The sequence below is a fragment of the Rhinatrema bivittatum genome, chromosome 1 (genome assembly GCF_901001135.1).
Source record: "Rhinatrema bivittatum chromosome 1, aRhiBiv1.1, whole genome shotgun sequence".
Lineage (NCBI taxonomy): Eukaryota > Metazoa > Chordata > Amphibia > Gymnophiona > Rhinatrematidae > Rhinatrema > Rhinatrema bivittatum.
Genome location: NC_042615.1, coordinates 813,817,570 through 814,884,734, shown reverse-complemented (window position 1 = coordinate 814,884,734; position 1,067,165 = coordinate 813,817,570). Strand labels below are relative to the sequence as shown.

At 47.9% G+C, this 1,067,165-nt stretch overlaps 1 protein-coding gene and 1 long non-coding RNA gene across 3 annotated transcripts; one reads left to right on the top strand and one right to left on the bottom strand.

The window, feature by feature from the left end:
• Positions 1-20,835: 20,835 nt before the first annotated feature.
• Positions 20,836-49,964, top strand: LOC115082399. Its single transcript, XR_003854160.1, has 3 exons — positions 20,836-20,973; positions 22,578-22,660; positions 47,859-49,964. It is a non-coding gene; the product is annotated as an uncharacterized LOC115082399 (long non-coding RNA).
• Positions 49,965-101,371: 51,407 nt separating this feature from the next.
• On the bottom strand, positions 101,372-942,373 carry CNTFR (ciliary neurotrophic factor receptor). 2 transcript variants are annotated; one of them, XM_029581466.1, is made up of 10 exons: positions 942,261-942,373; positions 748,630-748,766; positions 483,930-484,014; positions 373,080-373,310; positions 223,522-223,639; positions 222,666-222,832; positions 216,451-216,614; positions 125,935-126,115; positions 124,393-124,576; positions 101,372-110,027 (listed from the first exon to the last, which is right to left on the bottom strand). In XM_029581466.1, coding segments are annotated over exons 3-10 (1,131 nt in total). In that variant the 5' UTR covers positions 748,630-748,766; positions 942,261-942,373; the 3' UTR covers positions 101,372-110,026. The 2 variants fall into 2 exon arrangements, with proteins under 2 accessions (XP_029437326.1, XP_029437335.1); XM_029581475.1 differs by lacking the exons at positions 748,630-748,766; positions 942,261-942,373 and adding an exon at positions 691,236-691,353.
• Between the last annotated feature and the right edge of the window lie 124,792 nt (positions 942,374-1,067,165).

Below are 1,067,165 nucleotides of genomic sequence, written 5' to 3'. Positions count from 1 at the left end.
AAGTAGAGTAACAGATAAGTATGAGAAAAATAAGTGTGAAAGCTTGCTGGGCAGACTGGATGGACCTATTGGTCTTTTTCTGCCGTCATTTCTACGTTTCTTTCTATAAGACTTACACTGAACAGGAACCACAAAGGCCTGGAGGCAGTGAGGCAAGGAAGCAGGGGGATTAGGACCGCAACAGGGAGGGAATCAGGAACAGAGGGGAACAACGAAGCAGGCAAGGCTACAGGACAAGAAGAGCAGAGGCCCAAGGCCACGGAGCAAGAAAGGTAAGCAAGAAGCCTGGAGGCGCACAAGATAAGTAACAGGAGGCTAAAGCAGGGAGCCTAAGGGAACTCGATGCTGAAGCACTGAGGCATGGGCTAGGCGGGGTTAAGTAGGGAGTTTGGGACATGGAGCAGACAGGCAGGCAAGACTGGGCCAGCCAAGACAGCATGCGCGTGAGGGACCTCTGGTGGTGAGGAGGCTGCACAGCAGCCATAGTCGTAACAATATCCTTTCATGGATTACAAACTGGTTAAAGGACAGGAAACAGAGAGTAGGATTAAATGGACAATTTTCTCAGCGGAAAAGGGTAAACAGTGGAGTGCCTCAGGGATCTGAGCTTGGGCCGGTGCTTTTTAATATATTTATAAATGATCTGGAAAGGAATACGACGAGTGAGGTTATCAACTTTGCGGATGATACAAAATTATTCAGAGTAGTTAAATCACAAGCAGATTGTGATAAATTGCAGGAGGACCTTGCAAGACTGGAAGACTGGGCATCCAAATGGCAGATGAAATTTAATGTGGACAAGTGCAAGGTGTTGCATATAGGGAAAAATAATCCTTGCTGTAGTTACACGATGTTGGGTTCCATATTAGGAGCTACCACCCAGTAAATCATCGCTTCAGTGTGCTGTGGCGGTCAAAAAAGCAAACAGAATGTTGGGAATTATTAGAAAGGGAATGGTTAATAAAACGGAAAATGTCATAATGCCTCTGTATCGCTCCATGGTGAGACCGCACCTTGAATCCTGTGTGCAGTTCTGGTCGCTGCATCTCAAAAAAGATATAATTGCGATGGAGAAGGTACAGAGAAGGGTGACCAAAATGATAAGGGGAATGGAACAGCTCCCCTATGAGGAAAGGCTGAAGAGGTTAGGGCTGTTCAGTTTGGAGTAGAGATGACTAAGGGGGAATATGATAGAAATCTACAAAATAATGAAAGGACATGAACAAGTTAATGTAAATCTGTTATTTACTCTCTCAGATAATGGAAGGATTCCATGAAGTTAGCAAGTAGCTCATTTAAATCAAATCGAAGAACATTTTCTTTTTCACTCAGTGCATAGTTAAGCTCTGGAATTCATTGCCAGAGGATGTGGTTACAGCAGTTAGTGTAACTGGTTTTAAAAAAGGTTTGGATAAGTTCCTAGAGGAAAAATCCATAAACTGCAATTGCGGTAATTAATAAGCAATAGTAGTTTGTGATCTGTCTAACATTTGGGTACTTGCCAGGTTCTTATGGCCTGGATTGGCCACTGTTGGAAACAGGATACTAGGCTTGATGGACCTTTGGTCTGACGCAGTATGGCATATCTTATGTTCTTATTTTATGTCCTTATGATCTATATGTAGCATAAAATAGCTTGTCACAGTTGTAATAAAAAAATCAAGCCCTTATCTTTGTTCATAGCCAGCGTTTTGTTTATTTTGTCACCAGTTCAAAATGAAAGTGCTCCTGCTCTCAGCCAATTCATAATGAACATGGCTCTCAGTCCCTTCCCGGGTGAAATAAGGACGCACACTCTGCTTTCTTTCACTCTGCGTGCCGCCTTATTTCAGAAGAGCAAAAAAAATATAGCTGTGACTGCTGGTGAGCGGAGTTGCTTACAAACCTTCAAATTAATGTTGGACCCAAGGAAGGCAGCGTGAACGGCTGCCGAAGCACTGGCCATGTTGGGCAAGGAAAGTGAGAGTGCTTTCATTTTGAACTGGGAAAGTCCACAAAGTGTTTCCTGAGCAAGCGAGTTAGCCAGAAGCTCAGGTAAGAGAAGAGAGAGAGAGAGAGTAACTCAGCAGGAAGGCCCAGGGAGGAAAGGTACCTTCCCCAAGAGCTGACCCGTTTAGCAAAGAGAGCGTGAAAAGAGACTGTGATTGGATTGTGCGCTCTTTGTGGACTTCGTATCGCTGGCCTGCGCTACCTCCTGCTCTCCTGCGTCGGACGTTGTGTTTTTTTTCCTGCCGCCAGCTTCAGTGAAGATTTTTACTCTGAGCAGCAGCAGGCTTTGGAGTAAAGAGCGATTTTTCTGGCGAGACCCGACTGATGTGCAGAAGAGCCCCAGAGAGGGAGACCAGTGTCTAAGGAGCCTTGAAAACACTTTCTTGTCCCCCCTGTGCGGGAATCCCAGGAAGTCATGGGCGGGCCTTGCGTGGTCTGTGACTCTCCCAGGGTGCCCACAGCTGACCGGGAAAGGGGCCACAAGAAACCGAGCACTCAGAGATCCATATTCAGCAGGCTGACAAGATAACTAAGCAGATAACTTTAGCCGAATATTCGGCGGGACATACCTTCCGCTATAGATACTTGGCTAAAGTTACCCAGATAACTCTGTCGCATGCCAGCTTAATGAATATTTGAAAAAAAACCCAAAAAAACTGTTGCAGGCCCTAGCGGCCTGATCCCCTCCATCTCGCCAAAGTTGTTTAAAAAACGTTTTAGGGCCATAGTGCCTGCCCCACCGTCTGCTCATGTTTCAAATGTAAAGATGGCTGCTCTGGCCGGAGACCTCCTTCCACCTCTTAGAAAATGTTCTGAGTGGGGATTGGGTCGGCAGTCAGTGAGGAGAGCTTGGGCCCAACATGTGGGGAGGTGGGGGGGTGGATGGGACCATTAGCGCCCACAGCCTTTTTAAGATTATTTTGGGGACAGCGGGATAAGGCTGCTGCTGGCCTGAACACTTCTTTCGATTTTCCCTTACCCCGGCTATAAAGGTGTCCAGGCAAACTCACTCCCAGGGCTGTGAGTTCACACCCCCACACTGGCTGTTTGAAACCTCCTTTCCAGAGTGGAGGAGCAGCCTAGTGGTTAGAGGTGTGGGTTATAATCCAGGGAGACCAGCGTTCAAACCCCACTGCCACTCCTTGTGCCCATGTGCAAGTCACTTTACCCTCTGTGTGCTAAACATAAAAATTAGATAAAACATCCACAGTGAGTTTGCTTTTGATGCCACTGCAACATTGCTCTCTCTGCTTCGAAGGAGGGGTGAGGGGGTGGAAGGAAGGGGAATTTGGATTCAGGGGCAACCAACACAAGCCATGACTTTTTTTTTTTACAGTCTGGGGTACTGATGCGCAGATATAAGGGAAAAAGCACAGGACTGCTCCTATGGCTAAGTCCATAAGCAAAGTGCATTAAGCAGCACTGACTGACTGATACATGGGGGTGACCTGCACGGGGCGGCAGATACCGCCATGGGAAGCTTGCTGGGCAGACTGGAGGGACCATGGGTCCTTTTCTGCCATCGTTTCTATCTTTCTATGACAGATAACTATAAAATAAAACAATAGATTAAAAGTACTCAGATTAGTTTGAACATCCTTACCCCTTAGAAATTTTAAATAACTAATGGCTGAATAAAATTAAAATGCATACATTAGTGCAGCAGTGAGAGGGGGGTCATCCAGTCTTTTGCACTGAGTGCCACATGGATGAGTATCTCCCAGGGTTTTATTATTTTGAAACTTTTTATTTAAAGGAGCAGACAGAAAACACAATAAAAATTTTGACTACAAAGTTCAAACTCCGATACATCTCGGGGTACAGTAGGGAAGAATGTAAAACTGCAGTCCCACAGAAAGATACGTAAGAGCATGGAGAGCCTCCACCTGCCCTTACCAGGACCAGGAGTAAAACCCCCAATTAGCAAATCTAGGAAGCCACGTTATGGGCTTTTTGCATGCTAATTTGGAAAAGGGAGGAGTTGGGCCAGGATTTTCTGTCCAAGTGGGCTGGCTTCACAAATTGAGAAGCCATATCACACAGTTTTAATGCCACAAATAACTACACCTTTTTCATTAAGCTGTGAGCAAGTAGCATTTTCAGCTGAGGGAGGGGGGGGGGGGGGGGAGAGAGAGAGGAGAGAGCCTAGCTATAAGGTAGTTAGGTATTTATACCTCTATAGGAGGCCCACCTAGTAGCTCGAGGTGAGTTTAGGTATTAGTGTAGGAGTTAGGGACCACTTTGACATGCAGAGTGAGATGTATGAACATAACAGTGCTCTCTTGTGAAGATTTGATGACCTTCGGAGTGAGGAAACTCGCCCAAAGATGAGATTTGTGCAATGTTCTCTCAACCTAGCTTGATGGACTCTCTGCCTGGGAAACATTAGCTGGCGGGGCCCCGTGATCGGTGGCTTGTTTTGTGGCTCTTGTGGCACGGGTCGTGCGCTGCGATGCTGTGTCCTGTCCCTCCCATGGATTTTTCCTTTCATTATTTTTTCTCTTGGCTGAAGACTTTCGTGACTTTCCTGGTATTTCTTGGTCGTATTCTCCACAACCGTTCGCAGTGCTTTTGGATACGGGTTTCTGCTGCCTGGCTGGTGCCCCCTGAAGTGTTGTTTGCAGGGATGGATAGTCATCTTTTTCTTTTTTTCAAGAGATTTTCTGTGCATCAATTACTTCTTGTTGGGATTTCCTTCTTAATCTTTCTATATTGTTTGTCTTTTCAATTTAATTTGTCTTTCTTGATATATTTCTGTGCAAATCAAACCTTGAACCTTCAGATCCTTCAAACTATAGGCCAATTTCTTCATTACCTTTTTTTTTTTCCAAAATTTTACAAGCATCAGTCCTAACTCAATTATCGGACCATGTTGAAAAATTTGAGGTTCTTGATCCTCATCACTTTGGCTTCCACAGTGCTTTAAGCACAGAACTTTTACTTCTCTCCCTACCAAGTACCATTAGAAGGGGCATTGACATGGGCTATCAATTTATCCTGGTTTCCCTCGATATTTCATCAGCCTTTGATATTGTAGATCATGAATCCTTCTTTACCGTTTACAGGAAGCTGGTCTCTCTGGTACAGTTTTAAACTGGTTCCGTTCTTATTTATTTACTCGCACTCAACAAGTCAATGTTTACAGGGATTTTTCTTCTGTTTCTCATATCAAGACTTGAGTTCCTCAAGGCTCCGGCCTTTCATCACTTCTCTACAATATCTATTTAGCGCCCCTCTGTAAAATTTTATCCAATCTGACAGATTGCTACAGATTGTATGCTGATGATATTCAGTTTCTCATCCACATTTGTTCATCTTGGATCGATACACAGAGTCACGTAAATATCTGTTTTTCCTCAATTAAATCGCGGTTAGAACACAGTAAGTTAACTCTAAATATGTCAAAAACTGAATTTCTTGCACTATCAAGCCCTTACTCTTCATTATCAGAATCGACCCTATGCATTAAGTTGTCCTTTTTTGAAATAACCCAATCAGGTTAAAAGTTTAGGAGTCCTATTAGATAGTACTCTCTCTTTCAAGCCTCAAGTTAAACATGTGCTTAGATAAGGTTTTTTTAGACTCCGCTTACTCTCTGGACTCAAAAAACTTTTATTTCCTTCAGAACTGTTCGAAAGGCTTCAGCCATGAAAAAAAAAAATAATGAAAGAAAAAATCCATGGGAGGGACAGGACACAGCACCGCAGCACACGACCTGTGCTGCAAGAGCCACAAAACAAGCCGCCAATAACAAGGCCCTGCCAACCACCATATTAGGAAAATTGTTAGCAAAGAAAGTTTTTACTTCTCGAGATTTCAGGAGCCACATCACTTCATGTAATTCTCTTTCCTGCCACCGTCCTGCAAAGACTTTAACACATCAGAAGGAGAGTCAAAAAGGTGAGAAGTCCCATTACGAGTAATTTTCAGTCTAGCAGAGCACAGCATTGCATATATTGCACCCCTCTTTCTCACAACTGCTTTTTAACATCAGAAAAGCTTCACCGCAGCCTGTGAAAAATCTTGAAAGAGAAACACTTTGGCGCTTCCATGCATAAGAGTGCCCTTAGCCCGAGCAGCATCCAAAACTCGCCGCTTGTCTCCAGAATTGTGCAGGCGAGCAATCATAGTCCTGGACTTCCCGCCAGGACCGGGCGCTAGTGCCAAAGCGTGATGGGCTCGATCGACTTTGAGCCGCCCATGTTTGGCAGAAAGGTCCAGAAGAGAGGACAGCCACGTTGACACAAATGTCGCTGCGTCAGAGCCTTCAGCCCACTCAGAGAGGTCAACAATACGCGAGTTATTTCGGCATCCTCTATTTTCTAGGTCGTCTTGGCGATCATCCATCAAAGAGAGCTTTTTTCCCCCCAACATATCAATTTGGCATCCATAATTTGTAAATCCGTCCTCCAAATCGCTTACCCGAAGCTGTAAAATATTAAGTTGTTCTTCCTATTCTTTTACCAAAGAGACAAACTGAGCCACCTTGTCTTCCACAATTTTAAGTTTGGAGTCAATGGAAGCCGACAGAGGATCAGGCAAGGTCTTGAAAAGCTGCCGGAGAGCCTCCAGAGATTCTGCGGGTAAGCCCGAGACGGAGTCCTCCTCCCCCTCAGAGTGTGTATCTTGCAACGGGCCATCCTCGGAAGCCTCTGAAATGATGGTATCATCGGATTTCAATGTTTTTACTAATTTATCGGCCCACGTCTTCTGAACAGAGCGCTTAGAAGGGTTCTGAAGAGCAGTTGTTATATTTTGCATCCAGAGGTAGTACAGAAAATAAAGTAAAATAAGATTGGCCTGTGGGAGCCCTGCCAATGTGCTGCTGCTCAGGCTGGTGCATCACGTGACCCCCCCATCTCCCCATTGACGAGAGGTTGTACGGGTGCACTCGGCGCAAAGAGCTCCCAGCCCTCGGAGAACAAATCCACTATCTGAACGTTTGAGAAGCTGGTGCTCAGGCTGGTGGGGGGGGGGGGGGGGGGGAGCTGGCTCTGCTGGGGCTGGGGGAGTGCAGGCCGTGCTGAGGTGGCTAGGGGGTGAGGAAAGATATGCTGGAGATGGGGGTTGCAGGGATGGGGGCAGGCTGCACTGGGACTGGAGGAGCGAAGGCAAGAAATAGGAGCCTCCGGGGAATTTCCGTGGGTGGCTGTGCTGCAGCTGGGGCTGAGGGGAGGGGAGGGGGGAGAGGAGGCAGGCTATGCTGTTCCTGGTGCTGCGGGGAGGGCAGCCTGTGAGGAGGCCGAGTAGGTTGCACTGGTGCTCAGAGTGGGAGGGGAGGCTATACTGGGGCTAGGAGGGGCACTTCATGGGGGCTTCTGGGGAATTTCCAGGGATATCAGCTAGTTTAAATGAATTGTCCACGATAATACATAGTAACTCAGTACATGATGGCAGAAAAAGACCAAAATGGCCCATCCAGTCTGCCCAAATAGGTGTTTACGGTTGTACCTGCCATTCCATGCAGGTTACCCTATGCTTTCTCTTTAGGGTTGCAAGTACCCCAGTGAAATCCATTTAGGGTTGAAACTGCAGCTCCTTGTAGGTTGCCCCGTGCCTTTCCTGGAAGCGCAATACAATCATTTCAATGTGGTTTGGGGCAGAACCACTGCCCCGCATGGCCGGGTCTCCCCTCACCATGGGGGCCAAAGGCTCGATCCTGCCCCGTCCTTCGCCCAGCCCCTATCGCCGGTTCCTGCCAACGCGGCCTGCCTCAAATTGCGCTGTGCCTCCTGATGCTGCCGACGCCGCGCTCCATGTCCCTTTAGGCGCGCGCGCACGCAACACTGCCTACTATTTAAAGGGCCAGCAGGCGGGAGAGTTCCCCACGGCCCGGGAAGATGACGTCAGGCAAGGCAGGTATAAATACCCTGCCTTGCCGTTTCCCCCTTGCCTCAGCAACAGGTCCTGCTCTGCCTCGAGTGAGTGTTGCGCTGTGTTCTGCTCCTAGTCCTGTGCTCCTGTTCCTGCTCCTGTGTTCCTGCTCCAGTTCTTGCACCTTTCTGCGGTCCTGCTCCCGTTCCGACTCCTGGTACAGCTCCCTGTCCTCTTGGCTTGCTCTTTGTTGTGTCCGTCGGTTCCCGACGCCCTCTCTCCGCCCTCCTTACCTCTTTGGCGCCTCCCTCTTCACCCACGGGAAGATTGGCTGCCGCGGCATCCTTCTTCCGAAGTCCTCCAGCGTCCCCGGACCGGCTAGACGCTGCAAACCGCCATGTTTCCTGGAGGCCTAGGGGCGCACGCGCGGCGCGACCCCAACTGAAGTACCGGCGATGGCGCGAACCTCAGGGGCGTCCCCCTGAGATGACGTCACCCGCGACGGTTATATTAGGTCTTAGAATTTGCTAAGAGATTGAGCTAGCAAGGGTTCGAGTTACTCTACCTAAGCTACTCTGCCTCCTCGGACTTACCAGGGGTACCCGCTCCTTGGGGGCCTCTCCTTTGTTTTTCAGGTGACAGTCTGGAACCGGTACTCGCTCCTCGAGGGCCCTCGTTCCCAGACTTGCTCTGTATTCTCTTTTGCCAGGAAGTCATCGCTGCCAACTACATCTGTGAGTTACCATCGCTCTCTCAGAGCTTTCCCTGGAACCAGGTACTCGTTCCTCAAGGGCCTAATCCATTCCAGCTCCTGGGCTGCTTCTAAGAGACTATTGTGTGAGTGTTACCATCAAGGCTCTGTTCCTGAACTCTGCATACCCTGCCTACTCACTATATTCAGTTTCTCTACAGCTCAGCCATCCTGGGATCGCTGTTCCAGTACCTGAGGGACTACAGCCCAGCCGGGTGTTCCAGCTCACTACTGCCACCTCTGGTGGTTCACTATACAGTTTAATAAAAGAACTAGTGTGTGTCTGAAGGAGTTAATAAACACGTGGATAAAGGTGAACCGGTAGATATAGTATACTTGGATTTTCAGAAGGCGTTTGACAAAGTTCCTCATGAGAGGCTTCTAGGAAAAGTAAAAAGTCATGGGATAGGTGGCGATGTCCTTTCGTGGATTGCAAACTGGCTAAAAGACAGGAAACAGAGAGTAGGATTAAATGGGCAATTTTCTCAGTGGAAGGGAGTGGACAGTGGAGTGCCTCAGGGATCTGTATTGGGACCCTTACTGTTCAATATATTTATAAATGATCTGGAAAGAAATACGACGAGTGAGATAATCAAATTTGCAGATGACACAAAATTGTGCAGAGTAGTTAAATCACAAGCAGATTGTGATAAATTGCAGGAAGACCTTGTGAGACTGGAAAATTGGGCATCCAAATGGCAGATGAAATTTAATGTGGATAAGTGCAAGGTGATGCATATAGGGAAAAATAACCCATGCTATAATTACACGATGTTGGGTTCCATATTAGGTGCTACAACCCAAGAAAGAGATCTAGGTGTCATAGTGGATAACACATTGAAATCGTCGGTTCAGTGTGCTGCGGCAGTCAAAAAAGCAAACAGAATGTTGGGAATTATTAGAAAAGGAATGATGAATAAAACGGAAAATGTCATAATGCCTCTGTATCGCTCCATGGTGAGACCGCACCTTGAATACTGTGTACAATTCTGGTCGCCGCATCTCAAAAAAGATATAATTGCGATGGAGAAGGTACAGAGAAGGGCTACCAAAATGATAAGGGGAATGGAACAACTCCCCTATGAGGAAAGACTAAAGAGGTTAGGACTTTTCAGCTTGGAGAAGAGACGACTGAGGGGGGATATGATAGAGGTGTTTAAAATCATGAGAGGTCTAGAACGGGTAGATGTGAATCGGTTATTTACTCTTTCGGATAGTAGAAGGACTAGGGGACACTCCATGAAGTTAGCATGGGGCACATTTAAAACTAATCGGAGAAAATTCTTTTTTACTCAACGCACAATTAAACTCTGGAATTTGTTGCCAGAGAATGTGGTTCGTGCAGTTAGTATAGCTGTGTTTAAAAAAGGATTGGATAAGTTCTTGGAGGAGAAGTCCATTACCTGCTATTAAGTTCACTTAGAGAATAGCCACTGCCATTAGCAATGGTTACATGGAATAGACTTAGTTTTTGGGTACTTGCCAGGTTCTTATGGCCTGGATTGGCCACTGTTGGAAACAGGATGCTGGGCTTGATGGACCCTTGGTCTGACCCAGTATGGCATTTTCTTATGTTCTTATGTTCTTATGTTCTGTCTCCCAACTCTGAGCCTGACTGTGGTCCCTCTCAGGATCTTTCCCCGGGGGCATGGTCATCTGCCATCGGACCAAGGATCCACCCACAAATATCTCTATCTGTTTGCTAACTCCCTAACAGATTGTTAACTCCTAACAGGTTGCTAACTCCATGGATCCGGCACAACTTAATGCCTTGTAGGCCATACCGGGCCTGGCCCAGTGCATTACGGAGTAGCAAGAAGTCTTGGAAAAACTTACTTCAACGTTTCATCAGCTACACATACAGAAGGTTCAAGGCACTGCCTCCAACCAAGAAGGTCAGACACAGGAGGTAACTTTGAAGACTGCTGTACCACTGGCGGCTCCAATCCGCTTTTCCGAAGAAATCCAGAAGACCCGGGACTTTTTGAACCAGTTCTGCATGCATTTTGCTTTACAGCCATCTTTATTTCCTACAGCTCTCTCCAAGACTACCTACATCTTTCGTACCTGGATGGTAGAGCCTTGTCTTGGGCATTCACCTTGTGGGAATGCAAGGACCCCATTTTGCAGGACATAGAAGGATTTATGGACATTTAAATCCGTTTTCAAGCTGGTTCTGCTTTAGTGGATTTGAAGCAAGGCAACAGATCATTGGCTAAATTTGCCATAGAGTTCAAAACTCTTGCAGCAGAACTTGTCTGAGACCCCAAATGTCTCAAGACTCTCTTTTGCAGAGGCCTGGATAACCATTTGAAGGATGAGCTGGCCGCTCGCCAAACACCTGACTCACTGGACGAATTAATAGCCTTGGCCACTCAGATTGATCACCGACTCCGGGACAAGGTGAAGGAACTCCAGCATAAGGTGTCACCCGGGTTAAAACAGGCTAGTGCTGTCTGTGCTCCTCGGATGATTCCAGTAACCCCTGCTGCTGATAAAGATGAACCTGTGCAACTTGGTCATGGACTTTTGACCTCCAAGGAGAGATTTCGGAAGAAGCACGGCCTTTGCATGTACTGTGGTCAGTCCGGCCATGATGTCTCTACATGCTCCATTCGTCCGGGAAATAGACGGGCCTAAGTCCTGCAGGAGGACTGTTCTTAGGCCATACCGCGAAATCTCCTCCGCTCTCTCTCCCAGTCTCTTTGACCTACGGACCGATCATGGTTCAGACTCCTGCCATGGTGGACTCAGGGGCAGGAGGCAACTTCATTCTCAGATGTCTAGTGGAAGACCTGAGGAGTCCCCTCATCAAATTAGAAGATCCACTACTGTGTTACAACTTAAAGTGGGCTTTGGACGTTCCCCAACTTCGCCACTTCCACTGAAGACCTCAGTAACGTCCCCAGCAGCTCATCCATTGCTGCTGATATCTATAACAACATACTCAGCGAATTTTCTTCCAAGACTCAAGATCTACCTGTCATCAATGCAGAAGACGACTTAGAATACAAAGTCAAAAAAGTCCTGGATGTTCATAAAGAGGCAAGACTTTTGAATACCTTCTAAAATGGGAAGGTTTCGGCCCCGAAGAAAACTCTTGGGAGACTCAGACCAATATCCTGGACAAAGAGATGCTTCGTCAGTTCCACCTCGCGCATCCTTCAAAACCTAAGCCTGGTACCCGAAGAGGAAATCGCCCTTTGAAGGGGGGAACTGTTGTGACCGTTGGTTGCCGATGCCCTCTCTCCGCCCTCCTTACCTCTATGGCGACTCCCTCTTTGCCCGCAGGAAGATTGGCTGCCACAGCGTCCTTCTGCTGAGGTTCCCCGGCGTCCCCTGACCAGTTGGACGCTGCAACCTGCCATGTTTCCTGGAGGCCTAGGGGCACGCACATGGCACGGCCCCAACCGAAGTACCGGCGACGGCGCAAACCTCAGGGGCGTCCCCCTGAGATGACGTCACCCGCGACAGATATATAAGGTCTTAGTATTTGCTAACACATCGAGTTAGCAAGAAACGGAATGGACTCGCTTCGGATTTCCAAGCAAGTCTGCCTCCTTGGAATTACCAGGGGTACCCGCTCCTCGGGGGCCTCGCTCTCTCCTTTGTTTTTCAGGTGACAGTCTGGAACCGGTACTCGCTCCTCGAAGGCCCTTGTTCCCAGACTTGCTCTGTATTCTCTTCTGCCTGGAAGTCATCACTGCCAACTACACCAGTGAGTTACCATCGCTCTCTCAGAGCTTTCCCTGGAACCAGGTACTCGTTCCTCGACAGCCAATACATTCCAGCTCCTGGGCTTATATGAGACATTGTGTGAGTGTTACCATCAGGTTCCTTACCTGAACTCTGCATACCCTGCCTACTCACTATTTTCAGTTTCTCAACAGCTCTGCCATCCAGGGATCGCTGTTCCAGTATCTGAGGGACTACGGCCCTGCCGGGCACTTCAGCTCACTACTGCCACCTCTGGTGGTTCCTTATATGGTTTAATAAAAGAACTAGTGTGTGTCTGCCTCCAAACTCTGAGCCTGACCGGTGGTCCCTCTCAGGATCTTTCCCCGGGGGCGTGGTCATCTGCCACTGGCCCAAGGATCCACCCACAAATATCCCTATCTGTTTGCTAACTCCCTAACAGATTGCTTACTCCTAACACTCTTCTGGTTCTTGACTCAGTTCGTCCCTGGATTCTGCTTCGTCTGCCACCAGCCCCGATCTATGGTACGTCTGACTTCGCTTCAGCCTTCTGTCCTTGTGGAATTGTCATCGACTGGAGACCTGCACCTAAGTCCTGCCGGCCCCGCTACCCCAGGCCTCAACCTGCTGGATACGAGGGCTGGTACAGGTGAAGCTCCAGCTGGGTCTCCACCTTGCCTTCATCTGCCTCCCGACGACGAGGACCTGTAGGGGGCTCCCTCCTATAGGTGGCACCAACTTCACCTCGGTTCAGGGGTCCACTTTCCCAACATTACCCCAGTATTTTGATTCCATCTTCTTGGCAATAAGGGTCCCTCTGTATTTTTTTCCATGGTTTCTTGAATTCTTCTGTAGTCTTTGTCTTCATCACTCGTTCTGTGAAGAAACATTTTCTGGTATTGTTCCTGAGGCTGCCTCCTTGTAGCTTCAGACTGTGATCCCTGCATTAATGTCTTTTAGATATTTCAATCTCTGTATTATAACCCTCCTGCCTCTCCTGTCCTTTAAGGTATAATGCTCAGCTCCTAAAGGCTCATCTCATATGTCTTTTGGTGCAGTCCCCAATACCGTTTTGGTTGCTTTTCTCTGGACTGCTTCATTGGTGCTTCCATCTCTTTTGAGATACAGCTTCCAGGATTGAACAATGAGGTGAGGCCTCATTAACAGCCTGTATGGAGCCATCATCATCTCCTTTTTTCGGCTGGTTATGCTTCTCTTCCTGCAGCCCCGCATTCTTCTGGCTCTAGCCGCCATCTTGTTGCATTGTATCGCCACCTTGAGATCATCAGTTACAGTCACCCCCTGGTCTCTCGCCCAGATCCTTTTTCTAGTGTGGAACCCAGCATTGTGTCCCTGTAGCTTGGATTATTCACTTTGCACTTGTCCGCATTAAATTTCATCTACCATTTAAAAGCCCAATTCTTAAATCTGCCAAGGACTTTCGTCAGTTCCTCACAGTCTGCCTGTGCTCTAGCAACTTTGAATATTTTTGTATCATCTGCAGATCTGATCACCTCATCCATTGCTCCCTTTTCCAGATCATTAATGAATAAGTTAAACACCAGCCCTTGTACAGGTCCCTGAGGCACTCCACTATTCTTTCCAATGGGAAACATCTGGTCCTTCTCTTTGTTTCCTGTTTCTAACCTGTTATCTATCCACAATAAAAGCTTGCCTTCAGTCCCATGACCATTTAGTTTCCTAATGAATCTCTCGTGAAAGATTTTATCAGCTGCTTTCTCAACATCCAAATACTCTGTTGACTGGCTCCACATGCTTATTCACACCTTCACGGAATTCTAATAAATTAATAAATCACTAATATACTTTGGGGTAGATTTTCAGAGCCCTGCTCGCCTAAATCCGCCCAAAACCGGGCGGATTTAGGCGAGCAGGGCCCTGCGCGCCGGGAAGCCTATTTTACATAGGCCTCCCGGCGCGCGCAGAGCCCCGGGACTCGCGTAAGTCCCGGGGTTCTCGGAGGGGGGCGTGTCGGGGGCGTGTCGGGGGGCGGGCCCGGTCGACGCGGCGTTTCGGGGGCGTGTCGGCCGCGTTTTGGGGGCGGGTACGGGGCGTGGCTACGGCCCGGGGGCGTGGCCGCGCCCTCCATACCCGCCCCCAGGTCGCGGCCCGGCGCGCAGCAGGCCCGCTGGCGCGCGGGGATTTACGTCTCCCTCCGGGAGGCGTAAATCCCCCGACAACGGTAAGGGGGGGGTGTAGACAGGGCCGGGTGGGTGGGTTAGGTAGGGGAAGGGAGGGTAAGGTGAGGGGAGGGCAAAGGAAAGTTCCCTCCGAGGCCGCTCCGATTTCGGAGCGGCCTTGGAGGGAACGGGGGGAGGCAGCGCGGCTCGGCGCGCGCAGGCTATACAAAATCGATAGCCTTGCGCGCGCCGATCCAGGATTTTAGTGGATACGCGCGGCTCCGCGCGTATCTACTAAAATCCAGCGTACTTTTGCTTGAGTCTGATGCGCAAGCAAAAGTAGGCTGTTCGCGCGCCTCTTAAAATCTACCCCTAAATAAATTAGTAAATCATGACGAACCTTTACTAAATCCATGCTAACTCTTCCCCGTTAAACCTTGTTTATCCATATGTTTAATCTTGTTCTTAGCAATAGCTTTTACCATTTTACCCATCAGCGATGTCAGGCTCACCAGTCTGTAGTTACTTGGGTCACCCCTGGAGCCTTTTTCAAAAATTGGCGTTACATTGGTTATCCTCTAGTCCTCAGGTACAGAGGCAGATTAGAATGATAAGTTACAGATTACCAACTTGTGTGTGATTTTGTACTTGCGTTCCCTTAGTACCCTGGTATTAAATACCATCAGGTCCAGGTGTTTTGTTACTATTTAGCTTATCAATTTGTTCTACTATTATGATAACTGGATATATGATGTACTTCAATTACAGTTCAACAACAAAACATCCATGAGATTTCCGTTCACATTATCTTCATTCATGGCCTCTTTAGACCTCATCTAGCCCCCCCTCCCCCCCCCCCCCAGTTATCTAATGACCCAACTGATTCAACTGCAAGTGTCCTGTTTTTGCTGTACTTGGAAAAGCTTTTAGGATTAGTTTTTTGCCTCCATGGCAAGTCTCTCTCCATATTCTCTCTTGGCCCGTTTTATTAGTCTTTTACATCTAGCTTGCTAGTGCTCATGCACCTTCCTATTTTTCCTTTTTAGGTTCTGCTTTCCATCTCTGAAAGGATGTCTTTTTGGATTTAATACCTCCATTCACAGCACCATTTCGCCACTGTGGGAGGCGCTTGTTCTTCCTTCGACCTTTCTTTATTTGTAGAATGCATTTTGTTTGGGCTTCCAAGATGGCACTTTTAAACAGTCCCCATGCAGACTTTTAAAACTTCTTTCTAACTAGTCTCCTCGTTGTATCCGTTTCCCTTTTTAAAGTCAAACCTTATTGCTGTAGTTTAGTATTTTCCATCTAGTAGTCATCTCAAATTTGACTGCATTATGGTCACTATTTTCAAGCAGCTTCACCGCCATTATCTTTTGCTCCAGTCATGCCCCGTCTTGTTGGTCCATGAAGCAATCATTTATTGCATCAAGGAAGTTAAGCTCCCTGACGTGCGCTGATGAGACAGCCACCCAGTCGATACTGGGATAATTAAAATCTATTATTATTCTGTTTCCAGGTTAGACAGCCGGTCTAATTTCTATTAGCATTTAATAATCTGTTTCACCATCCTGGTCGAAGGGATGGTAGGAAAATCCTCCTGTGCATTCAGGTGGAATAACATGGCAGCCAAACTGCTTTATTATACACACAGTCAGATTTAGGAAATTTTTTTGATCTAGCTGTTTCCTCCTGTTCCTTTTGTACTTATGTTGCTAGCAGTACATTTTTATGGGTTATCATAAGGTTTGGTAATAACTGCATGGAGAGGCAGCTGCTACCCTTAAGAGAAACATTGGGTAACCTGAACGGTGTGGCAGATACTACCTTAAGAAGCTTGCTGGGCAGACTAGATGGACAATTTGGTCCTTTTCTATTGTCATCGCTATGGGGCCGATGCAAAAAAAAAAAGCGCGGAAAGTGGGCGCTGAAAAGTCAGCGCCTGCTTTCTTAATGTGTGCATGGCGCCCGCAAGGGGAGCACCATGCTATATTATAATTAGTGGGTCGCGTTAGCTTGCACGACCCTACTGCCTCCTTGCTAACGCGACCCCGCGGTTACCGGCGGTCTGCCAGTTATGAACACCGACGCCGATAAATGTGGCATCGGTTTTCATAATTGCAGTCCGCCAGTTATGAAAACCGATGCAGAGTTTATCGGCGTCGGTGTTCATAAAGCACCCGGCCGGTTATGAAAACCGACGCCAAGCATATCGGAGTCGGTCTTCTTAATGCGGCCAGCTGAGTTTTTTTTTTTTTTTTTTACTTTTAAAAGAAGTACAGAAAAGCAGTTTTTTCTGCTTTTCTGTACTTCTTTTCAATGCGTCTGAGATGCACACTTTTTTTTTGCATTTGGAGTTACATAAGCGCTAATCCCCCTATTGCATTAGGGGGTGGATTAGCGCCTATTTAACCCGCGTCAGACTGCGGGTTATACAGTGCGCTCGGCCCCTATGTTACTATGTTACTTCCAGCACAGTCAGAACCAGGGCTAAAATCTGATGCTAAGAGCCTTCATTTGCAAATTCCTGGGTATTTCTCCCACTATTTTATATTTCTACCTCGCCCGCCTCCCATCAACCTGCCTAACTTGGTCATTGCAGTGACGTTTCAGGATCAGGGCCCATGTGGCAGGATTTCCTCCAGTCCCTTTCAATCATGGGCTCTGAATCTGGCCACTAGGTCATGTGTCAACCTTAAGCAATAATCATGACTCCACTTTCCCCCCAGGGGCCGTGAACTCTGCCTCCATAGCATCCTCAACCCCAGTCCCAGGCAACCCAGGCAGTGGAAGATCCAACTCAGGGGCTGAGCTGGGGACCTTCTATATGGCAGTTCACAGTACCACCAGGCTGGCTCCAGATCTAGGATGTTTTAAAAGGGGGGTGGGGGAGTGCAGCTGGGGTGGGGAACCCTACTCCTTCCACCCCTTACTCCCATCTGCTCTTTCTCCCTCTTCCTCTTCCCCTCCCCTCTACACCTTCCAGGTTTCTCCCTGTCTTCCCCTCCACAGGTTCTTCTCCACATCCCCATCACAATTCTGTCTATCTCCCATCCTCCACACACAAGTTCTTCTTCATTTTCCCTTGTTCTCCAACTCCCATCCTCCCTTAGGTCATCTCCATATCCTCACATAAGTCCCTTTCCTTCTCCTTCTCGTACACTCATCGGATCCTCTCCGTCTCCCTCTCCCCCACCAGGGTCCTCTCCACTTCCCCCTGCTCATGCATTCCTCTATCCCTTCCCTCGCATTCTTCTTTCCTGTAAGTTTCTTCCTCATCTTCCCCCTGCCCCATCTCCCCAGTACCTCTGCATTGCTGCCTCCTCTCCTTCAGGTTCCTCTCAGGTTTTTGCAGCACAGCACTATGGGCAGAGCAGTGAGGTACCAGGGACACAGTGAACATGTGCTCCCTGTCCCTGTGGCTGTTCTTCCCCTATGATGCACACTTCCTTTGTAAGCAGGAAGCATAGGGCAGTGTGGAGTAGCCAGACTGTGCCTCACGCTGCCTGACTGTCAGGGAGGAGGGGAGGTGGAGGAAGGTCGGTCTTCTGAACACGGTAGAAGGCTGACCTTGGCTCTTCAGGGGTTTGAGGGGCCATCATGCACCCCATTTCACCCCAGAGTTCTTTGGGCCCAAGGTTTTAGAATGGAACAGTCCGAAAAGAGACTCTGAGCAATAAGCTGAGCGTTCCAACTATAAAGTCTTCTACTGGAGAAAATTGTTTTGCAATAAATAATTGTAAAGGGTAACAGTTTTTGAAGCAGATATAAAAGTTACAGTCACAAAATAGAATGAAGATGGTGCAGTCCTTTATGCACTCTGTACTAGCACTGTCTTCTCCTGGGCTTAATGCTGGGCTCCCAGATGTACCCGACCTCCAAAAATGCCTGACTCTTTCCTTGCACTCTGGTTGTACCTGGGGATGGTGCACAACTCCTTGTAAAGATCCTCTGACCCATGGATGGGGATAGCGGACTCCCTTGGATCACTGAAGCTGGTTCAGTCTTTGAGCCCCACGCCTTAGGTGCTTACGTACCTGTGCGCGCATCAAGAATAAGGAGGAAGAAAAGGGGCGGGGCTCGGGCACCCTGTTACCTGTGTAACTTTACTGCTGGCCCTGATGAGGCACAAGTCTGGAGATTTTGAGCCAGAGGGGTCCTGAACACCGGGGAGGGGGCAGGGGGAGAGAGAGAGAGAGAATATGACACTTTATATATCTCCCACTGTAAGAGGAGCACTTTCAACTCAGGGTGGGTGTTACATGGGTCTGCCAAGGGTACAAGGGTCTGTAGACCCTTGTAACACCGCCCCCTCCAAAAAACCCACCCTGAGTTGAAAGTGCCCTTCTTACATTGGGAGATATATAGAAAGTTAACAGCAAAATATATGAAAGGCCTACCAGGCCTGTACTGTGTGGAAAGTTCTGGTATCAGGCCTGCTAGTGGGAGGGAATTATTTATTTGCCCCATCCCTACAGGGAAGGTCCTTTTTACTAAACTCTATATGTGCTCTATGAGCCATTAGGAGCAGCTAGTGAGGAGTGTATGCAAGGAGTGGCAGTATGTCCTTCCTCCGGACCCTGGGAGAGTCCTAATCCCTGCCATTGTGCTCAAGTAACGTGAAGAACTGATTTTTTGTGATCTTTCTCTATTGAACATTATGGACTTTGTAGGGGGTTTTTTTTGTGCCACTGCATTGAGTTTTCCAGTGCTTTGTCTTCAGTAAAATTGATTTTGTTTTGGAACAAGTCTTTTGTGTGAGGGATTTTTTTTAGGAGACTGTGCTTCATCCCCTTGTCTTTAGGAGCGAGTGCTCCCCCCTGCCAATGGAAAATCTTGCCCCAGGACTCTGCTGCATCTGTAGGTGGCCCCTGAACTGCACAAGGGGGTTCCAAATATCACATCCCATCACCAGGACAGAAACATAACCTGACCAGAGACATAGACTATGGACCTGCCCAAAACCCAGGAATTGTCCTTCTCTTCTGTACTTGTCATTCTCTGCTTTTATCACTTTACGTATTACATCGGCAGCAAGTGTACAGATTTTCATGCTAAGAGAGTTTCTGGACTCTAATCCAAGAGACTTCAAAACTGTGAAGAGGCACTTCCTGCACATGACAGACCAGATTTTCCATGGCCGAAGGTGGGACCCGCTCGCTGCACAGTCACACACATGAAGTTTTCTGCTCTTTAACTGGCTTTCTCATGGTTCTGTTTTTTAAATTTTAAATTTAAGAGATACCAGAAGTGAAAGAATTGTCACTGTCAGCCTCAGGTTCTTGACAGGACCTTGCTAGTAAATTAGAGCTATCTTTATGGATTCTATTCAGCGATTCAGTCCACGTCAATCCCACTTCTTATGGAGAGCTTGCAAAAAACGATAACATTTTTCTGAAATAAATTCTAGCAGGTGATGAGAATCTAGATTTGTCCTTGTTGGGGCATCATGATATACATGGTAAGTGTACACTTGACTCACAAGCACAACGATTAATGGAAAGAAGGAACTAGAAAAGTCTATGGCTATGACCTATCGACCCAAATGCCATCAAGTTGCAAGCTAAAAGAGAAAACACTTCTTATGATCACTATGTCACACTCTCGTCCACTTTGAAGAGGGGCGAAAGGGTAAACTTTAAAACACAAGAGGGTTGTCAACCTGCCGCAGTCACTCATGGTGCAGGCGTATTGAGATCTTGCATAGAAACTGGATCAGGTGGGTACTTGGATGCCATCTGCTGAGGTCTCTCACCACTCTCATCTGTGATCTCTCTCTCTCTCTTGCTCTTTAGTATAATCCAAAGAGCGTCATAAACCTGAGAAAACTCAGGACATGGTTCTGCCAGGGAAGCTTATGCCCGACTCCAGCAAGGAGGGACTGGGAATGCTTCCGATTCTGAAATCTGTCCAGCTGCTGAACTGGAATTCATAGAGTCGTGCTCCTTGTACAACTGGTTGTAGAGTGCTGGTTCCCAAATCAAGTCCTTGAGTCCCCAGAAGGAGTCATTGTGACATGTAAATCAACTTGGATCTCATACCAAAGGTATGTGATTCTCTCTCACAAATATTCATTGAGGATAGCCTGATGATATACTTTTGCCTGATCCTTAAGCTCCCAGACCTAAAAGATTTTGCAATGCTTTCTGCAAGTCTTTGCACAGAATCTTCTCTGTGGAATATTTTTCTCTTCCGAAAGTTGCAGAAAATTAAATTCTGGTGCAAAAGGCACACTATTTAAAAACTGTGTGTGCAAACTGGCTTGTAGGATTTCCGCCCTTTGCTGTTTGCCCTGATTCATAAATCTGGGCTCTTTAGTGAGCATGATGGGCTGGAATTGGGAAATGTTGGCATTCTGGCTTCCTGCCACAGGGTGGCAGCATTTCATCACTGCAGAGATACCGGGCTTCAATAAAATCTTCCTAATACAGGTTCTGCTCTATTTCAGGCTGACATTCCAGCAGATCTCACTTCCATATAAAAGGTTTATCTTTCATTAGAAATCCTAAATAAGCATTGGCAGGATGGACAACAGAAGAAAGAGAGGGAGATGGGATGTGATGGAAACATTCAAATACCTTAAAGGTAAACATGGTAATGCAGAAGACACAAACATTTTTCAGTGGACAGGGGGTGTTATGCCAGTGGGAGATGTTGCCAGAAAGAGTTTGTATTTTTGGCAGGATGGGGGTGATTTGGGCTCAGGAGTCGAGGTGAGCTTTCACTCGGGGCTAGTGCCCCTTTAAAATCCATGGCCCTGGGATGCGATTGCACGCTGCCACTGCTGGGGACAGATAATGCTTTCCCACTCTCGACAATATGTGTTCCCAGACCACCGAGGAATTTACTAAACCACTATACTTAAATATCACGGTTTAGGTATTTCCCAAGCAGCGTGCCACGGCCCTCCGGTGCGCCCTCAGACCCTGATCAGGCGAGCCACGGAAAAGCCACCGCTGCCTGATGCGCAGGTCCAGGCCAGCACCTGGGCCTCTGCTCTCAGCACCTCGCAGCAGCGAGAGTCGCCAGCGGTGGCTTTTAAACATTTAGAAGCTCCTTTCATGCACGCCTCGTCTTCCTAGCTGCGGCGTGAGCCCCGGAATGAGGCAATTAATGGGCGGCGTGCAGGGCATGGATAGTCAGACCCTGTTCTGTCTCGCACCCTTCCTTTCCCTCTTCCCGGGCGTCTTCCGTTGAGTCCTTCCAGCCTCTTGCCTCTCCTCAGGCTGAGCGAGGCAGTGAGAGCATGTGCTGAGTCCTGGAGGTGACTCACTTGAGTGCTGGGAGCGGCAGCAGTGGAGGAGCTCTGGCAGTCACAGGCAGCAGCCAAGGTTAACTCCCTGAGCTGGCGGCCCACACGGCACCCGCTCCTCCCTTCTCCTGCGTTTATATGTCATGGCTTCATGTGGGTCTCCATCCCCTCTCTCTCCCTTTGTTTTACAATTTGTCAGAGACACTGGTGGGACTCTCAGTGCATTCCCCTGGCTCTTCTTTGGACCGTATGAGTCTTCTCTGTACCTGGATTGCCTGCTCCATGGATGCTGGTGTGCTGCACGACTTTTTTTGTTACTGTAGGTAGTGCCTTGGGCTCGAAAAGATTGGGAAACACGGGTTTAGGTAAATCTCATGGGAGATTATTCCTGTTAAAACAGAGTGTTAACTCGCCTTTCTAATGCGGCCTAGTCAATAGGTTCCTAAAGTCTGGCCTGCTTCATTCCCGCTGCCGTCGATGTGAAGAAAGGGCAGACCAGATAGGCGGTTTGCTCTTTTTCTGCCGTCATGTTTCTGACTTTTCCCTTCACTTCTTCGTCGCCAGGGTTCCTCTGTGCCTATCCCAGGCTTCCTTGAAATCCGTCGCTGTGTTTGACCCATCAGAACTAGGGACATAAAACTGGATGTCATCTACAGAGAAGAAATACACGACATCCAGTTTTCGAAGAACAGAACAAAGTGGTACAAGATATAAATTAAACACACAGGGGATAACACTGGATCCCTGAGGGATCCCTGTTCCCTAGGTTCTCCATGATGAGTAATCATCTCCTATCTGAACACGTTGCCGATTTGATAAAAATGACCGACATACTCTTTATGTGCACTGTTTGGTATCTCCTAGGATCTTGCAAATGTAATCAAACTTGTAAATACTGCTAGCCCTGTCTACAGACCTATTTGTTCCTTTGTTCCAGAGTTCCTAGGGGATGGAGGCATCAGATGCCGAGTATCCAAGGATCAACGGAGCCCTGCCCAAGAATGGGGGAGACCCTGCCAGGTTGGTCCAGGAATATCCTTAACAGGTAGCTGCGGCAAGGGGAAGTTGCACAGAATCTTGTCTGGAAGAAGCAGAGAAAGCCCGTCCTCCTGGCTGTTCCTTTTGACATCAGGGAAGAGGGTTGGCTATTATTTTTAAGGAGAATTTCCCTGCTGTTAAAGAGTATATAATTTCTTTTGATGATATAAAGCCCATTAGGAATTCACCATAGGGTCAGAAAGAGGAATTTTCCAGCAATGGGAGTTCCCAGTGGGAGAAGTCCATTCCCAAAATGGTGGGCATTTGTTCTAAGGTTACTGTTCTTTGTAAACCGGGGTGATATGTATATTATACAGGAACCTCAGGTATATAAATCCTTTAAATAAATAAATAAATAAATAAAGGGGATTCCATGAGTCATTGGTGTGTTGTCGACTAGGGGGCAAGTGGCTGTGCTCTGTAGGACTTCAGGAGAGGAGAGGGCAGCTTGTCTTTTCTTTCCAAAGGAACGAGTGCATTTGCTTTCTCACCTTGGTTGTCCAGAGGGGGTTTGTTTTTTTTAAAGACAGAATTTGCAATCCCTGTATGGAACTAACGGAGTCTTTGGATGAACAAGTTCAGGGTTGGAATATATCCTTTAGCTCGCATGTTTGAAAACCTAGCACCTGAAAAAAACCCATTTGGTTTCTTGCCATAAATCCTCTCCCTGGTCTTCCTGGTAATTGCATGTTTTAAAGCTATACAGCAATAGTAAGGAGCAACAGTGAACACCCAGGAATATACGAGAATAAAGTAATGGATTGTCACAATAAACAAAGATCCACTGTAGAGAGGTCCAAATCAAAAGTAAGATTTATTCAGAGATGCACAGGGAGTGTCACATCAAAATGAAAGTAAATCTTAAGGTTGCAGTCTGTGTAACACAAGCTGTGTCTCATCACAAGGCTGTCTCAAGTGTGTGTGTGTGTGTGTGTGTGTGTGTGTGTGTGGGGGGGGGGTGTTTGGAGGGGGGGGGGCATGCATTTAGAAAGCCTTTTGCTAAACACTAGCTTAGAACAATTTAAGCTGAATTACTCAGTTTATCTGAATCTCTTCAAAGAAGCTACTTTGAATGTTAAACAATATTTTTTTTTCTCAGTCTATAATAGAAAAAGGCCAGTGTGACTCTAGGCAGCTTTTTACTGCTGTTAAAGGCCTGACCCAGCTGGCTAATCAGTTATTTTCTCCTTCATGTTTCGGTCACCGCATTTGCCTGCTTTTTACAGATAAAATCTTTCAAATTCATCAACCTGTGGGAGGTTCTGTGAATCTTTTCATTAATCAAAGCTAGGGATCCTCTTTTGTACCACGTCTCTGGTCAGAGTTTAAACAGGTCAACGACCAGGTTGCGTCTTTTTTTTGAGTAAGGCGCAACCTTCTGCTTGTGCGTTGGACCATTATCCATCACTGCTGATTTAAGTTGTCATGCAACGTCCTTATCGATGCTATCATTAATATATGATTGAGGGAGATCTCCTTTCTAGAGACCTTTATACAGGCTATAATGAAAGCCCTCTTTAAAGGAAAGCCTTCTATAGGTTATCCACCTGCCTGGCCATCTTAAGATCATCAGTTACAATTAATCCCAGGTCCCGCTCTTCCTTTGTGCTTAGAAGAATTTCACCTCCAGTATATTTTTAGCATTAAATCTTAGCTGCTAGACCTTAGAGCGTTCCTTGAGCTTCCCTAGATCCCTCCTCATGTTTTCCACTCCTTCCTGGCTGTCCTCCCTGTTACAGATTTACGTATCATCGGTAAAAAGACAAACTTTTCCTTGACAATCCTTCCCTTATGTCGCTCACAAAAAATGTTAAAAAGAACCGGTCCTAGGTGGGGGGGAAGGGAGGGAAGAATTAAAACTCAGACAAATTTGACGGATGTTCCAGATTTGATGGTTTATTGTTACATGCGGTCAGCTTTTACAGTATTATAAGTCCTTAGCCCCTTGTTGAGCTGTTGTCGCTAGATTTGCTCTTACAGCTTGCATCATTTCATGTTTTACCTGTTTACCTTGTGCAACATCGACGACTTGGAGTCCTATACAGCGATTTTCCGAGACGGAGAGACTTCAAGCAGAATAGAAAACCGATCTAGCAAGCCTGTGCTAGTATTATTATTCATCTGCGTTAACACTCCCATTGTTAAATGCGTACTGTTATGATAATAATTGTCTATTTGCCGGTTCTGTATAAGGTATTTCTGTAACCATTTTGATTGTTATTATATTATATTTTTTACCTAAAAAATATAAATAAAAAAAAAAAGAACCGGTCCGAGGCCCAATCTCTGAGGCACAGCGCTAGTAACAACTCCCTCCTCAGAGCAAACTCCATTTACCACTCCCCTTTGTCACCTCCCACTCAGCCACTCTAGGATCCATACCAAGGGCGCACAATTTATTTATAAATCTTCTGTGCAGAACAGTGTCAAAGGCCTTGCTGAAATCCAAGTACCCTACGTCCAGCGCTCTCCCTTCATCCAACTCTCTGGTCACCCAATCAAAGAAATTGATCTGATTCGTCTGACAGGATTTAGCTCTGGTAAAAACCTTGCTGCCTCAGTTATTGCAATCCATTGGATTCCAGAAACTGCCCTATCCTCTGTTTTAGCAGCGATTCCATTAGTTTGCTCACCACAGAGGTCAGACTGACTGGCCTGGAGTTCCCAGCCTCCTCCTTACTTCCACTTTTGGGAATAGGAAGCACATCCGCCCTTTTCCAGTCCTCCAAAACTACTCCAAACTCTGTGGGGCGGATTTAGGCGGATTTAGGCGAGCAGGGCCCTGCGCGCCGGTGAGCCTATTTTACATAGGCTCACCGGCGCGCGCAGAGCCCCGGGACTCGCGTAAGTCCCGGGGTTTTCGGAGGGGGCGTGTCGGGGGCGGGGCAGAGCGCCGCGCCGCACCGTTTTCGGGGCGTGTCGGCAGCGTTTTGGGGGCGGGCCCGGGGGCGTGGTTACGGCCCGGGGCGGTCCGGGGGCGTGGCCGCGCCCTCTGTACCCGCCCCCAGGTCGCGTCCCGGCGCGCTAGGGGCCCGCTGGCGCGCGGGGATTTACGTCTCCCTCCGGGAGGCGTAAATCCCCCGACAAAGGTAAGGAGGGGGTATAGACAGGGCCGGGGGGGGTGGGTTAGGTAGAGGAAGGGAGGGGAAGGTGAGGGGAGGGCGTTAGAGGATTCCCTCCGAGGCCGCTCCGATTTCGGAGCGGCCTCGGAGGGAATCGTAATCGATAGCCTTGCGCGCGCCGATCCAGGATTTTAGCGGATACGCGCGACTACGCGCGTATCCGCTAAAATCCCGCGTACTTTTGCTTGCGCCTGATGCGCCAGCAAAAGTACACGAACGCGCCGTGTTTGAAAATCTACCCCTAAGGAAGCATTGGAAATGTCATCCAGCAGAGCCGCCAGGACCTCTCCAAGTTCCCTTAGTACCCTCGGATGTATCCCATCTGACCTCATCGCCTTATCTACTTTAAGTTTACTTAGCCCCTCACGAGCACACTGTTCTGAAAATCGACTGAGGTTTCTCTCACTTCCAGTCTTATTTGTGTTCATTTTTTGTGGTCCTGCTCCAGGCCCTTCCACACTGAATATCAAACAAAAATATTTGGTAAGCAAATTTTGCTTTTCCCTCCTCAGCCTCTACATATTCCTCCCCCTCAACTTGGAGTCTCACAGGGCTACTTTTGCCCTTCCTTCTATCACTAACATATCTAAAAAAGTCTTCTCCCACCCATTTTACTGTATTTGCTATTTTTTCTTCTATTTGAATTTTTTGTATTCCTGACCACTTTCCCAGCTGCTCTTACTTTTTCCAGATATTGCCGCCCCTCTTCTCCTTTCTGCGATCTCTTGTAGTTTATGAACGCTAACCTTTCTCCCCCCCCCCCCCCCATACCTTTTCAGCTAATTCTTTAGAAAACCATAGGGGCCTCTTTTTCCTCTTCCCTTTATTTACATTCCTAACCAAAAGATTAGTTGCCCTTACGATAATCTCCTTTTAGTTTTGCTCACTGCCCTTTTGCTTCCTCTAGATTTTCCCGTCCAGCCAACGACTCCTTGAGGTACGCCCCCGTTCGGAGAAAGTTCGTTTTCCTAAAGTCTAGGACCCTCGCCTTCGGGTCCTTCATCTCTTGCGTCCTAATATTGAAGCGCACCATCCGGCGGTCACAGATTCCCAGATGACCATCCACCACCACATCAGAGATAGTGTCCCCGATGGTAAGCACCAGGTCCAGTATCCCTGCTCCCCCCCCTCCCATGTAGATATGTTTAATCTTTAGAAAACCTGGGAGGCTGGTAGGTTGGTATTTTCCACAATTTAAGCAGACCTTCCCGGATATGTGATGGGTGTTCATTGACCAGATGTGTGTGGATTGCTGGGGAGGAGACCATGAATATCTACTAAACCGCGATCTCTTGTAGCTTATGAGCACTAACTTTTCTTCCCCTACCCCTTCAGCCACTTCTTTAGAAAAGCACAGTGGCCTCTCTTTTTCTCTCACCTTTTTTTTAATCAAAAAAAGGTTTGTTTCCCTAATAAAATTTCATTTTATTTTTTCCCACTGCTGTTCTACATCCCCTAGCGTATCCTATCCAGTTTATGTCTCCTTGTATCGTTTTCCTGAAGGATCCACCATTGCCTGTGCCCAAATACTGAACCACGCCATCCAGTGACCACTGGATCCCAGGTGATCCCCCCCCTGTTTGTAAGCAGCAGGTCCACTATCACCCCTCCCGTGTCGGAACAGTTCTTCCAGTTCTTATGTCCAGGATGTCCCTGCTTCCAGATGACACAGCACAGCTGGAATATCCCAATAAACATCTGGGACACTGAAACTACCTAACAAGAACACTTCCCCTTTCATAGCAAGTTTGTGAATTTCTTCCGTGAAATCTCTGTTTCTTTTGCCTGCGAAGGTCTGTATATCACGCCAATAAAAATAGAAGTTTCATTTGCTCTTTTCAGATTAACCTGCAGTGCCTCCTCCTTACCTCATAAACCCTGCAGTTCTGGTGCTTTATTATTATTTTTTATATATAGCACCAGTCCTCTTCCCTTTCCTTCTAGATTATAGCTTGGTATAACGAGATCCTATTTATGGTTCTCTGTGACCACCACTATATCCAAGTCAGCCTCTTCCATGACTGCCTCTAGATCTGGGACTTTATTTCCCATACTATGAGCATTAGGGGGTAATTTTCAAAAGGAGTTACACATGTAAATGTAACAATTTTCAAAAGCCCACTTACACAGGTAAAGTGCATTTATTTATTTACCAACATTCAATCTCAATTGAGATATCACACTGGTTTACATTCAGGTACTGTAGGTATTTCTCTATCCTCAGAGGGCTTACAATCTAAGTTTTTGTACCTGAGGCAATGGAGGGTAAAGTGACTTGCCCAAGGTCACAAGGAGCAACAGCAGGACTTGAACCCTGGTCTCCTGGCTCATAGTCCACTGCTCTAACCACTAGGCTATTCCTCTTCCCCAAACGTCTAAAACTCAGTTTTGCACATGTAAATGGTTTTGAAAATCAGGCGCTTAGTGTACATAGCTTTCCAGATGCTGCAGGTTTTTTCCCTAGTTCTCTATAAGTGTTTAAATCATGCTGGAGGACCTTTGGACCGTCATAACCGGATGGAAAGTACTTGATTTCCTGCAGTGTCACGTTCGTGCGAGTTTTCCTCTGACGTAATAGCCAAGATTGCATGGCAGGCCAGGAGGACTGATTCACGTGGAGAGAAAGCCACCAATAGGGGGCGCCAGACTGTAAGGGTTGTAATCAACCAGTGTGGCTTCCATAAAAGACAATTTGGCTTTGTACAACAAGTGGGAATTGCCAGAGAACCGTGTGAGAGCAAGGAATCTTAGGCTGCCGAACTTTCTTCGGTCCAGTCCGAAAGGTCCCCCAAGAACTTTTAAGAAAGATATGAAGGAGGTACCTTGGGGTTCCGGTGGCTATATTTCCAGGCATTTCCTGTGCGTTTTATCTGTCTAGAGGGAAACACGGGGAAAATGCAGGAGGCGGGCTGGATACTGGATTCGCCAGCATGCTTAGAAAGTTTGCTGAAAGAGATTGCAACGAGCTTCCCGTTACTGGCCGCCTTCTGTCTTGAATCTGGCTGCTGGGATTCTAGAAAGGCCTCTTTCTGTGACCAGGCTGTAAAAACATTTCCCGACGTGGCTTCACGGGAAGGGTTTTCTTCTGCTTTGTGGTGGCCATGGCTGCCACGTTCTTCTCTAGGTTTCCATGTGAGTGTCTTCTGAATTATAAAGGGGAACAGGTTTGATTTGTAGACACTTTTGCATCCGGAACGGTTTCTATAAGATAAATCATATGTGAAGTAAAATTTTCCAGTGGTCCTGAAAGACGTCCATCTGAAGCTGAGTCCGAAGGAAAAATGCTGGGTGCAGTTATAACCCATGGTCTGATAGACCCAGACAGGAAGTCCCAAAGGTCCATATTCCAATCACAGTCTCTAATGATGCACCTTCCTCGTTGGTCAATGATATTAATATCCAGGATTCCCTGAATGAGGGGGGGGCGGGAATGATCCTTCTAGGCCCTGGGCATTGCAATTTGTCAATTCCCAAATTAAAAGTTTTTGAATACAGCAGTGATAAGCACTGAACTAATTATACAATAAGAGGCACTCTGAATCCTAAGGTGGGTTCCAGTAATACGTTTACTGAAGTGCTAGGCAGTGATAAAAATGATCCTTACGGTTGTTACAGCCAAGTTTCTCAATAAATTTGTGACCGCTTCAGTTTTTTTAATTTATTAATAGATGTGAAAAACCAATTATCCAAATTTATCTTTCCTCTCTCCCCTATGATACGGGATGGTTGCAAGCTTCCCTCCCATGAAGATGGTAATTAAGGGTCCAGTTTAATTCAAATATGGCAGATCGAACAGTCACGTGCATCTCCTACCTCCCCATGAAGTTCCTCTTCAATATCGGCTTTCTTTTCCCTCATAGTAGTAGATACTCGCAATCCTCTTCCCCTACGATCTTCAACAGATGCTAATGAACCTGAAAGGGGCCGATGGTGACTCCTCTCTCTCTCTCTCCTGCTCTCCTTCATCTTAGACAGCCGTGGGTTACCCCTTCCTAAGGATACTGATGATCCCAAGACCCTTTCAAAGAAAGGAATCCTCCCCTTTTACCAATTAGTGATAAAAAAAAACACAAAATAGATAGAAGGGCCCGAGTCCCTATTGATGGCTAACCCGGTATCCTGTTTACTCACTGAAAAACGCAGTCCTATACTCCTGCAGAAAGACACCCCCTACCCCCAGAAAGGACAGGGAGGTGGAGGAAAACGCCCAAATTCAAAAGAGAGAAAAATCTCCATGGAGGTAACTTACACAGGAGAAGAGGCACAGGCTGCCCCTGCGGGTTAGGATTTCTGTATTAGAGGAGCTCCCACATCTCCTCCTAAAGCAACCCCAAACCTGGAGAGAACCAAGGGGGCTCTACACTATTATTTATTTATTTTTTTGGTGTTTTTCTTTTGTGTAATTTGTTTTCTGATCATTTTTGTTATTTTATTATTTCCTCGTCTCCTCCCCTCCCCTTATTGTAGGCTTGGCTTCTGTTGTTGAGGTGGGAGATTGTATGTATATGTATTAGATGAATTATTTGATATTGATAACATAGTAACATAGTAATGATGGCAGAAAAAGACCAAATAGTCCATCCAGTCTGCCTAGCAAGTTTCTTATGATTGTAACTGCCGCTCCGTGCAGGTTACCCCCATGTTTCTGTTACGGGAAGTAACTGCCGCTCCCTGCAGGTTACCCCATGTTTCTGTTAAGGGAAGTAACTGCCGCTCCATGCAGGTTACCCCCATGTTTCTGTTAAGGGAAGTAACTGCCGCTCCGTGCAGGTTACCCCATGTTTCTGTTACGGGAAGTAACTGCCGCTCCGTGCAGGTTACCCCCATGTTTCTGTTAAGGGAAGTAACTGCCGCTCCATGCAGGTTACCCCCATGTTTCTGTTAAGGGAAGTAACTGCCGCTCCGTGCAGGTTACCCCATGTTTCTGTTACGGGAAGTAACTGCCGCTCCGTGCAGGTTACCCCCATGTTTCTGTTAAGGGAAGTAACTGCCGCTCCATGCAGGTTACCCCCATGTTTCTGTTAAGGGAAGTAACTGCCGCTCCGTGCAGGTTACCCCCTGTTTCTGTTAAGGGTAGTAACTGCCGCTCCATGCAGGTTACCCCATGTTTCTGTTAAGGGAAGTAACTGCCGCTCCATGCAGGTTACCCCCATGTTTCTGTTAAGGGAAGTAACTGCCGCTCCGTGCAGGTTACCCCATGTTTCTGTTACGGGAAGTAACTGCCGCTCCGTGCAGGTTACCCCCATGTTTCTGTTAAGGGAAGTAACTGCCGCTCCATGCAGGTTACCCCCATGTTTCTGTTAAGGGAAGTAACTGCCGCTCCATGCAGGTTACCCCCATGTTTCTGTTAAGGGAAGTAACTGCCGCTCCATGCAGGTTACCCCCATGTTTCTGTTAAGGGAAGTAACTGCCGCTCCGTGCAGGTTACCCCATGTTTCTGTTACGGGAAGTAACTGCCGCTCCGTGCAGGTTACCCCCATGTTTCTGTTAAGGGAAGTAACTGCCGCTCCATGCAGGTTACCCCCATGTTTCTGTTAAGGGAAGTAACTGCCGCTCCATGCAGGTTACCCCCATGTTTCTGTTAAGGGAAGTAACTGCCGCTCCGTGCAGATTACCCCATGTTTCTGTTAAGGGAAGTAACTGCCGCTCCGTGCAGGTTACCCCATGTTTCTGTTAAGGGAAGTAACTGCCGCTCCGTGCAGGTTACCCCATGTTTCTGTTAAGGGAAGTAACTGCCGCTCCGTGCAGGTTACCCCATGTTTCTGTTACGGGAAGTAACTGCCGCTCCGTGCAGGTTACCCCCATGTTTCTGTTAAGGGAAGTAACTGCCGCTCCGTGCAGGTTACCCCCATGTTTCTGTTAAGGGAAGTAACTGCCGCTCCGTGCAGGTTACCCCATGTTTCTGTTAAGGGAAGTAACTGCCGCTCCGTGCAGGTTACCCCCATGTTTCTGTTAAGGGAAGTAACTGCCGCTCCGTGCAGGTTACCCCCATGTTTCTGTTAAGGGAAGTAACTGCCGCTCCGTGCAGGTTACCCCCATGTTTCTGTTAAGGGAAGTAACTGCCGCTCCGTGCAGGTTACCCCCATGTTTCTGTTAAGGGAAGTAACTGCCGCTCCGTGCAGATTACCCCATGTTTCTGTTAAGGGAAGTAACTGCCGCTCCGTGCAGGTTACCCCCATGTTTCTGTTAAGGGAAGTAACTGCCGCTCCGTGCAGGTTACCCCATGTTTCTGTTAAGGGAAGTAACTGCCGCTCCATGCAGGTTACCCCCATGTTTCTGTTAAGGGAAGTAACTGCCGCTCCATGCAGGTTACCCCCATGTTTCTGTTAAGGGAAGTAACTGCCGCTCCGTGCAGATTACCCCATGTTTCTGTTAAGGGAAGTAACTGCCGCTCCGTGCAGGTTACCCCATGTTTCTGTTAAGGGAAGTAACTGTCGCTCCGTACAGGTTACCCCCATGTTTCTGTTAAGGGAAGTAACTGCCGCTCCGTGCAGGTTACCCCCATGTTTCTGTTAAGGGAAATAACTGCCGCTCCATGCAGGTTATCCCCATGTTTCTGTTAAGGGTAGTAACTGCCGCTCCATGCAGGTTACCCGCATATTTCTCTTAAGGGTAGTAACTGCCGCTCCATGCAGGTTACCCCCATGTTTCTGTTAAGGGAAGTAACTGCCGCTCCATGCAGGTTACCCCCATGTTTCTGTTAAGGGAAGTAACTGCCGCTCCGTGCAGATTACCCCATGTTTCTGTTAAGGGAAGTAACTGCCGCTCCGTGCAGGTTACCCCCATGTTTCTGTTAAGGGAAGTAACTGCCGCTCCGTGCAGGTTACCCCATGTTTCTGTTACGGGAAGTAACTGCCGCTCCATGCAGGTTACCCCCATGTTTCTGTTAAGGGAAGTAACTGCCGCTCCGTGCAGGTTACCCCCATGTTTCTGTTAAGGGAAGTAACTGCCGCTCCGTGCAGATTACCCCATGTTTCTGTTAAGGGAAGTAACTGCCGTTCCGTACAGGTTACCCCCATGTTTCTGTTAAGGGAAGTAACTGTCGCTCCGTGCAGGTTACCCCCATGTTTCTGTTAAGGGAAATAACTGCCGCTCCATGCAGGTTATCCCCATGTTTCTGTTAAGGGTAGTAACTGCCGCTCCATGCAGGTTACCCGCATATTTCTCTTAAGGGTAGTAACTGCCGCTCCATGAAGGTTACCCCCATGTTTCTGTTAAGGGTAGTAACTGCCATTCCATGCAGGTTACCCCCATGTTTCTGTTAAGGGAAGTAACTGCCGCTCCATGCAGGTTACCCCATGTTTCTGTTAAGGGAAGTAACTGCCGCTCCATGCAGGTTACCCCCATGTTTCTGTTAAGGGAAGTAACTGCCGCTCCGTGCAGGTTACCCCATGTTTCTGTTAAGGGAAGTAACTGCCGCTCCGTGCAGGTTACCCCCATGTTTCTGTTAAGGGAAGTAACTGCCGCTCCATGCAGGTTACCCGCATATTTCTCTTAAGGGTAGTAACTGCCGCTCCATGCAGGTTACCCGCATATTTCTCTTAAGGGTAGTAACTGCCGCTCCATGCAGGTTACCCCCATGTTTCTGTTAAGGGAAGTAACTGCCGCTCCATGCAGGTTACCCCCATGTTTCTGTTAAGGGAAGTAACTGCCGCTCCGTGCAGATTACCCCATGTTTCTGTTAAGGGAAGTAACTGCCGCTCCGTGCAGGTTACCCCCATGTTTCTGTTAAGGGAAGTAACTGCCGCTCCGTGCAGGTTACCCCATGTTTCTGTTACGGGAAGTAACTGCCGCTCCATGCAGGTTACCCCCATGTTTCTGTTAAGGGAAGTAACTGCCGCTCCATGCAGGTTACCCCCATGTTTCTGTTAAGGGAAGTAACTGCCGCTCCGTGCAGATTACCCCATGTTTCTGTTAAGGGAAGTAACTGCCGTTCCGTACAGGTTACCCCCATGTTTCTGTTAAGGGAAGTAACTGCCGCTCCGTGCAGGTTACCCCCATGTTTCTGTTAAGGGAAATAACTGCCGCTCCATGCAGGTTATCCCCATGTTTCTGTTAAGGGTAGTAACTGCCGCTCCATGCAGGTTACCCGCATATTTCTCTTAAGGGTAGTAACTGCCGCTCCATGAAGGTTACCCCCATGTTTCTGTTAAGGGTAGTAACTGCCATTCCATGCAGGTTACCCCCATGTTTCTGTTAAGGGAAGTAACTGCCACTCCATGCAGGTTACCCCATGTTTCTGTTAAGGGAAGTAACTGCCGCTCCATGCAGGTTACCCCCATGTTTCTGTTAAGGGAAGTAACTGCCGCTCCGTGCAGGTTACCCCATGTTTCTGTTAAGGGAAGTAACTGCCGCTCCGTGCAGGTTACCCCCATGTTTCTGTTAAGGGAAGTAACTGCCGCTCCATGCAGGTTACCCGCATATTTCTCTTAAGGGTAGTAACTGTCGCTCCATGCAGGTTATGTTGCTATCCCGGTTGCCAGACTAGCGACCGGGCTCTTACCTTCCTCCCGAAGCTCCCGGGCCCGCCGCGCTCCGCCGGAGGTTTGGGCCTTCTCGGCCGCATGGCAGCGGCGTCTCCCTCGTGGAGACGCCGTCGATGCCGATTCTGACTCCTCCCCCCGGCCGGGTACGCGCGCGCGCGAAGGGACGGCTCTTGTAGGTCCAGCACCCGGAAGTGCTGAACCGCCCCTTTGCTGACGACAGAGCCTGGCTGGGTATATAAGGCAGCTTCAGTCTCTCCTGCCTTGCCTTGCAACGAGGTCGCTCCTGTGAGTACTTAGTTGCTTCCCTGGATCCAGCTTGCTCCGTTCCTGCCTGTTCCGGTCCTTGTTCCTGTGTTTCCAGCCGTGCTTCGTTCCTGCTTGTTCCTGTCTGTGGTTCCTGCCTTGCTCCGTTCCTGCTGGTTCCAGTTCCCGCTCCAGTGAATCCACTCCTGCTTTTCAACTTCTCGTCTTCCGCCAGCCTTGACCATTGGACTTCTGCTTGACTCTTCTTGTCTTCCGCCAGCCTTGACCATTGGACTTCTGCTTGACTCTTCTCGTCTTCCGCCAGCCTTGACCATTGGACTTCCGCTTGACTCTTCTCGTCCTCAGCCAGCCCTGATCACCAGACCTCCTAAGTCCCAGCGACCCGGACCCCTACGGGCTCCTCCTGGGGGGGTCTCGGGTTTCCAGGGCGAATGCTCCTACATCCACGCCAGATCCGTGCCGCCTCCTGGCTCCTTTTCCATCGTCTGGACTCCGCTGTTCAGACAGCCAGGCCAAGGGTCCACTAAACAGACTTTCTCACAACAGTTTGCAAGGCCATGGACCCGGCGGATACTCCCGGCCTGCAGGCCATTCCGGGAATGGCCCAAAGGATACAGCAACAGCAGCAATGCATAGAAGTTTTGGCTGCTACTGTGGATTGACTGGCAAGTCGCCTGGAAGCTCCGCCTCTGGACGTAGTGGTACCACCTCCGCCTCCTGCACCTATACCACATCCGTCCATACAGACCCAACTTCCGGCTCCCACATGTTACTCTGGGGACGCCAAGACTTGTAGGGCCTTCTTGAATCAGTGCTTTATTCGTTTTACCCTGCTGCCGGGACAATTTCCTTCTGATGCTATCAAAGTAGCCTACATTTTGTCCCTGCTGGACGGGAAGGCTATGGTATGGGCTTCGCCTTTATGGGAACACCAAGATGCCTTACTCCAAGATTTGCAAAGATTCGTGGATCATTTCAAACAAACGTTTGACGAACCAGCACGCCAGACTACCGCTACTACGGAAATTCTGCAATTGAGGCAAGGCTCACGCTCCCTAGCGGACTATGCTATTGAATTTCGCACCCTGGCCATGGAGCTGGGGTGGCAAGACGACTGCTTGCGTGGCATATTCTTGGAGGGTCTCGCAAGTCGTATAAAGGACGAACTGATGACACGGGATATTCCCACTACCTTGAAAGAGGTCATAGATTTGGCAGGGAGAATCGATCGGCGGTTACAGCAGTGAGCGAGGGAGGTCCGACCGCCTCGACAACCGGTCTCCCTGGCACCCACCTTTTCAAGATCTCTCTCCTTGCCTCACAAGCCACAGTCTACTCCCTCTCCCAATGCCTCTGAGGAACCCATGCAAATTGGGCGAACACCGTTAACCGAAGAAGAGAGGAGGCGACGGCACACTCTAGGATTGTGCCTGTACTGTGGTACTAAGGGTCACTTGCTGGCTCAGTGCCCCGTACGGCCGGAAAACGCTTGAACCTAGGGAAGAGGGAGGAGATCTCTCTAGGTTGCCTTAGTCCTGCTCCTCAATGTACGGTACCTGTCACCCTGGAGTACCCAGGGGGTTCCTTCCAGACTCTAGCCTTTATAGATTCCGGAGCTGGGGGGAATTTTATTCTGAAAGACTTGGTATGTCAACTGGGGCTTCCTACTTTACCCCGGAAGCCTCCGCTCCGAGTCACCTCAATCCAAGGAACTCCATTATCAGGAGACATCTCAGAGATTACAGAGCCTATCACACTTCAGACCGGAATTCTCCATACTGAGAGGCTCTCTTTTATGCTACTGGAGAAGTCGGTGCACCCTATAGTATTGGGTCTCCCTTGGTTGCAACAACATGCTCCAATTGTTCACTGGGACTCTCTGCAAATCGCTCAGTGGAGCTCCTATTGCTTTCACAACTGTTTGAAATTACCTTTGAAACCAACTCTTCCACTCTGTCAGACTCTCTTGGAACTGCCACCTCAGTACCAAAGTTTTGCGGATGTATTCTCCAAACAGAAAGCGGAACTTCTTCCAGTTCATCGTCCGTTCGATTGTGCTATTGACCTGCTTCCAGACTCCATTCCCCCGAGAGGTAGAGTCTACCCTTTGTCTATCCCTGAGACGCGGGCGATGTCGGAATACGTATCTGAAAATCTGGCCAAGGGCTTTATCCGCCCATCTCATTCGCCGGCGGGGGCAGGTTTTTTCTTCGTGGCCAAAAAAGATGGCACCCTCAGACCGTGTATTGATTACCGAGGATTAAATACCATCACCAAGAAGGATCGGTATCCGCTTCCTCTTATACCTGAACTTTTGGACAGACTTCAAGGTGCTAAAGTTTTCACAAAACTTGATCTACGTGGAGCCTACAATCTCGTTCGTATTCGTCCCGGGGACGAGTGGAAGACAGCTTTTAACACCCGGGACGGTCATTATGAATACCTTGTAATGCCGTTCGGACTATGTAATGCGCCCGCTGTCTTCCAAAACCTAATGAATGAGGTACTACGAGAAATGCTCTATTCTTTTGTCATCGTTTATCTCGACGACGTCTTGATCTACTCTCCAGATCTCGTCTCTCATCGCCGTCATGTCAAACGCGTCTTGCACGCATTAAGAGACAATCACTTGTATGCCAAATTGGAGAAGTGCCAGTTTGAGTGCGAGACACTTTCATTCCTGGGTTACATTATTTCCTCTTCTGGTTTTCAAATGGACCCGGAGAAGGTTGCAGCTATCACTAATTGGCCTCAACCAGTAGGGTTAAAGGCTCTCCAACGGTTTCTTGGTTTTGCCAACTTTTACAGACACTTTATACCACACTATTCCCAAAGAGTGGCTCCTCTCACCGCACTCACTCGCAAGGGTGCCAACACTCATGCTTGGTCTACTTCAGCTTGTCTCGCCTTCGAAGACTTAAAGAAGGCTTTTTTACGGGACTCTTGCTTGCGCCATCCAGATCCACAGCGCCCTTTCGTTGTGGAAGTTGATGCTTCTACGTTGGCGGTTGGGGCCGTTCTTAGTCAGCACGATGCTTCAGGCAAGCTGATGCCTTGTTCCTACTTTTCAAAGAAATTCACTCCTGCCGAGTGCAACTATAGCATTGGAGACAAGGAGCTTCTTGCTATTAAACTCGCATTTGAAGAATGGAGACAATGGCTCGAGGGGGCTAATCACCCGGTGACCGTCTATACGGATCATAAGAATTTACAGTACTTGGCTCAGGCCCAATGGTTAAACCCTCGTCAAGCTAGGTGGTCATTGTTCTTCAGTCGCTTCAACTTCATACTTAAGTATCGCCCCGCTGAAAAGAATGTTCGAGCCGACGCTCTATCTCGTACTTCTCAACCTGAGGAGTCGGAGTCCCTGCAGCACATTCTGGATCCCGCAAGTATTCAATTAAATCTCACTCCGCTAGACACTTCTTCTAAGACTCCAGTGCCTATAAGACTTCGTAAAAGGGTCCTATGTTGGGGTCATGATTCTTTAACCGGAGGCCACGCAGGAGTACAAAGGACGCTAGACCTCATAGCCCGTTTCTATTGGTGGCCTGGACTACGTAGGGATGTTTCTCTGTATGTAAGTTCCTGTCCTACCTGCGCACTACAGAAACCATTAATTGGTCCCCAAAGGGGGTTGTTACAACCATTACCCGTTCCTACAGAACCGTGGACGCATATTGCTACAGACTTTGTGGTAGAACTTCCACCTTCTCAAGGCAAGACTGTGGTCTGGGTTACTGTGGACCGCTTTTCTAAAATGGCTCATTTTGTGCCTTTACCCAAACTTCCCTCCGCTACAGAACTGGCGTTGCTGTTTGTTCAGCATATATTCCGCATACATGGTTTACCTCTGGATATAGTCTCCAACCGAGGACCCCAGTTCACCGCCAGATATTGGAGAGCGTTATGTAAAAAATTCAAAGTACAATTAAGCTTCTCGACTGCATTCCACCCACAAAGCAATGGCCAAACAGAACGCATGAACCGTTCATTGAAGTCCTTTCTGAGAGCATTTATCAACCATAAGCAAGACAATTGGGTGGATCTCCTACCTTGGGCGGAGTTTGCCTACAACAATCAGGTACACGCCGCAACCGGAAGATCTCCATTCCAGGTTGTGTACGGCAAACAGCTGAAACCATCCTTGCCGCTACCAGGACCCGTCTCCTCACCTGCTGCCCAGTCAACCGCTGACCAACTGGGTAGGCTTTGGACTTCTACACAGCACCGGCTCCAAAGGGTGGCACTCTCCTCTAAACGATTTGCCGACCGGCATCGAAGAACTGCGCCACAGTTTCTCCCAGGAGACAAAGTCTGGCTCAGCACCAGACACATTCATCTCCGACAACCGTCGAAGAAGTTGGCACCCAAGTTCTGCAGACCCTTCCGAGTTGCGGAGAGAGTGGGCATGGTGTCTTATCGGCTACGCCTTCCCAATTCCCTGCGTATTCACAATGTTTTTCACGTTTCCCTACTGAAGCCAGTCATACTTTCTAAATTTCATCCTAGGCTACCTGATTCCTCTCCGGCGCCCTCAGCAGAAGATCCCACCTTTCAAGTACGAGAGGTACTGGACACTCGCTTTGTTAACAGGCGTTGGGAGTACTTGCTAGCATGGGAGGGGTGTGGCGACGAAGACAATACTTGGGAACCAGCTCGTAACATCTTAGATAAAGCTCTTCTGCATCAGTTCCACCTGGACCACCCTGACAAGCCTGGCCCTTTAAAGAGGGGGCGTAAGAGGGGGGGTACTGTTGCTATCCCGGTCGCCAGACTAGCGACCGGGCTCTTACCTTCCTCCCGAGGCTCCCGGGCCCGCCGCGCTCCGCCGGAGGTTTGGGCCTTCTCGGCCGCATGGCAGCGGCGTCTCCCTCGTGGAGACGCCGTCGATGCCGATTCTGACTCCTCCCCCCGGCCGGGTACGCGCGCGCGCGAAGGGACGGCTCTTGTAGGTCCAGCACCCGGAAGTGCTGAACCGCCCCTTTGCTGACGACAGAGCCTGGCTGGGTATATAAGGCAGCTTCAGTCTCTCCTGCCTTGCCTTGCAACGAGGTCGCTCCTGTGAGTACTTAGTTGCTTCCCTGGATCCAGCTTGCTCCGTTCCTGCCTGTTCCAGTCCTTGTTCCTGTGTTTCCAGCCGTGCTTCGTTCCTGCTTGTTCCTGTCTGTGGTTCCTGCCTTGCTCCATTCCTGCTTGTTCCTGCCTGTGGTTCCTGCCTTGCTCCGTTCCTGCTGGTTCCAGTTCCCGCTCCAGTGAATCCACTCCTGCTTTTCAACTTCTCGTCTTCCGCCAGCCTTGACCATTGGACTTCTGCTTGACTCTTCTCGTCTTCCGCCAGCCTTGACCATTGGACTTCTGCTTGACTCTTCTCGTCTTCCGCCAGCCTTGACCATTGGACTTCCGCTTGACTCTTCTCGTCCTCAGCCAGCCCTGATCACCAGACCTCCTAAGTCCCAGCGACCCGGACCCCTACGGGCTCCTCCTGTGGGGGGTCTCGGGTTTCCAGGGCGAACGCTCCTACATCCACGCCAGATCCGTGCCGCCTCCCGGCTCCTTTTCCATCGTCTGGACTCCGCTGTTCAGACAGCCAGGCCAAGGGTCCACTAAACAGACTTTCTCACAACAGGTTACTCCCATGTTTCTGATGAGTAGAAACTGCTAGGGATGTGAATCGGGCTTCAGACGATTGAAAGTATCATATGATATTTTCAAAATCGTCAGAAATCGGGGGCTCCCCAAAACGATAGGAAAACCCCACGATATTGTTCGTGGGGGTTCTCTTATCGTTTTGAGGGAGGGCTGGAAACACAGCACACAAAAATAACCCCTAAACCCACCCCGACCCTTTAAAACTAATCCCTTAGCTTCCCTCACCCTCCCGACCCCCCCAAAAACATTTCACAGGTACCTGGTGGTCCAGTGGGGGTCCCGGGAGAGATCTCCCGCTCCCGGGCCGTCGGCTGCCACTAATAAAAATGGCACCGATGGCCTTTGCCCTTACCATGTGACAGGGTATCCGTGCCATTGGCCGGCCCCTGTCACATGGAGGGAGCACTGGATGGCCGGCGCCATCTTTAAAAATGGCGAGGGCCATCTAGTGCTCCTACCGGGACCCCCACTGGACCACCAGGTACCTGTAAAATGTTTTTGGGGGGGTTGGGAGGGTGGGGGAAGCTAAGGGATTAGTTTTAAAGGGTCGGGGTGGGTTTTTTGTTTATCGGCTTGGGCGCAGCCGATAAACAAAACCGCGATCGGGCCGGACGAAAAAAAAAAAACACGATGTGAATCCGAACCGGAATCCGAACCGATTCCGATTCCGATTCACATCTCTAGTAACTGCCGCTCCATGCAGGTTAACCCCATGTTTCTGTTAAGGGTAGTAACCGCCGCTCCGTGCAGGTTACCCCCATGTTTCTCTTAAGGGTAGTAACTGCCGCTCCATGCAGGTTACCCCCATGTTTCTGTTAAGGATAGTAACCGCCGCTCCGTGCAGGTTACCCGCATGTTTCTCTTAAGGGTAGTAACTGCCGCTCCGTGCAGGTTACCCCCATGTTTCTGTTAAGGGTAGTAACTGCCGCTCTGTGCAGGTTACCCCCATGTTTCTGTTAAGGGTAGTAACCGCTGCTCCATGCAGGTTACCCCCATGTTTCTGTTAAGGGTAGTAACCTCCGCTCCGTGCTGGTTACCCTCTTGTTTCTGTTAAGGGTAGTAACCGCTGATCCGTGCAGGTTACCCCCATGTTTCTGTTAAGGTTAGTAATATTAACAATCAAAACTAAGCTCTGTCAAACCCATATCAAAATTATTGCTATCAACATTTTTACAGGGTGAGCAGCCTCCTTGTCAATTCAGACGATGCTGCTTGAACGTGCTTTGCTTTTGGACTTGACCGTAGAAGCAGTTGTGCACTTTTTCCCCTAATGCCTGCATACCAGTATCCCAGCTCACTGAAGTCATGGCCCTGACTAAATTATGAAAGCTGATTGGTGAAGGGTAGTCATTCCTCTGTCTTCTGTTGGGGTAGTAGCTGCCGCTCCATGCAAGTTACCCCCATGCACCCATTTTTTTTATGTCAACCTCTAGCCTTCAGGGATGCACAGTGTTTATCCCATGCCTTGGTTTACTGTTTTCATCTTCACCACCTCTTCTGGAAGGGCATTCCAGGCATCCGCCGCTTTCTGCGTGAAGACATATTTCCTGATGTTGGTTCTGAGTCGTATCAATTGAGGGAAACGTTCTTGATTTACATTATTTTGTTGAAAACCATTTTGCCTGGAGTAATGAGTAAAATATGCTATCACTATTTCTATGGCACTGGAAGATGGATTGCATCTTCCGCCCCTAGGAGACGGTCCCTGCTCTGCGGCGCTTACAATCTGGGCAAGACACAGACAAGAGAGTCCAGGAATTTTGTTACAGAGATTGGTTAAGAGTACGAGGCCTCGAACAGTTTTAGGGTTGAAAAGGTGGATTTTTAGGCTGTGCTATCTTTCACTTTGGCAGGAGTGTTTCCACAGTTTTGCCCACTATCAGAGTTAGACTAGGGGGTCTGCACTTGCCCCTCTGCTCCTTGTTCCCACTTTTGTGAAGCAGGACTACATCTGCTCTCCTCCGCTCACCGGACTCTCCTGTCTCCTCCAGAACAAGCCCTCCCCCCCCCCCCTTCGTTTGTGAAAAAAGAAGTTTAAGATTGCTGCCTTCCGCTGGTCTCTCTCCTCTCTCCACCGGGGTTTAGGATTCGCCTTTTGTACATGTGAAGAAAGCTCCTCTGGGTGCCCCCAGCCTTGCCTGTCACCTGCGTCCCTGCAGCCTTGGCTTCGCCTCTGATAAAACACGACAGGGTCCCTCGGGGGCTGGTGCATGTAAGCAGGCCCATCCCCACCGGTGCTAACTAGGTCTTTGGAGGGGAAGTGAGATGCTGGCGGGGAGCGACGGCTCTCATCTGTTAGTAATAATGTCAGACAGGGCGCCCCTCTGAATGGGGCACAGATGACTGCCTGGCGCAGAAGGAGCGTCAGAGGCTGCTGCTGTCTCAGCTGTCGGTGCTGCTGCCGTCGCTGTCTCGGGGAATGCGAGAGAGCTACGCGCTGTGCAAACCCCAAAGAGGCTTTGGGGTTTGCACAGAAATGAGGAATCCCCTGGGCTGAAGCGCTGGCTGATCGCCGTTACCGCGGTGGGGTAAACATATAACCACGGGAGGGACAGGACACAAAACACAGAAGGTAGTTAACGTAAGGAAGCTCGTGATCTGTTGGCTCACGTAGTAATGGTCAGGAGACAAGGGGCCATTTGACCCACTCAGTCTACTGCCTGTGTTGCCACAGACCCCATTCGATCTCCAGCGATCATCCCCCCTCCTGCCTTTACCATCACCTCCTGAGTCTCTCCCACCCTCGCTTAAGATTCTGTCACAGTTTTGGTTTCCACCATCTCTGCTGGTAGCTTCTTCCAGTCTGCCCAACCTTTCCAAGCCAAAGGCGCACCAGCCTCCATGGAGCAGGCAGTACGGACGGACATGGGCAGGAGGTGTATGGTCAAAAGAAGAGCTGAGAAAGCACTGAAAGCCAAATTTTAAAGCAGAGGGAGAGCGAGGGTGGCGACACACACGAACTCATCACAACGGAGCAGCTCCCTCTATGTACAAGTGCAGGAGGAGGGAGACGTCGGTGTGATGTGGCAGGCTGCTCGCCGGCTGATGCAATAAAACGCGCGGGAGAGCCGGCGCTCCGAGGCGAGCACCCGCTCTCCCGACTCGCGCCCACATACCTCTCCTGGGCGCGCGATTTTGTATTCAAATGAGGCCGCGCGCTAATAAGGAGGCGCTAGGGACACTAGCGCGTCCTAGCGCCTCCTTATTAGCGGAAGCGGCGGCTGTCAGCGGGACCCACAACAGATGCTTAAGTTTATCGGCGTCGGTTTTTGAACCCGCTGACAGCCACGGGTTCAGAAAACGGACGCCGGCAAAATTGAGTGTCCGTTTTCGAACCCGCAGACCGGCAGGCAGATTTCTTTTTTTTTTGGTGTCTCCGACTTAATATCGCCATGATATTAAGTCAGAGGGTGTACACAAAAGCAGTTTTTTCTGCTCTTCTGTACACTGTTCCCGTTGCTTTCAAGTTAACGCCTGCCCTTGGGCAGGCGTTAATTTCTGAAAGTAAAATGTGCAGCTTGGCCGCACATTTTACTTTATGTATTTTGGGTGACTAACTAATAGGCTCATCAACATGCATTTGCATGTGATGAGCATTATTAGTTTTGGGGCGGTTGGCCGCGCTGCCAAATGGGGCTAAACTGGCTTCCTCCATGCATTCACCACCGTCTCAGCAAAGAAGCGTTTCCTCCTGTTTTCTCTCACCTCCCTCTGTCCAGCGCCCATGCCCTTGACTCCTGTCCTTGACCTTCTGTCTTTTCCTACGGACAATGCACCTTTTTCTTCCTCAGTGAAGACTTGCCAGATATTTCCACGTTCCTCCCCTTTCTTTCTTCTAGAGATTATGTGCAGAATGCGGAAAAGGGGAACAAAGTTTGGGCTGGACTGGTGTTTGAGAGTCACAGCTCCATCCCCTGGGGTCACGGAAATCAAAGGCTCCGCACTAATAACATCTCCCCGACAGCAACTCAAAAGTTACTTCCCCCTCCCTAAGGGCTCTTTTTCTTTCATTACTTGGAGAAAGGAAACGTCCTTCCCAGCTATTTTCCTCGGCTTCTTTCTGCAGAAGCTGTGATTTATTGGCCCCAGTGTAACCATCTCAGATGTGAAGTTACGAAGGAGCATTGCCTTCATCGCATGAAGCCTGCAGCTCAGAGACCCAGGCAGGGGCTTTGCCGGTTCCCACCTCCAGTTGCTGATTTCATACGCCAGTCCCAGCGGTTGACCCTTTGCAACGCTTATCCTGCCTCCAGCGGCCTGCAGCATAGCCGCGGTGCAGCACCAGCATGTAGCTAGCCCCTCAGACACACATATTGAGGCCCCACAGGAAGCAGCAATAAGAATAATTTGTTTAAACAGCTCCAGTGCGCTTTCTAGTTTAATGCTTCGGAAACATGCGAGGGGCCACCTTTAGGATGGATGCACGGAAGCTTCCACATCAACGTCAGTGTTTCTATCCTCGTCATCATTGTTATCCCGACGAGGGATTCTCCGCAGGCCGCAATGTTCCGTGCCGAAGCAGCATGAGAATTCTCCAGAAATGTATTGTTGTTCATGAGCTTTCAAGAGTACGCCGGTCTTGCCTTCATACTTCACACACATTGGGAGGAGGAGGAGGGCGCCCATGGATCAGGGTTGCATCTTTGGAGGGGAAAGCCCCTCCGTGCCACAGCGTCAGAGGGGTTAATTAAAGCCCACCGCCATGCCTAGATTCATGGCAGAGGTAAATGCAGCCGAGTCACAGTACTTTAATTCTCATCCTCATAATTCATTTATTTCACGCTTTTCCAACAAAAGAGCTCAGAGTGTGTTACGGTAAGTTAGAATGCACATCAACAGTTTTAAATGTCGTCGACATGTATTATTAGATAATATATTAGGGCAGTACAAGAGGTAAAGGTCAGGGTGACTGACCTCTGGAAAGACATAATGAGGGGAAGGCATGAAAGGGACGTGTAGGGATACAGAGTTTAAGGACTGAGAGCAGTTCTGGAGTATACTGGGGTAGTTGTTTTGGCGACGTCTGGACAAGGTGCAAGTTAGTTTTCTCGGTGACGTTTGGATAAGATGGCATTGCACTAAGTTAAGGACACAAGGGAAAGGAATTGCAGAAGTACCTCGTTAAAACCCACCTGGCCCTTTCTGCTGCATATTGAACAGACCGTTTAGGTGCCAGAGAGTGTGGCTTGAGAAGCAGGCCATGTGTCAGCTTCTTGTCCAAATGCTGCCTCACAAAGCCATGTTTTTAGCAGTTTTCTAAATGTTATCAGGTTGGGAGCCAGCCTGATATTCAGTGGCAGAGAGTTCCTCGGGGCTGGAAGTGAACTGGAGAAGGTTTTCTCTCTGGTGCTTGGGAGGCGCAGTTCCTTGAGTGTCAGGACCATTAGTCAGCCTTGGGGTAAAGAGAAGAGGCAGCGGGATGCATATGAGAGTTAATACTACCATAAGCAAAATTGCTGGGCAGACTGGATGGACCATCTGGTCTTTATCTGCCATCATTACTATGTTACTGTGTTAATACAACAGCAGTGCGTGCATCGCCTTTGATGGCCTTAATGGCATCAGAAGTTTGAATTTGGCTGGGTAGAATATTGGGCACCAGTGCAAAGATTTTAAGATTTCAAACTTTTTTGCCCTCAGCAATATTCGAGTTTCAGTGTTCTGAATGAGCTATAGGGCATTGACCGAGGGATTTTTTTAAAATCACAGTGTAAACTGAGTAAAAGCCAGGCAGGAGATTACACAAACCTGGATGACTCTGTCAAAAGCAGGGCCCTCAAAGGAGGGAGAGAGATGACACAGTTGGCATAGCTGCGAGAAAGCTGATTTTGATACTGCTAGGATTTGAGATTCCATAGTGAGCTTGGAGTCCAGAGCAAATTGTAAGCTGCAAACTCAATAGCCGAAGGGCAGAGTTGTCCCTTCAAAAGTCACCTTGGGGGTCTAAGCACTTCAATTTAATTTGGCACAACCAGCTGAAGGTCTTCCCCAGGCATTCGTTCAGGTTGGCAAACATTTTATCAGGGTCCAGGCCAATGTCATCTGCACACTATGCCCATTAGTACCCCTAATGAGCATGACATTATGGCCACCTCTTCGCAATCTGTTGTGCCATATGTCCTCCATTCATTAGTTCAGGACAGCAGCAGAGGACACCAGAACAAAGGCCAACTAGGAGCTTGGAACAATCCCACTAATTAGCAGCAGAGTTTTGTTGTTCCGGATCCTCTTTCTACCCATTTCTGGGTGTTGAGGGTTGGGTGATCAGAACCCCATCGTGGTGCTTGTGACCTCTTCTTGGCAGAATACTGCAGTGGTTTGTCATTACCTCCTTGAAACCCATGGTAGAGGTGTGCCCTGGACAAAATTCTCTTTCAAGTCACATTGTTTGTTTAATTTCTTTCAGTTTAACAGACATATCTTTATTACAGTGCATGCTCTTTGGCAAATTTTGCAACTAGCACACACTGAAACAACGCACATGATATTTTGGTTTTTTAAGTACCATTTTGGATAGGAAATGACACAAGAAATATCATTGGCGCCTTCACATCATTTTAAAATGACCACACATGCCTAGCCTACAGCACCCAGTCATCCCCCCACCCAACCACTAGCCAGGCCTGACCCTGATTAGCATCCGAGACTTAACAAGTTCAGACTTTCCCAGCTAATTCAGCCTGTCAAGAATACAGCAGGACCTTCATAGAGTGCTCTGTGCTCCTCCCAGTGGAGGTCAGATAGTGAGTGGACCGAACCACAAATTGTACTCCCCTCTAGGAGTGGCCACAATGGTACAGTCCAGGGTTTAGTCAGAGAAGGCCAAGTATATATGCTGGTCAGAGTCTCTCATCTCTGTACCGGAGGTCAGGGAAGGCTGAAGTCCGTCTTGCGTCCTCAGTGTCTCCAAAGTCCTACAGTGGGTACTGAGGATTTGCGGCGATGCTTCTGATACTTTACTACATGTAGCTGTTCTTGCGAGATCCAGCAGTGGGATGGAGGAATAGTATCCCCACTATAAAGGAGTAAATCCCTCAACCTGTGTTTGTCATGTATATCAAGTTTTTCTTGATCTTGTATTTTTGTCTTTATTTCTGTCAAAATTGAGATAGGAGACCCTTCAAGAAAGATCTGTTGAGGCTGATCCATGTCTAAAGGCCGTTTACCTACCCATAAAACTCTTTTTTAAAAAAAAAATATTTAGACATAGGTGATTTTGTGTCAACCAATCCTTAATTATTAAGAAAGAGTTCTGCAGTCATGTCTCAGGCACTTCCTCAGCACGTTGACAGGGAATGCAATGCTGAACGTAATCAGCATAAACTAAATATGGAATATACAGCATCTGTAAAAGGGGTGTAGGGGAGTAAGATATATTAAACAAAAGCGATGACAACGCAGAGCCCAGTGGTACTCCCCAGGTCAAAGACCGCCATGCAGAACACTCTTCCCCTCTCTGCACCCGCTGCCTCCTGTTACATGCAAGAAAGAGGGAACCCAACTGAGAACGGTTCCGGCAATTACATTAGGTTTTTGTATCAAGACTCAGAGTAGTCTCTGTGTTGAAAACATGAGGAAAACATTGTAGACATGGGAAAGGGTGCATAAAATATACATCAGTGACCTTTATCTTTGTACCATTTGCATTTTTTGCAGATTTTGATGCCTTCGATTGGGCCCAATGTGAGACTAATCCACAGAGAAGCTTTCCAGGTCACACCAGTCCCTTCTTCAGTGGTCACCGGACCTGTGTGGTCTCAAGGGCTCCTGCATGTCACCAGTGGTCACCGGACCTGTGTGGTCTCAAGGGCTCCTGCGTGTCATCTTTGCCTAACGCTCATGCTGCTCTGATAAAAGGCATCACGGCTTGCGAAGGGTCGAGGTGCCTCCAAGACTAACACGGGTTCTAGAACCCCACGCCACGCCACGGGTGATGTCAGTTACAACACGGGAGGGACATCACAGAATCAGCTCCCTTGGCCAGTCGCTTTGCTACAACATCGTGTAAATCCGGCAGCCTGGAACCTCAGGATACGAGGCTGGCATTCTGATGGGCCCCTAATTCAGCAGCAGTGCAGCCTGGTCTCTCAGTTATGCCGAACATAGCAAACAAAGATCTCGGAGCGTCTTCGTTTTGTTTTTTTTTTGGTTTTGGTACTTCTGTACTTTGTAACTAATTGTCAGAGGTGCTCTCTTCTCAGCAGCCCGTCCTCTTTCAGATGTACTGGAAGGAGTTTATAAGTGTGCGTGTGTGTGTTTGTGCACGTGAAGCCCGCCAAGGAATGGTGGGTCCACGATGCGGTCATTCTTGCAGGTTTATGGCTGACCCCCTTGTAGCCTGGGACGGGATAAATCCCCTCTCTGTCTAGGAGTGCAGGTGCAAGCAGCGGTCTGGGATGCCAGGAATCTGCAGATGTGGCTATTTATGATTTCTGATTGAAAGAATGAACTCCGGGTCGTCCTCGTGTCTCCCATATTGCCAGTGGCACGAGAGGGATTCACGGAGAAGCAGATTAATCATGCAACAGAAAAGCTCAGGAAAGCAATAGGAAGACCATAAAAGCAAATAATAAACTTTATTGGGGCTCTTAACTGCTTCTTTATTGCAGGACAAGCTGACCTCGTCCTGGTTTTGCCTCATGGCGCGCACAGATCTGAGGTCCTGCTTTTCTGAGGGGGTGATGCTTTCACTGACCACTGGGCACTGAATGGTGCGCTCTGCTCATACCCTGTCCCTCCAGATTATGTTTTGGATGTGAATGCTTAATTCCCCCCCCTCCCCCCATGCTCTGTTTTTATTCAGGATTTGCAGTCACATTAAAACTGATTTATGTTCACGCTTCATTTATGGTACTGCCCTCAGCGTTCAGTGTCTAGCTTGAACCCCCCAGACAGTCAGCTAAACCTCTACCCCAGCTGCAGATATCAGACAAACTCAGCTCTTGGTTACCAAAAACCATTTATTTGAAGAACAGTTCATCACTCACAGCAGATGAGAAGGTCCCAAGAGGAGCCGAACAGGTTGATGAGGCTGATAACAGCTGTCATGGGTTTCTCTGAAAGCTGACAGTGGCCGTGGGTTAATAGTAAATAAGAGGTGAAAAGATGATGCTTCTCAGAGCCTGTAAGAGGATGAATAAAAGCTGTTAGCCTGCCAAGAGCCTTCTTCTTCCAGATGAAAAGACTCTACAGGAAATAAAATGTCTCAGAGATTGCTTGGGTGAAGGGACCAATAGGAAGAGGCAAGAGAACACAGACAGGGAGACAAAGCAAATCAGGATAGATCGAATAAGGAGCCCAGAAACATTCAAATGATAAGCAATCAGAAAAAGAGCTTTATAACATGCAAAGGCTCTAGGTTACGCAATACCAAAAGATGACACTGGGTGGCAGCATAACAGAGAAATATAAACATACACTGCCTTTAGGGAACTAAATTGAGGCTCATGACTGCTTCAAACTCCAGGTAGGATCAGTTGAATCTTATCCAAAAGAGGACCTGCTTTACCACGGGGAAATTGGAGCTGTATGTCCATGTCTACAGTGGGGTACAGGCAAGACTGGATCAGCCTATTCTAGAAAACAAATGGGGTCAGAATAGGACAATGCAGGTCATACTTAGAATTATCAGGCCCGATGCTGAGCACCGGCTAGAGGTTGGAAATAAAGAAGAGTGCATGGGGGTAACTTGCTGGTATGGCAGTTGCTACCCTTAACCAATAATCCAGGAAAAATAGTGGAAAGTGCTCTAAATATCAAAATCACAGAACAATATAGAAAGACATGGTTTAATGGGACATAGTCAGCATGGCTTTACCCAGGGCAAGTCTTGCCTCACAAATCTGCTTCACTTTTTTGAAGGAGTTAATAAACATGTGGATAAAGGTGAACCAGTAGATATAGTATACTTGGATTTTCAGAAGGCGTTTGACAAAGTTCCTCATGAGAGGCTTCTAGGAAAAGTAAAAAGTCATGGGATAGGTGGCAATGTCCTTTCGTGGATTGCAAACTGGCTAAAAGACAGGAAACAGAGAGTAGGATTAAATGGGCAATTTTCTCAGTGGAAGGGAGTGGACAGTGGAGTGCCTCAGGGATCTGTATTGGGACCCTTACTGTTCAATATATTTATAAATGATCTGGAAAGAAATACGACGAGTGAGATAATCAAATTTGCAGATGACACAAAATTGTTCAGAGTAGTTAAATCACAAGCAGATTGTGATAAATTGCAAGAAGACCTTGTGAGACTGGAAAATTGGGCATCCAGATGGCAGATGAAATTTAATGAGGATAAGTGCAAGGTGATGCACATAGGGAAAAATAACCCATGCTATAATTACACAATGTTGGGTTCCATATTAGGTGCTACAACCCAAGAAAGAGATCTAGGCGTCATAGTGGATAACACATTGAAATCGTCGGTTCAGTGTGCTGCGGCAGTCAAAAAAGCAAACAGAATGTTGGGAATTATTAGAAAGGGAATGGTGAATAAAACGGAAAATGTCATAATGCCTCTGTATCGCGCCATGGTGAGACCGCACCTTGAATACTGTGTACAATTCTGGTCGCCGCATCTCAAAAAAGATATAATTGCGATGGAGAAGGTACAGAGAAGGGCTACCAAAATGATAAGGGGACTGGAACAGCTCCCCTATGAGGAAAGACTAAAGAGGTTAGGACTTTTCAGCTTGGAGAAGAGACAGCTGAGGGGGGACATGATAGAGGTGTTTAAAATCATGAGAGGTCTAGAACAGGTAGATGTGAATAGGTTATTTAATCTTTCCTCATAGGGGAGCTGGGGTCTCACCATGGAGCGATACAGAGGTATTATGACATTTTCCATTTTATTCACCATTCCCTTCCTAATAATTCCCAACATCCTGTTTGCTTTTTTGACTGCCGCAGCACACTGAACCGACGATTTCAATGTGTTATCCACTATGACGCCTCTGCCAGCGTCAGAGTCCACAGGGCAACGCTGAGAATGCCTTGAAATCGAGACAGCGAGAGAGGTGAGCAGTGTGTAGCCCGAGGGTCACTTTCATTAAAACCAGATATAAGAGAAGGCATAGAGAGGAGGGGGAGAGGAACACAGGCTGCTTCTCACTCCTGTGCTTGTTTGAAAGAGCGCACACCAATATTTTGCACAGCTGCTTTTATGCCTTCCGCACTCTAGAAAGTTACCAAACACGTCCATGTGGAAGGTATAATACAAGAATAAAGGCATTTTGTTGTAATTATAGTAGCAGCACTGGTCAGAAAGTCACGGATGAAATGATGTGGTGCAGATTTTTAGTGCTATTATAGTGCATCGAGCCCCCTTTATAGCAAATGGGCTGAGCGACTATCTCATTTGCTTGCTAGCAATTCTATTTCAGCTGGCTGGTGGCTCGGTGCTGGGTGGAGGGACCAGGATTCAAATCCCAGCTCAGGTCTTCCACTCCACAAAGTCAGCCTGGGCTAGGGAAGCCACAGAGCCCATACTTACAGCCCTTGGGAGAAGGGCATTTCAGTCAAGGCACAATGGGGTGACACTAGTGGTCAGATTCATGACCCATGACTGCTGGGTCATGAATCTGAGGTAAGGGTTTGCGGTTTGATGAGGAGAACTTTCTTTGGGGGTTGGTGTATATTTTTGGGGTATAATGGACGGGTGGTTGTTTCTGTTTTTTGTGGAATAATTGCCCACTGAGCAAGCCCAATGGGGCAAAACTAGGGTCCCTTGTCAGGTGAGATTAAGTTTGACATCTTTTAAAGATCTTGGAACAAGAAAGAGAACGGGAAGATCATGTTCGATATCTTTTAAGACCTCTGGAAAAAGAAAGGGGAAGATCTTGTTTGACATATTTGAAAGACCTTTTTGAAAATTGCAAAATCTTTAAATCTTTAGAGGAACATTTAGATCTAAGGGAAGGTTTAGTGACTCCATTGGGAGAATTGTTCTAAAGCACTGGGGAAGGTTGACGGGTTTTAGGGGCTCTACAAATATGGAGAGCCACTGAGTATTTATATGCATGTATGTGGTTGAGTATGAATGGGGGAGATTATGGAGTGAGTGATGTTGGTTTTTAGTGGGTTCTTGGATGAGAAATTCATGAGGCAATGGGGTTATTGTATATTATATGATAGTAACTTTTGTGTATTTTTTGCATTATTGAAATTGTGAGACGATGTTCTTGCCCATCACATATTGTTAAAATTGCATTATGTATTAGATATACCATGTTAGCTAGCTTCACATATTCACAAAGATGTTGCAATAAATTTTGCATATTTGTTAGTTCTTTACCACGCAGGTATCTATATAACTTGCTATGCTGCACTATGTTTGCTTTTCCGTGTTTCACTTTTGCCACCTTTTCTTCTTGCATGACCTAGTGGTGAGGAACAAGCTTCAGACCGGGCTCCTGCAGTAGCAAAGAGCATCATGCCAGCCACAATTGGCTGTTTTATATCCTCTCCTGCTTTCACATGGCACAAAGCTTTGGTTAATATATATTTCAGCAGTCATGCTTTTTCCATCGCATGACAAGAAAACAGAGGAGGATGCAAAACTGTTATAAAAACACAAAAAGACGCACCAAGGGTACGAGGCGTGCATGTCCAGATACTGTCAGGAGACCAAATAAGGACAATCACCTTCCTTTAAAAACAAAAAAAGTAACATAGTAATTGTCAGTAAAAGCAATGGCCTACCCATGTCTGTTCAGTTTTCCCGTCTACTGAGTGACTGTAGACGTTACTTGATCTCTTACTCAGTTAGTTTGTGGTATGCCTGGATATCTGACTTCCCCATCCTCTTCCCTCGTTGACTTTTTAAAAAATTTACTTTTATTAAATTTAGAAAATACAAGATCAAGAAAAACTTGATATACACCACGAATAAACAGAATCAAGAATGTAATGGGGCTCACAGGAAAAAAAAAAAGAATGATAAGGGTCCTGTATAACCTCAACACGGGGAGGAAAATAAAAGGAGAATAAAAAAGAAACACAGCCTACATTAACTTATACTAATGCTTGAGATAAATAAAATCACAACAGAGGGGAATGCGTCACCGGGCATTCTCTGAAGAGAAAACCTTCCAAGGAATCTGGATCGAAAAGGTGCAATTCGAGCTCACCTTGCTAAGTTTCTTTCCTTCGCCGTGGGTTAGGTGCCCCTAGCAGCACACGGAGGCAGAGTTACAAACCTCTTCCCTGAGGGAGTCCCTACCTAGGCTGGTTCAGTAGAGAAGGCTTCAGTAGGTTCTTGCCCAAGCTGGTGTGGTCTACCCATAACACCCTCGCTACTTTCTAGAAAACAAAATTCAAGTCAAGAGAAGAACCAGGTTGCCTTGCTCAGGGGTCCCCCTGGGGAGGCAACTGTCCTGCTCGCCTCTCCCCCCCCCCCCCCCCCCCCCCCCCCCCCCAGGATACATAGGCAACAAAAATATGGTCCGGGCTGGCTCCCTGCCCCTCGCCCTGTGCGGAGGTGCAGTTTTCCTCCAGATTTGCCCTTTTCCCTTATTACCTTTTATTAAAATTATTATTAGTAGTAGTATCCTTTTCAGGCGGGAATATGGACTGGTCTGTCAGGACTTGAGGAAACAAAATTAGCAAGGTAAGCTCTAATTGTCCCTTCGTCTTCATCCTGCCAGACCAGCCTTCACCGTGGGACGTTGCCTAAGCTATTCTCATCCCAGGTGGGTAAGTCCTGTTGCAAATCTCGTGTCTTTCATTTTGTGTAGGTGCAGCTCGTAGTATTTCTTGTATGTGTGCACTGAGGCCCATGTGACTGCCCTGCAAATGTTGATGGGGGGACCACTGATCTATACTCTGCCCAGGAGGAGGCCTGCGCCTTCAGGCCTTGCGGTACTTCCTTGCCAGTCACTATGTACGCTGAAGCGATGGCTTCCCCATCTTGCGATCAGGATTTTGGAGGCTGCCTCCCCCCTTCCGGACTCCTGAGTATAGAACAAATAGCCAGTCCAACTTCCTAAATTTGTTTGTAGACCTTAGATACTTCAAAAGGATCCTTCTGACATCTAGAAACTGCAAGTCCTTCACCTTTTGGGCCGCCAGCAGAGCCTAACCAGCCAGCAGCCAAAGAAGGAGAGAGTGCAGGCGACGGAAAGAGAGGCCCCTCTTCTGGGTATGAGCATGCATGCGAGCCCGCCTGCACACAGCTTCCATTCTCCCCCCCAAAGCAGGAAGTTCGGTTGACCGTACGGTTCGAAGATATCAGGAGGCCCTCGGGGCCATGGTGGAGCTCATCCCACCATGGCCTGATGATAACAGACCATGGGTACCACCATTGATCCCAGCACTTGCAAACAAGCCCTTGCCTTGGGTTTTCTGGAAGACAGTAAATTCTACACTTGTTGTTATAATTTGACTATTCTCTCCTCAGGAAGGCTTAGCGTCTCCTTGTCGGTATCGAAGAGTGCTCCCAGATACTTTAATGTCTGTGACAGGTCCAACTGGCTTTTGGGCCTGTTCACTATCCAGCCCAAGCTTTCCAGCCATCGTATGACTCTCTCTGTTGCTTTGGACCCTTCTTGCCTCGTATCTGCTCTTATCAGTCAATCGTCTAGCTAGGGATAGACTCTGATTCCCTCCTTGCACAAGAAGGCTGCAACCAGCACTAAGACTTTCGTGAAGGTTCATGGGGCCACTGCTAGACCGAAGGGCAGGGCCTGGAACTGGTAGTGATAGCCTAGACCACAAACTGCAAGAACTTCTGGGTATGTGCAGATATGCTTCCATTAAATACAAAGAGGACAGGAACTTGCCCCTTCTCACTGCAGCCTTGACTGTCCCTAAGGATTCCTTCTTGAAGTGCTGGATCCTCAGCGCCTGGTTTACTCCTTTGAGTTCCAGCACAGAACAATGGGTCCGTCCTTTTTGGGAACAGTGAAGAAAATAGAGTAGGTGCCCTTTCCTCTTTCCTGGCTGGGTACTGGGACAATGGCTTTGAGGCCTAGCAGCCTGGTCACTGCTTTGCTCTGCTGTATGGTGATGGAATAAAACACTCCCTTTTAGTGCTCTTTAGCTCCGGATGGTAGCCTTCTTTTATTATTGAGTACCCACCTGTCTGTAGTTACCGGGGTCCACTCGTGATAGAACCTTCTCAGTCTGCCTTCGACTTCTGGTAGCGCCAAGTGGACCCTAGCACCATCACTGTGCGCCCTTAGGGAACTAGCCTCTGCTGCCGGTGTCCCCAGTACCACGCCTGGCCCCCTGAAAGAGCTGCCCGCATGGCCTGCCCTCCCCACTGGGCTGGAACCTTGACCATCTAGGCTGTCTGGTGTCCCTGGGGTGTTGTCTGCTCTCACCTCCTCTCTGTGTTCTCCTGCCTTAAAGGCTTGGATTCCAAGCTCCTCATAAGGGAATCTAGGTCCTCTCCAAACAGTAATTTTCCCTTAAAGGGGGAGTTTGCTCAGCCTAGCTTTTGAAGCTAAATCGGCTGCCCAACTTTTCAATCATAGGAGGCACCTGGCCATTACCCGTCGCGGCCTGCTTGGCCGAGATCCCGATAAGACCATAGAGCGCTTCGGCCACGTGCGCTGCTATGGACTCTGCTTGTCCCATTCTCTTGGTTGATGGTACCTTCTGCCTAACCTGCGAGCGGCTGTAGGGTGCAGAGCAGAGCCCTCGCTACGTAACCACCGCAGATAGCTGCCCGCAGTGCCAGGCTAGGCAACTCAAAATCTTTCCTGAGCAGCGTTTCGATTCTTCTGTCCTGCGGGTCCCTAAGGGCTGCACCCCCTTCCACCAGGATGGTGGTCTTTTTTGGGGGACCGCCGACCCTGCTGCATCCACTTAGGGAAGGGCCAGGAAGTTATCCTTACCTGCCTGATCCATTACATACAATTTTCCCATATTCTTCTTACTCCGTAGCCTTAAGTCCGCTGTAATCATGTCCTGGATTGCGGAATGTATCGGGAAAGCCTTTGCTGGCATTTTAATACTCGTAAGGACAGGATTCCCCTTTAGTGTAATGTCCTTGGGCTGCTCGTCTGCCAGCCTGAAGAGTTGAGAGACCTTTGAGATCAGGGCTCCTAACCTGTCTGCCCTAAATAAAAGGACTGCTGAGCCATCTTGTTCTAGGCTCGGGTCCTCTTCCTCCTCGGTTTCATCCAGGGAACCCCTCTGGGAAAAATCATCCGAAAATGACTTGGGTGAGGGTCTGCGCCTCTCCACTTCTCTGGATTCCAGCTTCCTTTTCTTTCCTGGAGGGGGGGGGGGGGGGTTGGCCTCGGGGAGTTTGCCTTTGGGGCCACCCAAGCCCATAGGCTTCCCATTCACCTCTTTTGTAAGCTTTATGCATTAACAGCGCAAAGTCAGCTGAAAACTCCTCCCCCTCCGAGGCCTCCTCCAATGCTACGGGAAAGGGAGGGGCGGGGTCCTGACCAGAGGCGATCTCAGATTTGGCAGCAGGCACATTGGGGCTGGGAAGTGAACTTGGCAGGTCTCCCCTGCTGCCCCCTGCGGGGCCTCCCGAAGCCGCGCCATCGCAGTTTCGGCAGAACGAGCCCGCTACCGTCGGGAGGCGCCGCACGCCGCTTCCCAGGCATTTCCCGCCCCTCTCCATCCTACCCGCAGTGCGGGGCTACGGGGGACTTCGGGCCGGGTTCTGCGGTCTTAGGCTCCAGGCCTATTCACCGCCGCCACTTCTGTTTCTCTTTTCGCTTCTCAGGAAATGCAAGGCCGCGATCGCCTGTGGGGGGAGGGAAAAGCAACCCTAGCAGGGCCGTCGTCCCGCAGAGGGGTTCCCCCAACCTGCTCCAGGCGCTTCCCCGGGAAAAGAGACCTCAGAGAGTCTTGTCGCCCCTGCCGAACCAGCTGGAGGCATCTGCTGGAGGCAGAGAACTACTGGTGCCTTCTCTGCCGAACTGGCCTGTAGTGGGAGTGCTTCAGGGAAGAGGTCAAGTGCCGTTATCTTGAACACACTGATTTGAGACTGCATGTCCCCTCTACTGAGAGAGGGTTATCAATCCTGCTAATTAGGGACTGTTCAAACCCTCTTAGAGCACTGCACAACGTCTTCAGTGTAATTGGGGAAATGGATTTGCAGTGGGGCAGTTCACTATTACACCTGCATCAGAAACTGATTGCACTGAATTTGTCTGTTTAAGCTCCAAGCCATCTCCAGGAAGAACTACCGTCTGTAGCACTTATGGTCGCCGTAGATTCAACCCTGGGACTCGCACAGTCTCCAGCCCCAACCATGGGATGAGCATGTAGGTCAAGGTCAGGGCCTCCGAGTCACACAAGACATATCTAAGGCAGTGAGAGACTCAGCAAGCTCACTGGGCCCTGCGTTCATGGCTGTACAAAGCGTACAGTTCTCAATCAATGTTTAGGAAAGAGAGACTCTGGAAAGAGGGAAAGAGAGACTCTGGAAAGCTCTGGAATTTGTTGCCAGAGGATGTGGTTAGTGCAGTTAGTGTAGCTGGGTTCAAAAAAGGTTTGGATAAGTTCTTGAAGGAGAAGACCATTAATGGCTATTAATCAATTATACTTAGGGAATAGCCACTGCTATTAATTGCATCAGTCGCTAACCAACCTCTTTCCCTCTTCAACAATTCACCAACTCAAGCTACAAGGGAATCCTTGTGTGGTGGTAATCTTGTACGGAGATTATCGATGAGGATAACCGATTTTGCAGTTATCCTTTCTTTTACCTCCGTCTATTATTCTTTTATTAAGGTCAAAAGTATTTTTTAAAGGTGCTCTTTTGTGTGATTTTTCTTAAAATACCTTCTCCCCTGCTGCTTTTCCGACCCACTGCTAGTCTTATGTCATACTTATCAAGGTCGTCGCCTTTATTGATGTCTCATGGGTACGGAGCTGCTTGTCCGACACGGGCCATGTTTCGGCACGGTGTGCCTGCTTCAGGGACTATGGGAGAGTGTGCTGTGTCCTGTATAGGGTTCACAGCATTCTAAAGTCTTGTCAAAAACTTCTGCTGTCTTCTCGTGCGACGCCTTCTGTGTGTGCCACACGTGTGTCACACGCCTTCTGTGTGTGTGACACACGTGTGACACACACACAGAAGGCGTCGCACGAGAAGACAGCAGAAGTTTTTGACAAGACTTTAGAATGCTGTGAACCCTATACAGGACACAGCACACTCTCCCATAGTCCCTGAAGCAGGCACACCGTGCCGAAACATGGCCCGTGTCGGACAAGCAGCTCCGTACCCATGAGACATCAATAAAGGCGACGACCTTGATAAGTATGACATAAGACTAGCAGTGGGTCGGAAAAGCAGCAGGGGAGAAGGTATTTTAAGAAAAATCACACAAAAGAGCACCTTTAAAAAATACTTTTGACCTTAATAAAAGAATAATAGACGGAGGTAAAAGAAAGGATAACTGCAAAATCGGTTATCCTCATCGATAATCTCCGTATAAGATTACCACCACACAAGGATTCCCTTGTAGCTTGAGTTGGTGAATTAATTGCATCAGTAGCATGGGGTCTTCTTAGTGTTTGGGTAATTGCCAGGTTCTTGTGGCCTGGTTTTTGGCCTCTGTTGGAAACAGGATGCTGGGCTTGATGGACCCTTGGTCTGACCCAGCATGGCAATTTCTTATCTTCTTATGTTCTTAGACTGGTGTCACAGGCCCAGATGGGAGCGGATGGGGCGCAGCCTTCCTTTCCTTCTCCAGCTTCAACTGAAAAGTCATTCAAAGAGAGGAGGAAGGCGCTCACAATTTGATGGAAAACAAAGCTGCGCGCCGCAGCCTCGGACCTTACATAGGGTCTTTTGGCGCCACGATGACGTCAGGCGCCGGCGACAAACTTGCACTGCAGGCAATTCAGGGCAGCTTCTCTAAGGTTTGCAGCAGCTGACAAGTGCAAGCAGCCTTCACCCCCCCCCCCCCCCCGACCTCTGCTATTTGTAATCTGTGCCCGCAATGCACGGCAGTCACAGACTGTATCCCTCTCTGTACCGCGGGAGCTCATGATAGCACTCTCTGTATAGGGATGTGAGGACCCTCTCCCATCTCCACACAGCCCTGGCCGTTGTTTATCTCCGCTGGGAACAACAGATAAGTGAGACGCATATGGTGGATGGTGAGTGCCTTACGCTTGCGCTGCAACGCCCGCGCCAAAGGGAAGCAAAGAGTGCACGAGGGGGGGGCGCGAAATGGGGTTCCCGCCTTTCCTCCTCCGCCCCCCTCGCCACTTCGGGATTGCACCTCATGTGGTGTCAGCTCGCAAGCTTGAGGAACGAAGTACATGCACATGCCATAAAAAAAAAAATAAAATAAAAAAGGACTTTGATGGCAAGCATGCTATGCGAGCCACCATGCGGGCTGCCTCAGAAGGCGGTGCTCCTGTCTGCAGCAAACAGGCAGCTTTCGGAGCCAGAATAACCCCCTCTAACCCTTTCTTCTTGGGCCTCTCTTCTCTGTTATTAAAGCTAGTAATTCCACACAGGAAATCCCAGTGTTGCTAAAGCAATCCGTCTTTGTGGATGGAAGGGAACAATATGGAGAGCCATGGACAGCTGTTCCCCACCAGAGGGATTTAATAATGAAGTCTGTTTATAAAAACGTCACCATAACTCACTGCCTAGGAAGAAAAACACGTTTGACATGACAGTCACTTCCTACTTTTTTTTTCTTTTTTTAAAAGGCATTTTGTTTTCAGATGTGGAGATGAAGATCTTGTTCCGAATACATCCTGTCTCAAAGCGCACAGCTCCCGCCCGGCCTTTCCCTTTGAAGGCGTCACATGTGAGCGCTGACACAGAACAGCATGGCGCGGGGGCGAGGCCGCGAAGGCCTCTCTCAGAGGCTCCTTGTGGGTTCCCATCCCAGCTGCGGCAACGAGCGGACAGCCTGTTAAGTAAAGACGCGACCCCTCAGCTGAAGGAAGGAGCAGCGCAGTCTGGCAGGACCCCCCCCCCCCCCCCACTGCCCTACAGCATCTTGGGGCTTAACTCCCACGCGTGCACTCTTTCTCTCCTCATGTCCCTACTAGGGGTTTCGGCCTTGTGATCGAGAAAAAAAAAAGGAGTTCTAGGAGGCTCTGGAGTTAGCCGATCTACAATCGCCGAGCATGGGGCAAGCTAGGCACGTAGCTGAGCCACGAACCCTGGCAACAGAAAGCCCTCCCAAGGAGAAAGAGACCTTGGGATTTTGGTGTGGCAGCAGAGCTTCGGTCTCGGGTGCACACCCAGTGGCTGACTGGAGGCAGAGTTTTGCACCTTCCCCCCCCCCCCCCATATAGGTGGACCCAGCAAGTGATCGGTGGTAGAGTTTGCCCCCCCACCCTGTGAGGGCATGGAGGCAGCAGCAGAGGAGCTGTGGAGGTGAAGCCAAGGAGAGAACCTGCAGTCAAGTGCCCTCTTGGACATGACAGATCCGTCCCATATGACTTGCAGAATCCACTGGCCTACTTTACATCCCGATACCTGGGTGAGGCTTGGAGAATAGTAGGAAAGAGGAAAAAAATAAAAGGGTGGGAGATCAATATAGCAGAACAAAGGAAGCTCAGGAGGGCGTTTTCTTTTCAGTGTAGTGATACCTCGTGGGGACTAACACCCTCAAGTACTTACATATGCTGTTTGATATCTTCTATAAATGTATATAGTCATATTGTGCAGACCAATAAACAGTAAGCCGTTTAGCGGACAAGTTATCTGGCTAAAGTTAGTCAGATAACTTGTCCCAGATATTCAGCAGAGAGAGAAGCAGTGAGAGTAGCTTGCTTATTGCGGCGGTTACTACCCCAAATCAATTGAGCCTGATACTTCACCTGGAATACATATCCAGTGCAGCTCACTTCTTCAACGGCAGGGGGAATGAAGAAAAGAGGATTTATATTCAGACAACAACCAACAAGGTTTGAATTGCACAGGCTGGGTAAACAAATAAGAATGGGTGTAGCTTGCTTATTGCGGCGGTTACTACCCCAAATCAATTAAGCCTGATACTTCACCTGGAATACATATCCAGCGCAGCTCACTTCTTCAACGGCAGGGGGAATGAAGAAAAGAGGATTTATATTCAGACAACAACCAACAAGGTTTGAATTGCACAGGCTGGGTAAACAAATAAGAATGGGAGTAGCTTGCTTATTGCGGCGGTTACTACCCCTAACCAATTAAGGGGGTCATTCTCTAACGCTATCACATGCGAAAAGTCCCTTTTCGCTTGCGATAGCTAGCTCGGGGTGGAGTCTGCCCCGGAAGAGGAGGAGTTGGGGCAGCACCGGAGCTGACGCTGTGGACACATCGCTGGTGGCGAAAGGTAAGATCGCACCACGGAGGTGCGATCGCTGCCAGCTATCGCAGGACCGCCCCCCCCCCGCTTCGCTCCCCCGTTACCGCTGGATTCAGGCCTAAGTTAGATACTTTACTTCGATGCGGCTCCGGCACTGCTCTCTGCATCAGTGGCAGGGGGGGAAGGAAATTGGAACCAAAACGTTACCAATAAGGGCCAAGAGCAACAGATAAGTATGAGAAAAATAAGTGCGAAAGCTTGCTGGGCAGACTGGATGGGCCATTTGGTCTTCTTTTGCCTTCATTTCTATGTTTCTATGAATCTGTCTCTGAATGTGCAGATGCTCAGTCGTTATTTTCTGTTAATATAATACTATGCTAATCTGCTTTCATTCTATTGTAATCCACTTTGAGATCATCTGTGGCAAAAAAGCAGAACATCAAATAACAAGAAAGAAAGAAATGAATAAATTTGGCTAAGTTAAGCAGATAACTTTGCACGCTCCAAAATGTCTCTTTTTTAGCTGGATAAGTGGCTCAATATCACAAAACTTGCCGTTTAGACCAATAATTTGGGAGTTATCCATCTAAATGGCTTTGAATATTGACTTCATGCATATTTGTAAATACTGTCAGCCCTGTTTCCTTGCCCAGCTGTTTTTTTTTTTGGGGGGGGGGGGGGGGGTTTCCTGGGGTGAAGGGAGGTAAATCCTGCCCACTAACACCTTCTCCCCTAGGTGGAGACACCAGAGGCGCCAAGCACACAAGAAGCGATGGAGCCTGCTCGAGGAGGGCTAACGCCAGGAGCAAGGAATGCCCCTGCAGGGTAACTGGGCATGGAGACATTACTCTGGCTTAGAACTGGGGGTGCCTTTCGGAGACACTGAGCCCCTGAGAACAGCTTTCTCATTAATCTGTGCCTGGAACAGGAGAGGCACAAATCACAGAATACTATTTGTATGCAAGTGCTACATTTCAGGGATGTACTGTTTTGGGCTTTTGGTTTTTTCCTCCCTGCTCTTCCGTGACAGCGGTTCACGGCTTCTCCAGTGGCATTCATTTGAATTTTGGATTTTGGGATCCAGGGCAGCGCGAATAACTATTTGTTTCTAGCAGAATATATCCAGCCAGCGTCCGGCCCAAATGCTTAAATCTAGTAGTGATTGGCTTCTTGGCCACTGCCCCAGGACCGGTGGAAGCCCTGGATGGACCGGCAGCCCGCCTGGAGTGCCAGAGTAATGAGGGCGGGCTGATGGCAGGGGGAAATGGACCGGCATTCGATTGGGTTTCTGGGTTGGGCCTCGCTTACCCCCGCAGCCTGAGATCGGCGGCGGTCGAGCGGCACGCGCTGAAATGTAAACCGAAGGGGCCAAGGGTCTTCCTCCCCTTCTTTGCACTAATCTTACGCCTGTGCCTGGGGGTCACTGAGCGCGCAGACGTGGCCGGATAAGCGCCTCAGAGAAGCGCAGCTCTCTGCTACGTACGCCCTCGGAGGCCGAGGCAATGCGGTGCGCTCGGCCCAGCGCGCAGCTTGACGCGCGCCCGGACACACGTTTTGGACACGCTAGAATAACTCCCCACGCAATAACGGGATTAGCGCGTTCAAGACGCACGTCCAAACAAGCGCCCAGTTAATAGCCCTCATCACCTGTAAATGCCATGTAGATGAGGCTATTAGCTAATGCCCTGTGCTGCGAGGAGGCGCGCCAAGCAAGAGACTGCCTGGCACGACTCCTACTACTGCCAGAAATTTCACGCCTGCTCGGAGGCAGGCGTTAAAACTTCACGCAGCTGGCCTGACCAACGCTCCCCCACCTCCCGCTGACACATGACAGTGAAAGGACCAATCCCCTTTCAGGACAGCCTTCTGAAAGGGGATTGGTCCTTTCTCTGACATGTGTCAGTAAAGTGAAGGAGTTCCTGGCCCGGAGGGGAGATTTGGGGTCTGGCAAGGGCTGTTTTACCGAATGGACCTCAGAAACCGCCATTTCAGGTTTAGGACCCCCCCCCCCCCCCCCAAGCCCGACCCAGACTGCTTTGGGCCAGACCTTAGGTAGGAGGCGGAGCTATGGTCAGGTCAGCCGCTGGTGCTGTTGTGGGCGCACAGCCACCTCTCCTGGGCGCCCGATATTTTTGAGCGGCAGGGGACGCACAGTTTGTCCCTAGCGCATCCTTTTTACTGTGCCGGCTCATGTAAATATTACATCGGGCGCCCAGGAGAGGCGGCTGTGCGCGCGTTAGGAAAACGGGCGCTCAGTAATGTTTCACCGTGCGTGACACTGCATCGGCCCCTCGGGAGGAGCAGCACGGAAAGGAGGAGAACCGAGGACAATCGGGACTACTTTTTACCCTTTGAGGCCGATTTCTGTTACAGGCCGGCGGCAGAGCGCTGCGGCGGATCCACTTTCCTTGCTGCCTGTGGGTGTGATTGGGCCAGCGCCGAGGAGGAGCGCTCAAAGCCCAGCTGCAGGTAGACTTATCCCAGTGCCTCCATTCCCTGCCTGCTGCTACTGCTGCCGCAGAAAAAAAAAAAAAAATCAGCTCTAGTCTGCCGTGGGAGAGTGAGCTCGGCAGCTGCTAGGTCCCACAGCAGCTGCAGCAGTCCTGCTGCAGGGTGTGGAGCGGGAGCAAAGGCATCCCTAAAAAACCTGCTGCTGCTGCCAGGGCCAAGGAGCTCAGCCCCAGGCTTATCTTTAAAGCATGAGCGGTGCTCTGAGCCCAGGGCGGGCCCGGTCTCCGGCGCTGGCAGACGGGCTCACTGCACCAGCCCCCATGCTGACAGGGTCCTGCTCTGGATGTTTTACTCCCAGCCTGTCCCTCCCTCCAGCTAATCAACTGCTTGTCAGCTGTCTCGCAGCTGATCAAGGGCCTAGGAGCAGGGCAGTTCCCATCCTCACATCTCAGGGTGTTGTCACCGCCACCTGACCTGAACCCAGGCCCTTAAATCATCACAGGCCATGCACCCATTAGGGCCTGCCCTTAAGCTAGAGAACTTGATTCCTGGTGCTGGTAAGAACCCCCCCCCCCACCCCCGCCATTCATGTAGAGGAGGAATGGGAGTTGGAGACGGGAGGGAAACGAACGCGGGAAGAGAAAAAGGGAAAAACCGGGAAGAGGAAATTAAGGGCAGGAGATAGGGAGAGGTGGGAGAAGGATAAGGCTAGGGAAGGGAGGGGTGTGTGAGCTAGGGAAGGGAAAGGGGGTAGCTGTTAGGGAGAGGAGGGTAGGGGGACGGGGTGGCAAGAACCAGGGGTGGGAGAAGGAAGATGGGAAGGGGAGGAAGGGTGGATGAGATCTGGAGAAAATGAAGGACGGAAGATGATTTAGGGAGAGGAGGAAGCTTGAAGGAGGGGATTGTGCTAGGAATGAGAGGGTTGATATGAAACGGAGAGATACAGAGGGGGATAAAATCTAGAGATGGTCTGGGTGATAAGAGCATGGGGTGGAAGAGAAGATTAACAGAATGTCACCCTCCTCTTATGTAAGGAGTTGAAACTGAAGGGCTGGCAACCTTGGCTGAAACCTTTCTTACCAGTCTCGTTGGCCAAACTCCTGCTCCCTTGCCTTTTGATACAGCAAAACTCACGCAGCTTCAATTAAGGGATAATGTTCAGATGTTTCCGGCACTAATGAAACATTAATAATAGATCAGTGTAAGAGCACAAGCAGGGCATATGTGTCCTGTGCTTTGGTTTCAGCTGTGTGAGTGGATGTCTGTTTCCTCAGAGAAGAATTATTCACTTCTAAATGGCCCCTTGGGGGGGGGGGGGGGTCCACATTCAGTAAGTTAAATCAGTTAAATGCCAACTTTTGAATATTTTGGACACTTACAGGCCGATACAGTACAGCGCGCTCAGCCGAGCGCACCGTTTAACATGCAGCTGGCTGCGTGTTTTTGACACGAGTCTATTACCCCTTTTACAGTAAGGGGTTTGGCGCGTTGAAGACGTGTGGCCAACATCCCCAAAAACTAGTAGCGCTCATCACATGTAAATGCATGTTGATGAGGCTGTTAGTTAGTCCCCGGGATACTGAAAGCCGGCAGCGTAGGGAAATGAGCCTGGCCCCAGCATCTGAAAGCAGGTTTAGGGGTGCAGGGATCTCTCTGTCACAGGACACTGCCAGCTGCCCTCCCACCTTACTTGAGATCCTAAGTCAGGAAAAGACCCACATGTATTCTCCTCAGAAATAGACTTTTATTTGTCTTATTTGTCAGGATATAGCATTGAGAAAATAACAACAAATCCTATCTCTAACCTCCGGGTCACTAAGCATCCATTTTCCCTAAAGAAAGTTCTGTATCATGGGTGGTAACAGACAAGCCATAAACCTTAGCCTGCTTAATATTTATATTTATGGCTAACTTCCTTACCCTTGGCCTAGGCTTCAGGCGAGATCTCTTCTCCTCTGAAGCAGGCTCCGGCTGGCGGGCTGGAGAATGTGTGCAGGGGAGAGGCTTGCTTCCTGGGTGTGTGTGTGTTTATGTGTGTGTGTGTGTGTGTGTGTGTGTGTAAGAATGAATGGGTGCCTGCCTGGGGAAGGGGGGCTCTGTGTGTGGGTGAGAGAAAGAAACAGATGTGTGTGCAACAATCTCCCTTCCCCCTTCCTCTCTGCCTGCTAATCCATGACAATCGTTCTCAGGTACGGAGAGTGGGGAACTATTTTAAAATCCTTACCAGTTTTAATTATTGGGTATTATTGGATGTGTCTCTTTTGAAATATTTGATGGGTGCTTGTAACATTTTTATATGAGTTTTTAACTATTTGATGTTATTCCGTTTGTTAATTCTGTTGAATTAGTCCTTTTGTTGGTAGGGTTGCTCCTTTGGTCCTCTCACTATGGGGTACACTTGCCCCTGTAACACCCCCCTCCCCCCCACTCACAGAGTTCTACGGGGGTTCCCTCCCTTGCTCACAGGGACCCCGGCCCTCGACTCCGCGTAGCGGCAGTAGTGTGGCCCACCCCTGTGCTGGAGCACACCATCTGCAGCTCCCCCGCTTGGTGGGGGAATCGAAACCCAAACCTCTCCCTGCCCTAAATCTCTCCTCAGCTGGTTAGCACCTTCCTTCTGCCAAGGAGGCCCAAAGTTCCTTGCATTGCAATCTGGCCGGTGACCGAGTAGGAGCCTCCTTGTGCCTGATGCTAACCCTGTGCTAAGCTCTAATACCCCTGTGCCACTCATACAATCGTCCCGAAGTGAATCCCTATAAAAGAGTATTGAGGGTCGTGCATTTTGCAGCTGTAGATCATTCTGGTAAAAGATTTAGCCAGCTGCAAGTTTACTGACTCCCAGTAGATGGTTTTGTCTGTACGGAACGAGGGTATTTCCCCCAACTACAAGAGATCTACCAGCTCTTCCTCTTTTAAGTTTGAGTTTCCCTGAGATCTGGATACCAACGTTGCAACGGTTCTTGTTTTTCCCCTTCAAAACCCTCTTTGCTGCAGTGTGCACTGATGGAAGTTTGACACATCTCCCCCCCCCCACCCCAATCTTCCTTTTACGAGCCTTGTTTTGCAGCAGTGATGAATTTACAATAATAAACTCTTTCTGTATCCAACAGTAATGGTATTTTATACATTCCGTGACCCCCATTTCCACCACCCTAGTGGAGGTTGGCGCCTATAAAATGTCCCGTCGCTCTCCTCTCTGTAAATAAGACAGATACCATTTGGTCTCCACATCCATTTGTTCCAGGAAACCGGGGCCTTGTAAAAGTTTAGCATTGTAATTCTCATGACACACAGTGCAAACAGCTTCCAAGTTATGGAATAAGGTCAAGGGTTAGAAGACTATTTATCTTCTGGAGACCCCCGGGGCGCACAGAGAATTTATATCGCCAAGATATCTCAGGGTTGGTTCTGTGTGACCGTACCATTACCCTCTTTTCTTAAAAGCTTTCCGGCCGTGGAACGGCACTTGAAGAAGAGTTTAAAAACTTGAGATCATTTTATTTGCTCATGAGCGGCATTCCTGGGGCAACCTACAAGTACTATCCACACGATTATCGCCCCGCGAATCTCCAGAAATGACCAGCTGTCAGACAGAGAGCGTGGCCCAGGGTCTCAGCGAAAGCGCCGTGCGCCGCCACGCCGAGGACGCGAATTCGGTTCCAGGTCAAGGTCTTCTGGCCCTCCAGGCTCGTCGGAGCTGGGGTACCGCGGGCACAGAGTTCGCAACCGCCGGCGGGGTAGGAGCTTCGGACGTCATTCAGTGGCGACGCCTGCCGGCTGAATTCAGAGTGCACACGTGCCGGGCTCTAGAGAGAGCCGAGGTCTCTGGGCCCTGGCTGAGCACCATCACTGCACTGGCGTGACTAGGTGCATGGGGTGGGGTTATAAAAAAAAAAATTAGGGGGGAAAACCCCAGGGTAGTTGCAAATGCAGGCTCATGAAATAAATGAAAAGGAGCAAAACAACTGAAACGAAAAAAAAAAAAAAGCACACACGCAAAAAAAAGAAACGAAAAATAGGTTTGTGCAGAGTCCTTTTAACTTGTAGTCAATTAGCTGGTGTAATAGATTGTGTGTTAAAGCATTCGAAGTAACAGATGGTGACCGCTCCTCTCCGTGGCACCAAAGTTACCTTTATTTAGGACTCGAAATAACGGCAGACAACTCCAAATCTGTGCTGCCCAAACTTGCGTGCCTTTTCCGTGCACGAAGAAGTTCTTTACGAGCTGTGCCACAGGGCAGACAACGTTCTCACACCTCCGTGCTATGCATTGGGACTGAGCATTTCACACTTCACTAGGAGAGACCCCAGAAGTTGCTCAATACATCACCAAACATGTTCTCTTGGAACTGGCATGAGGATATTAAAGGGGTTGCTGCCTATTCCTGGCTTTCTGAGGTCCTTCCTTCTCACGGGAGAATTCACAGTGGGAGGCAAGTTCCCTTACTGTGTGTATTAAGAGGATCTGCTTCTACTTCCAGCTCCAGGTCTTCACTGGCTAGAAATCTCTTGCTATTCTGCCCAGGAGCTTATAATCTCACCCAGAGCTAGGCTTCCCTCACTTCACGCTCTTTGACTGTCTCTGAATCACTGAGTACTTTGGACACTCTCTGGGCTATACCATGTGGCACAGGTGCTACAGACAGATTCACCCATTGTGTTTTATTTTGGCAGTGTGGAAAATTTGCCAAACTAAGAATGGAGCTGTCCTTTTCCTCTTTGGCTCTAAGCAATAACTTTTCATTGGCTGTGCCATATTTGGAATCCTCCTGAATCAGTTGTTTGATTTCTGGAGCCTGGCATAAACGTCACTACAGGGTGACTTCCCCAAAATATAACTCTTCCCCCATTGCCTTCCCAGCCTTACACACTGCAGGCCCAATATTCAAAGATATCCGGCGATCTAAGTTAACCTAATAGGGTGCTGGAAGCCAATAGTGACGGGGGAGGGGGAAAAAAAAAAAAAGGGGGGGGAGATAAAAAAAAATAAATGGATAAACTGCGTGGCTTGCTGGGCAGACTGGATGGGCCGTTTGGTCTTCTTCTGCCGTCATTTCTATGTTTCTATGTTTCTATACCTTATCTGGCTAACTTAGAAGGGATATTCAGTGGCACGGCTATGCTGCTGGATATACCCAGATAAGTTCTAGTAGTCAGATAAGTTATATCCGGCTAACTTTAGACCTGCTATAGAGCAGGTCTTACTTATTCGGTTAACTTAACCGGATAAGTCTAGATATCGGCACTTACCTGGTTACGGTCCATTGCCCACCCCCAAGATATGCGGCTCTGGTAGCTGCTGAATATAGCTGGATATTCAGCGGTTGCCACTTAGCCACATAAGTCTCTATTTATCCAGCTAAGTAGCACTATTTATCAGCCTCCCCATGTCCACTCCCACCTTCCGGGTAAAGAAGAGAGCGAGAGGCTGGGGAAAACAGAGGAAAGAGGGAATCGGGGGAATAGGTGAGTGCTCTGGAGGAGGGGAAGGAGTATGGATTGAGGGGATTGGGGAGGGACTCAGAAATGAGGTAGGTGCTCGGGGGCGTGGAACAGGGACTCTGGGATTAGGACAGGTTCTTGGGGGAAGGTAGAACTGGGACTCATCTATTAGGCAGGTGCTCAAAGGGATGCAGGGCAGTAACTCGGAGAATTAGATGGGGATTCAGGAAGTGGGCAGGACGGCAGGAATTCAGGGTTTGTGTGGGAGAGCAGAAGAGCATGGATTTAAAGATTGCGTGGGAGAGTGAGTGCGAGCATCTTAGTTGGGGCTTGGGGAGGGTAGGGTCTTGGTATGTTACACGGAGACTTGGGGGTGGGAGGCAGAGCAGAGATTCATAGATTAGGTGGGAATTGGGTAAGAGAGCAGAAGAGCATGGACAGAAGTACCTGTCAGATTATTATTATTGTAATTATTATTTATTTATTTATTTGGTATACTGCCATTCAATGAAACACCATCATGGAGGTTAACAAACAGAAATGTAAATAAAACATAGGACAAATAGTAAAACCTACAATCCAATAATAAACAATAAAAAAGGCATAAAACAACATCTCATAAGAATAATGTGCCAAAATAAAATGTTAATCAAGATTAAACATCTGAGTGAACAACCAAGCTTTCAGATGTTTATGAAATGTAAGGTAACATTTCTCACTTTTTATACAAAATGGAAGGCGATTCCATAAAAATGTTGCAAAGTAGCTAAAAGCTGTTTCTTGTGTAAGCTCCAGTCTTTTTCTATTAAGCAGAGGAACCTCCATTAAATCCTTCTGCGAGGAACAAAGAGGACCACTAGGCATATATGGAGTTAATAGATCAGCTAAATACTAAAGGAAGTCTCGAAGCAGGATTATGTAAACTAGAGTCAAAGTCTTGAAACTACTTCTAACTACTATTGACAGCCAATGTAGTTTAATCAAAAGCAGGATACCAGAGCCAAATTTCTTTGCACCAAGAATAAACTTGACTGCTGTATTCTAGACCAACTGGAGTCATCTTAGAGTTTTGGATACACAACCCTGGTTCAAGGTATTACAATACCGTGAAATGATCAGGATGATATCAAGATAGCAAATCATCCCCCAGAGCCAGGAGGATGCTTGGATTTATAGGGAGAGGCAAAACCAGTGGAAGAAAAGAGGTCATTATGCCTCTTTACAGGTCATTGGTAAGGTCTCACCTGGAGTACTATATTCAGTTTTGGAGGCCCTGTCTGGGAAAGGATATAGAGAGAGATTAGTGATGGTCCAGGGAAGGACAACCAAAATAATGCAAAGTTTGTACAGGAAGCCATATGAGATGAGACTGAAGGAACTTAATATGTATGCTCTAGAGAAGACAGGGGGGAAAGGAGGCTATAGAACTAGGGGTCACAATATGAAACCCCAAGGGGTAGATTCTAGAACAATGTCGGGAGGTATTTTTTCTCAGAGAGGGTGGTGGGTACCTGGAATGCCCTCCCGGAGGAGATGGCAATGACAAGGTCAGTGGCAGACTTCAGAAAGGCAGGGGATAATCACAGAGGATTCCTGGTGGCAAGAGAATGGTATTGAGGGCACTGGGCAGCCTTCACTGAATTATGGTTGCAGCACAGGGCAGCAGTGATATGGCTGCTTTGTACTTCCTGGATGGCATGGGGTAACCTGCACGGAGCAGCTATTGCAATCCTAAAGGCGTCTCTAGCGCCTCCTTTTGGCTCGGAGCAGCGGCTGTCAGCGGGTTTGACAGCCGACGCTCAATTTTGCCGGCGTCGGTTCTCAAGCCCGCTGACAGCCACGGGCTCGGAAACCGGACGCCGGCAAAATTGAGCGTCCGGTTTTCGACCTGACAGCTGCCGGCTGACTTCACATTTTTTTTTCTTTTTTTTTTTTTTTTACCTTTTTTACCCTTCCGGACCTCTGACTTAATATTGCCATGATATTAAGTCGGAGGGTGCACAGAAAAGCAGCTTTTACTGCTTTTCTGTGCACTTTCCTGATGCCCGAAGAAATTAGCGCCTACCTTTGGGTAGGCGCTAATTTCAGGGTGCACATGTGCATGTGAGAAAGCATAAGTAGGTGTGTGAGAGAGACAGCATGTATGCATGTGTATATGTGTGAGACAGCGCATGAGAGTGTGTATGTGTGAGAGAGAGACACACAGGGTACATGGGTATTTGTGTGAAACAGAGCATGTATTTGTGCATGTGAAAGAAACAAAGAGCATGTGTGTTTATGTGTGTGAGGCAGCATGTGTGCATATGTATGTATGTGAAAGAGAGATGCTGTGTGAGTCCAAGGAGGAGGCTGTTGTTGCTTGTATGTTCTTGGGAGAAAGAGAGCATATGTATAGGAGAAAACATATGAAGGAGCATGTATGTGAGAGAGTATATGGTAGAGAGAGAGCATGTGGATGTGTGTGAGCAAAATGTTCCCAGGTATGGAGAGCGAGGGATTTTGTTTATCCTTATTTATTTTCATTTTTGGGTGTCATTTGTTGTGTCTGTGGTTTGAAACATTTTATTGGTGCTTGGGATATTTTTTAATTTTTATATGAAGTTTTTAAATATTGGATATTATTTTTGCCAGCTGTTTTGGAAAGTTTATTCCTTCTATGAGTATAATTGTATTATTATTATGTTTTATATTTTTTGGTTTTATTTAATGTTTTATTTGGAATGATGATGTTTTGTTATTCCATTGTTGCACTGCATACAAAATCTGGCTTTTTGTGGCTTTAAGTTGAGTTTGCATATTTCTCTTTATGTTTTACAGTCTCTTTAGTCTGTGTTTAGTGAAGGTTTGTCTATGTTCTGCACGTGTGACTATGACAAGGTATTTTGCTAGTATGTAGAGATCTATAGCAGCTTGGTGTACTGGTGTTGTAGAGTCTACTGTAATATTTTCATTGGTAAAGTTGTTTCTATTTGAGTGCTGGCAGTTAATGCTATATTGGTATGGAAGGTTTACTATACTGTAATTGCAATTCACTTTTTTCAGAGGATTCATTGCCAATTTGTTGTCCCCATTGAATTAAAGAGAACACAATTTTTAAATCTCTACATTACTGAATGTAAGTGGCTGTGTGCTGTGCTGTGTCTGGGTCCCTCAGCCAGCTGTGTGTGCACCTTGAGAAGAGATATGTGAAAGGTGAGGGGTGATTGATGCCCTCATAATATTTCCATAACATCAGGAAAAATAATCAATGCACAGATAATACACAAGTGCACACACAATTAATGGAATGCATGCATCTATACGGATTATGCTCCGTCATTCTTATGATGTTTCCAATAGACACACGAGTGAATCCCTCATCACTGATAGCTCTGTTGGTTCTGTTGATCCATTAGTAGACTGCTAGAATAGAAAAAACATGAGGAATGAGAGAGAGAGAGAGAGAGAAGGCAGGTTCAGGGGCAGTGGTGGTACTGTTATGCAAATGAGGGGAGGATCAGGTGTCTTTCTCGTGGAACCGTTGGCAACCCGGTGGGGTGGAGGAGGAAAGGACCTATATCCCCATGCCCCTGATATTTGAAGTTCCTAGTGTGGCTCCCAGTCCCCCTTGGTCCGGACTATGAATGACCCCTATGCTTGGGGTGGGGACTACCACATGAGAAATTATATTTACTAATAGGTTTATCTTCAGGTTCATAGCCTGAGTGGGGGATGAGACAGGGTCCCGGGCACCCCGATACCACAATTCTGTGCCCTTCCTAAACAACTGGTGGCACCAGAGGCCAGATAAAATCATCACAGCAGAATAAAGCAGTAATTAACCCTTTTACTAGTATTGTGTAAGAGGGCCGGAACATCCTATTAGGAAATCTAGATGGTCACCTCAGGCCCCGACCATTAGGGGGCGCCCAAGAGCAGACATGTGGGGCTGCAAACAGAGCCTATCCTGCTCTCGGAAAAGAGTAGAGATTCGGCGGGCCGCGAGCAGTGCCTATCCTGTTCACGGCCCAGAGAAGTACACACTTGGCAGGTGCGAATGAGGTAGGAGTTGGGGCCGAGACACGGGGGGAGGGGGGGGGGGGGGGTGCAGCGTGATGGAGGGAACGGGTGCGAGGCAGAAAATTCGCCCAGGGTGCCTAATAACCTTGGACATGCCCGTTGTGTAAGTAGATGATAAATCCAACAGAACATTAAAAGGGAAAAGTACAGTCGTGAAGTAACATATAGAAACATAGAAATGACGGCAGAAGAAGACCAAACGGCCCCTCCAGTCTGCCCAGCAAGCTTTCACACTTATTTTTCTTATACTTATCTGTTTCTCTGACCGCTGAGGTCAGGGCCCTTATTGGTAACTTTTTGGTTCTAATTTCCTTCCATCCCTTGCAGTTTTCTTATTTTAAATCAAGCCACGCAGAAATAACCCTGGGTATGGCCTGTCAGCCAGGGCAACCGACCTACTCATATGGATAGTAAAAAAAAAAATAAGGAACGCTAATAGAGAAAGGTGTGTACGGGGGAGAGGGGGGAGGGAGGCACTGAAGTACACAACTTTTAGAATTTGTCTTTACCCCCGAGTACTCAAAAAGGAAGGGGGAGAACAGATCCACCCAATGTCACCAGTTTGTAAAGGGTGCACCCTGCCCCAAACTTAAAATTGTGAGGCAAAAAATCAATCAAGAAAATGAAGAGATCCCTCTTGAGGGTGGAGCTGCCTAGATGACAAAAGGCAAGGAAATAAACCTTCTCCCTCCTCTGCTAAAATACTCTCTCTATGCAAAGTTTGGATTTCTTAACTCAGGAGGGTGATCCAGCCATGTGCTCCTGGACCTGGATATCTCTGGAAAGGAAGTCTCTCAGCTTCTAGCTCCTCTGTGCCTTGTTGGGATTTTACATGTAGCTCGGTTACGAAGCAAGAACTGCTCACTGTCTGTCTTTCTATTTCCTCAGAGCGCAGGTTTCTTTCTCTCCCTCTTAATAATTTGCTCGTCAGGAGAAGAACTGATTGCAGGGCTGCCAGATGCACTTCTCTCTTTCTGGCTCTTGGTTCCAACTCCTGCCCATCTGGGTTCCTCACTCACAGACAGAGCCAGTCAAATTGCGCCTTTTCTTCCTTAAATGGTCTCCCAGCATTCCCTTGGCTTCCTCCTCTGCTGGCTATGTAGTGCTGTTCTCTGGGCAGTCTGGACAGTGCAGCCCTTTTCCCAACTTGTTAACACTGTGAGTGCTGGATGCTGGTTCTTGCAGAACATTTCTCATTCATAGGAGAGCGCAGAGGGATTTTGATGTGTTTTTATATTCCTTCACCTTGGTTGCGGTGGCTTGTGCTCTCTGCAAGGTTGAAAACCACTTTTTGGCAGGTGCAAAACACATCACTCAGATCCAGATGCAGCTCAGGCCACATTGTAAGCTCCAACATATGATAAGCTCGTTAGGGCAGGAACCTGGTTTATAGTAGCTTGCTACACTAGCAACGCCCTGCTTGGGACCTTCTCATCTATGTGAGTGTTGAACTGTTCTTCCTTCAAATAAATGTTTTTGGTAACCAAGAACTGAGTTTATCTGATATCTGCAGCTGGGGTAGAGGTTTAACTGACTGTCTAGGACTGTCCAAAGATTGCTGACTCATCCCAAGAAGCAAGGTGCCAAGGGAAGAGGTTGTGCCTGACCCGGAGAGCTTACCTGCCAGGGGTCCACCTTCTTTCAGTCAGCAAACTTTGGACATTCCCCCGTTAGGCAGTCTGTCCTCTGGCTCTCTCTGAAGAAACACCTCTCAGACAGAATAGAGAGCAGGAAGCTTAACTCTCTCTTTGCAGAGACGCCTTGCTCTTTAATCCTCAGAATCTCTCAGGAAGCCATTCTTGGAATCCAAGACCAGACCCCCTCCCCCCCAGTCCTGAACGCCCGAACATCCTGACCTTGGCTTCAGCCACCATCCCAGGGCAGGAGGCAGAGCTGGTAGCCCTCTCCCCTTGGACAGACCCACCCCACCAGAGATGTTATTAGCCAGAGAGAGACCCCAAAGGAAAACCACGAGAGCACAGGAGATTTGTTAAATTCATGACAGCGCTCGCTGGGGGAGAGTCTCTGACAACGCACTCCACATGCAGGGTCTCTTGAGACCACTGAGGCACCGTAGGAAGGAGCAGTTTGGGATACTCTTACAGAATGAAAGCCCTTGGGACTTTTTCATGGTAATTTTATACCCAATTTATAGACAGGAGGCCATGTTGTGAGGGTGGGTGTCACCCCCATCACTCCTCCCCCCCCCCCCGTCTAGAGCCACCCCTGAAGCCAGGAACAGTGGCAGGTTGAAGCCACGGCGCTCTCCCGCTCTCAGTAGTGCTGCAGCGCCGAAGGGTTAATACTTCCCAGAATCCTCTCCGCAGAGCCCAGTCTTTTACCCTTGCAAGCAAGGGAGTAACGTTACCTGGACCTACAGGTTTTGGTTGTGCAAGCTGCTCTGTTCTCATTATCTCCTTCCCTGGTGGGATTCCAAGCAGGAGACGTATCTAGTGCAATTTATAACTGTCACGATGGCTCTCCCTTTTCAAATATAAAAGCATGGGCCGTAAATAACCTGTCCTTGCTGCAGCTTCCAAGCCCGAATGAATCCGCAGCGGAGATGTTCGCCGATGGCAGGCGTGTTACAGCACCTCACCTACACATAGACCTTACGTGTTCTGGCCAGCAAAGTGAACGTAAATGTCAAGGTCGTGGACAGAGGGCAGGAAGAATGATGAATCCTCCTGTGAGAATAATTACCCCAGAGAAGACTGAAGCCTGCTTGCCAGGGTAAAATAAGGGAAAGCCTCTGCTGCTGGACTTCCGTGAAGTCAGCTCTGCCTCTGCACATCTTTTGTTTGCTTTAGCCTTAAAAGCAGGGGTAAAATTCAAGCATCGTTTCCATCTCTCACCAAAGGAGCAGATACAGCAGGTTGTAATGGTGCTCTGCAGGTGTACAGTGCTCTGTACAGAGAAACAGAGACCAGGATGACATATAAAGAGCTTGCAATATTTACTTTCTGGTGCAATGCCATACAGCCCAGTCGATCTCTGGCTTTTCCTTCAAATGATCTAGGAGCCTAAAGCCAGTATTTTTCACCGAGGTGGGGGACTAATTTTAATTTTTCCAGTGGGCACTGGTAAGCCTAGAGCCAGCCCTGCTTTTATACACATCCAAAGCCCATCCCCTTTCGGGGACGAACCCTCCTTTACTCACCGTCTCCTACATTCCCCGTTGGACCTCCCATTGCTGGAAGGTCACTAGTATTAAAGTTAGCTCCATATAGTGAAACCCGTAATAGCTATGCTGGACTCTCCTATCAGAATGGCTACGCCGGGCCTATTGGATGAGCTGTCCTGATTCTGACAGAGATTTACCTGGAATATCAGATGCTGAGCTGCTTTTGCAGACTTGTAGAGTACTTTGGTGCTCACCTATCTGGTACCTTTGCACAAGCTAGACATTTGAAGGACAGATAACAAGGAGGGAATGTGAAACCTCCCTCCCTCCCTCACTTCACAAACAAACAATGGCAAAGTCTTAAATTGTAGAACTTTGACTGAAAGAAAGTCTTAAATTGCAGAGCTCTAACCGAAAGAGGGATTTGACTGGGAAATGTTCTGAAAGACAGTCCTAGCAAACAAACAGATTTTCTCCCTGAACGACAAGGGTGGTCACAAGCCTTGGATACATGGTTCTCAGCTTAAGGGAAAAAAAGAGGCAGTACGGAAGAACTACCATAGCATTTAATTTTTTTTTCCATAATCCAACCTGGTTCTCCAGTTTTGTGGCCTCCAGACTGAATAAAAGAGAATAACTGATCATGGGCTAGCTATCTAAAATCACTGAGTGCCGTAACCACTGAACAATAAGCAAGCCATGAGCCTAGTTAAGCTATAAAACTAAACAAAGGAAACCCCTCCCACTGAGGAAGAGATGCCTAAGGACATTGGCTGTAGAGAGATGACATCAGATCCTCCAGGAGGATAGGGACCCCAGCAGCAGATCAGGAGGTGGAGTCAGGCTCCCCAGGAGTGCGCAGATCCCAGCAGTAGATCAGGAGGTGGAATTATAAACCCAAACAAAGGAAACCCCTCCCACTGAGGAAGAGATGCCTAAGGACATTGGCTGTAGGGAGATGACATCAGATCCTCCAGGAGGATAAGGACCCCAGCAGCAGATCAGGAGGTGGAGTCAGGCTCCCCAGGAGTGCGCAGATCCCAGCAGTAGATCAGGAGGTGGAATTATAAACCCAAACAAAGGAAACCCCTCCCACTGAGGAAGAGATGCCTAAGGACATTGGCTGTAGGGAGATGACATCAGATCCTCCAGGAGGATAGTGACCCCAGCAGCAGATCAGGAGGTGGAGTCAGGCTTCCCAGGAGTGCGCAGATCCCAGCAGTAGATCAGGAGGTGGAATTATAAACCCAAACAAAGGAAACCCCTCCCACTGAGGAAGAGATGCCTAAGGACATTGGCTGTAGAGAGATGACATCAGATCCTCCAGGAGGATAGTGACCCCAGCAGCAGATCAGGAGGTGGAGTCAGGCTCCCCAGGAGTGCGCAGATCCCAGCAGTAGATCAGGAGGTGGAATTATAAACCCAAACAAAGGAAACCCCTCCCACTGAGGAAGAGATGCCTAAGGACATTGGCTGTAGAGAGATGACATCAGATCCTCCAGGAGGATAAGGACCCCAGCAGCAGATCAGGAGGTGGAGTCAGGCTTCCCAGGAGTGCGCAGATCCCAGCAGTAGATCAGGAGGTGGAATTATAAACCCAAACAAAGGAAACCCCTCCCACTGAGGAAGAGATGCCTAAGGACATTGGCTGTAGAGAGATGACATCAGATCCTCCAGGAGGATAGGGACCCCAGCAGCAGATCAGGAGGTGGAGTCAGGCTCCCCAGGAGTGCGCAGATCCCAGCAGTAGATCAGGAGGTGGAATTATAAACCCAAACAAAGGAAACCCCTCCCACTGAGGAAGAGATGCCTAAGGACATTGGCTGTAGAGAGATGACATCAGATCCTCCAGGAGGATAGGGACCCCAGCAGCAGATCAGGAGGTGGAGTCAGGCTCCCCAGGAGTGCGCAGATCCCAGCAGTAGATCAGGAGGTGGAATTGGGTCCACTAGGGGGGCACAGACCTGTCAGTAAAACAGAGTGGAAGTGGAGCAGAATAGATGGCAGCGGCAGTTTTCACACAAAGGATTTCCTCCGCAACTCATGACCTACAGCACCCACCTGCCCAGTTGCATTTCTTCATATGGGTAAGACTTGCAGTAAAGGGGAGAAGTATCATGATACTTAGTCTAATAGAAATGCAAGAGGTCCCTCCTATTCCATATGGTGATAATTTGTGGGGACTAAAATAGCTTAGTGTTCTTGCTGTCTTGTAGAAATGTACATAGTTGTGTAGTCTGAGATTAATTCTCACAAGTATGCCGTTTGATATTCTGTAGCACTTTACATAGTCATGTACAAATGTATATAATCATATAGTCTAATACTTGCCAGTCCTGTTCAGTCACATAGAAACATAGAAACATAGAAATGACGGCAGAAGAAGACCAAATGGCCCATCTAGTCTGCCCAGCAAGCTTCACACATATTTTCTCTCATACTTATCTGTTTCTCTTAGCTCTTGGTTCTATTTCCCTTCCATCCCCACCTTTAATGTAGAGAGCAGTGATGGAGCTGCATCCAAGTGAAACATCTAGCTTGATTAGTTTGGGGTAGTAGCCGCCGCAATAAGCAAGCTGCACCCATGCTTATTTGTTTTACCCAGACTATGTTATTAGCCCTTATTGGTTGTTTTTCTTCTCCCCTGCCGTTGAAGCAGGGAGCTATGCTGGATATGCGTGACGTATAAGTCTTCTCCCATGCCGTTGAAGCAGAGAGCCATGCTGGATGTGCATCGAAAGTGAAGTATCAGGCCCATTTGGTTTGGGGTAGTAACCGCCGTAACAAGCCAGCTACTCCCCGCTTTGTGAGTGCGAACCCTCTTTTCTTCTCCCCTGCCGTTGAATCAGAGAACTATGCTGTATATGCATTGAAAGTGAAGTATCGGCTTATTTGATTTGGGGTAGTAACCGCCGTAACAAGCCAGCTACTCCCCTCTTTGTGAGTGTGAATCCTTTTTTCCACATTTCCTCTTGCTGTTGAAGCTTAGAGCGATGTTGGAGTCAAGCCTGTGTATGTTTATTTAATAAGGGTATTGACTCCAGGCAGTAGCCATCATTCTGGCGAGTCACCCACTCTTCATTGGCAGCCTCTTGACTTTATGGATCCACAGTGTTTATCCCACGCCCCTTTGAAGTCCTTCACAGTTCTGGTCTTCACCACATCCTCCGGAAGGGCATTCCAGGCATCCACCACCCTCTCCGTGAAGAAATACTTCCTGACATTGGTTCTGAATCTTCCTCCCTGGAGCTTCAAATCGTGACCCCTGGTTCTGCTGATTTTTTTCCTTAGGAAAAGGTTTGTCGTTGTCTTTTGATCATTAACACCTTTCAAGTATCTGAAAGTCTGTATCATATCACCTCTGCTCCTCCTTTCCTCCAGGGTGTACATATTTAGATTCTTCAATCTCTCCTCGTACGTCATCCGATGAAGATCCTCCACCTTCCTGGTCGCCCTTCTCTGTACCGCCTCCATCTTGTCTTTGTCTTTTTGAAGGTACGGTCTCCAGAACTGAACACAGTACTCCAGGTGAGGCCTCACCAAGGACCTGTACAAGGGAATAATCACTTCCCTTTTCTTACTCGATATTCCTCTCTCTATGCAGCCCAGCATTCTTCTGGCTTTAGCTATCGCCTTGTCGCATTGTTTCGCCGACTTCAGATCATTAGACACCATCACCCCAAGGTCCCTCTCCTGCTCCGTTTTCCTGGAGTGAAGGGAGGGTAATATCACCCACTAACACCTTCTTGGCGCCAGGAGGAGACACCAGGTGCCAAGAACACGAGGACCAATGGAGTCTGCCTGAGGGTAGATTCTGCCAGGTTGGTTCTAAAAGGTAAGCGGGCAGCGGGGGCCGTTACACATAGGACTGCGTTGCAAGCAGCGGCCTCCGGCACTGCCCCAGTCAGGAAGTAAAAGGAGAAGCAGGGAAGACCAGAAGAGCAGCTGGGGCTATCCTGGTAAGGACTGACAGAGCTCTGTCACCTTGGCAAACCAAACCTGGCCCGTGAGGCGGATGACATTCAGGCTCTTTCTGTAGTCATATGGAGGAAGGCTGGCAGCAGTGAGATAAGAGCGTTTTACAAAATGCTCAGATGACTTCCTCCCTCCCCCTCACCGAGCACACACAGACATACACACGTGCTGTGTGGGAGAATTAAGGAACCTGAGGTCAGTTGTGGAGCCATCAAGATGAGTGTCTTATAGGGGGCCTCCTTGCAGAACCAGAAAGCAGATGGAAGCCATATGCCACTTACCAAATTAGAGAAGCAGAGATAACTTCATTCAAAAGATAGTAAAGATTTTATTTCTCTTGTTAAGTGTTTCATAAATGCCTCTGGAGATCTCTATCACCTTGAAAGCACATTCACTCACTCTCCCCCTCTCCTCTCCCTTAGGCATACACTTACTCGCTCCCCTCTCTCCAGACACTCGCGCCTCCCTGCCCTCTTCTTCCTAGGCACACAATCTCTCTCTCTCCCTTCCCTACACATAACATAGTAATTATGGCAGAAAAAGACCAAATGCTCTATCCAGTCTGCCCAGCAAGTTTATTGGTAGTAACTGTCACTCCGTGCAGGTTATCCCCCTGTGTCTGTTAAAGGTAATAACTGTCATTCCGAGCAGGTGACCCCCATGTGTCTGTTAAAGGTAATAACTGTCATTCCGAGCAGGTGACCCCCATATGTCTGTTAAAGGTAATAACTGTCATTCCGAGCAGGTTACCCCATGTGTCTGTTAAATGTCACTCCGTGCAGGTTACCCCCATGTGTCTGTTAAAGGTAGTAACTGTCACTCCGAGCAGGTGACCCCCATGTGTCTGTTAAAGGTAGTAACTGTCACTCCGAGCAGGTGACCCCCATGTGTCTGTTAAATGTCACTCCATGCAGGTTACCTCCATGTGTCTGTTAAAGGTAGTAACTGTCACTCCGAGCAGGTGACCCCCATGTGTCTGTTAAATGTCACTCCATGCAGGTTACCACCATGTGTCTGTTAAAGGTAGTAACTGTCACTCCATGCAGGTTAACCCATGTGTCTGTTAAAGGTAGTAACTGTCACTCCGAGCAGGTGACCCCCATGTGTCTGTTAAAGGTAGTAACTGTCACTCCGAGCAGGTGACCCCCATGTGTCTGTTAAATGTCACTCCGAGCAGGTTACCTTCATGTGTCTGTTAAAGATAGTAAGTGTCACCCCGAGCAGGTTACCCCCATGTGTCTGTTAAAGGTAGTAACTGTCACTCCGAGCAGGTGACCCCCATGTGTCTGTTAAATGTCACTCCATGCAGGTTACCTCCATGTGTCTGTTAAAGGTAGTAACTGTCACTCCAAGCAGGTGACCCCCATGTGTCTGTTAAAGGTAGTAACTGTCACTCAGAGCAGGTTGCACCCAAGTGTCTGTTAAATGTCACTCCGAGCAGGTTACCTTCATGTGTCTGTTAAAGATAGTAAGTGTCACCCCGAGCAGGTTACCCCCATGTGTCTGTTAAAGGTAGTAACTGTCACTCCGAGCAGGTGACCCCCATGTGTCTATTAAAGGTAGTAACTGTCACTCCAACCAGGTTACCCCCATGTGTCTGTTAAAGATAGTAACTGTCACTCCAATCAGGTGACCCTCCTGTGTCTGTTAAAGGTAGTAACTGTCACTTCCTGCAGGTTACCCTCATGTGTCTGTTAAAGGTAGTGCTGTCACTCCGTGCAGGTTACCTCATGTGTCTGTTAAGGGTAGTAACTGCTGCTCCGTGCAGATTACCCCTATGTATCTGTTAAAGGTAGTAACTGTCACTCCGTGCAAGTTACCCCCATGTGTCTGTTAAATGTCACTCCGTGCAGGTTACTCCCATGTGTCTGTTAAAGGAAGTAACTGTCACTCCGAGCAGGTTACCCTCATGTGTCTGTTAAATGTCACTCCGTGCAGGTTACTCCCATGTGTCTGTTAAAGGAAGTAACTGTCACTCCGAGCAGGTTACCCTCATGTGTCTGTTAAATGTCACTCCGTGCAGGTTACTCCCATGTGTCTGTTAAAGGAAGTAACTGTCACTCCATGCAAGTTACCCCCATGTGTCTGTTAAATGTCACTCCGTGCAGGTTACTCCCATGTGTCTGTTAAAGGAAGTAACTGTCACTCCGAGCAGGTTACCCTCATGTGTCTGTTAAATGTCACTCCGTGCAGGTTACTCCCATGTGTCTGTTAAAGGTAGTAACTGTCACTCCGTGCAGGTTACCCCATGTGTCTGTTAAATGTAGTAACTGCCGCTCCGTGCAGGTTACCCCCATGTCTCTGTTAAGGGTAGTAACTGCCGCTTCATACAGGTTACCCCCATGTGTCTGTTAAGGGTAGTAACTGCCGCTCCATGCAGGTTACCCCCATGTCTCTGTTAAGGGTAGTAACTGTCACTCCGTTCAGGTAACTCCATATTTCTGTTAAGAGTAGTAATTGCCACTCCGTGCATATTACCCCCATGTTGCTGTTAAGGGTAGTGTAGTATCCAAGTGCTCTCAGAGTCTGGTTTCTCAGGCTTTCCATTTCAGTTTTGTCTGCATGTGTGTTTTTAATTTGTAGTCCCTTATTCTGTATTAGGTAAGGCTCTGTCTGTGTTGTGCATGTATGACAGAGATGCATTTGTAGCACTCCTATTTGTTCTGTTTGTTCATAGGTGGTGTATTAGTGTTCTAGGGCTTGGTGTAATGCTTGCCTTTGCTGCCTTTGTGTAGATAAGATTGCTGCTGTTTGAGTCTGAGAGTTACTGCTGTTATGATTTGGCATGGGAAGGTTCTAGATGGCTTCTTTGTTTGGCATTGGAGGGAGTTTGTTTTGCTGTCATTGAGATTTCACCAGCATTTGAATATAATTTTTTTGTATGTCCTAATTCTGGTCTGCACCTGTTGAAAATCTTCAGTTCTTATGATGATGCCTATGAGTATTGCTGTTTGAGTGTAATTATATTCTCTGCATTTTTGGGAAGAGGATTCATAAAAGAATACATTGATATTTGTGCTATTACGTGATTGGATCTGATATTTATGTTAAGTGTTCTTTGTTTTCTTTTTACATTATGTGTCTTTAGAAACTGTAATAAATATAAAATAAATTAATACAGATTAATAAGGTATTTTTAATTCTGGTAAGTGCTTGAAATAATAATAAAATATTATAAAGTATCACTCATGATGAAACTACCTAGAAATCCATTGTCAGGTGCACTCTAAAGCACTATTTATCGATAAGAGTACAACTAGTAGGGCCTAGACCTGTATATCAACTGCACACCCATGTTAATCTTGCGTCCCCCCAAAATTTCATTCCCTGTTACGCCACTGGTAGTAACTGCCGCTCCATGCATGTTACTCCCATGCTTCTAATTAAGGGGAGCAACTGCCATTCTGTGCAGGTTGACCTCAACCCGTATGTTAAAGGTATTACCTGCCACTCTGTGAATGTTACCCATAAGCCTTAGGTTAAGGTAGTAACTGCCGCTCCGTGCAGGTCACCCCATGTTTCTATTAAGGGTAGTAACTATCTGCCGCTCTGTGCAGATTACCCGCAAGCCTTATAATAAGGATAGTAACTTCCACTCCATACAGGTTACCTCCTTAAGGGTAGTAACTGCCGCTCCATGCAGGTTACCCCCATGATTCTGTTAAGGTTATTAACTGCCACTCCGTGCAGGTTACCCACTCGACGCACAATTAAACTCTGGAATTTGTTGCCAGAGGATGTGGTTAGTGCAGTTAGTATAGCTGTGTTTAAAAAAGGTTTGGATAAGTTCTTGGAGGAGAAGTCCATTACCTGCTATTAATTAAGTTGACTTAGAAAAATTACTAGCAACAGTAGCATGGGATAGACTTAGTGTTTGGGTACTTGTCAGGTTCTTATGGCCTGGATTGGCCACTGTTGGAAACAGGATGCTGGGCTTGATGGACCCTTGATCTGATCCAGTATGGCATGTTCTTATGTTTCTGTAAAGTATAGTAACTGCAACTCTGTGGTTACCCTCAACCCTCATCTTAAAGGTAGTAACTGGCATTCCATGCAGGTCATGCAAATGTTTCTATTAAGGATAGTAATTACCCCTCTGGCAGGTTACCCACAAGCCTTATAATTAAGGATAATAACTGCCGCTCCGTGCAGGTCACCCCCATGTTTCTGTTAAGGGTAGTAACTGCCGCTCCGTGCAGGTTACCCCCATGTTACTGTTAAGGGTAGTAACTGCCGCTCCGTGCAGGTCACCCCCATGTTTCTGTTAAGGGTAGTAACTGCCGCTCCGTGCAGGTTACCCCCATGTTTCTGTTAAGGGTAGTAACTGCCGCTCCGTGCAGGTTATCCCCATGTTTCTGTTAAGGGTAGTAACTACCGCTCCGTGCAGGTTATCCCCATGTTTCTCTTAAGGGTAGTAACTGCCGCTCCGTGCAGGTTATCCCCATGTTTCTGTTAAGGGTAGTAACTGCCGCTCCGTGCAGGTTACCCCCATGTTTCTGTTAAGGGTAGTAACTGCCGCTCCGTGCAGGTTATCCCCATGTTTCTGTTAAGGGTAGTAACTGCCGCTCCGTGCAGGTTACCCCCATGTTTCTGTTAAGGGTAGTAACTGCCGCTCCGTGCAGGTTACCCCCATGTTTCTGTTAAGGGTAGTAACTGCCGCTCCGTGCAGGTTATCCCCATGTTTCTGTTAAGGGTAGTAACTGCTGCTCCGTGCAGGTTACCCCCATGTTTCTGTTAAGGGTAGTAACTGCTGCTCCGTGCAGGTTATCCCCATGTTTCTCTTAAGGGTAGTAACTGCCGCTCCGTGCAGGTTATCCCCATGTTTCTGTTAAGGGTAGTAACTGCCGCTCCGTGCAGGTTACCCCCATGTTTCTGTTAAGGGTAGTAACTGCTGCTCCGTGCAGGTTATCCCCATGTTTCTGTTAAGGGTAGTAACTGCCGCTCCCTGCAGGTTACCCCCATGTTTCTGTTAAGGGTAGTAACTGCCGCTCCTTGCAGGTTACCCCCATGTTTCTGTTAAGGGTAGTAACTGCTGCTCTGTGCAGGTTACCCCCATATTTCTGATAAGGGTAGTAACTGCCGCTCCGTGCAGGTTACCCCCATGTTTCTGTTAAGGGTAGTAACTGCCGCTCCGTGCAGGTTACCCCCATGTTTCTGTTAAGGGTAGTAACTGCCGCTCCGTGCAGGTTATCCCCATGTTTCTGTTAAGGGTAGTAACTGCCGCTCCGTGCAGGTTATCCCCATGTTTCTGTTAAGGGTAGTAACTGCCGCTCCATGCAGGTTACCCCCATGTTTCTGTTAAGGGTAGTAACTGCTGCTCCGTGCAGGTTACCCCCATGTTTCTGTTAAGGGTAGTAACTGCTGCTCCGTGCAGGTTATCCCCATGTTTCTGTTAAGGGTAGTAACTGCCGCTCCCTGCAGGTTACCCCCATGTTTCTGTTAAGGGTAGTAACTGCCGCTCCTTGCAGGTTACCCCCATGTTTCTGTTAAGGGTAGTAACTGCTGCTCTGTGCAGGTTACCCCCATGTTTCTGTTAAGGGTAGTAACTGCCGCTCTGTGCAGGTTACCCCCATGTTTCTGTTAATGGTAGTAACTGCCGCTCTGTGCAGGTTACCCCCATGTTTCTGTTAAGGGTAGTAACTGCCGCTCTGTGCAGGTTACCCCCATGTTTCTGTTAAGGGTAGTAACTGCCGCTCTGTGCAGGTTACCCCCATGTTTCTGTTAAAGGAAGTAACTGTCACTCCGAGCAGGTTACCCTCATGTGTCTGTTAAATGTCACTCCGTGCAGGTTACTCCCATGTGTCTGTTAAATGTAGTAACTGCCGCTCCGTGCAGGTTACCCCCATGTCTCTGTTAAGGGTAGTAACTGCCGCTTCATGCAGGTTACCCCCATGTGTCTGTTAAGGGTAGTAACTGCCGCTCCATGCAGGTTACCCCCATGTCTCTGTTAAGGGTAGTAACTGTCACTCCGTTCAGGTAACTCCATATTTCTGTTAAGAGTAGTAATTGCCACTCCGTGCATATTACCCCCATGTTGCTGTTAAGGGTAGTGTAGTATCCAAGTGCTCTCAGAGTCTGGTTTCTCAGGCTTTCCATTTCAGTTTTGTCTGCATGTGTGTTTTTAATTTGTAGTCCCTTATTCTGTATTAGGTAAGGCTCTGTCTGTGTTGTGCATGTATGACAGAGATGCATTTGTAGCACTCCTATTTGTTCTGTTTGTTCATAGGTGGTGTATTAGTGTTCTAGGGCTTGGTGTAATGCTTGCCTTTGCTGCCTTTGTGTAGATAAGATTGCTGCTGTTTGAGTCTGAGAGTTACTGCTGTTATGATTTGGCATGGGAAGGTTCTAGATGGCTTCTTTGTTTGGCATTGGAGGGAGTTTGTTTTGCTGTCATTGAGATTTCACCAGCATTTGAATATAATTTTTTTGTATGTCCTAATTCTGGTCTGCACCTGTTGAAAATCTTCAGTTCTTATGATGATGCCTATGAGTATTGTTGTTTGAGTGTAATTATATTCTCTGCATTTTTGGGAAGAGGATTCATAAAAGAATACATTGATATTTGTGCTATTACGTGATTGGATCTGATATTTATGTTAAGTGTTCTTTGTTTTCTTTTTACATTATGTGTCTTTAGAAACTGTAATAAATATAAAATAAATTAATACAGATTAATAAGGTATTTTTAATTCTGGTAAGTGCTTGAAATAATAATAAAATATTATAAAGTATCACTCATGATGAAACTACCTAGAAATCCATTGTCAGGTGCACTCTAAAGCACTATTTATCGATAAGAGTACAACTAGTAGGGCCTAGACCTGTATATCAACTGCACACCCATGTTAATCTTGCGTCCCCCCAAAATTTCATTCCCTGTTACGCCACTGGTAGTAACTGCCGCTCCATGCATGTTACTCCCATGCTTCTAATTAAGGGGAGCAACTGCCATTCTGTGCAGGTTGACCTCAACCCGTATGTTAAAGGTATTACCTGCCACTCTGTGAATGTTACCCATAAGCCTTAGATTAAGGTAGTAACTGCCGCTCCGTGCAGGTCACCCCATGTTTCTATTAAGGGTAGTAACTATCTGCCGCTCTGTGCAGATTACCCGCAAGCCTTATAATAAGGATAGTAACTTCCACTCCATACAGGTTACCTCCTTAAGGGTAGTAACTGCCGCTCCATGCAGGTTACCCCCATGATTCTGTTAAGGTTATTAACTGCCACTCCGTGCAGGTTACCCACTCGACGCACAATTAAACTCTGGAATTTGTTGCCAGAGGATGTGGTTAGTGCAGTTAGTATAGCTGTGTTTAAAAAAGGTTTGGATAAGTTCTTGGAGGAGAAGTCCATTACCTGCTATTAATTAAGTTGACTTAGAAAAATTACTAGCAACAGTAGCATGGGATAGTGTTTGGGTACTTGTCAGGTTCTTATGGCCTGGATTGGCCACTGTTGGAAACAGGATGCTGGGCTTGATGGACCCTTGATCTGATCCAGTATGGCATGTTCTTATGTTTCTGTAAAGTATAGTAACTGCAACTCTGTGGTTACCCTCAACCCTCATCTTAAAGGTAGTAACTGGCATTCCATGCAGGTCATGCAAATGTTTCTATTAAGGATAGTAATTACCCCTCTGGCAGGTTACCCACAAGCCTTATAATTAAGGATAATAACTGCCGCTCCGTGCAGGTCACCCCCATGTTTCTGTTAAGGGTAGTAACTGCCGCTCCGTGCAGGTTACCCCCATGTTACTGTTAAGGGTAGTAACTGCCGCTCCGTGCAGGTCACCCCCATGTTTCTGTTAAGGGTAGTAACTGCCGCTCCGTGCAGGTTACCCCCATGTTTCTGTTAAGGGTAGTAACTGCCGCTCCGTGCAGGTTACCCCCATGTTTCTGTTAAGGGTAGTAACTGCCGCTCCGTGCAGGTTATCCCCATGTTTCTCTTAAGGGTAGTAACTGCCGCTCCGTGCAGGTTATCCCCATGTTTCTGTTAAGGGTAGTAACTGCCGCTCCGTGCAGGTTACCCCCATGTTTCTGTTAAGGGTAGTAACTGCCGCTCCGTGCAGGTTACCCCCATGTTTCTGTTAAGGGTAGTAACTGCCGCTCCGTGCAGGTTATCCCCATGTTTCTGTTAAGGGTAGTAACTGCTGCTCCGTGCAGGTTACCCCCATGTTTCTGTTAAGGGTAGTAACTGCCGCTCCGTGCAGGTTACCCCCATGTTTCTGTTAAGGGTAGTAACTGCCGCTCCGTGCAGGTTACCCCCATGTTTCTGTTAAGGGTAGTAACTGCCGCTCCGTGCAGGTTACCCCCATGTTTCTGTTAAGGGTAGTAACTGCCGCCCCGTGCAGGTTACCCCCATGTTTCTGTTAAGGGTAGTAACTGCCGCTCCGTGCAGGTTATCCCCATGTTTCTGTTAAGGGTAGTAACTGCCGCTCCGTGCAGGTTACCCCCATGTTTCTGTTAAGGGTAGTAACTGCCGCTCCGTGCAGGTTACCCCCATGTTTCTGTTAAGGGTAGTAACTGCCGCTCCGTGCAGGTTACCCCCATGTTTCTGTTAAGGGTAGTAACTGCCGCTCCGTGCAGGTTATCCCCATGTTTCTGTTAAGGGTAGTAACTGCCGCTCCGTGCAGGTTATCCCCATGTTTCTGTTAAGGGTAGTAACTGCCGCTCCGTGCAGGTTACCCCCATGTTTCTGTTAAGGATAGTAACTGCCGCTCCGTGCAGGTTACCCCCATGTTTCTGTTAAGGGTAGTAACTGCCGCTCCGTGCAGGTTACCCCCATGTTTCTGTTAAGGGTAGTAACTGCCGCTCCGTGCAGGTTACCCCCATGTTTCTGTTAAGGGTAGTAACTGCCGCTCCGTGCAGGTTATCCCCATGTTTCTGTTAAGGGTAGTAACTGCCGCTCCGTGCAGGTTACCCCCATGTTTCTGTTAAGGGTAGTAACTGCTGCTCCGTGCAGGTTATCCCCATGTTTCTGTTAAGGGTAGTAACTGCCGCTCCGTGCAGGTTACCCCCATGTTTCTGTTAAGGGTAGTAACTGCTGCTCTGTGCAGGTTATCCCCATGTTTCTGTTAAGGGTAGTAACTGTCGCTCTGTGCAGGTTATCCCCATGTTTCTGTTAAGGGTAGTAACTGCTGCTCCGTGCAGGTTATCCCCATGTTTCTGTTAAGGATAGTAACTGCTGCTCCGTGCAGGTTATCCCCATGTTTCTGTTAAGGGTAGTAACTGCTGCTCCGTGCAGGTTATCCCCATGTTTCTGTTAAGGGTAGTAACTGCCGCTCCATGCAGGTTACCCCCATGTTTCTGTTAAGGGTAGTAACTGCTGCTCCGTGCAGGTTATCCCCATGTTTCTGTTAAGGGTAGTAACTGCTGCTCCATGCAGGTTACCCCCATGTTTCTGTTAAGGGTAGTAACTGCTGCTCTGTGCAGGTTACCCCCATGTTTCTGTTAAGGGTAGTAACTGCCGCTCCTTGCAGGTCACCCCCATGTTTCTGTTAAGGGTAGTAACTGCCGCTCCGTGCAGGTTACCCCCATGTTTCTGTTAAGGGTAGTAACTGCCACTCCGTGCAGGTCACCCCCATGTTTCTGTTAAGGGTAGTAACTGCTGCTCTGTGCAGGTTACCCCCATGTTTCTGTTAAGGGTAGTAACTGCCGCTCCTTGCAGGTCACCCCCATGTTTCTGTTAATGGTAGTAACTGCTGCTCTGTGCAGGTTACCCCCATGTTTCTGTTAAGGGTAGTAACTGCCGCTCCTTGCAGGTCACCCCCATGTTTCTGTTAAGGGTAGTAACTGCCGCTCCGTGCAGGTTACCCCCATGTTTCTGTTAAGGGTAGTAACTGCCGCTCCGTGCAGGTTACCCCCATGTTTCTGTTAAGGGTAGTAACTGCCGCTCCGTGCAGGTCACCCCCTGTTTCTGTTAAGGGTAGTAACTGCCGCTCCGTGCAGGTTACCCCCATGTTTCTATTAAGGGTAGTAACTGCCGCTCCGTGCAGGTCACCCCCATGTTTCTGTTAAGGGTAGTAACTGCCGCTCCGTGCAGGTCACCCCCATGTTTCTGTTAAGGGTAGTAACTGCCGCTCCGTGCAGGTCACCCCCATGTTTCTGTTAAGGGTAGTAACTGCCGCTCCGTGCAGGTCACCCCCATGTTTCTGTTAAGGGTAGTAACTGCCGCTCCGTGCAGGTCACCCCCATGTTTCTGTTAAGGGTAGTAACTGCCGCTCCGTGCAGGTCACCCCCATGTTTCTGTTAAGGGTAGTAACTGCTGCTCCGTGCAGGTCACCCCCATGTTTCTGTTAAGGGTAGTAACTGCTGCTCCGTGCAGGTCACCCCCATGTTTCTGTTAAGGGTAGTAACTGCTGCTCCGTGCAGGTCACCCCCATGTTTCTGTTAAGGGTAGTAACTGCTGCTCCGTGCAGGTCACCCCCATGTTTCTGTTAAGGGTAGTAACTGCTGCTCCGTGCAGGTTACCCCCATGTTTCTGTTAAGGATAGTAATTGCCGCTCTGTGCAGGTTACCCCCATGTTTCTGTTAAGGGTAGTAACTGCCGCTCTGTGCAGGTTACCCCCATGTTTCTGTTAAGGGTAGTAACTGTCACTCAGTGCAGGTTATCCCCATGCTTTCTGTTAAGGGTAGTAACTGCCGCTCCGTGCAGGTTACCCCCATGTTTCTGTTAAGGGTAGTAACTGCCGCTCTGTGCAGGTTACCCCCATGTTTCTGTTAAGGGCAGTAACTGCCGCTCCGTGCAGGTTACCCCCATGTTTCTGTTAAGGGTAGTAACTGCCGCTCCGTGCAGGTTACCCCCATGTTTCTGTTAAGGGTAGTAACTGCCGCTCCGTGCAGGTTACCCCCATGTTTCTGTTAAGGGTAGTAACTGCCGCTCTGTGCAGGTTACCCCCAGGCAACCAAGGGCCCCGACTTCTACAATCTGGGATACTGATACACAGACATCAGGGAAAAAGCACAGGACTGTAGTAAAGCTTGCATGGGGGTAACTTGCTGGTGCGGCAGTTACCACCCTTAGCATAAAGCATGGAGGTCACCACCCTTAGTCAATAAGCCTTGATGCTTTCATGCAAGTGACGCATTGCTCCCTGCTACACCGGCAGAGGGAAAGGAAAATTGAATTCAGACAATAACCAAGGGGACCCTAAATTCCACGCTCTGGGGCTACTGATACGCAGACAAAAGGGGAAAGGTACAGGACGGCTTCCTGAGCCAAATCCATAAGCAAAGCACGTCAAGCAACGTTGAATTTTCAAGAAAGCTAATCAGCCAGTAAAAAATGTTGCTAGCAGTAATTTTTATGAGTTATCATAAGGCTTGGGGATAAACGCCCAGAGCGACAGTTACTACCTTAAGCTTGCTGGGCAGACGAGATGAATCAGTTTCCCTGCAAGCCTTATGTTAAGGGCAGTAATATTTACAATCAAAATCGAGCAAGAATCAAACCCATAGCAACATTACTGCTAGCAATATTTTTATGGGGTGAGCAGCCTTCCTGATAATTCAGAGGGTGCTGCTTGAACGTGCTTTGCTTTTGGACTCGGGCTGTAGAAGGAGTCCCTGTGCTTTTCCCCTAATGTCTGCACATCAGTGCCCTGGACTGTGAACGTCAGGGCCCAGCATTGGTTGTCGTCTGAATCCAATTCCCCTTTTTTGTCCCCACTGATGAAGTGGAGAGCAATATTGCAGTTGCTTCAAAAGCATCAAGGCTAATCGTTTAACGGCAGTAATCCCCGTGCTTTCTGTTAAAGATAGTAACTGCCGATCCATGCCGTTTACCCCCATGCACCCTTTTCTTCATTCCCATCCTTCAGCCTTTTAGGGATCCACAGTGTTTATCCCATGCCCCTTTGAATTAATTTACTGTTTTCGTCTTCCCCACCTCCTCTGGAAGGACATTCCAGGCATCCACCACCCTCTCCATGAAGAAATATTTCCTGACGTTGGTTCTGAGTCGTCCCCCCTGCAGTTTCATTTTGTGACCCCTAGTTCTACTGATTTCTTTCCAGCACAGATCACCCCAAGGTCCCTCTCCCACATCGGTCTTTCACCCCCCATCACATACAGCTCTTTTGGATTTCCGCACCCCAGATGCAGGACTCTGCACTTCTTGGCATTGAATGAATCTCAGCTGCCGTATCTTTGACCACTCTTCCAGCTTCCTTAAATCCCGTCTCATTCTCTCCACTCCTTCAGGCGTGTCCGCTCACATTCATTGCTCCTTTCCTTCCAGGCACTCCTCTGATTCTCTCTCCTCTCTTTTCCCCTCTGTCCCTGTCTCACGGTCATACGCTTACTCTCTCTTCTCTCCATACACACACACACACACACTCTCCTTCTGTGCCTGCCGCCAGGTACACATAAGCCCAGGCTGATAATGTTTGGTGCAATTTCTGGCTGCTCCATCAACAGCAGAACTTCAGAGCCTGCTAGCTTGGTAGTTCTGTTGGCAGTGAGACCTCTTGCGCTAAAAGGATTTTCACTCAGATCCTTGATAATTAGGGAGCTGCTGGTTTATTAGTCTTATAACTTCAGAATTATGGGGCAAGGGATGGTTTAATGGTTACCCTTGTTATTAGAAGTACGGTCAAGTGGATTTCAGCAAGTATTTTATATGGGTTGGATTGTATGCTTTATTTTGTATTTATAATTTGGTATTTATGATGATGTATATCTTTATGTAAATCGCTTAGAGTTTTTTTGTGTAGGCCATATATCGACGATAAATTGACATTGACTGGGGTCTGGCAGCAGGATGATCTTGTTGGCAGTGGGGCTTCCTCTTCCAGAGCTAGCTGGGATCCGTCTTCTCCCAGGGCTGGACTGGAGCCTGGCACCCGGCTGCTTCAGCAGAAGGAAGGGGTTGTTTTTTTTCCTGCTGCACAGAGCTGGAGAGAAATTAAAGTTATGGGAGGCAGAGCTCCGTAGACGGACAGCAGTCCGTCTACTCTGGCAGAACACTTTTACCAGTGCTTGGTTTCCCTGCTCCTCCAGAGATGGGCTATATGTGTTCTCCCTTCATTTTGGAAATTTTAAATAGATTTAAAATAAAATAAAACATCCAAAATGAGGTCAAGGCAAAGCTCTGTCAGTAAGCTAGACAACGCAAGTCAGCTCTCTGGCCTTCGACCACACCGGTGTGAGCCGTGCGCGCTGGACTACTGGTGGCTGGCTGCATACAAACCGCAATCCACAGCCTGTGGTCTCGTGCTTAATTTTATTCTAAATCTGTCAGTGCAATGCAGAAACCTTTCGAATAAAAGTCCCTCGGGTTTTAACGCAGTCTCCAAATCACTACTAAGTAATGCCCTACGGTGTTTGAAAGATGGTGACCCAGTTCCTGCCTGGGCTGCTGAAATTAGCGCCCCCCCCCCCCCCCATCGTGGCAGAATGTGGGGAGAATGAGGAGGAGAGGGAGGCACCAAGAAGGATGGAAGAGGCCTTCCCTGCAGAGCGAGCAGCCACACCAGCAGCTTTCCTGTCACGATAACCTTAAAGAGTTTGTCCAGGTGGAATTCTTCATCCCTATAAACCAGCTCTGGATTTCCCAGAAAATAATTCTTTTTCTAATTGATATCTAGCCAACAGCGGTTAATTTTTAAAATAAAGTATTTTAAAAGAAAGCCAGCAAAGAAGCTGGACAGCGGGAATACTACTTTTGGGCTAGCAAACGTCTCAGGATGGGAGCAGGGCCTGCCGCCAGGTCAAGTAGCACAGCAGGCAGCGATGTCACAGAATACAATAAAGTACTGCACTAAAGTCCCCATGGTTCGTTAAAGCCCTTTGATGGTACCATTGAGACCCTGGCAATGGAGGTCTCTGGACGTTTTTATCACTGACTTACCGGTATCCCAAGGCAAATTCACAATTTTGGTTGTCGTAGACTCCAGTCTCGAAAATTTCTGACTCGGTGCTCACCGCCAATCTTTCTTCCTCCCTGGAGACCGCAAAATTCTTGATCAAGGAAGATCCGATGTGGACCATTTGAGCTTTGTTGATTAGTGATGTTTAGTTTTTTAAAATGTTGATGGGATGGAGATTTTGGAGATGGAGTAAAGTGGTAGGGTGTGAGGTGATTTTTGTGTGCTTGCTGTTACTGTACATAACTTTGGATACCCTTTTTGTGTTGATAAGGCGGTATAGAAAAAGATTATAATAATGTCTCCTATCCTGTGATAATGCTGTCACCTAACTAACCTCCACTATGTAATCTGCCCCTGAAGTGGTTGACCAGCAGCAAAAGGTAGAATAAATATATTAAGTTAATACAATTAAATAATAATTGGACACAATGGTGCCTACACACTGAAGCTTATGCTAAAAAACTTTAGGATGCACATGCTATAAAATTTAGCTTGCATACTAAAATAGCAATGAACAGGCAATACACTAAATTTTATAGTGCATGCACTAAAATATGGCCTCAATGAAGTGTGAACACTCTTAGTAACCCTGCTATCCCATAAAACTGTAGCTTCTTTGCAATAAAACCATTTGTAACATGCTAACATGAAGTTAGCATGTGGCACATTTAAAACTAATCGGAGAAAGTTCTTTTTTACGCAACGCACAATTAAACTCTGGAATTTGTTGCCAGAGGATGTGGTTAGTGCAGTTAGTGTAGCTGGGTTTAAAAAAGGAATGGATAATTTCTTGGAGGAGAAGTCCATTACCTGCTATTAAGTTCACTTAGAAAATAGCCACTGCCATTAGCAATGGTTACATGGAATAGACTTAGTTTTTGGGTACTTGCCAGGTTCTTATGGCCTGGATTGGCCACTGTTGGAAACAGGATGCTGGGCTTGATGGACCCTTGTCTGACCCAGTATGGCATGTTCTTATGTTCTTATGACTAGTGTAAGGCCATGACAAAAATAGCCTACACATGCTTTTCCCTTAAGGCTTATCACCCTTGCTACAAACCTCCATAAAAGTAGGCCTGGCACAGGGGGCCGGTTGTCAGTTCTGCGTACAGAAGCGGGAGAGCATCTGAACTCCAGAAGAGGAGGTGAAAGACGAGAAGAGACCACCAGAGGGGAAGCATTGCGCCTCCAATGTCGGCAAAGGAGGAGAAAAACTGGTACTGGAAATTTCATCTGCCAGCTCCGGCACATCCATCTCGCTGGAATGTCCTGAAAAAGCAGGGGTCATACTCAGTTCTGGGGCTAAGTCCCTGTATAGTCCATCAGCCTAGGGGTGTTGAATAAACCTGCAGGGCCCAAGGTACAGGGGAGAACGTCTTCTCTGAGGGTAATTGCTGCTAAATGTATATTCATACGTTCTCACTCTCCAGTTGTCTCTGTCCTTTATTTCCTGGCTATTCTAGCCCCCAAGTTCACTCTCCCTGTTAATTGTATCTGCGCTTCGGCCTTCCTGTTATATGGTTATGTTCAGTTAATCCCTAAGTTTGGTGTAAACCGACCTGATATGAAGCTTGTCATGAAGTTTGGTATAGAAAAATGTAAAATAAATAAAATGTAAATGCTGCATAAACAGGCTGGGCACTCTGGATGGGCGTTCCAACTTCACCTTACTGATGCAGGTCTTCACTAAGACCATAAGAACATAAGAACATGCCATGCTGGGTCAGACCAAGGGTCCATCAAGCCCAGCACCCTGTCTCCAACAGAGGCCAAAAACCAGGCCATAAGAACCTGGCAATTACCCAAACACTAAGGGGTAGATTTTCAAAGGGGTACGCGTGTACCCCCCGAAAACCTACCCCAACCCCCCCCCCCCCCCGCGCGCGCCGAGCCTATTTTGCATAGGCTCGGCGCGCGCGCAAGCCCCAGGATGCGAGTAAGTCCCGGGACTTGCATGGAGGTGCGTGTCGGGGGGCGTGTCGGGGGGGGGGGGGGCGTTTCGAGGGCGTGTCCGGGGGGCATGGTTCCGGCCCGGGGGCGTTCCGGGGGCGTGACAGGAGCCCTTGGACCAGCCCCCGGACTGGAACATGGATCGCGGCAGCCGGCCCAGCGCCGCGATTCATGTTCCAGGTAGAGGTAGGGGGGAGGTGGAAGGAAAGTTCCCTCCGAGGCCGCTCCGATTTTGGAGCGGCCTCGGAGAGAACAGGCAACGCGCGCCGAGCTCGGCGCGCGCAGGTTGCACAAACGTTCACCCCCTTGCACGCGCTGACCCCGGATTTTAGAAGATACGCGCGGCTATTTCATTGTTTTACAACATATCAGTAAAAGTGTCACTGGAAACCAAGTCAGCTCTCAGTGGCTTTTACTGCACAGTGACTTTAATGCTTAACCGATCTGCGATCATCACTGGAACGTAAGTGACTGCAATGCAAGGACCTTGAAAGTTATCTTTTCCCCCACTCGGTTTGAAATATTTGAACATTATGAGAAGTTAACCACCTGAAACTGGGTTTCTGAGATCTGACCCTTGGTACCACTATCTGGGTACATCCAGCCCAGGGGTTACATAGGAAATGGCCCACTCTTCTCCTAACTCCATCCAAGGCGGTCTCTAAACTATCACTGTTACTATGCAAAAATGACCAAGGAAAATTAATAATCAGGAAAGAATATCTTACCCATTGGTGATGTGGTAAAGCAGGGCTTATCTCCTGCAGTCATTTGCCACTAAAATCTATTTAAACTGCCTCTTTTCCTGCCACTTCTTCAATGGAAAATGCCTAAAGATGTAAGCAGAAGGCCCATCCCAGAGCTTTAGGGTGAGCAAGTCACCAATCCTGTCCTGGTGACACCAAAGCCACAATGATGAATATACAGAAGACAAACATCCTGGGGCTTCGATGTATGAAAATGCATTGTGGATAATTATCCTGAAAACCCGCCTGGCTGCGGGTTCACCAGGATAGGTTTGGGATGCTCTGTGCTACTGTAAAACCTAAGGGACGGATTTTCAAAGGGCTACGGGCGTAACCCTTTTAAAAGCCTCCTGCTCGGCGACGCGCGCAAGCCCCGGGGCAGGGTGGGGGCGTGGCCAGAGGCCTCTGTATGGCCGTAGGCCAGGGGATCGTGCGCCGGCCCCTACACCTGCCCGAGACAGGTGCAACTTGTAAATTAAAGGTTGGGAGGGGGGTTAGATAGGGCTGGGGGGCGGGTTAGGTAGGGGAAGGGAGAGGAAGGTGTGTGGGGGGAGGGGGGCGGAAGGAAAATTCCCTCCGAGGCCGCTCCGCATGTTATAAAATCGGGCGTAGATTTGTGCGTGCCGGGTTGTGCGCACAAATCAGCGCCCGCTCATAGTTTTTAAAATCTGGCCCTAAGTGTTCGGGTTGAAATCTGACCCCCAACCCCAGAACTTCCATTTCCTGAGGAGGGTATGATTGCAGGTCGGATACCTCTCCAAGTGCAGATTTCAGGAAAACTATAAAAGCCGTGATGACTCGGTAGCAAAAACCTCTAAAAAACTAAACTCATGATCGGAGGTGGTCACTCACTTGGAGATGAATTTTAAAAGCCCAGCTCACGCGTTAATTAGGGGATGCACAAAGAGGTTGATCTGGTGCGTGCCGAGTGGATTTTAAAAGCTGCTGAGATGCACGCGGATCTCTCGCAGTGCACATATCTCAGGGCCTTTCAGATAGTTCACCTCTGCCCCCCCCCCCCCATAAAGGGGATCTTGGAACTCAGAGAGGGAATTAAGAAATGTCTAGGAAAATCAAAATGGTTTTAAGCCCCAAAGAATTGAGGGTGTCCCGTGGCCTCCAGCGAGGACCTCAGTCCAGGGGTTAAGAACAGTGTTTGCGGCCCAGGGATTTTATTTCTCAAAATGTGAATCCAATGTACACAACACTGGAAAAATCAGGTCTCTGTGTCTAATGTGTGTTTGCATGCTACTTGGTGTGCTGGTGCCACTTTTATTTGTTTGGTATGCAAATTCTATACGGGGATCCGCACTTACCTTTCTCATCTTGCTGGTGTAGTTTGACATATTCTAGGCAACTGTGATTTCTCCTCCTTTCCGTTCGTCTTTGGGTTCAGAAGTCTGTCTTGAAGGTGAGGGGGAGGGGATGTGTGAAGTAGGGGGCTCTACCTATGGGTTTCTTGACACTTTTCTCGCCCAGGCTGACTCTGGCTATCCCAAGGCTTGGTGAGCTATTTGTCTAGGAAGGGGCTGGGGGTTTTTCATCACCATTATCATCATCATCATCATCATCAACCGGCATCGAAGAATTACATTCAAAATCTTACATGTGGAAATAAAGGCCCATGACCATGGTAGACTTCGGTTACACAGATACAAAGTTGTAACAGCACAGCAGTAAATATACACGTTTTTCAGTTTTTCTAAGGGGTGTGGAGAGGGGGGAGGGAGGAGGAGAGCAAGCGTCCGTCAGGAGTTGGCTGTGCGTGCAGGTCGCAGCTCTGTTTGTGGCTATGGGCCAATGCTGCTTGAAAGAGCCCGGTTATTAATGGATGTCTGGAAGTCAGCAGGTCTGGGCCTTCTCTCACGGTTGGGTCGGGAGAGGGTTTCAAGGAGCGGGGGGCTGATCCTCAGAAATGTCTCTTGCTGGTGCTTGAGGGCTCGCATTGGTTAAATGGATTTGTGGTGGTGGTGGTGGTGGGGGCACAGTAGGGCAGTTTGCTATGCACGGGGTTAGGCTGCTCTTAAGATGTAGTGATGCGCTACCATCAGCGGCATTGGTAGCCCAGAGTCAGAATTTAGAGTTTGGAAGCCGGTGAAGAGTATTCAGGGGGGGGTTTCTGAGATTTTGTCAGATTTTCTCACCTGAATCACGGCTGGAGCTGCGGCCGCCTTTATGTCTGATTAGTTTGCTGGGCAGCCCGTTGTAAAGTGCAGCAGTGCGGGCAGGAGATTACGCGGGCCTGGGTGACTCCTGCAGGAGCAGAGGTCTCACTTCTGACTCGGATTTCGGAAATTTGTTTTTTCTGTATTGCAAGCTGTGCACTGGGGGCTTCGGCTGATTGTTTGGGTGTTTGGATCTTGGGACTTTTCTGGTTGATCAGACTGCAGTCTTGAGTTTTTACTAGACAAAAATCGCAAGCTTTCTCTGACGTGCTGATGGGCCTTTACCATTTCCTGGGTAAGACATCCGTTACCCCTTTCCCACACTCTCTCTTATGGCTGGCATTTTTCAGTTTAGGAAGGAGTATGACCCCACAGAGAGAGGTGCAATCCACTTGTGAAGATTTCAATTATTACTTTCTCAAGGCACAAGATATAAGAGGCAAAGTTACCTTTTTCTAGAGATCACTAATATGGCCTCTGCCTGTGAGATCCTTTCCTGAAACATTTCTAATCTCTATCCAGTTTCGCATACCTATGCCCCAGATGTCTCACTGGGGGTATCTTGGAGACTCAATATGTCTATCAGGCCGATACAGTACAGTGCGCTCTGCGCACTGTTAACCCACATTTGGACACGCGTTTTCGACGCGCTAGCTTTACTCCTTATTCAGTAAGGGGTAATAGCGCACCGAAAACGCGCGTCCAAACCCCCTCCCCCCCCCCCCTGAAACTAATAGCGCCCGCAACATGCAAATGCATGTTGCGGGCGCTATTAGTTATTCCCGCACGATTCAGAAAGTAAAATGTGCAGCCAAGCCGAACATTTTACTTTCAGAAATTAGCGCCTACCCAAAGGGAGGCGTTAATTTCTCTCGGTACCGGGAAAGTGCACAGAAAAGCAGTAAAAACTGCTTTTCTGTACACTCTCTGACTTAATATCATGGCAATATTAAGTTGGAGGTCCCAAAAGTTACAAATAGTTAAAAATCTAAAAAAAAAAAATTTAAAATGGGCCCGCGGCTCGAAAACCGGATGCTCAATTTTGCCGGCGTCCGGTTTCCGAACCCATGGCTGTCAGTGGGTTTGAGAACTGACGCTGGCAAAATTGAGCATCGGCTGTCAAACTCGCTGACAGTCGCTGCTCCTGTCCTGTCCCTAGCGCCTCTTTTTACCGCGGGCCTTAATTTAAATAAATTAATTTACTAAATCGCACGCACAGGAGTGGCCTGTGCGCGCACTGGGAGAGCGGGCGCTCACCCACTCTCCCACGATTTTTACTGTATCTGCTTGTATTTTAGGTAATCCAGATTTTCATGTATTTGTTACTAGTGTCACAGAGGACTTTAATTATCATAATCCCGTTGATCTCTATTGTCCAACTCTGAGGTGGGAAACTTTAAAGTTTGTCTTAAGGGGCAGAATTATTTTGTGTACCAGTTTCCTGCACAAGCCTGGATTGTTTAAACAATCAGTTCTAACAGTCAAGATTCAGAAGCCTGAACGTTAACAAAAGGTGGATTGTTCTCAGAAAACCCTTAGGGCCTTAAATTTAACTAGGGATGAGCTGAAGGCATTGCAAATAACTCATACTTAATGTTCCCTTAAATCTGCTCGACTGAAATTTTATGAGACTGATAATAAAATTGATATAAGAAGATGAAAGAGCATGGTAATGTCTTGCATTAGGGACAGATCTGGTAAACTCATTCATGGAGCTGCCAAGATCAGTTTGGTATTTTGGGCCTTTTACTTTTGCAGTAGGCGCGGATCATGCAAATCTGACATCGGATTCCCTCAGCTCCTTTTTCACTAAACACTACCTGGCAAAGATCTCCGACAAGCAGATACAGTCTCTCAGAATTGCAGAGAACAATCAGCACCCTTCCCAGGAAAATAGTGCCCTGGTCCTGACGGGTACCACAGTCACCACCCTTAACAGAAGGCATGGGGCGGGGAACCTAAAACAAACTGTTGGCCAGTCCTTATCTGCAGTCATTTACTATGTTCAAGAAATGTATGCCTGACCCACCCTGCAGTGTCAGCACTGGAAAGGCAGCCCTTCCAGCCATATGGTATTTCCCCTAGCCCTGCAGTGTCAGCTGGCGCTTAATACTTGGCATTCGGTCCTGACTTGCACATGAAATAACTTAAGGGAGCAGCTGCTTGTCATGAAATGATCACATTTATTTAATGAACAACCTCTCCATTTTTATATACATCTATAAAAAATTCAAATACAGCATGTTAACATTTGTTTGTAATACTAGGACGTACGGTATTAAATACTGAATCTGGAAGGGAAAGGGTAGATAGAGATGTCTTACAAAATAGCATTGTTGTGGGAAGAGGGAAATTAAAGGAATATACGTTCGTAGGACTACATTTTTTTTTTGTTATGCGTATTTACAATAAGACAAATAGTAGACAAGTCTCCCTGTTTAATCATAAGTAGCATGACCGGCTGCTAGAGAATGTCAGGTCTGGGGAGGACTCAGACGAGCCACACATGTCCTAGATACAAGCCATTGATGAGTTCAGTTTCTTGTGCTGTCAGCACTCTGGGAAGCACCTCTGCTAAGATGAGCCACAGCACACAGAAAGACGCCTTATCTTCCTTTGCCTAAAAAATAATCTTGGTTGTATGCACTGAGATGGCGCCCTGTTTCTCTTCACCGTCAAGCTCTCTAATAATAATAATAATGTAATAATAATAATAATAATAATTTGGATTTCTATAGCACCTTTTTATTCAATCAGGATTCCAAAACAGTCCGCCACACAACTCTTTACATGGATGGATGCAGCCATTTCCGGGACGGAAAGTCGGGGCATCTATTTTAGCACCTGGTCTGCTTGGCAAGCTATTATGGATTTTAGTTGAGTGACTGAAGGTGCAGAGAGATACGGCAACTTTCCCAGTTTCACTCAGAGTTGCAGTGGCGGAGCTGGGATTGGAGATAAAGTGATCTACCAGTCACCATACAGGGTCAATGGCAGAGCTACCGGCGGTGACATGCTCCAACTAAAGGAAAAGGTGTGAGTTGTTCAAGTTAGTGGCAGAGGTGGGATTTGAACTTATGAGTCATAGGAGCTTTCTCATGCTGTGCACATACTGTACCTTCCCCACCTCTAAAAACTGTGACAGAGGGCACGGTTTGTACAAAAGGGCAGGTCGTGAGCTGTCATGGAAACCAGCTAGATGACATTTCCGAAGTGCCCGAAGGGAATCAGCACAACTGCCAGACTGAAGGTCTGCCCTTTCCACAGAGGCTTATGTAAAGAAAGATGAGTTAATCTGCCTTTAACCAATTTATACATTTATACAACAGCCCTTTGATGACTTTTATGATCAAACTGGGGAAGACGTGCTGAAGGCTAGTTATGACACTTTCTCTCTCTCTCTCTCTGTATTAACATCTCTTCCTCTTCAGGAGTCCTTGGGGGTCGTGACACCTTTTCTTAGACCAGAACAATAATCAGGGACTGTCTCTAGATCACATAATGTCCCTCCCTCAGATGTAACCAAGAGATTGGACCTGGGTGGTCTTCGCGGATCATGAAAAGCAGCAGCATCCATAGACGAGTCTTGTGTAGGTCCAGTAAAAGGATAAAATTATTTCCAAGACAAGTACAGCTGTTAGAACACCCTCTTGTTGCTTTTCTTTTTTTTATTTTTTCAAGACGTTTCCTCACTGTACAGCACTGTAGTGAGGATCGAACGGCTCCTTGCCAGACTTACCTTGCTATATATATTTTTTTGTAAGTGAAATGCTATTGAATGAAGGTTGCTTAGAGTCCAGGTACATCTAGCACACGCATCCTACCGATGACGGGCAAGCTCAGTAGTGCCCTGATGATTTCCACCAATCCCACCATGGGCAGGGCTGCGCACTTTTGTCGTCGTCCGTTAGGCACCACTTCTCTGGCTCTGAGTGCATTTCCTGTGGCAATCCTCACTTTTCTTTGAAATTTCGTTTGTTTGCCTTCAAATGGCCCCTCTCTTTATGTGGGCTGAGGCTCCTTGCGGCTCAGGTGTCACATTTGCGACATTCTCTTCAGGTGCTTGGTGTGATTTCCACGCTGGCGTCGCCTGCTTTTGTCGGCGTGGCTTGGGTTTCTGGGTGATGGCTTCCTAGTCCTCACTTTACAGAGGCACGCCCTCCCTCCCCCCTTTACTTCTGGCATTGTCATCTCGGGTTCAGGCGTCTCTCTCTGGAAGATAATTACCCCTCAGCATTCTGGCAGCCAGGCCTTTCTTCAGCCGATGCCAAACTGACCAGTCCGGCCCTCTGGCCTACCCCAGGAAGATGTGTCCAGGCAAGAGTGCTGCAAACAAGGGTTCAATGATTTGGGTACTCTCTCTTGTACACCAATTTAATTTAATAATTTATATCCCACTTTTCCCAAGAATTGCACAAAGTGGATTATAAACCAATCAAATCCTAGATAACAGATACCTCATCAAAGTCAAAGAGGGACTTTGTGGATATCCAAGTGCATTTTTTCTAACCCAAGGAGTCTTTGGTCTGGCAGTCCTCTGCAGATGGCATTTGCATTATCTCTATTGACTTTTTCAGCATTGGTAAATTTCCCTTTAAGAGGAAATACCAGTGAGGTGCACAGTACACACTCAATGTGCAATTGTGGCCATGGAAGTCAGCCATGTTGAGGGACACTGCACATGCTCAGTACAAACAAATTGCACATGGAGGATGCTCATAATCCACCAAGCAGCAGTAGAGTTTGCTTTCAGTTCTGCTGAGATGCTGAAGTCAGAATCAGCAGGACCAGAGAGCAGATGCCAGGCAAGCTGCGTGCCTGTGACCTAACTAGCTGTGTTCTGTATGATATCTGCATGGCCTTGCTCAGGGCTGGCTTTTGGGGTGCACGACTTGTGAGGTTGAAGAGTGGCCCTCTCCCAAAGCAGTTACTGGACCAAAAAAAGAGCCGCACTCCCTCTTCCAATCGGGCCTGTGGGGCTGAAGGGATGCCTGCACCCCTCCCCCTCTGCCTATGGTTGATGAAGTGTTGCTGCTAAATGCTGCCCTTCCTCCATGGTCCAGGGGGCCAAAGTGCTGCTGCTGCCCCCTCCCTGCCGACAGGAGAGCAGTGCAGGGGGCCCAGCACTTCTAAACACTGTTTCCCGTCACTGGTATCTCTTCCTCTCCTGTGCAGTTCACTGTACTGTAAGGAGGAGAGAGGTGCCGGCGGCAGAAAGCAGCAATAAGAAGTGCTGGATCCCCAGCGTTGCTCTCCTGTTGGTGGAAACGGCAAGAGCAGCACTCAGCAGCAACATTTCTTCACCCCAAAGGTAGAGGGGAGGAAGGAAGAGGAGGTCGGGGCAGGGTTGGAAGGAGGGGGCAGGGATAGAAAGTAAGAGGAGAGAAGGATGGAAGGTATTGGGGGAGGAATGAAAGATGAGGGGTAGGCATGGAAGCTACAAGCAAAGACGGGAAGATGGAAGAAGAGGTGAGGGCAGGGATGGGAGATGAAGGCGGTTGCAAGGATGGAAAATGAGATGAGGGCAGGAATGGAAGAAGAGGTGAAGGTAGTGATGGATGGTTGGGGTAGGTTGCAAGGACTGAAGATGAGAGGAGGGTAGGGATGGAAGGTTGGGGTAGCTTGCAAGAACTGAAGATGAGAGGAGAGTAGGGATGGAAGGTTGGGGTAGCTTGCAAGAACTGAAGATGAGAGGAGGGTAGGGATGGAAGGTTGGGGTGGGTTGCAAGGACTGAAGATGAGATGAGGGCAGGGATGGAAGGTTGGGGTGGGTTGCAAGGACTGAAGATGAGATGAGGGCAGGGATGGAAGGTTGGGGTGGGTTGCAAGGACTGAAGATGAGATGAGGGCAGGGATGGAAGGTTGGGGTAGCTTGCAAGAACTGAAGATGAGAGGAGGGTAGGGATGGAAGGTTGGGGTAGCTTGCAAGAACTGAAGATGAGAGGAGGGCAGGGATGGAAGGTTGGGGTAGCTTGCAAGAACTGAAGATGAGAGGAGGGCAGGGATGGAAGGTTGGGGTAGCTTGCAAGAACTGAAGATGAGAGGAGGGTAGGGATGGAAGGTTGGGGTAGCTTGCAAGAACTGAAGATGAGAGGAGGGTAGGGATGGAAGGTTGGGGTAGCTTGCAAGAACTGAAGATGAGAGGAGGGTAGGGATGGAAGGTTGGGGTAGCTTGCAAGAACTGAAGATGAGAGGAGGGTAGGGATGGAAGGTTGGGGTAGCTTGCAAGAACTGAAGATGAGATGAGGGTAGGGATGGAAGGTTGGGGTAGGTTGCAAAGATTGAAGATGAGTTGAGGGCAGGGATGGAAGGTTCGGTTAGGTTGCAAAGATTGAAGATGAGTTGAGGGCAGGGATGGAAGGTTGGGGTAGCTTGCAAGAACTGAAGATGAGAGGAGGGCAGGGATGGAAGGTTGGGGTAGCTTGCAAGAACTGAAGATGAGAGGAGGGCAGGGATGGAAGGTTGGGGTAGCTTGCAAGAACTGAAGATGAGAGGAGGGTAGGGATGGAAGGTTGGGGTAGCTTGCAAGAACTGAAGATGAGATGAGGGTAGGGATGGAAGGTTGGGGTAGGTTGCAAAGATTGAAGATGAGATGAGGGCAGGGATGGAAGGTTGGGGTGGGTTGCAAGAACTAAAGATGAGATGAGGGTAGGGATGGAAGGTTGGGGTAGCTTGCAAGAACTGAAGATGAGATGAGGGCAGGGATGGAAGGTTGGGGTGGGTTGCAAGAACTGAAGATGAGATGAGGGCAGGGATGGAAGGTTGGGGTAGGTTGCAAGAACTGAAGATGAGATGAGGGCAGGGATGGAAGGTTGGGATAGGTTGCAAAGATTGAAGATGAGATGAGGGCAGGGATGGAAGGTTGGGGTAGCTTGCAAGAACTGAAGATGAGAGGAGGGCAGGAATGGAAGAAGAGGTGAAGGTAGTGATGGAAGGTTGGGATAGGTTGCAAAGATTGGAGATGAGGGCAGGGATGGAAGGTTGGGATAGGTTGCAAGGATGGAAGAAGAAGAAGTGAGGACAGGATCAGAAAATTTTGGGGAGGCAAGGATGGAATGAGTGGGGCAGGGATGGAAGTTTAGAACGAGGCTGCGGGTGATGGCGTGAATGAAGCTGGTATTGTTCATTGGGATGGAGATGTCAATTTCAATTTTTGCACAGAGCACCAGTTAGGCTAGAGCTGGACCTGAATCTGCTTTTACTCCAATGATGGTGTGATCGTCTTTATTGCTTGAACCGCGTCCTTGCAGGTTAAAAGGAGAGGTGGGACAAGCGACATCCTGGCGGCTGCTGTTGACGGTACGTGGATAGACAGACTGAAAGGAGACCATACGAGCTGAATGTTTCACAATAGCCAAGCCTGGTAACCTGAAGATCTCTTTTTAATACTGTTACCAAAAGAGTCTGTCCAATAATAGGTATCTGATGATTTCTTACTGCTCAGAGAGCCAAACTGCAGCGTTTTTGTTTGTTTTTTTTTAACTGCGTAGGCCTCTTTTAGAGGGCAGAAAAGGTAAAAACATACTTGATACAAAGATATGAAAGCCATGTGGCAAGCGAGTTATAGACAGAGAGCATAACCACTTGCCTACCTGGGCCACAAGGACTCCCAACTCATCTGCGCCCCCTTTTACTAATGTGTTAGCAACTAGGATCCCCCGGCTCATCGGTGCCCCCTTTTACTGATGTGTTAGTAACTAGGATCCCCCGGCTCATCTGCACCCCCTTTTACTAATGTGTTAGTAACTAGGATCCCCCAGCTCATCTGCGCCCCCTTTTACTAATGTGTTAGTAACTAGGATCCCCCAGCTCATCGGTGCCCCCTTTTACTGATGTGTTAGTAACTAGGATCCCCCGGCTCATCGGTGGCCCCTTTTACTAATGTGTTAGTAACTAGGATCCCCCGGCTCATCGGTGCCCCCTTTTACTAATGTGTTAGTAACTAGGATCCCCCGGCTCATCGGTGGCCCCTTTTACTAATGTGTTAGTAACTAGGATCCCCCAGCTCATCGGTGCCCCCTTTTACTGATGTGTTAGTAACTAGGATCCCCCGGCTCATCGGTGCCCCCTTTTACTGATGTGTTAGTAACTAGGATCCCCCAACTCATCTGCGCCCCCTTTTACTAATGTGTTAGTAACTAGGATCCCCCGGCTCATCGGTGCTCCTCTTTACCAATGCAAAAACCCTCAGCTCATTACTTCAAACTGGTTAGCCTTGTCCCAGGTATTTGGCTAAACGTTGTGGCTGAATATCGGGTTAAATCTAACCGCACAGCACTCATGCAGCTAGATTTAAGGCGGGCACACTTAGGGGGAACACGTTTAGCCGAATCTGAACCCCCCTCCCCGCCTTGAGTGCTGACCCAGCCCCCTTCATCTTCCGTTTGCATTGTGTATGCACAGTGAGCTTGCACGGACACATTTTATGCAGACAGGTGGGGGAGAGATTTTAATCGGTTAGATTTATGTGGTTAAAAGCTGGCCTTAACCATGCAAACCTCTCGAACATCGACCCCCATAGCGACGAGGGGTCCAACTCGTCAGTGCCCTCCCCACCCCCATTTTTTTATTTTGCTTTATTAATGAAGATCCCAGCTCATTAAAAGTGCTCTCTCCTACCAGTTCTTCAGTAACAAGTACCTCAACTCATCAATGCTCTCCCCCCTTTAACAATTCTCTGGTGGCTTTCTTTGCTTCGTAGCACTGTGGGGTGGTGACCGCAACTTAAGACCTAGGGTGATGGGAGAATTATTTTTTTTTTTTGTTCTTTCATAAGTCTTTTCCTCCAGCAAATTAAAAAAAAAAAAAAGCTACAAAAACCAAACAAAACAGCAGTCTGTCAAGGGCAGAGTACAGTTCATTCTCCTTCCCCGTGGTGAAACAAGTGTTCACTCAGTGGCTGCTGCTGGTGCTGGTGCTGTTAAGTCACGATTATAACGCAGTGAAAACTGGACGCCGGCATTACAAAAAGAACGTTTCAGTGAGAACACTTGCAAAGGACTAGGCGTAGAAATCAGTTCCTTCGGCAGAAGCAAGCAATCGCTTGACAGGACCCCCCTGGATAAGGACAGCGTCGGGTGGCCAGAGTTCACGCAGCGGGTTTGTTTCTGGGTGTTCATTTGATTTGCTCAGCAAGTTTGGGGGAAGCAGAGCATGATGGGAAGGAGGAGGAGGAGGCGGTGGTGGTCTTTGGCATGGCAGTATAGCTGTATGATCCTGAAGAACGTCTTGGTTTTTGTCCAGTCAGGTTATCGGATGGGCTCCAGGGGTGTCCGAGGGAAAGGCCGAGCCAGTCCTGGCTTTTGACGCAGCTATTTTCCCATTGCATGCTGGGAATTGCAGTCCAGAGGAAAGCAGGGTAGCAATAATGTTACCAGGTAGATGGGCCCCGTAAGAAAAGCTGGGGCATGTCCAAGTGTTGTTGGCTATTTGGGTTTTGAAGTCTTAACTGTTTGAAGTAACTCTGCAAATCACAGAATACTTTGGGGAAAAAAGTTTTAAAAAACCCCCAAAAACCAAGACTGGCTGGGAATGTGCTGATGGTCATGGATTCATTTGGTTGCTGTACTCTGGGTCTATGGGGACAGGCTGAATCTCACTGCAGGTCTGGAATTATAATCCTGATTCCTCCTATTGAATAGTACAGTTTCTTCATCCGTGTTGCAGTTTTATGCGAAGCACTGTACCGTTGTTTAATAAATTAGATTCACTAGGCTGCAGAGGCGGTGTTCACGGCCTATTGGGGGGCTGAGGGTATCGTCGGGTAACAGTGACACCTAGTAGCGCTCATGATTGCGGGGTTGCAGAATGAGCTCTGGTGCACGCTATCCGGCTGAGGTCTGTCGCTGCGATGTCTGGAGGATATACACTATGGGGGTGTGGAAACTTCCCAGCCAGCTCTGAATGAAGGTTCGTGTTGCCAGGATCATAGTGCTGGTTTCAATTGAGTGAAAGGAAACTGCCGGGCCAAAATACATTAGTCACTCGATAAATTGATTTTTTTTTTCCCACTCTAATGAAATTCCTTCTACGTGGGAAACTTGAGCAGGGCTACCTGAACAACCCATACTACTATTTTGCCATAATACTTGGGAGTAACCTCCCTACTCCTGCAAAATAACCCCAAACAAACCCCCTGGGATCTTTGAGATCCTCAGAGAAGACAAGTAGACCTTGGCTTGATGTCCTTTCTGAAAGATGGCACGTGGTGGCTCCGGACATCACTGTTTCTTTATCAGCTTAGGGGAACCCGAAAACTCTCCTGACCCACCTGGCTTCCTCCTGTAGGCAATCCACTGACCGGACCCTACCCCGTTTAGCTTGTGAGAGAGTCTGCAGTGATATTGCTGCAGTACGATGATTTCATGAGTCAGAAACGTCAAACGGAACGAGGTCAGCCAACGGCTTGCGGCAAGGAGCAGCCACAGAGCGCTCTCCTCAGGCTTGTTCACAACGGCGAGATTGGTTGCTTGGCTCCTCTTTCCCAGGCTGCGGCTTTCGCTAAAGGTTTCCTTGTTTTGGCAGCAGTATATATATATATATATATATATATATATATATTACCATTTTTTAAGTCCATGCTTAGTTTTCTGTTTTTGTTCTTTTCCTTTTGTTTTTAAATCGCAGGGGACGGTTAAAGCTCCATGTTTAGGTGGGTTTTAGTCCTTTCTAAAGGCGCAAAATGAACCGATGAAGATAAAATGCCGTCATGAACTTTGTCCTCCTTAAACATGTGCAAAATAGAAAAAAAAAATTAATAATAATAATTGAATTTTGTCTTTGCTGTGTCTTTCTTCCATGGGGAAGCAAAGAAGGAAGTCTGCAAGAGAAAAAGCAGAGGAGAGGGTGAGCTTATTTGTACCGATTTACGGATGTGCCACATCCCCCCTTCAAGATTCTCCTCTAGGTAGGAGCCTCATTTGTACACTTCTAGGTCTAGGGACTCCAAGTTATTGGGGACAGGCTGAGCCCGTCCCGACTTCCCTCTCCTAGTATCTATGGGCTTATAGCTTAGAGTTGACCATACAAGCTCCACGTCTTGGGGCAAGGGGAGGGAGGGAGGACAAGCTGAGCCAATCCTGATCTGATCTGGTCCTGCTTTTCTTAGGGAAACTCAACAGGGAAATCAGAAATACATTTCCCTGCAGACAGTGGGGCAGGGGAGGGTAAACCAGGGCAGCTCACCCTATGGTAGCTCCATTTTATCTAAGCAAGAACTGCAAAAGTCTAGAGATAGGAAGGGACCGACCCAGGACCGGCTCGGCCTGCTCCCGATGATGTGGCGTCATCCGGCCGGCCTGCGGTTGGGTCTCGGTCACATTTGAGTAGGTGAGGATAAGGTATGGCTGGGTTCAGTTTGGGGAGGGAGGGGAGGGAGGGGATGTTTATGGCTAACCAAAAACACTACGGTGTAGCCATAACATTTTAACAACAAAAATTCAACATACAATGGGATATTGTTCAAAACCGGACTACCAAGCGACTAAAACTTAACCGTGCATGCACATTTTCATTCCTTTGTTTATTTTTGTCTTGCATCTTGCGCTGTAACTCGTTTCTATATGCGATTCTGGTTACGATGATATCCTCTCAACCTGCTTTTGCTGACGGTGCTTGCTCTTTCTGAGGTTACCCAAATAATCTTATATCAGCTTGAAAGACCAGAGCATGATATACCTAAAGTGAGGAAGCTGTCTGTCTGATACACCCCTGGACTTGAGATATGCCATTCTCTGGTAGGCATTCATTTCCAGTTACGTTTCAAGCTTATTTCATCGCATCACTCGCTGAGATAAAGAACACTGCTCTCAGTGAGGTATAACATATATGACATAATATTATGGTCCAGTACTGCGATGATGAAATCTAGCCTTGTTTAATGGCAAGACAGACGTGGACTGGCAGCCTCTGGGTCTGGTGACTCACAGGGCACTATTTAACAGAAGTAAAATAAACTGAGCAGATGCCTCTCCAGAGACACACGGACCTGAGCTTCTGGCCGAAAAGTTGAATTTTATATTGTTAGCCATAATAGAGACTGATTTTTTTTCTGCATTTCCCTATTTTCTTCTTTATTTCCTGTTTTGCATAGTCTGAAAATCTCTCTATATTTTATCTAGCTACTGTTTTTAGAGTCTTTGCTAGTGCGCATTTAAGTAACTATCAAATCGCGAGATGTGTATGCAAATTTGAAAAATGTATTCAACTAGGAGGAGCTTGGCAGAGAGACTCTGGGGGGGGGGGGGGCACACACATTAGTTTCTTTATATGAGGGTCTTATTAAGAGTCTGTCTGTCTGTCTCTCTCTCTCCCTCCAACAGCAGCCCAAAATGTGAGTTGCAGTATCAGGAAAATGACTAACTCTGCCTCTCTCTTTTTATAACAAAATTAATCTAGGCCAATGTCTGTTAATTTAAACAACAAAGGGTTGGTATCTATAGGAGTTTTTTTTTTCTCAAATATAATCTTTATTGAGAAAGACAGTACCACAGCCTGAATCGTTAACAGTAACAGAGAGAACCTCTCAGAACAAAATAAACAAGACAAGGCACAGGACCTCCATCATTTTCCCCATTTTGTTCCTCCCCCCAACTCATTCAAACAATTACACAACCTATCATTCAAAATTCATACACACACAATCTCACATAGCAACCAGCTAGCTGTACATCAAAAAAAGAGAAAAGAAGAGGTGAAGTTAAGACATAGTGGAGACCTTTTCCCACAATCTAAAGTATCCACGTAACGGGAAGAGAGTTTTGTGACCATGCAACTCCCGCTGTCGTAATAATTCCAGAGCAGAATAAGAGAGCAATTCCTTCTTCCAACTCTCAAAGGAAGGTGGGTCAGCGCTCTGCCATGCAGATAAACCAATGGTCATCGCTAGGACCAAAGTGACAGCCAGAAATCTCTCCCCCCCGCCCCACACACACACAGGAAGTAATATAGACTTTGGGATTTTCCTTCCAAAGTTGCATCCAGTAGTTGCCAAAATGGCCTCCAAAAAGTTTGCATTCTGTGACATTTGAAAAACATATGAGACAAGGTCCCCACCGCACCATCAGATTTTAAGCAAAGGTTGGAGTCCCAAAGTTTCCTACGGGCATCCTTCTCTCTGGAGATGTAAACAGTTTGAATTGGATTTCCCTGAGATTAGCAGGGAGTAGAAGCCTATAAGCACACAAAAAGGCACGAGTTAAGCCATCCTCAGTCAATGCCAATACAGTATCATCCGCCCACAACGAAGCCAATTTAGCAAGATGGGGAGAGGGAATTTGCTGTTTAAGAGACATCATCCAGATCCGCACTGTATCAAACCTTGGGACTGTGTCAAAAAACGATTCTTCATCATCAGTGAAGGATATCCGAGTAATTACTCCCCCACAACTGCGCATAGCATAGGTCAAAGCTGTAAATAAGCAAAGAATTGGGATATGGGAATTGCCCACTATTCTTGCAATTGTTGGACGGAATACAGAGAATTTGTTTCATCATCAACCAATTGCCCAAGACGGAAAAACCCCTTCAATTCCCAGGAATAAAAAACAGATCTCTCTAACCCAGCAAAAAATCCCTATTACCCTCAAAGGACGAGAATGGAGAGCTAGAAGAGTCCCTGCCCACACACTACCTCCACCACTTCCAAGCTTTAAACATTGCTTTAAGCCAAAATGCATCAGAGGTAATCCTACTGATTAACTTCCAGGCAGAATGTAATAAATGTAAAATTCTATAGGGCCATGACCATTTGCTCTTCAGATTCTCTCCATCAAACTTATTTTGCAAAGCCAGCCAATCATGCATACACCATAACAGGCAGGCAATGTTATAAAGCCTTAAATCAAGAATTTCTAAGCCCCCTCCCCTGGTTCTTAGGGTTGGTTAAAGTAGCAACACTAATCCTAGCATATTTTTTTTCCAAATAAAAGAAGACATCATAGCCTTAAATTCCATCACTTCTTTCCCCCATAGCCAAATCTGCAGAGGACATAAGATTTTAGGGAGAATCATCATTTTTAGGACAGCACATCGCCCCATAACAGACAAGGGAAAATATGATCAACGGTCAAGACTTGCTCTTAGTTTAGACAGGAGATTCGAAATATTCAATTTATATAAATCCAAAAATCAGTGGTGACCCAGATCCCTAAGTACTTCATGGCTCTTATGTTTCACTTGAGTGGCTAAGGGCCCACCCATTGCTGCACTAATCCAGGATGTCATGAATCCTGCCCCCGGGCTTCCCCCGCGAGCAGACTCCTCACCTCTGCTGCCTGTTCCTATGCGGCTGGACGCCGCCGACATCGGGCCTTCTCCGTGGCAGAAGCCTCGGTCCCTGTTTGCCTCTTGCGGCCCGGAGGCCGCCCATCTTGCTCTCTTCACCGCAGCCAGAGCCGCGGACTTCTCCGTCATCTTCGCAGCTGGAAGCCGCATCGATGTCAGTGCAGGGCCGCTGTCCACGGTCCTGCACAGCTTCCTGTTCCTAGGCGCGCGGCCGCGCCTCCTTGCCAGAATTAAAGGGACCATGGCCGGATATGTCCCGGGCCCCACCTAAGGACTGTTTCCTGTGTCAGCCCTATAAAAGGGCTGCTCCTGCATTTCACCATTGCCTTGCATCGGAGTTACTTCGATCCTGGAAGCCCCTATCTTCCAGCACTCTGTCAGGTTCTTCTCGTTCATCGTTGGAGCTCCATGTCTCGTCTGCTTCCTGTGTTTCATGTCTTCGTCTCCTGAGGTTCCTAGTCCAGGTCTCCTGATGTCTCGTTTCCCAATGTTTCGCTTCCTGATGTGCCAGGTTTCCCTGATGCTCCAGTTCCTGTGTTTCCAAGTTCTTCGGGATCCGCCAGCTCCTGTGGTGCTCCAGATGACACCGATCCCATCATTGGACTCTCGTTGCAGCTGAATCTGTTTCCGTGTTCCTGAGTCCTCTTGACCTGCCAGTTCCTGTGGTTCTCCGGATGACACCGGCTCTATCATTGGAGTCTCGCCTCGGCACCTTTCTTCCTAGCCTGATAGGCTATGATATGCCCATAAAGCACAGCTTTTGCTGGATTCCAGAAAATAAGAGGGTCAGTAGGTGTTCAGGATCTGCCAGATGAGTTTCTTGTAATAAGGCTATTTGGGATTTACATCTCTTAAGCTCCACAAGTAATTTCTTCCTTTTAATGGGAGATTGTAATCCATCCACATTTAAAGAACTGAGGACAAGATCACCCATATCTGCATTTTAGAGCGGTCAGGAACCTGTAATGTGAAAGGAATATCCTCAAAGGAGGGGCTCCCCAGCTAAAGCCCCACCACCTTCCACAAGAGAGACAGTAAAGCCCAGTATCAAATTCATCATCAAAAATAACATAAGCCACCCACCAAGAGACAAAAGGAAGAGACTCCCACCAATATTCAATACGGAAACATTCTTCAGTCCCATCCACAACCATTCCCATCCACACTCACTCACACCATTCATACCCCCATATCCACACCACACCCCCCAAAAATTGCAGCAAACAGCCAAAAATAGCCCCATCTTCCACAGACGAACAGTCCCTGTGACCACAAACGTCAAGGTGGTTTCTGTTCCCAAAAGCTAGCCCAGGCTCCACTCATCTCTTGAAGACTGCTGGGATCAACAGTGGCACTGAAAATTTATAGGGGACAAAAACTCCAAAATGAAGCACTCATAAATGCTGACCACAAATAGAGCACACAGCGCATCTTATGAGATCGGTGCTCCTCCACCAGATGCTGCACCCTAAACTCCACAGGTAAACAGGTATACAATGCACAAACTCAAACAAAGATACTATAGCGGCTGTTTCCTTACGAAAAAGGTTGGTGCAGCAAATGAAAATAGAGGTCCCCGAAAAATATACCACTGCATATGCAGATGCAAAGCTTAAACAAGAAAGAACTGACACATTAGAAGGCATCAACAGATCTGAGCCCAACTGATCCACAAAAGCTTTAGCTTCAGCTCCAGTAGCTAAGACAACGAGCCTCTCCATTTTGAAAAAATTTGAGACGAAGCTTTATTCCTTTTCAGAAGAGCAGGGAATAATGTGGCGTGAACTCCCTCCTGGCTGCAAGGACCTTCGCAGAGAAATCTGGGAAGATCAATATTTTGTTGACCTCATATCGCAGCTCCTTCACTTTACGATAGGCAGTGAATATTTCGAAGCAGTCAGTATAATTTAAGTACTTAATGATGACTTGCCGCGGGCAATTCCAATCTGGACCTCCTACTCCTATGCTGTGAGCATGCTCAACCAGCATCGCCCTTTCTGTTGTACCCAAATCGAGGGCTTAAGGCAGCCATTTTTCACATAAGAGAATCAGTGCATCCACCTGCACCGTTTCAGGTAGGCCTACGAGTGGCAAGTTATTCCTTCTGCTCCGATTTTCTAAATCATCTACTTTCTTCTCAAAGGCAGTGCATTTTCCTTTGAGTTTGGAGACCGTTTTCTAACGTTGCCAGGTGATCATCATGCTTGGAAACCATTGTTTGGAACGTAGTAAAAGCACTGCTGTAAACTTTAACAGTATCTTTTAATTCGTCAATAGAGGACAGTATCTTACGCAGCTGGTCAGTCAAAGCCGCGGTGACAACGCACGACAGTTCTTTCATCGTAGCCTCCAAAATACCTTCTGTACTAGGCCCACCGTCTGGTGCCATCTTGTCCTCTGATTCGCCCACCTTATCCATTCCCATCTTCTGAGTTCGGCTTGTCATATCCCACCGATCTTACTAACCAATTGTCCATGAAAAACAGGTCTCAAAAAGGTGCTTCAATACAAAAAAGAATTTGAATAGCCGCAGTAAAAAGCTGAATATGCCGGTGATCTCAAGGGAGCAGGACTCAGAGATGGCTGCTCAGCGTGACTTCATTGCTCTGCCCCCCTACAGGAGTCATTTTAATTTCAATTCCTGGCTCAAAACCTGGAGTAAGGAAAGTGGTTTTGGATACATTGGAGGTTGGGGCCGTATATGAAGCAATAAAAGATTATATGGTAAGGATGACCTACATTTGTCTGTGGCAGGAAAGAGGATGCTAAATGAAAACTTTAGATCATACATTATCAGGCATTTAAATTAGGGAGCGGGCGTGGCAGGAGATGGCCAGTAAAATTGGTGTCATCCCTAAGCAATACAGGAAGTGGGAAGAGAAAGTAACAAAATCAATCAGTTCCAAAACAACAGAAAAAGTGACTAGGAAAAACAGCTGAAAAGCTATGACCACAAATACGCAGAGTCTGTGCAATAAAATCCCAGACCCGCAGGCCCTAATGGTGGAGGCAGACTTGGACATTGTTGCTGTTACGGAGACCTGGTTCACTGAGTCTCATGACTGGGATATGGCCATCCCGGACTATAACTTGTTAAGGAAGGACAGAGAGGATAGAAAAGCTGGAGGAGTAGCTCTTTATGTCAAAAACAATATCCAAGCAACTGAACTGCAAGGAATGTGGGGTAGAGAAGAAGCACTATGGATCGTCCAACAAAAAGAAGATGCTGCTTCCATTTTTACTGGTGTGATCTACAGGCCTCCGACTCAAATGGAAGAACTGGACAGAGACCCGATCGAGGACATCCAAAAGGTGGGAAAGAAGGGAGAAGTGTTGCTTGTTGGAGATTTTAATCTGCTGGATATGGATTGGCGCGTCTCTTTTGCGGAATCTACAAAAAGTAGAGAGATAGTGGAAGCCCTTCAAGGGGTTCTGCTCAAACAAATAGTAATGGAACCCCTGAGGGAGGGTGTGATACTCATTAATGGTGATAATGTCTGATATTAGACAGGATTGATCTGCTCAGGTAAAGTGGTGGGAGCAGCGGCAGTTTCCCGATGAAGACCGGCCTGGGGATTCACCGCCCAGGCCGGCCCAGGAGATACCATGTGGTCTGTCACGGCCGCGCTCGGCAGACCACCCGACAGGCCAATCCAGCCCTGGGTGGGAGACAGTAATTTGGTTCAATGAGTTGCATTTAAATGTTTGTACGTTTTTATGTTATTTTGTAGTTGTAATAGATATGATTTTATATTGTTATTGTTGTAATTTTAAGTTTTTATTTTAGCATATCGCTTTGGGCAACAATTTTTTATCTGTAAAGTGATTAATAAATGCTGATAAATAATTAAATAAATATTCGGGTAGGGACTCATCTGAGCACCAGTGATGATCAGATGGTATGGTTCAATATCAGGAATAGGATACAGAGAAGTCACACGAAGAACCAAGTTTGAATTTCACAAATACGGACTTTGTCAAAATGGGGACATACCTAGAGGAAGAACTGGAAGACTGGGAGAAAATGGATGAAGTGGGCCAAATTAAAAGGAGCTATTACAAAGGCAACAAATCTCTATGTTAGGGAAGTAAAGAAGAGGAAGAGGAAGAAGAAAATGATCTGGCTGTCAAAGGAGGTGTATGCCTCTATATCGCTCCATGGTGAGACCGCACCTTGAATACTGTGTACAATTCTGGTCGCCGAATCTCAAAAAAGATATAGTTGCGATGGTGAAGGTACAGAGAAGGGCAACCAAAATGATAAAGGGGATGGAACAGCTCCCCTATGAGGAAAGGCTGAAAAGGTTAGGGCTGTTCAGCTTGGAGAAGAGATGGCTGAGGGGGGATATGATAGAGGTCTTTAAGATCATGAGAGGTCTTGAACGAGTAGATGTGACTCGGTTATTTACACTTTCGAATACTAGAAGGACTAGGGGAATTCCATGAAATTAGCAAGTAGCACATTTAAGACTAATTGGAGAAAATTCTTTTTCACTCAACGCACAATTAAGCTCTGGAATTTGTTGCCAGAGGATGTGGTTAGTGTAGCTGGGTTCAAAAAAGGTTTGGTTAAGTTCTTGGAGGAGAAGTCCATTAACGGCTATTAATCAAGTTTACTTAGAGAATAGTCACTGCTATTAATTGCATCAGTGGCATGGGATCTTCTTAGTGTTTGGGTAATTGCCAGGTTCTTGTGGCCTGGATTGGCCACTGTTGGAAACAGGATGCTGGGCTTGATGGACCCTTGGTCTGACCCAGCATGGCAATTTCTTATGTTCTTATGAAAAATAAAGGCAAAAAGAACAGAGTTCAAGAAGTATAAAGGATCCCAAAAAGAGGAACATAGGGAAGAATATCTGTTAAAACTGAGGAAGACGAAGAAAGAAGTAAGTAAAGCAAAATGTCAAGCAGAAGAAAGGGTGGCTAAAGAGGTAAAGCGTGGAGACAAAACATCTTTCAGATACGTCAGAGAAGAAAAGAAGGTCTATAGTGGTAAAGTGAAATTGAAAGGTGAAGAGAAACAATGTGCAGAGAGATGAAGAAATGGAAGAAATAGTAAACAAATACTTCAGTTTGTTGTTCACTAAAGACCCTGGAAAAGGACAATCACTGGTTGACAAGACCACAGTTGGGGATGGAATAGACAAAACTTTGTTTACAGAAGACATTGTATAGGAAAAGCTAGGTAAACTGAAAGTGGACAAGACCATAGGGCCAGGGTACTGAGGGAGCTCAGAGACGTGCTGGCAGGTCCGCTAAATGATCCGGAATTGGGAGTGATGCCACGGGCCTGGAGAAGAGCGGTGGTGGTCCCGCTTCACAAGAGCGGGAGCAGAGAGGAGGCTGGAAACTACAGGCTGGTTAGCCTCACCTCGGTGGTGGGAAAATTAATAGAGACGCTGCTGAAGGAAAGGATAGTGAACTCTTTACAGTCAGGAGGATTGCTGGACCAGAGGCAGCATGGATTCACTAAGGGAAGGTCCTGTCAGATAAATCTAATAGATTTTTTTGATTGCGTGAGAACAGAATTGAATTAAGGAAGAGCGCTTGATGTGATCTACTTGGATTTCAGCAAAGCTTTTGATGCATGAGCACCAAGGTGGTGGCCTGGATTTCAAACTGGTTGACTGACAGGAGACAGCGTGTGATGGTAACTGGAACCTGCTCTGAAGAGAGAACCGTGGGAAGTGGATGCCACAGGGATCAGTGTCTTGGGATCAGTTCAATATTTTTGTGAGCGACATTGTGGAAAAGATAGAAGGTAAAGTTTGTCTATGTGCAGATGATACTAAGATCTGCAACAGAGTGGACACATCTGAAGCAGTAGAGAGAATGAGACGGGATTTAAGAAAGCTTGAAGAGTGGTCGAGGATTTGGCAGCTGGGATTCAATGCCAAGAAGGGCAGAGTCCTGCATCTGGGATGCAGTAATCCAAAGGAGCTGTATGTGATGGGGGGAGTGAAAGACTGATGTGCATGGGCCAAGAAAGGGACCTTGGGGTGATAGTATCTGGTGATCTGAAGGCAGCGAAGCAATATGACAAGGCGATAGCTAAAGCCAGAAAAATGCTGCAAGGACAGAGGAATAACCAGTAAGAAAAAGGAGGTGATAATCCCTTTATACTGGTCCTTGGTGAGGCTTCACCTGGAGTACTGCGTTCAGTTCCGGAGACCTGGGACAGAGACAGGATGGAGGTGCTCCAGAGAAGGGCAACCAAAATGGGGTGGGATCAGTATCGGAAGACTTATGAACAGAGGCTGAAGGACCTAAATATGAATATGAAAAGAGATGCAAAGGAGATATGATACAGACCTTCAGATACCTGAAAGGTTTTAATGATGCACGAATGTCAAACCTTTTCTGTTGGAAAGGAAACAGTAGAACTAGGGGTCACAAAATTAAACTCTAGGGAGGACGACTCGGAACGAACATCAGGAAATATTTCTTCACGGAGAGGGTGGGGGATGCCTGGAATGCCCTTCTGGAGGAGGTGGGGAAGATAAAAACAGTGAAGGAATTCAAAGGGCCCTAAAAGCTCGGTGCAATGGTCACTACCTTTAGCAGAAGCACGGAGATTACTCCAATAATCCTTGATACGTTTGACGCAGCTGCAATATCACTCTTTGCTTTGGTGGCAAGGGGGGAAAAAAGTGGAATTGAATTCAGAGGACAATCACCACGGGCACTGACTTTTACAGTCTGAGGTACTGATATGCAATTTCTTATGTTCTTATGGTCAGTTTTCTCAGTGGAAAAGGGTAAACAGTGGAGTGCCTCAGGGATCTGTATTGGGACCGGTGCTTTTCAATATATATATAAATGATCTGGAAAGGAATACGACGAGTGAGGTTATCAAATTTGCAGATGACACAAAATTATTCAGAGTAGTTAAATCACAAGCGGATTGTGATACATTACAGGAGGACCTTGCAAGACTGGAAGATTGGGCATCCAAATGGCAGATTAAATTTAATGTGGACAAGTGCAAGGTGATGCATATAGGGAAAAATAACCCTTGCTGTAGTTACACGATGTTAGGTTCCATATTAGGAGCTACCACCCAGGAAAAAGATCTAGGCATCATAGTGGATAATACTTTAAAATCGTCAGCTCAGTGTGCTGTGGCAGTCAAAAAAGCAAACAGAATGTTGGGAATTATTAGGAAGGGAATGGTGAATAAAACGGAAAATGTCATAATACCTCTGTATCGCTCCATGGTGAGACAGCACCTTGAATACTGTGTACAATTCTGGTCGCCGCATCTCAAAAAAGATATAGTTGCGATGGAGAAGGTACAGAGAAGGGCAACCAAAATGATAAAGGGGATGGACGAGCTCCCCTATGAGGAAAGGCTGAAGAGGTTAGGGCTGTTCAGCTTGGAGAAGAGACGGCTGAGGGGGGATATGGTAGAGGTCTTTAAGATCATGAGAGGTCTTCAACGAGTAGATGTGAATCAGTTATTTACACTTTCGAATAATAGAAGGCCTAGGGGGTATTCCATGAAGTTAGCAAGTATCACATTTAAAACTAATCGGAGAAAATTCTTTTTCACTCAACGCACAATAAAGCTCTGGAATTTGTTGCCAGAGGATGTGGTTAGTGCAGTTGGTGTAGCTGGGTTCAAAAAAGGTTTGGATAAGTTCTTGGAGGAGAAGACCATTAATGGCTATTAATCAAGTTTACTTAGGGAATAGCCACTGCTATTAATTGCATCAGTAGCATGGAACAGACTTAGTTTTTGGGTACTTGCCAGGTACTTGTGGCCTGGATTGGCCTCTGTTGGAAACAGGATGCTGGGCTTGATGGATCCTTGGTCTGACCCAGCATGGCAAGTTCTTATGTTCTTATAAAGGAAAAAGCATTTGACTGCTTCTATGGCCATGTCCAAAAGCAAAGGAAGTCAAGCAGCACTGTCTTAATTTTCAAGAAGGTTCCTTACCCAGTAAAAATGTTGCTAGCAATAATTTTTTATAGATTTGACAGTTGTTTGGTTTTTGATTGTAAATATTAATACCTCTATCGTAAGGCTTGGGGATAATTGAGCAGATTTTCTTAAGAGAAATTTGGGGATAACCTGCACGATGTGGTAGATATTACCAAAAGAAGCTTAAGGCCAGATTTTTAATGGCCCATGCGCGTAAAACACAGGGGTTACGTGCGCGGCTGGGCTTTGCGCGCACCGTGCGTAATTTAAAAGGGGCCCAGCCGCGAGCATAACCCCTGTTACGCGCACAAGAGCCAGGCCTTCGCAGAGGGGGCGGGGCCAGAGGCACCCGGTACAGCGGCCATTTGCCATTGTGTCAGGGGATCGCTCTCCAGCACCTATCTTGCTCCTGCTCATTTGCAGGAGCAAAAAGTAAGTAAAAAAAATTGGCGGGGGGAGGGAGGTTAGGGTAGGGGGTAGGGAACTGGGGAAGCCCGACAATGTGTTGCTGCATGAATTCGCGAAGTTATACCCCCCATTGCGCGCTGACTGGGATTTTATAACATGGGCGCCCGCGTGTTCTTTTTTAAAATCTACCCCTTACTGTGCAGACTGGATGGACAGTTTAGTCCTTTTCTGCCATTATTACTATGACTATGAGCATATCCCTTTCACTACCAAAACAATTTTTTGGGACATTGCTTTACTTTGAAGAATTAGTGAAGTGTGTTCACAATGTGTCTTTTTTGTGATTCATTAAGTGATCTTACATAAGACCATAAGAAAATGCCGTACTGGATCGGTCCAAGGGTCCATCAGGCCCAGCATCCTGTTTCCAACAGTGGCCAATCCAAGTCACAAGTACCTGGCAAGTACCTAAACATTAAATAAATTTCAAGCTACTATTCCTTACTGATTAAATGCAGTTTATGGATTTTTCCTCTAGGAACGATCTAAACCTTTTTTAAACCCAGTTATGCTAACTGCCGTAACCACATCCTCTGGTAATGAATTCCAGAGCTTAACTATGTACTGAGTGTAAAAGAATTTTCTTCGACTTGTTTTAAATGAGCTACTTGCTAACTTCATGGAGTCCCTCCTAGTTCTTCTATTATCTGAGAGAGTAAATAAACGATTTACATTAACTTGTTCAAGTCCTTTTATGATTCTGTAGACCTCTATCATATCCCCCCTCAGCCGTCTCTTCTCCAAGCTGAACAGCCCTAACCTCTTTAACCTTTCCTCATAGGGGAGTTGTTCCATTCCCCTTATCATTTTGGTTGCCCTTCTCTGTACTTTTTCCATCGCAACTATATCTTTTTTGAGATGCGGCGACCAGAATTGTACACAGTATTCAAGGTGCGGTCTCACCATGGAGCGATACAGAGGCATTATGACATTTTCCGTTTTATTCACCATTCCCTTCCTAATAATTCCCAACATTCTGTTTGCTTTTTTGACTGCCGCAGCACACTGAGCCTACGATTTCAATGTGTTATCCACTATGACACCTAGATCTCTTTCCTGGGTGGTAGCTCCTAAGGTAAAACCTAATATTGTGAAACTACAGCAAGAGTTATTTTCCCTATATTCATCACCTTGCACTTGTCCACATTAAATTTTATCTGCCATTTGGATGCCCAATCTTCCAGCCTCACAAGATCCTCCTGCAATTTATCACAATCTGCTTGAGTTTTAACTTGTCTGCATAATTTTGTGTCATCTGCAAATCTGATTACCTCACTCGTCGTATCCCTTTCCAGATCATTTATAAATATATTAAAAAGCACCAGTCCAAGTACAGATCCCTGAGGCACTTCACTGTTTACCTTTGTCCACTGTGAAAAATAGACCATGTAATCCTACTCTCTGTTTCCTGTCTTTTATCCAATTTGCAATTCACAAAAGGACATCACCTCCTATTCCATGACTTTTTAGTTTTCTTAGAAGCCTCTGATGCGGGACTTTGTCGAACACCTTCTGAAAATCCAAATACACTACATCTACCGGTTCACCTTTATCCACATGTTTATTAACCCCTTCAAAAAAATGCAGATTTGTCAAGCAAGACTTCCCTTGGGTAAATCCATGCTGGCTGTGTCCCATTAAACCATGTCTATCTAAATGTTTTGTGATTTTGTTCTTTATAACAGTTTCCATGATTTTTCCCGGCACTAAAGTCAGGCTCACCGGTCTATAGATTCCCAGATCACCCTTGGATGGGTGTGACATTGGCCACCTTCCAGTCTTCAAGTACAACGGATGATAAGTTACAAATGACTTGAAATAGGTCTGAAATCTCATTTTTTAGTTCTTTCAGAACCCTGGGGTGTGTACCATCTGGTCCAGGTGATTTACTACTCTTCAGTTTGTCAATCTGGCCTACCACATCTTTGTCTCTATAACATTATGGTTATCATCTTATGAGCCAGAAGGATGAGACCCTTTTGCCCCATTTGGTTTCTAAAAGATGCACTATATGTCTTTATTGTTTTAATAAAAATATGGCTTGTCATTTACAAACTGAGGAACCTATGAGTAGTGGGTGGTTTTCCCACAGGTGGCCATGTTGCTGCTGCAGGTAGATGTGAGATTCCATTGCCTTTCTGGAAGCACTTTATCTTTTCAGTGGTCACCTAGGTTTATATTTTATTTTGCTATGCCCCGTCCCATTTTCATTACCACAGTATTGCTTCTTGCCATCTGGTTCTGTCACCAGGGGAGCTACAGCATACACCTTCCAGAGGTTTTCGGAGATTTTGCTGGAGGTTTAGATACATTTGAGTAGATGGAGGTTTTGTGTGCTGAGAGTGGAAGAGGGACTATTACTACTACTACTTGTAAGTTCTATAGTGCTACTCAACGTACCGCAGGCTTGATTATATGACCTCAGATGAAGGTTCCTTAAATACCATTGGCAACCCTGCAGCGATCCCATGGCAAAGACCTGATGGCAATGAATGAACTGAGTACTTACTAAATAAAGATGACACTGAATGAGCCCAGTAGCAAGGTGGTCATCCAGGAGACTGCCACAGCACCATCCCCAACTATAGAGTCCTGTTCACAGATCTTGGTAGTGGGAGGATGAACAAACATGGTGGAGGTGCTGATAGCAGTGGTGGCAGCAGTGGTGGTGGTGGTGGTAACGGTGGTGGTTTCTATAAAAAAAAAAAGGTTAAAATAAAGAGATAAATGGTATACTGAGGATCTAACAGTCAAGATAACATACGGTACATACATAGTGGTTGTTGGCTCATCCAGCCTTCCTGGTTGCCCAGTCTTATAAGCTTCACCATTTACATAGGTCTAGCTGTGGCTAACATGCTTCTTTACCTTACCCCTGACCCCATTACTAGGGGTATCTCCCAGTTGTCGGCTGTACCAGCATGACCATCGGCAAGACATTGCTTCTGCTTTTTGGTCCTTAGTTGAGAAGTGCTCCAAGTCAACTTGCAGCCATGCTAGGAAACCTATTTCCTCCCCGCCAGTTATCTTTGGGAATGCAGTAAACTCTTTCTGCCATTTCGTGTTGCTTTGTCTTTGTACCTATACTGCCACTGTACAAGTCCACTTCATCTTCTCTTTTTTTTTCTGGCCCTTTCCTGCTCTTTGTGCCCAAGTATATAGGATTTGATAACTAGACGGACACCCAAACCTCCCAATATTATCCCTCTTACGGTATTCTGTTACCAAATTTTGCTGCATAAAGGGCCTAAGTAAGACTATGTGGTTACATATATTTTGGAACATATGGTAAATCATGTCCCTTACAGCTCAAATGTTTACTCACCTTGAGAAGTGAAATGTTATTCCTATGGGATTCCCACATTGCTGTGTAGTAGTGCTATGGCAGTGCTATTACTTGGCATGCTATAGTATTATTACGGCAGTGGTCTGGAGGAGGCTCACTATAGTGTGGTCTTCCTGTGGTAGTGTTTTAGTTTTATATTCTGGTCTTACCAGCTCTGCTTTTGATAAGATCTTGGTTGCGGGCTGTTAAGGAACAGCAGGGTAAAAAGCCATGAACTTAACTCTCATGGGGACCTGGGAATACTCTGGTAGCACTTGCCCAAGCCCCATTGCTTCAGAGCCAGCAGCCAGCCAGACCTTCGGCAGACAGGGACACTCAATACAGCGAAACTACTGTGCCCTCAGCTGCCCTCCCTGTCCAACTGGCTGGGACTGTAGAATACGGGATGGCTCTGGCTGATAAAAACTGCAAAATCTATCTGGAGATCACTGCTGATAAAAAAAAACCTTACATCAGCGCAGAAGCACATATTAATATAATTCTTAATCTGTGCATGTCCTGACTGAAAAAAAAAAAGAAAAACATATATCATCTGGCCTATTACAGTTCTAATAGCTTCTGCAAAAAAACAAGACCACACGTTGCTGCATGTGAGGGCAGTTAAAAAGCCAGAAATGACTTAGTCTGACTCTGATGACCATGATCTCTGGGAAGCAACTGACCTCTGCCAAACCCCCTGGGTACACGAAGTGCCAAACAAATCACCTGCCAGCTGGGCGTTAGTGGTGGGGTGCCTCGGCTCCTCCGTCCAGGGCGTGGCGTGGGCCGCTACGCTCCAGTCGCTCCAGGTGCCGACCTCAAAGTCCTTGGCTGCCACCTGGATGATGTACTCTTTGCCGGCATAAGCGTCCGTGATGGTGTGGGAGGTACCGTCCGACAGCTCCACCTGTGGAGGATCGAAGGGGGGGGGGGGAGACTGTCAGGCAAAGGCGAAAATAAGAGGGGGGGGGGTCTCGTCAAAGCTGGAGGCCAGTTCGTTAACAGGGTAACCCCATGATACATAAAAAAAATACAGTGAAACGAAGTGAGCACCTGTTGACTGAACAGCAGGTCAAAACGTACCGTCCATCCCCGAGTTAGTTACTCTGATTACTGGCTGCCCATCAGGCCACCATGAACAGGGCGTTGGGAAGCCAAGACATTTGGAGGGTAATCTGGCACATAAAATAGTGTTTTACATTCTGTCTGGGTGCAAAGGCGCTCGCACATCTTTACATGCAGAGTGAAAGCGTCCCGCGGTTGGAGTCTGGATGGGGTCCAGCGGTGATGCTCATGGCACTGTTTGCATATGCTCATCATACACACAAATATTTATTTATCAAAAGTATTTGTTTTCCACTTATTAGAGTGGCCCGGCTGTGCTAAGCGGAATTACAATGTAAAACAGATATCCAAACACAGATAAACATGAAAATTAGAGAAAAGCGACGGCAGATGTCCATAGGATTACAAAAGCCTCGCTACCCCTCCAAACTAAAGGCGCTCTTCTTTGATAATCTGGCGGGCGTCATCACTGGACAAACGTTTTTGAGGTTCTGGACACGCAAAGCCCTTTTTTTTTTTGGCAAAAAAAAAAAAGCTATGCTGCAACGTTGGACGTGAGAGGCCTCGCTGACGCCAACTCAATGGAGAAACCAACTACATGACGTGTGTGTGTTTGAGAAACCTGCAGAAAAAGTTGACATATAGAGAAAGGAGGGTTTTTCTATAGACATGGGCCTTATATCTACAATCACTGCCACATAGGGCCCACAGTGAGATTCTCAGTGACTTTTGGTGGTCGGATAAAACTAAACATAGGTTTACATAAGCTAGGGGTGAGATAAGGGAAAGGATGCCTTACAATGAGGGGGTTAGGGTTCTGTTGGGGGGGGGGGGGGGCAGAGATGATACTTCGGTACGAGGGCACTGGGCAGAACCCACCAGTGCACCCGGCATGTTATATGAATTGCTTTGTGTCACCATGCAATGTTTGAAAATTTAATAAAAGAGATTTAAACATAAAATACAGTAAATTCAAAGACAAACAGCACTATTACAAAACAATATTAATACCAAAAAAAATATACAGTGAAGACCTGCATCTGTGTACTGCTTTTTCCAACTCAGTTTTCAAAGAGAATTTTTTCCCTTTGAAAACTAAAAGTACTAGCAGACTTTATACTTCTAAGTTGCCCTCTTGAAACACTGTGAATATGGAGACGTCTTAACAGGGTTGTCTTTCTTCTTTAACTATTTTCTACTTCAGTGAGTCCTAAATCCAACCTTTCTTACAGGTTTTGTGTTCAGGATATCCGCAATGAATATGCTCAAGATATATTTGCATACATTGGGTCAACAGAACGAGGGCAATGTACTTTTTTTGGTTACTCCAAATGAGGTCTCACCAAGGGCATCACCACCTCCTTTTTCTTACTGGTTATTCCTCTCTCTATGCAGCCCAGCATCCTTCTGGCTTTAGCTATGGCCTTGTCACATTGCTTCACCATCTTCAGATCTCCAGACACAATTACCCCAAGATCTCTCTCCTGGTCTGTGCACATCAGTCTTACATCCCCCATCACACGGCACTTTCAGAATACCACACCCCAGCTGCAGGACTCTGCACTTCTTGGCATTAAATCCCAGCTGCCAAAACTTCGACCACTCTTCCAGCTTTCTTAAATCACTTTTCATTCTCTCTACTCCTTCAGGCATGTCTACTTTGTTGCAGATCTTAGTATCATCCGCAAATAGGCAAATCTTACCTTCTAACATTACCTTTGAGGTTCTCTGGTGTTTTTTCCTATCAATAATTTTCTCCTTTATAGCAGGGTTTAAATGATCACATGTATAGCAGGTAGGGATGTGCATTCATTTGAAACAAATGTGTAAAACATAACTAATGAGATTCTATTTGTTTCATTCATGGGTCCACGAATGAATGGAGGAGTCCAATAAGTGAAACAAATATTATTCGTCCCATTTGTTTATGTATCCCGTTAATTTATGTGTCCCATTGAAGTCTATTACTGTGCTCTGTCCAAATAAACAGGTGGAAGTAACTATAGCAATCAGCCCTTCCCTGTGTCATCTCACCGCCTTGTCAGAGTCAGGGCATGTTGACAAGAAAACAACACACACGATAAATCATAGAGAAGCATACTGCTGCTGTCCGGATCAAGTGAGTCTGACCCTCCCACCATAAAGTCTGAGCATGTGCAAGAAGCAGTCTGTATTTCCTCTCTAACTTTTCTCAGAGAAGGATGTGCTAGGAGAAAGCTCTCAGAGTTTTAAAATAATTTTTTTGGCTTTTTGGCACCGGTAAAAGGCTGCTTCTAATCTTCTCTGTGCTGCAGTGGTCTTAATCACTGTGCAGGAGAAAGTCCGCCAGTGGCACTTGCTGCTGATTTAGATTTTTCTCTTCACTGGGGGAAGGTCAGGGTGAGAGATAGTGTGGAGAGTTGCAGCAATGCTGGTAAACATTTTTTGTTTCTTTCTAGACACCAGTGAGGTGAACAGTGCATGCTCAGAGATGGAAGAAGCGTATATTACCAGGCTGAAAGTCTTTTTTGGTTGGTGTTTAATAGTTTTTTTGTTGACTGAACAAAACTAAACATAGGTTTACAGAGCAAAATTTAATGACAGTGGTTAAGAGTAAATCATGAAAAAGATGTTTATGTTGAATCACATTTCTGAACGGATAACAATAGATTTGAATCAATTTAACATCTTCTTTGATTTGGAAGAGCAAACTTTCCCTTAGCAGAGGCCTTTGTTGGGTATTTGTTAATTTATTAGTTTGCGGGGAACAGCTTCATTTAGTTATTTATGTGAGTGTTTTATATACCGTCATTCCATGTAATGTGCTGACATAGTGGATAAAATGTTGTGTCTTTTGAGAACGGCTTTGGTTTCAGTTACTGACACAGGAGAAATAAGATATTGATGTAACCGTTCCACATTGGGTGAACTTGTTGGAAAATGTTTTTTGCCATTAAAAGTGCTTCATTGTCTTGTTAAAAACAATCGGAAAATAATAGTGGAACATTGGTTCATTATGGCAATATACCCGGACATGACAGAAACATAGCAATGGAAGAAACTTGTGTTTTGAACTTGTTCGCATGTCTGCATCTGAAGTAGTCTGTTTGAACCAACTCGTGGATTTTTGCAAACCATTCATGAATGTTGGTTCACTAAGACAAAATATAAGGAACTGTCAGCAATGTTTTAATGAGTGTTTACACTTATTTTTTTGCAATGCCACATTGTGTCCCTGTTAAGCTGTTATGAGTGAAGAATAAGGTGATCTTATAATGAGTGTATTGAGTGACTGGGTATGTGTCCGAGTATTGGTATGGATGTAGGTATGTTTTTATTCTATTTGTAATAATTGTTAAATACATTTATAAAGACTAGTTTTTGATAAACAGGAGAGTTAAAATAAAGGAAGCATGATGGCGGCCGAGGGAGAGGTCAGCGTTTTTTGAGCTCCTCGATGAGACTGATATTGCTTTGGAAAAAATGCCGCATACTAAACGGAAGGGTAAGGTGAGAGTGGATACCTCCTTACCCTCTGCATCGACCCCTTCCCAGCCACGTATCGAGGGGTTCTTTACTCTAGCTATTGTTTCTAGTCCGAGGATAGAGTCAGCTGAGCGTCTGGTTGAAGAACATGACCCGTTCCTCCTGGACGACCAAATCTCGTTGAGCCCGAGACAACTAGAGATTCCCTCCCCTCCGAACCTAGGCTTCCACGAGGTTCCCAAACCGAAGTGGGTGCGGTATTGGAGGACTACCCGGGGAACCTTGCCGAGGTTTTGTTACCTGCAACTGTGAAGGCCAGATCGGAGAAGGACGGAGAACATTGATCCGGGGCCAAGTAGTGTTTCCATCCAGCAGAGGAGGGGAGAGACACCGACAGATGAATGCGTAAGGATTGCAGAGGTCTGCTGGAAAGGAGTGGTGAGTGCAGAAACTAGTCCGACCAAAAGTTACTACTCTTGATTCTATCTGGAGTGCAATAGTAATGCTGGAGAAAACCATATCTACACTTGTGACTGCAGTGAATTCGTCGCAAAACATTATAGTGGATTTGGAATCCTCAAAAAAAGAACATGAGAAAAAGATACATGAAATATCTGAAAATGTTTCATCCGTTAAAGATGTTCAAGCAAAATTGGTACAAAGTGAAGAATTGATGACAAGAAGAATTGAAAATCTAGAAAATAAATCGAGATACCTTAATTTGAGGGTTCTAAATTTTCCGAGTATTACAATGATATCCCCAAAAGATCAGTTCAAGAAATACATGACTGAAATTTTACAAATTCCAAATGATGTTTTACCTCCTATTTCAAATATATATTTCGCTACAACACCAAGAAAAAAGAATGAACAATATCAAACAGGATCTGATCAAGCAGCTGGAGTTGATTTATCATTGTTTCTGGAAACATCAATGGAGGAACAAATTGAGTCCTATGGAACTTTGTTGGTTATATTCTCTTCAGACAGGAACAATGTTTTAAGAATGTTCCTCCGTAATCGTGAAAAGTTGTATTTAGGCCAGAAAGTTTGGATTTATCCGGACCTTACTAAAGAAACACAAAAACGCAGAAAAGAATTTTTGAATATGAGTCAGGCAGCAAGAAATCTGGGGGGGGGGGGGGTCGGGGGTCAAATGATTGTAAGATATCTGTGTAAATGTACCTTGAGATTAGGTGAAAGTAAATATGTTTTCTTTGACCCTATCCATTTGAAACAACTGCTGGACAGCCGCGCAGTTACTGAGGAACCTATCTCTAGTGTGAAAAGATAGAAGCATATTTCCTCCCTCTTTTCTTTCTGGTTAAATGCTTTGAATATGTCCTGTTTATAATATATTGGATCTCCCAATTTCTTTATGCTTTAATTGCAAGGGGAATATGATGTTTCCTATACAAATTTGTGTTGTTTCTTACATATTCTGGATAAAAGAAGTGCAAGATTTATTACCTTAAGGCAATTAGAATATGTTGTTAATATGGTTTAATATTCCTTTACTTGTAAATAGTTTATGAAAACGATAAAGAATTAAAAAAAAAATAAAAAATAAAGGAAGCATAAATTGATATAACCGAATAGGGTTTATTCTAATAAATAATAGAGTGTATCCTACTTTATTGTCTCTCAACTGGATTTTGATATAAGTGCCAGTATATATAATGCACTTAGGAGGAAGTGGTGTCTGTCTGCAGCAGAGGACCAGAAGGCTCATCTGCATACTTCTCCCAGCAGAGCATTCCAAAGACCACCATGAGCAATCTAGGCTTCATCTTCCATAGCCCCTGTACTTTTTCCAACAGCAAAAGACCAAAAGGCTCAGCTGCATATTTTGCCTAGCAGTCTCAGCAGAGGATTGTAGAAGATACTGTGAGCCATCTGAGTTTCAGCTTCCACATCCCCAATCCTTTTTCAGCAGCAGAGGATCAAAAGGCTCATCTGCATACTTCTGCCAGCAGTGGACACCATGAGCTGTCTGTGCTCAGCTTCCACAGGCCCCAAGCTCTTTCCAGCAACAGACATCTAGAAGGCTCATTTGTATACTTCTCCCAGCAGTCCCAGCAAAGGACAATATGAACCATCTAGGCTTCGTATTCCAAAGTCCCCTCACTCTTTCCAACAGCAAGGACCAGAATGCTCATCTTCATACTTTTGCTATCAGTTCCAGCAGAGGGCACTGTGAACCTTCTAGGCTCAGGTTCCATAGTCCCCACACTCTTTCCTACAGTAAAGGACAAAATGACTCATCTGCATATTTTTCCCAGCAGCCCCAGCACAGGACTCTAAAGGACACTGTGAGCCCTCTAGGCTTCATCTTTCACATCCCTCACCTTCTTTCAGCAGCCAGATTAAGAAGGCTCATCTGCATACATCTCCCAGTAGGCCCAGGAGAGGTCACCAAAGGATACTGCAAGCCATCCACATTTTAGCTTCTATGGATCCTGTACTCTTTCCAGCAACTGAAAACTAGACAAATCATTTGCATACTTCTCCTAGCAGCCCTAGCAGAGGACATTTCAAGCTATCTAGGTTTTAGCTTCCACAGCCCCCACATTCTTTCCAACAGCAGAGGACCAGAAGACTCATCTTCATACTTCTTCTAGTAGCCTCAGCAGATGATACTTCCAGGCTTCAGCTACAACAGCTCCTGCACTCTTTCCGATAGTAGAGGACCAGAAGGTTCATATGTATATTTTTCCCAACAGCCCCACTAGAAGATTCTAAAGGACACCATTAGTACTCTAGGCTTCATCTTCCATATCCCCCCACCCTCTTTCAGCACCAACAGAGGACTCTAGAGGACAAGGTGAGCCCACTAGGCTTCATCTTCCACAGCCCCTCCACTTTTTCCAGCAACGGACAACTAGAAGGCTCATTTGCTTACTTCTCCCAGTAGCTCCAACAGAGCTACTGCAAACTATTTTGCCTTCAGCTTTCACAGCCCCCATATTCTTTCAAACAGTAGAGTCCTCTGCTGGGGCTGCATATTTTTCTCAGCAGCCCCAGCAGAGGACTCTGAGGACACTATGAGCCTTTTAGGCTTCAATTTCCACATCGCCTACCCTCTTTCAGCAGCAGAGGCTCGGAAGGCTCATCTGCATACTTCTCCTAGTTAAGGACAGTGTAAGTCCAGGTTTTAGTTTCCACATTCTTTCTAGCAGCAGAGAACCAGAAAGTTTATCTGAATACTTCTCCTAGCAGAAGTCCTCTAGGCTTCATCTTCTCCTAGTGAGTCATCTAAACTTTATCTTTCAGAGCTGCAGTTTCTACATCCCCTACACTCTTTACAAAAGCAGAGTATTGGAAAGCATGCACCAAAACATGATTTCTTATATAAGAAATCATGTTTTGGTGCTCCCGCGCGCATGTTATAAAATTGGGTGTACATTTGTGTGCGCCGGGTAGCGCGCACACAAATGTACCCCATGCACGCAAAATTTAAAATCGACCCCTGTGCGTTCATGTGCGCAGGGAAGGGATACAGTTTAGCAAATTTCACGCGGCGATGCATGCCGGCCTTCCCCATTTCCCTCCCAGTCCGCTCCAATTGGGGAGCGGACTGGGAGGGAACTTCTCTACCCCCTACCCTAACCTCCCTTCCCCTTCCCCTCTCCTCCCCAACCCCTAGTTCCTACCTTTTTTTTTTACCCCAACTTACTTCAGGGCCAGGCCTTTTTGAAAATAAGCTCGGTGCGCGCAAGGCCCGTCCATGTGCGTAAGGCCAGATTTTATGAACGCGGGAGATTTAAAATCTGGCCGACAGGGAATAAGATGTGTAAGCAGGTAGATATAATGTAAGCAGATTAATTGTAATCTCTGGAGGATCACAGACAAATATAAAATAAACTAATAGATTAAAAGTACTTTCGTTTGAATATGCCTATTTCCTTAGAATCTTTAAATTATTATCAACTGATCAAAATTAACATGCAGACAGTAGTCCAGCAGTGAGTGGGCAGATATCCATTTTTTTGCACTGAGTGCCAAATATATAATTATCTACCAGTGAGAGGTATGCACTTGGTGCAAAGAGCTCCTATCCCTCAGAGAATGAATCCAATCTCTGGAGGCTTGAGTGGCTGGGGCTCAGGATGGTAAGAACATAAGAACTTGCCATGCTGGCTCAGACTAAGGGTCCATCAAGCCCAGCATCCTGTTTCCAACAGAGGCCAATCCAGGCCATAAGAACCTGGCAATTACCCAAACACTAAGAAGATCCCATGCTACTGATGCAATTAATAGCAGTGGCTATTCCCTAAGTATAATTGATTAATAGCTGTTAATGGACTTCTCCTCCAAGAACTTATCCAAAGCTACACTAACTGCACTTAGCACATCCTCTGGCAACAAATTCCAGAGCTTAATTGTGCGTTGAGTGAAAAAGAATTTTCTTCGATTAGTTTTAAATGTGCCCCATGCTAACTTCATGGAGTGCCCCCTAGTCCTTCTATTATTCACATCTACTCGTTCAAGACCTCTCATGATCTTAAAGACCTCTATCATATCCCCCCCTCAGCCGTCTCTTCTCCAAGCTGAACAGCCCTAACCTCTTCAGTCTTTCCTCATAGGGGAGCTGTTCCATCCCCTTTATCATTTTGGTTGCCCTTCTCTGTACCTTCTCCATCGCAACTATATCTTTTTTGAGATGCGGCGACCAGAATTGTACACAGTATTCAAGGTGCGGTCTCACCATGGAGCGATACAGAGGCATTATGACATTTTCCGTTTTATTAACCTTTCCCTTCCTAATAATTCCCAACATTCTGTTTGCTTTTTTTGACTGCTGCAGCACACTGAGCCGACAATTTCAATGTGTTATCCACTATGATGCCTAGATCTTTTTCCTGGGTGGTAGCTCCTAATATGGAACCTAACATTGTGTAACTTCCGCATGGGTTATTTTTCCCTATATGCAACAGCTTGCACTTGTCCACATTAAATTTCATCTGCCATTTGGAAGCCCAATCTTCCAGTCTTGCAAGGTCCTCCTGTAATGTAACAAAATCCGCTTGTGATTTAACTACTCTGAATAATTTTGTATCACATAAGTAAGGAGCAGGTTGTGCTGGGGTTTGGCCTGGGGTGAGGGTTGGCTGTCCTGGAGCTGGGAGGGAGCGCAGCTGTGCTGGGGCTGCTGGGGTGGGGGGGGGGGGGGAGGGCAGACTGAGCTGGGGATGGAGGGGAGGGCAATTCATAGGGGACCCTGGGGAATTTCCATGGGTGTCAGCTAGTTTAATATAATTCCATAATATCACATTTTATAGGCATTGGCTGCTGCTTTTAAGAACAGTCTAATCTGATTAGAATGCAATAATGTTTTTAATCACTGTGACATTTTAACATTTTTTTTTATCACATTCTACTATTGGACGCATTTTTTTTATCAATGGGTTGTCAAGAACAAGTAACCCTGATGTTTGGTTTTTGTCTCTTTCATTGTCCATCCCAGATCACTATTTCTTGTTCCATTATCATTAGTGCAATATATACTTTGGCCCAAATGATATGTCAGCTGCAGTCTCCCATCGAGCAGATGGTAAGTCACTGACAAACTGTTTGTTGAAATACCGAATGCTGATTCACCACAATTTGTCTGAATGCCAGGCTTTGTTTTGTGGAATATTTAATTTTATGCATACTGTTATTGTTACCTGCTTCCAGCCTTGGAAGAAATAGGACAATAAATGTTTTAAAACAAATAAATGAATTTTACATTCACATCTTCACTCATCAGCCACTCATCCAGTCTCCTACTACCATCAAACCAATCTCCAGCACTACCAGTTTCAATCTATCATAAAACAACTTTATCCTGCTCTCACACCCCACCCATCATCCAAGAAATTAAGACTCGGTACTCAAAAAAATCCAGCTCATCAGTTACAACAGGCCACAATGCCTATTGGTCTCCCGATTCCAATTCTCCATCACAGGACCATACTCACAGAAAAACCTTCCTTGATCTCACGCCCACTCACCTACAAATCACTCATCCCCATCATGATTTCCCCTTTTACACAGATTTTAGGCCTAGCCCTTTTCTCACTGATTCTATTCAACGCACAATCTCTCACTAAGAAAACGCTAATACTCAATGACCTTCTCCTGGACAAAAATCCTGACTTCTGCGCCATAACTGAAACATGGCTTAAACATACGGACACCGCACTAATAAACCAACTTCCAACTCAAACCTACGATATATTCTCCATCCCCCGAAGGAAAACAAGGGTTGGGGGTATTCTCCTAGCAGCCAAAAAAGATCTAAGAATTACTCAATTCCCAATTAATTCACCTTCAAAAATCGAAACAAGCCTTTTCAAATCAGACCATCTGCAAATCCTTCTAGTCTATGCCCCCCCAGGACTTCTGGACTCCGACGCATCACCCATGCTAGAAGTAATAGCCTCTTACCTAAATCTGGAGTACCCTACCATAAAACTGGGATATTTTAACTTACACGTCGATGACCCTATTCTCTCAACTAATTGCGATTCATTCCTAACCGTCATGTCTGCCATGGGTTTCAAGCAGATTATAAACAAACCTATAAAATTAATCCACTACCTCTATGCAGACGACGTACAGATTCTGATCCCCGTAACAGAATCACTCTCTAAAACGCTCTCATACTGGGAAAGCTGCTTTCAAGCTATTAACTGCCTACTCTCCGGTCTTAACCTAGTCCTCAATGCATCTAAGACAGAACTCCTTCTCATTTCCCCCGACCACTCAGCCCTAACCCATCCGATATCATCCAACATCCAGATCTCACAAGTAAGGGACCTAGGAGTCATCCTCGATAACCACCTGAATCTAAAGAAATCCATCAATAACACCGCCAAGGATTGTTTCTATAGACTCCAAGTTATGAAAAGGCTCAAACCTCTCCTTCATTTCCAGGATTTTAGGACCGTGCTCCAAACCACGCTCTTTTCCAAAACAGATTACTGCAACGCTCTCCTTCTCGGACTCCCTTTCTCCTCCATCAAACCATTACAGATGCTCCAGAATTCGGCAGCCAGAATCCTAACCAACACCAACAGACGTTCGCACATCACTCCCATACTACGGAACCTTCACTGGCTGCCAATAAAATATAGAATAATGCACAAGGCCCTCACCACAATTCATAAAACCATATACAATCAGCAACAACTAGACCTCCAGATTCCTCTCAAATTATATTCATCCTCAAGACCTATAAGAGAAGCGTACAAAGGTACCCTGCAAGTTCCCCCAACAAAAGCCACGCGACTATCATACACCAAAGAACGAGCATTCTCTACAGCGGGTCCAACTATCTGGAACAATATGCCCACTGACCTCAGACTAGAACCTTGCCTTCGAACTTTCCGAAAAAATCTTAAGACCTGGCTCTTCCTCCAGGCCTTCCCCTAACATTCTAAGCCATTAATTGTCGACCGGACAGGACTCTGCTTTACCGGCTAACACCCCGCTATGTTTAGACATTATAATTAAGCTGCCGTTTCTTTTGTTTCATTGCCTTTTCTAGTTCTCTTCAGTTACACTGTCCTATACCTATGACTAGCCTAGCCTCCAAGTTATCTACCCTTGTTATATGTAACTTCTGCTTCTAATGAATTGTTCTTGTTTAAGTTATACCCTTTGTTACATGTAAACCGATCTGATATGAAATTTTTCATGAAGGTCGGTATAGAAAAGTGTTAAATAAATAAATAAATAAATAAATAAATAAATGTTTCTATACCCATAGAGCAGGTCACACCTTGGATCTCATCTTCGTAAACTCAGGCATCTCACACCCAACTCCACCCATATGCAAACCTGTCCCCTGATCTGACCATGTATTTATATCTACCACCTTTTCGCTGGCACAAACGAGCAACAAACATGTCCCTCAACCTGAATTTACATACAGGAAAGGGAACAGCGAGTGAGGTGATCACATCTGAGAATGACAATATTTTTCCGAGTTGTTAAATTACAAGCAGATTTTGATAAATTGCAAGAGGATCTTGCAAGGCTAGAAGACTGGGCATTCAAATGGCAGATGAAATTTAATGTGGACAAATGCAAAGTAATGCACATGGGGAAAACTAACTCACACTGTAGCTACACGATGTTAGGCTCCATATTAGGAGTTACCATCCAGGAAAAGGATCTGGGCATCATAGTAGAAAATACTTTGAAATCATCGGCTCAGTGTGCTGTGGCAGCAGTCAAAAAAGCAAACAGTATGTTAGGAATTATTAGGAAGGAAATGGAGAATAAAATGGAGAATATCATAATGCCTCTTTATTGATTCATGGCGAGGCTGCACCCGAAGTACTGTGTGCAATTCTGGTCGCCGTATCTCAAAAATGATATAACAAAACTCCAATCCTAAACTAACATGTACGAGACTCTATGACTTCAGTTGTTATCCTCCAAAAATCTGGATCATGGTACCTCTACCCCTATGCCTTGAGCCGTCTCACCTCACATTGGCCTTCCCTTAAAGCCCCCTTTGGCAGAGGCACTCTGTCTTTCTGACCTATCTATCTGAATCATCAAGTAAGGATTATAAATTATACACACTGGCCTCTCAATGCTGCCCGTTGTAAATTTGATTCAACTGTGGAAGTAAATGACCTTCCACCAATATAACTATTAATTACAGTGTGTTTTGTAATATGCCCTGTGACCATTCGTGGCTAAATTTCAAATGTCTATCAATCAATCATTAAGTACATGAATGAAAATTATTTTACTTAAGAACATTTTTTTTCTGCCAATCTTGAGCTGGACAGCAGATGGCAGTATAACAATGCTGTGTTCCAGAGGCACCAGAAACTGTAGCTAACCAGTGAATCCCATAGTCAGAACAAGCTTCCCACCTCACACTGCTGCTGAGGCTCTAAGTTACAGACACTTAAGACTGCCTGAGACAGAGAGTGACCCGTTTTCAGATGGGATATACAGCTGTGGGTTGACAGCAAAGGGTTACCCGGAACATTCAAATCTGACTGAGAAATATGCAGCATTTCACTCTGTAGATAAACTGATTTACGCAGCAATAAGTATGATCTAGAAGCATCCTTTTCTTTTTACTTTGTTGTATGTAGTTTTTCAAGCCCTTTTTGAGTTCACTTTAATTCCTTTATAATAAACTTTTTAGTTTATTAGCACTGTGCTTTTGGACTGATTAACAACTCAGATGAGTTGCTGTAGGATCCCAGTATTTTAGTAAATGGATTGTGATTGCCTTTCTAAAAGCTCTGTGACCTCAGGTTGTTGTGAGGTCCCAGCATCTCCAGAAATCCTCAGTCATAGCAATATACTGACATAGCCTATGGCCTGTTGTACACAAGTGTATTTTATATTGGTTCATTTTTGTTCACGTGCTCTTGATATAAATAATTTTGTGCAGCAGATCTCTTCATAATTGTTCAAGCAAGAATATTTAATAAATGTATTATCCGGCTACTCAAGTAAAATTATATATTATTTCCCAATTTTCCCTCAGTTCACAATTTCTGGGAATTTAACAAGACGTGTAATTGCAGGATTGAGGACAGGGACAAAACCCGTGGCATCCCCACTGAGAGCAAACTGCTGAGATCCAGGGCAGCCCACTGTTAAACCTGGGGTGCAAATATTTCTGTTTGTGTCAACATTACGGTCACCAATGGGCTCTAAGACTGCTGAATACGCTGATGCCCGCCTAGTTTTAGCCCTCTGCATCTGTAGATGTGTGGCCCTGTTTTTCTTACAGACATCTGAACTAGAAGTCCAAAATGGTGCAGATGTCCTTGAGATGAGACTTAAGGACCTAAATATGTAGACCCTGGTGGAGAGAAGAGGCAGGGGAGATATGACAGAGACTTTCAAATTCCTCCAAGGTGTAAATAAAGTGCAAGAGGCAAACTCTTTTAGAGAGGAGAAAGTGTGGAACAGGTCACACAGTATGAGGCTCCAATGGGGACAACGCCAGAGCAGGGGCGGATTGCAGGAAAATATCAGCCCGAGGGACTCTTTTCAGAACCGGTCCATGGGGTATCTGACTTCCTCATGTCAAAAACAGGTCATAAAATGCCACATACATTTGTTGTAATATTTTCCAAATATCGGTAAAATATTTCAAAACAGCAGACACAGGAAATAACACCCCAAAATGTAAAGTAATAGGATTAAAAAATCTCCAGCTCTCCATGCCATTAAATAAAGAAAGAAATACCAGGGATCTGTTTATTTCCATCCCCCAGAGATTATTGTGGATTTGGGGGAAAGGGGGGGGGGGCACACAATCTTTATCCTCTGTCTTTCCCCTTCACACTTAAAGGCCTTCTCTCTTTCATACACATGCAGGCTCTCTCATACACACATGCAGGTGCGCACTCTCTCATACACTCATTCAGGTGCTCTCATATACATGTAGGCTCTCTCTTATACAAACATGCAGGCACTCTCTGTCTCTCATTCACTCATCCAGGCTCACATATACAGGCTATCTCACAACACTCATGCAGGTGCTCTCTGTCTCTCAACACACATGCTGGCCCTCTCTCATACACAAATGCAAGTGCTCTCTATCTCATACACACATATACAGGCTCTCGGTCTCATACACACATATAGTTTGCCCCTCTCTCATGCACACACAGGCATTCTCCCTCATGCATGCCCACATGCAGGCTCTTTCATACACACACACACACAGGATCTTTCTTTCATACACACAGATGTGCAGATGCTCTCTCTCATACACACATATCTTGGGCCTCCTTTCTGCTGGGCCTTAGAAACTCCAGCGCTGCTCCTTACTTACTGCCAAAAGGGAGGTGGAAGGAGGTCAGTGCTTCTGGTGGTCCTGCAACTGTCAGATATTTCTTTCTTCCATTCCTGTAGGCCTTTTTCTTCAAGCTGCAAGCAGAGCTCCGTCATGGCTCCACCAAGCCCTTCATCGAGCCGTGGCAGGCTGAGCTCCGTTGCGGCCCTGCTGAGACAGTTATTGGGCTGCAGCGAGTTGTGCTCTGTCACGGCCCCTCTGAGACCTTCTTCTGCAGCAGCTCCTCTCAGCAGACCACGTGACCAGTGTGACCGGCCCACCGGGGGATGCCCGATCCCCCGATAGGCCAATCTGCCCCCTGCTCCAGAGCAGCATCAGAAATCATTTCTTTATGAAAAGGGTGGTGGATGCACGGAACGGCCTCCAAGTGGAAGTGACGGAAATAAAAAAGCAGTGAATGAATTAAAAAAAAATCCCAGGATAAGCACAGAGGATCCCTAGTTAGGAAGAAGCAAAGAGAAAATCAGAGCTCAACTGGGGTCTGTGCCATTGCGCCAGGAGTACAATTGGGAAGCCTAATGGCGCTTATCTCCCATCATGCTCTCTGTTTCTTATGTAAGGGGATGGAGAGTGGTTGCAGGCCTCTAAAAGTCTCTTGTCAGCAGAGTGGAGCAGTCTGGTACTTTGGAAGCACAGTGACATCACGACAGTGTCCCTGTACTCTCAGAGTTATGAAACCCTGTGCACTGGGGGGGACGGAGAGTCCTCTTCCCTGCCACCAGTACCCTGGGGGCGCTATTAAGACTGCAATGCTAGGAGCAGCTGGACTGCGCCAACTAAGCCTGAGGTGCGAGGGAAGTGTTTGTGCTCCTGGGAGCAGATCCAGCGAGGGGCTCAGGGAACCAGTGAAGTGACAAGAAGCTGGCTAAGGGGGGGGGGGGGGGGGGGCACTCGATCAGAGGAGCAGCGAACCCCCTCTGCGGTAAAAAGGAGACTCTGCCTGCTGGTGGTCTCTGAGCCTGCCGCCACTTGTAGGTAACTTGCCACCATCTTTCTGTATCTTTTCTTTTCATGGCTTGATCCCGCATCCATTTCCAAGAAATGTACTTTTGCTTGTAGGACCGTTTGGCTTTATTAAGGAGTGGCTGCCAGAAAGTGCTTTGAAGCTTTTCTCTCCTTCCCCCCTCCCCCTGCCTAGCATGTGCCCTGCGGTAGGAAGAGTGGTGATGGTCTGGCCCCTCCCCTCTGAGACACCACCCTGATCATCACCATAGAAGGCCACCGGGCTTACAGAGGGAATGGGGTAAAGCCAGGACTGACTCAGCCTGGCCTTGGTAAGTATAATCTTGTCAGGAGGGGCCCTGACGGATTTATAATCCTCTTCAGAAAGGCCAGCCAAAGGTCGCTGTAAAAATCCCCCCCACCCAGGGGGGCTCTCCTATATGACAAGAGCAATTTGGGGGACCTGCAAGCTTGTGCTGAAAGGGAAACACCGGGGGGGGGGGGGGGGGGGGGGGGGGAGTCTCGCCCGCGCTGCGGCAGTGGGTGCAAAGCACGGGCTGGAAGGTGTGCAGAGAGGTTTGCGTCTCTGCGCCTTCACTCCCCTGCCTCATGCAGGTAAACGTGGGCAGACTGCTGGCCGCATCCGTGCTTTCACTTGCACCGTTAGGAAGGCAAGGATCGAGCTGCGATTTTACGCGATGACCCCACATTAAAGTCTTCCATTATTGTACCCTCCCCACCCTGCATTCCTTCAACTGTCCCCGCCCTCTTATCTCCCGTATGCCTCCCCTGCTTTCCACTCAGCCCGTAAGCTCTTCAGGGAAGGGAACCTTCCTGTAGTCCTTGTGCTACACATGGACTTGTAATGATCTTAGGAGTGCTGGGGGCACAGTCAACAACAGAGAAAGATGCCACAGCGATCGTATAAAAGAATGAATTTTCAGCCAAAAAGTAGCCGGCAAGGTCAGGCGCTTAGGGTTTTTTTTTTTTAAACAGAGCCCTTTATGTCCAGGGTGGGCTTTACAAGCCAGGGATGTTGTTATGGTGTGATCGCTCCGGGAGGGAGGATGATAAGAGTATCTGAATATCTATGCAATGACCGGCCACCCCCTCCCCAATCTACTGCATATATAATGTCCCAGCACCCTGCCCACATTCAGTTCAGCCTAATCCCTTTGCTATGGAAATGAAATCCACCGAGGCCACCAATTCTTTCCATTGCTGCGGTGCATTCCTGGCCCTTCTCGGGTTAGTGTCCTGTATCCAGGGCTTAATTCAACTCTCGATGATCAAAGGCACTGAAATAAGGGGTCCTAAACGGAGACAGAGGCGGCTGGGGGCGAGGGAGAGAGCCAGAGGTGAGCGAGGATGATGGTGGCCTGGGCACGGGCACCCGTCAGATGCCTCTTCTGTGGCATTGATGCAGAACGTCCTTTCGCTGGCTTCGGTCACTCGCTGAGTGGGTTTGCGTAGCTTCGACAACGCGGTGTGTGTGTGGGCAGGGGGTGCTGCCTTTTACTGGACCAGGGTGACATGGGTTCGATTCCCGGCTCGAGCTCGGGCTCCGGAGACGGGCCATGGCTAGCAGCGCTGGGGTTAGGTGCCTTTGGCACGGAGTGATGACTCCTACAGCGGCATCGCACGGAGAAAAGCGCAGGCGTTCTGGCGTTGAGAAACATGGCTTACGCATGGGATAAGGAAGGAAGCAAGGAAGTTACCGGACGGCATTCACGTCGTCCTCCTGCAGTGAGCTGGACAGAAGTCAGGTATATAATATAACATTTAAGAATAAGGTTTCCTTCCAGCGTGGCGGGAGGGAGGGGAGCTGACAACTTCCCAGCCACCTGATCAGCACAAGTGAACCCCTGGTTTTGCCTTACATAAGAACATAAGAGATTGCCATGCTGGGTCAGACCAAGGGTCCATCAAGCCCAGCATCCTGTTTCCAACAGTGGCCAATCCAGGCCACAAGAACCTGGCAAGTACCCAAACACTAAGAAGACCCCATGCTACTGATGCAATTAATAGCAGTGGCTATTCCCTAAGTAAACTTGATTAATAGCTGTTAATGGACTTCTCCTCCAAGAACTTATCCAAACCTTTTTTGAACCCAGCTTTCTGCTCCAGCACAGGGAGATTTGGCTGATGGAGCTCCACACTCGGTGGCATACCCAGCGAGGAAATGGTTAATGCCGCCCTGTGATAAGAGTGGAAACCGGACATGACGTAGGGGGATGCTCTTACTGGGATCAGGAATCCTGTCCTAGGGGAGTTACACCTTTACGCTCACATACTAAAATGCACTTAAAATGGAAGGCATTCGTCATTTACAGCTAAAAACCTGCCCTGTTCATTAGCCAGCTGTCTAACACCAAGCCCTTCATCAGGAGCCTGCTGCAACCGATGGACTTTATCAGCCTCCTAACCCTCAAACAGCTAAGGGGCCAGTGCGCTAATCGGTGAGAAATTTCACAAATGGAGATTTCCGCACAAAAATGTGCAGCCCCCTGCCCAAAATGTCAGAGTTTTGCCCGTTTCTGCGCAGGACGCCCCTTTGCAACGTTTCTGCAGTTTTCAGTAAAATTTTGCCTGTAGTTTGCTACTCGCCAAGTTTCATTCAAATGCAAAATGAATCAGCCGCTGAATTCAGCAGAAACTGAACTCGACTTTGTGGGGGATTTTCACAAAAAGGATAAATTACGCCTCAATAAGTTGCAGTTATCTTTTTTTTTTTGCCGGTCCCCAGAGCAAAATTTTGTGCAAAGGTTTGCTACCCAAATCATTTGCCCAAGTAGCAAACGTTTGCATAAAATGACCAAAACCTTATTATGTATCCCATGTTCAATGTATTCACTCTTTTTTTTTTTTTTTGCTGTAATTTCCAGTTGTTGGTTCACTGTAAACCGAAGCGATATGTACTAGTACATGATCTTCGGTATATAAAAGCCTTTAAAATAAATAAATAATTAAAACACCTTTCGCAAAAGAAAACAGCGTTATGGAAAAAATGGCAAATGGCATGCGGCGTGGCGTTTGCACATTTTTACGAGCTTTCTTAGCCACTTTCATGTGAACACGCTCATTTTTCCTTTACAAATAGCTATTTTTAGCAGGTGGTTTTTCCTTCTGCAATCTTCAATACAGGTGCATGGCTCATGAGTGACTGCCATGCAAAATTATGCAAAGAAGCTCCTTGCCTCTGAATGCAGAGTTTTAACGGCACGTGAAAAACACTTCGCAAATGCGATTTTGCAAAAAAAAAATCAACTACACCTCAATGATTTTTGAGAAAAAGTCACAAGAAAAAGCGCACGCGTCTATTCTTGATATAACGTAAATAACATGTATTTGCCGAAGTGTGCACGAATTTCAGGGACACTTTACCACATTAGCGTCTTAAGGCTTTCAGATTAAGAATTTCGTTTCTGTGCAGTGATTTTGCGGTGGCCGTCAATTTAGCGCAGACCTTGTTCTACTGTAGACCGAGATGCCAATCGCAGCTGACCGGGGTCAGATTAGATCTGGTGACCTACAGGCGAAAGATCTCCCTCTTCCTTCAGTATTAACCGCAGGGGGGGTCATCATTCAGGAGTTTGAAAACAGAAGCATGGCACTGCGCACCTCAGCAGGAGTGAAAACAAAGGCAGGTTGCAGAAAATACCAGCGGGATTAACTTACTCTAGCCCTAAAGAAATATAGGAAGGGCCGAAGAATACTGTAACCGTTCCAGGGCATTGCTATCAGATCGGAGGCATTGCCCTGGGGGTGGAGGTATTGCCCTAGCGCTTAGCACAAGGAAGGGGGAACCAGGAGATCCGAGGGGAAATCTTGCTTCTGCCACTGACACCTACGGTGACCTTGGGCAAAGTCACTTTCTCTCCTGGAGCTTCAGATACCCAATTAGGCTGTAAGCACTGTGGAGGAGGAGATTTATGGTATCTATACATGTAACTTGTTTTTATGACACTCTGATTTAGAGCACAAACACCACGGTATAGAGTGCCAAATGCTTATTATTATCATCATAGATTTACTCCATTACTGTACTCTCAATTGGCAAATCCTAACATTTTATTTTATCTGGAATTGTTCTGTTTCTTTTATATTTTTTTTTAATAAAAGCTGTTTCTCTCTTACTACGGACATGACCGTTCTGTTAAACTCTCTTTCACACTCGGGATCTCTCTAAATCCCTCATCGTAGGATGGATTTATGCAGACATTTTTAGAAGGCAAACAGCACGTCGTCGCTCCAGTGCCCTTCGTACATCTGAAGCAGGGACCCCGGTAGTCATGAAAGATCCCTGTACTTCACCATCTCTTGTGCTTCTCTCTTAAAAGGCATCACCGCCTACTAAGACCATTATCTCCACTGGAATTGTAGAGTCTGGAATGAGGCTCCCACCAAAACTGCTGGGCAGATGCCATTCGGCTCCTATCGCCCTTTCCAGTTACAGAGGGCTCAGTGTGCAGCAAAAGGATCAACAGGAAGAGCTAACCATGGTTATTTTGTGCGCCTGGGATGGGGGGAGGAGGGGGCTTATTCAGAGCCGTAGCACGCCTTATGGCCAACACGGCCATGGCCATAGGCTCCTCCTCCTCCTCTGACATCAACGGCTTTGGTCCGCAGGGCCATAGTAAGTGGGAAAGCAGCGCGGCCCCGCCAGCCACACCTCTGATTCTGGGGGGGCCGCGCTGCTTTCTCGCTTACTATGGCCCCCCCGCGGACCAACGCCGTCGATGTCAGAGGAGGAGGAGGAGCGCCCTTTGCCCTGCTGGAAGGAGTCCAAAGCCAGAGCTTAGTCGGGTCCCCTGGCCAGACGTTGCTCCCCTGGCCGCAGGGACTGAGGCAGGAGATTGCTTCTGCCTGCTGCTTTTTGGGCACATTGCCCAAAGCGATATCAGTACCTGGCTGGGGTTTGGAGGTTTATCTGCTGTGGATTGGCTAGACTTTGCCACAGACTGATATGCAAATTAATTACAAGGGCTGTGATCTAAGGGTCCTCTTGGAAGCAAGGAGCCTGGGATTACTATCAGATTCGAAACTCACTCTCCATCTGCAAGGGAAACAAGTTGCAAAATCAGCGTTCTTTAAATGGAAAACTCTAAGACCATTAAAAGCCATCTTACCTCAGATCAGTGTTTCAAAGCCTTGTTTTGGGCCCGTTAGACTATCGTAACAGTAAATGGGTGGGTTTGCTGAAGACGTTTTTTCAGGCCCTTAAACTAGTCCAGCATGCGGTAGCTAGGCTGCTTAGTGGGCTAAGTCGATTTGAGCATGTAACCTCAATATTAAAGAAATTGCACTGGTTGCCAGTGAAAAGTCGCTCACATTTTAAATTATTAGTTTTAACACATAAGCTTTCATATTCTGAAAATCCATGTGTAGCAGTCAAGAAATTGGAGAGGTACGAGTCAGTATTGTTGTGCTTCCCAACCATGTCCGCTCCGCGGCCGGTCCTGCTCACCTCTCCCGTCCGTCTCCCAGCTCCGGGCTCACTTCCTCTGCCGCTGCAGCGAGTTCGCGGCGTCCCCGGCTCCCCATCTCCAACGCCGGCCTCACAGTGGAGCTCCCAGAGGGGCGCCGCGTCTTCCTGCTCCTCGGCCCCACCCCTAGGTGCGTGCATGGCTGACGTCGCTCTACTTAAAGGGCCAAGTGCGGGAAACCCGAACCCGGCGCTCCCCGATGACATCACACTCCCTCTGTATAAAAGAGAAGGCCCGTTCCCTTGGCAATTGGGTCGTACACTCCGGTGTCTCTAGTTTGCCTTTCTGCGTTCCAGTGTCTTTGCTCCTGTATCTCCTGTCCCAGCATCTCCTATGTCTCCCGTTCCAGCGTCTCCTGCTCCTTCGTCTCTCCATCCCTGATAGTACCCTTTGGACTGATCTCACGGTACTGACCTTTGCCTGTTCTCTGACTACTCTTGATTGCTGCCTAACCTAACTTCTGCTTGAACTCCAACTACTCTTGATCGCCGCCTAGAACTTGACCTTTGCCCATGACCCAACTACTCTTGATCGCTGCCTGGAACTTGGCCTTTGCCTGTGACATGACTACACCCAGATTGACCTTTATTACCGACCCTGCTTTGGCTGACCATTCTGGACTGATACCCTGGCCTTGATCCTCGCTACACACTTAGACACTCTCTTCTGGCCTCCTGCGACCTCTGGACCTTCCTGTTTGCATACCAACCGCGCACCCTTGTTCGTGGTGGGCACCCCCTTGAATTTTCTCTCTTGGAGACCCTGCGAGGCCCACCTAAGACCAGGCAGCCCGGGTAACCAAGGGCTTAACCTGAGGGAACCCCGGGTTGCTATTGGTGAAGCTCCAGCTAGCCTCTGTCTCCTCCTGTGCTCCGCCTCCTGGTGGCAGGCGCTCTCCGGGTCCGACCGGAGGGCCGTACCAACCCTGCACCAGGCCAAGGGTCCACCTCCAGCGCAACAAGTATGCAGATTGCGGTAGCAAGAAACTGGAATGTTAAAAATTTCTCCACTTCGTGACTATAGATCAGAAATAATTCAGAGAAGGTCTTTTACTTATGTAATTCCCCCATTATGAAATGCTCTTCCGAGGCAGGAGACCGATGCAAAAAAGTATTGGAAAAGTTTAAAATCATTTTTGTTTAAAAATGCATTTAGGGAATGATTTGAGAAATTTAAATTAGACTTTTATTTTATGTTTTAAATCATGTATATTGTATGCTTAATATTACAAATGTAGTATTTTGTATCCCGCGCTGAACAATGTACAGGAGATAGTGGATATAAGATTTTAAAATAAATAAATAAAGGAGGGCGTGAGAGAGAGTATGTGTATATACCAGCAAGATATGTGTATATACCAGCAAGATATGTCCTCATGATTGCCGGTATATAAAAACCTTAAATAAATAAATAAATAAATAAAATATGTATGTGGGACAGTGAGAGACAGCATGGGTATATGTGTGTGTGGGAGAATAAGAGAGAAGCATATGTGAGAATGAGAGAGAGCATATATGTATGGAAGAGTGAGATTGAACATATTTGTCGGATAGTGAGAGAGAGCATGTGTGTATGTGTGTGGGAGAGAGAGTTAGTGTATGTGTGTGGGAAAGTGAATGAGAGAGCATGTGGGAGCGTGAGAGAGTGAGAAAGAGAGCATGGTTTGTGTGTGTGGGAGAGAGAGAACATGTGTTTATGTGTGTGTGTGAGAGAGGGAGCATGTGTGCATGTGTGTGGGAGAGTTAGTGTAGGTGTGTGGGAAAATGAATGAGAGAGCATGTGGGAGCGTGAGAGAGTAAGAAAGAGAGCATGGTTGTGTGTGTGTGGGAGAGAAGAACATGTTTATGTGTGTGTGTGTGTGACAGACAGAGAGCATGTGTGTATGTGTATGGGAGAGAGAGAGAGCATGTGTGTATGTGTATGGGAGAGAGAGAGAGAGCATATGGGTATGTCTGCTAATCCATGACAATTTCAGGGAATCTGGAAATCAGAAGTTCCCAGGTGTGTGTGAATGGGAGCTTGTGTGTGTGTGAAGAAAGTTGATGGCAAATTTTTTTAGGTATGGAGAGTGAGGGATTTTTTCTATTCTTATTAGTTTTAATTATTGGGTATTTGATGTCTCTGCTTTTTTGAAATATTTCATTGCTGTTTAGAAAAATTATAAACTTTTTATATGCGTTCTTAATTATTGGATGTTATTCTATTCATCAGCTCTTCTGCAATATTCGTTTTATTAGTTTGGTTTATTATGTTTGAGTTATATTTCTTGATTTTATTGTTTGATGATTTATGAGGAATGATTCTGTTTTTCCATTGCTGCATTGCAGACATGGTCTGGTTTGTTGCAGTTTCCAGTTCGGTTTCTGTCTATCCATTTCTATTTGTTCTTTATGGTCTCTTTATTCCTCTTTGAGTGCTGACAGTTAGTACCTTTTTGGTACAGGAAATTTACTACATCCTGTTGTCATTCAGCTTACTCTAGGCCCTCTGAGGGCCAACCCCACACCTAACACGCGTTACAATAGGCCTAATACCATATGGGTTCCGAATGTCTTCTTTTGCAGGGTTTCCTGGCTGGCACCACATCAGTGCATATCACAGGGCCCAGCCAGTGCCATTTTTATGTACTGGTAGTTGGGGGCAGGAGCCCCTGGGGATCATTTCTGCACAATTTAGGCGTTTTGGATCTGTGGATGGGGTAAGATAGGTTCAGGGTGGTGGTGGTGGTGGGGGGGGGGGGGGGGGAAGTATCAATTCTGAAAGTTTGGACTGTTGGAGCTTTTTCAGCGGGGAAAGGGGGTCTGGGAGAGAGCATGAAACTGACCGTGTGTGGTTATCGGGAAATCAATAACAATTCTGTATTAAAAAACAAACTGAACGGGAGTGGTGGGCAGCACAGTAATTGTTCAGACAGGGCGCTGGCCCTGGGGAAAGGAAGCCCCTCCCGACCCTGGTCAGGACCACCAAGCAGGGGGTTGCAAGGAGGAGGCAGGCTCACCTTTGCAGCTAGGGTGGGAGGGAAAAGGTGGGACTGTATTAGGGCCAATAGACCTGAGATCAGATATCTATAATTTTTTTTTAATTTGGCACTTCGCCCCTTAACTGGCTGTATTCTTTTGAAGGCAAATAATGACCACTGGGCCCATATCTCATCTGCCCGTTTTGCCTCCCTGTTGCAACTCTGCAGACCCCCGACTTGCCTTCGCCTCCCCGGCACCCAGGATCCTCTCTGCTTATCCCACGCATTCTTGAATCCTGATGCTGTTTTTTTGCCATCTTGGGAGGCTTTTTCGTGTATCCAGCACCCTATCTGTGAAGAAATATTTCCTTATGTTACTCCCCCCCCCCCCCCCTATTCTGCCGGCACTTCTGCCAGATGTCTGTAACCAATTTAGAGTGAAATTCGGCTCCTTGTCCTGCCACAGGCCAACACATGTAAGTGCCCCGACTTCCCGTCAACACCCGTAGATCCTTTACCCGCACAAAGGCAAGCGAAACACATGGGGGGACTTATCGAATTGGACACGGGACGCACGCTTGAATTCTTGCCACCACATGTTCCCGAGACGTGGCCTCCCACCTCCAGCCCAGAGAGCGACCCCCGGCACATAAGATACGCAGAAAATACACACAAAAAAAAAATTGAAGGGAAGGCAGAGAGCTGGGGCAAGGACACCACGGAATGGGAAAAGAGGAAGGTAAGAAAAGTGGAACAAAGGGTGAAAAGAGGAGACTGCACAGCCCAAGCAAGGATTGCCAAAAAAAAACAGAGAGAGAGACGGGGAAATGCAACCAACGGGGGTGGGTGTCAGAAAAAGGACGGAGGGGCAAGAGAAAGCAGCCGAGGAATAAAAACCAGAGAGGATTCCGGGGTTGGAGAGGTGAAACACGGCTTCAGGAATTCAGAGCTGAAAGAAGAAGAGAGGACGGCCGCTATAAGACAAAGCGTTTCACAGTGAATGCTCATTCTCCACGCTCATATTTTACATCATTAACTTCCTACATCCTGCACCGAAGGAATGGCAGTAAATGCAGTCACTGTAGGCCTGCTCATAGAAACAGAGAACGCGACGGCGAAAAAAGACCCTACGGCCCGTCCAGCCTGCCCAGCAAGCTCCCATACGTATCAGTTACTCAGAACGCCAAGGCCAGGGCTCTTGCTGGTTACTGTTTGAGTCCAGTTTCCTTTCCCCCCTGCTGTTGAATCAGAGAGCAATGCGCAATGCTGGAGTTGCATCAGAAGTGTGGTATCACCAAGCAAGTTACCCCCATGCTTATGTGTTTTCCTAGGCTGTACAGTTCAATGTCCTTGTTGGTTGTTGTCTGAATCCAATTCCTCTTTTCCCCCTCTTTTCCCCCTGCAGTGAGCAATGATGGAGTTGCGTCAGAATTTGAAGGCTATTTGTTAAGGGTAGTATCTGCCCTGCCAGCAAGTTACCACCATGTGACAGCTTATTTGTTGAGGGTAGTATCCGCCACTCCGGCAAGATATCCCCATGCCTCTTACTTCATTTCCCTCCCCCTTGCCATTACGGGATCCACAGTGTTCATCCCACGCCCTTTTGAAATCTTGCACCATTTTTGTCTTCACCGCCTCCTCCGGCAGGGCATGACAGGCGTCCACCACCCTCTCAGTGAAGAATTATTTCCTGACATTGCTTCTGAGTCGTCATCCCTGGAGTTTCATTTCGTGACCTCTAGTTCTATTGGATTCATTCCAGTGGAAAAGGTTTGATGTTGATTGTGCATCATTAAAACCTTTCAGGTATGTGAAGGTCTGTATCATATCTCCTCTGCTCCTCCTCTCCTCCAGGGTGTACATATTTAAGTCCTTCAACCTCTTCTCATAAGTCATTTGATGGAGACCTCCCATCATTTTGATCGCCCTTCTCTGGACCGCCTCCATCCTGTCTCTGTCCCTTTTGAGATACAGGCTCCAGTACTGAACACAGTACTCCAGGTGAGGCCTCACCAAGGACCTGTACACAAAGATCATCACTTCCTTTTTTTTCCTAGATATTGCCTAACTGTGAACCGTTGTGATGGTGCATTATTAAACGACGGAATAGAAAAGTTTTTAAATAAATAAATAAATATTCCTCTCTCTATGCAGCCCAGCATTCTTCTAGCTTTAGCTATCATCTTGTCACACTGCTTCGCCATCTTTAGATCGCTAGACACTATCACCCTCAAGGTCTCTCTCCTGTTCCGTGCACAGCAGTCTTTCACCACCCATCACATACAGCTCCTTTGGATTACCACATCCCAGATGCATAACTCTAAACTTCTTGGCATTAAATCCCAGCTGCCATATCTTCGACCACTCTTCAAGCTTCCTTAAATCCCGTCTCATTCTCTGTACTCCTTCAGGCGTGTCCACTCTGTTGCAGATCCTTGTATCATCCTCAAATAGACAAACTTTACCTTCTATCCCTTCCGCAATGTCACTCACAAAGATGTTGAACAGAACCAGTACCAAAACCGATCCCTGCGGCACTCCACTTAACACCATTCTTTCTTCAGAGTAGGTTCCATTTACCATCACCCATTGTCTTCTATCCATCAACCAGTTTGTAAGCTAGGCCACCACCTTGGCACTCACTCCCAAGTTTCTCATTTTGTTCACGGGTCTCCAATGCGGGACCGAATCAAAGGTTTTACTAAAATCCCAGTAAATCGCATCAAGCGTTCTTCCCTGATCCAATTTTCTAGTCACCTATTCAAAAAAAATCAATCAGATTCATCTGACAGGACCTTCCCCTAGTGAATCCATGCTGACGTGGATCGAGCAAGCCACCAGATTGTAGGTAGTTCACTATCCTTTCCTTCAGCTGTGTCTCCATTAATTTTCCCGATACCGAGGTGAGGCTAACCAGCCTGTAGTTTCCAACCTCCTCTCTGCTCCCGCTCTTCTGAAGTGGGACCACCACCGCTCTTCTCCAGTCTCTCGGCACCGCTCCCATTTCCAGGGATCTGTTGAACAGGTCACTCAGCGGACCCACCAGCACATCTCTGAGCTCCCTCAGTATCCTGGGATGAACCTCATCAGGCTCCCTGGCCTTGTCCACTTTCAGTTTTCCTCACTCTTCCCATACATTCTCTTCTGTAAACGGAGTTTCATCAAAACCACCACCATCCGCAGCCTTATTAACCAGCAACAATCCTTCTCCAGGGTCTTCCTTAGTGAACACCGAACTGCCATTTCTTTGTCTCCTTCCACACACTGATCATTAATTCTAGAAATATAGCTTCCCTATCTTTTGTTAACATCTAGGTCCTGAAGATCTTAAGTTTCAAGTTTAAGGAAAAGAAGCAGGGTTCACCTTAATTCCCTGTTTCTACTAAGTAAAAAAAAAAAAAAAAAAAAGACTTTAAATAAAATAAGTATATTTCTTTATTATCTCCCTGTAATCTGTTCCTCCACTCTCTGGTATTCCTAAATTGGTGAAAATGTGCATTCATAAGTTTATAAGTTTATCTTGGAATATATTATATTGTATATTCTATATGCATTTTTCATTTCTTTCTGGAAGTACGGTAAGTGTTTTTCTTACTTGTATATTGTTGAAAACGATAAAAATTAAATTTAAAAAAAAAGGGGATATGGTGAAACAGGTGGGAAGTGACCTGGTGAGTCACTGCAGGGGACGCTGACTACTCGAGAACACACTGCGCCTTTCACCAACCCCGCTACCCTCCGGCGTGCCATGCGGTGGGACCTCTTCAGCCACCTGGCAGTGCAGTGAGGATCAGAGCGATAGCGAAAGGACACCCTGTCTCACGACCACCTTTTAACACTCTTATTCCCAGGTCTCCTTCTGTTTCTTCCCCTAAATATTTTGCTCCTTACATTTTTTGAATTTGCTTCGAGTAATCTTTAGCCATGGGTCATGCCACATCCTGCAAGGCCCCTGCTAGACTGCTTAAGCCTGCACTCATGCTAGAAACGACAGCTGCACGTATCAAAAGAGACTTTACTGACTCTCTTGAGGAAATATGTTACTGCTTAGCATTTATTTCAGGAACTATTTGGCTCACTCCCCTCTCCTGCCGTTCCCGTGAAGCCCTGGGAACACAAGTCGAGGCAGCGTCAGAAGTGACACTGCTCCGGGAATGGGCTCCGATTACTTTCTGCGTTCTGCTGTCATATTACTTGTGACATCAGAACTGACATGGGCCAATCAGAACCAGTGAACCAAAAAAATAAATTAAAAAAAGTAAAAGTCGTCCAGGGTGAATAAAGAGCTCCCCCCTCTTCTAGCTCGCTACACCATTGCGCCACAGCTGGCAATGGCATTAGCGATGCAGTAACTTCAGACGACCTCCATTCCTGGCCCCTCAGAGACACCCGAGCGCGGTGCCGCGCCTGACAAATTCCCTCGAGAGTCCCTCAGCCACTTCCGGCCCACTGCTGGCCCCTGCTGCGTCCCCGGCAGAGCCAACAGCAGAAATGATTCCTGATTACGGGGGTCAGAGAAATGAATCTCTTCGGGCTTTCTAAGTACTTCGGTCCACCTTTTTTTTTTTGTAGAAATCCCTCCCGACTCCCCTCAGAAGTAGTTTTCATTCTCTGCTTGGTTCTCCCATTTGAAAGGTAATGGTTATATTTACTCCTGTCCCCATACATTACTCCTGGCTATGCTGTGGTCCCGCTGTCGATGCTCATACCTTGCGCCGAGGCTATTACATACGCGGCTGCCGCTAGGATCAATCACACAAATTAAACTGTCTCAGGCTACCTGGCTTTCTGCCCTCCTCCCCTGCCACAGCTATTCTCAGAAGTACATCACACTGCCTTACAAGATGCATACTGCCCCCTCTCGCCCCCATCCCATGGGAAAGGGCGTATCATTTTCATCTATTAATTTCATAATTAATTAATTTCATTAATTTCATATTTAATTTCATCTATTTTCATCTATTAATTGTTATTTATTTATTATTATTTATTAATTGTTAGCATTGTTATATATATATATTTTTTTCTGTTTCTTGGATTAACTATGTTCATTGTAAACCGCTAACTTGAAGCGATAGTTACTGTTCATTGTAAACCGGGGTGATATGTATATTATACAGGAACCTTCGGTATATAAATCCGTAAATAAATAAAATAAAATCATTTTAATAAGCATGCTTCATAGCTGGCAAATATTAAATTAGCAGGTGCATGGAGATGATGTGAGGAACAAGGAGGAGAAACAGGGGAGAGCTTAACCTCCGAAAGCTCGGAGACAGAGGAGAACGAAGCCTCTGAGGCGAGAGAGAGCGTAACTTCCAAGGCCGGGGACAGAGACAGGTCAGAGGCAAGGTAGAACCTCCACAGAGATCTTTCATTGGGCGAGTCTGCATTAGGAAATGCGAGTTTGGCCTTTGGCCTATCCTTTTTGTGGGCTGAGAGTCTCAGGGAATACTATGGAAAAATAATTTAAAGGAGAAATACCATAAAAAAAATGTAAAGACTGAACTGCCTTGCTGCTGGATTACCTAGGATCTGTCTTTTTTTACATTCTGTGTTTCTGATTTGCTAATATCTGGTCAGCATAAGTGCTTTTGGAGCCACTACCTTCTTTCTCTGTGAATCACCATCCTATTTTCTTTGTGTTTTCTATCACAAGGGTGGTTGGATAATGGTGATGTCACAGTGCTGTGGAACAGTTATGCTCATGTGATGTCACAGTGCTGTGGAACACTTGTGTACATGTGATGTCACAGTGCTGCGGAACACTTGTGTACATGTGATGTCACAGTGCTGTGGAACACTTGTGCTCATGTGATGTCACAGTGCTGTGGAACAGTTATACTCATGTGATGTCACACTGCTGTGGAACACTTGCGTACATGTGATGTCACAGTGCTGTGGAACACTTGTGCTCATGTGATGTCACAGTGCTGTGGAACACTTGTGCACATGTGATGTCAGTGCTGTGGAACAGTTATACTCATGTGATGTCACACTACTGTGGAACACTTGCGTACATGTGATGTCACAGTGCTGTGGAACAGTTATGCTCATGTGATGTCACAGTGCTGTGGAACACTTGTGTACATGTGATGTCACAGTGCTGTGGAACACTTGTGCTCATGTGATGTCACACTGCTGTGGAACACTTGTGCACATGTGATGTCACAGTGCTGTGGAACACTTGTGCACATGTGATGTCAGTGCTGTGGAACACTTGTGCACATGTGATGTCACAGTGCTGTGGAACAGTTATGCTCATGTGATGTCACAGTGCTGCGGAACACTTGTGAACATGTGATGTCACAGTGCTGCGGAACACTTGTGCACATGTGATGTCACAGTGCTGTGGAACACTTGTGCACGTGTGATGTCACAGTGCTGTGGAACTGTTATGCACATGTGATGTCACAGTGTTGTGGAACACTTGTGCACATGTGATGTCACAGTGCTGTGGAACTGTTATGCACATGTGATGTCACAGTGCTGCAGAACACTTGTGCACATGTGATGTCACAGTGTTGTGGAACACTTGTGCACATGTGATGTCACAGTGCTGTGGAATAGTTATGCACATATGATGTCACAGTGCTGTGGAATAGTTATGCCACATGCACACCCTGTTTTGGCTCTTTTAGAGGAAGCTTCCTGCAGGAGAAGAGGACCAGAGTCTGTGGGGAAGCAGGTGGCAGAGGCTGGCTCAAGGGAGAAGTTCAGCAGCAGATAAGAGGAGGCAGTCAGCGCTAATTCTGCTTTTTACAGCAGCGTCAGCCGGTGGGATGGGGAGGGACCCAGCGGGTGGTGGCAACAGGGGGTGAACGTGAAAGGTGAGCAGAGTAGCAGCCTAGTGGTTAGAACAGTGGGCTGTGACCCAGGGAAGCCAGGGTTCAAATCCCATTGCTGCTCCTTGTGACCCTGGGCAAGTCAAATCCCATTGCTGCCCCTTGTGACCCTGGGCAAGTCACTTTATCCTCCATTGCCTCAGGTACAGACTTAGACTGTGAGCCCTCTGGGGACAGAGAAACACATACAGTCCCTGTCTGTAATCCAATCTGAAGTGTCTGAAAGGCGGAATATAAATAAATCTGAAGAGAGGTGGCAATGATAGGAGTTGGGGGTGGGAGATGAAGGACCTGCGGAGTGGCAGCAGGGAAAGATGGGGAAGGGAAGAGAAGCAGCAGCATGAAATGTAGGGGGGGGGGGGAGGAGGAGCAGAGATAAGAGGGCAGCAGAAAATATACTTCTCAGGAGGTGAGTGCAAGGGCTGTGAGGGAGGGACACAGGTAAGGAGAGCCTGAGACCCCCAGAGAGGCAGTGAAAGAGCCTGACCCGGAGCACGGGGGGGGATTTCACGTGACTGCGGCGGAGAAAGTTTCCTTGCTGAAGCTTTGCGTTTGCTGCTTTCCGAGGGATCGGTACAGGCTTTTCTTACTTCACCAGTCTCTCCTGTGTAGTGGTTTCACTGGGAGCAGGCCTGAGCGCGGCTGAATAAAGCAAAGGACGCAGAGCGCTACAGTGTGCAGAGAGCGGTCGCACTAGCGCCAGCGATGATTTCTCAGCAAACAGTGCAGCTCCCTCTGACTAAAGAGGAAACGTTCCCCTGATGTCACAGAGAGGTGCATTCTGGGACACCTCCTGGGGATTGGCTACAAGCCAAACAAACAAACAAACAAATAAAGGTTGCCTTTTTCATTTCTCTCTTTCCTCCTCCCTATCAAGTACTTGTTCTCTTGCAGCTTGAGCCCCACCACGTGCTGATTTGCCTCTGCCTCTCTCTGCTCCCCACCCAACCCGTGCAGGTATTCTCTAAGCACAAACAGGCCTGGTTGTTGTTGACCACTATGAATATGCAGGAGATATATATTTGCACACATTGAAGACAGCGCATGTTAACTGTCCCGCATGCATCTTCACTGCGGATACCCTAAAAACCGGACCTCTTTGTGGCCCTCCAGGGGCAGAGTCGCCCAAGCCCGCTCTCGGAGATGACCACTCCCTGCACTGCTGCTAACTCTCACACTCTTTGCTGTGGGTGAACTGATTCGGACCACAGTCGAATCAGACAAATGCAAGTCAGACCCTGTGCTTTTTTTTTTTTTTAAGTCTTAGCTTTGTGCTTTGTTCCTGGTTAGTGATTCCCTTATGAATTTTCTTTAGCCAGTTTCAATACATCTGTGTCGAGGGGAGGAGGTCGACTCAAGACAGCCGTGTAAGGAAGATGCCTCGCAACACAGCTCCCAGACTAAATCTGCATGCAAAGGGAGCAAAATATTTACTTCCCGATGGCTAACAACCGTCAGCGCGCTACAAAAAAAGGTGCAAATGCACTGGTTGCTAAAGTTAATCTCAAGAACGACGGAAAGATACTGAATCTGCTAGAGAAGGACTTTATTGCTGAGCAAGACTGGCCTGGTGGTTGAGCAGTGCAGCTGAGAAGCAAGGAAGTGGAGGTTCATATCCCACTGCTCCCACCTGATGTTCCTTGTGACCTTGGGAAAGTCACTTTATCTCCTACTGTCTCAGATACCCACTTAGACTGTGAGCTCTTTGGGGCAGGGACTTATCATACCAGACTACCTGTCACCATCATACAGCGCTGCATATGTCCAGCAGCGCTACTAAATAAGTATATTATGTTCCATTTACTCCAAATCACGTAAGTCTTTTTTTCTTTTTAGAACAGGTATACATTTTAATGTCTCAAGACATCCTAAAGAGAATTGTGAAAGCCTGAAACTGGGAGTGACAGCTCGCTCTCTGATCACTTTCCAGGATCGAACAACCAAAATTTCAGCAATTGAACTGGCGGCTGAAGCCAGCTTCTCACACAAGATCTAAAAACAAAACAACAAAAAAAACAATTGGAAAAAGTATTTGAGAAGTATGTGGAGAAACTGTGAAAAATATAATTAAGTCTACAAGGACAATCCAATAGCATAATTGGGGAACATCTAAAGCTGCCACGAGAGGGAATGTAACAGTATATTCAGCTCAGAAAAATAATCTGATCAACAAATTTCAGAACTAGGAAACTAACTATTGGTAGCAAAGAAGGAGCTCAGAAAATCCTGGTGACTAGATAAGGAAAACGGGGTGGCGGCAGCCAATGCAACACAACCTTTAGCACGCCCCAAGCAAATCCTCATAATTACAAACTATTCAGCCCCAGTACACTGCAAATATCCAGGAAATCTAATTACATAACAATTAAAGACTCCCAGGGCAATCGGCCTTATAAAACGCAGTGCAAATAAGCCAAGTCCTCCTCCATTACTCTACAAATCTCTAGGATGCTAAGGAATTAGGAGGCAATTTGTAATAAAAATAAAACCTGCCCAATGTACAAACTATGTAGATACTTTTACTCTCATAATTGTAAGGTGGATTTTCAAATACAAACTACCTGGTTAGATTTTGTTTGAAAATCCACCTAGAGCAGCCTGCAGGTTATCTTACAGAGATAAAACTATGCATGCGTGCTGGAAAAGTGAACATGCGTGTAGCTCTTACCCGTTTCATTGGTTTGACCTTGGGCCTAATTACTGTGTTTTGAAAGGCAGGGGAATTGTTTTCCTATGTTCTGACCCAGGTCCTGAGAGAGATGATCTGGACCCGTTACTGATGGGTTAAATTGACTTGTAGATTGTCTATAGGAGGACGCTAGTTACGTTTACTGGTGCAGATCTGGGTGTGATAAGATCGAAGCTGTTTGTCCTTCATGAAGGCAATCTTAGCCAGTTAGGGCTCTTCAGCTTGAAGAAGAAAGGGGTATGACAGAGGTTTATGCAATTATGTGTGGTGTGGAATGGGTTAATACAGCATGGTTATTTACTCTATCAAACAGTACTAGGTCTAGGGGACGCTCCATGTAACTTAGGGGGTCATTTATCAAAATGCGGTAAGGCGTTTTCGCATGCGTTAAGGGCTTATCGCATGCGAAAAAGCCCCGTTTTCGCATGCGATAGGCCTTTTAGACATGTGAAAACGTGTTTACCGCATGCGATCGCACAGAGAGAGAGAGAGAGAGAGAGAGAGAGAGAGAGAGAGAGAGAGAGAGAGAGAGAGAGAGAGAGAGAGAGAGAGAGAGAGAGAGAGAGAGAGCACCCAGCCATGATAGCATGTCCCATGCATAGGTATTTATATCCCTAGGATAGGCCCACCTAGTAACTCGAGGTGGGGATTAGATAAGGGTGTAGGGGTTTAGGGGCCACTGTCACATTCTACATGAGACGTACAAACAGAACAGTGGTCTCTTGTGACGATTAGCTGGCCTTCGGAGTGAGGAAACTCCCTCCAAGATGGGATTTGGCCAAGGGTCTCTCAGCCTAGCTTGATGTTACCCAGGTAGAGAGTCCATCAAGGTAGGTTGAGAGACCCTTGCCCAAATCCCATCTTGGAGGGAGTTTCCTCACTCCGAAGGCCAGCTAATCTTCACAAGAGACCACTGTTCTGTTTGTACGTCTCATGTAGAATGTGACAGTGGCCCCTAAACCCCTACACCCTTATCTAATCCCCACCTCGAGTTACTAGGTGGGCCTATCCTAGGGATATAAATACCTATGCATGGGACATGCTATCATGGCTGGGCTCTCTCTCTCTCTCTCTCTTGTGGTTGAATGCAGGCAATACATCAGGTTGGTTTGGCACTTATCGCAGCAAAATGCGATAAACTACACCCCTTTTGCTAACGCATTTTGATAAATGAACCCCTTAATTGGTAGCAGAACAAATGTAGGGAAAGTGCTTTTTAGGTTAATGCACAATTAAGCTGTGAGCTTTGTTGCCAGAGAATGTGGTCAAGGCTAGTGGTATAGCTGATTTTAAAAAAGGTTTAGACAAGTTTCTGGAGGGCAGGTCCATAATTATTAGCCACCCAGACTTGAGTGTGTCCACCACATACTTCTGGAAGTATGTAGTGGACACAAAATGGAAAGGCCTTTTCTACTGGACTCTGCTGGGTGTTTCCAAGTGACTGTCAGGAAGACAGGATGCTCGGCTCGATGGGTAAATGATCTGACCCAGCACGGCATTTCTTACATATAACTTAGGAAAGCTATTCCAGCTAGAAAGTAAACTCTCCAAATCCTTGCTCTGTCTTGGATGGCCCTATAGTGAGCAACTCCACTGAATTATTTGACTTCAAAATGCAAGCCATCTGTTCATCCTTGACTGCCTCCTCCCCAGTCCCTGCTGGCAGGTATCTACCCAACGTCATCTCAACTCTTACAGCCCATTGTTTGAGTTTCGAGGACAATTTCTCCCAAAGAGATGGAGAAGACCCTCCTGTGAATCAAACTGTTATTTTGTCTGTTGGACTCCCCTTCTCCCTAAATTCATCAGGGGCCTGAGGCAGGACTTGGCCCCCCTGCCTCACCTCAGTAATGAATGCCAGGCTGACTCAAGGCTGCCTGCCTTCCTCTCGCAGAAACGCAAATTGTCCCCGACCCCAAATCAGTCAGTCGGTACCATCCGGCCTCTAGCCTCCAGCTTATGTTTAAATTAGTAGAAAAGGAAGTCTACCTTCAGCTGCTACAGTAGATGTCCTTGAAGAGACCCATGCTAACCAGTTCAGCTTCAGGAAAGCGCACAAGTCAGAATTTGTCCTATTAGCCTTAACTAACAACATCCTTCTACATCCTGACCTACCAGATTTGTCAGCCGCTTTCAATACTGTTGACCACCTGGCCCTGTTATAGTACCTGGAAACCACTGGCGCTGATGGCACAGATTCCAATCCATCTCTAGGGCCAGCAAATCACCTGTGGAGTCCTCAAAGCCTGGCACTCTCCCCATCCTCTCTGACATTTCTGTAACATCGCCCAGTCCTTCATCTATTTGCTGATGACATTCAGCTATGCGTAGAAACAGGGATCTCCCCATCCACTGACATTCTAAACCTTAACAATTGCCTCATAGCAGCAGCCCAGTGGTTAGACACTTTTATGCTAAAGTTTAACCCCACCATATCTGAACTCCTTTGGTTAAGCTGGCAAACTGTGCCCTCCCTTTCAGAAACTTCTTTATAACCCAAAGACTTGGTACGGAGCCCAGGAGTGCAATCTGAACACCGTCTCACTGTGGAGACTAACATATTAGCTGTGGGTAAGGTCTTCCTTTATACATTTATTTATTTTAAAAAGTTTATATACCGCTTTTACAATGTAAAATTAATCAAAACGGTTTACATACAGAACATACATAATAAAAACATAAAATTTCAAACAATATAGTGTAAAAAAACTGGTAATCAACAAAACATAAGAAAATAAAAACTACTAAAAACTAAAATAATATCTAATCTAATCTTCAAGCACCAAACCGCATAAATATATTGAAGTAAAGTCGCTGGGGGGTAGAGGAAGATAAATATCGAGGGTGATTAGGTGTGTTCTGATGCAGGAATCTTAAAGGCTATAGCTGGAATAAGTATGTTTTTAATGATTTCTTAAATTGTTGCGAGTTTGAAATTTGACGAAGGGAATTTGGCAGAGAATTCCAAATGGATGGACCAGCAACAGAGAAGGCTCTTTTCCATGTAATGTCCAGCCTTGTGAGACGGACTGAAGGAATATCTAGTAAATGTTTTGTTAAAGATCTTAGGTGTCGTGTTGGTTTGTAAATGCGTAGGATGGAGCATAACCAAGTTGAAGATGGGTTATATATAAGTGAGTGAATTATGGGCAATATTTTATACTGAATCCTCAATTTTATGGGAAGCCAGTGGAAAGAACAGAGTATTGGAGATATATGGTTTCTTATCGCAGGGGACGAATAGCTGACTCAGGTACGCCCAGATAGAGTGCGTTACAATAATCGAGACCTGAAAAGACAAGAGATTGAAGGACTGTACGAAAATCTTGATAAAATAGCAGGGGACGAAGACGCTTTAACAGATGTAGTTTGTAAAATGATTTTTTTGTTACAGCAGAGATGCCAGATTTGTCCACTGCACTTCGCCTTCAATAAAGTAGACCTAGCTTCTCTAATTCACTCTTTGACCACCAACTACATAGGATTATTGCAACTCTTTTTCCACGGCACCTCAAAATACAGTTGTAAGTACCTCCAGCTACTTGAGATCACAGCATCTAGACTCTCAAAGGAGCTGAACCTGACCGAGCAAACCCATGTTTGAAAAAAAACTTCACTGACTCCAGGTTGAGAGCAGGGTAAAATGTTTAATCTCTATACCTCATCTTCAAATGCTTAAACCTCCAGGCACCAGAATATCTATTCCAACTGCTGCCTACCTACGCCCCTACAAGGGATCTCCAGTCCTCCCTACAGGCAGTCCTATCTTCCCTTCTTCTGGCATTGATAAGACTAACCTGTATGATGTTTCATGCATTCAGCTGCTTCGCTCCCAAATTATGGAATAAAATTCCACAACAGCTATGCATGGAGACTTGCTACCTCACCTTCTGCAAAATAAAAATGCAAAACTTGGCTGTTCAACCAGGAGTGACCGCCTCTTGCATTATTCCCTATTTGCACCATCTTGCTCGTACATTCGGGTTTTTTCTAAACTTTACCCATATACAGTATCTGAATGTAACTTGCCTCGATGAGGCGTGAGCTAAACCCAAACAAATAAATACAAAATACTGGCTAACTCTCCCCTCTAGACTCTACCATGACCTCTCAGTTTACTGCACTGCCCTCAATCTAACGGTAGTTACTTTTGAGATCTCTTACATCTTCTGAGTCCTGCTTCGGGTGTTACTTAAACTCTTCTCCTTACCCCAGTGGTTGTTACTTTTGAGTTCCTCTATACTTTCTGAGTGCCCCCTGAACTTCCTGTTTGCTTCCTGTATATATATATATATATCCCATTCCTGTTTAACGAGATCACTTCCACCTCCCTATCTGCCCCTCCTCCACTGTGGTAATGTCTTGCCTGGAACTGATTGCTTCTTGTATTCCCTATTCCTCTACCCTTGCCTGCCTGGCATCACCCAATTATCATTTTTTAGTTAACCTTACATCTTTCGAGATCACCTATTTCTAGGGGATCCTCTCCATTACTTCTAAAATTGCTTGATGTCTTTCATCTCCTTGTCTGCCCCCACTATTGTTATTTGTGAATCTTCCCTGGTCCTTGCATTACTTGAGTGCCTACCCCTTAGACCAGTGGTTCTCAACCTTTTTTCTGTCGGGACACACCTGACCGATGGTTCTCACATGCGTGACACGCTGAACATGTGACCGTTACGGGGCTAAATGTAGATATATACTCTGTATCTACAGGATCTACCCTGATCCCCCAACAATGGCTACAGAATTAGGACATTCCCCGTTCAATTTACCATACAAAAAAGTTATTTCTGGTGACATCTCAATAACAGTAACATAAACACTCTCTCCTACCAGGTGCAATAGCCCTCCTTATGAAAAAACAGTCATTTACCACCAATGCATGTTCTATTGAGAAAACGCAACAAATAAGATTGATACAAATGCCTACATGCTAGTAAAATACTTCACCTCGGTCACACACCACAGAATCGACCTTGACCAAGTACAGAAAGACCACAAATTACAAATATGGAAACAGAAACTGGAATGGAAACCCCAAAAAGCCACTCTGCATTCTGTGCAAAACAGAAATATAGCACCTTCCAGGATCTGAAATAATGTACACAAAGTTACACCTGCATTATGGAACTCAAACAGTAACAACCCTACCTATGAAAAGGCAGCACTGCAAAAATTACACCAATACACCTCCTATTAGGAAAACAGAACAAGCCAAGCTGCTATAGATCCCCACCAAGAAACTACAAGCTCGCAGAACACCCTCAGCTGGGTCACACACGCAGAACTCAGACAGACCCTCACCAAATACAGAATAAAGTGACCATAAAGCTAATGTTTTTGTGTTGTTGCACTGCATACAGAGTTTGGCTTCTTGCTGTTTCTAGTTCAGTTTTTGTCTCCACATTTCTATTTATACATTCCCCGAGAAATATAAAATAATTCTAAAACTAGAATATAATAAATGTTTCAAAACAACTGATAAATAGAATAATACCCAATCATTAAAAATTTTCAAAATTATTAAAAATTCTCCAAACACCAATAAAATATTTCTAACAGCAGACACATCACATAATACCCAATAATTAAAATGGCAGTCAATCAAGAAAGATAAACTTAAAAAGCCACCTTTACTTACCCTCTCCAGTAACTCTACTACTCCCCTTGTAGGCCAATAGCACATACCAGAAACATAGAAATGATGGCAGAAAAAGACCAATCGGCCCATCCAATCTGCCCAGCAAGCTCCCTCTCTTATTTTCCCATACTTAGCTGTTTCACCAACCACTAAGTTCAGGGCCCTTGTTGATAATTGTTTGATTCAAATTTCCTGCCATCCCCTGTCATTGATGCAGAGAGTAATGTTGGAGTTGCATCAAAGGTGAGTATAAGGCAGCAAGAGCTGCTGAAGTTCTGTCCTCGTGCTCTTCTTCCTTAGGGCCCATGACTAGTCTATCTCAAACACACACACACACACACACACACACACACACACACACACACACACACATACATACACACACACTTTCTCTCTGTCACACACCAGTCACCTCCCTGACCAATCTGTCTTTCTCTCACACACACACACCAGTCACATCCCTGACCAATCTCTCTTTCTCACACACACACACCAGTCACATCCCTGACCAATCTCTCTCTCACACACACACACACACACACACACACACACACACCAGTCACCTCCCTGACCAATCTCTCTCACACACACACACACACACACACACCAGTCACCTCCCTGACCAATCTCTTTCTCTCACATACACACACTCACCAATGACCTCCCTGACAAAGCTCCCTCACACACACACACACCAGTCACCTCCCTAACAATCTCTTTCTCTCTCTCACACACACACACACACCAGTCACCTCTCTGACCAATGTCTTTCTCTCTCATACACACACACAACCAGTCACCTCCCTGACCAATCTCTTTCTCTCACACACACACGTCACCTCCCTGACCAATCTCTCTCACACACACCAGTTACGACCCTGACCAATCGCTTTCTCTCACATACACCAGTTACGACCCTGACCAATCGCTTTCTCTCACATACACCAGTGACTTTCCTGAGCAGTCTCTTGCTCTCATATGTTTTCTCTCTTACTTACACACACACACACATTCTCTCATATACTTACACACATGCTGGCTCACTCTCTCTGTCTCACTCACACACCCCCACCCTCACCCACAGCACACATGGCAGCTACAGCACATGGTAGCCGATATGCTGCTATTAAAAGCAGAGTCCTGACAGGCTGGAAACTGCAGCAGAAGGGACCTCCCCCGCCTGCAGCAGCAAGAAGGCAGCAGTCAGCTGTTTGCGTTTGCTGCTATCATGGCACAGAGCAGTCAGCTGAGAATGCAATTCTATGCTTTTTCTTCTCCCACCCCAGCCTTTATTTTTTTTGCAGTTTGATTATTATTATTTTTATATTTTCTTGCTGGTGTCGTGCTGGCCAGAGAAGGGGAGGTCGGAACCAGGCTCGGGGGGGGGGGGGGGGCAGTGGTGCCGTACTCCTGCAGCCCCTGGCAAAGTGGCCAGCCAGCACCGATCTTCAGCTCCGGGTCCGGGCAGCTGATGGACGGATTTCCCCAACAGCCACGTGGCAGGAAATCCCGGTGGCCACATTCTCAGCTGACTGCTCTGTGCCGCGATGATCACAGCACAGGCAAACTGCTGAGTGTAGCGGGGCCGGGGAGAGCCTTGGGATGTGGTTTCTGCAGCAGCAGCAGCAGGCATGGCCTTTTCTTCTTCCAGCGTGCCCGGTAAACATCACTTCTTCTTCCGGGCCACAGGGGTGGGAAGAAGAAAAGGTCACATTCCTGTTGCCGGCTTCCACAAACACTGCTGCCGTTCCCCTCGGGGCTCGAATGTGCTGATAGCCCGGGCAGGAACGGCAGCAGTGTCCATCTCGCTGAGGTGAAAGGGAGGGGAAGAGCAGCGGGTGCGCGACACACCTGCCTGTGCTTCACGACACACTAAGGTGCTGTGACACACCGGTTGAGAACCGCTGCCTTAGACCATATTGCCTTATTTCCCCATCTGCACTCTCTCACTGGGGCTCCCTTTATTGATACATGACTCTCCCCTACTTGTACCCTATTCTGCTTCTCTCTCTCTGCGACAATGTTCTCCTACTAGGTCTTGTAATCTGCCTTAGTCTGCCTTTTCCTGGGAAAGGCACATTGAATGAATATAAATAAAATAAATAATTTATTTATGTAATATTTGTATGTTCCACCTACTAGAGAAATACTGTTCTTAGCAGATTATCAAAGAAAACACTAAGAAATGTTAAATCCTTTCATTTTCTTACATAAGCATTTATAATCCTCAGAGGCATGTACAGCATAAGGCAAAGCATTCCATACGATTGGACCAATCAATGAAAAAAGCATGCCCATGTGTTTCTTGATGGCTTACTTATTTTAGCGAAGGCTATTTTAACAACAATTGATCAGAGGACCGCAAGGACCACATGGGAAAATATTTGCCAATAATTCAGACAAGTACAGGGGAGCACCGCCATTAATACATTTAAAAACATAAATAGGAACTTTAAACTCTACCCTCTGAGCCACTGGCAGGCAATGTAATTGACGCAAAACCGGAGTGACATGGTCTCCAGGGGAGCGTGCAACAATCAATCATGCTACGGCAACTGAAGGGTCTTCTGATGACACCTAAGAAGACCTACATATGAGTTCCAGTAGTTTTTTTTAGAGGTTAAAATATAAGCCTGGACTACTGCATGAAAAGTCCTTAATAGCTACAATATACTTCAACTGTCTAACCAACCATAACTTGAAAAATGCAGACTTTAAGACTGCCTTGCGCTGGGGATTTTAAAGTTAACCATGAGCCTAATAAGGTTCTTAAATCATGCACTACCTCAGAACGATGCAAAGAAATACTATCAATTTAGAGACAGCAGTGGAAGGGGGACCAACTAACCCATACCACATCACACATGACGATATTCAAAGATAGCTTATTTTGCTTGGATCAGGCACTAATGGCATGAAGACAATTTGATAAAATTTGAACTGAATCCACAGTATTTTTCTTCACTGGCCTCAACAGCTGCATATTGTTGGCATAAAACTAAAATTCAATACCATGAAAAGCACATGATGGGTGATTAGAGATAAACACTGAGCAAAACTGAGGACAAAGCCAAACCCCGAGGGACACCCACTTAAACTGTCCTCCAGCAACACTGTTGATTTCCCAATCCAACTTGCTGCTGCTGATTTATAAGAAATGACCTAAACAACTTCAAAATTCCCTCCCCAAGTCCAAGCAATTGCAAATGTTTCAACAAAGTGAGTCAAAAGCAAGATGCGTCTTACAGTGCAAAAATAACCCCCTTACCTGAATCTAACTCCCATGGTAAAAAGTTAACTGACAACAGGAGAGAGCAGAATTACTTACCTGTAACAGGTGTTCTCCGAAGACAGCAGGATGGTAGTCCTTACACATGGGTGACATCATCAGATAGAGCCCCGATGCAGAAAACGTATGTCAGAGTTTCTAGAACTTTGACCAGGCACACTGAGCATGCCCAGCATGCCCTGTATCAAGCGTCCACGCGGGGTCCCTCTCCAGTCTTGTAACATAGAATTACGATAAAATTAAAAAATAGGAGAAACCCAACTCTGCGGGGTGGACTAACATCCTGCTGTTCTCGGAGAAAACCTGTTACAAGTAAGCAACTCTTTCTCCCATAACAAACAGGATGGTAGTCCTCACACATGGGTGAATCCCTAGCTACAGGCTGCTTCCCAACATTAAAGGGGCCAACTAGCACAACAACAATAATAGTGTTGTTGGTAACAGAGGGGGAGACAGCATAAACCCAAAAAAATGAGCCTAGGCAGGGAGGGATGGGTTCTACACCTCAAACAGGTTCCACTGGCCGAACCTACTGTCGCATTGGCCATCCCTATCCAGATGATAATGAGATGTGAATGTGTAGAGAGAACTCCACATCGCAGCCTTGCAGATCTCCTTCACGGGAATTGCTCACAAATGAACCACCAACGCTGCCATGGCTCTGACAGAATGAGCCTTGACATGACCCCCAAGATGCACTCCTATCTGAGCATAACAGAAGGAGATGCAATCTACTAGCCAATTAGATATTGTCTGGTGGCAATGGCAATGCCGAACCTATCCCTATCAAAAGAAATAAAAAGTTGGGTGGACTGTCTATGGGCTTCTGTCCGCTCCAGATAGAAGGCTAAGGCTCGTTTGCAGTCCAAACTGTGCAGTGCTCGTTCACCATGGTGCGAATGGTGCCTGGGAAAGAATGTTGGCAGGATGATGGACTAGGTAGGATGGAAGTCCGTCACCACTTTAGGCAGGAACTTAAGGTGTGCACGCAAGACCACCCTGTCATGGTAAAATTTAGTGTAAGGTGGATAAGTCACTAAGGCCTGGAGCTTGCTGACCCTGCGCGCTGGGAAGACCGCCACCAAAAATATGATCTTCCAGGTCAGGTACTTCAGATCACAGATGAGCAGTGGCTGAAAGGGAGCTTTTATCAGCTGAGCTAACACCACATTGAGGTCCCAACCGGGTTGATGTGATGCCTGTCATGAAACTCGGTATAACAAAAACAATAAATAAATAAATAAATAAATAAATAGCGGAAGACCTTAGGGGAAGCTTCAATTGAAGCAGGTCCCCCATGAATCATACAACTATAAGCTGACCAGAGATGGGCGTACCATCTACACCTTGGTGGCATGCATCAATTGCATTGAGATGAACTCTAATGGAGTTGGTATTTAAGCTAGCTCCCGACAGGTGTAGAAGGTAATCAATCAAGCAATTTTCGTGTGAGGCAGGAAAATGGATCTAGGGCTTTCTGCTCACACCACATGAAAAATCTCCTACACTTCAGTTCATAGGACTTTCTAGTGGAAGGCTTTCTAGAAGCCACCAGGACTCAAGACATATCCTGTGAGATATTGAGAGGTTGCAGGATTAACCTCTCAACATCTAGGCTGTGAGTGACAGGCCCTGGAGGTTGGTATGCCGTAACCTGCCTCAATCTTGCGTGATGAGATCTGGGGAAGTCCTCAGACTGATCAGTCTCCGGATGGACATCTCCCTAAAAGAGTTGAAACCAGACCTGTCTCAGCCAATGAGGGGCTATGAAAATCATAGCTCCCTTGTCCTTGCGAAGCTTCAAGAGAGTCTTCACCACTAAGGGAATCGGAGGATACGTGTACAGAAGACCCTTGTCCCAATGACGGGCAAGGGTGTTGGAGGCTGGTTTTCCATCTGACCTATACAGGGGGACAGAACTGTGGTACCTTCCTATTGCAAGGGGATGCGAACAGATCTACGTCCGGGCTCCCCTAAATGCGGAATATCCCATTCACTACCCCTTGATCCAGGAACCACTCATGGGGTCTGAAGGCTTGGCTCAGCCTGTCCGCTATCACCTTCTCCGTCCTGGCCAGGTACATGGCCCTGAGCACCATCCCATGGGTCAGGGCCCACGACCAGATCTGGACCACTTCCTCACACAGGAGGTTCGATCACGTGCCTCCCTGCTTGTTAACATACCACATGGCTATCTGGTTGTTAGTTTGGATCAGGACAGCTTTGTTGGACAGCCAAATTCTGAAAGCCCATAGCGTGTACCTGATCGCCCGAAGCTCTAGGAAGTTGATTTTACAGGAGTGCTCCTGTGTGGACCAGAGATCCTGGGTGCTGAGCCCATCTACATGTGCTCCCCACACCAAGGTGGATGCATCCATGGTTAGGACAGTTTGGATAGGGGAACTTCAAAAAGAGATTCCCTGTTCCAGGGACTTGCTACCAGGATGAGTCTAAGAGAGGCAGAGTAACTTGGATACAATCCTGGAGGTTCTGAGTAGCCTGGTGCCAGTGCGACCTTGGGGTCCACTGGGCTCTGCGCATGTATAAACATGCCAAGGGAGTGACATGGACGGTTACAGCCTTGTGGCCCAACAGCCTCAACATGGGCCAGGTTGACACCTGCTGACTCTATGGAATCTCTGCTGTGATGGTTGTAAAGGTGACGGCTCCTTGAGGCAGGAAGGCCTTGGCCTGAGCCGTGCGTATCAGGGATCCTATGAAGTCCAATTTAAGTGACTGGCTGAGATGGGACTTCGGGTAGTTGATGACGAACCCTAGTGACTCCAAAACCCGGATGGTTAAGTGCATGGACCTAGTGGCCCCTGCCTGAGATGTGCTCTTGACCAGCCAATCATCCAGATAAGGGAAAACATGCACTCCCAGCCTGTGGAGGTGCGTTATCACCATAGACAGGCATTTTGTGAAGACTCGAGGGGCTGACGTTAGCACAAATGGCAACAAGCAGTATTGGAAGTGCTGTTTTCCCATCATAAATTGAAGTTACTTCCTGTGACCGGGGAAGATCTCAATGTGAGTGTGTGTTCTTTAGATCACTGGAGCACACCCAGTCCCCTTTCTGTGAAAGTGGGATTAAAGTGCCCAGGGAAACCATCTTGAACTTAGCTTTTTTTTTTTAGAAGCTTGTTCAAGGCCCTTAGGTCTAGGTTGGAATGCAGTCCTCCTGTTCTTTTTGGAATCAATAAGTACCTGATGTAGAATCCCCGCCCTCTTTGCCCTGGTGGTACGAGCTTGACCGCACTGGTAGTTAAAACACCTGAGACACTACCAGCCCCCAAAATGGGCACAGAGGGCAATTTGGCGGGATACTCAATAGGTTTAATTGATACCCTTGACAGATGATGAAAAAAACCCACTGGTCCGAGGTTATACTGGGCCACTGGTTCGCAAAGAACCACAGCCTGCCCCAAACCAGAAGATCCAACATCCCGGGTACAGGCGACTAGCCTACACTCCCTACAAACCAGTCAAAACCCCATCCCTGGAGTTGACTGAGGTGCCAACTGGGACTTGGGGACTCTCTGCCCCCGGGACAGTCACGGGAGCCCTAATGGTGTTTACGGGAATGAGAGGGCGGAGGATAGTACTTCCTTTGGCAAAAGAAAGACTTCTTTGGGCCTGTCTTGCCAGCCTCCTAGAAGAGGAGGACGGGTCTGGAGTGCTGGCGGAGAGTTGTTGGTGATCTCGAAGTTAGGCCATGGTGTCCCTCACCTTATCTCCCAAGAGATTCTCCCCAGTACATGGCATGTCGGTGAGTCATTCCTGTACCTCTATCAGAGATCCAAGACCCACAGCCATGCCATTCTGCGGGTATTGATTCCCACTACAGAGACTCTTGATGCCATCTCGAAAATGTTGTAGGTCACTCGGACCTAGTGTTTTCTGTACTTCAGACCCTTATGCACCAGCAATATGAGGGTGTCCTGCTGCTGTTGAGGCAGCTGCTTGGCCATCTCCTGCACCTGCTTCCAGATGTTCCGCGAGTACTGGTTAATGTAGGACTGGTAGGCAGCAATGCGAGCAATGAGCATGGTGCCTTGAAATACCTTCCTCCCAAGAGCATCCATTGCTCTATAGTCCTTTCCCGGGAGCTCCGAGGAATGAATCCGAGAACGCTTGGCTTATTTGAGGGCAGATTTAACCACTACCGACTGGTGGGGCAGCTGACGCTTATTGAATCTGGCAACCTTCTGGATGAGTTAAACTCCATCTGCATTCTTATTAACAGGACGCACTGTGAGGGGATGTTCCCATATCCTCATCAGCAGCTCTTAAGGATCTCATATACCAGGACCACCATGAACTCCTTAGGAGGTTCTTTGCATTCTCCTCCATTAAGAACTGAAATGGGATGGTTTCTGCCATCACCCTCACAAACCCTGCAAAAGTCAAGTCCTCAGGTAAAGACTTCCTTTGCTCCTCTGCAGGAGAAGTGTCTGATGGGAGTTCCTTGGAGGAGGACTCAAAAGCATCACCCCCCAGGAGGGTCATAGGAGTCCTCATCCTCACTGTAATCTATAGGGGATAGATCCCTGGGTGCTCGGCCATTGTTTAGAGGTGCAGGCACCGGTAACTGGATGAGGGACTGCAAGCCTCCGCATCTCTGCTGGCCTCGATGGAGCATTCCTCCTCGGAGGAACTGGCAATGACCACCGTATCAATAGGGGGAGGCCTTGGTGCCCCACTGGGCACCGATGCTGTCCTAGGAACTGACACAAGCTGGGTCAGTAATGCACTGATAAGCACGTTGAGCTTCTCCTCTAGTGGTATGAGGACAGGTGGGACCAGTGCCATTGGTGCCACAGGACCAAGCCCTGCAGCGCCCGTTCCACCACGAACTGGACTCTGCGCTCCAGCTCATCCTTCAACATTGCCAATGCCAACATTGACTGGTAGGAAAGAGAGGTGGACAAATCTTCATCGGACCCTCAAGGTGGATCGGTGACTGGCATCAGGACCGGTGGAGACCGTTCCGGACCCCCAGCACTGTTGGAGGACTGGTACTCCTAACTGCAGGATTGCTTCAGATGCATCACGACATGAGTCGGTGCATCCCCATGCCCAGCACCATGCATCAATGGGGACCGGTGCCAATGCTTCTTTGGCTTTCCTCGATGCTCAGCCTGGTCCTTCCCCCATGCAGAGGCTGATGACAAGGAATCCAACGTCCTTGGCCTAGAGATCAACGATGTTTAGTCTTTGGCACTCCGTCCGCTGCTGGAACCGACTGTCCCGCCGATGTCGATGGCTTGGTATCTATTGGTGTGGCCGGCTCCTTGGTTCTTTGATGCCAATGATGCTGATGGCTCGGACTTCTTTGACTTGAAGAGCTGTTCCATCTTCTTGAATCAAAGCAGATGTCCCTTTGGGGTCTTCTGGGCATATAAACAGCAACCTCAGACATAATGCGATGTCGCCAGGCAGAGGATACATATTTCATGCGGATCAGTGATGGACATGGTGCTTAGGGACTGGGTGCATCGCTGAAAACCTGACATGGCCATGTTGGATGACACAAAATGGGCACAAATCGAAATTGATGGCGGCGGATGGCGATGGGTGGCGGGCACGAGGCATTGCCACCATGGGGAATCAACCGCAAAGGGAAACTTACCAGAATCACTGAAAACCCTGACTAGGAACACTACAGGGAGGCACTGAGAGGTACCCAGCAATGGAATAACACGAAAAAACATGCAGAAACTGCAAGAAAGGGAAAGTTTTCCACAAGGCAAAAAACAGTCAAAAGTGAGCTCACTCACACCATGGGAAAAGAGAGACTGGAGAGGGACCCCACGTTGACACGTGGTATAGGGCATGCTGGGCATGCTCAGTGTGCCTAATCAAAGTTCTAGAAACTTTGACATAAGTTTTCTGCATCGGGGCTCCATCTGATGATGTCACCCATGTGTGAGGACTACAATCCTGCTTGTCCTCGGTCATAAACCAAAGAGGGGGGGTTACACAAGTGATTGTAACCCTCGTAGATCTGAGCAGAAACTGGAGCCACATGGTCTGCTCTGGACTACAAACATCATGAGAGCTCTGTCCCAAGAATCACCTATTATAGGCTTTTCTCCCATTCTGTGTCTATGGGAAAAATGGTTAATAAATGAGACTCTTAGGTAATCAGTTAGTACTCTTCTTATAGCAAAACTGTACCTTTGTACTGGACGCACTATATATGTGGCTAGGTGAATAAAAGCCAAGCGCACCAACAGAGAAATCCAGCTGTTGCATTTTCATACTTTCTAATCACTGGATCCAGACCTTGACTAAAAGTGAGAACTTTCCATTACAGAACTGAAATTGTCAATTCATTTTTCCCAGTTCTTTTGGTTGTATATTTGACTAATTGATATTTATTTCTATTTGCTCTTCGTTTTTCCTTTTAAAATATTCATTACCTTTTTTTTATTTTTTTTGTTAGGTTTTGTAACGGCATGAAGGAGAAGTTTCACTGTTATGTGACGGGGACAGGAGGGGGGGGTTGAACTTTTGAACAGCGCTCTGGGGAACTGGGAACTAGAGGAGAGGCAGAAAATTTCAGGAAGCTTGCAGTGGAGGTGGTACTGGTATGAATTTTACTGAAGGAACAGAGGCCTCTGAAGAAACATTCTCTCCCCACCCCTAGTTGATAAAGGATCCATATGAAAAAGAGTTATACAGGGATGTGACCTCTTCAGAAAGAGCCATACTCTACCACTAGCAGAGTGGGCTATGTAAGCATGTACTTTTCTTTGTCAACCTCAACATGCTCCAGGACGGTTATTTACCCTTTCAAATAATACTAAAACAAGGGGACACTCCATGAAACTAACAAACAGCAGATTCAAAACAGACAGTGGAAAGTGCCTTTTCACTCAGCGCACTGTCAAGCTGCGGAAACTGTTGCCAGAGGACGTGATCAGGGCGATTAGCATATTAGGTTTTGAAAGATTAGCATATTAGGGTTTGAAAGGGCTTTGGACAAGTTCCTGTAGGGAAAGTCCATGACACATCATCAGTCAGGTAGAGTAAACAACGCTATTGCTATCCCCGGGAAGCGAGTAACAGGAATTAGATCTGCTTTAAGGGATCTGCCAGGTGCTTGTGCCCTGGACGGGGCTGTTGGAAACAGGATGCCGGGCTCCATGGCTCTTGTGGTGACCCAGCATGGCGACTCTTGTGTTCTATGTGTGTCGGGAAACACATGAGTACTTTTTACCAGCTAAGCAGGATTACCTTTGGAGGTACTTGGCTCTACCTGCACAATTACTAAAGTTATGCAGGTAAAGCCAAATAACGTTTGACACGTGCCCGCCTAATGAAAAGATGTTTACTACATTTTTAGAAGACATCCAAACTATGGAGATTAAATCTTGAAGACTGCTCAAAATTAAGTGCTCTTATTTCAACCCAAGAAACAGTTAAACTTGTGTAATCATTACCTTTCGGTAAGGCACCAGGCCCAAATGGATTTGGAGCCAAGTATAATGAGATCCTGAAGTTTCAGGTTGCACCAATACTGAGGTGGGTCTTTAGTCAAATTATCCAAGGGAAACACCTTCCCAATACATTTAATGAAACCTTAATATCGATTATCCACAGAACAGGCCCAGAACTGCTTCTCCCCTATAGGCCAATATCCCTTCTAAACCAAGGTATATGAAAGTCATCCCTGAATGTTTCTTTGCAGAATAAGTCAAATATGCCTTCCCAGAACTACAACACCTCAACCAAACTGGTTTTATCCCTGGTAGGAAACCATTATTCAGCATCAGAAATCCCCTGGCAACAACCCCAAACAAGCCCAGAAAAGACAACGGTGGCGTCCAGCTGGTAAGCTTAGTTGCTGAACGAGAGTTCAGCGTGGTTGCCGGGTAATGCCTTTACAGGATTCTCCAGAAACGTGGTGGCAATGGCGACACCCTAAGCTGTATCTGGAACTTGTTAGCAGATCCCAAGAGTTACGACGTTGATGGAGAATAGCAAATCAGGTACCATGGAGTACCTGGCAGGGATCTCCCTTGGTTCTCATCTTACTTGTTTTGGCATTCGAACCCCCTAGCCTACAAACTAAGGGGAGTGAGCAGGTTTAAGGGGCTCCAGATCGGCTACTATTACATTGGCTCCATTTGCAGTTGATATGCTATCCACAGGAGACAGTCTCCGAAATAACAGTAGAGACTTTTAAGGATTTCACATCATTTTGAAAAGTCAGAAGCAGTATATGCAAAGCCCTATCTTGGAAGAGAATGGAAAGGCCCGTTTCTGCTACGATGGTTAGACAGTCCACTGAAATATCCAGGCCTCTTATTTTCAGCTAACCTAAAATATGGATACTGAGAGGAGCTGTCTTGAAATATATATTTTTTAAATGACTGATCATATGAGGTCATGGCACTGAGTCCCTCCCCCCTCAGTAACAAGAAGGCTCCATGCAGAACTAATGGACTGCACTCTGGAAAATGCGCACAGGATGAATCGGCCCCCCCCCCCCCCCCAAAAATATCCATGTCATGATCCTCTTGAACTCCCTGGTGGAAAGGAGACGTGAGACATGGTGATCTCCTAAGTCTTCTTTTCTTCCTTCGGGAAGTAGCCTACATTATTATATCCACTAGACGTGCCAGCCTTTCTGCCGGAAAGTTGGAATTCAGACTTCTCCCACCGACACTCCTTATGACCTCGGGCAAGTCACTTTTCCCTCCATTGCCCCGAGCACCAATTTAGATACTGATTTACAAAAGTTGCTCTCCCATTCTGTGTCTATAGGAAAAATGCTTAGTAGATGACCCCCCCCCCCTTTATATTAAGCTCTCTGGAGAAGGGACCTACTGTTGCGTCCGTCGGTCCTAGACGGCTTTCGCCCCATTTGCCTCACCTTATTCACGGCTCCTCCCGCTTAACTGGGAAAGATGGCTACCGCCATGTCTACAAGCCGACCTCTCTGGCGACCCCGGAACGGCTATGGTGCAGCCTCCCACCATGCATCTCCCAGGTACCTACTAGGGTGCGTGCGCGCACGCCATCCACGTCTTTATTCCAGCATTGGCGTGAATCTCGGGGCGTTCCCTCATGCTGACATCACGCCATCCGGGTATATTACCTTCACTAATTTGCTAGCTCGTTGAGTTAGCAAGGACTCGAATCCGTTCCTGTCTACACTACTCTGCCGCTTCCGTGCTGCCGCAGGAAGCTCTCTCTCTGCCCTTCGGGGTAACTGCTAACCTGGGTACCCGCTCCTCGGGGGCCCTCTGCTTTATTTCAGGTGCCTTACAGGGAACAGGTACTCGCTCCTCGAGGGCCTGCTCTCCCTGCCTCGGTGCCTGTACCTTCTACAACATACCTGGTGGAATTGCATATCAACAGCAAACACCTAGTGAGTAACTCTCAGTCTATCTCATCCACAGTATCTCCTCGCTGGGAGACCTGCTGCAGAACCTCCTGACGTCAACGAGGAGCGAAGGGCTTCCCTCTGCCGAGGTCCCTGAGACTGCAACCACAGACTGCCTCACTACTGCCACCGCTGGTGGTTCTCATCAAGCTGTCTAATAAAGAACTATCTTGTGCTTTGTGCAGTACAAGTCTAGCCCAATGCTGTGGCTCCTCACGGGGCTCCTCCCCGTGGGCGTGGTCATCTCCACAGCACCCAAGGATCCACCAAAACACACGTAACCACAACACCTACCTACTGTTGCTGATTGTAACCCACCTTGATCTCAGGTATGCAAAATCCAGTAATCAAATCCAATATCCAAATCCATTTAAACAAACTAAAAAGAAAAAAAAAATATCACAACGTGTCTTGTGCATTCAAGATATACACAAATGAGAGTCAAGAAATCAAAATAATTGTTTCAAGTGTTTCCTTTCTAATAAAACTGGGAAATTCACTCTCCTGTATTTAAATGCCTTTTCCCTGCCTCTTTTCACACTCGCTGGGCATTCATAGAAGTGTGACTTTCAGACACTGTAGGACGTGTGTGTGTGTGTGTGTCTGTGTGTGTGTCTGTCTGTGTGTGTGTCTGTGTGTGTGTCGAGAACATATTCATTGCTACGGTTCCAGAAAGCTTTGGGCTGATCTTTGGAAAAAGAACGAAGAGGAATCCAAAGGACGGGGGAAGGAAAGCCAGCAGATCTGTGTGGTCAGTCCGTCAGGGGCTGGTAGGAATTTAGGGGGTCTACCAGACTCCAGGTCCCCCTCCTGCTTTTCTTACAGGCCTGTGCGGCAACCCCGAGATTAACTCGGGTCCCCTGTAGGGTCTGCATTGTGAAATAAACAAAGCAAGAGCTAATCCCTGGAATGGCCATTTTATCAATGCGATTATCTTCTTTACAACATTTTTTTTTTTTTCATAATTCTTGGGCTGCCTGTGGTAACTGCCTGGCTTTCCAGGCAGAACTGATAATCATTTCTGTAACCCGCATTAATCAGCACAGTCGCCCCACTGGTCCCAGCTTTCCGTGTGTATCCCCGTGTCGGCATTCAGACGTAAGAAGCTTTCTTGGCCTAGCAACTTGCACATCTGTCACCAAAGCGATATGTAAAAAGCCAGTTTTTCACAGCCATTTTCACCTGGCTACACTGGCCTGGGTGAAAGTGGACCTCTTCAACGTGGCTAAATCCAGGGGCCAGCTTCCACGGAGTTTCTATTTTTACAGGCGCTGGGGAGGGAAGCTGTGTGTACGTCGGGGGGACCGATACTGCAGGCGGGGGCCATCGGAAAGGCTGGGTGAGATGAGCAGTCGCTTGGGGGTCCCAGGCCGGGGGGGGGGCGCCAGTGCACCACGCCAGGCAGCGCATCAATGCTACCGACCTGCCACAGACAGCGGGGGCCCTACACGCCAGCGTCATCACAGGGGACCCGCCGGCTGGCTGTGACAGAACGAACCCCCTCAAGAGGGTCATCTGATTCACCCCTCAGTCTCTAGTCAGGATTCCCTGGGCCTAAAAACTAAGATAAACATCTAGCCTGCTGTTAAAATCCTCCACTTCCCTGAGTACTCTGGCCCAGTTTGTTTTTTTTAAACTACCTTTATATTTAGAAAGGAGTCGTTCGGGTGATTCGCTGGCAAAAAAAAAAAAAATCTAAATAAAATAAATGCCAAGCAGAATACCGGGATTCAATTCCTGGGCCTGGCTTCTGCCAGTCAGGCTGTGGAGCCTCGGTCGTTGCTCAAAAGCGACACCTACTGGCCCGATGTAGAGCCCCGGTCGGCTGGGCTCCAAAGAGTACAAACGTAGGGGGAAAAGAATCTGGATACACACGTACAGCACCAGAACATAATCTGCTCTGAAGTGTCGTGAAACGTGATAGATAAATTACAAAAAAAAAATAAAAAATAAATAAATAAATATATATATATATATATATATATATATGCATGAAGGCTCATGGCCTCATAGCCTGATAGGGGCCAGTTCTGACTGAGCTGGAAGCCCACGGCAGCAGCAGGAAAGTGTCAGACCACAGGAAACTTCTTCTCAACGTCTCTCCTAAATCCCTCTGCTGTAATTTAAGCCCAATCTGCACAGTACAGCTCACTGCTTCAACGGTAGGGGGGAATGAAGAAAAGAGGATTTATATTCAGACAACAACCAACAAGGACTAAATTGCACAGGCTGGGTAAACAAATAAGCGTGGGAGTAGCTTGCTTATTGCGGCAGTTACTACCCCTAACCAATTAGGCTTGATACTTCACTTTGATGCAGCTCCAGCACTGCTCTCTACATCAATGGCGGGGGTGGGAAGGAAATTAGAACCAAAAAGTTACCAATAAGGGCGCTGACCTCAGCATTCAGAGTAACAGATAAGTATGAGAAAAATAAGTGTGAAAGCTTGCTGGGCAGACTGGAGGGGCAGTTTGGTCTTCTTCTGCCGTCATTTCTATGTTTCTATATGGTTCTATTAAGAAGCAACTACCATCCCCACTGTAAAGCCCTCCCTCCCCCTCCTTCTCCACCCTCCCTTCCAGGCTCCTTTAACCTCTCCTGGGAGGAGGTTATCTTACCTCTTACAGGGATGCCTGGATGACCCCCCCCCCCCCACCTTCCTGCTCCCTCTCCACTCCAAGTATGCTAAAAGCCATCCAGGATGGGAAGCTTGGGGGGGAAGGGAGACAGAGTCACTGAAGAAAGAAAAGCAAGACTGAAACGCCTTCATCAGCGTCGTTGGGGGCAATTTAAAAAAAAAAAAAAAAAAAAAGCAAGTTGGAAAAGGTGGAATAGATTTCAGGGGATGGGGTAAGAGGAGGAGGTCGGAGTGATGAAGGGGTGTTCTGTTTTTTGTTTTTTTTTCCCATCTGTTTTGGGAGGCCCCTGCCAGAAGTCCCTCTGGCTCCATGAGGAGTCAATAGTCGGTGCGCCCTGGCCCTTTACCCTTGGACAGGGGGTGGATGGGGGGGGGGGGAATCTCCCTGCTGAAGGCAGAGCTCACGAAAACCCAACCCTCGCCCCCCGCCTCTTGCTCCGACTCGCGCTCGCCGGGCCCACGTCCTGGTGCAGACCGTTTCACTAACGGAGGATCCCCAGAATTTCAGTTTCCAGTCTGCCGGCTGGCTCTGTACCCAGACACCACCCGAGAGGCACTGTCAATGCCTCTCGGGTGGTGTCCCGAGATACGAGGAACTGGGAACGGCGCACGTGGAGGTGCGGTGATGCCACTGCACCACTCAACATAAATGAAGAGACCAAAGATGCAACAATGTAATGGAGAAGGACGATAGAAGGGAGGCGGGAGGAGCCAGGAGAGGGGTACTGGGTGGTGATTTGGTGGGAGGGGGTGAGAGGGGGAGGGCAAATGGAAGGGGGAAAGTGCTTGTCACACCATCTACTGTTTGATCCAAAAGCTGCCACCACAAGGGCCACGGTGCTCTCAGGTTCAGTGGTTGCCTCCGTCAGCCATACAGCCGTGCTTGAAAATGTTATTGGTTTTCTTTTTCTATGGCTTTAATGAAAAACAGGCAAAAATGCTCCAAGGTTACAGTTGTGTAGTAAACTAATGGCGCTCGTGTCTGAGGGGACTTCCAGGAGATGCCAGGCTCAGTCCTATGTGTTTCCCCTTTTCCCATCTCTCACTGATTCAGAAGTTCCCATAAATCACGTTTTCCTATAAAACAAAGCTGTAGGGTGTGTGTGGCACCCCCGGTCTGTGGGGGATCCGGCCACAGCAGGCATCAGGTGGGCTTTACCACAGAGCACTGGATGATCCTGGGGCAACAGTGACCGTTGTGAGACACGCAGCTTCTGACTGTGCCCTGGCAAGGCTGGGTTGGTCTACCTACTGTAAAAAGACAAGGGGCTTTCTTCAATAGGTACAGAATGCAAAAAACAAACCCCAAACTCTTCTTGAATACTGTCCACGGCATGCAAAGCTTCCAGTTGCACCAACATCTCTTCATGGGGGGCTGATTCATCAATGGTTACTTCCATGCTGAGCTTACAGGAAAAAGACGCTTATCCGTCCATTCTATGGCATGCAAACAAATCTCGTGGATATTAACTGCAGATATGGAATTCCAGAAAGCGTGAGATAATCACAGCCGATCCCTAGTGTGAAGAAGGGAGGGGAGAGCCAGAGATTGACTGAGGTCTACAGCACTGCACCAAGAATGAACGTGGGCAGAATGGAGGGGCCATAACGGGCTTACCTGCCATCAGATTCCATGTTTCTAAGTTGATCCCCAAGAACCAGGGATTGAATAACTGCTAGCCTAGGAACTCTCCCTTCCTAGTCCCCTCAGGCAATGCTTCTCTTGCCTCAGCTTTGTTAGCAGGGTCAGCAAAAATCTGAATTATTGAATTTCACCCTTAATTTCCCACTACACAAAGTTACCGTGACCCCCCCCTCTGTGAAACAACTGGGTGATGAGTCCACAAACGTATTTGTCCTAAAGTGGATTTATCGAAAAGTATAGCAAAAATTGCTGCACCTTTGCAGATTTTTTGTAGGTAATCCATGGGTAAGTGAATTTTCTGTGGGTGATATCATGTGCAACAATGGAGTCGCCTTTGGATGCTGGAATGTAATGGGGTTTTATATATATGGTGCTATGTAAAATAATGGGGATTTCTGTGGGTGGCCTCATGCATGATGACGTTTGCTTTGGGAGTTACCCTGAAGAGTAATGCATGTTCCACCATGTACATCTGTGAAGTTTCCAGTAAAAGAGTTTTCCTTTAGGTGTCACATGTACGGTTGTGAAGTTTCTTGCAGGTGGTACCAGGAACAGAAATGGAGTTCCACCATGTACTGTGGGGAAGTTTCCTATGGATGGCCTATGCATCTAATGGCCTTTCCTTTGGCTGGTGTCATGGCCCCATGTACAATAATGACATTTTCTTTAGGGGTCACCATGTTCAGTCATGATGTTTTCTTTGGTTGTTGCTAAGTACCGTAGTGGGGTTTTCGGCCTATAGTAGCAGGGGCTCTCAGATGACCTGAACATCCTTCAGTGGGCTGCACTGTAGCAGAGCTAGAGATTAACATAAGAAAAACACACGCCAGTGCACTCTTTGCAGACTGGGATACCTCTTGTTGAATCAACCTAATGGAATTGTCCAAAGTCAATGCGATAAAAGATATCAGAGCCCACCAATTTCCACCAATACCAATCTGGGCTCCTAGAACTCTGTGCCCCTGCAGGACAAGGCCTCGGTTTGCTACAGCCAAGGCACTGGGTAGAGAGAGGTTGACTGAGATATAAGAGGACATTTTCCGCCACTGTCTAGGACCAGAGATTTTGGCTAGAACGATTATAAACGGCCACACAAACCATTTTCCAGAAAGGCCTTGCACCTGGATTGGCACAGAGCTTAGACGCTGCTTAAAATGTCCGTCACGGCGAAGAAGAGCTAGGAGAATGCTCGAGTTTTAGTTCCTGGGACATTTCTGGGCTACACCTTGACCCTGCCTGTGGTCTGAATCATTTTCTGCTCCCCCCCCCCCCCCCCCGACTCCATTGCCTTATTGCCGCGTGCTCCTCCCCGTCGTAACAGCCCAGGAAGGTTCACCGCCCCTCTTCAGACCCATGGGATTGCGTGCGACGTGCTGTCAGAAGTGCAGGCCGCTTAACATCCCATCACTTCTGCAGTGAGAAGAAATCCGAAGGGACCCGTGCTGCCGCAGCGGTTCCGGCAGCTCCCTCCTCTGTAGCGCCGGCGCTCGGCCACGGAGCAAATTCTTTTATCTTTACCAAAGATTGGCCCACAGCAGCCACCGTCCCCTACCCGCCCCCCCCGGGCTCAATTGTGCAACCCTGATCTGGTACAGCAGATCTCAGCCCAGTCCTTGGCTGCAGCCAGGTCAGTCTGGTTCCCAGGATCTCCACAATGAATATGCATGAGATAGATTTGCACGCACTAGGTCTCCCATACATGTAAATACAATCTCATGCATATTCATTATAAAGAGCCTAAAAAAAATAAGGTGGGCCAGTTCGGTCCTGAGGAGCGGGTTGAGAACCACTACACCAGTCCGAACACATCGCGGTAACAAAGGATCCTACATTAGAAACAGGGAATATAAAAAGATAGAAGATGGATTAAAAAATGCAACAACAAAATTAGGCTTCTTTTTCCTTCTTTGCTGATTCTAGACAAGCGTCGAGGGGGGAGGGGGAGAGGAGGGGTGACCAGGCCCCTCCTAGGTCCCATGGCCCACTACGGCAAACGGATGGGTTCAGAGTAGGGAGAACCAAGATGGCCCTGCTCCTCCTGGGGCTGGTGCCGGAGCCTGCATACGCTGCGTACCAGTTCTGCATGTACTCAAAAGTTCTCTCGCTCTCTGTCTCTTGTTTTAATGCTACCTCTCCTCATCTGGAGGATCACAGAACTCCAGGAATGTGCAAATATTTTACACAGGCCTTCCTTCTCACACTCCAGCCCCCATCCCACACCCCCCACACACAGACCACTTCCCCCCTCCAGACCTGACCCTTCATCTCATCCATCAATAGAATTCCAGCTCTCCAGACCTGCTTTTCATCAGCAGGTTCCAGATGCGGGAAGGGAGGCGATGAATAATGACCGAATGATCAAAGTTCTGTAGTAGCAGTGCCGGCACTAGTGCGGCACTACAGCATGCCGATCGTGTTAACACAAGAGCATGAATGCAGTGCGATGCTATGGTCTGATACTCCAACGACACTGTAGCACACAGACGGCATAGTGCTGCAGCGGGTAAGAATAGCTTGTGGAATAGTTTGCCAAATAATGCTCGAGGGGGCTCACGGCATTATTCAGATTCAGATACAGTAAGCTCCTGCACCCAAAAGCCTTAAAATCTAAGGGGGTAATTTTCTAAAGGATTTACATGTTTAAAATTGGGGGTTTTACGCATGTTAGTGCACTTTACATGTGTAAGTGGGCTTTTGAAAATTCACGCAATATACGCCACTGAATCGTCAACAGGTTTTACCCATGTTACATGCATAAATGGACGTTTGAAAATTGCTACGACAGTAGGTTACATTTGCACACGTAACTCCTTTGAAAAGTGATCTCCTTTGAAAAGTGATCTGCCCAAGCTCACAAGGATCGTCGGTTGGGAGAAGCAGGATTTGAGCTCTGGCTTACCCTCGTCCTCGGTACCCTGCTCTCAGGGCGAGGCCATGCCTTCATTCTTCCTAGTGTGATAGCGTAGTGCGAGTGCAAAGGGCACCTACAGAAAATGCTGCTCCTGAACTAATGAATGTCACTAAATTATAAATATTCCAAATTCTAAACAACCGTCCAAGAATTCTGAGCCTGTCAAGCACGTTAATGGGAAAGCTCATTTCTAACACATTTTACTTACTAAAATATTGAATGTCATCACGGTTCATTAGGCGCGCGTGCGCTCATTATCTAATGGAAGGAAAATGCCGATAGTCTCCCTGCATCAACTTCAAACTGGATAAGAAATTGCTATTTAAAACCAAATTTCCCGAGCCCTGCCAAGAAACGGCTCCTGGAACAGAGAGCTCAGCAGGACTTCTCCGTCTCTGAGAACAGCAAAGGGCAGGAGGACTTTACTTACAAAGGTTACTGGTCTGCGCTTACAGCTGGACATTTTATTTCCCCCAAAAGCATTAACCCTCCTCCCCTCAGGGGTGTCCTGAAAGGGAATACTGGGCGAGACAGATGTGTGCTGCTGTACGGGAGAACCAGCTCCTGCTCACGAGGCTGGCGGTGCTTGAGGAGACGAAGTTCAGCGTCCGGTCATACTTTCTGCATCTTGACTAGATTGTAAGCCCTAAGGAGAAGGGACCGCCTCTTATGTGTGTCTGTACAACGCTGTGTATGCCTATATTGGCACGATATTGGCAGTGGTGTGCCTTGCTAAGCATGCCGCGCGGGTCCGTACCCGCGCTCTAGATCGCGTGCCCCTGCGGCACGAGTCCGTAGGGCAGCAGGACCCCAAATGCAGTCCTCGAGGACGGCGACCCGGTTAGGTTTTCAAGGTTTCCACAATGAATATGCAGGAGAAGGGCAAACAAAATGATTTATTGATTTATTTATTTAACATATTTCTATACCAGTCTTCATGAAGGGATTCATATCAGGCCGGTTTACATGGAACTTAGAGGAATAACTAAATTAACAAAAACAAGAGAGTCGAAGCAAAAGTTACATATAACAAGGAGGTTGAACTTGGGGGCTAGAGTAGCCAGGAAGTAGAAGACAACAATTAACTAGAGGTAAATACATATGAATAGTACTGAGACTAGTGCGATCGACCTATCAGTTCTGCTGAGTCTGTGTTGAACATTTTAGAAATTAGGGGAAGGCTTGGAGGAAAAGTCAAGTCTTAAGTTTCCCCTATGAGGAAAGGCTGAAGAGGTTAGGACTGTTCAGCTTGGAGAAGAGACGGCTGAGGGGGGATATGAGAGAGGTCTTTAAGATCATGAGAGGTCTTGAACGAGTAGATGTGACTCAGTTATTTTCACTTTTAAATAATAGAAGGACTAGGGGGCATTCCATGAAGTTAGCATGGAGCACATTTAAGACTAATCGGAGAAAATTATTTTTCACTCAGCGCACAATAAAGCTCTGGAATTTGTTGCCAGAGGATGTGGTTAGTGCAGTTAGTGTAGCTGGGTTCAAAAAAAAGGTTTGGATAAGTTCTCATTTTGTCTCATTTTCCTGCCGCTGTCAGGGATTAGAATCACTGCCCCATGCAGGCTACCCCAGGTCTCTTTGCCACTAGGGGTCCTCGGTGCCTAAGGGGAGAACCGGGGGGGGGGGGGGGGGCAATCAGCATAGGAAAGGAAGCAGGGGTGCAAAGAAAACACAGGACAAAGGAGGAAAGCGAAAACAAGGTGCCGAGAGGACATGGGCACCAGGACAGAGACTAAAAGGGCAAAGCAATGAGAAGAAACACAGGATCCCCAGTTCCCTATCTACCACCCCCCCCCTCTGCATAGTCCGTCTCCTCCAAAAGAGGAGCATTTTTCAATGCTTCTGATCAGTCATAGCCCAAGGCCTTAAATCATCAGTCCCAGGTTACAAAAAAAAATATTATTAAATAACATAAAAACATTAAATACAGCATTGCACACTTTAGAAGGAGCCAGCTCCGCCAGCGGCTTCGGCTCATAGGAAAACCCGCAGGCACTGAAGATGTTAAAGGAAGGTACTGGGGGGGGGGGGGGGGGGCTGTCCCTAGCCCACAGCTTTCAGAATTTCATGGCACCCGGGGGGCGAGGGGGGCGTCAGGAAGTTCCCCGGGCTCAAACGCTGCCTCTGGGCCCCTGTAAACCTTGCACTGGCGAGGACGCACTCATCCGAAAACCTCCGGGGCCCATCCGCGAGCGGGGCTTCCCGCCGTCTCCTCCCGCGCAGGAGTGAAAACTGCCCCTCCGCCTGCCGCCGCCATCACACTGTGACCAAGAGCGAAGGGAAAGTCGTTCTGGGAACTGGGGAAAGAACGGGCGAGAAGGCAGTGGTGCGATATCAGATTATTGTGAAAGCAGCTGCCTGCGGGGGGTGGTGGTGGGGAAGTGCCGAGGCCGGGCCAGTGGCCTCTGTGTAGCTGTGGCGCGGAGCCTCGCTCAGGCCTGCTCGGTTTATCGCTGAAAATCCCTTTTACCTGAAAGGGAGGCTCTCGTCACGTTAAGTATTCCAGGGACGAGTCTGCCGCGGCCGCCAGCTCCCGTTGCTACGAACATTTACTGTACAGAGAGTCCCTCCTGGCTGCCGCTTCTTGCCTGTGTCCCGCTGACTGCTACCCGCCAGGCAGCTCCCTTTCTTCCCTTCCCGCCTGCCGGGCTTTCTTTTCGGGGGAGCAGTGTCACTAGGGTGGCTGTGGCGGGCACGCACGGGGTGGGAGAGCACGGCCCGCCCGGAACACGCAGAGATCCTGACTCAGAAAGCACAGAGAAACAAGATGGCAGCGCGTAAGGGCCACGTGGCCCCCTGATCTGTGGTCTTCTGCCTCCCCTCTGCCACCAAAGGCCCTCTGTCCCATGCTTGCCTGGGCTCTGCCACTGTTCTTGCTCCGCTGACTGCCGCTGGGAGTCTGCTCGGTGAGAAAGGATCTACTCCCATTCCTTCCGAGCTTCCCTCCCTCCCTGTCTTTCAGCTTTCTGTTCTATGGAAAAGCTACTTGCTAACTTCATGGAGTGCCCCCTAGTCCTTCTGTTATCTGAGAGAGTAAATAACCAATTTACATTAACTTGTTCAAGTCCTTTCATGATTTTGTAGACCTCTGTCATATCCCCCCCTCAGCCGTCTCTTCTCCAAACTGAACAGCCATAACTTCCTTACGGGTCTATCCTGTAAAGTGCGGCCGCGTTTACCCTGCTTCTAAGCCGCTTTTTACTCACTTTCCGGCCGCGTTAGCCCTTCCTGCGATCCCGAATCCCCTTTAACCTACTCCTACCGCGTCCTAAATTCCCCGGGCAACCCCTTCCGCACGCGGCATGCATATTGCATGCAAACGAGCGAATTAGCTATTCCCTAGTGAAGGGGTCTGAACGCTTCAACCTGACAAAGGACTTCATGTACCAGAATTCCCTGCTTCATGACGGGTTTACTTACAGTCTGCAATACAGCTGTAATTAGGACATTGAGAAACTCTCTGTCAGCACATTGCACATTTTCATTTTTTGGCTTCGCTGTTCTTATTCTCTGATAAGCTTTCACTGCTGTAACCTAGAATAGAACAATGGATGTATTATGTGAAGGGCTGTATTACTGCAGACTCGCGAATTCCTTTCCAGAACTGCAAGTCCCAGCAGCCTCTCCTGCAGAACATGGGAGAAGTTTCACGAAAGTTCCAGGGTGTCTAGGGAGGGGGTCAGTAGCCCCTTCAGCCGGAATATGCTTGCTCAGCAATGCTTAGAACGCATGTGTAAAAGATAAGAACTGTAAAGTGCATAAGAGTCTGCTCCTGGAGGGGAGGGGCATGCAGTTGTACTGAGCCTTTGTCTTAGCTGCATCTTGCTGGCAATAAAAGTCTATCTTTACGGATCAGTTGTCTGGACCTCCTTACTGACTAAAAAAGAGACGGTTACATTTGGCGAGCCTCAGCCAGGAGGTACCGGGGACGCTATTTTAGCCCCCCAGTTGGTCCAGGGGATTTTGTGGCGGAGTGATCCCCCAGACTTGCCTGGTGAGTGGCCACCGCTGAGTTCAGTGATCAGGTATCTGAGGGGGTCATTCCACGGAGATCCTCTGAGACCTTTGGGCTGGTGATCTGGGAAGAAGGCTTTCGTGACGATCGGAAGAACCCTGCAGGCGAGTATTATGGGAATGATGGGAAAAGTGAAGAATAGCTAAAAGAGTAGCAAATAACCGGTCCATCCGTGAGGGGACCGAGGGGGCTTTGATCACACCCCAAGCGGTGGTTTGGTAGGAATTGCATTCCGAAAGCCACGCGCATAAAAAGAGGAAAAAGAAGTAACGCATACGATAGTGGGAATAGGTTTCTTGTTGTGTGAAAGTGACCCTTTTGTGTCTGACGGATACGGACCCCTTACCTATCCGTCTTCCCTTCCCTCCTTTGTCTGTGAATTCTATCCTGATGGGAGGGGGCGGTTCGACTCCATTAAAAGTCATGACGGAACACTATAGGGAAGTGTTCGATAGACATAAATGTACAAAGCCCGGAATGATTCAACAATGTACCCATAGGTGGCCCAGTTTGTGTGTAAACTGGCCTCCGGTAGGGACTTTCGATTTCCAAACGGCCACAAGGGTCCAGAATATAGTTATACGAGAAGGGAATCCGGGTTGCCCTGAGGATTAACCGTACATAACTGCTTGGATTGCAGTTATTGAAAATCCTCCGTCGTGGGCAAAGAAGCTAGTAGAGGGAGCCGCCCTCGTAATGGTAACTCAAGTACGCAAAATGGGGAACCGGAAGTCCCCAGTGTCTGTCTGTCTGTAAGGTACCTGTAAAAAAAAAAAAAAAAAAAAAAAAATTCTACTGTGGTAGATCGGTTAGACAAATTTCTTTTTGTGATCAAATGCATTATTTCTTTTGATAACTGCTATCTGTGAATTGCAAGCACATGTACCAGGGATTTTTTTAATTGTTTTAAACCCTAATAAGAAGAGTTTTGGTTTACAGATGCTGCACAAGACTACTATACAACTAATTAATTTACAGTGTTAAGTTAAAATACTGATTTGATTGCTGAAGAATGCATTTACTGGTGTTGAAGTTTAGAACTTGATGGCAGTTAAGGGTTAACGGCAGAGATAATTACAGGAGAGAGGAGGGGATCGAGCCAGAGAGAGAAGAAAAAAAAAAAAAAAAAAGGGGACATTGGGCTAGCCTGGGTGAATGAAGACAAAGAGAAAGAAAAATTGTTTCGTTTGTTTTAACAGAACATTATTGAAAGTTAGTTCATGGTGTGCGTATGTGAATAAAGATAGAATTGTGGTATGTTAATTAAAAGAAATTGTAGCTCCGAGTTTCTGCTGATTAAATTTATTCTCCAAGGTCCTTGCTAAAACTGTCTGTAATCTGACAAAGGATTGCTACTTGCAAAGAAATACCAGAACCAAGGGTCCCTTACAAATCATTTAGTGCCTTATGATGCAGGCTATTTTTAAGACATTTTATAGCAGCAAATTAATTGTTACAGTACAAAGTGGAATGGTGGTGCGTCCCACTGCGCGTCAGTACGTAGTGCGTAGGCATTCAATATGGCTGTGCGTTTCATGCTGGCATTGCTAATCAGAAGTTTTAGTTTTCTCATATCTTCTATCCCAGTGTCCTCCCTATGCTTATCTTTCTATTCTCTAATACCATGTTAATTATTGTTCTTACTTGTCTCCTATATATTATCTGTTATTTAAAAGTTACATTGGAACGCATGATAAAGTATGAACTCTCTTTTGCTGACGCAGTTTATTTTGAAGCTGTCTCTGGGAAATTTAGAGAAATGATTAAAAAAAAAAAAACCAGAGAAAACAAAGACTTAATATTAAAAATTTTGATTCAGTGGCAGGCGCAAGATAAGGATTATTGGAAGTTGTGGGCAAGAGAAGGGGCCACTATGCAAGATTAGGAACAAGAGCAAATATGAGTCGACCCAAATGATAAAGTGGTGGCCCCCCCCCCCCCCACATATATATATATATTGCAATTATGTTCTTTTACCACTGGTGGGGGCTGGGCTCTGGCTATTACCATATGTTCTTAGTGTTTGCAATGTAATTGATACAAGGCTTCCAAGGGTTTGATCATCACTCCTGCACACCTAAAGCGCCCCCCTTGGATCCTTGCCTGCAGATCCAGGTTTACTTTATTGAATTAACCCAATGCCAAACTTACAAGTAAGAAGGAAGCAATGTTTTGCAGCTTCTCAGCCTCGTCAGAACTGATTTGCCTCCAGGCGCAGGTCACCTATTCAATTTCCAGATGGACAGTGATCTTTTCATCGTATTTTGAGATGTATGGGAACAGGGATCAGGAAGAGAAGAAAAGGGCCCGTCCCTGCAACCAGGAACTTAATAATAGAAACCCGACATCCGAAAGAAGCTGCAGAAGGCCGAAGGCTTTGAGGGCATGAGCCTCAGCCAGTTAAAAGCTATAGCAGACCAGGTATGTGGAAATAGAGAAGTGGAAGAGAAAAGAGAGAAGCAAGTAGAGACATGAAGGAGAAAGTGACTGTTAGCCGCCGCTCTCGAGGACACGCGGACGGGAAGGAGCCAAGACAATGGCAGACCGCGAAGAGGAGGGGGAACAAGACCCCCTTTGGGAAAGAATCAGTGTGCGTACTGCAAAAATGAAGGCCATTGGAAGAGAGACTGTGAAGAATGGCAAAAGAAATACGGGAGCCCTGCAGTGAATACTAACGACAAAAATGGACCTGCACCGACACAAAGGGGCCGAGGAGGAAGGAGATCGGACAACCCCCACTGGCAGATGGCGGGGGAGGCGACAAGGAGCATACAGCCTGAAGAGACCGGGAGGGAAGAATCCCCACTGACCCTCTGGTGGAGATCCACGAGGTAACACAACAAAAATCAGGGGCCTGTTGGACTCAGAGGCCAACGATCTGTCATGACTGCACCAATCGGCCCCCCCGACGAGAGAGACTGTTTTTATAGTGGGCGCCTCAGGTCAGGTACTCACTGCCCCTCTGCAGAAAGAATGAACTATACAAGTAGGCGGGACCATGGTATCCCTTATCTGATGGAACCTGCTGTGTAAGCCTCAGACCACATTGAGATTTCAACCAACAGGAGGACCATCCAGTATCACTGGATGGTCCTCCTTCGGGGACCATCCAGTGATACTCATCTGTCCCCTCCAAGAAGAATGGAGACTACATCTTCCCATAGTCGAACGAACCATCGAACATCGATATGAAAACAACACCCCCCTCAACAAAAACGAAGACAACTGATGGATAGCGTGCCTAAAGTATGGTCCGAGCAGAACCCGGGAGGAATAGCTATCGACGCTACCCCCATATGGATAGAGATGAAACAGAATGCACAGGTGATTAATCAACCTCAATACCCCATTCCATATATGGCCAGACAAGGAATCCAGATACACCTGCAAAGACTGTATGATTTGGGCATTCTTCGGCGAATCCGATCTGCTTGGAACACCCCTTTGTTGCCAGTAAAGAAGCCTGGATCTAATGACTATCGACCAGTACAAGACTTAAGAAAAGTGAATAGTCAAGTAGAAGATCTAGTAGCCCTCGTGCCAAATCCATATTCAATCCTTGCCCAAGTCTCTCCTGCATCGAAGTGGTACAGTGTCATTGATCTCAAAGATGCCTTCTTCTCCGTCCCGGTGGCGGAGGAATGTCAAAAGATTGTTGCTTTCACATGGGAAAATGCAGATACTGGAGTAAAGCAGCAGTACACATGGACTCGGTTGCCTAAAGGGTTTAGGCACTCACCTACGCTGTTCGGTGAGCAACTGGCAAAAGACTTAAAGATGTATCAAGTAAAGTATGGGCCAGTCATACAATACGTGGATGACCTTCTGTTGTTTCGAGAGACGTACCTCGAATGTGCGGTATCCACTCTTCAGCTGCTAAAGATGTTGTACTCAAAAGGGTATCGTGCAAGTAAAAAGAAAGCTCAAATCTGTGAATTGGAAGTAGAGTATTTAGGCTTCCAAATACGTGGAGGAACCCGATGTCTGGGGATTTCTCGCACCAGTTCTATAAGAGATCAACCTGTACCCACTTGCAAGAAAGAGCTCCGGGCGTTCCTTGGAGCTGCAGGATACTGTAGGCTGTGGATTGCTAACTATGCTGTTATGGCCCAACCCCTATACGACAAGCTGCGGGGTAAAGAGGCAGAATCTCAACCCTTCCAATGGGAAGGAAACGAACTGGCAAGCTTACGTCAACTAAAAGAAGCCTTAATTGAACCACCTGCTTTAGGATTGCCAGATGTAATGAAACCATTCCATCTATTCGTCGATGAAAAGAAAGGAATGGCCATTGGGGTATTGACTCAAACTCTAGAATCATAGGAACGACCTGTTGCATATCTGTCAAAAGGAATGGACAATGTTGCAAAAGGATGGCCAGGTTGTCTTCGAAGCATTGCGGCTGCATGCTTACTAATTCCAGAAGCAGTCAAATTAACTTTTGGTCAAACTCTGAATGTAACAACTCCCCACACCATTCAAGGACTGCTAGAGACCCATGGACCAAAATGGATGACTAATTCACGTCTCGTCAAGTATTAAGCCTTACTATGTGAAACTCCTGAAATTCAAATACAAGACAGCAAAAACTTGAACCCGGCCACTCTTATGCCGGCACCTGAACCAGTTGCCCATGATTGTGAAGAAGTCATGGCTACAATACATTCCAGTAGACCAGACCTGAGGGATCAACCCTGGCAAGGAGCTTGGACTTTATTCACTGATGGGAGCAGCCAAATCATTCATGAGATACGTTCTGCTGGATATGCTGTTGTATCCGAAGATGAAATCGTTGAGGCTCAACCTCTTCCCCCAGGAACGTCTGCACAAAAAGCTGAACTAATTGCCCTTACTCGAGCTCTGCAGTTGGCAGAAGGACAAACTGTAAATATCTATACAGACTCTAAATATGCCTTCCTTACAATTCAAGTGCATGGAGCATTATAGAGGGAAAACAATTGAACAATGCATCAGAAGTACGTGAATTACTAGACGCAGTTTGGCTACCTCGCAAGGTGGCTGTAATGCATTACAAAGCACATACCAGGAAATCAAACCCTATTGTCAAGGAAATCAGAGAGCAGATGAAGCAGCAAAAAGGGGCAACTCGGGAACCCTTCCAAGCAGTATTAATTGCATCGAATCATCAGGCTTCAGGCAGTCCTGGAGCTCATCACCAACGACTGCTTTCGCTCTTAAACTCTGGGCAAAACAAAATACCAAAATTATGACTGCAGTGTACCAGAATAGATTGGTTTTAGATTACCCTCTGGCCCAGGAAGGAGGGTTTGTGGAACATTTAACCTCTCCAATTGTTGTTTACAGGTAGATGACCAAAACAAGGTTATCCAAGACATCACTGATCGCATGGTCAAGATGGCACACGTCCCTGTCCAGCAATGGAATAGTGCTTGGGACTGGACCAATGGATTCCGTGGTTGGTTTTCCATGATCGGTGGATTTAAGAGCTTGTTTGTTATCCCAGCCAGTTTAATTCTGTTTTGTTTTTTAGGACCCTGAATTATTCCTTTCTTGCTCAAACCGCCTTCGTCGGGTAATGAAGGACATTGCTGAACGCAAAACAGCCACGCAGCTTCTGTCACTGTACATTAACCATCCTCATGTTTTATCCTGGGCCATCTTCCCATACATGACAAGTTCGGGCTACAAAGGGGGGTGGAGCCATTAGGGCCCATCCGTCTCAAACCCGTGAAGAAACCATCGGACTGTTTGGGAAATTAGGGCCCCCTGAGAACTCAAATTGCTAATTTTTCTTGTTTCTGTTTCTTTCAGCTCCACAGTTGCGTTGTGATGGTGTGATACTTTTCATAAAGAATGATAAGTATCAAAGGGGGGAATGAAGGGGTCTGAACGCTTCAACCTGACAAAGGACTTCATGTACCAGAATTCCCTGCTTCATGACGGGTTTACTTACAGTCTGCAATACAGCTGTAATTAGGACATTAAGAAACTCTCTGTCAGCACATTGCACATTTTCATTTTTGGCTTCGCTGTTCTTATTCTCTGATAAGCTTTCACTGTAACCTAGAATAGAACAATGGATGTATTATGTGAAGGGCTGTATTACTGCCGACTCGCAAATTCCTTTCCAGAACTGCAAGTCCCAGCAGCCTCTCCTGCAGAACATGGGAGAAGTTTCACGAAAGTTCCAGGGTGTCTAGGGAGGGGGTCAGTAGCCCCTTCAGCCGGAATATGCTTGCTCAGCAATGCTTAGAACGCATGTGTAAAAGATAAGAACTGTAAAGTGCATAAGAGTCTGCTCCTGGAGGGGAGGGGCATGCAGTTGTACTGAGCCTTTGTCTTAGCTGCATCTTGCTGGCAATAAAAGTCTATCTTTACGGATCAGTTGTCTGGACCTCCTTACTGACTAAAAAAGAGACGGTTACACTAGCATCCCGTAACCCGCGCCCCGACTATCGCTAGTTTTCCCTGCTGTTTTGTCGCGCGTTTAACCTGCAAACTTACCGCCTACCCTGACCCCTGCGGTAGAGGCAGGGGTAAGGGTAGGTGGCAAGCTTTCCCCCAGCCCCCGCTCACCTGCCCCGGCCGCAATCATGGGTGCCGGTCTCCATGGCAGCCCCAGTCCTCTCCCCTCCTCCCAAAGCCAAAAAAAAAAAAAAAAGCGAAAAAAACGTTGCAGCCCCCCTCCGATGTCCGGACTGGGGCTGCCACGGAGACTGCAACGGCGAAGCAACGGCGAAGAAAAAAAAAGCAAAAGCAATTTTGGTTTTTTTTTTGCTTCGCCGCTGTGTCTCTCCTCCTCCTGGAGCAGGGCGCGAAAAGCAGCCTTGCTCCGGGAGAAGGAGAAGAGACACAGCGGCGAAGCAAAAAAACCCCCAAAAGCAATTTTTTTTTTTTTTTCAAAAATCGACAATTTTGGTTTTTTTCCAAAAGCGACTTACTTTTGGACGCCTGCAGAACTTACTTTTTTGAAGCCATCAGCAGGAACACGATCATAGCTCCTCCCGACGAAGACAAAGATGGCCGCCTGCACGGGGGAAAGCTGCAATTGGCCGCTGAAGACGTGACGTCACGACGCTTGGCGTCACGGGATGTGACGCCACGTCTTGAGCGGCCAATTGTACGCTTCCCCCCCGTGCAGGCGGCCATCTTTCTTCGTCGGGAGGAGCTATGATCGTGTTCCTGCTGATGGCTTCAAAAAAGTAAGTTCTGCAGGCGTCCAAAAGCGACTTACTTTTGGGATCTTGACAGATCCCAAAAGTAAGTCGCTTTTGGAAAAAAAACCAAAATTGTCGCTTTTTGAAAAAAAAAACCAAAATTGCTTTTGGTTTTTTTTTGCTTCGCCGCTGTGTCTCTTCTCCTTCTCCCGGAGCAAGGCTGCTTTTCGCGCCCTGCTCCGAGAGGAGGAGAGACACAGCGGCGAAGCAAAAAAAAACAAACCAAAAGCAAGAAGTAAGTCGCTTCGCCGCTTCCCTCCTCCCGGAGCAAGGCTGCTTTTCGCGCCCTGCTCCGGGAGGAGGGAAGAGTGAAGCGGCGAAGCGACTTACTTTTTGCTTTTGGTTTTTTCGCTTTTTTTTTGCTTCGCCGCTGTCATCTCTTCTCCCCTCCTCCCTGGTATCTGTCATTTCAAATGACATTTGAAATGACAGATACCAGCGTGCCGTGAAGCCTTAGGCCCGTGCACCCAGGATACTGTATAGGCACTCTATCCAGTAAAATGGGTTGCGCGGGCCTAAGGCATTACGGACGCGGTTTACATTTAAATAAAATTAGTGTTCAGGATCGAGCGGTAGGTGAGCTGCACTGTGCGTGCGGCAACCGCGGGTGCCATAGGCACTAACGCAGCTCTTCCAAACGCTCGGTACTGGATAGACCTGTTAGTCTTTACTCATAGGGCAGCCGTTCCATGCCCCTTATTTTGGTCGCCCTTCTCTGGACCTTCTCCATCGCAATTATATCTTTTTTGAGATGCGGTGACCAGAATTGTACACAGTATTCAAGGTGGGGTCTCACCATGGAGCGATACAGAGGCATTATGACATTTTCCGTTCTATTAACCATTCCCTTCCTAATAATTCCCAACATTCTGTTTGCTTTTTTGACTGCCGCAGCACACTGAGCCGACGATTTCAATGTTTCTGGGCTTTACCTTCAGGAACTTGTCCAAAACTCTTTTCATCCCTGCTCTGTGAGTTGCCTTGTCCATGTCCTTTGACTAATGCTTTCGTTAAGATTAGATTTGCATGCAAATGTGCATGCGCATTTTTACGTGCATATTTTGGGTGCGCAAAGCTCCTGGTGAAAAACTGTGCACAACCACGCGCGCGCCTTATTATATGAGGCCTCCGAGAAAGGCCCAGGTAGCGCTAGGTGTGGGGAAAGCTCCAGGGACTGTAGGAATTCTGTACTATTCAGAGCTGAGAGCCCGCACTGCTACTGTCTGCCAGCAGAGGGAGCTCTGCACTGTCTCTTCTCAGCAGAACTGCCTACACTAGAGGCTTTTAGTCCAGTATCCCCAGCATACAGGGATTTTTTTTCTTGTCAGATTCATCGCAAGACAATTTGGATCGTATTTCAGTACTCTTTTTTTTTTTTTTTTAGGATTATCTCATAAGAAAGTGAGTATGCTTATTTGTCTCTCCCTGTCTGTCCTTATGTATGAATCAGGGGGTACACGCCTTGTTCAGTATGAGCACATCTCGCTTCCGCTACAAAGCCCGCGTGCAATTCCCCAGTCTTGTTCTTTGCCCTCCATGTGTTTCCATCGCCACGCAATTAACACTTTGCAGTTCTGTCACTCTAACTCCAGGTCAGCATGAAACGCTACCACGCTCCTGGTTTTCTGTCTCTCGTTTCCTTGCAGTCCGGTCCTGGACCTGCAGAATGCACCAAGGTGGGCGTTGGGGAGAATCCAGGGCTGCCGCCACATGCCGACGCGAGTCCGACTGGAGGGGCACCTTCTGTGAGGCGCGCCTGCCAGCGATCAGTGTGGCTTTCCTTTTGGAAACCAGGGCTGCGAGCCTGTGTACGTGTGTGCTGGGTTAAAACCAGGACTGGATCAGTCTTTGGGTACCACCTGGAGTTAATTGATAAAATACCAGCAGAGGGCCTGTAAAACTGACCAGTGGGAGCACAAAGCTACGTAAGAAAAGGAAGAAACTACAATATCAGTCCCTCTTGTAAGCTCTCCTCAGACCATGTGTCCTTTTCAGATTAAAAAAAAAAAAGGGAAGACCCAGTCAGGAGACTCCAGAACAAACCCAGAACAAGCTCTGATTAGGAAGTGGAAGGGGGTTGTGGACGATCTGTCACAATGCATGATCTTGTGATCTGAGCCTCTCTATCCAAGCCAGCTTCCAAGCTACTTTTTTTTTTTGGTGCTAATCCCTTGCAAACCTTTTTCCCCAGTTGATATTTACATTTCCTAGGGAGTTTGCAGCCAGATGCAAACGTTAAGCAGCTTTTGTAAGTTTTTATGTATTTGTCGCAAGGTAACTGAATCCCGCAGTAGCTAGGGCCAGAAGCCTTGAGGTCTGGCTCTACTGCTCACAAACTTCAGATTTGCGCTGACTCAGCCCCCTTTTGCGTGACCCTGTAACCGCCCACTAGCAGAACCTCTCGCCTCTGTCACACGAACGGACACAGATGGACCCCTGACCCAATACAGAGTTAAGTGAGCTGGAAAACTTCAAGAAGCCCGACTCTGCGCACAGTGCAAGGCCGGAGAAACAGAGACAGAAAGGCATTTTGTGGAAAACACCTAAGTGAAAAGCCTGTGGGGGTTCCCGGAAAGGCCCCAGCTCGGCTTTGTATATTTCTGCCAAACTCCGCGCAAAATAAAATCCTTAAGAAACGGCGACAGGCAGAATGCAGTTAGCGACTTCCTCTTTTATCATCGGATTGCGCGCAAACCGCTGGGACGGGATTACAATCAAAAACCAAGAAGCTAACTGGTAGATTTTAAAAGGCCCACGCGTGCCAGAACTGGGAGATAACGCGCGCCTCGGATGTGTGCGCACCCGCCGCACGGAGTTTAAAAGGGTCTGCCATAATGCGCGTATCTCCCGTTATGCGCACAAACATTTTTTCGGGAAAAAGAGGTGGGGGGTGGGCGTGGTCTGGGTAAGGCATAGGCGGGCTAGGGCTCAGCACGATTTCTGCGTGGACCTATTTACGTGCACGAGCGCGCGCCGGGGTCCCCTACTGCCTAACTTTACGTCTGCTATGGACGTTGTGTAAGTAATAAAATAAAAAAATATAGGCTACTTAGGTTTAGGCGGTCTGACCTAAGAGGGTAAAAGGTAGGCAAGGGCGAATGCTTATCTGGGCGAACTGGGAATGAACTGGGAAAATGGGCTCTAGCGTCGGCGCACTTATGCGACCTAGGCGGTGTTTGCGCGCACGTGCGCACGTCAGTATGAAATCGTGTACGCATGCATGCGTGAACAGCCGACTTTAAAACACGCGCACATATACCGCACATACGTGTGTACGTTTTAAAATCGCCGCGTCCATGCGCGCGCGCATGCATCGGCAAACACGTGCACACTTGTGCATGTAAATAGGTCCTCGCAGAAATCATGCCTCGGCCCCAGCCCGCCCGTGCCTTACCCAGACCACGCCCACCCCCCACCACTTTTTCCCGAAAATGTTTTTGTACGCATAACGGGAGATACGCACATTGTGACAGGCCCGCTATGGGAAACATTCGGTCTCTCATTTGGGTTAGATGTGTGCTCCGCGTGGCAGGCACAGTTAATAGACCTTTGTTTTGTGATCGTAGGGCTCGCTGCGGTGTGTACGGTTGAAGTCTCCCTCCTAATAAGCAGGGGTTTGTGTCGTTGATGATATTAAAAAGTAGAGTTAATACTTTATAATGGATTCTGGATTGTACTGGCAGCCAGTGCAGTGCTATCAGCCAGGGGGTGATGTGGTCACATTTTCTTGTCCCTAATAAAAGTCTTGCTGAGGTATTTTGTAATAACTGTAGAGGTTTTAATAGTCCTGAGGGTAGGCCTAGTAACAGGGAGTTTGAGAATATTGGTGTTTGTAATACAGCACGGAGGTCCTGTATTGTTAGCAATGGTTTCAGCCGGTGTAATTTTCTCAGCTTGGAGTATCCTGATTTAATGAATTTGCTTATGTGCTTTTTCACTGTGATGTTCTCATCGATCTGTATTCCTACGGTAGGTCCCACACTCGATCTGAGGATGTAATGTTAAAATTACCCAGGTCTAGGGTTGGCCATTTGACTATAGAGGAGTTTCTCCTTAACCACACGATTTCAGTTTTCTTTGTGTTTGGTGTTAGTTTCAGCTGAGATAGTTCTTGTTGTATTGCCTTCATGTATGTTGACAAGAGTCACTGCAGTTTTTCCAAATGATTTGTCGAATGGGATGTAGAATTGTATGTCATCTGCGTATAAGAAGAAGTTGATTCCTAGTATCACTAGTAATGTGCCCAGAGGCAGCCTATAAATGTTGAATAGTGTTGCCAATAGTGCTGAACTCTGTGGGACACCTGTATTGATTGGGAAGGTGTCAGAAATGTGATTGCCCAGTTTGACTTGGAATGACCTAACTGCTAGGAAGGAAGAGAACCATTTGAGAACATTTCCGTCTCTTCCAATTTTTCTCAACTGATGGCAATAGTAGGGATATGGTCCGCAGTTGTTGAAGGCTACTGTCAAATCAATTAGTACCAGGATATAAGATTCATCGTTATCAAACCCTTGTAGTACAGGGTCTGTTAAAGAAATGAGTAGAGTTTCTGTTGAACAATATTTTCTGAATCTGGATTGGTTTGGATATACTGTAGAATATTATTGCCTTCTAGGTGGTTTTCTAATTGGGATATCTCTGATTTTTCTAGGACTTTAGCTATGAAAGGCAGGTTGGATATTGGTCGATAATTGTCCCAATCGTCAATTCTGCCAGTTTTATTTTTCAGGATTGGTTTAATCACAGCTTGTTTTGCCCTACGAGGGACCAATCCTTCTGAGAGTGAGTGGTTGATCATGGTTGTGATCGTCAGAGAGATTACGCTGTGCACTATTTTCAGGGAACTTGCAGGAACTGGATCCAGTGGGTGGATGGCAGGCTTAATTTTGGTAAGTGCCTGGGTGGACGTTAGGGCAACAACCTTTGCTCGAGCATGTTTTAAAATCCACTTAGATAGGCGCGTTAAAGCCATCAAAGTCCTATGGAAGATACGTGACGTATCTTAAAATTAGGAGCAAACTTACATGCGCTACAGTAGGTGCAAGTGCGCGCATGATTTACAATTCCAGTGTATCTCCGCTCGCGCGCCAGTATGTGCATGCATGGGCGCACGTGCACTCGGAAAATTGGCCCGTTAGATTCTTAAATCTTGCTGAAAATATGGGCCTAACTTAGGCACCTAACTTTTTTTTTTTTTTTAAATATCGGCCTCACCATATTCAAAGCAGATTGAAATAGCCAAAGATACTTTAAAAAAAAAAAAAATCCAGGAAATGGTTAGCCAAAAGCCTGCAGCTTATCATTCTCTTTCAGGATACTGGAGGCAAATGAAAACTTTAATCCCAATGCACTTTGAATCCAATTTCCGATCTCTCCAGTTAAGGAGCTCCTGCTGTGCTATGCGCTATCCGAGAAGCTGCCTAGAACCAGGAAATCAAATATAAAATACTGTTGAAAGCACATTTCATGTCACAGCTGGTACTGAACTGCATTGAGCTACTGAGATTTCCATAATGCTCTGTCTGTGGAACCCACTTGCTTCCTGTTTCTGTGCGAGCGGAGTTGCTGGTTGTTTACCAGCTCCGTTTTCCCTTGTTAATAAAAGCAGTGCTCTTTTACTGCTCTTGCAAAGAAGAAACCTCTCTGGTTAGTTTGTTTTTCTTTGGAAGTCATTCCCTTACGTAAACAAACTCTGTTGTGCTACAAATCTCTTAACTATTCCAAATTCAAAAGCTGATTCAAATGGCCAGAGATATAAAAAAAAAAAACAAAAAACACAACAAAATCTAAAATTACTGAGCTGGCAACTGGAGCTCAAAGTTCTCCTTCAAGATACAGAAGGAAATTCGGAGGGATGACAGAACACTGGAAGACTGCCCTCTCCCCAGAGGCGTCGATGTCTTGTAGACTTTCAGTCTAACTCAACACAAGCTGTGCTGCTCCTCTCCTCCCCATATCAGGAGGGTCCCCCCTTTCACTCTGCCTACCTACCTCGCATCACTGGCAGGGTGGGAGAGCAGACCGCGGCCGATTCTTTCCAACCTGCGCTAATGATGCAATTAGAAAGGATCTGGGGAGGGCCGCCGACAAGGGAAGAAAACAATCCCAGAACGTCTAAAGGAATGAAAGAAAAACGGAGTGATGAGCCAGCTCCGCATTGTTTCTAGTGGCGCCATAGGATGGGCGCATTATTAAGGAACAAAGGTCCTGATCTGTTCCGTACGCGGTGCCTCTAGTGCTCTCCCTGGCTGTCACTCGGTGGCCTCACTTTTAAGCCAGGGGGGCGGGGGGTTATGCCTGGGTCCCCCCCCCCTTCCATCCATACAATCTGCTGGGCCGCCCCACCCACCAAAGTTCCGGTTTTGATTCTCTTGGGGTTGCTGATAGGATCAATCAGGTAACACAGAAACAGAAAAAAGAGAGGCAGATCCCACACCACATCCAGACAGGCAGCTCACGGTAACAGCAGCGCAAACTCCTTCCACTGCCAGACACACCGTGAAAACCACACTCAAAATCCATACTGCAAACCTGTCCTAAGGTAACAGTCGTAAATACCAAGGACTCAAACAACAAGAACCCTAGCTGTGAAAATGCAGCATTGTAAATATTACACTGGGTCCCAGAATACCAATACACCACCTACTGGGGATACAGAACAAACCCGATTGCTATAGATCCCTACGCTAGCAGAATCTCTCATCATGGTCACACGCACAGAGCAGAGACAGACCCTCACCAAATACAGAATAAAGGATCACAAATTAGACAAAAACTGAAATGGAAACCCCAAGAAGCCAGACTCTGTGTATTAACAATGGAAAAACAGAACCACCATTCCTCATAAAACAAATAAAATCAAGAAACAAAGCATCAGTTATAATAGTAAAACCATACTAATAAAAGAATATTTTAAAACTACTGATAAATAGAATTTCTATTCATTAAAATCATATACATTTTTTACAATTTCCCAAACATCAATAAAATATTTCAAAACAGCACATATATCAAATAACACCCAATAATTAAAACTAATAAGGATTTTAAAAAGCCCCTGCTGTCCATACGTGGGAGCTCTTGATTTTCAGTCACCCTGATATTGTCAAGGATTAGGAGGCTATCCAAACTTTATCCTCTCTCGCTCACACACACACACAAATGTTCATTCTCTCTAACACATACATACATGCTCTTATACACACCCACACACTCAGGCTCTAAATCCCTCCCCTCCCAACCTCACCCCATACACACAAAACTTCTTTCTCCACTAGATTCTCTCATACACACTCAGGTTCTCACCTACATAGACCCCCAGGCAGGCACCCATTCATTCTCACATTCACACACACAGACCCCCAGGCAGGCACCCATTCTCACACACACACACACGGGGCAGGCACCCATTCTCACACACACACACGGACCTCCAGGCAGACACCCATTCTCACACACACACACGGACCCCAGGCAGACACCCATTCTCACACACACACACGGACCCCCAGGCAGACACCCATTCTCACACACACACACGGACCCCAGGCAGACACCCATTCTCACACACACACACGGACCCCCAGGCAGGCACCCATTCATTCTCACACACACACGGACCCCCAGGCAGGCACCCATTCATTCTCACACACACACAAGGACCCCCAGGCAGGCACCCATTCATTCTCACACACACACACGGACCCCCAGGCAGGCACCCATTCATTCTCACACACACACACGGACCCCCAGGCAGGCATCCATTCTCACACACACACACGGAATCCCAGGCAGGCACTTATTCTCTCACACACACACACACGGACCCCCAGGCAGGCACCCATTCATTCTCACACACACACACGGAATCCCAGGCAGGCACCCATTCTCACACACACACACACACGGACCCCCAGGCAGGCACCCATTCATTCTCACACACACACGGACCCCCAGGAAGGCACCCATTCTCTCACACACACACACACGGACCCCAGGAAGGCACCCATTCTCACACACACACACGGAATCCCAGGCAGGCACTTATTCTCTCACACACACACACACGGACCCCCAGGCAGGCACCCATTCTCACACACACACACACACGGACCCCCAGGCAGACACCCATTCTCACACACACACACGGACCCCCAGGCAGACACCCATTCTCACACACACACACGGACCCCCAGGCAGGCACCCATTCATTCTCACACACACACGGACCCCCAGGCAGGCACCCATTCATTCTCACACACACACACGGACCCCCAGGCAGGCATCCATTCTCACACACACACACGGAATCCCAGGCAGGCACTTATTCTCTCACACACACACACACGGACCCCCAGGCAGGCACCCATTCATTCTCACACACACACACGGAATCCCAGGCAGGCACCCATTCTCACACACACACACACACGGACCCCCAGGCAGGCACCCATTCATTCTCACACACACACGGACCCCCAGGCAGGCACCCATTCATTCTCACACACACACGGACCCCCAGGAAGGCACCCATTCTCTCACACACACACACACGGACCCCAGGAAGGCACCCATTCTCACATACACACACGGACCCCAGGAAGGCACCCATTCATTCTCCCACACACACACGGACCCCCAGGCAGACACCCATTCTCACATACACACACGGACCCCAGGAAAGCACCCATTCATTCTCCCACACACACGGACCCCCAGGCAGGCACCCATTCATTCTCACACACACACACGGACCCCCAGGCAGGCACCCATTCTCACACACACACACGGAATCCCAGGCAGGCACTTATTCTCTCTCTCTCATGCACACACAGACCCCAGGCAGGCACCATTTTCTCACACACACACACACACAAGCTCCCATTCATATAGCTGCCACCCTCCGATGCTACCATTATAGGGGAGACCTGTATGGCGCGGCTGATGCTACCATAAGCTTGCTGGGCAGACTGGATGAACCATTTGCTCCTTTTCTGCTGTCATTTCTATGTTTATGTTTCTATATGAAGGCAGGCCCCCCTCTCTTTGTTTTTCCGGCAGCCTTGGAGCCTCTCTCATTCCCGCTACCGCTGTCACCGCCGAGTGGCTGCTGGGGGGGGCGGAGCCAATCGCTCGTCGCTGTTTCTGGCACCGAAGCCCATTCTGCTGCCGCTTCCTCTGTGCAGGCCCCGCGATATTAAAAATTGGCGGGACTAGCACTTCCTCCGTGCTGATCTCGCGCATCGTGAGATCAGCACGGAGAAAGTGCTCCTCTCACGAACTCTAACAGGGCGGGCCTGCACAGACGGGAAAGGGCGTCCTTGTCTGCTCTGCCACCGGTGGGGATGAGGCCCACTGGCGGCTGCACGGACTCTCTCTCTCTCTGTTTTTCGGCCGCATACACCTCACCCCGGGGTACGACATTCCACTAGGCCCTGGGCAGCAGAGGCGGGCACTCTTGTCTTTTCGTCCCGGCTGCTGGTGGCCCCCTGGAAGCTCGTTTGCGGGGTCCCTCCCGCCCCGGTCGTGCACCCCTGCTTTAAGCTCTGCTGTGCCACCACTGTTTCATTGTGCAGTGCAGGTCAGGGAGAGGCTGCTCTCCCATCTCCCCCCTCACGTTCTGGAAGACAGGCCTCACTGCCCCCGGGGGGGGGGGGACGGGGGGGGGGACATCAGTCACTTCTGCTCCTCTCTCTTCAGTAAACAGGCGGGGACGGGGTCTCTATGGAAACAGGACAAACCTCTGCTCTTGCCCTGTCACAGCTGGGCAGCTGCAGCACGGATAACATTAGGTTCCCCTCCCAGGGAACGCCCGTGCCTAAAGATTCGGGGTCTTTAACGCTGCCAGGAGAGCCTGTTTGTGCTCCATGTGGCATCCCAATACCCCATGGCTACCACTTTTATCGGCCAGCTCAGTCTGCCTGCATGCCCTGGGGCAAGAAAATAAAAGACAGGGCTACCATTTTTATCTATTCACTGTTATCCAAGTCTGCATGGGGATGCAGCGGTGGCAGAGGTGCAATTTGAACCACAATCCCAGGAGTCAGAGTTTGCAAGGACATCATGCTTCTGAAGTGCTGAGACTAGTTAAAGCGCCGAGTGCATGCAGAGAGCATTACCGGTACAAAACCATCTCAACCCTGGTCCCCAGGGCGAAAGAAGAGACTCATCCCCCTCCGTCAACCGATGTTAACATGCAGTTTCAGCACATAAACCTGTATTGTTTCAACAGCTACTCAACAACACACTGAGTGATTGGCTCTTCTGGGGCTACCACATTTCCAAGGGCATGACCCACAGCCCTCCGCTTCCTTGGCTGGCTGTTTTTCTTTCTCTTCTGGGATGCCCCTGTTTCTGCGGGAGGCCCGGGGATGTGGAGACAGGATGGAAAGGGAGAAGAAGGGTCTGTAACAAACCTCCACTGCACCAATCCCCAACTAATCACTCCCAGACTTTGCTGGACTGCCCTACCCTGTGCTGGGATGGGTTAAGAGACAGACAGAGGCAGAGGAGCAGCGAAGGTCAGAGAAGGAAGGAGAGAGCCAAAGGCAGAGAGAAAAAGAGAGAGAGAGAGAGAGACAGATCTGGGGGAGAGGGGTGGAGGGGTGGAGGGGAGGGAGAGAGACGCAAACAGGTTTGCACACATTCACTCCACATTCACCACTGACTGCATTCACACCCGAGAGAGATGTGGTTTTTCACTGCTGGATTTGTGACTCTGGCAGTAAATTTAACGTTGAATTAAATGTATGTGGATGAAGTTCTAGAGCCAGCTCTAGAATTAAATGTGAGCACAAGAAACTAATCCACATTGAGTCCTGGAGTAGTTCCCCAGTGGCAACAGGACAGGAAGAGAAGCCAGAAACTGTGCTAGAAAGGGACACTGGAGTTAACTAATCCAGGAATAGGAGGGTCTGCGTGTGAAAGAAGGAAAGTGAGAAAGGCAGAGGGAAAAAAGGATACACAAGAAAAGGACGTGTGGGAAAGTATGCGGGGAGAGAGAGGAGGGATAGGAGCAGAGAGAAAGGAGAACAGACACAGGCAGCAGGGCAAAGAGAGGGCCAGAGGAGAGAGAGCATGCACAATACCGAGACAGCGAGAGAGGGCCCGAAGAGAGAGCGCATGCACAATACCGAGACAGCGAGAGAGGGCCAGAAGAGAGAGAGCATGCACAATACCGAGACAGCGAGAGAGGGCCAGAAGAGAGAGAGCATGCACAATACCGAGACAGCGAGAGAGGGCCAGAAGAGAGAGAGCGCATGCACAATACCGAGACAGCGAGAGAGGGCCAGAAGAGAGAGCGCATGCACAATACCGAGACAGCGAGAGAGGGCCAGAAGAGAGAGAGCATGCACAATACCGAGACAGCGAGAGAGGCCAGAAGAGAGAGAGCATGCACAATACCGAGACAGCGAGAGAGGCCAGAAGAGAGAGAGCATGCACAATACCGAGACAGCGAGAGAGGGCCAGAAGAGAGAGAGCATGCACAATACCGAGACAGCGAGAGAGGGCCAGAAGAGAGAGAGCATGCACAATACCGAGACAGCGAGAGAGGGCCAGAAGAGAGAGAGCGCATGCACAATACCGAGACAGCGAGAGAGGGCCAGAAGAGAGAGAGAGCATGCACAATACCGAGACAGCGAGAGAGGGCCAGAAGAGAGAGAGCATGCACAATACCGAGACAGCGAGAGAGGGCCAGAAGAGAGAGAGCATGCACAATACCGAGACAGCGAGAGAGGGCCAGAAGAGAGAGAGCATGCACAATACCGAGACAGCGAGAGAGGGCCAGAAGAGAGAGAGCATGCACAATACCGAGACAGCGAGAGAGGGCCAGAAGAGAGAGAGCATGCACAATAGGGCCAGAAGAGAGAGAGCATGCACAATACCCGAGACAGCGACGAGAGGGCCAGAAGAGAGAGAGCATGCACAATACCGAGACAGCGAGAGAGGGCCAGAAGAGAGAGAGCATGCACAATACCGAGACAGCGAGAGAGGGCCAGAAGAGAGAGAGCATGCACAATACCGAGACAGCGAGAGAGGGTCAGAACAGAGAGTGCATGCACAATACCAAAACAGCGAGAGAGGGCCAGAAAAGAGAGTGCATGCACAATACATGCAGTGGCAACTGAGACAGCGAGAGAGGGCCAGAAAAGAGAGTGCATGCACAATACATGCAGTGGCAGCTGAGACAGTGAGAGAGGGCCAGAAAAGAGAGTGCATGCACAATACATGCAGTGGCAACCAAGACAGCGAGAGAGGGCCAGAAAAGAGAATGCATGCACAATACCGAGACAGTGAGAGAGGGCCAGAAACAGAAATGTGGCTCCTGTACAGTGCAAAATACAGAAACATCAGAGATGAACATTTCCCAAAACTAACAGAGAAAATCATAGAATTCCCACAAAAGAATGAGCAAAGAATGAACTCTGTGTAATCGTGGGGGAAAGAGGAGAAACAGCAGCTACAGCAGCAAAATATTTCTGCCCGCAACAGGCGGCCTGCAGGTCTGTGGGTGCTCTGCGCCCATGGATCCATTCGCTCACGTTCAACCGTGGCAAAAAGTACTAAGCAGCTCTTGGCTGCTGAGGAAGGCGCAGTTTCCCTTCCAGAGAACGTTACCCCGTAACGGTCTGGTTACCGGGGTAAATTCCTTCGTAAAACTGGTCTCCAGCTAAAGCAGAAACAAGACGGCGCATCGCTAGGACCTGGGACTTGCTGCTTCCTCCTTGTTTCTCTTGCAGGCTCTGGAATTCTCTCCCTTCACCCGCGTCACGCATGGCTTTGCCGAGGCGAGTGGCAAAGTAAGAAACGCCAGGATGCTGCGTGGACGGTAATTTGCAACCCGTAACCGGGCTTTCTGTTTTTAGGTGCTCATGACTTATAAACGTCCAAACGTTTTAGAACCGCACGTAGGTACGTAAAATTGAGATTTCCCTCCCAGCGGTCCATTCCTGCCACTCTCAGACCCCCCCCCCCCCCCCAGCTCTGGCCGCCGGCTGTGCAGAGGGGCCGGCAGGAGGCCCGTGGTCGGCTGGCCAGTAAGCACTGGTGCAGCTGAGGAGCCAGCGATGCAAGAGTCAGTGGAAAGGCAGCGCGGCAAGGGGTGAGGGAGTCGTAGGGGGCAGGAGGGTCTGCGAGAGGACAGAGGGCACGGTGGTTTCCGAATGTTTATCCAATAAACACTGATTTCTGGTTTTTGTCTTCCCCAATGGGGGAGTCTTAACCGCTTCTCTATAATAAACGCAATTCCTGCAGACACTTGTTGGCTAGGTGCGTTTGTCCTGACGAGACTGTAAGCTGCACGGAGCAGGGACTGTCTCTTAAGTGTATCTGTAGAGCACTGCTGCTTTCATCTGGTAGCGCTTTAGAAATGACAAGCAGTAGCAGTAAGGTCTTATTGGTGTTTTATCAGCTAAAAGACAAAACCCGAAGCCCTCCATATAACCAACGAGTTCGAATTTTAAGGGGTAAAAAGTTTAAATTGTGCTTAAAACACTGCTAGCAAAGCAATCGTGCTAAGGGCGCCTGTGTCAATCCTTGAGCGGGACTGGTTTGCCCTGCCCTCCCAGAACGCCTCATCCGGAGCCAGGCTCAGGAAAATGCTTTCAGCCAAGCACGTCCCTGCCATCAGCTACCTGAATCAAGAGCTATTCCCCCCCCCCCCCCCCCCAAAGTAAAATCAGAGGCCGGCTGAGCACGCTGCACGATCACTGCTGCTGGTTCCCCTTAAGGTAAATACGATATTATGAGGGCAGGGGAGCCTGGCCGCGCAGATGAAAAAGAAAAAAAAAAAATCAACTTGTATTTCTTGGTCTTATTCCAGCTTCTCCTTTCTTTCTTGAATAAAGTTATTGAAAATATGTATGGGACATCCCTTAAGAGGGGGTGGCAAGGTTCAAACTCAGTCCAGTGGAGTGTGGTACAAACTGCTGGGGGGTTTACTGGGGTTGGAACGAAAATACAGGATCCACTGCAAATTTTCCCGGCTCTGAGAAACGTGAGCTGAAAAAAAAATTCAGTGACAAGTAGTGGGGCGCAGCGGGCCTGGTTAAAAACCGGTACCAGGATTCCTCGCAGGCTGTGCCGTGACGCCCACGGCAACCCCGCCGTGGGTTATGCGAGATTCCTCCGCGTCACGTGCCTCCCCCATGCCCTCAGCGACTTGCCCAAGGGCTGCTGGGTAATTAAGCCCCAGGACACCCCCCTTTCTCTTGTGTGAAACCAGCAGGGCTGACCAAGACTCAAGGAGTTAAGCCATGTTACGTGTCTGCGTGCTCACTCACACACACACACACACACACACACACACAGACTCAAGGAGTTAAGCCATGTTACGTGTCTGCGCGCTCACACACACACACACACACACACACACACTCAAGGAGTTAAGCCATGTTACGTGTCTGCGCGTTCACTCTCACACACACACACACACAGACTCAAGGAGTTAAGCCATGTTACGTGTCTGCGCGTTCACTCTCACACACACACACACACACAGACTCAAGGAGTTAAGCCATGTTACGTGTCTGCGTGCTCACTCACACACACACACACACACACAGACTCAAGGAGTTAAGCCATGTTACGTGTCTGCGTGCTCACTCACACACACACACACACACACACACACACACAGACTCAAGGAGTTAAGCCATGTTACGTGTCTGCGCGCTCACTCTCACACACACACACACACACTCAAGGAGTTAAGCCATGTTACGTGTCTGCGCGTTCACTCTCACACACACACACAGACTCAAGGAGTTAAGCCATGTTACGTGTCTGCACGCTCACACACACACACACACACACACACACACACTCAAGGAGTTAAGCCATGTTACGTGTCTGCGCGTTCACTCTCACACACACACACAGACTCAAGGAGTTAAGCCATGTTACGTGTCTGCGCGTTCACTCTCACACACACACACACACACAGACTCAAGGAGTTAAGCCATGTTACGTGTCTGCGTGCTCACTCACACACACACACACACACAGACTCAAGGAGTTAAGCCATGTTACGTGTCTGCGTGCTCACTCACACACACACACACACACAGACTCAAGGAGTTAAGCCATGTTACGTGTCTGCGTGCTCACTCACACACACACACACAGACTCAAGGAGTTAAGCCATGTTACGTGTCTGCGTGCTCACTCACACACACACACACAGACTCAAGGAGTTAAGCCATGTTACGTGTCTGCGTGCTCACTCACACACACACACACACACTCAAGGAGTTAAGCCATGTTACGTGTCTGCGCGCTCACACACACACACACACACACACTCAAGGAGTTAAGCCATGTTACGTGTCTGCGCGTTCACTCTCACACACACACACACACAGACTCAAGGAGTTAAGCCATGTTACGTGTCTGCGTGTTCACTCTCACACACACACACACACACAGACTCAAGGAGTTAAGCCATGTTACGTGTCTGCGCGCTCACACACACACACACACACACACAGACTCAAGGAGTTAAGCCATGTTACGTGTCTGCATGCTCACTCACACACACACACACACAGACTCAAGGAGTTAAGCCATGTTACGTGTCTGCGTGCTCACACACACACACACACACACAGACTCAAGGAGTTAAGCCATGTTACGTGTCTGCTCGCTCACTCACACACACACAGACTCAAGGAGTTAAGTCATGTTACGTGTCTGCGCGCTCACTCACACACACACACAGACTCAAGGAGTTAAGTCATGTTACGTGTCTGCGCGCTCACTCACACACACACACAGACTCAAGGAGTTAAGCCATGTTACGTGTCTGCGTGCTCACTCACACACACAGATTCAAGGAGTTAAGCCATGTTACGTGTCTGCGTGCTCACACACACACACACACAGACTCAAGGAGTTAAGCCATGTTACGTGTCTGCGTGCTCACTCACACACACACACACACACACAGACTCAAGGAGTTAAGCCATGTTACGTGTCTGCGTGCTCACTCACACACACACACACAGACTCAAGGAGTTAAGCCATGTTACGTGTCTGCGTGCTCACTCACACACACACACACAGACTCAAGGAGTTAAGCCATGTTACGTGTCTGCGCGCTCACTCACACACACACACACACACAGACTCAAGGAGTTAAGCCATGTTACGTGTCTGCATGCTCACTCACACACACACACACACAGACTCAAGGAGTTAAGCCATGTTACGTGTCTGCGTGCTCACTCACACACACACACACACACAGACTCAAGGAGTTAAGCCATGTTACGTGTCTGCGTGCTCACTCACACACACACACACACACTCAAGGAGTTAAGCCATGTTACGTGTCTGCGTGCTCACTCACACACACACACAGACTCAAGGAGTTAAGCCATGTTACGTGTCTGCGTGCTCACACACACACACACAAGGAGTTAAGCCATGTTACGTGTCTGCGTGCTCACACACACACACACACAAGGAGTTAAGCCATGTTACGTGTCTGCGTGCTCACACACACACACAGACACACACACACACTCTCTCTCTCTCTCTCTGCTGGTTTCACTTAACCGAGGAGGAGCCTATGAAACCAGAAACAGGTCATTAGAAATCCATTATGAAACCGTACCCACTTCCAGTCTCAGTTATCCATTAGCAGAGCATCTGAATGTATTATGAGTACAAAGGCCCTGCTGGCTCTGAAACGCCGAGAGAGAAAGGAAACAGCCCAAACCTGGCTTGTATTACAAACTTAAAAGCACCCCCAGCACAAGGATGTGCTAAATATTTAATATCCCATTCTGCAGTTAGGAGAGGGGGTGGGCGCGCAGAGACCGGCGGAGCCGGAAAAGGGAAGGAGATGTATCTGTTCTGTACTCACAGGAGCAGTTTAAGAGAGCCGGAGGGTGTTTTTTGGACTATATTTAACTTTCAAGATGAGAACCATATCTAAGAAAGCTATTTTCTCTAAACACTATAAAGGTGGCTATGATAAATGCCCGGGCTGAAACGCTCATTGACTATTTAGACCATTAAATCTGCTCTTAGTCACGCCCTCTTCTTTTAATCAGTGATTCGCATTGATAACTGTCCAATACGGAGATCTCTTTTTTTATCTTATTTTTTTTTATTTTGCAAATCGTTTCTTGCCATTTCGCCAAAAAAAAGCCATATTTTATTTTAAAAAAATTAGCAGGACTCACCATCAACCCTTGCCCTTTGTTGAAATATTCACCCCCCCACCACCAGCTGACCCACCTCACCCATCCTAGCCCACCCCCCGGAGCCCCCAGAACTCATCAAAATGTCCCTGGTGGTCTAGTGGGGGTCCGGGAACAACCCCCTGCTCCCGGGCCCGGCAGCTTGCCATTATTCAAAATGGTGCAGGCCACCTTTTGCCCCTATCACGTGACAGGGACCTACCGGCGCCATTGAGCAGCCCCTGTCACGTGACAGGGGCAAAGGGCTGCCTGAGGCCTTTTTTTGAAAAATGGTGCTCACTGCCCATGTGAGGAGGAACCGCCCAATGGCACCGGGAGCCCCTGTGGGCAAAGGGTGGCCATTTTGAATAATGGCAGCTGCCGGGCCTGAAAGCGGGAGATCGTTCCCGGGCCCCACCAGACCTCCAGTGACCATTTCGATGAGTCCTGGGGGCCTCGGGAGGGTGAGCTAGAGTGGTCAAGAGGGGCCAGCTGGTGGGGGGGGGCGGGTCCTGTTAGCATTTACATTTTAAATAACGGAACAAAAAGAAAACGGGGGGGGGAGGGGGGGCAGAAATGGTTTACTCCCGAGATGACAGGGTACATGAAATGCATTCTTTTGTGTGCACCCCTACTGCTCACCATTACCATCCCAGCAAGCTGTGTTCACAGTAAGAAAGACCAGCAAGGCCCACCCAGTCTGCCCAGCTCAGACCTGTCCACTCTGGGTAGACAGCACACATAACCTCCCGCAGGCAACCCAACACCGCCTCCCTTCTCTTTCACCCGATTTCTCAAGCTTTTTCCTACCACTGCCCGCCGGATCCAACCCAAGCATGGCCAAAGTCTGTTAACGTGGTGGCCTCCGCCAACTCTAGTGGGCCACCTCAGGCCTTGCCCGCCTCGGCGTGTTCCTTCTTAAAGAGCAGTACTGAAGCCAACGCCTAGACCCCCCTTCCACTTGTATATTAATCCCTACAGCTATTCTAAAAAAGCTTGGGTTTCAACCCTGGTCCCTCCCTCTTGGATGCCCGCTGACGTTGTGCCACTGCCATGTGCTACACAAACCCACCGCAGTCGAGAAGGGGGAATTTACTTCCTGGCTGAGACCGGAAGAGGGAACTAGGAACGGGTGCGGCGAAGGTTCACAGCGGTCAAGCACTGTGGATGGAAAGGGCCTTGTAAGCCCCCCCCCCCCGGCAGACTGGGTACCCCCCCCCCACACACACACACCCACACCCCTAATGAATAGAAGAGCAAGTAACTTTCCAATGAATTAACATCTGATTTTTTTTTTTTTCAGTGAAAGCTAGAAATATTTTAAGTCCAGCCGCTTGCACGTCGTATTTTCTCTTGCTGGCTGTGTGCATTTAGCCAGGCTCCACAGTGAGAAAACAACAGTAAACACTACATGGGGTAATGCATTTGGAATCAATAGACGAGAGGGGCATGAATACTGCATGAGTGCACATCAATCTCCATCTCTTCTCCCCTCCACAATGCTCTCATCATCCTACTCTAGCACTGCAAAGTGTCTGCTTTGGTTAAAGGCAGCGATGGCTAGAGCTGGGACGCAGAACCTCAGGGGGCGAAGATGCTCCCTCCTGCCTCATCCAGGGACTATTTCACTCGGGTCAAGGTGATGTGAAAGGTAGCAGGGCTCAGCGTGGGCGCTGGGATGTGTGAGGGAACGGCAGTGCTGTGTCTGATCTGTATCCACTCGAGCCCAGCCCTCCTGGCATTTCTGAGCAGCCTGAGGAGTACGGATTCGGCACGGGTTACTGTCCCAGCTGCCGTGGGGTTACGCTGCCTTCAGACCTCAGAATCCAGGCAGAGTTGGGTTTGCTCAGTACTTGAATGGGACATCAAAGAATATGAGGTATTGCTGGAAATTGAACTGCTTGCTCAAAAGATAATGTTTTTCCCAGTACTGACCCAGTGTCCCAGCATGGTGTTAGGGGGCACTCCTCCCTCTGATCCAGTACTGACCCAGTGTCCCAGCATGGTGTTAGGGGACGCTCCTCCCTCTGATCCAGTACTGACCCAGTGTCCCAGCATGGTGTTAGGGGCACTCCTCCCTCTGATCCAGTACTGGCCCAGTGTCCCAGCATGGTGTTAGGAGACGCTCCTCCCTCTGATCCAGTACTGACCCAGTGTCCCAGCATGGTGATAGGGGGCACTCCTCCCTCTGATCCAGTACTGACCCAGTGTCCCAGCATGGTGATAGGGGGCACTCCTCCCTCTGATCCAGTACTGACCCAGTGTCCCAGCATGGTGATAGGGGGCACTCCTCCCTCTGATCCAGTACCGACCCAGTGTCCCAGCATGGTGTTAGGGGACACTCCTCCCTCTGATCCAGTACTGACCCAGTGTCCCAGCAGAGTGTTATGAGACGCTCCTCCCTCTGATCCAGTACTGACCCAGTGTCCCAGCATGGTGATAGGGGGCACTCCTCCCTCTGATCCAGTACTGACCCAGTGTCCCAGCATGGTGATAGGGGGCAGAACTTTGAACATTTCTAAAATATCCTGGTATTAAAAAGAAAACAAACAAACCCTATGACATCAGAGGAAAAACGGAAACCCTTAATTGTATCGAGGCTCTTTAATCCATGATCGAGCTCCAATGAACCCTACTCGTCAGCAGCCGGACTGGATTACGGGTGGGTTTATGACGCCTCTCTAGACGTCATTGGTCGTTAACTGGAACGTTTTCAGTGATACTCCATATTTGCATGCATGGGCTATAATGGATGCAGGTCACATGATGCCCACCCACCAAATCACAAAGCTCGTTTCTGGGTTGGGTTTTTCTTTCCCCCCAGCCGTTGCATAAAGGACACTGCATGTATGTCCTGAATGGCATGACATGAGGCTGACAACCTCCCCCAACAATCTCATGATGATTTGCATCAAGCACCCAGTAACATCATGGCCTAGGTTTCACCCTGCTAATGAGCTGTAACTTTCAATGAAGGTGGAATTTTTATTTTTTTTCACTAAATTCTGAACGCCAACTCACGTGTTGCCAATGGTCAAGGATGAGGGGGCGGTACCTCAGGAAGAACTTGAGCGGGAAGCCGTCGGGGTCGGGCCACATGGAAGGGGTCTGCCACGTGACCTCCAGCCTGCGGGGGTTGCTGGGCACCGGCCTTGCCACCACGTTCTCCGGAGGGTCCGGCTTCACTGTGAAAACGAAAGCCAATCGGTTACACTTTAAGCAAGAGGCGCCCGGCCTGGAATATAAACCTCGGAAAAGGGGAGTTCATCCACCAAGGACTGGGCTGCTGCTCTCAAAGCATAACATCACATTTTATATGAGCGGGCCGGGAACTGGGGGAGGGGGGATTTTAGCAAAAGACACAGTTCAAACTCCCGGCAAGGTTGACATGTGGCGGTATAACACCAGAACACAATGACTAAATTCATCTGAAATAAAGCTTGGTTTTCTCCGTCATGTCTCGGCCCCCACGGATGCAGCTGCTCTCTCACCCCACTGCTTGGTCTGCCAAGGAGATGCCATTGGCGGGGTGGGAGGGGACCCTACATAAGCTTCGAAGCATTTCTTTCCAGTTCCGCTCTGAGCCGGGTCAGGCCATGTGCTCCTATTTGGGCCGATACAGTACAGTTAGCCGGCATTTGGACGCGCGTTTTCGACGTGCTAGCATTATCCCTCATTCAGTAAGGGGTAATAGCGCGCCGAAAACGCGCGTACAACCACCCCGAACCTAATAGCGCCCGCAACATGCAAATGCATGTTGCGGGCGCTATTAGTTATTCCCCCGCGATTCACTAAGTAAAATGTGCAGACAAGCCACACATTTTACTTTCAGAAATTAGCGCCTACCCAAAGGCAGGCGTTAATTTCTCTCGGCACCGGGAAAGTGCACAGAAAAGCAGTAAAAACTGCTTTTCCGTACACCCTCCGACTTAATATCATGGCGAGATTAAGTCGGAGGTCCCGAAAGTTAAAAAAAAGTTAAAAAAAAATAAATTTGAAATCGGCCCGCGGCTTGAAAACCGGACGCTCAATTATGCTGGCGTCTATTTTCCGAACCCGTGGCTGTCAGCGGGTTTGAGAACCGACGTCGGCAAAATTGAGCGTCGGCTGTCAAACCCGCTGACAGCTGCCGCGCCTCTTTTTATCGCAGGCCCTAATTTAAATAAATTAATTTACTGAATCGCGCGATTTTTACTGTATCGGCCTGTTAGTGAGGTGATAGGTGAGATGAGTGCGCCGGTGATCCAGTTGCCATGAAACGGCAGAAGCCTCGCAAAGAAAAAGTCCCTTGAAAGTTCTAGGAGCGCCGAAAAATCTACTTTAAGGGGGATGGGGGGAGTTCTGGAATGTTCCCAGTCTGTTAAACCAGCGAGGAATCTGGGCCCTAAACCCTCAGATTAGTCCCTACTTAATCTCTGCCCTCTCCCATGACAAAGCAGGCCTCAGTTCTGCAGCCAGTCCCAGGTGCCAGGGGGAGAGCTGGGGGTCTTTGAGGTACAAGAGAAGAGATAAGTGGGATCCTGGGGGAATTTCAGTCCTCACCCTGTCAAACAGTGCTGGGGGGAGCACGGGAGGGTCAGCGACTCCATGCCATCTCCATGTGGTGCCCTGCACCGTCACCACCCTGCTGGGTCACTGCTCTTTCCCTGCTCAGAGCAAGAAAGCAACAGCCGTGCGCGGCATGGCCTCCTCTTACCCCTCCATAATCACATCCCTTCCCCCCCCCCCCCCCCCCCCGCTTACCCTACCCGCTTCTCGGGGGGGGGGGGGGGGATTCTCCCACTGCAGGAGGAAAGCATTCACCACCTGGGTCCGGCAGCCTGCAAGCACCAGGATCAGTTCTCTGCGCCTTCCAAGTCTCAAAAGCACTGAATCTTATTCTAAAAGTTCCAACTAGTTCCCACTCCCTATTCCCACTCAGGAATGGCCTAGCTGCATATAAACATAAAATAAACAAAATCACACCCCGTTCAAAAAACCCTGACAGCTACAAAAGAGCCCGTCCCAATTACCTCCTGGGTGAGAGTGGGAGGGCATTTCTGGCCTAATCTCTCCTAACTGCTCCCTGGGGAGCTCTGCGAGGAGCAGGGAGAGGAGGACAGGACTGGGGAGACTGATCTGTACAGGGGGATGGTATTCTCTGCCTCTCCATGGCCGGTCGAGTGACTTCAGGAGAGTTCATCTTAACCAGCAGCTCTGCCAGCGGTCCTTCCTTCAGGGCCCTTGACAAGCATTTTCTGAATCCCGAGGCCCTGTTCTCTTCCAGCACTGAGATGAGAGTCCACGGACGAGCTCTTCAGTAAAGTCGCAGGAATGTGCGAGGCTTTCCGACAATTAAGAAGCTCTCTCGACTTCACCCTCACTTTTTTATCGGGTCCAGCGGAAGCCAGGGCTGGCGGAAGCCAGGCGGTGGGGCCTAGGATGCCGGAAGCGAGCGGGGACAGCGGAGTCACCGGCAGAGGGGGGTGGCGGTTCTGCGAGGACGGATGGAGATGAGAAGTGGGGGTGGGCGAGGCACGGAGCGGGAGGACGTTTTCGGGTATATATATCGCTCAGAGGAGGTGGGGGTCGTCTGTCGTGTGCGATTTGAGAGAGAGAGAGGGGGATAGGGCAGCTGGATAACCCTTCCACCGGCCCTGGCAGTTCTTACAGCTGCTCCGTCCTGCTGCTGTCCCCAGGAGCAACTTGCTGGGCAGAGTAGATGGACCATCTGCTCTTTATCTGCTTTCATTACTATGTTATGTTGGAGGGTCTGTGTGCGTACAGATATATGTGTAGTTGAGTACATAGATTATGAGGGGTGTGCGAACATGTACTTAGATTCAAATGTGCTTAAATGTGTGCGCAATTCATGAGATCAGCGTGCAGACATACATCTGTATGCATCTGGATGTATGGAGGAGTGTGTGCCTACACGGAGGTAGGTAGAAACATAGAAATGACGGCAGAAGAAGACCAAACGGCCCATCCAGTCTGCCCAGCAAGCTACGCAGTTTATCCTTTTTTTTTTTTTTTATCTTCCCCCCCCCCCTTTTTTTCTCCCCCTCCCCCGTCACTCACCTACCTACCACGGAGGTAGGTAGGTGAGTGAGCCTTCCCAAACGTGCTGGTGAACTAGACCCAGTCACTGAAGTGGAAGGTGGTGAGCTGGGCCAGCTTGGCAGCTGAGCAGCAGTTTCGCCCCCTGGGCCTGGCTTCTGATCTGGCTGGGGCAGGGGATGCTGGCCTGAGGCAGGAGGTAGGGTGTCTGAACCCCCTTTTCTCAGAAGCGACACCTACCGGCCGGACTTAGCTTGACTGCACACCAGGACACAGAAGGAGCTAAGGTCGGGGCCAAAGATGGTCACTGCAATGGCTGGAGGCTTTATAACGGGCTGGGAGAAGCCCAGGTCAGGATAGGCAGGAATAGTCAAGCTACCGAAATATTATGTTGTATTAGTAGTGGCAGAAGGTTGAAGCTGTCGGCCAGTTTTTGGGATTATTATTATTTCTTTTTTTTTTTTTTTGCATTACATAACTGCAAAATAGCTCCAGCTATTCGACATGCATCAGGATGCAGCCGAACCAGGGCGAGCTCACAGCTCCATGCCAACGGGGGTCAGACTAAGGCAGCCCTGCAGACTCTTCTCAGGACTACCTCTCCGGTCCTACACGGGAGGTAAAGCCAGGGATGGCTCAGCCTGTCTCGTTCTAGCCACGGAGCTGGAGGCTCACGGCACCCTGAGCCCAGTAGCAGGCCGGCGCCACCAGAACAGGGAAATCCCAAACCTTCACCCCCCTACACAAACACACACCGGCATCTGCTCTTCAGCGCTTCAAAAGTCAAAGGGTTAAAAGGCATGGGCTGCTTGCAATATTTTTCCAGCCCCAGCTACGTCTTGCTTCTGATATGCAGAATAATTAGCGCCACTGAAAGAGAACGGGATGCCTGCATTTTTAATGCAAATTATTCTTTTAATAATTTGCCCAAGGCCAAAATTAGAAAAGGAAGCAAGGGCTTTTTGTTTTTTTTTCTCTCCTCTTTACATGAAGACTTCAAGCACCATCTGTCGAGCTGTTTAACACACACGGGCAAACATAGTCCTTTATCAGTGCTTAAAACACAGGCGGGGGAGGGAAACATGGACCTGGCTGGTAACTACAAAGCAGATCTCGCTCCCCCCCTCCACAAATACACAGAAAGCTCCACCCTGGTGTATCCTACAATGGTGCTTTATAACCCTCTTGATGCTGGCAATTAAAAAGAGAGATTCTCCTACAATTATGCACTGAGGGATAGATTTTCAAATAGCGCGATTTGGCGTACTTTTGTTGGCGCATCAGGCGCAAACAAAAGTACGCTGGATTTTAGTAGATACGCGCGTAGCCGCTAAAATCCGGGATCGGCGCGCGCAAGGCTATCGATTCTGTATAGCCGGCGCGCGCCGAGCCGCGCAGCCTACCTCCGTTCCCTCCGAGGCCGCTCCGAAATCGGAGCGGCCTCGGAGGGAACTTTCTTTTGCCCTCCCCTCACCTTCCCCTCCCTAACCCACCCGCCCGGCCCTGTCTAAACCCCCCCCCCTTATCTTTGTCGGGGGATTTACGCCTCCCGGAGGGAGACGTAAATCCCCGCACGCCAGCTGGCCGCTAGCGTGCCGGGACGCGACCTGGGGGCGGGTCCGGAGAGCGCGGCCACGCCCCCGGGCCGTAACCACGCCCCCGGGCCCACCCCCGAAACGCTACGTCCCGCCCCGAAAACGCCGCGCGGAGCGGGCCCGCCCCCGACACGCCCCCCTCGGAAAACCCCGGGACTTAGGCGAGTCCCGGGGTCTGCGCGCGCCGGTAGGCCTCTTGAACATAGGCCTACCGGCGCGCAGGGCTCTGAAAATCCGCCCCTGAGCGTGCTTGTCTTTACTGGCCAGATTTTAAGTGTTCATGAGAGTGAGGAGCTAATTACAGTGGCTGGAGCGGTAAATGGTGTGGGAGGGGCAGTGCAAGCTCTCCCTCTCCAGCCTCCTTCCTCCCCTACACCACACCCTGCTATGCCAATCCCGACCCCCAACACTAACAACTCTGCTCCTGCCCTGCACCACCGCCCCCGCTGAGACCCGTCCTGCGGCCTCCTGGCCTGCCCTGCTAGTCCAGTGCTGGAACCCCTGCCTCTCCCAAACCCAACTCACCTCGGTCCTGAGCAGCCACGTCCCCTGCTATTCCAGTACCGTAGACCTCCACACTCGGCTCTGCTAATGCACCTCAGCCCAGCCCTGCGGCGTCTACTGAGATCCCCCCCCCACGCCCACAGCTCTGCCAGCGCACCTCAGCCTTGACCCACCACGCCTCCTGCTATCCCCATGGCCGAGACCCCCCCACGTAAAAAACTCCTGCGGGCGCGCCTCACTAACGGCTACAGAGCGCCCTCCACGCACGCGTTTTGCACGGTTCTGCTGATGCTGCACCTCAGTTCTGGCTTGCAACACCCCCTGCCGTTCCCGTACTGATATCCCCTCACCCCACTGGACCTGCCAGCCCACCTCCCTCCCGCACAACGTTAGTAAAGCCAGCGTGAGAGCGAATCGGGGCCCTGCGCCGCCGCCGCGGAGCCCGGGAGCAGAGCGAGATGCTTCCTCCGTCTCCCCATCACCGCCAGCTTAACTGATATCCAGCTCCCTTTCCAGGGGTCGGGCCTCAGGATCAGCCCCCAACTGGAAAAATAGGCCTCGAAGCGGGGTGGCAGGGCGGAGGGAGAGGGGCATCTCTTATCTTTTTTTTTTTAAATGACTGAGAGGGGAGGGAAAGACAAAAGGGAAGGAAGGTTTTTTTCTATGCCCTACTGGTGGCTGGATGGGAGGGGGAAGGAGGGTTTTTTTTTCCTCTTTTCTGAGGACAATACTGTTGTGCCTGGCTGGGAGAACGAAGGGAGGGGGGGAAGAGAGAGAGAGAGAAAAGGAGGGCTTTTTCCTAAAGAGCAATTTTTTTTTTATTTTAGAAAAGTTTCCCTAAACTGGCTAGTTAGCTTCCTAAAATGACACAGGCCAGCTGCAGCTCTCGTGACGGATGAGACCGGGAGGGGGAAGGAACATATCCTCCCAAACCCCGTCACCGCTGTTTAATTTTCCAGGGGACCCCCTCCCTTTGGCTCCTCAGCGCCGTAGCCAGTCCGTGCCATTTACCTCTCAGAGTCTGGTGGTCACCCGGTCGACCCGCACTTATCAACACCCCCGCCCGCCCAGATATAACGCAAGCTGCCCAAGACGTACCTATGGAGACCTCCTCAAAGCTGATGGACGTGCTGTTCCTGCCTAGGGCATTGGTGACCGTCACGGTGACCCTGTACCTCTCCGGGGAGAACAGTTTGTAATACTGGACGTGACATCTGTTTCTGGGGAAGGCGTCTCGCTCGCAGGTCAGCTGCTTGGATCTGTGCCTGTCAGGGGAAGTGCAGACAGAGAAGCCCGTCAGCGTGAGATGTGCGCTCTCCCTCGCCGCCACCTTGTCACGTATCTGGAGAGGCTAATCCACAGGGGGCCAGCCCGGGTCTTGCAAACATAGAAACGAGTCCTGCCGGATGGAGGGTGGGGTGCACCGATATCTACCTGGCCTTAATAGGGGGCCAATATGTCACCAAAATCCATTCTCCCTTCTTGACTGTTCCTCTTTGCATGGACCAGGGCTAGAGCCCCCCCCTCCCCCCAAATATAATATTACTTAAAATGGACACATCTATGTCTCTGCTGTCAAGCTGGAGACCACCGGGGGGGGGGGGGGGGGGGGGGGGGGGGGGGGGGGCTGAATGGCTTAAGGGAATTGTCACGACATTGCAGAGCTTTGCACTTCCAGATCATGGGTTCACATCCCGCTCACAGGAGGGATCTGTAAAGGTGGCCTTTTGATTTCATTGCTGATTTGGGCACCCATTGGCAAGGCTGCAGAGTGGGGGGGGGGGGGGATGGGAGACCCTGGAGATCAGATGGTGGGTGACGTCCACTCCCCTCCAGAGTCCCAGAAAGCATGCAAAACTCTCAGTAGTAACAAGCGGACTGTAGCTGCCTTGGCATCATGGCTAGACGTTGCCAGTCTTAACTGGGGGGGCAGGGGCACCGATCGGACACTTACGTGACGCTGATGTTGAAGCTATTAGGGATGTACGTTGGGCTTGACAGGTGCCAACTGCAGTAGAATGAGGCTGGGTAACTGTTGGATCTGCAGGCCAGCACTGGCTCCCTGGGTGGGTCTGCAAAACACAAGAAAAACCGTGACCTGAAATGTCTACTCAATGGGGGGAACCAAGACACCCAACGAAATCCCAATATGTGCAAGCATGAACTGGGGGGACTTTCAGAAGATTTCCATGCAGTCCAGGAGCTTCTGAAGCATGGCATCGGGATGTTATCAGGAAGAAGAGCATTATACAAACCCAAGCACTCAACCAATTTGAGAAGACATACCCACAGCTCATTATGAAACACGTGCAAATGTCACATTTCTACCATAGGGGCTTCATGGGACATGAATTTTTATATCTGCTTTCCAAAGCAACTTACCAAATGCAATATACAGTAACTTTTCTTTGCACACAATATGAGTACAAAAATAAGGAATACAAAAAAGCTGAGATGACATTAAAAAACATATTTAGCTAGGGATTGAGAGCAATCCCAATGGGCAAGAAACAAGTCAAAACTGCGCAGCCATGGAGACCATGAAAACGTCTGTATGAAGTTCTGATGAAAAGCTGAACATGGCAGATGGTCACCTGAGAGCACAGTGAGCAGGATACAGCTAAAGAAGAGAAGACGGGCTGGTGGGAGTATAGCTACATAGGGCATAAGAACTGCCATACTGGGTCAGCTTATGGGTCCATGAAGCCCAGTAACCTGTTTCCAACTTTGGCCAATCCAGGTCACAAGTACCTGGCATGATCCCTGAGTTTGACAGATTCCATGCTGCTTATCCCAGAGATAAGCAGTGGATTTCTTCGGGTCTATTTGATTAAACACAGTTTATGGACTTTTCTTCCAGGAATTGTCCAAATGCTTTGGGTTTTTTTAAACCTAACTTACCACCTCCTCTAGCAATGAATTCCAGAGCTTAACTGTGCATTGAGTGAAAAAAAATATTTTCGCCAATTTGTTTTAAATGTGCTACTTAACTTCAAGGCATGTCCCCTAACCTTTTTATTTTTTGAAAGAGTAAACAACTGATTCTTATTTACCCATTCCACTGCACTCGTGATTTTATTGTCCTCTATCATACCTCCCCATAGCCATCTGCTCTCCAAGCTGAAGAGCCCTAATCTCTTTAGCCTTTCTTCATACGGAAACTGTTCTGTTCCCTTTATCATTTTGGTCGCCTTTCTCTAAACCTCTTTCAGTTCCGCTACATCGTTTTTAAGATACGAAGACCAGAATTGCACACAGTACTCTAGATGCGGTTGCACCATGGAGTGATAAAGAGGCATTATGACATTCTCCATTTTATTCTCCATTTCTTTCCTAATAATTCCTAACATTCTGCTTGCTTTTTTGACTGCTGCAGCACACTGAGCCGAGTATTCAATGTACTGTCCACAATGATGACCAGATCCTTTTCCTGGGTGATAACTCCTAATATGGAACTTTACGTTGTGTAACTACAGCATGGGTTACTTTTCCCTAGGTACATCACTTTGCATTTTTTCCACATTAAATAACATCTGGCATCATTTGGACGCCCAATCTCCCAGTCTCACAAAGTCATTCTGCAATTTTTCACAATCAGCTTTTGATTTAAAAACTCGGAATAATGTTGTGTCACCTGCAAATCTGACCAAGCCATTCGTTGTTCCCCTTTGCAGATCATTTATAAATATATTAAAAAATACTGGTCTCAGTACAAATCCTTGGGGCACTCCAGTATTTACCTACCCCAGTTGAGAAAACTGATCGTTTAGTCCATGTGTCAATAGATTTGAAAGACCATGAACCTCTTCCTCAAACCTAATTTTATGAATCAAGATGGAAATCTTAAATAAAATCTGTTGCAAAACTGATAACCAATGTAGGGAGTCCTTTACTAAGCATTTTTCCCTTAGACACAAAATTTAGTAAATGACCCCCGTAATTCCTTAAGCTGCAGTGAAACTGTCTCTCTCATAGTCTCTTTCATATTTGATCCTGTTATGATCCTTGCAACAGAATTCCTAATTATCTGTAAGAACGCTAAACATAAATTCTTCCCTGTACAAGGCACATTTTCCCAGAGGTTATATACATCTTCACGGAGACCATTCACCTTCAGTCATGTGAGCCTCCCTGCTCCCATAGAGACAGTCAAGGTTCGGGCCACAGTGCTGAAAGCCTCATAAGCAAAGCAGATGAGATGCTTCTCACCATCTTCCACAGCTCAGCAGGGTCCGATGACTCAGTTAAAGGCTTCAGTTTTTGGACATTCTTGAGTACATATTGTACCATGAAAAACTGGTGGACTGCAATCTAAGCACTAAGCATGGAATCCTGGAACAACATCTTCACAAATGTATCCAACGCCTTGGGATCATTTCCAGAGGGTGCATTAGATCGATCCCATGTGCGTTTCACCTGCTTCAATGCCGACTCCACCACAAGGGTCTGGTGTAGCAAATGGACCACACCAAAATATGGCGAGGCCTGGACTCTATACTTCCAATCAAACCTTCAGGCTACCAGAAGACTTGATATAGGGGCTTGCCACATTTTCGTTTGCAAATCCTTGAGGGAGCTTGTGTATCGGAATGGACGCAGAGTACACCAGAGGCTGGAGAAATTGAAACAAGTCAAAAACATCTGTTCTTGAATCCTGCTCTTTTCTGGATAATGTTTTCATTAACTTATCCAGAAAATAAGAGCGGCTGAGGGCTTCCGGAGAAGATGTATACTGAAGCAAATACAATGCAGAATGTGAAGGAATCCCCATGGAATCTTCCTCACCTGACTATTGACCCCAATTAAAAGGAGGAGGAAATGACTGCTAGGAACTCAGAATGAGCTGATCTCCCTTATTCCTCCTTCTGATCCATTCAGGGACTCCCCCTGGTGAGGTGCAGCCATCACCTCAGGACAGGTATGCAATGAACCTCTCATGGACTCTGTGGGGCCCCACTCTGGCTCTTAACTTCCCTTAACTTGCCTGCTCCTCAGGCAAAGAAGTTGTTCACTAACTCCGATATCTAGGTTCCCACTAGTTGAGGAACTCTTTGCTTTGGAATTGGAGGAAAGACATTCTCTTCGGACATTCATGTAGTTACGTCTTCATTGAGGCCTGATATCACTGGTGGCATTAAAATGGAACTTGGAGATGCAGTAGTTGCATCTTCAGAAGCAGTGGAAAATTACTCGCTTCACGTCAATAGAGCTAGCACGTCCTACTGGCTGGCATCGGCAAGACCATTCTCTGCGCCAAAGCTCTGCCTTCCATGTGCCAAGATACTTCACTCCGATGAGATTGAAGGCATCCTAGTGCCCTGTGTGTTGAGGCAGCTGACTGTGTGCTGGTGTGCGCCACGCTGAAGAGATGGGTGGCACACTGACCAGGTAGTCCAGATGGCTCATTGCTATAGGAATCTTCCATACCAGAAAGAATGAGGGCACCAATGTAGAGGAATCTATTTCCTATCTCATAGTTAAGGGCAGGTCCACTGTGGTTGAGCTCTACACCAATGGCACTGATTTCTTTCTGCCAAAGGGGACGGCCCCACAGGAGATCTCTTGCACTGCTTAGGCGTTATTCTTGGCGCCTCATCCAGCGTCTTCCGTGCCTTCCTCAATCTCTGACCTGTGGTGGATCCATGAGCCAGTGCTGGGGGGTGGGAAGCCTTCCCTGACTTGTAGGAAAGAGAGGGAGTTGAACACCACCTCAGCTTCATCATCTAGCACAAAGAATCTGACAATGCCTTGCTCTAGGACAGTGGTCCCCAAACCTGTCCTGGAGGGCCACCAGCCAGTCGGGTTTTTGGGATATCCTCAATGAATATGCATGAGAGAAAATTTGCATGCACTGCCTCCATAACATGCAAATTTTCTCTCATGCATATTCTTTGTGGATATCCCTTAAACCCGACTGGCTGGTGGCCCTCCAGGACAAGTTTGGGGACCACTGCTCTAGGAGGAACAGATTCACTGCCTCACATCATGCCAAAAATTTAGGGTCTTACATGATGATGCCTTCTGCAGGGCTTCCATCTTTCAGGCGCAGTATGGCAGGCCCAGGCAGCGATAGCTGACAGAATGTGTCTATGATGGGCATCCAACGCCTACAAACACAGACCTTAAACCTGCTGACTCAGGCTTTTTGGCCTTGGATTTCTCCATTTTTATTTATTTAGTTTTTTTAAAGAACTGAAAAGTTCTGCTGAGGGGCTGCCGAGGCAAAGGTAAAAAGAAAAAGATTCACAAACATGATCTTGAGGCAGAAAACAAGGGCCAAAATAACAAAGCTAAAAACATAAAAAAAAATCTTCAGGGAGACTTGGAACGCATGCGTGCGGCAGCTGAGAGGCCCGCGAGGCAGGGTGCACGTGCTGAAACGTCCTCGCACGCTCAGTAAGACTTTTGCTGAGCTCTGAGAGCTGGGTCCGTGTCAGCGACTTTGGAAGACGTCACCCATGCGTTATGGCCGACTCATGCCTACATTTCAGTGTAGAAACTGATTTAGGATTTGGTACCCAAGACTCCATCAACCCAAGCCTCTGGAAAGCAGAGAGACGTAGAGAAGTTGGTTAGACTTTGGGGCATCACAGCAAAGGCCATGGAGAGATCAAACAGGGCAAGCACTGGGCATGTGCAAAACACAATTATATATATATATATATATATATATATATATATATATATATATATATCTCAAGTGTTTAGGAAACCAGTGAGTAGTGCTTGCCTGCAAGCAAAGCAAACTATGTGAGTGAATCTGTTCTTTCTCCTCCACTGTTTATAGTCTTTAAACAAACTTAAAATAAACCACTTGTTGTGGAATGTATGGCACTATACATAAAACAAGAGACGGACACCCAGTCCTATGATTTACAGGCCGATACAGTACCTATTACCCCTTACTCAGTAAGGGGTAATAGCGCGTCGAAAACGCACGTCCAACCCCCCCCCCCCCCGAAAACTAATAGCGCCCGCAACATGCAAATGCATGTTGCGGGCGCTATTAGTTATTCCTGCGCGATTCAGAAAGTAAAATATGCAGCCAAGCCGCACATTTTACTTTTGGAAATTAGCGCCTACCCAAAGGTAGGCGTTAATTTCTCTCGGCACGGGGAAAGTGCACAGAAAAGCAGTAAAACCTGCTTTTCTGTGCACCCTCTGACTTAATATCATGGCGATATTAAGTCGGAGGTCCAAAAAGTTAAAAATAATCAAAAATTAAAAAAAAAATAATTTAAAATCGGCCAGCGGGTTGAAAACAGACGCTCAATTTTGCCGGCGTCAGGTTTCCGAACTCATGGCTGTCAGCAGACTCGAGAACCGACTCCGGCAAAATTGAGCGTCAGCTGTCAAACCCGCTGACAGCCGCCGCTCCTGTCAAAAAGGAGGCGCTAGGGACGCGCTAGTGTCCCTAGCGCCTCCTTTTACCACGGGCCCTAATTAGCATATTTTTATTTACTGTATCGCGCGCACAGGACACTGGCCTGTGCGTCGCCCGCTCTCCCGCGTTTCTTTCTGTATCGGCCCGTTAATTAGCCGATAGCCCCAGTCCTGTGTAACGCACTTACAGTTCTGATGTGAAGCGGGGCCAAAGCTTTTTGCTGCGTCTTGTACCTTTGTGCACTGAGCAGTGCATCCATTGAAGCCTGAGGGCTGGGGGGGGTGGGGGGTGGGTGGGAATGGTTGTGAAAGGAGAGAAATGCCTGTGATAATTGGTTTGGCGCTCGGAGAAACACCTCCGCAGAGGGTGATAAAGCGGAAGCCGGAGCCACCTGCTCGCCTGGAGAGGCCCGTGAAACCCCCCCCCCCCTGAAAATGGGGCAAGCAGGGGAGCCTGCCTAATGATCAGCTCGGCCTCGGTTACTCAAGGCTGAGGCAAAGGGAAGGCAGGAGGTGCTTTCTGAAGTCAACCTAATCAACGTGATTATGGAGGGGGAGGAAGCTGGCAAGGGGAGGATTTTTAGATCACATGCAAAGATTTCTTCTTTTGCTCCAGTTTTTTTTTTTGGGGGGGGGGTTTTGCCAGAATTGCCCGTGTCTATTCTTTCCCCCCCCCCCAGCATAAAGCTTCAGCTTAAGGGAGTCCCATCCCTAGTTCACCTGTCCTCACTCTCACTACACCAGGCCCTCCTCCCTTTTCTCTCACTGCCCCCTCCAGGGTGCACTGGCGCGGCTCTGCCCAATAGACCGATCCCGTTGCTTCAATCTGCATTTCACTGCTGCTGCAGCACCGAGAGGTAGGAGACAAAGGAGGACCCCGGCCGTCCTAAAACTTCGATTGCATTAAAGGAAGCTACTTTCCTGTGCGCCATCTAGGGGGCGGGGAAGGAACTTAACTGTTTTATGCCTCTGTCTGTGTCCCCTGCCCTTTCTATTCCTATCTGCTGGGCTGGCATTCAGCCTGCGGCTTCCCCGTGCTTTTAACCCAAATTGTGCGACAGGACTGGTTTCCAGCTCCTCCGATGGCGGCTAATTCCATGCACCTACCATCCTCTCATTGAAGTGCTCCCTCTGAGTCTTGTACCATGATTCTTTCTCAATGGAAAATTGCTGCGTTCTGTACATTATTTAACTTGCAAATTCCATGCACCTACCATCCTCTCATTGAAGTGCTCCCTCTGAGTCTCGTACCATGATTCTTTCTCAATGGAAAATTGCTGCGTTCTGTACATTATTTAACTTGCAAATTCCATGCACCTACCATCCTCTCATTGAAGTGCTTCCTCTGAGTCTCGTACCAGGATTCTTTCTCAATGGAAAATTGCTGCGTTCTGTACATTATTTAACTTGCAAATTCCATGCACCTACCATCCTCTCATTGAAGTGCTTCCTCTGAGTCTCGTACCAGGATTCTTTCTCAATGGTAAATTGCTGCGTTCTGTACATTATTTAACTTGCAAATTCCATGCACCTACCATCCTCTCATTGAAGTGCTTCCTCTGAGTCTCGTACCATGATTCTTTCTCAATGGAAAATTGCTGCGTTCTGTACATTATTTAACTTGCAAATTCCATGCACCTACCATCCTCTCATTGAAGTGCTTCCTCTGAGTCTCGTACCATGATTCTTTCTCAATGGAAAATTGCTGCGTTCTGTACATTATTTAACTTGCAAATTCCATGCACCTACCATCCTCTCATTGAAGTGCTTCCTCTGAGTCTCGTACCATGATTCTTTCTCAATGGAAAATTGCTGCGTTCTGTACATTATTTAACTTGCAAATTCCATGCACCTACCATCCTCTCATTGAAGTGCTTCCTCTGAGTCTCGTACCATGATTCTTTCTCAATGGTAAATTGCTGCGTTCTGTACATTATTTAACTTGCAAATTCCATGCATCTACCATCCTCTCATTGAAGTGCTTCCTCTGAGTCTCGTACCATGATTCTTTCTCAATGGTAAATTGCTGCGTTCTGTACATTATTTAACTTGCAAATTCCATGCATCTACCATCCTCTCATTGAAGTGCTTCCTCTGAGTCTCGTACCATGATTCTTTCTCAATGGAAAATTGCTGCGTTCTGTACATTATTTAACTTGCAAATTCCATGCATCTACCATCCTCTCATTGAAGTGCTTCCTCTGAGTCTCGTACCAGGATTCTTTCTCAATGGAAAATTGCTGCGTTCTGTACATTGTTTAACTTGCATTTATTTATCTGAATGGTCCTTCCACAGCTTCCCCTTTCCCCCTCCGGAGGCCAGCAAGCGCATTTTCAGCACCTTGAGCTTCTCTGTGCAGGGTTTGCCATAGTTCCTCTCTGGACCGCTTCCGTCATGTCGCTCACTATCTTTGCCCATGCTGCTGAACACCGCCCTAAGCTCACCAGTGACCTGCAGAAGGGTAATACGACCTCCGTTCTCCACCCAAGGAAAAAGGAACAGCTCCGCTTCCTAGCAGCTTCACGTCACCAGGTCACGCCAAAGCGGCATCAGGGGCGACGCGGGGTGCTAGCAGCCCACCTCCGAACCCGGTCGGCGGGCAGCCGTAAGAAATTAGGGAATATCCTGTGAACCGGTCTGCAGTGGCAGAGCTGGGGGGGGGGGGGGGGGCTCATCGGCGATAAGCCCGCTAGACCGTCCGACGCAGTTTAGCCGCAAACGGCGCGGCAAGCGAGAGCCCGGCGTGTGCTCTCTCGGGTCATTGACGAGACCCGAGTGCACAGGGAGATCAGCTAAACCGTGTCTTCCCTGGTAGTCCACGCCTCCGTGGTGGCGGGAGGCTGTACCGTGCGTCCACCACCAGTGCAGGCCCCAGATACCTCTCCAGACTTACGTTTGACTAAAATAAAAATAGTAATTTAATCACAGGTTCAGGCCGCAATGATCTAACTCGCACTTTTATTTCAATCAGAAGCGCAGGTGCTGCTGTAATTATTTTATTTTAGATAACCTACAGTGATTATGAGACAAAATCAATTGCCAGCAGAAGAAACTGAAGGCATCTAATAATGCACAGAGCACATATAGCACAGGCAGCGTATACACGCACACATGCACAGTACTGCACCGCACACAGCACAGGCAGCAACAGTGCAGGCTTCCCTTATATACACACACACGCGCTTAGCCCCACAGCAATGTCAACCTTGTGCTAAAAGCACTATGGGACTTTTGCCGGACCCTAAAATGCGTCCCTTACCTCCAAACTCCCCTCACTGTGCTTTTTGCATGTGTACAGCTGGTTAGATTAAGAAGGAACGTTCTAGAGATGTCAACGGAGCTTGGACTGACAGGACAGCCCATCTCCCACAGACTGGGTCAGGGTGGTACCAGAGGGAGTTCTGAAGATGTGGCTCTCGCTGAGCTCCTGGAAGCGGGAGGGTTGCTGTCCTCTTTTTTTTTTCCCACCCTCAGCGGCTAATTTTCAAAAGGATTTACAGGTGTAGATGTAACTACCGTCCTAGCCATTTACCCGCGTAAATCCTATGGCCAGTTCAATGGCACATGTTGTAGCAATTTTCAAAAGCCCACTTATAGAAACATAGAAACATAGAAATGACGGCAGAAGAAGACCAAACGGCCCATCCAGTCTGCCCAGCAAGCTTCACATTTTTTTCTCATACTTATCTGTTTCTCTTAGCTCTTTGGTTCTATTTCCCTTCCACCCCCACCATTAATGTAGAGAGCAGTGATGGAGCTGCAACCAAGTGAAATATCAAGCTTGATTAGTTAGGGGTAGTAGGGGTAGTAACCGCCGCAATAAGCAAGCTACACCCATGTTTATTTGTTTTACCCAGACTGTGTTATTCAGCCCTTATTGGTTGTTTTTCTTCTCCCCTGCCGTTGAAGCAGGGAGCTATGCTGGATATGCGTGTAGTATCAGTTTTCTTCTCCCCTGCCGTTGAAGTAGAGAGCTATGCTGGATATGCGTGAAGTATCAGTTTTTCTTCTCCCCTGCGGTTGAAGCAGGATATGCATTGAAAGTGAAGTATCAGGCTTATTTGGTTTGGGGTAGTAACCGCCGTAACAAGCCAGCTACTCCCCGCTTTGTGAGTGCGAATCCTTTTTCTTCTCCCCTGCCGTTGAAGCAGAGAGCTATGCTGGATATGCGTGAAGTATCAGTTTTTCTTCTCCCCTGCCGTTGAAGCAGAGAGCTATGCGTGAAGTATCAGTTTTTCTTCTCCCCTGCCGTTGAAGCAGAGAGCTATGCTGGATATGTATTGAAAGTGAAGTATCAGGCTTATTTGGTTTGGGGTAGTAACCGCCGTAACAAGCCAGCTACTCCCCACTTTGTGAGTGCGAATCCTTTTTTCCACATTTCCTCTTGCTGTTGTAGCTTAGAGTGATGTTGGAGTCACAGTAACCATGTGTATGTTTATTGAATAAGGGTATTATCTCCAGGCAGTAGCCGTCATTCTGGTGAGCCACCCACTCTTTATTGACGGCCTCTTGATTTTATGGATCCACAGTGTTTATCCCACGCCCCTTTGAAGTCCTTCACAGTTCTGGTCTTCACCACTTCCTTCGGAAGGGCATTCCAGGCATCCACCACCCTCTCCGTGAAGAAATACTTCCTGACATTGGTTCTGAATCTTCCTCCCTGGAGCTTCAAATCGTGACCCCTGGTTCTGCTGATTTTTTTTCCTATGGAAAAGGTTTGTCGTTGTCATTGGATCATTAAAACCTTTCAAGTATCTGAAAGTCTGTATCATATCACCTCTGCTCCTCCTTTCCTCCAGGGTGTACATATTTAGATTCTTCAATCTCTCCTCATAAGTCATTTGATGAAGACCTTCCACCTTTTTGGTCACCCTTCTCTGGACCGCCTCCATCTTGTCTCTGTCTCTTCGGAGATACGGTCTCCAGAACTGAACACAATACTCCAGGTGAGGTCTCACCAAGGACCTGTACAAGGGGATAATCACTTCCCTTTTCTTACTCGATATTCCTCTCTCTATGCAGCCCAGCATTCTTCTGGCTTTAGCTATCGCCTTGTCACATTGTTTCGCCGACTTCAGATCATTAGACACCATCACCCCAAGGTCTCTCTCCTGCTCCGTGCACATCAGCCTTTCTCCCCCCATCGAATACAGTTCATTCGGATTTCCACTCCCCATATGCATGACTTTGCACTTCTTGGCATTGAATGTCAGCTGCCATGTCTTCGACCACTCTTCCATCTTCCTTAAATCCCGTCTCATTCTCTCCACTCCTTCCGGCATGTCCACTCTGTTGCAGATCTTAGTGTCATCCGCAAAAAGACATACCTTACCTTCTATCCCTTCCGCAATGTCGCTCACAAAGATATTGAAAAGGACCGGTCCCAACACCGATCCCTGCGGTACACCGCTTAAAACCGCTCTCTCTTCAGAGAGAGTTCCATTTACCATCACACATTGTCTTCTGTCCGTCAACCAGTTTGCAATCCAGGCCACCACCTCGGCACTCACTCCTAAGCTTCTCATTTTATTCACCAGTCTCCTGTGCGGGACAGTGTCAAAAGCTTTGCTGAAATCCAAGTAGATGACATCGAGTGCTCTTCCTCGATCCAATTCCTTGGTTACCCAGTCAAAAAAGTCAATCAGATTTGTCTGACAGGATCTTCCAATGGTGAATCCATGCTGCCTCTGGTCCAGCAATTCTCCCGACTGTAGATAGTTCACTATTCTCTCTTTCAACAGTGACTCCATTACTTTTCCCACCTTATGCACGGGTAAAGCACATTTACACGGGTAAAACCCAGTTCTGAGCGTGTAAATGCTTTTGAAAATTAGGCCCCAAGGTTGGAGTGGATCCCGAAAACAGGCGGAAGAGTTGTCCAAGGGACTGGGTCACCAACCAAGCAGAGCGCTAGATTTTCCTTTGGTGTGAAAGAAGGGGGATTTCCCTGGATCCTAAAGGTTTCAAAGGCAGGAGACCCCTTTGTGGGAGAGCTAGGCGGGATGCCTAAAGCCCTGCCTTGGGCTGCATTGTCATAGCAACGCAGGCCTGCCGAAGGGGAGGGGCTTAGGCCTGCTTCCTCCCTCCCCTCAGCTTTGGAACATGGAGGGTGGGGATCAGAGGCAGAAGGGAAATGAGGGCACCTGGGGGGAAGGGGGCAGTATGTGAAGCACAGAGGGGGGTCAGAGGTGGAGGATTCATGGTGCAATATTTTTTGGGAAACAACTGACCACTTTTTCTGACCAGAACTACCCGGGTAAGTCTAGCCAGGCAGCACTCGCCCGGGTAAGTTTAGCCCCGTCCTGGAGCGCCTGCCGCCTGCACGCTGCCTAGGAGGGGGAGGGGCCGGGGGAGGAAACGGAAGTCTGCCCTGTGTGCTCACGCAGAGCAAAGTCCTTCCCCCTGCCCCCAAGGTTGCTGCACTCTAGACCGCCTACGTCTGCCTGTCGATAGTGCTAGGCCCTGCAACCAACACTGCACCTTTCCCCCCCCTCAATCCCTACCTTCCTACCCCCAACAGGGATAGCCAGGAACCCCTGCAGGGCAGCCAGCAGTTCATCTGAGCCCCGCAGCACTCCTCCCCTGTCTCTCTCTCAAGAAGGTACATTTCCTTTCATTTTTATCAGCGCACAGTGCTACATCGTGGATGCCGCATTCAAGCCCGGCTTCTTTGGTGGAGCTTCTCAGGCTGGAAACAGGAGCTCTGCTTCACAGTTCCAGCAGAGGCGCAGAATGTGTCACCCACTGAAACGTTTCCACCCCAGCCCACAGGAGGAGACTAATTTGGTTGAGAAAAGCCTCTTCTCTAGGTTTTTTGCCTCTTCGTTGCTTAAGGCGCCCTGAGCGAAGGTGTCATATGAAGTCATGTGACAAGCACCTCCGCATGTCCACTGGGCTCCTGGGTTAGAAATTGTCTAGGTGTCTGTAAGCCTAGAAATGCGCTTCTTCATAAGAACATAATAAATTGCCATACTGGGTCAGACCAAGGGTCCATCAAGCCCAGCATCCTGTTTCCAACAGTGGCCAATCCAGGCCATAAGGACCTGGCAAGTACCCAAAAACTAAGTCTATCTCATGTTACTGTTGCTAGTAATAGCGGTGGTTATTATATAAGTCAACTTAATTAATAGCAGGTAATGGACTACTCCTCCAAGAACTTATCCAAACCTTTTTTAAACCCAGCTACACTAACTGCACTAACCACATCCTCTGGCAACAAATTCCAGAGCTTAATTGTGCGTTGAGTGAATCTTTTTTTCTCTGATTAGTCTTAAATGTGCTACTTGCTAACTTCATGAAGTGCCCCCTAGTCCTTCTATTATACGAAACAGTAAATAACCGATTCGCATTTACCCATTCTAGACCTCTCATGATCTTAAACACCTCTATCATATCCCCCCTCAGTCGTCTCTTTTCCAAGCTGAAAAGTCCTAACCTCTTTAGTCTTTCCTCATAGGGGAGTTGTTCCATTCCCCTTATCATTTTGGTTGCCCTTCTCTGTACCTTCTCCATCGCAATTATATCTTTTTTGAGATGCGGCGACCAGAATTGTACACAGTATTCCAGGTGCGGTCTCACCGTGGAGCGATACAGAGGCATTATGACATTTTCCGTTTTACTCACCATTCCCTTTCTAATAATTCCTAACATTCTGGTCCTGGTGAAGCATGTGACATTGTCTGCTAAACATTTGCTTCCTGGGAGCTGGTGAATGTTAAATACAAAACTACCTCAATTAGCAGTAATAATGCCAAAAACAAAACCCAGACCACAGGCTGATTCTTCTGCCGGCACTGCTTCCGTCTCCTGTCCCCCCCCCCCCCCCCCCCATTAACCAAAGTGATATGCAGTCTGTTGTTTCCCTATAAATCCTGCTGACCTTTGTTGCACCCTAAGCCTGCCAGCAGGAAGGGTGCTGAGTGACCAGGACTGGTACAAGGCACCAATTAACGAGGGCTCAGCAGTGCAGAAGTGGCATTTCCCTTCCAGGCAATTTTCAGCTGACCTTTCGAAGGCAGCCGGTGCTGTCAGCGACGGGAAGCCGGCTCCTCAGAAAGGCACAAATGCACGGGCCAGCCGGCCATGTGCCAGGCAAAATGCAAAGGCGTGTGTTGGTGGCGTGCAGGACAAGCAGCCTCTTGATATGTCTCAGGGCGCCCGATTTTCTGACGAGGCAGCCCTTGCACTACGCTCAGTGACTGCTCAGAGAGAGCAGTCTCTCTCTGAGCATCCGGAATTCATCATCCGGGATGTGCGGTTTCCCCCGGGGTTTTCAGACTAAAGGACACCTCCTGCTAGCTGCACTCCACGTCCATGCACACGTGAAGTGGCGATTTTAAACAGCAGCGGTGGGTTGGAAGTCACTTAACAGACGCTCGGGACGCTGATAGGCACGTAAATGAGGCTCAACAACGTTAGTTAGCTGCTGCTAGGAAAGGACCAGTCTGTTCAATTAGTCCTGTCCACACTGCCAAGGACATGTCCCAGCAGCCAGGCAGAGGCTGTGACCACATCTAGGATATCACTCCTTATTCACCTTCCTCCTCTGTTTTCTACCATCTTCAGCAGAAGGGCACACCAGATCTCCTACATAGCTGACCAGCACCCCCCTCCACTCCTTCCCATGTCTAACCACAAAGCTTTGTAATAGCCTAAATAGCCACCAACCCTAGGCTGGTTGTTGCCCAAACATCCGGCCACCGAGGCTCCCATGGCATTTCTGGATTTTACCCTGCCACCAAGACGGACCCAGCCAGCCTGTGCGGAGTTCTAGTTTTATTTATGTAAGTATGAGTGTAACAGTCGTCAATAATAGTCACCATATCATGTGTCATTACATTTCTATATACTGTATTGCATTGGGACCTCACTCTTATGCTTTGTTGTTGTCAGTTCTACATAGAACTAGCAGTAATCACCTAGACTTAGACTATGTAAGAACATAAGAATTTGTCATACTGGGTCAGCCGGAGATCAAGCCCAGTATCATGTTCCCAATAGGTGCCAATTCAGGTCACAAGGAGCTCGTAAGATATTAAACAGTAAATAGATTCTATGTTGCTACAGCACAGTGAAAAGTAGTGGCTATTTTTTAAGTCTACTTGCTTAATCACAGTTCATTGACCTTTTTAAAACCCAGCTATGCTAACTGCCTTAACCACATCCTTCAGCAATTAATTCCAGAGCCTAATTGAGCAATGAATGAAAAAGAATTTTCTCCAATTTGTTTTGAATGTGCTGCTTACTAACTTCATGGAGTGCCCCTTAGTCTTTGTATTTTTTAAAGAATAAATAATCGATTTACATTTACCATTCTATTCTTCTAATGATTTTATAGACCTGTATCACATCCCCCCCTCACTCTTCTCAAAGCCGAAGAGTCCCAACCTCTTTAGCTTTTCCTCATAGGGGAGTGGTTCCATCCACTTTATCATTTTGGTTACCCTTCTTTGTACCTTGTCCAAACCAACTATATCTTTTCTGAGGTGCAGCAACCAGAACTGCAGAGTACTCTAGGTGCGGCCTCACAACGGAGCGATACAGTGACATTATCACATTTTTCTGTTTTATTCTCCATGCCCTTCCTAAGAATTCCTAACATACTGTCTGCTTTTTTGACCACTGCAGTGCACTGAGGATTTCAAAGTATTGTCCACTATGAAATCCTCATTTCAATATGCAGCGACGGTCAAAAAAGCAAACAGAATGTTAGGGATTCTTAGGAAAGGCAGGAAGAAAAAAACCCAGAGAATATCATAATGCACCTGTATCGCTCCATGGTGAGACCGCACCTTGAATACTGTGTACAATTCTGGTCGCCGCATCTCAAAAAATATATAGTTGCGATGGAGCAGGTACAGAGAAGGGCAACCAAAATGATAAAGGGGATGGAACAGCTCCCCTATGAGGAAAGGCTGTTCATCTTGCTAAGACAGACCAGGCTGACCTCCTAATTTGTAGCCTGCTGGACCAAGCTGGCTGCTCTCCCTGTTCTTCTCATGCTTACTGTTGAGTTGTAGCCCGTCGGTGCAAGTCCGGCTACTCCCACGGCCTGCGGTATTCTTAGGTTCTGCTTCCGTTGCCTCGCTGACCTGTCCGTAAGTGTGGATCCTCTCCGCTTACCCCATGCTTTCTTCACGCCTGTTACTGTGTTGGCCTCTGCTGCTTGCTACTAAAGAGAATGCCACGCATCCACCACCCCTTCCATGAAAAAATATGCCCTGATGTTGCTCCTGAATTTACTCTCTTGGAGCCCTAAATCATGGTCCATTGTTCTAAATTTCCTTTCCGTGAACAAAAGATTTACGGTACCTCTTGTGCATTAATACTTTTCGGATATCTGAATGCCTTTGTCATAACTCCGATGTTTCTCCTCTCCTCTAGGTTATTCATACTAGGTCCTTTACTCTTCTGACGGAGACCCTACACCATTTTGGTAGCCCTTCTCTGGATACCTGCACTCTGTTTCTATCCTTTTGGAGGTTCTGCCTCTAGAACTGGACAGAACAGGTCCAAGGTGAGGGTTCACCATGGACCTGTATAACAGTATCTTTGCTTTCTTTTTTGTTTCTACTCTTTTTACCTCTCCCTGTGCCTAGCATCTCTCTGGTGTTGGCCACTGCCTTGTTGCACCGTTTTGCTACCTTGAAATCATCAGAGGCAATCAATGCAAAGGTCTCTCTCCTGCTTGGTGGGCATCCGGATCTCACTCACCATTGTGTGCAGCCCGGATTTCTGTATTATTTTCTCCTTACTTTTTCAGTTATTTGTTTTGAGGACCATATCAGACTCCTTGCCCCTCTTACTTTTATTTTCTTATCATAAAGATTTGTTGCTTCTTCTAGAGCTCTTTGCTTTAGTTCTCTGTTCTTCCACTCCTCCTTAAGGTACTTCCTCGTTTTATCAAAGTTTGTATGTTTGAAATGCAGAAGATTTACTTTGATATGACCCGTCTGTGCCTTGGCTGTTATATCAAGCCAGACCATCTGCTGATTGCTGGTGGAACTCAATTGGGTGCCCAGAAAAACATTCTCCATTCGTTAAGCACCAGGTCCAGGACCTCTTATGTCTGTTGGTTCCATCTGTTCGAACGACGCTCCTTGAAGAGGGTCTAGGGCATCTTTATTGCTAGCCAAATTCTGCACCTCCCAGCCCCTCCCCTTCATTCCCACCGGGCCTTTGACCAGGTTTCTGTCCAGTTCTTCTGCCCATGTAGGAGGCCTGTAGGCCACATCGGCTCAGAGAGTCGAGCCTTCTTCCCTTTTCAAGGGTTACTCAAGGCCAAACTTGGGACATCCTCACTTTGGCATTTTTCTCCTTTACCTTCACTTGTTCTTTACAGGTGAGAGCATCCAGCAAGCCCCCACTGCGGTTTAAAAACCCGTGAATGCATGATCTGAAGCGCTCGCTAAGATCCTTTTTAACTCTTCACAGGTAGATACAGGCCGAGTGTGCCCTGCCCCCACTGCATCTACAACCCTATCCTTACGCCGTGTCTTCAGCCACTCAGTGAAGCTGATGTGACCTGACACAGCCTGTCCTCCTCCTTACCACAAACCGGTAAAATGTGATGGCTTTCGTCAGCTGCCTGAGCCCCTCCGCTGAACTCTTGAACTGCTCTTGTACCGCACTGGCCTCCTTTCTAGCTTATGTCGTTGTTGCCCAAGTGGATAGGACCATTTTCAGAACCCTTTTCTGAGCCTTTGATACTAAGAAGGCGGTTCTTGCTCAGCTAGTTGAGGATCCTGGAAGGATCCGTCCAAATCTTCTCCGCATGTAATTCATTTCAATAATGGTCCCCCAGCAAGAGGAATGTTTAGCTCTTCTGGTATTTTGGAGAGTTCATTTGGGTTCTGTGTACAGTAGATGCCTTTCTTCAACTCTTGTGACCTCTTCAGATACTTTTACTGGAGTATCACCTGTTTCCAGTGCTATGAAGGCATTTTGCATGGGTTTCATTTGGGGGGAGGAGGGCAGGACTGTCTCTTTTGCAAATCTTATCCTATCAGAACCAACTGTAAACCATTTACTCCTAGCTCTTCAGATTCTTTCTGTTATGCCCGTCGGGCGCAGTCGGCTGCGACCACTAATGCTCACCTCTTTCTTTGCTGCCTTGACATCATTGGGGAAAGTGGCGGCCTCCGCCAGCTACTGCTGACCTTCCTGGCATTCCCGGGACAGCGTGGGCGCTGCCGACCGCCATCTTGCCTTCGGGATCACTTGGGCGCACGCCCGCACAGGCCAGTCTTAAAAGCACGTCATGGCGGGAACTTCGGGGGCGTCCCCTCCGGATGACGTCTTCACTCTGCTGTACTTAAGCTGGCTGGCCCTGCCTATTGACGAGTTAGCAAGGAGTTCCCCCATTGCTGAATTCGCTTCACTCTTACAGACTTCCTGTTCCAGTTCTGCTCTTCGACGTGAGACGCTCTGGGTACCCACTCCTCGGGGGGCCCTTCCTTGTCTCTGGCTATCCGCTCCTCGGAGGGCCTTCTGCTTTGGACTGCTGTCTGTTCCCGTTCCCCGGGACCTCTCCTGGAACTACCACTCTGTGAGTACCTTGACTCCACGGACCACTACTATACCAACCTTATTGTGGGATCCTCTCTGGTGTATCCCATGCCTCGGGCTACTACCGTGCCGTCTCTAAATGAGGAACCACTCCGGTGTACCCTGCGCTGCAGGCCACTACTGTATCATTGCTACAGGACCCTCACCAGTGTTCCTGTACCTCGGGCCACTACCATACCATCTCTGAGTGAGGAATCCCTCGGTGTAGCCTGCGCTGCAGGCCACTACCGCATCACCACTATGAAGAGACTTCTTCGGCGTACCCCGCTCTGTGGGCTATTACCGGATCTCTACGTCTGAGATATTCCCTTTGGGTATACCCCTCTGCTCAGACCTTGTAACTTCTCCTGCACCTCCCGCTCCACGGGCTGTGCCTTTCTGACTCTCTATTAAAGACTCTATTCCACAGCTGTGTCTGACGCCCGCTGAGACCGCGCCTCCTGACGATGAGGCTCACAGGGCTCCTTCCTGTGGGTGGTACCATCTCTCACCTCAGCCCAGGGCCCACACACCTACAAGTCATAACACTTTCTGGATGTGGAGACAGATTTTCTGGATGCTGTATATGGAGGGATGCTTTGCTAATTTTAGCAATTCTCCTTTAAACTGAGTTACCTCTTTCCTCATTTCAGAGAGCTACCGATAACACAAGATCTACGCTTTCAGACGGTCTGCTTTAGGATTACATCCCCACAGTTAATACACTGAAGAAATCCCATTATATCAAATCTTTTATTTCTATGTGGGACAGCTCTGCTTTTTGAGACATTCACAGCCCAGTTTTCCTGTGGCTTTCCATTTCCAAAGTTGTGACTACTTGTCACCGCTGCACCCACATATCATTTAATACCCCAGCCAATCCCCACTGCCAACAAAGTGGTATTCTGATCCCTGCATTCACAGCAATGGGAAGTAAGTACGCAGACAGCGTTGTGAGAGGAAGCGCGCTCACTGGGAAAAAAAATCTGATGACACACAATCTCTGATGTTCATGAATTTTACTAAAGTTCATGCCGCTGCATCCCCCAGAACCGCTAATTCTGATGCCACGGCAAATAACTTTTTAATAGCACAGTTATAAGCTTTTCCCTTGCGCACAATTAGAAGCTTCCCCTTGCTTCTCTGGCATTCGTGCTCTTTGTTGCTACCTTTTAGGACCCTTCCACACACGAGAGGCTACATTCGTTCACTGAAAGCAATCCGCTCCTAGAGGGAGTTACTGCCACGTTCAACGTTTCTGTTCAGAAGAGAAATCACCACCATTGAACCAAGCGAAAAAAAACATTAATGGACATTAATCATGCCTTAAAAACACTCTCGCCAAGATGGGTGGATGAGGTTTCCACTCAGAATTTCATAGAAACGCACCAAGCCAATTTGTTATGATAAAAAATGAATGAAGTTACATTTTTAATGCAAGAAAAAGGAAGACCTCTTAAGTCATTACATAAAGATCAACATAAGCGCCTGAAACTTTTGAATTGCTTCTTTGGCAGTTGAGGCTAAGCCTCTGACTTTTAAGACAGACGATGCAAGATGGCAGCTCTCAGTAGATGGGCATGTTTTTGGTCAATATCCTGATGCGGTCTTGCCAAAGACCTGTACGGAGGCATAATTATTACCAATGCAGACGGCCCAGAGAAAGGGCATCGAAATGGTGTAGAACCTGGCCTTTAAGTCCTGCGAAATGAGACACAGGCTCTTAAAAATAGCTACCCTAGAAGAGGGAGAAGGGGCAAACGATGGAGACGTTCAAATACTTGACACGAACAAGTCATGCACAAGAAGCAAACGCTTTCCAGCGGAATGAAAGTTCTAGAACCTGAGGTCATGACATGAGGCGTAGTTTCAGAAGACACATTAGAAATATTTTCTCACAGAACGGAATGGCTTCCCAGCTGAGGTGGTAGAGCTAAAATCATTAACGGAAATTCTGGGATAAACACAGAAGATCCTTGGATGTGAGAGTAAAGCCCAAGATCAAGCAGACTCTGTGCTATCTGCAACAGGAATAGATAGGCTAGACGAGCCTTGCTGTCCTTACCTGCAGACCGTTTCTACATTTCTATCATACTTTCTGTTGCAACCAAGAATATTTCTGATTTGCCTCAGAAAAACATTATAGCAAATATGTAGTGTTTCTTTTAAAGCACAATATCTTATAACGGCATATGTGTTGAAACTAAGGGGTGAATTTGAAAAGCATTGCTCATGTTAGAAGACCCGTGTACGTGAGTAATATGGAACACGCATGAGCAATGCGTATTTTAAAAGCCGCAAATTACACGTGTATCTGTGAGTGCGCAAGCCACAAAAAAAAAAAGGGGTGGGTTGGGTTGGATCCGTAGTGTTTATCCCATGCCCTTTTGAATTCCATTCTCAGTTTTACCACTTCTTCCAGGAGGGCATTCCATGCATCCATCACTCTCCCTGTGAAGAAAAATTTCCTGATGTTGGTTCTGAGTCATCCCTCCTGGAGTTTCATATCATGATTTTTCAGTGGAAAAGATGTGATGTTTGTGCATCAATAATACCTCTCAGGTATGTATGAAGGTCTGTATCTTATCTCCCCTGCACCTCCTCTCTCTCTTCCAGGGTTTACATATTCAGGTCCTTCAGTCTCATTTCATATGACTTTCGATGCAGACCCCACACCATTTTAGTCGCCTTTGTCTGGACCGCTTCTATCCTGTCCTTATCCTTTTTGAGATGAGGTCTCATCTCCAGGTGAGATTTCAACAAAGACCTGTACAAGGGCATCACCACCTTTTTCCTGCTGGTTATTCCCCTCTCTATACAGCCCAGCATTCCTCTGGCATTTGCCTCCACTTTGTCACATTCAGATCACCGGACACTATCACCCCACGTCCATCTCCCAGTCTGTGCACATCAGCCTTTCCCACCCATCACATACAGCTCTTATGGATTACTGCACCCCAGATGCAGGACTCTGCACTTCTTGGCATTGAATCCCAGCTGCCAAATCCTCAACCACAGTTCAAGCTTCCTTAAATCACTTTTCATTCTCTCCACTCCTTCAGGTGTGCCCACTCTGTTGCAGATCTTAGTGTTATTCACAAAAAGACAAAACTTTTCCTTCTATCCGCATCTGCAATGTCATTCACCAAGATATTGAATAGAATCGGTCCCACAACTGTTCCTTGAGGCACTCCACTGAATGCTGTTCTCACTTCAAGTAAGTTCCATTAAACATTGCACAACGTCTCTGGTCATTCAACCAGTTTGTAATCCATTCCACCTATTTGTCACCCACTCATAAGCTTATTTTATTCACAAACGTCCTGTGCGGGACCGTATCAAAAGCTTTGCTGAAATCCAAGTAGATCACATTGAGTGCTCTCTTCCTTGATCTAATTCTCTAGTCACCCAATCAAAAAAAAATCAATCACATTAGTTTGACAGAACCTTCCTCTGGTGAATCCATGCTGCCTCGGATCCGGCAACCCTCCTGACCGTAGAGAGTTCATTATCCTTTCCTTCAGCAGAGTCCCCATTAATTTTCCCAGTCTCCTCTCTGCTCCCACTCTTGTGTAGCAGGACCACCACCGTTCTCCTCCAGCCTCTCTGCACCGCTCCCGTTCCCAGGGATCTATCAATCAGGTCACGCAGCGAGCCCGCCAGCACATCTCTGAGCTCCCTCAGTATCCTGGGATGTACCTCATCCGGCCCCCTGGCCTTGTCCACCAGGTTTCCTTGCTCTTCCCATGCATTCTCTTCTGTAAATGGGGGTTGCATCTACTCCACTCCCATCCATGCTCTTCAGCCAGCATAGATTCTTCTCCAGGATCTTGTTTAATGAACACTGAACGGAAGTATTTATTTAATAGTTTTCTTTTCCCTCGTCTTTCTCCACATGTTGCTCCTTGACTCCCTTCAGTTTTGCAACGCCACCTCTGGCCTACCTTCTTTCTCTGAGATATCTGAAAAAAACGTTTTGTCGCCTCACTTGACTTTTGGCAATCCTTTCTTCCGCTTGACCTTTCTTGGCAGCCCAATGCAACTATTTCACTGTTTAGACAGAGGGCTGGGCATACGGGGGCCCGTGCTTCGAGTCTAAGCAACAGTGCCCTGACTCTGAGCCACACACCTGGAGGGAGGGGGGGGGGGAAATGGAGGCAGCAGCAGCCATCAGTTCAGACCCTTTACCTGGTCTCCCAGCAAGCGGAGCGAACACGGATCTCAGGCAGTGTTCTCTGTAAGCTGCAACGCACCCGTGCACAACATTTCCCGCAGGCGCACTCAGCTCCCCCCTCTCAGTGCAGGGAGGTCGTAGGGGCTGTGGTGGAGTTCATATTACCACGGCCCAAAGTGAGGAAGAGGCCAGCGGGGCCGTGGTGGATCACATGCCACCGTGTCCCGAAGTGGTGAGGAGTCTGTGAGTGTGCGCATGTTTGCGTGACAACTTGTGTGCCAGTGTGTCCATGTACAAGCCTGTGTGCATATGTGTGTCTATTTCAGAGCCTATGTGCATATTTATGTCTGGGTGTGTGTCTGTGTGAGAGCTGTGTGCATGTGTGTGCCACATATAGACTCTCACAGGCAGGCGCACACACATAATGTGCGTGTGAGGGAGAGTGCGTGTGAGAGCAGACGCATGTATGTGAGAGAAGGAATGTGTTAGTGTGTGTGTTTGAGAGAGAGAAGATAAAGTTTGTTTGGCTCTACCTTCCCTAATCTATGACAATCTCTGGGTGACTGGAAATCAAAATATCCCAGGTATGGAGAGCAGTAGAATTTTTTAATCCTTATTAGTTTTAATTGTTTGGTGTAATTCGATATTTCTGCTGTTTTGAAATATTTTATTGTTTTCCTGGGAAATATTGGAACAATGTTTTAATTATTGGATGTTTTATTCATGAGATGTTTTGGAATATTTTATTGCTGTTTGGGAAATATTAGAACGAGTTTATGCATGTTTTTGAAATTATTGGATGTTCATTGGCTTTTCTGACGTTTATTCTTTTTAATAGTATGGTTTCAATATTAAGAATGATGTTTTATTGCTTGATGTGTTGCAAGGAATGAGTGTGTGTGTGTGAGGGAAAACACGTGCGTGTGTGTGTTAGTGCATGAGTGTGAGAGGGAAGCGTGCATGTGAACGTGTGTGTGAGTACATGTATGTGAGAGAGGGAAGTACGACAGTGAAATACAATAAATGCTTCAAATAATGTAATGTATGATGCTTAACGTATTTTTAGAAGATCGTGCTTGGGGGTCAGGTAACAGTGATTCTTCAATGTATTTATCAAAATCTTGGAGGGGGGGGGGCAGGAGGGTGGTGGAAGGACCCATGTGCCCCTGCCCCAGACCTTTTAAGAACCTAGCAACATCCCTGGGTTTAGGGTTGCAACCACCGCTCTGTGCAGCTTACCCCAGTGCTTATGGAACCCTCCTGGATTGTAGTTTCATAGGGAGTTTCTCTTTTTAAGAAACCTTGAAAGGGATGGGCATGAAGCATTACAGCAGCCACGTGCTCAGTATTTGAAGAAACTGAAGATGGAATAGGTGCATAATGCCAACAGGAGGGGCTTCCTCAGTCCTGCACTGGCCCCGGCAGTCAACAGACTTGTGCTACCAACAGGACAGCTGCAGGCCAGACGTTAGTGGAAATATGAGTGGGACGCAGAACTCAAGTTTGGAAACATTTTCCTTTCAGGCTAGCGCTAAGTAATCTTATTAAGAAGCATAACTGATGGCATCTGTTTTACTTACAGATAATATTTTAGTTCTGCAGCTGTAAACCTGTGTAATATATATGTGAGAACATAAGAAATTGCCATGCTGGGTCAGACCAAGGGTCCATCAAGCCCGGCATCAGTATTTCCAACAGAGGCCAAACCAGGCCACAAGAACCTAGCAAATACCCAAATACCAAGAAGATCCCATGCTACTGATGCAATAATAGCAGTGGCTATTCCCTAAATAAACTTCATTAATAGCAATTAATGGACTTCTCCTCCAAGAACTTATCCAAACCTTTTTTAAACCCAGCTATACTAACTGCACTAACCACAACCTCTGGCAACAAATTCCAGAGCTTAATTGTGCATTGAGTGAAAAAGAACTTTCTCCGATTAGCCTTAAATGTGCTACTTGCTAACTTCATGGAATGCCCCCTAGTCCTCCTATTATCAGAAAGTGTAAATAACCGATTCACATTTAAATTACAAGACTGTGGCAATAAAAGTTAACAGAATGTAAACATTATGCCAGAAGTTTGTAAAACGCTTTTCTCAGCCCTACACAGACCCCGGAGAAGGTAGGAGACCTGGGCTACCAACAGGTTAGCTGTAGGCCAGAGGCCAGTGAAGCTCAAGAATTTGGCTGCAGGTCAGGTTGTGGACATTTTCCTTTCAGATGGAGTAATGGACTCCTAAATGCAGCAGAGCCAGAAAGATACTTCTAAGAAGTTTACGTCATGAAATGTGCCCTTATCAAGAAAGGAAGTTACAATTCAGAACACTGAGGAAAGGAAGCTGAGTAACTGTTCCAAAAACCAGAAAGATAATTATAGAAAAAGTGTCATTTCCATTCATTTAATGAATATTCGACTTAATGCTAGTTTCATGATTTACAAAGAAATACCTTTTCAAATGAAGGGGCCTATTTACTAAAGATTTTTTCCCCATTCTGTGTATATGGGGAAAAATGCTTAGTGAATGACCCCATAAGTTATATAAATAAAGTTAATACTTTTGGGTAGGAGAAATAACTGCTTCTCCATCTCTCTTTTTTTCTGGGAAGATGGTAAGTGGTTACCAAAGGCAGCCAGGAGCACCAGAGGCAGAGTCACGGTGGGGATGTAATACAGGAAAGCGTGGCTAACTCAGAGAGTAATGTAAGCTTGAGCAGCACCTTGCCAACCATCACGTCTTCCCCCACCTCAATACGCCACAGCCACGTTGCCCCCACAGAACCGTCACCCTTGATGAAGGCCACAGAGCAGCTGGCAGCAGAGACCCTCGCCCCACTCCAGCAAAAAAAGAGAGACCCCAGGAGACATTTGTGTGACACACTATCTGGCAGAGTCCATGGAGGACATGGCCATGGATCTGCTAGCATATTGGGCATATGCCTGCGGTCTGGCCATACCCGGCCAAGGTGGCTCAGCATTATCGTTTCTGCCCAACAATCAGTGTGCCTAGTAAACATGTCTTCTCAATGGCAGGGGACATCACAACCCCTCATCATTCAAGGATGGAGCCAGAATTGCTGGAAATGTTGGTCTTCTTGAAAAACAATCTGCCTTTGCAGGTTTTCCCCAGAATTTCCATGCTAGAGGCTGGACGACTGAAAGCACCTTGGGGGTGTTGTTAAAACTGCCTTAATGCCGTGCTCCTGATGTTACACCTTGGTGATTTTGATGCGTCTGTGTTTGCCATTTGGATCCTAGTGTGGTTCCCCACTCTGTTTCTTTCTTGGTTGTACTGGGGTGTTTTGTCTCCAATATAAAATGTAAAAAAACAAACAAACCAAAAAAATACATTACAAATATCTCCTCCCATCTCACTCCCTTTCTGGTTCTCCTCCTCTCTAGGATCCCAGCCTAATTTTCCTACCCCACTTCTCTCTTGTTTATACTGGGGTGTTTTGAGCCCAGAAAAAAAAAATGTTAAAAAAAGAAAAAATATACAAGTTTCTCCCCTCATCCCAACTCTTTCCTGTCTCTAGTCTACGTCTGCCACTGTTATTGTTCGGCCTGCTCCTGGCTTTCTCATGGTGCCTTGCAAACAAACTCCCACTATGGATACAATTTTGCTGCTTTGCAGCGCCTTGGGGTACTATTAATGCCATTTTGGTGCCTTGGGCCATAGTGGCGTTCTGAGAGGGGCATTTTTTTGACACCTCAAAATTTTGCCACTAATGACAGCCACCTCACCCTGCCTCATTATAGAACCACCCCTGCCTCAGGCTGTTCATACAACTTATTGTTGGTTCCCTTTGCCTGTTTATTTTTATTTATATTCCACTTTTTGCAGCATACTGTAGGTATTTCCCTATCCCCAGAGGACTTACAACCTAAGGGGCAGATTTTATAAATCTGCACAGGCGCGAACAAGAGTACGCGGGATTTCAATAGATACGTGCGTAGCCATATCTATTGAAATCGGAGCGGCCTCGGAGGGAACTTTCCTTCCACCCCCCACCCCTACCCCTCCCCTACCTTTGTCGGCAAAGTTACGCCTGCTGGAAGCAGGCGTAACTTTGCGCACGCCGGGCCGGCTGCCGCGCTCCATGTTCCGGTCCAGAGGCCGCGGCCACGCCCCCGGGCCGAAACCACACCCGTGGCACCGCCCCCAAAACGCCGCGTCACTCACGACACGCCCCCGAAATGCTGAGTCACTACTGGCACGCCCCTGACACGCCCCCCCATGCAAGCCCCGGGACTTACACACGTCCTGGGGCTTGCGTGCGCCGCCGAGCCTATGCAAAATAGGCTCGGTGCGCGCAGGGGGGGGGTTGGGGTAGGTTTTCGGGGGGGTACGCGCGTATCTTACGCTCGTGCCCCCTTGAAAATCTACCCCTGAGCCTGAGCCAATGTGCCCAAGGTCATAAGGAGTGACAGCAGGACTCAAACGCTGGTCTCCTGGTTCATAGCCCACTGCTCTAACCACTAGGCTATTCCTCTACTCCAAATCATGATGCGTGGGAGGTTTTCATGAGTCTCTGCTGTTTGCGATACCCCACACTCTACACCTTGAGGGTTATGTAGTCACTCTATCTCACTCTCGACACTGCAGTTTTCTCTTCTAATCTGCAGCTACTATTAGTATCAGATACATAGAAAAATGATTGCAGAAAAAAGATCATTTGGCCTATTGAATCTGCCCATCCATCCAATTAATTTAGCATCACTTACAGATCTCCTTTATTTATCCCATGCTTTTCCCATGTATTCTTGAATCCAGATCCTGTTTTTAATCTCCACCACCTACACTGGGAGGCCGTGCCATGCATCCACCACCCTCTCTGTGGAGAAATATTTCATAAGATTACTCCTGAATCTACCCTCTTTCACCCTCATCTCATAACCCCTCATTCTAGAGCCTGCTTTCCATTAAAAAAGGTTCACCTCCTGTGCATGGAAACTTGATATATTTGAATGTCTCTATCATATCTCCCCTATATCCCCTTTCCTTTATCATATGTCCTCTATATCCCCCATGTGCTTTTGAACAAAGACCACTGACCATTTTAGTAGCCGCCCTCTGGACTGACTCCATTCTGTTTATATCCTTCTAATGGTGCGGTCTCCGGGTGCTCTCACCAGGGACCTATACAGGGGCAATTTCTCCTCCCTTTTTCTGCTGATCATGCCTCTCCCTATGCAGCCAAGCATCTTTCTGGCTTTTACCGTCATTTTATCCACCTGTCTGGCCATCTTAAGATCATGAGATACAATGACCCCCAGATCCTGTTCTTCCTTTGTGCTGAGAAGAATTTCACCTCCAATATTGTACCTTTCCTTTGGCTTTTTGCATCCTAAATGCATTACTCTGCATTTTTTAGCATTAAATCTTAGCTGCTAGACCTTAGACCGTTCCTTGAGCTTCCTTAGATCCCTCCTCATGTTTTCCACTCCTTCCTGGCTGTCCACCCTGTTACAGATTTGGGTATCATTGATAAAAGACAAATCTTTCTCTGACAATCCTTCCCTTATGTCGCTCACAAAAATGTTGCAAAGAAACCGGTCCGAGGCCCAATCTCTGAGGCACATCACTAGTAACAACCCCCTCCCTCAGAGCAAACTCCATTTACCACTCCCCTTTGTCACCTCCCACTCAGCCACTCTAGGATCCATACCAAGGGCGCACAATTTATTTATAAATCTTCTGTGCAGAACCGTGTCAAAGGCCTTGCTGAAATCCAAGTACCCTACGTCCAGCGCTCTCCCTTCATCCAACTCTCTGGTCACCCAATCAAAGAAATTGATCCGATTCGTCTGACAAGATTTAGCTGTGATAAAACCTTGCAGCCTTGGATCTTGCAATCCATTGGATTCCAAAAAGTGCACCGCCCTCTGTTTTAGCAGCGATTCCATTAGTTTGCTCACCACAGAGGTCAGACTGACTGGCCTGGAGTTCCCAGCCTCCCAGCCTGTGCCTAATCTGTTTCTTCTCTATCTCACCGTTCGGGTGTGTGCAAAAGAAGTCAGCATACACAGACAGACAGACATTTTTGCACACACACTGTGGGAGTTACTGAGTATACTATTGTACTGCACAGCTGCGGTACACCACATAGACATAGTCAGCCAGTGGACAAGCAGTTCAACTCTTCTTGCTACGCAGTGCCGCGCTTCCTGCTGTGTTACTCCTCATCTTCCATTTGTGATTTTAATCCCCAGCACCACTGCCGCTGCTCCAAGCCTGCCTCAGCACCTCTGGGGAGCTCCTCCTCTTCTCCGGCTCTCTTTTGGTCTTGCCATGGCAGTCTGATGCTTTGCACTCTTGCTGCACTACTCGTGGGCTCTTCCCGCCATTCTTGGGACCACTTTGCCCTTCTTTTGCTGCCCTGGCCTGTTGCTACCATTCTTCTTGCCCTGTTTCTCTGCATCTATTGTTTCTGATTTCAATTGCTAGTGCTGCTGCTGCTCCAAGCCTCTCTTGGCGCTTTTGGGTGGTTCCGACTCTGTTCCGGCCGTCTTCGAGGCTCTTTTCAAATTCTCTTACGGTATTTGTTGACCACTGGTCTTGCTGTGATAACCCAATGCTTTGCACAGACCTTACTGAGTTACCTTTAATGGTTTCATGCCCTCTTGGACTATTTCTTCAAACTCTGTTTCATTACGGTTTTTTACTGTCTATTGCTCTCATCCAGTATTTAGCCTTTGATGATTATAGACCACAGGAAAGGGGAAGACTTGTATCTCCGGCCCCTTCCACAAATTGTGTCATAGAGAAACGACATCAGGCCCCTCCTGGGATTTCTTATGCCTTCACCCTGCTCAGGGATAGTAAGTTCCCCATTTTCCAACTTCTTGATGGTTTAATTAGTCTTTTGCTCTATAGATCTGCAGGTCTGAAGTCCAGTTTGCACATCGAGATCACTTTAGGCCTCCTCCAGAGATTTCCTCTGGCTTCTCTCTGCCCAGGGCTTTCTGCCAATTTTGCTGGTGCCATTTCCTCCTCACTTGAAGCCTTAAAGGTGAACTTCAAAAGCCCAACGTGCATCAAAGCTGGGAGATCTGTGCAGAAGTCGGGCCGGCACACACTGAGCAGGATTCTTCCAAAAAAGGGGCGGGGCGTGGGCGTTTCAGGATTCATGAACGAAACGAGCGCATAGATACGCACACAAGAGAGCACCTACCCCTTCTGCTATGGATGGTGTGCAAGTCCTAAAACAAGAAAAACCTAGCTTAGTCAGTGGGGTTTTAAGGGGCTAAAAGGGTAAAAGGGGCAGTTAGGAAGGCCTAGCCTTTACCTGGGTGAAACTGGTAATTGCGCCGGCACGCAGTCTACTGAAATCCATATAAAACTGTGCCCCCATGTATGCGCGTACAGTCTATTTTGTACCTTGCACGCATATTCCCACGTATGTTATAAAACGGCCGCGACCTGTGGTGCGAACCGGCATCCGTTCACTCGCTCATACACAAGCCGTCCTCTGTCTGACTATGCTCTTCTCTCTGTAGGTACCAACCCAACAGACAACTCCGGTCTTCTCGACATCCCACCCATTCGCCCAGCTAGACTTGACATCACCAGGAAACGAGCCGTTTCCGTTGCTGGTCCCTCACTCTGGAACTCCATACCCGACCCCTTACGTCAAATTACAGACTCTAAAGATTTCAAGAAAAGCATTAAAACTTCTCTATTCCCCAAAGCCTTCACCTCATATATCTTAATAACCATTTGTAGTCACAGTCAGCCTCTACCTTTGATTCTGTTAGTTCTGATTTTAATAACTGTTTTATTATTTCTAGGTATGTTTTAACTGTAAACCGTTTTGACCAATTTCATTGCACAGAAGGTATATAAGCAATCTTAAATAAATAAATAAATACGTGCCCGCCCGCGCTGCTCTTTCAGAGTTACTGTCCCTGGATGCTCCGATTGCCGTGGGTGGCTGCCTTCCACCTCTCAGAGCGCTTAGGGGGTCTTCATGCCACTCTTGGTGCTGCTTTGCCCCTCTTATACTGCGCCTTGGGGTTTTTTCTTGCCGCTGTTTTGGGTGCTCTTTACTCTTCTTCCGGAGCCTTGGGGTTGATGTGGCCACTTCTGCTGCCACTTCGACACAGTCTTGGTGCGTTGGGAGTGCTCTTCTCCCTTCCGATGACGTCTACCCATAACTTTCATTAGAAATGATTAGAAAACCCTCAATTTTGAAGCCCAAAATAGGCTGCATTGCTTACCCCCCTGAGTTTAATGGAAAAGAAATGAACAAAGAGAGCAAATAAATTAAAAAAAACAAAAAACTGTTTGAGTCTGAAATGAACCAAACAAATGTTGATGACCTACAAAACAAATAAACAAACTGAAACATCATTTTTGCCTCTGTACGGCCCTAGAAATTAACAGCAGTATTTCTGGCTCTCTGGAGAAGCCATAAAATACAGTCTGTCCCTCTCCGACTTCCAGAAATGTTTTACTGCCTGATCGATCTAATTCTTTTGCCTTTTGGTATCCTGTTGCCAGTAGATGGTGTCCTTGCACTCTTCCCTGGATCAAGGAGCAGAGCGGCTGCTTCGGAGATCTGCAGGTCTGAAGTCCAGTTTGCACATCGAGATCACTTTAGGCCTCCTCCAGAGATGTCCTCTGGCTTCTCTCTGCCCAGGGCTTTCTGCCAATTCTGCGGGTTGCCCTTTCCTCCTCACTTGAAGCCTTAAAGGGTGAACTTCAAAAGCCCGACGTGAATCAAAGCTGGGAGATCTGTGCAGAAGTCGGGCCGGCTTCTGAGAAGCAGCCCCTCAAATTTATCTTTTCAGCTACCAGAAAAGTTTGCTTCAAAGCTTCCTTCCCAGGCCTAAAGGAGTCAAGTCATCAAACACTCGTCTGCACGGAAGTTTGTAAATACATTTTTATAATGTTCATCAGAAATTTGCCTAAGTTATTCCAAAACACGTTAACATGCTTAAGGGACTGAAAAGGACGGGTCAATATTATGCATATTTCGGCGTTCACAATTTTCGCATTAAATGCCCAGCTCTGATGTATATTTACCCTCCTCGGGAATTTAGACTGCGTTTCTCTCATTGCAGCATTTTTAATCATGTAAGTCTGCTCTCAGATTTGTACTTCCATTCGCCATTTTTTTTTTCAATAAAATCGGCAACCGGGGAGAAATTCTAAATTCGCCACAAATTGGTAAAAATGGAATGACAACTCCACTCCGATTTCGCCTCTGGCGCGCTTCCCTCGGTGGAGACAGGATGGCATTCTTCTTTGCGCCAAACTGCAGATTGTAAATACTTCAGGGAGGCTTTAAAGACACATTTATTTTTTTTATGGAAGCTTGTTGTAGATGAATGTGGTTATTTTGTTATATTGTTGTTCTAATGCTGCTGCTGCTGTATTTATTTATGTACTGTTGTCCGCCGTGAACAGAACTTGGGAATATGGCAGGTTATAAATTGTTGCAAATAAAAATGGGTACCAAGGGAGACAAGTATTATCGGCCTGCAAAATGTTATGTTAAGGGCAAGGGCCCTCGCCGCTTGTGGCTGCGAGCGTGAGGTGCAGTAGAAGCTGCGCTAGCGCATGCCACAGCAAGCCCTTCCTCTGGCAAAGAGGCAGGTCTGGGAACGTCTCAGCTCGTCTTTGTCCTTGAGATTACATCAAGACCTTCGGTGCTACCCTGCGTTTCCCTCTTTGACCGAATAAATTTCTTGGCCCGGGCCTGTGTATTTTCTGAATATCCTTCCTCGTGATAATTACAGCCAATAATTGCAGTAGAAGCTACTTAGGAAGTACAATCATCTTAAATAATGGCACTCTCAGATAACAAGGGTCATTTTCACAGCCATTTAGATACATAAATCCTGGTTTTACGCATGTAAATGGCTATTACAGAATCAAGGGGGGGGGCTGGTGGAGGGCTCTGTTGTCCCTACGGTTTATGTGAACTGAGCAGAGGCATTCAAGGGGAAGGGGGGCTTGGGGGGGGGGGGCAAAGTTGACGTGCATTTTTTTGTTTGAAAAAAAACAAAACAGTACGCCCCCTAGGGGTCCGTGCTCAAGTTACGCCTTGCAAAGAGGAGGTGTAACTTTACATGCGTGAGTCTCTGCGTGTACCTGGCCACCTGCCCACGAGGATTCAAAGCGAAGTGGATAAGTGCAAGGTGATGCATATAGGGAAAAATAACCCATGCTATAATTACACAATGTTAGGTTCCATATTAGGTGCTACAACCCAAGAAATAGATCTAGGTGTCATAGTGGATAACACATTGAAATCGTCGGTGCAGTGTGCTGCGGCAGTCAAAAAAGCAAACAGAATGTTGGGAATTATTAGAAAGGGAACGGTGAATAAAACGGAAAATGTCATAATGCCTCTGTATCGCTCCATGGTGAGACCGCACCTTGAATACTGTGTACAATTCTGGTCGCCGCATCTCAAAAAAGATATAGTTGCGATGGAGAAGGTACAGAGAAGGGCATCCAAAATGATAAAGGGGATGGAACAGCTCCCCTATGAGGAAAGACTAAAGAGGTTAGGGCTGTTCAGCTTGGAGAAGAGACGACTGAGGGGGGATATGATAGAGGTGTTTAAAATCATGAGAGGTCTAGAACGGGTAGATGTGAATCGGTTATTTACTCTTTCAGATAATAGAAGGACTAAGGGGCATTCCATGAAGTTAGCAAGTAGCACATTTAAGACTAATCGGAAAAAATTCTTTTTCACTCAACGCACAATAAAGCTCTGGAATTTGTTGCCAGAGGATGTGGTTAGTGCAGTTAGTGTAGCTGGGTTCAAAAAAGGATTGGATAAGTTCTTGGAGGAGAAGTCCATTACCTGCTATTAAGTTCACTTTGAGAATAGCCACTGCCATTAGCAATGGTAACATGGAATAGACTTAGTTTTTGGGTACTTGCCAGGTTCTTATGGCCTGGATTGGCCACTGTTGGAGACAGGATGCTGGGCTTGATGGACCCTTGGTCTGATCCAGCATGGCATGTTCTTATGTTCTTAACTTATGCGCATAAATTCACACCGAGATTCCTCAGCAGAGTCCTGTGCACACAGACCTTACCGCTATGTGGAGAGTTTGTACAATGAAAAACAGCACGCCAGACCAATGTTTCATTTCCTTTTCATATTGCAAATCAAAGCTCTCACATTCTGTTCAGACGACAATATCCACATCTTTCGTTAGCATCAGGCCCCAAGGTATTTCAAAGACTCAGAAGCCCCCCTTTGATTGGAAATCTAACTCCTGAGATTCTTCCATAATCACCATTGAAATTTATAGCTTTTGCTTTGCCTGCATTCAGGCCACAACACACCAATTCCTCCATGATACGACCCAGGGAAACCTGCTGGGAGGTGATACCAACACAGTCAGCCAACACTGCCGTCTTAAATTTGGATCCCTTTTATCGGTCGGTTTATCTGGTCGCTTCTAATCAAACGTCCTAACAACATATAAAAAGAAGAGGAGAGAGTGGGCATTCCTGTTCAGGTCCTCTCTGCAAACAGCAATTCTTCAGACGTCTCCTTACTGAAACCACTGCCTGAGGTGCTCGACAGCCAAGCTTTATTCTACTGATTACGTCCCCGTCAAATCCAATTTTTAGCAACACAAAACACAAACAGTTCCAGGATTCTCAATCAAAAAGCAGGTTTCTCCTCCTCCTCCTAGGAAGGGTGATACTCTTCCCGTCCCTGTTTCTGAACATATTCTAAGGGTCTCTGTGTGTTCTTTATTACATTCTTTACATTCCTGCCATTTTGCTCCCACATAATCCAGAAATTATTGCTCTACAGACAAGAATTACCGGAAATTCCCGCACTCTAGCCCCAGGGCTTCCAAACCTGTCTCGGGGAGCCCCCAACCAGTCAGGATTTCAGGACATCCAGCGAGCACTTGAAAGGGACCCACTAGGTCCCTACACCTAGTCCTGGGGGAATTCTGTGCTACTGTGGAGCGCAGAATTTGTGCAAAATTCCCCCCCCCCCGCACAGAATTGCCAAATTCTGCACAGAAAATGGCAGAAACCCCAGCATGCCACGAACGGAGCGCACCGTTCGCGGCGAAGAAGGCGGCCCCCAGCGCGTTGGTCACAGTGGATGAAGGCCCCCAGTGCGCCGATCGCTGCGAACATGAAGGCCCCTGCGTGCCTCGGGACTCGCAGTAAAGATGAAGGCCCTGGTGAGCATGAATGTATGTAGAGAGGTGTGTGGTGGGGGGGGGAGGGGGAGAGAGAGGAGGGGGAGGGGAGGATGAGATGAGTGGGTGAGAAAGAGAGCACGGGGGAGGGGGTGAGAGACAGAGAGCAGGGGGGTGAGCAGGAGGGTGAGAGAGACCAGGGAGGGTAAGCAGGGGGTGTGTGTGAGAGAGAGCAGGGGGGTTGTTTGAGTGTGGGTGCCAGAGAGAGGGAGCCTATATGAGGAGATTGAGAAGGAGTGTGTATGTGTGTGAGAAATTGGGAGCTGGTGTGTATGAAAAAGGGATCCTGTGTATGTGAGGGTGCTGCCCTGTGTGAAGGGATTGTGTATGTGTGAGAGAGAGCCTGTGTGAAGGAGTGCGTGAGAGACATAGGTAGCCTGTGTGAGGGTGTATGTGTGAGAAAGGGAGCTTGTGAGAGTGTGCATGCATGAGAGAGGGCCCTGTATGAGGGGATGTGTGTGTGTATGTATGTGTGTGTGAGAGCGAGGGAGCCTGTATGAGGGTGTATGTGCACTAGAGAAAGGAAGCATGTGTGTGAGAGTGGGAGGGACACTACTGAGAACAGGGTCAAACTCTGGGAGTGGAGATAGAGTGGAAGGGAGGGGAGAGATACTGGCAGGTGGAGGAGTTGGGGCCTGAGAGGGCAAAATGGCCAGGGGAGTAGGGAGAGCGAGTGGAAGGGACACTCTTACAGTGAATTTCTAGGGAAATTCTGCTCAAAATATTTACAGTTCTGCATCTCTAAGTAACAACTTTCTTTCTGTATTAATTTAAAAGGTAATTACTTAAAAGACCATCATGTAAATTGTGCTATTTTGACCAACATAAAGTTTGCAGAATGTTATGTTTTTGTGCGCAGAATTTACATTTTTTTTGCACAGAATTCCCCCAGGAGTACTACACCTTACTGTCCCTAGTCAGAGAGAGTAGTCCAATCATTTTCCAGGCTGCCAGGGTTGGCTACCCAGTCTGCATAATTGCAGGCCGAGAAGTGAGTAGGTGTGAGCTGAGATTCCGATCTGGAGTTCCCAGCCTCTAACAATGTTGGGCCTCCCGGCCTGAGGTTAGAGAAGTGGGAAGAGGCATTCTCCCTGCCAGGCACACCATGGTCTGCAAGACATTGTCTCGGGCGAGAGAGGAGAGCAGGAACTTTTTTGTGGCGTTTGTTTCAGGGAATGTGCTCCGTTTCCAGGAGAACCTCCCCCCTGCCTGGAGGTGCACACAGAGGAAAGAACGGTTTGTCCCTGCCAACCAGACAAGGGGGAAAACGGGGTCTTGGATGGCTCCCAGAAGTATTTGGCTATTGGAGACGTTTTGCTCCTGATTTTGGCAGGGAGGGATTTTTTTTTTTTGGTGTCACCATCCCTGCCCGGGCGGAAGTGCAAGAGAACGGTGCATGTTGGGGCTCCCTACCAGAGAGACCCTGGTACCATCCAGCTTGGAAGGAGCGGGTCGCCAGGTGCCTGCCATCTACAAGGACACATGAGCAGAAAAGCAGGCCCGTGACAGAGAGACTCTGGGATTTGCTTTGGAAGATCAATTGGAGGCTATCTGGTGACTCTTTTCTTTTTTTTCTGAGACTTGGTTACAGAAAGGTTTTGATTTTGGAACACCTCAGCATTGAGTCCTACGTGTGTCTCTGGGTACTGGGAGGGCATCTCCTAGGAAGACAATTTACTTTGAGTACCATCGGGAGCGTTTTGGGCCCCGGAGGTTGAATCCTCGCTTCCCTGCCGGAAAAAGCCCGACCCCTGGAGACAGTTGTGACTTGTGAGAGTCAAGCACGGCCACAGAATTCAACGTACCCCTGCATTCTGGGTGATCCCAGAAGAGGGGGTTACATATGCACGAGAAAGCTGCATGCACTGGAAACCCACCGCATGTTCACATTTATCTCATGCGTATTCATTGTAGATATCCTGAAAACCTGTGGGAGCTCCAGGACAGCTTTGGAAGGCCCTCATCTTAACCCCTGGACCTAAATTTGTTAAGTCTAAGTCCACCCACGTTGGTATACGATCTGAAATTCCCAAGCGTCTTAGCAGAAGACCTTTCAGATATTAAAAAAAATATCCTCGACTGGGTCGGATCAGCTTGCGAAACACGTGTGAAATCTCTTGCCAGCTGATGTAATGACCTCCACACGGCCAACGTATCTCGATTCCAACATAGGAACGGCAAGCCCTTATTTGTCCCTAATCTACATGCTGGGCATTGACTAATCTGAGGATCATTTACACAGCTGAAGTCTCCTCCCACAATTACTGATAAGTGCAGCTCCTCCCCCTCAAACACCTTTACTAAATGACTAAAAATTAAAAGCTTTGTTGATAATTATTGGGTGCATAAATGTTACGGAAGACGACCATTATCCCAAATAAGGATTCTAGCACAGTAACATACTGGCAGAGGAAACTTGTCCCCTCTGAAATGAAATTGCTACCTCAACTCTCCTGCTGTCTGGAGAGGCAAAAGCAACGCACTCCCTTTCCAAATCAAAGACACCCCGAGTGAGCTTGAATGATGCTGTCTGGGCTTCACGTCGCTAACATTTCCCTAACCCTGCTGCATCCCATGGTCCTCATCTTACGCCAACCGCTTGCCTGGGAACTTACTACTTCAGAATTCCAATGCGATTTCTTTTCGTTAAACACCAAAACAAAAGAAAACCCCAGGGGGGGTCTTCCGACATGAACCATCACTGCCTTCTCTGGCTACAAAACGAAGGTTAATTCATCACAAACCCTCCGAATACAGGCAACGTTTCAAACGGAGGTGTCTATATGGACAGTCACACAAGGTGGCGATAACATTCAGGGCCGCGTTCTTAGGGCCATAGGCCCATTATAATCACAGCCCCAATATACTGGGCAGGAAGTGCATATAAGTCCGCTCAAAAATCACACAAAAGTGCACCAGATTCAAACGCTAAATATTTTCTTAGAAATGAATCAGAAAATCTTAGCTCAATTACGTGAGGAATGTTGACCTCCCAGACCTGTTCAAGGACTTTAATTTCTTCTTATTTTATCACTTAGGGACTGCGTTTTTAGTATATAAAATAGGCGAATAATCAGGCTTTTCATTTTTACAAAGTTTAGGGTATTGTTTATTAAACCTCAATATTTTATTGCGGGAGGGGGCAGAATGCTGCAGGAAGGGTAAAAAAAAAAAAAAATCTGTGGTTCCGTGGTACAGGTACTGTTTGCTGGGTGCCTATTCCAGCTGAATTAAATGCATACATTTGTGCAGCCGAGGAGTCACTGGCACGAAAAAAGCGCAAAAAAAAAAAAAAAAAAGTGGAGGACCAAGGCAGGCAAGGGGAAGAAGGGTGAGAGAGTACTAGGTGTGCCATTAGCCACTGCCATTAGCAATGGTTACATGGAATAGACTTAGTTTTTGGGTACTTGCCAGGTTCTTATGGCCTGGATTGGCCACTGTTGGAAACAGGATGCTGGGCTTGATGCACCCTTGGTCTGACCCAGTATGGCATGTTCTTATGTTCTTAAGCCATGTTTTTTCTGGTGTTCATCCAATAAACACCTATTTTACTTCTTTCTGCATGGTGGGGTTATTGCTTAAAAGCTGAAATCAGAAATACCGTACATCAGGAGGAGTAGGCAACTCCAGCCCTGGCGTGTCACAGCGGACCAGGTTTTCAGGATATCCACAAAGGATATGGATGAGTTGCATGCACTGCCTCCGTTGGTCGGAAATCTATGTCATGCATCTTCCACTATGGGTACCCATAGGAGCGGGCAATTCTGCGGTCAGCGAGGCCTTACAGCGCTGTGAGTTCAAGGCACCGCGAGTGAGCGCAAATCCACAGCTCCGAGCTAAGTCTTCTCTCAGGGAAGGGAACCCAAACACGTCCTAGCAAAGGCCCCTGGTGCTTTTTGGGTAAGCTGACAGGCGTCTGTTTTCAGTAAGTTCCTTGGGGCCGCAGAAACACATTCCTGACATACAGAAGGGCTCAGCACTGAATGCAGGCGGGTTCAGAACAAAGCCAAGCGCACAGCAGGATCCAGAGGGCCAGCAGTGAGCGATTCACTCAGGATTGCTGGAGAGGAGATGGAAAAAAAAAACAATGCAAAAAAAAATAAAAAAATTGCATCTCTCAGCCTGGGAAAGAGGATATTAGAGGAAATCTGAGGCAGGATTTATTCTCCTTCTGTTTTATTAACCTCTGCATGGGGTACATAAAATGGCATTTTGCAACACTCCCTGTCCTCTGTGCCTTACTTCCTCTCCAACAGCTGAACATGCAGCCATCTCCTTCTCGCCACCCCTCCCCCCTCCCCATCCATGCTCACCTCTTCCCCCAGCTCCTCAATTCCATTTGCAGAATTCAGGTTTCTCCTCTTCCTTTGGGCTCCCAGCTCAGTCAGGACCCGGTGCCACGCGCCTTCACGTAAGGATTTTACCCTCCCCCAGCCCACGGGCCGGCTCCTCACCTCCTTATTTAAGCACGCAATGCAAATGATTACTGCGATGGAAGGAGGTTAGGCGACTAGCAGCCTGAACAGCTCCACCCTGGCTCCGGGGGGGGAACTGTAATGGGCCGTGCACACTTGGGCTGAACTGGAAATCAATCGGCTTGTTTTTATTGACAGGAGAGATTCGGAAGCCGAATTTTAAGTTAATTTTACATTAGCTTTATTGAGCTGCTGCTGCCTGATGAGTTAATTACCAGCGTCTGCTGCCGAGGCTAGAGCCGGGGCCGGGCTGTGAATCTCTGACCTCCTTCTGTCCGGGCCGCCTCCGCCATCTTGCCCGGGGCGCTGGGGCTGGGACCTTTTCTCACCACCGCGTGCCCCAGCCGGGAGCTCTGGCGTTTCAGCTCCAAAGCCAGGCAGGCCCAAAAGAGCAGATGCCGTACAAAGAGGTTATAAAAAGACAAAGCAATAACCTTCCCCGCTGCCCCTTTCACTCCTGCTGCCAGAGGCACTTGGGTGGTCCCTGAACTGCAGCTGAAGTCACACTAGAGAGAGATTTACTTTCTTCTCCTTGTCACAGACTCCTTCCATCCTCCCCCCTCCCCCTCACTCCAGAAATAATGTGAAGCCAAACAGCTTCCCCAAAATCTTCCGTCCCTCCCTCATCCCTCAAATCCTACTGATATCCACCAACACATGTGCATAACAACTCTCCTCTCCCCCACACACACAACAGGGTGATCAGATAGCTCCAGATCATACCTCCAGCACATGAAAGTGAGGGGCAAATCTAGAAAAAGGCCAGCCTGCCCCCAACCACCCAGGGTCCTTGTGTAAGCCACTAGCTTCCACCACTTTGGACCTGGTTTTCAAAACACTTCATGCCTAAAGCTGTGTTTTGAAAATCAACCCAAGGGCTGAGTGTGTAAAATTAAATGCCACTGAATTATCCATTGCCTTAGGTGCACTTTAAACAGGTAAATGGGCTTTTGAAAATTGCTACTCTACTTTGCTATATTTACATGCATGTAAATATACATGTTGTCGGCAACCTCTAGCTTATCTATATCTGTATTCAAGGAGAGGTCTCATCAATGGCATAATCACCTCTTTTTGGCAATTTTTCAAAGCTTGCCTTTCTCTCTTTCTCCATTACTGCTTCATTTGGTCTTATTCCCAGGTTTCATTTCTTATTTTGCTAAGGTGTACCTTAAAAGAATACATCTCCTTGCACCCTCTCTTGTGGTGGATACATCTGCTCTTTTAAGGAATCTCGTTCAGCGTCTCCTCTTCGGCTGTTCATGCTATATTCCCACTACTCTTGTACCAAATGACGGGAGATTTAAGGTCCTGATTTAAGAGGAGGAGAGAAATCGAGGAGGATAGGACAGAGACATTCAGATTTCTGAAAGGATTGATAATACAAAAGGAGTAATATAAACCTCCAGGCAGTAGCTTAGCCAGAATATTTTGGCAGGACCTGAGGTTAGCTTGGGTGAGTACTAGACATACAAGGTGTGACAGAAGCAAGCTTGCTTACCGTACACTGTGTTGTCTGTAGATAGCAGAGTGAATGAACCATGCTGACTGGGTGCGACGACCTCTGGCGGCACGGGTCAGAATTTCCTCCAATAGCAGAGCTTTGCTCTTGCTCATACGTGGGAGTTCCTACGCGTGGCCCTCAGTCATCATTAACGGTTTTAGTCAGTTGGTATGCAAAGAATGGATTATGGATGATTCTTACTCAAGTCTACAGAGTCTGCCAGGGAGGTGGGCGGGTTTGCATGACTCATTTACTCTATCTATGGAAAACACTGTTTACGGTAAGCAAACTTGCTTTTTTCCATCGATAAGCGAGCGAGTGAGCCATGCTGAATGGGGAGTCCCAAGCTGAGGATTGCTACTTGGAGAAGCATGATGATGCTCAAGCTATAAATCACAACCCAATCACCTAGGTGGCAGGCTGTGTGCACTTGGAATTCTGTCTAGATGTCTGCAATGGGAATGTCCCTCAAGTGTGCCAATGAGATTGCCGTGGCTCTTATTTGGTGTGCCATCACTCTTCCAGGAAGAGAAGTAGCAGATGTGGCGTGGCAGTAATGGATGCAGTTTGTCAACCAGCTGGCTAAGGTTCTTTTGGAAACAGCTACTCCTAGACTGTTAGGATTGCAGGAGATGAATAGTTGCTGAGCTCTCTGGTGAGCCTGCATTCTCGCTATGTAATAGGTCAGAGCTCATTTACAATCCAATGTATGCAGAGTCTTTTCCCTTTTTGAAGCATGGGGCTTTGGAAAGAACGTTGGGAGAGCAATAGATTCATTTAAATGGAAGGTCGACACCACTTTTGGCATGCACTTAGGGTGAGGCCGCAATAGCACTTTCTCACGGAAGAACGGAAGGTAACGTGGAAATGTATCAATGCTTGCAGTTCACTGATTCATTGGGTGGATGTAATTGCCACTAGGAATTATTCCTTCCAAGTAAGGAACTTCAGATCAGCCGTAACTAGGGGCTCAAACGGATTGGACATGAGGGCAGTTAACACTACGTTCACATCCCACGGGATCGGATGTTTTTGTATCGGTGGGCGAATGTGTAAAAGTCCTTTCATGAAGCGAGACACTAGTGGATGCATAGTGATGGATTTCCCTTGTACTGGATGATGTTCGATAGCACTCAGATGGAGGAAGTTTGGAGACTTGTCTGAGACAAATGATAGAGGTAGTTGAGTATGAGTCTAGGGGAACAATTAAATGGGTAAAAAGATTGTTCCTGGCACCAAAGTACATAACGGGACCATTTGAAGGAATAGTTACGACGAGTGGAGGCTTTCTGAGATGAAAGAAGAACATCCTGAACCGCTGTTGGGAGGTCCAAGGGTTCTTAGATTTGGCGCTTAATCTCCAAGTGGTGAGGTGGAGAGATGAGAGAGAAGTGTCTGTTGAAAACCTAGAGGTCTGAGTGGGTGCGCGGATAATTGTATTAGATATGCGTACCATGGTTGTCTCGGCCATGCTGGTGCCACGAGAATCATGTCCGCCCTGTCGAGGATGCACTTCTGAACTATGCGGGTTATGAGTGGAATCAGCGGGAAAGCATAGAGAAGACCCTCAGATCACAAGAGGAGAAAGGCATCCTGGGTTATCCTGTTCAGGGAGGGAAGGATAGAGCAGAAGGCTTCCACTTTTGCAATGTACTGGGTTGTGAATAGGTCTATGGAAAGCGCTCCCCACTTGTCGAAGAGCCTGTTCGCCACATTTTGATTGAGGGACCACTTGTGTGGATGAAACACTCTGCTGAGCTTGTCCGCCTGTGTATTCACTACACCTGGGAGATACGTTGCCTGCAGGTATATGGCTCGCTTGGTCGCCCATTCCCAAGTCAGGGTCGCTTTCTTGCACAGTATCAGTGAACCTGATCCTCCTTGCTTGTTTATGTAAAACATTGCGATTTGATTGTCTATATGGATCATCACTGTCTTTCCCATTGGGAACTCTTCGAACACTATCAGCGCTTTGGGAATAGCTCCTAGTTCTAGAAGGTTGATCTGATAGGAGGACTCTTCAGGGGACCATAGTCCCTGTGTTTCATAGTGAAGCAGATGCGCACCCCAACCAGTGATAAAAGCATCTGTGGTAAGAATTACTTGATGGGTCAGTGGCTGTTTAAGGGCTCCCTGTGTTAGCAATTTAGGACGTAGTCACCAGCGAATATCTTTTTTCATTGAAGATGTGATCGTTACTTTGGCGGATAGGGATTCAATCCCTGAGTCCATTGACTTTTCAGTCCCCACCGCAACCATCTCATATGTAACCGGGTGAGAGGCACTACATGAATTGCAGCTACCGTGTGGCTTAGGAGCTTCAGTATTAATGCCAGGAGATGGAGGCGCTTTACTCTGCCCTTGGGTAGGAAGGCCCTCTCGTGGATGGAGTTTGTTTGCTCCTATAAATTTCAGTATCTGGGTTGGCTGAAGAATGGATTTCTCATAGTTCATGACGAAACCCAACTCTTCAAGACAGCGTATTGTAGTCCGCAAGTCTGTTTGAAGATCTTGAGGACTGGGAGACACTATTAGCCAATCGTCCAGGTATGGGAAAATTCGTAAGCCCTTTTTGTGAAGGTGTGCCACAGTCACTGCTAAACACTTTGTGAAGACCCGTGGGGCAGAGGACAGACCAAACGGGAGAACTTTGTACTGATCATGGGAATTGTTTATTCGGAAGCACAGGTAATGCTAGCAGGAGCAGTGAATCGGAATATGCGCATAGACATCCTTGAGATCGAGAGAGCACATCCAATCTCTATTCAGCGCTTTCTTGAGTGGGCGAAGGTCTAGAATGGGGCACAAGTCTCCTGTGCGCTTGGGGATGAGGAAGTATTGGGAATAAAATCCCGTATTGTGGCGAGATGGTGGAACACTCTATATCGTCCTCTGCCTGAGCAGCTTGTTCGCTTCTTGCTGTAAGAGGGGAAGTTGGTTGAGATGCTTGACTGGTGGGGGCAGATGGGGTAAACAAGGGAGGGACTTGGATTGCAAGTGGTACCCCTGCCGGATTATATTCAAAACCCGTCGGTCGTAAGTAATTTTGGACCATGCTTCCCAATACTTGGAGAGTCTCCTCCCCCACAGAGGTGAACTTAGTTGTGTCTCTTAACTCATTTAATTGTTCCCCTAAACTCATACTCAACTACCTATACCATTTATCTCAGACAGGTTTAGGTTTCAGTGGCTGTGGTGTGGCATTCCTAAAAACCCTACTGACTTTTGGGTGTAGTTTGTTGAGGGGGCTTTTGTCGCCTACGATCTCATGGGTATGCTCTCTGCGCAGTTTGCGGAAGTTGTGCATGAGGCTGCTGATAGAGCTGTTGGTAGGAGGTAGCTCTATACTGTAAGTCAGGGGTCGGGAACCTTTTTGACTGAGAGAGCCATGAACGCCACCATATTTTAAAATGTAATTCCGTGAGAGCCGTACTAACTACAATCCCCCACCCTCCTGACTCCCCCAAGACTACCAATTTCATACCATATTATATGATAATTATCTAGTTAATTTCTATCGCTCCTACTCCTACTTCACTTATTCCTAGCTACTCTAGCTCCCAAGTTTTAATACCCCTGTTTTATTGTAACTTTGATTGTTTCGACCTTTCTTATTTATAGTTACTTGGTTTTTCCCTTGTTTCATGTAAACCGGCCTGATATGAATCCCATTCATGAAGGCCGGTATAGAAATATTTTAAATAAATAAATAAATAAATAAGACCTACCAAATTAATTTACTACAACCCCCTACTCTCCTGACGCCCCCAAGACCTGCCAAATTAATTTACTACAACCCCCCATCCTCCTACCCCCACCCCCCCCCAAGACCTGCCAAAAGTCCCTAGTGATCCAGCGGGGGTCCAGGGCTCGCAGACAAATCTTTAATAAAAAAGTAAAAATCTAACAAAACCCCCCACCCTCCTGACGCCCCCAAGACCTCCAAAATTAATTTACTACAACCCCCACCCTCCTGACCCCCCCCAAGACCTGCCAAAAGTCCCTGGTGGTCCAGCAGGGGTCCAGGAGTGGTCCGGGAGTGATCTCCTGGACTTGGACTGTCGGCTGCCAGTAGTCAAAATGGCGCCGACGGCCCTTTGCCCTCACTATGTCACTGGGGTCGACCAATGGCGGCAGTAGCCCCTGTGACATAGTGAGGGCAAAGGGCCGTCGGCGCCATTTTGACTACTGGCAGCCGACAGCCCAAGTCCAGGAGATCACTCCCGGACCGCTCCTGGACCCCCGCTGGACCACCAGGGACTTTTGGCAGGTCTAGGGGGGGTCAGGAGGGTGGGGTTTGTAGTAAATTAATTTTGGAGGTCTTAGGGAGCGTCAGGAGGGTGGGGGATTTTGTTAGATTTTTACTTTTTTATTAAAGATTTGTCTGCAAGCCAGATGCAGCCATCAAAAGAGCCATATCTGGCTCCCGCGCCATAGGTTCCTGACCCCTGCTGTAAGTAGTGCTTATAGGATTTCCTTGAATAGTACAGCCTTTTGTACAGCAAGAATGGTTGCTTGGCAGACGCAGAATGGTCGCTTGTTAAGGTGAATGATTTGCTGCTATGTTCTGTTCCTTGATTTATGCCACTGTTTACGGAGCTTGTCCCCAAATAGATTGTACTCGAGACAAGGGGTGAACTGATTAGAGGAGAGACCCGCTCCATGATGAGGCTTGGGATGCTCTGCTTCTGATATGCGAAACCTCGGGAAGACTGACCTCTGAATGGTGAGAGGCAAAAAATCCGGATAGAATGGTTGAAATTTGGTGTATGATCTCTGTGGAGCCACATCCTGGTACAATGGTAGATGGGGATATCGAATGGCGGCCCGTACGTGGTTGCACGCCACTCTGTAAATATCCGAGGTTGGAGAGTGAAGGGATCTGACTGATAAAGGCTCCTTCACCATTTTCATAGGTTTGGGATACAGCAGTTCCTGGAGATGAGAAATGTCTTGTTTTCTGCATTCCCGTGATAGGCCTGAATATACCTGCTGACTGTGGCGTGAAGATCCCGAGGAGATAATGGAGGGGGATCTGGCTATGGGGACAAAGACCTAGGTTGGAAGGTCTGCAGAATGGGTTCCAAGTCTACTGCCGCTTCTAGGTTGCGGGATGTTTGTTCTCTGGAGGCGTTAAGCATATCTCTAGATGTAGGTCTCTCCTGGTATTGAAACCTTGGGTTTAGATGTTCTAGAAGTCAAGATCTTCCCGTGGGGGTTTTAAGAATCTGGACTGCGTTGTTGGACACAATTCTGCGTTGTGTGGAATGAGCTCGCGTGGCCCAGTTGGTTTTTCTGTCTCGTGTTTGTGTTTGGAACGATACTTTGCAGCGTGGACTGGCGCCGAGACGGTCTCGTATCGACATGCTTGGGCTTGCTGTGCGCCGCAGTGTACGGTTTTGCCGGCACTGAATGAGCTTCTGAAACGCTGGCTTTTAAAATTTTTGGCCTGGTTTCAGGTGATTTGTAGTGCTTCTTTTTTTTCTTTTTTTTTTTGCTGAGTTGCCCTGTCCTCCGAAGAAGCCCTCTTTCGGGTCTCCGTAGGAGTGTGAGGCTTCGGGTCCAGTGATGATTGAATCAAGTGGCCAGGGGAGGGGGCATAACTACCGGAGTGGGAAGAGGACGCTTCTCCCCAAAGCCTTGCGATCTTGTCAGCTCTTTATGTCCAGGCTCAAGGGGACATGCGGCCACAGTCCCTACAGCAAGCCTGGTTGTGGTCCGGACCGAGGTAGAGATAAGAATAATTGTGTCCATCCATGGCGAACATGATGTGCCCCCAGGAGCAGTATTTGAAGCCCGGGGCCTTCTTTGTTGTCAACATCAATGATAAAGAGTGCGACTGAGGAGGAGGAAAAAATTCACATCCATGCGCAACGCGGAAAAAACCGTAACTGACTAAAACCGTTAATGACGACTGAGGGACGCGTGCGAGAACTCCCGTGCATGAGCAGAGAAAAGCTCTGCTACTGGAGAGAATTCCAACCTGCGCTGCCGGAGGACGTCACACCCATTCAGCATGGCTCATTCACTTGCTTATCGAAGGAACTAGTTATACATTTATCCACAAACTCCCCCCTGCCCCAGCAGTCTCTCTCCCTCTCTTGACGTCCCACCTCCCCAAAATGGGTGAGAGAGACTGCTGTATGAGGAGCATTGAGAGAGAGAGAGAGAGAGAGAGAGAGACTGCTGGGGACAGGGTGGGTAATGGGGGATGAGTCTCTCTCGCAAGACTGCTGCCCTTCCCCCATCCCCAGTAGTCTCTTCCTCTGTCAATTCTCAGATCCCCTTCTCCTGTCCTCAGTGACCTCAAACCCTTTCCTTTCCCACTTCTCTCTTAACTGAGTCCTCCTAGACGCCTTACTAGCTACTTAAGGGTCAGGGTCCCTGCCAAAATTTTGGTAACAGAGCCAAACCTCACCCAAACTGGGTCCTCACTTTCCCACCAATCCCCACTCATTTTCCAACCCACCCAACCCCTGAGATGCCACTCTCCCCTGAGGTCCCCACTCCCTAAGCCTTCACTTCTCTCTCAGTCATAGAGTTCCTTGTGTTCCCAGGAGTCCCCACCTCCCAATGGTTTCACTCTCATACCCTTGGCCTTCCCTTTTCTGTGTTCTAGTACCAGCATCCCGTGCCCCTAACCCTGCAGCTTCCAGCCACCTATGCCGCTCCTTCCGCCTCCTGCTCAGCTCAGTCATCTGCTTTTCGAACCATGGGATGCTTTCTTGTCTATGGAGCGCTACGTGGTTCAAAAAGCAGATGACTGAGCTGAGCGAGAGGTGGGGAGAAGCAGCACCAGTGGCTAGAAGCTGCCTGGTTAGATGCACTGACCACAGCACTGGGAGCAATGACAGCCGCAGGACTTGTGGGCCCTAACCACGGCCCTTCCTCTGCCAGCCCCGCGGCTCTCCCGATGCCCCGTGCTGCCTCTTCCTCCTCAGCGTGAAGCCGCGCAGGGGCTGACCTGCCTCTTGTTCTTTTGCTCCCCGCGCGGGGTCAGTCGGACTCCCGGAATTGGGTGGGGGGGGGGGGGGGGCCTGACTTCAAAATGGGTCCCAGCCCACCCAGGCTCACCTGAGGCTAAACCTCTATAAACTCAGGAACCTCACCAAGGAATATTTTTTCCGACTCTTTTTTTGTATAGATTTGGGAATATGGAAACTTTATTGCAGGAGAATAAAGATAAGAATGATTAAGGCTGAAGACGTTATAAATGTGCATTTGGGGAAGGTGGAGTTGCTTGGAGGACAGAGGAAGGCGGGGTTGTCTTTAAGCGGTGGCCTCATTAGAGAGAGTCTTAAAGAGTTCGACACGGACTGGAGCCCATTGGGAAAAAAATAGACATGTGGGCTTTGAACTCGGGAACAGTGAGCTTCTCTCAGATTCCAATGATAGGCCCCCCCTGGAAATGTTCCCAAAGCATCCGAAAGAAATCCCTGCGGATCCCTTGCCTCCACTGAACAAGGCTTAGTATTTGCCACTGAAGAAAGCGCGCAGGAAGCGATGGAGCTGGGTGCGGTTTGGCTTCGGATATGCAGGAATTATCTGCTTCTCTTGATTCTTCTCAAAAACGGTGGAGGCTTGCAGCGCTGCCTTTGAGAGTCTCCTTTGTATTTTTGAATCTGATAAACATTTAGTTATGTGCATTTTCTTTAAGGCTGAGGAAACTTTGTTTTTTTCGGGCCATAAAATATGTTTGCTTTTTTTTTTTTTTTAATCCCTGATTTATGCCCTGAGGCTCAGAGTAGATGTAAGAATTGCTGCAGATACATCTGCTGTCGGCATGGAATTTTTCTTGCGTTTTCCATGTAAATGTTTGCTGAAGCGTTTGATGTATGATATATATTTTTTTATGACCCTAAAGAACTTAGTTTTGTGGATGCAAAAACTACTGTGCGTGGGGTTATGGCAACCAGTATTGTACCAGACTCATGAACTCGGGCTGCTGAATTATGAATATGTTCCTTTGGCTGCAATTTTCTTACTTGATTATTTCCTTCTTATTATTTATGGGATCAGCTTCCTTTTCTTTTTTTTTTTTTTTTTTACTCCCTCCTGCTAAGTTTGTGGGCTGCAAGGAGGAGATAGTTTATGGCATTGTCAGTTTACTTTGTATTCATTGCATATTCTGTTTTCTGTGTCATTTTTCCTATTTTCCTGCAAATAATGCTTTTGTTATTGTTTGTAAAGTTTGAAAAAAAATGGTAGAAAAATAACAAAATATTTTCTTCATAGAAAGGGAATTTCCTCCTGGAATGAATGGGTGGTGGACTCTAAAAAGTTATTAAATAGTGAAGACGTAGCATAAACACAGTCTAGTGCGGGGTGGGCAATTCCTGTCCTCGAGGGTCACAAACCGGCCGGGTTTTCAGGATATCCCGAATTAATATGCATGGCAGAATATTGCACGCATACTGACTCATTTGTAAGCAAGTCACTCCCGTGCATATTTATTAGGGATAGGCTGAAAGCCCTCGAGGACCGGAATTGCCCACCCCTGGTCTTAGTGGCATCACAGGCCAATGGGATGGCCAAGGCGTAACCTGCACCGAGTGGCGATTTATGATCCTAAAAGCCACAGTAGGACTACATCAGGCTTCCAACACAGCACTGGGGAACCCTGCTTGGCGTGGAGGAGTGGCCTAGTGGTTAGAGCAGCGGGCTACAAACCAGGGAGACCTGTGTCTAAATCCCACTGCTGCTCCTTGTGATCTTAGGGAAGTGGCTTCAGCCTCCACTGCTTCGGGTACAAACTCAGGGCCTGATTTTAAAAAAAGCATTTACACACGTAAATGGTTTTTGAAAATTGCTTTGATAGTATGTTACATGTACACGTGCAATTCCTTTGAAAATTACCCCCTTAGATTGTAAGCCCTCTGGGGATAGGGAAATACATACAGTACCTGAAAATAATCTGCTCTGAAAAGCGGAATATAAATCAATAGAACGGAGTCACCGGAGCTACAACCTGGACGTAACTGTGCATGGACAGGCTGGGTGTTTCAGACAATGGCTTTGCTAGTCTGGTAGCTGTGTGGATTTCATAGAAAACTTGATAATAAGACATGGAAGGGGACCCGAGTGCTGGATGTAGTGGTGCTGGCAATATTTGATTTGATTTAAGCAATTTTCATAATGAAATTATAGAAGAAGAGAGCAAAGAGTACATTGCTCTGAATAATAGCAGGAACAGGGGATGAGGAGTCACCTGCCGTCTCTTAGAATCAGAGCAAGCTATGTTACTTAAATATCACCCCAGTCCTTGTCAAAATGCACCAATATTCTCCGCACATGGAACCCTGCGCCCTGAGCATTTTATTCTCCAACACAAAATGGGAGGAAACCTTTAGAACACTGGGAGCCAGAGCATCCAAACTCAATGGCTTCTGCAGGGTCCTGACGAGCTCCTCTCATGCTTTCTTTGCATAATTACGTTTTGTCCGTACCACGCAGTGCTGCAAGGCCGCAAATACCTCCAGACAGTGAGAGAGGTGCAGGCCAGGGGTCTAACCTGAAAGTGTAATCTAGAGTTAAGAAGAACGTTCACGCTGAGTGACTCAACTAGGACCGTGGCTGAACTCTTCGTGGTCGACGGAATGGTAGCACGAGTAATATTACTATGATTTGAGGGTTTTTCTGAATTGAGACATGCATATATTTTCCCTGATGACCTCAATCAGCATTAATACTGGTGGGCATGGACAGGTGACCTGCCGAGATAGGATGCTCGTTCCCTAGCCCTGAGAATAGTACAGGTGGCTTTTCTCTTCCTAATTCTTGTTGCCTTTTAAGTGGCAAAGTCCTTTACGTTTTACAGAAAGAAAACAGGCTGGATGCAGGATGGAGCAGAGAATGGGTTAACAGGCCAGCGTGCCCGATGATGGAACCTCATCCTGACACGAGGCGGGGCGGGAAGTGACTCCTCCAGGCCTCTGAGAGCACCAAAGGTAATTAAGCAAGCCAGGACACTTGCCAGAAAATCCAGATGTCTAATTAAAGAAAATCACCTCTCTTCACCTGTGAAAGCACGTCCTTCCGAGAGACTTTCTGCGCCTTCTGCGCTTATGCAGCATTAGCAAAGGCCTTCGCTCAGCTTGTGTCCCCCACTGATGGGGAAGTCTCGGGGACGTCCTCCATGAATCATGTGGCCGGCGGTCACGGGAAGGGAATAGAACAGCAGGTAAAGGGGGCCAAAAGGCCCATCTGCTCTGCCCTTCCCAGACAAAATACCAGGCTTTTCCTTCACATTCCCCTTACCTCAGGAGCCTCTCTGCTTACCCCAGGCTTTGTTGAAGCTGCCACCGGTTCTGCCCCCTGCCACCTCCCCCGGGAGAACATTCCATGCATGCATCCAGCTTTCTTGCAAAGAAATATTTTCTGATGTTACAGTTGAGTCAAACCCCCCTCGAGCTTCGGGCCATGACCTCCTTCTTCTAGAACTTCCTTTTCCCTGGAAAATGTTTTCCTCTTGCGCTCGGGTTTGTCCCACTCTTCTTACTATGTGAGGCAGTGTTGCCAGAAGGACACATCCCGGGATACAATCTACCCCTTTAATGGGGCTGGCACCAGGCCAGAGGTACAAGAAGCACGCTAACATTTATTTTCCCTCCAAAAACATGACCGCCCGCCTCAGGTAGGATGTAAAAATCATACCTTACTTTTGTAAGGTGACTGTAATGCCAAACCCCAACCTCCCAAGACGAGGCGACCTGCAACACGGCATGATGACATCAGTGTTTGCAGAGGACAAAAGATTTCATCCACGAGAACCTAGAAAGCAGCACAAGAGGAAAGAGGGGGTGATCCGGGAAACTACAGACTGGTTAGCCTGACTTCAGCGCCAGGAAAAATAGTGGAAAGTGTTCTAAATATCAAAATCACAGAACATATAGAAAGACATGGTTTAATGGAACAAAGTCTGCATGGCTTTACCCAACGCAAGTCTTGCCTCACAAATCTGCTTCACTTTTTTGAAGGAGTTAATAAACATGTGGATAAAGGTGAACCGGTAGATATAGTATACTTGGATTATCAGAAGGCATTTGACAAAGTTCCTCTTGAGAGGCTTCTAGGAAAAGTAAAAAGTCATGGGATAGGTGGCGATGTCCTTTCATGGATTACAAACTGGCTAAAAGACAGGAAACAGAGAGTAGGATTAAATGGGCAATTTTCTCAGTGGAAGGGAGTGGGCAGTGGTGTGCCTCAAAGATCTGTATTGGGACCCTTACTTTTCAATATATTTATAAATGATCTTGAAAGAAATACGACGAGTGAGGTAATCAAATTCGCAGATGATACAAAATTGTTCAGAGTAGTTAAATCACAAGCGGATTGTGATAAATTGCAGGAAGACCTTGTGAGACTGGAAAATTGGGCATCAAAATGGCAGATGAAATTTAATGTGGATAAGTGCACGGTGATGCATATAGGGAAAAATAGCCCATTCTATAGTTACACAATGTTAGGTTCCATATTAGGAGCTACAACCCAAGAAAGAGATCTAGGCATCATAGAAATCGTCGACACATTGAAATCGTCGGTTCAGTGTGCTGCGACAGTCAAAAAAGCAAACAGAATGTTGGGAATTATTAGAAAGGGAATGGTGAATAAAACGGGAAATGCCATAATGCCTCTGTATCGCTCCATGGTGAGACCGCACCTTGAATACTGTGTACAATATATCTCAAAAAAGATATAGTTGCGATGGAGAAGGTACAGAGAAGGGCAACCAAAATGATAAAGGGGATGGAACAGCTCCCCTATGAGGAAAGACTAAAGAGGTTAGGGCTTTTCAGCTTGGAGAAGAGACGGCTGAGGGGGAATATGATAGAGGTGCTTAAAATTATGAGAGGTCTAGAATGGGTAGATGTGAATCGGTTATTTACTCTTTGGATAATAGAAAGACTAGGGGGCACTCCATGAAGTTAGCATGGGGCACATTTAAAACTAATCGGAGAAAGTTCTTTTTTACTCAACGCACAATTAAACTCTGGAATTTGTTGCCAGAGGATGTGGTTAGTGCATTTAGTGTAGCTGTGTTTAAAAAAGGATTGGATAAGTTCTTGGAGAAGAAGTCCATTAACTGCTATTAATTAAGTAGACTTAGAAAATAGCCACTGCTATTACTAGCAACGGTAACATGGAATAGACTTAGTTTTTGGGTACTTGCCAGGTTCTTATGGCCTGGATTGGCCACTGTTGGAAACAGGATGCTGGGCTTGATGGACCCTTGGTCTGACCCAGTATGGCATGTTCTTATGTTCTTAAGCCTCTGACTTTCTTTTCTCTTGCTACACTTAATTTTTTTTTTAAATGTATGTATTAACTGTAAAAGAATTCAACCAGGGAGATCCTTCGGAGTCACCTAGGAGGAAGATCTGGGACCGCTGCCAGCTTCCGTTCATCTAGGACAACCACGGCAATGCTCCTCCTTTCGCTGACGTCATCGTCAAGGACCTGCCCGCCCAATAAAGCCTTGAGGTCTATGGTGCGAGCTGTTGGTAAGCTGCTGAAGCTGTGCATGCCAAAGGGGCTCATGGCTTGATGAGATGAGAAGGAAAAGAAAATCCAAGATTTTTATATCTTCTCCAGCTCCAGCTGTAATTCAGGGCCCGATGGACAACGGATGGGTGAGTTGCCTACTAGTGACTGCAGTGGTAACTCCTCAACGGGAGCTTCCTTGAGTCCTCCTATTGTTAGTATTCTCCCTCCTCAACCACCAGTCCCCTCATTTTCACAAGTCGCAAGAACAACAGTGAATGATATACAAAGTACAGGCCAACAGACATCTAATTTAGTCACATCAGCTGATATTTTGGTCCCTAACTTATCTGAAATTCAAGATGCTAAGTCAAAATCAATGGCGATCTCTCCAGGCAAGAGTAAGGATCCATCTAACATCAGACTTGTTGACTTGTGGAAATTGATTACTAAATTGGATAATAATGTGACCCAGTCCATCTCAAAGTTCAATTCTTTTATGACGGAGACCAAGTTATCCATCCAGGCACAGCAGAAGAGATTACAAGAACTGGAAAAAACAACCTCTTCCTTGAATTTACAAATTCCTTTATTATCCAATGCAGAATCGGCACATATTAAGGATAGTTTAATATTGCACAATGAAACTGAGGCTTTGGAGAATATTGCCAGAGTTAAAAACCTGCGTTTTGTTAATTTTCCCTATACTAAGTTGCTATCTGCAATTGAAATGTTCAAAAATTATCTGAAGGTGGTCTTATCATTTACAGAGGTTAATGTGCCCAATATCTCTAAAATATTTTATCTACCTAGGCAAAAAAGACCAGATCAAGTTAATCAGCCTCCCTCATCAGATAGTTTAGATGTTTCAACATTTCTGGAAGAATCGTTAGATTTAATATCTAACAGAGCTATCCTACCTGTTCTTTCAGTGCAGAACAGGATAAAGAGTTGGTCTTTTATAAATGCTTAAAAAAATAGGGTATTTCCTTCTGTGGGCAAAAAATATTTGTATTTCCTGATGTCTCCTGCCCTACTCAGGTACACAGGAGACATTTCCCATCATTAAAAAGTAAGGTTATTGCCCTTGGAGCATCCTTCTCTTTAAAGTTTCCATGTAGATGCTTTATAATGTATCACTCGAATAAGTTTGTGTTCGCTGATCCTTTGCATCCTGAAACTTGTATTGTGAATAAGAATGCTGAGAGAGGACTGGAAGATTAATTTTTGCAATGATAATTGGGATGGAGGGTATTAAGTATTTTGATAGATCCTAGGTATAACCTCCTTTCTTTTTGTTGGCAGTTTCATTGTATTTGCTAGTTCCTTGGTAACTCCCCTAGATTATAGGGCAGACAATTTGCAGGGTTTTTTTTTTCTTTTTCTTTCTGACTGTCTGAATGTTCAATAGCAGTTGATTTTATTTGTAACTTTGGTTGCCTTATGCAAATTGTATTTTCTTCATTTTATTGTATCTATTTGGAAAATCAATAAAGTTTTATAATTATAAAAAAAAAAAAAGAATTCAGCCAGAGAAGAAATCTAAAGGGTTGAACTAATGGATTAACATTCAGATGTATCTCAGGGGATACAATTTCAAGTCTTGCGTCTGTGACTCTCTGTGCGATCTTGGGAGGAATCACGTCGTCTCCCTCTGCCTGCGATGACTCTCTGTGTGCAACTTTCTACAGGTCACGTGTTCTCCCTGTGCCTTCAAGACCCAGGTGAATACAAAGTGTTCGACTCTGTCTGCTTTCCCGGCTAACACATTTACGGTCTGAACGAATGCAGGTTCAAGGACTTTATTGTAACCCCTATCATCCCTTTGCCACACTCACACCTCTGTCCTTAAACCGCCTCAATCTCCTATGCCTCCTCCATTCTTCCTCCAGACTATGGTTTTCTTCCATAAAGAGCCTGACAAGATGAATTAATTCTCTGCAGGACTGCCTCTTCCACCCCCACTTCATTCACCTCCCCGTCCTTTGGCCCCTGCCAGGTCCTCCTCCTTTCTTGAAATCGAGGAGGAGGAGGAAATGGCCCATCTACTCACGTCCTCTAAACTTACTACTTGTTCCTCGGTTCTGTTTTCCCTGCAATCCTTCTCTCCATCCATCACATCCTCGGTCAATCAGCTGCCACTGCGACGGTTCCCCTCTTCCTTCAAACCTGCTCCGATCGTGCTGCTCCTTGCATGAACTTCACTGGACCCTAGCTGCTCTGCTCTCATTCCATCTCCGTCCTCCCTTTCCCTTCCACTTGATGTACCGTTCAACCTTTGCCATCTTGGCTTTCTTTCATCTCAAGCCATTCTGGGTCTTGTCCAGTCTGGCTTCCCCCCCCCCCCCCCCCAATTCCTCAAAATCTGCTGATGCCAAAGTCTCCAGTGACCTCTTCATGACCCAAGGGCCTTTTCTCAGTCTTTATTCTCTTTGACCTATCCGTTGCTTTTGACATCCTTGACCACCATCTTCTCCTTGGCGCGCACTGACCTCCATTAGACTTTGGGGAATGCCGTGCATAAGAACCTCTGCCATTGCACTTTTACTGCGTCCTCTGGTGGCATTTCCTCCACCACTAAATCCGCTGAGGGTCAGTGCGCCTCAAAGCTCTGTCCTGGGCCCCTCTTCTCTTTTCTGTCTGCTCTGATCTGCCCCCCACGGCTTTAGATGTAGATTTTTATTACTGATGATGCCCGGATTTACTTCTCTACACCAGAAATTCCACCACGAATCCGGTCCCAAATTTCGGCCCGCTTGTCTGGCACGGCTGCCTGGATGTCTCGCCACCATCTTAAACGTAACACGGTCAAGATGAAACTTTTAATTTCCAACCCCCAACCCGCTTCTCTTCTTCCTTCTTTTTCTGCCTCTGTGGATGGCACTCTTATCCTCCCAGTTACCTCGGAGTCCGCTTTGATACCTCTCTCTCTCTCCTTCTCTAATCACGTTGAAAACACTGCTGAAATGTGTCGTTTCTTCCTCTTTAACATCGCTAAAATCCATCCCTTCCTTTCCGAGCAAGCTACCGAAATGCTCATCCACTCTTTTATCACCTCCTGCTTAGAATATTGCAACTTGTATTTTCTCAGGCCTCCAGATGAATCTGTATTTCCCCACTGCACTCTAATCAAAATCTGGTTGCACAACCCATCTACCTTCATTGTCGCTATGACCATGTGTAAACTCCTCTTCTCTAGTCACTACAGTGGCTCCCTGTTACTTCTAAATACAGTTCAGTCTTCTCCTACTCGCCTACAAATGCATTCACTCTGCAGTTCCTCAACGCCTTCCCTTATCTTCTCTCTCCCTACACCCTCTCATCTGTGCCCTTCTCATCCACTGCTTTGCTTTCCACCTGCCTGCACTGTATGCCCGGAACAGATTCCTTGCTGCCTCTCTGGCTATATTCAAATCCAGTTTAAAAACGTAACTCTTGGAAGCTAATTTTAAATCCTCACCACTTCTCTACAATAAATACACTTCCCATAGACTCATTTGTTATGTGTGTTTGACTTGACTAGACACAGTCCCTGCTCCGCACATCTTACGATCTCTTATGTCTATCTGTACAGCACGATGTATGTCTAGTAGTGCTTTAAAAGCGATAAAGCATAGTAGTAGTATTAATAGTTGTAGTAAGCTGTTCGGCAAGAACACCCAGCTCCATCTGAGACAGATTCCTCTGAATGTGTCACAGCCGCCTCCAAACTGGGCACAGACCCTTCTGAGCAAACGTTTCCAATGGGCCTAACTGCTCCCTCCACCTGTGAACCAGGTGGGCCCCTCACAGACTGCAAACCACCTTTATTACTCTTGTCTTCTGCTGCCCAGGCAATCTCTCTGTGCTCGATGACCTGTCCCAAGCTTGCTTTCTTTCTGCTGCTCCTTCCAAATTGTGACTTTAGCACGTCTGTCACACGCAAATGTATATTTTCGGTATTTTCACTTGGGGTAGTATGTCACGTCCCAGAATGCTGTGCCATAGTGTGCATCTGCTCGTCATTAGCCTGAATCCCCAATTGTAAAGTGATTTTTCCCCCCAAAGATATGAAAAGATATCCCAGCAGCTCTCTCAAGGGTGTAGTACATCAGCATACCTGGGAACTCTCCGGATCTGGCCCGGAGGCTCTGGAATTCTGCACGAATTGCCGGGTCTCCGGGCCAACAACCGAAAACTCCGGGTGCCCTGCTGCAGAAGGCCGGAAGTAAAAACCGGCCTGGAGCAGCGCGGGCCTGCGGGAGGAGGAAGAGCATCAGCAGCCACGCTGCAGGAGGAGGAGGAGAAGCGCAGGGCCCGTGCAATGGGAGCGAGACGGGCAGGCACGTGGCCCCTCCCCCACGGTGAACAAGGAACTGCAGACGCAGGAAGAACGGCGAGCGGCAGCAGCAGCAGCATCGGGCCATGCGTGGAAATGAAACAAGGGCCAGAGCGGGGCCCGAAGCTGCAGAAGGAGAAGGAAGTGGAGTGCTTGTCCCGCGGGGCCTGGGGAAATGACGACCGAGGTGAGAAGAGAGATTGAGAGTGCATGTGTGCGTGTGTGTGGAAGAGGACGAGAAGTGAATGCATGTATGTGTGTGAGCATGTATGTGGAAGAGAGAAGTGAGTGTGTGAAAAAGAGAGAGGAATGCGTGTGCATGTGTGTGTGAGTGCATGAATGTGCATGATAGAGAGAGAGAGAAGTGTGGGTGTGTGGAAGAGGACGAGAAGTGAATGTGTGGGTGTGTGTGGAAAAGGGAGAGGAGTGAGTGTGCGTATGTGTGTGGAAGAGGGTGAGAAGTGAATGCATGTATGTGGAAGAGAGAAGTGAGCGTGTGAAAAAGAGAGAGGAATGTGTGTGCATGTGTCTGTGAGTGCATGAATGTGCATGATAGAGAGAGAGAAGTGTGTGTGTGTGTGTGTGAGAATGAGCATGTGTGCAAGTGAACGTGAGTGAGTTTTTATCATTATATGAAGACCTATTCATTCCTTACTAGCTACGTGTGCCTCACAAGGAGGACATATCGCCACTGGCTAGGGCAGCGGTGGGATAATCCATTTTCCGAGCAACCCCTAGGGTTTGCCGTAATGGTCCATTCCAGGGTTTGTTTGTTTTTTAGATAATGACCCAGAGATTTTTTTCTGAGAGTCTTGAGAAGTTGTTGGGAAGAGTCCAGTGTGAGTGGAGAAAGCTCTCAGGCAGCGAGATATCGCTGTGTGCTGGGCAGGAGCTGCTGAGTCCGTGGCCTCAGATGTGGAAGGAGGTAAGGGAAGTGAGCTGAGGTTTCCGGTTCCTACCTTCTTCACATTTATATTTTGGGCTGGTGTGGGATTGCCAGAACAGGGTCTGGAAACCACATTGATAGCCCTTTTTTTGGAGCTCTCCATGTGAGCAAAGAGTTTTAAATTAACTAAATCCATTTCTTGTAGCAGGTGGCCAGAAATCATCATTGGGGAGTTGGGAGGAGATGGTACCGTCCAGGTACTTAACGCCGAGAGGAGCTCCGGAAGGAGGCTCCCTTTCATGCACGGCATGGGAGACAGAGCGATACCATCACCTGTGGGGTACAGGTACTAGAGATCATCCCAGAGCGCCGTATACCCCGATCTTAGGAGAAACAGTCTCCCCTTTGCTAAGTGAAGCAGCGCGGCTACCTCGTCCGTCCACCTGAATGCACGGAAAAAAAAAAAAAAGGCTGACAAAATTGAAAAAAATATGTAAGGCGATCCGTTTTGATTGGACTAACTTAACCGGGGGTTGGTGCAAGGGTCTGTAGCAGCCTAGGCGCACCAATGTAACCCACCCTGAGTTACATGTGGCCTCTGTCAGTGCTCTCTCTCTGATTGCTGGCACCCTCGCATACCCCACCCACTGGCGCTGCCCCAGGAGTCCCTCCTAATGATCGCGCCAGCCCTGAACTTAATACATTTCTAGAGTAGCTTTGGACATGCAGCAATGGGCCTGCAGGGAACTGGGCAGTGTGACCTCCTCTGTGGCCGTCCTCCAGCAGACCAGCGTCAGGTTAGATCAGAGGGTAAGGCACAGGAAGCAGGCTGCACATACTCTCTCTGCCTGTCTGAATAAAATCTACGTTTATGCAAAGCCTGTCAGTCCGTCTGGACTCGGGCCACAAACCCCCCCCCGAGACATCATTTCCATTACATCCTGGAAGGGACTCTGCCAGCGATAAGGGTTATTGCTACACTGTAACCGTGCATAAGATCCAGCTCCCAGGAGGTGTACAATGTATCAGCTTGCCAGTGCCGAGGAAATACATTTTCAGTAGATTTGTCTCTCTGCTGGAACACCGGTCACCGCGTGAGGGCAATTATCCGAGACCGGGGCCTAAACGGGCTTAGAAGCGAGTCTGGCCCCTCGCCCTCTCACCCACCCCCGCTGATCGCAGGGAACCCGGGAGCTGCGCTGGGTCACAGGAGCTCCGGAGTCAGCCATCCAGTCACTGGGGGGAGCGCCTACAGATATGCAAATTTAATAAAGAGAAAAATTGCATTCATAAAACCAAAACCTAAAACACAGGGAGGGGACGGGAAGCAGAAGCTTCTAGCAGGAGGTAGAACCCCCCACACACATTACTGTGCAGAGAGATATTCCTGGTTTACTTTCTTTTTACTTGGCATTAAAACAGCACAGAGCGGTTAATAACTTAAGCGTAAGTGTACATTTACGGATTCACGCCTTTTGTTCTGATAACGTGCCCACTACATGAAATGGTATGAATTTCTCCCATCAGCGTTTTGCTCTAAGTCGTCCCCCTGCGCTTATTCAGGTTCTGTTGGTTCCTCTAAGTCACAGCTTGCGGTACACGTTTGCTCCTGAATTGTCATTCTCTATTTCTTTCTATAAAAATGCCGCGTGTAATGTACAGGTGATATGCACCGGTCTATATATTTTCCCCAGGTGCAGACAGAAAAAAAAAAATTCTCATTTTTTTCTGTTTTCTTCTCACGGGAGAGACCTATTCTGAGATTATATCACAAGGAGATTAAGTCGATCAGAGCACTTCTCTGCTCACAGAAGAAGATCTCTGCCATCCTCATGCTGCTTCTCCTGAGAGGCATCTTTCGTAACTATCCTAAAGCCAGTAAACACTGAGGTCACTATTCAGAAAAGTGGTGACTGGACAAGTCAGCAGGATAACGTACCATGGATATTCAGCGGCGCACATCTCCTGCCGCCTGGATAAATTTAACATTAACCAGCTATGTTTTAATATAAGAAGCATAAGAAGTGTCACACTGGGTCAGAGCAAAGGTCCATCAAGCCCAGCATCCCGTCTCCAACAGTGCCCAATCCAGGTCACAAGCACCCGGCAGGCAGGATCCAAAAGAACAGATCCAACCAGTGATGTGCATTGGCTTTCCCAAGCCTACCAGTGGCCAATAATGGTTTATGAACTTTTTCTCCAGGAGCTTGTCTAAACCCATCTGCACTAACTGCTTTCACCACATCTTTCTCTGGCAGCAAATGACAGTTTAATTGTACGTGGAGTGAAAAAAATACTTTATACAATTTGTTTTAAATGTGCTACCTATCAGCTTCATGGAGTGACGTCCTAGTACTATTTGAAAGGGTAAATACCCATTCTACCCAACTCATGATTTTATAGACCTCTATCATATTTCCTCTCAGCTTCTCATAGGGGAGCCGTTCCATCCCTTTGTTTGTTACTCTTTTCTAGTTCCACTATATCTCTTTTGAGAACTGCACACAGTACTTGAGGTGGCAAATGAAACAGAGGCATTCTGATATCTTCTATTTTATTTTCCTTTCCTTTACTTTGACCACCGCCATGCACTGGGCCAAGAATTTCAAAGTATTGTCCACAACGATTCCAAGATCCTCTTCCTGGGTGGTGACGTCTAATATGGAACTCAGAATAGTGTTACCCAAAGTTCGGATTATTCTTCCCTATGTTCATCAGTTTACACTTGTCCACATTAAATTAAGTGCTGTGTATTTTCCTTCTTCTTTACTCTCAACAAAGTAGCTTTCCGTATTCTTCAGCTAGTCTGATCCTGTAACATCCTACCTCCTGACATCTAGCCTCTGTTTAATGACCATAGACTCCTTTTTTCCCTAATCTGAATTCTTATGCATCAGGAATATACAGAGGCCTGTTTAAGGTTACCTTGTCAGCCAATGCAAGATTCAACTATAAGGTCCAGCAATGAGTGGATGAGTTGGAATATTTGCCAGGTCTACATTATTACTTAATGATCTCAGAGCCTAGATCCTGATTGGCTGAACTGTCCTCAGGCTTCTTACAGCACATTTGAATACTCATAACCTCAATAGTGCAGAAGCATCACCGTCATCTCTTCTGGGCACAGGAGTGGCCGCTGAGTGACAGAGGTCTATTTCCCTGACCTACAGATTGCCAGTAAATCCTTCCATTATCTTAAATCTCCTGCTCGACTCTTCCAGTTTCGGTAGCTCATGGGTTTAAGAAGTTCAAGTTGGCACGGGGTGGAGTCAAGATGGGCTCTGTGTGAGCTGGCGTTTTAGCTCTTTGAAGTTTTTTCCTCTTGTCGTGCCACCTAAGCGAAATGGGAAACCCAGGCAATACTCCTTTGAGCCAGTGGTTATCTCTCATCAGAGCATGCTGGATTTGTTTTGGCCGATCAACGGTTGAAGAGGGCTGAGCAGTCAGTTGCGGTCTCCAATGGAGTGCTGGACCCGCTGGACGTAACCCTTAGCCCGCCCCTCCCCCCCCCCCAAGCGCCTTCCTCCACCCCAGCTGGGCGCCTCTGATAGCGCAGCACCGAGGCCGTCACAGGGAAATGATGCAGCTGTCATTATGTCATGAGGGCCATCGGTGAAGTAGACCCAACTGGGTTAGATGACAGCAGTATTGAAGGAAATGGAGAGACACTGTTGTTGGACACCTGTCCATGGAGCTCTGAGGTTGGAGATAGGTCATAGCGATGTGTCTGTTGTGTAGCGCTATAGAAATGTTAAGTAGTAGTAGATAGGTCGTCCTTTGCAAACTCTGGTAAGACCTGTTGAAGTCTCCTTATGACACTTTGTGGTCTGTTTTGGTGCGGGTGGACTCTGCTATAAGAAACTGTGCCTCGGACATTGGGGTTTGTTGGTGAAATCAGTTTCTGAACTCTGAGAAGACCCACTCGCAAAGGCTCCAAGGGATCGGGTTAAAGGTGGTTAATGTGGAAAAACAAATGCAAGATAGTCCAAGTGTTAACGCTGCATTAATACAAGGCAGAAACTCAACTCGTGAGAAAATCGAACAGCCTGAGAATTTTTCAAGCCGTCTGAACTCGCGCTTTCTAAGCTTCCCTAGGCTACCAGGGATTCCAGTGAAAGAAACTCTGAAGAAATCTTTCATTGAAGATCTAGGTTTGCCTGATGAAGCCTGTCTACCCATTGGTGAACTTTATTTTCTGCCGTCCCGTGGAAGAGAGGGGAACAGCCGACCCTTGCCTTCTGATTCACCGTTGGACGTGAGCGCTACTCTGGAGAAGCTCCACCGAGGAGGTTGAAGACAGAAAGGACTCTCTTGGCTGCTTTTGTTTTTGAGCAAGATCTAAATATGATTTGAAATTGTTTTAATGTTTCAGTTATCGTCTTTTGTCTTTTTTGTCTTCGTGGCTCTTCGTGTTTTCTGGCGGTTTTAATTTAATTTATAAGCGTTTTGAAATAGCCATGTGTTTTAGCTCGCATTTAAATCTCTTATCTGTCTGGTAAAATACGTAACGTCTCGGGCAGAGAACTCCAGAGCTTTTGGATCAGTACCACAAGGCTGGCTACCATTCAGCTACCTGGTGGCTCTCAGATACCCGCTGGAAGCAGAATACCCCCCCCCCCCCAAAAAAAAAAAAAAAGATGAGCTCCTTGTTTAGGCAGAATAAAGCCTTGTTTGTCCCTGGATCACTTTATTTGGGCATCGTGGAGCCACGCTGTGCTGGCCGGTGTTTAGAAAGGAAGCAGCCATAGTCAGTCTGCATCAATTTAAAAACTTCAAAGGTGATATTTACTGCTATTTAGCCGGATAACTACTGCGGAGGGTTCCAGAAAGAAGCTGACTTAGCCGAATAAGTTAATTGGCTACCTCAGATATCCAGAGTTTGCCGGATAATTTATACAGCTCAGTCGGTTGGCGCATAGGGCTGTCCGAAAGATAGCCAGAAAAAATGTATCCGGCTAACATCAGAGGGGCGATGGATAAATGCTTTATCGTTGATCCGCAGCTTCCTTACCACTTCGGGCACCATAATGTGGCTACCACAACATCCTCAACCCACCTCGGATTCACCTTCCATCCCAATCCAAGCCAGGATTTCAAGATGAAACACGGGCGGCTGAGTTTATATTGCATCTCCAGGACGACCCCCCCCTCCCCACGAGTTGTTGAGGTGGCTGAGAGGAGACCATGGAAATTATCCCTCAGTGAGCGGGAGGACTGAACAAGCCCCGCGTGACCTGGGCGGCGCGGCGCAGCTCCGTCACCGAGCCACTGCTGAATAAAAAAAAACACAGAAACGAAGCGCAAACAAAGTTTCCTGCACATTCTACAGATGCTGCAGTTTTATGATCCCCCTTCTCACCTGATAGGGGTGAATTCTGATGCCAGTGAAGCCCCTATTAATGCACAGGAGGACTCCACCTGCAATGCAACAGTGGCCTGTGACTGTCTGATGTTTTCAGCGCGTCATGCTTCATAATTTCTTGCTTACACTGTAGTAAGCGACTGTAGGTTTGTAAGTAGCACAGGAAACTACAATTGTAAAACATTGGCAAGGTTTAGGGAGTCGTGGATTTTGGCACCGCTTTTATACATCCAGTTGCCTTTCAATATTTTTTTCAGTTCTCCCATTATAAATATTTAGCATCAGAAAGCGGCATGGTTTCCAGTGTTATCTCAGAGCGTATGCTCCCTCTCCCTTAACGAGCGCCTCCGTTTGTAGTGAGATGTGTTTCTTTCCTCACCAAGCCATCTGCAGAACAAGCTACATCACGGCGGTGGCTGTCCCGAGTGCTTCAATCTGTGACTAGGAGACGGGAATACACCAGAGACATGTGTTAGCTGGCAGCTTAATGCCATACGTTGCCCCCATATTCTCTGGCGGCTCGTGGAAATTCCAGCCGGATCCGGTGGAAGCCGCTGAACGGGTGGGCCTTCTGGCCGTGTTCAGGGGAGCGGTGACCAGCTGCTGCCAGATCATAAGAACATGCCATACTGGGTCAGACCAAGGGTCCATCAGGCCCAGCATCCTGTTTCCAGCAGTGGCCAATCCAGGCCATAAGATGGCAAGTACCCAAACACTAAGTCTATAGCAGTGGCTATTTTCTAAGTCAACTTAATTAATAGCAGGTAATGGACTTCTCCTCCAAGAACTTATCCAATCCTTTTTTAAACACAGTTATACTAACTGCACTAACCACATTAAATTTCATCTGCCATTTGGATGCCCAATCTTCCAGTCTTGCAAGGTCCTCCTCTAATGTATCACAATCTGCATGTGATTTAACTACTCTGAATAATTTTGTATCATCCGCAAATTTGATAACCTTATTCATCGTATTCCTTTCCAGATCATTTATATATATATTGAAAAGCACTGGCCCAAGTACAGATCCCTGAGGCACTCCACTGTTTACCCTTTTCCACTGAGAAAATTCACCATTTAATCCTACTCTCTGTTTCCTGCCTTTTAACCAGTTTGTAATCCACGAAAGGACATCGCCTCCTATCCCATGACTTTTTAGTTTTCGTAGAAGCCTCTCATGAGGGACTTTGTCAAACGCCTTCTGAAAATCCAAGTAAACTACATCTACCAGTTCACCTTTATCCATATGTTTATTAACCCCTTCAAAAAAATGAAGCAGATTTATTAGGCAAGACTTCCCTTGGGTAAATCCATGTTGACTGTGTTCCATTAAACCATGTCTTTCTATATGCTCTATGATTTTGATCTTGAGAATAGTTTCCACTATTTTTCCCGGCACTGAAGTCAGGCTCACTGGTCTATAGTTACCCAGATCACCCCTGGAGACTTTTTTTAAATATTGGGGTTACATTGGCCACCCTCCAGTCTTCAGGTACAATGGATGATTTTAATGATAGGTTACAAATTTTAACTAATAGATCAGAAATTTCATTTTTGAGTTCCTTCAGTACCCTAGGATGCATACCATCCATTCCAGGTGATTTGCTACTCTTTAGTTTGTCAATCTGCCCTACTACATCTTTCGGTTCACAGGGATTTCGTTCAGTTCTTTTGACTCATCACCTCTGAAAACCATCTCCGGAACTGGTATCTCCTCAACATCCTCATTAGTAAACACGGAAGCAAAGAATTGATTTAGTCTTTCTGCAATGGCCTTATCTTCCCTAAGAGTCCCTTTAACCCCTCTGTCATCTAATGGTCCAACCGACTCCCTCACAAGTTTCTTGCTTCGGCTATATTTTTAAAAGTTTTTATTGTGAGTTTTTGCCTCTATGGCCAACTTCAACTCAAATTCTCTCTTCGCCTGTCTTATCAATGTTTTACACTTAACTTGACAATAATGTAGTACAAATACTTTTTCTTCTGATTATTAGGAGGGAGGCTGAAGGTTCAGGATTCTCTCTCTCTGTCTGGTCCTCCGCCCTCTTCCCCCTATGCTTCTGTTGTACCCTTTTCGTCTGCATATTTGAAAACATGTTTTGAGAAACGTATGCGACTTCCCAAAACATGGTCCAGAGTGAGAACTTCCTCCCCACAGGGCTTGTTAATCTGTTGTTTACTTCTCCTGTTCTCACAGTTGTTGTACAGTCACGTGATGTAGGGTTGCTGTGAGAACACAGAGTCCAACGAGGCCTGAGGCCTACCTTCTAAATACATCCTAGGCCAAGCTGGTCAGACTTAGGCCAAGCAATCCCATTACAGTGTGTGTCTGTCAAAGAGGATGCATGTCAGAGAGAGGATGAGTGAGTGTGTTGGCATCTGGATAGGCGACTAAGTCTGAGTCCAAGTTACTTGGACAGAGTCTTCTATAATATGGTGAGTTGTATTTCTATTTAAATTATAGTAACTTGTAATAATTGCACATTCAAATTAATTTCTGCTAATCATGAGGTAGATTTTCAAAAGATGCGAGTGTGAAGAATAGCCCGTGCACGTGTAAAATGGCACTCACGCGAGTATACGCTGTTTTATAAACAGCAACACACATGCAAACATCAGGGGCCGCGAGTAAAATTGCACACATGAAAAAAGGGCGGCCCAGGGGTGTTCCAGGGAGGGGCAAATATATACACGTGTTAATTGCTATTTTAAAACCAGCCAACATGACATGTGAAAGTCTTTTCCTTGCTTATATTTACGTTTGCTCAGTTTCAGGTGTAAGTGATTGTAAACATTATAAAAGTGAAAAAATGACAACCTAGGGAGTCCGAGTGTGATGGGAGGGGACTTCAGGCTGAAGAGCCAGGAGGGTCTTCACGAGCTGCAGATGGACTGGGTGAACTGGTAGACTAATTGGTAAAAACTGGTAATTTCATTGCTACGCACGTGATCTAAAATCCCCTGCCTTCCTCGCGTAAAAGCCGACTTTCGAGGGGGAGAAAAGCATCAAATTAACGATTAAAATCTACACGCGTATCCATGAAAAATCTGCAGTACAAATACACGGGTCTATGAGTTGTGCACACTAATACGGCGAATTTCCAACTTATTCAGGCTACTTAGATGGAACTAAAAAACACGATCACATTACTCCCACACTTATTTCACTACACTGGCTCCCAATAAAATTCAGGATAGACTACAAAACACTTTCCATAATACACAAAATAAAATATGAAAAACAAACAAATTGGATAAGTGCATCTATAAAACTCAACTCACCAAACAGAAACCTCCGCTCAGCTAACAAAGGTCTATTAAAGATTCCATCCACTCGTTCCAAAGAACTTAACTCAGAATAGAGCCACATCCCTAGGAAGCCCCGAACTCTGGAACTCCCTCCCAACCGAACTGAGAACACAACAAAATCTAAAAACCTTCAAAAAAGAACTAAAAACCTGGATGTTCACCAAAGCACCCAATGACTGTCAGATATAACTTCCCTCCTACTGGCCCTATGCAAACATGTGGAGCCAATGCAGGCACGTAATACAAACATTACTGAAATCACATAAGTTTGAAATTACGATTTACATTTAGAAAGCCTACGATATTGTAAGTTGCCAATCACATGAATCTTTGGAAACTCTGTTAAACATTGAAACTTTGTAAACCGTTGTGATGGCGAAACCGAACGACGGTATATAAAACTCGATAAACAAATAAATAAATACATTAGAACTTATTCGGATAAGTGGTTGCATTTACCCGGCTCTATTCCGATTTACACGATTAAGCAGAAACAGGCCTACATAGCTGGATAAATGCTTGTCCGTCTAAGGGCCACTGCTTAGCTGGATCAATCGGTGATAATCCGGTAAGTCCGAACTTGTGCGGCTCCTGGTTTTTACATACGCGAGCACGTGCGCATATGTACTTGCACCTTATAACCTACACATTATCATTTGCACACGGGTTATAAAATGCATGCACATATATGGGCGCCCGCGAGCAGTTTTTGTATATGCAAATTCAATGCAAATATTCGCCCTGAATTTTGCCCCTCCCTTTTCAGGTTCTCCAAGCTGAGCATCCTAACCACAGAGTCTTACTGTTGATCCTTTGAAGAGTATCACGGCCTGCAACGACTTAGTTTTTCTCCAGGACTGATGTGGCGGCTACAGTTCTACAAAGCAGAGTCCAAGAACAAAGGGGAAGAAGCACCGAGGATCTGCAGCCCTGGGGGGAATGAGGGGAATGCTCTGTTTATTGAGTCTCATTTCTTCAAATGTAAAACCCCCCTGCGGTCTCTTTAAGTGTCCAAACCCAGTTTGCAAATGTAGTGTTGAAAGAGAGAAGCCGGAGAGGCTTCTGCACCGTTCATGCAAGCCGACCTCCTGGAGCACTGGCCAGGACGCAGGGCTGCCTGTAATGAGACTGCTCTGCCTTGCATTAGAAGAGGCACCGACGACCCACAGAGAGAGAGAGACCCAGCAGCGGTCGGAAAGGAAGAGCTGGCCTCAGTCAGGTGAAGCTGTGAGGTACCCATCGTACAAGGGCCCTGCAGATTAGGTCTCCGGGCAAAGCCTTTATCTGGATTAAAAAAAAACAAACCAGACCAGAACTGGCAGGTTAATTAAAATGTTGATCAGCTCAGCTAATCACCCAGCCCCTTGCTGCTTGTCCAAGGGGCAGCAGCAGTAACCCAGCAGATCCAAACACTGGCGAAGCTGAAATGTTTCTTCTTGGTGCTCGGGGCTCACGCACAGCCCCGTGCACCTTCAGGGAAGGAGCGCAATAGTTATATTTGGATCCGGCTCACACTTTTGCATTGGTAGCTCAAGACCCGTTACTTCCAGGTACAGCTGCTTATTTATCCTTTGCTGGAGGACTTACGGTGGTCTACATTAGCGCCTGCGGCAGTGAAGGGCGAAGTGACCTGCCCGGGTGTAAATGCCTCTAGGAGCTATAGTTACAATGTAGAGCTTTCCGGGAATAGGAGGGAGGCCTGAGTTCAGGGGGACACTCACTCTCCCTCAGAAGCATTAAGGAAAAAAAGGCCTGGTCCCTGTTATTATTTTCCTTCCTGGGAAGCCCGAAGAGAAAGAGAGAGCGAGAGATAAAGACGGGGGAAGAACCGAGAACTGGGCAAAGCTGAAGAGTTTTGAGAAGAAATGTGAGCGACGACTGTGGGGGGGGGGGGAACGCAGATGCGACAGAAGAACTGTGCGCTTCATTTAAATATCAAGTAATAAACTTGTTAGAAACAGCATAGGAAAAAAACAAAAAAAAGAAAACTTCATACAGAAGAAAAGCAAACTTAGGTAATATATAAAACCTATGCCCTATCAGTCCAGAACTAAAGGGGAGGGGAGGTTCACAAGATCAATTAAACTTTACACAACCAAGTTACTGGCAGAACCCCCGTTTCACTGAGGCATCCAGTTAAATGGCAAAGACGTGGCTCCAGGAAGAGAATTATCCAAGCTGCTTGTCTCACTCAAAAAAGCAGATAACTGGGCAGGGTAAAAAAAAAGCAAACATATTTTACAACACGTTCGTAAGGAAAATTAAGCCAAGAAAGAGCACCCGATTGCAAAGATCATAATAAAAACAAAATGTCTTCCTTTCAGCCTGGGTCACTTGTGAAACATCAGGATAAATATGGACTTTTAGACCATGAAACAAAGACTCCTTATTCCAAAAAAATAGCTTTAAGATATAATCACCATCCGAGTCCAAAGCTAAAGTCACAATAAGAGTCTGTGGAAAAACGTTCTTCCTTCCACAGATTTTTCCAACCCCACAGTCAAGCGGAGGACATGCAAAGAAACTTGAGGTAAAACTGGATCGTGTACAATATTTTTCAAAGGCAAACAGAAGGCCTTAGAAATAGGGGGGATTAAATTTTCTGGAATTTTCAATGCCTCAAGAAAACATGCCCTCAACATTTCATTCTTTTCCTCAGAAAATGAACGAGCCTAATATTCCATCTCTTAATGACATTCTCTAAGTTCTCGATTTTATTGACCAAATAAAGATGACCATTTGAACGAGTCCCTGCAGAATCTTGAAGGGGTGTAGTTTCAGTTTCCAAAATGTGCCCTTTTTTGAGACGTGACATCATTCTGCTCTCAAACACTATGCAGAGCTGACGCCAAAGCCCTGCTGCTGACCAACAAACCGACCCAACTGTGAAGAAGGTTTGGTCAAAGCTTCCCAAAGGACCTCCAATGTGACAGTCTGCGGTTTGACAACAACAAAAGACCGTGCCTCCCCCTCCTCCTCGGAAACCGGCTCCTCAGGCTGCACAGGAGAGAGAGAGAGAAGCAATCCCAAGGGGGAAGCGTCTCGGCCTGTCCGCCATTTCACCAGACACTGCCAGCGCGAACACAGCTAGCAGCCCAATCTCCCGAGGAGCCTGCATGTCGTCATCCCGCTGCGACGATCTCAGGCCAACACCCTCAAGATCGGAGGGTCTGACGCTGCTCCAGGGTAAGAGTGACATCCAGATCTGGAGCGGGAGTAGGTGGATCCATTAGCCTGGTCACCACCCTACGACCGGACTGGTTCGAGGGGGGTCTGAGGGCCGGAGCAGACGACGATCCATAGGTCCACTTGTAGTTGGCTCTTATTTTAAAAAGAAGTGAGGCGAGGAGCTCCAAATACCGAATTTCAGCATCCGGCCTTGTTTTCTGAACTTTTGACTTTTTATTATTATTATTTTTTTTTTTTTTACCCCAAATACATACTTTTTGTTTGAGATACCATCTTTGGATGTGGACCTGTTTCTCTCATTTCTGGTGTGAGGCTCCGCTTCGGCCCAACAGCATTTGCTGTTCCCCAGTGGAAGGAAACTTGTGTGGGGGGCTGCAGAAAAGTTTTCCCCTGCCCTGCTTGTGCCTGAAGGTGACCCCCAAGCAATGGAAGGGGGGGAGGGGGGGTTACGCAAGGTTACAGAAAGCATCAGTGCTAGAGGCGGGATTTGAACCGGGCTTCCCTGCTTCTCAGCTGTAACCATTACGCTAATCCTCCATGCCAACGCCGCTGGCCAACATTAAAGGCATTTTCTCTGTAATTTGGGCCTCAGCACTCACCAGCAACACTTTCCCTTGCCCCGGTGGTGCTCCAGACACCTGCTGGGTGCATCCGGGTAAATCTGTGCACCGCAGGCCCTGCGAGGGATTAGAGGGTGACACCTGGGGGAAAAGCCACCGGATTTCTATGAAGCATGGTTTAATGGAACAAAGTCAGCATGGCTTTACCCAGGGCAAGTCTTGCCTCACAAATCTGCTTCACTTTTTTGAAGGAGTTAATAAACATGTGGATAAAGGTGAACCGGTAGATGTAGTGTACTTGGATTTTCAGAAGGCGTTTGACAAAGTTCCTCATGAGAGGCTTCTAGGAAAAGTAAAAAGTCATGGGATAGGTGGCGATGTCCTTTCGTGGATTGCAAACTGATTAAAAGACAGGAAACAGAGAGTAGGATTAAATGGGCAATTTTCTCAGTGGAAGGGAGTGGACAGTGGAGTGCCTCAGGGATCTGTATTGGGACCCTTACTGTTCAATCTACTACATAAGGGAGCCCGGACCGACGTGCCGCAAATGCGCAGTAGAGAGCAGCTCTACCGCGCATGCGCGCACGTCGGCCAGAGCGCAGCGTGTCCGGAAAAAAAAATGGCGCTGGCTCCTTAGGAGCGGCGGCGGCGGCAGCAACGAGCAGGATCGGGAGGAGCAGTAGCCGCGGCAACGACAAGCAGTAGCTCCGGCGACGCGCGTGAGGGAGGGACACCGCCCCCCTGTCTGCCGGTTGTGGATGAGCTGAAAGGCGAGGGGATTGAGAGAGGGGGAGTGAGTGAGGGGAGGGAGGAGAGAGTGCGGGGAGGGGGGAGGAGAGAGTGAGTGGAGGAGAGGGGGAGAGAGTGAGGGGAGGGGGAGAGAGTGAGGTGGGGGGAGGTGAGAGGGAGGGGGAGAGGGAGGGAGGAGAGTGAGGTGGGGGAGGTGAGAGGGAGGGAGGGAGGGAGGAGAGAGAGAGGTGGGGGGAGGTGAGAGGGAGGGAGGAGAGAGTGAGGTGAGGTGAGGGGGGAGGGAGACTAGAGGGGGAAGATGAGGGGGAGGGAGTGGAAAGGAAATGGACCAAAAAAAATGTTAAATGTAGCCCGTTGTTACGGGCTTAACGGCTAGTATATTTATAAATGATCTGGAAAGAAATACGACGCGTGAGATAATCAAATTTGCAGATGACACAAAATTGTTCAGAGTAGTTAAATCACAAGCAGATTGTGATAAATTGCAGGAAGACCTTGTGAGACTGGAAAATTGGGCATCCAAATGGCAGATGAAATTTAATGTGGATAAGTGCAAGGTGATGCATATAGGGAAAAATAACCCATGCTATAATTACACAATGTTGGGTTCCATATTAGGTGCTACAACCCAAGAAAGAGATCTGGGCGTCATAGTGGATAACGCATTGAAATCGTCAGTTCAGTGTGCTGCGGCAGTCAAAAAAGCAAACAGAATGTTGGGAATTATTAGAAAGGGAATGGTGAAGAAAACGGAAAATGTCATAATGCCTCTGTATCGCTCCATGGTGAGACCGCACCTTGAATACTGTGTACAATTCTGGTCGCCACATCTCAAAAAAGATATAATTGCGATGGAGAAGGTACAGAGAAGGGCGACCAAAATGATAAGGGGAATGGAACAGCTCCCCTATGAGGAAAGACTAAAGAGGTTAGGACTTTTCAGCTTGGAGAAGAGACGACTGAGGGGGGATACGATAGAGGTGTTTAAAATTATGAGAGGTCTAGAATGGGTAGATGTGAATTGGTTATTTACTCTTTCGGATAGTAGAAAGACTAGGGGGCACTCCATGAAGTTAGCATGGGGCACATTTAAAACTAATCGGAGAAAGTTCTTTTTTACTCAACGCACAATTAAACTCTGGAATTTGTTGCCAGAGGATGTGGTTAGTGCAGTTAGTGTAGCTGTGTTTAAAAAAGGATTGGATAAGTTCTTGGAGGAGAAGTCCATTACCTGCTATTAAGTTCACTTAGAGAATAGCCACTGCCATTAGCAATGGCAACATGGAATAGACTTAGTTTTTGGGTACTTGCCAGGTTCTTATGGCCTGGATTGGCCACTGTTGGAAACAGGATGCTGGGCTTGATGGACCCTTGGTCTGACCCAGTATGGCATTTTCTTATGTTCTTCAGCGTTTGCAGAGAGTGAGAGTTGAGTGTCCCGGGGGGGGGGGGGGGGGGGGGAGGGGGGAATGTTCTCCTCCAGCTCGACTGTGCTGCTGATTTAAATATCTTAAATAACTACATTGGGCCGACGTCTTAATTGCCTATTGGGCTAATTTTAAGCATTTTGCTTGCAGAGCCCAGAGGAAGGGGGCTTTATGAGCCAGATAAAGTAGGCTGGGGTAGAATACCTTAAAAGGATAATAATTTGGATTTATAGCGCACATCTTATCCAAACTGGATCCCGGTGCGCCTCACTCATGCCCTGCAGTGTCCCATTACTGCTGTCGTACAGCAATAAATATGGATGATCAGATGTGCTTTGGGTCTGAGGAAAATGCATTCTCTGGCTTAGCAGCAAAGCGCTGGCACAAATCTGGGAACGCAGAAAGGGAAAGGGTCTTATTTATGTGGACCCCGGGGTAACTTCATAACAGCCCTGCCCCGATGGCATAAGGGAATGGCAGGCTGGCAATGGTGACGCCAGCTTTCTTCTTACCCTGGAAGCGGATAGATAATTAAAGATATCCAGTTAAAGTGAGTTAGCCAGATATGTGGCTGATTTATAAGGAATATTCGCAGCACGGCTAGGCCGCCGGATATCACCAGAGACATCTCTAGTTAGCTGGGTAAGTCTTATCTGGATAACTTTTACACCAAAGGAAATTCTATCGTTGGGGGAGGGGGAGGGGGAGGGGTGTCGCTGCAATAGTGGGGCCCCCTACCCCGAAAAAGCATCCTTTCGCCTCACGGCAGAAAAACACCACAGGACGAGGCGAGGGGGCTCCTTTAACGTGAGGGCGGCTCCAACCTTGCAGGACTGCCATGGCCTTCGGGGCCGCTGGCCCGAAAAAAAAAATGAATTGACAAATGGGGAGGTTGAGTGTGGGGGTGGTCAATGCTGACATTCGTCTCCACCCGGGGCCTGCCCTGCACCCCCCCCCAAGTGATAGGCAAAGACCCATCCCTACAAGAAAAAGAGAGGACCTGGTCTCAGCTGCACATCTTGACCCAGCAGCCTCCTCCCCCTCCTTTAGGCTTCCAGCTCAGTTGGAACCAGTATGGGATCCTGGCACCATGCGCCCTATGTATTTATAAAAACGTATAACCTGCTCTATCTAAAACTCTAGGCAGAGCACAGAATTACATACAGATTAAAACTTATAACCATGATGGATGGCACCTGTGACTGCCATAGGCCTAGCTACGGCTCTGGCAGAATCAGGAGCACCACCAGGAAATATTTTTTTTTTTCACAGAGACGATGGTGGATGCCTGCAATGCCCTCCCAGAGTAGGTGGTGGAGATAAAGATCGGTAGAGGGACTTCAACAAAGTGTGGAGAAACACAGGGGAGCCCTAGTGGCAGGAGAATGCTAAGGAAGCATTGAGTTAAGCTGCAGGGAGCAGCGGTTACAACCCTAAAAGAGACACAGGGGAGTGGGTGCTGGGTTCCTTGTGAGGATTTGTCTGCGTATTTACCCAAAGGGGACCACTCGTTACTGGGCAGACTGGATGGGCCATAATGGTCTTTATCTGCCACTGTTTGCTATGTTGCTATGTATTGGTTTTGATCCAGATTTTTTGGATACGTCTATCTTGGACATTATGTAAAAATGTAAATATATTGTAGCATATCAATAAACACCCCCCCCCCCCAGCTCTGCCAATGCAACTCATTCCTACCCTGCAGCGTTCCCCCCACCCCGGCTGTTCTAGCAGTGAAATGCACACTGATAGGTACCTAGAGTAGCGGGCAGCAAACTAGGGCAGCCACTGCCGCTTATTGTGACCTTCAGCAAGTCACATCACACTCCATTGCCTCGGGTATACAAACGTAAGTCCTGATTTACTAAGGCTTTTCTCCCAATCTGTGTCTATGGGAAAAATGCAGGGCCGATGCATCCCAATAGGCAAACTAGGCGGTCGCCCAGGGTGTCGGCCATGAGAGGGCAGCAAAGAGCAGCCATGCGGGGCCAGGAGCGGAGCCCATCCCACTCACAGCCGAGAGGAGTAGAGATTCAGCGAGCAGCGCCCATCCTGCCTGCGGCCGAGAGAAGCAGAGTCTCGGCGGGCCATGAGCGGTGCCTCTGTTTGTCTCTGTGTGTGTGTGTTTGTGTGTGAGTGTGTGTGTGAGTGTGTGTGTGTGAGTGTGAGTGAGTGTGTGTGTGTGTGAGTGTGTGTGTGTTTGTGAGTGAGTGAATGTGTGTGTTTGTGTGTGAGTGTGTGAGTGAGAGAGATTGTGTGTGTACGAGGCAGCAGTGGTGTGAGTGACAGAGAGGGAGGGAGCCTGCGTAAGGGTGTGTTGGTGAAAGAGACAAGGAGCCTAAGTGTGTGTGTAAGAGAGGGGGCCTGTCTGAGTGAATGAGGTCAGGGTCGGAGCCTGGGCCTGGACCAGGGGGGGGGGGGGGGGGGATGGGCACAAGGCAGAAGGTTCACCTAGGGTGTCTAATACCCTTGCAGCAGCACTGGGAAAATGCTCAGTAAATGAGGCCCTTAGATTATAAGCCCTTTGGGACAAGGAAATCCCTACAGTACCTGAATGAAATCCCCCTTTGAAGAGTCATGAAAGGTGGAATACAAAATAAAAAAAACTAAATTGAATTTAAAACAGAGACAGATGTCCAATGAGTGCTGGGTAGAAAGCACAACAGTCAGGGCACTTGGGCATTAAGCCAAGATTTGCCACCTGAACAAGCTCAGATGCTAACACCACATGTCATACAATCGCCAAGAAAATCAATCCTTAGGGATGAACCTGACCAGCAGAAGTGGAGCATGTCATTCACCGATAGCTCCTGGCCAGTGATCAGATTTCCCCATCTTTAATGTGAAGTGAAAGAGTAAACCAGTCATGCCTCGTCTCCGATGACAGGCTCCGGGGCCCACATTCTTCCAGCAGCACACCTGCCGGGTGCAAACTCAGGCTTTCTGCAAACGTTCTCTCCCTCACAGAGAAGATCGGACGCCTCCGATCCTTACTAGAGAGGATGCAGATGGAAAGCCCAACACACAAAAAAAACAAACAAACCCAGCAAACTGCACCACCTCACTCCCTGACAGACTTTAGCCCCACTGCTGGAAGAAGATGTTGACTTCCTGCTCTCAAGCCTCAGAACACCAACCTGCCTAGCAGACCTATTGCCCATCCCGGTTAATCAGAAAAGGCAAATCCAGATTTCTACATCGCATCCAGACCACCACTGGAGGCCCATCTCTTAAACTGCCTAAAAAGAGCAATAGCATGACCCACACTGAAAAAAAAAAAAACAACCTCTAACCAAATTTATTTATTTATTTTTATTTTTAATTTTTATATACCGACATTCTTGCATCAAAATGCAAATCATACCGGTTTACATTGAACAGAATAGGCAGGAAAAATGATTCCTTAGTTTAATACAATGAACATTTAAAACAAAACAATTGTTAACAAGGCAGAATGCTAAACAAAACTTGAAAAAAGGTTAATTAACAAAGGAAATAAATAAATTTTAAAAGAAACACAAAGGTTTGCACGAAGGGGTGCACAAAGGGGAGAGTCCCTTTGTCACGCCCCTTCGGCGTGCGACGCCCGGTGGACCGGCGCCGTTTACCATCTCCAACGCTGAGCGTATTGACATCAGGGGGGGCGGATCTCTTTTTCACTGAGCTCTCAAACATTCTTGGTTTCCTGGTGATTTTTTTCTATTTTTTTTGTCTTTTTTCTTTCAGTTAACTAACCACTCTGTCTCCAACCTCCCTATCTAAAGCAAGATCATTGAAAAGGCGATGCTACTGCGACTCTGCCCATCTGGTTAACTCCAATGCCCTTGATCACATCAATCTCGTGTCCAGCCACATCGCAGCACAGAAACAACACTAGTAAGTCTGTTGGGACAAATTCTTTATCTGTCTAGAGCATGGACAGTCAGCCGTACTAATACTCCTAGACTTTCAGCAGCCTTCAACACAAGAGCCCACAATCTCCTCATCGCCCAACCAAACAACCTGGCTGTCACTGCCCTGCACTAGCCTGGTCCATCTTCTTCCTCCATGACTGCATCCAAAGTGAAGCACAGGGAACAGCACTCTCAGAACCAGATTCGCTCTCCTGTACTATTCCACAAAGATCCATATTCAACATTTATATGCCCTCCATCACCTTGGCAAGCTTATCAGAGACTGTCATATCACATTTTACTCCTATGTTCATGACATCCAGCTTCCGGTCCCATTTAACTGAAACCAAGACACTACCATCACCAACCTCAGCAACTGCCTGGAAACAACTGAAAATTGGCTACACCAAACCAAACTAAGCCTAAACCCAAAAAGGACAGAGATGCTATGGATTGGGAAACATGAACTCAGCTGTCCCCATCTGAAAGTGACCCTTGATGGAACAACCCTAACCTAGAGCCCCCAAGTCCGGAGCTTGGGATTCATCTTGAGCTTCCAGCTCACCACCAGCCCCCAGATCCAAGCTGTGACCAAAATGGCCTTCTTCCAAACTACGCTCCCGCCTGGATGACACTGCCTTGGCGTCGGCTATTTCAGCCACTGTTCTGTCCTGCCTGGACAACTGCAACTCATTCTGTGCTGGAGCCCCGGCGGCCTGAACCGCCACCTGGAGTCATAGAAAACAGTGCAGCCTGCGGGCAATGAATCTGAGTGCAAACAAATTTGAACACATAAAGCCTGAACTAAAAACCCTACATTTATTTATTTATTTATTGAGTTTTATATACCGTCATTCGGTTTCGCCATCACAACGGTTTACAAAGTATCGATGTTTAACAGAGTGTACAGAAATTCACGTGCTTGTTAACATTGTTATTCAATGGTTAACATGAAAAACAAATCTAAGGTTAAAATTGGCTCCCAATGCTCTATCACACCAAGTTCAAACTTCTGACTCTAGCCTACAAAACCCCCAAAGGGCTTAGCCAACTACATTAACCCCATACGTGCTCACTCACAGCTATGCTCACCAACCCAGGTTTGCCTAACAGTATCACCCTCAAGAACAAAGATCTCATCAAGACTAGGAAAAGAACATTTGCAGGATCGGTCCCAACCCCATGGAGCTTCCTACTACCCAACAGATAACCTGGTGAAAACCTGGCTCTTTGAAGCAGCTTTTGGCAAAGACCAGTAATGCAAACTCTAATATACTTTGTTGTAAACTCTCTGTATCTCACTGCATGACATGAACCTACTGAAGCTATTTACGTCCCTGTCAAATGAAAACTACTTAGTGACCCATTGTAACGTACGGAATTTTATTTCTATACTCAATCAGTTATTGGACTCTACTGCTATGTTGTACCCCGCTTACTGTTCCGGTCAGCTTAAAAGAACCGCGTAAAACTAAATATCGACCCTACCCAGAGCCAGAGAGAGCAGGGATTAGGCCCCTGCCAGCTAAGAAAAGTAGGCCCCTATGTAAGGCTCTGATGTGATACTTAATAAGAGAAATCGTTTTCAAAATGTCCCAAATACTTTCTATTTATTTAAGAAGCCTTTACGAGCTTTTTTTGTTAGCAAATTCTTCAATTACAATTGAAATTTGTATTTATACATGTTAGAAATAGATATATTTAGCTTTTTTTAAATTTTGCCCAACAAAAGTAGGCCCCTTGAACATTGTAGGCCCTACCTAAATGGCCATGCTGGCACCCCCTCTCTCCTGGACTGACCCTACCTGTAACACATACCCATACTTTACTCAACTTCTTACGCTTCACCACCACCCCTATTGCTAGCCTATGGGGTAGATTTTAAAAGCCCTGCGCGCTGGTGCGCCTATTTTGCATAGGCCGCCGTCGCAAGCAAAGCCCCGGGACGCGCGTAAGTCCCGGGGCTTTGTAAAAGGGGCGGGGGGGGGGGGTGTCGGAAGTCCGGGGGTGTGTCCGGGGTCAGGGGGCGGTCCGAGGCGGGTCCGGGGGCATGGCGATAGTTCGGGGGCGGGCCGGGAGGGTGGTCCCGAGTCCCCCGGCACTGTGGCCTGTGCCGGGGGATGGCGAGGCGGCGCGCGCAAGTTACGCCTGCTTCAAGCAGGCGTAACTACTACCCCTATGTGAACTATTTGGCTCTATCTGTAACACACTTTGAACTCTTCTGCTGAAAAAGCATATCATAAATAAAACAATGACCATGATGATACATGGGCAGGAAACCCTCAGAAACACTGTTCCGCCCTTAATCGTCCGTCGTCCATTCATACTGCAAGAAGAAGCTGGAAATGCGTGCGACGCCGTGAAGGTGAGGAGATGGACCAGCGGCTTCCTTACAGATGGGTTTTTTTTTAAAGATTTTCAACTTGTGCGTGTCATCTCTGTTGTTCACACTTTTGGAAGAAAAGGTGTGTTCTTTTATTGAAACCAAGCACCTTCCGTGAGTCTCCTTGTCAGCTGTTAACACAGTGTTCATATTTTACACCCGTATGAGTTCTGATGAAGATCTGCTCTTCAGCTCTTCGTCCTGTATTCATGCTTTGCTTGCAACAGCACGATGCTTGCAGGGGGTGTTGATGATCAGCACAGCAGCTGCACCCCCAGGGTGTGAATGAGTAAATAAAAGGGATTTAAAACACAAAAAATCTCAGAAATGTAGAAGAAGATGCTGATTTATTTATTTAAAAGACGGATGATTCTCAGCCCCGGACTCTTGAGGGCAGCAGGGTGGGACTGACCAAGCCTGTTTTTCTGATGGCATGCACCCATCTAGTCACCTGATCACCCAGTGCCTTCTCTGGAGTTCAGTGGTTTCTGTTGTGGACCTGCACAGTGATAGATATTATTTACCATGCATGCGTCTATGAGGAGGGAATCTATAAATAAGGTGAATCATCACGTAGCATCAAAACAGTTTAAATACACCTTATTTTTTGACTCCCCTCGTACATTTCATATGATTACAGAAGATTGTTTTTGATATGCAGCTGCCGTAAGAGGAAAGAAGAAGCAACGTAGGAATGAAATTGGGCCTGCTCCTGGGTTTTAAAGCTCCCCCGCTGGGGATGATTACCAGGCTACATAAACACTTCCCATTGCATTCTGCGGATCTCAAGGCCAGAGATGTGCCTGGGCTTGGCACAGATCTTTACGCCGTCTGTGGGAGCTGTCTGCCCCTGGCCCCCAGCACCGCCATTTTCCGTCAACTTGCCCAGGAACAAATTCTGGAGGATTACAGCCACTGCACAGCGGCGTGAACAATTTGAAGGGATTATCAGATCAGAAATGTGGTTATAGCTGCAAGGGATCCCTTTAATTCTTCTTCTGGTCGTCTACAGATGTAGTCAATCAACATTTCCCCTTTCAAGTCTGGTAATGGATGTCATTTTTGCATTAGGTGAACATGCCTGGTCCTTTTGCCCAGAACGCGGTACCACACGCTGACTTGCTCCTGCCGTGCCTGCCAGGTCAGGCTGAAGCCAGAAGACACACATCCTGTTTTTCATAAAGGCAGCATCTATCGCTTTCTGGCAGGGCGAAGGAGAGAAAGACGTTTCTCCAGGCGGCTTCGGTTCTTCACAGCCTGCCCAGCCACTCCTGGCTTTCTGCCTTCCCGTTCCCAGTGCGTTCCATTATTTTGGAGCCTTGACCCAGTTGCAATCGAGACCGGCAGCAGTTCGCCTTGACCTAGCTCAGTGATGCTCCAACTGGTTCTGGTTCTGGTTTTCAGGATGGTCTTTTTCAGCCCACGAATGTGCACAAAACAATAATGCATACGTTGGGTTTAAAAACCAGATTCACGCAGGCTTTTAATTATATGGTCCACGGAAATCAGCCCAGCTAAAGGGGGGCTCGGAGGAGCAGCTTCAGCACCACTGATGTCATCAGGAAACTGGCGTCCAGACCTGGCTGTCTGTAACCCAGCAGAAGGGCCCAGAGCACAGAATCCAGATTATCCGTGGAGAAGCAGGAATACCAGAACCACCATAAACTGGAATGATGGTCAGAAAACCAGGACCAGCGCTGAAAAAGGAAATCTCATGAATGCATGGAGTCAAATTGGCAGCTTTGATTACGAAAAGCAAAGTTAACTCTTTCCAAGAAGACTGTCATTTTTTCTTAGTATTATGAGCTGTAAAAATTGGAAGCATACATTATCATGTTCTTATTCTTTTGCATCCTGTTCTTATCAGGCAGGCGGCAAGGAGGCTATCTGCGGAGTTGTTTTCCTCCCTTAAACGACTCTGAAAGGCATTTCGTCTGCGTTTCAACAGCACCTGACTTCACCTGTTTCAAAGTGAGGCGACCAGATGGCTCCCTGTCCTGCGGTGCAGGCCCAGCCAGCCCTGGTTTTACAGTAATCCCATTACATCCAGGGACCTTTCTTGAGAAACCGGAACCGCACGTCCCTAGACAGACCGTGAGCCAAAAAAAAAAGCCGGACCGCCTGCCCCGGAAGTAGAACGCCTCACTAAATCATCTGCGGGAAAGCTGGGCGAGGCCTCCACTGGCTTCAGGGTCAGGCCGAGCATGGCCCGACCCTGCTTGCTCCTGTTCTTTCAGAACAATACTGAACGCTTCCTACCCATTCCTGGGGTACTCTCGAGCTGAGTCCTCAGCTAGGGCTGCTGTGTTCCATCCTTCAGTAAGAGAGCCACGGGGATCCCACAAGGTCCAGGACACCAGAACAGCCCGCAGAGCTGTAGGACTTCCCCTGGCCACTGACTGGGTTCCCTGATCGACTGCGGAGCCAAAACCGTGACCCGCCCCGTGGCAGGCCACGGCCTTTTCCAGCGGGCATGGCAAGTACAGAGGCCAAACCTGGGGCGGGCTCAGTAAGAGCGAGGACCTACACAAAGACCCAGGGCCCTGAGCTGCGATTCCAATTCAGGCCTCCCCCATTCGGCAGTGAAGAACATTAACCGTTACAGGGGGGGAGGGAACCAGGCGTCCTCAAAAACGATTTACCAGAGAAAGCCAAACAGAGTTTTATGGTGGGATTCTGTGGAGGCTGCAGGAAGGGCCACTTCCAGGGCCACTGACTCCCATTGCAAAATCCAGGCCCAAAAACCTGATGTTCCATAGTCTGTCTGCTGAATTTATAAAGGGATGCTACACGAGACGTTTCTCTCTCTCTCTTTTCCCCAGGGCAGCTCCATCTGCCTATGCCGTGAAGTGTTTGTTCTTTTGCTTTGCACTCCGGCCACTGCTGGCCAGCCTCCAGTAGCCTTAGAAATGCACAAGGCACCTAACATAATGCTTTGAAGCAAACCCCACTCCTGTGCAGCAGCTTGACAACAACAAGGAGAGAGAGAGAGAGAGAATGAGAGAGAGAGAGAGAGAATGAGAGAGAGAGAGAATGAGAGAGAGAGAGAATGAGAGAGAGTGAGAGAGAATGAGAGAGAGAGAATGAGAGAGAGAGAGAGAGAGAGTGAGAGAGAGAGAGCCTCCTTCCAGCTGCAGGGGACGGCTCTTTCTTCGTCAATCACGCCGCCTGGCTCTCGGCGGTCCTCTGCTGCTGGGCTCACTTACGTAGGAGCCAGGGAAAGGGGTCCGATGGTAGAGATGTGCCGACACCGAATTAACGGCAGAAAAAACGAAAACTCAGAAGTCTTGCAATCGCAGGCAAGCGTGGGAGCGAGAAGAAAATGCCATTTCTTTCCAGTGACCAAAGGTGCCCGTCTTTTCCAAAGCTGTTCCCGTGGCTAGCGATGCACAGGACAGGACCGGCTCTCGGGCAGGCATCTTTAGGGTCTTCTGTGGTGCCACAGACTATTCTTTCTCTTGGTGTTCTAGGCTGGGATTTCTGAAGACCATGCTATGTGTGCTGGTGTACTACTTCCCGAGAGAAAAGTACCCACAGGGCTTCGTACCCGCGCTTTTCTCCCCATAACTAGTGGTCAGTCTCAGGTCGCACACATATTGGGTTCTGGAAGGAGCTGTGACCTTTGGTCCCTGGCTGAGGACTATCACCAGCTATCCTTGGGGGGGGGGGGGGGGTGAGTGTGGATTAAAACGAAGAAAAGGCTGGGGAGTTGTGCATGAAGGCTCTGTGATGATGCAGCCTTAGGGGAGGCTGGCTCCAAATTTGGTCTTTAATTTTTACCTCACTGACTCTTCCACCTTCCTCCTCTGGCTTTGTCCTATTCAGTCTCTGACTCTTAAATCCTCGATTCTCACTGTACTATTTCAGTGCCTGTTGCTGTTAGGCTTCATTGCCTGGGTCTTCCTCTTTCTAATACAGTAAGGCTGTAATTCTCATATTATCCCCAATATACATTTACATTAGCCATCCTTTTTCTCATCAGTATATGGTCACACTTTTAATTTCTTTCTCTTCTCGTTACTAAATGCAATCAAATTCCTGATCATTCTCTGTCTCAAGGGCCAGCAGAAACATTGGGAGGGGTAGGTGGTGGCCTAAGCTGGCAGAGTAGTCAGCAAGGGCAATAGCTTTGAAAGGTGTGTGGGAGGGACAAGATGAGATGCAGATGAGGCACAGAGCTGGGGGGTCATTTTTCTGTTTTGGGTATGTATTTATTGGAGGAGCTGGGGCCGTTTGTGGTGTGCGATTTGAGTCTTGTGGAAAAAGAGAGAGAGAGAGATCAGGTGGCGATGCGATGTCAACACCGCCTGAGGTGGCTGGACGCCTTTGCACCAGCACTTTCTGGCCTACTCTCTCTAACTCTCCCTTCTGCACCCTCCATCCCTCTCTCTGTCCTTCTGTTTTTCTCTCTATCTATTACGCTTGCCTTAATTTCTCCCCATCAGGTTGAAGAAACTTTATTGGCATGACAATTTGTGCATGTGCAGCCAAAGTAACAAATTAAATCTCTTTCTCTCTCTCAAACCCTGTTGGAACTGGATGTATGAAGTCCTTTCATTAGAACTGTATTGTATCCCTGGAGTTCGCTTCTTGGCAAGCTTGAAAAAGAAAGAGCTGGAAAAGGGGCTCCAGCTTAGATCATCTCATTGTCAAGGTCTTGGTGGTACTGAATTCCAAAGGAAATTAAAAGCAAAGATAGACAGGGAAGGAGGCAGAGACAAAAAGTACCCCATGACAGACATTAAGAATAAGGCGAGGAAGCTGCCTGATCTCCTTATAATAAGGAAACTGACTTGGAGCTTTTGATATGGAGCCGACATGAGGAAATGAAGCTTCCAAAGGTGGACAGATGTGAAACTAAAGCTCTTTGTTGTGGGGGTGACGTCTTATGCAAATCTCTCCACTTTTGTCTAGACAATTGGATTGGCAGAGGGCAATTGGGTGCTCTTGGCTCACTTCAGTGGCAGAAATATGCCACCTTCAATATCCATTCCAATCAAAAAAGCAGAGATGCAGCTTCAAAGCAGATCACGAGAGTTACAGGAAAAACTGAAGCCAGGGAACGGCGGCAGTGAATGCAACCAGGGGGAGCCTGAAAACACAAGTGAGCTTCCCTCCTTCCCCCTCCCACCGAAATGCAAGGGGCCAATGGTGAGAATGCAGAGAGGGCACTGCCCGGCCCTTTTATGCTTCCCAGCTCCTGAAAGTTTGAAAGAATTATGTAAGAAAACTCAAGAGTCTCGACCATACCTCGACACCCCCACACACATTTACACCGACAGTCACCCTTCCCCCACACCGATACCCAAATTCTCTTTCCACACATACACATCCAGCGCTCCCCCAGCATACCGCCCCACCCCCACCTCCCACATACCCCCAAACACGCATGCACACGCTCCACCCGTCCACGGCTCCCTCCCAGCACACACACAAAACCCCTCCTACACATTCCTCCACTCACACTCCCGCACACTCCACAGACCTCACCCCCCTCCCCCCATACACCTACACCCAACTCCACATACACAGACCCAAAAAACACAGAGCAAGAGCCGCATGCCCACCATGTACGAACACGGAAACAGCCCCACATCTGAAATGTCAGTGAATGGACATTGTGGATTTCTAGGTGGGGCTGGCCTCACATTTCCATGGACTGAGCCCTGAAGGTAGTGGCATAGCAGACAAATGCCCACAAACTGATCACAGGGATCTTTTATTTACAGATGTCATGAGTGCAAGGATGCTTAGGGAGTTGCGCATACTATACATGTGTATCCATTAGGGATATGCATTCATTTGAAAGAAATGGATAAAATGCAATTGATGAGTCCATTTTCATTTCATTCATGGACCCATATAACGAATGGAGGGTGCCCATAAATTTAAATAAAAGTTTTTGTCTCATTCATTTATATTTCCTATTCAAGTCTCTGGCCCATTCATGGCTTTGACTGGGCTGAGCAAACAAACAGAGAGTAGGGTTTAAATGGTAATTATAACATCCTGGAAGCCAAGGCAGGACAAGATGGTAAGGAGACCGGATGGTGAATAAATCATGATGAAGCATCTTTTTATCTAGCCTATCGCTGCCATCTGGAACAAGTGATGTTGATGTCCTCCCACTGAGAAGTCTGAACATGTGCAAGAAACTCTGCTCTCTGGCAGTTTGCAGAGAAGGATCTCTTTTCAGAAGTTCTCTCAGAGTTTAAAAAAAATGGCTTTGGTACAGGTAAAGGGCTTTTTCTGATCTTCTCTGCTGCAGTCAGTGGTCTCTCACTCACTGTGACAGAAACAGAGAGCCAGTGGCATTGCTTTCTGTGTTCACTGGAGGTAGGGTAGGAGTGGAGTAGAGATTGAAACAGTGCCAGTGTTTTATCTGTCTATCTAATGCAGCAATGCAATGAGCTTGTCTGCAGGTAGATTGAAAAGAAGACACTTGCCAGCCTTCGGTTTTTAACAGTTTTGTTGTGTGTGTAAAAGGAGTCAGTCAACAATGCACACATAAACACTGTATGTGCCATGTGCAATAGACTTTTTTGCACACACTTGAGTGGAGGTACAATATCAATAAATTATTTTGTGATATCAAACCCCCTCCCAGTAGGCACTTCAAATTCTTCATGCCACTGCAAGGAAAGGGCAGAAGAGGAAATGATAAGGGTAGAGGATTTGCTGCAAAATCAGCCCAACTGTAACAGGTACCAGCAGTACTAGTAGCAGTGAGAAAAAAGGGAGTCCTGCACCTAAACAATGCCAGCAGTGGAAACCAGCTCAAACCAGAAGAAATTGAAATTTGGAGAGCATGTGCCACTGCCACCTGTTTCTCTCCCTCTTGTTTTGGAGCAGGAGCAAAAGGCAGGAGAAACATCTGAGGCTGACATTAGCAGGGCAGGGGCATGGATAGAAGTAGCATAAGTGAAACACCCCAAATCAACAGTGCTCAACTTCTATGGTTACTGCTTCTGAGACAATGGAGGCAGTTATTTTCAACAACTGATTCTGAGGAAGAATCTTGCCTGGGATTCCTTGAATCAGAAATTAAAGATCTAGTAGCTAAAGAAAATTTGGGAGGTTTAAGCGGTAGCGTCTTAGCCTCCACTGAGGTGATGGGGGAGATAAATGATACTGATGTGTTGAGAAAGACCCTTAGGAAGATCAAGCAGTGCAGGTGGTGTGTAGAAGCGATGCTCCTGACCTTATTTTCTCATAGTCACCCTTAACTACAATTCCAGTGATAGTAGAATCCCCCAAGGATGTAAAGATAGGCAAACTGTGTTTTGCTCAGTGAATTCACTGCAGTAAGGCCATCAGTCAAGGGAAGATACTGAGGCATCTAACAAATGCTACCATGTAGCATTACCTGCAGAAACAGCACCTGCTAGCACTAGCATCAGAGAAGGCTAGAAGTATTTGTTTATATATATATATTCATGTATTTATTTATAAAACCTTATATTCTGCTACATCCAGAAAAAATGTAATCCAGAGCAGATTACAATCTAACAATCATAAACATAAAAAGAAAAACACAAGAAAATATAAAACATAAATAAAACTGAAACACATTAACCAAATGCTTCTTTAAAATACATTGCCATGATCAGTTTCCTAACACTTTCCAGTCCTGCTCTTCTCTCAACTGCACTGACAGCAAATTCTAGTGTTACATAGTAATATAGTGGATGACAGCACATAAAAACTAAAATGGTCCATCTAGTCTGCCCAGCAAGTTTTAAAATTTTTTTTAAGGGTAGTAGCAACTGCTGCTCTGTGCAGGCTACCCCCATGCCTTCTGTTAAGGGTAGTGGCAACTGCTGCTCCATGCAGGCTACCTCAAGCCTTCTGTTAAGGGTAGTAGCAACTGTCACTCCATGCAGGCTACCTCAAGCCTTCTGTTAAGGGTAATAGCAACTGCTGCTCCATGCAGGCTACCCCAAGCCTTCTGTTAAGGATAGTAGCAACTGCCGCTCCAAGCAGGCTACCCCAAGCCTTCTGTTAAGGGGAGTAGCAACTGCCGCTCCATGCAGGCTACCCCAAGCCTTCTTTTAAGAGTAATAGCAACTGCCGCTCCATGCAGGCTACCCCAAGCCTTCTGTTAAGGATAGTAGCAACTGCCGCTCCATGCACGCTACCTCAAGCCTTCTGTTAAGGGTAGTAGCAACTGCTGCTCCATGCAGGCTACCCCAAGCCTTCTGTTAAGGGTAGTAGCAACTGCCGCTCCATGCAGGCTATCCCAAGCCTTCTTTTAAGGATAGTAGCAACTGCCGCTCCATGCGGGCTACCCCAAGCCTTCTGTTAAGGGTAGTAGCAACTGCCGCTCCATGCAGGCTACCCCAAACCTTCTGTTAAGGGTAGTAGCAACTGCCGCTCAATGCAGGCTACCCCAAGCCTTCTTTTAAGGGTAGTAGCAACTGCCGCTCCATGCAGGCTACCCCAAGCCTTCTGTTAAGTGTAATAGCAACTGCCGCTCCATGCAGGCTACCCCAAGCCTTCTGTTAAGGGTAGTAGCAACTGCCACTCCATGCAGGCTACCCCAAGCCTTCTGTTAAGTGTAATAGCAACTGCCGCTCCGTGCATGCTACCTCAAGCCTTCTGTTAAGTGTAATAGCAACTGCCGCTCCGTGCAGGCTACCCCAAGCCTTCTGTTAAGGGTAGTAGCAACTGCCGCTCCGTGCAGGCTACCCCAAGCCTTCTGTTAAGTGTAATAGCAACTGCCGCTCTGTGCAGGCTACCTCAAGCCTTCTGTTAAGTGTAATAGCAACTGCTGCTCCATGCAGGCTATCCCAAGCCTTCTGTTAAGGGTAGTAGCAACTGCCGCTCCATGCAGGCTACCCCAAGCCTTCTGTTAAGTGTAATAGCAACTGCCGCTCCATGCAGGCTACCCCAAGCCTTTTGTTAAGTGTAATAGCAACTGCCACTCCATGCAGGCTACCTCAAGCCTTCTGTTAAGTGTAATAGCAACTGCCGCTCCATGCAGACTACCCCAAGCCTTCTGTTAAGGGTAGTAGCAACTGCCGCTCCATGCAGGCTACCTCAAGCCTTCTGTTAAGTGTAATAGCAACTGCCGCTCCGTGCAGGCTACCCCAAGCCTTCTGTTAAGTGTAATAGCAACTGCCGCTCCGTGCAGGCTACCCCAAGCCTTCTGTTAAGTGTAATAGCAACTGCCGCTCCATGCAGGGTACCTCAAGCCTTCTGTTAAGTGTAATAGCAACTGCTGCTCCGTGCAGGCTACCCCAAGCCTTCTGTTAAGTGTAATAGCAACTGCCGCTCCGTGCAGGCTACCCCAAGCCTTCTGTTAAGTGTAATAGCAACTGCCGCTCCGTGCAGGCTACCTCAAGCCTTCTGTTAAGTGTAATAGCAACTGCCGCTCCGTGCAGGCTACCCCAAGCCTTCTGTTAAGTGTAATAGTAACTGCCGCTCCATGCAGTCTACCCCATGCCTTCTGTTAAGGGTAATAGTAACTGCCGCTCCATGCAGGGTACCTCAAGCCTTCTGTTAAGTGTAATAGCAACTGCCGCTCCGTGCAGGCTACCCCAAGCCTTTTGTTAAGTGTAATAGCAACTGCCACTCCATGCAGGCTACCTCAAGCCTTCTGTTAAGTGTAATAGCAACTGCCGCTCCATGCAGACTACCCCAAGCCTTCTGTTAAGGGTAGTAGCAACTGCCGCTCCATGCAGGCTACCTCAAGCCTTCTGTTAAGTGTAATAGCAACTGCCGCTCCGTGCAGGCTACCCCAAGCCTTCTGTTAAGTGTAATAGCAACTGCCGCTCCGTGCAGGCTACCCCAAGCCTTCTGTTAAGTGTAATAGCAACTGCCGCTCCGTGCAGGGTACCTCAAGCCTTCTGTTAAGTGTAATAGCAACTGCTGCTCCGTGCAGGCTACCCCAAGCCTTCTGTTAAGTGTAATAGCAACTGCCGCTCCGTGCAGGCTACCCCAAGCCTTCTGTTAAGTGTAATAGCAACTGCCGCTCCGTGCAGGCTACCTCAAGCCTTCTGTTAAGTGTAATAGCAACTGCCGCTCCGTGCAGGCTACCCCAAGCCTTCTGTTAAGTGTAATAGTAACTGCCGCTCCATGCAGTCTACCCCATGCCTTCTGTTAAGGGTAATAGTAACTGCCGCTCCATGCAGGGTACCTCAAGCCTTCTGTTAAGTGTAATAGCAACTGCCGCTCCGTGCAGGCTAGCTCACGCAAACATGTAAACTTTAGATGAAATAGCAGAGTTGCTACATTTATTCATTTCCATTCTCTAGCCAGCAGGGATCGTCTGTGTTTGTCCCACACCCTTTTAAATTCTATTATCATTCTCATCTTCACCACCTCGTCCAGGAGGGCATTCCTTGTACCCACCACCCTTTCCATGAAGAAATATTTCCTGACCTTGTGTTTGAGTCTCCCCCCCTGGGAGATTCGTCTCATAACCCCTAGTTTTGTAGCTGCCTCTCATATGTTGCAGCAACGTACGAAAAAGCCTGGGGGACCTCCTCTGCTACTCAAAACAAAAGCCAGCGGAAAAGGGGTTGAAATGGGAAGCCTTTCCCCCAAGCTGATCCCACTGCGTGCAGTCTCCTCCGGTCAGGAGGCAGGCCCGCAGCCCCTCTGCCCTGTGTCCGCAGCAGCTGCAAATCCACCAGGAGCACGTTTACCATACCTTAAGCTATGCAGTGTCACGTTTGGTACCACTTTGCCACTCTTTTGGTGCCTTGGAGTTCTCTCTCCCCTTCTGATGCTCTCTACACACAAGTTTCATTAGAAATGATTTAAAAACCCCACTTTTGAAGCTCAAAATAGGCTGCATTGCTTCCTCTATTAGCTTTAATGGGAAACAAATGAAAGGAATAAACAACTTTTTTTTTTCATTTGAAACTAATGAAATGAATGGAGATGACCTACAAAATGAGTAAACAAACCAAACGAAACATTTTGCCTCTGCACATCCTACTGTCTACGTACCGTGTGTGCCTCTGTCTATGACAGGAAGTACTGGGGGAGGAGAGGAGCATGTGCATGAGGGGTGTGTTTGTGTGTGTGCATGAGGGGGGGTGTGAGTGTGTGCATGAAGAGTGTGTGTGTGTATGTGTGTGAGAGTGTGTGCATGAGGGGTGTGTGTGTTTGTATGAGAGTGTGTGCATGAGGGGTGTGAGTGTGTGAGAGTGTGTGCATGAGGGGTGTGTGTGTGTGTGAGAGTGTGTGCATGAGGAGTGTGTGTGCATGAGGGGTGTGTGTGCGTGTGTGCATGAGGGGGGGTGTATGTATGTGTGTGAGAGTGTGTGCATGAGGGGGTGTGTGTGAGTGTGTGCATGAGGGGTGTGTGTGTGCGTGTGTGCATGAGGGTGTGTGTGTGTGTGAGTGTGTGAGAGTGTGTGCATGAGGGGTGTATATGTGTGTGAGAATGTGTGCATGAGAGGTGTGTGTGTGTGTGTGTGCATGAGGAGTGTGTGTGTGTGTGAGTGTGTGCATGAGGGGTGTGTGTGTGTGTGAGAGTGTGTGCATGAGGGGTGTGTGCATGTGTGTGTGAGTGTGTGTGTGTGAGTGTGTGCATGAGTGGTGTGTGTGTGAGAGTGTGTGCATGAGGGGTGTGTGCATGTGTGTGAGTGCATGAGGGGTGTGTGTGTGTGTGAGTGTGTGTGTGTGTGTGTGTGTGTGTGTGAGTGCATGAGGGGTGTGTGTGTGTGCATGAGGGGTGTGTGTTTGGAGGTGTGCATGAAAACCTTGTCTGGAGTGGGGAATGCGGGATGTGCAGGAAGAGGTTATCTGAGGGAGGGGAGTGTATGTGTAATGCATATGTATCTGGGAGGGAACAATAAGGGAGGAGGAATAGCCTAGTGGTTAGGGCAGTGGACTATGAACCAGAAGACCAGGGTTTGAGTCCCGCTGTTGCTCCTTGTGACCCTGGGCAAGTCACTTTACCCTCCATTGCCTTAGGTATCAAACTTACAGGTCGATACAGTAACGTTGAGTTAAAGATTCCCCGTCTGTAACGTGCTGGGAGCGCACAATACAGACGAGTAAGGCCATCCAGCGATACAGTCTCCAGTTTCACGCGTCCCTAGCGCTTCCTAAAACCTTTCCTAAACCCTTTCCGCACCCAGCATGTAAATGAACGAAAAAGCTGTATAATGAAGGAATTAGCTATTCCCCTGCGATACTGTAACGGGCGCTGATATTATCTCCTCCGTAACCCGCTGTTCTGCCGCGGCCTTAACCTGCTAGTTTACCGCCTCCCCCTAGTAGGAGTTAGTGTAGTGTAGTGTAGGGTAAAAACATTGCTTACCCGCCCTGGTCCCGTCCGGTCTCCTGCAGCCCCGTCCGGTCCCCTCCTCCCGAAGCAAAAAAAAAAACAAACGAAAAAGTAGCAAGGCTCGGGCCTGCTACGGTAAGTGTAAAAAGTGTAAAAAACAAAAAACCTGTGTGTTATATAAAAAAATAAAACAATTTTAAATACCTGTCGGAGGGCCGTGGGTCCAGGCGGCCGGTGGGCGGCCATCAGCGGCATCCGGTAGTCCCTTCTCCCTTCCTCCCTCCCTCCCCTGCCTGGATGAGCGCCAAAATCGCACAGGCGGGTCGGCAGCAGGATCCGGGAGCGGCGGGTAGGCAGCAGTGGGGTCCGGGGGGGGGGGGGGGGGGGCAGCGGCAGCAGGATCCAGGGGCGGCAGCGAGATCCGGGGGGCGAGTAGCGGCAGCGTGTTCAATCGGGCAGGCAGGTAGGTGGCAAAATAACGATGGCCGCCTGCACGGGGGAAAGCTGCAATTGGCCGCTGAAGACGTGACGTCACACCCCGTGACGCCAAACGTCGTGACGTCACGTCTTCAGCGGCCAATTGCACGATTTTCCCGTGCAGGCGGCCATCGTTATTTTGCCACCTACCTGCCTGCCCGATCGAACATGCTGCCGCTACTCGCTCCCCGGATCTCGCTGCCGCCCCTGGATCCTGCTGCCGCTGCCCCCCCGGACCCCGCTGCTGCCTACCCGCCGCTCCCGGATCCTGCTGCCGCCCCCCCGTTGCCGCCCCCCCCCCCCCCAATGCCGACCCGCCCGTGCGATTTTGGTGCTCATCCAGGCAGGGGAGGGAGGGAGGAAGGGAGAAGGGACTACCGGATGCCGCTGATGGCTGCCCGCCGCCCACCGGGACCCACGGCCCTCCGACAGGTATTTAAAATTGTTTTATTTTTTTATATAACACACAGGTTTTTTGTTTTTTACACTTTTTTACACTTCCTGGTACCTGTCATTTCAAATGTCATTTGAAATGACAGGTACCAGCGCACCCAGGTTACTGTATAGGCGCTGTATTAAGCGCCTATACAGTAAAATGGGTTACGCGGGCATAACCCTTCCCTAACGCTTCACAGCCGCGGCATGCATTTGCATGCGATTAGAAGAGAGTATCGGGGAGTTAGTGAAGAGAACTGTGGGTGCGGGGAGGAAGGGTGCGCCTGACACTGCCGCACTGTTTTTACCGCGGCCTTACTGTATCGAGCCGTTAGATTGTAAGCCCTCTGGGGATAGGGAAATACCTACAGTACCTGAATGTAAACCGGTGTGATATCTCAATTGAGATTGAATGTCGGCATATAAATAAAAAAAGTGTGTGTGAGGGAGAGGAGGTTTTGTAAGGGGGAAGCGTGTGTATGATTTTGTGTGTGTGCAGGGGCAGATGGAAAGGAGAAGCGCTCTGCTGACCCCAGATCTTTGGTGGGGGCGACATTTACCCCCCCCCCTGTCAGCTATGCTGGGCTCCGAGGAAGAAATCACCGACAACAGCAACTTCATATGAAAACCAAATGGTGCAAGGAGCAGAGACTTGAAAGTCTTTGCTTTAAAACGCACCCCATGTGTTTTCATGGGGTGGGATCAGGAGTAGGGTTTGGGGGGGAGACCGGATCTGGTTATCAACCCCGTGCACACATGGCAGGCATGCAGCATTCAATTCCAGGCGCCACCCTCCCATCCAAAGTAAAAAAGAAATGGCAAATAAACACAGCTGAGGGAAGAGAGAGAGAGAAAGACCCACCTGCAAGCAGGAGGGAGCCAGGCACCCAGGGGAGAGATCTGTGCACAATGAGCTTGGTTCATACAGAACAAGAAACTGCACACAGCACTAATGCAGCTTCAAAGTCTGGTGTGGCTAGGATCATTGGGGACGAACATACAGACGCACAGGCTTCCAGGTGCTGAGAAGGAAAAGAGAGATGACACGACGGATTGACGGACAGACAAACACTGTAACTGCTGACGGGGAGACAGAAGACAGACTCACGCCACAGGCCGGATATAAAGGCTGACGGATATTTGCTGAAGGATACGTGATAGACTGATAGATAAAAGCAGGCGCTGACACCGTGAGATACTCTTGGAGAAAGGGATTCACATAGACGAAGGGAAACGAGGAAGGGAGTGGGTGGAAAAACTAGGACCTTTGCCGCCTGAAGCATGCAGGTGCCATGCTATGGTGTGTTAAAATGGTACAGAGTGATGGATGTGTGCTGCATGACCTGCAGTCAGCTGTTCAGCTAATCCCATCAGTGCCAAGAGTTAACTGCGGAAAATGACCTTCAGCTTGCCCGTGGCACGCAGGAACTGAGAGGACAGCAAAAAGAGCAGACACCAAAAGCCGCATTCTGTTACGCTGGCGGATCCCTGGACCGAGGGGGAGTTGGCACTACCTGTAGTGAGGAGCCCCACAGGTGCCCATTATCAGTAGGCAGAGCTGGTGGACGCAGAGGCCCTGCTGGAGCTTCACCAACACCGGCCCACGATTCCCTTAGGTCGAGCCCTCGGGTGCTGGGGCCGGCTGGTCTTAGGTGGGGCCTCTGCGAAGAGAGAAGACCAGGTGGTCAAGAAACATAGAAACATAGAAATGACGGCAGAAGAAGACCAAACAGCCCATCCAGTCTGCCCAGCAAGCTTCGCACTTTTTTTTTTCTCATACTTATCTGTTACTCTTGGCTCTTAGTAACCCTTTGGTTCTATTTCCCTTCCACCCCCACCATTAATGAAAGGAGCAGTGTTGGAGCTGCATCTAAGTGTAATATATAGCTTAAATTAGTTATGGGTAATAACCGCCGCAATAAGCAAGCTACACCCATGCCCATTTGTCTACCCAGACTATGCGACTCAGTCCCTGTTGGTTGTTGTCTGTATATAGATCCACTTTTCTTCATTCCCCCTGCCATTGAAGCAGAGAGCTATGCTGGATTTGCACGAAGTATCAGACTTCCTCCCCTGCCGTAGAAGCAGAGAGTTATGCTGGATATGGCTGTGGCTAGCAAGTTGAAGTTGAAGGGCCAGCTGAGGAGCAGCTGGGGGTACGGAGAAGCTAAGCCAGACTAGGGACACAGGCTGAGGTCAGGGGCAGGCAGCAAAGCTTGAGGCCAGAACCTGAGCAATGGTCGAGGCAGGCGGCGAGAAGCGCAAGGTCAGTGTCCAGTCCAGTGTCAAGCCAGGATCAATCCGAAGGAAAAGGAGAAGGAAGGTGAGGACCACAGATGACAGGAACTCAGGAACTGGCAAACCGCTACTCAGAAGACAACCAGTTGACCTATTGCCAAGGCGTGGGCTAGAGGCAAAAGCCAGCCTAAATAGGCCTGGAGCTGATGATGTCATCAAGGGGCGTCAGGCCGCCTTTTCCCACCACTGGCCCTTTAAGATAGGCAGGATCGGCGCGTGCAGGCACCAAGGGAAGCAGCGCGTTAGGAGCGGTGAGATCATGGCGGCAGCCGCGCCACCAGAAGGGAAGCCGGTATTCTAAATTCCTGCTCCACGGGGGGTCTTCCCCGGTGTCAGGGAACGCCGAGGTGAGTATGGCGGCTCGCAGGAGGCCGTGGGCCGCCAAACACAACACATTGCCTTCAGTGCTCCTCACTGGTCATGCAGGCAGCCCCCCTCACTGCTGACTGGGGGAGGAAAAAATCCTTTCTTGGTCTTTCGACTGAGATCCATCTGCAAGGTCTGAGCCACGAGCTGTGGATGGTCCCTTCTTGGCCTTCTGGCTGAGATTAAGAATCCATATGATTTTTTTTTCAGGGGGGGGGGGCAGGGTAATGCTAAAATCCTGCCTTCCGATGTCACTGGGGACAGGATTACATTACCCCCTTTTCCAAAGCAGTTTACATAAAAAACACAAGGAAGAAAAATATAAACACTTTTCTAAGCAATTCTCTGTCTTCCACTGGCTTCAGTTATTTCCTGACCTCACCACCAAAATTGCTCCGGCCTGAATCAGCATTGAGGAAGTACACATATCATCGCCCCCACTGAGTCACGTCCTCTAGGAGCTCATCTGCTTGAACACGTGCCATCGAGACATGATGGGACCTTCCACGCCTTTCCCAGCCTTTGGGATGGGACCTTCCACGCCTTTCTCAGCCTTTGGGATGGGACCTCCCATGCCTTTCCCAGTCTTTGGGATGGGACCTTCCACGCCTTTCCCAGTGTTTGAGATGGGACCTCCCACGCCTTTCCCAGCCTTTGGGATGGGACCTTCACGCCTTTCCCAGCCTTTGAGAAGGGACCTCCCAAGCCTTTCCCAGCTGCTGGGATGGGACCTTCCACGCCTTTCCCAGCCTTTGAGAAGGGACCTTCCACGCCTTTCCCAGCCTTTGGGATGGGACCTTCCACGCCTTTCCCAGCCTTTGGGATGGGACCTCCCATGCCTTTCCCAGTCTTTGGGATGGGACCTTCCACGCCTTTCCCAGTGTTTGAGATGGGACCTCCCACGCCTTTCTCAGCCTTTGAGATGGGACCTTCTACGCCTTTCCCAGCCTTTGGGATGGGACCTTCCACGCCTTTCCCAGCTTTTGGGATGGGACCTCCCATGCCTTTCCCAGCCTTTGGGATGGGACCTTCCACGCCTTTCTCAGCCTTTGGGATGGGACCTTCCACGCCTTTCCCAGTGTTTGAGATGGGACCTCCCACGCCTTTCTCAGCCTTTGAGATGGGACCTTCCACGCCTTTCCCAGCCTTTGGGATGGGACCTTCCACGCCTTTCCCAGTGTTTGAGATGGGACCTCCCACGCCTTTCTCAGCCTTTGAGATGGGACCTTCCACGCCTTTCCCAGCCTTTGGGATGGGACCTCCCATGCCTTTCCCAGCCTTTGGGATGGGACCTCCCATGCCTTTCCCAGCCTTTGGGATGGGACCTTCCACGCCTTTCTCAGCCTTTGGGATGGGACCTTCCACGCCTTTCCCAGCCTTTGGGATGGGACCTCCCATGCCTTTCCCAGTCTTTGGGATGGGACCTTCCACGCTTTTCCCAGTGTTTGAGATGGGACCTTCTACGCCTTTCCCAGCCTTTGGGATGGGACCTTCCACGCCTTTCCCAGTGTTTGAGATGGGACCTCCCACGCCTTTCTCAGCCTTTGAGATGGGACCTCCCACGCCTTTCCCAGCCTTTGGGATGGGACCCCCCACGCCTTTCTCAGCCTTTGGGATGGAACCTCCCACGCCTTTCCCAGCTTTTGGGATGGGACCTCCCACACCTTTCTCAGCCTCTGGGATGGAACCTCCCACGCCTTTCCCAGCTTTTGGGATGGAACCTCCCACACCTTTCCCAGCCTTTGGGATGGGACCTTCCACGCCTTTCTCAGCCTTTGGGATGGAACCTCCCACGCCTTTCCCAGCTTTTGGGATGGGACCTTCAACGCCTTTCTCAGCCTGCCTCATCGTCTGGTTCTTAGAAGCCCCCTCCCCCCATCTTGTTTTGGTAGTTGGTTGGCTGCTCTAGAGGGCTCATGTCCCATCATGTCTCAATGTCCAGCAAGAGGTACCTCTGGCCCACATCCCCAGTTTCCTCTGGAGGAAGAGAATTTCCTTCTGCAAGATGCAGGCCCTCTGCATGTCCGTCTGACTGTTTTGGGATCTGCGGCCTGTCCCAGCCACACTTACTAGAGAAAACTCCTTTTCTACGCCCTTGCTTCCTGCACAGCAGGAACAGACCAATCAGTGAGGCGAGGTGTCTGCTCTGCACCAAACCTTCATCGAATAAATGGGGGTGGGGGGTCATTGTCATCAGACGAATTTACTGCCCGGGGACTCCTCCTCGCCCATGTCCCCTCCGCAGAAGCCGAATGGGCTGGCGACGAGAGAGACATCGCGGAGCAGCCTCGCAAGGGCCACCTCGGATCCCGCAGAGCCGGAACCCAGCCCATCGCTCCGACGTCCGATCGAAGGAAACTTTCTGGCATGCGGCAGAGCCCTGGAGAAGCAGCTGCCGAGCCACTTGAAAAAGAAAAAAAAAGTCCTGTTTTCTGCGCTTTGTCTGCTTGCGGCCTTTTTTTTTTTATCTTCGGTGCTTTCATCTCTCCGCACCCCCTCCAGTGCTTGCTGCACAGAATAAAGGCACTCAGATGGCACGAGCCACCACTGCCGGTGAAAAGAGCTCCTTCCATTTATTCTCCCCGCACGCCTCAGCTGCCGGCTCGGAAACGAGCGCACACACATTCTCCGCCGAAGCCATCGCCTCGTCAGCAGCACCAAAACGCGATTCCAGCCTTTCAGGCAGAAAAAGACTTGCTATCACTCAGCGGCCCCCTGGTTGCAGTCCCCCTTTTTCAATTACTTTATTTAATCGCCGAGCAAGTTTAATTGTCCGAAAGCATCTGAATAGCATCTTTTAGCTAAACCCTCACGTTATCATGGAGAAGGGTTAAATCAGGGTGCCGCTGTGCTCTTCGCCATCAGAAACGGCCACCGTCACCCAGAGGCAGAGCCGAGCGTAAGCAGCTTAATCTGCGACAGCCGGGGGCGACGATGTTTCTAACGCACGCCTACCTTTTCCTCCTAACTCCACTCCCGAAAGGAATTCTTAAGACTATGAACGAACGCATGACGGGTGTGAAAAGAAGCGGAGAAAAGAGGCAGATGCATAAAAACGAATGGAAAACATAATAACCCCCTGACCAGGACAGCTAGATTAATAAGAACATAAGTCTTGCCATACCGGATCAAACAGAGGGTCCATCAAGCCCAGGATCCTGTTTCCAAGAGTGGCCAAGCCAGGTCCCCAGTATCTGGGGCAGAGAGATTCCCAAGCTGCTTATCCCAAGAATAAGCTGTGGATTTCTGCCCCTCTACATTAATATAACCATGTCCCACAGGGAGATAAAGTGGCGAGTCTGAGGTCACGCAGCAAGTCCTTAGCAGAGCCGGGATTAGAACAGGGGTCCAGGGAAGTAAAGGGGGGTAATTCTGAATTGCTTGCACGCCGATAAGAGTGCACTTGGATTTTTAGAACACATTTAATAAAATCCCTCACTAGAGACTCCTCAGGGAATTTAACAAAAGAAGGTCAAGCAGTGTCCTATTGTGGCTTGGTAACTGGTTAAAAGGCAGGAAATAGAGGTAGGACTCCTGTCAGTTTTCTCAGTGGAGAGAGATGAATAGTGGAGTGCTGTTTAACTTATTAACGATCTGGGATGTTTACTGTATTTGTAATTGTACTTCAGTTTATTCATGGCTTTCTGAGGGCCAAGCCCAAACCCAACGCACGTTATAACAGGCCTATGGGCTCAAAGCGTCTTTTTTTTGCAGGGTTTCCTCATTGTCACCACAGCACTGCACGTGAATATGACATCCACGTTGTTGTAAGTGATATTTTCACAGGAAGATGGCAGACCTAGAAGTGGCAGAAGTGACAGGCATTTCACCTCGTGTCTCCCTGACCTTGACCGTTATCCCTCAAGGCCTTCTCAACTGGGCCAGGAAAGTGCACAGAAATGAAGGCCTGTGTGGCTGCCCCATCTCCGGGTGAGCAGATCCAACGCATTCTGCTGTGCTTCCTCTGAGGCCTGGCTGCGGGGCTGAAAGGATACGTGCCTGCCACCGGCGCTCTGCTCCGTTTCTCCCCGTGCGAGAAAGGGTGAGGAAGAATGTGTGTGTGAGCGCGTGAAAGAGAGTGCGAGTATGCACGTGTGGGTATGAGAGTTCGACAGAGTGTAAGCGAGCGTGTGTGTGCGTGTGAGTAGGGGAGCGTTTCGAAAATGAACGGACGTGTGCTGGAAAGTGTGAGCCGCTTTCTCCCTACCCCCGTGGCCTCACTCACGCTCCTGCCTTTCTCTCTCCCCCGTTTTGGTCACCAGAGAGACAGAGGGGCTCAGGAAGCCAGCACAGCAGACAGAAACCTGACCAGGAAGAAAGAAAGTACATGACAGTAACTGAAAGAAAGTGGACAAAGTTTGTGTGTAGCTCCCCTTCCTATACTAATCCAGGATAATTGCAAGATGACTAAATTTATTTATTTATTTAAACATTTTTATATACCGGCATTCGTTGTGGACATCATGTCGGTTTACAGTAAACAAATTAGGTTTGGAAATTACATTTTAACAGGAAATTCAACTGGGAGGGGGGGTAACGACAGGCAGCTAAGAAAGACAGGTTAACTAGAACAAGGTTCCTCGAGGTGAGGAGATGGAGTAAATCATAACTTCCCATGTATGGAACACTGGGAATTTTTTTTATCCAATAATGATTATTGTATGTTAATGTATCTGATGTTTGGAAACATTTTATTGGCTTTTGGGAACTTTTTAAAAATGTGTACAAGAATTTAATTATATAATGGTATTCTATTCATCAGCTGTCTTGAAATAATTTTTTATTAGTATGGTTTTATTATTATTGTTTTACATTTCCTGATTTTATTGTTTTATGAGGAATGGCGATGTTTCTTTTTTTCCCACTGACACATTGCATACAGAATCTGGCTTTTTGCAGTTTCCAGTACACTTTCTGTGCGTTTATAGTTTATTGTCATTTTGTTCTGTATTTGGCGACGATCCGTGTGATGGAAGTGAGGTATTCTGCTACTGTGTAGTTTCTATGTAGGGATCTAAGGCAGCCTGGCTTGTTCTGGTTTCTTAATAGGGGGTAAATTGGTGTTTTAGGGCTTGGTGTCAGATTTGCAGTGTTGCATTTTCATGCATAGGGTTCTTACAGTTTGAGTGCTGGCATTTAGTGTCATTTTGGGATGGGATGTTTACTGTATTTCTAATTGTACTTCAGTTTATTCATGGCTTTCTGAGGGCCGAGCCCAAACCCAATGCACTTTTCAATAGGCCTATGGGCTGAAAGCGTCTTATTTTGCAGGATTTCCTCATTGTCACCACTGTAAATATAATATCCATGTTGTAAGTGATATGTTTACATTGTAAATCTGTACTTTGAATGTCTTTTTCCATATAAAATCTCATATTATAAATGCAGAATTTTTAATTGGGTGCGTGGTGAAAGCTGGGGAGGCTGTAAGGTTCGCCGAGCGCCCAATACCCTTGCAACCAGCCCTGAGAGAGTGCACAGAGCCTCGCCATTCACTTATCTCCCACATTCCCAGGATGTAAAATGCTAGGGAAAGCTGGCAAGCAGATGCTAATATTTCTCGGAAGCTGGGAACCCTATCCCTAGCATTCTTATCTGGGAACTCTGACCCCAGTCATCGAAAGGGCCAAACTCCAAGGGGACCCTTGCTCCCCCCCCCCCCCCCCCCCAGGGCCATCCTGGTGATTTGACCTGCTTGGTGCTTTGGGAGGGGAGCAGCATCTCAGCCCTCATCTCAGGCAGGGCCTGACTGGCAACGCTTAGAAACCCACGTGGCTCAAAGCGCAATGCTGGGACCCCCGCGGGAGAGGAGGGAGAAACAGGCTTGAGCAGCTGCAAATCCCGTGGTCGTCCTGTTTCAGGGCCGCAGGGGGTGAGTTAGGAGATCGGGAGGGGGTGCAGAGGAGAAGCTGTCCTACCGCCACCGGCCTTTTTCTTGCTGCTTCGGTTGTGGATAGCCATGGGTGGGAGGGAAGGAGGGAACGGACCAGGGATATCTGTCACTCGGTCTTAGCAAACCAGAAATCAGCATTGGGATGTGACCGTCCCAGGCTACTATCTCTTCAGAAGGGACAGAAGAGGGCGGCATGGGAACACAACAGCAGCCAATGAAGGTCAGGGCAAGGCGGGGGAAGCTGAATTACTGTGGGATATCCTGGGGGAAACTTAAGGGAATTTCTGTGTACATGGGAGTAAAGCAGAGTTGCTTCCCTGTAACCTGTGCTGGCTTCCATCCCAGGCCAGCAGGATTTATTTATTTATTTATTTATTTAAAACGTTTTATATACCGATTTTCACGGAGGGCATCCGACCAAAACGGTTCACAACTTCAAAGTGTAAAAAAGACAAAATAATAAAAAAAATAAAAACATAATTATTAAATAAAATATAGTAAAAGGTTGAAAAAAAATACATCATGTAGTTATAATCCCTAATTCTATGCATAACTTAACTAAAATTTATAACAAAAACAAGAAAAGTCAGTCCTCACGCATGACTGACATGGGATGGAACCCGGCACAGAACTTTGATCCCAAAGATTCTAGAACTATCCATCATGCCCTACTGAGCGCGTGCAGATGTAGTCAACACCCTGCCCCCTAGGCAGAGTCCCTCAGTCTATGACACAGCTAATACAGGGAGAAACCAACTCCCAGGGGAGGCGGGTGGGTTTCGTGAGGACCAACATTCTGTTCTCCATGGAGAACACCTGTTACAAGGTAAGCAACTCTGCTTTCTCTGAGGACAAGCAGGATGGTAGTCCTCACACATGGGTGATTCCCAAGCTATAGGCTGACCGAGCAGGACAAAGCGGGAATCCGCCTGTGAGGCAACCGACCTGTAAAGGGGTCTAGATGGGAAAAGAGCTGGATTCTACAAAAAGAAAACCATAGAACAGACTTGAGATACAAAACCCCGAAGCGTAACAGAGGCGCCTAAGGCAGGGGAGTGATGCGAGTGCCAGTAAGAAGCATACATTGCATCACAGAAAATAAAACAAGCAGGGTTTCAGATCAGGGAACCCTGACAACGACAGAGGATCTAGAACCTCCTAGATACAGGAAGAAGTCCAGAGATGTAAGCAAGAGAAGGACTCTTGGGCAAAGACCATGTAGTTTTCTTTGTTGTTAGAAGACAACTGAAAAACCAACTGGAGCCCGAGAGCTCCCCAGAAAGAAACTGTGACCCACTGACATCTGAAGGACAGAATGCATCTGCAGAAGAGCTCACTCAATAAGGGATCTACCGTACGCTGGATCTGCTACTGACACATGGAGACAGTGCTCTGGCTTCAATGGAGGCTCTCATACTTTGTGGTTCAGACCTAAACTGAACCATTCTAGCAGCAAGGTTCTCGACTTCAGGAGGGCTGACATCAGGATGATGCGTGATCACGCCGGGAGTGTCCCATTGGGAACCCGACGGGCACGGAAGAACTATGAGCACCGGTAAAAGGGAGCAGGGAAAGACTACGAATTTATGTGTAAGGCAGGTCAACAAAGGGAGGGGACAGGGGACGGGACCAATATAAGAGGCTACCATTCAGAAACTATCAGAAGACACAGGGCAAGAGGAGGAAGGGCAGAATTATCAGGGAAAAGAAAGAGAAGCAGGAAGTGCAGTTAGAGGAGCTAAAGGATGGAGAACGCCTGGAACAGCAAAAACAGTAACACGATTCAAGCAGGCCTGGGATATGCACAAAGGGGGTTTGTGAACCTCTTCATGTTGAGAGCAGAAATAGTAAATCTACGCCCTGATATAAGAGATAATAAGCAGACAGGTGGCAACCTTGCTTGAGAAGTAAACGGGCGGGTAAAGGTTTGAGGATAATTTGTTTGCTGAAAGTGGACTGCTTTAAAACCAGGATCAGGTACCACCTGGTTTAGGTTGTAAGAACTGTACTATTTATTTTCGAAAAATTGGCCAGTGTACCAGAACTGTGAGTTTTGTTATTTGTATTTGAAACAATAATTTCTATCTTAACATCTCCTTGTTTCCAGTAATTTTTTAAATGTTCTATCCAAGAATTTTTTATTCTTTTATTTTGATCTTATTATGAATTTTATGTACTTATGACTATTTTCTTATTTTTGGAAACGCAAATGTTCTTAACTGTGCATCTGATAGCAAACTGTAAACCGATGTGATGTGTGTTTACGCACGTCGGTATATAAAAATCAATAAATACATTTCAATAAAGGAAATTTTATAAAAATTAAAAAAAGAGAGCCTGGGATGAGCCCAGAGAGTCCCTGGTGGAAAGGCTGCAGATCTGAAACTCTGCGACGTGTATCTTTTATGGTAAAGGCGTGAATTTGGTAGGCTAGTCTGGCACATCTGGAGGTCCGTATTCAGCTGCCACGCGGCTCTGCTGGTTAGCTGGTTATTATTTAACCGGTTAACTATTGCTGTATACTCAGCAGTATGGCTGTGCTGCTGAATGTACCTGGCTATCTAAAGGTTAGCGGTTACATATCATTGGCTAACCTTACAGCAGCCCTTTGGCCTGGCCAGAGTCGGCCAGTAAATCGGGCTGGCTAACTCGGAATATTGAATTAGCTGGTTAATTTATCCGGCCAACTCGACTCCTCCCCCATCCGCCCATTCCCCGTCACCATAACCGGTTAAAAACGCGGCCAGCGGGGGGGTCACGTGGGGTGATGTGCTGAGGAGGACGTGCTTCTCGCCAGCTCCGGCCACCCCGCTGCTCACACACCGTAAAAACCGTTATTAATTGTTGCGAACCACCACTTTTTTGCACCACAGAGCATCGGCTTATGTCGATAGTGCGATATATGCACAGATCTCCGCTTCCGATGGCCTCCAGGAGCACAAAGAAAGATAAAGAAAAAGATAAGAGCAAGCCGGGGGAACCTAAGATGGCGGCGGTAACTAGCGAACCAGACCCAGGCCCTCCTCTCCCACTCACCGTCGAGCTCTTGCGGGAGACTATTGCCGGCACTTTAGATGAAAAACTTGCCAGCATCCACTCGAAACTGGCGGAGGTGAGCGCGGTGCTATCGGAGGTCAGCCCGAGACTGGATCATGTGGAGGGCCGGATATCGGCGGCAGAGGATGAAATGGCGGCGGCCCAGGCAACGATCCGGAAACATGAGGCGGCGCTTACTGACCTCCGCGACAAACTGGATGACCTGGAAAACAGGTCAAGGAGGGCGAACCTGAGGTTTCTGGGACTCCCTGAGGCAGTCGATGAGAAGGGGTTGGGACCCTTCCTTGAGGAATGGCTTCCGGAGGCGGTGGGGCTCCCGGACCTTAAGGGCAAATTTCACGTGGAAAGGGCCCATAGAATAGGGCCGAGGACCACGGATCAATGCCCGAGAATTGCCATCGCTAAGGTACTAAATGCAGCGCACCAGCAGAAGATCTGGCTGGCTTTCCGGGCCAAGAAAGAACTGATTTATCACAACCACAAAATACGTCTTACCCAAGATTACTCGGCTCGAGTGACACAGCTACGACGTCAATTTTCGCCGATTTGTTCCAAATTGGTAGACAGAAATAAGTTCGCGCTACAGTTCCCGGCACTATTGAAAGTGTGGCTGGACGGGACAGTTCAGAGCTTTCATACCCCGGAGGAAGCCCAAAAAATTTTCTCCACCTGACCCTCTGTTCGGCTACAGGTAGCCCAGGGGCTTGATGGGCCCAGTAAGCGGCGCACTTTCGTGAGTGTGGTGGTTTGTAATCTGTATTTCCTTTTTGGCCAATATGGTTCACAGTTTGCCAAATCTTCTACATGTTCGAGCTAAAATAAGTAAAAAATTTTTTCTGTTGAGACTGTCGCTGGCTCAGCCGGAGTGAGTCACGACGCACCGAGACCGACTGTTGCTGGCCAGTGTTTGAGTGGGACAGACGCGCTAGGCGGTGGTGGCGCGCGGCTACCAGAGGACCTTCTAATCTTACCCCCCCGACGAAGTGCCCAGGGGGTGGAGCGGGCCGGTGCGAGCGTGCTTCTTGACTCGGAGTCAGAGTTCTGATGCCAGCGAGACGGAGCGACGAGGTGTCTGTACATTTCAGATGGACCCCACCTCTTCGCCAGGAGCGAGGAGGACTGTTAGTGGACTGGGTGTTGGTTGTGGGAGTTGGGTTGAATGTGTGGGGGGTTTGGGGGTGTGTGTGCGGGTGGAAAGGGGGGGGCAGGGGGGGTGCGGAACAAGGAGGGGGGAATCGAAGCAGGGGAGTTATTGGGGAAAGGCAGCGGGCGAGCTATTGGCATGAGGGGGAGGGGGGGGGAGGCCGAGTGGGTTTGTCTGTTGGGGTCTAAGCGGCCTGTTGTTCTTTTGACTGCACAGGGGTTGCTACGTTTGCTGGGTTGGCGCATACTATATTTCAGGGGGAGGCTTTATACTTTTGGAAGTGCATGGGGGTACGTGGGAGGGGGCTGAGCTGGGGGGCCCCTCCTGCCCCTTGGGGAGACTACCTTTCCGATTCTTTATTGCCCTGGCCAATTCAAGATGGCTAAACTTATCTCATGGAATGTCAATGGCCTGGGATCACCGATAAAAAGGAAAAAAGTATTGTCCCATCTTCAACGGTTAAAGACTGATATAGCCTGTATACAGGAAACGCATCTTATAGACGCTGAGAGCGCAAAACTCCGTAGAGATTGGGTGGGCACTTGTGTGTATGCACCGGCGGTGCACTGGAAGGCGGGAGTAGCTATCCTTATCCGTAAGACACTGGACTTTGTTGTTTCACATACCATCTTTGACCCGGGAGGCCGATTTATTATATTGCAGGGGTTCTGGAATCAGAAGCCAGTCACCATATGCAATGTGTACGCTCCAAATGATTATACGCACTCGTTTTTTGAGGATTTGACTAACAAACTTCATGCAAATACCCGGGGAACTTTGTACGTGGCAGGTGACCTAAATTGTGTCCATGATCCGGCCCAGGACAGAAGTCCCGCCTCTGCATTGCCCCAGGGAAAGAAACGGAAGGGGGTCGCCTACTTATGCCATCACCTGGGGTTACTGGATGTGTGGCGTAGCTTACATACTACTGAACGGGATTACACCCACATATCGAGAGCCCACGGGTCAATGGCCCGTATCGATTACATCCTTCTTTCTCAAGAGGCATTTTTTCAGGTGACCACGGCGGTTATCGAAACCCAAGCCGTATCTGACCATGCCCCAGTGTCCCTTATGTTGGCCACTTCAGCGCCCTCGCGCACTACGAGGCTTTGGCGATTCCCTGCTTACCTTAAAGACGATATCCACTTTAAACAATTCTTGAAAGCCAAGTGGGCAGACTACGCGCTCCACAATAGCCAACATGTCAATCACCCTCAGTTATACTGGGAGGCGGGAAAAGCGGTGATTCGCGGCGATATAATAGCTTATGTTCATAGCCGCACCAAACTCTTAAACAGGGACATCCTACACCTCGATACCCAACTGAAACAGGCCAAGGCTGCGTTAACTCGCTCCAATACGACGGACACTAGGGCTACTTATTACAGTGTGTTGGGCCGTTTGAACACCCTCTTGGACCTCCGTACTAAGCATTATCTTCAAAAAGGTCAACAGCACCTTTTTCAATATGGGAACAAACCTAGTAGACTCCTCGCTAACTTAGTACGGACTCAGAAACCCAAATCCATTATCCCAACCCTGAATACCCCTTCTGGTGGCCGGGCTAGCACAGAATCGGAGATCTGTGAGGTGTTCCGGCAGTTTTACACTGATTTATATGCTGCGGAACCCTCGGTGGGGTGGGCAGACGAGGACAGTTTCTTTGGGGATTTACACCTCCCTACGCTGACAGCTGCCCAATGCGATTTCTTGAATCGCCCCCTACAGACTTACGAAGTAACACAGGTTATTTCAGCGGCTCCGCCTGGACGATCTCCTGGGCCAGATGGGTTTTCGTATGATTTTTACAAGATACTTCTTCTTTCCATCGGGACCCCACTGACCCGGTATTTTACGGATGGACTAGCTAATCAGGGTTTTTCCCCTAGTTTCACTGACGCACATATTATAGTCCTTCCCAAACCCGGTAGGGACCCGACCAATCCTTCCTCCTATAGACCGATATCCCTATTAAATTGTGACCAAAAGATATTGGCTAAGGTTCTGGCATTGCGGTTAAGTGTCTTTCTCCCCCATTTGGTTTCACCTCACCAAACTGGCTTTATTCGGGGCCGTAAACCTCAGGTTAACATCATCAAGCTACTCACTGCTTTGACTATCTGCCAAACTCAGGCCATCCCTGCCCTAGCCATCGGATTCGATTCGGAAAAGGCCTTTGACCGCGTGGCGTGGTCATACTTGTTCTCTGTGCTACAGCGGTTTGGTATAGGTGGGGATTTTTTACGCTATATTTTGCTCCTATATGACAACCCCTCCTCCTATATTTTTACGAACGGTAGGTTGTTGGGTTCCGTGGATATCCGGCGGGGGGTTCGTCAGGGATGCCCACTTTCCCCCTTATTGTATATACTGTCCATTGACCCTTTACTAAGGAAACTTGATGCATGCAGACAGGTGAAGGGCTTTGGTGGGCCCCACCACATCTTCAAAATTGCGGCGTTTGCCGATGACTTGTTAATGTTTGTCACTCAACCGCAGCATTCTCTCCCAGTGATTCTAGAGCTTATGCAAGATTTTGGCTCTATAGCAGGATTGCGCATTAACCATGATAAGTCGGAGGCGTTAGATGTTACTGGGACTCTCCGGGATGCGTGGGAGGGGGATTTTCCCCTGCGGTGGGTGTCTGACACCCTCAAATATCTCGGCATACGAATTCCGGTGCGTTTACCTGATTTTTACAAGGTTAATATAAACCCTCTTTTGAAGCACACAACGGATAGGTTACGGGGGTGGGCTTCGCTCCCGTTGTCGTTGATGGGCCGTGTCCACCTCTTTAAAATGGTTATTCTCCCCAAGTGGCTCTACACTATCCAAATGGCCCCCCTGTGGATTAAAACACGGGATCACCAGATACTTAATAGGGCCCTTCAAAAGTTTTTGTGGCGCGGCAAAAAAGCTCGTTTACCTATGGCGGTTCTCACCAGCCCTTGGGAGTGGGGGGGGTTGGGCTGTCCCAGCCTGTCTTTATACAACTTAGCCTGCGGTTTACGTTATGTTAGGGACTTTTTCCCCACATCTCTGTCTCTTAGAATGGTTCGCAGTGCCCTCTTTAAATCCGCTGTTACAAATGCCCACGCAAGCCCTCCCCGCACATGTCAAACCACAGGCTATTTTGCGCACTTGTCGGGAGGCCTGGAAGCTGTTATGCAAACGTGGGGGGGTGCAGGGTATCCTTACTTCTGCTCTCACTATCACCGGACACGATATGTTCCCCCCTGGGTCCACAGTGAGTGCTTTTGGGCGCTGGAGACGCAAAGGCCTTACCTACATCTATGACTTATATGAGGGGCCGGCTGGGACCCTCTCTTCCTTTGCTTCGCTTCAAAGCCGTTTCGACTTACCAGTCACGGACCTTTATGCATACTACCAAATTACACATTTTATTAAGTCTAAACAAACCTTGCTCGCAGATACCCCAGAGGCTCAATGCCTCCGAGACGTTGTTCAGGTGGGGAGGAAGGGGAAACCTGCTATCTCTTACTATTATAAGGAAACCCTACGTTTAGTTGACCCTCATCAGATAGACTCCCTTTATGAGAAATGGGCAGCCTGGGATCTTTTCTCACTCACAATGTCGGAATTCAAGCAATGTTTCCAGGATTTGTCTAATGTGTCTGATAATATCGTATTGCGGGAGTCTCAATATAAGTTTCTTTGGCAATGTTACATTACGCCACAACAGGCTAAACAAATGAAAATAACGCCCTCCTCCCGGTGTCCCAAGTGCGCTAAGGACCCGGCCTCATATTTTCACTGCTTTTGGGACTGCCCGGTGATACTCCACTTTTGGAGGAAGCTTTGTGCCGTCTGTTCAGCTGTTCTGAAAGTTAAGCTGCCGCTCCACCCTCATCTTTGGTTATTTGGAGCGGACATCCCAGCTGTGGTACCCTTATCCGGCCCCCGGCGACTTTTTGTGGCTAAAGCGGGCCTGGTGGGCAAAAGAATTATTTTGGCGGAGTGGCTTCAAGCGCACCGCCCCAGCTCTGAGCAATGGTTCAGGCGCTTGGTGAACCTCTGTTCTATGGAACACGCCCTGGTTACGACGGCCACGCCAAAGAAGCTTATACAGACCTCTCAAACCTGGGTGGCTTTTACCGAGTATTTAGGGCCACATACAGGTCCTGTGCCGGCTATCTGGCGAGTAGTTCCAGAGGAAGAAGTGCTCGGGGGGGCGCAGTAGCTTCTGCCCGCATTACTCTCTCCATTGTAGGGCCTCTGCTCATTTCAAGTCCTGTAATTGGCTTCAGTATGAGTAACCGTACCTTCCCCCTAGCTTTAAGCCCTATACTGCAAACTGTGGGTGGGTGGGAGGGAGGGAGAGGGGGGGGGATGGGTTGACTTGCTTGCAAGGATAAAGATATGTCCTAGTTGTTGTTTTTGTTGGTTGTTGTTGTTATTGCAAAACTTTAATAAAAATATATTCAAAAAAAAAAAAAAAACGCGGCCAGCTAAGACACTTATCCGACTTAAGTGGCGCCTACAGACTGGAGCCAGATATTCAGTGGCGCCACATCGCCGGCCAAGTGGCCGCTTTGGATATTGGGCTACAAGCGGTAATATCGCAGATCATTGCTGAAAATAAGTTTGGTATCCTTATGGCAAAATACCATGGGGGGGGGGAAGGGGGGAGAAGACATTTATTTATTTATTTACTTATGTGACCGAGCGGCGGCCGCTGAGCGTAGGCGCTTCTTAGCCGCAGAGCGTAGGCGCTTCTTAGCCGCAGAAGACCCGCTTAAGCAGCTAAATAGCGCTGAACGCGCTTTGAATATCGGGCCCCGTAAGATTTGCTACCTAGCAGTGCGGTATGCCTATAGCGATAAGCTGGAATTAGGCTGCTTGATACTCTCATTCCCACAGCAGTAATATGAATGCTCACACTGTGATAATAATACATTGGGAATGGCGCAGATATCGTTGGCTGGGGAGAAAAGACAGACATCAGCCTGCCTCCTCTCTCTCTCTCTCTCCTTTTCCCTGCCTGCCTATGTTTAACATCTTTCTTCTCCTAAGAAACAGATTCTCCCAGCTAAAAGAGATAAAACAGGTGCTTACACGGGGAGTGTGGGCGCAACCGTTAGCTTCCCTGAACACAAGGCCTCCTCCTTTGTCTGAAAGGCTTTGTCTCTTCTAAGGGACTTAAAAAAAACAAAAAACCCTTTGCACTTTCCCTTGCAGAAAGCTCCTCGAGCCAGGCATAGATTTTATGTCAGAAAAAAAAATCCATTGACGGACGTATTATGTATCAGGAGAGGGAGGAGGGCGAGCATGGAAAGGGGGGGAGGGCTGCTTGTGTTGTGGGGTGGAGCGAGATCTCATCTTGTTGTGGGTGTTTTAGCAAAACAATGTGAAGGATCCTCGGGGAGGGAAAAGAAAAGAAAAAAAAAATATGAAAGGAGGCAGCTGTTTAAAGTATCTGCACTGAATGCTCTTCCAGGCAATTCCTATCTCTGCTTGTCAAAATTTATCAACTGTGTAATTGTTTAAACAAAATTAAACTGCGCAGACAAAGATGTTATGTTAAACGTCCTCTAGTAACCTTGGTAATGGCGCTGACAACTGTCTCTGGGGACACCTGAAGATCTCTCAATCCTTCCCGGGTACTACTACTTTATTGGGGGGTTTAAGGTTGCCGCTCCCCCACGCCCTCACACCTACTGCTTGAATTTCTCTCTAGGCTTGCCCACCTCAGACAGACAGTCGGCGGGCTGACAGAGAACGCCAAGCGCTGGTCCTCATGACCCTGACCTGACCTCTCTGGGGTACAATGAACCCCCCCACCTTCCATCTGACTGAACGGAGCATGCAGGCATTTAGGTCTCACCTTGGCAAACCAGGGACGCGTCTTCTGCAAGATGAGAGTTTGTAGGAAGAAAAGACACATCGCCAGTTACAACCAACCTCTCTTTCCAAATACTGCAGTCATCATCAGTAATACTCCAGGAATAATAAATTTAACTCTCGAGAACTTATTGGAGTCGGTAGGGTGCAACAGACCCGTCTCCAACAATAAACAAGTCAGGGCTCCCAGGAATAATGGAGAATAAGAATACACAAACTATTTGCAGATACTGGATGGTCAGTGTAACACCATATATTTTAGGTTTATCTTTTCCAAAATTTTGTGGGGGAAAAAGTCAAGAACTAATTACAGCAAACATGCATAGGCTGTTTCAGGTCAATTTCTGTAACAGATGTTTGCAATCATATGACCCTAGGTTGAACCAAATGCAGTTCCTTAAAGATCTCTAGTTGATGACCTTAGGTTTCCCTCCTGAAATTCTCCCTGGGAGAGCAATTTTTAGGTTTTATCTGATTTAAAGCAAAAAGCACACTGATGATTATAGATCAATGTCCAACCACCCAAGTGCAGTTGCTTCCTGAGCAGAAAATGATCACCGTTGCATGTCAGGACATGACTTGACCTCTTCCAGTTATTCTAAGCCCTACCTACGAGGTGTTAGAAATGTCTCTTCAGGAGCGATAGAAGACTTGATAGGAGCTAGGCCTTAGCAGTAGTCTCCTATCCTCAACCTACCAGCCAATTGACTACTGGTCATCTAGTTGATTTTGGGAACGTCCCGCATGGATTTATTTATTTAATTTCAATGTAATTGCACAGTAGTATTGGTTGTCCATATTTTAATAAAGACAAGATAGCACGAGAGTAAACAAAAAGAAAAAAGAATCAGTGAAACTGTCACAGATGGTCCTGAGTCACTTGGCAGGAATAACATGGCCACCGGACCAAGAGGCCTGTTGGGGGTCAATCCCTCTCATGCTGCTAGAGCAGATGCAAGCCTGAAGCAGCAGAAAGTTTACCCCTAGTACAAGCATCATCCTTTTTGGAAAGTTATGGGAAGAAAAGGAAGCACAGATCACCTTGCCTTGCTGCTGCCCATGGAAACCAAGACTACAGGAATACTTACGAGAAGCATTATAAAGTGTATTTATTTATTTGATGAACAATCTCCAAGGAGATGTTTGCCTTCTACATACTGTACAAAATAGCTATTTATTTACTACATTTGTAACAGCTTTGTCTTGGTTTTGGGGTAAAAGGGTGAGAAGGGTAAACAGGGAGGGAGAGCACCATTTTGTGTATTTCTAAGTGACAATAACGTGAAGTTTCAAAGCCAAAGAATAGACAGAAACTATCAGTTATACAAATGTGTGTGATTTTACGATAAAGTTAATTTCCTTTCCAGATTTCAGGAAGACATATGCTTTTATTTGGGTTAGAATTTTCAGCCGGCCTGCTCCTTCTCCAGGCAACTGGGACGGGGGAGACTGCACAGAGCCCATGGGGGAATGAAGCCGGTGCTGCGAGCAAACTGATACCTTCAGGTGTGCAGCACCTACGAGTCAGAAAGGCATAGATCCAGACTGCCAGGAACACCCCCACAGCAGTTGGTGTCTCATTTCAGTTGGCAAGGGTCCAGAATCTCAAGCAGTAAGAAACAAGTGTTCTGCTTACTGCTCTAACCCTTTCCCTCCCAGGCAGCACGCGAGGAACAGGAGGAGGAGAGTTTGAGACCGGGGAGGATAAAGCACAGATCAGAGCTAAGAAGAGCTACTCTGCTCTTAATTCAGCCCCTCTTCTTCCCTTCCCTCCTCCTTCTGTCCTGCGTAGGGGTTCAGGGTGGGGATTCAGCCTGGAGCGGACAGAGCATAGAAGAGCTACTCTGCTCCCTAATCCAACCCCTCCCCTACAGTCTTTTGTAAGGAACAGCAGGGGAGGGAGGGACTGAAGCAGAAACAGCAGAGGAGAGCTACTCTGCTCCCTGACATACAGGAATGAATGCCTGGGCAGTATGAGGTGGTGGTGGTGGAGGGTGAATGATGGAAGAGATGAGGAAGAAGTGAATGCTTGGGTGGGATGCATGAAAGCAGATCAGTGTTGGGAAAGAGGAAAAGGGTGATGAAGAAGAGGGAACATGTGGACTGGAGGAAAGCCATCTCCTCCCCCATCTCCCTGACCTCAGCAATAGAAACGTGTGCTGTCTGGCCGAGGGAGGGGAAAGGGTTAAAGGAGAGTGAGGCCTACACACACACATGCATGTGAGAGGCAGAAGAGGGGATGGGACAGAGGGAAGGTTGTGAAGGGAAGGAGGGAGCATACAAACGGATTGCTTAGGGGTGAGAGTGAATCAGGGGATGAATCGGGGAGCATAAGAGGAGATAAGCGGGGTGAAGGAATCCGACTGGAGGGCATGGGAGAAAATGAGATGGCGTGAATGAAATTAAAGGTTGGGAGGGGTGAGAATAAGAGGGGATGGTTGGAAGACAGAGTCAGTGTGGGGTTGATGGGGAAGGGTGAAAAAGCCACAGAGAGGATGGCTTAGGGGGAGAAGAGAGCTAGGTAGTAGGAGACTGATGGGGGAACAACCCAGTGAGGGGAAGTTGGAAGGCTGAGAGAGACAATGGTGTGAAGCTTTTGTATATGGAGAATTTGAGGGTGAGAGAAATGAAAAGCAGGGGTGAAATCTAGCTATAAGAAGGAAGAAAAGAGAGAGCTGGAGAAAAAGATAATGAGAATGGAAAGATCAATGTCAGAAGGAGATGTAAGGGAAGAAGCGGAAAAAAAAGGACATGAGGAAAAAAATAAATGGAAAATGGAAAGGAGACCCTGAAAAAGGAGTTAGGAGAAGACCAAGAGGAATTTAATATAATTAGTTTGAAATTTCTTTTCCACTTTTACAAAGGAGATCTTCATTCAAGGTGCATTACAATCAAAATTAAAAGCAACCCAAAGCATTCCATCTATAATCCCGCTAGTCACACTATACAAAGGTGCATAATAATACAATAATAAAAAGCTTGCATGGAATCAAGACAATATCATCTTCTTAGTTATCAGTATGATCAGAGGGCAAAAGCAGACATGGGCTAATCCCCATCATACATTGCATTAAAGATAGGAATCAGCTTCAGGTGCAGAGTACTAGGGACTTAGGCACATCTAACAGCTGGGTTACAGGCCAGAATCTCTACTGGCCCTTATTTAGCACAGCCCTCTCAACCCATGTGAATTAAATTAAAATAATCCCACAACCAACATTTCAATATCACTGCAAAATAAAAAGGTATCTCCATAATCAAGAGAAGAAAATGAAAAAATAAAATAAAACGAATGGCACCAAAGTGGTTAGAAAAATACCCAGTCAGGGAAAAACCCCATTTATTTTCCGTTTAATGATTTGCAGTATGTCAGTTTTGGGAATGTGTTTGGTGCATTGCTCAGCAGAAGACAAAGTGGATTTGTCTCTCTTTCTCCAGCTTTTATCTGCATAGTTCTGTTTATAATTTATGGCCACTTGCTCTTATTTGATGAGGTTCTGCATGTGTGGCTGACTTAAGATATTCTGCTGCACGTAATTTCCGTGGCGGAATCTGTAGCATTCCAGCTTGTTCTGTTGTCCCAGCAGGGTATGTATTGCTGTTCTAGGGCCTGGTGTAATATTTGCAGTGCTGCCTTTTCCTGTGCAGGAATGTTGCTGTTTCAGTTCTGAGAGTTAGTGCTGCTTCGGGGCGGCGGGTTTGTCTATTTTTAAATGTTTCGCATTGCTTCACAACTGCCTGGTTTGTGTCACTGGAAGTTTGTGTCACACTTACTTTTGTATACTGAGTATCTCAGGTCAGCCTACCCAGCAAGGCATTTCAGAAAAGTCAGCCGCCTGGCTGAAATCTGGGAAAGGACATTTAGCTGTGCTGCCCTTTTCAGAAAGAGCTTGGGTGAAAGTGGGGTGAGCTATAGTTGCTTTTAGACTGAACCATTTTAATGCTTAAGTAACAATGTTAAAATAGTAGAGTTTTCAGCATTAACTATAATCATGGTACCTCTTGCATATCAGCTCGGGTGGTTGTAATTGTCGAGCAGGATTTATGTATTGTTTCTGAATTGTATTGAGCTTAGCTATTTCTAATGTCTAAATTAGATTTTATACCCGATAATGTATATCAAATGCTGGTATTGTGTTTTTTTGTTTATTTTGCTATTGATATATTCTTTTTAGCTTGCTGTAATATACTGGGAGCATTTAAGAATTCAGCAGACTGAAAATCAAATAACTAAATAAATAAATAAATAACGTTCTCGCAGCCAATATGGCATATATCTCTCGCAATTTATAAATGTATGTATGTCTTGATTTTTTTTTTGCAATCTACTCACAAACCTCAGTTGACATTACATCAGCCCCCATGACGCGAATTATAAAACATTATACTTTGTATATATGTATATATTATATGGAACCCCTGTTCCACCAGCCAGTCTGCTGCAGCTAACCATGACCCCGGGTTGCTTTCCTGACAGTTGGGAATGGGAAAGTCCTTCAAAGCCCTGCTATCTTCCAGTAAAATAAGCACACTGTGTACTTTTAAAAAAATAAATCCTTTTCCTGGTTAACTTGATTGCAGATGAAACGTCACAGCAGGTACCCTCTGCAATTGTGCATTTCAATACAGACGTTCCAACAAATCACAGATACAGGCACTGGTAAATCTGCCCTGCCTGGCAGCAGGCACTCTTAAACAGAAACCCTGCCCCAGGCACTTCCCCTTAATGGTACCTGCAAGCCGAATATGCCCCCGATGCAGCGTCAGATGAGCCTCTTTTGACAGATTCTTTCCAATCTGACCCCCACCAGAAATCCAGAACTCTCAGGTAAATCTCCCATGGACTGCGTGAGCATGGGACAAACTCGCCTCTTCCTTTGGATCACCTCTTGGTCCTTTCCACTCTCAAGATACTCCTTGGATCCCAAGAAAATCTCCTAAGCCCCGGGGCCTGGGAACCCCATCTTTGGGTCCCTGCCACCTTCAGAACAGGAGACTGAAGAGACAGAACATGAGCCAGTGGGGCTCATGAGTTCATTTAAACACACACACTCTCTGCATGACAACTCCTTCTGGGAGACACCCCTACGCTCTCTGACCTCACACATTCAGCATCTGGGAAGACTCTGATGGTTTTAATAAGGGACACTGTGGTGACACCCTTACACTTAAACATTAAACTTTCTGATACGCAAGTTTTATGTCTAGTTATGTGTTCTTACAGGACTGTTCTGGGAGAGGTGGTGGTGGGGTGATCATGATTGTTAAACTATCAAAATCTTGGAAGAGTCTATGGGCCTCAAAGCTAATTGTAAGGGGGAGCAAGGCTGAAGGTTCACTTAAGGTACCTAATACACTTGCACTGGACCTGTAAAACTGGGATGTGCAACTCCAGTCTGGAGAGACACCAACGGCCTGGATATTAGGATATCCCTCACACATACGCATGATAGATATGTATGCGCACTGCCTCAACTGCATGCAAATTTATCTTATGCTGTAAGGAAGATACCAGATGTTCTACAACTGTACATAGCAAAATGTGAATTCTACCTTCTATGAATACGGACCTCAGAGGGACACAGACTTTAAAAGATGGATGCTCACATGATGTTCCAGCAAAGAAGCACTGGCTCAGCGGAGAGAAACCAGAGAAGAACTTTGAGCAGCACAACAATGCTACCCAGCTTATCAGATCTGCTTGTTGACTATAAGCTCCTTTCTAAATAAAAAGTAAGCGGCCCTAGGACAACCAAGACAGAAACTCAAAAACAACTTGATCCGCCAGAGCAGAAATATAACCTGTCCAAGGACAGTTCATCGGACAGGAGCAGTGACCCCCACCCGATGGAAGAAGGGGGAGCATCTGAAAGGAAGAAAATTGCTGACATGGCAAGACAGCTCTGGTCAGGATATAACTGGACACAGTCCAGAGTTGCCATGCAGCAGGAGCAGTGACTCCCACTCCATGTAAAAGGGGGAGGTCAGCGACCTGAAATGCAGAATCAACACCATCCGCCCGCTGCATGACTATGCATGAACGATTTCCATATTCATCAGCTGACTGTTATAAGACAGGGCAAACAAGAAAAAAACGAAACACCTGACAATGTAGAGTAATCAACCCTGCCCTTCCCTGTGTCGAGGAGGTAGAGGACCGAGAGTGTCCAGGAGACTGGAGAGAGGACAGCCCTGCCTTATATCTCGCTACTGGCCACAAAGCCAGAGACAGCCCCAGGGTTGAGAGATGCTGCTTCAGCCCAGCCAGAACCAGGACCAAGAAGGCAAGCACTTTCCCTTGAGATGGTCCCCAAGATCTCTAGCCAGAGATGGCCCCCAGAGCTGAGAGATGTCTCCTCAGCCCAGTCAGAACCAGGACCAAGAAAACAAGCACTTTCCCTTGAGATGGTCCCTGAGATCTCCAGCCAGAGACGGCCCCAGAGCTGAGAGATGTCTCCTCAGCCCAGCCAGAACCAGGACCAAGAAGGCAAGCACTTTCCCTTGAGATGGTCCCCAAGATCTCCAGCCAGAGATGGCCCCAGAGCTGAGAGACGTCTCCTCAGCCCAGCCAGAACCAGGACCAAGACCAAGAAGGCAAGCACTTTCCCTTGACACGATCCCCAAGATCTCCAGCCAGAAATGGCCCCAGAGCTGAGAGATGTCTCCTCAGCCCACTCAGAACCAGGACCAAGAAAACAAGCACTTTCCCTTGAGATGGTCCCCAAGATCTCCAGCCAGAGACGGCCCCAGAGCTGAGAGATGTCTTCTCAGCCTAGTCAGAACCAGGACCAAGAAGGCAAGCACTTTCCCTTGAGATGGTCCCCAAGATCTCCAGCCAGAGACGGCCCCAGAGCTGAGAGGCGTCTCCTCAGCCCAGTCAGAACCAGGACCAAGAAGGCAAGCTTTTCCCTTGAGATGGTCCCCAAGATCTCCAGCCAGAGATGGCCCCAGAGCTGAGAGATGTCTCCTCAGCCCAGTCAGAACCAGGACCAAGAAGGCAAGCACTTTCCCTTGAGATGGTCCCCAAGATCTCCAGCCAGAGACGGCCCCAGAGCTGAGAGACGTCTCCCCAGCCGTCAGAACCAAGACCAAGAAAACAAGGTTTTCCCTTGAGATGGTCCCTGAGATCTCCAGCCAGAGATTGCCCCAGAGCTGAGAGACATCTCCTCAGCCCAGTCAGAACCAGGATCAAGAAAACAAGCTTTACCCTTGAGATGGTCCCTGAGATCTCCAGCCAGAGACGGCCCCAGAGCCGAGAGACATCTCCTCAGCCCAGTCAGAACCAGGACCAAGAAAACAAGCTTTTCCCTTGAGATCTTCAGCCAGAGACGGCCCAGAGCTGAGAGACATCTCCTCAGCCCAGTCAGAACCAGGACCAAGAAAACAAGCTTTTCCCTTGAGATGGTCCCTGAGATCTCCAGCCAGAGACGGCCCCAGAGTTGAGAGACATCTCCTCAGCCCAGTCAGAACCAGGACCAAGAAAACAAGCTTTTCCTTTGAGATGGTCCCTGAGATCTCTAGCCAGAGACTGCTCTAGAGGTAAACAGAAGGGAAACTTCCAAAGTTGGGTAGGGTCAGCCAGCGAGTTATCTTTATTAATACTCTAAGCAGGCTAAGGTTTATGGCACATTTCAAACTACTAATGATGCAGAACTTTATGTAGTATAAAGTGATGCTAAGTAGTAAGGACTTTAGAGACATGTACTGTTTCTTTTCTTCTAAATGCTAATCCTGCAAAGTCTGACAAATAAAACTCCCACTCTATGGATATAACATGGTGTGTTTTCTGAACTATTTGTATTGTGTATTTATTTATAAAATCTTAATTTTCCGCACTCATTACCAAACAAACTGTTTGAGGCTGAATACAACGATAGGTAGGTATAGGAGGTAGTAGAGAGAACGGTCTATAGCACTGCCGGCCCTGATGGGTGTAGGGGGGAGGGAAATGAGGTGCACAGTAGCAGACAGGTTCCCAAACCCCTCATATCACTTACAATGTGTGTGCATTAGGGATATCCAGAAAGAAACCAAGCCTTTTGGTGGCCCTCAAGGGCTGGGACTGCTCACCCCTGCTATAAACATTTACTAAAATGAGCAAGGCTGCTGTCCTGGCATCTGGCTTCCTAGCTCCCCATGAAATTATCAGGCAGTACCGGGAGCAGGGCATGATGAACGCAAGCAAAGCAACAGGCTCAGGCCACCACTGTGGAAATCTCTTTCATTTGATAAGTTGCTCTCATAAATGTGAAACGTACTTTATTAAATTAAATTGACTAATTGAATTCGCTATTTGAATGACTTATCGACTCAGGTGACTAGTACTGTAGTGAGCAAGCCATTGACACCCTGGGATTTTTGTGTTAAAGATTACGGAACATTTTTTTGTGAGAGGGCAGGCTTTGGGGGGGACGACACAGTCAATACAATACCAGTAAGAAACAAACTATTTGCACCCCTGGAAGGGAAGTCCAAGCGACAGCACCAACGACAACACCCAACTGACCGCGGGGAAGCCTCTCAGCTGGACGACTGCCGTTGTCACGGCTGGGGCTAGGTGGGAGGAACAACACCCAGGCCGTGACGCATGAAGGCTCACTGCAGTCCCAAATGAGCCGACGGCGCCCGGTCCCTAAAGAAAAAGTGAAAAATCTAAAAGTCGCGAAGGCAAGGTAACTCACAATCCTTTGGTCTGTTTGGTGGGCCAACCAAGATATGCTCACGTGATCTTATGGCCTAACAGACTTTGCAGGGGAAGGGGGCAGATGTGAGGGCCAAGCCTGGAGCTTCACTGTAGCATGTGTTGATTATAACGTGTGTGTGTGTGTGTGTGTGTATTTGTTTGTAGGCTGGTGTAAATTGTAGTGATAAGTTGATCCTTTCCCCTTTGTGAACAAATGCCAGCACCACTGAAATCCTGGCTCCCTGCCACCCACCCCCCACTCCTCGCGGGCTGGGAAACTGTTTTGACAGAATACTTATTAGGCAGAGTCAGCCTCTTTACCAGAGCGTTTAATCAAAGGGGAAACTAATCACAGCAACCTGACAGGACGGATGGAAACATTTTACGAGCTGCACACAGTTCAGGATTCTTTGCGTCGCCTTTCCTGACAGCGGCTACCATGTACAGGGGCCAAAAATGTTATCGGGGGGGGGGGGGGGGCAAGAGGGAATCCAGTTTCACACACAGAACAGCAGCTCCCATAAAGTCAACACAAAGTGTAATGTGGAAGGAAGGGCAGCTGGGAGCACCTAATTATATAAAACGAGAAAAATCAATAAAGCTACCTGTAAGTCAGAAACCGCGCAGTGGGCCCTACTGCTCCTCTGTGCCCCTACAGTGGGCACAGAGGAGCAATGTGCAAGGGGCGGCAGCCGAAGCAACCCCCGGGAGTGTAGGAGCTCCGAGGGGAGAGGCAGGACAGAGGGATGCGGGTGAAGCAGAGCATGCTAGCAGCCTGGCTGTCTAGAATAGATAATGGTAGCTCACATTTGCTGTCAAAGCAATGCTGGACGCCGCCGGATACGGACACCTACCTGAATGACCTTACACCTAGCCAGAGGTAGTGCAACATGCCCAGAAAACTCTAGCCGAGTGCAATCAGCAGCAGACTTGTCCTGCTGAATATCCGTGGCAAGTTATCTGGCTAATTTTAGCTGAATAAGTAGTGCGCTGGCAGTTTTTCTGAATAGCGACCAAACGGCGCTTAAGCTTTCTTCCGTTTTTCTGTCCGGCACCGCACTCCTCGTACGCAGCATGGGCCGCAGGGTGCATGAGCCCGAGAGCTGACGGATCCTGCACAGAGAAGATAACAGAAGCAATGCTGGTAGGTCCCCCATGGGGCAGGGTCTGAGTAACAGCCACGTGCTGACAGAATACCGTGGAAACGTTTCCTTCTGTTTGCATGGAGTCCGTATCCAGTTGCGGGAGAGCTTTAATGCTCCCATGGGGGATAGAGGGGATGAGCAGCGGTCATGGACACAGAGGAAAGGAAGGAATTACTTATAATTAGGATTTATATTGAGATGTTAATCCAAACATACTTAAATGCAGCCACTTATGGGGTAGAAAGCCTTGCGGACACCTTCTAATGCTCAGTCAGTCATAGAAACTTCCAAAAGGGTTAATGGAGACTATTATGGGCCCTGTGTACTTCAGGGTCTTGGCATTAATGCCGGCATTAGCTAATAGCCAGGTACTATCAGCATTATTGCATGCTACCTGCATGTACGTTAGCGTCACAGTTCTCCGGGTCTCTTGCCGCCCTCAAGTCTTTTAAGTACCTGGCAATGCATCTGCAGCGTCGAATCTGGGGGAATTTTTGGGAGGCTTGAGGTGGGGGTCCCAGAGACCTGATGATTTGCTGTGACGTGGGGGGGGGGGGGGGGGGGCTGTGTAGCGAGGAGGTGGCAGAGCTCAGACGCCTGATGCACTGCAGGAGGATACAGGTCCACAGGACCGACGTCGTCTTACAGAGGCAGGGGCTGGAGGTCCAATGCTGGGTCGCAGACTCCATTGTTGTGTTGCAGGGGGTCTGGGGGATACAGAGGCCCAGTGTTGTGTCAGAGTTGTAGGAGGCCCTGAAACCCAATGTTGTGGGGGGGTTAATTTGAGCTAGGAGGCTCTAGTGTTTCTCTTTGGGGTGGGGGAGGGGTAGAGAATCAAGAAATGTAGGGGAGAACAGGGGGAAAGGGCAGAAAACGTTTTAAAAAAAAACAAAACAAAAACCCAACAAAACCAAGAGGAAAAAAAAAGGCAAAAAAACAGTATTGTGAGGAAGTCCTGAACATCAGACTCTTCTGAGAAAACCGTGGCTGGCTGGCAGTGCTTGGACTTCCCGGGACACGGAGAGTAAACAGCAGACATTATCTTTTAATCAAAGAAACGAACCACCAGGCGCTCGTGACCCCAATGAACCCCCGTGCACTCCTCTTCACCCAAACACAAGGAACCTCAGCGGGGGCCAGGCCGTCTCACGTCAGCCACTTAAACCACCGCCTGTGTTTACATGCAGGAAACAAACGCCAAATTTTGTTATTTCTCACATCAGCTTGCCCTAAATATTAGCACATTTTTAACCAATCGGGCCAAAAAAGCCTCACTCAGCTATGCAAACGCAGCTGTTTTCTGGGAGAGCCGGGGAGGCCAGGGCTGCTCGCTCCGCTGGGTGGTGCTGAGAAATCCACTTACCGGGGGGGCTACGGTGGGGGCGAGAGCGGAAGACCGGGCCCGGGTCCCATCTACCGTGTGCAGCGGGAGGCCCGGGCCCACACGGTCTCCCTCTGAGATCTCGATAATCGCGTCCCACAGGTCACAATCGGCCTCCCTGCCCTGGAAACCAGCGTCACCAAGACCCCTGCCGACCGCACGGACGGGAACAAATAAAAAAAACTTGCACCAGCCACAGCAAAAGATCAGATACCCTGCCAGAGCCAAGGGGGGCTGATTGTTGCGTGACCAGTGATGCGCTGGCCAGTTTCTTCTAGGGGTCTGAGCCCCCAAAATTCTTTTTTGGGGGGACAGGTTGGGTTTCAGTTAGTTTAATGTTTATTTTAGTTTAGTTTAGTTTAGTTTCTTATGCCATACCAAAATAAATATTTAAAAACCCCAGAAACAAAACAAAACAACGGTGGTTTAAGTGGCTGAAGTCTACTCCCTCCCCTCCGCCCCCCCAGAAAAAGTATGCTGCCAGGGCCAGGAACTGCCTTGCCCCCACGTGGGATAAACACCGTGGATCCATCAAGTCTAGAGAACATGAATGAAGAGGGAGTGGCTCGCGGGAATGAAGGCTACTACCTAGAGATAATACCCTTATTCAATATACATACACACGGTTAATGCGACTCCAACATTGTTCTAAGCTTCAACGGTAAGAGGAAATGTGGAAAAAAAAAAGGATTTGCATTCACAAAAAAGCAGGGAGTAGCTTGCTTGTTACGGCGGTTACTACCCCCAAACCAAATAAACCTGATACTTTACTTTCAATGCATATCTAGCATAGCTCTCTGCTTCAACGGCAGGGGAGAAGTCTGATACTTCACTTCCAACGCATAGCCAGCATAGCTCTCTGCTTCAGCGGCAGGGGAGAAAGTCTGATACTTCACTTCAACGCATAGCCAGCATAGCTCTCTGCTTCAATGGCAGGGGAGAAAGTCTGATACTTCACTTCAACGCATAGCCAGCATAGCTCTCTGCTTCAACGGCAGGGGAGAAAGTCTGTTACTTCACTTTCAACGCATAGCCAGCATAGCTCTCTGCTTCAACGGCAGGGGAGAAAGTCTGTTACTTCACTTTCAACACATAGCCAGCATAGCTCTCTGCTTCAACGGCAGGGGCAATGTAGAAAAGAGGATCTAAATATAGACAACAACCAACAAGGACTGAATTACATAGTCAAGTAAACAAAAGCATGGGTGTAGCTTGCTTATTGAGGTGGTTACTACCCCTAACTAAGCTACATATTCAATTAGATGCAGTTCCAACACTGCTCTCTACATTAATGGTGGGGTGGAAGGGAAATAGAACTAAAAGGTACTAAGAGCCAAGCGTAACAAGTAAAAGGAAAAAAAAAGTGCATAGCTTGCTGGGCAGACTGGATGGGCCGTTTGGTCTTCTTCTGCAGTCATTTCTATGTTTCTATGTTTCAGCATCTTTTCTGGGGAGAGGCCTTCGGGGAGCCCTCGATGAAGTCTCAGGCAGGCCTGGACCAACAGAATGGGTTTTTTTTAATTGAGAAGAAATTACTTTCAAAATGAAACGAAAGGGAAACCAACAAATTTTCATTCGTTTTTCTTTCATTCCATTTTGAAAATGAAATGAAACGAAATAGCAAATATTGTGGACATTTTCTATTTCGTTTCAATGGAATGTACATCCCTAGTTTCTTATCAAGGGGCTCTCACCAGTTCTCATCCATTGGTTGTGGCACTCCTTGTTTTCACAAACTTATTTAGTCCTCCACCATCACTCTCCATAAAACAAAAAAATAAATGTTACATGCAACATACAATAACTTGCCAATGGAAACTGCATTCCATTCAAGAGATTCTGAGCAGATTCTGACATTTTTTACTGGATCAGCATACAGATTATCTAAGAATATTTTACATGAGCTTTCAAAACCACGGAGGGGCCATCTCTAGAGACATTATTCACATTTGAAGGAGTCTGTTGGTCTTGATAATTCATGGATAACATTTCTGGATAATACTTACACTGATCCAATAAAAGCCATCGCAGAAAGCAAAGAATCTAGCTTATTCCAGGAGGTATACAGGTACTAGATCAATGTGTTACATATTCCAATCACTAAACTGAGAATAAAATGCTGTTTTCTACCTTTGTTATCTGGGTCAGATTTATTTTGCATTGGTCTCTCTCTCTTTTTCCTGATGTCCTCATCTGTATTCTCCCAACTCCATTTTCCAGGCTCTCCTTTCAATTTTACTTTTTTTCTCTCTCTCACACCCGTCTTCATCACTTCCCCCCCCTCCCCCAGCAATGATATTTCCTTCATTTTTCTCTTCCCTGCTCTAAGTCACTCCATCGGCATCCCTCCACCGTCCAAGTCCACCAAGCTCCAAGAACTCACTCCTCCTCTCCTCCCTCTCCCCCTCGCCTGAGATCACAGGCCCTGGCTGAGTCATTCCCTCCCAGCCCCTGTACTCCTGCTGAAACAAGGGAACAGGGTAGGAGAGAGTGAGACCAGGGCATGGGACCACAGCAGAAGAGAACACATTAATTGCTTTGCTCCCTTGTGCAGCCCCTCTGCCTCTGTTTTCTCCCCACAGGCTGCCTGTGGGTTGGCGGGAGAGGGAGGAGGTAAGTTTTGAGCAGACAGGGGCAGAGAAGAAAAGAATTGCCCTGCTCCCTCTTCCAGCTCCACCCTTGCAGCTCCCAGCAGAGAAAGAAACAGAACAGCTGTTTGAGATTGGGGGGGCACTGCCATAAGATTCATGGCAGGCAGATGTGGCAAGGCGGGACAGTGGCCCAGCCACAGTGGTAGAAGTACAGACGTTTTGCACGGCAAAGGCCACCCAGTCGCTTGGCGTTTCAGGATGTCCTCCCTGAGCACGCCTGAGATATGCCTGCATGCACTGCATCGAGCGGGTGCAATGATATCTCACATAGATTCAAGGTGAATACCCCCTCAGAGCCCAGGCTGGCCAAGTGCTGCTTATGAATTTATTCGATTTATAGTCAACCTTTCAGCCACTTCAAAGTAGATTACATTCAGGGGTTGTTAGTCCCGATCCCGAGAGGACTCACAACCTAACTTTATACTTTAAGTGACTTGCCCAAGGTCACAAGGTGCGACAATGAGATTTGAATCTGTTGCGACCGTCGCTGCCCGACGTCTCCACTCCGCCCACCTTATCTCTTTGGCGACTCCTTCTTTGCTTGTTGGAAGTTTGGCTGCCGTGGCGCCATCTTGCCGACCTCCTCCGGCGTCCCTAGACCGGCTAGACGCTGCACTCCGCCATGTTTCCCAGAAGCCTAAGGGCGCGCGCGCGGCCCCGACTCAATTACCAGCAGTGGCGCGAACCTCAAGGGCATCCCCCTGAGATGACGTCATCATCACCAGATATTTAAAGGTCTCTGTAATCGCTAACTAATCGAGTTAGCAAGGGCTTTCTCCAGGTATCGCTGCGGATGGGATTCGCTCTCCGCATACCGTGCTACTCTGCCTCCTCGGACTTACCAGGGGTACCCGCTCCTCGGGGGCCTCGCTTTCTCTTTTGCCTTTCAGGTCGCAGTCTAGAACTGGTACTCGCTCCTCGAGGGCCCACGTTCCCAGACCTGTTATTGAATATAACTTCTGCCAGGAAGTCACCGCTGCCTACAACACCAGTGAGTTACCATCTCTCTCTCTCAGAGCTTTCCCTGGAACCAGGTACTCGCTCCTCGAGGGCCTACTTCTTTCCAGCTCCTGGGCTGCTTCTAAGAGACTATTGTGTGAGTGCTACCATCAAGGTTCTGTTCCTGAACTCTGCATACCCTGCCTACTCACTATATTCAGTTTCTGTACAGCTCAGCCATCCTGGGATCGCTGTTCCAGTATCTGAGGGACTGCAGCCCAGCCGGGCTCTTCCAGCTCACTACTGCCACCTCTGGTGGTTCACTATACAGTTTAATAAAAGAACTAGTGTGTGTCTGTCTCCCAACTCTGAGCCTGACCGGTGCTCCCTCTCGGGATCTTCCCCCGGGGGTGTGGTCGTCTGCCACCGGCCCAAGGATCCACCCACAACTATCCCAAACAATAACAGAATCCTGGCTTCCCTGGTTCCCAGCTCGCTGCTGTAGCCACTGATCAGGAATACAGAATGTGTAACTGGGAGACAACCGGGTTCCAATCCCAGCCCTGCCATTCTCAGTTTGTCTCTCTCACTCTGTGATGCTAGCCCAATCATTTTACAGATTTTCTCTGCTGGACATTTCTTCTCCCTGTAATTGGTCATTAACAAAAGTAAAGCCCTCCCTACTTGTTATCATAAGCAGCCATGCCCCCCCCTGGAGTGGGGATAATTGTCAAGCTGATTGGGATCCCTGAGGGATGAAAGGCACTAGGGAGCTAATGAGAATGATTCTATATCAGCTCATTGCACATTTGTCTCTTATCAGGAAGGTTGGGGGCATGAAAGCCACCTGCTGTGTTTTAATCCTTCTCTGCGGCTTCCTCTGATTCCTTCCCCACATCTTCATGAAGTCACAGATCCATTGCTACTTGGAGGATTTCCCCCAGCAATGGGACCTTCTAAAAATGTATTGCCCTGGGAGTCAAACCATCCCCTTGGAATTCCTTGATTTGCTCTTAGCTTTCAAGGACTGAACGTTTGTCCCTTAGGATGCAAACCTCTTTCCTCTCAGCCCCATTAGATCACACTGTGCTTCTCTCTTTCCTGTTGAGAACAGAGAGTGCAGGTTTCACTGCTCTACAGCCAACATGCTTCTGAAATGAATGGAGTCAACCTTTACTAAATCCGGGCCACCAAGAATGAAAATGATGCCTAAAATTGTTGCACGGCTTTAGCTTTCAGGATATGCTATTGGGTCAGTACGTGCGACCGTTGACTTGGGAATTACGGAGGATAAGCGAGCTAAGATGGGTAAGGATCTCAAATTAAATCAGAAAATGACAAATATACATCTTTGTCTGAAGCTATGAATAAATCTATGACTGGGTTTGAACAGTACTTGCGTTTTTGGGCACAACAATGAATGATGCAGCCTTCAGGTACCCCCTGGTGGTAAATTTCCAAGGTTAGGTGAAGGTAAGATAAAGGAAGGCATCTTTGGTGGCCCTCAGATTCGTGAACTTCTTAGAGATGATGCATTTAACCATAGATTGCGTGGCAAGGAAAAGATGGCGTAGAGAGCCTTCCAGTTCGTGGTAACAAATTTTCTGGGAAACAAGGCAGACAACTACCAGGAGCTGGTGGAAAACCTCCTGAATGCACACAAAAGCCTTGGCTGCCACATGGCACTGAAGATGCATTTTTGCATTCTCATCTAGATTTTTTTCCACCAAGCTGAGGAGTGATGAGCATGGTGAGGATTTCAGCAGGACATTGCAGCAATGGAAAAACGGTATCAGGGCAAATGGAAAGCAGCAATGCTTGCAGACTATTGCTGAACAGTGACAAGGGATGTTCCATTTAATGAACACAGTGAGACAAGCCAAGAAGAGCCCAGTAGCCACTGAATAAGATTAAACTATGTACATATATACAGATATAATAGTTTTTTGGCCTTCTGCTTCATAGTAAATGTTTTTCTATAATCCTTTTGTTTATTTAATTTTTAAAAGTGTTACATAAACAGGACAGGTGAGATGATATGCAACCATCACACAAGGCCCAAGTTTACAATCTATGAGTACAACTCTGTCTATGCACTGTCTATGCAACAGATATCGCTAAAAAACGTAAACACTTAAATATCATGGAAGCAGTAGCCAATCAGCTGGTTTAATTGTCATATTTGAATTCAGCACATCAACATCAATAATAAATGGCACAGCTTATTGCTGAAGCAGAGGACTTCTAAAAATGTGTGTTCCCAGTGTTATTGCTGCGACGCACGTTATAAGTGCATCCGTTATGCACATGTGTTGATGAAATGTCATCTGTACGTCAATCTCATCAGGCTTTGTTGAGATATGCATCTATGCATACATGCTTTTTAATATGTAAATCACCTTGACTGATTGTTGAAAGGCGGTATATATCAAGCACCAGAAATTAAACCCCTCTGTGTACCTGAGATCCTTTAAGGACTTGGTATAAATCTGAGCACCATTTCTCACAAGGAGGAGCTATTTTCAAGGAAACATGGCGCTGGAGACCCATTGTTCTTAATAATCATCATATTAAGTGCTTAGCCTAATAATATCACAGGCAGACAAAAGAAGACGACGGTGAAGTCAAAGGGGATTATATTGACTAATGCACACCGTTCAGGAGCTCCTGGAGTTGAACGTGCAAACCGCTGGCACGTTCCAGGATTCCTTAAGCAACCTGCAGGAAGCCAGAGGGAGCCGCGCTTTGCATGTACCCTTTACAATAGAATAAATAACCACAGAAGCCCGTTCTCAGGGCAGCACACTCCCCAGAGGCACCAACGCAAAAAAGGACGACGCATTGACTACCCCCAGGATTATTTTCTCCCGTCCCACACGACGACCTCCCGGGCTTGCATCCCCCAAACTCAAAGTCTCGGGGAAATGGATTACTGCTGATACCACCCTTTAAATCCATTACCTTAAGAAGAAGCCAGAGATGGAGACGGCTCCCGCAAGGTGCCTGCCTTTCAATCTAGTTCCAGTTTCACTATTTTACCATCCCCTAACTCTTCCGTTTAGCTACAATGGCATCATCCTACTGAAGGGTTGTATGATTCGTGTTTCTGGAGGCGCCATCTTTTCTACCTTCCCACCAAGGTAATTATGGATTAGCACTGCTGGACTAATTGCTATCCTTTCCATCCAGCCATTGTACCACCAGTCTCACAGGGTCGTGGGGGACTGTGCTACGGAAGCCATTATCTATTTAAAGTGGCCGCAGCACCACCATCCTAGTGAGGTACCGGGTGACGGCATTTCTGGACTCAGCTTTGGCACATGAATCTGCCTGCAGAACCACCATCCCACAGAGGCACTGGACAACTGCATTTGGGGGCTGCCCGGTCAACGCCACTGTCACACTGGCAACCTGACAAGATGTTGCGGTTTTGTGGTTCTGGGCTCAGGGCTGTCTTTTCGATGCTGTCATTGTACTACATCCTAATAAAATTGTTGGACAGTGTAGTGTTGCTTCTCTGGATCCAATTTCTGTCACATGAGCCAGACGCCAAATGTGCTGGCATGCTGGAAGTAATGTCCTTTAGTTGATATTACAGTAAGCCAAGGTCATTCTTTGAAAGCTGGTATTATTTAGCTTCACTACACTCAATTCTCGGCCCTTTAATTCACTCTTAACCCTCCCTTTATCATGCTCTGGCTTTCAACGTATCTTCTACTCACAGTACCCTACTGTAAGTTCCCTGTCATGAATTAATAATGGTTTGGGGGGGTAACATTCAGTCACCGCCGGATAAACCTATCCTCACTACTGAATATAACTGTCTATCTTAAAGACAGCTGGATAACTTTATCTGGCTAACTTTAAGACATTTATCTGGCTAGAATTTAGCCAGATAAATGCCCAAATATACATTTTGACGGATAACTTCTCAATTATCCGGCTAAACACTTTTGAATGTGAACCTCTTAGGAATTTATATATTTTTCAAAGGAAAGGCCTAATAGTCAAAGCTCCAGCTGAAGCTTTGGGAACTGTCTACAGGACATAAACTCAAGATCCACTCTGCCCCTGACCATTTGTGCAACCTTGGGATCAGCCTCCATCTTCCTGGGCCTCCAGGACTGGCTAGACATTTCTGATCAATAAGTTCATTTTTTTTACTGCAAGGACATTTTAGCAGACACAAAAAGAAGGGTAACCGAGTAAATGAACTACTAATTCCATCTGAACTTGGACCAGGAGGATTTCAGCCCGGTCCAAGTTTGAATAAAATCAGGGCACCCATGAGGATTCAAACAAGGGTGGGAGTTTATTTTTTTTTTTTTATCCTTTGCATTTCTAAGGCCCACAGGCCCGGGTGCAGCCTGGAAATTACCGGTATGTTCTGTTATATCTGGGTGGAGCTTCTTGTTTTTAAAGTTGCCCATTCATGCCCAGCTAGAACCTGGATGCTGAAACAATGCCCAGTCCCTTAAACGTCCGGCAGCCCCTAAGGATCCATCCATTTCAGCACTGAGATCAACGGCTAAGACTGAGAAGATCTGCAACGTTTTAGGGTCCCGCTGGCACTATGCATGGCAGAATCACTGTGGGGAATTCAGCTCTTGCACTGTTGTTGTGTGTTGCCTTCTGTCATGACGTCTTGGCCTACGTTAGGGGTGTGGATGGGGCAACCTTTCATGTACTTTTGCTTTTTTTTTTACAGTTTTTTTATCTGTTGTTTCTGAGTTTTGGTATGCACTAAAACACAAAAACGAAATGACAATTTTTTTGTGTTATTTTGAAATGGAAATGACATGAAACTGAACAATAAATGTCTGTTTTCAAGGTTGAGTTATTTTATATCTGTTGACCTCAACCTGAAGCAGTTTGCCCATATTCTCATACTACTCTTTAGGGTAGTACGAGAATACGGGTGAAGGTTACACCAGAGTCATCTGTGGGGGTGCATGAGCTGCCTGCATGATTGCCTCCTAGGCTGGCGTTCCACGTGGAAACGTTTTTGGTGTGCACTGCACGGTAACGATGCCGGTTAAGCGACAGTCCTTACGTGATGCGCCACTCCAGGCTGCATTTAATTGAGTTAGAACAGGGCTGTGGTTTTCCGAGTCATGTTGAGTTATAAGTCGGCCTTCTAACATGACAAATTTGAAATGAACCTTTTTTTTTTTTTGCTGGCACAGTGCATGCAAAACGATGCCTCCGAAAAACCTTTCTTCGCCTACAACAACCTAACAGATCGTGCTGGACATTTCTTTCTTTGGTGCTGGTATGTAGGACAGCTCAAACTCTACCGGGTCTTTCTGTGTCTATATGAAACACGTTCCTGCAGAAATACAGATTCCGGTGCACCTGATCTACGTTTTGCCTGTTTTCTGAAGAGACAAAAGGCTTGTGAGATCAATACATGCGCGTATGTCTGCTTAACCCTCCACCCTCCCAATAACTTTCCTCTTTGGTGTCCTAGCGATATGAAATTTGGAGGAGATGCTGGGAGAGATATGAGGATTCTGACCCGGCTTTTTTTTTATTTTTTTGCAGGTGCAGGCACATACCTAGACCTTTCATGCCATTTAAAACCGTTACTTGACTCTCCCCACTCCCCCATCCCACCCCGATTTCTGAACAGTTCTTCAATCGCCAAGTGCAATGCACTCTTTACCGGCCTATGCAATCCATCCCTTACAGATTATCCATAATTTGGCTACTAACTGGAACGCATACACGCGAACGCATTACCCCAGTTCGACGGAAGCTACGCTGGCGTCCAGTTTCATTCCGTATGCGGTATATAAATTAATATGTCCTCACCCTGGACTGCGGCAACCTTCAAAATCCACACCGCAGCCAGAGCCAGGGAACGGGCCTTTTTTACACTGCTGGCCCTCCTTTATGGAATTCTCTCCCTACAGGGATAAGAGTAAAAGCAGAACCTAAGCTCTTCCCGAAAGCTTTCAAGACTCGCCTATTTCAAAAAGTGTACTCCATGGGTGACTTATCTACGTCATCTAAACGGTGGCTCTGTCGGCACGGTTAATGGGCTTGCCTGTGTTTGATTTAAGCATTGTCTATTGCTTTTATGTAACTTCACGTAATTTTATTGCGTAGGTTCTTCTGTACCCCGTCCTGAACGTAGGAAGGGCGGGTAATAAATATTTTAAATACATAAATACATTTAAATAAAATAAATTAGTTCCAAGCAGAAATTCTTCTTTCACATATTAAAATAAAGACATTCACTAATACTTTCTAAAAGCCCAATGAACTTAAAGCCTTTCTATTCTACATTAAAATCATTTCCTAAAACATAAAAATAAAGAGAAACCCCCCTACCCCCATTGACTACTGCGATTCCTTTTCCCTGGCCTAGCATCTTCCACCTGTTCCACTGGGCCTCCAGCTCAATCAGACCTGGTCCCCCGTTGGGGTTATGGTACCATGAACTCTCTGGGGTTCCCACCCTCGGCCGGAAAAGACTCCAATGGGCAGCTCCTTCCGGAATCCCATGCATGTGCTCGGTCACCAGGTGGCAGCATTGTGCAACGGCCAGGATTCCCTCTCCCCAACCTTCATCTCGGGGGGGGGACATCAGCGCTGCCCTCACCGCATCTCTAGCAGATATCGGGGTTCGGAAACTGAATTTGGGGTTTTTCCTCATGTCACAGTTAATATGTGGCTCTTATGGGAAGAGCCTTACTTTGCAGAAGCCTGGGTAAGATGACAATACAAAAAAAAAAAAAAGAGAACAGTTCTATCCTCCCTAAAACGTATACAGGATGATGCTTTTATACATTTGTAAGTGGTATCTTGATGCTTTTATACATTTGTAAGTGGTATCTTGTTTATTTTCGGCAGTGCCTTGTCAGGGAGCTGCATGGGAAATAATTCTTTTTTGGGCACCACTTCCCAGCGGCAGTAGTGGGAAGGCGACTTACATGCACTTGAAATGAAGGCCGGGGGCTGCAGTGGCAACAGGAGAAGTTGCAGCTGGAGGAGGACTGTGAGCGTTGGCAAGGGTGAGCACCGCTGGCTGTCGCCACCCGCCCAGCAGGATGGTGAGGCGGCAGGATGAATGCCAGCTATCGAGACCCCTCAGCTGGTGGCAGGGAGACCGTGCAGACGTGCAGTCCAGAAAGGGTACATCTCTCTCTATATATTACTGTTATTTTTTTTTCTGTGTGCTGCCTCATAGACAGGAAGAAAATAGTATCCTACACAAGACAGCCGGTTGTTAATGGTCACCCTGGGAAGCTATTAAGGGCTAAGTACTAATATAGGTAACACTGCGGGGGAAGGGAGGGTGGATTGGTTGAAAGCTTCAGATCTGCAGCTGGGATGGTTTTATCCTCTGTGTATTCTCCTTTTATCTTTATTAAGCAATCAAGCTTGTTTCCTGCTTGTAGCTTTTCTGCCCAGTGCTGCATTTTAATTATTCCTAGGGGGATATACTAGTGCACCTTCCTCTGTGCACACAGCCCTCCTGGGTGGAAACAATATCATGTGCCGTTCTGCAATCATCTTCTCTAATAAGCAGAAGTTCGATCTGTCTCTTCCCCTCTTCCCCCCCCCCCCCCCCAACCTAAGAGTCAGAGGCAGGAGCCTTCCTATGCATTAGTAACTCCTGCCAAGCCATGAAGAAGAAAAAAAGGAGAGGTGGCTCATGACCCCCCCCCCCCCTCCCCGGGATGATGAGAAGAGAGCTACACAGGCAAGGAGTAAAGCAGAGTTGCTTACCTGTAACAGGTGTTCTCCGAGTACAGCAGGATGTCAGTCCTCATACTTGAGTGACATCATCTGATGGAACCTGGCCTGGAAAACGTATGTAAAGTTTCTAGAGCTTTGACTGTGCCTCACTGAGCATGCCCACGCATGCCATTACATCACGTGTCCCCCACTGTGGCCCTTAGTCTTGTATTTTAGCAGGAAGACAAGGAAACTAACTCCAAGGGAAGGTGGATGGGTTTTGTGAGGACGGACGTCCTTCTATCCTTGGAGAACCACAGTTAGAGGTAAGCAAGTTTGCTTTCTCTGAGGACAAGCAGGATGGCAGTCCTCATGCTTGGGGAATCCCTACTTACAGCCTGTCCCCCAACCAGAAAAGGTGAAACTACAATATCAAATGCCAAAGGGGACAACAATATTTGTTTTTTTTGTTGGCAACAAGCCTTTTTTCCTTTTTATACTTTACCTATAAGGGGCAGACTGGAACAAAAACAGCAGCCCCTAAGAGGGAATGGAGTTGGAGTCTAGGCCTCAAACAAACACAGGACAGACTGGCCAAACCTACTGTCCTGTTGGCCACCCCTGTCCAAACAGTAGTGATATGTGAATGTGTGGAGGAAACTCCATGTGGCAGCCTTGCGTATCTCCTCCATGAAGAATGATTGCAAGTCAGCCACCGTTGCTGCCATGGCTTGGTCAGAGTGAGTCTTATCAAGGCCCACCAGATTCAAGCCCATCTGGATGTAACAGGATTTGCTAGCCAACCAGATAAAGTCTGTTTGGCAATGGCTATCTCCAGTTTGGTGGTTTCTAAAGAAACAAAACGCTGGGTGAACTTGCTACGAGCTTCAGTCTGCTCCAGGTAGAGGGCCAAGGATCTCTTGCAGTTCAAACCATGCCGTGCTTGTTCGCTGTGGTGGACATGTGGCCTGGGAAAGAGTGTTGGAAGGGTGACTGACTGATTAAGATGGAATTCTGATACCACCTTAGGCAAGAGCTTGGATGGGTGTGTAAGACAACCCTACCATGATCAAACTTGGTATAAGGTGGATAAGATTTTAGAGTCTGGAACTCACTTACTCTGCATGCCGAAGTGACCGCCACCAAAAAATATGACCTTCCAGGTCACAGGAGTGCAATGGCTCAAAGGAAGCTTTCATCAGCTGGGAGAGAACCACACTGAGGTCCCAAGACACAGAGGGAGGCTTCAGAATGAAGTTGGACAACTAAAGTTTGAACACAGATGGGTTTATCTTCAGCATGGTGATGGTAAGCGCCAGTTGCACTAAGGTGAACTCTTACTGAGTAAGTCTTAAGGACAGACTCGGAGAGATGTAGAAGGCAATCAAGCAGTTTTTGTGTAGAGCAGGAGAAAGGATCTAGGGTCTTATGCTCACACCACAAAGCAAATCTCCTTCACTTAAATCCATAGGACTATCTAGTGGAATCCTTTCTTGGAGCCAAAAGAACTTGAGACATATCCTCAGCGAAATAACGGGTCAGTCTCTCAATATCCAGGCAGTGAGTACAAGGGACCTGTCCCAATCCTGAGTGATGAGATCTGGGGACGTCTCCTGTCTGACTGGTTCCCCGAGGACATCTCCCTGAAGAGTGAGAACTAGATCTGTCTTAGCTAAAAAGGAGCTATGAGTATCATAGTTCTCCCATCCTCTTTGAGCTTCTGCAGAGTCTTCACACCTAGCGTAATCAGAGGATATGCATACAGCAGACCCCTACCCAAAGATGTCCTAGGCTAGTTTACTCTGCCCCCTCTGTCTGGAACAGAAGAATGGGACCTTCCTGTTCTGAGGGAATGCAAACAGATCCACTGTGGAGAGAATTAAGGGAAGAAAGCAGAAAAACCGAAGGAAGAAACGGTATTAAAATATCCACTCTGAAGGAAAGAGACAAAGAAGAAAAATACCAGAGCAAGACAGGGAAAACAAAAAAGAAACAGACAAAACCAGAGAAAGAAAACCTCAGTGACACACTGAGGCAGTAAAGCAACCAGAGACACCAAAGTTAGAAACTTTTTATTGCCTATAAAATATCTGGGGACGCATTTCAAAGTCTCTGACCTGGACATGTCTCCCACATTTGGATTTTGCCTAGTCTGACGTTTTCTCCTGTATAACTACTTCTCTTGCATACCTGCCTGCACTGAGGCTTTTGTATTGGGCCAAAAATATTTTAAGGTAACAACAAGCGTGCTTTTAGGTACATTTTGAGAGCAGATTACTACAGGTTTCCATGGGGACAGTCCACCAGACTTCCCCTCCCCACCAAAACAGACTGCTCACTCACTACTAGCACTACAGGGAACAAGGGTCCCAGAAAATAGGTGATCTTATTCTCCTTCCCATTTCTAACCTGTGGGGACCTCCTCTGCCAGCTTCAATCTGACATCGGAGTGAAAGGGACCCTGTAATCTCGCAGGACCCACTGGACCTGCATGTTCAGGCCTGGTGCTAGTGGGTGTGCATTCCGTGCAGTTGCCTGGGGCAGCAGACCTGTGGGGGCGGCGCCAGAGAGCGAGTGCCATCAGCCGTGCAGTCTTCAAAATAATCCACTTCCCTCTCTTCTCCAGCAGCAGGAATCGTGTTTAAGCGAACGTCACCGCCTACTGCCGCAGGGCCAATCTCGCAGCTCTTACTGCGAGAAAAGCTCCCCGGCAGTACAAGATGATACCACTTAAACGTGACTCCTGCTACCACCCATCTATGCCATGACCATGGGCAGAATCTGGGGGGGTAGTGTGCATTGCCCCTCCAAACAAAAGGACCTGGCAGGCCGCTGGTGGAGCCCATCCTGCTGGTGACCGAAGTAAAGGAAGAGGACCACTGGTCATCCAGCAAAGCTCACCCTGCTGGCGGCTGAAGAAAACAAATAGGCTCCGGTGGCCACAGGTGGAGCCCATCCCACTGGCGGCCAAAGAAAAGGAAAAGGCCTGGCAGGCTACCAGTGGAGGCCATCCCACTGATGGCTGAAGAAAAGAGGCCTGCTGGCAGCCGAAAATGAGGCCCTGAAATGGGAGAAGGCTGAGAGTGAGTGAGTAAGAGAAAGGAGCTACGTGAGAGAGCTTGTGTGAAAACAGAAAGAGGATATGTCTCGAGTTCTTTTGGAGAGAGAGAGAGAGGGTGGATGTGTGTGGGAGAGGGAGTGGAAGAGAGAGAGGGTGGGGATGGGTGGATGGAGGTGAGCGGGAGACGGTAGGTGGGTGGTTTGTGTGGGTGGATATGTGTGGGAGTGCAGGGATGTATGTGTGGAAAGATGAAGGTGTATGAGAGAGGAGAAAGTTTGTCTCCGCTCCTTGCTTCCTATGTCCCCCCACCACTAATCCATGACAATCTCAGGCCACCTGGAAATCAAAGGTTCCCAGGTATGAAGAAAGGAGCTTTTTAATGCTTATTTGTTGTAATTATTGCATGGTGTTTGATGTGTCTGCTGCTTTTAAATATCTTATTGATGTTTGGGAATTTTTGGCTAGTCTGTTCATCTGTTGTTTTGAAATATTTATTCTTTTATGAGTATGGTTTTGCTATTATAATTGACATTTTATATTTCTTGATTTTATTATTTGATGTTTTATGAGGAATGGCGATATTTCTTTTTTTCCATTGTTGCACTGCATACAGAGTCTGGCTTGTTGCAGTTTCAGTTCAGTTTGTCTGCATGTTTCTGTTTATACTTTATGGTTAATTTATTCTGAATTTGGTGAGGGTCTGTGTGTGTTCTGCATGGATGACCGAAGTGAGGTATTCTGTTTGTGTATAGCTTCTATTCTGGGATGTATAGCAGGCTGGTATCTTCCATTTTCCTAACAGAGGATGTATTGGTGTTTTAAGGACTGAAGTAATATTTGCAGTGTTGCCCTTTTATAGGTAGAGTTAATACTGCCAGCTATTACAGTGCTGGCATTTAGTACTGTTTTGGTGTAGGAAATTTACTAAACTGTAATTGCAATTTAGTATACTCATGGCTTTCTAAGGGTCAAGCTCACACCCAACATGCATTACAATAGGCCTAATAGTATATGGGTTCCAAGTGTCTTTTTGCAGAGTTTTCTGGTTGGCACCACAGCAGCGCATGTAAATATAATATACTTCAGTGCTTCCCAACCAGTATGCCACGGCACTCCGGTGTGCTTTGAGACCTGATCAGGTTGTGCCATGGAAAAGCCACCGCTGCCAGATGCTCAAATCCAGGCCAGCACCTGGGCTCTGATCTCAGCACCTCGCAGCAGCGAGAGACACCAGCTGTGGCTTTTAAACTTGCAGGAACTCCTTTGTGAGAACCTGTGTAATCATGCAGTGCCTCCTCTTCCTAGCTGCAGCATGACCCCCCCGGAGTGTGGCAATTAATGAGCAGCATGCAAAGCAGAGATAGTTGAGGCCTGCTTTGTACGAGTGACACAGGGAGAACATGCACCGAGCACTGGATTTGACTCACTGAGTGTAGTAGGCGGCTGAGGCAGTCAAAAGAGCTCTGGCAGCCACATGTGGCTGCCCAGGTAACAAACTGAGCCCGCAGCCCCCACCAAACCAGGTTCTCCCTTCAAGGGGAAGCAGGTGCATCATGACGGATTCGTGTGTGTCTTCCTTCGTTTTAAAGTTTGGAAGAGTCGCTGGGGGTGCTTTCAGTACTTCCCTGGCTCTTCTTTCGGCCATATGAGCTGTTTCTGTGTCTGCACTGCCTGCCCCATGGAGGCTAGCGTGACACAATATTTTGGTTCGTGTAGGTGTGCCTTGATATTTTTTTTACTTCAGAAGACTGTACTTTCAATGTTGGTTTTCTTGTTAAATCTGTTTTTATAAATGCATCGTTCTTAACTGTGTGTGTGGAGAGGGCCGGGGCAAGGCTATAAGGTTCACCCGGGGCACTAGCCATAGGTTCCGGGGGAGGGAATGAAGATTTTGGGGGGGGGGGGGGGGGGGGTGGAGGGGTGTCAGTTTTTAAAGTTTAGATCACTGGAGGGAGCTGGGCCCAGGACAGAGACTGAATGAATGGGATTGGGGGAGGGGACAGCACAATAATTGTTTGCACAGGGCAGCAAAAAAGCTAGCACCGGCCCTGCAGGTGTTCAGATATCAGACTGAGCTTGCACACACGTAAAAAGTGCTGCGGTCCTCCTGCCAGGGAGAGAGAGAGTAAGGGGCAAGAATCAGGCAACACTTGAGAAGGTGTGCCATGAAGATTAAGCAAATTTGAAAATGCCCTGAAATAAAAAAGGTGGAGATACAGTGATCTATAAAATTTAGACAGTCTGAGCCTTAGTTCTAGATAGATAGATACAGACCCCAGACAAGCTTAAGGCCATGAAGCATCTTCCAGCAGCACCAAGATTCTTTAGGGCTGTAAAGAACATTCTGGAATCCTAGCTCCTGTGAGTGCTGCAGGGCAGTAAAGAACATTCTGGAATCCTAAGTCCTGTGAGAGCTGCAGGGCTGTAAAGAACAATCTGGAATCCTAGCTGCTGTGAGTGCTGCAGAACTGTAAAGAACATTCTGGAATCCTAAGTCCTGTGAGTGCTGCAGGGCTGTAAAGAACATTCTGGAATCCTTGCTGCTGTGAGTGCTGCACGGCTGTAAAGAACATTCTGGAATTCTAGCTCCTGTAAGGAACCTGGGCAGATTTCCTATTTGCTCAAACATGGGCAGTGGAACGCCTTTTTGATTTGGGGGGGCAACCAAACTTCACCCCAGCTCTGTCCCAACTCTACTCCAAGCTCCACCCATTCATAATAGCAAACCCATATTAATAAAAGGAATATATATTTCAGAACAGCCAACAAATAGAATATCCAATAATTAAAATCTCACCTAACTTTTAATATTTCCCCAAGAACCAATAATATATTTCAAAACAGCAGACACATGAAATTACATCCAAAAATTAAAACTAGTAAAAATGTTAAAATCTCCCGCTCTCCATACCTGGGATCTTTTGATGGCCAGTCACCCTGAGAATGTTGTGGAATGGCGGGAGAGTGGCCACATAACATTATCCTTTCTCTCTCTCTCACACTCGCACACTTACATATGTTCATTCTCTCAAACATTCTCCGCTTGATGTCACTCACACACAGGCAGGCACTCATGCACTCAAGCAGGCAGGCATTCACCACCCCCCCACCCCCCATACGCACACACAAGTAGGCATGAAGTTACTCTCTCTCTCTCTCTCACACACACACACATATACACTCAGACAGGCATTCACACACACACAGGCAGGCAAGAAGGCACTCTCTAACACACATGCAGGCAAGCAGGCAGGCACTCTCGCACACAAACACACACATGCAGGCACACACACTCATACAGGCAGACAGGCACTGTCTTACACTCACACATAGGCAGGCACTCTCACACACATTCAGGTAGGCAGGCATTGTGTCTCTCTCACACACACACACACACACACACATACAGGCACTGTCTCACATACACACACATGCAGGCATTGTCTCACACTCACATGTATGCAGGCAGGAAGGCACTCACCAACTCAAACAGAGGTAGGCAGGCAGGTACTCACACACACACACAAACACAGACGCAGGCAAGAAGGCACTTTTTCACACACATGCAGGCAGGTAGGAAGGTACTCTCTCACGCACACTGGCAGGCAGGCACTCTCTTTCACACACACAGGCAGGCACTGTCACACACACAGAAATATGTACAGTCACTGTTTCACATACACAAACATGCACAGGCAGTCACTGTCTCTTCATACAAAAACCCACATAGGTTGGCACTCTCACACACATACACACAGGCAGGCAGGAAGTCACTCTCTCACACACACACATGCAGGCACTGTCTCATATACACACACATGCAAGCAATGTCTCATACAGACATGCACACAGGCAGGAAGACACTCTCTCTCACACACATGCAGGCAGGCACTATTTCACACACATACAGGCACTGTCTCATATACACACACATGCAAGCATTGTCTCACACAGACATGCACACAGGCAGGAAGACACTCTCTCACACACACACACAGGCAGGCACTATCACACACACACACACATGCAGGCAGTGTCTCACATACACACACACATGCAAGTACTGTCTCACACAGACATGCACACAGGCAGGAAGGCACTCTCACACATACAGGCAGGCACTATCTCACACACACACACACACACACACACACACACAGGCAGGCACTGTCTCACACACACACACGCAAGCACTATCTCACACAGACATGCACACAGGAAGGAAGGCACTCTCACACACACAGGCAGGCACTAACTCACATACACACACACACACACACACACAGGCAGGCACTGTCACACACACACATGCAAGCATTGTCTCACACAGACATGCACACAGGCAGGAAGACACTCTCTCTCACTCACACACACACACACAGGCAGGCACTATCTCACATACACACACACAGGCAGGCACTGTCTCTCACAGACACACTCATGCAAGCACTGTCTCACACACACACACACACACACACACATGCAAGCACTGTCTCACACAGACATGCACACAGGTAGGAAGGCACTCTCTCTCACACATAGGCAGGCACTGTCACACACACACATGCAAGCATTGTCTCACACAGACATGCACACAGGCAGGAAGACACTCTCTCTCACTCACACACAGGCAGGCACTATCTCACATACACACACACATGCAGGCACTGTCTTACACAGACACACTCATGCAAGCACTGTCTCACACACACACACACACACACACATGCAACTACTGTCTCACACAGACATGCACACAGGCAGGAAGACACTCTCTCTCACACACAGGCAGGCACTGTCTCACACAGACACACACATGCAAGCACTGTCTCACACAGATATGCACACAGGCAGGAAGACACTCTCTCTCACACACATGCAGGCCCTATCTCACATACACACAGGCAGGCACTGTCTCACACACACACACACACACACACACACACATATGCAAACACTGTCTCACACAGACACACACACAGGAAGGAAGACACTCTCTCTCACACACATGCAAGCACTATCTCACATACACACACACACACACACACATATGCAAGCACTGTCTCACACACACACATATGCAAACACTGTCTCACACAGACATGCACACAGGCAGGAAGGCACTCTAAGGGCCTCATTTTCAGCTGCGGGTGGCTGCCTGGACTTCTTCTTTGGACACTGCAGGCTGGGTTTCGTGGCGGCCTGGGCTTTTTCTTCAGCCGTCGCGGGACAGGCTTTGCGGGGGCCCAGCCAGCCCTGTATCGGGAGGATCATGGCCTTGCCACGTGGGCCACTTCCTTCTCCTTGGCTGTCGGTGCCTGATGACATCATTCAGGCACCGGCAGCCGAGGAGGAGGAAGTGGCCTGAGGCACTGCAAGACCACGAAACTCCAGAAGCAGGGAAGGTAAGTGAGGGGATTGCGGTGGTGGAAAGTACAATAATGTGCCATCCCGCCTGCCACCCCAGAGGCCTGCAGTGGAGCCACCGCCCCTGCGTCTCCCCACCCCACTGTTCCAACGCCTGTGCGTTCAAAAATGTCTCTGATTCTCACGTAGGGATGCCAACTGACCCCGGGCTGACCGATCGGGCTGTTCCAGTCCTGCTTTTGTCCCATTGCATGCATGGACTTGTAGTTCTGATTTCCTTAGGGAGCTCACGGGGCAATCAGAACCACAAGTCCATGCATGCAATGGGAGAAAGCCGAGACTGGATCAGCCTGCTCGGCCGACCTGGGGTCAGTGGATAACCATATTCCCATGATGGATGCTAGGAGTTCTCAACCAAGCACCAATGTGAGCAGGGGGGTAGGAACCAAAAAAACAAATTAGTATTAAATTATAAAATGAAAGTGTTAAATTAATTATCAATAAAATTGCCTAGAACTGATGAGTTCCTTGAATACTTAATTGCGTGGAGGGGAATAAGGACGTATTTTGCTTGTTTCGCCAGTCTCGGCCCTCCCCCGGCCCCGCAGAGTCCGCCCCCCCGTCCCGGTCTGCACGGGATGTTCCAGTTTCAATCATGGACTGACTGAGGGAAGGGAGGGGGATCTCAGAGAGAGAGTGCCTCCCGCCACCACATCCCTCTCCTATCCCCCGCCGCCCGCAGTGAGACAAAACAGCGGGATTTCAGCTGCAATGCTCTGCCAGTCCCACTGTGTTCCTGGCTGGCGAGACAAAGCTTCCTATCATATCAGCAAGGTGCTTATGAGATGGAGAGGCATGTAATCAGAGAAAATATGAGCCCAGCTTTCTACTCAACCCCCTAAAAAGTCAGCAGATTGGTGTGGATTACAAATCACACTTACACAGACTGGTGTATGTTTAGTGCAAACCAGTATTGCTCTTAAAGTACATCTTCAAAGTCACAATCCATTATTTCTCTGCACTTTTTAAAAAGTGCAATTAAAAACTGAAACATGCTTGCTTACGTACTCAGTAGAACCACCTTTTGCTGCAATAACAGCTTTGAATCTGCTGGGGTAGGTTTCTACCAGCTTTGCGCACTGTTTGGGAGTGATTTGTTTTCCCCCATTCTTCCTGGCAGATTTACCCCCAGGTTGTTCAGGATGGTTGGATGACGCTTATGGACTGCAACTTTCAAATACTGCCACAGATTCTCAATTGGATTGAGATTTGGACGTTGACTTGGCCATTGTAGAACATTCGCCTTTTTGTGGTTCTGCCACTCCTGTGTTGCTTTGGCCTTGAGCTTGGGGTCATTGTCCTGCTGAAAGGTGAACTTTCTCCCAAGGTTTAGCAGAACGAAGCAGATTGTCTTGCAGTATCTCCCTGTATGTTGCACCATCCATCCGTCCTTCAGTTTTAACAAAATGCCCAGTCCCTGTTGAGGAAAAGCATCCTCGCAGCATGTTGCTGCCACCCCCATACTTTACTGTTGGGATGGTGTTTGCTGAGGAACGGGCAGTGTTAGGTTTGCGCCACACATAGCGTTTTAGATTGTGGCAAAAAGCTCCATTTTTGTCTCAGCTGACCATAAAACCTTATTCTGTATTTTAGCTGGGTCACTCTGATGCTTTCTGGCAAACTCCAGACGTGCTTTGATGTGGCTTTTCTTCTGTAATGGCCACCCTCCCATGCAGGCCAGTTGTATGCAGAGCTCTTGATATGGTTGACTGGTGCACCTCCGCTCCAGTCGCAGCCACTGAGCTCTGAAGCTCCTTCAAAGTGATTGTTGGTCTCTCTGGCTTCCCTCACAAGTCTCCTTGCTCTGACGCTGAGTTTTGAGGGACGGCCTTGTCTAGGCAGCGTCTGGGTGGAATGATGCAGCTTCCACTTCCTCACATTGATCCAACGGTGCTCTCACTTGGATATTATTTTGTAGCCTTTTCCTATCTTGTGCATGTCTATAACTTTATCTTTAATTTCCTCGGAATGCTCTTTGGTGTTCATTTTCACAGCTCTCCTTCAGATAAACAGTCTGACCCATGGTATATCAAAACTTAATGTCCATTCTGCACGGACACAGCATAGTGATATACACTTCATCACAAACCCGCCAATTAAACACAGACGGGTTCATGATAAAGTAAGTGTATAATGCCATGCTCTGTCAGTGTGGAGTTCAGTATATTACACTGATCCATTCTGCTTTCATGTTTTCAGAGAAAACCCTGAAGGGTGCAGTGAATCACTGGTTAAGTGGTGAAGTGGTGCAACAGATGGAATTTTTCAAAATTGTCATTTATGAAAATCGAAGCCATGAAGAGAAGTCAAGTAGATCAAAAGTAGGTTTTTCAATACATTCATAATCTGGAACAGACATTAAGTTTTGATATGCAAAAAATCAAAAACATTAATATCAAATTGAAAATAAAAATAGTGAGGGTGAAGGCTTTTCTGGACCCATGATTGAAATCACAAAACTCGTTAGGATGCAATTACCAAATGAGTTTAAATATCTGCACTGAGGTCCCTTCCTCCTTATCATTGCATGGTGTACGATACTGCGGGCTTTTTTGTGCATAATATACCACTTAAGGACTTTACATACATATAATTTAAACCCTCCCATCCCCCTGTCCCGTCCTCCCTCCCCCATCACCGGAGTATAGCAAATAAGTACAATCCCATGATCTACATGCAAAATACAAAATACAAGATATGCATAAGCATCTTCGAAGGAGCGCCATGCCATGCAAGAAGGAAGGGGAAGAGTAGCCCTGTCCTGCCTTTCTCCTCCTTATCAATAGTTTATTGCTCCTTCCATGCAACATAGGGAGACCGTATTTCTGCAAATTTAGACAAAGTCTTCTTCTGTAAAGCTGTAATTGTATTCAGCCTCTAAACCCGATGAAGGCGCTTGGGGTGACTCCCTTCGCGCCCACACAACGCAAGCTGTTGAGAAGGGTCCATCCGCTTGAGGAACTGGAATGCCTTGGAAAGCATCTTCAGGGGAGTTGACGTTACCAAGGCCTGTGCCAGTTGTTATCAGTGAAAAGACCCCCTTCCAGGAGTTAATTATAATACCACATTCCCACCAGATATGGAAGAAGGAGCCTAACTTCCCGCCATCTCCTGCAGCATTGATTTATGGAGTCGTTCGGGGGTTAGAAGCCAGCTCAATAAACTTTGTAGCCGTTTTTACCAGAGCAGCGGAGAGAGGGCTTTCCCCCAGTATGCAAAAAAAAAAAGAGAGGTCCCACTCTGATTCAGAGAGGGGTGCCCCTAGAGTCTTCTCCCGAGCTGTGACATGATGTGGGGGGATTCTGTAGCTCCACGTTTAACGCAGCCTATAATGTCAGCGTTATCAGCATTGTCACCTATGTTCTCAGGTTGGATCTTACCGCGAGAAAGAGACCGTAGATTGACCGATTTGCCCAAAAGAATAGAAATCTGGGGGATACGGGTCGTACTTGTTGACCACGGCATCAAAGCTCAGGAGCTCCTCCTCCACCCCACAGTCACTCCACTTTCGGAGGAGCCCGATGGGAAAGCAGAATTATGAAAAGGGCAGGAGCTATGGAAATAATCTCTCTGTCCGACTAACCTTAGGCATTGCTGAGAACAGACTCTCCGAGTATTGGCCACTGTGGGAGGGATCGAGTGTAATGGTCTCCATGTTTTCTTGGGCTGCCATACTAGTGCAGGTGGGGACATAAGGCCCAACGATGATGGCTCTAGAGTCACCCATTGCTTCAGTTCCCCCTTTCTGCTCCAGTCCACCACTGCATGCAACCGAGAGCCACTTTAAATTTGGCACACAGGTACACCCCCAGGTTTTGGCTGGTACGTTATGTTGTGGGATACTTTAGGTGGCCTGCATCGCCATTTGAAATTGAACAAGTCAAAGCTTCGGCAACACATCTGGTACCTGGACTGGCAAGGTATGAAAAGGGAGCACAATCGTGGGAGGACATTCATGTTCAACATAGCTATTTTCCCCAACCAGGACAGCTCAAGACCTTCCCATCTCTCAAGACCTTTGAAAACGCTGTTTAACAATAGAGGGTAGTTCAAATTAAATAATTCCTCCACCCGGTCATTCGAATACACTCCCAAATACTTGGATCTTATGTCTAGCCCATTTAAAGGGGAATCTCTGTCATAGGGCCTCCACTTGGTTTGTGGGAACAGCTAGGTCTAGCATCTCCAATTTCTCAAAATTAATCTTAAAATCCAGACACTCCTCTAAACTTTCCCCATCTCTGTCGCTACCCTCTCAAGGGATCAATCTGGCTCAACCAGAGTGAACATGACATTGACCGCAAAAAGATACAGTTTATATTGGCCCACGCCAATCCCAGCTCCATGAATATTAATATCCCCCCCCCCCCCCCCGATCTGAATTGCAAATGGCTTCAGAAAGAGAGCAAAAGACGTGGTAAAAGGGGGCAGCCATGCTGAGCGCCTCAGCCTCCAGAAACGTTATTGGAGAGGCCGCCATTCACCTTCACGCAAGCCCTGGGACAATCCTAAACAGGCAGGGCCAGTGAACCTTGTCAAACGCTTTCTCTGCGTCGACGGTAAAAGAGGAGTGCCCGGATTCTTTCTTTTTCACCCACTCTATAATGTCTGCAATTTTATGGACACTATCCACAGCCGTCCGATTAGGTATAAAGCCTGCCTGGTCTGTACGGACCAGTGAGGCAATCACCCCATTCAGTGGCTCTGCCAATGCCCTAGGCAGTAACTTAAGATCAATATTAATAAGGGAACTGGGCTTCAGAATTTAATTTTATTTAGAAATAAATGCAGAGAAAAAATGAATTGTGAGTTTGAAAATGTACTTTAAGAGCGTGCTGGTTTGCAATAAACATTGTCTGGAGCAATCTGTGTAAGTGTCATCTGTAATCCACTCAAATCTGCTTTTTAAGGGGTCGGATACTTTTATATCTATACACACACATGCACACAAACACGTGTGTGTGTCAGTGAAACATTTATTTATTTAAAATCTTTTCTATACCGTCGTTAAGCTAGTTGCCGTCACAACGGTTCACAATAAGGCACATAATTTCAAACTTAAATGTGTTAAATTATATTAACTAAACAGGTGCCATCAAATACTGTAACATAGTTTCATATTAAATATTACTTAGTGGTTGTGATAAGTCATGTCTACTTTTAACGATATCAGCTATAAGATAAATTAATACTTAAGTCTGGTCCTCTGTTGTTGCAATCTAATAAAAGTAAAATAAAATAAAATAAAATACACATACACACGTTATAAGCACAAAGCAAAAATGTGAAGGCTGGAATTTTCATCCTCTCTCTGAATGGGTTTTGGTTTTTTTTAAATAAAATAAAATGCCCCCTTTTGTCTTAATTTTTCATTCCAAACAAGTAGAAGTAGATTAGAAATTAGCAACCAGATCTGCATTTTGGGTACGTATTTGCCATCATTCCCACTTAACGCGTTTCTCCACACCATGTAGCTGTTTCCCCATCTGTCAAACATTTCGTGTGCCAAGAAATGTTGTAAACGGTGACAGCAACCCGGGGTAGGCCCTGCCCAGAAATGTTAGCACAACGTTATCCAGATTTGTTACCACTTATAGGATTTGATATTCTGTCCTGAAATCCTCAACCAAAGGCAGAGTACACAGAGAAGCCAGGATGTCGTGCTCTGCATCCATCTCAGACTTTACTGAACGGATCTCAAAGGCTCCCCACCCCCCCTCTGGGGTATGCCCTGAACTCGGGAATCGGTGAATGGGCCACCACCGCGCTCACAGACTGGTTTTGGGTTAGGCTGTCCCACTGCAAAGTTCTGTTCAGTTACGTGACCCAGATCCCGGCCTGCCAGAGTCTGAAGCACCAACCAGGGCTTCTGAAGCCAAAGACTTCAGAGTTCATCAAAAGCTGCTTGGATTTCAGAAGGCAGCCAAGATTGCTTAGGAGGGCTCAAGTGAATTTCTGCGACTTTGCATCTCTCCTAGCTCACCTTCAGCTCCTGAGAGCAATGTTATAGCAGTCAGAGGTCAAATGAGTAAGAGTCGCTATTGTTCGAGGCCAAAGATGAAAATGGGGTCAAAGTGGAAGCAGTAAACTGACATTTCTCATGCTGCTGGCTGAGCCGGTGCGTGATGGATTTGACAGTCTAACACAAATTCGCCCCAGTCCTCTCAGTCTCCTGCAATTTTCTCAATTCTGTGGTATTTTCAGCACTTGCATTCTCCCTTCTTGAAGGAAGTGCATTCTGCATTTTTTTTTTGCTACAGCCTCTGGCACGCTCCACGCGTCTGAATCCCCAGCAGATATCAAGAGAAATCCTTGGGGACGTCCCTGCCATACTCTGAAAGCTCTGGGCGTTGGATAAAGCTCCAGTTCACTGCGAACCTGATCGGATTCTGTCAAGGTATGGACAGACAGACTTGGCTCAAACGTCTTCAGCGTTTGCAGTCTGAAATGCGGGGAAGGGAAAGGATCTCTCCTTGAGGCCTGCTTCATCAGCTATCATTTATTTAATAGCGCATATCATGATACACGTGGGCTGGAACAGAAGCCCGGTTAACCCTTGCTTTCACTTTTCTCCCCAGGGGTCAGTGTCTCTCAGATCAATTGTAAACTCCTGCAGGCTACGCAGCTGAACCCAGCAGCTAAAGAAAACAAGGAACTCTGCCCGATTAACCTACGACCCCTGCCCCACCACCAATTAATGCAGGCCAGGCAGATGGGGGCACTCTGCAGGTTGTCCCAAGGTCCAGCACAACTCACGGACTAACTCGATTCCCGGACCTGCTGGATTCAGGACTCCCGGTCCTTGCCCGGAGCGCTCGGGGAAGCAGCATGGGGGAAAAGCACAATCGCGAGCCGCTGAGAAACGCTCAGCTTCCTCAGAGCTGCTGTGGAAATTTCTGCAAATTACTCCCTCCCTCCATGAAACAAAAGCTTCTTTACCCGAGACCTGCCCGGACCTGCCCGTTTTTTTTTCTGTATTCCCCGCTATTTCCAAAATGGCGACCCTTCAGCAGCTGCCTTTTAAGACCCGGCTCAGGTACCTCCTGGCACATGCGAGGCACCTGCAAGATGCAAAGCTGAATAGCAAAGAGCTGCTTTCCCGGGGGGGGGGGGGACTGTGTCAGCTTCTCAAACTTGGACAATAAGACAGAAAATTATCCCCCCCATCTTGCAACATCCTCCTCCGGGGGGGGGGGGGTAAAAACGTCTTACATGGTCCTATGGGTTCCCTCCACATAAAGTATCAGGCTCAAGGGAGGACGAAGAGGCACGAGCCTCCGGCAGAGATTCAGAGTTGGTAAGAACGTCTACATTTCAGGTCTCCTTATCGAGGAAGCCACCAGAATCCGGTATAAGAAATCAGCAGCGTAATCTTTCTATGAAGACACAGGGCCGCAAGCAGAAGACGTCACCCTTCTTGCCCCCTCGAGATGCAGGGGGATCAGCCTTTGATGGGGGGGGGGGGGTGAGCATCTCACCCATCAACCGAAGTTCAGGACTGCATGCATTAAGTCCTTTCAAATACCGAGGAATCGGCTCACCTTATCCCGCCCTGCCCCCTCATCCTCGCCCCGCCACCTCACAACTGGGGTCTCAGGACTGTGTGCAGGGAAATCAACGGTGAGCCTCGCCGCTGAAGCAAATGATCGTGCGCAGACGTTCGTCTCGGGATGATCCGCCGGGTGTTTTTTCCCGCGCCTCGGAGACAGGGTGCCGGGCCTCGAGGGACCATCGCTCCGCGACAGGCTCACTGCTGAAGCAAAATGATGACGTCCGGGGAGCCTGCCGAGAGCCCGTGCAGAAGCAGCACCGCGGTCTGGGGGGCAGCGGTCGCGAGAATTTAGGCGCGCGAGGCGTCCCATCCCCCCCCCTCCCCCCCCGCGAGGCGGCGAGGAACGGAGGAAGGCGGCCTTCTTACTCACTTCCCACTTTGAGGGAGGTCTGATACTTCAGCTGCCAGGAGGAGCCTTCGAAGCAGGAGTAGAGCGCGTTGTGGGAGAGGTTCACGTTCCGCAGGATCAGGTGCGACCCGTTCAGCTGAGACTTCTCGATGTCGGTCCCATTTGCCGTCCAGGTCACCGCGGCGTCCCAGTCCATCGCCCCGCACTTCATGACGACGTCTGTGCTCATCCTTTCGTACTGGATGCGGGTTTCTAATGCAAAGGAAACACAACCATAACCGTTAAGTTGCCCAGCAGGTTTCATTTTGGGCCACAGCAGAACCCAAAGGAACAGGGCAGTTGTGAGACAAGAGGGGACCTGCGAACGGTTTTCTAAAACATCGCTTTTCAGAACTAAAAGGTGCACTGAACCTTTTCCCGGCGTCGGCTTTTCTCCTGCTGGGATAGGGAACTTACCTGGCCTGCTCTTCCTCTCCTTTCTGATGGACCGGGAAAGAGAATTTAATTTTGACAAAGTGACTTTTATCACCAGAGCGACAACGCCATGTAAAAAAAAAAAAAGAGATATATAGATGTGCAGTCATTGAAGTGAGGATTCAAGATAAAGGGAGTTATTCAGTGTAACAGGAATTTTATTTCTTAGTTGTTGAGTTTGCAATGAAGCATGAGTCAAGGACAGCATCGCCAGAGAAAGAGGAAAAAAATAATGCAAAGGCTACCAGATAAAAGGCTTCACGCTCACGGATCATGAGCGAGAGTAGGCGATTCTGAGGAATAGGGACTTTGGCTGAGATTTACAAGCAATGCAGTGCAGCAGACCCCAGTATTAAGCTCTGTGACAGTGACTTGGTAATGGGATGCCCGTAGAGAAGATGCACTACACAGTAATATAGTAAATGACGGCAGATAAAGGGCCCAAATGGCCCAGCGAGTACCGGCTGCTTGGCGCAGGTTACCCCCAATGCATCAAATGTGTTAATACGATGGGGCTCGCTCTCCAGTACTGTGGCTTTTGCTGGTACTATTAACACTTGTGTTTCATTACCTGCAGCGCAGGAGACAAACCCATTCCATTGTTGTTCAGAACATCTATGGCCTATCAGCAACAAATCGCAGGATGGGATCGCAAATAAAACCCATGATCCCTCTTTGTAAGGTTTGTGATGATTCATGAGCAAGCCATAAAGCCTGACTTGACCCCTCTCTAGCCCTGAATCTGTGCCTCGGGAGCCACACGTGACTCTAGCAGGCCCTCGGCGCTGATTCTTCCATACAAACAGGAACTGCAAGAAGTCCTGTGTTACAGTCTGGAGACAAAGTTTACACCTCAAGGCTATGGGATAGGGTTGTGTGAAAGGGGCTGCCACAGAGGTGGTCTATCACTGTTATGAAGGCATTGCCAACTCGTTGGCACATCCATAACTACAGATGTGAAAAAGATGGCTCGATAACTAATTTGGCAAATGAGCAAACTACCCACACCTATGTTGTGTTTAAATGACACAGGTCAGTGCCATGGCAGATATTTACTCTCCTGTATAACTGAATATTTACTCTCCTGTACAACTTAATAACATTGAAGACGCAGATCTTATATATAAGTTTTCTACTCAGATTATGTACTTAAGTTAGCTGCTTAGTTTTCATGCCTTTAGCTTTCGCTCCCTCGTGCATCTAACTCGGCATCTCCTGTTCTTTGTAACTGCTCTCTTCCTGCTTTTGGTTTTTACCCCTGTTATATGTAAATCGGCATGATATCTCTGATCTCCTATTGAACACAGAATTAAATACAAAGCCCTATGTACCATACATAGACTAATACATGATGAAAAATCGGACTGGCTAAACATAGCACTACGAGTACACGTCCCACGCAGAAACCTTCAATCAGCAAATCAAGCACTCTTAACCATTCCTTCAGTAAAGACAGCGAGACTGACCCAAGTGAGAGAAAGGGCCTTATCTTTAGCAGGACCCCACACTTTGGAACACAATGCTGCTAGAAATCAGATTACAAAGAGATCTCAAAACCTTTAAGAAAAGTTTAAAGACATGGCTTTTTAAGCAAGCATTTTATAAAGAGACTGGAGAATGAGAATGAAAATATACAGGAATAGGCAGAAGAGCACCAGCACACAGCACTATTCTAAGAATGTGCATTAGAATAGTCTATGAACTCTACATCACAATAAACGTAATTGTAAACACTATGAATATGATTTTTACCCGTGAACAGTACCTTACAGGTACACCTGGTCATGACCTACTTCACTAAACAAGTGATGGTCTTTAACGATTTATTGTAACTGAACCTTTAGTGGCACCTGTTAGAATGTACTACAGTACGCATTCACCTACATTAATTTACGTGCCTACATGTAAACCGGCGCGATGGTTTCTTACTTAGCGACGGTATAGAAAAGCTATTAAATAAATAAATGATGATGGTCGGTCAAGAAAAAAACCCCTCAAATAAATAAATAAATAAATAAATAAATAAAATATGCTGAAACCCATCCATTGCCATTAATCCCATAGCCATGATCCTCAGCAAAATCTGCATTGAAGAAAAAACATGCATGCTCTTTCTTAGCTAGCAAATTCTTTGGGGGTTTGGGGTTTGTTTGTTTTTTTATTTGTATGGAATTGAAGAAGAAATCTGCCCAGTTTGATTTCAACTCAAACCAGTTTGCCCGCTCCTGCTTATAAAGATGGCACAGAACTCAGCCAATGAGTTAGCGACTGGCTACCCTCTTTAAGAATGATTTGTATTTCATTTTGCAAAGTTGATTATTACTTTGTAATAGTTTTGAAAAATTAATAAAAAAAAAAAAAAAAAAAAGAATGATTTGTTCTTAACTCATCTGGCAATGCCTGGAAAGAGAAAACTCAGCAGAGCCCATAGGTTAGTAGTGAAAGCCCTTCCTGGTCCACCCTAGGAAGCAGTGAAGGCAAACCTGATGGGCCAGCCCTGCATATTCTGTTTGGCTGGAATGGCTTATTTCGCAGGATGGGGCGGGGACAGCTCTGGGATTTGGCATAAACAGATGACAGGTTACGATTTCTTGCCCACTGTTTTGACTGGACAGTAATACTGCCTTTGCGAGGTTGCTGGCCATGACCCTGTGACCAGCCAGAAGCTTTGGTATCACATGATTGCATTCTCATTGCGGGGCAGGGCTCGACGCCGGCCTGTGATGTACACAGTGAGCCAGTCCTGCTGCCTAGGAGGTTACCTTTAATATTATCAAACATTTATATAGTGCTACAAGGTGCAAGCGCTGTACAGACACATATAAGAGACGGTCCTGCTCTGTATGGCGCACAGGTCCGGTCAAGACAGAAAGAGATAAGAAGAGGCGCCTTTGGGTTAAAATCAATGAGGCCATGAAGAGAACGGAGTTTAAGACCCCAAAAAAAAGCCCTTCCTGAAAGAAGGTCCAAAGGTAGCATATAATCTACATTTTATCTAATCCAGTGAAGTTTCAAGAAATCAGAACTCCATCCCTCTGAAATCGACCTTAAGCAAGGCAGGAAACGGGGTGGGTGGGTGCGGAGTAAGGAGAGTGGGAAATAAAAGAAAATATGTACTTCTAAAGGTAAAAAAAACCAACCCCAAAACACCTAACAAAAATAGAGCTCAGAGCTGCTCCATTTACAAGCTTAATACCAGGGTTTATGGCAGGAGTGTTCAAACCGGTCCTCGCCCATTCCCCTCCCCGGCCAATCAGGTTTTCAGGATATCTCTCACGAATAAAAATGAGAAATATTTGCATATTTTTTGAGGCAGTGCATGCAAATAATATGTCATGCATATTCATTAGCGATACGCTGACAGCCTGACAAGCTGGAGAAAGGTCCCAAGGATCAGTCCGAGCACCTCTGGTCTATGGCATTACACAAGAGATCGCATTGGGCCTTTACTGTCCTTGTCTGCTGTCGTATTCTTTGGCTCTGCCTTTCTTATCCACACTCAACCACTGCACGTTAGAAACTCATTCGAGTCTTGGGTGATTCTTACGGGAAGCTTATTACTTACTATATTGCTATTCATTTTTTTTTTGTTCCAATCTTGTATTGGTTTGAGTTTGTAATTCGTTCTAGGGCTCTGAGAATACAAAATAAAATAACGATCTGCTTTTGCCAAGTCCTTAACAAGGCCCGTCTACAATTCTGGGTTTCGGTGCAGTTACTATTTTTGCAAAGGAGGAGCAATTGAAATAAGCAAAGAGTGAAAGGCATGGGAGTTCTTCCTGGAAGCTGAGAGGTCGATATTCAGCCGCATTAAGCAGTCACCACTTAGCCAGATAACTATTTATCCATCTAGTTATTCGGCTCTGTGGTGGGTGGGATGAGGCATTCTGGGGATACAGCTGCTTACTTGGCTGACTTATCCGGTTAAGTTAGCTGGTAAGTTAGACCTACTAGTGAGGTTTAAAGTTAGCTGGATAAACTTATCTGACTAATTTTTAGATAGCTGACTACATTCAGAGGCCCAGCTGTGCCACTGAATATCCCAGCTAAGTAACATTCTCAGCCTGACAGTGGCTGAATATCTTAAAAAGTGCTTGTCTTATTCAGCGGGATTCTTTGTCGGCTGGGATACAATGCACCCATCGCTTGCTTAAAAGTCTTTTTATAAAGGTAGCACGGGATGTTATACGGTGGACCGCGCCGGCTCATTGATATGCATGCATGCTACCGGCTGGGATGAGGCTGCTGCCCCTGGAACGTGTAACGTGGTACAGCATCAGAGCAAAGCACTTAGACCTGCCAAAGCAGACAAGAAGGTGGATTGTTTCACAATCCGCTGACAGGCAGCGAAGAGACTATTTCCATAATAATCAGAATAATTTCACACTAAAGGTGAAAGCCCTTACAGGATAAATTTATTTATTGACTAAGAATAAAAAAAAAAAATAATAAAATAAAATAAAAATGCTGGTCTCCAACTGGGAACGGATAAAAGCCTGTGTTCCTCTGGAGAGTCCCAGGCGAGTGAAGGCTGATCATGCATCCAGCATCCGCTTGTTAGTGCACATCTTGCAGATAAGCAGGAGAGAAACGCTGAGAACTTCGACAGCAAAAGAACATAACAGACAACAATAGAGCAGAAGAGAATATATCAGTCAGCTCATGCACTGTGAATATTAAAGGGGGCTGTGGGGGATTGTACTTTATAAATAGGAGCTCTTAAAGGTGAGCCGCCTGCCAGACAGGCCGGAATAAGGTGCAGATTTAAAGAAAAGTTCTGCCCTCCGTGGTACCCAGCTCTGCTTCCAAAGTCCACAGCACGCCCTCAGGTCTGGTCTTCGTGGGAGAAGCTCTGTACTTGTACTCGCTCTCCTTATCCTGCCTGGCTTGTCCACTCTGCCCAAGTCAATCCCTTCCCTCCGCCGGCCTGCCTCGTGTTACGTAACGATCTTTGTTGGGGGGCTCCTGGACTAAGACTGCCACGCTGTATCACTCGAGTCCGCACAGCAGGTTCGATGCGACCGGACGCACCAGCGTTTCAGGAACCCCTGTGTGTGTGTGTGTGGGCTAGAAGCAGAAACAGAAGGCCCCTCCTGATCCTCAGGGCCCACTTTCCTAACAAAACAAAACAGAAAACTCAGCAGAACTTAGCTGAAACCTCTCTTTGGCATCTGAAAGAGGAGCGACCTGTAACATTATGCCCCCCTGTGCACCAAGATGAAAGTATTTAATTATTTTTATATACCGTCACTCAGGCTCCATCGTAACGGTTCACACCAGTTTCAAATACAGTGTTCCTAGCAGCAAATGTTCATAATAAAAGCCTAAAAACTGCAAAATAACATAACCAAAAAAATACTTCCTAACTTAAAGTACATAGGCTCCCGGAATCATAAAACATCAGAAATAACTCAACTCTTATCCTAAAACAATTATACTTAATGAATAAAACATGAAAAAAAATTAATTAAAACAAATATAAATACAGTCAGTATTAGTCCTTCCATATGATAATTCTAATATCAGGTGGGACAACATAGCACACATTTAGGCTTGGCTCGAGTAAACTTTACTAAAAAGCCAAGCTCTCGTTTGAACTTTTTTAAAATTGGACTCCAATCTCAAGGCTGCTGGGAGTGGATTCCAGCTTCCAGGGCCAGCTAGTGACAACGCTCTGTCCCTCACCTGATTCAGACGTGCCGATTGGACAGATGGTAAAGTTAGTAGACCTTTATTCGCTGAACGCAAATTTCTCTGCGGGACACGTGGTTTAATCGCAGCGTTCAGCCAGTCTACCTGATCGGCAAAGATCGATTTGTGTAAAACACACGTAGACTTAAATTTAAATTCGGGATTCAGTCGGTAACCAGATAGTATTGGCGTAATATGATCGCCTTTCTTGGTCCTGGTTAAAATTCTGGCTGCCACATTCTGCAGGACCTGAAGGGGTAGGATAGTGGACGCCGGTAATCCTAACAGAAGGGAATTACAGTAGCCTAAACTCCCGAACACGAGTGCCTGCAAGACTGTGCGAAAATCATTTATGTCTAACAACGGTTTCAGCCGTCTTAGCATTAGTAATTTTGCGTAGCCATCTCTTACTTTAGTTGAAATATGTTTTTTTTAAAGTAAATTCAGGATCGATTACGAAACCCAAGTCCCTGCCACTTACTGACAGACCATAGAGAAACCACAGAACAGTGTCTACCAGAAAATGATAGTTTGGTTATAAGATTTGACATGCTCCATATCAGCATTTAGACAGCACAAAGGACTTCCATACATTTACTTCCAGCAGAGCCTTGAAATGATGGACAGTGGCACAGTCTATTTCAACTGATGATGACATGTTGCAGACTCCTGACCACATCTTCTAGATGTTTTCAGGTCAAATTTTAAGACATTTCAATGAGTAGATCAGCTAAGCAGACGCTAGAAAGGACATGAACACCATACGGACCGAAAGGCACCACAAGGTGGGTGTCTGAAAGACAGGACTGGCCAAAAGTTTCCCTCACGGAACAAGTCACAGCTCTGTGACATGCATGAGTGCATTTGCCTGCATGGACATCAAAAACATCAGTCACTTAAACTGTATGCTCTCTGGGGAAGGTACTCATTGGTGCTCTATGTAATTTAAAAAACAAATGTGCCCCAGGAAGACATCATTACATACTGTAGAAACCTAAGTACTAATAGTTTTCCCCCAGATTGTATCCACGGGGAAAATATTTAGTACATAGGGCACATGGTAATACCATAGATGATGATGACAGAAAAAGACCAATCAGCCCAATCAGTAAGCCCCGTTATTTCTGTCCACACTGCTAAGGATATATCCCAGCTGCCAACCACAGAGTATAACGGCTTCTACGATACCTCTTCTTGTCCAGGATGGGTTTTCACATCTTCTTCATTTGCATTCTAGCAGCTTGGGAAGATGAACATGACCAGATTCTCTTACTCAAAGTCAAACCCAGCTCCGCTCTCTTCCCATGACGGACCACAAAGCTTTGATAATAATCTGAATGGCTATTGATGCTAGCGTGGCTACTGCTGCCCACACATCCAGCCTCCTAAAGCTTCTGCATAGCCTGGCAAACAAATGGCGCTACGTATCATTTGCATTCCCACTAGGACTTCTAGTTATTACTTATGTATTTTTTGGGTTTGTTTTTTTTCGATTTATGTAGCCAGCTCGTCCTTACCAGGGCACGTCACAATAAAACCATAAAACACTGCATCTATAAAATCAAACATAACACACGCAGTAGACTTAACTATACCAAACAGGGCAAGCATACTCTGGCAACCTGCCAGACAGACCCGACTGTTCATTCTGCCACTGCAGCCTGCCAGACAGACCCGGCTTTAGGTGCTGCCTAAGGCTTCCTCTAGGAATTCTGTCATTTTCTGGCACTACACTTGGTCATTCATTGGGCAGCTCCAACGCTCGCTGACTTGTTTCAGGAGGGCACTTTAGACAATTAGGGAGTGATTTTCAGACTGTCCGCATTGGGACCTCTGCACCTCCTTCTCGTACAGGTACTTTGTCCATCGAAATGAACACGTTTAGAGTTGTAAATGCGATCTTCGCCCATTAATCTCCTCCCTTGACCTAAATACAACCCCGGGAACGTGTGACCCTATGGTGGAACAACAGGTGGACTTTTAGCTGCACCAAGGCAGGGCAAAGTTTCTGTCCACTGATGCGTGCAAAGCGCTATTTACCCATGAAAACAGCTTTGAAACTCCCCAGTATGTGCTGCTAGGCCAAGTTTCTACTCTCTCTTCCCTTTATGCAGCTGAAGATCTTATCTGTGCTTATCCCATGCCCTTTAAACTCCATCACTGTTCTAGCCTCCATTATTTGCTCTGGGAGAGCATCCCATGCCACCATCACCACCCCCCCCCCCCCCCATCTGTGAATTAACATTTCCTGACCTTGCTCCCAAGTCTGTCCCCTCGAAGCCTTACATCATCATGCCAGCCTTGTTCTAGAACGTCCTTTCCATTGAACAAGATGCATTTCTTGTGCATTATTAATCACATGGTCCCATTATATCTCCTCTGTCTCTCCTTTCCTCTTGGGGATACATATTTAGATCCTTAAGGCTCATTTTTTTTGTAAGGCTTTTGATGCAGACCATGTCTCATTTAGGTAGCCCTTCTCTGGGCTGCCTCCATTCTTCCGGAGGTGCAGTCTCCGGAAGCTGACACAATACTCCAGATGAGGTCTCACCAATGGCCTGTAAAATAGCCTAATCCCTTCTTTTCTATTACTCATGCCTCTCTCTATGTACCCTAGTATCTCCCTGGCTCTGGCCATGGCCTCCTTGTGCTGCTTCCCTACCTTGAAATCATCAGACATGATCACTTTAAAGTCTTCTTTCCTGCTGTGTGAACATCGGTATCTCACCCCCCCTCTCACACACCGCTTCTTTGGATCACTACACCCCAAAAAGTATAACTGCAGTTTTACGTACTGAAGCTTAGTTGCCAAGCAGTCAGCCACCCCTTGATTTTTCTTAGATCACTTCTCATTCTGTCTACTTTCTAAGGTTTGTCCACTCTGTTGCAGAGCTTATTGCCAACTGCAAAAAGACAAGCATTTTCTTCCAAACCCTCTGCCATATCACTCACAACTTTATTGAATAAAACCAACTCCAGGACTCATCCCTGAGGCACTCCACTAATCACTTCTCTTTCCTCAGAGTGAACTCCATTTACCACTTAGGAGGCAGAGGTAGAACCAGGAGTGATAGGGAGAAGACTTAGGAGTAATCTTAGGAAATATTTCTTTACAGAGAGGGTGGTGGATACATGGAACGGCCTCCTAGTGGAGGTGGTAGAGACAAAAACAGGATCTGAATTCAAGCAAGCCTGGGGTAAATACAGGGTATCTCTAAGGAAGTGATGCTAAATTAATTGGATAGATGGGCCATATGGTCTTTTTCTGCCTTCATGTTTCTCTGTTTCTTACCACCACCCTTTGACTTCTGTTGTACGTGAACAATATGATATTTGCAAAATGCAGGAAGGGTCTTTCTTTAGTACAATGAAATAAGCAGACTGGTGATTCAGTAACTTGACAGAGTAGGTTAGATGGGCATTGAAAGGCATTTCAATGACTAAGAGATGTCTACGCACCTGAATGCACTGACTTATATTCAATCTGTGGAAGTAAAACAATGACAGAATTCAAGAAGACCTATATAGACGATCGCTTCCTGCAAAAAAAAAAGTGACGAGAAAACTGGAGATCAACTAGGAACTATGGCACTGCACCAGGAGGTTAACTGGGAAGACGAAATAGGCCTTACAGTCATTATGTTCTATGTTTCTATGTTTATGTGCCAGCAGCTGGGGCCAAAAAAACAGCCTCACCGTGGATCCATTAGCATAAAGCAGCAAGTTCCTATTGAATAATTCTCATTGTCTGTTTAGAGGGGATACCTGGCCAAGTGTTTATCTCAAAATGTTGGCCTGATCTTTCTAAAGAGGGTATGTTGCTAGGATAGAAGAATTGCACTGGACCAAAGGTCCCTCTAGCACAGTATCCTGTCTCTTGACAGTGAAAAGCAGGGGCAGGGGGCTTGGAGAAAGTGGACAACAAATGGAGCCTAGGACTGTCCATCCTCTGCCACACCCTTCCAGCAATCATGGTCCAGGGATGCCCTGATCCTGGGGTGACCTCCCTGTCAGTGTACATAGCCTGCGATTGATCTGTCTTCCATAAATGCGCCGAATCTTTTTTTATCTAATTATGACATTTGCCTCCACAATGTCCATAAAGATACGGTATGTTTGCCAAGACAGTACTAAATGATTCTCCCGAAAATAAATGATGCTGTTTGAGTTCAGCTAAGCACATTCTCATCCAGGGGATTATCAGAGAGCCACCAGGTCAATCCTTTGATGTTTATCTTTCCTCCCTCATCCCTCGTCATTAACAGGTTAGGTGCTGAAGTGAATGAGGACAGGAGGGGACTTTTTCATATTATTGGCTCTGCTGTCCCTTAGTCTGCCATTGGGGGTCACTGGTGTGCAGCACCAGAGGACACGCAGCCAATGAAATGATCCTTTTTGGCTGACGCCCTCCAATTCTCTCCTCCGGACCATTCCATTGCAAGCTATAGGGAACCTTTCAACCAAGGTGTATCTAAAGTTAAAAGAACGCATAAGATATCACAAAGCACCTACGAATGCAAAGTTTTAGGTGTTTTATACAGAAATAAAGGTTAAACAAAAAAAAAATAAGGTGATATCTTTTTATTGGACTAACTTAATATAATACATTTCATAAGAAGATGGCAGGTGCAGTTACCATCAGTGTCTTTTACAGGTTTTTGGGGGTGTAGAAGGAGACTCACACAACTTGCAAGTTGGTAAGAGCAATACTGATCTGCTCACCCGCTAGACTGCCTCTAGGAGTAAGAGGGTGGGACTGGAATGAGGGAGGTTTGCTTTTACCTAGCAGAAAGATCTTCAGTTAGTTGGACTGAAAAGTGACCAAGAAATCAAGTATCCATCTCCCAGGAGCCCGAGGACGCTCTTGTGCACGATGCACGCTGGTGCAATCTCACTGCAGTTGCCAAATGGCTCCAGTTTCTCAGGACAGGCAGGCTCAGACCTGGTTTTATCCCACTGCATGCATGGGCCTTGAGGTTCAGATTTTCCTACAAAGCAGCACTGCCAGCCCCCGAGTGCAACAGGATAAAACCAGGACTGGGTCATCAGCCTGCCCTGAAAATAAAACGGAGTCAACCGACGACCCCCTCCCCATGTCCAGTGGAGAATGAGAACGTGGGGAGCTTCAACACTTTGGTCAAAATGAACAGCCTGTGGTGGTGAGAGAAAAGACGTGCCGCTGAAGAGCCGTGGCAAAGCTTCTGGTAACCGCCTAGCAGGAGACTCTTCCTCTCCAGATGATTGGCCTGCTCGATGCGTTTAAAGACCTGACCATCTCCGGTTCTGTCCCCACCGAGATGTAATCATTTCTCACCATCTTCTCACTCCTTAAACACTGTGAGCTGTATTTTAAATGCAGTGCAAACACTGGCCAGCACCAGTGTGCAGGAGGCTCGGTAATGGATTCTCCTCAGGGCTTCCACTTGGCAGGGCACAAAGTAGCCAACGAGCCACTGGGCTCTTTCCCTTTCAGCCCAGGCTTCATTAAAGAGTGCAGCTGTATGTGGCACAAATACCTTTCCGGGAATACAAGAAGAGGAGGGTCTTAAGGGTCTATGGGTTTCTAGAGGCCCAATAAATGCTACTCGTGACGCACAAAACATAGGCCCTTCCTGGCACTGGTATCTGTACCCCTAGCAAATTAGGTTGAAGGCCGTTCGTGTTTGACCAAGAACTGTATTCTCCCAGAGGCAGGTCTAAAGGAGTAAAACTAAAAAAAAAATATATATATATATGTTACTGTGGCGTGGAGGGGAGGAGGAGCTGAGTGGGTAAAGCAGCAGCCTGAGAACCAGGGAGACCAGGGTTCAAATCCCACGGCTGCTCCTTGTAAAAGTCACTTCACCTTCCATAGCCGCGGGTGCAAACTTAGACCGTGAGCCTTCTAGGGACAGCGAAAATACCTCCAGTACCTGAATGTAAGCCGCCTTGAAGTGTCACAGAAGATGGAATATAAAAGGAAAAATAAATAATGGGTCACTAACATAACAGAAGAGCTGTGTGTGCCAACAGCGGGTGACAGCTTGGTAAGCAGAAAATTCCCACAGCAGCGACGGTGGGCAAATTCAGCCACTTAGAGGATGATGCTGGGGACCTCCTGCATCTGTCAGCCTGGTGTAAGGAGAGACTGGGTGACACGCAAAATTCAGACCTTGGGAAAGGTGAGCACAGATAAAATGGCCACACCAGAGTTGCCAGCCTTTGTATTGAAGATGGCACACAATGATGATGATGAGTTGTCAAGCCCTGATTAGATCGCTGTGCCCTGTTAATCTAGAGACAGCCAGAAAGATTTTCCAAACTTAAATTGCATTGGAGATTATTTACATTGCCCCATTCATGTAGCACAGAGCTGGGATCTAGCTGATAAGGAGGATGTCGTCTGCTTGGCCTTGCTAGAGAGTTGGACACACTTTTGGAAAACCATGGGAAAATGCAGAAATAAACGAGGGAAAGGCAGTAAATAAGAGAGAAGGAGAGATGGATTTTTAGGATTACTTCATGGAAACCCTCTAGGTTGATGAAGAGAAGTCATTGTATTAAGTCCACTCACTAATAAATGACCTAACTTGCTCTGCCGTGATCAGAGGCAGCCCTCTAATCGCTGCCTGCAATCTGCGCTCCCCATAATGACTCACGCCGCACCCCTGGGTCTGGGAATGAGCCCGTCTGCAAACCCTTGATAGATCTAACAGAACGATGAACCAGAACTCATGCCTGACTTTGGACCAGTCCATTTGTCTCCCTCTGTGCCAATTTACACAACTACAGTTGCATAGCTACAACTATCAACAGTTACTTTTCTTCGCTCCCTTCTGGAAGTTCCGATATGTGGCAAATAAAGACCACTGCAGACCATCCCCCGGTGGTAGCTACAAGCTTTATTCTGAATGACTAACTTGCCAAGCACATCAGTATCGGTGAAGCCCTGGTCTAAATCTGGAGACTGTATGTATACTGTTAGCTGAGCTTTACCTCTACTGATAATTTCCTTTTCCTTAATCTCTAGACAGATGGGTTCAGGACCAGTGGGTTATGCACTTCTACCAGCAGATGGAGACAGAGCAAACTAACGTCACAGTATATATACCCCTGCACTGACATCAGCCTGCCAGTATTCCCTTCAAAAGCAACTGTGGACAGACTAGCAGAAACTTGATTAAAAACAGAAAACCATTACTGTACTCAACCAACAGGAAACACTGAGCTCAGGCAAAGAATGTATGAACCCCAGTCTAGGGACTGGATGAACACTCAGCAGTAACCCCTGGAACAGGAGGACAATTAACACAATCATTCGGCAGCCAAAGGCGGGAAGCTGAATCCATCTGAAATTATCAGGTAAGTAATAATTTCTCATTTCCTAACATCTAAACAGATGGATTCAGGACCAGTGGGATGTACCCAAGCTACTCCCGAATAGGGTGGGAGGCTGCCCGTAGCCCAGTCAAAATAGCACATGCAAAGGCTGCGTCCTCCCAGGCCTGCGCATCCAGGCGATAATACCTGGAAAAGGTTATGTAAGGAGGACCACGTCACAGCTTGGCAAATGTCGACGGGAGATAACAAACTAATCTCCGCCCATGAAACTGCCTGAGCCCCGGTGGAACGAGCCCTAATCTAAGTAGGCAACGGCTTTTCAGCGGCCACAATCACTGCCGTGACTCCCTCCTTAATCTAGCGAGCTATTGTAACCCACGAAGCCGGCTCGCCCTGTTTACCTCCACCACGAAGGACAAACAGGCGATCCGTCTTTCGGAATGGTTTAGAAACCTCCAGATACCTCACAACATGACTCTTGACATGCAAGGGTCGCAACAGGCGATACTGATGGCCGAACCGAATGACGGTATATAAAAATGAATAAATAAATAAATTCTTCCGCATCTTTCCTTATCCAGAGATGGCAAGGAAATGGACTGACTGAAGTGAAAATCTGAGACCACTTTAGGCGAGATTGCTTTCACATTGTCTAGTGGCAGTGAGGATGATCACTGCAGCCTGGTGGAAGCGCTGTGATGTTCCTGGGACGAGTCAGGTCATTCTTAAAATTATTGCCGGTCCAGTATATGGAGAGGTTAAACCGCTATACGACGAGACCGTTTAGAAAAATGTTATGAAATCTGGTCCCCATTTGAACAGTGGGTAAAGGTACACCCTGTATGTTGATTATGGGAGAAACATTATATGTATCAGGGTGGGGGGATGGGTGCGGAGATGTAGGGGTATGAGGGAGTAATATTAATTACAAAATCTGTGAACTTATGTTCTATGTACAATGGTTACGACTATATGCTGAGATGAAAGTATTCTTTACTTGTTTTGGTTATTGAACTAATGATTTATTGTGTGAATTTGTTGATTCACAATAAAACGTTATTGACAAAAAAAAAATAAAAAAAATCAGAGGAAGATAATTCTCCCTGAGCCTCTAAACAGCACTGGCACAAGTTAGAAGGCACGCCAGGCTGAGCTGCCCAAATATGACAGGCGGCGCACAGGCAAAGGTGCTTAAGGTTTCTTAGCTGTAGACGCCATTTTTTTCTTATATACGTTCAAAATTCAGACGTGCAAAATGTAAGCGTCCCAAGGCTAGGCGTCTCAACTTTTAAGCACACAAACGTACGCCCAATTTATGCACACAGGATATGCGCATGGTCTAAACCACACGTCGCTATAACCTGGACGCCAAAGTTGACGCCCAACTAAGCGTCCAAAAACTGGATAAACAACCTAGACGTACAGCTATATGCACAGGCCGAACCACGTCCTGTAGAGGGCAGCCGAACTTGCAGGCAAAAAAAGCGCGCGAAAACGCCGTCATGGCCTACCACCCGGTGAGCAGTGAAAAAAGCCTCAGAGCGGGGCCTAGCTAAAAGAGGCTGCTCAACCAGCCAGGCTGCCCCCATCCCTGAACCTCCCTCAGGGCAGGACAACCATCGGAAAGGAGCCTCGAGCAGGGAGACTGGGGAAGGGGAAGCCCTTAAACAAACCCTCCTTCTCTGTCTCTGTAATTTTGTAAAATTTTTGTAATTCATTTTTTTTAACTTATCTGAGCTCAGCCCTTCCCAGCTGAGTACAGAGATGATCTCCGGCTGCGGGGAGACAGGGCATATGCCATCATTGCAGCGCTCGGCTTCCTGCACCAGCTGCCTTTCAGCTGTAAGAACATAAGAACATGCCATACTGGGTCAGACTGGGTCAGCCCAAAGAGGCTGATCCAGGCCTGATTTTTTAACTCCATGGCTCGTATGGAGCTGTAGTTCTGATTTTCCTATGAAATTTAGGTCCTTTTAGACAAAAGTGCACTGCTCCCACCGCTAGTGCTGGGACCAGATCACAAACGCAGACTTAGCTCCCCCTATCCAAAGGGAGCTAAGAAAAGGCTATCTAAAGAAGAAAAGTGGAAGAAACCCGTTAACAAGTGCACTGTAGATCGTAATGAAGAAAACCCATGGAATTTAGGACTACATTACCACGCATGCACTGGGCAAAACCAGGACTGGATCAGCTGTTTGTGTGGATCTAGGTGTGGTGGTACAAATCAGCACTAAGGCTTTAATTCAGTGCAGCCTGATTTAACAGTCACCACTCCTCGACATGGGGGCCCGCTTTGAGCTTTAAGGAACAGGCAAAGGGAAGCTGATAGGCCCTCTTTATGAACAATGGACAGTTTTTAAAATGGCTTGAAAATTCTCTCTAGCACTCCCTCCCCACATTCCTTGTGGAAGGAAGGCGAATGTGATGACCCAGGTCAGCTCAGAGAAGCCGAGTCAGTCCTGTTTTTGCCCCCACTGCATGCAGGAAGATGTAGTCCTGCTTACTTCTTGTGGCCATCAGAACTACATCTCCCTACATGCAACGGGGCTGGGCCGGTTGCCAAAACATATCAGTATGGGGCAAGCACCCACTACTGATGTGGGGCTGATCCTGGCCTTGTTCCACTCTCTTTCTGGCAGCTTACAAGTAAAACTGGCAGTGAGATATCAGCAGGAGAGAAAGAGTGAGAGAAAAACCCGACACTTGTGTTTAATATGGCCTTGTTTGGGGGTCTCTATGGCTTTGTTGGGGATCCCATGTAGGGGCGTGGAACACTTTAAGGCCAGACTACAAGAAAGGTCTAGGGTTAGAAAGCGTAACAAATAAAATCCCCCTCTGTTTTCAGTTCCTCCAAGATTTTCACAATTTTCTGATGGTTTGCTGGCCAAGAAACGTTGCCAGGTTTTTAAAGAACCATGAAATTGAGTCAGGAACTCGGGCTCTCGGTAACGTGCAACCTGTCCGCCTGCAGCCAAGTGCGGAACGCTGGAACGTGCGAGCTCTCAAAACGTGAGACCGTCTGCAAGATTAATATCATCTTCATTAGAAACCTGGCCTAGATGTGGCCAAAATGGGAGAGTCTCCCAGAGCGGAAACTCCAGGCCTGTACGTAAGGGGAGCTGCAGTACGCAGCACACGCTTTCACCTTTGTGACCAGGGCTGTGTGGCTCTTTGTGCTTCAGTGTAAGGCTCGCCGAGTGCACGCGCCCCACTATAAGGCTCTTTCTTGCCCTGAGGCTTTTCGATGCGAGGCTCCTCACAATAAAAGCGCCTCGTTCTTGCACTCTCCCTGCCTCTCTGAACGGTGGGGTCGGGGGCCTAATGATGCACAGGGCGTCCCACTCTGCTGTTGCCTGTCTGGGTTAGGAGAAGCATATGCTCGGCTAACCTGTGTAAACGCTGGAGCGAGAGCCCTTCACTGCACATCTGTTGTTTCTTAATTAAAGTTCCTTACTAATTATTCTTCTTGTCAGGGTAGCGGTGCTTCTGACTCTAGGGAGTACCCCAGAGAAACCGACCAACTCCAGCTCCCCTAATTGTGCGTCTCTATTAATGAACAGATTCAATTTATACCAAAGAGATCCCAGGCTACAGAAGTGACATTTAATTACACCGCTCCCCCTCCTCCACGAGATTCATTTGCCGTTAAGATTGTTCACAAATGAAACAATGGCTTCCAGAGGAACATCTCAGTGATGACAAACTCCTCTGACAGGACTGGAGGGCTCAGGGGACGGGCAGGGGGATACGGAGCCTGTCGGCTCTAGGATTCCAAGGACTCGGGGTTCTGGCACAGGCTCAAAGAGCCTGTCCCTAGGTCTGGATGGCTACAGAAGGTACACAGCCCATCGCCTCTGGGATTTCAGGGACTGGCACAGGGTTACAGGGAGTGGAAACAAGGATACAGAGCCTCTCACCTCCAGGGGACCGGTGCTGCAATGGGGGTGGAGTTTCTAGTGTGTCAGCACATGGGTCACTCTGCCCAAAAATGCTTCATTCTGAGGGGACGAAGGAGGAGGAAAGGTGCATGAATATCTGTCTATCTACCTGAGAGACAGACGCAGGAATTTCAGGTGTGTGCGATGTGCATGAACAGCGAAAGACTAAGTAGAGGGCCAGCTTAAATGAAATAATCCACTTAAGCCAACGGGTTGCAGTGCGCTCGGGCTTTATTTGCCAGACCCGACCAACATAAACTTTCCCAGCGGGTAAAGCCGAAAGGCATGGCCACGTATCGTCAGCCCCATTAGTTTTTCTTCACTCAAAAAAAGTGAACCTAAGAGGAAGAGAGCATAAATTAAATAGAAAACAACCCTTTCTCCCAGAGCAGACCCGTGAAAAGCTCTTTGCTCGACCGGCTCCGGCTTTCCGCTCTCCGGGCCGCCCGGGGTGGCTGCAGAAGCAGGGCCCACAACCTGTTCGGGGGGATAGAGTATCGGCCATCGCACGGCGCTGACACCTAGTGGCCAGACTCAGGGCGTGCACATTCCGGGCTCAGGAGGTGGAGATCTGCGGCTACTGGCCAGGGCTTGTCACTGCAATGGCTGGGGGCTAGATAGAGGGTGGGTGGGGCTCATAAAATAGGTGTGGGGGGAGGACGGACCTTGGGAAATTGCAAATAGAGGCTCGTGGCACCTTAGCCCCAGTAGAAGCCTGTTCAGACTGAGCAGGAGAAAACTGCCCCCCCGCAAACTGTATAATCAAATAAAAATGAGCAAAACAGGCCGAGATCAAGAATGTACACTGAAACATCATCTCCCGGAGCAGATCTCTAAAAGGCTTGTTGGTATGGAAGAGCTTTCCTGGCTCTCAAGCAGTAGTTGAGCAGTGGCCTACCAGTTGGAGCAGCCAGTTCAAACCTTGGTTCTCCAACTGCCGCACCTTGTGACCATGGGCAAGTCACTTCATCCTTCATCGCTTCAGGTAACAAACGTCAAATCTAAACCCTTCTCCAACTGCCGCACCTTGTGACCATGGGCAAGTCACTTCATCCTTCATCGCCTCAGGTAACAAACGTCAATTCTAAGGCAATACTTACGACACCTGAACAGTAGGTCAGCTTGAGTTTAGTAAAGCCACAAGGTTCAGCCCATTTAGATGGGAGTTTCCCTAAAGTTGGTAGTACTTTATTCCTTGGCTCTAGTGATGGCTCTGGGTCTTATTCCCAGGTCTTCTTTTTTTCAATTGTCCTCCTACTTCTGATTTTTTTTTATACACCTCTGGTTTGGGGAATGAAAAGGAAGCCCCTTTTATTATGGCTACGTCTCCCTGTTTAAAACCAAACATTCTCCTTCCCCCAGTCCACTCCTCTGTCTCTCATGGTACTTTCTGTTTGCATGCAATGGGCAACCTATTTTCCTTAGCTCGCCTGTCCAGTAAGAGCAGGGAACTCTGCGGACCGGCAGCACGGAAGAAGCAATGAAATGTTACATAAACTCCGAGGAGGGACACGTATCGGCTTCAAAACGCCCATCCTTATCCGTATTATCAGATAACTCACTTTATTCGACAGGAAGCTATAAGGGCAGAAATATCTCAGGGTAAGGTGCAGTTTGAGATACGGTGCGAGGCCGCGGACAGAATCAAGGGCGGCTTATCCAAATATATAGCCTACTACAGGTCACTAACTTGGAAAATATGAAATACATTAAGGCGTGGGAGAAGGATCTGAAGAAAGCCTTTACTAAGGAAGAATGGGCTTTGATTTTCCTTAACACTCACAGAGAATAGCATAACAGTATTGTTTCGGTGGCACTTTACACCATATAGAGCTCCAGTGACCTTTGTTGGAAGGGTTGTGGCATGTCGGGCACACTCTTCGATATACGGTGGGAGTGCCCTAAAGTTAACGGCCTGTGGAGGGAGATCACTAACTTGTTGACATGTGTTGTGGGGCAATCAATTTTCGTGACTCCGGAATATGCATTACTGAATGTCCCAATTGTGAGTTTCAGAAACACCAAATCGCTACTTTTACAAATATGTTTGGGCAACCGATGTGTGTTGGCTTCCACGTGGAAGCAAGCATTGGTACCATCTATGGAAGTGGTACTGCACAAATTGGACAATATGTGTATTCTTTATCGGATGACTGCTCAAAAACACCATTGGCTACCTCGTTTTAATCAAGTTTGGACTCCATACCGTGATTGGAGACGGTGTGATCCGCCTGGACCGCAGATACCTCCGGCGATGGACACCAAGGATACTCAAGCACAGAGGACTCTTGCACCACCATGATGACCTTTATTTATTTATTTGATGACGTTTATTTGATTTCCCAACACCATGTTCATGTTACAATGTTGAGATGAAAGCCATTCTCATACTGTATATAGATATTTATGCCTGATATTTTACACTGTACTTGTAAGCAATATGCCAAATAAAAATTTAAATAAAAAAAAAAAAGCAGCAATGAAATAACAGGGATTGTGCAGCAGGGGCGGAAACAGCACTGACTTTACAGAAGAGTTAAAACCGGGACTGCCTGTTCCTGTATCAGACAGCTGCCAGCAGTGTCTGGAAGTGCTGCTGTGCCTTGGGACCGTTTTGGCTGATATCTTTGGCATCCCCTAGTCCTCTAAAGACGGATCGACTCAAGCTGCTTTGTGATCGTTCCTCATTCCCAGAAAAACCCTTAATTAATCCATCATCCTCTATGATAGCGCCCTCCCCCTTCCACCTGTAGAGTCCTCTCCAATTATTTTTACAATTCCACAGCACGAGCCTCCCTTGTAAACTACCGAACAAACCCATTATTAGATTCTAGAAAAGCCTCTCCTTGTGCAGCTAGAGAGAAGGGAAGGGCACTGCTCTCAAGCTAGGAGCCTGGGCCAGGGTTTCCATTTCAGACCTATTACACTAGATATTTCACCTTCCCATCCTGTCAGTGAGCACAAAGCAGATTCCACGCGATTGCTAAATAGATACATGGGACGTTACAACCAACAAGACATGCAAGCACAAAAAAACAATAGAATAGGCCTAATATATCCAAGCAATGACACAATTCATACTAGCAATGACACTCTGATGCCCATGGCTGGAGAGACCACCCACAGATGTAAAGAAATTACCATAGTCATCGTCTTCCGTTTAATTATCCAAAACTCTTTAGGCAAAAGCTTGGCAGAAGGGCCAAGACTTAACTTGCTCTCCAAATGCAACTCAAAAGGAATGGAATTCCATCATTCCAGTGCAAAACAACTCGGAAAGGGTCAATCTTGCCTCCGCGATGGGTGGGGGTGACAGTAAGGCTTCTTGGGAGGAAGAAAAGCGAGTCCTTTGAAAGAGGACGCTTTAGCAATAACAAAAATATCACTGCCCCATCCATCCAACTCTCCTAAGCCTTCTTCGGTTTCTTCCACTGAAGACACCTACAGGCTGATTCAGTAAAGTCCGCTCTCCCGGTGCGCGCACAGGCCACTCACCTGTGCGCGCGATACAGTATTTAAATGAGGCCCGGCGATAGAAACGGGCAAAAGGAGGCACTAGGGACACTAGCGCGTCCCTAGCGCCTCCTTTTGTCAAACCCTCTGACAGCCGCCCGGAGCGGCGGCTGTCAGAGGGTTTGACAGCCGACGCTCAATTTTGCCGGTGTCGGTTCTCGGCAAAATTGAGCGTCCGGTTTTTGACCCGACAGCCGCCGGCCGACTTCTAATTTTTTTTTCTTTTATTTTTTTTAATCTTCGGGACCTCCGACTTAATATCGCCATGAGTCAGAGGGTGCACAGAAAAGCAGTTTTTACTGCTTTTCTGTGCACTTTCCCGGTGCCCGAAGAAATTAGCGCCTACCTTTGGGTAGGCGCTAATTTCTGAAAGTAAAATGTGCGGCTTGGCTGCACATTTTACTTACTGAATCGTGCAGGAATAACTAATAGCTCCCTCAACATGCATTTGCATGTTGAGGGAGCTATTAAGTTCGGCGGGTTGGATGTGCGTTTTCTGCCCCTTACTGAATAAGGGGTAAGGGAAAACACGCGTCCAATCAGCCGGCTAGTTAGTTGTTCCCTCGGCCCGGCGTCTAGCAAAGTGAAATGCCCCAGCCGATCCGAAGAGTAGGAGGAAGAAGGAAGGCAAGTTAGGCCTCTAGCACGGCACTACTGAGGAGTGGGACATGAGGAACCTTTTGTAAATGGGTTTGCCACGCAGCTGGGCAAACTCCAACGAAATCTCCAAGATCTGATAAATCGGCTCGACAAAACCTTTTTTTTTTTTCCCAAAGCAAAAGGTGCGGCGAATCCCATTTTGGGTCTTTGGAAAAGCCCAAGTTGGACTGGTAAAGCCACTTTTGATTTCTAGAAAAAATCCAAGGTGGATGTCAGCAGATTCATTGCAAATTCTTGGGGGGGGGGGGGGGGGGGGCTCCAAGAGTGGACTCCAAAAACCCTCCTGCACCCATCCTACACACCTCCTCCTGCGCCCATCCTACACACCTCCTCATGCGCCCATCCTACACACCTCCTCCTGCACCCATCCTACACACCTCCTCATGCACCCATCCTACACACCTCCTGCACCCATCCTACACACCTCCTCATGCGCCCATCCTACACACCTCCTCATGCGCCCATCCTACACACCTCCTCCTGCGCCCATCCTACACACCTCCTCCAGCGCCCATCCTACACACCTCCTCCTGCGCCCATCCTACACACCTCCTCCTGCGCCCATCCTACACACCTCCTCATGCACCCATCCTACACACCTCCTGCACCCATCCTACACACCTCCTCATGCGCCCATCCTACACACCTCCTCCTGCGCCCATCCTACACACCTCCTCATATACCCATCCTACACACCTCCTCATGCGCCCATCCTACACACCTCCTCCTGCGCCCATCCTACACACCTCCTCATGCACCCATCCTACACACCTCCTCCTGCGCCCATCCTACACACCTCCTCCAGCGCCCATCCTACACACCTCCTCCTGCACCCATCCTACACACCTCCTCATGCGCCCATCCTACACACCTCCTCCTGCGCCCATCCTACACACCTCCCCATGCACCCATCCTACACACCTCCTGCACCCATCCTACACACCTCCTCATGCACCCATCCTACACACCTCCTCCAGCGCCCATCCTACACACCTCCTCCTGCGCCCATCCTACACACCTCCTCATGCGCCCATCCTACACACCTCCTCATATACCCATCCTACACACCTCCTCCTGCGCCCATCCTACACACCTCCTCCTGCGCCCATCCTACACACCTCCTCATATACCCATCCTACACACCTCCTCCTGCGCCCATCCTACACACCTCCTCATGTGCCCATCCTACACACCTCCTCCTGCGCCCATCCTACACACCTCCTCATGCGCCCATCCTACACCTCCTCCTGCGCCCATCCTACACACCTCCTCCTGCGCCCATCCTACACACCTCCTCATATACCCATCCTACACACCTCCTCCTGCGCCCATCCTACACACCTCCTCCTGCGCCCATCCTACACACCTCCTCATATACCCATCCTACACACCTCCCTCCTGCGCCCATCCTACACACCTCCTCCTGCGCCCATCCTACACACCTCCTCTTGCGCCCATCCTACACACCTTCTCATGCGCCCATCCTACACACCTCCTCATGTGCCCATCCTACACACCTCCTCCTGCACCCATCCGCTTTGAGCCATGAACCTTCCTTGATTCACGGCTTCCTGCTGGACTCAGATACTGAGCACATTCTTCCCTGAATATTTTTAAAGGGTGCCAGAACCAAAGCTGATGGGGTAGGCTCCAGAAGAAATAGCTTGTGCTTGTTTTGCTGATTTTTTTCCCCCATCTTGTTGCTGTAAATGCACTAATGTCTCTACTCTGAGAAACCCAGTAGGTGTGCAGAAAAATTACACACAGCAAATCTCCACGGGATGGAGTCGGCTATTCATTTTTTTTGGAGCTGTAGGCTCTGGACATTCACCCATTCACAGGGCTTGGAAATTCTGCAAACTCGAGAGTGCTTAAGTAAGGGAGCCTTCGCATATGTTGTGCTGCGGATAGACACAGCCGGGTCCCATTTTTGCATGCGCTGTCTCTGAGGGCAAGAACAGAAGCTACGCTGCAGTGGTGAACTCCTCCTCCCACCTATAAAGTGCTCAGAGATCGGCAATCTTCGTCACGGGGATAATAAACGCTGCATCAGGAGGACATTCACAGAAGTATTTATTTTGTTATTTATTTATCACATTTTATATACCATCGTTCGGGTTCGCACAACGTACAAGCCAAAGTACTGCTCACAAGTCCGTCCGTCCCCAGCTTGTCCCCATCGTCCACGTAAGCATGCGTACCACGGAGGAGAAGGCGGGGAAAAGGAAAGCATGGAGGAAAAACCTTGACGGCCTTAAGTTAACAGAATCCAAGGCAGCACGATTTCACCGGAGAAAGATAACGCTGATCAAGTTGTTTAATTGGGTGAGCAGAGAATTACATCAGGGAGCGAGCATAGGATGTGGTATACTCAGGGCTGGAGGAACCACCAGGCGAGCTAGGCCTGGGCCTAGGGCGCTGAGATATAGGGGGCACCGCCACTCGCGACCACTTCAGGCAGCAGCAAAATTCTGCCCCCCCCCCCTCCCCCGTCGTGCCACCCTCCTGACGCCCGGGCCTCAGCTGCCACTAACCAAAATGGCGCCGGTGGCCTTTAGCCCCTACCATGTGACAGGGGCCAACCAATGGCACTGGTAGCCCCTGTCATATGGTAGGGGCTGAAGGCCACCGGCGCCATTTTGATTAGTGGCAGATCGCTCCCGGGCTCCCCGCTGGACCAGGTGTTTTGTGAGGTTTTTTTGGGGGGTGGAGGGGGAGGTTGGGAGGGTTGGGGAGTGGCGGCATGTGGCCCCTGGAGTCGGGGCTGCGACAGGGGGCGGCTCAAGGCTGAAGATGCCTAGGGCGCCCAATCCCCTTGCACCGGCCCTGGGTAGTCTCGGTGATGCTTTTGACATAGCTCCAAGCAGGAGACTTATTATAAGGCAAAGTGAGTGTGTGTGTGTGTGTGTGTGTGAGTGTGTGTGTGAGTGTGTGTTGTGAGTGTGTGTGTGTGTGTGTGGAGGGGGGCACGGGGGAAGGTCTCAAGGCACTAAATTGAATTAAAAACTGGTTTAGTGATAGGCAACCGAGGGAGCCAACGCTGAGGAAAGAAAGGTGACTGGATCTGTCCTTGGGCCAGTTCTGTTCAATATTTTCACAAGTGACACTGCAGGGGGATTAGAACAGAGCTGCTCACTCCCAGCCCTTGAGGGCTGCAGTGAGTGTAGCTGGGTTCAAAAAAAGTTTGGATAAGTTCTTGGAGGAGAAGTCCATTAACTGCTATTAATCAAGTTACTTAGGGAATAGCCACTGCTATTAATTGCATCAGTTCACCAACTTAAACGTGCAAGGGAATCCTTGTGTGGTGATAATCTTGTCCGGAGGTAATTGATAAGGATAACCGATTTTGCAGTTATCCTGTCTTTTGCCTCCGTCTATTATTCTTTTATTAAGGTCACAAAATGTTTTTTTGTTTTGTTTAAACACGGAAGGCGTCGCACGAGAAGACAGCAGAAGCTTTTGACAAGACCTTAGCATGCTGTGAACCCTGTTTAGGACACAGCTCATTCTCCCATAGTCCCTGAAGCAGGCACATTGTGCCGAAACATGGCCCGTGTCGGACGAGCAGCTCCGTACCCATGAGACATCAATAAAGGCGACGACCTTGATAAGTATGACGTAAGACTAGCAGTGGGTCGGAAAAGCAGCAGGGGAGAAGGGATTTTAAGAAAAATTAAACAAAACAAAAAAACATTTTGTGACCTTAATAAAAGAATAATAGACGGAGGCAAAAGACAGGATAACTGCAAAATCGGTTATCCTTATCAATTACCTCCGGACAAGATTATCACCACACAAGGATTCCCTTGCACGTTTAAGTTGGTGAATTGTTGAAGAGGGAAAGAGGTTGGTTAGCGATTAATTGCATCAGTAGCATGGGATCTTCTTAGTGTTTGGGTAATTGCCAGGTTCTTGTGGCCTGGTTTTGGCCTCTGTTGGAAACAGGATGCTGGGCTTGATGGACCCTTGGTCTGACCCAGCATGGCAATTTCTTATGTTCGCAACCCCTGTGCTTCCCCGCCTTCTTTTTTAGGAGTGCTTCCTGCAGGGCCTCGCAGTAATAGTGAACCCGTGCCTCCCTTCCTCATCCCAGGCTGCAGATGTTAAAGGCAAGGAATTTTTTTTTCCAGCTGCAGTGCCCCGACGTTCAGGTCCTGGCCGACTGCAGCTGGGGAGGCAGGAGGGCCCTCTGAAGTTGGCGGAGCACTTAAACACCGGTGATGCTGTGCCGCCGAGCCCCTCGCTTATCAAGGGGTATCCCTTCTGCCACAGCATCTCCAGGGGTTGGGGGGGGGGGGGGGGTCTGCCAAAGATTGCACGAGGGTTGGTCCAAATATCAGATGGTAAGGGGAGCTTCAGACCCACAGAGGAACAATTTAATGAAAGTCTGCAGAAGCCCCGTAGTGAAGACTCCCGGAAGACAGCAGAACGTTCATCCCTCATGGCCTGCATTTAGGAATGGAAGTCTTCCAACCAGCGCCGTTCTCCCTTCCTCCCTCCCTTTGATCTTTTTTTCTATTTCAGGGCTTGGCAAACTTGTGCTTAACAGCTTGGCTTTATGGTTCCTTGAAACTGCCTGAATAATGTTCCCCCTTCAAAAGCAAAACAAGCTACGAGGATCGCAGGGCCATAAACCTCAGTCCATTGAGCTCACAGTCAGTGTCTCTGCCCTTCCTTTCTGCTCCATGTAGTTCTTGTTAACCAACAATTAAGGGGGGGTGGTGTTTTCTGGTTAATGAATTTGTATCGGGGCACCAGCCGGCAGGAAAGAGAGCAGGGTGAGGTGGGGAAGAGGCAAGTGGGGATGGGTCTGAGAGGCTTGAGGGCTGGATCCTGAAATAAAGGAGGATTATGGCCACTCAGCCCCGGAAAAGCAGCACGGAGAGCGGAGCGGCGGCCTACGGCGTCCCCATCCTGTGAAAGTGATGAAAGGCGCGCTTTGGCTTGCATATTACATAATGTCTGCAGTTGCTCCTTATAGTCCGGCTCCTGGACACCCCCGGACGACTCTGTCATTCTAATTCAAGCCTCTGGTGGCCAGGTTTACAACCAGTTTCTTCCTGAAGTACTCTCCTGTTTTAACAGAAACATAGATTACAAAATGGCAGGTAAAGGCCTACCCGTTTTACCTACTCTAGGCTTTGGGCTCTTGACGCCATTTTCCAAAATGGCCCCAGCTGGTCTTTGCCTCTATCGTGTGAGTTTTACATGAAAGGGGAGAGATTTGGGTAATAGGCAGGGCGTCGCTGCTCAATTATGTCCCCCATCCAGCAGAGGGAGTCAGACAAAACTTCGAAGGGTGCTGACACATAAGCCAGTGCACCCTCTACAGGAGCTCAGTATGGAGTATATCAAAGCCAGAATAACAAAACTTGAAAGAGGATGGATCAAGAGTCCCCAACCATAACCAACCGGAAACTGGTCAACTCATGCCAACTAGCAAGAGTTCAGCTCGTGCCTACTAGCAACTCGCAGAAAGAACTGTGAAAACAGGTTGACAAATGCGAAAGAGTCTCGAGCAGTAGGAAAAAGGAAAAGAGCGAGCAGGGAAGAACCCATAGCCCCAGTAAATTATGCAGTGAGCGTCTGGACTGATCCTTGGTACTACAGGAACGAAAATTAGCAGGTAAGGAATAATTTTCTTTTCCCTGTACGTACCAGGATCAGTCCAGACGGTGGGATGTACCAAAGCTTCCCTAAACCAGGTGGGCCCTTGAAAGCCCTGCTCGAAGGACCCTGTCCCTAAGGGACCGGAAATGGACGACGGTAGGTGCAGGCGATAGTGTCTCAAGAAGGTATGTAAGGACTTCCAAGACGAAGACGCCGCTCGACAGATTTCCTGAGGGGCGACGGACTGCACCTCGGCCTAAGTAGCCGATGGGGAGCGAAGAGTATGGGCTTTAACGCCCAGAGGAGGAGTCCGACCCGCAGCTATATATGCAGCGGCTATAGCTTCCTGGAGCCATCTCACAATGGTCGTCTTCAAGGCCGGGGAAGCCTTCCTTGGTCCCGACCACAGAACGAACAGATGATCCGCGACCCGGAAGTCGTTCGTTACCTCCAGGTAGCGAAGAAGCGTGCGTTTGACGTCCAGAGCCCGGAGCGTTCTCGGCTCATCAGCTGGGAAGGACAGAAGCTCTACTGTCTGGTTCTTATGGAAAATTGAAACGCACCGTCTGGACTGATCCTGGTACGTACAGGGAAAATAGATTTTTGTACTTTTACCCCTCGTGGGTAAGAGGGCTGCTGGCCCTTTAATTTTCAGGCTAGGAGCATCAGGATGTGCTCTACCGCTCCAGTGCTCTGGCGGAAAGTACGCAGCTTTGGCAAGTTGTGTTATTGTATTAGGTAACAATCAGCTGCTTTGCATGCATTTGAAAATATTATGCATGCAAATCGCATGCAAAGCAGCTCACCATAATAAGGGTGGGTTTTTGATCAAAATATCATGCAGTATTGCCACAATATGGGTATATCGCTGTTTTTCGCATGTTACACCCATATCGCTGCTTAGTAAATGACCTCCTTAGACTGTGGGGGATAAGGAAACTGCTCTGAAGTGCCTGAAAAGCGGAATATTTGGATTCTTATATACCGATATTCTTGTATGAATATACAAGAATATAAATCAATAATAAAGAAACAGGTTGTATCTGTACATATGCACCTACACACGCTGTCTGTATTTCATCCTTCAAGGTAATCTGACTTGTGACTGACTTAGGAAAAGACAAAGTTTCAGGGTAAGGCAGACATTGAAAGGCCACGCACGTCCCAGAGACAGTAAAAATATTTATTATCCCTTTGTCCCTCCTTCAGAAGCTGTAACTCATCTTGGCCCAGAGCCAAGATACCCAGGTCTAGCTGGGAGATTTTCAGGGCAGTCCTGGATTTACGAGGACCCTATTCTGATGCATTGTGGGTACCAGCAGGGACTACAAGCACCACGCTGCTTTGGGAACCTAAGTGCAAAACCAGGACTTAAGTCTCTCCCGGAACTGGGTAACTGGGCAGCTCTATCCATCCCAGAGCTGGCTGCTTGCGAGCTTATTTACACTTATTTCTAAGACGCCAGATGGCGTTCACTTAAAGACCAAGCATGTTTCCTTTGAAAAATAAAAACTCGCCCTGGTGATTAGCCTAATAAATCCTTTTTCTGTAGCTGGGAAGAGCTGCAGTAAACGCAGCGTCCACTCTTTTGATGTCCTCACCAGTACCTCGGTGGAAGGGGCCACTTTGCCCGTGGGTAGGGCTATGCCTGGCATGCGTGGTTCTGGATTTAACACCCCTGCCCCCCCCCCCACCCCCGCGTCCTCACTGAGCCAGGGGAGGGGGCTAATTTCACGGAAACCAGAAGAGCATCTTCTCATTGTCACCACCCCAAGGTCCCTCTGACAGGGCAGGGAAGCCCTGATTCAAGAGCTCTGGTCGTTAGTACCACCTTTTCTCTTCCCTAACGAATCTTCATGGAGTTGCGCTGCCCCAGCACAACTTGATGCTTTACTGGGAAAATGTCTTCAGCTTAAAATATCTGGACATCTTGTACTTTTCGGCTTGCTGATGTTGTACATAAAACGAGTCCCGTGCTAAGGTTTCACCTTGACCCCCCCCCCCGCCGGTTACTAGAACACGAAGTCACGGCCCGAGGCACGGAGGCGGTATATAGACTTGAGGCTCAGGGGGCCGACTTAATAATAAAACCTGCCCTAAAATCAGAGTTACATTTCAGCGCAGGATCCACTTTATACCGGCAGGAAGAGCTGGCAGCACCGCAGGATGCGAATAGACCAGAAATGTTTAAAAATCACGCTAAACGGAACAACAAAAAATCAAAACGTTCACATGGTCCATGCGCATGCCATTAAGAGCAATCCATGCTAAAAAAAAACAAACAAACCATGGGATAAAATAGGCAGCCTCTGACATCCTCGTTTTACCCAAATTCAAATAAATAGCACAGGCTGACACCCCCCCCCCCCACTCCATCCTACCCTCCCCACCTAAGTTCAGTCAGGGGCACCTACGTTCCAGACCCTCTCCCCCCCCCCCCCCCCGCCACCTCCTGAACTCCCAGGGAGCCACAGCCAGCGGAGGGGACGACCTCGCCTCCCCCAGCAGTGCTGCTGTCAGTGCCGGTACAGCGGCTGCGGTTCTCTGGGAGTTCAGGGGGCCTGACCGAGAGCTCGGCCCTTACTTTCAGCTTTTGAACTGGAGTAGGTGAGGTGAGAGGGAAGGGGGGGGTTCAACCTGCTCGGCCCAGTTATTTTATTTGATATTTGTTTTAACTTGGGCAAGGAACGAGAGAGAGAGAGAGAGAGCTCATGCCCCACTCTGCCCGGCTCCTTTTTATTATAAATAGTCCAAATTCAGCACAGCCCCAGGCACCAGCTCTCTACCAAGGAAAATTAAACTCCTGACTGACCCGGGAATTAAATTTCCCGTGGTAAAAAAATAAATCAATAAAGGCGGGCAAGGCAGTCCCACTGTAACGCATCTCCCTGCACTGCAGCGCCATGCGTATTTATTTATTTATGTATAGTCCGCTTTATGGCACTTCAAAGCAGATCGCATCCAGGTACTGCAAATATTTCATTCCCCTGTACTAATCCCAGTGGGGATTTTAACTCCTGCTTTACCACACAGTTCTTCAGCACTAAAATCCTTATTACGTAACCAGAGATGGGAAAACCCACGAGACGGCAAGAGTTAAAAGCCCTGCTAGGATTAGAGCGTTTTACTATGATCGACCCGGAAATGCCATAGATGCTCAGGCCAAAGGTCCCTCAAAGCCCAGCATCCTGTCTTTGACAGTGGCCAATTCGGTCACAAGCACCTGGCAGGGTCCCATAAAATAGATTCAATCCTTCTGCTCTTAATCATAACCTGGCTAATAATGGTTTATGGACTTTTCCTCCAGGAACTTGTCTAAACATCTTTTAAACCCAGCAACGCTAACCGCTTTCACCACGTCCTCTGACAACAAATGTCACAGTTTAATTATGCGCTAAGTGAAAAAATACTCTCTTTGATTTGTTTTAAAAGTGCCTCCAATCTGCTTCACGGAAAGTCCCCTAGTCCTAATCAAAAGGATAAATAACCACTCTCCCTTGGGGTCCGAGATGGTGGGTGCAACTAATGGCTGCAGAGACTCTCCTCGTTACATTGCTGCTAACGAATCCTCTCCCCTGAGAGTACAAAATGGTTAATGACACGCCACAACCATCGCTGCCAATGATGCGGGCACATCAAAGTGTGGGATGCACGAGAACACCCAGAAAACCAGTGTTAGGGGGGGAAAAAAAAACGTTAGCTGAGGAGGCCGTGTCTGGCGAGGAGTCACGAGGCGAGACCGGCCTGGGCCGGGGGGGACATGCTTGACACGATCCACGAGGTCACGAGCAAAAAACGGAAGCCCAGCTGAAAACAAAGCCTTGAAGCTGAGCTGGAGAGGGTGGTGGCTCGGATTACGAATCCAGTCGCAGTCCTGAAGGAGAATTCTGCAAGGCTGGACAGTTTTCAGGATATAGAAATGTCTGTGACAAAGCCGCTGGACGGCGGCCCGATGAACTGAGGAAACTGACACAGCAGATGGCAGGCAAGCAAGATGAGCTCAATAACCTAAGAACAGCGGGTCTGCCCAAAAAGGTACAGAGGGTTCTGATCCGGTCAGCTTCTTTGCCATGTGGCTCCCACAGGCCTTGAATCTGCAGATTACAAAAATCGGCCCTCAGGGTGGACGGGGCACATCGGGCCTTGGCGCTGAAGCCAGCAGGAAATGCACGCCCCAGATCCAGCTTTAGTACGTTTGCACAATTTTACCAACAAAAAAAATAACATTTTCTAGAGGTCCCAGAAAATACAAGATCGTAAATATTATGGACAACGCATTTATGTTTTCCAGGACTTTTGGTTGACCTGCTTAAAAAAAAAAAAAAAAAAAGGTGCCAGAGTTTTGCTGAAGGGCAGCAGATCTGGGGCGAGTTTGATGTGAGGTGGCGAGGAGTTTCTCAGGGCCTGGACTCAGACCGCAAGCTTTTGCATTGGTACTGGTGAAGTTTATTGGTTTGGGAGATGGCATCTCTGGACGTGCCTGAGGGTGGTGAGAGGTCTCCTGACCTAGGTTGGGGGCTAGGGCCTTTGAGAGTTTTATGAGGCCTAAGATTTTGAATTTGCTGTGGTGGTAGTGTCAGGAGCCTTTTCAGAACAGGGGGTTATACGGTCTAATTTGTTTGCCTTGATTATCATGTGGGCTGCAGGGTTTTGTAGGAGCTGCAGATGATGGTTTAAGGTATTGGGAATTCTGGGATAGAGGGAATTTTTTTCTTAAGCAAATCACTGAGGCTACCAAAATGATAAGGGGAATGGAACAGCTCCCCTATGAGGAAAGACTAAAGAGGTTAGGACTTTTCAGCTTGGAGAAGAGACGACTGAGGGGGGATATGATAGAGGTGTTTAAAATCATGAGAGGTCTAGAACGGGTAGATGTGAATAGGTTATTTACTCTTTCGGATAATAGACTAGGGGGCACTCCATGAAGTTAGCATGGGGCACATTTAAAACTAATCGGAGAAAGTTCTTTTTTACTCAACGCACAATTAAACTCTGGAATTTGTTGCCAGAGAATGTGGTTCGTGCAGTTAGTGTAGCTGTGTTTAAAAAAGGATTGGATAAGTTCTTGGAGGAGAAGTCCATTACCTACTATTAAGTTCACCTAGAGAATAGCCACTGCCATTAGCAATGGTTACATGGAATGGACTTAGTTTTTGGGTACTTGCCAGGTACTTGTGGCCTGGATTGGCCTCTGTTGGAAACAGGATGCTGGGCTTGATGGACCCTTGGTCTGACCCAGTATGGCATTTTCTTATGTTCTTATGTTAATAGGTGAGTTTTGATTTGTGGCGAGCGGGATCAGTAATTGTATTGTCATCGCCATGGGAGTAGTGTGTAATTTGACAGTCTCTGCTGAGTTTGCCGAGGAGGAGGGCATGTAAATGCTCAATAATGCAGGGAGCAGGACGGAGCCCTAGTGACACCCCCGCAGGAGAGGGCGCACGAGGTTTAGAGAGAGAGAGCTGTGCCTGGTGCTGCAGACTGAGTGTGCTCGGACCAGAAGAAATGAGAACCAGGCCAGGGCTGAGCCGGCCACTGCAAGGTCACACAGGTCTGCAGATGAGGAGACTGTGGTCAAAAATTGCCAAGAAAACCCAGCAGTATTAGCATTGCAAACACACTAGACAGGCAGACGGAGGAATACAACAGAACAAAGATATTCGCCTAATAAATTTAGGTAATAGTGCTACTTAAAAGGGGGAAACGGACCTCAGGTGAAAGCTGCTGTGGCTCGCCGGAGCTCGAGTGGCGCATACAATCCTTCAACCATGGGTTAAAAAAAATTCTCTCTCTTTAAGCCAAAATATTTTTAGTGTATTTTTCTGAAAAAAATAGCACTTACCTGAGTCTGGGCATCTCGGTGACATTTTTTTTCTAGCTAGGATGAAAATGCAAGCCTACTGGAGCCAACGCTGGCCAAGCTGCTTCAGGGCAAGAGTTTAGGCCCTCATAACACAAACCGCGAGCCGCAGGGTGTTTATTAAAGAGGGAGCCGCTGCTCTCGTCTGAAGTCCGTTTCCTCCTTTTAATTAGCACTGTTATCTAAATGTATTAGGTGAATATCTTTGTGTTGTCCATGGTCAAGGCACAAGTGAAGTCAGTCCACCAGGCTGATTAATATGGTGTGGACAGGAACCGGACTGGCAGGGGGTCCAATGTGTGTGCAAGCAGAGAGTGCCAGGAGCATCGGCTTTTTCTCTGATCTTGGCTAGGAGGGCAGACATGAGATGGGCAAATCACTGGGGGTTCAGGGTCGGTTTCTTCAATTATTAATTATTCTTCTTAATGCTGTCTTTAGGCAGTTTGGAAGCTGGGCCTCGGTTAGTGATGTGTGGGTGATATTTCCAAAGGAACTTTTCACTCAGCACACGACGAAACAGTTGTCATTTGCTGCCAGAGGATGTGGTGAAAGCAATTAGTGCAGCTGGGTTTAAAAAGGATTGAGATAGGTTCCTGGAGGAAAAGTCCATAAACCATTCTTAGCCACCGCTGTTTATCTCTGATCCTGAGTAAGACGGGACGGGATCCTGCCGGGTACTTGTGATCTGGATTGCGCACTGTTGGAGACAGGATGCTGAGCCCGCCGGACCTTTGGTCTGAGCCGCTATTACATTTCTTGTGTTGCCATGAGAAGAATCAAACTGCTCCAGGCTAACAGTCCCATGACGTGAGGGTGCGGAAACCGAGGCAGATACAAGGCAAGGCTCTGCGCTCCCTTCTGACAACATAAGGGCCGAGCGCTGGGACGCCTCCCTCATCTGCTTAGACTAAAAACTCAGGCCCTGTAAAGCTGGCTGAGAGGCAGGCGTAACGTCCCCGAAGGCCGTGCGGACTCCCCAGCAAAGCGGCTTTGATGTGCTGTCCCCTCACTTCCCCTACATAATGCCCAGCCTTTCACTTCATCCTCAGAGGGCAGGCAGGAGAGCGGGCGGGAGCAGCCGGCCACGCAAAGGGCTGAACTTGTGATTCTACACGCGTGCCTCCCGCTGACACCCCAGACAGCAGGGAACACCCCAGGGAACACGCGTGCCTCCCGCTGACACCCCAGACAGCAGGGAACACCCCAGGGAACACGCGTGACTCCCGCTGACACCCCAAACAGCAGGGACCACCCCAGGGAACACGCGTGCCTCCCGCTGACACCCCAGGCAGCAGGGACCACCCCAGGGAACACGCGTGCCTCCCGCTGACACCCCAGACAGCAGGGACCACCCCGGGGAACACGCGTGACTCCCGCTGACACCCCAGGCAGCAGGGAACACCCCGGGGAACACGCGTGACTCCCGCTGACACCCCAGACAGCAGGGCACTGTCTCTCACTTTTAACACCAATTTTTGACTTTTTAATGCTTTCTTTCTTTCTTTTTTTAAAATCTTTCGTCACGAGTGTTTTGACTTTTTTTTTTTTTTTTAATGAATCCTTTCCTCTCTTACATCATACAGCAGGACTGAAGAGCACACGGCATGGAGGGACCTTATCCCTTCCACGATAATCCCTCTTCCCCTTTCTCTCAGGTTATGTAGCAGCACTGATGATGCTCATCTCTTCCACATTCGGGCCGACGCCATGGCGTGCGCTGGCCGCAGTGCACGCCTCAACACTCGATCGGGTGCGGGTCCATAAGCCCCGATGTATAACGGGGGATTAGTGCGTCCAAAACGCGCGTCCAACAGAGCGCGCAGCTAACAGCGCTCATCGCATATAAAGCAAAATTGATGAGGCTATCGGCTATTTCCCCCGATGCAAATAAAAGGTGCGCCCGACGCACGCTGCCCTGGAGCAGGCGTTAATCCTCGAGCAGCCCAAAATAGTGTACAGTAAAGACTGCTTTTCCGTACATCCTCCGACTTAATATCATGGTGATATTAAGTCAGAGGAACACAAAAACCTGTCAAAAAATGTTTTTTTAAAAGTGTCCAACAAGTCAAGTTAGGAAAAGGGACTCTTGATTAATGAGCGTCCGTTTCCCTAACCCACTGACAGCCACCTCTCCCGGGCGGCCGCTACCGAGCAGGCGCTAGGGGCGCACAGTTTCCCCCAGCGCCTCCTTTTTTACCGCGGCCTTCTATTTGCATATTGCATCCGGCGCCCCGGAGAGGTCGATCAGCGCTCGTAAGGAGAGTGGGGCACTCAATCATAAGCGCCCATTTTCCGCGTGCCAATATTGCATCGGCCTGAATAAGCTTTCCGCCTCCTCATCTCTTGTATTATATGAGCACACAGCATCGATGATCCTTCCCATAATAATCTCCTTCCTATCTTACATTATGCGTCTACACTGAGGTGAACACAGCATAGAGGATCCTCATTCTTTCCACCGTCACGGAGATGCACGCAGCCTCGATGATCCTCAGCCCTTTCACAATAATCCCCTCTCCTTCTCCTCTCTCACATCAGCACTAAGGGGCATGCAGCACTGATAATCCTCATCCTGTTCACAATAATCCCCTCCAGTTGTTCGCTCACATTGAACACCAGCACTGAGGTGCACACAGCGTCGATGATCCTCAGCCCTTTCACAATAATCCCTTCTCCTCCTCCTCTCTCACATCAGCACTAAGGGGCATGCAGCACTGATAATCCTCATCCTGTTCACAATAATCCCCTCCAGTTGTTCGCTCACATTGAACACAAGCACTGAGGTGCACACAGCATCGATGATCCTCAGCCCTTTCACAATAATCCCTTCTCCTCCTCCTCTCTCACATCAGCACTAAGGGGCATGCAGCACTGATAATCCTCATCCTGTTCACAATAATCCCCTCCAGTTGTTTGCTCACATTAAACACCAGCACTGAGGCGCACACAGCATCGATGATCCTCAGCCCTTTCACAATAATCCCTCTTCATCTCTCGCATTATCTCTAGTCACACCTTTGCCAAAGGAAGTCAAACAATTCGGCACACGGCAGTGAGCCTGCTTGAATGCAACCCCCAGTCCCCCTCTGGAGGTTTCCCCCCTGAAGAGCTTCCCCTAGCTCAGAGCTGCATCCACTTCAGGAAGCAGGTGGAAGTCGCAGTAACACAGCAACGATGGCAGAAAAATACTAAATGGTCCATCCAGTCTGCCCAGCAAGTTTCCTGTGATGGCAACTGCTGCTCCGTGCAGGTCACCCTCAAGCCTTATGTTAAGGAAAGTTAACCGCCTCTCCGTGCAGTTTATCCCCAAGCTTTATATATTAACAAAGCAACATTTTTACTGGACGAGGAGCCTTCTCGAAAATTCAGTTGGTGCTCCCTGACGAGCTTTGCTTTTGAACTTGGCCGTAGAAGCAGTCCTGTGCTTTTTCCCTTATGTCTGCTTGTCAGTATCCCGGACTGTAAAAGTCGGGGCGTGAGTTAGAAGTCCTCTGAATCCAATTCCTCTCTTCCCCTTTCACCATCAAAGCGGAGAGCGATGTCAAAGTGGAGAGCAGCTGTATCAAAAGCGTCGAGGCTTATTGGTTAAGGGTAGTAACCTCCACGCCTGCAAGTTACCCCCATGCCCTCGTTTCTTCATGCCCATCCTTCAGCCTTTACGGATCCACAGTGTTTATCCCATGCCCCTTTGAATTCCTTCACAGTTTTTGTCTTCCCCACCTCCTCTGGAAGGACATTCCAGGCCTCCACCACCCTTTCCATGAAGAAATATTTCCTGACCTTGGTTCTGAGTCGTCCTCCCTGGAGTTTCATTTTGTGACCCCTAGTTCTACAATTTCCTTTCCAAAGGAAAACAATCAAAATGTGTGCATCATTAAAACCTTTCAGGTATGTGAAGGTCTGTATCATATCTCCCCTGCACCTCCTCTCCTCCAGGATGTACATATTCAGATCCTTCAGGCTCTCTTCATAAGTCTTCCAATACAAACCTCGCACCATCATGGTCGCCCTTCTCTGGATCGCCTCCATCCTGTCTCTGTCTCCCTTCACATATGGACTCCAGAACTGACCACAGTGCTCCAGGTGAGGCCTCACCAAGGACCTGTACAAGGGGCATCACCGCCTCCTTTTCCTTACTCGATATTCCTCTCTCTATGCAGCCAAGCATTCTTCTGGCTTTAGCTATGGCCTTGTCGCATTGATTCGCCGCCTTCAGATCTCCTTTCGTGGGTGATGTGTCTGACTAGCCAGTTGCAGAAACCTGACCAATAGAGATCGACCGAATTATACCCCTGCATGACAACACATCTTCCACTCCCTGTGCCCTGCCCTACCTCCAGTTTCCACGTGTATGGCCAATGTTTTTACTTTCTGCTCTGCTGTGGTTCTTACTGTGCCGACACTTCATTATCACTATCTGATTCTTCCACTGTGCTATCCCTGCAACTACTCATCTAATTTCATTTGCCTGCTTTTAATTTTCTTTACAGTACACCGCCTTGGGTGAATCTCTTTTAAAAGGCAATTAATAAATCATAATATCTAAATAAAGTAATACGATTAGTTAATTTGTCAGTGCAGATGAGCATACAGCATGGATGATGCTAATTGTTTCCACGACAGAACGAACCAGCCACTCGTACCTGAACAGACGGTGAGAGAAGGACAGCAGGAATAAGAGTATTAATACCAGATAAACAGGAGGCCTGGACGAGCTGCTTTAGAACAGATTTGCATCGGGAATTTCCTTTTCTCCCCCTCCACAAAGATTTCTGAGATTGGTTCCTTGCCCCGGGGGGGACAGAACGCAGTGAAAAAAGGTGGGACACACCAAGGCTTAGTGAAATTCAATTTATGTTCAAACAGTAACGTCCAGCACCTCCTGCCTCGGGGATCACACAACAAGGGCTACCTCAGGGGGGAATAGACTACAGACTCCCTACCCCCATGAGCCTCCCTTAGTAACCATGTCACTCTGAGCTGCCTCCAGCCTCATGTGGAAAAGACAGTTACAAATCCAAATTATTGTTGCCTCTCTGCTAGACCATCCCAAAGTTATGCTCGGGACATGGATCAGTGATCTTCAGGATAGGGCCCACGGGCCGTGGCAGCTCCCGTGGACCCCCTAGCGAGGACCCCCCCCCCCCCCCCCTGACAAGTGCCTCTCTCGTCTCACATTTTACTCCTGACATGGCAGGGAAGGAGGAGACATCGGTGCAGGGGCCGGTGACACAAAGGAGGCATCTCGGTGGGCCTGCATCAGCCGAGGAGCATCAGGGAGGGAGGCAACGGGAATGGAGGAAGGAGCGCTGACAACGACAAGGTGGCACATTACCGTGTGTGGGAGGGGGGCCGGGGGTCCAGAGAGGGCGCTCTTGTGAGCAGCCCCCACTTAACAACGAGCGAGGTCCACTCGGACCCTTCCCCCCTCCCCCCACCGCGCTCATCCAGAGACGGACACCGCGTCCTCACAGCCGCACGCAGCAAACAGGAGCGGCCTAGCCCCGGACGCGCTTAAATCACCCGCGCTTCGTCGGGATGGCTCAGGCTCGGTGAGTCAGGGCCAGACTCAGCACCGGCAAACTCGCCGTCTAAATGAAAAAGCAGCCGCCTGGCAGGCGGAAACGGCGGGGGCTCTTCCCTCCCGCCGCCTGAAAGGGAGCTGCGTCCTCTCGGGACCGGCCCGGTTCTTGCTCCTTCCTGCTGCAGTGCACGGGGGGGGGGGTCTCTCGGTAGCTTCTAATTTAAAAAAGGGTGAGCTCAGCGCCGGCGGCTTGGGATGCAAAGTGCTCCTTTTCCCCGGTCCTGGTGTCATCTCCATGAATCACGGGCGCTGAGTAAGGGACTGATGAAGCTCGTGCGTGATCCAGGAAATTGATTACTGGAGACGCGGCCGACGATGTTCAGGGATTACCGAGAGGTTCATTCTGGGGCGGTGCCACCCGGCTCTGCCGCCCTGATCAAGCCATGAGGTTAGTGGGGGAGTCGCACAGCGGCAGCTGAAGGTGGTGGAGGGTAAGGAGCCTCTCCCCACCCCGCCCGATCATTAAGGGGTGTTGGGCCCGGCCAGGATTTAATACCCAGCTGGGTCTGCAGGGCTCGGTTTTCAAAGCGACCCTGCGGTTCTGCTCGCTAAGCGGTGCCACGAAAACCGAATCAGGGGGGACTACGCGTGGCAGGGTAGGCGCGCAGCTCCATTTCACGCCTCCTTTTTTTACGCACATCACGAAGAGGCCCTCCGAGGGGAAGGGAAGGGGGGCCCGGGCGCATTCTTACCGTTTCCAGGCGGGCGCCCCCCCCCACGCCTGCCGAGATAACCCACAGATTTATAAAGCAAACCTTATGCGCGGACTTGAGCCCTACGTGGGCGCTCTCTGGGGCCGACGCGATAAGGCGCGCTCGCATTCGGCGCCCGTTTTCCCAACCCGCGCGCGGTCACATCCCCTGGGCGCCCGAAAAGCAGCGTTTAAATGAGGGGCTGCGTAAGAAAGGACGCGCTAGGGGAGAATTGTGCGTCCCTAGCGCTCAGATGCATCGGGCGCTCGATACGCGCGTCGTTTTTATCCCGCTGCTTCTGGCCCATTTCTCTGTTATTTTGCAGAGGTTGCCGAAGACGCCCCTAGTTAAGAGCCCCTTGCTGTGGGCGCCTGAATTCTGCGTCCAGAAGAATTTTTTTTTAAATCAATCAGAGATACTAAGAGCCTGATTTAATAAGCATTTTTCCCATAGACACTGAATGGAAGAAAACCCTTTGTAAATCAGGCCCTAAGTAGGAGGAACCACTGCGAGCCCTTGACTCGCGGATCGACTTTACGCCACCTCCAGGGCTGAAGTTAAATTTGCCGCATTAAAAAGTGTGCGTTGGGCGCCCGGCGATTTTCTTCCTCAAGGGGGGTGGGGTGGGGTAATGGCTGATAGCCTCATTTACATGGGTTGGGAACTATTGACCTCGCGTTTGTTTGGACGCGTGTTCGGAATGCGCTAACCTCCTTACTGCAAGACTAGCGCGTCCACGATAAGCGTCCAGCCGCGTTCAAACCTGTGCGTTAGGCTGGGCGCGCTTTATTGCATCGGCCTCTCTATGCCTTTTGGCCTCTTCAGTCTTCACCATGAATTGATTGAAAGTGTGGATACATTTTACCGGTGACTGGTTAACGAGCACCACGTTTTAGGAGAGGCGAAGCTCCCGACTCCTTCACCTTGATGCCCTCCTCCTTTGATTTAGCTGGGATTAAGGCCCCACTCAACTCCGACAAGAGTTGCAAGCAGGGGATCCACACTCACCTGCATCTGAGTGGACACAGACCCCCTCTAAAAACCCAAATGAGCCTGAAAAAGTACAGCACAGCCCTAGGGCAGGCCTAAGGGGCCACACCATGCTCGGGGGGGGGCCCCTGCCTGATCCCAGACGATCCTCTGCCTGATGGCGGGCCGCTGTGCGTCACAGAAAAGGCTCCCTGAACGGAGGAGGCACCCCCTCGTATTTTCAAATCCATGGGACAGACCATCCTGCCCCATTTCAGATTGGGTCTTCCCTCCCCGCCCAGGGCACATAAGATATGCATCCCGCCCTGCACATCCCTTAGTATTCCCACCATCTGTATTATTCCTCTGAGGCCACACTAGAGACTGTGTCCCACACATAGAGCAATAAACTATTCTAAATCCCACCCCACCCCCCCCAGCCACACACCCACTCACACACACACTTCGCTGGTGGTCACCTTCCTCGCCATGGAGAGCACAGGACCATTTAACCAGAGTGGGGCAAAGTTCTGGGTCACGTAGAATGGGGGCAGGCCACTCCTGCAAGGCCACTGAGAGGAGGTGACCTGCAGAAAACAACACCGTCCACGCAAAGCTGTGCTCCAAACGGAAGAACAAAAAGAGCCAGGTTTTATCAAGTACGAACTAGTCCAGAAACAGAAGTACAGATCCTTCAGAAAACTTCAAAAATAATGACCTCCTCACTCACACAAGCAGCGAAACCCTGCTCCTCCTCCTCCTCCAGCGGGTTTTGTGCTGAATCACCCAGGTAAACCTTACAGACTGCCTCCTGAGCCTGCTCACAGTCCTCACACTCAGTAAGACAGAAAACCGCCTCACTTGCTCCGCGTGGACAGACGTTCCTGGCACCGCAGACCCAGCCCCCATGGAAGAGGCTGGGATACAAAGGTCTCAGAGGCAGGCTGCGTTATTCCTGGCTCTGTGGACTTGTGACCCAACTTCCTCTGAGAAATGCCTTATTGCACATCCATAGCCGCAATGAGGCAAAACCGTGACTGGGCTTGACCCCTCCCCGAAGGCCTGGAGCCACCTGGCAACCCTGCACTCCAGGGGCTTATACAGATGTATATTTTTTTTCTCTTCCATCTCCACGTTCCCCTTCCTGTTTAGCAGAATCCAAGAGCCGCAACAACACAAAACGAGTCACATGCAGGGCCAGGAGCCCAGCAACTCTTGTTTCCAAGAGCGGCCAGTTTAGGTCACTTAGGGAAGGGCGAAATCCTGGACAGGTCCTAATGGCGAGACCCATCCCAAGCTGCTCGGTCCCAGCTGCCAGCAGGAAGAGGGCGGTGCTCCCCGAGTCTGCCTGCCTATCAGTCGGCTATCGATGAAGCTGCTTTCCAGAAACATGCCCAAAATGGGTTTTGATTTTTTTTTGTTTTTTTTAACTCAGCTATACATCTGGCCTTGATCACATCCTCGGCCTTGACTGAAAAAAAACCCTCTCTTAAATTTGTTTTAAATCTGCTACTTGCCGCTTTCGTGCGGCATTCCCTCTAGAGTAAACAACCATTCCCCGTTCCAGCCCACTCATGATTTTATAAACGTCACCCCCCCACCACCCTCAGTCATCTCTGGTTTTGTGTACTATCCCAACATATATAGCTAAGGAGTACGTTTAAATGAGGGAAGCCAATGAGAACAAAAGCACCGGGGATGACTTTTAAGACTATTGCACGGCTTTGATCGTTTCTACAGAGAAAAAAAATCCCCCCCAAGCCGTGCACTGTTTTTCACTTAAGCTGTGGGCACTGGAAATACCCGGGTGTCCAATTTATCTTCCGGTTAAGTAAAGAAGGACGGCTCCCAAAGATCACGGTTTTCATTAAGAAACTGCAGTACTTTCTCCCGAAATTAGCCAGTCTTTAATTTACGGAGAACGATTGTGTAATGGAGCTCCCCCCGAGAAGGAAGTCAACCACGCGGCGAAGAATGTGAAATAGACTCTTCGGTTTCCTAATGGCGGCGTCTGCCCAGACCTTGCATGTCACGGCCCCTGGAGCTGAGGCTTCAGGCCCTTCCAATCATCTCTGCTGGCTTTGCCACTGTAAAATTAGACTTGACTACTGGCGACATATTTAGGGTACCACAGAAAGGGGCAGCATTCTTTCCTACACGTCCTTTCCTTTCTTTTTTTTTTTTTTTCCACCCCACACTCATTAAATCAACTTACATTGACAAGAAAAGATGGCTTATGAAAGCGTTGGCTGCATGCCTACCCTACACAGAAGAGTTCAGTCATATTTTATGCTCCGCTAGGATGCATTTTATGATTTCTCAAAGTCAAGGCCAAGTCCCAGATTTATCTCAAAGTCAGGGCAAGTCAAGGTTGGTCTCTAAATCATGGCCAAGTCAAAGGTTTCTTTGAAAGTCCTGGGTACCAGAATCTGGAGATGCTTAACCATATGGCAAAGGCAAATTCTTCAAATAACAACGCCTCCTGGGGAAGCTCCAGAAAAGTTGTTAAACTGGCTTCCCACATCACCAGAAGCAGTTCTCCTGCATTTCCACCGTCTCAATTTTAATTTTTCCCTTTTCAGCATTTTTTTTTTTTTTCTAATTCCCTGATCAGTGCCACTAAGTGCTGAGACTGCCATCTGTTTTTTCTCCATTTCTGTTGAGCACAGCTACAATACACCTACGGCCGTCTCCTTGTAAACAGGCAGAGGCAGAGAAGTGCCAAGTATTTTAGACGCCGAGTTCTCCGGGAACACCTGGAGAGCAAAGAAATCCATGAGGGGGGTTAACACCTGTTTTGGGGACCCATGGTGGGGGGGAAGGAGGGGTGGCTACCTCGAGAAATGGCAGCTGTCTTAAAGAGGGGAGATATGTAGGAGGAGGCGCAAGATAATATTTGGAACAGCTCAAAAAGAAAACCGGGGATGCGCAGGAAATGGAGATGCTCCGTTAATGCCCTCCACTTCACACACACACCCCAACCCGGTCTGCCCCAAACCCCTGAATACATTTACTCCAGCCCAGCAGTATCCCTGAAAAGTCCCTGCCCACAGGTGCGCAAGTGAGTTTGTCACTTTCCATTTCATGGCAGAAGTGGAGAAGGAAGCTGCAACGTGTAGCAACGCAAAGCCCCCCCTGTGTGTGTGTGTGTAGGTGCCAGGTGGGCAGGCCCGGTCGTGCAGGGTAGCTGTGGCAGGGAGGGACGTCATGGGCAGGGGCAGATGAGGCTTGATTTTCCCCTGCCCGTGCCGGATTGCTATGTTGAACGCTGTTGTGAGCCGTCAGCCCTCGCAGCCGTGCAGGGTGAACGCTCTGAGGAAGGACAGAGGGTGTGCGCAGGGCCGTCCGAGGAAGCAGGGCAGCCCAGTCATCAGTGAAGGAGCTTTCTGGCGGCGGGGAATGTTAATCTGGGGTGGCAGGGGCGTTTGGAAACTTTATTTGCTTTTTTAAGACTGCATTTGCTCACTTTCCCAAACCTCCGCCTTTCATTTTGCTCTTTAACTGTAATAAAGCTGAGCTACATCTGTGTTTTAGAGAATAGGTTCATGAAGTCGTGACTGAATTGCCTTCATTTACTGTTGCAGAAGTGGGGAATGCAACCTCAAAGATGACTGACGAGAGAGAGAGAGGTATGGGAGGCCCACCTAGTAACTCGAGGTGAGGTTTAGGTATTAGTGTAGGGGTTAGGGGCCACTTTGACATTCAAAGTGAGAAGCACAAACTCAGCCAAAGATGAGATTTGTGCAATGTTTTCTCAACCTAGCTTGATGTTACCCAGGTAGAGCGTCCATCAAGCTAGGTTGAGAGAACATTTCTGGCACTTATCGCAAAGTGTGAAAAAGTTAATATTTGGTGCATTTTGATAAATCCAGGCCTAAGTATGTGTCTGTTGCCTTTATTATCGTCAGTCTTCATTTTCTAAAACACAGATAGGAAAGCACCATCTGCTATTCCATCTTTTCTTCTGCTGTTTCTGGTGCCAAATCTAGCTACAATTTCTCTCTCAATCACTCAGACTTCTAGCAAGCCTCGTCCCATCTTTAACACCTTTGACTACCCTGCGTCCTCCTTGTCTGCCTATTCCTTCATCCCTTTCTCATCGCTGCTTTGTAAATAAAAGTTCTGATCTCTGCTCTTGCTACTCAGCCTGGCTCTTCTGTTTGCATCTCTATGATCTCTCTGTCTTCTGCTTCACTAATTAGCTTTGCACTATTACCCATCAATCAGCTTTCCAATATTTTTTGTCCTCCAAACTCCGGATTTCTCCTTCTGTGATCCACTACCGGCCGCTGTGTCCTTTACACTCAAATGAAACAACTCTTTCCGCACATTCTCGCCAATTTTGCTTTTCCATTTCTGAGGGCTATTGGGGCTGTTCCCTTGTCTTTAAAGTAGCCACCCTTCGCTCAATCCTTAAATGACCTTCCCTTGACTTACTTATCCTTTCAAACTATCGCCTCGTCACTGTGTTCCTCATAAGAACATGCCATACTGCGTCAGACCAAGGGTCCATCAAGCCCAGTATCCTGTTTCCAACAGAGGCCAAGCCAGGCCACAAGTACCTGGCAATTACCCAATCACCAAGAAGATCCCATTCTAGTGATGACAGTAATAGCAGAGGCTATTTTCTAAGTCAACTTAATTATTAGCAGGTAATGGACTTCTCCTCCAAGAACTTATCCAAATCTTTTTTAAACCCAGCTATAGTAACTGCACTAATTACATCCCCTGGCAACAAATTCTAGAGTTTTATTGTGCATTGAGTGTAAAAGAATTTTCTCTGATTAGTTTTAAATGTGCTACATGCTAACTTCATGGAGTGCCCCCTAGTCCTTCTATTATCCAAAAGTGTAAATAACTGATTCACGTTTACCTGTTCTAGACCTCTCATGATCTTAAAGACCTCTATCATATCCCCCCTCAGCTGCCTCTTCTCCAAGCCGAAAAGTCCTAACCTCTTTAGTCTTTCCTCATAGGGGAGCTGTTCCATTCCCCTTATCATTTTGGTAGCCCTTCTCTGTATCTTCTCCATTGCAATTATATCTTTTTTGAGATGCGGCGACCAGAACTGTACACAGTATTCAAGGTGGGGTCTCACCATGGAGCGATACAGAGGCATTATGACATTTTCCGTTTTATTCACCATTCCCTTTCTTTCAATTCACATCCAACTCTTATGACTTTCTTACTGACTCCTCTTTTCTCAATCCATTTTATCCTGCCTTATGTGCTGCTTACTCAATAGAGTCTGGCTTACCTCAGCTTCTGGATAACTCTCTACATCCTTGTCTAGCTAGGCCATCTACAATTCTTACTCTGCTAGATCTTATTGCGGCCTTTCATGCCATCAACTGCTTTGCTTCCCTCCTTGGACTCATCTCTTAGCGGCTTTAGCCCACATCTTCATCTCTCTCTGATCCTTTTCAGTTCCCGTAACCAAGTCTGCTTCTGACCTTTCACCCCTCACCTCCTTAGCCTTCTCTGTTCTTATGGCCTAGATTCTGTTATTTCTTCATTTGACTCTCATGACCACTGCTTTGCTGAAAACACTTAAATCTTTCTTTGCTTTCAGAGTTACGAAACGACTGTGTCCTGCAGCAGTCCAGAAATCCCGGATATTAAGTGTTCCTTGGGGCAATCTAAGCCCCAGTAGCTGAATTGCTGCATAGGGTCAAGCAAGGCTTTCAGCAAAGCTTTTCACAAATATTTACAACTTCCTGGTGTCTGTAACCTTCCAGTTGCTCTACTCCTGTTTGTAAAAGTTTTGTTTTTCACGTGTCTTTTCCAAGGGCTTGAAGGGGTAGCATGCACTCTATATATGATTAAGTCTGGGAGAAGGTGGCAGTGGTGATCCTGCTTCTCCTCTGCATGGAATAAAATTGACCCTCATTTACTGATCGCCTGTTTATGATCTATGGTGATAAGTGGCAAACTGCTAGGAGGGATTGCATCATATCGTGCAGGTGCTAGCATGACAGGATTGTATGTCTGGACCTTGGATCGCAAGAGTCCATAATCACCTCGTTTTTGTTTAACCTTCTTTATGTCTTCCCTTATGTAAACTTTGGGGGCCTCAGTATTTTGTTTATGCTAATGAGCTCCTTTTCTCTACTGGGCCTGACGGCTTGCAAATTCAATCCCAAACAAATTTTCTTCTCCCTGAAACCTCTGCTTGGGATGCGTTGAACTGGTAAGTCAGACATTCTGTGGTTTAGCTCTTGACAGAGCAATTTAAAAGGGTGGACCTTGTATTTACAGGACGGCCTGATTTTGAACCTTATTTTGTCCGAGAATTGCTCAACGTGTGCCAGTTACAGCTCTGCACTCCTCCCAGATGGATGTGCTTTGAGCGCCAGACTATAGGGATGCTAGGGTGGAGACCAATCGGGTAAGAGAGATTTTGGTGGCAGCACCTAAACTTTGGAACAATCTTCCCGAGCAACCTGGGTCAATTTCTAACTTTGCCCCTTACATAAGCGTTTCAAGCCTGGTTTTTCTAAATTATCTTGGGCAAATGCTATATTTTTTAGTTCTGTGCATGTTTTGATTTAGAGTCTGGTTGTATTTATCTTTTATTTTTTTACTTCATATAGTAAATCTGCTTTTTATATGAAGATTATTGTAAATTGTTCTGAGCTGCTTGTAAGTGCGATTCATAAACTGACTAAATATTAATAATAATAATAATAATAATGATAATAATAATAATATGCTACATGGCACCAGCATGTATTAGTTCTTGGGCCTTCATATCATGTGCACGGTGGCCGTTTCTAAAACGTAGGAGGCTGTAAGCTTAATACTATGGCCTGGCCTAAGTATGGGACCTGTACGTGTAGGCTTGGTTAGTCCCATGGCCTGGCCTCAGTGTGGAGCTTGCACATATACAGTCAGTTACTCCTACAGCCCTGCACCAGCGTGGAGCTTGCACGTGTACCCTCGGTTACTCCCACAGCCCTGCACCAGCGTGGAGCTTGCACGTGTACCCTCGGTTACTCCCACAGCTCTGCCTCAGTGTGGGGCTTGCATGTGTACCCTCGGTTACTCCTACAGCTCTGCCTCAGTGTGGGGCTTGCATGTGTACCCTCGGTTACTCCCACAGCTCTGCCTCAGTGTGGGGCTTGCATGTGTACCCTCGGTTACTCCTACAGCTCTGCCTCAGTGTGGGGTTTGCACGTGTACCCTCGGTTACTCCTACAGCTCTGCCTCAGTTTGGGGCTTGCACGTGTACCCTTGGTTACTCCCACAGCTCTACCTCAGTGTGGGGCTTGCATGTGTACCCTCGGTTACTCCTACAGCTCTGCCTCAGTGTGGGGCTTGCATGTGTACCCTCGGTTACTCCCACAGCTCTGCCTCAGTGTGGGGCTTGCATGTGTACCCTCGGTTACTCCTACAGCTCTGCCTCAGTGTGGGGCTTGCATGTGTACCCTCGGTTACTCCTACAGCTCTGCCTCAGTGTGGGGCTTGCATGTGTACCCTCGGTTACTCCCACAGCTCTGCCTCAGTGTGGGGCTTGCATGTGTACCCTCGGTTACTCCCACAACCCTGCCTCAGTGTGGGGCTTGCATGTGTACCCTCGGTTACTCCCACAGCTCTGCCTCAGTGTGGGGCTTGCACGTGTACCCTCGGTTACTCCCACGGCCCTGCCTCAGTGTGGGGCTTGCACGTGTACCCTCGGTTACTCCCAGGGTCCTGCCTCAGGGTGGGGGCTTGCACATGTACCCTCAGTTACTCCCACAGCCCTGCCTCAGTGTGGGGCTTGCACGTGTACCCTCGGTTACTCCCACGGCCCTGCCTCAGTGTGGGGCTTGCACATGTACCCTCAGTTACTCCCAGGGTCCTGCCTCAGTGTGGGGCTTGCACGTGTACCCTCGGTTACTCCCAGGGTCCTGCCTCAGTGTGGGGCTTGCATGTGTACCCTCGGTTACTCCCACGGCCCTGCCTCAGTGTGGGGCTTGCACATGTACCCTCAGTTACTCCCAGGGTCCTGCCTCAGTGTGGGGCTTGCACATGTACCCTCAGTTACTCCCAGGGTCCTGCCTCAGTGTGGGGCTTGCACATGTACCCTCGGTTACTCCCACGGCCCTGCCTCAGTGTGGGGCTTGCACGTGTACCCTCGGTTACTCCCAGGGTCCTGCCTCAGTGTGGGGCTTGCACATGTACCCTCGGTTACTCCCACGGCCCTGCCTCAGTGTGGGGCTTGCACGTGTACCCTCGGTTACTCCCAGGGTCCTGCCTCAGTGTGGGGCTTGCATGTGTACCCTCGGTTACTCCCACGGCCCTGCCTCAGTGTGGGGCTTGCACGTGTACGCTCGGTTACTCCCAAGGCTCGGTCTGAGCATGGAGCTTGCAAGTGTAGGCTCAGTTGCTCACATGGCCCTGACTCGGCATGGAGCATGCACATGTAGCTCGGTTACACCCATGGTCCTGCCTCAGTGTGGGGCTTGCATGTGTACCCTCGGTTACTCCCACAGCCCTGCCTCAGTGTGGGGCTGGCACGTGTACCCTCGGTTACTCCCACGGCCCTGCCTCAGTGTGGGGCTTGCACGTGTACCCTCGGTTACTCCCAGGGTCCTGCCTCAGGGTGGGGGCTTGCACATGTACCCTCAGTTACTCCACAGCCCTGCCTCAGTGTGGGGCTTGCACGTGTACCCTCGGTTACTCCCACGGCCCTGCCTCAGTGTGGGGCTTGCACATGTACCCTCAGTTACTCCCAGGGTCCTGCCTCAGTGTGGGGCTTGCACGTGTACCCTCGGTTACTCCCAGGGTCCTGCCTCAGTGTGGGGCTTGCATGTGTACCCTCGGTTACTCCCACGGCCCTGCCTCAGTGTGGGGCTTGCACATGTACCCTCAGTTACTCCCAGGGTCCTGCCTCAGTGTGGGGCTTGCACATGTACCCTCAGTTACTCCCAGGGTCCTGCCTCAGTGTGGGGCTTGCACATGTACCCTCGGTTACTCCCACGGCCCTGCCTCAGTGTGGGGCTTGCACGTGTACCCTCGGTTACTCCCAGGGCCCTGCCTCAGTGTGGGGCTTGCACATGTACCCTCGGTTACTCCCACGGCCCTGCCTCAGTGTGGGGCTTGCACGTGTACCCTCGGTTACTCCCAGGGTCCTGCCTCAGTGTGGGGCTTGCATGTGTACCCTCGGTTACTCCCACGGCCCTGCCTCAGTGTGGGGCTTGCATGTGTACCCTCGGTTACTCCCACGGCCCTGCCTCAGTGTGGGGCTTGCATGTGTACCCTCGGTTACTCCCACGGCCCTGCCTCAGTGTGGGGCTTGCATGTGTACCCTCGGTTACTCCCACGGCCCTGCCTCAGTGTGGGGCTTGCACGTGTACGCTCGGTTACTCCCAAGGCTCGGTCTGAGCATGGAGCTTGCAAGTGTAGGCTCAGTTGCTCACATGGCCCTGACTCGGCATGGAGCATGCACATGTAGCTCGGTTACACCCATGGTCCTGCCTCAGTGTGGGGCTTGCACGTGTACCCTCGGTTACTCCCACAGCCCTGCCTCAGTGTGGGGCTTGCATGTGTACCCTCGGTTACTCCCACAGCCCTGCCTCAGTGTGGGGCTGGCACGTGTACCCTCGGTTACTCCCATGGCCCTGCCTCAGTGTGGGGCTTGCACGGGTACCCTCGGTTACTCCCAGGGTCCTGCCTCAGGGTGGGGGCTTGCACATGTACCCTCGGTTACTCCCAAGGCCCTGCCTCAGTGTGGGGCTTGCACGTGTACCCTCGGTTACTCCCAGGGTCCTGCCTCAGGGTGGGGGCTTGCACGTGTACCCTCGGTTACTCCCAGGGTCCTGCCTCAGGGTGGGGCTTGCACGTGTACCCTCGGTTACTCCCAGGGTCCTGCCTCAGTGTGGGGCTTGCATGTGTACCCTCGGTTACTCCCAAGGCCCTGCCTCAGTGTGGGGCTTGCACGTGTACCCTCGGTTACTCCCAGGGTCCTGCCTCAGGGTGGGGGCTTGCACGTGTACCCTCAGTTACTCTCAGGGTCCTGCCTCAGTGTGGGGCTTGCACGTGTACCCTCGGTTACTCCCAGGGTCCTGCCTCAGTGTGGGGCTTGCACATGTACCCTCGGTTACTCCCAGGGTCCTGCCTCAGTGTGGGGCTTGCACATGTACCCTCAGTTACTCCCAGGGTCCTGCCTCAGTGTGGGGCTTGCACATGTACCCTCGGTTACTCCCACGGCCCTGCCTCAGTGTGGGGCTTGCACGTGTACCCTCGGTTACTCCCAGGGTCCTGCCTCAGTGTGGGGCTTGCATGTGTACCCTCAGTTACTCCCACGGCCCTGCCTCAGTGTGGGGCTTGCATGTGTACCCTCGGTTACTCCCACGGCCCTGCCTCAGTGTGGGGCTTGCATGTGTACCCTCGGTTACTCCCACGGCCCTGCCTCAGTGTGGGGCTTGCATGTGTACCCTCGGTTACTCCCACGGCCCTGCCTCAGTGTGGGGCTTGCACGTGTACGCTCGGTTACTCCCAAGGCTCGGTCTGAGCATGGAGCTTGCAAGTGTAGGCTCAGTTGCTCACATGGCCCTGACTCGGCATGGAGCATGCACATGTAGCTCGGTTACACCCATGGTCCTGCCTCAGTGTGGGGCTTGCACGTGTACCCTCGGTTACTCCCACAGCCCTGCCTCAGTGTGGGGCTTGCATGTGTACCCTCGGTTACTCCCACAGCCCTGCCTCAGTGTGGGGCTGGCACGTGTACCCTCGGTTACTCCCATGGCCCTGCCTCAGTGTGGGGCTTGCACGGGTACCCTCGGTTACTCCCAAGGCCCTGCCTCAGTGTGGGGCTTGCACGTGTACCCTCGGTTACTTCCCTGTCCCTGTGTCAGTGTGGAGCTTGCACGTGTACCCTCGGTTACTCCCACGGCCCTGCCTCAGGGTGGGGCTTGCACGTGTACCCTCGGTTACTCCCAGGGTCCTGCCTCAGGGTGGGGGCTTGCACGTGTACCCTCAGTTACTCCCACGGCCCTGCCTCAGTGTGGGGCTTGCATGTGTACCCTCAGTTACTCCCACGGCCCTGCCTCAGGGTGGGGGCTTGCACGTGTACCCTCAGTTACTCCCACGGCCCTGCCTCAGGGTGGGGCTTGCACGTGAACCCTCGGTTACTCCCAGGGTCCTGCCTCTGTGTGGGGCTTGCATGTGTACCCTCAGTTACTCCCACGGCCCTGCCTCAGGGTGGGGCTTGCACGTGTACCCTCGGTTACTCCCACAGCCCTGCCTCAGGGTGGGGGCTTGCACGTGTACCCTCGGTTACTCCCACGGCCCTGCCTCAGTGTGGGGCTTGCACGTGTACCCTCGGTTACTCCCACGGCCCTGCCTCAGGGTGGGGCTTGCACGTGTACCCTCGGTTACTCCCACAGCCCTGCCTCAGGGTGGGGGCTTGCACGTGTACCCTCGGTTACTCCCACGGCCCTGCCTCAGTGTGGGGCTTGCACATGTACCCTCTGTTACTCCCACGGCCCTGCCTCAGTGTGGGGCTTGCACGTGTACCCTTGGTTACTTCCCTATCCCTGTGTCAGTGTGGAGCTTGCACATGTAAGCTCAGTTACTCCCACAGCCCTGCCTCAGTGTGGGGCTTGCATGTGTACCCTCGGTTACTCCCACAGCCCTGCCTTAGTGTGGGGCTTGCACGCGTACCCTCGGTTACTCCCACGGCCCTGCCTCAGCTTGAAGTTTGAATGTGTGTGCTCGTTTAGTTCCACATCCCAGCCTCAGTGCTCAGTTATTCTTTTAGCAAGCAATTTTCAGGTTCTCTACAGATGAACGGGTGTTTAATCATGGAAAAACGCCTTTGGAAAATGTGTCCCTTCCCCCCACTCCAGCACCATCCGCAAGAAACGTCTCCACACTGTTGAAAGCGTACGTCCTCTTTTCGCGTGTAAAAGAGGTGGTGCAGGGGGGTGAACTGAAGCTGGCCCCTAAAGTGCACACCAGGATTTCAGTCTGAAATCACCGCATGGGCTTTGTCCTGTATAACATGCACTTGCAAAGTGCACGGGGCAAAGAATCCCCAAGGCGTCAGATTTTCAAAGGAAAACTCCATGGGGAGTTTCCCTGGCTGGGGAGACTGAAAATTGTGCCTTGTGATGGAGTTTGTATATACACTCTCGGTTATTCCTCCAGTCCTGCTATTTAATGCCTGTGCATACACGCTTGGCTACTCCTAGAGTCCTGCTATGTCATGGAGTCTGTCCACTGCATGTCCATAATATTATTCTGTCTTGTATTCAGCGTAGTTTGTATGCAGTTATTAGTCAGGTAACCTTGGTGTAGGAGGACTGTGTCCATTGCCCCTTTATGGCCAGGGTCAGCGCTCTGCCAGGGCAGAATTGGGGCCCTATCTGAATTGATACCTGCTCTGCAGAGTTGCGTTCAAGGCTTGGGAGTCTGTGTGTGTGCGTCTCTGCATCGGGTGAGGCAGGAATGGGAGGCGAGGCGGCCTGCTTTAGATACTGGATCAGCAGGCGATGTCGGGTGCAGCAGCTAAGCCTATGCAGTCACCGACGTACCCCGCAGCAGATGCAGCGGTGGGGGGGGGCGGTGAGGAGCTGGCTGTACTCTCCCTAATACGTTGTGAAGCCTTCTGTCTCTCTTGGCTCACTCAAGGTCCCAACACGAGAGCCCGATCCGCAAGCAACGACTTCTGGAAGCGGGCAAATCCTCCGGACCCAGAGGAGGGAAGATTTCCCAGGAGGAGGATGCTCCTGGGTAATTTTGGAGGAGCGGGAGGATGGCATTCTGTGATTGCTTTGGCTCCGGAGCAGCTGGCCCCCACGTGCACGGCTTTGGCAGGAGGCTGGCTGGCTGCGCACTCGCCGAACGAGTAAACAGCAGGCACGGGCCCAGCACAAACACACAATTTATCCTGATTCACAGCGGCGGCAGCCAGCTCCTCGCCGGTGCCATGCAGGAATAACAAAATGCTTTCTAAGCCTGGAAGGGGAAACCAGGGGGATGTGCGGGCTGCAGGGCCCCCCCGGGGACATTGGAACAAAAAAAAAACACACAGACACAGAAGTACACACACAGATTTTATGCAGAATCAACTGTGCCGAAACGTCACTGAGTTCAGCTTCAGTGGAGCTGGGGGTTTTGGTCGTCCTGGGCTACCCCGCCGCCAGCCGAAGGACGTGACAGCGATTGTGAGTGACCTTGGACAGAAGGCATTCCCGAGCCTCAGCGTGCCCAGACCAACAGGGTCTGCTCCTAGCGAGTGTCCTGTGGGGCAGATCCCCCAGCCACTTACCCGGGTAAAATGGACAGGCTGAAAATGACCCCCTCCCCGTTAAAAGGACACACAAGCTTCCATTCAGCACGGGGCTTTTAGCTGAGTTAAAACCAAGCCTTCCCATGGGGCGGAAGAACAACCATTTTGATTCCACCCCCCCACCACCCAAACTCAGTCACCTGCGCTAGCAGCAGGCCCAGGTGCACACGGGTGCTTCCGGTGTTGCGATGGAGACAATCCGGATGTGGATCCTTAGGCCGACCGACCCGAAGGAACAGTCGGTAGGCAGAACTCCCACTGGGCAATTGGAGCTTCACCTGGAAACCCGTGACTCCTCCAGAGGAGCTGTGGGAGCCCGGGTTGCTAGGAATTAGGAGTCTTCGCCCTGGAAGCCCGAGGTCCCCCCAGGAGGAGCCCGTAGGGACCCGGACCGCTGGGACTTAGGCGAGAACGAAGAAACCCAGGAGTGGAATCCGGACTGGGGTCTGGGCAGGCGGCGAGCAAGCAGTGGTCGGGTCACGAACCGGGGTCAAGGCAGGCGGAAGATAACAGGAGTCGAAGTCACGGACCGGAGTCAAGGCAGGCTGAAGATAACAGGAGTCGAAGTCACGGACCGGAGTCAAGGCAGGCTGAAGATAAGCGTGGTCAAGCTATCCGAGGTCAAGGCAGGAGACAGGCAAGCGGAGTCAGGCAAAGCGGAGTCAGGCAGGAAACAGGCAATCCAGGAACGCAACTCAGAGCTACCAGAAGTAGGGAACCTCGTTGCAAGGCAAGGAAGGCTAGGAACTGCAGGGCTTAAATAGCCCAGCAGCGTCTGACGTCAGAAACGGGAGGAGCCGAGTTTTCCCGCGCTGGTCCCTTTAAAAACGGAGATCAGCCGCGCGCGCGCGCCTGGGGGCGGAGCTAGCCGCGAGAGAACGCCGACGGCCGTGTGGGAGCTGGCGCATGGCGTCCGAAGGCCCCGTAGGGCCGCGGGGGGGTCGGAGCGGCAGGAGGAAGCAGCGGCAGAGGTCCCGAGTCCGCGGAACGCGGGAGGAAGCAGGGGCTGAGGACCCGAATCCGCGGAGCGCGGCAGCTCTCCGGGACCCGAGGAGCAGGTAAGGCCTTGGACGCCACGGTGGCGACCGAGACCGCAACAGTACCCCCCCTCTTACGCCCCCTCTTACGAGGGCCAGGCTTCCCGGGATGGTCCAGATGAAATTGAGTTAGCAATGATTTGTCCAAGATGTTCCGACCTGGTTCCCAAGAGTCCTCCTCGGAACCGCACCCCTCCCATGCCAACAGGTACTCCCAGCGACGGGCATGGAAGCGAACGTCCAAGACTTCTCGTACCTGATACGTAGTCTCCGTAGACGTAGGAGAAGATAGTGCATCAGTGGAAGGACGGTGGTACCGGGACAGCACCACCGGTTTCAGCAAAGATACGTGGAACACGTTATGGATGCGAAGTGATGACGGAAGACGAAGTCTGTAGGATACTGTACCAATACGCTCTGCAACTTGAAAAGGCCCGCAGTATCGGGGGGCCAACTTACGAGAGCGGTTAGGTAGTTGGAGATTCCGAGTGCTTAACCACACCTTGGTACCTGGCAGAAAAACTGGTGCTGGTCGTCGAAGACGGTTGGCATACTGCTGGGACTTCCTTGCTGCCGTGGTCAGTTTGAGTTGAATCCCCTTCCAGAGATGATGCACTTGACGTGCTGTGGTTAAGGCAGCAGGTGATGGAATAGAAATAGGAAGCGGCAATGGTGGTCTTGGGTGACGTCCATAGACGATCTGGAAAGGGGTTCGTCCTGTGGCAGTATGGGTGTGATTGTTGTAGGCGAACTCTGCCCAAGGCAGGAGACAAACCCAGTTGTTTCCCTTTTCGGAAATGAAACTGCGGAGGAAAGTTTTAAGAGTGCGGTTCGTGCGCTCTGTCTGGCCGTTAGTCTGGGGGTGAAAGGCCGTGGACAAATTTAATTGGACCCCAAATTTCCTGCAAAGGGCACGCCAAAAACGAGCTGTAAACTGTGGCCCTCGATCCGATACGATACTCTGTGGTAGTCCATGGGCCCGGAAGACGTGGAGAGTAAACAGAAGAGCGAGTTCAGGTGCAGAGGGCAGCTTAGGCAAAGGTACCAGGCGAATCATCTTGGAAAAACGGTCTACGGTTACCCAAATCACCGTATTACCGTCCGATGGGGGTAGATCCACTACAAAGTCCGTGGCTATGTGGGACCAGGGTTCCACGGGAATAGGCAGTGGCTGCAGGAGCCCCCAGGGCCGCCCACTAGGCGGTTTCTGTCGAGCACATACTGGACATGAGTCGACATATACTCGGACATCTTGTCGCATTCGAGGCCACCAGTAATATCGGCTAAGCAAATCGAGCGTCCTCTCCCTGCCGGCATGACCCCCAGAAAGAGAGTCGTGGCCCCAAGCTAAGACTCTTCTGCGGTCTTTGTGGGAAACCACCACCCGTCCTAGGGTGGAAACTGTGGTGCTGGCTAACTGGATTTTAGCGGGATCAATAATGTGTTGTGGGAGGTCCTCCTTCTCCTCCTGCATTTCATAACGGGAGAGCGCGTCAGCCCGTATATTCTTCAAGGCGGGCCGGTACTTCAGTATGAAATTGAAACGGTTAAAGAAAAGGGACCAACGGGCTTGTCGAGGATTAAGGCGTTGGGCCTGGTTGAGGAACTCCAGGTTCTTATGATCGGTATAAATTGTAACCGGATGAAGGGAGCCCTCCAACCATTGTCTCCACTCCTCCAGTGCAAGTTTGACCGCCAACAACTCCTTATCCCCAATGCCGTAATTGCACTCGGCAGACGAGAATTTCTTGGAAAAGTAGGAGCAGGGTAGGAGATGTCCGGAGTTAGAGACTTGCGAGAGGACCGCTCCCACAGCGATGTTAGAGGCATCGACTTCGACAAAGAATGGCCGTGTTGGATCCGGGTGCCGTAAACAAGTATCGTGGAGGAACGCCTTCTTTAATTGTTCGAAAGCCGCACAGGCACCCTCAGGCCAATGGCGGGTGTTTGCTCCTTTCCGAGTTAGCGCGGTTAGAGGTGCCACCAAGCGAGAGTACTGAGGAATAAAGTGTCTATAGAAGTTAGCAAACCCCAAGAAACGTTGCAATGCTTTTAGCCCCTCGGGTCGGGGCCACTTCCTGATGGCGGAAACCTTGCTGGGGTCCATCCGGAAACCAGTAGAGGAGACTATATACCCAAGGAAGGGTAATGATTCTTGCTCAAAGAGACATTTTTCGAACTTAGCATATAAATGGTGGTCTCGTAAGATCTGGAGTACTTGTCTCACATGTTGCCGATGGGAGGTAAGATCCGGAGAGTGTATGAGAACGTCATCCAGATAGACGATCACGCAGGAGTGCAACAAATCACGCAGAATCTCATTCATCAAGTGCTGGAATACAGCGGGGGCGTTGCACAGTCCAAACGGCATCACTAGGTATTCATAATGACCGTCCCGGGTGTTGAACGCCGTCTTCCATTCGTCCCCGGGGCGGATTCGGACCAGATTATATGCTCCGCGGAGGTCCAATTTAGTGAAGATTTGGGCTCCTTGGAGTCTGTCCAACAATTCCGGAATGAGAGGAAGCGGATACCGGTTCTTCTTAGTGATAGCATTGAGCCCACGGTAATCAATGCAAGGCCGCAAGGCTCCATCCTTTTTTGCAACAAAAAAGAAACCTGCTCCGGCGGGAGACTTGGAAGGGCGTATGAAGCCCTTGGCCAGATTCTCGGTGATGTATTCGGACATAGCCCGGGTCTCAGGCTGAGACAAGGGATAGACTCGTCCTCGGGGGGGTGTAGTACCTGGAAGCAACTCTATCGCACAGTCAAACGGTCGGTGTTGCGGTAACAATTCTGCTTTTTCCTTGGAGAAGACGTCCAAAAAGTCAGCATACGGAGCCGGTAATACCGGCGAGGTGTAAGCCAGCGGAATTCGTTGGAATCTTTTCGCTTGGAGGCAGGATTGGAAGCACTCAGAACTCCACTGGGTAATCTGAAAATCCTTCCAGCGAATCACAGGAGAATGTTTCTGAAGCCAGGGTAACCCAAGAACCACCGGATGAACAGCTCTCTCCAACACAAGCAACGAAATCTCCTCTGTGTGTAATACGCCCGTCTGCAAAATCAACGGTACAGTCTCGGAGGAGATGCACCCCGACAAGTGGGTCCCCTGAATGGAGGTTATCCGCAAGGCAGGAGTCCTGGATCGCGTAGGGAGATTCAGCTGTTGCACCAAATCTTTAGTAATGAAGTTGCCTCCAGCCCCGGAGTCAACTAGGGCTTGCGTGAGGAAGGAACCGCCAGGATATTCCAAGGTTACCGGTATAGTACATTGAGGAGCAGGGCTCAGGCAGCCTAGGGGACACTCCTCCCTTACACCTAGGCGCGGGAGTTTTCCGCCCGTTCTTTACACTGTGCAAGGTAGTGGCCCTTTCCGCCACAGTACAAGCACAGCCTCAAGTCCCGGCATCGCTGTCTTTCTTCGGGTGACAAAGACGAACGGCCCACTTGCATGGGCTCGTCAGAGGCAGTTGCTGGTGCAGGTGCAGTTCCTCGTGACCCCGAACTTGAATTCGAGAACCTGGGAGTCATGGATGTCGAGCGTCGGAACGGGCGCCCCTCTTTCGCCCTCTGCTGCAAACGCCGATCAATACGACCCGCCACGTCAATCAGGGAACTCAGGGTCTCCGGCAGATCCCGAGCCGCTAGCTCGTCCTTAATACGACCGGCTAAACCCTCCAGGAACACGCCCCGGAGAGCCTCATCCTGCCAGCCTACCTCGTGGGCGAGGGTGCGAAAATCCAACGCGTAGTCCGCCAAAGTCCGTGATCCCTGCCGGAGCTGGAGTAACTCAGAAGTAGCGGAGGCCTGGCGCGCTGGCTCATCAAAGGCCGCTTTGAATTCTTCCACAAAACGGTTCAAATCCCCCAAGGCAGGATCATTGTTCTCCCACATGGGGGAAGCCCAATTCAGGGCCCGTCCGTCCAGAAGGGCAAAAATGTACGCCACCTTGGTGCCATCAGTAGGGAACTGGTTGGGCAGTAATGCAAAGCGCACATAACATTGGTTTAAGAACCCTCGACATGCCTTGGCATCCCCGGCATAGCGAGAGGGTGCTGGGAGCTGCGTAGGGGACTGGAGGGTTACCAGTGGTGCAGGAACGGGTGCTGGTACCGGAACAGGAGCGGACGGCTCGGTATCCATGCGAGACGCCAGGCGCTCCACTGTAGCCGCCAGGGAGTCCAGGACTTGCTGTTGCTGAACCAGCCGCTGGGCCAAACCCGGGATGGCCTGTAGCCCGGCGAGGTCTGCCGGATCCATGGCCTTGCAAACTGTTGCGATGGAGACAATCCGGATGTGGATCCTTAGGCCGACCGACCCGAAGGAACAGTCGGTAGGCAGAACTCCCACTGGGCAATTGGAGCTTCACCTGGAAACCCGTGACTCCTCCAGAGGAGCTGTGGGAGCCCGGGTTGCTAGGACTTAGGAGTCTTCGCCCTGGAAGCCCGAGGTCCCCCCAGGAGGAGCCCGTAGGGACCCGGACCGCTGGGACTTAGGCGAGAACGAAGAAACCCAGGAGTGGAATCCGGACTGGGGTCTGGGCAGGCGGCGAGCAAGCAGTGGTCGGGTCACGAACCGGGGTCAAGGCAGGCGGAAGATAACAGGAGTCGAAGTCACGGACCGGAGTCAAGGCAGGCTGAAGATAACAGGAGTCGAAGTCACGGACCGGAGTCAAGGCAGGCTGAAGATAACAGGAGTCGAAGTCACGGACCGGAGTCAAGGCAGGCTGAAGACAAACAGGAGTCGAAGTCACGGACCAGAGTCAAGGCAGGCTGAAGACAAACAGGAGTCGAAGTCACGGACCGGAGTCAAGGCAGGCTGAAGATAACAGGAGTCGAAGTCACAGACCGGAGTCAAGGCAGGCTGAAGATAACAGGAGTCGAAGTCACGGACCGGAGTCAAGGCAGGCTGAAGATAACAGGAGTCGAAGTCACGGACCGGGGTCAAGGCAGGCTGAAGATAACAGGAGTCGAAGTCACGGACCGGGGTCAAGGCAGGCTGAAGATAACAGGAGTCGAAGTCACGGACCGGAGTCAAGGCAGGCTGAAGACAAACAGGAGTCGAAGTCACGGACCGGAGTCAAGGCAGGCTGAAGACAAACAGGAGTCTAAGTCACGGACCGGAGTCAAGGCAGGCTGAAGATAACAGGAGTCGAAGTCACGGACCGGAGTCAAGGCAGGCTGAAGATAACAGGAGTCGAAGTCACGGACCGGAGTCAAGGCAGGCGGAAGATAACAGGAGTCGAAGTCACGGACCGGGGTCAAGGCAGGCTGAAGATAACAGGAGTCGAAGTCACGGACCGGAGTCAAGGCAGGCTGAAGACAACAGGAGTCGAAGTCACGGACCGGAGTCAAGGCAGGCTGAAGATAAGCGTGGTCAAGCTATCCGAGGTCAAGGCAGGAGACAGGCAAGCGGAGTCAGGCAAGCGGGGTCAGGCAGGAAACAGGCAATCCAGGAACGCAACTCAGAGCTACCAGAAGTAAGGAACCTCGTTGCAAGGCAAGGAAGGCTAGGAACTGCAGGGCTTAAATAGCCCAGCAGCGTCTGACGTCAGAAACGGGAGGAGCCGAGTTTTCCCGCGCTGGTCCCTTTAAAAACGGAGATCAGCCGCGCGCGCGCCTGGGGGCGGAGCTAGCCGCGAGAGAACGCCGACGGCCGTGTGGGAGCTGGCGCATGGCGTCCGAAGGCCCCGTAGGGCCGCGGGGGGGTCGGAGCGGCAGAGGTCCCGAGTCCGCGGAACGCGGGAGGAAGCAGGGGCTGAGGACCCGAATCCGCGGAGCGCGGCAGCTCTCCGCGGACCCGAGGAGCAGGTAAGGTCTCGGACGCCACGGTGGCGACCGGGACCGCAACATTCCGGAGCGGGCGATGTACGCCGGCTGATTTGCAAACAGGAGTCACTTGCACAGGCTCAAAGTTACCCGTCTGCCCTGCCGCGACTCCGGCTATTTACAAACCGCCCCCTCCCCTCCCCCGTCTTGTGCCGTGATGGTCCCCTCCCGTCCCCTGCCCGTCAGGAAAGTGCAGCGTTTTTTTGTGATTGAGCTGGAAGACAATGAACGCCTCCCATGGGAGCAGAAGTACAACCCGGCTCCCCCCCGATGGGGATGAAGGACGGTCTCGTGTAGGGTGACAGCCTCCTGCCGCCTCCCCTTCCAGCGTCGGCGGCTCTCTCTCGGGTGACGGCTTCAACGTGACGATGTTACGGTGCCAGTCTCGGGACGCTGCGCTGACAAGCCTGGCGGTCCCGGCAGCTCAGAGTATGAAAGTGCAGCCTTGCTTCCAGGCACGCGGCTTTTTAAAGACTCTTCTGCATAAAATCTTGTGTGGTCTAATTGCCGAAATTAATAAAATAGCATTTATAATGCTAGGGTGGCAAAACAAAAACCAGAGAGCCCGCGTCTTAATCGCCTGCGTTTTCTACATCCTGCGCCCTGTATATTTCTAATCTTCCGGACAGAATAAAAGGGGAAACTGGTCCCTTCTTACACGGTGCTGAATTTTTATTTCAGAAGAAATGTCATCCCTTCCACCCCTCACCAAAATCCCCCCCCCCCCCCCGGGGGGTTCTTGCAAGAGCTGGGACTTTCCGGGGAGGCAGGGGCACTATGGGAAGGCCGCTGGGTGCTCCGTCTTTGGTTCCCTGCAGATACCATGGGCGGGCGCCCACCGGGTGGGTGACGGACCCGATCCTGATCGCCAGCCAACCCTCACCCCCACCCAGACTCAGCCTGGCCAGGCGCTCCATGAGACGGGCACGCGCTACAGTGACGAGGAATGTTCTCTGAGACACTGGGCGCCTCCAGCCACTCCGTTACGTTTAAACTGCACCAAAGGGTTAGGCGACTTCCAGAAATGGCACGATATTTGGGGGGGGGGGGGTGCATGAGGGGGGGTGGGGGAGCAGCCCTGCCTGGTCCTCGAGCTGCATTTCTAACACATTTCCTCCATTGTAACCAGCAGATTGGGATAAACTGCAGGAAGACCTTGTGAGACTGGAAAATTGGGCATCCAAATGGCAGATGAAATTTAATGTGGATAAGTGCAAGGTGATGCATATAGGGAAAAATAACCCATGCTATAGACACACAATGTTAGGTTCTATATTAGGTGCTACAACCCAAGAAAGAGATCTAGGCATCATAGTGGATAATACATTGAAATCGTCGGCTCAGTGTGCTGCGGCAGTCAAAAAAGCAAACAATGTTAGGAATTATTAGGAAGGGAATGGTTAATAAAACGGAAAATGCCATAATGCCTCTGTATCGCTCCATGGTGAGACCGCACCTTGAATACTGTGTACCATCTCAAAAAAGATATAATTGTGATGGAGAAGGTACAGAGTAGGGCGACCAAAATGATAAGAGGCATGGAACAGCTCCCCTATGAGGAAAGACTAAAGAGGTTAGGACTGTTCAGCTTGGAGAAGAGACAGCTGAGGGGGGGGATATGATAGAGGTCTACAAAATCACTTGAACGGATAAATGTGAATCAGTTATTTACTCTTTGAAATAATAAAAGGACTATTTTACATTGTAATAAAAGGACTTATTTACATTGTACACTTGTATATAATTATCCTCCTCTATCTCTTTTATTTCTTACAATCCCAGTTCATTAGCTCTTGTTAATTGTAACTGCTTCTCTTCTCCACGTTTATGTATGTTTTTGGTTATATTTTTGCACCCCTGTTTTCTGTAAACCGACATGATGAGAACGAGTTCTTGAATGCCGGTATAAAAAAAACCTTAAATTAATTAATTAATTAATTAATTAATTAATTAATTAAATAAATAAGGGGCACTCCATGAAGTTAGCATGTAGCGCATGTAAAACATATCAAAAAAAATTCTTTCACTCACTTAAATTTGCACAATTAAACTCTGGAATTCGTTGCCAGAGGATGTGGCTGAGGCAGCTGGGTTTAAAAAAGGTTTGGATAAGTTCCTAGAGGAGAAGTCTATAAACTGCTATTAATCAATAGGGAATAGCCACTGCTTGTTCCCAGCATTAGCAGCATGGGATCTATTTAATGTTTGGAGACTTGCCAGGTACTTGTGACTTGGACTGGCCTCTGTTGGAGACAGGATACTGGGCTTGATGGACCCTTGGTCTGACCCAGTATGACATATCTTATGTTCTTACCTTCTAACTCGACAAGTGCAGCACATTTATTCTCACTGGAAGAAAAGACCGGTGAGGTGTGGGAAAGAAAAGGGCATTGCCTATGGTACGAGTTAAAAGTTTCCAAGTGAGATTATTGCAGCAGAGTAGAAAGGAGGTAGGGATTGAAGGCCCTGAGTCAGAGGAACATTGGGGAGGGGGCAGACTATCTGCCTTCTGATTCTCTTTCACTGTTTCAGCAGACGAGGCCTGTTGGAGACAGAGGGCCTTGCCTGTTCTATCACCTCTCAGACTTCCTACCGGCTTGAAGAAGGTTCCTTCTTCTGTCTTCTGCTGGTTGCTCCTTTCAACGTTCCTCATCCTGACTCTCTGCCCAATCTGGCTTTTGCCCTCCACAGCCACAGCCCTTTCTGAAGTCTCCAGAGGCCTAGTCCTGGCCAAAACCAAGGCCTTTAGGCGAGCCTCATCTTTCTTGACCTATCCATTGCTTCCGACACTCTTAATCACCACCTGCTCCTTGATACTCTGTCCTGTCTTGGTTCTCGTCTTACTTCTCCCACCGCACTTTTAGTTTGCCCTCCTGTCCTGCCATCCCACCATCAATCATTGTGCCTCAGGGCTCTGCCTCGGCACATCTTCCCTTCTCTCGCTCTACCTCTTCCCTCGGTGCTCTCATCTCCTCCCAAGGCTTTTAATACCATCTTTGTACTGATGACTCCCTCACTACACCAGAAACCTCATCAGGAGTCCAGCCCCCGGCTCTGGGCATGCTCGTCTGACACTGCCCGCCTGGATGTCCCAGCTCCACCTTAAACTCAACGTGGCCAAAAGAAAACTTATATCATCTTTCCCTTTAAGCCAATCTCTCTCATGCCCCCCCCCCCCCCATGCTCTGTTTGTGGCAGGGGCAGAGAGACTGGGGAACAGGGAGGGCCAGCTGCACCGGGGGTCCCACCATGAAGGGGGCCCTGTCTCCAGAGCCAGCCCACATGCAGGAGGACCCTTGGTGAGAGAGAGGAGCAGGCAGGAAAATCAGCAAGCACACGCCTTCTCCCGCTGCTACCTCTTTTGTGTGACTGGGGGAGGGGAGCATGGCGGGAGCACACTGGATGTGAGGGGGGGGGGGGGGGGGGGGAAGTGGGAGTTATGTGAATTGGGGCAGGGGCCGAAAATAAAAACTTGCACGAGGTGCCCTTGGGTTATCTCCAACGCTTCTTTCCCTCTCTGCACATCCAAAATGCTGCTAAAATGTGTGGATTCTTCCTCTATAACATCAACAGAATCTGAGTGTGCTACCCATGCCCTCATGGTCTCCTGCTTGGACTACTGCAATCTGCTCCTGACAAGTCTCACGCCACTGCAATCCGTCCAAAATTCAGCTGCACCAGAGTCGCCACACTCCCATAACCCCTCTTCTGAAGTCACTGCACTGGCTCCCTATCCGCTCCCGCACACAGCTCAGGCTCCTCTTTCTCACCTACATGAGCCTTCCTTCTGCCGCTCCTCTCATCGCTCCCTACACCCCTCCTCGTGCACTCCGCTCCTGAACTCCTATCTATGCCCTTCTCCTCCGTCCCCACCTCCCGACCCCGTACGTTCCACCTGGCTGCGAACGGACTTCCTGAGTGGGGGGGGGAGTCAGGCTCCTGCTCTGGCCTTATTCAAATCCAATCTGAAACTCACCTGTTTCAGGCCACTTTGAAACCTTAACCCCCGATTCTTCTGATCATAACTTTGCTGGTCTTACGCATTTCCATAACCAATCGGCGCCGTAAGTCTCCTATTTGTCCTGTTTGTAATCTGTACAGAGCAGGGACAGTCTCTCATGTGCGTTTGTACAGCGCTGCCTAAGTCTTGCAGAAATATAGAGATGATAGCAGCGGGGGAAATCGCCTGTCATCTCCAGCGATTAGGGTCTGCTAGGAGTTCTGGGAGCCAAAGAAGGCCAACCATGCGTCAACAAACCTGTCTCTCATCACCTGCTTCTCAAGAGCGTCCAGGTCCAATGCAAGGACGCAGAAAATTGCTGCTCTGGGAACTGAAACCTCAGTGCAGGATCTCGCACCTGGAGGACTGGATGGGTGGGAGAACTGGCACAGAGATTGGATGGCTCTCCTCCATTTCCTCACTATCCACATTCTGCCCTCCCCTCCACACCCTGTGCTCTCCTCCTTATTTTCACTAGCCACGCTTCTCCATCTCTTCCTCTATGTGCTCTCCTCCCTACCCTCACTGTGTCCATCATGCCCTCGCTCTGCACAAGACCTGCTCTCCTCCCTACCCTCACTCTGCACATCATGCCCTCTCCTTCACAGCCTCGCTATCCGCAAAATGCGCCCTCCTCTGTCTCCTCAGTGTCTCCTCGTGCTATTGTTACCTTCCCTTCTCTTCTGCCCTACCCTCCTACCGCACCTGGCCTCCCGTCTCCAGTAACTCCCCCTTTCCAAGTAAGACATGTTTGCTTGTTGGAGGGCTCACCCCAGCAACACGTGCCCCATGCTAATTACCCAGCAGACAGAACAATTTCTCCTAAAAATCTCTATTTGTTCTCGTATCCCTAGCTTTCAGTTTATGCCCACCAGCCTTCAGTTTTTTTGAACTGCAGAGAATACATTTTCTGGATCAACCACAGAATTGTAAACACTTCAATCAGACCAGCTTAAAGCTTTCTCTCTTACGTGCAAAGCAATTAAATGCAAACTATTCCTAACGCCATCACGTTCTTGGTGGCGCAATCAGCTCAACGCATGGTATACAATGTATTTAATGCTTTGTATAAATATTATAGTTTCTTTTTGTTTGAACATGTTGTAATCCGCCTAGTTTGGCTGGGTCATTATGGGCGGGCTGTATATTTTATATATATATAGGAGTATAATAGGCGAGGGAGCTTCCTATCCCAAAGAGCTGATGGGAAGTGCAGAGGACAGAAGACAACTGTGAGAGATAAGGCGGTAACTGTCTGGAATGCCCCCTTTATGTATTTCTATTTATTTAGGGCACTGATAACCTATTTATTCCAAAAAACCAAGATCACAGGGCTTTACAAAATTGTCAACATCAAATACAATGATTAAAATGATATTAAATACATAACATTACGTCAGTGGAGGCTATCAAACCCGGTTTACCTTTCTGACATCTGATTAACCTTCTGCTGTCTAGGTGGTTTTAATTACCATTAAGCGACTGTGTTTTGTAAGTGGCATTGGCCCATTTTGCTTATATTTGTTCAGAAAAAAAAAAACCAACGATCCAAACAATCTTTGTATATAACAGTACATTAAACCACTGGAAAAAGAAAACAAGTTTTTTTTGTGCTAAACAAAATAAAGAAAATTGCTTAAATAAAGAAAAAAACCATTGCTGAAGCGAAATTTTTCAGCAAGTGACAAAAGGTGCCCTTCATGCTATAAATCTGCCAGCCCAACCCAAGAACGGATGAAATGGGGGAACAACCTGTTACATAACAAACCGTATTTCATCACGTGGGATAACTACCCAGAACTCAGAGTCTTGATATCACTCCTCTACCTTCAGACTGCAAAATCTTCCTGAGTGAGAAGATTGCACGTCTCCCTAGATGAAGAAACACCCAATCTTCCTCCATATCGTGTAGAGTGCTATAAAAGGTTGGACGTCCCTTCAAATTCTAAGGTACCGTGTGCACTCCTGCAAGATTATACTTTCCTCTAAATGGCGAAACATCAAACGAGCTCGTCCTCCAAGGAGGTTCAAACAGAAGAAATGGGGGGGAACAAGATGGCCACTCTTTCTTTATTGCTTTTTTTTTTTTATAATGGTTGCTAAGAGAAAAGGAAAACTGAGGGCTTTCCCTGCTGAGTCTAACTCACTTATCAGGCCAGCAATCCATCATTTCCTTCATGGTTTTTGTTAAGGGCTATGCCCTAAAGTTAACTGTATTTATCTGTTCCTTGTAAGGGCTTCGCCCATAAAGTTCATGTTTTACTGTGAACCGATGCGATGTGCAAACGGACATCGGTATATAAGAGACATTAAATAAATAAATAATAAATAAATAAATAAATGTCCACCATGCCCGGTTCTCCCAACGAGGTCACCGTTGCCTTCGCTACTGAGGGAGCAGTTGCCTCCTCGGCTAGGGGAGGAGGTTTCTCTCAGCCCTCGGGAGCAGGATCTACCGCCGATGAGGCAGCACTGGCGCTGGGTGATGACGCTTCTCTTTTGCTCGCGCGGGAGGGAGCCGAGGAGGCAACTGCGCCTCTGCACTTTGCCAATGTGTTTGGTTCGGAGTTACCCGGCTTATTGGCTAATAGCAGCGGAGAGGTGGCTACCCCCTTTTCTTTGCAGTTTCCTCAAATCGGTGTCTTTTTCCTCTTTAACTGCCTCCGGTCCTCCTGCCGATTTTGTGCCGGATGAGTTGGTAACCAAGCTTGAAAAACCAGCAGTAGTTACTTTAGACACCGTTTGGCAAGTTATGGAGCATTTCAGAAAATTCTTAGCAATTTCTACCTCCAAGATGGATTCTGTTCTATCTAAACTGGAACTCCAGGTATTGGATCATGAGTTAAGGCAACAAGATGTTGGGTCTCAAATTGAGTTACTATCATGGGATGTAGAGAAAAATTCAAGTTGTTCATATTGCTATGTCTCATCATATTGAGCTTCTGAAAATTTCTCTCCTAGGTTGAACTTACGTTTTTTGAATTTTCCTAAATGTATGGGAGAACCTCCTAAGGTGACTTTGAAAAAATATTTTCAGGAGGTTTTGAAGATTCCTCAGGATACATTTCCATCATTTAATAAGATTTCTTTTCTTCTTCACCTCGTTACCTTGGCCCAGTTGAGCATGGTAATCAAATCCAGATGAATTCCTGGACTCGTCAACTCTGGAGATCATTGAACGTGTCACTCCTGTAGCAACCTTCATAGTTGATGTTGACACTCGTTCTGTGATATCCTATTATTTTCAGAATCTGGATTCTGTACTTCATGGTCAAGAAATCTGAATCTTTCCAGATATTTGCAGAGCTACCCAAGAGATAAGGAGTGGGCTCCTGGCTTTAAGGAAAGACATCTTGGAACTTTTACTTCACGTTATCCTTGTAAATGCTTTGTTAAATATAGCTCTGATTCTTATGTTTTCTTTTTTTCCTGAACAGCTTAAATCTCTCCTGAATGCCAGGAAAGTTTTGACATCATCTCCTGGCCCTTCAGTGTCTTAAATCCTGTGTGTATATTAGTGGGCATGCTCACCTCTACTTATTGCTTTTCTTCTTTCTAATTTTCCTTTTTTTTTTTTTTCGCTCCCTACTTTTCTCTTTGCCTCTTCTGTTTGTTTTTCTTGAAAATGAATGGGGCTCACTAAGAGTGATTTTTGTTTTTTTTCTTTTGCTTTTCCTTAGATATTTGAAAAATGGATTTCTGTTTTTCCCTGTGCTTTTGGGTCCTCACTGTTTCTCTACAGAGTTTTGTACTTTTTTCACTGAAATGTGATACAGTTTAAAAAACAAAACAAAACAGAAGAAATAAATAAATAGAAGAAATAAATCCAAACAGCTGGTTGGGTTTATGTCACGAGACGTATTTAAGAAGTGTGCCAACTGGTCCTATAGATAGGCTCCAAGATTTTAGGCGGTTACCGCAGTGAATATATTTCTTTGTATTATGCTACACTGTGTGGAGGAACAGTTTGCCTGGTGCTTATTCATCTAGAGGGAAGTGCAATCTTCTACACGCAAGAATTGTTTTGCAGTATAAAAGTGGAGCAGTAATAGCAAGACTCTGTTCCGTATAGTTATTATGCATGTTTTTTGGTGCCTAATGATTATATATGGTCTGTTATTAATATGCAAGGTTGTTCCCCCATGTCACCCTGTTTGGTTGGGGTGGCAGGTTATAGAACGAAGACGTTAACTCACCTACTCCCAGTTATGCCTCGGAAGGCCTCTAACTCATCTGGCTAATTCTAGCGGGATAACTAGGGGACAAGTGGCTGGATGTGCCACGTTTGAGTTCTCCATCTAAATGGCTTTGGAATATGGACCTCAACATGTCCTAGCAAAAGAATAATTGGATAATTATCCAGATCCACCTTAATTGCTTTTGAATATGGACACTGATATGTCCTAGCAAAAGCATAATTGGATAATTGACTAAATACTTGTTTAAAAACAATCAAATAACGATGAAAAGAAACAATATGATCAAACAGCAGCTAATAACCACAGTGGCATAAGCACTATCAGAATCCAAGAGAGTCTGGGACAGGCAGAGAGCATCCTCCATGGGGGAGGGGAAGTGAAATCAGAGCACGGGATTGAAGTAGGAGGGGGAAACAGGCAGAGGAGGGGGACCTGGTGGTGGTCATGTGCTCGCCTATTCTCCCTTTATGTGCTGGGGGAGGGGAGAGCGTGAGTTTTAAGGAGATTAAGGGACTTGCATCTCTGAAGATGTGCCTTCAGACAGGATCATAACAGCAGGTCAATTCAGTACAGTGCGCTCCAGCGCATTTTCGATGCGTTAGCGTTACCCCTTATTCAGTAAGGGGGTCGAAAACACGCATCCAACCCCCCTGAACCTAATAGCGCCCGCAACATGCAAATGCATTTTGATGGCCCTATTAGGTATTCCCGCCCGATTCAGAAAACAAAATGTGCAGCCAAGCCGCACATTTTGCTTTCAGAAATTAGCGCCTACCCAAAGGTAGGCGCTAATTTCTCCAGGCACCGGGAAAGTGCACAGAAAAGCAGTAAATCATGGCGATATTAACAAAATTCATGGCGAAAGTTACAAAAAGTTAAAAAAAAAAAATTTGAAGTCAGCCCGCGGGTTGAAAACCGGACGCTCAATTTTGTCGGCGTTCGGTTTCCAAACCCGTGGCTGTCAGCGGGCTTGAGAACTGACCCCGGCAAAATTGAGCGTCGGCTGTCAAACCCGCTGACAGCTGCCACTCCTGTCCAAAAAGAGGCGCTAGGGACGCGCTAGTGTCCCTAGCGTCTCTTTTTATCTCTTTTTACCGCTGGGCCTAATTTGAATACTGAATCGCACGCACAGGAGAGTGGCCTGTGCGCGTGCTGAGAGAGCGAGCGTTCGCTGACAAAGCCCCATTAGTACAGTCAGAACATCACCGACCTAAGCCAAAACCAAAAAAAGGTTCGAGGATGCCACAGCAGCAGAGCGGCTGCTCAGTACGCAGACGAACACGGAAAAAGCCAGCAGGAAACCTAGGGCAAGGCCTGAAGTGACAATAACGGAGTCCTTGGCCCTGACAGCGGGTTCATCTATTGATTTACAGTTATTCATATTCCACCCCATCCAACAATGTTGTTCAAAGCGGGATTACGACTGTTACATTCATCATTCATGCAAACAACAGAGGTCAACCCATATACAATAACAGACAAATATTTAACATCTCTCCAGCAAGAGCCGGCAAACTGCAAAAAATCGATTGATCACACAGCCAGAACAAACACCACAGAGACTAACAACAGGAAGATCACTTTACTCACTCATCCTTCCAAAAGGAGACCCAAGCAACATCCCCAAAAACGACCAACTAATAACATACCTGCCCGTAATCCAGCCGCCTTTCACTGCAATAGATGCAGATAGAATAACGGGCTCACAGGGTTACAGAACAGGACAAGTAGATGAGCCTAAGGACCCAGAGGCCAGCTGATGCAGAATAAAACCATCCCGGCCAGCTGTAAGAAATGCATCCCATGCTCTTGGATAATAAATTGCCTAAACATACAGAGTGAACCTTGGAGTGATGGAGGACATCAGGTTTACCATGAAAATGTGGCAGACTACCCCCTATCTGAATTACGAGGATGATCAATACGTCATCCCTAACATGAAGATCAAGCAAAGAATATTTCAGGGGGATTCCCTCTCACCACTCTTGTTTTGTTTGGCACTGAATCCATTGAGTACTCTTATTATTAACTCCCTTGGCTTTGGATTTAGCTTTAATCCTAGATACATTAAAGATCTACAGATAACATTGTGCCTACTATTTGCAGATGATTTGAAGCTGAAGTCGTTTAGCAGAACAACTGCAAGTAGCAAAAAGCTTCTCATATGAAATCAGGATAATATCACCCTGGAGAAACATGCTAAAACAACCTTCCTTAAAAGCAGTTAAGCAAAACTGAAAACATCTTTATGAATGAAGACTAACATAAAAGAACTTGGGGAGGTAAGTGTATACAAATATCACAAGCTACCGACTGAAAAAATCTGCAAAGAATACTACAGGAGACTGAAACTGATATTGAAAAGTGCTTTAAAAGCATGGAATAAGATACAAACTATCAATCAATCTGCAATCACCACACTAAACTGCAGTTTTCAAATTGCAGACTGGCTCGATACAGATCTCAAGAAGGTTGGATGTAAGAACAAGAAAACTTCTCCAAGCCCACCAAGTCATCTATAAAAATCAGTATATGCCAAGATTGTATATTCCAAGAACTGAAGCTGGTATAGGTCTTATAGCACTAGATTGCACTAAGAGAGCTACTATTATAGGCCTTCATGCATACCTAACAGCATCAACACCTCCAAATATTCAACAGTACTGGTGTATGAAAGTGAACTGCCAAAACTGGTCTCCATCCTTAACTGGAGAATTGTTTTGACAAGTAGAAGGAATAAGAGAGCATCTACCAGCACGCAAAGGGAAAAAAGCAATAGAATTTGCAAAACAAAAGAAAAAAACTCAAACCAGCAAACAAGAAAAAAGCAATTGGCAAAAGCATAAATACAGAGGGAAGTAATACTATTACTACTATTTAACACTTTTATAGCGCTGATACACGAATAGTTAAGGAGGAAGTGCATTTAACTTATGGATGAGAGCTTGATAATTGCAGCAATGGACACTGGACTGCAGACAAGACGGTTCACGGCCAGCATAGGAATAAATGGTATGAGAGAGAAATGCAGACTCTAAAACGGCACTGGAAACTGTTCCACGTCTCAATCGCTGAGAGCAATGTACCGATGTCAGAAGGCCGGTAAACACAAAGGCTGAATACGGCGGCCCCGGCTCCTCCGCTGGAAACTGTGTGTGAACGCTGTAACATCACTCTACCAGAAAAGCACTGGGATCACAACCCTGAAAGAACTGTAGAGACAGAGAAGTTGGGATCACCTGGGTCATTCTTATTCCAATAGATAAAAGGCTCGATGCAAGAAAAACAGACGTTGTGGCAAAGGAGAAAAAACACAAAAACAGCATTGCTGTTTCTGCCCTTGCTTCACGCCTTTGTCTTTCTTGTGTCGCTAGACTGACAAATAACCTCTGATCCAGCTGTATTTTATTCACATAGACTTGCTTCTTAACTTCCAAAACATGAATAAACATAGCACTTACTGCAAGATGAAATAGAAGCCAGAATAACTGTAAAGGCGCTCTGGATTGCCACCGTGTGATGAGTTTTTCTGCAATACTTTGGTTCAATTCAGTAGAGAGAAAGGCATTGCTTTCTTCTGGGATCTCAGATAGAGAGTGGGGAGCGGGTGTTGAAGGTTTGGTTGAACAAGGAGAATTCTCTGCCCAGAGAACAACGGTCCCAGAATGCCTTGGAGTCTCTGAGGATCAATAGGAAAACTGATTGCACTCTCCACCTTAAATGAATTTTTTACAAAAAGATGATTGAGTTAGGAATGTATACGAAAGATGCACGAATGGACAGCAGTCAGGGTTTAAGCCTTGACAATTGGTGCTGCTGCTCACAGGTTTCAAAGTTGTACTAATTCAACCCCTTTTTGTCTCTGTTACTCTGAGTAAGGAAGTGCAAAACGGGTAATGTCCACTCAGGAGGGTCAAATCAATCACAATGCTTCTCTACTGACCTAGTAAGTCAAAGGATACATGCTTCTGCTAATCAATACAATCACAGGTCACCGGGTGGCAATGTAAGAAAAGAATCATGCAAAATATATGCTATGCATATAGAACAATTGCTAATAGAGGTGACAGTACCAAGCAACCATTCCGTACAATGTAAGGAAAGAGAGAAGATCATCAAGTATCAAAAGATGAAATCAGAGACCAAGAAAACGTGGCAGAAAGATCCAGAAACAGGCCCATCAGTATTGGGTGCCACTGGCCTGCTTAATAGGAATTTCCAGCGCACCTTGAGATGTTGCCTATGAGCTCCAGGGGGAAGATCCCTTTGGCACATTCCAAGCACAGAGACAAGCACTAGAAGTACCTTTGCGAGACTGAGACCAAATCCAACACACCCTGGTTGATGAGTGAGGTTCAATCTTGTCACAGTGTGCTCAAACAAACCCACTTGGAGATACTACTCCCAGCGAAAAAACAATTTAGCTCCTGCAATGGCAATAAAGCTGTTAAACCACACCTTCTTTCACTCACCGTGAAAAAAAATACTACCATGTAAGACCTAAGGCAAAATGGATTCTAGTGTCAACAAAACTGTCGTGAATAGAAAGGTGGTTGAAGTTGACATCATGTTAGTATGGGTTAGGGAGCCAGGACAGACCCAGGATTGCCCCATGGTGTTAGCTGGTTAATCCTGGGGTCACTGCTAACTTCCAGCACAGGTTATACGTCCTCCCTGCAGTGACCTCCTAATTAGGCCTAGAAACCCTGACGCCCGCTTGTCTGATGCACATTATTACTCTTACAAAAACCCCCCCAAAAAACAGCAAACATGGTTGGACTAGAGATACAATTCACAATGGTTAATACTCCTTCGCATTTAAGGGGAGGAAAGGGAGCACCTTCCTCTGGTGCCCGGAGCAGCAGCGGGACAGGCAGACCCTGGGGAGCGCTGGAAGGACATAAGGGGGCGCAAACAGCCGCCGCCAGGTGCCTTCTACCCTCACTTCTCTTTGCCCCAGTCCTTCCCTCTTTTTCTCTGCAGTGCTATTTTCTTCTCATTTAATCCCTTGGCATCTTTTTTTTTTTTTTTTTATTTCTCCGCTTTGTACTGCAGGGGTCCCCGAACTTTTCAAGGGAAGGGCCACATGGAGCTTTTCCAATCACCAAAGAGCCTAGGGGTTCCCACATCCAAGTTTGCTGAGTGGAGAGGCGATGGGGGGGGGGGGACAGGTCTGGCCCCGGTTTTGCTAAGGGAAGGAGACAAGAAAGAGGCAGGGTTTTCCAGGCGCGGGGCGGATAGTAAGAGCATCAGCATTTTCATATCTCTCAGAAGTTGGCAACCCAACCCGACCCCCCCCCCCCCCCCCATCTGGTCCCCTGAAGGCGTAGGGGCCGGGGGCGCGAGCATGCGGTGCCCTCTCTCCTCCCCTCTTACCCTCTTCCTTTCTGTTCCCTTCCGCGCTCTCTCACCGTACCTCGGGTGTCCTGCTCGATTTTTTTTGCCGGCGAGGCCTGGCCTCTCCGCCCGGCCGGCTCCTCTTCACTGGAGAGGCCTTAGGAAACCCTATTGACACCACCGCACAGTCGCTTTCTGCTTCCGCTGGCAAGAGTTGTGAAACCCCCCTACCGACCTGTGTCGGTGCCGCTGCACGTGAGAAGGGGGGGGAGAGCCCTCCTCCGCAGGCCGGATTCGACTGCAGGAAGGAGAAATATGAGGAGCCAAAAAAAAAACCAACCCCAAGCTCCACCGGCTGGATCTGTCCTTTCAGCCACAGCTTAGGGACTGCCGGTGTATTGTACTGGACTGGCATATGGACAGGAGATGGGAACCAGGAAGCTACATAATGTATGCCAGATGGGAAAGCTGGATTCCAGCTTTCCAGCCAACTCAAGCCCCTTGGAGGATCATGCAGTACAACCCTAGAGATCTCCTGTTTCTAAAGATCCCGACGGAAATTGCCAGAAACTTGGGGTAATCTGCAGACTGGGATTTGCAAAAAAAAAAAAAAGTCAAGAGAGCCACATTCCTCAGCTCACGGAGGCAGGGGCTTCTAATTACTCCTAAATCTCCTAGGATAATGGTTCCCAAACTTGTCCTGGGGACCCCCCAGCCAGTCGGGTTTTTCAGGATCTCTGCAATGAATACGTAGGAGATGTATTTTTCAAGCAATGGAAGCAATGCATGCAAATCTCTTATGCGCATTCACTGTGGATAACCCTGAAACTTTGAGCGGCTGTGGGGGGGTCCTTCAGGACGGGTTTGGGAACCGCTGTCCTAAAAGTCTGAAAGCTGTGGAACTCCAAGTCGTCCAGAAGTAATATTTGGAGGATGCTGCTAGGGTAGCAAGAGCTTTAATGAAAGAACAATCCTGTGGATGGCACTCTCTCTAAAATATCTTTGTGACGGTAACTGAACAGACTTTTACGTGGAGCCCCAATCACTTGTGCCTATAGCCTGCCTTTATTACCTGGGATATGGCTTGTTGGTAGCAAGATACTTGAATTGTTCCTGGCATAAATTTGAAGTCTGTGCCTGAAAGGAAAAGTGAACACTAGTCCTCGGAGGGGCCTGGTCAGTCCTGTGCAGGGAGTCACCCACCCCATTTGTGCAAACTTGCCTGTACCGAACGCTAATGCCAGTCAGGCCTAATAGCCCCGAAGAATCTGGTTACATCCTGGACACACAGGCTTGCCATCTCGCCCAGGCCAGCCCGGAGAGGCCGATACTGTCCCAGGTTTGCCCCGCTGCATGCAGGGACATTCGTTTTTACTTCACTGAAGGAAATGAGAACTGCAGCTCCTGGCCTGCAGCTGGGGCTGGATCAATCTCTCCAGGCTAAGGACATGGCTGTCTGACCCCTCTCCGGAAACACTTCTGCATGTGCGCACCCTCCTAATATTAAACGGGAGGGGGGGGGGGGGGAGGGGAGACCAGTGGGCAGCTTGGTGAAAATCAGCACCAGGGAGGGGCCTGACGTGTTAAGGATGCCCGTGCAGGCCCTTCCTCCACTGCCTCCTGAAGCTCTGGCCAGGGATATCCTTACAGGAGAGATTTCTTGTGTTTCCCACCCAACAGACAGAAGGGGTTTCTTACGCTGGATGGCAAGGGCTTATGACTTATGTTGTGTGTATAGGGTTCCAAAACTTAACGGAGTACCTGGTCATAGCGCAAAGGTTTCCACGCAGGCTGTAAGCCCAGCTCAAATCAAACTCCGGGTGTGGGTCTGACTTGCTGAGGATGTTACTGAGGCTGGGCTCAGGGTCACCAAGGCTGATCCGGTTCTGGTTTCTCTAAGATCAGCTTGTCCTGAGGAAACGGAACCAGTTGTTTCCCCCCCCCCCCCCCCCCCCCCCCCCCCCCCCCCCTGGTGGCGACTGGGCAGGGAAATCTGCCATGGCATAAACTGGCGTCCAAAGCAAGCTAGAACTGCCAACCCCACCAGACTGCCGGAGAAAGAATCCTTCCCCTTCCCGGGTTTCTCTCTCTCACATCCGGTGTATCCTGGGGTTTGTAACCCTGCTTCTTCCATTTGAATGCAGCACTACAAGAACCATATAATGCATCAGGAAGGAGGAAAGGCTTGTCAAAGATCTTCCTGGACCACCCTAGAGTCTCCCTCCAGATACCGAGCCGCTTGGCAACCTCGTGACAGCTAGGGGCACAATCTGGCTTTGCCCCGGTACATCCGGGGACCTGCAGTCGTGCCGTTTCCCTACACAAACTCACAAGTCCCTAGAAGCAATGAGGCAAAACCAGAACAGGATCAACTCCACCCCTTTCCACCCTCAGCACCATAAGCAAAGGAGCAGCCGACTCTGACCCCCCCAAAACAGCAGGTCAGGCCTGAGCAAAGCGGGGGCCCGGGGAGAAGGCCTTGACACAAAGAGCTCCTGCGCTCTAAAACCTGGCTAGGATTTATTTTCCTGGGCTAAAGCTTTCAAATCCTCCTCTTTACCGTGCGACGCAAGTGATGGCAAACACAAGGCCCTGGGGGAAAAAAAACTGCAAAATGATTTGGCACGTGGAAGGAATTTCGCATTGTGACAAGCCTGAGGGTTTGCATCAAACTTCCTGCGTCGTCCACCACCCAAAGAGAACAATTGTGCAAAAAAAAAAACCAAAAAGATGCAAATTATTTTTTGAGAAGGCACGAGATATTACCCAGGAGATGGTACCAGGAAAAAAAAAACGTTTTCCTTTGTACTTTTCTTCCACAAGTGAAAAAAAATCAGCTGTGCCGACGCCGAGGCGGTAACAGAGATGTCGGAGGACGAGAACATTTTGGCCCCGGCAGGACACCCAGCCGTCTCCTGCCTATTCTGCCACCGCAGGCCCCCGCACGAGCGCCCACCACTTCCCTCCGCTCCCCATCGCCCTCGCCCGTTCTGTCAGGGGGGAACGGTTCCCCGACACCGGGCGTCTGCCACCCCCTCGGTACAGACGTGGCCTTCCATTCCCCCCCCCCTGTCCTCGGATGCCCTCACCTCGTACTTTTATCGAAGCTCATCAGGCGTTCGTTCTATCAGCTCTGTACGCTGAGAAGCGCTGCGGCACCAGCTAAGGTACCATGAGAATGGCACGGTGGCCACGAACGAGAGCCTGGACTCGGGCACCCGGTGATAGACGCACCGCCCGGAGGCAGCGTGTTTGTGGAGGGTTAAGTTGCAAACCCGGTTTTCTGCGCGCAACTGCTGGTCCTAAAAACTGACCCGGGCTCAGTGTGCACGTAAAAAAAAAAAAAAGTGTAAAAGCGCGTGCACCGGGACGAGGTGTTCCGGCGAGGGAGAGGGGGGGAATAGGCGCTCTGCATTTTAAAAAGTAATGCCTGTAAGTGTGCACGCACGAGTGACGCCCTCCGAAGATGAGGCGTGACTTTTGCACGAGTGAATGTGCGCTTTCCAAAAGGGAATTTACGTGCACAAATCCTTGGCAAAGTCCCAAGTCTACCACGTACCCTCAGGCTGTACCCACTGTGCCGGCTGTGTAAGAAAACAGCCTCCCTGCATCCACCTCCCCCTTCCCCGTACTTTTCTGCCAGACAGCACATTTTGCATTCCTTAAGCCTCCAGCCAGTGGTCCCTTTACATTCGATTTGTCCTTTATCTGGCCAGGAAATGCTAACGTCAGGCACCTGAAGGTGAAAGGGAGAAAGCCGAGCAGCTCAGCCAGGCCTGGCCTGCCGCTGCCAGCCCTCTCCCACCCAGCCGGCACTGCAAATACACACTACACACATCGTGCAGACACCCACGTATGCGCACACACACACACACACACAGTGCAGGCCTCGGCAGCTCCTGGATCTCGGGGGTAAAGAAAGGGCCTTTCTGGAAATGCCATTTCATAGCTAATTCAGGAAACGCACAGGGACCATCACGTTCTGTTTCTGGAGGGCCCAGAGAAGGGATTGAAGCTGTGCCGCCTGGGTGGCCCTTGCAGCCAGGGATGGTTAAAGTCATGTAAATTGGCGCGGTCCTTCACTGTCTCTCTTCCCGGACCTCAGAGCCGGTGGCAGGGCTCCGGCGGGCCTGGGTGTTCCCGTCTGCGGCCCTGCTGAATCAGCTCTTACACAGTGCTGCTTTCTTCGGCAGCCGGCGCAGTGCGTGCGCGTGTGCACCCAGACACAAGAGTTCTGTTACAGCGGTTACTACCCCAAACCAAATAAGCCTGATACTTCACTTTCAATGCATATCCAGCATAGCTCTCTGCTTCAACGGCAGGGGAGAAAGACTGATACTTCACGCATATCCAGCATAGCTCTCTGCTTCAACGGCAGGGGAGAAAGACTGATACTTCATGCATATCCAGCATAGCTCTCTGCTTCAACGGCAGGGGAGAAAGACTGATACTTCACGCATATCCAACATAGCTCTCTGCTTCAATGGCAGGGGAGAAAGACTGATACTTCACTTTCAATGCATATCCAGCATAGCTCTCTGCTTCAACAGCAGAGGAGAAAGTCTGACACTTCATTTTCAATGCATATCCAGCATAGCTCTCTGCTTCAATGGCAGGGGAGAAAGACTGATACTTCACGCATATCCAGCATAGCTCTCTGCTTCAACGGCAGGGGAGAAAGACTGATACTTCACGCATATCCAGCATAGCTCTCTGCTTCAACGGCAGGGGAGAAAGACTGATACTTCACGCATATCCAGCATAGCTCTCTGCTTCAACGGCAGGGGAGAAAGACTGATACTTCACGCATATCCAGCATAGCTCTCTGCTTCAACGGCAGGGGAGAAAGACTGATACTTCACGCATATCCAGCATAGCTCTCTGCTTCAACGGCAGGGGAGAAAGACTGATACTTCACGCATATCCAGCATAGCTCTCTGCTTCAACGGCAGGGGAGAAAGACTGATACTTCACGCATATCCAACATAGCTCTCTGCTTCAATGGCAGGGGAGAAAGACTGATACTTCACTTTCAATGCATATCCAGCATAGCTCTCTGCTTCAACAGCAGAGGAGAAAGTCTGACACTTCATTTTCAATGCATATCCAGCATAGCTCTCTGCTTCAATGGCAGGGGAGAAAGACTGATACTTCACGCATATCCAACATAGCTCTCTGCTTCAATGGCAGGGGAGAAAGACTGATACTTCACTTTCAATGCATATCCAGCATAGCTCTCTGCTTCAACGACAAGGGAGAAAGACTGATACTTCACTTGTTACGGCGGTAACTACCCCAAACTTAATAAGCGTGATACTTCACTTTCAATGCATATCCAGCATAGCTCTCTGCTTCAACGGCAGGGGAGAAAGTCTGATACTTTACGCATATCCAACATAGCTCTCTGCTTCAACGGCAGGGGAGAAAGTCTGATACTTCACTTTCAATGCATATCCAGCATAGCTCTCTGCTTCAATGGCAGGGGGGAATGAAGAAAGTGGATCTATATACAGACAACAACCAACAAGGACTGAATTACATAGTTTGGGTAAACAAATAAGCATGGGTGTAGGTTGCTTATTGAGGCGGTTACTACCCCTAACTAATTAAGCTAGATATTTCATTTAGATGCAGTTCCAACACTGCTCTCTACATTAATGATGGGGGTGGAAGGGAAATAGAACCAAAAGGTTACTAAGGGCCAAGAGTAACAGATAAGTATAAAAAAAAAAAGGTTGTGAAAGCTTGCTGGGCAGATTGGCTGGGCCGTTTGGTCTTCTTCTGCCGTCATTTCTATGTTTCTATATGTTTCATTAAAAAACAAAACTCACCTTCTTTTCGGTTGTCCCCTTGAGGGAGACAAAGTGCCTCATCCCATGGTGACGCAGAAAATCGGTGACACAGCTGAGATTAGAACTGAGGCACAGGGAGATGAAGTGGCTTTGCCCAAGGACACAGAGAGAAAAGGCGCACGTGGTGAGGTTTGCACTCGGGTCTCCATTTTTTTTTTACCCTGAATCTGAGGCAAGCGTGAACGGGAAAAACTCATTTCTCACAACAATTGCCGGTAAGAGGTCCACCACGTACCAAAAAGGGGTCCGCAAACGGCATTCCAGCAAGCCCCATATAATGCTTTGTGAACAAACAAATTTCGCTCCTTTCAACCAAGAATTGCACCATTCAATCCCGCAGCAGAAACAAATGGGCAGAGGCAGACGTCTTCCAGGGAACTCTCCAGCCAGGGTTTGCCTTTTGGCTGCGATTGCCACTCTCTGCACGCCCCTCACAGGGACGAGCTTGCTCTGTTGCTTGGTCCTGCTGGGGGGGAGAGGCGTTTAGGTTTTCTATTTCTGGAATCCCCTCTGGTAACTTAGCCTTACCTTGGGTTGCAGAAAGCCTTTGGATGCCTGAAGTCGGCGTTAGGCCAGTGGATCTCGGTTTCTGTCCTCGTGGCCCTTGAATATTTATGAGATGTATTTGTGGAGGCCCCCGCTGACGGGGCACACAAAACGGAGAGTTTGAGAGCCGAGCACCAGTCTCTCGTGGGCTCAGAATGGGCGAGCAGATGGTGCAGTGGATTTGGCTCAGAGGGAAGGGCCGGACAGGGGGAAAACGCCACGAAATACCCCCTTCCCATAGGAGACCCCTCTGACTCATCCGTGAACTGACAGAAGCCATGGCTTTTACCCAAATCTGGGAATGCCAGTAGTCAGCGTCAAAAGCCTTAAAAACCCACGGATTTCCCAGGGCACACAGGCTTCTTGCAGCATCAACAAATAATCATCATTTCAATAGGCTGCCACGCAAAACTCCTGGCCCCTTCTTCCCTGGGTCGGAATGAAATTCAGTACTCCCAGGACTCTTCTCAGGAGTGGCCGTTACTAGTGCGCTCCCTTTTGCTTCCATAAAGTTTTTCCCATCTCCTGTTGCGTCTTCGGGGGATCCCAGTTTCCCCAGCCTCAACCTTACTGGACTGCCGAACTCAATGCTCCCTCCACGGCTGTGGCATTTCCGACCTCTGGTCCTCCCCACCTCCTCCGGGAGCCCACTTCAGATTTCCCTGGACCCACTCCAGTCCTGCGGCCCCTCCTCAGGGAGCTCCCTCGGCCGCCTGGTGGCTCCAGCCGAATTCCCCCCCCCCCCGCCTGAACTTCGGAACGCCCGTTTATACGGATCCAGACGCGCGCAGCCTCCCTTAAAGGGGACACACTGGAGAGGCCCAGCAGACGCCGGCAAGGAAGGCCTCCCCATTCCTTGGGTCAAACGCTGGCATCATCAAACTCCCCATAACCCACAGCGGAAGCTAAAATACTTCCCCTCCCAGGGTTTCTCCAAGGGCCAACTCTGAGGCACCCCTTCAGCACTGTACATCCTCTGTCTAAGACCCACAGCTGCTCAGTCGGTTACCCTGAAAACCCGGGCATGCTTTGGGGAGCAGCAGGAAAGGCTGGAGCTGGAGACCCTTTATGGTTAACGCGGGCTTCGGCTCAGCGCCAGCCCGGCAGCACCCCCGACGGTTCCATTTACAGCGAAGCAGCCTCTGAAAAAAAAACACAATTAGACATTCATTTCTCAAGAATGAAATTAAACTCTAGAAGGGAATCAGGAAGCCTGGGCGACGTTGTTCTCACTCATTACGGATTTGATTGCAAAGCGCTTTTAACGAGCGACAGCGGGTAAAGCCAGGCACACGCCGAAGGTGCAATAAACGGCGCTGCCATCGTTTCTCACAGAAACTGTAATTCCTTTTTTTTTTTTTCTTTTTTCTAAATGAGCGCTGTTATTTTTTTTCCAATTGATCTTCGATTTGCCAAATTAACTTCCTTTTAAGCAGTAATTGTTCTTTCTGCGCTTGGAAAGGACAGCGAGATGGAAACACATTTTGTAAGTTAATCAGTCGTGAAGGTCTATTCTGGGGGCCGCGAATCGATCCGTCCGCTCTTATCGGCATGAAATGAACTGTCCGGCCATCGTTCATCCTCCCTCCCCACTACCCCCCTCCCTCGCCCTTTTTCACCAGTGCGAACACCGGCGATTTTAGTTTTGGAGCTCTCCGACGTCCCGCCTCCCCCTTCCGGGTAAAAACGTGTCTCCTCCACCCCCCCCCCCCCCCACAGGGTGACCACCTCTGAGACACGGGTGCCAGAGGGAGGACTGGGGGAGGGGGCTGCACACCTGCGGCTTTAACGTGCCGATGCGGGAGATTAAAGCCATAGGTTGCTGCCGCCGATTTCGAAGAGGATATCATGTCCCCTCCCCAAGGATTCGAATTTCTTGACCCTTCAGGTAAACCAAGCAAAATGAAATCAGCAAAAAAAAAAACCACGGTGGTGTGGGACTTTTTATCTCAGTGCCTTCAAAATATACAATAAAAAAAAAAAAAAAGACTTCGCCTGGACCAATGATTACTAAAGATATGAATCGGAACCGGAATCGGTTCCGGGCACCATCGGGAAATATCGTCCGATATTTTCAATCGTCAGAAAAACGATTCACATCCCTATTGATTACATCTGGACAAGAACAAACAGCGTTAAGCGTCTTGGCGCACCTAAAAGCCTGATTTAGAGCTGTTTGTTATCGGGGCCTTTAATGCAGATCTGATGGTGTGTATGTGCCATCAATGTAAGTCCTTTTATGGAGACTTTTATCGTAGTAACGCAGTAAAGGACAGCAGATAACAGTCACAATGGTCCATCCGGGTCTACCCAGCAAGGGGTTCAGGGCGGTGACTGCTGCTCCGTGCAGGTTACCCCTGGGCCCTGCCGCTCAGCGCAGACCTTTTCATGTGTAGCTCAAGGCCGGTTTCCTTCGGGCACTTCCCTATCCTCAGAGGGCTGGCAATCTTACAGGCCGATGCAATAAGGCACATTCAGAAGGCGGCACGGTTATGGTTTAGCCTGAAGTTGCGTGCGCTTTTACATCAGGGTAAAGCCTGCTGCCACACGCGGCAAGGAGTTTTATGCGCCTACGCGTGGCGCCCTGGCATGGAAAAGTCCCATGCGGATGAAGGTATTAAGCATTGCCGCCCAACGCAGAGAGGCGCGCCGGCTTAACTCGCATTTTCTTAGCGCCGGAAATCTTACTCCCGGTCTGCGCTACAGTACAAAGGTTTCCAGCGCCGGTTAGACCGCACCCCTGCGCAAAATGCTAAACGTTTTCCCCAGAAATTGAATTCACAGGCGCCCGGCTTCCCTTTTATTCCGTCCTGCGCTCTTCTCATCACGCTGCACTGCAAATCTCGCTTTCATGGGCGGCTCTGACTTACGTTCTCGAGGGAAGCGCGCTCGATGGCGATAGAAGCACCGCAGTTCTTCCATGGCTACCCCTGGAGAGAAAGGAAAAGTGACCCCCCCCCTCCCCCGCAGCTGGTTAAAATCTGCCACCAACATTTATCAGCAACAAAAAAAAGTGCCGGATCTGAATCCACCGCAGTCTCCCTCTCCCTGCCCCCGGCCCCAGTTCTAGCACCATACGCCCTGAATTTCAAACGACTGCCGCCGCCGCCACATCTAAGCAAGGGATCCGGGTGGGTACTTCTGCCTCCGCGCCGTGAAGGGGGGAAGAGATCTCCCTGAGCCGCCGAGCGCCGACACGCGTGAGAGACTCCCCCTGCGTCCCCCCAAGTTTAAACGCAGCCGATCGCACACATTTTAACGAAGGTTTTGCAGTCAGCGCAGTTTGTTTAACACCCGAAGCATTAGCGTGCCATTGCCCTGCCGCACCCAGGCGCTGGAATTATAATCTGTGCCTTAAGAAACCGTGCACCCAGTTTCAGCCCACGGGTTCCTGTACTGGCCTGCCAGGGCCTGATTTACTAAGGCTTCTCTCCCATTTCGGGGCCGATGCGGTAAGACCTGCTTGAAGGGAGCGCCCGTTCTCCTCACGCGCGCACACAGCCACCTCTCCTGGGCGCCCGACGCTATATTCTAATGAGCTGCTGTGTTAAAGAAGGATGTGGTAGAGAAGAATTGTGTCCCTAGCGCTCAAATGCATCGGGCGCCCAGGAGGGGGGTGGCTGTGCGTTCATAATTGCAATGGGTGCTCAATACCAGGGTCCGTTTCATCTCGCTTCAGGTGGGTTTCTGGATACTCAATATGCACGCACAACAGCAAGGGGCAAAATCGGCCTGGACATAAGAACATAAGAACATGCCATACCGGGTCAGACCAAGGGTCCATCAAGCCCAGCATCCTGCTTCCAACAGTGGCCAATCCAGGCCATAAGAACCTGGCAAGTACCCAAACACTAAGTCTATTCCATGTAACCATTGCTAATGGCAGTGGCTATTCTCTAAGTGAACTTAATAGCAGGTAATGGACTTCTCCTCCAAGAACTTATCCAATCCTTTTTTAAACACAGCTACACTAACTGCACTAACCACAGCGTGTCTATTGTGCTTAAGTATTATGCATCCAGAACTTTTTTTTCTCATCAAGCCGTTACATTATTCCTTTATTCTTAAACATTACAAGCAATAGGTGTTTAAGAATAAAAGTAGGATCCATACAGGACAGTGTTTTTTTAAATTTCTCCTGAGCCCTTGACTCGGGGGGCTGGAGTTAAATTTGCCGCGTTAAATGGTGTGCGTTGGGTGCCCGGCGATTTTCTATATCGGGGTGGGGGAGATAGCTAATAGCCTCATGTGATGAGCGCTATCGGCTATGTGTTTGTTTGGGCACGCGTTTCGGACACACTAATCTCCTTACCGCTCTGGGTACTAGTCTAGCGCGTCCAGCTGCACGTAAACCCGCGCACTAGACTGAGTGCGCTTTATTGCATCAGCCTGTCTGCGACTATGGGAAAACCCCCCGTGTAAACAAGGCCCTGAGCCTGCACCTGGATCCTAACTGCCACTCCGTGCAGAAACGTCATGCGACCATCACCACGGGTTACCTCGGTTCTTCCATTCCCTTCCTCTAGCCGCCAGGGGATCCTCTGCGTTTATCCTACGCTCTTTCGAATTCCCTTCCTGGCCCGTTACCAGAGCCTTAACGTTAGCCCTCAGGCCTGCCGCGCCCACGCTCCCCACTAACATATCCATAGCTACATCTTGCCCTAGGGATTGCGCTGCCTTGTACAGCGGTGCGCCCCCTCAGCTTCAGCCCTCTCCCCGTCCTGGCCCGCTAATGCCCCATGCTATGGTTCCAACAGTAGTGGGGCATTCAGGAAGCCAGCCCACCCCCTCCCCCACCTCAGCATTTCTTCCTCTGCTAGACTTCACAGGGGGGAAGAGAGGTCGTTTGTAGTGGGTTTTAGCGCCCCCCCCCCATGTGGGAGACTGAGAAGGTGGTGTCCCCGGAGCATATCAAGCCACGCCTCCACTTCAGGGTGTGGACTTTCGCGTTATCCCTTGCAGGGGTGACCTGCCACCATGCTCTTCCCTTTATTCATGTTGATTTTCTTAGGGAAAGGCCCTTGGGTTTCTTAAGGACGAGAGCTGGGTTTAATAAAGTGGAAAGGGTCCTTTACCTAACCTTAAGATGTCTCTTTGGATCCTTTTACCTTTTTTTTGAGGAAGTTTGCCCATCCTTTTTTTTTTTTTTCAATTTTTTTTTGGTTTCCCTTGTTCTAAGGGTTTTCCTTTTACAACCTTAGGGTCCAGGGGCTCAGTCTGATTTAGGGAAGAGAAGTGATGTCTCCCACCCAGAGAGCACATAGGTGGTCTATTGGGGGTCCCGTGGAGGAGTGGGTCTGGGTTCGTGCCTGGGGGGGGGAGGAGAAGATAATTTGCGGTGGCCATTTGGTGTTAACCACATCTGTATTATCAAGATGCTGAAGAGAGGAGGGCGGAGGTTAGCCTCCAAGTACCCAGCTGAGAATGAAGGACTGAACAACTAGACAGAAGGTACGAAACCCGGGACGCTGAGTGAGAACACCTTCATCGGGAAACGTCATCCTATTCCCCCCAAATTCAGGGAGGAAGATCCAGAACCACCCCATTCATTGGAAAGGATCAGGAAAATTTGAAGATGAAAGGCTTAGATTTATTACAAGAGCTAAAGCTGAGGTAACAACTTTCCATCATTGACCAGTAAAAGTTAAGTTGGAAACCAAATCAGCCTCCATCACTGCTGTTTACAAGAGGCTTTATTTAATACAGGATTGAGCACTGAACAACGTTCAGGATGCAGGCAGTCATCTTCCAGTCAGGGAATCTTGGACATCAGACTGGGCTTCCATCAGGTGCAGAATTTAACCTAAACTCGCATCGTTCGCTTACCTCTAGAAGGTGCCCTCTCCCTTAGTTGTTTGATGCCTCCCTACCAGATCCCCCCCCCCCTAACCTCTCCCCTGCTCGACCCATTGTTAATAGCGTATAGATCTCGTAACTTTTCAATGTTTCTCTGTTCTTTGCTTTTGATCCCCCCCCCCTCCCAGTTTTTTTCTCCCTGTTAAGTGTAATTCTGTTTCTCAAGTTTTATTGTAAACCGATATGATGTTCTTACAAATATCGGTCTATAAAAGCCTATAACTAAATAAATAAATAAATATTTTAAAAGATTTATTTCCCACAATTACCTAACAGCGTAGGTGAAGAATGTGTAAAAAAAAAAAAAAAAAATTCACCTACACAAATCAAACCGAGCAAACGAGGTTAGACTGACAGATGGAGCATACGGGGCAGACTAGCTAGTCCGGATGGTCTTTTTCTTTCATGTCTCTGTGATACCATCTGACTACTGTCCTATTCCCAACCAGAATCAATGCTGCAAACACACATGCTCACTTATTCCCTCAAGTGCCTGGATGAACAAAAAGGGCTTTAACTGCCTCCTGAAAGCAGATAAGGAAACTTCAGAGCTAAGCTGAGTGCTGAGAAACAGGGGAGATACAGCAGGACAGAGTTTCTGCCTCCGGACCCGAGTATGTTTGAATCCTATCTAAAGACACACCTTTTTCCAAGCTGCTTTTAAATCTAAGGCCTGATTGTCTGCTTTTATCCTCATTATCTAACTTTCTTTTTTAACCACTGTCTTGGGTTTATGAAATACCCCCAAGTCTCTTGTCCTGCATGTTTGCCTTATCAGATTGTAAGCTCTACAGAGCAGGGACTGTGTATTTTGTGTGTCTGTGCGGCACTGCCTATGTCGTGTAGCGCTGTAAAAATGTTAAGGGGCGGGCACTGCTGGATTTTTCCATGAAGGGTTAGCTTTGAAAACATTTCAGACTTCAGAGTAAGTGGCTCTGACTATAATATGAATACTGGAGTGGCTGATAGGAAGCCGGCAGAACATAAAATCTGCAGCTGAAATGAGAGCACATTCAAGAGAAGGTTTTCATTTTGCGAGGGGATTTAATATGCTGCCTGCTTCCTATCACCCACTCCAGTATTCATATTATATATATATTCTGCAGCCCTTTACTCAAAAGCCCAAGCAGTATTTTCAGACAAAGTGTCCGGCACCTCACAGAACCCCCCTCCCTCCCAGCACCAGCCCCAGCCCGGGGGGATGGGGGGGAGGGGGGCTGAAACGCTCCCGCTCGCCTCCAGCCGCACCCAGGTTATTACGGAGGACCTCGTCCTGCCGCCCTCTCGGACGAGCAGCGGCGTTGCCATGGAGACGGCTGGCGCGTCACAAAGCAGAGGGGGCCGACTAGGCCGCCCGGAGTTTGGAAGGGGACAGTCGGGGGGGGGTAAAACAGCTTTTCCTGCTCGTCCCCAGTGCAGGGAGCTCAGCCTTAGCTTCCTACTGGGAAACTGGCCCTTAAAAGGTCACCGTCCCCCAGCAACCTTTGAAACGTTCATCCCATTTCTGCCAGAGAGCCCCGTGACACCCCCTCCCCCTCCCGCCGGCTCACGCTTCGCAAGGAAACAGATCAGTTCGGGGAAGTCTGAGCAAGCGGTGATGTCATCCAGCATTTTTAAAGCTGCCCTGCCATTGGTTAGAGCCTGTGGTCACTCGCTGATTCCATTTCTTGTCTACTTTCTTATTGGGAGGGGGAGGGGGGCCAGTGGGAGAACTGTTAATTAAAGTTGTGCCGAACCCTGTACCTGTTTCTACTTTTTCCGAGTACCGCTGGTGAATTTGGTGTTCATGGGAGGTGCTGGACTGACACCTCCGCAAACCCAGTGGCTGCAGGGAGTCCCAGACCAGGCCGGCTTTGGTCCATCTTTGGGGGGGGGGGGGGGGGGTGGGGAGACATTTTATCATGACCTCCTCCCCATCTTACTGCTCGGAGCCTGGGCCTGTCGCATTCCAGTCTCCTTCGCACATCTGTCCAGCTGCTGAAGCTTCTAAGGTGCGCAGCCGCCCGGTGGCAGCCCAGTTGTTGCCCTGCTCTGCTGTAGAGTCTCTCTTGGATGTCGTGAACATCTCATCGCTCCTTCCTTGCCGAGAGACTGCTGAGCACATCATTCCCTGAAAAGTGAGGCAAGGCCACCTGCTGAACGCGAACACGATGTACTCTGTACCTTCCACGCTATCATCAAGTCTAATGGGGAGAGTGGTATTCTCTTTCTTTATCCTCTGCAAGAGCGAGCGTTCTTACAGCTCTGTAAACAATCTTTAGACTCAGCTCTGCCAATGCACCTCCCTCCTGTCCCGCAGCACCCATTTCTATTCCAGTACTGAGGTCCTCACATACACAGCTCTGCCAATGCACCTCATTACTACCCTGCAGCACCCCCTGCTATTCCTGTACAGAGACCCCCGCCACACACATACACACAGTTCTGCCCCTGCATCTCACTCCTGCTCTGCAGCACCCCCTGCTATTCCTGTACAGAGACCCCCGCCACACACATACACACAGTTCTGCCCCTGCATCTCACTCCTGCTCTGCAGCACCCCCTGCTATTCCTGTACCGAGAAACCCCCCCACCACCACCACCACAACCACACACAACAGTTCTGCCGATGCACCTCCCTCCTGCTCTGCAGTACCCCCTGCTATTCCTGGTTTATTTTCCTGTAATCTCACCGTTTATTTTTAAATTCTGCAGATTCTTTAAAAAAAACAAAAAACCCCACTTGCTCGGCTTTAATTTCTACATCATGGAAATGACAGTAAAATGAGAAAATTAAAACAGTTCATAATTAGAAAACATGGTGAGGCAGATGCACACCTCAGTAGTGAGCAACCTAGAGAAATGAAACAGGAGATTTCCACAACACCCCTGCAGTTTTATTGTTGGAAAGATGAAAACAACAATAGAAACGCAAAAACAAAACAGAGCAGTCCTGGGAGGTGAGGGGTACTCCCTGAAGCAGGTATAAATAGCAAAACAGGGGACTAGGCTGTCACTACAGTACAGGCACCGGATAGGAGCCCCTGCTGAATACACAGCAGCACAAATAGCAGCTTTGGCCTCTGCTTTTAAGACACTTTGGGACAGAGGTGCTTAGGCCTTCATGTCCCAAAGGCACAGAAGGGGTAGACCGAGGGACCATCAAGCCCAGCATCCTGTTTCCAACAGTGGCCAATCCAGGTTACAAATACCTGGCAAGTATCCAAACATTAAATACAGCCCATGTTACTAATGCCAGTAATAGCAGTGGCAACAAATTCCAGAGCTTTATTATGTATTGAGTGAAAAACAATTTTTTTCCGATTTGTTTTAAATGTGCTACTTGCTAACTACATGGAGTGCTCTGGTGGATCGCACTGTTAGCCCACGTTTGGATGCGCAGTCTGGAGATGAGATGGGCAAGAGTGTCAGAGGCTGGTTTGCTGACTGACCTGTATAGGAAGCAGAACCAAAGCACCTTCCTGTTGCAGGGGGTCGTGAACAGATCTACGTCTGGGCTCCACCAAAGGCGGAATATCCGATTTGCTACCCCGTGGTCCAGGGACCACTTGTGGGGTTGGAAAGCTTGACTCAGCCTGACTGCTACCACATTCTCCATCCTGGCCAGGTACATGGTCTTGAGCACCAACCTGTGGAACTGGCCCCAGGACCAGATCTGGACCGCTTCCCGACACAAGAGGTATGATCCCGTGCCTCCCTGTTTGTTGATATACCTGGTGGTCAGTCTGGATCATGACAACTCTGTTGGACAGCCGATCTCTGAAAACCTATAGCGCGTACCTGATCGCCTGAAGCTCCAGGAAGTTGATTTGACAAGAACGTTCCTGAACAGACCACAGACCCCGAGTACCAAGCCCATCTACATGAGCTCCTCATCCTAGGGTAGATGGATCCATGGTTAGTACAATTTGAGTAGGGAGACTCCGAAATGAGATCCCCTGTTCCAGATTGGAAAGTACCTACCACCAGGACAATGAGTGACTTGGATGCAATCCTGGAGGCTCTGAGTGGCCTAGCGCCAGTGTGACCTCAGGCTCCATTGGGTTCTGTGCATGTGTAAACGTACCAAGGGAGTGACATGGACAGCTGCAGCCATATGGCCCAACAGCCTCATCATGTGCGAGGCTGACACCTGCTGGCTCTGCTGAATTTCTGCCACAATGGTCGCCAAGGCAACGGCCCTCTGGCAAGGCAGAAAGGCCTTGGCTTGAGCCATGTCTAGGAGGCTCCTATGAAGTCCAGTTGAGGTGACAGGCTGAAATGGGACTTTGGGTATTTGAGAACGAATCCTAATGTTATTATTTGTGATAATTGTGGGTGGATCCTTGGGCCAGTGGCAGATGACCACGCCCCCGGGGGAAGATCCCGAGAGGGGCCACCGGTCAGGCTCAGAGTATGGAGACAGACACACACTAGTTCTTTTTTTAGACAGTATATTGAACCACCAGAGGTGGCAGTAGTGAGCTGGAAGAGCCCGGCTGGGTTGTAGTCCCTCAGATACTGGAGCAGCGATCCCAGGATGGCAGAGCTGTAGAGAAACTGAATATAGTGAGTAGGCAGGGTATGCAGAGTTCATGGACAGAACCTTGATGGTAACACTCACACAATGTCTCATATAAGCCCAGGAGCTGGAATGTATTGGCTGTCGAGGAACGAGTACCTGGTTCCAGGGAAAGCTCTGAGAGAGAGAGATGGTAACTCACTGGTGTTGTAGGCAGCGGTGACTTCCTGGCAGAAGTTGTATTCGGTAGCAGGTCCGGGAACGTGGGCCCTCGAGGAGCGAGTACCGGTTCCAGACTGCGACCTGAAAAGCAAGAGAGAGAGCGAGGCCCCCGAGGAGCGGGTACCCCTGGTAAAGTCCGAGGAGGCAGAGTAGCAAGGTATGTGGAGAGCGAATCCCATCCGCAGCGATACCTGGAGGAAGCTAGGTAAACGTAAGACCCTTAACCTGTACCTTAACCTCTGCTAACTCGATTAGCTAGCAAAACGAAAGACCTTAAATATCCGGTGAGGATGACGTCATCTCAGGGGGACGCCCCTGAGGTTCGCGCCACAGCTGGTACTTGAGTCGGGGCCGCACCGCACGCGCGCCCTTAGGCTTCAGGAGAACATGGCGGAAGGCAGCGTCTAGCCGGTCCGGGGACGCCGGAGGAGAATGGCAAGATGACGCTGCGGCAGCCAAACTTCCATCAACCAAAGAGGGAGTCACAAAAGAGGTGAGGTGGGCGGAGTGGAGACGTCGGGCAGCGATGGTCGCAACACCTAGTGACTCCAATACCCAAATGGTCAAGCACATAGACCTGAGAGTCCCTGCCTGAGATGTGCTCTTGACCAGCCAATCATCCAGATATGGGAAGACATGCACTCCCAGTCTGCAGAGATGCACTGCCACCATGGCCAGGCATTTTGTGAAGATCTGTGTGGTGGACAAGCCCGAACGGCAACACCCGGTACTGGAAGTGCTGTTTTCCCACCACAAATCGGAGGTATTTCCTGTGACCGGGAAAGATCTCGATATGGTTTGCAAAAGGGGGATCAAGGTGCCCAGGGAAACCATATTGAACTTTTCTCTTTTTAGAAACTTGTTCAAGGACTTTAGGACTAGGATGGGACAAGTCCTCCTGTTCTCTTTGAAATCAGGAAGTACCTGGAATAGAATCCCCATCCTCTTTGCTCTGGTGGTACGGGCTCAACCATTCTGGCCATTAAGAGGGAGGAGAGCTCTGCTAGTTGTAACTCTTGATGTGCTACTGGCCCTCAATATGGGCACGGACGGCCATTTGGCGGGACACCCAATAGATTCAAACTGGTACCCCTGGCGAACAATGGACAGAACCCACAGGTACAAAGCCACATTGGGCCACTGGGTCAAAAAGAACTGTAGCCTCTCCTCGACCAGAAGATCCATCATCCCAGGTATGGGCAACTAGCTTACGCTCCACGCGGCTCAATCAAAACCCCATCTCCGGAGTTGATCAAGGATACAACTGGGGTTTGGGGGCTCTCTGCTGCCTGGTATGGCCACGGGAGCCCCAATGGTGTTGACAAGAGTGAGGAAGCGGAGGAAAATATTTTATTTGGTGAAAGAAAGTCTTCCTTGGCCCCAGTCTCAACAGCCTCCTGGAGGAGGAGGATGGGTCCAGAGTACTGGCAGGGAATTGTTGGAGGGTTTCATGGTGTTCCCAAAGCGGGGTCCACAGCATCCCTCACCCTTTCTCCAAAGAGGTTCTCTCCATTACACGGCATGTCAGCAAATTGTTCTTGTATCTCTGGTCAGCGACCCAAGGCCCGCGGCTATGCCATTCTGTAAGCGCCGATTCCCACTGCAGAGACTCTCAATGCCATTCCGAAAACATCGTAGGTTGCATGGACTTCGTATTTCTGTACTCCAGGCCCTTATGCACTAGCAACATGAGGGTGTCTTGCTGCTGTTGAGGCAGCTGCTTAGCCACTTCCCCAGGGGCACAGAGCAATGCATCTGAGAGCATTTGGCCCTCTTGAGAGCAGATTTGACCACCACCGACTGGTGAGGCAGCCAACGCTTATCAAATCCGGCAGCCTTCTGGACGAGGTAGACCCCGTCCACCTTCTTATTAATGGGAGGCACTATGAGGAGGTGATCCCATATCCTCAGCAGCAACTCCTTAAGGATCTCATATACCGGGACCACCACAATCTCCTCAGAAGGCTCCATGAACTGGAGGTTCTCAAGCATTTTGTGCCTGGCAGCTTCCTCTGTTAAAAGCTGAAACAAGAATGGCTTCCGCCATCACCTTCACAAACCCTGCGAAGGTCAAGTCCTCAGGCGGCGACTTCCTTCATTCATCTGGAGGAGAAGGGTCTGACAGGAGCCCTTGGATCATCCCTCCAGAGGTCATAGAGATCCTCATCCTCACTAAATGCTACAGGGGATGGTGCCCTAGGTACTCGGCCTCCGTCCAGAAGTGCAGGCACCGGTAAAACTGGAAAGAGGACTACAGATCTGCGTCTCTGCTGACCTTAGTGGAGCTTCCTCGGAGGAGGAATGGTAGGGGGTGGCCTTAGAGCCCCTCAGGGTACCAATGCCATCCCAAGAACTGGCTCCAGTTGGGTTGGTAATGCACCGATGAGTATGTTGAGCTTCTCCAGCAGTAGTAGTATGACGGGCAGCACCAGTTCCGGTGTCATCGGTGCCACAGGCCCGATGCCCTACAGTGCTTGATCCTCCGCCAACTGGACTCGACGTTCCAGATCCTCTTCAAATGTTGCCAATGCCAACACCAACTGGGAGGAAGGAGAGGTGGCCAGATCTTCTTTGGACCCGTGAGGTGGATTGGTTACTGGCACCAGGACTGGTGGAGACCATCACGGACCATCACGGACTTCTGGCACTGACAGAGGATGGACCCACCTCACCGCGGGGTCGATTCGGGGCATTGCGGCGTAAGCCGGTGCATCCCTGGGCCCGGCACCATGCATCAATGGAGACCGGTGCCGATGCTCCTTAGTCTTCCCTCAGTGTTTGGCCCGGTCTTTCCCTGGTATCGAGGCCGAAGACAATGAACCCGGCATCCTCGGCCTAGAGAAGATCAACAACGGTCGGTCTCCAGTGCCCCTATCCGCAAATGGTACCAATAGAACCGACAATTTCAATGGCACAGTGTTCACTGGTGTGGCTCCAAGATCCATCGATGCTGATGCCACCGATGCCAATACCAATGGCTTGGACCTCCTCAACCCAAAGAGCTGATCCATCTTGTTGAGTCAACGCTAACATCCCTTCAGGGTCATTTGGGCGCCCAAGTGACAACCCAGGCGTCATGCGATGCACCCAGGCAGAGGACATATGTCTCATGAGGATCCATACTGGACATGGTCCTCGGGCACTGGTGGCATCGAAAACCAGACGTGGCCATGACAGAACGAAAGAAAAGGGGCCATAGACACTAAATGATGGCGGTATTCATCGATGGCCGGTGAGCACCGCTGCTGCAGGGGGAATCAACCATGAAAGAAAACTTACCAGAAATGCTGAAAACTTTGACTAGGACACTATGGGGAGGCACCGGGAGGGACTCAGTGATGGAACAATACCAAAAACTGAGAAAAACCACAATGAAAAGGAAAGTTTTCCACTAGACCAGAAACAGCCAAAGTGAGCTCACAGCGAGGCTTCCAAACTGTGTGGAAAAGAAGAGACTGAAGACACCCGTGGACACGTGGTATAGGGCATGTTGGGCCTGCTCAGAGTGCCTAGTCAAAGTTCTAGAAACTCTGACATAAGTTTCCGCATCGGGGCTCCATCTGATGATGTCACCCATGTGTGACATCATCAGATGGTGGTATAGGGCATGTTGGGCCGGCTCAGTGTGCCTAGTCAAAGTTCTAGAAACTCTGACATAGGTTTCCGCATCGGGGCTCCATCTGATGATGTCACCCATGTGTGACATCATCAGATGGTGGTATAGGGCATGTTGGGCCTGCTCAGTGTGCCTAGTCAAAGTTCTAGAAACTCTGACATAGGTTTCCGCATCGGGGCTCCATCTGATGATGTCACCCATGGGTGACATCATCAGATGGTGGTATAGGGCATGTTGGGCCTGCTCATTGTGCCTAGTCAAAGTTCTAGAAACTCTGACATAAGTTTCCGCATCGGGGCTCCATCTGATGATGTCACCCATGTGTGACATCATCAGATGGTGGTATAGGGCATGTTGGGCCTGCTCAGTGTGCCTAGTCAAAGTTCTAGAAACTCTGACATAAGTTTCCGCATCGGGGCTCCATCTGATGATGTCACACATGGGTGACATCATCAGATGGTGGTATAGGGCATGTTGGGCCGGCACAGTGTGCCTAGTCAAAGTTCTAGAAACTCTGACATAAGTTTCCGCATCGGGGCTCCATCTGATGATGTCACCCATGTGTGACATCATCAGATGGTGGTATAGGGCATGTTGGGCCGGCTCAGTGTGCCTAGTCAACGTTCTAGAAACTTTGACATAAGTTTCCGCATCGGGGCTCCATCTGATGATGTCACCCATGTGTGACATCATCAGATGGTGGTATAGGGCATGTTGGGCCGGCTCAGTGTGCCTAGTCAAAGTTCTAGAAACTTTGACATAAGGTTCCGCATCGGGGTTCCATCTGATGATGTCACCCATGTGTGACATCATCAGATGGTGGTATAGGGCATGTTGGGCCGGCTCAGTGTGCCTAGTCAAAGTTCTAGAAACTCTGACATAAGTTTCCGCATCGGGGCTCCATCTGATGATGTCACCCATGTGTGACATCATCAGATGGTGGTATAGGGCATGTTGGGCCAGCTCAGTGTGCCTAGTCAACGTTCTAGAAACTCTGACATAAGTTTCCGCATCGGGGCTCCATCTGATGATGTCACCCATGTGCGAGGACCACCGTCCTGCTTGTCCTCGGAGAATTATTTTTTTTGTAAGTCACGGTTTCAATGCACCCATCAGTTTTGATGCATACGATGGTGTCCAAGGAGATGATCTCAAGGGTGGAGTGCTCAGTGGTGAGAGTTTCACGATGTGACAGAAGTTTCAGAAGTCTTCATGGACTTGTTCACCTTTGGAACTATGTCATCCATGTATACCAGAGGTCTGACAGAGGTCTGTGCTGTTACTGGAGGAGAAAGTCCTCTTCCAAGGGCTCTTTCCGAACACAGTTTCACATTCGCATTTCCATCTTCCCATAGACACGTGTCCGCAAATTTGTTCAGCCTTCAAGGGCCCTAGCTCATAACATTTCTGGCCATTCCCAGGTCACTATTTACAACCGATGTCCTGTTTCACCCGAGCGACCTTTTTCTCTAGAACTAGTTCTGCGTTAATACTGGGCTAAAGGTTCCCGCTGTTTTTCCCTTTCCATGAAGATGGATTTTCTTGGGTGCCCGTGTTCTATTTCATTTTAACAACCCCCTCCCCCTCCCCCCCTCCCCCAACCCTGACTCCCTGATTTCCAGACTTTAGGCAGTTGGTCCTATTCTGTCCTCATTTACTAAGTTACCATGCACTGTAAGGAAGCCTCAGTTCTTTTTTCTCTTACGGGGTAACCCTAGGTTTGTGACTATGATCAGATTAATAGGGGATCCTCCGTACACGCCACGCCACCGCTAAAGCAAACTTCACTGCTGTATATCTGCACACGCAGAAGATAATTACAATGGCCTCACGTCGGCAAAATGACCGACCTGCATGAAAGCCAAACACATGAGGATATTCAGCCTGCCCGGGCTGGCAGCAGGGGATGTTTAGTTCCATCCCATGCCCTTGTTAGTTTCGCAGACTAGAGGCGAAAGTGCTACAGGTACCAGTTTCACAGATTCTACAAAGAACGTCTGAGGGAGGTTAAGTGACTTGCCAAGGTCACACAAAGCACGGAAGCAACAACAAGACCGGGGTTCAGGTGCCCCTAGTTTGTTGTTTACCAGCTCTTTCATCGCTGTTTGGACAACGCTGCCTGTCTGACAGACTGTACTTGTTACAGAAAAAAAAATAAAATACAAGGCGTTTTGGCATCTCCTGGTGAATTCCGATTTCTATTTTCCTTGGCAGCCCCCGGTTGGAATGAATGTTACAAAAAAAAAAGTAAAATAAACAAGTTGTTGCTATAATTATGGATTTTGCTTCCTTTATTTAAATAGCGGGAGGCAGTCTGTTCCCCGAGGCTGGGATTTCGGACAGCTGGTTAGAATTCACTCCGCTTTGTTCCTGCTTGGGAGACTGACAGGACGGAAATCCTTCACTTAATCCCGCATCCCAGATCCTCGGTCTGCTCCGTTCCCCCCCAGACCCGAGCCAACATCTGCCTCGCGCACCTCCCTGCCCACCTAGGCTCCGGCTGGTTTCTGGCAGCAGCGGCGGCCGTGCGTTGCTACGGAAGGCAGAGGGCGAAGACGGAGCAGGACTAGAAGCCTCCCCGCTCAGAGCCGGTACTGGTACTGTGACAGCCCAAAGGTCAGCGCTCGCGGGCTCTCGTGGCGATGCATGAAGAGAGGGCAAGCGCCTGCATGTGGAAGCCACAACAGGACGCAGTCATCGACAACAGCCAAGAAACCGGTGGCACAAGAAAATTCCGATCATTTTCCAGAAAACCCAAACAGCGTAAGGGCACAGTGGAGAAACAGAATCACTGAACGGCTTTTACGACTACGAGGAGCCACAAAACTCATCGCACAGCGCACAAAAGGCACGTGAAAAAGGCTCGTCAGTGAAATCGCTGGTCCCACTCCATCCTGTGCTGTGATTTTCAGTAGAACCGAGGCTCCGTCACCACCCAGGACTGGTGGCACAAAGTGTAAGCGGGTATTCAGGGGAAGCAGAAAAACCTCTGACCTGGCCCACGTCTCAGCACGACCGGAAAACCTCTCACTCTGCACCCGTGGACAGGGCCGGGACCAGTTCTCTCCACACCTGGCTCAAAGGTGAATTTTAAAAACAGGCGACGGCAACGCTGCAAAAGCTGCTTCTACCGCGTAAGCGGGGGGATTTTAAAAAGGCTGCCCGCCGACGCATTTCCCGGTTCTACCTGTTTGTTCCCGGTTACCAGACAGGTCCTCCCCCCTTTCCCCCCCCCCCCCCCCCCCCGGTTACCCCAGACCCTTTAAACCCCTTTGAAATCGCTCGGGGCACGTGACGGGCTTTTAAAATTCACCTTTTACTGTATGAACTTTTAGGTTTGCTCCTTTATAAACCAAGTGGCTTATCTCTTTCAAACACATGTATTGTCCGTGTAAGATTCATCCGTTTGAAAACCAGTCCCAAAACTTTTTTTTCTTTTAAATCAAGAAAAATTCTTCATCTAAAAAAAACCCACGTCTATGGCGCAGATTTTAATTAAACAGTTTTCGATAAAGATGAGCGCATCGAACGCCTTTAGCTGTCTCTACGGTAGATTGCATCGCTCTGACTTTTGCTGCCCGCTGTAGATGGGCTATCATTTACCCTCTTTTCAAACAATTTTTCTGTGAAACGTTTTGTGCAGTCCTGCTAAAGGCTTCAAATCACATCTTTTCAAATTGCAGACATTATTTCTTCTCTATGCTCCCCAATCTTATTCAGTCTCACATCACAGTGTTTAGCAATGCACTCACTTACCTAATTCAACATCCCACTGCAGCTGCCACTGTTTCGGCAGAAGCCTGCCTCAGGGAATTAAATTTAAGGAAACGGTCAACAACAATGCAGTTAAATTGGTTATCTCCGGACGCCATTCCTCGCGTGCTAGTGACACTCGACGCAGAAACCTTATATGTGAACATCCCACAGCAAGAAGCCTTGCCAGTAATATCAGACACATTAGATAGGAGGGCTTTATCGTGTCGTGCTCCAACTCACTTTTTGGGACAAGTAGCACAGCTGGCACGTAAAAAAAAAAAAAAAAAATCAGATTGAACAGAAGATTTTTTGTATCAGCAAATAACAGGAACTGGCACGGGTGCCACCAGGGCTCCAGACCTGGCAAATGTATACACGGCAGCTTTTGAAAAGAAATGGCTACAAGCTAATCCTTATATCGACCGAGTGCGTCTATGGAAGCTCTGGACAGCTGGACGTTATTGTGGCTTTTGATACTCTTAAGTTGATTGGAAAGGATGGATGAGCTCTAAAGTAGTTCCACTCTTTGTTTTGTTTTTTTTTTCATATCATCAAGTTAAGTCAGAAGCAGATTAGAAAATCTTTTAAAAAAACCACAAAAAAACTTTTTTTTTTTTGAGGCATTTCCAAAATAGGAAAGATTGTTTGGTTGAGTAGAAATATAGGAATTTTAAAATATTTTATGGCTCGTGCTATCTTAATATGTTTGTCTACGTATTGTTATTTAGTGGATTTTCTGAGTGTTCAATATTGTGAGCTGCCTAGAAAAATAGATGTTTGCAAGAGCAGAATATAACAGTGTTTATTTAAATATATATTCGCACTGTGTGAGAGGCTTCGGAATACGAGTTGCAACTCTTTCTATAACAGGTGCCAATTTAAAATTCACTGTGCGTGTCAATAGTTGGAAATATTTCTTTTTGGATCCGTGGATTTATTAAAAAGCCCACAGGTTTTGTAATTTCTAGCTATAGACAACTGACAGATCATAAACGTCTTTTACGCTTTACAAAGTGCTCACCTGAATAAACTGAAAGAAAATCTGCCCGTTGGACAGTTCTTAAGTCGAAGGCAAATTTGTTCTGCCAAAAAATTTTTTATTTTTTTTATTTTCAGTGAACTCAAAAGATTTCTACAGTTGCTTCCTATCAAGAAATTATTCTCCTGCTTTTGTCGTGCAGGCGTTTAAGTGGACAGTACATTGTCCTGGTGAACGGCTCTTTCTTCCAACGAGGAATTTGTTTAACCTGCGCGCTGTGATCAGAGGAGACAAATCTTTTAAGCACTGGAAAGTTCTGCAACTACCTATGGCTTTCTCCACTCCTGCAGGAGTGACTTTTAAGAGGGGGAGAAATATAAAAGAGTGTAGACACAAGGCCAAATGTTTCCTGAGGTGCAAATGTGAGCACATTCCCTGCAGCCATTTATCTTTGGATGTAGCTATATTTACAGTTCCTTGTTTCAAGTTCCGCATTAAATTAAAAACAACAGACTATGGATCAACCAATGTGATATATATACATATTTTTTTTTCTAATTGCCCATGCCAGAAACTGTATGCTGGAAAAAGTACATGGGCTTTCAATGTACGTTTGACAGAACACAAAAACTGTCCAAACAAAGTGAAAGAATAGTGACACCTATACAGGGCCGGCACAAGCCACTGTGCAATCTGTGCACTTGCACAGGGCGGCAGCTCCGAGGGGGCGGCGGACTGGGCCACCCGCAGCCAAAATTTGAACAGAGGCTGCAGGGCGGCCGAAGTAAAGAAAAGGCCCGGCAGACCGCCCGCGGGGCATAGGAGCCGCTAAGTGAGGCTTGCCAGCTCAGAGTTACTTATCGGATTGGGCAGAGGTAACCCAAACCTCTGCCCGATCCGATGCGTCAACTCCTCGATCTCCCGCACCAGCGGGCAGCGGTGTTTGAATGACGTCATCTCCCGCTGCCCTAGGGCCAGTCCCACCAGAGGAGCTGCAAGGTCGCTGCTCCTCTCGCGAGACTGGACCCCCGGCAGCGGGAGATGACGTCATCCAAACAGTCCTGGTTGCAGCTTTGCTGCTCCTGCCGCCTGCTCACGCGGAAAGGAGGTGGGAAAGGAATCCCGATTGTAATAAAACTGTGCCAGGGAGCGGGAGGAGGAAGAGCTCGGGGAGGGCTAAGAAGCTGGAATGGACAGGGAGAGAAGGTGAGGGAAGGGCAGAGGGAGCCAGCAGGAAGAAACTGGGGGAAGTGGAGGTGAGGAAAGGGGCGGGCAGAGCTTCTGGAAGAAGGGAAAGAGGATGAAGGTGAAAACATGTTGAGATAGTGACTTACTAAGGGGGGAGAGGAATCTAGAGGGAGAGGGATGGGGGAAGAACTGAGGTAGTGTGAGAAGGGAATATTTAGAGGGAGGGAGGGAAGGGGATGAGAGAGCGAGGCCCCGGGATGTGTAGCAGCCTGGCTTGTTCTGTTTTCCTAATACCGTAGGAGGTGTATTGGGATTTTAGGAGCTGGTTTATATCCGCGATGTTACTTTTTCCACGGGTAAGCTTGTTACTGTTTGAGCGCTGGCAGTTAGTGCCGATTTGCTATGGGAGGTTTTCTATATTACAATTCTTTACTCAAGGCTGTCTGAGGGTCAAGCCCACATCCAAATTGCATCACAATAAGCCCTAATGCCACACGGGTATTTCTGCAGGGTTTTCCGGTTGGCGCCACAGCAATGCATGTAAATATAGCATACAGGTTGCTGTAAGTGATATTTTTACCTCAGAAGACTATGCTCAGAATGTCCTTTTTAATATCAAATCCATTATAAAGGCATCATTTTTTATTGTGTGTGCGTGTGTGGGAGGGGCCGTTAAAGTTCGCCTATGACTGGCCATGGACTCCAGAGGAGAGGGGGTTAGACCCGGCTAGGGAGGAAAGTCAGATTTTAAAGTTTAGATTACTGGAGGGAGATGAACGGGGGGCTGGGGGAGGGGGGTGTACAGGGCAGCCAAAAAGCTAGCACCGGCCCTGCCCCCTATAGTAGAAAACTGTTTAAAACATCCGCGTTTCTTTTCAGATTCATGCTTCCTCGCGACTGCACCACCGTGGACCTCGTCGGAAGGAGGCGATTCAGGCAAAGCAGTCCTTCCAGCTAGAGCAAGGCTGGATCTTGCGATTGCAAGCTGGGGAACTTGCCGAACTGAATGCCAGGAAGGAATCTCTTACCCTTCCTGTGCCACGAAGCACCTGCTGCAGTTTGCCCTTGATCTCTGCAGGCAGTGACCACCCCACCACCACCACGGCTGATGCAGGCCGCACCGGAAACCAGCCCTCTCGATCAGACTGCTGGCCCACTGGCAGGAAGAGCGGGCCAGGTAAGTAGCCGGCCAACTCAGATTTAGCTCCCTGAGCCAGGCGTCTTCCGAAACAGCTCAGACCGTAAGTGCAATTAATCCACCGGACTGTAATGTGAGACGGGATACGACCTGGGGATATATATACACTGAAGAAATGATTTGACTGCACGCCGAAAAGAAGTCGCTCGAATATCTTGCAGAGTTAAAAAGTTTCAGACGTGGCTTGGATTTTAGCTGAAATTAGTAGCTCAGCTGTACAAAACGTTTCTCAGAAACAATTGTTTGAAAAGAGGGTAAAATGATAGGCAACTGCAGCGGGCGGCTCAAGTTATAGCAACGCAATCTACCGTACAGTCAAAAAGATCTGAAGGGCTTTGTCTCTATTGAAAACTGTTTCATTAGAAATTGCTTTAAATAAAAAGTTTTGGAAGATCGTTTTTCTTTTGGGGATTGTTTTTCAAGTGACAATCCTTTTATATAGATCGCTGTGAGTGTGATCAATGGTAAGGATTTTTGATACAATTATCCATTTCAAGAGCGTTTATGGAATAATTTTCTAAAGAATTTGTGGGCCATTTAGCTGGGTAACTTTTCAGCTGTCTGTCTAAATGGCTTTTGCCTATGGACCTGGGGTCTTTTCTTCCTCCAGTGTCAGCATATTCACGTGGCGTCACCACTGAGCACCGTCGTCTAAGCACTGCTTTACTGGAGGCTCATCAGTGTGCGCTCATAGGGAATGAGCGTCCTATTATATGGAAATCAGCAATGGGCCACAGGGTATCGTAATAGCCCCAGGAACCCTGGCCAGGATTTGTTTCTGCTTCCTATAGGTTCACTTTTTTTTTTTTTGGTAATTAAAGTTTTATTGAGTCATCAAGCACAAAATACGATATGGCTTATTCTTTACAAACTGTAAATTCTTCATCAACACTGGTGAGAGTTCCCATAGGAATATATTCCTTCATTTTTCCCAGCCTCCCCTCTCAAGCTTGCTTGACCCCATTACCTATCAGTTCACTTCCGCTCCACCCTAGGTTTCGGGGACCTCTGCACCTTACTGGGGACCCTACAGGTATCATGAACGATCACGTTCTACGGAGCATTGTGTCACCAGGAATCTCCCATCCCTGTCTGCTGTTATCATTACTGCATTCACTGGGTGCCATTTTAGGCACAGCCAGCAGTGGATGCCGTCTAGCTGCCCCTGTCTCCTCTGAAGATCATATCCAAAGAAAGAGCCCATATACTGCAACCTCTCTAACGTTGGTCTGATTAAAGGTCTCGCAGGACCAATGCAGCTGCTAGAGCTCTTCCCTACAGAAGCGATCCTCACATGACTTTGCCATTTAGCTGGTCAGGTCATCTATGAGAAAAAGATGCCCAGATAGCCTTGAATGATCACGCACATCATCGTTTTTGGAATGATAAATTAATAATTTGTTCATATCTATTTTCTGTCATATCAACACAAGCTTAACATGATGTACAATAATACTAATAACATAAAAATATAAAATAATCGGCAGGTAATGCACACAGTTAAAGAAAACCAGCTGTCATAAAAACATGATAAAGTACACACTATGAGACAGTAAATTAGTAATCATAAGAAGCATACCAGGTGCTAAAATTAAACCACAATTGTAGACACAACAAACCCACACACAATCAACAATACAGCCTAGCAAATAAATGCACACTAAAACATGAACCCCATCAACCCAAAAGCAATCAACCCTACAAACAACCACAGTTACCTAAACTGTAACTCACCTTGAACTTTGATTTGGAAAAGGTGAGTAATTGAATCTAAACTCCAGTGGATCCCTTCCTTCAGGGCAGCTACAATACAGCCCTTCCAAGTAAAGAGCTGAAAGGAAACACCCATGCAGACGCAGGCACTTGATAAACAGAGTGGGATCCTGTACACAAAGCCTTGATTCAATCGCAGGCTTAAAGCTCAACAATTCGGACAGCATTAGTCGCCTGCTGGTCAAGTGAAAGGTACCAGGCTGGTCTCCCCACCCCCCTGGGCACTTTGCTTATTGCCTGCTTAGTTCACACCCGGTACTCTCTCTCTCTATTTTTGTTTTTATTTATTTATTTATTTATTTATTTATTTTTAGTTTTTATATACCGATGTTCCTGTATAATATACATATCACACCGGTTTACAAGGAACTCAAACTGACGCCTCAGTGGGCAGTTTACATTGCAACAAGATAACAAGATAACAGATAATATGGGGGGGGCAGCGGAACTTGGCAAAGGATACAGAGATTAAGCATAAATAGCTAAATAGAGGTAACTAAATATACAAAATACAGTAAACAATGTACATAAGGTGAGTTGGGTCAGAGGCCAGGCTGATATTGTTTTCTTCCGGCTTTTAGATTCCTGGGAAAGCTTGTGCAAAAAACCAAGTCTTTAGTTTCTTTTTGAAAGTAATGTGGCACGATTCGAGGCGAAGGTCTAGAGGGAGCGCGTTCCAGAGTATGGGGCCAGCTGTGGATAGTGCGCGTTTCCTCAGGGAGGATTTTGCTGGCTGGGCGCGTAGCATATTTCTGTACGCACTTCTTGTCGGTCTCTTGGAGGTGTGAAGCTGCAGTTGAAAAGTTAAATTGAGAGGAGCAATGTTATGTAGGGCCTTGTGAATCATCATAATGGTTTTGAAGTGAATTCTGTATTTGATAGGTAGCCAATGTAGGTGCTGGAGAATGGGGGTGATATGGTCCCTTTTTTTGGTGTTTGTAAGAATTCTGGCCGTTGCGTTCATGACCATCTGAAGCGGTTTGGTGGTGCAAGCGGGGAGGCCAAGGAGGAGCGAGTTGCAATAGTCTAGTTTCGGTAATATGATGGCTTGTAGAACCAGGCGGAAATCTCTGTAGCGTAGTAGAGGTTTTAATTTTTTTAATACATGCAATTTAAAAAAGCACTCTTTTGTCGTGTTGTTTATGAACTTGTTGAGGCTGAGTCTGTTATCTAGGAGTACTCCCAGGTCTCTTACTTGCTGCGAAGTGATGTCTTTGGAGTTGATAGGAGATTGGCTAGCATTTGGAGTGATAGGTGGGACGTGATTTTCAGGGGAGATAAGTAGGATTTCCGTTTTGTTAGTGTTTAAAACCAAGTTGAGTCCTGCAAGTAGGTTGTTTATTGATGTGAGGCAGTTATTCCAGAATGCCAAGGCTTTGTGTAGAGATTCCGTGATAGGGATGAGTATTTGTATGTCATCCGCGTAAAGGAAGTGAATTAGCTTGAGATTGGTAAGGAGGTGACAGAGCGGAAGAAGATAGATATTAAAAAGAGTGGGTGAGAGGGATGATCCCTGTGGAACACCCATCTTGGATGCAGTAGGGTGAGACTCTTTGTTATTTATTTTGACCTTGTAAGCCCTATTTTCTAGGAATGATTTGAACCAGTTAAGCGCTGATCCTGTGATGCCAATGTCGACTAGACGCTGTAAGAGGCACGAATGATTCACAGTGTCGAATGCCGAAGAGAGATCCAGAAGAGCGAGGAGGCAAGGTTGACCTTTTTCCAGATTGAAAAGGATAGAGTCTGATAGTGTGGCTAGTAGCGATTCAGTGTTCCGGGTCTTACGGAAGCCGAATTGGTTTGAGGTAAGGATGTTGTTTTCATCTAGGAATTCTGAGAGCTGTCTGTTTACAATTTTCTCCATAATTTTGGCGGTCATTGGCAGGTTTGCTATGGGTCTGAAATTGGCTGGGTCCGCTGTGGCGAGGTTGGGTTTTTTGAGGAGAGGTTTGAGCATTGCCATCTTGAGTTGGTTGGGGACATGGCCTTGGGTAAGCGAGCAATTAATGATGTCTGCGATGGGTTTAGCAATGATGTTATGTATGGAACTCAGCAGGTTGGAGAGGATGTGATCTGATGGATGAGACGATGGTTTTATTTTCTTAATTATGTTCTCTATTTCTAGTGTGGTTGTTGGCTCGAAGGAGTCGAGAGCTGCTGTGGTTGAGTGCACTGCTTGAGAGCTAGAGATGATTGGGGAATTGGGAAGCGTCAGGGTCCCCTTGAGGGGGGCGACGAGTGTGGAGATTTTTTTGTCAAAGTAATCAGCTAGTTCGTTAGCTTTGTTAAACGCTTGTTCATCTGGTATGATAGGCATGGATGGTCTAGTAAGGGCTGATACATATGAGAACAGGGCTCTTGAGTCGAAGATGAAGTGGTGTATCTTTTTGGTGAAGAATTCTTTCTTGGATTTGTTGATATCATTTCTATATGAGGTTAGGCATGATTTATAGGAGAGGAGGGTTGTGGTAGATGGGTTTTTCCTCCATTGGTGTTCCTTGCATCTGAGCTCCTGTTTGCGTGCCTTCAGCTCAAGGGTGAACCAGGGTTTCCTATTGTTTTTGTCTGGATTGATGGATTTTGTCGTCATCGGACACGCTTGATCTGCTACCTTGCTGGTGATGTTGTTCCATGATGTCAAGGCTGTGTTGGCGTCTGATAGGTCCAGATGAGCTAGTTCCGAAGTTAGATATGAGCTTAGCTGATCTCCGGTGCAAGGTTTCCTGAAGGATATGGTAGTTGAGTATGTTGTTAGTGGAGGGTGCTCCTTGATCTCAAGCGCGGCAGAAATGATTCGGTGGTCAGTCCATGGTACCGGTATGCAAGTTGGAATTGAGTGGGGTGAAATTCCTTCGTTTATGAAGATAAGATCTAACGTATGACCCGCCTTGTGGGTGGGCTCGTTGATGATTTGTCTGAAACCCATATCGTTGAGTGAGGAGAGTAGTGTTTCGCAGTTGGTTGAGCGGGGAAGGACATCCACGTGAAGGTTGAAGTCTCCCATCAGGATGGATGGTTTGCCGGTATTAAGGTGTTTCGCTGCTAGCTCAATAATAGGGGAAGGGTCTGTCTCCAGTAGGCCTGGGGGGGCGTAGACTAGACCAATTGCCAGATGTTTTGAGTTGAAAAGGGCAAATTCAGTGTTGGCTAGGTTGTTAGTGGCCTGCAGGGTCAGACCAATCCCTTTTTTGGCAGCAAGGAGGAGCCCTCCTCTTTTTTTGAGCCTAGGTATAGAGAGGAAGTCATAGGCCTGAGTGGGAAGCTCATTTAATAGGACTGTGTCGGTGGCTTTTAGCCAGGTTTCAGTGATAGCACAGATGTCAGGTTTTGAATCCGTGAGGATGTCGTTGAGGATATGAGTTTTCTTGGAGATGGATTGTGCGTTGAACAGGGTGAGTGAGAATAGAGCCAGGCCAAGTAGTTGGGTAACAGGTGTTAATAGGATGGGCCTGAGTCTCTGTTGACGGTTGTGCAGGAGAGTGGGGGGCTTAGGAACTCTCCTTGTGTGGTTGTAGATGATGGGAATTGTGAGTGAGTGCATGGTGGCAGGTATGGAAGGCCGATCGTGAGGGGGAGGGGAGTGAGGGGTCCTGGAGGAAGAAGGGGAAACTGCGTGGGCCTTTCCCTGAGCCGGAATCTGTGTCAGGAGTTCAGGACTGAGGGGTGAGAGACTAGTAAATGGGCCTGTGGATCCCTGTATTCCAGGAAATGGGACCAGGGCTCTGGGAATTAGAGTGGGAAGTGGTGATGTTGGGCCAGCGACAATCAGTGGTTTCTAATCCAGTTGCAAAAGTGAGGGCTGTCCGGCAGGGCTGCACGAAGGGGCGCACAAAGGGGCGGGCCCCTTTGTCGCGCTCCTTCGGCACGCGACGCCGGGAGAATCGGTGTTGTTTTTAAAAATCCCCTCCCTCTGATGCTGCTGACGTCGTCGAGGCGCCGATTGGACGGCTCGCGGTTCGGGGGCGGCGAGAGAGAGGAAGGAGGCGGACTTGCCTGCCTCGTGGCCGACGCTGGAGCCCCGGCGGTGAGTGCGGCGATTTAGAGCAGGCCTTACCCCGGTGGGCTTCAGCGCCGGATGCGGATGTTTTTGTGGGTTAACCTCTTTCTGTTGAATTTGCAAGAATTGTATTTCCATTTAGGGAATGTCATATTAACTTGTCTGGGAGGATATCCCAACCCTACTGTACAGCAGAGTTTTTCTAATGACGCAACCAACAAAGGTAGCGATTACCGAATCTGCAGGTTCCCTGACGTCCCTTATAGTTTTTGGCTGCAGCAGCTCGTCCGATATTCCAGCGAGTATTGTGCGTCTAGGAAGGAGCTGTCCTTCCATTCATTAAGCACAATTTTCCAGGTCAAGGACAGCAAAATATCTATCGGCCTCTGATCACAAGGCAGAAAGATCTTATTTAATCGCAGACAATTTCCAGATTAGGAATTTGAAATGAAATGTCACAGTGGATATTCAGTCTATCCTTAATCCTCCTCCTTCCCAAACCTGCATCCCAAACATTCTTATATTGTCACATAAATGTAATACATGTGCCCACATCCCCAGCCCCATGCGGCAAATCCAACATTCATTATCTTCCTGAGCATTGAGGGCCTGATTTTAAAAAGCATTTACTCGAGTAAAAACCAGGTTTACTGGAGTAAATTCACTTTACTTGAGTAAGTGGGTTTTTGAAAATTGCTACAATATATGCCATTGACTTGTCTATATGATTTACTCACATAAGTGCACTTTACTTGAGTAAATGGCTTTTGAAAATTGCTACAATAGTAGCTACATTTACGCATGTAACTCCTTTTGAAAATTACCCCCTGAGGTTGGAGTTTTGTTTTGGTTTATTTTTTTATCAGAGTCCAGACTGCCCTCTGAATAATAAAACACAACCTCTGAGTAAGGGATGGAGACATCAAAACCCACAATAACGTGCTGACCTTTGCACACGCTCCGTATGAGAGAGTCCCCTCTCCCGAATCATCAAAGAGCTGAGACGGCACCACCCGGGGCCACTTGGCACCTCTTCCCACCCCAGACAGGAGTGGGCATGTGGCATGCACAGAGCACATAACAGCTGGTTTTCTGGCAGGATCAGCTTCAGCTCATCAGCGATCGCTAAAACAGGGAATGTAAGTCCCTAACAGTAATCGGCGGCTGTTTCAAAGGGAGGGCACTAGTTGGCTATCACTGCCCCTGAGGTTCAGTCCCTCACAAAGTTCAGTCATCAAGGTGGGTGCTTTCAAGTTTCTATACTATTAGCACCCCCTTCGGTAATTTGTGCTCCGTGGCCATTTTAACCTCTAGCAGAGTAGCAGCAGGCCTTGTCGGTGCATGTGTGAGGCCAGCGTAGGGGCTTACATCCCTAGGCCGGAAGGCCTCCATGCAAAGATTCACAATGCATACTCCCACAGGTTCAAGGCTGCTACTGCCTTAACTCTAGAGGGGAACAGCGGGCTTAGCTTTTATCAAAAAAGAAGCAAACAAACAAAAAAAGCCCAAAGATATATCATCAGTGCCTCCAGGGCCTTGGCTGCTACCATCTGTGGCCCCGTGCATCGAATCCACCCGTGCTAAGGCAGTGGCTTGGGGGGGGGGAGGGGTGTGGAAATCCCTGTGTACACAATGGGGCAGGCGAGGAGCGAGTCAGGGTGTTAGAGTCCAGCCCCATCCCAGGGAAAGTCACCCAGCCCCCTAAGAAACGTTATCGGATGAATGTCGGATACTGGTGGCAGGCCAGCGCTGGGGGTTTATTTCTCCGTATCTCGGGAATCCCCTACTCGTGCGCAGAGCTCCGGGGGATGCTGGAGAGCGGCAGGTCCCGGTGCAGGCGCCAGTGCAACGGCAAAGTCCCTTTCAGACAAAGACGCCGGCACTGCCAGTTACAGCAGTCAGAGCATGCTTACCGGGCACGGCACATGAGAAAGTCAGAGAGAAAACTGAAAAGGTGAATAAAGAGCACATAAATTAGAGAAATAAACCGGTGCCGACAGAACTGGCAGACCAAGCGGCAATTTGGACAGACATGATCCTATACACCGCGTACGTAGGGCAAACAACCTGCACGGTGGTGAAATGGCTCACCCTAGGCCTAAAAGCAAAACAGCCCCTCCCTCCCCGGCACTTTTTTTTTTTTTTTTTTTTTAACACAAGATAAGTGTGCACATTTTTTTTTTCCTGCCAGAGTTTCTCCTCCCACCCCCTTTCCAGAAGTTGCAGCATGGGTTATTTTCCCCTATATGCATCACCTTGCACTTATCCACATTAAATTTCATCTGCCATTTGGATGCCCAATTTTCCAGTCTCACAAGGTCTTCCTGCAATTTATCACAATCTGCTTGTGATTTAACTACTCTGAACAATTTTGTGTCATCTGCAAATTTGATTATCTCACTCGTCGTATTTCTTTCCAGATCATTTATAAATATATTGAACAGTAAGGGTCCCAATACAGATCCCTGAGGCACTCCACTGTCCACTCCCTTCCACTGAGAAAATTGCCCATTTAATCCTACTCTCTGTTTCCTGTCTTTTAGCCAGTTTGCAATCCACGAAAGGACATTGCCACCTATCCCATGACTTTTTACTTTTCCTAGAAGCCTCTCATGAGGAACTTTGTCAAACGCCTTCTGAAAATCCAAGTATACTACATCTACCGGTTCACCTTTATCCACATGTTTATTAACTCCTTCAAAAAAGTGAAGCAGATTTGTGAGGCAAGACTTGCCCTGGGTAAAGCCATGCTGACTTTGTTCCATTAAACCATGTCTTTCTATATGTTCTGTGATTTTGATGTTTAGAACACTTTCCACTATTTTTCCTGGCACTGAAATCAGGCTAACCGGTCTGTAGTTTCCCGGATCACCCCTGGAGCCCTTTTTAAATATTGGGGTTACATTTGCTATCCTCCAGTCTTCAGGTACAATGGATGATTTTAATGATAGGTTACAAATTGTTAGTAATAGGTCTGACGGGGAGGTTATGGAGAGATCTGAGGGGCTTATCCCGGGGACCCACTGACTTACTCAAGAGAGGCGGGTTCCCTCCAGAAAGGCCCCTCCTTCCCGTGGTGCTGACCAGAGACCTAAAGTCGATGAGATCAGGGCTTCCCAAACCTGTCCTGGCGACCCCCCACCTCCCACTGGGTTTCCGGGGATATCCACAGCGAGTGCGCATGAGAGAGCTCTGCACACCTCGGAGACCCAGTAATACGTAAACGTGCCTGCTGCACATTCACTATGGATATCCTAAAAAACTGGCCCATTGTAGGGGAGGGGGGGTGTCACTGGAGCGGGGCGGGATGCTCCGCGACAACAAATCCTTCAGTTTTCTGGCAGGACATCCGTTTCTGCATAAGAAAAAGGACGGCGTGCGTTGTGGACTTACCCTGCTGGCCGTGCCTCTGAGCGTACACCACTGCTACCGCGGCCAGCACCAGACAGCAGGCCGACGTGACACCACTCCTCGCCATCTGTTGGAGGGAAAACACAAAGGTGAAAGGGTTAAGGGCGGAGCCAGAGCAGAGCACAGGCGGATGGACGCGCACACCAGCTGGATCCCTGCACCCAGTCCCCTGCTCCGATCAACCAGCCCCCAACTCTTAACGGAGGAGCACGTCGACGCCAGCCGCCGGCCGTGCCCTCCGCTTCCCAGCTCCGGGCACAGCGACGGCCCTCCTGCTGATCAGCTGCCGACCCGGTGGGGGGGGGCACGCGCAGCACCGAATGGAAATGACTGGGCTGCTTTCCAGAGGGAAGTCGTATCAATGACAACAGAGTTTAAGCATTTCCTAAAGCCTACTTACTGCTTGAGCATCCGAGATTACAAGTCAAGAGTGCCAGAGAGATCCATTCTCCTGCTTCGGTGCTCCCACCCGTTTCCCCCTTTTGGGGTTCATTCCCTGGGGGCCTCAACCTCGCCTCTCCTCTCCCCCCCCCCCCCCGCCCGATTTAAAACACCTCCTTCCCTAAGGTCTACCTTCCCCTGACCGTGCCCAGTCCTCCTTTTAAACCCTCCTGGGGATGAGGATCCGCTCTTCAGCGATCCGCGCTGCTCTCGTGCCTCGCGTGTAAGCGGTGCGACACCTGCACGGGGCTCTGATGACAGCGCAGCACAGCGGCGCCCTGATTTATTTTGATTTATAGCATTTGAGCTAAGCAGATGAAGCTTTTACAAACCATTAAACACAAACGCTGCTCGGGAATAGAACATAAATTAGAAGAATAAAAGAGGGGGATCTTAATGCTAGGGCACAGAGTCTTTTGTGAGGGAAGCAGGTAAAAGCGCGAGGCTAAGGAGAGCAGAGGGCTGTGGAAGCGAGGGCCGAAAGATTAGCATGCGAGGGTTAATCTCAGCGAGGAGAGCACAGGGGAGAATACCTGGGAAAGCCGAGGGAAGGTCATCAGAACGGCTACGGTGCAAGCACAGAAAAAGTCAGCTAAGACAGTAAAGCGAAGTGGCAAAGGCTTTTTCCGGACTCGCCAGTGAAAGAAGGAAGGGAAGAGGAAAGATTTTAAGAAGGAGAGAAGAAAAGGAGGGGAAAAGGGGGAGAAAAAAAACCCAGGGAAATGGCCAAGGGGGTCTGCTTTCAAAAAATGTTCCAAAATCCCCTGCATCTCTAAATTTGTTCCGGAATATTAAATGACAAGCAATCCCAACTCCAAAAATATCCAGTATAAATGCTGTTAAATTTATATTCTTATAATTTCTCACTACGAAATATACGATTTCTTTTTATTTTTTCTATCTAAATTTTCTTTAAAAAATTGTTTCAAAATACCAAAAGAAAATTTGTTAAGGAAAAGGTGAAATGTTTCATAAATTTTCTCGTGCCATTACCACCTTGTAATGTATCAAGTTTTTTAATCATGAACTATCCACCTCCATCCTTGATGGGTTTTTTTATTTATGAAATGTGCGCTCGTGTAAATTAAAATGAGTCCTTTTTTGGGGGAAATTTTTATATAGATATGTTACTAGTTCCTACATTTTTTTTACTAAAGTACCAACCAGTCATTACTGATAAATTGCAATTAATTTATTCGCAGAGTGTTAGAAAAAAAATCGGCTTGACTTAGTAGCTTACATTATCCTGCCAAACTTAGCTCGCAATCCGAATATAACACATAACCGAGTGTCGTTGTCCACCCGTCATTATCCGCCCATTCCAAAAATGTTCGGCACTTCAACTCAGGCAGCCAAATCCTGGCTTCCGAAATGTAGGCGGATTTTCAGCCGATCTTAAAAGTGCCTAACCTGTTGCTGAAAATTCCCCTAGATCTAGGTGGTCAAAACCCCAAGCTAGTCCTTCTGCTAAATGTCAGTGCCCACGTTAGGCCAGTAGCACTCAGCAATCCACCTCTCCTGGCCCTGCTCACCTTTTGCCCCCCCCCTCGAATAGTCGGCAGGGGCGCACACAGGGCAGTTGGGGGTGAAGGATCAGTCAAAGCCGCTGTAGATCATGGGACCTTTCACCTGGGATAAGGCAACGCGTCTGTGATTGGCTTTCGAGAGCTACGATCCCTTCACTAGGCCAACGAAGAGGCAGCGCGATTACACCATCGGGTTTCAGCACGTCAGCATCAGCCAGGTATCAGGTTGTCTGTACCTGTCGGGAAGCTGCAGGTTACAGCGCAACCAAGGGAGGGGGGTCAAAGAAACGGTACGACTTCACAGCTCCAGGGGGCCCGTGGCTGGTAATGGCTGAGAAAGCCAATATCTTTAGGGAGTCCTTCTGTGGTGATCCATCTTAATTTCAGTGGGCCCGATATTCAAACGGTGGATAAACCAGATGAGTAGGCCTTACCCGGCTATCTAGCGGCCACTGAATGTCCTTGATAAGTGTTATCCGGCTAAGTTACTTCACCTTAGCTGGCCAGGATTTGAATATTGACCCCAGTGGTGATTGTGTGCTTCTTAAAAGGAGTGATCTTCCCTCGAGAAATGTCTTTCATTTTTGGCTTGTTTCGCCGCAACTTTTTAGCAATGTGTCACGCGTACTACACTCACAGAGGAGGGTGAATAGGAAGCTGTAGTACCTTGGTGGGGCAGGGGGTTACATACGAATACTCTAAAGCAGGGGGTTCTCAACCCAGTCCTTGGGGGCACACCCGGCCATCCGGGATGTCCAGAACCAGCATGCATGTGAGAGATTTGAATTACAGTGGAGGCACTGCATGCAACTTTATCTCAGGCAGACTGACTGTGGACATCCTGCCAACCTGACGGGCTAGGAGTGACCCGAGGACTGGGTTGAGACTTTCAAAGACCTCAAAAGGATAAATAATGCACAAGAAGCAAATTTTTATTTCAGTGGATTGGAGGTTCTACAAAAAAAAAAAAAGACGCCATGGAATGACGGTCAAAGCAGGGTCGGCTCTTCCATTAGGCAAAGTAGGCGGTCGCCCAGAATGTCAAAGTTTGGGGGCTAGCCTGGAGCGGCGTCGTGCCACAGTCAGTACCACCTGAGAAGCGAGCGTGGCGTTGGCAGCCAGCGGGAGGGAACGATGTACCGGAGCTGCTGCCGGGAGGTCAACTGGGGGGGGAGGCACGGCTGAAGGTTTGCCTAGGGGGTCGCCGAATACTCTTGCAGCGGCCATGGGTCAAAGGCAGTGAGACAGGAGCAGCAACAGGAAATACTTCTTCGTGGAAAAGGTGGCGGGAGGAGGGGGTGCACCTGGGTACCAGGACCCTCGCCCTACAGAGCATCCGGGGTCTGCGCACGGAGAAGGTCAGGCAGAGGCCGCTGCAGCCGAGCTCAGTCTCCGGCACTCAACCTCTCGCAGCTCGCCACTGACCGTCGCATCCCCTAGCTCTTTAAATAATTGGGTTATTTTTTTTTTTTCTCTTCTGAGGCAGCTGTTCATCATAAAACATAAGCGAGCAGCACTTAGGGCTTTCTTCTGTGTGCAGGCAGCCAGGCCTTCGCAGAGGAGGAATGCTAGAAGGGAGCGTTTTCCCGGGCTGTTTTTTTAAAAATCCAATTATCTGCACAGCGGAGCCGTTTACACGATCAGACCTGACGCGCTGCGAGATCTGGTCAGGGCTCCCCCCACTTCCACAAAAATGAGCCTGCGGCAGGCTTTTCCTTCTGGGGGGGGAGGGGGGAGCTGTGTAAGGTCAGGGGGATCGGCGGGTTATGAGGACTGCTCGGGTACACCCAGTCTGCCCGTTTGTATCTGCCTAGGGAATTAAATTAACAACCAAAGTTTCAGGGGATACAGCGGCCCATAAGTAGAAACTGAGAAAAAGGATAAAGCGATTGCAAGGAATATGGAGGGGTCTTGCCTCTACAGCGACTCGGGAATCAGGAGCTGGGGGGGGGAGGGGACTGTGCAGGGAGACTTTGGGGCGAGGCGGGGAAAGGGCAAAAGGAAACTTCATGAAAAGAGAAAGGAAGATGATTTTTTTTCTTGGCTTAGGTAAAAGGAATTCGCCCTCTTAAAGCCAAGGAAAGTTTTATAGCCCATCTTCTGGAATGGTAGCCCTCCAGGAGCCCCCCCAGTGCGGTGGGCTCTGCTCCATGCCTGCTGGATACCCGCATGGCCGTTTCGCATGGTTCCCTCCTCCAGCGCCACCACCCGCCCTGCCTCAAAAGCTTTAAAAACATTTTAAAAAATACTTAACAATAAAACTCCATTTGCAAGGGGCAGGGCCTTATGTCTTCTGTTACTAATGAAGGGGTTCAATTTCATGGCCCCCCGAAGAATGAAACAACTGAAAGTCTTCCGACTAATCATGCCAGCAGTGAAACGCACAGCCATTTTGAACGTACTAATGTTTGCAATGCAAATGACACGTAATGCGTAGTGACGCAGTTGCGCACTAACACGTAACGTAACGTAACTCCATTTTGGAATAATAATTTGTATTGTATTAATACGAATGCCGCTGTAAAATGTCTAACCTGTCAATTAAATGACGAAACGATAATGTGATCATAAGCTACACCTCCTAGAGGACCACGCTAGCTAATGCTTGTTCAGCAGTTTGTGAATTGTTTGGTCAGCAAAAATCAGAACGCATGTGTGAAAGATAAGAGTTGTAAAGTGCATAAAAGTTTGCTCCCGAGGGGGCGTGGCATGCAGTTGTACTGAGCCTTTGTCTTAGCTGCATCTTGCTGGCAATAAAAGTCTATCTTTACGGATCAGTTGTCTGGGCCTCCTTACTGACTAAAAAGAGACGGTTACACTAAGGCGCAGGAGAAATCTTTCCACGCTGGCAGAGACAGTGACTTCCCCACCCTTGCTACTGCTTGCATTTCGGGGGTTTACAGGATGGGGGAAGACGTGAGGTCTGGGCCAGCTCCAGCTGCTTATCAGCTGATGCAAGCCGGCAGCTCGGAGGTGCCCAGTCTGACCGAGCTGCAGGAAGTGCCCCCAGCCATGCACAGGTCCCCAGCCCGACGCCCGCAATCAGTCCAGCTTTCAGGAGAGGTCCACATTCAGGCACATAAACGTATCCGGCTAACTTTGCAGGCATGCTTAATAATGCAGCTGGCTATTTTAAAGTTGGCCAGATAACTTTGTGCAGCTAGATTTAGGACGGCTCTTTGGAGCCACGAAACTTAGCCACCATAAGTTATCCAGCTAACTCTGACTATTGCAGTTAGCTGAATAACTCAGCCGGCTAAGTCAGCTCCTCCCGGTTACGCCCGACACAGGAACGCCCCTAACTTACGGGCCGATTCAGTAAAGTCCGTGGGAGAGCGGACGAACGCCTGCTCTCCCGGCGCGCGTACAGGCCACTCGCCTGTGCGCGCGATTCTGTATTTAAATTAGGTGGTGCGGTAGAAACGGGCAAAAGGAGGCGCTAGGGACACTAGCGCGTCCCTAGCGCCTCCTTTTGACCCGGAGCGGCGGCCGTCAGCGGGTTTGACAGCCGACGCTCAATTTTGCCGGCGTCGGTTCTCGAGCCCGCTGACGGCCACGAGCTGGGAAACCGGACGCCGGCAAAATTGAGCGTCCGGTTTTCAGCCCGACAGCCGCCGGCCCATTTTAAATTTTTTTTTTTTTTACTTTTTTTAATCTTCGGGACCTCCGATTTAATATCGCCATGATATTAAGTCGGAGGGTGCACAGAAAAGCAGTAAAAACTGCTTTTCTGTGCACTTTCCCAGTGCCGGCAGTAAGTAATTTCTGCATGTTGAGGGCGCTATTAGGTGCTGCGGGTTGGACGCGCGTTTTCCACCCCTTACTGAATAAGGGGTAAGGGAAAACGCACGTCCAAGGGCAGGTTAACAGTGCGCTCCGTTGGAGTGCACTGTATTGTATCGGCCTGTTAGCCGGATAAGTGCAAGGATATTCATTTGCCTCAGGGATACCGTACAGTGCAGTGAGGTTCTGATTTTTAAAGACTGAACTGGGTGCTAAAAAAAAAGATGTTTGTTAGAAAAACAGTTTAGAAATTTGGCTACAATAGTACAGAAGAAAAATAAGAAGCCAATAGGATCTGGATGCATGAAGAGGGGATTTCGGTAAAGCAGAAAGACTGCATTAGTGCAGCTGGAATGACGGCCGCAGGAAGCCTGTCCTGGGTATCTTAGCTGGTAGTGTCTGGTAGGAGCAGAGAAAGCGTAAAAAAAAAAAAAAAAAAAAATCCAGCACCGTGTCTTATTCTCACCGGTGACTTCTCTCCATATTAACAATAATCTAGCTTTCAAAGAGCTAGATTATTTATTAACCAGCCCCTTCAGGCCAGGGAAACTGCTAGAGTAAAAACATCATTGATTTCTTGTGCTTAATCAATACAGTAAATCACTAGAGCGCTCTGAAAGAAACACGCCAGCAACACGTTGCCCGGCCTGCGGCGCGTCTCCTCCTACGGAACTAAGATTCCCGCGGCCCCCCCCCCCCCTGACTTCAGCTGCTCTTGGGGGGCCCGAGCTGCACAGCGCCCGGGGGGGGGGGGGGGTGCAGGCCTGGTTTTCCAGATATCCACGCCGAATATTCACCAGGCCGTAAATCTGCAGGCTCTGGGCCCCGGACCCAGGTTTCACGGGCCTCTTCTGGTTAACCTGAAAGCCAGAGCTGGCTGCCGGCCCTCAGGGACCAGAGTTTGGACTGCGCCATCAGAAGAGGTTAGGGTGAGCAGGTGGCTCCCGTCGTCAGAAACTGCCTGAGGCCCAGCTCAGCGGCTTTAGCTCTCGGACCGATGATGATTACAACCAGGGCCTGCCTCAAGGCTTGGCTTTGATACATAAAGCGTGCGCCCGCCTATAGGATGGTCCTCGTCAGCAAGAAGGCATCGCGAGTTGCATTAATCTGAAGAACATTCAGAAGATGGTTTGTTGGAAGAGATCTGCACTTGAGTATTTCTGGAAATCGGAGCCACGGCATCGGAGATTTATTACTTTACCACGAGAAGGAATTGCCCCAGACTATTCCCCCCTCTTCTTGCGAGCGCTTGAAGTTTACCAAGATATCTGACAGCGGGAGAGGCAGGCCAGCCCGAGAACCTTAAATTACATGGAAATGATTTAAGCGCACTAAATCTGCTGCATCTGATGAAGGGAACGACCCGTGGTCTTGAATCTTCATGCGCTGCCACATCTTTCTAGCACGGTAGATGGGGTAGGTAAAGCCCAAGCGGCCCATCCAGCCTGACCAGTTATTCACACTGCTCAGGATATATCCCGGCTGCCAGCCACAGACGGTGACTGCTCGGAGGATCTCGCCCCAGATCTAAGTCAGTGTTCCTCGTCTTCCGCTTTGATTCTCTACCCTTCTGGGTGGTGTTCCCATACTTAATCTGTCGCCCACGATTTACTGTCCAAGCTTCCTCATCATCGAAACAACCTCCAAAGCAAAAGACGCCGTTGCCCATCTCTTTTGTCCTTGTGGTCTTGCTGGACAGTACCTGGCCACATCGACCCGGCTGGATTCTGGGCGGTTGTAGCCTGCTGGTTCCCGCCATGTCACTAGCCCAGGCTGCCTTCTCCTTATTGTTCCCCCCCACCTGTCCTCCTGCCTCTGCTATCCACGGAGTGAAAGGCGGGTTGTCTGCCCCGGTGCCACCTCCTAACGTTGCTCCCGCCCCTTGCCCTCTATATCTGTCCCAAGTTCGCTTCAATTTGGTCATGGTTTTGGTTGCCGCTACCTCTGCCAGGAGGCTACTTCAGGCATCTATCACCCTCTCAGGAAACAGGAAGTATTTCCTTGTGTTTCATTTGAAACGTTTTGCTTGCCTGCAACTTCGGATCACGACCCCTAGTCCTTGAATTTCTTTTTCCCTGAAGAATTCCGACTTCCTGTAATTTACTGAAGCCTGTCAACTATTCGAATGTTCCTCCCCCTTTCCCTTCCATCCTCCCACGAGTACATTTTGGAGTGAGTCAAGCCAAGCTTGTCTGGGGAGGGTTTGTGTTTGCAAGCCCTGTTATCACTTTCGCAGCCCTTCCCTGAACTACCGCCATCTTCTCAGTGCTGAGCAAATCTTACGTTGACCCAATTACGGCTATCACAGCCTGGATCTGGGTTTTCCCCCCCTGACCGGTGCAGCTGCTAGAGCTCCGCACTCCTGAAGACGACAAACCTGTCCCAGCTCATCTCCTGATTCCTGCACTTCCAAACCTACTTGTGCTGGGCACGATCTGGAAACAACTCAGACGGCACAGATCTCCTGCTCAGACCAAGCAAGAGTTAGAAAGAGCATCTCAGTAGTTTCCTCTTACTCTTTCACACCTCCAGCTCAGTCCGAACCAGGGCTGGGAGCCCACACCACAGAAATACTGACTGACGGCAGATAAGACCTCTAAGGCCTTATCTATGCTCAGTGCCGTAGGCTGGCGGTGATCCATCTGATGCTTGGACCTCCCCCAGCCAACTGGGTCTTTGCATGAAACAGGTGTGCATATATTGGAGGAGATGTATGCAAACATCTCACGCATATTTAATAACACCTGACTGGCTTGTAGGAGATCCCCAAGGATCAGAGAGAGCCCCACTGCCTATGTCTTTATTTACAACTATCTGGGGTATTTATCCCTGTTTTCATATACCTCCCTTTTACTTGGGTTGGCCATTGTGGCAACAGTCCTTGGCAAGGGGACACGCAGCACATCATCCTTTGGAGGGTGTAGTTCTGATCCCTGAACATGGTCACTGGGTCAGTCCCGAACCAAAGCCAAGGCATCCCTCCCCATGACTGTCTGGGAATCAGACCTTGGCACTGAACCACCAGGCAAGCTAGAAAGAACATTTCTGAAGCAGATGGGCAAAACAAGAAGGCAATGGCTAGAGGGAGGGGAATATGATCTTGTGACCGAAGGGTAAAGAAGGCATGCGTCAGTCGGGACCAGATCCAGCAACCTTCTGGTCTAGAGGCGGCAGCTCTATTGATGAGCCAGGAGGAGGTCATCCACTTGATTAACTTAACACCGAAGCTCCGATATGTTTCTACAGTTGTAGTTACTATCTCTCACCGTCTGGGAGAGGCTGGAGGGGAAGGGGAGGTTTCATCATAAGAGCTCAGCCCTACAAGTCAGAAGACGTCTTAGACTGGAAGTAGGAACCCTTCCTGCCAATGGGCTGCTTTCAGTGACCTTCCACAAGTCACTTTTATCTCCCCATACATCTGTTTGCTAAGCTGTATTTGGGCAATAGCAATACTTGAATTCTCCTCCACTTTGGAAGCTTTGCAAGCACTAGTGGTATGTACAGTATGGTAAAGCACCTGTTCCTACTTAAAATGGGCGTTGAGTATCACCGTCCAGCAGCAACATATACCCACACCTTTCCATTTCAGCAGAGCTTACTTTTTTGGCCGGCTCCCATGAAATCCTGCTTTTAAGAGTAAAAGTTTCCACTTCCATGAGGTTAGTGTCAAGGCTCAGGAGAACAATAGAAGTCCTGCCTGACACATGACAAATGGACTTTTTCTTCATGGTAGACTGAGAGCATAGTTTTTCGATGACTCAGGCCTGAGTCTAAGGAACCGTAAAAAGCCATGTGGCTGGAACGCGTTAGGTTACGGTGCTCAGCAATTCCAGCAGCCCCGCTTTACCGCCACAGGCCTTAAAAACAAAATAAGCAGGGATCCTGGTGTTCCTCTCTGGCACTCAATGTAGCGGTAAGAGCAGCAGCAACAGACCAGCTCTGCTATAACAGGCACAACAATCATTGGTGCCGCTCCTAATTATTAGAAAGAAGGAACCAGTCAAGGATTTGGCTCCAATAGGATGTATTATTATTATTATTATTTATTTTAAGTTAAATCCCCTGTTTCTAAATCTGTAAGCATTTTCATGTGTTTTGGAAGTCAAGATATTAAGACGATCCCAATTTACTTTTAATTAGCAGAGCTGCTGTACCTTACAGGAGGTTTCTGTAAAGCAGAAACGCAGCATCCGTGCAGCTGGAATGATGGTCGCGAGAGCCCTGACCCGGGTATCTTAGCTGGTAAGTGTTTTAGAGGCGGAGCAGAGAAATACAAAAAAAAGACCAGCACTGGGTCTTACTCTCCTTGGTGGCTTTTCTCCATATTAACAATAACCAGTCCCCCCATGGCCCCCTTCATGTCGGGGAAACTTCTAGCGTGAAAACATCATGAATAAGATGGTGGCGTGAGCCGCCACGGACTTAGGTCTGACCGTTCTCGCTTGGAGTTTTCTGTTTCTTACCTTCTTTATGCTTCCTAAAAGGAAGGGGCAAGATGTGGGCATAATCCTGGGAACCTTCCCTTCCCTACAGCTAGCGTACCGTCACAGCGTTGGTAGCTTTGACAGAGAGGGATTTGAACCCCGTTGTTGGACTCTGCTAGAGGAAGAGACATCATCGCTCAGTCCCCTGGATCTTAGGCCGCTCCTGAGGGAATGGAGCTACTCTCTCCCTGAAGCTATAGCGGCTCAGGCTGATGAGGTCATCAGCGGTGCCGTGATGGAGGGGGCAGTGGAAGCTTCGGAGTTTACAAGTTCTGGAGTCCTGTCTTCTGGACGACAGCAGCAGAATCCAGGAAGCAGAGGTGAGGGGAATTCTTTCAACGTCGTGGGAGTTTTCATCAGCGGGATCCTTGTAGAATATTTCCTTGTTGGCTAAACCGGAGACTGTGATGCTCGACTCATTGATGGACTTAATGGCTAATTTTGGTTTTGCCCTTTCAGACTGTGCCAGGAGAGTTACTTGGATTTCTAATGGTTTGGAGGATTCAGAAGCTTGAGACAGAGATTAAGGTGGTTCACAATTATTCACGAGAAGAGTGTAATTTATTGAAAATTGCCTTAGACATCTGAATTTACGTTTTTTTTTAATTTTCCAAGAGTGGTTGGGGAAATGCCACGTGTGACTTTGAGAAAGTACTTAATGGAAGGGCTACATAATTCTTCTGAAGATATCCTCCCCTTTAATAAGGCCGACTTTTTACCTTCAGGTTCTTCTTTCAGGAGGGTACAGGGTGGCGTGGCACAGTCCCCTATAGATACAGTATTTCAACTTTATCTGCCTTTTTTGGAGCAAGCCACTCTTGAGATAACTGAAACGTCTGCTTTATTGGTTTCTTGTGCGTCTGAGCTAGAAGATATAGGTCTCATTATGAAATCTTATTTTCGTAACATGAAAGTTAAGTTTTAGGGGTCAGGTGGCAGAATCTTCCCTCATCTTTCTAGCGCCACACAAGAAAGGAGGAAGGGTTTTCTTGCATTAGATATGAACATAAGATTTGCCAAACTGGGTCGAAGCAAAGGTCCATCAAGCCCACCAGTGGCCAATGCAGGTCACAAGTACCTGGCAGGATCTGTGATCCGGCGGCCCCTTTCCTATTGACGCGCCACTGCAAATGTTAACCATAATAACCATTGCTTTAACGTTCCTTTCTCCACAATAGCACAGAGTTTTGCTGATTCCAGGAAGTCATCACTTATCATCAGAGACCCCGATGGCTGAGAGTAAATGATCCTATTTATTTGTTTATGCTCACGCTACAGCTATTCGCTTTCTACTTCCGTTATTTTCCCTCCCCCTAGATACTGAAGTTGTGAGATTCTGTTACTAATGTGGGTTTCTCTTAATAATCTTGACTTTATTTGATTCTCACACTGTTTCTGTACAACGTTATTTGCTTTGTAAAATTCTTGGAGATTCAATGAATATAAAGTTAAAAAAAAAAAAAAGGTCATTGATTTCTAGCGCTTAATCAATACAGTAAAAGTCACTAGAGAACTTTGGAAGAAACTTCTCTCCAAAGCCCTGGGAAGTCCTCCTCGTTCACCACCCCCAGTGAAACCCCCATTAAAGGAAAGAGTGCAACACATTAGTGCTTCACTGATTACAACGGCTTTGCGTATGATGTTCATGCCTGGGGACTCTTCGGATTTGGCCCGGAGACTCCGGGGTTCTAAAGTAATTACCGGATCTCCGGGCCAACATCAAAAAATCTCTGGGTCCTGCTTGCAGAAGCCAAAAGCAGGCCCCGGAAAGAAGAAATCAGCTGGGCCGCCTGGGCGAGGAGGAGGAGCACGGGACCCACGTGGCAGAAGAGGAAGCAAAGGAGCATTAACTCCCAGCAGCTGAAGGAGCAGGTAATCAGTTGGTCTCGTGGGCCTGATGATAAGGACGCTGCCCTGTGGGGGCGGAAATGATGAGGCTGCTGTGATTGGTAGGTTCAGTGGAGGGGGGAGGAAGGAGAATGCTACTATGATTGGTGGGTTCAGGGCAGAGGAAGGAGGAGGCTACTATGATTGGTAGGCTGGGGGAAGAAGGAAGAATGAGGCTGCTATCGTTAGTGAGTTTGGGGGGAAGAGAATGATTAGGTGGGTGTGAGAGAGGGACAGAAGTGAAAGCTCAGTGTGCAAGTGTGTACAGAAAAAGGAGAGAAGTGAGTGAGTGAGCGAGCACGTGAGAGAGTGTGTGTGGGAGAATGAATATGTGACAAAGTGTGTGTGGGAGAATGAGCATGTATACGTGCGAGTAAAAATGTGAGTATGTTATTGTGGGTGCACGAGAGAAAGTTTCTGCACATACGCGCTCTTCCTCCCACTCTCATGCACCCCTCCACTAACCCACAATAATCTCAGGGTGACTGAAAGTCAAAAGTTGCCAGATATGATATTAGGGGCTGTGGGGAGCTTAGTTCCCTCGCCACCCAGCCCTGGGGGAGCTGCCAGACGCCTGGATCCCTTCCTCGCCCAGCTCCAAGCAGCTGCAGGAAGATTCCTCCTTGCGCTGAACTGGCGCCGAGTATCTCTTTGCCTGTTGTGAATGCACTTTTACATCCGGGTGAGCTTTGGAAGGAAAGGCTGGCTTGCCCTGCTGTACCAGGGGGCAGTCTGCCCCTTCAAGACGCCTCCCCCTGAAAGTGGATTATAATGGAGCGGTCCAAAGGCATCAGCCACAAAGTAAAGCTTTGGGGGCATCTTTTTGCCGGAACTGCTGCAAGGTGCATCCTGGTGAGCTCTGGAAAGACAACATGAATAATAATAAACGCCAGTCTGCTTTCTAACGGCCTCTCCCCCACCTACCCCGGAGGGAGGCCGCCCGAGGGACAATTATAACAGAGGCCTCCCTGGGAGGATGGAGCAAACTAGCTTTTATTATTATTATTATTCAAATTTGTCTTTCCAGAGTCCACCAGGTTGCGAAGTGCACTGAGAGCATGGCAGTGCTACATTCCAGCCAGCCTGCAATCCACGCACCCCCGGATTTAAGGCAAGCCACTTTGGGGGCCATTGTGTAAACAGATCACAGAAATTTGAAGAGCAGGTACAGCTAGTACCTACCCAAGTGAGACCAGTTTTCAAAGCAAGATTACGTGCTTATGTTTGCTTTAAAGATTAGCCCAGCCAAATTATACATATACAGGGCCCGATCTTCAAAGCGCGTTCAGCGCTATTTAGCTGGATAAGAGGGACTTCTGCGGCCGAGTGGCGGCCGCTGAGTATTCACCTATGTTCAGCAGCTGCCGATTAGCCAGTCAAGTCCCTTACAGGGCTAAAAGTTACATGGCACAAAAAGCGGGTGTGAACTGGGAGGATCGGGGGCTATCCACCGATATTCGGCGTTAGTCAGATAAGTGTCCGTCCAAGGTCTAGACTCCCCATACAGCAGGTCTAAACTTATTCAGCAGAGGGCGCACATATACGCACATATTCAGCGGCTTTGCCGTGCCGTTGAATGTACATCGTCCCTTAACCGGATTTGTTCTAACCGGCCAGCTGCCTGACTCACCAAGGCTCTTCTCCCATTCTGTGCCTACAAGAAAATACCTTGATGAAGCAGACCCTAAGTAACTTGCACGGCCAGCTCTGAACATCTGCCCCAAGGTTACACCTGCCATTTGGAGCGTACGCAGACTTTTTGAAAATCAAAAAGCTATGCAGGTTAAGTCCAACCCTGCCTAGACTTCCTCTGGAACGCCTCTCCCCTCTGCACGTGCATACACGGTGTGTGCATGTGTATGATTTTATGCATGCATTAGTCAGCAGTTTTCTAAAGGGCCATGTCTGTCCACATCTGTGGATTCGAGGTGTTGCAGAAATTCAGTATATAGATCATCCAAAGATAACCATGCCCTAAACATTATTCAGAAGCTAGTTGTACAGATTACGCTCTGCTTTCTGGATCAAGAATCCCTACTACCCGTGATCCCGGTTCTGGTCCTTGTGAGCTATCCACAACTCTGGTTTTCAGGACATCCACAATGAATATTCAAAACATTTTTGCCATTCTGAAACCGGCCTGTTGGTGCCTCAAGACCGTGAGCTGTGTGATAATTTTAGTCAGTTTTCTCCTAGGCTTAATACAATCTTCAAGCCTTGGATAGCCACATATATCCATTAATATTATGATAAGCATTAAAACTCAGGACAAAGTCAGCACCACCCTGAATGCACTTGGGTATTGCCCATAGCAGAAACTAATAGATCAACGTATTATACATTGACTCGTCCTCGGAGACCTGCACTAGCAAAAATTAGCTACTACTTGCTGACTCAGCAACTGGTACTACCTTGCAGTGAATTGAGAGACTGTAACTAAAAGCCTCTGAGAGATTGAAAAGTCTCCTCGACAGCTAATTTTTGGGAGACCGCCTATAGAAAACGCCTAGAAAAGATGTGTAAGTTGTATTGTTTTCTAAGACAGCTTCAAGAGGGATGCGACAGGGTTCCAAACGTGAGTCCCTGCTTCCATGAGCTTGCCCCATTTCCAGAGTTTGGAGTGGGAGATGGGGGCGTCGAGCAACATGCAGCCGGGGGTACAACGACAGGAGGGAGGTATGCCTGAGAGACAGGCCAAGGACTAGCACTTGCCAGCTTCCCTTTTGGCTGAGGTTACTGTGCGGTCACGGGACTGGATTCTGGCATCGAACCTTTGAACGCCATCTGGCTGTGCACGCAGGTAACCCGGGGCTAATGCACACTGGGCTCAAGAACTGCATCGGCCGATGCAGTGCAGTGCGCTCACACGTGCACACTGCTTAACCCACTGTCGGACACGGGTTAAATAGGGGCTAATCCGCCCCTAATGCAATAGGGGGATTAGCGCCTATTGAACGCGCGTCTGACGCGGAGTGAATGAGATAGCGCTCATCACATGCCAATGCACGCGAATGAGGCTGTTACTCATTCGCTCCACATGCAAAAAGGTAAATGTGCGTCTCAGGCGCACATTTATCGTTCAGGTATTAACGCCTGCCTGCTGAGTTATGAAGACCGACGCCGGTAAACTCGGCGTTGGTCTTCATAACCGGCAGCCGCTGCGGGGATCGCGTTAGCAAAGAGGTGCTAAGGTCGCGCAAGCAACCCTAGCGCCTCCTTGCTAGCGTGACCCCCCTAATTTGCACATTGCATGGCGACCCCCTTGTGGGCGCCATGCGTGCGCTAAGAAAGCGGGCACTGAAAAGTCAGCGCCCGCTTTCCGCAAAAGTTATTGCAGGGGTCCCAGAGACAGCAGCCTCTCCCAGCTGGTCAGAAAGTCCCAGCGTCGTGTGGCTCTCTGGGAGCCAATGAGATCACCATTTCCTGAACTACTGAGTCATAGAGTCCATACAGGCAGCCAGAGTGTCACTGCGCTAACCTCTATGCCCTGAGAGAGAAAATCACAACAATCAATCAGATCTGGCTCCCAGAAACGGACGTGGCAGAGCATGGACTGATGGAGCGCCTAGGATAGGAAGCTACAGAAGGATGAGTTTGGCACTAGAAAATCAGTCCAGAGCAGCCTAGGGCAGGAAGGGAGACGGAGGTCCAGAGGAAGCAACCTGGAGGCGCAGTCCCCAGATGCAAGGCATCCCAGCTTGGAGCAGTGCAAGGAGAGAGAGGAATAATTCCTGCAGCTAGATTCTCTAGCACCTGGCAGTGTGCGAGCAGGAGGGCAGCAGATGATTGAGCCTGAAGAAAGGGCTCATGGTAGAGGTTCAAGGAGAGCTGCCGTCGCGCCATGGCGAGTTACCCAATGTACCGTGGGCTCCTTTTGCAGCTCACTGAAACACACGAGTGGAGATTTACAGGGACAGAGAGCTGGCATATTTACCTTGCAGCATTCAGGGGAACTGACACCGAGCGAAGCAAGCTGCACACTGAATACGACCAAGCCAATTAATATCTGGGCCCCAGCGATCCTGCTAGCTAGCTCTACATGGTGCCTCACTACAGGAGATTTTTTTCTTATTTTGTGCCAGACTGCATTTTGTTTTGTTTTGTTTTTTTGAGCCAGATACATAAAGGCAGATTGCTAGAGCACTGTCATTAGAAGCGTGTTGCTTTTTCTTTTCTCGCATAGACTGTGGCATTATATTTGCATATTCCTATTCTCAATAACTACTGCTTCTTATTTGCATTTACATGTAATGTCCTTATGAATATTTTGCTTATGTTCTGCTGTGCATTTATTTTCCCTGTTGATTTGAAGTCAGCAAAGAACCCCCTTGCCTTCTTGGTGAGGCATTTTCCTTGCCTTGGGACCACTGTTCGCTCTAAAGCTCTGCACGTGCCACCCAGCAAAACATATTATTTGCATTATACGGGCTCACAGTGCACAAATCTGAACTTGGCTTATAAAAGGTCGCACAGAAAGAAAATGCTTGCACGTGCAGCTTTACGCAACGTTGAGGGAACACTGCTTGGGACCCCTGTGGTTTGGGGGCTGGAAAGCGGGGTATGGGGATTCGTCCATCCCTGGTTCTGTCTAGCAAGCTGCAGCCTTCCCCGGGGTTTTCTTCTGTTCCAGCTTTCCCCTTCCTTTGGACGCGGTTCTCCGTTTTACCTGAGGGAGGCACTACAGGGATACTCTGGAATGGCATCCTCTGACGGGTATAATCGCAAATAATCCAGCTCTGCTTTAGAAATGTGCTCTGGACTGTTATGTGTGACTTAGACTTTAATGTATTTAGTAAAGGTCAGAGAAATCCCCGTAAGAGTCTCCACCCTTGGTACTTTTCTACATTTAAGAGACCCATTGTGAGTGACTTGGTAGATCTCCTGCTACAAGAGGATTTTTCTGGGGTGCCCAAATCACTTTTATAAATGTGTGAATGAACTGGCAGCTGGGGGAGAGTGAGCATGGAGGGAGGGAAAACTGATGTGAGGGAGCTGATGCACCGGGGAAGAAAAAAAATGAGGGAAATCAAATTTAGCCAGGAGAGGTGGGAACGTTTGCCGAATGCCCAGTTTCCTGCTCTGCCTCCAATTCTGACGACTAGCCAATGGCAGGGCAGCTTTCGAAATGCTCAGTGACGTCGCAATAGGCTCTGACCTCCCCGAGAGGTCGCCGGGACTGGCCCTGTAGGAAAGGAAAAGGATTCTGGGTGCTGAGCGGGAGCCGGGAGGTCACGGGGTGCTCTGCTGGCGGGAGCCGGGAGGTCACGGGGTGCTCTGCTGGCGGGAGCAGAAAGCTGAATGAAAGGGGAGGCAGTGCCCAGCCTGCCCTCATCCTGCTGAGGAAAAGGCCTGGAGATGGATTCAGAAGGTCAACCATCACTGCATTTCAGTTTATTTGCCTGGGTTCAAAACACGGCTCTGCCATTTAACCCTTGCACGTAATATCTATTGGATACCAACGCCCCACCCGTTTTGAAACCGAGTTGAACTTTTAGGAGTTCACAAGGCTGTGTGTCTGTTGATTTCCTTTCACTGGTTTTATTACAGTCCAATTGCATGCATGGCTGTCCAGTACTTTAATTAAGCAGATTTCCTAAAGATAACCCCCCTTTTTTTGGAACAGTCATTAGAACGGGGTAGGGGGAGGTTGAGAACAAAAAATAGTATGTTGGATTCTGGTTTAGATATGGAAACTTGTATACTTATCTTCCCAGAATGGTCGAGAACCAAAGAAGGGAGACGGAACGTGACTCTGATAAGGAATGCTTAGCCTGCAGGAGATCACGTTTGTACAGTTCCAAACTGGGACACATCCTTGGCGACAAGGGCGAGGAAGAGTGACGACAAGCGACAGGGCAATGCAGGCAGTCACGTTTGTGCAACGCCCCAGGAGCAACCTCGTACTGAGAGACCCTCTATGGTTGAGTCCGTGAAAAAGACGCAGAGTCTGCTTCTCTCTGGAGAGGGAGAGAGATAACGCTTGGGGGGGGGGGGGGGGCATACAGTGTACTGGGAGGAGAAGCCAGCAGGCAAAGAGTGGGAATAAGAGTTCTGGATGGAGCAGGTCAAGGACCTGATTCTGTTTCCGGTAACTATTACTGGCGTGACAATTCTTCCATTTGTTGCCTGAAAGAGATCCGACAATTCAATCTCCCCGAGTGGCAAAAAAAAAAATACAAAAGTTGTAGTCGAGCAATGAATACATTATCCTACAAAAGAACCACCACCTATTACCGGCATCGGCTGAAACCCAACTTTAAAACGTACAATTGATTCAGCCAAATCAGGGTATCCCACGTTTTAAAGAAAACATATATTCCTCAAACAATTCATCCTCCGAATTATGTTAAGCGGTGCAAACGTTTTCAAGTCTATGAGTCCTGTACTGTCTGGGCAATGACAGGTACCCGGCAGAGAGCAGTACTCTGATAACTACGTCCCTTGGAGACCCCGACGGGAACACGAGCCTAAACGTCTCCCCAAGTATCAGCATGGCGAGGCGAGGTGGCGGTAACCGCACCCGCGAGGCGAATGGCCAGGGTGGAAGGTTCCCCATGGCCTTCACCGGGGGGGGGCTGGCCCAGAGCACTTCCTGTACCTCTGCGACTCCCACCAGGGAAGGGCCAGTAAGGTCCGAGGGGTCAGCTAGGATGGGGTGAGCTCTGGTGGGGCTTACCAAGGGGGAACGGCTCGGGGGAGGGAAAGGGGCCTTCTTTATCGTTCTTACTTGTATTTCTTACTTTGGCTGCTTCATGGGGCGATGGAGTGGGGAGAGGGTCTCGAGAGAGCCCAGGGATGTGGCTTGTACTGGGGGGGGGGTGTTATTTGGGCTGCTAGGGCCTTTTAAGGGCACAGTCTCTGGGGCGTTGGGGGCATGCATTAAAATCCTGTTGCTCCTGAGAAAACTTAGCTGCCATATTAGCGTTATCAGGAGATAAAGCCCGTTATAGGGCAGGTAAATATATCCCTTCAATAGTAAGTCCTGTGGGATCAGAGAAGTGCCTGGCAGTACCTGAACGTAACTCGCCATCAGCCGAATCCAAATAAATAAACAATAAATAATCATGCCCATGCTGAGAAAGCAGAAGATAAACCCTAACAATCTATGACTCTCGTATGACCCCCCAAGAGACACTGGAGTTGCTACCAGCCGAAGATATAACGTGTACTATTATGAACCGTGCAAATAAGAGTGGCCATGTGGGAACATCAACGCAGTGCTGTACCATCCTTAAAAAGGCATATGGCAGCTTTTTTTATTTGCATCTTCTCAGTGAGGGAAAGTGCCCTGTGAGTTTCCACAGCCACCTGGTTGACCTGGCACTGTAAGGCGAGACGGCCACACTTGCATGGCTGATAGCCAGGAGATATCTTTAGGTAGACGCGGTCCGGGCAGGGGGCAACCGGGCAGACCGGATGACCCAACGGGTCCGTCTCTGTCTACTGTTGTACTGCGCAGGTCCTACAGCCCTTTCCGCGTTCCTAATTCGACAGGCAATTATAAAATACAACACCGAGACGCCGGAGCCCAAAACCCTTAACTTCACACCAGGAGCTGTAATTACAGTTAACTCAGAACACATGCAGCCAAAAACCGGAAGGCCGATAACCTGCCGCAGGGACTGCTCCTCCTGCAAAAGGGAGCAAGGAAGGAAGATCTGCGCCGTCACGAGCGGCTCTCCATCCCCCCCGCCTCTCTCGCAGGGCGCTTGGGAGGGTCACGCAGGGCAATCTTTAAAGAGGGGGGAGACGTTGCAGGGGCCCGGGCCCCGTGGCTGTGCAGAGAGGGCCTCGGGTTCCAAGTTTCCGGACCGCGTCCTTAGCACCACGGACCAGCTGGGGGGGATGGGGGATGCTGCGGAAGCGCCATCTACAGCCCCATGGGGAGGAGGAAGAGGAGGGGAGCCATGGGTCATCGTCGGGGGCGACATCCGGTGTCCGGGTTTCGAGCCCGCGCTACAGAGCCCCGGAAGGAGCCCTGGCACTTGGGCTCCGGGACTCCGTAACATTGCTGGCAATGACCCTAACTAGGCACAGCGAGGGGCCAGATCTGTTAAAAAAAAAAAAGGGGGGGAACCCCCTGGATCGTTGCGATCGAAGGCATCAGGAAACCAGCATTGGTTCCGACTGAGCTGAAAGGAGAAAGGATCAACTACCCAGCCAAAAGGGGGCGATATTGCACAATTTAAAAGGGGGGGGGAAAAAACAGCAGGTCCTTTAAATTAACATTTCCAGCTGCTGTCAGACAGAACGGTTTAAAGGCAAAGCCGCCAGAAGGCAGTGGGGAATGGAATCCGTGGGCTGCCAGATCCTGCGTGAAGCTGCATCTCGTTACGGGCCCTAGAAATGTCCCTCCTGATTTGGCTGTGCAGGGCTGCTGTGTCAGTCAGTCCCCCCCCCGGAGCCCCTCTGACTGAACATCACTGCACGGCAGGCAGTGCCGCCCTGGAAGCCACTTTGCATGGTTAAGTGAGATAATTGACACCAAGACTCAACATTTAACCATTCCAGACTCGTTCTGGGGCTTTGATTGCAGCATCATTATAAGCTTATTGGTATTCCTCCTAATAGCACTCGTTAAAAATGAGCTCATTTGGTATTCTTGCCATATTCACAGCTACTACAAAGTGAGGACTGCAGCATGATTTAGCAGCAGTAAATGGACACTTAAAAGGTTACTAAGCATATGCCATCCATTCTACCTTATGCTGTATAACCCTGTCCTTCGCATCAAACTCGCAGCATGAAACTCATAAAAAATGTACAGTGAGAAATCCTGAAATTAAGTGGAAGCTGTTCGGCCCTCTATATCTCGTCTCTGCCAAGCTCCGAGGACATCACTCCTCCTAGAAACTCACCGCAGGGTGGCACAAAGAGGCCGCAAGGTCCATCTCAACATCCGATTTTTCTTACCCCTCAGACAATAAAACACCAGTGCGGTGCCTTAGACCCTGCCTGACCTTCAGCTTCTCTCTCACTTCGCCACTTAAACCTTGGGCTTTCTTTGAAATCTCTTTACCATTTGGATCTCCAGTGGGAGGCCGTTCCCGTTGCACCCGCCCACCATTTACGTGAAAATTAAAAAAAAAAAAGTTCCTTAAATTACTCCTCGGTCAACCCATATCACGATCCTAAACATTTACTCTGTGAACGGGGAAACTCAAAATGCTGTAAAGAGTGACGGAAACAATCTGTAGAAAGAATGGAAAAAGGCCGATTCCCGAAGAAAAGCTCTTCAATATCGACCTACAGGAGAAAGAGATCCAGGCAGAGCCAGGACGAGATAGAAGCAGGGTGATCGATAATGAAGATGGAACAGACACTGGTGACAGAAGATGATCGTTCTCATTTTCCCTTGCCCCCTCTGCTACTACTTATCACGTCTATAAAGCTACACAAAACCACACAAGGGCCTTCACAGTAGAGCTTGCACTCTAATCCAGACAAACACACAGCACAAAAGAGACTCTGGGAATTCCATTTATTATGAAAATTGTTATCAATAAGGCTGTGAGCAGGAGAATCGGGGGATTTAAGATTTGAAAAAGGCCAGAGAGGGAACAGGACGCCCCAGCTCAGGAAGTCTGTTCCAGGCACACGGTGCAGGCAGCTGGAAAGCAGGGAGTCGGGGGTTGGCAGTAAGGGAGAAGGGCACAGACAGGAGTGACTTGCCTGATGAACCAACAGGCCAATGCATAAGAACATAAGACTTGCCGTACTGGGTCAGACCAAGGGTCCCTCAGGCCCACCATCCTGTTTCCAACAGGGACCAATCCAAGTCACCGGCAAGTACCCAAGCATTAAATAGATCCCAAGCTACTATTGCTTATTAATTAATAGCAGTTAATGGATTTTTCCTCTAGGAACTTATTCAAATGTTTTTTAAACCCAGTTAAACTGCTGTAACCACATCCTCTGGCAATGAATTCCAGAGCTTAACTATGCGCTCCGTGAAAAAGAATTTTCAATTTGTTTTAAATGAGCTACTTTCTAACTTCATTGAGTGCCCCTAGTCCTTCTATTATCTGAGAGAGTAAATAACTGATTTACATTAACTTGTTCAAGTCCTTTTATGATTCTGTAGACCTCTATCATATCCCCCCTCAGCCGTCTCTTCTCCAAGCTGAAAAGCCTTAACCTCTTTAGTTTTTCCTAATAGGGGAGCTCTTCCATTCCCTTTATCATTTTGGTCGCCCTTCTCTGTACCTTCTCCATCGCAACTATATCCTTTTTCAGATGCGGTGACCAGAACTGCACACAGTATTCAAGGTGCGGTCTCACCATGGAGCGATACAGAGGCATTATGACATTTTCCGTTTTATTCACCATTCCCTTTCTAATAATTCCCAACATTCTGTTTGCTTTTTTGACTGCCGCAGCACACTGAACCGACGATTTCAATGTGTTATCCACTATGACACCTAGATCTCTTTCTTGGGTTGTAGCACCTAATATGGAACCTAACATTGTGTAACTACAGCAAGGGTTATTTTTCCCTACATGCATCACCTTGCACTTATCCACATTAAATTTCATCTGCCATTTGGAAGTCCAGTCTTCCAGTCTCTAAGGTCCTCCTGCAATTTATCACAATCCACTTGAGGTTTTACTCTGCATAATTTTGTGTCATCTGCAAATTTGATCACCTCACTCGTACCCCTTTCCAGATCATTTATAAATATATTGAAAAGCACCAGACCAAGTACAGATCCCCGAGGCACTCCACTGTTTTCCCTTGTCCACTGAGAAAACTGACCATTTAATCCTACTCTCTGTTTCCTGTCTTTTAACCAATTTGTAATCCACGAAAGGACATCGCTTCCTATCCCATGACTTTTTAGTTTTCTTAGAAGCCTCTCATGAGGAACTTTGTCAAACGCCTTATGAAAATCCAAATACATTACATCTACTGGTTCACCTTTGTCCACATGTTTATTCACCCCTTCAAAAAAATATAGATTTGTCAGGCAAGACTTCCCTTGGGTAAATCTATGCTGGCTGTGTCCCATTAAACCATGTCTATCTAAATGTTTTAAGATTTTATTCTTTATAACAGTTTCCATGATTTTTCCCAGCACTGAAGTCAGGCTCAGAGGTCTATAGTTTCCCAGATCACCCCGGCACCCTTTTAAAATATCAGGGTTACATTGTCCATCTTCCAATCTTCAGATATATCAGATGATTTTAATGATATGTTACAAATTAACTGAAATACGTCTGACATTTCATTTTTTAGTTCTTTCAGAACCCTGGGGTGTATACCATCCGGTCCAGGTGATTTACTACTCTTCAGTTTGTCAATCAGGTCTACCACATCTTCCAGGTTCACCTTGATTTGATTCAGTCCATCTGAATCATTACCCATGAAAACCTTCTCCATTACGGGTACCTCCACAACATCCTCTTCAGTAAACACCGAAGCAAAGAAATCATTTAATCTTTCCGCGATAGCCTTATCTTCTCTAAGTGCCCCTTTAACCCCGCGATCATCTAACGGTCCAACTGACTCCCTCACAGGCTTTCTGCTTCAGATATATTTTAAAACGTTTTTATTGTGAGTTTTTGCCTCTACAGCCAACTTCTTTTCAAATTCTCTCTTAGCCTGTCTTATCAATGTCTTACATTTAACTTGCCAATGCTTGTGCTTTATCCTATTTTTTTCCGATAGATCCTTCTTCCAGTTTTTGAATGAAAATATTTTTGCAATATCAGCTTGCGTAAAATGGGCGCTCACGATCAAGCGCCCGCTCTCCTAACGCAAGCCCAGTCACCTCTCTTGGGGGCGCGATGCATTATTTAAATGAGGGGTCTCGCTAAAAAGGATGTGCTAGGGATAAACTGCATGTCCCTAGCGCGCCCATGGCATCAGGCACCCAGGAGAAGTGGCTGTGCACCAGTTAGGAAAACGGACACTCAATTAATGGGCATCAGTTTCCCTAATCTGACCGCAGGCAAATGTGTTTTTTTTTCATGCTGCTTCCTGTGGTTCCTATTTTGGGCTTTTTTGTGGCTTTGTGGGTTTTTTTGGTTTTTTAGATGGCTTGGAATGCGTAAAGTTTTCCACGTTAAAACGTGTGCATCGGGCACACGGTGATTTTTTTGCATTGGGGCAATAGCTAATAGCCTCGTCTATATGCATTTACATGTGACGAGCACTATTAGCTATGCGCTGATTTGGACACACGTTTTGGACGCGCTGACCTCCTTATTGCATCGGGTGTTAGCCTAGCGTGTCCAAAACGCGCGTCCAAGAGCTCATTAGCCTGTGCGCTGGGCTCAGTGCGCGGTATTGAATCGGCCGGAGAGTGCATGAGGAGGGGCGTAGGGAGAGATGAGAGTGGGGAGCAGCCGCAGAGTGAAGGCCCTTGGAGATGAATAAGAGGAGCTTGACCTGCATGTGGGAGCCGAGGTACGGACCTGAGAAGAGTAGTTATATGGGTGTAGTGACACTGGCGAAAGAGAAATCATGCAGCTGGATTTTGGATAGAATACTTGCTTCCTGTGCATTATTTATACCGTTTGGGTATTTAAATGTCTCTGTTATATGCTTTCTCACGCTTCCCCTCTAGGGTGTACATAATTAGGTCCTCAAGTTTCACTTCACAGAGCCGTCCTCTAAACTGCATCTACTTTTTCTATATCCCAATACTCACCAATAATTTGCACAGAGGCAGTAACATCTTTTTTTTTTTTCTACTGGTAATATTATCAGTTATTTATATTTTGCCTTTCATAATATCTCATCCTATGCACCCTAGCATTTTTCTGTTTCTCATCAATACTGTCACAGCGTTTTGTAACCTTGAGATCATCAGATAGGATCATCCTTAGATTCCTTCCCGTCTGACACGTCACTCCCTACCCCTGATCCCCATCTTGAATTTTGGCTCCTTAAATGCATCACCCTATACATTTTTGTATTTAGCATTCCTCAAGCTTTCTTAAATCGCACCTCATTTCTTCCACCCAATTTTTAGTGCCTAACTTGTTACAGATCTTAGTATCATCTGCAAAAATCTACTGGCTGCGCTTCCTTGGAGTAAACTCCATATTAACATAACATAAGAACATGCCATACTGGGTCAGGCCGAGGGTCCATCAAGCCCAAAACCCTGTTTCCAACAGTGGCCAATCCAGGTACCTGGCAGGATTCAAAAACAATAAAAGGATCCCATGCTGCTAACGCAGGGTTAAGTAGTGACTTTTCCCAAGTCATTCTGGTTAATACGTTTATGGACATCTCCTCCAGGAACTTATTCAAACCTTTTTTAAAGCCAGCCTCGTTAACTTCCTTAACCACATCGTCCGACAATGAATTCCAGAGTTTAATTGTGCATTGAGTGAAAAAGAATTTTCTCCGATTAGTTTGAAATGTGCCACATGCTAACTACACGGAGTCCCCACTAGCCCCTGTATTATCTAAAAGAGTAAATAACCGATTCACATCTACTCGTTCAAGACCTCTCATGATCTTAAACACCTCTATCATATCCCCCCTCAGTCGTCTCTTCTCCAAGCTGAAAAGTCCTAACCTCTTTAGTCTTTCCTCATAGGGGAGCTGTTCCATCCCCTTTATCATTTTGGTTACCCTTCTCTGTACCTTCTCCATTGCAACTATATCTTTTTTGAGATGCAGCGACCAGAATTGTACACAGTATTCAAGGTGCGGTCTCACCATGGAGCGATACAGAGGTATTATGACATTTTCCGTTCTATTAACCATTCCCTTCCTAATAATTCCTATCATTCTGTTTGCTTTTTTGACTGCTGCAGCACACTGAACCGACGATTTCAATGTGTTATCCACTATGATGCCTAGATCTCTTTCCTGGGTGGTAGCTCCTAATATGGAACCTAACATCGTGTAACTACAGCAAGGGTTATTTTTCCCTATATGCAACACCTTGCACTTGTCCACATTAAATTTCATCTGCCACTTGGACGCCCAATCTTCCAGTCTCGCAAGGTCTTCCTGCAATTTATCACAATCTGCTTGTGATTTAACAACTCGGAATAACTTTGTGTCATCTGCAAATCTGATCACCTCACTTTACCCTTTTCCACATTATTTATAAACATTAAAAAACACAGATCCTTGAGGCACTCCACTGTTTACTTCCTCCACTGAGAAAACTGACCATTTAATCCTACTCTCTGTTTCCTTTCTTTTAACCAGTTTGTAATCCACGAAAGGACATCGCCTCCTATCCCATAACATTTTATTTTTCTCAGGAGTCTCTCATGGGGGACTTTGTTAAATGCCTCAGCTCACCATTATCCACGTTTAATGCCCCATTCAAAATAATGCAGCCCAATGGCGAAGCAAGACCCCCCTTGGGTAAATCCATGCTGGCTGTGTCCCATTAAACAATATCTCTCTATATGTTCTGGGATTTTGTTCTTTAGAGCAGTTTCTATGATTTTTCCCAGCACTGAAATCAGGCTCAGAGGTCTATAGTTTCTCGGATCATGCCTGGAGCTCTTTTTAAAGATCGGCATCACATTGGCCACCCTCCAATCTTCAGATTTTAATGATAGGTTGCAAATTACCAGCAATACTTCTGCAATTTCGTTTTTTTTTTTTAGCTCTTTCAGAACACTGGAGTGTAAACCATCTGTAAATAATGGGGGTTACGTGTGTGGCTGGGCCTTGCGCACACCGCGTGCATTTTCAGAAGAGCCCGGCCACGCGTGTAACCCCCATTACGCGCCGAAATGCCGGGCCTCTCCAAAGAAAGGAAGGCCTGGGGCAGGGACTGGGCAGGGAGGGGTGGGGAGCGGGTCAGGTCAGCCCCATTCGACGCTGTCCCGGGGAAGCGTGCAGTGGCAGCTGGCCAGTGCACGTAACTTACTTTTGCAGGTAAGCTACAGAACAAAAAAAAATAGGATAGGTAGGTAGGGGTTAAGGGTCGGGGTGGAGAGTGGGAAAGGGGAGGAAGGTTAGGTAGGGGGCTAGGGAAATTGGAATGGACTGGGAGGGAATGGGGAAAAAAGGCTGATCGAGTCACCGCGCATAATTTGAACATTCCCTCCCCTGCACGCGAGTCGCGGGCCGCTCACACACGCGCGCACAGATATTAAAAGCCGGCGCGCACGTGCGCGTGAGCATCTGATTTTATAACATGCCTGCGGCGTCGTGCACTTGTTATAAAATTGGCGCGTCCATGTGCCGCCCTGGGAACCGCGCGGGGGTTTCCAAATCGACCCCTGTGGTCTTCGTAATCCTGATTTCCTGCGGAAATACAATCAAGAGTTGTCTGAGGCAGAACACAGTAGGGAGCAAGTGTGAGAAGCAGAGCTGGAGCACCGTTTCACGCCGGCATGGAGACAGGCTGGCAGCTTTACAGAACCCATCAGCTTGGCCCCCAGCTAACTTCCCACTTTTTGATGCTGTGCCTGCCCGTGCAGACCACTCAGAAGCAGCGAAGTTCCCACACGGGATCAGCAGCTTTCTTGTGCCCACAAATCCCCAATGCAGACCTCCGGCTCGTCAGTCGTCTACGCTGTAGCCGGAGGCCGACAGGCGATGGAGGCGCCTGCGTTTACGATATTTCTTCGGTGCGGCTCGGGTTTTTGTTTTTTTTTGTTACTAAAGCATGACGAAGGCCTTCACACGGCGACGTTATCTTCACCTGCGGCATCCACAGGTTAAAAAGGAGCGTACCGCCGTATCCCACAGCGCCGAACGCTGAAGTCCTCCCTCCATTCACACAACAATCCGGTGAGACTTTTGCCAACAGAAAAACTGTTTCAAAAAAAAAAAAAAAATGTTGGAGAAACAAGCATGAGATGACTCCCTCAGCCTCTTCTCGTGTCTCCCGACCACAGGTCAGCTCTTGAGGTTCCTCTACCTTGCCTTTCCATCTCATTCATTAGCACAGATTGGAGGGCGTCACCCCTCCCCCCCCCCCCCTCGGAAGCAGCATTCACAGCCCCTGGGTGGAGGTAAGGGAGTCACGGTCACCGTTATGGGTGACACCCGTTGACGGGACACGGGCACGTGACAGGAGCTCTCTGATGCGTGGCTCCCGGCCTCAGGACCGCTGTTGCCCTGACCGGAATAGGAAGAGTAGGGAGGGTGGGTTGCACTGAAATAGGGGAAGAATCCCCAGGTAGTTAAGGGAGGTAGGGCTCCTGGCACCAGAGTCCCAGCCCTTGCTCCAACCGAGCTGGAAGAAGAAGAAGGTCACAGGAGAAAACTACAAAAATAAAAACCCTCACTCCCTCCAATCCTATCCACCCTATCTACAGTCATCCGCGATACCGAGCCTCTCAAATATCCCATCCTATTTTATTCTCAGACTTAGAAAGCCTCCTCTTCCAGAGCCCCACAGCAGTTTACAACACAGAATCAATAACAATGATCAAATCAGTCCAGAAACAATTAGATCATAAAATACATCAAATGCATCAGCATAAAACACGGCACTGCAAGTTAACAGGGCTCAACCTCCCTGCAAGGCCTCTCCGATATCCCAGTCCTCTCTCCCACAGAGGGGCTGGGAGATGACACCCCCCCCACGGTTCACTCAAACAACCAAAACATCATAAACACATAAAAAACATCAAATAGTCAATCCATAAATATCTACAGCAAAATAAGGATTTTTGTATTGGATTTCAGATGTGATTACTCTCCTTTCCAAGCCAAATCTCGAGACAAGTTACAAATTCAGGTACAGCTGGTAGGTCCCCGTCCCAGAGGGCTTACAATTTATGAGGCCTATTTACTTAAAGGTTTGCTCCTGTTTTACGTCTATGAGAACAATGCTTTGTAAACAGGGCCCCTAGGTTTCCACCTCAGGCAGTGTAGAGGGAAATCAGTTTCCCAAGGTCACAAGGACCGATAGGGGCAGCCGAAACCCCCCCGGCTTCCCCTGTTGTAAGCCCCAACGGCTCTAACCACCGGGCTACTCCTCCACGCCGCACATGCAAACTTATACATACTAATGGCACATGAATAGTTTAGGCCCTGCTCCAAGCCTGACTCAGGCTCTCAAAACAGCGGCCTCCGAGATCGATGCTGGTCTTCCCTGCCGTTATCGAGACTTTCAAAGGGAGCCTGCAGAAAAAAAAAGATCAGGCCCCTCGTGGCGGCACAAAGGGCCAACAAGCAAGCTGAGGCTCCTGGGTCGGCAAAACCATAAGCATCATCACCCTCCCAAATATCTCCACCCCAACCTTATTCACACCTCCCTGAACGGTGCCGGTGACGTTTGCATCCTCCTCCAGCGAAGGCTGTAGAGAGAGCCTAGGAGTGAGTGAGTGAGCGAGGGAGCCGGCTAGCTGCGCAGACGGGATCCCGGCGTGGTAGTGGAGCGGGTGACGGCTGCAGCCGATGGGAGTACCCGTCATCAAACAGCTCGCAAGCCCGGCCGGCTCCCACGCCCCTCTCCCTCTCCCTCTCTCCGGCCGGCGCCTTACAGTGAACGGCGCAGCTCCACCAGCCGCTGTCCGCCTCTCAGATTTGTTCGGTAACCTCCGGTTTGGGCACACGAGAGACAGAAAAAGCCCGCGTGTGCGTGCGCGGAACTCTCACTGCGGCGAGACTGACAGCTCGGGGCCCCCGACGGCGGCGATCGGTCGTCTTCTGAAAGCTTCTCCCCCGGGAAGAGGCGGGGAGGGCGGGAGAAACGAGGGGGTTCCTCCCTTCTGCCGTTGGCCCTGGAGAAAGCTGCCATAATCCCCCCCCCCCCCCCCCCGCAGGGCTGGCACGGGTATCGGGGCCGGGCGCTTCGCGGGTCTCAAGCAGGTAAAGATCCTTCAGGTGTCGGGGGCCGCATCTTTAGGATTTCGTCAGAACAGGAAAGGCCTCCGACAACAGAAATTGCTTGGTAAGATTTGCAACCCGCACGAGGCCTTCCTGAGCGGTGGGGGGGGGCAGGCCGATCCGCTTCTGCCTTCACCCCTTAAGAAAAAAAACCCCCAAACATGTGAAATTTCTACCCTACCTTTTCACATGATGCCCCAAAACACGGTACACCATTATTAGTAAATGCAGGCACAAGAAGTCCCTGCCCCGGAGAGCTTACAATCCAAATGGGTTACCTGAGGCAAACAGGAATTGGGGTTCCCGGCTGTACTCCCACCGATTTACCTAACTACACCTCCTAAAGCCAGGGCTGGACGCGCCCTTTCCTTAGGACAGGGGACCACACCACAAACCCCAGTGGGATTTGAATGCCGCCGGGGTTTCGCGGTGCCTTGCTCCCAGGCCCGTGGCTCTAGCTCTTTCTCCCGCACACGCAGGCAAGCGGGATAAAGCCAGGAGGTAATCAGCCCTGGCCTGAGAAACGGGAGGCAGCTGGCACCTTGCTAATCCCCGTTCTGTAGTCACACAGTGAAAAATAAACCAGGCCTCAGGGTGAGCCTAAATGTTCCCCCCCTCAGCACTACCTAAAGGAGAGAGGAGAAGGAGAATCCTATGGAGGCCCATCCTGCTATTCACTCTGCGAGCAGGGGCCAGGTCCTTACCTGTTTTTGGCAGCTACGTGGTAACACCCCTCTCCCATGTCCTCACTGTGAGGGGGTGGGGGGGGGGGGGTGTCAGGTGTAGGTTTCTTCCGAACAGGGGCCAGGGGGGGCAAGACTCACTTCTAGGCCCTTGGGGGTTTACTCTCCTGAACTTGAATAAAACGCTGTCCAGGCACTGACTTTTCTTCAGAAAAAAAAAACTCCTTCAGTTGTGGCAATCGGGCAAACAGTCGGTTTTACTTGCTGATGAATGTGTTTCTTCCATTTACAGATCCAGTAGCCGCACAGACAGGCAGGCTCCCCTTGCTTGTCCAGGCCAGGAAGTCCTACGCCCCTGCCCTAAAGCCTGAAATGCAGTGGCTCGGCTATCAAACTCCTTCTCCCTGGAGCATCCCAGGAGTCTGCTCTGTGGCTTCCAGGCCTCTTTCTGACAACCCGGGGCCCACGCTCGCTCTTGAGAGACAGGAATCTCTCCTCCCCTGAGATTATCCTGCGAGGCAGAGCCGTCTTTCGCCACCTGGGAAACTATCGCATCTCTTCAGTCCTTGACCCCTAGCACCGTGGAGAAAACAGGAATAGGAAAAAGCTTTCTCCTCCGCAAACGTCTGGCAGGAGGGAGAGCCTTAGAGACCCCTGCACAGAACCAGCTCCCTGCCGTCTGCGGAGGGTGGAAGATGAGAGCTCAGCTCGCTCTTCTGGACACCCTGGGGGGGGGGGGGGGGGGGCACGATTTACTCTGGCAACCTCCCTAAGGGATGCTCTTGTAAATGGGCCAAGCCAACTATTTACTGCATCAAACAGCTCCTTCACAAAAGGGACACAGATCTATTAGTGGGGGACCTTAAGGGGTCTCCCCACTTCCATATCGATAAATATCACAGGACGTAAGGACCCTGGAGGTGCAGCCTGGCTCCCCCTCCCCCCCTTTTTTTTTTGTTTTTATTTCTCTTGCTTTTATGGGGAGCGCAGTTATAGAGTTTCACAAACAAGAAAAATCTGGCTCCGAGCTGTCGAGCATGAAACAGGACCGGCCCGGGTGTGAGCGCCGCGCGCCGCCAAGCAGAAGGTTCGATTCCTGGGTCAGTGGTGGCCACTGCTTCCTCCCCCCCCCCCCCCCCTACTCCCTAGAGGCCGTGTTCTCCGCCCGGCCCACGGGGGGGGGGGGGAGCAGCGGTCGTTGACCAAAGCTTGACGGACTGCAGGGGCCCAGACGGAGCTTCGGTGCACGGGTCCTTGGGCCTGGGACACCACTGAAATGACCGGAGTGAGTATATGATCGGGGGGGGGGGGGGGAAGAAATACAAAATAAGAGGCAAAGAACCCCAGGTGGTTGCACAGTAATGCTCTTGGTGCTGGATCCCATTCAGCTGGAAGGAGCAGGAGGAAACTGCAGGGCCAGGAAAAAAAAAAAAAAATGAATATATTACAGCAGATAAGGCTCATTCAGTCTGCCCTGTTTCATTGCCGCCATCACCGACCATACATTGTCTCAGGGACCCTCTGCTTATTCCAGGCTCCATCACCCTGCCCCGCCGGAGGCCTTTCTGTGTACAAATCTAGTCCTACTAGAAACCTTTGCTTTAGAGCACTGGGAGGTGGAGGTCTTCAGCCCATCGGACCGCTCAACCAGCGTTTCTGGTTCAGAATCGGCGCGGAGCAGCACTGCTGCAGGGCGGGGAGGGAAGCGTTATCCCCCCCCGGTACTTCTTCAGCCTCGACAATCAGAAAGTATTTTATTATACAGCCCCTACCCCTATAAAGCGCATCGCTGCGTTCTTTAGCAGAGGAGGTGCCGCCGCCGGCGTGGCCAAGGCTTGTCGCTGCCGCGCACAGGCTCCCCTCCTTTTCGGCACCGCGGCTGTCGCGCCACCGGCTCGTTTCGTCGCCCTCCTGCCGCCATCTCTCCTGCTGCTTCTCTCCTTTCCACGTCTAGATGACCTTCCTTCTTCCTTCCATTTTCATCAGGATCCTCTCGGATAAATTGTTGTTTCCTCTCTCTCTCTCTGAAATCCCTCAAGGGCCAGGCCATTGGGTCTTTGTCGAGTTCCTTCTCTTTCTTTCTTCTCCCTCTCATGATTGCTCCCGCACACCCGCTGGTCGAGACAGTCACGCCCAGGTCATGGAGGTGCAGCCATGGCTCTTGCATGGTCAGGCTGGCATGTGGGGGGATGGGGAAGCTGCCATCAGGATTGTTCCGTGGGACGGACCTGATCCTACCTGCATGTTAGCCGGCGGGCCCGGCAGGGAGAAATGGGAAAATGGGTACAATATTTTAGGTCAAGAGAGAGAGAGGGAGAGAGCGGCTCTGACGGGGAAGGAATGGAGACTGCGTAAGAGGCCTAGCACCATGGTTCCCTGAGTGCGGGATATGAAGGGCAAGAGAGAGGCATGGGCCTTTAATTCTGCTACCATGGTGCTCAACTGAAGCTCCACGCCATGTTAGGCTCTTCCCTCCCCCCCCCCTACCCCCCACTCCACTAGCCTGTCTGTGGTCTTTAAGAAAGAGGCAATTTCTTCCTCCCTGTTGAATAAGCTGACCCAGGAGCAGGGGGGGTCAAGTACATGCTTAACCCTTCTCCCTGACCTTCAGTCTGCAGGGAAGCAAACTGGATAACTGTAGGTTAACTCTTTCCCCTGGTAGACTGGGCTCGGGTCTGGGTCCATGCCCCGCACAGAGGTGAAGGCAGGTGGAGAAGAGGGCAGCGCGGCTGGGTGCCAAGGGGACGGCTCATTTAATAAAACTACCACCCCCCTTTCTGATAAAGAGACCTAGGCAGGTGGGCTGCAAGCCTGCTTGGTCAGAGATCTGATAAGAGGAGGCCGCTGCAATCAGTCACAGGCCGGGAATCCGGGCTGATCGGCGGTGCTTGGCATTTCCGCGGATGCCCGGCGCCGGAGTCTCTCCTGAAACCCCTGCTACCGCGACATCCCGTTACGGGACAGCCCCTGCCGCGGTGGGGGGGGGCGTCGTGTCACAGGCAGTCCCTAGCTGAAGCAGGTCTGGGGCAGCCTCTGCACGAACGAACGGACGGGGAAAGGCGTGGGAGGCTGAAGGATGTGCCGGGGGCGTCCTCCTGCAGTAGGGGCAGAGAGAGAGGAGTACAAGGGGAGGGGTGTGCCTGAGCGGGAGTACGTCCAAACCAAGGGGAGAGGGGGAGGGGATACGTTGCATTTCAAGACCGCTTTTTTGCAATTTTAGCTGAAGGATTTTTACAACCCTTTTTTTTTTTTCCAGGTGTGATAAGTCCTCAATTAACCAGCGTCCATTTTCCTAACCCGCTGCTGTGTACGGGTCGGAGGCTTGTAAAACTGAGCCTCCATTTTCCTAACCCACACCGATAGCCGCTAGCCAAGGAGGCGCCAGGGAGCATGCACAATTTCCCCCAGTGCCTACTTTTTACCACGGCAGCCCGTGTAAATATTTACATTGGGTGCCCTGGAGAGGTGCATCGGGGCGCGCATTAGGAGAGCGGGCGCTCAATCACGAGCGCCCGTTTTTTGTTTTTGCATCGGCCTGTAAGCTGGTACCGGAGGCGGCTGAAGTGACTTGCTCAAGGTCAGAAGGGATGTCACTGAATCCCGCATCACAGCCCAGTGCTCTAACCAAGGGGGCCACTCCTTCCTACGCTGGGAGAGGGATCACAGCCCAGTGCTCTAACCAAGGGGCCACTCCTTCCTACGCTGGGAGAGGGATCACAGCCCAGTGCTCTAACCAAGGGGGCCACTCCTTCCTACGCTGGGAGAGGGATCACAGCCCAGTGCTCTAACCAAGGGGCCACTCCTTCCTACGCTGGGAGAGGGATCACAGCCCAGTGCTCTAACCAAGGGGCCACTCCTTCCTACGCTGGGAGAGGGATCACAGCCCAGTGCTCTAACCAAGGGGCCACTCCTTCCTACGCTGGGAGAGGGATCACAGCCCAGTGCTCTAACCAAGGGGCCACTCCTTCCTACGCTGGGAGAGGGATCACAGCCCAGTGCTCTAACCAAGGGGCCACTCCTTCCTACGCTGGGAGAGGGATCACAGCCCAGTGCTCTAACCAAGGGGCCACTCCTTCCTACGCTGGGAGAGGGATCACAGCCCAGTGCTCTAACCAAGGGGCTACTCCTTCCTACGCTGGGAGAGGGATCACAGCCCAGTGCTCTAACCAAGGGGCCACTCCTTCCTACGCTGGGAGAGGGATCACAGCCCAGTGCTCTAACCAAGGGGCCACTCCTTCCTACGCTGGGAGAGGGATCACAGCCCAGTGCTCTAACCAAGGGGCCACTCCTTCCTACGCTGGGAGAGGGATCACAGCCCAGTGCTCTAACCAAGGGGCCACTCCTTCCTACGCTGGGAGAGGGATCACAGCCCAGTGCTCTAAACCAAGGGGCCACTCCTTCCTACGCTGGGAGAGGGATCACAGCCCAGTGCTCTAACCAAGGGGCCACTCCTTCCTACGCTGGGAGAGGGATCACAGCCCAGTGCTCTAACCAAGGGGCCACTCCTTCCTACGCTGGGAGGGGGGGGGTGGAGTTTCCCAACACTAAGAGGAGAGGGGTAAGAGTGGAGGGGTAAATGCAGACAGATAGCCAGAGGATATCAGTCCGTCCGTCCCCCGTCCCCCCAGCACAACCGCCGGACCCCTCACGGTTTCAGGGGCGTCCAAGGGAGGCCGCTCCGAGTCAGCATCTTATCCGCAGGAGAGGGGGGCATCTTCGGCGAGGGGCTCCTTTCGCACGGCTCCGGTGACACCGTGGAATTGCCCCCCCCCCCCGAGCCCCGGAGGCTCCAGAGTCTTTTAAACGCTGCCGCTGTCATTTATTCTCCTCCTTAAAACTTTAGCGAGGGCCCTCGGGCTGCAAGAATAAAGAAGGCATCCATCTATCCGCCCTCTCGCTTACCTTTCCTCGCAGCCCTGTCAGGGCCTCGGCAGCGCTTAAACCTCACTTTGTTGTTCTCCTTTTCCCTTTTTATTTTTGCTTAATTTAAAAAAAAGAAAGAAAGAAAAAGGGGGGTATTATGGACTTACTAATACCTGGCTGAGAAACTCTTACCTGCAGGGGTCAAATGGCTGCGACTTGAAAGGCCCCCTTAATCTTGTTTAAACAGCCACTGTCAACAGGGAGCTTAGACGTGGGCCCCAGGCTTGTTGGAAGGAGGCCAAAGGATTAGCGGGAGGTGACTCCCTCTGCTCCCAGAGCTGCAGTTATAACCCCAGGACTCTCTCAGCGCAAACACGGGGGAGAGGAGGGGGGGGGGGGCTTCCTCTCGCCTTCCTGGACCCCTGGGCGCTCTTCGGCCTTGCACTGCTGATTTGCAATATCACAAAAAAAACCAAAACAAAACCCGGGGTGAAGAAACGAGGGCGAGCTTGACACGGGACTCGTGCGGGCTCAGGCCCTTGTGGTGTCTGTTCCCATCCTACGCGCCCGGGGATCCCCCTCCCCCATCCTGCCGTCACGTGTAAACCCCTGCTAGGGGTGCATACAAATCCCCCCCCCAACCTGCCATCATGTGTAAACCCCTGCTAGGGGTACATACAACCCCCCCCCAACCTGCCGTCATGTGTAAACCCCTGCTAGGGGTGCATACAAATACCCCCCGCCAACCTGCCGTCATGTGTAAACCCCTGCTAGGTTACATACAACCCCCCCCCCAACCTGCCGTCACGTGTAAACCCCTGCTAGGGGTACATACAACCCCCCCCCAACCTGCCGTCATGTGTAAACCCCTGCTAGGTTACATACAACCCCCCCCCAACCTGCCGTCACGTGTAAACCCCTGCTAGGGGTACATACAACCCCCCCCCCAACCTGCCGTCATATGTAAACCCCTGCTAGGGTACATACAACCCCCCCCCCCAACCTGCCGTCCGTGTAAACCCCTGCTAGGGGTGCATACAACCCCCCCCCCCCCAACCTGCCGTCATGTGTAAACCCCTGCTAGGGGTACATACAAACCCCCCCCCCAACCTGCCGTCATATGTAAACCCCTGCTAGGGTACATACAACCCCCCCCCCAACCTGCCGTCACGTGTAAACCCCTGCTAGGGGTACATACAACCCCCCCCCCCAACCTGCCGTCATATGTAAACCCTGCTAGGGTACATACAACCCCCCCCCCAACCTGCCGTCACGTGTAAACCCCTGCTAGGGGTGCATACAACCCCCCCCCCCCCCCCCAACCTGCCGTCATGTGTAAACCCCTGCTAGGGGTACATACAACCCCCCCCCCCACCCTGCCGTCATATGTAAACCCCTGCTAGGGTACATACAACCCCCCCCCCAACCTGCCGTCACGTGTAAACCCCTGCTAGGGGTACATACAACCCCCCCCCCAACCTGCCGTCATATGTAAACCCCTGCTAGGGTACATACAACCCCCCCCCCCAACCTGCCGTCACGTGTAAACCCCTGCTAGGGGTGCATACAAAACCCCCCCCCCCCCCAACTAAACAGGTTGCTGAGGGTGGCCGGGCACATAGTGTAGTGAGAGACCCGGGCTGCGGGGTATCACTCGGTGAGGGGAAAACATCTTCCCTTCTGCAGGCCCGGAAAAAGACGTCTCCTTTCTGGATCCTGCACCTTCCTCCTCCAGCCATCCCAAACCCTGGGAAAGGGATTCAGCCCACGCTAAATGTACTGAACACAAAACGGGAGGGGGTATCCGAGCAGTTCCACAGGCTCCCACGGTGAAAACCTTCAGAGAGTCAGGTGCAAAATAAAACACCAGTCCAGCACCGTTCATGGGAGAAAAATCAGTCACTTCCTGAGTTGTCAGACTGAGATAAACGAGGAGACTTCCAAGGCTGGAGTCGCTTGTCAGCCCTCCTAACGCCTCTGTTCATTGACTTTTACCACAGTGCACCTTGAGACCAACTTAGGGGACAGACAGAATGCCAGCTGTTCAGAAATAAATCCAGTAACGCCTCCTAGGGGCTCTTCCGAGAGAAGCCAGGCCTCACGCCTAGGAAAAGAATGGGCATGGAAAGAAAATACAATAGTCCTCCCTGGGTTTCTGCAACCAGCAACCGGGCCGGCCAAATGCACCGATCCCCAAAACCACACATACACCCCCTCCCCCTCCAGGACGCCCCCTTTCTACCACTAGATGTCACTCTATGACGTCAGCTGGCAGTGGCACAGCCAGAACCAATTTTATGGGTGGGCAGCACCAGGGCGTACAGGTCCAAATATCACACTGGAACATAAATAAGGGTCCCCATTCAAAAAAAGGGTGCAGTGGGTTAATGCACCCAAAGGTGCTTTATTAGCTCTAAAGAATGGAGCTTGGATTAAATACTAATGCATGTTTTCCCACACCTTACTGAACAGGGGAGAAGCACTGCAAAGCAGAACAAGCTGGAAGGCTACAGATCTAGCACTCAGAAACTACAGGCTCGCCTCGGTCACCCACACCCTCGCCAAATGCAGAATGCATGACCACGAAGTAGAAACAGAAACGTGCAGACAAAAGCCGAACTGGAAACCCCGAAAAAAAAGCCAGAATCTGCCTGCAGCGCAACACTGGAGGGGGGGGGGGGGGGATGCATTTCCTCCCGTACTGTGCAAAATGCAAAAGGGATGCGAAATGCACATTTCCCATAAAGTGACAGAAAATGAAACGCCCCCCACAGGAGAACGAGCAGGAAAAACTCCGAGGACAGCATCCCCCGCCTTTAAGCGTGGATATGAGAGGGAAATAAAGCTCAGCTTGCTCTCCGCTCCTGCCTAGGGAGGGGGAATGCAAGCTGGGTAGGGCAAGTGACTTTAATCTAATGATAGATTTCTCTACTTCCTCATCCCCAGAGGGCTCACAATCTAAGGGACTTACCCAAGGCCACGTGGAGCAGCAGTGAGATTTGAACCCGCGTTCCCCAGATTTGCAAGGGCGGGGAGAGAGCTATTGAATTCTCCGCCTCCCCTCCCCCTTTGACCGAGTGCGCATGGATGTTAAGGGAACCCCCAAGAAGAGAAAGCAATAATTTACATGGAAATTTCAAAAAGCCATCAGCTGGATGTGTCTTGTACTTGCTCTGTTGGGGGGTCGAGGATGGGGGCCTGTGTGTGTGTGGGGGGAGGGGGGAGCTTTCAGAGAGCGTGTGAAGGTGGGGGTAGGTGATGGCGTGAGTGGTGTGGGGCGTGCAAGTGGGCACTTTTCTCCCTTGCGCGCTCCACGTTTTCCCCCTGTTCCTCTCCTCCCCACCTGACTGGGAATGGTGTGTAAGTGTAATGCCTGTGAGAGGTAGATGTGGACCATGAGGTGAGTGGAGAGGGGGTGTGTGTAGGTGTAGGTGGTGGGGGGAACCCAGCCCCCTCCCTCCCCTATGTGTGGGTACATGTGCACTTTCTTCCCCTCCCCCACTGCATTCCCCATTTTCCCCCTCCCCCCATGTGTGTGTGTGTTGTGGGAAGGTGAGAGTGAAGGTTTGTGTATTGGTGGATGGAGTGAGTGTGTGTGTGTGTGAGGTGGGGCTGTTCTGAGGGGTATTAGGGAGGAATTGGGCGTGTCTGCATGCCTGAGGGTGAGTGAGCTGAGAGGGGATATGTGCACTCTCCCCCTCACAAGCCCTCTCCTCCCTGTTATGTATCTATGTGTTATGGGGTCAGTGTGAGCAATTGCTGTGTTTTGGGGAATAACTGAAGCTGTGCGGGCACGTGGGGTATGTGTCAGGGAGCAGCAGGACATGTGGGGGGGAAGTTGGGTGGGGGGAAGTGTGTATGTTGGGGGTGGAAGGGCAGGTGAGTTCATGTGAGGTATGGGGGTGGGGATATGCTTGTGTGGGGGAGAGATGTGGGTGTCTGTAGGTGTGGGGGAGTGGGGAGGATATGTGTGTGTGGTAGGTGAGGGGTGGTGATACACGTGTGTGGGGAGTGGGTGTCACGTGTGTCGAGTGGGGTGGGGGTGTGCAGATGTGGAATGGGGTGCTTGGCTGGGGTGCAGTGAGGGTTCGCTATTTGTGTGTGTGTGTGGGGGGGGGTGTATGCATGGGGGACAGTGGAGGTGTTGAGGGGAGGGGGGGGTGTTCACTTTCCCTCCTCTATGCCCTTTTTCACTCTCCTACTCTAACAGCCCTGTCCCCTTTCATTTTGCTGGTGGGGTTGGGAACCCCCCCCCCCCTGCAGTTTTCCCCGCTGGAAACCCCCGCCAGCCTCGCCTTTGCTTGCCTCCTCCCTCGCTGCCTGCAGCCCCTCCCTCTGCTCCCGGCGAGAGGTCATTGCATCGCGCATGTGCAGGTGCTGCCCAGTGCTGACCCGGAGCTCTAGTAATCTTATAATATAGAGAGAACAGCATAAAAGATGTAAAAATACATTAGCAAAAAACAACCTAACAAAATGCCATCTTTAGTGCAAAAGGGAATGCATCCTCTGTTACAAAAGCAAGAGAAAGAAGCCACGCTGCTTCCTGCCACTAGGCCAGAAAGGTGATCTGATTAGAGGCCACATGGATAGGGACCTTCCTTTTCAATATTTATTTTATTTTTCCTGGGAATTTCAATGTTATAAGGAAAAAAAATCAGTGGAAACATTGCTTTGTCACAGGATTAAAATCAATGGAAAAGGTTTTTTTTTTTTAAATAACATTGAAATATCCTGGAGAAATAACTTAAAATGAAGGTCCTTAGATATGGGCCAGCACCAGAACCTGGGAATTGTAATTTTATTGTACTGGTATCATTGCTGTAAATGTTCTCCAAAGATTCCTTTTATTTTAATCACTTTGCATGACAGGTTTCCTGAATCTGAATCTCTCTCAGATCTCAACCTCTGTTCACAAGAGTTTCTCCTTCTCAATGTCCCTCCTCAGGATGAGAGACAGAGAGAGAGAGAGAGAGAGAGCGTCTGAGAGCCAAGTGGGGAGGACCAGGGTTGAGACTGCTGGGCAAAGGGAGGAGCATGGGGATGATACTCTCATCCCTTATGTCCCCCCCCCCTTCCCATCCCAAACAGTCTCTCACCCCCCCACCAGACTTCCAGTCGCCTCACACTCAATCCACTCAGACCTCCACATCCCAGCTGCCAAAATCACATTCCTCAGCCCCTGCCATCTCACAGTCCCCCCAAGACCCCCATCCTCATCCCCATAGGCTTCACATTCTTCTCCCCCCCCCCCCCATCCACCCCAAACTTACTGGTAAAAGATTATTAGAGCAGAGAGACAGCAGCAGTGCTCAAATGAGCAACCTGACGCACGCTGCCTTATCTGGGCCTCCGCCTGTCGCTCAGATTCCCGCGGGTGCTCGTTTCCTCGTGCACCTAGCACCCGCCAGCGTGGCCGCTGAATCCTCCTGCCTCTGCGCAGGCTCCTCTTGGGTGGCGCAGTTGCCACAATAACCACCTGCCCGATCTTCTGGCCACCGCCGCTGCCACCACTGACCCTGACCTAAGCTGCTTCCACTGCTGAGGATCTCCCCACCGTCACACAGAGCTCTTCCATCCCGCCCATTCCCACTCTAACTCTTTACCGCCACCCTCCGCCGCAGACTCCTTTCTCTTCTTGGTGGGCCTGAGTGAAAAGTGGGTGGCCATGGCTCACCCAGTCCCTCCCGAGACTACGCCACCGTCACCTGGACTTAACGGTAAAGCTACCGCGCCACACAAGCTACCACTGAAAACAATGCAGCCCACTGCTTCCTGTGGGTAGAGGTTAAGCACAGGTTCTGTAGAGGTTAATAGGTGAAAATATGAGTGCCATATGGACCAGAACTGGGATTAGGCCACACACTTAACATTGCGTATAAAATGGCGCCAGCCTGGGCCTCAAACTCACTGGCGCCATTTTGTACAGTGAAGGCAGGGCCCAGGCGGTTTCTTATTTTTTGTTTCTCCAGTGAAAGTCAACATTTTTTTTTTTGTTTTGTTTTATTTTTCCTATGGGGTTTTTTTTTTTCAGTATTTTGAAAATTTGTTTCATTTTTTTGTTTTGTTTTAAATAAACGAAAAGAAATGAAACAGAAAAAGAAAACAAAAATTAAAAATTGTCTTCCCCCCCATTCAGTAACACAACCCTGCTGTTTGGGACATAAGAACATAAGAAGTTGCCATACTGGGTCACACCAAGGGTCCATCAAGCCCAGCATCCTGTGTCCAACAGAGGCCAAACCAGGCCATAAGAACCTGGCAAGTACCCAAAAACTAAGTCTATTCCATGTAACCATTGCTATTGGCAGTGGCTATTCTCTAATGAACTTCTCCTCCAAGAACAGAGGCATTATGACATTTTCCGTTTTATTCACCATTCCCTTTCTAATCATGTCACTGCATTTCTCTGGCTTTCTTTCTTGCCTCTGATACCTCGCCCACATCTCTGTGCGGGGAAACCTCTCTCTCTGTAAGTCCTTTTACTTATTCTCTTCTTCACGCCTTCCTCTTCACTAAGCGGAAGCATCTCTGACAGCAGATCCTGCCACCCAGTCCAAAGCGAGATTTAGAAATGAGAGGTACAGTCTGGAAATCTGCTCTCAGCACCATTAGAAGTCTCTCATCCTCTGGCTAAGTGAATTAGGAGGGTTTTTCTTCCATGGCGGGCGGCGGAGCGCCTATGTCTAGTCGTCGCCTTGGCTAGAGCGTAGAGACTGCAGACAGCGACGATAACATCGTTTCAGGAGGGAATTAAAACCGCACCAGATTCCTTCGGTTAATATCCTCTTTTGCCCTGTGATTCATTTTATTCTAGATTTACGGATCACTTCGCTCCAAGAGCCTTGTCTTTATTTCCGTCCTCTCGCCATCCCACCTCTTCCCTCACTCTCCTGCTCTCCCCGCTTCCCTCCTTCCTCCCTCCCTTCCCACTTCAGGCCCCGTCTTCCTGCCGCTAATGCGGTCTTGGGAAATCCCAGCGGCCTCTCTTGCCGTGGCCACCACAAGTGCTGCTCCCGCCACCCCTAGCCTCACTGACCGGGGTTCTCCCGTGGCAGCAGCCCGGCTCCCAGCTCCAGGCTGTGCGTGCGCAGGTACAGATGCGCCATGATGCACACCTGGAGCTTCTAATGTTTTTATAAACGCAAGGAGATAAGACAGTGCTAAAAAAAAAAAAATCTAATCTAAGCAGCCCATCCACGGCATCTAAAATAATCAAGAACAAATCTAAAATTCTAAACAGATGATACCTCTTAACAATGCTTCTAAATGAAAAGCTACGGAGAGTAACCAAGCTTTCCCGTGCCTCCGAAACGGAGATCAGTCAGAGAGGAGGTGGAAGGAACGTATCCAAAGACCCAGCATGGCTCCCGAGAAGGCCGATTTCCTTTGTGAATTCCAGCTGGGGCTTCACTTTTACCAGGCATCTGCAAAACGTCTCTCTGAGAAGACTTCAGAGTAGGACCTGAACTATGGGCCATCGGGCTACCTGCAGGATAGGATGACCCAAGGGCTGCATTGAAGTGGTTTGTGTAGCCATAGGCAGGGTTGGACAGTGCGGAAGGGAGGCCCTGGACATCAGAAAGTGGAGGAAGACCCTTCACCCCCCCTCCCCCCCCCCCCCCCAAAGTCCCAGACTGCCACAGCAGTATCCCTTTGACGTGGACCGTCAAAGCAGGCTCTTCCTTGGCATAGTTACACTCCTTCTTGGCACGGGTAGGTGGCATCTTAGGCAATTGCCTATGCCTACATCCAAGCCTGGATGGCCCCATGTCTTGAGCAGATTTAAATATTAGTAGAGCTACCGTGAATGTTATACGATATTCTATAGCAGGAGTCGGGAACTCCGGGCCTGCAGAGCTGCAAACAGGTCTGGTTTCAGGAAAACCATAATGAATATGTATGAGCTATATTTGCATGTACTGCCTCCACTGGTATGCAAACCTATCTCATGCATATTGGCCCATTGTGGCACTCCAGGAACGGAGCTGCCTACCTCTGTTCTATAGGCAACCAATGGAGTTTTAAGTATTGGGGTAATATGGTCCCTAAAATACAGATCTCCTACCAATTCATCTGCAGTATTTTGGATTAGGTGCAGCCTTTTAGACAGTTTCTTGAGAATCCTCAACAAAGTTGTCTTATAGTAGTCCAGTTTCACGAACACTAGAGATCGTGAGGTGGGAAGAAAGGCTGTGCCTGATTCATTTTTTGAAGCTGGACAAACTGACTGCATAATAGCCGAAACCTGGAAATTCATTCTAAGATCTGACTCCAATCTTATCCCCAAAGTACGTACCAAAGGCTTAACAGGACAAGGAGACACATCCAACAATAAACACAACTCTGGGTCTGGATCATTATTTCCTACCTACCATAATGCTGTTTCCTTTGGATTCACTTTTAATCTCCATATTTTACACAGATCTGTAGGTTTCATCCCCTTGGTACAGAGAACCGATTCTGGTAACGCCATTCCATGCATCCACTACCCTTTCCGTGAATAAATATTTTCTGATGTTACTCCTAGGTCTACACACTTGGAGCCTCATACCATGATCTCCACTGAAAAATGTTTATTTCTTGTGCATTATTATACCTTTTGAGTCATCTAGACCTAGAGATTAAAGATACTGTAATCCCGTCCTCATCCCCTGAGCCCTCTGGTCCTAGAGGTGAAAGACTCTATAACCCTGTCCTCATCCCCGAGCCCCCTGGTCCTAGAGGTGAAAGATTCTGTAACCCCGACCTCATCCCCTGAGCCCTCTGGTCCTAGAGGTGAAAGACTCTATAACCCTGTCCTCATCCCCTGAGCCCTCTGGTCCTAGAGGTGAAAGATTCTGTAACCCCGACCTCATCCCCTGAGCCCTCTGGTCCTAGAGGTGAAAGACTCTATAACCCTGTCCTCATCCCCTGAGCCCTCTGGTCCTAGAGGTGAAAGACTCTATAACCCTGTCCTCATCCCCGAGCCCCCTGGTCCTAGAGCTGAAAGACTCTGTAACCCCGTCCTCATCCCCTAAGCCCTCTGATCTTAGAGGAAATACTGTGTATCCCAGAGCCTATTTCCTGAAACCTCCAATGTAAGAGGTGCCAGTTTGTATCTCTGAAAATTCCTTGCACTCTCCATTCCTAGCAGTGATAGGCTCTGTGCCCTGTGTGAACCAGTCCTAGAGGTGACAGGCTCTGTGCCCTGTGTGAACCAGTCCTAGAGGTGACAGGCTCTGTATCCCTGTGTGAACCAGTCCTAGAGGTGACAGGCTCTGTGCCCTGTGTGAACCAGTCCTAGAGGTGACAGGCTCTGTATCCCTGTGTGATCCAGTCCTAGAGGTGACAGGCTCTGCATCCCTGTGTGATCCAGACCTAGAGGTGACAGGCTCTGTATCCCTGTGTGAACCAGTCCTAGAGGTGACAGGCTCTGTATCCCTGTGTGAACCAGTCCTAGAGGTGGCAGGCTCTGTATCCCTGTGTGAAGCAGTCCTAGAGGTGACAGGCTCTGTATCCCTGTGTGAACCAGTCCTAGAGGTGGCAGGCTCTGTATCCCTATGTGAACCAGTCCTAGAGGTGACAGGCTCTGTGCCCTGTGTGAACCAGTCCTAGAGGTGACAGGCTCTGTGCCCTGTGTGAACAGTCCTAGAGGTGACAGGCTCTGTATCCCTGTGTGAACCAGTCCTAGAGGTGACAGGCTCTGTGCCCTGTGTGAACCAGTCCTAGAGGTGACAGGCTCTGTATCCCTGTGTGAACCAGTCCTAGAGGTGACAGGCTCTGTATCCCTGTGTGAACCAGTCCTAGAGGTGACAGGCTCTGTATCCCTGTGTGATCCAGTCCTAGAGGTGACAGGCTCTGTATCCCTGTGTGAAGCAGTCCTAGAGGTGACAGGCTCTGTGCCCTGTGTGAACAGTCCTAGAGGTGACAGGCTCTGTATCCCTGTGTGCACAAGTCCTAGAGGTGACAGGCTCTGTATCCCTCTGTGCACAAGTCCTAGAGGTGACAGGCTCTGTATCCCTCTGTGATCCAGTCCTAGAGGTGACAGGCTCTGTATCCCTGTGTGAACCAGTCCTAGAGGTGGCAGGCTCTGTATCCCTGTGTGAAGCAGTCCTAGAGGTGACAGGATCTGTGCCCTGTGTGAACCAGTCCTAGAGGTGACAGGCTCTGTATCCCTGTGTGAAGCAGTCCTAGAGGTGACAGGCTCTGCATCCCTGTGTGAACATGTCCTAGAGGTGACAGGCTCTGTGCCCTGTGTGAACCAATCCTAGAGGTGACAGGCTCTGTATCCCTGGGTGAACCAGTCCTAGAGGTGACAGGCTCTGTATCCCTGTGTGAAGCAGTCCTAGAGGTGACAGGCTCTGTATCCCTGTGTGAACCAGTCCTAGAGGTGACAGGCTCTGTATCCCTGTGTGATCCAGTCCTAGAGGTGACAGGCTCTGCGCCCCTGTGTGAACCAGTCCTAGAAGTGACAGGCTCTGTATCCCTGTGTGCACAAGTCCTAGAGGTGACAGGCTCTGTATCCCTGTGTGAAGCAGTCCTAGAGGTGACAGGCTCTGTAATTCTTTGCCTGTCTTTTCAGCCATTCAATCCCTCCACTCTTGGTGTTTTCTAAATTTGAAGGAAGGCTCTATTAAGCAAACTCTTATCCCATCCTGAGGATGTACAACATTTTTCAATTTAAGATTAAAAACTCACAGCATTTCAGAAAGATTTTTCCAATCCATGCAGCCAAGATAAGACTCTTTTTGGAATACTGTGTCTTTTTGATCTTAGGTATCTGCACTCTTTGTCTTTTTTTTGCTTTTTGTAATTTACAGTCTATTTGAATTGAAATCATCGCAAAAGTGTTGCTCGTAATTGACAGCTGGAGCGATCTGATCTTTATCGGGTTCCCTGACCTAGCGTTTGCCAAAATGTCACTTGTAAACAGAACTTGATTATTTACCAGAGGAAAGCTACCGACAGGCTCAGGATAAAACTGTTATAAAAATACAGTTCTCCCTAATTCACAAGTCAACGTCCGCCCCGTTAGCGTGTCTCATGCTTTCCTTCTACTCCAGAGAGCTCGGCTGCCCTTGGCTAAATATGTTGACTTTGCATGAGAGAGAGAGAGAGCGAGTCTAGCCCCCGCATACTTCACCTCTTTCATCCCCCTCTTCATACTTCTTTAAAAGCTCCTCCTCATTCTTTTGCCAAAGAGCGACTGCCGACAAGTTTGCTGACTTACGGTCAGGAAATGCGTCCCTACCAGGCCTGGTTGTCTCCTGGTACGGACGCGTGGTGTTTATCCCCCATCGAAGCCTTGCCGGTTTTCACCTGCTTACTGCGATGAATGCTGCTTCCTGCAACCTATTTGTCTTGTCTGCGTGCCCTGGCTAAATTATAAGCTCCACGGAGCAGGGACTGTCTCTAATCTGTATCTATAGGGGGCTGTGCATATCTAGTAGCGCTATAAAATGAGGAATAGGAATAGCAGTAGTCGTTCTCCTGTCTTGCCTGTTTTTCATGCTCCGCCAGGAGAATATGCACATAGTGGTTGTGCCTAAGAAGCAGGTTCCTATTTGCCACGGATAGCCTGGAAACCAGACCCTCCAGCTCTAAGGGTCTGGACCCTCTCTGAAGCAGGCGTGCCGCGTTTGGTCCTGGGTTTAGCTCCCAGAGTAGCAGGGCAATCAGAATACAGACAGAAGAGATATGGGTTGGCATAGGAGTGTCTATTGGGCGCACAATCTGGCAGCAAGAATACATCCTGACAGAGGATCAGAGGTCTGATTAGGGACGTCAACTGGCAAAGCATTGTGTTTTACAAGCCAACAAGGCTCATGGGTATTTCAGGCATCTTATCTGCATTTGCTTGTTGGATCCACCAACTATACTTTCTGCAAGTTAACAATTTATTTCCTTGTTCCCCCATTCAAAAAAAAAAACCCAAAACAAATCTTTATTTCTTATTGCTGAAGGAAATACATTTTTCAGTTCCTGTTGGCCAAGTCTACTTTGTTATACCTGTGCAGCATGGATGAAATGCTTGGCCAATCTCTAGCCTATTCATGCCAATACTAGCTCCTATTACACTATTTCATGCAACACTGACATGTCCTACATTTCATGCTGTCGTATGGATATGAGCAAAAGTGCATATGGGGCAGCATGAAGGCACATTGTGTGTGCAAGATGTCAAGAAGGTATCCGTAAAAAGCGTGTCAAGGAACCAGCTGGCTTGTTCATGAGAGCGATCAGCAGCACAAAACGTGGCATCTCTAGCACCTCTAGTTATATATATATATATATATTTGCTGCTGTTTCTAGTGGGCTTCCCTTTCCTTCACAATATCCCTTCCAGAGCCATGGAGGGCACTGACGCTAGGGAGGTCTCGCAGACTGGGTTGAGGACTGCTGGTCTCTAGGTAGCAGCTGTACTCCTCAGCCAACAGGTGGACCCTCACTGGCCAAGTTATAGAGACTGTTACCTTTCCTCAGTTGCAACTGTTGTCTCTCAATATAGACATATATTTAAGTCAGAGAGGGAAGGCAGACCCAATATTCTCCAACTTCTTCAGTGGAGGATGGAGACCTTGTGATACAACAGGCAAAATAAGGATTGATCTAGGAAACCTTGAGGAATGATCAGGTACTTGGCAGCTAAAATTCAGGGCAAAAACTACGTAGAGTCATACACTCGGAGTGCAGAAATCCATAGGAACAGTACGCAGCGGGGGTGAGATGCGAGCGTGCACCAACCAAGAAAGAAACCTCTGGGTGATCAGCTCTGTAATCTTAAGGCAGTGAAGCAATGAGAAGGTAGGCGTCAGAGCCATGAGGAATACTTGGGTGTCCGGAGAAAAAAAAACAGGAGGGGCTAATGCCACAATACTTCCAAAAGGATATAGACAGAGTAGGGGCAGTCCAGAGACGAGCTACCAAAACAGCGCAGAGTCTGTACCAAAAGCCCCATGAAACGAGACTTAAGGACCCAGACACGTATCCTACTCTGGAGGCGAGGAGGGAATAGGACAGCGACATTCAAATACCTCACAGGTACAAATAATGTAATAAGGGAGCAAACCTTTTTCTTTCCTTCATTCCCAAACTCGTAGTAACATTGCAAATGACAGCAGGTAAAGACCCAAAGTGGCCCACGCCGACCGCCGAGTTCCGACTCATTCCATCCGGGCAGAAGCACGAACACAAATCCTCTATGTCACCCAACGCCACTCGCCCCTGCCAACACACGCCTGTGACCTGATCTTTCAACCCTTCCCCACCCCTGTCCTCCACCACCTCCACTAGCAGGCCATTTCAGACCTTGCCACTTCCAACTTGGATTCTTAAACCCCTTCACTTCCTCTTCCCAAGTTTTGCACTAATCCTCCTTACAGCCACCAAGGTTAGTTATCCATTCTCCCTACTGTAACACTCCTCACCCCTACTTTAAAGCATCTGTGACATCATGTTAAATCCAAAGACCCTGGGCTCAAATTCCTGCAGCTCCGGAGCCCTTTTATAGGTCCTGCTGCCTGGGCTTCCTGTGACGCACCCTGATGACATCACATCCTGCCTAGTATAACTGGAAGCTCATAGCAAACACCCAGTAGTGCCTCTGCAACAGTTCCCCTGCTCATTGCAGTGCTAGTTGCCTCTGCCTGCCTCTGTCCTGCTCGTTTTCTATTCTCCCAGTCTTATTCCAGCCTGCCCCCGTCTCCCCGCTGTGTCTTCTGTGGACTGACTTAATGTGCCGACCTCTGCCTGGATTTTGACCTCTCCTTGTTCTCCACCTGCCTTGATCTCAGCCTAGACCATGACTTTGCCCTCTGCCCTCCACCTGTCTCGACTCTTGTCTTGCTCTCACAGCCTGCTCTGACCCATTGCTTGGACTCAGACTTTGCTTTGGGGCGTTTCAGCTGCTGCCTGTTAAGGCCTCCCTTGTGCCTGCACAAGATAGGCTGTATCAATTTAACAGCGACCCAAGGGCTCACTAACCCCATCTCGTGACATCCACGCTCACTGAAGTTAATGTAGGTCACCCCGCCCTTCTTGGAAGCTCGATGCTATTGTGCCACTGCTTTTCATGGTTGTAACCAACGTTCTTTGCAGATTTACCCCAGTGCTTTCCTGGAGGCTCAGTGTAATCCTACTACTGCTGTTTAGGACTGTAATGGCTACTCCGTGCAGGTTACCCCAGTGGAGGCCTGAGGAAATCATGCGGCTGCTGTTATGGGCTGAACTGCTGCTTCATTACCTTTCTCTTGTCTTCAGGGATTCCTCTGTTTTATCCCGCTGTTTTTTTAAACTCCGTTACTGTTTTTGTCTTCACCACCTCCACCAGAAGAGCACTACCGGCCTATCTATATCATTCCTGAATCTACTCCCTTGGAGCTTCCTAGTGGGTATTTGGGGGTTTTTTTCCTATACTCCGCCGAGATGTTTTTTTAGATTGGTGGGCTACAGATGACGATAGATAAATAAATGGCCCCTTCCTTTCCAATGATAAAAGGTTTGCTTTTCGTGCATTGTGAGGAGTTTATCCCTCCGTCTCTCCTCTACTCTAGGATGTATGTATTTAGTTCTTTCAGTCTCATCTCATATGGCTTTTGGTGCAGACCTGGCACCGTTTTGGTTGCCTCTCTAGATCCTACCTGAGATATGGCCTCCAGGACTGGATGCAGCCTCACCAATGACTTGTGAGAGTGCTTGTGCATTGCTTAGGGCTCTAGCATAAGTGATTTAGAAATAAATAAATAAAATACTGACTATGCTTCTCGCTATGCACCCCAGCATCCCTCTGGATCTGGCCACCACCTTAGCTCATAGGTTTGCTATCTTGAGATCTTCAAGATGCTGTTGCCCGCTCGGTGCACAGGAGCTCTTTACACACTGTTGGGTTACAACTCCGGCAGACTTCTGCACCCCACCTGCATGGCTCTGCATTTTCTGCCACTGAATTTCAGCAGAGGCGATGGAGGATTTTGGGTAACTACAATGCCAACCTCACTGTCTCTCTACCTCCGGCAGCTTTTCAAGGAGCATTATTTAATTCCCTGCTGCAGCAACTCTTGGCAGTCTCATGAGACCTCACCCTTTCGACATCCAACAAATAACCAACAGAAGTCACTCCTGCCACACCAGGCCGTTCATTATATTCTCTACAGCCTGGCTCATGAAGTCTACAGATCCAAACTCAAGAGTCGCTTCCTTCACCCCGGTGCTCTCACCTAGCCCCCAAATTCTTCAGCTCTTCCGTTTTGCACTCTGTGATTCCTTAAGGCCATCATAAGTAAATACAGCCCGGAAATTATTCAACCCATCTTTCTTCCAGCAGACGGAAAATAAATGCCCTGCGGCCAGCGCCTATCCTTTCTTACCAGTCCTCAAACGATCATGCCCATCCAATCTCTGGCATCTCTGCAAAGTCTGCCAACATTTGGCATGATGTTTTTCTTAATGTGGATATACATGTCCAATGGAGTATCACAACACTTCATCTCCATGTGCCAAGCCACTGACTCATCCAGTCCTCCCTGCTAATATTACCTTGAAAAAGAGTAATTAGGTGCAGATTAAAGAGTCCACAAGCAAGCTAATTTTTCACAGAGTGAAAATATGTTCACTTTATAGCTTAGGGATGTCATAACTTATAATGAGTTTTGACTGTACAATGACTTTTATTTCCTTTATAGCAGGAGGTTTAATCCTCCCTGTTTGGCCAATTCAATAGCGTCATGCCCCAGTGGTGTTGGCTGGCGTGGCACTAAGAGGAGGAGCAGGGGAGATATGATACAGACCTTCAGGTACCTGAAAAGTTTTAATGATGCACAAACTCTGAACCTTTTTTGTTGGAAAGAAAGCAGTAAGACTAGGGGTCACAAAAGGGGGGTTTCAGAACCAACACCAGAATATTTCTTCACGGAGCGGGTGTTGGATGCCTGGAATGCCCTTCCGGAGGAGGTGGTGAAAACAAAAACAGTCAAAGGGGCGTGGGATGAACACTGTGGATCCCTGAAGACTGAAGGACGGAAATAAAGAAAGGGGTACATGGGCATAACCTGCATGGTGTGGCAGTTACTGCCCTTTACAGAAAGCATGGAGATTACTATCCTTAACCAATAAGCCTTGATGCTTTTGACGCAACTATAACATCGCTCTCCCCTTAGACAGTGGGGGCGAGAAAAGGGGGAATTAGCTTCAGATAACAACCAATGTGGGCCCCGGCTTTTACGGGCCGAGGTACTGATACGCAGATATTTTATTTATTTTTTAATATCGTATATTCTGCAAACGTCTATAAAAAATTATATCCAGTGTGGATTACGTATTCAACACTCAATATCAAAATGCAATACATGTCAGCTAAAACACTTAAAACATTAAAACAATACACAAATGGCATAAATCTGCAGCATAACTATTGGTGATGTTCATCAAAATGTCAACATCCAAGTGCCTCCCCAAACAACAAGGTTTTAAGACCTTCCCTACATTTCTTAACGTCCACCTCTTGCCGTAGAGTCATCGGCAGAGCATTCAATAATCCGGGCGCTACCCAGGAAAATGCTCTTATTTCTGCCCTGCTGTCGGTTGGTATTCTCAGTAAATACTGAGACTGTGAACGAAGGGACCGAGCAGGATGGTACCAGTCTAACTTCTTCCCAACAACGCGTAAGGGAAAAAGCGCAGGACTGCTTCTACGGCCAAGTCCTAAAGCAAAGCTCGTCAGGCAGCACCGACTGAATTTTCAAGAAGCCTACTCACCCCCTAAAAATGTTGCGAGCAGTAATTTTCAATGGGTTGCTTGGTTTTGATAGTAAATATTACTGTCCTTATCATAAGGCCTGGGGATCACCTGCACAGAGCGGCAGATACTACCATGGGAAACTTGCTGGGCAGACTGGATGGACCATTATGGTCTTTTCCTGCCGACGTTACTATGTTGTTACGTTATTACCCCTCCTTTCCTCCTTCTGAACAGGTTCTCAATCTCAGAGAAAAAAGGTGAAGAAGTGTCGATCTCCAGCTCATGCTTCAGACCCAACAACGGGTCCAAGAAGTGATACAACGACTTCATATTCGTGGGGGGTAATTTTCTAAAGCCTATTTGCATGCTTTCGGAAAATCACCCCGAGACCGTACGAGTAAAAGTGCACACAGAAGCAATTTGCTGTGGGTTTTTATGCATATTACAAACAGGCATTGACGGGAGGAAATTGGGGAGGGGGGGAATCATTTGCGTGCATGCTTCCCGTTTTCAAAAGCCTGCGCGTAAATATCCCCCATGCTCTTTAGCAGGCGCAAATGAGCGCACTCGCGCTACGCTAAGGTATGCGCGGTCCCGCTAATTTTCAAAGCGGATTTGAGCGCCCGAGTCCACTTTGAAGATGTAGACTTTTAGCTCGCACCTTTTCATTGGTAGCCTGAAGGCGAGTTACGTTCAGGTACTGTGGGAACTTCCCCGTCCCCGAGGGCTCACAAGCTCAGTTTACGCCGGAGACAAAGCAGGGTGAAGGAGCAGCACCGGGACAAAGGCAGAGACTTCAGCCCTCCGTGGACCGACTTTATAAGCCAAGGCATGGATTTTATAGCCAGGGTGACTTTATAACCTAGGGCTTTTATCAAGCGATTTGACTGTGTACAAATTACTTTCTATTCATGGTGACTTTATAAGCCAGGGATGTCAGAAACAGGTCTGGTTGTACAGAATGACTTTAGAAAGCACACTGACCTTATATAAGCCCAGGGATGTCATAGCGAGCTCTCGCTGCAGTGCACATAGTTCTTCCACTCCAAGGACCATCGGCACAGGAGCCACAAAAGTGCTGCCACCTCATAAATCAGAAAGAGCACACATCCTCCCATTTCCCCTTCCGTGTTAGAGAGCCAGCCTTGCATTTTCCTGCGCTGGAGAGACAGACTGGAACTGCTCACGCCAAGACGGCCTTAATGCAAGAGGACAGGGGCTCAAAGGCAGGTATTAAAGTGAAGGCGAGCCGTGGGCTGGAATGGAAAGGCTGGCAGACAGAGCTAGAACAGAAGATCGTCTGGTGACTTTGCACACTCAAGACACAGATGTTTCAGCGCTCTGCCCTTTTTTTTTTTCCTCTCTCTTGCTGGGTTTTTTTTTTTTTTTGGACCATTCCCCCCTTGTCTGTCCTCGGAAACAGTGCTCGAAGTTTATTTTGGCCACTGTACCACATGTGCGGTCCCGAGATGATGACTTCCCCCCCCCCCCCCCCAAAGATTTTGTAGAAATACATAAAAAACGCCCTAAAATTACATTTAAAAAATAAATAAATAATCCGCCACCATGCGAAAAAACACGTAGAGCTATGAAGTCACCGTCGAACGACGACGTCCGCCTGAGGCTGGAGAGGGATTAATCAATCCAGCCTCACAGCAGGACGAAAATCGTGTTTATGAAATGCAAGCAGCAAGCTCGCTCGGACGCAGTTCTTAGGGATGAGGTATGGCTCGAGCCTAGTCTGCACCCCCTCCCTTTTTTTTTTTTTTTTTTCGTTTTCCTGCATTTCTCAGAAACATATTCCGAGGAGGGGGAGGACGTCACTGTGGCCTTCAAGCTGCTGCCCAGGGCTTCGTTTCACAGCCTCACTGCCGTGGCAGAAAAACCCAGGCCTGGACTTTCAGAAACGGTGGGCAGCGGGTGGTCACTTCTGCCGGGTCTACACAGCAGCAAATTGCCGAGAGGCTCACAAGTGTGACAAATTCAGGAAAAGCGTTCTGGGCATCCACCATGTGAACAAATATTTCCTTATGTAACCCCCTGTGATGGGAGAACCCAGAGGCCATAATCTCACCCTTCTACTTAGTAGGACACAGTAACTATTCAATTGGATTTATTTCCAGGGTTGCCTGCGCGGGAGGGGTCCTTTCAGGACCCTCTCCTTGCTCTTTACTTTTCCCATAGTTAAGTCTCTTGAACACGGCACTGATAATCTCAGCATAGAGAATAATAAAGTTACCACTCAATAAGACACGTGAGAGTTGTTTGGTGCTCTCCCGCATTTCTCTTTTTACTAATAAAGTGCAATGGTGAATTAAAGTCTTTACAGCTGTGTACTTCAGTTTCAAGATAATACAAATACTTTTAGCAAGTCTGTGACTTCAGATGTTTCTCCAATGTACTTAGTTCCTTTGCTTGGGTGGTTTCTTCCCACCTTTTGGAATACAGGGCAAGTTAGGATGCTTCCCTTCCATGACATATCAAAGGTGTCCTTGCAAAGTGTTTGGTCCTTTATCTCCTATCTCCTCTTCTAGTATCAGGGGCGATACCTTTTACTCCTCTTTCTCAGGCCATTGATGTGGTGTGGTCCATCTCCTCTCCTTCTGTCTCCTTCCTCCTCACGGGATGGCTGGAAGTCACCCCCCTGCTTGGATTCTGGTGATCTCAGGTTCCACCCGCAAGAAGGGGAACCTCTTGCATTGGGTTAGAAGATAAAGCTCGAAACAACTTCATCGGGTCAAAAAAGGATTTGACACTCCAAACTCAAAATAAGTTAAAGGTGGCATGAGAGGGTGGACAGGAAACTACCGTCCAAAACAAAAGTCTCCATGGAACTTAAAAGTTAAGAATTAGAAAAATGAGAGCCCAGTTTAAGACACGAGGCCTCCTTGAGAGAAGAAAAAGGATTCACCAAGGTACAATGGTGATCTCTCTAGAAAACACTGAGGACTCTACCATTGCTAGCTGCCACGGTGGGGGGCAAACCCAACCAAGCTACCAATCTGTCTACCCCCAAATCAATTGGTATAATCCTTATCCGGTATCAGAAGGGGACTAACAGGATCCCTACAGTTATATTACCTCTGAGTCTACCCACTTTCAGCCTCACATGTAGTGCATGCATATCTATCTCATGCATATTCATCGTGGATATCCGGAAACCCTAGCCTCTTTGTGGCTCTCGAGAACCGGAGCTCCCTGAGGAGGAAGCGCTGCGGGCTGTCTTAAAAAGACATGATGGCGCTTCCATTTACATTTGTGTGGTCTACAGGCCTCCAACACAGGCAGACAAACTGGCACAAGATTTGGTCGAAGACGCTCAAAAGGTGGAAAGGAAGGGTGAGGTACTCATTGCTGGTTGGAGATTTTAATCTGCCAGATGTGGACGGTGCTATTCCTTGTGCAGAATCTGTAAGAAAGAGAGAGACTGTGGATGCCCTTCCAGGGACTCTGCTCAAACAAATGGTGACAAAACCTATGAGCAGTGCGGGGCAGTGCTACACGTGGAACTCACACATGGAGACAGTACCTCTAATGTCTGGGTAGGTGCCCATCAGACAGTACGCTTACAGATCATGGCCAAGGCAGAGAGAAGTCACATGAAGATTGAGAAGTCACATGAAGATCAAAGTCCTAGATTTCAAAAATACCAACTGTGATAAACTGGGGGAAGTACCTGGAGGAGGACCTGGATGGCTTGTAGGAGATGGGCGAAGTGGGTGCAAACGAAAAGGAGCTATGATAAAGGCAGCAAACCTTTATATTAAAAAAGGGAATAAAACTAAGAGGAACAGGAAACCGATACGGCTCTCCAAATTGCTGGCAGGCTGTGAAAGCTTGGAAAGGGATATATGGGGCTGCAGTGTGCATCATCTATCCATCTGCTGCCAACAGGTTGAGCTGATGGTCAGGCTGCTCCATAGAACTTATCCTGTCCCTGTATCTATTCAAAGATCTCTCCTGGGACTCGGGTGCGGGGAGGCAGGCACCTACATACATATAAAGTGGTGGCTCCGCCAAGCTGTTTGAGAATTCAGGGCGCAGGTAGTGCAAGAGAGACTGCCGATATCCTACATCTTCCCGTTTAGAGAGGTAACCTGCACGGAGCAGCTATTGCAAATCCAAATAAAAGTCATGGGGGTAACCCTGCACGGAGCAGCAGTTACAGCTCTAAATGCTTTGCTGGACAAACTGGATGGACCATTTTGGTCTTTGTCTACCATCGTTTACTATTTTTACTGTGCCTGGGCTATAGCCTGACTGAGCTGTGATCTATTCAGGAAAGACACGGTGGACAGGAAAGGAAGAGGAATATTTACTTTACATTATAGAATAACATTAAAGCAAGAGAACCAGAGGGGGTTATGTGGAAAGGAGGATGAACGGTGAGTTACCTTGAAAAGGTTGGACAGCATTTCTGTCTTCGCTGGAGGGACATACAAATCTGCGGCCCAGGCACTAAAGAGAGACCTAATCAGCGTACGGAATACAGTTCATAAGATAGCAATGACAGGAGATGTGCTCCTGGTGGGAGATTTTAAGCTACTGCATATCAATTGGATCCTCCCCATCTACGGAGATGGTGGACGCCCTTCAATGGGAACAAGGAGCAGAGGAAAGGACATCTGGAAAAGCCGAAAGAAGCAGGAAGGTTATCAGGATGGCAAAGGCGCAAACGGCAGAACAGACAGCGAGGGCGGTAAAACACGACTTTTTTTTTAGATCGGTCGGGAAAAGGAGGAAGCGCGGAGATGGGGACTGCGATTCTGAGAGGAGAAAAGGAGGGAATGTATGGAGGGCAACAAGGAAAAAGCAGAAGCGCCAGACAAATACTTCAGTTTAGTGTTTGCCATAGAAGGACCACTGATTGTTGGCAAGGGTCCGTCTGGCATTTGCGTAGATGCCATACCATTTTCAGAAGAAAGGATTTGCACTAACAGGATGAACTGCAAGCTGTGATAAGGTGTTGGTGTCCTCTAAAGCAGGGTTTCCCAGCCCTCTCCCGGAAGCCCTCCTAACTAGTCGGGTTTTCAGGATATCCATAATGAATATGCATGAGCTAGATCTGCATCCATCGGAGAACCAGGCTGTGCAAATCTATCTCATGCACCTTCACTGTGGCGATCCTGAAAACCTGACCGGCTAGATGTGTCTCCAGGAGAGGACTGGCAAACCCTGCTCTAAAGTGACGGCTTCTATCAATATTTGTCAATCCCACTTACTGGGAGTTGCTGAGGGATGGAAAGAGGCCCAGTATGGAATTCTGCACAATGGGTTCATTTTGGGACCAAATCATTTGCGGATTTCAAGGTCGACAACCCTCACTCAAATGTTTTATTTACTTGGTTACAGAGCGGTTTGCACTCCGGTAAAAAAAAATCTCGGGACTTGGTATTTAAGAAGATATCTATCTCTAGATATTATACACATATGGGTAGATTTTAAAAGGGCCGCACAGGCACCCATCTCGCCAGCTGTAAAGATATGTTATAAAATAACCTTTATATCCATATGTCTGCAGCTTTACACACATATATTATGGAGAGAGAGAGAGAGGCCCTTTAAGGCTCAGTCTGATACTCTTATATATGGACCATTGTAAGGGGGCACTTTGATTCGGAGTGAGTTTCGGGAGATGGCTTGGGTTAGTGGGGTTGTTGTTACAGACACATTCAGAGGTATTCACTGTAAAAGTGACATCAATAAAGAATGATAGACCTTATAAGTGATGAAAAGGAGTTGAATTGTACAATGCAGCTAGCAGAGACTGCAGTGTACAAATCGACTCCTCTTGTTAGAATTTTCATCGCTTATAAGGTCAAAAATTCTTTTAAGGATGTCAATTTCATGATGAATACCTCTGAATGTGTCTGTAACAACACCCTCGCTAACCCCAAGCCATCTCCCGAAACTCACTCCGAATCAAAGTGCCTCCTTACAATGGTCCATATATAGAGTATCAGACTGAGCCTTAAAGAGAGTCTCTCTCTCTCTCTCTCTGTTATGCCTACTAAGGATTCCCTTTTCCAGCTACTTTTTCTGGAGCACGTGAACACTTGTGCCCTTCCCGGCTATTTAAAATTCGCATGGCTCCGCTTGTAAAATCCACCTCTCAGGCTGCAGGATGGTGCCTGTGGGGTCCCACAGCATTTCATGGTAGCCACCAGGGAGTGAGTGCCCTCCCGTGATCCAACACGCCTGCTCAGGGGGGCAAGAACCAAGGTGACTGGGGAATCCCATGAGGGCGACAGCCTCTGGAGAATGTGTGCTGGGTGTCAGCTACTACGCTGTGGTCCTGTAACAATATAAGGACATTTTGGATGGAAGAATAAGAAAGGAAAAGGATATATACCCAATATTCAATGTGACCTTTCATTTCACATTACTATTTGGAAATGGACTACAATATATTTCTGTCTATATAATAAGAAACTGACAGATATTTTACTACCCTAGCCTTAAAGCTCATCTTTAACAACTGAAAGGACAAGTTCCTTCATTCTTGGTGAAATATATAGGATGCTTGACGGTAAAAATGTGAAGCTGCTGCAGCCAAAAAAAAACAGAACAGACTTTGAAAATTTCTGGAAATCTCAAAAATCAGTAAATTGGTATGCATCCCAGGTGCTGAAATTGCAAGCTCGTTTTTTGTTATATCATTAAACTGTGTTGCACACAGTATGGTAGCAGCATTCTCCCAGATGAGTTAATATTATGTTCACTGAACAGAAACCGAATATGAAAATTCTGGCGAATTCTACAATGTGGACAAGTGCAAAATGATGCACCGAGGGGAAACAAATATCCACAATGCTGCGTTCCACATTAGAGGCTACCACTCAGGCAAAGGATTCTTGGAGCTATTGTGGACAATACACTGCAAAACCTCAGCTCAGTGCATGGTTCCTGGTAAGACAGCAAACAGAATGTTAGGCATTATTCGGAAAGGAATGGAGAATACAATGGGGAATATCATGAGGCTTCTGTATGGATCCATGGTGCAAACACACCTGGAGTATTGTGTGCAGTTCTGGTTGCCCCATCTCAAAAAAGATTCAGTGGAACTAGTAAAGGTGCAGAGGAGGGCTACATGCAGTTGTGCTCAAGAATTTACATGCCCCTTGCAGAAAAAAAACCAAAAAAAAAAAAACCATCCAACACTCAACAACCTGACAACCCCTGCCACCACTCAAAACCCACACAATGGCCTCAGACCAATACATCCCCAAACTAATCCATCGCCACAACCACCACCACACTCCTAAAGCCACACCCACCACTAGACGCCTCACCAAAATTCACACCAACCCTAACATACCCTATACCACAATCACTCTCATCACCCTCCTCCTCATTAATGCACAGTCGATCACCAAAAAAATCCCAGTCATCCATGACATACTCACAGATGACCAACCAGACATATTCTGTATAACCGAATCCTGGCTGAAACATTCTGACACAGTCCTACTCAATCAACTGCCCAGAAACACATACAATATTTTCTCCATTCCCAGAAGCAAAAGAAAGGGAGGTGGCCTACTATTCCTAGCACACAAAAAACTTAAATTCTCTTCCCACTCCCTTAACTTACCACCTCCTATCGAGACCAACCTATTCAAATCAAAACATCTCCAAATACTCCTCCTATATGCCCCACCTGGTTGCCTACAACATAACCTTTCCCCCCTGATTGAATCCATCACAACCCACATAAACTTACAAGAGCCAGCCATCATACTAGGAGACTTCAATCTCCATATCGACACCCACCCTCCCTCCCCCACAAGCGAACTACTCCTTTCCACCATGTCTGCCATTGGATTCACCCAAATCATCAACACGCCCACTCAAAAATCGGGCCATACCCTGGACTTAATATTCATAAACAACAAAATATCTGCAACTGGACCACCCTCTACAACCCCCACCCCATGGTCCGACCACAGCCTCATCCAAGCCAAGCTTCAACTCCAATCCAACCCAATACAAACAAACAACCGAATCATCGAATTCACCAAACCATGCTCCAGTGAAGACATCGCCGAAGTGCTACCTGAGGCACTAAAAACAATCAACTTAAATGATGCCAACTCAGCCACAAACTCCTGGATAACCATCAACACAGACATAGCCAATACATTATGTCCCACGATAAGGAAGGAAATCAAGCAATCTACAAAGCAAAGAGCTCCATGGTACACCCCAGAACTGAAAACCTCAAAGCGAACACTGAGACAAACTGAAAAACAATGGAGACGAACCCCCACCTCAAACCTGAAAGACAAATTCAGAACACTACTACATAACTATACTACAGACCTCAACACAGCAAAGCGCAATTTCTACACATCAAGAATTCATGATTACCAATATAACCCGAGGACCCTCTTCGCCTATGTCAAAGACCTAACCAACCCCATCCAAAATGACAATAAGCCAAACTCCAGCAACATCTCAAGTGAAAAACTAGCACAATTCTTCAAGGACAAAGTTAACAACATCATCGCCAAAATTCCCCAAAACTACAACGACCCAGTTGACATCCCCCCTCCCATCCACACATGGTCACGATTCACACCCGTTGCTTCCACAGAAATCGAACCTATCATCAGAAAAACCAACCCTGCATCACACCCTCTAGACCCCATCCCCATCAAAACCCTAAAACTCATCAGAGAGATTATTGTCAAACCAATAACCTACATCATCAACTTATCCCTAGAACAAGGAATCTTCCCAGAAAAACTCAAAAACGCCATCATCAAACCAATCATCAAAAAACCTCAACTCGACAAATCCGACCCAGCAAATTACAGACAAGTCTCCAACCTCCCATTCCTAGCAAAAATCATCGAAAAAACAGTCAACAATCAACTCACAGAACACCTCGAAACCTATAATGTTCTACAGCCCGCACAACATGGTTTCAGAAAATTCTTCAGCACTGAAACCCTCCTCCTCTCTCTCACTGATACCATCCTTAGAGGACGCGACAAAGGCAAATCTTTCCTCCTGATACTTCTTGATATATCCGCCGCCTTTGACACCATCAATCACAGAACTCTCCTCACTAGACTTAAAGAAATTGGTCTCCAAGACACCACAATCAAATGGTTCAACTCCTACCTCTCAAACAGATCCTACATCGTCAAGACAAACTCATCTGAATCCTCTCAAGTGCCCCTCACTCATGGAGTCCCTCAAGGTTCTTCCCTATCCTCAACCCTATTTAACATTTACCTCATCCCACTATGCAAATACCTTTCAGAGGCAAACCTCACCTACTTCATCTATGCAGACGACATACAAATATTACTCCCCATAAACAAGTCCATCCAACTAACCATGGAAAAATGGAACAAACTCAGCTCAAATCTATCCCACTTGCTATCTCAATTATCTCTATGCCTCAACCAAGCCAAAACAGAAATCATTCACATCCACGATGACCGACCCTCTCTTCCACTCAAGTGCACCCCCTCCGACCACCCCTCCGACCACCCAGGAAGCTCAACCAACCCGGGAGTGCCCCAAATCTCACCCACGCCGTCCACAAGAAACCTAGGCGTAACAATCGACAGCCAGCTCAACTTTAAACGACACATCTCCAATACAATCAAGGATGGATTCTTCAAACTCCAGACACTAAAAAAACTCAAACCCCTTCTCCAAGAGCACGATTTCCGAACAGTCCTTCAATCAATTATCTTCGCAAAACTTGATTACTGCAACTCCCTCCTCCTTGGCCTACCAGAAATTCACATCAAACCCCTCCAAGTGCTACAGAACGCTGCCGCCAGAATCATCACTAACAACAAAAAATCCTCACACATCACACCCACCCTCAAAGAACTCCACTGGCTACCCATTACCCAAAGAATCCAGTATAAAACCCTCACCCTCATGCACAAAAAAATAAACAACAACAACATGAACTGGCTAAACAACGGAATACAACCTTACCCTACTCAAAGAACTCTCAGATCCACCAACACTGGCCTCCTAGCCGTACCCAATCTCAAATCTGCACACCTCAACGTCACCCGCAAACGAGCCATAACAATTGCGGGCCCCTCCTTATGGAACTCCCTCCCCACCTGTCTCAGAAATGAACCTTCATTGCAAGTCTTCAAAAAACACCTCAAAACATGGCTGTTCCTAAAAGCATTCCCACCTGACACGTAACCTACCCAAATTCAACTGCAACACACCACGCCCCCCTACACAAGCATCTCGCATCACCATCTTCCCTCTCTTGCACCACCTTCCCCCCTCCTATCCCCCCCCTTCCCCCCTTCAACCCTCCCTGCCAACCTAACCTTAATATATCCTCATCAACAAGTCATTTATGTACATATGTTATACACTACATCAAATGTTCAACGTAATCCTGTTATTCCTGTTATAATATGTATAATTTGTTATATTTATTACAATGTTACAATTTATTATATTTATTACAATGTTATAATGTAAAATAGGGCTGTTACTACCCTATTCTTTGAGTTATCTGGAAACCGATGTGATATCTCGATCGAACGTCGGTATATAAAAGAAATAAATAAATAAATAAATAAAATTTGTAAGATGTGTAGCATTTTAAGAAAAAATGAGTGATTAGACAAAACGCATCTGTTGTTTTCAGTGTGTTTCAAATTAAACTATTATGCATCACAGAACAGCACAATCATTAAACCATAGCAATTAAGGAAATAATAAAATGGTCCTGTTCAAGAGTTTGCATAATCCTTGAATGTTTGGGTTGATAATCCACACTCGTTGAAGCACACAGATTGAAATGGAAATGAAGGGTAGGTATCCACACCTGTTTGTTTAGAATTAGTGTCTGTATAAATTGTCAATGAGTTTCTTAGCTCTTGAGAAACCCTTGTGCATTTCATCCACGGCTGCACTGACTTTGGTGGTTATTGAAGCATGGGAAAAGCAAAAGAACTGTCAAAGGATCTGTGAGCAAAAGTAGTTCAACTTTTAAATCAGGAAAAGGATATAAAAAGATATTCAAAGATTTGAAAATGCCAATCAATATTGTTCAAACTCTGATCAAGAAGTGGAAAATTATGGGGTCGGCCACAGGCCAAGAAAGATTTTAGACACAACTGCAAGGAAAATTTGTCAGGATGCAAAGAAATTGGAAAGCAGTAGGTAGTTCATTAGCTAACGAGAAGGACTTTGTAATGTGACAGGTGAGCATGGTTGAACAAAGGTAATCACCAATAAATGTGGATCAATATAAACTGCACAGAGTTTAGCATAGAAATATAATATTTTCACATGCTGTTTTTTAGACTGCTTAGCAACAAGTAAAAATAGAGACAGGAAAAGCTTTTCTAGACTGATATGCTCTGTGTCTAACTGTCTGGAAAACATATGACAACAAGATGTCTCTTAACAGAAACTGCAGCTTAAAGTATGAACTTGCTGAAAACTGTGAATCCTAAATAACCTGAACCAGAGCCAGAAATGGGGATCTAGAGGGAAGGTAATTAACAGCCACTGGCAGATCATGAGTGAGAAAGTGCCTTGACCATCTCCTGCTGTCTGACACTCTTAATTTTTTTAGCTGCACCTTTCAGTTTTTTTCTATTTTTCTCATTTTATCAGTTTCCCTTTCGAAAATTTAGTGCTAGAGCCGTGGATTTACTTATTGTCTCCCTTCAAGTCATGAATCCAAATTTGATCATATTATGATCACTATTGCCAAGTGGCCCCACCACCGTTACCTCTCTCACCAAATCCTGCGTTCCACTGAGAATTAGATCTAAAATTGCTCCCTGAATTACATTTTTCTCCTTTGGGGAAATAAAACCAAACAGGCTTTGCGTGCGTTCCTGCTCTGTGTTTGTTGAGCAACAGATCTACCTTCATTTCTCCGTGGGCGTGACATGGAGCAAAGGCAGAACTACTTTTTTTTTTGCAACGATTTCCGCTTTATTTTGGGAATTTATAAATGAACACTCGTCTCTGGTATCAACCTGCAGCCGCCGTTTGCTATTACCTTGCTCAAAACTGGGAACTTTCTAGCAGGCTGCCAGACTTGGGCATGTTCTGCCATTCAGGAAGAAGATTGGGGGGAACCTGTTACATAATTAACAGTACTGTCCCTAAAAAAAACAAAACAAAAAACCAAAAAACTGGCGCTCTTGTTTAGTTCATGGAATACCCTGGTTTCTTGGCGCTCTGGCCAATCCTCATCCTCCCAATCTATTCATGCTTCCCGATCTTAAGTGTGTTTCTTGTGGGCTCCAGCATCAAACAACTACCCGCACAGTCCCAAGCTGAAGGCGAAAACATTCAACAAAAGATAAAAGACATTTCACAGCGTAGAAACTAAGGGACAATTAGGAAACAAAAAAAAGATCCTTGAATTACGGTTTTTTTTTTTATAACATTCTGATGCAGCCTAAGCCCGCCGTCAGATAATTCCTTCGTGATCTTTCTTCTAATTACCTGCTGGACACTCCATTAAAAAAAAATACACATATATATATATTTATTTCTCTTTCCATACAGTACCCCTACCAATTTAGTTATTAGGTTCATTCCCAATCTATAATCTAAATATAGGTAAATGAAGACAAAATAACTTGTTTTAGGACTACTGGGTGGCATCCAAGACATGCTGGACCCATCCTGATTCCCAGTCTTTCTGTATCTAAATGTGCCTGCTCATCTAGATATGTGCATCCTGGAAGAACAAGTCGGTGCCAGGACTGACTCAAACTATCCCTCATAACCTCCGGCTAGCGGGTAGCCCTATGATTATATTCTGACGGAAAGCGAAGGGGAGGCTTTTAAATAAATTCAAGGAGGCCACGATTCAAAGCCGCTTATCCCGGAAACTCAGAGGTTATCTGACCAAATGGGGAGTTGTGACTCTTCCTTTAACTCATGTGGATAACTTTTAGCTGGATGAGCCAGTATCTGACTAAAGTTTAGCCGCAAATTAAGGGACGTGTTGGGGGTGTTTCTGGGGCAGGGACGAGTTTTCGGAATAAATTATCCCACTAATTCCGATATTTGAAGTTATTAGGCTATCTCCAGACACGGCTGAGAGCAGGTCTAAAGTTGTCCGGTCCCGTGTGGCCGGATAACGGGAGCCTTAACCAGCTACATTCAGAATAGAACTGCAGCTTACAAAGCTAATAAAAAGAAGATCATGAGCCTGGTGACCCTATCACTGCCCCCTCCCCAACCCAAGCTCAGAATCATGGGCTCTGTAGTGCTGGGCCTGAAGGCCACAGCCCCCCCCCCCCCCCCCCCAAAAAAAAATCCCTTAAACTAATCTTCGAAAATATCATTTTAAAAGGCCGGTGCCAAAATTCATCTAAAATTGGCTCTCTAGCCCTGCTCCCAACCACCCCCCTATACACTCTGCCGTTACCTTGCAATTCAAATATCGTCAACCCTGATCATGGCAGGGCGCTAGCACGAGCCAGGCCTGGCACTTCTAGCACTGCTAGATGATCAACCCTGGAAGCAGGAGCTATCGGTATCCGGCTGGCTTCCAGCACTGGTCACCTAGCAATTCTAGACGTGCAAGGCCCGGGTCGCAGCAGCAGCAACAAGCCGCAATGCAGGCTGAAGATATCTGAATAGTAAGGTACCGGAAGAGCAGGTGGGGTGGAGGGGGCAGGGCCCTAGAGAGCCAGTTCTGGATTCATTCTGGCAGGACCAAAGAGCAGGTGGGGAGAAGGGGGTAATCCGGCACTGACCCTTTAAAATTATATTTTCATAAGAACATAAGATCTGCCATACTGGGTCAGACCAAGGGTCCATCAAGCCCAGCATCCTGTTTCCAACAGTGGCCAATCCAGGCTGCAAGTACCTGGCAAGTACCCAAACATTAAATAGATCTCAAGCTACTATTGTTTCTTAATTACCATCATAGCAGTTTATGGATTTTTCCTCTAGGAACTTATCCAAACCTTGTTTAAACCCAGTTACACTAACTGCTGTAACCACATCCTCTGGCAATGAATTCCAGAACTTAACTATGCGCTGAGTGAAAAAGAATTTTCTTCAATTTGTTTTAAATGAGCTACTTGCTAACTTCATGGAGTGCCCCCTAGTCTTTCTATTATCTGAGAGTAAATAAACTATTTTCATTAACCTGTTCAAGTCCTTTCATGATTTTATAGACCTCTATCATATCCCCCCTCAGCCGTCTCTTCTCCAAGCTGAAAAGCCTTAACCTCTTTAGTTTTTCCTCATAGGGGAGTTGTTCCATTCCCCTTATCATTTTGGTAGCCCTTCTCTGTACCTTCTCCATCGCAATTATATCTTTTTTGAGATGCGGCGACCAGAATTGTACACAGTATTCAAGGTGCAGTCTCACCATGGAGCGATACAGAGGCATTATGACATTTTCCGTTTTATTCACCATTCCCTTCCTAATAATTCCCAACATTCTGTTTGCCTTTTTGACTGCTGCAGCACACTGGGCCGACGATTGGATTGTATTATCCACTATGACACCCTAGATCTCTTTCCTGGGTAGTAACACCTAGGATAGAACCTAACATCGTGTAACTACAGCAAGGGTTATTTTTCCCTATATACATCACTTTGCACTTGTCCACATTAAATTTCATCTGCCATTTGGATGCCCAATCTTCCAGTCTCAAAGGTCCTACTGCAATTTATCACAATCTGCTTGTGATTTAACTACGCTGCATAGTTTTGTGTCATCTACAAATCTGATCACCTCACTCATTGTACCCCTTTCTAGATCATTTATAAATATATGAAAAAGCACTGGTCCATGTACAGACCCCTGAGGCACTCCACTGTTTATCCTTTTCCACTGTAAAAACAGACCATTTAATCCTACTCTCTGTTTCCTGTCTTTTAGCCAGTTTGCAATCCACATAAGGACATCGCCACCTCTTCCCTGACTTTTCACTTTTCCTAGAAGCCTCTCATGAGGAACTTTGTCAAACGCTTTCTGAAAATCCAAGTATACTATATCTACCGGTTCACCTTTATCCACATGTTTATTAACTCCTTCAAAAAAGTGAAGCAGATTTGTGAGCCAAGACTTGCCCTGGGTAAAGCCATGCTGACTGTGTCCCATTAAACCATGTCTTTCTATATGTTCTGTGATTTTGATGTTTAGAACACGTTCCACTATTTTTCCTGGCACTGAAGTCAGGCTAACCAATCTGTAGTTTCCTGGATCACCCCTGGAGCCCTTTTTAAATATTGGGGTTACATTTGCTATCCTCCAGTCTTCAGGTACAATGGATGATTTTAATGATAGGTTACAAATTTTTACTAATAGGTCTGAAATTTCATTTTTTAGTTCCTTCAGAACTCTGGGGTGTATACCATCCGGTCCAGGTGATTTACTACTCTTCAGTTTTTCAATCAGGCCTACCACATCTTCTAGGTTCACCGTGATTTGATTCAGTCCATCTGAATCATTACCCATGAAAACCTTCTCCATTACGAGTACCTCCCCAACATCCTCTTCAGTAAACACCGAAGCAAAGAAGTCATTTAATCTTTCCGCGATGGCCTTATCTTCCCTAAGTGTCCCTTTAACCCCTCGATCATCTAACGGTCCAACTGACCCCCTCGCAGGGTTTCTGTTTCGGATATATATTTTAAAAGTTTTTATTGCGAGTTTCTGCTTCTATGGCCAATTTCTTTTCAAATTCTCTTATCAGTGTCTTACATTTAACTTGCCAATTCTTATCCTTTATCCTATTTTCTTCTGATGCATCCTTCTTCCAATTTTTGGCTAAAGTAGTCTCTTTCTCCTCACTTTTAAACCATGCCGGAAATCGTTTGTCCTTTCTTCCACCTTTCTTAGTGTGTGGAATACATCTGGACTGTGCTTCTAGGATGCTATATATTTTTTTTTTTAACAATGACCACGCCTCTTGCGCACTCTTTATATTTGTAGCTGCTCCTTTCAGTTTTTTCTAACTATTTTTCTCATTTTATCAAAGGTTTCCCTATTCAAAGTTTATTAGTGCTAGAGCCATGGAGGGAGCAGGGCCCTGGAGATCCAGTTCTGCATTAATTCTGGCAGGACCAGGAGAGCAGGTGGGGGGAAGGTGTAGTCTGACACTTAATCTCATCTTTGAAAATATTATTTTAAAGAGATTTGGGAGGTGGGCTGCAGATTCGGACCGGCAGGACCTATGATTTCGAGCTCGGGTTGGGTGGGAGGCAGCTACAGGGCCACTAGGCCTGCAACCTGCTTTTTCTTCTGCTTTTTAAATCTGCAGGTCCACTTAATCCGCTTTAACCTTTGAATGAAGCCGGTTAAGTCTAAAGTTATCTGACCTCACGAGGCAGGATAACTTTAAACCTAACAAGCGATATTCAAAAGATATCTGATTAGGTTAAAAGTAATCTGGTTAAAAGCAGCCAGATAGCTTTAATTAGGGACGTTTATCCTGGTGAATACCCAGGATAACTTATCCAGATAAATTGAGCTGGATTAAGTTATCCATTCTATTTTTTTTTTAATATTGACCTCTGTCTATGAGTTGCCCTCACGAGATGCAATTCTCTTTAAAACAAATTTAAAAAATGAACCCAGCAAATGCAATTAGAAAGATCATCTTTTTTTCCCTTCTGATATTTTTATTGTTACTGGAGTCATGTCTTGTGCATTGTTCACATTTGATAAGCAGGAGCATGACACAGCGCTAATATTAACCTCCAGGCTTTGGGGTGATTTGTGATTGAAAATTGCTGCAAGATGCACTGAGGCCAATAAATTTAGGAAAGCTTTTCACGGTCTCCAGATGGAAACAAATCTATCAGCTGGAGAGAAGGACACTAAAGAGATTGTATTAAAAGAACACAAATGTTCTGCATGGCTTCCCAAAAAGTGCTCTTCTTATTTCTGGGGTCACATTTCTATCTGTCTGATGAACTCCAAGTCCCATGTGACCTTTAATAAAACAAAAGGGGAGGAACCTTGGATTCACTCCTCCTCCTGCAAATAGGTTTTTGTTCCACGGCTTTACAATTTATCTTTACGGATATCACTAGTGGGAAAGCCCCTCGTAAAAGGCATTTGCATGCATACACTCAGTCCCCTGACCTTCCACCCCCCCCCCCCCCCCGAAATCCACGGCATCTAGGGCACATATTGAATGCGTGCGCGCACGGTTTGCAGCGTAAAAGTACACGCGCTGTTAGGCCGCACGCAGAATCTGGCCGGCCTCGGTGTGGGTGAACGTGCGAAGCCATGTTTCATGCAGGCGTACGTGTCTGCGCTCACGGGAGATGCGCAGAAGGCAAAAAAAAAACAAAACCCGCATTTCTTCTTTAATTAAGATTCCGAAGAGACCATTCTGGATGGGACACTGCGAGGAGCCTCTAAGCAAACAAAATCAGTCAGGAAACCCCCCCCTGAAAAGGAAGCGCAAATTTGCTTTCTCATGCTTTACAGAGGTCGATATGCAGCGTTGCTTAGCCAGACAACATGAAAGTTAAGTACCAAAGCAAGCAAAGTGTATTTCTTCTTCCTGAGCAAACTCACAAACCTTTCACTTCTACAAAAGTAGTTTATCTAGTTATCTGGCTAAGGGGATTCCAGGGCGTGGCTGCTTATCCAGCTAACCTCCCAGGGGAGGGGCGTGGCTGCTTATCCAGCTAACCTCCCAGGGGAGGGGCGGGGCTGCTTATCCAGCTATCCTCCCAGGGGAGGGGCGGGGCTGCTTATCCAGCTAACCTCCCAGGGGAGGGGCGGGGCTGCTTATCCAGCTAACCTCCCAGGGGAGGGGCGTGGCTGCTTATCCAGCTAACCTCCCAGGAGAGGGGCGTGGCTGCTTATCCAGCTAACCTCCCAGGGGAGGGGCGTGGCTGCTTATCCAGCTAACCTCCCAGGAGAGGGGCGTGGCTGCTTATCCAGCTAACCTCCCAGGGGAGGGGCGTGGCTGCTTATCCAGCTAACCTCCCAGGGGAGGGGCGTGGCTGCTTATCCAGCTAACCTCCCAGGAGAGGGGCGTGGCTGCTTATCCAGCTAACCTCCCAGGGGAGGGGCGTGGCTGCTTATCCAGCTAACCTCCCAGGGGAGGGGCGTGGCTGCTTATCCAGCTAACCTCCCAGGAGAGGGGCGTGGCTGCTTATCCAGCTATCCTCCCAGGGGAGGGGCGTGGCTGCTTATCCAGCTATCCTCCCAGGAGAGGGGCATGGCTGCTTATCCAGCTAACCTCCCAGGGGAGGGGCGTGGCTGCTTATCCAGCTAACCTCCCAGGAGAGGGGCGTGGCTGCTTATCCAGCTAACCTCCCAGGAGAGGGGCGTGGCTGCTTATCCAGCTAACCTCCCAGGGGAGGGGCGTGGCTGCTTATCCAGCTAACCTCCCAGGAGAGGGGCGTGGCTGCTTATCCAGCTAACCTCCCAGGGGAGGGGCGTGGCTGCTTATCCAGCTAACCTCCCAGGGGAGGGGCGTGGCTGCTTATCCAGCTAACCTCCCAGGAGAGGGGCGTGGCTGCTTATCCAGCTAACCTCCCAGGGGAGGGGCGTGGCTGCTTATCCAGCTAACCTCCCAGGGGAGGGGCGTGGCTGCTTATCCAGCTAACCTCCCAGGAGAGGGGCGTGGCTGCTTATCCAGCTAACCTCCCAGGGGAGGGGCGTGGCTGCTTATCCAGCTAACCTCCCAGGAGAGGGGCGTGGCTGCTTATCCAGCTAACCTCCCAGGGGAGGGGTGTGGCTGCTTATCCAGCTAACCTCCCAGGAGAGGGGCGTGGCTGCTTATCCAGCTAACCTCCCAGGGGAGGGGCTTGGCTGCTTATCCAGCTAACCTCCCAGGAGAGGGGCGTGGCTGCTTATCCAGCTAACCTCCCAGGAGAGGGGCGTGGCTGCTTATCCAGCTAACCTCCCAGGGGAGGGGCGTGGCTGCTTATCCAGCTAACCTCCCAGGAGAGGGGCGTGGCTGCTTATCCAGCTAACCTCCCAGGGGAGGCGTCCAGCTGCGGTACGGTCCACGTCTTTCCCCTTGGTCACTGAGAGGTTAATTTTCCAGAGGAAGCTGAGCTGGACAGAATTTTACTTGCTCTTTAAGAACAAAATCACTGTGGATCCTACCTTAAGAGGAGCAGCTGGTGACACATTTTATATTACACATGTGCATTCGTTTAGGACGAATGAGGCGATTTCAACGAAACTGTTAGTGCGTGCTAACGTTAAAATGTTAGCGCGCACTAACCTGAAATTCGAGTGTGTGTCGTCCCCCCGAATTTGAAAGGCCCGAACCACGGGAAATACGATATTTCCCACGGTTATACCTATATAAGTTTTTAAGAGCGAGAACTTCCCGCATGCCTTGGCTGGCACCCGTTCTCTGGGAACGAGGACGCGGCAATGGAGAGCACAAAATCTGAAAGTAGAAGAAAGCCAAATAACCTATCGCCCCCCCCCCCCCCCCCACCACCAAAAAGAAAGCCTTTGGAAGAACACGTGTTATGCCTTAGTGGAACAAAAGGGCCGCGGGAGGGAAAATGGGAGAGAGCGAGCAAGGGTGAATTCCCGCGAGTCCCGCATCTCACTCTGGCTAAGTCCTAAGAGCGGAGCGCAGTCTGGCGCGCTCTGAACTTACTGCCGGGGAGAAAGCAATGCAGCTCTTATCACCCAGCCACGCGGTGCTCTGTATACAATTAATAAAGTGCATGCAATAACTATGACTATTATACACGTAAATATGTATCAGTACTGTGGATTTATATTCACATATGGACAGATTAGTTTCTTTCTTATTTCCTATCAACGGAAGACAAGATTGCTTAATATTGCCTGCAACAGGAGAAACTGAAATTGGTTTTCAAACTCCTAGCAAGTAGTGTCAGCAATTTTCCTGTATAAAATCGCACCTATTATACTGGCTGGCTTCCATTCTTAGGACTGATTTTCTTTGCTGTAATTGGAGGTGGTGGAAATTCAAGATGAAACACTTAAATGTGCTAAAGTAACCGTTGAACTATAAAAGCTAACTTGAGACAAGACTCCTTTATTTGAAACGTTCTTCATTTCTGATTTCAGATTTTGAATCGTCGTCTTCAAAAAAACCCTCAGTATTCAAAATTCATCCAATTTGACTGAAAAAGAAATTTTTAAAATTCTGGGAAACAACCACTCACATTCTTACCAGAAAAATGAAAAAAGAAAGAATGTGGATTTTGAACTTTCAAACTAATTCACGGAACTGCATTTATGCTCGTTAATTGGACGTGTGAAGATTTATCCTATTAGTTTATAAACTAAACAGCGGGAGCTGCACAGTTTTCAAAATGCCACATTAATCTGCCCTGAAAGTCCCCGTGTACGTTTCAGTACGTGCAAATATTTCCAGTGCAATGAAAGTGCGTCTCTACCTAGTTTATAAGTATATGAACATACATTTTAAGTGCGAACAAAATAACATGTATGTGTAAAAACCCTGATTTCTTGCAGAGGCGGGTATTTTATAAAGTATGCGCAGACAGTGGTAGATTTTAACAGGTGTGCATGCTTCCTGGCGCGCACATATGGACGCGCCAATTCTATAACATGCATGCGCCGGCACACGCATGTTATAAAATCCCATGGCCGCATGCATGTGTATGGCAATGCAATCGGGCCTCCCCGAGTTCCCTCCCAGTCCGCTACCCCCTACCCCCCTCCCTCTTCCCCTCTCCTCCTCACCCCCTAATCCCTTTTGCCTACCTTTATTTATTTATTTATTTTTGTTTTACTGCTCTGTTGGAGCAGAAGCAACTTGCCACGTCGGCTCACTGCCGGCGCACACTTCCCCAGCACAGCGGCAAATGGCCACTGTCCCGGCCGCTCCAGCCCCGCCCCGCCCCTCCCCTGGACCGTCTCTCGCCCTTTTCGCTGAGCCCGGCACTTCTGTGTGTAACGGGGGTTACGTGCATAGCCGGGTCCCTATGAAAATGCATTCTGTGCGCTCAAGGCCCAGCCACGCACGTAACCGGTTTAAAATCCGGCCGATACAGTTTTGAAGATAACTGCGTGTGTTCTTGAGATCACCAGTTTGCCGATATCTCCATCAGTTCACCCAGACCTTCCCCAGCTCTCCTAGATCTTCCGACACTTCACCCTGAAATCCCTCCAGTTCATCCAGATCGCCCACACAAAAACTGCAGACAACAGACAAGTCTGACTTCGCTTGCTCTGCTCAGTTAGCACAGTGCTTCTCAACCCAGTCCTCGGGGCACACCTAGCCGGTCAGGTTTTCAGGATCTCCACCGTGAATATGCACGAGATAGATTTGCATGCACTGCTTCTACCGACTGCAGATCTCCCTCGTGCATATTCACGGTGGAGATCCAGCTAGGTGTGCCCTGAAGACTGGGTTGAGAAGCAGTGAATTAGCAGGTGTAAAACAGAAGGAACAAATGGGATAATGCAAACTCACAAATTAGAAAATAGCAACTTCCACGCGTACTTCTTAACGCCACCTTGGAATGCCCCTTTTTTGCACGCATGAAACTGAAAACATGCGCATGTGAGCGAATACAGGCTACTTCTGTGCGTATAAGCTATTTTTGCACAGAACCCCTTTGAAAATGTACTTAGTAATTTGCACAGTTTTAGCTTCCTATATGGTCTAGAAGTTGGCTAGGATCGACATACATGCACAATTGCAAGTAATTTTTCACTTTGCAAGGAAGACTTTGATTTGAGAGAATCCTGGAGGCTAAGAACATATAAAAGGAACAATTTCCAAACAGTATGCATAGCTGCAGAGCCCCTAGGTACTTTTAACTTGTGGACTTTGTAGATAGCTTCCTTTTGAAAACTGCCTAGAAGGGACGTGGGCCGGAAGTAGCTGTAAGATTCGGGGACCCTTGCTACTGTGGTGAGGTTGATTCAGCCTAAGGAATAGGCCCCGTAGGCCCTCACCGACCGCTGGCAGAGCTACGCAGGAAACAGACTGGACAGGAGCTTCACCTCTACCAATCCCTTTCCCCTTGAGTTCGGTCCTCGGGTCCTGGGGGGGGGGGGGGGGGGGGGTCAGCAGGTCTTAGGCGAGAGTCTCTACGGAAGTGGCATGTGCGTGGGTCCAGGGCCAGGCTCGGCTCAGTGGCTCAGGCGGCAAGCGAGAGCGGTCAATGTGCAGGCAAGGGTCAGATCCAGAGGTCAGTCCGAGGGCAGGCCTGGGAGACGAGGAACAGGACGCACGCGGCAGGGCAGGCAAGAAGGCAAAGGCTGGATAAGACGAGGCAAAGGCTGGGCCAGAGTGAGGAGGCAAGAAGGATCCGAGAACAGGACTGTACACTACACACCAGAATGCAGGAGACCTGCTGCTGAGGCGCTGGATCCCTTAAATAGCGAGGGCAGCATGACGTCATCAAGGGGGCGGCCACGGAGGCTCTCCCGCCACGGGCGCTTGAAGAGGAGGAGCTGTGTGCGCCACGCGCCTTCGGCGGGCAGCGTGTGGAGCCGCGTACGGGAGCGCAGAGGAGATGGCGGCACACGTGCCCCAGGGTGGCGCAGACGGCGTCCTAACCCCGTGCTGAGTGGCGTGGGGGTGAGCGCACCGTGCCTTCCCCTAACAGTAGCCATAGCTTTCGCGCCTTCTTTATATGCAGGCAAAATTTCCTTGCAAAAGCCCTCATGTTGTTTCTCGTCCCAGCCCTGGAACTGGCTCCCAGCAATTCAGCTGAAAGTACATGTGCCTGGGAGGCCCGTGCATACTGCTAGCCCGGCAGAGGAGAACAGATTTCAAACTCACCAATTCACCTGGCTAAAGGGTTTTCAAAGAACATGCCATGCTGGGTCAGACCAAGGGTCCATCAAGCCCAGCATCCTGTCTCCAACAGAGGCCAATCCAGGTCATAAGAACCTGGCAATTACCCAAACACTAAGAAGATCCCATGCTACTGATGCAATTCATAGCAGTGGCTATTCCCTAAGTAAACTTGATAAATAAGCAGTTAATGGACTTCTCCTCCAAGAACTTATCCAAACCTTTTTTGAACCCAACTACACTAACTGCACTAACCACATCCTCTGGCAACAAATTCCAGAGCTTTATTGTGCGTTGAGTGAAAAAGAATTTTCTCCGATTAGTCTTAAATGTGCTACTTGCTAACTTCATGGAGTGCTCCCTAGTCCTTCTTTATTTGAAAGTGTAAATAACTGATTCACATCTACTCATTCAAGACCTATCATGATTTTAAAGACCTCTATCATATCCCCCCTCAGCCGTCTCTTCTCCAAGATGAACAAGCCTAACCTCTTCAGCCTTTCCTCATAGGGGAGCTGTTCCATCCCCTTTATCATTTTGGTAGCCCTTCTCTGTACCTTCTCCATCGCAACTATATCTTTTTTGAGATGCGGCGACCAGAATTGTACACAGTATTCAAGGTGCGGTCTCACCATGGAGCGATACAGAGGCATTATGACATTTTCCGTTTTATTAACCATTCCCTTCCTAATAATTCCTAACATTCTGTTTGCTTTTTTGATCGCCACAGCACACTGAGCCGACGATTTCAATGTGTTATCCACTATGATGCCTAGATCTTTTTCCTGGGTGGTAGCTCCTAATATGGAACCTAACATCATGTAACTACAGCAAGGATTATTTTTCCCTATATGCAACACCTTGCACTTATCCACATTAAATTTCATCTGCCATTTGAATGCCCAATCTTCCAGTCTTGCAAGGTCCTCCTGTAATGTATCGGGAAAAATACGTTACTATGGTAACTGAACATATACAAGACAAGAATACTTACGAAGTATTACCACAAGACCCCACTAGTCAGCTACAAACACAGATTGAGCAACTAACAGAGGATGCCTTTGCGGTAGGTTTTCTAACTACTAGAGAAGTTAAATTCCTGCGGGTGAAATATCCTATATCTCCAACTTTGTACATGGTACCTAAGGTACATAAGGATTTGCACAACCCTCCGGGGCGTCCAATTGTTACCACGATAGGTTCCCTTTTAGAACCCCTTTCCACGTTAATAGATGTAATTATACATCAGATGGTCATGAGTGCGGCATCCTACTGTAAAGACACTAAACATATGCTTACTAAATTGCAGGATATTCACGTAGAGAAGTCAGCGATTTTGGTCACCTTAGACATCAAGTCTTTATATACATCGATACCGCAGGAGGATACTTTAACAATTTTGGATTGATATTTGAAAAATAGAGAACGTCCTCACCAGATTCCTACATCTTTTCTACATAATATTGCACGAATGGCACTTTGTGAAAATTTTTTTGTATTTCAGAACATTTGGTATAAACAAATTAGCGGGACAGCCATGGGAGCGACGATGGCTCCCAGCTTAGCAAACCTGTACGTGAGGCAATTTGAAGAAGAAAAATTGTATCCAGCGCCACAATTCCTACGTGTCCAATTGGACGAGATACATTGATGATATTTTCTGTATCTGGCATGCCGGTGAGGCAAGTCTCAAGTTGTTTCTTCAATGGCTAAACACACTAGATGGGAATTTGCAATTCACCAATACATACCATCATACTGATATCAATTTTTTGGATATTGCCATCAAAAAAGAAAATGGGAGTTTTGTTACAACACTAATTCGTAAAGAATGTGAGAGAAATACTCTCTTACATTATACGAGTTTTCACCCGCATCAATTGCGAGATAACCTACCAGTAGGTCAGTTTCTACGGTTGCGAAGGATCTGCAATACCAAGTATGAATTTATACAGCAAGCAGAACAACTTAAATTGAGGTTACTTGAACGGGGTTATCCGGCTAGATGCATTAAAAAGGCATACAAAAGAGCTTATAATGCCGAACGACAATGGCTCCTGCTTGAAAAACCATCAGAAGCGGATGATGCACGAATAGTATGTACTATTCCATTTTCTAATCAGGCAGGGAAAATTGCTTTTTTGATTCGTCATCATTGGGCAGTTTTGAAGACACATGACATTTTTCAAGATTTTCCTATCATCGCATATAGTAGAGGTAGGAATATAGGCGATTACGTGACTCACTCCTTTCTATCTCCACAAACAGTAGCAAGGACTGATGATAATAAGGGACATTGGCCATGCAATCACTGTTCGGTGTGTAATCAAGCCATTAAAGGTGTAGACTGGACAGATAAAAATGGTAAAGTGCATAAGGCACGACAATATACAACTTGTGATACATCTAGGGTGATCTACATAATCGTCTGTCCCTGTAATTTATATTATATCGGACGCACGAAACACCAAATACGCATAAGATTAATTGAGCATCGCAGCTGCATTGCCACAGGAAAAATGTTGGCCCCGATGGTGGCCCATTGCAAAGAAAAACAGCACACGTTCCAACAATTACAATGGCGAGTGTTGGATGTCATCCCAATGAATGCGCGAGGCGGCGATCCTAACTTTTTGTTAAATCTAAAAGAACAGCAGTGGATTTTTTGGATGCGCACTGTCATTCCATCAGGTTTAAACAGTGTTATTAAGTGGTACTCATTATAGTACCAGAAGTGAAGTGGCAGTCACGTCACTTGTCATAGGGGTTTAAAAATGAAGGCGGGTAACAAGAACCGGAAGAGAAGGATAAAAAACGCTGAGAAACATCATGTCGGGGAATGAGTGAGTAGCTTGTTTTTGCATGTTTGGACAATGTTAGAAACATGATAATTAATGTTTTAAGTCCTGTGTGTTTATGGCGCAGATTTCGCCCTTGAGGAAGGACGAGAGCGTCTGAAACATTGTACAGTGTCGGGCATAGAGAAGCAATGTGGGGAGTTCACACATTGCTATTTACCATCGGATAAGAAGGTTTCGGGCTGGAGAAATAAATATTCAACAATATACATTGACATCAAGATAAGTGAACGTTATTATATATTAACATTGTTTGCAAGAAAGTGAGAAGATTTTGTTTTAATACACATGAGCACAAGCAAAGAAAAAATATTGTATGGACTGACCAATGATTAAAAATAAGGCAGAGTGAATGCAGGTACATGTTACCACACAATGATGCCTATTATGAAGGTCATATAGTGGATGCGCTGTTAAGTTGGATATAATTGAGTGAGGGGGTATTTATAACTTGCAGTTAATTGATCCCCATCTCAACATAATTTAGCTATCGATCTAGGGGTTTTGGTTGACTATCTCACTTACAAACAGGCTCAATCACACATGCCCTTTCTCTCACAGTCACTAGCCAGCCAAAAACATGCTCCATCTCTCTCTCGCACAGACACATTGACTCACACAAGCACCCTCCCTGACTCACATATACACCACACACATACAGAAGCACCCTCCCTGCCTCACACACAGAAGTACCTTCCCTGTCACACACAGAAGCACCATTCCTTTCTCACATACACATACACACAGAAACACCATTCCTTTCTCACATACACACACAAAAGCACCATTCCTTTCTCATATACACACATACACAAACACACAGAAACACCATTCCTTTCTCACATACACACACACAGAAGCACCATTCCTTTCTCACATACACACACACACACACACACAGAAGCAATCTTCCAATCTAAGGCCACCAGCTGAACAGCTGGTCTCCGGCGGCGGTTAGCAGCACCGGTGATCACTTCTTCGGCCCCTGCCGGCCTCGATTTTAATTTCTTCGGCCCCCCCTCGGCTTGGTATCCAGCAGGGGCTGGCTGGGCGGCATCCATCTTCTTTTCTTCAGCCTCCGCCGGCCTTGATTTTAATTTCTTCGGCCCCCGCCAGCTTGGTCTCCGGCGGGGGCTGGCTGGAAGGCGCTGAGGCTGAGGAAGATACTGCAGTGCAGGCTGCAAGAGACCATTAGGCCACGCGGTCGAGACCACGTGACCAGCTAGACCGGCCCACCGGGGGAAGCCCGATCCCCCGATAGGCCAATCCACCCCTGGTCACTCCTAACTATGCCCTTCTCCTCTACAGCCAATTCCCGACTTCTGCACCGTACGCTTGGAAAACAGACTTCCTGAGCCAGTGCGTCCCTGCTCTCGCTCTTGACTTGTTCGAGTCCGGTCTAAAAATCCACCTTTTTTTCAGGCTGCTTTTAAATCGTAATCCCCGATTATCCCACTTTTGCAGCCTTATTGATTTTTAACCACTTCATTAATGAATGAAATTCCCAAAGTCTCTTTTGCCCTGTACGTTTGTCTTGATTAGATTGTAAGCCCTACTGAGCAAGGACTGTCTCTTTATGCCTTTTTGTACCATACTACGTGTGTCGAGTAGCGCTGCAGATGAGATAAGCAGTAGTAGCTCCATTTCTATGCTTATATGGCTGTGAAACCCTATCTTTGAAAATCTCCGTCGCCAAACAGTCTCTTCAAATCTTCACACTTGGCTCAATTCACCTAAACCTGGATCTCAGATTTAAGTTTGGTGTCTCAGAGGCCTAGCCAATATACTCCCTTGGCATGTCTATGTAAGCCATCCCCTGCCTAGAATCCCATAGCAACACACACAATTATCCCCCCTTTTGAGACTCTCATGACATCAACATCTGGAACGGAGTGGGAGAAGCAGTCTGAGCTTTCTCACACTAGAATAGTGTTAGCTCTGCTCGGATTCACTCAGGATTCCTTGGGGGGGGGGGCGGTATACAGGAGCAGCTTTCAAAAAAAAAAAAGATAAATGCAGATATCCCCGCGGGAATGAAATAAAGGTGCGTGATCAAAAGACGAGCAGACTGTGAGGAACCGCAAATGGACCTCAGCAGACTCAAGAACTGGGGATCCCAATGGCAGATGCCATTCAACGTGGAAAAGTGGAAAGTGATGCCCGGAGGGAAAAATTAATCCCAACTGCTGGTGCACGACGCTGGGGTCCATCTCGTAGGAGCCACCAGCTAGGAGATGGATCTCGGTACCCCTCTGGACCATACACTGAAATTCTCAGCTCCAGCTCTGTGTGTGGCGACGGTCAAAAAAAGCCTACAGAACTTTAGGAATTACTCGGAAGGGAATGGAAAACAAAACTGAGAATGCGTAGATCCATGGTGCCTTCCGGTCTGGTCGACTTATCTCAAAAACATATATCACAATACTGGAAGATGTACAGAGAAAGGTGAAAGGCAGAATACAGTATAAATTTAAAAAAATCCCCCATTCCCCCAAAATGATAAAGGGGATGGAACAGCTCCCCTGTGAGGAAAGGCTGAAGAGGTTAGGGCTGTTCAGCTTGGAGAAGGGACGGCTGAGGGGGGATATGATAGAGGTGTTTAAAATCATGAGAGGTCTAAAACGGGTAAAAGTGAATCGGTTATTTACTCTTCCAGATGGTACAAGGACTAGAGGACACTCCATGAAACTAACTGGAGAAAATGCTCAGCTATGGAATTTGCTGCCGTAGGATGTGGTCAAGGCATCTAGCACAGCCAGAAGTGAAGTCCATAAACAATCATTAGCCGGAAAGATTTGGGGGGGAAGCTGCCATTTATCCCTGCGCATGGGCAACAAGAAATGAATCCACTCTTTGGGATCAGCCAGGATTCCCCAGTGATCTGGACTGGCCACTGTCGGAAACAGGATGCTGGGCTCGATGGACCCTTGGTCTGACCCAGCGTGGCAATTCTCCTCTCAACCCCTCTTCTCAAGTCACTGGACGGGCTCCCTATCTGTTCAAGCTCCTCTAATGCAGCTGCTCTCCTCTCTTCTCTCTCCCTACACCCCTCCTCATGCACTCTGCTCATCGGACAAGTCACTCCTGTCTGTGCCCTTCTCCTCTACTGCCAACCGCCCGACTCCCTGCTTTCCAGCTGGCTGCACCGTGTGCCTGGAACAGACTTCCTGAGCTGGGGCGTCCTGTTCCCTCTCTGGCCTTTTTCAAATCTTAAATCCCCCGATTCTCCTACTCACAGCCTTATTGATAACAATTTTCATAATAAATGGAATTCCCAGAGTCTCTTCAGCCCTGTGTGTTTGTCTGGATTAGAGTGCAAGCTCTACATATGTCTGGAGAGCTCTGTGCAATGTAGGATCAGTAGCAGTAGATAGAAATGAGCTACCTGGTTAGTCACTCCTGATGGAATTAGCGACCGGTGACGTTTTCACAGGACTTTCTCTCCACCTGCAAGGACATTTTATTTCCTATTTGCCGCCAAAAAGCAGAATTATAACGCCGTGTGTTTAAAGGGGGGTGAGGAGGTGATACCAAAACTGGATCAGCCGCAGCCCACCCTGAAACGGGGTCCCCGGGGGGGGGGGATGGGTGTCTCTCGTCCCCTTTACACCTCGCACACTCCTTTCTCTGGCACATGTCTGCAAGATTTACACGATCCCGGCCTCTCCTGCGTCGGACACCCAAACCCATCTGCAGCCGGGAAAGAAAGGCGAAGGGCAGGATCCATCGCCGCACACTGACTTCTGCCACCTCGTGCACCACGGGGCAAAAGAGAGAGGGCTCCTCTGCTCCACATCTGCACCTTGCAAGTTTTCACAGTGCCTGGCGTGCAATACAAGCCTCCGGCTCTACCCTTGGGTATTATCAGGAAGTACGATTAGAACTGTCTTCTTTGAAACATTTTTTTCTCTGCCAGAAGGTGGAAGGTCAGTGTGTGTAAGAAAGAGTGTGTGTGTGTGTGTGTGTGTGTGTGTAGGGGAAAACACATAAATAGGCAGAGAAATACCCAGCACATGTGAAGAGGGGTTAGCAACTCCCTCCACTTCTGGAAGGACTCACTTCTCAGCTAATAACTCAGTGCCTTTTAAAGCAGCAGAGCTGTACTAAAACAGTCGGCTTTTGCCTCGTGTGTGTGTGTGTGACCCTGGCAGCCCTCTTTTTTCTCGGAACATTACAGCGCCTCAGTTCATCTCTGCCCTTGTAAAACTGTCTGCCATGCTGGAGTGTAATTTTTCTTCGTTCTTCTCTCTTGTGGTAAAATTAGTTGCTGGCCCGAACCTTCAAAAATGATGAGGAAAAAGGGTACGGAGAAATGTCCTTTATTGGCCCACGAAGGCAGACCGGCTGGCCCAAACCGCACTGGAATGGCCAACCTGAACAGCTGTGACCACATCAAGAGACTCCCTCTCTCTCTCTCCTGACTGTGCGCTCTCCCTTTGGATTCCTGCAGTCTCGGCTCCCCAAACTCAATTTGTACGGAGGCTGTGCTTCTCCGTTTTTCACCATTTCAGGGGATAGTGAGCATCTGGTCCCCGTCCTCTGCATTCCCCTGCAGTCTAGAAGGCCAGCGCCTGCCCATTGCAAGAGTGAATATATCAGAGAAAGAGGGACAACAGAGAGAGTTCGTGAAGAGGAGAACTCCACGTCCCATCTCCTCCCCCACCTCAGTAGATACTGGTAACAATATCTTCCAGGCACAGTTACCCTTACCCCAAACGGGCAATCCATATCCTCGACCGTATGCCACACCTATTAGGCTTTATTCTTGTCCATCCATGAAGAGAGGGGTTCCCATGTAGCATGAAACGTAGAAAGCAAATCATGCTTCAGAGCTGTCAGTTTTTCATTTCATGAACGGGTTTTTTTTGGTTGTTAACCCTAACAGAAGGGATGTCCGATTTCTTCCACCGAGCCGCCAAAGAATATCGAGCTGCTAGTAGAATTTGTCTCGCCAGACGTTGTCGCAAAGCCGGCAGATCTGAAGAAAATATACTTAAAAGGGCACAGTTTGGCCTCTTTCGGGAGAGTGTGATACAGGAGACCATCCACCCCAGTTAATAATCCAGTCTCCTGAACAGAAGGACATTGCCACCAGTTTATGGAAAAATGTTCCTTGCGCGCCACAATGCCACCAACTCATCCTGTTAGTATTCGGATATTTGTTTTTTCCCCAGCCGTTCCAGCGTCAGATACCATCTGCACAGTAACTTACAACCAAGAACATAAGAAATTGCCATGCTGGGTTAGACCAAGGGTCCATCAAGCCCAGCATCCTGTTTCCAACAGAGGCCAAAACCAGGCCACAAGAACCTGGCAATTACCCAAACACCAAGAAGATCCCATGCTACTGATGCAATTAATAGCAGTAGCTCATATCCCATATATCTTCCTCTATTCCCCTAAGTCAGTCTCCCACGTCAACAGGTGCCTAGGTTTATTTGGCAAATCATCATTCAGCATGGTATGTATTTTAGAGAGAGCGCCTTTGAGAGTGTTGGCCTTGTCACAATACCCTTCGAATAAGGTTTTACCCTTCGCCAAATCCTGTATCACTTCGGCTGAATTTACAGCGTGATTTAGTTGTATATATGCAAACCAATTTTGTGCCAGTATCGCGTACTTTTCCTTCATAATTGTAAAACTAAGTACTTTTTCATTCCCCCAAAATTGTTCAAGTCTTATCCAACCCTATGCTCTCCCATATCTGGAACACTTGATACCAGCAGGAAACCTTTATTATATCGAATTGGTGACTTATAATTATACAGCCTAGATCACATTAAACTATTTTTCTACTGATCCCATATCCGCAGTGTCAATGATGTAAACGGAGAGTGTGTAACTGTACCCATTCTCTGCTTGAACACCCCCTTCTTTTCCCTCTTATCATTTACGCGCATACTCCCGTTGTTTCCAAACCAATATATGTGTGTGTACACGCCTCTTACGTGCGTAAATGATGATTTTACATGCGGTGACCTTCGGAAAATTAACCCCAAAGTGACAATATTAAAGTACAAACGTCACCCAACTGCAACTCCCAAAAGCTTGAAATGCCGCCGCCGGTCATCATTACCATTTATTTGGTTCATATTGTACTTTTAGGCACGTCAAAGGGGATTACATTCAGGTGCTGTAGGAATTTCCCTATCCCCAGAGGGCTGGTCAGAACTCATTCAAGGGTAATTCGACGACAGGTGTGAAAGAAGAGAATGTCGATCCAACGCGGTCCACCTTTCAACATCTGCCTGTCTGTGCTCTTGCAAAAGCCAGAGGGCGATTTAAACTTCCTACGTTTTGCTTGGGTTCGAGCAGGCTGAAGCGAGCGTGTTTTCTAGAGGACCCGGCATCAGAACTCCAGCTCTTGAGGGAATCCAGCGCACCTCTCTGCATTGGGAAGTACTACCTAATGCCGTACAATGTCCTATGCATGCAGTAGAGTTGACGCACAAAAATGGAGGGGGGCACAACCAAGGGTTATACTGTGCGGAGCGCAACCTTTTGCATCAGCCCCTAAGCTTGTCCCTCAGGCAACGGAAGGCGAAGTGACTTGCCCAAGGTCACAAGGAGTGGAGGCAGGATTTGAACCCTGACCTCCCTGGCTCTTGGCCCCACTGCGGTTTTTCTCCAGGACCAATCCAGCTCCCAGAGCTCAGCACGGAAGGGCCGCTCTGACAGAGGCTTGCACACAACGGCACAAAAACCACGACCGCTGCATAACGATGTCAGCATTATTAATGACGCCATTACGACTTGACGAGAGCTGAAGGCGAGGCTGCCCTCTGACATGCCGGCTCCGAGGCCTGTTCCAGCCTAACGGCTCCCTGCAATATCTGCGTTGACGATATGGGGGTGACGGAGGCAGCAGGGGAAGATGGGGGCGAGGCAGGCAGGAGGACGAAAAGGAATTCTAGGGAAGCAAACGTCAGCTCGGGAGCAAATGAACAGCGCTGGACTCCCAGAACGGGGCGGTTTTGCATGCGCTTGCTCGTGCACCTGCGTACGTGGTGGGGGGGTGTCCTTTTGTTGTCCAAAAAGCCGGCAGGTGGGAAGTGGAGTGGGGACAAGATAAGGGAGGACAGCTGTTAGGCAGACAGATATTTGTGTTACGGCGCAGAGCTACGCAGAACATTGGAGTGGACTGGAAACGGTTTCTTCCAACAGTTTAATTAAAAAAAAAAAAAAGTAGTACACTGAATTCTTCCTAGCCTAGAGTTAATTAAAAATTAAACAAGGAGCGCTCTTTGCTGCTTATAAACTTTACAGATCTTTTCAAAGATCAATTTAAAACTAAATTAAGAAATGCAAAACCCATTTGGTTTTTATATAACCTGCTTACACGCCCTGAAGTGGTACGGGAGGAAAGTGCATGGATTCACAAGAGTTCGCTCAACTATTCAAAAGCCAGGGCCTGGCCGCTTGCTCAGAAAAGCTTGAGTTCAAATCCCCGGGCTCGGCTTTTGCTCCCTGGAGTAGGCCGAGGCGGGAGTTGCTGCGGAGGGAGAGGTGGTGGGGGTGGAGAACCAGTAGACGTTGTCAGTGGTGATGACCCGTGGCTGGAGCTCAGGGTGCACGAGTGCCAGGGTCTGCAGTTGGGGGACCGTCATGGAAATGGCTGGGTCAGGAAGGTTAGACAAATAGGGGAAATATCCTGAGTAGGCGCAAATGATCCAGCAGAGCACGAAACTGCCAAGCCAAAAAATACAATTAAAGCTCCACTGCCCCCCCCCCAAAAAAAAATACCCCCCCACACACACAGTGATTCTCAACCTTTTTATCGTCGCGACACAGCTGCCGAGCAATGCTGAAGTTCGTGACGCACTGCAGACTGTAATCTGCAGCTTTACTAAAAAAAAAAAAAAGCCTAAATATTATCTCTATTATTGTTAAAAATGACGCAAGGACTCTTACCAGCATCTTTTACAAGCTGTTATTGAAATTGGTTATTATATGTTATTTTTCTCACAAAGTTGTAATCTTCATTTATTTAATTGGCTATAAAAGAGTCTACAAGAAAAAGTCCCAAGGGTCTTCTGTGCAGAGAAACTTCTGGTTAGTTTCAATCGCTCAGTAAAACTCCCATTAAAATTATCTGATATCATCATTCCACTCTTAGCTCTGTATGGGAGTGAAGTCCGGGGTTTATACAGAGCAGAGCTAGGACACTTCCACTTACAATGCAGCATCAAAAAATACATTCAGATTCTAGCGTCATCTCAGAAAAGCTCCCTCCACTACCAGGCACGTTGTGAAATACAAAACCCTGGAAAAAGAAAAGCCACTCAGTGAATGCACTAACTCCCGGCATTCACACATCAGCAGCCACATATGGCACCGGACCTAGAACACCAATACACCTCCTATGAGGATTACACAACAAGGTGGACTACTATAGCTCCCTACCCAGGCTAGCAGCATCCCTCTCCTCTGTCAAAGAACACAAAGAGCAACTCACGAAATGCAGCATAAATGACTCCAAGAAACGTGATTGTCCATGCAGTGCACTGCTGGAGACCCACAAACAAAGATGCATTTTCTCCTGCACCGAGCCAAGAACAAAGATAGAAGAGATGGTCACTGCCAAAGCTGACATATTCCAATTACTAAAATTAAAATAATATGGTTTTCTTCTACCTGTTTAGTCTGGACATTTTATTTTTTCAGGTCCCAGTCTCTTGTTCTTGGCTTTCCTCTTCTTTATCTTCTAACTCCTTTTCTAAAGTCTCCTCTCCATTTTCTGTTTCTTCTCCTTCCTCCTGTCTTCTTTATCTGCCTCTGGCATTTATTTTTCCCCAAGCCCAGCATCTCCCCTCAATCACTCTCCCCCACCCCAGCTCAGCATCTGCCCTCTCTCTGCCATCCTAGCCTCACTCTCCCTCCCCCATCCCAGCATCTCCCATCAATATCTCCTCTCCAGCCAGCATCTTCCCTCACTGTCTCTCTCCCACACCAATCTCTCCTCACTCTTCCCCCAACCCAGGATTTCCCCTCACTCCAGCCCAGCATCTCCCCTCATTCTCTCTCCCCCACCCTTGTATCTTCCATCCCTTTTTCTCCCCCACCCTAGCCCAGCATCTTTCCTCACTCTCTCCCTCCCAACCCAGCATCTTCCCTCCTTACCCAACTCCCCTCACTCTCCCCCTCCCACCCTTTCCCTAGACCAGCATCTCCCATCACTCTCTCCCCATACCAGCATCTCTCCTCACTCTTCCCGCCCCCAGGATCTCCCTTCACTCTTCCGCCCCCCCCCCCAAGGATCTCCCCTCACTCTAGTCCAGTATCTCCCTTCATTCTCTCTCCTCAACCCTAGGATCTCCCCTCACTCTCTCCCCTCACTCCAGTCCAGTATCTCCCCTCATTCTCTCTCCTCAACCCCAGGATCTCCCCCTCACTTTCTCTCCCGCACCCTAGCCCAGCACCTCTACTCACTCTCCCTCCCACCCTAGTTCCACATTTCCCATCACTCCTCCCCCCCCCCCCCCCCCCAACTCCAGACCAGCATCTCCCCTTGCCCAGCATCTCATCATGGCCCCATGCTGGGTCTTCCTTTCTCAACTGGCTTGGCTCAGCTGATCCCGGAGACCAAAGGCGTGGGAAGGGCGTGGGAGTCACTGCGCTTACAGAAAAGCTGCCGCACAGCCAAAGAAAAGCAAAAAAAGAAAATAAGCACGGAGAATAAACTTTCAAACGCCGGCGCCCAAGAGATTGTCAGTGCCCAGCTAAGCAGGTGTGTCGGATATAGATTCTATGTCACGTATGTGCCCCCTAATGCCTCTGTTCAGCTCCCCTCTAACCCCTTCCCCCCCCCACACACAAAAAATTCACATTTATAAATGCATGAAGTCTGCTATTTAAAGGGCGCGGATGCCTGGCCACCTAACACACAATCGCCAAACGCTGAAACGCAGCTTCTAGTTAATAAAGCTTGAAAGGTGGAATTTCAACACCAAGATTAAGGGCCTAGCAGGCTTTGAAAGTTCTCTCCAAACTTTAACAACACACACCTAACATCAGAATTAGGCTCTTTAACCCTTCGTGTCTTTAGTTTGCAAAGCTTCAGCTCCCTGCCTGGTCCAGAAATCAGAATATATATATATATATATATTTTTATATTTAAGGTTCATGCTGAAAAGATTTGTCTGATTAAATTTACGAGTTAACCAGACAAATATTCAGGTTTTAAATTATTCCACTGCTGAGCTAGGCTTGCCAACAGACTCCATGTTTTCAGGGAAAAGTGGACCACGTTCCTGGTTTTACCCCGATCCTGCTTTTTTTTTTTTTTTAACCACACTGCACGCTGGGACTTGTAGTCTTGTTTTGCTTGAGGCAATGCAATAGAGATATCGGAACTACAAGTCCCTGCATGCAGTGGAGTAAAAAAGCAGTACCAGATCAACCTGAACATCTGAAGCTGACTGGCAACCCTACGCAGAGCACATTTGCTTGCAAAATGTTCAGTGCACGCCGGCTAACGTTAGGTGGGTAAGTCAGGTCAGCAAAACAGCTTTCCTGAGGCTATCTGGGCAAAGTTATAGCGTTACACAGATCAGTCTCGCCCTGCTGAATATCCAGAGTTACAGACATAAATGTATCCAGATAACTTATCTGCTCACTGGCTCTCTGAATGTGGACCGTATATACATGCGGTATAAAATGCTCATGGCATTTGTCTGTTGGTGAAGTTTCTTTTACAATGTCCAGCGTTCGGTTCACAATGTGCGCACTTTGCAAGTGGCGCATGCTATTTTGTACGCGCTATTTCCGCACACTGAAGAGCAAACAATGCATGCTAAAAACACTTTAGTACACGCCTACAGGGCTGGAAAGCTACACGGCTCCGGGGGTTGGAAGAAGAAAGCACAGGCCCCCCCCCTCCTCAGCGAGAAGGAAGCAGAGGCAGTGGGACGCCTGGACCGGAGGAAGCCGCTGCGGTGGGTGAATCGGCCTGCACGGACTGGAGGAGGGCTTTAAGTGGCAGCCTCAGTTATAGGATGGGGAAAGGCGATATAGTGCTAGTGTAGGGCTGGCGAAATGGGGGGGGGGGGGGGAGAAATGGGATCAGACTGGGTAGGGTAGGGAAAACAGACAATCCTGGGATTGGGTTGGGAGTAGGGGGAAGAGTATGCAGGGATAGGGCTGGGGAGGGGGCGAGAGAGCGTGCTTAGCAACTCCAAAGTCAAATTATTTTCCAGCGAAATTTCAATGGGTCTCAACTAGCTTACAGATATAACATCAATAAGCAGCTATTTTTATTACCCAGCGCCGCCACAGCACACAGCACTGTTCAAAATAACTCACACCGTCATGCTGTGAATGCCCCGAAGAGCTTATAGTCCCAGCGTGAGCACAGAGAAGGCGCACAGTCAGCGAGTAAGCAGCGGATGGGGGAAATAAGCTGGGGGGGTGGGGCCTTCACCGTATGTGCAGCATGAGCCCACGCCATCATGAAATGTCAGTCCAGTCCTGGTTTCCTAGAGGTCCATATTCAAAAGCCATTTTAAGACAGATAACTGAAAAGAGCGGGCTGCGTAGTGTAAATGCAGATATCACCCGAGCAACGCTGGAAGCGCCGGGATCGCACAGCACAGCAATCCCAGCACTGACAATCAAGGGCCCCCGGGCAGCTACTGGGAGGGTGGGAGAGCTTCCGGGGGAGGGCAGGAAAGTGTACTTCAATGAGGGGGGAGGACTGGAGGCCCGGGACCCAGCGCTGGTAGTAATTTTGCAATTAAAGTACATTTCTTGGGGTAGGGTTCTTTGCCGGCAGGGGATAGCAACTTGCGTTGGGGGAGAGTGGGCATCGGGCAGGGAGGCCTGTGACTGTTTTGCTTTCTTTCTCTGAAGATATCCAAGTAGTTAGTGATCTGGCCACACACACGGTTGAATAACGTTAGGTCACATTCAAACAATAATCAGTTAGGGTTAAAGTTATCTGTCCATATGTCCATAAGTATATTTGGTGGGACATTTCTCCCACTGAATAAATGGGCCGGCCTACTGAACATGGACCTGCTAATGTCTCTCCCAGAGACACCTGTAGGACAGCAAGGACCGGACTGGGCTGGAATGGTAGGCGGAAAGCAAGGGACTGGACTCCTGAACCAGCACCCCATGCCTCCCTGAGGGTAGGTTAGCTCGGAGAGTCCGCTGTCCTATATCCACATCACGGCAGCAATCGTTAACCTGCCGCTGTCTCCATGCGTACACCTCCAGTACAACAAGACCGGACCGATTTACAACAGCACGTGCAGATAAGCGGAGAAACAAGCGGCACAGGGGTGCAAGAGCCTCTGACTGCAAAAGAATATGCAAAAAGTCAGAGAGTGAAACTCAATAGAGCAGGCCCTGCTAGGGCCTGCTCTATTGAGTTTCACTGTATCTGTATCCATCCGCTACATTTCAATAAATCGTTCCTCCCCCCCCCCCCCCCGCCGAAGGAGCTCGGTTTAATCGGAGGCGACACAGTCCCGGGGGATCTGAAACCGCAGGGTCCGGCAGGGGCTTGCTGAGGGCCCTTTCCCACCGAGCCCAGCGGCAGTAACTCGCCAGGATCTCAGGAACGACGTTTAAGGCTGATCGAATCTGGGTCCCCGCAAGCAAATCACGTGTTTTCTTTCACTTCTTGCATTTCTGAGAAACGTTGCCGGACCTGCCCGAAGGTCTAGGAGCACCAGTACCAGAAGTACCCTTCCTTCCAGCGGTGGGATTCGAGCACGGCTTTACCCTGTGCTGACCTTTCTATTCGCGCCCTGCTCCTGGCGGCCTATCGCCGGAAGGTCAAGCCACACCGCTTGAATTATCAAGGTGGCTAGCAGTAATTTTGTTACGGGTCTGACAGTTGCTTGGCTTTGAATGTAAATATTACTGCCCTTAACCTAAGGCTTGCGGGTAACCAGCGTGGAACGGCAGTTACCATCCTTAACCCGACAGGGGGGTAACCAGCACGGAGCGGCAGTTACTGCCATAGGAAACTTGCTGGGCAGACTGGATGGACCGACATTACTATCTTATTTACATTTCCATGTCCTGGACGCTGAGCCCTTCCCTGGCCCATCCACTGCGGGACACTTGCTCTGGACACCCATCTTTCCAGTCAGGAATATTTTGTTGGCACTCGCATCCCTCCTACCTACAGCGAACAGAGATCTCCCCAGGAGGGAGAAATACAAGTCACCCTACACCTTGGGCCTTCCTCTCCCAGGACAAAGAATCCAACAGCCTGGAGCTGGGGGGGGGGGGGGGGGGCAGAGCAAGGAGTTAGCCCCGGGGTCCCATGTGACCTCCCCCACCCCCCCCCGCCTTCCAGGTCCACCTCCAGAAGCGGGGAATTATTTTAGGCACACATACAGGTATTTATAACCCTAAGAAAGCGTGCGACTGCAGATAGAAATGACGACTATGACGGCTGAAAGGGACCAGAAGGCCCACCTGGTCAGCCCTATTTCCCCTTCCTGGAGCAGTGCCACAGACCCTGCTTGATCTCGGGCCTTCCCTTCACTTCTTCATGACTGGGGAACCCTCTGTGCTTATCCCAGGCTTTCTTACCTCCTGGGGCTGTTCTTTGCTCCCTGCACCCACCACCCTTTCCGTAAAGAAATATTTTCTGATGATCCTCCCGAGTCTTCACTTCGTTTCCTTCCCCCTGAATACGGTTTATCCTCCCGAGTCTTCCCCGCTTCCAGTTTCCTTCCCCCTGAATACGGTTTGCTTCTTGTTCATTGCTTATTCCCTCTGAGGCACCTGAATGTCTCTGTCACCTCCCCATCTCTTCCCTCGCCCCTAGAGAGCACATAGTAAGATACTTAAGCCTTATTTCGCAGGGGCTGTTGATGCAGATTCCGCATGACTTTAATAGCTCTTCTCTGGGTTTCTTCTAACCTGTCTGTCCTTTTCGCATATGCGGTCTTCGGAATTAGAAATAATACTTGGGATGAAGTCTCACCAGTCACTTGTACATTGCTTCTTCATCCGGCTTATACCTCACCCTGTATGCAACCCTAGCATTCCTCTGGCTTTGGTCAATGGCTTGTCGAACCGTTTTACTACTTTTGAGAACATTAGATATGATCATCCCAGAAGGGGCGGGGGGATAATGTGCCCAAAACTGCAGTTACAACTCTAAACACCTTGCTGGGTTAGCTGCATGGACCATAGTGCAGAGCCGTAGATCTAAAGTCATCAGCCCAAAGATGGTACTGCACACTATGGGAGAAGTTTAGAGCACGTCCATACTGAGGACCCCTCCAACTCCCCTGCCACGATGCTCTCTGCAACAATCTCAGCTGAGCTCCAACTACGCTCTACCGCCAGCACTCACCAGCATGGCCACTGCCTTTGACCTAGGCCTTTCTTCTGACTCGGTCAAGCCAGTGGCCATGCTGGTGAGTGGTGGTGGTAGAACACAGTTGGAGAGGGGTCATCAACGAGGAAGTCCTCCAAGAGTAAGGGAAGGGGAAGATGATTCTATGGAGAAGGAAAGCAAGAAGTCAGGTGAGGAAGGAGGGTCAAGAGATGACAGCTACCTGGAGAGATAGGGGGGAGTAAACAGGTTGACGCAATGGGCCTCTAAGGAAGGAAAGGTGTGGGACTGAGGAGAGAAAAAGAGTTTGAAATCTGCAGGAGAGGGAGAATAGCAGGCCAAGGTCATACAAGAACCTGGGGCGGGGGGGGGGGGGGTGCCCTCAAGGAACCTGCCAGGTTTACCACAAACACCAGGAAGCGCTTCTTCGCACAGTGCGGCAATGAGACGTCGTGGGGGCAAATGGTATAAAAACCGCGATTAAAAAAAATGGAGGAGAAATGTACGGAAGCCAAATCAGTCGGAGGCATCCCAGGGTGGATGCATCCCTGAAGCAGGAGTGCCGAAAACTGGAAAGGTGTGACTGGGGGATGGACAACGCTGTGCCCGCTCTGTTTCTTATACACGTCCTGTGAGCACCCGCTGCGCGCCACCACTGGGGACAGGACGCCGGGCTCGCCTTTATCCAAATACTCGCTGTGAAGCAGCAATGACTTTGTAGGAGGACCGAGTAGCTCCCTGCATATCTGAAGGAGAGAGAACGTCCCTGGTTAGGAAAAAAAAAAAAACCCTTCAAAATGAAGAAATTCAAATAAAGCTCCCTTCTGACCGCGGTGTCTGGGGATGGGGAGCGGAGAGGAGGGTGGGGGTATTTTAATACGGAGAGCACGGAGCTGTAACGCTATGCTTCATTCATCGAGTAATGCTTCCCTCTTACCCCGCTCGCGTTGCCTTTATTGCAGGCTCTTTGAGTCCACGGAAAATCCCGGCCATTAAGTGGGTCCCTGAACTGTTTCTCCACTCCTTAGCCTGGTCTCTGGAGGACTCGATTTCACATCAGGAAAGCACCAAACAACCGAAGCCGGTCCTGTCTCTCTTTTAAGGAGAGGCCAGGGGCTGGAACGGGTAAGAGGGAGCTGCAAGCCGGGACCGATTCCCAGTAACAGCAGGCAGGACACTGGTGGAAGTCAGGACTGAGGTGTAGAAACAAGAGGAGGATGGGAGAGCGGGGAGCTACGCAGATTAGGCAGGAATGAGGTGCATTGGCAGAACTGGGGGGGGGGGAGGGGGTCTCAGTATTGGAACAGCAGAGGGTGCTGTAGAGAAGGAGCCAGGTGCATTGGTAGAGCTGAGTAAATTCTGGTAAAAAAAAAAAAATAAAAAAAATAAAAAAAAAATATATATATATATATATATATATATATATATATATATAGTAGCAGGGGATGATAATCTAAAATCGAGTGTAAGATACTTATATCAGTGCTTTTATTAATTACATCCTGATAACTCTTAGCAATTAAATCTTGAGATGGTTCCGGGTCATCAGAAGCAGACCGAGCCGTCCTCAGTCTGCTGTCATTTCATGTCATCTGCAGACGTGCGGTTCTGACTCCTCTGAAGCAACTCAGGACGGGCTGCCGGGCAAGTCACTCTGGGGGCGAATTTCAGAGCGGCCGGGCTGCCTGCGGGGACCTGCGCGCTCATTTGCGGAGGGAAACTCCCTCCCCTCCGGAAACTGGCGGAGCCTGCTGGACAGCACCGGAAAGGTAAGCGCCGAAAATTCCCCTCTCCTGAGCTGATCCGGCCTCCTTTCCCCCCACGGTAAAAAGTAAGAGCGCCGTGAAGCTGCCCTGCCTGCTTTTACCTGCACTGAGCTGGGGGCCACGGGGGAGGCACTATTTTACAAAGCCATGTGTTGAATTTTGTAAACCTGTGTAAAACCTTTCAGGATGGCCCCTTCTCCCCTAGCCTCGGGCCTCCGGAGTGACTTTACTGTAAAATCCCGTGCATCAGCCCGCAGAGAGCGGGAGGGGTGGAAGAGCAGGGGCCAGGGAGCTGCCCTCGGAGGGTGCACGGGAAAAGATGGCTTCCCTGGTGGGGGGCTGCAGTGCAGGGACGAGGGGCAGGAGTTGTGGTGCATTGGCAGAGGATTAGCAGGAGGGCGCTGCGAGGCAAGGGTGAGGCGCACTGGCAGAGCAATGTGTGCATCTCGGTACTGGAACAGCTGGGGGGGGGGGGGTGCTACAAATCCCAAATTAAGGTGCGTGGACAGAGAGCCCCCCCCCCGTGATAACTGGGGCTGTACAGGGAACATGGTACAACAGCCTGGTCTGCGGAGCCGAGACCTAGGGTAAGGGAGCGTCCCGAGGGGAGCTCTTGCACTATCCCTGGGAACGTCACCGGCTGAGCATCATCCGTCCCTGTGACCTTCACGCTTGGATTTTGTATACCTGCCTAAAACCTTTCAGGATGCCCCCCCCTGCCTCGGGTATCCGGTTAGAGTGTAAGCTCTCTGGGGTGGGGACTTAACATAGCCGAGTGCTCGGCGTCATGGGACTGAAGGACTTGGATTCAGCCAAGCCGGTGGCCTTCTCGTCCCCCCTCGGCTCGCTCAGCCTTGCTGCGGGGACAGACGGCGCCTTTCAGCTCCCAGGACAGACTCGGGGGCTCGGGGAAGTCCCCGAGCCCCCTTTCGTCAGGGGGCTCGGGGACTTCCTCTGGGGGGGGGAGAGAGCCTGGGCAGGGACCAGGGCTGGAGAGAGCTGGGAGCCGGAGGATGCGAGAGCGCGAGCTCAGCTGTGGAATTTACCACTGGCTGTGCCCACAGATTTTACATTATTTAGCGGAGCAGCGTTTGCGAGGAACAGCAACATCTGAGGCCCTTCTCCGAGGGCCGCCCGTCCAAGCTGATGGGCCCAGCAGTGTGCATGCGATGGAAGCTCCCAAAAGCAGGATCACGGGAGGCAGAACGGCTGCTCGGGCTGGCTACAGTCAACATTGCCTCCACCACTGCGCTCATAAAACACTTTTACACAGGAAGGAGAATTAGTGCAGTGCATGGGAACTCTTTTTTTTTTTTTGTTTGTTTTAATGGGGCTGGTGTGAGGCTGAGAAAATGCTGTTAAAAGCTGGATAATCCTCCTCGCCCCAGCACTATTGGACTTTCTATAAATCACAGCTTTGGCTCGGTAAAATAAACTGCACTTAATTACGTTTCGTCGCAGCTTGCAGGGGGTGTGGATCTTTCCTTCCTTCCTTCCTGGCTGTCACCGAGATTTTAGACTCTCTCGCCGGCGAGGAATCGGCGGCCACTAAATCCCCGCGCGAGCCTCTCCTGTGCGCGTTTTAAACGGGAGTCACCGGCTCCCCCGTGCGCGCGCAGGTTCAGAACTGCAGGGGAGGGGGGTTCAAGTGCTCACAGTACCCTGCTGAGGAAGCAGCCAGGGGAACCTGCAGGCCCAGTCTGGATTGTAACAACCCAGCCTGCTTCCCGGTCAGGACCAGATTAAAAAACAAAACACAGCTTTGCACGCGGCCCTGGACAGCAGCAGGAGCGGAGTGGCTGCTTAAAAAAGGGGGCCATGAGCGGGGGGGGGGGGGGGGGGTCTGGCTTTGTGGCTGAGGTGCAGGACCCACGTTTGAGTGTCCCGGCCCGGCTGGGGATGGCGAGGAGGAACCTCATGGGAGCGGGGCTGAGGTGCTCCGGGAGGCAGGCTGGGTCCCGTCTCCGGCAAGTGCCTACCTGTGCCGAGGAAAGGGGAGACGTCCTCTCGGCCGGCCAAGGGAGTGACGTGGAAGGTCGCAGCATCATGGGGGAGGGCTACCCTCCCGCTTGTCCTCGCAGAAAGTCTCCCATCCCTTCCCGGAGGAGAATATTTTCTTACTGGCCTTGGCCTGGGAGCAAGATAGGGGTTGGGAAGGGGAAGCAAAGAAAGAAGGACGGGGGGTGGCTGCAACCTCACCACGTTGCATCCCCAGTACAGCCCTTGCCGTACTGGGGATGCAGGGCAGACGCTTTACCTCTTCCCTCCCTCGCTCGGCTGGGTCCGAGTGGTGTTTGGGAAGCCGCTGAACCCCCTGCAAACAGGGCGCCCGCAGCATCCCCCGTCTCTCTGCAGAAGAGCAGGCGAGGCGCGGCCTGTAGCCAGTGAGGGCGGGGGCGGAGAACATGGGTCCCAGCAGACAGTGGAGCACAGCAGGAGCAAGCCCAGGCCAGCAGCCTTCCAAGTGAGACCCTCCAGCCCTTTCTCTCGGGTATGGGCCAGCTTACCCCCCCCCCCCCCCCCGTACTCCTCTTCCACCACCTGCTCCTCTTCTCCGCGGAAGCCTTACCCCTCGCCAGACTTGTGGCATCCGCCAGCATGACCTCCTGCATCCAGAAGATGGTAACGCGTGTCACTGCAGCCATGCCGCTCTGCTTCCTGCGCCCAGCAGGAGAAACTGGCCTCCCCCCTGTAATTCCAAGTCCCCCCTCTGCTGTAAAGTTTTGGGAACTGAAATACCCGCACAAGCGATGGTGCAAGCTTGCACGCATGAGCGAGTAATGCTCTAATTTGCGGGCTGCCCAGATTCGCTCATTTGCATCGATAATTTCTCATTGCCATACGTGGCTGAGCAGTGTTTTGTTTTGTTTTCTACGCGGGAGCATGAAATTGTGTTTTAGTGAACAGTGCAGAGTTATGCAAGGGCATCAAACGTCCGTGACTCAGCCCCCTAGGCGAACGCGGCCTTGGGAGGCTGATGCGTGAGAGCCACGACCTGATTGGCTGCCCGCTGTGCTACGGTGACATCACAACGCGCCGTAATGCCTGGAGAAGAAACACCAGCGTTTCATTCAACTTTTAGACTCCTGCAAGGTCAGTGAAAAAGGAATTCAACTAATCTCTATTAATGCACATACGGAGGACACTTTTCAAAGTCACAGGCTGTTCATCGTAAGTGCTGCGTTGGCCTTAAGATTTTCAGCTGTTTGGGAGGTGGTGAGAAAGATGGCTCTGTTGCTGCCTTTGCAGCCTCATCAATCTGTGGGGCATGCAGAAAAAAAAAAAAAAAAGTAAGAACGCCAGCCTGCTGAGTACAGAGGCCTGCTTCCTCCCTCCAGCCTCGAGCCCCGTCGGTGATTGGCATTAAATGATGCAAGGATCCTTTTTTTAGATCAATCAGGGGAGGCCCTAGCCTGCCCTTCCTCCCTAGAGGCTAAGCCTTTCAGTCTGTGTACAGGGGAAGGGAACATAATCCACATCAGCTCTTTCAAACTCGCAGCAGCCTCTCTGCTGGGCAATCTATCTCGCAGGTTGTCATCTTTCTACAGGCCTGGATCTCAGTCTTCTGAGCAGGGAAAATAACTGAGAAGTGCAACCTGGAAACCCCTGGGAGACGGAATTCATCTGGAAAGTGTCATATACATTACACAGACATGTATAGGCATACACGCACATGCTCTCTCTGCATACGTTAGGCAAGAGAACAGAAAACATGAAGAGGAATTCTGTATGGCCCATGCAATAAGAGCTGCTCTGTTTTCAACAACAGTTTAACCAGCATCACCTGCATCATCATAAGGCGATGATGAAGGTAGCCAGCGTCTTGTCGGCTGCAGGGCAGAGCCCGTCTCGCGGATGCCCTCTGTTGGCAGGAAGCAAGCACAGCCTTGAACATTGTGTGTTTCTGGACACTTCCTCATGCCTGCCAGTAGAGGGCGCAGGAAGGAAGGGCCAAGCATACCCCTGTGCCTGTCACAATGGTGAGAATACCTTGCACCAAAGTTTCCAAATGTGTGCACCGGGCAGGGGTGGATTGTTGGAAAATATCAGCCCCGGGGGGGGATTTTTTTTTCAGAATAGGCCCACGCGTTATATGCCCAACACCCTTGTGTGCTTTCTATGCGGCACATGTTCAACAGCTCCCCAAAGCATGGCAAGCCGGCCCTTGAGAGGTCCATCTTGTGACCTGGAGCCCTAAATTCCACATTTTTCCTGAATAACTAAGAAGTAGAGCACCCCCTGGACCAGGGAGGAGCAGACTGAACTCCATTCCACTGGTTGGCCCCGTGCCTCTCACAAGCCCGGTTACCATGGGGTAAATGTCAGCAGAAAAGGACCCAAGTTATCCATCCAGTTTGGCCAGCAAGTTTTTGTTTTCTTGTTTTATTTCTGCTCCATGCGGGTTACCTCTTTTTCTCATTTCTGACCTTTAGCTACTCTGGATCCTCTGTATTTATCCCACACCCTTGTGAACTTCATCACCTCTTCTGGGATGGCATTGCATGCATCCAGCAGCCTTGGAGAAATATTTCCTAACTTGTTCCTGTCCCCTCAGAGTTTCATATCATGACCCTAGTTCTACAGCTTTCTTTCCATTGGGAAAGGTTTTATTCTTGTGCATCATTAATGCCTTTCAGGAATGTAAAGGTCTGCACTGTATCTCCCCTCTCTCTCCTCCTGGGTGTACATATTCGGGTCTCTCAAGCTAATCTCATATGGCTTTTGATACAGAACCCTCACTATTTTGGTTACCTTTCTCTGGGCTGCTTCTATCTCTTTTGCGATACAGTCTCTCTCATGTGTGTGTGTGTGTATGTATATATATATATATATATATATCTCTCCTGAATTCCTGAGCTGATGTTAAAGTCTTTTGCTATCCAATCAGTTCTTGAACAAGTTGCCACGTGATGAGGCAATCACACTGCCAACCAGTGGCTCAGACACACATTCTGCTGTTGTGCTGCTGCTCATGTGCTCACTTACCAGGTCATTTTCAAAGGGGTTACAAGTGTAAATGTAACATGCTAACGAAGCAATTTCCAAAAGTCCATTTATAACTTACAGTGCACTTATGCATCTAAGACCTATTATTTATTCTTCCTCCCCGTCCGGACTCCACCTGGACCTAGTTAAGGCTAAAGCACAGAGAATGGAGGATTCTAAACAGTTGAGAAATATATCCAATAATTAAAATTTCATACAAAATGTTTAAAAAATTTCCCAAACACCAATAAAATATTTAAAAACAGCTGACAATACCCAATAATTCAAACCAATAAAGATGTTAAAAATCCCCTATTCTTAAATAAATAAATAAAATGTCTCAGAACAATTTCTTTTGATTCCAAAAGCTCAGAAATGTTCAGGAGTGAGAGGAGTGTGCAGACTTTCTCCTCTTGCTCTCATATACACATATCTAACACATACACACTCTCTCAGGCACTCGCACACATTCAGGCACACACAGTCACACACGCTCACTGTCTGACACTTTCTCACTTGCTGACACACATACGCTCAGTCACACACACATTCTCACATGCTGAGAGACATATACGCTCAGTCACACACTTTCTCACATGCTGACACACACACTTTCTCACGTGCTGAGAGACACACGCTCAGTCACACACATACACTATCACATGCTGACACATACGCTCAGTCACACTCACATGCTAACACATATGCTCAATCTCACTTTCTCACGTGCTGACACGCTTCACATACACACTCACATGCTGACACATACGCTCAGTCACACACACACTCTCACATGCTGACACACACATATGCTCAGTCACTCACACACTCTCTCACATGCTGACCACACATACGCTCAGTCACTCACACACTCTCTCACATGCTAACACACACATACGCTCACAGAGCACAGAAAAGTTAATAATGACAATCCCCAGGTGCTGGTGCTGTTTCTGGCCTGGCGGCAGGATACCACATGTTTTGCTGCTGCTGTTCCTCCTGCTTTCCCACAGGATTATACTGAGCTTTTCCCTCTCATTCCACTGTGGAAAGCCTTTGATTTTCTCTGTTAGTTTTCAGAACTGTTGTCTCTGATCTCTTTGTATTTTGCCCAGTGCAGCAGGAACTGCGTGTCCGTTTCCTTTTGTCTAGTGTTGCACTGCATACAGACTGGGGCTTCTTGGAGTTTCCATTTGTTTGTCTGCAGGTTTCTATTTCTATGTTATGCTCCCATTATTCTGCATTTGGCGAGAGTGTGCCTGCGTTCTGCATTGGGTGTAACCGAGGTGAGGTAACTTACTAGCCTCTAGTTTCTGTGAGGGGGATCTCTAATCATCCAGCTTGTTCTGTTTTCCAGTCTGCACATCCCAATAAGTGATATACAGTGCTTTTTCCTAGGGTGGTTGATTTTCTGTGGGCGCTGGGAGCTGGTGCTGTTTTTGCATGGCGGGTTTGCTACGTAGGTGCTGAGTGTGGTTTTTTTTGCAGGGTTTTGTGTTACTTTAGTGTGCCTGGTAGTGGAGAGAGCTGCTACTGAAATGACACCAAAATCTGAACATTCGTTTTTTGCAGGATTAGTACTATGGGGACGGGTCCTAATTCTGCTCCGCACCCACTACGGGGTTCTATCCCACTCTGTACAGTCAGGAGTAAGCGACAGACCCCAGACTCCACTCCCATATAAAAGGATTGGTTGAATGATGCTATGGATTCATTTGAATTTCAGTTTCCCTGGGTGGGGGCAGGGGAGGTTTCTAACTCATCACGAGTTCCTTTATTGCCTATCGGGCTCTTCCAGCAGCGTTTCTGCAGCCAGTTTAAAACTTCCAGACGCACGAAGCGTCAGGCCAGGTCCTGCAGATTCTGGGGCATGCTAAAAATTCCTGCTTATCGAGGTAACATTTGAATTAGCATTGGTTCCTTTTCCGGAAAATCGTAAACATTTTTTTTGTCTTTTCCAGAATTACCTTCGGGCGTCACTGTTGACGGAGACGGAGCCAGAGGCCGAGACCCTCAGTGGGCCAAAAGTGCTGGCAAAGCCTTGGATGAAAAGAATAGGGCCGGCTTACCATGAAGGTCGCTTACTCTGGGTATTCAACATGAGCAGGGAAGGAATGTGGCCTGATCAAGACCATCGGCTCTTAAAGGGGGGATTTGCATTTAAATAGGCCACCCCCTGGCCTCTCTACCAGCACAAACATACAAAGGAGGCTTGACTTGAGTCATATAAATAAGGAAATGGCTGTAATTAAGACAATTTTACATAGGCAGTAGGTGAAACGTGTCCCTTCCGTGGGTTTCCACGATTTAATGAGAATATCAGTTTATGTAGCGCTGCAATCCTGCTGCAGAACTGACCCCAGGTTTCCTTACGCCTTGCCACGGCTACCGGACCCTCGGGCTGCTCCCCACCCCCACAAAAAAAAAATAGCGTGTCTCCGTATTACTATATCTGTTCCTACACATAAAGGTAGTTTTATGGATTCGGATATATTTGGTTTTTTCCCTCTATATAAACACGCATGCGGCTGTCGACGGGACACAGAGAAACATGTTTGGAACTGAAGACAGACTGACTTATCTGGGAACGCCAAACTCCTGGACTGTGAAATGGGAAGCGAGGGAACGTGCAGGCCAGCCAAGCCCCCCCCGGCTGTGCCAGAAACACATTACACACAGAAAGCAGAGTGCAGGCTGCCCGAGCAAGATGGTTTACAAGTCTCTGGAAATAGCAGCGCGTTAGTGCTAATGGAGGCGGGCATGAATCATTTAGCAAGAAACGTCGTCTCCTTCCAGGGCAGCGCTTAAAATCAGTCCCGCCTGAGGTGGCGCTGCAAGGCAGTCGCCACGGAGCAGCGCCCCCGCCCCGAGCCCTTTCCGTCAATGGCACACGAGGTGCAGGCTAGGCTCGTCGTCCTGGGTGCTGCCCACTGGGGAAAGCAAGCGGCACATGGGGGGACGTTGGCAACAGAAGCCAGGCAACCACTTTCCAAGCTATTTTATTAGTTTTCGGTTTTTAAAGAGTTTGCATAAAATATACGAAGCGGTCCCCAACCGCTCTGGAGAGGGTCACACCCCACCCTCCTCCCCCGTTTTTTCCCTCCTAGTGATGTGCTCTGCGGCCTACGTCCTGCTTTGCTTCAGCACCGGACAGGATGGAGGCGGGTCCAGAGAAGGGCGACCAAAATGGTGGGTGGTCTCCATCGAATGACTTATGAGGAGAGGCTGAAGGATCTGAATATGTGCACCCTGGAGGAGAGGAGGTGCAGGGGGGGATATGATACAGACCTTCAGATACTTGAAAGGTTTTAATGATCCATGGTCGTCAACAAAACTTTTCCATTGGAAACAATTTAGTAGAACTAGGGGTCACGATTTGAAACTCCAGGGAGGAAGATTTTAGAACCAAGGTCAGGAAATATTTCTTCATGGAGAAGGTGGTGGATGCCTGGAATGCCCTTCCGGAGGAAGTGGTGAAGACTAAAACTGTGAAGGATTTCAAAGGGGCGTGGGACAAACACTGTGGGTCCCTAAAGGCTAGAGGATGGGAATAAATAAAGCTTAACTGGCACAGAGTGGCAGTTATTACCCTTAAGAGAAACATGGAGGTAACCTGCACAGAGCGGCAGTTACTACCCTTAAGAGAAACATGGAGGTAACCTGCACAGAGCGGCGGTTACTACCCTTAAGAGAAACATGGGGGTAACCTGCACAGAGCGGCAGTTACTACCCTTAAGAGAAACATGGGGGTAACCTGCACAGAGCGGCGGTTACTGCCCTTAAGAGAAACATGGGGGTAACCTGCACAGAGCGGCGGTTACTGCCCTTAAGAGAAACATGGGGGTAACCTGCACAGAGCGGCGGTTACTGCCCTTAAGAGAAACATGGGGGTAACCTGCACAGAGCGGCAGTTACTACCCTTAAGAGAAACATGGAGGTAACCTGCACAGAGCGGCGGTTACTACCCTTAAGAGAAACATGGGGGTAACCTGCACAGAGCGGCGGTTACTACCCTTAAGAGAAACATGGAGGTAACCTGCACAGAGCGGCGGTTACTGCCCTTAAGAGAAACATGGAGGTAACCTGCACAGAGCGGCGGTTACTGCCCTTAAGAGAAACATGGGGGTAACCTGCACAGAGCGGCAGTTACTACCCTTAAGAGAAACATGTGGGTAACCTGCATGGAGTGGCAGTTACTACCCTTAACAGAAACATGGGGGTAACCTGCATGGAGTGGCAGTTACTACCCTTAACAGAAACATGGAGGTAACCTGCACAGAGCGGCGGTTACTGCCCTTAAGAGAAACATGGAGGTAACCTGCACAGAGCGGCGGTTACTGCCCTTAAGAGAAACATGGGGGTAACCTGCACAGAGCGGCGGTTACTACCCTTAAGAGAAACATGGAGGTAACCTGCACAGAGCGGCGGTTACTGCCCTTAAGAGAAACATGGAGGTAACCTGCACAGAGCGGCGGTTACTGCCCTTAAGAGAAACATGGGGGTAACCTGCACAGAGCGGCAGTTACTACCCTTAAGAGAAACATGTGGGTAACCTGCATGGAGTGGCAGTTACTACCCTTAACAGAAACATGGGGGTAACCTGCATGGAGTGGCAGTTACTACCCTTAACAGAAACATGGAGGTAACCTGCACAGAGCGGCGGTTACTGCCCTTAAGAGAAACATGGAGGTAACCTGCACAGAGCGGCGGTTACTGCCCTTAAGAGAAACATGGGGGTAACCTGCACAGAGCGGCAGTTACTACCCTTAAGAGAAACATGTGGGTAACCTGCATGGAGTGGCAGTTACTACCCTTAACAGAAACATGGGGGTAACCTGCATGGAGTGGCAGTTACTACCTTTAAGAGAAACATGGGGTAAGTTGCTCGGAGCGGCAGTTACTACCCTTAACAGAAACATGGGGGTAACCTGCATGGAGCGGCAGTTACTACCCTTAAGAGAAACATGGGGATAACCTGCATGGAGTGGCAGTTACTACCCTTAAGAGAAACATGGGGATAACCTGCATGGAGTGGCAGTTACTACCCTTAACAGAAACATGGGGATAACCTGCATGGAGCGGCAGTTACTACCCTTAAGAGAAACATGGGGGTAACCTGCATGGAGTGGCAGTTACTACCTTTAAGAGAAACATGGGGTAAGTTGCTCGGAGCGGCAGTTACTATCCTTAACAGAAAGCATGGGGGTAACCTGAACAGAGTGGCAGTTACTACCTTGGGAAGCTCGCTGGGCAGACTGGATGGACCATTTTGGTCTTTTTCTGCCGTCATTGCTATGTTACTATGTTCAGCAGCCGCCAGTGCAAACGTTGGTTCAAAGTGGAAAATACGTCGGCAAGGAAACGCACGTCGAAGTGTGATCAACAAAAGGAAAAGAAGGCAGCGCTCCAGGATGCGAGAAGGAAGAGAAGAACTTGGTTCAACGCCCGTCACCCAATGTTTCGGGGCGCATCTGAATGTTAGCCAGAGGGATCTACAAATCCCCGAGGAGCCAAAACGTCAGACTGAGCTAGGCATGAAAAATGCCCCTTCTCTATCTGGGGGTCATTCCCATTTCTCGTCCATGGGAAAAATGTTTCCTAAATAAGGCCCTGTGTGTGCCGGGCCTGATTCTCTCTTTCGTCAACCACTTCCGTATCGGCCCATTGGAGGAGCAGGGGGTTTACGCACGTGGCTCAGGGAAGGGTCTCTCGGCCCATCCAGCTGTCACCCCCTTCCCAACCTGCTGCGTCCACCGCAGACCCAACTCTGTCTCCAGTCTTCCCCCTCCTCTGCTGGCCTCTATATCTGTCCCACGCGCGCTTGATGAATTCCTCCGCTCTTCTCTTTGCTGGCGGGCTGCGGCGCCTGTCCAATGCCTGCTTACACTGCTTAGGGAGGAGGGCATGAAACATACAACGCTTTTGCACCTGTGCGCTGGGCTGAGCGCATTGTATTGCATCGGCCGCAAAGAGAGCTCGGAGGAAAGGTTCAGGAGATGGCATCAGCTGGGCGCTGAGATGTGGAGGAAAGGTTCAGGAGATGGCATCAGCTGGGGGCTGAGATGTGGAGGAAAGGTTCAGGAGATGGCATCAGCTGGGGGCTGAGATGTGGAGGAAAGGTTCAGGAGATGGCATCAGCTGGGGGCTGAGATGTGGAGGAAAGGTTCAGGAGATGGCATCAGCTGGGGGCTGAGATGTGGAGGAAAGGTTCAGGAGATGGCATCAGCTGGGCGCTGAGATGTGGAGGAAAGGTTCAGGAGATGGCATCAGCTGGGGGCTGAGATGTGGAGGAAAGGTTCAGGAGATGGCATCAGCTGGGGGCTGAGATGTGGAGGAAAGGTTCAGGAGATGGCATCAGCTGGGGGCTGAGATGTGGAGGAAAGGTTCAGGAGATGGCATCAGCTGGGCGCTGAGATGTGGAGGAAAGGTTCAGGAGATGGCATCAGCTGGGCGCTGAGATGTGGAGGAAAGGTTCAGGAGATGGCATCAGCTGGGGCTGAGATGTGGAGGAAAGGTTCAGGAGATGGCATCAGCTGGGGGCTGAGATGTGGAGGAAAGGTTCAGGAGATGAAATCAGCTGGGGGCTGAGATGTGGAGGAAAGGTTCAGGAGATGGCATCAGCTGGGGGCTGAGATGTGGAGGAAAGGTTCAGGAGATGGCATCAGCTGGGGGCTGAGATGTGGAGGAAAGGTTCAGGAGATGGCATCAGCTGGGGGCTGAGATGTGGAGGAAAGGTTCAGGAGATGGCATCAGCTGGGCGCTGAGATGTGGAGGAAAGGTTCAGGAGATGGCATCAGCTGGGGGCTGAGATGTGGAGGAAAGGTTCAGGAGATGGCATCAGCTGGGCGCTGAGATGTGGAGGAAAGGTTCAGGAGATGGCATCAGCTGGGGGCTGAGATGTGGAGGAAAGGTTCAGGAGATGGCATCAGCTGGGGGCTGAGATGTGGAGGAAAGGTTCAGGAGATGGCATCAGCTGGGGGCTGAGATGTGGAGGAAAGGTTCAGGAGATGGCATCAGCTGGGGACTGAGATGTGGAGGAAAGGTTCAGGAGATGGCATCAGCTGGGGGCTGAGATGTGGAGGAAAGGTTCAGGAGATGGCATCAGCTGGGCGCTGAGATGTGGAGGAAAGGTTCAGGAGATGGCATCAGCTGGGCGCTGAGATGTGGAGGAAAGGTTCAGGAGATGGCATCAGCTGGGGGCTGAGATGTGGAGGAAAGGTTCAGGAGATGGCATCAGCTGGGGGCTGAGATGTGGAGGAAAGGTTCAGGAGATGGCATCAGCTGGGCGCTGAGATGTGGAGGAAAGGTTCAGGAGATGGCATCAGCTGGGGGCTGAGATGTGGAGGAAAGGTTCAGGAGATGGCATCAGCTGGGGGCTGAGATGTGGAGGAAAGGTTCAGGAGATGGCATCAGCTGGGGGCTGAGATGTGGAGGAAAGGTTCAGGAGATGGCATCAGCTGGGGGCTGAGATGTGGAGGAAAGGTTCAGGAGATGGCATCAGCTGGGCGCTGAGATGTGGAGGAAAGGTTCAGGAGATGGCATCAGCTGGGCGCTGAGATGTGGAGGAAAGGTTCAGGAGATGGCATCAGCTGGGCGCTGAGATGTGGAGAAGAGGTATAGGAGGAGGTGATGGTGGGAGCATTAAGAGAGACCAGAGGGAAAAATGTGGAATATTGTTATAGTTATTGCCTTGGGTCATGCACGCTGTTTGGTCAAATGAGAAGTTGTTGGAACCCAACTATAGGTATGGACTGTATGTATATGGTTTGTACATTGGAATGTACCCAATTTTTCACAATAAAAACTACCAGAGATGTTTGGGAGGTTTTTAACAGGAGTTCTAGGGCACTTAATGAAAGTTTCTCTGGTATTCTCCATCAGTGCATCTTACGTTCACAAATTTCCTGCTTTTGTTGTCCCTTAGGGTCCTTTATCTCTCCTTGGATGGATTTTGAAGCTTCCCTGGGAAAACTGGAAAGGGTCTTCCTATCCCCTTAGGGTTGTCCCCTGAAATCCCTGGCATGCGGTGCTCGATCCTGAACACCCCGGGTTTTCTCTTCCCCCTTCCCTCGTGTAGCCGATGGGCGCCTCCTTAGCCGCTTGCTGTTAGTGAGCAGCAGGGCGCTGGCTCCTTCCCGCCTCTGCGGTACAGCTGGGTATCCACTCATTCTTCACCGACTGCTGGACTGGCAACAGAATCCATCGGCATGAGGGATGACTCATAAAAAAAAAAAAATAATAATAATAATTCTTTACTTGCCCCTCTCTCTTTCTCTCTTGGGTAGGAAAGGTTACACAATAAGTAAACTACTTTAAAAAAACAGAGAAATTATCAACAGTGAATGCGAGTTGAAATACGTCTTTTTAACTGTCTAAGGCTCTTCAGCCAAGGCTGTGGGCCTGTACTGTGCAAGGAAAAGTCCCTACCCGCTGAACGCCAAACTAAAAAATCCACAGACTTGCTAACACGAAAGAAGGGATAAACCACTGCAGCAGCTTCCCATGGGGGGTGCATTCCTCTAACCTCCACTGCACTGCCCGATCTTGCTATTAGGCCACGCCCCTTCCTAGGGATGCCAGTGGGGCCTTACCTAGTGAAAGGCAGGACAGCCCACACAGCCATCCAGTTCTCCCCGGGACCGGCCCGGCTCCTTGACCTCTGCACAGTGGGAGCCGATGACACGGGTTGGGTTCGCTCCCCCTGGCTGAATCTTCCCGCCAGCTTGCAAGCAGTGGGGTGTTGGAGAGATGGGGGGGGGGGGGGGGCGTGATCCCTCTTGAAGACACGCCGCTCCGAGGCGTCCTTCCGCGCCGAAATGATTTTTAGGTTGGAAACGAACCGCTTTTAACATCAATGGACACGTTCATCGGATGTGACTGCTGTGTCCATGGGATGGCCCCAGAGGGTCGGGCATGAAGGGTCGTTGCCTCATTCTGTCTCGGGGGGGGGGGGGAGGGATGTGGCTTAATGCTTCTAACATTTTGTAGGTGAAGACCTGGAGTCATTTTAAAATACAAAAGGAGAGAAAACCCATTGAAGGCTCCCCCCCTCGCTCAATTTTATTGGTCTTGGGCAGGCCCAGTGTCTCTAAATAAGAGAACTGAAGGCTCCCATAATAGCGTTTGCTCAGAAAATTGGCCGCCTCTCTCAGCCTGGGATTACAATTTGTTTGCAAGCTAATAACTTTGAAGCCTGGCTGATCTATTGATCCCTCCAAATTGCAATCACCTCTCCCAGACTGCAGAAATTTGTGGCAGGGTTGGGGGGGGGGGGGAGGAGGGGGAGAAATGAGCTTGAAACAGGTCTCGGGTCTGGCTCTGTCATTAGACAGCCGAAAGATTTCTATTCTGATCCTACTGATACGCGCAGAGGATGCCAATAAGTGTGGGGAAAGTGCATTTTGCAGACAGCTGGAGCATCCAGTGTCATTACCAAACTTCTCCTCTTGCTAATTTCACACCTGAAGTGAGGCGCAAGCAGAGGAAGAATGTGACAGGACAGGTGCGATGGTGTTACGAGATACTGTTCTTACACTGATGGACTTTTTCTGCGTGGTGCGATTTACAATCATGTATGGAACGGGCCAGTGACAAGGGCTGGCAAGAGATGGCCAAGGGCATTCCTGCACACCGGGCATGATGGGAAATGTAGTTTGGAAGGCCAGCAGCTTGGCTAATTATGCAGCTGTCGGAATAATATTTTTCCATGATGCGCAGTAGATTTGTCATTATCATCGCTGCGGAGGGGCAAGCCTGGGAGCCAAGACAGCCCACAGTTGCCACTCACTAAAGGCTCCAGGCCCATCCCAGCCCATGTGGTTTTCCTTCGGCTGCTGTCACCAGCACTGAAAAGCTTCTGACCTCAAAGGTCACTGCAGGCTAGGGCGTTCCCTGTTGCTGCTGCTGCTGTCGTCACCACCACCGCTGAAGGATCCAGGCATGTGAGCTCACCCAAGCCCAGACTAGAGGGGTTCCCTGCTTCACACCACCATTGCCATTCAAGCCTCCTGTCCCCACACCCCATGCTGCTGCCTGCTGTGTCCACCACTTCTAAAGGGCTCCCAAGTCCTTTAGAAGTGGAAACCCAAGCACAGAATAACACTTGTAAACTTGTGCTGTAATCTTACCCGTTTGTAGTGATTTTTGACAACTACAGAGTGACCCCAATTGACCTATTACAGTCCATGTTTAATCTTCAACACTTTTAAAATCTAAATTAAATAAACACCCCCCCCCACACACACACAGTGTACCCAGAAGCAGGTCTTCAGATGGATGCATATAAACTTGACGTATTAACCGGAGAGCAGTTCAGAGTTCCAATTGTCATGGATTAGGTTAATGACCTCATGGATTTTGTCTAATATTCCAGTGGGCGTTTGATCAAACAAGATGTTTGCAACCTGTTTTATTATGTTTTACCACAGGCCGGTCCAATGGTCCCATTAATATTATTTATTAACTTTTAATAAAAGGACGGACAGGTTAATTTAATAAGGAATACATACAGCAGAAAATGTTTTGGGTTTTTTTTTCCTAAACCTGCACAAGCTCATTCTAGAAGAAAATGTCATTATCGGTTACCTGATTTGGAACTGAGGCAGCACACTGGATCAACAACTCTGCTCGTGAAAAAAGCGTCCCTGGTGCTTTTGTCCACCAAGGACCTCGGTTTGACTTCTCACTGCAAGCTTGAAGATTGATTTTTTTTTTTTTTAAATCGTGTTCCACTGGATAGGTAAGTCTGCAGTAAGCAGGTGTCCCTGCTCATAGGATCTGACACCACCTCCCCTCTGGAAGGCCACTGCATGCATCCAGCACTCTTTCCATGAAGAAATATTGTCTTGTTTTCATAGCCGAGGCTTCACATGTGTCCTTTGAAAGGCAAGCTATCAGGAAGAGATGATGGCTGATGATCTTCAGGCAACAAAAGACTGGGAAAAGGCCGCCAGAGCCGGAGAGATGCTAGAGTGCGTAGGGAGAGGCATAACCAGCAGAAACGAGCAGGTGATAATACCTCTCTACAGGTTTGTTAATGGGGTCTCACCTAGAATATTGTGTTCAGTTCTGGAGGCCAATAGAGAGAAGGACTACTAAAATGGTGCAGGGTCTGAATGCAAAGTCATACGAAATGAGATTTAAACACCTAAACATGCCTACCCTAGAAAATAGGAGAGACATTCTAAAGCCACAAAGGTAAAAATTAGGCACAAGAATGTTCCTGGTTTAGAGGTCACAATATTAGATTCCATGGGGGGTAGAATGTAAAAGGTGGGCTGAGTGGGAGGTTAGTACATCCCAGAATACATAACACACTTATTTACAAGTGGAGAAGTTTTTACATATAAGTCTGAGAATAAGCAATAAACGCATACAGGATTAAGATTTTTGCATTAAGAATATATACAAAGATACTTCCCCTCATAGTTTGCAGTGTGACTCTTATTTAGCTTGGAAAATCGGAAGTTCATCAGGCACTTTAATATCCAACAAGCTTTTCTTCTGATCTGGTCTTTCTCTGATTACAATGAGTCTGTCTGAAGTTGATCTTTTTATGTTAATTCTTCTGACCTTTGTCCTAGTTTCTTCTCTGGGCTACTCCCATAGGTCCTTGTCATCTGCTGAGGCCTCAACTGTCTGTCTAGTCATATCAGCAACAGCTGGGTGTGGCTAAGTTGCTACTGTCCTGTTTTCCCTGATATCTGCACCATTTAATTTATTTAGTGTATTTATTCACTGCTGTTCCCAACAGTCACAGCAATTTACAATTGAAACATGCATAAATTGTTGACAAGAAGTAAAACCTATAATATCAAATCAATGAATACAGTGAATTATATAATAAAAAGATGACACCTAATACTATCTAATCAAGCTTCAATATGGCACAATAATGCAAACAACTTAAAAAATAAAAATACTTAAAAGATAAAAATAAAATAAAACTAACAACTAGAGTGAACTTTCTCAATCTTCTTCATCGCCTTGAGATTATTTAGGCTGTTAGCCTTCTGAGTAACTGCTTTTTAATATATCTGATCTCACGACTTATTTCTTGTTACAAGCGAGCTAAGAAAAATTGCATATTTATTCTCAGAACGTATAGGCTTTATGTCAAGCAATAACATACAGTTATTATCTTTGCTCCAATTTCTATTGCATACAAAATTCTTCATGTAAACTAATTAACTTCTTAAATAATTTTTCCACATAGTGTCTGATGTTGCTCCTGAGTCTTAAAGAAAAGCATGGACTCTAAGTATCTCAAATTTCAGTCACTACAAGAATTTTATCATTACTTGTTACTCACAGTCAGATTTTCAGTAACTGAGGACCTCCCTATCCACAAAGCAGTCTTTTAAGGATGCAGTACCAAATGGTTTCTCTCTCCATTGCCTTGCTTTATGAAATGTCCCAAGTCTCTTGTCTTGTATGTTTGTCTTATTAGATTGTAAAAGCTCTACTGAGCAGGGACTGCCTTTTTTTGTGTGTCTGTACAGTGCTAGGGAAATGTTAAGTAGTAGAGGTGGAAGAGATCAGGGAGCCGAGAGCTCAGGGCTGCGGGTGGGGAGAGCAGGCAGGAAGAGACTCCCCTGTACTACAGCTACTGTCTCCTACCTCCACCCCAGGGGAATGCTTGAGCAGTGGGCTGCGGCAGTAGGAAGGAGAGACAGGCTGTCTGTCTTTGGGGGAAGGGGGGGGGGGGATGGCAGCATGTAATAGGGATGGGAGTTTACCAGATAAGTTATCACATTTTTTCATTGATAAAATCTCACATTGGGTGTCAAGAAACCCCACTGCTTGACTACCAAGAAACCAATGCTACTACTTAATATTTCTATAGCATTATACGATAAACACAGTGCTGTACAAAAAAACCAAATAGACAGTTGATACAGACCGCGGTGGCTAGATTTAGTGACAGGTGCAGGCCGGATGGGCAGGGTTACCTCAATGTGGATGGAACTAGACTGGCTGCCAACCGAGCGATGCAGCCAACTTAAAACCCTCTGTTTAATACATAAGATCTATTTTGCTGAGGATGTACACTGTTTAAAATAAACGCTGACTGGTTATGTTCCTAAGCGTGCGCTTCGTTCGGGTGAGAAACATCTTCTTCATGGCCCATCTTTTCGTGACCGTAAGTTGCAGGAGACCAGAGATTGTGCTTTTCCTTGTGCTGGTCCCAAACTACAATGCTTTACCCAATGGAGCGTGTCAAATGACGGAGTATCCTGATTTGGTAAAAAGATGAAAGCGAGTCTTTAAATGATGTAGCCTATTTTATTCATGCTGTTAGTTTGCATGAGGTGTTTTAGTAGTTCTGTGTGTGATGTGTGTTTCTAATGTTGAATGTGGGTGTTTTACGCTGCGATCCACACTGATTAATGTTATTAGAATTGCAGAAGAATGAATAAATAATTTTCCTAAAGGTAGGCCCAAGACAGATTTACACAAAGTAACATGGAACTGAATCCATAAGTAATGGATGCATTCGGATACGAGGAGTGCAGAAAGAAATCATCACGCTACCCCAGCCACCGTTCCCCCCAAGCCACAGTATATTTGCTGTCACTGGATGAGAAAGGCCATCATTTACGGGACATTCCCCCATCATCTGTGAGCCTGAATCTCAAGTCAGTGCCTGCAAGGCAGACAGGTGACAAAGTAGCACAGTCAGGCACATTTTACAAACCCATTTAAAGTCGACTGATCAATCAACTGGGAACAACAAGTGCTTAAGCGTTACCGAGATGACCTGCGTGATGCAGGGGCCCCGGAAAGCAGTGCGGAGAAGCCTTACCATATTTTGGCTTCAACTGAAGCGAATGCAGACAGCGTGGACACTTACTAACCAGCTACAAGACATCCACAATAGTTTTGAAGGGGGCCCCGACGGTCAGAATTAGTTAAGAGGACTCAGAAAACAGGCATGGGGAAGCAATAAGACGAGTGCATATTTATTTATTTAACAGTTTTTATATACCAACGTTCAGCAAGGATATCACGACCGGTGTACATTGAGCAGAAGTATTACGCGCGAGGCGTTTGACAATAAAACATGATAAAGGTATATAAGTTTAAACTTGAGTGAACAGCTTAATATATGGGAACTAAAAAGGTAGTATAAGTGATAAATAAGATATATAACAGATAACCAGGGCTAAATAATATATACATGATAATGAACACAGCAAGATGCACAGAGATTGCAAGAGGAGGGGAATAATAGAGGGACTAAAAGGGGTAGTAGGGGGGTTTGCATATGATACTGGGATAGGAGATGCAGCACCAGGGCTGGTGTGAAATGTGGAAGCAAATACATACACCGTCCCTTAGTATGAAAGAGTGTCGTGGAGCGCACAGAGGTTGCTCTCCTCCGGTGAGCCCTGCATTTGAACAATTACATCCCTTCCTAGCAAGACACACCGCTGACTCCACATGTCGCCGCAGCATAAGGCTGCCTAATCATCTTGCATTTCTAAGTGCTGCCTAGTCAGTTTATTCTCTTATCTTTAAACAAGTGCCAGTGTGGGAAAGCTCCGTCACGGCCCTCAGTAGAGCGGTTGGCTGGCTGTGCGTGGACGGGATTTATTTATTTAAAATGATTTCTATCTCGCACCCTTACAAAATGTTCGGGACGGGTTACAAGGCCGCATCCACAACAATATTTAGAGCAGTGGGTCTCAGCTCCTGCCCTCAAAAGGCCACCAGGAAGCTCCATTCCCAGGGCTGTTCACGGCGTAGGCCTGCACTTATCTGGCCCAAGGACAAGGGTGATTTGCTCAGCATGGTAAAATCGAGCACTCTCTCTCTGAAAGGTGGTCTCCAAACAAAAATAAGCCTGAAAAACCAGGCCTCTTTTTGGCCCTCAAGGTTTGGTGCTCGGACAGATCAGAGACAGACCTCGCAGCATGACAGGAGCAGCCAAAACCGAGAGCGAACCTCCCGGGGAAGAAATCCGGAAACTCTCTCACCAAGAGAGACAGAAAGCGCAAACCCCTGCAGAAACAAGATCTCCTCAGCGTCCTGGAAAGCCGGAGGTCACCGGAGCGGGGGTGGGTCTGATCTGGGAATAGGCTGCCAATCAGCTGGTCTTAGGTCGGTCTTGTGGCGGCTGCGGCGCACAGCCTGTTGTGCTTGTCACGAGGAAAGCACACACACACACACCCATACACTAGAGGGCAGCTGGAAGAAAAGTGCCCTCTGCTTTAAAAGCACCATGATCCAGGACTCGTGCGGCGGTACCCCGTCCTACATGTGGCGGACCCCGCCGCCGCGCTCGCGGGTGGAGTTCCACGGTACAACAAGGACCGAGCGACACCGGTTGCAGTCGGCAGCTGCGCGCTGCCAAAAGCAATCAAAGAGTTATGTGAGGGCACCCAGTCACTGGCTACACCACTCTTCCGTCCAGTAGTGTCTGCCCCACTGCTGACCAGTCACGACACCCGGCCGTGTCAGAGAGGGGAGACATGGCCCTCCTGGTCAAAAATGCAAAAATCTCAATAACCTTGCAAAATCCTCCACTCTATTCCACTGGTAATCATGAAGTCCACCAAAACCGGCACGTCGAGACTCCCAAAGTGAGCTCGGTATGCACTTATATACCCACTGACCCCTCCCCAAAAGGGGAAGGTCAAAATCAAGGGGGGGGGGGGGGGAGAATTCCCAAAATGCAAAACCCTCCAAAAAGATATCTCCAGGGAAAAAAGTCTAGTGAAAGTTGCAAAGCCCGGTCACACACATGTATGTAGTGATGTCAAACCTTATCTAGTAGTGGACAAAGGAAGCTTGCCTATCATACCTTGTAAATACAAACTCCCAGTTGATGCCCAATGTTTTGGTCTGACCATATTCATTATTTATTTATTTATTTTATACCGGCATTCGTAGGACACATCATGTCGGTTTACAAATAACTGAGAAAGGAAATTACAATGAACAGGGGAGGGGTTAACTGGGTGATATACAAAGAAGAGGAGAGGAGAGTCAAACAGGCAGCGTTACAAAAAGAACCAATATACAAGGTTAATTGGCATGTGCACTTGTTCTTTACATTTACTAAAGTTCTTTACGTTTACTATTTAATGTGCACATTGGCATGTGCACATTAAATAGTAAATGTAAAGAACTTTGGTTGACATTTTATGGAAGAGAAAGGACCTTTTGCACCGCTCTAAGATGATCATGGCTGGTCTGCCTGCATCATGAGGTCCATATTCAAAAGCCATTTAGATGGACAAAGTAATAGTTATCCATGTAAATGACTTACCCTGCTACATTCAGCCTTTCTCCAGCTAAATTGTAGCCGTCTAATAAGTTAGGAGGCCAGAATTTAGCCGGGCAAGTTAGGGGTGGTCCAGGGATGTAACTGGGAGGAACCGAGTTAGCCAGCTAACTCCAATATTCACAGTGTGCCAGATGGCTTATAGCCCGCTATATACAATAGTGTGACTGCCCTATTGAATGTGCCTGCTACAGCAGAGCTCACGGAGGCGCCTGATCACAGACCAGCGGCCGTATTGCCCTCCCTCCCCCATGCTAAACAGCGCAGCTCAGGTGGCGCTCATCATCACCAACGGCACTTGGGCCGCTCTGGGGAGAGCTGTCCCTTTTTAATCAGGAGGCAAACGCTTGCTTTCGGGAGTGCAATGGCACTTTAAACAGCATAATAATAATAATAAGAAGAAGAAAAAACCCCTCACAACCGAATGCATAGAATTTTACACTGGACAGGTTTGTTTATGAATTTTAGGCTTTGTAAATGTTATGCTTCTCGTATGGGGAGGTGGCGGGTAGTAGGAACTCCAATTCACACTTCTTTGCTCATCTATGCACTAAACCATCTGGTGCCCCTTAGCAATGCTCGATACTACTGAAAACGGGCCCTGGCTTATTTGTCACATGCTGCGGCTGTAGGCGGCTTTGTCTCTGCCTTTTTTTTTTTTAAATTTATTTTAATGCAATGCCAATACAAAGAAAGCAAGTTCTAAGAAGAACCAGAGCTGGATCAAAGCCACCTCACGCCCTGCACCCCACCTGATCCTACGGAAGCCCTCCTCACCTCTCCAGCTCCTGCCATCTTCTCCTCCTCCTCCCCGCTTCCCTGGCCTTTAATTATTCTATTTCCAACACTACCCTGTTTGATTTCCCAACGGCTGGACACGTTACTGCTGGGTAACCCCAATACCCCCGAGAGAGGGGAGGCTGCAAAACGACCTTTCCTTCCGGTCCACTGCAGCGTGAGGATTTCCCCCAGCCACATGCAGGCTGGGGGAAATCCGAGCTGGAGCCGGGACGGGAGTATTTGAAAGCCAAGCCTGAAGGCGAGCCTAGGAGGAGCGGAAACGCTTAAAACAGCAGTATATGAAAGTAAGGTCAGAAACCGGTGCCTCTTTCTCTACTGACTCCATAACTGGGGTGCTTGAAAGACGAGCAGAGATTCAACGAATCCAACCCCTCATGTCCTTTTTTCCTCTTGGTGATGCTGAATTCTCTTACTTAGCAGGAATACCCAAGAAATCAAGACCTGTATTTCCGGATGCCTCAGGCGTGCCATTTTGTTTTCCACACACTCAGCTGCCAAGTAGATCCGGATCATGAAAAAGATCTAGAGCAGCAATATAACCAAAATGAGTTTCCTAAACAATCGACTTGGAGAGAAGTTGAGTGGCCAAAGATTGTGCTGAAGCTAAACAATTAGGGTGTTACTGTTGTGTTTATCATCAGGAGACTACTTTCATATCATTAGTACACCTGTGTTGTGTTCGGCTCCCAAGCTGCCCCCATCAGCCGTCACTCTCACCTCCGCAGCCAGGCCAGCTGCTGCTCTCTCTGGCGCAACGGGGCGCCGCCAACTCTTTTCCCGGCGGGAGGTCGCCGGGCGCCATGCAGCAGGACACCACCAGCTCTTGCTCCTCGCTGCTCCCCTTAGGCGCACGCGCGCATTCCAACGTCGAGCCTTTTAAAGGGACCATGGTGGGAAAGTCCTCGCGGCCCCTACTGATGACATCACCAATCGTCGCCCTAGGTAAGAGCAGCCCCTGCATTGCACCCTGCTTCAGCAACCTGTCCAGCTCCATCCTGTGTCGCATGTTGCTTCCAAGCCTTCACCGATCCAGCTAAATAATTGCTATTCCTCAGATGAACAGCTGGTTTTGACCCTTGCCTGGACTCACAATACGCCTACTGCTGCCTTGCCCCTGACCCGAGCCTGCCCTTGGACCGTGATCTTAGCTGTCTCCAGAGAACTTCGCCCGGCACCCAAAGGCTCAGAACGAGGGCTGGCAGAGGTGAAGCTCTAGGCCCCGGTCTCTGCTTCATCTGGGTCCCCTTGCTGGCTGTGAGAACCTGCAGGTAGAGAAACCAATCCCAATCCACAGACACAAAACAGTGTTATGTCTATGGCATCAAAAGCAGAACACAGGGAAGGTTGCATTCATGTATTAATTACATTTATTTCACACCTGCTCAAATTAAGGCTCCAGGGTGTGGTTTTGATTTAAATTGTGGGGCGCGGCCATAGTAAGGAATGAAACGAGGATGGGAGGAGTTTTTATATAAATGATATTGCTTTAAAATGTATTTTTAAATTGTAACTAGCCTTAAGGGCTAAAGAAAGGTGGAAAAGCATAAACTTTAGTAAATATTGTAAATTAGTAGAGGGTGCCCCGTTTTTATATTAAAAAAAATGAAAGTAAAACATACAGACATGGCCGTTGCTATGTTCCCCTTTATACGAGTACATTTAAAGATATTACGGACTATTTATGTCACCAGGCGCTCCATAGTGTTGAACGGGTTTGTTCACATGTATCTGAAGACCAGAGATGACCTTGAGAGCCACAGACAGTTCTGGTTTTCACACTTTTAACGAGGCTCTCACACCAAATATATGCAAAGATTCGTCATAAATATTCATTGCAGACTGCTTGAAATTCAGACTTGCTGGTGACCCTCAAGGAACTGGCTGTCCCTATCACAGACCGCAGCTACTGAGGAAAATAATTACTCTGGGGGGGCAGTAAAGCAGCGTCGCTTACCTGTAACAGGTGTTCTCCAAAGCAGGATGGTGGTCCTCACACATGGGTGACATCGTCGGACGGAGCCCGGCGGGGGAAATCTTTTGCACACTGAGCATGCCCGGCACGCCGCTATCCACGCGTCCACGCAGGGGTCCCCTCTTCAGTCCTTATAATCATGGAATTTGCGAAAAATAAAATAGCAAACCTAAAGAAACCGAACTCCGCAGGGTGGCAGCTGAGTTTTTGTGAGGACCGAGAGTGTGCTGTCTTTGGAGAACAGCCCGTTACAGGTAAGCAACTCCGCTTTCTCCAGGGACAAGCAGGACGGTAGTTCCTCACACATGGGTGAACGTGTAGCTCCAGGCTGCTCCCCAGCGCGAGGCGCGCAGCAATTAACGGGCGCAAGCGTGCTGCTGTAACGCTGGGAGAAAGCCTGCCCCCCCCCGAAAAAGGGGGCCGGAGGCAGGAAGAGTTAGGTGTTCGTAGTTGAAAAGGATTTCGGAGGACCGACTGACCGAAACGACTCTCACGTCGCCCATCTCTGTCCAAACAATAAACGAGAGGCGAAGGTGTGGAGGGAGCTCCAGGTTGCCGCCCTGCAGGCCTCGTGCACAGGAACTTAACACGCAAGTGAGCCACTGAAGCAGACACGGCTCGCACCGAATGAGCTTCGACGTGGCCCTGGAGTTGCAGTCCCGTTTGTGTGTAACAGAAGGAAAAACTCAGGGGGGGACCCGACGGGACTCAATGAAAAAGGGAGATAATTTTCCACGGAAAAAGAGCGCGAGCTGCGCAGCCGTGAGGCTCCAGCTTTGCGGAAAAAGAGAGACTGAAGAGGGGCTCCCGCGTGGACAGGGGCAAGCTGGGCGTGCTCCGTGTGCCAGCCAAAGTTTCCAGAAACTTTTGACAAACGTTTTCCGTGCCGGGCTCCATCTGATGATGTCCCCCGTGCGTGAGGCCTAACACCCTGCTGTCCGTGGAGAAGCAAAGTTATCTGCCTGGGTAAACTCATGTTTACCCCTGCACACTGCCGCCCCTCTCCCAGCAGGCAAGAAGGAAGGGCACTTTCACAGCGCAAGTACATTTCACCCAGCCGAAAAAAAGAATGGATCAAGACAAGTCGGGGGGAGGTGTGAAATCACGTGCGGAGACGGGGTAATCAAATCCCCTGCTCCTGTTTTCCACCGGCTTCAAAGCAGGCACAAAATCCCGTGGGTGCATTCTACCCAGGTTGCTCGAAGTGGCCAAATTTTGCAGAGGAAAACTCCACGGAGGAGGAGGAGGTTCCCTTGTGAAAATAAAAAATGAGTTTGCAGTTTGCACGAGTGCTTCGTGGCCCAAGGGACTGCAAGTCCCCCCAGCCGCTTTCCTTCTTGCAGTGTCAGACGCACAGGGCTGTGGACACTGGTGGTACTTCAGAAACGATAATAAACGGGGGAGAAAACAGACTCTTGAAATTGGCGGGTTAGTGCCCTATGGACCGGCGTGGAGGGGCGTTTTTCCATGATTTACCATCAGGCTGATAAAACGAGGTTCCTACTTTTTTTTTTTTTTTTTAATTGAGGGCTCCCTTGATTTGTTTACAGCACAATAGCACCAGGAGGGGGTGAGTTTATAACAGCCTGCGTATGCGCTGCTTAGTTATTTTCAGAGGTAAGGCACAGAAGCATGCCCGCGCGTACGTACAATGCTCCACCTTTTGAAATTGCGCACAAAAGCTGCACACGCATACGTTCAGAAACGCAAAAACCATGCACAGCCCCACCCCTGAGAATGCCTCTGCTCAGCCCGAGTAAACTCATCGAGGCGTTTCCTACACATTCACGTTTACCCAAATATCGGGGAAGCGATTTCAGAGAGCAGGCCGCGTCTGCCGCAGAAGTCCCTTTGGAAATGACTCTCCCGATGGGTGATGACAGCTGCGTACGACATTCCTTCTTTAAGGACTCCGAAAATACTCTGGGTAGTGCCGGTACTTTAATTCCAGATCCCCCCCATATCACTTGAAAACTTCGCTAGCCTTGCCTGGGACGCTCTCCTACGAGCCCTGACGAAGCACTGCCTGCCTGTAAGGGTCGTGAATCGCTGGAAGACGGTACCAAGGGGAGAGGGTCCCTCCTCCATCGCTGGAGGGTTTTGGAGAGCGGTCTGCGCAAACTGCGGCTTTGGCACGTTGCAGGCGATATATACGACGGATCCTGCCTGGCGTCCGGGCATGGACCCGACCGTCTCCTCGGGCCGTCCTGCGCCGAGCGATGGACACAGTGCGCGTGCTCTGCAGGTAAACCTGAATGAGCTGAGCAGAGGACAGCCGATGCCTTGCCTCCATGAATTTTCAGAGGAGGAGCAACGCACGAGGGGATAAACGGCGAATGGAATTCTTGTTCAGGAGCAATTAAAAAAAAAAAACAAAACAGAAGCTTTCAGAAATCTCCCATCTCCCGTTTCGGGATCACCACAACGGTTCCTCATTATAACAGGGCACGAACATAATCACCCCAGGGCAGGGTTTACTTTAGCGGACAAAGGGCCTTATTTAAAAAGGACATTTTCCCCCTTCTCTGCCTGCGGATAAACAAAACCTTGCTTCAATAAAGACCATTAATTTCTTTAACAAATTCCAAAGCAGGATTCATTTATGGTATTAGGACAAGTTAATATTTTAATGCAACATTCTGTGTTATGTTAAAGTTTGTTAAAAAAAAAAAAAAAAAAAGAACTTGATGGATACCATGATATTGAATTTTTTTTTTTTTTAAATCAGGTTATAGCATAGCAACTTAGTCACAAAACATCCTGGAAGCTAGAAATTAACTTATTTTACTAATGTACAGCCACGCTATTGCCGAAGGTCCTGGTGTGCTATGACAGTGTTTTAAATAAATGACCTTAAAGAATAAGCTATGCAGAATGTTTAATTAAATTTCAAGCACTGGATTGGCTGGGGCAGATGGCATTAATTCCCGAGAAACGCTTCACCGTTTAGATTGTTGCATCATTGCTTTCATTTTGAAGATTATTACGAAGAAAAACAATTTAACTCCTCCAGCCAAAAGACAAAATTTTAGTTTATAGAGTGAATAACCCCTCCCAGATAAGAGTCCCAACAGGATATTAATTTGCAGGAAATACCCCGTCCACATTAGTAAAACACCAAAAAATGTGGCATGGGAGCATTCTGACCTTCAGAGTCCACATTACTAGGGCTTCAAAAAGAAGCATCACTTACATATTCTTGGTACAGAGAGAGGACAATGCCAGGAACAGGACTGAGAGGCTAGGTAACTGATATCTCATCCCTATCCCTCCCACTGCCCTCTGTGTATCTGGGTGGGTAATGGACATCTCCTCCCTATCCCTCCCACTGCCCTCTGTGTATCTGGGTGGGTAATGGACATCTCCTCCCTATCCCTCCCACTGCCCTCTGTGTATCTGGGTGGGTAAGGGACATCTCCTCCCTATCCCTCCCACTGCCCTCTGTGTATCTGGGTGGGTAAGGGACATCTCCTCCCTATCCCTCCCACTGCCCTCTGTGTATCTGGGTGGGTAAGGGACATCTCCTCCCTATCCCTCCCACTGCCCTCTGTGTATCTGGGTGGATAAGGGACATCTCCTCCCTATCCCTCCCACTGCCCTCTGTGTATCTGGGTGGATAAGGGACATCTCACCCCTATCCCTCCCACTGCCCTCTGTGTATCTGGGTGGGTAAGGGACATCTCACCCCTATCCCTCCCACTGCCCTCTGTGTATCTGGGTGGGTAATGGACATCTCATCCCTATCCCTCCCACTGCCCTCTGTGTATCTGGGTGGGTAAGGGACATCTCACCCCTATCCCTCCCACTGCCCTCTGTGTATCTGGGTGGATAAGGGACATCTCACCCCTATCCCTCCCACTGCCCTCTGTGTATCTGGGTGGATAAGGGACATCTCACCCCTATCCCTCCCACTGCCCTCTGTGTATCTGGGTGGGTAAGGGACATCTCACCCCTATCCCTCCCACTGCCCTCTGTGTATCTGGGTGGGTAAGGGACATCTCACCCCTATCCCTCCCACTGCCCTCTGTGTATCTGGGTGGATAAGGGACATCTCATCCCTATCCCTCCCACTGCCCTCTGTGTATCTGGGTGGATAAGGGACATCTCATCCCTATCCCTCCCACTGCCCTCTGTGTATCTGGGTGGATAAGGGACATCTCCTCCCTATCCCTCCCACTGCCCTCTGTGTATCTGGGAGGGTAAGGGACATCTCCTCCCTATCCCTCCCACTGCCCTCTGTGTATCTGGGTAGATAAGGGACATCTCATCCCTATCCCTCCCACTGCCCTCTGTGTATCTGGGTGGGTAATGGACATCTCATCCCTATCCCTCCCACTGCCCTCTGTGTATCTGAGTGGGTAATGGACATCTCATCCCTATCCCTCCCACTGCCCTCTGTGTATCTGGGTGGGTAAGGGACATCTCCTCCCTATTCCTCCCACTGCCCTCTGTGTATCTGGGTGGGTAACGGACATCTCACCCCTATCCCTCCCACTGCCCTCTGTGTATCTGGGTGGGTGTTGGGTTACATCATCTCGTCAAAGTGGTAAAGACCCAGAGAGGAAGACAACTGGGCAGACTGGATGGGTCACGTGATCCATTATCTGCCACCATCTACTATGTTCCTAAGTAAATGATAGGGCTGCCAGTTTATGCCCGACATTCCAGTCTAGATCTGGTTTTCTTACTCTCATGTCGATACTATACATGGATGGGGCTCAAATCCCACTGTAGCATGCTCTGGAATTCCACTTAAATTCAGTTGAGTTTTGGTAAATTACAAGAATAAGGTTTGCATCAACCTGTATTTGATTTGGGTTTGCATCAACCTGTATTATGCCTGTTGCCTGTGCCCTTGTGAGTAAGCTGAGGCCAGGCAGGACTGAGGTATCACTGAGTGCCAGAACAAACCCCAAGGGCACCACCATGGAACCCAACGGCTACTCATATACCTTCAAGGCAAAATGGACAACTAGTGCCCATTCAATTTCTATACACAAAGTCAGGGAATCCAAAAAAAAAAAGTAAAGCCTAGCCATAATAGCTCTTCCCAGGAGCTTAATTAGCAGGCATTTGTTTCCTTCAACAGTGGATGATCTTTATCCTGAATTTGCAGATGGTCTTAATTCACTGCTTTTATAACCAGCCTGAACCACAGGAATTTCCTCTCTTAACATCTAGCCAGTAAACTCCCAATTATGCACCTGACCATGACAGTGCAGTACAATCCCCATCTAACTTCATTTTGCAATGAGTTTGAAAAAGCAGATTCTGAAGTGGGAGATATCGCTGAAATACACAGGGTACATTCTACGCTGGCTCTAAACCAGCTTCAGACGCACCGCCAGAAAGCTGCAAAAGCCCTGTGCTACAAGAATGAGGCCGGCCCCAGCACGAAAGAACATTAATGCAGACAGCATTCCCTGAGAGACCCGAATTCACTTGACAAATTTCGGCAGCTAGTGCTTGTTGATTTGTTCCAGTCTACTGAAGACTCCTGACTTGGGGGGGTTCTGATTTAATAAGGCCTCGTCTCTCATTCTGCCTCTATGGGAAAGGAGCTGAGTAAATCGGACCCCTGATGTTTCACATCACTGTCACCTCCGAGAATGAGAATGTTTTGCAATGCACGGTAAGTAGTGTAAAAAGAGCGAGCCTCCCAAATCTGTACGTAAACTTGAGAAGTTGGAGGTGGACGTCTGTGATGGATGACTTAAGAGGAGACTCATATATAATGTCAACCCTGGCACATACATTATCCCTTTTCCGCCTAAATGAATCTCATGTTCTCCCATCTACCGAAAAAGAAGCAGAAAAACCTGAAATTACCTTTATATTTGGATACCTTGAAATGCATCCATTAGGAAAAGCAATGACTCCCGATAATGAAAATGTGCATCTTGATGAGCTGAGCTCAGCGGATCTCTCAACAAATGATTCCCACTAAGGTGAAAAATGACATGGCTGCTGCCCATTAGACAATCTTATCATGGCATAAAAAAAAAAAGCCATTAAAAAAACATAATATGTTCATGCCACACGTCTTTAAGAGGGATTGAAAAATTAGGAAAGAGTTCCTAATGGAATTCATTGTGAAAATACTCCATCATCTGTCAGCACTGGAGCAAACCCTCTCTGGAGAAGCGGTGGCTTGGATTCCAGAGTCCCTTGGCGATGACAGTCATGTGCGCTGCCCAGTGTGGGAAAGTGTCCGCCTTTAGCTTGATTTGGGTAAAGCCACACGATTCCATCTTTTTTCATGTGATGGGAGGAGATTATTCTTAGCCTCGTTAATAACTTAAGCGAGAATGCAGAGAACAAACCTTTGGATCCCGACCACGGTTTTTGAACGTGGGATCCCAGAAGGTGTGCAGTAGGAATGCAAGTCCTTCACTTAAGTCCCGAATCTCTCATCTTGGCTCTCCGCCTTCTCCTCCTCTGTTCTCCCTTTCTTTCTCTTTCAAAGTTGCGTCATCATTAACGACCATGCTCTGCCTATCTGTCAAGCCCCCCCCCCCCCCCTCATTCCCCCCCACCAGCCTGGTCTGCCACTTGAGCTCTTACACTACTTGTCTCTTTTCCCCCCACACATAATACGGTACAATGGGATCCCGAGATCCATCCCTCTGAATCATGGGATTCTGTTAGAATTTGGGAATTGCATCCTGCTAAAAGAAAACTAATACACATGATGAATTGGCTTATCTGTCTGGCAATCGTTTGGGAACACTGGAACCACCAGGAGTAAAACCAGTGATATACCTACCCCCTGGATCCGTATCAGATGGCTAATGGGCTTGCTGCTCACAGAGTTCTCACGTGTATTAGTTTACTCCTCATTTAATACTCCGTGAAGTACTCGCTTCTGACTTCTATGCCGGGATGGCTACCAGACCCGGCACAGGAATACAGAGCCATTCACTTGCAGGACTGGGGGGGGGGGGGGGTGTGGAGGGGGTTTTCTGAGACTGACACAGGAATGCGCCCTCTTTCTTTTAGATCCAGCCTGTGTCAGTTTAAATCCTGCTCAGATCAGTACGGGCCAAAAAGTCACTACCATCTGAAAGGCATTCTCTAGTTTCTTTGAAAAGGGTGAGTGATCTAAGTCCACTTCCCAAACGGTAAACAGTTCATGTCGCTGAAACCATGCTCCCGTTCCGCAGCTCATCGGAGAAGCTAAAGCTTTGTAAGGTTTAATGCAAAGCGATCCTTTTCTCTCACTGCCCGTGCTATACCTGTAACACAGAAGATGTCCAACCCTTAAAAGCCACTCGGTACATCCAGTCTGCACGGGAAGCCAAAAGGGGCAAGGAGCGTGTAATAAGGCGTGTTTCGGGCCCAGCCTTCGAATTTAAACATGCTTCCCTTCCCTACGCATGGACCTTCCCTATGCCTTTTTATGGTCATAAAAAAGGGTTCCATGCCTGTCCATCCGTCTGTCTGTCTAGGGGCAAAATAACTCTCCAAAGTAGGGATGCTCACCTCCATTTTGAATAGCTTTAAAAATAGAAAGGGGAATATCTCATGCATTTGAAAAAAAAACTGGGTTATTTGGAGATTGGAGCCCCCCCCCCCCCCAAAAAAAAATCCCATTGCTTTACTGTAGGAGGCAGACAGAGCATGTGGAATGCCGGTGAACGTTTCATTACAAAAGTGCCCCTCACCCCAAGGAGCTTGACCCACAGCAGTAGGTCCCATTTTCTCACTTATTTAATACTATTTGATTCCATGCTTCTGATCACAAACAAACATCAAGGCTTGGCACAATAAAAATATGTAAATACATTCAGTGGCATGCGGTCGGAGCCTTCGCGGGATTCAGTGAATCCTCAGCCCTCCCCTTTTTTTCCCAGCTGCACGTCTGTGCGGCCAATAGAAACAGCAGCCAGTGGCTGCCCGCACCTCGGAGGGAGCCAATGAAAAGGAAGGCTCGGGCAGAGTAGATAGGGGGCCTCGTGGGTGGGACTGGATGCAGGCACGTGGCAGCCGAGCTCAGGCACTGATTGGAGCAGCAGCACAGCAGGAGGCGGGACTTTGCGTCAGCTGGAAGAAGGTCCTGCCTCCTACCCCACGTGAAAAACAGGCTGGCCCATGTGGATCCAAGGGCAGGTGGTAGGAGGAGAAGTGAATGATGTGCGGATATTTCTTCTAGGATCTCAGTGCCGGTGTTTGAGCTGTGCTGAGAAGAAGTTCAGTGAGCCGTGAGTGACAGTGGGAGAGCGGAGGGGAGGCTGGAGAATGAGAGGGGCTGGGAAGCAAGACTACTGGGGATTAGGTGGGCAGAAGAGGCTAGGGAACATGACTACTGGGGGATCTGGGTAGACCGATGAGACTGGGGAGCATGACTGGGCGGGGTCTTGGAAGGGAGGGGCTGGATGAGGATAGGGGAATGAGGAGCATGACTGCTGGGTGGGTCAGTGGGGAAAGGAGCTAGGGTGCATGTGTATGAGAGCCGGGGTTTGGGGAGGGGGGTGCGCTGGGTGAACATTTGTGTGTGTGTGTGAGACACAAAGAGAGGTAGTATGAGGGAAATTGTGTGAGAGAGAGGGGATTAAGTTTTGTGTGGCCCCTTCCCCCCCATCCATGACAATCTCAAGGTGACTGGGAATCAAAACATCCCAAGTATGGAGAGCGGGAGATAGAAGATTCATTATTGGATGTTGCTTGATGCATCTGCTCTTCTGAAACATTATATTGGTGTTTTGGGAAATTTATAAACATTTTTATGAGGTTTAAATTATTGAATGTTCTATTCATCAGCTGTCTTGAAATATTTATTCTTTTTATAGTATAGTTTTGCTATTATGATTGTTTTATAGTTATTGATTTTATTGTTGGTCGGTCTTCCAGTGGGGAAGGATTCTGTTATTGAGCGGTTTCTGAGTAGGGGTCTCGAGCAATCTGGCTTGTTCTGTTTTCAAAGGAGGTGTATTGGTATTCTAGGGCTGTTGTAATATTTACAGTGCTGTTCTTTCCTGAGTCCCGGGAGTTAGTATTGTTTTGATATGGCAGATTTGTTTCTTGGTTAAACTGTAGTCTTGGCAGGCTGTGATAACTTTTATTGGCCTGTGTTTAAGTAATATCCAAAAATACTGTATGTCTGATATCTGAAGAAGGGATCTGTGTAGTTTTAAAAGCTTTTGTACAATATTTTTAGATATATGTATTTTTTTTTTTTACAGATATTTTTAAGTGCCCATAATTGAAGTTTTCAGAAAAGAATTCCCTACTCTAGAGACTACAGTTATCTTAGGTGACTTTAATCATCATGTAAACAATTCATCAAGATCCCTCTCTTGCAATATGTTCCTAGATGCAATGGAAGCCTTAGGATGGACTCAACACGTCTCTGAAGCCACCCACAGAGTAGGCCATACACTTGATCTCATATTTGCAAATTCTAACAACTTCAATATAAATACTGAATTCAAAATAATCCCCTGGTCTGATCACCAATTAATCAAAACAGACCTAATATGCAAAAAACAAATAAAGAAAAACTTAGAAAATAAAATCACTCAAACATTTAGAAAGAAAATAAAATCTGAAACACTAACAAGTGCACTAGAGATCAAAATAAAGGAATTCAATCTAGTTAACTGGTATAAGGCAATTGAATCATGGGAAATAATGATCAAGGAAATAGATGAATATTGCCTGATCCAGACAAAAACTACAAACAAAAATATGGATAATCACAGACTAAAGAACCCCTGGTGTAATGAAAAATTAAAAGAATTAAAAAAAAAAACACCTAAGAAAACTAGAAAAACAATGGTGAAAAAATCCTACAGACAAATCAGTAGATACAAATCTTACCTTTCTTACTACCAAACACTTAAGCAAAACAGATACATGGAGTCGTATCCGACTCAAAACTTCTGTTTGAGACAGTTAAGAGTCTAATAAAAGACCCTTTCATCAAACCAAACAACAAATAATAACGTTACAAAAACATCTTGTAATGAATATGCATCAGCATTATCAGAAGAAATCCAGACTCGGAAACAAAAAATCACTTATACCTACCCTCCTAATGCAGCAGAACACTTAATAGCTCAAGATAAATGGTCATAATTTGGCAGAGCCTTGAAACTGGAGATAAGCAAAACTATAACCAAACTTAAACCAACCACACATCCTCTTGACTTGATACCAGCCACCTCGTTAAAAAAAGTAAACCAAACAATAACCCCCTAAAATCACAATGCTAGTCAAGCTCACCCTTGCTGAAGGATATATTCATAATTTAAAACAGGCAGTTATACATCTGGAAAAACAGATGATTGGGATAACTATCGACCAAGCTCTAACTTACCCTTCCTTGCGAAAATACTCAAAAAAGCAGTGCTCACCCAACTAGAGATGCACCGAGAAGACAAAAAGACACTGTTCCCTAACCAGTTTGGATTCTGGAAAAAAACACTCAACAGAAACTCTCCTACAGTCCATATTGGACCCTATAGTATGAGGTTTTGACTCCAACGAATCTTACTGCCTAGTCTTGACAGATTTAACAGCAGTCTTCGACACTATTGACCATAATCTGCTATGCCGACAATTGAGAAACATAGGGATCGATGGTAATGTATTAAGATGGTTTACCCCAGTCCTCATAGATAGATCATTCCAGTTAAAGTTCTACAACCATATATCCAACACCTTCCAATGCCCCTCAGGCGTGCCGCAAGGATCAGCGCTATCGGCAACATTATTTAATATCTACATGCTGCACATAATCAAATTACTAACTGACCTTGGAATAAACTTCTACCTGTACGCGGATGATCTGCAATTCTATATCTCACTGACAGATTCATTTGAAAAAACAGAATAAATGATCTCCCAATATATGATTACAATAAAAGAAACACTGGCACAACTGAAACTCTTGCTGAACCCCAAAAAAAACCAGAAATAATTTGGTTCAGCCAAAACCCACCTAATTCCATACCTCCAGGAATAGATATCGGAAACTGGCAAATAATCCCTGCAACTCAAGGGAGAGATCTAGGAGTCCAAATCGACGAAAATTTAACAATGAAAGCCCACATTTATTAATAAACTGATTAAATCAGGCTTCTACAGGCTACGGATCCTGAGTCGACTGAAACCTTTACTAAGCCAACAGATTTCAGAACAGTATTGCAAACTCTAATATTCTCACACCTCAGTTACTGTAATTCTTTACTTCTAGGACTTCCGGCAAGTCACTTAAAACCCCTGCAGCTATGCAGAACGCCGCAGCCAGACTACTGACTGAAGCAAGGAAATATGAGCACATCCCCCCTACACCGGCTACCTATTTAATCAAGAATATATTATAAAGTTCTCACGATACGTTACAATAACATTAACCCTAACAACAATGATCTGACGGGAATATCATTTAAACCACACAATCCCCCACGAAATCTAAGATCACAAAACAAAGGCCTCCTTGAAATCCCCATCTAATGCAAACTAGAGACGACGTCTTATCTATTGCTGGCCCAAAACTATGGAATTCCATGCCACAGGAACTACGAACAATGTCAGACAAAAAGACATTTTAGAAGTGACTTGAAAACATGGCTATTCAAAAACTCCTACAGCTTGACGTAAACCACCAGTTCCCCATGTCCCAGTTAACCAAAGCATGACCTGAGCGAGACCCTTCCCTCCCAACCCCATATACCCATGTTCTGTTTCATTCTGTATGTCTGCCAATATAATACATAATTTTGAATAGTGCCCGGTTTTCATTCTTGTATGTCTACCTTTTGTAAGACATAGGATAATTATGAATGTTTAACCTGTAAACAGTTGTGATCTAGTGATTAACAGAAACATGGGGGTGACCAGCAAGGAGCGGCAGTTACTACCCTTAACAGACACATGGGGGTGACCTGCACGGAGCAGCAGTTACTTCCCTTAACAGACACATGGGGGTGACCTGCACGGAGCGGCAGTTACTACCCTTAACAGAAACGTGGGGGTAACCTGCACGGAGCAGCAGTTACTACCCTTAACAGAAAGCATGGGGGTGACCTGCACGGAGCGGCAGTTAATACCCTTAACAGAAACATGGGGGTAACCTGCACGGAGCGGCAGTTACTACCTTTAACAGACACATGGGGGTAACCTGCACAGAGCGGCAGTTACTTCCCTTAACAGAAACATGGGGGTAACCTGCACGGAGCGGCAGTTACTACCCTTAACAGAAACATGGGGGTAACCTGCAGGAAGAGGCAGTTACTTCCAAGAAACTTGCTGGGCAGACGAGAAAGACCGTTTTTGGTCTTTTTCTGAGGACATTACTATGTTACTATGTAAGTATATTTATTTATTATAAATAAATAAATAAGTATGTTATCTGATTAAATAAACATCTTTTCACATGTTTCCCAAACCTTAAGTAATCCACCTCCTGTCTCAACTCCGGCGTTAAATCATTCCACATTTTAGGACCGTAACAGTTAAAAGATGTATAGTGAGTGAGTTGTTAAGTCTTACCTCCTTTGAGGCCAGGGAGGAGTGTAAACATCAAGTTGGTATATAAAAATTTTACTGCCCTGCCTCAATTCGCCTGTAACCTACAGCGGATGCGTTTAAACATCTGAGGCAGGCTCTTAAATCATCACAGGCCATTCAGTAAATTCAAATTAAAGACAGAAATTCAAAGAAGGGTCGTACAAAGAGACTACATGCGCACACCCAAACAGATGTCCTACTCGTGGTCGGCAGGGTTCCCAAAATTAGGTTATCGGAAAGCACTCGGCTCTGAATCTGAAACTTCAGAAGCAGGCAAGAGGAGTGCCGAACAAGACTGCTGTCTCTCAATTTCCAGAGAGGGAAGGTGTCGCGTTTAAACAGCAGAAAAATGCTGTGCTTGGGAGCGAGCCGGGGCAAACATTATTTTCCGTTTTTTTCTCACGGGTCTTCAGGGAGTCGGAGGCCTCGGCATCAAATTTCCAAACCCCCCTGCATACTCTGTACCAACCCTATCACCTTTTCTTCCTCAGCAGTTGTTTCTTTCCTAGGTAATCGAGACAAAGGTGTGAGCAGGTTACCACAGGCAGAAAAGCCACAGGGCCTGGTTTTCAAGAGCATTTACACAATTAAAACTGGGTCTTGTACGAGTAAATGCATTTTGCCTGTGCAAGTGGACTTTTGAAAATTGCTACAATAAAATCCGGCGCGTACGTGTGCGTGGCCCATGGGTTTTATAACATGATTGAGCCGGCGCGTGCATGTTCGCACGCTGGGAAGCACTTGCACCTTTTAAACTCTACCCGTTTACTCCTTTGAAAATTCGCCCGATAACGAGGGAGGCATACAGCTAAATTTTAAATCCCCTGTGCGCAGGGAAAACGGGGTTACGCGCGTATTTTAGAAGAGGCCCGGCCGCCCACGCAACCCCCGTTTACGCGCACAAGCGCCAGGCCAGGGGCAGGGCAGAGCTGGAGGCCGCTGTGCTGGGGGATCGCGCATCGGCAGAAGCAAAGGTAGGGGACCTCAAAAGGAGCGGGGAAGAGGGAGGGAGGGTAGGTAGGGGGGTGGGGGTTGGAAAGTTCCCTCCCAGTCCGCTCCTTAATTGGGGGAGGTCAGATCTCGTCGCTCCCCCCCCCCCCCACGCGTGCACCGGCCCAGATTTTATAACATGCGTGCGCATTTTAAAAAAATCCACCCTATAGCCTGTAATCAGGAAGTACGGGCCCCCCGTTCCCTTCTGGAAATAGTTGTTGGACAGCATTGCCAAAGCCTTGCATCTGCATGCTTTCCCTTCTTAGCAGGCATGAAAAGTTGCTCAGATGACATCAGTCCTTAATCGAAAAAGGCAATGATCATATTTGGGCCTTCATGTCAGCACAACAGAAGGGCAAAAAACAAAAAAAAAATGCCTCTCCGTACTTGTGTCTCCAGACAACCTCATTTACATACTCTGATTCTCTGAAACACCTATTCACCCTAGCACCACAGGAATCAATATGGAAAACCCTATAGAGGAAAAAGTATTGAGGTGAGCATTGGCAGTAAATCTGAGAGATTGAGATCATATACTCAGCATACCCTGGCTTATGAGACAGATTCGTTTTTTGTCAAGGTTTGCAAGAAACAAACCCATCTGGAAACATTACTCTGGAAAATAAATACCTATTGCAGGCAGATAAAACTACCAATGCCTTAGTAAGCTGCAGTACATGAGGAATTGCTGACAATCAAGGCCAGCATGTGCGTAGATGAAAATAAATACTTGTTCCCATCTGCGCAATCTTTATTTTACATTGTTCATTTGTAGCTGTCCTCGCCATGAAAGGACAGCATTCAAAGGACGCTAGCCTTTCATGGCTGTTATGGTCTCACAATCTAGCAACTTCATGCCATATTGGACAGCAAAGCTAGGGACGCTGGGCAATGGAGTTCCATTTATTTATTAAAAATATTTATTATAACCTTAACCATAATAATAGTAGTACATCCATAATCATTGATAACAATCAAAACACGCATAAGTAAAAGAAACATTAAAAGAAAGATAAAACAGTCATAAATAATCCAATATTAAAACAATCTATATGCCTATTGCCTACCATAATTAAAACTAGCAATCATCCTTCTGTGTAGGGCGACACTTGATATATTATTGTTCCTGATATTCATAAGTCTTCATGTATACAATTATTCAATTGCTGGACCAATTTTTTTTGTATCTAAACCTTCGTTTATTCTTTTTATAATGTGTCTTTCTTTAGAATATTGTTGTAACCTGAGGTTTGTGATGATATATATTTCTATGATCTGTTTTTTCTAACTTCTTTTATCTTGTTTTCTATGGGTTTTAGTACAGTATAACAAGAGGACATACTTTGGGATGTTTTAATTACACTAACATATGATATTGTGGTTTAGTAACTATAATGCAATAACTGAATAAACAAAAGGTTTAGATATAGAAAATTGGCCCAGCAACTGAATAATTGTATACATGAAGACTTAGATATACATCTGAAGAAGCGACTGTGCTATATTATGGTTTAGGGTATTGATGTATTTTTGAACAGTCTCTGGCGGCTCTTGGTTACAAATAAACCAGCAACCCAGTTTAACCAGCGGCCAATGTACAGTATAAGAGAGCACAAAAGGAAGGCCATCAGGACCCTTGCTTAACAAGTTTTTGCAAATCCTGATTAACAAGGTTTCAGCCTTAATCTCATTTGCCAACTCATTCCATAAACACGGACCAGAGCCGGTGAGATAAAATAAACGCTCCCTGGACTCAGCCCTACGTACCTGTCGGGCAGAGGGAACAGATAAAAGATTCCGAAAATAAAGTCCAGGCTGCTAGATTATACCTTTAAAGGAGCAGTAAAAACAACTCAGGGCAAGGCCATCCACAGCCTTGAGCAGAAGCAAATAATCTTAAAATTTGACACGGCAGCTAACAGGGAAGCAGCGCAGCTGGGTTAAAATGGGAGAAATATGATCTCTGATACGAACGCCAGCCATAATAGCAGCATCCGCGTTCTCAATAAATTGTTAAGGCCTTCATCGTAGACTGCGGGAGGCCTTCGTAAAGAGCATCACAGTAGTCAACTGATGAGATGATTAAAGCATGCAATACCGTTTTCAAATTGTGCTCCAAGAGCAAAGGCTCGAGGGGCTTCAATAGGCGAAGTTTATAAAAAAAAACAGCTTCACTACATTTCAAAGCTGAGGTTTTAAGAGGGAGTGAGGAATCCAAGATTGTCCCTAAATTACAGACCTTACTAACAATTTCTACCTTTGCGCCACTGAACAATAAGCGCAAAGGAGATTCTACAGGGGAGAATCTAGCAAGAAAAAGAATCTCAGTCTTACTGACGTTAAGCAGGAGGCTACTGTCGACTTTTTTTTATTGTAGTGAGACATTTCAAATATCTTAGCCAAAGTTTCGGAAAAAGACAAACTGACCGGAATAAAAAAAAACAAAAAATGGATGTCATCAGCATACAGCCCCTAACCAGCGACTAAATCTGAGAGAAACTCGCAAAGGAGATACATATACGAGTTGAATAAAAGAGCCGATAACGCAGAGCCTTGGGGGATTCTGCTATCTGGGCGAAACAGCAATGATTTTGTCCCCCCAATAACAACTTGTTGGAGACGATCGGTTAAAAAAGGATGAAAGCATGATAAAAATGAGGAAGACGAGCCGATATGACGGAGATGATGTAATGATACGGAGTGATCTAGAGTGCCAACCATAGCTGATATAGCTAATAAAATCAGGAAAAAAAAAAATCGGTCCAGTTACTGAAACCCTGCCCAAAACACATTCAAAAAATGGTGATCAATAGGGTTTCAGTACCGTGAGCAGCGCGGAAACCAAGCTGACTGCTATCCAGCAGACAGTGCATGTCAATGCGAGCTGCTGAAAAACTATATTCTCCAGAGCCTCTACTAGCAAGGGCAGCACGGAAACTGGGCGATAGGATCTAAACTGGGCTTCTTCAGGACAGGATGAACTGAAGAGGACTTCAGTAACTATGGCCATCCCATAAGAAGGAATTTACAAGACTAGTAAATTCACAAAGGTTTTCTCCCAGTACTTTAAAAGGAATATTAGAACAAGAACTCAGGGATAAAATGGACCCTAACGATTTCCTCCTTGGAAACTTTACTAAATTGTTCAGATTTCCTTTCACGAAGAGGAGAAAAGTCATCAAGGGGCAAAGTGCATTGATTAAACAGTGGAGTGAGAGCCTTAATCTTATCCTAGAAGTAAACAGCAAAACACTCACACTTATCCTGTAAAAACAGTGGTTCCCAAACGTGGCCTGGAGGACCCTCACTCAGCCAGTCGGGTTTTCAGGATATCCACAATCAATATGCATGAGAGAAATTAGCATGCACTACCTCCAGAGCAGGCAAAGTTATCTCATGCATATTCATTCCAGATATCCTGAAAACCTGACTGGCTGGGGGTCCCCTAGGACAGGTTTGGGAACCTGTGCTCAACACTCATCTTGTTATTGAAACTAGGAGTTAAAGCCCTAACAATGTGGAACAGCTCACGAGAATGGTTGGGGAACTTCTAATACACATTAAATAATCCCTCTTAGACCTGTCCATAGTGGACCTGTATGCAGAAAGAGCAGTGTGAACCAGCTTTAAATGAAAGGAAAATGTCTCCTTGTGCCAGCTTGAGTATAATTAATTCCTTGCAATAGCAAGGGGCACGATGTTGACGTTTAACCATCCTGGTTTTAAATGGAGCAATAGTAACCACAGCTGAAAGAAACAAGGTCTGCCAGATAGAAACGGCAAGCTCGGTGCTGGGACACTTTCCATTATCCGGTTGGGGAAGGCAAACTGAGCGCAACTGATCTAAATCAAACCTATCTTGAGCAGATCTTTACATTAATGCAAGGCAACTTAAATATTAGCATTAAATGAAATTAGTAAATGATGAGACCTTGGAACCTGGTCACATGTATAATTAAAGTGGTTAGATATCAGCTAGTCATCCTGGAGACATAGTAAATCGAGCTGTGAAGGAGTCTACAGGAAACTCCCTCGGACCACCTTAAGGGACCAGCCACAGCTATCTGGCCCGGTCCGCCTTAAGTCCCAGCCCAGCAAGGGATTCAGGGCACAGGGAGGATCCTTTCAGCCTAGCTTAAGAAGACTGGGCCCAGAAGGGTTAGAGAGGCCCTGGGGAGCAGGCAGGAAGCCAGCCTACACTAAAACCTGCTATGCGTATTATCTCTGAGCTACCTGAACTTTAAGGTGAGCTGCACCATTTTGTTTGTTTTGCTTTGCACATTATTTGTTCGCTGTAAATAAGTTGTACAAAAGGAAACAGCCAGTGTCTGCCTCCTTATTCCTTCTGTCTGTTTCCAAGCCGCTATCGCCCAAGTTACCTCATATGGTGACAGAAGTGGGATCTCCTACCTAAGCCGAAGCACAGGCAGGAGCCCACAGCTGCAGAAAAAATAACAAAAACCTGCTGAAGCTACAACAGGGCAAGGGGGTAGCCCACCTGTACAGTCAGGGTTCAAGCAGTGAGTCAAGCACGCACAGGCCAGCAGGGGTTTTTTTTGCCCTCTCCTTCCCCCAGAGAGGTTCTCAGTTTGGAGACAGCTCGGAAAGCAGGAAAGATGGAACAAGTGATCCAGGTCCTTGCTACAGGGCAGCAGCACCTGCAGGTCACCCTCCAAACCTAAACTGACCAGCAGCAAGCGCTGCATGAACAACTTATGCAGCAAAACACTGTGCTGACCCAGGTAACACAGGCTGTGCGGAGCGCTGTGACCAGACTACCTTCCTTGTCACCAGTCGTACTTACGATGGCCCCAGGAGAAGACCCCAATTGTTTCCTGAAGAATCTTGAACGGACCGCTTGATTGGCAGGCTGGTCAGAAGATAGTTGGACAATAGTGGGGAATCTACTCACTGCGAGTAGTCAAGAAGCCTTCCAAACCGCCAATCCAGACGGGAGGGCCACATATCAAGAAGTCAAAGCAGCCATCTTGGAGAGAGCGGGACTCTCTCCAGAAGCCTGCCGACAGTGATTAGATCAAGGAGTCTTTCTTTCAACCCAAGGAGAATTCGACAAAACCTTTTCCACCAACTTAAGGAAGTAGCTTGAAAGTGGCTGTGCCCGGAAGGGAAGACTGGGGTGGAAGTAGCCAATGTGGTCTTGCTGGAATAATTCTTAGATGTCCTAGAATGCCCTACGTGGCAGTGGGTGTGCAGACACCCGAATCTTACGCCAGAAACGGTGATGGAAATGGCGGAGGCTTCTTACCAAGCTCAGTCCATCCCTAAATTACCACAGGCTCAGAGGAGACCATCTGACCCAGGTAGAGGACACTGGAGTCCTAAGGACAGGAGACCCTGACAGGCTGGACGTTTCTGCTCAACTGTAAAAACCCACAGGACCACCACGTTACAGCTGCGGGGAGAGAGGCTATTTTGCACGGGACGGTCTCTGCAAGGGAGATGAGCCAATGTACATTAATGCTGTGGCCCCACACTTTTTGTAATTTTGTGGATCTCCCCAGTTGGGGAGTCTCTAACTTTTGCCATTGCAGTTGAGCTAGATGGCGTTCCTATCCAGGCATTGGTGGACTTGGGAGTGTAAAAATACTCATTAGAGGAGATTTAGTGAAGCAGGTACAGATTGACAACAGTGTCATGTTCCTAGCATGCATACACGGGGACTAACGTCACTATCCAACAAGCCAGGTACAGCTGAAGACCCCTGTCAGCCAAGACAGAATAGAAGTGGGAGTTCTTCCTTGGCTACCCTACCCCATGGTGATAGAACGGGACTGTCCAAACTTTGAGAACCTTTGGAGCCAGCTCACAATGGGTTCACGCAGCCAAAACAATGAAAAATTAGCATTTCCAGAACTCTTTCCCTTGGAAGACCCAGACCTGTACCATACAGACTCTAAAACTCCTAAGTGACTGGAGACAACGCCGACAGGACAAATACAGTTATGCTGCTAATTTAGAGGCAACCGGGGAGGAAGGGCTGGTGTCAGGGAAAGTGAAGCAACACACTCAAAATGTCATACCTGGTCCTTTTGAGTGGGAAAAAGGGGGTGACCTGGGGAACTTCAGACAGGCCCAGATGGAGGATGAGTTCTTTAAGTGGATCCGGTAACATATGCAGAGGGTGGATGAAAAACCAGTCCCTGGGGCACAGGTTCCAGACCCTATTTCTTCTTATTTCGTAATTAAAGTATATCTACTTTACAGAGTTACAAAAGAAAGTGTGGAAGGGGACTTGATAGAACTCCTAGTTCCCAAATCATTTCACCAGAAGGTTATGCAACTAGCTCACTCACAGCCACCATCTGAGGGAGGAAAATATCAGAGAGAAAATTGACACACTTCTATTGGCTGGGCCTACAACAACCATTCCAGTTGGATTGCCAGTCCTACTTACCAACTCATAAAGCCTGCCGGCATACTGGTGGCACCTCTATCAATGCCCATAATTGAGACTCCTTTCTAAAGGGAAGGCATGGACCTTGAGGGGCCACTAGAGAGATCTACTTGAGAAAATAACTACATCCTTTTCATTCTGGACTATGCCACAAGATATCCTGAGGCAGTACCACTACGGAATATGAAGACCCCGACGGTGGTGACTGCCCTAATAGAGTTATTTTCTTGACTTGGGCTGTCAAAGGAGATCCTGTTGGCTCAGGGAACCTGTTCGTGTCCAAGTTAGGTAAAAACTCTATGTACTTCGGTGTATCACCCACAGACCAATGACCTCGTCAAGCACTTAAATCAGACACTCAAACAACTGTTGAGGAAATTTGTGGTTGAGTATGGTGTGAAGCAGTGTTTGTAGTGTTCCCCTGTTTTCCTATGCAGGACCAGTCTAGATGCCTGGTCCATCTTAAATTCCTTAAGGAGAGAAAATGCTCCAAAGGTGGGATCCTGCAGGGCAAGTGGGGTTCAGAGGGAATAACCAGAGACTGGTAACTAGGTGGAGATAACCAGTTGAGGCCCAGCTCTCCAGGAGGAAGGCAGCTCCTATAACGTAACACTGTCCAAACACTGAGCTAAGATAGAGTTGAACTGTGACTAATTAAGTACAATGTTCTGAAGGGAAGGCAGTCTACTGTTGTGTGATTGTGAAGCTGTAATAAATAGAAGTGTTTTAAGGAAGGTTAGAATTGGACTAGTTTGTCTCCAGGCCTGTGGGAATCACCACTTGTTCTCACAGACGGCAAGAATTGGAACACATTTCTACACTATCTGCTGTTTGCAATCTGTGAAATGCCACAGAGCTTAATGGGGTTTTCCCCTTTTGAGTTGCTGTATGGGAGGCAACAGAGACAAATCTTGGACATAACTCGTGATACTTGGGAAGATGAACGAAACCCCAGGCAGAACCTTGTTGACTATGTTCTCCGAGTGCTGGATCGCCTAAAAAAGGCTGGGGAGGCAGTGTGCCTATGCCTATAGAAGGCTAAGGCTACCCAAGCCCGAGGTTACAATTGTCCTATGGTCCAAAGAGTATTCCAGCCGGGGGACCATGTCCTTGTCCTCCTCCCATCTTCAGAAAGGAAGTTGTTAGCCCATTGGCAAGGACTCTATGAAGTTCTGTTGAAAACAGGACCCATGGATTACAAAATAGGCCAGCCAGATAAACGAAAGAAAACTCAAATCTACCACACAAACTTTCTGAAGAGGTGGTTTGCACAGGAGTGCAGAGTGGTGCAAGAAAGAGAGTTTGGTCCAGAGGTCGGACCTGAAGTGGACTGAATCCAAATTCCTTTTGGCGAGCAGCTGTCCATCACACAGACAGCTGGCATAAAGCAGCTGTTGGAACAAAACAAGGAGATCTTCTTGAACCTGGTGAAGCATGACATTACACCTCCTGGAATTGTGGCACAGTAACGACCCTATCAGATTCCTGAGGCCAGGCGCTGTGTCATTGAAACTGAAGTGAAGGAGTTGCTCTGGCTCAGGGTTATAGAGGAGTCTAACAGTGATTGGTCCTCTCTCATAGTGTTGGTACCAAAGCCAGATAGGAGCATAAGGTTCTGCATTGACTTTAAAAAGGTCAACGAGGTTTCAAATCTTGACGCATACCCGATGCCACAATTGGATGAACTGATTGAGCTTCTGAGATCAGCCCAGTTCATCTCTACCCTGGACCTTACAAAATACTATTGGCAGGTACTTCTCATGTCAGTGGCAAAGGAGAAGACTGCATTCTCGATGCCAGGGGGACTTTTCCAGTTTATCATACTCCTGTTTGGACTTCATGGCGACCCCGCAATTTTTCAACACTTGTCTGACTGCCTGCTCTGCCCATATCAAGGGTACACAACCTCCTACTTGGATGATATCGTGGTGTACAGTCTAGAGATTGGAAGACACATCTAAGCCACCTCCAGGCCATGCTAACCAGTCTGAGGAAAGCAAGACTGATCGCTAACCCTAGGAAGTGCCTGTTGGGAGGGCAAGAAGTCCAGTATCTCAGCTACACCCTGAGAAAGGGCAAGGTCCAGCTGCAGACCCGGAAAATAGAGGTGATCACCTGGCTGCCAGTCCCACAAACAAAAGCAAAAGTGAGAGCATTCCTAGGCTTTACAGGATACTACAGAATGTTTATCCCCAATTACTCAGAGAAGGGGGAGCCTCTCACAAGGCTGTTGTTTAAGAAAGCACCAGAAAAGATACAGTGGTTAGCTGAATTAGAGAAGGCCATCCGGGCTCTGAAAGAGGCGTTATACTCCAAACTGGTACTGATAAGTCCAAACTTCACCAAACCCTTCACAGTGCACACCGATGCCTCAGAAGTAGGCTTAGGAGTGGTCTAGTCCAAGAGAAGGATGGTCAAGAACATCCCGTGACATACATTAGCCCGGAAGCTGATGTCTCAGGAGAGGCGTTACTCTACAGTCGAAGGAGGTCTTCGCAGTCAAGTGGGCCTTAGAGGCCTTGAGCTACTACCTGCTGGGGTGGCAGTTCACGCTCGTAACAGACCACCAACCCCTCCTACAGATAAATAGAAATGAGTCCAATGCGAGGGCGATGAGAGGGTTCCTGGCCCTACAGCCCTTCAACTATAAGATCCGACACAGGGCAGCAAGGGAGAATGCCAAGGAAGATTACCTGTCCAGAGAGGTGTACCTGGTACAGGCAAGCGAGCATCCCAGCAAGGCTGAGCTGAGGGGGAGGGTATGTTTCCAAGCCACTACTGCCCAAATTACCACATGAGCACATGGCTGTGTCTGTGGGTAGGTTTCAAAAGAAAATGTGGCATACTATCCTAGCAATTTTCAAAAGCCCATTGACGTGGGTAAAACCTGTACATTGTCTGATTTCTCCTACCTCTCCTGTAAGTCTTCGTTCTTCCTCTCCTTCGTCCTGCTTGGGGTACCTGCTTGGGGTACCTGTTTGGGGTACCTGTCATTTCCTTGAGATGGTAGTGAACCACAAGAGTGGGTCCACGTGGTCTCCTTCTCACCCACTTCACTCCTTCTCCTATGCCATCCTTCCTAGAGGATGCCGATGATGTGTTGGCTCTCTCTCAGTGAAAGATATCCTTCTTCTAAAAGTTAGAAAAAAATCTAAGTTCCTGGGCCCTAGGTAGTCAGTAAAACAAAAACCAAAAAAAACCCAAACCTTGCTAACAAACTGGGAAAACCAAAAAGCAGAGGTAGGAAGGATGGAAAGGTTTCCAGAATCTTGGTAATTAATAGGGAAAAGATACTCTGTCTCCATCCTTCACCCCAGATCTCATCCACAGAAACCGCCCCAGTATGTTTGTTGCTGTCCTCTATTTTTGTTTTGTTGGGACAGGACTCGGGGGGGTTTCTAGCTCTCTGCATCTGCGCTCAGTGCACGCAACGCCAGGAGAGTGGCTCTGCATATCAGGAGAGCAATGCTGAGGGCCATGCCTACTGGTAATGAAGTCGTCGGCGTGGGATGCGACTCGGAGCAGGCCTAAAACCCGTGGAGATCCGTCCGTCCTGAATGGGGGTAAACCGAGCCCCGAGTTGCTGTTCGTGGTCACCCCTTGCCACGCTCCGGTGTGGCACCTGCACAAGCTTCTGGTGATTGGAGGTGCCGCCTTGCGACCTCAGTGCTGTTCAAAGCCTGCCTGCCATCAAAGGCGTCTTCTGCTGTATGGAAGCTATGGGTTGGATGAGACTTCTAAGACCTTCAGGTCCGTCTCTGTTCTTCTGGCAGGTGGAAGAGGGAGGGAGGGGAGCACCATCCCTGAAGCTAAGGCTGTTCCACACAATAACTGGAGGCTGCAGGTAATTTACAATTAACAGCCTTTGATTGTACCATTAAAGAAATGACTGTAATTCACAAACTGGCTTTATCTTTCAACAAGTGCTTGAGCTGACGGCTACAGAGGGTTTGGGGTTTTTTTTCCTGAAACCCCCCCCCCCCCCCCTTTGAAAACTTCCTGCAATTAAATTGTCATCATAAATCCCCTAACGCCCGAGTAAATTAGCAAGATTAGCGTCGGCAGCATTTTCAGCTTGCAAGCTGCAGAGCCTGCCTCTTGGCTTTCCTGGTGCTGGTGACGGCTCAGTGGCTGGGGGGGGGGGGGTTCTCTGGTTCTAGTTCCTTTACTTCCGTTAGCAATGTACCGTGGTTGCCCTATTAGTCCACTTGGACGAGTAGAGATGAGGATCAGCCGGATGCCCTGGCTCTGAAGAGGTCGGCTGACCTTCATCGGGTCAATGAGGAAACTGCACACTTGCAAGTATCGCAACTTCTCTCTCCCAGTTTACGACCTCTCGATCTCATGTCTGACGTTTCTTTTTTCTCTTTCTCGGACAATATGTTTACTTCTTATGGTTTTTCCATTCTTTTTGGAAGAAGAAAACGTTGCGCCTTTAACGACCCTTCCCTCTCGCCCCTTCTCCCCGCTTTCTAAATGTCCCACTAAGGTAACTCTTCCACAGCTAAAAGCCCATTTATAATTTAGATTCTGCAGCGCTCCAAACCTGTCCTCATCATACCCCCCCCCCCCCGTCAGTTGGGCTTCAATGTGCACAAATTTATCTCGGATTCAAAACAAATCAGAAAAAAGCAAACATTTTGTCCATTTAATGCAATTTCACTCAAGCTGTGGAACTTGTTGCCAGAAAATGTGGTCAAGGCATCTAGCAGAGTGGGGTTTAAACGAGGCTTGGATGACTTCCTGGAGGGAAAAGTCCATAAATCATTATTAGCTAGGTGAGGACTGAGCAGTGGGAGTGCTGGATCTATTGACTTGGGATCTGTCAGCTACTGGCGGAGGAGACCTTTGGCCTGACCCAGCATGGCACTTCTTAGGTTCTTAGACTGAAACCGCAAGGGATCTCACTTAGGGTCAGCAGCTGACTGTCGGAGGGAAACTGCCCATTCTCCATTCAGGACAGGGTGCACCAGGCATTTGCAAGCCAGGGAACGGACGAGTGAAACCCTAAGGCAATGCCTGCGGGAGGAGAGGGTAACCAGTGGTCTCTCTGTTCCACTGAGCTCCACAGCCCCTCCTGTACATCAACTGCTATCCGACAGCAGGGACGTGAAGAAGGGCTCGGTATTACCAGATCTGACCTTCCAGGACTGAGGTTCTGAAAAGGAGAGACATTTCTCCCCAGAAATTGTAACTGTTCCTTTAATAATAATAATTTGGACTTCTACTGTATCGTTTAGCCAAAGATAATTCCAACATGGCTCGCAACGGGCATGCAGCCACCTCTGAAGGGGACGGCCAGGCAGTACGTTTTTTTTTTTTAAAAAGTGTCCTGTGTGAAAGTTTTTTCAAAAAGGAAGAGGAGAGAATGATCACCGTTAACAATTCTTTGTCATCAGGCCTCCCACAAATCTCTACTCGCCCATTACAGTTACTACACAACTCAGCGGCACGACTTGTACATCATACCAAATTCCGAGAACACATCCCCCCGGTCCTTCACAAACTTCACTGGCTGCCTGATAAGTGGCGCATACAACTTAAAGCCCTGATGATTCTTCACACGATTCTCTACAGTAATAACAACACTTCCTGGCTTTCTGCGTCTCTTCACATACGCACCCCATGCAGGAATCTTCGCTCAAAACACAAACGCCTACTTCAAGTCCCGTCACCGAAAACTACCGGACTAGTTTCCAGCAGAGAGCGTGCATGCTCAGTTGCAGGACCCATACTCTGGAACTCAATCCCACCAGAAATCCGTCTAATCTCAGATGATAAAAAAAAAAAAATGTTCAAGAAAGCCAACAAACGCTCTCTCTTTATCACGTTCTATGCAAAACCTCACAAGCAAATTAGACATATTTTAGTTTTCTTTTCAGTTATTTATTGTTTTGAAGCCTGCCTGTATTTATTTTCCTTTTAAAGGTGTCTGTTTATTATTTTAATTATGTTATTTAAATGACTCACGTATGTTATATTGAAACCCGCCACGAGTGTGAGAGGGGAGGGATATAAATAGACATGGGGAGAAAAAGACACGGGGAAAAAAAGTGGCTCGCCAAAACTCCCAGTGACGGGGATGTGCGGTCACTTAAAAACGACAGGGAAATAACCACAGCAAGGTAGGTTTTGAGCTCCTGTGTGCCTTGGCTAGTCAGCGGGACAAACTTATCTGGGCGAGCCTAGCCTGTATATTCAGCAGCGTGACTGTGCTGTTAAATATGCCCAGCTATCCTGAAGTTAGCCGGCTCAATTAGGACAGATCTACGGGCCCACCAGAGTAGGCCAGATAAGTTATCACCCCGGGACGCTCTCGCCATTTATCCAGCTAAGTACTTATGTAGCTAAGTGACGGTCGCGGATACCCAGCAGCAGATATTCAGCCGCTGCCACTTTGCCAGCTAAGTCCAGACCTATCTGGATAGAGTTGCGCTGAATAATGCCCTTTTCATTTTTGTGTCATTTCCCAACCAAAGCAACACAAAAAAATCCAACAACATGATGCTTCGTTTCTGTCATTTTAGCATGCGCTAAAACAAATTAAAAAAAATTAAATAAATACAAAATGAAACTAAACAAAGTTTCTTCCATGCATGCTGGGAATTATTAGAAAGGGAATGGTGAATAAAATGGAAAATGTCATAATGCCTCTGTATCGCTCCATGGTGAGACCGCACCTTGAAAACTGTGTACAATTCTGGTCACCGCATCTCAAAAAGATATAGTTGCGATGGAGAAGGTACAGAGAAGGGCAACCAAAATGATAAGGGGAAGGGAACAGCTCCCCTATGAGGAAAGACTAAAGAGGTTAGGACATTTCAGCTTGGAGAAGAGACGACTGAGGGGGGATATGATAGAGGTGTTTAAAATCATGAGAGGTCTAGAACGGGTAGATGTGAATCGGTTATTTACTCTTTCGGATAGTAGAAAGACTAGGGGGCACTCCATGAAGTTAGCATGGGGCACATTTAAAACTAATCGGAGAAAGTTCTTTTTTACTCAACGCACAATTAAACTCTGGAATTTGTTGCCAGAGAATGTGGTTAGTGCAGTTAGTATAGCTGTGTTTAAAAAAGGATTGGATAAGTTCTTGGAGGAAGAAATTTGCCACTGCTGTTACTAGCAATGGTAACATGAAATAGACTTAGTTTTTGGGTATTTGCCAGGTTCTTATGGCCTGGATTGGCCACTGTTGGAAACAGGATGCTGGGCTTGATGGACTGTATGGCATGTATGGCATGTTCTTATGTTCTTATGCTGTTAGCTAGTGGCAGAGCTAGGGTTACAACTGAGGCACAAGTAGACAAAGTGTCTCATCTCAAGGTCACACAAAGAGTCAGTGGCAGAGCTGGGATTGGGACTGAGGCTGAGGCTCAGAGAGATAAAGGGACTAACCCCAGGTCACAAAGAGAGCCAATGGCAGAGCTGGGATTAGAACTGAGGCACAGGGAGATAGTGTCTTGTCCCGCGTCAGAAGGAGTCTGTGAAAAGAAGCAGCCCTGAGCTTCCATCCTCATACATAAGTTCCGAGTCCTCGTCCTCCACCATGTACTTCCTCCTTATTCCAGTAATTCTTTTTTTCTGGACCCAAGGCAATGTAGGCGAGCTTTCAGGAGCAAATGGAGCATAGAGAAGGACGCTCTGTGGTCCTGAAAGTTCTTGTCCCCCATTTTGTTTTTGGGTAAGCATTAGGATGGTGCCTTAGAAAGTGCCAGAGCCTGTGAGAATTACGGTTTTCTGCAGGATGGATACCGCTCCGTTACTAGAGTAATACAGAACCACTGCCTGTGCTCAGACCCGCCCCCAGGACAGTCTGGCTCAGGCCCTACATCAGGACCCTGCCCTAGAATTCTGCCCTTCACGTTGCTTTGTATTTTTTTATTTTTTTTCACTTAAGCTCTGCTTTGGGGATATTGCTGATGTGCACAGTTGCAGAGGTTTATGATGGAGATTTCTCTCTCTCCTTCAGGGTTTGGGAGGAGGGTGAGCGTACCTTTGTTCGGCGTAAGCTGGTGCTTATGGCTTGGGAGTGTGAGTGTGTGTGTGTGGTGGGAGGGGGCAGAGCTGATGGAGGCAGGGGGGGCACGCCCTCCTCCTGTGTAGCCCAACTGCAGGAGCCTGCCTGGGTATGCGGTTTCCAGCCAGGCCATGCCCCCAGACCCCTGGTTAGAGCAGTGTGCTGGAGACCAGGGTTTGAGTCCCGCTGTCGCTCCTTGTGACCTTGGGCAAGTCACTTTACCCTCCATTGCCTCAGGTGCTCTTGGACACGTTTTTTCCCCTTACCCCTCATTCAGTAAGGGGAGGAAAACGCGCGTCCAACCCGCAGCACCTAATAGGGCCCTCAACATGCAAATGCATGTTGAGGGCCCTATTAGGTATGCGCGCGGGATACAGAAAGTAAAATGTGCAGCCAAGCCACACATTTTACTTTCAGAAATTAGCGCCGACCCAAAGGTAGGCGCTAATTTCTTCCGGCGCCGGGAAAGTGCACAGAAAAGCAGTAAAAACTGCTTTTCTGTGCACCCTCCGACTTAATATCATGGCGATATTAAGTCGGAGGTCCCGAAGGGTAAAAAAAAAGTTTAAAAAAAAAAAAAATTGAATTCGGCTGCGGCTGTCGGGACAAAAACGGACGCTCAATTTTGCCGGCATCCGGTTTCCGAGCCCATGGCTGTCAGAGGGCTCGAGAACCGACGCCGGCAAAATTGAGCGTCGGCTGTCAAACCCGCTGACAGCCCCCGCTCCTGTCAAAAAGGAGGCGCTAGGGATGCGCTAGTGTCCCTAGCGCCTCCTTTTGCCCGGATCTACCACTGGGCCTAATTTAAATACTGCATCGCGAGCACCGGCAAGTGGCCGGTGCTCGCGCCGGGAGAACGGGCGTTCGCCCGCTCTCCCGCAGACTTTACTATATCGGCCAGTTAGATTGTAAGCCCTCTGGGGATAGAGAAATACCTACAGTGCCTGAATGTGAACCGATGTGATATCTCAGATCAAATGTCGGTATATAAACATAATAAATAAATACATCTTAGGGGGACGGCCTAAGCCATCCTGTTATGTGGTAGGGTGCACCGTCTGAGAAGGATTCTGGGTGGGGATAGAAGGACTGAATATCATTGTTTGTTTGAGGAGTGACTAAGCTTCTACAGTACAACCTGCAGACAAACACTGGAAGAGAAACTGTAAAGCTTTTTTTTTTCTTTTTTTTAGCTGTCCTGCTTATCTCTGGTGAATTCATCCTTTTTTTTGTTTTTTATTATTATTATTAGTCTCTTATTGACCGCTGGTAATCCCAGAAAGGAACATAAAGGTTTCTGTTGTTTTGGAGACAGGTTTTCTGCTCGAGACTGCTTAATTGATCCCAGCCCACTGAGATTGGTGAGTGCGGGCCTGTCAGCCAAAGGAAGAAAAGAGCCGAGTTGGGTTTTTTTTTTGGGACGCAGTCAGACGATTCACGTAGGAGAAAGGAGTAACTGAAGTCATTTTTTTTTTCCTTATCTAGTAGGAGTGTGTGCAGTCCTTGCCCCTGGGCCAGGCCCACTGTCTTGACTCCGCACCCACACAGCCTGATGCTTTGGCTCCTAGACCAGCATCATTGGATCCTCTCTGTCACGTCACGTGCAAGCCACGTCCTCTGAACAAACGTTTCCCTTGCAGATACAACAGGCCCCTGAGTCCCCGGACCTGAGCTGCGTTGACGACCGGCGCTCAGGGTACTTCAGTCGGGAGGAGGTGGCCGGGCCCAATCGGAGCGGTTCTGCGGTCGGCAGTGCCCGGTGGTGCGGCAGTGAACGAGGCAGTTTCTGCAGTGAGCGACTCTGGGAACAGCCTGCAAAGGCATTTCAGGTAGGGAGTGCCAAAATGTGTTTTTTTTTAAACTTTACACCATTTCTTAGCCTAACATACAAAATTACCCAAAGATGCCATGCCTGCAACCTTTGAGACCACATAAGGCCCTTATGATTATTTTTTGGCTCTGTGGTTTTGTCCTTCCCGCTGGGCTGGGATCTGGCGCAGGGAGTCCTTGTTTCGTGGCTTACCCAGGGATCTTCCCAGCTTCCTTCAGCCCGGTCCCTGCAGAGACCTTCCCTCGGTCGCGGACCACGCACCGGGGCTCTGGAGCGGACCGCTGGGTGCCGCCGTCGCACGCTGATGATTCTCTCCCCACAGGGACTGTGCCCGCCGACTCCAGAGGTTTCGGGGGCCCCAGCTGGCTCACAGACCAGGCCCCTGGCACCCAACGCCGACCCTCCTGCATGGCAGGGCGCAGCACCAGCTCTGGGCCAGCCGGCCGACCCTTTCCTCACAAACGGCATGGTCCAGGGCTGTGCCAGAGGCGCTTTCAAGCACATCACCACGAATGCCCCCCTTAGGAATGAAATATAAACGAAACAGGAGATCCTAACGGTTTTTGCTTAACTGCCAAATAAATGATGTACTTTTTTTTGTTTGTTTGTTTCATTTTCTTGCTGGAGCTGCTGCTCTAAGGCACAAAGACTTGAAGATTAAAAATCTTACCCCTGGGTCTCACTGCACGACCTTAAATTGCCCACTTAACTTCCATGTGCTTGTCTGTGAGCTGATCAAGGCCAGGGCACTTTTATGCACGCGGTTCATCCAGCCAGCTCCGGTGCCACATACGTATCGGATATTAGTGTTCTGACACGCTGCTTGGCACTTTGCAATAGCGAGTCCTTTTAAGCAAAGATGTTTCCCTGATGAAAGAAGATCTGCCAAGATTCAACAACAAACACGGATGTAACAGAAACCGGTGCTCTATGATATTCCGGAGGATCCTTGTTGGGATGTAGGTGGGTGTCTGCCTGTCCTAACTCCTTGCATAACAGCATGTGCATGCAGATGCCCTGCTAAGCCAGGTCAGGAGAGCATGTGAATGCTTTTCAAGGCAGCTGGAGTAAGAACTGTCCAGAGAGATCAGGAAGTTCTACGGAACAGGAAGTGAACATCTCACTAGGGCAGGGATGGCAAACTCCAGTGCTCAAGTGCCACAGACGGGATATCCACCATGAATATGCATGAGAGAGATTTGCATACAGTGGGAAAGGGGCATGGGATTTAGACAGCAAGCAGCGAGGGCCCAGACTTTTACGTTCTGGGGAACTGATAAGCATGGGGGTGACCTGCACGGAGCAGCAGTTACCACCCTTAGCAAAAGGCATGGGAATAACTATCCTTAACCAATAAACCTTGATGCTTTTGACGCAACTGCAACATCGCTCTCTGCTTCGAAGGAGGGAGATGGGGGGGGGGTGGGGGGAGGAAAGAGAAGTTTGGATTCAGGGACAACCAACATGAGCCATGACTATTTTACAGTCTGGGGTACTGATGCGCAGATATTAAGGAAAAAGCACAGAGCTGCATGTACGGCCGAGTCCATAAGCAAAGCACGTCAAGCAGCACTGAGTGATCCATGGGGTTAACTGCATGGCAGATACCACCATGGGAAGCTTGCTGGGCAGACTGGATGGACCATCGGTCCTTTTCTGCTCTCATTCCTGTGCTTAAGGGAGGCAGTGCATGCAGATCTCTCTCATGCACATTCATTGTGGATATCCTGAAAACCTGGCCTGCTGCGACATGCCAGGACTGGAGTTCACCATCCCTGCACCAGGGCTAGCTCCAGAACCAGCAGGGGAGCCTCCAGCAACTCATGCCACTCCTAGGCTGGATTCACTTATGAAGAGAGGCTAAACAGGTTAGGGCCCTTCTGCTTGGAGAAGAGGCGACCGAGAGGGGGATATAGCAGGGGTTTATAAAATCATGAGGGCGGTGGAACAGGTAAACAGGCGACTGTTATCTATCCTTTCAAATAATACTAATGTGGCTCAGGCCCTATATCTGGACCTGTGCCACTAATTTTGTATCCCTTCTTTCGATCCCAAAAGTGTCACTTGACCCCTGCTTTGGTTATATTGTGATTTTTCTCTATTACAGAAGAGTGTGGCATGGTTTCTCAGAGATCTCTTTAAGTAAAGGACTTACGAGGGACCTCTGGGGAGAGTGTGCCCCGTTCCAGTATAAGCGTATGCTCAAAGTGCAGGAAGATTCAGTATTGATTCCTGATGGGTCTGCTCAGTTGGGCCATGCTACCATGGAAGCAAGTGTGCCATCGTTAGGCTCCTAGGTTGTGCCTTGTGGCAACCTAGGGGGGGTGGACTTATGGACCACAGTGTCCTTGTTCAAATTGCTAAGAAACTGCTGAGCTGTACCGCTGAGAGGAAGTCTGAGAAGGGATGTGAGTACTGTTAAGACCTTGCTTGAAGAGTGACTAAGTCACTTAGGATGTTTTGAGAAAACAAGTTTGCTTACCTGCAAACAGTGTTCTCTGTAGACAGCAAGATGGGTTAGCCATGACACATGGATGACATCATTCGACTGCCTGAACGAACCTCTCTCTCATAGCTCAGTAAGACTTTACTGAGCACGTGCAGGAGATTCCGCATGTACACGCTGCCCGATGAGCTTAAGCTTTAGCGAAGCAGTCGACTATCCAGAGAAGCAAGTGTGTCATAAATAGGGCTGCATTAGCCACGACACATGGGAGTCCCAAGCTTAAAGCATTGCACAGTGGAGCAATTACTGAAGCATCAACTCGGCCTCATAGAGTGGAGAGGGGAATACTGGGTGAGCAGGCAGAGCAAAACCTGCTCACCCAAAGCTACTGTCATTTCTTGACTAGACAGTAGGGGGATGTGAATGTGTGCGCACACAACCAAGTCACAGCCTTGCAAATGTCTTCGATGGAAGAAATCCTGAGGCGAGGCACTGAAGCCACCATGGCTCTCACTAGATGAGCCTTGTCAGAGTCTAGCCAGCGCCTAACAGTGCACAATACACTCCGCTAGCCAGCTGGATAGAGTTTTCATGGCTGCTGGCATCAAAGGATACAAACAATAACAACCCTGATGATGAGGCGGAGTCCTCCTCCAATAATATTGGACATATAATAATATGTCAGACATATAATAATAATGTCAGACCCAGCCAAAAAAACGCTGGGTCTGACATTGCAGACTTCCAATATCATATCAAAGATTGAATTTGCCCTATTCAACTCAAAACATCTGACGATCGGCCTAATTTATGCTCCCCCCGGATTACTGGAAGCAGACCCATCCTATATCATAGAGCTTACAGCAAAACACCTAAATTCCAGTAAACCTACCATCCTTTTGGGAGATTTTAATCTGCACGTAGATATCCAACCTCATTCTACCAACTGTAAAACTCTTCTCTCCTCTCTCAACAATATAGGTTTCAGACAAATAGTGACTGAACCAACTCACAAAGCAGGCCATACGCTGGACCTTATCTTCATAAATGAAGGAATCACAACCTACACCACTCCAACTTGCACTCCGATACCGTGGTCAGACCACCGAATCATATCATCGGTGTTAAAAATAAAAGAACTTCCACCACAATCCACTCAACCAATAACTATATCGTTCAGGAAACAGTGCTCAGGAGACCAACTCAGTGAACACCTTGCTAAGGAACTAGAGCACCTAGACCTCTCCGACGCAAACTCAGCAACTTCATCATGGACCAACATCACTAAAAAGGTTGCAGATCAAATACGCCCCATGATAACTAAATCTATCAATCCAAACAAAGACAACAGGAGACCCTGGTTCACACCGGAGCTAAAAAAACATAAACACGAGTTGAGATGCAAGGAACAAAATTGGCGAAAAAATCCATCTTCAACCACCCTCCTCATCTACAAATCATGCCTTAATTCATACAGAAACAACATCAACACAATAAAGAGAATATTCTTCTCCAAAAAAATCCACCACCTCATTTTCGATTCAAGAGCTCTTTTCTCCTATGTATCATCCCTCACAAAACCCCCGGCGACTACCATTCCAGATGATCAAGCACTAAATAAAGCGAACGAGCTGGCAGACTTCTTTGACAACAAAATCACCTCACTCCTAGCCCCCCTCAAGGGACCATCTACACATCCAAACCACGTATTTGGTTTACAACCACTACTCCCAATAGATCAACAACCATCGCAACCAACCGTCCAACAACTTAACACCTCACTAACAATACTCAACACTTTTGAGCCCACATCCACATTAGAAATAGAGAATATCCTCAAGAAGATAAAACCATCCTCCCATCCATCAGACCATATTCCATCCAACAAACTGAGTCTGATCACCAACACCATAGCCAAACCTTTAGCAGATATCATTAACTGCTTTCTCACCCAAGGACATGTCCCGAACCAACTTAAGTTAGCCATTCTCAAACCGCTTCTCAAAAAACCCAACTTGCCCACCTCAGACCCAGCTAACTTTAGACCCATAGCAAACCTCCCTATGACTGCCAAAGTTATGGAGAAAGTTGTCAACAAACAACTTACAGAATTTCTGGACGAAAACAATATCCTCACCTCAAACCAATTTGGCTTTCGTAAGTCTATGAATACCGAATCGCTATTAACATCATTATCAGACACTATCATCTTCAACCTAGAAAAGGGCCAACCTTGCCTCCTCGCTCTCCTGGATCTCTCATCAGCATTTGATACCGTAAACCACACGTACCTCCTGCAACGCCTAATAGACATCGGCATTACAGGAGCAGCTCTTAACTGGTTCAAATCATTTTTGGAGAACAGATCATACAAGGTCAAGATAAATAACAAAGAGTCCCACACCATCGAATCCAAGAGGGGGGTACCGCAAGGATCATCCCTCTCTCCGACTCTTTTCAATATTTATCTGCTCCCGCTCTGTCAACTACTCACTAACCTTAAACTAAGGCATTACCTATACGCGGATGATATTCAAATCCTCATCCCTATAGAAGATTCCCTACACAAAGCCATATCATTCTGGAATAAATGTCTGTCAGCTATCAACAATCTACTCACCAGCCTCAACTTGGTTCTAAACAAAAACAAAACCGAAATCCTCATTATAGCACCGGAAAACTATACCCCCTCCTCACATTCTAACACTAACCAACATCCGGACACCGCAGGGCTCTCCACCACGCAACAAGTTAGAGACCTGGGAGTCATCATAGACAGCAGACTCAGTCTCAACAAATTCGTCAACAACACAACAAAAGAATGTTTCTTTAAACTTCAAACAATAAAGAAACTCAAACCACTCCTCCTTTACAGAGACTTCCGCATGGTTTTACAAGCCATCATACTCCCAAAGCTGGATTACTGTAACTCTCTCCTCCTAGGCCTACCAGCATGCACCACCAAACCACTTCAGATGGTCCTGAACGCCTCCGCAAGAATTCTCTCAAATGCCAAAAAAAGAGATCATATCACCCCAATCCTCCACCACCTCCACTGGCTTCCGATTAAATACAGGATCCAGTTCAAGTCTTTAATGATGATACATAAGGCCTTACACAACATCACACCTCTCAACTTAACATTTCAAATTCAACTACACTCATCCGTGAAACCAACCAGAAGCGCTTATCAGAACAGACTAATCACACAACCGGCGAAATCCGCTCTGAGGAAACGTGCACTATCCACAGCGGGCCCTTCACTTTGGAACTCTCTCCCTCCAGACCTGCGTCTAGAACCATGCCACACTACATTTAAAAAGAAACTTAAGACTTGGTTGTTCAAACAAGCTTTCCCCTTGAGCCAATGATCAGGAAGAAAAGTATTTTCACTCCCACATGCCATGTTATTTATTGATTTATTTATTTTCACTCCCACATGCCATGTTATTTATTGATTTATTTAACTACATGTTTATTAACGGTCTAATATTATACACTATTTGCTTACTTTGATTAGTTTTTGTTATATGTTAAAACTTGTTCACTTCGTTTGTTCAATGGAAAAACTTGCTTACTTCATTTGTTCAATTGTAAAAACGTTTTTCCTAATTCTGTTCTATGTAAACCGCTAAATGTAGCGATAGTTACTGTTCCTTGTAAACCGGGGTGATATGTATATTATACAGGAACCTCCGGTATATAAATTATATAAATAAATAAATAAATATTCTAGCGCACTCTTACAATCAGTCTTTCCTCCTCCATGGGCATGGGATCTCGGGACGAAGGTAGGGAGCACAATACCGAAATCCCCTTTGGAAGGAATTTAGGGTGAGTACGTAGAATCATGCAGTTATGAAAGAACTGAAGATAGGGTGAATAAGAGACCAGAATTTATAAATTCACTGACTCCCTTCAAGCACAAGTGATGGGCACAAGGAACACAACTTTCCAAGGGAGAAACTCCAAAGATTCAAATGGAGGCTACTGGCAAATAACACACAGTAAAACCAAATCAAAATGAATTAAAAAAAAAAATAAAACAAGACAAACCTCTCTCCACTAACAAAACAAAAACCTGTGCCCTACATCATTCACCTCTAGAGGTTTAATGGCCTTATATCATTTCAGTATTTCTTCCCCTTGCCATTCACCTGCAGAAACGTCAGTGTTTTCAAGCTCACGAGTACCAAATCTGCTTATGACACAGCCATATACAACAGCTTTGGAAAAGAACCTGTATCCAATAATTCAATCCTCCAAAGCAATTAGTCTAACTCTACCAATACCCCTTGAGATGATGAAATATAATCTCATAGGAAGATGCCAGAACCTCACCTCATTAACAGCAGAATAACGCTCTTAAAACCAACATCCTGGAACCTCACCTCCCTAACAGCAGAATAACGCTCTTAAAACCAACATCCTGGAACCTCACCTCCCTAACGGCAGAATAACGCTCTTAAAACCAACATCCTTGAACCTCACCTCCCTAACGGCAGAATAACGCTCTTAAAACCAACATCCTTGAACCTCACCTCCCTAACGGCAGAATAACGCTCTTAAAACCAACATCCTTGAACCTCACCTCCCTAACGGCAGAATAACGCTCTTAAAACCAACATCCTGGAACCTCACCTCCCTAACGGCAGAATAACGCTCTTAAAACCAACACCCTGGAACCTCACCTCCCTAACGGCAGAATAACGCTCTTAAAACCAACACCCTGGAACCTCACCTCCCTAACGGCAGAATAACGTTCTTAAAACCAACATCCTGGAACCTCACCTCCCTAACGGCAGAATAACGATCTTAAAACCAACATCCTGGAACCTCACCTCCCTAACGGCAGAATAACGCTCTTACAACCAACATCCTGGAACCTCACTTCCCTAACAGCAAAATAATGCTCTTAAAACCAAGTGTTGCGGGTTTGGACCCTTTGTCTGAGGTGGAATTGGTGCAGACTGCAGGGGGGAGCCCTGCAGGTCCCCACCGTTGGCTGGAGGACTCTGGAGAGGCAGAGCCAAACTTCGCCTATATGAGCCTATGTTCCCCTTGGGTTTAGCCTTTGGGTGTCGGGTCTGACAGATCTTAGGTGGGGGCCTCTGCTGATGAACTGAAAATCCACAGTTGGGGTCAAGGCATGCAGGTGAAATTGAAGACCAGCTCTGGTCAGGGCAGCTGGCGTTCAGGGAATGTTCTGATGTCAGGTGGAGGTCAGTGGCAGGCAGTGTTCAAGAGAAGTCCAGGAAGCAGGTCGAGGTCAATACCGGGTATCCAACCAAGGGAAGGCGGAACGGACTGGTAAGGCAGGAAGACAAGGAGCACACAGGAGGCAAGGCATACTGAAGACTGACCACAGAGCTGACGAGACGAAGACCACAAGACTGGAGGATAAACTGAAGACCAAACTAAGACCAGGGATCGAAGATCAGGAACTGGAGAAGACCAGGAACTAGGGAATGCTAAGGCAACTCATCTACAGGACTGTAGGGAGACCTGTTCCTGAGGTGAGGAGTGGAGGGGAAATGGGCCTCTTAAAGGCCAAGATTTGTAATATCATCTGGGAGCACTGCATCGGATTTCCCGCCATGGCCCCTTTAAGTTTAGGCAATTTGGTTGCTCTGCAACTAGAATGAGCCATGCAGGAAGTCGGCGGCATCCTGATGTGCTTCGTGTCGGGCCTGAGAGGACACGGCGGCTTGCCGTGTCTAGTCCAGCGTTCTTTGTTGGCGTCGGGGTTGGAGGAAAGTGTGGTGGTTCGCAGGAGGGACCCATGGACCGCCAAACGCAACACCATGATCCTGGAACCTCAGCACCCTAACAGCAGAATAACGCTCTTAAAAACCCTGATCCTGGAACCTCAGCACCCTAACAGCAGAATAACGCTCTTAAAATCCCTGATCCTGGAACCTCAGCACCCTAACAGCAGAATAACGCTCTTAAAATCCCTGATCCTGGAACCTCAGCACCCTAACAGCAGAATAACGCTCTTAAAATCCCTGATCCTGGAACCTCAGCACCCTAACAGCAGAATAACGCTCTTAAAATCCCTGATCCTGGAACCTCAGCACCCTAACAGCAGAATAACGCTCTTAAAATCCCTGATCCTGGAACCTCAGCACCCTAACAGCAGAATAACGCTCTTAAAATCCCTGATCCTGGAACCTCAGCACCCTAACAGCAGAATAACGCTCTTAAAATCCCTGATCCTGGAACCTCAGCACCCTAACAGCAGAATAACGCTCTTAAAATCCCTGATCCTGGAACCTCAGCACCCTAACAGCAGAATAACGCTCTTAAAATCCCTGATCCTGGAACCTCAGCACCCTAACAGCAGAATAACGCTCTTAAAATCCCTGATCCTGGAACCTCAGCACCCTAACAGCAGAATAACGCTCTTAAAATCCCTGATCCTGGAACCTCAGCACCCTAACAGCAGAATAACGCTCTTAAAATCCCTGATCCTGGAACCTCAGCACCCTAACAGCAGAATAACGCTCTTAAAATCCCTGATCCTGGAACCTCAGCACCCTAACAGCAGAATAACGCTCTTAAAATCCCTGATCCTGGAACCTCAGCACCCTAACAGCAGAATAACGCTCTTAAAATCCCTGATCCTGGAACCTCAGCACCCTAACAGCAGAATAACGCTCTTAAAATCCCTGATCCTGGAACCTCAGCACCCTAACAGCAGAATAACGCTCTTAAAATCCCTGATCCTGGAACCTCAGCACCCTAACAGCAGAATAACGCTCTTAAAATCCCTGATCCTGGAACCTCAGCACCCTAACAGCAGAATAACGCTCTTAAAATCCCTGATCCTGGAACCTCAGCACCCTAACAGCAGAATAACGCTCTTAAAATCCCTGATCCTGGAACCTCAGCACCCTAACAGCAGAATAACGCTCTTAAAATCCCTGATCCTGGAACCTCAGCACCCTAACAGCAGAATAACGCTCTTAAAATCCCTGATCCTGGAACCTCAGCACCCTAACAGCAGAATAACGCTCTTAAAATCCCTGATCCTGGAACCTCAGCACCCTAACAGCAGAATAACGCTCTTAAAATCCCTGATCCTGGAACCTCAGCACCCTAACAGCAGAATAACGCTCTTAAAATCCCTGATCCTGGAACCTCAGCACCCTAACAGCAGAATAACGCTCTTAAAATCCCTGATCCTGGAACCTCAGCACCCTAACAGCAGAATAACGCTCTTAAAATCCCTGATCCTGGAACCTCAGCACCCTAACAGCAGAATAACGCTCTTAAAATCCCTGATCCTGGAACCTCAGCACCCTAACAGCAGAATAACGCTCTTAAAATCCCTGATCCTGGAACCTCAGCACCCTAACAGCAGAATAACGCTCTTAAAATCCCTGATCCTGGAACCTCAGCACCCTAACAGCAGAATAACGCTCTTAAAATCCCTGATCCTGGAACCTCAGCACCCTAACAGCAGAATAACGCTCTTAAAATCCCTGATCCTGGAACCTCAGCACCCTAACAGCAGAATAACGCTCTTAAAATCCCTGATCCTGGAACCTCAGCACCCTAACAGCAGAATAACGCTCTTAAAATCCCTGATCCTGGAACCTCAGCACCCTAACAGCAGAATAACGCTCTTAAAATCCCTGATCCTGGAACCTCAGCACCCTAACAGCAGAATAACGCTCTTAAAATCCCTGATCCTGGAACCTCAGCACCCTAACAGCAGAATAACGCTCTTAAAATCCCTGATCCTGGAACCTCAGCACCCTAACAGCAGAATAACGCTCTTAAAATCCCTGATCCTGGAACCTCAGCACCCTAACAGCAGAATAACGCTCTTAAAATCCCTGATCCTGGAACCTCAGCACCCTAACAGCAGAATAACGCTCTTAAAATCCCTGATCCTGGAACCTCAGCACCCTAACAGCAGAATAACGCTCTTAAAATCCCTGATCCTGGAACCTCAGCACCCTAACAGCAGAATAACGCTCTTAAAATCCCTGATCCTGGAACCTCAGCACCCTAACAGCAGAATAACGCTCTTAAAATCCCTGATCCTGGAACCTCAGCACCCTAACAGCAGAATAACGCTCTTAAAATCCCTGATCCTGGAACCTCAGCACCCTAACAGCAGAATAACGCTCTTAAAATCCCTGATCCTGGAACCTCAGCACCCTAACAGCAGAATAACGCTCTTAAAATCCCTGATCCTGGAACCTCAGCACCCTAACAGCAGAATAACGCTCTTAAAATCCCTGATCCTGGAACCTCAGCACCCTAACAGCAGAATAACGCTCTTAAAATCCCTGATCCTGGAACCTCAGCACCCTAACAGCAGAATAACGCTCTTAAAATCCCTGATCCTGGAACCTCAGCACCCTAACAGCAGAATAACGCTCTTAAAATCCCTGATCCTGGAACCTCAGCACCCTAACAGCAGAATAACGCTCTTAAAACCCTGATCCTGGAACCTCAGCACCCTAACAGCAGAATAACGCTCTTAAAACCCTGATCCTGGAACCTCAGCACCCTAACAGCAGAATAACGCTCTTAAAACCCTGATCCTGGAACCTGATTGCCCTAACAGCAGAATAACGCTCAGCTATTTAAAATCTTTATCTAGGTGGCTAAAATCTGCATGCTGTACCACAATTTTCACACTTTTAACCATACTGAGCTGTGGTGTTCCTGGGGGCGTGGTTAGGTCAGAGAGAGACACATTTTCTTTCAAGCAAAGTTCTACCCAGAGCAAAAGCACCTGCAAATGACCGCACATTTTTTGTATCTGTGGCAAGGTTTGAAGTGAAAGTGTGCGAGTGCTTTGGGCATTGGTGAAAAAGCACACTGGGTAAAAAGTATGTGCAGTCTTTGTCCCAGTGCAGGGAGCTGAGGAATTGCTCCCTTTGAAATCAAGATGCCAAAACAGCAGAGTAATGCTCTTAAAATCTAGACCCCCAGGTCCTTATCGCCCTAACAGCTCTGAAATTCAAGTCTCCTTTCCCTTCTGGTAGCTTCATGTTGTGCCCTTGTTGGTTTTCTCTTGTTTTAAAGTGTCGGAGAGCTGAAGACTGGACTGTTGAGTTCACAGTGAAGGGACTGAGGGGAGGTTAGAGACGGCCGAGACAGAATGTTACCGTCCACACACAGTTTCCCTCCCGGAAGTCAACAGTAGCATTTGCTAAACAGCCCTGGAGAGAGAAGAAGAACAGAGCAATGAGAAAAGGCAGCGATTACAGCTCGGCATTTAAAAAGCTATAAAAAAATATTAGATCCAATCTATAACAATTTATAAGTTCAATTAAGAGCAAAACTCATATAATCTGCTGTAAACTGAGAATGATATTTTTCTACCTTTCAGGTCTGTTTTTTTCCCCTTTCATGTAATTTCCTATTATCTATTTGTCTTCTTTGCATCTGTTTCTCTCTTCCCACACATAGGAGGTTCCTGAATAAAACGAGCAGCCTGGGCGCGGGGTCCCAAGGTGGTGAAATGCATTAGAAATCGGTTGGACTGACAGACAGCAGAGGACGGCGGTAGATGGAAACCACTCTGAGGAGGAGAGAAGTCATAGAGAAGGGTTAGAAGGAAACGTTTGCCTTTTTTTGCGCAGGACTCCAAGATCCGCCACAGAACGGACGTCCCTGGAGGAGCAGACGAAGCTGAGGAGTGATCTAAGGTTTGGCAGTGAAGATTTCAGCGCTAAGAAGTGCAGAGGCCTGAATTCGGGGGGTGCAGAAATGCAAAGGCGCTGTACGTGATGGGGGGGGGGGGGGAGGCCTTGGGGTGTCCATGCTGGGTGATCTGAAGCGACGTGAAAAGGCAGCGAGCAGGGCCAGAAAAGGATTAACCAGCGGGAAAAGTGTGAGTTTTTAGGCTGAAGCTGAGTGAGGCCAGAGAGGGAGCACGAGGCGCTGACCCGGGAAGTCTATTCCAAGTGTCTGGCGCCGCGAGGCGGAAAGCGCAGTCTGGAGTCGGGGGTTGCTTCACGGGATTTGCGTTAGCCCCATATTAGTATTCATGCAGCTCGTTAATCTTTTGTATCAACGTAATCCACGTTAATGTGAATTCCGCAGCCACCTTTATGTAGTGGAGTACATTGGCCTCTCGAGATAATTTTTTTTTTTTAATGCACTGGCACAGGCAAGGCAGTTCTCTATCCCACAGCTGGGGGCGAATTTATGTGGCCACGTTTTCCTGCAGCGAGCAGGGCCGAGATTTGCGCTTACGTGGACACTTCTGCATTTTCAAAAGCATGCATGGAGCTTTCCCCGAAAGAAGCCCTGGGCACGAGTTAGCAGGGGGGTGTGTGTGTGGCTTGTTTTCCTGGGATGGTGTAAAGTGGGGTAAAGCATGCAGACTTTTACCCCAGCACGGGCAGTTACAAAATGACCTCCTTAGCGGGTACCTGAGGCAAAGGGGCTCCTTATGTGCTAAAAGCATGGACACGGGTAACACTTTTATTTGCAGGCAAAATGGGCTCTGCTCCTAGGTTTGAGAGTATAAACACTGCCTCAGCGGAGGCGGTGCTTGCAAACACGCTTCATGCATATTCAGGGCGAAGGTCCTGAAACCCAGACCTGGGGGTGGTACTCCAGGACCGGAGCTGCCATTCCTCTCAAAGGATAACCGCCGGGGGCCTCTTTCCCCTTAAGGCGGGTTTCTGCAGATGGGCCCTGCAAACCGTTCGCCACAGCGATGGGAGGGCGAGGGGCCGGGAGTTTTGGTGACCGTGTCAGTTTTAAAAAAAATCGATCCTCCCATTTTTTTTTGGGGGGGTGGGAGGTGTGGGATTACTGAAAGTACTGCTAGGACCCGGGTTGCTGGCAGCAGGCGCTGAGCTGCAGGAACGCTAGCCTGATCCCTCCTTCGTGGCGACGCGAGAACGAAGATCAAAACATAAATTCAACAGCGCAATCTGTGACCCAGATTGAAGGTGTATGCCTTTTATTACCACAGACTGTCCAAAGGACCTTAAGGAGAGGAAAACTAGGAAGAACACCACCAAAGAAGCAAGAGGGTCAAGAAACCGGTAAAGAAGCAGCTGACGGATCTGGCCGGTGCCACTTGTATTCTGTGCTTGAAGAAAATCTCCTTCCCCTGCTTTCTCACGCTTTCTCCAGGGCTGACAAAATGAATGCCCCTGAAGCGCAGAATCCTGCTTTAATATTTACTTTGGAGAGAGTCATCCCCGCACTTGCAAATTCCCAAAACAGGGAACATGGACTATGAAATGCAATTAGAATTAAAATGCAAAGGGAAAGTGGAAGCAGCTGATTGCTTGCTTGCCCCGGCTGCTGGAGAAGGCCCACGTGGTTTCCGTGCATGTACCGCTTTTATGGCTAATAAAACACGCGGCTCACCGTACGTGTAAAATACGGCTGACAACCATGGAAAGGAAATGAGGCGATAATTAAAACATGTGCGATGGGTTCACTCTCCGTCGGTCCCAATTTGATCGGATAGATAATTGAACACACTTTTCACGCATCAAAACACGGAAAATGAAAAATGACACTTCCTATTATTATATGATTTGATTTAGATTCTGCTTTTCAGGCACTCTCGGTGAAGGAGTGGAGGGAAGGGAAGGCTTCTCCTGGCTTGCATGCTGTTTGACTCTTGTCCTCGGTGGAGAGGGGGTCGGGAGCATCGCAGAGGTCGGGCAGCGGAGGGGGAAGGAGGATGCCAGCTCTGCTGTTTTTCTGAATGTCTCTGATGCCGAACGTCCGGGTCCTCGGCCAGCCAATGGGTCTGGGATCGTTCCCAGCCGGTCCTGGAGACGCACCTAGCCAATTTGGTCTTCTATAAAGCCACAGGGAATACGTGGGTCTCCTGTCCTGCTTCACGTTAACGTTGGGAAGCGACGGGAGCTGAGAAAATGAGCGATCGGAGGGGCCTTCCAGTGGATGGGTTAGGAGGTGGTGGACGAGGAGGTTGCGAGATGTTAGAACCTGAGGTTAGTCCTGGGAAGGCCAGGGTGAGCCTATTCAGAAAATGCGATCCCCTGGGGAGAGCGCAAGTGACCTTTTCCCTTGCGAGGGCTACAGAGAAGTGAAGACCCGTAATCCAGAAGAGCAGCATCCATTCCAGGGAAGGCTGCAGCCAGGGCCGTGTATTTAGAGGAGAAGAAGCTTCCTGTTCTTCAGTGGGAACCTGACATGAGAAAGGGATTAACTATTTTGAACTTTTGGACTGTCTGAGAAGCTGCCTCTTTAACTTTAAAACACCAAAAAAAAACCCGGCATTTAGCTAAGGTAATCAGAACTGCAAAGCCAAGGTGCAACGGGGCAAATAAAACCAGGAGTGGATCAGCTTGTCCTCCGTAAATGGAATCAGATGGTAACCGTATGTTCAATGCTGTACATCTTCCGGACTTGCTCTTCTTGGCCGTTTGAAAGGCGAGTCCATTCATGCAGCCGGGGTAAAATCAGGATGGGCTCAGCCAGTCCAGATGACAGCTGTAACCTTAGCATTGAGTCATGGAGGCAAAGACACAAAAATGTCATCATGCTTGAGAAAACTCCAGCACTGCGATTTGTCAGACAGCATCATGTGACTGTGAATGGACTTCCTTCAGTACAGCCCCAAGAGGCTTTAAAAATTCCCCAGGGCTTCCATGGAAATTTCCAGAGGCAGAGAAACCGCCACCTGGCAGGTAACATTTTTATGGCTATTTTCTGAGACTCAAAACATTTTAGAAATAGCAGTAATGCACTTTTAAGTTAATGGGTTACTCAATTGAAAATTGCTGACATTTTAAAACTATGCGGGCTCAGGTATGCAAACAGCAGCAATGGGATCGGTGCCACCTTCTAAGCCAGTTCCCGGGGAGTCTCTGCTGCTGCCCCAAAGTATGTATCTACAATACAATCTTTCTAAGGATGAATGGAGGGCCCTTAAACAGTTGAAGGATTACTCCTCTTTAAAAATTGTGGCTGCTGATAAAGGAGGTGGCATAGTCCTTATGAATGTTAGTGATTACGATCGTGAGGTGTACAGACAGTTGGCAGATGAGAAATCATATAGGAGGTTGGAAAGTGATCCCACCATTTCATTACACTTACGAATTAATGACATTTTGGAGAATGCTTTGAAAGAAAAAATTATTACTGATAAGGAATATCGGTATTTGGTAGTATTACATCCAGTTACTGCCCATTTTTACATTCTCCCTAAGATACATAAAACCTTGGTTAACCCGCCAGGCCGCCCCATAGTGGCTGGAATCGGGACAGTATTAGAACCCATTGCAAAGTGGTTGGATCACCTATTGCAACCTAGTGTACTGTTAATTCGTTCATACATAAAGGATTCTACTGACTTTATTAATTCGTTGACGGTGTTACAGCAGGTGGAACAAGACTGGGTGTTGGTAACAGCTGATATAACCTCCTTATACACCAGTATTCCGCAGCAGGCAGCACTGGCCATTATTAAAGGTGAATTGGGAAAGATGGACATCTCTAGACGTAGGCTTAAATTTCTGTTGACTATCGCCGAAATAGCACTTACTCAGAATATATTCAGTTATAATACTGAATATTTTGTACAAGTTAGTGGTATCCCTATGGGGTCTCCATTGGCCCCCAGTACGGCCTGCCTCTATGTATCCAATTTCGAGGAGAATTTTATCTATAGCTCACCTTTATTCCAGAATATTGTATACTGGAAACGATTTATAGATGATCTGTTCTTCATCTGGAAGGGTAATCAGGTTGATTTGGAGAGATTTGTGAATCTGTTGAATTCTAGCGATCCTAATTTGTTTTTCACGGTGACCCAAAACTTAAGGTCCATTGTATTTTTGGATATGCAGGTATCTAAATATCAGCAGAGATTAATCACTAGTGTACATAGAAAACCTACAGATCGCAATACTTTATTGCATTATCGGAGTTTTCACCCACAAACACTTAAAAATAATATTCCAACAGGTCAGTTTTTGCGATACAGGCGTCTGTGTAGTTCTACAACAGAATTCAAAATACAGGCACAACAGTTATCGGATCATTTTTTGGCAAGGGGATATAGCAAGTCTACAGTGAAAAAAGCATACAAACGGGCATTATATTCGAACAGGGAAAATCTATTATTGTCTAACACCAAGGAAAGATTGACTCGGCCAATTTGTACTATTCCTTATTCTGCAAAATCAATTAATGTAAAGCAAGCTATTTTAAAACATTGGCATATTTTGGCAACTAACCCCCGATTCAGAGAGACACCAATTTTTGCTATGAAGAAGCGCCAGTCACTGCGTGAACAGTTAAATTATAAAAACTCAGTGGATTCGGATGAAATTTTTGGTCAGACAAGATGCGGCACATGTTCAGTTTGTTCATTAGTAATGGCGTGCCAATTTTTTGAACACTCTCATTTAAAGTACCCTTATAAGATCCCGGGGAGATTTGATTGTGGCTCGAGCGGTGTGGTATATGCAATACTGTGCCCATGCGACTTGATTTACGTGGGCCAAACAGTGCGCTCAATACGCTCAAGAATAGTGGAACATCGAAGTCGCATTAAGACACGTCGAGAACATGCTCCGTTGGTAGAACACTGGGTTCTGAAGCAGCACTCTGTAGAGGAAATACGATTTTTCATTGTGAAACAAGTAATATTGAAACATGGTGGAGACTTGTCTGCTGCATTAAGAAAGATAGAACAGCGCTTTATTTTTAATTGGTGCACTATTATTCCATCAGGTTTAAATGAGGCAATTGAGTGGCATGCATTCTTTTGAATAGAATCTAATTGCCACTCGAGCAGTTATATAAAGTTTTCAGTATTCAAGATCGATACTCCATCTTTGACGCAGTGCGTTGCGTCAGGTTACGTGTAGGTATGGCGGTGGTGATCTGTTTGTGGTAGGAGTGCGGTAGAGTGATGTTAAGTTTGTTCTGAGGAAGTCGTTGTTGAAATCATGTTTATTGATGTTTAAACAGATACAATGGAGCACAAGCTGCAAGGTTCCTGAAATGGATTATTTTAGATACATTTGGAATTAAAGGTTATTTAAAGGATTGGAATGGGTAGCGGTTTTGTCTTGTTGCGACTGATATCATTGAGAGACGTGAGTAAAATCCACTTTATAAAGATAATAAAGGGGATATATATAAAAGGAATGGAAGTCTCAAGAAATTTGTTGATCTATTGCAGATGTAAAAAAGTAGCGATTTAAAGCAAACCTGGGAAAGTGTTTGAAGTAGCAATCACCTTGGTTCACATTGGTGATATAATGGAGGTTAATGAATATCTATGACTCTTTAAAGGTAAGCTTTAGGTCAATATACCGTTTATTACTTTTGGTAATTCATTGTTGGTAATGGATGTTGATACTCTTGTTTTGTTTTTGGAGTGTAGGAATTAGACTTCAAGTCTTGAGAGACACAACCGGCTACAGGATATTGTTAGTCCCTGAGGAAGCCTGATTATTTAGGCGAAACAAGGAGATCCTTTGTTGGACAAATAGTGTTACATGTGCGATATTGTTATATGCTTTATAATCAATTGGATAAATAAGAGAAGGGTTTGGATACATAAAAATAATAAGACATGTTGTTATACTGATTATAATCAATTGTAATTAATTAACCAGTGAACATTATATGTGTATGTAGATGTTTTTATATGAAGTGTGATTGATGAATGAGTGTGTAAGTTCAGATTTTAAATGTCTAGATAGGGAAAACACCTTGTGATTTCTAATAAAAAATTTTTGATAATTTGAATATATGTGTGATCTCTCTGGGTATGTGATATTGTTATATGCTAGTAGAGAGTTTAGCTATATAAAAGAAAGTAGTTCCCTCTGTAATATTACCAAAGTATGGCCTGGCAGTAAGAGAAAACCCTTTGAAACCTTTATTTAAAGGTTACCAAAAAGGACGCCTGGCAAACAGTTTCTTTCTGCTTTTTCACTTCTTTTAAACCAGCAGCGGCAGCATAATGCTGGGAGAAGACTTATCTTTCAAAATCTCAGACTCACGGTGCACCCTCCTGTCTGAAGGCTCTGATTTAGGGATACTCCTCCGGCAGTTTGTCAGTGTCCCCATCCTCTCTGCACATCCTGTTTGTCACCTTACTACCTAGGCACCTCCATGAAAGCTTCAAGGTATTAGTTATTCAGATTCAGCCTTCTCATTGCTAGCTCGGAGTGAGAGCTACAGTCGGGTGTGGTGGGCAGGATCTAAGGACCCCATAGACACAGAATGGGATTCCCTAAGTTTGTACCTGAGGCAACAGAGGGTGAAAGTGGTTTGCCTGAGGTCACCAGGAGCGGTGGTGGGATTTGAACCCTGGTTTACCTGGTTCGCAGCCTACTGCGCTCTAACCACTAGACCGCTCACTCCTCCCCTTCTTCTGAACAGCGCGTTCCACCCTTCATGCAACAAAAAGTATTTCCAACTTCTCCTTTGTTTCCTGATCAGCCTGGAACGAAGCAGCTCAGAGGTACGGGAAGCCCTTCCTTCTTTTTTGGACGAAGCAATATTTCAACTGGAGGAGCTGATGAAGCCAACAACAAAGAAGAGACATCCCCAGGAAGATGGCTATCAGGGGACACAGACAGCCCTCGTTACGGGTGCACAACCGTCGATCCGAGGTCATGGCATCACGAGAATGAGCTGCTCGATGAACTTCTTCTGTTAACAGAAGATCGGAGCAACATGTGCCCATTTAAAGAGGATTTTCTGCCTTTGAAAGCAGCTGAGTTTCGATGTTCTTTTTTTTTTATTTTCCAAGCATACCAAGCACTGTACATCGTATTAACAGCAGAACTAACCCCGCAGAGGCAACCCAAAGAAAAGCTAGCGGCAGCCTGTGCAACAAACCAGAAATATAGAGAGGCCTCATTGCGAAGGACTGATTAAAGAATACAGCTGACAAAGGGGAAAATACTGGTAGCACATCAAATGGTGAAATACAATAACCAATTTGTCTGTTACAGGAACTGATCTGTGAAAAGAACTGTTTTTTGTGCATCAGAAACTGCATCCTACATAGCTGAAGGCAATTATTGCCTGCAGGGGGTCTCTTCCCAGTCAGGGGATAAGAGATTTCTGTTATCAGAAAGAAGAGAAAGCAAAGCGAGAGGAGCACCAACTAAAAAGTGTGCAGAACTGCACAAACTTTGTTTTAGTGCCCGATATTTTGCTCTCCACACTTCAATGCAAATAAGCCCAGTCACAAAACAGCGTTCGGCGTTTTTCTGTCGACTTTTCCACAAAAATGTCGGCCACATCTCAGTGAGGTGTAGCGAAAGATTTGGAAAAACGGCGTTCACCAAAATGCACGAAGAAGGGGGGATCGGGGGCCAGCGTTTGTGAAGCTGTTTCATGAGTCATTTTTACTATGCTTTCATAGCTAATGAGCCACTTTGCATGCTTTTTGCATCTCAGTTCCTCATTTGCGTGAAATTTTCACAAAAGTTAAGCCACCTGCATTAAATGGCCATTTGTGAAGCCAATACATTTTGGGTCCAACATTCAAAGATGTCGGGCTATCTAAAGCCTGGATTTTCCTACGGCGCAGAGCTCTTTGAATCGCGGGGGGGCGGGCCTGCGAAAGCCGGCAGCGATCGCACCACCGCGGTGTTATCGCTGCCGGCTTTCGCACCCAATAGCGCCATCGTAAAAGGTGGTGCTATTGGGCGCGCTACTGGCAGCGATAAGGATGCTTACCTTTTCACCGCCAGCAACGTTTCCGCCGCGTCCGTCCCGACTCCTCCTCTTCTTCCGGTGTTGAGGCCACCCCAGTTTAGCTGTCGCACGCGAAAAGTCCCTTTTCGCGTGCGATAGGGTTAGAAAATGATGCCCTACGTTAGCTGGATATAATTTATCTGGCTGAGCTAAGCTGCTGAATAAACCTGGGCAATTTCTAGTTAGCCAGATAAGTTCTATCCGGCTAACTTTAGACCTGCTGTGGAAGAGGCCTAACTTAACCGGATAAGTAGCCCTGCCCCAATCCGTCCATGGCCCACCCCTCAAGATATTTGACTATTTACTAAACCGGATTCGTAGTTATCCAGCCGAGTGGCAGCCCCTGAAAATAAAGTTGATATTCAGAGCCTCCCACTTAGCCAGATAAGTCCCTATTTATCCGGCTAAGCAGCGCTAAATATCAGGCTTGATGTGCGCTGAAAAGCGCCCTGACAGCATGCGAAGTGACTGGTGCACAAATCTGCGCACTTTAGTATATTGGCCTCTGAGTATGATGAAAACAGACTTTAAATATTGCAGGACAATCTATCTATTTATCTGCATGGTAAACAGTTTACAATAAATGTAATAGCAATAACAAAGCTTAAACAAAAATAATAAAACAAACATAAAAAGCAAATAAAACTCACCAGGAAATGCAAACAGTATCAAAAGGTACATTCATAAAAATCTCAGCGGCATTCCAAACGAGACTACCTCCTACTACAGGACGCAACCAGAAAGCAGGAATAGACCCAATACACAGTATCCTGGAAAGGCTAATAAAAATAGCCAGGTCTTTAGTAACCTCCGAAACTGCATAAAATCAGAACCTAAGCTTAGCTCGCCTGCCAATGTATTCCTCACAGTTGGTGCTAGTGCTGAGTAGGCCTGTTTACAAGTGTATTCCCATTTTACTTCTGCTAGGGGCGGGACCCTCAAAAACCTCTCTCGAGAAGATCTCAACATTCATGTAGTAGTTGAGCATGGTAGCATCTCAGCAAGATAGGAAGGGCCCAATTGTTGCAAAGCCTAACAATCATTAAATTGGGCACAAAACCTAACTGGCAAGCAGTAAAGATCTCCCGCTGTTGATGCGATGTGCCCTCTCGGACTGCTGCAGGATAGCAAACGTGTGGCTATATTTTAAATAACTTGACATTTCTAGAAAAATGAAGTGTTGGTGACACTCATGGAGGTGGAGATCTGCCCCTTACCTAGACCAGGATAATTCAGCGATCTTGCCTAGACGGACTTATCTGTTCCTTGCAACCCAAACCTAGGGGTGCGCCCTATTTCCCTGGAGTGGTGGCAGCTGGTCTCCTTTTTTTTTTCTCATACTGACGTCCCGATCCAGTTCCCCTTTCTCCTACCGCATGCACAGAATGTAGCTCTGCTTCTGAGGAGGAATCAGAACCAAGAAGCCAGGGAAAACAGGACTGGCTCAACCTATCCTGCAGGTATGAAGCCAGCTGGACCCCCCTGCAGCAGAGATGGCGAACTCCTTGAGTGCCGCCAACAGTTGCAGGCCTTTTATTCTGGAACTCCCTCCCTACCGAAGAGCCCAAATTCTTCAAAAAGGCGTTAAAAACATACCTACGTTGGAAATCCCGTTCAACTTGATCACATGTCAGGGATCACATGTCAGGGATCACATGTCAGGGATCTTCACGGAGAGGGTGGTGGATGCCTGGAATGCCCTTCCGGAGGATGTGGTGAAGACCAGAACTGTGAAGGACTTCAAAGGGGCGTGGGATAAACACTGTGGATCCATAAAGTCAAGAGGCTGCCAATGAAGAGTGGGTGACTCGCCAGAATGATGGCTACTGCCTGGAGTCAATACCCTTATTAAATAAACATACACAGGCTTGACTCCAACATCGCTCTAAGCTTCAACAGCAAGAGGAAATGTGGAAAAAAGGATTCACACTCACAAAGAGGGGAGTAGCTGGCTTGTTACGGCGGTTACTACCCCAAATCAAATAAGCCTGATACTTCACTTTCAATGCATATACAGCATAGTTCTCTGATTCAACGGCAGGGGAGAAGAAAAGAGGGTTCGCACTCACAAAGCGGGGTAGTAGCTGGCTTGTTACGGCGGTTACTACCCCAAACCAAATGGGCCTGATACTTCACTTTCGATGCACATCCAGCATGGCTCTCTGCTTCAACGGCATGGGAGAAGACTTATACGTCACGCATATCCAGCATAGCTCCCTGCTTCAACGGCAGGGGAGAAGAAAAACAACCAATAAGGGCTAATAACATAGTCTGGGTAAAACAAATAAGCATGGGTGCAGCTTGCTTATTGCGGCGGCTACTACCCCAAACTAATCAAGCTAGATATTTCACTTGGATGCAGCTCCATCACTGCTCTCTACATTAAAGGTGGGGATGGAAGGGAAATAGAACCAAGAGCTAAGAGAAACAGATAAGTATGAGAGAAAATATGTGTGAAGCTTGCTGGGCAGACTAGATGGGCCATTTGGTCTTCTTCTGCCGTCATTTCTATGTTTCTATGTTTCTATGTGAATTTATATTTAAATGTATGCTTTTATATCAATGAGATTTTGTTTTGTTAATGTATTTTATCTCCTGCCCTTGTATTTTCATTTATCATCTATGTTTTATGTATTTTAAATAATGTGTATGCTCTTTGTACCCCGCCCTGAACGTAGGAACGGCGGTCAATAAATGTTTCAAAATAAATAAAACAAACAGGGGTTATTTTTGGGGCAGTTTAACTTTGTGGATGAACCTGATTCTTGAGTCAAACGTCTGCACATTTACCATGATCACGGGACTCTCAGGCCATGGTCATCCCCCCTCTCTGCTGCCTTGCCTCTTGCATTCTTCTCGCTTAGCATTGTCGTGGGGATCTTCCCCCTAATCTGTCCATCATCAAGGCAATACGCTAAACCTAATCATCCAGGGAAAAACCGACCCCGGCATGTCTCGCCATCTGAGATCCACAACTAACCTAGCTGTACGCCTGACAAAGCAGATCCTCCATGACTTCGTCCGCCGGCTACTTAAATACAGGCTCGTGCTTTCATCTCATTTCATTTTGAAAATGAAACAAAACAACGTTTTGTTTGTTTTTGTTTCGTTTTCAAATGCCACCACTACAGCCACCAAAGTCCTTCACAGCGCCCCCGACGTGGACTCCCCCAAACTCTCCCAATCAATCATCCCCAATTGCTCCTGCCTGTTTCAAAATGGCACCAGTGGGGCGCCGAGGCCGGATCATTTTGTCGTAGGAAGATTATACGCCTACCTTCCTACGGAGGCACCACCATACAACAAAATGGGGAAGACTTCAAGGCCTGCTAGCATCATTCTGAGACGGAGACTTGGCCCCTTGGACGGTTGGAAGATGCTCCGGGAGAGTTGGGATGGCGCTATAGGGAGCTTTGATGTCAGCAACAGCATAGGAGAAAGGGGAGGGGCAAACCCAATATTTTTTTTTCTTTTTGTTGTGATTTTCATTTCTTTGATTTTTGTTTCAATTTAAATAAATGAAACGAGACAAGCAACAAACAACTCTTATACACACACAATATATAACCACAGGAGCGCACACAGCACTGATAACACTGAGAAGATGCGATTTACCAAAAGGGGTGCACACAGCACTGATAACACTGAGAAGGTGCTGATTTACCAAGAGGGGTGCACACAGCACTGATAACACAAAGGGGGCTGATTTACCAAAAGGGGTGCACGCAGCACTGATAACACAGAGGGGGCTGATTTACCACAGGAGCGCACACAGCACTGATAAGATTGAGAAGGTGCTGATTTACCAAAAGGGGTGCCCACAGCACTGATAACACTGAGAAGATGCGATTTACCAAAAGGGGTGCACACAGCACTGATACACAGAGGGGGCTGATTTACCAAAAGGGGTGCATGCAGCACTGATAACATAGAAAAGCCTCTGATGTGCATTCTCAAAACTGAAGTCAGTGGAACAGCCTGCTTTGTATTAAGAATATCCAAATGCTGCTGTTCTGCTGAATTTTGCTCTTCTCTGCCTTTTGCACAGAAATTCTCTCACCGCAGTGTGTGGGGAATAATTCTATGAGTGCTCAGGTTTTGCTGCATTTTCACAGAAATATTCTGAAAATGAAAATGAGACTTTTCATACATTTATATTACTCACTAATGAGTGATGCTATCAGTTTCTTTTTCAATAACACATATTTTAGAAAACTAATTAGAGATGAGAAAATACAGGTCTCATAAACGTAAAAATTGTGTTTAGTTTTTTCACAAGCTTTTCCCCCTCCTAAATACTGCCATAGTAAAAGGGACCTGCCATTAACCAATCGGAACGCTCCAGACATATCATACGGTCCATCATAGTAAAAGGGACCTGCCATTAACCAATCGGAACGCTCCAGACGTACAATATGGTCCATCATAGTAAAAGGGACCTGCCATTAACCAATCGGAATGCTCCAGACGTACAATATGGTCCATCATAGTAAAAGGGACCTGCCATTAACCAATTGGAACGCTCCAGACATACAATATGGTCCATCATAGTAAAAGGGACCTGCCATTAACCAATCGGAACGCTCCAGACGTACAATATGGTCCATCATAGTAAAAGGGACCTGCCATTAACCAATCGGAACGCTCTAGACGTACCATACGGTCCATCATAGTAAAAGGGACCTGCCATTAACCAATCGGAACGCTCCAGACGTACAATATGGTCCAGCATAGTAAAAGGGACCTGCCATTAACCAATCGGAACGCTCTAGACGTACCATATGGTCCATCATAGTAAAAGGGACCTGCCATTAACCAATCGGAATGCTCCAGACGTACAATATGGTCCATCATAGTAAAAGGGACCTGCCATTAACCAATTGGAACGCTCCAGACATACAATATGGTCCATCATAGTAAAAGGGACCTGCCATTAACCAATCGGAACGCTCCAGACGTACAATATGGTCCATCATAGTAAAAGGGACCTGCCATTAACCAATCGGAACGCTCTAGACGTACCATACGGTCCGTCATAGTAAAAGGGACCTGCCATTAACCAATCGGAACGCTCCAGACGTACAATATGGTCCAGCATAGTAAAAGGGACCTGCCATTAACCAATTGGAACGCTCCAGACATACAATATGGTCCATCATAGTAAAAGGGACCTGCCATTAACCAATCGGAACGCTCCAGACATACAATATGGTCCATCATAGTAAAAGGGACCTGCCATTAACCAATCGGAACGCTCCAGACATACAATATGGTCCATCATAGTAAAAGGGACCTGCCATTAACTAATCGGAACACTCCAGACATACAATATGGTCCATCATAGTAAAAGGGACCTGCCATTAACCAATCGGAACGCTCCAGACGTACCATACGGTCCATCATAGTAAAAGGGACCTGCCATTAACCAATCGGAACGCTCCAGACGTACCATACGGTCCATCTTCTTCAGACGCTTACGCCTTCGGTCACCACCTCCTGCTCATCCCCTTTACAAACTGAAGGATGGAGCTGCTGGAAGTCTTGACTGGTCTACTTGTAGAAGGAGGGGGCTCAGTGCTGTACGTCTGAGACCTGAGATCGGTTCTCGAGGCTGATTGTGTGCCTCGGGCCCACAAAGGATGGGGATGCTGCAGAGCCAATGCTCAGAGTGTTCCTGGGAAGGGGGTCTTGGCCATTGCACAACCCCGACCCCAAGGTTCTGAAGGGCACCCGTGAGGATTTCATGCTGTGAAGGCTCGGCGAGAGAAGAGGGGAGGTGGGGGAAAGAGATTTCAAACTAGGGTGACTGCGAATGAAGGAATTGTGGCACTATAGCCCAAAGGAACAGGAAAAATTGCCGGCTGAGAAGAAAACAAAACAGGAGAGGGTATCATGCAAGGCCTGGCATTTATGTAGCAACACAATAAATGCCAGAGGATGTGGTTACAGCAGTTAGTGTAGCTGGGTTTAAAAAAGATTTGGATAAGTTCCTAGAGGATAAATTCATAAACTGCTATGATGGTAATTAATAAGCAATAGTAGCTTGTGATCTGTCTAATGTTTGGGTACTTGCCAGGTTCTTATGGCCTGGATTGGCCTCTGTTGGAAACAGGATGCTGGGCTTGATGGACCCTTGCTCTGACCCAGTATGGTAACTTCTTATGTTCTTATGACGTCAGATAAAGACCAATTAGCCCATCCAGCCTGCCCATTTATTCCTGGCTACACTGTGCAGGATATATCCCAGCTGCCAGCCGTATTAGCTTGTCTGCTTGTAGGATATTGCACCTTATCCAAGGCGTTTTTTTGTTATCTTTCTCACTGGTTCTCAACCATCCAGGGTAGAGTTTCATACAGGATCCTACATTTCCTCTTTCCTCCTTGCTCAGCTGATCTGGGAACCATGAGCTCTGATTTGCAAGTACCCAGGAATTTTTATCCCTGTATTAATAGGACCCTCTCCTCTAACTCCCAAGCCTGTTCCTATCACTGTCATAGAGTGCAATGGCAGATAAGAACCGTTGGGCCCATCTAGCTGTCCTGTTTGGTTTCTGAGGGCAATGCTACGGATCTTGCACCACCTTCCTCCCACCTATCCCCCCCCCCCTCCCCCCTTTCAACCCTCCTTGCCAACCTTAACCTTAAAATATCCTCATCAACAAGTCATTTATGTACATATGTTATATACTATATCAAATGTTCCATGTAATCCTGTTATTTCTGTTACAATTTGTTATATTTTATTACAATGTTATAATTTATTATATTTATTACAATGTTATAATGTAAAATAGGGCTGTTACTACCCTATTCTTTTAGTTATCTGGAAACCGATGTGATATCTCGATCGAACGTCGGTATATAAAAGAAATAAATAAATAAAAATAAATAAATAAATAAAATCTTAGCTGATCTCTGACTTTTCCTTTCTCATTTTTGCCACTAAAAATCCCCTGTGCTTGTCCCAGGTGTTCCTGAACTCCATTTCCATTTTGTCTTTCCATCACTGGCTCCATCATCTACCGGGAGTCCATTCCATGCATCCACCGCCCTTCCATGAAGAGATCTTTTCTGATGCTGCTCCCGAGTCTGCCCTCCTTCAGCTTCATACCTGAACTCTTGTGCTAGATTATTTTTTCCTCCGAGAAAGGTTTGCTTCTTGCACTTGATTTATACCTTTTGACGTTCAGAATCTCTATCACGTTCCCCTGCCCCTCCTTCCCGCTCAGGTATGCATATTTAGTTCTTCAGCCTCAACTCGAATGGCTTTGGTATAGACTCTGCAACATTGTGGTGGTCTCTCTCTAGACGCCACCCTTCTGTCTACATCCTTTTGGAGGTTCAGCCTCCAGAAGTGGATACATTATTCCAGTTGAGTTCTGACTTGTCCAGAGGCATTATCATCTCGTTTTGTCTGCTGCTTCTGTCTCTCCCTATAGTATCCTAGCATTCCTCTGCCATCGGTCACCTCCTTATCACACTGTTTTGCTGCCTTGAGGTCCCTCTCCTGGTTGGTGCACATTCGTTTCTCACCCCCTATCATGTACAGCTCTCTTGGATTTCTGCACTACACATGCAGGACTCTGCACTTTCTGCATTGAATCTTAACTGCAAAATAATCACCCGCTCCTCGAGGTTTCTTATATCGCTTCTCATTCTGTCTCCTCCCTCGGGCAGGTCCCCACTCTGGCAGATCTTAGAATTATCTGAAAAAAAAAAAAAGCCAACTTTTCTTTCTGACTGCTCTGCTGTATCGTTCACAAAGATATTGAACAGAACTGGCCCCGGGACAGATCCCTGCGACGCTCCACTAATCACCCTTCTATCCTTAAGATTGAATTCCATTTACCACTACCCTCTGTTGTTTATTACTTCACCAAGTTTCTAATCCAGTTCATCACCTTGAGGGCCCCCCCCTCCCAGGCTGCTCAGCTTTGCTGAAATCCAAATATATCACATCCATCCAATCGAAGAAATGGACCAGATTGGTTTGACATAATATCCCTCTGCTAAAACTTTGCTGTCTTGGATCCTGCAACCTGTTGGCTTCTAGATACTTCGATATTCTTTTCTGAAGGAGCATCTCCATTAGGGAGGTACAAACTATTTTCGGCTCAGTGTCATTCATTTCATCTTTTTCTTGTTTTCATTGCATTTGTTCGGTTTATTTACATAAGAAGTTGCCATGCTGGGTCAGACCAAGGGTCCATCAAGCCCAGCATCCTGTTTCCAACAGTGGCCAATCCAGGCCATAAGAACCTGTCAAGTACCCAAACACTAAGTCTATTCCATGTTACCATTGCTAATGGCAGTGGCTATTTTCTAAGTCAGTAGTTTTTGCACAGAAATGCCATTTTGCACCCAAGAAATTGAATTGTGTATGTATGCTTAAACGTACATGCATACAACCAAATTTAAGGTGCTTAAATATTTGCATGCATAAACTACCGAAACAAATGAAAACAATGCACATCCCTAGTCTCCATTAATTTTCCCACCACTAAGGCCAGTCTGACAAGCTTGTGGTTTCCAACCTCTTCGGTATTAGCACTTTGATGAAGATGAACAACTTCAGGCCTTCTCCAGTCCTGTGGGACCGCTCCTGTCTCCGCAGATCTGTTGTAAAGATCCTTCAGGACCTCTTCAAGCTTACTTAGTATCCTAGCATGCAGCCCAGTCAGCCCTACAGCTTGGTCCACACAAATGTTTTTGGGGTTTTTTTTTTATTTTTTCCAAAAAAGGTGTGGCATCTCCTCTACTACCAAAAATGTAGCCTGGTTAAGAACCGGTGGTCCATCCCCAATCGTCTCATCAGTAAATTCTGTAAAGAAGTATTTGTTTAGCATTCCTGCTTTTTCCTCACCACTCTCCTTACCTTCCTTCTTTTCTCCTCTTGGTCTTACAATCCCACCTCTGGCATCTGGAAAAAAGTGTTATTACCTCGTTGCCCATCGTTTCTTCTGCTCTCGCTATTGCAGTCCTGCCTACCTTTTCGGCTTTTTTCCATTCTTCCTTGTGCTCCTCTCTCCGAGGTCCTTTGTGCTTTTTTGAATACAAGATCTTTCTTGCCCTTACTTTTTCACCCCCCTCTTTTTCCTCTAATTTTTTTTTTCTTTCCTTCCATGAAGATTCACGGCCTTTATTCCAACGCCATTGTGTCCAGCGGTCGTTCTATTTTACCATGAACTTCCCTCTCTGCCAGTCTCTCCTTGAGATATTCTGCCCGATTTAACAAGGCAGGGCTCCAGCAGTTCAGGACCTCAACTTTGCTTTGGCTCTTGTATTAACTCAGGCCATCTCATCCCCTCAAGTTCAAAGGGCCACACCCACCTGGACATTAGAAATATTTTCCCTGTTCAGAAGCACCAGGTCCAGTGATGCCCCTTCCCTCTTGGGTCCCGTGCCCACGTGCCTGAGGAAAGCCACTTGAAGGAAGCCTCCCAACTTGAAGGGTCACGTTTTGCGTAAGGGGTGAGGGCGCAGTTTTTCACTTGGGCCAAAGGTTGGCCACATCGCCTGGCTACAGGCTCTGTTGGTAGCTGGGTTAAAAGACAGGAGACGGAGAGTTGCACTAAACCGTCACGTTTTCTAAATGGAGAAAGGTAAATGCTGGAGTGCCCCGGGGATCCACACTGGGGTCCTGTGCTAGTTAACATATTCATAAGCGACCTGGAAAAGGGAGCAATGAATGAGGCCATCAGATTTTGCAGATGCTACAAAATAATTCAAAGCTGTTAAAAACACGAGCGCATAGTGAAGAACTGCAGAAGGACCTTGTGAGACTGGGGGAGGGGGTGTGTAAGTGGCAGATATAGAGTAATGTGGACCGTGTGATGCGCATAGGCAGACACAATCCCAAGGGCAGGTACACCATGCTGGGTTCCCTGTTAGGAGTCGCCACCCGGGAAGAGCATCTTGGAGTTAGTTTGGATAACAGGTTAAAATCCTCGGCTCAGGCTGCTGCGGCGGTCAAAAAAGCAAACAGAATGTTTAAGAATTATCAGGAAAGGAAGGGAGAATAAAACGGAGAATAGCATGACGCCTCCCGTCAATCCATGGCGCAATTGCACTTTGCGTGTTATGTGCGATGCTGGTCGCCCCCTTCTCCGAAAAGACACAGAGGACAGAGAAGGGCAATAAAAATGTTAAATGGATGGAACAGGCCCCTTATGAAGAGAGGTTAAACAGGTTAGGGCTCTTCAGCTGAGAGGGGGGATATGACAGAGGTTTATAAAATTATAAGCGGGGTGGAACAGATAAATAGAGAGAGGTTATTTACCCTTTCAAACAGTATTAAGAGTAGTGGACCCTCCATGAAACTAACAAATAGTTTTAAAACAAATTGGAGAAAATAAATTTTTAGTCGGCGCACAATCAAGCTCTGGAATTCGTTGCCAGAGGACATGGTCAAGGCCTCTAGCATAGCGCCCCCCCTCACAAGGTCCTTCTGCAGTTCTTCCACAATGCACGCGTGTTTTAACAAGTCCATAAACCTTTACTAGCCAAGTGGACCCGGGGAAAGCCACTGCTTCTCCCTGGTAGGGAGCAGCGAGAAATGGATGTTATGTTCTTACAATATTTCCGCACAGACTAAGCGGAATGCAAACGAACACTGCTCTGACTTGTAAACGAAACCACTCGACACTCACGCGGAAACCATGCGCACACACATTGTCAAAGCAGCCTGCTCCCGTGCAACAGGAGCGGGACAAATTGATTACTTTGAGTCCCATCCAAAAGCCTTGCTGCCACGAGCATCGTGTGCTCCTGCTCTCCCACCAGCTCCATGCCAAAAGTTATCATCTGCATTCAATTCTTTCTTTTCTCTTTCTTTCAGTGGAGAGAGAGAGAGAGGGCAGAAAAATGGTCCAGTGTTTGGCCCGTAAAGACGGGTGCTTCCAGGGGTGGGTTTGCAGGGCCAGTCTGGTGTGAGACAGGGCCTATAAGCTTTCAGAGGAGGATGGGTATGGGGCGGTGAGAAAATGGACAAGTTCACGGACTCCACATGTAACTGGGGTGGGGGAAGTGGGGGTGGTAGGCCTGGATTTGTGGCTGGGCACATTGACCCTGTGGCTAGAGACACAAAGATTGGGCTGGCTGCAGAACTGCTGTCTTCCAGCTGCGCTGAATCTCACTCAGCAGAGAGCAGCCCGGCTGCATCCTGATTCAGCGGGAGGAGAGGGGGTGAGCCTGGAGCAAACAGAATAAAGGGAGGATCATTTTGAGAGCTTAAGAGGGGCAGGTTGGGGGGATCATTGGAAGGGGAGGGGCGTGAATGATGAAGGGGATTGTGTGTGAGAGGTAGGGTAAAGAGGAACACTGTGTGTGTGTCTGTGTCAGACTGGTTGGGAGGTTAAAAGGGGGGTGCAAGACTAGAGCACAGAAGGGGACACCTCCCTCCTCTCCCCTCACCCTTCTCCATGACAACTCAAATCCTCCCTTCCTTGATTTCAGATTGTACCCCCAGATCCTACAGGCACCCTTCCTTCCTACCTCTCCATTCTCCCACATCCTGGAGTCGACCCCTCCACCCCCCCCCCCCAATCCCAGCTCCTCCCCCTCCCTTCTCACTCCACTCTCCCCAGTGCCCCAGCCTTCCATCTCCGATCCCCACCTGTGAGATCTCCTCCCTGTACTGATACTTCAGATCCCCCTTTTCCTTAGCTTAGGCAATAAAAACAATAAATTATACCGACACAGGCAAGGCCAGGGAAACTGTTTTATAATGTAAAATAAAGGCTGGAGATGTTTGCCCAAGGTGCTTCTGAATTTTCTAATTCCTGCTGTGGGAAAGGGTGGGGCTGTGCTTTAGGATCCTCCGCGTTGTCGTCTGACCTGGGTTGGGGGGTGGGAAGAGGAAGACGAGAGTGCCAGCAGCGCCCGCGATATTAAACCATCTGCCCATCTGGTTCTTCTAACCAGGACGAGACTCTGCTGATGGTTTGACCGATCCTCGCTCAGTTCTGTCCTAGAAAGCTCCACCGTTCCCTTTGCCGAGTTACTAAGTGAGACTTTTAGGACCTGCGCTGTTGAGGATAATTCTTGATTTCCTGTGCCCACCTTCCCAAAGGCGTTACAAAGGAGGAGCTCCCAGGGAAAGGTGAGGGATGCCCTTCCGAGCACGAGAGGGCAGGCCCTCGCGGAGGCAGTACCGCCGCGTTTCTGCCGCAATGGAAGGCTTAGCCCGTGGGTGGACGGCGTCCTCTCGGCCTCGCGGGGGGTCCACGTGAGGCCTGAATTAAGGACTGCGTGAACGGAGCTAATTGGGGGGGGGGGGGGGGGAAGGTCACACTGCGGTTTTAATTTAATAATTTTAATTAATTTAATAAATTGTAATAATTCAGCTGGTGGTTAAAAGAACAAAAGACGAATGCTTTAAGATTCGGGGTTTCCATTCTCGTACTGGAGGGTAAGAGAGTTTGTAAGGATTTTCTGCCCAGGCCGAAGGGCTCAGCTGGGGCTACTGTCGTGCTGGCCATTGGGGATCCCCTATGCCGCCTGTCAGAAAGGTGCACTTTTTACTGCAAATGTAAAAAAAAAAAAACCAAAACGAGGAAATCAGAATATTTTAGCCAAGAAATAAAAGAAAATTAAAGAAACCAAGAGCTAGGAATGAAAAAAGCCAGGTGCAGTGCTGCATGGGAGTACATGAGCGCAGGACGAGAGCAGGTCAGCGCACCTCAGCTGCACTGGGGGGGGGGGGGGGGTCTCTTCAGACATTTGAAACCCCGGATCGTGGCTCACGCTGCCCGATTGTCAACCGTGGGGCTGAAATTAGAAACCAGCTGGCCCTGGGGCACGACCTTTCCCGAGACCCCCCCCCCCCCCCCCCCCACGTCTAAGCATTCCCCCAGCAGCCCTTTTAAAATGCTGGTGATGGAGCGGGCAAGGAATCGTATCAGGCGGGAGCGCGGATCCGTTTGCAGGAATATTCTGCCCCTAGGAGCGTCCTTCCAGCACCCCAAACGTGTCCGCGTCTGGCAGCCCTTAATTCCAGCTCTACAAAGATCCTGCCGGCGAGCCCCCCTCCCACACCAGCCCCCTTCAAAGTGCTGTGGAAATACTTGAGAGCATCGCGACAGTTTTTTGGGAGGAGGGTAACCTACCTTGCACTATTCTTTGGTTGCATTAAACCATGGCTTCCTTCAGGCCTAAGGAGAGCTGGGTTTAAGGGTGAATTCCCATGTCTGGACAGGTGGGAGCCAGGGTGCAATTTAAAACCCTTAGTGGCTACACAGCTTGCCGGATACAAGTTTTTGGGTTGTTTTTTTTTTTTTTTTTTGCACAGTAGCCGGGTCTCCTCGTTGGAAGGTGCAAGGTCATTGCTCCCCCTGCTGGCCATACGGGGGCGTCACTTAAGGTCCATCAGCACCCTTGCTTCCCTTCAGGCTGAGTGCACGGCGCTCAGATCAGCGCAGCTCCGGCCTGTTTTCCTGGACGCCGCGGGCCGAGATGGCACCGGGGGGGGGGGGGGGGGCTTCCCGGCTGGAGCAGTGCCGTCCTGATCCAGCGGTCCTGGCCGGCAAGGTGTAGCAGAGTCCCGCCCAGCCAGGGCAAGAGGGCAAAGATAGCCAAGCTGGCGGAGAACAGGAGGCCTTCGTCTGGAAGGGACTCCCAACCCTGGCAGCAAAAGCAGGACGGCTCACCGAGTCTACCAGAGCAAGCAACATGCTCATTGTCTCTTAATGTGCCGGGCCTGCTTGGTATGTAGAAATGCAATTCCTCGGTCTCTCTTATTCATGAGGGTAAGTTCCGGCAGTGCGCCTAAGTCAGGAGACGTGGGCATTGGAAAAGTTATGTCTGAAGCAGAACCGCATCTCTCTGCCCCGAGTGAACTCATGCACGGTTTTTTTTTGTTTAATGCAGGGAGCTGCATGTTTCTTACCCCACTTTTAGAAAAGTACACGCGCATGTTTTAGGTGCGCAATAACCGTGACGTGGGTGCGGATTGACTGCGAGGGCAGAGGCTGAGGCTGGTTTAGAAAGCAGGGGCGTAGTCCTCTCTTATAAAACTGCCCACCCGCGCCTCAGGTGTCATCGCCAGTTGACCGAGACCTCCAGCGGTTCACCCGGATCTTTTACCTCTTCACCTTGAGCCCATCACCACCACCACCACCCACTTAACCTAGGCCTCCCCCCCCTAAACTGTGCAGACGAGAGACCGGCACGATTCCTCTCCTGCGACACAATGAACAGGCGCGAAACTGTGCGGACGAGTTTGGTGATGTTTGCACGTCTAGCCCCTTACCTATGCGCCAACTTTCCACACCCGCCTTGTAATGTTTGCGCACAGCTCGGCTATTCGGGCTTTTACACAGTATTTCTCCAGTGCGTGCAATTACGCGCCAGAAACATTTGAAAATTACCCCCAAGGTGTTACTGTTTTGTTTTGTTTTTTTAATTTGTAACCTGGGTTTCTTGAAATTAAATGCAAGACTGCATTCCCTGATAGCCGGGAGGGCCCTCTGCTGCTGCTGCTTTCTCTGGGCAGCAGGACTCGCAGGCTGGAGTTCCCAGGGGGTCTCGTCCCTCCCCCCTCCCCACCAATCCATCTTCCTCTCCTCCTGCAGGCTCCCTCTCTCCGCTCTGGGAGCTATTACTGCTGTGTGTGTGTGTGACAGTCTCCATTCGCACAGTAGTGACCTCTGCCTGGCCTGCAGGAATGATTCACAGGTCAGGGCGGGGGAGGGGAACTCTTTTGACATCGCCCTCCTCTGTAAAGCTTTTTTTTTTTTTTTTTCCAGCTGCCGGCTATTAGATCCAGATGGGAGCGGGCGAGGTGGATGAAGGCAACCGGCACAGGCGGGCACCGTTTGTTCTCAATTAGGGATCTCCCCCCAACGAAGTGCCGAAACCATAGAGGGATCAATGACATCTTCAGAGAAATCATTTGGACTCCTGTCACGCTTTTTGTCCCAAAAGGATCATAAAAAAAAACCAAAACACACACACTTAAATATCATGTTGTTGTTTTTTTATACTCAAGAAAAAAGGCAGGCAGCCACCTCTGGGGTGGATTGCATCTGGGCTGCGTTTAGGCTGCCAGGCAAAGCAGGGGAGATGAAACAATAGCAGGGTAATTACCGGCAGTTACAGTTGGGAAAGCTGAAGATCCAGGAGATAAAAGTGACGACCAAGGTCACAGAAAGTCAGTGGCATCAGCAGGGGTGGATTGTGGGAAAATAGTGGCCCGGGGGATTTTTCTCCATGCTGGCCCATGGGTACCCAATTACACATACAATTTGGTGAGTCACCAAATACAGAATAAAGGGACCATAAAATATACACAGAAATGCACAGACAAACTGAACTGGAAATCACAACAAGTTAGACTGATTGTAATGCAGCAATGGAAAAACAGAAAATACCATCATTCCTCATAAAACATCAAACAATAAAATCAAGAACTATAAAACATCACAATAGGAAAATCATACTAAAAATATATATTTCAAAACTGCTGATGAATAGGACCTCCAGTAATTTAACTCATATACACATTTTTGAAAACTTCCCAAACACCAATAAAATATTTCAAAAACAGCAGACACATCACATAATATTCAGTAATTAAAATGGCAGTCAATCAAGAAAAATAAACTTAAAAAGCCACCGTTACTAACCCCCTCCAGCAGCTCTCCTACTCCTCTTCCATGCAGGCCAGTAGCACACACCAGAAGCAGCAGTAGTGGATACAGCTCTGTCCTCATGGTCCTCTTCCTTAGGGCCCATGACCAGTCTCTCTGTCTCTCACACACACACATACCAGTTACACCCCCATGACCAGTTTCTGTCTCTCACACACCAATCATCTCCCGACCAGTCTTTCTCTTACACACATACCGGTCACCTTCCCGATCAGTTTCTCTCTCTCACATACACACAGGCTTCCCACTCCCATGTTCTATCTTACATTGAAGAATATGTCTGATTAAGATAACCAAGAATACCCAGACTCCTCTGCTGTACTGGCCTGTCAGAGGTGAATGAACTTTGAGAGACTTTCTGACTATCACAGATTCAAAGGATGCAGAAGATTTTGGGAAACTTGTAAGCTCTGCAAAGCTTATAATTACAGGCCAGGAAGGCATCAATGGCCACATTTACTTCACAATGCAGAGAAACTGAGTCTTGGATGCAAGCTTTTATCTTGCAGATGCTGGTTTCAATGACTTGAAACCAATTTGAATGAATCCTGGTGCCAAGAAGTGGAATCCAAGTCTAGCTCTATTCAAAACCCAGACTACAAGTTATTTACATAAACAGAGAAGAACAAAAGAAGACAAGAAGAATACAGTGCATCAAAGCCAGCATGATACAGGAACTTGTTTACAGTGGGAGGAGAAACAGGGTTAGAAGAATTCTTAGTTGAGGGAGGTCCTCACAAGCATTTCCTATACAGGATAGATTGTCATGACAACAGTATCATGTGTTTGTGGGCGGTTACACTTTTCTGGAAGTTTCGGCAATACTGTGTTTTAATTATAAAAGAAGGCTCTCTTCCTGTGTGGGAGGAGATGCTACTTATTACAGATAGAGGGCAGATTGCATCTCACAAGAACACTTGTCTTTGCCTCTTTTTTAAAAAAGCCAAATAAACTAAATTTTAAAACCTCTTGCTGAATTGCAGTGTTCTTGTGCCCTAAGCTATGAGTCCAAAAATTAGACATTTTGGCGACCCAGATGGGACTCTAATAGCTGTTGTTATTATAATTATTAATTATTAATAAGCTGTAGTGTTATGGTTGGTGGACAACCTAGCACTAGGTTCTTGACGGGTAAATTTGGCTTGCCGTTCAAAGATTGAGTTACCCAGGTAGACTGGAGGCTTATCCCGGAGAATTATGAGTTCAGAGCAGATGTGGAATGAAGTTGGATCCATTTTGTGAGTATGTAACAAGAAAAAAAAAAAGGAAAAAATCTGTAAGTAGCAATGTTTTTATTTTATTTGTTGTACAGTGTATATAGCTTGTGTGTTATATCAGGTTTAGAATACTTTTTGCAAAATGTTCTTTAATATATGTTAGGGAGACAGGACATGAGTTGATGATTTGATTAAAATCAGATTGAACAGTTGGAAAAAAAAAACAGAGGGGTAGCCAGCACTAGTCAGTCTGGGGTCTTTTGTCCTCAGACCGCATGGCTTGGGCTCAAGCAGTTTTACTTTCACTTTCACTTTACATCTGGGGAGCGGCTGAGTAGAGCGGTTGTAAGTGTGTAGATTCAGAAGGAGAAAGAGGGAATAAGATACAATTGGTAAGTTGAAAGTTTTATAATTAGTATGATAAGGTGTTTTTCGTTAGTGGATTTTTACCAAAGTTTAGTTGTTAAACAAAAACAAATGCGGTGCTTTTAAAACTAGAAACTGCATGGCTGGATATTATAGTTTTAGTCTATGAGATTTATTGTTATCAGTTCATATTTAAGTTTGCTTTGGAGTTAACGTGTGATTGCTGTTAGGGTATCATTAACTAGAGAAATGAAGTTTTTCAGTTTTTTGGTGTTTTGCTTCTCCCCCCTCCCCCTCAAGGTACAGGGCTGACTGATGTAGCCATGGCTGGCCACAAGGACTCTTATGTTCACTGTAAACGTAGAAAAAGAATACCCAGCCCAGCAAGCTTCTTAGTTTTTGGTTTTATTTTCCACCATTAATGCAGAGATGCTCATATTTTGCATCTAAGTTTTTAGAATTGTGTGCTTAACGAGAGTTTATTGTGAAGGGTGTGTTATTTCATTTGGTAAGAACGAAAGCATGAACCTGTGTTTATTTAAAGCCATTCATAATTAGATTTGATGTATCATTGGAGAGGGATGTATTGTTTTTTCTTTGGTCAGGGGTATAGGCAGAGAGATAGAAAGGAAAACAATCTATAGTTATACTACAAGAGAGCGACTCCATTTTAATGAAATGATCTGTTTAAGTGTTTTATCACTTAACAAACCTATTCATTGAGTGTAACAGTTGTTTGGCGGGAGAGGAGGTGAACCCCCCCTTAGGAATGTGTTTGAGAAGAAAGAAAAAAACACCTGGGAGTGAGTCACTTTTAAAATGGATTTTACAGTTCTGCTGAGAGGTTTGAGGTTTAAGTATGTTATAGGACTGAGTGCAAAGGTGATAGAAGAGGGACTAATGGATTGATTTGTTTAATGTGAAAACAGAAATTTGTATTGAAAGTATGGGGAAAGTGAATATTAGGGATGACAGATGACGTAATGTTAAAGAGGGAAGAGATTTATGAATATGCAGAAGGATGTGTGCTGAGACATTTAGAATGTTTTGGGGTAACAGTAGAGAAAAGATGTAATTCAGTTGCATTTAATTGTGGGAAGATAGGATTTATTTTAACTTAAACACAGGTCAGAAATAAACGGACGGCATGCAGCAGTAAGGATGATAAATATTTCTCAGTTTTGATTATACCTCAGTAGCTGCTACCTTTTAGAAGAAAGGAAATGAATTAGGTTGCTTGTTTTGATGGGAGTTCAGGTATTGGACGTTTGTATTGTGGACTGTTTAGACGATATGTAAAGGAGAAAGATTGTGAGACGGTGAACAGCAGAGAAATAAGCAGCAATGTCTATTATCTATTTATGTGCCAGTAAGAAAAACTTTTGGTTAATGCATATTAGTCTGTGCCATCCTTTTATTTTGCAGGCTTCCAGACTCCTAGCTGATATGTCTGTGCTTTTGGAAATGATTCGTATTTCTATTTAGGGTATTTGCAGGATTTGGTAGTAAGAACTTTGTGGAACATAAGTGCAAAGTTGTTTGTTTTAAGTTTTTCTTTTAGAAGGCGAGTTAGGAGTTTACAAGCATAGGAAAACAAAAAGAGATTTTAAGATTTGTAAAAGGAAGTAGCTCTTATCACCGGGGACAGCGCCTCCTAGGGGTGGACCATCAGAGAAAGGAAAGTAGTTTTATGACTGTTTTTTCTGAATTAAGGTATAATAGTAGTTTGACTTTTAAAGAATCTGTAATGTCATTTTTAACTTTCATTTTAATCATTATATTAACTGTTATATATTAGATTTCTTTCCAGGGTACCAAAGCACAAAGCGCATCTGTCTCTATGCTGTGGGAGATGAAGATCAGTTTTTTTCCAGTTTGATTCCTTTTCAATTTTTGAATAGATCTATTTTAATTTTCATTCTGAGTTTTTGTTTTCTTTTGTGGATCGATCCAATTCTTTTATATTTTTAAAATACGTTTTTCTTTTTTGAGCTCAAACGTTTGTCATGTTGTTTGTTCTATGTTACATGTGTACAAGGAGGAATGAATGCATGCATGTATTATGTGGTCAGTGCTGTGACATATATGTTTTAATGTACAGTTTGAGTATTTATGTTTGTGGTCTGGACCATTGCATGATGTTTTGAAATAATGTGGGGATTATTTGGCAACTTAAATATAGGGAGTACGTGATATAAAAGTATTTTCTTACTACTTAATTGGATTTGTTGCACTTTTATTTAGGTTTGACTTCATGCACATGCATCTAATCTAAGGAGCTAAGAGATTCTGCCTTGACATCATCACTGAATCCTACTAAAAGAACTATATACGCACTGAATGCAGAATTTAGTATTGGTCACAGACGTTCTTACCTATTATATGGACTGCAAGGCTTACAATTTATACCTGATAGTTGCTTTTTTCTATGTTTTGTGAGAATGACTTTATGCAGAATTTAGGTTCTTTCATTTTCTGTCAGCACTTAGGTGTTCAAGTTAATAATATTATTTGAAGTGATGCTGGTTTTAGTAGTTTGTATGTTCCAAGTTAAGTAATATTTTCCAGTCTTAGATTTTATAATACTTATATGCTGAATCAGTTAAATGCATATGTACTAGGTTTTTCTATCTTTATCTATGGAAGCTGCTTTGATCACAGAGAGGGTGATGTGTTTCATTGTGATTCAAATATGATAATTCAGGGTTCAAGAGGGAGATCTCTTTATATTTCTCTTTCACACCAGCCTAAGTTATAAGCTATTTCTATTCTTTTGTTTTGCAGCTTGCACTTAGGGTAATCACTTTGCTGATCTTTAATATCTCAATATTCTATCTCTTATTCTAATGTCTTTGCTGAACCCTTCTTTGAATATCTTTTCCTATGACACTATTTACTAGATTTTACCTAATGACTGTTTCACTCTCTTTCACAAAGATTTCTTTTCTCCTTAAAACAAATACATACCTTACACATGAGGAGCTCTGCTATAGGGATTTGTAATATTCTATTACTATATTTTTGAGTTTATTAATTGCTCATTGTTCTTTTCTTCTTATCTTGGTCCTTTCACTATAAACTCTATCTGTGACTTATAAGCTAGTGGGTTTCTATTTAGGATTCCAAAGGGGAAGATATAATTTTCCTTATTTCTGTCTTTTATTTATATGACATTCCTTCCTTCCCTGTGTAAAATCTTACACTGATGGTTTATCAATTTTGCAAAGTACATTAGTTTGTTTTAGATTACATACTATGTTAAAGACTTTCTCACAGAGTTAGCTTTCATTTATTTTTATGATTATCCCCAATATATTTAGACTTACCATCATTTGAGAAGGGTATTAGCCCCATTTCCCCTAGAAGTATCTGAAGACAAAGCAGTATTACTAGCCATCATTTACCTTAATAATTAATACTTGCCCTACACAGCTGTATTATCTCTTGGATATATGACTGCCACAAGTGAATTAGGACTGTCCATACAGTGAGTGCTTTCAATGCTACAGGTTGTTGTCCTAATACTGGATAGCACTATAAATACCCTACAGAATTAGTATGATGTTTCAGACTTTTGCTATGCCTTTGCCTATCATGCATATGCTTTTGTATTTGATCTTCCATCACTACAGCCTATGACTAGAATATGTCTTATGCTTTGCAACACTTTTACATCATGTATGCACAACACAGTATGAGTTTTTCTATAGATTCTTGGTTTTCTTCTATGTTATTGGTTTCTTTACTTTTCTGGTAAGATGCATTGATTATATCCCTGTTTGCCATTTTAATGAATATTATCCTGGGTAGTTGTTCACCACAACAGTATTCATTGAAAAGATTTACCCCGTATGCCAAGTATTATATGAGAAACATAGTACTTTCATACTAGTCTCTCTGTGTACTTATCTTTACATGTTATATCACTATTATGTACTTACTTGATTCTGAAAGATAACATATGTGATCATGTTATTATGAAGTAGGTCCTTTTTATAATGCAGGTATCTGTATAGCTCCATTATAGAGCTAATAGCTACCTAGTGAAAATTAGTTTTGATGTTATTTTTTGATTAACTAGTGAATGCTTGTGGGAGCATCCTTCATATTAATTGGGAATCTAGAGGGACACACACCTATGCACTACACCTGATAAATACCAAGGTTAGTGGTTAGGACACATTTTAAGTTCCTCTGTCATGGCTTAGCATCGAAGACTGATTGATGTGACACCTCTCCATTAAAGGTGTCCCATAGAGGGAAATGAAGAATATGTCTGATTAAGATAACCAAGAATACCCAGACTCCTCTGCTGTACTGGCCTGTCAGAGGTGAATGAACTTTGAGAGACTTTCTGACTATCACAGATTCAAAGGATGCAGAAGATTTTGGGAAACTTGTAAGCTCTGCAAAGCTTATAATTACAGGCCAGGAAGGCATCAATGGCCACATTTACTTCACAATGCAGAGAAACTGAGTCTTGGATGCAAGCTTTTATCTTGCAGATGCTGGTTTCAATGACTTGAAACCAATTTGAATGAATCCTGGTGCCAAGAAGTGGAATCCAAGTCTAGCTCTATTCAAAACCCAGACTACAAGTTATTTACATAAACAGAGAAGAACAAAAGAAGACAAGAAGAATACAGTGCATCAAAGCCAGCATGATACAGGAACTTGTTTACAGTGGGAGGAGAAACAGGGTTAGAAGAATTCTTAGTTGAGGGAGGTCCTCACAAGCATTTCCTATACAGGATAGATTGTCATGACAACAGTATCATGTGTTTGTGGGCGGTTACACTTTTCTGGAAGTTTCGGCAATACTGTGTTTTAATTATAAAAGAAGGCTCTCTTCCTGTGTGGGAGGAGATGCTACTTATTACAGATAGAGGGCAGATTGCATCTCACAAGAACACTTGTCTTTGCCTCTTTTTTAAAAAAGCCAAATAAACTAAATTTTAAAACCTCTTGCTGAATTGCAGTGTTCTTGTGCCCTAAGCTATGAGTCCAAAAATTAGACAACATATACAGGCTTCTCACTCCCATGCTGTGTCTCACACACACCCGTTTCTCACTCCTATGCTAGCTCTCGCCACATACACAGGCTTCTCATTCCCATACTCACTTTCTTTCTCTCACACACACACACACTCCAGTCATCTCCCTGACCAGTCACTTCCATTGTCTCTCCTATATACACACACATTACCTCTCTATCCAGTTTCTCTCAATCACACGCATGCTCTCTCTCACACACTTTACATAGATGATCTCAATCAAATGCTCTCACTCACAGTTACACATACACAATCTCAATGACACATTCACTTACAGACAAGCTGGCTGTCTCTCTCTCTCATTTCCTGCCCCTCCACCCCCCACCCCGAGCACAAGTGGTAGCTGCAGCAGCCTCCTCCTCTAGTCCCCGCAGGCCAAGAAAGAAGATTCCTATCGGCCACAGGAGGCTAATTCTGCTGTCTCCTGTGTCGATTTCTGGCTGCTTCTGATTTTGCTCGGGGCTGCTGCTGCCGCCGCTGTTTTTTCATGTGGCATGGCTTTCTTCTTCCCGCGCCCCCCACTGCACGTCACTTCCTGTTCTGGGCCAGGGGGGCAGGTGTGGGAAGAAGAAAAGGCCCAGCCGCAGTTGCCAGCCTCCACCTCCACTGCTGTCGTTCCCATGAAACCGGGGCTGGTGCCGTGGTGAAAATACAAAAGCAGCACTTAGGCGGAAGGCTGCTGCTGGTGGCCGTGAGCAACACCTGTCACATGATTGGGGTGAATAGTTCCATCCCCTTTATCATTTTGGTCGCCCTTCTCTGTACCTTTTCTGATTCCGCTATATCTTTTTTTGAGATGCGGCGACCAGAACTGCACACAACACTCAAGATGAGGCCGCACCATGGAGCGATACAGAGGCGTTAGGATATTCTCTGCCTTATTCTCTTTATCATTCTGTTTGTTTTCTTGGCCGCTGCCAAGAAATTTCTCAGAGTTTCAGCATCTTTTATACATGGCTTCCCAACGCTGTCCTGTTGACTTCACAGGATAAACATGAGATAAATGTGCCAATACCGGAGCTCCAGCGTATGCAGATTTATCTCATGCATATTCATTGTGAATATCCTGAAAACCTGGGTTATTGGGACAAGTCTGCCACGTCCCGTGTTTCTAACTTTCATTTTTTAATATTTTATCCTTTCATCCGGTCAGGAAAAAAAAACTGAGCAGCTCAAGGCACAGGATGGTGGGCCCTGAAATATCAAGTGAATCACCGATTGCTTTACAGTGGTGCTGTCTACGCCTTCAAGTGAACTGCTGAAACGTTCAGTCTGGGTCCCACCAGAGTTGCTGAGGTGAGAACCAGGTGCAGGAAAGCTTCTGATCCTAGAAGAACATAAGAACTGGGTCAGACCAAGGGTCCATCAAGCCCAGCATCCTGTTTCCAACAGTGGCCAATCCAGGCCATAAGAACCTGGCAAGTTCCCAAACACTAAGTCTATTCCATGTTACCGTTGCTAGTAACAGCAGTGGCTATTCCCTAAGTGAACTTAATAGCAGGTAATGGACTTCTCCTCCAAGAACTTATCCAATCCTTTTTTAAACACTGCTATACTAACCGGATCATCCCGCCTACCTGTCGGAATTTACGCTTTCCTTCCTTGTTCTCGCCGGACGCTGAGCAGCTTTTTTTTTTTCAAACTGGCAGTACAGGGAAAGGACCACCAAACCGGTCCAGAATCTACGTTATAGGCCCTACAGAAGGCGAATCAAGGACCCGAATATGTTAAGGGTTGACGAGAGGAGAGTCGGGGGGGAAATGACAGGGACAGTCAAATACCTCAAACGCACAAATCACGCGCAGGGGGCGATCATTGTCAGACAGAAAGGAAAATTCCAGAACAAGCCGGCCAAGCGCTGAGGCTGAAAGAGAGCAGGGACGAGGAGTGATGGAAGGAAATGTTTCCTCGCAAAAGGGTGGCGGGAAAGCACAGAGAGGATCCCTCCGTGCAAGGAAGCAAGAGTATGAAGCTGAACGTAGGATCTTCGGGGGACTGCGCAGACCAGACGCGCTGCTTGACGCACGCGGAATCTCGCTGAAATAAACCGATGGCCAAAAGGCGTTCTTGATTTGTACGGGCTTAACTTCTAGTCCACGTTTCCCCTTTGGAGGAAAAGAGGAACCACAGACAGCTTGCGCTACGTTAGTCGCGGTGGTGCTACTGAACCCCCAGCGTGCTGTGTGCTCCCATAGGAAATTTTAGAGTTATCATTTAGGACAAGGGCGCCCTAATCTTGTCCCCTCCCCCCCCCCCAAGTCTGATTTTCAGGATGTCTACAACGAATATGAATGGGATAAACTAGCATAAATTGGGTTTAACACTGAATGCAAATCAATCTCATGCATATTCATGGTGGATTCACTGAAAACCCGACTGGCTGTGCGGGTCCCCTGATTGAGGGCCTCCTGTATCACCGATAACACAAGGAATCGGCCTACAGATCGCTTGTTTAGGGGATGACCAGAACCCTCCTACAGTAATGATAATTTATAAAATATAATAAGGCAACTCTGGTCCCTGAGCGCCGCAGACGGGTCGGGGTTTTCAGGCTGTCCACACCGAATATGCAGGAGGCATATCTGCATGCACGGGGTGTGCAAAATCTATCTCATGCATATTCATGGGGGAGATTCTGAAACCCAGACCTGTTTGTATTCATATAAATAGAGAGCGAGAGGGTGTATTGTTGAAATATACAAACAGAACGAGAAATGATTTTGTTCTCATTCCCCTTCTTGTGTTATTGTACTACAAACTATTATCTCATCTCCCCCCCTCCCCACCCAGAGAAAACAAAAAATAAAACGACTCCCAAAGAGACACAGTAGAGAAGCCCGGGAGCTCGGAAGCAATCGTCCAGCCCCGCTGCCCTGGCAGAGATTTAGGAGGAAGGGGCATCGTTAGTCACCCGCCAGGCCCTGTCTAAGCCACAGAGGATCCTGCGTGGGGGCGGCCCGGCCGGATCATGGTGTGCAAAGCAATTAGACCGCGCGCTCTTTGAAGACGCTCCACTGGCTTGGTCTGCGTGTGGCTCCCTGCCCACGGCAGTGGAAAACCTCGGGGGGGCTGTACTGCCAGCACAGACAGCAACAGAAACGCTCTGTTTGCTCCGCCAGGAAACAAAAAAAAAAAAACCCCAACAACATTAATTTCCCAAATTGTTTTCTAATTTTGTTTGGTTTTATGCTTTGTGCATGATACCCCCCACAGACGCTGCAAAACGAGCGGAAACCGCACGGCCTGCGACTCCTGCTTAGGAGAATTAGAGAGGCCGATGCCTCCTCTCCATGGGAAAGTTACCCAGGAATGGCTCGGCGCTCGCTCTGTGCTGAGCAATATTTCAGCCCCGGGACACCCCCCCTCCCCAAACACTAATAACCTGGAATACTGCTTTCTAAACGACTCTTCCTGAAACTCTGGTGCTAAAAGGTAAGTGGCTGCACACACGTGGAACTGGAAAATGTGAACACCCCATGCACAGGCCAAGGTCAGTAGAACCGAGCAAAACAACCCCCGCTGTACATCCAGATTATTATTCTTCCAATGAGTTCATCACCAAAGGAAAGAAGAAAGGGGTTACGCCACTGAGACTCGAGACGAGAAGAATAAGCAAAGCCAAGTATCTCGGCCCCGTGAAAGACCCGCTGGGTCGAAACTCGCACAAGTCAAGGAAGAGCACTCCCTTACTAAAAATGTAAAATACAGAAACATAGAAATGACGGCAGAAAAAGACCAATCGGCCCATCCAGTCTGCCCAGCAAGCTCCCACACTTATTTTCCCATGAATGAAATAAAAGCATTTTGCGAAAAATAATTTTGAAGCAGTGGGTTTTTGTTTTTTTCTTGCAGGAAAATGATTCCAGGAACCTTTAAAGCTCAGTACTATTTAGAAATCTCCTGTCTGGGATTGCTTTTGCATGCATTTTAGAGCCCCCTTAGATTGGCCTTGGGCCTCTGCAATCTTACACGTTTGCATCAGTTGCTGGTGGGCTTATCCGCTGGTCGCTCCCTCTCGCCCGGGTCACTGGCCTAACTGAAGCCACAAGGTTACTGCTGGGAAAGATCTGTTCACTTTTATAGAGATCCTGAGCCCTTCACAGAGACTAAGGGGCCGATTCAGTAAAGTCCGCAGGAGAGCAGGCGAACGCCCACTCGCCTGTGCGCGCGATTCAGTATTTAAATGAGGCCCGGCTGTAGAAACGGGCAAAAGGAGGCGCTAGGGACACTAGCGCGTCCCTAGCGCCTCCTTTTGGCCCGGAGCGGCGGCTGTCGGCGGGTTTAACAGCCAATGCTCAATTTTGCCGGCGTCGGTTCTCGAGCCCGCTGACAGCCACGGGCTCGGAAACCGGACGCCGGCAAAATTGAGCGTCCGGTTTTCGGCCCGACAGGCGCCGGCCCATTTAAAAATTTTTTTTTACCCTTTGGGACCTCCGACTTAATATAGCCATGATATTAAGTCGGACGGTGCACAGAAAAGCAGTTTTTACTGCTTTTCTGTGCACTTTCCCAGTGCCCGAAGAAATTAGAGCCGACCTTTGGGTAGGCGCTAATTTCTTAAAGTAAAATGTGCGGCTTGGCAGCACATTTTACTTACTGAATCGCGCAGGAATACCCAATAGTGCCAGCAACATGCATTTGCATGTTGCGGGCACTATTAGTCTCGGGGGGGGGGGGGGTTGGACGCGCGTTTTCGACCCCTTACTGAATAAGGGGTCGCATCCAATGGCGGGTTAGCAGTGCGCTCTTCGACCCGTTTGTTAGGCAAGGACTGTCATCTGCTACATGAACAGCTGGAGGCGGGAGGAGGAGGAGGAGACCCCCCTCTACATCCCAAACTTACTGCTCCACTGCCACTTGTGCAGCCCCCGAGCACACACAAGGCGATGTTAGTGAGTGAGCTGAACAGACAGGGCAGGGAAATGACAGAGCTGTCACGGGGACGGGGGAGGGCTTGTGATAGGGGACACCATCAGCTCTGCAGGTCTTTTGGGAACTGTCAGGCATATTGGAGGGCCAACGACGATGTCGCAAATGCTGTCAGAAATCGGACATCCACGTGTTCGATGTCATCGGGGGCAAGCTGGATGGCACAGCTAGAAGCCCAGAACACGTTGGTCCATTCCCTTCTCCCAGCTCCAAATACGCAAGCAGGAAGAATGCAGTCTGGCCCTCAAAATACTGCCTTTCCTTCCTTGACCATTCCTTGCTCCTCTGGTCTTACTCTTGATTCTCTATCCCTTCTTTAACTGCAATGTATTTTATTCCATTTAGTGTTTTTCGTCTGCCATTATGTTTTAACTAAAATGTATACAAAGTTTATCATGTAGACTACTAATCAAAAAAAAAAAAAAGATCATTTCTGAAGGGGAAACTGAATCAATGCCATTACAGAACTACCATCTGCTTCTTTTCTCTTTTATTTCATGTACTAGCAATAAACATTTATAAAACACTGTGTACAAAGTTAAATATTATGGGGGCCGCTATCCGGTTAACCTGGCCGCACCACTGACTATAGTCAGCTCGCTTATAGCTAGCCGGATACGTTTGGAGGTTCTCTAGAACTGCCGAGTGGGTCATTGCCTTCTACAGCAAGTTAAATGTCCCTCTTTTTTGATCCGATCCCTCGCCGAGGCTGCAAGCAGTTGTTAACGCCTCCCTTGAGGAGGGGACTTGACCAGGTGCGCTGAAAAAGTCACCTTGGACAGGATGAATTGTGCTAGTTACCGCCCTGCGTCTGACTGCCCATTCCTAGCCAAAGTAATTGAGAACGGGCCGTGTCCCCGGTTGGCCAGTTACTCGGATGAGTTTAAGGAGCTGGACAGGTTCAAGCCAGGGTTCAGACCGGGATATGGCACAGAGACAGTGCGAGGTGAGATTTTAAGACATAGGGGAATTCTGCGGTTTTGATGCTGTCCGATTTCTTGACTCAGTGAATCATGATCTACGTTTGGAGAGGTGTAAGCAGTTGGGGTTGGGGGGAGAACTGTGAGGAATTGGCTAGTGTCCTTTCTGATGGGGAGGTCAGCAGCAGCGGGGTGCCGCAGGGATCCCCATTATATATATATATGTAGATGACATGCAGCTTCTGTTCCCAGTAGGGAAGGATCCAACTGAGTTGATGAAAAGAACAAATGATGGGTTGGAAGGGATATTAAGGTGGTTTGTTCCTCAAAAGCTGTTGGTGAATGTAGGAAAGACAGAATAAATATATGGGGGGCGGGCTGAAAGCCCATGTGAATCACTGTGTTTGAATATAGGGGGTATGTTCATTGGGAAAAGTAAAAAGGTTGGATGAATCTGTCGGTATGGACCCTCATATTTCTATGGTGGTTGAAAGGCTCTTTTTTAGGCTTAGACAGCTGCGAAGGTTATGTTTGCATTTGGATGTTTCAAGCATTAATATGCCCTTTGTATGATTATTGCAATATTGCGCTGGTGAGTCTTCCCAAAAAAAAATGTATACATCGCTTACAAGTGGTACAGCACATGGCAGCTCGTCCGATTTTTGGCCTCCCAAGAAAGAGGAGTGCGACACCTTTATTAGTTCGTCTTCATCGGTTGCCTGTTGAAGAGGGCACAATTTAAGCTATTGACCATGAGGTACAGGGCACTACCTGGGTTGGGTGCCAGTTACTTCCAAGATAAGATCAGGAGTTATGTGCCTTATCGAAATCTGCGTTTGGTAACGGCGGTAGCTTGTGTTCCAAGCAGCGGGAGGTTCCTAAGGTGGTAAACAGGAAAAGAATGTGGATCAGAACCGCGGAACTTGGCACCCTCGAAGGTGAGAGCTGAAGTAAATGATCTCAGTTTCAGGAAAAAGGTAAGGCGTGGCTTTTCCCATCATAATAAGGGTCTCAGTGTTTGTGCATCGCTCTAGCCAGATCTGGTAACTATTGTGCGGTGTATAAGAAACAATAATTAAATAAATATCCTTCTAACTTTTGGACAGTGGAACATCAGTCCTAGACTTATCTGGCTAATTAACCTGGCTGACGCTGAATATATGCTTTTATCTGGCTAAGTTATTCGGATATGTCTCCCATTCCCAGCACATCGCCATCCTGTCCCTCACTTAGCGGCCTAACTTTTTAGCTGGTCAAGAGGTCAGTATTCAGACGGCTTGTCCGGCTACGTTCGGAACTTAGCTGGGCAGTCAAACCGGCTCCAATTTATCTGGCTACCTAATTAGCCAGATAAAAATGAGCTGGATAAATGAGACACACCGTGCTGGTGAAAGGTGTGGCAGCTCCGTCAACCCAAAAGGAGCAGAAGCTGATTGGTTGGCTCCCCCTCCTGTAACATTTCAGATTATAGCGGTACAAGGAAATCATTCAGAGAACAAAAAGAAAATCTATTTTTTGCTAAAATCTGCACCTCGTATCCCCAGATCTGCCAGGACCGGGCAGCTCACAGGAAGGCCGAAAGGTCAGGGCTGGGCCCCGCGACCTCCTTGGGAATGATGCCGGCATTAAAGCGTTGAAGGTATCCCGGTAGCTCCCAAAGACTACCCCTTTCACCTCACCCTCGCTGACCCAAATCCAGCACAGGCCAGTCGCTAACCAGAAACCACCACCGGCCGACAGCCAGCGGGCAAGCTATGTGAAACGGGGACGGGATCCCCAGGCAGCGGCCCACGTCACCAGAAGCCACCATCACGGCTGGGGTTAACGGGCGCCCTATATCACAAGGATTAAAAGGAGTTAACTGGAAAAGAGTCATTCCAAATCGAGTGTGTGTGTGTGAGAGAGAGAGAAGCTTGCACTGCTGCTGTCTGGGTTGTACATTTCCTATTGATAAATATGCAACTTGAATTTCCAGTACCGTGGGGAATATTTAAAATTTAAAAAGATACCCACTGCAAGGCTCTTTGAGGTGCGTCACATTTTTTTGTACACTCGGATACTTCACGGGCTTGAGAAGGTGACATTTCCCCTCCTTAGAAAATGAAATTCAAAGACAAGGAGCCATGGTCTGCAGGGAGGGAGGTTCAGAAGAAACGTGAGCCAATACTTCCTTTTACAAGCTGCCGGCAGAAGTGTGACAGAAATTAAACATGCTCGGGACAGGCGCAGAGCACGCAGGATACCATTTAGAAGGATTCAGGGAGGAGGAGGAGGAGGAGGCTCATGAGTTTGCTTAGTTTTAGGCAAACTTAGATGGCCAAAGAGGGCAGAATACAAGCCCAATGTGCAACTACAAGGCTCGGCCATCCTTATAACCCTAACGTTAACGGGGCAGAGGTCTCTCCTCTCTCTTCAGGCCAAAACCACTGAGGGTGCGTTCCCACACCGCCACCCCTACCGATCCCAGGAATTCTGACTGGGAGGATGAGGGAGAAGGAGCTAAACCCCTCACCACATCTCAGATTGACACGGATAAGCCGGGGAGGAGGGCACACTCTCTCTCTCTCATTCCCCCATTCCCTTCCACCACTCCGGTGGGCACCTTGGAAAAACAGAAAGAAACATTCTCTAGATATACAAATGCTGCATCTACACAATAAAAAGACTTTTTTTTTTCCTTTTTCTATTAATCATGCAACTCTGGATCACACACCACCACCAACAGAACCGAGCCAAAAAAAATCTTCAACCCAAATTTCAAATTTTGTCTAAATAAGCAAATTGCAGAGCACACCCTGGACTATGCATACCTTGGCCTGCTGATAACTGTATCTGGCAACTTGGCTGGAAGACATTACAAGAAAAGCTCCTAAGGGCACTGTATGCAATGTAGAAAGCCCTGGCCAGTTTTAGCCACCCAGCAAAACTATTTTTAAAATCATTTGACAGCACTGCATCAACGCTTCTAGAAAATGGATACCAAGATCTTATTCAGAGGATATTTGACACCGTATCGATTACACAAAATATGCCCATAGGTGTCAGTTAACTGTTGGAGACAAATACAGAATAAAAAAAGACCATAATGCATAATTAAAAGAGACCATAATGCATAATTAGAAACATGCAGACAGAAACGGAACTGGAAATCACAAGCCAGATGCAGTATGTGGTACAACATGGCCATTCCTAAAAAAAAAAAAAAAAAAATCAAATAAAATCTTAATAGTAAAACCATACTAATAAAAAGAATAACTATTTCAAAATATCTGATGAATAAAACATCCAATAATTTAAAAATGTTATACATTTCCCAAAACACCAATGAAATATTTCAAAACAGTAGAAATATCAAACAACACTCAATAATTAAAACTAATAAAGATTTTTAAAAAATCTCCTGCTCTCCATACCTGGGATCTTTTGATTTCCAGTCTCACACACTCACTCTCACACACACACACACACACACAGCCAATTACACATTCATTCTCTCACACACAAAAGGTACTTTTCAAAGAAGTTACGCATGTAAATGTAACAGACTATTGCAGCAATTTTCAAAAGCCCATTTACCCGCTTAAAGTGCATTAATGTGGGTAAAACTTATTGACAATTTAATGTCATATATTGTAACTATTCTCAAAAACCCACCTACAGGGGTAAAGTGGATTTACATGTGTAAACCCCAGTTTTGAGTGTGTAAATCGTTTTGAAAGTGACCTCCTATGTTTGTATGTGTGCTTGTGAGAGGCTCTCACCCACACATATACACAGACTCTCTCACACACACACACATATATATATACACAGACTCACACACACACACATATATACACAGACTCTCACACACACATATACACAGACTCTCTCACACAAACACACACATATATATACACAGACTCTCACACACACACACATATATACACAGACTCTCACACACACATATACACAGACTCTCACACACATATACACATATACACACACACATATACACAGACTCTCACACACACACATGCGTACAGGGCCCTCCCCTTCTTCAGGCCATGGTGCTATGGGCTCCCGCTGGTCTTGCTTCCTTCTCCAAGCTGCGGCCCCTCTGAACTTCCGGTGAGCTCATGGAAACGTTGTGTGTGCAGGAGCACTGGTGATGGTGGAGGGAGGAGCTGATGCTTATTTAAGTGTGGGAATTTATAGGCTTATCTAACCGGGGGGGGGGGATTGAGCAACCTGGCCGTGTCCTTATCTGCTGCGATCCAGTGTGTTACTATGAGCTTGACCAAGAACCCCGAAAGGCTGTGTGCTCCTTGTTCATGTGCGGCCGGTTCAGCTCACAGAAAATGCTGGGAAGGCTCGAACTGCTAGGCACCGGCACTCGGAGAATAGCGGCCTCTTCCCACCCCTAGCAAATCTGTCACCTTGCCCGAGTACACAATTCAGGAAGCGGCCTTTTTATTTTTTAAATTAAAAAAAAAAAACAAAAGCCCTTAGCTCCTCAGCGTTTCTTGAACGCGATGCACTTTTCAACCGAGCAACCCGCAGCTGAAAGAAAATGGAAAGGAGATGAGCCGATTCATTTTCCCCAAACATGCAGGAGCCTGCGGTCATTAGCGGAGGAACTGACAAAACAGCTGCCAGCGAAGGAGCAAACTCCTCCCGCGAAAGGTGAGGCCCAGCCAGAAACATCCTTCTCTCCCTGACACCTTCCGGGCCCAGCAAGCAGTAATTTAACCAGGAAGTGATCGAGGAGTTCCTTTTACACGCGCGGCGCCAGGAAAGGGGCTGGAAAGGAAAAGTCATTTGGAAAAAATGGTGCCTGCAGGTTAGCTCTGCCCTCCGTGCATGCTGATGACATCTAAAGGAGATCTGCTCCCTTCACCACGGCATGGAGTAGCTCAGGACGAGCAGGGTTTGAGGCCTAAGCCCGGCTTCTGCTCCCCGGTGACCACGTTTCCCCCACCCCCCAGTCCCAATCATTGCACCCCCTACCGGCCGGCTGAAGTTTGCACTTCTCCCCGGATGCGGAGGGAACCGTGCTCTGTGTTGCTTTCTTGTGATGGAAAGGGAGGGGGAGGGGAATGACTTGGGTAGCTGCAGAGGGAAGGACCAGGCTGGTTTACATTTCCTCAGAAAAGCCAGGCCACTGACTTTGAGGGTTGTTCAGAAATAAATCCTTTTAGTAGTGAGCTTGATTGCAGGCAAAAATCCACAGCAAGTACACCCTGGCATAGTGCACTTCAATACAGGAAGGACAATCTCTAAGAAATCACAGATACACAGATAAGAGTAAATCTGCACTCCCTGGCAGAAGGTACTCTTAAACCTGGGCACTTCCCTTGGATGCTGCAAACTGGATGCAGACCCCCCCTTCCCAGTAGCAAACTGGAAATTCCTCCTGATACAACTTCAGATGAGTCTCTGTTGGCGGGAAAGCAGACTTCCCTCATCTGGCAGTCTACCTCTCTGACTCCAATCAGAAATGCACTCATCAAAACTTTAGATAATCTCCCGCAGAATACGAGTATAGGACTAACTCCCCTTTTCCTCTGAGTCACCGCTTGGTCCTTTCCAAGATCCTCCTTGGATCCCAAAAAAAAACCAACCTCCCAAGTCTCAGAGCTGGGCAGCCCACTCCCTTGGGTTCCGGCCACCCTTCTCTGGACAGGAGACGAAGGAACAGAACATGAGCCGTAGTGGGGCCATGAGTTTTGTTAAACGTACTCCCTGCAAGACGCCTTCCACTGGGGAGTGCCAGGGAACACCACACGCGCCTACGCTTTCTGATGTCACATCCAGGGTCTTCAAGACTCTGATGCATACAGTAAGGGACACTCTGGGGACACGCTTACGCTAATATAGTGTTATGGTAGAGCTTGGGGTTGAGATTAAGCACAATAGGCTTAGTATATAACAATAGATACAGTTTGTTGGTTTGTCAATAGGCCAGGATTGTTGGTTTGTCCTTCCTTGCATTTGGAACCTAAGAGGTAGGCCTCAAGAAGAATACTAAAAGGATTTTCAGCATGGTACTTTCCATGACAAGCAAACATGAGCCTAACGAGCCAGATGGAACATGAGGTAAGAGCCTGTAGCCACTGACACATAGTCAGTACTGCATGTACTGGGGGCTAGGAACTCCAATAAATGCAAAATGTGGGACCCCCAGATAACACACACTCCATCCTGGTACCAAGGGCCCACCAAGCAGGAAGACGTCAACAAGACACCTCCTATGGGCTACCAAAATATCCACCGATGAACTAAGAGCTAGTCTAGCCTGTGAAAGAAACCTCTGTGAAGCAAACTAGTTCTTCAACCAGATCTTCAGCTGACAACAGCAGGTACACCAGAAGACGTCGAGGCAGCGAAGACAACCCAGACCTTGAAGAGGCATCTCTAAGGCTCAAGGTGCAAGAACTTCAAACCAAGAGGGCGTTAGAGAGAGAAAGCAAAGCGACAGATAAGCATATGAAGTACATGTTGCCAAGTGTGGGCTACACTGTACCCTTTTAGTGAAAATATAGAATAAATCACACACAAATTGTGCGAAGTGTGAATGCATATGTTTGCTTGTTTGAGCTGTAAATGTCTCTAGTTGCTTACAGACATTTTCTTTATCCAATTCACATGTAAGTGTGCCCCCAGGGCGCTTGCTGAAGGAACCACCTGTCTGCTAATGCCTCCCTCAAAATAAATTTCTCATAACAATAGAATAAGATTATATAAACGTTCAGGTCCTTTGATGACGCCTTCATCAGAGGAAACAGCGAGAAATATCCCACATATGGGCCAAACTAACAAAACCTTTGTAGCAAAATAGTTGACAGAATGCCCCATTTTGTCTTTCTTTTAATACACAGTGGAATGGGACTATGGAGAATAAGGGAAAGAAGGCAAACCCCACTATTTACAGAAGAAGAATCCAGACAGAATTAGCAAAACAGATTGGAAAAGGCAATGGAGGTCAAAGTGGCAAATCCTAAGATATCAACGGTGCTCAGAGATTGGAGAGGTGCTGACAGCACCACCAACAAGCCCAAGCTTGTGGAGACACAGCGCGTGAAAGTAGATCCAAAAGATCAGAGACAAATAGATGTAATGTATCTCGACAAAAATGCGACAGGATGGAGGATGGAAACTGTAGGCCAGTCAATCGGATTCTGCCTCCTTTCCATTGAAAGAAAGGATTATCCAGAAGAGTTCGGTGGATTACAGAATCTGAAGAAAACAGGGATTCTAGCAGAAGGAGGTCATATCAGCTCACTACTGCCACCTCTGGTGGTTCTATGAACCTGTCTAATAAAAGAATTATCTGTGTCTGTCTCTGTATCCAAGCCTAGCCGGTGGTCCCTCTCAGGACATCCTCCTGGGGGCGCTGACATCTACCATCGGCCCAAGGATTCACCTATTTACATTCCTTTCCAGCTGAGTACCCTCTCTAGCACTCCTCCGCTGGTACAGATTGCCAACTCCGCAGTCTATATCATAACAAGATTGCTAGTTCCGCCTAAGGAGCATATCAGATTGCTACACCACTCCTTCCATGGGAGCCAGTTGCTAACAGATTGCAACTCCGCATGGTGACTCATATCAGACTACTAACTCCTCCCACTACAGGAGTATCCAGCAGCAGATTACAATAGATCGCTAATTCCTCCCCTCTGGAGGAGCAAAGCCTAACAGTTTCCTAGTACTATCTTGGCTGTTCCATGCTTTATCTAGCCCTTTTGTTTGTTTGTGGACCCCCCCCCCCCCCCCCCCCCCCCCCCCCCCACTGCCTTCTACCTATTTGTCTGCCCCTGCCCTTCCAGTGCACACCTGCTTTGTGTTCAGGATATCCAGGGCAACTTCTTATCCCTGGCCTCCTGCTGTCTGCCAGTCCCTGATCCTGTGCATCGCCTGCCATAAGACCAGCACTGGAGGGCCTACCCCGAAGGCCTCACGCCCGACCTGCCTGCTCCTGACCCCCTGCAATCCCCCGCCTTGGGGGGTACCGTGACACCTAACAGGCCCTCTCTAGATGTTCATCCAGGGGAAGGCAAAACAGCTCCGTGCATGTAGATTTCAGTAGGGCTTCTGACACCATTCCACACAGAAGCCTAATAAATGAGCCGAGCAGCCTAAGGGCGGATCATGAAGTGGTAAAGTGGTTTAGAAACTGATTGAATAATGGGAAACAGAAGTGGAGCGAAATAAGTGTTACCAGTGTGCATTATCCTGGAGGACAGGATGGGAAGAGGGATCTGCTGCAAAAGGCATTCAGCTACTTCCAGGGGACAGATATTGCTCAAGGAGTTTTCAGTGGCACGGGAAAGGAGACTGCAGAAGGAGGGGTCGTGAGAGGGTGCAAGCTGGGCATAGAATTAAGAGCGAGATAGCACGGTGGACGCGAGGGGGCACAAGCACACAGGATCCATCACGGGGCTCCGCAGGATTGCAGCAGGCAGGGAAGATGGGGGAAAGTCAGCTCAGCCCTGTGGTCTTTATCTGCCCTCATAGTCTGGGTCTCCATGCATGGATAAGAGACTGGAAATAGGTGCAGCAGCACGCCGGCATGCATTTAAGAGGAGGCTCTGGGGTGGGGGTTGGCATGATTGACTAAAGGGACATCAAGGTGTTTCCACCTCTGCCGGGGTGACGCCCCCCAGACCTTTCTAGTTCTCTCCCTCTGACATCCAACCGTCGAACGTCTGTCTGTTCTCCTCATGCACTCTCACCTCCTATCTCTCAGCCTTTGCTGGGACTGCGCTTCTCTTTTTCTCTGTTTCTTCCAGTATTTTGAGCTTACCGGTCGGCTTCGTCTCAGTCCGTTCCGTAACACTTTAACCCCCTTCTGATACTGCTAAGAACTTAGAGGTCCATGTTCAAAAGCTAGAGTTTAGCTGAATAGGTTTAGGGGCGTTCCGGGGGTATCAACAGGAGGACTTGAGTTACCGGCTAACTCCGATAATCAGAATTAGCCTGATGACAGCCGGCTAAATCTGGCCGAGCCAAAGAAGTGTCCTAAAGTTATCCACAGCTGACTTTGAGTGGTGCAGATGTACCATTGAATAAACCTCCAAAGTCAGCCAGATAAATGAATCTGGCTAGCGTTGCTTTCCGGACTCTGCCTGAATATGAACCTCTTAAATGTCCTTCTCAAACTCACCCTCCCGCACATTTGCTTTTCTTTTCGCTTCTAGCTCAGCGATACCTATAAAGCTAGCCTCCTTGCATGCGTGGCCTTCCTTTCGATGCTCTCTTTCTTAGTTAAACTCTTTGGTGGTTGGTCTCTCTGATTTTCCTTGCACCCCACCCACCCCGTGCCGTTCCAGCTGTCAAACTGCCCGGGCTTATGACCCTCGTTGTCAGGAGCCCGGCTGCGTCAGACTTACACGAAGGCTTGGATAGCTGGCATGGAACAGCTATGGTCGCAATGCCTAACATCGATGCGTCCGCTTAGGACAGACAGAGAGGGCAGGGGCGGAGAAGCCGTGGGGGTCAGGGGAGGTAGTGTTGGTTTAAGTGCGGGGATTTATATGCTTAGTTTCCCAAGGGGTAGACTGGATAGGTCAATGAGTCTTTAGTTGCCTTCCTTTACTATATCACTTTGCTTTTTTTTTTGCATGTCTTCCTCTCTCCTGGCTTAATTGGCCTACGCTCCCTGTGCTTTCCAGGGCGGGAGTGAATGAGCACGTCTAGATCAGAAGATAGGAAATGTCATACTGGGTCTGACCAATGGTCTATTGAGCCAAGCTTCGGCCAGTTCAAGTCACTTGGAAGAAGGACCCAACAGCTTCTGATTGGGGAGATCCATTCCCTGTCGTTCACTCTCAGCTCTGACTTTATCCCATCTCATCACAACCTTCACTCCCAGTCACAGCCCATTCTTTCCTCTGCACCTTTTACACACAACCAGCTACTTGATAATTTTGGGCTCTCTCTCTCTCTCTCCTTTCACCACATCTCCGAAATAACAGCCCTCCTGCTATACTGGAAGTTCCTGACTCAGCCCTAGTGTGGTGCCACCTTTGAAACACATCTCTTCCAGTGAGTCTTCCCAGATGCTTAAAGCAAAGAAAATCATGTTCATTAATCTCTGACTGACGATGCGCTGCTTGCCATTCATCTTTCAAATGGCCTCTGTACCTTTGTTCATTACATGCATCATCTCTTTACAACGCTCTGTCCAGAGCAGCACAGAAAAACCAAAATCATCATTAGAAAAATCACAAAAAGACTCACTAGAGAGCTACTTGATAGGACAAGGGATTTAATTACACTGCATAAATATATCCGTGGACCCTGCAAGGGATTCCACAGGTGACCTTCTCAGCCCGAAGCAGCACACAAAACGCTAGCGTCCTGCAAACACGGAACCTTTCACCCGCAGAGCTGCTCACAGCTCCAACTTTAAAAAAAAAAAAAGTTCAGATGGAACCTGGATGAGCTCAGCCTCTCAGGGATGAGCAGGGCTGGGTGGCAACCCTTACTTATGATGCTGGTAAAGATTTAGCTGCTACCAAGTGTTCAGGAGGACGACAGGAGAGCTGGTGACTAAATTCCAAGGCAGACCAAGCAGCGGATTTACCGCTTGCTGAGTGCACTTTTGACATCTCGAGCCCCGTACACGAGGCACCGCTCCAGAGCTGCCAAGCGCCCAGCTCAAGGAGGACGATTTCTGGCCCGGTCCTGATTTTGGAACTTCCATCCCAGTGCATTGGTGGGACTTGGATTGTCTGTGCATGTGCGAGGAGGAGAATGGAGAGTCGGACGCAAGGACGGGAACAGAGAGAAAAAAGGAAGGAAGAGATACTTAGGGAGGAAAAGGGAGATGGGAAGAAAAGAAGAGAGGACAGAGGGAGTGGCAGGTATCAAACTAAAGAGACAGAGTGGTCAAGTGAGACAGAGGAAAGAAAGGAAGCCAGGAAGAAAGAGAATCACAGAAACACCGAAGAGAGTGGCAGAAAAGGCAACGAGAGAGACAAAGGAAAACAGAGATCTATAAAAAAGGGGAAAGGAAATGAAGCTGAAAGCAGGAGAGTCTGGAAAGGAAGGAAGGAAACAAAACGAAGAATACAGAATTACATAAAGGAGACAGAGAAGGAGGGGAAATCAAGGCAGGAGGGAGGAGGAGAAGGAGAGATCGAGAGAGCCGGAGACGTTCAGATGGAAACTGATCTTTGCTGCCTCTGTTTCTGATAAATATTTAACATGCTTTTAGCTTGGCGGAGGAATAAATGCAAGGGAGGATCTGATCCTGTAATTTAAGAGCAGGTCTGATTAATGGGGCCATCGCCCTGCCGTGGCGGGAAGGTTTAGGATCCAGCTCCAGTTCCTGCTCTCGGCCGCATCTCTAATGGGCTTTCATCAGCAGACAGTGGCCTTGGCTCAGACTTACCTTTTTAGCAGGGCCGCCATGACATCATGCACCATGGCGGAAACGCGTGCCCGGGCATGACGGGGACGGGCTTTGTCGGATTAACAGCAGGAGCGGAAGAGAAAGGAGGTTAAATGCCTCTTTCCGCACATCTGGAATCTTCAGCTTTCAGAATACGGGACGACTGGGACGGGGGTGGGGAGGGCGTGGGCGGGGGGGGGGCATAATCCGATGACCAATCCTACCAGAAACGGAGAGGGGAGTGGTATATAGCATGGGAGGAGGGACGCGACATGAAGCTGAGCTCCTTCTACACAAGAGGAGCGGGCGGGAGGCACACGAGACAGGGGGGCGTGGGAGAGGAAGCAGAACAGGCTGCACGGAGGAGGAGGGGGTGACTGATGGTGGGGGGGGCTGCATAGCATCAGGCCCCGAGCACCTTACACAGGGGTTTCACCATGTGAGACCCCGGCACATGCCAGATGGAGAGGAAGAGCGTGCGACGCGAAGCCCTAAGGATCCTGCAGGGCGGGGGGAGGAAGGGAGGGAGGTGCGTAACTGGAGCATATCCACAGCACGTCCTTCACTGGTGAAACACGGTTTCGACAGCAGTGGAATCTGGTTTCAGCTCCGGCACCGGCAGGATTTAACCCATTCCCCTCCTCTTGCAGGTTTGCTGCTCGCGGTGACGTCAGCCTCGTCGCTCCCTCCGCGGAGCTCCATCGCATCCGGCAAACTTGTCAGCCCGGGATGCGGACCGCCTTCGCCAGACGGAACAGGACCTGCTTTTAAATAAGCACAGGCCCATTCTGCCAGCGGCTTGGTCTCGTGAGACGCGCGTGGCTGCACCCAGCACATTTGGGACTGCCACGAGTTGCGGGGTTTATTTTTTCTCTGCTTACAGAGGGGAGGGTATGGCCAGTTTCATACGCACCTGGGTTTATCCTCCAGGGAAAACGGCCCTTGGAATTTCGAATTGGTGTTTCTCCCTGATCTTGGGAAGCATGCACGACGGATGCGGTGTCTTTTTAAAGCGGATACACGGCGACAGGCATTGTCTGGTGTCCAAATGATGCACAACACCGTACCAGAACATAAATCCTCCCAGGCCAGTCTCTGCCTGAACAGGTAGCTTAAGGCTGACTCTTTGGCCCTTTGTATTGAGGGGGCAGCCACGAAGTCAAATTCCAGCCTAGCAAGGAAGGCCTCCCCCCAGCTGGGGTCAAACCTTCTAAAATATGCATATTGTGCTGTACACCGTGGCCCTGTGTAACTCACTCAGACAGAAATCTGGAACATCTGGCATTTAAAAAAAAAAAATAAAAAAAGGCCCGAATGCTTGCACTGCCTTCCAGCGAACGCTAGGATTGCAAACCAGCCAATCAGAAAGCAGCTGCCACCTGCATCTACCAATCCGAAAACTGAACCCACCCTAATACAACTGGTTCCATTTCCTTATTTTACTGTAAAGCTTGTTGCATGTATTCAATGATAGTTCTTTAAGTATTTTATTGCAAAGCTTGTTGCTGCATTATGGTTCCTTGTAAACCGAGGTGATGTTCTGAACGTGCCGCGGGATGTAAAACTCTCTAAATAAATAAATAAATAAATAAATAAAATACAAATGGAAAAATAGAGGGGGCAACTCTGGCGGGACATTCAGGGGCTGAATATTACCCCTTCTCTTTACAGGCGTATTAGGGTAAATAAGTTTATCCAGCCAACTTTAGGACTACTTTATGGCACGACCAGAGCTTGCCGGATAACTTATCCAGCTGACTCTGAATACTGGAGTTAGCAAAATAACTTAACTCCATGAAGAATTGCCCCTGGAGTGGCCATATGTTATCTGGTAAGTTTTACATGGATAATGAGATATCCTACTAAAGTTTAGCTGGATAAGTGCTCAAAATATTGAAAGGTTAGCATTCAGCCGGATAACTCACAAGCAGGATAACTCACAGCTAAATGCCACTGAATATATATATATATCCCAGAGTGTACACACACAAACACACACACACACTCTCTCTCTCTCTGTTTTCTGTTTGGGGCAGGGGTGCATTGTTTTGTGGCAGAGCTGAGAATAGCATTGATGAACAAACACCACGTTTCCTATTCGCTGCAACAAATTATTACCCAAAGATGGCAAGTGGCATAGACCATTAGCCTTGCTGTCGCGCCCCACCTTTAGCACTAAACACGCTTACCGGTGTTTCCAACATAAATCCCTGCCAGCGTGCGATTGTGACCCAGTCCTGCTCTTTCTGGGAGACAACTGGAGATGGGGGTAAGCTCTGTGGGGACACAGTTCGCAGAAGGCACCCGGACAGGCTGGATGGTGCCTGATCTGCCAATAACTATCATGCTACTAATGTAAGTTTTTCACTGCTCCCACCACAGCACGTTCTGCAGGGCAGAAAAGTCCAGTGCACACAGGCCCCCGCTTTAAAAGGAAACCCACCGTTGAGGGGTCCTCTAAGTGCCTCCAGCGGCATCAGGATCTTTGAAATGAGTGAGACCCAATCACGCTTCCTTTCTCAGCACTCATCGGCAGGCACGGCCATGAAGGGTTAATGGGACATGGCAGGCTGGCCCACAGTTGGCAAGGCTGGGAGTATCATGCTACAGCCATAAATCCAAAATGCTAAGTCGCCCAAAGTCATTTTAGTCTCTGGAGTGCAGGAGGAAAATAATCAACATCATAAAAGCTGTGACTTCGGAGATGTTCAGAGCGCGAGGAGGAGGAGAAGCTAGGACAGATGTTTCTCCCAGAGGGCCAAGAGGTTGCAAAGATTTCCCCCAGCGCTTCTGTCCTACCCTTAACTGTTTCTGAAAGGCAAGAGACACCAAAGGACTTCTATAAATGAGAAAGGCCACTTCTTTCATGCGATACGAACACGAGGATGGCCGTGGTGGCCTTACCATGTGCCAGGCTCTCTGTGAACGCCTAACCCCAGGTCCCCTTTCACATTGTTCATTTTGCTGCCGTCAGGGAATGGCATCCTAGGAGTGGTAAAGCTTAGTCAGCCTGCCCAGGCCCTGATGGTTTCCCTGTAAGAGGAATGGCCCTCCTTGGTAGGCGCTGCCAAAGGCAAAGCAAAGGGGGACATGGGGAATAGATAAGACTTTTATTCCTTTCTTTTTACCTCCTATGCAAGCGAGCTTTCTCCAACCTCTGCACCAGATCAGGAAAGGGGAGTACACAGTTTTGAACGTGGTTTCTACAGGTTTAAAATGTTTTGCCTGCATAAATTTGGCCCACCTCAGTGTGGCTAAAAGTTGTGGAACGAGGGGGGTGCGTGCTTTTGGGCAGAGCCGATCCTGGTGGCAGGAGGAAAAGGGAGCACGCGGATTGCATTTTCGACTCTCTGCGTGTGCTTTTCCAGCCAGATTCCACCTGCGCCAAAACCAGGCGTCAGCAGGTGCCCGAGCGGCAATTTTCAACGAGAAAACCCTCACGTATGTTCATCCTTTTGAAACCTGGTGGAGAGACCGCAGGTAAAACGAAGACAGGCACTTCCCATATTGCCTCCATAAACCGTATCGCCTAGATTTCTCTTCTATTTTTTTCTTCTTATTTCTTTTTCCAGTTTGAATCTTACGGGAATAGAAGTGAGCGAGTGAATCCAAGCATGTCTGAAAGCGTGGTGGAAGGATGGGTGTATGACTTTCCTCCTCCCCCTGATACTGCCTATCAGGAAAAGGCTTAAGAGGGTCGTGCATACGGGAACGAAGCCAATAACGCATTACGTAGTTGGGAATGGGGCTGGCTTTAAGGCACGGGTGCCCCCAGGCGCAGATCCCTTCAGAGACTCCAAGCTCTGTGCATCGGAGGGAAGAAGGTAGGGTCAGAGGGATCTTATATTAGCCAACTGGGTTCCAGACTTGGACTGCACTCCCTCCACTCACCTGAGTGCTCCCTGGCTCAGCTATAGAGCCCACAGTGGCAGCAGGATTGCCTGCGAGTCCAGCGGGCGCTCGCAGACCCTCCACAATGGCTCCGCCCCCCTCCTCCCATTAAAACTGGTGTGAGGGGGGCATAGCCACAGTGGGGGCTGGTGAGCGCAGGCTCTCGGTGCCTCTGCTGCAGCTGGTGAGGGTTTTGATTGAATATTTTTATCCGGGTGGAATAGAGAACCCCTTTGAAATTCAGAGAGTGTCTGGGGGGGAGAGGGTGGGCGGTCTCTGCCGCGGAACAGACTCTCTCTCTCCTTCAGCATCGCAGAGCATGCCCCCTTAGGCAGGTGTTTGCTCTATCTAATGGGGAAACCCTGCCCTGCTGATCTGAAAACCACATCAACAGTTTTCCTGAGATGTGCTGGACTTCTGACTCGCATTGCTTTTTGATGTCAAAATTTATTTTTTTATAAACTTTTGTAAAAACTTTTGTAAAAACTTTTTTAAATATATCCGAAGCAGAAAGCCTGTGAGGGAGTCAGTTGGACCGTTAAATGATCGAGGGGTTAAAGGGGCACTTAGAGAAGATAAGGCCATCGCGGAAAGATTAAATGATTTCTTTGCTTCGGTGTTTACTGAAGAGGATGTTGGGGAGGTACCCGTAATGGAGAAGGTTTTCATGGGTAATGATTCAGATGGACTGAATCAAATCAAGGTGAACCTGGAAGATGTGGTAGGCCTGATTGATAAACTGAAGAGTAGTAAATCACCTGGACCGGATGGTATACACCCCAGAGTTCTGAAGGAACTAAAAAATGAAATTTCAGACCTATTAGTAAAAATTTGTAACTTATCATTAAAATCATCCATTGTACCTGAAGACTGGAGGATAGCAAATGTAACCCCAATATTTAAAAAGGGCTCCAGGGGCGATCCGGGAAACTACAGACCGGTTAGCCTGACTTCAGTGCCAGGAAAAATAGTGGAAAGTGTTCTACACATCAAAATCACAGAACATATAGAAAGACATGGTTTAATGGAACAAAGTCAGCATGGCTTTACCCAGGGCAAGTCTTGCCTCACAAATCTGCTTCACTTTTTTGAAGGAGTTAATAAACATGTGGATAAAGGTGAACCGGTAGATGTAGTATACTTGGATTTTCAGAAGGCGTTTGACAAAGTTCCTCATGAGAGGCTTCTAGGAAAAGTAAAAAGTCATGGGATAGGTGGCGATGTCCTTTCGTGGATTGCAAACTGGCTAAAAGACAGGAAACAGAGAGTAGGATTAAATGGGCAATTTTCTCAGTGGAAGGGAGTGGACAGTGGAGTGCCTCAGGGATCTGTATTGGGACCCTTACTGTTCAATATATTTATAAATGATCTGGAAAGAAATACGACGAGTGAGATAATCAAATTTGCAGATGACACAAAATTGTTCAGAGTAGTTAAATCACAAGCAGATTGTGATAAATTGCAGGAAGACCTTGTGAGACTGGAAAATTGGGCATCCAAATGGCAGATGAAATTTAATGTGGATAAGTGCAAGGTGATGCATATAGGGAACAATAACCCATGCTATAATTACACGATGTTGGGTTCCATATTAGGTGCTACAACCCAAGAAAGAGATCTAGGTGTCATAGTGGATAACACATTGAAATCGTCGGTTCAGTGTGCTGCGGCAGTCAAAAAAGCAAACAGAATGTTGGGAATTATTAGAAAAGGAATGATGAATAAAACGGAAAATGTCATAATGCCTCTGTATCGCTCCATGGTGAGACCGCACCTTGAATACTGTGTACAATTCTGGTCGCCGCATCTCAAAAAAGATATAATTGCGATGGAGAAGGTACAGAGAAGGGCTACCAAAATGATAAGGGGAATGGAACAACTCCCCTATGAGGAAAGACTAAAGAGGTTAGGAGTTTTCAGCTTGGAGAAGAGACGACTGAGGGGGGATATGATAGAGGTGTTTAAAATCATGAGAGGTCTAGAACGGGTAGATGTGAATCGGTTATTTACTCTTTCGGATAGTAGAAAGACTAGGGGACACTCCATGAAGTTAGCATGGGGCACATTTAAAACTAATCGGAGAAAGTTCTTTTTTACTCAACGCACAATTAAACTCTGGAATTTGTTGCCAGAGAATGTGGTTCGTGCAGTTAGTGTAGCTGTGTTTAAAAAAGGATTGGATAAGTTCTTGGAGGAGAAGTCCATTACCTGCTATTAAGTTCACTTTGAGAATAGCCACTGCCATTAGCAATGGTTACATGGAATAGACTTAGTTTTTGGGTACTTGCCAGGTTCTTATGGCCTGGATTGGCCACTGTTGGAAACAGGATGCTGGGCTTGATGGACCCTTGGTCTGACCCAGTATGGCATTTTCTTATGTTCTTATGTAAACAGTAACATACCTGCGTTTATGTTTAATAGGAAAGCGTAGGGGGATATCAGAATGATTAGGTTTTAATGTGTATTATTTGTGTGTTTACAGGTTTGACGATGGATATAACATATGCATTTTGATTCTGTAAAACTACCAGGGACAGTCAACTGGAATGACGGTGGAAAAATCCTGGAATTAAATAAATGAACATGCTGTAAACCTTCAGCAGACGGGCCAGAGGCATTCTCCCATCACAAATAAGCATCCATAAATACAGCCCTGGCTACAACTTAAGCCACAAACCGACACAGGGCAGGCAGCGAATTCCACACCTTTGGCTGATTCATCTGAACGCGGAATGCAATTAACTTTATTCGTCAATGACACCAACAACGTTCCAGCCAGAAGTCCCGAGTTGGGTGAATCAAAGCCACTGTAGATGGACGATAAAGGCCCGAAAGGCCCCATCATTGCTCGGACTCTGTCCTGGTTTTGTCTCTGCCGGTAGTTGGTTCCTTGCAAGCCATCATCCTCTCATTAAAGATGCGTTCCCTCCTTTCACATTCAAGTCATTACCGTGAGCTCCTGACTGCTTTAGATTTCCTTCAAGCCACCAGCCCTAGGTTCATCCCAGATGCTCTGCCATGGCCCCGATGCCCAAAACAGGCGTCCCCCTAAACGCTCTCTTCTGCACTGTGCCTGCTCCCGGAGGCGCCCTGCGGCCCTTTAATGTCCGTTCAGCGACACCAGCGCCGATTAATTACTGTTTAAGAAAGCAGCCCCGGAGCACCAGCATTCCTAATGAGGGAGCTGCACAGGCGAATGGAAAATGAGATGATAACGATGGCACATCGGGGCAAAAGTAACTTAAAAAAGAAAACGAGAGAACCGTTTATTCATTTATTCAGCTTTTCATTAAAAAAAAAAAAAAAAAAAAAGTTCTGTATTGAAATGAGAAGACTTTGGAAGTCAGCCAGCAGCTCTTGCGGGCAACGCTTCAGACCTACAGCAAGGCTCTCCCCGGGGATCCGCCGCACCATTCGATCTGCAAGCATTGGGGGGGGGGGGTGTTCGCTTCTTCCTCCCTCTCCTTTCAAGATTAAAATATTCCAGAAGATTAGCAATTAAAAATAAAAAAAGGAGAGGAGAGGAGCAGCCCTGGGAAGACTCGTGCATGAAAAGTATTCATTTCCAGATCTCACGGCAGCCCGGGGTTCGCTTGCCTGAGCAAGGTCACCACCCCGACGGGGGTCTGGTTCTGCCCCTGAAGCAATGGGGGTCACCCCAGAAGCAAGCCAGCCCGTCGGGGGGGGGGGGGGGGCAACCTTGTGCAAGGCCAGCGAAGGCAGCACGGCGGCTCGCTGAGGTCACGGACCGGGCAGAGTACGGAGCTACCTCTCTTGTTCTTAGTCTTTTTTTTTTTTATCGTGACTGACTCGGCGTCTTCCAGATTAGTTAACGTCTGCATGCGCGGCTGCCGGGCGCCTCCATGTTCTAAGTTAGGACTTTTGGGGCCTTTCAGCCTCCATCCCAATGAACTGTGCGATTTGTGGTCCTGCCTCTTCCGTCCTTTATTTCTGAGCTTGTGACTTGTCCTGCGCTGCGCTGTTTGCACTAAAGGTGATATCAATCATGTGCGGCCGGGGGCGTGGGGCAAGTAGACCCAAGCTCCACCCCCTCCCACTCTCCCCGCCCCTGTCCGCCATTAGTCTTTCTCTTCCCTTCCTCTCTCTGCCATCCCTCCTCCCGCTCTCCTCTCTTTCTGTCTCCATCCTTCTCTCTCCCTATCTTCCCCTACCTCCTCCTCGATCTCCCTTTCTCTCCCTCTGACCACTCCCCCCCCCTTTCCCCCTCTCGTCCTAATCGGTGGCAGAAGTAGGGGAGCAGCGGCCACGTGGCCCCACTGCTGCTTTGAAGCTCCCGGCTGCACAAAGAGCAGCAGAGGTAGGGGAAGCGGCGGCTGATCCTTCGCTGCCCTTCCTAACGCCTGCTATCACATCAGTTGTCGCCTGCCCGACCCAGCCCCCAGATCCCCTGTAGCGATTCTGCCGGAAGGGCCGGAGTTTGAACAGGCCGGGGGCCCCACTCTTAAGAAGATAAGAAATTGCCATGCTGGGTCAGACCAAGGGTCCATCAAGCCCAGCATCCTGTTTCCAACAGTGGCCAAACCAGGCCACAAGAACCTGGCAATTATCCAAACACTAAGAAGATCCCATGCTACTGATGCAATTAATAGCAGTGGCTATTCCCTAAGTAAACTTGATTAATAGCAGTTAATGGACTTCTCCAAGAATTTATCCAAACCTTTTTTGAACCCAGCTACACTAACTGCACTAACCACATCCTCTGGCAACAAATTCCAGAGCTTTATTGTGCGTTGAGTGAAAAAGAATTTTCTCCGATTAGTCTTAAATGTGCTCCATGCTAACTTCATGGAATGTCCCCTAGTCCTTCTATTATTCGAAAGTGTAAATAACCAAGTCACATCTACTCGTTCTAGACCTCTCATGATCTTAAACACCTCTATCATGTCCCCCCTCAGCCATCTCTTTTCCAAGCTGAAAAGTCCTAACCTCTTCAGCCTTTCCTCATAGGGGAGTTGTTCCATCCCCTTTATCATTTTGGTCACCCTTCTCTGTACCTTCTCCATCGCAACTATATCTTTTTTGAGATGCAGCAACCAGAATTGTACACAGTATTCAAGGTGCGGTCTCACCATGGAGCGATACAGAGGCATTATGACATTTTCCGTTCTATTAACCATTCCCTTCCTAATAATTCCCAACATTCTGTTTGCTTTTTTGACTGCTGCAGCACACTGAACAGACGATTTCAGTGTGTTATCCACTATGACACCTAGATCTCTTTCCTCAGTGGTAGCTCCTAATATGCAACCCAACATTATGTAATTATAGCATGGGTTATTTTTCCCTATATGCATCACCTTGCACTTATCCACATTAAAATTCATCTGCCATTTGGATGCCCAATCTTCCAGTCTCGCCTACGTGTGTAACTCTTGATGACATGCTAATGGCACATTTTTATGGATACCTGAACCTCCAGGAGAGAAACATGACTGTACACCAGACAGTTAATAAAAACACAATATTTGCTCGTGCAACGCTTGGCCCTTCCCTGAAGAGTGTGCGTGGAGTCCGGCAGACCTGAGGACCTTTCTCCTCCAGCCCGCAGTTTGGAATCTGCTGCATGCGCAGCGGGGCTGGGCTTTGCCGGGCCGCTTGTTCAGGAGACTGCGTGCTGAGAGGAGCGACTCCCCCAGGTATAATTTGCTCTTCTGCCCGATATATTATGGGATTTTTCCTTAAAGCCCTGCGGCGTCTTTTGCCTGGAGGGACATCTGTGGAACTGGGTGGCGAACCCCGCAGCTGGACAGCTGCTTACCTCTGCAGGAACCTGAGGCCTTCTGCTCTTCACTGGCACGAGGGGAGGGCATCAAACCTGTTCCTTCCAGACCTCCTAAGCTCTGAGCTGCCAAATGAACCCAGTTTCTGGATTTAGACCCTTTTCTGGACTCCTTGACGCTTCCTCCCCCGTTGTGTCCTGGTGCATTTTTTTTGGGTTACCCGTTGTAAACCCCGGCCATGCCGATTTGCAGGGAGGACCACATCTACCACAATGCATTGAGCTGCTAAGTTCAAAAACCAGGAACGGCCAAAAAAAATGTCTGGGTCACTTGCTAGCCAACTTATCAGCCTAGGATTACTAGATGGCGCCAAATGGGCTACCATCACATCCCTTTAGGGGTTTCGAGTGCTAGCCCATCTGCCTGTCAGGGTCGTCCCACCCCTTCCCTTTCTCAAATTAAAATGTGCATTCGGCCTGTGCGCTTTTATTTTTAAACTCCTGCTGCTGCATTCGCATGTCATTAGCTTGCTGCATTGGGAGCTAAACATTTTTTTGAAATTTAATGCCCAGATTGCTGCATCGGCCTGTGAATGCCTGAATTTACAGTCCTACATACTTAATACAAATCGGACCCGCAAGTCCCTACATGCAGTGGGACAAAACCAGGTCAGACATAACTTGTCCCAGATGACATGGAGCCATCTGCGCCAGACTATGGTGATCAGATTTATGAGGGAATATAAGCAGCATTAACCATTCAGTAGTTTCTCTTCCAGTTTTTGCTCGGAATGGCCCCACGATCTTGATTTACGGCGAGCCCCGCGGCAGGGAACATGAAAGAGGGCAACCTGTCTCGCGCAAGCAGAGACGAAAGTGTTCCCTTCATTAGTCAGTCCTCATGAGCTCTCCTCGAGGCTCCGGTGTTAATCCGTTCCCCCCAAGATCCGCAACTCGCTCACCCAGGAGCTTTCTCGGACCTCTGCTTCTGTTCTGGAGAAAATCGCCAGCGTGTCTTCTCGCGCCCCCCGAGAGCGGGGGACGGACGGCGCTGGAGGCAGGGCCGTCTCATGAACTCCCGTCTTTTTCACAACTCCAAAATGAGCGGATCGTCCGCACGCAGTAGGTATTTGATGTCCGAGTAATTTCACGTCAAGTCCTAGGTCCGGGGATCGGGCCTGAGAATCCGTCCACGTCTTACTCCAGCCTCTGCACTGCGGCTGCTCCATCCCTAGTTTCCCACCCCTCCCCCGCAATACTTCCTTCCAGAGATGCCACTGGTCCAAAGTTCACATTTTGCTAACCCAGAGGTCTGCAACCTTTCAAACCAGAAGAGCCATTTGCCTTTGTTCAAAATATTTTGAGAGCCACAATCCTGAAATGAATGGGGAGGTGCATGGAAACTGCATCCTCCCCTCCCACCTCCAAAGGTCACGCTCTCTCGCTCAATTTCCCCCCACCCTGAGGAGTCATTCTTTCTCTAACCCCCCCCCCATCCCAGCCTTTTTTTTTTTACCTTCAACCAGTGCCACTGCGGCCCAGATGACGGTGCCACTCTCAGGTCTTCAGAGAGCCACAGGCCGCAGACCCCCGTGCTGCCTAACTCCCCGTCACCTTGACATTCTGGTCTGATCATAAGAACATAAGAAGCTGCCATCCTGGGTCAGACCGAGGGTCCATCAAGCCCAGCATCCTGCGTCCAACAGTGGCCGAACCAGGCTACAAGTACCCGGCAAGTACCCCTGTGCGACCCGCAGCCTAGCAGAAACAAGTTATCCCTTGGCATCCTGGCCCTGTGTCCCCCCCCCCCTTTTAACTGTGTCCCATTAGAGTACCCCTAGGTGGGCAGGTGCTATCTCCTTTCTTTCTCAGGCACCCTTTGCACAAGCACAACCCTGGCTTCCCGGCTCTCTAGCTTCAGAGCTGGCAACCACTTCCCCACACCTCTCTGGCCTCTATAAAATTGAATGACTTGCCCCCTCACGGACATGGCAACCCAAAGAGGCTGAGCCAGGCTTGGATTTGCCCTCCCTACATACATGGAGACGAAGTTACTTCTACAATTTCTGTATGCGATAGGGATAAAACCAGGAGCGGATCAGCTTCTCTGGGGATCAGACTTGGGCAAGGTGGCAACCCTACTCTTGCGTACTTGTGAACGACAACGCTCAGCCCGGAAATCTGAAGTGGAGAAGGACTGCTTCTTCGGCCAGGTCCTAAAGGAAACGAAGAAAGCGTGCATGGGGGTAACCTGCTAGTGCGGAGGTTCCTACCCTTATCCAATAAGCCTTGATGCAACTCAAACATCGCTCTCTGACGGCAGGGGAATTCAATTCAGACAACAACCATCGAGGGCTCCAACCTTTACGCTCTGGGGAACTGATAAGCATGGGGGTGACCTGCACAGAGCAGCAGTTACCACCCTTAGCAAAAGGCATGGGATTACTATCCTTAACCAATAAGCCTTGATGCTTTTGACGCAACTGCAACATCGCTCTCCACTTCCAGGGAGTGGGGTGGGAGATGAAAGGAAAGAGAAATTTGGATTCAGGGGCAACCAACACGACTGTAAAAAAAAAAGTCATAAGCCATGACCATTTTACAGTCTGGCGTACCGATGGGCAGATATAAGGGAAAAAGCACAGGACTGCTCCTACGGCCGAGTCCATAAGCAAAGCACGTCAAGCAGCACTGACTGACTGATACACGGGGGTGTGACCTGCACGGGGCGGCAGATACCGCCATGGGAAGCTTGCTGGGCAGACTGGAGGGGACCATGGGTCCTTTTCTGCCATCGTTTCTCTCTTTCTATGAGTATAACTAGTACTTACGTGCAGTAACTGATAATTGTTCTCAAAGCAAGCAGGCGTGCAGGTCCTGCGATCCAGCTAGCACTGTCGCTACGCTGCGCGTGAACTGCAATTATGCTCGACTCGGGACTTCAACGCTCGTCGGCGAATGCAACGTGGCAGATCGTCTCTGCTCCACAGGTCAATTATTGTAACCATCGTCCTCATAATATGCAACTTCACTTCCTTTCGCTGACATTTTCAGATCCTGGCATCTACTTTTTCTAAGGCTGGTGCAATTTTTTTTATTTACTTACTGAATGGACATTCTGCTTTTCAGCCACTTCACATTTAAGAACTGTGGGCACGTCCCTGTACTCCGGCGGGCTCACCGTCTAAGGGCGCGACTTTACTAGACTGCTATATTTTACCGAGGGAGGGGGCGTGTTCTCAAGATATCGGGCCCTATCCCCAGTAAAATACCGCAACTGTTTCCCCACAAGATTTTTATAGCAGGAAAAAAAAAAAAAACAGCAATAAAAATATCGCGGGGGAAATGGGGAAAACTATCGCACGATGAAGGCCCACTTCACCAAGGCTGCCATCGTGTTAAAAGCCACGCAGCCCAAAAATAAGCCCCCCACCCCCACCCCCCAACTGTGCCAAAATTGCCCAGGGATCTGGCAAGACCTCCGCCTACCCTCAAAGCAGCTCCACAGTAAAATAAATAAATAAATAAAAATAAAAACTTGTAATGCTGCATAGCGATGCCCCGCCCCCTTCCCAAACCCCTCCTATTTAAATAAATATTTCCTCCCCAGCTTCCAAACCCTTCTCCAACAAGGCATCCTGCCCCCTCAATATTAGGAGTAATTCCTGGTGTCGTGCCCCCCCTCCTTCCTTGAAATAACTTGATTTCAGGTGGCCCCCCCCCCCCCCAACCTAGCTCTCCCCAGACCCCGCCCATATCTTGAGAAGAAATCCCTGGTGTCGAGTGGGGCCCAGACAGCCTTTAGGCTCCGGGCTGGTTGACGCCATCTTTCAAAATGGCGCTGACTGGAGTTTGCCCCTATCATTTATTTATTTATTTATTTATTTGTGTTTTTCTATACCGGCATTCACGGCAGTTCGTATCATGTCGGTTTACATAAAACAAGGGGTGAGCAATACATTATAACGTACATAGCTAAAACGTAAGAGTATACATTACAAAAGTATAACAAGTGCGTAGAAGAAAAAGTTACAATAAAACAGGGGTTATTCTAACTGGGATTAGAGTTAGAGGAGAGATAAAAAGTTTAACAAGAAGTAAAACATTGTAGTGATTGGTTGGTATTGTCTGTTTCAGTTTAATAGAAGATGCTCAGTGTTGCTGCATTTGATGGAAGTGAATCATTAAGGGTCCGGAAATGCTTTCATGAACAGCCATGTTTTAAGTCTCTTCCTGAAGGTTGGAAGACATGGTTCCTGTCGTAATTCTAAGGGGATTGAGTTCCATAGTGGGGGACCTGCTGTGGAGAAGGCCCGATCTCTCAATGTTATATGTTGGGTGGTATTGTTGTGAGGTACTTGTAGATATTCTCTATATGCTTCTCTGATGGGTCTGTTGGAGGAATGTTTTTTGAGAGCTATTTGTAGATGGAGTGGAGCCAGTCCATGGATATTTTTGTAGATTGTGGTGAGGGACTTATGAATTATTCTGTAGTGGATTGGTAACCAGTGAAGGTCTTTGAGGACTGGTGTAATGTGATCTCTTCTCCTTTTGTTTGTTAGAATTCTTGCTGCCGTGTTCTGTATCATTTGGAGAGGTTTAGTGTGGGATGATGGGAGGCCTAGAAGGATAGAGTTGCAGTAATCAATTTTCGCAAATATTATTGCTTGGAGCACTGTTCTATAATCATGGAAATGAAATAGGGGTTTTATTCTTTTTAATACGTGCAGTTTGTGGAAGCAGTCTTTGGTTGTTTGGTTGATAAACGATTTTAAATTTAGCCGGTTGTCTATAGAAACTCCTAAATCTCTTACTTTTGAGATTTGCAAGTTGGCTGGCGGGTTTGTAGTGATTTTGCAATTATCTGGAGAGATTAGCATGAATTCGCTTTTTGATTGGTTTAGAATAAGATTTAAGCTGGATAAGAGATCGTTAATTTCTTGAAAACGGTTTTCCCAAAGTTCTAGAGCTTTAGTGATGGATCATAGGAGCAAAGGCCGATCCGTGCCAGTTTGGAAAATGGGGTTGAACAGCCCAGAGCCTAGGGGGTACGCCAGGTCCTAAAGGTATAGGGTGCTCCGGGGGTGGGCTAGGGTGGGGAACCACCAGGGACTTATTTTGAGGAAGGGGAGTTGGGGATGGGTGTGGGGGGGGGGGGCTACTAGACACCAGGGATTACTTCGAATGTTGGAGTGGGGAGTGCCAGGGGGGCAGGATGCTTTATTGGGGGAGATCTGGCACTCAGTGGGGAAATTTTATTTAAAGGGAAGGGATTTGGGAAGGGGGCAAGGCATTGCAGCATGATTGATTTTTAAAACTTTAAAACTTTGGACCCTCCTGGGCCACCTTGTCAGGTTGTAAAAAGTTGGGCGGGAATCTACAAAGACCTCCCCGGTGGATTTCTACATTTTGGGGGGACGACATTTTTATTTATTTATTTTATTTAACACTTTTCTATACCGACCTTCATGGTAGGGACCGTATCAGGTCGGTTTACATCAAAAAGGGGGAACTGTAATGAAACCGTAGGTAACAGGAAGAACAAAGTTACATTCAACAAGGGAGGTAAAACTTGGAAGCAAAGATTGCTGGAAAGAAAAAGACTAAGGAACGAAGTGCTTAGGATAATGATAACAACTGTTTTAAGAGTCAGGGTAGGCTCTTTTAGGTCATATACTCCTGTAAATGTCAGCATGGGAGCATCAGGACGTGAGTTAGCATCCCAATGGTCTTGTGGGAAAATACCTACAACTCCTGAAGTGTAGATAAACTAACATGGCTTGCCAGATTTTTTGCAAACTGCTTTATTTTATTAGTATAGGATTACTTATGCATGAGCTGCTCTACATGTATTTGCAAAATGTATGCATGCAAATCTCATGCAAAGTAGATCTTTGTAATAGGGGTGTGTTTTGGACCAAAATAACTTGAGCTTTCACCTTGCTTTGCCATTATCACACGATATACAGCGTTTATCACACATGAATGGAATAGGTTAGATCTCTCTCTAAGTTTGTACCTGAGACACTGGAGGGTGAAGTGACTCACCCAAGGTCACAAGGAGCAGCAGATTACATTCAGGCATTGTACTGTTGATGCAGCTCCAATTTCAGTGCTCTCTGCTTCAACGGCAGGGAGAAAAGGGGAACTGGATTTGAATAGCAACCAACAAGGGCCCTGATTTTTACGGTCTGAGAAAACAAATAAGCATGGGGGCAACTTGCTGTTGATGTGGTTACTACCCTTAACCAATAAGCCTGATACTTGTGATGCAACTCAAAGGGAAATTGGATTCAAACAGCATTCAACAAGGGCCCTGACTTTTATGGTGTGAGAAACTGATAAGCATGGGGGTAATGGGGAATTGGATTCAAACAGCAACCAATGAGAGCCCTGACGTTTATGGTCTGGGAAACCTAATAAGTATGGGAGTGACCTGCAAGGCGCGGCAGATATCACCATAAGTGTTGTGCAGAAAGAGGACCCTTGGGCCGAGATGGGGTTAACGCTACCCGTAGGAAGGATCCTATGGGTCCCCACCTTTGGCAGGCGGAGTGGGCTGGGTTCCGGGAGCGACTGCATCTGGACCGCACGACCTCCGTTCTGCTCAAGGTCCTGGAGGCTGGAAGGTGCCCAGCTCGACGCAGGCCATCCAGCGACAAAGGGCATCCCATGCCAGGGGAAAAACTAGCAAGGGCAGAGAGCCACTGGGATCTCTGCTTGGTGGTCCCAGCCGAGGACGCGCCGTTTCTTCGGAGGCTGGAACGGAGCCTTCTTGGCTGTTCAGCGCGGCACCTTTAGCTGGATTTAGGAGGCGGGATTTTGAGTGAATGTTTTCAGATCCCCCCTAATTTCTGGTGGTCTGGGCCTCACGACCTAGCTTCCCCCAGGGCTGGGAAGGAGACATTCTACATTTCTCTGCTTGGTGGTCCCAGCCGAGGACGCGCCGTTTCTTTGGAGGCTGGAACGGAGGCTGGGAAGGAGACATTCTACATTTCTGGTCTACAACCTCCCACCCCGGTCCTTGCAGTATTAAAATGTTACCTCCTTTTTTTTTTTTTTTTTTTTTTTAAATATTCTGCCTTTCGTGAAACCTCAAAGCGGATTACATTCAGGCACTGTAGGTGTTTCCCTCTCCTTAGAGGGCTCACAACTCCAGGGCCTCATCTACTAAGCATCTTTCCCCATAGGCACAGAATGGGAGAAAAGCCTTAGTAAATCAGGCCCTGAGTTTGTAGCTGAGGCAATAGAAGACGACGTGACTTACCCAAGTTCGCAAGGAGCAGCAGTGGGATTTGAACCCGGGGTTCCCTGAACTCACTGCTGAAACACTAGGCTTCTCCTCCACTCACTTTACTATGGTGGCACTGCTCCTCTGTTATCAGTTGTTCAGTGTTTCTAATATCGCCCCAAATGATGATTTCTACCATTTTAAATGCCCATCAAAAAAAAAAATGACGCCCTCTTCTCGTCCATGCAACACACACCGGATCATGTGCAAATAATACACCTGGTAAAATGACTCCTATAGAATCAAAAGCTTATTCTGGTGATGGAGGAGAGAGGGAGGGTGTGGGCTACATTTCCATGCATGCAAATGGGGTAAAACCAGGACTGACTCAGCCTGCTCCAAACTGTGCATCAGACGACAGTAACTCGAAGTCCTGCCTGCCACCGTGGAACCAGCCTTTCAAAGCCTGTGCTGGACTAAATCCTCGGATGCTGGAGGCCTTTATTTCCATAGGAATTAACGGCAGTGGTACATATCTCGGTATAGATAGGGGCATCGGGAATCCATGGGCCACCTGCGTTTCTACACAACTGGGATTTATAATTATCTTTTGTTTTCAAAAGCCCAGGTTGGATGCAATCACCGGCTGCACCCGAGAAAGCCACGGTGGCCTAAGGCGATGGGAGCGACGTAAGAGTGCCAGTGCAGCGGAACGCCGGCGGCGTGCTCTCCGTTCCCGCTCGCGTTGGCCCCTGCGAGCTGAAAGCACGCAGCCAGGCAGGCGCTCTGGCCACCGTCTCAAAGGGGCCTTACGCTGGCCCTACCGAACAGGATGGATCTTTCCACATCGGACAGGGCAGATCGAGTCTAAACACGGGGCACTGAAAAACGTGCAACTACGTTATTCATTGTAATTCTGAGGGTGGGGGAGGGGGCTCGGGGAGCATCCAGGCTCAGCCCGTCAGCAATGAAGGGCCACCGACCTAAACAGGAAATCCCCACAGCAACCTCTGTTCTTCCTTAGGACTCCACCCAGGCACTGGCCAAAAAGCTGGTCATCAAGACAGACAAACCCGCACCTTCCGCAAAAAATCCAACTTGAGAAGGCAGTCTTCAAAATTGCACTATTGTGGCTCATCTTCCCTTCTGCCAAAATGCCTTAAAACATTTGATTTAGTTATGCATTTTAAAACAAAAGAGCTTAGAAAAGCACTATTACCCCTCTCCCCACCCACCTCAGGAGCAGACGCCTCCTGGAGCTGGTGACCCCCCCCTCCCCCGGAAGGGCAGTACTCCGGGGGCCTCCCTCTCCCCCAGTCACGGCGTCACCCCCCCCGGTTCATCACGCCCCTGCTGCTTGGTTCTCCTTGCCACAGGGCTCAGCTTTTCCGTTCCAACGGGGTCGCAGTCCACGTGGAGAGCAACTCCCCGTCCCCGCTGACGGACATGGCCTCCATGCCGGGGCCTGCTGCTCGCGCCTCTTCCTCCAGCCATTTGGTCGACGGGATATTTTACGGCTTTGTCAGCTTCTAAACGCATTCCCTTCCCCGTTTAATAATTTGTAGCTACAGAGTGTCAATGCGGGGGAAAAATACGGTGTCCTCAGAGTACATAAATCTATGCCGGGTAATTTATACCTCCAGCTTCCCTTCCCAGTGGAAGAAGTTCAGAAAAAAAAAAAAATGCGGAGGTGCATAGGCCCTCGTGTGGACTTCTGACAAAAGGAAGCAAATGCACTTGCGAAGGACTGGCTGGGAGACTCAGGCTGCACGAACGAGGATCTGTACGATGTGTAGCATTTTAAGAAACATGAGTGATCAAGCACGTCTGTTATTTTTAATGGGTTTCACATTACACTATTACGCACAATCATTAAACAAACCACAGCAAGAAGGGAAATAATAAAAAGTTTGCATACCCATAGTTCTTTATATCGTGCATTGCCCCCTTTTGCATCAATGACGGCTTGCAGTCTTTTGTGATACTTATGAATGAGGCCCTTTATTTTCTCATGCAGTAAAGCTGCCCATTGCTCTTGACAGAAAGCCCCCAGATCCTATAAATTCTTTGGTTGTCCTGCATGAACTACGTGTTTGAGTTCTCCCCTAGATGGCTCAATGATGTTGAGGTCAGGCGACTGCGATGGTCACTCCAGTACCTTCCCTTTCTTCTGCTGCAGCCACTGAAGGGTCGTCCTGGCCTTATGTTTCGCATCATAGTCATGTTCGAAAGTCCAAGTGCGCCCCATGCGCAGCTTCCTGACCGATGAATGCAAATTCTCCTCTGATATTTTCTGATAAGATGCTGCATGCATCCTCCCATCAATTTTGATCACATTCTCTGTGCCGCTGTACCTCACAGCCCTCCAAAGCAGCAGAGATCCTCCTCCGTGCTTCTCTTCTTTGCATCTATCTAAGGTTGTGACCATAAAGTTCAATTTTGCTCTCATCACTCCAAAGAATTTTGTTCCAGAAGCTTTGAGGCTTCTCCAGGTTCTGGTTTGGTATATTGGAAGCGAGCTAGTATGTTGTGTTGGTACAGCAATGGCTTTTTTCTGGGAACTCTACCATGCAGCCCATTTTTGTTCAAGTATCTCCTTATTGTGCATGCTGAAACACCCACACCACTTTGTTTCAGAGAAACCTGTCTTTCAACAGAAGTTGCTTGTGGGTTTTTGATTTGCATCCCAACAAATGTTTCTGGCAATTGTGTCTGAAATCTTTCTTGGTCTACCATGGTATTAGTGGAACCCATAATTTTCAACTTCCTGATAAGACTTTGAATAGTACTGATTGGCATTTTCAAATCTTTGGATATCTTTTTATATCCTTTTCCTGATTTATAAAGTTGAACTACTTTTGCTCGCAGATCCTTTGACAGTTCTTTTTCTTTCTCAGTGCTTTAGTAATCAACAAAGTCAGTGCAGCCCTGGATGAAATGCACAAGGGTTTATATCAAGAGATAAGAAATTCATTGACTATTTATATATAAACACTAATTACAAACAAACAAGGCACATGGCTACCCTTCATAGCCATCTCAAGCTGTGTGTTTCAACTTGAGTGTATATTATCAGCCCAAACATTCAAGGGTATGCAAACTTTTCAACAGGACCATTTTATTATTTCCCTTATTGTTATGGTTTGTTTAATGATTGTGCTATTCTGTGAATCATAATAGTTTAATTTGAAATACATTAAAAATAACAGATGTGTTTTGTCTGATTACCTGTTTTCTTAAAATGCTACCCATTTTTCAAATTCTGCCAAGGGTATGTAAACTTATGACCACAAATGTATATTCGTGTCATGCCCCACGACAATGCCTGAGGGAGTTGTATGGCCTAGGCATCCGCACGAGGGACGGGATTCATTTTGGACCCAGAGAAGCCCCATATAGCGGTAAAGTCTGCATGTGCAAAGAAATCGGCTGGGTATGAGCAGACACATTCACTCACGTATAAAGGTCACATCTCCTCTTCGAGGGCGTCACTCATGCGCATACACTTATGGGCCAATTTTTAAAAAATTTAATTCAAAGGATGCCTGCTAAGTGCTGACTCCGCTCCCCGGAAAGCTTGTTCTCGGTGCTTTCACAACACACTGAGCCCGGGTTGATTTTAGAACAGCTGCTTCCGCACATAAAACTGGCACGTGAATAGCATTGAAAATTACCTCCAAAAGTGCCCAGATTAGGGTACGGAGTGAGGGAAAGTGTGAAACAAGAGAAAGTGAATGGAGAAGAAGAAAAACTGGGTGGGGGGGATGACCTAGCAGCTCGGCAGCACCACCATGGGATGCCACGCAGAAGACCTGGTTTTCGCTCCTCAGGGGCTGGGCATGCTGCAGAGGCAGCACTCGTAGCCCCTTGGAGGGTGCAAGAGAGAGAGAGAGAGAGAGGGGAGAAGGCAGAGAAAGTCTCAGCCACAACACAATGGTGACACCTAGTGGCCAGACTCAGGATTCCTACAAACCGAGTTCCTGAGAGAGCCATGATTTGGGGGTCCTGGCTGAGCACTGCTGTTGCGACGGCCGGGCTGTGTTGGGACTGGGCTATAACGGTGAGGGGGGAAAAATCCCTGAGTAGTGCAAATGAAGGCTTGCCCTGCTGTTGTTCAACAGAAGCCTGCCCTGACCGAGCAGGAAGCCCGGAGCCAGAGAACGCATCCCTGCCCTCTCCTTCCACCCTTCCTGGCTATGAAAAGTGCATGCAAATTGTTAATTTCGACATTTTAAAATGCAATCCACATTGGGGTTTTGCAATAAAAAAAACCAGACAATCAAATACAACTGAAAGCAAATAAATAAATGATAATAATGTGTATCCCATCTCTAGTGTACTTTAGAATCCTAAACTGTGAGCTCACAGAGAAGGACAATGCATTTATTAGTTAGTATTTGTTGTCTCAGTGGGAAAATATTAGGAAGCATTATTTTGTTTTCAGCTTTATTTATTTACTTATTTTACGGGGAATGATGAGTCTCTGGAGAAACCTGCCTGAGAAATAATGGAAAACAAGCATTTAAACTGGGGCTAGATGCACTTCCTGTAGGGCAGACTATAAACTGGTGACGCACTCCGGGGTCACCGCTGTAGCCACACAGAGAACGGGGGTGGGGGGTGGCCGGGGACTTGGACAGCTGGGGCACTTTTGCAGTAGATAAAAATAAAAACCCCCACAAGCAAAGGAGAATGGGAATCCACTCTGCCTGGGTTTTCTGCGGCTCCCCCAGGAAACAGCCCGACGGAGGCCGGCCAACGTTTAAACTGTCCCCGGGTTAAAATAAATCGGACAAGGCTTCAGTAAATTAACAGAAGTTCTTTTTTTTTATGCTACGCCAAGGATTGATGGTGCAATTTCCCGAAATCTGGCTTCAATATTTATCTTGCCGTTCAAATTGATCACGGCTAGTGGATAGGCCAGGCTCCCTGCTGCATACCAAGCAGTGCAAGCAGCAGCAGGAACGGCAGCCTCTGACCGGCGGATTCTCGCCCCCCCCCCCCCCCCCCCCCCCAGTGAGGCCACGGTGTCACCCTGGACAGCCTGCCTTATTCCTGAGCAAGGAATGGCACTGTCCCCCACTGGGGCGGGAAAAGAGAGGAGCTCATCTGGACCTGCCTCAGCGAATTCCAGCAGAGAGATAGGAGGGCTTATAATCTATATTCCTACCTGAGACAAAAGAGGGTAGAGTGACTTTGCTCAAGGTCATAAGGTGCAGCAGCAGCAGGATTTGAACCCTGGCTTCTCCGGTTCATAGCCCAGTGCTTTAACCACTAGGCTAGTCCTCCATGGGGCGCTGTGCTCACCCTCTGCTTACTGTGGCAGCCGTCAGCTCAAATGGAGAACCAACATGGTCTCAATTAAGCTGCAGACTGTTTGCCAGTTATTATACTAATACAGTTTTAAACAATTAGAACTCGCACTGTTAAACTTTTACACTCTCCTTACAAAGTGCAATAACTACCCTAAATAAAAAGATTTTCTCGGCCTTTGCCGTGCAAAGTTTAGTTCCATGATACGGTCTAAAAGCCACCTTTTCTCTCCTCTGTCTCCTGATTGCTGTTCCTGCTTCTTTCCAGTCCTCTCTGGCTCATCCTTCCCCCTGCTCCCACCTCTCTCATCCACCCTTGTTTGCACTTCTCTTTCTCCTTCCCTGCTTATACATCTCCCAATCCCTTTCTCCCCTCGCTGTCACCTCTCTCTCTCTGACCCCCCCCCCCCCCCCCGTTCTATTCTAGTCTTGTATTTCTATATCGCTTTCCTCCAAAAAAAAAACCCAAACCCCAAGGCGGTTTACATACATCATTAAACAGCAATAAACACAATACTGCATAATACAATAGGAATAACATCACCCTCCCTGCTCTCTCACCCCTCACCTCCTCTGGCTCTCAAGTCTGATCGAGTCTCGCCTTTCATCCCACCATGTTCTCTCCCCCCCTCCCGGCGATCTCTCCAGGGCTGGATTTCTGAACAGTTCTAGCAGGCTGGGGCTTAGGGGAGGCTCATTCAGTCTCAGTCCCAGCGGATCTCTGCCTGGCAAGGACAGGAGCCAACTCTGCAGCCCAGCACTGCTTGGGAGAGAAAGCCACCTGTACAAGAGATGCCCTTCGGGTGGGAGCGGGGAAGAGAGTCTGCAGAGCCTGCACCTTCCCTGCCCCACCCTGGAGGTGCTTAGGATCTTGTGATCAGGGGCACTTACGATGTAAATCCAGCCCCTGCCTTCTCACCCCTCCCCCTTGCTCTTTTTTTTCTCTCAACCTTTTGCTCTTGTTCTCTGGCTCTCCTCTTTCTTCCCCTCTTCTCCCACCTCTCCTCCCCCTCCCTTTCCCTCTTACCTCTCTGCACTCATTGCCTCCATTCCCTCACCCCATCACCTCTTGTCCACCGTCCCCCCCACCTCCACTGTTACAGCCACGGGAGCCAGGAGGAAGCTTTTTTTTTTTTTTTTTTTTTTAATCATCTGCTCCTTGCCCGTTCCCTGCAACCGATTGGCTCGTTCTGCTCACCACAGCCAATCCGATGAAAGGGGGCACAATGAGGAAGCTGCAGCACTCAGGAGTACTTCCTCTTGGCTCCCGTGGCTGCCGCCCGCCTGCAGCCACCGAGCCAGAGAAGAGAGAATCCGGGTGGGCCAGCACCGTCCCCTTCTCTTCTCCACGGCGCCTCCCCTCCTCCTGAAAGGCGTTGCCGGAACGAGGAAGCGCTCCCAGCTCTCTTGCCACGGGACCTCGGCTCTGGGTTTGATTCCGAGTTTTGGCCGAGGCCCCGGAACCCCTGGACTTTTAACGAACCTTGATTCAGGGCTTGGCCTACTGGTTCACTACAGGCGGGCCCCGCCGCTGACCTGGAAGTAAAAGGCCTAAACCTATCCTTCACCTGCCTGTCCATCTTTTCCTCAGTGGTGAGTGACTGCGCCCTGCTGGGGACCTAACAAGCTGAGCGTTTAGCAGAGAAAATAAAGCGTGCAAGCAGCCGAGATGAGCAGCGTGGTGGTATTTATTTATTTATTCGTTTTTATATACCGACGTTCGTAGGAAACATCACATCGGTTTACAGTAAATATCCAAATGCACAATTAAAATACTTTGAATTACAAAATTATAATCATAAAATACATAGAATTCTTAATTAAGAAACATCTAAAAACAATAAAAAAAAATACATAAAATTCTTTAAAAAACATCTAAAAAACAGGAAATATAAATTACTAAGTCCAGGAACCTGAACTATAGAGTTAAGAGAATGCTTGTTGAAAGAGCCAAGTTTTGACTTATTTTATTTGAGTTATTTTATCAGCCCTGTGTGTTGGGGGAGGAGGGGGGGATAAGCGGAAAAGTGCAGAACTGTCCGAGCCACTGAGCCTCCCCCATTATTACATCCTAGTTCCAGACCTCGCAAGCCAAGCAGAATAATAATAATAATAATAATAATAATAATAAAAAAAGAGAGAAAGCACAAAGGAAGTGAAAAAAAAATAACCCCTCTTTATTTCTTTATATTACAGCAGTGAGAGCCCAGGCCGGCAAACACCTTAATCCTGGTGGAAGCCAAAGCCCAGGGCGCCAGAATTACATTAACGAGCTAGGACAGCTCCGGCAGGAAGAGAAACAAACAGAGGAGGGGGATCAGCTACCGCAAGTGAGCCGTGGCGTCAGTCAAACCCAATTCAAACCACATTTTCCCCTGCCCCAGCCAGGAGAGCTGGGCCCCGGGCCTCCAATCCCCTGCCTTGTTTTTCAAGCTCTCGGGGGCAAGGCTTTCTGCTCCGAGCGATTCAGCTCCACCGGCGGGGGCTCCTCGAATGGCCGTCCGCGCTCCCCCCCGTGTTCGGACAGGAGCGGGGATGGGCTTCGCGGCCCAGAATGCCTGGGGCCCTGCGGTCACCGCCGACACCACCCAAGGCCCCTTCGACGGAGTCCGGCCACGCCGCGGCGACCTCTGCTCCCCCCCCTTAACTTCCCCCCGCGCGCGTGGAAGAAGCGAGGCCGCGCTGTTAACGCCAAGGGACTAGGAGATCCCCCACCGATGCAGTATAAAAGTCATCGCAGGCAATCGCACTGCGCTGTAACGTCCCCGGCCTACTGAAAGGCCACACTCGGGGCTCCGGCCAGCCAACAATGTCTCTATATTCCACACGTTCATCACAGCCTGGGAAAAAAATTATATATATATATATTCCGGGATGAGCTGGTGGAGGAGCCAGCAGGGAAGCGAAGTCGCGCCACGTTAGTGCTTCTGAGGCTCCAGAATTTAATAAAAAAAAAACAAAACAAAGAGGGAAGTGTGGTGACTGAAGTGTGGTCAAGCACTTTTGACTTCTCGACCTTCCGCTCAAGCTGACATTGCAGCACTTCCTCCCTCCAAGTGCGTGTTTCTTTTTTTTTTTTTTTTGAAAAAAAACTTACTTTTGTTTACCAGAGCCGGGGGGGGGGGGGGGTGTAGAGGAGAGGCTGAAGTGTGAAGCTCCGGTATCTTCAGGTACCAGCGCGGTTACGTTATCCTGCGTTCGACACCGCTGTGATACGTTGTGGGGGGCAGAGGTATAACCGGGTTCGCAAAAGAGATCAGGCCAGGGCACTCACTGGCTTTCAGACACAAGCGCTGAGGATGCCCAGGACCGGATTTAAGGCCCCTGTCCAGAGGTGCCATGCCTGCGTCCTACGAGGGCACCCTGGAAGGCGCTGCCATACAGCAGAGTTCCCGCCGGTGGAAAGCTCAGAGCCGCCACCACTCCCAGTAGGAGAGGGGAGACTTTCCTTTGAATATCTGCAGCCAGCTGGTGGGGGAGAGGGGGGGAGAATGGATACTGCTGGGCAGGGCGGGTGGGAGAGGACAGGCTCCTTAAGGCCAAGGAGGAGGAGAGAGATGGGGATGATACTCACCAGTGGTTGGCAGGGGGGGGGGGGGGGGGGGGAGAAGGGAATGCTGCTGGGCAGGGTGGGGGAGAGAAAGGCATTTTTGTCGGGGATCATTGGAAGCCGCGTAGGGGCACGAGAGAAGTAACTGCGTCCCTGGGGACGTCACCCCGAGTTCAGTGCATCTCAAAGCCGCGAGTGCTGGACACCGGCTGGGACTGGGGATGGACCATCCGACCCATGCCCTGATCCTTATACATTTCCTGGAAGGTCCTGCCTCTGCCTGATCTCAGACGCAGGATGAGAAGGACCTTGGCTATGACCCGGCTCGGACGTTCTGACAATTCTTAGCTCTCTGCCCCTCCCCCGCACCTAGCGGCCTTGCTCGAGGCTGGACGAGCGCCCGCGTGCAGCATGTTCAGAGAGGCCTCTCCGCAGCCGCGACCCGAAGTCCACGTCGGCTCTCCAGCAAAACCTCCACGGACCCGCCTTCGGTGGCAAGGCCTGCCTTCGGCGTGCGCTTTCCGGAAGGCACTCTCTTCCGATGCAGATTTCCGAGCGGAGCAGGCCACGTTCGTGCGGCGGCGCGGCTTCGCCGCATTTAACCGGGGCACCATTTCGGAGCCCGCTCTCCCCTCGGCTTCTTCCTTTCGGAGATTTAAAGGGGGCCTGGGGGGCTCTCGCGTCTGGATCCCGCTCCTCCGGCGGTTCCCCCCCAAGCTGACCTTGCAGGGGAGTGGAAAGCTGCCCCCGTTGGGTTCCGCCGGGTCCCCCACCTCTCCTCTGTAGACATTTTCAGGCCCTTGCATTTTGATCTCGCCGGTTAATTGTTAGCACAACAGCAACGTGATTGGGAAAGCTGAAAGGGAGGGGCCATTCTGCGGCCACACGGGCAAATCCCGCCACAAAATTCAAGCAGGCCGAGTGACAGAAAGCGGTGGCGCCTTTGGGATCTACGAGAGTAAATGTGTTGGTATCGTTACGGCAAGAAAACACATTAAAGTACCGTATGTGTGCAGAACTATCCGTCAAGGTTAGGGATCAAAGTCAAAAGGTTCTCAAAGAAGGCATTTTTCATCTCAAAACCCTGACTGGGACTTTTCTTTCTCCCCTTTCACCTCTATAAATGCTTCTTTCTTTCAGCCCAGCCCTCAGATCTTTGATCTCGAAACCTCCCGTGCTACAGCATCTTATTTCTTTTTTTTTTTTTTTGTTGGGCCAACGAAAGGAAGCACAGCCCTAACAAGCGCCCTCTATAAATAAATTATTTGAGCACGTTTACTAGTGAGAAACTTGCTCTTAATACAGCTGGAGGCCTGCCACCTTCATCGTAGGAGCCCTGCATCGCTAAACACCGCGCAACGGCCGCCACTTAACCTCCCGCGCGGCTTCAGATCAGAAGCTCTTCCGAGAAGGGACGTGGCGACTACGAGAGTGGGCTTGCGCGGGGGGGGGCTCCATAAATAATAAATATCACTCGCGTCACCATGGTCTCCCTGCAGAGGCAAGCAGCAGGGTTTAGAGAACGGCTTCTCCACTTAGAGAAAAAAATAACTTGGGTTTTAGGAAGAAACTCCTCTGATGGAGGGAGTGTTCAGCTTGGAGGTCAAGACTCGAGAGTCGGTGAGAGGGGAAGCGAGCAAGGCGGGGGGAGGTGGAGAAATAGCAACACAAGAAAAACTTGTCTCACAGGTCGCTGCCTGGGCCCTCCACGATCTATTGACCGTTCCCTGGAGCACACGGCTCAGAGCCAGCCACTCTGCCATAAAATGAACTTTATCCCTTGCATCGGTGTTCAGTTGATACTTATGAAGTGGAGCGAGCTTGTCTCGCTCTGCGCAGATAACGGAAGTAAAGTGAGCGAGGTAGGGGTTAAATGATGAAAGGAAAGGGCCAGAGGGAAAAGGGGGGGGGGGGGGGGAAGGGAGTTGAGGTGGAGATGATGGTATGCAACCAATGGGGAGAGTAGATTTTGAATGGAGTTGCTGGGATTGGTGGGGGTGGAGGGTATAAGAGGGAAGTGGTTTTCGCGCCTCAGCCTGTGTGGATCGGCTGAGGCAGCGGGCTGACGCTTTCTTTGTTGGGGAAGCGGACGCTAGGAGACTGCTAGGTATCGTTTTAAAATATAGATATTTTTCTATATACGAGTGTGACACATTGGAAAGGACTTGCCTTACGTCCGTTGTTTTGTTGGCCTTGATTTTACGTCCGGTATATAAAAAAAAAAAATTTTAAGTAACTACGATATTTTATTGATATTTTGGGCTTTTTGGCAGCAGCTTCCCGCTGTCCGTGCTCGTTTTCTCCCGGTGTGGGCTCACCATGCCCAAGAGGGCCAAAGCTCGCTGCCGCCCTCCCTCCCGGCCCTCTGAGGTCCCCCTTCCCGCCGTTGTGCCTGCCGCCTCAGCAGCTGCTCAGCAGCTCTCGCGCGCGCCCCCCCCCCCCCTCCTCCTGCCTCCTTACTTGCCCTTGCCGCGGAGCTCCCACGCGCTTGCTCCTCCTTTCCCTCACCTTGTTTGGAGCCGGTTTCGCCGTCGACCGAGTCCGGCGAGAGCGGCCCGGAGCCTGCGGCGGCGGTGCCCGCCGCCTCCTCCGAGTTGACCCCCCCCCCCCCCCGCGGTCGCCGCAGGTGATGACGTGGCGGAGGTTTCCCTGAACGCCTTCGCCCTTTCCTTTAGTTTCCTCGACCCGTATGAGCCCCCCTGCGCACCCGGCAGCCAGGCATCTCCCCCGGCTCCTCCTCCGGCTCCTACCCCCAGGCCAGCGCCTGCCGCGTGTCTCGGAGGGGCGGGAGCTCAAGTTCCCCGCTCAGCTCCTGCCTTTCCGGCCCCTGCTGGCAGCCGGGTTCCCCTCAGGGGGCGTGGGAGGGTCCGGGGTGTGGCTGGCGTTCGGGGCGGGGGGAGGGTGCAGCGCGCGCCGCTCAGCCTCTCCCCACCAGTTCAGCGTCCCCCCCCGGGGGATTCAAACAACGGTGGTTAGAAGGGCAGAGTTAGCCGAGTTGGGAAAGAGCCCTTCCCCCCCTCTCTTATGGCGCCCGGTTCGGGAGTGAAGTAGGTGAGCCGAGCCGGGTGGGTTGCAAGGGGGCGGGAACAATCAGAAGGGGGGGTAAGGGTGTTAGTTGGTGCGGGGGAGGGTCTCTGCGGGACAGTGAGGTAGGAACGGAGGAATATGGCTGGCAGGGGACAAGCTACCAAGGGGAGTTAGATAGGGACGTGGGGCATGGATTCGGGGGGTGGACGGCATGGGGCAGGCAGAGCAGGGGTAGTAGGGGGTGGGTGCCCAGTAGCGGCCCAGCAGGTTTAGCGGTGCGAGGTGACCGCGATGGTCCGGTGTTTAAGGTCAATATTGGAAGTGGGGCGAGCAGGGATGGAGCGAGATGCGGTCCGGTACGGAGCGAGGGAGGGAGGTATTTTGTCTTTCAGAGCTTGATGATGATGCAGGGCCAGCGACATCGCAGCAAGAAGCATGGAGGGACAGGGGCTTCGGTGGTGCTGCAGTGAGCCGGGGTGCGGGAAAAGTGAAAGGAAGGCCGGCGCCGAGTGGAAAGCGAGTGAGGGAGGATGGCACAAGGTGCAGCTGAGGCAGCGAAAAGAAAAAAGGTTAGCACACAAAAAAGAATAGTAAAAAGGAAAAAAAGTTTTGTCTAGTTCGTCCTCTGGTGATTCGGATTCGTCAAGGGAGTCTTCGGAGTCAGGGCCAAAATATACTTCCGTGTTAGAAGAGGGGCCGTTACATGGGGCGGGGCAAGCAGCGTGCGCTAATTTAGCCGAGCTGTGGGAGGGAGTTCCGAGTAAATTGCGGAGAAGGATTCGTAAGAGAAAGTACGTGAAGATCTTTCGGTTATTGGAGGGGAGGAGGGGTATTAAGAAGAGTAAAAAGAAGGATAAAAAGAAACACAAAAAATGGAGTGGCGTCAAGGTCGCCAAGAATATAGTGAATTGGGTACGGGGATTTCTAAGGCTCGCAAGCGTAGTGGGGCATTACGACTCTTCGCAATACGGGGCTTTATTGGCGTATGCGGATAGCATATTAGGGGCGTTTCGGGACTACGAGGGTTGGGCTTGGCTCAACTACGATGAGAAGTTTCGGGACAAGATGGCTGGGAGTCGGGTAATGTCGTGGGCATCGCAGGATATCAATTTGTGGTTAACACAAATGTCTTATAAGGGTGTGAGGGGACAGAAGGTGGGTAGCGAGGGGCATAGTGGTGCTAGCGGAGGTATGGGGACGAGTGGTACAGGGGAGGCAGGGCAGTCCTTTCGGACTGGAGGATTCGTGGGGAAGGGAGGGCAGGGAGTTAAACAGAGAGGGGGAGCGAATGACTTGTGCTGGAGATTTAATAAGTCAGTTTGCTTATTCCCAGAGTGCAAGTTTAGGCACCTGTGTTCTGCCTGTGGGGGGGGGGACATTCGGCCCTCAAATGCGGACAGGTTAAGGGCGTGCTACAGGGCAAAGGAGGCACAGTTTGAAGGTTTAGGGGCCTTGGCGATATCGCCAGTGTCGATACAGCACATGAGTCCTTGGTTGGCGAGGTATCCTAAGCGTAGGGAGGGGCGTTTGTTATTGGAGGGGTTTAAAGAGGGTTTTGTGATCCCATTTGTAGGTTCAAGTTGTGGGGGGAGGGGTAGGAACGCTAGGTCGGCCAGCAAATACGCCGAAATAGTTAGGGAAAAGATTGGGACTGAAATTAGGTTAGGGAGGGTGGCAGGGCCGTTTGAGTCGCCGCCGTATGCAGAGATGTACTTGTCTCCGGTTGCAGTGATCCCAAAGAAGGAAGTGGGTAAGTTTCGGTTTATATTAAATTTATCTTATCCTAGAGGCGCCTCGGTGAACGATCAGATACCGCGGGAATTTTGTTCTGTGCGATATGCTTCTTTTGACGAGGCAGTACGTGTGGTTCAGTCGGCAGGAAAGGGGGCGTTATTAGCGAAGGCAGATATTGAATCGGCGTTTCGATTGCTTCCCATTCACCCGAGTTGCTTTCCTTGGTTGGGTTTTCGGTTCGAGGGCAAGTATTATATTGATAAATGTTTGCCTATGGGATGCGCCGTGTCGTGCGCCTTTTTTGAAGCGTTCAGCACATTCCTGCATTGGGTGGTGGAACAGAGTACGGGGTTGGGAGGCATTGTGCATTATTTAGATGATTTCTTGTTCATGGGCCCTGCTGGGACTGATCTTTGTCACAGACAATTAGAGGGGTTTTTACAGGTAGCGGAGAAGTTCGGGGTACCGGTGGCGGCGAATAAGACAGAAGGTCCTGTATCGAGTTTGGTATTTTTAGGTATAGAGCTTGATACCGTGGCAATGGAAGCCCGGTTACCGGAAGAAAAGGTTGTACGATTACAATCCATAGTTGCGAAAGTGGCAAGGGGCAACCAAGGTCACGTTACGCGACATGCAGTCCCTGATAGGGGCACTGAATTTTGCGTGCAGAGTGATACCAATGGGTAGAGCCTTTATCAGACGACTATCTGGTACCACGGCGGGCATACGAGCAAGTCATCATTTTATCAGGGTGACACGGTGGGTAAAAGAAGAATTGGGGGTTTGGGTGGAATTCTTAGCGGGATTTAACGGCATATGCATTATGCAGGGGATGGAGGTCACAAACAGGGAGTTAGAGTTATTTACAGATGCAGCGGGAGGGGTGGGGTTTGGAGCATATTTCCAAGGGCAGTGGTGCGCTGCACAATGGCCGGAAGGTTGGAAGGACGAGGGTTTGCTAGAGAACATAAATTTTCTTGAATTATTCCCCATTGTAGTGGCGCTTTGTATTTGGGGAGAAAGGTTAGCCAATAAAAAGGTTTTGTTTTGGTGTGATAACTTGGGAGTAGTGCAAGTTATTAACAGACTGTCTGCAAAATGCCCAAGAGTTTCGGAATTGTTGCGGGAATTGGTTTTTCAATGTTTAAAGTTAAATGTCACTCTTAGAGCGAGGCATGTGCCGGGGGAGCAGAATGTGATAGCGGATGCGCTCTCTCGTTGTAAGTGGCAGGAGTTCAGGGCACTGGCGCCGGAGGCTCAGCGGGAAGGAGAGCAGTTCCCTGAGCGGCTGTGGAGGCTAGGAAGGTCTTTGCGCAAGTAATGTCGTTTATAGCAGGGGATGCGTCGGTTGTCATATGTTCGGACAGGTCCAAAAAAAAAAAAAACAAAAAACCAAAAAAGAGGTACGGAAGGGGACAAGGAGGAGAGGAAGGGGGGAGTGTGGGGTGTTCAAAAAAAAAAAAAAAGATAGGACTATTTCAGTGTGGGGCACAATGGGTACTAACATGGATGTGTTTCTTACAGAGAGGAAACAGCGTCAGGGGGAGTGCGAATGGGCCTGGGTTGTGGGCCATTCCTTTATTCATTGGGCGCACCATAGAGCGGAATTACGACCTTATGGAATACATCTGGAGCTGGACAAGAGAGATTGGAATGTCAGATGGCTCGGTCACCGGGGGATGAAATGGGACGGATTGTTACCTTTATTACGGACATGCGTTTTGGAGAAGAGGATGCCGAAATTGCTGTTAATTCATTTAGGGGGCAATGACCTAGGAGAGAGGTCATGCAAGGACTTGATCGCAAATATTAAGAAGGACTTCAGCACCTTGTTAAATGCGATGCCGGATACGAAGTTCGGGTGGTCTGATATTATTGTGAGGATAAAGTTTTTGGGCATTCCGCTATGGGGTAAAAGTGTTAAAAAGATGAACAAGCAAATCGGAAAATGGTTAGTGAGCCAAGGGGGGTTTTGGGTCCGGCACGAGTGGGCATGGGAGGTGATACCGGGATTCTTTCGATCAGATGGTGTGCACCTATCTGATGTTGGAATGGATTTGTTTAATAATGACATACAGGAAGGTTTGGAACAAATGATAAGAAGGTTGGGGGGCCGCAGTGGGGGGGGAACAGTGACAATGGATGTTGTCAGTGTTCTATGGTGGAAAAAACCCGAGCCCAGAGGCTGTTGAAGTTATGCAATGGTTAAAAGTTGTAAGAAAGGGGGGGGTGAATCTTGTGTAGTGCGGGGGGGCTGCTACACAAGATTGGCAATGAGCAGGAGGGGGGCCGATGCTCAGAGGCCGGTATCAATGAAGCTCTACCACTGGAAGCGGTGGGGGGCACTATCACCTATGTAAATGGGGGTATGTGTATTTTGTATAAAATGGGTTGAGGGCTCGGGTATTGTTAATAAACTGCGGCCTTGTTATTGTTCCAAAACAAAAAAGAGTTATGTCATTTTTTGAAGGGAAAAGAAAGTAAGAAAAGTGAGGGGGAGGGGGTAACAAGTGAGGCAAGCGAATCTGACATCTTCCAGTTAACAGCTTTCAGTTTGTTAGCAAAGACCCTGGCAGGATCACCCCAATAGGACACACTGGTAATCGCTCCCAGGCCTGCCCAATTCCCCAGGGCTGTGTAGGACCTATTTCTCAATTGTACCTTTGAAGAGTCAAAATCCCTAATCAAAGGATGTGGGTGTCTGGGTCTGGGGGAGCCCTCTTCCTGGCTCCCCACCTCTCTGTCTGAGAGTCAGTTCTCGCTCCCTTAAAAGACACACTGATTTCCTGCAGTAGCTCCCTGTGGTTAGCCTCAGCTGTGTCTCCCAATTACCACCACACCTTTCTGTGCTTGCTGCCTTCACCCTAATTGCTTCTCAGTCAGGAATCTCCAAACTACATTTCCCAGCATCCCCGTGCTTCCTGGCTTTACAATGCCCCTGGATGACTCTGGTTCACGTTTTCCTTCTGCCTCAAGACAGTGCTTCCCCTGGGACTTCCTTTAGAAGTCCCATCTGCCTTTTGGACAGCTTAACTGTCCGGTCTCTTCGGGCCTGCTCTGTGTGGAACCCCTGCTTCATCGCCCACTCAAGTTATGTGCACCTGAATCTGAGAGCAGAGGAGGAGGAGGAGGGCCCAGAAAGAGTAAAAGAGTGCAGGAAGGAAAGACAGTGCTGTGTGCCTTGGCCTTGCCAGAGTTGCCACCCTAATTAATGGCCCTGTCTTTAACCAATGGGGCAGCTCAGAGCTGGGTGTCAAGCCTGCATAATCTGCACGGTTCAGCTGGAAAGTGTCATTTGCTGATTAATTGCACGATCACAGGTTTCCCAAAGGCACAAGGCTTGCCGAACAAACGTGATTGAATTATTTTGATGAGACGACCTAGAGAAGCAGAGCAAGGGGGCGCAGCAGACGTGGCCTCTCTGGATCTCAGTAAAACTCTGACACTGTTCCACACTGAAGAAGGGTGAGCAAGCCTGGGGAATACAAAGAAATTATAAACTGGAATGATAAGTCCGGTTTAGTAAGAGGACTTGGACGGCGACGGGAAGGTGACCGGTGGGATGCCACAAGGATCGGTGTTAGGCCTGCTCCTCTTTGGCATCTTTTACTCCCCGGGGGAATTCTGCGCAAAAAATGTTAAAATTCTGCGCACAAAAACTTAAAATTCTGCAGACTTTATATTGGTCAAAGTAACACAATTTACATGACAGTCTTTAAGAAATTACATTTTAAATTAATACAGAAAAAAGTTGTTACTTAGAGATGCAGAATTTTAAATATTTTGAGCAGAATTTCCCTAGAAATTCACTGTAAGAGTGTCCCTTCCACTCGCTCTCCCTACACCCCTGGCCACTTTGCCCTCTCAGGCCCCAACTCCTCCACCTGCCAGTATCTCTCCCCTCCACCTCTAGGCTCAACCCCTTTCACTCTACCACCACTCCCAGAGTTTGACCCCGTTCTCAGAACTGCCCCTCACACAGGCTCCTGCTGTCCCTCCCTCTCTCACACACATGCACCCTTTCTCTAATACACATACACACACCCTCAAACAGGGTCCCTCACTCTAGTACACATACACACACCCTCATACAGGCTCCCTCACTCTCTCACACATACACACATCCCCTCATACAGGCTCCCTCACTCTCTCGCACACACACACACATCCCCTCATACAGGCTCCCTCACTCTCTCTCACACACACACATCCCCTCATACAGGGCCCTCTCTCTTGCATACACACCCGCACAAGCTTCCTTTCTCTCTCACACATACATCCTCACACAGGCTACCTATGTCTCTCTCTCATGCACACCATCACACAGGCTCTGTCTCACACATACACAATCCCATCACACAGGCCAGAACCCTCACATACACAGGATACCTTTTTCATACACACCAGTTCCCAATCTCTCACACACATACACACTCCTTCACAATCTCCTCATATGGGCTCCCTCTCTCTGGCACCCACACACAAACACCTCCCATCACTCTCTCACCTCCCCTGCTCTCTCTCACACCCTTCCCTCCTCCCCTCCCCTTCTCTCATCCTCCCTTTCCATCTCTCACACCTCCTCCCTCCTCCCTTTCCCTCTCTCACACCCCCTCCCTCCTCCATCCTCCTTTTCCCTCTCTCACACCCCCTCCCTCCTCCATCCTCCCTTTCCCTCTCACACCCCCTCCCTCCTCCCTCCTCCCTTTCCCTCTCTCACACCCCTCCCTTCTCTCTCACTCTTCTTCTCTGACATTTTCTGCGCAAATTCCCCCAGGACTAAGAACCTTTGCATGAGGCATGGGGAGAGGGTTACAAAGAGAGAAGCCTGCCTGCCTGCAGAGGATGTCAACATTTGCAATACAGTAGACATGACTTCCGGGGGGGGGGATGGTTGTCCCAAACTGTCCGCACTAAAGGGAGAGTTGGCACATGCGTCTGCAGTGAAACCTGTCGCGGGTGTTAAGGACCCTGCGGACATTTTCAGCGGCTTTTTTTTTTTTTTTACCGTGGAAAGTAACATGGGTAGAGTTGAAAATGCCGTCGGCAGGTGTTATTTTCCTACCCCCGACCTCAACACGTCCTTTCAGCGTGGCTAAAAGGAGGCGCGTTGTGGAGCCACGTTGAGGGAAGACATTTTCGAGGCAGCTTTGTAACGCAGGTAAACCACTTTTTACCCAAGAAGATCGCTTTCAAAACTGTAGCACTCCCGCTCCCCTCCCCCAAACCGGAAGAGATGCAAGATGGCGGCTGCCGCCAGACGCAGATGGGAGCATCCTCCTGGCCACTTGTGGCTCCAGCTGTTACGGTGAAGCAATACGAACAAGTTGAGGATAAATCCCTCTGCAACAAATCATGCTGCCAGGAGCAGCAAACATGTCCGTAGCTGCCCCAGGGGGCCGGGGTAAGGGGGGAAATGTGCAGATGAAATGCTTTATTCCTCATCAGTCGCGTTGGACGCTGGTGGCCCTGGAGGAGAAAGTATCCCGTGGAACCTGAAACACCGGGTGTGACGGAGGACAGTGGATTGCCACCTAAGGAGATCCCCTGGAGACCCATTCGGATTGCCCTTTACTACATTTACAAACCGCACTTTTAACTCAGATGGATAATTTGGCAATCCCAAATTAAAGATTCAGGGTCAAAACCTCTTGTTCCGACCTCTGACCTGAAAGTCGTACCAGGGAACTATGAGGATACTGATAATCAAACTTCCCTAGGCATTTTGCTTAAGTGTAACACTTTTCTTGGCAGAGAGCTGGAAAGTGTTGAGAATTTATCAAACCTGAGCAATGTAAGGTTGGTATGTTTCGCCAGAGTTGAGGGTATCTCTGTTCCTGGCAGGCATGGCAGGATCCCATGGGATTTACTGTCAATAATCTTGAAGGCAAGCTACTTACCGAGGCCTAAGGCTCATGTTAATTCTGCACCAGTTAAAGATGAAAATTTAGAGCAGGAAGTTTTCTCACTTAGGGTAAAAAAAAACAAACCCAGGGCTGCTTTGACTTTCTTGGTTACTTTCACCGTTAGACCAAGACAAAGACTGCAGTTTCTAAAAAAAAAAATGGTCAATGTTTGAAGCCAAATAAAAGCAAAATCGTACATTCGGGTTGCAGAAATCCGGCTTTTATTTTTTTGGCAGGCCAGCCTGGTGGCACGGCAGGGCACCGCCACGCGGAGAGAGCTCTGTGACGGGGTGAGGGGATGGCATCCTTCTGGTCAAGCTGGCAGACGACCTTCACCTCAGCAAAAGTACAACTAACAGATTCTTTTTTTTGCTGGCCAGGAAAACACTAAAAGCCCTTTTACCTACTGCAGAGCTGGCCGTCTGCCAGCGGCCAGTTTGTTTCCAGGTAATTTTTAGGGATTAGGGTCACTAATTCATCTGTCATTAGCTAAGCCCCTTTTTATACCCAAGATCAGTTAAACCACCACATAAACATGGTTTCATGTTGCACAGAGATCTTAAGGGATATATAAAGTACTTTTTTTTTTTTTTTAAATCATTTGGTTCCTAGCAATGCACTATTTTTTTTGCTCATTTTTTTCTGATGCGGGCTGTGACGGGATAGAACAGGGGAATGCATATTAGAAATCCGGCTGAAGTAAATGGGGCTTCGCCTACTAGATCACCTAAAAGGAGCCCCTGCTTTAGCTGCAGACAGAAAGCTCTGGGTTCAAATCAAGATAGCCCCACTTAGAGAAATAGGCCACGAAACCGCAGAGCGTGGACATTTGAAATCCATTTAGTCACATGATAAATGAAAGCGTTTTTTTTGGTTCAGAAGCAGCCGAGTATAAAGCTGTAGACATCAAAACGTGTATCTAATGGTTTTATTGCTAGGGTGGACATCGCAGTATTACAATATTATGTTATGGGCTGCAACATATTTATTGTCACCGGGCCATGATTTTGCATTTGGCATCAAATAACAAAGCCAGCATATTTTGCTTAAAGTTAATTTGATTTTTCGGGGGGGGGAAGGGGGTTGGAGGGGGTTTGAAATGGAAATTTAGGATCAAGGTTATTCCAAAGTTTGGATCTGATCGCTAACGGAGTAAGAGGAGGGTGCCCGCAAACCGTGAATGCCAACATCGCCAGACTGTAGATACAGACCATCCATCCCCACCTTGGCTAGAAGAAAAAAACAGAATAAATATATCACGGAAATCATCACCGGTAAAGGAATCAATATATTTCAGATGGACAAAACCCTGGTCTGCACAGATCTAGCAGTCATACTGTTCATAGACCCTGCTTGCTTTGTCTTGCATCACCACGCACCTGTTAACGGCCTTCCCGAGTCGCTGCGTCTCGCTACTTAAGTCTCTTTGAGACCGCTTTTAAAGATAACCCCCCACTCTTCTGGATCTTAAACAGGTTTACTGCAGTACTTAAGTGATTACTAGAAATGATTTGTTTTGTCCGTATGTCTCAGCTAGATTGCAGGCTCCATGGAGCAGGGGCCGTCTGTCACGTGCATCTGGCCAGTGCTGCGCATGTCTAGGAGTGCTAATGAAATCTTTCATTGACCCAACGTGAGAACTGCGCAAAGCTGATCAGCTTTTAAGACTAGAAGGACCCTTCCTTCCATCCAAAGTGGCTCGTTTCCAGATTAAAATGGGCTATGCATACGCATCCTCTTCAAAATTAAGATTGGACTACAGGCCTATGCTGTACACTTCCATCATTTCATCGTCCATGCCTCTTGTCCTACACATGGTGAACACAACATTTCTGGTTTCGAAGATGGACTTTTCTTGATTCAACACCTCATCTGACGTATTGTTTCCAGAAATATTCCAACATATTCATCTCATGTACGGTATGTTATCAAGCTTTGCTAAAAAAAAAAAAAGCAAAAAAACCCCAAACCAGTCAAAACTTATTGAAGGCCAGTGGTGTGTGGTGACGTTTATAGAAGGGGATTTGCTCCCTCAGCCCCCTTCCACTTCCAACCACCCGCACCTCACAACTCCCAAGTCAGAAAGAATCCTGCTGCCTCCATTCTCTTTACCCTCTGTGACACAGGGCTCCTATTTTCCCCCTAAAACCTGTGCAGGATCAGGCTAGATACCTGGTCCACCTTAATTCCCCTTGAAAGAGAGAGCTCTGTGGGCGGGGCCCAGCAGAGGAGAAGTAAGAACTGGGAGCCAGGTGGGGATAATCAGACCAGGCCCGGGACTCCAGGAGGAAGGCAGCTCCTGCAGAATAATGCTGTCCAGACAGGGAGCTGTAACGAAGCTGTGAGTAGTGAGGGAAGTGGTACTAAACTGTGAATAATGAGAGTACACTGTTCTGAAGATAAGACTAATGTTTGTTTGCTGTAATTACCAAATAAAGATAGAAGTGCTTTTAGCAGGCTGGAGTCAGACTAAGTTTGTGCCTCCAGGCCTGAAGGGATCACCGCTCGGATCCCATACCCTCCCACACCCCCTCCCCAACTCCTTAGCAGTTCTGCCACCTCTGTTCCCTTTCTCCAACATACAAAAGACAGTTGGAACCCATATGTTATTAGACTTTTTGTAATATGCATTGGGTATGGGCTTGGCCCTCAGAAAGCCATGAACAAACAATTACAATATAATAAACCTCCCATACTGAAACAGCACTAAATGCTGGCACTCAAATAGAAACAATCCTATCTATAAAACGGCAACAATGCAAATATTACATCTGGCCCTAAAACACCAGTACACCACCTATTAGGTAAACAGAACAAGCCAGGCTGCCTAAAACCTGCAAAAAATACCTTTACCTAACAATACTGTTCAAGAGCTTTTAAAACTACACTGGCCTCTTCTGAAGATGTCAAATCAGAGATTTTCACATCTAAAAACAGGACCTATATTGTCGCCACAGCTCACATACAGTATTTTGGGATGCTTACATAGCTCCAATAAAAGCTATCACAGCCTGACAAGCATACAGTTTACCCCGAGAGACAGATCTACTGTATCAAAACAACACTAACTCCCAGGACTCAAACAGCAACAACCCTACCCATTTAAAAACAGCAGGCATATCAAATAACATCCAACAATTCAAACTAACAGCGATGAAAAAAGCAATCCTCTGCTCTCCATAACTGTGAACTTTTGATTGACAGTCACCTTGAGATTGTCCTGGATTAGAGGAGGGGGAGGGTTATACAAACTTCTGTCTTCTTTCTCTCCTCCATACACACACTCTAACTCACACTCAGTGGCTCTCTCTTCTTCACATGCACCCAGGCAAATACCCACATACAAAGGCACTCTCAACCTCAATGGCTCTCTGCCTTCACACATATTCAGAAACTCAGGAATTCTCTCACATTCAGGGGCTCTCTGCCTTCACACACCCAAACACAGACCCTGGCACACTCTCTTATTCAATGTCTCTCTCTCACACACACTCACACATAGTCAGGCACTCTCACATTCAGTGGTTCTCTGTACACACACATACATACACACACCCAAACACAGACCCTGGCGCACTCTCTTATTCAATGTCTCTCTCTCACACACACTCACACATAGTCAGGCACTCTCACATTCAGTGGTTCTCTGTACACACACATACATACACACACCCAAACACAGACCCTGGCGCACTCTCTTATTCAATGTCTCTCTCTCACACACACTCACACATAGTCAGGCACTCTCACATTCAGTGGTTCTCTGTACGCACCCATACACACACACACACACAGGCTCTGGCACTGTCTCACGTTCAGTGGCTCTCTCTCCCTTGCACACACACACACACACTCAGACACTCTCACATTCAGTGGTTCTCTGTACGCACGCATACGCACCCATACACACACACACACACACACACAGGCACTCTCTCACATTTACTGGCTCTCTGTACACACACACACAGGCACTGGCGCTGTGTCACATTCAGTGGCTCTCTCTCTCCTTTGACACACACAGGCACTCTCTCACATTTACTGGCTCTCTGTACACACACACACTCACATTTACTGGCTCTCTGTACACACACACACACAGGCACTCTCTCACATTCAGTGGCTCTCTGTACACACACACACACAGGCACTCTCTCACACTCAGTGGCTTGCTTGCTCTCAGACACGCTCATGCTCTCTCTCTCACTCACTCAAGTTCTTGCCCTCCCCCTTTCTTCGCCATGCTGCCGGGTCGCAGGTCCTCTCTTGTGCAGGCCCCCCGTAGTGGCCTGCCGGGACTCATCTTCAGCCACCAAACTGGATGGGCGCCACTGGCGGCCGCCGGGTTGCGGGGTCTCCCGTCTCCTTCGTCCGTCGCAGCATGGGCTCCGCAGCGGCGGCAGCTTGCCAGATCACGTGCTCTTTGTTGCATGGGCCATAGCAGTCGCATTGCTGCAACATGGACTAGTGCCCTGGGCTGATTTCATGATTAGCTGCGAGATTGTCCTCACCGTAGCAGGAGATGACGTTCACTTATACCCGGGCTCCTGCTGCCGGCTGCGGAGGTAAGGAAGGGGCAGTTGAGCGCAGCGTCGGCTCGGGCGGGGTTTGGTTTATCTCTGACCAACTTGGGGAAAAAAAACGCAAAGAGAACAAAAAAACGCAAAGAATCAGTCAGGGCTGAAGGCCCTGACCGAACGCCGCAGCCGAAGAAAAGGAGTTAATTTGGCAACGCTTAACTCTGAAAGAAGCAGTCCAGCTGAGTACGGCCTCCAAACCACTCAGAAAGTTTTTTGCTAAGTGGTATATATAAACATTTTAAGGAAATAAATGTGCATGAGCCAGGCTGGCATACAGTGAGGAGCAGAGCACGCAGAGCTATCTCCTGCACACTCATCGTGGATATCCCTGAACGCCCGGCGGGCTGGGACGGGGTGTGTCTTCCCCAGGACCGAGTTGAGAAGCGCTGCACGAAAGGATCCCGTCCAGGTACCGGCTACTGCTGCGGTTAGCGAGATCACTAACGGAGACTTGCAGGAAAAACGCATGAGCGAGCAGCGAGAGAAGGAAGGGACGCACTCCTGCGTCGACTGCAAAGTTTCTCTTCCTCCAGACATGGATCTCTACGGCCTCCTAAGCTCGTGTGCCCGAAACGTCAGCTTTTTTTTTTTTTTTTTTTGGGTTGGTCCCTTGGCAGGGTATCACAGCCTGGCCAGGTCTTCTCCAGGGCCCAATACGTGCCTAGCGCCTTGCTCAATGGCAGTAAGAACAGGAGAGGTTGGTTTTGGTTTTTTTTTTTAAGGCCAGGTGAGATAAGTTTGAGGGAATCAGATGGTGCGCCGAACACCTAAAATTACTTCCACTATCACAGCAGCCAAGACTCCTTTTCTGTCTCGCTGGTCTTCGTACACCATGGCCAGGTCCACAGCGTTTGCGCTCCCTTCCCCCGCCTGTACCTTTTTCCATTATCTACCACGTTTCAGCTTTGGATGCTTCTGTAACCTGCTGGAAACGTGTTAGTGGGATCATCTTGGCAGTTAATGCTCTGGGACGAGGAGCTAGTGCCACCCCCGCCCCTTACCCCCCAGGTGGCAAAGCCAAAAAAATATATCATAAAGATGACCTCTAGGTTGGGCATTTCCTGCTTATTAACCTTCCTCCAGAAAATGTCAAAATAAAAGCTCAGCAGATCATTACTGTAACTGTCAGTGCCGACTGTGCTGAAGGCAAGAGTAACGTTAATGGACAAGCAAAGCAAAAATGTTTTCCCCGTTGCAAGATTTTATCTAACGCTTTAATGTGCAATCCAGCGGAAAGGGAGAGCCATTGCACTCGGTAATGATGGCCCACAATCCTACGATGCCCTTATCTCTCTGAATGCCCGGGAAACAGGCAGCCCTCTCCATTCACACGCTGCTTCCTTTGAGCGATAAATGTCACAAATGCGCACTAGGAAAAAGGTTAAGCCAAAGGCTGCTGTTTCCAGGCGCGGCCGAGGATGGATGCTCTTCGGAGAAAAAGCTTTCGAGAGAGAGCTGCGGAGGGAAAACAGCCCTTACGGAGATTTACAGCCACCCTTGGGTGCACTCTAGGGTAAGCTGGTCGGGGGTTTTATGTTTCGATAGGCGATCAAAAAGTAATTTCAGAGAAACAAGGTCTCCAGGTAGCACTGGTGTGACTTGGCCTGTGACTTATATAACCACATCCGCTTGGGCTTTTGGTTAAAAAAATCCCTTTTTCACCCAACCAGTTCATTGGCTCGCGCACTGCGATTATCAGTTCCCCCTCCCCATTTTCCAAGCAAGCACTAAACGCCCCAGGTCTTAAGCTGCTGCTGTTTCCAGCTTTTCGGTTACATCTTCCTACAGCCCAGCTGGATGGGCGGGTCCGCTCTCATGTTCAGATTGGGTCTCTGATTTTGCCACCACTTAACCCAATACTGTTGGCACCAGCTCCTCTAGGTTCCTTATATGAGCCGGAAGTCCTACCTCACTCCTACCCTCATTAACTTGCGCATCTATCACGGGCGGAAGGGAAGGAGACACCAACCGGATGGAGACTGTATTATTCTGCCTTACTTCCTAGAGAGTAAAGTACGCATGCCCGGGTTATTTTTTGAAAAGATGTTAACTTAACTCCTAATGAAATGTGTTTCTTTCTGTGTCTATCTGATTAACGCTGCCTCAGTGCCTAGATGAGGATGGCATGAGCACTGTGGAATGTGGACGAATTTTACCAAATCAAATGTCTCTGATATCACAGATGTGGTCAACCACATCAATGCATCCTGAGGGGTGCATTTTCAAAGGAGTGACGGGTGCAGCGTTAGCACACATGGGCATAAGAAGCTTGCACTCACGTACATGCTATTTTATAAACATCAAAAATATGCACGTATTTTCGGTTTTGTGCGCACATTCACCTTTGTAAAAAAAAAAAAAAAAGGGTGGTCCACGGGCGTTCTATGGCAGGGTTAAGAGGAACGCGCATAGGTTGCTGTTTTATGAGAGATTTACATGCATAATTTTACAGCTGCTAATTATCTTGCACAATTGATTGGACTCCTCTTTTGGCCACTACTGGTTGAGCTTGAGGTCTGGGTGAACTGGGGGGGGGGTGTGCGGCGAGTGCTGGGTAAAAAACTAGGAGGGTCTCGATGTCCTGGAGAAGGTCTGGGTGGCTTGCTGGCGGTATCAGCAAACTGGTGATTTCCATTTTAAAAGAAACCAACTTGAGCGCCTAAATCAGGGTTTACTTGCGCAAGTCGCATTTTATTTTTGCACGTAAAAAAATACATGCTTTTCACACATCGAAGATATCTGCACGTATGCAAACATACATGCACACCGTCGCGGTTAGACATAGGCATGTTTTATAATCCCACATGCAAACGCTGTCATGGATCTCCACGCAGCCCGCTCCGTGCGCTCGCCCATGGAGCCGCATGCCGTTCCCCGAGAGTCATCCTCTGAGTCCTGAGAGGAGCTAAACGCTCTGAAATTGATAGAAATGCTTTAACACGTGCTATAAACTTTAGCTCTGTTTCTAATTTGTGATGCCACAGACGATGCAGACTTAATGCTAACGCACCGTAGCCCTCCGCACAAAAGCACCAGTGAAACTGCCTTTTAATAAGATAACCATAGGAGAAGAACACTGGAAGTAACAAACACATTGTTATCTGTTAACAAAGGCCTCCTACAGACAGCAAGCTGCTAATTACATGCCATAAGTGGCTCTTGCAGGGATTAATCGCAGGCCCATTTGCATATGTCTTGCTGAAAAGGTCGCCCGCACCCTGTCTGCGCTAAATGCACTGTTTGTATGTTATAGTATTTTGGCTATTGGTTGATTTATTTCTCTAGTTATATATTTAGATTTTTTTTTGCTTTTATTGTAAACTTTGCTTTGCTTTAGCTGAAAAGGTGTAATATTTACAGAAATAAATAAAATACAATAATTGACTGCCATCTGACAGATACACTTTTGTTTGCGCATACTTTGGAAAAGCCAGAGGTCAGGCCTTTTATCTACCATCCTATTCTGTGTTTCTGTGATCTGGATCAGACTGGTCATGGGGGATGAGCGTGGGGGATGAGCAATCTTGCCTGAGCTGAAATTTAACTCTTGGACCTCTTCGGGTGAGGGGCTCCAACCTGATCTGATGACGTCTGCTGCTCAAAGCCGATTCTCACCCCATCCGCCGTTGCCAGTTCTGGCAAACTGGGTGGATCACAGTCTGAATCCAGCTAAGGCAATCTGGGCCGAGGTCAAAGCCACTGGTACCTGAGAAGTAATAGCTGACACCTTCCACTAGAGGGCAGTGGAGTGTATCGCCAGTGGTTCACCATGACCGACAGCAAGGAAAATAGTGACAGACTACAGATTTCCTGTGGCTGGCCATGACAACCAACGGGCCCAGTACCACCGAAATCAGCAATGCCACGCTGGAAACCTGCAGTCAGTCGCAGAAAATCAATGGAACTGTTGCATTTTGGGTTTTGTTTTTTTTTTTCCAAGTTTGTGGCTCCCAGTCTATAGAGGCATCACAATCGGAGTGCAAGACGGAGACACCGGGTGTGAGTTTTTGATTATTGACTACATACAACGTCCAGTCTGATTCAAAACAACGTGGGTGGCTGTGCCACCAATAAGTAAATCTTTAAGAATGATACCCCATGTCCAAAACGGTCACAGGTTCCTCATAAGGTTTTTGGATTACAAAAAGGCTATGTTCCTCTCTCTGTCCCAAAGTAATCTCTCTCTCTGGTGGGGCGATTTACCCTGTGTTAATACTTTTTCCTGGGCTGCACTAGGATTTCAAAGGATTTAGGTAATCCCTACAGAAATTCACTTTCAGTTTTTATTTTATTTTCCTTGGAAATTTCAATCTTATAGCAACAACAACAACAAAAAAATCAATACAAAAATAACTTTGTTATAAGAAACGAGAAAATCAGTGGGAAAGACATTTTTCCTCTGGGGTTTTTTTTGGTTTTTTTTCCGTTACAGTACTGAAATTGCCATGAAAAATAAAATGAAAATTGAAGACCCCAGTAATCCCGTACCCTTTCCACATGCCTCTCTAAAAGACGGACTAATAGGGGAATGCGAACCCTACTACTACGCTGATGTGCGCTGCCCCTATCACACAGGACATCAGAGAAAAAAAAAAAAAGACTACGAGACGGAGAAGCCAGCACAGAGGAGCGATGGGGAACAAACATACAATAAGCAATTTTTAAATTGAAAAGTCGAAAGGGAATAATTCAGATTATGTGAGTCAGAAGACAAAAAAAGGATTCTGGCCTCCAAATATATAATCTAAAAATGAGACTGAGACCCTAGCAGCAGCTAACTAGACATTTGCAATGAATTTTCAAACAGTATGCAGTTCCACGTTTAGTAGCTCTATTTAAAAAGGACTTTTTCCCATGCTGTGCCTAGAGGGAAAAAAAAAACCATCTCTGTCGAAAAAAAGCCCTAAGAGCCTGCTTTGCAAATTCAGTGGAATTTAGCTGGATACATTTTGCACTGAATATCCGGATAAAGTTACCCGAGTGGACCTGTCTGCACATATTTAGCTAAACCATGCTCACTGTAGCGCTACGAGGATAAATACATCAGCCCGCCCTCACTCCGCCATCTTTTTGTACTGGGAGCGTTTCTCCGCACAAATTCATGCAAAGTTTCCAGGACAAAAGAGGTATATTTTTAAAGGGCCGGATTTCTGTGGATAAAAGCTGATTTTATTAGTATAAAGTTTTTGAATATGGACCTCTAACAGGTCCCCTGTCCACCCCCCATAGGCACAAAATGGGAGAAAAACCTGAGTGAATCAGGCCCTTAAGTCCAAGTGAATAAGGATAGGACAAACAGGAGAGAACAGGGAGGATAACTCAACCGCGTGCCGGGGCATGTACGCATGTATGTGTTCGCACACATATCCGCTACAGTATTTTACAATACGCACATGTACCATGCAACATATCCATGTACCTAAGCTTACGCGCGAATAAATGCAATGAACTGAAACCACGTATATCAATAGACTGAACGTGCATACATTACTCACCTATTTTAAACATATGCGTGTGTATATTCTACGCACGAAAGTAAACGAGGACTTACTCGCTCACCGATTTATACGCGTTAAGTTGAACAATTTTAAAACATGCAGGCCTTGCGGAAATTAACCAGTTTACCAATTAGCCCACCAGTCTGCCCAGACCTTCTCCAGGTCACTGAGACCCTCCTGGCTTTTCCTCCAGATCCACCCAGACCTCCCACCCTGTTAGTACTACAGTAAACACGTTTAATATCACTTACACCAGATATTTAGCAGGTGCAAAAGTACGCCAGTAAGTTGGAAAATGTACGCGCCTGGCTTTTAAAATAGCAACTTATGCGTGCAACTGTGAGGCCTGTTCTGGAACGCCCCTGTTTTACACAGCGGGCGTAAAACTGAACATTGGTGCTTATCTTCGACTTTTATAAAACACGGAATACGTGAGTATGTGCTACTTTCACAAGTGTATGGTATATTTTACGAGCGCCACGGTTTGAAAATTCCCCTTAGAAGAAATGGGAGGGTGGTGCCCTGGCTGCTGGACTATTTTTAGAACCCTCTATCCGCGATCATTTGGAACATTAGAAAGCCAGGATGGGGAGACGAGTAAAGCTGGCGTGTACGGCGTATACAGAGCAGCGGCAGGGCTGCATCAAGCTCCCAAGGACAGGAGGCGGCAAGGCCCTTCGACAAGAAACTTCGGCACATTCAGAGACAGGGAGATCGAGTCGACCAAATATTCCTTTTCTGCTGACATTACTATGTTCACAAAAAACCAAAACGGATTTTCAGAGATGAATAGATGCCTCGTCTGGCTGCTGAAAATTTTCACTTTTAGCTGCCTCAGCCGGCAGACATAAGAGAGATGTTAATTTTCGGCTGGATGAGTGCTAATGTGTCTAGAGTTGGGGCAGGGTTTGGATTTACACAAATGCTTTGTACAATTTGACTGTAAGCACGCCAAGTTTTCAGGAAAAGCTTTGTGTGCCATCAAACAGCAGGTGTAACTTCTGTGAGGTAGTTTTAGAACTAGACATGTGCGTGCAAGGCCTATTCGGAAATTGGTGAGTGTGTGTGAGAGAGAGTGAGAAAAGCTATGGATTCATGTGTGCCTGTGACACAGCTCTCTGCAGTCCTGGGAGCCACCTGTGTCAGCCGGTGATGCTTCGCCACCATTTTATGCTTAGCAAGACTAGCATCATTTTTTAAGTAATTATGACTTGAAGTATTTCATATGTTAATATGGATTAGCCAAAAACAAATCCATTGATATTTTTTGTTTTTGTTTTTTTTTTTTCTAGGGATTGTGTTAATTGTTTAATAATGCTTCCATGAGACTCTTTTTTTAAAACAAAGTTAGACGGTTGGATGTTTGGAAATACATCTTTAAAGATGCTAATTAAAGGGGTAATTTTGTAACAGCCTGCATAAAAAAGTTGGCAACCATGTGCATTAAGTTATGCCCATTTTCCAAGTGAACCTCCTCGCTTATGTTCACTAAGGAACCCAAAGTGTGGAATGTGAGGAGGGTTTGATGTGTGATTGTGTGTAGTTTTCTATAAGGTTGGTGAGATAGAAATAGGGAAGTTGATTGTCATCATGAATAGCTCAGCTAGCCCTGATGACCCCCAGCTCTACAGCTTTAGTGAAAGTAGCAAGGTCTGGTTTAAGGAAAGCTGTCGCATTCCTGGTTCATGCTTCCCTAGAAGAAAATTGTCTTCCTTCAGAATTGAAATCAGCTGTAATCAGAACACACATAGATATATAAATCAAACCTTGATCTTGAGAAGTATAGAATTACTTACTGACTGGCGTCTAATACAACTTTTCACAGGTAAACTGTAGAGAAAACTGTTAATACTCAACTACAGTAATATTTGGAGGAACGGAATCGTCGCGATCTGTACCAATTTGGATTTAGGAAAGGTTATAGAATGTAAACTAGCTTAATTACCTTGATTGATGATCTGCGAATAGAGTTGGAAAGGGCAAATGATAGTTTATTGGTACAACTTACCCTATCCTCAGCATGTGATACTATAGATCATGACATTAGGCTTGGATGCTCGGGACTGGGGGCTCTGCTCTGGGGTGGTTTATCTCCTTCTTGAAGTGAAGATCTCTGACTGTTGTGCTAGAGAATGTTTCCTCTAAGACCCATCCTCTTGCATCAGAAGCCCCCACAAGGCTCATTAATCTCACCAACTCCGTTTAATCTATATTTACTCCCGCTGGGAAATATTATTAAATCTTTTCATATCAGACGTTTCTTTAGGCGCTGATGATATACAGATGTGTATCCCGTTCGGGCTGCAGCACGCCGAGGCCTTGGAGAGATTAACCGCATGTCTTGCGGCATTTGGGCTCTTGGTTGAGAAATGATAAAAATACGTCACAACTAAACATGGCAGAATCAGAGATTTTGAAGGTTGCTAAGCCAGGATTTCAGAAAGCACTTTATTTACAGCTGTGATCAGATTGCCATTCCAGATACTGAACAGATTAGAAACTTAGGTGCTCTTATCGGTGGGAACCTTCCCATGATTTCTCGAGTTTCCTCGGTATGGTTCTTTTTTTGTTTATATTATTTTAATACCACGCAGCAATCATGTATGTAAATCATATTTTGCACAACTTAAATGATTCACCAGGCATGCCCTTTTTTAACTAAGGAAGATGTCCGGAAGAAAATGCAAACTTTAATTGTTACTGTCTGTGGGTCTCCCAAATAAAATATTTGCGGTGCTTACAGCTGGGTCAGCATGTAGCTGCACAAATTGATATGGGAGCAAAATACGAGGATAGTATGATCCTTATTTTGAAGGACCTGGATTGGCTTCCTATCTTTTTCAGGGTTCATTTTAAAATTGTGTTGTGTTTTTTTTTAATAGTTTACAAGGGCAGAAAGCAGGCTACCTGCGGAATCAGAAAATATTAAAAATACACAAGAGCCAAATGTTCTCCATTCGAAAGGAAACTGTAGAACTACAGGTCACAATATAAAACTCCAGCAGGGTAGACTCAAACAACGTCAGGAAATATTTCTTCATGGAAATGGATGTCAGAAATGCCCTCCGAGAAGTGGTGAAGACAAGAACAGAGATGGAATTTAAAAGGACTTGGGACAAACACAGACGATCCCTAGTGGCAAAAGGATGGAAGTGAAACACTGGGGTAACCTGGGGTAACTTTTCTATATGACAATAACGTGCACAGAGCAGCACTTACAACCCTGAACAAGAAGGCGAGAGAATAACCTGCATGGAGCGACAGTTACAACCCTGTAAAAGAAGGCGAGGGAATAATGTGCATGGAGCAGCATTTACAAACCTGTACAAGAAGGCGAGGGAATAACCTGCACGGAGCGACAGTTACAACCCTGTACAAGAAGGCGAGGGAATAACCTGCACGGAGCGGCAGTTACAACCCTGTACAAGAAGGCGAGGGAATAACCTGCACGCAGCGGCAGTTACAACCCTGTACAAGAAGGCGAGGGAATAACCTGCACGGAGCGGCAGTTACAACCCTGTACAAGAAGGCGAGGGAATAACCTGCACGGAGCGGCAGTTACAACCCTGTACAAGAAGGCGAGGGAATAACCTGCACGGAGCGGCAGTTACAACCCTGTACAAGAAGGCGAGGGAATAACCTGCATGGAGCGGCAGTTACAACCCTGTACAAGAAGGCGAGGGAATAACCTGCACGGAGCGGCAGTTACAACCCTGTACAAGAAGGCGAGGGAATAACCTGCACGGAGCGGCAGTTACAACCCTAAATGTACAGCATGCAGCGTTATTTGAGGCTTTGTAAGGAAGTTTCACAGTTGCTCATAATTAATGGTAATTATTTTTATTTTTTTTATCCTCACCTGAAGATTGCTTATTTATTTGTCACGTTACATAATTCTTTCATAATGTATGTGCAATCTATTTTATAATGTATATGCTTATTTTATTCTATTTTTCCTCGCTTAGAGAGATCTGTTGGGTAACTGAGCATGTAGTAAGTCCAATGAAATAAATAAATAACAACAGAAGTGAGTATCTCACGCCACAAGAAGGGCAGGAGAAGGCCTTTTCAGCCTACCAATCCCTGCCCGCTCCCCGCTCCCCGCTCCCATCCTCTTGCTCTCCGTCACCCCTTCCGCCTCTCTCCCCCCACCCAGTTATCTCTCTCTTCCCCTCACTCCTGCCCCGCCCCTCTTTCTCTCTGCCCCCGGCCCGCCCTTCTCTTGCTTCCTCTCCCCAGGATACTCCTTCCCCACTTCCATGCTAATCAGCGGCAGGAGGACCAAGGGCGGTGGTGCTTCCTGCCACATTCCCCTCCTCCTCCTCCTCCTCTGCAGCCCTGCTTTGAGGCGCACAGCTGTACGGACTCCCATTTGGTGCGGAGTAGCTCTCGGACCCAGAGCGGCAGAGGTGGAGGACGTGGCTGACACATCGCTGCTCGCCTCCTCCTCCTGACTGCCCGACCTGGACCCTGATCCCCCAGACAGGCCGATGCAGGATAGCGCGCTCGGCTGAGCGTACGGCACTACATGCGCTTGGACGTGCGTTTTGGATGCACGTCCAAAACCCCTCATGCAATAAGGGGATCCGTGCGTCCAAACCAGCACGAAGCTAGTAGCGTTCACCACATGTAAATTCACGTTGACGAGGCCATTAGTTATTACTTCCTGATGTAAACAAAAAAACAAAATGTTTGCACAACGTGCATATTATCTCTCTCCAAAATTAGCACCTGCCCCGGAGTAGGCTGTAATTCTTCAGAAGCCCCAAAAGTTTACAGAAAAGCAGAAATTCCTCCGACTTAATATTGTGGCGATATTAAGTTAGAGGAACTGAAAAAAGGGGAAATATATAAAAAAATAAGAAGTCTCGTTGGCGGTCCGGTTAGGAAAAGGGAAGCTCAATTTACAAGCGTCCGTTTTCCTAACCTAACAGGATAGGAGAACGGACGCTGTGAAACCGAGCGTCTGTTTGCCTTAAGCGGCTGACAGGGCCACTTTTCCTGGGCGCCCGCTGCCGAAGAGCCACTAGGGATGCAAAGTTTTCCCCTTTTACCAAGGCAGCCCAGCCGGCGCATTAAGAGAGCGGGCGCTCACTAATCAATCGCGCCCGTTTAACGCGCGCCGATACTGCAGGGGCCTGACAGTGTTTCTACAGGAAGGGCCACGTTTTGCTGTGGGCCCTCCCCCCATCCCAATCTGACATCTTATATAAGCACAAGGTGAGGCCCAAGCCTGGATCCTGGTGGAAGTTTGCACCATGATCACGGCAGCGGTAGCATGGACGGTCTCTTATCTACTCTACAGTTCACTGGGAAAGGTTAGTTAATACCCACAATCCCCACCTCCACCAAATAATACAGTTTGGAAGATCTTCAAACCAATTATTTTCTCATATCGATGTGATGGGACCTCTAAATTGGGTCTATGTCTTAGAGTAGGGGCTGAAAAGATTTTGGCTGGGGGAGCCCCAAATTTTTTCTTTCAGAAAATTGGAAAAAACAAAATTCATTATGGGCAGGACCTTGCATCCAAATAGCAGATGAGATTTAATGTGGACAAGTGGACATGGGGATAAGTAACCCATCATGTAGTTACACAATGTTAGGTTCCACATTGGCAGTTACTGCCCAGGACATTGTGGACAATACTTTGAAATCCTCGGCTCAGTGTGCACCAGCAGGCAAAAAAGCAAACCATGTTAGAAATTATCAATGCTGTACATTCTAATTCTCCCATCTTATTTTTCAGACTTCTAGGATTTGTATTCAGACATGACAAACAAAAAGTATACTTTGAAATGTCTATATACAAACCTAAATGTCTGTTGAAGCCTAAAAAATAAGATGGGAGAGTTAGAGTGAATAGCACTGGATGAAGAGGTAGATATAACTGGTGTCTCAGAGACCAGTGGAAGGAGGATAACCAATGGCTCATTGTGACACCAGGGTACAAATTATATCAAAATAATGGGATGGACCAATTGGTGGAGTGGTGGCACTATATGTTAAAGAGAACATTGAGTCAAACAGGATAAAAGTTCTGCAGGGAACAAAATGCAATGTTGAATCCTTATGGATAGAAATTCCAGGTGAAAAAGGGAATAAAATAGTAATGGGGGTGTATTACCATCCGCCTGGCCAGAATGAACTAATAGAGAATGAAATGCTAAAAGAAATTAGGGAAGCTAACAAAATCAGCAGCACAGTAATAATGGGAGATTTCAATTACCTGAGTATTGACTGAGTGAATGTCACATCAGGACATGCTAGAGCAGTAAAGTTCCCAGATGAAATAAATGACTGCTTCATGGAGCAGCTGGTACAAGAACCAACAAGAGGGGAAACTATTTCAGACCCGGTCCTTAGTGGAACACAGGATTTGGTGCAAGAGGTAATGGTTGTGGAGCCACTTGGCAATCGTGATCACAATATTATCAAATTTGATTTAATAACTGGAGGGAGGGCACTTAAGAAATCTACTGCAACAGCATTTAACTTTCAAAAAGGTGACTGATAAAATGAGGGAAATGGTTAGGAAAAAACATGAAAGGAGCAACTACAAAGGTTAAGAGTTTAGCTCAGGCATGAAGGTTGTTTAAAAATACCATCTTGGAAGCCCAGACCAGATGTATTCCATGCATTGGAAAAGGCCAAACGACTACCAGCATGATTAAAAGGTGAGTTGAGAGAGGCTATTCTAGCCAAAAAAACATGTTTCCAAAAATGGAAAAGGGATCTGAATGCAGAAAACAGGAAACAGCATAAGCACTGGCAAGTTAGAAGCAAAACATTGATAAAAAAGGCAAAGAGAGAATTTGAAAAGATGCTTGTTGTGGAAGCAAACAATCATATTAAAATCTTTTTCAAGTACAGTCAAAGCAAAAAGACTACAAGGGAGTCCTCTGGACCATTAGATGTTCAAGGGTAAAAGGGGCATTATGAGAGGTCAAGACCAATGCAGAAAGATTAAATTAATTCTTTGCTTTGGTCTTTACTGACAAAGATGTGAGAGAGATACCCATGGCAGAAGTGATATTTAAAGGTAATGATTCAGAACAAATTTCAGTGAACCTGGAAGATGTAATAGGGGAAATGGACATACTAAAGAGAAGCAAATCACCTGGACCAGATGGTATACATAGAGTGCTGAAAAAACTAAAAAATGAAATTTCAGCCCTATTATTAGTAATCTGTAAATTATCATTGAAAACAGCCAAGATTAGAGGGTGGCCAGCTTAATACCAGTTTTTAAAAAGGGTTCCACGGAAGATCCAGGAAACTACAGACCGGTGAGCTTGACATCAGTGCCAGTTAAAATGGCTGAAACTATTATAAAGAACAAAATTACTGAACATTTAGGTTAGTCATAGTTTAATGGGACAAAGCCAACATGGATTTAGCCAAGGGAAATCTTGCGCTACTATTCTGCTACATTTTTTAAGGCATCATTAAACAAGTGGATGAAGCTGAGCCAGTTGATATAGTGTATCGGTATTTTCAGAAAGCATTTGACAAAGTAACACATGAGAAACTCTTGAAGAAATTCAAAAGTTATGGGACAGAAGGTAATGTTCCATTGTGGATTGGGAACTGATTAAAAGATAGAAAACAGAGAATAGAGCTAAATGGTCAATTTTCTCAATGGAGAAAGGTGTACAGTAGAGATTCCCCTGGATCTCTACTGGGACCACTTCTTTTTGACATATTTATAAATGACCTAGAAATGGGAGCAATGAGGGAGGTGATCAAATTTGTTGGTGATATAAAATTATTCAAAGTTGTTAAATCCCAAGAGGATTGTGAGGAATTGCAAGAGGACCTTGCAAGACTGGGAGACTGGGCATGCAAATGGCAGATGACATTTAATGTGGACAAGTGCAAAGTGATGCACGTAGGGAAGTGCAACCCAAATTATTGATACACAATGCAAGGTTGCACCAGGAAAAGGATCTAGGCGTCATCGTGGATAATACGTTGAAATCCTCTGCTCAGTGGGTGGCCAAGAAAGCAAATAGGATGCTGGGAATCATTAGGAAGTCCGTCAACACTGCCAAGGGGCAGAGGTCCTGGATGTAGGGAAAGGTGGTATATCCTGTTGCACGTGTGTAAAGCTGATGCAGGAGTGGAGGGATGTAATGTTACGCTCATTGTTGGTGGGAGTGAGCAGCACCTTTACCATAGAAATAGGAGTGAGGGATATAGTGTTAGGGTTTTTTTGGGTTTTTTTGAGAGTCGGCAGTGATTCTCTTGGAAAACTTTTGTGTAACTGGCTGACAACTGTTAGGGGATACCTATAAACTGTATTTTGGCCGTGAAAGCCTGTTAATTTTGAGTACCTTATTAATCATGTTTATTCTTCACTATGTTGTGCACGGTTCACGCAGGTCTCCCCAGAAACAAAAGTCCATCCGTTTTGGAAAATAAGGTGGTGTGCTTCTTAATTGGTGGTACCGACAGAATACCAGCCCTGATGAAAGAGAGAGAGAGAGCGAGGTGTGGGAGTCACAGAGGGGATAGCCCAGGGCACATTTTCCCTGTTCCAGCTCAAGAAAAAAAAAGTAGCACCCTGTCCACCTCGAGGGCCTGGATCCACCATAACGACGGCTTGACCCACCCTGCAGCCAAGAGACTGGCACTTGGCATACTCTGACGCCAGATCTCCTCAAACATTTTGTGTGGCCACCCGGTTATATCATTAAAGAAATGCATAGGAGAGGAGCATCCAGGGCCTTCGAGGAATACAGTTCACAGGAAAACCAAGCCCAGCTTTTCCCAAGTAAAAACAAATGACCTCAGATTACAACGTGATGCTCGCAGTCATGAATCAGAAATAGGAGGTAGAGTATAGGAATGAGTCACACTGCAAAGGCATAAACTTAATGAAAAAACATCAGAGGACAATAACCATCAAAGCCACGATAACGAGGAGCCCACTGAAACAGGCAGCAAAAGGTTTCCCCATTATATTCTGGTGTCTACGCAGCCAAGGTCTTTATTAAGTGATGTGCAACCAATAACACTGCAAACTGACCAGGACCCTAACCTGGAAATATGATTATTATGGCAAAGAACAGAAAATGAGCCCATGCAAAACGTTTATGAGGTCAAACGATCCCAGCAGAGGCTGAGTGGAAATTTAGAAGACTCTGTAAAAACCTATACAGCACAGCAATGCAAATCTTTTTAACCTAAAGTGGGGAAACCATTGCCAGAAAATAAAAAAAAAAGAAGCTATAAAACCACTCTTAGCCAAAACACCTTTCAGCATAGACACTTTACTACCCGATTCAGGATTAGCATAACTTTTAGGCAATCTGAGGGGTAAATTTTCAAATTTATAAAACAGCAGGCCTGGCGCTACCGGGTGTGCAAACCGTGCAGTTTCACAGAGCGGCACATCCCGAGGGGGGAAGGTGGCGGGGGAAGAGAGTCAGAGGCCCAAGAAGGAAGCAGAGAGAGAGAGACCGGCCCCGGCAGCCGCCACTGGTGGCAGAAGAAGAACAAATAACTCCACACAACTTCATTTCCTACAGGGCAACCAACCTATTCAGACCATGCCTCTGAGGGTTAATGAGGGTAATGTGGATGCTGGGGGTGGCCTAAGGCGCATCTCTGAGACTAACCTGTGGGTGATGGCAGGAGGAGGTATCCACACGGCGAGAGGATAGAGGGGAGGTCCCTTCCTGCTGTTTTAGCACAGGGGGGCTAAATCATCTAAGGGTGGCACTGCTGCCCTCCTCAGCAGACTGTCTGAGGCAAGCCGTGCAGCAGGGTATTTCCCTCTCTCCGCAGTTGCAGGTGATGCAACTCCCCATTGTGTCTGTATTTGTGGCAATCAAGCTCCCTACATATATTTTTATTTGGCGCATTAAGACATGGCAGCCAGAGCATTTCTAGAGATTGTATTACCTGCCTTGGGTGCAGGGACAGCCAAGGCTCAGCCTGTTCTCTCTTCAAGTATTCTAAAACGTCCAATAAATTACTTTTATAGGACGGCTGCTTTAGGTGAATGTGCTCAATTGATTTTGCTTTTACAGCTCACAGTCACTGTTAATAATATACAGAATGAATTTAATCTATCCATCTTTCCCTAGGAGCTTCCCTCGCCTTCCTAACTGCGGTGTTTCTCAGGAGCGCTTCCCACAGTCCTGTGCGCCTGGGTCCTGGCCTGCCCACCGCTCCACGGGCTCTGGGGTCGGAAGCAGCAGGGCCTCCGACGGGACCTTTTCCAGCAGCGGGAGGGTTTCTGCACGCGTGCAGTCCGGTCGGGGGGGGGGGGGGGGGTGGGGGGGAAAGCCTAGGGCAAATCAATGCCATCTGCCCCTACGAGTCTTTGTATTCCGCAATTCATTACCACAAAAAAAAAAAACTACACACACGGAGGAAGGAGGGAGGGAGAATTAGAGAGAGAGAGGGAAAGGAGGGGGAACAGGAGAGTCAAACACGAGAAGGAAGGGGAGTTAGGGAACTAAATCGCAGGGTAGGCAAAAGGAGGGGGGGTAAGAAAAGAAGAAGTGGAGAGCAGGTGAGGAGATGAAAAGAATCTAGAAGTGAGGGAAAAGCTGGGGGAGGCCCAACAGGGTGGGCAAGAGAAGGAGCCATGCGAAAGGAGAATCGTATCCCTAAAAACAATCTTAACGACTGCCAATAAGATCCAAGTTTCTACATCAGCCCTTTGAAATTCTACAGGCACCGGAAAGTCCTCTTCTGAGAAAGCTCCAGAAAGTCCGCCTCAGAGAAGAATGAATGAATAGCAAAAAAAACCAACAAAAAAACCCTGCAATTCTTGCAAAGAGAGAGCGAGACACAATCACCCTCAGGAATGCGTTTCCCTTTAAAAGCAGCCGGCTCAGCCATGTGCAGATTCATCAAAGGCTAAAACCACCACCGCCGAACAAGGCGCTAAATATTAGCATTCTCCTTACCTCCACAACCGCTTCTGGGGTTTAGGGATGTCGACGATTTTTCATCCAGATCCTCAGCGCTCCCCCCCACTTCCTGCTGGGGTAGTTCCTTGGTGCCCCCTCTTCCTGCTGGGGTAGTTCCTTGTTAAGAGCTGGGACTGAAAAAGCAAGCAGAGAGCATGTCAGGAAGCAATAGTTGAGGTTTTGGTTGTTGTTGTTTGTTTTGGTTGTTTTTGGCCAAGTCGCACCCCTTGCATTTTCTCCAGATCTCTTACCTATCCCCCCAGCCGCCCTCGACTTGGCTGTTACCTGAAGACAAGTCCAGTCAAGACCAGAAAGACTCACTCAACCAACCAACCAAGCAAGCAAGCAACCCCTCCCCTTTCAGTAGAATCCCAATCCCTCCTGGGCCTCCCTCACAGGGGTCTGTCGAGTCGCTCTCTTTAATCTGAAGGACCGGGTATGAAGGACGACAGCATGAGGCTGGCAGGAAGAAATTCACGCAAGAGACTGCCAGGTAAAGCCCAGGACGGAGAAGGGAATTTAAACTGCGCCCTTCCTTTTCGAGTTAACAAGGTTAGCCCGGCCCCATGCAGAGAGGGAAATGACAGCTTGCAAAATAAGTTAGTGCTTGGGTAAAAAGCCAGGTTTTCTGTGGACGGTGTTTCCCTAAATATACCCACTTAAAGAAACATACGTCCGAAGCCTCGCTTGTCCGCCACACGTATCCCAACACCCCAAAGTGGGGCTGTAGGCTCAGAGCTATAAGTCAGCCCGCTGTACCCCAGAGAATGCCCGAGACTTTTAAAAACTACAAGTCCCTTTCCCCTTTAATTCTCTGCCTTTTTTTTTTTTTTGGGGGGGGGGGGTGACTTGATAACCTTGCAACCTCTATTGGAATACAGAGCTATGAAGCAGGGAATCAACGGTCCCCCACTGTGCCCCTTCTGTAAGGACGGCCGCCGCTGAGCGCCTATGCAATGGATACTGCTGTAATAGTGAAGCCGGCCGTTTTGCTACCCGTGGTACTGGGTTTGACCTCGGCACGGTATAAATTCCACAATCTGACATTAGCAAATGGAACTTGGCAGCTGCCCGGCTGTAGGCACACACTGCAGAGCAGCTGAAATCAGCAGCCAGAAACTATGTTCATTCAATTACCTCTCCTTACTGTATAATCCACTTAATTCCTACGATGGCCTGGATACGAATCAATACAATATTTGGTCATAAATTACCGGGAAATTGGTTTAAAGGTACATAAAAACCGATCTTCTCCAATTTTTGCATGGGCTGCTTTCTACGGGGGGGGGGGGGGGGCGGGAATGGGGGAGGGGGGGCCTGCACGCCGGCTTGCAGCTCAGCTGGAACCCGAGCGAACCTTCCTCCTCTGCTATTTACGACAGGCACAGCCAAAAGCCGAGGTGCCATGGGTAGTCAGGTGAGGGCGGCCCCCCCCCCCCCCCCCACACACACACACACTCCTCCCATCTCTTGGTAAGACGACAGTCACTGCTGCATTTCCCCGGGTGCGTGCATACTCCTGAATCCCAGGCATACCATGGCTGCTGAGAGGCCCTCCCTCGTCAGGGCCTGTACCCGCTGCCACCACGGTAATCCCAGTCCCTGCTGGCCCGGGAGGCAGAGGTTGGGACCAAGAACCGGACTCTGGCGCCGTGGGGTCAGGCCCTTGCATGTAGTTTTTGGAAGCTACACGAGCATTCGGACGGGAGGATGTCCCAACTTTTGCACTAGTGCTAAACTGGAAAATGAGTTACGAAAGCTAGAAGGTCCTGGCATTAGTAGAGAAGAATAAAGTGCCCAGAATGGTTACTCTACTCTCATGGGCACAGGGGTTTGGGTTTGGTTTTGAGTTTTTTTGGGTGGGGGGGGGGAGGAAGAAGGCTGCAAATCATGGATCAGTTAGGTTCCATATTAGGTGCTACCACCCAAGAAAGAGATCTAGGCGTCATAGTGGATAACACATTGAAATCGTCGGCTCAGTGTGCTGCAGCAGTCAAAAAAGCAAACAGAATGTTAGGAAATGTTAGGAAGGGAATGGTGAATAAAACGGAAAATGTCATAATGCCTCTGTATCGCTCCATGGTGAGACCGCACCTTGAATACTGTGTACAATTCTGGTCGCCGCATCTCAAAAAAGATATAGTTGCAATGGAGAAGGTACAGAGAAAGAGACTGGAACAGCTCCCCTATGAGGAAAGACTGAAGAGGTTAGGACTTTTCAGCTTGGAGAAGAAACGGCTGAGGGGGGATATGATAGAGGTGTTTAAAATTATGAGAGGTCTAGAACGGGTAGATGTGAATTGGTTATTTACATTTGGGCCGATTCAGTAAAACGCGCAGGAGAGCGGGCGCTCCGAGGCGAGCGCCCGCTCTCCCAACGTGCACCCAGGCCACTCTCCTGGGCGCTCAATTCACTATGCAAATGAGGGCCCGCGCTAATAAGGAGGCGCTAGGGACACTAGCGCGTCCCTAGCGCCTCCTTATTGACAGAAGCGGCAGCTGTCAGCGGGTTTGACAGCTGACGCTTAATTTTACCGGCGTCGGTTGCTGAACCCGCCGACAGCCACGGGTTCGGAAAACAAATGCCGGCAAAATTGAGCGTCCGTTTTCCAACCTGCGGGCCATGGGCAGATTTTTTTTTTTTTTTAAGATTTTTTTTTTTTTGGGGCCTCCGACTTAATATCGCTATGATATTAAGTCGGAGGGTGTACAGAAAAGCAGTTTTTTCTGCTTTTCTGTACACTTTCCTGATGCCGGCCGAAATTAAGTCCTGTCTTTGGGCAGGAGTTAATTTCTGAGAGTAAAATGTGCGGCTTGGCTGCACATTTTACTTTCTGTATCGAGCAGGCATGTTGAGGGCGCTATTAGTTTCGGGGGGGGGGTTGGAAGTGCGTTTTCTATGCGATATTACCCCTTACTGTATAAGGGGTAATAATAGCGTGTCAAAAATGCGCATCCAAACGGGGGCGAACGGTGCACTCGGCCTGAGCGCACCGTACTGAATCGGCCTGTTTCTCAGATAACAGAAGGACCAGGGGGCACTCCATGAAGTTAGCAAGTAGCACATTTAAAACGAATCTGAGAAAATTATTTTTCACACAACGCACAATTAAACTCTCAAATTCATTGCCAGAGGATGTGGTTAAGGCAGTTAGTGTAGCTGGGCTTAAAAAAGGTTTGGATAAGTTCTTGGAGGAGAAGTCCATTACCTGCTATTAAGTTGACTTAGAAAATAGCCACTGCTATTACTGGTATCAGTAGCGTGGGATATACTTAGTGTTTGGGTACTTGCCAGGTACTTGTGACTTGGATTGGCCGCTGTTGGAAACAGGATGCTGGGCTTGATGGACCCTTGGTCTGACCCAGTAGGGCAAATTCTTATGTCCTAATAAAAAAGCCAGGAGGCAGTCAAGGCCCTGAAGCCTCAGGTATATTTTGGTGTCTGAATGTGATCCAGCTGTCAGCCTCCCCTGACCGTTAAGGAAGCAGGCGAGCTCCTCAAGCTTGGAGGGGGAGGGGAGGGGGTCCCGAGTCAGCCATGTGCCCGCCCGTGTTCCGCCCAGGACCCTCCAATGCCGAGCTGTAATTCAGAGAGATGCAATAAGGCAGGCAGCGGCAGCAGCAGCAGGGAAGGCCCACGTGCAACATTACAGAACAACTCCATGTTCTTACTTCGCTGCAAAATAAATTACACCCAGATAATTCCTATCTCCGGGACTCAGCTGTTTGGTTGCTGTGTTTTGTCGAGCTGCTTCACATCAAACTCTTTCCCTTCTGCTTAAAAAAAAAGTACCAAAAACGCCAGCACATGAAAAAGACAATTAGTTATCAGCGTCCCCGCCTGCTGCTTGAGCACTTGGAGAAGGCTCAGCTGGCCCCGTAGGGTTGCAATTCGCCTAGCACAGTTTGTCTCCCTGAGGCGAATAATACATTTTTTAAGAAACATAAATATGCAAGGTCCAGACCTGGACTTTACTCTTCGCCCAGTCAGGGCCGGCGGAAGCACTAGGCGAGCTAGGCCTGTGCCTGGGGCACTGACAGTTAGGGGGCCTGGCCGCCGCTTCAGGCGGCAGAATTTTGAAAGGGCAAAAAGTGCCCCTTCAAAATTCTGCGCCCCTCCCCCCCTCCCCGTCGTGCCGCCCTCACGACGCCCCCCTGATAGTCCAGCGGAGGACCCGGGGGCGATCTGCCGCTCCCGGGGGCCTCAGCTGCCACTAACCAAAATGGCGCCGGTGGCCTTCAGCCCCTACCATGTGACAGGGGCCAACCAATGGCACCGGTAGCCCCTGTCACATGGTAGGGGCTGAAGGGCACCGGCGCCATTTTAGTTACTGGCAGCCATCGGCCCAGGAGCGGTCGATCGCTCCCGAGCCCCCCCCCCCCCCCCGCTGGACCACCAGGTGATTTTATGAGTTTTGCAGGGGGTTGGGAGGGTGGGGGAGTGGGGGAGTGAGGGAGGGAGTGGCAGCATGTGGTCCTCGCCCCCTAGAGTTGGGGCTGCGACCGGGGCTGGGGGTGGCACGACAGGGGGGGGGGGGCGGCGCAAGGCTGAAGGTGCCTAGGGCGCCCAATCCCCTTGCACCAGCCCTGGGCCCAGTCCATCCGTACATTGGTAGCCTTGCTTCTCTTACAGGCCGATCCAGTAAAAGTCGCGGGAGAGCGGGCGAGCACCCGCTCTCCCGTGCGCGCGATTCAGTATTTAAATGAGAGCCCGGGGAAAAAGAGGCAGCTGTCGAGTTTGACAGCAGACGCTCAATTTTGCCGGCGTCGGTTCTCAAACCCGCTGACAGCCTCGGGTTCAGAAACCGGACGCCGGCAAAACTGAGCGTCCGGTTTTCAACCCGCGAGCCGCGGACCCATTTTAATTTTTTTTTTTGTTTTTTTAAATTATGTTTTACTTTCGGGACCTCCGACTTAATATCGCCATGATATTAAGTCGGAGGGTGCACAGAAAAGCAGTTTTTACTGCTTTTCTGTGCACTTCCCCGGCGCCGGCAGAAATTAACGCCTACCTTTGGGCAGGCGTTAATTTCTGAAAGTAAAATTTGCGGCTTGGCTGCACATTTTACTTACTAAATAGCGTGGGAATACCTAATAGGGCCATCAACGTGCATTTGCATGTTGCGGGCGCTATTAGGTTCGGGGCGGTTGGACGCGCGTTTTCGACCCCTTACTAAATAAGGGGTAAAGATAGCGCGTCGAAAACGCGCGTCCAAACGCGTGTTAACAGTGCTCTACACTGGAGCGCACTGTACCGTATCGGCCTGTTAGAGAGAACAGCGAGCCCATAAATGCTGTCGGAGAGGGGCTGGGTTTATTCAATGCAGGTCAGACCTGGCGTCTCCGCACTGAGCTGGGCCAGGTGGGACACGCCAGCCTGGCCGACACGACGCTTTCAGAAGGCCCTCTCTGCCAGGTTGGGCAGCTCCCCGCAATTTTTTTTTTTTTGCAGAAAAACAGAAGAAACGAAGCGAGAGAGAGCGCGGAAAATAACGATCATGGTGCGTGAAAACTGAAACCCTACCGCTAAAATGGGGGATTTCTGCTGGGGGGGGAGGGGTTTACCAGATCTCAACTCGAGATCACAATGATATGAGCACTGGGACTTAGGGAACGGCACGGCAACCGAAACCCTGAATCCGAGGGGGCACCGGGAACACGATTTGCAGCTCACGAATGCTCATTACTGAAGGTACATACCTCACCAGCATTCATACTCCCTTTTTGTATTTACTGAACATGAGCTTTTAAGGGCTCAAGAAACCGAAGGATTAATAGCACTGGCCAGAGCCAGGAACTGTAATCAGGTACACAACTGCATGAAATGAACCCCAGTCCTGATCTGCAGCACCCCCCTTACTACTTCAGTACTGAGATCCCCCCCCCACACACACACACAGCTCTCTGCTCCTACACCTTAACTTCTGTCCCGCAGCACCAGCCACCTCCCGCTATACCAGCACTGAGCTCTACAAACAGCCCTGCCCCTGCACCTCACTCCTGCCCTGCGGTGCAACATCTGCTAGCCCAGCCTTGAGACCCCCTTCACATGCACAGCCCTGCCACTGCACCTCACTCCTGCCCTGCGGTGCAACATCTGCTAGCCCAGTCCTGAGACCCCCTTCACATGCACAGCCCTGCCACTGCACCTCACTCCTGCCCTGCGGTGCAACATCTGCTAGCCCAGTCCTGAGACCCCCTTCACATGCACAGCCCTGCCCCTGCACCTGCCCTGCGGTGCAACATCTGCTAGTCCAGTCCTGAGACCCCCTTCACATGCACAGCCCTGCCCCTGCACCTGCCCTGCGGTGCAACATCTGCTAGTCCAGTCCTGAGACCCCCTTCACATGCACAGCCCTGCCCCTGCACCTGCCCTGCAGCACCTTCTGCTAACCCAGTCCCGAGACCCCCTTCACATGCACAGCCCTGCCCCTGCACCTCACTCCTGCCCTGCGGTGCAACATCTGCTAGTCCAGTCCTGAGACCCCCTTCACATGCACAGCCCTGCCCCTGCACCTCACTCCTGCCCTGCGGTGCAACATCTGCTAGCCCAGTCCTGAGACCCCCTTAACATGCACAGCCCTGCCCCTGCACCTCACTCCTGCCCTGCGGTGCAACATCTGCTAGCCCAGTCCTGAGACCCCCTTAACATGCACAGCCCTGCCCCTGCACCTCACTCCTGCCCTGCGGTGCACCTTCTGCTAGCCCAGTCCTGAGACCCCCTTCACATGCACAGCCCTGCCCCTGCCCTGCGGTGCACCTTCTGCTAGCCCAGTCCTGAGACCCCCTTCACATGCACAGCCCTGCCCCTGCACCTGCCCTGCGGTGCACCTTCTGCTAGCCCAGCCTTGAGACCCCCTTAACATGCACAGCCCTGCCACTGCACCTCACTCCTGCCCTGCGGTGCACCTTCTGCTAGCCCAGTCCCGAGACCCCTTCACATGCACAGCCCTGCCCCTGCACCTCACTCCTGCCCTGTACCAACCTTGCTTTTCCAGTACTGCTAACCCTCTCCCCCCCCCCCCCCCCCCCCCCACACACACACAAGACCTGCTCCACACCTCATTCCCGCCCTGCGGTGGCACCTTGCTACTCCAGCACTGCAACACAGCTCTGCTGATACACCTCAAGTCTCCAGAAGATGAAACCAGAAATATTTCTTATCTCATTTAGCTCTTAGAGGAAACTAAATCATTAACATTCTCGTTTCACTTTTGATGTTTCTAAATTTCGTGCCCGAGGCGAAGTGTTTGAAGTTATTGAAAGATGATAGCCTGTAGTCTTCTGCATAATCGTGGAGCGAAGATTGGCGTTGGGCTTATTATCTTTAGAAAAAGACCTCTGTGCGCCGGAAATCTGTCTAGGGGATACCTTGCCGGCAGAAATGTCCCTTTCAATATAGTTCATTGTGCTCCGCGGCTTATCTAATCAGGTAACATTCTTTTTTCCTCAAAGTTTTACCTCTTATTTTTAATTTGTTGAGCAGGGAGGCCAGAAAACCGAGCAAAGCACTGAAGCACGGAGACACAAAGCAGCTGGCCCGAGGCTGCACGAGGCTGGGACTTGCCCTTAGCTCAAGGTCAAACACAGCGGGAAATATCCCAGCGCTTCTCCTGAATTACAGTCCAGCGCTCTTCCCACTAAACCCTGCCTTCTCCCGAGTGTCTGGCCGACCGTACAAGGGCATCCGCATAAACCCCGTGAATATGGAGGAATTGAAGGGGTTCAATTTCGTGACCCCCCCCTGAAGTACGAACGAGCAACTGAACATCCTCCGACTAATCATGCCAGCAGTGAAACGCACAGCCATCTTGAACATACTAATATTTGCAACGCAAATGATACGTAATGCGTAGTGACGCAGTGGCGCACTAACTTTTAGCGTAACGTAACGTAACTCCATTTTGGAATAATACTTTGTATTGTATTAATACGAATGCCGATGTAAAATGTCTAACACGTCAATTAAATGACGAAACAATAGTCTGATCTTAAGCTACACCTACTAGAGGACCACGCTAGCTAATGCTAATGCTAATGCTTCAGCAATTTGTGAAATGTTTGTTCAGCAAAAACCAGGACGCATGTGTGAAAGATAAGAGTTGTAAAGTGCATAAAAGTTTGCTCCGAAGGGGGCGAGGCATGCAGTTGTACTGAGCCTTTGTCTTAGCTGCATCTTGCTGGCAATAAAAGTCTATCTTTACGGATCAGTTGTCTGGACCTCCTTACTGACTAAAAAGAGACGGTTACATTTGGCGAGCCAGCCAGGAGGTACCGGGGACGCTATTTTAGCCCCCCAGTGGGTCCGGTAGTTTGGTGGTGGAGCGATCCCCCAGACGCACCTGGTGAGTGGCCACCGCTGAGTTCAGCGATCAGGTTTCTGAGGGGACCGTTCCACAGAAATTCTTCTGAGACCTCTGGGCTGGTGATCTGGGAAGAAGGCTTTCGTGACGATCGGAAGAACCCTGCAGGCGAGTATTATGGGAATGATGGGAAAAGTGAAGAATAGCTAAAAGAGTAGCAAATAACCGGTCCATCCGTGAGGGGACCGAGGGGGCTTTGATCACACCCCAAGCGGTGGTTTGGTAGGAATTGCATTCCGAAAGCCACGCGCATAAAAAGAGGAAAAAGAAGTAACGCGTACGATAGTGGGAATAGGTTTCTTGTTGTGTGAAAGAGAGTGAATGGTCTCGCAGTTCTAGGCCGGGCTGACCGCGTCCTAGTCGGGGCGATTGTGACCCTTTTGTGTCTGACGGATACGGACCCCTTACCTATCCGTCTTCCCTTCCCTCCTTTGTCTGTGAATTCTATCCTAATGGGAGGGGGCTATTCAACTCCACTAAAAGTTATGACGGAACACTATAGTGAAGTGTTCGATAAACGTAAATGTACGAAGCCCGGAATGATTCAGCGATGCACCCATAAGTGGCCCGGTTTGTGTGTAAATTGGCCTCCGGAAGGAACTTTCAATTTCCAAACGGCCACAAGGGTCCTGAAAATAGTTGAGAAAGAAGAGAATCCGGGTTGCCCTGAGGATAAGCCATACATAACTGCTTGGATTGCAGTTATCGAGGATCCTCCGAAGTGGGCAAAGAAGTTAGTGGAGGGAGCCGCCCTCGTAATGGTGGCGCAAGTAAACAAAATGGGAGACCGGAAGTCCTCAAACCGGAAAAGAAAGGGAAGGGCGGCCATCTTAGGAATAAAGGACCATGCGTCATCTGCGGCGGCCATGTTTGTAGTGCAAGGGAATTCACGGACTCAAGAAAAAAAAATTAAACCCCTGCCGCCTGCAGTACTGCCTGACGCAGAAGATCTTCTGCCGCCACCCTATGCCCCTAGCTGCCCTCAATCGTATAATGCGCCACCAGATCCCCCAGCTTCCGCCGATACCCAAGTTGATCATGAAATAATGCCGGTTCCTGAAGTACGGCTTGAAGCGGAAGCGGCGGCGGCAAAAGTTGAAGACGGCGGCGAGTCGTCCATGTCAGGCGGCACTCGCAGTAAAACCCAAGCCGCAAGTTTGCAACTACCAATTAGAGAAACAACCACCGTAGTTCCCGTGGTCCCTACTGAAGAAAACGAGTATAATACTACGCAAACTATAAAGTTGTTTACTTACATACCTTTCACTTCCAGCGATCTTTTTAACTGGAAACAGCTTGGCCCCTCTTACGCTGATAATCCAGATCAGATGCTAGATTTTTTACGAGGAATTTTTGCAGCCCATAACCCTAACTGGGCTGACATTCGGCATCTTGCCTCCATCCTTTTTACCACCGAAGAACGCCGACAAATACAATTAAACATGGAAGAAGCAGCCCGGCTGGGAGCCGGGTCAGACGGTAATCCAGATGAAGTAGTGAGAGAGCATGCCCCTGTCGCCGATCCCAACTGGGATTTCCAGACGGCTGCAGGGCGAGCCCACATTGCTGCATACCAAGTCGCCTTTCTCGGAGCTTTAAAGAAAGGAAAGCAGAAAGTCATGAATATGGGAAAGATCCACGACGTGGTGCAAGGAAAAGACGAGACTCCTGGAATCTTTTTGGAGAGATTGATGGATGCATATCGGCAATACAGTCCATTCGACCCAGAGGACCCCAAGAGTCAGTCCGTCATAGTGATGAGCTTTGTCGGACAATCCTGTCCCGATATCCGCCGGAAGTTACAGAAATCAGAAGGATTTGAGGGAATGACTATTAGCCAGTTAAAAGCCATGGCTGACAGAGTTTATGTAAACCGAGAGCCGGACGGAGACAAGAAAGAAAAGAAAGAAAGTAGAAAGTTAAGAGAAAGTGTTAGTCTGTTAGCCGCAGCGCTGGAAGAAACGAATTTCGGAAACTCGGCCAGGCACTATCAGGGATATCCTGGGCCGAGAGGAAGGGGCAGGTCACCCTCGAGGGGACCGCCCAGAGGACGAGCAATTAGAGGAGGATCGTTTAGGGGTGGAAGGATGCCGTTGGGAGCCAATCAATGTGCATTTTGTAGACAAGAAGGACACTGGAAGTCTGAGTGCCCAGAGTCCCTGCAAATGAAGCAGGAAGGATATACTCCGTCCAAACCAAAGGAAGCTGAATGGCAGATGACTGTAGGAGAAACCTCTGGCGAAGACAGTAGTGAAGCATGACTAGAGAAGGGAATTCTTCCATTCGATCCCTTAGTAGAAATCAAAGTAGGGACTGAGACATTTAAGGGATTGTTAGATACCGGGGCACAAAGATCAGTCATGACTACCGCTATTACCACGCCCACTTCGAAAAACATTTCTATTGTAGGGGCCTCTGGAAAGCCACTTATCGCTCCCTTTCTTCAGAAACGACAGGTTCGAGTGGGAGGACAATTAGTATCTCATCAGTTTCTCTACGTCCCGGGATGCCCAGTTCCCCTCATAGGGAGAGACCTTCTTTGTAAGTTAAGAGCCAACTTACAATTTGAATCGACAGGAGAAATAAGAGCATCCTTCGCTGATAACCCAGTCTCTCTCATCTGTCCACTCCAAGAAGAATGGAGATTACATCTCCCCATAGTCGAACATACTACTACGCACCGATATGGAGAAAACACCGTCCTCAATGAAAAGCGCAGACAGCTAATGGACAGTATACCTAAAGTATGGGCTGAACAAAACCCAGGAGGAATAGCCATCAACGCTACCCCTATTTGGATCGAGATGAAACAGAATGCACAGGTGATAAATCAATCTCAATACCCCATTCCGTATATGGCCAGACAAGGAATTCAGATACACCTGCAAAGATTGTATGATTTGGGCATTCTCCGGTGAATCCGATCTGCTTGGAACACCCCTTTGTTGCCAGTAAAGAAGCCTGGATCAAATGACTATCGACCAGTACAAGACTTAAGAAAAGTGAATAGTCAAGTAGCAGATCTAGTAGCCCTCGTCCCAAATCCGTACTCAATCCTGGCTCAAGTCTCTCCTGCATCAAAGTGGTACAGTGTCATTGATCTCAAAGATGCCTTCTTCTCCGTCCCGGTGGCGGAGGAATGTCAAAAGATTTTTGCTTTCACATGGGAAGATGCAGATACTGGAGTAAAGCAGCAGTACACATGGACTCGGTTGCCTCAAGGGTTTAGGCACTCACCTACGCTGTTCGGTGAGCAACTGGCAAAAGATTTAAAGACTTATCAAGTAAAGTATGGGCCAGTCATACAATACGTGGATGACCTTCTGTTGTTTCGAGAGACGTACCTCGAATGTGCGGTATCCACTCTTCAGCTGCTAAAGACGTTGTACTCAAAAGGGTATCGTGCAAGTAAAAAGAAAGCGCAAATCTGTGAATTGGAAGTAGAGTATTTAGGCTTCCAAATACGTGGAGGAACCCGATGTCTGGGGATTTCTCGCACCAGTTCTATAAGAGATCAACCTGTACCCACTTGCAAGAAAGAGCTCCGGGCGTTCCTTGGAGCTGCAGGATACTGTAGGCTGTGGATTGCTAACTATGCAGTTATTGCCCAACCCCTGTACGACAAGCTGCGGGGTAAAGAGGCAGAATCTCAACCCTTCCAATGGGAAGGAAACGAACTGGCAAGCTTACGTCAACTAAAAGAAGCCTTAATTGAACCACCTGCCTTAGGATTGCCAGATGTGATGAAACCATTCCATCTATTCGTCGACGAGAAAAAAGGCATGGCCATAGGGGTATTGACTCAAACCTTAGGCTCATGGGAACGACCTGTTGCATATCTGTCAAAAGGAATGGACAATGTGTCAAAAGGATGGCCGGGATGCCTCCGAAGCATTGCTGCTGCATGTCTACTGATACCCGAAGCTGTTAAGCTAACATTTGGACAGATTTTACAAGTAACAACTCCTCATACTATCCAAGGACTGCTAGAGACCCATGGACCAAAATGGATGACAAATTCACGTCTTGTAAAGTACCAAGCGTTATTATGTGAAACTCCAGAAATTCAAATACAGGACAGTAAAAATCTGAATCCTGCAACTTTACTCCCAACCCCCACTTCAGTTTCTCATAAATGTGGGGAAATTATGGCAACAGTACATTCCAGCCGACCCGACTTACGCGACCAACCCTGGCAAGGAGCATGGACTTTATTCACTGATGGAAGCAGCCAGGTTATAAATGGAATCAGGGTCGCTGGGTATGCTGTAGTCTCCGAAGACGACATTGTTGAAGCCGAACCCCTACCCCCAGGGACATCAGCGCAAAAAGCTGAACTAATTGCGCTCACAAGGGCTCTGCAGTTGGCAGAAGGAAAAACTGTAAATATTTATACTGATTCAAAGTACGCTTTCCTTACGATCCAAGTGCATGGAGCTTTATACAAGGAACAAGGATTCCTAACTGCAGAAGGGAAACAAATAGCTAATGCATCGGAGATACATCAATTGCTAGACTCTGTATGGGCACCAAAGAAGGTAGCTGTCATGCATTGTAAAGCCCATACAGGGAGAACTGATCCCATCACCAAAGGAAACCAATGGGCAGATAAGACTGCGAAAGAAGCAGCACGTGTGCAATCACCACATACTTCAACTCCCACTTGCCCACTTCTACAGTTCACGAATGAAACCCCCATTTATTCAACGGAAGAAAATGATTGGGCACAAACTGAACAATTTCATCAGCAGGATGGGTGGTGGATTGTACAAGAAGATAGGGTATGGATACCCGACGCCCTGGCATGGACTGTTGTCAGAGAAGCCCATAATAAAACCCATCTCGGTCGAGATGCATTAGCAACACTGTTGGCAAAAACTTACTACATTAATAGACTCTTTCAGCTAACTAAATATGCTGTTAATCAATGTGTTACCTGTGCAAGGAACAATCCCAGAAATGGACCTGGTCCAGCCCCTGGACATATACTGCGAGGAACAACTCCGTTTCAAGTTTGTCAAATCGACTTCACCCACATGACTGCTTCAAAAAGATACAAAGCAATGCTGGTAGCTGTCTGTACTTATACCGGATGGATCGAAGCCATACCCACGCGAACTGAGACTGCCAAGGAAGTAGTAACATTGCTTCTCCATAAAATTTTACCACGATACGGATTACCACGGCAGATAAATTCAGATAATGGACCAGCTTTCACCAGTGAAGTCACGCGACGTCTGAGTCAAATTCTGGGCATCCGATGGCACCTGCACTACGCCTGGAGACCTCAAAGTAGCGGAGCAGTTGAACGAGCTAACAGGACACTAAAAAATCAGCTCGCTAAATTGTGTCAGGAAACAAAGACTAAATGGCCAGACATCCTGCCATTAGCTCTACTACATGTCCGATGCACCCCCCGGAAGTCGGGTTTAACACCTTATGAAATGATGTACGCAAGGCCTCCACCTCTTCCATCTTTTCCTGAATCGCTGCAAATACAAGGGGAAATGTCTCTCAGTAACCAACTCAAAGGACTATATAACACAGTTATTGCGATTCAAAATTACACCTGCGACACTGAACCATTAGTCCTGCTAAACCCGATTCATCCATACCAGATCGGGAATTCGGTGTGGATAAAAGACTGGGATGAGTCTGATTCCCTCCAGCCCCGATGGAAAGGGCCGTACACTGTATTGCTAACTACTCCGACAGCTGTCAAAGTTTTTGGATGTCCTTCATGGATTCATTGGACACGTCTCAAACCAGCTTCAGCCAACTGGCAGGTCTCCAGGATTGGAGACCACAAATTAAGATTCACCCAAGGCAGGCCCAATGCTAGTCCTGAGTAAAAAGATATCAGTAACTGCAACTGAATATTAATGTGTCCATTTCTCTCCTTCCTTTCAGAATCCATTACTTATGAATGCAACCATCTACGTCATAAAGCAATGTCACAGATTCCGACTTCCAAGATCTACGTTGCATCCATCTTCTACATTCACTTACTACTCTTCTGTACACCGACTACCTCTGTTTTCCTGTCCTTGAGCAAGAATTGCACCGAATGTATCAAGCTAATTCGTACTACCACTCAAACTGGATTTCAAGTTGTCTCAACAATCATCCACCAATCTCAACCACCAACTTCCTGTGCCACACTACCTGCTTGCGCCCTGAATACTACTCAAGGCTATCAATCCTTCCATCGATGTTTAGAAACTGGCAAAGTCATCTGTCATACCCCAACCACTCCTAAGTACTACAACATCACCCTCACTGCAGGTCTACCAAAGAGCTACACATCAAGTATTGTCCCAGAAGGAAAGGGCATCTTGTACTACATCAACTCCACTAAGGTTCTTATGGGAAGTGAAACGATTGTCACAATAACGTTCGATGCCTGTGAAGCCATTGATAAACACCCAAATGCACTCCACTGTGGGTCTCAAGCCTGGAGAAATTCCTATGTCTACAATCACAAATACCTCTGCCCATACAACCGTGCAGCTAATCCATCCAGTTGGCTACCATGCGGAGGGGACCTGACACTGTCAGGGTGGGCTCTAGTTTGTGATTACACCGGTGGAGGTTACCATGGCTGCCACGGAATAGGACGGTTAACTGCAGTAAATGGTAATACAGTATCTATACAATGGCCTCTAAGAAGTGAAGGAATCCCTTGGCAAGATACTTGGGGATTTGGTATCGACGGAACTGGAAAAGACCCTATGACCTACATTACCATCACTCAGCGGAAAGACAAACCTCGTCCAATTATTCACCAGACTACTGTGGTGGGTTATCAATCCTTCTTCGATGAAATATCTCATGCCTCTGAGGAATTAAAGAAACATACAATTTCTCAACAAGTAAAAAACCTGTTTGTCAATTTGGCAGAAAACATAGCTCTCTCTCTCGAAGTCAAGAACTGTTTTGTATGTGGAGGAACAGATACAGGAGAGCAATGGCCATGGGAAGCCAAGGAAACATTCCAATCTGATCTTAACACCTTGAATACTACTGTAACCTACAACCGTAAATCTCATCCATATGAGTGGGCACTACAGACTGATGTTATTGGCAGACTATGTATCTCTCGACAACATTCACGCATCTATACCGTGCCTGTTGGAAATTCTCCATGCACAGGAGTTCTTACTGCCAACCTTACCACCCAGACATGGTGGCAGACTGAAAATTCTACCATGCCAACTCCCATCTGGACTGACCCGACTTTGAACAAGACATGGACAGCTGCAGGCGTTGCTACTACCGTTTTCAATGCTCCAGATGGTTATTATTATGTATGTGGACGAAGAGCCTATGAACAATTACCAACAAGCTGGTATGGAACTTGCTTCTTGGCTACAATTCGGCCAAGTTTCTTCCTACTTCCCATCACTGCTGGGGAAACCTTTGGAGTTCCAGTATACAGTCCCATGAGACCCAACAAACGTCGAAGCACTCCTAAAGTATCCATAGGAGATTGGAAAGATCAAGAGTGGCCTCCTGAACGAATTGTACAATACTATGGTCCTGCCACCTGGGCTGAGGATGGTTCTTATGGATATAGAACACCTATCTATATGCTCAATCGAATTATAAGACTCCAAGCAGTACTGGAACTCCTGACAAATGATTCTGCCTTGGCTCTCAACATCTTAGCCAAGCAAAACACTAAAATTTTAACAGCTGTCTACCAAAATCGATTGGCTTTGGACTACCTCCTAGCCCAGGAAGGTGGTGTATGTGGCAAATTTAATCTTTCTAACTGTTGTTTACAGGTAGATGACAAGAGTAAAGTCATTGAGGAGATTACTGATCGAATGATACGCCTGGCACATGTACCAGTGCAGACGTGGACTGGAATCCTTGACTGGACAGGTTCCTTACCCAACTGGCTCACTTCCATTCCAGGCCTTAAAGAACTCCTCTTTCCTCTGATACTTCTTGTTCTGACCTGCATTCTATTTCCTATTTGTCTCCCTCTTATTTTTAGACATCTTCGATCCATGATTGAACATATTGCTGATCGGCGAGCAGCTGCTCACGTCATGATGATTAATAAGTATTTGTCTGTCTCCACATTCCCTTCATCTGATTCTTCCGACTACGACACTAACAATGATTCGGATACTGATTCTGATAAAGAGTACCTAACTACTAACCTCTAAGCATTACCATAATGGAGCCACCGTGTTGTTGGGGTAAGTCGGGCTACAAAGGGGGGTGACACCAATAGGGTTCACCCGTCTCAAACCCGTGAAGCAACCAACGACCTAACAACATATTAGGGCTCACATTCAATGTTACCGGTATTAATTCTTATTTGTCATTTCAGTTACTCTTCAGATATAAAGTGATACTTCTGCCTTCTCTTCAAAGTTGAAGTATCAAAGGGGGGAATGAAGGGGTTCAATTTCGTGACCCCCCCCGAAGTACGAACGAGCAACTGAACATCCTCCGACTAATCATGCCAGCAGTGAAACGCACAGCCATCTTGAACATACTAATATTTGCAACGCAAATGATACGTAATGCGTAGTGACGCAGTGGCGCACTAACTTTTAGCGTAACGTAACGTAACTCCATTTTGGAATAATACTTTGTATTGTATTAATACGAATGCCTATGTAAAATGTCTAACACGTCAATTAAATGACGAAACAATAGTCTGATCTTAAGCTACACCTACTAGAGGACCACGCTAGCTAATGCTTGTTCAGCAATTTGTGAAATGTTTGTTCAGCAAAAACCAGGACGCATGTGTGAAAGATAAGAGTTGTAAAGTGCATAAAAGTTTGCTCCGAAGGGGGCGTGGCATGCAGTTGTACTGAGCCTTTGTCTTAGCTGCATCTTGCTGGCAATAAAAGTCTATCTTTACGGATCAGTTGTCTGGACCTCCTTACTGACTAAAAAGAGACGGTTACAGAATCGTGCTGAAATGGCACCTTTCTGGGGAAAACCCTCCAAGATTTCATCCGGAAAACTGCTAAGAGTTAAGCTCACCGGCCATCCAAAAAGATTTCCTACAGGACCTCCCGGAGGAAGACGTTTCTGGTGGCAAAAGACAGGCTAATCCTCCTTTATCAATCCTAGCTAGGTGCAAGATAAGCAGCAAAATCGGAAAAGGCCTAACTCAGGGGGGAATCCGGGCTCGGTTTAGGGGCACATGGAATGTTTCTCCGACGGACAGACTGACTGCGCTGCGCGACCGTCGCGTGCCGGCGCTGGAGACGGGAGCCCAGGTTTTCTACGACGAGATGGCAGACTTTCTGCAGAATGATTTTTGAAAGATCCCTGAAGGATAGCAAACTTTATAGCTATTTTTTTTTTTTTTTTACTTTTAAGTGCATTTAATGCTGTTTATCTCTTTCGATCAAATGGGGTTGGGAAGAGAGGAATACTAAACTGGAAATTGGCATGTTGGCATTGTGAAAGGGGTCTGGGCCGAAATTCAGCCACGGAGTGGCTAGTTAATTTAGACATATGATAGGTATCCGGCTAACTTAAAGGGGATATGCAGTGCCGCGGACGCGCTGCCGAAATCACCCGGCTATCTTAAAATGATCTGGATAAGTATTGTAGATAGAAAGTCCACTGTATTTCCTGACTTCATTGGCAACCTATTTCATCACCATGTGCTTTACCGGAAGAAGCCAACTCCCCAGAGACAGTACCTGATTGGACTAAAAAGTAACGATCTCCATTGGTTACCGGAAGTAGAAAACACACCCAGGATGCTTGTCAACACATTACTATTGGACCATGAAAAAGTTTAAAAGTTTCGGACAGAGAGCTCCGCATCTGAGAAGCAAGCTGAATTCCAAGTTGTCACAGACCTGTGTCTCCACGGAACAACGACTTCCTCTTTTCCTTGTTCCGCTTTTTATATTGTCTTTGTCTTTCTATCAAATAAATTTGTCTTTTAGATTGCAAAGCTGTCTGAAGTTGCTTTCCTGAATTCCCGCTAAAAACAGTATATCCGGCTAACTTTAGGCCAGCCCTACAGTGCAACCAGTTAGCCACATAAGTTTAAGCTTCAGATATCACCACTTTGCCATTTAGATGGATAACTTTTCAGATATCCAGCTACATGGCTTCTGAACATCGGCCTCTAGGGGCTTTGCTCTTTGCTGTTATTTATCTCACATCCACCTGGATCGCTTTTGCCAATAAAACATTTAAATTCAAAAATAAATATATACCTCAAACCAATCATATTGGTCTAAGAGGACAAGACAGACAGAAAGCTGGCATATAAAAAGGAAAAAAAATATACAAACAACAAATTCTTATTGGTCCAATAACACAGAATCTTCACAGCACATTTGGCAGGGGGGGGGAGGGGGTGGTGTAATTTTTCAAAACATTTACGAATAGAAAACTCTGTAAGTAAATGGCTTTGTTATGAAATTGTCCGGGGATCCTGCGCACGAAAGTACGCGCGGAACACAATTCCGTGCCGTCACAGTCAGCGACTTGCGGGGACGGCCCCGCGAACCCCCCTCCCTGGCCCCCTGACGCAGCACCAGCTCCTCCGTGGCCGGGGCACCACCTCCTGCGGCCAGGGCCGCTCTGTGTGCCTTGCACCTTCCGGGCGGAGGCCGGATCCCTTAGGCAGGCGCCTATATTTGAAGGGGCTTCGGCGGGAAAGGCACCGCGGGGGCCCGGTGATGGTGTCAGCAGGCCCGCGCTCCCTGTCATTGCCTCGGCGAGGGGTCTCCTGCTTAGTAGCACCGCATGCAGCCACAGCATGCGGTGCTTCTCCAGCCTCTCTTGTGCAGCCTTGTCCTGTCCATCTTGTCCAGTGTCTTCCGTGTGTCTTTGTCCACCCTCGACTTCTTGCTTGGACCTGACCACGATTGTCTGCCACCTGAATCTGACCATCCCATGTTTGCCAATCCTCAAAGCAAGCGTCCAAGAGAACGCTGCGATAAACCCTCTCTCCTGGCCTGCCTGCTGCAGACTAGGTGGGTTGCTGTCTTGCTACATGCAACAAGGAATGAACTAATCCAGTCCTGATTTTACCCCGGGGGCGTGCATGCATTCAGGTTGTTTCCTCCTACTCCTCTGGGTTTCCGGCTCGCTCAGACCACTGAGCCTCCATTCTCAACGACCTGGAGTTCTTCTCCCTAGTTTATCGCCCACCTCGCTCAGCCCTGGCATTGCAGTGAAGGTACCTGGCCAAGGGGGCCACAAACCCTTGCTCCCTCTGTAATATATGTGCACCCTGCGTGTGGCCAGTAGGTGCCACTATTGTGCCATGGCTGACACTCCCTTCCCATCCCCAAAGGCTTGTGAACATCAATCCCCACAATGTACCCAGCCCAGCTGGCCAGAGGTGCACAAGCCAGGCCTGGGAATCGAATTCATTCGGGCCTTTTGCATGGCAGTGCTGTAGCTGAGCCTCTGGGCGAGTGGTGAGGTTCTGATTTCCTTAGGAAAAGCAATATGAAAATCAGAACTACAAGTCCCTGCAAGCAACAGTGCAAATCCAGGCCTGGATTAGTTTGTTGCTTATGACATGGAACCATATTTGGACGCGGCTGAGCTCTATGGGATACAGGGCTTGACATCTCACACCCTGGGTGCCACAGCCACTCAAGCAAATCACTAGTCTAACTCTCCGCCTGTACCCCTGCCTTCAAGCCAGCAACCAACAGACAGCATTACTATAGGGCCTGGCCGAGGGAATGGTCTGCAGGGCGTAAACCGCAGGGCAACCGAGCCGAGCTGACATCCAGCTGCGAACCTGCAAGACAAGCGCCAATGTGTAAAGAACCGCAGCCTGCTACTGCGTGTTTGTGCCTGGTCCTCAGCGAACGTAACAGTATCGGGCAGTAACCCTCCCCCCCCCCACACCCAGAGCCAGCCCCGAAGCCTGGAGAAACTCAGCATGCAAGCTGGACTTCTTGCTGGCAAAATGCAAAAAAGAATCCGAGGCATCCTATATACAGACTTTTACATAATATTAAGAGGGAGATGCAAGCGGAGCCCAGCATCTCAAAAAAGATATAATTGCGATGGAGAAGGTACAGAGAAGGGCTACCAAAATGATAAGGGGAATGGAACAACTCCCCTATGAGGAAAGACTAAAGAGGTTAGGACTTTTCAGCTTGGAGAAGAGACGACTGAGGGGGGATATGATAGAGGTGTTTAAAATCATGAGAGGTCTAGAACAGGTAGATGTGAATCGGTTATTTACTCTTTCGGATAGTAGAAAGACTAGGGGACACTCCATGAAGTTAGCATGGGGCACATTTAAAACTAATCAGAGAAAGTTCTTTTTTACTCAATGCACAATTAAACTCTGGAATTTGTTGCCAGAGGATGTGGTTAGTGCAGATAGTATAGCTGTGTTTAAAAAAGGATTGGATAAGTTCTTGGAGGAGAAGTCCATTACCTGCTATTAAGTTCACTTAGAGAATAGCCACTGCCATTAGCAATGGTTACATGGAATAGACTTAGTTTTTGGGTACTTGCCAGGTTCTTATGGCCTGGATTGGCCTCTGTTGGAAACAGGATGCTGGGCTTGATGGACCCTTGGTCTGACCCAATATGGCATTTTCTTTCTTATGATTCGGTGTTAAAGTGCTCTGCCCTGCCGGCAAGGCATAGCGCCAAACTCTACAACGCTTAGAACTTGGAACTCAGTAAAGCGGGCGAGAGGAAAGTTACCCTGGAAGGAGAGAAGGCGACAAGCGGTCCCCGGCTACTGTGCCCCTCCCTCCCGCATGCCCCCTCTCCTTCCGGGGTGGCGGGCAGGAGCAAAGCCGCCCCCCCCCCCCCCAATCCTCCTGCCGCCCCATTTCTGGATGGATCAGCACGCTTTGTGCTGGGGAACCGTTTCGGTACCTCCAGCTGACCCAGAGGGCGGCGCGACCTGGCCAGGGCAGCATCTGTATGACCAGGCATGGTGCTGCCCCGAGTCCTGTGAAACTGACGGCGCTGCTTAATAAAAAAGCAGACCTACTCTACGGAGTTAAGCACCTCTGCTGACGTTGGGTTTGCTGCACGTGATGTGCCAGCGCCTTCCTAATTAATAAATCAGAGCAGCTTACATCCTCCCGGGCCAAAGTTAAGAGCTCAGTGTGGTTTCAGTTGCCAATAAAAAGAACAAGGAGCCAAGTGTACAAAGGCCCTTCTTTTTTTTTTTTTTTTTAAAGAATTTTTATTGCCAATCAATAGATAAAAAAGAACATAATCAGAACATGAAAACTAGAGCCGTTTGAGGTGCGTTATGTTAGACATCATGTACAAAAGGCGATTGGGATTGACGAATTTTCTACAAAGACCCTTCTGACGGTCAGTGAAGTTGGTTTATCTCATCAAAAATCCTGACGTAAGTGGGCACCTTGGGGTGTAAATTTAGAAGAAATAGCAAGAGGAGCACCCACCTTAGATCCTGGTTATTATCGTAACAATCCCCCCGAGTCATCCAGTCCTAGAGATGACAGGCTCTCTATTCCTGTGCCCGTCCCTAGAGGTGACAGGCTCTCTATTCCTGTGCCTGTCCCAAGTCATCCAGTCCTAGAGGTGACAGGCTCTCTATTCCTGTGCCCGTCCCTAGAGGTGACAGGCTCTCTATTCCTGTGCCTGTCCCAAGTCATCCAGTCCTGGAGATGACAGGCTCTCTATTCCTGTGCCTGTCCCCTGTGTCACCCAGACCTAGAGATGACAGGCTCTCTATCCCTGTGCTTGTCCCATGTCACCCAGTCCTAAAGATGACAGGCTCTGTATCGCTGTGCCCATTCCCCCGAGCGTTCCAGCCCAAGAGGTGACAAGCTTAGTATTCCAGTGCCCGTTCCCTGAGTCACCCAGTCCTAGAGGTGACAGGCTCTCTATTCCTGTGCCCGTCTCCTGTGTCACCCAGTCCTAGAGATGACAAACTCTCTATCCCTGTGCCCGTCCCGGGTCACCCAGTCCTAGAGATGACAGGCTCTCTATTCCTGTGCCCATCCCAAGTCACCCGGTCCTAGAGATGACAAGCTCTCTATCTCTGTGCCCATCCCAAGTCACCCAGTCCTAGAGATGACAGGCTCTGTATCCCTGTGCCCGTTTTCCCGAGCGTTCCAGTCCAAGAGGTGACAAGCTCAGTATTCCAGTGCCCGTTCCCCGAGTCCTAGAGGTGACAGGCTCTCTATCCCTGTGCTCATCCCCCGAGTCATCCAGTCCTAGAGATGACAGGCTCTCTATTCCTGTGCCCGTCCCCCAATTCACCCAGTCCTAGAGATGACAGGCTCTCTATCCCTGTGCCCGTCCCCCAATTCACCCAGTCCTAGAGATGTCAGACTCTGTAACCCTGTGCTCGTTCCCCGAATCACCAAGTCCTAGAGATGTCAGGCTCTGTATCCCTGTACCCGTCCCCTGTGTCACCCAGTCCTAGAGGTGACAGGCTCTCTATCCCTGTGCCTGTCCCCTGTGTCACCCAGTCCTAGAGATGTCAGGCTCTGTATCCCTGTGCCCGTCCCCTGTGTCACCCAGTCCTAGAGATGTCAGGCTCTGTATCCCTGTGCCCATCCCAAGTCACCCAGTCCTAGAGATGACAGGCTCTCTATCCCTGTGCCCGTCCCCTGTGTCACCCAGTCCTAGAGGTGACAGGCTCTCTATCCCTGTGCCCGTCCCCTGTCACCCAGTCCTAGAGGTGACAGGCTCTCTATCCCTGTGCCCGCCCCTGTCACCCAGTCCTAGAGGTGACAGACTCTGTATCCCTGTGACCATCCCCTGTGTCACCCAGTCCTAGAGATGACAAGCTCTCTATCCCTGTGCCTGTCCCCTGTCACCCAGTCCTAGAGGTGACAGGTTCTCTATCCCTGTGCCCGTCCCCCAATTCACCCAGTCCTAGAGATGTCAGACTCTGTAACCCTGTGCTCGTTCCCCGAATCACCAAGTCCTAGAGATGTCAGGCTCTGTATCCCTGTGCCCGTCCCCTGTGTCACCCAGTCCTAGAGGTGACAGGCTCTCTATCCCTGTGCCCGTCCCCCAATTCACCCAGTCCTAGAGATGACAGGCTCTCTATCCCTGTGCCCGTCCCCCAATTCACCCAGTCCTAGAGATGTCAGACTCTGTAACCCTGTGCTCGTTCCCCGAATCACCAAGTCCTAGAGATGTCAGGCTCTGTATCCCTGTGCCCGTCCCCTGTGTCACCCAGTCCTAGAGGTGACAGGCTCTCTATCCCTGTGCCCGTCCCCTGTGTCACCCAGTCCTAGAGATGTCAGGCTCTGTATCCCTGTGCCCGTCCCCTGTGTCACCCAGTCCTAGAGATGTCAGGCTCTGTATCCCAGTGTCACCCAGTCCTAGAGATGTCAGGCTCTCTATCCCTGTGCCCGTCCCCTGTCACCCAGTCCTAGAGATGACAGGCTCTCTATCCCTGTGCCCTTCCCCTGTGTCACCCAGTCCTAGAGATGTCAGGCTCTGTATCCCTGTGCCCGTCCCCTGTGTCACCCAGTCCTAGAGATGTCAGGCTCTGTATCCCTGTGCCCGTCCCCTGTCACCCAGTCCTAGAGGTGACAGGCTCTCTATCCCTGTGCCCGTCCCCTGTCACCCAGTCCTAGAGATGTCAGGCTCTGTATCCCTGTGCCCGTCCCCTGTGTCACCCAGTCCTAAAGATGTCAGGCTCTGTATCCCAGTGTCACCCAGTCCTAGAGATGTCAGGCTCTGTATCCCTGTGCCCGTCCCCTGTCACCCAGTCCTAGAGATGTCAGGCTCTGTATCCCTGTGCCCGTCCCCTGTCACCCAGTCCTAGAGGTGACAGGCTCTCTATCCCTGTGCCCGTCCCCTGTCACCCAGTCCTAGAGATGTCAGGCTCTGTATCCCTGTGCCCGTCCCCTGTCACCCAGTCCTAGAGATGTCAGGCTCTGTATCCCTGTGCCCGTCCCCTGTGTCACCCAGTCCTAGAGATGTCAGGCTCTGTATCCCTGTGCCCGTCCCCTGTCATCCAGTCCTAGAGATGTCAGGCTCTGTATCCCTGTGCCCGTCCCCTGTCACCCAGTCCTAGAGATGACAGGCTCTCTATCCCTGTGCCCGTCCCCTGTCACCCAGCCCTAGAGATGTCAGGCTCTGTATCCCTGTGCCCGTCCCCTGTGTCACCCAGTCCTAGAGATGTCAGGCTCTGTATCCCAGTGTCACCCAGTCCTAGAGATGTCAGGCTCTGTATCCCTGTGCCCGTCCCCTGTCACCCAGTCCTAGAGATGTCAGGCTCTGTATCCCTGTGCCCGTCCCCTGTCACCCAGTCCTAGAGGTGACAGGCTCTCTATCCCTGTGCCCGTCCCCTGTCACCCAGTCCTAGAGATGTCAGGCTCTGTATCCCTGTGCCCGTCCCCTGTGTCACCCAGTCCTAGAGATGTCAGGCTCTGTATCCCAGTGTCACCCAGTCCTAGAGATGTCAGGCTCTGTATCCCTGTGCCCGTCCCCTGTGTCACCCAGTCCTAGAGATGTCAGGCTCTGTATCCCTGTGCCCGTCCCCTGTGTCACCCAGTCCTAGAGATGTCAGGCTCTGTATCCCTGTGCCCGTCCCCTGTGTCACCCAGTCCTAGAGATGTCAGGCTCTGTATCCCTGTGCCCGTCCCCTGTCACCCAGTCCTAGAGGTGACAGGCTCTCTATCCCTGTGCCCGTCCCCTGTCACCCAGTCCTAGAGATGTCAGGCTCTGTATCCCTGTGCCCGTCCCCTGTGTCACCCAGTCCTAAAGATGTCAGGCTCTGTATCCCAGTGTCACCCAGTCCTAGAGATGTCAGGCTCTGTATCCCTGTGCCCGTCCCCTGTCACCCAGTCCTAGAGATGTCAGGCTCTGTATCCCTGTGCCCGTCCCCTGTCACCCAGTCCTAGAGGTGACAGGCTCTCTATCCCTGTGCCCGTCCCCTGTCACCCAGTCCTAGAGATGTCAGGCTCTGTATCCCTGTGCCCGTCCCCTGTCACCCAGTCCTAGAGATGTCAGGCTCTGTATCCCTGTGCCCGTCCCCTGTGTCACCCAGTCCTAGAGATGTCAGGCTCTGTATCCCAGTGTCACCCAGTCCTAGAGATGTCAGGCTCTGTATCCCTGTGCCCGTCCCCTGTGTCACCCAGTCCTAGAGATGTCAGGCTCTGTATCCCTGTGCCCGTCCCCTGTCACCCAGTCCTAGAGGTGACAGGCTCTCTATCCCTGTGCCCGTCCCCTGTCACCCAGTCCTAGAGATGTCAGGCTCTGTATCCCTGTGCCCGTCCCCTGTCACCCAGTCCTAGAGGTGACAGGCTCTCTATCCCTGTGCCCGTCCCCTGTCACCCAGTCCTAGAGATGTCAGGCTCTGTATCCCTGTGCCCGTCCCCTGTGTCACCCAGTCCTAGAGATGTCAGGCTCTGTATCCCTGTGCCCGTCCCCTGTGTCACCCAGTCCTAGAGATGTCAGGCTCTGTATCCCTGTGCCCGTCCCCTGTCACCCAGTCCTAGAGGTGACAGGCTCTCTATCCCTGTGCCCATCCCCTGTCACCCAGTCCTAGAGATGTCAGGCTCTGTATCCCTGTGCCCGTCCCCTGTGTCACCCAGTCCTAGAGATGTCAGGCTCTGTATCCCAGTGTCACCCAGTCCTAGAGATGTCAGGCTCTGTATCCCTGTGCCCGTCCCCTGTGTCACCCAGTCCTAGAGATGTCAGGCTCTGTATCCCTGTGCCCGTCCCCTGTCACCCAGTCCTAGAGATGTCAGGCTCTGTATCCCTGTGCCCGTCCCCTGTCACCCAGTCCTAGAGGTGACAGGCTCTCTATCCCTGTGCCCGTCCCCTGTCACCCAGTCCTAGAGATGTCAGGCTCTGTATCCCAGTGTCACCCAGTCCTAGAGATGTCAGGCTCCGTGTTTCTGCACCCAACCCACTCAGCCAAATAACGGTGTCCCATTTCTAAATAATCCCAATCTTTAAAGTGTAAGTGGGCAACTTACTCCGGATGCTTTTAATTGCCTGTGAAAGAAGAAACCAGGGTGAAGTGGAGCGCACAACAAGTGAGAGGCGCAGCCCAGCGGCAGCAGCACTGGGAGCCCCATACAATGGCCAGGGCGGCTGATGAAAGAGCGAAGGCTGCAAGAGCAAAGGGAGGGAAAACCCGAAGCGGAGATAATCCGACAAAGAAAGCGCGGGCCCTGAGAGGCCCGGCTCAGGTTGGAAGCAGGCAATTAAGAGCAGCTGAAAGCAGAAATCCCCCCCCCACCTTCCAGCCTCTGATCTTTTTTTATTTTTCCCTGCCACCGTGGGTTTGGGGGTTTGTTTTTTTTTTTTTGCAATCTCCTCAGGGCCGGAAAGAAAGAAAGAACCGAGCAGCGGAGCGCAGGAGCAACCGGCGGCGGCGGAGGGGGAAAGCGAGCCGAAGCCCAGGGCGTTCTGCTTCCGATGACTTGAAAGAAGAAGAAAAGAAGCAAAACCAGAGAAAGGGGAGCGAGATGAAAGGAGCCGGGGCCGCGCCTTTCTGAAGTGGCGGGAAAGAATGAAAAAGTGAGAGACGGGGGGGGGGGGCCGAGCCGGCGACGCGCGGGAAAGCCCCATTCACCCTGCTGGTCGGGCCCCCGCCGCCGAGAGAGCAGGCCCTGCACACACCCGGGCCGCCGGGCTCGGGGCGAGGAGATTAGGGGCTCTCTCCGGCTTTCACTCTTTGCTTTGATGTACACAAGGCCTTTATTTTTGGGGGGAGGGGGGAGAGGTTATTCTCTCCTCTCTCCCCCCCTCTTTACATTGTATCTGGAATAATGGCCCGAATAACCAAATAGGAATTAATCAAACGCCTCCTTTCTTCCTCTGGTGACGGGGCTAGGCGGTGATATGAAAGCCAGAGAGAAACTTTTCTATGCTTAGGAATGCGGCCAGGATTCTTCGGGGCTGGGCCTGCGAAGCGTTTTTCCCCATAGACCCAGAGCCTCCCTCCCCCCTCCAGTTTATCCGTCTCATTGTGACTCTCGTTCAGAGGACTCCATGGAAAAAAAAAAGACTCAATTTCCCCCCAAAATTGATTTCACATTGGATGATTGAGGGGGGGGCCCTAGGCTGGGGTGGCTAACAGTATGGATAGGTTTACATTTCTGCTGTGGAATTCCCACTGTAAAAATAATTTAAAAAATACCCCCCCCCCCCCAAAAAAAAAAAAACCTGCTTCAGATTATTCTGCTCCTCTCGCATTCCAACTATCCCCGTCGCATCGGGGATCTTCAGTCTCCTCTTCTCATGCAAGGGCCCAAATCCTAGCTCCTTACTCAGCCAAAGCCAGCGTGCTGACGCGGGAACGGACCAGGCCTGGAGCTCCCTCAGCAGACTTTGGGGCTACAGCGCCCACAGAAACATAAAAACAGTCTCTTCCAGATCATTAGCATGAATGTAGCTTTGCTCACAATGGAGTTATTGTCAGCAAAACCATGTCTGGACTGATTATCTGCAACAGGCTGAATGGGCAGGCTCTTGGACCTGATCAGAAATAGAAACTCACAAGAAATGCCATGAATTTTAACTCGCGCCGCAGAGAACGCACTGAGCCTCGTCCCCAAACTCTTCCCTGCTCTTCCATGGACGACTTGCATGGTTCTTCTCCTGGAGAACTCGGTCCCCCCTTACTGGTTCCAGCCTCTTCCTCCCCAGATCCGACTGGTCCCCTGGAGGGCAGGACCACCTGGAGGGATTTCACCGACCTGCAAACTTTTCAAACCTAAAATGGAAACTGCTTCGCGGTGCCCTAAGACCACGTCTTCCATACGTCTGTAGAATCGGTTGGCATCATCTCTTTCACTTGAATCCGGAAGGGCCAAGTGAAACCCTTCCGGATTCCGAATCCCTCGTGAGGCACCTTTCCGACTCCGGGAGAGATCCCTCCGGCTGAATACAGTGCCGCCCTCGAACCCCGCAGGCCGGGCAACAAGAGCGGGTGGCTCCTCACATTTACCGGAGGATGCCAGATTGATCATCTTAAGAGTTTCAGCCATCAGCCCAATTGCTTTGTGATGTCCCTTCCTCAAGGGGGCACTCGCAGCATTCATGCCCGAGACCACAAAAACCAGAGTGACGTGGAGGCATCGTAGTCACGCTCGACCCTGGGCGTCCGTCTTTCTCCTCCAACCATTCTGTTACCCGGATTGCAGGTCTGACCTGCGCCTGGAGTTTGTGGTTGGAGTGGCGCAGCTGGGGAACCCCCAACGGTCTCTTCGTTCAGTCCTGAGCACCAGGACTGTTTGCAGCACCCCGCAAAGACCAGAGGTCTTTTAGAGCAGTGCTTTTGGCCTTTTACCCCCGAAAAACTGTCGACGCGAGTTGGCACAGTTACGTCCAAAATCAGAGCTCCCCGCCACACCATCTAGAATTCAGTGGCTGGGATCAACCACAACCCCCGAGGATCAGAAACAGAATTTGAACCAAGTTGCTCAACCTCCAACTAATCTAAAATCTCCAGCTTTTGCACTCTGATAAATCTCAAAACTTATGAGGGGGGAAAATTAAGAGACTTCCAAATTATTGTCCACATTCTCCACTTCCCCCACAATTTGCTCACACAGCCAAGGTAACCCTCTGGCTAATATGACCTTGGCCACAGGGGCCACTGCCCAAAGGGCACGGTGGCACCGCACTGTCAGAGCCATCTTTTTGGTGCTATGCATTTTTCACAATTGTCGCAGCCGCAACTCTTAAAAAAAAAAAAAACCAAAACAAAACAAAAGTAGCCTACCCTCAGCACCGCCCACACTCACCAGCTCCCCTCCAGCTTCCTGGCTGCGCTCTTGCAGGAGCAGGGGATGCATCCGCCAGGAAAAAGTTCTCACGTCCCCTATAGGGCTGTCTCTATATAAGATAGGGATTCCCTTCCCACTCCTCACCTTGCAGGATTCCCTCCTCTCTCCCTTCCTCCTCACCCGCAGCATGGCAGACAGTTTTGCGCACACAAAAAAAAAAATGTGTGCATATAACCGCAAAACCTGGGCTAATGAAGGCATTAGCTACTACTAACCTATGCAGAGAGGTGCACAGGCTGAGTGCTGGAAGATTAACTCCTAGTCAGGGGTAGAGTCAAATTTCCAGCTCTAGTGTCAGTCTATGGGTGGAAGCTGGACTTGTAGTTAGGATTTATGCACAGACACTCCTCAGAGAGAGAGACCTTTGGCTGAGTTTCCTCACTCCGAAGGTCATCAAATGTTCACAAGAGAGCACTGTGCTGTTTGTACGTCTCACTTTGAATGTCAAAGTGGCCCCTAACCCCCTACACTAATACCTAAACCTCACCTCGCGTGACTAGGTGGACCTCCCATAGAGATATAAATACCCTATCTAGTGTGAGGGCATTATGGCTAGTCTCTCTCTCTCTCTCCCCCCTCGCTCACCCTTCCCCCCCCCCCTGCAAAACTGTGAGCCCAGCCCACTCCCTAACTCCTCCTCTTTTTCAGATTTGCATCGCACTATGCGTTAAAGGTGCTTAACGCATGCGAAAACGCCATAACGCGATTTGATAAATGACCCCCAAAGGGTCTGAGTGTGTTTTTGGCAGGGTTTTGTGGTGCATTACAATGTGCCTGGTAGTGAAGGGCCTTTGCTTTACTGTTAATGAGAGCTGGAACCTAATAGCCCGATACTGTAAAACCGCGGGAGAGCGGACGAACGCCCGCTCTCCCGGCGCACGCACCGGCCCTTCGCCGGTGCGAGCTATCCAGTATGCAAATTAGGCGACGCGGTGCAAACGAGGGAAAGGAGGCGCTAGGGACACTAGCGCGTCCCTAGCGCCTCCTTTTGGCCTGGAGCGGCGGCTGTCAGCGGGTTTGACAGCTGACGCTCAATTTTGCCGGCGTCGGTTCTCGAGCCCGCTGACAGCCACGGGCTTGGAAACCAGACGCCGGCAAAATTGAGCGTCCGGTTTTCGGCCCGACAGCCGCGGGCCGAATTCAAATTTTATTTTATTTTATTTTTTTTACTTTTTTTTACTTTTGGGGACCTCTGACTTAATATCGCTATGATATTAAGTCGGAGGGTGCACAGAAAAGCAGTTTTTACTGCTTTTCTGTGCACTTTCCTGGCGCCGGAAGAAATTAGCGCCGACCTTTGGGTCGGCGCTAATTTCTTAGAGTAAAATGTGCGGCTTGGCTGCACATTTTACTTACTGGATCCCGCGCGCATACCTAATAGGGCCATCAACATGCATTTGCATGTTGATGGCCCTATTAGGTGCCGCGGGTGGGCCGCGTGTTTTCCTCCCCTTACTGAATAAGGGGTAAGGGAAAACACGCGTCCAGAGCAGGCTGACAGTGCGCTCCGATGGAGCACACTTTACTGTATCGACCTGTATGTTACTATAATCAAAACCACACCTCTTTAAACCCCTACAACATAGAAAAGGTTACTAATCAGTCGGGTAGACGTTAAGGGGTACATTTTAAAAAATAGCATGCGCGCGTACTTTTTTCACACACCAGGCGCAAACAATAGTACGCCGGATTTTATAAGATGCACGCATAGCCGCGCCTATCTTATAAAATCCAGGGTCGTCACGCGCAAGGGGGTGCACATTTGTGCAACTTGCGCGCGCCAAGCCCTGCGCGCGCTGCCCGTTCCCTCCGAGGCCGCTCCGAAATCGGAGCGGCCTCGGAGGAAACTTTCCTTCCACCCCCCACACCTTCCCCTCCCTTCCCCTACCTAACCCCCCCCCCCCCCCCCGGCCCTATCTAAACCCCCCTACTTTTATTGCACAAGTTACGCCTGCTCGAAGGAGGCGTAACTCAAGTACCCCGGTGGCCCACTGCCGCGCCATCACCCGATCCGGGGGCTGGTCCAGAGGCCTCGGTCACGACCCCCGGAACTCCCCGCGCCGCCCCCGACATTCCCCCCTAGCAAAGCCCCGGGACTTTGCTAAGGTGAGTAAGGGTCACACTTTTGTTTACTTATAAATTCTACATAAATGTGCTAAATAATAAGAAAACCCATTTTCATGAGTCTCCTAGCTTGTGGTGTTATGTGTTGTGTGCAGGGTCAGGGCACACTTTGCCCCTTGACCATAAGTGCCAAACTGCCTGGCTATGGCTCTGAATTCCAGTGTTACCTATTACGCAAGCAGGATCCCAAGACGTTGTGGACAAGCAGCGTTACCTGGCCCTGCTTCTCACACAGGTTACCCTGACCCAGCGAGGAGTCAGAGATTATCACGACTATAATTAACAATTCTTCAGCAGCCGCTGAGTCAACTCTGCTGCAAGTGACTTGGTCAAGGGTCCTCGATGCTCTCTCTCCTTACTGTCATTCCTGGATCATTCCCTCCCCCAAGTGAAGAACTCTGGGGGGGGGGGGGGGGGGGGTGGGAGAGAGAAAATCTCCATCAGTCACCATTCAGAACATGCAACTTTGTAAATGACAGCTATTATCAAAGCCCGTACCATCATCAACATAAATCGTTTTTGTGTTTTTTTTTTTTTTAAACACATCAGGGCACTTAAGGAAGACTTAATTCCATTTTTGCCAGCGAGCAGGATCTTTCTCTGTGTAATTTGCTATGGCCCCCGACTCTAAGTACTGTAGTCCATTGGATTTCTGCACTTATCTCGTACAGCTCCAGACATGCACTCATCTGCATTACGTCCTATTGAACAAACCACTGGGCTAATGAGAATGGTTAAAAGGGGACCTCAACAGCAGCTTCTTTCCTCCTATTTCACATAGAAAATATCGCACCGGCACGGAAGCATTTCACTCATTTTTTTGGAGAGCAAAATAATAATAGGAAAAGAATGTAAAAAAAAAAAAAGAACATGAGCACCAAGCAAAGGACCGGTTCGTTCAGTGCCTGCCCGAGCCGTGGGAGCTAATAAACAAACAGATGAAAGCTAAATTGTTTTTTGAAAGTCTCCATCAGCATTTGTACTGCAGTGCCCGCTTTCAACAATTTCGCTGCATTAATAATGGATGCTGCCTAATTAAAGCGGCCTCGCATTAGTCAACTTCCCGTTCTTCATCAATGTCTGCTTACCCTACATGACACAAAGCCGTGCAGACATCCTGGGGCGGGCTGGCCAGGTGTTCCTTTGCACCTGGCTTCCTGAATACAGCAGCACTGATCTCCGGGGCCCAGCCCGGTCTCTATGCCCTGGGCCTAGCAGGATCCTGACTACAAATCCCAGCATGCCCTGAGAAGCCGGTCGGGCAAGAAGACCCAGAAGAAAATGGCCTGATGTCATTGGCTTCACCTGGCCAACCTGCTTCCAGAATTTACAAGGCCTGGGAGAGGTATATAAGAGGGCAGGGGCTGGTTAGGATGGTGGGTGAAGGGTCCCATACTTGAGCCGCCATATCTAGTCAACAGGCAGCCCTAGGAATTTGGAAGTGAAGAGAGGGGGTGTAGGAAAGGGCAAACTGGTTCCCACTGAATCCGAATGCCATTCAGCTGGGGTAGTCGAAGCACTACAGGCCTCGGACTGGATGAGAGAAACCCGGGCTGTGTGCAGCTCGACTGGAATCTCCATTCTCAGCTGGTCCGGAGGCGAACATTCACAGACTCACACTTGCCGCATGGATAATGTTTGATACTTGCAAGGGTAATGCCAGGGAAAACTATGGAGGCGACAGGTAGGGTGATGGCAGGATGTCACCACGAGATGAGGGAGGACTTTGATGCCATAATCCCACCCCTTCCTCTGTCTCAGATTCCAGTCATGGGGTGTGCATGCTGCTGATAGCAGATGACACACAGCCCTTAGGCCTTCTAATCTGCCCTAACCTCCCTTCACAGGCCAAGTAAAACAGGAAACTCATTTTTGCAAACAGGAGGTGGAATCATCCCAATCTGGCCAGGGTGCAAACAGTTTCCTATTCCCCGGTGGGGCTCGGACATTACAACCCCCCTTCCCCTGCATTGTACAGGTTCTTGATATTGGCCAAATAGGCCGGCCCTCACTCGGCTCATAAGACAGACCCTTCATCCTGAGCTTGGACCTGTGCCAGAGGGAGCTTAGTAGGTACATGGTTTGCTGAATACATTTGGGAAGGGGATTAATGAGGCCCAGGATTGTTTGACAGCACTGAATCCTATTCTGCCCACGGGTAATGGGCTCCCTTCTGTGCCTCCACTCGGGGCGACAGGCTGCAAGTACACGCGGAAGCCTTTCAGGGTCTCTGCACTGCCCCCCCCCCCTTCATTAATGAGTAAAGGCACGAGCTTAATTTCTAACAGCGCTCCTCTGAGTCACTGCATTAGACTCCAATACGTCTCTCTCCGGCTGGATTTATCTTTATCTGGGCTTTAATGGGATGCTAATGCTTACCTTGCCATTGCTTTAATAATATATCACTGCAAGGGGAAGCCAAGAAAAGGCTGGACGGGACTGCCGGTGGCAGCCGGGATGCGGAGGGAGCGTCTCCGCTCCCCAGCGCCATCAATCCTCAGCAGCCGCCTCGCTGTACAGCGGACCCCGGCGGGGCTGCCTCAGTGGCTCCCCTCAGCTGAAATTTGTCTCCTTCCCTCACAGTCAGCGCTTTCCCCGGGGGGGGGGGGGGGACGGGAGGGCGGGGAGAAAGTCCCTGCTGGAGAATTTGATTAGAATTATGCCCGCTGGAGCCGAGGAGTAATTAACAAAGAAAACGAAACAGGAGCGACCAGGTCCGCATTCTCCGACAGTGACAACCCAAGAGCTGGAAGGCGCGGAGCTCGGGTAGGAGGGGTGCAAGGTGCGGTGCCCGCACAAAAGCAGGCGGCGGCTTCCACCCTTAGCTTGCTTCCAGATCATTTGGCCCAAGTCTCTACTGATATATATAGGACTGTGAGCCAAACTACGGGGGGGTTCTCCCCCTATTTTTCTCTCTCCATTCCCAACTTTCAGCTGGTACGCACCAAAAATTTGGATCCCTGCTCCTGGAGCCGTGCCACCTTAAATTCAGTGAAAAAGCTAAGGCATGGCTTTTGAGCCCTCCCCTAAGATCCACATTTTTGGCCCAACTTCCCGAACCCCCCACCCACGAGGAACTGTGTAGTACACAACAGGGACAGGAGTGCATCTTGAAACTATCCACAAATGGGTTTTTCTACGCCAGATCCTAATGCTACGCTAATTTGCAAATTCAGATTGGACTGTAAACTGTTCTAATGCCTCCGTTCCTTTAACTGCCTCCAGACCAACTGTAGGGAAAAGGCAGATATCAAATACTCATCAATAAATGAATGCCTCAGCCCTGCCGCGTGTGGCAGTGACCGTGCTCCCAAGGTTGGCCTACGTTGACCCCCAAGTTTGGTCGGGGGGGGGGGGCTGTGTGAATGCTGTCGCTGCCGCATCCCTGGCTGGGATCCATGTAGATTCAGGAAGGTAAGGAGCAGACTAGGGTGCAGGCTCTGCCTTAAAAGGAATGATAATGTACCGGCATGCAGAGACACATCAGTCAATAAGCAAATCCGTTATGCTACAGTGAAATTTGTTTTCTCATTTCGGCTTTAATAAAATGTTTTGGTGGAAGGCTGTTAAGGTTAATAGGAGAGGGGGCACGGTGAAATTTGGTGCTTTGTTTGTGGAGGTCTAACAGCACACGAGGGATTATTTGGGTTCTATCCACAGTAACCTAAATGAAGTCAACCCAGGGAATATGCTCAAGAGGAGGGGCTTCTCAACCCAGTCCTCAGAAGACACCCAGCCAGTCTGGTTTTCAGGATATCCATAATTTATTTACTTTATTTATTTAAAAGTGGTTTATATACCGCTTTCACAACGAGTGCCGATCAAAACGGCTCCCATTTGTCAACATACATAATTAAAATATCATTAAAACGCATATCATAAAACAATTAAAAACCGGCAAAGATGACATAATCACAGTCGTGAGCTAGTTGGAAATAAGAAAGGAAAAGAGGAGAAAAAGAATTTATAAATGGAAGGGCAGATGCAATGGAGCTGCTTACCGAGTGACAGCGAGCCATCCAAAAGCCTTTGAAAATAAATATGTTTTCAGATTTTTTTTTTAAATTCAGTATGAGATGGGATTTGCCTTAGATGGTCTGGGATAGAATTGCAGAGAGAGGGGGCCTGCAACGGAAAAAGCCCGCCTTCGTGTGGTATCAAGTCCGGCCAACCGAACTGACGGAACTTCTGAAAGATTTTTATGTAATGAACGTAGCAGTTCTCTTTGCTTGATAGATGCAAAGGAGAGAGCAAACCAGGTAGAAGGGTCTTTGCAAATTAAATTACGTATAGTGGATAGGACTTTATATTGTATTCTGAACTGAACCGGTGACCAGTGTAATGATGGTAAAATCGGGGTGATGTGGGTCTTTTCGAGAAGTGCCTGTTAAAATTCGAGCAGCGGTATTTTGGATTACTTGTAAGGGATGAGGAGTGTCATCACGAAGGCCAAGATGGAGGGCGTTACCTGTCAGAATAAGAGATTGTAGGACGGCACGGAATTCATTGGGAAACAGTGAAGGATGGAGACGTTTTAGCATGTGGGGGTTTGTAAAAGGAGTTTCTGACGGTAGTTGAAATATGATGAGACACGGATAACCTTTGAATCTAGGATTACACCAAGGTTACGGGCTTTTGAAACATTCGGAATATGCAGTTCATCCAAGAAGACGAAATGATGGAGGACTACAGGCAGAGGGTGGCATGGTTGAGAGATGAGGAATTTGTGTTGGTGAAGCATTTAATTTAAGACGGTTATGGGAGAGCCATAAGTTAATGGTTTTAATATAGAGACATACAGTAAAAAGTGTGGAGGACCAAGGAGTAAGGTACAAAAAAATGAATATCGTCAGCGTAGATTTTAAAATGAATGTTAAGACTATTAAGGAGGTGGCAAAGTGGTATTAGATAGATATTAAATAGAAATGCTGAAAGTGAAGAGCCTTGAGGAACGCGGGATAAGGGAAAGAACTATTTAGAGGTGTATGAACCAATGCTAATCTGATGTGGACGGTTAAATATGATCGAAACCAGTTTAGAACGGAATCTTTGCAATTGGTGGAGGAGAAATTGATGGTCTAAAGTATCAAGGGCAGCCGAGATGTCTAATAGCACCAGAATGTAGACAGTGTTGGCATCGAATCCTCTAATTAGGGTGTCAAAAGAGGAACGTAATAAAGTTTCAGTGCAAAATACACGCTGGTTTGACTGAAGGAGAGCAGATATATCTCATGCATAATGAATATGAATATGCATGAGATATCTGCATACAATGGAGGTAATGCATGCAAATCTGTCTCATGGTGGGTAGCATGAACCCGCCCCCCCCCCCCCCTCCGACTGGCTGGCCAGGGGGTCCTCCAGCCCCAGCTTGAGAAACGCTGCGCCCCAAGGTGAAATGGGGACTTGTCGCTGATAATAGGTTTGCTGTATATGAGAAATCACAGGGCAGCACGGTCCCTGCTCTGGAGAGCTTACAAGGGATTTTGCTGTCATGCTCTAGTGTCGTGTTGAATGTGGTAGAATTGAGGGGGGGGGGCTGATGCCAAGTCTCCTGGATTTCGTAGATTTGCGTTTTGCTAGTAACAGGGCCTCACTGAAAGCTTTCAAGGGTGGAGCTCTTTAATTAATATTCCCCCCCCCCCCCCAAAAAGAAGAAATCCCCAAACAAATTAAAAGCACTGCTTCACAGACATGAGGGTGCATCACCTATATATTAGGTTTGCTATTTTATCCCAGGTCAGCGGAACAGGCGGATCCAGTCCTGCTTTTGCCCCACTGCATGCCTGGAGTTGTACTTCTGATTTTCTCAGGGAGCTCCGTGCATGCAGCGGGGTGAAGCCTTAGGACTGGATCAACCCTAGTGCGTGGGTGTGTGCGTCTGCAACTACTATAAGTAATAAATACAATTGCCGGGTCTTTCCACTATCGGACGTGGCAAATCGGTCGCTTTTGATAAATTGAATCCAGCGTCGCACACAGCCGGGGCTTGACCTGGAAGCCGGGATGCTGAGCAACGCACACAGAATGCGACAGCAGCGGATAAGGCTGCAGGAGGCCCGTCTGGACTGCCGGATCTACTTCCTGGTGCAGTGCCACAGACCCCCCTCCCCCTCCCCCAGCCTGACCTCAGGCTGCATCTTCACTTCTTTGCAAAGGCCTCGCTCTGCTTAAGCCCCAGGCCTCCTTGAATTCTGTTGCCCTCCCCCGAGAGGCCGCACCGTGCATCCACCACAGATGAGCAATGTGCTGGTACAGCTTTAAGCTATGAGCTCCCCAAACTGGAAAACAGCATAATTATTTTGACAAGGGTTTACTAATAAATCTTCCCGAAGCTCAGCAGCTCTTAATCTTATTCTTGTTTTATAAACCTGTCTCTCTCCTTTGCTCGGTTAAGCGGAGAACTGAACATGCCAGAGACTGATTGGGGTGTGCTCCTCAGACGATGCGTTACTCACACGTCTTGTTGAGGATCTCAGGGAGGTGGTAACGGGAAGCTTATTACACAGTAGCTGACCTCTGTAGTGAGGAAATTAATGGAATCGCTGCTAAAACAGAGGATTGTAAATTCATTTCAGACTGATGTTCCGCCGCCCCCGATCTGTCTGCTGCCTCGGAGCGCATTACTTGCAGGTACTGTAGGTGTTTTGCCTGTTCCCAGAGGGCTCGCAATTTAAGGGGTCGATGCAATATTATTCGCGGAAAGCGGGCGCTGATTTTTCAGTGCCCGCTTTCTTAACGCACGCATGGCACCCGCAAGGGGGGGGGGTGTCGCCATGCAATACGCAAATTAGCGACTCTAGCGCCTCCTTGCTAGCGCGACCCCGCGGTTACCGGCGGTCTGCCGGTTATGAAAACCGACGCCGAGCATATCGGCGTTGGTCTTCAAAGCGGCCAGCAGAGACTTTTTTTTTCTTTTTTTTTTACTTTCAAAAAAGTACAGAAAAAGTACAGAAAAGCATCAACCCTAAGGGGGTAAACGCCCTAACGCACAGGTAACGCATGATGTTTCAAACACTGCACGTTATTTCCCCTCCCCCCTAAAAAAACTCCCCAAACTTGGCCCAACGTGCGTATTAAAATGGGCTGACAGAATCGTAGGTATGGTGCTTTGAGCAGAGGTAGGGCTTGTCAGACGAATTTGTTCAGGGTGACTGGAGAGCTGGGCGAGGGGAAGAACGCCAGCCATAGTGGATAACACATTGAAATCGTCGGCTCAGTGTGCTGTGGCAGTCAAAAAAGCAAACAAAATGTTAGGAATTATTAGGAAGGGAATGGTTAATAGAACGGAAAATGTCATAATGCCTCTGTATCGCTCCATGGTGAGACCGCACCTTGAATACTGTGTACAATTCTGGTCGCCGCATCTCAAAAAAGATATAATTGTGATGGAGAAGGTACAGAGAAGGGCAACCAAAATGATAAAGGGGATGGAACAGCTCCCCTATGAGGAAAGACTAAAGAGGTTAGGGCTGTTCAGCTTGGAGAAGAGACGGCTGAGGGGGGATATGATAGAGGTCTTTAAGATCATGAGAGGTCTTGAACGAGTAGATGTGACTCGGTTATTTTCACTTTCGAATAATAGAAGGACTAGGGGGCATTCCATGAAGTTAGCAAGTAGCACATTTAAGACTAATCGGAGAAAATTCTTTTTCACTCAACGCACAATAAAGCTCTGGAATTTGTTGCCAGAGGATGTGGTTAGTGCAGTTAGTGTACCTGGGTTCAAAAAAGGTTTGGATAAGTTCTTGGAGGAGAAGTCCATTAATGGCTATTAATCAAGTTTACTTAGGGAATAGCCACTGCTATTAATTGCATCAGTAGCATGGGATCTTCTTAGTGTTTGGGTAATTGCCAGGTTCTTGTGGCCTGGATTGGCCACTGTTGGAAACAGGATGCTGGGCTTGATGGACCCTTGGTCTGACCTAGCATGGCATGTTCTTATGTTCTTATGTTCATGGTGCACTTGGAATTCAGCAAGGCCTTAGACACGACTCTGCTTGTAAATAAATCCTGCGCCTCTGGTAGGTGGCCCTAGAGTGACCGAGCGGCTTAGAAACTTGTTGAGTCGGAGGTGACAGAGGGTAGCGGTAAGCGGAATCGAACTCGGAGTGTGTGTCATTTAAAGCAAATACAACAAAGATTTCCTAAATATTTGAGGTGATGGTAAGATAGGTTGGAGCGGCTGGTTCAGGGGGAAAAGGACTTGGAGCTCGGTCTACGGTGAGACGCGGGTACTTTCCAGAGGCATCGCTCCCGCCCCCTCCCGAGCCTAGAAATGGATTAATGTGGCTAGACGGGCCATTTGAAAACTGCGCCCCACCGCACCCCTCTGTATTTCTGCCCTTGCTGTAAAAGGGGTAGGTAGGAGAGAGAGGGAAGGGCAAGAGCGGGAAAGTGCCGGCAGGGTTTTCCCTTCCTAACCCCCCCCCCCGCGCGCGCACATTTTGCGCCCGCCGCCGGGGAGAAGGCGCTCTTCAACATTCGCTCGCAGCTCCGCGGCGGAAGGTGGGCAGTCGCCCAGGCCTCTCCCAAACTTGCACCCTGCGTAACCAGGCGCAGCGATGGAGCGTTAAGTCTCGGGGGAAATTCTGGCGCAGTCTTGTTCCCCTCCCTCCCCCCCCCACGCCAGCCCTTTCCAGTTTCACGGAGAGACACTAGGACAAGCCTCGGGTTTGGTGGTGGCAATTAATTATTCCCTCAGAGGCCGGCGCCTCCGCTCCTAGAGTAACTTATCTACGCACCCCTCCCTCCTCCTCCTCTCCAAGGCCGAGCAGACAGTTGGCACTGCTGGGGAGGTTCTGCCTAATGCAGAGTTTGCACACAACTCCCCCCTCCCATGCAGAATTGGGCTTGGAGGCCAGGAGGCAACAACAGCCCAACAGGGCTCGAAGAGGAAAGAGGGGGCCTCAGCCCTCACAGGCTTGAAGAACTGAATGGTTCAGGATAGATGAGAGGGGGAGGGGTGGCAGTGAGGAGAGAGAGAGCAAGGGGGGTAAAGGGGACTGAGCACGGCGGCAGGGGCAGTAAGGGAGAAAGTGGGGGTGAAGCTTAGAAGAAGAAGAGAGAGGGTCCTGGGGGGGGGATGTCAAGCTTGAGGAGTGGGGGGAGAGAGGAAGAGCTGGGGTACGAAGACAAAGCTAGTCTGGGGGGTGGGGGCGGGGACCAAGCCCGATGCAAGGGGAGGGATACAGAGCTCGGACCGACGGAGTCCAGCATTGGGCTAAGAGAGAGAGAGAGAGAACCGGGGAAGGAGGGTTGAGCCTAGGTGGGGAAAGAGAGAACGCTGGGGATTTGAGTGGGGAGAGAAAGCTGAAGGGTTTGAAATTGGGGAGGTGAGGAAGGGAGCTGAGGGTTTGGAGCCTGGGGGTGGTGGCGGGAGGTATTAGAAGCTGGGTTAGGCGTGAGGAGTCAGAGCTGAGTGGGGAGGGGGGGGGAGGGGGGGGGTCGAACCTGCGAGCTGGGCTGGGATAAAACTTGGAGGGAAGGAGAGGGGCACATGAATCTTACAGAACGGGGATGGGTGTTGCCGGTGAGATAATTAAAAGTGGTTCTACGAAATACAAACATCTAAACTGAAGTGCATGCTTCTAGTGCAACCCAGGGGAGGCTTCTGGGCCTGCTCTCCCGGTGCATCTTTCGGGGGTCCCTCCCCCTCGATGGATTTGCCTGCTATTTTGGCACCGCAGCAAGAGATTCTCCTATCAGACTTTTAGACCAATGGGTCCAGGGAGGGGGCCCGACGCACGTGCACGGCTGGACGGGCAGACGGATTCAGCGCCAGCGAGGGCTCGCTTTCCAGCGAGGTGGCGCGCCCAGAAAGGGCGGCACGAGGCCTGCCTGGCGGTCAGTGCTGCGCGCTACCATGCAGGGGGGGTCCCTGCGTTCGGGTCCGTACCCCTGGCTCGACTGGAACTGGGGGATGCTGCGAGGGCGGCCTGCTCGGCGCCGGAATAGGAAGGGAGCCCCCCCCCAGGCATCGCGCCACGGCTCGTGGCCGCATTCAGGAGGGCTCTGGAAGGCCTCAGCCTCTCTTCCCACTGCAATGCAGGTTTTTGCAGACTCCCGAGGGCCTGCGCCTGGCGCACGTCTCAACTTTTCGTTAAGCTTTTCAAACTTCTGCAAGGAAAAGCTACGAGCGCTCATCCCAGTAATGCCACTTACTTTGCATTCTTTCATTTTTTTTTTATTTTTAAATTATTACAGTGCCTGTCTGGCGATGTATCTAATTGTGAGACTGCCTACCTGTGACCGCCCCGTCACATCTAATGCAGATCAACTCTGTTTACTGGTTAAGGATGAGTTCTTTTTTTTTTTTATTCCCCTACAAAGGAAAATCTGCGCACACAGATCAGAAGCAGAGGAAATGGCAGCCGATAAGCGATAAGGACCGCGGATTCTATCTCAAAGCCAGGACACTCAACATGTGGATGCTCCCTGATCAAACAGCAGCAGTAGCGGACGGCCAATGGGTCTTACTCAATAAAGATTTTTTTTTTCCCCCTTAGGCGTTTTCACCATGCAGGAATAAAAAAATAAAATAAAATAAACCTTATACCCATTCAGCAGGGCGAGAGAGCACACGAGCCGGGAGCCACGTAGACTCCACCTGAAAGTCCCATGGTTTGGCAAAGTGTTATCGTGCTCGGTGCAGAGCCTGGACCCTAGTTATCCTCATGAGGAGAGAAACAAGATGGTAAGATGCCACAGAACGCGGAGACACGTCTGGGGAGAGGAAGGATGCCATCGAGCGTTTCATTTGGCTTTAAGTGTCGGCGGCAGCACCGCTTCCACAGCGGGCAGACTCAGGCAGAAGGGACTTTTCAGAGCTGCTAATAAGCCGCAGCCAGAAGTCGGAGAATTCACTTGAATTGAGGGCAAGGGCTTAATTTAACCTGAATGCTGCTGTCAAACATCGGCCACCTTTCAAAGCACTGGAGAGGTAATTCAGAATCGGGCTGCGGCGAATACACTGTGGAGCTCTCAAGGAGGAAAAAAAAAACAAAACCAAGAAGAAGAAAGGGTTCTCACCGCCCAGCCTAATGTACTTAAATCTTAATAGACCCAAGACTGGGGGAGCATTTGCCAAGGAGGGGAGAAGTAAGGAAAGGAGAGCCGGCTGAAGAATTTCAGACAGCCGCATCCAGAGAGTTTCAAGCGGATTATTGTAATGCCAGAGGAGCTCGTATGGCAACAGTGACCCAGATGTGCGACTAGGGGGTGCCACTTCTGGCAAAAGAACAGACTTCCTTGGCTCCAGTCTAGACGGCCTCCGGGAGTACTGGTGGAGAGTTGTCGGAGGGCCTCATGGTGATCCCGAAGTTAGAGCAAAGCATCTCTCACCCTATCTCCCAAGAGATTCTTTCCAATACACAGCAAGTCAGCGAGTTATTCCTGTACCTCCGGTCTGAGATCCGAGACCCACAGCCAGGTCCTTGTGCACCAGCGACATGAGGGCGTCTTGCTGCTGGTGAGGCAGCTGCTCAGCCACCTCCTGCACCTGCTTCCAGATGTCCCGCAAATACTGGCTCATGTAGAGCTGGTAGGCAGCGATGCGGGCAAGAAGCATGGCGCTTTGGAACACCTTCCTCCCAAAAGTGTCCATCACTCTGTGGTCCTCTCCCAGGGGTGCTGAGGAATGGGTCCGAGAGCGCTTGGCCTTCGAGAGTGGATTCGACCACCACTGACTGATGAGGCAGCTGACGCTTATCAAATCCGGCAGCCTTCAGGACGAGATAGACCCTGTCCGCCTTCTTGTTAGCGGGAGGCACTGTGAGGGGGTGATCCCATATCCTCAGCAGAAAATCCTTAAAGATCTTGTGTACCAACACCGCCACGATCTCCTTAGGAGGCTCCACAAACTGGAGGATCTCAAGCATTTTGTGCCTGGCAGCCTCCTCTGTCAAAAGTTGAAATGGATGGCCTCCACTATCACCTTCATAAATCCTGCAAAGGTCAAGTCCTCAGGTGGGGACTTCCTTCATTCATCTGGAGGAGAAAGGTCTGATGGGAAACCATCAGAGTCCTTGGAGGAGGACTCAGTTGGATCATCCCCCCAGGGCCCATAGGGACCCTCATCCTCACTGTATGCTACATGGGATGGAGCCCTAGGTGCTCAGCCTTCGTCCAGAGGTCCAGGTACCAGTATAACTGGAAGGAGGGCTACAGGCCTCAGCATCTCTGCTGACCTTGGTGGAGCTTCCTCCTCAGAAGAACTGGCATCACCGTATAGGTATGGGGAAGCCTCGGTGCCCCACCGGGCACTAATGCTGTCCCAGGAATCAGCACCAGCTGGGTCACTAACGCACTGATGAGCATGTTGAGCTTCTCCAAAAATGGTACGAGGATGGACAGCATCAGGTTTGGTGCCATCGGTGTCACAGGACCGAGGTCCTGCAGCGCCCACTCCACTGCCAGCTGGACTCTGCACTCCAGCTCCTCCTCAAACGTGTGTGATGCCAACACAAACTGGAGGAAGGAGGGGTGGCCAGATCTTCTTCGGACCCACAAGGGGATTGGCAACTGGCACCAGGACTGGTGGAGACCATCGCGGACCTCCAGCACCGATAGAGGATAGTTTCTCCTTGCTGCTAGGTCGCTTTGGGGGCATCGCAACAAAGGCCAGTGCATCCCTGCACCCGGCATTGTGCATCAACGGGGACTGGTGCCGATGCTTCTTAGGCTTCCCTCGATGCTTGGCCCGGTCTTTCCTCGGTGCCGAAGTCAAAGACAATGAACCCAGCATCCTCGGCCCGGAAGTGATCGACAATGGTCGGTCTTTGGTGCCTCTATCCACCGATGGCATCAATGGAACAGACAGTCCCGCCATTGTCGATGGCATAGTGTCCATCGGTGCGTCTCCAAGCCGATGGCTCAGATTTCCTTGACCCAAAGAGCTGATCCATCTTGTTGAGTCGAAGCCAACATCCATTCGGGGTTAGCTGGGCACATAAGCAGAAATCCCGGAATCATGTGATGCCCCCCTAGGCAGAGGATACACACCTCATGAGGATCAGTGATAGACATGGTCCTCGGGCACCGGGGGCATCAGCGAAAACTGGACCTGACCATGATGGGGTGAAACAAAAAGGGCCTGCAAAGTCAAAAGCGATTGCCGCTGGTGTCGATGGCCGGAGGCACCAAGGCACCGCCACCATGGGAGGGATTCGACCAAGGAAAGGAAACTTACCCAAAACGCCAAAAACCCTGACTAAAGACACCATGGGAAGGCACCCAGAGGGACCTGGCGATGGAATCGAAGGAAAAAGTACGAAAATGCGAAGAGCAAAAACGTTTCCCACGAGCCTGAAACAGCCAAAGTGAGCTCAAACGTACCATGAGGGTTACAGCTCCGCAGAAAAGAAGAGACTGCAGAGGGACCTCCATGTGGACGCATGGGATAGGACAGTGGTTCCCAACCTTTTTCCTGTTGGGGCACACCTGGCAGATAACGCTTACAGGTGTGACACACTGAACACGTGACCATCACGGCCCTAAATGTAAACATATACTCTGCATCCACAGGAACCCGCCCCTGCCCCCCCCCCCCCCCAAAACAATGGATGCAGAGCAGAACTAGGATATTTCAAATACAACTCGCTATATCAAAAAGATATTTTGATCCTGGTGCTATCTCAGTAACAGAAACACAAACTCCCTTCCTACCAGGCGCATTGTAAAATACAAAACCTGAAAAAAAAACCCAAACACTCGGCACCTGTGTAGGAAACCTTCCTTACCACGGCAACACTAATTCCAAAAACTAAAATAGCAATAGCCCTTCCTATAAAAAGGCAGCAGTGCAGCACCAGTGCATGTCCTATTGAGAATAAGAAAACGCAACAAAGAAGATTGATACAAATCCCTACCTACTAGTAAAATACCTCACCTCGGTCAGACATACAGAACAGGCCTTCACCAAATACAGAATAAAAGACTACAAATTACAAATGTGGAGACAAAAACTGGAATGGAAACCTCAAAAAGCCACTCTGCATGCAGAGCTAGAAACAGAAATACATGTCCTCCTACACTAAGGAGAGTACAAAGAGAGAAGAAATGCACATTCCCCAAACTGACATATTATGGCTCGTGCACCCCGTCACTCCCCCTCCATCATCCTTCACTTTTTCCCAATGACTCCCTTTCAATCATCCGCTCACACTCACATCCCTGCCCAGCATTCCTGGACACCCCCCCCACCCCCCCCCAAACATCCTCTTTCCTGTGCTCCCTCTCTCCCCTGCTTGACTCTCCCTGCCCAGCTACCCCGACCCCCCCGTTTCCCACCCCGTCCTGTTCAGCAGCCCCCCCCCCCCCCCCACACTCCCTCTCCGTTCCACCTTCATCTTCCCAGTATCCCCAACCTCCTTTCCCCCACCCTCCACAGGGTGAAGAGATCATCAGTAGCATCAACTCCCAGACTCAGCAGGGGAAGACAAGAGTTTGTATCCACATCAGGCCCAGAACAGCAGGAGCTGGCAGTGTCTCTCTCTGATCTGGGTGAAGGAGGAAACAGCCTCCCACTGGGCCAGAAAGAAGAGAAGGAAGTGAGAGCGGCTTCCCATCAGGCCCAATGTACGAGAAGTCAACCAACTCCCACCTGGGCTGGCCCTGTGACACACCTGTTGAGAACCACTGGCAGAGGGCATGCTCAGTGTGCCTTGTCAAAGTTCTAGAAACTCTGACATCAGTTTTCTGCATCGGGGCTCCATCTGATGATGTCACCCCCGTGTGAGAGGGCCACCGTCCTGCTCGTCCCCGGAGAATACCAACACTGAGCAGGGAGGTCACCAAGGGTGCGTGGAATTATTTGGAAAAATCTTGAGCACAGAAATAGCTAAGTTCAAACAGGGATTCCTCCGAGTTACTGCCCTTGATGAATACGGATACCAAGCATTATGGGCCTGATTCCCCCTACAGCATTTCTCCCATTCTGTGTCCATGGGAAAATGCCTTGAAGAATCATCAGGTCCCATAGAGTGAAGACAGGTCTGTGATACAACAGACAAAGTTTGTGTCATTCTGGATGATTTAGTTTAATAAGTATTCAGTGACTTTCCTTTTCCTTTTTTATTTTATTTTTCCAGGGGATTTATCAATGATTAGTACAAAAAGAATAAATTATATTCGCCCATTTTTATTCTTGGGGATAAATATACACACACACGTTTTATACAATCCTCAGAGGAGTGAGGGCATCTCTTTGAGGCTGAAGCATTCAAGCATAGGATGCAATTGGTTGAGCTACGGCTATCTATGCGTTAATGACTTTGCTGAATAGGCTCATTTAAATTCTTGACCAGGGCAAGGGTTTTTCATTCAGAGCTGGGAGCCCGAGCCAAAGTCAACAAGGAGCTGTCAGAAAAGTATTATGACCCACATCGCAGACAATATCAAAACGCAGAGCCGTGTCTGGTTCTTCAGTGACTGTAGTTGGGAGACATACATTTTCAATTTTTTATAAGCGTTTCAGAAATGTTTACCAAAAGGAAATTGTGGATTTTAAGGGAGCTATGATTATAGTATGGGAATTATGTTATAATGAGCCAATATCCCTATGTACGAGAGTCCTTTTCTTTCATTCAAATCCCTTAGCAATACATGGCTTGGTTTCCATAAGTATAAAGGATATGAGGGGATATTATTGGTTTTTGTCCATTTGGCCCAGACCAGGCTGATCCAGTCCTGGCTTTACTCCATAGTAAGCCTGATTTTCCTAAGAAAAGCAGACTTTTTATTTCCGATCACTGAACTCTTGATCCCACCATGAGGCAGGATCCGTTAAATGACTGAAAACTTAGTTCCCCATTTTGGGGAAAAAAAAAAGTCAGATCTAAGCAAAAATCAACCAGAAACTGGTGAAGACATTCACTGTAAATCAGAAGAGGAAAAACAGGGCACAAGGGAATTAAATATTCAAATGCAAAACATAATTTGGGAGGGAAAGTAATAAGCAGAGCACACTATTCGCCGCGCTGGGGAACCCCGAGAGCTAGGGCTCAGCTCAGATGCAGGAGGGCACCATGCCCGCATCAGGACCTCACGGTCCAAGGGGGTCTTCCCCATCCAATTGCCGCCTCCTACTCCTGAAGATGACCATCTTTAGTACAGCCAGGAGGAGGGACGACGAGGAGGACCTTTGCCCTGGAAGCAGGGGTTTCTGGACAGGGCGTACCCCCAAAACAATTATATATATCATGAGAGAGTTCTTACAACTAAGAGCTAAACAATATATATATGACCAAAGCATTAGTACTACAAACATTGTTATTACAGTAATAATGTAACGGTGCTCCCAACAATTATAATAATATACATCATCATCACCATAAATAAACCATACGTTTCATCGTATGTACAATCCATCATGTACTGCCATTGTAACACATCTATTTCATGAAATCCCACATCACATCACTCATACGTTAAAAAACACACCCACACTCCTACACCATACACTCACATCCACATAGGCATCTCTAAACTAAAACATGCATGATTCACTTCATTACTGCAATTTCTCAATGGTGACCACTCATGGTCTACACTAGTAATTCCACACTGAAGAAATGTGCACACAGGAAGACCTCCTCCACGCTAGAAAAATACCAAAACATGTCCACGCAAATAGAATCCCTTCACTTTAGAAGAACTCCAACTAGGGACCCTCGTTTCGCCCTACCTGGGCTTCTTCAGGGAGAAATAACAACTACAAAAAAAGAAAAATACACCCTGGTCATTACCACGCCATTCACAAACATCTGCAGCAGCAGGCTTTTACGCCAGTGGAAAGGGGGCGGTCCTCCGGCACGCGGCATGAAAACGTGACACGTGGACCCCGTCTTCCCACAGGAGGGCAAGGAGTCTGTGAAGCTTGCGGGTTGCGCGAACAAATCTACGCCCACGCATAACTTTAAAAATCTACCCCATGGTGAGCTCATAGGGCTTCTTTCCTTCAGAAAGAAGGCTAATTACTATAATTAACAACCAAATGGGGAGGATCTGACTGAGTTCAGGGGAAGTGTGATTTGATTTTAGCACCCCCTTAAAAAGGTCATGCTTTTGGGAAAGAGAAAAGGAAGCAGATCATTTGTGAATGGAGAGGGAAGATGTTTGAACCGGGCAAGCTAGAAAAATGACCTGGGTATCCCACCAAACATTCAGACATAAGAACATAAGAAATTGCCATGCTGGGTCAGACCAAGGGTCCATCAAGCCCAGCATCCTGTTTCCAACAGAGGCCAAACCAGGCCACAAGAACCTGACAATTACCCAAACACTAAGAAGAACCCATGCTACTGATGCAATTAATAGCAGTGGCTATTCCCTAAGTATAATTGATTAATAGCCATTAATGGACTTCTCCTCCAAGTACTTATCCAAACCTTTTTTGAACCCAGCTACACTAACTGCACTAACCACATCCTCTGGCAACAAATTCCAGAGCTTTATTGTGCGTTGAGTGAAAAAGAACTTTCTCCGATGGAGTGCCCCCTAGTCTTTCTATTATCCGAAAGAGTAAATAACAGGTTCACATTTACCCATTCAAGACCTCTTATGAATTTAAAGACCTCTATCATATCCCCCCTCAGTCGTCTCTTCTCCAAGCTGAACAGTCCTAACCTCTTCAGCCTTTCCTCATAGGGGAGCTGTTCCATCCCCTTTATCATTTTGGTCGCCCTTCTCTGTACCTTCTCCATCGCAACAATATCTTTTTTGAGATGCGGCGACCAGAATTGTACACAGTATTCAAGGTGCGGTCTTACCATGCAGCGATACTGAGGCATTATGACATTTTCCGTTTTGTTCACCATTCCCTTCCTAATAATTCCTAACATTCTGTTTGCTTTTTTGACTGCTGCAGCACACTGAGCCAATGATTTCAATGTGTTATCCACTATGACACCTAGATCTTTTTCCTGGTTGGCAGCATTAATAAGGTACCTAGCTTCATGTACTACAGCAAGGGTTATTTTTCCCTATATGCATCACCTTGCACTTAACTACATTAAATTTCATCTACCATTTGGATGCCCAATCTTCCAGTTTCGCAACGTCCTCCTGCAATTAATCACAATCCGCTTCTGATTTAAGCACTCTGAATAATTTTGAGTCATCTGCAAATTTGTTAACCTCACTTGTCATATTCCTTTCCAGATCATTTATAAATATATTGAAAAGCACCGGTCCAAGTACAAATCCCTGAGGCACTCCACTGTTTACCCTTTTCCACTGAGAAAATTGATCATTTAATCCTACTCTCTGTTTCCTGTCTTTTAACCAGTTTGTAATCCACGAAAGGACGTCACCTCCTATTCCATGACTTTTTAGTTTTCTTAGAAGCCTCTCATGAGGGACTTTGTCAAACACCTTCTGAAAATCCAAATATACATCTACCGGTTCACCTTTATCCACATGTTTATTAATCCCTTCAAAAAAATGAAGCAGATTTGTTAGGCAAGACTTCCCTTGGGTAAATCCATGCTGTGTTCCATTAAACTATGTCTTTCTATATGCTCTGTGATTTTGATCTTTAGAATAGTTTCCACTGTTTTCCCTGGCACTGAAGTCAGGCTCACTGGTCTATAGTTTTCTGGATCGCACCTGGAGCCCTTTTTAAATATTGGGGTTACATTGGCCAGCCTCTAGGTACAATAGATGATTTTAATGATAGATTACAAATTGTAACTAATAGATCTGAAATTTCATTTTTTAGTTCCTTCAGAACCCTGAGATGCATACCATCTGGTCCAGGTGATTTACTGCTCTTTAGTTTATCAATCTGGCCTACTATACCTTCCAAGTTCACAGTGATTTCGTTCAGTTCGTCTGATTCATCACCCTTGAAAACCATCTCTGGAACCGGTATCTCCCCAACATCCTCATTAGTAAACACAGAAGCAAAGAATTCATTTAGTCTTTCTGCAATGGCCTTATCTTCCCTAAGAGCCTCTTTAACCCCTCGATCATCTAATGGTCCAACTGACTCCCTTAAAGGTTTCTTGCTCTGAATATATTTTAAAAAGCTTTATTATGAGTTTTTGCCTCTACGGCCAACTTCATTTCAAATTCTCTCTTAGCCTGTCTTATCAATGTTTTACACTTAACTTGACAATGCTTATGCTTTTTCCTATTTTCTTCAGATGGATCCTTCAAATTTTTGAAGGATTTTTTTTGGTTAAAATAGTCTCTTTCACCTTACCTTTTAACTATGCTGGTAATCGTTTTGCCTTCCTTCCACCTTTCTTAATGCATGAAATACATCTGGACTGCGCTTCTAAGATTGTATTTTTAAAGAATGTCCAAGCCTGTTATCCACTTTTAACCTTTGCAGCTGCACCTTTCATTTTTTTTCGAAATATTTTTCTCATTTTATCAAAGTTTCCCTTTTGAAAATTTAGTATTAGAGCTGTAGATTTACTTATTGTCCCCCTTCCAGTTATTAGTTTAAATTTGATCATGTTATGATCACTATTGCCAAGTGGCCCCACCACGTTACCTCTCTCACCAAATCCTCATTCCACGAAGAATTAAATCTGAAATAGCTCCCTCTCTCCTTGGTTCCTGAACCAATTGCTCCATGAAGACAACCAACCAAAAGCCGGCTTGAGCTATGCAGGACTTCACCTTGAGAATCTGGGGGTTACTGTAAACGGAGACAGGTCTGCAATTTATCTCATTAATTAGAAGTAAAGGGAGGTATATTTTTCATGATAAATCCATGCAAGTGAATTGACCAATGAGGGGAGGGGCAAGGGATTAGAGAGACATTCCTCAGAGTTATCATCCGGCTCCAGCTCTCGGCTATCTCGCTCCCCTTTTGGAATCTTCTTCCTAGGTTTTCTTTCTTTGCTGTTCTACACGGTGTATTACTCCACGTGCATGCTCCTTACCTGGAGCAGGTCAATACAGTGAAGTGCGGCCGCGGTTACCCTGTTTCTAACCCTCCTTTTACTCACAATTTGGCCGCGTTAGCCCAACCCACAATTCACTATCCCCTTTAACCCATCCTCACCGCCTCTTTAAATCAACGCGTAACCCCTTCCGCCCGCGGCATGTATACGAGATGTAAACCATCGAATTAGCTATTCCCTCCCATACAGTAACGCGCACCCTGACTATCGCTATTTTAACCTGCAGTTTAGCCGCGCGTTTAACCTGCTCATTTACCGCCTACCCCTACCCCTGCGTTAGAGGCAGGGGTAAGGGTAGACGGCAAACTTTCCCCCAAAAGGAAACCTAAAAACCTAAAATCCCCTCCTCCCGAAGCTACTCGACATGTTAACTTACTTTTTGTTGCTTTCAGCCCCTTCAACCTTCTCTGCCATCCTCTGGAGGGGGCAGCCGGTGGCGAAAGCGGCTTGCAGCGGTCCCCCCCCCCCCCCTCGCGCAGGTCCCGGTTCTCCTGGGAGCCAGCTCGACTTCTGGCTGACAGCTAAACCCCCCCCCCCAAAAAAAAAAGACTGCTGAGTTATGGCCTTGGAAGCGAAGTGTACTTTCATGGGCTTGAGTGCCCAAATTGACGGGCGCTCAAGCCCATGAAAGCACAGGGACGGGCGGGCGTGATATCACGCACGCCCGTCCATGTGTTTTCATGGGCTTGAGCGCCCGTCAATTTGGGCGCTCAAGCCAATGAAATGACGTCACGCCCGCCCATCGCTGTGCTTTCATTGGCCTGAGCGCCCGTCAATTTGGGCGCTCAAGCCCATGAAAGTACACTTCGCTTCCAAGGCCGTAACTCAGCAGTCTTTTTTTTTGGGGGGGGGGGGGGGTTTAGCTGTCAGCCAGAAGTCGAGCTGACTCCCAGGAGAACCGGGACCTGCGCGGGGGGGACACCGCTGCAAGCCGCTTTCGCCGCCGGCTGCCCCCTCCGGAGGACGGCAGAGAAGGCTGAAAGGGCTGAAAAGCAACAAAAGGTAAGTTGGCACATGTCGAGCCACTTCGGGAGGAGGGGATTTTAGGTTTTTAGGTTTTCATGGGTTAAAGTTGGGATCCACTTCCTGGTGCCTGTCAGTTGAAATGACATTTGAAATGACAGGTACCAGCGCACCCAGGATACTGTATAGGCGTTGTATTAAGCGCTCTATACAGTAAAATGGGTTGCTCGGGCCTAACGCTTCGCAGACGCTTCTTGGACGCGGCTTGCATTTGCAAGCCATTTTAATACAGTATCGAGCAGTAGGTGAGCAGGACTGTGCGTGCGGCAAACGCGGGTGCGCCCGGCACTAACGCAGCTCTTCCTACCGCTCCTTACTGTATCGGCCCGCTTGAAAAGTCTCTTCGGCTGTTCAGGCGGTATTCAGATCTTTGGCTAGCTGCGAGAGGCCCGCATGGGGTCCAGTACAAACACACCCTGATTTATTGGTTGCCAGGACGGCTTCCTTACACATCCATTTCTTTCCCGTCACATTGTAATGCAGCCTTAATGACAAAAGCTCTCCCAAATCCCATTAAACAGATTAATTACAGGCAAATGTTACCAGAACCAGTAGTACACAGAAAACAGCACTCAGAAAGATAAAGTGGGTTCTTTCCACCTATTCTGCAGGCAAATAAAACCAACAGCATTACAAGCGTGTCTACAAACACCGACCAGAAGGCTATAAGTCACAGGGCTAACATTAGGCTGCAATCTGGAAGAGGCAGAATTACCTCTTTACTGAAAATCCTACTCATTTATGGTAGCTAACAGAAGTGTTAATTTTTCTCCCAAGGTAAAAGCCTTGCAAAGCTACGACCTGCAAAAATTGAAAACAGAGAACATTAGTTTCCCCCCCCCCCCTCTCCCCTCCACCCCTATACTATTTGCAATGAAGTGCAGAGTCAGCCACTACTGATCCTTTTACTGGCTTAGGAAAACTTTTATTTACTCAACACAAAAACATGCCAATGCTGGGGGGTCTGGAAACCCAACAGTAGTGTTATCTGTCCCATGTTTACAAAACCCTTTCAACGGCTTTGTTCTGGACTATATTTTTGAATCCTCTTATTTTAACAAAGCAGACTTGGCAGGCAGCTATGCCACCTTCTTATGCCAACGAAGACCCACAGCACTCTGAAAGGTTTTCCAAGTTTCACAAATTCGTGTATTTTCGTAACATCACAAGGTTGCTCCCCAGACCCAATCCAAATTTCGCCCTAGGGAAATCGATGCTGTCCAGTGTTGTCTTTGCGGGGTATCACATTCTGTTGGGGTGCAATGGCCAAGAAATGGGTGTAGGTTTTTTGTTTTTTTTAGCTAACCTCCTACACACCTTCCAAACTCACAACTATGGATACAAAGAAAGGAAGCGTCTTTCTTGGTGGCATTGTCGATAAGGTAAAATCTTGAGTGACCCAGAGTGGCCTCCTGATGAACATCTAAGACCGAAATCCTTCGGATCTCCTGGAGTAGGGTAGATACTTTTCCCGCACAGTTGCTTTTGGATGGCCTTGCCCTTTCTAGTATGTATGATTGTTAGTATAATTAGGGGGATGTATGATTGTTAGTATAATTAGGGGATTCCCATTGTGATGTATGCTTGCCCTTTCTAGAACATCCTTGGTTAGGAATTTCGGGGTAATTATAGATTCATCTTTTTCTTTCAAACCCCATTTGTTAGCCATGGTAAAAGCTGGGATTTTTCAAGCTCCATAAATTGCAGAGATAAAGGGGACATTAGGATGGTTATACAGGCTTTCACATTCTCTCTACTAAAGACTATTGTAATGCCCTGTATATAGGTTTGCCTGGGTGTTATTTAAGAGCCTTACAATTAGTCTTGAATGTGGCAGCCCGTTTGTTAACTGGGTGTTCACGGGGACAGTAACTGATGCCAGCACGTGGGCGCACATGTACGCGTTTATGCCGGCTTGCGCCACAGGCTGCCGACATTTTATAATATACACGCATATATGAACGCATGGTATAAAAATAGGCTGTACATGTGCGCACAATTTTATATGGACGCACTCGTGTACTCAAATGCCGCCTCTACTGCGTAAGTGGGGGGATTTTAGTAGACATGAGCGCCGACACAATTACCAGTTTTCTCAGTTTGTTCCCAGTTCACCCAGTTAAGGGATAGGAATTCCTAACCCTCCTAAATAGCCCTCCCTTTTATTCCGTTAGTACCAACCCTTAAAACCCCGCTGACTAGCCTAGCAGAGTTATGTGACAGGGGACCCTGGCGCGCACATTTCCTGTTAAAGTCATGGAACGCAAATATCCTGCCCATGACCCGCCCACAGCATGCCCCTTTTTTTGCAATTTATTTGTGCGTGTACCGGGAGATACGTGCGTACACGGGTGCCTTTTAAAATCCACGCAGCTCGCGCCGAGCTTTTAAAATGTCCCCCTTGGAGAACATATTTCCCTGATGCTGAAATTGCTGCACTGGCACCCGATTATTCAGAGTGTGAAGCTTAAACTGTTATCCTTGACACAGGGAGGGGCAAGACTGTTTGAGGATGAGTGTATCCTGGTATTGCCTCACTCGAGCATTGAGATCAGTGGGGACTTTTTTGGCAGGCGTTCCTGGGAGCAAAACGGCCTGGTTGCAAGAGACTTGAAATCGGGTTTTTTCTAGGGCTGGGCCGGTTCTGTGGAACTGCATCCTGGAGAAGGTTGGACAGATAAGGGATTACAAGATTTTCGGAAAAAAAGCTTTTAGGTTCTTTATGATTTTTGTGTGTCGATGGGTCTATTTTTAACTGTTTATGTTGTTTTGTAATCTGCCAGAACAGAATACAGAGCACTCTTGGAAACATAGCAGATAACGCCAAATGAAGACCAATCGGCCGATCCTCTCTGCTCATTATTCCTGTCCGCGCTGCTAAGGAAACATCCCCGCTGCCGGTCCTAGAGTGTCCTGCAAGATCTCTCTTCCTATCTTTCTCGTCTTCCTCTTTAGTCTTCCATCATCTTGGGTACATAACAAATTCACCTATTTAGTTTATACACATAACACCTCCCTTTCCGTATCAAGCCAAGCTGCTGCCCAAAAATCCAGTCTCCTAGGTCCCCTTGTACCCTGCCAAAGAGATTCAGCTATGTGAGGGCCTGCATCTACTCTAGTTAAAAAAAAAATATTTATATATATTTATATATACATAACGGCAAGGAAAACTCAAAAGTACACATTTCTGACTGATACAAAGCAATGGTTGCTTCTTGTCTTGAGTACTCATGCAATGCAGCCATCGTTCAGCGAGGTCATGTCTTTCCCTCAAAGAACTACCAAATAGATTCCAGAAATGAGTAATATACCTAGTAAATGATGGCAGATAAATACCAAAATGGTCCAATCAGTCTGCCCAGCCAGGCATTTAAGGTTGTAACTGCCTCTCCTTGTAGGTTCCCCCCATGCCTTCTGTTTAGGGTTGTACCTGCCACTCCGTGCAAGATGCCCCCATGCAGAAATGTTAATCCAAAAGTTACCAAGGATTACAAAATATGAAAAAAAAAAATGCTGCAAAGCAAGAGCTCACAAGCCTGACTTTACCAGTGCAATAAATTGCAAGAGACCTTTTCCACCATCTTACTGAGAAAAAAAAAAGTTTCATAGGCAAATAAGGTACCAATTTCTAGGTTTGACCTGTAGATTTTTGCAGAATTGTATTCATTTTCACAGGTGACCTTTGACTTGGCCTTAAAAGCAGAAAAACACCCAAACCTACTGTGCTTGCTATCTGTCAAGCAAATGGGCTCTGTCAGTTGCCCAGGACATAAGCCATGAATGTGCTGGGTTTCCGACTCGTTACTTGTCGTCCTTGTAATATGCAAAGTTGGTTGACCCTTTCAGCTGAAGCGACTGGTTGCTGGGTGCTCCCACAGAGCGAATGGGCACATAGGACCCAGGTACATCTACTCATAAAAGATCTTGAAGGCGAGAGTCCCCTTCCCTTTTTATCCCATTCTTTCCCCCTGGGACGATCATTGTGTGGATCGGAGGAGAAACGGACTGCAGCTTGTTCACACTCTGCAAACCCGCACAATCACGCAGTGCCTGGCAAAGCGGCAAAATCCCTAGTGTGCCAAAAAAAAGGGTAGCCAGCAGTAGGTGAAGGGCGGCAGTAACACCACACATAAGAGCTGGGTAAGGACCGATGCAGAATAGTGGGGCGGCATTCTTTGCCATCCTTCAACCAGAAAGGCATGGAAGAGATAAAGAGTGACTGGAGAACAGCAAGAAAGATTACCAATGGGAAAGGGCATTTGGAGAAGGAATTTTGTCACGGTCCCCAGAAATGTCATCAGTTTTGAAAGCAAACTTAAGACACCCGTAAGTTTCCACTGAAAAAATAATCCCGGCAAACCATCCTGGCAGAAGCTAGACCTGCCAATTTGGGTGGGGAGATTTTCTGAAAAAACGTAGGCACATTCTTTTCAAAACTGCAAAGGCTGGCGCTAGTTTTCGAAAGCCCCTTTACCCACTTAAAGTGCACTTAACGCGGATAACACCTATCAACAATTCGATGGTAGGTATTGTGGCACTCACACTGGGTGAGCACAGTTATATGCGTAAAACCCAGTTTTAAACGTATGAATCCTTCTGAGAATAACCCCCTACGTATGTCAATCCATATCCCACCCAGGTTCTGCACCCTGGAATGCCTTTCCACTACATACGCAAAATTGTGAAGTAGGAGAGTAAGGGGGATATGTTATGATCATGCGCTGGAATTATGTGTAGGGAACACAGGTAAGCAACTCTGCTTTCTCCAACGCCGAGCAGGATGGTAAGTCCTCACACATGGGGGAATAGGTAGCTCCAGGCTGCTCCCCAACATAGTCAGCATTTAACGGGTGCAAACGTGCACAACAACTCGTGCCGCTAGGAAAAGGAGAGACAGCCTGCACCCAAAGAAAGGCAGGCAAGGCAGGAAGAGTCGGGTTTTCATGGCTGAAAGAGATTACGGAGGACCGACTGACCGAAATGACTGTCACGTTGTCCATCTCTGTCCAAACAATAACGAGAGGCGAAGGTGTGGCGGGAACACTAGGTCGCTGCCCTGCAGATCTCTCATGTACAGGTACCGCCCGCAAGTGAGCTGACGTGGCTCGAAGCAAATGAGCCTTGACATAGCCTTCAAGTTGTGGTCCCGCTTGTGCGTAGCAGAAAGAAATACCGTCCTGGATACCGAGACTCCTAACCTGCTCTCGTCAAAGGAGACAAAAAAGTCCAGTGGACTGACAGTGCGGAGTGGTTTGTTCCTGGTAAAAGGCCAGGGCCCTTTGCAATCCAGAGTGTGCAGGACACGCTCACCCTGGTGAGAGAGAGGCCTTAGAAAAAAGCTGAGCAGGACAATGGATTGATCGAGATGGAATTCTGTGACCACCTTGGGGAGGAACTTCGGAAGTGCGCGCAGAACCACCTTATCATGACAAAAGTTTGTATAAGGTGGATAAAAGCTGCCCCGTGACCAAGCACAGAGAGTGTAACGACAGCTCCTCCACCAGTGCTCCTCAGCGCTATGCGGTACGGACTGACATAGAGGTTGAGACTGTGCCGAAAGATGGCAGAACTCTAGTGAGGTTGAGGACTGCACAGCCAGTGAGGATGCTGCCTGCCAGCGTCCAAGCCCCTTGGAACAGATGCCTTATCTGCCCCAACTGTGTAAGCTGCGCGTCAACGCCACAGTAACTGCAGCAGAGTGGAGAGGGCAGCATGATGATGGCGTCCCCAGCACCACTGGTGCTCTGGGTAAGGCATGGTGGAGGGTGGCAAGCTATGGCATCACCCCCTTTATTACCTGATAATGCTCCAAGAGGCAGGCCATCAAAAGCGCATCGGAAATTGGCTCACCTGCAAGTCCCATAGGGAACGACTGCAGCGAAGTCCTTGGCAAGCGCAGGTGCTTATGGAGGACTGCGGACATGTCCTGTGATCTATAAGCAGTTTGCCCGTAATGAGAGCCTCGCTAGCGCCCATTAATATTGATGGTGTGCTCATCTTGGCGGGGCCCCCAACACTGGGATCGTTGGCTGAAGGGACAGCCCCGAGCTTTCCAGTGCTCTATAGGGAACATCACCCAGGAGCACTGAGGGCACCAGGCCTCTGCGTACAGATGCACCAGCGCAACAGGGTGCCTCAAGTTGATGGCTACCTCTGTGATCGATCCGTAAGACAGCAAGAACCCTTGCCCCCAAGGGCTGCAGGGTCATTCGGGGGCTTCAGAAAGTCCCGGCAGTCAACGACCACAGGGGTGATAAGGGTGCTCAATGGCAAATCCGGTGTCTGGTTGGTGGGGCTTGACATAGTCGAGGCAGTAATGAGAGGCATTCATGGGGGGCATCGGTGGTCCGATGCCCCCCACTTTGATGGCCTCGAGGGCATCAAAGGTATTGGTGTAGCACCACATTGCGATGGCATTGAGGTCATGCTGGCACTGAGGCCACACACCTCAACAACCTATGGCATACAGGGTACATGCCCCCCATGGCATCGAGGGCTACCGCAGCATTGATGCTATGCACCTCGACAGCCCCGAGGGTGGCCATGCATGCACCTTGATGGATCAAGGGTGTTGATGGCATCAAGAGCACCACGGTCATTGAGAGCATAGCAGCATCGATGGTACTGTGGTCACCACAGCAGTGAGTGCAGCAAGGCATTAAAAGCCGCAAGGGCACCAGGGCATCGAGTGCACTGAAGGCACTGTGGCATCAAGTGTATTTAGGTCACTGAGGCATTGAGAGCATCTACGGCACAGTGTCATCGAGCGTGCCACATCACGGCACCGTGGCACCAGCCCAAACTGGTACAAGATTCCAGTCCACTGACGCACGGTCACGCACCTAGATGGCAACGAGAGTGACCCTGGATCTCGACAGCATCAAGGAGACTACGGTACAAAGGATGGGCTCTGTCCCCAACACGGTCCCGATATCGATGTGTCGAACGGTGCGCTGGTCACAGCTGTGCATGGGCAACCATTCATGGGCATGGCACCGAGGTGAGGCAGCAGGCTGCTAGCCCAGGCTCCGCTCACTCTCTCTCCCAGGGAGATTGCATTGCCAAGGCTGGCAAGCAGGAGGGGAGGCAACGTCATCCAGGGCTCCCGCCCGTGGAGACTAGTTCCTTGAGAAGTGGGGAGGATAAACTCTCCCCCCCACAGGAACAGCAAGGACCTCGATCCTTTCACCGTCTGAATCCATCGATGCCGAGCGATCGGTGAACAGCCACGGAACTCCAGCCCGGGTAGAACTCAGACGAGTCCCCAGGCTCAGTGGCCTACATGGATCACCGACGGACTGCATAGTTCAGTCCTGTCAGCGATGTGGAAAAAAAAAAAACAGAGCAAAGAGAGGACACAAATACAAAACCTGCAAGAGCAAGGGTTTTTTTTTTTTTTTATTAATAGATTCTGCCAGGTTGCACAGGGGAGATCCCACCATGCGGCCAACAGACAGTTGAAAAAAAGAGTAAAACTACCAGAAAGAAAAGCTGCAGTTCTAGAAAAAATCACTTACAAATAGTAAGAAGCAAGCAAAGCTGAATATTGTGCACAACCGTGAGACAACATCTCAGCGGAAAAAAAAAGAGACTGAGGGGCCTTTGCCTAGGGGGCAGGATGATGACTACAGCTGCACATGCTCAGTGGAGCATGTTGAAAGTTCTAGAATCTTTGAGATCAAAGTTCCATGCCGGGCTCCATCCGATGATGTCACCAATCCTGCTTGTCCTAGAAGAATATGGGCTACGCATCTTTTAGATCAAGGCAGCAGAGCCAGTCTTTAGCCCTGAGGAGAGGAATCAGAGTTCCCAACGAGACCATCTTGAATTTTTCTCTGACAAGAAAGTGGTTTAACGCCCTAAGATCCAGTATGGGGCGAAGGCACCAGTTTTCTTGGGAATCAGGAAATACCTGGAGGAGAACCCGTCACCCTGCTGGTTAGGCGGCACAGGTTTGACTGTGCAAGCCATTAAGAGGACGAAGAACTCTAATCAGAGTATTTGCTGGTTCTCTGAAGATCTCTACAGAGGACACGGAGGAGAATGTGGAGGAGTCTATTGGAAATGCAACCTGTATCACTGCTGAACCATGGATAGGACCCATTGATCTGAGGTGACTGAAAGCCATCAATCGGTGAAGAGCTGCAGGCGGCACCTTACCAAAGAGCTGGTTCCCTGGAGTAGGACTTGCTGGCTCAAACTCCCTCGCCGCCAGTCAAAACCCCATGGCGGGGGTTCTGTGGTGGGGTAGGGGCCAGTCGAGGGGCACGTGGCTGTCGTGCCCTTGGTCTAGCCAGTAGAACAGGTGTCTTGTGTATTGCCTGGGCGGCTTCTTGCCCGAGGACCGAGGGTCCGAGGTGTTGGCCAATAGCTGTTGAAGGGTTTCGTGATAATCCTTCAGTTGTGCTATCGCCTCCTTAATTTTGTCCCCGAAGAGATTCTCCCCGGTACAGGGTAGATCTGCTAGACAATCCTGTACTTCGGGTCAGAAGCGCGAAGCCAGGCCATGCGCCAAGCCCCAATTCCGGCCACTGCCACTCTCGTTGCAGTTTCAAACAGATCATGTGCAGCGCGGACTTCATGTTTGTCACATTCCAGGCCCTGTTGAATTACCTTCTGGAAATCGTCCTGAAACTACTGTAGGAGGTGTTCCACCATATCCTGGACTTGTTTCCAGAGGTTTCTGGAGTATGGGTTCATATAGAGCTGATAACAGGCAATCCTGTCTGCCAGCATTGAGCCCTGGAATACCCATCTTCCAAGAGTGTCTAGGGCTCTGTGCTCACGACCAGATGGACTGAAGCATGGGTATGCAGTCGCTTTGCCTTCTTCAAGGCAGATTCCACCACTACCAGCTGGTGTGGAAGATGACGACGTTCAAAACCTGTAGGGGGCTGGACCAGATAGACAGCGTCAGTCTTCCGGTTCACAGGTGGCATGGAGATGGGATGTTCCCAGAGCCAGACTATTAGCTCCTTGAAGATATCGTGTACTGGCACAGCCACCACGTCATTAGGAGCGTCAATGAATCGTAGGACCTCTAACATTTTGTGCCTAGAATCCTGCTCTGTTAAAAGCTGGAATAGCACTGACTCCACGATGGCCTTTACAAATCCAGCAAAGGTCAAATCCTCTGGCGGGGACATGCGCCTCTCCTCCGGTGGAGAGGGTTCGGAGGGCAAGTCTTCAGATTCTTCCGTCGAGGAAACGAATACCTCTCCCTCCTAGGGATCACAGGGGCCATCCTCCTCACTCTGAATGCCCAGAGCCACTGGAGGTGGGGCCCCCAATGAGGCTTTATGCCGAGACCCTGACAGCCTCAGGGGTATCGGTGGAATCAATGCAGGTACCGAAGGTACCGGTGGGACTCGGGAGCGCATTGGCACCGATGGCCCCATAGGCATCAGTAGTGCCAGGGGAATCGGCGTTGCTGGCATCGGGGCCCAAAGGCCCCAGGAGGGCGAGCACTGGCCAGGGTGTCATGTGCGGCCGGAGCGCCGTCATCCCCGATGGACCTTCCTCAGAGAAATCACTCACCGGGATAGGCACCGGTGGTGGCAGCGGCAAAGCATCCTTCGATAAGAAAGAGACTCGAAGCATCGGGGCTGGGTGCGTTGATAAGACACCAAGCAGCAGGTCCAGCCACTCCAACAGAGGCGCAAACACCAATGAAGCTGGCTCCTGTGGTGGTGGTGGTCCTGGTGGAACCAGAGGCTCAGTGCCCTGCAGGGCCCAGCCGACCGCCAGTCGCACATATCTCTCCAAATCTTCCTCAAAGGCTATCAAGGACAGGACAGCTTGAGGAGGAGGAGGTGGTGGAATTAGATCGCCCCGGAGCCGTGGGGCAGGGGGGGGGGGGTGGACTGAACCCTTCACCGGTATCAATGGGGATCGCCGAGGTCCCTCAGGCTGTTCGGGAGAGTACAATGTCCTCAGCCCGGGACCACTTGGGGGGGGGGGGGGGCACAAATGATGTTGGTGCTTTCCCGAGGTCCAACGCCTTTGATGAAGATCTGTGACGGTGCTTCCTGGAGTTTTCCCATTGCTCAGCCCGGTCCCTCTCCGGAGCTGAGGGAGATGGAGAGGAACCTGATCTAGAACGTGAGAATATCGATCTTGGATGGTCCCCTGCCCCTATTTATGAACCGGGACCTGGTAGCGGAGGGGACACCGAGAGGGTCATGACCGAGATCTCCTTACCCTGCGGTGTCGAAGTCCTGGACGCCGATGTCGACGACTCTGATTTCTTGGCACCGAACGATTTCTCCATTTTATCCAGACTTGCCAGGCGACCCTTAGGGGTCATCTGGGCGCAAAAGTTGCAGCCACGACATCATGCAATGCTCCCAGGCACAAGACATAGTCCTTGTGGGGGTCTGTGATGGACATGGTCCGGGGGCACTGGGGGCAATGGCGGAAGCCGGATGACGCCACAGGAAAAAGAATGCGGTGCGCGGTCAATGCCCAGTGGCCACTGGGAGGCAACACCGCCGGTAATCGACCACAAACTACGAGAGAACTTCCCAAGACCAAGAAGAAAACCCTGAAAAAAATGCAGAGGGGCCCGACAGGACTTTGGAAAACGAGGAAGCTAGTTTCCACAGCAAAAAAGCGCGAGCTCCACAGCCGTGAGGCTTCAGCTTCGCAGGAAAAGAGAGATTCCATGTGAACACGTGGATAGTGGCATGTTCAGTGTGTCAGTCAAAGTTTTCCGTGCCGGGCTCCATCTGATGATGTCACCCATGTGTGAGGACCGCCATCCTGCTGGTCCTTGATTTAACTTTTCAGGATACACACATTGTCTGCCCTTATTGAAAAAAATTAATAATAAAAAAAACCAGAGGGACTTCAAAGTAGTACAACAAAGCCCATAAGCCGGAGCACCGAAGAATTCAATAAGGAATGGCTAGAAAGGTCGGGGATGTTCATTGTGGAAAAAAGAGATTGGAGGGAGTGGCAAGTTGAGAACATATCTTCTGTTTGTTTCTCTCTGGCCCGGCTCCTCTGGGCTTCCACTTCAGTCACAACCCAGGACCGAGATCTTCTGCCATGAGCCTTCGTTTATCAACCCTCCTCAGCATCGGGTCCCGCCAGTGAGGAGCAGTCCTCGTGCGTACCGAGTCCGGCCATGAAGTGTCACCCTTTGTGTACATGCTGAGGAAGGCCATACCCAGAGTTATGTGACAGACTCTTCAAGACAAATAGAGAGGACAGGGTCAGCCATCATGGGCTGAAACTGATTACAGCTATCTTTCCTCTAACATCAAGCATTTTCCAGCCTGTAGATAATAAAGCTTTGTAGTATGAATGGAGGCACTTCCCAGCGAGGATTTCAAGCTGTTAAAATATCCGTGGTTACAGGGGTGTGCAACAAATAGTAAAGCACTCGGAAGAAAGCTGCACGAAATGGACAGAAGGCTTTTATCGGCCTAAAAAGACAGAACTGGGTAAAGTCAAGCCACCCATCAGTTACCTGTGTTTTTATCCACCTAGGAGCAGTCCAGTATATCCGGACTGCCTGTTCTGCCTGCCCCTCTGGTGAAAGAGCCCCCAAAAGAGCAGGTCAAAACGGGAGAAGGTCTTCTAGGAAAAGTAAAAAGTCATGGGATAGGTGGTGATGTCCTTTCGTGGATTGCAAACTGGCTAAAAGACAGGAAACAGAGAGTAGGATTAAATGGGCAATTTTCTCAGTGGAAGGGAGTGGACAGTGGAGTGCCTCAGGGATCTGTATTGGGACCCTTACTGTTCAATATATTTATAAATGATCTGGAAAGAAATACGACGAGTGAGATAATCAAATTTGCAGATGACACAAAATTGTTCAGAGTAGTTAAATCACAAGCAGATTGTGATAAATTGCAGGAAGACCTTGTGAGACTGGAAAATTGGGCATCCAAATGGCAGATGAAATTTAATGTGGATAAGTGCAAGGTGATGCATATAGGGAAAAATAACACATGCTATAATTACACGATGTTGGGTTCCATATTAGGTGCTACAACCCAAGAAAGAGATCTAGGTGTCATAGTGGATAACACATTGAAATCGTCGGTTCAGTGTGCTGCGGCAGTCAAAAAAGCAAACAGAATGTTGGGAATTATTAGAAAAGGAATGGTGAATAAAACGGAAAATGTCATAATGCCTCTGTATCGCTCCATGGTGAGACCGCACCTTGAATACTGTGTACAATTCTGGTCGCCGCATCTCAAAAAAGATATAATTGCGATGGAGAAGGTACAGAGAAGGGCTACCAAAATGATAAGGGGAATGGAACAACTCCCCTATGAGGAAAGACTAAAGAGGTTAGGACTTTCAGTTTGGAGAAGAGACGACTGAGGGGGGATATGATAGCGGTGTTTAAAATCATGAGAGGTCTAGAACGGGTAGATGTGAATCGGTTATTTACTCTTTCGGATAATAGAAGGACTAGGGGGCACTCCATGAAGTTAGCATGGGGCACATTTAAAACTAATCGGAGAAAGTTCTTTTTTACTCAACGCACAATTAAACTCTGGAATTTGTAGCCAGAGGATGTGGTTAGTGCAGTTAGTATAGCTGTGTTTAAAAAAGGATTGGATAAGTTCTTGGAGGAGAAGTCCATTACCTGCTATTAAGTTCACTTAGAGAATAGCCACTGCCATTAGCAATGGTTACATGGAATAGACTTAGTTTTTGGGTACTTGCCAGGTTCTTATGGCCTGGATTGGCCACTGTTGGAAACAGGATGCTGGGCTTGATGGACCCTTGGTCTGACCCAGTATGGCATTTTCTTATGTTCTTATGTTAACTAAACTCCTTGGACCTGACCTTGGCGTTCTGTGCAGGATGGTGAACAAACATCCAGTGGAGGGTTTAATAGTCCCAGTCCTTGTGAAGTTGTCTCTGCTCCTCACCCTGGAGGATTCACTGAGAGTGGCAGAGTCGTTTCTGGGACTGAACCGCTCGCTACGGCACTCCCTCACCGGTGCACTCCTGGGTTAGGTTCCAGTAACCCAAGATTGACCAGAGGAGTCAGGAGTAAAGAGGATGGAGGAGGAGCAAGCCTCTAGGCCTCTGCAGTACCGTGGAGTTTGGGTAGAGGTAAAGCCTGCCTGTATCCCAGTCTGCTCCATGGTCTTTGGTAGGGGAAACAAGGCCACGCAGAGAGTTCCCCGTGATGGTGCCTCTAATAGCCTTTCCGAAAGTAACTATGCCTGGTGTGTTTCCATCGGGGGTGGGGGTGGAGCGTATCCTCGCTCTCAGGGAGGAAAGCTCTCGCCCTGGGCTCGTGTTTCTATGGGAGAAAGAAGACCCTGCTCGAAGCCTGGCCACGCAAGTGCCCATCCCAGCCACGTTGGCTTATACGTGCGCACGCGCGCGCCCCAGCAGCACCGGCCATGCACGCGTGCGCGGACCAGCATTAGGCTATGACACGACGACACCTGGCCTATTATATTATAAGCATGGTTGTGGAAAGACAGCAGCGACAGAATGAGATTCAGATTTCATTATGTTTCCCTACAATTAGCAAAGCGGAGAACAAAGGATTCTGAGCACTTTAAAGGACCCTTCGGCAAAGTCTAGGCTCCGCCCAGTCGAGGGGTATGCAGAGGTTGGAAAGTGTATCCGATTAAGGGGCGAAAAGAGCCATTTCCCTTAACAACCTCGCAATCAGGGCCCTTTAGGGGTACACAAGAGCGCAGAAAGATTTGGAATTAGGATGATCAATGGGGACGGAAAGAACAGAAAAGGGCTTGATAAGGACATTGGCTTTCTTACCCATTATCAGATTGTAGGCTCTTCTAACTGCAAAGTTTTACCGTCTGATTACCTCTGGCACTCTCCCCTCCTGCCTTCTCGTTACTGAGCGGTAATGACAGGCGCAGGCAGCCTAAGGGCCTAGATAACGCTGCGTAGCTGCTTGCTTCCTCGCTGATCTGATGAAGAGAGGATAACTCTCTTGAAAGCTAATCACAGATGTATTTAGTTAGTCCAGTGAAAAGGCATCGGGCTCTGGTCAGAGGAGAGGCGAGGAGATTCAAGCATTTGGCAGAAAGGCAGAACGGGGGTCCCTTGGGGAAAGCCAGAATCTTAAGACAGCGGCCCAAAGGGAACCCATATTCCAGGAGGACATGCAGAAGAGATTCATAACCCCCCCCCCCCCGCCATATTCGTTATTACTGCTCGTTATGGGTGCCATCAGACACATGCCTCTATCAGACGCAAGCTTATTTCGCTAACGGCTTTATTTGGGAACGTTCTCGCTTGCATGAAGAGTCTCTGCCACTACCTGACACATCTCATCCCTTGGTGCTGAAGGCCAATCCTTCCCCTGCTGAAGAATTCTCACCAGGAGGGTGTTAGGACTAAGCCCTGGTATTGAGAGGTGCCCCCTTTTTTTTTTTTTAGAGGTATAGCCGGGGGGGAGGGGGGGATACCCAGCAACCATGAGCTGGGAGTCTCGGCTTGTTGTTCACACACACATACGCATGCACGTAGCCAAAAAGTGCTTTGCGTACTGTGACGAAATCGTGGTTTACAGGGGTTCTCAACCCAGCCCTCGGGACACACCTAGCCAGTCAAGGCTTTCAGGATACCCAGGATAAATGTGCGTGAGATAGATCTGCATGCAAATTTATCTCATGCATATTCATGTTAGATGTCCTGAAAACGTGACTGGCTAGAGGGGGCCTGCGGATTAGTTTGAGTATCCAGTGGTATCGGGTAACCAAGCGGGACCACCTCAAACGCACACAGGCCGATCCAGTCCTGGCTTTTAAATCCGAGACCCTAGATGGAATGGGGCAAAGCCAGGACTGGCTTAGCCTGCACCCGATGGCCTGGGGCTGACACATGGCCAGGTTTCCCAGTGCTGAGGGTTTCTGCTTTAGAAGCAAGACTTCATCTCGCGCGTCCCATGCCAAGGTTCACAGCTGTGGAATAAATATCCCGTGCAGGCCATCTGCAGTGCCACCGGGATGGGAGCAAAGCAAATAGCTGAAAGGCTTTAAGATCCAAATTCTGAGGCCCCCTTCAAGCTCCAGTTCCAGGCCTCCGGATACAGATGCACCGAAGGCAGTTTGGAAGAGGAGGGAGTTCATTCCAGAAGAAGCATTGCAATGAGCGCTGTGTGAAGTAAAAACAAATGGAAAACGCTAACCCTGGCAATCCCTTTTTCAATTCTTCTGAAAAGTGATCACAGCTGGAAAAGCCTCGAGGCGGGGGCTGTGTCTTGCAGCGGTATCCAGGAGCCTTGGGCCATTGTTCTCCCAAACAGGCCAAGAACAAAGCTGGCAGGCAATGCCCCGAGCAATAATCAGTAGCTGTTCTCTGGTTTAATGATCATTTGATCTGGTGGAGGAGGCGTGCACTTGGGGCAAATTAAAATTTTGCTGTTAGAGCACAGCTACCTTCACTCTGCACTTCTGACTGATGCAAACCCTCTGTGAGCCTGCAAGCTTCAGAGGCAGGATCAAAACCTAGTGCAGTGAATCCACATCTCTCACTCACCGCCCCGCCACAGAGGAGGTACAGAGGTGCCAGCTTCACTCCTCACCTCCCTCCCTCCACATGCACACCGCCCCAATGCAGAGCAGGTACAGCATGGAGAGCAGCGGGGCAAGCTTCACTCCTCACCTCCCTCCCTCCACATGCACACCGCCCCAATGCAGAGCAGGTACAGCATGGAGAGCAGCGGGGCAAGCTTCACTCCTCACCTCCCTCCCTCCACATGCACACCGCCCCAATGCAGAGCAGGTACAGCATGGAGAGCAGCGGGGCAAGCTTCACTCCTCACCTCCCTCCCTCCACATGCACACCGCCCCACCCAGAGCAGGTACGGCATGGAGAGCGGTGCAAGTTTCCCTCGCACACACTCTCTATCCCCTTCCCTTTCACAACTGTTTTCCACGTGCAACCGCTTCCTCTCAGGCAAGAGATTGCCCCTCTCCAAGCACAGATTGCAAACGCATTACTTGCCCAGACAGCAATTCTTCATCGCTTTATACCCAAGCAAATGAGGCATCCCCCACCCCTTCTGTTCAACTCCCGCCTTCCTTCACCTGCACTTCTCCCCCCCCCCCCGCCCCCACCAGAAGTGATATTCCTTCTCTTCTCTTCCCCCGAACCTGGAGAAAACCATACAAGTGATCTCCTATCAGAGCCGGAAACCTTCTCAAGTAGAGAGCCCGTGGCTGCCCGGGTCCTGCTCCCATCCCGTCTGCCCGCCACACGCAGGGCTGGAGCTGCCGCCATGGTTCTCGCTGGCTGAAGGTGAGGGTCTGCCATGCACCTCTCTGTCTCTCCCTCCCCTCCCAAGGGCAGGCGCACACATCCAAGCAAGCTCTGCTCTGGTTCATTAGAGTCAGCCTGTCCCTGTTTCCCTCACTTTCTAGGCCCTCCGCCTGCTGACTCGCTCGTGAGATTTGGTTGGTGGTTTGCTTGTTTGTTTTTTTTTTCAGGCCAAAAAAGTGCGTAACGGGTTCTTTTGTACTGCCAACAAGGGCGGCGCTAATGAAGCCTACTGAGGCACATCGGGGCCGATGCAATACAGTGCGCCAACATGTGGTTGGACGCGGGCTTTGGAGGCGCTAAGGCTAGCCCTCGATGCGGTAAGGAGATCAGCGCGTCCAAAACGCGCCCCTAACAAACGCAAACTTGAGAGTGCCCGTCGGATGTTGATTCCACGTAGAAGAGGACGTCAGCCATCGCACCCCCTACGCAGGAACGCACTGGGCACCCGGCGCACTCCTCAGTGCCCCCTTTTTAACACTGCCTCTCATTTAAATATTGCATCGAGCGCCCAGGGGATGCGAGCATGTTAAGAAAGCGGGCGCTCAGCGCGAGCACCCGCTGTCAGCACGCGTCTTATTGCGTCAGCTCCATAGGGTGTATAAGAAATGTGGTGGATGTATAACTGGAGGGTCTCACCAGGAGCTTGGAAGGGAGTCTGCATGGGACTGGAGACTTGATGTAATTTCATTTAGGTTAAATTTAATGTTATCTTGCTACAATATTTTATTGATTTCTTTTGTGTAACTTGTCTGATGTTGTTATGAAGTTCCCTACCTTGATGGCCTTCTGTAAGGCAAGTAATAAAGTATAGATAAATAAATAAAATTGCTCATTTCTCTCATTAGGGATTCATCATCCATTTTCTAGAAGAATCTGGAAGATCAGCGCTGACCAGTCGGTGGCCATAGGTTCCTGGCGCCCTAACCCCAGCCTGCCATCCCTACATACAATTAAAAATTATGCATTTATAACAGATTTTAAAGAAAAGGGACATTCTGAGGTAAAATGATCACTTACAACAACATGTACTGTATATTACATCCACTACTGTGGTGCCAACAAGAAAATCCTGCAAAAAAGACAGTCTGAACCCGTATGGTATCAGGCCTACTGTAACGCATGTTGGATGTGGGCTTGGCCCTCAGAAAGCCACGAATAGACTGAATTACAATTACAAAACAGTAAACTGAAACATCACTAACTGCCAACACTCAAACAGTAACAACCCTACCTGAGAAAAAGCCATACTGCAAATATTACATCAGACCCTAAAACACCAATACACCTCCCATTAGGAAAACAGAACGAGTCAGGCTGCTAAAGATGCCCACATGGCAGAATATCTCACCTCGGTCGCACAGGCAGGACACAGACAGACCCTCACCAAACACAGCATAACGAGGACATAAAGTATAAACAGAAACGTGCAGACAAGAACTGAGCTGGAAACCGCAACAAGCCGGGAGACATTAACTATCAGCAGGGGCCTGGTGAATCTGCTCACAGATGCAATTGCTTAAAAATTCAGAGTTATGTTTAAATACTTCTTCTTTTTTCACATTCTAACAGCAAAAGGGCCCATGGAAATTTTAGAGAAGGACCCTTGCTGTACAAGTACAAGTGCCCTTGTCTTACAGGTGGGTTCTGTTGCTTAAGGATTTCCTTTAGATTTTTTTATGTTCTTTGTAAGTGCATTCGCAGACCCGCTCCCACCAGCAGGGGTGCTGGAAATATTTCAACAATTTCACACAAGATGAATGTTCAGGAATGCCGGATAACCCCGCATGATGCAAAATCCTGGGGGGTGACGGACGGACGGAGAACTGGTGGCGACCCGGCGGAAGACCAGCGTGGCTTTTCCGGCACTGCTCCTCGATGGCCTTCAGAGGCTGCGAGCGTCCCTTCAGCAGCTCTCAGCCACGGGGCAGAAGCTTGAGCCCAGGGAGGGCGCTTTTAAAAGCATCTCTGAAAAGAAAATCGCTCACAGAAGCTAACGGTAGCAAGCAGACTGCCAAATCCCCTCTTTTCTTGACATCCAAAATGGAATGCAGTGCTTTTTTGTGCCAGAAAGCGTTCAGCTTTCCCGGTACAGGACCAAGAAATCTGTCATCACATAAAAGATTCCCCACCGCCACACTACACCCTGTTCTTCTCAAAGATTTCTGTTCTACGCACGGACTGGAAAGGACTCTTGGGACGGTCCTTCTTACTGGGACGGTCCTTCTTACCGGCTTACCTCTCTCTGTAGAACAGAGAAGTCAAGACCCCCCCTCAAAACGAAAAAGAATGTAGATTACTTCTTCAGATGAGGTCTTCACACAGCAATCTTTTGTCATAATCATTGATTTAGACAAAAAAAAAAGATTCGATGAGGTCAGTTAGTTGCATTGACTTCCTTGCCTAAACCGGCACTCAAGGGCCGGACTCGAGCAAGGCCGCGGGTGCTAGGGACCAGGCCGTTGTGCCGGCAGCTCAGCTCCTTTGGTAATTATATTTGCGTTAAAGGAATCCCTCAGAAAATGTTCTACCTAAGATTCTCAACCCCCAATGAGATCAGTCGGCCCTCCATGTCCCGGAGGAGCTCTTGGGGAGCTGCGGCGGGTTATTGAGCGGGGGAGGGGGGGGGGACTGGGGAAGAGAGAGGGACTGCACCCCTAGAAAATCAGTCAGGGGTGAGGGGGGCGCCAAGAAAGAATGGAACAGCGGGGGTTAATTCTGCCTCCTCTCCGAGCAAGCTCTTGGAATCGCCAGCATCGTCTGCCCCCCCCCGCGGGCACATTCAGGCCCCGGGTCCATTCAGCGTGCTGAGGGAGAAGCTCTGAATGACCCTAGAAAGAGCCTTCTTAGCAAAATGATTCGCAGGTACTGGAAGGACCAAATTATGAAAAAAAAAACCCCACATTTCTGTCCCTGGAAAGTTAATGCAACTTGCTCCAGGCTGCGCCCAATGAGATCAGCAAGCGGTGACACCGTGTCCTGGGCGCAGCTCGCAGCTTTCACTTCCGGCGTACGCCGGTCACCGTGAAATGATATCGCCCCCGCTTTGCTCTTGGGGGGGGGGGCATGTTTCTCGGCAGCACTGGGGGACAATAATGCTTCAACTTAATTTTGGATGCTTTACTGCAGGGGGTGGCCAACTCCAGCCCCCCAGACAGGCCGGGTTTTCAGGATGTCCGCAATGACTTATGCGTGAGATAGATTTGCATGCGCTGCCTCCATTGTATGGAAATCTCTCTCGTGCAGGTGCAGTGTGCATATCCCGAAAACCTGGGCCTGCTTGTGGCGCTGGAGGAGCGGAGCTGTAATTTGAAGTCCTTATAAAAGCAGGAAGATATGAGGATATCGAGTCAGGGCTGCCGGTCTCGCTTCGTCTGCCTGATTTCCCCCTTCCTAGAGCAGACCTTGCTTGATTTCCAGCTTTGCCCTGCTTCTCCGCTGGGGGGGGGGGCATGCTCTGCTCTCGTCTCTTTCATGAATTTTGTTAGTTACTCTTTTGGCCTCCAGCTCCTCCTCTGTTCCATGCATCCAGCATCCTTTCTGGGAAGGAATATTTCCTAGCCTTACTCCTCCGAGCCTCATATGCCTGCTGTGCAATTATTTATACTTTTTGAGGTACTGGGATGTCCCCGTCACATCCTGCCTGGCTGTCCTTTCCTCTCGGGGGCACAGATTAAGGTCTTTTAAGTCTTATTTCATAGGTTTCCACCACTTTGGTAGCCTTTGCTCCACTTCTATCCGTCGGTAAGGACGTTCCTGTCTTTTCCACCTGGATGCAGTTATTACTGTGGTTTCAGATCCTTACAAAGATTTTACTGGGCACAGCTTCAAGGCACGATGAGAAAACAGCAGCCTCACTGTACCTGCAGGGCATTTTAGGATAATATTGCTATTGAGTCCATTACCGAAAAGTCTTCCCTATCTTTTCGTGGGCGGGGCTTTATCTTTAGGGCACCATGGAGCCATCTGGCCCTAACATTCACCATTGCACCTTACTCCAGCAGAAGCTAAAGAACAAGGAGGCCGAGATGCATCCTCGCCTGAAGCCTTCCCGCTCCTGCTGGCCCTCCCTCTGCATCTCCCCCCCCCCCCCCCCCCCCCCCTTACTGCTGTGAACTTAAGCGTCTGCCGAGGCCTCAGCTCCCTGCCCCGCCAGACTGGGAGCATGCGAAGAGGAAATAACCTTCCCCTCCCACGCCGCCGCCACCGCCTATCACGGCCCCCCCAGGGCGCCCCGCGGGTGCTGCACGGTTTCCCGTTCAACGAGGCGGGCGTATGAGGCCTGCTGCAGTTCTCTGGGGGAGCTTGGGCAAGTGCACCTCAGGCCGCCCATCGGCACTGCATACCTTAAGAGGCCCGGGCGCGAAGTGAGAACCCTTTCTGGCGGCAAGCACGGCGCCTCGACCCTCAGTCAGAGCCGCGGCACGCAACGGCCCTGCCCCTGACCGGACGGGCCTGGCGGGCTCCGGTGGCGATCATAACGAAACGAAATCACAGCAGCTCCTGACAGCACGGGAGCAAGCGCAGGGCTAGAGCAGGAGCCGATTCTGTTCCTGTCGTTTTATTACCCCCACCCTTTTCCATCTAATTTGCGTGCAGGGCCTCGTGGCCCCGCTGCTTTTAAGGAAATCAGGGAGGTAGTGGGTGGGACCGGCGATTAGGGACCAGGTCTAACAAGACGCGGCGGCTTGAATTCCCAAGGAGTAGGGAAATCGGTCCGTCTGCCACCGCCAGAAAAGTGCGCGGATCTGGCGCCTTGTAGGGCCCTGTTCTCCGCGGGAAGCTCGCGGGAAGCCGCGGCCCTTGTCGCTTCTAACCGGGGCAAAAGTGTCTGCACTTTCAGGTTTGGCCCTGGATGTCAGAAAGCAGAGCGACAGATTGACGCCTTCCAGTCTGGCACCTGGGAATGAGTAGGGAGGACTTTCTATCCAGAAATCAGTACAGGCACAGATGTGTAAAAGTAGCGTTCAGAAACTGCCTCTTTGTTTTATGTTATGCGCCAGTAGTCAACATATACTAAGTTATAGCGAGATGATCTTACCAATTTCCGATTAATATCAATCAGGTCGATGCAGTGTGATAGCAGAGGATATGGGTGTAGCTAACGTGCTGGCTTATATTACCATGCATGGAAAACGTAGAGTAATGAGCAGATCATTCGTACATTTGTGATTCATTCCCTAAATAATGTATAGCCCAGAAAAGATTTTTTAAAACTCTCTCTCTCTCTCTGTGCTTTTGCAATTTCAACTCTCTATCACGTTTGCTATAACTGTCCCAGGCAAGTTCCTAATAATTACTAATACGAAGGGGGTAGTTCTCAAAAGGATTTACAGCTTAAAACCGGGCTTTACATGTGGAAATACACTTTACCCGTGTAAATGGGCTTTTGAAAATTGCTACGATAGTATCTTTGAAAATGACCTGCTAAGTATTCTATGAGGGCCATCTCTTTGTGATTGACTACTACTACTACTACTTAACATTTCTATAGCGCTACACGACCTACGCAGCACTGTACAAACACGCAAAAAGCCAAGCCCTGCTCAATAGAGCTTATAATCTAATAAGATAAACATACAGGTCAAGAGGCTCGGTTAATTCTGGGATTTCTGAGAAGGTGTCCTGGCAGAGAAAACTCTACATTCAGGGGGACTTCCAACCGACACCGGTGACCCGAATGTGATCCACGGTTCAAGAAGAGTGGAAGAGATTTCCAGCCGCAGGGAAGATCAGCCTCTGCTCTCCGCGAGTGCCGGAACTTCCTGGAAGGATGGCCGTTAGCTGCCGTTCGCTGCTGCTGCTGGTCATTCGGTCAGTGTTAAGCCTGTATTTGGGACTTTGTGTCCTCTGTTGGGTTTTCTTTTCAGTTAGATTGGTGCATAGTCGAGGGAAAGGGTTATGTACGCCATGACCGACACCCAAGCCCCAAGGTTGAGTTTAGTGTGATCTTGGAGTATCTGGGTAGAGCCCAGGGGCATAGGTCAGTGGTAGGGGAACGAGGCTCCTACCTGGGAGCAGTCAGGCACTGCCGTGACACTTAGCTGTATGAAATGGATGTCTTAATGGAGTTCTTAGACAAATATGGCAGGGAAGGTGATTATAATGTGTCTTTGGGTACTGAGGATGACATATGGAGAGCTTGCCAGGAGAGAAATGTTGGAACCAAAGACTCAGAAGGCCCGTGCTTAGCAAATGCTCTACAAGTTTTATTGCAAGGCAAGGATGACACAGAGAAAGAAACTGCTCAGCTTAAGTGACAGAGAGCGAGGACAAAGAGCACATCACGCAGTTGGAAAAGAAAGAATCTGCCAATTCTGGCGAGCACAGGGTCTTGGCAGACATTTCACTTTCCCTGAGAGAGAGCAGAATGCAGAGGACCGCACTGTGCAAAATAACTCTTGGGGCTGCGGTGCCCCTGCTCGAGGGCATGCTGTAATAAACCTTATCGAACAAGCTGTGTCCCCTGCGTAGCAACCACCGGGGCACCCCGCCTTAATAAAGGAGCCAGTTATATCTGTATTTTCAGGAGTCTCATGAGAGACTTGTGAGGAAATGATAAAGTCATGGGATAGGAGGCAGTGCCCTATTGTGGAGTGAGAACTGGTTAAAAGACAGGAAACAGAGAGTAGGGCTAAAGGGTCAATCTTCTCAATGGAGAAAGGTGAACAGTGGAGTGCCCCAGGGATCTGTACTGGGACCGCTGCTTTTTAACATTTATGAATGACCTAGAGATGGGCGAGGTGATCAGATTTGCAGAAGACACAACATTATTCAAAATTCTTATGTCCCAAGGGAATTGTGAGGAATGCAAATGGCAGATGACAATAAATGTGGGCAAGTGCAAAGTGATGCACATAGAGGTAGATTTGTAAACCGGCACGCGGGCGTCCATGTGCGAGCACGGCTCCCGGTGCGTGCACATGGACTCGCCGATTTTATAACGGGGGAGGAATCTTCTTACAAGCGCGTGGCAACGCGATAGGGTCTTCCCCAGTTACTTCCCAGTCCTCTCCAATAAAGGACTGGGAGGGAACTTCCTTAACCCCCTACCTACCCTGCCTGCCTTTTCCCCTCTGCTCCCCGATCCCTAAAACCCCTCTAGCTAGCTGTTTTGTTTTTTTTTTTTGTTCTCCAACCTACCTGCTCGACGGAGCAGCAGTAAGTTGCGCACGACAGCCGGCTGCTGGCACGCACTTCACCAGGACAGTGCTTAATGGCCCCGACCACCCACCCCCAAAACTTTGTTGTGCACGTTCTGTGACCGTCCACGCGCGTTTGCCCGTTTCGGCGTGCGCCAGGCTTTAAAAGTTAGCCCAGAAGGGAGGAGCAATCCAAATTATGGCTACACAATGCAAGGTACCGCATTGAGAGCCGCCACCCAGGAAAAGGATCTAGGCGTCATCGTGGATAATCATTTGAAATCCTCTGCTCGGTGTGTGGTGGCCAAGAAAACAAACAGAAAGCTAGGGATGATTAGGAAAGGAATGGAGAACAAAACAGAGAATATCCTCTGTATCGCTCCGTGGTGAAAGCCCAGTGTAGCAGCAGGAAATTGTTGGGTCAAAAAACCCCCAAAAAGCAGCAAATTGTTCTGGTGGGTTTTTTTCCCCCCACGGGATCTCATTTTATTTCCTCTGCTGCTTGCCCTATCGCTAGAAGCCCCTGTTGGAGTCTCAGACATCGGAGACGTTGAGGGCAGCTTCACCTACTGAAACGTTTCTGGCGATCATTTATTTTTGTTGGCTTAGGATATGATTCGTTTTATTCCTTAATCGCTGTTAACTCCCCCATCCACCAAACCACAGTTCTTAGGCCCTCTGGCTCTCAGGCAGATAAGACTGTAACCCTTGACTAGAGTCGGGGGTGCTAATCCCGTCCCTGGTTACCTGGGTTCTTCAGAAACGTGGTGAAGCAGATGGCGCAGTGGGGACCAGGCCCAAGGTGATTTCCTTTCTTGGACAGAGAGATTATAAATCCTCTGCAGACGGCAGGCCTCCCTTCTTTAAAGTAGTTGGTTGAGTCGGGCAGGCACTGGACTCTTCAATGGGAGATACCCCAGGCCCATGGGCTGACCCACGACTCTGGAACCCAAGACTCAAGCAAGAGAGTCAATCCAAGGGCTTTGGGGTGGTACTAATGTGCCCCCCCCCCCCCCCCCCAAGCATGGAAGATAACTGGCTCTCAAATCCTCACAGGCTCCACATTAGTAGCAGTAAAAAGAAAATCTCCTTACACAGAACTCATAGTCCTGCAGAATCAATTCCATAATTCATTAGTAAAATGAAGTTAACATTTACCTCTTCAGTATGATGGAGATAAATGGACGAGACTGTCAGCAAGCAGAATTTTAATTTCTTTGGTCCCCATATTCCTCCTATGGGCATTAACAACTAGATGCCTGCTTCTTGTAAAAAAACCCAAAAACAACACACAGAAGCCCCTCTCCTCCCAGAAAATCCTCCAGAAGTGTAAAGCCAGAGAAAGACTCCTCCTCTCACTCTTGCAAGTCTCGCCCTTTATACCATTCACATGTCACTGATGATGTCATCTTCTCTTCCTTCCCCCCCCCTCCCCAAGTGTTGTAAGGCAGAGGTTAAGGATCACACCTTTGGACGAGACCATAAGAAAAGCCATCTGAATGGGTTTCTAAGACAGCCTCCTTGCCTCCTCCGAATCATGTTAATGTATTGTCATCTTGGGTACCCTAGGCGCAACCATTCTTATCCCTTACCGGGCAGGAGGGATTGTTTGCATTTTATCATGAACATCTGGAACAGCAACTAAGGCTCACACTTCAGTCACCACACAGCCTGATCTAAATAGGCTCCAGATCATGTCCATGCAACAGCTCCACAGGAGATTAAAGATAAAAAGCGACATTTGGAATGTTTGGTTGCAGGCCAGTCCACAATGTATGGCAGTGCGGAAAGGGTGGAGGGCAATTATGTAAAAGATTGACGCTCTCTTGGGACCTCTCCCCATACCCCCCCCCCCCCCCCCCCCCGGTACAAGGAAATCAGAATTTTCTCCCAAGATATTTCGGTCTTGGGCCTCTAAGGGCATCATACAGCTCTTAGACAATTGATAGATGTGGATGGAACGATAAAGTCCTTTCAAACTCTTCAGCAATCCATAATCTCAAGGGAAGCGATTACTTTGCCTACTTACAAATCAAGACATTATGTGAAGAAAACTGAATTCTTCACAACTCTTAGATGTGTTCTGTGATAAAGTGCTAGACTATTACTAGGGACAAAGAAATGTGACCACATCACCCCCCCTCACTGATAGCACAGCACTGGCTTCCTGTACAATCCAGAATTCATTATAACGTACTAATCCTAATTTTCAATATCAACAATTCTAACCCATGCTTATTAGGAGTGACACGTCAACATTAATCACCTCAGAGAACCCTAAGATCACAAAACAAAGGACTTCTAATGGTGCCTTCTACTCGGAACATGCACCTAATGCAAATAAGAGACTGAATGTTTTCCATAGCAGGCCCCAAGCTCTGGAACTCACTTCCAGAGTCTTTACGTCAGGTAACAGAAAGAAAGAATTTAAAACGTGAACTGAAAACATGGCTCTTTAACATAAAATACCAATATACTGAAAACTTCAACGCCAGTACCAGTGATAATGGTAGTGAAGTGAGCAATAAGTAATGAACGACGTAAAGTACATATGTAGTAGAACTAGAATCTGTATTTGCTGTTATGTTGACCTTTGAAAATGTACGAATATGAAGTAGTCTATACATCTGCTGTTGTGTTGACCAAGAATATGTATGAATATGACTAGAACGTACATCTGCTGTGGTGCTGACTTAGATTATGATTGCTAGCACAGAATGGGATTGTTAAGCAAGAATATGAACGCTGATTTTGTAAACCGTTGTGATCTTATTTTGGAACAATGGTATATAAAATGCCTAAATAAATAAATATTGCCGCTCTGGTGGGCAATGCAGAGTTGAGAGAGACACAGTATAAATTTTTAACTCGGGCATGCATACATCACCTGTTCACGCTAATCGTTCTGGTTTTGTAAATAAAGATATATACCAGAGATGCAAAGTGGGCCAGGGGCACACTGGGACATAGTTTCTGGACCTGTGAAGTAATTGCTAGGTTTGGGGATGGAATTCATGCTTTTCTTGAATCTATAACAGAGCAAGATATTGTACTTATGATGGAGGGGGCACTCTTTGATGAACCAATGTCCTTCCAAGCAAGGGGAAGGGGTACTCGATTACTAATTCGTAAAGTTTGTCTTGTTGGGAAGAGTGTTATGTGGAGAACTGTAGAGGCTCCAACTTTCTGGATGTGGAGAAATGCTTTTCATACACTGATGCTAATGGAGAAAGAAGCAGTGGCTAAGACGTTTAAACTTAAACTTGTTTTCTTGGACATTTGGCAAGATGATATACAGATACTTCCAATGAGAAGCCGAAGTTTGGGGATGAACGACATCCATTTGTAATGGACTTTAATCTTTACTGACCAGCAAGGGATGAAGATACGGCATGATGAATATAAGCCTGGGGTCTCAGTGCATTGGGGTTGGGCGGGGGAAGGTGGGGGGGAAATGTACTGGACCTTCTGTAATTTTCGTTGGATATTGTTTTTAAGCCATTTGGGGTAAAAAGCCAAAATAAATACTTCTGTAATTTCATGGGAAATGCGTAAGAAATGACCACACTTTTGGGGCAGATTTTCATAGGGTTACGCGCGCAACATACACTCGTAACCTCCGAAAAGCTGCCCCTGCGCGCGCCGAGCCTATCTTGTATAGGCTCGGCGGTGCGCGCAAGCCTCGAGACGCGCGTCTGTCCCGGGGCGGGGCCGAGTGCTCAGACACAATGGCCTGTGCCGTTGTGTCTGAGCACACAACGGCACAGGCGCGCCGGCGCGCCGGCAGCTGGCCGGCACGCACAGATTACGCCTGCCTCAGGCAGGCGTAACTTTTGAAACAAAGGTAAGAGGGGGTTTTAGGTCGGGCTGGGAGGTGGGGAAGGGAGGGGAAGGTGGGGGGAGGCAGAAGGAAAGTTCCCTCCGCCTTGGAGGGATGGAGGGATGGCTGCGCGGCTTGGCGCACACAAGTTGCACAATTATGCACCCCCTTGCGCGCGCATGTTATAAAATCGGGCGTAGATTTGTTTGCGCCGGGTTGCCTGAACAAATCTACGCCTGCGCGCAGGTTTTAAGATCTGCCCCAATGCATATTTCATTTTCTTATATGGTTCAATTAAAAAGTTTGAACATTAGAATACTTGGTTGAGGACTGCTACGCTGTTACTGATGTCGCAGAGCTTGTTCCACAGAGGTCTGGGAAGGACGCCCTGGCTATAGTTACAGAGCTGATTAGTCCAACCTTCTTCTGACTGCCTAGAAGCTCTCTCTGTGCAGGAATTCAGAGGAAGGGAAAAGAAACAGCAGGCAGCTGTAGCCAGTTTTGTAGCAATGGACCCCACATATGGCAATCAGCTCGGAATCGCTGGGTTAGCACTCTTCCCTCGCATCACATCCGGAGTTGCCATTCCTTCTATAAGTGTTTCCACTTTACTTTTAAACTGATATAGTGCAACTTCCACTGCAAAAAATATTTGATCATTTTAGCACTTTTTTGATTTTAACAAAATCCCATCCTCCGAAGGTGGGGAATCTCTTAGCCCTTAATCCTAGAGGGTATTCTTTTGTTTTATTTGCAACTGATTTAGTATAAAGATCGCTTATGGGATCTTTGGTATTTTTGTATAGCATAATTAGATTTCTCAAATATCTTTTTTTTTTTTTTAATACAAATAACCCCAATTGGCACAGGATAGCCTTTTGGAGGATTTGCAACCCAAATGGAACCTCATACTCCAAATGTGATCTGACAAATGCCTTTTACAATGGTATTCTGCTATTAAAGTAGAGACAAACTTTGTATCATTCCCATTAAACGCTTTGCACTGCTGTCATTCTCTTATGATCAGCCTTTCACAAACACCACATCACTCCTTTCTACAACTTTGAAACATCATTCTCCACTCCACCCCTCCAAGGACAGCATAACCTGACATCTCCAAAAAAATACCCAGAGCACACTATGCAGCGGAAAGGAAACTCAGAAGCGTGGGCATCTGGCTGGAGTCACACAGCCACCGTGAGGTAGTAAGGTTCCTTACAGAAGCCCACTGGCACCTCTTGGATCTCATGTACCTCACAGGCATTCAGGATGTAATGGAAGAATGTAGACCGACATGGAATCCACAAAGATATTCGCCTTCCAGAGGCCAAAAAGAATTTGGGTGAATTGAGCCCTTTGTGAAATTATTAAGTAAAATTTCCAGGAATCACACTTTTTGAAGGAGGCACGCCCTCATTTTATGGTCAAAATGTTATCATGTTTCTGCTGTCTGCCTGGTTAAAATTTCATGATAGCAGGGCACTTCAATGCTAGGATAAAAGAAAGCTGTATCCTTTGAGTATACTGCTCACTATTTCAGAAATACAGATGACAAGTAACAATGCTCACTTTGTACCAATAAAAAAAAAAAATGTTATCTGCAAGTTGTTTTCATGATTAGAACTCCTAATATAAGATGAACAGAACGATGGTGATCAACAAAGGGAAGGGTACGTGAAGGGCATCTCCTCCCAGGAGGAGAAAATGATATTGTGGATTTCATGTAGAGTGCTTCTAGCATCACATTTCAGATTTCTTTATGTTATCACTCAAACCATCTTGAACAGCAGGTTTTCAATAGCTGCATTTTTTGCAGCATAAATTGTAAGTATGATGTTTGAACTCAATGGTGGAAAGCGTGTTTATTGAAAATCAGAAAAATAGAGCAGAATCCTTGTAATGCTACACTGTGGATCAATAGTAAATATTTTGTCTAACCTTTGTTATCCTGCTTCATTAGTTGATTCATAGACTCGCTGTTCAGCTACTCGCAATTCTCTTTCTTTTGCTGTCCTTGTTTCTGAAGAATAACAACATTGCATTAAAAAAAAAAAAAAAAACTTAATGGCACAGTAGTTCTTGCCTTTACAAGACAAGGCTGCAGCTGTGATGTTCCAGAATGGAAAATGACCTGCAGATTGAGTGCTCCAAGTCCCACAACCCATCCCACTTTCACCGAGCGCAGATCAACGCTGACATATGTGGGCTAGCATCCATCCGCTTGAGTAGGTTGATCAAGAATTCCAGTAAGCGAGTGGGTTTTATTAAAGACGCTACCATCCGTGATCCTGACAATGAGCCACAAACTATGTAACGTCTTAAGTGCCAACTATTTGATGGCTCAGATCTTGGTTTCCATATTCTGATTCATCTGTGTCTTGGGGGGGAGGGGGGGTGGTGTTCCTGATTTCTGGAAGAGTCCAATAACTTAATAGAATGCATGAAGCAGCAGTAAGTTTTTACCAACCCCTTATTCATCTGTCTGGCAGTCAGAAGTTCAAGGCCCAGTTGGTTTGCTGCACTATTACATTCTTATTTCAAGGCAATGATGCTGTGTGTGTGATGTGACCCCATTTTTGGATGCAAACGAGTCCTGGCTTTGTGATATTCCTTCCGATGCATTATGGGGCTTGTAGTGCTAATGTTAGGACAACAGATATCACAACGAATTGTGCAGTAAGTTCAAGAACTCTCAGTGGGACGTCTCCCTCCAGAAACTGGGACATGCCCTATCCTTGATGATGATGAGTTTGGTGCCCATATTTTGTTGAGATTTAGTCTCTCGCTCACTGTGATGAGTGGCATGTTTGCTGGTATATCCTCAGTCCCTGGCAACTGGTTTTAGCCAGTTGTGTTATGTTTTTCTCTTCCGGTAGTGTTGGCCCTGGCTTTCCTAGTTGTATTGTTTGTTCGTGCCTGGCCAGAATGTGCTTAGTTGCGTTGTATGCTGAGATCCAGTAATACTAGGCCTGGCTTTCTGCGTTCTCTCTGGTGATTAATGCTAGCAGTGGAGGTTGATGCAGTTCTCTTTTACAGAAGGCAAAGTCATCAATGGGGTTCCCTAGGGTTGATAGCGGAGTTGTCTTCTCTTCAATATCTTTATTAGCAGCACTGCTGAGGGACTTGAGGGAAAACTATGCTTCTTCGCAGCCGATACTAAAATCTGCAACAGATTAGACGCACCAGGAGGGGTGGAAAAATGGGAAGGGACTTGAAAAAAACCTGGAAGAATGGTCAAGGATTTGGAAAACGAGCTTCAGTGTGAGAAAGTATAAAATCATGCATTTGGGACACAAAAAAAATCCATTTAGAAGGACAAGAGAGGGAAAATGTCAAACAAGAAACAGATCTAAGATAATCATCTTAGGTGACCTCAAAGTAGTCAATCAATGTAATAAAGCAACTAGGAAAGCTAAGAGTATGCTTGGTGGCATAATTAGAGGTTATTAGAAGGGAAAATCAGGTAATATTGCGTCTGTATGGGTCTTTTTTAAGAATACTGTGTTCAGTACTGGAGGCTGTATCTTTGTGGGAGCACGGAGAGGATGGAGATAGTTTAGTAAAGGGCTGGTGGGGGGTAAGAGGGAGAAGAAATGAAAGAGGGGGATACACTTGGGATGGTTGTGTAGGACAGTGGAGGGAGCAGCGTTCAGCGGGAGGGGGAGGGGGAGGGGGTGGGCAGTGGCTGTATTGGTTTAGGCATTGGGAATTTATATGCTTATCTGCCCAAAGTGACAGAAAACCAGAGAGAGAGAGAGCCTCACTCTCGGCAGAAAGGACGGGCCAAGTTGTCATTTACTATGTGACCATGACCGGACTGTCATGTGGGATGTCTGGGTTGGACTCCTGAGACCGGCTCCCTGCTCCAGTCGAGGTTGGCAACGGCACAGGGCTTACAGGAGGGAGGGGGACTCGGCTATCACACCAAGGGCAAACCACAGGCTGTGTCCACCGGCCAAGGATTGTTGCTGAAATGGTTGGGCTAGACAAGAGGGGGAAGCGGGGTGGGAGGGAACCTCAGGCAGTTATAAATGATGGGTGCCATAGCCACAGCAAAGGCCGGCTCTGACTGAGTGGCGAGGCCAAAGGAAGTGCTGGGGAGGGGGTGGAAACCCCCCCCCCCAAACTTTGCAGCACAAGGTTTCAAGGAAGCAGTAAAACTGCCACTTGCCATGTGTACCTCCTAAATATTGAGCCATCTCCCGGAGGCATCCTTTCTAGACCCCTCCTTTTTCCACATTACCATTTCTTTCCGTCAAGAGCTGGCAAGCATTTGGCCTTGCTAGCGCTATCGCTTTTCCCTTTGCCATTCCGCACGGCGCCGAGGACACGGAGCTCTGAAAGCAGCCAGCACGCCTTCGCTCGGACACCAAACACGGTGCCGGGAGCATCATCATCATCATCATCCAAAGCGTCGCAGACGGCGCTGTCTACAGAGAATCCCTGGGCTGGGCCGCGCACGTGAAGAGGCTGCAGGGGAACAGAAGGTCAATGTACGGTTCATTTCCATCCCAGGGAGACGAAGAAACATGAACTGTGCCCAAGGAGCCTCGGAAGCAGAAATATCCCCAAGGCCTTGAACGCTACTGTACAAAGAACGTCTCTGTCTGCAGACCGCGTTCCTGCAATTCAGGACCTTAGGTCCTGGAATGCCTTCCCTAGAGAAGCCCGTCTGACATGATTGCTTGAAGTTTAGAAAACTTGTGAAGACTTGGCTGTTTACGTTAGCTCTTCAGAGCTTTTGTTTGTATTTTCTGATCCCGTGCTTTGATTTTATTATGGCCATTATAGTTCACTGTTTTAATTTTTGTTGGTTGTTGTTTGTTGGTTGTTGTTTGTCTTTGACTGATACCATGACAATTTGGATTTGGATTTCCTATTGTTGTACGAGGTTTTGATATTATTTAATTTGTGATTTTAATGACTTCCTTGTCTTTTTAGTTTGTTAGCTTCAGTTTGATTTTAAGAAATTGTATTTTATGCTACCTTGAGCAAGGCTATTGGAAAGGCGGTCGATACATTGATTGAGGATGTTTTTGTGCACTGATTATTTCCCTAACTGCCTATTTCAAGAGGAATCAACCTCTTTCTGCCTTCTTAACTTACATCAATAAGGCTAGCAGTTTTGTTCCTATTTTTTCTTTTACTCTGCTGGAGTGATTTGAACTTTGACCTCTTCACGACACCTCGATGAACCCAGTGGCGCTCTAACTCTGGGAGCCATTTAGGGAAAGCCTTCCACGGCATACAGAAATAATGTAAAGCAGAGGAGGAATGCTCCAGTGGGCTGGTCCGGGGGGACGTACAGTGAAGCAACACCATCTGCCTGTCAGCTAGAAACTGGCCTGCGATGACACTTAATCCCTTCCCGATGTCAGTCCAGCAGATATAGATTCAGCTCTCCCCCCTAGGGTACTCTATAGAGAGCGGGAAGGGGGTTGACTGACAGCTCTGCTCTCCACAGCCTCTCAGCACCGAAGCTGCTTAAACTAATCTCGGCCTGTTCAAGTGGAAGAACCCCCCGGCGGGTTATTCAGGAGCAGGGAAGTGTGTCACTCTGACTGTGCTCTTCACTTTCCCCCCCCCGAAGGCAGTCTCGTAGACATTGCTGTAATTCTCAGGGGGATGCCGCGTTCCGCGGGGCCTTGGATTAAAAATCAAAGCCCTGGGTAACACATACCCAGTATTCGGTATCAGAAACTTGACCAGCTTTTTACAATTTGAACATATAGAAAGAATGGCCAGCAGACAAGTTGCAGACTATGCCTTTTTACGAGGCTAATCTAATAAAACTTATGACTAACTCTCAGGAGGTGTACTTCCTTCATCAGATCAATGAAAAATGAGCAAAGGCTGGTATTTCCTGAACAAACAAGGAAATTATTGTATCACAGTCTGCTCATTCTGCTAGAACTGAGGAAGTGAGTGTGACTGTAAAACGCTAGTCGAAAATTTTATTGATAGTCCAATAAAAACATCCCACCCACAGCGAACTCGCTAAGCTGTATTTCCATATAGTCAAGTGGGCTAACATGACTATGCCATTCCTTTCTACAGTTTGACTAAAAATTAGCGAAGCATGGGGCAAGCATTTCTTATTCATTAATGTTATATCAGGCCTACTATTTACCTTTAAAAATGACTCACACAATTTCTTCCGTTACAACTCTGCCTTAATAGATGACAAATAAACGTAACCTTCTCTCAACTTTTAAACAAGAGCTGGTCGAATTAACAGTGACGCACTTCCTTTCACATGTCAAGGTCCCTTGAATCTTTTCAGAATTTGGAAGAATTGGCGAGCAACATAGACGATCTAGTACTCTACATGAGCTATCAGGGCCTTGCAGGCCTGCTCTTCGGACGTCTCCATGAAGGAGAGGCCTGTGAGATCTTCAAAGATTGTGTACTTCAATGTCTTCTTGTTGGTTCTTTAAAAAAAAAGTATTACAACCTGCAAAGACTCCAGTTTTCTCCACAGGCAACACAGCTACTACAACTTTACGCTGGAGGACTTGGAAAGAAAATATATTTCAGCACTGCTCTGCCCAGGGCTGGCACGAGAAGCCCACACAAGTGGCTGCCAAGGGTGGCTCAAATGAATGGCCGGCAGAAGCCAAATTCTGCCCATTTGATCTTCTGCGGGACAAGGGGAGGTGTATCTGGACCTATGGCCACAAAAGGTCCTCAAGCCGGTAGAGACCCTACACGGGGCTGCTGAGCTAAAAAGAGCCTTTGGCAGTAGGGGGCTCATATATGGTTGACTGAGAGGAGCCACAACAGAGATCTTGCCCCACCTGTTCCACGACTCCCTTTTTCTCTTCCATCAGCCATCACTTCTGTGCCCATTCGCCATCCTAGCTACCGCTCCCCCGCTCTCTCCCTGAGAGAGGAGGGCATATAACATTTGCTCATTTAGGAAGGGGAATAAACCGTGCTCTGTGTTTAGATTCTGACGTCTAACCTGGTTCATATATTTACTGGATTGGAAGATGAAACTTTGACTTGACCATCTAAAATACATCATGGGAAGTTATGAAGTAATCTGGTTCCAAAGGTCAACAAAAAAGTTCCAAACAGAACTTTCTGGAACATGTGCATCCATGGACCCACCCACCCCCCCACCCCCAAATACCCCTGTCAGCGTCCTCTTGCACCCCTTGACATATTCTGGAAATTTGGTGTGGCTAGGGCACCAAACACAAAAGTTATTAGGGACACGGACACACACATAGAAGTGCTGATCTCATTCGCATAAACCTTCTTCCCTTTGGAAAGCAGAGTAAAAAACAGGGGAAACCTTAAAAGCTTGGATTATATCCAAACCAGTGTCAAATGGAGTTTGAGGAAAACAACCATTACAGCCTATCAAGTCTGCCCACCCACACAAAGTAATCAGCTTTACAATCTCCACCACCCCCTCAGAGGTCCTCTGAGTTTATCCCACGCCTCCCTGAATTCGGATACTGTCCTTATCTCCACCACCTCCACTGGGAGGCCGTTCTCCAAGCGACCACTCCCTCTCTGTAAAGAAATATTTCCTTAGATTATTCCCAGAGTCTACCCTCTTCTACCCTCATTCCATGAACCCTCCTTTCCATTGAAAGAGGCTCGCCTTCTGGGCATGGGAATCTTGGAGGTATTTAAATATCTCTATCATATCTCCCCTACCTCGCCTTTTCTCTAAAATATACTGTACATGTTTATATCCTTAAATCTATCCCTTATGTTTTAGAAGACCACTGCCCATTTTAGTAGCCACTCTCTGGGTCAACTCCATCCTGTTTAAATCCTTTTATCTCCAGAACTGTTCACAATATTCCCAGTGAGGTCTCACCAGGGACCTATACAAGGGGCAATGTCACCCCCCTTTTTCTGCTGACCATTCCTCTCCCTATGTAGCCAAGTGTCTTTCTGGCCTTTACCATCAGTTTATCCATGGGCTTGGCCACCTTAAGATCATCAGATACGATCACCCAGATCCCGCTCTTTGGTCGTGCTTAGGGGAATTTCACCCCCTATGCTGTCCCTCTCCCATGAGTTTATGCAGCCTAAATGCATAACTCTCTGCAATTTTAGCATTAAATCTTAACTGCCAGACCCTAGACCATTCCTCGATTTTCACTAGATCCCTCCTCATGTTTTCCAAACTTTCTTGGCTGTCCACCTTGTTACAGAATTTGTTATTATCGGCAAAAAGACAACCTTTCCCAATAATCCTTCTACATTGTCACTCACAAAAATGTTGAAAAATGTTGAAAAGAACTGGTTAACATGGCTGTGCAAGCCAGTTAAAGGTAATCCTCTGGCAGGAGCAGGGGAGATCCGGGAAACTACAGACCAATTAGTCTGACTTCAGTGCCAGGAAAAATAGTGGAAAGTGTTCTATACATCAAAATCACAGAACATATAGAAAGACATGGTTTAATGGAACAAAGTCAGCATGGCTTTACCCAGGGCAAGTCTTGCCTCACAAATCTGCTTCACTTTTTTGAAGGGGTTAATAAACATGTGAATAAAGTAGATGTAGTGTATTTGGATTTTCAGAAGTTCCTCATGAGAGGCTTCTAAGAAAAGTAAAAAGTCATGGGATAGGTGACGATGTCCTTTCGTGGATTACAAACTGGCTAAAAGACAGGAAACAGAGAGTAGGATTAAATGGACAATTTTCTCAGTGGAAAAGGGTAAACAGTGGAGTGCCTCAGGGATCTGTATTGGGACCCGTACTTTCAAATATATTTATAAATGATCTGGAAATAAATACGACAAGTGAGGTAATCAAATTTGCAGATGATACAAAATTATTCAGAGTAGTTAAATCACAAGCAGATTGTGATAAATTGCAGGAGGACCTTGTGAGACTGGAAAATTGGGCATCCAAATGGCAGATGAAATTGAATGTGGATAAATGCAAGGTGATGCATATAGGGAAAAATAACCCATGCTATAATTACACAATGTTGGGTTCCATATTAGGTGCTACAACCCAAGAAAGAGATCTAGGTGTCATAGTGGATAACACATTGAAATCGTCGGCTCAGTGTGCTGCGGCAGTCAAAAAAGCAAACAGAATGTTGGGAATTATTAGGAAGGGAATGGTTAATAGAACGGAAAATGTCATAATGCCTCTGTATCGCTCCATGGTGAGACCGCACCTTGAATATTGTGTACAATTCTGGTCGCCGCATCTCAAAAAAGATATAATTGCGATGGAGAAGGTACAGAGAAGGGCTACCAAAATGATAAGGGGAATGGAACAACTCCCCTATGAGGAAAGACTAAAGAGATTAGGACTTTTCAGCTTGGAGAAGAGACGACTGAGGGGGGATATGATAGAGGTCTTTAAAATCATGAGAGGTCTAGAACGGGTAGGGGGGGGGGGGAAGTTTCATAGTAAACAAAAAAAAAAATTCTTTAAATGTTAACCTTCCAATGAAGCAATGAAAGTAAGGGAGCTGCGGGTTTAGCATTGCTGATGTCTCTTCCCTTCACTGCACAATGCTGAAAGCTGAACGTTTCCAGAACGGCCAGCTTTTCCTTCACTAGGATAACCTGTCAGATTTCCAGGCTGTTAATGGGCCCCCTCTCTCTTGTTCCAAGTTTCTCGTGCTGGAGTCTTTCTGGCCAGGCTGGCGCGCAAGAAGCAATAACAGCAATTCGGATTGCGATCAGAGAGGCCTCGGCCAGCTGGCTCCCAGCACCCGGACAAGCAGAAGGAGACGAGCAGCGCTAAATGGAAGGGTGTCAAGGGACTTTCCTGTTTTCCTTTTTGTTTTTTCATAATCTCATTTAGCCACCGACCTAAAATATATATTTTTAAAAAAGGAGATCACGCCATGACTCTGAGCCTTTGGAAAACGTGCGTTGGACAAAGTTGAATCCAACGATCCCCCCGTGACTTAAACACATCACTTTGCCTGTGCTCAGGATATGACTGCTGGTTCCGGCACTCTTTTTCAAGTTAAGGTTTTGATGCTGCAGCTGTTTGCTAAAAGAACATGAAATGCTCCGACATACTAGTTTTGATCAGCAATTACCACCTAAGGAGAGATGCGTGGAGTATTTTCCAGGTCCCCCAGAATGCCAAGAAGTCCCTTGCCACAATGGGGATGTGCACAAACAGTAGGGAGCTGCTAGTGAGACAGAACTGTGCGCCAGTATCAGACTGAGCCGTTGATCCCAGTTGTATGGTCTAGTTAGTACCTACTGAAGTTCCTAAGGGCCGTTGATCCCAGTTGTATGGTCTAGTTAGTACCTACTGAAGTTCCTAAGGGCCGTTGATCCCAGTTGTATGGTCTAGTTAGTACCTACTGAAGTTCCTAAGGGCCGTTGATCCCAGTTGTATGGTCTAGTTAGTACCTACTGAAGTTCCTAAGGGCCGTTGATCCCAGTTGTATGGTCTAGTTAGTACCTACTGAAGTTCCTAAGGGCCGTTGATCCCAGTTGTATGGTCTAGTTAGTACCTACTGAAGTTCCTAAGGGCGTTCATCCCAGTTGTATGGTCTAGTTAGTACCTACTGAAGTTCCTAAGGGCCGTTGATCCCAGTTGTATGGTCTAGTTAGTACCTACTGAAGTTCCTAAGGACCGTTGATCCCAGTTGTATGGTCTAGTTAGTACCTACTGAAGTTCCTAAGGGCCGTTGATCCCAGTTGTATGGTCTAGTTAGTACCTACTGAAGTTCCTAAGGGCCGTTGATCCCAGTTGTATGATCTAGTTAGTACCTACTGAAGTTCCTAAGGGCCGTTGATCCCAGTTGTATGGTCTAGTTAGTACCTACTGAAGTTCCTAAGGGCCGTTGATCCCAGTTGTATGGTCTAGTTAGTACCTACTGAAGTTCCTAAGGGCCGTTGATCCCAGTTGTATGGTCTAGTTAGTACCTACTGAAGTTCCTAAGGACCGTTGATCCCAGTTGTATGGTCTAGTTAGTACCTACTGAAGTTCCTAAGGGCCGTTGATCCCAGTTGTATGGTCTAGTTAGTACCTACTGAAGTTCCCTCTCTAGAAAAAAAAAAAACAAGCTAGGTCTGGAGAATGCTGTTCCCGTTTGCTTGATCTATGTAACCCTTGTTCATTCCTAGTAGCTTTGCTGGTCCTGGAGAAAGCAGCAGTTTTAGCAGGCCACAATTCCTTCCATGGGACAAATGCAATGACACCATCGTTTCGGGCTTTCGAAACCTCTGGGTGCCACCTTCCACTGCAACCGAAGAATGGACTCCCGAGGTCTGTAAAGCACAGGTGCAAAGACAATGCTGCATACATTATCCCCCATAGGGCATGGGTGCCCGGTGTTTGACAAACCTGTGGCTGTGCAGAGCAGGACTCCTGCCCCGGGAGCTATCCCTATAACAGTGCTGAAGAAGTCTGCTCTGCAACAGTGTCACCCGGGCGCGAGCAGAGCAGCTCCTCTTCTCTTTTGCACTGCTCGGTCCGCTGGAATCGGCCTCTAACTGGAAGGAGCACTTAAAAGGACCATTTAAAGGTCCTGTGGCCAGACCTGCCTTGCAAATCGGTTACCCGCCGGCCCTTGTGTTCCAGGCTTTAGTGCCCCATGTCTGTTCCTGAGCTTTTCCTGCACCTTGCTTGTTCCTGATTTCTGGGCCAACTGGACTGAATACAGGGCCCAACTATGTTTTCAGCATTCAAATGCAGACTTCAGACTTGTGATAACAGCGTGCTAGTATTTAGGTCTAGTGCCCTCCCACGTCTTAGCCGTAAAGGAGGGAGAGGGAGGGACTCTGTAGCTGAGCAGGAGAAGGAGATCGGTCTTTACCTGCCATCACAACCGGAAGAGATCCCTTCTTAAGCAGCAGGAGGTGCATACTACAGAATCCGGCGAGCAGAATTATTATTTGGGTAAAGTTACTCGCTTAACTTTAATCAGTCAGCAGAGCATATACTCGAACAAGTGCTCCGCTGAATATACCTAGCGCCAGTCACCTCGCCAGACTCACCCGGTCAGCGAGGAGTTGTCAGCGCCGCCTGGACAAAGCGAAACCCTGCCCCTGAAACATCCCCGCCGAGGCTTCTCTTGACCCCGGGTACACTTCTGCGAGCTTGCTGATCCTGCTGTGGGGGAAGCTGAGGTGGACGAGACGGAAAACTGCTCTATCCTAGCGCTTCTCTTCCCCGGCCACACGGATTGCAGGTGCTGCTGAGCTCTGGAACAAAGGGGGCTCTAGAACTCCAAACCATGCTGGCCACTAGGGATGCGCAATCGTTCGCATTCATCACTGCTCTGCACGGAGTAAAATCGCGTTTACGTGCATAAAATTGATTTTACACACGTGCACAAATGCGTATGTGCACGAAATGAAAAAGAAAAAAAATAAAATTCGGTGACACAAGTGAATACTATTTTTTCCATGCACGCATTTACTCGTCACTTCCCGGTTAAAAGGGAGGATATTTCTGGAACAAGGCTTGATGTGGTGTTGCCACGTCTGTGCCTTTTTTTTTTTTGCCAGACTGGGCTAGTTTAAAATTGTGATTGCAGGATGTTTTTTCAGTCACTTTTAAAACATTTTTATAGCCGTGATAAGGCCTGGATTTGCCAATAGGCACACAGGGCCTATGCCTGGGCTGGCAGAAGTCTGGGGGAGGGGCGGCAGGCTCATTGAATATTTGCTGCCTTTCATCTCTGCTGAATCTCCCTCAGCACAGCACAGCCCTTGACCCAGCCGCCCCCCTCCAAGGCAGTCTGCAGTGAACAGGAGGGGAAGCAGACACAGCAAAGGGGGATCATTCTGGGGAGGTTAGGAGGGGCTGGGTGAGGAGAGAGGCTGGGAGGTGAGAGAAGGGAGAAGAAAGAAGGGATTGCTTTTCATGTCTATGTCAGATTGGGTGAATGGATAGAGAGAAGAGATACAAGGGTCCGGAGCATGGTAAGGACCCATCCCCCCTGCAATTCATATCCTCCCTCCCTCCACCTCAGATCCTGGAACCTCCCTCCCTTCTCCCCAGATACCTGAATGTTCTCTCCAACCCCTCCTACATCCTCCTCCCCCCCTCGCTGGATCCCCTCCCCTTCCCAGTTTCCTGCTCTTTCTCCATCTCCCATCCTCCCCATTTCCTACTCCCCGCTTTCCTTCTCACACTCCTCCCTCCCCCCGGTCCCCGCATCCTCTCCTCCCCTATATACTGACCCTTGAGATCCATTTTCTTCACCCGTTAAAAAGAAAATAAATTAGAGGCACAAGGAAGGGTGGAAAACGACTTTTGTCATGTAGCATTAGAGATGGGAAGGTTTGCACATTTGCTTCAGGATGTTTTAATTTTAGCTGCTGAAGACTCTCCAGTTGCAGAAAACTGAGGTGGAACTGTGCTTTAGACCTCCTGCCCCCTCTTATCCAACCTGGGGGGGGGGGGGGGGTGACAGCATCAAGAGTACCTAGAGGGTGGCAAAGCCCTAAATTCATCACTGACGATGCCAAAAGCCCTGCCTGGGCCAGGAGAGGAGGAGGCAGTGTCAGCGGCCCCCCACGCAAGCCAAGGGGAAGAGAGATAATATTCATCATTGCTTGGGTCCTGGAGGAGGAGGAGCAGAGATGAAATGCCTGGAGAGAGAGAGAGAGAGACTTCTGGGGTCAAGGAGGATTGAGAGGGACAGACCGATGAGCACTGAGAGAGGAGGCTGATGGGAATGGGGAAGCTGAGAGTGTGAAACTGCTACAGACAGGGTAGAGGATTGAGAGAGAGAGAGAGAGAGACTGCTGGGGACAGGAGGGGTTAAGGGAGAGAGCCAGAGACAGACTGTTGTGCTGGGGGGGGGGGCAGGGTGAGAGAGAAACTTCTGGGGATTGGAGGGGAGGTAGTTATTTATTTTGGATTTTTTTTCTTGTAACTGTTATTAAGGCTCAAGGTGGACTACAGCCAACTAAAAACAAATACTGTCAGAGACTAATAAAAGCGTCCATTTTAGAAACGTGGCTATCTTGAGTAAGTTTAGGTTATAAATGTAGCTGATCGCTGGCAGGCCTGGCCTGACTGGAGGGAAGAAGCAGACAAGGCCCAGACACCTCACTTGGTCCTAATGGGCCCTGCAGGACTCAGTCCGGGTGAGAGCAGGCCAAGGGCTTCTCCCAGCACGGACCTGTTTGCTCAAAGGCGTGGCCCCCTCACCAAGTAAAGGTAGGGGGCTCCCTCTCCCCTCCCCAAAGAGACAGTTCTCGGGGACCCACGGAGAGGGGGGAAGTCCAGGAACAAGGACGTCCCAGGTCCTACCGACTACTAATTTCTGGGAGGTGCGATGAGCTGCAGACGCCGTTCACTGTGTGACAGCTCCCCTATGTACCGCGTTATCTTGTGCACAGGCCTACTCAATACCCACTCTCCCCTCCCCCCCTGCACGGCGGACACTCCCGCGCTCTCTCCTCACCCCTCTTCCGCCCACGGACTTTCTTTCCCCTTTCTGCAGACCCTCACCCCCCCCCCGACTCATTTGAAGCAGCTCAAGTCCGGGGACAGAAGGGCGGCAGCCGCGCGCTCCCAGGTCCCGGAGCCGCCCTGCCCCCTCCTCACGGGGTTTCCTTTCCAACAGGGATCCCCACGCCCACTGCCAATTTGATTAGGGGGGAGGGGGGAACACGGGACGACAAAGGGGCAGATCAAGGGGAAAAAAGAGTGGAGGTCTGCAAGGTAACCTCTACTACAACTACTTCTCATTTCTCTAGCACTGTGCAGACGGACCCTGCAGCCCTGTGAAGTCACACGAGCAGAGCAAACTCGAGGCCTGGGGGGGGTTATCCTGCAAAAAGTGGGTTTTCCCCACCGCGGCGGCGGCAGCAGCAGCGATGGGCGCCCAGGAGCCGTCACGAGGGCACAAATAAAGAAAGGGATCCTCATTAGTGCGCGCGGCGGGTCTGATCCGGAAGTCGGAAAGCAATCCCACGGACGGGGGACCCTGCAGTCTCAGTTTCACACCGAGTTTTGTGTGGTTGTTTTAAATCCTGGAAGCGGGCTGCGGCTCTGCCAGGGAAGGTGACCGCCCCTCCTCCTCGAGGTCGTGAACGCACGAAGCCCCAGATGCGGTCACTTTTCCTAGCGAGTCCCACTGTGATTATTCCCGGTGCATCGGATGCCAAAGTGAAACGTTCCCAGTCACTGCATGGCCCAGATGAGTGGAAGGAGCAAGGTCTGTGTTAATTAGATTACGCCAGAGGTGCAAACTGCCGTCGGTAATAATAATAATAAAACCCGTGCCTTTAATCCCATCTATGATTCCAATGAGCTTAACGCACCCGTGGATGCAGCCACTTCCGAGCCGGAAGGTCTGGCTAAACCTTTCAGATGGGCCCAAGCTTGCAACACTGACTTCAGGGAGATGGGGGATGTTCTCCAACCAGCAGACTCCATGCCTCCTGTCCCTCCCTCCAGAAGATGCTGAATATGACATGTGCAAGGTAACTGCACCAAGTGCTGAATGCAGAAAATAGAGCCAGGATGGGTGAGTTAGAGCAAAAATGAATCGCTCAGAGAATGTATAACAACTTAGCACTGCAAAGCGCCACCTGCTCCAAACAACGCTGCTGAAATAAAATATTCAACTTTTCTAGCTTTCTAGTCTTAAGGGCTTTTTTTTTTTCATTTATCGTCTGCTGCTTTCACCTTATCTGCCTTTTCCAGGTTCTCCCCTTCACTTTACTGTTCCTTGGATGTTTTCCCGCCTTTCTCCACTTCCCCATCCCCCACTTCTCTCTCTCTCTCGTCTCGCTTGTTTTCATTTGGTTTGTCTCTGGCTCGGTCACTGCCCCTTCACTTCCCCCCTCCCCACCATCACGTCCACCTCTACTTTCAGCTCAGCAGCTCTGATCTTGACCCTCTACTACCTCCCTTTCTTCTACCCCCGTCTCTCACTCATGCTTTCTCACCCTTCCCTGTCTTTCACCCCTATTGCCCTTCATCTCTCCCTCAGCACCATTCAAGCACTTCCCTCCTCCTCTCAGTCCCCTCCCCATCCTTCATCAGCCCCATCAGCTCCCCAGTCCTCCATCTGCCCCTCTCAGCTTTTCCCAACCATCCATCACCACAACCCAAGTGTCCAACTGGTTGTCCCAGTCCTCCACCTCTTCCTCACCTCTCTGCATCCCCAGCTCTTCTCACCCCCTCCCATTTCCCCCTCTCTGCCCCCCATCAGTTAATAGCAGCAGCAGGTGCACTGAGGTGGAACAGCACCAGAGCGCCCGCCTGCCCTCTCCACAGTGGCCTCCCTCTCCTCTCAGCCCCTGTTCAGGTTTCCGATCTGAACTGGAAGCACATGCTGCAGGGTCAGGGATGGGGGTAGGAAGCCTGTGCTCTTTCGAGATCCCCGAAAACTGTGCTACCTCCTGTCACCTCGACCGCCGGGTGCAAGAGGGAGAGCTGGGAGCAGGGAGGCGAAGGTGCTGGAAATTTGGGCTGGAAGGTTCTGGAAATTTGGGCTGCCTTGAGTTTCCACACCTGGAGTGCTTAATGCCAACTCGGTAAAACGAGGCTCAGGGTCGCCGAGGTTACATGCAGCTCGTGGCAGACATGGCCTCTTAGGTCAGTATTTTACCCCTGAAATGACATCTCCCACAGGCTAATTGAACATCCATCCCCATGGGCGTTACATCCCCATGGGCGTTATTAACCGGAGCACGTGGAGCGAGAGCAGCCAGCCTTGGGTCCTGCGAAGGAAGTGCTGCTCCCCGGGCACTGCAGGCCAGGCAGCGACGCGCCCTATAATTCATTTTGCCTACTTAAATCTGACAATTGAAATGGGAAATTTATGTCAACATAAAAAAGCAATGAATCCCTTTCCCGAAGTGCTTGGGTTGACAGGAGCCACTTCACAGTCACTCTCCTTCCCCCATGTCCCAAACATTTATTCAGTGGGTTCATGCAGTGATTTGCATGCAAGCACCCAACAGAACTGTGTAATTCATTGATTTCGGAAAACCCCAATGCAGCCATGTTGGGGGCAAGAGAGCCGACGTATTTCTGTCTCCTGTAATTTGTTCGTTTCCTGAAATCAAGGTTGCCACATCTTGTAAAACTTCCTTTGCACGAACTTGTAAAGAGTAAGGCCAAGTTTGAGAATTAATATATATATATTTTTTATGTAAAACACCCACTGTCCTATTGGCGGGGGAGGGGGACACCAAACTGACATCTGATTCGTGACGCCAACGTCTCCGACCTCGGGCAGACGGCCCCCTCCAGACACCGAGATTTCTTAACCGTGAATTTCTTGACGCATCTGCAGATTTACACGGATCTGACTGAACTCCGTTCCCAAACAAGGATTCCTCCAAAACTCGTTAACGAGCGCCCAGATTTGGGCTTGAATTTCAGGTTGCAAACGTAACGATTTGGCAGCGTTCACGTCATCGCGGCTCAGAGCCGGTGAAAGGCTGAAGCAGATTTCAAGGTACAACCATGGGTGGAAAAAGAATTGAGCTCGCTTTGAAACCTGCCACAGGTACAACGTACCCGCGGACCTTTGCACTTCCGTTATTCGTGGGTGCTTTTATCCCCTGGGCAAGTCGCTCTTATCCATGCCCTTCTCTTCCCACTGCAAACTTCCACCTCCCATGCTTTCCACCTTGCTACGCCTTATGCCTGGTGCAAAAAAAAAACACATCCGCCAAAAGCTGTGGATTAATTCTCAACCCCAATTATTCCGCTCCCATCCTAATGGATTTTAACCATTTTTTAACTAAATGAAATAAAGTCTTTTTTGCCGTGTATGCTTGTCTTGTTTAGATCGTAGTGGAGCAGTAGCCTAGTGCTTAGAGCAGCGGGTTCGAGTCCCACTGCCACTCCTTGTGACCTTGGGCAAGTTACTTCACCATCCATTGCCTCGGGTACCAGCCCCTCCGGGGCCTGGGAAAATATGCACAGTACCTGCATGTAATCCTCTCTCAGGTGTCAGGAAAGGCTGAATATAGATGTAAAAAAAAAACAAAAAACCTGACTGGAGGGACTGTCTCTTGGTTTTTTTTTTGTATTAGCCAAGTAGTGCCACAGCAGTGATACGGTAAGCGCTTGCCTGCGTGCATCAGTTTCCTCCCATGATCTAAGCATGCCCCCCTTTAGTTGTGGTGAAAAGCACGCGTGTGGTGGAACGCCGTGCGTAAATTTTAATTGCATCAAGGGAAGGCCGTTTCCAGACGCCCAGACCGTGTGCGTGAACCGCTATTTATCTGCGCAAACGCCCTCCCCGTGGTTTTTCTGATGAGTGGGAAAAAAAAAAAGTAATAATCAGTAAGGCTGAAGCTGAGAGCCTGGAGACAAGAGGCTTCCATCTCCAGGCTTGGAACCTTCCAAGGGTGATATTAAGGCAAGGACCGTGGCCTGGCGCAGAAGAACTCGAGCGGTAATGGCGTTGTTACTTTTTGGTCACCCACTAGGCCTCTCTCCCTTCTGAGCCGGCAGCTCTGCGGCCCACGTTTCTTTCTAGAGTCAGCACCAACCATAGCTTTGTACAACGATCCACGCAGCTGGGCATCCGTGTCCTCCAACCGCAGAGGCTACGGGGGTGGGGGGGGGGGGAGAGGATGAGTTTCTCTTACCGCGCACCTTGCCTGAAATACAGAACCATATCTTTCCTGAAACGACAGGGACTCTGCCCGGGCGATGTGAACGATCAACGCAGCCTTTTTTTAACATACACACAGACGTGACTTAAGTCTGAGAAAAGGAAATTTGGACTCACACAGTGTGCAAAAAAACAAAAAAAAAACCCAGAAAAAGAAGCCCCTCGGTGCTCAGCCGCATGCTTTTGGAGTTTATTATTTTGGGGTGTTTTAGGAAGCGTATTTGTTGCGCACCCATAGTCGCTTTTTTTGACCCGTGGCTGCGCGCGCGTGACGTTTCTCACACCTCCCGGGTTCCGGGCCGCTCAACCGGGCGTCCTGGGCTTTAACCTGAAGGGACCTTGCGAAGTTCACTTGTTAGGGGAGCCAAGAGGATCAGGGGCAGGAGGAGGAAAGGAGAGGATGGGGGTGTGGGGCCAAGGTGTTTCTTACCTCCCCCACCACGAGGTGTTAAAATAAAATTAAAAAACGGCTTAGAAATTTGTGGCACAATGCTGCTGCTTCTTCCAGCCAAGGCTCCCTAAAGAAAAAAATAAAAATAAATAAATGCAGCCAAGAGAAGTTTCTGAGATTTGCGTGAATAATTATTCCCGCAGCTAAGGCCTCCCCTGGGACTCGGGGTGTGTAATTGGTGCCAGCGCTGGAAATCAGATGGTATTAAGGCCACCCGCTGCAGGAGTATTATTTTAAAGGCTTTCAAGATCTTTATTAGACAGATCCTGGGGGAAGGGGAACCTGGGAGAAATTGTTGTGGTTAAGTCTTCAAGCTGACCCCCTCCTCTCTTTTTTTTTTTTTTTTAAACTGATCTCCCTTATTTGTGCTTGTTGGGGTATTAAAAGCTGAAGTTCCACACTAATTACAGAGAAACGGGGGACTCCCACCACCAGCGACGTGCTACTGTTTTCACAAAATACATTAAGGGTGCCCCTGGGGACCCCCCCCCCCCCGACTCCTCCGTGCGTCGCCGATGACCAGGGATGAGGACCTCAAAGCCCACCTCCTCCACCTGTTCTCCTTTCCTGATGCAGTACCGCAGTCTCTGCTTCATCCTCCCCTACACACGCAGCCCTTCCCCAGCACTAAGGGTTCTCTGTGCCCGTCCTGAGCTTTGCACAGGCCTTTTCCCGTTTCTCTGAATTCCAATACTGCTTTTACTTACAAGCTGAAAGGGGGGGGGGGGGGAAGAGCTTATAAAGCTTGGTGGTTCCCTAGATTTTTTTTTTTTTTTCTCTTTAGGACCTCACCCAGGGGTTGTGAAAATCACCATCCATCAAAGAAATGCTTAAGGGGCACGTTTTTCCTGATACTAATTCCATGTTAATTGGGGATTCTTTTAACTAGGCTGCTTTCTTCATCTACCGACTCTACACGCTCTGCAGCAGCTAAGGCTGGCGCTACCACACAAGAAGCGGAGGCCATTGCATAGGGCGGTAGGATCACCTGGGGCACTCTCCAGTGCTGAATTTAGGATTTTTGTCACCCCCTAGACCATGTTAATGCCACTGACCCACCCTTTCCCTTCTAGTGGGTAGCAGCCGACCTGGGATGAGAGCCTATGGTAAAGTCCCACAGCCTCTGTCATGCTGTGAAAGCTGCAGAGGCAAATGGATGGATTGAGAACATCAAGAATCTCCCTGGCTGAACAGAGACTGCCAGTGCTACAAAACTCTGGTTTCCTTCAGTGGACAGGCAACGAAGTGCTATGGCCTGGATCCCCCAGATTTTGCAATCCTGAATTTTGCCACCCAATCAAGGTCTGATGATCTCCACCATACACCTTGGCTGGTGGTGCTATCACGTTCCAATCCCTACACCCAAACCCCACACCACTCAACCCCCCATCCTTGCTCTCCTCTTTACCCACGGATCATTTTATCAAGTGCCAGCTACTTTCAGGAAGACCCTAAGCAAGCAAACTATGATTATTAAGTTAGTCCAATAAACATATTCATTCACTGTTATTGTTACATATCCAAGTAGGTTAACAGGGCAACCACACTACTGCTTTCATGTATGTAATATAACATGTGTTCAAAATAAGAACACACATACTGCCCCCGTTTCTTAAAAATACTCAATAAGAAGTGAAAAAAGAATTCAAAAAGCTAATTTGTTAGCCTTACAAATCTGCTTCACTTTTTTGAAGGAGTTAATAAACATGTGGATAAAGGTGAACCGGTAGATGTAGTGTACTTGGATTTTCAGAAGGCGTTTGACAAAGTTCCTCATGAGAGGCTTCTAGGAAAAGTAAAAAGTCATGAGATAGGTGGCGATGTCCTTTCGTGGATTACAAACTGGCTAAAAAACAGGAAACATCTCAAAAAAGATATAATTGCGATGGAGAAGGTACAGAGAAGGGCTACCAAAATGATAAGGGGAATGGAACAACTCCCCTATGAGGAAAGACTAAAGAGGTTAGGACTTTTCAGCTTGGAGAAGAGACGACTGAGGGGGGATATGATAGAGGTGTTTAAAATCATGAGAGGTCTAGAACGGGTAGTTGTGAATCGGTTATTTACTCTTTCGGATAGTAGAAAGACTAGGGGACACTCCATGAAGTTAGCATGGGGCACATTTAAAACTAATCGGAGAAAGTTCTTTTTTACTCAACGCACAATTAAACTCTGGAATTTGTTGCCAGAGGATGTGGTTAGTGCAGTTAGTATAGCTGTGTTTAAAAAAGGATTGGATAAGTTCTTGGAGGAGAAGTCCATTACCTGCTATTAAGTTCACTTAGAGAATAGCCACTGCCATTAGCAATGGTTACAAGGAATAGGCTTAGTTTTTGGGTACTTGCCAGGTTCTTATGACCTGGATTGGCCACTGTTGGAAGCAGGATGCTGGGCTTGATGGACCCTTGGTCTGACCCAGTATGGCATTTTCTTATGTTCTTATGTTCTTAACAGAGAGTAGGATTAAATGGGACAATTTTCTCAGTGGAAAAGGGTAAACAGTGGAGTGCCTCAGGGATCTGTACTCGGGCCGATGCTTTTCAATATATTTATAAACTAGCGGTACCCGGCCACGCATTGTAGTGGCAGAGTCAGGTTCTTTTCCCTCCCTCCCCCTTCCCCTTGCTCATTTACCTCAGTCACTCATCCTCCTCCCCCTTGGTCACTCACCCCCCCTTCCCTCCCCTGTCCCCACTCCAACTCTTTCCCCTGACACTCACCTCTCCCCTCATTCTCCCTCCCCTCACTGTCACCTCCCCCCGCCTACTGCCTACCCTGCAGATCAGAAAACCTTTGTCTTTCTATTTCTGTGGGAACCCCCCCAACCCAATCCCAACCCTTTAAATCAAATAATAACCCCCACCCTCCTGCCCCCCCCCCCCAAGACCTGGGAAATTAAAATTGTTGGTGCTACATGTGGTCTGTCCCTGGGCGTCTGTGAGCGTTATGTAGCCAAATAGGGGAGTGCCTAACCAAATGTGCACTCCCAAATTTGTTTTGTGGTCTGGGGAGGGCTATTTTGGTGCGTTCCCGAGATCGTGCAAGTTTAGTGTATGTATTTGTGTGTGAACCTCCCCCTTCCCCCAAAAAACAACCCTATGAGAAACATCCTCTTAAACTAACCACCCCACACTCTCCTGCCCCCTGCCCCCCCCAGAGTTGCCAAATGAATGAAACCTGCCCCCCCTTGTGACCCCTCCCCAAGATGTTCGCAATAAATTCATTACCACCCCCACCCTCCAGACCCCCCCCCCCCGAGACCTGATAAAAATGTCAGTCAGTGGGGCGGGCGTTCAGGAGCGGTCCGGGAGCGATATATTGGCGTTGGTCCATCGGCCTCGAGCACTGAAACGGGTTCCGACGGCCCTTTGCCCTTACTATGTCAGTGGGGTGGAGCAATGGCAGCGGTAGGTCCTCTGACATAGTAAGGGCAAAGGTCCGCCAGCTGCCAGTCCTGAAAATGGCGCCGAGGGGCCCTCGCCCTTACTATGTCACATGGGCTACTGCCGCCATTGGTATCCCCGAGTGGCATAGTAAGGGAAAGGGCCGTCGGCGCCATGTTGATTGCTGGCAGCCGACGGCCGTAGTGCAGGAGATGTGTCCTGGACCGGTCCTGGCCCTCGCTGGAGCCTCCCGGACTTCTGTCAGGTTTTGTGTGTGTTGTGAGGGCCTGGGAAGTAAATAAATTTGGCATGTGTGTGGGGGGTGTGAGGAGGGTGGTTTTGTGTGTGTTGGGAGGCTGTGGGAAGTAAATAAATTTGGCATGTGTGTGGGGGGTGTGAGGAGGGTAGTGGGTGTATTTTATCTGAAAAGGAAATAGTTATCTTCCGGCGAAAAAAGTGCGCGAATGTGTTAAAATGGAAGTGAAACGTGGACCTGGACTGGCGAAATGATTAGTGTAGCGTGTGTTAGTGTAAGGTGTAACAGATGGTGCTTACGTCCAGCAGATGTTGCTGTTTTCTGGAAAAAATCTTTAAATCTATTTTACCTGTCACAGGTGTGACATATCTGTAATGTAAGTACAGAAGAACCTTCCTGTATGCAAAATAAAGGTTGTGTCCAAATTTGAAAGCAATCGGTTCAGTGGTTTCTGAGATTAGCGATTTTGTCCAAACTATTTAACATTTTTATTTATATAGATGATCTGGAAAGGAATACGACGAGTGAGGTTATCAAATTTGCAGATGATACAAAATTATTCAGAGTGGTTAAATCATAAGCAGATTGTGATAAATTGCAGGAAGACCTTGTGAGGCTGGAAAATTGGGCATCCAAATGGCAGATGAAATTTAATGTGGATAAGAGTAAGGTGATACATATAGGGAAAAATAACCCATGCTATAGTTACACAATGTTAGGTTCCATATTAGGTGCTACCACCCAAGTATTATCATAGTGGATAATACACTGAAATTGTCAGTTCAGTGTGCTGTGGCAGTCAAAAAAGCAAACAGAATGTTGGGAATTATTAGAAAGGGAATGGTGAATAAAATGGAAAATGTCATAATGCCTCTGTATCGCTCCATGGTGAGACCACACCTTGAATACTGTGTACAATTCTGGTAGAATTCTCAAAAAAGATATAGTTGCGATGGAGAAGGTACAGAGAAGGGCAACCAAAATGATAAGGGGAATGGAACAGCTCCCCTATGAGGAAAGGCTGAAGAGGTTATGACTTTTCAGCTTGGAGAAGAGACGGTTGAGGGGGGATATGATAGAGGTGTTTAAAATCATGAGAGGTCTAGAACAGGTAAATGAGAATCGGTTATTTACTCTTTCGGTAATAGAAGGACTAGGGGGCACTGCATGAAGTTAGCATGTGGCACATTTAAAACTAATTGGAGAAAGTTATTTTTCACTTAATGCACAATTAAACTCTGGAATTTGTTACCAGGGGATGTAGTTAGTGTAGCTGGGTTTAAAAAAGGATTGGATAAGTCCTTGGAGGAGAAGTCCATTACCTGCTATTAAGTTGACTTCCAAAATAGCCACTCCTATTACTAGCAACAGTAACATGGGATAGACTTAGTTTTGGGTACTTGCCAGGTTCTTATGGCCTGGATTGGCCACTGTTGGAAACAGGATGCTGGGCTTGATGGACCCTTGGTCTGACCCAGTATGGCATGTTCTTATGTTCTTAGGTGCCATTTTCAAGCCCCTTAGAAAATGCAGGATGTGCCTTCAACTGGTCTGAGTGCCTTCCATATGTCTGGGGTCTCCACAGACTCTGCCCTTTGCCAATGTCAGAGAGGTTCAGAGTGCTAAGGAGGAGCACCATGCCACACTGGGAGGGGTAAAGTAGTGGCATAAACCCTCTTCCTGGCTCCCCATGAGTAGAAAGAGACTTTCGAGTAGGATTCTAAGCCCTAGAGTCCTAAGAGGCCGATTTTAAAAGCGCTGCACGAGCTAAAATGCCCACATACGCACATATGTGGGCTGTGCGTGAGCAACACAGATTTTAAAAGCTTCGATTTATGTGCATAGATGCAGGTGAGTGAGCAAAACTATATGGGGGCAGAAAAGGGGTGGGGCATAGCCATTGTAGGACGGGGCTAATTGTTATGTGTTGCAATTCAGTATTTTAAAACCAGGCGGCTTGTTATCCACTTAACCTTACTGTTGCTTCTGATGAGCACCTGATAACCACCTATGCCTATATTTTATACCCCTGAATATTACATCCTCCAAAATGGACACATTCCATAAACAAAGCGCACTTATGACTGATTCGGTGACGAGACTGACGCTGCGACGATTCTTACGCCGCTTATGTAACCCGTAAGATACCGATCAAATGCTGTAACCCTTGATGATCACGACACTTACATGTAAACTTGTCCTGCAATGATTGTATGTAACCCGTCCGAGAACGAACGAACCCTGTAACCTGTTATATCCACGATTCGCAAATGTATTAACCCGTAATATCCATGATTCGCAAATGTAATACACCCAATACAGCTCGAATCTTGTAAACCGTTGTGATGGCGATACCAAACGATGATATATAGAACCCGACAAACAAACAAATAAATGAGCAACAGCTCTCGCGTTTTAGGGCTTACATGATAGGGTGAGGGGTCCAAGTCAACTGGGGGTCGTGTAGGATGAAGAACCAAAGGGTCTGGACGACCTCGAGATTGACTGGGCAAACTATTGAGCTAACTGGTAAAATGGGAATGTCTCTTGCGCAAGCATGTTTTAAAATCCGCTTGCATATGTACTTTAAAGCCGGCAAAGTCCTAAGGAAGATACGCAAAGTTGGTTTGCTTGAATAATCTCTTAAAATTAAGAGCATACTTATGTGCAGTAGGCGAATTTTAAATTATACACCCGCAAATGTACGCATGATTTAAAATTTCAGCATATCTCCGCTTGCATGCCGATATGTGCGTGTATGAGCATAAAAACATAATATAAGAAGTTGCCATACTGGATCAGACCAAGGGTCCCTCAAACCCAGCACCCTGTCTCCAACAGTTGCCAATCCAGATCACAAGTACCTGGCAAGTACCCAAACATTAAGCAGATCCCATGCTACAAATGCCAATAATTACAGTGGCTATTCCCTAAGTCAACTTAATTAATAGTATGGGTGCACGCATGCTTGTTTTAAAATTAGCATGTCAGTGAGTCCAGAGCCCTCTCCCCTTGAGGAGCTCCATAGGGCCTATCTCTCACAGGGTCCTAAGGGGTTTCAGGATAGAAGTCACTGGGAGTTGGAAAGAGAGAAGAATTTCTGGAAGAGTTTGGTGTACTGGGAGGTGCCACAGGAAATAATATCCTGCCTGGGAAAGTTCAAAGTCAGGGACTGTTTCAGCTAAAATTCAGCACAAGACCTACAGAAGAGTTTGGAGTAGGATTCTAAGCCCTAAGTCCTAAGAATGTCCAGAGCCCTCTGCCAGTGAGGGGCTCCATAGGGTCTATTGCCAACTGATAGGTTCCCAAAGAGATTTAAGGGAAGGAGAAGAATTTCCAGGGATTGTTAGTTTCCTGGAAAGAGAAAGAAAAGAAGGAATTTCGAAGACCAATGTACTCAAAACTCCTTTCCTTAACCTCCTCATTTGATCTCCAACTCTATGGTTCCTATTCACCAGCATGGCCTCTGCCTTGACCTAGACCTTTCCAACTGCTGCCTCTCAGACTTCTCCACCTCAGTTCTTCCTATTTCAGACCACCATCTGATAACGTTCACACCAAACCACCTTCTCCCACAGACTTATCTAGTCGCCTTCAGGAATCTCAAAGCTGTTGACTCTTGTATCTTCTCCACTACATTTTCATCTCGCCTGTCCTCTACTACATTGTCTGAGTCAGTTGACAAAGTAATTTCTTCTTTCAACACTATACTTTTTTTTAGCATTAGATACTCTTGCCCCTCCCCTCACTGTCCTGTAAGACACACCCAGCTTTGGTTCAACCCTAGAATTCTCTGTCTATGATTTTGCACCCATTCTGCAGAACATCTCTGGCTAAAATCCCATGCCCATGCAGATTTCATGCATTTAAAATTCATGCTGACCACTTTCTAGTCTACTATTGCACTTTCCAAACAAGACTACTATATCCATCCATCCTATTCAGTGATTAACTACTGATCTTTGAATTATGAGGCGTAAACTCAAGATTCAGGAAAGAAAATGGCGAACAAATATATACTTTGAAAATCAAGCTATGTTTAGAGAGTTGTTACTGGATTACTAGCAACAAGTTAATGAAGTTAAAAATGTTATTCCTCCCAGATTCAAAGAGCATGAAATAACACTTAAGATGTTATGACTACAACTTCTGCAGTTATTCCTGGAACAACCCTTACTTTTGATGGCAATGCTTTTATGCTAGTTTTAACCTAAAAGCTAGCAAAGATTTCTACTTCTTTTAATAACTCTATACATCAAGTACCCTTGGAATCTGTAAATACGAGACTAAATTATTATCTATTTGAGCCCACCATAGCAGGGGAAGTTTTAAACATTATCAGACGAATGAATGGTTCTTCCTTCCCCTTGAACATGTGTAAAGTTGCACCTTTAAAGACCATAAAAGACAATTTCTCCAACAATTAGCCACTTAATTAACCTTTCTCTATCAGAGGGCTATGCGCTGAAATCAGCAACAGTTCGCCTGCTATTAAAAATACTAGGTTTAGATCAATGTGATTTTGCAAACTACAGGCCCATCTCCTCTCTGCCATTTACGGCAAAGATTTTGTAATCTGTAGATTTGAAGAAGCTAGAAGACTTTGTAAATGACAACAGTGTTTGTCATGATTTCCAATTTGGTTTTAGGAAGTTGCTAAATACCGACTTGCTTTTGATTTCCTTGACTGATGTGATTAAAAGAGGCTTTGACAAGAGTCATAGCTTTATCTTGATTATGTTAGACGTTTTGTCCACATTTGACATGGTAAATGATTCTATTTTGTTGCTCCATTTAAAGGAGCTCGGAATAACGGGCCTAGTTATTCGTTGGTTCCACTCTTATCTTCAAGCTAGAAGGCAAAAGGCAAGGATGAATGATAACTGTTCTAATTGGTACCCAGTGCCGTTGGGAGTCCCATAGGGGTCAGCTTTATCAGCCTTATTATTTAATATCTATTTGGCACCTATTTGTCAACTCTAGCTGGCCTCTGTGAGGGTTTCTATATCTATGCAAATGACATCCAGTTTTAACTACCTCTTGAAAATTCCTGGAATAAAACCTCTGAAAAGATTTCTTTTTTTATGACTAAAATTAAGACTTGGATGACCCAAAATAAACTAGCACTAAATTTAGGGAAAATAGAGATGGTATTAATGCAACATCATGAAGGTATCTCTAATCCTGCTTCTATATTAATCTATGGGGAACATATGAAACTTGTTTCTCACGGTAGAAGTCTTGGTTTCATTATCAATTTGAAACTCTTTTATTCCACAGATCAAAGCTGTTGTCAGATCAGGCTTCTACAATTTGCGACTTTTACATCTGTTGAGGCCACTGTTATCCCTCTGATGACTTTCAATCAGTGATTCAGTTAATTAAATGCCGCTGCTTGATTATTGCAATGAACTGAACTTAGGTTTACCTGCCAGTGTGTTGAAATCAATATTTCTGTTGCAAAATGCCGCAGCGAGATTGATCTCTGGACTTCTGATTCGGGAACATATTACCCCAGTTTTGTCAAGCCTTCATTGGCTTCCGATTCAGTACAGAAACAAAAGTACAAAACATCCCTGCTAGTCCATAACCACTTAAAGTTACCAACTGCTCCCTGGATTACATCCTTGTTGAAGCCATGCTGTCCTTCTAGAGCATTGCGCCCTTCACAAATAGCGCTACTCGAGGTTCCCACTTTCCTTCAAACTCGCTTATCCGAGATTCGCAGGTCAACTTTCTCTGTAGCGGCCCCTGACACTTGGAACCACTTACCTCAAGATCTAAGAGCATCGCAACTGTACAAAAGTTGTTTTGTTTGAACAAGCTTATTTGTATGCTCCACTGGCTTCAATACTTCATTCTCTAGGTTTGCTGTTAAATGTCTTCCTATTCTCTGCATTTTAAACAATTTTTTTAATGTTATGTTAATTGTTTTATTGTATTTTAATTGTTTATGTTTTATTGTTAACCACCTAGGGCCTTTGTGCATTGGTGGCATATAAATCAATAAAGGTGAATATTATAACCAGGCAGAGACTCCTTGATACAGCAAATAATAAAATGGAAAGAGGTCTGTAAACTTATATCGAAATTTTTTTAGTCTTCAACCATTCCTATTTTATGAATCAGCATCAGAAAAAATGGTATAGCACAAATTTACATCCACCGCCTCTGGCCATGCAATGGGCCCCAAGCGGTATCAGCAACAGACCCTCACAGTTGTCAGTCATCTGCCGGATCAGTAAAGCATATCTCTACACTAAATTTTAATCCCTGTAAACAAACTTTCTAATCAAAGAGACTTAATCACTTATCGTAGAATAAGATTCTTATACTCCCACTGTATCAAAATTCCCAGAGTCGCACTTTCTCAATGCTCCACACGATCACTTAATTTTGACCACCCAACATGAGCTCATGTTTCGGTGAAGCCAACCGCCTGCATCAGGAGTAGACATTCTGCAACTAATTTTAACTGTGGAGCCTCATCTCACTTTGTTACACTCTATTGCTTTTAAAAATGGTCAGCAGAGTTGCTTACCCGTAACATGTGTTCTCCTAGGACAGCAGGTTGTTAGTCCTCACACAAGGGTGACATCATCGGATGGAGCCCAGCACAGAACTTTGAGATCAAAAAATCTAGAGCTTTCAGCATGCCCTACTGAGCATGTGCAGCTGTAGTCATCACCCTGCCCCCTAGCAGAGTCCCTCAGTCCATGATATAGCTCATACATAGAGAAACCAACTCCCAGGGGAGGCGAGAGGGTTTTGTGAGGACTAACATCCTGCTCTCCTAGGAGAACACCTGTTACAGGTAAGCAACTCTGCTTTCTCCTAGGACAAGCATGATGGTAGTCCTTACACATGGGTGAATCCGTAGGTCTAGGCTATCCGAACAGGACAAAGTGGTAAACCGCACAGTGCTGAAGCACTACTCCCTTCTTTGCCTGAGAGGCAGCCAACCCACCAGACTGGAGAAGAGTTGGGTTCTACAAAGAAAGCCAAAAAAAAGACTGAGACACAATCCCTCATGTGTTGCAGGGATGCCTGAGGCAGGGGAGTGATGCGAGTGCAAAGAGAAGCAACTGTGCATCACAGAAGACAGTATAAGAAGGGTTTCTGACAAAATAGTGAATCTAGATCCTCCTGGATACAGGAAGGGACCCAGAGATGTAAACAAGAAAGACTCTAGGACAAAAACTGCAGAGTTTCCTTCAGTGTGAAAAAAACAACCGAAAAACAAACCAGGGTCTGAGAGCCCTCCAGAAGAGACTGTTGACCACTGACAGCCAAAGGTCTGGAGAAGAGTGCTCAGGTATGGCTGGTAGGCCGAATGGGCAGAAGAAACCCAAGCAACACTTGGAAGAGCAAGCAGCAAACCATGGCAAGGCCTAGGATAGTCACTGCCTGCCGAAGCAACAGACCTAGCTGACCGTAAAGGACAGTGTCAAGGGTTTCAGGGGATGAGAGACAACCCTGAAACCGACCTGTAGCCCAAAACTCCCGAGTAGGGAGATGAGATAGGCCTGAAGCTCACTCAAAAGCACCTGTCAGAAAAGGTTCATCTATCCTGGCACAGGATCGGGGCCTAGCAGCCCCCCAAAGGAGAGTTGAGGCTCAATCACTGCTCGCTGAGACGCTAACGTGACCAACTCACCACAGGCAGCCAGCCTCGGATAGGGGAGGTTGCCACTGCAATCCCCAGAGGGGACCCAATTGAAGACGGTCCAACGACTGCCGATTCCGCTCCCCGGCCCTGTCCTCCAAGGAGATATGCAGATTCAGAGGATCAGAGGCTCCGGATCAAAGAAAAAACATTTATCAGGGACAGAGCCTCAGGGACTGTTCCACAAGAACATGGTAGAGGGCAAAAGACATATTCCTCTGCTGAGAAAGAAGAGGACACTAGAGCTACTCTCACGATGTCCCCTCACCTCAGGATCTGACCAGGAGTGCAGTCCTAGGCTAGTCTTGTGGCTGCAGAACACAATCTGTTGTGACCGCCCGAAGGGAACAATCCACAGACACACCAATGCCCAGGTGAAAGAGGGCAACTAGAAGTCTTCTGCTGCGAAAGCACGCTGGGTGGACTCATGCAGTGGTAATCCATTCACGGATGGTGGCGCACCCATAATCCTGAGCGTCGGTGCAGCGAGACTCCAGTTCCATTGACACAGACGGCAAAGAAGATCACCATGGCATCGTAGGCGGTCATGCACCTTGAAGCAATGAGGGTGACCCTGGACCTCAAAGGCATCAAGGGGACCATGTTACCTGAAGATGGGCCCCATCCCCAACACGGTCCCAACCTCGATGAGTTAGCCGAATGGGGCACTGGTCACAGCTGTGCACGGCAGCTGCTTATGGGCATGGCACCGAAATGCGGCAGCAAGCTGCTAGCCCAGGCTCCGCTCGCTCTCTCTCCAAGGGAGATTACATTGCCAAGGCTGGCAAGTAGGAGGGGAGCAACGTCATCCAATGCTCCCGCCCATGGAGATTAGTTCCTTGAGACATGGGGAGGATGTGTTCTCCCCTGACAGGAATGGCATGGTCCTCAATCCTTCCACCATCTGAATCCACTGATGCCAAGCGATCGGTGAACCGCCATGGAACTCTAGCTCTGGTAAAACCCAGGCGAGTCCCCAGGCTCAGTGGCCTACATGGATCACCGACAGACTGCATAGGCCAATCCTGTCAGCACTGTGGAAATAAAGAAAAAACAGACGGAGCAAAGAGGGCATAAATACAAAACCTGCAGGAGCAGTTTGGGTTTTTTTGGAATAACAGACTCGGCCAGGCTGCACAAGGGAGAACCCACCATGCGGCCGGCAGACAGTTGGAAAAAGAATAAGCTACAAGATAGAAAGGCTGCAGTTCTAGAAAAAATTACTTACAAAACTGTAAGAAGAGAACAAAGCTGAATACCATGAAAAAACAACATTTTTGATTAAAAAAAAACAAAACCCCACGTACTCTACAACCATGACACAACAGTTCTGCGGAAAAGAAGAGACTGAGGGACTGTCTAGGAGGCAGGGTGATGACTACAGCTGCACATGCTCAGTGGGGCATGCTGAGAGCTCTAGAATGTTAGATCAACGTTCTGTGCTGGGTTCCATCTGATGATGTCACCCATGAGGGAGGACTTCCATCCTGCCTGTCCAATGAGAAACTCTGTTACACTCTATTGTTCTTCAAAATGGAGTGAGATGGGGCTCCACAGTTAAAAGTAGTTGCAGAACGGCTCCCACTGATGCAGGTGGCTGGGTTCACCAAAACATGAGCTCATTCAGGTGGTCAAAATGAGGTGATCATGTGCAGCACCGAAAAACAGTGCGACTCTGGAAATTTTGATTCAGTGGGAGTACGCGAATCTTATTCTAAGATAAGTGATTAAGTCTTTTTTTTTTTTTTATTAGAAAGTTTTTGATGCCGGTTCATAAAATAGGAATGGTGGAAGACTAAAACATTTTTGATATAAGATTACACACTTCCTGTGTGTCCCCCTACCCAAGCCCAGAATGGGATGGGGGCTATTTTTTTGCTTAGGGCAAACATCTTCAGCCTGATCTGAATATACTGAGTCACATCATCACAATGCCATTAAAATGTTCTCTCTGCCACCCCCTTTTATTTAGCACTACCCATCAGCATCACATGATCTTCAATTTCGTATTCCAGTCCTCAAGTTAACGGTGAATAAATTTTACTCTTTTTTTTTTCGTGTGCAGTACGAAAGACAGGCATGGAGTTTACCTGGTTGTTCTCAATCAATCCTGACCCACCAGAAAAGCACCAAAAATATTAGTGGGTGTGTGTGGGTCCAACACACAGAAGATGTTTATTTTAAAAGGAAAAAAGCAAAGATTGAAAAAAAAGGAGCTTTTTTTCATCTACGCTTGCAGGAGTACTTCTGAGAAGCAAGGGAAGTACGTGGGTGTTTATTTTGAATAAGTTTTATCCTGCATGCAAGCGTTTGCTTGGTCCTAATGATTATGTATTACAGAGTATGCGGCATATAATTATAAAATAAAAAAAACCCCACATAGTTGAAAGCCCAGCATATACAGCATAATATGTGCACTAGGAAAAGGGATGCACCGTGAGTAAAATGTGATTATAGGGTGGAACAATCCTTTGATGCTTTTTCTTTTTTTTTTACAATTTACTTTTTATGAATTTTAAAAAATTATGCTTCAAGAACCTTGAGAAGACACAATGAAGCCGATATTCAAAACTGTACTTAGCCAGATAAGTCAGTGAGTGGCTAACTTTTAAAGAATTATTGCTGAATTGGCATGAGACCCGTACTTGGCTCCATTCTTTGAGACAGGTCTGATCTAGTCCTGCTTTGCTTTACCCACTTTGCAGGGAACTGATCTTGTACCTATGAATTTCATAAGCAAAGTGAGCTAAGACCCAAGACTGGATAAGCCTGTCCTTAAAAAAAAAAAGTAAACATGGAGCCAATCGGTTACCTCTGCTCACTAAGAATATCTGACACCTGTTAATATTAAGGCCTTCTTTAATTTTGGATGTCAAGGGCACTCCCCTGAGGAATCTCGTTGCACTTGCAAGTGCCTCCTGGAGTTGTAGGGTGTTAGAGCAGCAGTGCATGCAGATCACAAGACGTCAGCAGAGGCTGCGCCATGCATTTCAGAGATCACCATAAGGGGGAGATGTTTATAGAGATTTCTCTGCTAGTGTTGCAGTAAAAAAAATGTCCTGTAACAAAACAAGAGACTAAGAGGTCACTCAAAGAGCAACTAGCCAATCAGATGTTAATGAGTGCCTGCTGATCTTTGGAGAAGTCAAGGAACAGCACTCGGAAGCTGGAAAGCCATTCTTCTGCTTCAGAGGGGCTCCATAGCAGAGAAGAGATCTCTCCACCAAGATCCAATAAACTGGAAGAATCAATTGATAAGACAGTCAGAACTAATGCCACGATAGCTAACAGGAAGAACACTTCTCCTTTCAAAGGGAGACACAAGTATCATCCCCAACGATTACCAGCTGATAATGTGCCTACCTACAGACTATGAAATGTTCATTGCAATGGATGTAGATACAACGTACCATCACACAGATGTTAACAACACTGTGGTGACAGAACAAAAGGCAACAAAAGAAGAGCATATGGAACCAAAGACTAATTGACGCCGAATAAAGCCATGATGGCCAACTGTAAGATAGGTTGAAATGTTGGTGTAGCATAGATGGACTATAAAAAAAGAGTTTTGGAAAGCATCTCACACTCTAGGATAATAAATTGCCTTGAAATGTACAAAGTGAATCCCAGATTGATCGAGTACACACAGAGGTCCATATTAAAAGGCCTTTTAGACGGATAACGTAATAGTTATCCGTCTAAATGCTTACCCGGCTAAATTCTAACTGGATAACTAGTTACCCGGCTGGAATTTAGCTGGATAAGAAGGGGGCATCCCGTGAGCAGGCAAGAAGCGTTCCGAGGAGGAGCGGAGTTAGCTGCTTAACTTACGCGGCTAACTCTGGTCGGGCTGTAGGGCTGTCTCAAAGTTAGCCAGTTATACCGGCTAACGTTAAGATAGCCGGGCATAGTCAGTGGTGCAACTGTTTATTCAGCTAACTAGCCGAGCCGCACAGCAACTGAAAATGGATCCCCAAGTTTATAATGAAAATGTGGCAGACTACAATCTGTCTGAATTATGAAGATGGACAATATGCCATTCCTAACATCAAGAGGAACATTTCAGGGAGATTCCCTGTCTCCACTCTTGTTTAGTCTAGCACTAAATCAACTGAGTACTCTTATCGAGTCTCTGGACTCGATAAGAGTCCAGAGACTCTTATCGAGTCCAGAGTCTTATCGAGTCTTATCGAGTCTTATCCTTAATCCTAGAGTCACTAATAATCCACAGATAACATTGCACCTATTTGTAGATGATTTGAAGCGTTATAGCTCCTGTGATTGTCATTTAGCAGAACAACTCTTGAGTAATAAGGAACTATTCATAGCCTCCATTGGCTACCCATACACTTTAGAATAATATACAAGGCCATTCTTACCACATACAAAAACATCAACCAACTGGCTCCCATCGACCTACAGATCCCCCTCCGACTACACAATTCATCAAGACCGACAAGAGATGCATACAAGGGATCGCTACAGGTACCACCGTCCAAATCTACCAGACACTGCACACTAAGAGACCGGGCTTTCTCTACAGCCATCCCACCGTTATGGAACTCCATCCCCTCAAATCTCAGAACAGAACCTTGCATCTCAACCTTCAAAAAAAGACTAAAGACCTGGACATTCTTACAAGCCTTCCCGGACGCCAACATAGTCAACTAATCTCCAACTACACCTTGGTTATCCTTTCTATTGTTTTACATATTTAAATTAATAACCTATCCTTTCTCTTCCTTCTCTTCCAAGTTCTTATCACCCTGTTATATGTAACTGCCTTTTCAGCACCTTTGTTATAGTTATGTTTACTATGCACCCCTGTTTTATGTGAACCAGCATGATGTGACTGCTGTCTCGAATGCCGGTATATAAAAATTTGAAATAATAAATAAATAAATATTCAGATGACATCGATACGATAATTAGCCTGGACAAATGCACTAAGGTCATCGTCCTTAAAAGAAAATTATGCCAAACTAAAAACATCTCTTTTACTGAAGGCTTAAACATAAGTGGATGAGAGCAGAAAGGTGCATATAAATATCTAGAAGTAGAAGAGGGTGCAATAATTTAGCATATATTAGTGAGAGAAAAGATCTGTAAAGAATACTACAGCATTTTGAAACTGATATTGAAAAGTGTTTAACAGCATGGAATAAGATATAAATTATCAATTAGATTGTAATTCCGCACTCTACTGCAGCTTTAGAGTTGTAGACTGGCCCAATGAAGATCTCAAACAGATGAACAGAGAAACTCCTTCATGGCCACCGAATAAATCATCTCGTTATCAACTTAAAAACCTTAGATTTAAAAGGCACCAAAAAAATAATTTCATAATCTTAATCAAATTTTAAAAATCCATAGATTGAGAGACAACGCTACTCCTTGATGAACTTTTAAAACTTTAGCACCTCAATAAAATTAAAATGTAGATAGAAGTCCGGCAGCGAGTTGGTTATCCAGTCTTTTGCACAGAGTGCTACATGTATGATCCATCTGTTGGCGAGAGGTTGTATGTGTGCGTCTGATGCAAAGAGCTCCTGGCTCAGATAATGGGTCCAATCTCTGGAGGGCAGAATGGCAGATCTGGAGGCAGATGGAGATCTTCAGAGACATAACAAAAGCAGGTCCCAACTCCAGTCAAGCACCCCTTTTGTTGCTTTGGGGGAGCAAGGGCATCTGGAAGGAGAGCATCACCTTGGTGCAACGGGAAGTGATCCTGTAGCAAGGACCCGCCCTCCAAGCGATGCTTGAAAATTTAAAATTCTGCGAGACAAAATATTGCAGAGAAAGTGCAACACCATGCGATGGCAGCCTCCTTTGCATCTTCTAATAGGGCCAGCATCGGCCCTAACCTGGCCCCTTCCCAACATGCCAAAATACCCTTTGAAGGTCTTGGAAGACCCCTACTCACCCCACTCACTGCCCATTGAGGTGGCCCCGCATTACAAAGTATAAATATACTTTTAATGCTGCGTGGTGACGCCCTGCACACCTACCCAAACCCCTCCCCTTTAAGTTAATACCCCCCCCCCCACGGGTTCAAGTCCCTGCCCCACAAGACATTCTGCCCTCTGTCCCCCAACATTAGAAGTAGTCCCTGTTGTCTATTGCCACCCCCCCCCCCCCCTCCACTGCTCACTTCCTTGAAAAAAGTCCCTGGTGACGAGCGGCCTACCCCCTAGATGCCCCGCGTACCTTTAAATGAAATCCCTGATGTCTAGTGAAGCCCGGGATGCCCCCTAGGCACTGGGCCAGTCAATATTTTTCAAAATGGTGCATCCTATCTTTGTCCCAATCACATAATAGGCTCTAGTCAGCATAATAAAGCAATACAATTTACATTAAGAACATAAAATTGCCATACTGGGTCAAACCAAACGTCCTTTAAGCCCAGAATCCTGTTTCCAACAGTGGCCAATTCAGGTCACAAATACCTGGCAGGATCCCCTGGGGTAGACATATTCCATGCTGCTTATCCCAGGGATAAGAAGTGGATTTCTGCAACTCTACCTTAATAATGGTTTATGGACTTTTCCTCCAGGAACTTGTCCAAATCTTTTTTTAAAACACATGTTCACTAACAACTTTTACCACATCCTCTGGCAATAAATTCCAGAGCTTAATTATACATTGAGTAAAAAAGTACTTTATCTTATTAGTTTTAAATGTGCATCTTAGTAACTTCAATATGTGTCGCCTAGTCTTTGTATTTTTTGAAAGAGCAAATAACCGATTCACATTTACTCGTTCTACTGCACTCATCATTTTATTGACCTCTATCATATCTCCCCCTCTGCTGTCTCTTCTCCAGTTTGAAGAGTCCTAACCTCTTTAGCCTTTCCTCGTAGGGAAATTGTCCCATCCCCTTTATATCTTTTTTTAGGTGGTGACCAGCACTGCACACAATATTCAAGATGGGGGTCACACCATGAAACGATACAGAGGCATTAGGATATTCTCTGTTTTATTCTCCATTCCTGTCCTAAAAAACCCAAACATTCTATTTACTTTCTTGGCTGCTGCTGCTGCACACTGAGCAGAAGATTTTAACGTATTATCAATGATGATGCCTAGATCCTTTTCCTGAATGGTGACTCCAAAAGTGGAACCTTGCTTTGGGTAGCTATTTTTTGGGTTACTCCTTCCGTAAATGCATCACTTTCCACTTGTTCCCATTAAATTCCATTTGCCATTTGCATACACATTCTCCAATTTTTGCAAAGTACTCTTTAAAAACTCACAATCCTCTTATGATTTAACAACTTTGAACAATTTTGTGTCATTGGCAAATTTGATCACCTCACTCATTGTTCCCATTTCCAGGTTATTTATAAATATGTTAAAAAGCAGTGGTCCCAGTACAGATCCCTGGGGCACTCCACTATTCATCTTTCTCCATTGAGAAAATGTACCATTTAGCCCTACTCTCTGTTTTCTATCTTTTAACCAATTGGCAATCCATAATAGGACTCTGCGCCTATCCCATGACTTTTTAATTTCTTAAGAAGTGTCTCATGAGGGACTCTGTCAAATGCTTTCTGGAAAGCCAGATACACTGTATCAACTGGCTCACCTTTATCCACGTTTATTTACATCCTCAAAAAACTGTAGCAGACTGTTGAGGCAAGACTTGTTGGCTTTGACCCATTAAACTGTGCTTAGTTACTGTATATGTTCAGTTATTTTGCTCTTTATGATAGTTTCTACCATTTTCCCCAGCACAGATGTCAGATTCACTGGTCTGTATTTTCCTGGTTCACCTCTGGATCCCTTTTTAAAAATTGGTGTTACACTGGGAATCCTCTAGTCATCAGGTACCATAGACGATTTTAATTATATTTTACAAATTATCAAAAGCAGTTCTGCAATTTCATTTTTCAGTTCTTTCAGCACTCTGAGGTGATTACATCTGATCCAGGTGATTTGCTATCTTTTAGTTTGTCAATTTGCCTTTGTACATCTTCCAGTTTCACTGAGATTTGTTTCAGTTCCTCTGAATCATCACATTTAAATATCACTTCTGGGTATCTCTCTTACATCTTCATCAGTGAAGACCAAAACAAAGAATTCATTTAGAGTCTCTCTGCTATGACCTTTTCATCCCTAAGTGCCTCAACTTGATCATTTAATGATCCAACTGATTCCCTTGCAAGCTTTTTACTTCCAGTGTACCTGAAAAAGTTTTTATTATGAGTTTTTGCTTCCATGGCCAGCTTCTTTTCAAATTCCCTCTTTGCCTTCCTTATCAATGCTTTGCATCTAACTTGCCAATGCTTTTGCTGTTTCTTGTCTTCTTAATTCAGGTCCCTTTTCCATTCCTTGAAAGATGTTCTTTTAGCTATTATTGTCTCTCTCTCCTCACCTTTTAACCATGCCAGTAGTCATTTAGTCTTTCTTCTGCCTTTTCTAATGTGTGGAATACATCTGGTCTGGGCTTCCAAATAGTAATTTTAAACAAAGCCCTTGCCTGATTTTAACTCTTAACCTTTGCAGCTGCTCCTCTTTTTTTTTTATAACCATTTTTCTGTTTATCATTGTCACCCTTTTGAAAGTTAAATGATGTTGCAGTAGATTTCTTTAGTGCCCTCTTTCCAGTTATTGAGTCAAACTTGATCATGTTGTGATCACTATTGCCTAGTGGCGCCAACATTGTTACTTCACACACCAAATCCTGTGTTCCACTAAGGACTAAGTCTAAAATAGTTTCCCCTCTTGTTGATTCTTGTATTTGATTTATCTAGGAACTTTACCTCTCTATCATGTCCTGATGTGGCAATCACCAATTGAAATCACTCATTATTACTGTGAGGCTGATCTTGTTAGCTTCCCTAATTTCTTTAAGCATTTGTCTGTTTGTTCATTCTGGCCAGGTAGACAGTAATATTCCACCACTGCTGTTTTATTCCCCTTTTTACCTCTAATTTCTAACCATAAAGGTTGAACTATGTATTTTGTTTCCTACTGAAGTTTTAATCCTGTTTGATTCATGCCCTCTTTAATATATAGTACCACACCTCCGACCAATTTAATCCTCTGGAAGCAGGGTCTGTGGCAACTGAAGCCTGGATAGCTCGGGGTGACCTCCAGAGTTCTGTCCCACGGGCTGCTGGGCAAGTTATGCAAATAGGTCTTCCAGTCCTGATTTTGAGTTGCAACCAGTTTTTTCCCTGCTTTGCAGCATCTCAACGTGGCCCCTTCTACTATAGGGGCCGATGTAATAAAGTGCGCTGGGCAGAGCACACAATTTAATTCACAGTTTTGCCACAAAAATGCGCGCATAAAACTGCATGTATTGGCTAGCACCCTCGTGTGGAAACTGCATGCTAATGAAGCATTAGCATTATACCTAATGCAGAAAGATTCACAGGCTTAACTTCTCTTGTCTTAATGCTAGAAGTGTAACTCCTGGTCAGAGGTGGAGTAAAATTAGCTCACTCCACCTCCAACAGGAGTTAAATTTGCAAACCGGCAAATTATAGTTTGGAAATATTGTATGCACAAAAAAGTGCTCATAAAAGATATTTTCTGCACACACATAAGCACATAACAGTCATACAGGGTCAAACCGAGAGTCCATCAAGCCCAGGATCCCAAATAGTAGCTAGATCCCATGCTGCTTATGTCTAGGGATGAGCAAATGGCTTCCCCCAAGTCTACCAGTTTAATAGCAGTTTATGAACTTTTACTTCAGGTGTTTGTCGAAACCTTTTTTAAACCCAGCTGCGCTAACTGCCTTTACCACATCCTCCAGCAATAAATTCCAGAGGTTAATTGTGTGTTGAGAGAAAAATATTTCCTCTGATTTGTTGGTACTTTGTAACATCATGAAGTATCCCCTAGTCTTTTTATTTATTTTTTTTTTTGAAAGAGCAGCCAACCAATTTGCATTTACCCATTCTACTCCACGCCCTTCAGCTGTCACTTCTCCAGGCTGAAGAGCCCTAACCTCTTTAACCTTTTCTCATAGGTGAGCTGTTCTATCTCCTTTATCATTTTGGCTGCCCTTCGCTGAACCTTTTTTAGTTCTACTATATTTTTTATGAGATCCAGCCCTAGAAGTGCACACAGCACTGCTCCAGGCCTGTTGGAGCCTGTTCCTCTCGCTCCATGGTGAGACCACATCTTGAATACTGTGAACAATTCTGGTCACTGCATCTCAAAAGAGATATAGTTGCGATTGAGAAGGTACAAAGAAGGGCGACCAAAATGATAAAGGGAATGGAACAGCTCCCCTATGAGGAAAGACTAAAGAGGTTAGGGCTGTTCAGCTTGGAGAAGAGACGGCTGAGGGGGATATGATAGAGGTCTTTAAGATCATGAGAGGTCTTGAACGAGTAGATGTGAATCGGTTATTTACACTTTCAAATAATAAAAGGACTAGGGGGCATTCCATGAAGTTAGCAAGTAGCACATTTAAGACTAATCGGAGAAAATTATTTTTCACTCAACGCACAATAAAGCTCTGGAATTTGTTGCCAGAGGATGTGCTAAGTGCAGTTAGTGTAGCTTTGGATAAGTTCTTGGAGGAGAAGTCCATTAACTGCTATTAATCAAGTTTACTTAGGGAATAGCCACTGCTATTAATTGCATCAGTAGCATGGGATCTTCTTAGTGTTTGGGTAATTGCCAGGTTCTTGTAGCTTGGTTTGGCCTCTGTTGGAAACAGGATGCTGGGCTTGATGGACCCTTGGTCTGACCCAGCATGGCAATTTCTTATGTTCTTATGAAACGTGCCCTGCACTCTCTCCTCCTCCTCCCGCCAACTCCTTCCGCTTCTCTCCACCAGAGTCAGCGGAGCCAGATCCTCAGAACCAGCAAACGATAGCAGCACCAAGAGGGAGGGAGTTGAGCACCAAGAGGGAGGGAGTTGTCCAGGGGCTGCTGCTACTTTTAAGAAACCACAGAAATCCAGCGGCTTTGCAGAAGGGTATTTTTTCATTAATCAAGTTACGCCGGGCTTTAAGGGTGCCACAAAAGGTGCTCATTGATGATCACGTGACCCAGACAACTTTTTTCCTAGCTTGCAAGAGACTCCTTCCTCAAGGCAAAAAAAAAATGCGGTCAGGCTAAGAAAGAGGCCGAGCGCACATTTTAACTTGGATTTGCGTGCACAGTTTTGCGTTTGCGCCCTTTTTTTGTTCTTTTTAATTTGCAGTGCATTAGCATACTATTTGCATACCGCATCAGGAGTTAAATTTCTCTGTGGCGCATGCACTAAGAAACTGTACTTTCAGCGCAGTCTTTATTGCACAGCTTATAACATCGGCCCCACGAGGGGGGGGGGGGGGGTTACGTACACACCCCTTCAGCCAGGTCCCCTCTGTCCTGTCTTCTGTACAAGAGGCGGGAAGAGGGGCTGGACCAGCGGCTGGGCCCGATAGTACAGCTTTAGTGGTCAGGGTCACCACTGCCTGTGTAGTTGCCAAAGCAAACTGAAGGAGGAGGTTAGTTAACCATGAAATGAGGGGAGAGCGATGGAGAACGCATCAGAGGACAAAACTGAAATTCTGATCCTTTACAGATCAGAAAATGATTGCTACTCTAAAAATAATAAACAGAATCAATGTAGCATGAACGCAGAAGCTCTCAGCTATGCATCACTTACTGACCCTGGCTTGAGAGGGTCATCCTCGTCAGAAAGGTAAATGCAGCTTTCATTTTCTGAGAAGTAGAAATGAGGAAATTCAGAAGAGCCGAAAAGACAGAAGAAGAAGAAGAGAGGCAGATTCTACTGCTGTCTGAATGGGGGAAAAAGGAAATGGATACACCAGGAGGTTCTGTTCCTTTGTATAACTGGACACAGTGCTCTAGAACTGGAACACAGAACCCTATGGTTTGGGCCCTAAGGTAGCGAACAGATTGATAATCTGGCTATATGCAATAGGCAAGAGGGTGACTGTGAGTTCACTCGGAGAAGCATCACCAACAGGATGCCCCAGGGACCCGCCCTGTCACCCAGAGCCGAGTAAAAAAAGTGCGCCCTGACCCTTAACACCAAAATACAACACCAAGGGGCTAGGAGACTCTGTTACATGGAGGGGGTTTTGATTTATTTTTATCCAGCAGTTTCATGCTGCTCGTTTGGGCTCCCAGCTTAACCTGAACGAGTACAGAGATCCTGAAGCCATGAGCTTTCTTTCACAACTGCCAGGGAGCTTTTTCCCTCTTATTTTATGGCTCCTCCCTGCTTTATTTACTGCAGTGTCAGTCCTGGGCTCTCTCCAGAACCCGGCAATCATAGGCCGCCCAATCCATCCACAAGGTCACACCTTCCCCACGCACAATTAAAAAGTGTAAGGCAGGTTTTTAAAAGGGCCATGAGCAAAAATGTGCACAATTATCGTGCACACCAGTTTGCTACTGCTCTGTGAGTGAGAGAGAGACTCTTTATAAGGCTCAGTCACATAGTCTACATATATGGGCCATTATAAGGGGGCATTTTGATTCAGGGTCAGAATTTGGGAGGCGGTTGGGGTTAGTGAGGGTGTTGTTACAGACACAGTCAGAGGTATTCATTGTAAAATGGACCTAATTAAAGAATTTTTGACCTTATAAGCGATGAAAATTCTAACACGAGGAGTCGATTTGTACACTGCAGCCTCTGCTACCTGCATTGTACACAATTCAACTCCTTTTCATCACTCATGTGCACAATCATTCTTGCACGCATGCACAATCATAAACGCACACACAAGCTCTTTATTTTCACTTCTGGAAACAAAGGGGCAGCAGCCTCTTCCTTCAGCCCTTAGGGTCCACCAGACTTCCTCTTTCTTCTAGTATCCAGGTTTGCTGCTCCTACGTCCGGCTGTGGGGAGGAGGATGGAGCATGAAAAGAGGGGCCAGTGCTTCTTGTGTCCCATCGCCTGTGCTGCTCCTCACTATGGGGGCGAGGAAGGGAGGACGATGAGGCCCCGCAGGCTGAGCTACTTCTCATTGCCGGAGCTGGACGAGGAAGAAAGAAGCTGATGCATTTTGCGGGCCTCGTGGGCCGTGCAAATCTTCTGCCAGGGCTGGGAGAGAGAGAAGGCAAGCAATGCTTTTCACGACCCCCGCAGGGCAGTCTGTTCTTTTTTGCCAGTATAGAGAGAGGGAGGAGGAGCCTGAGGCCAGTGCTTATTGTGGCCCTATGGGCCGCTCTGATCTTCACTGCCGGGGCGGAAAAAGAGAGGAGGATGCTGACGTAGGCTGCTGTGCTTCTTTTATTGCTGGTGCAGTTGAAGGGAAGAGACCGATGCTTCTCATGCAATGGCGCCTATGACCGAGGCCACATCAGCCACGGCTCTGCTCCATGTTTCCATGGATACTGTAGTCTTCTGGCAGATGACGAAGATCTTCAAAAGGGCTGGCACTTCAAGAGAAGCAGAAAATCGAGGACAGGTTTAATAAAATTTGAAGAAGCGTCGAGATCGGGGCACCTAAAAAGTCCTTCCCAATGACCCTGACTGGCTACTGTGAGAGCTGGGCTCGATGGACTATTAGTCTGACCCGGCATGGAACTCCTTATGTTTTAATACAAGAGATCTCTCCTCTGCAAAAAACTCTGCACTGGTCTAGAGGTCATATCTTCACACACATAATAGACAGAATAAAGGTAATTCAGAGAGGACTACCAAAGTTTTGCAATGCCTGCAACTACCTCTACAAGATGTCACATAAGAACCAAAATATGCATGCTATGGAGGATATGATCAAGACATTCAAATCCTTCACAAGTATAAGCGAGGCACAGAAGGCAAGCATTTTCTGATAGAGAAGGGCAAGGGCAGAAGGAAGGAAGCATTTCTTCTCAAAAAGGGTGTTGGACGCTTAGAACAGCCTGCCTGGGACGTAAAAACAATTTCTACTATTTCAAAACCATGAGACGGAAATAAAAGATCCCTAGCAGTAGGACCATGAAGCTAAAGCAAGAGATTAGGAAGACTCCATAGTCGGACAGAAGGTAAGAAAAATAGACAGATTGGATAGATCCAATGCTCTTTGTTTACCGTCAGCTTCTAAACTGTGAGTGAGAACCCAGACACGTCTAGGGATTCGTGAAACCTCAGAACTCTTGGAAAAGTCATATTCCTAGCCGTTTGGTAATGATAATGTAACCCATCCCGGCGAGCTGACTGCACTCCGATGGGGCCATAAAAGATTTTAATGTCTCTTTGGGGATGAAACCACTCGGCTTTTTCTGTCTCTTTCCCCAGGGTCTGGATTCTTTATTGCTAGGGAGAAAGGAACTTTCTTTCAGGACCTGGAGGGACAAGGGTTACTTTTATTTGTTTAAGCGTTTTATATACTGTCGTTCCAAAATCTGATCACAATAGTTTACAATATGAGGCTACGGTTGCTGGGTCAACATTCCCATTCTGTTTCAATGCTCATATTCTAGGTCGAAATAACAGCATATACATTTTCTAGCAACTATATTTTCTAGGTCAATTTTATACATAATCTATTTCATCTCAACAGCAGATGTATATTCTGGTTAAGTACATCAACATTAATTGGGGTGCTTTGAAGTAGAATTATAACTTAAGATTTCCATTACATTATCCTTCATGTTATATTCAATATACATCACTCAATACTTATTGCTCAGTTTGTTAGCATAGTCTAATGTTCCGACAGCTGTGTTATTAGCATATTGGAGTTTTTCGTTAGTTCGTATGCACTTGTAAAGAGCCATGTTTTTTGTTCTCGTTTGAAACTCTCTCTTTCTGTTATCTGGTGTAGCGACTCTGGAAGAGAGTTCCAAGGTCTAGGGCCCACTATGGAAGACATTCTGTCTCTTATTTGTGTTGCGCCCGTTGGTGGCAGATGGCTGTGCCCTCTATTGCTCACCTTTTTTCTACCTGATTCAGCCCGGTTTGGGAAGATGGCTGCCTCTGCTTCTCCACGCTGACCCCTTCAGCGTTTCCAGTCCAGCATGGGCGATTGCGTTCGCCATCTTTCTCCCAGAGTCGCCTAGGGCACGTGCGCGCAGCCCCGACCTTTACGTGCGTCATGGCGGGAACCTTGGGGGCGTCCCCCACCGCATGACGTTACAAGCTCTGGTATTTAATCTCGCTTCACGAATACAGATTCGAGTTAGAAAGGAATCCTCCGTGCTGATCTCTCCCTGCTACCAGACGCCTCCGCTCTGGATTCTCTCGCTCCTGGACGACTTAGGTACCCGCTCCTCGGGGGCCTTATTTCATCCCGGACCTCCGCTCCTCGGGGGATCTCTGCGTCTTCAGCTGCCAGTATCAGAGTGAGTACTACCACTCCAGTTCCGTCTCTGCATTGTCTCACCTCTCTTCGCAGATCCTTGGCCTACCCCGCAACGTGGACCACTACCGGATCTACTCTCACTGGCCTTTCCATCTAGGCCTGGGTTCTCGGCCTACCCCGCTTCGCGGACCACTACCAGACCCCTCTCCCTCACGGGACCTGGTGAGACTGTGGAACTGCCTTTTCCACCTTGCAGCCCTCTGCACAGAACATTGCCATCAGACCCCTCTTCTGGCTGGGATCATTACCCATCCCTCGGGTCATCATCTACATTGCAGTATAATAAAAACTATACTTCTCTGTGTCCATCTCTGCTCAGAGCTAGCCTATCCCTGCAAGTCCCCGTGGGGCTCCGCCTGTGGGAGGTGCCATCTCTTGCAGCGACCTACGCCTCAATGTCCAAAGTACAACAATTTGTGTTAGGTGTGTGTTCCGTATTGTAGGCACCTTTAGGAGTCCTTTGTTTTGCAATATTAGGGCTCTCTGCAGGGTGTATGGTTGAAGAGTCATTCCTATTAAAACATGGGTTAATGTTGATGATATTAAAAAATTAGAGATAATACCTTATATTGAATTCTGGATTGTACTGGAAGCCAGGGCAGTGCTATCAGCCAGGGGGTGATGTGGTCAAATGTCCTTGTCCCTAATAAAAGTCTGGCTGAGGCATTTTGTAGTAACTGTAGTGGTTGTAGTAGTCCTGTGGGAGTTGCAGTAATCTATGTTTGAAAATATTAATGTTTGTAAAACTGTGCAAAAGTCTTTATTGTTAGCAATGGCTTCAGTCGGTGTAGTATTCTCAGCTTGGTGTATCCTGATTTAATTACTTTATTTATAGGGTTTTTCATTGAAAAGTTCTCATTGATCTGAATTCCTAGATCTCGTACTTGATCTGAGGGTGTAATGCTAAAATTTCCAAGGCCTAAGGTTGGCGGTTTGATTAACGTGGAGTTTCTCCTTAACCATATAATTTCAGGGGGGTTTTGGATTTCGCGTTAGCTTCGGTTGAGATGCAGATCCCTGAGGAACACCTGTGTCGATTGGGAAGTGTCGGATAAGGGATTGTCTAAGTTTACCTGGAACAATCTATTTGCTAGGAGGAAAGAGAACCAATCATTGACCTTTCTGCCTATTCCAATTTTTCTCAACTGATGTCACAGCAGGGTGTGGTCCACGGTGTCAAAGGCTGCCGTAAGATCGATTAGTACCAGGATGTAGGATTCATCATTATCAAACCCCTGTGGTACAGGGTCGGTTAAGGAGATGAGTAGGGTTTCTGTCGAGCGATCTTTTCTGAAACGAATTGGTTTGGGTATAGAATATTGTTGTCTTCTAAGTAGCTTTCTAATTGGGATAGCACTGCTTTTTCTAGGACTTTAGCAATGAAAGGCAGGTTGAAGATTGGTCAATAATTGTCTCAATCATCAATTCTGCCAGTTTTATTTTTTAAGTCGTGTTTGTTATTCAATGTAATAATATTATAATTGTTAGAGCAATAAGTAGATGCAGGTTTTTTTTTTACTATGTTACAATGTAAAGATAATAAGACCTGTGTTCACACTATCATTTAAGTTATTATGTAAACCGATGTGATACTTATGTTTGAATATCGGTATATAAAAATAAATAAATAAAAAATAATAAATAATCACAGTTGTGTTTTGCTCTATCCGGGACCAGTCCTTCTGCTAGCGAATAGTTGATCATAGTTGTGATTGATGGAGTTATTACGCTGAGTACTGTTTTTAGGGAACTTGCAGGGACTGGGTCCAGTGGGTGGATAGCTGGTTTAAGTTTTGTAATGATTTAGTTTCAAGTTTTGATATTGTGTCGAAAGTATTCCATTTTGTTTGTTCATGTTTTTCTTCCTGTTCATTTGCTTGCCCGTATTTTTCTTCCTATTCTTTTATTGGTAAGCAGGTTGAGAATTGTGTTTCTAAGCTATTGATTTTGTCTAGCAATGATGTGGCATGTTCATTGCAGGAGTTTTTTGTAAAGTTCTGGTTATTTGTGATGGATGTAGATGGGTCCTTGATTAGGTTTCTGACTGTTTTGAATAGTAGTTTGGAATTGAATATTACACCATGAATCTGTTTAGCGTAATAGTCTTTTTTTTGCTTTATTGATTTTGTTAATAGGGATTTGTATTTTTCTAGGGATTTTGAGATTAGCATTTCCACCATAGCTTTTCAGATTTTCTCAGGGTTTGTTTGGCGTGTCTTAGCTCTTCATTATACCAAGGTTTCTTAACTTTAGAGATGTTGCGTTCATTTTGGAAAGTTTTTTCCTGGACTGGGCATCGGCTATCTCGTTGATGATTTTATCCCAAAAGTCAAAAGCTGAAGAAGTATTAGCATATTTAAGATCAGTTATCTTATTTTTTTAATAGTCTTTTAAAGTATTTTCAGTTCTATCTTTTTTTCTGTATGTGAATGATTGATTAATATGTGAAATTATTTTCTGTGTGTTGAGAAGGGATATTTCTGCTTTTATTAGTTGGTGGTCAGACCAGGGTAGTATGTAGTGGGATGAACTGATTTTGCAGTTCTTGTGGTTGGCAAATATTAGGTCAAGGATGTGTCCTGCTTTATGAGTGGGGTTGGTTCTAAAGAGTGACCCGTCTATCGCATCTAGGAAGATTTCACTTGCGGTGTTTTTAGGTATGCTGTCTACATGAAGGCTAAAGTCCCCAACGATTATTGTGGATTCAAGTGATGGAAATGCTTTTCTGAAAATTTCTATTAGAAGTGAGTAGTCTTGTTGTAGTGTTCCAGGCGAGCACTAGATAGTACCTATATTGTATTGATTTTTATATTGCCCCCTTGTGTGTGTGTGTGTGTGTGGGGGGGGGGGGTTAATCTCTACTTTGTAGGGTTCAAGTTTTAATTCTTTTTTACTGATTATTAAAAGACCCCCACCTTTAAGTTTGTGTCTGGGGAAGTGAAATGTATCATAATTGGAATTATCAATTTGATTTAAGAGAACGTTATCGCTGTCTTTCAGCCATGTTCCGCTGATGCAGAAAATGGTAAGTTTTTCTTTTCCTTCTAGTAGATCATTTATCAATGGGATTTTCTTTGTCAGTGATTGAGTGTTTAGTAATAAGAGAGTAAGCATTAGGCAAGGAGAGGTTGCATGGGAGTTATTTGAAAGACTTTTCTGCACATTCTCTCTCTCCCCGTCCCTGGGGAGGAGTCTCTCATTCACTGAGTGTGCTATAAATGCCAAAGAAATACACTGGAAACTTTAGTGTCCAAAATAAAAGTTTTTACTGATGGGTAATCAGATTGGAAAATGGCACAATGAACTCAGTCATCACCATCATAGAGAAAGTACAGAGAAGGGCGACCAAAATGATAAGCGGCATGGAACAGCTGCCGTATGAGGAAAGGCTAAAGAGGTTAGGACTTTTCAGCTTGGAGAAGAGACAGCTGAGGGGGGATATGATAGAAGTCTACAAAATCATGAAAGGTCTTGAACAAATTAATGTAAATCGGTTATTTACTCTCTCAGATAATAGAAGGACCAGGGGGCACTCCATGAAGTTAGCAAGTAGCACATTTAAAACAAAATCAAAGAAAATTCTTTCACTCAGCGCATAGTTAAGCTCTGGAATTCATTACCAAAGGATGTGGTTACAGCAGTTAGTGTAATTGCGTTTAAAAAAGGTTTGGATAAGTTCCTAGAGGAAAAATTCATAAACTGCTATAACAGTAATTAATAAGCAATAGTAGCTTGTGATCTATCTAATGTCTGGGTACTTGCCAGGTACTTGTGACTTGGATTGGCCCCTGTTGGGAACAGGATGCTGGGCTTGATGGACCCTTGGTCTGACCCAGTATGGCAACTTAAGTTCTTATGGGGGGCTGTACAGAATGGTGCATCCCCCTACTCGCCAACCTATGCTGCACTAGCTAAACACAGGAGCTCCCAGGGTTTACTGCTAACCAGACCGGAGGGTCCATTACAGTCATTTATTTTTTTCAGCGATTTTCAACATGTCAGCACACCAGTTTCACAAAGCAACTTTGGATTTCGTGGAAACACGTCAGTTTTGAAAACAACAAATATTGCTTGGGCGGGGAGTAGATTATGCAGAATGCAATGAGACAGTGCAGAGACCTGTGTGCTGCTTTCAACCAAACCAACCCCATTCCTTCTGCCATGATTTATCTCATACTCTCTACAGTGAAGGGGAATGCCGGGGAGGGGGGAGGGGGGATGCTCCTTCAGCCAGAGGCAATGGACAACAGGGAGCTCTCTTAGTTAAACACGGCCTTGACATCAATTTTAAGGAAAAGTGGCACTCGAGGAAAAACACCTGAACCTTTTCCAATTTCTCTCGTCAAACATACGACTTTCCAGGTTCTACTGGGCTCTAAATTGGGGGGGGGGGGGGGGAAACGTGTGTCCCGAGCTTTGCGGGACACTGCCACTCGATAAACAGTAGGAAAACGTTCCTTGCTGCTCCTGCTGCTGCCATAAAATCCCCTCAGGCTCGGCTCTCTAGCCATGCTCTAGATTCGGGAAGGTTTTGAGGGCCGAACGTAGACCTGCAATTCGTTGCATGAATCTAGGGACCCTAAATTAGTTGTCTAGAGCTAAAGGCAGTGCTAGGCGCCTTCCCCACCCTGACTCCGCCTCTGTTGCTGACTACTTTTCAGTATCTTCAATTGAGGGGGCGGGGGGGGGGCCTAGTAAAACCAGGCTCTTAAATTTAGGTAACTCAGTTTTTCAAAAGGGAAGATTCAGGTGCCAAGATCCAAAATGTCAGGCACCGAAACCCTTCGAAACGTCCCCCCTATGTATTTAATATCAGCCGACTTGACGTGGAAGGCAGAGATGCAGAGGCTGTAGGACCGGGCCTTCCCATCATTTGTCCTGCCTGGATTGCCATTTGAAGGTCTCCATACATTTGTTAATTCTGGCAGCAGCGCAGATTTCCACGGAGCTTCCTGTGCCGAAATGGATAACCTCTGTTACTGCTGTGAGAGGTCCTTTTGGGAAAGACCTGCTTCTGACTAAAAGGCAGGGGGGATGGGCAGGGCTGTGCAAGGGACTGGGCTGTTTACCAGCTCGCCCAGGCTGCATCCTTGCAGCCACTTGCCAAATGTGACAGTCACGTAAAGATGAAAAAAGAAAAAAAACAGTAAAAAAAGAAAAAAAAAAGAAAACAGACTGATACTGAAAAAAGAATTTTTTTTTTATTTAATAAAAATATAAGATAGCATAAACTCCTGCCTTCTTTCAAAATAGGGAAACCGAGAGAAGCTTTAAAATAATTCTTAGTTTTGCTCTGGTAATGGTTGTGTTTTAGTTGGGAGGGGGACTGGTCATCCTAGCCATCGGATGCAGGGTCATTCGGATTCAGGACTTGTGGTTTCTGAGTTCTACCAATGACCTCCTCTCCAGTACAAGGTACGCGTTGGGGGTAGTGGGGGGGTACAGGCCCGTCAATGGGGGACGTCGGAAATCCACGGGCCACAGAGAAAACTTAGAGCGGAAATCAGCGGCGAGGCCAGTCAGGCTGCGAAACAGAGAGGGTCCCTAGAGCAGAGCTCTGGAGAACGTGCCTGGCCGGGCCTTCAGCGCGCCGCATGAATTTTCAAAGAGGCCCGGCCACGCGCGCGCGTAAATCCCGGCCACGCGCGAGTGTAAACCCCGGTACGCGCACAAGTGCTGGGCCCCTTCAGAGGGGCGGGCCGGGGCAGCACCATCGTACACTGCCCTGGGGAAGCGCGCGCCGTCGGCCAGCCGGCGCGCAAACATTGCTGCTGGTCCCGAGGATCAGTAAGTAAAAAAAAATAAAACAATTAAAGGCAGCTAGATAGGAATCAGGGGTCGGGGTGGAGAGGGGAAAGGAAAAGAAAGGTTAGGTAGGGAGGTAGGGAAGGCCCGGTTGCATCGCCGCGCGTACTCTTACAAAATTCGTCCCCCCTGCACGCGCCGCCAACATATGCGCCTGCGGATTATAAAATTCAGCCCCCCCTGTGCGCGCCTCCCGCAGAAGCGCACACAGATTATAAAATCCAGCGCACTTGAGCACGCGGCCACCCAATTTTATAACACGGCGCGCCGGCGTGCACATGCTATAAAATTGGCGCGCGCACATGGACACGCGCGCATTATAAAATCTACCCCTAAATATTTTATTTATTTAGACGTTTTGTATACAGTCGTTCCATATAAAGATCACACCAGTTTACAAAATAACATTCTTATTAACTATAGATCTATTACATAAGACGTGAAGTACAGAAAATAAGTTAACAATAACAGATTTCACAGATTAGTCAGTTTGTTCAGCTTTTTTTGAAACTTTTGTTAAATGTGTTCCTCAAGCATCCAATAGTACCTTTTGCCCTTCTTGTTGTAATATATATATATACGTATATAATATAATGAAATCAAGAAATATAAAACATCAATCATAAAAGGCTGGTTTATTCAAGCCTTTCCAGACCACAACTGAATCTCAAGCCAACGACAACCATCGTCAGACATTCCTAGAACATTGCAAATAATTGCTCTTTCTGTTAATTTCCTTTAGCCTTTCCTTCTTCGTCCAGTTTTGAACATCCTTGTTTTATTGTAACTTCTTAGTTTCTCTTCACCAGTTACTGTTTATTTATTTTCATTTTACACCCCCTGTTAAATGTAAACCGGCATGATGTGATTCCTATCTTGAATGCCGGTATAGAAAAACACTAAATAAATAAATAAAAGATATGATTGTAGAATAGGTATTTCAAACCAGTTAATGAATAAGAATATTCAAAGTTTCCCAAACACCAATAAAATATTTCAAAACAACTGATGAATAAAAAAATCCAATAATTAAAATATATTCTATTCCCCCCCAAAAATTAAATATTTCAAAAGAGCAGAAACATCAAATTATACCCAATAATTAAAACTAATAATGATTTAAACATCTCCTGCTCTCCATACCTGGGATCTTTTGATTTCCAGTCACCCTAAGATCATCGTGAATTGGGTAAGGTAGGCCGTACAAATTGTATTTCCCTCTCAAACACACTAATTCTCTCACACATTCTCTCACATACAAAGGCTCCTTCTCCCTCAGAGATACACACACACACACACGCATACATAATGTATGTGTGCCTGTGAGAGCCTATATGTGATACATAGGCTTGCACAGGCACACAAACACGCACATAAGCACACAGGCTCTCACAGACACATTCACAGGCACTTAGGCTCTCACACAGAGACACACAGGCATAGACGCTCATACAGACACACACAAATACATAGGGTCTATCACACACACATATGTGCTCACACAGACTCATAGGCTGACACACACACATATAGGCTCTCACAGAGACACAAACACAGGGGCTTTCATATAGACACATACACAGTTGATCTCACATACACACACAGGCTCTCACACACACATACAAACAGGGCCTCCTGTTGTCATCAGGCCATGGTGGAATGAGCTCCACCTTCCTGCTTGGGGATGGATAGTGGAAGCTGTGCGTGGGCACGTGGGCACACGCACAGGCAAATAAAAACCACAGGTCTCAGCCACCGATGGATTGAGCTCCACCGGCAGCCTATGGCCTCTCTCCTCCTTCCGCCAGCAGCTCCACGGCATCTCCTGCTGCTGCCGGTCTGCCACCCTCCCCCTCGGTGTGCCGCCCTGTGCAAATGCACGGTATGCACATCCTGTCGCGCCGGGCCCGGGCAGGGTGCCGGCAGGAGCTCTGGTGAACGGCCCTCAGCTGAGGCCCGTCAGCCCAATGGCTAGAATAAAGTAAGATTTAAAAAATAGGAAAACAGATTCCCAGGCAGTTGCAAAGGAAGGACTTGTGATGGATCCCAGTCCCGATTACAAATGACAGGAAGCCCATAGGAGCAGGAGGAAAGCAGAATCCTTTGGCAACAAAGGGGTTAAGTTGATCCACTGAGCAGGAAGAGGTCCGATCTCTGGCTCCCAGTGGTTCAGGTAAACCCTTTCTCCAGTCCTAGGGGATGAGCTCATTTTCTTTCTAACCTAGAAGAAGTTTAATATTAAAGTGTTGTTTTTATTTATTTATTCTGTTAGTTGTCTGTAGGATCCCAGGTTCACTTTATTTTCTCATTTACCTCTTCCATGGTAAAGAAAGCTGGAAAAAAAACTCAGGGCTCTTGCTAGTTTTTTGGAGGAACATCTCGACCACTTTAACGAAACCACAAACTCCCTCCACTGCCACATACTTTTGTGAAGTAACAAAAATACCACACTCAGAACCTACCATATACATTAAACCTGCCATACCATAACAGCATGAACTGCCAGGACTCACACAGCAACAACCTACCTATGAAAAGGCAGCATCGCAAATACAGCAACAGACCCTAGAACACCAATTCACCTCCTATTAAGAAAACAGAAAAAAAAAACCAACCCAGACTGTACACAAAGACGTAAGATTTGCAATACCAGGTCAGACCGAGGGTCCATCAAGTCCAGTATTTTGTTTCCAACACCGGCCAATCCAGTCACAAGTGCCTGGCAGGATCCCAAAAGGTTGATAGATTGCATGCACAGTGGATTTCCCCAAGTCCACCCTAAAAATGGTTTATGGACCTTTTCTTCCAGGAACTTGACCATACTTGTTTAAACCCAACTACACTAACAGCTTTCACCACACCCTCCAGCAACAAATTCCAGAGCCTAATTAAGCAGTGAGTAAAAATATATTTTCTCCTGCCTTAAATGTATCAGTTAATAACTTCATTGTGTGTCCCCTGGTCTTTGTACTTTTTAAAAGAGTAAACAGACGATTAACGTTTACTCGTTCCACTCCACTCATTTTATAGACCTCTATCATATCCCCCCTTCTCCAGGCTGAAGAGTCCTAACCTCTTTACTCTTTCCTCATAGGGGAGCTGTTCCATTCCCCTTATCATTTCTACGTATCTTTTCTAATTCCGCTCTATCTTTTTTAAGATACGGTGACCAGAATTGCACTCAGTACTCAAGGTGCAGTTGCATCCTGGTGCTCTACAGAGGCATTAGGATAGTCTCTCTTTTATTCTCCATTAGGGGTGGGAAGGGGGACATTTTGTTTTGTTTTTGGGAACTTTTTTCCCCACGAGTTTTGTTTTCTGTAATATTTATTTTGTTTCTTTAGTTTAAAAAAAACCAAATAAACACCATTGATAAAACAAATATAGAAAAAAAAAAAAAAAAGAAAGGGGACAATCTCAGACCACCTGTGCCCCACACCTGGAAAATGCTGGGGCCAGGATCCCCCCCAGTCCCCTCTTACCCAGTCCAAGGAGGATCCGCAGACAGGGTCTAGGCCCCGACCCAAGCTGGGGCCTTATGGGGGGCCTAGGGCGAGATCGCAGCAACCCACTGTGATTTAAGCCTACTCTCTGTTTTCTAGCTTTTATCAAGCTCTCAATCCACAATAGGACATTGCCCATTATCCCATGGGTTTTTATTTTCCTCAAGAGTTGCTCATGAAGCACTTTGTTAAATGCTTTCTGAAAATTGATATAATATATCAACGGGTTGACCTTCATCCACGTTTATTCATGCCTTCAAAAAAATGTAGGGGGGGGGGGAAGAGGGGAGTGGAATCCAAGATGGCGGCGTGAGCGGTCACGTATTCACTTGCTCTCCACATACCTTGTTTTCTTCTGCTACTTCCTTCTGAACTATGCTGCACCAAAGGAAAGGGAGAGTGAGAGTGAGTGTTTTCCCTTCTGAACCCCTTCCTTTTGTGGATCAGGGGACCCTCACTGAATACGCCGTTTCTCCCCCCGCTTTGTGAGCTTCGAGCCCCATTGGCAAAACAGAGAGAGGAGCCCTGTTCTCACCTGGGGATGTCCCTCTCAGCCCGCCGGATTCGCACCCTCCACTGCCCTTGCCTGCCCAGAGAAACGCAGACACAGCGGAGGTGCTTGCCGCTGACATCATCTTGGCTCCCTGCTTGGAAGGCATTGTCGGCCGGAGAGGGGTCGAGCTCCCCTTCTCCACGGAGCTCTTTGCTCCCTGCAGAGAAGGTCGGTGTTCCCGGGATTGGTGAATCTTCCATAATAGTTCCATCAGTCTCAGACGTGCCAGAGGCTGGAGCAGCCTTGGAAGGTTTGCGTTCACTGTGGGCTCGCCCATCGATGGTGAAGCCGGCAGTAGTTATCCTAGATTCTTTCTGGGGCTTGATTGCGAACCTGTCTAATTCTCTTAGTGTTCATTCCCTTCAGGTGGAGGACGTCTCCCAGAAGCTGGACAGTTATTTATTTTTATTTATTTTATTTAGGCATTTTATATACCGAGCATACTGGATACACCTCATGTCGGTTTACATAGTTTAGTGGACAGTCTTTAACGACCTGTCCTAAAATCATTCAATAGAGTAAAATAACAATAAATAAAATAAAGATAAAAATAAACTAAAAATACAATCACCCTGTAAAAACATATAAAATTATATCGTAATCATTCTAAAATAACAAAATACATAATATACATCCAGAAATACATCCAGAAAATATTGCAGGAACATTCAGAGACTTTATTATCCTTAGAGAAAGCTATTAAGGACATTCAAGCTCTCAATTCGTGAGCATTTCTTCCTTTTTGGGAAAATGGAAGAATTGGAAAATCAGGCTAGGTGTTTAAATTTGAGATTTTTTAATTTCCCCATGGATATGGGTGAAATTCCTCGTCTAATGCTCAGACATTTCTCCCTTGAAGTTCTTAAGATGCCAGCGGAGAAAATTCCTCCTGTGGATAAAGTTTTCTTTCTTCCCTGTAAGCCAAGTCCCGACCTGGAAATTCATCCACAGACTAATATCGATGTTCCTAATCTATCTTTATATTCGGAAAATTCTAATGTTAAAATGACTGAAAGGTCAACGCTGTCAGTTACATTTCTTCATGTGCAAGATGTTGCTTTGGTAATGAAGTCTTATTTTTTGAATTTAAATGTTCCTTTTTTTTGGGGGGGGGGGGGGGGGGGGGTGAGTTAGGATTTGTCCTGCTTCCTAGAATTGCGCCCGGAAGTCTTGGCTCTCGGAGCTTCGTTTCTTCTAAGCTAGCCCTCTAAATGTGTCAGTAAATGGGGGGTCAGTACTTTTATTTCCTTTGCTCCTGATCAGTTGAGGGAATTTTTTGAGCACTAGAGTGGCAGGTCTTCCATCTAATCCCAAGCCGTATAGATAATTGGGGCAATATTAATACAACAAGCAGCGTCAAAACTATTCATTTTCCTGTTTCTCCTCTAAATCCCATTTCCCTCTTTTTTTTTTGTTGTTGTGGATAATTTAGAGAGAGAGAGAAGCTTAGTTTATTTATATGGTACATTTTTATGTACAATGCCTTGTTTCTATATGATTTAATGTCTCTCTCGATGTTACTGTGCAAAGGCTTTCTTTGTATAACTTTAAAATGTCAATAAATAAATAGTAAAAACAAAACAAACAAACAAAAAAAAAACATGTAGCAGATTAGTGAGGCAAGACATCTCCCTGCTAAATCCATGCAGGCTTTGTCCAATTAAACTATGACTATTTATATGTTCAGTAATTTTGTTCTTTATAATTGTTTCAAACATTTTGCCTGGCAGTGACATCAGGCTCACCAGTCTAGAATTTCTTTGATCTCCTCTGGAGCCCTTTTTAAAAATTGTCATTTTGCTAGTCATCCTCCAGTCTTCAGGTACCATTGTTGATTTTAATGACAGTTTACAAATTACTAATAGTAGAGCTGCAATTTCATTTTTCAGTTCTTTCAGCACTCTGGGATGTATACCATCAGGTCCAGGTGATTTACTATTCTTTAGCTTGTCATTTTGCCTTATTACATCTTCCAGGTTCACTGACACTAAACACTGCTAAAATACCTCACCTCTGTCAAACATGCAAAATACAGACATATACTCACTTAATACAGAATAAGAGAGCACAATTTAGAAACAGAAATGTGTAGACAAAAAACTGAAATGGAAACTCCAAGCCAGACTTTGCATTCAGTGAGTGCAACGATGGAGAAAGAGAAATGGAAATGCATTGTTCTCCTGTCTATAAAACAAAATGCAAAGATACCAGAGATGCACATTCCAAAATCACCATCCCTGTCGCTAAAATGAAATTGAATTGCCTTTTCTAGCTTTGTTGTCTGGAAATTTGAGCTTTCTAATCACATTGTCCCTTCTTTTTCTGCTCTCCTCTTATCGGTCACCTCCCAAGTACTTGTAGAGGGGGTACACCATTGTCTGCAAACTGAGGGAATCTGAGCCAGTTTGTTCAGCACTACAGAAGTTCAATGCTGATGGTGTAAAATACTGACCAGTGAACATCTAAGGTCAGACAGAATGAGCCAGAGTCCACAAACCCAGTATGTGGAAATCTGAGTGGGCGAGAGGGGAGCTGCAGCTGTGAGAAAAAGGAATTTCCGCTAAAAGCAGATAGTGAAGCGATACATTTTAGTAACGGAACAGAAGCAAGAAGTTTCCCAAGAGCTAAGCTTGTCCGTGGGCATGAGAAAGAGGCAGATGGGGGGGGGGGGGGGGGGGGAAGAAGTATTTTCAGAAGCCGTTTCTAGCTTGTTTGGAAAATTAGAAGGGGACAGACAGCACTTGACGGAAGGGCCAAAAAAAAGTCAGACCGTACTATACTGATGGATGAAATTGTGTATTTAAGAAGGAGCTTAGCAAATGCTCTTTGAAGGCGTTCCCAAAGGGCAGGTTAACGCACAGCTTCCGAGTTGCCTGCTATTTTCTCTTTCCCTATACTTTGTGTACCTATAAACAAATATATCGATATATCAATAAGGTTTCAATATATTGATTTGTGGCCCTGACTGTTGGTCATAGGGGTGGATAAGCACAGAGTGGTTCATCCGACACCAAAAAGGAAGTGGTACTAGTAAGACACTGACAGAAGAGGACTCATAATTGGGTTTTGTCCTCCAAACCCTGACTTTTCACTGACGAAACAGTATTTGGGCTCGCCCTGTAGCTCAGATAAGGGGAATGCAAGTTCAGATTCACCATCGGACGGTATCAGGGTGGAAAGGGGGGAGGTTTGTGGTGAGTGATTTCCGGCGCTCGGGTCGGCGGAGGGAAAGGGAGAGAGAGAAGGTCATGTAATGGCCACCTGGGGTGGAGGCAGGCGCATCCACTGGTACTACCTGCCAATCGACCTCTGACCCTGAGGATACACTTTGCAGGAGGTGCAGGCCTAGCCCTGGGGCTGGCAGGGGTTACTGGTGCTACCCACACAGTCTGCCTGAGGAGAGATGGGACAGCAGAGACCAGTAAGGGATAAACTGGGAGACAAAAAGAATACGAATTTTAACTCAGCAATATCACTAACTTTCTTGCCCATGCCTTTTAAGTGCCAATTCCATTTATTCTGCTGTTGAAATGTAACTTAATAACCCGCTGATTTAACCAGTTGGCAGTAATTACCTGGTAGTGTACTGAAAACAGAGCTGAATGCATAGGTACTATGATTAACTGCATTTATCCTGGCAACGGCAGTTACTGTATCGCCTCTTGACGAGACCTAATTGTTCAAATAATACATTTAAGTGTCACCACTTGTCATAAATGAGCAATAACACACACCAGGGTACATTTTGAAAAAAGTACTGTGGATGCAACCCCAGGTGTTTTGTCAGGCGCAAGGCAAAGCCAAGGATTTCTTGCATAAAAAAAAGTGCGCCGAAATCCTTTAACGGGGATACCTGGAGCAAGGCCGGCATGCATTAGGTCACCGGGCAAGTTCTCCCTTCTGCCCCACGTTCCAGCCTCCGGGGCTTTGTGCTTTCCCCCCTTTGTCACATCTACCCTCTGGATCAAGCTGCTCCCTGCCCTTTTTAAGGCAGCGTTTCTCCACCTTTCCTAGGTTGGGATTGGCTAGCCAGCCTTCCTTAAGGCTATTATGTGGCTAGCCAGCCTTCCTTAAGTTATGTGGACCAGTAGCAGCACTGGTGGTGGGGGAGGGGTTAGAGGTCCTCCAGAAAATTAAAAGACTTCCCCCACCCTCTCTTCAAATCTCATGGGTCAACCCTGCATGTGCTCTCTGTCATTTTAAGAAGTTAACTAGCCAGTTTAAAAAAAAAAAAAAAAAGTCTTAAATGTTGCTCTTATGGGGAAAAAAAAGGCCTCTCTCTCTCCAATTTCCCTCTCTCTCTCTCTCTCCACTTTCCCTCTCCCAATCAATAAAAAGCATCGGCCTCCGAAAAGGAAAAAAAAACCCTCCCGCTCCCTCCCCATCAGCCACAAGTCGATCCCTGAAAAAAAAAAATCCCTCTCTTTCTTTCTCTTCCCCATTCAATCAGCCACCAGTTCCTCATTAAGAAGCAGAAATCCCCTCCCTCTCTCCCCCTCCTCCTCCACGCCAGCCTGCAACACTAATCCGGTTGATGCCCCCCACCCTGTGGCTATTTCTTTTCAGTTGTGCTGGTCCTGAGGCTCGAGCTCCAGCTGAATGTTAAAGAGACCGCGTCAGTGTCTGCTCCACTTTCACCCCCTGCTGTGGCCCCGTTCAGGATGTGGGGGGCCTGAGAGCACGGCAGAGGCAGCAGCTCTCCTCCCAGATGGAGCCTCAAGACCAGCCCCACCTGCGGGGGGGGGGAATGGTCCGCAGGATGAGGAAGGGGGCTGTGGTGCAGGGCGTGCCTCCTCCAGCCACCTGCCAGGGGCCGGCGCTGGCTGGCCTCACTGACCGGCGGCTGATGTAAGAGACCAGCTCACTCGCCGTCTTCTACCCCACGCTGAAGATTCATTGCTTTCACTTGGTTTATTTTAAAAAACTTAATTCCCCAGTTTAGTTTCTGCTCTCTGCTTCACTAATCCTTTAATCTCCGTTAGCTGCTGCTTGTAGGGTGATCTAGGCAGAGCAACCTGTAAATATGGAGGTAAATAAAAGTCACAGGTGATTATTATAATTCAATTAAGAAAGGTATTATCTGCAACTTGTTACGTAAATAAGTCGAGGAAGAGGGAAGCCAATCAGCTTTGTTAGCCCAATAAAAGGTTAAGTGGTTGTTGCCTCAGTTGGCCATCTCCTTTCATCGGGCTACAGCCTTCAGCTTAGAATCAGAGAACATGGCTGCAGAGAAGAACCAGAAGGCAAATGCAATGCCACAGACCCTGCTTGATCTCTGACCGGCCCCTCTGCTTCTAAGGAACCTCTGTGCTTACCCCAGACTTTCTTTAATTTTGTGTCCACTATCGTTCCATGCGTCCAGCACTCTTTCCGTAAAGAAGCATTTTTTGATGCTCTTCGGACCTTTCTAAACATACAAGCAGGCCGGCTTGGCAATCACATAGCTCTCTATACCAGGGCTTCCCAAACTTCTATGTATTTATTTGTTTTTCAATATTTATAGGTCGCATCATTTGAAATTCTGAGCGGCTCACAAAAAAACATACAAATTAATTTAAAACATACAATAAATACAATATTTAAACAACAAAATTAAAATAAGGTAGAGGGTGCATCAAGCTAGCTAGAGAGCACATTGAACAAATCAACTCTTTGTACCTTTCATCGCTCCAAATGACAGAAAATCTTCCCTGATGTCAACTTTGCTATTCGTACCTCTGATTGTGATTGTAAAACTGCCCCCCCCAAAACCTACCCCACCCTCGCAAACTCACCCCGAGTTACTAGTGCCCCCTCTTACAGTGTATAAATACTAAACTTACACATTGGTCTCTACAGAGGTTCTCTCTCCCCCTCCCTTTTAAAAGCCTTGGTACATTCCAGCTTGCACAACTTTAGAGGGAACATTCCATAACTCTATGGTTCGGAATATTAAGAAGACATTGACCTTCACATCTAAGATTTCTAACAGGATGGTGAATTTTTCACAAGGTGTTTAAACAAAGAGGAGCATTATCTATTAAAACTAAAACCTTATAATGCACTCTGTAATCAACCGGTAACCAATGTAGTGACTTTAAAACTGGTGAAATGTGGTCAAACCTTGAAGTACCAGTTAAGATCCTTGCAGCTGTATTCTGGATCATCTGCAGGGATCGAAAGGTATATTTTGGTAGTCCTAGGAACAAGGAATTACAATAATCTAAATTTGAAAAAAGCAGTGTCTGTAATACCGTACAAAAATTAGAGAATTCAAGATAGGGTTTTAATGGTCATAACATCCTCAATCTCCAGTAGTAAGTTTTTACAAGAGATTTAATGTGTGTTGAAAATAATAATTAGAATCGATTAGTACGCCAAGGTTTTGCATTACATCCATAATAGGGATTTGTATGCCCTGAAAGCAAAAAGTGTTAGGGAAACATAAGCCATCACGCTTATGTAGATAAATGAGTTCCGTTTTTCCTACATTAAGTGACAACCGATTATGAGATAACTATAATGATATAGAAGTAAGATAAATGGTACATAGACTCAGAGTACTTTTCCCATCACTTTGACAAGGAATCAAAAACAAAATGTCATCAGCATAGAGATGATAATAATGAAGTCCAAGACCAGATAAGAGTTTACAAAGTGATCTTGTGTAGAAGTTAAATAGAGTCGATGAAAGGGATGACCCTTGAGGAACACCAGTCCTAAGGGGAAACCATAATGAGCTAGCAGAGCCCATTCTCACTTGAAAGACTATCAGACAAATACGAGGTGAATCACTGGAGAACTCCATCTTTTAAGCCAATTTGCATAGAGCATAAGATTTTGTGATTGTGTGTCAAATACAGATGATAAATCTAGTAAGACAAGCATGAAGCTAGAACCATTGTCAATTCTCCTAATTATAAAATCTAAATTAGCTCTTAATAGTATCTCAGTGCTGAATTTTGGTCTAAATCCACATTGATAATTATCTAAAACTGAATCATCATCTAAAAATTGCTGTAATTGTTTAGATACTGCAGACTCAATAACTTTTGCTAAAAACGAACTCAAAGAGATTGGCCTGTAATTATTTAAGCCAATGCTATATCCAGATGGCTTCTTGATCAAGGGACGTACTGACACTTTCTTTAATAGGGGCGGCATAGTGGCTGTCTCAAGGGACTAGTTAATTAATGATGTTAACGCATTACTTATGTGGTCAATCATCAATCTCATGATAGTCGAACTACAAGGATACAATGGGCAATTTGAGGGATTCATCTTTTTTATGATTTGGACAATGTCAGTAGAGCCAACTGGCTCAAATTTAGACCAGCAAGGTACAGCTGAATCATCATTTTCCAAATCACCCAGAAGTGGTAATGCAGAGAAGTTATAATTTAACTTGGAAATGTTATCAACAAAATGCCTAGCAAAATCGTCGGGTTTTAGTTTACCTTGAGTCTGATCAATATATTTTACCCAATGCGACCCCATTTTAGCATTTAAAAATTCACATGACCCCAGAGGATGACCAAAACAAATCAGAGATGTGCTCTTCTTCCGAAAATCACTCCTCACCTTCCCTGCACTCCAGCTGGATCCCCCTCTCTCAACCCCTGACCCTTCCAGAGAACTTCTCTTAACCTCCTTCCCTTTCTCAGTGTTTGCTCCTCTCATCTCCCCAGTCCATTCAGCCCTTTTTACATCCACACAGCTAATCTTCTCTCTCCCCCAAGACCTTCTTATAGCCCCAACTGATCCTCTGTCATCCCCTCCCATTCATCTCATCAGCCATCCCCTCTCTCACCCCTCACCTCCTCTAATACTGCTGGCACCAGAAGAGTGCTGAAGCACCGGGACCCCAAATGAAGGTTTTGTAAGCCCAACCCACAGTTTGGGAAGCCCTGCTCCATTCAATTAGTTAAAGGATAGTTAGATGAAGACAATGGCCTTTATGAAGCTAATGCATGTCTGACATTGTTTGAGGAAGGGATCTTAGAACTTCGGAGTTTGCCTTGTAAAGGGTATCATCTCTACCCAACTAAACTGTTGACTTTCGCCATGGTTCCTCTTCACAAAAAGGGAAGTTAAGGAGGAGACTGGGAACTACAGGCCTCTGCGGTGAGTAAATTAATGGAATCGTTGCTAAAACAGGAAGGAGCAGTTTCTGGGAGCCAAAGGATTATAAAATCAGAGATAGCATGGCTTTAACCAGAGGTAGGTCTTGCCAGACGACTCTGACCAGTTTCACTGACTGGGTAACCTGAGAGTTGGACGAAGACCTTTAACATGGCTCCACCTAAGTGACTTATAAATAAACTGAGCACCCGTGTGATGGTCCCTAAAGCCACTGAGTGAGTTAGAAACTGGGTGAGTGAGAGGTGACACAGGGTAGTGGTAAACGGAGCTCACTCCGAGGAGAGGGGTGTTATTAGCGATGTGCCGCGGGAATCGATCCTTGGACGGCTTCTTTTCAACGTCTCTGCAAGCAAGATTTCAGAAGGAATAATGGGAAAGGTCTGTCTTTTAGCCAATGATACCAACATCTTCAACAGGGTAGACAGGCCATGCGGAAACACGAGGAGGGACTTGGGGAAGCTTGAGGAATGGTCCACAACAGGGCTTCCCAAACCTGTCCTGGGGGAATCCCACAGCAAGTCAGGTTTTTCAGGAAGTCCACAATGGATATGCATGAGATAAATGTTCAGATCATGGAGACTCAGTATATGCAAATTTACCTCATGCATATTCATTGCGTATATTCTGACAACCTGATTGGCTGTGAGGTCCCGGGTCTAGAGCCTGGCAGCTCAAGATTTAATGCTAAAACATGCGGTCCTGCATTTGAGCTGCAAAAACCCCAAGAGAATTGTGCAGTCTAGCGGGTGAAATTCTCCAATGCACAAATGAAGAGCGGGATCTGGGAGTGATCGTATCCGATAATCTGAAAATGGCCAAGCAATTGGATGTAGCGACAGAAAAAGCCAGAGAGATGCTTGGCTGCATAGGAAGAGGAATGGTCAGCAGAGAAAGGAAGGTGATCTTGCCCTGGTGAGACCTCACTGGGAATACTGTGTACAAGTCTGGAGACCGCAGCTTCAAAAGGACCATAAACAGGAAGGAGTCCGTCCAGAGGGCGGCTACTGAAATGGTCAATGGTCTTCTTTCTAAAGCATATGGGGAGAGACTTAAAGATCTAAACACTTACACCCTAGAGGAAAGGCAGGATAGGGAAGATATGATATAAACTTTCAAATATCCCAAAGATTTCCATGCACAGGAGGTGAGCCTCTTTCAAAAGAAAGACTCTGGAATGAGGGGCTATGGGATGAGGGTGAAAAGGGGTAGACGGAGGATTAATCTTAGGAAATATTTCTTTTCAGAGAGAGTGGTTGATGTAGGGAGAGGTCTCCCAGTGGAGATGGTGGAGACAAGAACAGGATCTTAATTTTAAAAAAGTACAGGATAAACACATGGGATCTCTAAGGGAGTGGTAGGGATCAAAAAGCTGATTAGTTGGTGTGGCTGGGCAGACTAGATAGGTCATAATGGTCTTTTGCAGCCGTCATGTTTCAATGTTTCTAATATGGTGCTCTCTCTCTCTCTTTTTCACTCTTCTTAGCTTGAATGGGTTTTACTTCTGAAAGGCTCCAAAAAACACAAGAGTGTGGAAACAATTGCCTTCTAAAATGATCATTTTTAACAAATTGACAGATAAGTTAGACTTGCTATTCAGCAAATCTAAAGTTAGCCAGATAAACTTAACTGGCTACTGTAGAGCTGGGTACAGTCAGCAGAGTGGCTGGCTGCTGAATATCCCGGCCAAGTTTAACTGGATGGGCCCAATATTCAACTGGCAGATAGCTGGATAAGTAGCATTTATCTGGCTATTTAGCAGCTGCTGAATATCCACTCAACTTCAGAGCCCACTAAATAGCCGGTTAAGTAGGCTACTGAATATCCGCTTGAGTTTAGCAGCTGATAGATAGCTGGATAAGTGACTTATCTGGCTATCTTGTTACCTGGATAGGCAGTGTGCGGATTGAGGTGGTGCTACTTAGCTGGATAACTTATCTGGCTAAGTAATGATATTAGGACTTAGCTGCATAAGTTATGCTGCTAAGTCTAGACCTGCTATTCAGCACATCTAGACTTAGCAACATAACACTTATCCGGCTAAGTCCCATTTGTATGCAGATATTTAGCGACATAGCTATGTCACTGGATATCCTTGTAACTCAGGCCTAGATTTATCAAAATGCAGTAAATATCGCATGCAAAAGGTGTGTGTTTTATGGTAATAGCCTGTTTATCGCAAAGTGCTTTGCATAGGTATTACTGCAGAGCGTGATAACTTTTTCACACTTTGCAGTACCACAATTGTTGTAATTCCTACCTACAACCACAGGGGGAGAGAGAGAGACTCTAGCTATAAGGCCCTTCTAGTGGTTAGGTATTAATACCTCTATATGAGGCCCACCTAGTAACTCGAGGTGAGGTTTAGGTAGTAGTGTAGGGGTTAGGGGCCATTTTTACATGCAGAGTGAGATGTATGAACAGAACAGTACACTCTGGTGAAGATTTGATGACCTTCGAAGTGAGGAAACTCACACAAAGTTGAGATTTGTACAATGTTCTCTCAACCTAGTTTGATGGACTCTCTACCTAAGCACTTATAACTAGGTTCTCTCTCTCTCTCCCCCCCCGCCCCCCCAACAGCTTAAAATACTGAAAACGCTATTTGCGAAAATATCGCAAAGTGTGATAAAGCCATATCGTAGTTATTTCCCGGTTTAAAACTGTGCAATATGGCTTTGCAAAGCCAGCCCACTTGGTCAGAAATCCCATTGCCATAAAGCAATTTGATAAATGACCCCCTTAGTCGGATACATGTTATCTGGCTAAGTTCCTTAGCCAGCTGGCTTCTCAATATCTACCACAACATGGTATGGTTATATTTATCCAGTTAATTTGCTCAGCTGGACAGCAGCTGAATAGGGACCACTTAAGTTGCATTTTTGGCGTTAATGTATTTGTGTTACATTTTCTGCGGTTTAATATATGTAATTTTTCATTGCACTCATAGGTAATAATTGGGGGGGGGGGGGGGATACTTTTGCATGTTACTGCCTCATTGACAGATTTTACGTAAACACTATCACAAACTAGTTTTCATGCTTTAGTGCCTGCCATAGGATTAACATGCTTTAGTACATTGTGTGTGGGGGGTAGAGTCACATGATGCTAGCTGTCCAATCACAATCCAACCACATGACGTTCCTTGCTAATCTTCGGGCTGGACACCACTAGAGAAATTCCAAACGTGTAATAAACCAACCCGGTGCTTCTCAGCCACTTTGTAAAGAAACCGAATGCATGCTGCAGGCGGATATTAAGCGGAGTCCTTCCAGTATATCCTTCTAATTGTCAAATGCACTGCTGCCAAAGGACATTCAATATCAACAAAACTCTTCTGTGTTCAAGGGGCTGAGACTAACCCAAGAAATGGTAATACCTAGCCCTTCCCAATAGGAAAGAAGGGTTGGGTTTTTTTTTAATGTAAGTAAACGCAGTATTAAACAGAAATCATTCTCCTTTATCAAGAGAGCAGTAGATGCAGCTCATAAATGTGTTTTCCGTATTACCTCAACAGATTTATACACTTCACGTCTCCCGGGAGCATTTCAAACGCTGATTGTCAGAAGAGATACATCTCATAAATCAGGATGCTACAAACCTTTCTGGGTCTGATGCACCAATTCTGCTCTTACAGCAGAGGCAATCAAAAAAAAGAAAAGAAAGGCAAAGAGAGCTCATTCTTAAAGGCAATATTTGCTCTGCAGGAAACGCCATTCCCCCAGCTCTCAGAAAGTCAGCGCAGACGCTGCTGCATTACCGCCTGAACTTAAGGAGAGCGGGAGACACCCGTGGGGGAGGGGGGCGCGCGCTGCGGCCGCGGATTCACGCGCCTTGCACCCCCCCTCCCCCTCCCCCGGAAGGCCGGACAGCAGGGGAGCAGCTTCCTGCCGCAGCTCAAACCTTTCCATCTTTTACACCGCATCATCAAAAATGCAGTCCTTTCCCCACCTTCCTCGCCTCCCTAGAATTTATTTTTTTTTATTGGTGGAGGCAACGGGATTCTCAGGTCTCAGCAAGCAGAGGAGATCTCGGGGACGGGGAAAGGAGAAAGAAAGGGCTGGGGAGAGGAGAGGAAGGAGGGCCGGGCCTGGGGGAGAAGAGAGAGAGAGAGGAACTGAGAGAGGGAAGAGATAGAAGAATAATAGGAGGAGGTGGCTCCTGAATCTGAGCTGGCGCAGAGGAGGAAGAGGCAGGGAGTATCTTGGATCAGAACTTGGGGGGATGGGTTCCGGAATGTGGGGAGAAGGCTTGTGATCTGTCTAATGCTTGGGTACTTGCCGGGTACTTGTGACTTGGACTGGCCGCTGCTGGAAACAGGACGGTGGGCCTTGCTCTGACCCAGTATGGCACATCTCGTGTTCTGTGAGTGAGAAACCACATCCAAAGGCTTGTGATCTCCTGACAGGGGATTCAGGGGCCTGCTTATTTACCTTCAACATCCCTAATTTGATTGTTGCTTTGCAGATGGTGCGTGAATGTTTGTAAAGCACAGCGAATTGCTTGCACCTCCAAGAGGTTTACCCGATAGGGATGTTCTGCTGAACTTGCCTGTGTATGCTCTCCAGCCTCTGGCGGCGGTGACTTTATCACCAGCGTCACCTGATGTGGAGGAGCTTGGAAAAGGGAGCCCAGGTTGAGGACGCCCCTGGCCTTTACCACCAACTGAGTGTTTTTTCCATTCTCACTGTCACCTTGAAAGGATGTGACACGGGTTGCGTTAGAGTTGACCCCTATGAGGTAGATCTTCCAAAAATACGTGCGCGCGTACTTTTATTTATTTATTTGCTTTTCTATACCGACATTCGATTTGGCATATCACATCGGTTTACATAAAACATGATGTCATAGGGCAAGCCGTATTATGACATAGTACATTGAAACATGGAAGAGTTAATTTAACTCGGAACATATAACTTATAACTTGCTTATAATGACATGGTGTATTGTAACAGTATATTATCTAGGTAATTCTATATGGTTAACAAATTAACTTAGAAGAAAAAAAGAACACACTCTATTAACCGGGAGTGTTTTGATTGACTTATGTACAGTGACAGGGAGGAGGGATGGTAGGGCATGGGACGGGGGAGAGGAACTTATTTGGGGGGTGGGTGGGATAAGGAGACAAGTTATTTATTTATCTGGAGGAAAAGCTTTCCGGAAGAGCCAGGTTTTGAGATTCTTTCGGAAGCCTTTTGTACAAAAGTACACCAGATTTTATAAGATACGCGCGTATCTTATAAAATCCGGGGTCGGCGTGCACAAGGCTGCGCAAAATCGGCAGCCTGCGCGCGCCGAGCCACGCAGCCTGCCTCCGTTCTCTCCGAGGCCGCTCCGAAATCGGAGCGGCCTCAGAGGGAACTTTCCTTCCACGTCCCCCCACCTTCCCCTATCTACCCCACCCCCCAGCCCTACCTAATCTCCCCCCCCCTACCTTTGTTGGGCAAGTTACGCCTGCCGCCCCGGCATCCCCCGGCACAGGCCGCAGTGCCGGGGGACTCGGGACCACCCTCCCGGCCAGCCTCTGAACCGTCGCCACGCCCCCGGACACGCCCCAGACTGCCCCCTGCCCCTGGACATGCCCCCTGGACATGCCCCCCTTTAAAATCTACCCCATTGTGAGCAAAGGAGGTCTCGTGTGAAGATGAGCGAGCTGTAATCACAAGGACTGTGGCCACCCATGTGACAGAGGACAACTGGGGCAGAACGAGCTGAGACCTGGTTCCGGTGGACCATGTTTCACACCGGAGCACAGAGATGCCGACAGAGTTTATCCAGGCCCCTATGAAATGGATTTTCCGAACTGGGACTAGGTTCAATTTGCTGAAATTGAAGATACATCCCAGAGTCTGTATTTCAGTTGTATTGTTTGACCTAGCGCAGTCAAGACTTGTGTCTGGGAGGAACCCATCACTAATCAGTTGTCCAGGTAGGGTTATTACGCGCACATGTTACAATTACTTGATACAAAATATATGCACTGAAACACGCATCTCCTTTTGGGGTGGTGATGTGCAGTATTTTATAACTCGTGTGGCTCCCATTGCACAGTTTACAAAATCTAGGCATAACTTAAGATGTGTGTGTATGTGCTGAGTTATGCACTCATTTTTAAACAAAGAAAACCAAAGTAATTTGAACTGAAAACAACTTGTTGAATTATGATTTATTTATTGAAACAGAAGATTCCAACATGAGGCTGGAAGATTTTGGTTATAATCCTAGTTCCCATTAACGCGTCATCTCAGAAGCAAGCAACGCAGGCCCAAATACAATAGAATCTAATTAGAAATGTGAATAAGAAAAAAGAGAATAATAGAAAATGAAAAGGATGCCTAAGCAGGAAAGCTTTTATGAAATTCCCCAGTGGTCGCGCGAGATGCTGTGTGGGAATTAATAAAGGCCCTTGAGGAATTCAGAACAGCCTGGAACGCCTCTAGAATCGAACAAACATAATTTTTAAGTTAAGTGGGCGTAAAATTGTTACTAGGAAGAAAAACCTCTATAAAAAAAAACTTCCAGACAATACCCCTTCCTACGTATAGATTTCAGTTCATGCCGCAGGCTTCCAAGCATAACCATATCTCTCAGACTTTGTAAGTCACAAGTCTAAGTTTATTGTATTTATTTAACTCTTTTCTATACTGACATTCATGATACAGATCATATCATGTCGGTTCACATGGAACAAGGGAGTTATAACATTAACACTGAGGAAGAAGCAAAGTTACAATAAGTAACAAAGTTATAATAAATAACAAAGTTACAATAAGTAACAAAGTTATAATAAATAACAAAGTTACAATAAGTTATAAAGTTCCAACTAAGCTTCAGAAAACTTGGCCCTGACGGTCTGCAGGAGGTTCACGGTATCGTAGTCCTGTCACTGCAAACGTAAATCACGGCTGCAATCAGAGCCCAGTGCGCCGGAGGCAGAGGGCTTCTCTCTCGCCAACCCAGGCATACCCCTATATTAGGCGGTCATCTCATGCTACATCCGCAGATCTCCGAGCCCTGCCCCTGAACGGCTCCTGCAGACTGTACACAGCGGAGGATGGAGAAATGTATTTGTAGCTCAACTCTTACAAAACTCATTTTGTTTGGAAAAATGTTGCAGGATTGAGTCACAGTTTCACTGTGCATTAAACTAAAAAATGCATCTACAGAAACACCAAACTGTATGAACAGTCTACCCGCAGTGTCTGCCACTAACCTCTCTACTGCTGCTCGCCTTCATGGGGAATGGATCTATTGTACTCGAACATAATGCATTACCTCTTGGCTTAAGCCGGTCTGTCTCTTGTCTGGTTGTACCGTGTACAATTTGGGGGTGGTAGGGCTTCAGTAAATACCGTGCTATTTGCATCGTTATCTAAATTAAATTTATTGCACTTAAAAAGATCTACTGTATACCTGTGGTGCTGTGCCTCTCTCTCTCTCTGCAGGGCTATGATAATTTTACGGAGAGGATTTGCAGGAGGTGGCCAACCTCTGCCGAGCTCAGAGGTACTCATGCAAAGTGGTATTGTTTGTTATAGCTGGAGGAAGACCTGGAGTGCACCAGAACAGAGAGTCATGGGGGCTCTAGGAGGGAAAAGACCAGGGAACACACAACGTACAATCATTACAGCCAGCAACTTTGACCTGTGCAGCACAGAGAGCCATGCGACCAGCAGGCAGGAAACGACCCACTGGGTCAGGACAGGGGGGAAATCAAGGCCTGTACAAAAGTGCCAGGATATGGATAGCAGATCTTTACGGACATAAGTTCACCAACTGGCTCCATGGCATGAAGAACTGGATTTTTATCTGTCCCGTGCATCTTTCACTTCAACGCTATATGCTACATGCTGTAATCTGCCTAGAATGAAATTTTAAGAATTTTTAAATCCTGGCTTTACCTTATTACATGCACAGGCACGCAGATCTGATTTCCCTAAAGAAAATCAGAACCATGCCCGCACTGGGTGCAAAGCCAGGACTGGATTCGCCTGTTCTCTTGGGGCACGGAGCCCATGTTGACCGCATTACGGTTGCAAACCCTAAGGGCCGGTTCCAGCCGCTTCTCTGCAGCCGAAGCCTTCCCTCTCTTCCTCCCCAGCTTCCCTCGCCTTCTGCGCCTGCAGCCCCGCTCCCTGGCTGATTCGTCGCCTTCTCTCTCGCAGAACCATTTCGCCTTCCTGTCTTCCTGCTCTCACTCGCCGGCTTCCCAATCTCCCGCTCCATTACTCTGCTGTGTTGCTGCACATCCTGGCTCGTTAAAACTTTCCCCTCTTCGTTTGGTTGGCCGCCTTCAGTCATTAGCAGCGGCCAGATTGCTTGCATGAGAAGACCACAGTGGAAAAAACAGGAAAGATTAAAAACAACAACAAAAAAACCCCCAAACCCCCCCCCATCACAAAAGAACTTGGCCCTGCCCCCGCCCCCCTTCCCTCCTCATCCGTGGGGGTCCTTCTTATACCTTTGCTGAATGTCCAGATTTTCCCAGTGCCTTCCTGTTACGGTGAGCGCTAAGGTGAGCATCTGTTCAAGGTGCCAGCAGAGAGAGGCTTGGTCAAGGAGGGAGGGGGATGACTTTGAACCAGACCCATCCCTGCCTGGCTCCACTCTCCTCTGGGACCAGAGGTGGCGAACCACAGTCCCCAGTGGGAACCACGGAGCCGTCTCTTTAACTGGACGTTTCTCAAAGCCATTTACGCCCGTCGATTCCCCGACAGGAAACCGCCCCTCCTTCAGTACGGTAAGAGATCCCGCGTTCTTTCCCAATTCGCTCCGAGGGCCGACAGGTTAGCCGGCTGAAATGAGCAGGGTAACTTGTCCCCCGGGCATGCAGCGGGATCAGCGTCCCACCGAACACACCCGCCTAAAAGTCATCCAGCTACTTGTACCCGGAGAACTGGCTACTTCTGAAAGTTATCTGCCCACGTGCGGCCAGATAACTTGCTACTTAACCAGAAATATTTGAAATACAGCCAAATTAAAACAAAACAAAAAAAAAACCCCAGCAGGCACTAAGCACCCCAAGGCAGCCTCTCCCGCCTCCCGCCCCCGAAACCCTCAGCCGCTCGGCGATCTATATAAATGACCATGGATGGAAGAGGACGCACGAAGGCGAAGGGATCACGCGCGGCGAGAGCCCTTTGGCCAAGGCCTTCTGTCCCTACGCTCGTTCACTCCAAAAGCTCATGCGATGAGCAGCCTCTGCAGCACGAAACCCGCATCCATTTACGCCGACAGGAAGCAGGAGCGATTAAGAGTTGCGTTTTGTTCTGTGTCGGACGCGCTCAGCTTGAAATGCATCGGATACTGCCCTTACCCGCGCCAAAGGGTTTCCTCTCTCTCTCTCTGTTTTTCATTAGGGCTTGCATCGCTGTGCACATGGCTCCCGCGGTCATTCTGGCAGTTCATGGGAGGGAGTGGGGGGGACGACTCTTTTTGCAGAATGCCCGTTAGCCTTCACGGTTGTGACCTTTTGCCCTTCTGCTCTCCGGCTGGATGGCCATGAGCAGGCCCTTCTGCAGCTGGAACCATCCTGAATAACTGTAATCCAACTTTATTGCAAATGTAGGGGTTGTTTTTTTTTCCCCTACTGTTGCCTTTTTAGCGTTTTTATTTTCCCCCACTGCATGCGCAATCAAGGACTTATTCATACACATAAAAATATATCCACCACACAAAAATATATGGTTGGCACAGTAACCCTGACTGATTATGGTGTGCAATAAAGAATCTTTTTATAGAGCGAGCTTTGGTGGCAGCCTCAAATGTACATGCCTGAGCTGTAAGGGGTTTACCTGATTATAATGTGCGGGATGCTGAAACTTGATTTCCAGAGCCATTAATTCTCCAAACTAAAATCAAAAACCAGTCTGGATTCATTAGCAATCAATCTCAATAGAACCAGCCTTACTGGTGTTTTGTTGATGTTGGCAGTATGCTTGATATGATACAGTAGGCATCATTAGGAATATCTATATAAATTATACCAAGCTTTTTATACTAGCACCCTATGTACGGGGGAATCTCAAATTACAGAAAATGAATTTGAGAGATGATATTTGTATGAGGGTAGAGAAATCACTAAAGGAAAAAGCACTGACAAGTCATAACTAATGGGCCATATTTTACTTGGAATTCGATGACTAGTGGGGTCTCATAGGAAACGTAACTTTGACTGCCGTTACCTAATAGTTTTGTCTCCCCCCCCAATCACCTTCTCTAGATGGCATGCTGGAGTGGCCAGAGAGGCGCTTCCTTCACGCTGCCCCCTCACTGCAGTCCATGGCGGCACCTGCTGACCAAGAGTGGCGGCACTCATCTTCCCTTGCTCCCAGGGTCAGAGCGCACCACCTCCAGGTAGACGGGGGTGGGGGCTAGGAACCTGGATATTCTGCTCTCTAATGCATAGAGTTAGGCCTCATCGATAGTGTCAGACTATATTTCATATTTTTTTTTTATGAAAGATATGGAATAAGGAAGTAGTGTGGCTGTCAACTCTGTAGATAAACTGTGTCATATAATATGTTGCCGTTTGTTGTTCAAGTAAGGAGACGACAACGAGTTTAGCTACTGAAACCTAATAATGAGATCAATTTGTGCTTTGAACGGTCTAGCACACTGGGCAGGAGACGCTGCCTTGCTGTGCCTGCTCTGCAGCAGAGTTACCAAGTTTCTGCTGCCCGCGCTTCCGCTCTGCTTCAAGACAGTTCTCTTGCACCCACATCGACTGTAGCTCTTGCATCAGTGAGGCTTTACCCGATGGAGCAGTCATGAACAAGGTTCTCCCAGGGCTCCCAGTCTGTACTGAAGAGTTTCAAACATGACTGGAGGGAATCCTTGAAAAGTTTCTTCTAGTGGGCTTTACTTCATCGTAGAAGATTTTCTCTGACAGTCACTCATCATCCTGATGACATGGCCAGCCCATTTCAGCTGTGATTTTGTCAGCAGAAAGTGGATGGTTGAAATGTCAGCCCATATGAGAATCTCTTTATCTGGGATCTTGTCTTGTGATCTCATACCCCTCAGTTTTCTCAGAACACCTATCTGAAAATGATTCAGCGTCATGGCATGGTGCCTAAACACTGCCCAAGTTTCACATGCATACAACAGGGTTGGCAACACAACAACCTTGTAGACCTTCAATTTTGTTTGTTGACCGATATCTCTGTGCTGCCACACAGTTGCCAGTTATCTGCCAAACACCGCACTCACTTTGGCAATTCTGGCATTAAATTTCACTATCAATATGGACTTCATATGACAGTTTATTGCTGAGGTAGTTGATCATGTCCACAACCTCGAGGATTCAGTCATTCCCTATGATCGTAGGCACCAAGTAGCATTTCCTGGTATAGACTGGTGCAACACTTCTGTCTTTTTGAGGATGACCAAAGTTGTCGCAAGCTGAAAAGAAATGACCCATGATCTGCTGAATGTAAGACAGTTTTGGCATTCAGCGAACAATTGTAAGCAAACAGAAGATCATGAACAATGACTTCCTGTAACTTCATTTTTGCCAGTAATCTTCTCAAAAACTATAGTTTAGCAACAATGACTTTTAAGCGGGTGTGCTTGTTCAGTGTGTTGCACAAGGTAATTCAGCACAATTTTGGAAAATATTTTACCAACTATTGGCAGCAAAGAGACACCCGTCTCTTTGTCACAATTGTCACAAGGTTGTCTGTTGCTTTTCTGCTTGTATAAGTGGACAATAGTTGAATCTTTAGATTCCTGAGGTATTTTTACTTGAGTCCATATTGACTAGAATAGTTCTGTCAGTTTCAATGCCATGTGAGAGCCTCCAGCCTTATGGACCTCTGTTGATATATAATCTACTCCAGGTGCTTTCCCCATTTGTCAGCTGGTCAATAGCTTTCACAGTCGCAGTCAATGTTGGGGGATCAACAAGAGATACATTGATATCAATTTGTCGCACTCAGTTACCTCCTCACTGATGACTGATAGCTAAGAATGTTAAAATATTTCACCCATTTTTGCAGTACCTTCTCTTGGTACAACACGGCTCACTGATCATCAACACTCAATACTGGAGATATTCCTGATGACTATGGGCCATATATTTTTCTCAGGGCCTCATAAAAGTTCTTATCATACTTATTTGCTTTGTTGCTCAGGCATAAATTTTGCATCTCATGGAGCTTATGTTAAACATTCCTCTTGATGATGATGAAGGCTGCTTTCTTAGATGTTGAAGTGCTGTCTTCTAAATAGATCTTGTAGAGCTAATATTTCTCAACGAATAGCCTCCCTATGTTGGTATCATTTTCATGGAACGATTAGACTTAGCCAGATAAACCGCGGGTTTTAAATTCCCACTGCTCTGACTGCTTCTCATTTATCTGGCTAACTGTTTAGCCAGATAGAAGATAGCTGGATAAGTTGGAGGTATCTCAGGGTGGTGGTAAGTAAGCTATCCAGCTAGTTCTGATATTCAGAGTTAACCAGATCACTTATCCGGCTAAGTCTGGTCATGCCAGAGAGCAGTATTAAAGTTGGTTGGATAAGTTTATCTGGCTATATTCATGCAGCACCTAATTAGCACTGCTCCGCTGAATATCCGTGACAATTTGTCTGGCAAACGTTAGCCGGGTAAATGGTGTGCTCGCAGTGCTGAATATTGACCTCTTCATTCCCAACACATTGCACCATCCGTTTTGCTAACTTGCCAAAATATCAAATTAAGGACCGCTGATACTTATTTCGTCTAGCATTTACTGGAAGTCCAAATCTCTTCAGCCCTTCCACAGAGACAAGAGTCGCCAGAGACTAGTCACTGGTTTCGAAGGACAGGTCTCTCATTGGTGTTTTGATCCTCATCGCTTTCAGCCTCAAAACATCTTTCCTTCCTCTTGATCCATCTCCACCTCAGTTCAGCTCTCCACTTTATTTTCCTGAACAACTCAGTTATTAATAAACTCACACATTCAACAACATGATCACATTTTCTACAAATATCCTTTAACAAAAAGTTTTACAAAGAAGCATACAGTTTATCATAGCACCATATGCAAATATTGACATGAGAACCTAACAACGACAATACCACCACCTGCTTAAATGCAAATGATTTAGTTAATTTAATTTTAAGGGTCAAAAATTGCCATGCCCCCAAAGTTGAAAATGTGCTCAAATATATGGAAATCAAATTAAGAATATGACCCTGGGGCTTCCAAAATGGCCATGGGTTAGAGGGACACTTTGGTTGGCTTTTTGTTTCTATCTGAATTCTTGTCTTTCTTGACTTGCTGATATAGAAACATGTCTTCAGTCCGTCTAAGCATTCTGGTATCTTCAGCCTTCAGGCCAGTGTTCTGTTCCAAGTCTTCAGAGTCCTGCTCCTTTGTTCCTAGTCCTGTTCCTAGTCTTCTGAGTTCTTGAGTTCTGGTCTTGAATCCCGAGTTCCCATGCCTTCTTTTCTGGAGCCTTGGGCCCACCTTGGTCTGTTTGGTCCTTATTCTCAGGGTTCATCTGGTTTGTCTTGCTGGGACTCCTTGTCTTCAGTCTTCGCCTGGTGTCTCATCTTGCTTGGACTCTGTATCTTCAGCTTGGCTCGTGCCAGGATACACTCACCCGCCAACAACGTGGACCATGGCCAGCCCCGGGGATGGCCAGGGGGCTACCCCCAGAGACCAGCCCTGGCTGCTGGTTCTCTGACAGACGGACATTGTTCCACAAGTAAGGCACAGCTATTTTTTTGAACAGTCATTTCCTCCTGCTCCTCTGGGTTTCCAACTCAGTTGGAACCATGGCTGGGATCTTGCACCATGAGCTTTTATTTGCAGTGACCCAGGGGGATTTGTTCCCCTATTTTACATCCAGGGCTGGATTTAAGATTTTTTGCACCCATAGGCATTACATTTAGAAGCACCCATTGCTCCCGTCTTTCTCTCACCCCACCCTCTGCCCTGCAGCATCCCTGCTGGGAGAACCTGTCAAAGGTAGTAATAGCACATGCACCACCACCGCCTATGGCCTGCCGCCACAACAGGGAGGGACACACCGAGATCGCAGAATGGCATGGTGGGTAAAGAGTCTTGGACCTCAGTGGTGCTGGCCAGGACACAATTTGCACTTTAGCTCCTTCAAAATCTGACGGCCTAAGCAGTTTCCTATGTTGCCCATGCCTGGTCTGAACATGTTGATGTCCTCTCCATTGCAGCAATGGTCTTTGGCCTTGCACCGGGGCTCCTTAAATTCAGCCACTGCGTCCTGCCATTGCATGGTGCCTCTGCAGCATCCCAGCTCCAGACACCCTGAAGAGTAAAAGGCCCAAGTCGGAAATCAAACCCTGATCCCAACGCATGGCAGTGCATAGCACTGCCTCCAAGTCACTGGGCCAGTCTCAAGGCAATGCTAGCTCAGTGGCCTTCTAGGCAGCAGAACATAATGTAGACCATTGATGATCTCACAGGTACACAAAATGGCTCTCTCCATGCCAGTTGGATTGGGTAAAGTCTTGAAAAATGGAATATAGTTGTATTTTGTATTTATTTATTTATTTTTATTTATTATTTTTCTTAGACTGAATTTCATGACAAGTATCACATCAACCCGGTTTACAATTAACAATGTGTGTAAAGCAGGGTAACATAGTAATCAATATTCCAACTTCAAACTTCAGAAACAGTAAACAATAGGACGGATGTGAGAAAGTTACAATAAAACAGGGAGAATTAACTTGGATCTGGAAAAGGGGGGAGATAACTGAGCAGTGTAGACCTTACATTGCAGACAATTGCATAGTTGTATAGCAAGAATGAATCTATATGATACAGTTATGTAACGTGGAAAAAGGGTGCTGAGTATGAGTGTGAAGTTTGTGGTTTCTTGTTTCAAACCAGTTTTTAAATAATAGTTAGTGCTGTTGGGTGGCGGTTTTAATCTAATTTAATTTAATTTTAATCTAATTTAATTTAATCTCATCTCATGGACAGGGATAGGAGCATGTGAAGGGATGATTGAGTAGTTGGGAGAAGTGAGGGGAGTGACTGGGTACAAGGGCCATACTAGGTCAGTTTTCAGAATGTGCATTTCTTCTCTCTTTGAACTTTACCTAGTGTAGGAGGAAATATATTTTTGTTTCTAGTCTCCAGTTTTGCATTGCATGAAGGAGGAGATATTGGGGTTTCCATTCCAGGTTTTGTTTCCACATTTGTAATTTGTGCTCTTTTATTCTATATTAGGTGAAGGCAGGTCTGTCTGTGCTCTGTGTGTATGTGACTGAGATGAGGTTCTTTACTGGAGGTTTGTATCAGCCTTATTTGTTGCATTTTCTCACTAGGATATTGCACTGGGGGTGAGCTGCTGCCTTTTCATGGGTAGGGCTATTGCTGTTTCATTTCTTGGAGTCAGTGCTGCTGCGGTGTGGCAGGTTTGATAGACGGGCACAGAGTGGGGTTTGTTTGTAGTATTTTACAGTGCACCTGAAGGTAGGAGGGAGTTTGTGATGCTGTTATTGAGATGACACCAGAGTCAGAATTATGATGCCTTTATCTGTTATTATGGAAGCACAGCCCGCTCGGTGTAGAGGTCTCTGCAGGGACTCCGCGCCCATACTAGATGCACCTGGCTTTGGGTATTGGGGGGGGGGGGGCTCCTGCTCACATGGGGAAAGGAGGCAGGGCAGTAACAGAGTTACGGGCAATAAAAGGAATCGGGGTTTTTTTTTCTTCATGTTTGCCCCACCGTGTTGAAACAACAAAGTGCTGTGTGCACTCCTGACTCTTCGGGGTTTACAGCGAGGGGCTCTGGTCATCCCCTGGAGCCACCTGCTTGTGCATCCGGCCTGCGATGCCATCCTCGTGTTTATCCCCAAGTTTCGGGCAGGGCTGAGAGGCGGGGTGGAGTTTTAAGAGCAAGGCCGATCACACGGGAGACTCAGCAGCCTGTAAATGTCAGGGATTCTGAAGCTAGAAAGGCAAACACTTTAAAGCAAAGCATATGCAGCTATTACATTAAAAAAAAACCCCAACAAAAAACCAACAACATTCGCTGTCTGCTTCTTAGATCTCAAGTCTTGAGCCGGACACGGTGCCAGCCACGGGAGGGAAAGAGGGAACATTTGATGTAAAAAATCAGTTTATTTCCCCGAAGAGCTCGAGCTGCATAGGGAGGTACAACCACCATGGTAACTGCTTTCCATTGCAGGAAAGAAAAGAGCAAAGCAGCCAGAGAACGTCACGGGTCAGTTTCGTCGCGCACGCGGTGGGGATGCGCCGTCGTTTGAGAACGACGAGAAAAACGTCAGCCATATATATCTGTGCCGGCGTTCACCATCCAAAAACACAAAAAAGCTGCCAAAATATCGTTCATGGTGTTTTAGTGCCCGCTGAAGCGCTGCAGCTAGCGCTTTTGGTAAAATTTAGTGAATAGGTGCGTTAAGACCAATGGGGGAAGCCATGCGCTCCCTCGTGAACAAAGAACGGGAAAAAAAAAAAGAGTGGCCAAAAGACCGCATGCCGTAATAAAAGAAAAAGTGCATACTAAAACGAAACACAAGCTAGAGATGGGAAAACAAAACAATATAAAACATGAATCTGAAACGACATTATGTCACAAGACAACTCCCCTGCCCCACCCCAATGTACACCCCTCTAGTGCACACTTTACCAGCAAAGTATTGACAGCGATAATGTTTGGTTTGTTTTTTTTAATCTTTTCTGAGCCGTTTCTCTCTATTTGCTTGTTTGTGTGCACGGGTTTGGGACTAAATTTCCAGCAATACAAATGCAGACCTCATTAATCAAAACCTTTCACTTGTATTCAAGTTCTGATAACAAAATCATGGCTTGGGCATGGAACAAATACTATAGATCCCTAAAGGCTGGAGGTTGGAGATGAAGAGGAGGGTGCATGCAGGAGCCTGCAGGGAGCAGCAGTTACTACCCTTAACATAAAGACTTTCAAGCAACCTGCATGGATGGGCAGTTACTACCAAGAAACTTGCTGGACCATTCGGTCTTTCTCTGCCATCAAAATTCTGTTACTATATTGCAGACTTTCAAGTATTTTCAATGCGAACTTAACATGCCCAAGCCAAGCTAGGTGTAACTTATGTGCGGGCTTTTCTAAAATAAAGCCGAGTGCATAAGTTGCAACCTTACCGCAACTCTGACCACCATTCCCCACACGCAGAAATGCCTCTCCTTGGTGTGCGCAGTTAGTACGCCCGAAACAGACTTATGCACATCCTGTTACACGCACTGGGCCCGGATCTATTTTCAATACGCCACCTACACACATAAACCTGAATTTTATACATGTAGACTCGTTCTCAGAATCAGACCCCCCCCAAAATGTAATATCATAGACTGACACTACAGGGTTTCGGGAGGTCTTCCAACTAGCACTGGGAGCACTGAGAGGAGAGGCTCACCTTGCTGGTGGCTGGAAAATCAGTAAGTACTGCTTGGGGAAATTTTTAAAACTTAAAAGTATTGGGGAGAAGTAAACTATCGGGGTATATTATATAGTGTGTTTTGTTTTAAAGAGGTAGTCAGAAAGGCAGGCAACAAACAGAACTTAGTGTGTTTTGTATTTCCCAACCTTCCCACCCCTAGCTCATCCTTTAATTTATAAGCAGGTGTCACCTTCACACTTAAAGAAAAAAAATCAGCCTTTTAACTTAAACTCAGAAATTTCCCGCACCTATCAAGAGTTTGTTCATTCCCTTGTAGGCCACTACCAGACATATAGTGAATACACTAATACATTTAAAGGATGCTAATTAGACACATTCCTACTCCCCTAGCAACCTAAAACTTAACTGGGAACTGAAAAAATTTAAGATGAAGGCAGCAGTCCAGCAGCAAGAGGGGGACCTCCCAGTCTTTTGCATCGAGTGTCACATGTATGATTTTTTTACCCGCCGGTGAGAAGTTGTACACATGCAGGCGATGCAAAGAGCTCCTGTCTCTCAGAGAACGAGTCCGATCTCTGGAGGCTAGAGTGGCAGACCTGGAGGAGCTGAGGCAGACAGAGGTATATAGATGAGACCTTCAGGGACATAGTAGCCAAGTCCCAACTTCAGACTGGCAGCCCTGGTGCTGCCTTGAAGGAGGAAGAAGGTCTCATGATGGGAGAGCACCAACCAGGTGCAGCAGGAAAGGACCCTGCAGCAAGGACCTGCTCTCTAGGTGGTGCATCATCCTTTCGCACTGAGGCTGTGTCTCCCAGGGCTACTGCCCAGGAGGGAAGAATTAGGTCGGCCGTCATAGTTGGTGATTCGATTATTAGGAATGTAGATAGCTGGGTGGCTGGTGGGCGTGAGGATCGCCTGGTAACATGCCTACCTGGTGCGAAGGTGGCGGACCTCACGCGTCACCTAGATAGGATTTTAGACAGTGCTGGGGAGGAGCCGGCTGTCGTGGTACACGTGGGCACCAACGACATAGGAAAATGTGGGAGGGAGGTTCTGAGCCAAATTTAGGCTTAAGTAGGAAGCTGAAATCCAGAACCTCCAGGGTGGCATTCTCTGAAATGCTCCCTGTTCCACGCGCAGGTCACCAGAGGCAGGCAGAGCTCCGGAGTCTCAATGCATGGATGAGACGATGGTGCAAGGAAGAGGGATTCAGTTTTGTAAGGAACTGGGGAACCTTTTGGGGAAGGGGGAGTCTCTTCCGAAGGGATGGGGTCCACCTTAACCAGGGTGGAACCAGACTGCTGGCGCTAACCTTTAAAAAGGAGATAGAGCAGCTTTTAAACTAGAACAAAGGGGAAAGCCGACAGTCGCTCAGCAGCGCATGGTTCGGAGGGAGGTATCTTCAAAGGATACTAATGAAGCATTAGAGTTAGGGCATCCCGACAGTGAGGTTCCAATAATTAGAAAAGTAGTCCAAATGCCTGTAATTTAAAAACTCACCTGAGCTAAAAAATATTCCAGTTTATCCCTGTCAACTGAAAAGCAGAACATAAAATCAAACAAAAAACTCACTTTGAAATGTCTGTATGCCAATGCCAGAAGTCTAAGAAGTAAGATGGGAGAGTTAGAGTGTATAGCTGTGAGTGATGAGATAGACATAACTGGCATCTCAGCGACATGGTGGAAGGAGGATTACCAATGGGCAGTGTTGTGCCAGGTTATAAATTATATTGCAATGAGAGAGAATCATCTTAGTGGCGGCGTGGTGCTTTATGTTCAGGATGGCATAGAGTCGGACAGAATAAAGATCCTGCAAGACACTAAATGCACATTCAAATCTTTATAGGTAGAAATCCCTTGTGTGTTGGGGAAGAGTATAGTGATAGCAGTATACCACCATCCACCTGGCCAAAATTGTTGCAACTGTGGCCTTGAGGCCTTCGGATCCTGTTGCGAGCACATCAAGTCCCAAGGCACACCGTGGGAGGTGAGAGCATGCAAGCACAGGCGGAGCAAGAACAAGCAAGACTGGAACCAAGGCAAGGAACTTCAGAGCAGGAACAAGGCAGGATTAGCCCTCTGCTGGACCTACATGCACCAGTGTGACCCAGCAATGCAATGCTGGTCACAAGAGTAGCCCTCCAGCCACTCGGTAGCCCTTTTGGACCCACTGCTTGGGAACGACGAGTGCGTGAGGCCAGACGGAGGCTGAGGACAGAAACAAGACAAGACAGGAACTAGGAAGACTCAGATGAAGACTCAGGTTACTCGGAAGACTCGGTCAAGGATTCAGGTTACTCAGAAGGTCTCAGGCAAGGATTCAGGATTCAGACGAAAGTACTGGGTGAGAACTGCATCGCAGCGAGCCCTACACAGCCGCCCATGGCTGGTCGCGGACCATGATGAATGTGAAGCAGACTCCAGGCGAGGAAGTGGAACTTGAGACTGGAACATGACGAAGATTCAGTAGAGGCCTGCACAGGGGCGCGCCCTACACAGCTGTCTGTGGCTGGTCGCAGACCATGCTGAAGCGGAGCAGGTTCTGGCAGAGTCTTAGGCATGGACGGAAGCAGACACAAGGGACTCCAAAGACCGGGACAGGATTCAAGACTCAGGATTCTCAGAAGCAAGGCATTAAAAACAGAAGTCTCTTGGAGGCTTGCATTGCAGACGAGAAGAAGGCCGTGTACCACGAAGCGCCCTACACAGTCCCCCATGGACTGGTCACAGACCACAATGGTGGCATGCCAGGAAAGGTGGACGCAAGGAATCTGGGAACTGGTTGCAGAGGCAAAGACGAAAACATCTGGGCCAGGACATCAGGAACATGGAACATCAGGAACAGGAAATAGGCAACAAAGGAGCTCCGACGAAGGACAAGACCAGGAACATCAGAACGAGGAGACCAAGAACACGGAACGAAGAGCCATCTAGACAAGTGAAAACCATGGAGGACCTTGACCCAAAGAGAAACACAGACAACTGTGGATTCTGGATCCGAAGGCCCCGAGGAACCAGAGCCCTTTTATAGGGCTGAAGCAGGAAGTGGACTGAAGAGGACTTCCGGTGGGGCCGCGGGCTTTTCCCGCCGCTGGCCCTTTAAATATCTTGAAGAGGTATGCGCCAGCGCCTAGAAGAAGGCCCAGGAAGGAGCAGGACCAAGGACAGCGACGTCCCTGCTGCGCAGATGGAGGAGCAGGCCCCGACGGCGGCACTAGGCCGTGAAGAGAGGCAGACCCAGAGACGCCTTCCTGCCGCATGAAAGGATCCCAGCAGCAGCACTCGGGCCGCAAGGCGAAGTCAGCGGCGGTGGCTCACAAGCCGCGAAGAGAGACGTCAGCGGCACCCCCTGCCGTGAGGATGAAGGATACAGCGGCGGCGGCTCCCTGCCGCTTGAGAGTGGAATCAGTGGCAGCGGTGGCGGCTACAGGGCTGCACAGAAATGGGCACAGCTGGGGCAGCACAGTCCGGGGTGGCCCAGGCCGCAGAGAAAGATACTGCAGCATCAGGCCGGCCTAGCAGTGAGTAGTGGAGAGGCCTGCGAGCAGGATGGGCTCCGCGAGCAGGATTGTAACAAAAATGATGAGAGAGACAGCGAAATGCTAAGAGAAATTAGGGAAGCTTACCAAACTGGTCGTGCGGTAATAATGGGAGATTTCAATTACCTTAATATTGACTGGATAAGTAAAACATCAGGGCATCCTAGAAAGATAAAGTTCCTGCAAGGAATAAATGACAGTTTTATGGAGCAATTGTTTCAGGAGCTGACGAGAGAGGGAGCAATTTTAGATCTAATTCTCAGTGGAGCACAGGATTTGGTGAGAGAGGTAACGGTGGTGGGGCCGCTTGGCAATAGTGATCATAATATGATCAAATTTGATTTAATGACTGGAAGAGGAACAGTGTGCAAATCCAAGGCTCTCGTGCTAAACTTTCAAAAGGGAAACTATGAGAAAATGAGAAAAATAGAAAAAAAATGAAAGGTGCAGCTACGAAGGTAAAAACTGTGCAATAGGACTGGGTGTTAAAAAAAAAAAACAACTAAAAAAAAACCCATCCTAGAAGCACAATCCAGATGTATTCCACGCATTAAGAAAGGTGGAAGGAAGGCAAAACGATTACCAGCATGGTTAAGAGAGGCTATTTTAGCCAAAAGATCTTCATTCAAAAATTGGAAGAAGGATGCATCAGAAGAAAATAGGATAAAGCATAAGCATTGGCAAGTTAAATGTAAGACATCGATAGGACAGGCTAAGAGAGAATTTGAAAAGAAGTTGGCCATTGAGGCAAAAACTCACAATAAAAACTTTAAAATATATCCAAAGCAGAAAGCCTGCGAGGGAGTCAGTTGGATCGTTGGATGATCAAGGGGTTAAAGGAGCACTTAGGGAAAGAAGCTAAGGCCATCGAGGAAAAGTTAAACGATTTCTTTGCTTCGGTATTTACTGAAGAGGATGTTGGGGAGATAACCATTCCAGAGAAGGTTTTCATGGGTGATGATTCAGATCAACTGAACCAAATTACGGTGAACCTGCAAGATGTGGTAGGCCTGATTGACAAACTGAAGAGTAGTAAATCACCTGGACCAGAAGGTATACACCCCAGGGTTCTAAAAGAACTAAAAAATGAAATTTTGGACCTATTTCAATTAATTTGTAACCTATCATTAAAATCATCCATTGTACCTGAAGATTGGAAGATGGCCAATGTAATCCCACTATTTAAAAAGGGATCCAGGAAACTACAGACTGGTAAGCCTGTCTTCAGTGCTAGGAAAAATGGTGGAAACTGTTAAAGAATGAAATCATAAAATATTTAGATAGAAATGGTTTAATGGGACACAGCCAGTCAGCATGGATTTACCCAAGGGAAGTCTTGCCTCACATCTCCTACTTTTTTTTGAGTGGGTAAATAAACATGTGGTCAAAGGTGAATCGGTAGATGTGGTGTATTTAGATTTTCAGAAGGCATTTGACAAAGTCCTGCATGAGGGGCTTCTAAGAAAACTAACAAGTCATGGATAGGAGGCGATGTCCTTTTGTGATTACAAGTTGGTTAAAAGACAGGAAACAGAGAGTAGGATTAAATGGTCAGTTTTCACAGTGGAAAAAGGTGTTATGAAAGTGGACCCCTGTTTCGAGGTAGTCAGCTACCGAAGGGCGAGGCCGCTGGACAGGGAAAAGTTGATTGAAGACTTCACCCTGGAAGCACGTAACTCCCCCAGGAGGAGCCTGTAGGGACCCGGCCGCTGGGACTTAGGAGACTCCTCTGAGGACTGAAGAAAGGTCTGGATGCAGGTGCCTCCTGCAGGTCGTAGGTTCCAGACGGCTGCCACCTCCAGCAGGTCGTAGCAGTCTGAGGACGGAGTCGTAGAATAGTCCAAAGTCGGTCCAGGGGTTCGATACACAGACGAGGTCAAAATCCAGTCCAAGGTCTAGCAGGAGAATGGTCCAAAGCCGTACCAGGATCACGCCAGGAGAAGGGTCCAACGCCGTACCAGGATCAAGCCAGGAGAAGACACGTCCACCAGTCCAGAAGTCAGAAGCCAAGAAGCAATCCACGGAGCAGGGAAGCAGAGCGGGACGAAGAACCAGGAACAGAGGACACAGGAGCAAACTCAGGCAGGAACCTCAATACCAAGGCAAGGTCTGAGAACCAGACCTTGCCTTAAATATGGGATGTTTGGAGGCAGAGTTTCAGAGGACAATGACAGTTTCCTGTCATGGCCCCTTTAAGAACAGTCTTCAGCCGCACGTGCGGCTATAGAGGAAGTGAAGGGGGCGGAGCCAAACCCCGAGGAGCCAGCCGGCCCGAACAGACACGGCAGTGGTCGCAGGAGAGAGGCAGAAGGGCAGCCTGCCCTGCAGGAGCCCCGACCAACTCCCGAAGCCCCAGGTACTATTTCCCTTGCACCCGCCGGCCCGGTCTAAGCCGTGGACTGCCATGACCGGCGGCCATGACACCTGGCCCTGGTCGCGGCTTGCCGCGGCCGGCGGTGGTAACAAAAGGTGAACAGTGGCATGCCTCAGGGATCTGTACTTGGACCTGTGCTTTTTAATATTAATCTACCATGTGAAATTGTATAACTAACCTTAATATTGCTTTAACTATAAGTTGGATCATAATGTCTATACTAACTCATTAACTCACTCTATTCCATTGAAACTTGTAAACCGTTATGATGGCGAAACCAAATGACGGTATATAAAACTCGATAAATAAATAAATAAATATAATTTATAAATGATCTAGAAAGGAATAAGACGAGTGAGGTGATCAAATTTGCGGGTGACACAAAGTTATGCAGAGTAGTTAAATCTCAAGCGGACTGTGATGAATTGCAGGAGGACCTTGTGAGACTGGAAGATTGGGCTTCCAAATGGCAGATGAAATTTAACATGGACAAGTGCAAAGTGATGCATATAGGGAAAAAATAACCCATGCTATAGTTACACAATGTTAGATTGTATCTTAGGAGTTTCCACCCAGGAAAGAGATCTAGGCGTCATGGTGGATAACACATTGAAATCGTCGGCTCAGTGTGCTGCGGCAGTCAATAAAGCAAACAGAATGTTGGGAATTATTAGGAAGGGAATGGTGAATAAAAAACGGAAAATGTCATAATACCTCTGTATCGCTCCATGGTGAGACAGCACCTTGAATACTGTGTACAATTCTGGTCACCGCATCTCAAACAGGATATAGCTGCACTGGAGAAAGTGCAGAGAAGGGCAACCAAAATGATAAGGGGCATGAAAAGGCTGCCCTATGAGGAAAGGCTGAAGAGGTTAGGGCTGTTCAGCTTGGAGAAGAGACGGCTGAGGGGGGAAATGATAGATGTCTACAAAATCATGAAAGGACTTGAACAAATTAAGGACCAGGGGGCACTCCACGACGTTAGCAAGTAGCTCATTTAAAGAAATCGAAGAAAATTCTCTCACTCAGCGCATAGTTAAGCTCTGGAATTCATTGCCAGAGGATGTGGTTACAGCAGTTAGTGTAACTGGGTTTAAAAAAGGTTTGGATAAATTCCTAGAGGAAAAATCCATAAACTGCTATTACAGTAATTAATAAACAATAGTAGCTTGTGATCTTTCTAATGTTTGGGTACTTGCCAGGTACTTGTGACTTGGATTGGCTACAGTTGGAAACAGGATGCTGGGCTTGAGGGACCCTTGGTCTGACCCAGTATGGCATGTTCTTATGATCTTATGACACTTTCTAAAAAGATTTTGTCTCTACAAATAGTTTTTTTGAACAGATTTTTGCAACAGACAATTTTGACTTTTGAAGAAATGTAAACCCAAGGAATGTTGCCTGCAAAAATATCCCCCGGGTTGAAAACTGCAAGCCAGAGAAGTTTTTTATTTTTAGGCTTGATTTATTTATTGTGTGGCTTTAGCCGAGACGCTCAAGAAAACAGACAGAACACGCTATAGGCAATGAAAACGCTCTATGTGCCTGTGTCAAAGGTCCAAAACCTGGGAAAAAAAAAATTATATATATATATATATATATATATATATATATGATTGACCATGCCTCCCCCTTTCCCCCAAAAAACATAAAATCTATTTATTCGTTGCAAGGAGGCTGGGCCACTTTTTATCTATGAGTAAAAGTGGCCTGGCGGGAAGGTCCGCTGGCGGGAAGGTCTTAGCAGCTGCAGTAGTAATAGAAGCCTTCATCTGGCAGAGCGCCAGCCTTCGAAGGCACTCCGCGGCCCAGGGAACACAACACTGACTTGTTAGCCCCACCCCCAGCTGACACGCAGTACTATAGCATTCACCGCAGTGGCCGAAGAGCGCGCCGAAGGCCTGGCGGGGCCCATCCCACGGCAGCCGAAGAGAGCAACAGAGTCCTGGCAGGCTGCCGTGGAGAAGACAGCCAGAAGAGAGGGGGGTGGACCTGTGATAATGTGTGCGAAGGGATAGAGCCTGTGTGTGTGTGTGTGAGGAAGAGAGCATGTGTGGTTGTGTGCGTGTATGAGGGAGAAACAAAGTTCTTGTGACACCCCCCCTCCCCCATCCCCAATCCACAGCAATCTCAGGGTGGTTGGAAATAAAAACATCCCAGGCATGGAGAGCAGAAGATTTTTCCATCATAATTAGTTTCATTATTGGATGTTGGTTGATGTGTCTGCTGTTTTCATATGCTATATTGGTGTTTTGGGAAATTGATATACATTTTTATGAGATTTCAATTATTGGAAGGCTTGATTATCTGCTTTTAGCCTCATTAACTAAGATTCTTATTCTTTTTCTTTTCTTTAATCATTGTCTTACTTTATGAAATGCCCCAAGGCTCTTGTCCTGTGTTTGTCTTAATAGATTGTAAGCTTTCTAGAGCAGGGACTGACTTTTTTTGTATGTGTTTGTACAGCGCTGTAGAAATGTTAAATAGTACTAGTGGATGTTCTGTTCATCAATTGTTTTGAAATATTTATTAATTTTATTAGTATGGTTTTACTTTTATGATTGATGGGTTTTTTCCCCTTCATTTCTTTGTTGTTTTCCGAATACAACATCCATTAAAGTACAACACAACAGGGCATCCAAGAAAAGAATCCCACATAAATTCTTCTCTTACAGCAGAGATGCCCAACATACAATTTGAGCAAAACCAAAAATCACCCCTAACCCAACCCCCCCCCCCCCCCCAACCAACCCTATGATACAAGAGGTATTATTTCTGAAACTCAAAAATTAGTTATATAATCCCGCATGGCCAGCGAGAGATTAGTCCAATAATCTTGCCCAATAGCTAGACAAGCGGCAAGTGATGATTTTGGTTTATGTTTAGCAGTCATATACTCAAAATGCATCGGTTTATATAATCTAGCCTTCCACTGGTCAATCTTTCAGTAGGAAGGCCTTCCGAAGACATAACTTCTTAGGATCCGGGGAGTACATCCAACGAGTTCTCAAAGTCCAAGATGACATAATTGAGTCGATTTAATGAGGGAAATTTTCAGCATTGATTCTAAGTCCAACACAATATTATCCCAAAATCGAGAGATCCACACACATTCCCATAAGATGTGAAATAAGTCCCCATTTCAATCAAGCATTTTAAACACTTATCTGTGTCACACAGTTTAGCTGAGAAAGACCAAGCTCTGGAGACGTACATGCATTGAAGAACCTTGTAGCCCACTTCTCGGAGGATTGCATTTTCTACGCTATTAAAGCAGTTTGTAAAATTATCAAAAATCCAATTTCTGTAAAGTAAAACCAGTTTCTCCCATTTAGCTATGATATTAAGAATGATCCCATCATTACTGATACTTCGAATAGCTTTGTTTACAGAAGAACAGGAATTGGGTTTCCCCAGTGTGACCTTGAAAATATCCTGAATAGATATCGACGTACGAAAGCCTGCATTTTTCTGACAAAGCTAGTGTATATAGTGCCTCGCCTGCACATAAGCATAAAAATATTTGCGAGTTAGCTGATAAAAGTCACAAAGTCCTTAAACGTTTAACCATGTTAGAAGTTGTTTAAAAAAACTGATGGATCCGTCCAAGGCGCCATTGAAACCATCTTTGAAAAAGTAGATTGTCCATACCTGGAGGAAATTGAGGAGCTCCTTGTAAGGTCAACAAAGAATTACAGTTCCCTACCAAGTGTAGCTTATTCTGACATAAAAAAACCCCCCACATCTGTCTTCCGGATCTAAGAAATAAACTTTTGTCGGAATTGAGTTGGACAAGATTACCTAGCCAGAATGGAAATAACCATTCTTGTAAAAATTCATAGGGGGGAGAAAAAACTAGAACCCAACCAATCTTTAATATGACGGAGTAGACATGCTAAATTATAGTCTCTCCAATTAGGAGAACATAAACTCCCCCTGAGAAATATCCAGCATCAATGAGCTAAGAGGAAGCCTGGCTCTGTGATCCGCCCCCAAGAAAAATCGCAAAGCTTTATTAATACACATGATTTCCGATTTTTACAACCAATGTGGTAAATTGTTGCAGAACATACAGCCACTTAGCAATTCAACCATCTTCACCAGGAAAATTCGTCCCAGCAAGGAAAGAGGTAATGCTGACCAGGTCTGAAGTTTATGCTCTATTGATTTTAATAAGGAGATGATGCTTACTAGAGATTTAGGTAAATTATATGAAGCAAACTTAATCCCCAAATACCTTATCTCCGATTGCACCCATTTCAACGAGAATGCCCTCTTCCAAGTACCCCTTAAATCCTCATAAATCTCCATTGCCTCTGACTTATCAATATTAGTTTTGAGTCCTGCGAAAGACCTGAATAGAGCCTGATGTCGTAAAACCCGTTCCAAGGACTCCTGTGGAGAAGTCAGGAACACCAAGATATCATCTGCAAAAGCAGCAGTTTTGAAAATCTGAGAACCAAGCTCAAATCCTTTTATTTGAGGGTCCGCCTCTAACTTACGTAAGAGAGGGTCAATGAGAGGATATAGAGCAAGAGCGAGAGAGGACACCCTTGCCAAGTTCCCTGAAATAATTGATAAATCAGAAGATATGTGACCATTAGCCAATACAACAGAACAAGGGTTTTAGTACAACATGGAAATATTCTGTATTATCTCCCCAGAAAAACCATATCTCCCTAAAACTGAAAAAAAATAGTCCCATGAGACCCTGTCAAAAGTTTTTTCCGAGTCAAACCCAACAATCATTGCTGGACGACAAAGCCTTTTACATTCTTCCATGGCAACTGTGAGCTTAGTCATATTAATACTGATGGCATGCCCTTTTAACAAAACTCACCTGACTGGGAGATATAATGGAAGGAAAAATTAGGCTTAACAAATCTGCCAACATTTTGGCAAAAGGTTTCACTTCAAAATTCAACAGGGAAATGGGCCTGTAAGATGCCGGAAACAATAGATCCTTTCCAGGCTTCTTCAAGATAGTAATAAAAGCCTTGGTAAAGCTTTCTGGGAATTTATCTTTCATCTGAGCATCCTGGAAAAACTACTTGTCCTACCAGAATCTTATAATATTCGGCACTCATACCATCTGGCCCAGGAGTTTGTGGCCTTTTTGTGATTGGTGTTATATATTTCTAAATGTTATAGTTTGTTGGTCCCTTATTCTGTCTTAGGTAAGGGTCTTTCTGTTACGCTCGGTCGCAGACGGCTGCAACCGCTGTTGCTCACCTCTTGCCTCACTGCACTGACTCCATTTGGAAGACTAGCGGCCTCCGCCAGCTATCGCCGGCCTGCTCGCCCCTGTTCCTGGGCCTCCCTGGACGACGTGGACGCTGCCGACCGCCATCTTGCCCTGGGAGCTCCTTAGGCGGGCGCACGCGCTTCCAGGCCAGTCTTATGCACGTCATGGCGGGAACCTCGGGGGCGTCCTCCCCGGAAGACGTCATGGCCCATGGACTCTTAAGCGGGCTGTCCCTGCCTGCCTACGACTTGGCAACGAGTTTCCTCATTGCTGAATCCGCTTTGCTCACCACGGATCCTTCGTTCCAGCTCCTGCTTCCTCGGCGTGAGACGTCTCGGGTACCCGCTCCTCGGGGGCCCCTTCCTCATTTCTGGCTATCCGCTCCTCGGAGAGCCTTGCGCCTAGGCCTGCCTCGTTCCCCGGAGCTTCCTCTGGAACCATCCCTACTTCCATTGTGAGGACTTCGTTTGCGGACCACTACCATATCATCTCTACTGAGGACCCTCATCGGTGTACCCCACTCTGCGGACCATTGCCGAATCATCTCTACTGAGGACCCTCGCCGGTGTACCCCGCTCTGCGGACCATTGCCGAATCATCTCTACTGAGGACCCTCATCGGTGTACCCCGCTCTGCGGATCATTGCCGCATCATCTCTACTGAGGACCCTCATCGGTGTACCCCGCTCTGCGGACCATTGCCGAATCATCTCTACTGAGGACCCTCATCGGTGTACCCTGCTCTGCGGACCATTGCTGAATCATCTCTACAAGAGGAATCCTCTCTCTTGGGAATACCCCACTCCACAGACCCTGAGGCACCGCTGTGTCTGTGTGACTTTCTTGCTATGCTCCCCACTCCGCAGGCAGTGCCTCTCTCTCTCTCTCGCTGCTCTCTCTCCAGTACCTGCTGTCCTACACACCCAGCAGCTGAGACCTCACCTCCTGATGGTGAGGCTCACGGGGCTCCTCCCCGTGAGCCTCACCATCCCTCATCTAGGCCCAGGGGCCCACAAACCCTAACACTTTCAGTGTGCTTGCAAGAAATCTAACAAGTTTTTTTGCAAATACTGAATAGAAAATGAGACTCAACAAGTTTAATTAGGCTCTGGGGGGAGGAACATGAATATAATAATTTTAGTAAGGAAAACCCTTACGATATGCATCAAATAAATGACATGTTTCTTCTTACCCATGCCTCAATGCAGCCTCAGGGGTAGAGGATAAGTAACATATAGAACATAGAAATGACGGCAGAAGAAGACCAAACGGCCCATCCAGTCTGCCCAGCAAGCTTCACACTTTTTTTTTCTCTCATACTTATCTGTTTCTCTTGGCTCTTAGTAACCTTTTTTTTATTCTATTTCCCTTCCACCCCCTCCATTAATGTAGAGAGCAGTGTTGGAACTGCCTCTAAGTGAAATATCTAGCTTAATTAGTTAGGGGTAGTAACCACCGCAATAAGCAAGCTACACCCATGCTTATCTGTTTATCCAGACTATGTAATTCAGTCCTTGTTGATTGCTGCCTGAATATAGATCCACCTTTCTTCATCCCCCCTGCCGTTGAAGCAGAGAGCCATGCTGGCTTTGCCTGAAAGTGTCATTTTGGCTGTCTTTTCAATACCTTTTCAATACCTGAGACTCTGAAGTGTCTGCCAGCTAGGCTGCATTAAAGCCAAGGCCATCTCCTACATGGCCCAGAGATTGGAATGGCTTCTTCTCTAAATAAGTGAAGGAATAAAGGCCCCGAGCATTTTGGTCTGGCTGGGTCGCAGCCCGCTCCAGATACAGAGCAAGACCTCTTTGCGCAGGCCCCTGCCACTTCCCTCCGATTAGCACCATCCACCCACCCCAGCACCTTCCTCATCCCATCGAACCCTGAAATTCGACCAGCCGAGCCCCGGGAAGCCACAGCAACAAGGCTGAGAAGAAGGAATAAAAAAAAAGAGGTACTCAGGGGTAGATTTTATAAATGTACGCGCGGGCATACTTGTGTTCGTGCACCAGGCGCGAACAAAAGTACGCTGGATTTTATAAGATATGCGCGTAGCCGCACGTATCTTATAAAATCCGGGGTCGGCGCGCGCAAGGGGGTGCACGTTTGTGCAACCTGCGCGCGCCGAGCGCAGCGCACGCTGCCTGTTCCCTCCGAGGCCGCTCCGAAATCGGAGCGGCCTCGGAGGGAACTTTCCTTCCGCCTCCCCTCACCTGCCCCTCCCTTCCCCTACCTAACCCACCCCCCTGGCCCTATCTAACCCCCCCTACCTTTGTTGGCAGATTTACGCCTGCGGAAATCAGGCGTAAATCTGTGCGCGCCAGCGGGCTGCTGGCGTGCCATCACCCGACCCGAGGGCTGGTCCGGAGGCCTCGACCACGCCCCCGGGCTGGGGCCACGCTCCGGGCCCGCCCCCGAAACGCCACATCACTTGCGGCCCGCCCCCAAAACGCCGCGTCATTTGCGGCACGCCCCCCGACATGCCCCTCCATGCAAGCCCCGGGACTTACGTGCGTCCCGGGGCTTGTGCGCGCCGCCGAACCTATGCAAAATAGGCTCGGCGCGCGCAGGGCGGGTTTGGGGTAGGTTTTCGGGGGGTTCGCGCGTACCCCTTTGAAAATCTACCCTTCACTCTTTACCTGCCGTCTTCGCTGGCCAAAAAAAAAAGAGAGCTGGGCATGGCTGCTGCAGCTCCAGCAGCAGCCGGAGACTGGAGTCGTGGAGAGGGGGCCTTGGGCTTGCTGGGCAGCAGAGCTGCTGAGAGCGGGCGCGGAGCCTGGAAGCGAGCCCCTGTCCTGGACCCAACCATCGAGGCCTTCTGAGAGCTAAGGGCGGGGAGAGCAAAGTCCATGCGAGGAGGAGAGAAGTGACGATGGGGAGGGGGAATTTTGGTGTGCCTGGGCTGTATTAAAATGACACGTCGGCCCACCCCTGTGCTAAAGTGTAGTTTCTGTAGGTAAGGGTCTAGAGCAGCCTGTCTTGTTCTGTATTCAGTAAGAGGTGAACTGGTCCATCCGCTGGAAGCAGGGAATCCTGCCTTCAGCTGTCAGGGCACCACGTGTTAAGTAGTATCCAGTCGGATCTTGCCATAAGTCAGGAAGGAGAAATACTTAATTCCCATCAAACCTGCAAGCCACAACTCTATACTCACAAATATATATACAACTGTTGCAATGTTTCTTATAGTATTTTATTTTATTGTTTAAATTAATTTAACTGTTATCTTGTTATAATGTAAAAATAGGGCAGTTCTCGCCCTATTCAACCTGTTATCTGGAAACCGATGTGATATCTCGATCGAATGTCGGTATACAAAATAAATAAATAAATAAATAAATAAATAAGCCCGTATCTGCCATGCGGTGAAGGCTTCTTTCTTCCAAATTCTGATTATCCGTAATTTTGCACCAGTGAAGGATGATTTAGCCCACATTATCCATGCTTTGATTACAAGATGATGAGTTTGTTATTCCCCGCCTCACAGGGCTGCCAAAATAGCAACTTTACAAACAACAGCTGGTCTGGAATACTGCAGCCTGCTACTTTTATTTTTAAATTTTGTTTTATTGGATTTTCAAATCCAAAGAAGATACAACTCGGGGGACACTGGGTTACTCCGACCAGTGCCCCAATAATACAACCCCCCCCCCCCCCCCCCCCCCAAATCCCAAGCAGCGTCCTGCAGCCTGTTAATTAATGGGACCGACAATAAGTGATCAGATCATGCCTGCTCTGAAAAAAAAAAAAACGTAAACGTGGCTCCCGATTTCCTTTTGAGCTTCATTTAAGAGGCCTTCCTTGGTCTTTGGCGCCTTATCAAATGGTTGCCACAGACTCCGGAGGAAGTGACTGGCTTTGTTTGCTCCATAGCCCGTGTTCTTCTCCCCTCTTTCTCTGCTCAGCTGAGATCAGCGAGAGGGCTTTTTCTAGACTCTGCCATTCCTTCCCAAAAGAGTTGCGAGCCAACTAGAATGTCTTAGCTGTAGAAAGAATCGCAAGGCTTGCCTGTCTGATGCCCCTTCCAGGTCGCTTGACTTGCTTAGCTCCGTGTGCTGTTTTTGATCTGTGTGTGTGTGTGCGTGATCATAGCTTGCAGTCGTTTTCAAAGAAACATAGAACGTGACGGGAAATAAAGGCCATCGGGTCCATGCAGCCTGCCCACCCATATCTCCTGCTCAGGTTTGAAGTCCCTTCCTCTCCCCTCGGAGATCCTCTCTGCATGTTTCACGCTCTCCTGAATTCAGATACTGTCCTTGACCCTCCCATCTCCACAGGGAAGCGGTTCATGTGTCCATCACCCTTTCGGTAAAGAAATATGTCCTTAGATTTGTTTCAGCGTTTCATCCTCATCTCATGGCCCCCTCATTCCAGAGCCTCTTCTCTACTGAACGAGGCCTGCCTCCAGTGCATTATTTATTCCTTGGAGGTATTTAAATGTCTCTATCATAGCTCCTCCCTCCTCCTTTCCTCCAGGGTATACATAATTAGATCTTGACGTCTGTCACCCAGATGCTTTATGAGGAAGACAATTGTACTAGTTGTCTTCTGGAGAGACTCTATGAAGGCGTGGTCTTCAGAATTGTAAACGCTATTCCAAATGAAGACTCAAATTCTTTATACAGAAGCAATATCCCTTCCTCTCCCTAAGCGTACAATGATGCCATTGATTATCTACTTGTATTAACATTTTTATCTAGGAAATATCAGTGGATCTATTCCCCACTGTTAATTGTGGTGGTCTCCAAATTATGTCCAATTCTCTCTGAGACTTGGGAGTAATTTTAGGTAACAATCAATGCCAAAATGTATCAAAACAATAATTAAACTGAGAAATTACTACTAACCTGAGAATTTCCTTTTCTCTAGTGAAGACAGGTTAATCCACGAGCAGTGGGTTATGCACCTCTGCCAGCATATGTAGACGGAGCAAAGCTGACATATTCTCTGCAAAAGCCAACTATGGACAAACAATACTTGATTATAACCATTAACAGACAACCATTCAAGCACTCAGCCAGCAGGAAAGACTGAGCTCAGCCAAAGAGTTTAACATCACTAATCTAGGGACTGAAACTGACACTTACCAGTTATCCCTGGAAACACAGCCACTCAGGACAACAGAACCACAAACCAGCAGCCAAGGGCAGAAGTTGGATTAACCTGTCTTCACTAGAAAAAAAGGAAATCATCATCATGTAAGTAGTAATTTCTCAATTCTCCTATCCTGAGCATCCTTCAATGCCGCTCCTCCGCTTGGCGATGGAACCCACCAGCGCATCCACTTTCAGAAAACGCAACTGCTCTCTTGCCATCGGATCCAGGGGCCTAGACCTTCCAAGGCTCATCCCCCTTTAAAATTAGCTTCCGGAGCACCCCATTCAAGATCAAGCAACTCTTGAATAGCATCCAAAACTGGGAAGAAACATGATACTTTACACAAAGTGACCAAGATAGGATTCTTCTTTGGCTCAGATATGGGATCAGCACTCGGCACTCCTAGCATCTTCAGTGTCTGAGAGCTTAGCGCCGGCAACTCATCTCGAAGAAAGAAGCACAAATTGTTCTACAAGGTTCCAACCCCAGAGGAATTTCCCTATCCACCAGGGAGTAAGGGTCCCCTTTCTCATCTGTGCCAACCGGCTGGCCATCAGGGAGACCCGTGAGAGGCCAAGACGCCTGACATTTACGCACAGCACCAGCCTTGCGGGATTCCGCAGCCTGCGATCCTGAACTTTCAGGTTTGGTTGGCTCTGCTGAACGCGCCTGTAGAAAGGACTTCAGCCCTTGAAATAATTCCAACCAAGAGAAGGCGGATGGATCCTACCAAAACCAGGGATCGTCAGTCTGGCGCCCACTGAGTTGCCCTCCCCTGCTGACGAACCAGTTAGGAGAATCTCAAAACAAGGCAATACGTCTAACAGGTCCCTCCTCTGGTTCCCTTCCTGTAACCTATTGGGAAGGGCTGGGCTGAGCAAAATCAACTGGAGACAACAACTCGGCCTAAGCCTCTAAGCAGCGCTGACAAAGATTAGAGGGGACTCCCGGCTGTGATGCCCGAAAATGGCAAGCAGTGCAAATCGCAAGGCGCTTAGGCTTTTTTGCTACCGGCGCCATGGAAAAAGGATGTGCAGAGGCAGCACGCTCAACAAGCGTTTGACAGTTGTGTCCAAACGTGCGTCCATACCAGCAAGCTTGGACAGTATGCCTATATTATATAGCGTGGAAAAATAGTATTCAACAACCCCAAAACATTTAAGCAAATTTCAATTTAGAATGTTTAATACTTTCTTATAAATATTGCAAATTTACGGGCCGATTCAGTAAAGTCCGCGGGAGAGATTCTGTATTTAAATTAGGCCCGGCAGTAGAAACGGGCAAAAGGAGCGGCGGCTGTCAGTGGGTTTGACAGCAGACGCTCAATTTTGCAGGCGTCGGTTCTCGAGCCTGCTGACAGCCACGGGCTCGGAAACCGAACGCCGGCAAAATTGAGCGTCCGGTTTTCGACCCGACAGCCGATTTCAAATTTTTTTTTTCTTTTACATTTTTTAGCCTTCGGGACCTCCAACTTAATATCGCCATGATATTAAGTCGGAGGGTGCACAGAAAAGCAGTTCTGTGCACTTTCCCGGTGCCGGCAGAAATTAGCCGACAGAAATTTCTGCCCCTTACTGAATAAGGGGTAAGGGAAACCGCGCGTCCAATCAAGGGTTAACAGTGCGCTCCATTGGAGCGCACTATACTGTATCGGCCTGATAGTTAGACCATCCCCATCATGTTAAAAATCATTCACATTCCCAGACCCTAAAAATCATCATGCTCACATAGGGGTAGATGCTTCTGCGTGCATGTTATAAAATCTGGAGTCGGCGCACGCAAGGGGGGTGCACACTTGTGCACCTTGCGCGCGCCGAGCCCTAGGGGAGCCCTCATGGCTTTCCCCATTCCCTCCGCTCCCCCATCTTCCCCTCCCTTCTCCTATCTAACCCATCCCCCAGCCCTACCTAAATCCCCCCTACCTTGTTTCACTTTCTCTGCCTGCCTGTGGTAGGTGTATCTTGCATGCGCCGGCTGGTTGCCGGTGCGCCATCCCCCGGCACAGCTGCTGTGCCGGAGGCCTCAGTCCCACCCCTGGACCGGCGCCACACTCCCGCCCCTTTTTCAAAGCCCCGGGACATATACACGTCCTGGGGCTTGCGCACGCCGCTGAGCCTATGCAAAATAGGCTTGGCGCGCGCAGGAGCAGGTTTTTGGGGTTACGCGCGTAACCCTTTGAAAATCTACCCCATAACGTTCTAGCAGCGACACTACTAATTCTATACAATAACAATACTCAAGATTTCTTATTTTGCAAACCTTCTTGTGAATTCTCTTATTCTTGCCCACAATGTTTCTTTTGTTGTCTATCAATTAACTACAAGTAGAAAGTTCTTCATATGAATTCATGATTCTTATATTGCAGATCAATTAAATGCAAACCATAAGTTCTTCCTGTGGATTCTCATTCTCTTACCCAACATAGGCCTAGGTTTCACCCAAGGAAAGGCTAATTCAGGGGATTATGAAACCAGGTTACAGCCAGAACAGCGCGCATTAGCAGCCCAGAAAATCCTTTTGTTGGCCCAATATACTTTTATATTTTCATCAGAATCCAGACTCCATTGCTGTTTGCTTATAATGAGACGACTATATCCCGACAATTCCTTCTGCTATGAAGACATGCATCTCATGCCGGCATTAGTAAAGTAACGTGACAGCCTTCCCCAGTGCTCTTCGATACGTTTTATATTTGCCCGGAGCTGTCAAAAGTTATACTGCATTGTGTCTCTATAATTCAAACATGACAATGCTTCACTGTATGCTAAAAAACTCAAAAGTAGATTATTCCAATTAGAAGCATATTTCTATAGGATCCAAGGTGGCGCCAGCAAGCAGCTAGTGGGTGCCACGGCGCTTCTCTTTTCCTGATATTGGATTCCCTTGATTATAACACATCGAATGCCGCACACAGCCCGAAAGCATCGGGCAAAGGAGAGGACTGACCCCGCAGTCCCTTCGGGAACGCCCACTTACATAGGGCGAGATCCGAGGTGGCGTCTATGGAGGAGGAGACAGGAGGGGGAATTTCCCGGCTCCCCTCCAGACCTTTCAGCATCATTGTCCCCCGATCTTTAGGGCTCCACCGGCTAATCCGGCGGCCTCTGGAGACCAGGGTGAATGGACGGCGGAGGCCAAAGGTGCAAGCGCCTCTAGAAACCGGGCAGGGACGGAGCACACGGCAGAGCCTGGAGGAAACGCAGGAGAAGGCCCCAGCGGGGGTAAGGCCAGCTCATCGGCTGAAGGAGGAATTCAGGAACAACAAGAGCAAATCTCTACGCTATCAAGCCCTTTAACTAAGACAGAAGTGTCTACTCTGGTAAGACCGACTCTAATTACACTGGATTCAAACTGGGAAGCTATTGTTAGCCTGGGAAATGCTATGACAATACAGCTAAACCCGATAGTGGGGAAAAAAAATAATATTGAGGACAGAGTTCTAAAGATAGAGAATTCACAATATCCCAGTCTAAAAGAAACTGGAGAAATGAAATAAAAAGTAATTAAATGGAAACCTATCCAGGATGCTATAATAAGAGAAAATCATCAGTTACATATTAAAGTTGAAAATCTGGAGACTACAATAAGAGGAAGAAATTTACATCTCATTAATTTTCCCATGCTTTCCCATACATTACCGAAGGACATGTTTAAAAGATTCTTAAAGTCCCAGAGGAGGCCATACCACCTCTGTCTAGAGCATATTACTTACCTCAGTTTAAACAGAATGCAGCTCAAGAGATGGACCATCTAATCCCGAACCTGGATACATCTCAGCTATTAGAAACATCAGATAGTGAAATGGTGCAAGCTGCCACCATGTTGGTAACTTTTACATTTGAATCTGACCGGGACTGGGTTTTGAGACTATTCTCTTAAACATCGAAATGAAGATTTCCTGAAATTAAAAGTCAGAATCTACCCTGACGTGACTAAACAAACACAGAAGAGGAGACAGCAGTTCCTTATATTAAGACCCATTCTTCAGATAGGGACGTCATATATAAGGGCCATATGTATGTCTTTTTTTTCACCTCCTCAGCTGACGTTTTTCCTGTGTGACAAAGTAACCGTGTAATGGAATGGGGTTTGAATTCCTAGTTTTTGCCCTATAAAGTAAGATAGACTCTCTGGTTGGCTGTCTTTCCTAAGTTGTATTGTGATAGCTCTTTATTAGTGGCTTCCTAATTGGATCCTACATATTGTGGACTAGTAGAATTGAAGAAGTAGGTCATTTCCACTTTAAAAGAAAGAAGTAATTTTCTTATTTGTTCTTCTTTTCTTTTTCTGTTCAAGAATATTGCCTTGGAAATTTGTAATAAATTTATATAATTTATATAAATAAAGAATTAAAAAGAAAAAAAAAAGTATACTTCTAAGCCCTGTAATTTGTACATGGCATCATACTGAAGGGTAACACACATTTCACACTCAAACTCCCATAATACACTGCCACTGCAGCGTTGCCCAGTTCTTATATATATGTTTACTCCATTGTAGTATGAGCATTCAAACGCCCAAAACTTGGACGTCCAACCACGTGGTCCAGACGGACGCTCAGCCTGGACGCACAGGCACGAACCGCTGTCAGGCACTGCTTTCACGGGCAACTTGTGCAGAAGAATGCCGTGAACGCCATTGCGGCCTTCCACGCAGTGACCCAGTGAAGCCTGAAAGCAGAGCCTAGCCCAAAGGGCTGCTCAAGCCCCCATAACTACTGCAACTCCCCAAGTCCCCCACGGAGACGGGAACGCACGTCAGATCGGTGCACCAAGGCTGAAAGATGAAACAGCAGAGGGGAGAGAAATCCAAAATCTCTCTCTTCTTACTCTCTTTTTTTTTTTTTTTTTTAAACTCTTTACCTGAGCTTAGCCCATCCCAGCCGAGTACAGAGTCGGCCTCCAGCAGCGGGGAAGAGGGCTCAGGTCTTCACTGCCACGTTCAGTTTCTTGTGCCCGCTAGTCTCTCAGCTGAGTCTCTCCTGGCAGCTAAGTCCACGCCAGAAACCGGCTACCGGACCGAAGCAATCGACTGAGCGGGGGATCACCAGACATCACCTCAAGAGAACCAGTGTGTGATTAAGAATAAAAAAAAATAAAGAGAGAAGGATTAAACAAGCAATCCCCAGTAGGGAGATGCACGTCCACCATCAGCTGGAGACGGAGAATACTGGCAGGCTAATGTCGGAGCAGGGGTATATGTACCGTGGTGTCGGCTTTGCTCTGTCTCCATCTGCTGGTAGAGGTGCATAACCCACTGGACGTGGATTAACCTGCCTGAATGCTGAGAAACTGGTGATTATGTACTGCATGTTCTAAGATTAAAACTATTGTTGGAACTTCAAGACTTTCGCACCCTCTTACGGGCCCTCATCTTCTCAAAAATTATTGTAATGTCTCGTTGCTTGCTTTATCTGCCAATTCAATAAGACCATTACAATTATTACAAAACGCAGCAGCACGTGTTCTGACTGGTAGCAACCGATTCAACCACATGACCCTAAATCTTATATGCATTACATTGGTTACATTTCCGATACCAATACACTCACATTAATACACAAAATCACGAATAATAACGGGATAAATTGGACTGGGGCGGCTTTGCATCTGTATCGTCCACAAAGAATATTAAGATCCTCCTATAGAGGCTTTACTAAATATCCCTCCGCCCACTTAGGCGAAGTTTGTGAAAGCGCCGTCTCCTTTGCTGGCCCTAAATTGTGGAATGCAATGTCTGAAAAGCGAAGACTAATTATAGAGTTCACAATTTTCAAGCATCAGTTAAAAACATGTTTTTTATAAAACAGCTTTTGAGGTAAACTGAGAGTTTCTTTCTTGTGCTTCATTATATGAGTCTGTGTCTTGTCATGTTTTTATCTTGTAAATCGCCCTGATAATCTCAGAAGGATAGTATATACATATATGTAAATAAGCATGCAAATCATTTCATGCATATTCATTCTGGAGATCCTGAATGCCTGGCCTGTTCGTGGCTCTCGAGGAGCAGAGTTGGCCATCTCTGCCCTATACTGTACTGTTCCATTAGCAACTCTGTATTTCTTAGCATTAAATTTTATCTGCCAGACTCTAGATCATTCTTTAAGCTTCACTAGGTTCCTCATGTTTTCCATACCTTCCATGTTGCAGGTTCTGGTATCATTCCCAGAATGAGGTCTGATCCCTGTGGCACACCACTGGTAGCCTGTCTTTCCCCAGAGTGAAGTCCATTTACCACTACTCCAAATTGTCCCTTCCCACTCAGCCAGTTTCTAACCATGTCACTTTCGCATCCCTACCCAGGGCGCTCAGCCAGGTGAGCTGCGAGTAATTTGTGAGGTAAGAGAGCAGGCGAATTCTGAAAGGGGTGAGTGCTGGGGGGGGGGGGGGGGAGGCATGATGAGGTGGGGACCAGGAGAAGGTGCAGGTGTGGAGAGGAGAGCGTGCGCATGTGGCAAGGGATTCTCGCTCAGAGAAAACCCCACGTAGGTCATAATGAGACCACGGAATGTGCCACTTAAACAATCTTGCCAGGATCACCTAGGTCAACCCTAAACAGGCTTATCTTGTCCTGGAGTTGCCCTGTTCATTGCTGGGAGTTGTTCTGATTTCCCAGGTAAGCGACTGAAACAAACAGTCGGGCCTTTTTTTTTTTTTGTCCTGAAGCTGCGGGTTGCCGCACATGGTAGCTGCCCGTTTTGTAGCGGGAGGCACCTGATTATTTGCTTCCCGAACGTGGTGCGAAATAACCTTGGGTGACAGCGTTCATAAAAAAGTGATGCATATATTACTTGTGGCTGCTAATGTCACTGAATTCCGAAAATAGGGTTTGGTTTTTTTTCTACCTAAATATCCTTAAAAGCCAGTCATCAGAATCGCCAGACTGGATCCGAGCTAGGGTCTACCTAGCCAGTGCTCTGTCTCCAGCACTTATGTACAGGAAGTGGAGAAGAAGCAGGGCAAGGGCAGGTGCAGAGTGACTCGCCCCATCTTAAATGCGCCCGGATGAGTCGGAAAGCGTTAGAAGGGCTTCTCTCTCCGACCTGGGCCTCGTGCCTGTATCGTGCACCCGAGCCAGGCAGGCCTGTGAATAAATAACCACATCTCTATGACTGCACGCCCCGCTGTGCTCGCTTCCTGACGTTGCAGCTGTTAAAACAAAAGCAGAATCCCTGCTCGCCTGGCCGAGCAGAGGTGCATGGCTCGCAGGCCACACTGCGCCTAAATCCAAACTTCCTCTCCACGCTGCCTGCCTCTCTCACGGTCAGCTGCGGAGGTGAACAAACACGCGCATCGGCAGAGGTTAGGATGTCATAAGAGACCAAGTCTGAACCCACAATTCAGAACTGTAACGAGAGGAACTTAGAGGCAGGGGAGGGGAGGGCAGGGCAAGCATTTCACAACCTTGGGCACCGGACATAAGTGTTTAAAAGCCCGGGATTCTCTTTCTTATAATTTACCTTATTATTTGACACTCTGAATTATTCATTTGTTTATTTTACAATTCTAATTTTCTAATCTGATTCCAGTATTAAGAGAAGATCAAACAGATTACAATATAAAACATAAATCATAAACAATGCAACAAATAAAACAGAAAAGGTAAAATTAAGATACAGAAATCTTCTTGCTTTCCTTTTCCATCACATGGCTTAGCATAGTCCAGCCTCTCTTTCTCCCCTGCTTCCAGCCTCTCCCTCCTCAGTACCCTGACGGGCACCAGGTGCCAAATGTGTTGATGCTCTGGACCCGGAGATTCTGCACAGTCAGTTTCGCTTGCATTCGTTTTGGCTCTGAGCCGCTTGGGATCTCCTAGCATGCATGGTTGCAACTTCGAAGACCTTCCTTCCTCAAGAGGCACGAAGCAGCTCACCTGCTGGCCAGGGCTTTGAGAGCAAGGACTGGGGATCAGGTGGAGGAGGTAGAGGAATCAGATAGGCTGACATCAGGGGTGGGAGGGGGGCGGGGTTTAATGGAAGATGGAAAACTAGTTTAGATAAGATCCAACCTCTCTACACTCCTCGCACACCCACCACTACCAGGGCTGGCCTGGTAGCTGCAAGGGGTTTCCGCCCAGTGCTAACTGGTCCTTTAACTTTATCCCACTTAGCGTAGGGGAATGGCAATTTCCGGTGGTAACAGGAGCCAGTACCTGTTATTGTGAGACTACCCCTGGGCTTATTTTTTATTGTGGCCTTAGTAAATAGTGTGGCTAACAAGGTTTTAATGTGCGCTGTGATTTTGGAAGTTTCTCACACTTTACTACATAGACCACAAGAGTCTTCAGGTGTCATGGAATGCATTTAAAAGCAGATAAATCTTTAACTTCAGATGCAGACTATCTTGTAGCTCGCCGGATATTAGATTTTTTAAAAAGCTTCCCCAGTAAAAAACAAAAAAAAATTTAAAAAACACTTCCTTTTAATATAAAATTTTGTTCAGTTGCCAATTAAGTCAAGATTCTTGGTTTATGCGTCCATGCAGAAAGGAATTTCGGTGCTGAATGTTTTTTTTAAAAGGTCATCCTGCTTAGGCCATGCCGAATCTAAATAAAATTTGGGAGGAGGCTGCCATGCTGATCCCCATCGGAGCTCCTCCTGCAGGCATCATACAGACACACGTAAAGCTGGAAGACAGCTGGAGGTTCAGATCTTCAGCAGAGCCCCCATCACGCGGACGCACATGAAGCTACAATCCAGCACAGCACAGGCAAAGGTTGGATTTGGGAAAGGAGATTTCTTTTGCAAATGCCCATAAGAGGCATAGTGCTTGGATTTTTAACAAGAAACACGGAGGCCAATATTTAAAACTAGCCGGCTCGGTACGTTAGCTGGATAAGACTTATCCGGCTAACTTCAGACCTGCTATGGGCCACGTCTAAGTTATCCGGTTAACTTCACCAGATACGGTTGAATAGATCGCTACTTATCTGGCTAAGTTAGCTGGATAGGCAGCTCCGCCCGGTTACGCCCACTGACTATCCTGCTATTTAGCTGGATGAGTGACTTATCTGGATAAGCAGTATAGCTGGATATTCAGCCAGATAAGTTGGACTTATCCGGCTAACTAGCGTTTGAATATGGACACCAAAATGTTTTGTGACAGAAGAGACTGTTTACTAAGACACACCCCCCCCCCAAAAAAAGGAGGGGGTGGAATGGGAAGAAAACAAGCTAGACCCCCCCCCCCAAAAAAAGGAGGGGGTGGAATGGGAAGAAAACAAGCCAGTTGGGTTCCAGTGATTGCAGGAGGTACGGCTCCCCCTGGGCTGAGAATTTCACCCCCTAGACAGAAAACAGGTCCATCGGGCCCTAGGAGGCACCAGTGACGGTGGATATGTTTGCAAAGTGCTGGGTCCAGACAGGGGGTGACAGAAGCACCGAATGGTAAAAAGCAGGCATCAAATTCAGCCTGGGGAGCAAAGCTCTTAATGGGGTATGAAAAAGGGGGCCGAGGAGGACTTAGTTGCCGTGACTTTTCCGCATGCTTTTTAGGCATTTACTATTCTATTTAAAATCATTTGTATCCCCAGCCTAGCCATAAATAGCAGCTTGATTTAAGCACACAAACACGGTGGTCCGTTAGCTGCATTTGGCCACGAGTGGGAAAAATAACGCTTGGACTAGCTCGGACTCACAAGCTAGGTGGAGAGAACATTGTCCAAATCTCATCGTTGTGTGAGTTTCCTCACTCCGAGGGTCATCAAATCTTCACAAGAGAGCACCTCTCTGCTCGTCCGTCTCACTCTGCATGTAAAAGTGGCCCCTAACCCCTACACTACTACCTAAACCTCACCTCGAGTTACTAGGTGGGCCTCCTATAGTAGCCACACCCCTGACTCCTCCCCAATCCCTCCCCTTTAAAAAATTTGCATCGCACCATGCGTTATGGTGCTTTTCGCATGCGTTAAGGCATTTTTGCATGCAAGAAAATGCCATAACGTGCTTTGATAAATGACCCTTTTAGTAATGTGGTAAACGATGGCAGATAAAGGCCAAAATGGTCCAAGCAATCTGACCAGCAAGTTGTTTGTGTCTTTCTTGGCGGGAAGTGCCGCTCTGTGCAGCCTTCGGTTAAGGGTAGGTAGACCTTTTTTGGTGTGACAGAAGTTACCCCATTTCTTTTCTCTGGCCAATGGGGGTTCCTCTGCAGGTGTCCCACACCCTCACCACTGTTCCTACCTTCATCACCTCTACCGGGAGGGTGATCCAGGCATCCAGCAGCCTTTGTCAATAGATGTTTTCTGATATTGCCCCTGAGCCTTCCTTCCCTCTTGGAGTTTCATCTTGTGATCCCTAGTCTTGCGACTTCCTTCCTGTCGTTAATTCCTTTCAGCATTTGAAAGATCCGTATCGTATCACCCCTGCCCTTGCCTCTCCTCCAGGGTGTACATATTCAGGTCCTTCAGGCTCATCTCTTATGGCTCTTGATGTAGACCCCACCCCCCATTTCGGTTGCCTGTCTCTGGACTGTCTCTATCCTGTTAGAGGTAAGGTCTCCAAAACTGAACACAGTTCTCCAAGACTTGGTTTGCATGCACTTGCCTCCATTGTATGCAGACCCGTTATGGATATCCTGAAAACCAGGCCCGGTTGTGCCTCGAGGACCGCAGTTAGCCACTCCTGATTTTGGGAACAGGAAGCGGTGCTTGCAACGGCTCGGGGGCTTGTCAGAGCAACCCATAGCCTTTTTGACCTGTATGAAGTTGGAAGGCTCAGGTGATCAACATGGGAGGATTCAGAGCAGGGTTGTTTGGTTGGTTGTTTTGTTTTTTTTTTAGTAAAGTCTGACCCAATCCTGGTTTCACCCTACTGCACGCATGAAGCTGTAGACCTTCTTTCCCTAAGAAAAAGCAAAACTCCATTTCCATGAATGCCACGGGAAAAAAATAAAACCCAGAAATTATCTGCCTCTCCCGAAAAAAAAAAAAAAAAGGCCAGCTCGGTAAGGGCTGACGTCGGGCTCCTTTAGCTGTAGGACTGGACAGGCACGGGTGTAGAAGAGAGGTTTGGGGCAGCTGCAGCCAGGACTGCACCGAGGCTGCAAAGGTTGGTAAGCGAAAGCAAAGGGGAGGAAGAGGAAGAAGAAGCTGGAGAGACGAGGGAAGCAAAGAAAACAAAAGAGGAGGGATTATAAGTAACCTCTGCACGAAAACGGAGCACACAAAAATGCAAAAGCAACAGATAAAAGAAACACAACTAATTAAACAAAGAGACAAAAAAATATAATAAATAGAAAAAAACCCCAAAAATTATATTTTCCCTGCACCTAAACAAATTTGGCTGTCCCTCAGGTTGCACCCTTGGCCACAGCAAATACAGAGACTTCTGCCTCGAGGTCTGGATGACCCCAGGGTCTGGCACAAGAGCTGATGAGGGGGGGGGGGGGAAACCACGAGACCATTACCCCACCACGCACCCACCAATTAAAAAAAGCAACCCTTAGGCACAGGAGGTGGGCAAGCGGGTCTCTCCGTGTCCGTCCGCATTGCCGCCTGCCGGCCCCGCCATCGCACAGGAGGCAGGCAGGCAAGCGGCGCAGCAACCAAGGTGACCGGAGGGAATAAATGGCCGGGGGTCGGTTTTCCCCTCCCGCCCTGGCATCAGGACCACGGCGGGAGAGGCGAGGAAAGAGGGCTGGGGGGAGGGGGGTGGGTTCTGGCGCCTCTGTCTGGCACAGACAGACTGAGCTGCCAAGTCGCATCCAGCCTGCGGTCGAAGGCGCCGAACGCCAGCACCGTCCGAAAGCCACCCTGCCGATGCCATCTAAGCACGGAGTTTTTGTGGTCTCCGTCCACTTCCCAGTGGACGGCCGCCCGCATTACCGTAATAAAACCCCCGGTCCCGGCCGGCACGGACTGGAACGGGTCCTACTTATCGTCTCACCGCCAAACGCGTCCTCTGCTTTCTCTACCACTGGCAGGTTGTGTGTTGCGCCATATAAGAGATGAAATATTTGCAGATTTATAAAAGCAGGGACATCTTGCTTTGGACGAGTCTTCTTGTTTCTATGCAATTTTTTTTTTCATCATGTCTCACCATCATCCTAATTTAATAGAATTATGTAATAACTGAAAACAGATAAATATCACATAGGGTAAATTTATATATATGTGTGTGTATTTATATATATATAAATTTACCCTATGTGATATTTATACACACACACACACCCTTAATCAGTCCCAGGTTTCTGCTCAATATTTTACTGCCCTGATCATGTTAATGGAAACCAGAGGAGAGGGGAAAAACGAGGGAGAAAGCTGTAACGTTGCAGCGAGCGTTCACAGTATCGTTTGCTTCCTGGGACGTTCGGCCCACAGTCCCCATCCTACCTGCCTTCTGAATGGCGTGCCCGACTCGCACGTGGCTCCGAGCCATGTGCGAGTCGGGCACACCACGTGCGAGTCGGGCACGCCACGTGCGAGTCGGGCACGCCATGGGGGGGGGGGTCCCATTTTTTTTTTCTGCAGCTTACACATCCCCATGCGTGCACCGGGAGCAGGAGCTGGTGGGGGCTCAGCCCCCTGGCAGCACGGAGTTATCGAGTCGCCCTCGTTCTGAAATCAGGAGCGCGGCGCCACTTCTTTCATTCCACACCGGGCTCGGGGGGCGTGGGTATCGGCGTCCCCTGCTTCGCTGGGTACAAATTGTACATGTCAATGAATCTCTTTAGTGAGCAGAAGCAGACAGCCGCCTCATGATGTAAGATTAAAACACGCCAGCTTTATCTTCCAATTTTTATGCAAAATTATTAATTTGCCGATTTTAACGGATTGAAAATAAGAAAAAAAAAAAAAAAGTGAATGTGGTGTATGTAAAAGTTTGGAGACCCTTTCAGTACTTTGTAACACCCCTTTGAAGGAAATAATAATTTCCAAATGTTTCCCATTGTCAGCCAAGAGTCGTGCTTTTGGAATTTTTTTCCCCCCACTCTTTTGCAGAACCCTTCTAGCTCGGTCTTATTCTTAGGTCTCCTTGCATGCACTCCCCACGGATTTTCAATAGATTTTATTTATATTCAAGTCTGGGGACTGCGAAGGTCATTCAGAAACCTTCATTTTTCTTTCCTGCAAGCATTTCATGGCTGATTTTGAGGTTATGTTTTGGATTTTTGTCCTGCTGGAATATCCAACATCTTTTCAGCTTCAATTCTTCGCCGACTGTGGGACATTAGCTTCTAGGATATGCTCCAAAACGTTTCAGGCTTATCAAGGTTCTGTTTTGCATATCTTTACACAGTGTCTTCTCTGACTGGGTTGTAGAAAAGCTTTCCTTCTGACAACTCTCCCATGCAGAATATTGTGTAAGCAAAGCTGCACTGTTGATCTGTGAACAAGTAAACTTTTCAGCAGGTCATTGGCAGGGATCTGTCTGTTTTGCAGGGTCTGACCATTTTGGGGGCAGTTCTAGCCAAGATTTTTCTTGGTCTTCCAGATCTTGCCTTGAATTCAACAGCTTCATGTAACTTCCATTTCTTAACAATGTTTCTGATAGCTGAAATTGCTAGCTGGAAGCATTTGGAGTAGTTTTTTGGGTCTTTTTTTTAAAGAATCTTTCCCATCTTTATAAGAGTGAATTATCTTCATTTTCAAATGCTCAGACATTTGCTATTTTGAGGAGCCCATGGTTATTGAGAATAATCCAGAAAAACAATCACTACTTGAGAGGTCAGAAGGGTCAATGTGTTTGTTCAACTGTGGAATTATCTTCACCTGACTAACTGAAGGCCTAACAAGTAACATTTTTTTTGGCCTTATTAACAACTTTTTTGTTTAATTCATCTGGAATGGTGTCCAAGCTTTTAAACATGCCAAATTCACTTTTTAATTATTTTCCATCTGTTAAATGTCAGCAAATAAATAGTAATTTGACACTACAAATTGCAGAATGCTCTAATGTTTGACTTTGTACCATGTAAAGGTTGTGTTGGCTTCTGCTCACTTAGAGATTCATTGAAGCGTGCAGTTTGACCAGGGGTGCCTAAACATTTGTATGCAGCTGCCCATGGTAAACTCCTGAGGAGGGTAGGAATAGATACACTGTGCACTGTTCATCTCAGGACTCCTCAAGCTCCTTTACCTTCAAGGAGGAGCACTGAGAATGGTTTGCTCTCGGATTGATTAGCGAATGTTTGGTGCGGATGGTCGGTTCTGGGCACAACCTGGTCACGAGAACATCCGGACTGTTCAATAATGCAAAATCTGCGTGGCAAACTCTCATGTAAAATAACTGTAAAAAAAAAAGTTACCACGGGGTGGACGGCTGGGGGGGGCCAGGTCACGGACAATTTTTCACCTATGTTCACAGGAGCATGCTCAAAGTAAAAAAGTAGAATGGATCGTCAACCTGACCCCTCCATAGAGATCTGGTCAACCCCCCCTCCCCTCTGCTAGCTTTCACTCCCGACTCCCAACCCCCACTGACTTCCTGCCACCTCCCGAACACCCCCCCCCCCCAATGCGGAAGGAGATGGCGGTGGAGGCTACCATGGGGATTCTGAGCCTTCACCCCTCCCCCCCCAAGTCCCAGACAGGCTGCTGTTGCCTAAGGCAACTACCACATAATTATTATAACACAATTACGCACAAGGGGGTGAGGAAGACTCCCCATTTGTTTTTGCAACCTGCAGGTTTCTCCCTGACCGTCCTGCTTCTTACTCTCCATTCTCCTAACGGGGCTTCGCTCTGCTGCTTCACCTTGTTCACCCCCCAACTCCATGGTGGGGGTGTGAGAAAGGAATGGAGCTAACGCATGATCCTGGCACCCCCCATATCCTGCCTCTCACCCCTGCAGCCGGGCTAGTGCTCAGAGACGCAAAGCGATTTGCCTGAGGTCCCACCGAGTAATAGTGGGGGATAGGAATTTGCGTCCCCCGAATTTCCACTTTTCGACAAATGCTTTCCCAGTTAGATCACACTGTCCCTCCTCATCTTGGCCTCCGGTTCCTGCTGAGTTTCAAGACCATATGTGTCAGCCACAAAGGCTCACCAGCAACATCTCTGGATGATTTTTTTTTTTTGGGCCCAGCTCAGGATTCCCCTCTGCGCTGTGAAATTCAGAGGTGTGCAAACAATTACGCAGGAGGACTTAATATCCGCAGGACGGAGCCAAAATGTTCCTTAAGCTGGCCGGCATTTCTTCCCTGCAGCAGTCAAAAAAAAAAAAAAAAGTAAAAATGCAGAGGGCTGCCCATCTCTAGTGTAGGAATTTCGGCAGGGTGGAGGCTGGTCTGCCTCTGAACATTATGGGTAGCATTTCCCCCTTCCAGGGGCCTGGCTGGACCTACTGAAATCCACACGGGCAATATCTAAATAATGAGATTTCAGCAGATCTAATTAAAAAGAACAAGTGTAGGAAGTTATTTCCGATTTTCATGCCATTATTTCCCCTCCATTTTTTGGGAGCACGAAATGCACCAGCCGGAGATTAGCTTAAGTCTAAAGAGCTGCCTGCCAGCGCTCGGGGTTGGCGAAAGGCCCCCTACCCATAAAGCGTGACTTACAGTAGCTCCCCTCACCGAGGCATTCTGCTCGTTACCCCCTACCATTTTTTATTTTAAAGGTCCCCCGTGTTCTTCCCGTGGCAGTCGTTTGGTGAAGGGCGGGTTGTTTCTCTTCCCCTACGCTCTCTCTCGTGGGCTCTTTCCACGTGGTGGCGCTCATGGGACAGACCCACGGGGCACATCCATGGGTGGGGGGGGGGGGGGGGGTCAGCTGCGGAGGCAGCGTTCACAGTTCCTGAGGGGGAGAATGGGTTCGTGATCATTGCTCAAGGGCATCACCTAGTGGTCAGATTCGAGGCCCACGACTGCAGGATTCTGGAAGGAGCCCTCTCCCGCCCCAAGCCGAGGAATGGGCTACAAGCAAGCAGTGATGGGATATTAACTAGGAGGAAATACAATCTGTGGCCAAATACAGATGAAGGCTCGTGGCCCCAGATCCTGGCTACAGTTCTGCGTGAGCAGAGAGCCTAAAAGGGAGCAGCAGGGTCCAAAAAATAAAAACAAACAAACAAACAAAAAAAAAAAACAACCCTCACATTGCATTCATAATAAGAACATGGTTTTGTCTCAGCCCCAACAGTGGTCCTGCATGAGGAATTTTTTTTTTAATCTAATCTCCAAATAATTGATTTTGCAAAGTTCAAACTCACTTTCTCTTCCCATTTGTCTTTTTCTGAGTATTCCATATATAGCATTTTTTTTTTATTGTGCAAGAGTAGCTTTGATTGTTTTTCATATTAGGCAATTCGGCCTTTTTTTACAACTTCATACAGCACTTAAATTTCATGAGTAAAAGAGCACAAATCTAATCCAACGCACAGTGCAGAGAGATCTGTCCAGCTAGAGCAGCGAGCAGCTGGAGAGTGACTGCAGAGGGTGCGGTGCCCACGCTCCGGGGAGCGACTCCACGGAAGTCCGGGGAGCCTTCCTGCCCCCTCCCCCCCGCCTGGAAGAAAGGCTTCCGGCGTCCTGCGCGGTGCACAGCCCCCCCCCCCCATTCCAGGAGGAACCTACACTCGGCTTACGGCCTCTCTCCACAGCCCCTGCTAAAGTGCATTCACGGCCCGCGGCAGGCCGGTAACAGCAGACGCACACGGATCGCACCCAACACGCCACGGTACCCCGGTGCCCCCGGGCACGGAAATCCGTTAGCAGCAGGGTTTTGGGTTTTTTTTTTTTTACATAAATTGCCCAGTCCTCCAGACATTCGTGCTCTGTGCTGCAGCCGCCGGCGGGTCTCTGGGCAAGGCGCGCGGCGCTCCGAGTGCCCGGAAGCAGCGGGCCCGCTACCCCCGGAGCCACTCCCCTTCGCTGTCCTTGCGGCGGCGGCGGCCGGTTACATTTAAAGGGACACGGCCTCCGCCCTCCACCACCGAGCAGGGCGAGACCGACGCCGCAGCCTAACAACAACAACAACAACAAAAAAAAAAAGGATTTCGATTACAAAGGAGCAGCAAGTGGGCGAGTGCCGGCCTTCGGCGGGAGGACAGACAAGCGTACGGAGAAATATCCTGGCGTGGGCTGCGCGGCTTACCCCGTGTGGCTGCCAAGATCCGGAACTTCGCTGGGCGAAATCCTCTTCCCAGGCAATTCGGAGGGCATCTAATGGCTCCCTACAAACCTCCATGCTGTGCACACAAATTCAGGAATTATAATCCATGCCATCCAGTGGCAAATATGCACAGGACGTATCATCAGAGTCGGTTCTTTGTATGACAGAATTCTTGGCGTCAAACGGAAGCCTTATATTCGCAGTTTTAGCAAAGTAATTCTTGAGCAGCGTTTGTTAATGATGCCCCAGTTCTAACAAATTGTCTTGTTTTAAATTCATATCAATTTGTTGTTAAAATTGAAGCAGCAAAAATTGCTCGTTCAGAAACATGATAGGTACCTTCTCCATTATACATAAGACAAATATAATTATGGACGAGCCCCATTCCAAATAAGACCACTAATAAGAGAGATAAGGCAGAAGCTTTCAAAAGACAACCCTAATTAGAAAAGAAATAGGCGGAAACAAACTGTCTTACATTGTTCCTGATAAGGAATGAGCTTTGTCCGGTGCGGGCGTGTACACAGACATATTCGATGTACCGGTAGGTGCTGTATTTAGTGCCATGTGTACAGAACATACGGGTCTGCAAACAGCTTGGACCCGCAGGGCGTGTGGTAACAGCGGTGACGCTTACTGGCCGTCGGGCTACAAAGGATGTGCCCTCCAGTCCCTCGAGGACTAAGGGCAAATGCATTACCCTGGCAAAAGCCATGCATGTCCCCACAAGACCCTCACCTCTGTCCGCCGTGCTGGTATAAAGTATACGAGCTGCATCTAATAGTTCCCTTTCTTCTGAGATCAATAAACGCTGCACTGTCAGTAATTCCTGGAGGTCTCAGTGCACTTAATGACCTAGTAGTACCTACTGAAAACCCCACACGCACGGTGCAGAAGGGAAACACCCATTATAGAAAGTACGTTTCCATGGCAGTAAGGGTTTTTTTTTTATTTATTTTATACAGAGCTCCAAATCTGTCTTTTGCAGATTTTGCAAAACATCTTCATGAATCACCCAAAAAACAGACCCCCACACCCTATTTCCATAAACTGAAGCTAAAAAAAAAAAAAATCAAAACTTTTCTATAAAAGTGACTACACACTTGTATTTTGACATCCTTGGAGGGAAATTTAGGATTAATTTTGGCCCAGCTCAGAGATTCCTGAGAGTCAGTGTGAACGCTTGAATTAAATATTCAGCAGTCAGCGCTGCATTCGTTTCTCTGCCAGCAGCGATCATTGATAGAATGCACATAAGTAGAAGAGAACTTTCTTTGCAAAAATATAAAAGCTCATTCTATACCCAGCACAAGTTCAACTTGCTGTGCAAGTATTTAGAATTGAAAGATACAGCAATTTTTTAAACTCTAAACGATGACAGTCACTCGATCGACATAATAGCAGGACATATATTTTATAGTATACAATGTAGAGAAAGTCTTAAAATCATCATTTACAGCACATCATTCTACTCTTTTACAGACAGCTGCAGGGAAAAGAAAAAGCTCCACCAGCCAACCAACTCCTGCAACATTTGTCAACAACGTCCAAATGGAAAAACTGTCTCATAAGATGCAGGGGACTCGGCTTGTCAGAAACTTTCGCTGCTCATTCCAGCTATAGAACTAACATGGCAAGACTCGTGCTTTTGTGAGAATTCCTTTTTCCGAACATTCGCTTACAGAACTCTCATTGTCTGAACGTTCGCTTACAGAACGTGCATTATCCGAACGTTCCGCTTACAAAACTCCCCTTTATCCGAACATTCTCTTCATAGTAAAGCTTTACGGGAGGCTTGTTATAAAGAAAGAAAATAAATAAATACACACACACATATATATATATACAGTCTACTTTTGAAAACTTAAAAAAAAGTCTTGTCCTAGGGAGGGATGTCCTATAAAAAGGATTCCTCATGTCTCAGCCAGGGATTGCAGCGTGATGGTAAGTTTTGGATGTAAAATCTGCCGTGGTGAATTTCAACTATAAACATACACACAGTGATACTGCAGCACAGCTTCCACAGACAGAACTCTCCGAGTCCTCGTTAAAGGTCTCAAACCTCCTGCCGCCCTCCCCCCGCCAAAAAAATGGAAAAATGTAATTCTTATTCCATATTCATTGGCTGGTTGTGTTTTAATCAAAGGCTTTCTCTCTTCTGAAACCCGTTCTCTCTCTCTCTCACTCTCCACTTGCAATGCCTAGCAGGCAGCTGTATGCATAACAGTCTTGTAAAATTGAAAGAGATGTTTTGGAGAAAAAAAAAGTGAGGGATGGCTGCATTACCAGCCGCCCCCCAACACTCACACAAACTCATGCAAAAAACAGTCGCACACAAATCGTCATCCAGGCATGGGGAACGCGTGCCTTTGAAGCAGATGTAGGTGTCCCCTACCTGGGAGAAAACAGAGAAGCCCACACAGACACGCAATTAATGGTTGTGGTTAAAGAGGGAACAAAATTCCGAAACCAATGTTAAAATGCCAGATGAAGGCAGCGGGAGAACCTTATTACAGCAGATCCTGTCAATTAGCAAGCTAGCAGCTAATCTGGGGCTAGGGATCTTCGGAAAGTAAGAGAAAGCAACGAGGAGAGGACGGGTGGATGAAAATGAATAAAAAAAAAGACTCCGAGAAGAGGGGGGGGGGGGGGGAACCAGCACTAAGGAGAAGAACCGTGGGTTTCAAGCCAATCAGCCGGAGATAGGAGATAAGAATAGCTCCCATGAAAAACTGCTGACACTAGGTCACTGCCTTCCCTGACCCTTAAACACCAAACCAGTGCCGACAGAAAAGATCAGGGAATCTTTAGCTAATTGTCTGGATGGCCGGAGGCACTGCTCTTCCTGTGCAGCCCCCACCCCCCCGATCCAACCGCCTGTTTTTAAATGTCCTAAACCGATCGACATTATCATCGGAAAACCTCCGAGGTTCTCTCCTCGTTTTCAAAAACAACAAAAGTTTCCTTTCGGAAAAGCCAATGTTTTCCCTCTCCTCTTTTTCAAAACAACAAAAGTTTCCTTTAAAACTTCTCCCCCCCCCCCCCCCCCGTCCCCCATCTTCAATTTATCGACTCGCTCCCCAAAACATGCAGCCGAGTGTTTGAGTTAAGCGCCAGTCACCCAGCCCGAATTGCATGCAGACGAGATGAAGGAGGGTGGCTGGCTGGCTGGCTCCTGGGCACACACAGCACCATTTCTCGGCATCTGCAGCCCTCAGACACCCGGGCACCAGACGATCGGGGGACTGGGTACGGCCGGGGCTAACATCCGATTCATTTTCTGCATTCAGATTGCAATGATCAGGACCGAAAAGGAGGACCCGCACTGAATTCCCCGGTTGTACTTACGGCGCTGATCTGAAATCTCTCTCTCTCTCTCCCCTTCCTGCTTTCCTTCCTCCTCCGATCCACTGCCCGGCAATTAAAAAAAAACAAAACCCCCAAATAAAAGCCCCCCCCCCAAAAAAACCGTTATCTGCTCGTCTATATTAGCCACCAGCCACTGCACCGGCTGGAAGGGCTTTAAGCGCTTTTAAACTCACACACAGGGGCCATGTGACCGAGGAAGCCACTGGCAGGGCTGAGGATGGAGCCAGGCACCCCCTAGCAAAGGCACGGAGAAATGCTTCTCCCCCTCCCATCACACAGAGGCACAAAGCATGCTTGCGCTGGAAAAAAGAGAAAAAAAAAAAAGCAACCTGTCAGAGCCGTGACAGGAGGCAAACATGAAAAGGCAAAAAAAAAAAAAAAAAAGAAACCCCAAAGTTAGCAGGGATTCAACCTTTCCTCGTGTGCCGTTTGCAGGAGATTTCTACAAAAAAAAAATAAAAAATAAAAAAAGCAGCACTATCCTAAGACTGGTATGTAAAGCCTTCCTCTTTTTGTCTCTCATGGCTTTCTTTTTTTTTTGTTCCTTTTAAACAATGCTAGCAAGCTGCTAAACACACAGGGGTGTCCATTTACAAATCAATACGGAGGGCTGCAAGCCCTTGCATTAAACATGAGCCTTTACCAGCTTCTTAGGATGGATAGAACATTCCTACTCCGCTTACAGAAAACATTTTTAATTCTGTTCCTGGCTTGAAGATGCTCTGGGCTCTTTTGTCAGAAGGCTCCGTCTTCCTTTCTCTCTCTTTCTCCCTCTCTGGATTTTCTGTCTCCCATTCTGCCCATCTTATCTCTGTTTCTCTCTTTTTGAATCTCTCTCGCCCTCTCTCTGCTCCTTTCTTTCTGTTTGTCTCTCTCTCTCTCTGTATCTATATCTTGTTCAGTGGATTGAAAGCATTATTATTTCAAGATTAAAAAAATCAATTAGGTAGGAGAATCGGGCATGCTGTTTCTTGTTTCCTCCTCCTGTAATGGCTTTATAATAATCATGTCCAGTATCTCAGTCAGATGAGTCTCTTGCCTGATGCATTTCTCCTGCAACCGCCCCCCCCCCCCCCCGAACAGCACAGTTGCCAATTATGGTTTGTAAGGTTGCCCGCCCGTTTCACTTGTTGCATGGACAGCCGAGACCTTTTCTGTGTTCAGTGGATGGCAGAGCCCTTAAGGGCACTTTGTGGGACTAAGATCGCCATGCTGCTAATCATCAATGTCTGCTTTTTCTTCTTCATCATCATCATCATCATCATCATCATCATCAAAAGAAGAATTTGTCTGGTCTGTGTGGGATCTTTCATCCAAAGAGGATCGCAACAGGCTTGCCAATTCAGTACCTCGGAAACATACGTGCAGCCACTTCCGGGGTGGATGGCCTAGCAGCATAGTCCCGCTGCCCAAACGTGAGTGAAGAGGCGAAGGAGCAAGGCTGCACTGATGGATGCTGGGTTACAGCTGGATAGAGAGGCAGGGGCACATGGGGGGGGGGGGGGGGCGCCGGCAACCTGCAATCGTCCGGGTCAATTTTCAAAGGCCGTTTATCGGTGGAAATGGCTGCTTACATACGGGTTAAGGGGGCTGCTTGAAGTCCACGTGCAGCTCCACAGTGTCTGCACTTTGACCCGCGCGGTAGTGGGGCGTTCCTGGCCCCGGGGGGGGGGGGGGGGGGGGGGGCTGGAGGAGAGGTTTCGGAATTTTTAGGGCTGTTCAGCTTGGAGAAGCGATGGCTGAGGGGGGATATGACAGAGGTCTATAAAATCATGAGAGGTCTAGAACAGGTAAATGTGAATTGGTTATTTAATCTTTTGGATAACAGAAGGGCTAGGGAGCATGCCATGAAGTTAGCAAGTAGCACATTTAAAACAAATCAGAGAAAATTCTTTTTTACTCAATGTACAATTAAGCTCTGGAATTTGTTGCCAGAGGATGTGGTTAGTGAACAGCAACTAATCAAACTGCCGGCTACTGGTGATAGCTCCTCTAACAATGGGGTTTTCTGCCTTGGAACTGTGTCACCTACAATACTACTCCGGCCATGCTACCACTGGTGAAATCTATCAGTAAACCCTCCCCCATTACTCTGGATAGCATTTGGTCTCTACTTGCCTCTATGGAACAATCTCTAGCTTCTTTGACTTTGTCTGCTAACAATATTCTTTATCGTATCCAGTCTCAAGAGGCTTCTGTAGAACCTCTTTCAAAGGCTATCCGAGATCTTCGGCAAATTACAGACAGACTTTCCACAGTTCAAGCTGCTCTCTTGCAAGACAGGAATGTTGTTTCCGGCAGAATTGAGAATTTGGAAAATTCTGCTAAAGTCTTGGATCTTCGGGTGGTTAATTTTCCTATTACTTCTATGATATCTCCAGCAGAGTTTTTTAAAATTTATTTGCGGGGAAATTCTGGGAATCTCAGAGGAATCAATGCCAGTGGTTCGGAAGGCTTATTTTTCTGCCTGTTAGAACCAGTTCTGTTAATAATGATCTTGGCCCCTCGGTGAGGCCAGTGGAACCTGTGGATGTGGACATCTCTGTTTTTCTGGAATCTGCAGTGGTTGACGAAGAACGTAGGGCTACGTTACTGGTAAGTTTTTCACCTCTTCTGGAATGCGATATTGGCTTTGAGGTTTTATTTTCCTGCAGCTCTGTTACCTTTCTACGGGATTTAAGGTTTGGATTTTCCCTGATTTTTCAAGGGCAACCCAAGAGAGAAGAAAGAAGTTTCTGTTTAGTCGAAAAGAGATTCTCGGGCTGGGTGCTAGGGTTTTTTATCTTTGGTTTCCTTGTCAATGGGGGATTTATTTTTTTTCTGCTGAGAAGTATATGCTTTTTTGCACCTTCCCAGCTTCGTTTCTCTTTAGATTCGCGGTTACCAGGTAGGGCTGATTTGAGCTCTCTTGCTTCCTAAGGAGGGGGAGACGGGTTTTCTTGTTAATGTTTGGGTAGGGTCTCCTTTCGGAAGAGTTTTCATGGTTACATTTCCTTGAGTTCACGCCCTTGTTTTTCAGGTCTCCTCCCATTATATATATATATTGGTCTACACTAGTACGGAGATGTTATTATTGTTTAATTATTAGAATTCCTTTGCTTTCCTTTCGTATTATATTTTCTGCGCACCGCTGGCCATACTTCCTCACAAGTTATGCTTTTGTATTAATTGTTCTCAATTTATAAATAAAGAAAAAAAAATTACATTTTTAAGACGCGTGCTTTTTGTTTTGATGCAGGGATGAGAAAACACGCCCTACTAACCAGGCTTATCCTTGCCAGCACCATTCCTGAAGACACGGAGGCCGAGCCAATTAAAATCCTAGCTGAAAGGTGAAGAGACATGGGAGTGCAAACCTCCGAGGAAGGATCTTTGACTCCCTCAACCAAAATTAAGTGTTCACATGTGTTGCAGTGAGAATCTGGACCCACAAAAAGTTCCTCTACAGATCCCAGTGGAGGATGAGGGCGAACCATGGGTAGTGACTGCCCCAGAGAAACGTAGACCATGATGTTGGAGAAGAACCATAAGGCCTATCCAGCCTGTCCATTTTCATTCCTAGTGCAGTGGTGTGGATCCAAGTCTATCTCGGGCTCTCCCCTCGCTTCTTCTCAACTGGTGTTGTGGGGTTATGAGTGCAGGCTTGTGCAGAATTATTCTGCATAGTTTGACCTCTGAACCAGCTCCCCTGAGCCAGGGGTGGGCAAACTAAGGCCCACGGACCAATTCTTAGGCCTGTGTACCTTTTAAACTTTTTAATTCTATCCGGCCTCGCAGAAGCTGAATGGATTTCATGATCGACCATGTTTGTTGTGTGCATGACATGTGCTATAGCAGCAGCAGCAGCCAGGACCTCTTTCAGTAACATGCGGTCACTTGTAGTGACGTCCACCAGCAGCTGGGGCCTCTTTTGATGATACGCGGTGTGAGCATCAGTGCCAGAAGGCCACTTGTAGTGACGTCCACCAGCAGCAGGGGCCTCTTTTGATGACACGTGGTGTGAGCATCAGTGCCAGAAGGCCACTTGTAGTGACGTCCACCAGCAGCCGGGGCCTCTTTTGATGACGCGCGGTGTGAGCATCAGTGCCAGAAGGCCACTTGTAGTGACGTCCACCAGCAGCCGGGGCCTCTTTTGATGATACGCGGTGTGAGCATCAGTGCCAGAAGGCCACTTGTAGTGACGTCCACCAGCAGCCGGGGCCTCTTTTGATGACACGTGGTGTGAGCATCAGTGCCAGAAGGCCACTTGTAGTGACGTCCACCAGCAGCCGGGGCCTCTTTTGATGACGCGCGGTGTGAGCATCAGTGCCAGAAGGCCACTTGTAGTGACGTCCACCAGCAGCCGGGGCCTCTTTTGATGATGCGCAGTGTGAGCATCAGTGCCAGCAGGCCACTTGTAGTGACGTCCACCAGCAGCCGGGGCCTCTTTTGATGATACGTGGTGTGAGCATCAGTGCCAGAAGGCCACTTGTAGTGACGTCCACCAGCAGCCGGGGTCTCTTTCGATGATGAAATGGGCCTGTTTGGATGACTGAGCAGCAGTGGCGAGGGAGGAAGGCAGGTACAAGAAAGACGCAGGCTAATGAGCACAAGGAGGGGGAATATAAGGAAAGAGGTCTGAACCCCTTAAGCAGTTATCAGCTGAAGGAAATGTGATTTTTTTTTTTTACTTAAGTTGTCCATCCTCTTGCTCATTGGCCTGTGACAGGGTCAGTCTGGTGCTGCTGGCCAGCTAGCTTGGCACTCTTCTGTACTTGCTTACCAGTAAAATCTTTCTTGTTTTCTATGCTTTATCTGATCTGTCCCTCTCATTGTGTTTGACTGCTTGCTTGCCCATGCTGTACAAATAGGGATCCCGTCAGCTCCCCACCAGGAGTCAGTCGGAAGGAGGAGATGTAATAGTACTCATGCGGGTGCATGACTCCCCCGCGTTGAAGCCTTGCCATCATGTTGGGGGTGTGCATTCCCTGTTTTCGGTTCTAGACGCAGCATGTCTTGGCTGCTCTCTCATTTTCTATATTGAGTTGTTGCCTCCATGGAGCCTTGTGGTTGGCTGGGAGTTTCTTTCCAAGCTCCCAACCTCTGTTGTATTTTTAATGCGGCACCCCTACGGGTTGACCGCTAGTTGTACCTAGCATCCCACAGGTCACCTTGCAGGAATGCCACGTTTCTGCTCCTCCACTAGAGGCAGCCTGAGTGGGTGGACCTTGCCTATAAGTAGGGGCTAGAGCAGTGGTTCTCAACCTTTTTCCCATCCTGACACACCTGACGGACCACGCTCACATGTGTGACACGCTGCTCATTACAATCCACGGCGGAAATAAAAAATAAAGGCCCAGTATTATTTTTATTGTTAAGAATGAGACAAGGGAAAGGTAAGTACTGTATCTGAACAGAAATTGCATAAATAGTAAACCTCCCATACCAAAACAATATTAACTTCCAGCACTCAAACAGTAACCACCTTACCTAAGAAAAGGCCACACTGAAAATATTACACCAGGGCTTAAGACACCAATACACCTCCTATTAGGAAAAGGGACCAAGTGAGGCTGCTATAGAGTCCTACACAGAAACTACACGCCAGCAGAAAACCTCACCTGAATCACGTGCTGACCCTTACCTAACAAAGAATAAAGAGACCAAAACGCATAACTAGAAGCATGCAGACAAAAACTGAACTGGAAACCGCAAGAAGCCAGAGTCTCTTTATGCAGAGCAACAAAGGAAAAAGAGAAACATCACCCGTCCTCATAAAACAAATCAAGAAATATAAAATCAATAGCAGTAAAACCATACTAACAAAAAGAACAGATTATTTCAAAACAGCTGATGAATGGAATATCCAATAATTAAAAACTCATATCAAAAATTTCCAGACACCAATAAAATATTTCAAAACAGCAGACACAAAGACCCAATAATGAAAAATAAGGATAAAAAAATGCTTTGCTCTGCATACCTGGGAACGTTTGATATCCAGGTGCCCTGAGATTGTTTTGAATTAGCAGGAAGGATGGTTTGATTGCAACTTTCTCCTCTCTCTGTCACATACAAGATCTCTCTCTCACACTGGCTCTCAATCACACACACACATGCTCTCTCCCTCACTTATACATACAGGGTTTCAATCACGCACATATACACATGCTTTTTCTCTCTCACTTATATTGGCTCTTAATCACACATTTACACACATGCTGCCTGTCTTTCTCTCACTTACACACAGGCTCTCAATCACATACTCACATGCTCTCTCACCTTCACAGGCTCTCATTCACACACAGACACACATGCTCTCTCTCTTACTTATATACACAGGCTCTTAATCATACTTACACATGATCTCTCTCACACACAAAGGATCTCAATAACACATACTGTCAGTCACACACTTACACATACAGGCTCTCAATCACTCACTCACATACATGCTGTCTCACACACACCCACACACACGATCTCAAACACATATGCTTACTCACTCACTCTCCCCCCACCGAATTAGCGACAGCAGCAGCCTCCTCCACTTCCAGCCCTCGCGGCCTCGGGAAAGGAGTCCCATCGGCCGCGGGGGCTGACGGTGCTCCTCTTTTGCTCTGCGCCACGCGCCGCTCTTCTTCAGGCCGATGCTGCCCGCGCTAGCACGGTCTCTTCTTCCCGCGTGTGCGGCCACGGCATGCCGCTTTCTCTTCCGGGCGGCAGGAAGAAGAGACCGTGCTGGTATCGCCGACTCTAAGTTTCCTACCACATTCCACCTGAGCTAACAGCATTTTAAGCCTGGGCGGAGGATGAATTCCCATTTCGCTGGGGCAAGGGGGAGCAGCTGGGTCAGCGGGGGACCGGGAAGTGTGGCGACACACCTGCGTGTGCTTGCGGCACACTGGTGTGTCAAGACAGACCGGTTGAGAACCGTTGGGCTAGAGCAATAGTGTGTGTGGCATTTGAGTTAGGATTTTGTAGGAGGATTTCTCATGTAGTTTTGTTTCAGAGAGAGGCCTACCCCTTGCCAATTACTTTTTTCATTGAGGCTGTTCCTTTCTGAGTGCTCCATGCCAGATTGGATACCCCTCCATTTATAGTGAGAGACTTTATTAAGCATTTTGCTGTTTTTGAGAGTTTTATCTCTGGGGTGCAGCCTGGGTTTTTGGAGAGGGCCATTCCCCGTAACTAGAGGCCAGGACACTGAAGACCTGGCAGTTACCTTCTAGTTCAGAGAAATGCTGCAGTGACAGTGGCATTGCCAGAACAAGTTTTAAGGATTTTTTTTTTTTAAGTATTTTTTTATTCTCTTTTTGTTGAGAAGGAGGTATTTTTTCCACCCCTCCTTTCACTGAAAGACAACAGAAGACCCTCCACAGGATCTTCCTCCCTGGGACACAGGCACGGGCTGGGTAACTGTCTGACGAGGATTTCCCTCACAGCATAGGATCTCCCCATAGCCGGGGGGGACGGACACACCGAATCTCTCATTTCAGGAGCATTAGGAACCACCCAGGATCCTGAGTCACCAGCACCTACCACACAGAGAAAAGGGCACTCATCTGTAAAGTTATTTATTTCACTTTTTTTACTTGAACACCCAGACCTGTGTCCTGCTTCATTTGTCCCCGCAAAGCTGCACTCGGATAAGGAACTCACCTCACCGCCTAGGCCCCAACCCCTCCCTCAGAAAGGAGTCGCCCCTGGGGTCACGAGGCGGAGGGAACAGGGGAAGAGAGCCCCGATTTTAAAAATCCTTTTTGTGTGCCTGGAAAGATAATGACCACTTCCAAGGAAAGGGTTACATCAACTTGATGTATCTGAGTTTGGCGTTGCCCCTTAACTAGGGACTCCATGAAGTTAATTTACCTTTTCCCTTCTTGTAAGAGGAAGCTGAGATCACCAAGATGCAAGGTTTAGGACGACTCTCCGCCATCCTGCTGAGAAGAAGGAGAGAGGGGAGGATGGCAGCTGGAATGGACCCCCAGAAGGGCCCGGGAACATCTGCCTGAGATCTGGAGGAGAGGAGCTTCAGAGGGAGATGAGGAGCCGGACTGGTGCCAGTCCGGCACTGAGAGGAGATGAAGGAGCCAGCGTGGAGGAGGTGGGAGATAAACGTTTACTTCTCCTGCACTGGGAGGGAAGAAAGCAACTTGCCCAATACCCATGGGAGGGAGGATATCATCAGCTTAAAGACTGACTCAATTGGCTTTATCATCTTAAACTTGACAAAGACTGTGAGGAGAAGTCACAAGTTTATTTAAAAGCGCTTGCATCATCTGCAGGTGAATTAGTCAGCTGTAACAAACTTCATTTTATCATCTTGCAAGCTACCAGTAAAAAAAAAAAAAAGCATTGTTGGAAACCACCAAAGGCCTCCAGATTTTTTCCTTGGTCAATGATTTTAACGCTTATCCGTGCTGTTATCATCACTGCAGTACACAAAGACATTGAACTGGTAAGTGAGAGCTAGCAATGTGAATAACCTTGGACTAGATCTTTCCATCCACTTAAGGGAACCCTGCGGCAATATCTTTAATCATCTGAAAGTGAACTGTTAGAAACCGTCTTTTGAGACGTGGCCTCTGGAACTACTATCCGGGTCCAACCATTCCAGGGGTTCTATACATTTCACTCGTGGCGCTGCTCTCTTAATATTTTGCCGGATTTTTTGATTCATGCTGTCTGAATCTCCGTGCTATGGCTGCTTTGTGGCTTTCACTGCGTCTGAGGTTTTATTGCCACTTTAGCTGATTATCTGCCCACGGCTCAGTGCTTTGGGGGTGCACATTTCACCAGTGGCACTGCTTCCTTACAATTCTGCTGGATTTTTTAAAATTCCTGCTGTTTGAATTTTCCTGGCTGCTTTGTCTCTCGGGGATTTTTATTGCCACTTTAATTGCTTACTGCCCCATATCTCGGTGCTTTGAGGTGCGCGTTGCACTGTTGGTGTTGCTTTCTTAAAATGTTGCTGGATTCTGTTTATTGTATCATTGTGCTTCTTTCTTTATTTTGGTACTAAAATAAAGAGATTTAAAAAAAAAAAAAACAAAACACCCTCACGAATTGTGCTCCAAGGCAACCCCCCTCCCCATCCTGCGCAGCGAGCTCCCAGGGGCCCTGCCCCTGGCTCCTGGCATGGCGAAGAACCTGTAATGTGGCCCCAGCCGAAACAACTTTGCTCACCCCTGCCCTAGGGGATGCTCAGCAGTTAATGCAAAGGAGGAGTCAGATACATAAGGCTTTTGGGAAGCCTTAGGGCAAAGTACCTAAATAATTTGGGAACAAGACGGAGGCCCTCCTTTCTGGGAGCCTTCCTGAGAGTTAAGACCTGTCTCACTAGCGAACTGGTGTCAGCCTCCGCGGATCCAAAGAAGCCTTACATACGATACGTCAGGGCTAGTCTGGATGGTTAGGGACCAGTCCTTCGTCAGGTACATCCCAGCGGACCTGAAACATTTGTGAGCAGGGGACTTTCTCATGCAAAGCAAATACACCACGCTCGCGGACTTGAATTCTTGGCACTGACGTTAGCCGTGGTGGTTAAGCTGCAAAGCAGTCTCTCTGGAATAGAATTTTAGTTCTGATAACTCCAGTGCATGCGGTGACATTTATAGCAGGGGATTCAGTCTCGCTCGCTCACTCTCCTTTCCATTTCCAACTCCCCCCAACAACTCCCCAACAATCTTGCTCCCTCCGTTCCCTCTTCCCTCCCACACACCCCCTCCCCAGCCCTTCAGCAACCCTTCTCACTCCGTCTGTTCCCTGTCCTCGACATGCAAAAAACAGCTGGAACCCATGTGACGTTAGGCTTTTTGTGGTATGGATTGGGTGTGGGCTTGGCCCTCAAAATGCCAGGAACAAACAATTACAATATAGTAAACCTCCCATACTGAAACAGCACTAAACGCTGGCACTCAAACAGTAACAATCATATGTATAACAAAGCAACAATGCAAATATTACATCAGGCCCTAAAACACCAATACACCACCTATTAGGTAAACAGAACAAGCCAGGCTGCCTAAATGTATCTGCAAAGTAAAAAATACCTGTACCTAAAAATATTGTACAAAACCTTTTAAAACTACATAGGCCTCGTCTTCAGATATCAGGTCAAAGATATTCACATCTAAAGAGGGGTTCCATATTGTCTCAATAGCTCACATAGGGGTAGATTTTATAAATTTATGTGCGCGTACTTTTGTTCGTGCACCAGGCGTGAACAAAAGTACGCTGGATTTTATAAGATACGCGCGTATCTTATAAAATCCGGGGTCAGCGTGCGCAAGGGGGTGCACATTTGTGCAACCTGCGTGCGCCGAGCCCGGTGCGAGCTGCCTGTTCCCTCCGAGGCCACTCCGAAATCGGAGCGGCCTCGGAGGGAACTTTCCTTCCACCTCCCCCTCCCTTCCCCTACCTAACCGACCCCCCCCGGCCCTATCTAAAAACCCCCCTACCTTTGTTGGCAGATTTACGCCTGCCGAAAGCAGGCGTAAATCTGCGCGCGCCAGTGGGCTGCTGGCGCGCCATCACCCGACCCAGGGGCTGGTCCGGAGGCCTCGACCACGCCCCCGGTCCCACCCCAAACCACCCCCTGACCCATGGACATGCCCCCGGACACGCCCCCTCCCGCCCCTTTTACGAAGCCCCGGGACTTACGCGAGTCCCGGGGCTATGCGTGCGCCGGCGGCCTATGCAAAGTAGGCGCGCTGTGGAAGGCCACGACCATGGCCCCCTACCTTGCCCGGGCGGTGACCTGCCGCAGCAGCTTCGAGGAAAACCCCTGACCCGATGCCCGTCGCTCCGGTGCGGGTCCCCAAGATGGCCGCCGGGTGGAGAGCTGTTCCTGCTCCTTCCTCGCGGCGGCCGGCAGCCTTTCCTCCGCGGAGTAAATCCAAGATGGCCGCCGCCATCTTTAGGCGTGAGGCCACGCCTCCTCCCTAGATTTAAAGGGGCCAGGCCCCTTAACTACTTACAGCTGTTTCTAATGAGCCAGAGCAGAGGAAGTATAAAGGGAGGCTTCCTCTGCTCATTTCTTGACTTGGCAACGTTCCACGTAGTCGAGTTTGCCTTGCTTCAGTGAGTCTTCTAGTGCTTTGATCCTTGTTCCTGTCTCGACTTGGTGTTCCTGGTTCCTGACTTCGGATTGGCAAGCAGTGATTCTTGGTGTGTGACTTCGGACTGGCAAGTGGTGATTCCTGGTGTGTGACTTCGGACTGGCAAGCGGCGATCCCTTGGTGTGTGACCTTGGACTGGTAAACGACGACCCTCTGGCACTTGATCTTGGACTTCTTCTGGACCATCCTCTCCAAGGGCCCACCTAAGTCCCAGCGGCCCGGGTCCCTACGGGCTCCTCCTGGGGGGACCGCGGGCTTCCAGGGGTGAACCTCCAGTTAGCCCTTGCACCGAACTCTCGACTCCTTGACCTCTCAACGGTCCACCTAAGTCCCAGCGGCCCGGGTCCCTACGGGCTCCTCCTGGGGGGGACCGCAGGCTTCCAGTGGCGAAGACTCATTTCCTCTCCTTGACGTCACGACTCTTCGTCTGCCTTCACAGTCATCTCATTCTTCAGTGCCGAGGTCAGCTGGTCACATCTTCTGTTCAGCCTCGCCACCCTACGGGAGAACCTACGGATTTTCCTCCTGAGGTATACCATCCTCCCGTTGGCCCAAGGGTTCACAAGCCTGAGCATAACACCTGGGAACTTTTGATTTACAGTCATCTTGAGATTGTCCTGGATTAGGTGGAGGGGGGGGGGAGAGTGTACAAACTTTATCCTCTTTCTCTCCTCCATATACACACTCCAACTCACACGCACACACTCAGTGGCTTTTTCTTCTTCACATACACACATATACATAACCACATACAAAGGAACTCTCTCACACTCAGTGGCTCTCTTTCCCTCACACTTACACAAAGGTACTCTCTCACACTCAGTGGCTCTCTTTCCCTCACACTTACACAAAGGCACTCTCTCACACTCAGTTTTTCTCCTTCACACACACATACACACAAAGGCATGCTGTCACACTCAGTGGCTCTCTCTCCCCTTCTTATACACATGTACACATAGACAATCTCACACTCAATGGCTCTCTCTCTCTCCCTTACATACACACAGGCAGTCTTTCACTCTCAGTGTCTCCCTCTCCTTCACACAAACATTCTCTCACACTCTGGCTCTTACACACAAAGGCATTCTTGCACAAAAAAGGCACTCTCTATCACTCAGTGAATCTCATTTCCTTACACATACACATACACACATACACACTCAGTGGTTCTCTCACCTCCCACACACCCACCCAGATACTCTTTCAAACTCCATGGCTCTCTCATCCTCCCCATAGCATTCTCTCACACTCAGTGGCTCTCTTTCACACACACACACACACATACAGGCACTCTCTTACCCTCTGGTGTTTACACACACATGCACTCTCTCACACAAAAAATGCACTCTCACATTCAGTGACTCTCCCTCACACATACGTTCATACAGTCACACTCAAAAGCTCTCTCTCCCTCACACATACACATATACACATACTCAGGCATCTCACATTCACTGGCTCTCTGTACACAGGAACTGCCATCTTTCACATTCAATGGCTTTCTGTCTCTCACACCCACGCATACTCTGACACTCTCTCACATTCAGTGGCTCTCTGTACACAGGAACTGCTGTCTTTCACATTCAATGGCTTTCTGTCTCTCACACCCACGCATACTCTGGCACTCTCTCACACTCAGTGGCTCTCTCTACACAGGAACTGCTGTCTTTCGCATTCAATGGCTTTCTATCTCTCACATCCACACATACTCTGGCACTCTCTCACATTCAGTGGCTTTCTCTACACACACACAGACACACACAAACAGGCAATCTCTCACATTCAGTGGCTCTCTGCATGCATACATACACACAAACACAGGCACTAGCACTCTCACATTCAGTGGCTCTCTCACACACACATACTCAGGCACTCTTTCACATTCAGTGGCTCTCTGCACACACACAAACTCAGGTACTGGCACTTTCTCACATTCAGTAGCTCTCTCTCTCCCTCATACACTCATTCACATTAAATGGCACTCATTCACATTAAATGGCTCTCTGCAAACACAACACACATAAACATACAGGCACTGGCACTCTCTCATATTCAGTGGCTCTCTTCACACATACACACTCACAGGCACTTGTACACTCTGACATTCAGTGGTTCTTTCTCCCTCGCATACACACATATTCAGGCATTCTCCCATTCAGTGGCTATCTCTACACACACACAGGCACTGGCACTCTCTCACATTCAGTTGTTCTCCCTCATATGCACACACATACTCAGGCACTCTCACAGTCAGTTGCTTCTGCACAAACATGGGCAATGGCACTCTGTCACACTCATTGGTTCTCTTCTCCCTCACACACACACATACTCAGGCACTCTCACAGTCAGTTGCTTCTGCACAAACATGGGCAATGGCACTCTGTCACACTCATTGGTTCTCTTCTCCCTCACACACACACATTCTCAGGTACTCTCATTTTCAGAAGCTGTCCACACACACACAGGCACTGGCACTGGCACTCTCAGATTCAGTGGTTCTCTCTCCCTCACACACACATATACTCAGGAATTCTCATTTTCAGTAGCTGTCTGCACACATACACACAGGCACTGGCACTCTCACATTCAGTGGTTCTCTCTTCCTCATACACATACATACTCAGGCACTCTCTCACATTCAATGGCTGTCTGCACACACACACATACACAGGCACTGGCACTCTCACATTCAGTGGTTCTCTCTTCCTCATACACATACATATTCAGGCACTCTCTCACATTCAATGGCTGTCTGCGCACACACACACACATACACAGGCACTGGCACTCTCACATTCAGTGGTTCTCTCTTCCTCATACACATACATACTCAGGCACTCTCACAGTCAGTTGCTTCTGCACAAACATGGGCAATGGCACTCTGTCACACTCATTGGTTCTCTTCTCCCTCACACACACACATTCTCAGGCACTCTCATTTTCAGAAGCTGTCTGCACACACACACACTGGCACTGGCACTCTCAGATTCAGTGGTTCTCTCTCCCTCACACACACATATACTCAGGAACCCTCATTTTCAGTAGCTGTCTGCACACACACACAGGCACTGGCACTCTCACATTCACTGGTTCTCTCTTCCTCATACACATACATATTCAGGCACTCTCTCACATTCAATGGCTGTCTGCACACACACACATACACAGGCACTGGCACTCTCAGATTCAGTGGTTCTCTCTTCCTCATACACATACATACTCAGGCACTCTCTCACATTCAATGGCTGTCTGCGCACACACACACACACACACACATACACAGGCACTGGCACTCTCAGATTCAGTGGTTCTCTCTTCCTCATACACATACATACTCAGGCACTCTCTCACATTCAATGGCTGTCTGCGCACACACACACACACACACATACACAGGCACTGGCACTCTCAGATTCAGTGGTTCTCTCTTCCTCATACACATACATACTCAGGCACTCTCTCACATTCAATGGCTGTCTGCACACACACACATACACAGGCACTCTCACATTCAGCGGTTCTCTCTTCCTCATACACATACATACTCAGGCACTCTCTCACATTCAATGGCTGTCTGCACACACACACAGGCACTGGCACTCTCAGATTCAGTGGTTCTCTCTTCCTCATACACATACATACTCAGGCACTCTCTCACATTCAATGGCTGTCTGCACACACACACAGGCACTGGCACTCTCAGATTCAGTGGTTCTCTCTTCCTCATACACATACATACTCAGGCACTCTCTCACATTCAATGGCTGTCTGCGCACACACACACACACACATACACAGGCACTGGCACTCTCACATTCAGTGGTTCTCTCTTCCTCATACACATACATACTCAGGCACTCTCTCACATTCAATGGCTGTCTGCGCACACACACACACATACACAGGCACTGGCACTCTCAGATTCAGTGGTTCTCTCTTCCTCATACACATACATACTCAGGCACTCTCTCACATTCAATGGCTGTCTGCGCACACACACACACACACATACACAGGCACTGGCACTCTCAGATTCAGTGGTTCTCTCTTCCTCATACACGTACATACTCAGGCACTCTCTCACATTCAATGGCTGTCTGCGCACACACACACACACACACATACACAGGCACTGGCACTCTCAGATTCAGTGGTTCTCTCTTCCTCATACACATACATACTCAGGCACTCTCTCACATTCAATGGCTGTCTGCACACACACACATACACAGGCACTGGCACTCTCACATTCAGTGGTTCTCTCTTCCTCATACACATACATACTCAGGCACTCTCTCACATTCAATGGCTGTCTGCACACACACACAGGCACTGGCACTCTCAGATTCAGTGGTTCTCTCTTCCTCATACACATACATACTCAGGCACTCTCTCACATTCAATGGCTGTCTGCACACACACACAGGCACTGGCACTCTCAGATTCAGTGGTTCTCTCTTCCTCATACACATACATACTCAGGCACTCTCTCACATTCAGTGGCTGTCTGCGCACACACACACACACACATACACAGGCACTGGCACTCTCACATTCAGTGGTTCTCTCTTCCTCATACACATACATACTCAGGCACTCTCTGACATTCAATGGCTGTCTGCGCACACACACACACACACACATACACAGGCACTGGCACTCTCAGATTCAGTGGTTCTCTCTTCCTCATACACATACATACTCAGGCACTCTCTCACATTCAATGGCTGTCTGCGCACACACACACACACACACATACACAGGCACTGGCACTCTCAGATTCAGTGGTTCTCTCTTCCTCATACACATACATACTCAGGCACTCTCTCACATTCAATGGCTGTTTGCGCACACACACACACACATACACAGGCACTGGCACTCTCAGATTCAGTGGTTCTCTCTTCCTCATACACATACATACTCAGGCACTCTCTCACATTCAATGGCTGTCTGTGCACACACACACACACACACACACATACACAGGCACTGGCACTCTCACATTCAGTGGTTCTCTCTTCCTCATACACATACATACTCAGGCACTCTCTCACATTCAATGGCTGTCTGCGCACACACACACACATACACAGGCACTGGCACTCTCAGATTCAGTGGTTCTCTCTTCCTCATACACATACATACTCAGGCACTCTCTCACATTCAATGGCTGTCTGCGCACACACACACACACACATACACAGGCACTGGCACTCTCACATTCAGTGGTTCTCTCTTCCTCATACACATACATACTCAGGCACTCTCTCACATTCAATGGCTGTCTGCACACACGCACACACACATACACAGGCACTGGCACTCTCACATTCAGTGGTTCTCTCTTCCTCATACACATACATACTCAGGCACTCTCTCACATTCAATGGCTGTCTGCACACACACACATACACAGGCACTGGCACTCTCACATTCAGTGGTTCTCTCTTCCTCATACACATACATACTCAGGCACTCTCTCACATTCAATGGCTGTCTGCACACACACACAGGCACTGGCACTCTCACATTCAGTGGTTCTCTCTTCCTCATGCACATACATACTCAGGCACTCTCTCACATTCAATGGCTGTCTGCGCACACACACACATACACAGGCACTGGCACTCTCACATTCAGTGGTTCTCTCTTCCTCATACATATACATACTCAGGCACTCTCACAGTCAGTTGCTTCTGCACAAACATGGGCAATGGCACTCTGTCACACTCATTGGTTCTCTTCTCCCTCACACACACACATTCTCAGGCACTCTCATTTTCAGAAGCTGTCTGCACACACACACACTGGCACTGGCACTCTCAGATTCAGTGGTTCTCTCTCCCTCACACACACATATACTCAGGAACCCTCATTTTCAGTAGCTGTCTGCACACACACACAGGCACTGGCACTCTCACATTCACTGGTTCTCTCTTCCTCATACACATACATATTCAGGCACTCTCTCACATTCAATGGCTGTCTGCACACACACACATACACAGGCACTGGCACTCTCAGATTCAGTGGTTCTCTCTTCCTCATACACATACATACTCAGGCACTCTCTCACATTCAATGGCTGTCTGCGCACACACACACACACACACACATACACAGGCACTGGCACTCTCACATTCAGTGGTTCTCTCTTCCTCATACACATACATACTCAGGCACTCTCTCACATTCAATGGCTGTCTGCGCACACACACACACACACATACACAGGCACTGGCACTCTCAGATTCAGTGGTTCTCTCTTCCTCATACACATACATACTCAGGCACTCTCTCACATTCAATGGCTGTCTGCACACACACACATACACAGGCACTCTCACATTCAGCGGTTCTCTCTTCCTCATACACATACATACTCAGGCACTCTCTCACATTCAATGGCTGTCTGCACACACACACAGGCACTGGCACTCTCAGATTCAGTGGTTCTCTCTTCCTCATACACATACATACTCAGGCACTCTCTCACATTCAATGGCTGTCTGCGCACACACACACACACACATACACAGGCACTGGCACTCTCACATTCAGTGGTTCTCTCTTCCTCATACACATACATACTCAGGCACTCTCTCACATTCAATGGCTGTCTGCGCACACACACACACACACATACACAGGCACTGGCACTCTCAGATTCAGTGGTTCTCTCTTCCTCATACACATACATACTCAGGCACTCTCTCACATTCAATGGCTGTCTGCGCACACACACACACACACATACACAGGCACTGGCACTCTCAGATTCAGTGGTTCTCTCTTCCTCATACACGTACATACTCAGGCACTCTCTCACATTCAATGGCTGTCTGCGCACACACACACACATACACAGGCACTGGCACTCTCAGATTCAGTGGTTCTCTCTTCCTCATACACATACATACTCAGGCACTCTCTCACATTCAATGGCTGTCTGCACACACACACACAGGCACTGGCACTCTCAGATTCAGTGGTTCTCTCTTCCTCATACACATACATACTCAGGCACTCTCTCACATTCAATGGCTGTCTGCACACACACACACAGGCACTGGCACTCTCAGATTCAGTGGTTCTCTCTTCCTCATACACATACATACTCAGGCACTCTCTCACATTCAGTGGCTGTCTGCGCACACACACACACACACATACACAGGCACTGGCACTCTCACATTCAGTGGTTCTCTCTTCCTCATACACATACATACTCAGGCACTCTCTCACATTCAATGGCTGTCTGCGCACACACACACACACACACATACACAGGCACTGGCACTCTCAGATTCAGTGGTTCTCTCTTCCTCATACACATACATACTCAGGCACTCTCTCACATTCAATGGCTGTCTGCGCACACACACACACACACATACACAGGCACTGGCACTCTCAGATTCAGTGGTTCTCTCTTCCTCATACACATACATACTCAGGCACTCTCTCACATTCAATGGCTGTTTGCGCACACACACACACACATACACAGGCACTGGCACTCTCAGATTCAGTGGTTCTCTCTTCCTCATACACATACATACTCAGGCACTCTCTCACATTCAATGGCTGTCTGTGCACACACACACACACACATACACAGGCACTGGCACTCTCACATTCAGTGGTTCTCTCTTCCTCATACACATACATACTCAGGCACTCTCTCACATTCAATGGCTGTCTGCGCACACACACACACATACACAGGCACTGGCACTCTCAGATTCAGTGGTTCTCTCTTCCTCATACACATACATACTCAGGCACTCTCTCACATTCAATGGCTGTCTGCGCACACACACACACACACATACACAGGCACTGGCACTCTCACATTCAGTGGTTCTCTCTTCCTCATACACATACATACTCAGGCACTCTCTCACATTCAATGGCTGTCTGCACACACGCACACACACATACACAGGCACTGGCACTCTCACATTCAGTGGTTCTCTCTTCCTCATACACATACATACTCAGGCACTCTCTCACATTCAATGGCTGTCTGCACACACACACACATACACAGGCACTGGCACTCTCACATTCAGTGGTTCTCTCTTCCTCATACACATACATACTCAGGCACTCTCTCACATTCAATGGCTGTCTGCACACACACACAGGCACTGGCACTCTCACATTCAGTGGTTCTCTCTTCCTCATGCACATACATACTCAGGCACTCTCTCACATTCAATGGCTGTCTGCGCACACACACACATACACAGGCACTGGCACTCTCACATTCAGTGGTTCTCTCTTTCTCATACACATACATACTCAGGCACTCTCACAGTCAGTTGCTTCTGCACAAACATGGGCAATGGCACTCTGTCACACTCATTGGTTCTCTTCTCCCTCACACACACACATTCTCAGGCACTCTCATTTTCAGAAGCTGTCTGCACACACACACACTGGCACTGGCACTCTCAGATTCAGTGGTTCTCTCTCCCTCACACACACATATACTCAGGAACCCTCATTTTCAGTAGCTGTCTGCACACACACACAGGCACTGGCACTCTCAGATTCAGTGGTTCTCTCTTCCTCATACACATACATATTCAGGCACTCTCTCACATTCAATGGCTGTCTGCGCACACACACACACACTGGCACTGGCACTCTCAGATTCAGTGGTTCTCTCTCCCTCACACACACATATACTCAGGAACCCTCATTTTCAGTAGCTGTCTGCACACACACACATACACAGGCACTGGCACTCTCAGATTCAGTGGTTCTCTCTTCCTCATACACATACATACTCAGGCACTCTCTCACATTCAATGGCTGTCTGCACACACACACACACACACATACACAGGCACTGGCACTCTCAGATTCAGTGGTTCTCTCTTCCTCATACACATACATACTCAGGCACTCTCTCACATTCAATGGCTGTCTGCACACACACACACACAGACATACACAGGCACTGGCACTCTCACATTCAGTGGTTCTCTCTTCCTCATACACATACATACTCAGGCACTCTCTCACAGTCAAGTTGCTTCTGCACACACAACATGGGCAATGGCACGTGTAAGCCCCACCTGTAACACCCCTAGATTTCCCCCTTTTTTATGAGCATATATGTGTGTGCAGAAGTAAAAATACACACATATTTCCAACTTTTATAAAACACAGAATGTGCACGTAGATGCTACTTTAACGGGTGTATACTAATCTTTACACATGTGATGTTTTAAAAATGCACCCCAAAATCTCAAAGAAAACTTATACGTAGATAGGTGCTTAGAAAATCTGGGGTAAAGTTTGGTGCATAAAAGGTCCTTGCAGACTTTAACCCCTCATGCAGTTATGAAATGACTCTCCCTGATGGCAGTTTTCAGTGATTTTAGCTGGGTAAATTGGTTTGTCTGACAATGAGCCCTCTCCTGCCCAGTTAAAAATGTGCATGGGCTTCCACGTAGGCATCGACCTTTTTGGCTGGATTGAGGGAAGGCCATTCCCAGGGGTGGGGAGAGAGCGGCATAAAGAAACAACACACACGGACCGGGTTTTCAAATTTACGCGCATCGTTTTATGGGAGGTCTTTGCCTGCGGAAAAAGCAGGTGAAAAGTCTGTGGACGTTTTCTACCCTTGGGCGGTTTTCCAAAGGGCAACTACCAGCCTAGTATCATTTCGAAAGTTAGCTACAGGTGTAGGGCCCTAGTAGGATCCCTACTAAGGAGTGTCGCCTAATAGCAAGGTCATGCAGTGCAGGGTAGAGGAATGTGCCATCTCTGCTCCCCGCTGGAGGCTGCTGCAATGGTTATTCCTGCTCGCAGTATTAGCAAGCGACACTCCCTTAGTGTCTGGGTGGATTTTTTAATTTGGCGTTGAGAAGGCAGGAGCTTTTCCTTTCAGTTCCCTTAAGTTTGCGTAGTACAGGGCTGAGAGCCTTGGCTGAGGAGTCTTACAGGCCGATGCGACACGGACGCGTTAAAAATGTGCATCCAAACTGGGCGCACACAATCACCTCTCCTGGGCGACTGATGCAGTAAGCAAACGAGCTGCCACACTAAATAGACGTGCGAAGGGATAAATTGTGCGTCCCTGATGCCCAGGAGATGTGGCTGTGCACGGGTTATTAAAATGGATGCTCAATTTACGAGAGTCCATTCTCTCCCGTGGTAACTATTTTACCGGCACGGTATGCACGCACAATGTACTCTGCCCAGAGCACGCAATATACATCCACAATACACACGATTCTAAATAGGAGGAACCACAGAAAAGCAGGGTTTGTTTTGTTTTTAAGTCGAGCCCTTGACATGCGGGAAGACTTTTTGCCTGCTCCAGGTAGGCCTAAATTTTATGGGTTCAAAAGTGCACCTCAGGAGTATGGGGATTTTTTGCTTTGCAGGTAATAGCTAAGAGCAGGGGTGGGCAATTCCAGTCCTCGAGGGCCGAGAACCAGTCGGGTTTTCAGGATATCCCTAATGAATATGCATGAAATAGATCTGCATACACCTGAGGTAGAGTGCATGCAAATCTCGCTCATGCATATTCATTAGGGATATCCTGAAAACCCGACTGGTTCGCAGCCCTCCAGGACTGGAATTGCCCACCCCTGGCTAAGAGCCTCATCTGCATGGCATTTCCTTGTGATGAGCGCTATAAGTTATGCCTTTGTTTGGACGCGCGTTTTGGAAGCGTTGAGCCCCTTATTGTATTCAGGGGTTACGGTTGCACATCCAACTGCTTGTAAAGCTGTGCGCTAGGCCGGGTGCACTTCATTGCAGCGACCTGTTAGTGAGTTAGGAGATTTATTTCCCATTCACATCCAGTGGTTGGTAACTTACTTCTCTTTTACTTTTGAGTGATTTACTCATTGTGTGATTTTTCTTGGGAGGAAGTTTTAATTACATTTCCTACCCTAGAGAGAAGAGTGGAGAGTTAATTTAATTTTTTTTTAAATCAGGGGGGGTCGTCCCCCTCAGTCTGAGGGATTCCACTGGCAATTGGTTTGAGGAAGGAGTAGATACAGAGCTGGTACCATAACTGGGAGGAGAGAAGAGGAAAAGAGCCAACACACTGGTTCTCCCCTTTAGCAAACCTTCTGTGGTGGTGCCCGCAAGGTACTTGAGAGAGGAGAGCAGAGAACTGAAGATTTCAGGGGGAACCCTAAGGGGATAGGAGGATCTTTTCCAGTTTGCCCAGGGCAGCTTCAAGTTCCATCCAAGGAGAGAGATTCCCAGATTTACTGCTGTCGGTTGCATTATGGATATCACCAGAGAAATCTGTATCCCCTGCCAATATTATTCATGTTGATCAACTACTTGGGTAAAGTTGAATGATGGAACAGCATCACGGCGTCCGGCTTCTTGACTGGCACTTTGAAGATCACAGTGTACTTAATGCCTAGGGCCTTGGAGGTTTATCTTTCCCACCAATGGAGAACATGCTTCAGGACCTGTGTGAGAGTGAGTCCAGGGCTTAGCTCTGGTACTGAGTGTGAGCTCCTTCCCTCTTGGAACAAGCATGAGACAGGGATACACACGTTCCATGAGTAAAAAAGTATGTGTGGACTTTGCAGCTACATGTACTGTCTACTTGTCTAGCCAGTCCTAGCCAAGGTGGCTCAGCATAATCTTTCTTACCTATCAACAAGCGCGCCAAATGAATGTGTCTTCTCAATGGCAGGTATCATGAGCCCTCATCGTTCAAGGCTGATGCCAGAGTTGATGGAAAAGTTGGTTTTCTTGAATATTAATCTGCTTTTGCTGGGTTCTCCAGAATTTCCATACGAGTGGCAGGATGATTGAAAGCAGCTTGGGGATCTTCCTTCTGCTCTGCCTGTTCCCATGCCTCTGATGATTCACCTTGGGGGTCTTCCTGCCACTTTGCCTTGCAGCCCAGCTCTGATGCTACACCTTGTGGATCTCGCTGTGGCAGTTATCGTCCATGAGTTGCTCCAGAAACAAGTGGCCTAGTGCCAGGAGTGTCAAATTTAGGCCAGCAACAGTAGAGAGACTTCTGCCTAGGCCAGCCACCTTCCCTTCAGCTCCGGTGCTGATAGCCGGTGAGGCATGAGAAAAGGGGATAGACCCGAACAATAACAAGGAGCAAAAGGCCCGGAGCAGGGTGAGGAGCAAGAACAAACCATGAATCCAATGATGTGCTGGAGGTGGACCCTTGGCCTGGTGCAGGACTGGTACGTCCCTCTGGTCGGACCCAGAGCGCCTGCCACCAGGAGGCGGAGCACAGGAGGAGACAGAGGCTAGCTGGAGCTTCACCAATAGCAATCCGGGGTTTCCGCAGGTTGAGCCCTTGGCTACCCGGGCTGCCTGGTCTTAGATGAGCCTCCCAGGGTCTCCGAGAGAGGAAGCGCAGGGGAGTGCCCACCATGAACAAGGGTGCGTGGTCGATGTCCAAGCAAGAATGTCTAGAGGTCGCAGGAGGCCAGAATAGAGTGACCGAGTGGATAGCGAGGATCAAGGCCAGAGTATCAGTCCACAATGGTCAGCCGAAGCAGGGGTCAGTACCTGCAGTCAATCAGGGAGTAGTCAGGTCAGACAGAGGTCAAGTTCCAGGCAGCGGTCAGACGTGGTCAATGGACAGGCAGAGGTCGGTTCCAGGCAGCGGTCAGATGTGGTCAGTGGACAGGCAGAGGTTGGTTCCAGGCAGCGGTCAGACGTGGTCAGTGAACAAGCAGAGGTCAGATCCAGGCACCAGTTAGATGAGGTCAGGAGCAAGCAAAGGTCAGTATCGTGAGATCAGTCCAAAGGGTACTACCAGGGATGGAGAGATGCTGGAACAGGAGACGCTGGAACAGGCAAACTAGAGAACACCGGAGTGTGTGACCCGATTGCCAAGACAGGGATCAGGGGTTTGAGCCCTGCCTTATATATGGAGGCTCAGTGATGTCATCAGTGTGCACCTCCCGGGGTTTTCCCACACTTGGCCCTTTACAGGGCTGCAGGTCGGCCATGCGCATGCCTAGGGGACGACACGGAGCCCCGATGGAAGCTCCGCTGTGAGGCCTGCACGGGAGCTGCGAGCAGGGGAGCCGGGGATGCCGTGAACTGGTTGTGGCTGCGGAGAAGGAGAGACCGGAGCTCGTGGACGGGAGAGCGAGGTGAGCAGGGCCGGACATGGAGCGAATGCGGCCGGGAGGCGCAACATCCAGGAACTCAGGAAGGAGAGCAAGATGCTGAATTTGAAGATAAAGAAGTTTCCGAATGCAGGAATGGAGGCAGAGTATCGAGGACCGGAAGGCAGGACCAAGTTCTGGCAACTGACTGATGAGACTGCCTCAGTATAAAACTATTATACAGGAAAAAAGATGTCCTCCAGGGGGATATGAGGAGCACAGAACTTGGAGGATGGAAGAGATAGTCCAGGAGCTCACATTGCCACCTGCAAGCTAGAGGAGCACTCAGTAAGGGACCCTTACCCTCACTGCCTTGCTGCCAATTCTCTGATGCAACACCTTGGGGGTTCTTGCTGCCACTCTGCCTTCCTGCTGTGCCCTTGGGTAGTTTGATGCCTCTTGTTGTTTTCTGCTTGGATCCCAGCCTAGTTCTCACACTGCTTCTTTCTGGGTTATACTGGGGTGTTTTGTCCCCAGAATAAAATGTAAAAGAATGAAAACAAATTACAAGTTTCTCCTCCCACCCCACCTCTTTTCTGGTTCTCCACCTTAGTATTTTGTTGTATCCCTTTAGGATCCTGGTTTAGTTCTCCCACCCTGCTTCTTCTCTTGTTTATACTGGGGTGTGTTGATATATATTCAATGTGTATCTGGTATTTGGGGATAAGTGCAATATAATAAAATTGTTTACATTTGTAAAACAAAATTTTGAGTGTATAAGTGAATAGATACATTTAAGGTACATATATAATAAAATGTTGTTTTTCTTTAAGTTAGTTGGGAATAAGACATGTTATTTACTAGTTAATGCTTCCCATAGTGGTGTTTAGTGTTAGTGTGGGGGATCAGGTAGATGCTCTCTTTATTGTTTGCCAGATGTTAAATGGAGTCAGGCAATGCATTCCAGAGAGTGTAACTGGCAATTGAGAAGGCATACATTCAGGTAAGGTCAAGTCTGGCTATTATGGCAGTGGGAATGTCCAGGAAGTTTTTGTTTGCAGAGCGGATTTGTCTTCCAGGTTTGTAAATGCGGAGAGTAATGCATAACCAAATGGAAGAGTTATTATGAAGCAAGTTAAGAATCATTGTAAGAATTTTATTCTGGATGCAGAAAGATACAGGTAGCCAATGTAAAGAGCAAAGAATAGGTGTTATATGTTCTCAGCAGTTGGACTTAGATAAAATATGTGTGGCTGTATTTTCAATTAGTTGCAAAGGATGGGTTACACTTGCTGGTAGACCTATATATAAGTTGTTACAATAATCTAGGCCTGTAAGAATTAAAGCTTGTAAAACTAAACAGATATCATTTGAGTTGAGGAGAGGCTTTAAATGTTTAAGTAAATGAACATTGTAAAATGAAGATTTGACAACTGAGGATATTTGATGCCTCCATGCTATTTGCAGTTCCCTTCACTCTATACCTTAGGGTTTTTGACAACATCATGATGTTTGCTATAAAATACATGCTACCCCTTGGAGATTTGATGCCTCTGTGGTGTTTGTGATTCCCTGCAATCTATGCTTTGGGGGATTACTGCTTCTCAGGTAATGGAGGCAGTATTTGAAAAACTGATTCAGAAGAAGAATCTTATCTGGATTCTCTGACTCGCAGAATATTGAACAGCTAGTGGCTAGTAAGAATTTGGGGCCTCTAGTCAGCAGCATCTTAGCCTCCAGTGAGGAGGTGGAAGAGGCATATAATACTGATAGGACTGATATTATACCACAGCAAAGGGGAAAACCAACTCTAAGCCTGAATCACCACCCCCTTCCCCTCATGATGCTCTATGGAAACAACATCAGGCCTCCTCCAGGGATCTCCTCTGGCTTCTCCCTGCTTTAGTTGGTGCCCTTTGCCCCTCATTTGGCGCCTATGGGGAGTTCTTACCTCTGTGGGTTGCTGCTTTGTACCTTTCTTGGAGCTTTGGGGGTCTTCATGCCATGCTCTCTGCTGCTTTGACCCTCTATCATTGTCTTGGGATTTTTCCTATCATTTTTGGTATTTGTTCCCTCTTCATGGTGCTTGAGATGTTCATGCCACTGTTCTTGGTGCCCTTTGTTCCTTTTTTTGGAGCCTTGGGGTGTTCTGGCAACTCTTGCTGTTGCTTTGGTCCTCTCACAGTACCTTGGAGAAGTCCTGCCACAACTAGTACCATTTTGCCCCATTCATGCCATGTTTGGTTCCATGTTGATGCAGTCTTGATATGTTGGAGTGTCCTTCACCTTTCTGATGATGCCTACCCACAAGTTTCAATAGAATTGATTAGAAAATCCTAATTTGGGAGCCCAAAATAGACTGCTTTACCTCCCCAATGGACTTTAACAGAAACAAACGAACGAATAAATGAAAACAAATTTTCTCTGAAATGAACCAAAGAAATGATTATGACCTATGAAACAAATATATGAACCAAAACAAAATGCACATCCCTAGTGCATGATGCAGTTCCTAGCAACAATCTTCAAAACCACTGCTGTTGCAGATTTCAAGTTTCTGGACAATTTAGTCATACTTCTCAGGAAGAGTAACCCCTGGGACCCCCACTCTCCCGGCATAGCTAGAGCTGATAGTCATCAGAGGAATCTGGTGTCGCTGTATATCCTCACCCTCCCAGTCCTGCACCAAACTGGGAGAATTTCTTCCATGAACAAGGGACAATAGAAGTTTTGCTAACAATCCATCTTATATTCAGTAAGTAAGACACACTGGTGAACCATGTCCTGTGCTGCTGCTGGAAGATAATTGTACTATCGCTTAAAAGGTAAAACCACTTGCAAGATTTTATGGGATTTTGTTATGCTACAGAAGATCTGTGATTAATTTACTTTGTGTGATGAAAGTGGATTATTGATTTTTTTTTACCCTGGATTTTGTAACAAAATGATTTTGCTTTTGCACCTGCAGGAATTGTCCATCTAACAATTTCAGTGAAGAAAGAGTTTTGTTGTTTACATTTTCTATTATCCTCCCATGGTCAGCCTATGACATTATAAACATTTTATTTCAAAACAGGCTTTTAGAGTGGTCGTGCAGGCATTCGTTTTAAATGCACCGGATTACTGTGATTCAGTATATTTAGGATTGCCAAAAATGTTATTGAGGGTTTTACAATTAGCGCAAAATGCAGCAGCAAGAATAATTACTGCTGCAACGATAACAAAACGGATTACTTCTGGAGTAGAGGAATTGCACTGGCTGCCAGGTCCGCAAGAAAGTAGTGTTTTAAAATTTAAACTTTAGCCCATAAAATTAGATATGATGAGGATACCCATTGTTTAGTTAATTTGTTAGAAAGGTATGTCGTATTACAGACATTAAGGGGGGGGGTCATTTTCCAAGGAGTTACCACGGGTGATAATTCCGCAAATCACGCTAACAGCCGTTAACGTGATTTTTAAATTTTGTATTCAGGGGCGGAGCAAATGTAAAGTAGGGAGGATTTATCATGTGCCGCGAAACAGCCGCAGTGTTAGCGTGGCCAATAATTACACCTCTTTCATTTGCGTTGTGCGCTAGAGGCCAGTAAAGGTTTATTGCAGTTCACAATGGAGAGAGAGAGAGAGAGAGAGAGAGAGAGAGAGAGAGAGAGAGAGAGAGAGAGAGAGAGAGAGAGAGAGAGAGAGAGACTTGCTATAATGCCTCCTCCCTAGATAGGTATTTGTATCCCTATAGGAGGCCCACCTAGTAACTCGAGGTGGGGATTAGGTATGAGTGTAGGGGGTTGGGGGCCACTTTCACATTCAACATCAGATGTACGAACAGAACAGTGGTCTCTTGTGAAGATTTGCTGGCCGTCGGAGTGGGGAAACTCACTCCAAGATGAGATTTGTGCAATGTACTCTCCACCTAGCTTGATGGACTCTCTACCTGGGCAACAACAAGCTAGGTGGAGAGAACATTGCACAAATCTCATCTTGGAGCCCCCATTCCACTGGCTTTCATCTTCTTCCAGGTCCTCCATCCCTTCCACCACACCCATCTTACATCCCCAGTTCCCCTCTCTCACTCCCTTCTCAGCCTCCTCTTTCTGAAATGAATTGGTTTCTCTTGTTACTTTCCACCAGTCCATGAACCTCTACTCTGCAGAGTCTCCACAGTTCTTTCCCCCCCCCCCCCATCCATGAGTCTTCGTTCTGCCAGAGAGGGCCGAGAAGCAGAGAAGATCTTTATCTTTATTCTTCAGCCCCCGGGGGCTGCTGGGAGCCAGAAGCAGGTGTTTGCTCCCCAGGATGAACTGGGAGACGTGGCAGCTCACTTATGTTGCAGCAGTGGCTCTGATTGGCTCCATCACTGGCCACATTGGGCCAAGGTATAGGTGGCAATAGTAGTTTTTCCTTTGGTCCAGCTATGGGGCACATTGGGCCAGGGATGGGGCAGTCGGAGAGGCAGTGGTGGTCATTTCCTGTTGGCCCTGCTCTGGGGCATGTCAGGTGATGGAAGTGGCAGTGACTCTGGCCCTGCTGCAGAGATGTGAGGCTAGGGGCAGGGCAGGAGAGATGTCATCTTTTCTTTTTTTTTTGCTTTGCTGCAGATCATGGGCTGGACAGAGGACCCTGCCATGGGCCATATCAGCCATTCTGCTCACAGCTGAAGATGATGGAGGTCCCGGTGGCAACAAGTGGAGACTATCTCACTTGTGGCTGAAGGCAATGGAGGCCTCAGTGGGCCACGAGCGGTGCCCGTCTCGTTTATGGCTGAAGTGGAGAGAAGCCCGGTGGCCATGAGTCAAACCCATCCCGCTCACCGCTGAAGATAATTGAGGCCCCGGTGGCCACAAGCATTGGATCCCATACGGATCATGGCTGAAGATAACCGAGGCTTCGGTAGCCTTGGGAGCAGCCCGTCCCGCTCGTGGCTGAAGATGATGGAGGCCCGGTGTGTGAGTGGAGCCTGAGTGAGAGTGTGTGTGAGAGAGGGATTTTATGGGGGTGCATGTTTGTGTGTGAAGGTGTGTTAATGCAAGAGAGAGAAGGGTCTTGTGTGAGTGTGTGTTTGAAAGAGAGAGATGGAGCTTGTGTGAGGGTATGTGGGGGTGTGTACGAGAGAGTGGAAGCCTGTGTGAGGGTTTGTATATACTTGAGACAGCAGGATCCAGCGTGTCTATGCATGCCTGAGAGAGAGGGAGCCAGCGCTTGTGTGTGCTTGAGAGAAAGGGAACCAGTGTGTGTCTATGTATGCTTGAGAGAGAAGGAGCCAATGTATGTACATATGCCTTAGAGAGAAGGAGCCAGCATGTATGTGTGTGTGTGTTTGTGTGTGTGCATATACTTGAGAGAGAGGGATCCAGCATAGCCCTCTGTGTGTCTGAAAGAAAGGGAGCAAGTATGTGTGTGTCTGAGAGAGAGAGAGGGAGAGCCAGTGAGTATGTGTGTGTCTGTGAGCATGTGTGAGTTTTGAAAGAGAGTTTGTGTATGCTTGTGTGAGCATGAGATTGTGTGTATATGAGTGAGGAGAAAGTTTGTGCACCTCCCTTCCCCTCCAACTAATAAGAACATAAGAACATAAGAAAATGCCATACTGGGTCAGACCAAGGGTCCATCAAGCCCAGCATCCTGTTTCCAACAGTGGCCAATCCAGGCCATAAGAACCTGGCAAGTACCCAAAAACTAAGTCTATTCCATGTAACCATTGCTAATGGTAGTGGCTATTCTGTAAGTGAACTTAATAGCAGGTAATGGACTTCTCCTCCAAGAACTTATCCAATCCTTTTTTAAACACAGCTATACTAACTGCACTAACCACATCCTCCGGCAACAAATTCCAAAGTTTAATTGTGCGTTGAGTAAAAAAGAACTTTCTCCGATTAGTTTTAAATGTGCCCCATGCTAACTTCATGGAGTGCCCCCTAGTCTTTCTACTATCCGAAATAGTAAATAACCGATTCACATCTACCCGTTCTAGACCTCTCATGATTTTAAACACCTCTATCATATCCCCCCTCAGTCGTCTCTTCTCCAAGCTGAAAAGTCCTAACCTCTTTAGTCTTTCCTCATAGGGGAGCTGTTCCATCCCCTTTATCATTTTGGTTACCCTTCTCTGTACCTTCTCCTTTGTAATTTTATCTTTTTTGAGATGCGGCAACCAGAATTGTACACAGTATTCAAGGTGCGGTCTCACCATGGAGCGATACAGAGGCATTATGACATTTTCCGTTTTATTCACCATTCCCTTTCTAATAATTCCCAACATTCTGTTTGCTTTTCTGACCACCGCAGCACACGGCACCGACGATTTCAATGTGTTATCCACTATGACACCTAGATCTCTTTCTTGGGTTGTAGCACCTAATATGGAACCCAACATTGTGTAATTATAGCATGGGTTATTTTTCCCTATATGCATCACCTTGCACTTATCCATCATTAAATTTCATCTGCCATTTGTATGCCCAATTTTCCAGTCTCACAAGGTCTTCCTGCAATTTATCACAATCCGCTTGTGATTTAACTACTCTGAACAATTTTGTGTTATCTGCAAATTTGATTATCTCACTTGTCGTATTTCTTTCCAGATCATTTATAAATATATTGAACAGTAAGGGTCCCAATACAGATCCAAGTCAATCTCTGGGTGAATGGAAGTTGAAAGTTCCCAGGTATGGAGAGTGAGTGATTTTTTTAATTCTTATTCATTTTAATTTATCTGTTATTTGATCTGTATGATGATTTGAAATATTTTAATTGTGTTTTGAAAATTAAAAAAATATATATTATATGAGTTTTTCATAATTGGATGTTATTCTGTTTATCAGATGTTTTGAAATATTAATTCTTTTTATGAGAATGGTTTTACTATAATGATTGATGTTTTATATTTCATGATTTTATTTCTTGAAGTTTCCTGAGGAATGATGATGTTTCTGTTTTTCCATTGGATTACATACAGAGTCTGACTTGTGGTTTCTAGTTCAGTTTTTGTCTGTACTTTTCAACTTACACTTTATGGTCACTTTATTCTGTATTTGTTTTCTGCATGTGTGAGCGATGTTAAGTATTCTTCTAATATGTTATTTCTATGTAGGGATCTATAGCAGCTTGGCTTGTTTGTATTCCTAATAGGAGGTGTATTGGTGCTTTAGGGCCTGCTGTAATATTTGCAGGGCTGCCTTTTCACAGGTAGGGTTGTTACTGTTTGAGTGCTGGCAGTTAGTGCTGTTTTGGAATGGGAGGTTTATTATGTTGTAATTGTAATTTAGCTCGCTCATGGCTTTCTGAGGACAAAGCCCACACCCAAAATGCATCATAATAGTCCTAATATCATATGTGTTCCACAGATCTTTTTTACTTTTATGCAGGGTTTTCTGGTTGACACCACAGCAGTGCATGTAAATATAATATACTTGCTATTACTATATTTTTACTTCAAAAGACTGTACTATGAGTGCCCTTTTTCATGTAAAATCTTGTATTATAAATGCATAATTTTAAATTGTGCGTGGAGAGGGCTGTGGTAGGGAGAAGGCTGGGCACAAAGCTGTAAGGTTCACTTAGAGTGCCTAATACTCCTGCACTAGAAACAGAATACAAATAAAGGGCCAGATTTTTAAACTTATGCGCAGGAGTAGATTTGTTCGCGCAACCCGGTGCGAACAAATCTATGTCCGATTTTATAACATGCGCCCGCAGTCACGCGCATGGTATAAAATCAGGGGTTGGCGCGCGCAAGGGGGTGCCCCGATGGCTTTCCCCGTTCCCTCCAAGGCCGCTCCAAAATCGGAGCGGCCTTGGAGGGAACTTTTTTTTGCGATCCCCCCCAGCTTCCCCTCCCTTCCCCTATCTAGCCCACCCCCCAGCCCTAACTAAATCCCCCCATACCTTTTGTTTCTGAGGTAACTTTCGCGCGCCGGCTCACCATCCCCCAGCACAGGCTACTGTGTTGGAGGACTCGGGACCGCCCCCGGACTGCCCCCAGACCCACCCCCGGACCACCGCCACGCCCACCAGACCCACCCCTTCCCGCCCCTTTTTCGAAGCCCAGGGACATACGCACGCCCTTACACGCGCGTATCTTACTCGCGTAACCCTTTGAAAATCTACCCCTAAATGTTTAAAAAAAAAATTGAGAAGGGGCCAGCACAGGGTCAGCACAGGGCAGTAAAAAAGCCAGCACTGGCCTTGCTCAGCAGTGCCACGTGAGATTTTATTTATTTATTTATTTAACTGTATTTATATCTCGCGCCCTCCAAAGTTCGGGGCGGGTTACAATAATACATACATAAGAAGAAATAAAAAATAAAATACAGCAACTAAAAATTACATTTATATCATAACTTAAAAAATATAACTTAAAATAAGATAGTGAAAATTTAAAAGAAATTAAAACTTAATAAAAAATGCTGGATGTATTAAATTAAGGCGTACATAGGTCAGGGAATGCAAGCAGGAAAAGGTGGTGCTCCAGGGCTTTCTTGAAGGCTCTTTTGTCGGCAGTTAGTCGTAAATCTGGAGGAACAGTGTTCCACAAAATAGGACCTGCTATGGTTCAAAAGGTTCAAAAGGTTTCTGGCAGTGAAAGCTGTTTGTGTGGCGGTTACTGAGGTGACACCAGAATTTGAATTTTTGTTTGTATGCTGAGTGGGTGTGGGCTGTCTCTTGGAGAGCGCATCCCTTTTGGGTGCCTTAGCAGGGGTGGCAGCGGAGGGGGGTGGGGGGCATCTCATCCTATCCTATCCTATCCTATCCCTCGCCTCAGGCAGCAGATTCCCATGAGCTGAGCCTAACTTCCGGCATCAGTTACCGATAAAGGAAAGCACTGCTCCTGTCCTGACCTATCTCCCTCAGCCTGACATCATCATCAAAGGCCTGGCCTTCACTGATGATGTCACGCTGGGGCGGCGGCTCAAGGAGCTGGTCACGTGGCAGCAGCAGATTTTCTGATGCAGCAGTCACCCTACGCCCCTGTCCAGCTAACATAGGAACGTTCTGAGGGTATTTCTGGGAGGAGTTAGGTCAGCTGGATAAGTTAGCCGGCTAGCCCTGGTTATGCTGTAAAGGTGTCTTAAAGTTAGCCAGATAAACTTAATCGGCTGTGTTCAGTAGTGCGGCTGCCCCACTGAATGTCCCCTCCAGAATTAGCCGGATGAGTTTCTCCAGCTAACCTTGCAGTCCGGCCGATGACTGAATATGGACCTCATTAAAAACATATTATCAAATAACTTAAAAAGATAAAAACAGTGGGCTAGATTTTAAAAGCCCTGCGCGCGCCGGCGCACCTATTTTGCATAGGCCGCCGGCGCGCGCAAAGCCCCGGGACGGGCGTAAGTCCCAGGGCTTCATAAAAGGGGCGGGAGGGGGCGTGTCCGGGGTCAGGCGGCGGTCCCGGGGCATGGTGACGGTTCAGGGGCGGGCCAGGAGGGCGGTCCCGAGTCCCCCGGCACTGCAGCCTGTGCCGGGGGATGCCGAGGTGGCACGCGCAAGTTACGCCTGCTTCAAGCAGGCGTAACTTGCCCAACAAAGGTGTGGGGGGGGGGATTTAGGTAGGGCTGGGGGGTGGGGTAGATAAGGGAAGGGAGGGGAAGGTGGACGCGGAGGGAACGGAGGCAGGCTGTGCGGCTCGGCACGTGCAGGCTGCCGATTTGCGCAGCCTTGCGCGCGCCGACTCCGGATTTTATAAGATACGCGCGGCTACGTGCGTATCTTATAAAATCCGGTGTACGTTTGTTCGTGCCGGTGGTGCGAACAAACGTACGCACGCGCATATGTTTTTAAGATCTACCTCAGCGATCGGACCAGCGACGACACCTTTTCTCAGTATAATCACCATAGCAAAGGCCAAATGACTGTGTCAGAAAGTAAGCTTTCAATTGTTTCTTGCGTGCCTGAAAGCATGAAGTGCATCATAGTTGAGGTTGGCTCATTGGCTGATATTGCAGACGTGCTGCTGGCTTCCGGTAACAGGCAATATGATACTCGGGGGGGTCCTGATCTGGAGCATCAGGAAGTGCAATCACAGAATATTTTTAGTTCATTTCTTACCTTTCTATGTGGAGAATTCCAGGGCCTCCCCCTTTGCCCTCCATCCTTATCTCCCTTTCCTGTTGACTCCGTTCCAGTCTATCAAGGACAGAAGCTGTTGATGCTTCCCATGGATCTTCTTTTCTCTCCTCTCACTTTGTTTGCCTGTAACACTGAAAATGAGCCAGAAATATTCTCACTATCATCCAGTGATGGCATCATTCAATGAAGACTAAAAATAGCATTTACTTTGGCGTCTGACATTTAAATCTTCATATTACACTCAAGATTTCCCAAATGACTAACAAACTAGTCCAGAAAAAATATAGTTTGGAAGTTATGTCTTTCTGTTCCCTTTCTAGCACTTAAACCCTTCATTTGAACACCTTTTCACTGGCCACTACCCAGTACCTCTGTTAACTGTTTTGAGCTGTTTTATATTCTTGATGTTTTCCATGTGCAGGCACAGTCCGGATAACTGAATAAACTTATGGGAACCTGCTTTGGATATGTGAGTGTGTGTAGGCATGTGTGTGTGTGTGAATGGGAGCCTGCCTGGGTTGTGTGTGTGTGTGTGTGTGTGTGTGTGAATGGGAGCCTGCCTGGGTTGTGTGTGTATGTGTGTGTGTGTGTGAATGGGAGCCTGCCTGGGTTGTGTTTGTGTGTGTGTGTGTGTGTGTGAATGGGAGCCTGCCTGGGTTGTGTGTGTGTGTGTGTGTGTGTGTATGTGCGTGTGTGTGTGTGAATGGGAGCCTGCCTGGGTTGTGTGTGTGTGTGTGTGTGTGTGTGTATGTGCGTGTGTGTGTGTGAATGGGAGCCTGCCTGGGTTGTGTGTGTGTGTGTGTGTGTGTGAATGGGAGCATGGTTTGGTTGTGTGTGCGAGTGTGTGAATCTTCCCCTCCTCTCCCCCATTAATCCAAGACAATTCCAGGGCATCTGGAAAAAAAAAAGGTCCCAGCTAAGGAGAGAGGGATTTTTAAAATTCGTATTTGTTTTATTTATTGCTTGGTGTTCGATATGTCTACTGTTTTGAAATATTTTATTGGTGTTTGGGAAATTTTATATTGTATTCATTAACTGGTTTGAGATATGTGTTCTTTTTTATGAATATGGTTTTATTATTATGATTGATGTTATATATATCTGGATTTTATTATTTCATGTTTTATGAAGAATGGTATTGTTTCTGTTTTTCATTGTTGCTCTGCATATCGAGGTTGGCTTATTTTGGATTCCAGTTCTTCTCTGCATGTTTCTATTTATACTTTCTGTTCTCTTTAGTATGTATTTGGTCAGAGTGTGTCTGTGTTCTCCATGTGTGACTGAGGTGAGATATTCTGCTACCACGTAATTTATCTGTAGTGATCTATAGCAGTCTGATTTGTTCTATTTACCTAATAGGAAGTGTATTGGTGTTCTAGGTCTTGGTGTAATATGTGCAGTGTTGCCTTTTCATAGAAAAATATTGTTAGGGTTGTTTTGGTATGGCAGGTTTACTATATTGTAATGGTAATTCCATTTATTCATGGCTTTCTGAGGGCCAAGCTCACACCCAGCACACATTAGACGTGGACCATGCTGAAGCGGAGCAGGTTCAAACAGAGTCTTAGGCATGAACGGCCGCAGTGCAAGGAGCTCCGAAGACAAGCAGAGGACACAAGCTCAGGATACAAGATACAGGATTCTCCGACAACTCGGGATTCAAGAGACAGGGGACAAGCAGAAGTCTTCCGGAGGCTAGCACTGCAGAGATGAAGATGGTAATGTGCCATGAGGCGCCCTACACAGCCCGCCCGTGGGCTGGTCATGGACCACGACAATGGCATGCCGGGAAAGTGGAAATCCAGGAACCAAGGAACTGGAGGCAGAGGCGAAGACAAAGGCATCAGAAAGGAACATTGGACATCAGGAGGTACGGACGAAGGACATCAGGAACACGGAGACATCTGGAGGCAAGGACGAAGGACATCAGGAACATGAAGACGAAGCCGTCAAAGCAGGAGAAGACCACGGAGGACCTGGACCGAAGAAGAGGACACAGACAACTGTGGAACCCGATCCGAAGGCCCTGATTGAAGGCAGGCAGGGCCCTTTTATAGGGCTGAAGCAGGAAGTAACCATTAGGTGAGGCCCGGGGCATATCCGGCCACGGGCCCTTTAAATGTAGTGAAGAGGCATGCACCGGCGCCTAGAGGCAGGCAGGAAGCAGAAGCAGCACCAGGGACAGCGGCGCTCTCCTGCACTTCGACGCAGAATGAACAGGCAGGCTTCGGGGCGGCCTCCAGGCCGCGGGATGACAGAGCGGCAGCGGCCTCCTGCTGTCCCTCAGGAAGGACCCCGGCGGCGGCTCCTCGTCGCAAGAGGAGCTGGTACGCATGGTCTCCAGGCTGCATGAAGATGGCGGCGGCGGCACCAGGCCACAGGAGTGCGGCAAAAGCGGCGGCCTCCAAGCCGCTTGGGAGGTCGGTAGCGCGGCAGCAACGACGGTCTCCCGGCAGTGTCGGGGAGGAGCAGAACCGCCTGAAAAGGTGAGAGGCCTGCTCGCGGAGGGAAGCTCCACGGGCAGGAATCATAACAGAAAGGCAACTTTTAAAGATTGAAAAGCAAGTCCTAACAAGGAAAACAGGAACATGCATAAGCACTGGTGAATTCGATTCACAACATTAATAAATTGCAGGGCAAGAGAAAATTTGAGGAGAGAGTCGCCAAAAAGGCAAAAACCAATAACTAATATCTCAATGGTTTCCATGCAGAGGAAGTGAGTCTCTTTCAACAGAAAGGAGGCTCTAGAAGAAGGGTCATGGAATGAGTGTGAAAGGAGATCGACTCAGGAGTAATCTTAGGAAATATTTCTTTATAGAGAGGGTGGTGGAGAGAAGGACAGTAACTGAATTCAAGAACGCATGGGGTAAACACAGGGGACTCTGAGGGAGTGATGGGAATTGTAAAGCTAAATTAGTTGGATGGATGGGCAAATTAGATAAGCCTATTTTAGCCAAAAAAAATCCTTCAAAAATTGGAAGAAGGATCCATCTGAAGAAAAAAGGATAAAATATAAGCATTGTCAAGCTAAGTGTAAAACATTGATAAGACAGGCGAAGAGAGAATTTGAAATGAAATTGGCCATAGAGGCAAAAACTCATAATAAAAACTTTTTTAAATATATCCAAAGCAAGAAACCTGTGAGGGAGTCGGTTGAACCATTAGATGACAGAGGGGTTAAGGGGCTCTTAGGGAAGATAAGGCCATTGCAGAAAGACTAAATGAATTCTTTGCCTCCGTGTTTACAAATGAGGATGTTGGGGAGATACCAGTTCCGGAGATGGTTTTCAGGGGTGATGAGTCAGACGAACTGAACGAAATCACTGTGAACCTGGAAGATGTAGTAGGCCAGATTGACAAACTAAAGAGCAGCAAATCACCTGGACCGGATGGTATGCATCCTAGGGTTCTGAAGGAACTAAAAAATGAAATTTCTGATCTATTAGTTAAAATTTGTAACCTATCATTAAAATCATCCATTGTACCTGAAGACTGGAGGGTGGCCAATGTAACCCCATTATTTAAAAAAGGCTCCAGGGGCGATCCAGGTAACTATAGACCAGTGAGCCTGACTTCAGTGCCGGGAAAAATAGTGGAAACTATTCTCAAGAACAAAATTGTAAAGCATATAGAAAGACATGATTTAATGGAACATAGTCAACATGGATTTACCCAAGGGAAGTCTTGCCTAACAAATCTGCTTCATTTTTTTGAAGGGGTTAATAAACATGTGGATACAGGGGAACCGGTAGATGTAGTGTATTTGCATTTTCAGAATGACAAAGTCCCTCATGAGAGGCTTCTACGAAAACTAAAAAGTCATGGGATAAGAGGCGATGTCCTTTCGTGGATTACAAGCTGATTAAAAGACAGGAAACAGAGAGTAGGATTAAATGGTCAATTTTCCAAGTGGAAAAGGGTAAACAGTGGAGTGCCTCAGGGATCCGTACTTGGACCGGTGCTTTTCAATATATATATAAATGATCTGGAAAGGAATACGACGAGTGAGGTTATCAAATTTGCAGATGATACAAAATTATTCAGAGTAGTTAAATCACATTCTTTGCCAGGAGGACCTTGCAAGACTTGAAGATTGGGCATCCAAATGGCAGATGAAATTTAATGTGGACAAGTGCAAGGTGTTGCATATAGGGAAAAATAACCGTTGCTGTAGTTACACGATGTTAGGTTCCATATTAGGAGCTACCATCCAGGAAAAAGATCTAGGCATCATAGTGGATAATACTTTAAAATCATCAGCTCAGTGTGCTGCAGCAGTCAAAAAAGCAAATAGAATGTTAGGAATTATTAGGAAGAGAATGGTTAATAGAACGGAAAATGTCATAATGCCTCTATATCACTCCATGGTGAGACCACACCTTGAATACTGTGTACAATTCTGGTTGCCGCATCTCAAAAAAGATATAGTTGCGATGGAGAAGGTACAGAGAAGGGCAACCAAAATGATAAAGGGGATGGAACAGCTTCCCTATGAGGAAAGGCTGAAGAGATTAGGGCTGTTCAGCTTGGAGAAGAGACGGCTGAGGGGGGATATGATAGAGGTCTTGAACGAGTAGATGTGACTCGGTTATTTTCACTTTTGAATAATAGAAGGACTAGGGGGCATTCCATGAAGTTAGCAATTAGCACATTTAAGACTAATCGAAGAAAATTATTTTTCACTCAACGCACAATAAAGCTCTGGAATTTGTTGCCAGAGGATGTGGTTAGTGCAGATAGGGGTAGATTTTCAAAAAGCGCGCCTTCGCGTACTTTTGTTGGCGCATCAGGCGCAAACAAAAGTACGCTGGATTTTAGTAGATACGCGCGTAGTCGCGCGTATCCATTAAAATCCTGGATCGGCGCGCGCAAGGCTGCCGATTTCGTGTAGCCAGCGCGCACCGAGCCGCGCAGCCTGCCGCCGTTCCCTCCAAGGCCGCTCCGAAATTGGAGCGGCCTCGGAGGGAACTCGCTTTCGCCCTCCCCTCACCTTCCCCTCCCTTCCTCTATCTAACCCACCCCCCCGGCCCTATCTAGACCCCCCCCTACCTTTGTCGGGGGATTTACGCCTCCCGGAGGGAGAAGTAAATCCCCGCGCGCCAGCGGGCAGCTAGCGCGCCGAGACGCAACCTGGGGGCGGTTCCAGAGGGCGCGGCCATGCCCCCGGACCACCCCGGGCCGAAACCACGCCCCCAGGCCCGCCCCCAAAACGCCGCGTCCCGCCCCCGAAACGCCGCATCTCGCCCCCAAAATGCCGCGCCGATCCGACACGCCCCCCGACACGCCCCCCTCGAAAAACCCCGGGACTTACGCGAGTCCCAGGGCTCTGCGCGCGCCGGTAGGCCTATGGAACATAGGCGCACCGGCGCACAAGGCCCAGCTCGCGTAAATCCGCCCGGATTTACGCGAGCAGGGCTTTTAAAATCCGCCCCTTAGTGTAGCTGGGTTCAAAAAAGGATTGGATAAGTTCTTGGAGGAGAAGTCCATTAATGGCTATTAATCAATTATACTTAGGGAATAGCCACTGCTATTAATTGCATCAGTAGCATGGGATCTTCTTAGTGTTTGGGTACTTGCCAGGTACCTGTGACTTGGCTTGGCCACTGTTGGAAACAGGATGCTGGGCTTGATGGACCCTTGGTCTGACCCAGCATGGCAATTTCTTATGTTCTTATACCGTCTTTTTCTGCCATCATGTTTCTATGTTTAAAAGCAAGAAACCTCTTTGGGAGTCAGTTGGACCATTAGACAACCATATGCCTGGGCTGGGGTTACATTGGGAAAGCAACAATGCGCGCAGTTTTACATTTACAAAACCACTAACATAGGTATGCAAGACTTAAGCTCGCTGGTATCTCCCCCGCCCCCTGAACAAAACGACTTCACGCAGGTAATGGCTTAAACAACAGGCCGCAGTTTATTCAAAATGACTTGACCTGAGCCCTTAAATTAATACAAGAATCCAAAAACCCAACCCCCCCATTCCCCCTCCCCTTCTTATTCCTTCGCTTACCACCTCGTCCCAATGGTAAGCCGTGTCGTGGCCCCCCCCACTCCTCTACTTACCCCGCCTCGGCTCCAGCGAGGGTAAGCATGCGGCCAGAGCATCGTCCCCCCCCCCTTGCTCTTTCGCCATCCCGTGTAGCAGCCCCAAACTACACGAGATTCTCACCTCCCCCCATTCCTTTTATCATTCAATACAAACTTATAACTTAGGGCTCAGGCTTCCGCCACAACAAAGACCACTTAGTTGTCTTTGTCCCCCCCACTGCGGCCCTGCCCCTGCTTAACATGTGCTGTTCCAAACTTTCTTGCAGAGTATTATTAAACAAATCGACCCCTACGTCGGATAAATGCACACCATCCTGCCGAAACAAACCTGCCAAATTCTCCCACGACCAATCATGCCGCACCCACAATCCCCCTTGCTCCTGCAGCCATTTCCCAATTTGCCTATTTAATTTTTTAACCCCATTCTTCCATAAACGTAATTGATGATACTTAATTCGAACTATTATATCCGACCAACCTACTCTGGTCCCTGGCATCGCATTCATTGTTACGAGCGCGCGCGGGCGCGGTCGTCTCGGGCGGGTGGTGAGCCCTTGGGCCACGGCAGGACCCCAGGAGGAGCCCAGGGCCACACCGTGGGAGGTGAGCTGAGCAGGCATGGTGAGCCAGGCAGGCAGGAACAGGAGCAGGGAGTCCGGCCCTCAGCCGGACCTGCATGCCCATGGTAGCCAACACGGGGGAAGTTGACTAATGAACGGTCCTCCGACTGTTCCCGGCCCTTTCGGACCTGCCGCAGGGAACGGCAATGGGCAGCAGGCCGGACAGAGGCGAGGGCAGACAGAGTCCTTAAACTGAAGACATCAGACGGGGCAGAAGCAGGCTGAAGCAAGACGGAGACATCAGGGCAAGGGCTGAAGCGAGACACAGGAAAGGTCCAGGCGAGCAGGAACTCCGATGCTGGGATACTCACATCCGAAGCCCCCTCGGCTGGCAGAAGCTCAAGAGCCCGTGGGACGAATCCCTCCTGTTGGCCACTCCAGGGCCCAACAGGACAGAAGGCTCAGGAACCAGGTCAAGGCAGAGACAGGAAGACATCCGGACAAGGGCTGAAGCAGACACTGAAGACAAGGCTGGACGGGAACATTGCACTGTCCATCAGGGCGCCCTACTCAGCCCACCCGTGGGACTGAGTCGCGGACCACCCTGTCCCAGACGCGCCCTACACAGCCTAGGAAGGCTGGTCGCGGACCACGCTGAGAAGGAGGGTGCGGGGAAGACCCAGGCGAAGAGGAACTCCGATGCTGGGATACTCACATCCGAAGTCCTTACGGCTGGCAGGCACAGGAACAAACATCAGGCAGAGACACTGGGCAGGGATCCATCAAAGCATAAGTGATCACGGAAGACCTGGATCAGCAAGTATACAGACGACTGTAGGACCTGCTCCGAAGGCCGAAGACAAGCAGGAGTCGGAGTCACGGACCGGAGTCAAGGCAGGCTGAAGACAAGCAGGAGTCAGAGTCACAGACCGAAGTCAAGGCAGGCTGAAGACAAGCAGGAGTCAGAGTCACGGACCGGAGTCAAGGCAGGCTGAAGACAAGCAGGAGTCGGAGTCACGGACCGGAGTCAAGGCAGGCTGAAGACAAGCAGGAGTCGGAGTCACGGACCGGAGTCAAGGCAGGCTGAAGACAAGCAGGAGTCAGAGTCACGGACCGGAGTCAAGGCAGGCTGACGACAAGCAGGAGTCGGAGTCACGGAGGACCTGGATCAGGAGAGGCCACAGGCAACTGTGTAACCCAATCCGAAGGCCTGGACTGGAACAGACATCATAGACAAAAGCAGGTAAGATCCATCTAGACAAGGCAGACCACAGAGGACCTGGATCAGGAAGGATACAGACGACTGTAGGACCTGATCCGAAGGCACGGTGCAAGTGAACAGACAGTCCTTAAGTACTGGAGGTAGAAGGCAACTCCCTGGGAGGAGCTTGCCAGGACCGCCCACCGCTGGTCCTATAACTAGGGTAGAGAGCTGCGGGCCAGCCCCTAGGGAAGGGCGTCGCCCAACAGGAAGTCCAAACGCTGAGGCTGCAAGCCACCGGCATGCCTCAGGAGCAGCTAGGCCTCTCAGGCCCTGGAGCAAGTCCTGGATGATGCGCAGGCGAGGCCCTGGCTTCAGAGCGGCCTCTGGAGGAAGGTAAGAGACCTCCTGCAGCGCAGCAGCAGGGGGGATCGCAACAGTACCCCCCCCCCTCAAAGAATCCCCCCCCTCACAGAGGGACCAAAAACAAAAGCCAAGCAAGCAAACAACAACCACACACACCACAAGCAAGCAAGCAACCAAACAACAACCACACACACCACAAGCAAGCAAGCAACCAAACAACAACCACACACCACAAGCAAGCAACCAAACACCAACCACACACCACAGGCAAGCAACCAAACACACACCACAGGCAAGCAACCAAACACACACCACAGGCAAGCAACCAACACGACGAGAGACCAACCAAACCCAAGGAAACACGGGACCACGCGAACACGGGACCGAGGGAACAAGAGACGACGTGAACACGGGACCGAGGGAACAAGAGACGACGTGAACACGGGACCGAGGGAACAAGAGACCGAGCGAACGGAGACCGCGCGAGCAGCGACCGAGCGACCGACACACACAAAAACAAAAGAGGGAGCAAGGGAACGGAGAGCGAGGGAGCGGAGAGCAAGGGAGCAGAGAGCGAGAGAGCAGCGAGCAAGGGAGCGGAGAGCAAGGGAGCAGCGAGCAAGGGAGCGGAGAGCGAAGGAGCAGAGAGCAAGGGAGCGGAGAGCGAAGGAGCCCAGGAGCGAAAGAGCAGAGAGGGAAAGAGCGGAAAGCGAGAGAGCGAAGGGAGAAAGAGCGAAGGGCGAGAGACAGGAAGCAGGGGAAACAACGCGGGAACGAGGAGGACGGGAACCCACAAGCAGGAAACAACAAGCGGGAAAACAGCACAAACGAGCAACACAGGGAAAACAGCACAGACGAGCAACACAGGACCAACAGCACAGACGAGCAACACAGGGCCAACAGCACAAACAGCACCCACGCAGCACACAGCACAAACAGCACCCACGCCGCACACAGCACAGATGAGCACGCACGCCGCACGCAGCACAGACGAGCACACCCAGGCACACAGCAGAAACAAGCAGAAACAGGCAAAAGCAAGCAGAAGCAAGAGCAAGAACAAGAGGGGGGGAGGGCGGGCAGAAACTACAGCAACATCAGGAGGAGCGCAGGCGCCTCCTGCAGGTCGTGGAACTCCATCCTGGGAACAAGGAAACGATGGTTTGGGCGCAGGCGCCTCCTGCAGGTCGTGGGAACCCAAACAGCTGGCGCCTCCAGCAGGTCGTAAGCAACAGCAGAAGCTGGCGCCTCCAGCAGGTCGTAAGCAAAAGCAGAAGCTGGCGCCTCCAGCAGGTCGTGAGACGAAAGCAGACAAAAGAAAAAATCCTGGAACTAGACAAGTCCATCACAAGCACAGCTCACCGAGCTCATGGCCTTCGGATTCTGTTACGAGCGCGCGCGGGCGCGGTCGTCTCGGGCGGGTGGTGAGCCCTTGGGCCACGGCAGGACCCCAGGAGGAGCCCAGGGCCACACCGTGGGAGGTGAGCTGAGCAGGCATGGTGAGCCAGGCAGGCAGGAACAGGAGCAGGGAGTCCGACCCTCAGCCGGACCTGCATGCCCATGGTAGCCAACACGGGGGAAGTTGACTAATGAACGGTCCTCCGACTGTTCCCGGCCCTTTCGGACCTGCCGCAGGGAACGGCAATGGGCAGCAGGCCGGACAGAGGCGAGGGCAGACAGAGTCCTTAAACGGAAGACATCAGACAGGGCAGAAGCAGGCGGAAGCAAGACGGAGACATCAGGGCAAGAGCTGAAGCGAGACACAGGAAAGGTCCAGGCGAGCAGGAACTCCGATGCTGGGATACTCACATCCGAAGCCCCCTCGGCTGGCAGAAGCTCAAGAGCCCGTGGGACGAATCCCTCCTGTTGGCTACTCCAGGGCCCAACAGGACAGAAGGCTCAGGAACCAGGTCAAGGCAGAGACAGGAAGACATCCGGACAAGGGCTGAAGCAGACACTGAAGACAAGGCTGGACGGGAACATTGCACTGTCCATCAGGGCGCCCTACTCAGCCCACCCGTGGGACTGAGTCGCGGACCACCCTGTCCCAGACGCGCCCTACACAGCCCAGGAAGGCTGGTCGCGGACCACGCTGAGAAGGAGGGTGCGGGGAAGACCCAGGCGAAGAGGAACTCCGATGCTGGGATACTCACATCCGAAGTCCTTACGGCTGGCAGGCACAGGAACAAACATCAGGCAGAGACACTGGGCAGGGATCCATCAAAGCATAAGTGATCACGGAAGACCTGGATCAGCAAGTATACAGACGACTGTAGGACCTGCTCCGAAGGCCGAAGACAAGCAGGAGTCGGAGTCACGGACCGGAGTCAAGGCAGGCTGAAGACAAGCAGGAGTCAGAGTCACGGACCGAAGTCAAGGCAGGCTGAAGACAAGCAGGAGTCAGAGTCAAGGACCGAAGTCAAGGCAGGCTGAAGACAAGCAGGAGTCGGAGTCACGGACCGGAGTCAAGGCAGGCTGAAGACAAGCAGGAGTCGGAGTCACGGACCGGAGTCAAGTCAGGCTGAAGACAAGCAGGAGTCGGAGTCACGGACCGGAGTCAAGGCAGGCTGAAGACAAGCAGGAGTCAGAGTCACGGACCGGAGTCAAGGCAGGCTGACAACAAGCAGGAGTCGGAGTCACGGAGGACCTGGATCGGGAGAGGCCACAGGCAACTGTGTAACCCAATCCGAAGGCCTGGACTGGAACAGACATCATAGACAAAAGCAGGTAAGATCCATCTAGACAAGGCAGACCATGGAGGACCTGGATCGGGAAGGATACAGACGACTGTAGGACCTGATCCGAAGGCACGGTGCAAGTGAACAGACAGTCCTTAAGTACTGGAGGTAGAAGGCAACTCCCTGGGAGGAGCTTGCCAGGACCGCCCACCGCTGGTCCTATAACTAGGGTAGAGAGCTGCGGGCCAGCCCCTAGGGAAGGGCGTCGCCCAACAGGAAGTCCAAACACTGAGGCTGCAAGCCACCGGCATGCCTCAGGAGCAGCTAGGCCTCTCAGGCCCTGGAGCAAGTCCTGGATGATGTGCAGGCGAGGCCCTGGCTTCAGAGCGGCCTCTGGAGGAAGGTAAGAGACCTCCTGCAGCGCAGCAGCAGGGGGGATCGCAACATTCATGATACCCGCTAAATCCTTTCTCATGTTTGCCAGCAACTGCCTACATGAAAAAACTCCAACATCGTTACCCCCCAAATGAATTATTAAAACTTTGGGATAACCATGTATCTCGATCAACCTCTGCAGAAAGTTTGTCAACTGCCCCCATTTCATACCCCCTTTAAAAAACCAATGCACTTTGAACTTTTGAACGTCTAACTCCAGGTTTGTTCCATATGGACGCCTCTCTGCTCGATGAAATGCCCAACGCACGAAAGAATGGCCCACGACCCAGGCGCATTCTACACTTCCATTTGCCCCATCCGTCTCTGAAAAACAAAAACTAACTTTACCAGTTTGTAATTCACTCCCGTCACCCCTTTACCTTCTTACGTAATACCGGAATGCCTTGGACCTCCAACGCCCTATTGATTGGATTTGCGCACTAGTAAGACCCAACTCTGCCGCCGTAGCTGCCGCTCCAATCCGAAATGAATGCGGTGTAAAGCACTCACTTTGCCACCCTAACAACCTAACCGTTAAATTCAAAACCGTCGCAAATTGAAATATGGTCAATGGCGCACCATTTAAATGCATCAGCAACAAGCCTTTCCGTTGCGGCCTTGCTCTCACAAACTCATGCATAATCCTTACCAGGCAAACCAACCTGTCCGCAGTGGTTACCAAGGTTATCCATTGCCCTTTACCCCTTTGATCTGTTTTTGACCGATGTAACCACAAATTAACCTTGTCCGCAAATAACCGCACCCCTTCCACTTGCAAACCCTCCCCAGAACTAGCAGATGAACGAGCCGCCAACTCACTTACCCGAAAAGCACCGAAAAAGGCTAGAATGAACGCCATTCGAAACAACAAAGCCTCGTACTGCGATCAACATATTAACCCAACTTTTCCAACTATCGCTACCAATTGCTCATACTTGATCAATTTTCTCCTATCTTCCACTCTTCCCCCGGTACGTCCCCAGCCCCCGAGCACTCGCCTCACCAAGAAACTATCTACTGGATTACCCCATCCCCTTAATTTTTGGAAAAAGGTGAACCCCGCTAACTGAGCTCTCATCGAAAGCTAACGAATAACCTTTCCCTTTTGCCCACATAATGAAACTCACTACATCATGCTCCCGCACGGGTCCCTCTTTCCACCCAACTGTTCGCAAAAAAACTCAACACTACTCCCCTGCCCGCTGCATATGCTTTCCAAGTGGCAGGAGCCATGGATCGCTGAATTAAATTCCACAGTTCCTCATCCCCAGCTGCCACAGATGATCCGGGAAAACCTCTCCCATCGGTCGCACTCCCGGAGTCAGCTCCCAAAAAACATCCCACTTGAAACGAGAAAGAGTATCAGCAATCAAATTCTGAGTTCCCGGCACATGCTTCGCCGTTATTGTCATATTTAATTGCAAACATAACAATATCAGCTCCCTCATCAATCTTGAAACGTGCAAACAACTGGCTGATTGCCTAATGATTACCTGCACAACCCCTAAGTTGTCGCACCAAAAGACTACCTTCCTATTTTGCAACCGTTGTCCCCAAATGGTTACAGCGACCACTATGGGAAACAATTCGAGGAAAGTGATGTTCTAAGTAAAAAAATTGAATAGTTCAGCTCAGTTACTCACCTTGGAAAGGTGTTGAGGTAGTGTGATTGGGTTTGAATAGGGACCAACATTTGTTAATCAAGAGAGCAGTGAGTCACTCTGGATGACTAACTAAGGTTAGACTGTTTGTATTTCCCAACCCTCCCACCCCTCGCCCACCCACTCCTAGCTCATCCCTTAATTTATAGGCAGGTGCCACTTTCACAAAAAAACCAAACCATCAACAAAAACTTTATTGAGAATTCGATCAGACCCCGGTAGGCCACTACCAGACACATAGTGAATTCACTAATATTTTAAAGGACGTTAGACACATTCCTACTCCCATAGCAATCTAAAACTTAACTAGGAACTGATCAAAATTGAGATGAAGGGGAAGACTTGGCAGGGGCTATTCTACGTCAGGCAGCAGAATGCCTACTAGTAAAGCTGACTGAGGAGAGGGGGAGGGGCTAGAGTCAGCCCACAATGGCGCAAAAAGCAAGCCAAAGCAAGCCTTGCTCTTTGCCTCGCTGCCTGGAAACTGACTGAGCGCCTGGCAACTGGCGCCCAAACTCCTAGCCCCGCTGTGACCAATAACAAGGCAGCATTTTAAATCGCTGCTGTTGCTAAGGGTCACCGCCCCCTCCCCCTACTCTATCCTTTTCCCTCGCTGCTTGCTCCCATGTTATAATCAGCGGCGCAGGACGAGCCTGCGCTGCTTCCCCGTAGTTTAGTGCTGCAAAAAAAGGTCCGTAGAAAAATCGGAGGTGGAAAGCTCTCCAGACCCCCTTCTTCCTTGGACGTGCATTCTCTCCCTTCGAGAACCGGAGCCGTGGACTTTGCACCTGCCACGCAGTTAAAAAAATTGTGCCCTGCACCATGAAATGTTCATTCATTTTTAATTATGAACAGTGAATGACATGAAACAATCAATTAAACAGACAAGACTGTTATCCCAGCTTTACAAAGATATCATAGACATCAAATAACTTCACATCGCATCTTTTTTTTTTTTTTTCAAACATAATTATACTTTTAACAGCTGTTAGACAGCAACAAGGACAGAGAATCACACCAACCTTTCACACATCAATCACTCATCTCATCACATAGGACTACCAGAGCAGCCCACGCTACGTGATAGTCTCATATCTTACAGTTAACTAGCTGAATAACCACAGCTCTGCAACGAATTTTGTATAGACTGCGGAACCAAATAATAATGAGTTTCCCATGCTTTAACATAATCTTTGGATATGCCCCTCTTCAAAAATTCGACATCTAATCATTCTAGTGGCATCCATTATTACTGCACTGCCAAATTGTTTAGCTTCTCTGATTACTCTTAGCATTTCACATTCTGTCTGACCATTTTTTCCAGGTGGACGGTAATATACTCCTATCACTATACTCTTACCCAACACACATGGGAATTCTAGGTGCTGAGGTGGTGGCCTGAATTGCAAACTGGTTGACGAACAGACAATGTATGATGATAAATGGAACTTACTCTGAAGAGAGAGCGGTGTTAAGCGGAGTGCAGCAAGGATTGGTGTTCGGACCGGTCCTGTTCAATATCTATGTGAGCGACATAGCGGACAAGATAGAAGGCAAGGTTTGTCTGTTTGCGGATGACAACAGAGTGGACACGCCGGAAGGAGTGGAGAGAATGAGATGGGATTTAAGGAAGATGGAAGAGTGGTCGAAGATATGGCAGCTGAGATTCAATGCCAAGAAGTGCAAAGTCATGCATATAGGGAGTGGAAATCCAAAAGAAATGTATTTGATGGGGAGTGAAGGGCTGATGTGCACGGAGCAGGAGAGAGACCTAGGGGTGATAGTGTCTAATGATCTGAAGTCAGTGAAACAATGTGACAAGGCGATAGCTAAAGCCAGAAGAATGCTGGGCTGCATACAGAGAGGAATATCGAGTAAGAAAAGGGAAGTGATTATCCCCTTGTACAGGTCCTTGGTGAGGCCTCACCTGGAGTACTGTGCTCAGTTCTGGAGACTGTATCTACAATGGGACAGAGACAGGATGTAGGCGGTACAGAGAAGGGCGACCAAAAAGGTGGAGGGTCTTCATCAAATGCCTTATGAGGAGAGATTGAAGAATCTAAATATCTATACCCTGAAGGAAAGGCGGAGCAGGGGTGATATGATACAGATTTTCAGATACTTGAAAGGTTTTAATGACCCAAAGATAATGACAAACCTTTTCCATCGGAAAAAAATCAGCAGAACCAGGGGTCACAATTTAAAGCTCCAGGGAGGAAGATTCAGAACCAATGTCAGGAAGTATTTCTTCACGGAGAGGGTGGTGGATGCCTGGAATGCCCTTCCGAAGGAAGTGGTGAAGACCAGAACTGTGAAGGACTTCAAAGGGGCGTGGGATAAACACTATGGATCTATAAAGTCTAGAGGATGTGTATGAAGAGTGGGTGGCTCGCGGGAATGATGGCTACTACCTGGAGATAATACCAATGACGGCTATTTCCTGGAGATAATACCCTTATTCAATAAACATACACACAGTTAATGCGACTCCAAGATTGCTCTAAGCTTCAATGGCAAGAGGTAATGTGGAAAAAAAAAAAGGATTTCCATTCACAAAAAATGCGGGGAGTAGCTTGCTGGTTACAGCAGTTACTACTCCTAACCAAATAAGCCTGAAACTTCACTTTCAATGCCTATCCAGCATAGCTCTCTGCTTCAACGGCAGGGGAGAAAGACTGATACTTCACGCATATCCAGCATAGCTCTCTGTTTCAATGGCAAGGGAGGAAGACTGATACTTCACGCATATCCAGCATAGCTCTCTGCTTCAATGGCAGGGGGGAATGAAGAAAAGTGGATCTATATACAGACAACAACCAACAAGGACTGAATTACATAGACTGGGTAAACAAGCATGGGTGTAGCTTGCTTATTGTGGCGGTTACTATCCCTAACTAATTAAGCAAGATATCCATTTAGATGCAGTTCCAACACTGCTCTCTGCATTATGGCGGGGGTGGAAGGGACAATCACAACAAGCAAATGTGTGGCATATAGTATACTGGACAATAAAATGTAACCAGCAAACAATTATTTATTTTACATTTGCACACAAAACTTGTGCAAGGTATTTTAATATATAATTAATAGTGTTGTACAAGCAGACAGAGCCCCGACACGGCCGTGTTTCGCCTCCAGCTGCGTCAGGGGGACCGAAGTTTGTCAAAGTCTACAATAATGAAAATTCAAAAAAATTACTGTGCAGGTAGGCATCCTCCATACATCATATCAAATTGTTGTAGCTAGAAGGGACCATAGCATGAAAATTAAAGAATTGTAAAACTACAAAACAGGTGGTGAATCGTCGGTAAAAAAGAGGGGGAGGGGAAAGAGGGGGGAGGAGGGAGGGGGAAAGGGGGGCGGGAGAGAGGGAGGGGGAAAAGGGGAGCAGGAAAAAGGTACACTTTTTGCTATAACCGGGGTAATGTGTTGGACAGGAACACTTACTGTATGTCTGAACTGGTAAGTGGTTTCCAATGTGGGGGAGCCCACTGAATGAGCTAAAGAAGTAATAAAGGAAAAAATTAATTTGGAACGAATACAAATAAAAAAAAATTGATAAAAGTAAAGATTCAGGGAAAGTTATTGTATAAATTCCAAAATAACTTGGAGGAGCCCAAGTGCATGTCTACCATTAGAATTTATAGGCCAGTCAAATAATATCAGAAATAAGTGCTGACTTTACCTTCCCAAAGTGGAAGGGATACAGAACCAAAAGGTTACTAAGGGCCAAGAGTAACAGATAAGTATGAGAGAGGAGAAAAAAAAAAAAAAAGAGTGCGAAGGCTTGCTGGGCAGACTGGATGGGCCATTTGGTCTTCTTCTGCCGTCATTTCTATGTTTCTATGTTTCTACCCATATAGATTCTATGGAGCATTTAGTCTCTTGTATGATCTTTATCCTGTTGAACTCTATACCTCTCGGACATAAAGTGCCACACCCCCACCAAGTTGATCCTCCCTAACATTGCAAAATAATTTAAGAACATAAGAGCATGCCATACCGGGTCAGACCAAGGGTCCATCAAGCCCAGCATCCTGCTTCCAACAGTGGCCAATCCAGGCCATAAGAACCTGGCAATTACCCAAAAACTAAGTCTATCTCATGTTACTGATGTCAGTAATAGCAGAGGCCATTCCCTAAGTCAACTTGATTAATAGCAGTTAATGGAATTCTCCTCCAAGAACTTATCCAATCCTTTTTTAAACACAGCTACACTAACTGCACTAACCACATCCCCTGGCAACAATTTCCAGAGTTTAATTGTGCGTTGAGTGAAAAAGAACTTTTTCCGATTAGTTTTAAATGTGCCCCATGCTAACTTCATGGAGTGCCCCCTAGTCTTTCTACTATCCGAAAGAGTAAATAACCGATTCACATCTACTCGTTCAAGACCTCTCATGATCTTAAAGACCTCTATCATATCCCCCCTCAGTCGTCTCTTCTCCAAGCTGAAAAGTCCTAACCTCTTCAGCCTTTCCTCATAGGGGAGCTGTTCCATCCCCTTTATCATTTTGGTTGCCCTTCTCTGTACCTTCTCCATCGCAATTATATCTTTTTTGAGATGCGGCGACCAGAATTGTACACAGTATTCAAGGTGCGGTCTCACCATGGAGCGATAGAGGCATTATGACATTTTCCGTTTTATTCACCATTCCCTTCCTAATAATTCCCAACATTCTGTTTGCTTTTTTGACTGCTGCGGCACGCCGGATCCTGGGCCTCCCGAGCCGCGTGGCAGCGGCGTCTCCACGAGGGAGACGTCGCAGAAGACTCCTCCCCTCTGCAGGGGAACGCGCGCGCGCGAGGGCCAACTTTTTGAGGCTTCAGCACCCGGATGTGCTGACCCACCCCCGACTGACGTCAGACGCCGGCGGGAGATTTAAACAGGCTCCTGCGCTCTCTACTTTGCCTTGCAACGTGGTCACTCACCTGAGTATCTAGTTGCCGTTCCTGCTTGCCTGGTTCCTGACTTCTGCCTGTTCGTTTCTGGATTTTGCCTGACGTCTGACTCCTGCCTGCCTGCTTGGTTCCTTGGATTCTGCCTGCCTGCCTTGACTCCGGTCCGTGACTCCTCTTCTGCCTGCCTGCCGCCTGCCTTGACTCCGGTCCGTGACTCCACTTCTGCCTGCCTGCCGCCAGCCTTGATTCCGGTTCGTGTCTCCCCTTCTGAGGTTCTTCAGATCCTTCTCCTAAGTCCCAGCGGTCCGGGTCCCTACGGGCTCCTCCTGGGGGGACCTCGGGCTTCCAGGGCGAAGACTCCTAAGTCCTAGCGACCCGGGCTCCCACAGCTCCTCTGGGGGGGTCACGGGTTTCCAGGTGAAGTTCCCGTCCTTCCAGTGGGTGTTCTGCCTCCCGACCGGCCTCCTGCATCGGTCGGCCCAAGGATCCACTTCCGGATTTCAACAGTCACAACAGCCTAGATCTCTTTCTTGGGTGGTAGCTCCTAATATGGAACCTAACATCGTGTAATTATAGCATGGGTTATTTTTCCCTATATGCATCACCTTGCACTTATCCACATTAAATTTCATCTGCCATTTGGATGCCCAATTTTCCAGTCTCACAAGGTCTTCCTGCAATTTATCACAATCTGCTTGTGATTTAACTACTCTGAACAATTTTGTATCATCTGCAAATTTGATTATCTCACTCGTCGTATTTCTTTCCAGATCATTTATAAATATATTGAAAAGTAAGGGTCCCAATACAGATTCCTGAGGCACTCACTGCCCACTTCCTTCCACTGAGAAAATTGTCCATTTAATCCTACTCTCTGTTTCCTGTCTTTTAGCCAGTTTGTAATCCACGAAAGGACATCGCCACCTATCCCATGACTTTTCCTAGAAGCCTCTCATGAGGAACTTTGTCAAACGCCTTCTGAAAATCCAAGTATACTACATCTACCGGTTCACCTTTATCCACATGTTTATTAACTCCTTCAAAAAAGTGAAGCAGATTTGTGAGGCAAGACTTGCCTTGGGTAAAGCCATGCTGACTTTGTTCCATTAAACCATGTTTTTCTATATGCTCTGTGATTTTGATCTTTAGAATAGTTTCCACTATTTTTCCTGGCACTGAAGCCAGGTGTTATGTTTTTGTAAGGATGTGAACCCTGGGCCGAGATGAGAGGTATCTCCGCCCACAGGGAGGAGCCCTGTGAGCCTCACCATCAGTAGGCGCATTCTTAGCTGCGTAGGACACAGCTGTATGATAGAGACTTTATTATGAATGAAGGAAAGGCAGAGCCCACAGAGCGGGGAATGCAAAAAGTACAGTTCTGAGCAGTGGGGTATATCCAAGGTGATACCAATGATATGAAGATCCGGTAGTTGCCCACAGAGTGGGGTACGCCAGGAAGTCCCTTCAGATGAGTAGAGATTACCTCAGAAGTGCAGATCCGGTAGTGGCCCGCAAAGCGGGGTACGCCGAGGATGTCTGTACTGTAGATAATGATGAAGAGAAGACTGAGGTGCAGGAACCCGGAAGTGGATCTTGTAGCTGGTGCGGCAATACCCTGCAGCTCAGGGTATACTGGAACAACTTCTACTGAAGAGTAAACGGTAGTGGCCCGAGGCACGGGGTACACCACAGAGAAGCTTCAGTAAAGCTGGTATCGCTGAAGTCTGTAGTCAAGTACTCACGAGTGGTAGTTCCAGGAGAGTGTCCCAAGAAGTGGGTCAGGTTGTACTGCAAGGCAGGAAGGCCCTCCGAGGAGCAAATAGCCAGGAACGTGGAAGGGCCCCCAGGAGCGGGTACCCAGAGCGTCCACACGCCAAGAGCGAAATCAGGAACTGGAATTCCAAGAATGGAGCTCCTTGCTAACTCGAAGCAGCAGTGGGCCGATCAGCTTAAGTTCTGCAGCGAGATGATGTCATCCAGAGGGGACGCCCCCGAGGTTCCCGCCATGACGTGTGCAAAGGAGGTCTTTGTGCGTGTGCGCGCGCCTTAGGTGATTCTGGAGACAAGATGGTGGTTGGCTGTGCTCACGCTGTCCCGGGGACGCTGGGGAGGTCGGCGTTGGTTGGCGGAAGCCACCATTCTTCCTAGGATTGACGATGCAGGGAAAAAGGAGGAGAGCATGAGAGGTTGCAGCCATCTGCGACCGACGGGCATAACACCAGGCTCACTGGTCTATAGTTACCCGGATCGCCCCTAGAGTCCTTTTTAAATATTGGGGTTACATTAGCCACCCTCCAGTCTTCAGGTACAATGGATGATTTTAATGATAGGTCCTATTGGTTATCCTCCTTGCACCAGGTCTCTGAGATGCCAATTATGGCAATCTCATCATTTGCTGCTATACACTCTAACTCTCCCATCTTACTTCTTAGACTTCTGGCATTGCCATACAGACATTTCAAAGTGTGTTTTTTGTTTGTATTAACAACCTGCTTTTCAGTTGTTAGGGATAAATTGGAAATCTTTAGCTTCGGTGATTTTTTACATATAGGCATATGGACTATGTTTGTTTTTATTGGAACCTCTCTGTTGGGATGCCCTAAATTTCCCTTTTCATTAATATCCTTCAAGGATACCTTTCTCTGAACCATGCGCTGCTGAGCGACTGTCGGCTTTCCCCTTTGTTCTAGTTTAAAAGCTGCTCTATCTCCTTTTTAAAGGTTAGCGCCAGCAGTCTGGTTCCACCCTGGTTAAGGTGGAGCTCATCCTTTCGGAAAAGTCTCCCTCTTCCCCAAAAGGTTCCCCAGCTCCTTACAAAACTGAATCCCTCTTCCTTGCACCATCGTCTCATCCACGCATTGAGACTCCGGAGCTCTGCCTGCCTCTGGTGACCTGCGCGTGGAACAGGGAGCATTTCAGAGAATGCTACCCTGGAGGTTCTGGATTTCAGCTTTCTACCTAAAATCCTAAATTTGGCTTCCAGAACCTTTCTCCCACATTTTCCTATGTTGTTGGTACCCACAAGTACCACGACGGCCGGCTCCTCCCCAGGTCCCTTTTGATAACTGGGGTACCCACTGCATAGATCCTAATAATAGGGAAAGCTCCAGGATAAGGCGTGTTAGTTGCAATTTTTCTCCTATTGTGTTCAATATTGTTTCCCAGAAGGGAAAGAGTTCTACGCACAAAACCAAATTATGTATTAAACTGCCTCTCTCTCTGTAGCATTTAGTACACATTTCAGATTCTAGTTTACCTATGTTGAATGCTTTCACATTGCACCTGGAAGTAACTTGCCCTGAGCTACAATGAAAAGGCCTGAGCTAAAAACACTTAAATAAATATCAATATAGCTTTGATGTAATAATGTGAATTGAAGCTCTTAATATTTAGTAGCCATGGGTGTTTCTGCTGCAAGTATAAAATAAGTAATCACATCTTCAGAAGTCTCAGCTGTTCCTGTATTTTCTGTCCAGAATGCCGCCATCGAAGAGCAAAGGTCAGAAGAAAATCGCAGCATCCTGACTTTGTTCCCAAAAGAGAGGATATGCTGCTGTTTATTGCCTAAACGAAGTGAAGTTATCGCAGAATCTGGATGAAGGCGAACGTGACAATAAAGTCATAACAGGATGTCTAGATTGCAAACATGCAAACCACATGTTTACAGCGGCGTTTCCCAACCGGCGCCTTTCCCTCTGAGCCTGCAACATGTCCTCCCGCCAGCAGGGGGCGTCAGAGATCAGCGCTTATCCCCTCTGTGCCCTGGAAACTGCACGGGGCCCTGTGCTCCCATGAAACCTGCAGGCCCCCGCCATTCAGATCGCAGAGGGAGGCTGGCAAAAGTGGAAGAAACAGCACCGGATAAGCCTGCTCCCAGACATCGGTTGTTCAAGGACTGGGGTGGGGTGGGGCAAGGGAAGCTCGATGTGCCATCGGGTGTGGGGAAGAGAGAGACGGGAAGTTGATGATGAGGAGAGGTGGAGGGAGAGGGAAGAGGATGATGCCAGGGAGTGAGGTTGAAGGAAGGTGATACCAGGGGGGTAGAAGGAAAGGGAAGAGAGGATGATGATGGGGGAGATGGAAGATTATGATGATGATGCTGGTGGGGGAGAAGACTGGCGAGGGAAGGTGATGCTAGGGGGTAAAGGAGAGGGAAGATGATGATAATGCCAGGAAGTGAGGGAGAGGGCAGCTGGTTCCAGGGGGTGGAGGGAAAGAGAAGAGAAGGTGATTGGCCTGGGAGGGGAGTGTGGAGAGAGAGGGGACATTAATGATGATGCCAGCAGTGGAGGACAAGGGTGGAGGCAGAGGGAAGTTGAGGATCGACAAACTTTTTCCACTGGAAAAAAATCAGGAGGATGACTCAGACCCAACATCAGGAAATATTTCTTCACGGAGAGGGTGGTGGATGCCTGGAATGTCCTTCCAGAGGAGGTGGGGAAGACGAAAACAGCGAAAGATTTCAAAGGGGCGTGGGATAAACACTGGATCCTTAAAAGCTAGAGGACAGAATTGAAGAAATGAGTACTTGCTGGTGTGGTGGTTACTACCCTTAACCAATAAGCCACAACTCCAACATTGCTTTCTGCTTCAACGGCAGGGAGAAAGGAGGAAAAGGGAATTAATTATAGATAGAAAATCACTAGGACATTGAATTTTGCGGTGTGGGAAAAATAAACATAGGGGTAACTTGCTGATGTGGCTGTTACTACCCTTAACCAATAAGCCTGAAACTCTTGATGCAACTCCAACATTGCTCTCTGTTTCAACAGCAGGAGGTGATGGGGAATCGGACTCAAACAGCAACCAACAAGGGCCCTGATTTTGATGTCCTGGGAAACTGATAAGAATGGGGGGTGGGGGGACGACTTGTATGGCTCAACAGAAAGTACCATAAACTTGCTGGGCAGACTGGATGGACGGTTGGTCCTTTTCTGCAGTCATTTCTATGTTTCTGTGATGATGCCAGGGAGTGAGGGAGAGGGCTTGAGGCACAGGGAAGGTGATGATGATGCCATGGAATGAGGGAGAGGGGTGGAGCAAAGAGAAGGAGAAGATGCCAGGTGGAGGGAGATGGAAAGTGAGGATGATGGGGGGGGGGGGGGGGAAGGGATAGGGAAGGTCATGATGATGCAAGTGGGTGGGGGGAAGAGGGTGGAAGGTGAGGATGATGCCTGGGGTTGGGCATGGAGGGTGGGATGAAGGGAGAGGGAACGTGATGGTGCAAGGGAGTGGGAGAGAAGGGGGAGAGTGGTAGAAAGAAAGGGAATGTTTCCAGGGGTGAGGAGGTGGAGAGAGAAGGCTACGATGCCAGGAAGTGAAGGAGAGGGGTGGAGAGAGGTGGAGGATGAAGGTGATGGTGATGCAAGGGGCGACGGGGAAGAGGTGGTGGTGATGGTGCCAGGCACTGGGGAAAGAGGTAGAAGGAATGGTCATGGTGGTGATGATGATGCCAGGGTGAGAAGATGGCGAGAGAAGGGGATGATCATTCCAAGGGGAGGGTGGAGGGAGAGGAAAGGTGATAATGATGGGGGGTAGAAGGAGAGGAATGGTGATGATGCGTGGGAGAGGGAAGGTGATGATGATGCCAGGGGGATTGGGGGGGGGGGGGGGGGGGAAGAGAATGAGGGCTAGAGGAAGTGATGATAATGCTAGGGGGTGGTGGAGAGAGAAGGGAGGATGTGTTGGTGATGTGCATGGGGGCTGAAGGAAGAGAAGAGGAAGTGGTTGCTGTGCCACAACCAGTGAACCCTGTGCTAGGTGTGGCATGAAACTGGAAAAGGGTGGGAAACACTGGTTTAGAAGACAATTTATATTGTGTTTGCAGTTGCTCGAGAGTAAGCATTGTATTCCTTCCTTTACAATAAACTTTGAAATATCTACAATGCCTAATGTGATCCATAAATAAAAAACTTCACGATGTGATCCTGGAATAAACTTGGGTTCCCCACTAATGGAATAAGCTCAGTAATAAAAGGGTGAAATTCCAGTGCCAACAAGAGGGTCTAAATAACAATATGAGATCGAATCATTTTTTGGCAGAAACGCATCTTTGATATATGTAATATCTCCGTTGGAATATAGGGGACAATCAGGGATTTTATTAGATGTGGGATATCAAATTTATAATCATCCACAGGCTATTCCCAGCAAAATCGCACCTGGGATGGCCATGAAAGTTCTTTTCAAAGGGACTTTTGAAAATTGCCCGGCTGACATGCAAGTAAACTTCTGTGCAGACACCGTGCTTGCGTGTAATTTTAAATGCACGGGGGAGAGGTGTTCCAGGCCTGGGCAGGGTCTGCGTTTATGTGCACGCTTTCAACTTTGAACTGTCTGCATGTAAATCTCCCTCGGGCGGAACTTTGTGCGGGCGGCTGTCATGGGATCATTCTTAAACCAAACAATGCGCAGAAGGTTCTCTTTGAGCGGTGGCAAACATTTGAGCGTATAAAAACCTGCAAATATGTGCCGGCTGTTAGAAAAATTACCTCCAAATGTACACAATGCTAGGTTCCAAATCAGGAGTTACAGTTTCGGAAACGTAATATTGAAATCCTCAGCTCAGTGTGCAGCAGCAGCAATCAAAACAGCAAACAGAAAGCTAGGGATTATTAGGAAAGGGATGGAGAATAAAACAGAGAATATCATAATGCCTCTGTATTGCTCCATGGTGCGACCTCATCTTGAGTATTGTGTGCAGTTCTGGTCACCACATCTCAAAAAAAGATATAGAGGAATTAGAAAAGATACAGAGAAGAGCAACCAAAATGATAAAGGGGTCAGGGGATGGAATGAGCCCTCTATGAAGAAAGGCTAAAGAGGTTAGGACTCTTCAGCTTGCAGAAGAGACGGCTGAGGGGGGATATGATAGAGGTCTATAAACTAATGAGTGGAGTGGGACAGGTTAAGAGGGAGGGCTTATTTACTCTATCAGATAGTGCTAGGTCTAGGGGACCACTCCATGAAACGGACAGGCAGCAGATCTAAAACAAATTTAAGAAAGGATTTTATTAGCTTAATACTTTCATTTATTTATTTACCTATTTATTTATTTACCTATTTGTTGATTCAAACTTGATTTTCTGCATTACTGCTGGATCCACGAAGTGGATAACAATCGGGGAAAAAACAGAATAGACAGAAACTAGTACAAAATATAAACAACGCAATACAATAATTAAACGTGTCACCTCCTGCTAGTACAATTCAGGGCAATTAGTCCCTTAAAGACCTTCAAGTTAAGTGACCCAAAATACTTTTGTTCCAAATAGCAAGCCTTCAGTTTCCTCCTACAGGACAAATGCTGAGACTCCAGATGGCCATTTAGTGAAACCGGGTTCCAAGAACTCGGAGAAGAAAGGAGGAAGCTCAGCAGGTGATTTGTAATTTGGCCAGAATTCCCAGTTTCTGGCCTCCCTCTCATCTGAAACCAGGAATCCTGGTGCCAGAAGCCTTCATTTGCAAATTCCTGTGGATTTCTCCTCTGTTTTACAAACACTTCCAGACCCCTGGAACCCTGCACTCTGACTCCTCCCACTAGGGGGTCACCCCTGAATGATGAGCACGGCTCTCTCCCTTCCACGGCTGTGTGACCGCATCCTTTGCAGCATCCCCAGCCCCAAACGACCAGGGGAGCGGAAGACCCAACTCAGGGATTGAAACAGGGATCTTCTGCATGGCCACGCACAACCACTGAGCCAGCCCCCAGCATTGAACTATAACTATTGTCCAAACATGGTGATGGGGGCACTCTACTGGAACCAGTGCCTCAGCATGCTGCTGGGGAAGGGGGGTATCCTACCTCTGAGCTAGTACTGACCCAGTGTCCCAGCATGGTGTTAGGGGGCACTCCTCCCACTGATCCAGTACTGACCCAGTGTCCCAGCATGGTGTTAGGAGACACTCCTCCCTCTGATCCAGTACTGACCCAGTGTCCCAGCATGGTGTTAGGGAACGCTCCTCCCTCTGATCCAGTACTGACCCAGTGTCCCAGCATGGTGTTAGAGGACGCTCCTCCCTCTGATCCAGTACTGACCCAGTGTCCCAGCATGGTGTTAGGGGGCGCTCCTCCCACTGATCCAGTACTGACCCAGTGTCCCAGTATGGTGATAGGGGGCGCTCCTCCCTCTGATCCAGTACTGACCCAGTGTCCCAGCATGGTGTTAGGGGACGCTCCTCCCTCTGATCTAGTACTGACCCAGTGTCCCAGCATGGTGTTAGGGGGCACTCCTCCCTCTGATCCAGTACTGACCCAGTGTCCCAGCATGGTGTTAGGAGACACTCCTCCCTCTGATCCAGTACTGACCCAGTGTCCCAGCATGGTGTTAGGGGACAGTCCTCCCTCTGATCCAATACTGACCCAGTGTACCAGCATGGTGTTAGGGGACACTCTCCCCTCTGATCCAGTACTGACCCAGTGTCCCAGCATGGTGATAGGGGGCGCTCCTCCCTCTGATCCAGTACTGACCCAGTGTCCCAGCATGGTGTTAGGGGACGCTCCTCCCTCTGATCCAGTACTGACCAAGTGTCCCAGCATGGTGATAGGGGGCGCTCCTCCCTCTGATCCAGTACTGACCCAGTGTCCCAGCATGGTGTTAGGGGACGCTCCTCCCTCTGATCCAGTACTGACCCAGTGTCCCAGCATGGTGTTAGGGGACGCTCCTCCCTATGAGCCGGTACTGACCCAGGGTCCCAGCATGGTGTTAGGGGACGCTCCTCCCTCTGATCCAGTACTGACCCAGTGTACCAGCATGGTGTTAGGGGACACTCTCCCCTCTGATCCAGTACTGACCCAGTGTCCCAGCATGGTGATAGGGGGCGCTCCTCCCTCTGATCCAGTACTGACCCAGTGTCCCAGCATGGTGTTAGGGGACGCTCCTCCCTCTGATCCAGTACTGACCCAGTGTCCCAGCATGGTGATAGGGGGCGCTCCTCCCTCTGATCCAGTACTGACCCAGTGTCCCAGCATGGTGTTAGGGGACGCTCCTCCCTCTGATCCAGTACTGACCCAGTGTCCCAGCATGGTGTTAGGGGACGCTCCTCCCTATGAGCCGGTACTGACCCAGGGTCCCAGCATGGTGTTAGGGGACGCTCCTCCCTCTGATCCAATACTGACCCAGTGTACCAGCATGGTGTTAGGGGACACTCTCCCCTCTGATCCAGTACTGACCCAGTGTCCCAGCATGGTGATAGGGGGCGCTCCTCCCTCTGATCCAGTACTGACCCAGTGTCCCAGCATGGTGTTAGGGGACGCTCCTCCCTCTGATCCAGTACTGACCCAGTGTCCCAGCATGGTGTTAGGGGACGCTCCTCCCTCTGATGCAGTACTGACCCAGTGTCACAGCATGGTGTTAGGGGACACTCCTCCCTCTGAGCCAGTACTGACCCAGTGTCCCAGCATGGTGTTAGGGGACGCTCCTCCCTCTGATCCAGTACTGACCCAGTGTCCCAGCATGGTGTTAGGGGACACTCCTCCCTCTGAGCCAGTACTGACCCAGTGTCCCAGCATGGTGTTAGGGGACGCTCCTCCCTATGAGCCGGTACTGACCCAGTGTCCCAGCATGGTGTTAGGGGACACTCCTTCCTCTGAGCCAGTACTGACCCAGTGTCCCAGCATGGTGTTAGGGGACGCTCCTCCCTCTGATCCAGTACTGACCCAGTGTCCCGGCATGGTGTTAGGGAACGCTCCTCCCTATGAGCCGGTACTGACCCAGGGTCCCAGCATGGTGTTAGGGGACACTCCTTCCTCTGAGCCAGTACTGACCCAGTGTCCCAGCATGGTGTTAGGGGACGCTCCTCCCTCTGATCCAGTACTGACCCAGTGTCCCAGCATGGTGTTAGGGGACGCTCCTCCCTATGAGCCGGTACTGACCCAGTGTCCCAGCATGGTGTTAGGGGACGCTCCTCCCTCTGATCCAGTACTGACCCAGTGTCCCAGCATGGTGTTAGGGGACACTCCTCCCTCTGATCCAGTACTGACCCAGTGTCCCGGCATGGTGTTAGGGAACGCTCCTCCCTATGAGCCGGTACTGACCCAGTGTCCCAGCATGGTGTTAGGGGACACTCCTTCCTCTGAGCCAGTACTGACCCAGTGTCCCAGCATGGTGTTAGGGGACGCTCCTCCCTCTGATCCAGTACTGACCCAGTGTCCCGGCATGGTGTTAGGGAACGCTCCTCCCTATGAGCCGGTACTGACCCAGTGTCCCAGCATGGTGTTAGGGGACACTCCTTCCTCTGATCCAGTACTGACCCAGTGTCCCAGCATGGTGTTAGGGGACGCTCCTCCCTCTGATCCAGTACTGACCCAGTGTCCCAGCATGCTGTTAGGGAACGCTCCTCCCTATGAGCCGGTACTGACCCAGTGTCCCAGCATGGTGTTAGGGGGCGCTCCTCCCTCTGATCCAGCCCTGACCCAGTGTCCCAGCATGGTGTTAGGGGACGCTCCTCCCTCTGATCCAGTACTGACCCAGTGTCCCAGCATGGTGTTAGGGGACGCTCCTTCCTCTGAGCTAGTACTGACCCAGTGTCCCAGCATGGTGTTAGGGGACGCTCCTTCCTCTGAGCCAGTACTGACCCAGTGTCCCAGCATGGTGTTAGGGAACGCTCTTCCCTCTGATCCAGTACTGACCCAGTCTCCCAGCATGGTGTTAGGGAACGCTCCTCCCTCTGATCCAGCACTGACCCAGTGTCCCAGCATGGTGTTAGGGGCACTCCTCCCTCTGATCCAGTACTGACCCTGTGTCCCAGCATGGTGTTAGGGGACGCTCCTCCCTCTGATCCAGTACTGACCCAGTGTCCCAGCATGGTGTTAGGGGCACTCCTCCCTCTGATCCAGTACTGACCCTGTGTCCCAGCATGGTGTTAGGGGACACTCCTCCCTCTTAGCCAGTACTGACCCAGTGTCCCAGCATGGTGTTAGGGGACGCTCCTCCCTCTGATCCAGTACTGACCCAGTGTCCCAGCATGGTGTTAGGGGACACTCCTTCCTCTGAGCCAGTACTGACCCAGTGTCCCAGCATGGTGTTAGGGGCACTCCTCCCTCTGAGCCAGTACTGACCCAGTGTCCCAGCATGGTGTTAGGGGACACTCCTTCCTCTGAGCCAGTACTGACCCAGTGTCCCAGCATGGTGTTAGGGGACGCTCCTCCCTCTGATCCAGTACTGACCCAGTGTCCCAGCATGGTGTTAGGGGACACTCCTCCCTCTGATCCAGCACTGACCCAGTGTCCCAGCATGGTGTTAGGGGACGCTCCTCCCTATGAGCCGGTACTGACCCAGTGTCCCAGCATGGTGTTAGGAGACACTCCTCCCTCTGAGCCAGTACTGACCCAGTGTCCGAGCATGGTGTTAGGGGACGCTCCTCCCTCTGATCCCCTACTGACCCAGTGTCCCAGCATGGTGTTAGGGGACGCTCCTCCCTCTGATCCAGTACTGACCCAGTGTCCCAGCATGGTGTTAGGGGACGCTCCTCCCTCTGATCCAGTACTGACCCAGTGTCCCAGCATGGTGTTAGGGGACGCTCCTCCCTCTGAGCCAGTACTGACCCAGTGTCCCAGCATGGTGTTAGGGAGCACTCCTCCCTCTGATCCAGTACTGACCCAGTGCCTCAACATGCTGCTGGGGAAGGGGGGTATCCTACCCTCTGTGCCAGTACTGACCCAGTATCCCAGCATGGTGTTAGGGGACGCTCCTCCCTCTGAGCCAATACTGACCCAGTGTCCCAGCATGATGTTAGGGGACGCTCCTCCCTCTGATCCAGTACTGACCCAGTATCCCAGCATGGTGTTAGGGGACGCTCCTCCCTCTGATCCAGTACTGACCCAGTGTCCCAGCATGGTGTTAGGGGACGCTCCTCCCTCTGATCCAGTACTGACCCAGTATCCCAGCATGGTGTTAGGGGACGCTCCTCCCTCTGATCCAGTACTGACCCAATGTCCCAGCATGGTGTTAGGGGACGCTCCTCCCTCTGAGCCAGTACTGACCCAGTGTCCCAGCATGGTGTTAGGGGACGCTTCTCCCTCCGAGCCAGTACTGATCCAGTGTCCCATGATGGTGTTAGGGAGCGCTCCTCCCTCTGATCCAGTACTGACCCAGTGTACCAGCATGGTGTTAGGGGACACTCTCCCCTCTGATCCAGTACTGACCTAGTGTCCCAGCATGGTGTTAGGGGACGCTCCTCCCTCTGATGCAATACTGACCCAGTGTCACAGCATGGTGTTAGGGGACACTCCTCCCTCTGAGCCAGTACTGACCCAGTGTCCCAGCATGGTGTTAGGGGACGCTCCTCCCTCTGATCCAGTACTGACCCAGTGTCCCAGCATGGTGTTAGGGGACACTCCTCCCTCTGAGCCAGTACTGACCCAGTGTCCCAGCATGGTGTTAGGGAACGCTCCTCCCTATGAGCCGGTACTGACCCAGTGTCCCAGCATGGTGTTAGGGGACGCTCCTCCCTCTGATCCAGTACTGACCCAGTGTCCCAGCATGGTGTTAGGGGACACTCCTCCCTCTGATCCAGTACTGACCCAGTGTCCCGGCATGGTGTTAGGGAACGCTCCTCCCTATGAGCCGGTACTGACCCAGTGTCCCAGCATGGTGTTAGGGGACACTCCTTCCTCTGAGCCAGTACTGACCCAGTGTCCCAGCATGGTGTTAGGGGACGCTCCTCCCTCTGATCCAGTACTGACCCAGTGTCCCGGCATGGTGTTAGGGAACGCTCCTCCCTATGAGCCGGTACTGACCCAGGGTCCCAGCATGGTGTTAGGGGACACTCCTTCCTCTGAGCCAGTACTGACCCAGTGTCCCAGCATGGTGTTAGGGAGCGCTCCTCCCTCTGATCCAGTACTGACCCAGTGTCCCAGCATGCTGTTAGGAGACGCTCCTCCCTCTGATCCAGTACTGACCCAGTGTCCCAGCATGGTGTTAGGGGACGCTCCTCCCTCTGATCCAGTACTGACCCAGTGTCCCAGCATGGTGTTAGGGGACGCTCCTCCCTCTGATCCAGTACTGACCCAGTGTCCCAGCATGGTGTTAGGGTACGTTCCTCCCTCTGATCCAGTACTGACCCAGTGTCCCAGCATGGTGTTAGGGGACGCTCCTCCCTCTGATCCAGTACTGACCCAGTATCCCAGCATGGTGTTAGGGGACGCTCCTCCCTCTGATCCAGTACTGACCCAGTGTCCCAGCATGGTGTTAGGGGACACTCCTCCCTCTGAGCCAGTACTGACCCAGTGTCCCAGCATGGTGTTAGGGAACGCTCCTCCCTATGAGCCGGTACTGACCCAGTGTCCCAGCATGGTGTTAGGGGACGCTCCTCCCTCTGATCCAGTACTGACCCAGTGTCCCAGCATGGTGTTAGGGGACACTCCTCCCTCTGATCCAGTACTGACCCAGTGTCCCGGCATGGTGTTAGGGAACGCTCCTCCCTATGAGCCGGTACTGACCCAGTGTCCCAGCATGGTGTTAGGGGACACTCCTTCCTCTGAGCCAGTACTGACCCAGTGTCCCAGCATGGTGTTAGGGGACGCTCCTCCCTCTGATCCAGTACTGACCCAGTGTCCCAGCATGGTGTTAGGGGACACTCCTCCCTCTGAGCCAGTACTGACCCAGTGTCCCAGCATGGTGTTAGGGAACGCTCCTCCCTATGAGCCGGTACTGACCCAGTGTCCCAGCATGGTGTTAGGGGACACTCCTTCCTCTGAGCCAGTACTGACCCAGTGTCCCAGCATGGTGTTAGGGGACGCTCCTCCCTCTGATCCAGTACTGACCCAGTGTCCCGGCATGGTGTTAGGGAACGCTCCTCCCTATGAGCCGGTACTGACCCAGGGTCCCAGCATGGTGTTAGGGGACACTCCTTCCTCTGAGCCAGTACTGACCCAGTGTCCCAGCATGGTGTTAGGGGACGCTCCTCCCTCTGATCCAGTACTGACCCAGTGTCCCAGCATGGTGTTAGGGGACGCTCCTCCCTATGAGCCGGTACTGACCCAGTGTCCCAGCATGGTGTTAGGGGACGCTCCTCCCTCTGATCCAGTACTGACCCAGTGTCCCAGCATGGTGTTAGGGGACACTCCTCCCTCTGATCCAGTACTGACCCAGTGTCCCGGCATGGTGTTAGGGAACGCTCCTCCCTATGAGCCGGTACTGACCCAGTGTCCCAGCATGGTGTTAGGGGACACTCCTTCCTCTGAGCCAGTACTGACCCAGTGTCCCAGCATGGTGTTAGGGGACGCTCCTCCCTCTGATCCAGTACTGACCCAGTGTCCCGGCATGGTGTTAGGGAACGCTCCTCCCTATGAGCCGGTACTGACCCAGGGTCCCAGCATGGTGTTAGGGGACACTCCTTCCTCTGATCCAGTACTGACCCAGTGTCCCAGCATGGTGTTAGGGGACGCTCCTCCCTCTGATCCAGTACTGACCCAGTGTCCCAGCATGCTGTTAGGGAACGCTCCTCCCTATGAGCCGGTACTGACCCAGTGTCCCAGCATGGTGTTAGGGGGCGCTCCTCCCTCTGATCCAGCCCTGACCCAGTGTCCCAGCATGGTGTTAGGGGACGCTCCTCCCTCTGATCCAGTACTGACCCAGTGTCCCAGCATGGTGTTAGGGGACGCTCCTTCCTCTGAGCTAGTACTGACCCAGTGTCCCAGCATGGTGTTAGGGGACGCTCCTTCCTCTGAGCCAGTACTGACCCAGTGTCCCAGCATGGTGTTAGGGAACGCTCTTCCCTCTGATCCAGTACTGACCCAGTCTCCCAGCATGGTGTTAGGGAACGCTCCTCCCTCTGATCCAGCACTGACCCAGTGTCCCAGCATGGTGTTAGGGGCACTCCTCCCTCTGATCCAGTACTGACCCTGTGTCCCAGCATGGTGTTAGGGGACGCTCCTCCCTCTGATCCAGTACTGACCCAGTGTCCCAGCATGGTGTTAGGGGCACTCCTCCCTCTGATCCAGTACTGACCCTGTGTCCCAGCATGGTGTTAGGGGACACTCCTCCCTCTTAGCCAGTACTGACCCAGTGTCCCAGCATGGTGTTAGGGGACGCTCCTCCCTCTGATCCAGTACTGACCCAGTGTCCCAGCATGGTGTTAGGGGACACTCCTTCCTCTGAGCCAGTACTGACCCAGTGTCCCAGCATGGTGTTAGGGGCACTCCTCCCTCTGAGCCAGTACTGACCCAGTGTCCCAGCATGGTGTTAGGGGACACTCCTTCCTCTGAGCCAGTACTGACCCAGTGTCCCAGCATGGTGTTAGGGGACGCTCCTCCCTCTGATCCAGTACTGACCCAGTGTCCCAGCATGGTGTTAGGGGACACTCCTCCCTCTGATCCAGTACTGACCCAGTGTCCCAGCATGGTGTTAGGGGACGCTCCTCCCTATGAGCCGGTACTGACCCAGTGTCCCAGCATGGTGTTAGGAGACACTCCTCCCTCTGAGCCAGTACTGACCCAGTGTCCGAGCATGGTGTTAGGGGACGCTCCTCCCTCTGATCCCCTACTGACCCAGTGTCCCAGCATGGTGTTAGGGGACGCTCCTCCCTCTGATCCAGTACTGACCCAGTGTCCCAGCATGGTGTTAGGGGACGCTCCTCCCTCTGATCCAGTACTGACCCAGTGTCCCAGCATGGTGTTAGGGGACGCTCCTCCCTCTGAGCCAGTACTGACCCAGTGTCCCAGCATGGTGTTAGGGAGCACTCCTCCCTCTGATCCAGTACTGACCCAGTGCCTCAACATGCTGCTGGGGAAGGGGGGTATCCTACCCTCTGTGCCAGTACTGACCCAGTATCCCAGCATGGTGTTAGGGGACGCTCCTCCCTCTGAGCCAATACTGACCCAGTGTCCCAGCATGATGTTAGGGGACGCTCCTCCCTCTGATCCAGTACTGACCCAGTATCCCAGCATGGTGTTAGGGGACGCTCCTCCCTCTGATCCAGTACTGACCCAGTGTCCCAGCATGGTGTTAGGGGACGCTCCTCCCTCTGATCCAGTACTGACCCAGTATCCCAGCATGGTGTTAGGGGACGCTCCTCCCTCTGATCCAGTACTGACCCAATGTCCCAGCATGGTGTTAGGGGACGCTCCTCCCTCTGAGCCAGTACTGACCCAGTGTCCCAGCATGGTGTTAGGGGACGCTTCTCCCTCCGAGCCAGTACTGATCCAGTGTCCCATGATGGTGTTAGGGAGCGCTCCTCCCTCTGATCCAGTACTGACCCAGTGTACCAGCATGGTGTTAGGGGACACTCTCCCCTCTGATCCAGTACTGACCTAGTGTCCCAGCATGGTGTTAGGGGACGCTCCTCCCTCTGATGCAATACTGACCCAGTGTCACAGCATGGTGTTAGGGGACACTCCTCCCTCTGAGCCAGTACTGACCCAGTGTCCCAGCATGGTGTTAGGGGACGCTCCTCCCTCTGATCCAGTACTGACCCAGTGTCCCAGCATGGTGTTAGGGGACACTCCTCCCTCTGAGCCAGTACTGACCCAGTGTCCCAGCATGGTGTTAGGGAACGCTCCTCCCTATGAGCCGGTACTGACCCAGTGTCCCAGCATGGTGTTAGGGGACGCTCCTCCCTCTGATCCAGTACTGACCCAGTGTCCCAGCATGGTGTTAGGGGACACTCCTCCCTCTGATCCAGTACTGACCCAGTGTCCCGGCATGGTGTTAGGGAACGCTCCTCCCTATGAGCCGGTACTGACCCAGTGTCCCAGCATGGTGTTAGGGGACACTCCTTCCTCTGAGCCAGTACTGACCCAGTGTCCCAGCATGGTGTTAGGGGACGCTCCTCCCTCTGATCCAGTACTGACCCAGTGTCCCGGCATGGTGTTAGGGAACGCTCCTCCCTATGAGCCGGTACTGACCCAGGGTCCCAGCATGGTGTTAGGGGACACTCCTTCCTCTGAGCCAGTACTGACCCAGTGTCCCAGCATGGTGTTAGGGAGCGCTCCTCCCTCTGATCCAGTACTGACCCAGTGTCCCAGCATGCTGTTAGGAGACGCTCCTCCCTCTGATCCAGTACTGACCCAGTGTCCCAGCATGGTGTTAGGGGACGCTCCTCCCTCTGATCCAGTACTGACCCAGTGTCCCAGCATGGTGTTAGGGGACGCTCCTCCCTCTGATCCAGTACTGACCCAGTGTCCCAGCATGGTGTTAGGGTACGTTCCTCCCTCTGATCCAGTACTGACCCAGTGTCCCAGCATGGTGTTAGGGGACGCTCCTCCCTCTGATCCAGTACTGACCCAGTATCCCAGCATGGTGTTAGGGGACGCTCCTCCCTCTGATCCAGTACTGACCCAGTGTCCCAGCATGGTGTTAGGGGACACTCCTCCCTCTGAGCCAGTACTGACCCAGTGTCCCAGCATGGTGTTAGGGGACGCTCCTCCCTATGAGCCGGTACTGACCCAGTGTCCCAGCATGGTGTTAGGGGACGCTCCTCCCTCTGATCCAGTACTGACCCAGTGTCCCAGCATGGTGTTAGGGGACGCTCCTCCCTCTGATCCAGTACTGACCCAGTGTCCCGGCATGGTGTTAGGGAACGCTCCTCCCTATGAGCCGGTACTGACCCAGTGTCCCAGCATGGTGTTAGGGGACACTCCTCCCTCTGAGCCAGTACTGACCCAGTGTCCCAGCATGGTGTTAGGGGACGCTCCTCCCTCTGATCCAGTACTGACCCAGTGTCCCGGCATGGTGTTAGGGAACGCTCCTCCCTATGAGCCGGTACTGACCCAGGGTCCCAGCATGGTGTTAGGGGACACTCCTTCCTCTGATCCAGTACTGACCCAGTGTCCCAGCATGGTGTTAGGGGACGCTCCTCCCTCTGATCCAGTACTGACCCAGTGTCCCAGCATGCTGTTAGGGAACGCTCCTCCCTATGAGCCGGTACTGACCCAGTGTCCCAGCATGGTGTTAGGGGGCGCTCCTCCCTCTGATCCAGCCCTGACCCAGTGTCCCAGCATGGTGTTAGGGGACGCGCCTCCCTCTGATCCAGTACTGACCCAGTGTCCCAGCATGGTGTTAGGGGACGCTCCTCCCTCTGATCCAGCCCTGACCCAGTGTCCCAGCATGGTGTTAGGGGACGCTCCTCCCTCTGATCCAGTACTGACCCAGTGTCCCAGCATGGTGTTAGGGGCACTCCTCCCTCTGATCCAGTACTGGCCCAGTGTCCCAGCATGGTGTTAGGGGACGCTCCTTCCTCTGAGCCAGTACTGACCCAGTGTCCCAGCATGGTGTTAGGAGCACTCCTCCCTCTGATCCAGTACTGACCCAGTGTCCCAGCATGGTGTTAGGGGATGCTCCTCCCTCTGATCCAGTACTGACCCAGTGTCCCAGCATGGTGTTAGGGAGCACTCCTCCCTCTGATCCAGTACTGACCCAGTGTCCCAGCATGGTGTTAGGGGACACTCCTCCCTCTGATCCAGCACTGACCCAGTGTCCCAGCATGGTGTTAGGGGCACTCCTCCCTCTGATCCAGTACTGACCCAGTGTCCCAGCATGGTGTTAGGGGACGCTCCTCCCTCTTAGCCAGTACTGACCTAGTATCCCAGCATGGTGTTAGGGGACGCTCCTCCCTCTTAGCCAGTACTGACCCAGTATCCCAGCATGGTGTTAGGGGGCACTCCTCCCTCTGATCCAGTACTGACCCAGTGTCCCAGCATGGTGTTAGGGGACGCTCCTCCCTCTGATCCAGCACTGACCCAGTGTCCCAGCATGGTGTTAGGGGACGCTCCTCCCTCTGATCCAGTACTGACCCAGTGTCCGAGCATGGTGTTAGGGGACGCTCCTCCCTCTGATCCCCTACTGACCCAGTGTCCCAGCATGGTGTTAGGGGACGCTCCTCCCTCTGATCCAGTACTGACCCAGTGTCCCAGCATGGTGTTAGGGGCACTCCTCCCTCTGAGCCAGTACTGACCCAGTGTCCCAGCATGGTGTTAGGGGACGCTCCTCCCTCTGATCCAGTACTGACCCAGTGTCCCAGCATGGTGTTAGGGGCACTCCTCCCTCTGATCCAGTACTGACCCAGTGTCCCAGCATGGTGTTAGGGGCACTCCTCCCTCTGAGCCAGTACTGACCCAGTGTCCCAGCATGGTGTTAGGGGACGCTCCTCCCTCTGATCCAGTACTGACCCAGTGTCCCAGCATGGTGTTAGGGGCACTCCTCCCTCTGATCCAGTACTGACCCAGTGTCCCAGCATGGTGTTAGGAGCACTCCTCCCTCTGATCCAGTACTGACCCAGTGTCCCAGCATGGTGTTAGGGGCACTCCTCCCTCTGATCCAGTACTGACCCAGTGTCCCAGCATGGTGTTAGGGGCACTCCTCCCTCTGATCCAGTACTGACCCAGTGTCCCAGCATGGTGTTAGGGGCACTCCTCCCTCTGATCCAGTACTGACCCAGTGTCCCAGCATGGTGATAGGGGGCACTCCTCCCTCTGATCCAGTACTGACCCAGTGTCCCAGCATGGTGTTAGGGGACGCTCCTCCCTCTGATCCAGTACTGACCCAGTGTCCCAGCATGGTGTTAGGGGACACTCTCCCCTCTGATCCAGTACTGACCCAGTATCCCAGCATGGTGTTAGGGGACGCTCCTCCCTCTGATCCAGTACTGACCCAGTGTCCCAGCATGGTGTTAGGGGACGCTCCTCCCTCTGATCCAGTACTGACCCAGTGTCCCAGCATGGTGTTAGGGAGCGGTCCTCCCTCTGAGCCAGTACTGACCCAATGTCCCAGCATGGTGTTAGGGGACGCTCCTCCCTCTGAGCCAGTACTGACCCAATGTCCCAGCATGGTGTTAGGGGACACTCTCCCCTCTGATCCAGTACTGACCCAGTATCCCAGCATGGTGTTAGGGGACGCTCCTCCCTCTGAGCCAGTACTGACCCAGTGTCCCAGCATGGTGTTAGGGGACACTCTCCCCTCTGATCCAGTACTGACCCAGTATCCCAGCATGGTGTTAGGGGACGCTCCTCCCTCTGATCCAGTACTGACCCAGTATCCCAGCATGGTGTTAGGGGACGCTCCTCCCTCTGAGCCAGTACTGACCCAATGTCCCAGCATGGTGTTAGGGGACGCTCCTCCCTCTGATCCAGCACTGACCCAGTGTCCCAGCATGGTGTTAGGGGACGCTCCTCCCTCTGAGCCAGTACTGACCCAATGTCCCAGCATGGTGTTAGGGGACGCTCCTCCCTCTGATCCAGTACTGACCCAGTGTCCCAGCATGGTGTTAGGGGACGCTCCTCCCTCTGATCCAGTACTGACCCAGTGTCCCAGCATGGTGTTAGGGAGCGGTCCTCCCTCTGATCCAGCACTGACCCAGTGTCCCAGCATGGTGTTAGGGGACGCTCCTCCCTCTGAGCCAGTACTGACCCAATGTCCCAGCATGGTGTTAGGGGACGCTCCTCCCTCTGATCCAGTACTGACCCAGTGTCCCAGCATGGTGTTAGGGGACGCTCCTCCCTCTGATCCAGTACTGACCCAGTGTCCCAGCATGGTGTTAGGGAGCGGTCCTCCCTCTGAGCCAGTACTGACCCAATGTCCCAGCATGGTGTTAGGGGACGCTCCTTCCTCTGATCCAGTACTGACCCAGTGTCCCAGCATGGTGTTAGGGGATACTCTCCCTCTGATCCAGTACTGACCCAGTGTCCCAGCATGGTGTTAGGGAGCGCTCCTCCCTCTGAGCCAATACTGACCCAGTGTCCCAGCATGGTGTTAGGGGACGCTCCTCCCTCTGATCCAGCACTGACCCAGTGTCCCAGCATGGTGTTAGGGGACGCTCCTCCCTCTGAGCCAGTACTGACCCAGTGTCCCAGCATGGTGTTAGGGGACGCTCCTCCCTCTGATCCAGTACTGACCCAGTGTCCCAGCATGGTGTTAGGGGACGCTTCTCCCTCCGAGCCAGTACTGATCCAGTGTCCCATGATGGTGTTAGGGAGCGCTCCTCCCTCTGATCCAGTACTGACCCAGTGTCCCAGCATGGTGTTAGGGGGCATTCCTCCCCCTGAGCCAGTACTGACCCAGTGTCCCAGCATGATGTTAGGGAGCGCTCCTCCTTCTGATCCAGTACTGACCCAGTGTCCCAGCATGGTGTTAGGAGACACTCCTCCCTCTGATCCAGTACTGACCCAGTGTCCCAGCATGGTGTTAGGGGACGCTCCTCCCTCTGATCCAGTACTGACCCAGTGTCCCAGCATGGTGTTAGGGGACGCTCCTCCCTCTGATCCAGTACTGACCCAGTGTCCCAGCATGGTGTTAGGGGACGCTCCTCCCTCTGATCCAGTACTGACCCAGTGTCCCAGCATGGTGTTAGGGGACGCTCCTCCCTCCGAGCCAGTACTGATCCAGTGTCCCATGATGGTGTTAGGGAAGTTCTCAATTCAGTCCTTGCTCACAGAGAGGAGACCCAGGGTATGCAAATCTGCTTCTTGAATATTCCTTGTGGAAATCCTTAAAACCCGACTGGCTAGGTTTTCAGGATTTCCCGGAGAAGGTTGGAAAACACTGTTAAGGGACACTCCTCCCTCTGAGCAAGGACCCCCATCAGTGTCCCAGTATGATGTTGGGGGTTGGGGAGAGAGGTTCTCTGAGTCAATACTGAATCATGGAGTTAAGGGGAAGTGTGCATTCAAGGCAGTGAACCTTTGGATAGAATTTTCAAATGAGATTTTAAGTCTTCTATGTACAGAGAAATCCCAGGGTAGGACTTCCAGGAGCAGAGCTATTACTACTGGCGCTACGACTACATTCCACCTCTGCTTATGCACCAGGTCCATATTCCCCGCGCAGAAGGAATCCGGGAAGCATTTCGACTCAGGAGCACGTGCGGTGTCCCATTTTCCACGAGAAGTATTCCTTGTACGTACCCGGATCAGTCCAGACTCCTGGGTTTGGCCCCCCCTCTAGCAGATAGAGACAGAAGTTTACAAACAAAAACTCCGCCTATATCTAGGCTGGTGCCACCTACAGTCCGACAGTATTCTTCTGTCTCCTAGCAGGTGGAGAGGGTGCCAAACCTACAGTCTGTGCTGAGGCCTAGATTTAGGGGGCTTTCTCTCCACATCCCTCTGAGGGGGAGGAAGAAGAGGCCTCGGACTCATCCTTTGGGTCCGCATTTATTCTGCTCATGCATAAGGCCTTCAAGGCCCGTAGACGGGCCAAGAAGAGGGCATGGGAGACCTCCACTCCGGATTCGGGGCCTCGGGCATAGAAAAGGTCTAAGCCAGGTCCGGGGTCGGAGGGCCAGAGTAGGGCTCGACCACTCCGGTCCTCGGTTCCCAGGGGGGAGCTGGAATCGACCACTGACACGGATGAGCCGGAGGACCCGTCCAGGGATACAGAGCTTCCGTCCCAGCCCCCAAGGGGGCGTTGATGGGGACGGAGACCAAGGGGCCTCGGGCTCCCGAGGGGCCAATGCTACCGAGGGGGATGACCCAAAGATGATCCGTTTGTTTCGGAAGGAGGAGCTGGGACCTCTTATTCCGGAAATTCTGGGGGAATTAGGGATCCAGGTGCCGCAGGAGGAGTCCCGGCTCGAAGGCAGGAGATGGCAGCAGAGGGAGTAGATGCTCTGGCTCTTCCATGGCCGATGGACGTACTACTCTATGTGTTTCCTCCGTGGCGCCCGAGTGGCCACGGCGCCCGTGGTTCGCAGACCTCCTGAACCAGGCGGTAGAGGAGCCTCTCCGTTTCCCATATGTTCCGGACCTTCTGCACCAAGGACCCGTGTGTTTCGACCAGGTCGATCGCTTTTGTCTAGCAGCCTGGCTTTTGAGAGGCAAAGGCTGAGATCTAAGGGCTACGCAGAACCAGTGGTCGCTACTCTATTACGATCCCGGAAGATGTCTACTTCCTTATCTTATGTTAGGGTCTGGAAGTTGTTTGAATCGTGGTGTCTGAACCGGGATGTGGTTCCTACACGAGCAACCGTGCCGGATATCCTTCTGTTCCTGCAGGACGGTTTGTCTAAGGGTCTTTCATGTAGTTCCTTGCGGGTTCAGGTGGCAGCGCTGGGTTCCTTATGTGGTTTGATTCAGGGGAAACCAATAGCGGCTCATCCTGATGTAGCGCGTTTCCTGCAAGGGGCGAAACATCTGCAGCCTCCGATTCGTCAGCCTTGTCCGTCCTGGAATTTGAATCTTGTTCTTCGGGCCTTGTGTGGCGCTCCATTCGAGCCTATTCGCAAAACCACCTTGAAGGATTTCATACTGAAGGTAGGGTTCTTAGTGGCCATTGTTTCGGCGAGTTGGATTTCCGAGCTTCAAGCTTTGTCGTGCAGGGAGCCCTTTTTGAGGATATCGGAGTCAGGGGTATCCTTGCGTACAGTTCCATCCTTCTTACCCAAGGTGGTTTCTTCTTTCCATGTCAACCAGTCGGTTGAGTTACCGTCGTTCTTGCAACTCGATGATTCGGATCCTTTGGCTAAGGACCTCCGTAAATTGGATGTGCGGCTCGTCCTGTTACGCTAGCTGGAGGTAACTAATGCGTTTCGGGTTTCCGATCATCTGTTCATGCTCTGGAGTGGTCCTCGAAGGGGCAATGCGGCGTCCAAGACTACCATTGCACGGTGGTTGAAAGAGGCCATCAATTCGGCGTATATGATGCAGGGTCGGTCCCTGCCCTTGGGGCTGCGTGCCCATTCTACTCGCTCTCAGGCCACTTCTTGGGCGGAATGTCAACATATCTCGGCGGAAGAGATTTGCAGGGCGGCCGCGTGGAAATCTTTGCATACTTTTTCCCGGCACTACCGTTTGGATGTCAAGGCTCCCAGTGTGGGAGGGTTTGGAGAAGGTGTGCTTAGAGCGGGCCTTTCCGGATCCCATCCCAGCTGAAGTGCGCTTGGGTACATCCCAGGAGTCTGGACTGATCCGGGTACGTACGGGGAAAAGAAAATTAGGTTCTTACCTTTGATAATTTTCGTTCCTGTAGTACCACGGATCAGTCCAGAGTCCCACCCGGATAAGTGCTACTATCGGGAGAGGCCATAGTGTACGTGCTGCTGTCTGTTTGATATTTTGCTCCTTTTCTGTCTGTTATCGGTATCTCGGGTTCGTTTTCCCAGTTGGGCGTTGAGAACCGGTAATGAGGATTCTGTTGGACTGGTGTTGTTGGTCCTGGTTAGAAGGTTCGTTAGCCAGTTCGATTTGTGATTTTCCTGCTCTGACATTAAGTAATACTGCCGGACTGTAGGTGGCACCAGCCTAGATATAGGCGGAGGTTTTGTTTGTAAACTTCTGTCTCCATCTGCTAGGGGGGGGGGGGGGCGGGGCAAACCCAAACCCAGGAGTCTGACTGATCCGTGGTACTACAGGAACGAAAATTATCAAAGGTAAGAACCTAATTTTCTTTTCTGCTTGTACAAAGGCGGTGCAGTATCGGAGTGACACGGTAACCTGCTAAATACTAGTGGTGGGACTGGGCTCTCGCGAAGCCCTGCAGCGTGATAAGCTGCACGACTGCATCCCTTTGCTTTGCCACTTAACCGGTAATAAGCACAGGGACTTGGCTAGCGCCAGGTAATAGAGATGAAATGCTCATAAAGCTGTCATCGTGCAGCGAGAGAGAGAAGAGCTCAAACCTGCAATCACCCGGATTCCTCGCTGCTCGCCTTCCTGCCGTGCTTCGCAGAGTGCGACTGTATGCACGCAGCCTAGGAACTTTAATTATTGCAGGGCAATGCTGTTTGGTTCTTACAGACGCAAAGCCATTTCCTTTTCTGGCCGTCTCGGTTTTGGGGCTTTTATTTCTGTCCACGCTCACCTTCTGTGCCTGTTTTCACGTCTCTCTTCCCTTACCTTTGAAAGTGGTATATTCTGCCAGGGTATAGCTGGGGCTGTCTCTCTTGCCACTTAACCCCTCCTGAGGCCGGTATCCCAAGGGGGAGCTCTTTCTGCCGGGGGAAAGCTAGGGCTTGTGGCCCAGCTGGAACGGTGAATCCTTTATCTGTCCGGATCAGAGTTGGTGACCTGTGGTGCTGGTAGGACTGGGGCAGATGAACAAGACACAGATCTGGCAGTTCGAATAATAATTTTACTGATTTCTTGTAAATGTCACACAAATGTCCAGTCTTCAAAATTCTGGACTCGCAGCTGTTTGCCCCTTTTTCCTCCTTGGCCCAGGTTCCTCTGCCGTTTCCTAGGACTCCTGCAGTGAGTGTGCCAGAGGCCCGGACCCTGGGCTAATCCTGTTCTGCGCCAGGCCCCTTTTAGAAATGCCAGCCAGACGATCTGAAATGGTTCCCAGCCTGCGCCTGTGGCTCAGCGGGCATTGAAGACCCTGTGGAGTTCTCCTTCTGACCGTCCGGAGAGAAGACCCTGCTGAGGCCCAGTCCCCAGATGAGAGGAGGGGTGACAAAGAAGAGCACGATTCTACTAGGCTGTCACCGCAGACCTTCTCTGACCAGGCCTTCAGTTTCCTGGCCTCCGGATCCGGGGGGGGGGGGGGGAAAGGCCCTCACCGGGAGAAATCCAGGCTGCACTCCAGTAAAAGAACTCTCAAAAGCTGACAAAGTATGGTCAGAGCCCCTTGCATGAAATAGAGGGGGTTTCCAATCTGGCATGGAGTGCACAGAAAGGAACAGCCTCCTAAAAATTACTCACAGGCCTATACAGTACAGTGCGCTCCGACGGAGCGCACTGTTAGCCTGCTCTTGGAAGCGCGTTTTCCCTTAGCCCTTATTCAGTAAGGGGAGGAAAACGCGCGTCCAACCCGCAGCACCTAATAGCGCCCTCAACATTCAAATGCATGTTGATGGCCCTATTAGGTATGCGCGCAGGATACAGAAAGTAAAATGTGCAGCCAAGCCGAGCGACCCCCAAATGCCCTGCAGTCAAGGAGCATGGCACAAAAGAAGCCTAACAGTGGGGCCTAGCTCACCTGGGCTGCTCACCCCATCAGGCTGCCCAGTTCCCCTAATCCCACGGGAGTGGGAACAAACGTCGGAAGGGTGTGCCAAGCACGGAGACCAGAGGAAGTCCTACAATAACCCCTCCATTCTGTCTCTGACTGTTTCTCTCTATCTTTTTTTTTTTTAAACTTACTGGAGCTCAGCCTTCCTGGCTGAGTGCAGATACGGTCTCCGGCTGGGGTGGGGGGTGGGGGTGGGGATGAGGAGGGGAGAACATGTAACGTCACTGCCAAGCTCAGCTTTCTGCACCCGCTGCCTTTCAGTTGCTTAAGTCAGTTAAGTCCACGCCGGCTGAATAGCCAGTTACTGGACCATGGTAATCACCTCAGGAATCCTCAACTAGGGGAGGGACCATTAAGTATCACTGCAGGAGAGCAGGGCATCTCAAATCTCCAATAAATTCTCCTCTAAACTCGAAGCAATCCCCAGTAGGGAAATACATGTCCATCATCTGCTGGAGACGGAGAATACTGGCAGGCTGATGTCACTGCTGGAGTAAATATACTGTGTTGTCAGTTTGCTCCGTCTCCATCTGCTGGTAGAGGTGCATAACCCACTGGTCCTGAATCCATCTATCTACACACTAGGAAAGTGTAACATTTCTGCATGGGGTAACCTGTACAGAGTGGCAGTTACAACCCCCTAACAGAAGGCATGGAGGTAACCTGCAGAGGGGCCGATGCAATACTGTGCGCTCAGCCGAGCGCACAGTATAACCCGCAGTCGGATGTTGCGATCCCCCCTGCTGCTGCGCTGCAGGAGGTCTCTTACCTTCCTCCAGAGGCCGCTCTGAAGCCAGGGCCTCGCCTGCGCATCATCCAGGACTTGCTCCAGGGCCTGAGAGGCCTAGCTGCTCCTGAGGCATGCCTGTGGCTTGCAAGCCTCAGCGTTTGGACTTCCTGCTTCCAGCCACGCCCGTTTCTCTAGGGGCTGGCCCGCAGCTCTCGACCCTAGTTATAGGACCAGCGGTGGGCGGTCCTGGCAAGCTCCTCCCAGGGAGTTGCCTTCTACCTCCAGTACTTAAGGACTTTCTGTTCACTTGCACCGGGCCTTCGGATTGGGTTACACAGTTGCCTGTGGCCTATCCAGGTCCTCCGTGGCTCCGACTCCTGCTTGTCGTCAGCCTGCCGTGACTCTGACTCCTGCTTGTCTTCAGCCTGCCTTGACTCCGGTCCGTGACTCCGACTCCTGCTTGTCTTCAGCCTGCCTTGACTCCGGTCTGTGACTCTGACTCCTGCTTGTCTTCGGCCTGCAGATTGTGCATTACAGTTGTCTGTAACCTTGCCGGTCCAGGTCCTCCATGTTTCCTGATGTCTGCCTAGATGTGTTTCCTGATGTCTGCTCCTCTTTCTGCCAGCCGAAAGGGCTTCGGATGTGAGTATCCCAGCATCGGAGTTCCTGCTCGCCTGGGTCTTCCCCGCGCCCTCCTTCTCAGCGTGGTCCGCGACCAGCCTTCCTGGGCTGTGTAGGGCGCGTCTGGGACAGGGTGGTCCGCGACTCAGTCCCACGGGCAGGCTGAGTAGGGCGCCCTGATGGACAGTGCAATGTTCCCGTCCAGCCTTGTCTTCAGTGTCTGCTTCAGCCCTTGTCCGGATGTCTACCTGTCTCTGCCTTGACCTGGTTCCTGAGTCTTCTGTCCTGTTGGGCCCTGGAGTGGCCAACAGGAGGGATTCGTCCCACGGGCTCTTGAGCTTCTGCCAGCCGAGGGGGCTTCGGATGTGAGTATCCCAGCATCGGAGTTCCTGCTCGCCTGGGCCTTTCCTGTGTCTCGCTTCAGCCCTTGTCCTGATGTCTCCGTCTTGCTTCAGCCTGCTTCTGCCCCGTCTGATGTCTTCTGTTTAAGGACTCTGTCTGCCCTCGCCTCTGTCCGGCCTGCTGCCCATTGCCGTTCCCTGCGGCAGGTCCGAAAGGGCCGGGAACAGTCGGAGGACCGTTCACTAGTCAACTTCCCCGTGTTGGCTACCATGGGCATGCAGGTCCGGCTGAGGGCCGGACTCCCTGCTCCTGTTCCTGCCTGCCTGGCTCACCATGCCTGCTCAGCTCACCTCCCACGGTGTGGCCTTGGGCTCCTCCTGGGGTCCTGCCGTGGCCCAAGGGCTCACCACCCGCCCGAGACGACCGCGCCCGTGCGCGCTCGTAACATCGGACGTGGGTTAAATAGGCGCTAATCCACCCCCTAATGCAATAGGGGGATTAGTGCCTACTTAATACGCGTCCGACGCAGAGTGAATAGGATAGCGCTCATCACATGCAAATGCATGCGAATGAGGCTATTACTCATTCACTCCAAATGCAAAAAAATAAATGTGCGTCTCAAGCTGGAGCAGGCGTTAATAGCTGAGCGCACTGAAAAAAAAGTACAAAAAAAAGCAGAAAAAACTGCATTTCTGTACTTCTTTTAAAAGTTAAAAAAAAAAGAAAAAACCCCTCTGCCGGCCGCTTTGACGACCGACGCCGATGTGCTCCGACTGGCTGCAGTTATGAGAACCGACGCCGAGTTCACATCAGGCGTTTGTTTATTGCATGGCGCCACACCCCCCCCCCCCCTTTGTGGGCACCATGCACGCGTTAAGAAAGCGGGCGCTGAAAAGCCAGCGCCCGCTTTCCCCATTTAATATCGCATCGGCCCCGGAGAGTGGCGGTTACTACCCTAAGCAACGTACTGGGCAGACTGGATGGACCATTTTGGCCTTCACCTGCCATCATTTGCTATATTGCGTTACCCTGCTGGGACACTGGTCAGTACTGGATCAGAGGGCAGAGTGTCTCCTTACTCCGTGGTGGGGCACTGGCCCCGTATTAGCTCAGAGGGAGGAGTGCCCCCTGCATGTCATGCTGAGGCAGTGCTTCAGTACTGGATCAGAGGGCAGAGTCTCCCCGAACACGAGGGCAGCACCTGTGCCACGTGGTTTGTGGAAGAAAGTGAATCCCTGTGTTTTCAGCCCTAATGGTAATGCCCCCAAAAACGTGAGCCTGCTTGGCATGCGTTGATTCTTCTGGCTCACTTGGTGGGCACGGAGGAGTTTTCCTGTTCTTAACTCCAGCTATTTGAGATCTTTGTCAGACCAGCCTGCAATTCCAAAATGAGGGGCGAGTGCGGGGACTGCAGGTTTGATTGCCAGCTCGCATCTCATTCTGGGCTGTGAAAGCGCGTCCCAAAATCTCACTGTGAAACACCGCGCTCTCTCCTTCACTCGCTGGTACATAAGGCCCCTGGGTAAATTTGGAGTTTGGCATCACACACACAATACTGATCCACACATACAGGTAAATCTGTTTCTTTTGCACACCGATGCTAAATCCTTTACCTCAGGTTCTTACACAGCCACAGTACCAATTGCTCTTACGAGTCTCACACAAGGGATTTATTTTCCCACAACGCTGCCCGGTTTGCCTGTTTCCCGCCGCGCTTACCTAACACTATTGGGTCTGAAGTTATGTTTCTTCCAGACCCCCCCCCCCCGGCTCTTCTATCTCTGGAAATGCACGTCTCTAAAACACTCTCTTTCCAGAATCTCTCTGCAATAGCTTTTAACTATATCTTCTTACTCCAAGAACAAGGCTCAAACCCCTTCCCAGGCTTGGCCCTCTCACTTTCATTCTAATACTCGACTTATTGCTCAATAATGCAGATAATGTCTCAGATGTCCAGGTGGGCGCCCACCTCAGCAGCAGTGATCATCGAACGGTATGGTTTAATATCACTAATAGAATAGGGAAAAGAACCACAAAGACCCGAGTTTTACAGTTCAAAAACACAGACTTTGAGGAAATGGGAAAGTACCTGGAGGAAGAACTTAAAGGATGGGAGAACGAGAGAGATGTGGATCAGCAGTGGACCAATCTAAAAGGAGCAATCACCAAGGCAACTGCTCTATATGTTAGAAACATAAAGAAAAGCAAAAGAAAATTGAAACCTATCTGGTTCTCAAAGGAGGTGGCTGACAAAATTAAAGCTAAAAGAACAGCATTCAAGAAATATAAAGGATCCCAAAGGGAGGAGCACAAAGAAGAATATTTGTATCAACTGAGGGAGACGAAGAAAACAATCAAGTTGGCAAAAAATCAAGCAGAAGAGAGGATTGCCAAGGAGATAAAAAATGGTGACAAAACATTTTTCAGATACATCAGCGAAAAGAGAAAGGTCCAAAGTGGTATAGTGAAATTGAAAGGTGGTAATGATCAATGTGTGGAGACAGACGAAGAAATGGCAGAAATATTAAACGAATACTTCAGCTCTGTGTTCACTAAAGAAGACCCTGGAGAAGGACCATCTCTACACAACAAGAAACTGGAGGGAAGTGGAATAGATGAAAATCCTTTTACAGTAGAAAATGTGTGGGAAGAGCTAAAGAACCTGAAAGTGGACAAAGCCATGGGGCCTGATGGGATTCATCCAAGGATATTGAGGGGAGCTCAGAGATGTTCTGGCGGGTCCGCTGTGTGACCTGTTCAATAGATCCCTAGAAACGGGAGTGGTGCCGAGAGACTGGAGAAGAGCGGTGGTGGTCCCGCTTCACAAGAGTGGGAACAGGGAGGAGGCTGGCAACTACAGGCCGGTTAGCCTCACTTCGGTGGTGGGAAAAGTAATGGAGTCTCTGCTGAAAGAGAGAATAGTGAACTATCTACAGTCCGGAGAATTGATGGACCAGAGGCAACATGGATTCACCAGGGGAAGATCCTGTCAGACAAATCTGATTGACTTTTTTGACTGGGTAACCAAGGAATTGGACCAAGGAAGAGCGCTCGATGTCATATACTTGGATTTCAGCAAAGCTTTTGATACGGTTCCGCACAGGAGACTGGTGAATAAAACGAGAAGCTTGGGAGTGAGTGACAAGGTGGTGACCTGGATTGCAAATTGGTTGACGGACAGAAGACAATGTGTGATGGTAAACGGAACCTTCTCTGAAGAGAGAGCGGTTTTAAGCGGTGTACCGCAAGGATCGGTGTTGGGACCGGTCCTGTTCAATATCTTTGTGAGCGACATTGCGGACGGGATAGAAGGTAAGGTTTGTCTTTTTGCGGATGACACTAAGATCTGCAACAGAGTGGACACACCGGAAGGAGTGGAGAGAATGAGACGGGATCTAAGGAAACTGGAAGAGTGGTCGAAGATATGGCAGCTGAGATTCAATGCCAAGAAGTGCAAAGTCATGCATATGGGGAGCGGAAATCCGAATGAACTGTATTCGATGGGGGGGGAAAGGCTGACGTGCACGGAGCAGGAGAGGGACCTTGGGGTGATAGTGTCTAATGATATGAAGTCTGCGAAACAATGCGACAAGGCGATAGCAAAAGCCAGAAGAATGCTGGGCTGCATAGAGAGAGGAATATCGAGTAAGAAAAGGGAAGTGATTATTCCCTTGTACAGGTCCTTGGTGAGGCCTCACCTGGAGTACTGTGTTCAGTTCTGGAGACCGTATCTACAAAAAGACAAAGACAAGATGGAAGCGGTACAGAGAAGGGCGACCAGGAAGGTGGAGGATCTTCATCGCATGACGTACGAGGAGAGATTGAAGAATCTAAATATGTACACCCTGGAGGAAAGGAGGAGCAGAGGTGATATGATACAGACTTTCAGATACTTGAAAGGTTTTAATGATCCAAAGGCAACGACAAACCTTTACCATAAGAAAAAAAATCAGCAGAACCAGGGGTCACGATTTGAAGCTCCAGGGAGGAAGATTCAGAACCAATGTCAGGAAGTATTTCTTCACGGAGAGGGTGGTGGATGCCTGGAATGCCCTTCCGGAGGAAGTGGTGAAGACCAGAACTGTGAAGGACTTCAAAGGGGCGTGGGATAAACACTGTGGATCCATAAAGTCAAGAGGCCGCCAATGAAGAGTGGGTGACTCGCCAGAATGATGGCTACTGCCTGGAGACAATACCCTTAGTCAATAAACATACACATGGTTACTGTGACTCCAACATCACTCTAAGATTCAACAGCATGAGGAAATGTGGAAAAAAGGATTTGCACTCACAATGACGGGAGTAGCTGGCTTGTTACGGCGGTTACTACCCCAAACCAAATATCCAGATTACTACCTCCACCTTCCTCTATTCCTGATGCCTTTCAACTAGCTTGATCACTCCATTCTTATACTTCACTTTCAATGCATATCCAGCATAGTTCTCTGCTTCAACAGCAGGGGAAAAGAAAAACTGTTACTTCACACATCCAGCAGAGCTCTCTGCTTAAACGGCAGGGGAGAAGAAAAAAGGGTTCGCACTCACAAAGCGGGGAGTAGCTGGCTTGTTACGGCGGTTACTACCCCAAACCAAATGTACCTGATACTTCACTCTCGACGCATATCCAGCATGGCTCTCTACTTCAACGGCATCGGAGAAAGACTGATACATCACGAATTTCCAGCATAGCTCTCTGCTTCAACGGCAGGGGAAAAGAAAAACTGATACTTCACGCATATCCAGCATAACTTCAACGGCAGGGGAGAAGAAAAAAGGATTCACACTCACAAAGCGGGGAGTAGCTGGCTTGTCACGGCGGTTACTACCCCAAACCAAATGTGCCTGATACTTCACTTTCGATGCATATCCAGCATAGCTCTCTGCTTCAACAGCAGGGGAGAAGATAAACAACCAATAAGGGCTGTATAACATAATCTGGGTAAAAACAAATAAGCATGGGTGTAGCTTGCTTATTGCGGCGGTTACTACTCCTACTACCTCTAACTAATCAAGCTAGATATTTCACTTGGATGCAGCTCCTCCACCGCTCTCTACATTAATGGCGGGGGTGGAAGGGAATTAGAACCAAGAGCTAAGAGAAACAGATAAGTATGGGAGAAGAAATGAGGGAAGCTTGCTGGGCAGACTGGATGGGCCATTTGGTCTTCTTCTGCCGTCATTTCTATGTTTCTATGTTTCTATATTCTGCCCCTTTCACAGCCTGTCTCTCCTTTTATTGCCTCACACACCTCTTTATCTGGCTCGGGGGCACACATTCCCAGTGAAACCCTCAGTGAGCTTTTAATCTCAGGGCTACTCCGGCTAGCACCGTACAGCCCCAGCTTGACTCTCTATCCCGAGGTGGATTCTTTTTATATGGGGGGGGGGGAGCTCTGGCTTATTACCCAGACAGTGGTGTGTTGACTGCAGGTGCATCCCAAGGGGTGAGATGCCGGGACAAATCAGACAGGACCAGGCTCTGGGTGTTAAATTAAACTTCTACTGATTTGATAACAAGTAAATTAAAGTCCATTTGTCCATAATGTTTAAGTTACATCTGACTGTAGGTACATGAGGGTTTCTCTGTAGGTAAGGGTCCTTTTATTTCGTGCATCTGGGTAGAACTCCAGTGGTGATTTTACTTTTGCAAAGCTCACCCAGTGGCTAACCAGGAATCCTAGTGGCGTGGTCCCCAACTTCACGGCAGTGAGGTAAGCACTTCTAACCGAAACTCCTTCTGGGTGAAGCTGGGAGGCCTCACCGGAGTGTAAGACTTCCAACGCCCTCACTGTTCCAAAGCTTCCTCAAACGGATCCCAAAGAGTTCTGAACTGGCTGGGCTAAACAGGGCTGAGGGGTCCAATCCAGGCCCCCCAGGTAGGAGGGACTGATGGGGGTTGGAAGGCTCATGCTATTAAAAGTCTTCTACAGGAACCTGGTGACATCTAGTGGCCAACCCGTGGAGGTGCCACACCCCAGCAAATGCACACCTTTCTGCTCATCACAGACATCCTCAGCATGCCTATACCTGTTTTTTCCTCTGCATTCACCAGCACATTCTGCTTTCGACTCAGGGGTAGGGGCCTCTGGTTCTGAAGCGCCACAAACTGATCTGGTTTTCAGGATATCCACAACTGATACGCACCAGATAGATTTGCATGCACTGCCTCCATTCTACGAAAATCCATTCTCTCATGCATACTCATTGTAGATGTCTTCAAAACCGGATCTGTTGGTGGCAATCCAGGGCTGGAATTGCCCATTTCGGTTTTGAATCCTTGGTGCTGAATTTGTCACTCTCTCAGGCATGAGTTGCCAGTGTACCTCTGTATAAACTGCCAGGGGAAATCCATGCTGCTGGGTTTCCTCAGAACCCTGTGTCTGCTGCAAAGTAATATCTTTAGTTTCAGTTTCTTCTGGGGAACCATTTCATGCCGAGGCTGGCCTGCTGCTGCTGCTAAGGTTCCCCGGAGCCTCCTTAAAAAAATCTAGAGCTGCTGAAGCATAGCCACGAAACTACAGCAACTTTCAACGTTCTCACCCATGCCCTTCCATGTAAATCTACATTTTTTTTTCTTTCAATATATTTTAGCAGTTTAACCCTTGGATTCATAAGCTTGGCAGAGTCTGAATGCAGCTGCTAGCCTTACACCTGCAACAGGCCACCCTCATTTCAGTAGGGCCCTCCTCCCACATCAAATAGAATTTCCCATAGCAGCCTACAAGAAAATGATCTCCAATTACCAGGCCTTTGCATAACAACCCTGGGGAGATCCCATCACTGCCTCCTCCAATAATTAGATTTTTCTCCTCACGTTCACAGTTTTTCCAGTGGGTTACTGTTCTTCAGCAGAAACACCTGATCCTAGGCCGTCACCATGAAGAGGACAAGGTTGTTGCATTTCCACTTCAGGGAAATCTTACCAGATGCTGCTTCTTTTCCTGTTTTCTCGGGGGACGGACGGACCCATCTTGATCTTTTCCAGACTGATCAATGCCAGCTTAGACCAGACCACATGGGGCTCCTCTCATAGTGAGTGGTGTTCCAGGGGCAGACGAATACTTCAGTGAGCCAAAGCGCTACGTGACCTTCAGATACACATAGGTCTCTATTTCAGATGTGCCACAACGGTTCTGAGTTGTAGTTTTGTTTTTTTTTAGTTAGCTCTTTTGAAAGTTTCACCACGGAGAAAGATTCTAGTTTAGTCTCCAGGATTAATATTTTATTTATTTATTTATATTCCGCTTTTTACATTTTTTTTTTCAGCGCTTCGAAGTGGATTACTGTAGGTATTTCCCTATCCCCAGAGGGCTTACAATCTAAGTTTGGCTAATATGGCTACTAATGGCTAATATGGCTACTGATGGCTAATATGGCCATGCAAAATCAGGAAAAAAACCTCTTAATGTGAGAAAAAAATATATTGGGGAAGATTTTAAAAGCCCTGTGCACGTAAATCCTGCCAGATTTACACGCGCGGGGTACTTGCACGCCGGTGCGCCTATTTTGCGTAGGCCGCTGGCGCGCGCAAAGCTCCAGGATGCGCGTAAGTCCCGGGGCTTTGCTTGGGGAGCATGTCGGGGGTGGTGCGGCGTTCGGGGGCATGTCCGGGCGGGGGGGGGGGGGGCGTGGTGGCGTTCCGTGGGCGGGGCCGGAGGCGTAACGGCGGTCCGGGGGCGGGGCCGAGTGCTCCGGCACAGCGGCCTGTGCCGGGGCAGGGAGCTGGCGACGCGCGCAAGTTACGCCTGCCAGAGGCAGAGGCAGGCATAACTCAACGGAATAAGGTAGGGGAGGGGGATTTAGTTAGGGCTGGGGGGGTGGGTTAGATAGGGGAAGGAAGGGAAAGGTGGGGGGGGACGACAAAAGAAAAAGTTCCCTCCGAGGCCGCTCCGATTTCGGAGCGGCCTCGGAGGGAACGGAGGCAGGCTGCATGGCTCGGCGCGCGCAGACTGCCGATTTTTGCGCCCCGTATTATATCTACATGTAAGGATCTCTCACAGGTAATGGGACTTATAAAGGCAAACTTTACTGTAATGATAGCCCAGCAACCATCATAATGCACAGGGTTCCAGAATGTATGTCTGGTAACCTATAAGAGCTTATGCTTCTTTGTGCTAAGAGTTATAATCATCGGTTGCTTAGGGCCTTTTATGTCTCTCTGTGACTCGTAAAGCTAATCACTTAAATAACTTATTCAGTAGTGATACTTAGCTTGACGGTGAGTGACTGAGTGCTGTTAAAGACAGCTTTCTCAAAAAAACAAGCTGCCGCGTGGTTCCGCTAGTTGCCGCGATGAACTTGAGTGTAGAAAGGGTTCCTTGCAGGTCCGCGGATACAATCGCGATCTATTTGAAGTCCTGCTTCTAGGTCCCTTTCAGGCAGGATATAAATCGCACACGGTCTGGACACCCGACGCTGCAGAGTTTCGGGATTCTTCCCACCTCAGGGGTACAGTATGCTTGTGTGCTGGAGATTGTTAAGATGTGCGGCTTGTCCTTGATTGGAAAAATCGCTGAGATGTGCGGCTTATTCTGACGAGAGAGAGAGAGACACAAAACAACACAGAAAAATGCCAAAGTCCCCGAGTTGAACGGCGCACTTTTTTCGGAAAGAAAACACTGGTTTTGAAAGATCAAATGCACTGACTTACCCTGGTTAAAATCAGCGCAAGATTTAAAGGGAACCTTCCTGCCAGTACAGGGGTTAGGAGAGCGTCTGACGCAGCGCGGTGCATGCGCTGGCTTTTTAAGTAAAAAAAAAAAAACCGCGAAAATCGCGGGACAACTGAAGCCATTTCTAATTGGTTACCGCGAGATTATGATTAAAATTAAAACCCACTGAAGTGCTCTTATGGGTAAAATTGTGGATACGGAGCTATTATGACGTAGAGAACCAATTGATTTTTTTTCATTAAACCCTGCCGGTTCGACAGTGTTAAGTTTAAATATCCAAAAATTCTCTCGACTTGGCAACTTTGCTTTGCGGTTTCCTCCTCTTGTCAATGCTGGAACATGTTCTATGATTGTCCATTTGTAATCTTTAAAGGTGTGATCTTTGGAGATACTGTGTTGGACAGCAGGTGCCTTTAGGTCTTTTGTGTTCAGACGGCTACGGTGTTCTATCAATCTGGTCTTAATTTTTCTGCTTGTTTGTCCCCACATTATTTTTCTGCATGGGCATTCCAGTACATATACGGCGAAGTCCGTGTTGCAGTCTGTCTTGATTTCTTGTTTAACTATGAAGCCAGAATTAGGGTCTTTCCACGATGTGCCCACCACCGAAGTGTCACAGAAGTCACATTTTCCACAAGCCCTGTGGCCTTGATCTGATGTTTGAATTTGAGGTGTATCTGATGTTACTGCTCCTACCACACGTTATTTTATGTTTGTGCCCCTGGAGTATGCAAACATGGGGGGGCAAGTTAAAAATGGAGTGAACTTGAAGCACATGCCAGTTTCGTTGAATGATTCCTTTGATTTTGCTCGTGAAGTTAGTGTGTTGTAATACACATATTAAGGAATCTTTTGGGGTTTTTGCTTTATATTGCAATAATTGATCTCTGTCAGAGTATTTTGCTCTTGTGAATGCTTTTTTGATGGCTCGCTGAGGATACCCTCTTTGTGTGAACCGTGTAAATAATTGTTGGGCCTTATCCAAAAAATCTTTTTCTTGTGAACAAATTCTCCGTGCCCTGAAAAATTGACTCACTGGGAGCCCCGTTTTAAATTGTGTAGGATGGTGGCTTTCAAATATCAAGAGTTTATTCCTGTCAGTGGGCTTACGATAAATTGTTGTCTCCAGATTATTGCCTATAAGTAAGATTTGGATATCTAAAAAGGACAGTGTTTTTTGATGGTATGTTATGGTAAGCTTAAGATTGGGATCTGTGTGATTGAACCATTCATGAAAATCAAGCAATGACTGTTCCGTTGCTGTCCAGATAAAAAATATGTCGTCAATATATCTGGTCCACAGCTGTACTTCTTGAAAAAATGGCGATAAATAATATACCTTAGTCTCTTCAAAGCGTGTGACATATAAATTGGCGACGTCTGGTGCTAATGGGGAACCCATGGCCACACCATGTTTTTGCAAAAAAATCTCTTGGTCAAAATGAAAAAAATTGTACTTAATGACCAATTTTGAAAATGCTATGAGGAAGTGAGACGGAACACGCTGTGGTCTAATTCTATTCTCAAATAGATTACTGAGAATCTCTACTACGTCTTGTTGGGGATATCTGTATATAATGCTTCATCATCCAAGGAGACCAAATATGCTGTTGTAGGTAAATCCTTAATAGTAGATAATTTCCTGAGCATATGTGCCGTATCCTGTACATATGATTTTGCTTGTTGCACATATGGTTGACAAAAAATGTCTATAAATTTCGCCAGTGGTTCTAGGATTGAGCCATTCGCCAAGACAATGGGTCTACACGGATGATGTATCAATGTTTTGTGTATTTTGGGCACCCCGTAGATGACTGGAGTTCGTGGAAATTGTACTTCTAAGAATGCTAATTCTTTAGATGTGAGGAAACCTTCTCTTTTGGCTTCTCCCAAAATTTTCTGAATCCGGGATTGTAGTTCAATCGAAGGGTCAATGCTTAGTTTCTGGTAGAAATGAGAATTGTTGAGCTGTTGTTGAATTTCAGCTTTGTAATCGCTCGTGTTCATAATGACAATGGCTCTTCCTTTATCAGCGGGCTTGATGACTATTTGTCGATTTTGTGACAAAGATTGTAATGCTGTCTTCTCTGATGTTGATAGATTGAAGTATATATGCGGGCTGCGTGTTTCTTCTTGTGATAAAGCCTGCAATACTAGAGTTTGAAACGCCTTAATCTGTGTATCAACAGGACCTGGTGGCATCCAATGGGATTTATTTTTAACAATTGACATATCTACTGTGCTTTCCTGTATTTGGGAAAAAAAATAATTTGATTTGTAAAGATCGAAAAAATCTATGTAGAGTTATTCTACTTTCAAATGGGTCATGTAAGCTGGTTGGTACGAAAGAAAGGCCTCTATTGAGTACTTGTTCCTCTTGTGGTGACAGCGCATATTGTGACAAATTGATTACTGCCGATTGCGGTAACCAGTTAGAAATGGCTTCAGTTGTCCCGCGATTTTTTTTAGTTAAAAAGACCGCACTGTGTCAGTGTGCGATTTAAATCCTGCCTGAAAGGAAACTAGAAGCAGGACTTCAAATAGATTGCGATTGTATTCGCGGACCTGCAAGGAACCCTTTCTACACTCAAGTTCTATCGCGGCAACTAGCGGAACCACGCGGCAGCTTGTTTTTTTGCGAAAGCTGTCTTTACAGCACTCAATCACTCCCCGCCAAGCTAAGTATCACTACTGAATAAGTTATTTAAGTGATTAGCTTTACGAGTCACAGAGAGACATAAAAGGCCCTAAGCAACCGATGATTATATCTCTTAGCACAAAGAAGCATAAGCTCTTATAGGTTACCAGACATACATTCTGGAACCCTGTGCATTATGATGGTTGCTGGGCTATCATTACAGTAAAGTTTGCCTTTATAAGTCCCATTACCTGTGAGAGATCCTTACATGTATATATAATATGGCCATGCGACATGGTGGAAGGATGCTGCTATTCACTGCGTGTCTTGGCAGTTTAGCCAGCTACAAAGATTGCAATGCAGCCAAAAGAAAAGACTTATGCGATCTCAAAATATGGCTTCTGGACCTCTACACACCAAGCTAGGCCTGGACTTTTTTTTTTTTTCACAACCTGAAAGAGGGGTTTTCAGAAAAGCTTCTATGTAAAATGTTATGGGTCCCGGTTATTTTGAAAACCTTTGCAGGCCACAGAGTAGGTCTTGGCCTTTTATCAACGTTGCTGGCACCCCATCTGCATGTTCCACAAGGGCTTGGGCACATTTTAGAAATGTTGAAAGCGGTTTGCAGTTTTGCCTGGGGAAACCAGAGCCTGGCCTCCTCCTCAGGCTGCCACATCTCATTACTGTACCTGGCCCGGCCCAGGCCTCAAAGCCAGCTCTGTGTTTTTTTTTTTTCCCCCGTCCCACCCAGCGCTCCTCTAACTACTGCCCAAAAGCCTTCGTCAACAGGGGCTTGAAAAGCCTCAGTTATTGAACGTCCTGTCAACACAGGCGGCATAAACAGCCATCACATTTCTGGGAAGCTTAAAGGGAAAAAAAAAAAAGCCCAGCTTTTCTGAAAACCCCTCTTTCAGGTTGCTTCATTTACTTTTACCACCACAAGTGGTTTCGTGATCTGCTTACCTGGAGGTCCCTTTTCATTAAAAATGCAAACTATCCAGTGCATAAACACAAAACCCAGCTGGCTTAAAATATTCAGGCAGCTGTTTCAACATCGTGTCCTGTTGTGAAGGTTCCTCGCGGTACAGGAAGAGCCGGGTAGGCGGACAGAAGCGCAGAGCGGCAGAAATTGCCAGGAAAATGCTTTTCTATTTCATTCCCCCCTCGCTCAGTGTCGTGTATTCCGATGGCAGAGGCGCAGAGAGTTAAGTGACTTCTATCCCATTCTTAGGGGTAGGTCTAGCCGGGCCTTTGCAGGTAGTCGGAGAGGTTTGGGTCTTTTCTCACAGCTTGGATAACACCCGGACGCCAGGCGGCCATGTCCTGGGAGGGAACGTGCGTACAGGAGGGAGGCCCGCAGACTGGGTGTTTGGGGGGGTTCGGGCTGGCCTCCCTGATTTGGGGCATGTCTGCATTTGGGGCCTGTTTGCTCCTGTTTTGCGGTACCTTCTCAGCAAACGTACACCACAGACAACATGGAGTCTCAGCGCCCGTGATAATGTCACCTCAGCACCATCTCTAGATCGTTAACAATATCAACACCGCCATTGTTTGGCTTTGCTGGTGCCTCGTTTGGTAGGCGCTTCATTTTTGGGTTTTTTACGCTCTTTTGTGCACCTTTTGAGAAGGCTCGCAATTTGTGTGTTTATAACAGCAGACGGTAGGATGGCAGATGGAAGATAACAAGGTTCATCCAGTCTGTCCATTTCCTCCTCTTGCTGCAGCACTTGAGGACCTCCCCCGGGCCTGGATCTGTCAATAGGCCAACTAGGCCTGTGCCTAGGGCAGCAAAGATCTGGGGGCAGCAGGCTGGCTGAAGATTTCCTGCCTTCCGGCTGTGCTAAATCTACCAGCAGAGAACAGCCCTCTGCTTCCTGCTCCAGCCCCTCCCCTCCCCTCCCAGGCAGCAGACAGGGAACAGCTGGGGAGAGGATAAGCCTAGAACTGGCTGGAAGAAAGGGGATCATTTTGGAGAGAGTAAGAGAGGGCCAAGTGGGGAAACATGGGTGTGTGTGTGTAATGTTGTGTGTGAGGAAACAAGCTGAGATACGAGAGTGGCTCCGCTGAGAGCCATGTGTCTGTAGGCGAGACAGAGGGGAGGGGCGGAGGGTGGCAGTGTATGTGTGTGTGAGAGAGAAGGGATTGATGCTGGCTGTGAGTGTATGCCAGACTGGGTGGGAGGTTGAAGAAAGGATGCAAAGGTGAGGAAGACCAGAGCACGATAGAGACCCCTGACTCTTCTCCTTTACTCCTCCCCCCCCCCCCCCCCCCATCCTTCTGGAATTCAGATCTCGTCTTCCACCTTGGATTCTATCCCTCAGATCCTGGAACCCACTCCCCAGCCCTTCCCACTCTTTCCTCAACCCCGGCACATCCCTCCCTCTTCCCTCTTCCCTCTCCCAGATTCCTGATTTTCTCCCCACACTTTATTTTCCCTCTCCTCTTCCCGGTCCTCTTTCTTTTTCTCCCACTCCCATCCCCAGTCCTCTGACTTTCTCACTACATGCCTGGCCCTACTTCCTTCCTTCCTCTCCCCATCCCTTCTCCTCTCATTCATTCCTCCTTTCCCCGTCCCTGACATCTCCTCCCTGTACTGGTACTTGACATCCCTTTTCCTCACCCAATAAAAAGAAAATAAATTATAAGACACAAGCAACGTTGAAAATGACTTTATTTTTATGATGCAAATAAAAGATGGAAACTTTTATCAGTGTCCTTCAGAAATTTCTAATTTGTGCCACAACCTTTTTAAAATTTAGAGCCATGGCTGCTGGCGCTGACTTTTAAAAAGGAGACAGAGAAGCTTTTAAACTAGAACTCCGGGGAAAGCCGACAGTCGCTCCTGCTGCCCTGTCGTGGCATCTCACATTCATGAAGGAGCTGCTTGTCGCTAGGGTGCATGAACAGGAGCACCAGAGGCAGAGGCAGACAATGGGGAGCGGCCGGCCCAGAGAGCAGAGCAACCACGAGCAGCACCTTATAGCTACCACGTCCTCCCCCACCTGAATATGCCAGAACTAGGTTACCTGCAAGGACCCAGCTCTCTTCTTCACAGGCCATAGCGACAAGTAGCTGGTAAAAGAAACCCTCGCCCACCCTAGCAAAGGAGACCCCAGTAGAAACTTCAGTGATATGCTATCTTGGACACACAAGCCTGCAGTCTGGCCAGACCTAGCCAAGATAGCTCAGCATTATCTTTCCTGCCCAACAACCAGTGTGCCTAGTGACCGTGTCTTTTCAATGGCAGGGAAAACCGAGAGCCTCGTTGCTGAAGGCTGGTGCCAGACTTAATGGAAAAACTGATCTTTTTGAAGGTCAATCTACCTTTGCCTGGGTTTCCAGAAATTCCATGCTCGTGGTAAGATGACCGAAAGAACCTTGAAGGCCTTGCAGCTGCTCTGCCTACTTGTCATGCCCCAGGTGTACCACCTTAGGGATCTTGCTGCAACATGCCTACCTGCCTTGCCCCTGGTATACCGCTTTTCGGGTAATGCTGTTAATATGCCTAACTGCCATGCCTATTATGTAGGAGGAAGGGAGTTTTGGTGCCTCTGTGTTGTATGCTGCTTGGATCCCACCCTGGTTGTTTGTTGGTTATACTGCAGAATTTTGTCCCCACCCCACCTCTTTTATGGTTTTCCATTTTACTGTCAAGGCCTGTAAGCCTTTATGCTGTTTGTGATTCCCTGTACTGTACACTTTGGTGATTTAGACACTTTAGTACTGATTGTGATTCATCGCACTCCACACCTTGTGGTTTTAAAGCCTCTGTGCTGTTTGCGATTCGCTGTACCATACGCCATGGAGTATAGACACTTCTGTGCTGTTTGAGATTCTCTGCACTGTATGCCTTGGGGGTATAGACACTTCTGTGCTGTTTGAGATTCTCTGCACTGTGGGGCGGATTTTCAGAGCCCTGCTCGCGTAAATCCGCCCAAAACCGGGCGGATTTACGCGAGCAGGGCCCTGCGCGCCGGGAAGCCTATTTTACATAGGCCTCCCGGCGCGCGCAGAGCCCCGGGACTCGCGTAAGTCCCGGGGTTCTCGGAGGGGGGCGTGTCGGGGGCGTGTCGGGGGGCGGGCCCGGTCGTCGCGGCGTTCCGGGGGCGTGTCGGCAGCGTTTTGGGGGCGGGTACGGGGGCGTGGCTACGGCCCGGGGGCGTGGCCGCGCCCTCCGTACCCGCCCCCAGGTCGCGGCCCGGCGCGCAGCAGGCCCGCTGGCGCGCGGGGATTTACGTCTCCCTCCGGGAGGCGTAAATCCCCCGACAAAGGTAAGGGGGGGGTGTAGACAGGGCCGGGTGGGTGGGTTAGGTAGGGGAAGGGAGGGTAAGGTGAGGGGAGGGCAAAGGAAAGTTCCCTCCGAGGCCGCTCCGATTTCGGAGCGGCCTTGGAGGGAACGGGGGGAGGCAGCGCGGCTCGGCGCGCGCAGGCTATACAAAATCGATAGCCTTGCGCGCGCCGATCCAGGATTTTAGTGGATACGCGCGGCTCCGCGCGTATCTACTAAAATCCAGCGTACTTTTGTTTGCGCCTGGAGCGCAAACAAAAGTAGGCTGTTCGCGCTCGTCTGAAAATCTACCCCTGTATGCCTTGGGGGTATAGACACTTCTGTGCTGTTTGAGATTCTCTGCACTGTATGCCTTGGGGGTATAGACACTTCTGTGCTGTTTGAGATTCTCTGCACTGTATGCCTTGGGGGTATAGACACTTCTGTGCTGTTTGAGATTCTCTGCACTGTATGCCTTGGGGGTATAGACACTTCTGTGCTGTTTGAGATTTCCCACACTGTACGTCATGGGGGTCTTGCTGTCACTCTGCCTTGGACCATGCTCTGGATGTACCATCTTGAGGGTGCTGTTGCCACTCTGCTTTGCTGCCATTCCCCTGATGCGACACCTTGGAGGTCTTGCCAATCAGCCTGGCTGCCATGCCCCAGACTCTACACCTGGGGGTCTTTCTGCCACTCAGCCTTACTGCTATACCCCAGGCTTTACATGAGGGCTTTCCAAACCTGTCCTGGGGATCCTACAGCCAGTTGGGTTTTTCAGGATATCCTCAATGAATATGCATGAGGTAAATTTGCATATACAGAGTCTGGAGATAGGAAAATACCTACAGTACCTGAATGTGATCCACTTTGAAATGCCCAAAAGAGGAATATAAATAATAAATAAATAAATAGATCGAGGATATCCTGAAAACGCAACTGGCTGTGGGGTCTCCGGGATAGGTTTCAGAAGCCCTGTTTTACATCTTTGGGGTCTTTCTGCCATACTCCAGACTTTACATTTTAGGGGTCATACTGCTTTGCATAACTCATGGTGTTTTGGAGCCTTCATGCCACTCTCTGTGATCCGTTCCTGAGTTCTATTTCTGCCACCTTTGCTGCTTTGCTCCCCTTCCATGGTGCCTTAGGATGTTCATGCCATTCGTGGTGCCACTTTGCCTCTCATGCTGCCTTCGAGGGTTCATGGTGCCCACTTTGGAAGCCTTGGGGTGTTCTTGACACTCTTGCTGTTGCTTTGCTCCTCCTGCCACTGCTGGTACTCTTTTGCCCCTTTATTATGCCTTAGGCTATTCATGCCACTTCGCCACAGTCTTGGTGCCTTGGAGTTCTCTTCCCCCTTCTGATATGGTCATTAGAACTAATGAGAAAACCCCAGTTTTGAAGCTCAAACTGGGCAGTGTTGTTTCCCCTATTGACTTTAATGGGACATGAAAAAAACGAATGAAAAGAAGAAACTTTTTTTGTTTGAAATGAATGGAGATGACCTACAAAATGAATAAATTAATTGAAACAAAGATTTTTCCTCTGCACACCACTAGAAAGCAAACCTTGAAGCTATACCGGCCCAAGAAGTAAACTGAAGTGCATCCAATGGCATATCTAAGCCAGAAACTGTTTCCCCAGGAATGCCATTATTTGCTTATAAAGGGGTCGATTTTAAAAGCATTGCTTCTGCTAAAATGCCCCTATATGTCAATATGTGGGCCGTGCATGAGAAACAGAGAATTTAAAAGCCATGAATTATGTGTGTATATGCGTGTGTGCGAGCAAAGAATAAGAGGGTGAGGCATGGGTGTCCAACGGTAACACGCATAACTCTGTATTTTTAAACCGGGTGCTACAGCGAGCAGTGACTTGTTAGCCGTGTGATTTACTGCTGCTCCTGATCAGGGAGAAGTTTGCAGAACTAGCGTTTTAGGGCTTTCATGACAGGATGAGGGGTCTGGGTCAACTGGGGATGGGGGAGGGGGCGTGCAGGATGAAGAACCAGAGGAGTCTGCATGAGCTTGAGATTGACTGGGTAAACTAATGGACTAATTGGAATGACTGGGAACATCTCTTGCGCGAGCATGTTTTAAAATCCAGTTACATACACGCTCAAAGTATGTTTACTTGAATAACTGCTTAAAATTAGGAGCATAGTTACATGCAGCAGGCGCATTTAAATTATATGCGCGCAAGTGTGCGCATGATTTAAAATTCCAGCATTATCTCCACTCGTACACCGATATGCGAGTGTATGGGTGCACATGCGCTCGTTTTAAAATTAGCCTGAAAGGAGGAATACCTAGCGGTAAAGTGGGTAGTCAAGTTAGGAATTACCTGCAAGGGCAAAAGTTCACTCTGGTCACTTAACATACTCTCCTTAAATGGTTACAGGGCATGAAGGAGACCAATGCCCAAACTGCGCAGAACTCTCTAATACTGCAACGGTTTGATTTAATATACAGCCCTGACCTGGAAGAGGAAATCAAGATGCAGACCCATCCTGTGAAGGGGGAGCAATGCTACCACCCGGTGTGCAAGCAGATAAAAGCATAAATACATGGAGTAAACATACTCCACAGGGCAAAGAGATCAGTTGGCCACGGGTTTCCAAAGAATAAAAATGAAAAACACAACTTCGAGCAAAGGAGGCAGGAAATTATAAATAAAGTTCAGCAAAAGAAAGAAAGAGAATGGGTTAGGGAGGGTTAGAACTCTCCGCACACCAATCACATTCCCCCTGTCCCTGAGAAAAGCAGAGAGGCCAATCAGCAGCGGGAGAGAGAGCAGGAAGCAGAAGGGAGAAACTGCTGATGAAGCCCAGCTGGATGGCAGCAACACGACTTAGGAGGGAGGAAGCAGTGTGAGGGAAGTAGCATTTGGGTGGAGGAGAGGAGGGAGCTGTCAGATGCTTGGAGCAGCCAGTTCAGAGCTTCCTTCCTGAAGTCAAGCCTTCCCTTGTTTCCGAAGGTGGACACACTGATGGCAAAGAGAGCCACCCAAATCAATCCTACCATGACCAGAGGAGGAGATAGGACTTTGGAGGAGGTTCCCTGTTTCAGAAGTGGGAGAGGTTAATCGTGGAATCTCGCTACAAGGTTCTACACTTTTTGTATGAAACCTCTCGGCCTCCCCCGGGATCTTTCCTCGTTTTTTTTTTAACTCTTCACTGTTGCAGATTTTTGCATCATCTGCAGACGGACAAGCCTTCCATACTAGCCCCTCTGCAACTTCACGTATGAAAATATCCACTGGAATAAAACTGGGATCCATTACCCACGGTGCTTCACTCTTTTCCTTAGAGCAGAATCCATTTACCTCTACCCTCTGTCCTATCATTCAACCAGTTTCTAATCCAATATACAACCATAGTAGAATTTATCTCTGAGCCATTCAACCTGATGAGCCCTCTGTGTTGAAAAGCATCAAAAACTTTGCTGGAATTCAAATATATACCACATCCAGTTCTCTACCCAGTCTAATTCCCTGCTCATCCAGTCAAAAAGACAGACCCGACTTGTTTGACATGATCTCCCTCTGGTAAAATCAGGCTGCCTTGTCTCCTATAATGTGCAGGATTTGTGATGTTAAATTCATTGGTAGTACATTGCACTGAAAAGCTTGTAGTTGACATTTCAAAGTTGTAATGAGTTATAATGGAGTATAATGATTCAGATGCTAATAAGAGTGATTAGGTGCATTTATAGGCAAGAAGATTAAGTGTCACAGCTTTAACATGAGCAAACAAATGGCACGCACAGCAGCTAAGCAATTTACAACAACTTTATTGCTAAAAGAAGAGATAAACGGAGCTGAACAAATCAAACCCCAAGTTTTGCACCTTCTTTGCTTGTCTATGCCTCCCTGACAAAGCCCGATCATGACACAAAATGGTCACCAGTGTTTGATGTGTTTCCATGCCAGTTTTTATAGTAATAAAGGTGCTTCAATTGGATTTATTGGCATGTGTATCACAATTTTTCCTTTTGTAGGTGCATTTTGGAATAAAGTAATGCACCTATTGTGACTGCCTTGTCCGTCTGTCCATCCATTGGTATGCAAGTATCAGGCGTACAGATGTCTGGATGGACAGATGAGGGCGTACATGCTTATGTACAGACAGACGGTGAGTCCAGGAGGTGTGATAGAAAGGTGTTAGTGCTGTGTGCCTCTGGGGAGCCTCTCTGTGTGGCCTCTGCAGCAGGGAACCTGTTGGTGGGGACGGGGAAGGATTGAGGTAGAAACACAGCGAATCCGTGTTATGCCCGGAGCGTGCAATCTCTCATCTTGTTGTGCTCGTCCTTTACGATACCGAAAGGCACCATTCTCCAGTGGTGCTTCTTTGGTCTTTTTGACTCGTACACTGTTCGCTGTGGAACTGTGATTTGTTTCACTCACATTTTGTTCCAGTTTTTTACCTTTGATTCTCTCCTGCAATGTGGGATGGGGAAAGTGATTCTTGAAGAGTCTTGAAGAGTCTTTTTTTTTTCAATAACCATGAGAGAGCTTGGCCTTGCTCATAATTGGAAACTTGGCTGCAAAAATCTGCCTGTATGCACTCAACGGTGCTGCCACGTCTGCTAATAAGCAGCTGGGCCCCTTTTTTTGTCCTTCCCCTCCCTTCGTCCCTTCCACTTATTGCTATTCTGGCGGATTTGACCCACAGGGCTGGATGATTATATGGATGATTGATGACAGCTTTCATCTTCTCTAAGAGGTGTTCGATGGTGGCCACTATTGGTGTTCACACTGATTTTTATTGGTTCATTTCCTTTCCTGAGGGATTTGGGAGGTGGTCCATTTCTTTTTTTCTATTTGGTTTTCTTTCATTTTGTTTTGTTTTCAATTTTTTTCTGTATGTGCAATTTGCATCTTGTGCACCTAAAGTGCAAATAGTGCGCACGAACAATACAAAAATAAAAACAAATTGTTGCCATTTTTTCTAGTTATTGTAGCTAGCTACTACCCTCACGAGCTTATTATGTGTTGCAGTCTTAAAATGTGGACCGAGCTGTGTCTGGATCTGAGCCATGCATTTTGGAACTGTCAAAAAAGGGGTTTCAACCCTGCAGAGACTGCAAGCCACCACAGCCAAAGTGAAGGAATATAAAAATCCATCAAAACCACTGTGTGTTCTCCTTTGAATGACAAATATTCTGCAAAAACCAGCATCCAGCACTCACAGTGTTAAATTAGGAAAAGGGTTGTACTGTTTAGCCTGCCCAGAAAACAGCACTACATAGCTAGCAGAGGAGGAAGCCAAAGGAATGATGGGAGACCATTTAAGGTAAAAAAGGCACAATTTGGCTGGCTCTGTCTATGTGTAGGGCGGGGATGGCCAGGAATTGGAGCCAGGAAGAGAGGAGTGTATCTGGCAGCCCTGCAATCAGTTCTTCTTCTGTAGAGCTAATTATCGTGAAGGAGAGACTGAAATCTGCACTCTGAGGAAATAGAAAGACATACAGTTATGTTCTTGTTTCATAACTGAACTACATGTACAATCCCTGACCCTTGCTGCCATGTCCTGCAGCAGGGGAGAACTACATTTACAATCCCTTACAATCCCTACAAGGGACAGAGGAGCCAAGAGCTGAGAGGTTGTTTGGGAAGAGCACAGAATTGTGGTATTTGGCTAACTGGGATCCTATCTCATCCTCCACTCAGGCTATGAACCCGAAGATAAAATATATTAGTAAATATAATTTCTCTTGTGGTACTCCCCAGTCCGGACCAAGGAGGGAGGCACATTATGTTTTGAAAGAACATGACACAAAACAAATCTGTTTCATTGCTTTTTTTCATATTGACTGAAAACGAATGCACATCCCTAAAGGCTGTTGTTGGAACCTGCTCCACTGATGATCCTGGTGAATAATAGTATCTTTTGCATCACTTCTGGTGATTCCTCATACACAAGCAAGTCATAAATCCTAAAGTGTTGTGAAATTGCTCTCAGGAGTGCAGCGAATGGCCTCATTCACCCGTCTCTGCTTCTGCTGTGATTAAGGCTGGGAATGCCGCCGACTCTGCTCTTGCCGCTGATGCCACCCACCTCGACGCAGCCTTTGTCTTCAGTGCAGCCTTGGGGCGCCGTTTCTGTCTCCTGCTCCACTGGCACCGATCTCTGCCTGACTCTTGCTGCCATGTCCTGCAGCAAGGGAGATGCCGCCTGTCGTCCTTTGTGGCTCTGAAATGCTGCTGTCACCGAAGACCCGCCGTCCCACGGCATCAGAGACGCCGCCATTCATCCATGTGGCCCTGAAACGCTGCCAGCGATCCCAAATGCATGCCAGTGCTCGGGTTTTAAAGAGACCACGGTGGGAAAAGCCCCGCGGCCCCTTCTGATGATGTCATTGCTTCAGGCCTTTAGAAGGCCACTTCTATTGCTCCAGGCCTTTGCAAGGTTACCAGTCCTTCAAGGTCTCCTGTTTATTGTAGTCGCCTGTTCCTGGTCTCCTGTGCGTCCAGGTTTTCATTCCTGTGTCCAAGCCTTCAGTCTGGCATCGCAGTCTTCAGTTCCTGTTCCTGGTTTGTGGTCCGGTCTTCGCCTTCCTTGCTGATTCAAGTCTCCAGAGGCCGGGTCTCTTCATTCTTGTTCCAAGTTCTTGAGTTCCTAGTTACAGAGTTCCTGTCCCTGGTCTTCGGAGAGCTTGTTCCAGTCGGAGGAATCCTTGTCTTAAGATTTTACCTGGATTCCTTGTTTTCAATCTTCAGAGCCTTTGTCTTGTCATGAGTCTTCAGCCTTTGTCTTGTCATGAGTGTTCAGCATCCTGCATCCTCCACTTATGCTCAAGCCGTTCCTAAGTGGTTAGTCCAAAAAGGCTTAGGGAGTGGCCAGAGGGCTACCCTAGAGACCAGCATGGGTTGCTGGTTCGCATCAGAAATATCCTAGCTCCTGGGTTGTCTGTTCTTGCTCCAAGTCTTTGCCTCCGCTTGGGCCTTCAGTTTGTTCCAAGGCTCCAGTCTTCAGCTTCAGCCTAGCCTGTGCCTGGATGCGATCACCCACGAGCAGCATGGACCATGTCACGACGTGGCATGGGGGCTCACGCATGTCCGACCATTTCACAACGCAAAGAAAGGAGTAAGGTATAAACAAAAGAAGTTATCAACCATCCACAAGCGATGGAAGATTCCTAAAGACATGCTGATAAAGTAATGCTGGTTGCCATGGGAAAATGGAAACCCCAGCCCTGACGCAAGCTGTGTTAACCCGCATTTGGTCGTGCGTTTGACATGCTAGCTTTACCCCTTATTCAGTGTCTTATTCAGTAAGGGGTAATAGCGCATAATAGGGGTAATAGCGCGTCGAAAACGCGCGTCCAACCTCCCCGAAACTAATAGCGCCGGCAACATGAAAATGCATGTTGATGGCCCTATTAGTTATTCCTGCGCGATACAGAAAGTAAAAAGTGCAGCCAAGCCGCACATTTTACTTTCAGAAATTAACGCCTGCCCAAAGGCTGGCGTTAATTTCTGCCGGCGCCGGGGAAGTGCACAGAAAAGCAGTAAAAACTGCTTTTCTGTGCACCCTCTGACTTAATATCATGGTGATATTAAGTTGGAGGCCCCAAAAGTAAAAAAAAAAAAAAGTAAAAGTTTTAAAAAATCAAATTAAAAATCGGCCTGCGGCCCGCGGGTCGGAAGACGGACGCTCAATGATGCCGACATCCGTTTTTCCGAACCCGTGGCTGTCAGCGGGTTTGAGAACCGATGCCGGCAAAACTGAGCGTCGGCTGTCAAACCCGCTGACAGCCGCCGCTCCTGTCAAAAAGGAGGCGCTAGGGATGCGCTAGTGTCCCTAGCGCCTCCTTTTACCGCAGACCCTAATTTGCATAGGCCACCCTCCTGAATCGCTCGCCCAGGAGAGTGGCCTGTGCGTGCGCCGGGAGAGCGGGCGCTGGCCTGCTCTCCCGCGCGTTTTTCTGAAACGGCCTGAATAAGAGTATGCCCGCCGGGCCTGTTCTGCTTTAACTTTACCTCTTCCTACAAAGGGTTCTTCATTTTCTCCTTTGTCATGGGGCAACACTCTTCCTCATGTTCATTCCCTGGGCAGTCACAAAAAGGAAAAAAAAAAAAGTGGCCACAAATCTATGCTACTCGGGTTGGCAGGTATCTCTGAAACTATCTTTTTCCTCCAACTCCGTGATCGCCCCCTGCTTCTCCAGTCCTCCTTTATTAGTGCACGCTTTAGCCTCTAATGCTGGCTGAGTTACCAGGTTGACGTTCATGGCCTCACTTCCTTGGTGTCTGCATTTCTTTCTCCACATGCCCTCTCCTCCCACAGTTAAACCAAGCTGAGGAGCCTGGTGGCTGTGCCTGGAGTTTGGAGGCAGAGCTGTCCTGCTACAGGGACTGTTGTTGGGGTCCTGTACTCTCACTGCCACGACAGAGAACCTGGGTGGGATGTCCTTCCAGCCTCCAGACGAGTTCTGGCCTTAATCGAGCCTGACGGAAGGCATCTGCCGTTTCCAGCGCTTTCTCTAGGGTGAGCCCCGTGTGCCAAAACATTCAGTTCTATAGGGGTCGGTGCAATCCATCCAAGAATTGCTCCGGGGGGGGGGGGAGACACCCAACTGGCCACCTTGAGGACTGTCTTCAACTCTGGCTGTAGCCTCTTCCTTCCAGTATCTTATAGTTGATGGAAAAAGCTGCATGGAGTTTCTCCAGGTTGTATGATACTCTTTTGGAACTGTTGCTGGTAGGTTTCCATCCTGTAACCCACTCTTTCTAGGATGGTGGTTTTAACAGTGGAATAGTTGTACAGGCCACTTGGCTTTTGCCCTAAGTAAATTTGCCATGGTCCAAATGGTCTTCACTGGCCTTCATTTTAAAAGGCACTAGAGGTACTGGGGTTGTCCGTGTTGTAGCAGCTTGAATTGCTTGGGCCGTCTGTGTCAGCACCACTTCCAGCTGCTGGCTCCACTGTTTGCACAGGGTTTGAACCCTTTCAGCATCTGCTGCTGCCCTTCCGCGAGGGCTTGTAGTAACTGCTCCATGTTAACTTATTGGGCTCCGGTAACACAGAGTTTTCTTGGGAGGCTTACGTTTGTTCCGGATCACCCAGAAATCAAACTTTACCTCAGGAACAATCAACAAACACAAACCCCCCCCCCTGCCTGATGGAGCTATCTTCTTTAGCCTGCTATGGAAAACCCTCGGCCACTTTGGCAGCAAGGCCCCAGGAAAAAGGGAGACTGAAAAAGAATTCCTCCCCCTCCTCGTTTTTCTCCTCTTTTTGGCGTAGTTCTCTGTGTAGGCCAAGCTTAGCGCAGAAATCCCCAAACTGACCCCCATATGTGGCACTGCGAGCGGTCTTGGTGTAGCCGGAGAATAGATTCAGGCTGGACTCTGGCAAAATCTCTCGTAAACTTCTTTATTAATGACAAAAAACCAAAACAAAAGCAGCTCCGCTTTCCTTCACAGTTCACGGAAACAAAAGCAGTATTGTAACTTACTGTTCAGCAGTGTTCACCTTCTCTAGGCTTCCTTCTCTCCTCTGGGCCTCCTGTTCCTTCCTAGGCCTGGCTAGTTATACTCCTTTCCTAGGGACCTCCGCCCCAGGTCAGGCTTACCTGCTATATTGGCTTTAAGGTGGACAGGGCCAGATCTCTGGTGCCGGTCCTTTAAGGTGTTCTGGGCTTTTCTCCTATATACCCCTTCACATATTCATAAAAATATGAAAAAAAAAAAAAAGGAGAAGACTTTGGTTTAATTAACAGTGAGTGCCATGATTCGGTATCCAGAGATATGTAGAGACCCTCTGGGTCTCCACGAGATGGCCCTAGTTCCACCACGGGGCTAGAGAGAGTTTAGGAGAGGGGCTCACCATTCCTAACAGCACCTCCCCTGAGTTAATCTGGAATGGCGAGATCGTAAGGGAGGAGGAGTTTAGGGAGCAGTCTGGCTGTTTAGAGTTTCTTTTGAGGGGATCGGGAGTGCTTTGATGTTCTCTGCCCAGATCAGGAAAGGAGAGGCACTGTCCTGCCAGCTCCTTTACATGGCTTTAAGGGATAGTTGGGAGTGAGAGAGGGGTTTTTTTTACCATTTTTCAGAGTTTTTGAAGTTTTTTGTTTTTTTTGTCTAAGACTTGTGCCTTACTGGGAGGCTGTCCCCCCCCCTGCCTAGGACAGCCAGGAGTGTCTTGCATACCTCTCCACCCAGATCAAGAGGGGGCTGCGATCATCTAAAGTTGAAGAGAGAGACCAAGAGGTTGGGGTTTTTTTTTTTCGCAAGTTTTGCTTTTTCTACCTGGGGTTAGGGAAGGAACTTCCTTTTTTCTGCCACCCTTCCTTACACTAGAGCTGGAAAGAATTGAGAACCATCTTCTCGGGGAGAGGCCTTTCCTCCAGGAATCTCTACTGCAATCTGTGTTTGGAGAGGAGACTGAGAAAGAAAGGAGGAGCTGTGACAGCCGGAGACCCCCCCCCCCCCCCCGCAGGAGTCTTCACCCCGGGACACAGGACACTGCCAGGTTTTGATACTGTGGGGAAGGGAATCCCTATACACCTAGGGAACCCCCAAGCCCACCTGGGACACTCATCATTCCACTCCTTGGAGGGAAAGCCCGGTGACAGGGACCCAGCAGCGAGGGACACTTCCACGGAGGTAGGGAGACCTTAAAGCTGAACACCATGAGATGGGCAAATCCTGGATGTAACTGGCACCCGTCTTGGTTATGGAACTTTATTGTTTTGCAACAGAAATCACAGTAAATGTTTATTTTGAACACCCCTTGAGTAAGTCCAGCCTGATCCAAAGAGCTATAGTAACACACCAGGAAGGGATTCCACCCAGGCCTTGAAGGATAACCTTCCCCCCCCCCCCCCCCCCCCCCCCCCCAGAGATCAAGATCCCACACCCTGCGACAAAAGGGACTCAGAAAACTGCACAAAACATGTTCCACAATATTATTACAAGGTGTAAAATGCCTTCAAAAAATATCAGGAGGAAAAGACATCAGCTACCAAATCAACAGTTCAATAAACTGAAGATTTAGCTGTCGGTATAATCATCAGTCTGAAAAAAAAAACCCCTGTATTGTATTTAGAGGACTTTCAACTTTATTCATTCAAAATTATTTTTCTTAAGAAATGTTATGTTATTTTTAGAAAAATATTTTAATATTGAAATACTAATTGTCAAAATAACTTCCTCCTTGAAATGCGGCCCTTCATTTTTCAAGAAAAGAAATTGTACTTAACTTGACAGGTGTGATCGTTTCATGAGAAACTTCACGTGCTATCATAAAGATGTTCAGTTTAAGACACACTCGAACTGTTGATTTGGTATCTGAAGTCTTTTCCTCCTGATATTTTGTTTGAAGGTATTTTACACCTTGTAATGATATTGTGGAACATGGTTTTGTGCGGTTTTCTGGCTTATCATTTGATTTACCGTAACCTCAGCCTGTGGATTTTTTTGAGTTTGACAGTGGGACTCGGCCCTGGGATTTTTGTAGCTCCATCAGAACTCCGCCCATACCCTGAATTGGGGTTACGGTTATAGCATTTTAATTTGTCCTTAAATTGAGGGACAGGAGAATCGAGAGTTTGGAGAAGAGAATGGCTTGGGCGATACAGGGAGAATTTGCAGTGAAGGGGAAGGGCCCGGGAGGGGATGGAAGGGTCAGAACCGCAAAGGAAGGACAGTGACGTAAGGATAGGAGGGGAGAATGGAGAGAAGTAAAAAGTGGAGGATACAGAAGTGATAAGTAAATGTAATAGTAGCACTAGGCAAGAGGTGTGGGAGGTACGGAGGTGCAGCAGACGTTTAGAGAAGAATGAAGGCCAAGGGTTATGAAAGCGAATGAGGGGGGAGGTTAGAATTGGGAGATAAGGCTGGACTGAGAGAAAGATGAAGGGTGGTATGGTAAGGTGAAAAGCAGGTGAGGAGGACTGGATTGATGGAAGCAGATTAAGGACACGGGAGCAAGAGAGTGAATATGAGAGAGGAAGAACAAGGGAAGGAGTAATCTGAAGGTGCAGGCCAGTGGCAGAGATGTGGGACGTGGAGAGGTAACAAGGGCATGCCCACGCAGGGCAAAGAACATGCTCAGGTCAGCCAGCATCAGCCTGATCAGTGGCGCGAGAAGGGCGGGAACGGGTGGCTCTGAAAACCTGATACACAGGGATGGGGGGATTTGGGAGAGCCGGTGTCACCGGTCAAGGGTTAAAGTGGGTCTCAGATCCTTTTAAAAGATCTTGGGGGGTCTTCAACCAGGGGAAGGGATGTTGCTAGGTTCACAGTGGCTACTTGGTTCACTAAGGAGGAAGGGATCAGGCTGCAGATGATCCCTTCTTCACACTCTGGGGATGTGGGATAACCTTATGTTAATCTAATAACAAAAAATGTGGAAACCAAAGTATTTTTAGATTATAGCCTAAGAAGGTGTCAGCAAGCCTGACGTTATATGTCTTTAGCATAGACACTAAGCGGTCTTCTCAATCATCCACCTTCATCATCCTTTAATGCTTCAAAAATAATTTTTATAATTTTTTCTTATTATTTAAAATAGTCCTCCATCCATAACATCAAAATGACTCGGACTCTTAACAGTCATGATTATTATTGCCCTACACAGGCCGGTGTTTCGCTTGGTCAGCTTCATCAGGGGCACATAAAAAATGCTTTAGCAAGAGTCAATTACCTAAAAAAAGCCATAATGTTGTTATTTTACATACCAAACAGTTGGATGATAAAGCCAATACTTATCTGATAGTAGCTTGGCTAACCATTCAAGCGGGACCAGACGCCTCAACCATCTTGTCAGGAAAGCAGTGGAGGAACCAAAACCGAGGCTCGCGTCTCTTTAAATTCGCCCAAGGTATGACGTCAATGACCTGGATCATGCATTTTTAATATGTCAATAAGGTAATCTGCCAAACGTAATGAGAAAGAGTTATCATCCTAAAAAAGCATATAGATCCAACTCGCTATTTAAACCAGATGGGTGAACAGTGTTAAGTCGGTAAATCCAACGTTGTTCAGCCTGTAATAAAAGATGTTGCTGATCTCCCCCGCGCCAGTGTGGTAAAACATGATCTATTGCACAGAAATATAGCTCATCAAAAGTATGTCTTTGTTCAATGCAGTGTGACACCAAAGGTTCATTTTCCCGGTTGTTTTTTATATTAGAACGATGTTCGATCATTCTGGTCTTAAGAAGGCGTTTTGTCTTGCCAATATAAAGTAATGAATACGGGCATTTGATCAGATAAACCACCATTGAGGAATCACAGGTAGTATTGTGTTTTTAAAATATTTTATAGCCGGAGGGCACAATCAGATGATCTTGAATGGACATGGATGAATTGCAGACAGAACAGGTGTTACATGGATGATGAGATCCAAACGCATGACTGGACGTAATCGACATCATCGAGCTGTCAGATTTCACTAGCAAATTTCTTAAGTTCAAAGCACGCGAGAAAGTAATACGTGGAGGTAACTGAAAAATGTCATGCACCTGTAAAACGTGCCAATATTTTAAAATTGACTGACGAATCTTGGAAGCAGCGGTTGAATATGGCAAAATACATGTCTGTCGTGAAGAGTCGTCTATTGATCGAGGGAGAAATAACCATTCTCGATGAGAATATTTGGCTCGCAAATAAGCCTTCCGAATGCTTGAATGCGGATAGCCTCTAGCTGAAAAGCGTTCATGTAACATCTTCGATTGAATTTCAAAGTCAGCTTTAGTAGTACATAGTCATCTGAGACAAATGTATTGACTCACAGGTAAATTTCTCTTTAAGTTCCTTGGATGTGCACTGGAGTAGTGAAGGTAGGTATTAGAACTGACAGGTTTACGATAAAGAGAAGCTACAAATTTTCCTTCAACTATAGTAATGCGTATGTCCAAAAATGTTATTGAATGCGAGTCAATAGAAGCTCAAAATTTCAGATGTGGATTGCAAGAATTTAACCAAGACAGAAATGATCGAAATGAGTCTTCATTTCCCCTCCATAAAACAAAGACGTCGTCGATGTATCGTTTCCAGATTATCAAATGTTGCATAAAGGGATAATTAGTAAGCCAGCAAGTCTCAAAATGATGCATATAGAGATTAGCAAGGTCTGGGGCCATGGTGGCCCCCATGGCAGTGCCACATACTTGTAGAAAGAACTCTTGGTTAAAGGCAAAGAAATTTTTCTTTAAGGCAATTTGCAACAGTTGTGACAGAAATTCGCTCGGAATACGATGCGGTCTTGGATGCTGATCAAAGAAATCTTCAGCAATTTCTATAGCCTCATCTTGTGGTATAGATGTATACAGAGCTTCTACATCTAAAGTAGCCATTTTTAAATCAGTGGTATCAATTTCCAATTGTTCCAAATATACAATCATATCAGATGAATCCCTAATATAAGACGGCATTAAAGAAACAAAAGGTGCCAAAAAATAGTCAACAAACCGGGACAAGGGTTCTAAAAGTGAGCCACAGCCTGAGACAATTGGATGCCCTGGGGGATGATTGATGTTTTTGTGTATCTTAGGCAGCGTGTAGAAAACAGGAACACGCGGGTACTGTTTCATCAAAAAATTAGCTTCTTTTGAGGTAAAAAAACCTGACTTAACTCCATGTTTTATTGTAGAAGCAATCAAAATGTGTATATCGGTGGTTGGATTTGCATCCAGGCATACATAAAACCGAGTGTCTTCAATTGTCGTCGAATTTCATTCTCATAATCAACTCGATTCTGTAGAACAATTTTACCGCCCTTATCGGCAGGTTTTATGATTAAGTCAGGTGCAGATTGTAGTTCCTGAAGGGCATTTCGCTCACAGCGGGACAAATTATGAAATATAGAATCATTTGTAAGATCTACTGAGAAAACTGACCAGTCCACAAGTCTTATCCCAGGACTTTTAAAATGTCCTCGTCTGAGGGTCTTCTGAAAATCCAGATAAACTCTATTGACCAATGTGTTCTTCTCTACATCTTTATTTGCACCTTCAAAGAATTCTAATAGATGGTAAAACACGACTTTCCTTTGCTAAATTTATGCTGGCTCTTCCCTATTAAGCCATGTTTATCCGTATGCCCAATAATTCTGAGGCTGATGGTCAAAGTGCCTTAACCAGATATCTAGCGACTTATCTGGCTAATTGGTGGCTGATGAATATCCAGCCATGATCAGCAGTTGCCACTTAACCGGATAAGGTCCCCAGACTTTGCCCTGCCACATGACAGGGGCAAGGTCAGGTCAACTTCAGTCTAAAAAATGGCATTGACAGGCTCGGAGCTAAAGGGTGCTCCAGACCCCCTCTGAAAACCAATGACTTCATTTAGAGGTACTGGGGGGAGGGGTGTTCAGCGGGATCGAGCAACTCCCCCCAAACACCAGGGTCCTTTTTTGGGTTGGGGTGGGACCACTAGACCCCCAGGGATATTACATTATTTGGATGGGATGGGGGTGGGGAAGGGATGGAGCTGATGGCGGGGATCATTAGGTTAATGGGTCACTAATTTGGAGTAAGGGTAGTGGTTGGGTAAGGGAGCGAGCCATCGCCACATGATTTGCCAAATTTTGTTATTATCTTTTGAGGGATGAGAGTCACCTCAGAAGTCAGCAGGAAGGGGGCAGGCAGGGGTCTCTAAAGACTCCTGGTTGATTTTTGACCCTTTGGGGGGAGGGTGTTTCAGGCACCTTATCCCTTTAATTTTCCCGTGCCACCTTCGGGGGACCTGCGTTAGCTTCCCGATGCTCCCTCAGGAAAATAACTACACCTTCCCCAAGTATGTTAAAATAATGGGGCTGACTTTTTTCTAAGTTTTTTAACAGAAACATGGGGGTGACCTGCATGGAGCGGCAGTTACTACCCTTAACAGAAACATGGGGGTAACCTGCATGGGGTGGCAGTTACTACCCTTAACAGAAACATGGGGGTGACCTGCATGGAGCGGCAGTTATTTCCCTTAACAGAAACATGGGGGTGACCTGCATGGAGCGGCAGTTACTACCCTTAACAGAAACATGGGGGTGACCTGCATGGGGTGGCAGTTACTACCCTTAACAGAAACATGGGGGTAACCTGCATGGAGCGGCAGTTACTACCCTTCACAGAAACATGGAGGTAACCTGCACGGAGCAGCAGTTACTACCCTTCACAGAAACATGGGGATAACCTGCATGGAGCGGATATATACGCACATGAGACCGAAAATATGCACGTACCTTTGATGTTTATAAAGTAGCATGTACAAGCTATTTACGCGTTTATGCTAATTTTATGGACATGAATGTTTTGAAAATTCACCCCTTAGTAGTTACCTAGGTAAAACCGATGGCTGAAAACTGCTGTCCCCTTCTAAATACCCCTGCCGTGTTTTAGAGAATGGGTTCTTTTACCTACACCATAAATGGGCGTGGCTAGGAACAGGGGGATGGGGAGGGTTGAACCAACAAGCAAAGCATGGGGATTTCTATTTGAAATTCTCATGCAAGCTTTGCAGCACTGATAATATCCAAGGGCATGGAAATACCCGCAGTGCCGGCTGACCACCAAACTTTCAAAGGGGGAACTCCGCGGGGGGTGGTACTGAGAGCACGGGTAGTCCAGACAAGGGCTACCCAAAGGGTGCAGAGCCTGTACCAAAAGCCTCATGAGATGACAACCTAAATATGTATAGCCTGTAGGAGAGGAGAGAGAGGAATAAAGAATGCATGAGACGCAAACATTTATTTTCAGAGGAGAGGAAGCACTGGAAGTAGCGGTTGTGATATGGAGCTCTCAGGGAATAGCTCAGGAGTAACATTAGAAAATATTTCTATACAGAAAGAGCAGAGGAAAAAGTAGTTTTAGAATTCAAGACATGGGATAAGCACAGACCACTTCTAGATACGAAAAAGAGAAAGCTGAAGGTCTACTAGGATGCATGGCATTAAATCAGGAAGTAAATTATGTAACTTAGATGGGTCATATAGTCCTTATCTGCCTTCATAATCTATTTTTCTTTATTTTAATTCTGTCTTTCAGCCACTTCAAAGCAGATTACATTCTGGCACTATAGGTATTTCCTTGTGCCCAATAGGCTCACAATCTAGGTTTTGTACCTGAGCCAATAGAGGGTGAAATGAATTTCCCAAAGTCACACGGAGCAGCAGTGGGATTGGAATCCTGGCTTTCCTGTCTCGTAGCCCACTGCTCTAATCACTAGGCTACTCCTGCGTGGCTTGCATTTTCATTTCATTTATTAAAGTTTAATATCCTCCTTGATAAAACATGTTACTCAAGTGACAGTACAATAAAAAACACAATCATAATATCAAAGAATAAAATAATAAAAACATAAAACAATACAACAAAAGATAAATATAATAAAACCAGCATAGCATCATAAAAAACAATACAACAATTCCATATAACTTAAAAGTATAAAATAACAAAATGCCAATCATTATTCATCTTCATTTAAGAACCTTGTTTATATGACATTATGGAACTATCATAATAACATTTAATCTGATGTCTGTTATGAGTTTATCAAACGCCTTATTATAGAGCCAAGGACTTCACAGCTTTTTTAAACTTCAAATAATCCAACATAGAGCGAGTATCAACTGGTAAAGCATTCCATAGCGAAGGAGCCTGGAAGCTAAATGATGATATCCGGGAGGATTCCAACCGAATAACAGATGGCGAAGGAATGTGAAGCAAACCAGCTTGAGATGAACGTAATGCACATAATGGAGTATAAGGAATTAACAATTTAAAGAAATAAGATGGAAAACCAGATGAAAGAGTATAGGAAACAATACAAAGCACATTAAATTGAATTCTATGAACAACCAGCAACCAATGTAATTGCTTTAACGCTGGTGACATATGATCATATTTATGAAGGCCTAAAATTATCCTGGCAGCTGTGTTCTGCACCAATCAAAGGCTTTTCAACTGGATATTAGAACCACCAAACAACAAAGTTACAGTAATCAATCTTTGAAAACACAAATGCATGAAGTACTGAAAGAGTGCAAAGTTTCCTAGTATATCTCAGTGTGAAAAAAGATTTCTGAACAGTAGAAGAAATGAAACTAGTCATAGTGAGAGCAGAATCCAACTGTAGCCCCAAAGTAACTACGTCCTAACATCTTGACAAAAAAACCCCACTTGGGACCAAACCTTACCACCTCAGATTTTGAAGGATTTACTTGTAATCTGTGATCTGTAAGCCAATTAGCTACCCTAGTTATACAAGTGTTGAAGGTCGATAAATCTATAGCATTCTTCCAATTAAAAAATCGTCACATGGAAAGAAGGTTGAAAACCCATGTCCTGGATCATAGTGGCGAATGGACAGACAAAAATATTAAACAGTAATGGAGACAAAATGGAGCCTTGGGGGACTTTAATCTCTTTAGAAATGCTATCATTCCATTCCAGTTGAAAATAACATCCTGAGAGGCAAGAAGAAAACAACGCCAGCCAGGTTATTTAGGGGTAGATCTTAAAAGCCCTGCGCGCCTATTTTGCATAGGCCACCGGTGCGCGCAAAGCCCCGGGAGGCTTGTAAGTCCCGGGGCTTTGCTTGGGGGGTGTGTTGGGGGCGTGTCGGAGGCGACGCAGCGTTTGGGGCGGGTCCGTGGGCGTGGTTCCGGCCCGGGGGCGTGGCCATGGCCTCCGGACCAACCCCCCGGACTGGAACATGGCCGCTGGCAGCCTGATCGGGCAGGCGTAACTCGCGGAATAAAGGTAGGGGGGTGGGTTAGGGAGGGGAAGGGAAGGAAAGGTGGTGGGGGGGGACAAAAAAGAAGTTCCCTCCGAGGCCGCTCCGATTTCGGAGCGGCCTCGGAGGGAATGGAGCCAGGCTGCGCGGCTCGGCACGTGCAGGCTGCCGATTTTGCGCAGCCTTGTGAGCGCCGACCCCCGGATTTTAACAGATACGCGCGTATCTATTAAAATCCGGCATACTTTTTAAAGATCTACCTCATAGTCTAGCGATAAGCAACTGTTGATTTGATGGTATCAAATGCTGCGCTCCAATCTAAGAATGTTGTCAGTGCAATTTCTTAAGAATCAAAATGAACGCTGATATCATTGACCAAAGAAAGAAGAGCTGTTTCATTTCAGTGTGCCCTCCGAAAACCTGTCTGACAGGGGTGAAAAACATTGGTCTTGTAGACAAAATCATTTAACTGGTTGAAAATCACCTTCTCAATTATTTTTGACAAAATAGGTAAATTAGAAACTGGTCTGTAACCTCTGCAGGATCCAAATTTTTTTTTTTTTTTTAGCAATGGCTGAATCATTGCCTTTTTTAACTGATGAGGGAAAAATACCTATAGATAACGATGACTTTATAATAACTGCTAATGGAGCATCCAAATCCAGAACAGAATTTGTTATTCATTTAGAAGGAAAAGGATCTAATTTAGAAGTAGTTAGACGACTAGATTTTAAAAGGAAAAATCGCCCCAACCATAGAAATAGGATAAAAGATTTTAGTTATAGAATATTATTACCTAATCGTAATCATTACAATTTACTCCCCAGTTCATTGATCCCAGTTATCCTACCTGTTCGATGTAACCGCATTCTTATATGCCTGTTAATTGTTATAATGTAAACCGAAATGATATGTAACTTTGCTACATGAATTCCGGTATATAAAAATGTTAAATAAATAAATAAATTAAATAAATAAATAAAATGTCACAGGACAGAAGCAGAAAATTGTTGTACAACTGAGGACTGAGCCAACGCACATGATAACCCAGGAAAGGTGTTATCTATTGTTTTCATTTTGTCAAAAAAATACAAAGCAAATTTCTCAGCAGAACATGAGGTCAAATTTGGAGGACATGGAGGTGGTTGGTTAGCCATGTTAGAAACTAACTGGAATAATTCTCTTGAACTACCATCTGCAAATGTTAAGTCTTTTAGAAATAAACTTTTTTTTTTATCTGCTACAACAGCCTGTTAAGCCTTATTTCCTTCTCCCCCACTTCTTTTTATTTAAGATAGATTTATCCTTCCTCCACAGCCAGTCAAAATGACAAGCCTGTCTTTTTTCCCCACAGTCTAGGACCAGAATGATCCCATGGTTGGTTGAAGCGAGAACACCTCTTAGTAATCAATGGGGACGTTTTATCAATTGCCTCAGATAACATCATGTTCCACCGATCTACTTGATCAATAAGACAAAAAGAGTCCAAATCTTCATGAAATGGGTCTAATTCCCATGCTAATGACAATCCATGTTTAAATGTTTTAGATCTGTACAATAAAATATATTACTAGAAGAGGAGAGATTAGGAGCCATCATATTCAACTGAAATAGGATTAATACATGATCAGGAATTGTACTTAAGAGATTTAGGGCCGGATTTTAAAAGCCCTAGGCACGCAGGGCCTATTTTTAAAAAGGCCCAGTGACGCACGTAAAGCCCCGGGACGCGTGCAAGTCCTGGGGCTTTACTAAATGGGCGGTCCGGGAGTGGGGGGGCGGGGCCAGAGGCCTCCGATAGAGCAGCCATTGCCGCTGTGTCGGAGGATCGTGTGCTGGCGCATGCAACTTGTGCCGGTCCAGAGGCAGGCGCAAAAGGTAAGACAAAGGTCAGGGTGGGGGGGAGGGATGGGAAGGTCAGGCTAGGGGGGAGGGAACGGGGAAGGCAGCGCGGCTCGACACACGCAAGGGGGTGCACAATTGTGCACCCCCTTGCACGTGCCGACCCCCGATTTTATAACATGCGCGTGCATGTTATAAAATCAGGCGTAAATGTGTGCGCACATGTACGCCCGCGCGCACCTTTTAAAATCTACCCCTTAGGTTTTAAGATATAATTTCTCAATGAAAAAAATGAGATCTAAAGAGCGCCCTGCCTCATGAGTTGGCAAATCTGTCCACTCAAATAGACCTAGCTCTTGAGGAAAAAGCAAAAAAAAAAAAGTTTCTGTCAACTACCCTATCTAGTGAGTCATAAGGAATACTGACCCAAAATTAACAAATTCCTAAACTGAGTTGACATTTCAGAGGTAAATTCTATTGTTTCTGAAACTGGTAAAAAAAATAAATAAAAGGAGTCAGGAGGGCTATAAATAAGAAGAAAAGCTAATTTTGGAGCCAAGTGAGATTGTAATAAATAGAATCCATGTACTGAGATGATAATTCTCTTAGTTTTAAGCCAGTACAAAAAATTACTGCAACACCTCCTTCAGAGCGCCTTCCTCTATTCTTATAAAAGAAGGAATAGCCTGAGGGACAGACTTCAGCAAGACAGTAAGGGCCGGATTTTAAAAGCCCTACTCGCGCTGGGCCTATTTTAAAGAGACCCGGCGACGCGCATAAAGCCCCAGGACGCGTGTAAGTCCCGGGGCTTTACTAAAGGGGCGGTCTGGGGGCGGGGCCAGAGGCCTCCGACGAAGCAGCCATTGCTGCCGTGTTGAAGGATTGCGTGCCGGCAGGCTGCCGGCGCGCGCAACTTGCGCCTGTCTGGAGGCATGCACAAAAGGTAAGATGATTTGGGGGGGGGGGGGGGGGAAGGATAGGGTAGGGGGAAGGGAGCGGGGGAAGGCAGCTCAGTGCACGCAAGGTGCACAATTGTGCAACCCCTTGCGCTCGCAAGTTATAAAATCTGGCAAACATGTGTGCGCGCCGGGTAGCGCGCGCACATGTAAGTTGCGCGCGCTCCTTTTAAAATCTTCCCCTAAGACTTTCCCTCTTTTTAACCACGTCTCAGTGAGAAAAATCATATGCAAATTGCGAGTCAGTATTAATTCTCGAACAACAAGCTACTGAGAACCCAGAGATCTCATATTAATTAGCCCAGAAGAAGTAAAGAGGCATTTAAAACAACAGGAATCGGAATACCCAGCAAAGAAGAATAATCAGGAGAAATATCAGACTTACAAATAGCTTTATGGGCTAAATCCCCATAACGACCACCCCCTTCTCTCAGCGGAATAGCAGACATCATCAAAATGACCAAAGACTTTGAGAATAAGGAGGAAAATATGAATAATCCACCAGAAAGCACATTAGCAAGCCACTTCGTCACCACTGGCATGCATTGGCATGCTCACCACACGGGAAAGGGCCAACCCCTTTGCAAGGCCGGTGCTAGCCTTGTTGCTGCCCTGTGCGGACAATTATTTTCATTTTGTTTCTGTCTTGGGCCCACCAAAAACAGCCCAGCTCCTTCCAGCAACCTAAACTTTAAAAACTGTCACACACACCCCCCCACGTCTGGGTTTTCACCCCCTCTCCCGAAACCCAGTGCAAGAGTATTAGGTGCCCTAGGTGAACCTTATATCCTCGCATCCCATCCCCACCCTCTCCACACACAGTTAAATATATGCATTCATCATAACAGATTTTACATGAAAAAGAATATTCATATCACAACCTGTATATTATATTTACATGCACTGCTATGGTGCCAACCAGAAAGCCCTGCAACAAAAAGACCCTTAGAACCCATATGGCATTAGGACTACTGTAACACGTGTTGGGAGTGGACTTCACCCTCAGAAAGCTATGGAGTAAATTACAATTAAAATATAATAAGCCTCCCATACCAAAACAGCACCAACTGCCAGCACTTAAAAAGCAAGAACCCTGTCAATGAGAAGGCAGCACTGCAAATATTACACTATGACCTAAAGCACCAATACACCTCCTATTAGGAAACAGAACATACCAAGCCGCTATAGATTCCTACCTGCTAGCAGAAGACCTTTCCTTGGTCACGCTTACAGAACACAGACAGACCCTTACCAAATACAGAAAAAAGAAACCATAAAATATAAATAAAAACATCCAGGCAAAAACCGAATTGGAAGCCACAACAAGTCAGACTCTGTATGCAGTGCAACAGTGGAAAAACAGAACCATCACCAATCCTCAGCCATTAGACAATAAAATCAAAACAGCTGATGAATGGAAGATCCAATAATTATTAAAAACTCCTTTAAAATTTGTTTTAAATTGCCCAAATATCAATAAAATATTTCAAAACAGACACATCAAATAATATCCAAAAATTAAAACTAATAACTAATAAGGATACGGATTCATGCTCTCCATACCTAGGAATTTTTTTATTTTCAGCCACTCTGAGATTATTGTGGATTAGTGGGAGAGGGATGCACAAACTTTCTCTTCCTTCTCTCATATATATCTATACATACACACACATACTTCTTCTCCCACACGCATACATGCACATGCTCCCCTCTTACATACACACACAAGATCTGTCTCACACCTACATGCTCAGACAGACACATATGCTCAAACACATGCTCCCTCTCTCACACACACACACACACCCATGCTCAGACAAACACACAAAGAGAAGTGGCAGGCCTGGACTCCCACACATTCAGCAAACACCCTATGCTTGGGTACCATGACTTTTGATATAATCTGCATAATTTATTGCTAAAAAAAATTTAGGCTCTTACTCCATCATCCCTAGAGCTTTGTCTCTTTATCTATCTTAATGCTCCCTTTCACACACATATACTCAGACACACACAAACACATGCTCATACACACACACACACACACACACAAACACACATGTTCCCTCCTGCTCATACACATATCAGCTCACTCTCACTCACACACCAAAGATTCTTTCGGCCGCCACGGTCCCTCCTCTTCTTCGCTTCCGCCGTAGGGCAGGTTGGGAATTGCCTCACAGCTTTTTTTCTTCTGGCTGCTTCGCATCTTTGGAGCACTGGACAGCCCGCAGCTCCTTCCTCTCAGCTGCGCGGCAGGTTGGGAGCACCTGGCGATCCTGCAGCTCCTTCCTCTCAGCCATGTGGCGGGTTGGGAACCGCCACACAGCAGCGGACTCTTCCTTTTCTTGGCCTCCTGGTGGGGTTCGGTGATGGAGGCGTCAGTCATATTGTCTTCATCTTGGAGCTGACGGAGGCCCCCAGGTCACTGCCCCCTTCAGGCTGCCGCCCCGTGCAAGTGCATGGCTTGCACAGTCGGTTGCGCCGGCCCTGCCCCTTTGACTGCTATCGGTAGTGATGATTTTTTAAAGTCCCAGGGCAGAAGTGACGTCAGGGATCCGCCTGAAGTTCACCATATTTTGCATCTTCCTAAGATGTAGAAACTTTTTTTTTATTATTTTAATCTGATGGGTGAAAAGAGGATTTCTGTGTGTTTTCATGCAGCTTTTCCCTACCAGTGTTTCCTCTGGAACAGGGGCATGTAAGTGTAGGTATAAGTGAGACCTAGCAGAGGCTGAAGTGTGGACCAGCGTTTTTAACTTCCGGCCCTTACTTAGTGCCGATGTATTGCTGTAATCATGTTCTGAGCACATTGTTCTGGACATCGATGATGTCGGGGAAAGCAACTTTGCACGTCTGATGTTGTATTGTGCGCCCGAGAGCTGGGGCCAGCCTAAACCCCAGGGGTTTTGGGTGGCGTTTTGCTGACACACAGGGTCTCTTGGCAAAAATTTACTCCTAGATCAGATAAGAGTAACACTTTAAAGTGTGACCGATCTTACTTTATTGGGCTAACTCACTTTCAAGACTATTTTCTAAGCTGCATTATCGCAATAACTCACATTATTTTCCACGTGACCTGCGTTATCTACATTTAACGTACGCGTTTAACGTATGTTATTCTGCGATAATGCAGCTTGTTGAAAAAATTAAAATCGGGCCTAACGTGAGGTACGCATAATGAGCAATTTCATATGCAGATCAGTTCATTAATGTGGCAATCAACAGATCAGCTTGCAAGACATCTATGCAGGCTGTGGTACTTTGAGAAAATTAGCTGCGCCTCCACTGACCACCATCGCACATTTCCGTGGCCGGGAGCACGGTTTTCCCCGTCTGCGACAATTCAAGGGAGGCATTATTTCTAGAGGGCCCGGTAATTAAAGGGGCCACTAGTCCTTGTAAAAGCCCTGCCCCCTCCACCTTGAAAAAAATATCACTGATCATCCATGGCCTCTGACCTCCTCCACCACCTCTACCCATCCCATTCCGGTCCATAGATGTGAATAAAAGCCCCGGCCCTGTAGGCAATGCTTCTTTTTGAAAACTTCACTCCGCCCCCCCCTTGAGGAGAGTGCCCTCCACAGGTGTCTTGAGGAGACAAGAGTGATCCCCACGCGCTCCTGCCCTGCCAGCACCATCTTAGAAAATGGCACTGACTGACTCCAAATTCTTGCATACTCGTGTGGGGCAGAGGCGTGCTTGGGGTCAGACGGTACCGTTTTTCAAGATGGTGCCCCTGAGTAGAAATGAGGGGGGGGGGAAGGGGAAATCATTCCTGCTCCCTCAAGTCACCCCCCACAAGTACGGCTGGTGGGGCGGGGATTCAGTACGGCTACTTTTTTCACATTTAAAGGGATAGAACAAGCGGGGAAGGGGGGTTATCAAGGCCCACGACCACCAGGGGCATTTTTTTCAAGGAGGGACGGGGAAGCTTTTATGAGAGCCTGTGGCCCCTTTAAGAGATGTCAGCCCCAGCTAAGGGGGTGCCACCATTGTACAATGCTATTGCCAGGAACACGCAGTTTTCCCCCAGCTACAGCAATGCAGGGAAAATAAATTGCAGTACTGAGAGCGCAGTGTAGTAAAACCTGCCGGAAATAACTTGTGGTAAAATAGTGTGAAAATGCACTGTTTTACCATGGGTTAGGGAACAGACCCCTCCATATTTTCATTTTTTGCCACGCTGCGAGATCCTGGATTTTCAGCATGCAGTAAATACACTGGTTAACTGATACAAAATGCTTTAACAGGAGGAAAAGAAATCCAGCTACATCCTGAACCGTCCACCCCGAGGGGGAAATCCAGTGAAAGAATGGGAATGCACGGAACAAAACGCAGGCACCGTTTTCCCCCTTATCACAAGCAGACAGTGCTCACGCTGTAAAGCATTTTAATAGACAGAAGCTCAGTCACGTCCTGAGCTGTCCACCCAGTGGGAAAGCCACCGACTCAGAATCCTGACTAAGGCGAAGCTACAGCAAGTCACCGGACACGATTAGGGGAGAATACATTTTAACTGACAAAGCGGGGTGCTCTGTGGTTTGGGATTTTTGGAACTCGGACAGTGAGCTCCTTTTACCCCTCCCGGTGGTTCTCGAGCCCATGCTGAGCACGTCCTGCAGCTGTTCCCTGAGAGTCAGTGGGGGCCACTGGAGGATATATGGCACCCAGGAAAACATTAAGCACGGATTCAGAAGAATCCTGATACGGCAATCTGTGTTTTGGCTTTGCCTCAAAATTTATGGTCTCTAAAAGCCTTGGATTTGCCTCAAGCATTTTATGTTACAATGGGAGGC

Bases quoted from the DNA above. Each gene is read 5' to 3' on its own strand.
- CNTFR (XM_029581466.1), bottom strand. From the start codon at position 484,014: ATGGCGAGGAGTGGTGTCACGTCGGCCTGCTGTCTGGTGCTGGCCGCG. The intron at 222,833-223,521 runs GTAAGTGTCCGA...TTCCCCTGACAG, and splicing joins AGCTTCAACATCAGCGTCAC to GCACAGATCCAAGCAGCTGA. The intron at 126,116-216,450 runs GTGAGTTGGCGT...GATCCTCCACAG, and splicing joins TCCTTGACCATTGGCAACAC to GTGGAGCTGTCGGACGGTAC.